General features: G+C 40.1%; 1 protein-coding gene, 1 non-coding gene and 2 pseudogenes across 3 annotated transcripts; 3 read left to right on the top strand and 1 right to left on the bottom strand.

Moving 5' to 3' along the window:
• Nucleotides 1–97,743: 97,743 nt before the first annotated feature.
• LOC102285369 (glycoprotein-N-acetylgalactosamine 3-beta-galactosyltransferase 1 pseudogene) lies at nt 97,744–122,026 on the bottom strand (annotated as a pseudogene).
• Nucleotides 122,027–256,485: 134,459 nt separating this feature from the next.
• Nucleotides 256,486–820,771, top strand: NKAIN3 (sodium/potassium transporting ATPase interacting 3). 2 transcript variants are annotated; one of them, XM_070382342.1, is made up of 7 exons: nt 256,489–258,897; nt 541,771–541,908; nt 549,182–549,262; nt 666,999–667,196; nt 769,906–769,966; nt 792,004–792,073; nt 806,323–820,771. In XM_070382342.1, the coding sequence occupies exons 1-7, from the start codon at nt 258,844–258,846 to the stop codon at nt 806,330–806,332; spliced, it is 612 nt and encodes a 203-aa protein (XP_070238443.1). In that variant the 5' UTR covers nt 256,489–258,843; the 3' UTR covers nt 806,333–820,771. The 2 variants fall into 2 exon arrangements, with proteins under 2 accessions (XP_070238444.1, XP_070238443.1); XM_070382343.1 differs by lacking the exon at nt 792,004–792,073 and having other exon boundaries at nt 256,486–258,897.
• TRNAC-ACA (transfer RNA cysteine (anticodon ACA)) lies at nt 299,273–299,344 on the top strand. The gene has a single exon. It is a non-coding gene; the product is annotated as a tRNA-Cys (tRNA).
• Nucleotides 797,874–800,605, top strand: LOC102284538 (large ribosomal subunit protein eL42-like; annotated as a pseudogene).
• Nucleotides 820,772–822,429: the final 1,658 nt, after the last annotated feature.

The raw sequence follows: 822,429 nt of genomic DNA, 5'->3' as shown, positions 1-822,429 counted from the left end.
TCTTTTCAAAATTTTAATGTGCACCCACCAGATTTTCTCCTGCTGAAATGACTCATTTTCTGTGCACTTCACTGCTGAGATTGTATAATTAAGATAATGCTAACTCATTGCAATGAAACACTAGAACCTTAGGATATATGAGACAGGCATATGCAAGAGTCTTTCATATTCTAATTCAGAAACACACGGATATGACTATTCCCTGATTGAAGTTAAAAAATGTATGGCTCCTGAAGGCTTTTTAAAAAAATACATGTATTTATTTATTTAGCTGCACCAAGTCCTGGTCGTGGCATGCAGGATTTTCCTGGAAGCAGGCAAATTCAGTTCTGTCACGTGTGATCTAGTTCCCTGACCAGGGATAGAACCCGGGCCTCCTGCATTGGGAGTGCCTAGCCACCAGAGAAGTCCCTCCTGAAGACATTTGAGTGACAAGGGAAAAGAATATTTAACTAGAAGTGCCACAAGTCCAATTCTGCCTTTACTAGTACTGTGGAACCCCAAGACGTTCCCTTGGCCTCTCCAGACTCCATTATCTATATGTAAATGGTGGGCTATAATCATGAAGCCTGTCTGCCTTCATCATCTGATGAAAGCTACGGAATGGCATGAGAAACATTATCATAGCCATAGTTTTTTAGTCAATTTTAGGTATTCGCATACCTATGGTTAAGAACGTCTGCACAGGGAGATCCAGTTCCCTCTACTTCTTGCATTAAGCCTTGGGCATTGCTAGTGGCACCAGTTTCTTACATTTTCTTAGTCTATTCACAGGGTTAGTGGCTGAAGATGAGAAATGACAAATGGATTCTATGGCTATCTTATATCCATGGCAACTTTGAATACTCTCAACTAGTCTGTGAGGATAAAACTTAAGATATCTACACAAGATAAAAATGTGGTTGACAATGGAATGATGCTATTACTGCTTCAGTTGATTTAGTTTGACTGCCTTTGGCACTAGATGAAAATTTGCTGGAGCCTGCAATGGAATACTCAAGGAGAAAGTCCCTTGGAAATTAGGAAGTGCTCTTCAAATGTGAGCAACTGTTTCCTTTTTATTTGTTAATGACAGATTTATACTATAAAGAGCATAAGATTTTTCAATGGCAATATTCCTATATGCCCAATCTGAGCCAAGCTCATTAACTAACTTGCTGGATTTAGGGGAGATCAATCTACTCTAAGCTCTGTTGAAGAAATATAAAACTGGTAACAGAATGACATCTTTATTTCCCCCTCTCTTATTGTCAACTTTTCTTCATTCTTTATATGTTACTTGATCTCTTGAAATGCCGGATACTAGCCCATGAGCTGCAGTACAAGGCAGGTGTCATTTAATTCCATAGTGCCTGAGTTAGCCTGTATTTTGATGTCAAAAAGGGCTAATGTCGGCAACTTCATCTGCTTCCACCTGTACATGCACTGTGTAGTCCATTCTACAGAATCAACCAAGTGCCGTTTCCTGGCAGCTACTCTACCAAATGCAGTGAACTTGGTCTTCCAGGAGCTCATGTCATTTTGGAGGGAGACTGACACCCATACTAACAATGGTAACAGAGTGTGTTGCCTTCTTCTTCAGCCTGCAAAGGTGGGTGGATGAGAAAGTGGGGAGGACAGGATGAGTCAGTCTCTGGGGGTCCTTGTGAACCACAGACAAGTCAGGAATCCAGAACTGCTGATGTCTTCTAGAGTGTGTTGTTCAGCCTCTTCATTTTATAAATGAGAAATCTCAGAGAGCGAGAGTGACTTGCAAAGGTTGATTAATCAGTTAACCCAGTACTAGAACTCAAGGTGCCTTACCAGATGCCTTCTCAGCAAGGGCAAGGTTGCCTCCAATGAAAGGAAATTGGTTTTGGGGGGTAAAAAAATTTAGATCTTACAATTTGTTGTTACTGTTCAGTCACTAAGTCCTGTCTGACTCTTTGTGACTCTGTGGACTACAGCATGCAAAGCTTCCCTGTCCTTCACTGTCTCCCAGAGTTTGCTCAAACTCAAGTCCATTAAATTGATGATGCCATCCAACCATCTCATCCTCTGCCACACTCTTCTTTTGCCTTCAGTCTTTCCCAGCATCAGAGTCTTTTCCAATGAGTCAGCTCTTCACATCAAATGGCTACACAACAGTCATCTCCAAATGGCCAAACTGCTTAAATACATATCTGTTGTATTACATTTTCATGGGATGGGCGGATGAGTACAGAAAAAGAAATATCTAAAAAGGCTTCTCACAGAGTAGGGGACCATCATTGTTTTAACAAGTTGACTTCACTGTGGTGGTTTCATGAATATGAATCCAAACTCATCAAATTGTATATATTAAATAAATACAGGTTTTAACATGTCAGTTATACTTCAATAAACCTGTTTTAAAAATGTTGAGAAGCACTTCCTTATAGCCAGATTACTGTTTTTTTTTCTGCTATATTACATAACTAATTCAGTAATAAACATCCTTCTATATTAACACCTTATCTTTATCCTTGTCCTGAATATTATTTTGTCTAATTTTCTTTCTTCCCATTTCTTCTCTATTTTTTCTTTAACTCTTTATTTTTTTTCCATCTAACTGTTATGAGTTGGTTAATATGTTGCTACTGAATTACTTATATTCAGACAGTATACCCTCTGATATGGCTTTACTAATACTGTGAAACTTATGTAAATGAACAGATGTAGGAAACACACTCCCTTAACTTTATTCTCTAAAACCACATCCATATTTAAAAACAAAAATTCATAAAAGCATCCTAGTTTATTGGAAAAATATTTTATGGTTATACTTATCATAGTAAACATTAATGAGCAATGAACACCAAGTGTCTGTTGTCTTATTTTTACAAAACAAAGGAATTGAGGTACCAGCGACTCCAAGTCACACTCTCATAGTCAAGACCACATGTCTCATAAGTGGCAGGTTCACAGTCTGAACCTGGCAGTCTGAGTCTAGAGTACAAGCGTTTCCCTCCACACTATGCTGGTGATTGTGACACAAACTTGGAGGCAGTCTGGGCAGTTGCACAGCTGAGTTCTTGTTTCCTTGGTAGTGCTAGTGTAGGGAGATTATAGTTCCTGAGGTCATCTGTACATGTATTTCCAGGAGCCTGGAAAGTTTCGGGAGCTGAAATAGTGATGGGGTGGGGTGTGGTAGGGTCATAAAGAACCTGACACAAGTGTGGAGTGAAGAATGTTGACGAGGACAGACAAAACCATGCTGGGCAGTTTGTATATGTGCTTTGGAGGTCAAAAGCTAAGAGCAGCTATGGACCAGAAATTTTCAAGCATGGCTAATGTTGAACCAGCTACTCACAAGTAAAGTTAGGGAGAAGCTGCCATGTGGTCTATGTCCTAGTGATAAGAAATACTAGGCCACTCAGGACTCTTGTATAAGGTCCTATTTGTCTTCATTAAAGGCAGCATGTCAGAGTCCTGTGAGAGGCAGATGTGAAGCCACAGTCAGACATGTGGGAGGTATATTGAGGGAAACACGTGTGCAGGATGAAGGGTTAGATAGCTGAGGAGAAGGGAGCCCCTTCAGGCTGTGATGAGGTCTGACTGCTGTGCATAGAGAGAGAAAAGGAAAGATGATTGGGTAGAAATAGTCACAGGTTGTTTAAAGCAGCTCTGAGAAAAATCTCAGCCAGGCCAATGAAAATCCAGCAGAGTTTGACCTTTAGACATCAAACGGCCCAGCTCTAACACCCCTGCCTTGTTCTGTCTTGGGCTGGAAGGAATGACCTTCATGTAAATGCCACAGCAAAGCCAAATATGTGGCCATCAGAGTGATTGGTACACTGAGCTCCTCCTAGCAGCATCTCTTGAAGGGCAGTCTGTGTGGGGCATCTCCATGACCATCTCCACAGGCACTTACTCTGGGTCATTTTCAAACATCTCACAAAGGAAGTGCCCTCATCCCCACTGAAAGGGGGATACATGCTCAGAGAAGCTAAGCAACTTTCCAGAAGTCACACAGCTTGTAAATGACCAAGACTTGAACCCAGTTCTTTCTGTTTTTATTCAAACATGTCCTCTTTGAGACATCTAAAACTTTACTGAGGTCCTACAAATTCTTTTTTTTTTTTTTTTGATCTACAAATTCTTAAAAGTAGGCAGGGGGCCTTTCCCGGTGGTACCAGTGGTTAAGAATCCACCTTGCAATGCAGGGGACATGACATGACATGGAGCAAATAAGCCTGTGCACCGCAACTACTGAGCCTGAGTGCTGCAACGAAGACCCAGTGCAGCCAAATTAATACATAAATAAATGAATACTTTAAAAACAAAAGTAGGTAGGGGAAGCTTTGTGTTACCGTAGGGCACAAGGGGAGGAGTCTTAGATCATACAACTTCATGGAGAGCATAAAGGATGTAAATCAAATTAGCAGAAATTGGATATGATCAATGTATACATTCTTGGATTTAAAATTCATGGTTTTAACCATTCATAAGGCTCCCTGAGACTTTATTTTCTTGGACTCCAAAATCACTACAGATGGTGACTGCAGCCATGAAATTAAAAGACGCTTTCTCCTTGGAAAAAAAGTGGTGACCAACCTAGACAGCATATTTAAAAGCAGAGACATTACTTTGCCAACAAAGGTCCATCTAGTCAAAGCTATGGTTTTTCCAGTAGTCATGTATGGATGTGAGAGTTGGACTATGAAGAAAGCTGAGCACCAAAGAATTGATGCTTTTGAACTGTGGTGTTAGAGAAGACTCTTGAGAGTCCCCTGGTCAGCAAGGAGATCAAACCAGTGAATCCTGAAGGAAATAAGTCCTGAATATTCATTGGAGGAACTGATGCTGAAGCTGAAACTCCAATACTCTGGCCACCTGATGCGAAGAACTGACTCATTTGAAAAGACCTGATGCTGGGAATGATTGAAGGCGGGAGGAAAAGGGGATGGCAGGGGATGAGATGGTTGGATGGTATCACCAAGTCAATGGACACGAGTTTGAGTAAACTCTGGGAGTTGGTGATGGACAGGGAAGCCTGGCCTACTGCCGTCCATGGGGTTGCCAAGAGTTGGACATGACTGAGACTGAACTGAACTGAACTGAACTGAAGGCTCCCTGGTCTATAACTTGAAAGAATTTCAGATTTGACTGACGCATACAGTTGAATATTTTAGGTACAGGCAGGCTGATATTCCTGAATGAGCTACTCAGCTCCTGAACGATGCTCCTAGCTCATTTAGCAATCTTGTCATGACTTAGCTTCTTACGCTGAGTCATTGTCCCATATTCAGAAACACTCGTGAGGCAAAATCAATTCTATTTCATTTTGAAAAGTAGCCAAGAAAGAAAATTACTGCTAATGCTGATGATGGAAGTGAAATGCCTAAAAAAAAAAAAAAAAAAAAACCCTTAGCTAAAAATGGAAAGTTCTGTATAAACTAGAGTGCAAGGTGAAATTTTTGTGTAGAACATTCACATCCTGGATGGGAACATTCTGTGGTCTAATGGAGCAACAAGAAAAGGACATTTATGATGTCATTTCAAGAGATTTCTCTGACCTCAGCCATAACTGTTTTCAATCTGTTTTTGATGATTATGTAACAAATGATTTCATTTAAACTTTGACTAATTTATCTTAGGCAGTGGACAAATAGCTACAATTAACATAAGAATTGTTTTAATATCTAACTATCAACTTTATTATTTTCAAAATTTGGAAAGGTAATTTTACTGGGGTGCATCTCACAAATTTCCATTAAAAAATACAGTCTTAGAAATATTTATTTTCTTCGAAATTTTTCTTAGGACTTTAGAGAGATCTTCAAGGGAGAAAAAGGAAAAGGCCACTATACTGTGTTTTAAGGGAAAAACCATAGGTTAGGGTGGTATTTACAAATTTGGGGGATTCTTGAAGTTCCTCTACTTGCCTCACATAGTAGGTACTCAAATGTTTATGGAATAAATAAGTGATCCTCTAGGGAATGTGTTTTCTGTCTTTCTTGGTTATTTAGAATAAGCAGACACTGGAAAGGAGGAAGCATCAGTGGAAGACCCTGGTGAGCTCGGCTAGAGATGCCAGTCCCATTTCTTGTACTGGGTCAACCGGAGGCTGTCCTGCCCCTTGGAAGTACAAGACATGACATGCAGGGCATTAGCCTCTAGGACATGGGGTTAATCCTGATGGGGCAGTTCATGTGAATGGCTGAGAAGGGGAAGGTGTGGGGAGAATTGAAATGGGGTACGAAGCAGGTTCCCTGGTGGCTCAGACTGTAAAGAATCCACCTGCAATGCAGGAGACCCGGATTTGATTCCTGGGTCAGGAGATTCCCCTGGAGAAGGGAATGGCAACCCACTGCCGTATTCTTGCCTGGAGAATTCCATGGACGGAGGAGCCTAGTGGGCTACCATCCATGGGCTCGAAAAGACTCACACAAGACTGAGAAACTAACACGTTGACTTCACTTTCACAAAGCAGATTCAGAGCAGACTTCAAATGCTATTAATAACGTAAAAGGTTGGGATTGTCGAGACTGATGGGTGAAATTTGCATATTTCCCTGAATGACTTTTGCATTGTGTTATATTAATACAAGTCAGCACTTTTTAGTATTCCTGAAGACTTTCCTTTCTATTAAAGTTTAGATCACTTTCATGATGAATCTACAATATTTATATTGCCATTGTTTACTTTAAGCAATGAAAAACATATTTTACTTTCAGTTGTACAAAATACGCCGAAAATGGCACAGACTTAAATTATGCAAGAGGTAACAAAGTCACCTTTTCCTGAGATAAAGCTAGTATAAACATTAACAACTTAGAAACCAATGAATATACTCTGTCTTCGTATTTGGAATTTCTATTGCCTATCTGTAATTTAACAAACTGACTACTGACAGCTAAAGAAAAATACTAACCTTAGGCAAAACTGCTTATATCAAATGCAAGAGTTTAAAATAGAGTTACACTTTAAAAATCTAATCAGAACTAATAATTTGCTATATTTATGTTACTTATTGAAATTTGATCTCATTTGAAAGCTATTTTTCAGTTGTGTGTCTATGTGCTCAGTCACTATGGACTGCAGCCACTAGGTATCTCTGTCTACGGAATTTTGCCATTTCCTCCTTCAGGGGATCTTTCTGACTCAGAAATCTAACCTGCATCTCTTGCATCTCCTGCATTGGCAGGCAGATTCTTTACCACTGTGCCACCTGGGAAGCCCATTTTTCTGTTAATTTCATTTAATTTTCTCAATTTTCTTTTACAGTTATACAGTTTATGATTCTTTAAGAGAGTCGAGTTATACTTTAAAAAGTCTCTTCATTCCTATCACCAAAATATGGCAATGTGATGGAGAAATGTGTGTTGAGTGATAGGATCTACTTACTTGTTTTAAATCTCTTGTACAGAGATTATCTTTAGCTTTAAAACTAAATTTAGTTTATCACTCTTGATCCTATAATAGTTCAGTTAATGTTGGATGACTGATAATATGAAAAAGATACTCTGTCTTTCCAGGCTAACCCCATCTTCATTGTTTGGCTAAAGAAAACACAGTTGATGCATTCATATGATAATTAAAAGAAATTAAGTGTTAGTCACTCAGTCATGTCCAACTCTTTGCCATCCTATGGACTGTAACCTGCCAGGATCCTCCGTCTGTGAAATTCTCCAGGTAAGAATACTGGAGTGGGTTGCCATTTCCTTCTCCAAGGGATCCTCCCAAGCCAGGGATCGAATCTCCCGCATTGCAGGCAGATTCTTTACCAACTGAGCTACCAGGGAAGCCCACTTTAGTAGCTTGAAAGAAATTATGATCATGGTAAAAAAAAAAAAATCAGTAGCTACAGATTAGCAATACATTGACTTCCTCCTCTCAGATAGGGCTGACCAGCAGATTTCTCCTTCCAGGAGGATGGACTAGATGTAATTTTCCTTGGTACTAACCTAAATGAGTTGAAAACATATGTATACATGAAAAACTACATACAAACATGTATAGAAGTTTTGTTCATAATTACCAAAACTTGGAAGCAACCAAGATGTCCTTTAACATGAATGAATAAACAAACTGTGATACATCCATATGATGGAATTGTAACTCTTCCATGTTTAAAATAACAAACTACCAAAGCCATAAAAAGTCACATATGAATAGTAAATGCATATTGTAAATTAGAGACAGCCAATCTGAAAAGGCCACATACTGTATGATTCCAACTACAGGACATCCTGAAAAAGACACAGCTATAGAGACAATAAAATGATCAGTGATCAATGAGCATGGGGTGGGGTAGGAATGAGAAGTGGAGCAAAGGATATTTTTCAGGCAGTGAAACTATTTTTCATGACACTGGAATGGTAGGGACATAACATGATGCATTTGTCAAAACCATAGAATGTATAACACATAAGAGAACCTTCATGTAAGGGATGAAATTTTGTTAATAATAATGTATCAGTATTGGTTTATCAATTGTAACAAGTGTTCCAAACTAGAGCAAAATGTTAATAATAGGAGAATTGGGGTGAGGGAGGGGAGAATGCAAAGAGAGAGGGTATATGGGAATTCTCTACTCACTGCAAGATTTTCCTATTAAAATAAAACCTCTAAAAATATAAATCTATTAATTTTTCTTTGTTTTAAAAGATGGGAGAATTATATGCTGTCTATAATACATTTAGTTCAACCATAACAAGTAAAAGAGTAGAAAAAGATATAGCATGCAAACATTAGTCCAAAAAAATCAGATAAAGCTTACTTGAGAGCAAAGAGAATTACCAGGTACAGAGAGGACCGTAAGGATAGAAAGGTCAATCCATCAGGAAGACCTAACAATCATACTCCTGGGCATTTATCCCAGAGAAATGAAAACGATGGGGTATTTCTACACCTCAGTTGCAGTGATGGTACATGAGTCTACACAGGTGATGAAAAAACAGCATAGAACTGGACACCCACAATGTACCAGTGGGTTTACTGGGTTTGATATTAGACTGAAGTTAGACAAGATGCAATCACCCATGGCAACCGAATAAAAGATATGTGGGCCCTCTCTATTATCTCTGCAGTTTCCTTTAAGTCTATAATTATTTCAAAAACAAAACTTGACAAAAAATGATGCTGGTTGAGAAAGTGATTTTTTGTGAAAAGTTTATGTCATCTGGGTTTATTTCACCTGTAGCCCTGCTACCTGCTGCTTCATAATCCCTGAGGAACAATCCCACAGCAGCCCTGCATGAACTCGGCCAGCTGCAGCTCCTGGGTTTCTGGTCAGCCTCATTATGGTGCTCTTGCCAACTGCACCCCTGGACTCACCATTCAATATTTTCAAGCAGCCCTTGACAAATTCTTACAGGTGTAACTTTTCCATCAAAGGTATTTCCCTTAATTTTCCCTTTTTGAAGTACCTAAGAGAGGTGATTTGACCTTTATTATTTTTCAAAGGACCATAGGCACCTATTTTTTTCATTTTCACTTGGCTGCTGCTGCTGCTGCTAAGTCACTTCAGTCGTGTCTGACTCTGTGCGACCCCATAGACGGCAGCCCACCAGGCTCCGCCGTCCCTGGGATTCTCCAGGCAAGAACGCTGGAGTGGGTTGCCATTTCCTTCTCCAATGCATGAAAGTAAAAAGGGAAAGTGAAGCCGCTCAGTTGTGTCCGACTCTTAGCGACCCCATGGACAGCAGCCTACCAGGCTCCTCTGTCCATGGGATTTTCCGGACAAGAGTTCTGGAGTGGGGTGCCATTGCCTTCTCCATTTCACTTGGCTAGTACAGTTAAATTTCCCCAAAGGGACACAAAAAGGCAGACGCTGAAAACAGACGTGTCAGGAAATTAAACAATCAGGTATTCAGGATGGCTGGGGCCAGCAGTGGCAGGAATGTCAACAGCCAGAGAATGTCTTAATATTCATGGAACGAGGGGCAAGGCTCCCAAAATTCCATCTGGGCTTAACTGAGTTGATGATGTGGAAGCCTGGCTGTCGGTAAGAGTCATTTTGGGAGCTTCAAAAAATAGCAACACCCGCATCCTACCACAGACCAGGTAAATCAGAATTTCTGAATTAATCTATACCAAAGACACATGAATACCTGTGTATATGTGTGTATATCGGATTTCACACATTCCAGTGGTACAGATACTATGTCAACAAGTGTTATAGAGGGAAATAAGGTGGAAGGGGAGACAGAAAATGTGTGTGTGTTTGGAGAGGTTGTAAGTTAAACCTGGGTAGTCAGAGAAGCTCTTCTTGCTTGCTTTCTTATTGCTCTTTTGCATGAAGCTCTTTCAATATGATACCTAACCCTTTCAAAAAGGAAGTCTTGTAATATATCAATGTCAACTTGCATTTACTGAGTCAACATTATCAACATAAGGAACTTGTCTTGAGAGTAAATATTTATAAATTCACATAATTAGGCCTGATAGCTATCTCACAGTTTAAAACAAGCCAGAAAGAAAGTGACTCATTGGAGTTGCTGTTTGCATTATGTGCCTTGTACTGATACATGGCCAATATGTTCTGTAGTTCAGAATATTACTTCCCTTCTAGACTAATCCATCTTGAAGGCGCAAAGTTCATTTAGAGGAAACTATTTTCTTTTAAATTGGAGAAGGAAATGGCAACCCACTCCAGTGTTCTTGCCTGGACAATCCCATGGACGGAACAGCCTGGCGGGCTACAGTCCACGGGGACGCAAAGAGTCGGACACGACTGAGCAACTTCACTTTCACTTTTACTTTCACTGCCTTTTATAATTACAGAAATATTTGACTTTTTGATAAAATAAAAGGAAAAAATGAACCACCATCTCACTGTTAACATTTTTATTTATTTTCATTTAGTCCTTTTAAACTGTATATACATTTTTCCCCTTTTTTCCTCCCTTTTATGTTTTCAAATGTATGTTGTACAAGCAAGCTATAGTTATAGTACATAAGTATATTTATATATTATATAAGGGTGTACTGTGCTGTGCTCAGTCTCTACAGTTGTGTCCAGCTCTTTGCGACCCTGTGGACTATAGCCTGCCAGGATCCTTCTGTCTATGGAATTCTCCAGGCAAGAATACTGGAGTGGGTTGCCATTTCCTTCTCTAAGGAATCTTCCCATACCAGGGAAAGAACCTGTGTCTCTTGTGTCTCCTTCTTTGCAGGCCCATTCTTTACCCACCGAGTAGGTACTACTACTACTACTAAGTCACGTCAGTCGTGTCCAACTCTGTGCGACCCCATGGACTGCAGCCCACCAGGCTTCTCCGTCCATGGCATTCTCCAGGCAAAAACACTGGAGTAGGTTGCCATTTCCTTCTCCATTGCATGAAAGTGGAAAGTGAAAGTGAAGTTGCTTAGTCGTGTCTGACTCAGTGACCCCATGGACTGCAGCCTACCAGGCTCCTCCATTCATGGGATTTTCCGGGCAACAGTACTGGAGTGGGGTGCCATTGCCTTCTCCCACTGAGTAGGTAACCAGGGATTAAACCTGGGCCCTCAAAGTTAAAGCACCAAGTTCTAACCACTGGACCGACAGGGGATCCTATCTTTTTTCTCTCATATTTTCTCTCTTTCCTTCTCACCTGGGTCCTTCCCTCAGACCAGGAACTCCAAATCAGGCTGCATTAGACTTGCCTAAGGGAGCTTTCAAAAATGTACTAACACCTGAGCCACCATATCTGTGAGCATGTCCTGTTCACAGGTCTGTTTTAAAGCTTCCCAGGTGGCTATGTTTGAGATCTGCTGCCTGAGTCATTTGAACAATCTCAGTTCTTTAATGTACAAAACCCCTTCATTTCCTTCCTATCTCCTCCACTTTACAGCCAAATATCTTGGAACGGTTGTTCATACTTGCTGTCTACTTTACTGTCAGGTTACCCCTAGTTGAAATTTGCCGGGATCCAGCCCCGGCTGATCCAGGGTATTCAAAGGAGAGACGGCTTCGGCGATTATTTATTTATTTATTTATCAAAGATATAAAGAGTAATAGAATGAGGATAGCTCAGTAGGAAAATTCAGTGGAGAAAAGAAGCTGAGTAGCTTGGTTTACGCGGAAAATCAATATAACCCGTGACACCAGGTTAGCTCTGACCACGGAGGCCGCAGGCGCCCTCTCGAATAGCGGAAGGTGCCCCACCTTGGACACCTTCTTGAGTGGGTCTTAGAAGCCCAGGCAAATAAATGGTCGCAGAGGATATTCGAGCTCCAGATGGAGACTCGGCTGGAAGTTAAGGGGAAGAATGACATGGGGAGACCAAGCGTTGGTGAGCAAGGCCCGTAGCTTTATTTTCAACAGGGGTTTTTATACCCTAAGTTACACATAGAGGATAATAGGGGATGCAAAGTCAGCAGTTTTTGATCCTTATCAAAAACCAGGGTTTCTTTCCTGCAAATTTATCGTATACAAATGGTTTAGGTGATCTACATCATCTTCTGGCCAGAAGGCTTATTAACATTTTATGACTCTTGACAAAGACTTATCAACCGTAAGACTTATTTTCTCTAAGAGTAATTATCTTAAGGTTTGGCGCCATCTTCTGAAGATAAAATTGCATTCCTATAGGGCGGATGTGTAATGGGTTTACAACAAAGGAAAGAATTTATTACCTTAAGGGTCTAAAGTTACTAACACCAAGGCCACTACTTATTTTTTCTACATACCAACTATATTAATTAATACACATTCAAGGATACAATTCAGGGGATGTGAAAACTTGGCAACAAGCATTGGCTCATCAATGAAATCTTTTACTAGTTTTATTCTGACAGTTTCTAACTCTCTGAGAGGCTCTAAACTTTTAGTCTCTGGGAGACAGTAAACAATCGTATGCATAGCTGTAGGAGTCTGGGTAAACTTGTCAGGTGAGTTAGAGAGCCATCTGAGGGCTTTGGATTTAAACACTCCTAGTTGCCCAAGAACTTTATTAATTGGAGCTGTAAGTTAACTCTTTGACAGAGAGAGCGAGATGGTGGTGGGGGACAGCCCCCAGTAAAGTCAGAGGTGAGAGCACAAAGCAGTAAAGTAGGCAGACTCTGGTTTTTTGGGGGTAGATGCTCGAGAATATCCGGGGGGACTCCTGAGGCTTGATCCCGCCTTTGCGTATGCCGAGCCTCCTTCCTCATGACCTTTGTCACGAGTGGAATGCCTCACCGGCTCCTGGCAGAAATTTGCTTTCTGCTTCTAACATTTTGAATTCCATAACCTCCTTATTCATAAAAATCAAGGACACTTCATCCCTGGTTGTACTTGACCTGACCAGGGTATTAGATGCTTGTGGCTGTTCTTTGTAAACCCCTTCATTTCTCTGGCTCCACAAAGCCCCGGCTCATGGTTTCCTGTTCCCTCTTGCTGCTCTCCAATTATGTGGGTTCGATCTCTGGGTTGGGAAGATCCCCCAGAGAAGGAAATGGCAACCCACTCAGTATTCTTGCCTTGTCCAGAAACCCATGGACAGAGGAGCCTGGCGGGCTAGAGTCCATGGGACCACAAAGAGTTGGGCACGACTGAGTGACTTAGCATGTAGCATGTACCTCCCCATCTGCTTTTTGATGGTGGGCCCCTCCACTGTTCTAGCCTCCATCTTCTCTTCCTCTTACTCTGGTGTCTTCTCTCAAGAATTCCATCTGTTGCCATGGCTCCCACTGTCCTTGGTAAACTGAAGTGTGGCCCAAACACCCCCAAAGCTGCAGATCCATGGAACCAAATGCCTTCTGAACACTAGCTGCTACTGCTGTGTGCGCTCAAGTCATGTTCCGACTCTTTGGGTTCCCATGGACTGTCATCCACCAGGCTCCTCTGTTCATGGGATTCTCCAGGCAAGAATACTGCAGTGGCTTGGCATTTCCTACTCCAGGGGATCTTCCCAACCCAGGGATCGAACCTGTGTATCTTATATGTCCTGCATTTGGCAAGCAGATTCTTTACTACTAGCGCCACCTGGGAAGCCTTCTGAACACCTGAATCACTTAAAAAGAGAAAAATCTGCTTTGTTTTTTTCTATATCCTCCTAAAATAAGGAAGTGCACCCAGTAAATCTCAACAAAATGCCAGGTGCCTAAAATGTTGCTGGGCAAACATTATTTTCAAATGCATGTTCTCAGCACTCCACCTCAAACAGCTCCTTGAAGTTCATAATCTCATAACGAAAGAGTATCATTGCCCTCCCATGCTGAATCCTGGGCTGAGAATGACTGGGGGGTGGGGATGGGGGTGGGGGGTGTTCTCTCCCCAATCTGTCCTGCCTTCTTCTGCTGGCCCTAGACAACTCAGGGGAGGATGTTACACTGTGCTTGTGTACAAAAGTATGTGTACACATTCTTTTGAATGTATTAAGTAACTAGAGTGAATAGTTTCCAGTTTCTACAAAGTTCTAATTTACTGTAACTCCCAGAAGAGGTCCACCCTGAGGGAATGGTGGAAAAAAAAAAACACCACCAAGAAAACCTAAGAAACCACAGGGTGGGGGGTGGGTGGGGAGGGCCTGGGGAGTGGTGGGAGGCAGTGGTGGTGCTGATGTGGCAGGAGGAGGAAGTAGAAAGGATGCTAATAGAGTTCTCTGTTCTGCTTGCTTTCCCTTGGGTGACAGTGCCTGCCCGGCCACCTGTAGAAACTTAGAGCTCTGGTTCCAGGATTTTGGGGAGGAAAATCAGGGCAGCCTGGATGTCTTGGGCTAAAGAACTGAGAAAAATAGGGCTTCCCTGGTGGCTCAGTGGTAAAGAATCGACCTCCAGTGCAGGAGACATGGGTGCGATTCGGGAAGATCACATATGCAGGGCGGCAACTGAGCCCGCGCGCCACAACTACTGAGCTTGTGCTCTAGGATCAGGGAGTTGGCAACTACGGAAGCATGCCCTAGAGCCCATACACTGCAATGAGAGAAGCCACCACAATGAGAAGCTCCTGTTCACTGCAACTAGAGAAACTTGGAGAGGCAACCAAGACCCAGCACAGCCAAAAATAAATGAATAAATAAATGAATTTTTTTAAAAAAGAATTGAGAAAAACAAGTAGGGACTGACTATGGTCAGTGCTCTCTTTCCCTGCCTCTGTCCCTCCAAACCACCTGGTGGAGAAGGATCTTTTAGAGACCTTCCTTCCCAGGCCCCACGGCTGGGAGTGGGCAGAGTGGGTGGGATGGCTGGGGTGGGGTGGATGGAGTGGGCGGGGCTGTGAGAATGAAGAAGCTGAGCTGGGGGGCTGTTTTGAGGCAGGAGGGCTGGTTGACGGATGTGGGTTAGTGGTTGGGGTGCTCCACCCAGGGCCCCTCCACTCCTCTGAGCTCACCGAGGTCACTGTTCTCTGGGGTCTTGTCTGACACACTGCCCTATAGGGTCAAGGCCAACAGGAGCTCAGCCAACAATGTAATAAGACTATGGAGGAATATTTCAAAGAAAAACTGTTACAGTTTCTATAAGAGGCAGAACTCCCAGAATGGATGGACCAATAATTTAAACATAGCCTCATAAGCGTGAAAAATAAGCTCAGGAAACTTATTAGCAATAAGAAAAGGACAATGAGAAACAAGCTACCTCCCTAAATGTACTTTTAATAAAGCATACATTAGTGTGAAGAGTAATGGAATGGACATGGCCAAGGAATGAATTAGTCAATTGGAACACTAGACTTGGAAAAATCTCCCAAAAGGGAAGAAAGGGCAAAGAAATAAAAATTATTTTTAAAAATTCTATAATATGGAGGATAGAAGAATATCTCATTAAAATGTTGTCCCAGAAAGAGATAGAAATTAAAAATGGAGAGGAGGAAATATTTAAAGAAGAAATACAAGTAAATACATTTTCATTTCTCATTTTGTCCCTATATTTATAAATTATAAAAAAATAAAATTTGCAGAATTAATTTTTTAAAGAAACCAAATAAGCCTTAGATTGTAAAGACACATAGAGTACCAAAGGGAAGAGATAAGAAAACACATCCACATCTTATAGTCACTACAAGACAAAGGAAATTCTAAAACCTACACATAGAGAGAGACGGATACAGAAGAACAAAAACCAGATTTTTATGGAGAGTGGAGAAGTGTCTCAAAAGCACTGAAGAAAAAAAATCTTAGAAAACATATGAATTTTATATTGAAGCAACTGTAATTTAAATCTCAAGACATGAAATAAATATTCTCAGGCATGTAAGGCTTTGATCTTTTTTTGCCATGCAAAACTCCTCACTGAGAAGAATTTTGCATGGAGCATTTAAAAATAAACCCAGGAGACAGTGTTGCAAGAGATACACTAAAGAAAAGATGATCAAATGATTTGATGCTGTTGGTCATCTTTACAGATTGCTATGACCCTAAAATTCTTGTTTGGAAGCTGATTAAGATGAAACACCAAAAAAGTAAGGGACAAACTGCAGAAATAGATACAGGTAGTAGAAAGAAATATGTGTCAGTAATTACATAAAGCAAATAAACTAAACATGCCAATTAAAAACAAATATTGACAGGTGCTGTTTTACAGAAGACACACCTAAGCATATTGGATACAAAGGTTGAAGGTAAAGGATGTTAAAAATATGTCAGGAAGATCCTGTTCTCAAATAACCTTCAACACATTCTTAGGCTGTGTCTAGATCCCCATGACCCCATTGAAAGCCATTTTAAATGGAGTAAAATGCCATCACTTTTCCAGTTGGGCACTTGCCGTGTCATCTTGAGGGAAATAACAATATATCAGTTACTTTTTTGCATTTTCCTATTTATTTCACGTTTCTTAGCCATTTGGACTTGGTTAACTTGGTTTCATAACACTTTTCAGTTTTTCTAATACCTAATATTATTATGTCTCTAATACATAATTATTATTATGTATTATTACAAGAAAATACTGGTATTTTCTTGTAAAATTTTAAGCACTTCATTATAGATAGGTGCCTGTATTAAAATGAGTTTCTTTGGTTCTATTTGGGTATCTTTTATCTGCAGAATTAGGATCCAGTACCTCTGTGCCTGCCTTATTGAAAAATCTCTTAATGTCAATGAATCTGACACCAGCCCCTGCCCAGCCTAGGTTTAAGTGATCATTATGATTCTTAGTTTTTTGTTTCATTTAAAAATTTTTTTCTAACTTAGGCTTACATATAAAATATAGGACACTTGATTAAATTTGAACTGCAGAATACAGGAGTTCTGTGTTTTTATTTGCTAAGTCTGGCAACCCTACTCGAATTATTCTTCAAATAATAATAATAATAAAAGAATAACTGGCTTTTAGAAATTTTCGGGTAAGTTGCTCAGCTTCTGCACACACAAAACATCAGTGAGGCTTAACTCCAGACTGAATTCAGAGTTACAGTGGAAATGCTAGATTCATCCATGAATTTAACACCAAAGAGGCAACTCTTAGAGCAAATCAGGAGATACTGAACATTCATCGTTTGATCTCACTGTCTTTACTATTCTGAATTTTGAAAAAAATAAGAAATCTTTTTGTTAAGTCCCCAAAGGATTTTTTACAAACATTATTATTAGATGAGAGCAGATCCTCTCCCCACTACTGCCTATCATATACAATTTGCCCAAGACAATGTAATTTCCAAAAAGTTTATCCAAGACTGAATTGAAAGTAACTCCTCGCCATGATGAGCTCAGAAGCCGCCTGACACTGAAAAAAATCAGATATGTCTTAGGGGTCCACTCACCCCAACCAAATCTGGAGTCATCTTCAGCTGTCCCTTTCCCGGAGAGGTGTACCCCATTCGACACTGTGTGGTGGGCCTAACAGCTGATTCTCAGAGGCAGGAATCTGAGGTAGCTTTCTGTTTTCTTTTTTAAACAAGTAGTGTTCAACGTTTTGAAAGGAACCTGGAAGTTTGACACTTCTCACTTAGCAGATCTTGGAAGAAAATCGAAGAGACCGAAGCATTGTGAGCTGGGGAGTAAATTTCCATCATTGCCTAGAGGGACCATCTGAGAACTGGGGTCAGGGGAAGGCCAGGAGGCGTGGTGTGTTCCTTGGAACTGGCACAGAAGGCAGAAATGGCTGCTTATGGTCCGTCGGTTTGTATTACATTTCAGAGAGGAAAATAAAGGCTGCTTTGATCTCTTTTTGGTCATGCATGATAATAGGGCTCAAAACCCTCGTCCTAGTTCATGGACACACCAGCTTCCAGATTAACTGAGTCATATACACAAACAAGAGAGACTGTTTCATGTGAAATAGTTTAGAACAAACTAACTATGTTGTATACTTATACACACAGCTATGGAATTGATCTTTGGAAAAGCTTTGGTACTTTCCAAAGTTCAAAGTGTTTGGAAGTGACAGTTTAAAGTAAAAAGCATTTGACTTAAAATTATTGGTTAGTGTTTCATAAGACCAGCCTCTGAGGTAAGTATTTCAAGGTAATTAATTTCATTTAATCTTCACAATAGCTATAAGGAAACCCATTATTATCCTCATTTTATAGCTAGGATAACTGACACTCAGAGAGGTTAAGTGATTTGCTCAGTGTTAAAGAGCTAATGGTGGCAGCTCAGGGTTCAAACCTGAACTTTTGACAGTTCTATATTGTATATAATGTCTGTATTTTATTTTACTTTTTTTTAAAGTTAAAGACTATTAGCTGCCCAGGAGGCGCAGTGGTGAAGAATCCACCTGCCAAAATAGGACACTCAGGAGATGTGGGTTCAGGAAGATCCTCTGAAGGAGGGAATGGCAACCTGCTCCAGTATTCTTTCCTGGAGAATCCACGGACAGAGGAGCCTGGAGGGCTACAGTCCATGGGGTCGCAAAGAGTTGGACACGACTGAGCACGCATGCATTAGCTGCTACAGAATTGGTAATATTGCTTTCGTTCATTCCTGGAAATGCCGAATTGGTGTTGGTTTTGAGAACTAATCACACTTGGCTGTTTTGAATATCTGCAAGTAAATTTAATCTTAAAATGAGACTGTTTTCTTAGCAAAGCAATGAGTATAGGAATAAAAGCAGAATGAGGTTTTGAGGAGGAAGAAAACATTTTTGTTCCTTTGAAGGCTATTGATCCAGCGCAGATGATTCAGAATAAAAAGCCATTTCAGCTAAGTTTGGTTTGACTTTGACAAGGGTGGGGAAGTAAGGAGGAGGAAAGGGAAGTGACCATAAGTGAGTGGAGAGGGAAAGAAAAAAGAATTATGACTCACTGCAATGGGACCCCACTCCAGTACTCTTGCCTGGAAAATCCCATGGACGGAGGAGCCTGGTGAGCTGCAGTCTATGGGGTCATAAAGATTGGGACACGATTTAGCGACTAAAATCAAAACCATTTTTTGCCCAGATAACACAGACTCTTTTTACTCAAAGTATTCAAATACTCTGAACTTGTTGCCACACTCTTGATCATTAAAAAAAAAAAAACTCCTCAGGTTTGAAAAATGTTAGCTTTCTAAGAATCATCAACTGCTACTTTTTATTGTGTGTTCTCAAATGATGGCTTATGGCCTTTTCTTGCCTTTGAATACTATGACTTACATTTATAGTTTGTCTCCTCTAAAGGCAGCTTCAGTGTAGACCATCACGGGGATGCATTAGCGATGGAAAGATACACAAATATTAATTTCCAGACAAATAAAGTGAATGGAACAGTTTGACAACTGTGCATTCTAAAACACACAGAAAAGACTTATATACGTAGGTGACTGAAGCAGAAGTGTTGATGGTTTGTGTAGTTTTTAACCACATCCATGAATCTCTCCTGTGAGAATTCAATCCAGTTCTACAGAGCTAGTGTTTTGTATAATAATCTAGTGAGAGATAGGAAGATGAGAGCTAATGGCAAGATGCTTGCCTTGGCTAATGAATTAAATACTAACAATCAAAAATTAATTTTTTTCCTCTGAAAGAAGCAAATGTATCAAAATTCATATATCTGTTGCTCTTCTTCAAGTTCTGTAACTTTAAATATGTTATTAAATTCTTCTGAGCCTCAATTTTCTAATCTGTTAAATGGGATTTCCTATTTTCTCCCATGATTGTTCAGAAAATATATTTAAGAGTGCTTTGTAAATGGTCATATACTTTTAAAATAGCATTTATATAAAAGTAGCTCAGATTATTTAGGAAAGTTTTCACCAAGCTAGTTTCAGTATAATCAACATAGGAACATTCTTATCTTCCTAAAGTAGATATGGTAAATATGAAATTTAACCCACCTTTTGCTCTCTGTAAGGAAAATTTTAGTATTTTAAATATCTTCATAACTGAGATAGTCTGCTCATGGTAAAGTGGAAAAATAAATGAGATCCTTGGCCAGATGCTTAAAAAATGTGAAGTGTCTGACCTTACAGTTTTGAAAATCATTTTGGGGAAGCTGCCCTACAAAGGGGCTTCCCAGGTGGCACTAGTGGAAAAGAACTTGCATGCCAGTGCAGGAGACATAAGAGACACAGGGTTGATCTCTGGGTCGGGAAGATCCCCTGGAGGAGGTCATGGCAACCCACTTCAGGATTCTTGCCTGGAGAATTCCATGGACAAAGGAGCCTGGAGGGCTAAAGTCCATGGGGTCGCAAAGAGTTGGGCACGACTGAGCGACTGAGCATATACACACACACATTTCAGTGGATACAATATGGTGACTACAAAGATTCAGAGACTCAATCAGAATGAGTCAAAAATGTTTTTTATCTCCTTTCTGTATATGGTTCAAAGAGCTGATTTATCAGGCAATTCTCCCAATTGTTAGAGTGTGGTCTTCTCTAATGATCCAAGTGTCCTTACTGGATACTTACAACTCTCTTACCACTGGACAGGCTAAGTTCATAAAAGCTTTTATAGACTCCTCAGTACAATTATTTTTTGTTCTTAATATTTATAGGAAAGTAAAGTAACCCAAATTGCATATCAAATCAACAATCTGAAGTCTTTGAAAGCTTAATTAATATAATGCTTATAATTATATTCCTCCATTAAAAACTGACATTTGAATATTTGAGTGTATGGATTAAAAATGCTGCATTTTAATAAGGTACTTTAGCCCTGTAAATTCAGTGCATGAATGTTTTATGTTTCCCTCTATACAATTATAATTGTGGGTTTGTATGCTTCTGAGATCAGAAATCCATTTTCCCTCTAGTATGTTTTAAATGTGCCTAGAGAATGAATTGGAAGGGTGTGGATTTCTGAGATGGGGGTGGACCCCTAGGGGAGCCTTTGACTCTGTATGAATAAGCAAAGGGAAAGTCTGGTGGTGGGGTGCCTGGTAAGCATTTTGGTGTTATTTTCTTTGTGGAATGGGACGAAAGTAAGAAACATTGCTTACTCTTAATGTTTCAATTGCTGGGTTTACAATTTTTATTTTTTTACTTTTATGTGTGCTAATAATGATTCTTAAGTCTGTCCCTCTTCATTCTTAAAAAAGTAGCTGGTCTTTCCTTCACGTTCCTTCTATCACTAGCTATCAACCAACGCCAGACCCCCTGTGGCTTCACCCCTGAACTCTCCACAGATGCCTTCCAAGCCTGCTTCTTTTGCCCACTCTTTCTCCTGAGACACCTCCCCTCACTGAACATTTACACTGAAAGTTTTTTTTAAGGTTAGGTCCAAGAAGCCCACTTTTTGTTTTTTTGGCTATGCAGGTCTTAGTTGCGGCATGTGGGATCTAGTTCCCTGACCAAGGATCGAACCCCGGCCCCCCTGCATTGGGAGCCTGGAGTGTTAACCATTGAACCACCAGGGAAATCCCTATACTGAACCTTCTATCTAGGTAACTAATGGTTACCTTGAATGCAACACATCTAAGCTTATAAATCCTTCTGTCAGAACTTAGTTTACCTCAACACTTATTATTATTATTTTGCTTATAGCATCACCATCTTTTGATTCACTTGGATTTGAATCAGCAGTATCTTTCAGGTTGTATCACCTCTGGGTTGCTCTGGTCAGATAATCCAAAGTCAAGTAATGCTGGACCAATTCTGTCCCTTTTTCCATCAAACTCGTTCTGTATTTCAGGTCTTCACTTGCTTTCCATTTTGAGCATTCTCTGTTCTCTGCCTCCCTCATTCTGCCCAATCTGACCTCCATACCACAGCTCACGAGTCATCCTCTGCTGGTGGTTTGAGCTTTTTGACCACTACTCCCCTCCCGGCTGCCAGCACAGATACTGTCCAATGACTCCCCATTCTACTGAACTTCTAACTTTCTAATCTGACATTCACATTTTCTAAGATACAACCCTAGCTTTCATGTCATCCATTCTTTTCTTTCTCCTTATCCTTCATGAGTGATGAGGTGCTAGAGATATGTGATGTGCGGGACAAACTCCACACCTGCTTTTCTAGAGCGTGCAGCTAAAAGACAGATAGATAAGCAATCCCGTCAAATGTGATCAGTCCTCTGATAGGGAAGTGTGGGGGTGGAAAGTGAATGCACAAGGATCTCTTACTGAGTAGGGTGAAGAAACAACACTGAAGTTGAAATGTTTAAAAATTAATCAGCACAAGAAAGAGCTTCAATATCCACAAATCAATTAATGTAATACACCACATTAACAAATTGAAAAATAAAAGCCATATGATTATCTCAATAGATGCAGAGAAAGCCTTTGACAAAATTCAACATCCATTTATGATAAAAAAAAAAAAAACTCTCCAGAAAGCAGGAATAGAAGGAACATACCTCAAAATAATAAAAGCTATATATGACAAACCCACAGCAAACATTATCCTCAATGCTGAAAAATTGAAAGCATTTCCCTTAAAGTCAGGAACAAGACAAGGGTGCCCACTTTCACCACTACTATTCAACATAGTTTTGGAAGTTTTGGCCACAGCAATCACAGCAGAAAAAGAAATAAAAGGAATCCAAATTGGAAAAGAAGAAGTAAAACTCTCACTTTTTGCAGATGACATGATCCTCTACATAGAAAACCCTAAAGACTCCACCAGAAAATTACTAGAGTTAATCAATGAATATAGTAAAGTTTCAGGATATAAAATCAACACACAGAAACCCCTTGCATTCCTATACACTAATAATGAGAGAATAGAAAGAGAAATTAAGGAAACAATTCCATTCACCATTGCAACAAAAAGAATAAAATACTTAGGAATATATCTACCTAAAGAAACTAAAGACCTATATATAGAAAACTATAAAACACTGGTGAAAGAAATCAAAGAGGACACTAATAGATGGAGAAATATACCATGTTCATGGATCGGAAGAATCAATATAGTGAAAATAAGTATACTACACAAAGCAATCTATAGATTCAATGCAATCCCTATCAAGCTACCAATGGTATTTTTCACAGAGCTAGAACAAATAATTTCACAATTTGTATGGAAATACAAAAAACCTCGAATAGCCAAAGCAATCTTGAGAAAGAAGAATGGAACTGGAGGAATCAAGCTGCCTGGCTTCAGGCTCTACTACAAAGCCACAGTCATCAAGACAGTATGGTACTGGCACAAAGACAGAAATATAGATCAATGGAACAAAATAGAAAGCCCAGAGATAAATCCACACACCTATGGACACCTTATCTTTGACAAAGGAGGCAAGAGTATACAATGGAGAAAAGACAATCTCTTTAACAAGTGGTGCTGGGAAGACTGGTCAACCACTTGTAAAAGAATGAAACTAGAACACTTTCTCACACCATACACAAAAATAAACTCAAAATGGATTAAAGATCTAAACATAAGGCCAGAAACTATAGAACTCCTAGAGGAAAACATAGGCAAAACACTCTCCGACATAAACCACAGCAGGATCCTCTATGACCCACCGCCCAGAATATTGGAAATAAAAGCAAAAATCAACAAATGGGACCTAATTAAAATTAAAAGCTTCTGCACAACAAAGGAAACTATAAGCAAGGTGAAAAGACAGCCTTCAGAATGGGAGAAAATAATAGCAAATGAAGCAACTGACAAACAACTAATCTCAAAAATATACAAGCAACTCCTGCAGCTCAATTCCAGAAAAATAAATGACCCAATCAAAAATTGGGCCAAAGAACTAAATAGACATTTCTCCAAAGAAGACATACAGATGGCTAACAAACACATGAAAAGATGCTCAACATCACTCATTATCAGAAAATTGCAAGTCAAAATCACAATGAGGTACCATCTCACGCCAGTCAGAATGGCTGCAATCCAAAACTCTACAAGCAATAAATGCTGGAGAGGGTGTGGACAAAAGGGGACCCTCTTACACTGTTGGTGGGAATGCAAACTAGTATAGCCACTATGGAGAACTGTGTGGAGATTCCTTAAAAAACTGGACATAGAACTGCCTTATGACCCAGCAATCCCACTGCTGGGCATACACACTGAGGAAACCAGAATTGAAAGAGACACGTGTAGCCCAATGTTCATTGCAGCACTGTTTATAATAGCCAGGACATGGAAGCAACCTAGATGTCCGTCATCAGATGAATGGATAAGAAAGCTGTGGTACATATACACAATGGAGTATTACTCAGCCATTAAAAAGAATACATTTGAATCAGTTCTAATGAGGTGGATGAAATTGGAGCCTATTATACAGAGTGAAGTAAGCCAGAAAGAAAAACACCAATACAGTATACTATGCATATATATGGAATTTAGAAAGATAGTAATGATAACCCTGTATGCGAGACAGCAAAAGAGACACAGATGTATAGAACAGTCTTTTGGACCCTGTGGGAGAGGGAGAGGGTGGGAGGGAGGGAGAGGGAGAATGGCATTGAAACATGTATAATATCATATAAGAAATGAATCGCCAGTCCAGGTTTGATGCAGGATACAGGATGCTTGGAGCTGGTGCACTGGGATGACCCAGAGGGATGGTACGGGGAGGGAGGTGGGAGGGGGTCAGGATGGGGAACATGTGTATACCTGTGGCAGATTCAGGTGGATGTATGGCAAAACCAATACAATATTGTAAAGTAATTAGCCTCCAATTAAAATAAATAAATTTAAATAAAAAATAAATGAAAAGAGCTTGATCTAATTTGCAGTTGGAAGGTGTGCCCAGGTTGCAGCGTAGAAAGATGACTTGAGAGAGTGGTCCTCAAGGTTTAGTGTGTACTAGCATCTTTTGGAGAGCTTGTTAGAACACCCTTTGCTGAATCACACCTCCAAGTAGATCTGGGAAGAGCCTAAGAATCTACATTTTTGACAAGCTCCCAGGAGATGTTTAAGCTCCACATTTGAGAACCACTGCTCAGAGGGAAGCAAGACTGGAGGCTGGAGGCTATCTATAAGGTAAGCTGTGATGAGTGACCTGGACTATAGGAGAGTGCAGTGATGGAGAGAAGTGCAAGGTCTTGAGAGCTGTGCAGAGCTGGACAAGCCCAGATTAAGCCATTGATGGGATGTGGAAATAATGGGAGGAAGGAGCCAAGATGGTGCCTAATTTCTGGTGTCAACCCCTCTTTGGATTGTTGTTGTTGAGTCACTCAGTCATGTTCAATTCTTTGCAACCCCACGGACTATAGTCCGCCAGGCTCCTCTGTCCATGGGATTCTCCGGGCAAGAATACTGAAGTGGGTTTCCATTTCCTTCTCCAGGGGATCTTCCTGACCCAGGGATGGAACCCAACTCTCCTGCACTGGCAGGCAGGTTCTTTACCACTATGTCACCAGGAAAGAGCCTGGGTGGATGGATGCAGCTTAAAAAACTGAGATCGAAGAAGGAGAAGCACACCTTAAGGCAGAAGGTGCCGAGTTCAGCTTGAGGTAAAATATGATGCTGCTACCAAGCATATAGGTGCTGAATTGTACTTCCTGTGTTTGAATGTCAGCTTTATACCCTCCCACCTGGAGAACCTCAAATTTATTATTTTTTTTTAAATAAAGCTGTACAACACCTTCATTAATAATAAACATTTTAAGTGAAAATAAGGAATGAATTGATCAAAAAACATCTCACTGCAAGTACTTAAATTGCTGATTAATCACTGAACAACTCCAATACTGTAAGTTAGTAGGGTCTACACTCACTCTGCATACATGTTTAACTACAAACAGATGGTCAAACAAAATCTTTAATCCCCTGTGCTCTAATTTCCTCATTTCAGTATCATGATAAAATAGTAACCACTTCAGACGATTGTGGTGAGGATTAAATGACATACTATATATAAAATGAAACAGTTTCAGCCATATTTTACCTGCTATGAGTAATTTCCTTCACATAACACTGGCTTTTTCCAAACTGGTACCTTTTTCCCAAAGGCTGCACATTCCATGTTTTTCTCTCTTTGTCGCTTTGCATATTCTGCTTCCTCTGTCTAGAATTTCTTTCTCTCATTCCTGAGCTGTACTTAGTTGCTCAGTCATATCCAACTCTTTGCGACCCCATGAATTGTAGCTCACCAAGCTCCTTTGTCCACAGGGATTCTCCAGGTGAGAATACTGGAGTGGGTTGCCATGCCCTCCTCTAGGGGATCTACCCAACCCATGGATCCCACCCAGATCTCCGACATTGCAGGCAGATTCTTTGCAGTCTGAGCCACCAGGGAAGCCCTCTTTCATTCCTACTTACCTCTAAATATTTACTTCTCAGGGTCAGCATCAACTGCCACTCCATGAAGCCTTCTCAATGGCCCTTTGGCCCAGTGATCTTTGTCTTCTCACCTCCTAGCCCCCTTCATTTATGATCCCATTTTAGAAGCAACAATGTTTAACCCTGTGGTCTGATGTCTCCTTTACATGCCTTGTACTGGCAATGATGTCCAATCACGTTTCATGACTTTCATTTATGCTTGCACCCAATTCTTGAATGAATTCTGAAGTTAGACTAAACATTACGGATAGCTGTTGCTTTTAGTTTTCACCAGCATTTGGATTTGAAGTTGGGGACACTGTTAGGATATCTTTATGTTTAATAAATCACACTTGGGACTTCCCTGGTGGTCCAGTGGCTAAGACTCGGTGCTCCCAATGCAGTGGGCCCAGATTCTATCCCTGGTTGGGGAACTAGATCCCACACGCCACAACTAAGAGTCCACAAGCTGCAACTAAAGATCGCTCATGCTGCAACTAAGACCTGGCACAGACAAATACACAAATAAATAAAAATAAATATTTATCACACTTGTATCCATAGCAACATGAGTTTATAAGTAGTTTATTAATTCAAGAGTGATTAATATAAACAAATCTTCTATTGCATTGTTTCCTGCTCCTTGGGGAAAACAATTCCGGGGTAAATAAAAATGTGCATGGGTGCTCAGTCGCTTCAGTTGTGTCTGACTCTTCGTGACCCTATGGACTATAGACCACCAGGCTCCTCTGTCCATGGGATTCTCCAGGCAAGAATACTGGAGTGGGTTGTCATGCCCTCCTCTAGGGAATCTTCCCAACCCAGGGATCGAACAAATCAATACTGCTTTCCAGTTCCAAAAGAAAATGTACATTAAAAAAAATTGAGTAAGGATAGCTCTCTTTTTCTACACACACACACGTACACACACAGTGTTCTTAATAATTCTTAACACTCAGTTCTGTTTTGATTTCCTGTCTTAGTAGCATTTCAATATGGTCTACTTGTGGAATTGGGTCTCGTTAAAAAAGCTTGTTTCTACCATCTCTGCTTCATTTCTACCAACGAATATGTTCCAGAATGCCTTTTTTTTTTTTTTTACAAAACAAACCTGGAATAAATTCAGAGCATTTGCCAAGAAATATCTCTTGATCATCTTTTTCCCTGAGGAGGGTGTAAGTGGATTACAAGACTAAAAACAGGAAATACTTTGAAAATTGCTGAAACTCAGTGTGGGAAAATAATAATAGAAAATATTACTCTTTTAAAATTTTTTCTGAAACACATACTTTAGGGAAGAAAATGATAAAGATATTATTCTTCCTTTATTTTTTAAATTAATTAATTTATTTTAATTGAAGGATAATTGCTTTACAATATTGTGGTGGTTTTTGCCATACATTGACATGAATCAGCCATGGATGTACATGTGTCCCCCCAGCCTGAACCACACTTCCCTCCCCACCCTATCCCTCTGGGTTGTCCCAGAGCATGGACTCTGAGTGCCCTGCTTCATGCATTGAACTTGCACTGGTTATCTACTTTACATATGGTATTATTCTTCCTTTAGAAGGATAAACTTACTCTATCAAAAGCAAACTCTTTTTTTCTTGTCGTAAAAGGAAAGCCCGGGCCTAAAATGATACAATCTATGATTAAAGAAAGTTTTGTATTAGACCTGTGCCACGCTAGGTATTCATAATATACAGAAGCCTGATACTTCTACTACATAATCCTATGGACTCTTCTTTCCTCTTGCATCTGGGGAGCTCTAGCCTGTGCTTGTCTGGGCATGAAATGTTAACCTTTCTCCCTTCACATTTTTTGAAGAAACTGCTCTTCTATCTGGAGGCTTCCCAGGTGGTACAGTGGTAAAGAATCCACTTGCCAATGTAGGAGATACAGGAGATGCCAGGAGATGCCAGTTCGATCCCTAAGTCAGGAAGATCCTGGAGGAGGAAATGGCAACCCACTCCAGTCCTCTTGCCTCGGAAATTCCATAGACAGAAGAGCCTGGTGGGCTACAGTCCACGGAATCTCAAAGAGTCGGACATGATTGAGCACGCATGCATGCTCTCCTCGCTAGATGTACCAGCAGACAAGTTCCTTGCCCCCAAAGTTAGGTTTTGTAATGTTGTAAGAATTTGTATCACAAGGTCCTGCAAAGTTTGAGAAAAGCCAAGGCCAATTTCTTGCAGAACCATCATAAACAGTATTTCTCTAATCTCCAACATTCACCTAAAGTCTTCACCAGCTCACACAGATCCATGTAGTAGCTCCAGGGCATGCCTATGGTCCATGCAGTGTGAGTCTGGTGGTAACAATGTAGCTTATTCTGTCCTCCTTCTTGTCCCACCAAAGTTGTGATACTGAGTGTTTGACACTATGTATATATTTAGAACACAAGGAAATGCAAATGCAAGAAATCTATACAGTCATTACAGTGAAAAAGACATTCTTTCAGGACTAGCTAAACTCCCTCCAGTGCGTACAGTGGTCTTTTTTGATCATACCTGGGGAACACAGATTATGGTGACAGCATGGCCAGATTCATCCGCCTTCCCTCCTGAAAGGGGCTGTGATGTCCTTTCTCTTTCAACCACGGCAGTCTCAGCCCAGGTGCTGCTTCCCCCTTGGGTCAGCTCTTCCTCCTCAAACCATCCCTGGTGTGGCTATTGAAGCCAAACACACACACACACACACACACACAGCTTTACTTTTTTACTAATTCCTTCCTGTCCTTTCCTGGTGGCTCAGATGGTAAAGAGTCCACCTGCAATTGCAGGAGATACAGATTCAATCCCTGGGTGTGGAAGATACCCTGGAGAAGGAAATGGCAACCATTTCCAGTATTCTTGCCTGGGAAATCCCATGGACAGAGGAGCCTGCTGGGCTACAGTCCATAGGATCACAAAAGAGTCAGACATGACTGAGGGACTAACACTTCCTGTCCTAGTCTTCCCCCTCCATAGCGGGGTCTCTGCAACTTCCTGTCTCTTATACCATCTCTCTTTTTTTTCCAAGGACACAGGACCTTTGAAACATTTAGACATTTAGGGACTCCTTTATCTTATTCTTTTAATTAATTAATTAATTTGGCTGTAATTTGGCTTAGATGCAGCGTGTGGACTTTCTCTAGTTGTTGCACATGGGCTTCTCTCAAGTTTGTGGTACGTGGGCTTCGTTGCCCGACTAGGGATTGAACCTGTGTCCCCTGCATTGGAGGGCTTCCCAGGTGGCATTAGTGGTAAAGAACCCTTCTACCACTCCTGGTTAGATGTAATAGACATGGGTTTGATTCCTGGGTCTGGAAGATCCCCTGGAGGAGGGCATGGCAACCCACTGCAATATTCTTGCCTGGAGAATCCCATGGACAGAGGAGCCCAGTGAACTACAGTCTATAGGGTTGCAAAGAGTCTGACAAGACTGAAGTGACTTAGCACACGCTAAAATTTATCATTTTAACATGTATAGTTCAGTGGCATCAAGTACCTTCTCAGTGTTGTACAACCATCACCACTGTCCAGCTTCAGAGTTTTTTGTCACCTCAAACAGAAATCACTTACCCATTTATTAGTCACTCTCCATCCTGACTCCCTCAAGCCCCTGACAACCCCTGAGCTTCTTTCTATTTTCTTGGATTTGCTTATTCTGAGTATTTCGAAGACATGTAATTATGTGCAGTCATATGTGGCATTTTGTGTCCAGCTTCTTTCACTTAGCATGTTTTCAAGTTTCATCCATTCACCTTGTAACATGTATCAATATTTCACTCCATTTTATGACTCAACAGTATTCTATTTTAAGGATATATTTTTTTTTATCCATTCATCCATTAATGAACATTTTGATTTCTTCAATCTTCTGGCTATTGTGAATAGTGCTGCTGTGAATAATATGCAAGTTTTGTTTGAACAACTATTTTCAGTTTTTCTGGCTTTATATGTAGGAGTAGAATTGCTAAGTCATTGGGTAATTCTGTATTTAACTTGTTGAAGAATCATCAATCTGCTTTTCACAGAGGCTGCATCATTTTACATTCCCTTCAGCAAAGCATGAGGGTTACAATTTCTCCACATTATTGGTGATACTTATTATTTTCCATTTCTTCAAACAACCATTGATATTCCCATTGACTTCTCTGATAGTCCAGTGGTTAGGACTCCTCCCTGCCAATGCAGGGAATGTGGCTTTGATTCCTGGTTGGGGAACTTAGATTCCATATGCCACAAGCCCCGGCCAAAAAATGGGAAAACAGAAGTCCTGGTAGTAGGTGTGAAATGGTCTTGTTGTGGATTTGATTTGTGTTTCCCTATAGCTAATGATGATGAAATCAGTCATGAACATTCACTGGAAGGACTGATGCTGAAGCTGAAGCTCCAATACTTTGGCTACCTGATGCAAAGAACTGACTCATTGGAAAAGACACTGAGGCTGGGAAAGATTGAAGGCTGGAGGAGAAGGGGGCGATAGAGGATGAGATGGTTGGATGTCATCACCAACTCGATGGATATGAGTGTGAGTAAGCTCTGGGAGTTGGTGATGCACAGGGAAGCCTGGCGTGCTGCAGTCCATGGGTTGAAAAGAGTAGGACACGACTGAGCGACTGAACAGAACTGAACTGAATGATGATGAGCATCTTTTCATAAGCTTGTTGGTCAGTTGCATATCTTACATGGAGACATGTCTAGTCAAACTTTTGACCCACTATTAAATTTTTTTTTCTTTTTTGCTACAAAACAGCTTTTATTCATTTGGTCATCAGAGAGGAAAGGTATACTAACATTCCAGTAGAAAGCCTTACAAAATATGAAAGGATAGCAGTGATTGCTACAAAGAGATGCCTTGTTGATCTTGGCATCAAGTTAAAAAATTATGGGAGATTCTTCAGGCTTTGGTTAAAAAAAAACACTATTTGAACTAAGTCTATTTTTAAAATCTAATTTTGAGAAAATTGAAATTTTTTTTACCGTACATGCTCTTCATACACCTGAGCAAGTAAGGAAGTGGTTATAATAAGGCCAGCTGGTCTTCCACTAACAGGAACAGAGCCAAAGTTCATGCCTGAGTTCCTCCACTGCAGACTAGGTTGGGCTGTTTGTTTTTGAGTTCTTTTGGTTTTTAAGAGGGCAATTTATAACCAATTGCTTCTGGATACTGTGGGAAGTGAAATCGTCTCCCAAAGTTGTTCATGCCCTAACCCTCCAAACCTACGAGTATGATACCTTATACAAAGGAAGGCACTTTGCAGATGTGAGTAAGTAAAGGATGTCGAGATAGGATGAATATCCTGCGTCATCTGGAGGGTACCAGAGTAATCACAGAGATAGGAGCAGGAGAAGGACATGTTATGATGGAAGTGAAGGTTGGACTGATGACTTTTTTTTTTTTTTTTTTTTTTGCTATACTGTGTGACTTGCAGGGTCTTACTTCCCCAACTAGGGATTGAACCCAGGCCCTCAGTAGTATAAGTGCAGAGTCCTAAACACTGGACCATCAGGGAATTCCTTAGAGTAATACTCTTTGAATATGCAAGAAGGGGCCACAAGCCAGGGGGACTCTAGAAACCAGAGAAGGCAAAAATCCAGATTCTGCCCTAGAGCTGCCATGAATAAATATGGCCCTGCTAACATGTGGACTTTAACACAGCAAAATTCCTTTCTGACCTCTGACCTCCAGGACTGTAAAGTTATAAATTTGTCTTGTGTTGACCCATTGACTTTGTGGTAACTTGCTAAAACCATACTTGGAAACTAATACAGATCTAGTGTTTTTGAAGACAGGAAATATATTTTAAAAATATAATAAAAAAGTAAAGCTCTTTGGGAAGAGATGAGAATGATTTGGATAGACTCCACCCCAAGGCAAATAAGTTTGAAATCCACTAGGTACTTCCAGTGGACACATGGTTACCCTGACCTTGTAAGTTGCTCTACTAGAGATTCTAATAGAACCATATTAGTTAGATAAAATAGTTTTAATAAGCACATATATTTGTGAAGAAATAGTAATGAGTAGGGGCTTCCCTGATTACTCAGACAAGTAAAGAATCTGCCTGCAATGCAGGAGACCTGGGTTTGATTCCTGGGTAGAGAAGATCACCAGGAAAGGGAATGGCTAACTAGTAGGAAGGAAATCTATTAAGAAAAGACTTCTAAATTTTTTTGTAAAATCTACTTAATGCTCAGTAGAGGTCAGTAATGGAGCATGGCAGAAAAGAGAAATAAAAATAATAAATATGGAGAATTTGGGGAGATATTAAAGATTTCATGTATGATTCTCAAAATTAAGTCAGAGATATATCTTGGTTTAATATTGTGTATATCTTTGTTTTGTTCTTTGGAGGGAGGGTTATTTTTATGAAGCCTAATTCAGATTTAATAAAATGTACCCCTTCTAATATTCAGTGGATTTTGACAAATGTATGCACTTATGGAACCGTCACTGCAGTGAAGATACAGAACACTTCTTTTTATCACCCCCAACAGTTCACTTGGGCCCCTCCCCATTATTTCTTACAGTTCAGTTCAGTTCAGTTTAGTTGCTCAGTTGTGTCTGACTCTTTGTGACCCCATGGACTGCAGCATGCCAGGTTTCCTTGTCCATCACCAACTCCCAGAGCTTATTCAAGCTCATGTACATTGAGTTGGTGATGCCATCCAACCATCTCATCCTCTGTTGTCCCCTTCTCCTCCTGCCCTCAATCTTTCCCAGCATCAAGATCTTTTCCAATGAGTTAGTTCTTCACATCAGGTGGCCAAAGTACTGGAGCTTCAGCTTCAGCATCAGTCCTTCCAATGAATATTCAGGACTGATTTTCTTTAGGATGGACTGGTTGAATCTCCTTGCAGGCCAAGGGACTCTCAAGAGTCTTCTTCAACACCACAGTTCAAAAGCATCAATTCTTCGATGCTCAGCTTTCTTAATAATCCAGCTCTCACATCCATACATGACTACTGGAAAAACCAAAGCTTTGTCTAGATGGAAATTTGTTAGCAAAGTAATGCCTCTGCTTTTAAATATGCTCTGTCTAGGTTGGTCATAACTTTTCTTCCAAGGAGTAAGCGTCTTTTAATTTCATGGCTGCAGTCATCATCTGCAGTGATTTTGGAGCCCTAAAAAATAAAGTCTCTCACTGTTTCCCCATCTATTTGCCACAAAGCAATGGAACAAGATGCCATGATCTTCGTTTTCTGAATGTTAAGTTTTAAGCCAACTTCTTCACTCTCCTCTTTCACTTTCATCAAGAGGCTTTAGTTCCTCTTTGCTTTCTGCCATAAGGGTGGTGTCATTTGCATATCTGAGGTTATTGATATTTCTCCTAACAAAATTGATCACAGCATGTTCTTCATCCAGTCCAGTATTTCTTATGATGTACTCTGCATATAAGTTAAATAAGCAGGGTGACAATATACATAGTCCCTTTCCAATTTGGAATCAGTCTGTTGTTCCATGTCCAGTTCTAACTGTTGCTTCTTGTCCTACATGCAGATTTCTCAGGAGGCAAGTCAAGTGGTCTGGTATTCCCATCTCTTTAAGAATTTTCCATAGTTTGCTGTGATCCATATAGTCAAAAGCTTTGGCATAGTCAATAAAGCAGAAGTAGACAGAGTTGGACATGACTGAAGTGACTTAGCAGGAGCAGCAGATGTTTTTCTGAAACTCTCTTGTTTTTTCGATGATACAGTGCATGTTGGCAATTTGATCTCTGGTTCCTCTGCCTTTTCTAAATCCAGCTTGAACATCTGGAAGTTCACGGTTAGCGTACTGTTGAGTCTGGCTTGGAGAATTTTGAGCCTTATTTTGCTAGCGTGTAAGATGAGTGCAATTGTGCGGTAGTTTGAGCATTCTTTGGCATTGCCGTTCCTAGGGATTGGAATGAAAACTGAGCTTTTCCAGTCCCATGGCCACGGCTGAGTTTTCCAAATTTGCTGGCATATTGAGTGCAGCACTTTCACAGCATCATCTTTTAGGATTTGAAATAGCTCAACTGGAATCCCATCACCTCCACTAGCTTTGTTCATAGTGATTCTTCCTAAGGCCCACTTGACTTCACATTCCAGGATGTCTGGCTCTAGGTCAGTGATCACACCATCGTGATTATCTGGGTCATGAAGATCTTTTCTGTACAGTTCTTCTGTGTATTCTTGCCACCTCTTCTTAATATCTTCTGCTTCTGTTAGGTCCATACCATTTCTGTCCTTTATTGAGCCTATCTTTGCATGAAATGTTCTCTTGGTATCTCTAATTTTCTTGAAGAGATCTCTAGTCTTTCCTATTCTATTGTTTTCCTCTATTTCTTTGCACTGATCGCTGAGGAAGGCTTTCTTATATCTTCTTGCTATTCTTTGGAACTGTGCATTCAGATGCTTATATCTTTCCTTTTCTCCTTTGCTTTTCACTTCTCTTCTTTTCACAGGTATTTGTAAGGCCTCCTCAGATAGCCATTTTTCTTTTTTGCACTTCTTTTTCTTGGGAAATGTCTTGCTCCCTTCTCCTGTGCAGTGTCGCAAACCTCCATCCATAGTTCATCAGGCACTCTGTCTATCACATCTAGTCCCTTAAATATATTTCTCACTTCCACTGTATAATTGTTAGGGATTTGATTTAAGTCATACCTGAATCACCGGTCTAGTGGTTTTCCCTACTTTCTTCAATTTAAGTCTGAATTTGGCAATAAGGCATTCATGATCTGAGCCACAGTCAGCTCCCAGTCTTGTTTTTGCTGACTATATAGAGCTTCTCCATCTTTGGCTGCAAAGAATATAATCAATCTGATTTCAGTATTGACATCTGGTGCTGTCCATGTGTAGAGTCTTCTTCTGTGTTGTTGGAAGAGGGTGTTTGCTATGACCAGTTGCATTCTCTTGGCAGAACTCTATTAGCCTTTGTCCTGCTTCATTCTGTACTCCAAGGCCAAATTTGCCTGTTACTCAGGTATTTCTTGACTTCCTACTGTTGCATTCCAGTCCCCTATAATGAAACGGACATCTTTTTTGGGTGTTAGTTCTAGAAGGTCTTCATAGAACCGTTCAACTTCAGCTTCAGCATTAGTGGTCGGGGCATAGACTTGGATTACTGTGATATTGAATGGCTTGCCTTGGAGATGAACAGAGATCATTCTGTTTTTGAGACTGCATCCAAGTACTGCATTTTGGACTCTTTTGTTGACTATGATGGCTACTCCATTTCTTCTAAGGGATTCTTGCCCACAGTAGTAGATATAATGGTCATCTGAGTTAAATTCACCCATTTTAGTGCATTTTAGTTCACTGATTCCTAAAATGTCAATGTTCACTCTTGCCATCTCCTGTTTGATCACTTCCAATTTCCCTTGACTCATGGACCTAACATTCCAGGTTCCTATGCAATATTGCTCTTTACAGCATCAGACCTTACTTCCATCACCAGTCACATCCACAACTGGGTGTTGTTTTTGCTTTGGCTCCATCTCTTAATTCTTTCTGGAGTTATTTCTCCTCTGATCTCCAGTAGAATATTAGGCACCTACCAACCTGGGGAGTTCTTCTTTAAGTGTCTTATCTTTTTGCCTTTTCATACTGTTTATGGGGTTCTCAAGGCAGGATTACCGAAGTGGTTTGCCATTCTCTTCTCCAGTGGACCACATTTTGTTAGAACTCTCCACCATGACCTGTCCGTCTTGGGTGGCCCTATGCAGCACGTCATATAGTTTCTTTGAGTTAGACAAGGCTGTGGTCCATGTGATCAGATTGGTTAGTTTTCTGTGATTGTGGTTTTCAGTCTGTCTGCCCTCTGATGGAGAAGGATAAGAGGCTTATGAAAGCTTCCTGATGGGATAGACTGACTGAAAGGGATACTGGGTCTTGTTCTGATGGGCAGGGCCATGCTCTGTAAATCTTTAAATCAATTTTCTGTTGATGGGTTGGGATGTATTCCCTCCCTGCTATTTACCTGGGGCCAAACTATGGTGGAGTAATGAAGATAATGGTCACCTCCCTCAAAAGAGCCCAGGCATGAATCAAGATCCATGAATGAAGGCAAATTGGATGTGAACAGACAGGAGATGTCAAGAATGAACATTGACATTTTAGGAATCAGCAAACTAAAATGCACTAAAATGGGTGAATTTAACTCAGATGACCATTATATCTACTACTGTGGGCAAGAATCCCTTAGAAGAAATGGAGTAGCCATCATAGTCAACAAAAGAGTCCAAAATGCAGTACTTGGATGCAATCTCAAAAGCAACAGAATGATCTCTGTTCATCTCCAAGGCAAACCATTCAATATCACAGTAATCCAAGTCTATGCCCCGACCACTAATGCTGAAGAAGCTGAAGCTGAATGGTTCTATGAAGACCTTCTAGAACTAACACCCAAAAAAGATGTCCGTTTCATTATAGGGGACTGGAATGCAACAGTAGGAAGTCAAGAAATACCTGAGTAACAGGCAAATTTGGCCTTGGAGTACAGAATGAAGCAGGACAAAGGCTAATAGAGTTCTGCCAAGAGAATGCAACTGGTCATAGCAAACACCCTCTTCCAACAACACAGAAGAAGACTCTACACATGGACAGCACCAGATGGTCAATACTGAAATCAGATTGATTATATTCTTTGCAGCCAAAGATGGAAACACTCTATTTAGTCAGCAAAATCAAGACTGGGAGCTGACTGTGGCTCAGCTTATGAATGCCTTATTCAGACTTAAATTGGAGAAAGTAGGGAAAGCCATTAGACCATTCAGGTATGACCTAAGTCAAATCCCTTATGATTATACAGTGGAAGTGGCAAATAGATTCAAGCAATTATTCCCTATACATCTATTCTCAAAGCCAGACAACCACTGATGTGCTTGACAGTGCTTCACCATAGATCAGATTTATTCATATTTATTCTTTCTAGAGTTCATGTAGATGGAATTCTATCTTATCTTCAGTTTTATATCTTAAGTAATATTTTAAGTTTGATAGGAGCTGCACCTATTAAATTATGGCAAAAATCTTCAGTGAACTGCACAGTGATTTTTTGATAGGAATAATTAACTCTGAATTCTTACTTTAGGGTTCTATTAAAAAGTCTTAAACTAAATTTATTTGCCACTAAAAGAAATTTTTTAATCTAAGGCAGTGTTTTTCTCTTCCATAAGTAAAATAACTTTGTATAAGTTCTATTACTATTGTAATAGGTTTAATATTTTCCCTTTCTGATGAAGAAATCACCTGAGGTCACTTTAGAATTCAAGTTGATGCTTATGTTCCAAGCAAACTGTCATAGTTGTTTACAGAACAGGTGTGGATTATAGGTGAGCAGAGCAGTTTGGAAGGATTCCCAGCTAAGGTACATGAAAAATATTTTTAAAGAAGCTGTGACATTTCCCAAGAGATGTTGCTTCAAAGTGAAGTAAAGCACTTTAGTAATGGATCAAATATATGTTATATGGCCTATTTTAGAAGTGTATACATTGATGAAGAAGTAGAATTTAAAAATTTGTGCACTTCATGTATGCACATGTTTCCCCTCTACATCTCCCAGCTTTAATAAATCTGGAATATTGACTGTTACTGGTTTCAGGAATGTTTGGAAACTGAATCTCAAAAAGGAAGTTACAATGCATATCTCATATTATGAACTCATTTTACATTTCTTTCTCAACAAAATTGTATATCTTTACCTCTGATTTGTGGGGCTCACCTTAGTAAATGATTACAGAAAAAAATATAAAAATTGTGCATATGGACTACTGGGTCTTGCACTGTATGTGCTCAGTCTCTCAGTCATGTCTGACTCTTTGTGACCCCCTGGACTGTAGCCTGCCAGGCTGCTCTGTCTATGGGATTTTCTAGGCAAGAATACTGGTGTGGGTTGCCACCCGCTTCTACAGGGCATCTCCCTGACCCAGGGATTGAACCCGCATCTCCTGCATTGGCAGGTGGGTTCTTAACCACTGAGCCACCTGAGAAGCACTACTTGCCAAACTCTGTCATTCAGAGTACAGGATGGAGGGTCAGCAGCTTCCCTTCCTGAGAACTATGAGCACCAACACCGATCTAGAAAGTAATCACCAAAAACATCTAATTACCAGGCCAAAGGGATGACCATTTTCATACGTGCATCAAAGAAACCCAGCTAAATTCTCTGAGCCCTCATTGAGCGGCAAAGCCTCTTTCAGTAAAATGACAGCTCTCAAATGTAATCTGAAAATTCCAGTTTCCAAGAAAATGACCATTTCCATCATTGAACATCAGAATGGCTGAAGTTGAGAAAGGCAATGAAAATGGAAACAGAGGTTGACATAGACCACTGAGACCCAAAGATAATAGCGATGTCAAGTAAAAAGTTTGCAACACCCAAGTAGGATGCCCTGAATAAAGGCAGTGTAAGGTTATCTTCCAAAACAACAGAATGATCTCTGTTCATTTCCAGGGAAAACCATTCAATATCATGGTAATCCAAGTCTATACCCTGACCAGTAACACTGAAGAAGCTGAAGTCAAACAGTTCTATGAAGACTTACAAGATCTTTTAGAACTAACACCCAAAAAAGATGTCTTTTTCATTATAGTGGACTGGAATGCAAAAGTAGGAAGTCAAGAAACACCTGGAGTAACAGGCAAATTTGGCCTTGGAATACTGAATGAGGCAGGGCAAAGGCCAATAGAGTTTTGCCAAGAGAACACACTGGTCATAGCAAACACCCTCTTCCAACAAGAGTCTTCAGGTGAAGACTCTACACATGGATGTCACCAGATGGCCAACACCGAAGTAAGATTGATTATATTCTTTGCAGCTGAAGATGGAGAAGCTCTATACAATCAGCAAAAACAAGACCGGGAGCTGACTATGGCTCAGATCATGAACTCCTTATTGCTAAATTCAGACTTAAATTTAAGAAAGTGGGGAAAACCACTAGACCATTCAAGTATGACCTAAATCAAATCCCTTATGATTATACAGTGGAAGTGAGAATTACATTTAAGGGACTAGATCTGATAGACAGAGTGCCTAATGAACTATGGACAGAGGTTTGTGACACTGTACAGGAGAAGGGAGCAAAACCATCCCCAAGAAAAAGAAATACAAAAAAGAAAAATGTTTGTCTGAGGAGGCCTTACAAATACCTGTGAAAAGAAGAGAAGTGAAAAGCAAAGGAGAAAAGGAAAGTTATACCTATTTGAATGCAGAGTTCCAAAGAATAGCAAGGAGATATAAGAAAGCCTTCCTCAGTTCAGTGCAAAGAAATAGAGGAAAACAATAGAATGGGAAAGACTAGAGATCTCTTCGAGAGAATTAGAGATACCAAGGGAACATTTCACGCAAAGATAGGCTCAATGAAGGACAGAAATGGTATGGACCTAACAGAAGCAGAAGATATTAAGAAGAGGTGGCAAGGACATTAAGAAGATATTAAAAGAACGTACAAAAAGATCTTCAGAACTCAGATAATCACATGGTGTGATCACTCACCTAGAGCCAGACATCCTGGAATGTGAAGTCAAGTGGGCCTTAGGAAGAATCACTATGAACAAAGCTAGTGGAGGTGATGGGATTCCAGTTGAGCTATTCAAATCCTAAAAGATGATGCTGTGAAAGTGCTGCACTCAATATGCCAGCAAATTTGGAAAACTCAGCCGTGGCCATAGGACTGGAAAAGCTCAGTTTTCATTCCAATCCCTAGGAATGGCAATGCCAAAGAATGCTCAAACTACCACACAATTGCACTCACCTCACACGCTAGCAAAATAAGGCTCAAAATTCTCCAAGCCAGACTCAACAGTACGCTAACCGTGAACTTCCAGATGTTCAAGCTGGATTTAGAAAAGGCAGAGGAACCAGAGATCAAATTGCCAACATGCATTGGATCATCGAAAAAGCAAGACAGTTTCAGAAAAACATCTACTTCTGCTTTGTTGACTAAGCCAAAGCATTTGACTATATGGATCACAATAAACTGTGGAAAATTCTGAAAGAGATGGGAATACCAAACTATCTGACCTGCCTCTTGAGAACCTTGTATGCAGGTCAGGAAGCAACAGTTGGACATTGAACAATAGACTGTTTCCAAGTAGGAGAAGGAGTACTTCAAGGTTGTATATTGTCACCCTGCTTAATTAACTTATATGCAGAGTACATCAAGAGAAACGCTGGGCTGGAAGAAGCACAAGCTGGAATCAAGATTGCCAGGAGAAATATCAATAACCTCAGATATGCAGATGACACCACCCTTATGGCAGAAAGTGAGGAAGAACTAAAAGGCTTCTTGATGAATGTGGAAGAGGAGAGTGAAAAAGTTGGCTTATTACTCAACATTCAGAAAACCAAGACCATAGCATCCAGTCCCATCACTTCATGGCAAATAGATGGAGAATCAATGGAAACAGTGAGAGACTTAATATTTTAGGGCTCCAAAATCACTGCAGGTGGTGTTTGCAGCTATGAAATTAAAAGATTCTTACTCCTTGGAAGAAAAGTTATGACCAACCTAGACAGCATATTAAAAAGCAGAGACATTACCTTGTCAAAAAAGGTCCCTCTAGTCAAGGCTATGGTTTTTCCAGTAGTCATGTATGGATGTGAGAGCTGGACTATAAAGAAAGCTGAGTGCCAAAGAATTGATGCTTTTGAACTGTGGTGTTGGAGAAGACTCTTAAGAGTCCCTTGGACTGCAAGGAGATCCAACCAGTCCATCCTAAAGGAGATCAGTCCTGGGTGTTCATTGTTAGGACTGATGTTGAAGCTGAAACTCCAATACTTTGGCCACCTATGCGGAGAGCTGACTCATTTGAAAAGACCCTGATGCTGGGAAAGATTGAGGGCAGGAGGAGAAGGGGACGACAGAGGAGGAGATGATTTGATGGCATCACCGACTCAATGGACATGAGTTTGGGCAAACTCCGGGAGTTGGTGACGGACAGGGAGGCTGCTGTGCTGCGGTTCATGGGGTTGCAAAGAGTCAGACACAACTAAGCAACTAAACTGAACTGAAGGTTAGTGCTGCTGGAAGAAAAGCTATGACAAACCTAAGCAGCACATTAAAAAGCAGAGACATTACTTTGCTGAGAAAGGTCTGTCTAATCAAAGCTATGGGTGTTCCAGTAGTCATATATGAATGTGAGAGTTGGACTATAAAGAAAGCTGAAAGCCGAAGAATTGATGCTTTTGAACTGTGGTGTTGGGGAAGACTCTTGGAGAGTCCCTTGGACAGCAAGGAGATCCAACCAGTCAATCCTAAAGGAAATCAACCCTGAATATTCACTGGAAGGACTGATGCTGAAGCTCCAATACTTTGGCTACCTGATGTGAAGAGCCAACTCATTGGAAAAAGGCTTGATGCTGGGAAAGATTGAAGGCAAAAGGAGAAGAGGGTTGCAGAGGATAAGGTGGTTAGATGGTAACACCGACTCAATGGACATGAACTTTAACAAGTTCCGGTAGATAGTGGAGGACAGGGAAGCCTGGTGTTCTGCCTCCATGGGGTTGCAAAGAGTCAGACACGACTGAGCAACTGAACAACAAACCAGGTAGTGCTACACCTTCAGACCTTCAGTCATCCAGGTGAGGGGCTGGGTACACAGCCTCATTCCCCAAGGTGGTGGTGCTATGGGATCAAACCCCTGGAGGAGTCCTGTGTGTGTGTGTGTGTGTGTGTGTGTGTATGTATATACACAGTCTATTTCAAAACATCTCTTTGGGGCAATTTCTTGCTGCTGATCCTCTTTCTCACATGTCTTCTCTAGTAGCCAACCTGGCTGGAGAGTGGATGACCAACACTTTCTTTTGTCTTAGGAAGCTGGGGGAAGGGGCCTTCTGCTTGCATTATAAATGGTTCAGTGGAAGTGGGAGGAGCTTGCTTTGGATGAACTGACAATGAAAAACCTTCTAGGGGCTCCCAGCTGTGCAGCTCTTCCATTTCAGTCACTTATGTTTTTCCTAAGAGCTCTGTGCCCTTGATACTGCTGAGTCATTCCATGCACACCACGTAGGATATCTTAGTGAGTGAGTAATCTTTGCTTAGTCCCCAGATCCCAGGGCTCTGTGGGGGTTTCTCAGCATCCACACACCAGTCAAATCACAGTAGTTGGGTTTGTCAATTTAATGTATTAGGGATCTGGGTATTGTTTCTATAAAAGGCATTCATTGCTGAAAAAAAATTTGAAAAACATGAATAAAATGTGTTAATTGCTTGGATTTGAATCCTGATTCTACCAATGTCTAGCTGTGTGGCATTCAGTAGTTCAACTCATCTTAGCTTCAAATTGTCTGTGGAATAAGGGTGGCTCAGATGGTAAAGAATCTGTCTGCAATGCAGGTAGACCCGGTTTGATTGTTAATTAAGGATATAAAGAGTAATAGAATGAGGATAGCTCAGTGAGGAAATTCAGTGGAGAAAAGACAGAAGGTAAGAGAAAGAACGACATGGTGAGACCAAGTTTCGTGAACAAGGCCCGCACTTTATTTTTCAAAGTAGTTTTTATACCTTAAGTTATGCATAGAGGATAATGGGGAAGGGGTAGAGTCTTGCAGCAAACCAGGCTTTCTTCCTGCAAACTTATCATATGCAAACGCTTTGTGATTTGCATCATCTTCTGCCCGAGGCCTGTTAACATTTTAAGACCTTTTCTTCAGAAAACTTATTTTTCTAAAGGTGGTTGGTCAGGAGCCACCTCCAAAAAAAGCAAAAAAAAAGCATTAGAGTGCTGGAAAAATTTCCATGGCCGGAAAACCTACTTATTAACTCTCCATTCATCCCATCCTCTCCTTCCTACTCCCCAACCCCCCGTGTCTGTAATTCTGTTCTCTATGTCTGCATCTCTGTTGCTGCCTTTGGGAATATACATTATGTTACACATACAGTCCTGATTCTTTCTCCTTATTTTCTCGATCTCATATAGCCCTTTCAAAACTTATTCAATAAGCATTTATTACATTCCTATTATATTCTGGCATAGTGCTAGAGGCTGGGAACAGATCAGCCACTGTCTTCAAGGAATTTTCTCTTTCATATCTATAAAATCAGAGGAACAAGCTCTGAATGGGGTAGGAAGGGGGATAATGACAAGAGCATGGCAGGAAGGTTAGCAGTAGGAAGCCAGCAACATGGGAAGGTAGGCTGGAAGGGAAGTGGAATCACATCATTGGATTTTTCCCAAAATTGCCTATAAGGGAGAATTTTATTCTCCCAGCCGTAAACATAATTTGTCTTTTTTCAGGAGTAATCTGACTTCAAAGAAAGGGAAGGTCCGTGCTGGGAGTCTAAGAACTACTTAGTACTGCTGGGAAGTAGTTTTAATGTCCTGGAATACCTCCTAGAGAGAGGAAATATCCGATGTTAACCCAGAGCTACAGTAAGTCAAGCAAGGCCATCTGCCAGATTCAGGGTTAGTGCCAAGGTCGGCCATTCAGGCAAGCCTTCCTGGAGCAGTGTTGGGAGGATGTGGAGCCAGGGCAGCTCTGGAGCATGAGGGGTGGGAAGAGCCTCCTGACTAGCAATTCTCATTGGAGTAAACATACCATCTGTCACTTGTCTGGCCCATAGTTTACCACCCTGCCCCCCAAGTACCCCAGTGTGGGAGGAAAAACAGAAAACAGAGCCGGCTCTGTTCACTCCTTTGTTCTGTAGACATGGTTGGCAGGGTGCCACCCACTCAACTCCAAACCACCAGGGCTTAAAACAAGCATAGTCTCATAGTCTCTCAAATCTCATGCCTTATGTTGTATGAAGAAGGCCTGGGAAATGTACTGTCAGTTGGCACAATGGAGATTCAAATGGGTTCATTCCTTTTTAAAAATGAGATTTAAAAACTCTGATGATGATAATTTACATAACCTTCTGTTTCCATAACATTCAATTGTGGAAGTTTTCAAGTTTACTGGACTTCCTTCGTGAACCTTTACAATATTTTCCTGAGGCAGATGAATGACAAATAGCTTCATCACAGGTGCTCAGATGATCCACTCTACTGAATTATATTAAAAAAGACCTGGTGAGTTTTTTGATCTACATGTGCACTCGTGTCCCCCGCTCTGATATCAAGGTGCCCATCTCTTACTAAACAGCAGTTGCATTTTTCCACAGCCTTTCATAACATCTGCCAGTGCTACCCAAACAAATCCTGGAGTAATTAGGCAGCTCTAATGTAAATGTTTAATAGAGGCATGGGACTCTCCTCTGATTACTTCACTGCTGCAGAGAAACAGGACCTAATTTAACATTAAACCTGTAATTAGTGAATAGTGCTCTTCTGCTAGGGCAAACTCAGTCCTGTGCATTTTGATAATGACCTGTATTCAGAACTGAAATTAAACTAAGCTAGAAAAATCACACAATGCTACCTTAGGGTAGCACACGAAGTCCATCTCCTGGAGACAGTTCACAAAAAGTAAATCTGAATTGCTATGGACCAGAGTTGACTCTATTGGGGGAGCTGCAATTTTTTGTTTGTTTACCCTGGGACCTCCCACTCCTTTGGCTTATTTATATTTGTTGGTTGGTTGGTTTATTTACAAGACATTGTGGGGAATGTGAGTGGGTACCATATAGTCAATGCATTTCGTTTATTAAGAGAGCAAGGGTCTAAATAATACAAGTAGGCACTGATGCTCATCTTCAGTGGGCCTCTCCATTATAGAACAAAAAGACCTTTCATCTTTCATTTTTCAAGTAGAAGCAGCAGCTTTGGTCAGATGAATGTCTCCAAGTCTCTGGCTGTTTATTTCCAGGCATTACAGTCAGGGCTTTTGTTGATGATCGTGGCTGCAGGCTGAGCACTGAGCAGAGAGAAAATGGTGGCCCAAAAGAATGCATGCACCCCAGTGTTCATTACAGTGCTGTTTGCAATAATGACAACACACATGCCTGGGTGCTCAGTCGCTTCAGTTGTGTCTGACTCTTTGCGACCCTATGGACTGTAGCCTGCCAGGCTCCTTTGTCCACGGGATTCTCCAGGCAAGAATGCTGGAGTGGGTTGCCATGCCCTCCTCCAGGGGATCTTCTTAACCCAGGGATCGAACCCTGGTCTCCTGCATTGCAGGCAGATTCTTTACGCCACTGGGGAAGCCCAGGGACAACATGGAAGCAACCTAAATGTCTGTCAATGGAGGAATGGATCAAGAAGATGTGGTACATATACGCAATGGAATATTATTCAGCCTTAAAAAGAAGGAAATAATGCCATTTGCTGCAACATGAATAGACCTGCTGCTGCTGCTGCTAAGTCGCTTCAGTCGTGTCCAACTCTGTGCAACCCCATAGACAGCAGCCCACCAGGCTCCCCCGTCCCTGGGATTCTCCAGGCAAGAACACTGGAGTGGGTTGCCATTTCCTTCTCCAATGCATGAAAGTGAAAAGTGAAAGTGAAGTCGCTCAGTCATGTCCAACTCTTTGCGACCCCATGGACTGCTGCCATACTAAATGAAGTAAGTCAGACAGAGAAGAAGAAATCTTATAAGCATCCCTTATATGTGGAATCTGAAAAGAAATGATACAAATTAACTTAGAAAACAGAAACAGCTTTAAAGAACAAACTTATGGTTGCCATGGGGGAAGAATGAGGGTATGGTATAGTTAGGGAGTTTGGGATGGACATGTACACTCTGCTATATTTAAAATGGATAACCAACAAAGCCCTACTGTATAGCACAGGGAGCTCAGCTCATTGTTATGTGGCAGTCTGGATGGGAGGGGGGTCTGGGGGAGAATGGATACATGTACATGTATGGCTGAGTCCCTTTGCTGTCCATCTGAAACTATCAGAACATTGGTAATCGGCTATACTCCAATACAAAATAAAGGTTTTTTTGTTTGTTTGTTTTTTTGTTTTAAGAAGGAAATCTCAATCCTATGGGAGAATATTGATCCATGAGCTAAAGTCATTGAGAAATGTAGGATGATGATCTGGGATCCACAGAGGACAGAAAAAATGAGGATTTACAAGCAGTATCATTTTTATCACATGGTCTTAAAAGCCAGAAAATTTTGGAGAAAAGAGAGGGAGAGCAAGAGTGGGCTTCCAGTCATGACTGGCAAGGAGGAAAAACAGGCATAATGGCTTTAGTTCCTTGATGGTGCTGGGGGATAGAAAAGTATACACTTCAGGATTTCAAAAACTTCCTCTTCATCCCCAAGGCATTAACATAGATATATTGTTGAAATTCACTACACATTGTATTTTCTGGAAATTATACCCCTGCTTTACCATCAGTTTTTGTTGTTGGTCTTTGTTTAATGACTTAATTAGCTAATTCTGTAAAATACATAACCTTTGTTATGTGCAACCACTGACATCTCTGCTCGGTTAACTTCATTTCAATCGCTTAGTTGTGTCTGACTCTTTGTGACCCCATGGACTGCAGCATGCCAGGCTTTCCTGTCTATCACCAACTCCCAGAGCTTGCTCAAATGCATGTCCATTGAGTCGGTGATGCCATCCAACCATCTCATGCTGTCATCCCCTTCTCCTCCTGCCTTCAATCTTTCCCAGCATCAGGGTCTTTTCCAATGAGTCAGTTCTTTGCATCAGATGGCCAAAGTATTGGAGTTTCAGCTTCAGCATCAGTCCTTCCAATGAATATTCAGGACTGATTTTCTTTAGGATTGACTGGTTTGATCTCCTTGCAGTCCAAGGGACTCTCAAGAGTCTTCACCAACACCATAGTTTAAAAGTATCAATTCTTCGGCATTCAGCTTTCTTTATGGTTCAAGTCTCACATCCATGCATGACCACTGGAAAAACCATAGCTTTGACTAGATGGATTGCTTAACTTAGTGGTCAGCTAATGACTGATCAAAAACTTCCTTAAATTCTTTGAACCAATACATTTCCTGTCCTTTGCTAAGGGGCTTTGCATGTATGTTAGGGCATGACTTTCATGCCTTAAATGGCAGTTTCCAACTGTGCCTTAGCTTTTGCTCTGGCTTTCAAACAATTTCAAAGCCCATACTAGAGCTGTCTTATGTCTTTCCTTGACAGGCTCACAGACTTACACATCCTTGCAGTTCAGTCAGTAAAGAATCTGCCTGCAACGCAAGAGGCCTGGGTTTGATTCCTGAGTTGGGAAGATCACCCTGGAGAAGGAAATGGCTACCCAATCCAATATTCTTGCCTGGAGAATCCTGTGGACAGAGGAGCCTGGTAGGTTCCTAGTCCATAGGGTTGCAAGAGTTGGACATGACTTAGCAACTAAACCATGGCTTTCTAGATTTCCATGTCAGAACTTTTCAAAGAATCTACAGACATTTCATTCTCAAAACATTTTTTAGTGTTTTTTGGCTCACTTCTTTTCAATCTTACCTTTTTAAGCCATGATTTTAAAATAATTTCTCTGTAATAAAAAATGTAAAATAACATTTTTTGGATTTTTTTTCCCCAGACATAAGCCATTCCAATAATGTGTGGTTGTTTTATAGACACATTTAATCATACTTTGCATGTATATATGACTAAGCTAAGTCGCTTCAGTTGTGTCCGACTCTGTGTGACCCCATAGACTGCAGCCCTCCAGGCTCCCCCGTCCCTGGCAAGAACACTGGAGTGGGTTGCCATTTCCTTCTCCAGTGCATGAAAGTGAAAAGCAAAAGTGAAGTCGCTCAGTCGTGTCTGACCCTCAGCGACCCCATGGACTGCAGCCTACCAGGCTCTGCTGTCCATGGGATTTTCCAGGCAAGAGTACTGGAGTGGGGTGCCATTGCCTTCGACTACATCCTATAAATATTAGCTTTTGTCTGTAAGGTCAGGTACCATATCTTATTTACCATTCTGTCTATAATCAGCTAGCACAGTGGCTGACAAATAGCTGTTCACTCAACAAATACACAGGGGCAAATTTGAGGACAGAAAATTTCTTTAAGGAGATCAGATGAATGATTGCTTCTTTAAGAAATGCCTAGACATTTTCATCCTTTCATGATTGGTGGTAACTGCAATGAGGGAAAAACAGCTTTTGTCAGTCCTATATTTGAAAAATCAAAGCTAAAATATACAATAGTGTATGTGATGCTCCTAACTGCTACTGACATATTCCATGTCAGTTCTTACATTTTACCATCCATTGTTTTCACAAGGTATTTCTGTGTATTTTGGAAGAAATTGTTTTCTGGTCAGCTCTGAGTATCTCAGCTCTAAACTGGGACTCTTCAACTGTCAGAGAATTAACATGTTTATGGAACTAATCTGTTGCTAATCTAGTGTACAAAATTTCTCTTGTTCCTCTGCCAAGCCTATGCATCATGCTTTTAGTTGAAAGTGTTTTGAAATTTGTACTTTATGCTTTGTCATTATTCAAACAGAAAAAACCCTTGTGTGGAAAATAGTAATATATATTTATTATGTGCTGTGCTGTGCTCAGTCGTGTCTGACTCTTTGCCACTCTATGGACTGTAGCCCACCAGACTCCTCTGTCCATGGAATTTTGCAGGCAAGGATACTGTTTGGTTGCCATTTTCTACTTCAGGGATCCCCCAACCCAGGGATCAAAGTAGCATCTCTTGCATTGGCAGATGGATTCTTTAGCACTGAGCCACCTGGGAAGCCATTTAATGATGCTCTTCCAATGAAATGAATGGATTTTTCAGATAATCTTTTTTTAATCCCCGTATTTACTTTCTAATTCAAAACTTGCATTTCTATTATATTCATGAAGGACATAAAAGAACTTACACATTAGCCTGTGAATCAACCTCAGAAAAGTGGTAAGTAAGGTTTTATACTTTTTTTAAACAAATGACTTATTTAACTTCAGGGAGAATCTAGCTTTATATTTGCATGAGAGATTTTCGTCATTATGGAAAACTATGAGAAAATGTACTTTCTTTGGTGCTGATATATTTGAATGTTAATTTTGAGTCCAGTTGTTGAATTGATGGAAAATGAACACACAAATATATATAATGCCGAGAAACTAAACATTTCATTTAAATCAGTGGCAGAAATATTCAACCCTGTTTTAGTGGAAATATCATGAAAATAAATCTGAATTCTGTAAATATTCTCCACTCATTAAAAGTCTTCCAGAATTAAAATTTCACAGAACTTCTATATCACGCAGTGTGTTCCTGCTAAGTTGCTTCAGTTGTGTCCGACTCTGTGTGACCCTACGTAGGCTGCCAGGCTCCTCTGTCCACGGGATTCTCCAGGCAAGAATACTGGATTGCCATTTCCTTCTTCAAGGGATCTTCCCAACCCAAGGATGGAACCAGCATCTCTTGCATTCAGGCAGATTCTTTACCATCTGAGCTACCAGGGAAGCCCCAATGGACAGTGTGGTTTATATGAAATCTATAGAAGCTGTACAGTGCTTGGATCCAGAGAGATCTAAAACAAGAGAAGTTCAGTCATAGGACTGGCACCTTGCTTCCTCAGAAATAAAGCATGAAACCAACAGTCACATATTAGCATTTGTTTTTGGATCAGGCTTTATGCCATTATCAAAGTAGACCACAACTTAATAACACTCAAACTAGATGGTTATTTAAGCAGGAAAAAAAAATAGTTGCTTAACTTTATTTAAAAAACCAAGTGGTTTGTGGTTTATTTTTCTTTAGTTTTTCAGTTGATTATGATGACATTAATAATCCCAGCATGATTAGCAAATACCACTGAGAAATTTTTCTAGCCAAGAAAAAGAAGTTAGTTAATTTCTCCAATCCCATAACTTATTAAATGATGTGACAAATTTGTAGGAAAATGCCTTAGAGTGAATACTGACGTACTTCCCTTTTTCCAGTCCCCTTATTCAATGTATTTTTTTGGTGAAAGCTGTTGTTGTTTAGTCTCTCAGTCGTATCTGAGACTCCATGAGACCCCATGGATGGTAGCCCACCAGGCTCCTCTGTCCATGGAATTCTCCAGGCAAGAATACTGTAGTGGGTTACTGATTCTTTCTCCAGGGGATCTTAACGGCCCAGGGATCAAACCCCCATCTCCTGCTTGGCAGGAAAATTCTTTATCTCTGAGCCACCTGAAAAGCCTGTGGTGAAGATTACATTTCTCAATAGCAGAGAGACTGTGAACACAGAGGTTAGGTGCACAGACTTGGAAGCCATACTACCTGGGTTTAAAACCTAGCTTGGCTATGAAGTACCTGTGTGACATTGCAAGTCACTCAACTTCTTTTTTTAAAATTATATTTATTTATTTTTAATTGATTGATTATTATTTTACAATGTTGGTTTGATTTCTGTCAACTTCTTCATTTTAGTTTCTTCATCTGTAAAATGTAAAATACTAGTGATGACCTCATAGAGTTGGTAGAAGGCTAAGCAAGATAATGTATGTTAAGCACTTTGAGCAGTGCCTGGCATAAAATGTGCTATATGTGTCTGCCAGTATTATTAGGTATGATTACTTCCAGCATCTATTTGGCTTCCCAGGTGGCACCAGTGTTAAAGAATCTGCCTGCAATGCAGGAGACTCGGATTGGATCCCTGGGTCTGGAAGATCCCCTGGAGAAGGAAATGGCAACCCACTCCAGTATTCTCTCCTGGGAAATCCCATGCACAGAGGAGCCTGGTGGGCTACAGTCCATGGGCCTCAAAAGAGTTGGACATGACTGAGCATGCACATATACACTAGCATCTATTTACTGCTTTTGATTCTGGCAGACTTCAAAACACAGCAAACAATTTTAAATGCATATATATCCTGCAAAGTATTTGAAGAATTTTAATAAAAGTACTTCCCATTATTTCTAAAAAGTCTTTCTATTCCAAATATTCAATTTTGTAGATAGAGACACAAGAGAACAGACATTAATAATTATTCTACTTTCACACATGACCTTCTTTGAGCCACTTTGCAGTATTCCCAGTGAAAGAACTGAGTGTAATTGGGCCACCAGCTCTGTAGACTTCTGCTAAACTAGCTATCTGAAAGGTCATGTCTTGTTGAAAGTATCTTAGAACACCTGAGAGGCGATTTCCTGGTTTAGAATTAGAGAAATTAATTAGGACAAATGTTCTTATTAATTTGGAAATGAAATTGAGTTATTTGGAGATCTAAAACTAGACACACACCTTTGGGAAAACATCTATGAACTGGCTGAGTTCAGCCTTGTGTGAAGCATATTTGAATAAAGTGTTTTAAGAAAGCAGATGTGAAAAATTAAATTGGGCATAGTGTGAAGAATGAAGGGTCAAAGAGACCAAAAGTAATGGATGCTGCATGTCATATGGGAAAGAAATCCAGTGAACCACAAACCAGCAAAAGCAGTGAAATGTTTGTTCCCTTTAGTTTTTGAAGACAATGGAGAAAAATATAAGCCACTGGTTGATAATTTCACAGTGTAACATTCCATGCAAATCATTAGAAAACTTCCAACTACAAGAAGAGATTATCCCCAAGCAGAGATAATGGCAAAGAAAACATAACTGCTTGAATTGTAAGATGCTCTGGTGGCTCAGTGGTAAAGAATTTGCCTGTCAGTGCAGGAGATGGAGGTTTGATCCCTGGGATGGGAAGATTCCCTGGAGAAGGAAATGGGAACCCACTCCAGTATTCTCATCTGGAAAATCCCATGGACAGAGGAGTCTGGTAGACTAGAGTCCATGGGATCTTAAACAACAACAACCAGTACTTCAGAAAGGAAGGCCATATAAATTGTGGTTGGGATGGACAATGACCAAGCAGCAACTTCAGTTTGACATAAGGAAAGCAAAAAATTGTGCACTGGGGTTGGACTAAAACAGAATTCTAAGCCTCTCTCTGTCTTTCACTTTGCTTCAGTAGCTTCTGTCCTCAAGGTTTCAAGGAAGAGACAGCACCTGTTTCTCAAGAAGGGACGTGGTCCTGGTGGGTGCTATTGCTTGTCCTGGTGATGACGGTGATGTTCTTCGGGTTGCTGACTGGGTAATGGTGGGCGGATCTGAAAATCCAGATTATCTTCCTGCTTCTGTAGAACAAACTAGAGACCACTGGAGTGAGGGAAAAAGAAGTGGACCCTGCAGATTCTTTCTTAAATTTCCCTTCCATCAGATTCAAAGGCTGAATTTGAAAATATCTCAGGTTCCTTGTATGTTTGTGTGCTTAATATATCGTTTAGTGAAGGCAAATTATTATTCTTGAACATGTTTTTTGTTTTTGTTTTGAATGAAACAAAACACCATTTTGAAAAAGAAACTGCCGAGTTTTTTCTTTTGTCTTTTTCAATGCTTACACTTACTTGTGGCAAACAGTAGGGGTCAGACAAAGAATAGCTGTATTTTTCCAGCTGAGTTCAAACTTCAGTTGTCATTGACCTTCCTGGTGTAAAGATTCTAAACTCAGCCAAATCATGTGTGCTGTGGATATTTAGACATGATTTTTTTTTAAAGATGAATCACTTGACTTCATTTAACTAAAATCGATGAGAATATCACACAGTTTTGAAAAATACAGTGACCTGATCATTGTGAGAAAGCTCCACTAGACCAGAGCAAAAGTTATTCTTGCTTAGTTGTAAATGTAGCATTAAGTGGGAAATGTAACAGCAGAAATACTGGATTAGGGAGCTGGGAACACATGGCAGATGGGTCCCACAGGGTTCTTTTTCATCATTTAGCACAAACAAGCTATGCTTGTTTCAGCAGTGGGATGAAGTGTTCTAAAGGGCAGTGTCTCGGAGCAGAGAGTGGAAAGCACCAAGTGAACCACTGAGGCCAACTCAAAGACTGGAAGAATATTTAAAATTTTTTTTTCCTGGAGTATAGCCGATTACGGGCTTCCCTGGTGGGTCAGTAGGTAAAAAATATGTCTGCAATGTGGGAGACCCAGGTTCAATCTCTGCATCTGAAAAGCCCCTCAAGAAGGGAATGGCAACCCATTACCAGTATTCTTGCCTGGAAAATCCTATGGACAAAGGAACCTGGTGGGTTACAGTCCATAGGGTTGCAAAGAGTTGGACCTAACTGAGCACATAGCAGTGTTGTGATAGATTCAGGTGAGCAGCAAAAGGACTCAGTCATATATATACATGTTCCTATTTTCCCTCAAACTCCCCTCCCATCCAGGCTGCCACATAACACTGGGTGGAGTTCCCTGTGTTATACAATATGTCCTTGTTTGTTATCCATTTGAAATATAGCGACGTGTACATGTCAATCCCAAACTCCCTAACTATCCGTTCTCCCCATCCTTCCCTCCAGCAACCATAAGTTCGTTCTTGAAGTCTGGGAATGAGTGGAGAATTAAAAAAAATAATGCTCTTGATGTCAATGGCAACACAGTAAAGATATTTACCTTTTAAACTCTTATAATAGGTAAATTCCACATGATTTCAGACACAGGACGAAACTTACTCAATGAGCATTTTATTAAAAAAGCAACGTTTTCAAGATGGACAGAGTTGCATCATCAATAGAAATTCTTTAAAAGATTTAAAAGACGATGGGTGAATATGAGAAGTCTTTTCTTTGTCAGTGTGCCCAAAAGTAGGCAAGGAAGGCTAACTGTACACTCAGGAATTGTTGTTCAGTCACTAAGTTGTGTCTGACTCTTTGTGACCCTGTGGACTGTAGCACGCAAGGATTCCCTGTCTTTCACCATCTCCCAGAGCTTGCTCAAATTCATGTCCATTGAGTCTGTGATGTCATCCAACCATCTCATCCTCTGTCTCCCCCTTCTCCTTCTGCCCTCAATCTTTCCCAGCATCAGGGTCTTTTCCAATGAGTCAGCCCTTCGTATCAGGTGGCCAAAGTACTGGAGCTTCAGCTTCAGCATTGGTCCTTCCAATGAATATTTCAGGGTTGTTTTCCTTTAGGACTGGTTTGATTTCCTTGCTGTCTAAGGGACTCTGAAGAGTCTTCCCTAGCACCACAATTTGAAAGCATTAATTCTTCAATGCTCAGCTATACTTCATCATAGTTTTTTTTTTTTTTTTTTTTGCTCTAACCCTTTGAATGATTTTTTTAAACTATAATTTCGCAGTTAAACAAGGATTTAATTAGAATTACACTTCGAATTTGCAATGATTTCCTTTAAGGAAAGACTTTCCCCATCTTTGCCACATTTAATGTACTAAATGCTCCATATACTTAAACTTTTTTTTCAAGTGTGCTGCATTTTTGCAATCTTTATAATCAAAGAACCTGGGTCTTTGCTAAGGAAGCACATTTGCTCAGTGCATGATAAATGCTGATCTAGAACACTGTAGACTTTTCTTCACAACTGATATGATGTCATTTTCCTCAACTTAGCATATTGATTTATGGTTCCTATCTTAAAATCACAGGCCTGGGAAGCACCTTGAGAAGCAACTATATTCAGTTCCCCTGACTCCACAGAGAACCAAAGAACTTGGCATGGAGAGATCCTACGATTGTCTTCAGAAGCCCTGTGTTTAATAATCCATAAGATTCTCATAAAAGTTTTGTTATATCATGTTAAATTACCAGTGGTGCATAGATTTTGAGTTTCAATCCTAAGTAACTGGAATAAATTACTTTTTCTAACAAAACAGACATCCACATAGGATCTGAAGAAGTGCTGTCTATGTGAAACAAACTGAAAATGTTACTTTTCTGGGCCGGAGCAAGAGATTTTCAGTCAAGTGCCCCCAACTCCATAAAGTGTCTATGCGGCAGTAAGCTGGACAATTTACATCACATGATCTGAGATGCAACCCTCTTGGACTTGCATAAGTAATATTAGCAATAGGACTGAAACTGACAATACAATATAAACTATGACCTGGAGTCAGACACACTGGCAGGGTGATGGGTCAGGCAAACAGACAGCAATTTTAAGCTCATCTTAGCAAGTACTCTGAGTCCCAGCAGACATAACCAGGCTCAGCCAAGCTCCCCCACCCACGTACTCCTGTAAGTCATTTCCAGAGCAAGACCTTCTTTTGTCTGCTTATTCTCTAGATGCTAGTTTGCCTGATATTTGACCTTGACACATCTGATGATTTCTGATAGTGGATAGTCAAATGTTTACAGAACAGGCAGAAACTAGACTGAATTGCCTGGTGGTTCAGGGAACGATGTCATTCATTTCTACTCCATCAAAGGTGGAGAATAAGATGGGATAAAGGATGGTGGTCTGTACTTTGCCAACAAAGGTTCGTTTAGTCAAGGCTATGGTTTTTCCTGTGGTCATGTATGGATGTGAGAGTTGGACTGTGAAGAAGGCTGAGCGCTGAAGAATTGATGCTTTTGAACTGTGGTATTGGAGAAGACTCTTGAGAGTCCCTTGGACTGTAAGGAGATCCAACCAGTCCATTCTGAAGGAGATCAGCCCTGGGATTTCTTTGGAAGGAATGATGCTAAAGTTGAAACTCCAGTACTTTGGCCATCTCATGTGAAGAGTTGACTCATTGGAAAAGATTCTGATGCTGGGAGGGACTGGGGGCAAGAGGAGAAGGTGACGACAGAGGATGAGATGGCTGGATGGCATCACTGACTCGATGGATGTGAGTCTCAGTGAACTGCGGGAGTTGGTGATGGACAGGGAGGCCTGGCGTGCTGCTATTCATGGGGTCACAAAGAGTCGGACACGACTGAGCGACTGATCTGATCTGATCTGATGGTCTTCTGGTACTCACGTATGGATGTGAGAGGTGGACCATAGAGAAGGCTGACCACCGAAAAATTGCTTTCAAATTGTGCTAGAAAAGACTCTTGAGAATCCTTGGACAGCAAGGAGATCAAACCAATCAATCCTAAAGTAAGTCAACTCTGAATATTCAATGGAAGGACTGATGCTGAAGCTCCAGTATTTTGTCCACCTGTTTGGAAGAACTGACTCATTGGAAAAGACCCTGATGCTGGGAAAGATTGAGGGTGGAAGGACAAGAGGGCAGCAGAGGATGAGATGAGTGGAAAGCATCATTGACTCAATGGCCATGAACCTGGTCAAACTCTGGAAGATAGTGAGGGACAGGGAGGCCTGGCATGCTGCAGTCCATAGGGTCACAAAGAGTTGGACATGGCTTAGAGACTGAACAACAAAAAGGATCATGGACAGCCCATGGGGCAGTGGCCACAGAACATGCAATAGACCAGTTGTGAAGAGTAACAAACTTTTATTGTCCTAAACCATTGAGATGTTAGGTTGTTGCTGCCCACTATATGATAACCCCCTCTGACCAACGCAATATTGACTCCCAATATGGAAGTGTTGCATTCTGCTTTTCTAACTTCCCACGATGTCATTAGTATTCTCTGCATTTTACAATATTTAAAAATAATCATCTTTTTAAAAGTGAAGTTATAGAAGACAATAATCCTTCAGGGAGATGCATCATTATTTATTTAATTAATTTCTTATGGTCAATTGGGGCTTCTCAGGTGGCTCAAATGGTAAAGAATCTGCCTGAAATGCGGGAGACCTGGATTTGGACGCTGGGTCAGGAAGATCCCCTGGAGAAAGAAATGGCAACCCACTCCAATATTCTTGCCTGGAGAATCCCATGGACAGGAGTCTTGAGGGCTACAGTCCATAGGGTTACAAAGAGTTGGACACAACTGAGCAATTAACACTTTCACTTATGGTCTATTGTTTACACCTTTACATATCTCCTCTGCTTTTATTTAAATAATATTGAAAATATGTAGATCCATTGAATTTCTTCAGACTGATTTCCATGAGGGGAGGTTTACTAATTTCTTTATTAAATGACAAATTAATATATATTTCTTCATGGTCAAACCTTTACGTGGACTGAATCAACTTAGAGCATGATAAAAAATAATTTTAAATTGGGATTATAAGAAATATAGTTCATAATGCATGGTATAGGAGTACTTGCCCTTTGGACCAGTTCTTCTGAATATCAGCTATGGAGATTAGAGTAGTTGGCATATAATGTCCCTTCAACTCAAGTGTTTTATTTATTTGGAGCTGAAAGTCCTTCAAGACACAGGCAAGCATCGTGTTGGTTACCCCAGAAGCCACCCTACGGGAGCTTTTCCTCCAGGCTCCCTGCTGAACATCAGTGTGAATAAACTCTGTACAATCTGCTTTTTGAGAGTTCAAAGCCAACTTTATGTCAAGATAAAATACCCTTTCCAGTTTTCTTTGATATTCTACCTGCTGAAATAATTTCTTAGTATTAATTATCAAATTAAAAATGAAGCAACATTTGGTTTTGAACTATTCGAACATGCTGACATTCATCTCTAAGGAACTGAGGACCTGGTCTCTTTACTCCGGAGATTTCTCATCCTCTGTCAAAATGCCACTTCCTCAAAAACAAGATCTTAAATGTGGATTTATGGAGAAATGTTTCAGTGTGGCAACTGAACATTAAAAGTAGTTTCATCATATATATCAGAAAATGATATTTTGGCTGGAAAATCATTGGTACCATAGTAAAATAAGGTAGCTGATGAGAAAATGTAGAATAAACATCATTTGAGTAGTAATTTTATCTGTCTTTTTCTCTGCTATGTCCCACTGCCTAGCACTTCCTAAGTGCTCAAACAAAATATGTTAAGTGAGTCAATAATTGAGTGAATGAAAGAAATCCTAAACCTGTATTTTCAGGACATAATGGCTAGTGCCTTCCTACACTAAAACAACTTTGTCTGATGTTTACTAATAACTTTGATAAATGAGAGTCCCAAATTATCTGTGAGCTGGTCTTCTTAGAAGTTCCTAAATAATTATATGGGGTGCTTGGTCGTGTCTGACTCTTTGCGGCTCCATGTATGGTAGCCCACCAGACTCCTCTGCCTATGGAATTTTCCAGGCAAGAATACTGGGATGGTATGCCATTTTCTCCTCCAGGGGATCTTCCTGATCCAGGGATTGAACCTGTAGTCCTTAAGTCTCCTGCATTGGCAGGTGGATTTTTTTACCACTCACGCCACCGGGAAGCCCAATTATGTGGGGGATATTATGCAAATTCAAAGTCACTAATTCTTCAAATATAAATATCAAATTTCTGTAAAAAGAGATAGCATTCTTCAAGATTAATAATTATAAAATAAGGGCATTTTAAAAGGCTTTGTACTGATGCTTAAGCTCAGGAGATTAAAGAACTTGATAATTATCTACTAATGCTTCCTAGTGCCTGATAAATTCTAACAGAGTAATTAACAATATGCTCTAATATACTTAAGGATAAGACATGATGGACAAGAAATTTCCAGGCAATTAGTCTTCTCTGGTTTGGTTAGAAGGTACTAGGCAGATAAAGGAACCATTTAATCATGCAAGAAAAGTACCCATTTACTGAAAAAGGGCTGCTAGAGACTTTTATCAAGACTCTCAAAATATAAAAAGACACTTTAAATAGAGAAAGGCAAACAACTGACATCCCGCACAATTGACATGTCTTTAGAGATGACAAAGTAAAGAGATTTCTGGCCACTTATTATATAGAAGTGTGGAAATACAGAAGTTCCTACTTAAAAATTTCCCTTTATTGCATGCTTATTTTCTTCAACTTGCTAAATTCACATTTATATCATATCCATTCGTTCTCAGCTTAAACTACAACCATACTTTTAACCTCGCCTGTTTCCAAGTTATAGAGATGACTCCACATCCCTTTCAATGCCTCTTTTTATGTTCATATTTGATCAAGAGTTTGGTCTGTGCCGAGCCGGAATGGCTTGAAGGACGCACTTGACAGTTACAGTCCACTGGTAGCTGGAAGTGGTGGAGTTTCAGACTCTAATGCCAGCCAGGCCTGGGCTGGAATCCTGGCCCAGACAGCCCTGAGTGCACTGGAACAACATCTGCCAACTCTGGTCTACAAATGTAGGCAACCGTAGCACCAATATTGAAGAGCTGTGATGGGGAAGAAATGAGATCATGGTGGAGGTACCAGCAACTCATGCCTCACAGGACGGTAAGCGTTTTCAATGTATTATCCCACTTCATCCTCACAACAGCCTAGAAAATCAGAACTACTGTCACCCCTACTCTCAGAAGCAGAAACCGAGGCAAGATGACTGACTGAGACATAATGAGAACCTCATATGCATTATTATTTTTGTTGGTATGCATGAAGGACTTTTATGTATTACTTGACTAAAAACATACTAAGGATCAACCAGCGTTACATTGAATCTGAAACTAGGTTGAAGACTTTATGTGAGTTTCTAAATTAATTCTCACATCATTCTTTGGCAGTACCACAGTCACCTGCATTTTGCAAATGAGCAAACTGAAGTTTAAAGAGGTTAAGTTACATATATGAGGTATGAGAGGTAGAAAGCAAAAGAAGGGCCAAGATGAAAACCCAAGATGCAGAGGTAACCTGTGCTAGGGACGTCCCTGGTGGTCCAGTGGTTAAGAATCTGCCTGGCAGTGCAGGGGTCACGGGTTCTATCCCTGGTCAGGGAACTAAGATCCCACATGCCATGGAGCAACTAAGTCTGAACTCGGAAACTGTTGAGCCGGAGCCCCACAACTAGAGGGTCTGTGCCCCAGTGAAAAATCCTGCAAGATGCAACAAAGATCCCATGTGCAGCAACTAAGACCTGAGGCTGCCAAATAAATAAATAAATAAACTTTAAAAAAAGGAAAGCAACCTGTGCTAGTCTACACTAACTCAAGCTTATTACCTAAAATCCAGATAGTAAGCAAAGGGAAGTGTTAAATAAACAAAAGGAAGTGGATTTGACAGAGGTAGATTGTGGAATAAAAAGAAAAAGAGCATTCAGTGACTGTAATTCAATTCAGCATGTACACATTAATCTAATAATACTATGTCAAGCACTTGGGGCATAGAAAGTAATATGATATTTAATTGACTCTAACATGCCACCATTTGTGATGTGTATTAGTTTATTTTCAATTAAGGAAAAGAGTGCTGAGAGTAGTGGGAGACCCTGCTTAAAGTTGAGACGAATGTTATAAACTTGGTATAAGAGTAAAGAAGAAATAAGCCTGACAGAAAAGCACAGGGGAAGTTACATGTCTCAATCTTACCACTGGGCAAGGGAAGAAAATAAATCTCACTTGAAAAGGTAAGCTTGGTCTTCACTCATCTATGTGGTTTGAATATACACTGTAGGTTTAATCTAAAGTATTTTGGGGCTTCCCTGGTGACTCAGATTGTAAAGAATCTGCCTGAAATGCAGGAGACCTGGGTTCAATCCCTGGGTCAGGAAGTTCCCCTCGAGGAGGAAATTGCTACCCACTCCAGCATTCTTGCCTGGGAAATCTCATGGACAGAAGAGCCTGGAGGGCTCCAGTCCATGGGGTCGTAAAGAGTTAGACAAGACTAACACACAAACACACACAAAGTAGTTCCAGATTGGTAATATCTGACAGAAGCAGACTCAAACACTCTCTACAAGAACACACTGCCACTCAATCCTAAGATGATTGAACCTCCATTTATTGTAAAATGCATTCTGATTGCAGAGTTGTTGAAATGCGGGGAAAAACTCAGAAAAGATGAAAGAGGATATGACATGTACTTTCTGCCTTTAAAGAGCTTAGAAACATCTGATCTCATTATGATTAACAAGATAAAACACAAACAACAGCAGAAGTTATTAAATCAGAGTGCAGAATAAGTGTTACAGATGTGCAGCAAAATGAGAATTCAAAATTGACAAACATCTGGCAGAGGAATGAGGTGGGAAGTCTCAACGGGCGGGTGGGACTCAACCTGGCTCTTGATTTCTGGGCTGGATTTGGATGGGGAGGGAAGGCATAAAACGAGGTGTGGGGTGAGATTAAATTATAGTATTCAGTATTTTTAGATTGGAGGAAATAAGGAGATCAGTCTAGTTGAAATGGGGACCTTGTACTGGGCAGGTAAGTTTTGAGAGTCCTGTTGAGAAGATATCATAGAAGATTTGTAAGAGGAGACTTACGGTCTTCCCTAATGGCTCAGTGGTAAAGAATCTGCCTGCCATTGCAGGAGACATAGGTTTGATCCCTGTTCAGGGAAGAGTCCACATCCTTGGAGCAGGTAAGCTCATGCACTGTAACTGCTGAGCCTGTGCTCCAGAGCCTGCGAGCTGCAACTACCGAAGCCCGTGTGCCTAGAGCCCTTGCTCTGCAACAAGGGAAGTCACTGAAAAGAGAGTACCCCAACTAGAGAGTACTCCAACCACACCCAGTAACTGGAGAGTAGCCGTGACTCACCTCAAATAGAGAAAAGCTCGAGTAGCAACGAAGACCCAGCATAATCAAAAATAAATAAATAAATAAAATTATATATATATATATATATATAAAAAGAGGCGACTTCAGTAAGGAATTAAGAATGGAAATGACATCATTCATTCATGTATTCAGAGCCACTTGATCAACCATCTACCCAATCAACAAACCTTAAACAGACTCTTTCATGCCAGGTACTGTTCTGAGAGCTAAGTATGAAATGATGGATGAGACAGTGTGAAAAAAAATGAAAGTGTTAGTTGCTCAGTCGAGTACAACTCTTTGCAACTCCATGGACTGTAGCCCACCAGGCTGCTCTGTCCATAGGATTCTCCAAGCAAGAATACCGGAGTGGGTTGGCCTTCCCTCCTCCAGAGGATCTTCCTGCTCCAGGGATTGAACCCGGGTCTCCTGAACTGCAGGCAGATTGTTTTTTGTTTTTTTTTTTTAACAATTTGAGCCACCAAGGAAGCCCATGAGACAGTATCCTGTTCTTAATTTACAGTCATTTAGCAGAAGAGCCAAGTGAACAATTGGGATTATACCACAGTATGTCTTATAATAGCTGTAATTTATCCAACAACAATTATTTCCGAGGTCCCAGGTAGATAACTTATATCTTACATATTATATTTTAAAAGCAAGAATATATTTATTTTAAAGGCAGTTTGTCATGGCAGCAATAAAAATCCAACACATTCTGTCTGATCAATTTTGCTTCTTTCATCCCTCAGGCATGTTGATTCTGAAAACATTTCCCAATCAACTTCAGGCAGCAAATCTCTACCTCAGTGTCTTGTTTCTATGGGATGTGACCTATGACACTAACAAATATTTGACTCTTTCATATTTTTTTCTACTTGAAATATCAATCTCACGTTCACGGAATCACTAGTGGTATTGAGATGGAGCAGGACCCTATGGTCTTTCCCCCTCTAATACCTTCAGCTTGCCTTTTGCCTGTGAAAAAAAATTCAGCCAAAGAGTAAGTTAAATAAGAAAAGTGAGAAAATGCAAAGGCAAAGCAGAACAGTCCAACAAGACTAGTAGTTTAGTCATGAAGCAAACTGAGGACTTCAGTTTCTCCTCAAGGGCTGTAGATAATCTGAGCTGTCTCAAAGATACTGAAACCCCCATCCGGTGGAAGAAGTAATTATATGATGACCAGACTGTAATCATGACTTAACCTGCCACAATTCTGATAATCAGCCTCGAGGAAATGGGAACAAACCAACTCTGGAACTGAAGACTGACTGTACCTAAAACAGTCAAGTTGGTGTTGGTCAGACCACCAATCAGCAATTTGAAGATGACTGTCAGAGCTGACTGTGCTGTTTCTGCATGTAGCCCCCTCACTGTCTGTAAGAGCTCTTGCCCCCTGATCATCACAGGGGGTGGGGTGGGGGTGGCAGTTGGACTTTGGACAAGTGATCACCTTCCCCCCAGCATCCAAAATAAAGCAAACTTTCCTTTCCATCAACCTTACCTTCTTATTGGCTTTTGAGAGGAGAGCAACCAGACTCCACTTTTGGTTGCAGTCTTGCTGATAAAAGTCAGCTTAAGGGCATAAGATTGTGCAGCTTTATTTGCAAATGTGTAGCTTGGCTAGATCAGGTTAGCTTTTGAGGGACGGTGGCCAAGAATGTGATGGGACAGGTGGAGACTGGCGTAGAGAGAGTCAGGGAAATGGAAGACCCAGTGCAGCTTTCAGGGAGACTCAGGCAAGCACTGTGGGCCGTTCAGTTGGGGAGAATCTGTTCAGCAGGTTTTAGGACCCCAGTCCAGAAGACTGGTAGGCAGAAGATTAAGAACGAAAGGACCAGAGCCATAAGTACACTAAGTCCCCTACATACGAATGCCTTGCATTCTGAGAGTGTGTTCCTAAGTCCAATTTGTTCATAAGTGCAAGTTAGACTGGCTATCCAATTAACACAACCAGCTATATGCTGCTGCTGCTGCTAAGTCGCTTCAGTCGTGTCCAACTCTGTGCGACTCCGTAGATGGCAGCCCACCAGGCTCCGCCGTCCCTGGGATTCTCTAGGCAAGATCACTGGAGTGGGTTGCCATTTCCTTTTCCAAAAACCAGCTATATAGTACTGTACTATAGTGGTTTATACTTTTTGCACAAGTAATATCTAAAAATTAAATGCAAAAAATAAAGAAAGCATTTTAAATCTTACAGTTCAGTACCTTGTGAAGTACAGTAGTACAATACAACAGCTGGCACACAGGAGCAGGCACTGAGTGAGCAGGCAAGAAGGACTGGAGGAGGGAGGGAAGGTGGAGAAGACAGAGCTGAAGAATCGCCAGCAGTAGGAGATGGAAGGCAAGCTGCAATGTCACTCACGTCTGGCCTTGAAGGAACACACGTGCGCATCTTTGAAAGTTCTAAACTTGAAGGTTCATATGTAGAGGACTCAATGAATTGATGCTTTTGAACTGTGGTACTGGAGAAGACTCTTGAGAGTTCCTTGGACAGCAAGGAGATCAAACCAGTCAAGCCTAAAGGAAATCAGTCCTGAATATTCACTGGAAGGACTGATGCTGAAGGTGAAGCTCCAATACTTTGGCCACCTGATGCAAAGACTGAAAAGACCCTGATGCTGGGAAAGATTGAGGGCAAGAGGAGAAGGGGGCAACAGAGAAGGAGCGAGATGGTTGGATGGCATTACCGACTCAATGGACATGAGTTTGAGCAAACTTTGGAGGGTGGTGAAGGGCAAGAAAGCCTGGTGCGGTGCAGTCCATGGGATCACAAAGAGTTGGATATAGCGACTGAACAACAGTGTAGAGGACTTACTGTACTGAGGCTGGCATGAAAGAGGCAATTAATAAATGTGCACTCCTGCTTCTGTCCCCATGTGGATACCTGAGAAACTCCTCGGTTTCCTGGGACTCTTTTTCAGAGTATAATTTCCACTGAGCAGCAGGAAAAAGTACTTTTTTCTGTGTGGGTGCTTTAAAGCAACTAAAGATATTATTGAAAGCAAGAGGAAAAAATGTCAAACAAATTGTCTCCTCTCTAATTTAAAAACAAATCCAAAATAACAAGGCCCAGATGTACATCTGAATGTAACTACAGGGAAAACAAAATGTGGTCGGCGTTACCACCTGTCAAGGAAATGCGTGTATGTGGAAAAGGGGATAAAAGCTACCATTAGCATCACCGAGGCTGCACTGGGGACCTGGGAGACACGGGAAATGCATTACCACAAAATGGGCTCATTTGAGCACTTTTCTTCAGATGGCAGGAGGCTTTTTCACATTAGTGCGTGTTGAGGCTCACAGCCCTCGGAGGCATCGCGAACAGAGTCATCCAATACCAAATGGACTACAGTGAAAGCCTAATTACCTGCATCCGTGTTGTGAACTCGTCTCAACACTCGAATTTTCCCAGCCCCTGGGAGAAGGACGGTGGCTGTGACATTTACTCAAAAAGGCCCAGAGAAGAGATGAACACCAGGCTTTCTTCTCCACGCCATCTGTTTACAGCATGGCTCACTCCCTGTTGTGTATCCTACTTGTAGTGTTGTAAGTGACCACCACCTGACAGGCCGAAAGCACCTTTACACGAAGCTCTGAGTTTTATGACCTTATTTATTTTTTAATTGATTAATATAACTTTTTGGAGGGGTTGCGCTGTGCCCTTGCAGCTGTGAGGGCTTTTCTCTTGCTGCAGCGAGTATGGGCTATTTTCTAGGTTCAGAGTGCCAGCTTCTCATTGCAGTGGCTTCTTTTGTGGAGCAGGGCTTTAGCGCACAGGCTCAGTAGTTGTGGCCCATGGGCTTAGTTGCTCCTCGGCATGTGGGGTCTCCTGGATCAGGGATCGAACTGGCATCTCCTGCATTGGCAGATTCTCTACCACTGAGCCACCAGGGAAGTCCTATGACTTTATTTTTTTTAATTTAATATCCTGCACCATGTTGCAACATGTATAGCACATTGGACTTCTAGTAATACCAGCAGAAAGAAAGGAAGCACTAAGAGAATTAGAAAGACAGAGAGAAATCCCCAATGACATCATAACCCTAGGGATCAAGCTGTAGGTGTCTAATGATGTATCCATATATGCACATCTCAGTTATATAAGCAAATATATTCTTATTTACTGCTTAGGTCAGAGGAGTTTTGTTTTGTTTTGTTTTTTTTCAATATGGTAATGCAGAAACTGCTTGGAAAATCCCATGAATGGAGGAGCCTAGTGGGCTACAGTCCATGGGGTTGCTAGGAGTCTGACACAACTGAGTGACTTCACTTTCACTTTTCACTTTCTTGCACTGGAGAAGGAAATGGCAACCCACTCCAGTGTTCTTGTCTTGAGAATCCCAGGGACGGGCGAGCCTGGTGGGCTGCCATCTATGGGGTTGCACAGAGTTGGACATGACTGAAGCGACTTAGCAGCAGCAGCAGCAATGCAGAAACATGCTATATCCTGTACTTCCTGGTGTTTTATTTGAGTAGATACCTATTTTTAAAAAATCCTTTTTAATAAACTCATTCAGAAATGAGTAGAAATTTCCAAGCTCATATTCATATTTAGTGTTACAATGTCACTGTAAGCAATATTTTTAGAAAAGATTCTAAACAGGCTTCTAGTATCACAATCTTATTTATCTGTACTATCAAATCAATATAATCTTGGTGCTAAAACTTCCATTTTACATAGTTTTACGCAGTTTAATGTTAATATTTTGGCCACCTGATGCAAAGAACCAACTCATTGGAAAAGACCCCGATGCTGGGAAAGTTTGAAGGCAGGAAAAGGGGATGACAGAGGAAGAGATGGTTGGATGGCATCACCGACTCAGTGGACATGGGTTTGAGCAAGCTCCAGGAGATAGTGAAGGACAGGGAAGCCTGGCGTGCAGGAGTCCATGGTATCACAAAGAGTCAGACAGGACTGAGTGACTGAACAACAGCAATGTTAAACCACCGTGAAGAACAGCTGAAGGAAAGAATGGAATACTGTTGGGCATAGAAAGATTTCTTAAGAGTACCTAGCTGCCAGATAAGCTCTCCAAAAAAGAAAAAAGAAAAAGAAAAGAAAGAAAGAAAAAAAGAAAGAAAGAAAAACCAAAATAAAAAACTCCTGTTCACCAGGTGAAGTAGGATGCCAGGAAGCCCAAGGGCATTTGGCATTATGCAAATTTGGTTGAGCTCTTTCTACCAGTCCCACATAGATTTAACATTTCAAATTTCCTGAGAATGAAGGCAGCACATGAACAATTTTACGTGAAGGTAAAAGTGTCCATGAAAACATAACTATGAGCGACTGAACTGAACTGAACTGAAGACACTGTGTGAACTTTTTTCACTCTACATCATTGGTCATACCACACTTGAATTATTCATTAGCTTAACTGTGAATGTTCAAATTTTGACGACTGGGTCAAGCACACCGCCCCCTAGGATTTTGGTTATTTCCTTTTCTAGAAAATTCAGACTCAGAGTTCTCTGTCATGAACAGAAATTAATTCTAACTTGAACAAAAGGCATTTGTGTGCCAGGATGGATCTTAGGGTGTGTGTGGAGCCCTATGAGTAGAGCCTCATAGAATTGATACAAGGTAGCATAGTAGACTTGGAAACAGGAAGAAACCAAGGGAGAAATAAACCAAACACACACCTGTATACAACAGGACACTGCCTGGGAGGAGATCTTCACCTACTACACGAGAAATGACATACCTCCATCATTCCCTCTCCATCATTTAGTCGAGATGCAGATTCCCAGGAGATATTCATCATGTGGTCAGATGCAGGGAAAGAAAGTCTCTTTGACTGGTATTTCTGCAAGGAGAAGCGGACACTTGGATTTACTCTCCCCAAAGAAATCTGAGTACTATTATGGGTTCTATCCAGACAAAATGGTTGAACCTGGCAACTGCAGTACCCAGAGAACAGGAATCCGAAGTGACTGTTAACTCTTCAGAAAGCCAGGATACTAAAGGAGTAAACAGCATGATTACCGTCATTTTGTTTTGCTGTTTTAAGCTGCTCAGAAAATTGAAAAGGTTCTAGAAATATACATCTCAAAGGTAACGTGCAGGGCAGGTTTGGAGTGGGAACTACTTGGAGATGATATTTGTGATGATGCTGTGTGACTCCGAAACATTGTAAGAGGAAAAAGTTCGAGACTGTAAGCCTGCAAGCTATTTTCTGTTGCTTAAAGAGACTGGCTCCCTTACAATGAAAGAAATGAGTGTTAGTTGCTCAGCTGTGGCTGACTCTTTGCAACCCCATGGACTGTAGCCCACAAGGCTCTCTCTGTCCATGGGGTTTCCCAAGCAAGAATGCTGGACCTTCCTGACCCAGGGATTGAACCCAGGTCACCTGCATTGCAGACAGATTCTTTACCATCTGAGCCACCAGGGAAGCCCAGATCCCTTGCAAATAAAAAAAGCAGGCTTCCTAAGGGAGAAGGGCTGACTTCTCAAATTCACCTTTAAGGAGAAGATAGCAAGTCAGTCAGTAAATTCGTGAAAAATGCTTTTATTGGAAATATCACACTGAGCAAGACAACAAGGTAACATTTTTATTTCAAGTCTTTGTCCTCTAGGTTTCTAGTAAGCAAATGTGGTTATTCTCATCTATAGCATCTGCATGATGAGCCTATTTTCCAAGCACCTTATCTTTGCCATATTGGATTATTTAAAGCTAACTGAAGAAGAGAGTTCATCCTTAGACTGAAAGCCTGTGAACAAAAGCCTTGAGGTCTGTGTCAATTGTAGCTAAGCAACACACAAGAAGAGATGGTTGCAGGGAGGAAGGGGAAAAACGCATCATTGTTCTTTAACTACCAACCCATTTCCTTTACACTCAAAAGAATAGTAATAGAAAAAAGCAATCACACTTTCCTATAAGCAGCCCTTTGTCAGTGTAATTCACTGGTGCCATATCTAAATACTCAGAGGGTTTGACAGTCCTATCCATTACAATGCACCCTCACCATGTCGCTGCCTCAGAGGAATAGAGGCAAAATGACATTCAACTAGCCAAATAGAAGAACCCAGGGAAAAAACTATATATATGATGTGCCACTTGGATATAGCTTTGCAAAATGTGTCTTTTCCCTCTATCTTTTGTTGCATGTGTGCACCACCCAGCACAATTGCACACTTCACACGCATTTATACAACAAAACTCATTTCTCTAAAACAGAAAAAAGTCCATATCTAGAAAAGACTCTGCTGCTGCTAAGTCGCTTCAGTCGTGTCTGACTCTGTGCAACCCCATAGACGGCGGCCCACCCGGCTCCCCTGTCCCTGGGATTCTCCAGGCGACAACACTGGAGTGGGTTGCCATTTTCTTCTCCAATGCATGAAAGGGAAAAGTGAAAGTGAAGTCGCTCAGTCGTGTCCGACTCTTCGTGACCCCATGGTCTGTAGCCCACCAGGCTCCTCCATCCATGGGATTTTCCAGGCAAGAGTACTGGAGTGGGGTGCCATTGGCTTCTCCAAGAAAGACTCTAGTTATAGTAAAATTGATTTAGATTCTGTTATGACCTAGGCAGGGTTAGTTAGAAATTAAGGTTAAAAAAGAAGTATCACCTTTTCACTTTGTCTTTTTCTTTATTGCTATCGAGAAGCACAGTCCAAAATTTGTAGGCAGGTAGAGTATAAAAGTAAGATTCAGTTACAGCATCTTCTCTAATATTTTTCTTTTATGCAATAGTTCCACAAAAATGAAGACTACAAATACAACATTGTAAAGCAACTAAACCATACTCCAATAAAAATTAATTTTAAAAATGTAGACATTTATATACACACTAAGGAAAATATTTATAGATCCAATGCAAAGCAGGTATCAATACTACAGATATATTCACCTTATATTCAATTCAAAAAAATATATTCAATTATATATATAAAATTTAAAAATAAAAAATAAACTGAAAGTTCCCATTCTCTCCCTTTCTTTCCTTATATTCATTTTGAAATAATTTGCACTAAATATATCAATATTTAGTATGATCAGGTGTTGACTTAGTAAGAAGTCTAATTTTTTGATTATTTGTTAATGAGCATTCCTTCAAAAACACTCGTATATACAATATATTTCAACCTGCTTTGCATGTTATAAGAACCCAATGAATTTTGCATAAATGCAGGAACATTGAGTTTATTATTTAATTAATAAAAATAAAGCAAAGAATGCTTGGTCATCACTGAAGTTATACCCTATGAGGGCAGGAACTTTGACTGTTTTATGAACTGCTCTATTCCCAACATAAAGAAGACAGCCCAATTCATTAAATATTAGTTATGTGCTAATATTATGGTTGAATCTAAAGCCTGGATATGTGTAGAGGATTATTGTGTAGCAAATTCAGTCCCTCTGAAGGTAGGAGGAAGAGATGACTCCTGTGATGGAAGTGATAAAGCAAGAGCATTGTTAAGGTGTTGACCTTATACCAATAGACTGCCAGTTATTTCTCTAGCAAAATGGGTTTATTTGGGATCAGCAAAGAGTTGTGATTCAGAGTCTGCAATTACAGGGAACAACATACAAGTTCCTGCAAAACAAGGAACAGAGCAAAGGGAATCTGGGAAGGCCGTGGTAAACAAAGAGACCACTGGAGGAAATGAGAGCTGAAAGCAGAGTGGGTTTTCATTGGCTGAGTTGTGGCAGCCCCCATTGGTTGAAGTTTTTCCAGGTGAGATGAGAAAGTCCTTCTACTCCCTGTTGGACCCTGCCTTGGTCATGTGTAACGATAGCACCCTCTTTTGGCCTCCTGACTCTATTTGATTCAATTCAGTTCAGTTCAGTCACTTAGTCGTGTCCTACTCTTCGTGACCCCATGGACTGCAGCACACCAGGCTTCCTTGTCCATCACCAACTCCCAGAGCTTGCTTAAACTCATGTCCATTGAGTTGGGGTGATGCCATCCAACCATCTCATCCTCTGTCATCCACTTCTCCTCCTGCCCTCAATCTTTTCCAGCATCAGGGTCTTTTCCAATGAGTCAGTTCTTCACATCAGGTGGCCAAAGTATTGGAGTTTCAGCTTCAGCATCAGTCCTTCCAATGAATCTTCAGGACTGATTTCCTTCAGGATTGACTCGTTTGATTTCCTTGCAGTCCAAGGGGCTCTCAAGAGTCTTCTCCAACACCACAGTTCAAAAGTATCAATTCTTCAGTGCTCAGCTTTCTTTATGGTCCAACTCTCACATGCTTACATGACTACCGGAAAAACCATAGCTTTGACTAGACGAACCTTTGTTGGCAAAGTAATGTTTCTGCTTTTCAATATGCTGTTTAGGTTTGTCATAGCTTTTCTTCCAAGGAGCAAGCGTCTTTTAATTTCATGGCTGCTGTCACCATCTGCAGTGATTTTGGAGCTCAAGAAAATAAAGTCTGTCACTGTTTCCACTGTTTCCCCATTTATTTGCCATGAAGTGATGGGACTGGATGCCATGATCTTAGCTTTCTAAGTTGAGTTTTAAGTCAACTTTTTCATTCCCCTTTTTCATTTTCATGAAGAGGCTTTTTAGTTTCTCTCACTTTCTGCCATAAGTGTGGTAAGGGTGGTGTCATCTGCATATCTGAGGGTATTGATATTTCTCCCTGCAATCTTGATTCCAGCTTGTGCTTCATCCAACCCAGCATTGCACATGAAGTACTCTGCATATAAGTTAAATAAGCAAGGTGACAATATACAGCCTTGACCTACTCCTTCCCCAATTTGGAACCATTGCTATTTTAATTAAGGTTTCTATTTTTTAACTTTTACAAAAAGAAAGGGAATATAAAGTTAGGAACATGGACTCAGTTACAACTACTTTAGGAATTACTGATATGGCTTTCCAGGTGGTGCTAGTGGTAAAGAACCTTGCTGTCAATGCAAGAGATGCAGGAGACATGGGGAAGATTCTCTGGAGAAGGGCATGGCAACCCACTCCAGTATTCTTGCCTGGAAAATCCCATGGATGGAGGAGACTGGTGGGCTACAGTCCATAGGGTCGCACAGAGTTGGACATAATTGAAGCAACTTAGCACACAGTTGGAGAAGGCGATGGCACCCCACTCCAGTGTTCTTGCCTGGAGAATCCCAGGGACGGGGGAGCCTGGTGGGCTGCTGTCTACAGGGTCACACAGAGTTGGACACGACTGAAGTGACTTAGCAGCAGTAGCAGTAGCAGCACACACTAGAAGAAATACTTATTTCAAAGAAATGGCAGCTCAGAATGTGTGGACAGGGAGGGGCTGAACTAATGCTCCTCAGCCAGCCTGGGCTCCTGTGTAGCACAGAAGACACTAGAAATTTCAGTTTCCTATAGGGGGAGGGGAGCTGGGTGAGCTGGGAGCCTCAGGTGGGCTCATTTTAGCATGAGCTAAGTGACCCTGAATCCAAGGGCTGATGGACAGGCCCCTCAGGATTCACACAAATGACCTTGACCTTGAATTGCACTAGTCGGAGCTGGAGAGGGGCCTGCTCAGCAGTGGCGGGTGCTGGGCTCCCAGGAGCTGGGCCTGGCTGAGCAAACACACAGGGAGTTACACCAGCAGGACCTGAGCAGGAACACAGGCAGGACTCTCTGGTTAAGACAGATGCACCCATCTCAGTAGAGACCAGCCAGAGGACAGTCAGGACTGGGGGCCAGTGCAGGGGACTAGCCAGCACCTTGGGCCAGGCCAGGGGCCCTCCCCTACCATCTGCACATCAGGAGGACTGGCCACTGCTCCTTTAGACAGCAGCCACCTGGGGGAGGAGCGGCGGCGGGTGGGGAGGAACAGGTCTGTAGGGTGAAGCAGCACCAGTGGGCGTGTACCCACAGTGATGACCTGGACTGCAATACACTGAGTGGCCACCAAGTTTGCCTCTGCCCCACCTCCTCGGCCTTGCCCAGGGAAGTGGAGGCTGGTGAGGAGCAGATGACAAGAGAAAATAAAAGGTGTCATTCATTTGTTTTTATGAACCAGGTATGTTAACACTGCAAACTATCCTCTTTGAGGTCCTGGGGCCATGAGAAGAGCAGCTTTAGACAGAAACCAAGTGGTAGCCTGAGACTCAGACAGAAAAGAGCACAACTATCCTCAATAGTCATAACAGCTCAAGGTGGTGAAGCCTGACTGGGCAGGGGTAGAGGAGGGAAATAGGGGAAGGCCCAGCTCACAGCAGGAGCCCCTGACCAGAGAGGGAAGCTGACCGACCCAGAAGATGGTACCTGTGCTTCTAATCTGCTGTCAACTTGCTGGGTAATATAAGTGTGTTCTGCAATTACTCTAATCCATGGAGCTCTGTCTCATCTAAATTGCCTCTATTGAGGATTTGGAAGTCCCTAAAAAGCTAGTAACATTAAACACGCATTTGACACTCAAATGTGCTCCACTCTACTGTTCTCAGTAGAGTTCGATTGGAGGAATTGAATGGGAAAGACCAAAAAAGAAAAATTCCAAGGCTCAGAGGATTACAGTGTGAAAGTGTCTTGAGAAGGCAATGACTGAATAGGCTCTGGACTGCTGTGCGAATGCCCTCGTTAATCCCACAGTTTCACAGCATCTTTTATTTTTTTTTTTCTGTTGGTTTTGAATTAGAAGATAATTGCTTTACAATGTTGTATTGATTTCTGCTGTGCTACAACGTGAATCATCTATATGTATACACATATCCCCTTCCATCCCACCCCTCTAGGTCATCACAGCTAGCTGAGATGACCTGTGTTATACAGCTGTGAGGAGCTGTATAACTGTTACACAGTTACACTATATAGCTGTTATACAGCTGTTGCAGCTGTATAACTGTGAGCTGTTATGCAGCTCACAGGAGCTGAGCTCCCTGTGTCATACAGCAGCTTCCCAATTAGCTATGCATTTTACACGTGAAAGTGTTAGTAACTCAGTTGTGTCCAATGCTTTGTGACCCCTTGGACTGTACTTCTGTTTATGCGATTCTCCGGGCAAGAAGACTGGAGTAGGTTGCCATTCCCTTCTCCAGAGGATCTTCATGATCCAGGGATCTAACCCACGTCTGCTGTGTTGCAGGCAGATTCTTTACTGAGCCAGTATATGTCAATACTACTCTCCCAATTTGTCCCACCCTCTTCTGCCCTTTCCAAATTTACTGGCATATTGACTGCAGCACTTTTACAGTATCATCTTTCAGGATTTGAAATAGCTCAACTGGAATTCCATCACCTCCATTAGCTTTGTTTGTAGTGATGCTTTCTAAGGCCCACTTGACTTCACATTCCAGAATGTCTGGCTCTAGGTCAGTGATCACACCATCGTGATTATCTGGGTCATGAAGATCTTTTTTGTACAGTTCTGTGTATTCTTGCCACCTCTTCTTAATATCTTCTGCTTTTGTTAGGTCCATACCATTTCTGTCCTTTATTGAGCCCATCTTTGCATGAAATGTTCCCTTGGTATCTCTAATTTTCTTGAAGAGATCTCTGGTCTTTCCCATTCTGTTGTTTTCCTCTATTTCTTTGCATTGATCACCAAGGAAGGCTTTCTTATATCTCCTTGCTATTCTTTGGAACTATGCATTCAGATGCTTATATCTTTCCTTTTCTCCTTTGCTTTTCACTTCTCTTCTTTTCACAGCTATTTGTAAGGCCTCCCCAGACAGCCATTTTGCTTTTTTGCATTTCTTTTCCATGGGGATGGTCTTGATCCCTGTCTCCTGTATAATGTCACAAACCTCATTCCATAGTTCATCAGGCACTCTATCTGTCAGATCTAGGCCCTTAAATCTATTTCTTACTTCCACTGTATAATCATAAGGGATTTGATTTAGGTCATACCTGAATGGTCTATTTTTCATTCCAATCCCAAAGAAAGGCAATGCCAAAGAATGCTCAAACTACCGCACAATTGCACTCATCTCACATGCTAGTAAAGTAATACTCAAAATTCTCCAAGCCAGGCTTCAGCAATACATGAACCGTGAACTTCCTGATGTTCAAGCTGGTTTTAGAAAAGGCAGAGGAACCAGAGATCAAATTGCCAACATCCGCTGGATCATTGAAAAAGCAAGAGAGTTCCAGAAAAACATCTATTTCTGCTTTATTGACTATGCCAAAGCCTTTGACTGTTTGGATCACAATAAACTGTGGAAAATTCTGAAAGAGATGGGAATACCAGACCACCTGACCTGCCTCTTGAGAAATCTGTATGCAGGTCAGGAAGCAACAGTTAGAACTGGACATGGAACAACAGACTGGTTCCAAATAGGAAAAGGAGTATGTCAAGGCTGTATATTGTCACCCTGCTTATTTAACTTATATGCAGAGTACATCATGAGAAACGCTGGGCTGGAAGAAACACAAGCTGGAATCAAGATTGCCGGGAGAAATATCAATAACCTCAGATATGCAGATGATACCACCCTTATGGCAGAAAGTAAAGAGGAACTAAAAAGCCTCTTGATGAAGGTGAAAGAGGAGAGTGAAAAAGTTGGCTTAAAGCTCAACATTCAGAAAACGAAGATCATGGCATCCGGTCCCATCACTTCATGGGAAATAGATGGGGAAACAGTGGAAACAGTGTCAGACTTTATTTTTTTGGGCTCCAAAATCACTGCAGATGGTGACTGCAGCCATGAAATTAAGAGACGCTTACTCCTTGGAAGGAAAGTTATGACCAACCTAGATAGCATATTCAAAAACAGAGACATTACTTTGCCAACAAAGGTCCATCTAGTCAAGGCTATGGTTTTTCCAGTAGTCATGTATGGATGTGAGAGTTGGACTGTGAAGAAGGCTGAGCGCTGAAGAATTGATGCTTTTGAACTGTGGTGTTGGAGAAGACTCTTGAGAGTCCCTTGGACTGCAAGGAGATCCAACCAGTCCATTCTGAAGGAGATCAGCCCTGGGATTTCTTTGGAGGGAATGATGCTGAAGCTGAAACTCCAGTACTTTGGCCCCCTCATGCGAAGAGTTGACTCATTGGAAAAGACTCTGATGCTGGGAGGGATTAGGGGCAGGAGGAGAAGGGACGACAGAGGATGAGATGGCTGGATGGCATCACTGACTTGATGGACGTGAGTCTGAGTGAACTCCGGGAGTTGGTGATGGACAGGGAGGCCTGGCGTGCTGCGATTCATGGGGTCTCAAAGAGTCGGACACGCCTGAGTGACTGAACTGAACTTCTGCCCTAGCTGTGCTCCCAACCATCTTATTCTGCCTAGATTGAGGAACATGGACTGGAAAAATGTAAGAGGATGTTCAAGGAAAGGGGTTCCCCAAAATTTCTCAAGGGCTCTCATCATTTAATATTTTCTCATGAAATCCCCCTATCCAGAGTTGTATTAAGCCCCAAATCCTTTAGTCTGGAAATACCCTTCATACCTTTTCTTTGTAAGTTACAGTTTAAGTCTCTTTTGCCTTTAGTCCAGAGCATCTTCTATGTAGATTATCCTTCACCAGCAGCTTTGTTATCTCACTGGAGAACCCAAGGTTAATGCTGCATCCAAGGCCATGACCTTTGTATTTTCCAGCTCATCATCTCTACAAATATGACCCAGTAATTGGTCTTCTTTTTCTTTAGAGAGATTTTTTTTTTTTAAAGTGAAGCACCATTTTAAAATGTGTAATTCAGGTGTGGATACCTCCTCACTATTTATAGACTTAATTATAGATTGTAAAACTAACTATAATCTCTATGGTGTTTCCCTCTGAAATTGCTCCAGATAGTCTCCATTAAATTTCACTACATCTTTGTGAAGTTTGGCCAGAAGATCAATTCTTTTGCTTTAATAGAAAGAAGAGAAGGAAAGTGGTTTGTCCAAGGTCAATCACCCAATTAGCACTGAAACCTTACCTAAAGGCCAGGTCACGTGATCCCTGCTTCTGTGCTCTATCAGGAAACCGTGTTGTCCCCAGATCCTGTGGTGGTGCCAGTTCAGCTGAAGCAGGCGGACCTCCCCTGAGGTACTCGGCCAGACAGAGAGCATGTAGCCCACCATAGGGGCCACTCTGTCCTCACCCTCAGGCCAGACAGCGGCATCGCTAAATAGATTACATAGTACCGTACTGCACTGTACCATGCTATATATAGATACATCACACCATAGTAGCTACTCCCAGTGAATCACAGGCTTCCTGATCCATTGCTCTTTGGAGCTATTGGTTCTATTTCTTGGGCTTTTGATTCCTTCTCTGAAATGTCCCTCACTTCAGAAAAGAAAAAAAAAGGCCATTGTTGTAGGTGAGTGGCTATCTCAATTTGCTTTCTGCTAGTGAAATTTTGAGAGTCTAAATGTCCTCATGCAATCTGAACAATGTTAGTGCCTCTAAATGGAAGCTGGTGGCTTTTATGCTTGGGTAAAACATTTGCTTAAATTTCTTAGAAGCCCTTCTACCTAGTCGAAAGGCATTTCTCGACACTACTCTAAATCGTTTGTAGATCTTAATTTTTTTTATAGCCATGTTTTTGATTTGGTCATCACCATTAAGAATTTTACTGCATGGTGAAGTGGGATGTGAGAAAGTTTTATTTTCTCAGTTGGTACTGAGGCTTTTAAATTCCCTCTAAATTCTGCTTTAAAACTAAATCTTGAATAGAGAACAAGATGGCAGAGGAGTAGGTGAACGTGGAGTACATCTCTTTCCACAGATACATCAGGAACATACCTTCAGACACAGAAGTGCATGAAGAGCACCAGCTGAGAGCAGACAGGAGTACCTGACCAGCAGAAAAGAATATACAGACCCATGCAAAACTCGGTAGGATGAAGAAACTAAGGAGAAAAACAGGAATGTTAGTAGACTGGACCTGCCCTCGGTGGGTGAGGGAACTGAAGCAGGGGTCTGATCCCCATGTCGGGGCCATTGTCTGAGTCAGAGGAGAAACATATAAGGCTGAGAGTGAAACAGCAGATCTGTGGCAGCCTAAATGGAATGAGAATCAGATGGTCCAAGCTGCAGCCATACATACCCTAACTGCACAGTGGCTGGGAGCTGAAGTTTAGGGATTGTGGAGCAATCCCTGGTGAGGGCTGCTGTTGACTGCAGAGAGAAGGATCAAGGGGATGTGAGGAAGAAGATCGTGGTGGGAAATGCCTGTGGCGGAAAACCCAGCAGCCATGGAAGCAACGTTATACTAATGAGTCATGCAAAGGGAGTGGAGCCATCACCATAGCCTCTCTCTCTCTCCACACTCCAGCATGGGCAACTGAACAATAGAGAGGCTGGACCATTAAACGCCTGATGAACTGAACTACAGAGTAGTTCACCCACCCAGGGTGCCCCTTTAACTGCTTGACATGCCGATCTACAGAGTAGGACCCGGGGGGGAGCTGCAGGGGCCCTCTATGTGTTCAGCCTGATGTGCTGAACAACAGAGAAGGACGCCAGGCAAGGAAGCCCTCTAAGTGACTGAATGGGGGGAGCTATGGAGAAAGACTGGCCGAAGAGGCCTTCTGATTGCCAGCTACAAGAGGCTCGAAAAAAGACTCTGATAGGGCCATAACTCCTGCAGCAGAGGCAGTCCGTGTCCCTGCATACGGCCAGGGTCCCCACAAGCCAAGCAGCTGCGCCACCTTCACGCTCAACTCTCACTGGGGCAGAGCTGCCACAGGCAAAAAAAGTCTTGTGCCTATGCAAAGCTCAGGGTTGCTTTGGTAGTGTCCGACTCTTTGTGACCCTGTGGACTGTGGCCTGCCAGCCTTCTCTGTCAGGGAGGGGGTTCTCCAGGCAAGAATACTGGAGCGTATGGGTCAATACTGGTTGCCATATCCTTCTAGAACACTATATTTCCTGCTGCCCTAGCCACCAACTCCCCTGAGTACCTGGTGCTGCCAGAACCCCTGCAACCCAAGCAGCTGTACCACCTCCACACCTGGCCCTCACAGAGGCAAACCCAGTCCTCTAGGGCAACCTCAGGAGCAAACCCCAGTGGACAACCCACATGCAGAGATGGAAATAAAACTGCAATTGAAATCCAGGGGCAGTGTGACTAAGGAAGAAAACCCAAAACCCTCCCACTAGCTGTACAAGCTGCAGATTAAATTCACATGATCAACTAGGCAGACTCTGTGTCTGTGGAACAGAGAAGGTCACTAAGAGCTCCCACAAAAGAAAATGTACTAGTTCTGATAGCTGTGGACATTGGAGGCAAGAACAGAGGAGTAAGAACAGATTAGAATCTGAGCTGCCCACCGTTTATAATAGCCAGGACTGGAAGCAACCTAGATGTCCATCAGCACACAAATGGATAAGCAAGCTGTGGTACATATACACAATAGAGTATTATTCAGCCATTAAAAAGAATATATTTGAATCAGTTCTAATGAGGTGGATGAAACTGGAGCCTATTATACAGAGTGAAGTAAGCCAGAAAGAAAAACACCAATATAGTATACTAATGCATATATATGGAATTGGTATATATAAGAAAGATGGTATTGATAATCCTGTATGCGAGACAGCAAAAGAGACACAGATATATAGAACAGTCTTTTGGACTCTGAGGGAGAGGGCGAGGGTGGGATGATTTGGGAGAATGGCATTGAAACATGTATAATATCATATGTGAAATGAATCACCAGTCCAGGTTCGATGCATGATACAGGATGCTCGGGGCTGGTGCACTGGGATGACCCAGAGGGATGGTATGGGGAGGGAGGTGGGAGGGGGGTTCAGGATGGGGAACACGTGTACACCCGTGGCAGATTCATGTGGATGTATGGCAAAACCAATACAATATTGTAAAGTAATTAGCCTCCAACTAAAATACATAAATTTATATTAAAAAAATAGGATCATCTTTTAGTATTTGGACATTGTTGAAAAGACTATTGTTTCTCCATTAAATTAATTGCCTTTGAAAAAAAGAAAAAAAGAATCTGAGCTGCCCCAGGTCAGCACAGTGTTGGAGGGCATCCTAGGAAGGTGAGGTGGACTGTGACTCCCAGCGAGGGAAAGGACTCTGATAGCAGTGACACAAGAAAAACATTCATTATTCTTATGTTTTGACTTGTTCTGTAGATTCTTTTGCTTTTTGTTTGTTTGTTTGTTTTCCTCCCCCCGCCCCATTGTAGTTATCGATTTTATTGGCACTATGAAATCTAATTAAGCTTTTGAGTTTTTTTTTTTTCTTTTTTTTCTCAGTCACATTTTTTATTGTTATTATAAACTTCTGCCTCTATGTTGGGCTTTTACAGTTCTGGGGAGTTTTTTTATTTTCTCTTTTTTTAATTTTAATTTTTCAAACCTATTATTATTTTTTCTACATTTATTCCTTTGCTTTTCCTACTGTTCTTTTACCCTTGCAGTTAATCTTTGATATATAAAAATCTTCTTTATATACCTCTCTTTAACTTTGTATATCTATTCTTTCTTTCATCTCTTTCTTTCCTTTAGCCTCAACATATTTGTTAGTTTTCTTGTCATTGCTTTATTCCTCAATTGGCATCTTGCATTAGTTTTGCTTTCCAGTTTGTGCTATAGTTAGTTTTGTTCTGATAGACATAATTTTTGGTTCCCTTTGTTCACCAGGTCAATATATTGTACTTTATTTTTGTTGGAATGCTTTTATTTTGCTTATGGGTGTATAATGAGAGTGTGATCACTCACCTAGAGCCAGATATCCTGGAATGTGAAGTAAAGTGGGCCTTAGGAAGCATCACTATGAACAAAGCTTGTGGAGGAGATGGAATTCCAGTTGGGCTATTTCAAATCCTGGAAGATGATGCTGTGAAAGTGCTGCACTCACTATGCCAGCAAATTTGGAAAACTCAGCAGTGGCCACAGGACTAGAAAAGGTCAGTTTTCATTCCAATCCCAAAGAAAGGCGATGCCAAAGAATGCTCAAACTACCACACAATTGAATTCATTTCACATGCTAGTAAAGTAATGCTCAAAATTCTCCAAGCCAGGCTTCAGCAATACGTGAACTGTGAACTTCCAGATGTTAAAGCTGGTTTTAGGAAAGGCAGAGGAACCAGAGATCAAATTGTCAACATCCGCTGGATCATTGAAAAAGCAAGAGAGATCCGGAAAAATATCTATTTCTGCTTTATTGACTGTGCCAATGCCTATGACTGTGTGGATCACAATAAACTGTGGAAAATTCTGAAAGAGATGGGAATACCAGACCACCTGACCTGCCTCTTGAGAAATCTGTATGCAGGTCAGGAAGCAACAGTTAGAACTGGACATGGAACAACAGACTGGTTCCAAATAGGAAAAGGAGTATGTCAAGGCTGTATATTGTCACCCTGCTTATTTAACTTATATGCAGAGTACATCATGAGAAATGCTGGGCTGGAGGAAGCACAAGCTGGGATCAAGATTGCTGGGTGAAATATCAATAACCTCAGATATGCATATGATACCACCCTTATGGCAGAAAGCGAAGAAGAATTAAAGAGCCTCTTGATTAAAGTGTAGGAGGAGAGTGAAAAAGTTGTCTTAAAGCTCAACATTCAGAAAACTAAGATCATGAAATCTGGTCCCATCATTTTATGGCAAATAGATGGGGAAAGAGTGGAAACCATGGCTGAATTTATTTTTCTGGGCTCCAAAATCACTATAGATGGTGATTGCAGCCATGAAATTAAAAGATGCTTACTCCTTGGTAGGAAAGTTATGACCAACCTAGACAGCATATTAAAAAGCAGAGATGTGGGGAGCATGTGATTTTTTTTTAAAAAAAAAAAAAAAAAAAAAAAAAAAAGCAGAGATGTTACTTTGTCAACAAAGGTCCGTCTAGTCAAGGCTATGATTTTTCCAGTGGTCATGTATGGATGTGAGAGTTGGACTATAAAGAAAGCTGAGCACTGAAGAATTGGTGCTTTTGAACTGTGGTGTTGGAGAAGACTCTTGAGAGTCCCTTAGACTGCAAGGAGATCCAACCAGTCTATTCTGAAGGAGATCAGTCCTGGATGTTCATTGGAAGGACTGATGTTGAAGCTGAAACTCCAATACTTTGGCCACCTGATGGGAAGTGCTGACTCATTTGAAAGACCCTGATTCTGGGAAAGATTGGGGGCAGAAGGAGAAGGGGACAAGAGAGGATGAGATGGTTGGGTGGCATCACCGACTCAATGGACGTGGGTCTGGGTGGACTCTGGGAGTTGGTGATGGACAGGGAGGCCTGGTCTGCTGCGACTCATGGGGTCACAAAGAGTCGGACACAACTGAGCGACTGAACTGAATTGAACTGAACTGTATATGTGTATATTCAGTCACACATTTTATTGTTGTTATAAACCTCTCCTTCTATGCTGGGCCTTTGCAGTTCTGTGGAGCTTTCCTTTTTCAAATCTCACTTAATGCCACAATAATTGGAATCTTCGTTCCTGACCAGAGATCAAGCCCTGAGCCTTTGGAGTGGGAGCACTGACTCCAAGACCCTAGACTACCAGAAAGCTTACCCTAGGGAGTATCAAATAGTGAGAACTCACACAAAGGAAACCACTGGCATACAGGACCCAGCATCACCCAGCCACCAGTAGCACCCTGTGCAGGGCACCTCATCTAAACAACAAACAAAACAAAAATACAAACCCAATCATCAGCAGACAGGATTACCACCTCACTCAGCCTGGCTCACCAGAGGAAAAACAAACAAACAAACAAAAACTCAGCACAAATCTCACCCTATAAGAAGCTTACACAAACCACTGGACCAACCTTAGGTGGGCAGAAATCAAAAGGAAGAAAGAATTCTTCTTTTTGGAGCCTGGGAATAGGAGACCTCAAACAATAAGTTAAAAAATAAATAATGAAAAAGCAGAGAAGTGCTACACAAATGAAGGAGCAAACTATAAACACAGAAGTCCAAATAAATGAAGAGGAAATGGACAAACTACCGGAAAAAAATTCAAAATAATGGTAGTAAAGATGATCAAAAACCTTGAAAGCAAAATGGAGAAAATGCAGGAATCGATTAACAAAGACCTAGACGAATTAAAGAATAAACATACATCCAACACAATTAATGAAATTAATAGCAGGATATCTGAAGCAGAAGAATGAATCAGTGAGCTGGAAGATAGAATGGTAGAAATAACTTCTGAAGAGCAGAATAAAGTAAAAAAAGAAAGAAAGAAAAGAACTGAGGATAGTCTCAGAGACCTCTGGGACAATATCAAATGCACCAACATTCGAATTATAGAGGTCCCAGAAGAAGAAGCACCACTCCAGTACTCTTGCCTGGAAAATCCCATGGACGGAGGAGCCTGGTAGGCTGCAGTCCATGGGGCCTTGAAGAGTTGGACACGACTGAGCGACTTCACTTTCACTTTTTACTTTCCTGCATTGGAGAAGGAAATGGCAACCCACTCCAGTGTTCTTGCCTGGAGAATCCCAGGGACGGCGGAGTCTGGTGGGCTGCTGTCTGTGGGGTCGCACAGAGTCAGACACGACTGAAGCAGCTTAGCAGCAGCAGCAGCAGCAGAAGAAGAAAAGAAAAACAAAGGGTAAGAGAAAATTTTTGAAGAGACCATCGTTGAAAATTTTCCCAACATAGAAAAGGAAATAGTCAATCAAGTCCAAGAGGCACAGAGTCCCATACAGGATAAACCCAAGGAGAAAGATGCCAAGATACATATTAACCAAACTAACAAAGACTAAACACAAAGAAAGAACATTAAAAGCAGCAAGGGAGAAGCAACAACTAACATACAAGGGAAACCCCATTGCTTAACAGATGATGTTTCAGCAGAAACTCTGCAGGCCAGAAGGGAATGGCAGGATATATTTCAAGTACTGAAAGGGAAAAATCTACAACCAAAGTTACTGTACCTGACAAGGATCTCATTCATAATTGGTGGAGAAATCAAAAGCTTTTCAGACAAGCAAAAGTTAAGAGAATTCAGTACCACCAGACCAGCTTTACAACAAATGTTAAAAAGACTTATATAGTCAAGAAATACAAGAGAAGAAAAAAAATCTACAAAATCAACCCCACACAATTAAGAAAATGGCAATAGGAACAAACATATCAATAATTACTTTAAATCTAAATGGGTTACATGCTCCAACCAAAAGACACAGACTGGCTGAATGGATACAAAAGCATAAGTTCAGTCACTCAATCGTGTCCAACTCTTTGTGACCCCATGAATTGCAGCACGCCAGGCCTCCCTATCCATCACCAACTCCAGGAGTCTACCCAAACCCATGTCCACTGAGTCGGTCATGCCATTCAGCCATCTCATCCTCTGTTGTCCCCTTCTCCTCCTGCCCCCAATCCTTTCCATTGTTAGGGTCTTTTCCAATGAGTCAACTCTTCTCATGAGGTGGCCAAAGTATTGGAGTTTCAGCTTCAACATCAGTCCTTCCAATGAACACCCAGGACTGATCTCCATTAGGATGGACTGGTTGGATCTTCTTGCAGTCCAAGGGACTCTCAAAAGTCTTCTCCAAGACCCATATATATGCTGTCTACGAGAAACCCACTTCAGATCAAGTTGCATATAGAATGAAAGTGAGAGGATTAAAAAATATATCCCATGAAAATGGGAAGCAAAAGAAAGCTGGAGTAGCAATCCTCATATCAGATAGAATAGACCTTAAAATAAAGAAGACTACAAGAAATAAGGAAGGACTCTATATAATGATCAAGGGATCAATCCAAGAGGAAGATATAGCAATTGTAAATATCTATGCAGCCAACATAGGAGCACCGAAATACACAGGACAAACACTAACTGACATAAAAGGAGAAATTGACAGTAACACAATAATAGTAGGAGACTTTAACACTCCACCCACACCAATGGACAGATCACCAAAACAGAAAATTAATAAGGAAACACAATTCTTAAATGATACATTGGATGAGATGGATCTCGTTGATATCTTCAGGACATTCCATCAAATGCAGAAGAATACACCTTCTCAAGTGCACATGAAACATTGTCCAGGATAGACCACACCTTGGGTCACAAAAAAAATTAAGTAAATTTTAAAAAATTGAAATCATATCAAGTATCTTCTCTGACCACAATGCTATGAGACTAGATATCAATTACAAGAAAAAAACTGTAAGAAACAAAAACACATGGAGATTAAACAGCATGTTTCTAAATAACCAACAGGTTACTGAAGAAATCAAAAGGGAAATCAAAAAACTTCTAGAAACAAATGACAGTGAAAACATGACAACTCAAAACCTATCAGTTCGGTTCAGTTTCAGTTCAGTCGCTCAGTCGTGTCTGACTTTGCAACCCCATGAATTGCAGCACGCCAGGCCTCCCTGTCCATCACCAACTCCCGGAGTTCACTCACACTTGTGTCCATCGAGTCGGTGATTCCATCCAGCCATCTCATCCTCTGTTGTCACCTTCTCCTCCTGCTCTCAATCCCTCCCAGCATCAGGGTCTTTTCCAATGAGTCAACTCTTTGCATGAGGTGGCCAAAATATTGGAGCTTCAGCTTTAGCATCAGTCCTTCCAATGAACACTCAGGACTGATCTCCTTTAGAATGGACTGGCTGGATCTCCTTGCAGTCCAAGGGACTCTCAAGAGTCTTCTTCAACACCACAGTTCAAAACCTATGGGATGCAGCAAAAGCAGTTCTAAGAGGGAAGTTTATAGCAAAACAATCCTACCTCAAGAAACAAGAAAAACATTGAATAGACAACATAACTTTACACCTAAAACAACTGGAAAAAGAAGAACAACAACAACAAAAAAAACCCCCCAAGATTAGTATAAGGAAAGAAATCATAATGATCCTAGCAGAAATAATTGAAAAAGAAATGAAAGAAACAATAGTAAAGATTAATAAAACTAAAAGCTGGTTCTTTAAGAAGATAAATAAAATTGACAAGCCTTTAGCCAGAATCATCAAGAAAAAAAGAGAGAAGAATCAAATCAACAAAATTAGAAATGAAAAAGGAGAGCTTACAACAGACAGTGCAGAATACAAAGGATTATAAGAGACTATTATGAGCAACTCTATGGCAAGAAAATGGATAACCTGGAAGAAATGGACAGATTCTTAGAAGTGTTCAATCTTCCAAGACTGAACTGGGAAGAAGCAGAAATTATGAACAACCCAATTATAAGCACTGAAATTGAAGCTATGATAAAAATCTCCCAAAGAACAAAACCCAGGACCAGATGGCTTCACAGGAGAATTCTATCAAACATTTAGAGAAGAGCTAATGCCTACCCTTCTGTTGCTGCTGCTGCTGCTAAGTCGCTTCAGTCGTGTCCGACTCTGTGTGACTCCGTAGACTGCAGCCCACCAGGCTCCCCCATCCCTGGGATTCTCCAGGCAAGAACACTGGAGTGGGTTGCCATTTCCTTCTCCGATGCATGTAAGTGAAAAGTGAAAGTGAAGTCGCTCAGTAGTGCCCAACTCCTAGCGACCCCATGGACTGCAGCCCACCAGGCTCCTCCATCCATGGGATTTTCCAGGCAAGAGTACTGGAGTGGGGTGCCATCGCCTTCTCTGGCCTACCCTTCTAAACTCTTTCAAAAAATTGCAGAGGAAGGAACACTTCCAAACTCATTCTACGAGGCCACCATCACCCTGATACCAAACCAGTCAAAGACAACACAAAAACAGAAAACTACTGGCCAATATCACTGATGAATATAGATGCAAAAATACTCAACAAAATTTTAGCAAACAGAATTCAGCAACACATCATAAAGCTCATACACTATGATCAACTTGAGTTTATTCCATGAATGCAAGGATTCTTCAATATACACGAATCAATGTGATGCACCATATTAACAAATTGAAAGATAAAAACCATATGATAATCTCAATAGATGCAGAAAAAGCCTTTGACAAAATTCAGCACCCTTTTATGGTTAAAACTCTTCAAAAAATGGGCATAGAAGGAACCTACCTCAACATAGTAAAGGCCAAATATGATAAGCCTAAGCAAACATTTTTCTCAATAGTGAAAAGTTGAAAGCATTCCCCCTAAGATCAGGAAGAAGACAAGGGTGTCCACTTTCACCACTGTTATTCAACATAGTTTTGGAAGTCCTAGCTACAACAGTCAGAGAAGAAAAAGAAATAAAAGGAATCCAGATCAGAAAAGAAGAAGTAAACTCTTACTGTTTGCAGATGACATGATACTGTACATGGAAAACCCTAAAGACAGTATCAGAAAATTATTAGAGCTAATCGGTGAATTTAGCAAGGTTGCAGGATACAAAATCAATACACATAAATCACTTATATTTCTATATACTAACAATGAAAAATCAGAAAGAGAAAGGAAGGAATCAATCCCATTCACCATTGCAACAAAAAGAATCAAATATCTAGGAATAAACTTACCTAAGGAGACAAATGGGGAAGGCAATGGCACCCCACTCCAGTACTCTTGCTTGGAAAATCCCATGGATGGAGGAGTCTGGTGGGCTGCAGTCCATGGGGTTTCGAAGAGTCAGATAGGACTGAGCGACTTCACTTTCACTTTTCACTTTCATGCATTGGAGAAGGAAATGGCAATCCACTCTAGTGTTCTTGCCTGGAGAATCCCAGGGACGGGGGAGCCTGGTGGGCTGCCGTCTATGGGGTTGCACAGAGTCAGACATGACTGATGCAACTTAGCAGCAGCAGCAGCATGGAGACAAAAGAACTGTACTCAGAAAATTATAGGATACTGATGAAAGAAATCAAGGATGACGTAAACAGATGGAGAGATATTCCATATTCTTGGGTAGGAAGAATCAATATTGTGAAAATGACTATACTACCAAATGCAATCTACAGATTCAATGCATTCCCTATCAAATTACCAATGGCATTTTTCATAGAACTAGAACAGAAAATTTCACAATTCATATCAAAACACAAAAGACCCTGAATAGCCAAAGCAGTCTTGAGAAAGAAGAATGGAGCTGGAGGAATCAAGCTTCCTGACTTCAGATTAGACTACAAAGCTACAGTCATCAAGACAATATGGTACTGGCACAAAAACAGAAATATAGACCAATGGAACAAGATAGAAAGCCCAGAAATAAACCCATGCACCCATGGGTACCTTATTTTTGACAAAGGAAGCAACAGTATACAGTGGGGCAAGACAGCCTCTCTAATACATGGTGCTGGGAAAACTGGACAGCTACATGTAAAAGAATGAAATTAGAACACTTCCTAATACCATACATAAAGATAAACTCAAAGTGGATTAAAGACCTAAATGTAAGACCAGAAACTGTAAAACTCTTGGAGGGAAACATAGGCAGAACACTTGACGTAAATCAAAGCAAGATCCTCTATGATCCACCTCCTAGAGTAAGGGAAATAAAAACAAAAGTAAATAAGTGGTACCTGATTAAGCTTAAAAGCTTTTGCATAGCAAAGGAAACTATAAGCAAGGTGAAGAGACAACCCTAAGAATGGGAGAAAATAATAGCAAATTAAACAACAGACAAAGGGTTAATTTCCAAAATACACAAGAAGCTCCTACAACTCTTTGCTAGAAAAACAAACAATACAATCAAAAAGTGGGAAAAAGACCTAAACAGACATTTCTCCAAAGAAGACATACAGATGGCTAACAAACACATGAAAAGATGCTCAATGTCACTAATTATTAGAGAAATGTAAATCAAAACTACAGTGAGATATCACCTCACACTGGGCAGAAGGGCCATCATCAAAAAATCTACAAACAATTAATGATCTAGAGAGTGTGGAGAAAAGGGAATGCTCTTGCACTGTTGATGGGAATATAAATTGATACAGCCCCTATGGAAGATGGTATGTACCTTCCTTAAAAAATGAGGAATAAAACCACCATATGACCCAATGATCCCATTCCTAGGCATATACGCTGAGGAAACCAGTGTTGAAGAAGACACATGTATCCCATTGTTCATTGCAGCACTATTTACGACAGCTAGAACATGGAAGCAACCTAGATGTCCATCAACAGATGAATGGATAAAGAAGTTGTGGTACATATACACAGTGGAATATTACTCAGCCATAAAAACAAATGAATGAGTCAGTTCTAATGAGGTGGATGAATCTAGAACCTATTATACAGAGTGAAGTGAGTCAGAAAGAGAAAGATAAATATCATATTCTAATGCACATATACGGAATATAGAAAAATGGTACTGAAGAACTTATTTACAGGGCAGCAAGGGAGAAACAGACATAGAGAATAGACTTACGGACATGGAGAGAAGGGAGGAGAGGGTGAGATGTATGGAAAGAGTAACATGGAAACTTACATTACCGTATGTAAAATATATAGCCAACAGGAATTTGCTGTATGGCTCAGGAAACTCAAACAGGGTCTCTGTATCAACCTAGAGGGGTGCGATGGGGAGGGAGATGGGAGGGAGGTTCAAAGGGGAGGGATGTATACCTATGGCTGATTCATGTTGAGGTTTGATCAGTCAGTTCAGTTCAGTCCCTCAGTCGTGTCTGACTCTGCGACCCCATGGACTGCAGCACGCCAGGCCTTCCTGTCCATCACCAACTCCCAGAGTTTACTCAAACTCATGTCCATTGAGTCGGTGATGCCATCCAATCATGAGGTTTGATAGAAAACAACAAAATTCTGTAAAGCAATTATCCTTCAATAAAAAACAAAAATCAAAAAAACTTTGCAATAACAACAATAAAAACTAAATTTTTCCTTAATTCATCTCCCTCCTCCCACATCTATGAAAAAGGAATGAAATGTCACTTGGAAGATTGTCTCCTCAGCAAATCCCAAAGCCCATCACGTATTTCCCCTTTTCCAAGTTGTTGCAGGTGTCAGTTTTGTCCACTGCTGTCCTATCTCTAACTCAGGTTGCCACTTTTACAGTTTTGCCATCAGCTCCTTCACTGTTTTTCTAGCTTCTGCTTAGTCTTAAAGCCAAGGTCATATATTTTAACCATTTCTTTCTGCAGCCCTCCACTGTCCATTGTCTTTCACTGTTGAGAAATCTAAAGAGATGTTACATGTCGATGTTTTGAATTTGACCTGACTCTCTTAAGAATCCGTGACTGTTTCATTCTCTTAAAACAATGGTACAATAATCCTACCTTTCTCTATGTTTCTTTGGGCAACACCCCACATCTAGCTTCCAACGGCTCATCAGTATGTTTTACAGCATAAAAACCACCCCAAACTCAGTTGTTTTTAGAACAACTACCTTTTATATGACTTCTAATTTTTGTGGGTCAGCAGTTTGGACTGGGCTCTGTCCCGTGTCTCAGTGGTGGTCACTCCAAGGTCGGAAGGGTATTGAGTTAGGGGCCTCTGCTTCTGGGGTTAGCCAGCTGGGCACCTGAACTAGGGGCCTGACTGGAAAGTGTTCTTCATCATTTGTCAGGCAGGCTCAAACGTTCTCACCAAGGATATGGCACAGGGTGCCAGGAGCATAACGAGGGGGCTCTAATACACAAGAACTTTCTTTTGTTTCTGTTGGCGTCACTTTTGCTGCTGTTCCATTGTCCTAAGTCAGTTACAGTCCAGTGTAGATATAAGATGAGTAGAGAAAGCACTTCTCTGTCATTTTTCATCTCCTGTAGCCCACGAGTTTCCCTTTTCTTTTCCATTTTACCGTTACACTTTTGTTAGCCACAACTTCTTAAGAAATGGTGTTTTGCTTTGAGACTATTCTTGCTTGAAAATGTCTTTGTTCTGCTCTTGCTTGATTCATAGTTTGCCTTGGTGTATAATCTAAGTTAGAAATATTTTTCCTGCTTAATTTTGAAGGCATCCCTTCACTGTCCTCTGTCTTCCACTGTTGAGAAATCTAAAGAGATTCTACATGTTGATGTTTTGGATTTGACCTGACTCTCTTAAGAACCTGTGACTCAGTTTCATTCTCTTGAGAAAATGGTACAATAATAATCCTACCTTTCTCCATGTGCTATGTAGAATAACATAGGAAGGTAACATGTATGTGGTGCTTGACAGGGGTCTGGTATGTAGGAATTGGCCCCTAGAATGGTAGTGTAATGCCCCATATTTCCTGTCTTCTATCGGCAATTTTAGAAATGGGAAATGGGGATTGGCAGCTACCAGCCACTCCTCATTACCCCGCGCAATGACCCTCTTTAAAGCATCCTCAGAGGGATTTCCCAGGTGGCCCAGTAGTTAAGACTTCGCCTTCCAATGCAGGCGGCATGGGTTCGATCCCTGGTGAGGGGAACTAAGATCCCACATGCTGTGTGGCCTAGAAAAAATTTGTGTACCTCTGCACAAAACAAAAGAGCAAAACAACTGGTTGTACTTTGCACCATATGCAAAAGATTAACTAAAAAATGGATCACAGACGTAAGTAAATTTAAAAACCTAAAAGGAATTGAAAAGAAAATCCAAATGAGGATTTTTAAAACATCCTCAGAAATATTTTGCAAATAGATAGACTGAAAAGAAAAAAAAAAGATGGTTTTGTCCTACCATTTATGAAGCAATGACAGTGACTCAGCATATGCCTGACAGTGCTTTCGACTAAGCTGCTGGATCCAAAGTGAGAAGACAGGGTTTGGGTCACCTGTCAGCCAAGCTAATGCTGACTCTGTTATGAGAAAATTCACATGATTTTTCTTATCATTGAAGGCATAAACTTTCATTACAGAGGTGATCCCACTAAAAAAAAAAAGCATGAGATGACATTCTTGAGGTCCCACGAAAAGCTGAAAATTGTGATAAAGTATTCATTCCAAACCTTCCACAAGGAAGATGGTTGTCTCCCACTGCTAATAAGTGCTGAATATGCCCTGGAGAAGGGAATGGCTACCCACTCCAGTAGTCTGGCCTGGGGAAGTCTGTGAATAGAGGAGCCTGAGGGCTACAGTCCATGGGGTCGCAGAGTTGGACACAACTGAGCAATGAACACTTCCACTATGGGAGAATTAGGAAAGTTGATCCAATATGAGATTTTATTATTTTATTATTATTATTATTTTTTTTTTTACTTTACAATATTGTATTGGTTTTGCCATACATCAACATGCATCCGCCACAGGTGTACATGTGTTCCCCATCCTGAACCCCCCTCCCACCTCCCTCCCCATACCATCCCTCTGGGTCATCCCAGTGCACCAGCCCCAAGCTTCCTGTATCCTGCATCGAACCTTACTCTACATTTTCCCCTGGTGCTCTTCCTCCAACAATTCAGGTGATAAAGAGGTGTTTAAAAATGACAGAGCATCTCTTTATCATGCAAACATGAATATAAAATATGAATAAAATTCAATTGTAAGTTATAAATTAGAGAAAAATAAAAAACATTAAAATTGTTCTGAAAACTCCACTTTTCTCTGAGGAAATTAACCTTGCAAAAACATTCCCTTTTCCTTTCAGAAAAGAATTTATTTTTTGCTGAAACAGATGGGAAATCAGAAAATACTTTAAAATGAATTTTAATTTTAAGCATATATATCTCCTTGTTTACCATAGATATTCTGTGAATTTAAAGAGGAGTATAAGGTCTCAGTGAAGATCCCACAAACATACAAAGCAGAAAGACGTGGCAAAAAGGAATTTTTATTTAAAGAGAATGTTGTTTTTAGACAATCATCACTGTTACTTGTGTGCTTGCTAATTTTTCATTATCTAAATACAAAGATATTATTTATTAAAAATCTCAGATCAAGACTGATACTGTTCCCTCTTGACCAGGTTCATGAAATAAAATAATAAGCAAAATAATATTAGGGCTCCAGCCACACTTCTGACAGCTAATTTGGAACTCAACATCTACCTGACATTTGCCAGCATTTAGAGAAACCAATCTCTGTTTAACTGCCTCTGGCCTTATTTGTGAGTTGAAGCCCACTAATTCATCCTCCAAGTTAAAAAAATTTACTATTTTTTAAATGAAAGACTGACAGATAAACAGAAAGACACAAATACTTATAACCAATCATTATATTTAGTTATTTGTTAATAATTTTTTAAGTTGATATGTTGTATTTTCATTTTTGTTCAGTTCAAGAAATTTTCTTTCTTTCTTTTTTTTTTTTGGCTGCATGGCGTGAGGGATCTTAGTTCTCCCACCAGCCCCCTGCAGTGCAAGCAAGAAGTCAGTCCTAACCATGGGATACCCAGGAAAATCCCACTTACAACTAATTATAATAAAAGGTCACTTATCATAAGCGCTATAAACAAAGCATACATGATCTGTAGTTACAGGGCCCTTCAATAGCTCTCTTTTAACCTGGGCTCAGACATTTGATGAAATTATGAACCTGACAGACAGAAGCTTTCAGAGGTGGGGTCTGCCGTCTGTGGGAATCTCATGACTCAGCACTGGGCTGGATTTTCTTGTGGGGCTGGGACCAGCCAGGTAATGCGCCACTGTGTTTGCTTTCCTGCCTTTCCAAAAAATTTTAAAGCTCTGTATTGAATTTGTTACCATACTGCTTCTGTTTTATGTTTTGGCTTTTTGGCTGAGATGCTTGTGGGATGTTAGCTCCCCGACCTGGGATCAAAACTGCACCTCTTGCGCTGGAAGGCGAAGTCTTAGACACTTGACCACCAGGAACATCCCTTGCCTTTCCTACTTTACTCCTACTTTTCTCTTATACTTCCTGCCCTGCTATGGTGCCCCACACCCTCCAACAGAGTGGGGAATGGCTTTGGCTCTGCTTCTTGGGGACCTGGGCTAGGACATGGGACTATCTTTCTTCTCCCCAGGGTTCCCGCTGGGTCCTTTGTCTTGTCACAACTTCCATTCTACCAGGGAGACATCATCTACTGTCAAAATTTCTGTTATGTAACAAACCATTTTATATGTATAAAATGATAAGATGTAATCTGATGATTCCTGGATCTCCACCTCCAGGGAGCCAGGTCTAATGGGATCTCTGTCCTTGGAAAATTTACAGGTATTTCCAACTCAACATGCCCCGCACTTATCCATGAGCCATACCCAAACTGCTCTCCCTTGGTGTTTCCTTTCTCAGTGAATGACATCACCATGCATCCAGATGTCTTCATCAGAAAGCTGGAATCCTCATTCCCTCTCTCGCTCTTACTGTTCACTATTTACACCAGGTCTCCCATCAGGACTCGACAATTCTATGTCTAAATGCACTTTAACCTCCTCTGCGTGATCCCACCTCCACTGCCACAGGTTCACTAAGCCATCTTTCTACTGCTCCTGCAACCCTCCAGCATATTCTTGAGAAGGTAATCCCTGTAAAACACATCTCTCAAAGGCTTTTTGTTGTCCTTATATAAATATTCTTTAACGTTATGGAGTCTGCACTTACCTTCTATCTACATTTTCAGGTTCATTTCTCATCTCTCAACAATCTAAGGGTCTGGGTTCCATCTCTGCTGAACTTTTATTTCTTTAGGATCTCATGCTCTTTCTCACCTCTGAATCTTCACATAAGCTATTTCCTCTGCTTCAGACAGTCTCTCTCATCTTCACATTGCTAACTTCTACTCATCCTTCAGGTCTCAGCCTAGATATCACTTCCCTCAGGAAGCCCTCCTGAGATCCCCACTCTTTCCCCCAGTTTAGGTCAAGTGTTCCTGCTCTGGGGCCCAGGACCCTGGCACCGAGTCCCTCCCACCCAAGGGTGGTAGTGGCTTCCTGCTCTTTCTGGGTAGCTAATGTCTGGGTTCCTTCCCTCTCATTTTGTTTACCAGATTCTGTCATTCCTTATGTAACTCTTTCTATGTGATGGATTTCCTCTGTTGCAAATACTCCCAGTGTTTTCTACTTCATGGCTAGTTCTAAGTACTTAGTTTCTAACATGTGACTCACACGGTAAAGAATCTGGCTGCAATGCAGGAGACCTGGGTTTGATCCCTGGATTGGGAAGATTCCCTGGATAAGGGAATGGCTACCCACTCCAGTATTCTTGCCTGGAGAATTCCATGGACAAAGGAGCCTGGTGGGCTACAGTCCATGGGGTCTCAAAGAGTTGGACACAACTTAGTGACTGAACAACGACAGCAGAGCACTAAAGTCCATTTCCAGGGTGATTTCTGAGGAACATAGTATAACTCTGCACCTGTACGTATGCATTCATTGCCCTGGAGCTCTTCATCAGAGGGTATGTTTAATTGTCCTGCCCCTTCTGTAGAGGAGTTGGGGCTCGGTCTACCTTGCTCGTAACTGCTTTCCGCAAAACCTGGCACAGTGATTGGCTTAAAAATATGTCTAACGTATAAACACGTTTGTAAATGTTTTTGTCTTCTCACATTTGTACAAGTCTAGAGCATCCAGCTTTCTTTCCCTAGAATTTCAGGAAGCTGGTATGTGCTATCATGCCTTTGCAGATTGTTTTAACCGCTTTCCCTACAGAATTACGTGAGATAGCATTATAATGACTTTTCACACACTAAATTTTTTTAGCTAGATTTTATCATCAAATACTAAGAAATATGTCAGATAGATGTGAATGAAGTTGTTATTACATGTTTCAAACTTTGCTTTCTGTCTTACATTCAGGTTCTGTTGGAATATAAAACCTAAAACCTACAGTCTTCAAGAATTTATTTCACTGCAAATGGGTAAACGAGACACTCATCTTTATTGTCTGCCAGGACTTGCCATGTGTGCACAGAGAGCCCAGCTTAATTTTAGCTGGGCTAAAATTAAAATTAGCAACAAGATAAACATGAGAGATTCATCATTTATAACTTTAAAATAAGCTTATTGAAAGGCTATAGATTATGATGTACTTGGATATTCTCGCTAAATCAAGTGAAAAATGAAATTAAATTTGTTTTTTCCAGAAACTTTAAACAGAAGGGAGAGTCAGTAAAATTAGAATGAAACATTTGTGAATGTGCTTTGGGAAACAGTTTTGGTTGAGTATATGATTTTGTTATTATCCACTAGCAAAATTTAACATTAAAGATAGTAAGAAGCAGCACACTTCAGTCATAAACCATTCATTCATAAATTATTTGGCCTTTTAATTTCTGACTTGAAAGTTTAATTAAGCATTCAACACTTTCTAATGTGTTCAATTAATTTTATCAAAACCTTGTATTCAAATTATTTTGTCAGTATAATCATGGCTACATCAGACTAAAAAGAAATGATTTTAAAACTGCTTCATGCAAGTCATGAAACACACAAAAAAGTTCTCACCTCTCAACAGGATGAGAATAAGAAGAACTATAATTATGTGGTTGAAAGAGTTTTATTAGGTATAAATATCATTTAGAAATTTCTAAGAGTGGCCCTAAACTAGGTGGTATGGATTTAAAAAAGCATTAAAATGATACTAATGTAAGAATCATTTAATAATCATTAATGTATTATTTAGTGGATAGTCATACCTAACAATGAGCAAATTTGTAGAGCATTTTAAAAGGCATGTTTATAGAACACTGTTAATACTCATGTAAATAAATATTAATTGTGAAGAATAGACCTCAAGAAGTGTTAAATATATTTAGAAAAGAGAGAGCAAGGGCTAAGTGAAAATTGCTCATTTTGGTTAAAAAAAACAATCTTTAATCAGAACTATGTATATAAATAACATAGTCAAGAGTCAAGATACTTTCAAAATGTGATTTTACTAGTGAATATTAGGACAAGCAGTGTTTTTATTCTACCCTCTTCTACAAGAAATACTGGTAATTACAAATAATCAAGTGGAATTATTATTAGACAGAAATGGTATATGCAGGGACGATGCAGGTTATTTATGTCATATTACAATTTAAATACACATCTTGAAACACCTGACAATCAATATTTCCTCCAGAATTTTCATTAAGCCAATCTGTTTAAAATGCAACTTTTTAATTTAACTTTTAGTAAATTCAACCGCTTTATCTTCCCAGTGATGGACCATGAGTATCTGATCAGAAATAGACAACAATATTTCTCACTCTGATCACTGTTTAAAAATCCTTTTTTTCCAGAAAAAAATTTTTTCTTCTGGAGAAAAATGTATGTGTGTGTATATATATATATATATATGACATTATATATATATATATGACATTACTGTATATATCTAACATTAATATATCAAGAATACATTTTAACATTCTTCATGACTCCTGCCAAAGCCTCAGTTTACAGTCACCTCTATGAAAGATTTCTAATTTGGATGTTCACCTAGAAAGACTCAGTCACTGGGACCCACCCCAGGGCTCTCTTTGGAGATGCAGCAATCCGTTCTCAGTGCCATGTTAGATACTTGTTCTTTCATGGGTGTCCACAGATTTTTTAAGTTTGTTTGTGGATCTTTATTTTTGTTCACTTTGCTTGTTTTCTTTAGTAGATTCTCAGGTCAATCAGGTTGGTATCTGTGTACATAACCATATGGATGGAGATGATAAACAAGTTGTAGCTTTAGCATAGGGAAAGGAGACTGCAAAATCAGAACAGCAACCCAAATCCTTCACAGGGGGGTGGAATAGATACATTTTCAGTTCCAAGGGATTCTGGGTAGAGAATCTTAGATCAAGTGGTGTTTTTTTTTTTTTGGTGCAGGGGGAGGCTGCGGAAGGAAGGGCATTGAAAGTCCCTTTTGTGTTGGCATGTCTGGAATCTTTTGCTTCTTCAGTTAGAGTTTCCAGGCATCTCCCCAGCACTAAGACTTCAGGCATAGAAGACTACAGGTGTACATTTTAAACGCATCCATAAACCAGAAGTCTTCCGCAACCTAGGTATCTATCGACAGATGAATGTATAAAGAAGATGTGGCATATATGTATATATACACACAAAAATATACAATGGAATATTACTCAGCCATTAAAAAGGAGTGAATTTGAGTCAGTTGTAGTGACATGGATGAACCTAGAGCCTGTTATACAGACTGAAGTAAGTCAGAAAGAGGAAAACAGATATCATATATCAGATATCATATATCTCTTTCATAGAGACGACTGTAAACTGAGGCTTTGGCAGCAGTCATGAAGAATATTAGAATGTATTCTTGATTATATATATATAGTAATGTCATATATATATACGTATGTGCCTACACTTTTCTCCAGAAAAAACAGATATCATATGCTAATGTATATATATATATATGGAATCTAGAAAAATAGAACTGATGGGAAAAAAAGGGAAAAAACAGAGATACAGATGTAGAGAATGGGCTTATGGACACATCAGGAGAAGGAGAGGGTGGGACAAATTGAGGAAGTAGCACTGACATCTGTACACTACCATGTGTAAAATAGATAATTGGCGGGAAGCTGCTGTATAGCACAAGGAAGGCAGCTTGGAGCCCTGGGATGACCTACAGGGGTGGGATGGAGGTGGGGAGGCTCAAGAGGAAAGGACTTTGTTGGAAATTATGACTGATTTGCACTGTTGTATGTCAGAGACCAGCACAGCATTGTAAAGCAATTATCCTTGAATAAAAATAAGTAAATAAATAAAGAAAAATAATAGTAATAATAGTAATAAACCCTCACAGTTTCTTGGCTCAATACCACCCTGTTCCTCTACCCACTAGCCCTGGTTTACATCATTCTTAAATCTTCTCCCAAGTAAATGGGGTCTTCAGGGTCATAGTTTACAAGCAGCCATCTCAAGCTGTCTAGTGTGACTTATGTGTCATCACCTGCTTTCATAAACTGACCTGCACACTCCAGATAATTGTCATGAACATCCTGAGAGGATTTAACTGTTTTCAGTGTAGTTGGTCTCTCCCTTCTTTGGTGTTTAATCCCACAGTAAGGAAGTCTTTATTTTCTTCTGAGCTCATAAACATCGCTTTATTACAAGGTTGAGTTCATGTTGTTCTGATGTATTTGGCCCTTTTCTCTAGATTTTAAGGTCCTGTCATAACCCAGTAAAGAATTTTCACCTTCTTATAAAGGTTTTCAACAGCATTTGTGGTCTCGTTATTTATGATGGCTAGCACCTGGTTTTGACTTCATCTGCCCTTCTAGGTAGTTCTGCTCAGTATTATCTGAATGTCTAGAATGAAGATAATTATTCAGAATATTGGGGCTTCCCTGGTGTCTCAGATGGTAAAGAATCTGCCTACAGTGTGGAAGACCTGGGTTCACTCCCTGGGTTGGGAAGATCCCCTGGAGAAGGGGAATTCAGAATATTAGGCTGGATGTCAGTCACCTTGTTTTTCCAACAAAATATTAAATACTGAGAAAACACACACACACACACAAATCTGATTGCTGATCCAGAGAGGGAGGTTAAACAATGCAGCCAAGAATGCTGCCATTTTTGTAAGCATATTTCTGGCATCTCTGGTGGGCTTCCCACTGCTAGGAAGAGAGGGTGGGAGTGAGGACGAGGAGGCTGGACCACCAGGCGCAGTGGTCCAGGGAGCTTCAGGGGCTCCGCCCTATGGCATTATTTTTAAGGTTCCTTTTGTGTGTGGGCGCATGTATGCGGGGATGTCTGTTACTTTACATGAGCATGTACGTTATTTCCACTACATTTGTTGCTCTGTAACAACTCCAAAAGCTGTCAAGCTTATCATCTGTTGAATCCTAATTGCTGATGACAATTTTTAGGATTATTAAATGCCATATGGGCTCAGGTCATAAATGATAATTTAAAAAATTAGAATAGTTTTCCAAAGTATTCAACTTAACAATACAGATAAGTCTGTTAAGAATGGATATTACAGTTAAAAAGAACAAAACAATGTCATTTGCAACAACATGGATTTTCATAAGTGAAGTAAGTCAGAAAGACAAATACCAAATGATATGACCTATACGTGCAATCTGAACTATGGCACAAACGAGTCTATCTACAAAAGTGAGAGAACAGACTTGTGGTTTCCAAGGGGAGGAGGTTGGGGGCGGGGAGGACTGGGAGTTTGAGATTAGCAGATGTGAACTGTTATGCACAGGATGGCTACACAGCAAGGTTCCACTGTATAGATTGTTTGCCTAGTGACTTGTGGTTGTATTTTTAGGAGTGAGGGTCTTTCCCATGTTCCTATATGCCAGTTACAGGTGGAATACCTCATTTAGGTTTTGTTGCATTAAAAACTTTCCCCAAAATTAGCAGATTGAACAACAACAACAAAAGAATGGATATTACAATGATTTTTAATAAATATTAGAAACACATAAATTAACTTTACAGTTGTATGTTCAGAAAAACTCTTGTCAGCTTAATAAGGACTTTTTAGTTTGAAACATATCTCCTGAGAGGGTAACAGGTAGGAAGGCCAGAGGTCCCCAAGTGGCAGGCGGAAATAAACTGCAAGTGGCAGATGTTTTTTCCTTTTCTACACAAAATCAAAAGGCCCTTCTTTTAATTCTGTGTTGGCTACACCTGCTTCTGCCTTGAGCTAACCAATACCGTTTTTCTTATGGAAATGTTTTCTTAAGCTATGTTAATGAAAGTGTATTTGCTTTGGAATCTGCCTTTCTTAAAAATGATTCTACCTAAGACTAACTCTGTTTCTTTCCTCAAACCTTGGGCTGATAACGGCTCAACAAACCAGTGTCCATGTCAATTGTTTTATGGCCAAGGGATGACACACCTGGTGCCATCCTGTCTCAAAAATACAGACTTCGGGAGAGGGGCTTGGGGAAACTTTCTTAGCCTTGAGGTGGGTCTCTTATCTGAGTAGCAGCTTGCTAACAGACATAAAATGCCTTGCTAAAGACTAGCAAGCAGGCACTCTTTCTGTCCCCTTCTGATGTCTGTGTCAGAAGCTTCCACTGTCTCTATTATACTTTAATAAAACTTTGCTGCACAAAAGCTCCAAGTGGTCAGGCCTCGTCTCTGATCCCCGGATCGAATCCCTCTCCTCCAGAGGACACAAATCTCGGCATAGCACATAGCTTGCACCAGCAACCTTTCATTCCTATCTAAACTGATATTTTTGGATTAAGTCTCAGAAAATCATTTCTAAGTCTTCAGATATTTAAATGCGTGAATTGATTATGAGGGTGGGAAAAGGGTGAAGAAAGACCTTTCCTATAAGTGGTATTTACCACATAGTCCCTCACTGAGTGTTATTTTAATCTATCTAATGAGGCAATGCAAAAAGGTCACATTTTTCAGAGTTAATAAAGGTAAAGATGACCTGCCTGCATACATAACTATAGAACTGTCAATTGCACAAACAATTAATTATGTGAACAGATTAATCAGCCAGCAGTTATTAATCACTTGCTCTTTACCTCGCGGCATGCTAGGTGGTATGAATGATGTAGAACAATGCCCTTACAGATACATATTAATTTCTCAGGAAGTACTTTGGGGAAAAAAAAATGTAACAAAAGCTATTCAGAATAAAAGGTGAATTGATATTTAAAATCAGTGTGCAGCCATTACTTAGTTTTCAACAGTAATGAAAGATAATTGCCCTATGGTTTTCCTTTCCATTGACTTTATGAGTGAAACATCTGATTCACTTAACTTTACAAAGAGCCCTAGAAATCTCAAACATAACTTTGGGATGGATGGATGATATTCAGACAAATAGAATGGCAGATAAACAATGTATAGTTTCCAGTTGTCTAAAGTGAAGTTGCTCAGTTGTGTCCAACTGTTTGTAACCACATAGACTGCAGCCTGCCAGGCTCCTCCATCCATGAGATTTTCCAGGCAAGAACACTGTAGCGAGTTGCATTCTTTCTCCAGGGGATCTCCCCAAACCAGGGATCAAACCCAGGTCTCCCGCACTGCAGCCTGACTCTTTACCATCTGAGCCACCAGGGTCTAGGTCTGCCATTTTGAAGGATTTGGCTGTCTCAAATACTGCCTTACAAACAAAACAACACATAAACCATAATGGAAAAGAATATGAAAAAAATAAACATTTTATATATATATACAAATATAATGTATAACTGAGTCACTGTGCTGTAAGCAGAAATAAATACAACATTGTAAATCAACTATATTTGAATAAAATAAATTTTAAAAATAAGTAAAAATGCTTTTTTTTTCCTTTTTAGTCACCAAAGTGAAAGTGAAAGTCGCTCAGTCACGTCCAACTCTTTGCGACCCCATAACCTATGCAGTCCATGGAATTCTCCAGGCCAGAATACTGGATTGGGTAGCCTTTCCCTTCTCCAGGGGATCATACATCCATTCTTTGTGACTCCATGGACTGTAGCCCTTCAGGATCCTCTGTCCATGGGATTTTCTAGGCAAGATAGAAAAAAAAAAAAACAAAGCAAAAACTCCACAAAACAATATAACAAGCTAACCTCTTTAATGAGAATGTTGTGCTTTAAGTTCCTTTTGTTAAAAAAAAATATTTGCCTTACCCCTTAGTAACCACAAGTCTGTTTTTCTATGTCTGTGAGTCTAAGTTCCTTTTTAAACATTAGGATATAAAAGTTTGACATTTGGATCAGTCAGGATCGACCCTAAGGGGAAAGAGATGGCACCCACAGGTTAGAATATTTTAAGGAAACTTTTAATTTACAAAGGAAATAATTACCAGGGTGTAGCGGGGTTTACAGAACCACAGATGTTCCCATCAGCACAAGGAATCCAGCAGCAGTTGAGGTGTTAACAACACCCAAACCTGAAAGGTGAAATCACAGATACTAACAGGGAGGAGGAAGGAGAAGCAGATCTTGGACCAGAGAGACTTCCCTGGCAGTCAAGGGGTTAAGACTTTGAGCTTTCACAGCAGTGGGTACAGATTCCATCACTAGTTGGGAAATTCTGATCCTATCTGCCGCATGGCTCAATAAAACAACAAAACAAAACACTCAAACAGTCCCATGATCTTTCTTACCTCTAAGTCCTACCATAAGTTGTTTTCTCTGCTTGAAATGGTCTTCTCTTTCCTCTTCATTTTGTTGATTTCTCATCCTTCTGATCTTAAGCTAGATGTCACTTCATCCAGGAAGCCCTCCTGGATCTCCTTTAACCCCAGTTAAGAAGGATCCTTGTTATGGTCACCATTGCCACCTTTACTAGAGCTCTTAAACAGAGGGGTTAATTGTCCTTCTCCTTCGTGTATAGGAGTGGGGCCACTTTTCCCCAAGCCTAGTATGGTGACTGACACACAATAATGACTTAAATATGCCTAAAAACCAAGAGCAATATCAATACAACAACCTCATTTAAAGTAATTTTTTCTGATAGCAAGTGCCCAGAATTTTAGAAAACTTATGGGGATAGACTTTCTTTTTCAGATTATTTTAGAATATCTCCTTCAGAATGACAGGAGATGGCATTTTAAAGACTTTGAAGATGGCAAGGTAGAACATATTACTACCCATTGTAAGAAATAACACCCCTGAGATGTGAATGCAATTGCCATTACATATTTCAAAGTTTTTCTGCTTTCTGTTTTGAATGTGGATTTGACAATAATACAGGGAAAATGGATCCTCTTAAGAAGTTTTTAAGAATGAGTTTTACAGCATGTGAGTGATTGAAGCACTTGGGGTGGAGTGCCTGCAAGCCAGGGGGCTGTCACTCACATAGACCAGACACAAACATCCTCAGGAGATACACTGCATTCTTCTGGACCCCTGTCTCTTGGTGTTAATGATCATCACTGTGTTTGATCATGGTCCTCTGGGCTTTTAATTTCATAATTGAAATGGAGTAGGTTTCATATACTCTTGCCCTTTTCAAAACGTTTTTAGCTGTCATTGTACTTGTTGATCTTGGTTTTGTGCCTCTTTGCTGTGTTGTGGGCACATGCATTGTTTCCATTTTATGTGTTGCTGAACTTGAAATTTATCATATCTTGAGTAGAAATTAATGATGGTGATTTGTAAGGTTATAAAATGAATTGCAAGTTCGTAAGATGTGAGAATATTTAAATGTTGTATTTTTTCAAAAAATAAAGATTACTAAAGTCTAATTATGTTGGAAATGATTCAGTGCTATATAGATATTATATAATTGCTTTAAACTATAAATATTAGAAATACATAAATTCATCTTCAGCCAAAGAATTGATGCTTTTGAACTGTGGTGTTGGAGAAGACTCTTGAGAGTCCCTTGGACTGCAAGGACATCCAACCAGTCCATTCTAAAGGAGATCAGCCCTGGGTGTTCTTTGGAAGGAATGATGCTAAAGCTGAAACTCCAGTACTTTGGCCACCTCATGCGAAGAGTTGACTCATTGGAAAAGACTCTGATGCTGGGAGGGGTTGGGGGCAGGAGGAGAAGGGAACGACAGAGAATGAGATGGCTGGATGGCATCACCGACTGGATGGACATGAGTTTGGGTGAACTCCAGGAGTTGGTGATGGACAGGGGGGCCTGACGTGCTGCAATTCATGGGGTCGCAAAGAGTCAGACACAACTGAGCGACTGAACTGAACTGAACTGAAGTATGTTGGAAATGATTCAGCGCTATATAGATATTATATAATTGCTTTAAACTATAAATATTAGAAATACATAAATTCATCTTCAGCATGGTATACAGCGGTGGGCTGTGGGTGGTACAAGGTCTATCTAGACAGGGACTTTCATGTTTTAGTTCTAGGTCTGGAGCAAACACTATATACTCAACAAGGACTTTTTACTGTCTAAGCATGTTATCTTCTAGAACTGCATCAGTATTTAAATAGTATTTAGTATTTAAATGTCTCAGCTGGCAATTTTGAAGGTGAATAGGAACAAAAGAGGCCACGGCACCATAAGACAGATACAAAGCTCTATTCTGCATCCTGTTTTGCTAGCTTATTTGAGTCTGAAATTTTTGAAATAGGTAAACCCTTTATTTCTACTTCTTGAGGTTATCTCAAGAAGCCCTTGTGATGATATAAAATATTTGGAGAATAACTATTTCACAGATTGAGAAATGGGTACTAGAGGTAAGTTAATTATTAACAGAATTGAAAACTTGGCATTCTCCATCACAATTCCCCAGCCCCAAACAATATTTTTAGCTAAAGAGGGAACGATTGGTAATACGTTTTATTATTAGTTTTGTTTCCCGTCTGTTTCCGTTGTCCTTATCCTTTTCAACTAGAAAAGCTCTTCATTCTTCAATTGTTCATTCACTCCCTTACTTGACAACGATTTACTGACCACCTACCACTCTGCTCAGGTTGTATGAACAGAGATGCAAGCAGCAGTCCCTGTTCCCAAAGAACTCACAGCTCGTTCAAATTGTCTAAAGGCAGAAGGCGGACGGAAAATAGCAAAGCTAGAGATGGTGCAGTTGCCTACTTAGTTTGCATTGATGACAAGGAATTCAGGCACTATTATTCTTCTCATTGCAAGAAACATGGAAATTCAGGGAAAAGTCAGGACTACAGATGTAATTTGACTTTTTCACACTCGGAAACTCCATCCAAAAATGTGAGGTTTTCAAAATAGAAGTCTAGCATTGATTAGGAAGTTCATTTCTCTGAAACGATGAGAAATGAAATTGGTAGTAGAAACATAGAAGGCATCATCGACGAGGCAATTACATGGAGAATAAGATGAGTAGGGATGCATATCCTCAGAAATGACTTTATTTTTAATTTCTCAAATATTATAAAATAAGAACAACAAAGATGTGTTACATAATAAACTTTATCCTTCGAGGAGTGTCCACTGCAGTCCTGAGAGGTTTGAACTAATTTTTACAGACGCAGAAACAGAAGTCCAGGGAAGTTAGATAACTTGCTCAGACATCCAGCTATTAGAAGGTAGAGTGAGAATTTGGAATTAGCAGGGACAGGTTGCCGATTCCCGCTCCTGCCCTAAACTTGGCATCCTTGGTATGAATCATCTGAGAATCCTTCAGGAGCCACCTTGATCCCTCCTGTGGCCGAGGGCCACTCTGCTCAGGTCCTTGGCTTCCCATTGAAGGATGAGATAGAAATGGGACATTTCCCCTCGGATAGGAAAAAAACTGACGGGGACGTGTTTTAATTAAATTTGAGTAGAATTTCCATTCCAATAAGGGCATGAATTTATTCTCTCTGTCAAAATCCTTCAGGGCCATTTAAATCCTATCTCCTAATTAAGAACTTTGCACCAAAATTGTATTCGTGCACGCTTTGCTCTTCAAACTCTGCTTCAATCTAATAGAATATATTTTCAAACTTGCAGAACTGAAGAGAACAAAGGGCTTTAAAACTTTGCTGTACTCGTAAGGAAGCCGAGTGTCATTGTAGGCCTTGACGCAGCACTTCACAATGCTGAGGCTATGGGGGGACGCTAGTTCATCAGTAATAGGAATTTCATTAAAAATGCTAGTAATATATTAAACTGTACACATATGCACAAACACGTATATAAATGCAAAGACTATAAAACAAATGTACATTTAAAAAGTTTATATTATGGCTTGTTTTTAAGATAAAGAGTATTGTGTCCGAGAAAAGGAGCATTATCTGAAAGACCAGCTGATGAAGAACCTCAGAGTTGAATTTGTCCGTCTTCAAAATAGTGTTTTAAAAGTAAATAAAATATCATCAGCCAATTCATATGCATCTTGCCTGTCCACTTACCTGGGTGTGTAATTCATCTTGTACAGTGTAATGTCATCTCTGATGATTTGTTGAAACAAAGAATTGTGTCTTTTGAAATCACAAATTAAATAAAAACCCTGAGTAGACTCAGGATGATTGTTGAATAATAGTTTCTAGTCACAAACCACTTCAGTGGTTAACTTTAATCATCACATCTACCATTTTACATTTAACTCTTGAAAATCAAGGTCAAAGATAAAAAAGTAATTTTTTAAAACAATCTTCTTTCTTTCCCCTTTTGAGAAAAATTTAGAGGAAGCAAAGTATCAGATTTGAATAGTAAATAGTGTAAGACAGAAGAATCTGTAAGTATAAGTGTTCAGATATAGTTCCTTGCTAAACAGGAAGAACATATTGATTGACTTGTTTCTCATAGAAAACAAAACTTCAACTGGTATTTTAAATAATGACAGTTGGCATATGCAGTTTCAGTGTAGAAATTATAATAAGAACCCTAGTTTACAGGTTTAAACTTCTGGGAAATACTGAAGAATTTAATAACTTAATATAAGCCTGGAGAATAAATTTAGAATGTGTTTCAACAATTTTTCCACTAATATCTGTTTTAATTTTTTTGTGTATTCCAGGATCCAACCTAGGGTATTACGTTTTATTTAGTAACAGTTTTAAAATCTTTACCTGATATTTTATGAACCTGCCATAGAGACTTTTGAAAAACATGAAGTATTTTTTTTAATATAAATTTATTTATGTTAATTGGAGGCTAATTACTTTACAATATTGTATTGGTTTTGCCATACATCAACATGAATCTGCCACGGGTGTACACGTGTTCCCCATCCTGAACCCCCCTCCCACCTCCCTCCCCGTACCATCCCTCTGGGTCATCCCAGTGCACCAGCCCTGAGCATCCTGTATCATGCATCAAAACTGGACTGGTGATTCATTTCACATATGACATTATACATGTTTCAATGCCATTCTCCCAAATCATCCCACCCTCGCCCTCTCCCACAGAGTTCAAAAGACCGGTTCTATACATCTGTGTCTCTTTTGCTGTCACACATACAGGGTTGTTGTTACCATCTTTCTAAATTCCATATATATGCGTTAGTATACTGTACTGGTGTTTTTCTTTCTGGCTTTCTTCACTCTGTATAATAGGCTCAAGTTTCATCCACCTCATTAGAACTGATTCAAATGTATTCTTTTTAATGGCTGCGTAATACTCCATTGTGTATATGTACCATAGCTTTCTTATCCATTCATCTGCTGATGGACATCTAGGTTGCTTCCATGTCCTGGCTATTATAAACAGTGCTGCGATGAACATTGGGGTACACTTGTCTCTTTCAATTCTGGTTTCCTCAGTGTGTATGCCCAGCAGTGGGATTGCTGCGTCGTATGGCAGTTCTATTTCGAGTTTTTTAAGGAATATCCACACTCTTCTCCATAGTGGCTGTACTAGTTTCCATTCCCACCAACAGTGTAAGAGGGTTCCCTTTTCTCCACACCCTCTCCAGCATTTATTGCTTATAGACTTTTGGATCACAGCCGTTCTGACTGGTGTGAAATGGTACCTCATTGTGTTTTTGATTTGCATTTCTCTGATAATAAGTGATGTTGAGCATCTTTTCAAAACATGAAGTATTTTGTAGAATGTCCTTCATTGGGTTTTTCTGATGTTTCCTCGTAATTTAGGTCATTTCAGTCACTCAGTCATATCTGACTCTTTGCGACCCCATGAACCATAGCACACCAGGCCTCCCAGTCCATCACCAACTGCTGGAGTCTACCCAAACCCATGTCCACTGAGTCGGTGATGCCATCCAACCATCTCATCCTCTGTAATCCCCCTCTCCTTCTGCCCTCAATCTTTCCCAGCATCAGGGTCTTTTCAAATGAGTCAGCATTTCCCATCAGGTGGCCGAAGTATTGGAGTTTCAGCTTCAACATCAGTCCTTCCAATGGACGCCCAGGACTGATCTCCTTTAGGATGGACTACTTGGATGTCCTTGCAGTCTAAGGGACTCTCAAGAGTCTTCTCCAACACCACAGTTCAAAAGCATCAACAGTGCTCAGCTTTCTTTATAGTCCAACTCTCACATCCATACATGATCACTGGAAAAGCCATAGCCTTGACTAGACAGACCTTTGTTGGCAAAGTAATGTCTCTGCTTTTTAATATGCTGTCTAGGTTGGTCATAACTTTCCTTCCAAGGAGTAAGCGTCTTTTAATTTCATGGCTGCGATCACCATCTGCAGTGATTTTGGAGCCCAGAAAAATAAAGTCTGACACTGTTTCCACTGTTTCCCCATCTATTTCCCATGAAGTGATGGGACCAGATGCCATGATCTTATTTTTCTGAATGTTGAGCTTTAAGCCAACATTTTCACTCTCCTCTTTCACTTTCATCAAGAGGTTCTTTAGTCCTACTTCACTTTCTGCCATAATGGTAGTGTTATCTGTGTATCTGAGGTTATTGATATTTCTCCTGGCAATCTTGATTCCAGCTTATGCTTCCTCCAGCCTAGCGTTTCTCATGATGTACTCTGCATATAAGTTAAATAAGCAGGGTGACAATATACAGCCTTGAAGTACTCCTTTTCCTATTTGGACCAGTCTGTTGTTCCATGTGAAGTTCTAACTGTTGCTTCCTGACCTGCATAGAGGTTTCTCAAGAGGCAGGTCAGGTGGTCTGGTATTTCCATTTCCTTCAGAATTTTTCACAGTTTATTGTGATCCACACAGTCAAAGGCATTGGCATAGTCAATAAAGCAGAAATAGATGTTTTTCTGGAACTCTCTTGCTTTTTCCGTGATTCAGCAGATGTTGGCAATTTGATTTCTGGTTCCTCTGCCTTTTCTAAAACCAACTTGAACATCTGGAAGTTCACAGTTCACACATTGCTGAAGCCTGGCTTGGAGAATTTTGAGCATTACTTTACTAGCGTGTGAGATAAGTGCAATTGTGCGGTAGTTTGAGCATTTTTTGGCATTGCCTTTCTTTGGGATTGGAATGAAAACTGACCTTTTCCAGTCCTGTGGCCACTGCTGAGTTTTTCAAATTTTCTGGCATAGTGAGTGCAGCACTTTTACAGCATCATCTTTTAGGATTTGAAATAGCTCCACTGGAATTCCATCACCTCCACAAGCTTTGTTCATAGTGATGCTTCCTAAGGCCCACTTGACTTCACATTCCAGGAATCTGGCTCTAGGTGAGTGTGAGTGATCACACCATCATGATTATCTGGGTCGTGAAGATCCTTTTTATACAGTTCTTCTGTGTATTCTTGCCACCTCTTCTTAAAATCTTATGCTTCTGTCAGGTCCATACCATTTCTGTCCTTTATTGAGCCCATCTTTGCATGTAATATTCCCTTGGTATCTCTAATACTCTTGAAGAGATCTCTACTCTTTCCCATTATATTGTTTTCCTCTATTTCTTTGCATTGATTGCTGAAGAAGGCTTTTTTATCTCTCCTTGCTATTCTTTGGAACTCTGCATTCAGATGCTTATATCTGTCCTTTTCTCCTTTGCTTTTTGCTTCTCTTCTTTTCACAGCTATTTGTAAGGCCTTCTCAGACAGCCATTTTTCTTTTTTGCATTTCTTTTTCTTGTGGATGGGGTGCTTCCTGTCTCCTGTACAATATCACAAACCTCCGTCCATAGTTCATCAGGAACTCTGTCTATCAGATGTAGTCCCTTAAATCTATTTCTCAGTTCTACTGTATAATCATTAGGGATTTGATTTAGGTCACTTGAATGGTCTAGTGGTTTTCCCTACTTTCTTCAATTTAAGTCTGAATTTGGCAATAAGGAGTTCATGATCTGAGCCACAGTCAGCTCCCAGTCTTGTTTTTGCTGACTGTATAGAGCTTCTCCATCTTTGGCTGCAAAGAATATAATTGATCTGGTTTCGGCATTGACCATCTGGTGATGTCCATGTGTAGAGTCTTCTCTTGTGTTGTTGGAAGACGGTGTTTGCTACAACCAGTGCACTCTCTTGGCAGAACTCCATTGACCTCATTATTAGACTAGGATTATGAATCTGGGGGAAGGATGTCACAGAAGTGAAGAAACATTACTCCATATCAGGAGGCCCATGATACCAACATGGCTTGTCTTTGATGACACTAACCTGGGTCGTTTGGGTAGGGTTCTGTCTGATAGGGTTTCTCCATAGGAAAGTTTCCATTTTCCCCTTTTCATATTCTGTTTTTTGGTGGAACGTCACTAACTGTAGTTCATACAAAAGGAAAGAAAATTAAGTTTCACCTCCTTCAGTGGAAAAAATAAAAGTGAAAATGTTACTGGCTTAGTTCGTCATTTCCGACTCTTTGTGACTCTACAGACTGTAGCCCACCAGGCTCCTCTGTCCATGGAGTTCTCTAGTCAAGAACACTGGAGTGGGTTGCCATTTCCTCCTCCAGGCGATCTTCCCAATGCAGGGATTGAACCTGGGTCTCCTGCATTGCAGGCAGATTCTTTACCATCTGAACCACCAAGGAAGCCCCTCCTTTAGTGAAGGCAACATAAAAAATATGGGTTAAGACCCAAGCAAGTGTTTGGAGGTAAACACTCTGAAGCTATGCAGATAACCTATGCTATGCTATGCTAATCACTTCAGTCGTGTCCGACTCTGTGTGACCCCATAGACGGCAGCCCACCAGGCTCCCCCGTCCCTGGGATTCTCCAGGCAAGAACACTGGAGTGGGTTGCCATTTCCTTCTCCAATGCATGAAAGTGAAAAGTGAAAGTGAAGTCGCTCAGTCATGTCCGACTCTTAGCGACCCCATGGACTGCAGTCTACCAGGTTCCTCTGTCCATGGGATTCTCCAGACAAGAGTACTGGAGTGGGGTGCCATTGCCTTCTCTGATGCAGATAACCTGTTTCTCCCTAAGGCTTTCCCATTAATTTTATTGTTCATTGGTGGATCTTGCCTACAGTGATTATTGTTGTGGTATCCAGGGAGGAATTTTCTATTTTGCTCATACCATATTCTTTTGAAAAGCAACTTTTAAAAATAAGAATTCTGGTGCAGGATAAATTATATCTATTGAAATGGCTTAAGCTACACAAAGTGCATTTGTATTGTTTTCTTCAAAACAGTATCAGCTCAAAGAAACAAAGCCCATCACCATGCTGTCTCAGGGACAAGTGCACTAGAGCACTGAGTGATGCAAAGATGCTTAATGGTCCCAGGGCAGGTGCGTCGCCCTTTCTGACAGCGCTCATTTGCATATGCACGTTTAATCCCAGCAGGAGGTGTGCATTCAGGGGTCCCTCAGGGCAGAAATACAGCCGCTCTCAGGTAAAAGCAATTCTTCATAAACTTTATAACCTCATTCCAAAACTCCAGTTGTCAGTGAACAGCTTTCTAGACTGACATCTTAAATCAAGAAAATGTCACGCGTGTACAGTAACTGGACTAATCTTTTCTGTAAATTGCTGCCTGTGGTTTTCAAAAACATGGTAAATTGCTGGCAATTGACAATGTGTCTCCCTGCACAGCTAACTTCACTTCTGCACAGTTAACAAATCAGTCTTAAATTATTCATCAGATCACCCAGTGTCTACGTTCTGATTGACAGTCATTGATTTTGGGGACCTGGAATTCTGCCTTTTATACTGAGATAGAATTTGCCACCTGATTGTTTCTATTGTCTTCAAATGTAAAATTAAAACCATAAGCAGGAAAAATAACTGCACGTCCTGCCGCAGTATCTCAGTTAATGTTGAAGCACAAGTCGCTACTCAGGCTTTTGCTCTCCCATGCTGCTAGGAAGTACAGCAGACTGTTCTCAGACTCACAATGCCCTCTAATGTTTCAAACACAGCTTTTCTCTGTTAATTGTGTAATTATTGGACAACAATTAAATGATTAATTATTTGTACAAGATAAAACATGAGATGCCCCATTAAGAAATGATGCTATTACACCACTGCACATTGTTCTGGGAACAGGGCTAAATCATCTTAAACAGCTCAAACAAATAGAATTTTGTTCCTAAAGTCTGTTTAGGAATGTAGTTTTTTTCTTCGGAGACTTCTTAGCACCTTTTTTTTTTTTCTCCTAGCAGTATACTTTTTTTAAGGGGATTTTTTCCAGAAGCATATGTACCATTCCTTGAAGCATGTTTTTGAGTCAGTACTGGCTCTGAGTTAAATAATACACATGGATCATAAAAGTGTCTTATATTTGAGAAACACATTTATCTATATTTGCTCAGGAAGATTAACTTCAAGGTACCTTAGAAGGATCTCCATCAAGAAGGCTTGTCACAGTTGCTCTGGTCTATATAGCTCAGTTTTATTTAGAGCATTTCTCTTCAAGATCACCTTTTAAGGACAGTGATTCACATTCTGATTCATGATCACATGCAATCACAAGTATAACTATAGGTAAAAGAATCTGGAAAAAGAGTGTGGGATGGAAATGGGCAAATCAATACAAATTCATCACAGGAGATAGGAAAAACATTGCTTTTCTTAACTGTGGTTTGTCATAAACACCCTCATATGTGAATATCAATATTAAATAGGAAATATTAAGGCTATATCCTCTTGGTTCTTAAACACAGTTCTTTTTTTCTTTATTGGGGGTAATCACAATGCTGTGTTGGTTTCTGTTGTACAACTTGAACCAGTCTTAATTGTATATATGTATAGGGCTTCCAGGTGGCACCAGTGGTAAAGAACCTGGCCTGCCAATGCAGGAGACACAGTGCAGGTTCAATCCCTGGGTCAGGACGGTCCCCAGGAGGAGGGCATGGCAGCCCCCTCCAGTATTCTTGCCTGGAGAATCCCCTGGCCAGAGGGGCTTGGTGGGTTACAGTCCATAGGGATGTAAAGAGTCATACACAACTAAGGTGATTCAGCACACACAGGCACAGGTATATATACATACCTTCTTTTTGAGCCTCCCTTCCCCTCCCATCCCACTCCCTCTAGGTCTTAAAATTGTAAGTTTATAAGTTCTTAAACTTATAAACCTATTATGTTTTCCTCTGGAGACCATTGTTCATCCTTGGGTTTAACACTCTTGCTTTATGTAGCCAGAATTCTAAGAGAAGTCCCTTATAATACTTTCACATTGGATCATTATTTATTAAATTGTTTATGTTTCTCATTATGTAGAAAACTTTTTGAGAACAGAAGCTGACTACCTGGTGTATTTTTATGTTCCCAATTGCCATGCTCATGAGTTCTAAATTAAAATGTGGATGAATTGGTTCATAGTAGGTTGTCTTGTGTATCACGGAGAAACCCTAAAACCATGGCTTTCAGGATAGTCTCTTGTGTACAAGAAATCCATTAATAAGACAGTCTAGATGTGATGTCACAGCTCCTTAAAGTCAGAAAGTCCCAGGCCCTCCTCCTGTCTTTGTTTTATTATCCAAATGAATGACTTGTCTGTTCCAGGTTACTTTATGGTTCAAGCTGGCCGTTTAGGCTTCAGCCAATTCCTTTTTCCATCTTTCCCTACATAGTTCGTTTGGTTTCCCCATCATTCTGTTTATTCTCATTCTCAGCCTTTCTCCTTCAGCATAGGAGATCTAGTCTCTGGTGGATGTCCTAAGACTGACACACCAGTCAAACTACAAATCAAATGTGCAGTGAACTTCCTCTGTGTAAAGAGAAATGTTTTAGCTCTGCCATTAAGTATGTGATTCTTGTCAAATGAGTTACAGAGGCAAGTTCGTATGGCAATTCAATAACTCTTTTTTTTTCCTCTATAATATTTCAGAAGGTAGTGCTGCATAATTGTATTATAAACTCTGTTCCTGCAAGGCCCTTGGGCTAAATATTCATCAGTGACCATTTAATTTCATGATATATTCTTAACTATTGTATCAAACTGCTTGAAGTCGTACATTGCCATTGTGTTAAGGAAAACAGTGTGACATGCCCATCAACGTACTTAGTGGTTCCCTTTTATAGTCTTTTGAAACACTGCAAATGTCACTAAAATTCTTCATGTCCCATTACCTCTTCATTGACGTTTCTCAACTATTGCTGTAACAGTAAGGGCGTATCCATTAAATACAAGAATTAACCTCACTGCAGGGTAATTGACAGTCTTAATGAAGTTTACAGGTGTACTATTTGTTCTACATACTGTTATTCTAGAATGACCTTATGATACATATGCTTGCTCCATCAAGAATCCCACTTGTACATTTGCATTTCCTTTCAAAAGCCACAGCAACATATTGCACTGAACATTATGAAAGCTGTTTTCTTTGGAACATAGCAATGCTTTCACTGACATTTAGCAGTCATAGCCTACTCTCAATGCTTTAACTTCGGCAAACAGTGACCTAACTCCCATAGACTGAAATGATTTCAGATTAATAAGAAAGGCATGCTGGTTTTGTTGATGCATGTGAGCAAAGTGGATAATTGTGGACACCATCACGTCCACAGACCCTCAGGGAGATCAGAGAGGAGTGAGAGCAAGATTACCTCTACCCTCCCTCCAGCTTCAGTCTCACTCAGATGTGTTCCACGGCTCCATCCTGCCCCTTGCTTAGGTGGCAGAGCCTGGGAAGGAAGTGTGGGAAGAGGAGAAAACCCTCAAGCCACAAGCCACAAGTGTGGTTGGCTTGGCCAGGGAGCAATATAAGATGGTGATTTGACAATCAAGTTTTAACAGTTAAAGTTGGTCCAGACTCTAGGTATCGTGTACTAAGGAAATTGAAATAGGGATGTAACACAGAAGAATTAGGGAAGGAGTTATTGGAGAAAATATAATCCTTTCATATTTGTATTCCTGAATTGAAACTATGAAGTAAATGAATTACACAGACAAAACATTTAATTTCACTTAAAAAATGTTTATTCCCGTATGTTGACTGGAGGGAGAATATAGTACGAAATAAAATTGGCAGAGACAATATATTTCAGTGTAGTTATTCAATTGTGTTTGCAAAGACCTGTTCAATACAGTTCTGTTATAAACATGAAATCAGAGAGATGCTGAATGAGGGCAATTAGAATGGTGACAGAAGAAGAGATGACCAATGATAAATTCTCTGTCAAGAAGATGGTTAAAGATCATGATGTCTAATGTTCAAGATAAATTCTCATTCATCATGTGCTGTTCTGCCATCTTTTGTTACAGTCTTCAATAAATGTCTGCTATGACCAACAGCCCTGTGTTGGTGGTGTTTGATGCAACAGAGGAAGTGACTGGTAGAGGTACAAGAGAAGTGGGAGTGACAGTGAGGAACTTAATCCCAGCAGAAAAATGGGCTGCCTGTTGCCAATTCCATAGGCTGTACCTTCTCTGGTCTAATTTGCTATCTATTTCAAATTAGGTTATAGAGAAGGAAATAAAGCAAATGCAAATTGCAAGATGCAAAGTGGATTGAAATAAGCATAACATAATATACATAATGATTCTATTTGTAAAGTCCAAATTATCCTATAATCTGTATATGATAGAAGACACTTGGGCAATTATTAGCACATTATAAAGGAGAAGTACTAGCTTATAGGTATTGAACTTGGTATAAGAAATGCACTGTGTGGTCCACAGACACAGCTATTGATGTAAGATGTGACAAGTTCTAACTACACAGTATTTATATTGTAGAACAAATAGAAGCCATTTCTGAGGGTGTTAGAGGAAATCCTCCAGGGATATCTTACTGCTTAACTGAATCAGTGCTTTTTTTTTTCTTTACAAAATGGGCCTCACTGGATTTTTCGTTAGGATTATTGTATAAGAATCTGCTAGTTCAGGCAGCATTTCCAAGATCTAAGCCATAAGGACCAGTAGAGACCCTTCATGGTAGTCAGAAAGCTTCAAGAGCGACAGCATGCATTTGAAGACTATAGTTGGAAATTTAAACCATAGATGTGGCTTTTTATTTAATCGTACTATTTAGGTTCATCACAATGACAGCTTAAACTGTATACAAGAAAATATTTAAATCATTTAAAAAATTCAACACAAGCTGCTCTTATATTTGGAAAGCAATCAAATTCTGCTTCTGCAGGCATCCTAAAAAGCCTGTACCCTGTTGACATGTATGCTAGAAAGGCAGATGTAACAGTTGTGGAAGGGTTACCTACCCTCCTGAATGGGTCCTTTTGACTAGGAGCATTTGAGCCAATAGAACAAGACCAAATTCCATTGAGAAGTAGAGGAAGGCTTTAGGTTTTGATCACAGAATGGAGAGGTGCCAGTTCAAGCTCTGGGGCACACACTCCCCGCTCCCCAACCACCCTGGCTGTGGGCAGGGCTGGTTTGGAGGGACCTCGTGCTGGGGGCAGTTCTCATGAAGCACCACTGACGTCTTGAATCATGGTGTCTCTACAGCTGGGCTGAGGTGTTGGTGCCACCATTTGGCACCAGGAACTCTGGTCTGAAGGGCCAGGTGCGAGGCCTCTGCACACAGCACACTCTGAGCAAATGAAACTAGACAAAGCCCAAAAGAGAAAGAGAAAGGTTAGTCTTGATTTTATTGCCCAGATTCTGTTTTCGTTTCTTGGGATCTGTTCATGGGGTAGGCTGGTGGCGTGTGTCTCCTCTGCCTTTTGTCTGGCTCCTCATTCTTGAAGGACACTGAGGGCACAGGGCTGGCATCTGTGACTACTTCCTGGGGATGTGGGCATCATTCTGACCCCAGGGAGAGGAGTGAAACGGCCCCCAGCCACCTTACGTGTGTTTGGTTGTTCCCAGGCTTCAACCCTACGTGTTTGTAGCTCTGAGAGACCCCCATTTGTCTAACTTTTGGAAACAAAGGACCTGAGACAACACAGGATGCATGGCGCACATATCAGCAAGAGAAACGTGGTCACCTGCAGATGTTTCCTCAAAGTGCAGCTCTCTAAGTCTCCAGCCTGTACGAAAGTGTGTCCTGATGTGGTCTGTGTGCCCTGGTCACATGGGATCTCATTATCCCCTTTGTCACTTGAGACCCAAATGCTGGACCATTATCGTGTTGTGGGAATCCTGGGAGTCCAAACCTGGTGGTTATTTCTTTCAATGCTTTAGTCACGTTGGCAGTTGTTTGGGTTCTAGTGGGAAATGCTTCTATCCACCCAGAAAATGTGTGCATGCTTCCCAGGTGGCACAGTGGTAAAGAATCTGTCTGTCAGTACAGGAGACACAGGAGACGTGGGTTTGAAACCTGAATCAGAAAGATCGGGAGGAGGGCAGGGCAGCGCATTCCAATATTCTTGCCTGGAAAATCCAATGGACAGAGGAGTCTTAGTGGACTACAGTCCATGGGGTTGCAGAGAGTCGGACATGACTGAGTGACTGACACTATATACATGAATACATGTCTATATACATTATAATATGTATTATATAATCATAGTAGGTCTAGATATAGAGACTATACTATATGTAATATAGTACACATAGCTATCTTATAACTGGCATAATTCAATATGTGATATGGACAGTTGACAACCATCAGACAAAGCACTATATATGTATATGTGTGTATAGACATAGATACAGATTACTGTATCTGCAGGGTATATTTTACCTTATACTGTATTTACTATTTTTATAGGTCTATACACATGTGCAAAAGCATACATACACATAGAGTAGTTTTCTGTGCTGGTAATCAAATAGCATTTCACATTTTGGATTATCTCAAGGTCATGAAGAAATAGGAATAAATTAATGTCTTTGAATCCTAAATTAGAAGAAAAGACAATTTGGATTACTAAATCAGATGGCTATGTTATGGTTAAGAAAATGACTTTTTAAAAATAAGACTTTGAACTTAAACACTTTCTTAATTGTGAAACGTGTTAAGTATTCAGAAATGAAATTATTCTCTAAAGCTCATGCCCATTAAGCAGAGCATGGCCACTCTATTGTAGTTATTAAGATGCTAGGGAATACTCCCCTGGGAAAAAAGACAGTAAATGAGAGAATGTTGAACAAAACTAAAACATTTCTGGCTAGAAGACTAATTATATGAAATGATATAGAAAAATGAAGCTTTTACCTCTAGAAAGAGGAGGAGCTAATTTAGTCCAATCTACTGCAATTATGTTACCAAACACATTTTAACTCTGCTTCTTTGAAAGGGAATACTTAGAACTCTTCCCATATTTCCTGCCATAATTGCAACCTGCTAATCATATGAGTTCCATCATGATGACACATTGAGTAAATGCATGTGTAAAAGAATTAATGCATAGTCCTTGCTTTGAGCATGGAAAGCTACAGAGGCTTTCTGCTGAACTCATTGCAGACATGTAATGTATTAACCAGAATCTGTTGTCAAGATGACAACTGATGGCAGGCATTCTTTCCGGCACAATCTGGCTCTTTCTGCAGGAACCCTGTTTGTCTTTCATGACTTCATAAGGACACTCTGTACTCTCAACATCATTTGGACAGAAAGAAAAAACAATAAATAGCATTGGAGTTATTAATTGTGGTATCCCTGACCTCCTCCTCATACAACTTGGTTATGCTACAGTAGGAATATCAGCTGCTTAGAATGAAATTAGTGGTCTAGTGTAAAGCAGTTTATTTAATCAGATACAGTTTCATAATTTTCTATTTTTCATTTGTTTGCATTTATAAACAGTTAAGCATACTTACGAAAGCTGTTAAATGAATAGACTCATACTTCACATCCTGCACACAAAAGCCACCTAAAACTTCTCTGCCTGAAACCTGGCTTCCAGATTCTCCACTTAGGCTGTTCCAGAAGTCTGGGCACTGGCTGCCAGTGCTGTGGAATGAACGCTCATCTGGGAGTCAACAGAGATCATCCCATAGCTAATGAGAAGCACAGCTGTGTGACCTTGGACTAGTTACTTAAGCTTGCTGAATTTCAGTTCCCTGATCCATAAATTGGGACTCTTATTTCATAGAATTGTTGGATCCATTAAATAAGACAACACAGAATAAATGGTCAACGTGCTATTAAAATAGTATGGGTTAGCTGGATCTCTCCAAACTTCCATCTTTGCATTGATAAAATGAACATGCTTGACTGAAAAATAAATTTAGTTTCCTCTAATCCTATCGGAGAAGATGATGGCACCCCACTCCAGCACTCTTGCCTGGAAAATCCCATGGACGGAGGAGCCCGGTAGGCTCCAGTCCATGGGGTCGCTAAGAGTTGGGCACGACTGAGCGACTTCACTTTCACTTTTCACTTTCATGCATTGGAGAAGGAAAAGGCAACCCACTCCAGTGTTCTTGCCTGGAGAATCCCAGGGACAGGGGAGCCTGGTGGGCTGCCGTCTATGGGATCACACAGAGTCGGACACGACTGAAGCGACTTAGCAGCAGCAATCCTATACACCTATAAATTTGATATGCTTTCTACTATACTGCACACCAAGAGTAGAGACAGTTTCTACCTTTGTATTCTTACCAGGACTAGTGTTGATGGAATGAATTTGTAACAAGCAAAAAAAAAAAAAAAAAAAAAAAAAATGAGAGACCCACAAGAAAAATGTCAATTGTTCATTGTTAAGAATGTGTGCCTGAGGGATTCTCATAACCCTCTGAGCCAAATCTTATGAACCCCAAGATAGTGGTATTTTTAATGCAGCTTTAATACCGCAGTCGCTCGTTTTTCTAAATCTTAGTTATACATGTCCTTCTCTTTTGCAGAAATCATGTCCACATTGATGTTTACAGTAAGCACTCTCTAGTGCTTATATTGTAATAATTGCCTTTCCTCATTCAATCTATTTTTAATTCCTAATTCCTCAAACACTTAATGAAGATCCTTATATCTTAGACATAAGTGGGCACGGGAGAGTGAAAAAGCAAAACCCCACTGCAGCATCAAATAGGCAATTTTAGTTACAGCTGCTCAAGCTGGAGGGGATTCTGTATAGAGATAAACGTAAAATAAGACAGACATGTGGGATTTCTGAGCAGTGGAGAAAAGATATTTTTCTCTTCCCTCTAAAACTGCTACCAAAAGAGTCACTGAAAAGTATTCTTTTGAAGAACAACTTCAAAAGGCATTGCAAATTGGTAGAATATTGTACTTAGGATATTTCCAGAGATTTGAAAAATAAATCAGAGTATTTGAAAATCTAGAGCAATACAATTATAGTTGGTGTGCATTTATTGAGCCACATGACCAAGCTTAATAGGCAGAGGTGAGTGGTCCAGCTGAGCCATATAATCTCCACTCTACAGAATCACATTGTCTTGTGAGACCTGGAACTGAGTAGACATCTTGAGACCAAGCAAGGAGGATGCTCAAAAAGATGAGTCTGTGAAGGAAGAGATAAATCAGAAAGACTCTGGGTCTTAAGTGATATAAGTCACTGGATTTACCAAACCTGGGTGCTGACAGATGAATTGGCCCCAATTAGTTTTTTTTTTTTTTCTGTTTTGTATAGGCATTATTTTAATCATGTTTACAAATCACAGGAGAGAGAGTCCTGTTGGTTAGCCTCAGGCATCATTTCATGCCAATCTTGCAGAAGGCTGTCCAGTTCAACTGACATTTCCACCACCCTGCATGACTTCTTCAGTCTTTATGAAAAATCGTACCTCAAAAAGGAGAAACACACTGGGGATGCTGCAGCACTAGACAGGACAAAGGTGCTTAGTGGTCACAAAGCCAAGCGTCATACAGAAGGGAAGTCTAGTGTTTCCCCAAACTACAGCTTTGTGTAAACTAAGCATTCTGCTTTAAGCTTCATAAAATAATTGAAAATAAAGTTTAAAATACATTAAAACTTTAAAAGATTTTTTGATATGGACCATTTTAAAAATCTTTATTGAATTTACTAAAATATTGTTTCTGTTTTATGGGTTTTTTTTTTTTTTTTTTTGGCCTGAAGCATGTGGGATCTTAGCTCCCAGGGATGGAACCCGAACATCTTACATTGGAAGGCAAAGTCTTAACCACTGAACTGCCAGGGAAGTCCCCCAAAGTATATTCTTATTCCAAGACTTTATATATGCAAAATAGTAAACCCTGAAAGTTACTAGATTCTTTCTAGTTTTTTTTAACATATATGGTTATCTTCACACAAATCTCAATTTGAAAATGAGCATGTTTTTCAAAGTTATATAAATTAAGTAAAACTCTGCTACCCAAGTTAAAGAATAGTGTTTTTGAGTGGCATTCCTAATATTATCATAAATACATTCCAATACATGCCCAAAAAGTAATCCCACAATGTACCCTGCAAAGAATATAGAACAGCAGTTTTCAGATTTGAAACGGAGAGCTTAAAAGAAAAAGGCAGGGGAGGTTCCCTTTCTTCCATTATTTCCAGAACACTTTATCAGTAAGAGAGAGTAACTGAAAAGTGGTAAAAGTCACAAGTGTAAAACTGATGATGTCTACACGGTCAGGGATTAGGTCAATAGATTTACAATACATTGTTCTATCAATTTTAAGTTCTCAGACATTTAACATATCTCTTTTTTTGTGACAAAATAGACAGGGAATATGTTGTTGATGATAAATGAGAATGATGAACTCATCTACAGAAGCTTGATCTATGCAGTTTCCTGCAAGAATGAAGGTGAATGAGGAAAAGAACAGGTCACTGAGTCTACCCAGTTCCAAGGGATTAACACTAGCCTTATTTAGAGTGTGACTGTAGGTTAATCACTAAACAGGCATTATCTCCTTTTGTCCTCACAGCCTTCCATAAGATAAATATTATTATCCTCAGTTTACTTACAGAGATGTTGAGACTCATCAAGGACAGACAGATCACAGTAATTCCCCAAAGCAGGATTCCTAGCCAGGCACACCTGCCTTCTAGCTCTTGCTCTTTCCATGATGACGTGTTGCTTCTACCATGACTCCAGCCTTGGGACTTGGTTGGTAGACGGAGCCTTCCTCCAGCCTCCAGGGTCACCTCATAAGCATTTATGAATGTCTCCTCTTCAGTGACTAAGTCCAGCACCACATAACTAAACTACTGAATGTTATTTGTTTTTTTAGCTTCCATTTAAGTTCCTCTCACTGTAACTTCTCAGGGAGTTTCTATTAGCTATTCATAACCCTTCATCTTATCCTGTTTTCATTGCTTTCTCTACAAAGCAGACAGGTGTATAAAAATCTGTTACTATGCTTTTCAATCCTAACAACAACTCTGATGCAGTTGGAAGAAGCTAATCATCCTTAGTTTGCAGAACACCTGATAACCTGATGCTGTGTGTGTCCAGGGCCACTGTGTGTGTGTGTGTGTGTGTGTACGTGTGTGCTCAGTCATTTCCAACTCTTTTGCAACCCCATGGAATGTAGCCCGCCAGGCTCCTCTGTCCGTGGAATTTTCCAGGCCAGAATACTGGAGCAGGTTGCCATTTCCTTCTCCAGGCGATCTCCTGACCCAGGGATGGAATCTGCACCTCCTTCATCTCCCGCGTTGGCGGGCAGGTTCTTTACCACTGTGCCACTGGTCCCCATATTGGACCACGATGCAGTTGCTACCTGATTTCATATCTGTCTCTGCTGCCACCTCCCGATGGCATTAATGCCACTGTGTTAATTATTTACTCAAGGCACTGGGCAGTATTCACAAAAGGGTGGCACTTAAGATTAATTTGCAGTGTGTCTCAGATCATATTTTCAGGCCCATTTTTAAACTCAATGAACTATGCCCTTAGTTTATTGATTAATTTTTTTTTTTTACTATTTCTTTTGTGGAAAAACCACAGTTCAAATATGATATTACCTTGCAACACTTTGAAGAATACTAAGTGCTTTGTTATTATTTTCCTACTTGCTATTCCTTATAATCTATCTGTAGTTAGATTTGGATTTCTTATCTCTATTTTCCAGATTAAAAAAACAGGGCAAAATGTGCCCCCATTTACAAAAGCTACTATAGACCATCAGAGTTTTGGTCTAGCCCATTGTTCTTGCTCATCTCTATCCCAAATTAATATATGAGATGGTGTTTATATGTCACTAAAATTTAAAGGTTCTCATCATTCAAAATATTTTAGATTATGTTTTTAAAGGAGTGATCATGGATATATTTAGTAATTTAAGCCTCAGATATGCATTTTTGAAAACACAAAAGAACAGAAATATGATGGAAAATAAAATTATACATGAAAGGAATAATAACACTAATACCTATAATTTAGCATGTAGCATGTGCCAGGCACTTGGACAAGCACTCCATAGGATATTTATCTTATCAGTCACCCTTTGCTATTGTCTGGATGTTTCTGTCCCATATCCCTCATCCCCCACCAAATTCACACACTGGAATCCTAACACCCGATGTGATGGTGTTAAGAGGTGGGGCCTTTGGGAAGTGATTGGTCATGAAGGTGGAATCCTGATGGATGGGAGTAGTGCTTTTAAACAAGAGATCCCCCTCCGAAGCTCTCTAGCCCTTTCTGCCGCAAGGATACAAACAGTGTGTAATCTGGAAGAGAGCCATCACCCAACCATGCCAGAATCCTAGTCAGTCTTCCAGCCTCCAGACCTCTAAGAAATATATTTCTGTTGTTCATAAATCACCCAACCTGTGATATTTTATTATAGAAGCCAAAATGGACCAAGACAGTCCCCAAAGGATTTTACAGGAGAAGAAACTGAAATTTAGGTTAAAGCTTAGCTCTGCTGGTGAGTGGCAAAGCCACAGTTCAAACAAAGTATTCAACTGACTTCAGGTTGAATGTTCTTAGCCTCACTGGCCATACTGCCTCTCTAATTTTCCTTACGTATACTTTAACAGCTCATGTTCTACACAGATTCTGTCTTGTACTTGGTAACTTACTATTCATGCATTGCTACTGGCTATCCTTGCAGGTATTCATGCACTTGTTATCCACTCTATTTTCTAAATATTAAGATAGGTGTATATTCTAAGAACTTCTCCCAAGTAGTCTCCATGAAATTTCAGAAAGAACAGAACTCCCAGTAAACAGCATTCTTAAGTCATTAACACATAATGTACCACACGCATGTAGACTCTGGGGATATGAAGGTGAATTAGAAGAAATCTCTACTCTCATAGAACTTGATGTCTGGTTATTGTGCTGGGGAGCAGACGATTATGTAAACAGATAAACAAGTGTTATAATAAAGATGGGCAAACATGCAATGGGAGATTAGAGGCAGATGCTAGAGAATAATCATGCTTGAGGGAATCTCCATTTCTGGGTAGGTGTTTCTTGAGCTTGTCCTTGAAGGATGGAATATAATTAGGCAGAATAATAAAGGCATGACTTCAAAGCATATAAAAAGTATGTGTTCTGAACAGTAGATGCTCTCTGTATATTAATGAAAGAAAGACAGCAGTACATGATGAGGTTTATGGATGACTTAGAGATGATGTCTGATTCTGGAGAGTTTGGACTTACACATGGATGTGTTATTGCTAAAATGTTTTAAATTTTATAAAGTCACAATTTGAAGATGCAATAGTTGGTCACAAAAATAAAAATGAAAATTATCATTCAGTCAGTTCAGTCGCTCAGTCGTGTCCGACTCTTTGCGACCCCATGAACTGCAGCACGCCAGGCCTCCCTGTCCATCACCAACTCCTAAGGATGGGATGGACCAACCAATCCCTCAGTGAGCCAGTTGTCTTCCTAGAAACCTAGTAAGTTACAAAAGTTAATTTCTCACATTTACTAATATTTCCAAGACCCCAAAAGATTTATTGTTACTGTGTTATTTTGTCATTCTCCTCAACTCTACTCTCATGGTTAGATTGTGACTGGGGATCAAGAACTATGATATATATGGGTTAAGTGCAACTTCTGTTGAGAGTGATATGCTATATGTAAAGAGGATGTGATTGTTATATAAAATATGCGGCAATAAGATTGAAAATGATATATAAATACAGCTTTGTAATAAACCACATCTCCCATGTTGCTGTTGTTCAGTTGCTATGTCCAACTCTTCACGACCTAATGGGCTGCAGCATGCCAGGTTCCTCTGTCTTCCACTATCTCCCAGAGTTTGCTCAAATTCATGTCCATTGAGTCTGTGATGCTATCTAATCATCTCATTGTCTCCCGCTCTCTTCTCATTTTCCCTCAGTCTTTCCCAGCATCAGGGTCTTTTCCAATGAATCGGCTGTCCGCATCAGGTGTCCAGAGTATTAGAGCTTCAGCTTCAGCATCAGTTCTTCCAATGAATATTCAGGGTTGATTTCCTTTAGGGTTGACTGATTTGATCTCCTAGCTCTTTGTGAATTAGTGAATTACAAATGTATTTGTTTGTCATTACATTTGAAAATGCAGATATCTTATCTTGTTGGGAAAAAGTCAACTTCAATGAGGTTAATAGCAAAACATTAAAGTAATAATGTAGTGGTTAAGCCATGTGGAAATTTTACCATGATTCTTCACATTTGTAACACTATTTTTCACAAAGCAGAAAATACTGCTTTATCCTCTGAAAGCATATACCATCGTAAATGTTTTTGAAAAGATGAATTTACCTATATAAATGTCTCTTATAGAAACAAATGGAACCATTGTATATTGGTTATGTTGCCTCAGTGTGTAACAAACACCTCATCAAATATTTTCCTCTGTGTCATCTCTAAGTGACCATTGCTGTCCTTTATTTCCTAGACTGACCCCCATAGTTCTGAGGGGTTTTGTGCTATTTGAAAAAGAAGGCAGAGGCCTCTTCAATTCCTTAGCATGTTCTGCGTCACCTTGGAAACTAATTGTGTATATCAGAAATTCCACTCTCCAATCTCAAGCTCATCAAATGCTACAGTCCTGCCCCAAGTACAGCATGCGATGCCAACTGCCTGTCAGAAATGCAGGTGGGTCCTCAGTGTATTGAAGATAATTATTGCCTTTTAGATATTGTAAATGGTTAAGTGCTTATTAAAATTAATTACAGAGAATTATCTTACCTGGCAGGGCCAGGGAATGGGATATTCTGGCTAGTGGTTCAATTGAAAGAAAGAGAAAATAAAAGATGATTGTGCTCCTGAGATTCAGTCTGGGTGTGTGTGAGGGGACTGGATTTTTCCAGCATGTTCTCTTTCATCAAGAAGACCATCACAGGATACCATCAGATATTTAAGTAGCAGCAAAATATTTTTCAGGATTGTTGTCAACTTTGGTTTAAACGATCCTCCAAATTCTTTGTCAGGAAGATCTCCTGGAGGAGGAAATGGAAGCCTGCTCCAGTATCCTTGATGGGAGAATTCCATGGACAGAGGAGCCTGGTGGGTTACAGTCCGTGGGATTCCTCCACTGCGCCTCTCACCTGCTTGTCCACCTATCTTGCTTTTACAGCCTCCTCCACTAGTTCATTTTCTTTATCTCATCTCTTAAATAGTATTGTCCCTAGGACTTTGTCTTCAGCCCTATTTTGATATCTCTTCTGCTCTCAACTTGTGTGACATAATCCTTTCATAGAGCTTCAATTATAAAACAAAAAAATTTCAAATCTGATTTGATCTCCATTTGTGACCTCTCTCTGCAATGAGAATCCCTAATGCAATCACATACTTTAGCTAAACAGCACAGACATTATTGCCACCCTCAACACTCTGTCTCCACTTAGATTTCATAAATCAATTGATACGTCATAATCACCTGGTCATTCAACTTAGAAAACATTTCCATATACATCAAAATGGATTTGTTACTAACTCTTGTCAGATTCTCCTCCAAAATGCACTTCAAACCCTATTCCCTGTCTTGCTTTCCAGTGATAACTGGCCTAGCTTGGGCTTTGGTTTCTTTACCCTGAGTTTATTCTAAAAGTTAAGGCATATGCTGATCTTGCTGACTCCTGTCTCTTTTGTTTCTTACCTATCTTACATCCTGCTTCCAGCCCATCTTAATGATATAATCCCTGAGATAGTGGCTCCCCAAACTCAGACTAAAGTCCAAATTTTTGGAGCAATATGAAAAGTCCTTAACAATTTGAGACAAATATACACATCTAATCTTTATCTCTCCTATAGTAAAAGCCAAATACAGAAACAACCCATTTGACATTAAATCCTTTCTATAGATTCCATGCAGTTTTCCAGTGCCTTCTAAAAAATAAACTATAAAACCCTGTGCTTTGGAGGTAATGCTTGGAACCTCACTGCCACTGTTAACAGCATCTTTTCTAAGGTTTTGGTCATTGCCTCAACCTTGTGGAAACACTTGGGTTGTTTCTACCTTTGGCTACAATGAACAGTGCTGTTCTGTAAATATTTGCATTTACAGAACAGGGTTCATGTGGATGTATGATTTCATTTCTCTTGGATACATACCTAAGAATGGAATCAAATGGTAACTCTATGTTTACTCTTTTTGAAAAGTGGATGAACTTTTTTTCTTAAATGACTGCACCATTTTATATTTCCACCAGCTATGTACAATGGTTCCCGTTTTCTGCATCATCACCAACACTTGCTATTATCTATTTGATTCTAGCCATCCTAGTGGGAGCCAAGTAGTAGCTTGTTGTGGTTTTGATTTGTACTTTCCTGAAGACTTAAGTCAGGAGGGGTGGCGGTGAGGAGATACCCCTCGTCCAAGGTAAGGAGCAGCGGCTGTGCTTTGCTGGAGCAGCCGTGAAGAGATACCCCACGTCCAAGGTAAGAGAAACCCAAATAAGACGGTAGGTGTTGCAAGAGGGCATCAGAGGGCAGACACACTGAAACCATACTTACAGAAAACTAGTCAATCTAATCACACTAGGACCACAGCCTTGTTTAACTCAATGAAACTAAGCCATGCCCTGTGGGGCCACCAAAGATGGGCGGGCATGGTGGAGAGGTCTGACACAATGTGGTCCACTGGAGAAGGAAATGGCAAACCACTTCAGTATTCTTGCCTTGAGAACCCCATGAACAGTATGAAGAGGCAAAATGATAGGATACTGAAAGAGGAACTCCCCAGGTCAGTAGGGGCCCAATATGCTACTGGAGATCAGTAGAGAAATAACTCCAGAAATAATGAAGGGATGGAGCCAAAGCAAAAACAATACCCAGCTGTGGATGTGACTGGTGATAGAAGCAAGGTCTGATGCTGTAAAGAGCAATATTGCATAGGAATCTGGAATGTCAGGTCCATGAATTAAGGCAAATTGGAAGTGGTCAAACAAGAGATGGCAAGAGTGAATGTCGACATTCTAGGAATCAGCAAACTAAAATGGACTGGAATGGGTGAATTTAACTCAGATGACCATTATATCTACAACTGCAGGCAGGAATCCCTCAGAAGAAATGGAGTAGCCAACATGGTCAACAAAAGAGTCTGAAATGCAGTACTTGGATGCAATCTCAAAAATGACAGAATGATCTCTGTTCGTTTCCAAGGCAAACCATTCAATATCACAGTAATCCAAGTCTATGCCCCAACCAGTAACACTGAAGAAGCTGAAGTTGAACGGTTCTATGAAGACCTACAAGACCTTTTAGAACTAACATCCAAAAAAGATACCCTTTTCATTATAGGGGACTGGAATGCAAAAGTAGGAAGTCAAGAAATGCCTGGAGTAACAGGCAAATTTGGCCTTGGAATACGGAATGAAGCAGGGCAAATACTAATAGTGTTTTGCCAAGAAAATGCACTGGTCATAGCAGACATCCTCTTCCAACAATACAAGAGAAGACTCTACACATGGACATCACCAGATGGTCAACACCAAAATCAGATCGATTATATTGTTTGCAGCCAAAGATGGAGAAGCTCTAGACAGTCAACAAAAACAAGACCAGGAGCTGACTGTGGCTCAGATCATGAACTCCTTATTGCCAAATTCAGACTTAAATTGAAGAAAGTAGGGAAAACCACTCATAGAAGGCAATGGCACCCCACTCCAGTACTCTTGCCTGGAAAATCCCATGGACAGAGGAGCCCGGTAGGCTGCAGTCCATGGGGTCGCTAAGAGTTGGACACAACTGAGTGACTTCACTTTCGCTTTCCACTTTCATGCACTGGAGAAGGCAATGGCAACCCACTCCAGTGTTCTTGCCTGGAGAATCCCAGAGACGGGGGAGCCTGGTGGGCTGCCATCTATGGGGTCGCACAGAATTGGACATGACTGAAGTGACTTAGCAGCAGCAGGGAAAACCACTAGACCATTCAACCATGACCTAAATCAAATCCCTTTTGATTATACAGTGGAAGTGAGAAATAGATTTAAGGGACTAGATCTGATAGAGTGCCTGATGAACTATGGACGGAGGTTCGTGACATTGTACAGGAGACAGGGATCAAAACCATTCCCATGGAAAAGAAATGCAAAAAAGCAAAATGGCTGTCTGAGGAGGCCTTACAAATAGCTGTGAAAAGAAGAGAAGCGAAAAGCAAAGGAGAAAAGGAAAGATATAAGCATCTGAATGCAGAGTTCCAAAGAATAGCAAGAAGAGATAAGAAAGCCTTCTTCAGCGATCAATGCAAAGAAATAGAGGAAAACAACAGAATGGGAAAGACTAGAGATCTCTTCAAGAAAATTAGAGATACCAAGGGAACATTTCATGCAAAGATGGGCTCGAAGCAGAAGATATTAAGAAGAGGTGGCAAGAATACACAGAAGAACTATACAAAAAAGATCTTCACGGCCAAGATAATCACTATGGTGTGATCACTCACCTAAAGCCATACATCCTGGAATGTGAAGTCAAGTGGGCCTTAGAAAGCATCACTATGAACAAAGCTAGTGGAGGTGATGGAATTCCAGTTGAGCTATTTCAAATCCTGAAAGATGATGCTGTGAAAGTGCTGCACTCAATATGCCAGCCAATTTGGAAAACTCAGCAGTGGCCACAGGACTGGAAAAGGTCAGTTTTCATTCCAATCCCAAAGAAAGGCAATGCCAAAAAATGCTCAAACTACCACACAATTGCACTCATTTCACACGCTAGTAAAGTAACGCTCAAAATTCTCCAAGCCAGGCTTCAGCAATGCATGAACTGTGAACTTCCAGATGTTCAAGCTGGTTTTAGAAAAGGCAGAGGAACCAGAAATCAAAATGCCAACATCCGCTTGATCATCAAAAAGCAAGAGAGTTCCAGGAAAACATCTATTTCTACTTTATTGACTATGCTAAAGCCTTTGACTGTATGGATCACAATAAACTGTGGAAAATTCTGAAAGAGATGGGAATACCAGACCACCTGACCTGCCTCTTGAGAAACCTCTATGCAGGTCAGGAAGCAACAGTTAGAACTGCACATGGAACAACAGACTGGTTCCAGATAGGAAAAGGAGTATGTCAAGGCTGTATATTGTCACTCTGCTTATTCAACTTATATGCAGAGTACATCATGAGAAACACTGGGCTGGAAGAAACACAAGCTGGAATCAAGATTGCTGGGAGAAATATCAATAACCTCAGATATGCAGATGACACCACCCTTATGGCAGAAAGTAAAGAGGAACTCAAAAGCCTCTTGATGAAAGTGAAAGTGGAGAGTGAAAAAGTTGGCTTAAAGCTCAACATTCAGAAAACAAAGATCATGGCATCTGATCCCATCACTTCATGGCAAATAGATGGGGAAACAGTGGAAATAGTATCAGACTTTATTTTGGGGGGCTCCAAAATCACTGCAGATGGTGATTGCAGCCATGAAATTAAAAGACGCTTACTCCTTGGACGGAAAGTTATGACCAACCTAGATAGCATATTGAAAAGCAGAGACATTACTTTGCCAACAAAGGTCCGTTTAGTCAAGGCTATGGTTTTTCCGGTGGTCCTGTATGGATGTGAGAGTTGGACTGTGAAGAAAGCTGAGCACCAAAGAACTGATGCTTTTGAACTGTGGTGTTGGAGAAGACTCTTGAGAGTCCCTTGGACTGCAAGGAGATCCAACCAGTCCATTCTGAAGGTGATCAGCCCTGGGATTTCTTTGGAGGGAATGATGCTGAAGCTGAAACTCCAGTACTTTGGCCACCTCATGCGAAGAGTTGACTCATTGGAAAAGACTCTGATGCTGGGAGGGATTGGGGGCAGGAGGAGAAGGGGACGACAGAGAATGAAATGGCTGGATGGCAACATTGACTCGATGGACGTGAGTCTGCGTGAACTCCGGGAGTTGGTGATGGACAGGGAGGCCTGGCCTGCTGGGATTCATGGGGTCACAAAGAGTTGGACATGACTGAGTGACTGAACTGAACTGAACTGAAGACTTAGGACATGAGAAACTTTGCGTGTGTTTATTGGCCGTTTTTAGACCTTCCTTGGAGGAGTGTCTAATCTATGATTTTTTTTTTTTCATTAGTATCATTTATTATTATGGTCTTAGACTGCTCTTTCACTTACTACCTCTAATGTGATTTAATTTTTGCATAATTTCTCCCCAAAAGACATATCATATACACATATAATCTGAACTATTCCTCCCCCAGTCTTGTTTCCTGTACAGCAATTTTTCCTGCAGGTCACAGGAGGATCTCAGATATAATAAGATTTTATGTCCACTAAAGCCAGATAATTCTCCATTGTTTGTCATATTATGTCACACAGAAGTTACCATGAAACATGGACTCTCTCCTTGTACCACTTCTTCTTTTTAGTGTTCATATTCTCTCAGTGTGGCCCAGTCCATAATGCTGGTATTTTATAATGTTCCTCTTTAGACCTTTCTATTAATCTGAAAAAGATTCATGTTTTTTCTTTCAGTTCATGAATGCTAGTTCATCTCCCTGGATTGGATTCATGTTAGGCAACCAAAAAGCTGTTCTTTGGTGTTTTCTCAGTTCCTGATTTACTAGGGAGCTGGTCTCTTTCCCAGTTCCCATACGCCCACCATGTCTCTTACACCTCAGATTTTGAACTACCCAGAGTTGGTTTTATACCTTCCCCCCTCTGTATATATTGCATCAGGTGTCACAACTATTCTTATCACTTCTCCCCCTAGTTTCTGTGTTCCATTCACTAGCTCCAACTTCCCAGCTCCTTCTGCTTCTCTGGGATGCTTCTTGAAACCTGTAAGAACATCTGCAAGATGTCCTCTGCAGCTCTCATGGTTGCCTATGAAGCCTACACCTCTCTCTGCAGGTAATGCTGTTTCCAATATCCTTAATACTAGAGATTTGGGAGTGTGCAAACAACAGCCTTAAATTACCATCTACATAGAAGTTATTTCACAGCCAGTATGTGAGCAACAGAGAGCAAAGAAATCAGTCCAAATGCTGGTAGCAGGACCTGGGCTCAGGTTCCTTGCCTTCAGAGGTTGTGAGCAGGAACATCACAGTACATGGTGAGGTGTGGCAGAAGAGAGGGCTCATGGCAAATCCATCGGTGCCTAATTTATGGGAACCATGAAAACAACACGTGGCTGCCCCATCCTTCAGGTGCTCCTGCAGTGATGTGCATGGATGGGTCAGTCACCCCATTCACCGAGTTAATGGTTTCTTCACTGCCAGGAGAGCATGCGTGTGCTATTGGCCCAGTTCTTGTCAGAAAATCCTTAAAAGGTGTGTGTCCATCTGTGCACACATGCGTGTATGGGTATGTGTGAGTCTGTGAATCTCCACTCATCCTTGCCCTCATTCCAGCCCTGGCGAGGAGCGTGCGTTCTTACCTAGGTCAGCCCTGTGTACTTCCCCACGTGACGGATACTCTAACCTTCTAACCAGCTGTTTCCCCCCACACCCCTCCGCAGGAACAAATTCTCCCACTGGTGTTTCCCTCTGCCCAGCAGATCTGTAACTTTTCTCTGATAGTTCTTGGACCTTTCCTATATTTCATCTCAATGAAGCTGCCTCTACATTTGCAGTCCAATCACATATCTTTCCATTCTAAAGTCACAGGTTATTCCCTCGCCTCTCGTTTCCTGCTTTATAGCTGTATCAATTTAGTTTAAAGTCCCCTCAACCCCTTTAGAATGACAGAGGAAAGCTGTATGTTATTTATGAAAGAGGTGAAAGGAGACAGAGACAAAGAGAGGAAAGTAACATATAAATTACCAAAAAGAAAAAATAGGGGAAGTGAGAGAAGTATTTCATCTTCTTTTTGAGATACATGGGAAACTTGCACCTACTGTGAAAATGTGCACACCCATAACAAAGTTTACATAATAAAAATGCAGCAGTCATTCACTTCTTTCCCACAAGTCTTCAGATGTGCAAACTTCTCTGGCCTAAATCCCATCTGACTGAAAAAGCAATTCATTCTCTTGATGCTTTCTTATGTTTTCATACACATCTTCTTTTTCAGGGGCCCAATATTCATATAAAATAAGTATCACTGACCTGGTTCTAAAAAGTTAAGCCTTTTTATTTGATCTTGGAACAGTGAAATGCTTTAAGCTGATGCTAAAGCAAATCTTATTGGCAAATTCATTGTTGTAGCCACGTGTTCCGGGAAACAAACTCACTCAGAAGGACAGTGCAGAGAGTGGAGGGCAATTTATTACACCAGTGGGCCCAAGGCAGAGTCTCCTCTTAGCCAAGGACCCCGACCAGCATTTGTGAAAATCTTTTATACCCCAGGTGTACGTGTCTGAACCCACCACTCCAAATTCCTTGAGACTTACATAAACCAAGGAAAATATAATCCAAATAACCCCATGATTTATGTGCTCTGTGCTCAAACAGTCAAACAATTAGCCAATAATCAATAAACCTGAGGTTACACTCCAATAGATACAGAAAAATTTATGGCCTGTCTAGAGCAAGGGGTGATTAGTGTATGTTTTCTCTTAGGCGATGAGTAACCTAGATATGATTCAAGGTTCCCCGGTCTGGAGGGGGTCTTATCCTTCTGTTGTTTTCATAGGCACTAAACACAGAATTCAGAGTCCATTGGAAAGGTGGCCGAGCATGATCAGCATGAACAGGCCTAAGATGGAGTCCAGGCCCTATGAATTCCTTCTTCATCATAACTGGAACCTACAGTGATACTAATAACAAATGTTTATGGAGGGCTTGCCATGTGTCAGGCACACTTCTAAACACACAGCTTGCTTTGATTCATCGAAGCCTCCTTTCAGTTTTGTATGTCTTATTATGTGAGTATGTACTTAGTTGCTCAACCATGTCCGACTGTTTGCGACTTGATGGACGGAGGCTCACCAGGCTCCTCTGTCCATGGGATTCTCCAGGCAAGAATACTGGATTGGGTTGCTATTTCCTTCTTTACGGGATCTTCCTAGTCCAGGAATCAAACAAGGGTCTCCTGCACTGCAGGTGGATTCTTTACCATCTGAGCCTCCAGGGAAGCCCATGTATTATTATCGTTGAGCTGAATTAAGGCATAGAGTTTCAGTAACTTGTCCAGTCCTCAGTAAGACACTAAACAGAATGGTGATTTACCTGCAGGGACTCAAGTCACAGAGCTATTATTCATGACCACACCTTTATGCAACTCTATTAACTACATCATCTATTGATACAATTTAACATGATATTTTTCTATTTGAATCAACCCAAGTTTGCCCAGGGCAAACAGGTAGTATAGCACTAGAAAGTGCCATTCACATCAGTACAATGTGAATTGTGCTCCTAGGAGATGGAAGGCAGTATGGGGCTTCCCAGGTAGCACTAGTGGTAAAGAACTCACCTGCCAATGCAGGAGATGTAAGAGACAAGAGTTCAATCCCCTAGAGGAGAAAATGGCAACCCACTCCGGTATTCCTGCCTGGAGAATCCCATGGACAGAGGATCCTGGCAGGCTATAGTCCGTGGGGCCGCAAAGAGTTGGACATGACTGAAGTTACATAGTACAGGTCTTCAGTGTGTCATGAAATTTCCTTGGTGCTATTCTTGCCATCATGATATGTCTGAACATCTAGTTTAATAAACAACTAAAAGGAAATTAAATTTTGACCAGAAGAGAAGAATTAAGATAGTGCTTCTCCAACTCTAGTCAAACATGCAAATTTCTGAGTGCAACCCGCAGTGTTCATGGGAAAGTTAACAAGGTTTTATGGGTCTACTGACACAGACAATCTCCTGAACAGACAAGAAATGCTGCGGTTTGTGGGGAGGAGACGAGAGAAGAGCAGTGTTACTTTCCTCTATTTTTTGCTCCATTGTCATGAACATTAAGGATGTTTCTGTTTCTCACTCTTGTTCCCCCACAACTGCTGGCCGCTGCAGTAAATCAACAACTTCATCTCCAATAACTTAGCGCAGCCAGCCTCTGTGCTTGTAGCCCCAGGGGGGCTCCACAGATTACAGTTTCCTGATCTTTGGCTTGGTTCACATCACAGGACTGGGCTGGGTGTTAATCCCCTCAGCCAGCATTTTTTTTTTTAAGATTATTCTGCCCTTACTACTTTTGGGCCGTGGCTTGAATTCCAACCCACATGGTACCCTGACCACTGGCTGATATAGCTGGGATTCTTGTTTCCTGTTTCCCTCTTCCCTGTCTATTGTGGGAGGCCTCCCTGACCAAGACAGTTCCCACTGATCCCCTTGCTTCTATTCTTCAGCCAACACATCAGACTCACTGACCCTTTAGACACCAACTCTCCCTCTGACCACTGCACCTTGACTTGGTTTCTCTAGAAGGTGGCCATCCTCTGGAGTTAGCATTTGTGCCTACTAATGTGCCTAGTGGAAACTTAAATAAGAAAGAGAAGTAACTATGATTTCATTTTAGCTTCTAATTTGTCTTATTTATTTCTATGGAAAATTGAGTTGGGCTACATATGAATGAAATTAAAAGACACTTGCTCCTTGGAAGAAAAGCTATGACCAACCTAGACAGCATATTAAAAAGCAGAGATATTACTTTGCCAACAAAGGTCCACAGAGTCAAAGCTATGGGTTTTCCGGTAGTCATGTATGGATGTGAGAGTTGGACTATAAAGAAAGCTGAGCGCTGAAGAACTGATGTTTTTGAATTGTGGTGTTGGAGAAGACTCTTGAGAGTCCTTTGCACTACAAGGAGATCAAACCAGTCAATCCTAAAGAAAAGGATTGGAAGGACTTCATTGGAAGGACTGATGCTAAAGCTGAAACTCCAATACTTTGGTCACCTGATGTGAAGAACTGACTCATTGGAAAAGACCCTGACGCTGGGAAAGATTGAATGCAGGAGGAGAAGGGGATGATAGAGGATGAGATGGTTGGATGGCATCACCGACTTGATGGACATGAGTTTGAGCAAGATCCAGGAGTTGGTGATGGACTGGGAAGCCTGGTATGCTGCAGTCCATGGGGTCACAGAGAATCTGACATGACTGAGCCACTGAACTGAACCTATGAATAGATGGAAAATCCAAGGAAATATTAAAGACATTGTTCTGACTCTAGAGAGAAAGATGGGTTTTAGAACAACAGGGTTGTTTTCTTATTTATGAAAAATAAAACTGTGTGTTCCAAAGAGAAGATAAGAAGACATGATTTCTAGTCTCAAAACATGCTGATAAGACTACCTGAGGAAGTAACACTAAACCTGGTTGAAAATAAGAGGTCACAAGAGACAAATACAGATGCTACGCATCACAGGACTTCAAAGGAGTTTTAAAAAAAAAAATTGAGTTGAGCTGTAAAGGATAAAAATAATATGGAAAAAATCCAAAGGCATCCTGTTTAATTGTCATATAATGTATATATAGGAAAATAGAAAATTGATCAGAGAAATCCACCTGCCAATTTCAAACACTGTTGAAATTCTTCACGGTCAGTATAAATATTAAAATAACGAACTTTGTTTTACTGTCAAAAGACAATAAGAAGGTTTTTTCAGTATATTCTTCAGATTTGACTGCTTTGCAGGTATCAGTATCAATAAGAATAAATTTCAGGTTATAGACCTGCCTTAGAGAAGTCTTATTCAGATTTTATAGAGCAGTTTGCCACAGTAAGATCCACTTTGGTTTTCCTTTTATCCAGCTAAAAGAATGATAACGATGCCACCATGAGGAATATGAAGCATAAAATTTTCTATTTGTATCAGATAGTGGAAAACCTAAATGGTGTAGAACTCGTACACGCTGAATGAAAGCCATTTAAGCAACTGATTGCACTTCCAAAGGCAATTAGAAATCCTCTTTCACTCTTAGATGTTCAGACCCATCAGGAGCTAATTAACTGCTTTGGCGGCAGTGGGATGTTGGCAACACAGTTCACGGTTTCTGAATGGCCGCAAGGTATTTAATTTGAACAATGGAAGAATTAAAGGGCAGCCGTTAGCAAGAGTATCGATAGATAGAGTATGCTGCCTGAGTGTTTCTTATTCAATTTCAAACATGAACTGCCGGAAGATTTATTTTGGGGTGATCTTTCATAATAAGAGAGCCTTACATTGCAAACACCAGTGAGGGAAGCCATCACTCTGTAACTGTGCCTTGTAGATGCTAATAGACTGTTTCTAGTCAAGAGCAACACGAGAATGGGATGAAAATGGTGTTCACGGCATCAAGGTCTGAACCGCGAGGCTTCTGCTAAGCCTAAGTCACTAAGCAAAGGACAATCCCAGCCCACTTGGCAACAGTTATCTTTAAAAATAGAAGAATATATTCAGAGGAGGATCCAAGCAGTTGGTTACTTAGATTGGTCTCTGGAAAAATAAGTCAGTATATGCTGTATCTTTGTCAACCGTTCTTTCAATGACTTCATTGACAAAACCGACAGCTGATAGCGGGGGTCAACAGGAAGGACAGCAAGAAGCCACCAACACCAGGCCGGTCCATTAGGGATTGCCTGCAGGTTTCCTCCCGCCCAGGCATTGATCCAAAGTGCTGAAGAATCTGGCTTCACAATCTGGCTGGGGTGACGGCCAGGTTGTCCGCTGCCTTTGCACATCCAGTGCTGGTTTGAGAAATGTAAGGAAACTGTTCGTTTTCTTTTTTCTTTTTCTTCAACCTCCTGAGTCATGTGGTTCTGCAAACGAATACCTTCAACTAGGATTTAGACCACTAAGAACTTGCACAGAAAAACACACACTGAATGTGTGTTAAACCTCTACATTGTGATGAAGTTGCACTATGTACCATACTCTAAATGAAATGAGAGCTGTGTGTGTATGTGGGGTGGGTGCGTGCGTGTGTGTGTCTCTGCACGTGTGGGTAGTATGAGTGCATTTTCTCTGGCTTTAAAATTTTAAAAGAAAAAAAAAGCCATAGAGAGCAGTACTTGCCGAGGGTCATTTATTGCCCAAGTTTACAACAGTAGCGATACAAGTTTTTGCAAATTGAATTTGCCTCAGATTTCTCTGTCCTAATGCTTACTTTGCACAAGTATTTAAGCTATGGTATTGAGTATCCCCCTTTGTCGGAAATACCGCTCTTGCTGAACCGTCTTGACCATTGACTATGACACGGTTTCTTATTTATGTAAATACTTGCATCCCAATAGCCGACGGGCATCGGATGCAGAACCTAGAGCCAGTTTTCAGGAACAACTGCAAACCTGACTTGGTACTGTGCATCTATTCATAAAACACTTAAAACTGTGAAAATATGGTTTACACTTAACTGTACATAAAGGTAAATGGAGAACTCAGTTCAGTACCAGTTCATTTGTACATTTTGGGGGGGTGCTTTTCACATTAACTGCCCATCTGTGTAATTTATAGTTTGACATGATGTGTTTGTTTAAAAAAATTACATAGTATAAACCCATTAAAGATCTGAGGGAAAAGAAGCTTAATGTAGAACTAAGTTTTTAAAGTATGTTTTGTTTTTTTTTTAATCCTGGTCTTGGTGCAAATGTTAGCTATGCCTTATTCATATTACAGTTAGGTCACTATGCTGTGACATGGTCTGTATTCATGCTGCCCTAGATACTTTTGTAATTGTTTGTTGCAGACTTGTGACTGTCCCTCTTAACTTTCTTTTATGTAAGTAATTTGTAAAAAGTTTCTTAAAATTTTTGCTTTTGCTTATTTAATTTTGAATAAAAGCTAAATTCGTAAAAAAAAAAGAATATATTCAGGATCTATTAAGTACCCACCTCTGTCCATACAACTCTCCAGGCAAGAATACTGGAGTGAGTTGCCATTCACATCTCCGGGGGATCTTCCCAAGCTAGGGATCAAACCAGGTCTCCTGCATTGCAGGAGGATGCTTTACCATCTGAGCCACAGGGGAAGCCCATTAAGTAATTGCACTGCTACTTATTACCTCTATATTCCACACTCACCCTCTGTCTCAGAAGGAACAACTCACCTTGAGGTTTTCTCGAATCCTTTCTGTATTAAGTATTCTCTAAGAGTCGGACATGACTGAGCGACTTCCCTTTCACTTTTCACTTTCATGCATTGGAGAAGGAAATGGCAACCCACTCCAGTGTTCTTGCCTGGAGAATCCCAGGGACGGGGAGCCTGGTGGGCTGCCGTCTATGGGATCGCACAGTTGGACATGACTGAAGCGACTTAGCAGCAGCAGCAGAGAAACAAGAAAAAAGAGATTCCTATTCATAGCTTGATTCATCTGTATCTATGTATCTATAACTATATGGAGAGAGATAGGCTTCCTTGGCGGTTCAGTGACAAAGAACCCGCTTGCCAATACAGGAGACTCGGGTTCAATCCCAGGGTCAGGAAGATTCCCTGGAGCAGGAAATGGCAACCTGCTCCAATATTCTTGCCTGGAGAATCTCAAGGACCAAGGAGCCTTGCAGGCTACAGTCCATGGGATCACAAAGAGTGGGAGGCGACTGAGAGACTAATACTTTCACTTTTCACTTTTCTCACGGCTTCCTTCTCACCTGAAAGAACTGCTGCCTATAACCAAGAGGCAGCCTTCCAGGCAGAGCGAAGACACCAAGAGCAAGGATCCTGGGGCAACAGAGAATCTGGCATCCTTTGGAATGAACACTTTTGCCCGAGCCATAGCAGAGGACAAAGAAATGTGGTACAGTCAGAGAGCTATGGAAGATGGTCTAGACCAAGGCTAGGAATTTGGATTTTCATGTAAATCTCTTGGGGAGCCATGGTTGAGTTTTAAGTGGTGAAAGTGACTTAACCTGACTTATCTTTTAAAACAATCATATCCCTTTTAATTTTGAATTACTGCTATTTTGGTAAATATTCCCTTGCAAACTAGCCACTGAGCATCTCAAGGTCTGGAACAGATTTTTTTTTTTAATTGAAGTGCAATATTATAATGGTTTTAAGTGCACAGCATAGTAATGCTATATTTTTACAGATTATACTCATACAAAATTATTATAAAATATTGACTATATTCTCTGGGGTCTACATTACAGTTTTGTAACTTATTTTAAACCTAGTAGTTTGTGTCTCTTAATCCCTTCACCTAATTTCCCCCTCCCCTCAGTAGTAACCACCAGTTTGTTCTCTGTATCTGTGAGTCCTTTTCTGCTTTGCTATATGTGTGTGTTTGCTTTATTTTTTAGATTCCATATACAGGTGAAAAGCTACAGTATCTTATTTGCCTGACTTATTTTAACTAAGCATAATGCCATCCAGGTCCATCCATATTATTACAAAAGGCAAAATTTTGTTCTTTCTTTGTGATTGGGTAATATTCCATTGTATATATACCATGATTTTCTTATCTGTTCATCTGTTGACGGATACTTGGGATGCTTCCATATCTCTCTATTGTGAATAACACTCTGTGAACATTGGCGTGCATGTATCTTTTTGAGTTACTTGTTTTTTTCACTAATATCCAGGAGTGATATTGATGGCTCTTATGGCAGTTCTATTTTTAATTCTTTTGAGGAATCTCCATACTTTTTTCTATAGTGACTGTAACCAATTTACTACATTTTCCCCAACAGTGAATGAGGGTTCCCTTTCCTCCACATCTTTGCCGAAACATTATTTCTTGTCTTTCTGATGATAGTCATTCTGACAGATGGGAGGGGATACATCATTTCAGTTTTGATTGACAACCCCTGATGATTAGCACCTTTCATATGTCTGTTGGCTGTGTGTACATCTTCTTCAGAAAGATGCCTATTTAGGTTCTTTGCCCATTTTTAAATTGTTTTTTGATAATGAAGTTCTTTATATATTTTAGATACGAACTTATTTTGGTTGTGTCTCTTATCTTTTCCTAACCTCATTTCTCCAGGACAAGGACAAGATCTCATTTGTTCTTTCTCTCTCTGATTTCTGCATAGTATATCTGGTAACTATACCTTAAACAAGGGTGTTTGATAAGTCATTTGATAGCAATTGTCAAAACTGATTTGAAGTTGCTCAGTCGTGTCCAACTCTTTGCGACCCCATGGACTATAGCCTGCCAGGTTCTTCCGTCCATTGGATTCTCCAGGCAAGAATACTGGAGCGGGTTGCCATTTCCTTCTCCAGGGGATATTCCAAACCCAGGGATCAAACCCAGGTCTCCAGCATTGACGGCAGATTCTTTACTGGCTGAGCCACAAGGGAAGTCCAGCAATTATCGAAGATTGGGCCAAAAATATGTCCACAATTGATGAAGTGGGTTAACACAAATAACACAGCTGCTTTTGAGATCAAATAGAAAACTGGAAAGGTAAGTGAAAAAAGAGTCCTTTGTCAGTATGTGGTTATCTTAAACTGGTAGAATGGCAATCTCTGTACCTGGCAAACAAAAACACAATGGAGCAACTATAAGAAAAGTAAAGGAAAAGCAAATAACAAGAACAGGTTTTGATTAATTGATTTCTCTTCCACTCAGCTACTTGTGGGAGTTAATTTTCTGTGTCAACTTGATTCAGCTATAGGGTGCCCAGATATTTGGCTGGACATTATTTTTAGGTGTATTTGTGAGGGTGTTTCTGGATGAGATTAACATTTGAACTGGTGATGTGCTGAGGCCAATTTTCTTCCACAAAGTGAGTGGGCCTCATTCAATCCAGAAAGGCCAGAATGGACTAAAACTCTCTGCCTTTGAGCTGAGATGCTAATTTTCTCCTGCTTTGTACTTGGACTAGAATTGAAACTCTACCATTGACTCTCCTGGTGCTGACTTCTCAGTCATCATAATCCCATGAGCCAGTAATATATACATACATACACACATATGCCAGAGAAGGCAATGGCAACCCACTCCAGTACTCTTGCCTGGGAAATCCCATGAATGGAGGAGCCTAGTGGGCTACAGTCCATGGGGTTGCGAAGAGTCAGACATGACTGAGCAACTTCACTTTCACTTTTCACTTTCCTGCACTGAAGAAGGAAATGGCAACCCACTCCAGTATGCTTGCCTGGAGAATCCCAGGGACGGGAGCCTGGTGGGCCGCCGTCTATGGGGTCGCACAGAGTCGGACATGACTGACGCGACTTAGCAGCAGCATGCACATATGCATATCCTATTAGTTCTGTTTCTCTGGAGAACCCTAATACATTATTTATAATGGAATTATGATCAGGAGTGAATGTTTAGAATATACATGAAAAATGAATGCATTACTGAATACATGACTGAATACAAGAAAAGCAGCGTTCATGTGAATAGGATTAAAAACACATATTGGACAATTCTGGCCACCTCTAAAATCTCAATGGAAAGGATTAAGTTTTTCCATTAGCATGCATTTATGATTTATTGTTGGAGATGTAATTAGTCTCTGAAATTATCCTTTTCCAGAAGTTTGTTCATTCTCTATTTCTCGGTATTAATTTTCTTATTATGCTTAAGCAATCTCTTGCTGATTAGCATGCATTTAAATAGCCAGGGTAATTTATTAAATTACATTTTTATAGACAGGTTAAATTATTTTAATTACATGTTTGAAACATACCATTAAATAAATATGATGATGTTAAATGTGTAACGATAGGATAGTGACAATTTAATAAGGCATTATAAATTTAGAATTTAAGTACTATTGATTTGAGCTTCAATGTTCTCAAAAATAACAAAAGTGAAGTTGCTCAGTTGTGTCCGACTCTTTGCAAACCCATGGACTGTAGCCTCCTAGGCTCCTCCATCCATGGGATTCTCCAGGCAAGAGTACTGGAGTGGGTTGCCATTTCCTTCTCCAAGTCACTCAGTCATGTCCGACTCTTTGCAAACCCACGAACTATGCAATCCATGGAATTCTCCAGGCCAGAATACTGCAGTGGGTAGCCTTTCTCTTCTCCAGGGGATCTTCCCAACCGAGGGATTGAACCCAGGTCTCCTGCATTGCAGGTGGATTCTTTAACAGCTGAGCCACAAGGGAAGCCCAAGAGTACTGGATTGGGTAGCCTATCCCTTCTCCAGCAGATCTTTCTGACCCATCAAACCAGGGCCTCCTGTATTGCAGGTAGATTCTTTACCTATCAGGGAAGCCCAAGTGTATAGTAATAAGTTCTCATAGAACCCTTTGAATATACTGTATTTTGCATTTTTCAAATGGGTGAGAAAAATGTTAATGGCACATTATAGGAAGAGCTTGTGAGATGCAGAACTCATTGTAGCCTTAAGGAAAATACAGTTTGTCATCTTATTAAAAATTACATGGAAAACGACTAAACATTTTGACTTAGGTCTGGTTCCCCAAGAAATTTTACATAAAAATCAAGTAGCATTTAATAAATGTTTGCTGTATTAGGGGCATCGATTTACCCTTAGAGTTCATAAAGTTCATTGAGAGAGGCAGAAAATAGAAGAAGGAATGGAATGTCTGTTCCTGGTCCAGGCTGCCCCTTGTGAGTGGGGCCGACAGTGCACACTCAACCCATGGGGAAGCAATGCGGCTTCATTTACATTGACAAGGGTTGGGCTATCTCTGCCCACTTTCTGGCAGCTGCACGAATCAAACTCCTATGTTTCAAGATGAAACTGTGAGAAGCCAACATTGCTGTTAACCCCAGTACCACCCCCACTGGCATTTCCTTATTTTATAATCATTCTTGGAGAAGGAAATGGCAACCCACTCCAGTATTCTTGTCTGGAGAATCCATAGACAGAGGAGCCTGGCAGGCTATAGTCCATGGGGTTGCAAGAGTCAGACATGATTTACTGACTAAACCAACCACCATAATCATTCATTTCTATGATATTTTTTTTTCATCATGAAGTTGGCCCTTCTTTATTCAAGAGGATTAGACTTTTTTTCTGTACACTTTGCCTTTGGACACAAACATTACCTGAAAGGCAAGATTCTTTCCTGCATTAGGCTTGTCATTTGTTCTCTTTAATCATTACACTTAACCTTCAGTGACAGTTCTCTTTAATAATTACATTTAATCTTCAGAGAGTTATACTTTTCATGTCCTTGGAGAAAAGACGTGTGAAAGAGAAAGTGCCAGCATTACTTAAGTCACAAAGAGGCTTTATTAATTCACTTGTGCGCATCTGATTTAATTTACATTTTCTTGGATATTAACTTTTAAAGGCCAGAACATATAGCTATTAAAAATACCATAAAGCTGTTAGTTTAATATTTAAAAGGTAACATAATATACAAAGAGGATAAAAACAGAGGACATACTAGTTGGATTTTAGCTCAACACCTAGTAGTTATGAGACTGCAGGTCACAGCATTTCCCAAAGATGCCAAATCCTTGTATATATACAGTCCACATGTCAGAGCAGATAATTTCTAATGCCTGCATTTCTAATGACAATTATAGAACACTCTAGTTCTTTTAGTAATATATCAATCAGTTGAATTTTATGTGACTTCTTTAAAAAGACTTTAATTCCAACCTAGACAGCATATTCAAAAGCAGAGACATTACTTTGCCAACAAAGGTTCGTCTAGTCAAGGCTATGGTTTTTCCTGTGGTCATGTATGGATGTGAGAGTTGGACTGTGAAGAAGGCTGAGCACCGAAGAGTTGATGCTTTTGAACTGTGGTGTTGGAGAAGACTCTTGAGAGTCCCTTGGACTGCAAGGAGATCCAACCAGTCCATTCTGAAGGAGATCAGCCCTGGGATTTCTTCGGAAGGAATGATGCTAAAGCTGAAACTCCAGTACTTTGGCCACCTCATGCGAAGAGTTGACTCATTGGAAAAGACTCTGATGCTGGGAGGGATTGGGGGCAGGAGAAGGGGACGACAGAGGATGAGATGGCTGGATGGCATCACTGACTCGATGGACATGAGTCTCAGTGAACTCTGGGAGTTGGTGATGGACAGGGAGGCCTGTCGTGCTGCGATTCATGGGGTCACAAAGAGTCGGACACGACTGAGCGACTGATCTGATCTGATCTTTTTCCATTTGCAAATAGTTTTTCAATTTATATGATTTTTCATGAGTGTCCATAAAAATAAAACTCCGGTTTAGCACAAATTTGATTGAACCATCCTTAATCAGGAATGTATTAGTATACAAAGTGGTGTTCTGTGGGCTTAATCCAGGTTGCGTCCTTTTTTGTCAATAAAGATTTATTGGCACACAGACACACCTGTCAGTTAATGTATTGTCTGTGACCTGCTCTTGCACTACAATGGTAGAGGTGAGTGGTTGAGACGGAATCACAGAGCTACAAAGCCTCAAATATTTACTTTCTGGATTTTTACCAGAAAAACATTTGCATGTTCCTGTTTTAGAACAAAGGAAGTCAAGTGCAAAAATGATAACGAAAATCTTATCCTTACTTTGAAATACCTCGGGTTAAATCAAGGCACCTCAAGAGGTTTCTCAAATCCTTTAGTGAAGTGAATTTGCTCAGTTGTGTCCGACTTTTTGTGACCCCATGGACTGTAGCCCACCAGGCTCCTCCATCTATGGAATTTTCTAGGCAAGAGTACTGGAGTGGGTTGCCATTTCCTTCTCTAGGGGATCTTCCCACCCAGGGATCGAACCCAGGTCTCCCGCATTGTGGGCAGACGCTTTACTGTCTGAGCCACCAGGGAATCTCAAATCCTTAAGCAGCTTTCAAAAGTAAATTTACATTAATAAGCATTTAAAAAGATGTCATAGTAATGGGAAGGAATAGGGAGCCCTGGGATATAGATTGTTTGGCCTTAACTTTTTATTTGTTTTGTCCCTAACTTTAGCACTTATAGCAACTTATTGAGGTTATACGACAATGTCTTTATCAAATCATTTTTACATTACTGTTAATAAATTGTAAAAACTAGCTAGGGCTTTTGATGCCTGCCAATACCATCAATGGCTCAAATTAATCACAGTAACAACAACAACAAAAGAACTCTCTTCAAACTGAGGACAGTAATGCATAATAATACAAAACTTTCCAGGTTTTTGTGATTCATTAAGAAAGTGACTTAACAGATTAAATAAGATTTTTAAGGTACAAATTACTCCATTATCCTAACATCATTTTATAGCTTCAGTTTTTGATTTGAAAGCCCATGACATTCTTTATGAATTACCAAACTGTACTTGGGGTGGGGGCCCTCTGGGGCAGGCAGGTGGTGGTGGTGATGTTGTTTAGTTTTCAGTCGTGTCTGATTCTTTTGTGACCCCAGGGACTGTAGCTCACCAGGCTCCTCTGTCCATGAGATCTCTCAGGCAAGAATACTGGAGTGCATTGCCATTTCCTCCTCCAGGAGATCTTCCTGACCTAGGGATCAAACCTGCATTGGCAGACGGATTCCAGGCAGATTCTTTACCACTGAATCACCAGGGAAGCCCAGTAGTGGTGATACGTAACTATAAATGAAGGACTGAAAAATACAAATCCCTGAAGCAAGATATAATTGCCACATGAAACACCACATAGACAAAATCTCACCAGAAATATAAATGCAAAGGATATGGAAATTAACATTACATTAACTTGGATCTCCTGGAGATCCTGCTTTAAGAGACTCTGATACCCATTCATTTCCTTTTTCAAATGTGCTCAGCCTAGTCATGTGAATGCATTACTGATATGGGGCAGTGCCAGCATGCAAGGACAGTGATGATAATTTTCCTCGTGGTCCATGAAGAAAAACCTTAATGTGGCTCATTAGAAATCTGAATAAACACAAGTTTAGTTCACTCTGACCACACAGCAAGACACAACATCAGTAAGAATTAAATGGGCTTGGAGGTGGGGGGTAATGTGAAGGTAATTTTCTACTTCAAACTATAAATATATTTTTTAGGTGTTTTTAATACTTAAAAATTATTCCTGCAGAGAACATAATCTGCCACTATAAATCACTTGCACATGACCTGAAGGATAAGAAACAGAAGGAACTTTAATATATATCAAAGTTTATTGTTACTTTTATGATGTAACTAAATGATTATAAGCTGTAGCTACAGCTAACATCAATGGGTAATTCTGACCTAAAAGCCATAGCACAGGGCTGTGTGTGCAAGATGGATCATTCTGACAGTCCTAAGTGCACCATGAACTTTAAATATTTTATACCTTCCCTATCTGTGTCTGTTTCCAGTCAAACACAGACACAAATTGGAATATAGCTGGTTGACTGAAGCAATGGTTCAGAAAATCAGACCTGTATTTAATGGACTGTGGGTAAACCAAGCTTAGTTTCCACACTTGGTTTTTATTCATCTATTGAAAATTTTTTGATACCTTTATTGTTTTATTCAAAATCTATCCCCATTATAGAAATATAAACTATATAGAGTAACCAGTAATTTCTTCTCCCCCCCCCCCCCCCGCCCCTTAGGAAATACTCATTTCTCTCTGAAATTTAGTTCATTTAAAATTGAATACTGGATGCTTGGGGCTGGCGCACTGGGAGGACCCAGAGGGATGGTATGGGGAGGGAGGAGGGAGGAGGGTTCAGGATGGGGAACACATGTATACCTGTGTCGAATTCATTTCGATATTTGGCAAAACTAATACAATATTGTAAAGTTTAAAAATAAAATAAAATTAAAAAAAAAAAGAAGCTAGGAAACAAACCAAAAAAAAAAAAATGAATGCATCCTTGGATTTCTAATGACTTTTAAAATAGTTATGACTTTTAAAAACTTATCCATTCGGTTTTAATTGTAATACTGAGAGTTATGACCTCTTATGACCCTTTAAATACAACCATAAGTATTAGAGGTTTGACCCCAACTCTTTTGATTGGAAAAAGCAAGGAAAGAGAGAATATGCCATTTAGAGAGGAATCGCGGGGCGGGGTCGCAGGGTGGGGGGGCGGATCAAGGGGAGGAAAAATATATGTGTATATATTTAACCTGATAAATTGAAAAGTAGATATTTATTAGATTAAAATATATATGCAAAGAAAGTGTATATTGGAGAAGGAAATGGCAACCCATTCCAGTATTCTTGCCTGGGAAATCCCATGGACAGAGGACTCTGGTGGACTATAGTCCATGGGGTCACAAAAGAGTTGGACACCACTTAGCAACATTACAACAACAACAACAACAATGTGTATATATAAAGTTCAGTTCAGTTCACTTCAGTGGCTTAGTCGTGTCCGACTCTTTGCGACCCCGTGAATTGTAGCACGCCAGGCCTCCCTGTCCATCACCAACTCCCGCAGTTCACTCAGACTCACATCCATCGAGTCAGTGATGCCATCCAGCCATCTCATCTTCTGTCTTCCCCTTCTCCTCCTGCCCCCAATCCCTCCCAGCATCAGAGTCTTTTCCAATGAGTCAACTCTTTGCATGAGGTGGCCAAAGTACTGGAGTTTCAGCTTTAGCATCATTCCTTCCGAAGAAATCCCAGGGCTGATCTCCTTCAGAATGGACTGGTTGGATCTCCTTGCAGTCCAAGGGACTCTCAAGAGTCTTCTCCAACACCACAGTTCAAAAGCATCAATTCTTCGGCATTCAGCTTTCTTCATATACTCTAATCTGATATATAAAATATTTGGCATATATCACCTTATTTATACATTAATGTATACTTTAATTTGATACATGAATATATATATATATATGAAGTATATCCTGATTTGTATATGAAAATTCAAAAACGGTGGAACAGAAGTGTTTTTAGCACAATAAAGGGCAAATCCTTCCCTTACACAGATATATTCCCTGATCTCAAAGACAAACACAAGTTGTTTCTCAGTTGATTGCGCTTTATTTCCAGTGGCAACTGTTGTACTATGCAAATTTACTGAGGAAACTGTGACAAGAAACTGATAACATCTGTCTGAAAAGGTTCTGAGCGCTCAACACTTGAATCACATTATACTGAAGGAGCATGGAGTCTAGTGTGGAGGGTGTAACAGTGTGATGGAGGAGCAGCCCAGCCCTTGGGTAGAGTACTTCTCCCCTCAAGCATGCAGACACCCTGGAGGGAAATGTTAGCTCTGCAGTGGTGTTTGAGCTTTAATCTGGACTGTTAATGTTATGCTCAAACACTGCAAGTCTGGTCTTACTGTGAAGTGAAGAGGAAGGCTGAATAGATCGAGATGGACCTCACCCTTGACTATAAAAAATACTTCGCATTAAAATAAATAGAAATCATACAAAATATGTTTCAGAACACGATAGAATTAAACTAGAAAGATGACTAGCCCCAAATATTTGGAAATTACACAACATATGTAAAATCCATGGGTCTAAGAAATCTCAAGAGAAATTTTAAAGTATTTTGAGCAGAATAACAAGGAAAATACAACTTGTCAAAATTTGTGTGATACATTGAAAGCAGTGCTTTGAAGAAAATGTATGACATTGAATGACTTTCAGAAAAGGAGAATGATCTAAAATCTTATACTTTCATCCTGTTAAACTGGAGAAAGAAGAATCATGTATGTCTAAAGCAAGCAGAAGAAAAGAAATGATAAAAAATGGAGTAAATATCAATGAAAATATAAATAGGAAAGTGATAGAGAAAAATTAATGAATCCAAAGCTAGTTCTTTGTAAAAACAAACAAACAAACAAAAAAGGAAAATAATTAGTAAGTCTCTAGCTAGGTTACCAAAAGAAAAAAAGAGAATTCATAAGTGGCTAATACCAAAAATATAAGAGGGTATTAAAAAGAATAATAAAACATTATTATTTTAGTAATGAATAATGAAGATATTTAAATAATATTAAAAGTATATTAAATGTTAAAATAATTATAAAACAATACTGTAAAGAACTCTATGCCCACAAATTTGATAACTTAGATAAAATGAACCAATTGCTTTAAAAACACAAGCTACCAAAACTTACACAAGGAGAAATAAATATCTGAATAGGTTCATATCTGTTAAAGAAATTAAAGCAATAATTGAAAACCTTCCAAATAAAGAAAACACGAAGCTTGGGCGGTTTTACTAGTGTTTTCTAAAAAAACATTTAAGGAAAAAGTGATACCAGTTCTCTACAGTTTCATCCGGGAGATAGAAACAAAGTGAATACTTCCTAATTCATTCTATTCAGAATCCTTGTGATAATGATACTAGATGAAGATGTTATAAGAAAGAAAAAGGGCAGACCAGTATCTCTCATGAATGTAAAAATCTTCAATAATCCCACAATATATGAAAATAATTGTATATTACAACCAATTGGAATTTATTCTGGCTATGTAAGACTGATTCAACATTCAAAAATTAATCAGTAAAATCCATTTAACAATAGGCTCAAGAAAAAACATGAGCTTGTATCATTTGATACAGAAAAAGATAACAAAATTTAACACCCAGAAAACTAGAGTTGAGAGGAAATTCCTCAATTTGATAAAGAGTATTTAAGAAAACCTTCAGCTAACATCATACTTATTGGCGAGAAATTGAACCATTGATCTACTCCACCCCACCCATTGATCATGTACAAAGCAAGGATCTTCTCTCCTATCATTCTGACTCAATATTATACTGGATGTCCAAGCTACTCCAGTAAAAGCAAACAAGAAAGAAAAAACAATTCAGACTATGATAAAAGAAAACTTTGTCCATTGATGATATGCTTTTTTCGTTTATAAGATCCCAAAGAATTAACAAAAATAACTATGACTCCAATAATAAGGTTAAACAATATTATTTCTTCAAATAATTTTTGACTTTCCTCCATTTGGGGGACTCTAATTAAATATATCGGAGAAGGCAATGGCACCCCACTCCAGTACTCTTGCCTGGAAAATCCCATGGATGGAGGAGCCTGGTAGGCTGCAGTCCATGGGGTCGCTAGGAGTCGGACACGACTGAGCAACTTCCCTTTCACTTTCCACTTTCATGCATTGGAGAAGGAAATGGCAACCTACTCCAGTGTTCTTGCCTGCAGAATCCCAGGGACGGAGGAGCCTGGTGGGCTGCTGTCTATGGGGTCGCACAGAGTCGGACACGAGTGACATGCTGCTGCTGCTGCTGCTGCGTCACTTCAGACGTGACTTAGCAGTAATTACATATATGCTGGACTGCTTTGCACTTTCCGACAGGTTGTCCAGGCTTTATTTAACTTTTAAAGTTGCTTTTCTCTCTTATCTATTGTCTATCTATCTGTGTATCTACCTATGTATCTATTATTTATCATCTATTTAATATTGCTTTGTCTTTAAGTTTACTGAAAGTATTTATAAGTATCTAATACTCCAGTACTTTGGCTACTTCATGCGAAAAGTTCACTCATTGGAAAAGACTCTGATGCTGGGAGGGATCGGGGGCAGGAGGAGAAGGGGACGACAGAGGATGAGATGGCTGGATGGCATCGCTGACTCAATGGACATGAGTCTCAGTGAACTCCGGGAGTTGGTGATGGACAGGGAGGCCTGGCGTGCTGCGATGCATGGGGTCGCAAAGAGTCAGACACGACTGAGCGACTGATCTGATCTGATCTGAATAAACTATGAAACATTGAAAATGTTTTTCAATTCCCATTTTACACTTTTCTTGTGTAAAAGTAATATCTGGTTCATTTTTTATAAATTCTCCTCTGTGTTTAGGTTTACATTAAAAAAAACCCCTCATTATATTTGTAATAGCTGTATTAGAGCCTTTTTCTGTGAATCCCACCAGCTCTGTCATATTTAGTTATTTCAATAGTCGTTTTCTGTTTAGTTCTGGGTAAGATTTTCCTGCTTTTTCATATTCTAGTAAGTTTTAATTGGGTGCTAGTCACTTTATTGCACTTTTCTTGGAGTGTTGTGTCTTTCTTTAAAAAAAAAATGCTAAAGTTAGTTTTGACAGTCGAGTTATTTGTGGAATAGCTTGATCCTTTTGAAGCTTTTTTCCAAGGTGTTTTTTGGGTGGGTCTGAGCTAGGTTTGCTGTAGGTATAAATTAACCTATTGGTGAAATATGATCATCCTGATGTCTCTACCATGATTGCTCACTGAGGCATCTCTTCTATGGCAGGTTGTAACTTGAACATCTTTTAGTTCTGAGTGATTTCTAGGAAGTATTTATATTATAAATTAACAGTATGTCTTAGCCTGACTTCAGGGTATTTATGCTGTATGTGTGTGTGATCAGTCACATTGGACTCTTTGTGACCCCCTGGCTAGACTGTAGTCCACCATGGGATTTTCTGTCCATGGGATTTTCCAGGCAACAATACTGGGGTGGGTTGTCACATGTGAACAAATTAATGTTCAGCCACACATTCAAATGGCTGAACTCTGTGCAGATTTCTAGGGCTCTTTCTCTGTGTAGCTCCCTCTCTTCTCCAATCCTCTGTCCTTAAAATTTTGGCTGCTAGGGCTTAATCAAAATGCAATGTCTGTCTCCTCAATTCAGCAAAATCTCCATGGTATGCTCTTATAAACTGCTTTTGAAAGTGCCTCCATGAAAAACCTCAGGGCAACTTATAAGCTTCTCTGTTAATTTTAATTTTCCAAGGAGCAAAGCCCTGCACTGCCTGCCATCCAATGTATAAAGTCAATTGTTTCATATAATTGTGTCCAATTGTTCCAATTGTTTTCCTAGTTGTTTCTGCCAGTAGGCAAAATTGGATACTGGTGACTCCAACAAGGCTTAGTGTGATTTTACAGCTTCTTTGGCTTATTCTCATTATTACAATCAGAAAAGCAGTCTGGTGAGTGCTTTTTGCCTTCCAGCTAGATGTAGAAATCAGGACTACAATATTTGTTAAACCGCTTCTATGAAATTGTAAATTAAGTACTATTCCACTTGGGATCGTTCCACTCTGCTGTAAGAGTGGAGTGGTCTCTTGCATATCTCTGAGAGAGACAGATTTAATTCCCAGTTCAAATGGGCCAAGTCATCAAATGAGATTTAAGGCATAGAGTAGTGGTAAGTACTGAGCTTTGACCGAATAGGAAAGCATGGTGGGCATATGAGTGCTAAGGAAGTCTAAAATGCACGTGTCTGACTCTTTGCAACCCCATGGACTATTCAGTCCATGGAATTCTCCAGGCCAGAATACTGAAGAGGGTAGCTGTTTCCTTCTCCAGGGGATCTTCCCAACCCAGGGATCAAATCTAGGTCTCCCACATTGCAGGCAGATTCTTTACCAGCTGAGCCACCAGGGAAGCCCTCAGTCTTTTAGATGGCAGTATTAAGAGACGTAATACTCATTATTTCTTGGATTCATTTCTGCATGCTCCTAGTGGCTCAGATGCCTGCAATGCAGGAGACCCTGGTTTGATCCCTGCGTCGGGAAGAACCCCCAGAGAATAGATAGGCTACCCACTCCAGTATTCAAGGGCTTCCCTGGGCTCAGATGGTAGAGAATCTGCCTGCAATGTGGAAGACCTGGTTTCAACCCCTGGGTTGGGAAGATCCTCTGGAGGAGGGCATGGCTACCCACTCCAGTATTGTTGCCTGGAGAATGCCATGGACAGAGGAACCTGGTGGGCTACAGTCCATGGAGTTGCAAAGAGTCAGACAAGACTGAGTGACTAAGCATATTGAGACATAATCTAATCTAATCTAATCTTTGGTGATGATACAAACTCTATATTCAAATTGCTTGGTCTAGAACAAGTAGATAATTTAAAAAGTACAATACCCTTCTCTTTGGCTGTTTCCCATGAAAAGATCAGAGACAATATGACAAAATATAACATCATAAGACATAAAAAGTTTGCTAATGTACAGTATCTTTTCCATATTACTTTGACTATAGGCCTTTAATTCACATCGGTGTCACAGAGAGTATTTCGGGTGACAACTTTTTTTTCTTATGTAGTAGTTCACTAAAACAATTCTATAGTTATTAGTCATTAAAAAAATTTTTTTTAACAATTTTTTTTTGTTTAAGGATCTTACAATTATTAAAGAGGATCTTGGCTGAGTTCTTCAACCAGGAAGTTAAGACTGAGTTGGGAAATTAAATAAGAGGTATAGAGGGATATTATCCAGCAGTTTGTGAAGATTTCAGACTTGCAAATAACTTTCATAATGATTCTATTTTCCCTGAACATCTTTGCAAAGTCAGAGACCTTTTCTGTGCATTCCTATGGATTATTTTGGGCCATTTGGCCATTTTCTTTTTTTTTTTTCGATTAAAAAAAATGATTCTTTTTAATTGTGGAAAAAGTAAGGCCATTTTCTAAGAAGGAATAATATAAGGGGAAAATAAAGAGAAATTATCCAACTAGAAGACATACTTTTTAAGGGAACCAGGTTAAGTAAGGTAACTGATTGGTTCTAAAGTTCCTTTTTAAAAAAATTGCTTATTCTTACTCTTGTGTAAATTATCTATCATATACCAAACAACTTAAGGTGAGTTAAAATAATTTTATTTATACTTTAATTGGATGTATATAATCCTTGCTGCTGCTGCTGCTAAGTCACTTCAGTCGTGTCCGACTCTGTGTGACCCCATAGACAGCAGCCCACCAGGCTCCGCCGTCCCTGGAATTCTCCAGGCAAGAACACTGGAGTAGGTTGCCATTTCCTTCTCCAATGCATGAAAGTGAAAAGTGAAAGTGAAGTCGTTCAGTCGTGTCCGACCCTCAGCGACCCCATGGACTGCAGCCCTCCAGGCTCCTCCATCCATGGGATTTTCCAGGCAAGAGTACTGGAGTGGGATGCCATTGCCTCTCCTTAGGACAAGTTAATTAACTTTTGTTTTTATAAGCTCTCTTTCATTTGTTCTCAGAGGATCTCAAAAAGATAACTAACACAGCATTTATTGCTATTGATTACTAATAAGACAGCAGAAAGTAACTCAATTTTTCAGGTTAATAGAATATTTTTTGAAAATCTGTTATTTTTGAGTATGATGAAGTTGGTTACTATAACAATAATGCTTTCAGACACAAACTAGAGTTAGAGCAAACACAGATGCCAGTTATTTTAATTTGTTATATTTAATTCTATCAATCAGCTTTTATACATGAAATTATGAGTGTTTCAGTGTAACAGAAGCGGAAGATACTAAGAAGAGGTGGCAAGAATATACAGAACTATATAAAAAAGATCTTAATGAGCCAGATAACCACAGTGGTGTGATCACTCACCTAGAGAAAGACATCGTGGGGTGCAAAGTCAAGTTGGCCTTAGGAAGCATCACTACAAAGAAAGCTACTGGAGGTGGTGGAATTGCAGTTGAGCTATTTCAAATCCTAAAAGATGATGCTGTTGAAGTGCTACACTCAATATGCCAGCAGATTTGGAAAACTTAGCAGTGGCCACAGGGCCAGAAAAGCTCAGTTTTCATTCCAATCCCAAGGAAAGGCAATGCAAGAGAATATTCAGACTACCACACAATTGCACTTATCTCACACGCTAGCAAAGTAATGCTCAAAATTATCCAAGCTAGGCTTTTAACAGCACATGAACTGAGAAATTTCAGATGTTCAAGCTGGATTTAGAAACTGGAGAGGAATCAGAGATCAAATTGCCAACATCCATTGGATCATAGAAAAAGCAAGAGAATGCCAGAAAAATATCTACTTTTGCTTCATTGACTACGCTAAAGCCTTTGACTGTGTGGATCACAACAAACTTGGAAAATTCTTAAAAGCTATGGAAATACCAGACCACCTTACCTGCCTCCTAAGAAATCCATATGCAGGTCAAGAAGCAACAGTTGTAACCAGACATGAAACAATGGACTGGTTCCAAATTGGGAAAGAAGTACATCACGGATGTATATTGTCACCTTGCTTATTTAACTTATATGCAGAGTACATCATGAGAAACACGGACTGGATGAAGCATAGGCTGGAATCAAGATTGCAGGGAGAAATATCAATAACCTCAGATAAGAAGATGACACCACGCTTATGGCAGAAAGCAAAGAGGAATTCAAGAGCCTCTTGATGAAAGTGAAAGAGAAGAGGGAAAAAGCTGGATTAAAACTCAACATCCAAAAAACTAAGATCATGACATCTGGTCCCATCAGTTCATGGCAAATAGAAGGGGTAACAATGGAACAGTGATAGACTTTATTTTTGGGGGCTCCAAAATCACTGCAGATGGTGACTGCAGCCATGAAATTAAAAGATGCTTGCTCCCTGGAAGAAAAGTTATGACAAACCTAAAGAGTATACTGAAAAGCAGAGACATTACTTTGCCAACAAAGATCCATCTAGTCAAAGCTATGGTTTTTCCAGTAGTCATGCAAGCATGTGAGAGTTGGACCATAAAGAAAGCTGAGCACAAAAGAATTGAAGCTTTTGAACTATGGTGTCAGAGAAGACTCTTGAGAGTCCCTTGGACTGCAAGGAAATCAAACCAGTCCATCCTGAAGGTGATCAACCCTGAATATTCATTGGAAGGACTAATGGTGAAGCTGAAGCTCCAATACTTTGGCCACCTGATGTGAAGAACTGACTCATTGGAAAAGACCCTGATGCTGGGAATGATTGAAGGCAGGAGAAGGGAAAGACAGAGGATGAGATGGTTGGATAGCATCACCAACTTCATGGACATAAGGTGGACATGTACAAGCTCTGGGAGTTGGTGATGGACAGGGAAGCCCGGCGTGCTGCAGTCCATGGGGTCTCAAAGAGCCAGACACGACAGTGACTGAACTGAACTGAAGATTGTTTCACTTACAAGTTTAAATGTTATACTGGCTACTCTAAATTTTATGTTTCAATAAATTCAGCACAGATTAGTTCAGCCTGAGCTCCAGGCATAATAAACAATATAGTTACCACAGAAAAAAAAGTTTTACTAATATTTTTATTTTGAGTTATATACAAGCTGCATTTAACTTCAGGAATGGACTACTTGGGGCTTCCCAGGTGTCACTAGTGGTAAAGAACCCACCTGCCAATGCAGGAGACATAAGAGAGGTGGGTTCAATCCCGGGGTCGGGAAGGTCCTGGAGAAGGGCATGGCAACCCACTCCAGTATTCTTGCCTGCGGAATCCCATGGACAGAGGAGTCTGGCAGGCTACAGTTCACAGGGCTACACAGAGTCAGACACCACTGAAGCAACTTAGCATGCATGCACATGGACTTTTTGTGCATTTATATTAATTCATGATCTTGTATCTAACGAGCATTCTAGCTGATTGAATTAAAATGTCAGCCTATTTAGAAGAAATTTTATAATTAGAAACCACAAAAGCATTTTAAGAAAGTAGAAATGTCCCTTTAGCTGTCTCCAAACCAAATCAAGAGCAGACATTTTAATTCTCTACCATTCTTTCTTATTTAACCCAGAAATCCTTATACTTGAATGCAACCATTTACTCATTCAACAGAACTGTGTCTAGAGTAATCTTTTCCTCCCTGGGAAATTTTGGTTTAAAAAAGTGACACATGTTGGAGGAAGCCTCTGCCCCACCCTTTAACATCTAGGCACAGGAAGCAGAAGGTGTGCTTTCCAACCTGAAGAAGAGAAGTGAAGTCAGCATCTAGAGAACTCCTCCCCACAGTCAGTATCCTGGCCTTGCTGTTGGGAGGACAAGCTGGTTCACACTTTCCTATGTTTGCCCACCAGCTCCTCTACTTGGAGGGGCTCTGTCAGTGTCTCCAGCACATCACCTCTGCCTTATAAGCACATTCACCTCTTAAGCTCACCTCTTTCATTAAGTCCTTCCTGAACATCCGTTATCTCAGCCCATTCTGTTGTTTGACTGCACAGGAAGAGCACAGCATTTGCTTTTGACCAGTCAAATAAATTTATATGTTTTCTATTTATATATAAATACACAAGTTGGAGAGAAAGGTAAATTCCTGCTTGTCACCACTTTCCTCCGGCTGTGTTACCTATCAGTAAAGAGTGGACATTCTGGGTTGGAACAGCTTTATTTAAGTCTGGTTCCTCATTTATTAGTTGCAGAACATATAAGTTATAATTTATTTCACTTTGCTGTGCCTCAGTTTTCTCTCTTTGAAATCAGGGATAATAGTCATTCTGAAAATCGAGGATATGTAGTTACCTTATAACGTAATTGTAAAACATTAAATTATATAAATAAATAGCACAGTGTAAGCATTCAATGGGCTTCCTAGGTGATGCGAGTGGTAAAGAACCCACCTGCCAGTGCAGGTAGATATAAGATTCACGAGTTTGATCCCTGGGTCCAGAAGATCCCCTGGAGGAGGGCACTGCAACCCATTCCAGTATTCTTGCCTGGAGAATCCCATGGACAGAGGAGCCGGAGGGCTGCAGTCCATAGGCTCGCCCAGAGTCGGACACGACTGAAGCCACTTAGTACACATGCAAGCATTTAATACACATTAGCCATTAAGTAAAGAATTTCAGCAGTTCATATCCACAGGCAATTTCAGAGAGAGAAAAAGTCACCCATGGAGAGAAAATCTCTTCTGGTTGCTCCAGAAAATTACCTCTGCCTCAGAGTGTAGGGGGCAGTGGGACCCAGGTATCTTTGCTTTTCCAAAGACCAAAGCCATGGGCTCTCTCTTTCTTTTATGGCACTTTTGTATGAGTCCTTTGGAGTCGGAGTCAAGGATTTTAAGGGAGTTATTTTTGCAAGAGTTAACCTCTCCTTTTGCAAACAATGACCTGGGCTAGGAGGATGCCAGATGAGTTTCCATAGGTACAAACAGACTGGAAATGGCCTGCCTGGGACAAGGAAGCTGGTGGAAAAGGTCCCATTTCTTGGCCACTTCGGTTTGGGTTATAACCTCTAACTCTCTGTGGTAAGTTTGCTAGTCATACAGATAGCGAGGTTGTCTGAACAAGCAAAGTGGATCTTTCACCATGTTTTTGTTGATCTTGCCTACAGTCAACAGTGAATAGTTTAAAAACAATATTTAACTCTGAGTATAAACTAAAGAGAATATCAACTTTTTTTTTTTTTTTTTTTTAGCTTCGGAACAAAGGGAAACTTACTATTCTGAGAAGTTTTACATCTATAAAACTCTGCCAGTAAATAAGACCCAACATATTCATCTGATGAAGTGATAAAATTTGCCCTTTAATTTTATGCTGTAATCTCTAATCTCTATAGCACAAAAAAGGTCACTGCACAAAAATAACACCATGGCAGATTTTTATTGAATACTTTACAGTAGATTACAAAAATTATAAGAATACAAATGATGAATATAGTATTAGCTATCGTTTATTGCCTATCTGCTTGTGTCAGGTGCTTTATGTGACACACACTCATCCATCCTTCAGGTATATTCTGAGCATCCGCCGAGGGGATGCCATTAACAATACAAAAATGACCTCTGCTCTCATAACCAGCCTAATGAAGTGGAGCGACATTAAGCACTCATCACCATTAACAAATTTTCATTGTGGTCAAAACCATAAAGGATAAATTCAAGTGGCATGGGAAGACTTTGCTGAAGGAGTGATATTAAAACTGTAAATGACAAGATGCCAAGTGAGGTTAGTGATGAGGGACAGAGACACTTTCAGGTAAAGAATACGGTATTTGATGATCAAAGGTCAGGTGTCGTCTCCATTTTACAGGAAGAAAAACAGAGCAATGTTAAAAATACTAATTTTGACAAAAATAAAGTCTGGGAACTTGACTGCTAAATTACACTTTTATAGAAATATACTCATTTAGGAAATAGAAGTCCTAACTGTGGACACAGTTAAAAACTAATATCCACACTGGGAATTGCTGACACTTTTATAATTATTTGCTGTGTAAGAATTGAATCTATAAATATTAAAGATTAAATTCTACTCATATGCAAAGCCTGTTCTTTGATTACAGTGTTCATTTTTTCCAGCATTTGGAGAAAAGGGCTTATTGTTTCTAATATTCCTATTACCCAAACCTTTGCATTCCTTTCTCTCTGTTATGCTAGGAAAGTTTTGAATCTCAACATCTTTAAAGGTAGACCATGCCCTGGGGGTCAACTCAGCAACTTGTTTAATCTTTTACATCCCTCCAGGAGATTCTGATTCTGCTAAAGTTTGGGAATCACTTCTTGAATTCTATCTTGAGAAACTTACATTTTTATTTCTTAGATTAGGGGAAAAACTCTTTAGCATCAGTTCAATGTTATGTGTTTTTTTCTTAAAAATTTTTTTAATCTATTTATTTTTTTTACTTTACAATATTCTATTGGTTTTGCCATATATTGACATAAATCTGCCATGGGTGTACATGTGTTCCCCATCCTGAACCCCCCTCCCACCTCCCTCCCCATCCCATCCCTCTGGGTCATCCCAGTACATCAGCCCTGAGCATCCTATATCATGCATTGAACCTGGACTGGCGATTCGTTTCACATATGATACTATACATGTTTCAATGCCATTCTCCCAAATCATCCCACCCTCGCCCTCTCCCATAGAGTCCATAAGACTGTTCTTTACATCAGTGTCTCTTTTGCTGTCTCACATACAGGGTCATCATTACCATCTTTCTAAATTCCATATATATGCATTAGTATACTGTATTGGTGTTTTTCTTTCTGACTTACTTCACTCTGTATAATAGGCTCCAGTTTCATCCACCTCATTAGAACTGATTCAAATGTATTCTTTTTAATGGCTGAGCAATATTCCTTGTGTATATGTATCACAGCTTTCTTATCCATTCGTCTGCTGATTGACATCTAGATTGCTTCCATGTCCTGGCTATTATAAACAGTGCTGCAATGAACATCAGGGTACACGTGTTCTTTCAATTCTGGTTTCCTCAGTGTGTATGCCCAGCAGTGGGATTGCTGGGTCATATGGCAGTTCTATTTCCAGTTTTTTAAGGAATCTCCACACTCTTCTCCATAGTGGCTGTACTAGTTTGCATTCCAACCAACAGTGTAAGAAGGTTCCGTTTTCTCCACACCCTCTCCAGCATTTATTGCTTGTAGACTTTTGGATCGCAGCCATTCTGACTGGCATGAGATGGTACCTCATTGTGGTTTTGACTTGCATTTCTCTGATAATGAGTGATGTTGAGCATCTTTTCATGTGTTTGTTAGCCATCTGTATGTCTTCTTTGGAGAAATGTCTGTTTAGTTCTTTGGCCCACTTTTTGATTGGGTCATTTATTTTTCTGGAGTTGAGCTGCAGGAGTTGCTTGTATATTTTTGAGGTTAATTCTTTGTCCATTGCTTCATTTGCTATTATTTTCTCCCATTCTGAAGGCTGTCTTCACCTTGCTTATAGTTTCCTTTGTTGTGCAGAAGCTTTTAATTTTAATTAGGTCCCATTTGTTTATTTTTGCTTTTATTTCCAATATTCTGGGAGGTGGGCCATAGAGGATCCTGCTGTGGTTTATGTCGGAGAGTGTTTTTCCTATGTTTTCCTCTAGAAGTTTTATAGTTTCTGGTCTTATGTTTAGATCTTAAATTCACTTTGAGTTTATTTTTGTGTATGGTGTTAGAAAGTCATCTAGTTTCATTCTTTTACAAGTGGTTGACCAGTTTTCCCAGCACCATTTGTTGAAGAGATTGTCTTTTCTCCATTGTATGCTTTTTCTAAAAAAAATGTTATATAGAACTCTTCTTCCTAAGAACTCACATAACATACACAGTTCATGTATTACAGGTAAATACCATCTTTAGTGAGCAGTATCATATTCTTTTATGTTATTAAAATATAAGTAATGAAGTTATTTATGTATTTGCCATAGCAAATCAACAAATATCTGTTGCATACTCTGTATGTATCCACTCAAGTCTTAGGCACTAAAGGACAAAGTAAGGATAAATATATTTTTCCTAAACAAGACATCAGAAAGACATTTTATTCATCATTTGTGGTAATTAAGATAAACCTTCTTTATTTATACTCTACTAAGTTCCATTGATTGAAGATCTCACAATCTTATTGAGGAAATGAGGCTTATAAAGTAAAAACAATTAGTAATTAGTACATAATAATTTCCTGTCAAGTGACATCTTGTATAGTATAAATTATTAATGCTTCACTTGTGAGAATAGAGGAATTATCGTGAAATTAAAAAGAAGGAAGCCTTCAGCGGAAACAGTTGAAATGAGCCTTCAACATGAACAAAAGTGTGTTTGGTAAAAAGGAGAAGATGAAGGGTTTTGGTAAGGAAGAGCATATAAGAACAGTGGTGAGAAGATGGAGATTACCAAATGTGCAAGACAAGAAGATGGTTATTTAGAGTAGTTGAGGAAATACTTTAATTAATTCAGAGTTTAATCATATTAAATGTTAATATAAGTGTACTTACATTTGCGATTTAAACTGCATTAACACTGTATAGCCCATAAATCATGGAGGACTTGAAAATGTGACCTGAAATGAACGGACATATGCTAATTTACTTGAGACTGGTGAAGAGCAGGGAAGTCTGATAAGGACAATGGAACATGACAAGATAAAGGACTGTGATTACAGTGGACACATGTATTGTTTGATCCTTGATCTGACCAGTAAGAGGTAAATCTAAAACATGAGAATGCTTTGGGGAAGGAGAAAACAGTGTGGCAAAACTATGGCAGCAGGCAGAATATACCCAAGTGCCACCATCCCATGCATTCTGCCATTTGTCCATCAACAAGTAGGCTAGCCTTCCTACATCAGCTTTCCCCCTCTTCTCTACCATATTCAACCTTTTGAATTTTACATTACAGATTGAAATAAGGAGGGAAAAGTAGAAAAAAGAGATAGGCAAGATCAGACTAGGGAAGAAATTTAGGGAAAGGTAAATATAAGCCTGAGGCTTAAGAGATTTATATGAAAAAAAAAAAAAAAAAGGAAAAAAAAGCTAAGTAATGCCATGGACTGTGTACACGATCCACCACATGAGAAAAACACGAAAAGACACGAGTTATTTTGTAACTGCATATAGTGGTTATCTGTGTGTTCTTTGTTCTGAGACTGAACCACATGACTCATGATGTCAGTTTAGTGAATATCAAGTTTATACTGTTATATTTACTATGAGAAAGAAAAATGCACCTCTTAAGTACATCATGAGTTAAAAGGCTAAGGCATGTCACTCGCCAGCTTGCTCCTATTTCTCATCTCTGAAGAGAATCCACATTCTCCATGGCTTGTGAAGAGCCACCCACTGCTTCCTCAATCACTGTACCCAGGAAATGTCTCTAGATTGAGAAGGGGGAGGGAATGAGGAAGGCAGAGATATTCCGGAACCAGTGCAGAACAGTCTCTAAGATAAAGCCCCATTCTGTGACTCATCTCATTCTGACTCCAAAATAAATTACCGTAACTTCAATCACCTCTCTCTGCTGCTGCTGATGCTAAGTCGCTTCAGTCGTGTCCAACTCTGTGCGACCCCATGGACTGCAGCCCACCAGGCTTCTCCGTCCGTGGGATTCTCCAGGCAAGAACACTGGAGTGGGTTGCCATTTCCTTCTCCATCAATCACCTCTTACATGACTATTATTTTGTAGGAAGCACAGATACATTTCTTTGAGAGAAGAAAAACACCTTTCTTTATGGAATCCCCCTCAAGTTTTTTTCTGAGTTGATGATTAGAACAATAACAGCCAATATTTGCTGAGTGCCTACTATGTGCCAGGATTCTACTTGGTACTCTGTAGGTTTTACATGTGAAACAAGCCCTCTGAGAAGGTTCTGTTATTATCATCACAGGCATGGAGGGAGCAGTTGAGGATGGAGGGTAGAAAGGCACAGGAGAGTCAGGCAGAAATCTGTGAGTGTGGACTTTATCATGGGGGACTGGAGGGCTGTATGGGATTTTAACGCAGTAATACTCTCATATTGCACGGTAATCAGAGCGCAGAACCTGTATTATTCAAGGCTTCAACTAAAGCGCATTTGCTTAAACACCCAGATCAGAATTTGGGTAAAAAGGAGAGTTGGTGGTGAATGTTCCTGTTTATAATCCAACACTTGGGACTCACCGTAGGTAAATAACAAAATGGCTCAGTGCCAGGCAAGTCCTGACTCAAATGACACCTTCTCCTACAACACATTAAATGTTTCACAAATTGCAGAAGATGTGTTTTTTGACTAGAGAGATCATTTCAGTTGTGAACTCTTTCAGAATTTTCCATTTTAAGTAAATAGATTTAATTTTCTTCTTTCTATTCATATGCAGATCTGCTAAATTATGTTTCACAGAAAGTAAAGTGGTCAGATTTAATCAGATCATTCATTCTTCCCAGACAGGGCTCTCAGTAATTACTTTTTATCTCAGATAATTTTAATTTGCCTTACATTTACATAATGAAATTATTTTGTATCAGCTTGCAAGGTCTCAGGAGGAATATTTTAAAATATCAACATTCAGTAGTCATTAATTGTTTATTTCACTTGTTTAACAATATTTATATATATTCTACTATGTGTAAGGAGCTGTTGCCATAGGCACATTGATTAGAAAGATAATCATGATTGTCTACAAAACACAAAGCTAAACAATAATTTGAATGTCTATGAAAAATAATCCAGATATTACAGGGCCCAATGCGAATTTTAGAGGGACCCTGCAATCAGGTATGACCACCTTCACAAAAATATTAATATATAATTTTATTCTTATTTTTAATTTGTAGACCAAAATGTATGACAATTTTTTGTGTGTTTTAGAAAGTGGTTTAAATACAGTCCATGAATTCCTATAGCTTAATTGCTTTGTAATCAGAGTCTAAATCTTACTTACTTTTGTAATCTCTGTATCTAGCACACAGTTGGACACAAAGCAGACACAAAATGTTTTTTGTTGAATGAAAAATGAGTAATAAAAATTATCTTCTTTTCCCTGTTAACCATTGGCTGTTAAATCTATGGGGCCATTTTTTAAATTGGCTATGAAATCTCCTGTTGAAAATTGATTCTGTATTAATGATGTCATCACTTATTTGGTACTTATGAAATCAAGCTTACTGTCATTTTTCCCCTTGCATATATATTCTGTTCAGTCATTTTTATCATATAAATACTAGTGGTTCCTCAAAGATTAGCGTTGTGAAAACATGAATGATTTGTTTATATGTGAATAATATATATTGACATTTTCATCACCTTTGAATTTTACTGAAATGTGCACACTTTAAGGTTTATCATTATTAATATTAAAATAATTTGAAACAAAGTAGTTTGTTTTGCATTAATGAAGCTCTTAGGCAAACTATTCCTCCACTGTCAAATTAATGCAGAAATATAAATATCATTCTCCGAGGAATCATGAACTTGAACACATGGTAATATCAGGATTTTAACAGCTGATTGAAAAAGAAAAAAAAAAACTTTTGCTGAAACTATATACTTAACAAATTTTAAACACTGAAGTAAGATTTAGATTTTAGATTAAGCAGATGTAAGAAACAAATCAGTCAAATTGAAAGAGAACAAATAAACTCTCTAAAATTCCAAATTCAACAAAATACTTATGTATTTTCTTCATTTATTCCTCCAAATAATTGAATAAGAAATAATTTATTTGAAGCTGTATTTAAAGAGTTATATCATGGGGGTATTAAAAAGACAACAGTTATAATACCTATTTAAAATTTATTGGATTTATTATGGTATAATATATCTGAAATAATAGTCCATAATGTAGTATTTTATGAGTTGTTCAGAGTGGATGTTGTTGCATAAGGAGCTTTACAAAAATAATGAATTGTCAAGTCTGATTTGTCTCAGCACCCAAAGTTCATGCACAAAATAATATAAAAATACACAGAGGTAGTGACATCTATACCTCAAAGTGAACACAATAGTTTCTTTTTAAAATGGATTTTTCCATGTCAACTTAGAAATACTACTTCTGCATGAATTTATCTTTCTTATCCAAAGGATTTCATAATTTTTCCTTTTACTTCATGCTGTATTTCCTCTTCTTCCTTCATTATATTACAATAAATTTTCTTCTCATTTAAATTCCTTCTTCCTATGTTTTTCTGTTATCATTTTCACCCATTCCCCAGTTGCAGGTACCACCTTAATTTTACCTTATTTCACAGCCTGGATTATATCCTTATTTCCATCACCAAGTTAGCAATCTCATTTAACTCCTTTCATAAGAACTATGTAGATGAAGGACCCTTTTGTCCATATATGTGTATGTGTTCAGTCACGTCTGACTCTTTGTGACCCCATGGCCTATAGCTCACCAGGCTCCTCTGTTCATGGAATTTCCCAGGCAAGAATACTGGAGTGGGTTACCATTTCCTCCTCCAGGGAATCTTTCAGACCCAGGGGTCAATCCCACGTCTCCTGCGTCTCCTGCATTGGCAGGCAGATTCTTTACCACTGAGCCACCTGGGAAGCCTGTCCACTAATATCTTCACCTAATAAACCTTAAATCCTCAAAGTATAGTGGACATCCAAATGGTCTCCCCATAACATCTCAGGAAAATTACCATGATGCCAGGTTCCCAGTGCCTTTTCTTGAGGTGGCAGCAATGAATCTCCCTGTCTATATCCTAAAGCAAAAGGCATACAGAACTGGGCAGATAACTATTGCCTCCAGATGTTTATCCATTACAGGGGCTATAAAGGCAATTGCTTTTCTCAGATGGAGCTGAATATCCATTTTATTCATAGGAAAAGCATTGGAAAAATAACTGTAATTCTCTAAGATACTGCACGACTACATTGCTTTAAGTGATCTCCAAGGGGCCTGAAAATTTAATTGGATTCTATGCAACTATGAAATTGTATCAGGAAGCAACTTAATAAGCAAGGTATTTTGTTCTTTGGAAGAGTAAAGACATTGAATAATTTTCTTCTGTTCTGCATGGCTATATCCATTCAAGGAATGTGGATGTAGAAAAGCATTTATAATTTCCCTCATAATCAAAATGTTTATTCATGAAATTTTAGGCAGAGGGATGGGTTAATGTTTCATCAACACTGAGCCCTTCCTGAATCCTGAAATGAATAATAATGCATGATTTCTTACGTGTACAGCAGAGACTGTTTAAATTGATGTGTTCTTCAAGAGTAGCTTTGTAAACGGTATGGAAAACCATTGCTTTGCGTTTTTCATCTTCTACCTCAACCTACAGAAGTTAGTTTCAGGCAGAGGAAACTTCCAACTTTATGTTATAGTCTTATGTCTTCTCACAGGATAGCTCAGTCTTAAACTTACCATTAAGACTGAGCTATCCTGTTTAAGACTGAGCTATCCTGTGAGAAGCCATAAGACTATAAAATAAAGCTGGAAGTTTTACACACTCCAGTATTCTTGGGCTTCCCTTGTGGCTCAGCTGGTAAAGAATCCGCTTGCAATGTGGGAGACCTGGGTTCAATCCCTGGGTTGAGAAGATCCCCTGGAGAAGGGAAAAGCTTCCCACTCCAGTATTCTGGCCTATGGGGTCACAAAGAGTTGGAAACGACTGTGAGACTTGCACTTTCAAACTTACCATTAAGAATGGTGAGTGCAAGCATTCTGCAGGTCCTATTCCTCTGCTGCGGGGGTTTAAGGCATGAAGGCACTGCTCAGACATGTCATGATGATGTTGTGTCTCCTTGTGGCCCCAACCAGCTTCTGGTTCCATGAGTTTGTGTTTACAATCTCTAGGGAGAAAGCCTTCTTCCCCCAGCTGGGATCTCAGAGGACAGGTCAGCTGTGTCACAGCTTTCCCACCAGCATCGAAGTAAGTAAATCCACTTCAGGCTTGTCTTAGAAGTTCTTATGAGCTTAGTCTCTCAGTTGTGTCTGATTCTTTGTGACGCTATAGCCTGCCAGGCTCCTCTGTCCATGGGATTTTTCAAGCGAGAATACTGGAGCGGGTTTCCATTTCCTCCTCCAGGGGATCATCTTGGATTGACCCAGGGATTGAACTCACTTCTCCTGTGTCTCCTGCATTACAAGTGGATTCTTTACCCACTGAGCCAGTGGGGAAGTCTTTCTCCTAGCTTTATCAAAGAGCCATGCATTTGGCAGGTTTAGGAAATTTCTGCTGCCCATTAATTAACTGAGAAGCTGGCTTCTCGCTTGGCCACAGAATTCTTTGCTAGTAAGTGACTGGACCGTGTGAGTCCAACACTGTCATATGGCAGAGGAGATCTGTGTGCTTCAGATATAGACAGAGCTGGGTTGAGTCCCAGTTCAGAGATGACCTAACTGTGAGAAATCGAAAAGTTTATTTAAGTCCACTGAGTCCTGGGTTCTTAATTTTAAGTTAGGGTAGCTTAACTGTACCAGTTGTTTGAAAGTTACAGGTAATAGAGTGTGAAATGCTTAGAATAACACTTCATGAGCAATATGTGGGCTTCCCAGGTGGCACTAGTGGTAAAGAACCCACCTGCCTAATTAGGAGACATAAGAGACTTGGGTTCAATCCCTGGGTTGGGAAGATCCCTGGAGGAGGCTATGGCAACCCTCTCCAGTATTCTTGCCTGGAGAATCCCATGGACAGAGGAGCCAGGCAGGCTATAGTCCATAGGGTTAAAGAGTAGGACAAGACTGAAGCAACTTGGCATGCATAGTACGAGCATAGACTGAGGGTTTGTTAAGAGCAACTGATTAGGTGTGAATAAAAATTAGTTTTCTTGTTTGGCTTGTTTGTGATCATTTACCATATTCATCAGGACTTGAATAGCCAGGGAAGAAGCCTTATGAACAAAAATTTACCTGGAAAAACAAAATAAAGTTTCCAAATCATGAAATAAATCCTGGTTCCAAATGAAGTCTCCAACTAGTAAAGATGAAGATAGCATAAAGGTTTAAAAAAATTATAGCTTTTATATATCAAAGATAAAAACATAAAAATTATTATTCTGAAAAGGTACTTACAATGTTCCAAAGTAACTCATAAGAAAAAAAATTAGCTTTCCATTTAGAAAAATTATTGTAGCAAATAGACATCACATTTTTTTCCCCTAGTATTAAGCCAGTACAAAACTTCTACATGGCTCTTGGAAAATACATAGGGAAAACTAATTAACATTTCAGAATTCTATGCTAACAGGTTATAATTTCCTCTCTTAAATAATAGAGTGCATGAGTTAAATATACCAATGATGAACAATGTAGATTTTGGGAATATTTGTGAAAAGTGATTTTCATAAAAAGAGAAATTTTCCCCAGCAGGTATTTACCTAGGCAACAAAAACCTTAAGCAAAACAATTTACTTTTTCTTCACAAGAAACCCTTCTAGCTGGCATGAAGGCACTGGTTAGGTATGTCATGATGACATTGTTCTGTTTCCCTGTGGCCCCAACTGGCCTCTGGTTCCATGGGTCTGTAAGCATCCCTCACTGGTTTAGACTCCCCCGGCATTCCAGGTGTGCTCATTATCCCAGTGGATAGAGCCTTGAGACAGAAATGCTTTGTGAGACCATGTGGACCGTGTATGGGACTGAACCTGTTAGAGCCTCTCTATAAACTAGTGAAAACTAGTGCTTACCAGTGGAGAGAGGGGAGGGAGGAGGGGCAAGGGGCAAGGGTAAGGAGTTAAAAAGTTCCAGGTACTGTGTCTAAAATAAATAAGATACAAGGATATAGTGTAAATCAAAGGAATATTGTCAATGTAACTATAAAAGGAGTAAAACCTTTAAAAATTGTGAATCACCATGTTGTTCTCCTGTAACATTGTACATTGACTATGCTTCAAGTAAAAAAAAGGTAATGCACATGTTTGAATATACTAGTTATATCCCCACCCTGTCTTTCCACGCACTCACACACATCCAAATACACAGCTTTGTATTGGATATTTCATATTTCATAGATTCAGTTGTTTCGACTCTTTGCTTCAATAAAGCATTTCAGTGAGTTCCGTTTGTAATAGGTGATTCATTTTCATCCTACTATCTGTCTTTATCATAACCAATTATGATATCAGAAATGTTTTCTGTTACCTCCCCAATAAAAACTAAAATAATTACAAATTTACCAGGAAATATTCCTTGATCCTTCTTTTATTTTCTTTCTAAGAAAGCAAGAAGTATATTATGGTATAAAAAATGTAGTAAACTGCTGAAAATCACTAGGAGAAAATTACAAACATAAATAGTGCTATATTTATGTTACTTATGAAAATGTTGTTCAGAGACTAGAATGAAGACTCAAACTCTCTCCCAAACTGAAGTTTTAATAGTGCTCCATCACATTATTCCTTTGAAACAATAAAAAATGTACTAATGAATGCAAACAACTCTCTTTTGCGTGGTAAAGAGAAAGAAAAGAAGTATAAGATTATACAATATTCTTTTTAAAAATAATTTTATTTATTTTTGTCTGTGCTGGGTCTTCGCTGCATGGGCTTTCTCTAGTTGTGGCAAACAGGGGCTATTCGTTATGATGCATGGTCTTCTCACTGCAGTGACTTGTCTTGTTGTGGAGCACAGGCTCTAGGGCACATGACCTCAGTATTTGCAGCTCCTGGGCTCTAGAACAGGCTCTAGGCTCAACACTGGGGTGCATGGGCTTAATTGCTCTGAGGCATGTGGGATCTTCTCAGATCAGGGATCAAACCCTTGTCTCCTGCATTGGCAGGCAGATTCTTTACCTCTGAGACACCAGGGAAGCCCTACAATATTCTTTATTAAAGAAATTCTTCAGCTTCTAAGTCTGTGCCACAAAATAAAAATACCTGTATGACAGAGTTGTTTTTTCCTTTTGTCTATGGGTAGGGAAATCAGCTCTGCATTTCCCTGAGTAAATGACCATTTTTAAACTCACTTCACTTTTTTTTCAGTGCAAACTGTTGTATGCAGTCGGCCCTCTGCAGGTTCCGAATCCCGCAGATTTGAACACTTCTGATCCACAGTTGGTTGAATCCAAAGATGCAGACTCTTTAAATACGGAGGGTCCACTGCACTGTATCATTCTGTTCAGGGGACTTGAGGACCTGGAGTTTCTGTATGGAGGGTTTCTGGAGTCAGTCTCTTGCAGATACCCACGGGTGACTGTATCAAGATATACTACTTACTCTCTCCCAAGGCTAAGCATCACAAGGCAAAAATTTGGTTAGAAACAAAAGAATGTTTAGAGTTTTAGTAAAGCTAGAGTACTTCTTCGGGGAAATCAACAATTGGAGACATTGTTTGTCAAACTTATTCCTTCATATATTTTCTTCCTGGTTTTATCCATAGGCCTTACGACACTGGGCATAACCATTTTGATTATGTTATCTTTGTTGGATGGATCAACACAGCACAGCTTCTTTTTGCCATCCTCTAAGCAATAGTGTCAGTAAAATTGTGTATGATATACTAGTTATAAAGGTATAAAGCATAAAATAGGTAAATTTTGAAATTTCTGTCTAATATGATCTAAAATTAGTTGATACATCCACAGTGGTCTGTTGGCCACATTCGAAGAGACACTGGCCACAGCTACGGCTGAGATCTTCCTTTATTTAACTGTAATATTTTAGTGGTTTATTTGGTGCTGCCTTTTCCCCTACAGTTACTAAACTTTATTCACACATTATACCAACATTTTGAGAAAGACTGCTGTACAAAATCTCAGACTATTCAGAAAAGAATTTTGTGTGTGCTTAGTCATGTCTGACTCTGTGATCCCATGGACTGTAGCCCGCCAGGCTCCTCTGTCCGTGGGATTGTGCAGGCAAGAACACTGGAGTGGATTTCCCTTTCCTTCTCCAGGGGGTCTTTGAGAACTTTCATCTCCTGCATGGGCAGGTGGATTCTTTACCACTGGGACACCAGGGAAGCCCCAAAGAAAAAAACCAGGTGGCTAGTCCTGCTTCACACTATCTGGAAAACTCTTATATCCTCACTGACTGCTTGAATAGATCCTGCTTTGCATAAATACATTTAATAACTTTGTATCCATAATGCCAACAGTTTATCCTATGAAACACTGGATTATAGCCTTTACTCTATTACATTATTTAACAATTTCAGAACCAAACAGACGAATAACAAGTAAGGAAACTGAATTTGTGATTAAAACCCTCCCAAACAAAGAAAAGCCCACAACCATAGGACTTCACTAGTGAATTCAAACACTTAAAGAATTAACGCCAATCTTTCTCAAACTCTTCTGAAAGTTGGAAAATGAAGGAGTACTCCCAAATTCATTTTATGATGTTAGCATTACCCTGATACCAAAGCCAAAATAGAACACTGCAAGAAAAGAGAACTGCAGGCCAACAACCTTGATGAATAGAGAGGGAAAATTTCTCAACAAAATATTAACAAATAAAATTCAACAGCCTTTTAAAAGGATCATACACCACAATCAAGTGGGATTTACCCATGGGATGCAAGGACAGTCCATTTATTATTTTCTACAATTTTTTATATGTTATATATTATATATTTTATATTATTTTATATATATTTTTTAATATATAATATATAACATGCATATATTTATATAATATGCATGTTATGTAATTTTATAATATAATTGTGTATATTATATACAAATCAATCACATTAATAAGATGAAAGATAAAAATCATAATCATCTTTATAGATGCAAAAAAAGCATTTGACAAAATTAAGCATACTTTCATGATAAAAACTCTCCATGAATGCTGTATAAAAGGAATGTAACTCAATAATAATAAAGGCTAATTATGATAAGCCCATAGCTATCTTCACACTAAACAGTGAAAGGTTGAAAGTTTTTCCTCAGAGATTGGGATTGAGACAAGGGTACCCACTCTCACCACTTCTAATATCCCACTTACTGTTTGCTCAGTGAACTCTGCCTGTGTGTGGAGAAAATGTTGACAGTGGGCTTAAATAATTCCAGGTTCGTAACAATAAGAGAAGATAAGCATATGCAAATGCAATCAAGTAGCAAGTTTAAAATGACTAATTAACAAATACTTTTATTTGGATGCTATTAAGAAACTCCTTTATTGACAAATGTTTTAGAATCAAATGTTTTTTTGTAAGTAAAAGAAATGTATTTTTTAAGTTAAATGCTCAAGGTTTTAAGGGAGTAGAGAATGATGTCTACTGACCATTTTCCAAAGCAAATAGATTGTTTTTTGCATATATTAATCTAAAACATCAATTTGTGTCCACCATATGGGAAGATAGGTCATCCTGATACTATAACTTTCCTGATTGTTCTTGTCTTTCTGATCGTCATTCTATGAAGGTAAATCATATGAGTATGGTGATATTTAGTAATAGAAATATACTAGTAAATACAAATTGTTATTGTTTTAGTCGCCAAGTCATGTCCGACTTTTTCGTGATCCCATGAACTGTAGTCCCGCCAGGCTCCTCTGTCTAGCAAATACAAGTGAAGTGATGTGAATACCGTGTCTCATTTTCAGTGTTGAGTACAGATGACTTAAACAGAAGTATAGCCCTGGAAAATAATGCAGGTCCTTAATTTTTATAATCCAGCAATATTTTATATGTCATAAAAGCTATATAAAAACATAGTATAAACCTTAAGAAAATCTGTTATACTTTTCTGATATTAGTAATTCTTTATGAATTAATCATTGGCAATTTGGGTCTAATATTCCTTTTTCATGAAAAAGCACATATATTTAAATTTCATTAAAAATAACCTTCTAAGATTCAAAAAAAATTCCTCATGTGTAAAAGAATAATTAAGAAGGCCTTAGAACACTTTAACCAGACTTGCCATTTCCCATCATGTTGTAACATTTTCTCATAAAAAAATCATTTGTTTACTTTAGAATCCAGGTTGGTGCTTATTTTTCAAGCAAGCAGCCGTGACTGTTTACAGAGCACATGTGGATTATAAATAAGCAGAGCAGAACATTTTGGAATAATTCCCTCTCAAGGTACATGAAAATGATATTTAAGCAACTTCTGATATTTCCCAAGAGATCCAGCTTAAAAGTTTGAAATTAATCAAATAACATTGCAGCTCTAAAGCTGTTAAAACATAGACATTTTTACTGTGCACAGTCTGTCTGCAGTTACTCCCCTCTGCTTCTTCCAGCTTTAACACATCTTACTATGCTGCATGTGGTAGTTACCAGCATCAACAACGGACAACTGGATCCCAGGAAGGGGTTCCAAGCTGGGTCTCATATGGATTATTATTTTGAATCATTTCTTAGTTCTGTTCGCAGCCATATTTGAACATTTTTTCAAGCCTCTGGTCTACTCACATCACTTAAAGCAAATTACAGAGAAAAAGATGAAGTGAATCTACATATGAATTTTTGACATCACCTGACGATCTCTTTACCATTCAGGATGGAAATTCAGAGTTTTGACTACAAGTACTAACACAGTTTTGGAAAGTCATCACCAAAACAGCCATCATCCCATCATCAGATGACAAAGAAGGACCTCTACACAATACTGGATCCTCTTGTTCTTCACCGAGAATCAGGAGACTGAATGCATGGAGTGTAGCTGCTTCCAGTTCTCAAAGGATACTCGGTAAATTCTAGGTTGAAAAGAAAGTCATTTCATCATCAGTTGTTAGCCATGCTGGAGTTGAGTAAAAGCAGTGAAAATGAAACAAGGCTGCAATATGTTTCTGCAAAGCAACACAGGGAGGAAAAATGTTCAAAAAGTGAGATATATCCAAGTAGGTCATGTTAAATAACATTGATCTGAGGACTTTGCTACACAGAGTGCCTTAGTACAGACAACCGGAAACCTACAGTCCCCCATCTGTTGATTGCTGCCCTGGGTGAGGAACTCCTGGGTAGTGGCAGTATTGCCTCAAGTTCTTTGTGAAATTCTCAGTGCATGTGAGGGTAGCATATGGTTAAGAGAACAGAGTCTAACATTTTTAAAAAATGTTTTGAAAACTCTCCTCTTTTGCATTCTGCTTTTTCCAGCCTCTTTGCTGTTAGCTCATCAAGCTGGATAATAAGTGGCCCCCGCTCACTTTCTCTTTGGAAGCTGAGTGAAGAGAACTTCTTCTGTCACTGGACTTGGCACCGTTAGCTTGTCTCAACTGTCTGAACTCAAGAAGGGAAAAGTGCCTGGGCTGCTGGGCCCCCGGACAGCGCATTACTGCTGTTTCCCTTGCGTTTAACTTCACTTGACAGTGTGGAGCCTGCTCATACTTCTCAAAGTAGTGTCTAGTAAGCACTTTTGCTGTATGTCTCAGGGAATTCAAACCAGGGCTCTGTATCAACCTAGAGGGGTGGGATGTGGAGGGAGACGGGAGGGAGGTTCAAGAGGGAGGGGACATATGTATACCTATGGCTGATTCATGTTGATGTTTGACAGAAAACAACAAAATCCTGTAAAGCAATTACCCTTCAATTAAAAAATAAATAGATTCAAAAAATATTAAAAAAAAAAGTGATTGCTCTTCATTTTGTCTTGGGGACCCTAGAGTTCTAAACTTGAACCACACCAGCTAGACTGGTCTGTTTTATTTATTAGGGATCTAGATAATAGTATGAGAAATGAAATTGGGAAACATTTCGATAAAAAGAGCATGGATACTATTTTGAGAAAAAGGGATGTTCTAGTTAAAAAACATTTTAGAGTGACTAATGTAGTAGTTAAAAGCTAGAATGAATTGGATTAGAATCATGGCTTTACTACTTTTCTTTTCAGTTTTTTTTTTTAATGTGGACCATTTAAAAAATCTTCATTGAATTTTTTACAATATTGCTTCTGTTTTATGTTTTGGTTTTTGGCCGTGAAGCATAAGGGATTTTAGCTCATGAATAGGAACCACTGGACCACTAGGGAGATCCCTGCACCACTTTTTATTGGAGTGTACCTAATCCAACTCAGCTTCAGATTAGTAAGACTTGTGCTTCAATGCAGGGGGTATGGGTTCAATCTCATACCCCCTGCATTTAGGGAACTAAGATCATACATGCTGTGTGGTCCCCCCAAATTTTATTTTTTAATTTTTAACTTAAAAAATTAAAACTAAGGTTAATAATATTTCAGGGGCTTGTTATGAGAACAAAAAAGGGTAATGAAATTAAAACTGTTAACTATTCCTATAATCCCACTCCACAAAATATTTTCATTAAAGTCAATTAAATTGTCTAGTCTAGGATATAGCAGCAGTAGCAGTCTAGGATATAATATCAAAGGCATAGTCCATGAAAAATAATTCAAAAGTTGTACTTCATTAAAATTAAAAGCTTCAGCTCTATTAAGGACACTGTAAAGAGAATGAAAAGACAAACCACAGACTAAAAGAAAATATTTGCAAGACACATCTGATAAAGGACTGTTGTCCAAATACACAAAGAACTCTTAAAACTCAACAGTAAGAAAACTAACAATCCAATTTTAAAATGGACCAAAGACTTTAAGACACCTCACCAACAAAGATATACAGATGGCAAGTGAACATGTAAGGAGAAGCTTCACATTATTTGTCATCAGGAAAATGCAAATTAAAACAAAATGCCATTGCACACTTGTTAGAATGGCCAAAATCTGAAACACAAACAACACCAAATGCTGGTGAGGACGGAGAGCAACAGGAATTCTCATTCACTGTCAGTGGAAATGCAAAAAGAAACACTCAGTTTGCCACACTGTTAGACTGTTTCTTAAAACACTAAACGTACTTTTACCATATGATCTGGCAATTATGCTCTTTGGTATTTACCCAAAACTTATGTACACACAAAAACATGCTCATGAATATCTGAGTAGCCTTATTCATTATAGAGAAAACTAGGAAGCAACCAAGATGTTCTTCACTAGGTGAATAAACTGTGGTACATCCAGTCAACGGAATATTATTCAGCACTAAAGAGAAATGAGCTACCAAGCCATGAAAACACATGAGGAAAGATTAAATGCATATTACTTAATGAAAAAGTCAATCTGAACAGCCTGCATGCTGTATGATTCAACCATCTGACCTTTCAGTGTTTGTCACTCAGTCATGTCTGACTCTTTGCAACCCCATGGGCTGTAGCCCACCAGGCTCCTCTGTCCATGGGATTCTCCAGGCAAGAATACTGGAGTGGGTTGCCATTCCCTTCTCCAGGGTATCTTCCTGACCCAGGGATCGAACCTGTGTCTCCTGCATTGCAGGCAGATGCTTTACCATCTGAGCCACTGGGGAAACACCTCTGATCTTTCTGAAAAAGACAAAACTGAACACTGAGAAGACTAGTGGTTTCCAGGGGTGGGTGGTTGGAGGGATAGGTACAACACAGAATTTTAGGAAAGTGAAAACACTCTGGGTGATACTATAATGATGGATGCTGCTGCTGCTGCTGCTGCTAAGTCGCTTATACAGGACCTTATATCTCTGTCCAAACCCATCAAATGTACAACACCAAGAGTGAATCATAATGGTAAACTACAGACCTTGAGTGATAAGGATATATCTATGTAGGTTCATCAATTCTAATAAATTCTACAAATGTACCACTCTGGTGAACCCTGAGGTCCCAGTCCTCACTGACACCACCAGGATTTCCTACTCAGAGTCACAGTGGCCCAGCCAGGTGTGGGGGACCAAGCGCCCCACCCAAAGTCTGTGCAGGGACACGACAGCCCAAGATCAAAATTGGGGGTGAGGGTGAACTGTGCATGCTTGGGCAGCAAGTCTTCCAGGAAACCACCGGCCCTGGGATAGCAACTCGGGTTTCTTATGGAACCTGGGAACCGCAATCCCACCTTTGCCAAGATCCAAAGTCAACAGCAACCTGAATGCACAGTTCCATTCCAAAACCAGAGACTAAGTTGTGTCAGGCCAGCAGAGACCTGAATGGGAGCTCACCTGATAATATCCGGTGCTGTTAGCTCTGACCGCCTTCCGTCACCAGACTCCCGCAGTCTTCCTCCTTCCCCTCTTCCTGCAGAGCTGAGCCTCTCAGGCTCCAAATGCTGCTCTACATCCACTCAAACCACCCGTGGGTAGAGGCAGGCTGGGGCCTGGGGCCTGGTCTGCGTGGGTGGAGTACAGGGTTTTCCAGGAAGTGTGCAGCTGGAGCCCCCAGCGTGCGCTTTGGTGGTTTCAGTGGGTGAAGGGAAGTAAGTGTGGGTCCTGATGGAGGGGCAGGGAGAAGATGGGTTGGGAAGCCCTGAGTATCTGGGGCTACTCAGAGGACAGTGGAACCAGGCCGAGGAAGCGTGAGCTCGCGTGATCTCTTGAGATTTCTGTAGAGACCAGCAGGAGAATCCTGGATGAGAAACAGCTGAATGCCCCAGGTGCCCCAGCCTCTCATTGCAGGCTCCTTCTTAAGGAGTCTGGCACTTGCCACTTATCAAACAAATCTCAATCCTCATGGACGCCTCCAGGATACCCTAGTCAAGGTCACAGTGAGGTACTGCCTTTCCCCAGGGGCCCAGCCAGGGGAAAATTCCGGCCCAGTCCCAAAGGCTCTGCAGGTGCAGGACTGCCCCAGGTCAGACTGTGAGAGTGAACTGCTCGTGCTTAAGCAGCAAGCCTCTCGCCTTCCAGGAAACCAAAGGCCCCAAGTTAGCAATTCAGGGTTCTGGCACCCAACCCTGGAACTCCGGTACCACCTCTGCCAAGATCCAAGGCCACAGAAACCTGAACTGCACAGTTTCATTCTGAAATCAGAAATTAAGTTTGTCAGGCCAGCAGAAGACCTGAACTGAACCAGAGTTCACTTGATAGTACCTGGTGCTGTCCACTTCGGCTGCCTTCCACTGCCAGTCTCCAGCCATCTTTCCCTTTCTCCTCTTTCTGCACACCTGAGTAGGCTGCCCTCCAAATACCACTTGCCTCGATGTCCATGCAAACCAAGGACTCACCTGCCTAATGCCTCCAATAGCTACCACAATATAAAAATATCAGAAGTGAAAAGGATAAAAAAATACGATATAACTGAAAACCCATTATACTATGTTCAAAAATCAATGGGTCAAAGGCTCAAATTATGAAATATAGTTAAAAGATCATAAAAGTACTGCACATCATAATTTTGGAGGTAAATTGATATATATATAGTCAAATTTATAGATGTAAAGGAGAAAGAAATGGCAACCCACTCCAGTGTTCTTGCCTGGAGAATCCCAGGGGCAGCGGAGCCTGGTGGGCTGCCGTCTATGGGGTCGCACAGAGTCGGACACGACTGAAGCGACTTAGCAGCAGCAGCAGCAGCAGCATAGATGTAAAAGCAACGGAAAACAAGGATGATTGAAAGCAAATTAGCTGAGGCTTCAACTCAAAAATTTAAAAATCTAGAAAAATGAGAAAAATTTGAAAATGAAATATTTTTAAAAACTATATAAGAAGGCAATAATTAACATATGAGGAAAAAATCAGTGAAATAGACAAAAAAGTAAAGCATTAACAAAATTCAATCTATTTTTAAAAGACAACTAATATAGACAATTCTCTAGTAAGATTTATCTGGAAAAAAAATTTTAAATAAATATGCAAAATTCAGAATAAAAGAAACCCACCTCTTACAGAGCAGCAATTCTTATAACTGTAACTGAATCTTTTGTTTGCTAAAATTGGCCAGTAAGAAATAGAAAACTGGAATAGTTCAATAACCATTAAAAATAATAGAATGATAGATGAAAACTTCTCTCCAAAAGAAGTCACCACCAAGATAGTCTACTTAAGCACTTTTAATCAACCATTCAAGGAACACATAATAACCTATAGCTTCTATAATTTGTCCTGGAAAACAGAAATAGAGACAAAGCTGCCTCTAATTTTTAGAAACTAATGTAACATTTATGACAAAAATATACATTCAAGAAATTAACATTATAAATCATTCTCATTTGTGAATGTAGTCACAAAAATTCTATGTAAAGGATTACCTAAATGAGCCCAAGGGTATTTTGTAGAAACATATAAGTTGTATTGTTTTTGCAAATTGTATTAATTTTTCAAATTGAAAGAAGCAACAAAATTATATAATTTATTAAACTAACTACACTAATTGAGTAAAAGGGAAATAATATGTCATTATAAATCATGTAAAAATAAAAGCATTCAATAAAAAAACGTATTCTAATGGCTGGTAAATGGTCTGCACCCAGTGGCAACTTTTATTGTCATTATTAAGCTTCAATGCTTTGGCCACCTGATGCAAAAAGTTGACTCATTAGAAAAGACCCTGATACTGGGAAAGATTGAAGGCAGGAGGAGAAGGGGACAACAGAGGACGAGATGGTTGGATGACATCACCAACCAATGGACATGAGTTTGAGCGAACTCTGGGAGATGGTGAAGGACCAGGAAGCTTTGCATGCTGCAGTCCACGGGATCACAGAGTCGGACACAACTGAGCAACTGAACAGCAAAAGATGGTGACAAAACCAAGCACACAAGGGAGGCTGATCATAGTGTAATAAATTAAGATAACCACAACAAAAATCCACAGTGAGGATTTTCCTTGATGTCCTCTCTGAGCATTTTCAGATTGAGAGGCTAAAACAAAGAATTCTGCACATCATAGAAAAGCCCTAACCGTGCTTAGAGAAGAAAATGGAGTTTCTGCTCAAACCAATGCTGCGTACTGTTAGTCCAACTGATAATTTGTTAAAGACTAACTTTTTGCCTCCAAAAGCCCCCCGTTAAAATATTTCTACCAATAAGTGTTATCTGAACCCTTTTCCTGAGAATATGGCTGCCCTGAACTGTATCAGGAATGTGGTCAGATTCAATGGAAAGTGGGTGCATATCCAGGGGAGGTCAGTCCTGTGTGAGCTGCACTATGTGGAACCTCGTTGTGGGGAGAAGGTCACCCAAAGAGTAGGTTTATGGGGAAGAATTTCAAATGAAATTCAGGCAAACCATCCAAACTGTTTGTCAGAGAGAGAGCTGGACAGACAGGGAAGACTAGGTTTGAGCATCCTCTTAGGAAAATGGATAAGAACAAGCATGTTCTGAACAGAGGGTGTTCAGAGAGCCTGGGGAATACCCCCAGCCTGAGAAAGGAGCTTATTATAGAGGAATCTGGGGCCTCAAGCAGCGGGGCAGGAGAAGGCATGGAGTAAACCTGGACCCAGAGCTTATTTCTTTGTGCATGAACTAGTCACTTGGACAGTCCTGATTTTTCCTTTTTGGCTTGTCTTGTTAACTGTGACCCACGATTAACCCTTCAGGCATTGTAAGGGAAATACAGGAGATACTAAACATCTTTTACAAACCCTTTTTTAAAATTCCTCACTTCCCCTCCTGTCAAAGGAATGGAATGGGTGGTGGGATAATCTAGCATTATTTCACAATACAGGATGATGATGTAAAACATCCTAGGTGAGTCAGTGGTTCTGCCAGCAACCTTGACTTCACTAGTTTGCTGTTTTCTAATCAGTTCGGCAATTCTGTTAATTAGCCCATTGTTTCTGTCATTGCTACCAGTCTGTAGTAGGCAGGCATAAAGATTATGGCAGGGGTTTCGAACCTCCAAGATCCAATGACTAATGATCTGATGTGGAGCTGATGTAATAATAATAGAAATAAAATGCACGATAAATGTAAAAAAGTAAAGGAAATAGAGCCTGCTGAACTCTCTTGAGGGCAGTGACACACTTGGTAACTTCTGCTACTGCTAAGTCGCTTCAGTCGTGTCCGACTCTGTGCAACCCCCATAGACGGCAGCCCACCAGGCTCCCCCGTCCCTGGGATTCTCTAGGCAAGAATACTAGAGTGAGTTGCCATTTCCTTCTCCAATGCATGAAAGTGAAAAGTCAAAGTGAAGTCATTCAGTCATGTTTGACTCTTAGTGACCCCAGCCCACCAGGCTCCTCTGTCCATAGGATTTTCCAGGCAAGAGTACTGGAGTGGGGTGCCATTGCCTTCTACTCAAATGCAAACCACCAGGGCTTTATTAGTAAAATCTCATAGCGTTACAAATACCATGTCTTCGTGAAGATAAAAAGAGCTTAAGAAATGTGTCATCAGTTGCCACAAAAGGAGCCTATGTGGACTTTTTTTCAACATTAAACTCTGATTATGGTAATTTAAATAGCTTTCTGTTTCTACAACACTGAATGCTTAAAGTTTTCTGGGCTTCTTTTTGTGATTTCTTGCAATATTTCCCTGAGGCAGATGAAGAATAAATACCTTCATTACAGGTGCTCAAACACACTATTGTAATGAGTTATGTTAAGAAGCACCTGCTTTGTTTCTTGATTTCATGCACTTGCTTATCCTGCTCTGATGTCAAGATGCTCATAAGTGGGTGCCCATCTCCTATGGAACAGGGACTGTGTTTTCCACAGCCTTTCAGAACATCTGCCAGTGCTACCCAAACAAATCCTGGCGTAATTAGGCAGCTCTAATGTAAATGTTTAATAGAGGCATGGGACTCTCCTCTGATTACTTTACTGCTGCAGAGAAATAGGACCCAATTTAACATTAAGCCTGTAATTAGCAAATAGAGCTCTTTTGCTAGAGTAAACGAAATCCCTTGCATTTGGACAATAACTTGCATTCAAAAATTGAATTTAAATAACCTAGATAATCACAGCCCTAATTTGAACACACTAACCTGGTCAATCTCATTTAAGTTGCTTTCAAAGGGTAAATTCAAATCACTGTTGCCTGGAGTGGATTTAACTTGGAGCTATTTTTGTGTGTATTTCTTTTTTTTTTTAGTTTTTGGCATAGAAGTAACATCAGAGTCTTCTACTCCTACCATCACCCTTCTTTTTCTTTTCCTTTTTTTTCCTTCAGTGCTTACACAGTATATTAGAACATTTGTGGCTTTTATAGTTTAATGTTAGAATAGCACAGGTATAAATGGTACAAATCTTAATACACATCTTTCTTTGGCTCTCTATCAAGAACAGGAGACACCCTGTGGCTCCACCTTTTATGTTTCAACAGGGGGAGTAGATTGGGCCAGTCTGAATTCTCAGTGTCTCAGGACACATAGCCCTGTCTGTTGTTGAACAGGGAAGCTGATTGTCCTTATTTTTATGTCCTTATTGGTTAGGATTTGAGCTGCTGCTGCTGCTGCTAAGTTGCATCAGTCATGTCCGACTCTGTGCAACCCCATAGACAGCAGCCCACCAGGCTCCTCCATCCCTGGGATTCTCCAGGCAAGAACACTGGAGTGGGTTGCCATTTCCTTCTCCAATGCATGAAAGTGAAAAGTCAAAGTGAAGTCACTCAGTTGTGTCCGACTCTTAGTGACCCCATGGACTGTAGCCTACCAGGCTTCCCTGTCCATGGGATTTCCCAGGCAAGAGTGCTGGAGTGGGGTGTCATTGCCTTCTCCGAGGATTTGAGCAGAGGCTGCCATTTTGTTCTATTGTTATTGGTAATGACAAGATTTTGGGCGTGGCCATGAGAGTGTCTGAGGAAAGTGGATACACAAAGTCACTGTGGAAAGGAGATCAAGCAATGGAGAGGCCAGAGTATGGGAGAGATTAGTACAAGTATCCTGAAATTGCCAAGAATTAAAGCAAGGAACGGAGAAGGCAATGGCAACCTACTCCAGTACTCTTGCCTGGAAAATCCCATGGATGGGGGAGCCTGGTGGGCTGCCGTCCATGGGGTCACTAAGAGTCGAGCACGACTGAGCGACTTCACTTTCACTTTTCACTTTCATGCATTGGAGAAGCAAATGGCAACCCACTCCAGTGTTCTTGCCTGGAGAATTCCAGGGATGGGGAAGCCTGGTGGGCTGCTGTCTATGGGGTTGCACAGAGTTGGACACAACTGAAGTGACTTAGCAGCAGTAAAGCAAGAGAAAACCCATGGTGGGAGCTAAGGTCTAGAATCAATAAAAATTAATGGAAATTAAAAAAACAAACCAAAATGTTGTAAAATAATTATTTGATTTGTGAAATTCAAAGCTTAATGAACCTTTAGAAGGAAGGGAAGGAGAATAGTTTGAAACTAAGAAGTAAGAAGTCCACCCCCTGCCACAGTTTCCAGCATGGCATACAAGCAGAAGGAATCACAGCCTCCACTTGAGAGGCTGAAGGAGGTAAGGTCCTCAGGGGAGAAGCAGTTTTTCTCACATCAGGAACGTGATGGGAGCATTTAGAAAAGAGGCTAAGAATGCAGGGAGATGTGCGGATGATGGAAGGTGAGCTCCAGAGGGCACAAGAAGGTTTAGAGGTGGGCAAGGAGGAAAGAAAAGAGGCCATCAGAGACTGAGGGTGACTGATGTCCCCAATCTGGGGCTTCTTAAGATAGCAGCTTCTGAGGACAGCAGAAGTGAGCAGAACCAAGTTGGTTTCTGTCATTTCAAAGTAGGTGGTGGTGGAAAGGCTGAGTGTGAGCCAAGGACAGGAGTGGTAGCTGGGGATGTTTCTACTCCCCTGAGAAGAGTGTAGATGCTCTAGAGGCATCACACTGTCAGTTCCAGTATGCCTGTCAACTCAATTCCTACTGGGAGAGGAGGACATGCTCTTGGAGGCTGTGTGCTTTGCCTGCACCCTCAATGATGAAGCTGAGACTTCTATAGACACCTACCAGCAAAGGAATGGGCTCAGTTTTTGCTCCTGCTGACAAAGGTGTAAGTAGGCATGTTGTCAGTCCCAGAGCCCTGGTCCACTCCAGAAACTGCAACACTGTTTCATACTGTCTTAATTCTCTAGGATATGGGGAATTTTCAAATTCTTCAATGGTCTGTACTTCAAATACATTAATTGATGTGTAAGGGACCCAAGAAATATTCATGTTCAACTCTTTCATTCTACAAATGAGAAAATTGAAACGGAAAAGGATTAAATTACTTACCTTGGATAATGTCTTGCTGAAGGTTAATGAACAAATCAGAATGATAATTCAGATATCTTAATTCCTAAACTTCTGCTTTAAGGTTTGAAGAGTCTTTTGTTGGCTTCTAAATCATTATGGCTTTAATCACTTAAAAAAATCACTTAAAAAATAGTTTTAGGCCAGAAAATATATAGATTATTTATTTTATGAATTAAAACTTTTAAATTGATAGTGTTTTGTGACTGAATATAGAATTTATCCATATTTTGAGCATTTTTTCACAAAACAGTTCAGTTGTTTAGTCATGTCTGACTCTTTGCAACCCCATGGACTGCAGCACACTAGGCTTCCCTGTCCATCACCAACTCCCAGAGCTTGCTCAAACTCATGTCCAGAGAGTTGATGATGTCATCCAACCATCTCATCCTCTGTCATTCCCTTCTCCTCCAGCCTTCAATCTTTCCCAGCCTCAGAGTTTTTTCCAATGAGTCAGTTCTTCACATCAGGTGGCCAAAGTATTAGAGCTTCAGCATGAGTCATTCCAATGAATATTCAGGACTGACTTCCTTTAGGATTGAGTGGCTTGATCTCCTTGCAGTCCAAGGAACTCTCAAGAGTCTTCTCCAACATCACAGTTCAAAAGTATAAATTATTTGGCATTCAGCTTTCTTTATGGTCCATCTCTCTAATCCATACATGACTACTGGAGAAATCAAAACACTAAATACATAACAGTATTATGTGAACAATATTAGCATGTGGTCAAGATGTTATTTTGGTGGAATTTAAAGGCTGAAGTCATGTACAGATGTGAGAGTTGGACTATAAAGAAAGCTGAGCACAGAAGAATTGATGCTTTTGAATTATGGTGTTGGAGAAGACTCTTGAGAGTTCCTTGGACTGCAAGGAGATCCAACCAGTCCATCCTAAAGGAGCTCAGTCCTGGGTGTTCATTGGAAGGACTGATGTTGAAGCTGACACTCTGGTACTTTGGCCACCTGGTGCGAAGAGCTGACTCTTTTGAAAAGACTCTGATGCTGGGAAAGATTGAGGGCTGGAGGAGAAGGGGATGACAGAGGATGAGATGGTTGGATGGCATCACCGACTCAATGGACATGAGTTTGGGTAAACTCCGGGAGTTGGTGATGGACGGGAAGGCCTGGTGTGCTGGTGTTCATGGGGTCACAGAGTTGGACACAACTGAGCGACTGAACTGAACTGAAAGGCTGACTGGGCTTCAGGCTTCTCTGGTGGCTCAGATGGTAAAGAATCTGTCTGCAATGTTGGAGACATGGGTTCGATCCCTGGGTCAGGAAGATCCCCTGGAGAAGGAAATGGCAATCTACTTCAGTATTCTTGCCTGGAGAATCCATGGACAGAGAGTAGCCTGGTGGTACAAAGATTCAGAAACCAATGAACCACTGAACACACAAGGTGTTATTTGGGGGAATCAAAGGCTGAATAAGGAGTGTAAATTAGGGTTACTATAGGAACTGCACTTGAAGGAAGACTTCTGAATTCTCTCTTTCAGTCTTAGCAGTAAAATAGAGAATCAGCTCTCCCTCACTGGAGATCGCATTTTTCTAGACAGTAGGTTTTGAACTTCTCTTATGAAGGAGTTTTCTCAGGGTGACATTGCACACTAATCCATATGTTTAAAATGATACACATAAAGCCCTGACTGCTATGTTATTACATGCCTGAGGCATCAAGGTAATTGCATTGCTAAAGTTCACCCTTTCTTGTGGTTCCCTTGTTTCAGAAATTCTATATTTTCTGTAATAGGGTATATTGCTTAAAACATTATATTTTATACTGGCCTTTGTCTTCTGGCAAAATCCAAACATTAAGTGTAAACTGAGTATAATTTGGAAAAGAATTATGAATTCGAGAAAACAATTTATGTTTATTAAATCAATGACTTGTGATTTTTAGTTTTTCTATAGTAAAAAAAAAGTACTCTTTAGATTGAATTTTATCCCCAAAGACATAATTTTCAACAGACATCAGTATGCACATTCAATCCACCTTTACAGATGATTAAAAACACAGATATACCAGTTTCTGAGAGAAATTCTGCACCTTCTAAGTGAATTTTAAGCATTAAAAGTCAAGATATCAATACAAAAATAAATAATAGATATCTGATTCACCAGGTTATTACATTCTAAACCTTCAGTATTAAAATACAATTTTTCCATGTTATTAATTTTCTGTAAAAGAATCTCAGTGTCTAGAAAAGCTGTTTTCAGAAATCGTTATGCTGGTCAGACTCAGTTGTTTGATAACTTCATATAAATATTTAGCTGATCAATTAGGAATGATAAAAAGTCCCTCTTTGTTCTTCCTCTTCCATGTTTATATTCTCAATTCTCTGTAAGCTTCAATAGGAGGAAAAAGATAAATTAAATATAAACAACTTGTGTACTGACTGCAATATTTTTTTTGCATTCTGAACACATTTTTTAATCTATAAAGATATCCTGATTAATATTTCAAATACTGATGGAATTAATGTTTCATTGGGATCTGTCATCCAAATTCTTTTATCGTGTTTCAAAAGAAAGTACAGTGTGACATAGCAGACACTGTTTTTTTTTAACAGCTCAGGAAAAGAGTGCTTACCCCATGAAAATCACTGTCCTTCAGGTATTGAGTTTCTTGGTCCAAAAGATCAACATATTTCTAGTGGCATCACAGTAATTACAAAGAAGTCGTTAGAAACCTGACTCCAAATCTGTGCTCAGAAGACCTGGTAGCACAGGGTCACCACAATGAAAATTAAGCCTACATAGCTGATCAGACATTCCTAGAGGCTTCTGAGCTATCCTGGACAGGAGAAAAATATTAAAAGCTAAATCATTTCAAATTTCTGGGAAATGAGATGTTAGTGTTACCATCCAGATTTTTCTTACCAGCTCCTTACAGCAACATTTGCTATTTCATCTTCCTGCAGACAAATCAGTCGGGTCTCTGAATGATGTGGGGGCTTTCTTCATATTATTTACATGAAAATTATTTGATTATAATTCAGGCTATATTTTCTTTGTGAATTACAGCCAGTTTGCTGTGTGTGGAAATACAAATTACGTCATAGCAAATGGGACAAAAATAAAAGTTTGGAGGAAAACTTAAACTTATTATATTCACTTAAAAATTTCACAGAAAATTAAGAATGAGAAATTAAAGAAGGCACTCTAAAACTCCAATTTCTTTAAATATTTATCTTTATAGTTACCTTGCTTCGTGGTCTTCATATTTCATAAAACAAAACTGAGAAAAAATACCTCTTCTCCATCTTTTCTCCAAATCCTTTAAGATTTTCATCCCAACATAGTTTATATATATATATATATATATGAGATTTTGTTTTGTATTAAGGCAGAATAAGTTTTTCAGACAACACTACATATGAAAAGAACTACAGAAGATGTGTATATATATATATATATATATTTTTTTTTTTTTTTTTTAATCCTTTGAGTAGTATGGAAGAGCTATGAAGTCTATAGAGGAAACAAAACAAAAACATCCCAAAGGTAATTCTAGCTTTGGGGAGAGAACAATTTCCTCCTTGATCCTGAAAACCTAAGAGATTGAAAACATCTTCAATCGGTTCACAGACTTCTGAGACAAGGTTGAAATTCAATGTCCATGAAGAGCCTGGCAAGTGCCAAGAGCTCTGAAAGTCTACACCTTAAAAAAAAAGCTACACTGAAAATAAGCTCAGCATTGTTTTGAGTTCCCAGGAATTAGCTCTGAGACAGTGCCTGATAGCCCTTGAAATATTCAGTATTTCCATTCCGTTAAAGACTTACTCTGGTAAATAGCTTTAGGACCCTTTGATTATGGTTAGGACCAATTTCACAAGGTATATATAAAGGCTTGGTTGCAAGGTTCGTTTTGAAGTCTCTCTTGCTTTCTTTTATTCATGTTGTCTGTGAACTATTTCAGGCCTGGGAATCAAGAGAGGACCAACTCTATTTATTATAGTAGCTCAAGACAGACTTTTGTCCCAGAACTCAATTTTCATTTTGATTTCTGATTTTCTTCCAGGAAATTCATGTTCAATTGACTGTAGCAACACTGTGAGTCAAATGGGCTTATTGTGCCAGTCCCGCTGCTTGTTATGATGACCATGTTTGCCTCAGAGAGTGCTATGGCCTGACATTTCTTACCTTAGGGTCTAGAATATCTCTCATTCTGCATGGCAGAAGCAATGCAAATCTCCCAAAGCAGTCAGGAGTCTTCCTATACTACATATAGGAATTAGATTTTGGATGAGACACGTATTATTTATATGTGTGTGTATGTGTGTGTGTGTGTGTGTGCGTGTGTGTGAGCATGTGCTAAGATTCCTCAGACATGTCTGACTCTTTGGGATGCCATGGACTGTAGCCCACCAGGCCCCTCTCTCCAGGGGATTCTCCAGGAAAGAATATTGGCATGGATGGCCATGCCCTCCTCCAGGGGGATCTTCCCACTCAAGGATCAAACCCAGGTCTCTTTTCTCTTATGTCTCCTGCACTGGCAGGTGGGTTCTTTACCATGAGTGTCACCTACATTTATGTATGTATTCATATGAATTTGATTTTAGCTAATCTAGCCATTTCATTCTATGGAGTGCTATATTCCCCTCTAGGTTTATGGATAGGATTTTTGTCATTGTTATGTGCCCTATTTTTCCAGAAGTTAATTCAGTTTTTGCTTGTTGTCTGCAGTGTCGCTAACCTGTTGATACAAGCAAGAGAGAGCAATGGTGAAAGTCAAGGGAGATTCATCAGAATAGTAGTGGAGGAGTTCACAGAATGGCTAGAGTGCTGAACCTCGTATTTGGAAAACAGATAGGAATCAAGGAGCTCAGGAGGAGCAGGTAAAGGGACAGCAGCTAAGCTGATTCAGGGACATGGGACCCTAATCACCACTGTTTCCTTCTGAGAGTTAGTATTCATTCAAATAATATCTTTATCATGTATGTTGTTCCTTTAATCATGGCAAACTTTCTAAATGCCGCCAACACTCAAATATACACTCAGCATTCATCATTGGCAATTGCTCCGTCAAAAATTTTGTGAGGTTTTATTACAAATTTATTTTGACAATATCCCCAAAAATGCTTTTTTATTTTTAAATTCAAATGTTCCTATCAGTACCCTAAGAGACAAGAGAATTAACACTTAAGACAATGAGAATTGTGTTATTTTAAGACCATTGATAATTAGACAACTGCTAAGCAAGACTTTGTTTAATCAACTCATAAATATTCCCAAAGTAAGAAACTGAGTGGTAACTAGAATATGAGCTGCTCAAACTTCTGCTGAAAAATAAACTTAATAGGTTCAGTTCAGTTTACTCACTCAGTTGTGTCTGACTGTTTGCAACCCCATGAATCGCAGCACGCCAGGCCTCCCTGTCCATCACCAACTCCCGGAGTTCATTCAGACTCATGTCCATCGAGTCAGTGATGCCATCCAGCCATCTCATCCTCTGTTGTCCCCTTCTCCTCCTGCCCCCAATCCCTCTCAGCATCAGAGTCTTTTCCAGTGAGTCAATTCTTCGCATGAGGTGGCCAAAGTACTGGAGTTTCAGCTTTAGCTTCATTCCTTCCAAAGAAATCCCAGGGCTGATCTCCTTCAGAATGGACTGGATGGATCTCCTTGCAGTCCAAGGGACTCTCAAGAGTCTTCTCCAACACCACAGTTCAAAAGCATCAATTCTTTGGCACTCAGCTTTCTTCACAGTCCAACTCTCACATCCATACATGACCACAGGAAAAACCATAGCCTTGACTAGATGGACCTTTGTTGGCAAAGTAATGTCTCTGCTTTTGAATATGCTATCTAGGTTGGTCATAACTTTTCTTCCAAGGAGTAACCATCTTTTAATTTCATGGCTGAAGTCACCATCTGCAGTGATTTTGGAGCCCCAAAAAATAAAGTCTGACACTGTTTCCACTGTTTCCCCATCTATTTGCCATGAAGTGATGGGACCCGATGCCATGATCTTCGTTTTCTGAATGTTGAGCTTTAAGCCAACTTTTTCACTCTCCTCTTTCACTTTCATCAAGAGGCTTTTTAGTTCCTCTTCACTTTCTGCCATAAGAGTGGTGTCATGGAAAAGAAATGCAAAAAAAAGCAAAATGGCTATCTGAGGGGCCTTACAAATAGCTGTGAAAAGAAGAGAAGTGAAAAGCAAAGGAGAAAAGGAAAGATATAAGCATCTGAATGCAGAGTTCTAAAGAATAGCAAGAAGAGATAAGAAAGCCTTCCTCAGCAATCAATGCAAAGAAATAGAGGAAAACAACAGAATGGGAAAGACTAGAGATCTCTTCAAGAAAATTAGAGATATCAAGGAAACATTTCATGCAAAGATGGGCTCGATAAAGGACAGAAATGGTATGGAACTAACAGAAGCAGAAGATATTAAGAAGAGGTGGCAGGAATACACAGAAGAACTGTACAAAAAAGATCTTTACAACCCAGGTAATCATGATGGTGTGATCACTGACCTAGAGCCAGACATCCTGGAATGTGAAGTCAAGTGGGCCTTAGAACGCATCACTATGAACAAAGCTAGTGGAGGTGATGGAATTCCAGTTGGGCTCTTTCAAATTCTGAAAGATGATGCTGTGAAAGTGCTGTACTCAATATGCCAGACAATTTGGAAAACTCAGCAGTGGCCACAGGACTGGAAAAGGTCAGTTTTCATTCCAATCCCAAAGAAAGGGAATGCCAAAGAATGCTCAAACTACCGCACAATTGCACTCATCTCACACGCAAGTGAAGTAATGCTCAAAATTCTCCAAGCCAGGCTTCAGCAATACATGAACTGTGAACTTCCAGATGTTCAAGCTGGTTTTAGAAAAGGCAGAGGAACCAGAGATCAAATTGCCAACATCCGCTGGATCATTGAAAAAGCAAGAGAGTTCCAGAAAAATATCTATTTCTGCTTTATTGACTATGACAAAGGCTCAGAGGTTAAAGCATCTGCCCGCAATGTGGGAGACCTGGGTTTGATCCCTGGGTTGGGAAGATCCCCTGGAGAAGGAAATGGCAACCCACTCCAGTATTCTTACCTGGAGAATCCCATGGACGGAGGAGCCTGGTGGGCTATAGTCCACGGGGTCGCAAAGAGTGGGACACTAGTGAGCGACTTCACTTTCACTTTCAAAGCCTTTGACTGTGTGGATCACAATAAACTGTGGAAAATTCTGAAAGAGATGGGAATACCAGACCATCTGACCTGCCTCTTGAGAAACCTATATGCAGGTCAGGAAGCAACAGTTAGAACTGGACAGGGAACAACAGACTGGTTCCAAATAGGAAAAGGAGTACGTCAAGGCTGTATATTGTCACTCTGCTTATTCAACTTATATGCAGAGTACATCATGAGAAACGCTGGGCTGGAAGAAGCACAAGCTGGAATCAAGATTGCCAGGAGAAATATTAATAACCTCAGATATGCAGATAACTTAATAGGTTACATCTTGTCAAAAGTACTTTAGAATAACCTAGTGATAATCTCCTGATTTAGGGAGTAAATATCTTTATTAGTTTGGAAATAGGGAACAACATTGAATAATCCAACATCTAAAGCTAACCAGTCATCACTGGGAAACTATAAATTGACTGAATTCAGGATCAAAAGAAGTAGAAAATTCATAAATTAAGTAATGCAGATTTGGGGGTGTATAAGCAGGCTTCCCTGGTGACTAAGATGGTAAAGAATTTGCCTGCAGTGCAAGATTGAACTTAGGTTCAATCCCTGGGTCTGGAAGATCCCCCGGAGAAAGGAATGGCTACCCACTCCAGTATTCTTGCTTGGAGTATTCCATGGACAGAGGAGCCTGATGGGCTACAGTCCATGGGATCACAGAGTTGGACATGACTTAGCAACTAACACACAATAGTATATAATACAAAGGAGATGAGAAGAGCTAGATTTTAGGATTTTAAGAAAAACAAGCAAACAATACAATTCTCTTCTTTATCTGCCAAGAACATACCACCTGAAGTCATAGATGAGAGCTTTATAGGGCTTCTACTGTACAAAAAGGTTTCCTCCTACCAGAAAGGAGAGAGAGTTGGTTGAATCAAAGAGCTGTATTTGGGGATGTCTTGTAAAATGGTGGATAATTACTAAGATTGTCTCAGTTGACTGGAGAAAAGTCAGACAACTCTGAACTCAGAATGGAATTAGTAGAGAATAAATCCTTTCTCCGGCCCTTTCTGCTGTGCCCTTGGACTAACTTGAACTTGCCCACCAACTTCCAAGCAGGCAACGAGTGAGTGCACCTACATCTTAGCCATGGCAGGGCCCAAGGAGAGGTGATGGCCGGGATTAAAGGCTGTTAATTATTTTCCCATGGTGGTAAAACAGATTTATGGCCAGTGTGGGTGCAAAGATTGGAATGCAGCTCCATAAACTAATTTAGATTAATTCTGTGATCCTTGAAAGTATCAGGCTCTGGTGTTTCTTCTATCAAATGGTGTTAACCTCCAAGCTTCTTCTGGGTTGATTTGTCTATGCTCAGTATTTACTCACTAAGGATGAATTTTTTTATGATTAAAAAAAAAAAAAACTGTGGGTATGTATTTCTTTGGAAACTTTTTTTTTGTTTAATACAGTCGGAATCCACACTTATTTGCTGATAACACTAGAGGTCAGGCTAAGAATAGTCCTGTTTTCTATCCTATTATGAGCCATGTCAGATTTATAGATACCTAAGACATTGAGATTTTAGTTATGTCTTCCAAATTTCCATTATGTATTTTAGATTACTTACTCACACTTTTTCCACAATAAAGACAAACTAAATGAGAAAAAATTTCCTACAAACTAAAAAAATTAAGGAAATAAAAATATACTTCTAAGCTTTCTAATGCCAATATTACAAATGAAAGTCTAATAGTTGTTTTCAAAGTAAATCTTACAACCAAATGCATCACAGTTAACAGTCTACATTTGTTGTTGTTCAGTCACTAAGTTGTGTCCCACTCTGCGACCCCATGGACTGCAGCACTCCAGGCTTCTCTGTCTACATTACCTTTTCCTAAATATATCATGGTTAGGTACATTTTCCTAACCTTCCCTATTTTCTTTCCCCTTTTCTCTTTTCTGCCCTGTGGAATTACAAGTACTGTGATAAAAGCAACAATTTTCCCAAGACTCAGAGTAACATTGAAACTCAAACAAATGCAATCATAATGATGGGAAAATAATAACATCCACTTTAAAGCTATTTAAATGGATTTTGATATCATTTTGACATTTTGAAGGCTCTAGGTGTTATGCTTGTTTGTTAATTCGCTAAGAATATAGGTACACTGTAAACATAACCAGTCTCACACACACGTACATGCAGAAATAGATGCAATGTGACTCTACATAGAATTGGTGGATTATTTCACCTTACATAGGTAACCCAAATTAGAGCAAAGAAGGGAATGAAGATGCAGCTAGAGCTCAAAAGATAAGGTCAGCAAACATCAGCTAGTGCTTCATTGGCTGTAAAAGTAGAACTGGCCTCTAAGAAAATATAAACAGATAAATTTGCATTCCGTGAAAAGAAACTCTACTCTGTAGAAAGAAAAAAAGCATCATGTGTATATCACTTTCATTCATTCAATTCCTATGTGTCTGGAAATTAGCAACTGCCTTTCTATTTTAGCCAGTATAAGATCATTCCTGTGAACCTAAAACAGGATGCATGCATCCATGTTAAGTCACTTCAGTCATGTCTGACTCTTTGCAACCCCATGGAGTGTATCCTACCAGGCTCCTCTGCCATGGGATTCTCCAGGCAAGAATACTGGAGTGGGTTGCCATGCCCTCCACCAGGGGATCTTCCCGACCCAGGGATTGAACTTGAGTCTCTTATGTCTCCTGCACTGGCAGGAGGGTTCGTTAGCACTAGTGATATGCTTCAAGAAACTATTCTTTCTTCAAGGAACCAATGTAATCAATCATCTGCATGTGACAGTTTTACCTGAAGAATGATTTGATTAAAAAGTGAAGACACTGTGCAGAGGACAGGAAAGATTTTCCTAAGTGAGGGTGTTTGGTTGAGACAAACCCTTGCACTCAAGGGAAAAGGACTGTTTTCCTGCCAGTCATTTCCAGTGCTCTTTGTACTGGTCTCCCAACATGGAGGGGAGGGCAAGCTCTGGCTGCCTGACTTTGGATCAATTGACCTTTTACGTTTTTTTATTGTTTCCGCTGTCCTTTAAATCCACATCAATGTTTTGTTTTCTCCAGGGCATCTTTTCAGGCCTAGGTAAACAGGATGCCTCTTCATGTACAAACAATGATGCAGCCTCAAGATGGAGCTTGGAGGTGAAGGGCTAAGAACAGAGTGGATGTCCCCTCCTTCATTCTGATACTGAACAGGAAAAGCTTCTGCATTCGCTTGAATTTTTTGCCAGGAGACCTCTGCTTTGTCTCCTCATGGCAAGTTTAAAATAAAACCAGAATTAATGTTTTTTTAAGTCAAGAGCACATTTTTCAAAACCACTTTCACTTGTATTCATCAACCATACAATGACCAGCTGAGCACTTTTCTCTTTTTCAGGTCCTCTTGATCCTGGGCAACTGCTCCAACCAGGCTTCCTGTCTTCTCACCAAATCTAGACAACCTGGTCCATCCAGCCCTGAGGAAGGATAATCACTGTGCCCTAGCACTTAGAGTGACCTGGAGGGAGAAGCAGATTCTAGCACAGAAAGGACTTTTTTTGTTTCTCTGTATTACATACTTGCGTAACAGGATCAGTTTAGAGAAACTTTGGAAAGCTTAAAGTCAGCTTGTTGACATTAATATTTTTTTAGTAATGTATACAAATATAAGGCAAGTAAGAAGGCAAGTTAAATATAGCCTTTGCCTGTTCTCTAGCTGATTATAATCTAGAATGAAGGCACTGCTGCGCATAATAAAGTGTAAAACTGCTTTAGCATTATTGAGGATGACTGACATTTTTGTAAATGTGTTGTGTATATTCTTCATGCATATGAATCTTAATTGCTTGATTGTCTTTATATGTGTGTGTGTGTGCTCATTTAAAATGTCTTGGGAATTACTTATTAACAAAAAGTAAATGTATTGCAGTAGTTTGTAATTTAGGAAGGTCTTACTGTGCTCCGTTTGATGAGGTGAATAATCCTTTCTTAATTATTTATTGTGTATTTATATCAGTATTTGGGTTTTGATACTTTTATACAAAATGAGCTACATAAATCCACGGAGTATTTGAAGTCAATAAGAGAGGTGAATAAAAAAGTAAAGGTATAGTTTATTGACTGTTCTCATGTAACAAGCATTCCATCTCATTAACTTTTTATAACAAAGCAAAATGAACGTTCTTTTATGATCCTCCCTACATAGCTAGTGGAACTGAATGAAACTTGTGGAGGTGAAATCATTCACTCACAGTCACATACTGATCACTGGGCAGAGCTGGGACTCAGTTTCCATCTGGCTCCTGAAGCTCATGCTTGGAACCCCTACTCTTCTCTCCTTTGAGGAAAGGGTTTTTCAAAATGCTGATACCAAAACAACAACAACAACAACAACAAAAAACAAAATGCTGATACCAGTTGTTGCTATGCAGAGAAAGACTCTTATTCCTCACCTTCCCTGCCATCCTAGGTGCTCTTATTTAACCCAAGAATGATGAAAAGAGGCAAACTCTCCACGGACAACATAAAAGGATGACAAAGGCATTTTTGAAAAATGTTTTCTAATTGGAAAAACAGAATATGCTAATCTATAATAACTGGGGTAAGGAAAAAGGCAAAAATCATCAAAAATATTAGTCAGGGAGAGGAGCCAAGATGGCGGAGGAGTAGGACGGGGAGAACACTTTCTCCCCCACAAATTCATCAAAAGAGCATTTAAACGTCGAGTAAATTCCACAAAACAACTTCTGAATGCCGGCAGAGGACATCAGGCACCCAGAAAAACAACCCAACTCTTCGAAAGGAGGTAGGAAAAATATTAAAAACAAAAAAAAAGACAAAAAGAGGGAGGGACGGAGTTCCGTCCCGGAAGGAATCTTAAAAAGAGAGAAGTTTCCAAACATCAGGAAACCTTCTCACTGCCGAATCTGTGCCGAGCTTTGGAAGCACAGAGGCAACATAACAGGGAGAAAAAATAAATAAACAATTTAAAACTACTCGCAGATTGCGAGCCCTACAGTAACTCCTCCAGCAGAGAAGTAGCGCAGACGCCTGCATCCGCCATTAGCAAGCCGGGGCTGGGCAGGGAGGCGCGGCGTGGGCTGCATCGCTGAGAGTAAGAATTTGGCCTGAATACCCTGAGCGCTATCTGAGCGAAATAATTTGGGCTAGCAAACCAGTCTGTGGGATACCTACCACGCGAAAAGCCAGCCCTAACCTAAGACCGCCAGGCCCGCAGCGCCTGAAACAAAGGACTGAACAGAGATAGCCGGCTGCAGACCTTCCCCCTCCGGTGACAGGCAGCCAGAGCCGGAAGGGGGCAATCGCAGCCCCAGAGAGACATTATCTGTAAAATTGTAAGCAGGCTTCTTTGCTAACTAAAACTTCTTGGGGGTCTGGACGGTCAACATCTGCCTGAGAAGGTGCGCCGGTTTTACATCCAGATAACCGAGTGGCGGGGAGGCGATAAGTCGCAGCATTGGCGCTCGCCTGGGAAGAGCAAATTGGCGCTCGGACCTGGGAAGAGCACAAAACGCAGGCCCAACTGAGTCTGCGCCTCTGAGGACTACCCGAGTGCCTGAACCTGAGCGGCTTGGACCTGGGAGGTGCATGCAGCCCAGGGCCAGCCTCGGATTGTTCCCGGCGGAACAACCTAGAGTCCGAGCAGTGTGGACAGGGAGGCTACACGCGCCGTGAGCGGGGGCAGACCCAGGGTGGCTGAGGCACTGCGAGCCCACGCCAGTGTTATTTGTTTGCAGCATCCCTCCCTCCCTCCCCACAGCGCGACTGAACAAGTAAGCCTAAAAAAAAAAAAAAAAAAAAAAAAAGTGTCCTCCACCGTGCCCTTTGAGTCAGGGCGGAAACCAGATACTGAAGAGACTAGCAAACAGAAGAAGATATAACAGAGGGAAACGCCTTGGAAGCTACAGGCAATAGATCAAAACCCTGTGGTTACTACGGACTACATAGGAAGGCCTATAGATCTTGAGAAATATAAATCTGACCAAGGAACTAGCCAAAAATGAACTGAACCCACAACACCCACAAAAAAAAAAAAAGTCCTAGATATATTTTTATTATTTTTACGATCATTCTTTCTTATTTTTTTTTAATTAAAAAAAAATTTTAAGTCCTCTATTGTTCCTTTAATTTTCACTTTTATAACCTATTACTTTGCAAAAAAAAAAAAGAAAAAAATACCCTATTTTTTTCTTCTTCAGCAAACTTCATATATATATATTTTATAATTTTTTGACCTTGGTTTTTTTTTTGTTGTTGTTTTTGTTTTTTTTCTTTTTCTTTAACATTGTATTTTTGAAATTCCAAACTCTACTCTAGATTTTTAATTTTCGCTTTCTGGTATTAGTTATCAATTTTGTACCTGTACTTTCTTTATAATTTTTTTGATGACCTTGTTTGTTTTTGTTTGTTCGTTCTTTCTCTCTTTCTTTTCCTTCTTCTTTTCTTTAACGTCGTATTTTTGAAATTCCAAACTCTACTCTAGATTTTTAATTTTGCTTTTATGTATTTGTTACCAATTTTGTACCTTTAAGGACCCAATCTTCAGGACCCATTTTTCACTAGGGAGTGAGATTACTGGCTTGACTGCTCTCTCCCCTTTGGACCCTCCTTTTTCTCCACCAGGTCGCCTGTGTCTCCTCCCTAACCCCTCTCTACTCTACCCAACTCTGTGAATTTCTGTGTGTTCCAGACGGTGGAGAACACTTAGGAACTGATTACTGGCTGGATCTGTCTCCCTCCTTTTCATTCCCCCTTTATCCTTCTGGCCACCTCTGTTACCTTCCTCCTTCTTCTCTTCTCTGTATAACCCGTGAACATCTCTGAGTGGTCCAGTTGTGGAGTGCACATAAGGAAGTGACAACTGGCTAGCCCACTCTCTCCACTATTGATTCACCTCATCTCATCTGGGTCACCTCTAACTCCCTCCTCCCTCTTCTCTTCTCCATGTAACCCTGTGAACCTCTCTGAGTGACCCTCACTGTAGAGAAACTTATCATCTTTAATGTAGATGTTTTATCAATGGTGTTGTATAGAAGGAGAAGTTTTGAAACTACTGTAAAAATAAGACTGATAATCGGAAGCAGGAGACTTAAGTCCAAACCCTGACTCAGGGAACTCCTGACTCAAGGAACATTCATTGACAGGAGCTCATCAAATGCCTCCATACCGACACTGAAACCAAGCACCACACAAGGGCCAATAAGTTCCAGGGCAAGACATACCAAGCAAATTCTCCAGCAACAAAGGAACACAGCCCTGAGCTTCAAAGATACAGGCTGCCCAAAGTCACCCCAAAACTATAGACATCTCATAACTCATTACTGGACATTTCATTGCACTCCAGAGAGAAGAAATACAGCTCCACCCACCAGAACACCGACACAAGCTTCCCTAACCAGGAAACCTTGACAAGCCACCTGTACAAACCCACACACAGTGAGGAAACGCCACAATAAAGAGAACTCCACAAACTGCCAGAATACAGAAAGGACACCCCAAACTCAGCAATTTAAACAAGATGAAGAGACAGAGGAATACTCAGCAGATAAAGGAACAGGATAAATGCCCACCAAACCAAACAAAAGAGGAAGAGATAGGGAATCTACCTGATAAAGAATTCTGAATAATGATAGTGAAATTGATCCAAAATCTTGAAACTAAAATGGAATCACAGATAAATAGCCTGGAGACAAGGATTGAGAAGATGCAAGAAAGGTTTAACAAGGACCTAGAAGAAATAAAAAGAGTCAATATATAATGAATAATGCAATAAGTGAAATTAAAAACACTTTGGAGGCAACAAAATAGTAGAATAACAGAGGCAGAAGACAGGATTAGTGAATTAGAAGATAGAATGGTAGAAATAAATGAATCAGAGAGGATAAAAGAAAAACGAATTAAAAGAAATGAGGACAATCTCAGAGACCTCCAGGACAATATTAAACGCTACAACATTCGAATCATAGGGTTCCAGAAGAAGAAGACAAAAAGAAAGACCATGAGAAAATACTTGAGGAGATAATAGTGGAAAACTTCCTAAAATGGGAAGGAAATAATCACCCAAGTCCAAGAAACCCAGAGAGTACCAAACAGGATAAACCCAAGGAGAAACACCCCAAGACACATATTAATCAAATTAACAAAGATCAAACACAAAGAACAAATATTAAAAGCAGCAAGGAAAAACAACAAATAACACACAAGGAATTCCCATAAGGATAACAGCTGATCTTTCAATAGAAACTCTTCAAGCCAGGAGGGAATGGCAAGACATACTTAAAATTATGAAAGAAAATAACCTACAGCCCAGATTATTGTACCCAGCAAGGATCTCATTCAAGTATGAAGGAGAAATCAAAAGCTTTTCAGACAAGCAAAAGCTGAGAGAATTCTGCACCACCAAACCAGCTCTCCAACAAATACTAAAGGATATTCTCTAGACAGGAAACACAAAAACGGTGTATAAACTTGAACCCAAAACAATAAAGTAAATGGCAACGGAACATACTTATCAGTAATTACCTTAAATGTAAATGGGTTGAATGCCCCAACAAAAAGACAAAGACTGGCTGAATGGATACAAAAACAAGACCCCTACATATGTTGTCTACAAGAGACCCACCTCAAAACAGGGACACATACAGACTGAAAGTGAAGGGCTGGAAAAAGATTTTCCATGCAAATAGGGACCAAAAGAAAGCAGGAGTAGCAATACTCATATCAGATAAAATAGACTTTAAAACAAAGGCTGTGAAAAGAGACAAAGAAGGTCACTACATAATGATCAAAGGATCAATCCAAGAAGAAGATATAACAATTATAAATATATATGCACCCAACACGGGACCACCACAATATGTAAGACAAATGCTAACAAGTATGAAAGGAGAAATTAACAATAACACAATAATAGTGGGAGACTTTAATACCCCACTTACACCTATGGATAGATCAACTAAACAGAAAATTAACAAGGAAACACAAACTTTAAACGATACAATAGACCAGTTAGACCTAATTGATATCTATAGGTCATTTCATCCCAAAACAATGAATTTCACCTTTTTCTCAAGCGCACATGGAACCTTCTCCAGGATAGATCACATGCTGGGCCATAAAGCTAGCCTTGGTAAATTCAAAAAATAGAAATCATTCCAAGCATTTTTTCTGACCACAATGCAGTAAGATTAGATCTCAATTACAGGAGAAAAACTATTAAAAATTCCAACATATGGAGGCTGAACAACACGCTGCTGAATAACCAACAAATCACAGAAGAAATCAAAAAAAAATCAAAATTTGCATAGAAATGAATGAAAATGAAAACACAACAACCCAAAACCTGTGGGACACGGTAAAAGCAGTCCTAAGGGGAAAGTTCATAGCAATACAGGCACACCTCAAGAAACAAGAAAAAGTCAAATAAATAACCTAACTCTACACCTAAAGCAACTAGAAAAGGAAGAAATGAAGAACCCCAGGGTTAGTAGAAGGAAAGAAATCTTAAAAATTAGAGCAGAAATAAATGCAAAAGAAACAAAAGAGACCATAGCAAAAATCAACAAAACCAAAAGCTGGTTCTTTGAAAGGATAAATAAAATTGACAAACCATTAGCCAGACTCATCAAGAAACAAAGGGAGAAAAATCAAATCAACAAAATTAGAAACGAAAATGGAGAGATCACAACAGACAACACAGAAATACAAAGGATCATAAGAGACTACTATCAACAATTATATGCCAATAAAATGGACAACGTGGAAGAAATGGACAAATTCTTAGAAAAGTACAACTTTCCAAAACTTGACCAGGAAGAAATAGAAAATCTTAACAGACCCATCACAAGCATGGAAATTGAAACTGTAATCAAAAATCTTCCAGCAAACAAAAGCCCCAGTCCAGACGGCTTCACAGCTGAATTCTACCAAAAATTTAGAGAAGAGCTGACACCTATCCTGCTCAAACTCTTCCAGAAAATTGCAGAGGAAGGTAAACTTCCAAACTCATTCTATGAGGCCACCATCACCCTAATACCAAAACCTGACAAAGATCCCACAAAAAAAAAACTACAGGCCAATATCACTGATGAACATAGATGCAAAAATCCTTAACAAAATTCTAGCAATCAGAATCAACAACACATTAAAAAGATCATACACCATGATCAAGTGGGCTTTATCCCAGGGATGCAAGGATTCTTCAATATCCATAAATCAATCAATGTAATACACCACATTAACAAATTGAAAAATAAAAACCATATGATTATCTCAATAGATGCAGAGAAAGCCTTTGACAAAATTCAACATCCATTTATGATAAAAACTCTCCAGAAAGCAGGAATAGAAGGAACATACCTCAACATAATAAAAGCTATATATGACAAACCCACAGCAAACATTATCCTCAATGGTGAAAAATTGAAAGCATTTCCTCTAAAGTCAGGAACAAGACAAGGGTGCCCACTTTCACCATTACTATTCAACATAGTTTTGGAAGTTTTGGCCACAGCAATCAGAGCAGAAAAAGAAATAAAAGGAATCCAAATTGGAAAAGAAGAAGTAAAACTCTCACTATTTGCAGATGACATGATCCTCTACATAGAAAACCCTAAAGACTCCACCAGAAAATTACTAGAAATAATCAATGACTACAGTAAAGTTGCAGGATATAAAATCAACACACAGAAATCCCTTGCATTCCTATACACTAATAATGAGAAAACAGAAAGAGAAATTAAGGAAACAATTCCATTCACCATTGCAACGGAAAGAATAAAATACTTAGGAATATATCTACCTAAAGAAACTAAAGACCTATATATAGAAAACTATAAAACACTGGTGAAAGAAATCAAAGAGGACACTAATAGATGGAGAAATATACCATGTTCATGGATTGGAAGAATCAATATAGTGAAAATGAGTATACTACCCAAAGCAATTTATAGATTCAACGCAATCCCTATCAAGCTACCAACAGTATTCTTCACAGAGCTAGAACAAATAATTTCACAATTTGTATGGAAATACAAAAACCCTCGAATAGCCAAAGCGATCTTGAGAAAGAAGAATGGAACTGGAGGAATCAACCTACCTGACTTCAGGCTCTACTACAAAGCCACAGTTATCAAGACAGTATGGTACTGGCACAAAGACAGAAATATTGATCAATGGAATAAAATAGAAAGCCCAGAGATAAATCCACGCACATATGGACACCTTATCTTCGACAAAGGAGGCAAGAATATACAGTGGATTAAAGACAATCTCTTTAACAAGTGGTGCTGGGAAATCTGGTCAACCACTTGTAAAAGAATGAAACTGGACCACTTTCTAACACCATACACAAAAATAAACTCAAAATGGATTAAAGATCTAAACGTAAGACCAGAAACTATAAAACTCCTAGAGGAGAACATAGGCAAAACACTCTCCGACATACATCACAGCAGGATCCTCTATGACTCACCTCCCAGAATATTGGAAATAAAAGCAAAAATAAACAAATGGGACCTAATTAACCTTAAAAGCTTCTGCACATCAAAGGAAACTATTAGCAAGGTGAAAAGACAGCCTTCAGAATGGGAGAAAATAATAGCAAATGAAGCAACCGACAAACAACTAATCTCAAAAATATACAAGCAACTCCTACAGCTCAACTCCAGAAAAATAAACTACCCAATCAAAAAATGGGCCAAAGAACTAAATAGACATTTCTCCAAAAAGACATACAGATGGCTAACAAACACATGAAAAGATGCTCAACATCACTCATTATCAGAGAAATGCAAATCAAAACCACTATGAGGTACCATTTCACACCAGTCAGAATGGCTGCAATCCAAAAGTCTACAAATAATAAATGCTGGAGAGGGTGTGGAGAAAAGGAACCCTTTTACACTGTTGGTGGGAATGCAAACTAATACAGCCACTATGGAGAACAGTGTGGAGATTCCTTAAAAACTGGAAATAGAACTGCCTTATGATCCAGCAACCCCACTGCTGGGCATACACACTGAGGAAACCAGAAGGGAAAGAGACACGTGTACCCCAATGTTCATCGCAGCACTGTTTATAATAGCCAAGACATGGAAGCAACCTAGATGTCCATCAGCAGATGAATGGATAAGAAAGCTGTGGTACATATACACAATGGAGTATTACTCAGCCATTAAAAAGAATACATTTGAATCAGTTCTAATGAGGTGGATGAAACTGGAGCCTATTATACAGAGTGAAGTAAGCCAGAAGGAAAAACATAAATACAGTATACTAACACATATATATGGAATTTAGAAAGATGGTAACAATAACCCGATTATGCGAGACAGCAAAAGAGACACTGATGTATAGAACAGTCTTATGGACTCTGTGGGAGAGGAGAGGGTGGGAAGATTTGGGAGAATGGCAATGAAACATGTAAAATATCATGTAGGAAACGAGTTGCCAGTCCAGGTTCGATGCATGATGCTGGACGCTTGGGGCTGGTGCACTGGGACGGCCCAGAGGGATGGTATGGGGAGGGAGGAGGGAGGAGGGTTCGGGATGGGGAACACATGTATACCTGTGGCGGATTCATTTTGATATTTGGCAAAACTAATACAATTATGTAAAGTTTAAAATAAAATAAAATTAGAGAAAAAAAAAATTAGTCAACAGCTCTATTTTTCAGTCCTTGTTTCAAACTTAGTTGACTTTTTTTCCAATAAAAAATTTAATTCTTCTATGTTCATGGATAGGAAGACCCAATATTGTCAAGAAGTTAGTTCTTCCCAAGTTGATCTATAGATTCCATGCAACTCCAATCAAAATTCAACATGTATGTCATGGATATTAAAAAACTTGCCCCAAAATTTATATAGAGAAGCAAAGACCCAGAAGAGCAAGTTCAATATTTAAGGAGAAGAACAAAGTTGGAGGGCTGATGCTACCTGACTTTGAGACTTACTCTAACCCACAGTAATCAAGACAGTGTGGTATTGGTGAAAAAACAGACAAATAAATCAATGATACAGAAGACAGAGCCTAGAAATAGAACCACACACACACACACACACATATATATAGTAATAGATTTTTGATGAAAGAACATACAATGGAGCAAAAATAGTCTTTTCACCAAATGATTTTGGGACATACACATGCAGAAGAAAATAAATCTAGATACAGACCTTATAAATGCCTTTCACAAAAATTCACTCAAAATAAAGACCTAAATGTAAAACACAGAATTATGAAACACCTAGAAGATAACATAAGCAAAAACCTCCATGACTTTGGGCATGATGATAACTTTTTAGTTATACCGAAGGCATAATCCATAAGATAAATAATAAGCAGAATTTTATTTAAAAATTTCTGCTTAGTAAAAGACAATGGCTAGAAGATGGAAAGACACACCAGTTATCTCTGGATTGGCTCATCCTCTAGAAGATTCTCCAGGGAGATCTTGTGCGTGTGTTAGTCACTCAGTCGTGTCTGACTCTTTGTGCAACCCCATGGACTGTAGCTCCCAGCCTCCTCTGACCATGGAATTCTCCAGGCTAGAATAGTGGAGTGGGTTGCCATTTCCTTCTCTAGGGGATCTTCCTAACCCAGGGATTAAACCCAGATCTCCTGCACTGCAGGCAAATTCTTTACCATCTGAGCCACCAGGGAAGATGGAACCCACATCTCATGTCTCTCGCATTGGCAGGCAGGTTCTTTACCACTAGTGCTACCTGGGAAGCCCAGGAGATCTTGAGAATGCAGTATAACATGGGTTTAAAATGTTAAATTATTTTTCTACAGCCTTGATAGTTGAATGACAGTTTTTCATAGTGCAAAATCTTTGATTCACATCTTTTTCATTGAAAATACTTTCTATTGTTGTTTAGCTTTTTATGTTGCTTTAAAGAAATCTAACATCAGTCAGTTCTGTTGTCCTTCTAAATTATTGATCTTTTTGCCTGTAAGTCAAAAGGACTTGCCTGTAAATCCTAAAGATTTTTTTAGAATCAATTAAGTCTTATAGATTTATTAACATACATCTTGAAGTTAACCACTGTTAAGGTCTAACCCAATCAGCTCTCTCTCCTTTAAAGGTTTCATATGTCCAAACACACTTCAGTACAGTGAGTGGTTGTTAGTCAATCCAGAGGTTCATTACTCTCTCAGGTAAATGAGAAGTAAGGTGAGTTGTGGGGCTTTGAATTCCAGGCCCAGAGAAATGGACCAGAGGTCCTGGGCATACATGACAGGAGACCACCTGGGGATTTTGAATAATACTGAGGTGGACAGATTTCTAGCAGTGTTCCTAGTGTGGGGGCAGGCAGATCATGAAGCAGAGCAGTAGTGAGTCTTGCTGGCAGGTCTGATGCTCATCCCAGTAGGTTAACAATTGAACCAAGTGTCTTATTGCCTATGAGTGACTTACGGCTTTCAACTTTTTCTCTATAGTAGTCTCAAGAAAAGTTCTCAGGTACTTGTTGGGTGTCTTTCCATATTTAAAAAGTGTTCTTATTTTATTTCCAGGAATTTTTTTATTAAAGAATTAAATACCGGTTGCTTTATTGTTTGTTTTTCATTATCAGACTCCATATTATATGATGTTTTTGTATTTACCTCTTCCATTTTAAACCATCTACTTCTCATTTTTTTACTTATTTTTTAAACTTGTTTTCATTCTCTTGCTTACTTTACTACTTTTGTCCAAAGTCTCTTATTAAATGTTTGTTTAAACCTATTCTCCCTAAGCTACTTCACAACTGAGTCATCATTGCTGTTATAATTCCCCCCTTGTCTTCAAACTTTTCCTCTTCTTCTTCTTCCTCCTTCTTCATTGAGTTCAATTTTTATTTCCTTTCTTCCTTAATATATATATGAAAGTGAAAATGTTAGTCATTCAGTCATGTCTGATGCTTTGCAACCCAATGGACTGTAGCCCACCAGGCTTCTCAGTCCATGGGATTCTCCAGGCAAGAATACTGGAGTGGTTTGCCAATCTCCTCTCCAGGGTTTTATATATATATATAAAGCAGAATGATATGTATATATCATATTACATATATATATATATGTATATGCATGTATGTATCATTCTTCTTGTCCACATATGCTTGTTTGGGGATATTTAATTCAGGTTGGAATGTTGTATTAGAGTTTTCTTGTTTTTACTTGGTTTCCTGAGAGAGGATTTTCACCTGGGAGAGCAAACGTCTGATTCCCACTGTTTCCCTCCTGTAGTAGTGGAGTGTGTAGATGCAGACAGCTTACAGCTGCAGTTTGTGGACAAGATGCTAGTGAAATGGATTAAGTTTTCTGTTTCAAGAGAAGGAAATTCTTCTGGATTGTTCATTTGGATTGTTTATTTTGTTAGTTTGAATGCAGATTGTATGCCCTTGATTTTATTTTTTATTCTTTTTTTTTTTAGTATGATCACATTTCCCCATCCTGCTTCTTTTTTCCCTTTGCCTTCCAGTATCCCCTAAACATCACTCTCTTTCTTATAACCTCATCCTTCAGAAAAAATGCCTCTCAATCATATCACCGTGAGCTCCACACACTGTTATGTCCTTTCTCCACTGTCAGTGCTCTGATTTATCAGAAGTGTTTTTCAGTATTTTCACACTTACAGTGGACTTTCTCTTGCTTGAAGGGCAGGTGTATGGCCATTTCTTCTCCTCTTCCCTCTTCCTCAGCAGTTTTTCCAAGCCCTCCTCTGCCCCTCCACCCCATCTCTCATCTACAGCACTGAGAGATGGCACTGCTGAAAATAGGCATTTCTTTCTGTACTTACAGGTAATTTGAAGTTTGTAGTGTTGTATGAACTCTAGCAATGTCATTTTCCTGGTTTTATTTGCTATACTGAGCAAGAGATACTACAAAGGAGTGGCCACTGGGAAGAATGTAGTGTCACAAAGCCAAAGGATAAAAATCTTTCAGGAACGATGATCAATGTGGCAAGGGCCACTGGGAGGGTGAGTAAGATGAAGACAGAAAACTAGCCATTGGTTTAGGGTCATCCTTGGTCCCACTGAAAATGGGTACAAAAGACCGACTGGAATGGATTCTACAGAGAAAACTGTGAGAAAGTGGATACAGTAAACACAGCAAGTCCAGAGCACTAATTGGAGAAGGCTTATTATATAAGATTATATGCATGTGTGGTAGTTGAGGGTGTTATGGGGTCAAGTTTTCTTTTTTTGTAACTTTTTATTTAAGCATATAGTTAACAAAACGCGTGTATCTTAAAAATACCTCTTGATGAACTTTCAGAAGCAGCAGCCTGCAGATCAAAGAATAGGCTACCACCCCCTTCCAGAAACCCTCAGTGCTCCATGAAGTCACCAATTATCTCCCAAAGGGTGACCCTTATGCTCATGTGCGACACCATAGTGCTGGCTTCTCTTTTGTGTCTGATTTCCTTTGCTGTGCATTATGTTTGTGATTGCTATTCACTTTTTGATTAACACTTATTGGTGGTTGTAGCATTTTCTTTCTCATCACCATTTAATTTTTCTCATCTGAATATACTACAGCTTATTTATCATGGTATTGAAAGGAATTGTACAATTTTGGACTTTTATACATAGTGCTGCCATGTACCAGTCATGATTTCCTAATTTCTAGTCATGCATTTTCTTGTATGTGACTTTTGGTGAACATATGTATGTCTTTACCTAGGAATGAAATTCTTGGATTACAAAAAACACACATATGAACTAATTATAGCCAAGCAAACCTATACAGTTTATTTTTAGTTTGTTTATTCAGAACTATATTTGAGTTCACTTGCTGGATAATTTTTTCAGCCTTTACATAATACTTTTTAAAAACTTTCAATTTATCAATTGTGACACAGCTTTTAAATTGCCTTTCATTGAAGGCCAACCAACGAAGGCATGTGATGGTAGGCAAATTGGACGCTGCCTTTGAGAAGTATCACTTCATACATTTTTGCAGTTTTTCTCTTTGTTTAGTACTTTTTTCCTCATTGATTTGTAGATACTGTTTCCATTTCTGGATATGAGTGCTTTACTGGTTAGAGGCTCTTTTACAGTATGAGAAATAGTAAAGTATGTTTGAATACTGATAGGAACAATTTAGTGATTCAGGATACAGAAGGAAAGTGTGGGAGAGAAATCCTTGAGTGAACAGTGGGGATAAGATCCACCCAGCAGGAGGAGCTGACAAGTGTGACTCTATGGTACTCAAACTTTTAGTTAAATGTTACTTTACTATTATAAATGTGATAAATATGTTAACTAAACAAAGTTAGATTTTTATATTGAATCATTTTCCTGGAGAAGGAAATGGCAACCTACTCCAGTATTTTTGCCTAGAAAATTCCATGGACAGAGGAGCCTGGCAGGGTACAGTCCATGGGGTCACCAAGAGTCAGACATGACTGAGCACACACACACAAACACACACACACTGGATCATTTTAACTTTCCAAAAATTGGCAATCTTTATTAAAAATTTAGAATATAAAGTCTTTTTGCACATATATAAAGGAAAAGTATTCTGTGCTGTGTTCACTGGCTTTTTGTTATAAGGACATATGCTACTGTGTCATGGTACTAAATCTGAAATATTATTGTTGAATCATTCAATTTTTTTTACCCTTTTTGCTTTTATTTAATCTAGTCTTTTGAATAATATTCATTTTGCATTACTTTATCTGACTATATTGCCTTCTTCTAAGCTTTTACTTTCATTAAATGGCCTAATGGGTATCTTCAACTACCCACTTGAAATTGTATTGGGTTGTTTTTGTTTTGTTTTGTTGTTTTGTTTTGCATTTTCCTTCTCATGTATTTCAGCAAGTTTTAAGTTCTTCTGAATTTTTAAAATTTCTCTTGTACCTTATTTATTTTTATTTTCTTTAATGTCTTTAATATTTTAATTTTTGCTAAATCTATTTTTAGCTTTTCTTAACTTGACAGGAAATATAAAATAAATAACTAATAAGGACCTACTGTATAGCACAGGGAACTCTACTCAATTCACTGTAATGTGTATACTCTGTTACTCAATCACTGTAATGATCTCTAAGGGAAAGTAATCTAAAAAAAGAGTGAATACATGTGTATGTATAATTGATTTACTTTGTTGTAGAGTAAAACCTAATACAACATTGTAAATCAACTATACTCCAATATATTTTTTAAAGAGCTAAAAAAAAAGAAAAAGAAAATATATTAGCAGAAGATATTTAAATAATTCTTCAAATCCCAGTTTGAACACTTCTATTCCTTCATTCAGTCTTCAATGGGTTTCTGGTTTTTTGCAATTCTGTTAGTAGCAAAATATGTGATCAAAACCTATGGTATTTACTTGAGCATTCATGAGCCCTGTGACAGGTTGTGCCAGAGGTGTCAGTTTAACAGAAGGGAGAAACAGGCTGATAATTCTATTCCAGGAAAGTGCCTCCTTTCTGGATTAGTTTAACCAAACATGAAGTTCATGGGAGTTGGGGAGCGGGATTTCTCTGACATTGCTATATGCTATTAATAATCAAGGAGAGGCTAACTAGGGCCAAGAATTTTCATTATATAATTTTGGAATAAAGACAGTCTCTTCTTTGTGGGATCACCTAACAAACAGAAACATCCCCTCCAAAAGTCAGCATGACTTTGTTTCATATCTCAGAGCAAAAAGAATTCTTGCCTCATCTCTCACTTTAACCCTCAGCTGTCAAAAGAAAAGTAGACTTCTTAATAGATATGCTTGTAACTTTAAAAAGAACAATTTTTTATAAGACTTTTCTGTCTTTGAAAAGTTAGGTGGAAAACTTGCAGCACAGAGGTCTCATTGACCTAGCATTCATAACTGATGATTTTATCATCGTATTCTGGGTCCTACTCTAAGAGGAATATATTTCCTTCAGTCAGTTCTGTCCAGCTTCCTCTCTCATTACAGGGTGATGTTTTCTACTCTCCCTCACACTATAATTGTCCCTCCAAAATCCCCCCTCTCCTGCAGGATTATGGGTCCTTACAGTCATTTGTGGGCTTCCCTGGTGACTCATATGGTAAAGAGTCTGCCTGCAATGTAGGACACCAGGATTCCAGCCCTGGGTCGGGAAGATCCCCTGGAGAAAAGAACAGCAATCCACTCCAGTACTCTTGCCATGGAAAATTCCATGGACAGAGGAGCCTGGTGGGCTACAGTCCATGAGATCATTTGTATTGTTCATTATAGATTAGGTTTAGTCATGTCCGACACTTGCAACCCAATGGACTGTATATAATTTTTCATTATAGTCATTTGTATTGCTCATTATCCACATTCCCTAGATGTGAGAGTTGTCTATGGTGATTCTTCTCAGCTAACTTCTCAGTTTACCATGAACCTTCACATAAAACCAAGTCTAGAGAACAAGATGGCAGAGGAGTAGGTGGACGTGGAGGACATGTCTCTCCACCAATACATCAGGAATACACCTTCAGACGCAGAAGTGCATGCAGAACACCAGCTGAGAGTGGACAGGAGGGCCTGATCAATGGAAAAGAACATACAGAACCATGCAAAACTCAGTAGGACAAAAGGACTAGGGGGAAAAATGGGAGTCTTAGTAGGACTGGACCTGCCCTCTGCCAGTGGGGGAACTGAAGCAGGGGTCTGATCCCCACATGGGGACAATTGTCTGAGCCAGAGGAGAAACATTTAAGGCTGAGAGTGAAACAGCAGATCTGTGGCCGCCTAAATAGAATGAGAACCAGACAGTCCTTGCTGCAGCCATACATACCCCGGACAAGGACGCAAGTCCCCTGCAAGGTACAGCGGCTGGGAGCTAGAGCTTAAGGATTGTGAAGCAATCAATCTCAGGGTGAGGGCTGCTGTTGACTGCAGAGAGAAGGATGAAGGGGGTGTGAGGGAGGAGATTGTGGTGGGAAATGCCTGTGGAGGAAAGCCGGGCAGCCATGGAAACAAGGCGATAGTGTTGCAGTCTCAGGAGCCTCAGGAGCAAACCCCAGTGGATGACCCACGTGCAGACGTGGAAATAAAACCACAATTGAAACCCAGGGGCAGTGTGGCTAAGGAAGAAGACCCAAAGTCTTCCCATCAGCTGTAGAAGCTGCAGATTAAATCCACACAATCAACTAAGCAGACTCTGTGTCTATGGAATATATAAAAGGTCATTGAGAGCTCCCACAAATGAAAAGGTACTCGTTCTGATAGCTGTGGACATTGGAGGCAAGAACACACAGGAGTAGGACCAGATTAGAATCTGAGCTGCCCCCACAGCAGGTCCAGAGATCAGCACAGTGCTGGAGGGCATCCTAGGGAGGGGAAGTGGACTGTGATTCCCAGCAAGGGAAAGGACACTGACAGCAGTGACACGAGAAAAACATTATTCTTATGTTTTGACCTGTAGATTCTTTTAGATTTTTTTCTTTCCTTTTTCCCCCCTCTGTTGTAGTTGTTGATTTTATTGGCACTGTGAAATCTAATTAAGCTTTTGAGCTTTTTTTTTCCCTCAGTCACATTTTTTATAGTTGTTATAAACCTCTGCCTCTACATTGGGCTTTTGCAGTTCTGTGGAATTTTCCTTTTTTCTTTCTTCTTCCATTTTTTTCTTTTCTCTTTATTATAATTTTAATTTTTAATTTTTTAAGCCTATTATATTTTTCTACTTTTATTTCTTTGTTTGCCATTCCTACTGTTCTTTTTCCCTTGCAGTTAATCTTTAATGTATATAAATCTTCTTCATCTACTTCTATTTAACCTTGCATATCTATTCTTTCTTTCCTTTTTTTCTTTCCTCTTAATATTTTTGTTAGTTTTATTTTCATTGCTTTATTCCCCAATTGGCACCTGGCTTTAGTTCTGTTTTCCAGTTTGTGCTTTAGTTAGTTTTGTTCTGGTAGATATAATTTTTGGTTTCCTTTATTCACTGGGACAATCTATTGTACTTTGTTTTTGTTGGACTGTTTTGATTTTGCTTACGGGTGTATATGTATATGTGTATATTCAGTCACACTTTTTACTGTTGTTGTAAACCTCTGCCTCTACATTAGGCTTTTTCAGTTCTGTGGGGTTTTCCTTTTTTTCTTTTTCTTTCTTCTTCCCGTTTTTTTCTTCTTTTCTCTTTTTATAATTTTAATTTTTTGAACCTATTATATTTTTTTCTAAATTTATTCCTTTCTTTGCCATTCCTACTGTTCTTCACTCCTTGCAGTTAATCTTTAATGTATATAAATCTTCTTCATCTACCTCTATTTAACTTTGCATATCTATTCTTTCTTTCTTTTCCTCTCAACATATTTGTTAGTATTGTTTTCATTGCTTTATTCCCCACTTGGCACTGTGCTTTACCTTTGTTTTCCACTTTGTGCTTTAGTTAGTTTTGTTCTTAACTGGTAAATATAGTTTTTGATTTCTTTTGTTCACCAGGTCAATCTACTGCACTTTATTTTTGTTGGACTGTTTTGACTTTGCTCATGGGTGTATATGTATATGTGTATATCTCTTTATTTTAATTATTATTTGCATGATTTTATAATTGCCATTAATTTGAGGTTCATCTTTGGTTTCTAATTTTTGGATATTGGTTTTAATCTCACTTAAAGCCATTATACAGAGTGAAGTAAGCCAGAAAGAAAAACACCAATACAGTATACTAACACATATATATGGAATTTAGAAAGATGGTAACAATAACCCTGTGTATGAGACAGCAAAAGAGACACTGATGTATAGAACAGTCTTATGGACTCTGTGGGAGAGGGAGAGGGTGGGAAGATTTGGGAGAGTGGCAATGAAACATGTAAAATATCATGTATGAAACGAGTCGCCAGTCCAGGTTTGATGCACAATACTGGATGCTTGGGGCTGGTGCACTGGGACGACCCAGAGGGATGGTATGGGGAGGGAGGAGGGAGGAGGGTTCAGAATGGGGAGCACATGTATACCTGTGGCGGATTCATTTTGATATTTGGCAAAACTAATACAATTATGTAAAGTTTAAAAATAAAAAAAGCCATAACAAACCATTTTTGGAATCTTTGTTCCTGACCAGAGACCAAACCCTGAGCCTTTGGAGTGGGAGCACTGACTCCAAGACCCTAAACTACCACAGAACTATCCCTAGGGAGTACAAAATACTGAGAACTCACACAAAGGAAACCACTTGAATACAAGACCTGGCATCACCCAATCACCAAAAGCACCCTGTGCAGGATGCCTCAGCTAAACAACAAACAAAACAAAAATACAAACCCAGTCATCAGCAGGCAGGATTACTCCTCACTCAGCCTTGCCCATCAGAGGAAAAACAAACAAACAAAAACTCAGCACAAATCTCACCCTATATGAAGCTTACACAAACCACTGGACCAAACTTAGGAGGGCAGAAATCAAAAGGGAGAAAGAATTCAACCCTGAAGCCTGGGAAAAGGAGACCTCAAACCCAGTAAGTTAAAAAAAATAATGAAAGGCAGAGAAATACTACACAAATGAAGAAACAAACTAGAAACATAGAAGTTCATATAAATGAAGAAGATATAGGCAAACTACCTGAAAAAGACTTCAGAATAATGATAGTAAAGATGATCAAAAACCTTGAAAACAAAATGGAGCAAATGCAAGAATCAATTAACAAAGACATAGAAGAATTAAAGATTAAACATACAGAGACAAACAACACAATTACTGAAAATAAAAATATTCTAGAAGGAATCAATAGCTGAATATCTGAAGCAGAAGAATGAATCCATGAGCTGGAAGATAAAATGTTGGAAATAACTTCTGAAGAGCAGAATAAGGTAAAAACAATGTAAAGAACTGAGGATAGTGTCAGAGACCTCTGGGACAATATCAAATGCACCAATATTCGAATTATAGGGGTCCCAGAATAAAAAGAGAAAGAGAAAGGGCATGAGAAAATTTTTGAAGAGATTATAGTTGAAAATTTCCCTAGTACTGAAAAGAAAATAGTCAATCAAGTCCAAGAGGCACAGAGTCCCATATAGGATAAACCCAAGGAGAAACATGCCAAAACACATACTAATCAAACTAACAAAGACTAAACACAAAGAAAGAATATTAAAAGCAGCAAGGGAGAAGCAACAAGTAACATACAAGGGAAACCCCATACGCTTATCAGCTGATCTTTAAGCAGAAAAACCCTTCAGGCTAGAAGGTAATGGCAGGATATATTTAAAGTACTGCAAGGGGAAAATCTCCAACCAAGATTACTGTACCTGGCAAGAATCTCATTCAAAATTGATGGAGAGATCAAAAGCTTTTCAGACAAGCAAAAGTTAAGAGAATTCAATACCACCAAACCAGCTTTACAACAAATGTTAAAGGGACTTATATAGTCAAGAAATACAAGAGAAGAAAAAAAGATCTACAAAATCAACTCCAAACAATTAAGAAAATGACAATAGGAACATATATATATATATATATATATATATATATCAATAATTACTTTAAATGTTAATGGATTAAATGCTCCAACCAAAAACAAAACCCATAAATATGCTGTCTACAAGAAACCCACTTCAGACCCAAAGACACATATAGACTGAAACTGAGAGGATGGAATAATACATTCCATGCAAATGGGAAGCAAAAGAAAGCTGAAGTAGCAATCTTCATATCGGAAAAAATAGACAATAAAATAAAGAATATTGTAAGAGATAAGGAAGGACACTACATAATGATCAAGGGATCAATCCAAGAGGAAGATATAACAATTGTAAATATCTATGCACCCAACATAGGAACACCTCAATACGTAAGACAAACATTAACAGACATAAAGGAGAAATTGACAGTAACACAATAATAGTAGGAGACTTTAACACCCCACTCACACCAATGGACAGATCACCAAAACAGAAAATTAATAAGGAAACACAAGTCTTAAATGATACATTAGATAAGATGGATCTCTTTGATATCTTCAGAACATTCCATCAAAATGTAGAAGAATACAACTTCTTCTCAAGTGCACATGGAACATTCTCCAGGATAGACCACATCTTCAATTACAAATCAAATATCAGTTAATTTAAGAAAATTGAAATCATATCAAGCATCTTCTTGGACCACAACACTATAAGAGTAGATATCAATTACAAGGAAAAAAACTGTAAGAAACACAAACACGTGGAGATTAAACAATACGTTTCTAAATAACCAACAGGTTACTGAAGAAATCAAACAGGAAATCAAAAAATGTCTAGAAATAAATGACAATGAAAACACAACTCAAAACCTATGGGATGCAGCAAAAGCAGTTTTAAGAGGGAAGTTTATAGCAACACAATCCCATCTCAAGAAACAAGAAAAACATCAAATATACAACTTAACTTTACACCAAAAACAACTGGAAAAAGAAAACCAAAAGAACCCAAAAATTAGTAGAAGGAAAGAAATAATTTATAAAGATCCAAGCAGAAATAAACAAAAAAGAAATGAAAGAAACAATAGTAAAGATTAATAAAACTAAAAGCTGGTTCTTTAAGAAGTTAAAAAAATTGGCAAACCTGTCACCAGACACATGAAGAAAAAAAGAGAGAAGACTCAATTCAACTAAATTAGAAATGAAAAAGGAGAGCTTACAACAGACAATGCAGAAATACAAAGGATTAGGAAAGATTATTTTGAAAAACTGTATGGCAATAAAATGGATAACCTGGAAGAAATGGACAGATTTTTAGAAAAGTTCAATCCTCCAAGTCTAAACCAGGAAGAAATATAAATTATGAATAACCGAACTACAAGCACTGAAACTGAAGCTGTGATAAAAAATCTCCCAAAAAGCAAAAGCCCAGGACTAGATGGCTTCATAGGAGAATTCTATCAAACATTTAGAGAAGAGCTAATGCCTATCCTTCTAAAACTCTTTCAAAAAATTGCAGAGGAAGGAACACTTCTAAACTCATTCTATGAGGCCACCAAAGCCAGACAAAGACAACACAAAAACAGAAAACTACAGGCCAAATCACTGATGAACATAGATGCAAAAATGCTCAACAAAATTTTAGTAAACGGAATTTAGCAGCACATCAAAAAGCTCATCCACCATGATCAAGTTGGGTTTATTCCAGGAATTCAAGGATTCTTCAATGTATGCAAATCAATCAATGTGATATACCATATTAACAAACTGAAAGATAAAAACCATATGATCATCTCAATAGATGCAGAAAAAGCCTTTGACAAAATTAAGCACCCTTTTATGATTAAAACTGTTCAAAAAATGGCCATAGAAGGAACCTATCTCAACATAGTAAAGGCCATATTTGATAAGCCTACAGCAAACACTGAAAGCGTTCCTCCTAAGATCAGGAACAAGACCAGGGTGTCCATTTTCACCACTGTTAATCAATATAGTTTTGGAAGTCCTAGCTATAGCAATCAGAGAAGAAAAATAAATAAAAGGACTCCAGATCAGAAAAGAAGATGTAAAGCCCTCACTATTTGCAGATGACATGATACTGTACATAGAAAATGCTAAAGATAGTATCAGAAAATTATTAGGGCTAATCCATGAATTTAGCAAAGTCACAGGATACAAAATCAATATACAGAAATCACTTGCATTTCTATATACTAACAATGAAAAATCAGAAAGAGAAATTAAGAAATCAACCCCATTCACCATTGCAACAAAAAGAATTAAATATCTAGTAATAAACTTACCTGAGGAGACAAAAGAACTGTACCCAGAAATTTATAAGACAATAATGAAAAAAATCAAAGATGACAGAAACAGATGGAGAGATATTCCGTATTCCTGGGTCAGAAGAATCAATATTGTGAAAATGACTATACTACCAAATGCAATCTACAGATTCAGTGAGATCCCTATCAAATTAACAATGGCATTTTTCAGAGAACTAGAACAAAAAATTTCACAATTCATATGGAAACACAAATGACCCTGAATAGCCAAAGCAGTCTTGAGAAATAAAAATGGAGCCAGAGGAATCAACCTTCCTGACTTTAGATTAGACTACAAAGCTACAGTCATCAACACAATATTGTACTGGCACAAAAACAGAAATATAGACCAATGGAACAACATAGAAAGCCTGGAAATAAACCCATGCACCCATGGTACCTTATTTTTGACAAAGGAAGCAACAGTATACAATGGGGCAAAGACAGCCTCTCCAATACATGGTGCTGGGGAAACTGGACAGCTACATGTAAAAGAATGAAATTAGAACACCTCCTAACACCATACACAAAGATAAACTCAGAATGGATTATTTGGCAAAACTAATACAATTATGTACAGTTAAAAAAAAAAAAAAGATATAAATGTAAGACCAGAAACTATAAAGCTCTTAGGGGAAAACATAGGCAGAACACTTGACATAAATCAAAGCAAGATCATCTATGACCCACCTCCTAGAGTAAGGGAAATAAAAACAAAAGTAAACAAGTGGGACCTGATTAAACTTAAAAAGCACAGCAAAGGAAAAGCACAGCAAAGGAAACTATAAGCAAAGTGAAAAGACAGCTCTTAGAATGGGAGAAAGTAATAGCAAATGAAACAACTGGCAAGGATTCATTTCCAAAATATACTAGCAGCTCATACAACTCAATGCTAGAAAAACAAACAACCCAATCAAAAAGTGGGAAAAAGACCTAAACAGACATTTCTCCAAAGAAGGCATACAGATGGCTAACAAAAACACATGAAAACATGCTCATCATCGCTCATTATTAGAGAAATGCAAATCAGAACTACAGTGAGATATCACCTCACACCATTCAGAATGGCCATCATTAAAAAGTCTCCTAGTCTCTGGAGAGGGTGTGAAGAAAAGGGAACGTGCTTGCACTATTGGTGGGAATGTAAATTGACACAGCCACTATGGAAGACAGTATGCAGATTCCTTAAAAAACTAATAAAACCATTACTTAAAAAAGTAATAAAACCATCATATGACCAAGCAATCCCACTGCTAGGCATATACCCTGAGGAAACCAAAATTGAAACAGACACATGTATCCCATTGTTCATTGCAGCACTATTTACAATGGGTAGAACATGGAAGCAACCTAGACGTCCATCAACAGATCAATGGATAAGGAAGCTGTGGTACATATACACAATGGAATATTACTCAGCCATAAAAATAAATGCATCTGAGCCAGTTCTGAAGAGGTGGATGAACCTAGAACCTATTATAAACAGTGAAGTGAGTCAGAAAGAGAAAGATAAGTATCACATTCTAACACATATATATGGAATCTAGAAGAATGGTACTGAAGAACTCATTTACAGGGCAGCAATGGAGAAACAGATAGAGAATAGAGTTATGGACATGAGGAGAGGAGAGGAGAGAGTAAAATGTATGGAAGAGTAACATGGAAACTTACATTACCACATGTAAAATAGATAGCCAATGGGAATTTGCTCTATGGCTCCGGAAACCCAAACAGAGGCTCTGTATCAACCTAGAGGGGTTGGATGGGGAGGGAGATGGGAGGGAGGTTCGAAAGGGAGGGGATATATGTATAAAGTGAAGCGAAGTCACTCAGTCGTGTCTGACTCTTTGTGACCCCGTGGACTGTAGCCCACCAGGCTCCTCAATCCACGGAATTTTCTAGGCAAGAATATTGGAGTAGGTTGCCATTTCCTTCTCCAGGAATCTTCCCGACCTAGGGATCGAACCCGTGTCTCCTGCATTTCAGGCAGACGCTTTACTCTCTGAGCCACCTGAGCCCTAAGCTTTGACAGAAAACAACAAAATTCTGTAAAACAATTATCCTTCAATAGAAAGATAAGTAAACAACAACAACAAAAAGAACTGAGACTAGAAGCTGGAAGTCTTTTCCAGATCTGAAATTTAATACCAGATCTGATAGTTAGCTACTTGCTACTGTGGCCAGAAAGCAATTGATGTTTTTCTAGGGAAATTAAAATGTTTTGTTCTCATGAGATTGAATTAAACCAATTAAAGAACTGGTTAAACATAAGACATGTTAATCTGTTTCAGGCCAGCCATATCCAGTAAGGGGTGATGTCTATTAAGTCACAGTTACATAGTTTCACTTTCCAAATGTCTCTAAAGCACAGGATAGGTTATTTTTATACTGGAAAGACTCCCAGACTATACTTTCTAGTGACTAATGTTATAATTACAATAGTTTATAACCTTCATCTTTCTTCTTTAATATTCTTCTTTCCTAAGATGCTTAGATTTTAAAAACATAAATCCCCATTCTTTAGAACTTTTGGCTCTTTCTTCTCTGGCTATATAGGAAAATATATATTTAGATAGATAGTAGAGATAAGAGGTCTGGCTATCTTGGTTCTAAGGAACAGAAGATAGGGGTGTGGCAGATTATCACCTGCCTCACAGGCTCAGGTAACATTTCATATTTTCCCCATTTCGATTCTGACACTCAGAGGGAGAGATGGCATGGTATGTCTTTTGTAGCCCTCCTGCCAAAATTGTCTAGTCTCTTGTTTTTACAAAGAAACTTCTGTCCATGGTATCATCTTTATCCTGATAACTGGCATAATTACTTTCCAAGATGAGAGCACAGCACTTGGCAAGGGCATAATCAGAGGCTTATGATTAGTGAGTCTAGACTTGGAAGGCTGTTTCCATGGGTTGCTCATTTTCTGATGGCTTGTGACTCCAGGGGAAACATAGGGAACAAAGATACTGCTTGAGTTTTACCAATGATGTCAAAGAAAAAAATCATCACTCAAAATCTAAAACAGAAAAGTGAGCTTGTTGCTTATTAGACAAAGAAAAACTGCATTTGCAAAATGCAATCTCTGAATAAATCAACTGCTGATCTCACATAGGATTTGTAGAAGCTTGGGATTGAATCCTGGATTGATGATGTATAGAAGAGGACCTTTTAGGGAGACATTGATCTCTAGCTGAGAAGGCTTGGTTATTGGAGCGTAGCTATGGCTAGTATTTTCAGGAGTAGGGGACCGTCACAAAATGCCTGGCTTACAGAAGTGTGATTGCTGATTCAGAGTCTTCACTGATCCACTGGGATTTTTTCAAATGCCAGGTATGAATTACTTATTACCATGGTCAAAGAAGAATCAGTCTATTTCAAGGGAAATGAAAATGTTCTTGTTCTTGGTGAACATTTTTATATACTCTTTGTACTTGCACTGTGCACACCAACGTTTTATCTACTTGACTCTACTTAGGCTCATTGAGGGATCTTATAAAATTATAACCCTGTTTTCCATAGCACCCTGCGTAGTTTTCACTGGGTTGGGAGGTAGTCCACGACCAAGGTCTTTCGGAATGTAGTAGTAATGTCTCCAGAGAAATGAGGCAGAGCATCTTTTTAATGAGTTCAAAGACACATGAATGGAGAAATTTTTAAAAGTTCAGACAGAGATGGCTATAGTTACATCAGTTAACGAGTTCCCTAGTATACAAGGAAAGATAAACCTGACTAGAAGCCAAACCAAAAGACATGATTTTTTATAGGCAACGCTGCTTTTCTGGCTCCTCAAACCTGCCTCCATCTATCGTCTCACCTGCAAGTCCAAGTCTGGCTCGGCTTCTCATGTTTCCCTGCCCCACCTCCTCAGCCCAGCCGTGCTTCAGCACAGCTAAGATCTAAAACCTAGTTGAGATGTAATTTTTCTGCAGAACATAGAGTTCTCTTTTCCTTTCCACTGCTCACACAACATTGAGCACTGTGCACTCATACTTGTGGCCCTTGAGCCCCGCACACCTTATCCATCCACTGATGCTAATTTAAAAGATCAGGAATATACCACAGGATTGGGGCAGCACAATAGATACTCACCTTAAATGTGGGAAAATTCTAGGCACATAGCTGATTCATAGCAACTCTGCAACTGGATAGGTAGGTATTGCCAGTTTTTTGGTTAGAGCTCGTCCCTAATTCCTGGAAAAGAGTCTCAGTGGTATTTGGATCCACCCTTCATGGGCCTTCCTGGTAGTTCAAAAGGTAAGAAATGTGCCTGTAATGCAGGACATCTGGGTTTGATCCCTGGGTGGGAAAGATCCCCTGGAGAAGGGAATGACAACCCATTCTGGTATTCTTGCCTGGGAAATCCCATGGACAGAGGAACATGGTGGGATATCATCCATGGGGTAGCAAAGAGTCAGACACTTTCACTTTTCACTTTTTCATGAATTTGAGTCATTGGTCCTTTTCCATAAAAAAAAATATGTCAGGTTTGCAGCTGTGTCGTTGTCTCATCCAACTTCCTGTCCATAAACTGTTAGGAGACCAAATACCAAAGTTACCTTTTTTCTTTTTTTTCACTTTTTAGTGTCTGTGTCGGTTTTAATTAACAGTCTTTCACCCAGCGCACATCTCCTGAAGTTCTGTAGTTGTCTAATACATCGGAATTATATTTCACTGGACTAGACCAAACCCATACTCTTATTACTCCCCAAGGCAACCAGTTACCTACTTTGGGCAATTTGTGAGGTCTTAGAAAAATTTTTTTTAATTCCTAAAAGTCTTAAAAATACTATTTCCTAACAAAGAGGATCTATAAGGCATTCCCTTACATCTTTATGAAGTATTAAAAAAAGGGTCATACAGCCTTATCCTGACTTCAACCTTGCCCAGAGACCTAGTCTTACTCCCTGGGGTTTGACTTATGCCCTATGGCCATTTCTGACTTTGAGAATCTCTTCCTGTCTAGAAAGACTGTCCTGGGTACTTTATATGTTCCCTAAATTCTGCTTGAAAACCGATCAACTTCTACTTTTCTTTTTAAATTTTCTAGCAGGCAAGACTATTTTATCATAGCTAGGATAGTCAATGTTTCAGAGTTCTGCCTGGAAATCCCCTTAGTTCCTTAATTAGCTACATATCTTATCTTCTACCTGCAGCTCTTAAGTGTTGCCAAGCTTTCTGGTCCTAAGTAACTAGAATTCCCTTTTCTCATCACTGTGTCTCTTTTAGTGGATTGTAAGATGCATAAAAACAGAACCTCATCTTTTCTATTGCTATTAATATTATGTGCCAGTAGCCAGCACAGTGTCTGAAACATAATTGCTTAACAAATAAATAGAAACAGGAATGCCATCAAAGTTAAATGAAAATTTAGTGATAACGACATACTTATCCATAGGAAAAAAATGTCAAAAACATTAATGAAATTACAAATGATACTCAGTGTCATAGCAAGTACCAAATCCTTTAAAAATGCCCAGAAGTTCTTTGTAGTGTTTCTACATAAATGTCCTATCTCCTTCAATTCAAATATCCAAGATGAAGAAATGGAATGAAAAGCACCTATTTCCCATTTACTCATTTTTTATTGTTAATATTAAAGCAGCATAACCATAGAGGGCTAAATATGTTTTGGAGGCTAAACAGGCAAACAAATATATCAATGTTGTTCATCAAGAAAAACGCATTTTTATTTCCCAAAGCATAAAAATTTGAGGTGCAACCAAGCTAAATGGAGAATGCCTAAGTAACCTGTGAGTATAGAAAAATAAATAGGCTACATGCCATTTAAAAATGGCATGGTACAATTTTTGAGAGCCATTTATATCTTTAGTTTCTTTTATAATATGAATGCAGGGACAGCATTTTGGAGGGTTTCTAATCTCTCTCCAGTTTACTGAATGTAGACAGCAAATAAATATATTTTTGAAAGGGTTTCTCCATTCTCACTGCATGAGTTTTAAGGGTTATATTAAAAGCTGTAGTTTCCCCCCCAAGATGGTAGTATCACTGCCACATTCGCAATCAGTCAAACTTGGTAAATATCTTCTAAGTCCGCAGTGTTGGTTTAGTTCACGATAAATGCTTATCACTGCCTCTAGAATATTTTATGTTTGCTTTCTTCCCATACCGATAAGATATAATTTTTCTCAACACAGATCATTGATTTTAAAGCATGAATCATAGAATGTCAGCCCAGTAAAGGACCTTGAGAAGTTATCTATTCCATATTCTTGCCTTCATATGGGTCCACCTTAGCCCACAGTGGATAATGTTCATTGATTCCATTTTTAAGGACCTTTGAAGGAAGAGGGTCTTTCAATTTTCTTCTGTAGCCCATTTCAGTGTTTAATAACCCATAAGGCTCTCAGGAAATTCTTCCTTATATCCATCCTAAATTACCAATGGCACATGGATTTAGAGTCCAATCTTAAGTAACTGGAATAAATTACCTGTGCTATGGAAACAGACATTCACTCTGAATTTGAAAAAGTGTTGTCTGTGTGAAATAAACTGAAAATATTACTTCTCGGGGATGGAGTAAGTGAATTTCAATCAGGTGCCCCCAACTCCACAAAGTGCTCGTGCTGCAGTAAGCCAGGTGATTGTTGTCAAGTAGTCTTGGCAAAGCCCTTCAGGATATTTCTGAGCGGTATAAACCCCAAGGCCAGAACTGAACACAGAAGATGAACCACGACAAGGAGTCAGACAAATTGTGGTCAAGCTGAATGGGTGACAGGTTATGTACACAGACAGGCTTTCCAAGCTGATCTCAGCAAACACACTACATCTGAGCAGATGATGACAGGCTGAGCTCAAGTTCCTGTGCATGTCTGTGTCTTTTGGATAGAAGGAGTTGCCTTGATTGCAGGGCCCTGGAGAAACTGAGTACATTCAGTCTCTAAGGCAGCAGACTGACCAGCCCAGTTCACACCACCACAGTAACTGAGAAGTAGCAGCTTGTAGCCAGGGCTCTCCCTGGGGGGAGGCATCCTTCCAGTAACAGCCATCATTTGGAAAAGCTAGGAAATGTGCTGAACTCTAGCTTTCATTAAATCTTTGGATAATTATAACAATATTACGGCACTTCCTTGAGGAAGTGGCTCAAATGGTAAAGAATCCACCTGCAGTATGGGAGACCTGGCTTTGATCCCTGGGCTGGGAAGATCCCCTGGAGGAGGGCATGCAACCTACTCCAGTATTCTTGCCTGGAGAATCCCCATGGACAGAGGAGCCTGGCAGGCTACAGTCCATGTGGTTGCAAAGCATCGGACACAACTGAGTGACTAAGCACAGCACAGCACAACAATATCATGAGAGGTGTGATTGTGTGCTCAGTCACTCAGTATATTTGCGTCTCCTGCATTAGCAGGTATGTTCTTTACCACTAGCGCTACCTGGGAATGAGATAGGTATAATTATTATCCTTATTTTACCATTAAGGAAATTAAAGAACAAAGAGATTATGTAAACTTGCTCCAGCTACTAAGTGCCAGAATTGGAATTTAAAATAATGCAGTAATATTCCCTGGTGTCTCAGATGGTAAAGAATCTGCCTGCAATGCAGGAAACCTGAGTTTGATCCCTGGGTCAGGAAGATCCCCTGGAGAAGGGCATGGCCACTCACTCCGGTATTCTTGCCTGGAGAATTTCAAGGTCAGAGGAGCCTGGCGGACTACAGTCCATGGGTTCACAAAGAATCGGACATGACTGAGCAACTAACACACACACAGTCATATTCCAGAACCCACTCTCTTAACTACTATGTCTCACTGCCTCTCACACTAAATTAGAATAGGGAGCAATTTTTTGATGAAAGCCCTAATCAGTATCCACTCACATCACTGACCTCTAGCCAGCTGGTCAGGGTGGGTACAAATCAATACATTTCATTTATGAGTATACCATCAGTGCTTATCAAATTTAATGGAAAATACACAACAACAGGAATCTCTGAGTCATTTTTTAATCTCATAAATATCAAGTAGTAATGTCTTGTATCAACTTTGCAATATATGACATCTCAATTTTCACAAACAGGCTGGCATCAAATAGGAATTAATATACTTGTTTTAAAGGTGAAAAATAAAAGCTAAGTTCCAGGGACATTATTTCTAAAAAGGAGAAGTTCTCAACAACCGGTCTTTCATCATGTTCTCTTTCAATTATGCCATGGTGAAAATTAACATATGTTGAAAAAAACTGAGTGTATATGGAATTTCTTATGTCTGAGGTAAATGACATTGAATATAACTACAAAAGCCCGTGATAAGGGATCACGCGAACACTCTTTCCAAGGGTCGCTCTTTCCCGGGCTGCCCTCTTGGGGACTGTTGTCCTTCTTGGACTAGTAGAGACTTAAGGTCATAGATAATTTCATTGACTTTCTACTTATCTAAGCCTCTGATCTATGAAAGTTAAAAATGAAAGAAAGTGGAACTCCATCATTCTCCCAACCTCTCCTCATTCTGTGAAAATCCTGGGAGAAATTCACTGTTCTATGATATCAGGAAGTGAAGTGAAGTCACTCAGTGGCGTCCGACTCTTTGCAACCCCATGGACTGTAGCCTATCAGGCTCTTCCATCCATGGGATTTTCCAGGCAAGAGTGCTGGAGTGGATTGCCATTTCCTTCTCCAGAGGGTCTTCCCAACTCAGGAATCGAACCCGGGTCTCCCGCATTGTAGGCAGACGCTTTACTGTCTGAGCCACCAGGGAAGCCATATGATATCAGGAGTGACATTCAAACTGTGAACAAGTGTTACAGCTCAGTCACCAACCACTGAGACTCCCTGTGGAGCCAGGAGTTTCCCCTCCAGTTGGTAGGTTTCAGTAGGTGCAGGAGGGTACCAGGTCTAGGAAATGGGTGGTTTGGAGAGAAGAGTCCTTGAATGGCTTGGAACAATGGCCACTTAATAACTGGGAAAAGAAACTTTTCAATATATCAATTCCAGTATAAGCCTACCAGTGTGAACTAACTAAATATTAACTCTTGTTGGGTTCCTTGAGGGCAGAAACTGTGTTCTAGATTTCATTAAACACCACAGCTCTGTAGGCCTTCACAATTATGAAACCCCCAAAGCTGTAAAAGATAAAAATTGTCTCTATAACTCATTTGGCTGCAAAACTTTGTCTGTGTTGATGTGAGACCATTTATAAACTTTGTTATTCCTAAGTGAATAGTCATGATTTTCATCACTGACACATTAATGTGTTTGATTATAGGATACTGTTTAGGGTTCCCCTGGGAGTATTTTGAAAGAGAAGATGAATGCACTGTTTTACCTTCTTAAAACTTGGAAAATTCTGCATTCAGGAGCATATTTGGTCCTAAGAGCTTGAATAAAGGGCTGTGTACAGATACCATCTAGCCTAGTATATGCTCTGGGACAGAGTAGCTTTCAACAACAAATTCTATTTTGTTGAATGAATGCGCCTATGCGGCTTTCAAAATTTTGCTTCAATAAGAAAAATGGGTAAAGGGAGTAGAAAAGCCAGTTTCTGCTCAGACTTGGGTTTGTACACCTATTTTATTTAAAATCAGAACAAAAATTATATCATTGGATTTATATCACACCATCATTTTCTGCACAAAGGCCAGGAGAAAACTATCCCCTATGGACAATTTACAAATGTAGATAGTAAACAGGCCTATATAACTAAGTCAGCACTTACATAACTTCTCGTGATCATATGCAGAACCCCATATATAGAAGATATTCACAGTCCTTTACATTAATAATAACCTTGAAAGGAAGATCGATATCAGTTTAGGAAACCATGTGCTTCACTTTGCCCAGAAACATTTCCAGTGTTCAAGAATACTCTGATGATACATTGTGAATCACATTGCCTTTTCTATGTTTAAAGTGATTAGAGGTATATAAAATCTCAGCCCTTGAAAGTACCAGAAATTGTCTCATTGGAAATACTGTGAAGGAAATATCACTAAAGATGAAAGAGAGATGAGAAATTTCAGTGTTTTAGAACAGATTCATATAAATACTTCTGCAAGATGAATTATCTTGAACCCACTGAAAACTTTCAAGTTTTCTCAATGAAAAGTTTTCAACAAATCACAATGACATAATTTGGACAGGAAACAGCATAAATCTCAGAATAACAGGATGACGGAAAAGGCAAAACCCAGATGGACTTAAAAATCGAAGGAGATTGAAAGCAGAATGGGGAACAGAGGATAGACCCTGTGGGGTAGAGAAAGTCAACAACTGAGAATGCCTGGAAGCCTGGGCAGTGGCAAAACACATTAGAGATCTGAAGTGCTCCTGGAGCATGTGAAGAATGATGAAACACGAGGCATAAAAACAGGCAAATCTAGAAGCACGTTGCAATCGGGCTGGGCACCATAAGAGACTGAACCAGAGCTGTGATTGCAATGGAAAAGCATGGGAAGGAAGTATAGCATACACTGAATTTTTTATGTTGCTCTTTCTACTTAGATCTTCGAGTCATGCTAATGGATTAATAACTCTGGGCTGATGGGCTAAAGGCTTAGATAGACTTTGCCTCTTGTAGCATATTTCTACCTTTTTTATAAAGGAGAAAAACTTAGGATGAATGAATACACGTCTGGCGATGGTTAGAAACGTTTTGTGAATGTTTCATGAGGAACCGAAGACATAGTGCAGTCCTTGCACGATTGTCATAATCTGATGTATTTTACCATTTCTCTCTGTCATGTTTATGGGGAAAAGAGTAAGAGAAAGATGTGCTGGCCTGCCCTTGGTGAGGTCTAACTGCAGCAGTGGTGATGTTCCTTTTTTAATCAAAGCATCATTATTCTTCATGATAAACTCAGAGAATAATAGAAACTACATTGCAGAGGGGAGACTACAATTATATGAAGTCTCTTTCGCTGAAAACAAATAAATAAAAGCGTTTCACAGAAATCACTTCCTCTATACCACCATCCATCAGGCTATTAAATATTACTTTGAGGATAAAATTCTAAGGTTATTAATCTATATAAAACCAAGTTTTCCAGGCTTGAGGAAAGCTGAGAAAATTTCCCATGGGAATTTCTACTCTTTTCTAAGGTTGAAGAAAAGACTCAATTCAGATGGTTATCAATAAACTTGAAATAATACAATGCATATTATTTTTAAAATGAAACAAACCTTCAGTTAGGTTTTCTTATTTTTTCCTTCTCTGCTGGGAAGCACTTGTTAGAGCTTTTGTGACTTGAATAATTTAATGGAATATCAAGAACTGAATAAATAGCTGCCTATGCATCCTCCTAAAATTTCCTTTATTATATGCTATAATATATTGATATTGAGAGATGTTGCTCCTTTACATTTTATAGTGAGTTTATAAATACATTAATACAGCTAAGTTGCTTACTATCATTGATGGTATAAAGATGAAAACCATTATTTCTTGATACATATTTTGTAAAAAATGAGTTTGAATATTTGACTACTGGGTGAGTTTATGCTTGCAGTAGTATGGAAGCTAGCTTGTTCTGTGACCTTAGTGCTTCTCTTTATAGCTAGGCATTAGTATTTTTTTTTAATTGAAGTATTTTGGGCTTCTCAGGAGGTGCAGTGGTAAAGAATATGCTTGACAATGCAGGAGACACAAGAGACGTGGGTTGGATCCCTGGGTCAGGAAGATCCCCTGGATGATGAAATGGCAATCCACCCGAGTTAAAAAACAAAAACAAAAACAAAAACACCCTCCGTCTGTGTCTTCTCTTCTGCGCCAATATCAAGCCAAATATCACATTCTCAGCAATAATATTAATAACTGCACAAGCAACCTCAGCTTATTATTAAACCGTGTACCTCTGACATCAGATTCAGTAGTCTGCTCACATTGGCTTGTTTCCCACACTCTGCACCAAATACCCTCTCTCTCTCTCTGCTCAGTCATGTCCAACTCTGTGACCCCACAGACTGTCCATGGAATTTTCCAGGCAAGAATACTGGAGTGGGTTGCCATTTTCTTCTCCAGGGGATCTTGCCAACACAGGGATCGAACCTGTGTCTCTTGCATTGGCAAGCAGATTCTTTACCACTGCGCCCCCTGGGAAGCCCACCTGGAACTAATTCCTGCCATGGTAATGTGAGGATGGGTTCCTTATCTTTTAAATACCATCTCCCTGCCCTCCCCACAAATGTCACCTTTTAATAACATCATCCTTTTTCCAGTCACCTAGACTTCAGACTTCCAAGTCATCTTTGGCTCATCTTATTCTTTCCTGTCTTGTATCCACTTCATTCCCAAGATCTACTTTTATATACTTGTCATTTCCACTGTGCAATTATTGTGTAGCTCACTTTACATGTTGTACACCATGTTTCCTGATACAATCCAGCCAGCATACTACAGCCACTCTTTATTATGTGAATACTATCAATTTCTGTTCAGAAGTTTCCAATGGTTTCATTTTTCCTGATTTAAGATAAACCTAGTTTCAGATATTGTAACATTGCTGATCATGGCCTCATTCTGTTTTCTGTCTTATTTCTCACTTATTTAAGCTGTACCTTCTTATTCCAGTCAAGTTGGCTTTCTCACTTCCCAAGAATATGCTAGAATCTTTATCCTGAGTCTTTAGTTACTGTGTTAGCATAAGGTCTCTGAATGAAATGGATGACAAATTAAAACTGGATGACTTGCAAGATTCTAATACAAGAATGCTTCCCAGGTGGTACAGTGGTAAAGAATCCATCTGCCAATACAGGAGATGCAGGAGATGTGGGTTCAATTCCTGGGTTGGGAAGATCCCCTGGAGGAGGGAACGGTAACCCACTCCAGTATTCTTGCCTGGGAAATCCTATGGACAGAGGGGCCTGGAGCATTACAGTCCACGGAGTCTCAAAGAGTGGGACACAATTGAGCACGCAAACAATTAAAATATATGTGAAAAACTTAAATGATAAAGGTGAAATCTCACTCCTGTGGGTTTAAAGCCAAGATGGACAACGGGGGTTACAGTCCAGGGAGATCACAAAAGAGTCAGATACAACTCAGCGACTAAACAACAACAATTAAGAGGAGATGGGTAACCTTATCAAAACAGCAGGCTAAACCTAAGTCTGGCTAATTTACCAGAGAAAGAAGGAAAAATAAAAAGGCCTCCCTAGGTCAGGGCCGGAGAAGGCAATGGCACCCCACTCCAGTACTCTTGCTTGGAAAATCCCGGGGACGGAGGAGCCTGTTAGGCTGCAATCCATGGGGTCGCTAAGAGTCGGACACGACTGAGCGACTTCACTTTCACTTTTCACTTTCATGCCTTGGAGAAGGAAATGGCAACCCACTCCAGTGTTCTTGCCTGGAGAATCCCAGTGACGGGGCAGCCTGGTGGGGTGCCATCTATGGGGTCGCACAGAGTCGGACACGACTGAAGTGACTTAGCATAGCATAGCATAGGTCAGGACAAAACTCAATACTGACTTCGAAAAATATCCCTACAAAAGATATCAGACTATTGGTAAATTTATGCCCCAGGTCATTACTGAAAACAATAGAGCTATTTGTCAGCTATTAGCACAGCCTCAAAGGTACCCCTGATACAATCAGAGGTAGACAATGAAGAATTGATGATTTTGAACTGTGGTGCTGGAGAGTCTCTCTGACTGCAAAGAGATCAAACCAGTCAATCCTTTTGGAAATCAACCCTGAATATTCATCAGAAGGACTGATGCTGAAGCTCCAGGACTCGGGCCATCTGAGGCAAAGAGCCGACTCATTGTAGAAGACCCTCATGCTGGGAAAGATTGAGGGCAGGAGGAGAAAGGGGTGGCAGAAGAGATGGTTGGTGGCATTATTGACTCAATGGACATGAGTTTGAGCAAACTCTGGGAGATAGTGAAGGACAGGGAAGCCTGGAGTGCTGCAGTCCGTGGGGTCACAAAGAGTCAGACACAGCTGAACAACAATGAACAACAAGAGACAGAGACATTCAAAGAGAATCCTGATGGTATAGCTGTCAACCCCCATGACTGTGTGCATGCCCTAGGCTGCAGCCTCTGAGGAGCCACATGTGTGATGCACAGTCGTTCAGTCACTCAGTCATGTCTAACCCTTTGTGGCCCTTTGGATTGTAACCTGCCAGGCTCTTCTGCCCATGGGATTCTCCAGGCAAGAACACTGAAGGAGTTTTCCTTCTCCAGGGACTCTTCCCAACCCAGGGATCGAGAGCCACAACAAGGGTTTAAATGTAGCTAAGCAGTAGTCCTGGTGTGGGTGATGGTGCTGAGGATGAAACCAAGAGGAACTGAGACCTCAGCCTTGGAAGCACAGCTCTATTGCAGCAAAGTCAGCAGGCACCGATGTGTGGACTTGCTGGTGTATGAGAAAGATATACCCCAACTTTAGCATACTTTTATAAATCAGACTTCATGCAACTTACTGCTTTCCAAACATGGAGATTATGCAGACTTCTCTTTCTCCAGACTTCCTAGGATTCGGCTGGTGAGTCATGAGTGCTGGAGGGGAAGGTGAGAATGGAGGTTAGAGGTTTACAGAACTGGACTCGACTCTACAACATTCTGATCTGGTGGTTCTGAATGAGGTCCAGAAGCCTGCCTTTTTAATAAGCATCCCAGGAAGATTTTGAGAACATGTCATACAGATGTCAAACATTATGATAATTTATATCCATATAATTCTTTTCTTCCAGACTTTTTAGCTTTCATTAGATCTATCTAGGTTGAGAAAACAGTTACTTTTCCTGGGATGTAGCTATGCCCAGAATTGCAGAAATTACATCTGTGTGAAAAGATCATTTAAAAATAGTTTAATTCATGTATTCATTTGGTTGGAGGATTGAGGGAATGAAAAGTGCCCACCAAAGTGATAAGGTCTCTGAAGACTGAAAAATGAGGCAGGCAGCTGTGTACAATCGATGGGTCAGTTTATATATGGTTAGTTACTCAAAGGGAGAGCAAGTGGAACGAGGGTCTGGTGGACAACCATCTAGGAGCCTTCACAGCTGCACCACTTAGGGGCCATTGGGACAGATTTTATAGTTATCCTAGGGTATGGTGGTACGTACTTGAAAACAGAATGTGCATTCCTAAGTTAAGATTTATGAATGAGTACCTAGCCTTGCGGGCTTTCCAGGTGGTACTAATGGCAAACAGACCTGCCAATGCAGGAGACATAAGAGATGCAGGTTTGATTCCAGGGTTGCGAAGATCCCCTGGAGGAGGAAATGGCAACCCACTCCAGTATTCTCAGTATGCCTGAGAAATCCCATGGACAGAAGAGCCTGGGGAAACGCAGTCCACAGGGTTGCAGAGTCAGACACGACTGAAGCGACTTAGCGTTCACAGACACACCTAGCCTTCTGGGCACTGAGAACATGGTCTTCTTCATTGTTTGGGGACTAACAGCACAGAGGTCATCTGGTTCTGTTGACTATTAAACAATATCTATTAACTACAAACCCCCTGAAGACAAAGAAGTGATTTGGAACCGGGATAGTCCTGGGGGGGTATGTGCGTGCTCAGTTGTATCAGTTGGGTCCTACCCTTTGCGACTCCATGGACTGTAGCCCACCAGGCTTCTCTGCCCATGGGATTCACCAGACAAGAATACCAGACTGAGTTGCCATGTCTTCCTCCTGGGGATCTTCCAGACTCAGGGATCAAACCCATGTCTCCTGCATTGCCAGGTTATTTTTCCACTGAGCAACCTGGGAAGCCAATAGACCTGGGTAGGGTCAGTGAAAGGACAGGAGGAACTGTATGGGCCCAGGATGGCATCAGTGGCATCACTTATGCTAACATTCTTACAATTGTAACCATCTTTCAAAGAAAATTTTGTAATATAGAAAAAAAAATGAATTCTTTTTGCACATTCTGCAATGAGCACTCTAAATGGAAAGGTACAGGAATGGTGCCCTAATTTTGAGTTATTTGTGGACACACAGTAAGTTATCATTTCCACTCTCTGTTCCTACCTGTCAACCCACTCTTTCTGTCTGGCACCTCCACCTTTGTCTATTTGAGATAAATAAGGATTAGTAAATATTCCTTTACTGTCTTCAACAATTGTTTTGAAATCTCCAGAACCTCCATGGCCTGTTGAGTGCAACAGAACATCCTTCATTCTCAAGAGTTTGAAGCCCAAACTTCCCATTCAAAGAACTATTGATATCACTTGCTTCTGGAACACAGAAGGAAATAGCACATAGGAAAAAAAAAAATTAATGGGTGAAACATCAGTCTGAATTGAATTAATCAAACTTAAACAAACAAAGGAGATAATTTGGAACTCGGAAACTACTGAATTCCAATTTTTGCATATTTGAGTGCTGTGCTATTAAATAACTGATTTTAGCCTGTTTCCCCCTATTTAGAATGATGAGGGTAATGCCACATATTTCAAAGGATTGGCAATGGAATGCCCAAGGTTTCAGTAAATACTTTGAGACTCGAAACCACTAAGTGCTAAGTGTTATTTTAACCAGAGTGCCTCGGAGAGTATCCATTGGCATTCCTCGCTGTTGAATGCAGGGTCTGGGAGTTCAGAGGAGGTGAGCTACCCCACTTAGCGCCTTCATGACTCATTGATCTGAGCTCTTAGACAACTGCTTGAACTTCACGTTTCTTAGAGAGTAGTTAGAGTTTGTAGCCGACTTCTCACCGGGGACGACTTGGAATGCCCCAAAGCAATATCAATGATAGCTTGAACTGGATGCGTCAGGGAATTTGAAAGGTGAAAAATGATAGGCTTGGAACATATATTCCCTCCAATGCTTCCAATTTTGCTCTGGGGTAGATTTTCTCTAAAAATACGTTATCTGAACGACTTAAAAATTCCAGGAGCAATAACTCATCTGACTGTGACGGTGGATTTTCAGCATCTCCAAGTTTTAAGGTGAAGATTCTGCAAAGCAATAGAAATTTGAAACCTGGCACAAATCCCAGACTTACACTGCCGTTGGGCTCTAAATAATAAACATTCCTTTCCCAATATTCGATCCAGCTACACCTACAGCCAGAGTGAGCACGTTCGTCATAAAGCAGGAAATGTGAAGATTTTGGAGACATTTTGTGTTTTAGTTTGGTTTCCTCTAACATAGAGCTTGAAAGGGGGTTTTAGGGCAGGTAATTTGCCTGACAGATTCACTCAGGAAGCAGAAGTAAGGAAGAGAGGGAGACAGAAAGACACCGAAGGAGGAAAGTCACTAAAAACGTGCAGTATGGTTAGGCTTCCCTGGTGGCTCAGTCAGTAAAGAATCAACTAGCAATGCAGGAGACCCGAGTTCGATCCCTGGGTTGGAAGATCCCCTGGAGAAGGAAATGGCTACCCACTCCAGTATTCTTGCCTGGAAAATCCGAAGGACAGAGGAGCCTGGCAGGCTACAGTCCACAGGGTCGCAAGAGTCAGACAATGACTTAGAGATTAAACCACCAACCCCCATTGTTGACACTGGTAAAGGCATTTGGGCAATTCATTCAGAACCTCTGAGAAATGAAGAGAACATTTTTTGGAAATGTCCTCATGAAAGTCAGGAAACAGCAGCCTTTATCCACTGAAATTCATCTCCCATTGGTCATTGGCCGAAGGTCACTTCCAATGGTGTGGCTTTAGACTGTGCCTAAGACTGACCAAACAAGTTCCGTTGGCATCTCAGAAGGCCCTGGAGCACCGTGCACTGATTCAGGCTGGCATGTTTGGGTACACCCAGGTGAATCAGAGTCCAGGTGCCACTGTCCACTGAGGGGAGGCTAACACTGAGGTGAGCCACGTGGCATTGCTATAGTACAGCCTGTTTCACCCTTTAGATTGCATCTTGTCCCTCACTAAGTCCACTCTGTCACCACATTTTCAAGGTGGGATTGGCTACAGTTGCTATCAAAGAGTTTTATACAGGCAGATTTAGTGGAGCAAGCTACGGTCCTCCCTGACGCAACTGGTATCCAGACCACAGTTAGGATTTACCATCTCCCTCTAGTCCATGTCCTAGACATGGGATTAAAAAGCAGAGACATCACTTAGCTGACAAAGACCTGTGTGGTCAAGGCTATGGTTTTTTCAGTAGTGAAAGTGGGACCATAAAGAAGGCTGAGCACCAAAGAATTAATGCTTTCAAATTGTGGTGTTGGAGAAGATTCTTGAGAGTCTCTTGGACTCCAAGGAGATCAAACCAGTCAATCCTGAAGGAAAGCAACCTTGAATATTCATTGGAAGGACTGATGCTGAAGCTGATGCTCCAATACTTTGGCCACCTGATGTGAAGAGCAGACTCATTGGAAAAGATCCTGATGCTAGGAAAGATTGAAGGCAGAAGGAGAAGGGGACAACAGAGGATGAGATGGTTGGATGGCATCACTGACTCAGTGGACATGAGTTTGAGCAAACTCCAGGAGATAGTGAAGGACAGGGAAGCCTGGTGTGCTGCAGTCCATGGGGTCACAAAGAGTCGGACACGACTTAGTGACTGAACAACAACAAAGCTGCATACAAGCACAGGCTGAAATGGGATCCCAAAAAAGTTGGATAAGATCTTATGAGATGAGAGCAAGACATGCAGGTGCGTGATGAGTTTGGATGCTGGAAGCACAAAAGCAGGCTGAGCTTCTGTGGAACTGTCCACCATGATTAAAAGTAAAATCAGAAGTGTGCCCAGTTGCTGGGAAGAGAGCATGTGACGTGTGCTACAATGTGGCATTACGAGGAAGTGATCTCACCACCTATCCTATACCATACCCTCTCCAAGCCCAACCATGTCTAGTGAGTCACTCTTTGTCTGATACTACCTAATTAATGAGGCATCTGTGTGCATGGCTGGAGAGCAGCCAGAGACCCAGAGCACATTCACCTGCACTTTCGAGTACTGCCCTGTAGATGACGCTGGTTGCCTGTAAAAGAAGGCCTGGAAGGTCTTTTTGCATACTGGGGCTTCCAGTGTGGTGCAATGGGTAAAGAATCTGCCTGCTAATGCAGGAGACACAAGAGATGAGGGTTTGATTCCTGAGTCAGGAAGATCCCCTGAAGTAGGAAATGGCAACCCACCCCAGTATTCTTGCCTGGGAAATTCCATGGACAGAGGAGCCTGGCAGGCTACAGTCCAGGGGGTCGCACATGACTGAGGAACTGAGCAAAGCACACAATATAGACCTCAAACTGTTTAGAGAGGGACCCTTGTTTCCCACCATAGTGTATATGAGACTGCATATCAAAATCTGGTCACGCTGAACTTGAACTCCTTCCCCAGAGACAGGAGGCAGGGTGTTGTAGCTAGCACAGGGCTTGGTGTTGTAGTTAGTACTGTGACAGCCCTGGTTTATTTCTCAGCTCTTAACCAATGGTGCTTATGATCCATGGGGTCACAGAAGAGTCAGACATGACTGAGTGACTAAACAACAACATGATACATAGCATATATTGCTACATATGCAATATGATATATGCATATACGCAATATGATACATAGCATATATACATAGTTTTATACACTGCCTGTGTGCATGCTAAGCCCCTTCAGACGTGTCCAACTCTGCGACTGTATGGACGATAGGCTCCTCTGTCCATGGGATTCTCCAGGCAAGAATACTGGAGTGGGTTGCCATGCCCTCCTTCAGGGATTGAACCAGCATCTCTTATGTCTCCTGCACTAGCAGGCATGTTCTTTACCACTGGGAGGCCCTCATACACTGTCTGGTGCATTGTGAATGTTCTGGAAGTGCCCTAGTGAGTGGCAGTTGTTAGTCTGCTGAATCTTTTCTGTTTTCTCCATTTTCCCTGAGTGTGCCTCCCTCATGTACCCCTCTCAGCTTCCCTCTAAAGTGTCCTTTTTTAAAAAAAAGAAATTCTTTTGATGTGGACCATTTTTAAAGTCTGTATTCAATTTATTACAATATTGCTTTGTGTTTTATGTTTTGGTTCTGGCCACGAGGCACGTGATACCTTAGCTCCCTGACCAGGGACTAAACCCACATCCCTTGTATTAGAAGGCAAAGTCTTAACCACTGGACCACCAGGGGAGTCCCCCATCTGAAGTGTCTCTGATGAGCTCAGTCAGGGTCAGTCACCACACGGTGCTCCTACACCAAATGCAGTCATACCCGAAACATCGCCAGATGCCTTATGAAAATACGAATGTCTCCTGCTTTTCCCTCATGTGTCACTGTAGTCACCCTGTTGAGAAAGAAAATCATGTAAATCTTATGGGACTACCAGTTATGAAACCCATGCTGTGCTTTCCTAACGCTAAACAAACATCTTGGTAAACCACTCTTGTCTATTTCGTGGCTGGAATCTATCTGGTAAAATCAGACACTGATGGCTGTCTATGGTTTGCAGATATGAGCTTATGCCAGGCCAAGCCCTCAAAGAAGCAGTTACCAGGCAGGCTTAGACATGGTTAGACAATTAATTGAGGAAGTACCCTGCAGAGTAAAGAGGGACGGGATAGGAGTAGGAGAAAGGAGCCTTTCCACTGTCCTGCAGGGCTGGCTCCTGTGAGTGCAGAAGAGAGAGGAGGGACTGAGAAGAAAGAGCCTCAGACCACTGTGTGGTTCTGGGGTGGTGTCACCAAACTAACACAAGTGCGCAAGCCAGGATGGGGGAGCCCCACACCTGGCATGAATGGTCTGCTGAGAAGTCCTGCCATCCTCAGTCACTGATAGGAGAAGTCGGGGGGAAGCAGGGACTCAGCTCGGGAGCCAAGAGCACTTGGAAGCAGCAGCTGGGGCCTGTGAGCCCCGTCAGGAAGTTCTCCTGATGCGGGGTTTCTGCAAGGCATCTCCACCATTCTCACAAACCTCTCTCTTGTCAAGCTTACTATCCTATTTTGAATCTTGGAGCATATATGATTTCTGGCCCCAATTCTCTACATAACCTGGAGTAAAATTTGTTCAAAAAGAAGACTTGGACTCAGAACTACACATGTAAGCCAACACATCTAAACCCTACATAAAAGCCCAGACCCTTGGAACAGGGCTTAATCCGCAAGGACAATTTGAGTCTGGCAGGAAGAGACGGTTGATCTGCTCTTCAGCACTTGTTATCTCTCTCGTGGGTGGCATTTGGCTCAGGCTGGTCAGTCTTGCCCTGCCCTAGATGTGTTGGGTTTTAAATAAACAGCTAAGTTTTAGGTGTGCTGCATGTTGATCTTTTCTGAGCAGTTGACTGCAGATTGTTGTTTTTTTTTTTTTTTGCTGCATCATTGGGCGTTGGCATATAACCAACTCCAAGGGTTTCAGGCAGTGCTTTTGACTGATCTGGAGCTTTCTGTCTCACTCAGTGAATCGCTCCTTCATTTTCCCACCCCCTGCACATTTCCTGTTAAGAGATGTTCACGTTCCCTGCAGTTGGCAGGTGGAGGGGCGAGCCTCAGACTGCTCCTTAGCAGAGAGCTCTGTCACTGTCCTGTGGCTTATCAGACACTTCACTGCCACTATGATGAGTTTGCCAGGCTCATCTTTTGTCTCTGATGATGAACGTTTGGCTGCATTTTTTTTTTTTTTTTCCAGGAGGGAGTCTCTGTCTACAGATCAATTTGGACTTGACATTTAAAACTAAGACTTCCTTTTATTTCTGAGTAGTTTTGTTGATGTCAGTTTCTATACTCTGTCAGTTCCAATGCTATTTAGTATCTTTTCTAATTTAACGTTAAGAGCATCACAGAAAATATAAACAACTTGGCGGTTTAGAGGCTTCTGACACTCCTATATTGGCTGGCTGCAATTTATCTGATTTTTTTTTTTTTTTTTTGATAACCAAGAAACCAGACAGGTTTTATCTTTTCAATATCCTATCATGGTGGCTACAAATGGAATCCCATGCATTTTTCTTTCCATGTGGATTGACAGAGTTAACTCATTTTCAATTTTTAGGGGGTGAGGACATACAAATGACCCTTGGTTTTACCTCCTGAAAGAGAGCTGAGTGGCAGCTTTGATGTGATGGGGAGATCAAGCACGCCGTGTCTGAGGCTGGTAGTGGATGACTCTTAGCTGCTTCCCAAGAGACGAGGTCCAGGTATCAGAAATCACCCTAGCCTGAGTACCAAAATCTCAGAGATGATGTCACTGGCTGAAACCTGTTCAGCTCTGAAAAGACTTCCTCCTTCGACCCTCATCTGCCTTCCTATTACAATCATTATTTAAAGATATAAGTGCTTCACAAACAGCAGTTCATTATTCCTCAAATCAATTTATGGGGTAGAAAAGGAAATGGGAGTTTCAAGGCTTTATCTCTATAAGATCTGAGATGGTGATTTAAAGCAGTCACTGGTGCCCTTCTACTTCCACCAAAGCAGCTTGATCGTTCTCCTTAATATTTGTTTTCCCTTTTCTTCTCACACACTCTCTTACTTTTAATTGGGTAACAATTGTCTGGCATACAGAGTCAAAGAGAAATGTGTCATTGATGAAAATAATGTCACACGTTACAGGAGCGTCTTCCATTGTGGGTACGCCTTTTTTGCTAGCTACTTTATTTACGGTAAGAGAAAAGAGCTATTTTTCCTTGTCCTTTCGATACATTTATCATTTGCTCTAATGCCTGTTCTGTCTGCTTTTCCTGGGGACGACGTCTGCTGTCTTATATCTTTGTTTCTCCCCTTCCATCAGTACAGCCACTTAGCACACTGCCACGTTTCAGGACTAGAGGGAACACAAAGGCAGTCTCTCTCCTCTCTTTGACCTTGAGGTCCGATGTTTAAGGGGGCTTTTGCACTGTGTCCCCACATGACAATAAGAATGCTATGAATGCCTTGGAACCACTTTCAGTTCAATTCCATTAAGTGAAAATTTATGGAAAGTATTTCCGTGGAGTTATAGGGACGCACTTTTTATGATTATTATTATTGATTGCAGTAAGTTTCAGTCCCATTCTAATCCTGGTATCCAGGGTCTTTTCGAGGCTGGAGAATGTACCTGCAACCTTGGACCTGGCTATATGTTTTCCCACCATTTGTCCTTGAAGTGTGAACTGCAGGAAGTTTGTTCTATTTTATATACACCAAAATAGATTTTAATTTTTGTGCGGTTTTTACTTTGTAAAAGTTATAAATTTCAGAGTTAATTTTCTTTAGATTATATTCTCAATGCACTTGACTTTAAACTGGAAACAGGTTTCAACAGCTTGCACCAAATTCTGACATCACAGTTACTGGTTCAGACAAAGAGCCTCAGCAAAATAATTTTCAGGTTAGAGGCTTTTATTAAAACATTCTAGAAGAGTGTAAATAATAATAATTGATTTATGGGCATTTTTTCTTTAGTCTACCTTCCAATTTGATACAAAATAACTTTTTAAAGTAAAAAACAAAGAGTGCACTAATGTTTGGGGGAAGACAAACTTTCTATGATGTAATCCTTGCAATAGATAAAACACTGAATTGTTGGTGAGTCACTAAGTTGTGTCTGACTCTTTGTAATCCCATGGACTGCAGCATGCCAGGCTTCCCTGTCCTCACCAACTCCCGGAATTTGTTCAAACTCATGTCCATTGAATCAGTGATGCCATCCAAACCAGCTCATCTTCTGTTGCCCCTTCTCCTTTTGCCCTCAATCTTTCCCAACATCAGAGTCTTTTCTAATGAGCTGGCTCTTCGTATCAGGTAGCCAAAGTATTGGAGCTTCAGCTTCAGCATCAGTCCACCCAATGAATATTCAGGGTTGATTTCTTTTAGGATTGACTGGTTGGATCTCCTTGCAGTCCAAGGGACTCTCAAGAGTCTTCTCCAGCACCATAGTTCAAAAGCATCAATTCTTTGGTGCTCAGCCTTCTTTATAGTTCAACTCTCGCATTTGTACATGACTACTGGAAAAACCATGGACATTGTATCAATCATGAAATAATGAGTGATGTCCTACAGTATCCCCAAAGAGAAAAATCACTGAGAGGGGTCTCCTAGCTGACCCCTTCCACCAATGAGAATACCTGTGTGTCGGGGCCGATCAGGGCCAGTCAGCAGTGGTTTCAAGGAGTGCAGGGGTGAAGCGTGGTAGCAGCAGCACAGTAGAGAATCTGTGTGGGGTGGAGGGAAGGAGTGCCCAAAAACAGAACAGAACAGTCCAGGACTGCACTTGCTTTGGGGGCAGTTGGCAGAACTGACAGATGCATGGAAGCATAGTTTTCAGCACAGGTGACCTGTCAGAGTGGAGAGTCCTGGTGGAAAAGAGCATCCTAGTCGGGCTGGTGAGGCTCAGGAAGAAGTCAAAACAGAGAAATTGCCTCTACTGGCTCCATTGTCGGCACTGCTCGAGGTCTGGGACCAGAGACTCCACTGTGATGCCAGGATGTGTGTGTGTGTGTGTGCTTAGTCACTTAGTCATGTCTGATTCTTTGCAATCCTAAGAACTGTAGCCCACAAGGCTCCACTGTCCATGGGATTTCCCAGGCAAGAATACTGGAGTGGGTTGCTATTTCCTCCTCCAGGGGATCTTCTTGACCCATGGATTGAACCTGCATCTCCTGCATTGGCACGTGGGTTCTTTAGCACTGAGCCACCTGGGAAGCCGATCCTAGGATGCAGTTGGTCCAATCCACAGGACTCCATAAGTGACTTCTTTTGCATGTGGTAGCAGAGGGAAAAGGAGCTGTGAAATGAACAAGTTGGAGAGAGAGCCTCACACCTCAAACCCCTCGTCACTCTTCCATATAATGTACCTGTGCCAGCTTGGCAAAACTGCTAAATTCTCTGCTGCCCTTTGCTATTCTCATTAGTCTTCATAACACCTGATGTGGGGATGGAAAGTAAGTGGGAGGCCGCCCAGGAGGTTTCAAACTGGGAAAGGCCAGGAGCGATGGCGAGAAAGACACTGCTGTGACCCTGAAAGCAATGACAGACCCGCATGAACCCTGCTTCCTGACCGGCATGAGACTTGCCATAAGGATGTGAGGATTGTTTATATATTTAATTATATATATATATATATATATATATATATATATATATATATATAAAAATGATGTTCTGGCATCTTAAAAACTTTTCTGGCTGGTGAGAGGTTGCCCTTTCTGGAACTAAAGGTCCCAACCCAAGGCAGGCCTTTGATATCTAAACTAATCAACCCAGAGCCCGCCCTCCTCTGTGGGCCTCTGAACACTGTGCTCAGTCATTCAGTTGTGTCTGACCTTAGTCTTTGCGACCTCATGGACTATAGCCCACCAGGCTTCTCTGCCCATGGGATTCTCCAAGCAAGGATACTGGAGTGGGTTGCCATGCCCTCCTCCAGAGGATCTTCCCGGCCCAGGGATGGAACCTGTGTCTCTTATGTCTCCTGCATTGGCAGTCAGGTTCTTTACCATTGCACCACCAGGAAGGCTCCTAGGAGGCAATATGTTTCTGCCTCCATCACCCCAGAGCCAGGTAACTGGCAGCTAGGGACTATCCCTAAAGCTAGGATTCTGCTGAATAGATTCAAACAAGCCAGTCCTTAACTGTTCGCCTGGACTTGCCTTGCCTTTCCCTGGGAATCCTCCCAAAAGTGTCTAGTCAAAGCTTTCCCCTCCCTCCTGTTTTTTACTTCCTCACCAGTGAGGTCTCTGAACATGGCCCTGCATGGTATGTGGGACCTATGTGTATAATAAACCTCACTTTCCTGAAGCTCTCTTGTGTCTCCTCTTGTGGCTTCACGTGACTGACCATCAGATAAAAAAACCAAACACAGAGCAGTATAGAATGTTTTAAAAGTGCTTTGGACTGTTCAGAAGTATCCAGAGATTCAGTGGCAAAGGATATAAAAGTGGATTTTATTTTAATAGGAGGATTCTTCAAGTATCCTTTTCATTTTATTAAACTCAGTTACCAGGCACTGACCTCGACCCTGGGAGATACAGGGATGGAGTGAGTCATGACTCTGCTCCTCAAGCAGACAGTCAGCTGGATAAGATGCAGAGAAACAATAACTGCCTTTTGGGTATTTGGTGCCTGGTGAGAGGTGGAGAACTTGGGAGAGCAGGGGCTAGAAGGGAGGGTTTGCAGCCCCTTGAGCATCAGAGAAGGTTGTCTGGAGGAAGGCATCTTTATTTAGTCACCAAATACATTACTTTTTAAACCAGTGATATTGATGTTATATTGACGGATGTCCAGGATAAGAGGCTATATGTATGGATTTCCAGGAAAAGTCAAGCATTTTGAAGAAGTTTCTTGAAGAAACAATTTCTCAAACTAGTGGATTTCAGAATGGATGGTGCTTGGGTAGTAAATTTGGGTGCTGAATAAAAGGCTTTTAAAATTGTGTACAGTTGACCTCTGAACAGCATGGTTTTGAGCTGCGTGGGTCCACTTACATGAAATATTTTTCAAAAGTAAATATTATAGCAGTACAAGATCCCCTGCTAGTTGAATCCACAGATGTGGAATCGAGGATATGGAGGAACCTTGGTATAGGAGGAGCCTCAAGATATGGAGAACTGACTAAAAGTTATACTAGAATTTTCGATAATGTGGAGATTTGGGGCTCCTGGTCGTCATGGTGTTCAAGGGAGGGCTGTATTACTGTTGGGCATAAAGTTAAGACATTTCAAATATTTAATAAAAATTATTTGTTTAGGTTTTACTCCTATAGAAAACACTCAATTTAATGAAAAAAAATTAATCATTATCCTCATATCTACATAGGGCTTCCTTGGTGGCTCAGAGGTAAAGAATCTGCCTGTCTAGGCAATAGACTCTGTTTTAATCCCTGGGTGGGGAAATTCCCTGGAGGAGGTAATGGCAACCCACTCCAAGATTCTTGCCCAGGAGATCCCATGGACAGAGGATACTGGCAGGTTATAGTCCATGGCGTGGCAAGAGAGTTCAGACATGACTTAGTGACTAAACTACATCTCTACATAATAATTTCATTCACTTTATAGTATAAGTTCTGATCAGTGTCTGTTTAGTTAGAAAGAGAGAGAACCAGGAATTGCCAACCATGTTATAATGAAAAGTATTAGTAAATACACTCTTGATCATGGAGTGCCAGGTGATATCACAGGCAACTACAGTTGATCTTGCAATTTTTAGAATACAGAATTTAGGACATTTTATGATGTAATCCATGAAAATGAATTTCATGGCTTTATTCACATACGTAAAGAGGGAGATGTTTAGTCTTTTTTAAATTGCATCTCGTAGGGGAAGTGCTTTGTGAACTGCACGGACCCTGTGAGGTGGAGCTTAGCCGTGCTTAGTCATGTGGCAAAGAACACAGGATGTGAGTGCCATCTGGGGCTGGAGATGGTGCACAGCCTGACTAACCAACTCCTTCATTCAGTGCGCTTCCCTTTTCATCTGTCTGTCACACAATAAAGGGAATTAAAATCAGTGATTGATTGTGCTTCACTGCCTTATCCTCAAGGCAGGATACATAAACAAACGCACCAAATGAGAAGCTATTTAATCACATTCTCTTTTTTTCTGTGTATCTAACTCAGTGTATCATGGGCCAAGTCACTGACTTGTCTTTTTTTTTCAAAAGAGGAAAGGAAATTTATTTATCCCATTTGAATGTTTTTCCTGTGTGTTTTTTTTGTGTTTTTCCACAAAACTGGCACTTTCCTAACCATCTACCTAACAACTTGGTTTGAAAAGAAGGTCCTAATTATTAAGGTCTTACTGCACTTGCCAATAACTCTAGAACAACAATAAATATAAGCAAGTCAGCAGCCATCTCTTTCCTTTTCTTAATTTTTACAGAAAATATTGATTTAAACATTAAATATGATAATATTGATGGTTTTGCTATAGATTAAAATATATCAGGTTAAGAAAGTTGTCTTCCGTTCCTATTCTTCAGTTGTTAAGTTCATGTCTGACTCTTCTATTCCTAGGTTGGTAAAAAACTTTTAATATACATGAACATTGGATTTTAGCATATATATTTTTTTCTCATATCTTCTGACATAATCCAATGATTCCCCTCTTTTAATGTTAATGTAGTAAATGACATTAAAAGAATTTCTATTGTTCAAGCTTTCCTGCATGACTAGATAAAAGCAATGCTATTATTCTATATTACTTGTGGGGTTTATATATATATATGCCAACCTAGTTTTCTAACATTTTCAGGAGAATTTGGCATGCATACTCTTAATGAAATTGGCATGTCGTTCCTCTGTCATCTGCCTGTGGGAGGACCTGACTGTAAGTCACACAGCTGGAGGAGGGAAGAAGTGACTCTCCCTACTTCCTCTAAAGCTGTCCTGAGTGGTAGCTGCAATGATAATAATCCTGTAACAGCAACAGCTCTGGAAGTTGAGACAATATGGATTTTAGCAGCAGCAGCACCAGGGGATTCCTGTGATAGAGGCCACAGTGGCAGCAATGGGAACAATTCAGGAAGTAATGACAATATTAGCTGCAGCTGGAGCAGTTGACACATGAGTCCTCACGGTGGCAGCTTCAAAAACAGCAGTAATGACCCAGCCTCAGAAGGACCACTTGCTAGACTTCTGCTTAAGAAGCTGAACTTGGACATCTGAAGGTCTGAAGTACCTGCCATTGATCTCTGGGCAACATTTTCACTCCTCCAACTTAGAGGAAACAGAGATTGCTTGTAGTGACTAATTTTCAAACAACCCTACTTTTCCATCTTTGGCTCCATACATTCTCACAACTGATTTCTTGATGAAATATGACAAATGTGACTCATTTGTTTTGTTTCCCATGCAATGTTTTAATTTCCTAATTAATTGCAATTGTGGAAAACCTGGGGGTAAAATATAAAACTGCATTTTTCAGCCTCCTCTTGGCAGTCTTCAGAATAGGCAATGTGATCCCCACTCCTTGCAAGGCAACAGTTGGCTGATTCTGAGTAATGTCTTCCCCTTTAAACAAGTTCATCACATTTCCCATCCAGGCAGCCTCCATTACTACACTTCCTTCCTGGCCCTGCACACACATATTTGCCATGCCCACTGTAAATGGTAAACATGCACAGCAGAAATTCAGGAATATTTATTTTCTTCACTTATCAAAGCAAGATGGATTTCAAAAGGTTCATAAAGATAACTGACTTAAACTGCAGTAGTAACATTTAGAGCCACCCCAGGTGGTACTAATGGTTAAATAATCCACCTGTCAATGCAGGAGACGCAGCAGATGTGGGTTCAATCCCTGGGTCGGGAAGATCCCCTGGAGGGGGCCACAGCAACCCACTCCAGTATTCTTGCATGGAGAATCCCATGGACAGAGGAGCTTGGTGGGCTATAGTCCATTGGGTCACAAAAAGTTGGATATGACTGAAGTGACTTAGCACAAGCACACAACATAGCTATTAAATGACAAATAAATAGACTAATCACATAAATACAGCTTTAAAATTAATTGTTTGGAAACAGCAAGGATTTGGTTTCTTTGGTTCTGTTTTTGTTTTGCTTGGTAATTTAAGCCTTAAGTAAAAGAAATGACATTATTTGCTCCACATTCTCAACTCTTTGTAGCTTTGGATTTTCTTTTTCCACGCATATGAATCCTTTGAAGTCAAGCAGGGCTGACGGCAGAGGACTGTTTGTGCAATCCAATCAGGCTAATTTCAATTTCAAGTGCAGGAGACAGGCATGCTTTTCATCGCCTCCTTTGTGCAGCTATGATGGATTGACTACTGTTGAGTTAGTAAGATTTCCAGGAAAGGACAGTACAAATGCTGGCCTAAGCAGCCTGTTAATAAATAGACCTCCAGTCTTGAAATCTCCCACTTGCTGTTTTAAGAGTAAAGCTCCACAAAGCGCAGAATACATTTCACTTTGCAGTTTCATCTGAAGAGCTACTGTTATTTACATTCCCACATGTTTTTAATAAGAAGTGCAGGGAAAAGAGCCCTGTATAAAAGAACATACAGACTTGTAAGAGCAAGAACTGGTAACAAAAAGAAGTAAGAGTTTCATGCTATCTAAATAAACATAATCTTATTTGCTTTATCCATTTCAAAATACTTTATTGAAATCTCTTTTTCAAAGAGTGTGGGCAGAATATGAGATAAACTCTTAACCCAATGAAATTATTTCTAAATGATTATCATGTGTTTGTATATGTACCCTTAAGTATATAAAAAAATCAAATCATCATTTGAAAAGAAGCATGGGCTGTATTGTGTGTTAGTCACTAAGTGGTGTCCGACTCGTTGTGACCCCATGGACTGTAGCCCACCAGGTTCCCCTGTCCATGGGATTTCCTAAGTAAGAATACTGGAGTGGGTTGCCATTTTCTTCTCCAGGGGATCTTTCTGACCTAGGGATTGAACCAGGGTCTCCTGCATTGCAGGCAGATTCTTTACTGTTTGAGCCACCAAGGAAGCCCTGAGCCATATTAAGTGTACAAAAAAAGTGTTTCCTGATGATTTTCTTTATTTTCATTGCTTAAATTCTTCCAAAAGAAAGAGAAAAACAAGTATAAAATGATGAACAAAAACAAAGCAAAACCAAAATAAATTATGTATCTAAACCCAACATCAATTCTCAATTAAAATCAAGAGAATTTTAAAAATTGTACTAATCAAAATAATACCTAGCTCGTACCATCTATTCACTGTGGGTCTGGAGCAGATCCAATGGGTTTATGCTAATTTACTCATCTGATTCTCATAACACTTTCTGTTTAAAACCTTTATCAAGATTCTCATTTCACAGAGAAGGAAAGAGAAGTAATATAATTTTCTCAAGGCCATGGAGCTGGTTGAGTAAGATTCAAGTCCAGGCAATGGGCATTGGGAGGCTTTACCAGATGTTACTAGCTCTTGTTTTCCAGATACATATGTTTACATGTTGATTTAGTCAAATGCTGTTAATGCTGCTTCCATGAGATACGGACATTAGTCATGTCTTCAGGGTCTCTGATCTCATGTCTATCTAATTTCATCCAATTCTGCCCCTCTGGGTGACCTTCACTTCAATTGAAGACCTGAAGGAGGGGTTGGCGAAGTTGGGTAGAAGAGGCGCAGGTAGATAAGACTTCACAGAGATAGAGCAGTGGACATGGAGTTGATCCTTGAATTTGATGGTGAATTCCCTGGGGAGAGGTGTTGTGCCCTTTTGGAGCTTGGTAGTGGAGGGAGAAACCTTGTTGGATATTGTTAGACTCCTTGTTGGAGTATCGTGCCAGGGAGAAACAGTAGGAGATGAAGACAGATGAAAAGCAGCCTTGTAAACCATCCTAAGACCTTACTGCACAGCTGAACCACGGCTCAGCAAGCCAGGGAGAAAGAAAGTGGAAGTGTTAGTCACTCAGTCATGTTTGACTCTTTGCAACCTCATAGACTATAGCTTTCTAGGTTCCTCTGTCCATGGGATTTCCCAGACAAGAATACTAGAGAGGGTTGCCATTTCCTCCTCCAGGGGATCTTCCCAACTCAGAGACTGAACCCACATCTCCTGCATCTCCTCTATAGGGAAGGTAAAATTCAACCTGGTCTGCTGTCCTGAAACTTGCATCCCTGGGCTGAGAAATATCTGACAAGTAGACCAGGGTGAAGAATCCAGGCCCTTTTTAGCTAAACACTTTAGAAATAAGGACTTCCCTGGTGGCTCAGACAGTAAAGCATCTGCCTATAGTGCGGGAGACCCGGGTTCAATTTCTCGGTCCGGAAGATCTCCTGGAGAAGGAAATGGCAGCCCACTCCAGTACTCTTGCCTGGAAAATCCCATAGACGGAGGAGTCTGGTAGGCTACCAACCATGGGGTTGCAAAGAGTTGGACACAACTGAGCGACTTCACTTTCATTTTCACTTTAGAAATAAGACTGTCTTCTGGGCAGAGCTGCTGCACATCACTAGACAAGCTTTTGCTCCAGGCATTAAAAAAAATGCACCTAAGTTGCTTCAGTCATGTCCAACTCTTTGCGACCCTATGGATTGTTGCCTGTAGGCTCCTCTGTCCGTGGGATTCTCCAAGTAAAAATGCTGGAGTGGATTGCCACACCCTCTTCCAGGGGATCTTCTCAACCCAGGGGTCGAACCTTCGTCTCTTATGTCTCTTGCACTGGCAGGTGGGTTCTTTACCACTAGTGCCACCAGGGAAGCCCATTTGAAAAAGTAAGGAACCTTAAGATTGAGGCCAGACTTATGGGTACAACGCTGCTTGGAGTGCCTTGAGCTTTCCTTTCTCATTCAAGGACAAGTTTAGCATTATCATTTGCTTTTTAACATGAAGACTAAGCCATTTGCATTTCCTTTTTTAAACTGTCTAATGATGTTTACAGGTGTTTCCCTGGTGGCTCAGATGGTAAAGAGTCTGCCTGCAAAACGAGGGACCCAGATTCGATCCCTGGGTCAGGAAGATCCCCTGGAGAAAGAAATGACAACCTACTCCAGTATTCTTGCCTGGGAAATACCATGGATGAAGGAGCCTGGCAGACTAAGTCCATGGGTTTGCAAAGAGTCGGACACAACTGAACGACTTCATTTACTTAATGATGTTTATGCTTAAGATGGCAAATGATGGTGGAGTGTTATAGGGTATTTGTTGTATTTACCTTTATCGTCACCATACAACTTAGACTGCATAGTAATGACAGGAAATTTTGCCTGAATCCCTGTGACTTAGATCAAGTAATAATGAGAGAAAAAAATTGCCTGTCTTCTTCAGGTTAAGCTCAGAGGATCCACTCCTACTTTCTGCAGAATAAGTTAAATTTACATAGATTAATAGCAGGTTCATATGTTGGTTATGATAAAAAGGCTGTGCTTTTTCAACTGCACTGTGCTTCTGCAGAGCATTTAGATAAAATTCTTCCTCTCAGTTTGCTTACAAATACTTAGTAACTTAGTCGTTTTACATAAACTGCTTCCATTTCAATGAAGGATGTTATTTCCTAGCATGAGATATAAGCATACATGAATTTAAAATGAGATCATCTTTATGTCTGTTTCTTCAAGGATATATTGAAAATAGGATTTGCTAGAAACACCAACGATACTATAAAATATTCAATGGCATTCATACAAAAGGAAACAGCAGACAGAAATCTTCTGAAGCACTTGTATCAGAAATAGGGTCAGCCAGCACTTGAGGAAGTGGCAGGCTGATCTAAAAGATGTATTTTCATGGGCATCTCAAGAAGCCTCAGGCAGAGGGTGTAAACATGAGACCCTCCTTGGACAGGGATAAAGGGCAAAAGTTTCTGGTAGCAAATGTTTGTGCATAACTTTTCGGATTAGCATCCTCAATCATCCCGACCGGTGCTCAGCAGAAATCTCTCCCCACCACTGTCCACTTACACATCCATTCATTCAAAAAATATTTATTTGTCCATGTCAGATCTTCATTGCATCATGTGAGATCTTTCGTTGTGGTGCATGGACTCTCTAGTTGGGAGTGTGGGCTTCAGTAGCTGCTGAAGCACGTGGGCTCAGTTGCTCCATGGCACATGGGATCTTAGATCCCTGATCAGGGATTGAACCCATGTCCCCTGCATTGCAAGGTGGATTCTTAAGCACTGGGCCACAGGGAAAGTCCCTTACAAACATTTTTAAAGTTAGGAACTAGACTAGGAACAGGGAAAACACAAAGAATGAGCCAGGACTGCTGTCTGTGACAAACTAAAGCAGTCCTTGAGGATTCTGTCACACTATGCCTGTGCTTTGGGATATAACTGTGTTTGAAGTGAAGGTTACTGTCAACTCCTTTTTCTTTTTTTTAAGTTTTCAAATCTCCCTACCTATTATGATTCATGGATGTGACAGATTTCTTAGTGTTCTTATGATTATCTCCTCTTCTTTTTTCTACCATGATAGAAGGAAATAAGACATAGTATTTATTATTTTTTTTAATTTTATTTTATTTTTAAACTTTACAATATTGTATTAGTTTTGCCAAATATCGAAATGAATCCGCCACAGGTATACCTGTGTTTCCCATCCTGAACCTTTAAACAGTTAAATATGTTAATATTTCTTCTCCCTACACTTTCCCTACTGTGCTAAAGGAATAGCAAAAGTCAGAATCCTTTATCACTTACTTAGCAATGGTCTATAGAACAGTTATCATGGGATCATGATGATGGTAAGTGATGGCTACTAGGCAGGAAAAGAGATTCACAGTCACTGACTAGCTGTGTTAGTTGCTTATTCTAGATATCTCTGTGGCTATTTTGAGAAGCAAGTATATTAAAAGGTAGAACAACACCTTAGCACTATAAATCTGGGCAAAGCATTAATGTTAACATATAATGATGCCCAGTTGAAGGGGTGGTTCATGCTATGGAGACTGTCTACCTAGAGCAGTCATTTATAGAAAGCATTTATGGTAGATGAACCATGATACTGTGTTCTTCTGGTAGCTTTTTTATTTCTAATGGGCGTTGACATGTATTCCCAAAGGTTCAAGCTTAACTGTCTCTGAGATGGGCCTCTTTCTCCATCTTTCAACCATGGTAATGCCTTTTATCCAATGAGACTCAAGAAAGAAAACCCAACTCATTGATCAGTATGTCATCACATGACTGGAATGAAACAGGAAAGCAGTCCAACCTCTGCACTGAAGCGTTAGCAAGTACCACAGGTGTATTAGTCTTCTGCTTCCATTTCAGGCTTCAACGGCATCCAGAAGTTGTACTTTCTACCAAAAGGAATAGGGACATATAGGCTCATCTTTGCTCTTCAAAATGAGGCCTCACAAAGAACCAAGTTCTTCCAAATAGAAAAAGAAGCCCCAGGAGGTGTAAGGGACAAGTGAGAGGCAAGCAGAAGGTAACCCTTGTCAGAAGGATCTTTTTCTGAATATAAGAAATGGTAGCTTCGTACTGAAAGTAGATTTTGAGCTACACACAAGCAGAGACTGAGCATAATTGGCATATAATTAGAATAAGAGTTTTGATGCAAGGGCAAGTTGACCTCATTGGAGATCATCGTTACAGCATATCTAGAAGTAGGCTTGGCAGAACACACCAACGCTGGATGAGAAATACAGATGTGATCAAACTGTTCATTCTTGCAGTCACCTGTTGCTAAGAGTGATGCTAATCCTTAGTGGGGAGGAAATAGGAAACTCAAGTCAGCATCTCAGTGTGAAATTTCTAGTATGTAGTATACCGTGATGGCCCACAGTACACCATGGTGTTTAGGCTAATGACCGTGAGCTGCCTGCTGTTCTGATCCTATGCTGTTGGTTAACTCATCATCTGCTCATCCTTTTGTTACTTTTATGAAATCAATTTAAAGAATCACTAAGTTTCATGTATAAAAAATTGAGTTGAATCTTACCAATTCTGCATTCAAGATACCAGTGCCAAGAATGGAACACCAGGTGAGTGTAAGTGTGTCTTGGTTTGGACTTTTATGGAAATAGATCCTTAGATAAAAATTCAAATGCAAGCAGTTTGTTTGGAAGATGGTTCCTGGAAATTACAGAAGGAAGTAGGACATGAAACCAAGAAGGGGAAGGGCCAATAAAAGGTGGATTATGAAACAAACTGGGCTTCCCAGTTAGGTAAGTGGTAAAGAAAATACCTGCCAAGCAGGAGATGCAGGTTCAATACCTAGGTCAGGAAGATCCCCTGGAGAAGGGAATGGCAATCCACTCCAGTATTCTTGCCTGGAGAATCCAAATAGACAGAGAAGCCTGGCAGACTACAGTCCATGGGGTCACAAAGAGTCAGACACAACTGAGCTACTAACACACACGTTAATACTTACGCACATTGGTATATTTGGGGGGGATCATATATGCATAGTATAATACCATGGACAAATAAAAAATCCATAATTTATATATTACTAAAAAATAGTTTGCTGCATATAAGCCTAAGCTAATCTACTTTATATTAGGTTTTACATTTCAGATGGACTACTGTTCAGTGTTGCATATGCAGTCAAGGCTATGGTTTTTCCTGTGGTCATGTATGGATGTGAGAGTTGGACTATAACGAAAGCTGAGCGCCGAAGAATTGATGCTTTTGAACTGTGGTGTTGGAGAAGACTCTTGAGAGTCCCTTGGACTGCAAGGAGATCCAACCAGTCCATTCTAAAGGAGATCAGCCCTGGGTGTTCTTTGGAAGGAATGATGCTGAAGCTGAAACTCCAGTACTTTGGCCACCTCATGCGAAGAGTTGACTCATTGGAAAAGACTCTGATGCTGGGAGGGATTGGGGGCAGGAGGAGAAGGGGACGACAGAGGATGAGATGGCTGGATGGCATCACTGACTCGATGGACGTGAGTCTCAGTGAACTCCGGGAGTTGGTGATGGACAGGGAGGCCTGGTGTGCTTCGATTCATGGGGTCGCAAAGAATCGGACACGACTGAGCGACTGAACTGATCTGATCTGATGTTACATGTGTAGCATATTTTATATGATTATTTCTTACTTTTAACTATTTTAAAGTAATATTAGGTTACAAGAAAAGTAAATTACAGAGATCCCATATGTTTTCCTTAATGTTAACATCTTAGGGAAACATTATTTAATAAAATATGACATTATATGATAGTGCGTGATATTATATAATAATATAAGACTGATTCTGGAACCAGATAGATGTGAGCAGATCTGCTGCAAAAGTTCATCATTTTGTAGAGATATGCTTTCCATGTATGATGCTGAAATGGATAAAAATATTTACCATCCTTGGTTTAAAAATAGCAGAAAAAATTGTTTTATTTTGGAACACAATGTAATCCAATAGATAGATGGATAATACATACATACAAAGAACAAGTTGTGAGGCATCAGGGTTCACTGACTTTGTATTAATGTTATCTTTTTGCTTTCAGTCATGCCAGCTTCTCTTTCTTTGTTGGGGTCTAGCTAAGCTGCCATGCAGAGAAGTCTAATCTGATTTTCTGGAATCTTCAGAAAAGCAGAGGGCCGGAGAGCAGATTTTAATAGTAGGAAGGAAGTGTTCGAGTCTCTGATATGAGGGCTCTGACATAGTATGCACGCAGTGGCATTTGTTGCAGAAAAATCCCCAGTGGTTACCAATGTTTGGCAATAAACTACTAAGTGAGACACGCTTGAGCTCCTGGTGTCAGGAGGGGCATCTCAGTGCATGATATTAGAAACATCCTATATGTATATCACTGTAGTAGTAGTTATGATAATAGTAAGCACAGAATCAGTGCTGTTAGACCAATAAAGCGTATGATAGGTAAATATTAATTGAGGCTTAGTTTTTAACCCAAATCATCCTTTTCAAATTTTTAAACTACTTATTACTAACAGTTCTTGAAGCAAAATGCTTCAAAGAAATTTTCTTATTCTTTCTCCTTTTGTAATTCTCGCATCCTCAAGCCTTTCTGGTGTTCTTAAAAACACTTCCACACACCCTATCCATCTGCCACTTCTTTCTCACTTTACTTCCTAATAAAACAGCCCCTTGAGGGTGGGTCACTTTTAAAGCTTTGATGTAAAGTGCTTATAGCAAGAAGGATCTCTCTTTGTAGGGAGTAAGGAACTATTGAAATTATAACTGCCATCTCTCTGGTGTCCCCAGCATACTGGGGCATTCCTTGCTATGCATAACAAGTGAATCAATTCTAACTAGAATTGATTGTGGCCTCAACAGGCATTGGACAGCACACTAATGTACCGCAGTCTTCACGACCGTGCTTCACACGTTCCACATGTAGGTCTCCAGTTTCACTCTAGTGTGAACATTATCTTTGCTCCCACCAAGCAGCCATGCTGTCCTTTCAATATCTGTCAGATATCCATGAAGTTTAGTCAGTGGCAGCAGGAGGTGTGGAGGATTTTAATTTTCTTGTGCCAAGGAGGGCCCCACCCCCACCCAAATCAAGCAGGAAAAGACACTTATTTAGTGGCATGTTTAGGAACTTTTCTCAGTGGAGATAGGAAAACACTTATCAGTCTGAACACCATTTCATGCAAACGAAAGTGCCAAACAGGAAGGCTTCAAAAAAAAAAAAAAAAAAAAAAGAAAGAAAAAAGAAAAACAAGCAGTGAAATGATTAAGGAGGAACTTTAGTTCCTACAAGCTGGTGTCTCAAATCCTAGTATTTGAAAGACCTGTGGACTCTATTATGCAGTCTGAAAATCTGCACTTTTGGATCTGTTCTCTAGGGGTGCTCTCTTAACCCAGGTATGTTACTCTCCCCATGTGTAAATAATTTGCTTCTCTCTCAACTTTAAGGGGAGCAGGACTTGAGTTTCTCAAAAGGAATTTTACCAAGAAACTGAGAAATAGAAAAGATAGACTAAAGACAAAAACATAGATTTGAGTGTCATTAGGGTATGTGTGCATGTTTATACGTATATGTATAATACAGGTATTTACTGTGCTCTAAAGGCAATGGCACCCCACTCCAGTACTCTTGCCTGGAAAATCCCATGGACGGAGGAGCCTGGAAGGCTGCAGTCTATGGGGTTGCTGAGGGTCGGACACGACTGAGCGACTTCACTTTCACTTTTCACTTTCATGCATTGGAGAAGGAAATGGCGACCCACTCCAGTGTTCTTGCCTGGAGAATCCCAGGGCCGGGAGAGCCTGGTGGGCTCCTGTCTATGGGGTCACACAGAGTTGGACACGACTGAAGTGACTTAGCAGCATACATGTGTGTATACATATATATCCTACTGTGTGAGAAATATTATGCTAAAAATGTGCACAGGTTATATTTTTCATTCAAGAAATAATAAATTCAACTATTGTAAGCACTGGAGAAATAGCATTGCTTTTGAGTGGGGGAGATGGGAAATCATAAACAAATCACTGTTTTAATAGAAAATACAATAGGCTGGCTAGGGTGTTACATCAGAGTGTGGTCAGCGAAGGCCTTGTAGGATGTGACATGAGGCTAAGATCTGCATGAAGCGAGGGAGCCAGACACAGGTAGGTGGAGGATGAAGAACAAATGTCAGGCTTAGTCCTACAGGGCAAGTCACATCACGCTGACTTTACACAGGAAAACAAGGAAGCAAAGTGACTTGTCTGAGATTCTACAGTGAGGAAGTGGTACAGGCTGTTCTGTAGATTATAATTTCTTTCTCCATCAGGTTTTCCAAAATCCTCCCTAGGCCCCAACCTTTTCCATTGTTCAGTCACTTTCTACTCTCTTCGCCTCTCCCCTCCCCAAGAGATCAGAGCATTCCCTTAGCATCCCTCATTGAGGGAGAAAACTTGATGACAGTGCTCAGTCCCAGGTGGGCTCAGCTTCCCTGACCCATCTGCTCTCCCTTTCCACCTCCAAGCCCTAGAAGGGAAGGGACAGAATGTATCACTTGGCTTTGCAAACCTGGCAGCGAGCATCGCTTTTGACATAAGCAATTGGCAAAAGAAATAAGAAAGAAATACTTGAGGGTGACACTGAGGAAGAAACAAAACAAAGAAGGGGGCGAGGACGATTTTTAGCTCATGATGCAAATCACTTTAGAAAACAAAGATGAGAGGCCGCAGTGACAAGCAGGTAGTCTCACACACTTTCTAGACTTCTCCCTAGCGTTGTGCTATCTCTGTGTCTTCTCTCTTCCTCTCTTTCAAAGCCAAAACCATTTTGCAACTGTCTTAAATTATTACAAGGAAGACTCTAATCTGGTTCCGTCGGTAAATGGGGCAGTGGGAAGGGAAAAGGTGCAGGAGGACCACCCTGGTCCCCTGGAATCACACCAGGATGGTGCCACTGGCTCTGGAGGTGGGGCCAATGCAAATGATTATGTCTCCTTCCCAGCAAACAGTTAGCTCCTCTGCAGGTGTCACTCGTGTCCTAAGATTCAAAGGCAGCGCAGTGAATGTGTAAATCCAGGAGCTCTTGAGTCAGATGACCTGGCTTTCCCTTTCTCTTCATCCATTCAGTAACCACTGGATGCCTGTTCCCAGTTCACATCTCTTCACTGGGGAGGCTCATGGCACGTACTTCATAGGTTGTTGTGAGGATGGAATAAATGAATATATGTAAAGCACTTAGCCTGGTGCCTGGCAAGGATCCAGTTCATCTTAGCTGCACATTTGGTACTTCTTGAAAAATAAAGTGATGAAAAAAAGGATATTTGGGTGAACGTATGTAAATGTGGAGGGAAGGAAGGACCATTATGTTTATTATCATCATTCATCGAAATCCCTGATGGTGAAGAGGCTATGATAATTTCTGGAAGTTGCAGGTAGTTCATGCCCTTTCTCTTTGGCTGCCTCCTTCAGTTTTAGAGGGGTCAGTAGTCTGGAATTTCTGCGCCATCACTTCTTGTATGCTAACGTACCTATCTGTCAGTGCCTATTCTTTCCTGTTGGTTTCATTCATCACGAAAGGTGATGGCTGTTTATTGTGCTTAGAAGCAGCATGTCCTCATAATCCTTGATCTCGAATGTCTTAAATGTTGGTTTTGGGTTTTTTTAAGCTTCTGACTCTATTAACCCCCTTCTCCGAGACAATGGACAGAGGTGCAACCTAACAACAAATGTGCTTTATCCTCTCCTTGACCCAAATCCTCAGGTTATTCGTGTGTCCCTACTACCATTTCAGAGCCACCATGCAGCGATTTTCCTGGGAACTATGTTTTAAGTTACAAACATCAGTCCTGAAGGAACGGTTCAGCAAGAGCCAGTTAATTTCAAGACAAATAAAACCACAACTCCCTGTAATGCCTGAAGGCATGAGCAGTTTCCCTGTATGGAGTGAATTTTTAAAAACGCAGAGATCTTTCTCCTCTCATTAACCTACCACTAAGGACCCAGGAGGGCAGCACTGGATTAGGATGGGGTTTCTGTGCCAAGTTCCGCAGAGCCTCTTTGGAGACGATCGGCCAGGAGGCTTGTTCTGCTCTTCCAGGTGCGCAAGCTCCGTGCGTTCTTTCACCAGATAGCAAAAGTGCGCGTGAAAACTGACACTGAGCCTGAAGAAACTGAATCTTCCGCAGAACTCCTCGCCTTTAACCTACTAGGGGAGAGCGAGCGAGCAACAGAGCCTCCTTGGTGTTCTTGGAGAGTTAGTCCTGGATCTTAACTATCCGGGATCAGGGCTTATTTCCAAGCTCCTTTCAAACAATTTAATTATCTCTGGGAAGAAATCATATTTATCTTCAAGCCGGAAACATTCTCATTCCTAGAAAATCCACGCGTCCTTATCTTTCACGCCTGGTGACAATTTCTAACATCCTTTTAGTTGAGAAACCTACGCCGGGTCTCCTCGCGGTTCCGACTCTCTCCCCGCGCTCCGTACCAGCGCATCTCTTTGCCGCCGCATCGCCTCTGCCGGATCCAACTCGGTCAACTCGTCCCGGAGACTCCAGCAGGGGCGGCCTCCGGGGTAGCCGATCGCAGCGGCCGGGGGCGACCCTGGCCCCGAGATCCCGGAGCCCCACGCCCAGGGCCGGCCGAGTGGACGCGCCCGAGCCGGCAGCCCGCGTCTTGGAGCTCGGCCTGGCGCTGCGCTCGGCTTCTCGCCTCCGGGATCGTCTTCCACAGAGAGGTCTCAACTCCCACCCTCTCCACCTCCGGGCATCAAAGTCAAACCCGGCTCCCTGCTTCGTACATCCCTGGACCACCTTCCCAACATCCAGCACAGCCCCGGGCCAGAAAGCCCCGCCCGGGTCTCCCCAGTTCCAACCGCGCCGAGGGTCTCCCGCACCAGCCGTCGCCCCCGTTCACGCTCATTCATATTCATTCTCTTTCTCTTTCTCTCTTCCTCTCTCCAGACTCCTAACTAGACAGGCCGATCCTCCCCCCGCCACTCCCTTTCATTCATCCCCTCCGCCACACACACATACACACACACACACACACAAACACACACGAGCGCGCGCGCACAGACACACACACAAGCACACACCGACATACACACGCGCGCACACACAGCCCACTCCACTTTTCAGACGCCCACTCCCCCACACACACTCCCCTCCCCTAAACATACTTCCACCCACTCACCATCTGTAGCCTCCCTCCCTCCGGTCCGCCCCCACCCCGCTCGCCCGGCTCCCCCTCCCCAAGAAGCAGACCTGCCCCGCGGGCCGCAGGGACCCCAGCCAGACGCTCGGGTCGTGCGCGCCGCACTGACCTCTGCCCGCCCGGGAAACTAACAAAGGCGGCGCGCGAGCCCGGCCCCGGGAGCGGAGAGCGGCGGCCGCGGGGCGCGCAAGCCGGGGCCGGGCGAGCGAGCGCCGAGAGGGGGCCGCTCCGGAGTCGGGAGGCGGCGGCGCCGGACGACGCGGACCTCAGGCGGCGCGCGCCGCTCGGACGCCGCGAGCACCATGGGCTGCTGCACCGGGCGCTGCTCGCTCATCGGCCTCTGCGCGCTGCAGCTGGTGAGTTTCTGCCCCGGCTCCCTCCGTCGGCCCTCGCCCTTCCGGCCAGCCGCGGGCAATCGCCCTGTGGCCCTGCCCTGCGCGAGGGCGCGGTCTCCCCGGGGCCCCGGGCGCCCGGCGTCGCCACGCGGTCCAGGGGCTACTGCCCCGGGGCGCCCGGGGGAGTGAGCGACTCCTCCGCCCCTGGGCTGACCAGCGGGCTTTAGCCCCTCCGCCTTCCAGCTGAAGTTTCACGGGGGCTTGGGGGCTCTTTCTTCTCGGGATGGTTTCAAGTAACGTGGTGTCATCAGAAGGTGCGTGGGAATGCCCAGTCTTGGGGAGACGGGGTCGCGCCCCCATCCCCAAGTCTTAGTTAAGAGTGAGATATTCGTACCTTAAACGTGGTTGAAAGCGGGTGTTTGAGGAGGCTTGGATCTCCAGGAAGGATAGGAGGTCGCGCTGTGTGTGTTTTGAAACAGGTTTCAGCCTCCAACCTTCCAATTTCTCTGTAGATTTTGTTGAAATGTGGCGTGTTCAGACAGCGACAGACTGACAGCTGTCTTGTGGGACAGAAGGCGTGGTGGCTTGCCAGGGAGTGCGTGGAGTGGGAAGTTGGGGACCAGAGCGGAGAGTGAAAGGGCTTTCAGTGTGGGACGAACACTTCTCTTGACATATGTCCTGTTGGGACCTAGACTGGCCCTGTGGTCTCTTGCATAGTCGCTCGAGGTCAAGGCCACAGACCGATGTGTGAGACTTCTATGTGTGAGAGATTCATAGACATCTCCCTTTTATTACACTTAACGACAGACTCTTTAGATGCTATGTCAAGCTTTCTTCCAAGTGTTGTTTTTCAAAGTCACCAACATTAGCTAGCCTGTTTTGACTATCAGAAGGAAAAAGGTTTTTGGTGAGCTTGACTGCATAAGGTCAACCCTTGCAAGACTCGTTTACTGAGGGATAAAATAATGCTCTTTCTTTAATAGTTAGTCCTTGTACCCATGAATGTTTTAAGAGGTTTCACTTTTCCCTTGCCTCAGTGTTTGACTCTCCCATTAAACCCTCACTTTAGAGGTTCTCTTCATTGTTTACATAATGTGTGCATAATTTATATATTTATAGATCTGAAATCAGTGACTCCTTTGCCTTAAATCTCTGGAACATTCCTTCTGTCCTGTTAAATAGGATGTATTTTCTAGAGTTTTCCTGAAAAATAATTTTAAAATTCGCTGGAACACGAATGCTTTCTTTCATTAAGGAAGGAAAGACAGAGGATAATTTACACTTTGGTTGTTAGAAGTGGACATGGCTTATACGCTGGGAAAACAAGAAATATTTAGTCAGCCTTTGAGTATGCAAAATAGTAGATAGGCACACTGGGTTGTATAATCTATAGTGGCATCATTCTTTCTGTTTTATACACAAATGATATGTAAGGGTTTTTGATACAGCAGATTTTTCAATGCAGTTATGATGTCCTTAGTTGATATTGTACTTGTTTTGATGTTAATGTGTTTGGTATTTCATGTATCAGCCTGGAATGCCTCCATCTTCCACATACACCTTAATTGATAGAAATGCAACTTACTCCTCAAAGCTTATCTAAAATTTCCACCTTCTCTGTGGAGTCTTCCCTGGTGCTCCAGGTAAAATCAATCACTTCTTTTCCTTTAATTGCACAGTATATTGCCTTTTCCTCTGTGAGAATACATGTCATCCTCTTACGATATTTTTAGTGATTGACACATTACCAGACTGTAAGCAGCCTGAGGATAAGGAGCAAACATGATTCATCTTTGCAAATCCTGCAGTTCTTTAGGAGTGCCTGTATTAGGAGGGGAAACATATGGCTGAATTGATGATGGTAAATTAACATTTGTGATCCATATCGGGTTTTTACATGAACATTATTTTACCCTTAAAATTACCCTCTGAGGAAGGCAACCCATTTCTCTAGTTTGCAGAAGAGGAAGGTGATGCTCATAGAGTTCAACGACTTCTTCAAATTAGTAGTTTTTAGATAGTAGAGACAAAGGACTGATGGTAAACATTTGGTGATTAGGTCTTGGACAAACAAAACATATATGTATATATTACATTATTACATAATATGTTATAAATATTATGTCTATTAAGGATGTATAGCAAATCAACCCTGAACATTCATTGGAAGGACTGATGTTGAAGGTGAAGCTCCAGTACTTTGGCCACCTGATTTGAAGAACCGACTCATTGGAAAAGACCCTAACGCTGGGAAAGATTTAAGGCAAAAGGAGAAGGGGGCAACAGAGGATGAGATGGTTAGGTTATCATCACCGACTGAAAGGACATGAATTTGAGCAAACTCTGGGAGATAGATAGTGAAGGACAGGGACGCCTGGTGTGCTGCAGTCTGTGGGGTCACAGAGTTGGACACGACTTAACGACTGAACACACAGCACTCTGTTTGACAATTAATAATAATAAAATAGGGCTTCTCAGGCGGCACTAGTGGTAAAGAATCTACCTGCAAATGCAGGAGACACAAGAGACATGGGTTCGATCCTTGGGTTAAGATACCATGGAGCAGGAAATGGCAACCCACTCCAGTATTCTTGCCTGGAGAATCTCATGGACGAGAAGCCTGGCAGGCTGCAATCCATGGGGTTGCAAAGAGTTGGACACGACTGAACGCGCGCGCATGCACACACACACACACACACACACACACACAATAATAAAATATGCAGTACCCTTGATTGTAAGTTCTACATAGCCAGTTAATTCTGGCAGGATCTCTTTTGTTCTGTGAATCTGATGAACCCTTTTCTAGGTTCAGTGATGTCTTCTTTCTGGATGGTCTCAATAGCACACTGCTGTCAAGGCTGCATCCTTGAAATGGTTTCAGCCTCTACCGAGGGCATGGTGGGCAGGACTTGCATTCCAAGGCCTGGGAGAGCGGGAGCCTCCCATTGCCTGGAGTCCCTCTTGAGAGTCACCTGGAGGTCAGGTCTGTTCCATGACCTCTTCCAGCATATGCAGATTCTTTGCTGAATTGGGTAATAGTTTTCAAGTACTGGAAAATTATTTTCTTCATTTCTTTTTTTTAACCCTGTATACGAGACAGCAAAAGAGACACTGATGTATAGAACAGGCTTATGGACTCCGTGGGAGAGGAAGAGGGTGGGAAGATTTGGGAGAATGGCATTGAAACATGTGAAATGTCATGTATGAAACGAGATGCCAGTCCAGGTTCAATGCACGATGCTGGATGCTTGGGACTGGTGCACTGGGACGACCCAGAGGGATGGTATGGGGAGGGAGGAGGGAGGAGGGTTCAGGATGGGGAACACATGTATAATTTTTTTTAAATTAAAATAAAAAAAAATAAACAAATCAACCACAGTCGATTTACAACACTGTGTCCGTTTCAGGGGTACAGCTTCAGATTCTTTTCCATTATACGTTATTACAAGGTAGTGAATGGAGTTCCCTGTGCTATAGAGTAAGTCCTTGTTTATCTATCTCATATATAGTACTGTGTATCCATTAATCCCAGATTCCTAATTTATCCGCCCCACCCTTTTGCCCCTTTTGTAACCTTAAGTTTATTTTCTATGTCTGTGAATCTGTTTCTGTTTTGTAAATAAGTTGAATTGTATTATTTTTTAAGATTTCACATATAAGTGATATCATATTTGTCTTTGTTTGACTTACTTCACTTAGTATGGTAATATCTAGTTGCATCCATGTTACTGCAGATGGCATTATTTCATTCTTTTTAATGCTCGAGTAATATCCCATTGTGTGTGTGTGTATATATATATATATATATATATATATATATGTACCACATCTTCTTTATCCATTCATCTGTTGATGGATACTTGATTTGCTTCTATGTCTTGCCAGTTGTAAACAGTACTTCTGTGAACGTCAGGGTGCATGTATCTTTCTGAAGTAGAGTTTTCATTTTTTTTTCTGGATATATGTCCAGGAATGGGATTCCTGGATCATATGGTTATTCTATTTTTTTTTTTTTAAGGAACTTCTATATTTACATTCCTACCAACAGTGTAGGAAGGTTCCCTTTTCTCCACACCCTCTCCAGCATTTATTATCTGTAGACGTTTTGTTGATGGCCATTCTGACCCACGTGAAGCGATACCTCATTGTGATTTTGATTTGCATTTCTCTAATAATTAGCAATGCAGAACAGCTTTTCATGTGTCTGTTGGCCATCTGTGTATCTTCTTTGCAAAAATGTCTATTTAGGTCTTTTGCCCACTTTTTGATTGGGTTGCTTCAGCTCTTTTGTGCTATTGGGAATATAATGACCTGACACATTTTAAGTTTAAGACACATTGCTAGAAAAAAGTTCTCTATCATTTTCTTAAGTCTAGACAATCAACAAAACAGTGTTACACCCTGATTTTTAGCACTTGCCTATTTCTTTGGTGTAAATACTCCCACGCTGGCCAATTTGAAATAGACTATTACAAAGTCCTTCCATCATACAGATAAAATAAGCACGCGATAAGTGCAGAGTATTAGTCACTCAGTCGTGTCTGACTCTTTGCCACCCCATGGACTCCTTTGTCCATGGAATTCTCCAGGCAAGAATACTGACTTGGGTGGCCATTCCCTTCTCCAGAGCATCTTCCTGACCCAGGGATCGAACCTGGGTCTCCTGCACTGCATGCAGATTCTTTACCATCTGAGTCACCAAGGAAGCCCTCAAATAAGTATAAATAACCTCAACAGCATAAAGAAAGTAAAACACAGTAAAATAATGAGGAAAGGATGTGCTTAAGATATTTTAGTCCCTCTGTTTTTTAATGCAATTGACTTAAAGTTTTTATTATTTATTTTAAAATAATGGTTAACAGCTGGCTCATTAAATTCCAAGTTTAACTTGATGAGCTGGTGTGAGCCTCCTCCAGCCTACCACCGGGTAGGACTCCCAGATCTAGTGTTCTTTCCACTAAATCCAGCTGTCTTTTTTCCCCTCTCGTGTTTTTTTCTGCTCCCACCAACTGTTGGAAGGTGGGGTTATGAAGCAACTGAAGGAAGTGTGGGTGTTGAGGGGGAATGGCATTCAGAGGACACATTTGCTGAAGAGAAGCTGAGTGCTGATGACTAAGTCACTGTGTGGACCATTAAAAGATGGCCCATTAACTCCCTCTAAAAGTTAAAGAAACAAATGAAAGGTTTTTAGTATCTCATTCACTCGGCTTCTGACCTCCCCGCTCCCAGATGGGGGATATCATTAGAGAGAATTTACCATTTTAAGGCTAGTGTATTTGAATGAGTTTTGGTTTGTAAAAAATCAGTCTCCTTCTGCTTCCTTTACTGCACTGCTCTGGCCATCTCCCATCCTTACTATGCTTCTAACTTCGAACACATTTGAATGTTTGCCTCACATTTCACATTCATATTCCTAGTTTTGCTAGATGAGCTTGGAGAGAATGTGAAAAGCATACCCATGGAAAACTGTGCAAAGTAAATCTTTTCTGAAAAAATGGTTCCAGGTAACAGATTCATGAAGTCATCCAAGAACTTTAGACACATTTTTGAAGCCTGCTTTTAATTTTGCTTGTTTTAGAATAATGTTTATATACATGTGAAACACTTGATTGTGTGCTTTTAGTAAACTGTTTTAGTTGCCGCATTTAAAGGAGTCTTAATGGCATGTTTCTAAATCCAGAATTTCCTCCACATGCATTTCCAAGCCATTTTCTTTTCTTTTTCAAAAAATTAATTTATTTATTTTAATTGGAGGCTAATTACTTTACAGTATTGTAGTGGTTTTTGCCATACATTGACATGAGTCAGCCATGGGTGTACATGTGTTGCCTATCCTGAACCACCCCCCCCCGACCCGACCTCCCTCCCCATCCCATCCTTCAGGGTCATCCCAGTGCATCGGCCATGAGCACCCTGTCTCATGCATCGAACCTGGACTGGTGATCTGTTTCACGTATGATAATATACATGTTTCAATGCTGTTCTCTCAAATCATCCCACCCTCGCCTTCTCCCAGAGAGTCTAAAAGTCTGTTCTTTACATCTGTGTCTCTTTTGCTGTCTCACATATAGGGTCATCGTTACCATCTTTCTAAATTCCATATATATGCGTTAGTATACTGTATTGGTGTTTTTCTTTCTGACTTACTTCACTCTGTATAATAGGCTCCAGTTTCATCCACTTCATTAGAACAGACTCAAATGCATTCTTTTTAATGGCTGAGTAATATTCCATTGTGTATATGTACCACAGCTTTCTTATCCATTCATCTGCAGATGGACATCTAGGTTGCTTCCATGTCCTGGCTATTGTAAACAGTGCTGCAGCTTAGAGTTGTCTCGGTAAAGTGTTGAACTTAGCTTGGGATTGTACCCACAGAACTTTCAACATCTTCCCCACATCACAGGGGCAGCTTTGTCCCTGGAGGTGGACATTTCTGCTGCTGCTAAGTCACTTCAGTCGTGTCCAACTCTGTGCGACCCCATAGACGGCAGCCCACCAGGCTCCCCCATCCCTGGGATTCTCCAGGAAGAACACTGGAGTGGGTTGCCACTTCCTTCTCCAAGGCATGAAAGTAAAAAGTGAAAGTGAAGTCGCTCAGTTGTGTCCGACTCTTAGCGACCCCATGGACTGCAGCCCACCAGGCTCCTCCGTCCATAGATTTTCCAGGCAAGAGTACTGAAGTGGGGTGCCATTGCCTTCTCTGAGGTGGACACTACCAGGAGAGATTGATTGCATCTTGCATTGCATCACTTTATGGATAGGTGACTGCCATATTTTTATGAGGACTGAAAATTCCCAACTCTTACTTTCCATATTCACAGTAACAGAATCTTTAGAGGATTTATAAAAAAAACAAGCAACTTTTAACACCACGATGGCCTCTATGTTTTTATTTTAGAGAACGTCCTGTCAAATGAAATCAAGCTAGTGATTTTTCTTTCTCATTGTGAAAAATCAGTTAACTTTCTCTCTACTCCACATTCAGACCATCTGTGACCACATGTGTCACTGCGATGTTGAGACAAAAGGTGTTGAGAGATGTCCTGGTGGCGTAGTTGTGGTAACATGTTTTTAAACTAAGTTTTATGAAATGAACCACTCAGTTATCATAGATATCTGGCAGTAAATGCAGAAATACATTTATTTTACTACATAGATAAACTGATACTTTTGTCTTAAGATGTTTTTTAACAGCTTTTTCTCTTCTCCTGAACAATATAATTTGTAATCATTTAGTTTCTATTCTTTTTCTACATTTAAACCGTCTGGTTCATCTTACAAAACTTAGAAATGGTTAGGGAAATTAAATGTTTGTCTAATGAAGAGACTTTCGTTAAAATGTGATAGGTGTTAAAATCATTACAATATTCTGCATTAGCCGTTTTTCTACAAACAGAAATCCCTTTGTAGCTCTTTTGTTATTTATGTGTACAGAGTATCAAATTTGCTTAAGAAATGTGTTCTTATGGGCTTCTGTGTTGAATTGTTTTCCCCACAAATTCTTATGTTTGAGTGACCCCCATGGACTTTTGCTCACCGGGCTCCTGTGTCTGTGGGATTCTCCAGGCAGAAATAGTGGAATAGGTTGCCATGCCTTCCTCCAGGGGAGTCTTCCCAACCAGGAATTGAACCTTCATCTCCAGTGTCTCCTGCACTACAGATGGATTCTTAACTGTTGAGCCATCGGGGAAGCACATATCAAGTGCTATTGGTTTTTTAAAATTGATTAATTAATTAATTTTAATTAATTTATTTTAATTGGAGGCTAATTACTTTACAATATTGTAGTGGTTTTGCCATACATTGACATGAATCAGCCATGGGTATACATGTGTTCCCCATCCTGGACAATTGTCCCTAGTTTTAACAAAATCATTTCCATTCTGATTATTTCCAAGAGGATAATCCTAATTATAAGATGCTTAAAAATAAATTGCTTTCTTTCCCCAGAACTTTAATAGTACTTCCTTTTTTAAAAAAATGAACTGCTTTGTCTGTGTTTTTTTCATTTTTCTCTCACGAATTTTACAATGTCCATTTTGGGCCTCAAGGAAGCATTTGAACAATTATCCAGATTATATAAAAGAAGAATTTCAAATGTAAGCATAAGAAATTTTGAGTTAATATTACTTAAGATTTTGGCATGAGATACATATTAATATAACTGTGTGGCTTCTTTGCAAAAGTAGAAAATAAAGCAGGATTATTTATGTATCTTTTGACAATTTTCTTAAGCATTTGTTTTCATCAGTGAAGTATATCTTGCTTTAAAAAGCAGGATTCAAATGCTTAATAAAAAGTACTCTTTAGATAAAAATAAGAATGGAAAACACAAAATTTGAGGGCTTTCACAACAAGATGACAAATCATAGAAGCATCTACCTTCCATTCTTCCCAAGGTCCCAAAGAATGAAGTGATAATTGTGATGTAAAGAAAAGTGGAACAGATAGATGACCAGCAAAATTGAGGAATCCAGGAAGATAAGAAGCAGAGCATATTTTATCAGAGTCTTAATAGAAAGATGCGTGTGTTGTGTGAGCACAGGTGTTATATGTTGGGCAGAAATCCAACTCTATCCACTTGCCATGAGGAGCACTCTGGCACGGGGCTGAAGAACTGGGTCCCTTTTAGTGTCGCATTTTGAAAGTTAGCTGATGAGTATCATTGTGGAGATGACATGAAATAGCAGAATAAATGTATTAATCATTTTAAAAGTAAAGCTCATTATTAGGTAAACTAGGATTTTTAGTAATTTAGACAGAAAATGACAAGGTTAAGAAGAAAACCACAAATGGCTATCGTTTTAATTGCTTATTTTGATTTTCTTATAATACTGTTTATGTTACACTTCAAAATAATTTTGACATTAATTTTGAAACGAGATTTTTCACACAGTTTTGAAGATATTTTGAGTGTCAATTTTGGGAAACTATTTGACAAATATTTGATGAAGTTAAAGTGGACCTTCTTTCTTAGGTGCATCAAAAATTCATGCTTTTAATGCACATTTACACTAATTGATGTTAATGTGTATGAATCTTCATGCATTTATAACAGAATGCAACATTAGACTAAAAGATAGCACTTCCTCAAAGATTTGTATTCAAAATGCCAGTTAAATAGTGGAACAAACAAATGACATATAGCACAAACTATCTAATTTACATTTTTATTTGATATATTTGGCAGATACTAAAATAAAACAGGAGATAGACCCTAAATGTCCTTTAATGAAACATTCTTTTTTGAATTAACCTTTGTCTGTGTATAGTTGACTTACAATGCTGTGTTACTTTCTACTGTATGGCAAAGTGTATCAGTTATACATATACATGTATCCACTCTTTGTTAAATTCTTTGTAGGTGTAGGTAAAGTATTGGAGAACAGATATTTTAAGATGGGCATGCTGCTGCTGCTGCTGCTGCTAAGTCGCTTCAGTCGTATCTGACTCTGTGTGACCCCATAGATGGCAGCCCACCAGGCTCCCCAGTCCCTGGGATTCTCCAGGCAAGAACACTGGAGTGGGTTTCCATTTCCTTCTCTAATGCATGAAAGTGAAAAGTGAAAGTGAAGTTGTTCAGTCGTGTCCAACTCTTCGAGACCCCATGGACTGCAGCCTACCAGGCTCTTCCATCCATGGAATTCTCCAGGCAAGAGTACTGGAGTGGGTTGCCATTGGCTTCTCCGAAGATGGGCATAGTAAAAAAAAAAAAAATCAGATGAAAACCTTGAGTTTTATTGGCTCACGGAATTAGGGAAGGTGAAATCCTTGAACTAGTAGATTGTTCTGTTTAACTTTTCTTAAGAGCATCCCTAGTTCCTTAATTTGGAGAATTATCTGAATTAGGGTTTCCTAGGTGGGGCAATGGAGAAGGCAATGGCACCCCACTCCAGTACTCTTGCCTGGAGAATCCCATGGACGGAGGAGCCTGGTAGGCTGCAGTCCATGGAGTCGCCAGGAGTCGGACACGACTGAGCGACTTCACTTTCACGCATTGGAGAAGGAAATGGCAACCCACTCCAGTATTCTTGCCTGAAGAATCCCAGGGACAGAGGAGCCTGTTGGGCTGCCGTCTATGGGGTCGCACAGAGTCGGACATGACTGACGTGACTTAGCAGCAGTAGCAGCGGCAGGTGGGGCAATGGTAAAGAAACCCTCTGCCAATGCAGGAGACAGAAGAGATGGGTTTGATCCCTGGGTCTCAAAGATCCCCTGGAGGAGGGCGTGGCAACCCACTCCGGTATTCTTGCCTGGAGAATACTGAGGAGCCTGAACAGAGGAGCCTGGTGGGCTGCAGTCCAGGGGGTCATAAAGAGTTGGACACGAATGAAGACACAGCACACACACATCTGTTTATTGGGAAACAGAGATGAGGGTGAAGGCCGGTGAGCAAGCAGGAGTGGTGGTACTAACAAGGGCTCTGACTGCAAAAATTAAAGGGTCTTTTGTTAAATGAAGGAGGGGCAAGATCATGGCAATGTTGATGAACTTGTTCTGTTTTTCTAGATTTTTTTTTCCCTGCATAGAGGACCACTCCTTAGAATGGTTTTCCTGATTAATTTCATTAAGTAGAATTAAATGTTTGAGTTTCTTCACTCTGTCTACAGGTACTTGCACTAAGAATGGCTTCATACAGAGGCCCAGTTCCTTTATTAACAGGTATTGAAATAGGATTGTAGCTATTCCAAGAGGTATTGGAATATGCTTGTAGCTATCAGATTCTTGTAAGAGATAGGAACTCAATGGATGGGATGATGAGTTTTAAATTTATTTCTGACAGTTTCTCTCTATTGCAGTCATTAGAGACATGGTTGGAGTTTGGTATTGATTAATATATGGTGTAATAAGTGCTTGCATGTGGGAAACCCCAGGCACCAGAGGTTGATTGGTTAATTGGTTAATTAAGGTACAGAGTGGAATGCTCTGTACTCAAGTTGTGTTTCCTGTCCTGATAACTAGCTGTGACTGATCATAATTAAGAAACTGGGAAATATAAAATTCTCATTAGTGGCAACTCGTTATCAATTTATATTTAAAATATAAATGCTTAATGAGGGAGCTCTTTCAAATTATAGTTTATGAAAGGTATCATATCTTAGCTTTGAGGGGTCCTTAAGTGGCAACCCACTGGAGTATTCTTGCTGGGAAATCCCATGGACAGAGGAATCTGGTAGGCTACAGGCCATAGGGTCACAAAGAGTTGGACATGATTGAGCAGCTCTCATTGTTTTCTAAGAAATGGTCTGCTGCTGCTGCTGCTAAGTCGCTTCAGTCGTGTCTGACTCTGTGTGACCGCATGGACGGCAGCCCACCAGGCTCCCCCATCCCTGGGATTCTCCAGGCAAGAACACTGGAGTGGGTTGTCATTTCCTTCTCCAATGCATGAAAGTGAAAAGTGAAAGTGAAGTCGCTCAGTCCTGTCCAACTCTTAGCGACCGCATGGACTGCAGCCCACCAGGCTCCTCCATCCATGGGATTTTCCAGGCAAGAGTACTGGAGTGGGGTGCCATTGCCTTCTCTCTAGATCTGTCTTTATCACTGTAACAAGTCAATGTCTGAATCTTCAATACCGAAGACCCTGATGTTGGTTCTTAAACTTTCTCTGAGAATGGAAAATTTTACAAGTAGCCAAATCCTCCTTATATTTAAGTGGAACTTCTCATGCTTGATTTCTATTCTGTCTTCTATATATTTGCCTTTTATCTGGATGATGAGTAGCAGCTGGAGGCAGTATCGTACTAGGGCCAGATCATATCAACTGGGGAAAATTTACTGTTATGTTTCCAGAAATTCTGTGAGCCAGTTGTTAAGTGCAGCCTTTATTAAACATTAGTATAGTTATATAAATTTTAAATTATATTAAAGCAGAAGTAATAAGTATTGCAAATTCAGTCCTTCCTAATTATTTTACTGCACTGCTCTGTTGTCTGTACTTCAGGGGTGATCTTACATCTATGATGGTGTGGTAGAAATTCTGTGTAATACTGTGCTGCTCAGCATCACTTTCCAATTCTGCAGCCAGTGACATCATTTTGGTAGCTCAAAATCTATTATGGTGTACGTATTCACATCACAGAGATACACAAACTCCAATCAGGGCCCTCCTCTCACCCCCCAGAACCAGTTACTAATGATTTACCAACTGCCACTGGGATGGGGCACTCACAGAAGAAAGCCTGTTTTTTTTTTCTTGGACATGTAGGGAACTGATTTATAAGCTCTTAATGGAACTAATTAATGCTTGAGTAAAAAGTATATTTCCTAACCTAAATGTTTTATTTAATGCTTCCAGTGCCTGTGCAAAATTGTATACACAATGGAGAAGTTTTTATTTTCAAAAATTCCACTATGAACTCCTTTTATTGCAAAAGCTTTCGGACCTCCTGAAACATTGGAGTTGATAACTGGTTTGTGACTAAATGATCCAGAGTTGATCATGGTTTCATTTCTGGGTGACTCCAGCAGTCCTACCTTTTTGGCACCAGGGACCTGTTTCTTGGAAGACAGTTTTTCCACAGACTGGGGGTTGGGGGTGGTTTGGGGATAATTCAAGGATGTTGCATTTATTGTGCACTGTATTCTATTATGATTACATCAGCTCCACCTAGGATCACCAGGCATTAGATCTCAGACACTGGGGACCTCTGGACTAGACTCTAGAATCCCCCACTGAGAGGAAAGTTGTTTCGCCTGATCAGTGATGCTGGATTCCTGGGGCAGAAGGAGGACTTTCTTCTGAGCCCAGCTGCCCCACCTGTCTACTTGTTGGTCCTCACATCTTCCCCAGGGCTGTGACGTCCTTCAGTCAATGACAAAAAGAGCAAAATGCCCTCTTCCACCAGGGTTGGGATGAACTTCAATTTTCTATTGTCCCCACATTGAAATACTAAATATTGGATCTTGCAGGAGATTGGGAAAAGGTGATTTGCTTGTTTGTGTGTGTGTTAGTCGCTCAGTCATGTCTGACTCTTTGCGACCCTGCAGACTGTAGCCTTCCAGGCTTCTCTGTCCATGGAATTCTTCAGGAAAGAATATTTGAGAGCACACTAAAATATGTTTGGCTCATAAAGTTTATTTCCTGAATTTTAAAAAGTAATCATTGTTACAATTTTGAATAAAACCCTGTTGCCCCTAAGTTCTCTTGTTTCTTTCTTATAGCACCTCCATGAAGCAGATGTTGATATTTTTTTCCATTTACTGATGTGAAAACTAAAATATGGAGACATTCTGCTATATATTGAAATCGTATATTAGTATATGGCTTAAGCCATTCCAAAAAAGCATATTAAAAAGCAGAGATGTCACTTTGCTGATAAAGTTCCATATAGTCAAAGCTATGGTTTTTCCAGTAGTCATGTATGGATGTGAGAGTTGGACCATAACGAAGGCTGAGTGCTAGAGAACTGATGCTTTTGAATTGTGGTGTTGGAGAAGACTCTTGAGAGTTTCTTAAACAGCAAGGAGATCAAACCAGTCAATCCTAAAGGAAATCAACCCTGAGTATTCATTGGAAGGATTGATGCATAAGCTGAAGCTCCAATACTTTGACCACCTGATAAGAAGAGCTGACTCATGGGAAGACCCTGATGCTGGGAAGGATTGAGGGCAAGAGGAGAAGGGGAGATAGAGGATGAGATGGTTGGATGGCATCATCAACACAATGGACTTGAGTCTGAGCAAACTTTGGGAGATAGTGAAGGACAGGGAAGCCTGGCGTGCTGCAGTCCATGGGTCGTAAAGAGGCAGACACGATTCAGTAACTGAACAACAACTAAGCCATCAGAAATGAGGATAACAATTTTTTTTGTGTGTTACCTTAAGACTGAATTTAAAAAGAGAGTTGTTTCTATGGGTTCAGGCCAAACCTGCTGGAAAGAGTAGTTATTTAAGCAAGCTGTTTCTTTACATAAAATGTGATTTTTAAACCATGATCAAAGTGACTTAAGTAACATGAAGCAGCATTGCAAACTTCTTTTCTCTTCCATTTCTGTTAGTAGAGGTGGCTCTCTTCATGATGGATAGGTATTTTTAGAGTCTCTCAGGAGACACCCCAATTTATCCTGAAACAAAGGAATGAAATGCAAGGTTTATACACACCAGATATTCTACAGTTTTTGCATGCTCTACTTTCTTCAACAGATGAACCACTTCTGACAATGCTTGCACTGTCCAGATAGAATCTTCTAAAACCATTGGGACCTCTACTAACAACTATCCTCTCTCTCTCTCTAAGACTTGAAGCCATGAATCCTTTTTGCTTTCTGATGGGAAACTCTTTCCTGGCCTTGGAGGGTATGATTGCCAAAGATCTAAATATTGCAGCCACATCATTGACTGAGTGTCTTAAATGCAGAGCCAATTAGGGGAAAGCATTAGATAAAGCCACTGACCCATTAGGAAGCCTGCAAAGGTTCCTCACAGCCTTTTCATCTAAAAGAGAGCTGTGGTTGGGAATATAGATGGAGTCATCCTCAGGGATCTGTCTGTTGAAGCGTTTCACAAGTGGGAGACTTCACGTTTTGTAACATTTCACGGACTACACCATACAGAGGCACATTGGTCATCTATTATTAATATGTTAGTTTGACTAGTCCTAGAGTGTCTTTGTACACACTTTTTAACTCCTTGACTACTGATGATACTTTTACTGGAAGGCAGGGATTTGGGGGTATTAAGATATAAATAATGGCTCAGTTTTCTTTCAAGACAACACAAGTACAAGATATTGTTTTTCTTGGTTTATTTTTCTTTATTAATAATAAACTAGCTTGGTATTTAAAAATGTGGATGGATTCTAATTCATGATGCTTTATTTTTGTTCCGTTGTATTGAAGAAATTATATTATTTGCATGTTTTAGAGGACCATACTAAAGCTGAAGAGATAATTAAACATATTTTAGACATCTAAGTTTTATATTTTTTATATTTTTAGTCATCATAAAATTTAGTTTGATTTTTAAATGTTGATTAAAAAAAACAATGAAAAGTTTAAAATGTCCTTCCGGAGAATGGTAGTTCAAGCTCTTTTTTATGAGTAGAAATACACTTCTTTATTTAATATGTATTTTGCATTATGTTTAATTAAGTCATCTGAAGTTTAGATTTGGGTCCAGTTTCTCCTGCATTGCCTGCATAAAGCATGACCTGTAATGAACGGAAAAGGAGCAGAGAACCATCGCTCCACAGGCATCAGAATTACACTCATGGACAAGTAGCCACAGTTTTCTCCAAGGTGCTGAAGTGAGTACCGGAGGCTCACCTTATGGAGGGGAATTCACAGCCGCATGACGAAATTAGTGCTGTAAAGGCAGCATTTAATGTGATATAACTTAACCCAATATAGCAGTGGAAAGTCAGATGATACTAGGAATAGATTGTCTGGATTGCAGTAAATATGAGTGAAAAAATAGTGCAGTAAGTCATGGCAGATTTCATAAGCTTCATCTGTAACCCCGAGGAATCAAATCCTTGGACATTTCTGGGAGTTCTTGGTAATTGGACTTATTTTTTCCCATCACATTCAAATATAGGGGGAATGATGTTTTTGACAGGGTTAAACTACATATTCATGTATAAACTCCATTGCATGCAGCAGTAACAATTTGCAAGAAAGTCCTGGAGATAAGAATTTGAACAGTAATAAACAACAGACAAAAGCCAAATCAGCAGTGTAATATTCTTTAAGCAGCAAATATTGCAATGCGTAAATGTAAGCATGATATGTAGCAATCCTGTCTAGGCAGTGTTGATCAGATATATTTAAACAAACAAAAAAAAGGTGATAGTTTCATATTTCTCAGAGTGAAACATTTTGAGAAATGTATAGTTCAACTTCAAGGGAATGCTAATTCAGAAATTGTTCAGAAAGACAAATGAAGATATTTGGATTGTTTAGCTTAATGGTGGATTATTAGCATCACAAGGAACTGTTGCAGAATGCTGAAAGGAAAATACCCTCCTCCCCACCCCATCTTCTGCTGCTTCCATCTCTGTTTCCTTCATCCCTGGAATCATTGTCCTTCTCCACCTATTCTGATCCACCTGTTACTGAGCCAATATTGACAGAATAGTAGGTATGTCATCTTCAGCCCTTCAATTGGTTACAGTTAAGACTTTAAGTCATATGTGTGAAACTCTATTTCTTTTTAAAAATTAATTAGTTGACAATTAATTTTCGTTTTTTACTTCGCTGGGCCTGTGTTGCTGCCCTGGGGCTTTCTCCAGTTGCGGCGCTCCGGCTTCTCGCTGCGGTGGCTTCTCGTCGTGGCGGCGCTCCGGCTTCTCGCTGCGGTGGCTTCTCGTCGTGGCGCACACAGGCTCTAGGCGTGCAGGCTTCGGTAGTCGCGGTGCATGGGCTTAGTTGCTCCACAGCATGTGAGATCTTCCTGGACCGGGGGTTGAATCTATATCCCATGGGTTGGCAGGTGGATTCTTAACCACTAGACCACCAGGGGAGTCCACGTAAAACTCTATTTCTTAGAAGCAGAAAGAATAAAAGATGATATGGCAAGATGCTAATAATACAGCAAGAGACACTTGGACACCTTATAAGATGGTCCCTTATTGCTCCTTGCCTGCTTGGTTCCCAGGCTTTCTTGGCGCTTCCCAAGATCTGACAACTGCCAGCTTGTGCTTCTAACCTATATTATTGCACTGGGCCTGTTCATATAATAAGATGCAATTGATGATAACTTAGCACCGTGTTTGGTTACATCTGTTGCTCGTGCTTTCCGCATCCATCTCTTCCTGCAGACAAAGATGCAGACACTGAGGCTGACATACTGGCGTTCAGCCTGGAGACCCTCCCTCTGCCGACCCCAGCTGCAGCTTTATCTGTTCAGCTGTCCATTATGACGATAAAATTACAGCCTAATGGTGTCTGCGCTGCTGCTCCTGTGACCACCATCTGCCTGTGTCACGTCGTGAATGCTCTCCTCAGTTGTATTTTTGTGAGCGTGACACTCTTATGGAGGCTCTCAGAGGCCACCTGGAGCAGTGTTTTATGATCTGGACTTTCCCACCCATGTAGCTGAGGAAGGAGCCATGTGAAATTTCCAAAACAGCCACTTCCTTGACATAAGAGAAAAGTGGTATCAGAAACTCTCACCTTATGGCAGTGCGCGGTGGTTAAAACAGGTGCATAAAAGGTGCTATTACAGAAAACCAGTTTGACATTAATTTAGGTGCACAGGTGATCAGTCCTTAACTGTCTACTTCCCAAATCATTGTTTAAAATGACTACTTGAGAGTAGTCAAGTAGTCAAGCTCCTGCTCTCAAGTAGGAGCTTAAGAGTAGATGTGTGTTTCTTTCTACCACTCCATTTGCTTTTCACTCCAGTGTAAAGCCATGGTGGTGACTACTCTATAATTATACTCTTCTACCAAATGGCTGGCATGATCAAACTCAGTATCACTTTTATCTGAATAAGTTGTGAAGTTTACTGGAAGGAGATTTTGGAAATTGTTTCTGTGATGATTTAAAGAATAGAATAGATTGAGGCTACTTTTGTCTGAAAGGACTGATTCAGCCTGTATTAGTGTTCTTCAGGGGACTAGAACCATTATAATGTGTATTTGTATATCTTTACTGGAAGGAGATTTTGGAAATTGTTTCTGTGATGATTTAAAGAATAGAATAGATTGGGGCTACTTTTGTCTGAAAGGACTGATTCAGCCTGTATTAGTGTTCTTCAGGGACTAGAACCATTATAATGTGTATTTGTATATCTTTACTGGAAGGAGATTTTGGAAATTGTTTCTGTGATGATTTAAAGAATAGAATAGATTGGGGCTACTTTTGTCTGAAAGGACTGATTCAGCCTGTATTAGTGTTCTTCAGGGGACTAGAACCATTATAATGTGTATTTGTATATCTTCAGGGGACTAGAACCATTATAATGTGTATTTGTATATCTTTATAATACATGTATAATACACATGTATTATAAATGTACATGAGGAAATTTATTACAGGAATTGATTTATGTGATCATGAAGGTTGAGAAGGCCCCACCTGCTGTTGGCAAGCTGGAGAACCAGGAAGACTGACGTCCAAGGACAGGAGAAGATAGATGTTCTAGCTCAGGCAGAAAGAGCAAATTCTCTCTTCCTTAGCCCTTTTGTGGGGCTTCCCTGGTGGCTCAGATGGTAAAGAATCTCCCCACAATGACAGAGACCCGGGTTTGATTCCTGGGTTGGGAAGATCCCAAGGAGAAGGGAACGGCAACCCACTCCAGTATTCTTGCTTGGAGAATTCCATGGACAGAGGAGCCTGTTGGGCTACAGTCCATGGAGTCACAGAGAGTCGGACATGACTTCAGTGACGGAGCATACATGAGCAAAGCAGAGGAGAGAATCAAGCTCTGCATTGTGAATGTCTAGACTCAGATTCTTTGTACTCTGCTGACAAAGCTTATTTGTGTTCGCTATCCATTGTATTTAGATGATATCGAAACCTGGGAAAGTCTGACCCAGGGAGACTGACTTGAGTAATGCCTTCTTTCAAATAGGTAATGTGAACTACCTTAGCATATCTGTGCCCAGGTAATTTGATTTCTGGAATGTGGGCCTACACTTGTTTTCTTATCTGGTCATATGAACCCTCTTTGCTGCTGTCTGAAAAGCATCCCCTATACAACATCTGTCACTGTCATTACTGCCCTGGGGGTCAAAGGTCACCTCTACTATCATAGGATTGGTGTAATATGTAGACAGATATATTCCCTTTAATTCTGCAATCTAGAAGACCATTGTTCAATAAGCCCCCTGTCCATAGTGGATAAGTATAGCTTGAAACTTTCCTAATATGGCAATACTATTGTACATCAGCTTACCTAGGCTTCCAAAAGCTATTTTCAACCCCAATGAGGGCCATACAACCACATTCAAACACTTCTTAGCAACAGAGCTCTTTGGTAAACTGAAAATTGCCCAGTTTATGGAATTTTCTCTCTATCTTATAGTTTCTCATATTCCAATTCCCTAGAAAATTGCTTTGAGAAAAATGAGACAATATATCTCTGGAATGGTCCATTGTTTTTTTTTTTCATTCTACTGTGAAGCTGGGTATACAGTCCTAATTATCTTTGACCATGTTCCTTTTTGAAGGAGATATCCTCTTCTAGTTTATTCATACATCATACCAAAGTGTACAGGCTCTAAAAACAAGCTTTGGGACATTCATCTTTAATACACAAATATGTAGACTTTATTATCACATTTCTGAAGATTTCAGCACTTACAAGCTATGTGGGTCCACCCACAGATATGTTTTTCCTATCACAGCCTTATAATGTCAATTATACTCAATTGTAAGTTAATTTAGGTCAACAACTTTGACTCTTGTGGCATTTGATAATCTCATTAATGTTGCTGACTGCCTCTGTATGAAAGACCCCAGCATGTACATAATTAAACATTCTCATCAGATTCACTATTTCATGAGAAGTCATAAAAAAGAAAACTTGAAGCAAAACTGACCCATTTATCTTCTAAAATTTTCTATGTACTTTAGATTAAGTAAAACAAAAAGTAATACTTAACATTGAAGTACAAATCACAGAGTCAGACATGACTGAGCAGCTAAGCACAGCACAGCACAAATAATCCAAAACAGTTTAATTTTATTTTACTTCATGTGGAGGACTTCATGCTTTTCTCCATTGTTTGGTAACCCAGATATCAAGTTTTTATTTTGAGCACGTAATGTGATATTAGTATTATAGTAGGGAAGTTTAGAAAGCCTTGTGAAATCATTTATTCTTCCTGTTCTTTTGAAAATTTGTGATAAGCTTAAAAACTGGTCTTAAAAACCTAATTAATATTTTTAGATGTCACTCATAAAAACATACATATTTCTCCTGTTTTCTTAGCATCAAACATGAAACATATTCAGAGTATTCACTCTAACATTTTTTCCAAAGTAGTTACAAGCTGTTTTAGTTTTAGTTAGAAACAATGCAGAGACAAAGGTCAAATGATAAATCTCAGCAGATGTGCTTCTGCCAGGGTTGGAATGCAGCATGAATAAGATTTACTGTGACCCAGACTTTCAACAGAATAGCTCATAACAGCAAGAGAGGGCCACAAATGAGGGGTTTTCTCTTTTATTGCACTCAGCTCTTTGACTTATTTGTTCTTACTGTTGTCTTTAAGCCCAAGGTTTGTGGCAGACCCAGAGACTGGGAATTTCAGAAAGAAAGCTTTACATGGGACTGACTCAAGGAGCAAATGGAAAACATCTTGGTATGGTTGTCTGGGATCCAGTAGCAGGGTGTGCCTAAGAGCTAAGGCATTAAACAAACACCGGCTCTGGCCTGGTAGTATTAGGAGGCATGCAAGTTACGGTGAGGTAAGAATTTCAATATGATTTTATCCAGGTCAAGAATGTAATGTTTTCATAATGCTCTATTTTCCATGTAGTAAAGAACTACCAAGGGTTGTATTTTATTTTATTTTTTTTTAAGAAAATGGTAGATTTTAATTCAACCACACCAATGACTATAGTGAATGTTATTGGTGTAAACATAGGGACTGTAAAATCATATGAAGTAAGAAGACCCAAATATATACTTTTTACAAGAAACTACAAGAAGGGCTTCCCTGATAGCTCAGTTGGTAAAGAATACACCTGCAATGCAGGAGACCCTGGTTTGATTCCTGGGTTAGGAAGATCCTCTGAAGAAGGGATAGACTACCCACTCCAGTATTTTTGGGCTTCCCTTGTTGCTCAGCTGGTAAAGAATCCACCTGCAATACAGGAGACCCTGGTTCAATCCCTGGGTTGGGAAGATCCCCTGGAGAGGGGAAAGGCTACCCACTCCAGTATTCTGGCCTACAGAATTCCATGGGGTCACAAAGACTGAGCGACTTTCACTTGCACAAGAAACTAAGTTATTGTTCAGTCGCTAAGTTGTGTCCCACTCTTTTCGACCCCATGGACTGAAGCACACCAGGTTTCCCTGTCCTACACTATCTCCAACTGTTTACTCAAACTCACGTCCACTGAGTCAGTGATGCCATCCAACCATCTCATTCTCTGTTGCCCACTTCTCTTGCCCTCAATCTTTCCCAGCATCAGGGTCTTTACCAATGAGTCAGCTCTTTGCATTAGGTGGTCAAATTATTGGAGCTTCAGCTTCAGTATCAGTGAGTATCCCTCCAATGAGTACTCAGGGTTAATTTCCTTTAAGATTGACTGACTTGATCTACTTGCTGTCCAAGGGACTCTCAAGAGTCAAAGAATACAATAGATTAAAAATAAAGAATAAATAAAGTTATATGATGCAAGTCCGAGGGTTGTATCTTAATATTTTCAGGATACTAAGGGGTCCATTGGTCCATTTGTATAATAGCACTAGAAAGGACATAGAGTCTTTTTCCTTTTTTAAAAGTGATGTTTTAGAGATCATCCACCACAAGCCCTTTCTTCTGAGAAGAGAGAGAATTAATTTCCACTCTCCTGTTTCTTCGGAGGGTGAGCTGTGTTGCTGAACTCCTGTGGTTGTCAGCTTTCTGCTCTACCACACTTAGGGAAAGTCCACAAGGATCTGCGGTGAGCCCCAGGCAGCTTGCCTCCTGGCTGTGGTTGAAGGCTGGGTTACTCTGCTTGCAGGGCTCAGCCGAGCAATTCATAAAAATGTGTGGCTAATAGCAGAGGCAGTGACTGGTGGTTAAATGGTAGAAAAAAGTCTGCCCTCCAGCCAGCCTCATATGAAACAATGGGATCATAGTGCTCTGAGATAAGAAGTGCTCAGTAAATGTTTGTGGTGCACGTGAATAAAGGAGGGAATGAACATATGGTCTTCTGGAGTGGAAGTGGGTCCTAAGTTCAGTAGGTCACTCCTTTCCTTTGGAATTCCCACAGCATCTCATCTCCCCTCGTTCTTCACCCTTCTGCTCACTTGGGGCATTGGGACCTGTGTGGTGACATTTTGGTTGCCTTGGTGATGGGAGTGGGGGAGGGATGAGGTGCTACTGGCATTTAGGGCAGAGATGATCCTTCAGTGAATAGGAAGTCTTGCACAGTGAGAAAGTCTTCCCTAAAATGATAACCAGCATCCCACCAAGAAGCACTGAATCTCCATCTGGGTTCTCTGATAGGAATGTCAAAGACAAGAAGTCATCACTTCCTCAAGTAGACAAATATCTTGTTGGACATGTTGTTGTTCAGTTGCTCAGTCGGGTCCAACTCTTTTCCACCCACTGGACTGCAGTCCTTCACCATCTCCCGGAGCTTGCTCAAACTCATGTCCATTGCATCCCTCAGTGGTGATGCCATCCAACCGTCTCATCTTCTGTCCTCCTCTGCTCCTCCTGCCTTCAATCTTTCCTAGCATCAGGGTCTTTTCTAATAAGTCAGCTCTTTGTATCAGGTGGCCAAAGTATTGGAGCTTCAGCTTCAGCATCAGTCCTTCCAATAAATATTCAGGATTGATTTCCTTTAGGATTGACTGGTTTGATCTCCTTGCAGTCCAAGAACTCTCAAGAGTCTTCTCCAACACCACAGGTTCAAAAGGATCAATTCTTCAACACTCAGCCAACATGGAACATTCAGAAAGAGAGTTCGTGATGCTTAGCTAAAGCCTTGAAAATTCACCCATTGGTATCTGCTCTGTCCTCCAAAGGAGTGGAGAGACCCATTAGCTTCCTGTAATGTTATTCGTACAACTCATTTACTGACGATCCCCATTCTGATTACTTTCCTCAGGGTTGGACAGGTTTTCTTTTGTCCTTGTTATGGTGGGACATTTAGAACCTGACACTGTCCTCTGACTATGGCTTGACCATGCAGCTTTGCCAAAAAGATAAAAATATTTGGGGAAGATGGAATTGTGAGGTTGCCTGAAGAATGACAGAAGGTTGTGAAACGAAATGGTGAATATGTTATTTAATAAAGTTCTCCATGAAAAAAAAAAAAAAAAGCACCTGGAGCCTTAGTGATTGAGGCTAACTTCTGACCTAGTCACAGCTGTTACTGTTATTTTTATGAATATAACTGAAGACTGTGTTTATCATTCTTGATTTTTATCAGCTGACCATTAAAAATTCCAATCTTATTCACATCAACCATTGGCAATCAGAATTTCCATCATCAGAGGGGGCAAACTTTTTCAGTAAAGAACCAGATAATAAATACTTGAGGCTTCTCAGGCCAGCTGGCCTCTGTGACAGCTACTTCACTCTGCCTTTGTAGCCAGAAAGCAACTGTGGACATGACATAAATCCTTGAGTGTGGTTGTGTTTCAATTTTATGTTCTTTACAAAAATAGGTGGTAGGCTAGATTTGGCTCCTGGGCCACAGTTTGCCAACCCCTGTTCTATACTTAAAGATTTATTAGATTAAAATCCAAATGTGGTAGTGTATTTATTATGTCTGTTTATATTATTGTATTGATTTCAGCCAAATCATACAAACCATCTAAGCACCTCTTGAATTCTAATTACTCAAGATCTGTTATTCAGTAAGAATTAGGTTCGTTTTCACTTTGTATCACCTAATATGTCACTTCTGTGCTTTTATCTAGTCATTCTTCATACCCAGAACAAAGACGCCTTGTACAGAATAAAGCCAAAAATAGACCCTAACTATGTAGCAAGTTTTAGCTTACGATGACTAGCCATCTAAGTGATAAATATTTGATTATAATAGTTTCATCATCAATTAATTCATGAATTCACACCAAAATTCCATTATGCACCACAATTATTTTTTCTTTATAAGAATCATGAGGGGGTTGTGTGTATTTTCTTCCTGAAATCAAGATGTATGTCTATTACAAGTTCTTGCCATTCCTCTCTATTAATGCCAACAAAACTATATTTCTCATATAAAACTGGCTTATAGTAAATTAACTATTTACTCATATATTCTTGCAGTTTGCTGAAAGTAGATGAAATCTCATGAGTCTCACCCCTATACCTGCTCCTCTTGAGATACTTGCCCAAATGGGGTTTTCATGCCATTGTAGCATGACTGTGCTTCTGAGGTCACAGTTATGGGTCTCTTAAAACTCTCTATCAGAGAAGGCAATGGCACCCCACTCCAGTACTCTTGCCTGGAAAATCCCATGGATGGAGGAGCCTGGTAGGCTGCAGTCCATGGGGTCGCTGGGAGTAGGACACGACTGAGCGACTTCACTTTCACTTTTCACTTTCATGCATTGGAGAAGGAAATGGCAACCCACTCCAGTGTTCTTGCCTGGAGAATCCCAGGGACGGGGGAGCCTGGTGAGCTGCTGTCTATGGGGTTGTGCAGAGTCGGACATGACTGAAGTGACTTAGCAGCAGCAGCAGCAAAACCCTCTATAGAGGAGGAAGAGTTAACAGGGTCTTAGCAGCAGCAGCATCCTTCTTCCTTCTTAAGGACTTCCTGGATCACTGCTGATCTCCATCAGACATCCTGCAGACATTCCAAGTAACAGAAAGGTAAACTAAGAATCGCATATCTAAGTTTGTCTTTATTTAATAGAGTATTCTCTGTATTAATTACCTGTTATAAATAAATAAACCTGAAATTTAAGTGGTACAGGTGGCCAGAGAGTGGGAGTTAGTCCTGTAAGTTTTTTATCTGCATGAAGAATGAAATATGAAAACTAAGAGGGCCGTCAACTTATTTTCCCTGGGGTAGCTTGCACTAGACGTACTTGGCACTCATCTGTTACTCTTAACACCAAATTGCATCCCTTTTGGGAAAAAGGATTTTCTGAAGCTGTGATAGTTCAGGGTTTTTCATAGTTGCAAGTGTGCCTGTTGTTTCTTGTACTGTTAAAGAGTAAAGCAGTGATGTGGTATTACAATAGGGAATGGGTCCAGGGAACTGAGCTCCACTGGGATTTGTACAGAGGAAATGTGGCATTTTAAAGGGGGATGAGAATCCAGGGAGTGGGTGAGAGGGGTGCTCTGTAGAGTTGGGGAAGTGAAAAATTATAAAAAATGGCAAGGGATAGTTGGTCCATGGGAAGGGTTTGCTGACCGCTGCGTATGATTGAATCCTGCTTTCTTTGCAGGTGTTGGCTGGAACAGACACTAAACTCTTGCAGCAACCTTGAGTTTTCTCAGGCAGGCACTTTAAGGGAAATTAGGGTCATCCTTGGGACACAGCCTTGAGCTGTTAGAAACTGTGTTAGTGTTTGTTCAAGTCCTTGTAGGCCAAAGTTGACTGGCCTATTCAAGAAGCAGGCTCAGAGGAGCCTGGCTAGAATTTTCAAAGAGCATCTTTGTCAGCATCCTTCACTAATCACTAGTGAAGTTGGGTGCTGTGTTTGATCTCTGATTGCCCCGAATCAGCTGTGATGATACTAAACTCTAGGATTCTGTACTGTGATACTATTCATTTGGGCCTGAGACCTGTACTGTAAAGACCATTACTTTTTAGATGGATGCTCTGGGGCAGTGTGTGTGGGTCGGGGCGGGGGGAGGGGGAGGCGGAGGAGTGGGGGGAAGTGTGTGAAGGGAAGTCTCTGGTTGCTTTACATATTTTGTGAGCTCAATTTTATTTTAAGGTGTTTGGAATATTATTTCATGTTCCATCTTCATTTAACTAGGACTGAGTAGGTAAATCTGAATTTTTTTCTGCCATTTTTCTCAAGTTGTAAGCCCCTTACTTCCACAGTCATAGACTGACTTCTTTCTTTTTTAAAATTATATAAATCCTGCCATTTCCAATTTAAAGACCAGTTTTGGTGAAGAACAGGGTAAGTGCTGTAAAAGGGGACAAATATTATTTGTGCTAAAGGAGTAGGAAAACCTTTTATAGTTTATATTTAAAGTGTTGTTTATATAATTTTATGAATCACAAGGTATAAGTTTTGTAGTGTTATGATATTTCTAATATAATTCCATTATTAGTAAACTGTTCCTATTACTATTTTAATTATTTTAATGTAAATTACATTAATTTAAATTTTAGTTTAAATTTATTTTAGTCTTGAATATATGTTGAGTGATGGACATTGAATAATATTCACTCTTCTGAATTTGAAGCTTATCATTCATTTTCTTCTTAGGTTTTCCCATGACTTTTTTAGATGCTTAAAAATGATAAACTATTTGAGGCTGAAACTTAGTTGTGTAGAAAATCAGGGTGTCTTTTTCTTGAATTTAAATAAGACCCAATATGTTAGAAATGTAGGGGGGAAAATTCATATTTGAGAGAATGACATGTAACTAGTATATTATGTCAGTTCTGAATTTTATTTTTTTTAATTAGTAATTAAAGAGAAGTAGTTTTGAGTGGTGACAAGGCTATACATTGCTAGGCAACATTGCTAGACTTATGAAGAAAAACTAGAAATGAAGCAATAATTGTATTTCTGATTACCTCAAGCTCTATCCTAATGACCAGTTATAAAAATGAGAGATGGTATGCTATAAAGTATGTATATGCTTCATATTCATTTTATATTTACCTCCATATTCAGTTTTGTCTATTAAAATCACTTTTTTGTGTTAGGTTGGCAAATTTTCCAATTTATTAGTTCATCTATTTCTTTCAGGCAATATTCAATAGAGTGCTAAGAAAGGTTAAAATTAAAAGGCCAGGAATTTATAATTACTAGCAGTCATGCATAAGTTATTGAGGATGGTAATTTTGAACGCTTTATTCATTAGAATAGTTTCAATTTGTTCAAGTCAGTCATCACAATAAAATTTTGACTCTCTCTTTGGACTTCAGCTAATATGTCTATGCTTTAGAATTCACTTAGTATTTCCATGCAATGGTGAATAAAATGCTATTTTCTCATCACTTTTCTGAATTTTATTTTTATAATACTCCATACTTTACCACAAAAGATTCTATTCCTTTGATCTTTGACTTGCTTGTTTTTTCTCTTGATTTGTATAAATTTAATTATTTGCTAGTAATAGGTAAATTTTATTGATCAGTGAATTTCAATTTTGAAATGCCCCCAAACCAACTACGTTTGAAATCAAGGATAAAACAACTTAATTTTTTGAAATTGAAAAGCAGATGTGTTTTAGCTAAATTCTTAATGAATCTGTCAACAGTAATTGGATAGAATATTATATAAACAAGATACCTTTTTCTTCAGGTATCTTCTGGGTCTGTGTAGTAATTTCTAATTTGTAATGGACAGAAAGAGGTTTGTATTTTTGAAAGCTTCTGGTTTACTAGAGAATTAAACTTAGATCTGGGCAGATTTGTGGTGATGTATAGGTATATTGGTAAAGAATCTGCCTACCAATATAGAAGACACAGGAGACAAGGATTCAATCCCTGGGTTGGGAAGATCTCCTGGAGTAGAAAATGGCAACCCACTCCAGTATTCTTGCCTGGAGAACCCCATGGACAGAGGAACCTGGCAGGCTTTAGTCCATGGGGTCACAAAGAGTCAGACATGACTGAAGTGACTGATCACAGTACAGCATGGATTTGGGATGTATACTTGAATGCAATTCACTTTATTTATTTTTAAAATCCTTCTTTAATTACCTGTAAACTTCTGCTTCTGGCAGATGAAGTAACTGGTACTGAATTTTCTCTTTAACATAAACAATTGTAACACTGGACAGAAGAGCTAAGACAGTGGTTCTCAGGCACCAGGCAACAGGTAATGCAGGACTATGACTTTGACAAAGGGAAGACTCTACATGGTACTTTCTGAATGAGAAGCAGGGTCTAGAGCCCACCCAGACAACAGAGGTGTTGCTGATGTGAAGAGGCAGGTGTTGGAGGTCAGAGCTGAAGTTTGTGGAGCAGGTAACAGAGAATGAGATGCATGGTGAGAAAGGAGGAGCTGATGAAGTTACATCTCAAGACACTGGCTGGAGCTGGGCCACAAAGAGCAAAGAATAGCATCAGAAATTATAAATAGTTGGATAAGTGTTTTTTCTTTATCTCTTTAAAAGGCAATAAAAATAATGGCATTGTATTATGGGTATTATATAACATATAGATATAAAATATATGAAAAAGGTGGTTCAAATAGATGGAATTATACTGCTGTAAAATTCTTATATTTTACTAAAAACATTATGATACTAATTAGGGTAAAGGATGTACAACAGACCTGCATGCAATTGGTCTATTAACTTTTGACAAAGGCACCAAGACAATTCAAGGGAGTAAAGAAAACCTTTTCAACAGATGGTGCTGGAATATTGGATAGACATATGAAAAAATATGAATTTTGACCTCTATTTAATTCCATTCACAAAAATTAATTTGAGATGGATCATAGACATAAACATAAAGGCTGAGCTTCTGACTTTCTGAAAGTAAACTTGAGAGAATAGCATTGCAACCTTTGAACAGGCAGAGACAGTGTGCAAAAGATAAAAGGAAAAAGATGATAAATTGTACGTCATTAAATAAGAAACTTCTGTTCACCCAAAGACAAACTTTGTAAATGAAAAGACAAGACATATGTAGAAAATATTTGCATTACACCTTCCTAAGAAGGGACTTGCATTTAGAATATTTTAAGAACTAATACAAACCAATAATTAAAAGATAAGAGCTGAATTTAAAAATAGACAAAGGAGTTGAAGAGAGAAACATTCAAGGACATATACAAATGCCAGCAAGCATATGAAAAAATTCTCACAGTTATTGTTCATCAGGAAAATCAAGTTAAAATTACAATGAAATACTATTTCTTAGCTATTAAAAGACTGACAACACAGATGATGGTGAGGGTGTAGAGCAACTGGAAGGCTCATATATGGTTGGAAGACTGTAAAAAGAGAAACTTAAGAAATGTGAAATTTCTCAGAAATTTAAACATATCCTTACTCGATTCCAGAATTCCACTCCTATGTGTTTACACAGAAAAAATATACATCAAGACAAAACCTTTTACACAATTGTTATAGTAGCTTTATTCAAAATATTCACAAACTACAAGCAACCCAAATATCCCCAAATTTCTGAATTAACTGCTGATGCACTCAATAATATGAACGTGAGTTTCAAAAATACTGTAATGAAGGAAAGGAGACAGACATAATCTTCTAGAAAAAGACGTGGGAGTTCTTACTGTATAATATATTTAAGTTCAAGAACTTTTATAGGAATAGAAATAATAATGGTGGTTCCTTAAGGGTGGCGGAGGAGGAAGAAGCTGTGGAAGGTGGCAAGTGGGAATGGAGAAAGGTCTATCTCTGTTGGATTGTTGGCTAAAGGGGTGTGGACATTTGTCAAAACTCATTGCATATAATTGTAGAAATAAGATCTTTGCATTTCTCTGGTGTGTTTCTTCATTCAAACATATGTTTAAGTGTTCAGTGTAGATTCCCTCTGAACACTTTAAAGCTCTGAATTTTGTGTTTTTCTCATTTGATAAAAATTATCTTTACGTATTTCAGTTACCTGCTAATTAGCTTTCCTAGTACCTCGTTTTGATGACTGCAGACATTTCACTGTCAGCAGCCTTTAAGTCGGGTTCGATCCCTGGGTTAGGAAGATCCTGTGGAGAAGGGAAAGGCTACCCACTCCAGTATTCTGGCCTGGAGAATTCCATGGACTGTATAGTCCATGGAGTTGCAAAGAGTTGGACACAACTGAGTGATTTTCACTTTTCACTTTCAGCCTTTAAGTCAGCTTCCCTGGTGGCTCGGATGGTAAAGAATCTGCCTGCAATTTGGGAGACCTGGGTTTGATCCCTGGGTCGGGAAGATCCCCTGGAGAAGGGCATGGCAACCCACTCCAGTATCCCTGCCTGGAGAATCTCCGTGGACAGAGGAACCTGGCAGGCTGCAGTACATGGACTCACAGAGTTGGAAACGACTGAGTGGCTAAGCACACCTTTAAGTCAGCTCTGCATTTTGTCCTTTCAGTAGAAAGCATGTTAGTGCAGAGACCATTTCTTCCGTCTTGTTAACTGTAATGTCCATTCTCTGTAATGACCAATTGATTGCTAATAAATTTCTCATGGACTCCTGAAAAACAGGTAATTAGATGATTTTCCTTTCAAGGTCTGGCTTTGCTTTTCATTTGTTCTGAGGATTTCAGGCTATAGGGAATACACCCACGTAATCCCCCTTAGAGTTTCAAATGCTGTGTTTATTAGGCAAATGGTTTGACAGAATATATATATACATGGACACAGACCTGTTTAAGGAAGATGCGTGTGGTGCCTTAATGGCTCTGCAGATCAAAAGAGAAGAGAAGAGAACTATGATAGCACTCAAACCAGAGCTGCTGAAACCACACCAAATATAATGGAAGCCGTGCTCATTACATACCTCCCTGAAACCAATATTCTGGAATGTTTTTGTTTCCTGAATTTTCAAATAAAGTGATGCTATTTATGCTTACACTTGCCAAAACTTAAAGATTGAAAAGTGCTTAATTTCAAGCCATGACTTAAAATAGTCTACATTTTTGGTGATATGTAGGCAAACATTTTGCTTTTTAAAATTTTGTGTTTTATGTACTCTGGGAATAAGTATAACAAGCCCATGAAATTCTTTGATGTCTTTGGAGATATATTTGTCTATTTTTAATAATGTGTTGATTTAAAGAGAAGTCATACAGCAAGCAGCACAAAAGTAGCAAGAATTATTAAGATTGATATACGAAAATTAGAGTAGTGAGATATTCTTCTTATACTTGGGAAAGCTACAGCACCTCCCTAACTGTTCACTATGGATTCCTTATTCTACTTTTCCTTTCTTAGATCTTGAGACCTCAGTCCAGAATGCTACCTGTTTCCTCTACTTCCGGATGACTTTCAAACCGGAAAGGGTGGTCCCTGAAAGAGTATGGAAAGGAGGTCTCTTCTTAACATAGCATTGGTGCTGACTGGCTCAGAAAATTGTGTTTGTGGGACTCTGGGAATTTGTCTAGTTTTTGGTCATTATAATCCCTGTGAAGAGGATTTAGGGGAAGAAGGTGGTGTCCCTGAGGGACATTCAGTTCAGTTCAGTCACTCAGTGACATCCAACTCTTTGTGACCCCATGGACTGCAGCACCCCAGGCTTCACTGTCCATCACCAGCTCCTGGAGCTTGCTCAGCCTCATATCCATCAAGCTGGTGATGCCATCCAACCATCTCATCCTCTGTCGTCCCCTTCTCCTCCCACCTTCAATCTTTCCCAGCTTCAGGGTCTTTTCCAATGAGTCATTTCTTCGCACCAGGTGGCCAAAGTATTGGTGCTTCAGCTTCAGCATCAGTCCTTCCAATGAATATTTAGGACTGATTTCCTTTAAGATTGACTGGTTGGATCTCCTTGCAGTCCAAGGGACTCTCAAGAGTCTTCTCCAATATCACAGTTCAAAAGCATCAATTCTTTGGTGCTCAGCTTTCTTTATGCTCCAACTCTCACATGTTTATATGACTACTGGAAAAACCAGGGCTTTGACTAGATGACTTTGCCAGTAAAGTAATGTCTCTGCTTTTTAATATGCTGTCTAGGTTGGTCATAGCTTTTCTTCCAAGGAGCAAGTGTCTTTTAATTTCATGGCTTCAGTCACCATCTACAGTGATTTGGGAGCCCAAGAAAACAAAGTCTGTCACTGTTTCCATTGTTTCCCCATCTATTTGCCATTAAGTGATGGGACCAAATGCCATTATCTTTGTTTTTTGAATGATGAGTTTTAAGCCAGCTTTTCACTCTCCTTTTTCACTTTAATCAATAGGCTCTTTGATTCCTCTTCACTTTCTGCCATAAGGGTGGTGTCATCTGCATGTCTGAGGGTATTGATATTTCTCCCTGCAAACTTGATTCCAGCTTGTGTTTCATCCAGCCTGGCATTTCACATAAGCAGGGTGACAATATGCAGCTTTGACATATTCCTTTCCAAATTTAGAACCAGTCCACTGTTCCCTGTGCAGTTCTAACTGTTGCTTCTTGGCCTACATACAGATTTCTCAGGAAGCAAATAAGGGGGTCTGATGATTCCCATCTCTAAGAATTTTCCACAGTTTCTTGTGATCCATACAGTCAAGGCTTTAGCGTAGTCAGTGAAGCAGAAGTAGATGTTTTTCTGGAATTCTCTTGCTTTTTCTACGATGCAACGGATGTTGGCAATATGATCTCTTGTTCCTCTGCCTTTTCTAAATCCAGTTTAGACATCCAGAAGTTCTTTGTTCATGTACTGTTGAAGCCTAGCTGGAGAATTTTGAACATTACTTTGCTAGCGTGTGAGATAAGTGCAATTATGCACTCATAATTTGAGTATTCTTTGGTAGTTTGAGCATTCTTTGGCATTGCCTTTCTTTGGGATTGGAATGAAAACTGACCTTTTCCAGTCCTGTGGCCACTGTTGAGCTTTCCAAATTTGCTGGCATGTTGAGGGCAGCACTTAACAGCATCATCTTTTAGGATTTGAAATTGCTCAACTGGAATTCTGTCACCTCCACTAGCTTTGTTCGTAGTGATGTTTCCTAAGGCCTGCTTGATTTCACACCCCAGGATGTCTGGCTATAGGTGAGTGGTCTCACCATCATGGTTATCTGGGTCAGAAGATCTCTTTCTATAGTTCTTCTGTGATTTCTTACCACCCCTTCTTAATATCTTCTGCTTCTGTTAGGTCCATACCATTTCTGTCCTTTATTGTGTCCATCTTTGCATGAAATGTTCTCTTGGTATCTCTGATTTTCTTGAAGAGATCTCTAGTCTTTCCTATTCTGTTGTTTTCCTCTATTTCTTTGCATTGCTCACTTAGAAAGGCTTTCGTATCTCTCCTTGCTATTCTTTGAAACTCTGCATTCAGATGGATGTATATTTATTTCCTTTTCTTCTTTGCCTTTAGCTTCTCTTCTTTTCTCAGCGATTTGTAAGGCCTCCTCAGACAACCTTTTTGCCTTTTTGCATTTTTTTTTCATGGGAATGGTTTTGATCACTGCCTTCTATACAGTGTTACGAATCTCCATCCATAGTGTTTCCAGCACTCTATCAGATCTAATCCCTTGAATCTATTTGTCACTTCCATTGTATAACAGTAAGGGATTTGATTTAGGTCATACCTGAATGGTCTAGTGGTTTTCCACTAGAAGGATGTCCAGTCTTTTTGTATTTTCTTTAGTGTTGTCTTTGCTGTTCTGGTTAAGATGGTGGATGTATGGTGCTTAGTTTCAGAGAGTAGGGCTCATTCAAGACCCAGCAACAATGATACACAGTCAGTAGGATTTTACCAAGAGGAAAAGGGTAAAATATGAATGAGATGCAAAAATACACTCCCCAAATGGGAAAATCCCATATACGTAATTATTTAAATAGAAGTCAGTCAAAATTCCTAGATAAGTTTGGTACAAATGGCTTCAGTGACATCTGAGTTCAGTGGTTTAGACATGCATCTGTGAATAAGCTGGCGGAGAAACTGACCTTTTAGTTTTCAGATTTCTTAGTGAAAAGTAGCAACACAGTGATTTAAAGCATTGGTCCAGGACTGCACTAGAATGACTCCATAATTTCAAGTACACTACTGTTGATGGAAAATAAAGAGACACTGTCCTAGCACTCTTCAATATGCACCATAAAACTTCTCCTTTAATCTTTCTCCTGATATAGCCCAGGCTTCACAAATGCTAAAGCCACCAAAATACAGATATTCACAGGAGAAGACAAGATCACTGTAAAATCGAGAATGGATGTCTTCTAAGCCATTGATCTGAAATTGCTGGGTGTGAAATCTTGGCAAAATAATGCTTCTACTGAGTTGTGTATTTTATGATATGAAGGAAAGTTTATAGAAAATACAAATGTATGTTGTGCTCAGTTACAAACAAAGCCATCTGCTTTCTCTTGGAAATACTAGCTTTGGGATATCCCATTATTAGTAACTATTATTAATAGATTCTCTTAAGGTGTCCCTGGAATGAGAATTAGAGTTTAAGAGTCTGAGCCTAAACCAGCAGAGGCTGGAGTAGATTTTGGGGAGCAGTTCATCAGAGGTTCCCTGACTTCCATCCTGGTCTCTCTTTTGTGTCCCCAGTTGGGCTCTGCAGTAGGATTTAGAGTTCCCCTTCTAGTGGCTTTTACAGCTCTCTGTGGCACCACTGCCTCTTTTTCATGCCACCTCCTGAATTGTGAATGAAACTTGACACCTGAGGGCCTTCAGAATCCATCCCCATTCAGTCCCTTTTCCTCTGGAGTTGATGTGTTGTTCAGTTGCTCAGTCGTGTCTGACTCTTTACAACCCCTAGCCCAGAACAGGGCTCCTCTGTCCATGGGATTCTCCAGGCAAGAATACTGGAGTGGGTTGCCATTCCCTTCTCCAGGGAATTTTCTGGACCCAGGGATTGAATCTGGGTCTCTTGCATTGCAGGAAGATTCTTTACCATCTGAGCTATCAGGGAAGCCCCTATCTGGACTTGATAGACGAGGTTAACACACACCCCATGGAAATATCTGTACTAGGAAGCTTGAAAGCAATTGCAGTTTTCTTCACTTAGGATTTTACATGATTTATCAACTCAATTTTCTATACTTGCATATTGGAAAGAAAGACTAAATTAGACATAACTTTTCTCCTAGAAAATTGAATCTGTGTATTCTGCATGTGGGCGTATTTATTTATGGTGTACACCCTTCCATTCCAAGACTTGTGGTAGCTCACACACTTTTTAAATGCAAGATAAGGTACTTATTTATATATGCATCCCAAATGTCTAGCCAAGTTCTTGGTATCCTGCTGATAATTAATGTTTATGGAATCAAATTGAGCCTAAAGTAGAGCAAAGATTTTTAAAAATACCTTTTAAATTTTTTCAAATTTTATACTGGAGTATAGTTGATTTACAGTATTGTGTTAGTTTCAGGTGTGCAGCAACATGGTTCAGTTATACATACACATATATTATTGTTTTTCAGGTTCTTTCCCATGTAGGTTATTACAGAATATTTAGTAGAGTTCTCTGGGCTAGACAGTAAGTTCTTGTTGATTATTTTTTATGTAGTAATTTGTATAAGTTAATCCCCAACTCTTATTCTCCTGCCTCCACTGAACAAAGATGGTTTAAAGAAAGAAAATGATCATACCAGATGTCTGCAACAGAGTGTTGTCATTGGATCATTATTTGCCTCTGAGCTTCCTAAATTGTGCAGACTATTCCCTTTGTGATAAATTGTTCATGATTTAGTTTCTGACAAAGCAGCATATAACCCTTACCTTGAAAAGATATAAGAAGAATATAAAATTTATCTGAGCATGTTTCATGTAAAGAAGTATAGAAATGTAATGGTCAGTATCCTTGACTGTATTTTCTTCCTATTTGTATGAAAGAAGATGCAGAAATATTTTTAAATGAACAATTCTCATGTACCCACGCTCAAATGCAGAAGGCACAGTACGACACCATCCCATTTCAGTGAAGGAACTCTCTGTGGACCAGAGATAATACTGTTCAGGAATCCTCTATTTATATTACAATTTACTATGACAGAACTTGTATAATTTAAATGAATGAATCTCTATTAAACTATCATTTTCAAATATTACTGTTCTTGGCAAATTCCCAGCATGGATCAGTTCATGAATCTCTAACAAGTACATGTAGCCCAGCTAGTCAGTGATTTTGACTAAAGAAACAATCCTGACATGAAGAGGCAAGGTTGACCCTTCAGTGGTGGGTGGGTTAGGAGCCTGATCTGTGTTCTTAACTGGATAGAAACCAGTTCATTTCAGTGCACAATTGAGGTACTTAGGTGCTTTCATGTAAGCAACTCATGGAAACAAGTCGATGACGTTTATCTGCACTTGGACTGTGTGTGTGTGTGTGTGTATGAGTGTGTGTGTGTGTGCCCACGCACATGTGCGTGCATGTACTCAGTCATGTCTGACTCTTTGAAACCCTATGGACTGTGTAGCCCGCCAGGCTCCTCTGTCCATGGGATTCTCCAGGCAAGAATACTAGAGTTGGGTAGCCATTCCTTTCTCCAAGGTATCTGTCCAACCCAAGGATTGAAACCAGGTCTCCTGCATTGCAGGCAGATTCTTTGCCATCTGAGCCACTGGGGAAGCTCTGGGTTTATTGGTGCTGCTATAAATTATCACTGATTTCGAGAGGGTCTTCAACTTTCTCTGACTTTCCAAACTGCAGTGATTTCCATACATTTCTCCACCTCCTTCAGACCTTCCAGGCTGTTATACCTTGTTCTCTGTCCCATTTCTTACTCTCACCCATCCCAAAATATGACCAGCAACTAGGCCTTCCATCATCTCTGGGCCATCCATCACTCACTGGTCTCTCTTTTCCACCCACTAGTCCACCTTTCTATGACTGCTTCATCTACTATTTTAAAAAACGTTTTATTGGTGTACAGTTGATTTACAGTGTTATGTTTTGGGTGTACAGCAAAGTGAATCAGTATATATATATCAGATCAGTCGCTCAGTCGTGTCCGACTCTTTGCGACCCCATGAATCGCAGCATGCCAGGCCTCCCTATCCATCACCAACTCCGGGAGTTCACTCAGACTCATGTCCATCGAGTCAGTGATGCCATCCAGCCATCTCATCCTCTGTCGTCCCCTTCTCCTCTTGCCCCCAATCCCTCCCAGCATCAGAGTCTTTTCCAATGAGTCAACTCTTCGCATGAGGTGGCCAAAGTACCGGAGTTTCAGCTTTAGCATCATTCCTTCCAAAGAAATCCCAGGGCTGATCTCCTTCAGAATGGACTGGTTGGATCTCCTTGCAGTCCAAGGGACTCTCAAGAGTCTTCTCCAACACCACAGTTCAAAAGCATCAATTCTTCGGCACTCAGCCTTCTTCACAGTCCAACTCTCACATCCATACATGACCACAGGAAAAACCATAGCCTTGACTAGACGGACCTTTGTTGGCAAAGTAATGTCTCTGATTTTCAATATGCTATCTAGGTTGGTCATAACTTTCCTTCCAAGGAGTAAGCATCTTTTAATTTCATGGCTGCAGTAACCATCTGTAGTGATTTTGGAGCCCAGAAAAATAAAGTCTGACACTGTTTCCACTGTTTCCCCATCTACTTCCCATGAAGTGATGGGACCCGATGCCATAATCTTCGTTTTCTGAATGTTGAGCTTTAAGCCAACTTTTTCACTCTCCACTTTCACTTTCATCAAGAGGCTTTTTAGTTTGTCTTCACTTTCTGCCATAAGGGTGGTGTCATCTGCATATCTGAGGTTATTGATATTTCTCCCGGCAATCTTGATTCCAGCTTGTGTTTCTTCCAGTCCAGCGTTTCTCATGATGTACTCTGCATATAAGTTAAATAAACAGGGTGACAATATACAGCCTTGACATACTCGTTTTCCTATTTGGAACCAGTCTGTTGTTCCATGTCCAGTTCTAACTGTTGCTTCCTGACCTGCATACAGGTTTCTCAAGAGGCAGGTTAGGTGGTCTGGTATTCCCATTTCTTGAAGAATTTTCCACAGTTGATTGTGATCCACACAGTCAAAGGCTTTGGCATAGTCAATAAAGCAGAAATAGATGTTTTTCTGGAACTCTCTTGCTTTTCCCATGATCCAGCGGATGTTGGCAATTTGATCTCTGGTTCTTCTGCCTTTTCTAAAACCAGCTTGAACATCAGGAAGTTCACGATTCACATATTGCTGAAGCCTGGCTTGGAGAATTTTGAGCATTACTTTACTAGCATGTGAGATGAGTGCAATTGTGTGGTAGTTTGAGCATTCTTTGGCATTGCCTTTCTTTGGGATTGGAATGAAAACTGACCTTTTTCAGTCCTGTGGCCACTACTGAGTTTTCCAAATTTGTTGGCATATTGAGTGCAGCACTTTCACAGCATCATCTTTCAGGATTTGAAATAGCTCAACTGGAATTCCATCACCTCCACTAGCTTTGTTCACAGTGCTGCTTTCTAAGGCCCACTTGACTTCACATTCCAGGATGTCTGACTCTAGGTCAGTGATCACACCATCATGATTATCTTGGTCGTGAAGATCTTTTTTGTACAGTTCTTCTGTGTATTCTTGCCTGTGTATATATTCTGTGTATATATTCTGTGTGTGTGTGTGTGTATATATGTATATATATATATATATCTCCACTCTTTTTTAGATTCTTTTCCCATATAGCCATTACAGAGTATTGAGTAGAGTTCCCTGTGCTATAATAGGTCCTTGTTAGTTATCTATTAATATTTTATGTTTGAAGTGCAGTTCCTTTGAACATTTCCCCCTTCACAGAAGAGTTTAACGTAAATGAATTTTATCATTACACTTTTTCATGTACGGATAGGATCTGTAGTCATAATTTGAGAAAAACAAAAGCTATGTGAATTTAGAAGTTAATAGTCATTCAGAAAGGAAAGTCTCCCTGTATATTACCCCATGTATTCTTTGTTCCTTTATTTAATAGACTTTACAGTAATTTCCACATTTAATATATCAAAAGTTTTTTAAGTTACTCTTGGACACATGATAGGTTTCTCAGGTGGCTTAGCGGTAAAGAATCTGTTTGCTAATGCAGGAGACATGGATTCCATCCCTGTGTGGGGAAGATCCCCTGGAGGAGGGCATGGCAAGCCACTCCAGTATTCTTGCCTGGAGAATTCCATGGACAGAGGAGCCTGGTGGGCTATGGTCCATGGGGTCGCAAAGAGTCAGGCACAACTGAGTAACTGCGCATGCACGCACGGGCATGTGACACCAATTGTCCAATATGTAGATGTAGAAAGGCATGATTTTATTGCCTTTGCAGCATTTCTCCACTGTATTTCATTATCAATTTGTCATATATTTTTAGCTAAAAAAAGTGTGACTTTGAACTTGAATGTTGATCAGGTAATTCTAAATTAGAAATTTGAGGAATGAAGGTGCTATCTGTCAAAAATTATAATCAGAAGAAGAATTATTTCCCTGTCATTAATGCAATCTGAGTGGCAAAATGATTTTTACATCTTGTATCAGTTGTGACATGTTGTTGCTTGACCAGAGGCTTCATTTGTATCATCCAGTTGAACCTGAATTTACATGTGTGATGGAAGGGTGGTGTTTGTATGTCAGTTGGCAGGGGTGGGGGGAATCCCTCCGGAGAGGTAACCTGCAATAAACATGAAAAAGATGTTTATTATAACATCAAACATAATTCTATTATTTTAATTCAAAGTAGATAAGAAGAGCCCTTTTTGGAACAGATGTATTATCAAAATTAAATTAAAGGAGAAGCAACAAATGAAATTATAATCTTACTGATATGTCACTTACCCCTGTCTGGGGAATGTAATTTGATAAAGGTAGGTATGGATGGTAATGAGATTATCCTCTCAAATGGAAAAGCAGGGACAGACTTCAGTCAAAAGTTTAATTTCTAATTAGAAAAAAATAAAAATCATGTTCAATTTTAATTTCATTGCTACTGTTAAAATGTATAGTTCTAGTAATTAAAACCAAATCAATCATGAAACAAAAATAGTACAGGTGGAATAAATAAAAGGAGCTTAAAAAGTGTCCTATTCAGCCAAAATCAGCAGCCAGGAGTCATGTATGGATGTGAGAGTTGGAATATAAAGAAAACTGAGCACCAAAGATTTGATGCTTTTGAATTGTGGTGTTGGAGAAGACTCTTGAGAGTCCCTCCGATAGCAAGGAGATCAAACCAGTCAGTCCTAAAGGAAATCAGTCCTGAATATTCATTGGAAAGACTGATGCTGAAGCTGAAGCACCAATACTTTGGCCACCTCATGTGAAGAGTTGACTCACTGGAAAAGACTCTGATGCTGGGAGGGATTGGGGGCAGGAAGAGAAGGGGACGACAGAGGATGAGATGGTTGGATGGCACCACTGACTTGATGGACATGAATTTGAGCAAGCTCTGGGAGTTGGTGATGGAAAGCCTGGGGTGCTGCAGTCCATGGGGTCACAAAGAGTCAGACACGACTGAGTCACTGACCTGAACTGATTCAGCCAGAGTAAGTTTTTTATTGAGATTTTTACAGTTTATCATAAATTTTAATTTTTAACATCAAATGGGAAAATGACAAGGCATATTTTTCACATAAATAATTTGAAAGGTTTAGAGAATTTATAGTCAACCACCAAAGAATATTTTTGGTGAAGCAGAGAAGTTGCATTGGGGTCAGAAAGCAGACATTTGGTTCATTGAATCATTATTATTCCTTAAATGTGTACTTTTGCTTCTTCTCACTTAGATTTTGAATTTCCCCTAATATACTAACCATTATAAAGTGCCAATTATAGTGAGAAAGAGTATATTATAAGCAAATAAATGTTCATTCTGATAGTAGACTTAGTAGCTGTTGTTCAGGCCTATGAACATAAGACCACCAAGCCTCATAAAGAATAAAGATTTCAGCATGCAAACAGAATGGTCATTGCTTTATTTTAAAAATATTCAATATATGGAAGTATGAATTCTCTGAAATCTAATTCATATGTTTAATGATATTAAGTCAAAATCTAACAAGGAAACTCTGTAAATTCAAAGAAATTATTCTAAAGTTCACTTGAAGAAAGACTTCCCTGGTGGCTCAGATGGTAAAGCATCTGCCTACAATGCAGGAGACCCGGGTTCAATCCCTGGGTTGGGAAGATCTCCTGGAGAAGGAAATGACACCCCACTCCAGTATTCTTGCCTGGAAAATCCCATGGACGGAGGATCCTCATAGGCTACAGTCCATAGGGTCACAAAGAATTGGACATGACAGAGAGACTTTACTTTCACTTCACTTGAAGAAAACATTAGTAAATTTTTTTTAATTTAAATATTATTTAAGAGAAACATCTCCATAGCAAGCATAGATGTAGTAAAAGGCAAATTAATCTATAGAGTTTTCTGGTTTAGGCACAGAAATAGACCTATGAAACAGAAGAGTGTTCCCAGAAATTTTCTTCATAGTTTAGAAGTTAGTGATTATTGAAGAAGGCGTTACAAAACAAAGAAAGTAAAGTGGATTACTTAGTGAGTGGTACTGCAAAGACTGATAAGAAATGTAGGGAAGGATGAAAATGAAACCTGGTAGACTAGATGGTTGCTTTACATTGCTGCGTCAGTTTCTGCTGTAGAGCAAAGTGTATCAGCCTTACGTATACATATATCTCCCCTTTATTGGATTTCCTTCTCATTTAGATCACCACAGAGCTTTGGGTAGAGTTTCCTGTGCTGTGCAGTGGGTTCCCATTCGTTATCTATTTTATACATAATACTGATAGTGTGTGTATGTCAACCCCAATCTCCCAATTCGTCCCACCCCAACCCCTTCCCCCTTTGTTGTCCATACGTTTGTTCTTTATGTCTTTGTCTGTTTCTGGTTTGCAAATAAGATCATTTTTAACATTTTTCTAGATTTAACATGTGTTTATTATTTATTTTTTTCTCTTTCTGACTTTCTGCACTTTGTATGACAGTCGATAGCAATGACAATTGACAACATCTCTGTAAATGACACACTTTCATTCCTTTATATGGCTGAGGAATATTCCATTGTACCCATGTCCCGCATCTTCTTTATCCATTTATCTGTTGATGGACATTTAGCTTGCTTCCCTGTCCTTGGTATTATAAGTAGTACTGCGATGATATGTGCACGTGGTCAATGGCTTTCCCTTTCTAGAAAACTTAAGGCAGCCCTGAAAATATATATTATGACTTCGTGAATGGGAAAAAGACATGAATAATCATCTGGATCTTACAGTGCTTTGGGAACTGATACATGTTGGGAACCTATTTTCTGATAATGTTGAAAATATGAGAATGTACACATTTATATATATATTATTGTGAAAAGACTTTTTTGGTTGCTGACTTTCAAGAAATTGCTTTTGCATCTCTTTTGATAGGCATTTCCTGAAAAGAAGTGGTGTGTGTCAAAAGAACAGCATATTTTGCAATGAGAGATGCCAATCAAATAGGGAGGTGCATGGTGGTTCTTGATTCTTGGCTCTAATTACATCTATGACCAGTGACATTACCCAAAAATAGAGGTTGAAGGGGAAAATTTGAAATCTCAATCTCACCCTGAAATGCTAGTTTAAAGAGGTGAACTGGATATTGAAATGGATAAAAAAATTGATGTTCCATATTAGTTAGAACTTTGAGTCCCGAGGAATTAGAAACCAGAACCATTTCTACATTGCCTCTTCTTTATTTTTGGTGACTCAGCCATTGGAAATACTCCCAGGAGCACTTGGAGGATCCTATAATTAAGAATTATGGCTTCTAAAAGTGCTGTCCACTTTGATAGGGTTCTCCTTGTCCCACTGCAGGTTTCTGTGAGTTAGTCTGAGCTCTCTCTCTCTCTAGTAAAGATTTATGATTTTTCTTTGAAACGTATTAGGCTCTAAGCACTAACAATGATGACCCTGATGATGCTGACAATGATAACTTCAACCAGATTTCTGGACAACTTAATTTTTCCAGTAGAGGGAGGGAGGAGGTCAGATGGTCAGAGGCTTGCACTTTGGGAAAGGGTGTAAACTGCAGAAGAAATGAGCTTGTATTGCTCTATACAGTTACAAAATTAGAGTTTATCTGCCATGTCTTCCAGGAAGTAAAAGTCACGATTATAGTTTAATTGTAAAGATTATACTTTATGAAAATTTTTTTACATTATCAAAATATTTTAATGGGAGATAATATAAATTAGTGATAACCTAGTGCATCTTATAACAATAAAAGTTTCTAATGTGCTTTAGGATTCATCTTATTGAGTTGATTCTCACAAGTTGTGTGGCATAGATCTGAAAGGCTTAACCATTTTATTATGTGAGGGAACCAAGGTGTAAGGAGTCTTAATGACTTCCTTGGAACAGGGAATGAGACAGGAAGATCTCCATGTAGGGGGAACCAAAGCTGGCACACTGGAATTGCAGTAAAAATAAAACAAAGTGAAAAGCCAAGCAAAAAGAAAAGAAGAGTATCTGGTTTTGATGGTCCTCTACCAATTTCCCTTTTGTCTCACTAAATCTTTAATAGTCTTACTATTTCAGAAGTGCTCTCAACAGAGTCAGACATAATTGAGTCTTTACTTGGTGCAGCGAAGTGAGGCGAGAAGAGATCAGAGGCGTGTGGCAGCGAAAGTCACAGGCGAACAGGTGTCAATGCATCAGGGCTGGCTCCCCTGGTCCTCACAGTTCTCCTCACTAGAAACCCTGGGAGGTTTGAGTTCTTACTTCATGAAGGATGGCAAAGATATCCTTCTCCAGGGACCTATTCCCTTCCTGATAGTCATCCTGTGTCTTAATCACATCCGGGTGTCACTGGGAACTGTCCAGGCTCTAACGTCTTGTATTCTGTTCCATTCCTTCAACGTCAATTCCCACCACCCCCGCTTCTCAGCCTCATCAAAATTCCACATCAAATCCCTTGTCACCTTCCTTTTCTCCTAATTTATTTTCTCATTTTGGAACACTTTCCATTTCTACATTTCCTGTGAATACGGAGTTCAGCTCTTCTTTCATCCATCCTTTCACTGCCCTTTATCAGTCTGCTACAGCTACCCTGCAAGTCACCATCCTTGAATCAGTCCAGCCTTCCTTCCACTTGTACTCTGGTTTGGAATGTTATGAAGAAAATAACACTGTTGTGTAGATACTTGGAGTCTACCATCTAGCTAGACCCATACAACTCTGCAAAGAGCTGATTCATTGGAAAAGACCCTGATGCTGGGAAAGACTGAAGGCAAAAGCAGAAGCGGGTGGCAGAGGATGAGGTGGTTAGATAGCATCACTGACTCAATGGACATAAATCTGAGCAAACCCTAGGAGATAGTGAAGGACAGGAGAGTCTGCTGTCCTAGTGTTCCTGGGGTCATAAAGAGTCGGACATGACTTAGTGACTGAACAACAACAACATACAGCTTTCAGGGGAATTATTTTTTTGTTCTGAAGAGTGTGCATTGCCATTCCTCACAGTAGTTATTCTGATTCCTATGAGTCACTTGAAGTCCTTATGTCACTAATGGCTTCTCATACACTGAATGAAAGTCAGGCCTGAGCTACCCTAACCACTCACTCTCAAACCTTCAGGTGCATCCCCATCCATGCTCCTCCTCACCTCCTCTCCAGTAGGGTTATATTTCTGCCTTATTGTGGTTTTCAACAGCTGCTACCACAGGCTATCCTACAAACAGTCTGAATACCACTCCTTACTCAGTCTGAGTGTTCTCTCTTGCCTAATTACCCTACAAGGCTTCCAAGATGAATAAAAACATGTTCAAGGACTGCCCCCTTGCCATGCTCAGAATTCTCTAACGAAGCTATTCATGGTGGCATGGCTTGGCGGTGTTTCTCCGTCAGGTTTGCCAAGTGGGTAGACCAGGGGCATTCATGTGGGTCATCTATTCATTAGGAAGAAAGCACTTTCTATGCTTTGACTAGTCTCTTCTAGTCCCCTAAACCACGTGGATAAAAGGCACCTTTCTTCTTTCCTCAGCTGGGTTCCCAACTTCTTCTGCCGTCCTTTTTATCAAAGGAAAATCTACAGGTTGTATTTCAAAGACTAGGCATTATTTTTTGGTGCTAAGCAGAAAAGTAATTAAAGTCCATTACACAAAAGCTCGGTTTCTCTTTCGCTTCTCTTTAGAAGCTGTATCAGTAACAAGGAAAATATAATCATGAATTTTAAACTATCATTTTAACCAACTATATCCTCTGTTAGAGTTGCGGAGTGGCCCATGTTTGAGCCCCGCAGGGATGTCAATATTGTCCACTGGAAATTTGATAGCGATTTCTGGCTTTTGCCCTAGTGCCAGGCGCACAGAAAGCACTTAATGAATATTCGTCACCTAAAGATGTGAATCCTGTCCCCTGCATTGTTTCAGAGGTGAGAAAAGCTAACAGTACATCTCCAGAGAACATGTCACAGAGTTTATTTTCTTCTTAGCAAACAAATGCAGTAGAGGAAAATAATGATGTTTGGGTTCAGTCTGATCACAAGAAAACAGTATCTAGTACATCTTTGTCAGAAGATTCATGTTTTGTTTTGCTCATCATCCCTGGGGTTTCTTTTTTACAGTGGGGATGGTACACAGAGGTTTGGACTCTTCACCCCTCCTGCTTGTGCCTCTGAAGAAGCCTGGGGTTTCTTTTTTACAGAAGGGATGGTACACAGAGGTTTGGACTCTTCACTCTCCCGCTTGTGCCTCTGAAGAAGCCTGGGGTTTCTTTTTTACAGTAGGGATGGGACACAGAGGTCTGGACTCTTCACTCCTCCCGCTTGTGCCTCTGAAGAAGCCATGGCATGGTAACACGTTCATGTCGCACATCACTTGAGCTGCTGCCGGGGCTGGAGTGGCTGAGGGAGCTTGCAGTGAAGAAGTTTTGTGCCTTGGTCCTGATTTTGAACTATTAAAAATAAGGTGTAGATTTCAAGGACAACTGGGGAAATGTGTTCTCCGATGGCTGATTTACTGTTTCTTTTGAAAACAGTTGTGTTCTTTGGTCATGGATTCTGTGACAATTAAAATGAAATGTGTGAAACTGTTGAATGATCCCTGGATGAGACTAATGACCTTGGAAGAATTCCACCGTAAGTTTGGCTTCCTATTCCAATTTCTGAAGTGGTCACAGGACTCTTGAAAAACAGCCAATGACTGATGATGCAATTTTTGTCCACTCATTTTTTTTTTTTAAATAAGATTCTCCCCCTAAAACAGGTGTTTACTAACACCTAACTATGCTTCAAGGTACCCAGATGAGCATTATCTGGGACCAGATCATGTTAATTGCAGAAAAAATTGCCTTGAAATAAGGACCCTTTTGGAAATTGTAGCTTAATGTGGTGAATGAACTTAAATGCATGATGTGGAAGCTATGAGAAAATAGTTGACTTCCTCACTCATAGCACTGACAGGCACTCTCCTTGAGTGCTTTCTCTCAAATTGAATATAAAGCATCTTAGGTTGGAATCAACTTATTTTTCAAAAGTTTAAACTTGAAAAATAACTTCAAATTCTAAGATATTAGGATTGCAGAATCTTGTAAAATACATATTGGAAATATTGATCGATTAATAAAAATAATACAACATCTAAAACGCAAAATCTAATGCTTTAATTTAGTATTACAGGATTATAAATGCATGGAATAAAAATAATCAACATAGAATCACAAAAGTTGTTACAATTTTATAGGTTTAATTTTCAAGGGAGTATCTAATAATCTTCTCTTTCTGATTTCATATTTTAAAATTAAGTGTGATTAGAGCTGCCTTTTTCAGAATTTGTAGGAAAGAATAAAAAGGAACAGACTTCATTTGTCCCCAGCCAGTTACAGGAACTTGGGCAAATCATTGATTTTATATTTAAAGTAGAATAGGGCAAACATGGGCTTCCCTGGTGGCTCAGATGGTAAAGAATCCACCTGCAAGGCAGGAGACCCATGTTCAATTCCTGGGTCAACAAAATCCCCTGGAGAAGGGAATGGCTCCAGTATTCTTGCCTGGAGAATTCCATGGACAGAGGAGCCTGGCAGGCTATAGTCCATGTAGTCACAAAGAGTCAGACACGACTGAACGACTAAGACACCAAAACATACTCACACACCCACAGGGCAAGCATAGTCAGCTACAGAAATATATCCCAGGGGATGGCATGAAAATGCATTGCTGAGGAGTTGTCTACGTGTCCAAATCCATCTGCGTAAGCATGTAATCAGCAGAAAGGAAAACAATGCCAGAAGTTATGAGTGCTCTGCCATCCCCATCAGGGGACAGAGGAGGTCCAGTTCACTTTGTCCTAAAACAGTGCCAGAGAAGCTATTTTCAAATGCATAGTGGAATCATCAAAGCTGATTTACCTCGCACGGGCAGACAGACACTTAACACGTATTTGCAGAAATGTAACTATGCAATTAGAATGAGGAAAGCACAAGGCATTGAGAGCCAGCAGGTGTAAAAGGGTAGTTTTACTATTGCTAATTGACCTGGCCCTGGGCTGATGACATAACCACTCTGGGACTAATAGTCTGGATTTAATTGTTTCACTTATAAAGTGTTTAAGCACCACTGGATGCCGTAGGAAAATGTCTGCCTCCATTCTAACTTGCCTAGAGTCACAGCATCCTGCTGTGATTGTGTCCTTGGTGTATGGTTGTCCATGGTGAAGGTCATAGGTCAGCACAAGCTACTTAATGAATCACAAGAACATCCATTCTTAGGTGACCCAGACTTTGCTTTGGGAAGTCTCAGTTATAGTTGCAAGAGTGGGAGGGAAATGTGGTTAAATCTCAGGTTCTGAGCTTCATTTGCCATGTGACTTTGGGTCAGTGAAGTGAAATAGCTATGGGATATTTCAATGACCAGAAGGAGCGTCTGGAAAGGAAATAGCACATAGCCTGGCACAGAACAGTTTCTCCATAAACAGTGTATTCTTAGCATCATATTTAACATAGTACATCCTTCACCCTTGATTATACAAAATTTAAGGCATTTTTAAATCTATCAATCCTCAGAGTTACAAATCCATTTTTATTGCTGGTAACTATTTTGAAAACATATTTCTATTAAATATGACTTTAAAGGTTTAATGGTTAGAGATCATTCAGCAGAAATTGGGTTTTAGGAGAAAATAGAACTAGAGTTAGGGCATTTCATAATATGTTGTGTGTGTTAGTTGCTCAGTCATGTCTGACTCTTTGTGACCCTATGAAGTGTAGCCCACCAGGCTCCTCTATCCATGGGGATTCTCCAGATAAGAATACTGGAGTGGGTTGCTATTCCCTTCTCCAGAGGATCTTCCCAACCCAGGGATCAAACCCGCATCTCCTGCATCACAGGCAGATTCTTCACCACTGAATCACCAGGAAGCCCAATTTCATAACATATGTGGATATAATTTTGACAGAAGGATATTGCAAAAACTGCATCTACCTTAAAAACTCATCTCAGTGTGGAATACAGTTGTTAATTAGAATAAACGTGTACCAGAACAGCTCACAGAGTGCTCACTGCCTTTGTTGTTTCTTATTGACAAATGCACCCCTAAATGCCACTATTTTTTAAAATTTATTTTTAGTTGGAGGATAATTGCTTTACAGTGTTGTATTGGTTTCTGCCATACATCAACATGAATCAGTCATAGGTATACACATGTCTCTCCTCCCTCTTGAACCTCCCTCTCACTTGCTCCCCATCCAACCCCACTGTGTCATCACAGAGCCCCCGCTGAGCTTCCTGCACTGTGCAGCAACTCCACTAGCTAGCTATTTACACATGGTAGTGTATATGTTTCAACGCTACTTTTCAATTAGTCCCACCCTCTCCTTCCCTTGCTGTGTTCACAAGTCTGTTCTCTATTTCTGAGTCTCTATTGCTGCCCTGCAAATAGGTTCATCAGCACCATCTTTCTAGATTCCGTGTATATGCTTTACTATTTGATGTTTGTCTTTTTCTTTCTGACTTAGTTCACTCTGTATTAACAGACTCTAGGTTCATCCACCTCTCTAGAACTAACTCAAATTGGTTCCTTTTTATCAGTTCAGTTCAGTTGTGTCTGGCTCTTTATGACCCCATGGACTGCAGCACGTCAGGCTTCCCTGTCCATCACCAACTCCCAGAGCTTATTCAAACTCACGTCCATCGAGTCAGTGATGCCATCCAACCATCTCATCCTCTGTTGTCCCCTTCTTCTCCCGCCTTCTATCTTTCCTAGCATCAGGCTCTTTTCCTCTTGATGGCTAAGTAATATTCCATTGTGTATGTATGTATGTATGTGTATATATATATATATATATATATATATATATATATATATACCACAACTTCTTTATCCATTCATCTGTTGAAGGACATCTAAGTTGCTTTCATGTCCTGTAGATGCCACAGTTTTTTCAAAGGGCAAGTGACAATGGAAGCCTTTCTAGAGACAATGGAAGCCAATAGTCTCTCTCTGCATGTTCCCTAAAAATGCCTGTTTGAGAGCCTATAAATTACAGGCTGTAAGCGTGATGGCGTTACTAGATATATATTGTGAAAAGATCCCCATGATAAGTCTAATTAACACCCATCATCACACAGCTACCCTTTTGTTTTGTCATGAGCACTTTACAGATCTCCTCTCATGGCAGCTTTCAAATATACAACACAGTATTGTTCACTTCAGTCACCATGCTGCATGTTACATTATCAGGACATTTATTTTGTAAGTGCAAGTTTGTACCTTTTGATGACCTTCAGACTTCTTGAGTTTTCGAAAGGAGGACTTTTTTTTACCTTTGGCTGTATGTGGTTGTGGGTAATAATTGGGTATGTCCCAAGAGCTTAGAATTAAGAGCAATCAAACAGCTCCATAAGTTGAACTATTAAAGCAAAATGCAATAAGAACGAGCAGAGCTATGAAAGCCTTAATGAGATAGTTTTTCCCAGCCAAAGAAATACCTGACTGAATATTTTCATAAGATGAATACAGGCCTTATCCATGCCAATCATCAGAAGGCAGTGTGTGTGTATGGGGGAATGGGGTGGAGAAAGGTATTGATTGGCCACAGAACATAGAAAAAGAAGCCTCAGAGTGTCAGAATTTTGACACTGATCATTCAATAACTGTTAGTTTTAGTGGAGTGATATGTTTGGCCAAAGAGCCAGATAATAGAATTCCATGTTCAGGATGAATGACACCTTAAGCAGATAGACACTGCAAATGATCCTAGATTCATGATATTACCTTTTCAGATCCTATGACAAACATGCCTGGTTCTGATCCCAGCGTTCACCAAGAAATATTCACTTTAATGTTGGCCAACCCATACAGGTGTGTCCACAGAAGACTGTGTGTGGGTCATGGCCTCATCAGTTATGCCATAGTTTCTTTTTTATTTTCTGAGTGTACATCAGAAGAGTCATGTTGCATCCTAAGTCTACCACTTTGACTTTTGTGAGCTTGGTATTTTGAATACCCTCCTGAGACACTGGCGAAGGAAATGGCAACCCACTCCAGTATTCTTGCCTGGAGAATTCCATTGGCAGAGAACCCTGGTAGCTACAGTCCATTGGACACAACTGAGCAATTATCAGTTTCACTTTACACTGAGCTAGACTCTAAATTTACGGGCTTCCCTGGTAGCTCAGGTGGTAAAGAATTTGCCTGCAATGCAGGAGACCTGTGTTCAATCCTTGGGTCAGGAAGAACCCCCGGAGAAGGGAATGGCAACCCACTCCAGTATTCTTGCCTAGAGATTTCCATGGACAGACCATGGAGTCACAAAGAGTTGGACACGACTGAGTGACTAACACACACACACACACATACACACACCATGCCTGAGACACAGTTCACATGGCTGAGCCTCTGGAGCTGAGGGCCCATCCAGGTCAATCTGCTGGTCACCTCTCCTCCCCTCCCCCGAGACCTTGGGTAGCTGAGCAGCTGTGTCTCCTGGTGACATACTGACCACCTGCATGGGATTCCATTTTTTTTTTGATGTGGGCCATTCTTGAAGTTTTTATTTAATTTGTTACAATATTGCTTCTACTTTATGTTTTTGTTTGTTTGTTTGTTTTTGCTTGCAAGGCACGTAGAATCTTAGTTCTCTGACCAGGGATTGAATCTACACCCCCTGCATTGGAAGGCAAAATCCAGACCACTGGATTATTAGGGAAGTCCCTGGAATTCCATTTTAAGTGCTGTCTTACCTAATCACTTTAAAAGAAACAGCTTTTCCCCTTTGTTTTAATTCCCTCCGTTCCATTAAAAAGATAGCACAAAAAAAAAAAATAAATAAATAAAAAAAATAAAAAGATAGCACAAATGGCTTCACTGTTCTGAAATTCAGTGAGACCAACAAGCCAAAATTTCGTGTATAAAATGTTCACTTTATTTCCTCTTCACTTTCTTATTTCCACTTCATTTCCTCTTCCTTTTCTCTTTCCTTCTTTCTTTTCTGTCTGTCCCTTTTTGTTCCCTCCCTCCCTCCTGCCTTCCTTTTCTGTCTCTTTATGTGTCTTTGCTTCCTTATTTCTTTCCTCTCCTCCCTTCCACATGCATTTTTCTAGAGCACTCTCATGTACCTGACACTATAAATACTAGCAGGAAAAAATCCTAATAATCTGGTAGGAAAAAGAGGTACATACTTAAATATGCAGTAAAGGGTGAAATATATTTTTCATTTGTGATTAAATTCTATTTAACTTCACAAGTATGCATTAGGATTCTTTTGTGTGCAAGCACTGTTTTGGGTTTTGTGGAAGATGCCAAAAGCATAAGCTTGGCCTCAAGTTGTCGTGTTATTAAACACGTAGAGAAAAGAAAAAACAACTCTAGGCAGAATGTGGGAAATCTTATGTGAATTGTACAGTGTTCTTAGAGGCAAAGAGAGAGAACACTTCTAGCTAGAATGTTCTGGGTTGGGTTGGGTTGTACAGTAGGACTGTGTTGGCTGAATTTAAATTGGGCGGAGAGGTGCATCAGGGCATTGGGGTTAAGGCAGGGTCATGGGGAGATAGAATGAGGCAAATAGAGCTGGTCAGAACTGATGGTGGTGCTCAGGCTTAGAGATAAGTTTAACAGGTCAGGAGAACATAGTATTGAGTTGAAAGCTGTGGTCTTAGATGAGCAGATAGGGCAGATTTGGCTGGATAATTATGTTGACACCAGAGCCAAAGGTTGTATTCTCAGGTAGCTGTGGGAGCAGCTAGTTGCTCTAAAAATTATTTAAAGAAAAATATGCTTTTTTGATGGGCTTCCCAGATGGCTTAGTGGTAAAGAATCCGCTTGCCAATTCAGGAGATGCAAGAGATGTAAGATTGATCTCTGGGTTGGGAAGATGCCCAGGAGGAGGAAATGGCCACCCACTCCAGTATTCTTGCTTTGAAAATCCCATGGACAGAGGAGCCTGGCAGGCTTCAGTCCGTAAGGTTGCAAGAGTTGGACATGACTTAGTGACTGAGCATGCATGCCCATACCTTTTTGGTTTATTTTTTCCTGGTGATAGCTCCAAGTGGTCTATTCAATTGTACCTCAAAGGCTTGTTCACCTGACAGACCCCTCAGCCACCCAGGTTTCCTCAGTCTTCATGTCTGAGGACAATATGGCAACTTCAAACTTGGTATTTGTAAGGAATAATTTGTATTAATATTTCCTTCCAGCTGGGACACAAGGTAAGCACGGTTGTTAAGACAGCTGAGTCTGGGGCTACGGAAAGCCTTAATTTTGACTTAAGGAATTAAAAGTTAAATTCATATGGCAACTTGAAGAGTTTGATGGTTTGTCAGAAAAGGCCATGATCAAGAACTGTATTTTAGGAAGATTATTCTGCCAGGTGCACATCTGGATATGGACATTTATGGGTATATGGCAGCATCTTTGGAAGAGATATGAGAATGGTCAACTAGAATAATTGTACTCTACGTGAAAGGTCATCCTCATGGTTCATGGTGGAAATAAAATCAATAGGACTTGGCAATCAGTTGACTATAGGCAACAAATGAGAAGCAGGGATCTTGTAATTCAAAGAGCTTGAGTCTAGGTGGTAAGTCAGCTACTATAAAAAGATAGTATCAGCCAAGATAGGGAAATAAGCAAGCACATGAGAAGATTTAGAAACAGAACGTGCAGATCTGCTGAAAAGCCTTGCGTTTCACAGCTGAAGGTCTACCTGTGTATGTGTGTGCCTATTAGTGTCATGTCTGACTCTGTGTGACCATATAGACTGTAGCCCGCCGGGTCCTCTGTTCATGGGATTCTCCAAAAATGAATACTGGAGTGTGTTGCTGGATAGTCCATTAACAAATGGCAGGAGGTATTTGTTTACTTTCATAATAAAATAGACATTATTTTGCGTCATTCTTGGGAAAAGTGAATCAATCATATAAACAACTATATATTGAAATTTAAAGGCCTTTATTATTTGCTCCAGGTTATCTCAAAAGTTACTATGACTCAGATGTGTTTGAAAATATTTTGATGTTTTAGCTAAAGAAAAAACTGTATCATTTTAAAAATCAAAGTATCCACCATTATGGAACTGTGCTCAATCCATATACCAAAAGTGGCTTTGTCTTATAAAAATGGTGTCAATTTAAATTTGGAGTTTGAATTTTAAAAATAATAGTATTTGCACATCTGTTATATGTCCAAATTGAAACAAATCTGTTTAATCATGATTCAGAAGGTTCTAAGGATGACACTGAAAAAAGACTTGCTGAAAAAATTTTATTTCAGTTTCTATAAAGTATATATGCTTGTAAAAAGCATCTTCTGTTTATTGAGAAGGTAAACTGCTCTCTGTAAATGCTTCCTGTTTTGATAATGTAGATACAAGTCACATTCAGAAGGGTTTGAAAAACCGAGGTGCAAATATATTAAATTCTAATCCATGGCAGAAGATAAAACCATCGCTTACTGGGGTCAGGGCACACTTTATAAAGATGGTAGTTAACAGGGTCTAAGTGATATTTCAAAAGAAAAGTACTAAACTTGTTTGTCATATGAATGCTAATCCTAGACCTGTAATCTCCCAAATCCTTGAATCTGTTACCTCCAGAGACTCCAAGCATGGGACTTTATATCCTTCAAGTTGTGTGTTTGTATGACTTCTGGTTAAATGTAGATAAGTATCATTCAGATTCTTTGTATTGTCTGAAATAGAAGTATGTTCTGCCTCATAATTTAGCAGGAAGTTCAAGAGATACTCTTCATTCTTTGATGCAGCTTCAGTTATTCATAATGAACAATATTTACATATTAGTAGATCTCCAAAAATTCCAAGCAATGCCTAAGCGATGAACTCTGAAAGAGACAGAATGGAATATCCCCGAAACTTGTATAAACCCCACAATGCTGCTTGGAAATATATGTCTTGCATATTACACCTCAGTTATAAGTTATTTCCACAAACATTGCCATAAGAAAAATTCTAAAGCTGATATTTTATAAAATAGAAAGTGATTGTTCATACAGATTCAACCTAGTGTCAACTTGGTGTCAACCTGGTGACCTAGCAGCATAACTTGTTTGTTGTGTTCTTAAAATAAAACAGGCTACACTTATTTTTTTTTTTCAGATGACCCTCTTTATACTGTCTTATAAAATGCGTTTGTGTGAGAGACAATTAAATGTTAAGAGGGGTGGAAAACTTTAAGTGAATGTTCAGTTAACAGAAAAATGTACTTAAAGAAGAAAGTAGATGGGGTTGGGTTCAATTCCATATGACTAAAAGCAAAATATTGGCCATTTCTGATAAGTATTTAAATTCCATATGACCTTTTCAAAGCCATTTGGTTAGGAAGCCATTTTTGTTAGGCTAAAGGACAGAGAAGACACCTGTACTTAAAACATCACAAAGCAAATTGTAGGTATTAATTCTAAAATTATGGAAAAGAGCAATTTTATATGAGGTTTAGTGTGTTTGGAAAGCGTTTAGAAAGTATTTCCATTCCATAGATATTTCCACTCTACAGTGGGTGCTAGAGTGCTTAGAGCTTGGTTCTTATTTTTATTATTATTATTTTTTATTTGTTTGTTTGTAAGCTGCTTAGTCTAAGATTGTTGTTGTTTTCAGTCACTAAGTCTTGTTCGACTCTGTGTGACTCCTGTGGACTGTAGCATGCCAGCATTCTCTGTCCTTTACTAGCTCCCAGAGTTTGCCCAAGTTCATGTCTAACCATCTCATCCTCTGCAGCCCTCTTCTCCTTTTGCCTTCAATCTTTTCCAGCATCAGAGTCTAAGATGCTGAGGGTCAAATAAAGTAGACATGGATATTGCCGTTACTTGGAGTATCTGATCAAACACTGGGTGAGCAGAGAGACTGGTTCTATTTGCCTGTTCTTAGGAGTTGTGTAATCAGACCCACACAGACTTGTATGAGCCCCATCATTAACCAGAAATGTGACCCCTCTGCTCCAGACCCTGTCAAGAAGCTGGGGGTTGGTGTGGGCAATGGTGGTACCCTAGGAACACTGAATATTAGGACTGTCCCTCTCCAGGCCCTGAGGGCTTCAATGATCCATCCAGGTCATAATCAAAGTCTCCCAGCACCCAGACTGAATCAGGAACAACCAATAGAGTACAATTTCTGGGCAACAGAGAGCCTCTTTCTTGCCTTGAATTCATCTCACCACTGGGCTATACCTGTGATCTCAGCCCTTGAAGAATTACTGCTTAGATGTATGTTTTGATGACTGATTTTAAAAGCTTAACCAAATCAAACAAGAACAGAACAGAACATGTAAACAGGTAGAAAATGCAGTGTTTGTTTCCTGCCATTTTATATCCTAACTTTAAGGCAGAACTGACTTAGATATGTATATTTTGGGAAGGAGATGGGAGATGAGCAGAGGGGGTTGCTGGATTACCGATGGGGGAGGGCAGACAGGGCAAAGCAAACAGTTGTATTTTGTGCAGTGTGCTCTGTACTTCAAAAAGATATTGCCTCTAATCCTCACAAAAGTCAGGTATTATTAGCTTCCTCTATAAGTTGAGGAAACTAGGTCCCAGAGGTTTAATCAGTTTGATTTAGTTCATTCTGATAGCCCATGGCAGACCTGTGCTTTCATCTCATGTATGAGTGTCTGCTCATTTGCTCAGTTATATCTGACTCTTTGCGACCCCATGGACTGTAGCCCGCCAGGCTCCTCTGTCCATGGGATTCTCCAGGCAAAAATACTGGAGTAGATTGCCATTTCCTTCTCTAGGGAATCTTCCCTACCCAGGGATCCAACTCCACCTCCTGCATCTCCTGATTGGCAGCCCAAGTCTTCACTACTGGACCGCCTGGGAAGCCCTCTCATATCAGCAAGCTAAGTTGCTTCAGTCGTGTCTGGACTCATTGCGACCCCATGGACTGTAGCCCACCAGGCTCCTCTGTCCATGGGATTCTCTAGGCAAGAATACTGCAGTGGGTTGCCATTTCCTCCTCCAGGGGTCTTCCCGACCCAGAGATGGAACCTGTGTCTCTTGCGTCTCCTGCATTGGCAGGCGGGTTCTTTACTACTAGCGCCACCTGAGTGTGACTCCCAATTCCTTGATCATTTCAGTCCCTGAGACCACATTTGAGTGGGAGGCCAAGAAGGGAGCCCTGCATGTGAAGCCTTTCAGGAGGATCAGCTTCCAGATCCTCAACTTCCATTCAGTCTTCCATAAAATTGATCTGCCTTAAATACACCTGTGTTTGGAATGGGGTCCTTTCCCCACATCCTTGTTCTCAAATTCCATCCTCCCACTCTGCAAAATACAGACTGACCTTTTACCCATCTCTAAGTTCACCATCATGTGTGGTTCCAAGAAGTAAAAAAAAAAAAAGAAGAAAGAAAGAAAAAATAGTGAAGAGTGAAGTCAAGAGAGAAAAATAAATATATATTAATACATATATGTGAAACCTAGAAAAGTAATACAGGTGAACCAATTTGCAAAGCAGAAGTAGAGACACAGACGGAGGTAGAGCACAAACATGTAAACACCAAGGAGGCAGAAGGGAGGTGGGATGGATTAGAAGTTTGCATTGACATATAGACATTACTGTGTGTAAGATTAGCACAGGGGAAGAAAAAAGACACTGCAATCTGTTTGTAGGACATATATTAAGTCTCCCATCCAAGTACTAACCAGGCCCGACCCTGCTTAGCTTCCGAGATCAGACGAGATCGGGCGCGTTCAGGGTGGTATGGCCGTAGACAAGACATATATTAAGTCAACCTTAAAAACGCCTTCCAATATACATTAGGTTCAGACAGTTTGATTCCACTTATGCGAGCTATCTAGAATAGTCAAATTCATAGAGTCAGAAAGTACGTTGGTGGAGGCCAGGGGCCAGGGGCCAGGGGTTTTAGGAGGGGGATTGGAGAATTAATGTTAAATGGGGACAGAGTTTCAGTTTAGGAAGGTGAAAAATTCGGGAGATGGATGATGGCGAGAGTTACACAGCTGTGTGAATGTCCTTAGTGCCACGGAACTGTACAGCTGAAAATGGTTAAAGGAGCATGTTTTATATTATGTGACGTTTACCACAAAGGACCATTCTTTGGTCCTTCTTTGGAGGACCAAAGAAAGAGCATTCAAAATACTGATGTGAGTATTGGCAGAAAGAATGACAGATAGTGACAGAAAGTAAAAGTCTAAATTTTAGACAGATTTTTGCAAAGAAGTGAAGTAGTTTGGAAGTGTTAAGAAAAAAGTACCTATGCATGAGAATGAAATTCTCTGGGGGATGTGAAATGTCAGTGTAAATTCAAAGAGAGAAACTACATACAATTTCTGACTTTTGAAGTCATGATAGTTCACGTCTGTTTTAGTAGCTGCTGATGGATTCACTACTGTATTTAGATGAGATGGATATATTTAAAAGAGTAATGTGGCAGTTTTATTTTTAAATGTAATTATAATACGGTGAAAATTAACATCTTTTGTAACTACTCCATCTTTTTTTTTTTTTGATGTCAGATACATAGAGATATGTGAGGGGTTGAAGGAAAAAAATTAGGGTTATATAAACAAAAAATTTGATGATTGCTATCGATTCTGAGTGTCTTCAGATTAATGAGCCATCCTGCTGGGATCTTCTTTATTATCCAGCTAGATAGGATCAACTTTGGAGAAGAAAGAGGAGGTTAATATACAAGGATCCCACCCACCCCACCCTCTTCCTCATATTACTTTTAGAAATACACGTGAAAAAATGGGAGATGGGAAGTGTTCTGGGTTTATTATTGCAAGAATGATGATATCCAAAAAACTACTGAAGAAGCATGAGGAGCTGAAGTCGAATATTTGAATCTTCTTCCAAACTAATTGTCATGTATTTTTCTGCCTCCAGTTATTAGGAGGAGAGTGGTTGCTAGTCATTTAATGAGGGGTATATGAAAGTGGATCTGTGGTGAGTGACGTACTGACCTGGGAACCTATTTTTGTTTAAATTAGCTCCTACTGCCCGTCTTCCTATGACCAACTATTTCCAGCAAAGACATGAGAACTGCTTAACTTTTTCTCTGTCTCTATGCCAAGCTAATTATGGATGTGGAGCTTTAATCCATGATATTGATGCAAAACACTCATGTGGGTAAGCTCTCTCAAGTTTTCCTTGTTATTGATTGAACAGGTAATGGAGATTGTCCTTCAGGAAGGGCTTCCCAGGTGGTGTTAGTGGTAAAGAATCCGCCTGCCAATGCAGGAGACGCAGGAGATGCGGGTTCGGCGCCTGGGTTGGGAAGATCACCTGAAGATGGTAATTGCAACCCGCTCCAGTATTCTTGCCTGGGAAATTCCATGGACAGAGGATTCTGCCAGGCTACAGTCCATGGGACAGCAAAGAGTGGAACATGACTGAATGCACACACACACACACACACACACACACACACACACACACGCGTGCGCGCGCGCACAGACACACCCTTTCAGGAAATCACTTCTACAGGCTGAATGAAGTTAGTTCATGGCTCCAAGCATTTAAATAATGAAGTTGTCTTTGAAATAACAAGACTTTTTTTTTTGCAGAATTTCCTTTAATATTTAGATTTTCCTTCCCTTTTTTTCTGGAAGCAGGAGGAAAATGATAGTGCAGGTGTTGATACATAGCCAGCATATAACCTCCCTGTGATGTAAGTCGGAATGTTTCTTTGGAAGTGCAAGTGCTCAGGGCATAAAATGTCAGCACTTTTGAAAAAGCTGGTATTAATTATAAGGGGCTCAAGGGCAAAGAGTGGATGTTACTGACAGGAATGATAGACACAATGGGCTGAATGCTTGAAAAGGTTTTTCTATTTGGGAGAATATTTACCTGTTTCACTCAGGTTCCATGCAGCATGAAAGTCTGTCCTTTCAGACCGTGCTATGAGAATTCTAGCACCTAACACATCTGGAAGGATGTAGACGTTAGCACAGCTGTTTACACTGCTGCAAGCTCACACGCAGACCAAATACCATGCTACTAATGGTTCCAAACCTCCATACTCTTTTGTTCACTTATTTATTTGCAAAACATTTGTTGGGGATACTGTGAACAAAGCCTAGAAAGGTTGCTGCCAACAAGATTAAACCCTCTCTGTGGCCTGGAGGAGAGACACAACAGTGCTTCCTATTAAAAAAGACCTGTAATAAAATGTATGCATGCCTTTTTTTTTTAATCAAAATTGCTTCTGCTCATTGTCTCTTGGTGTAAGAATGACTTTAAGTATCCTTTAGTGAGTACATCCACCTTCTGAAAAACTCTCTCTCAGGTTCCTATACAGGCATTCAGAATAAAGCCATGAATGAAGGGAAGACTTAAAATATTCTGCATGTAATGCAATACTGAATCAAGTATCTATGGCAAAATCGGACTCATTTTTTTAAATTTCTAAATTACTAGGCAAATTTTAGATGTTTCAGTATTTAATAGCACCCCCAAAATGCTCCTGCTGTATTAAATTATTCTGCTAACCTAATCCAGAGTCACAGTCTTGTTTATGGGGCAGTCTGGGTTGCCATTTTCCAGGCCTTCAGTTGGGTTCTATTGTTCCCATCGCACTGAATGAGTGAAAAGGCCTCCTTCTTGCTATACTGAAAACCTCAAGACTTGTGAAGAAGCCAAACTCCTGCCCTTGACTTTAAATTAATGGGCCCCTGGAGACAGACTTAATTCTATTGACAGGAAGCCACTGCTTTCCTGTGAAAGGAATTCTCCGTTCAGTAATCATGATCCGGCTCTAACTGCAGTGCCAGCCTGTACCACATGCTTCTTCCTCCTTGGCAGAAGGAAGATCTAACTGTAAGCCCCTACCTCTAGCCCCCAACTTGTTACATTGGAATTTGGAACTTTCTTTGATAGGCAATCTTTAGTTATAAAGAACTCTGTCCATTCGAGGTCCCCTGTGATGGTTATGTCTTGCCAAATAACATATCTGCCAATAATCAAAGCATTGCTTCCTTTGCAGCAGATTTTAAAAAAAATTTTTAATTAAAATTTTTTTAACACCAAAACCATTTTGTATCGGAACATAGCTGACTATACCCCAATACAAGCTAGGCTTCAACAGTACCTGAACTGAGAACTTCCAAATGTTCCAACTGGATTTAGAACAGGCAGATGAACCAGACAACAAATTGCCAAAATCCCTTGGATCATAGAAAAAGCAAGAGAATTCCAGAAAGACATCTGCTGCTACTGCTGCTAAGTCGCTTCAGTCGTGTCCGACTCTGTGCGACCCCATAGACAGCAGCCCACCAGGCTCCCCGGTCCCTGGGATTCTCCAGGCAAGAACACTGTAGTGGGTTGCCATTTCCTTCTCCAATGCATGAAAGTGAAAAGTGAAAGTGAAGTCGCTCAGCTGTGTCCAACTCTTTGCCACCCCATGGACTGCAGCCTACCAGGCTCCTCCGTCCATGGGATTTTCTAGGCAAAAGTACTGGAGTGGGGTGCCATTGCCTTCTCCAGAAAGACATCTACTTCTGCTTTATTGACTACGCTGAAGCCTTTGACTGTGTGAATTACAACCAACTGTGGAAAATTCTTAAAGAGATGGGAATACCAGACCATCTTACCTGCCTCCTGAGAAATCTGTATGCAGGTCAAGAAGCAACAGTTAGAATAGGACGTGGAACAGACTGGTTCCAAATAAGGAAAGGAGTACTTCAAGGCTGTATATTGTCTCTGCTTATTTAACTTATATGCAGAGTACATCATGGGAAATGCTGGGATGGGTGAAGCACAAGCTGGAATCAGGATTGCAGGGAGAAATATCAATAACCTCAGATATGCAGATGATACCATCCTTATGGCCGAAAGTGAAGAGGAACCAGAGTCCCCTGATGAAAGAGGAGAGTGAAAAAGCTGACTTAAAACTCAACATTCAAAAACAAAGATCATGGCATCTGGTCCCATCACTTCATGGCAAGTAAATGGGGAAACACTGGAAACTATGACAGATTTTATTTTCTTGGGCTCCAAAATCACTGCTCACTGCAGATGGTGACTGCAGCCACAAAATTAAAAGATGCTGCTCCTTGGAAAAAAAAGCTATGACAAATCTAGAGAGCATATTAAAAAGCAGAGACATTGCTTGGCCAACAAAGGTCCAACTAGTCAGAGTTACGGTTTTTCCAGTAGTCATGTATGGATGTGAGAGTTGGACCGTAAAGAAGGCTGAACGCCAAAGAATTGATGCTTTTGAACTGTGGTGTTGGAGAAGACTCTTGCGAGTCCCTTGGATAGCAAGGAGATCAAACCAGTCCATACTAAAGGAAATCAACCCTGAATATTCATTAGAAGGACTGATGCTGAAACTGAAGCTCCAATACTTTGGCCACCTGATGCGAACAGCTGACTCATTAGAAAAAACCCTGATGCTGGGCAAGATTGAAGGCAGGAGGAGAGGACAAGGTGGTTGGACTGCGTGAGTCTCAGCAAGTTCTAGGAGATGGTGAAGGACAGGGAAGCTTGGAGCGTTGCATTCCATGGGGTCACAAAGAGGTGGACACGACTGAGTGACTGAACAACAAAATATCCGATTAGCAACGTTGTGGTAGTTTCAGGAGAACAGCAAAGTGACTCAGCCATACATATACAGGTGTTCATTCTCCCCCAAACATCCCTTCCATCCTGGCTGGAACATGAGCAGAGTTCCATGTGCTATACCATAGGTCTTTGTTGGTTATCCGTTTAGACATCCCTTATGTGAAGAATCTAAAAAGAAATGATACAAATGAAATTACTTACAATACAGAAAGAGATTCACAGACTTAGAAAACATACTTATGGTTTCCAGGGAGAAGGGATAGTAAGGGACTTTGGAAAGGTTATGCAGCAGATATTTTTAGTATGTGTTTTACACTGTATTAATGTTAGCAAACTCATATGTGACAAGGATCTGTAGTCATGAACACTGAACCCAAAATTCTCCTGTGAAGAAAAATGATCTTTATTTCAGGAGGTTAACTCTCGAGAGCTGTGGCTCATGTAAGTTGTAGGTGAGGTGATTTGCCCAGCTTGCTTGTTTTCTCTACCTGTGCGGAGCTTGTAGGACTTTGCTGGGGGCAGAAGAGCCTGGTGTCTGGTGTAAATAGATCACAGAGGAAGACTTAATAGATTTTTAAGACACAGTCATCATATAGGACATACTTCTTTTTTCTGACAGGAAGATAAAATCTGTTTTAGCCCATGTTATCTAAGTAACAGCCCCTGCTTGACTGTTGCAGTTGTTTAAAAAGGATGCTGGAAGGAAAACACTATTGAAAATGGAATTCATAGAAAGCTCTTACATGTCAGTTTTTCAGAGTGCTACAAACAAATTGTAATGTAAACATAATGGCATGAGTAGTAGTATTTAGAGATTTCTGTTGCACTCATTCAGAAGACTTGCTGCACAGGACCTAGCTATTAAACGTCTTGACCTCAATTTCCAGGGTAGCCTCAGGGATTCTTCAGGATTTGTTGCAAATGCTAAGAGATGCGTGATCTTTCACTTTCTTGGAGTCATCCAACTATCCTTACATCACTGTGGTTGATTTAGCAAGGGAAATATTTTTTAAAGATTGTTTATCTTAGACAGTTGGAATGAAAGGATGACCTGCTTCTAACATCCAAAATTTAAGCGCATCTGGAAGAAGCAAGCATGATTCCTTTGGGGAGGGCAGGAATCAGCTATGTGGCCATGTGTGTTGAGCGCAGCTGTGTAACGGTGTAAGTCTTTTTGTACCGGTGACTGGTGTCCAGTTAGAAAAAGAATCAGTCTTCTTACTTAAATGCAGGTAACTCTGTGAAACAAGCAGCAGTTTTGAAAGTGGACTGATTTGTTTTCTATCAAGTTTCTGTTACAAATACATTCAAATTTTGTCTTTAGAGGGTGAGTGAAGATATATGAGCAATTTATTCTCAATGATTCCTCTAGAATATTTAAAAATATACCTGCACAAAACAAATGTTTTCATGCAAATCCATGTTATCAATGGAAAGCACTTTAAATGGGCATATTCAAACACTTGCTGAATAAATACTAAATGCTGCTGCTGCTGCTGCTAAGTTGGTTCAGTCGTGTCCGACTCTGTGCGACCCCATAGACGGCAGCCCACCAGGCTGCCCAGTCCCTGGGATTTTCCAGGCAAGAACACTGTAGTGGGTTGCCATTTCCTTTTCCAATGCATGAAAGTGAAAAGTGAAAGTGAAGTCGCTCAGTCGTGTCTGACTCCTAGCAACCCCATGGACTTGCAGCCCACCAGGCTCCTCTGTCCATGGGATTTTCCAGGCAAGAGTACTGGAGTGGGTTGCCATTGCCTTCTCCGAATACTAAATGAGGGACCTTCTAAGTTTTGAAGATCATGTAAAGATAAATGAGAAAATTAGTTAAGCTATTAAAAACAGATGACAACATAGATGGGGAGAAAATATTTGCAAAAGATAAGGGACTTCCTTGGTGGCTCAGTGGTAAAGAATCCATCTGTCAATGCGGGAGATGTGAGCTTGATTCCTGGGTTGGAAAGATCCCCTGGAAAAGGAAATGGTAACGTACTCCAGTATTTTTGCCTGGAAAATCCCATGGACAGAAGAGCCTGGTGGGCTACAGTTCATGGGGCCTGAGAGTCAGATATAACTGAGCAACTGAGCACATTCAGTGATTATGATGTTGAGCATCTTTTCATGTTCTTGTTGGTCTTCGTATATATTTTTAGGATGGATGTCTGATCTAATCCTTTGCTCATTTTTGAATTGGTTGTTTGATTTTTGTTATTGAGTTTTGTACTCCATCTCCAGAATAAACACACACACACACACACACACACACACAAACACACAAACACACATCAGATTTTAATCCTTCATCATATATATGATTTGCAAGTATCTCCTGTTCTGTGGCGATATCTCCTACTTGGTTGATTTTGTTGATAGTGATAGTGTCCTTTGATGCAAACAAGTTTTAAATTTTTATTTTCAATTTATTTTTTCTTCAGTTGCCTGTGCTTTTGTTTCATATCTAAGAAATCATTGCCAAATCCAATATCATAAATCTCTTACCCTGTGTTTTCTTCCAAACATACTGTAGTTTTAATTCTTGCATTAAGTTTTTGATCCTTTTTGAGTTAGTTTTTGTATGTGGTTTTAGATGAGGGCCCAATTTCATTCTTTTACGGGTGGGTATTAGGTTTTCCCAGCACTATTTGTTGATCATTTTCCCCATTCAACAAGTTTGGCATCCTTATTGAAAATCATTTGACCAGGTATGTGAGAGTTTATTTCTGGAATGTCTATTCTGTTGGTCTATATGTCTGTTTTTAATCCAGTATAACTCAATTTTGATTTCTGTGGCTTTTCAGTAAGTTTTGAAATCACGAAATATGAGTCTTCCAGTTCCGTTCTTTTTCAAGATTGTTTTGGCTCTTCAAGGTCACTTCAAATTTCATATAAATTTTAGTATAAATTTTTCTGTTCCTGAAAAAATGTTATGGGGATTTTTATAGGGGTTGCATTGAATCTGTAGAATCCTTTGGACATTTAAACAATATTAAGTCTTTTAATCCATGAACATGGGACATCTTTCCATTTATTTATGTCTTCTTTAATTTCTTTCAACAGTAGTAGTTTTCCTTATAGAGCTTTTAAAAAGTTATGTTATTTTGAAGCAATAATCTTAATAATGAATTTTTTTCTTTTTGGTTCAGTCCTTAGCACATTGGGCTTCCCTGATAGCTCAGTTGGTAAAAATCCTGCTATGTAGGAGACCCCGGTTTGATTCCTGGATCAGGAAGATCTACTGGAGAAGGGAAAGATTATCCATTCCAATATTCTGGCCTGGAGAATTCCATGGACTGTATAATCCATGGGGTGGCAAAGAGTTAGACACGACTGAGTGACTTTCACTTTCACTTTAGCACATCACCAAGCGTAATACAGTGTTGCATTGTGCATTGATCCATCTATTATGCTGGCTTATTTTATTTACAGAGAACTCTTTGGGCTTCCCAGGTGGCACTAGTGGTAAAGAACCCTCCTGCCAATTCAGGAGACAGAGGACATACACACTGGTTAGATCCCTGGGTCAGGAAGATCCCCTAGAGAAGGGAATGGCACTCTACTCCAGTATTCTTGCCTGGAGAATCCTATGGGCAGAGCAACCTGGTGGGCTACATACAGTCCACGGCATCACAAAGAGAAGGACACGACTGAGACATGACTGAGCACACACACACATACATACACATAGAGAACTGCTTGTCAGTTGTACCTGTGGCCTAAACATTCATTAGAACAGTTAAATGACATTTAGTGCAGTACAGCTAGAAAATAGTGTCAGTCGACCAGTCTATTACTAAAATAATTTACTTTTTGAATTACTTCTCACTAAGCTCAGCATTGCCTTCTACAGAATTCGCAAGTTCAATGAAAAGCAAAATAGTTTAATATCCTTTGCCTTGTTTATGGTTCTCATTTTCTTGCTTAATGAACCTGTTATTTCAGACATTGTTTTCCTTTACCTTTTAATAAGCTTAAATGTATCAAAATGCCCATAATAAGACAAGTCCTATTACAAGTAAAGCATGAGAATCAATGGGTAGCAATATTTCTTTCTTTCCCTTTTCAGTGTGTAAAGAGATGATGTGATTATTATGTCAGAGCTTTCCTGTCTGCTCAGCCTTCTGGGGAAAAAATAACCACATGCCATGAAAGCAGTCCTCATTGTGCCAGGTATCTTGTGCAAAAGAAGACCTTAACATCCCAGAGATCCACTTGCTCACTCCCCTAGCTCCCTCTTGTCCCCTTCTTTCCCCACCTTCCAAGCCCTCAGCATAGCCCTGTTAAAGTACTGGGGTGGTTTGTGCCCCTTCATACCTGCTCTCCCCTTGACTGCCCCCCGGCTCCAGCTAACTCCTACATGTCCAAGACCCAGCTTATGTGTCAACTCTGCTTGGACAGATGCCCTGGGATCTCTGACTCCCATCTCTGCCAGGTCTCACCCCACTATGTTATAATTTGTGAATCACATGGTAATCGTTCCTGCGGGTAGGTGAATGAACTCCTTGAAGGCGGGAACCATCCCTCACGTGCCTCGTAGCATCAGCATGGAACCTGACGTGAAACAGACAACAAATGCCTGCGCAATGGCTACATGGCTGGAAGGAACATTGCTTCAAACATCCGACTTCTTTTTCTGAAAAAAACTATCCAAAGAAGAAAGCGCAGAGCGTAGGAAGCCTTTGTTCTGCTTTCAGAGCTGGGAAAGCTTGAATAATTCTTTCTTATCAGCTCTGGGAAGGAGTTTGATTTTTATCCTGGATGAGCTATAAAGTGTGTTAATGAGCATTAGAAGCAAATATCTCCCAACCGGACTTTTAACAAGGAGTTTATAGCTCCAGGACCTGTAGGTTATTGTGTATCTTTGTTTGTGAAAGACCAATTAAACAGTGCTTTGGAAGAGTTCTTTTAGAATTATTAAAAAAAAATCCTTTTTTTTTTCATTTTTAACTCTGTCTTCAGATAGGATTCAGCTGATGTCTCTTCTCAGAGGAGATAGCTTTGAAGTCAGGGAATTCCCCAGCTGAATGACCTGGGCAGAAACATGCTCAGGCTGATCGTGATATGAATTTGAAGGGAACAATTAAGGACTTGTTTCCATTTTGATTCTAATAGGAAGCCTTTTTACTTGTGTGCCTTTCAACCTGTCTACATTCCTTCTGAAACTTCAATGGAACCTCATGTCAGAGCTGTTAAAAGGACTTTGGAAAAGGAATGTGTGAAATCATAAATGCTTCAGAAATAAGAAAGTGTTTCCCAGTCCATTACATTCTTAACCCCTTGTTTCTGCCTAACAGACTCTGTGAAAGGTCAGCAAGAATGTTTTAACAGTATATGCTTTAGACTTCTAGGAGGACATAGTATTTCTCTTCTACATATCCTTTATTATTAAGTGAGGCGTGGTATTTTCTGAGTTGATATTTTGTGTAAAAACGAAACTCATCCTCAGAACTGTGCTTGCTAAGTCACCTAAGTCGTGTCCATTTTGAACCACCAGGCTTTCCTAGTGGCTCAGACATCATTAAACATAAGCTAAATTGGAACCAAAATTTCAAAACCTCAAGTTAAAGAGAACATACCTGAATGTAATTTGGGATGACTTTCTCAACTAGACTGATGAATAATATAATGTAATGTAATATTTAATGATAATATAATCTGCATAGTGGCTTGTGATTTTCAAGAAAAAATTTTTTATGGAAAATTTCCATACAGTTTTCTCATTTTTCATCATAATGATTCCGTGACATAGGTAATAAGATCCTTTAATTCTGTGTAAGAGAGACTGAAGGCTGAGAAGGTTCTGTGACTTGAGGACCTGTCTAAAGCTATAAATGAACTGTGCGGTGAACTGAAGTCTGCAATCACAAGCCTCTGTTTCATCTACTTGACAGGACTCTATGTTTCTGTTCGGATTTTCATTTATTCATTTCTTTATGAAAAGTTTTTCTAGTGCAATTTACAAGATGATTTTTGAAGGTGCACAAACTAATACTCCTGAAAATATTTTCAGGTCTCCCATGACACTAGTATAGAAATATGTCATTTAACTATCTTTTCCCCTAAGAAATTAATTTTTTTTAATTGTGTTAAAAAAGGTAGAGTTACCTGTCTCTAAAGGACATTTCCTTCAAGTACTCATTGGCATTTTTGAATCTGTGGTTCGTTTCACCTTTTATGACCCTAGATGTTAAACGATTCTAGGCTGTACATCAGAAGATTATCATGTAGTTATTATTTATTTTTATAGCTCAGGTGAGTCTGGTACTAACTCATTGCAGTGCATGTCCCATTGGCCAAATGAATACAATCTGGAAATATGACATGAATTTTTAATGATAATAAGGCAGTAATTCAGTATTCTTCATAGGTGTAGCAGGGGCTACTTAAGGGAGGTTTAATGTCATTTCAGAAATACTGTGGATATCCTTACTGAAATCCTTACTGAAATAGTCACATTTATCTGATCTTGTCCTGAAGTTAGGTATAAACAGTCATTTTGGAAGAGAATTTACTCAGCATTAACTTGATATATCATTTTTCCTAGCCATACCTATTATCATTCAGTTAAAATAAGCAGCATAAATTTTCTCCTATTTTTAGACAGATAGGCATTCTGAAGTCTTGATAGAAATACAAATGTACGTCATTAAATGCTTTACCTATGACTTTAGGCTCAAGGCTCATTATTTGAAAGTATTTAGAATGAGTAACTAAAAGCCACAGAAAATTTTCAAATCTCATTTTAGAGAATAATTACAGTTATCCATCACCAAACTGCTGGCAAGTAATGGCTTTGCCTCATTGGATTTTTATCCCTTTTTATGGTGCTGGCCCTTCCTTAGATGTGAGGTCTATAAGCTATTCAGCGGATTTGAAAGGCTGGGAGAACTGGATGCCTGGAATCTCCCGGCCCTGTGATTTCAAGAACCAGTATAATAAAGCATTGGTACAATATGGAGAACTAACCTAAATATCTGGAATTTTTGCATGACAGGCTGTACATGCATGCGTGTGTGTGCTCAGTTGTGTCCAATTCTGTGCAACCCTCTGTCCATGGGATCCTCCAGGCAAGAATACTGGAGTGGGTTTGCCATTTCCTACTCCAGGGGATCTCCTGACCCAGGGATCAAAACTGCGGCTCCTGCATCTCCTGCATTGGCAGGCAGATTCTGTACCACTGAGCAATCTGGTAAGGCCAAAACAACACTCATTTGATTATGTATCAGGATTTTGTGGGCCAAAACTTGGGCAGAGTTTGGCTGGGCAGTTCTCTGTGTGGCCTCCATGGTGTTCTCCAGTGAGTGGCTCTGCTGGAGGGTCAAAGATGGCTTCATTCAAGTGAGAAAGCCTTGGGTTCAGGACCTTTTCACATGCTTTCTTGAACAGGGTAGTTGGAGGTCTTGCATGGTAGTTTGGAGCTACAAAAGTAGATGACCCAAGAGACAGGAACAAGAAACTTCTAGTGTCATAAAAGCCAAGCCCCCAAATTGGCACAATATAGCTTCTACCATATTCTATTGCTCTGTGTAGTTACAGAGCATCCCTAGGTTTAAGGGAAGATGGGGCCACTTTCTATGGAAGGACTGTTGTCCAACTTCTGGCCACAGATTATTTATGAAACAAAGAAGCCTTTTTATCTAGTTGAAAGAGTTTATTAAACACATCCTATGATTCATAGAGGCCTTCTTTCCTTGCAGAGAGGGGCTAAGATGGATAACCCTTAAGGTTATTAGAAGCCCTATTAGGCTTGCCCTCAAATTTTTTGAAGTCTGAACAAAGAAACACCCATGAGCTTATTTACCCCATGGCAAATTTTACAAGCAGTAGCCTGGATTTAACCTTTGCTCTGAGGCCATTTCTGGCTTTGTGAAGTCTAATGCTAGGCCAGACCAGTATGAGAAACAGTTTTATTTTCATATCCAAGCAGCCCTCATTTCAGTTCAGTTGCTCAGTCGTGTCTGACTCTGCGACAAAAACCAGGCAGCCTTGGTTTCATTATATTTCCTGTAAATCCTGCTCACAAACTCAACAATTCCTCCTTTAGTTCATCTATCTTCTCTTGTTTTACTCTCAGTAGCTAGAAGCCAGCTGGCTCTTTCTCTGTTCTGCCTGTTAATCTTCTCTGCCAGGCTCACAAATTCATCCAGTTCCTTTTGTGTTTTCTTCATTATCACACCAGACACTAATGCCAACCTTTCTGCCAATACAGTAGAAGTATCCCATGTTCTCCAGTCTCCGATAGCATATTTTCATTGTCCCTCAAGGCTTCACCAGTAGTCTTTTCAAGGCTCTTGCAGCTTTTATAAACACCATGTTTCAAAGTCTTTCTTTCCACTAACATTCTCCTTGAAGCACTTCTAGCTTCTTTCTGCTGTCTGATTCCAAAGCTGTTGAACATGTCACAGGTTTTATACAATAAAGTCACATTTCCAGGTTATGAATTATGTTTCAACTTTCAATTATTGTATTAAAAATTCACCCTAAAACAAGTGGTTTAAAACAACAACCATTTTATTATCCTCCATGATCTGGAATATCCCCTGGAGAAGGAAATGGCTACCCACTCCAATACTCTTGCCTGGAGAATTCCATGGACAGAGAAACCTGGCAGGCTACAGTCCATGAGGTTGCAAAGAGTCTGACACCTGCATGACGAACACAACAACAGCATGGTTTTCAGAGATTAGAAATATAGGCAGAGCTTGGCTGCGAGATTCTTCTGCTCTGTGTGGTGTCATATAGGGTCATTTGGAGGTGTGTGGCATGGTCTGGAATAGGGGTGAACAATCTCTTTTGTGAAGGGCCCGATAGTAAATATTTTAGGCTTTGTGGGACACATTTTATATTACAGTTTCTCAACCCTGCTGCTGAAATGTAAAAGTAGCTCCAGAAATTATGAAAACAAATGACCGTGGTTGAGTTCTAACATTTAATTGACAAAATCATGCATCTGTGCTGTAGGCCATAGTTTGGCAGCACCTGACCTGTAATATGCAAGAAAGCTTCCTACACGTGCCCTTTATTTTCATGAAGTTGGCTCAAACGGAGGGCTCAGCAGGACATCTCCCATCCTCTAGGTAGGTATAAGGCCTTTCTCTGTGGTTTCCCCAGCAAGGTAGTCCAACTTCTCACAGGGAAGCTCAGCACCAAGAGTGAGTGTTTCCAGAGACAGGAAGGGGGAGCTGCTAGGCTTGTGAGGTTTAGGTTCAGGAAATGAGCACCATGTATGTCATCACTTCTGCCGTTTTCACTGGTCAGTGCAATTGCATAGACCTCCCCTTGCAGGGGTGGGAAAGGGACACAACCCTTAAGGACAGTCTTAATGGAAAGAGTGTCAGACAATGAGGTACCATTTCATGCCAGTCGGAATGACTGCTATCCAAAAGTCTACAAGCAATAAATGCTGGAGAGGGTGTGGAGAAAAGGGAACCCTCTTACACTGTTGGTGGGAATGCAAACTAGTACAGCCACTGTGGAGAACACTGTGGAGATTCCTTAAAAAACTGGAAATAGAACTGCCTTATGACCCAGCATTCCCACTACTGGGCATACACACGGAGGAAACCAGAATTGAAAGAGACATGTGTACCCCAATGTTCATCGCAACACTGTTTATAATAGCCGGGACATAAAAGCAACCTAGATGCCCATCAGCAGATGAATGGATAAGGAAGCTGTGGTACATATACACAATGGAGTATTACTCAGCCATTAAAAAGAATACATTTGAATCATTTCTAATGAGGTGGATAGAACAGGAGCCTATTATACAGAGTGAAGTAAGCCAGAAAGAAAACCACCAATACAGTACCAGTTCAGTTCAGTTCAGTTGCTCAGTTGTGTCCGACTCTTTGCAACCCCATGAATCGCAGCATGCCAGGCCTCCATGTCCATCACCGACTCCCAGAGTTCACTGAGACTCACGTCCATCGAGTCACTAATACCATCCAGCCATCTCATCCTCTGTCATCCCCTTCCCCTCCTGCCCCAATCCCTCCCAGCATCAGTCTTTTCCAATGAGTCAACTCTTCGCATGAGGTGGCCAAAGTACTGGAGTTTCAGCTTTAGTGTCATTTCTTCCAAAGAAATCCCAGGGCTGATCTTCTTCAGAATGGGCTGGTTGGATCTCCTTGCAGTCCAAGGGACTCTCAGGAGTCTTCTCCAACATCACAGTTCAAAAGCATCAATTCTTCCGCGCTCAGCTTTCTTCACAGTCCAACTCTCACATCCATACATGACTACTAGAAAAACCATAGCCTTGACTAGACGGACCTTTGTTGGCAAAATAATGTCTCTGCTTTTCAATATGCTATCTAGGTTGGTCATAACTTTTCTTCCAAGGAGTAAGCATCTTTTAATTTCATGGCTGCAGTCACCATCTACAGTGATTTTGGAGCCCCCAAAAAATAAAGTCTGACATTGTTTCTACTGTTTCCCCATCTATTTCCCGTGAAGTGATGGGACCAGATGCCATGATCTTTGTTTTCTGAATGTTGAGCTTTAAGCCAACTTTTTCACTCTCCACTTTCACTTTCATCAAGAGGCTTTTTGGTTTGTCTTCACTTTCTGCCATAAGGGTGGTGTCATCTGCATGTCTGAGGTTATTGATATTTCTCCTGGCAATCTTGATTCCAGCTTGTGCTTCTTCCAGTCCAGCGTTTCTCATGATGTACTCTGTATATAAGTTAAATAAGCAGGGTGACAATACAGCCTTGACGTACTCGTTTTCCTATTTGGAACCAGTCTGTTGTTCCATGTCCAGTTCTAACTGTTGCTTCCTGACCTGCGTACAGGTTTCTCAAGAGGCAGGTCAGGTGGTCTGGTATTCCCATCTCTTTCAGAATTTTCCACAGTTTATTGTAATCCACACAGTCAAAGGCTTTGGCATAGTCAATAAAGCAGAAATAGATGTTTTTCTGGAACTCTCTTGCTTTTTCCATGATCCAGTGGATGTTGGCAATTTGATCTCTGGTTTCTCTGCCTTTTCTAAAACCAGCTTGAACATCAGGAAGTTCACGGTTCACATATTGCTGAAGCCTGGCTTGGAGAATTTTGAGCATTACTTTACTAGCGTGTGAGATGAGTGCAATTGGGCGATAGTTTGAACATTCTTTGGCATTGCCTTTCTTTGGTATTGGAATGAAAACTGACCTTTTCCAGTCCTGTGGCCACTGCTGAGTTTTCCAAATTTGCTGGCACATTGAGTGCAGCACTTTCGCAGCATCATCTTTCAGGATTTGAAGTAGCTCAACTGGAATTCCATCACCTCCACTAGCTTTGTCCGTAGTGATACTTTCTTAAGGCCCACTTGACTTCACGTTCCAGGATGTCTGGCTCTAGGTCAGTGATCACACCATCATGATTATCTTGGTCGTGAAGATCTTTTTTGTATAGTTCTTCTGCTCCCCAGTACAGTATACTAACACATATATATGGAATTTAGAAAGTTGGTAACGATAACCCTGTATGTGAGACAGCAAAATAGACACAGATGTATAGAACACTCTTTTGGACTCTGTAGGAGAGGGAGAGGGTGTGATGATTTGGGAGAATGGCATTGAAACATGTATAATATCATATATGAAATGAATCACCAGTCCAGGTTTGATGCAGGATACAGGATGCTTGGGGCTGGTGCACTGGGATGACTCAGAGGGATGGTATGGGGAGGGAGGTGGGAGAGGGGTTCAGGATGGAGAACACATGTACACCCATGGCGGATTCATGTTGATGTATGGCAAAACCAATACAATATTGTAAAGTAATTAGCCTCCAATTAAAATAAATAAATTTATATTAAAAAAAAAAAAAATTTAAAAAAAAAAAAAAAATTAAATTATAGTTTATGTATAATATTGTGTTAGTTTCAGGTATACAGCAAAGTTATTTGAATATTTTATTTTATATATATATATAATTTTTGATTCTTTTCCGGTATAGGTTATTAGAAGATATGGAATATAGTGCTATACAATAATCCTTGTTGTTTATCTAGTTTATATATGGTAGTGTGTGTCTGTTAATCCCAAACTCCTAGTTTATCTTGCTCTTCCCCCTTTCCCATTGGTAACCATGTTTCTTTTCTGTATCTGTGAGTCCATTTCTGGTTTATAAATGTGTTCATTTGTGTAATTTTTGGATTTCACATATAAGAAATAAGATATGATATTTATCTTTCTCTGCCTGGCTTGCTTTTCTTAGGATGATAATCTCCAGGTCTCTCCATATTGTACCAAATGACATTGTTTCATTCTTTTTATGGCTGAGTGGTATTCCATTATATATATGGTACTATTCCATTATATATATAAAACAGTACCATTCCATTATATGTATGTAAAATTCCATTATATACATTATATACATATAAAATGTCTGTCTTAACTATTGTAAATTAGTACTGCTATGAATACTACAGTGCATGTATCTTTTAGAATTTGAGTTTTTGTCTTTTCTGGATTTATTCTCAGGAGCAGGAATGCTGGATCATATAGTAGCTCTATTTTTAGTTTTTTAAGGAACTTCCAGACTGGCTCTACCAATTTACATTCTCCTGTGGCTGTCTTTAATCCAACACAGTGCATGACCTTAATTCAGTTCACAGATGAATAAGACTTTTTCCTCCCCTCAAGGCACTTACATAAGAGTTGGAAACAGATATGTAATTAATTCACTGTCCACTGAATGAATTTCACAAGTAATACATTATCCACTGAATTAATTTCACAACTGCAGTTTGATTTCATAAAGTGAAAAGCAACAGTCTAGAAGAGGCGGAAGACAGTCTTGTCGGTCAGAGTTGCACAATCACTTACTGTTAAAACTTATTTTTTTTGCAGATCTGGGAATTGATTTAATAGGGGAATATGAAGGAACATTTCACAGCAATTCTTTGCCCAATGGCTTCTCTGACAAAACATTGACCCAGTATCTTTTGATATATGTTATTTGGTTCTCTGCCAACGATGGCTGTTAAAATTGAGCTATTCTAATATGACATTAGTTTGAAGGAGCCATAAATTCTTGCTAGCTTTGGTAGGTTGTGAATATACCATTGTGTCCTTGTGGAAGTCATTACATTTTATGATAAGAAAACTTTATATTTTTTTTTTCTAAATTGTGAAGAAATTATATACTCATGCTGAGGATTTGAAATGGGAAACATATGGGGAAAATAAGGGTTTACTGAGTGCTTGAAATGCAACAGCAAACAGAACAACACAACTCTGCTATCACAGAACTTCTATTCTTCAAGGACAGAAGAAAACAAGCCAACAGACCAAAACAGTTATAAGTTGGGATGGATGCTATGAAAGGAACAAGCATGAGCTGAAATTGAGATTATTGGGATCAGCTCTTGACAAAGAGTTCCAGGAAGGGCCTTTCTGAGCAGATGGCAATTGAGAGAGTAAAGGATGAGAAGATATGCCTGTGATTAGACCAGTGGGAAGAACATTCCAGAGAGTAAGTAGAGGCTTCAGCATCAGGATGTGGTTTTTGTGTTTGGGGAGTTGAAACTCCAGAGGGAGTGATGCCTAGAGAGCTAGGCTTGGGAGATGTAAGAGGTGAGATGGAGTGGGAGGTGGACAGGAACCCATCGCAGGTCCTAGGGCCACAGTAGGGAGTGTGGAATTTCTTTCCTTTCAGCTCAGTAGGAGGCTATTTAGATATTTCTGCAGGAAAAAGCAAGGTCCAATTTATATTTTAAGAAGTCCTGTTTGACTGCTTTGTAAATATTGACCTCAAGAGGAATGAAATTTGACATCAGAATACTGACCTTTTTCCTTTTGAAGTATTTTCCCTCTGTTCCTGGTGAATTTAAGGTTCTTGCCTCCTGGTGAAAGAATTTGGAGACAAGCAGGGAGGTTAAGAAAGTAATGCTCACGCTGCATGCGTGCTCAGTTATGTCCGGCTCTTTGAGACCTCATGGGCTGTACCCTGCCAGGCTCCTCTTTACTGTCTGAGTCAAGTGAAGGGAGCATTTATTTAAGAAAGAATATGCTTTCAGAGAGGGCTTCCCTGGTGGCTCAGACAGTAGAGAATCTGCCTGAAATGCTGGAGACCTGGGTTGTTGCATCCTTGGGTCGGGAAGATCCCCTGGAGAAGGGAATGGCTACCCACTCCAGTAATCTTGCCTGGAGAATTCCACAGACAGAGGAATCTGCTGGTCTACAGTTCATGGGGTTGCAAAGAGTCAGACAGGACTGAGTGACTGACACTTTCACTTTCTCTAAGAAAACTAACCATGAGTGATAATCAGGAGCGCCAAAGACCTTTAGAGAAGTGAATGAGTGGTTGATAGCATTCAGTCCTGAGGAACCAGCACAAACATCTGTTGCAGACAGAGTAACATGTGATGCTTTACCATACAAACTCTAAGTTGGTTCTGGAGAGCACAGTGGTGGAGGATTTTAATATGAAGATTTCTGCTGTAAATTCAGCTCACTGAAAGCAGAGCACTTGGCTTGTCTATGTCCTCCATAACTCAAAAGGAGCTTTTGTTGAATTAATTCTATCCAGAGAGGAAAGGGTTTCCCTGATAGCTCAGTTGGTAAAGAATCCACCTGCAATGCAGGAGACCCTGATTCGATTCCTGGGTCAGGAAGATCCACTGGAGAAGCGATAGGCTACCTACTCCAGTATTCTTGGGCTTCCCTTGTGGCTCAGCTGGTAAAGTTTTCCGTCTGGCTCAGCAGGTAAAGAATCTGCCTGCAATGAGGGAGACCTGGGTTCCATATCTGGGTTGGGAAGATTCCCTGGAGAAGAGAACAGCTACCCATTCCAGTATTCTGGCCTGGAGAATTCCATGGACTGTACAGCCCATGGGGTCACAAAGAGTTGGACACAACTGATGACTTTCACTTTTCCTTTCAAAGAGGAAACCGTACTGGTGCTTCAGATCTTGTGGGAACCTCAGGAGCCCATGATGCTGTTAACTTAGAAGTCACAGTGAAAAGAAGAAGTGTTGGGCATCTCCAGATCTGAATCCTACCTTTTCTAAAAAAGATATTAGAAAAAGTTTAGAAAAGGGGGTTCATTTCCATGTTCAAAGATTCTAAAGAGAGAGATTTTCTGGAAATGATGAGAGACTTTCAAAATCCAAATCCTAAATGCACAATTATAAGTGACCCTAGGAGCGTTCAAAGAGTAAGAATTTCTGTGAGGATATAACTGGATCCCTTTTAAGTCAATCTTTTGAAAGGAGATGCACATAAAAAAAAATCAAAGAAAAGGTACATAACTGATTATAGATTCTGAAAAAAAGAGAAATAAACGTGTAAATATAATGTCAGATAATACAAAGCCTACAATGGTGGGGTGTTTTGAAAAATGTTCAGAAACTTAAGTAGTTTTGCAAAGCTAGTTGGAACAAGAATAATAAGAAGGATGTTATAGGTCCATTTCTGGGTAGCTAAATATGAGGCTACAGAATGAAATTGAGAAATCAAGAACCACTCATGCTTCGTTTCTTCCATATTGTCCAAGAGAATGAACTTTACATTGGACGAAAGAGACTCTTCCTCATATATTTAGGGAATCAGATGGTGAGAAAGCATTTGGTTGTTTCAAACAGAAGAATTGTTAGGTCTTAAAAAGAGTTGGAAAATATGATTTTAGATTCACTGTCAGTGTTGTTTTTTTTTTAATACATTGCTGTCTAAAAACATACTAGGTTACCAGAGATCAGCAATCTTGATCCTAATTTCCAAAATTGAGAAAAGATAAATTGAAGCAACTCTAGGTTAGTATACTGTTTATCTTCCCTAATATTAGGAAGCATAAGATGACTACTTTTTAAAAAATGTTGTAATAACTAGGACATCATATGGGTTCACTAAGGCCAAGTCATCCAACTTAAACTATTTTCTCTCTTTTGTAAGGCTGCTATTTCCAGAAAGTATACTTATCATATTTGAAGATGAGACAGTCTTTTAGACATTGCAGATAAATTTAGTAACATTACTAAAATTGAAAGATATTTCTGTTGGCTTGCATGATGGAAAGAAACAGACAAGATAATGTATATGTAAATCAAGCACCCAAGCACCAAGGAGGTAATATGTATTTAACAACATTAATATCAGAGGTTTCAGTTGCTCACAGTTTGTATGGGAACCAACTATGTGTCTCTGGCTTCTAAAAATAGGTAACACAATCTTCTATTGCTCTACAGGTTTGCTGAGATTAGCAAAGTTTTCCACTGAGCAGTTCTCATCTGGTGGAGCCAGCTTTTAAGATAAACCCTAATAAACTAGAATTTCCTCACCCGAGGATACTGAAAACCATGTTGTATGATGAACGTTTGAAGTAGTTGGAGATACTACTCTGGAAATGATAGACATGATGATTGTATCAGATTGTTTTTTTTATTTGCTTAATACTATGTATTTAAGATCCCTCCATGTGTTTTCAGGCTTGGTAGCTCATTTCTTTTTAGCACTGAATATGGCATTATATTTTAATCATGGTAAAATATAAAAATATATTGCCTTCGAGAGGAGGCAGGATACAGAGTTATAGGACATAGACAGATTTGGAGACAGATAAAGATTTTTTTGAGAAGTATTATACAGCTGGAGAGACTGGAGGTAGAACCCTAACTCAGTCACTTACTAGCTGTGTCACTTTGTAGAACCCTGACTAGCTGTGCCACTTGGAGCAAATTATGAGTTCTCCGTCCTCAGGTATCTGATTTATAGACTATAAATCATAGTTTTTAATTTGAAGTGATGTTAGAACAACCAAGTAATATGAAAAATATGAAATTGCCTGGAACAGTTTCTGTGGTTTACCAAGTGCCCATTACATGTTAATTTCTGTTGAAAAGTACCTTTCAACCCTTTAGAATTTATGATTCTAGGAAGTACCATTACCTGAAAGTAATTTATTTTGTAATAAATTTATATAAAGTGACTTGTGTGAAGATATATTTATTTTGAGATACTATGCAGGAGTCCTGGGCAACCATGGAAGAGACGAGGTTGCAGAAGTCACGTTCCAGGCTGGAGACAGAGAACTTCCTCCCAGGCTGGGTTAGTGAGAGTCATGGATGAATCTATAGGATGAAGCTGCTTGGTTAGTCAGAGACCAGGTTTGAAGGCTGATAACACTTACCAGGCCAGGAGGTGGAGTGAAACCAAAGATCAAAGATGCAGGAAGAGTGGGAGGGAGAACATATTGGAAACAAAGAATTATGCCACTTGAACAAGTCAGACTTCTAACAGAGCAGGGATTTTTAGAAAAGTCAGGTAAAGGTGGGGCCATAGGCACTGAGATGCTTTTATTTCTCCCCTCATGCTTCTGAGCTTCACCTCCTGTTTGTCATCTGCCTGCCTGGCCAGTGAGCATCCATTCTTCTCTCACTGCTCTCCTCAAGGTCTCCTCTAAAGCTTTTCCAGCAACGCTTGGTAGAAATGACAGCTTCTTTCTGTGTCCTGTACACATTCCTCCCATATCACATGGACCATTTTATTCACTCACACTGATTCCAACCTATTAAACTTCACGTGCTTTGTAGGGAGAGGCAGTGTCTCCTCTGCCTTCCTGGGAATTAATGGAGTAAATGGATGAAATACAAAGATGAGCAGAAAAGGAGGCTGAAAGACGGGCGAGTCATTCAGACTCTCTGGAGGAGTCTTTGAGGGGAAAGAATTAGTTGAGCATCATCCTCTTAAAAGGCCTCACTTCTCCCAACATTAAAGATAACTGCCATTTGATCTAGATCTTGAATAAACAGATAGAAGACATTCATGCTAGCTAAGTCTCTTCAATCGTGTCTGACTCTTGATGACCCTATGGACTGTAGCCCGCCAGGCTCCTCTGTCCATGGGATTCTCCAAATAAGAATTCTGGAGTCGGTTGCCATGCCCTCCTCCAGCGGAAGATCCTTGCTTTTTATTTAGTGAGATGACTTCGGATCTCACACCCTTCCACCAGGACATAGCTTGTCACGTCCCTGCCTTTCTCACTTCCACACTGGAGATTCCTTGGATCCAGAGATTCCTTGGGTCCATGAAGACACCGTTCATCTCTGTAATTCTCCCGCTACATTCCTTCCTAGCTACTGGCTCCCATAACATAGGCACCACATTAGTAATTCTGGAGTGAATGAGTTAATGATAAAGTCTCAGATATTCAGCCTTTACCAACACCCACTGCATAATAATAACTGTATTCCAGCTTCAGGAACCCAGACTTACTCTTAGTACAGACAGGCAGACTGATGACTCGGAGGTCTGGACCAATAGGAAGAATGAGTCCATCTGCCTTATTACTTGATCAGCAGTCAAATCAGATCAACAGCCTAATCCCCAGATGTAGTGTAGTCTGTGCCTTTCAGATTAAAGTCTCCAAAGCCTCAGCGTGTGGTCCAGCCCCAGGTAGGCCCGTGACATCAGTGTAAGAATTCCTGACAAGGGTTAATTGTGCCTCAGGTGAGCCTTTGCCTGCTTTACAAAAGCTAAAAAAAATGTCGACCCTTAGACAGGGTTAGTTTAAGTCTAGTTTAATTGTTTCCGTGTGGACTCTTAGGAAGAAATATTAGCCCAGGGATTTTAATGCAATTAGAATTTAAATTCTACTTTCTGCAAAGAAATGAGTTTTCATTAACACTACTGATCTGTAATGGTTTCAGAAATCCCCTGGCTGCCAAAGCATCTATTTGATACAAAGCCTGGATTCTTCTCAGTGTGTATTTCTTCATTCCAGTACCCATATATTCATTCATTCAACCATTATTCAAAATTTTTAATGTATGAATGGTAAATTATCTGTTTTCTAGGACACTGAGGCTGTAAGAGATAGCTGCTCTTGCTGTTTAGTCATTGTGTCTGACTCTCTGCCACCCCATGGAATGTAGCCCGCCAGGTTCCTCTGTCCATGGGATTCTCCAGGAAAGAATACTGGGGTGGTTGCCATGCCCTCCTCCAGGGGATCCCAAGGAATCAATCCTTCATCTCCTGATAAGAGAATTGTAAACTCCTCTATTTTACTGGACACTTTAGGATGACAAGGAGCTCAAACCAGTCAAACCTAAAGGAAATCAACCCTGAATATTCATTGGAAGGACTGATGCTGAAGCTGAAACTCCAGTACTTTGGCCACCTGATGCAAAGCGCCAACTCATTGGAAAAGATCCTGATACTAGGAAAGATTGAGGGTAGGGAGAGAAGGTGGGTGACAGAGGATGAGATGGTTGATAGCATCACTGACTCAACGGACATGAATTTGAGTGAATTTCAGGAGATAGTGAAGGCCAAGGAAGCCTGGTGTGCTGCAGTCCACAGGTTGCAAAGAGTTGGACACAACTTAGTGACTGAACAACAATACTCATATTTTGTTAATTTTTATATCATAACATCTATTTCAGTTCCTGGAACATAGTAGGAACTCTGTTAACACTTATTAATGTGTGGACAAATTTCCTAATCTTGTAGAGAAATTTTTGTCAAACATGAATGAATACTTATCAAATGTGGAGAATAACATTATCTTGTGGCTAACATCATTGAAATTGAAACAGCCATAGATGCAAACTTCAGATAAAAAATGGACCAGCTGGTTTAAGATGTCAGAGGTTATCATGTTGATAGACATTTTCAGCTGCTGGGAGAACCTTCAAAACTAAAGCTGTATTTGAATGGTGTCAGAAGGGAAGTGAGTGTGCATGAGGTGTCTGAGAAAAGATTGATCACAGCTCATCTGAGCTGTTTAAGAGGTGAACTTTTAACTGATTAGATCAGATTGTGTTTTGAAAATAAATGGAAAGCATACAGGTCTCTGATTTTTGTTTATTTATTTATTTGTAAGAAAAGTGGAAGCAAAACTCTGTTAGATGTGGCATTCTTTTGGAAAAACAACTTTAAAATTATTAAAGAATAAAAACATAAAACAGAAGCATTGTTATTGCCAAAGCTACTTCTATTTTTAATATAAATCATATGTACTTGATGAGCTGGAAAGAGAACCAAAGATCCCTTAGCCCAAGCTGTTTTTATTCTAGACACATAAAGGAAGGAATGTTTAGAATTTCAAGGACTGTGAAGGGTCTGAGATTTCACCCTACTCGCAGAATAGCCAGCTGGGTTGTCACAGGGACATGGATGCTGGCAGGAGATTCCAGACTCCTGAGTCAGAGGTGGAAGATAGGTTGCTACTGAAGTGACTGTAGCCAGTGTGTTAGCATCTGTGCACTCGAATCCTAAGCCCCTGGTCCCACAGGGGAACAGTGCCACGTCTACCCACACACAGGGGGCCGCATTCAAGAACAGGAGCCCAGAGTTTAGGGACTCTGAATCTTTCGAAGTGGTCCCAAAGCATGTTTGCACTTCCCTCTGTAAGGAGGCTGATCTTTATTAATGGGGAATAAACATGTTTGCCCTTTTCCCTGGAGGGAAATACTGTCTCCATCTTCCAAGGCTGTTTGCTACCCAGATATATTTGTAAACATAGTCCAGAGAAAGGGTAGTCAGGGTCTCGCTGTCAAGATGTGCAGAAATTCAAGAGCTCCATGGAGATTTGTTTCCCAAAAGTAACGTCTCACCCATATGCGACCATAAGGCTGTTTACGAGCCTAGAGTGTTTTTTTTTCACACCACCATAGTATTTCCCTGTAAACACCCCGAGTCACAGCACATAGAGCTTTTCATTTTCTAGAAACCTTGTTTCTCCCAATTTGAGAAGCTACCTTTGAAATCTTTGTGATGCAATTTAGAGTCAGTACCATATGTGTCACTCCTAACTGCACATTACTTTACTGCCTGTCTTGCTTTCAAGGTCAGCATTGGTTTCCCAGTTTCAGCTTTGATAGGATCTAGTCAGGCACCTCTTGAGTCAACGAAACAGTGGTAGTAGTGAAGAGTGGACAGGATCCAGACATCAAAGAAGCCTGAATAAAGCCAACTCAGCATAAAACATGACTCTCCCACTTTTTCAATAAGAAGAACTAATATTTTTGGCCTGTCTAAATGTCTAACTCTTAGAGACGTAGGTGAAGATCTATGGCTTATTTATAATTCTTAATTTATAATTTTAATTATTCATATATACTTAAAGCCACATATGCAATTATATGGCATATTAGTAACGCTGCTTTTTCTCTATTTTCTAAAACAATGTCATTCAGATTCTTCATGTGTATTTCAACATTAGAGCCACTTTAAAAGTGAAAAGTGAATGTTAGTTTCTCAGCTGTATCTGACTCTTTATGACCCCACAGACTGTAGCCACTCTGTCCATGGAATTCTCCAGGCAAGAATACTGGAGTGGATAGCCATTCCCTTCTCCAGGGGATCTCCCCAACCCAGGGATCAAACCGAGGTCTCTTGCATTGCATGCAGATGCTTTTGCTGTCTGAACCACCAGGGAAGCCCATTTGGGCCACTAGGGAGCCCCTTTGGGGTCATCTAATACAGTATTTTATGACCATCATTTCTACATTCTACATTCATATACATTTTAAAAGATTCAATAGATTTGTTTCTGTGTATGATGTTACCATTATATATTTTATCTCCTGCCATGAATATATTAGGAAAGTTCCTTATATATCTATGTCATACGTATGTATGTAGTCTCTAAAATATAGCAACACCATATGACTTTTCAAAGTGATATTTTAAAACTTTGCATACAGTAGCTCCCAAAGGTGTGAAGACATAAATCTAAGCATTAGTCCTAAATCCAGGTTACATTTCTTGGCTTCCCCTTTCTATCAATTTATTCAGCCGAGCACCAGAAACATCTCAACCAGAATTGGCTGAGAACATTTCAGGCTGATGCAGTTTCTTCAAAACATATACAGAGCCCCGAACCATCAGAGATTTAATGCAGAAACATTTTGTCTTTACTGTGTGATGATTTAAGGGGTGGAGGGTAATCTCACCTTGTTATGCATGCGGTGTTAGCTTATTTAGTAGAGTCATTTGAAATTTTGATCTCATTTTTCTCATCATTAAAATACACAAAACTGTGTATACTGCTTAAGTTTTAGAGTTGGTATGGGTGTGAAAGAACATTTTTTAAGTTTTATTTTGATGTGGACCATTTTTAAAGTCTTTATTGAATTCTTTACAATATTACTTCTGTTTTAAGTTTTGTTTTTTGGCTTTGAGGCATTTGGGATCTTAGTTCCCCGACCAGGGATCTAAGCTGTACCCCCTGCTTGGAAGGCAAGGTCTTAACCACTGGACCACCAGGGAAGTCCCGGAAAGAATTTATGAATTACAGTTTCCATGTGCGTGAGTATCTGTTCATGCTGTTCCTTCTCCTTTATTCTCCATCTAGATTTGTTGTCACTGTATCACCCTAGCCCCAAAACTTCAAATTTGGAAAGTATCTCTAATATACCCCTTTGTTAAACTAATTATCAAGTGCTGCCGATTTTTTTTCTTATAGGTAGATCCTAGTCTTTATGCTTCTCTCTTCCCAACTACTGCTGCCTTCATTCCAACCTTGATCATCTTGTCTTGACAGCCTCCGTGATATCCTTGCAGCCTCTTTTTGCACAGCCATCAGAGCAATCTATCTTTCATGCACATCAAACCGTGTCACTCCCAGGATTAAAATCTTTAAATGTCTCCCATTTGCCTGAAGTCACACTTCAAGTGTGTTTTGTGATACTAGGTTTTACAAAGAAGTATTCTCTTAGAAAAGAATTCGATAGTAAAAAGAAAATTAGAAATTCTATAGGGTATATTTAAAATTCTTGTTGCTGAAAAATTCTCATTTGCATATAAAAGGCTCTTAGAAGTCCTGGGATAAAGACATCTTTAAGTCTTCCCCAAATAACAATATATATATATATCCAAATTATTTGGTAATAAAATTATTTTGTTTGGCAAAACATTTAGTAAAGCTCTAAGAAAGGCAAGCCTGCAAAATAATGCCCAAACTACTCAGTATGGTATCTTCACCTCTCTCCTCTGCTGGACGTTGCCTCCCAGTTCCAGTTACTGTCAGCAGAGTTAATAAGAAAAAGAGGGATTTGATTTCCTCAGAAATTAAGGAGAGTCTACACTCTTAAAATGCTGCTGCTGCTGCTGCTAAGTCGCTTCAGTCGTGTCCGACTCTGTGCGACCCCATAGACAGCAGCCCGCTAGGCTCCTCTGTCCCTGGGATTCTCCAGGCAAGATTACTGGAGTGGGTTGCCATTTCCTTCTCCAATGCATGAAAGTGAAAAGTGAAAATGAAGTCGTTCAGTCATGTCCGACCCTCAGCGACCCCATGGACTGTAGCCCACCAGGCTCCTCCGTCCATGGGATTTTCCAGGCAAGAGTACTGGAGTGGGGTGCCATTGCCTTCTCCGCCACACAGTCAAAGACACATATAAATGTCATCAGGCTGTTTGTTCTTTGACGATAGCACAGGTTTCTAATTTTGGCTGATATTTTAAGAGGACACACTGGATTATATTACAGATTCATGAAGATTGTGTGTGTGTTTAGTTGCTAAGTCGTGTCTGACTGTTTGCTACCCTTTGGGCTGTAGCCCACTAGGCTCCTCTGTCCGTGGGATATCCCAGGCAAGCATACTGGAGTGAGTTTCCATTTCCTTCTCCAGGGAATCTTCCTGACCCAGGATTGAATCTGTGTCTCCTGCATTGCAGGAGGATTCTTTACCTGCTGAGCCATTGGGGAAGCCATGCTATGGGGATAACAGATGGAAAAGCCTATCTAACTTATCAAGCCTAAGTGTTGTTCATGTCTCAGGCACACACATGGAGGAAAGGCTGGAATTGTGTCACTGACAGTTTCACCAAGAAGTACAGAAGTTTACAAGATTGAGAGTTGAAGCTCATTAATGTTCTTTGACTTTTTTTTTTTTTAATACTCAAAGGACCTGAAGATAGTTTGATAATGAGACTGTTCTTCATTTCCAGATTGAAATTAGACATGATTAGGAATGCTGAAGTACTGGGCAGGTCAATTGTGCACCATTATTAGAGCCATTTAATGCATTTTAATGGTGGTTGATAAGGTACAAAATGCTACGTAAGCCAAAAGAAGAAGTTTTATTCCATTATATGTAAGCATAGATATGGATGAGCCCACATTTGCATTTTTTATGCATTAGTTCAAAAAATTAAACATATTCTTTGAGATATGAGTGGTAGAATATGTAATTTCTGAGCAATGAGCATTGCTGAAGCCAGCATATCAAGCTCCTTAGACACTGATTGTCCTTTAACAGTGAATTCAAGAAAAGATGTCTTCAGCATTTGTGTTGCTGAAGAATCATGCTCTGAGTTATAAAGTCAATTGCCTGTGTGACTAGCCTGTTCTACTTATTTTCTCAAATTTATTAATAAATATGGAATAATAGCTCACATGTGATTGTATTATTTACATCAGGCTTACAGAGTTCATTGATTTATGTAGGTAACCAAGCAAACAAACAAAAGAGTTCAAAGACATTCTGTAGGGGAGCTTCCATTTTTTTAGCTATGCTTTTAAGGTCTGTTACTCATTCCCATGTACTTTAGATAAGATTCCAAACTTTAAACATTATTTTTCTACTTCCCTGGTGGCTCAGACAGTAAAGAATCTGCCTGCAATGCAGGAGACCTGGGTTTGATCCCTGGGTCAAGAAGATCCCCTGGAAAGGGAATGGCTACCTACTCTAGTATTCTTGCCTGGAGAATTCCATGGACAGAGGAGCCTCATGGGCTACAGTCCATGAGCTGTACATGGACTGTACATGGGCTACATGCAAAGAGCTGGACATGACTGAGCAGCTAACACTTTCACTTTTTCTTAAAAACAAAACTAAGTATTAGGATTGGACAAGATCAGTAAATGTCGTTCTTTCTGTCCTCTGTGTTCATCTGGTTTGGAAATCATTGAGACACAGACAGAGATCACAATAGCACTTTTTGCTTTTTCCCTGATGAAGAGCTATTGAACTGCACAGTCTATGTCTGTCAGTAAGTAAAGTGGATGTATTAACCCTTCCTGATCCCCACACTAGCCTGGGGACCACTGTCCCAGAGGCGAGATTTGGATCTGAAAAGCAGAGACACTTCGCCAGGGTTGCTACCTCTGGTCCAGGGGAGGAGAACAGTTGGAGACCAAATTCCCCAAGCTCCACCCAGTCAAGAGGCCAGGTGGCTGTCATCCAATGACTGGTCTCCCCACAACTCTGCACTTTGGAGAGTAAGCAGGCTGAGGCCACAAGTCTTCTCTTAGAAACCAGCAAGCATCCCTCCACTTAGACACTTCACTGGCGCTCCTGCTGTGGGTGTGGCATGTGGTTTATGGGGGTAGGACACCCCTGCACGCTCTTCTCTGGAGGTGCCACTGCCCTGTGTTGTCGCTGGAGCAGCGATGGGAAAGCCTCCTATGCCTCTATTCTGTTCCTTGTGTAAAACCTGCATGGAGCTTGCTGGTAGTGTTCCCGGTTGACGTCCTGATGTCAAGCTCCTCCCGGCCTAGGAACATCTCTGTGACAGGTCTGTGAGCCACGCTGCGGCTCCTCAGGGTCACCCACACCCAGAACCTCACCTGCGCTCAGTGCTGTTTTACCGCACTTTTCCTTGTCCCTGAGCCCTGTCCAGAGACCTGGGTGGGGATACAGCTAGGCAGGAGCGGGGGAGTGGTCTGTCCAGGTTATGGGGTCATGGGCTCACTGTTGCACTGAGCAGCCGGGTTCATTGTGCAAATGACTGAGCGTCTGCCTATGGGATTAACATGTGGTTGGGCTGGTTACTGGCGGAGGGTCCCAAGCAGCTTGTGCTTAGCCCTTGATGAAATTGTTAGTGACTCAGTCGTGTCCGACTCTGCGACCCCATGAACTGTAGGCTCCTCTGTCCATGGGATTCTCCAGGCAAGAATATTGGGGTGAATAGCCATTTCCTTCTCCAGGGCATCTTCCCAACCCACGGATCAAATCTAGGCCTCCTGTATTGCAGGCAGATTTTTTACCATCTGAACCCCTGAGGATTTAATCTCAAAGAAAATTGCAATCAGGACATAACCAGGCAGGGTTTGCTAAAAAGAAGCCAGCTTTTGACCATTTGGAGTAGGAAAGAACCCTTTCGTGATAGCTCTTGAGAGCATAGGAAGGCAGAAATTGTTCATAAACCTCCGAATAGCAAGGGTCTTTACTGTTAATGGATTAGAATGCAGCTAGCTCGTGTGTTTAAAACAGTCAAGACACACACAGTTCTAAGAGCTTAGCATGAATTAACTCATTTAAGATGAATTAACACATGTGCAGTCTCAGAATAACCCAATGAGTTTATACTAACATTATTATAATTTTTATCTTCATATTATTAAAAAATGGAATGAGAGTCATATAAGGCTAAGTAACCTCCTGAATTTCATCAAGTTAGAAAATGCCAGGATCAGGATTACAGCTGCTCTTTAGATTAGCCAGAGCATATAACCCCTACAAGCTGCCACTTCTCATCAGTCTACTATGATTGCTTGAAATCCCTAATAAACTGAGTCCAAAGCTAGAAAGTGAGTCTGTGACCTGTGGTTGTTTAGAAAGTTGTAAAGGAAATATAACAAATGCCATTTATTAGAAAGAATTTTTAGTGTTGGTTTGATTTCAGCAGCATTTTCAGTAAATGAAATTTTTTATGTGACTTGGTCTTACGTTTATGGATCATTTGCTCTGCTTTGCCTTTAATGTTTCTATTTGAAGTGCTACATGATGTATTTAGATGTTTACTGCTTTTTAAGTTGGTCTTTTCTTCCCTCTATTAGCATAGTAAGCGTCCTGAAAGAAGTACTTAGCAATAATAGTAACTCATTAAATATTTGTACAATGATTGAATGAAGTTAAAAAGTTATTTATTTAGTCTAAAGTGCCCCGTTTTCTTTCTCGCCATACTTTTAAACAGAATAGCTCTCATTAACTCAAAATTTTTAGGGAGGGGAGTTGAGATAAATGAATTATTGAAAATTCTTGCAGGTCTGTGATTTTATTAAATGTTGTACCTAATGACTCATATTCTTAGTACAAATATGTGCTTAATGATTCATGTTCTGAACATTAGTATGTACTTATTTATTTTTAATTGATGTAATGTGAAGTGAGCAGTGACGAGTTAAGTGTTTAAAAGATTTTCTGTACCATTCCCAGCCAGGTACAGTACTGAGCAAACTTGTGAATGTTTCTTTCTACTTCTAGGCTTTGTACACGTGGTTTCCTCTGCCTTTAGGGCTCACTTCCTCCTTTCCACCTTGAAAACTCTTGTTCTTCGTTTGTTCTTAACTTTCCATGTATCTTCTTCCAGGAGGCGTTCCTGGGCCCTCCAAGATGAGTCAAATACACGTTCTCTATTACCTGCTCGTGTGCATGTGCAGTCGCTTCAGTCGTGTCCGACTCTGTATGACCCCGTGGACTGTAGCCCACCAGGCTCCTCTGTCCATGGGATTCTCCAGGCAAGAATACTGGAGTGTCTTGCCCTGCCCTCCTCCAGGGGATCTTCCCAACCCAGAGATCAAACCCGTGTCTCTTATGTCTCCTGCACTGGCAGGCAGGTTCTTTACCATTAGCATCACTCTGGTCCCTTTTGTAATGAACCATAACTTGCTCATCTTTTGGACTGTTTTTCCACAGGATCCTATAGTTCTTGATGGCTGAGATTCTTTCCAGCACCTAGTACAAGATATGCTGCAGTGGAGCATTTCAATAAATACGGAATGAGTGAGTGAGTGAATGAATGAATGAATGAGCACCAGGGACGAGGCAAAGGAGTATGCTATCAGAGTCACTCTTAGGCAGTATAATGTAATTTAGAGAACAGAATAAGAGCAGGAGGCAGTTTTTAGAGGGACAAATTCAGAATGTTCAGTATAACACAAATGTTTATAATGGCTTCCAAAGAGCTGGATGTATATATCAGTGTATCCCAAACAGTTCCCAGAGCTTTTGTGTCAATTCCAGGAGCAAGGAGGGTAGAACATAGCACTGGGGAAAACAAGCACAGACAACACTTGATAGGAAACAGGAGCTGCAGAGAGAGGACTATGTGTCAAACTGAGGGACAGTTTCTCTGCTGGGTGGAGAAACCCAGGAGGCATTGGAAGCTGCATGAGAAGCAGACAGGAGAAACTGCAGAACAAAAGCAAAAGCATACAGTTCCAGTAAAAACAAATGGACACTTAGAGTAAGATAAAGGAATAGTGTAGGAGGGCAGGAAATCAGGGTATGAAAAACAATATATAGGTGGTGTTAATGGTAAAGAACCCACCTGCCAATAAGGAGACATAAGAGGTGCACATTTGATCTCTGGGTTGACAAGATCCCCTGGAGGAGGAAATGGCAACCCACTCTAGTATTCTTTCCTGGAGGATCTCCATGGATGGAGGATCCCATGGACAGGGGAGCCTGTCAGGCTACAGTCCATTGGGTTGCAAAGAGTTGGACACGACTGGAGCGACTTAGCATGCATGCAAAGCTCTAAAAGATGCTGTAGTAACTGAGTACTGTTCTGAAGAACCTGTGAAGGCAAAGTGCCATGGAGCACATACTTGGGGATGATGTTCCCATTCATTTCCTGGGGCTGCCTCTGTGCACTCCTAAGGTATCTTCGGACTTTTGACTCTCTTGACAATTCTCTTAACAAGAATTCTCTTGATTCTCAGTGAATCAGCATGATGATGGCCAGGGTCTTATCACTGGAGATCACTTTCTTGATTGTGTCTAGCTTTTTCATCTACAGTTCCAATTTTGTCTTGTCTCAGCCCTCACAGTAGGAACAGTGGATGCGACCTAACTATCTGGGACGATGAACAGTCAGTCTGTCTCTTCAATGTACTGGTCTTCAATGTTGTCCTTGGAACTGTTCTTCTCTTTGAAGATTTGTGTGAAGCTGCAATCCTGCCCCGTTAAATGAGCATATATCAGCTGTATGACAGTATATCCCAAAGTGCTACTCAAATGTTAGTGATTATTATTTGGGTAGATAAAATATATTTTTTAAAAATTACAATGTAAAACTATATGTTTCAAGTTCCTTAAACTGTCAGAGAAAGGAGATGACCATTTCTGACTGGAGTCATGAAATGAAAATGCCAGAGATTAGAGAAAAATTGTTTTGTGTCTAGTCCATCAGCTAACTTCTAGGCAAGCCAATATTTATAATAAAGTCTATTGGAAAATCTACTACCTCAATGACTAGTGCTACTTGAAAGAAAGACATATTTTCTTTTGCAAGCAGAAGAAATGAATTGCTAGTCTGAAATTAGAAAGGTGTTTAATTAGTTCTTATTGTCTTTCTGTTTTTCAATACTGGTTAGAAATTATGCAACTTATGTAGAATGATGCACTGTACCATAATAATGGGGAATGGTTGCTCAGAGGATATTTCTCATTTGATTTTCCTTCGGTAGAGGTTTGTGTGAGTTTAAAATTTTTAATGTATCATTTTCTTTAAAACCTATTGGAGAATAAGGAAAAGCCAATGTTTATTGAGCATGCTAATGAGTGAATGAATAGTTTTCTGTATGTGCTCTGTTGTATTCCTGTTAAATGAAAGCACTGAAACAAATTAGGGCATTACCTAAAGTGTATATTAATAGATTTAGTCTTTTTAACATACAAAAAGTCAATTAGCAAATCGAGACTTAGAGCAATGCCTTAAAGGTAATTATAAAACTTCTATGAAAGTCTTTTTTTCCCAAATCATTTAACTTCTATAGCTTGGAGATTTTGTAGGAGAGGGTTTACGATGACAGTGTAGGAAGATCTCAAACTCACCTCTTGCCATGGATAGGACAAATCTCTAACTACATATGGAATGATCCCCTCAGAAAGGGATTTGAAAACTGAATGAACGGAGCTTCCGCAACAAAGCGTGGAAGGATAGCATCAGGACGTGTAGGAGAGGCAGAGAGAGTCTCAGCAAAGGACAAAAAAAATCCCGGCCGTGGAAGCCACAAGCGGAAGAGATCACAGAGATAGATCTCTCACACTTCCCTGAAGAGTGAGATATTCTGGCTCCACCCAGAAATCCTGCACAGGAAAGTCGAGCCCCCTAAATACCTGGCCTTGAAAACCAATAAAGCCCGTGTTCAGGAAATCATAGGATTGCAGTGGATGGACAAACTCCCTCTTTAGGAGCCCACACCCAGACTGACTTGACCCAAAACCGTTATAGGGAATCCGACTCTTCTCGTCCTCCCATACTAGTTTTATTTCCTATGGGATATTTCAATTGTATAGCTCACTTTAAAGTTTTTCATTAACCTGCTTTGGTTAATTAAAATATATGTGTTCTAAACCTTTTATTTGCAGATTCATTGTCCAGGCTGCGCTTCAAGACAAATAAGTAGAGCTTAGTTGTGATTTGTTGTTAAAAAACAGATCTAACAAAGAACTGCTCTGTAACTCTAAAGATATCAGAGGGTGAAGAATCAAAATAGGTGCCATCTAAAAATCAAAGTCTAGATACTTTGTTTTTCAAATCATATTTCTTCATTTTTGTCATTGAGGATTGTTTAAATTAAAAAGATTTGATCTTATTATAGGGTGTTATTATTTTGATATTTTTTCAAACATGTAGAAAAATATAGAGAAAAATCCTGAAACACCTGTACATTTCTTGCTAAACCTATTCTCTCCCATCCTCCAAATGGCAGCATTTGGTGTTTATTTTTTCCAGTAATCTTCTTAAATTTTATTTTATGTTTAATTGGGTGATAATTGCTTTACAATATTGTGATGGTTTCTACCATACATCAACATGAATCTGCCATGAGAATACATATATTCCCTCCCTCTAAAAACACCCTCCCACCTGCTTCCCCATCCCACCCCTCTAGGTTGTCACAGAGCACCAGCTTTTCCCAGTAATCTTTTCATACTTTATATTTATGTACTCATAAGTAGTATGGTATGTTTTGCATATTTAAGCTTTATTTAAATATTAGTGAATAAAATTTAAATATGTGCAGTAAAGCACTACTATTGCTTTTTCTGCTGAACCTACTCTTTTTGAGATTTATTCATCAATATGAAGCTCTAGTTTATTTTAATTTCTGTACAATATTCTATATAGAGGAATGGACATCTATGTTGTTTCTACTTTTTATTCTTACAAATTCAGTTGCTACAAGAATTTCCCTAAGCTTGTGTGTGTGTGTTAGTCGCTCAGCTGTGTTTGACTCTTTGTGACCCCATGGACTGTAGCCCACCAGGCTCCTCTGTCCATGGAATTCTCCAGGCAAGAAAACTGGAGTGGGTAGCCATTCCTTTTTCCAGGGGATCTTCCAGCCAAGGGATCCAACCAGGGTCTCCAGCATTGCAGGCAGATAATTTACCATCTGAGCAATCTGTAAACTTATAGGAGGGAAATAGACAAATAACATAAACAAAAAACTTCAAGTTTACCAAGTTCTAATGTTATAATTTGCACTGCTTCCTACAGGATTGCAGAGTGCTTATTGCTATACCATCACTCAGAACCTTCTGAGAATTAATTTGTATTTATCTTCTGAGTATGAAGTTGTATCTTAGTGTTGTTTTAATTTGCATTTATCTGAGTAGTGTGAGCTTTGCATCTGCATATTTGCTCTCCATATTTTTAAAAGTATTCAATAAAAGTGTACTCATTAAAAAAGAGGGTAAAGAAAACTCAGGAAGAAAAATACTGCCTGTAACTTTATTGTTTATGGAAGACAATTAGTATTTTACATATTAATGCATTTTCTTATTATCTTGGTTTTCTTTGAATATCATTACTCTATATCTTTGAATATCTTTCTTTGAATATCATATTAAATATATAACTATATATCATATATTGATTTTAGACAGAATTAATTCAGGAAGATTAATTTTTTAACATTCATACGTTCTTGATTGAGTACAAAAATATTTTTTACAGGGTATATTTTTAGTCTTCAGTGTAAAAGAAACATTGACATGTGTTTTCAACAGATCAGCTATATATATATATAATATATATATATTTGGATTCACTATATATATATATATATATGTATATATATATATGTATATTCCTTGAGTGGGCTTCCCTGGTGGCTCAGTGGTAAAGAATCTGCCTGCAATGCAGGAGCTGCAGAAAATGTGGGTTTGAGCCCTGGGTTGGGAAGATCCCCCTCCCACCGGAGGTGGGCATGGCAACCCACTCCAATAATCTTGTCTGGAGAATCCCATAGATAGAAGAACCTGGGGGAGCTACAGTCCATGGGGCCGCAAAGAGTCAGACACGACTGAAGTGACTAAGTACACATGCATACAGTCATGCATTCCTTAATTGTGTTGATTTATTTAACAACTTGACTTTTTTGAATGGAAAATAGAGCCTTTTTGACTAATAATTCTCATAGCACTATGTTCGATATTGTTAGTTAAGGAATCTTAACAAGAACGAAACCAATACTACCTATTGTAACAAATAATCATGAAAATTACAAAACATTATATTTGAATCACGAGCAGGATGTGGTTTAAGAAACATATTTTTGTGTGGCTGGTAGTGCAACAGATCCAGAAGAAACGGTGCGGGAGTTTTGCAGAGTCCAACTGCCCCAGGCTGCACAGAGCACCTTGCAGTTATTTCCTCTGAGATTTAAACCCAGTTAAGGCAAACCCACCAATCTGGTCTTATCTGAGGCCTGAGTTGTAGATTTGTTTCTTTTCAAGATTGCCTGTAGTAAATCTCAAAGAACATTTGTAAACAGGAGCACATAAATGTGATGTGTCCGGAGCCCTAGCATAACTTGGTTTATTACCCTTCTGTTAGTTTAATACAGCAGTAATAATGCGGCTGACAACTCACTATGCCGTCTTGTTCATGAGCCTCTGTCAACATTATGCTTCTGTCCTTCTGAATTTAATGCCCCAGGGAAGCCAGATCCAGACAACATACTTTGTTATTTGTTGTTGTTGTTGTCATTGTTTTGAAGGCTGTTTTCTTAATTCTCTTTCTCCCTTCATCCCTCCTCTTCCCATTGTCTTTGTTTGTACTGTTATTTCATTTTATTTTATTTTTCTTTGTCCTTTTAAGATTCATCTACATTGAGGTTGCTTTTTTTTTTTTTTGGCTGGAGTGAAATTAGTGCTTGCATGCATAGTGAGAACACTTTTGTTGATTTCCAGAAAGAAGACTTAGTTCCATTTTTTTTTTTACATGACTTCTACTTAAGTTATTGGTTCTTCCTCAGGAGCAACTTCAAGGCTGCCATTTTCTGCCCTCCATATTTAACCACAGTTTTCTTCTTGTAATATCTTTGACTTTTCTTCTAAATTCTGGGAGAGCTTTTTATGTGCTCCAGTCCTTGGTTTTATTTTCTGCAGTATAAATTCTGAACTGTAAATTTCTACTCTTCAACCTGGATTTTAAATCAGCTTTTGTATTTTGTAGTAATTTTAATATTCTTTAATTCATTCCTTAGTTCACACAAATCTGTTACATTGCATACTGTAATTGATTTTAATTTTTGCCTATTCTTTTTAGGCACTAGTGAGAATGCTGAAAGTTTCTAAACTTTCCTCCTGGTTTCTGTGGTAAATTATCTTCAGTGATTTATCTACCCTTCTTTATTTCTTGCAGACTAGGCTCCCTTTTGCTTCTTCGACAGAAGTTTATCAAAATACTTTTGCTTTCCTGGTTTTTTTGTTCTTTAATACTTGATGTAGAAATGTATATCAAAAATATAACTTAGTTCTGGTTTTATCCAATCAACATAAACTGGCTTTCCACTCTGATTATATTTCCCGAGATTAAAAAAAGTCATATTGATTAGCTGAGTGGCCCGGTAGGTTAGAACAAAGAATTTATGAAGACTGTAGATCTGGGTGTGTATCTTTTCCCTTTATCTATTTAAGCAAGTGCTTAAAAAGAAAAAGAAAAATGAAAGCTGTATTTATATTACACAGACGTATAAACTTTAAGTAATATTTAGTTATATACAGAAGGTGCATTATTAATTTTTACTATTATTTCTCTAAAAGACAAAATATAATTATTAGATGTATCTTGTTTTAATAGTATTTATTAAATAGATAGAGGGTTAGTTCATTATTTTTTTTGAACTTTGGTCCTATTGTATTTCCTTTTTGTGATTCTAACAAAATATATGTTTTATGCTTGAAGGAGGAGAAAGTTGTCAGCTGAATGGATATCTTTAGACATTTATCTGGTGGTAGATATTCACACTACACATTTTGTGTCAAAATTAAATATCCTGAGCAGTCAATCTTATTTAACCAAGGATGTACTTTCTTGTGGACTTCCTTGATGGCCCAGTGAGTAAAGAATCCTCCTACAATGTAGGAGACACAGGAGACGTGGGTTCAATTCCTGGGTTGGAAAGGTCCCTTGGAAGAGGAAATGGCAACCCACTCCAGTATTCTTGCCTGTAGAGTCCCCATGGACTGAGGATCCTGGCAGAGTTTTGATAGATAAATTTGAGTTTTATATGCTTGCTGGTATGCTGGCCTCATCCTAAAGAGGTATTGTTGTTTGATTAATTTTTATTTTATGTTTCCAGGTTGTCTTAGATAGCGACCAATTATACTCTCATAAAACCACAACTTCATGAAGTATTTACAGAAGAGCAGAACACACATAAAGACAGAGATAGATTACTTTTTGTAACATTCTCTGTCAAGTATGGGCTATAGTTAATAGTTCATTAAATCCAATTTTCATGAAGATGTTTATTTTTAAAAGAGTATCTAGTATTTATGTCCATCATGGCACACTAATGAAGTTTTCAGTACTAAGGGGAGACTAAAATGAGCTCTTGTTTCATTTTGAGAAACAAGTTGAATATGTTTAGCTAGATGTACAGGTAGAATCAAACATATTCCATTACCAATGTCTCATGTGTTTTTTTTACTTCTGCACCATTAGGGTCTAACAGACTTTGTTACTAAAAATGTGTGTGCTAAATGAATAAAAATAGATTTTGATATGAAAGTGATGGTAACCTTTGAAAGAAGTGATCTGTCTTAAAGTTTACAATAGCAAAAGAATGAAATAAAAGTGTTAACAGAAGATTAAAAAAAAATTCAAATTACAGACAAGTATAATCTCAAGGACAGAGGCTCAAAAAAGGAATGTAGCTTATGTGTGTGTCTGACTCTTTGCAACCCTGTGGACTGTAGCCCACCAGGCTCTTCTGTCCATGGATTCTCCAGGCAAGAATACTAGAGTGTGTTTCCAAACATTTCCTCCTCCAGGGGATCTTCCTGACCCAGGACTTGAACCCATATCCCCTGCATTGGCAGGTGGATTCTTTACCCCAGAGCCACCTGGGAAGCCCATTCCTGATGGTAGAATAGGCAAATTCTGGAAAGCAACTTAACAAGACATTTTCTTAAAATGTAGAATTCATATATTTCCTTTGACTTAGAAATCTGTTTCTAGAAAATTGGAGGAAGATAACTGTGGATTATGTGAAAGTATCACTAGAAAGAGAGTCACAGTGGAGCTGATTATGAGAGTTAAATACCAGAGTCTCTTTTCGTTCCAGATAAATAGTGGTTACCATAAAGGGCTGTCAAACTTTAGATGAATTTTGAAAAGCAAAATTTTTTTAAATGTATTTTTTAATTGAAGGATATAGCTTTACAGAATTTTGTTGTTTTCTGTCAAACCTCAACATGAATCAGCCATAGGTATACATATATCTCTTCCCTTTTGAACTTCCCTCCCATTTCCCTCCCCATCCCATCCCTTTAGGCTGATACAGAGCCCCTGTTTGGGTTTCCTGAGCCATACAGCAAATTCCCATTGGCTGTCTATTTTATATATGGAAGTGTAAGTTTCCATGTTACTCTTTCCGTACAGCTCACCCTCTCCTCTCCTCTCCCCATGTCCATAAGTCTATTCTCTATGTCTGTTTCTCCACTGTTGCTCTGTAAATGAATTCTTCAGTGCCATTTTTTATAGATTCTGTATATATGTGTTAGAATATGATATTTATCTTTCTCTTTCTGACTTACTCACTCTGTATAATAGGTTCTAGGTTCATCCACCTCATTAGAACTGACTCAAATGTGTTCCTTTTTATGTCTGAGTAATATTCCATTGTGTATATGTACCACAACTTCTTTATTTATTCATCTGTCGATGGACATCTAGGTTGCTTCCATATTCTAGCTATTGAAAATAGCACTGCAGTGAATAATGGGATACATGTGTCTGCTTCAATTTTGGTTTCCTCAGGATATATGGCTAGGAGTGGGACTGCTGAGTTATATGGTGGTTTTATTACTAGTTTTATAAGTAATCTCCATACTGTTCCATACTGATTGTATCAATTTACATTCCTGCCAAAAGTGCAAGAGCGTTCCCTTTTCTCCATACCCTCTCCAGCATTTACTGTTATTAGACCTTTTGAAGATGGCCATTCTGACCAGTGTGTGGTGATATCTCATTGTAATTTTAACTTGCATTTCTCTAAAAATGAGTGACGTTGAGCATCTTTTCATGTGTTTGTTAGCCATCTGTATGTCTTCTTTGGAGAAATGTCTGTTTAGGTCTTTTCCCCACTTTTTGATTGGGTTGTTTGTTTTTCTGATACTGAGTTGTGTGAGCTGCTTGTATATTTTGGAAATTAATCCTTTGTCAGTTGTGTCATTTGCTATTATTTTCTCCCATTCTTAGGGTTGTCTTTTCACTTTGCTTATAGTTTCCTTTGCTGTGCAAAAGCTTTTAACTTTAATCAGGTCCCACATGTTGACTTTTGTTTTTATTTCCATTACTCTAAGAGGTGGGTCATAGAGGATCTTACTTGGATTTATGTCATCGAGTGTTCTGCCTATGTTTCTAAGAGTTTTATAGTTTCCAGACTTACATTTAGGTCTTTAATCCATTTTGAGTTTATCTTTATGTATGGTGTTAGGAAGTGTTCTAATTTCATTCTTTTACATGTAGCTGTCCAGTTTACCCAGCACCATGTATTGAAGAGGCTGTCTTTGCCCCATTGTATATTCTTGCCTCCTTTGTCAAAAATAAGGCACCCATAGGTGCATGGGTTTATTTCTGGGCTTTCTATCTTGTTCCATTCATTTATATTTCTATTTTTGTGGCAGTACCATATTGTCTTGATGACTGTAGCTTTGTAGTATAATCTGAAGTCAGGAAGGTTGATTCCTCCAATTCCATTCTTCTTCCTCAAGACTGCTTTGGCTATTTGAGGTCTTTTGTGTTTCCATATGAATTGTGATTTTTTTTTTGCTCTAGTTCTGTGAGAAATGCCATTGGCAATTTGATAGCAATCACATTGAATCTAGATTGTGTTTGCTGGTATAGTCATTTTTACACTATTGATTCTTCCTACTCAGGAACATGCAATATCTCCCCATCTGTATATGTCATCTTTGATTTCTTTCATCAGTGTCTTATAATTTTCTGTGTATAGTTCTTTTGTCTCCTTCAGTTCAGTTCAGTCGCTCAGTCGTGTCCGACTCTTTGTGACCCCATGAATCGCAGCACGCCAGGCCTCCCTGTCCATCACCAACTCCCAGAGTTTACCCAGACTCGTGTCCATTGAGTGATGCCATCCAGCCATCTCATCCTCTGTCGTCAGCTTCTCCTCCTGCCCCCAATCCCTCCCAGCATCAAAGTCCTTTCCAATGAGTCAACTCTTTGCATGAGGTGGCCAAAGTACTGGAGTTTCACCTTTAGCATCATTCCTTCCAAAGAAATCCCAGGGCTGATTTTCAGAATGGACTGGTTGGATCTCCTTGCAGTCCAAGGGACTCTCAAGAGTCTTCTCCAATACCACAGTTCAAAAGCATCAACTGTATACGAGACAGCAAAAGAGACACTGATGTATAGAACAGTCTTTTGGACTCTGTGGGAGAGGGAGAGGGTGGGATGATTTGGGAGAATAGCATTGAAATATGTATAATATCATATATGAAACGAGTTGCCAGTCCAGATTCAATGCACGGTACTGGATGCTTGGGGCTGGTGCACTGCGACGACCCAGAGGGATGGTATGGGGAGGGAGGAGGGAGGAGGGTTCAGGATGGGGAACACATGTATGCCTGTGGCGGATTCATTTCGATATATGGCAGAACCAATACAATATTGTAAAGTTTAAAAATAAAATTAAAAAAAAATCATCAATTCTTCGGCATTCAGCCTTCTTCACAATCCAACTCTAACATCCATACATGACGACAGGAAAAACCATAGCCTTGACTAGACGAACCTTTGTTGGCAAAGTAATGTCTCTGCTTTTGAATATGCTATCTAGGTTGGTCATAACTTTCCTTCCAAGGAGTAAGCATCTTTTAATTTCATGGCTGCAGTCACCATCTGCAGTGATTATGGAGCCCCCCAAAATAAAGTCTGACACTGTTTCCACTGTTTCCCCATCTACTTCTCATGAAGTGATGGGACCAGATGCCATGATCTTCGTTTTCTGAATGTTGAGCTTTAAGCCAACTTTTTCACTCTCCACTTTCACTTTCATCAAGAGGCTTTTGAGTTCTTCTTCACTTTCTGCCATAAGGGTGGTGTCATCTGCATATCTTTGGTTATTGATATTTCTCGTGGCAATCTTGATTCCAGCTTGTGCTTCTTCCAGCCCAGGATTTCTCATGATGTACTCTGCATATAAGTTAAATAAGCAGGGTGACAATATACAGCCTTGACGTACTCCTTTTCCTATTTGGAACCAGTCTGTTGTTCCATGTCCAGTTCTAACTGTTGCTTCCTGACCTGCATACAGATTTCTCAAGAGGCAAATCAGGTGGTCTGGTATTCCCATCTCTTTCAGAATTTTCCACAGTTTATTGTGATCCACACAGTCAAGGCTTTGGCATAGTCAATAAAGCAGAAATAGATGTTTTTCTGGAACTCTCTTGCTTTTTCCATGATCCAGCGGATGTTCGCAATTTGATCTCTGGTTCCTCTAAAACCAGCTTGAACATTAGGAAGTTCATGGTTCACATATTGCTGAAGCCTGGCTTGGAGAATTTTGAGCAATACTTTACTAGCATGTAAGATAAGTGTAATTGTGCGGTAGTTTGAGCATTCTTTGGCATTGCCTTTCTTTGGGATTGGAATGAAAACTGATCTTTTCCAGTCCTGTGGCCACTGCTGAGTTTTCCAAATTGGCTGGCATATTGAGTGCAGCACTTTCACAGCATCATCCTTCTGGATTTGAAATAGCTCAACTGGAATTCCATCACCTCCACTAGCTTTGTTCGTAGTGATGCTTTCCAAAGCCCACTTTACCTCACATTCCAGGATGTCTGGCTCTAGGTCAGTGATCACACCATCGTGATTATCTGGGTCGTGAAGATCTTTTTTGTACAGTTCTTCTGTGTATTCTTGCCACCTCTTCTTAATATCTTCTGCTTCTGTAAGGTCCATACCATTTCTGTCCTTTATTGAGCCCATCTTTGCATGAAATGTTCCCTTGGTATCTCTAATTTTCTTGAAGAGATCTCTAATCTTTCCCATTCTGTTGTTTTCCTCTATTTCTTTTCATTGATTGCTGAAGAAGTCTTTCTTATCTCTTCTTGCTATTCTCTGGAACTCTGCATTCAGATGCTTATATCTTTCCTTTTCTCTTTTGCTTCACTTCTCTTCTTTTCACAGCTATTTGTAAGGCCTCCCCAGACAGCCATTTTGCTTTTTTGCATTTATTTCCCATGGGGATGGTCTTGATCCCTGTCTCCTGTACAATGTCACGAACCTCATTCCATAGTTCATCAGGCACTCTATCTATCAGATCCAGGCCCTTAAATCTATTTCTCACTTCCACTGTATAATCGTAAGGGATTTGATCTAGGTCATACCTGAATGGTCTAGTGGTTTTTCCTACTTTCTTCAATTTAAGTCTGAATTTGGCAATAAGGAGTTCATGAGCTGAGCCACAGTCAGCTCCTGGTCTTGTTTTTGCTGACTGTATAGAGCTTCTCCATCTTTGGCTGTGAAGAATATAATCAATCTGATTTTGGTGTTGACCATATGGTGATGTCCATGTATAGAGTCTTCTCTTGTGTTGTTGGAAGAGGGTGTTTGTTATGACCAGTGCATTGTCTTGGCAAACTCTATTAGTCTTTGCCCTGTTTCATTCCATATTCCAAGGCAAAATTTGCCTTTTACTCCAGGTGTTTCTTGACTTCCTACTTTTGCATTGTAGTCCCCTATAATAAAAAGGACATCTTTTTTGGTGTTACTTCTAAAAGGTCTTGTAGGTCTTTATAGAACCGTTCAACTTCAGCTTCTTCAGCGTTACTGGTTGGGGCATAGACTTGGATTACTGTGATATTGAATGGTTTGCCTTGGAAACGAACAGAGATCATTCTGTTGTTTTTGAGATTGCATCCAAGTACTGCATTTCAGACTCTTTTGTTGACCATGATGGCTACTCCATTTCTTCTGAGGGATTCCTGCCCGCAGTAGTAGATATAATGGTCATCTGAGTTAAATTCACCCATTCCAGTCCATTTCAGTTCGCTCATTCCTAGGATGTCGACATTCACTCTTGCCATCTCTTGTTTGACCACTTCCAATTTGCCTTGATTCATGGACCTGACGTTCCAGGTTCCTATGCAATATTGCTCTTTACAGCATTGGACCTTGCTTCTATCACCAGTCATATCCACAGCTGGGTATTCTTTTTGCCTTGGCTCCATCCCTTCATTCTTTCTGGCGTTATTTCTCCACTGATCTCCAGTAGCATATTGGGCACCTACTGACCTGGGGAGTTCGTCTTTCAGTATCCTATCATTTTGCCTTTTCATCCTGTTCATGGGGTTCTCAAGGCAAGAATACTGAAGTGGTTTGCCATTCCCTTCTCCAGTGGACCACATTCTGTCAGATTTCTCCATGATGACCTGCCCATCTTGGGTTGCCCCACGGGCATGTCTTAGTTTCATTGAGTTAGACAAGGCTGTGGTCCTAGTGTGATTAGACTGACTAGTTTTCTGTGAGTATGGTTTCAGTGTGTCTGCCCTCTGATGCCCTCTTGCAACACCTACCATCTTACTTGGGTTTCTCTTACCTTGGGCATGGGGTATCTCTTCACAGCTGCTCTAGCAAAGAGCAGCTGCTGCTCCTTACCTTGGACGAGGGGTATCTCCTCACCGCCACCCTTCCTGACCTTCAACGTGGGATAGCTCCTCTAGGCCCTCCTGCGCTGGCGCAGCCAAGGGCTCGAGTGTATTCCAAGATATTTAATTCTTTTTGTTGCAATGGTGAATGGAATTGATTCCTTCATTTCTCTTTCTGATTTTTCATTGTTTTATTCAGAAATCCAAGTGATTTCTCTGTATTGATTTTGTATCCTGAAACTTTGCTAAATTCACTGATTAGCTCTAGTAATTTTATGATACTATCTTTAGGGTTTTCTATGTACAGTATCATGTCATCTGCAAACTGTGAGAGCTTTACTTCTTTTCTGATCTGGATTCCTCTTATTTCTTTTTCTTTTCTGATTGCTGTAGCTAGGACTTCCAAAACTATGTTGAGTAATAGTGGGAAAAGCGGACACTCTTGTCTTGTTCCTGATCTTAGGGGGAATGCTTTCAGTTTTTCACTGTTGAGAATGTTTGCTGTAGGCTTATCGTATATTGCCTTTACTATGTTGAGGTAGTTTCCTTCTATGCCCATTTTTTGAAGAGTTTTAATCATAAATGGCTGCTGAATTTTGTCAAAGGCTTTTTCTGCACCTACTGAAGTGTTCATATGTTTTTTATTTTTCAATTTGTTAATATGGTGTATCACATTGATTGATTTGCATATTTTGAAGAATCCTTGCATCCCTGGAATAAACCCAGCTTGATCATGGTGTGTGAGCTTTTTGATGTGCTGCTGAATTCTGTTTGCTAAAATTTTGTTGAGGATTTGTGCACTTATATTCATCAGTGATATTGGCCTATAGTTTTCTTTTTTTGTATTTTCTTTGTCTGGTTTTGGTATCAGGGTGATAGTGGCCTCATAGAATGAGTTTGAAAGTGTTCCTTCCTCTGCAATTTTTTGAAAAAGTTTTAGAAAGATAGGCATTAGCTCTTCTCTAAATGTTTGATAAAATTCTCCTGTGGTCCTGGGCTTTTGTTTTTTGGGAGATTTTTTTTATCACAGCTTCAATTTCAGAGCTTGTAATTGGATTGTTCAAAATTTCTATTTATTTCTGGTTCAGTCTTGGAAGATTGAACTTTTCTAAAAATCTGTCCATTTCTTCCAGGTTATCCATTTTATTGCCATATAGTTGTTCATAATAGTCTCTTATAATCCTTTCTATTTCTGCATTGTCTGTTGTAACCTCTCCTTTTTCACTTCTAATTTTGTTGATTTGATTCTTCTCTCTTTTTTTCTCGATGAATCTGGCTAAAGGTTTGTCAATTTTGCTTATCTTCTCAAAGAACCAGCTTTTAGTTTTATTAATCCTTACTAGTGTTTCTTTCATTTCTTTATCATTTATTTCTGCTTGGATCTTTATGATTTCTTTCATTCTACTAAATTTGGGGATTGTTTGTTCTTTTTCCAGTTGTTTTAGGTGTAAAGTTAGGTTATCTATTCAATGTTTTTCTTGTTTCTTGAGGTAGGATTGAATTGCTATAAACTTAACCTCTTAGAACTGCTTTTGCTGCATCCCACAGGTTTTAGGTTGTGTTTTCATTGTCATTCATTTCTAGAAATTTTTTTATTTCCCTTTTGATTTCTTCAGTAACCTGTTGGTTATTTAGAAATGTATTGTTTAATTTCCATGTGTTTGTGTTTCTTACATTTTGTTTTTTTCTTGTAATTGATATCTAGTCTCATTGAGTTGTGGTCAGAGAAGATGCTTGATATGATTTCAATTTTCTTAAATTGACTAAGGTTTGATTTATGACCCAAGATGTGGTCTATCCTGGAGAATGTTCCATGTGCACTTGAGAAGAAGTTGTATTCTTCTACATTTGGATGGAATGTCCTGAGGATACCAATGAGATCCATCTCATCTAACATATCATTTAAGACTTGTGTTTCCTTATTAATTTTCTGTTTTGATGATCTGTCCATTGATGTGAGTGGGGTGTTAAAGTCTCCTGCTATTATTGTGTTACTGTCGATCTCTCCTTTTATGTCTGTTAGTGTTTGTCTTTTGTATTGAAGTGCTCCTATGTTGGGTGCATAAATATTTACAATTGCTATGTCTTTCTCTTGGATTGATCCCTTGATCATTATATAGAATCCTTCCTTATCTCTTGAAATAGTCTTTATTATATGGTCTATTTTGTCTGATAAGAGTGTTTCTACTCCTGCTTTCTTTTGCTTGCCATTTGCATGGAATGTATTATTCCATCCTCTCACCTTCAATCTATATGTGTCTTTAGGTCTAAAGTGGGTTTCTTTTAGACATCATGTATATGGGTCTTATTTTTTTTTATCCAATCTGTGTCTATAGGTTGTAGCATTTAATCCATTTACATTTAAAGTAATTATTGATTTGTATGTTCCTATTGCCACTTTCTTAATTGTTTGGAGTTTGTTTTTGTAGGTCTTTCTCTTCTCTTTTACTTCTTGACTATATAAATCCCTTTAACATTTATTGTAAAACTGGTTTGGTGGTAATGAATTCTCTAACTTTTGATTGTCTGTAGAGCTTTTGATTTCTCCTTTGATTTTGTGCGATATCCTTGCCGGGTAGAGTAATCTTGGTTGTAGATTTTCCCCTTTCAGTACTTTAAATATATCCCGCCATTCCCTTCTGGCCTGCAGAGTTTCTGCTTAAACATCAGCTGTTAAATGTATGGGATTTCCCTTGTATGATACTTGTTTCTTCTCCCTTGCTGTTTTCAGTATTCTTTCTTTGTGTTTAGTCTCTATTAGTTTGATTAGTATGTGTCTTGGTGTGTTTCTCCTGGGGTTTATCCTGTATGGGACTCTTTGTGCCTCATGGACTTGATTGACTATTTCCTTTTCCATTTCGGGGAAATTTTCAACTATAATCTCTTCAAAAATTTTCTCATGCCCTTTCTTTTACTTTTCTTCTTTTGGGACCTCCATAATTCAAATGTTGGGGCATTTGATATTTTCTCAGAGGTCTCTGAGACTATCCTCAGTTCGTTTCATTGTTTTTATTTTTTTTCTGTTCTTCAGAAGTTATTTCCACCATTTTATCTTCCAACTCGCTGATTCTTTCTTCTGCTTCAGAGATTCTGCTATTGATTCCTTCTAGAGTATTTTTAATTTCTGTAATTGTGTTATTTGTCTCTATATGTTTATTCTTTAATTCCTCTAGGTCTTTGTTAATTGATTCTTGCATTTTCTCCATTCTGTTTTCAAAGTTTTTGATCATCCTTTCTCTCATTATTCTGAATTCTTTTTCAGGTAGTTTGCCTATTTCCAGTTCATTTATTTGGACTTCTGTGTTTCTAGTTTGTTCCTTCATTTGTGCATTATTTCTCTGCCTTTTCATTTTTTTTTTTAACTTACTGTATTTGAGATCTCCTTTTCCCAGGCTTCAAGGTTAAATTCTTTCTTCCTTTTGGTTTCTGCCCACCTCAGGTTGGTGCAGTGGTTTGTGTAATCTTTGGATTGGGTGACATGCTAACTTTTTTGTTTGTTTTTCCTCTGATGGTGGTAATCCTGTCTGATTGGAATGATGATTGGGTTTGTATGTTTGTTTTGTTTGTTGTTTGGATGAGGCATCCTGCACAGGGTTCTACTGGTGGTTGGGTGATGCTGGGTCTTATATTCAAGTGGTTTCTTTTGTGGGAATTCTCACTATTTGATACTGCCTACGGTTAGTTCTCTGGTAGTCTAGGGTCTTGGAGTCAGTGCTCCCACTCCAAAGACTCAGGGCTTGATCTCTCATCAGGAACAAAGATCCCACAGGTAGTTTGTTATGGTACTAAGTGAGATTAAAACACATACCCCAAATTGGAAACCAAAGATGAACCCCAAACTAATGGCATTTACAAAATCAGGCAAATAATGATTAAAATAATGGAATATACACATACACATCCATAAGCAAAATCAAAACAGTCCACAAAAATAAAGTACAATAGGCTGACCTGGTGAACAAAGGAAACAAAAAATTATATCTACCATTTATGAACAAAACTAACTGAAGTGCAAACTGGAAAACAAAACTAAAGCAAGATGCCCACTGGGGAATAAAGCAATGAAAACAAAACTAACAAATATGTTGAGAGGAAAGGAAAGAAAGAAAAGAAAAAAATAATAGATATGCAAAGCTAAATAGAGATAGATAAAGAAGATTTATATACATCAAAGGTTAACTGCAAGGTGAAAAGTTCAGTAGGAAAAGCAAACAAAGGAATAAATGTAGAAAAAATAATAATAGGTTTTTAAAAATTAAAAATTGAAAAAGAAAAAAAAAAGAAAAGAAAACTCCATAGAACTGCAAAAGCCCAAGGTAGAGCTAGAGGTTTATAACAACAATAAAAAGTGTGATTGAAAAAAAAAGAAGAAAAAACTCAAAGGCTTAATTAGATTTCATAGTGCCAATGAAATTGACAACTACAATGCGGGGCAGGGAGGGGGAGGAAAAAAGAAAAGAAAAAAAGAAAAAGAAAAATACAAGAGAAACTGCAGAACAAGTCAAAACAAGAATAATAAATGTTTTCCTTTAGTCACTGCTGTCAGGATCCTTTCCCTCTCTGGGAGTCATAGTCCTTCTCACCTCCCTAGGATGCCCTCCAACACTGTGCTACTCTGGACCTGCTGTGGGGGCAACTGAGATTCTAATCTGGCCCTACTCCTGGGTGTTCTTGCCTCCAGTGTTCACAGCTATGAGAACTAGTGCATTTTCTTTTGTGGGAGCTCTCAGTGTCCTTTTATATAGTCTGTAGACACAGAGGCTATCTAGTTGATCATGTGGATTTAATCTGCAGCTTATACAACTGGTGGGAAGGTTTTAGGTCTTCTTCCTCAGCCACGCTGTTCCTGGGTTTCCATTGTGGTTTTATTTCCACCTCTGCATGTGGGCCTTCCACTGGGGTTTGCTCCTGAGGCTGCCCTGGAGAACTTGGGTCTGCCTGAGTGTGGGTCAGGTGCAGAGGTGGTGCAGCTGCTTGGGTTGCAGGGGTTCCGACAGCACCAGGTACTCAGGGGAGTTGGCAGCTAGGGGATCAGGATATATAGTGCTCTTGAAGGGTATGGCAACCAGTATTGGCCAATACACTCCAGTAGTCTTCCCTGGAGAATCCCCCTGACAGAGAAGAGTGGCAGGCCACAGTCCACAGGGTTGCAAAGAGTTGGACACGACTGAAGTAACCCTGCATGCATAGATGCAGGACTTTTTTTTTTTGCCTGTGGCAGGTCTGCCCCAGTGAGGATTGAAAGTGAAGTTGGTGCAGCTGCTTGCGTCATGGGTACCCTGGAAGTGCGAGGGACACAGACTGCCTCGATTGTTGGAGTTATGGCCCTATCTAAGTTTTTTTCGAGCCTCTGGTAGTTGTCGATCAGAAGGCCTTTTTGGCTAGTCTTTCTCTCTAGCTCTGCCTGTTCAGGCTCTTAGAGGGCTCCCTTACTTAGGGTCCTTCTCTGTTGTTCCATGTTAGGCAAATACAGGCCTCCCCAGCTGGGGTCCTCCTGTACAGATCAGTGCATCAGGCATTTAAAGGGGCATGCTGGCTGGGGTCCTCCTGTATAGATCAGTGCATCAGGCATTTAAAGGGGCACCCTGGGTGGGGTCCTTCTCTGTAGTTCTGTGTGTCAGGTGCTTGATGGGCCAGCCTCTCTGTTGTTCAGCTGCCAATGCTGGCGTGTGGGGAGAGAGAGGCTATGGTGACGGCTCCACACCCTACCTGTGACTCAGCAGTATCGCCTTGCTTTCATGGCTGCCTGGCTTTCGCCTACAGGCATTTCCCCACAATCTCCTCCCTCACATCCCCTTGGTCTATCTCTCCGCAGTCAACAGCAGCGCTCATGCTCGGATTGCTCCACAATCCTTAAGCTCCAGCTCCAAGCTGCTGCGCCTTCTAGGGGACCTGTGTCCCTGTCTGGGGTACATATGACTGCAGCAAGAACTTTCTGATTCTCACTCCATTTAGGCTGCCACAGATCAGCTGTTTCATTCTCATCCTTAAATGTTTCTCCTCTGACCTAGATAGTTGCCCCGATACGGGGAGCAGACCCCTGCTTCAGTTCTCCCACCTGCCAAAGGCAGGTCCAGTCCTAGTAACACTTCTGTTTCTCCCCCTAGTTCCTTCTTCCTACCGAGTTTTGCATGGTTCTATATATTTTTTTCTGCTGGTCAGATACTCCTGTGTGCTCTCAACTGGTGTTCTGCATGCACTCCAAAAATGTTTTAAGTTGCATGTTCTATTATCAAATAAGTAAAATATGGATTAGGAAATTTTCCTAGTTAGAAAATACCTTGATGCTGGGAAAGACTGAGGGCAAGAGGAGAAGGGGGTGAGAGAAGATGAGAAGGTTTGATGGCGTCACTGACTCAATAGACATGTGTTTGGGCAAACTCCAGGAGATAGTGAAGGACAGGAAAGCCCGGTGTGCTGCAGTCCATGGGGTAACAAATAGACACAACTTAGTGACTGAACAACAACAACTTAATTCTCCTAACTTTGCTTTAAAAATCAATATGACTTCATAGCTGATGGAATTCTTAGAGTAAATGTTAGAAGTCTTGCCTACTTAGCAATATTTTGGGGTACTCTTATTCTCATTGAGAGAGGAGAGATTACACACAGCTATTTTTTCCTGTGTCTCCTTGTATCCTACCACTTTGGATGCTTAGAACCCTCCTAAACCAAGGCTTTTGGATGAGTTATTTCAGACGTATGGTTTAGTTCCAATGAAACACCTTTACAGTTGAGATAATGAATCATTATGATGTAAGGTTGCAATGAAAGTGAAAAATAAAAAACTTCCTTAAAATGAAGATCGTTACATTTTATTGCACTGAGGAAATGAATTGTCATTAATTGCAGCTGTCCATCTACAAAGGTACTTGTAGACAGACACATCTGCAAGTGTAACAAAGGTGTTCATTGTCACTTCAGTACATTCTAGACTTGACTTCCAATGTCCTTTATAGAAATTATACTTCTTGAGCTTAGAAAGCCACCCTTCAAATACAGTTCTCAAAATGAAAAGTGTATTGATGGCCAGCTTTGGAATAAAATGACTTTGTGTTAGTGCTATTCACTAAAAATTCCTTTTACAGTATATTCATTGCTTGGCTACAGACCTTCTACAGCATCTGAGTATATAACTCATTAATATTGGCAATGGCAGCCTAACTCTAATTTGCCTCAGTTTGCAGACAAAGTTAAAATTATGCTTTGGTTTCCCCAGGAGTGATGCATTTCTCAGGTGTCTGAGATTTCAGGAGTATAGCCTAAGAAGGATTGTTGAGCAGCTTTAAGCAAAATGAGGAGTTCTTTCCTCCTGGGAAAGTTACTGCTAGTTTCCAACTGTGAGCCTGAACCATGAAATGAGGGCTTCTTAGTGGCAAATTGCACACTGAGGCAGTCAGTTTTTATGATTTTTTTCTTTATAGTTTCACCATTCCAGCCAGTAAACAAAATCTTGGCAAATTAAGCAATCCTAGGGGCAGGAATGGGGAGAAGGATTGGAGGTTTGAAAGGAATCTACAAGCCCAAGTTAGTGGAACTTCAAGCAAATGGGTGTTAAAATCAGGCATTTTAACCTAACTTGAGTCAGCAATGTTAAAGCATGTTACCTGCCTACTCCATTTATGTGGAATAGACTGTATCATTTGAAAACAGGCTTCACTGACCCAAGGAAAGATAATCCCAACTGAAGATGCTCTGGAGAAGGAAATGGCAACCCACTCCAGTATTCTTGCCTGGGAAATCCCATGGAGAGAGGCGCCTGGTGGGCTACAGTCCACGAGGCCACAAGAGTCATACATGAGTTGGAGACTAAACCACTACCACCACCAAAACCTCCATGCTCGTAAAGAGAGCTTCATGGTTTATTGGCAGCATTTTACAACTTTTGCTCCCTTTTTTCATGGGTTTATCCATCTTTTGAATAGTTCATTTTCATTGTTTCTGATGTATAAATATCCTGTTCTTACCACCCTAAATAAAACATGTTCCTCTGTTGAGATGCATTATTTGAAATGAATGATTCTCAATGTTGCATTTAAAGTTAATCATGTAGGTTTTGAATTAACCAGATCATTTTTTTACCCCTCAGCAAATTTGATCATAAGCAAGCCATTTTAGCTCAGAGATTCGAACCTGTCACCTTTAAAATAGGAGCAATGTGATCAGACCTATGTTGCTCACAGTGTGAAGATCAGTTATATCAGGTCTATGAACACTGTGAAGTGTGGTACAAATACTGCATGTTGATATTTGTAGGCACTGCAGATTTTTCCTTTGAAAACATGTTTGAAACCGACAGCTATCTTGCCCTGGAAATGAACAAATGTGAACCACACGTCATGCCTCTGATTCCAGGAAGCGTGCTGTGGAAAGAGCTTAAAGTTGGGGTCACAGTGAATCCAGATGTTAATCAGGCTAGGGAGCCCCACGTCCTTTATTCAGCTTTCTGAGCTTCAGTGGGATTTTGATTTATAAGAGCAGATAAAACCTTAGGACTAGTGAATGTCAACCCTGTACTGTGCTTAGTTGCTCAGTCGTGTCCAACTCTTTGTGACCCCATGGACTGTAGCCCGCCAGGCTCCTCTGTTCATGGGATTTTCCAGGCAAGAATACTGGAGTGGGTTGCCAATTTCTTCTCATATCTGTATCTATAAAGCACAATATGATAACCCTGTACAAAGACCTACATTTTATGCAGATAAAGCTTTCTAAACTTCTTCCATGAAGTTCTCTCGTTAGAATACTTGAGTATATAAACATAAGTTTTGATGAGAAGGTTAATGTAATGGAAAATTAACAATAGAATAAAAACACATTTTGCTACCTAATTAGCATCTAATTAGGACTAAATTTTCATTTCTATTATGAAAAAAGTGTTGATTGCTGAGAACATGCACAGTCTTCTTTTTTTAAAAAATTCTCCTTTGTCTCTTCCTCTCTCTCAAACAGATACACACACACACACACACACAACAAGAAAGCATAGTTTCATACACATAACACAACTTTTCCTCTATCTCTTATTCTTCCCTGAAAACAAGCCTTCCAAATTCCTTATTTAGGGTTTTAAAAATTATCAAAGGCTTATTTCTCTTCTAAATGCTTTGTTTCTCAGAACTGTTTTCAATCTAACATCTGTTTCTTTTAAAAATTTTGCTCTATTATGAAAAACACTGTAGTTGTTTTCAATGGGCTCTGCACACACACATGCAACTTTAGGAGGCAGAAAAGAAATGGTGAAATGGTGACCATTTTCCAGTGCATGATGGATATTAATGTGCCATTCTGTGTTACTGCGTATGGAGCAGAGAATATGCAGTGATGAACTCTAAATGTAACATGGATAGAAATAACCTGTATTTCCTTTGGCACAGCTTCTCCACCAGGAACTCTTGTTGGTTATCTCCTCGAGCTCACATTCCTACAATATAGTTGAGGGTAACGGGACCCAGGCAGGTCTCATTGGTTAATAGAGCTAGGTCTTGAGTCTCTGTGTACCTCCAGCCATTATATCTCAGTGTCTGAGGCAGCTAACTATATTTAGGGAAAACTGTTTGCAGCAAAGATTATTAAATAGCAAAATTGTTTGGTGAAGGAGCTTGATGACTGGTATGTTAACATAGTTTAAAAACATGACAGAACATTTTTGTTTGAAATGGCTTAGGTAGACTTCTGACAGAAGACAGAAAAATAGACACTGTAGCCTTTAATCTGAGCCAGGATGTCATGAGAAGATTTTTAAATCAATAAATATTTTTCACTTTCAAAAGATAAATGAACTCACTTGCATGCCTCAATAGGATAACCAAGACGATGACTTGGACTTCTTTTGGACTTGAACCACTTTTTGCCATAAGTGAATTGTTCCTCTTAGTTACCACTTTCATATGATGAGCTTTTCCATCTCTTTATCCAGCCAGATGACAATGGGGATATGGGCTAGAGCATTCTAGGGGTATCTGCCTCTTCTGGCTTATCAAAAGATAAGACCCTCACAACCCAACTAATGAGGCGGGAATTCCACAGTGGTGGCCCTGAACAGGGCTGGTAGCTCCTTTGCTGGTCTCAGGAGAGCCTTGTTACAAGAAGCAAGTAGGAGTGACCGTGTCAATGCTGGGAGACAAGCAGTCTTTCAGTACCAACCCCCGAGTTCCCAAACTTGAGTAATTTCTGTTTAACATTCATGTGAGATAAAGTGAGGGCGAAACAAAGGAAAAGCTCCCTCAATTATTTTAAAACATTATAGTAAAAGCCTTGGTTTCAGCTGCTCCTAAAATGTGGGCACTTAAAGCTGATCACAACAGGTGAGCTCAATCAAACGTTCATGTGTGAAATACAAGCTCAGTTGTAAGCCATTCTGAAGAACTATTATGCCAATAAAGAGCAAATGGTAATGGATTTTTTTTTTCCCTGTAAGGCACAAATAGGGACTTTGTAATTTACTTCTTATGGGGCCTATTGAAAAAAAATCCAATGTGATCTCCTTTTGAGGTTCTCCGTTTTTAAAAATATCAATTACTTGGTTTTGTAATTAAAACATAAATTATGTATGCTTTATTCCATGTTACATTCTCTAGAATCATAAAGGTGAATAAAGCACTATTTCCATACTTTACAAGACCCTTTATCGTTTCTGAATGTTTGGAACTTGAGTTTGCTTTTTCTTCCCCTTGTCACTGACAATTTTTCCTGTAGTTAAAATTTTTACTTACTTTTTCTTTGTAGGAGAACCTTTAAGAATGCTGAAATCCATTTTCTCCCCATTCACCAAGACATTTTTATCTTGCCAATCAAATTCAGGCTCCAAATTTTACTCCTTCTCTGCCTGAAACTTCAAGCATGTATGTGACCACTTTATTGGAGGATGCCCTGCTATTGTTTCCTTCATTGCCCCCAGGAGTCAAACATCTAATCCTTTAGGTTTACAAAGAATTGTTTGACTAGGATGGCGCTTTATTCTTAGTAAAGGAAAAATACTTCATAAATTAAGTAGAACAAGGAAATGAGGTGTTGTTTAGTAATGTAAAGGTACGTTGTTTTTCTATGTCTGCCCTAAAGTAAGTGACATGGACATTTATATAAAGAGCTAAATTAAATGAACTCACTCCAGTCAAGGTCTCTGATGGATGGAAGAGAGAGAATTTGATACACAGCGAGGACTAGAACCCAGTCTCCTGGCTCCAGGCTCAGTGTTCTCTCCAAGCTATGATAGTTGGTTGCTGCTGCTGCTGCTGCTAAGTCGCTTCAGTCGTGTCCGACTCTGTGCGACCCCACAGACAGCAGCCCACCAGGCCCCACCGTCCCTGGGATTCTCCAGGCAAGAACACTGGAGTGGGTTGCCATTTCCTCTTCCAAATGATAATTGGTTAGTATCAACGAATACGTACATGCTCATAAGTTCTCCCCTAGACAAGAATATTTTAATAATATTTTTACCAATCTGCATGTGCAATCACTCCCTCTTCTAACTTCTGGTTAAACTCCATCAATATTCAGCTGACTTCCTTTGTTAAGGGAGACAGGGGAGCTGGAGACCCCTCCTGGTCCAAATGGTGAAGAATAGTCCTTTATTCCTTGGGACTATCATGCATTTGGCCTTCCCCAGTGGCTCAGTGGTAAAAAATCCACCTGCCAAGGCAGGAGACATTGGTTCAATCTCTGGGTTGGGAAGATTCCCAGGAGAAGTAAATGGCAACTGACTCCAGTATTCTTACCTGAAGAATCCCATGGACAGAGGAGCCTGGAAGGCTACAGTCCATGGGGTCGCAAAAGAGTTGGGACACGACTTAGCGACTAAACAGAAACAATATACAAAACACTGTCAAACACATGTTCTATGTAGTAATTGCATTTATAATTTCCAGAAGGTCTCTTACAACAAACTACAATGATATTACATATCTATAGATCCTTTGGCATTGGCATTGGCATCACATTCAGAAAAGACCCATTCTCTTATGGAGGTCACAGGTGAATAGAGACCGCGTTTTGCCCATCATCACCTTTGTTCCTCTTCAGAATGATCCTGCCTCCAATTTGGAGGGAAAAATGCACAAACCTGCCTGCTGTGATTATATCCCCCACGTTGGCACTTGTTTTCGTGCTGCTATGGCACTCTGGGAAAGTCACTTAACCACATTCTGTATCTGGAAAATGAAGGCATCAGGCTAAGTTAAATCTGCACTGATTTTCATTCTAAACTGCCACATGACTATAGTAAGATTAGCAGTAGTTATAATTTTAGGCATAATGTTCCGTGTACTTTTCTGTCTTATCTTGAAAAAGGAGAAGCAATAACTCTGCTTATGGTTTCTTGTTGCCTAGGTAAATATCTGGCAACAAAAAGATTTCTCTTTTATATAAATAAAAAAATTACTTTCCTAGTATTCTTCCATTGGGCCTGGTGTTTTTAGCCTAGATAAATTTAACTCATATCATGGCCTTGCTATTTAATGATATCCTGGAGTATCAGAAAAAAATTGTTGTCTTATCATAGAACACTAATTCTTAAAGATATTTAATAATTTCTCCAAACATTTGCTTTTAAATTGTTATAGACCTTCACTTGCTAATGTCAGACTAAAAGAATATATAATATCATTTCTGTGAATCAGCATTTACATTATAAATGTCACTGTAAAAGTTGTACATATTGAATAAGATGCCTTCATTTTTATTAACGTATTTTAGGACCCCTAAAAGTGTTTTTTTTCCAGGTTAAATAATTTATATTGATCATTTTTTACATATAAAACCTGCTAGATTGCTTTATCTTTGTTCACTTGTAAATAATAGCCAAAATGTTTATAATATTTGATTATTGTCTGTTCACATCCAACAAAGTAATATGTGGCTGCCAAAAAACCCTCAGTATTTGAGGAAAACTTTTGCGCCTAAGTGGACTAATTGTGTGCTTAGTTGCTCAATCATGTCTGACTCTTTGCAACCCCATGAATGGTAGCCTGCCAGGCTTCTCCATCCATGGGATTCTCCAGGCAAGAACACTAGAGTTGGTTGCCATTAATTGCAGTTCACACCTAATTAGCTACTTTTATCAAATCCTGGCCGTTATCTTGCACACCAAGTTCTACTTCAGGCACTTTACAATCATTATCTAAATTAATTTTTAAAACAGCCATCAAGGTTGCATTATCCTAATTTTAAAATAAAGACATCAGAGCTCAGTGAGTTTGCACAACTTCCCTAAGTATCTTGTCTCCAAATGGAGATTTAAACTGATCTGTCTGCTGTCCATTATGCTAAGCATGCTGCAGGGCAGAAGACATGCCATCCCTTTTCCACTGTCTGGTCCTTCCAGTTGTAAGGAAATATCTAGTTAACCAAAAACTCTGTGGTCAAGGGAGAAGTTGAGTTATCAACTTTCTTGATGGGCAGGACTGGTGCCTTTTCCTCCTAAGCAGAGACTTTTTTGATGGAACTTGAGACAGAACTAGAGCAGGTATGGCTGACATTGGTCTCTTCTGCTTAGCTGCAGTAGAGAAACTGCCAAGGAGAGATACTCTGCCTAAAGGATTCTAGCCAACGGGGATGGAGGTTGCTATGCAGAAACTAGACATTCAAAAACCCTCAACCAGAGCAGTTTCATCCACAGAAGAATCACATCCAGAGTCTCACAACAAGCCTAAGTCCTGCACCTGAACTCCTTACCTCCACCCAGCAAAGAAGCAGGGCCCCAAGATTGCAGGCTGTCACCTGGAGTTTGATTCCTTTTCCTGTGCAGAAGAGAAGCAGGGAGAAATAAAGGTGAAAATGTCCTTCCTGGTATTTCACTGAGGAGAAGAGGTACTGGTAGAGATTATTTCCGTAGCAAGAGGACCTGGCGATGGAGAACCTGTCTGGCTATTCCTGGGCAGCCACAGCTGTGCTGAGCTGAGGGATGCTCTGGGCAGCTCTCTTTTTTAGTGTATAGAAAGGGCTTAATATCACTGGATGATTATCTCATTTCCTCTTCCTGACATCTTACAATAAACGTATTGGCAGACAAGAGAAACTCAGAATAAATTTGTATAGCATACCTGCTTCTGAGATGGTGCAGTGGTAAAGAATCTGCCTGCCAATGCAGGAGACACAGGAGACCGAGGTTCGATCCCGGGTCAGGAAGATCCCCTGGAGGCAGGCATGGCAACCCACTCCAGTATTCTTGCCTGGATAATCCCACAGACAGAGGAGCCTGGGTCCGCAAAGAGTTGGACACAGCTAAATGACTGAGCACGCAGCGTGTCTGTATACAGGAATGCAGTACAGATGGAGATCAAAGAAAAAATATGCAAAAAAAGCAGAATAACTGTTTATTAAATGGTTCCGGATATAGTTTAGTGGTTGAGAGGAATGCAATTAAGTTTCCAGGCTGCTTTAGTATCATTTATTTCACAGTAGCAGTAATGGCTTTTCTTAGATAATGTTACTTTGCCTAGTTTTTTTTTTTTTTTTGAGAATAATGGAATTCAGTTCAGTCTAAGAAACGGCTGATTTGCCCCTGCAGGAATAGCCAGCCTGGAAGCCACAATTGTCTGTGCCAGTGCATGCGTCTTTTCTCTTGGCACCATTGAAAGTTTCCTGGGTTGCCCTGGGGAGGCAGCGTCTCTGTTAAAGCCTTAACATTCAAAGGGGTGGCTTTGTTTAAAACATTCCTTAGAAGGAACTTAAAGGAAGTAACACTAACTTTGTTGATGGAAATAACGATCAAATTCAGGGTGTGGAATAAAAAGTCAAAACCAGGCAACAACATTAAATAAGGATGAGCACTTAAGGTTATACCTTGAGATGAATAGATGAAAGAAGAGCATTAAAGAAAAGGGAAGTCAGCCTTTAATATGCAGAAAAGTAATTTGGACACAATGAAGGGAGAAAAGATACACTGAAATTGAACAAAATAGAAAAATTAGGAAATCTTAAGGATAAGAAGTGAACTGTCTATAAATATGACTTTAAAACAGGTTTTAGTAAAAATAAATGATAAAAATAAGATCAAGTGCCAATCTTTGAGATTTAATCTGAAGATTACAATGGCGGTTTTTAATGTCACACATTGTTTAATGTTGTATGAAAATGAATGTGTGTGTGTGTGTGTGTGTGAAAAATTCAAGATTCACTTGGGAGAAATACATAGTGTCAACATATTACCAACATTTTCTCATGTTTCATGGAATGAAGTTATCTGGCCCAACTGAGGTAATTCCTTTTTGGCACATTAATCTCTGACCCTCTCTTACTAGCAACAGCAATCATTAAAAAATCATTAGACAGCATGAGAAAGTTCTAATTAAAACCCCTAAAAATATTTAGTAGAAAAAATTTAAGATGGATAAAATGTCAGAACTGTGAAAAATTCAACATTCTAATAAAATAAAACTACAAGGAAATTTGTAGGACAAGTCTATACTTTTAAAAATAGTTAGTATTGAATATTTTTACTCTGAACAGTGAAGTTTGTTGGCAATTACCTGATCTCAGAGTAATTCAAAACTAGATAAACGTGTAGCATACAGAAATAGTAAATTTTTATACAATCATAAAGAGCATTTTGCTAAGTACAACTTTTTAAAGATGTGTATAATTTGATGGATCATTTTGTAGCCCAGTGAAGCTCACTTTTAGAGCTAGTTTTTAACTTTAAGGACAGAATTTAGATAAGTTTTACAGTTATAATGCAAAGTTGAAATATTTGAATTGTTTAGAGCTAAATAACTTCAAAAATTATCTTGCTTAGTTGGCCACTTCATTATGCAAAGAAAAGCACAAATGTATTATATTCATTGAACCATTAAATGGGAGTCCAGCAAACCATTAAAATTAATAGGTCATTCAGGTAAAGGACAGATATAGCAGGAAAAAAAAAAGTCTATGTTGATTAGCTGTCAAAGTGTTGCCTCTCTTTGGTAAGGCGAATAGAAAAGCAACTGTCTTTGGTAATTTTCTTTCCATTTTCTTTATCATAATTCATGTGTTGCTTTTTAAAACCTGCAGACTAGATTGAAATAAAACTATTCTCACTCCACTCTAAAAATGCAAGAAATAAAATATCTGATTTGAAGATAAGAAAACTTGATTTTGTATTGAGCATTGTCAGCCTCCTTAACTCTAGCAGCAACATAAATATTCGTATTGACCAGGTGCATAGGTGTTGATTTTTTGGCAGAAAAATTAGTAAAAGGTTAAGAAAGGTTATTACAGTGCAGAACCCTCTCTTCTGTTTCAATAGAATCTGAGTCCATATTTCATAGAGAGTATAAATTAAGCATATTGGCTAGGAAATGACACCAGAATGCAAAGTCACCAAAAAAGAAAAGGTTTTTTTTTTGTAATATCACATGATATTCCATCTTTTTTTAAAATTAATTTTTACTGGAGTATGGTTGACTTACAATTTTGTGTTTCTACTCGACAGCAAAGTGAATCAGCTATATGTATACATATGTCCGGTCTTTTTAAGATTCTTTTTCCATATAGGTCATTACAGAGCACAGAGCAGAGGCCTCTGTGCTATACAGCAGGCCCTTGCTATTTTCTGTTTTATCAATAGTAATGTATATGTGTCAATCCCAGTCTTTGGTGTTTGAGGAAATTCTTGCCTCATTGGAAATTCTTTCAATATGGTATCATTTGGTCTTATACATATTTTTTGGGTGAGAAAAACATCCTTGTAAATTAGATACTACTATTTTTGGTAACTGTCTTTTCTATTTTTTAATAATGGCAAAGAATTTAAGGATTCAAATTTTACTGGTATTATAGAAGCTTGTAAGAAAAAGATGTTATAAAAGTTACTAATTATGGAAGACCCATAACAACATTAACAGTTACTGCACTGCTGCATATACGCCATGGTTGCAACTATTAATAGCCTAGCAACGTCAGTATTTATGGGAGGGCACACACATGCCAACACATAAACCTGTAGACACACACACACACACACACACACACACACACACATGTACACACACATCCTAGCAGCATAATGGACCAAAATGGTCTTTAATTTCCTTCAGTGTTTACAATACCATATAAAACTAGTAAAAGTATTTAGAAGCTAAGGAATGTTACTCCAGAAGAGTCAGAAATATCAACAAAATGAATTGGTAATACTCTACCAAAGCTGCCAAAATTAACTTCTGTTTACCATGGAGGAAAAGAGGCTATTTCCCAGATCTTATAAAAATCATAGACAAATATGTGATAGGGTTGCTGCTGCTGCTAAGTCGCTTCAGTCGTGTCCGACTCTGTGTGACCCCACAGACGGCAGCCCACCAGGCTCCCCCGTCCCTGGGATTCTCCAGGCAAGAACACTGGAGTGGGTTGCCATTTCCTTCTCCAATGCATGCATGCAAGCTAAGTTGCTTCAGTCGAGTCCGACTCTCTGCGACGCAATGGACGGCAGCCCAGCAGGCTCCTCTGTCCACGTGATTCTCCAGGCAAGAATACTGGAGTGGGTTGCCATTTCCTTCTCCAAAGTGATAGGGTAGGGATAAAAAATTCACAAACTAGAGATAAAGGCAATGCATATGGGTAACCCAAGAATCAAGTGGCCAAGGAACACAGTATTTTTCATAAATGTTAAATTTCAGAATCCAAGTTCCTTCCCTCTGGAATCACTTCTGGAGAAGACTGGCAACTCTGGTAACTTTCGGGTAACCAGTGCTGTGTTCTCCCCACCTTTCCTACCTCCCCTCATAGCCCCACTTCTCTCTGCAAGTGGCATCTAAATTCCAGTGTGGCATTTGGAGGCCAAGGACTGTGTTTCAAGGCCGTTGGGGAGAGGGCCATCTGGACTGTGGTCATCCTTCACCCTTTCTGTCATTCACAATGATATTTTGGAGCTGCTGGACTTTGCTAAGCTATCCCTGTGCTTGTTGTATCCACGGCTGGAGAAGGTCACACACACCTGTTGGAGTCCCGGGCACTTCCCTAACTCCACTGGGGCTAGAAGTTCAGAAGATTAAGTCCTCTCTGTCTGGATATGTCTGGCCATATTTTATTTTAGACTGATGCTTCTCTAGTCTGCCTTTGAAGTCTTTCCCAGGAAGCTTACTGTTTTAGTCTTTACCCAGAAAGCCAGCATAGGTCTTATCAACCATCAGTCACTTCTTCTCCAAAGGAAAATCTACATAGGCTTCTGTGATTCTCATGTGACCACACTAGGACTCTTTGTAGGGGAGTGGTAAGATAAGAGACAGCTTCTCATAAACTTCTTCTATTAGCCAAGTCTCTTGCCTGCTTATACTCAATTGCCTGCTTGTATCAGTTATCTATTGCTATGTAACAAATCAGCCCAGATTAGTGTTGGCATAAAACAACAACCATTTATTTGCCCATGATTCAGCAATCTGGACTGGTTTTCTGCTTGTCCTTCCTTGGGTCATATCTGTGACTGTTGTCATCTGGAGTCTCAAGTCAGGCTGACTGACCCAGTAAAATTGTATTCACATCTCTGCTGCCTTAGTTGGGGTGGCTGGAACATCAGAGGCCTGGCTGGACCTCTGTCTCACACAGACTCCTCATCAATGATCAATGTGCCACATGATAAAGAAGCTAACAAAAAATATGTAAGTGGAGTAGCATGCCTTACCTGACCACTTAGATATCCAAAAGAATGACAACTGAAGCTTCCAGGCCCGCTTACAAAGCACTTGGAAGCAATCCATCATCAAAGCAAGCCATCAAACTAGTTTAGATTCAGGAGAAGGAAAAGTAGTATCCATCCTGAATGTGAGGAGGGGAATGAACCTCCTGGGGTGGGAAAAATTGACACAGACTATCCATCCCACTTCTGACAGAATTCACCTCCTCTGAAAGGTAAAGGGGTTCTTCTGTCAACATGAATTCTCACCTCTTCTGAGTCCTTCATGTTAATACTTTGGAGATTCAAAAAAACTTTAACCATCACAATTTAATGCATTAGCTTTAAATTTTGTTTGCTGCAGGTCTTGAGGCTTATTTTAAGTCAAAAGCTGATACAAATGCTTATTTGCATTCTCTCTCAGAGGAACTGCTCCTTCAGTTCAAGGTCTGTTCTGAATAGCAGAAGGGCCATGTGAATGTGTGGTGATGAGTTTTATAAACACATTTAAATAGCTTATCTGTTTATATTTAAAAATATTTCTCCACATATATTTTTGGTGAGCTTCTTCATGATGTGACACATTTATCATCTTCCTATTCTTAGTAAAATGTTTACCTTTAAAAAAAGACATGTTAATTGAACATGGCTAGAATTTCACCTGTCACAGTGAGAATCACCATCGAAACCTCAGATTATAAAAGAAGTTGAGTGGGTAGGGATGCTCTCTTTAGAGAAGACTGCTCTGTTATTCCAGAGAAGGAAATGGCAACCCACTCCAGTGTTCTTGTCTGGAGAATCCCATGGACAGAGGAGCCTGGCGGGCTACAGTCCATGAGGTCACAAAGAGTTGGACACAACTGAGTGACTGAGCACACATTCAGAAGACAGTCCATGAGGTGGCAATGCCTTGATATGGTAACCGGTGTCTCAGTGTCTAATCATCTGCGTTGTTGGTTTTCACATGCAATTTTGTTACAATACCTAAAGTCAAACATTTTCCCATAATCTGAGGTTTCAATGGTGGGTTGCCATTTCCTTCCCCAGGGGATCTTACCAGCCCAGGGATTGAACCTGTGTCTCCTGCAAGTCTTGCATTGCAGGCAAATTCTTTACCACTGAGCCACCTGGGAAGCCCTTTAATGTTACATATGTGATTTATTACATTTCTGTAGAATGGCACTGGAGTAGACTCTTCAGGTTGAAACTTCAGCATCATTTGTTTGTCCTGGATATAAACTATTCTTTAACAGTAGAAATCCCACCTTTTGTTTTATTCTCTTAAGGATATACATTATATTTTATTCTCTTAAGGATGTACATTATATATATATGTTATATTACATACATACATATGTATTAGATTTACAATATTAGCAACAATTTATTGAGACCCTACTTCATTTTATTTTAATTTTCAGAACATGCTTTATATTAAGTCCTCCATGTTTAGTGGTACTTACTCTATCTGTTCTTCAAGAAACTAAATCAAATGGGTTTACACTTTACTCCCAGAACAAGTCCTTCATTTACTTTGCCCCCATGACCTTTCTTGTGTTGATTACCGTCAGGAAAATATCCCCATGGACCACTCAGAGAAACTTCCTGATGTAACTTTGTTTCCTGGGCGCCAGGTTAGAATGACTTCATTTGACATTATCTATGCTCATTGATGGTGATTCTGAAACCACTATCATCTCAGCTTATCGTTCAGGGAGAGAGGATGGAGCCCTTGAACAGGCAATAATATATATAGTCTCTAGCAATCTGATGGCGTGTACCACAGATGCCCATAATATATTATGTTGAGTACTGGAATATTTGGGGTATTTTTGGGTGTGTTCTGGAGGATTCATCTTAAAACTCCCAGCTCAGAAATAGTATTTCCTTTATCAGCGGTGTCCTTCACAATCTTTCCGATTTTAGTGTTTCATGCAGATACCATTGCCTTTGTTGCTCTAAAGATACTGATCCTTGCTACCCTCCTGACATTTCATTAGAGGAGAAAATAAAATTCAGCATCCCATCTATGCCTTTAATTACCTAGTTCCTTAAAAAAAAAAAAAAAAACTCCAAAACTTCTAAAATTCACATTTGGTTGTTTTGCAGAGCGAGAGTATGATGGTATTGGGTTATTTTGTTTAAATGAAAGTGTTTCTGTCTTAAAGTATGTACTTCTTCTTCCTCAGGAACACAACCTACTCCACAGGCAATAACTCATTTAGACCTCCAAATTCTGTGGAGGGTTGGAGGTGATGAGTAGTATATCCAATTTACAGGGACAACGATTGAAATAGAGTGATGTGGCAAATTGCTCCGAGTCACAAGAGCACAGCTATCTTGGATCTCAGAGTGGAACTAGGTCTCTTGACTCCCAATTAGCTCTCTCTCCACTCGATCACAGTACCAGCCCCCTCCGTCCTTGGAAAATGGATGATAAAGTTTATATAAAGCGAACTCTCAGCACCTATGGTTATAGTGGACAGAACCCGGTTTATTGTCACATCCTCGGTCTCTAGTCCGTTATGGGGTGTCTGCCAGCATCCTTCAGCTCAGCCGTTCTCGTTGATGCTACGACAAAGGCAGAAGAAAGGCAGAAAAGAAGATAGCCATGGAATCAAAAGGATCTTGTGTGTGGGAAACGCACAAACTTGGAGGTGTTGGGAAACAGACTAACAGTTGTTGAGTGAGGTGGTAAGGAGTTTACTGCCCTCTATTTGTGCAGATGGATGTAAATTGAAATGACATTCCACCCTTCTTACCTTTTCCCGTATATAAACCTCCACATTAAGTAAACATAAGGGCAGCTCTAAACCGCAACATCAACATAAGCAAGCAGCATTTGAATCCAAAGGTTTCTCAGTTCAGCAAGGTCACTGCCCTTCCAAACCACAGGCAGATTTCGTGTGAGATACTGAATGTCTGATACCAATGGTATGACACAACTGAAGGTAGAAGATAGTAGTTTAAAGATTTCCAGATAAGAAGGGTAACAATTAAAGCGAATATATCACAAGGTTCAATAGAAAGGTTATTTCAAATTCTTCAGTCTCATGTAAGTAGTAATTTGCTCCTGGCACCTTGGAGAAATAAGCTGAAGCATGTTCGCTATTAACAGAAAGAACTGTCACTGTGCTGTTTTATTTATTGTTATCTTCATTTTGATTTCTCAGCAGTTTCTAATGTATCTTCTTGAAGATCAGAATTGGTTGTGCTATTTAATATAAGGAATTATAGTCACAGGAATTCCTTGGCGGTCCAGTGGTTAGGACTCCATTTTCTCACTGCTGAGGGCCTAGGTTCAATACCTGGTCAGGGACCTAAGATTATATGAGCCACATGGTGTAATCTTAAAAAAATTATAGACACAATTTATATGGGATAAAGCTACTCCAGTTTTTGTTCCTGTTGTTGGAGTGTTTAATTTCTTTCAGAAGATAAGATGAGCTTACTACATGAAATTACAGGGCTTCCCTGGTGGTTCAGACAGTAGGGAATCTGCCTGTCATGCAGGAGACTGGGTTCAATCCCTGTGTCAGGAAGATCCCCTGGAGAAGGAAATGGCAACCCACTCTGGTATTCATATCTGTGAAATCCCATGCACAGAAGAGCCTGGAGGGCTATGGGGTTCATGGGGTCGCAAAGAGTTGGACATGACTGAGTGACTAAACACTTCCCACTTTTTTCCACTTTTCATTACATGAAATACGTATTTATTTCTGAGATTTATTCAGGCAGGTGATAATTATATAAAATAAGGAGAATGGAGAGTGTGCTAAACCTGAAAGAAAATGTAAATGACTTATGTAATCATTGAAAGGGGCTTCCTTTAAGAGTCTGGAGACTGGGAGATTGCCAGTGGATGATAGAAGAGGGAGAGGGATAATAAAGTAAACAAGGTTCCTAAACAGCCAGGAGAGGATGGGACCCCAAGCAGAAGTAGGGGGCAGGCTCGGATGAGCAAGATTCCTTGTGCTCACAGAGTGAAAGGGAAAAAAAAAAACTGAGGTCACACTGAAGCCTAGTGAATTGAGAGCCTTCCTTTATGGTAGATGCTATAATTTTTATAAATTGGCTTCTCCGTGGAAAATGACTAGAAGTAGTTATTGTAGATACAGAGAAAGCATGGGCCAGAGGCATACAATAAAGAAGCCAGAGAATGATGGAATCCCCATAAAGAGATGGAACAGGACTCCATGGTCAGCAGAGCTGTGGGCTTCCCGTCAGGCAGGAGGAGGGCCAGAGATGGAGAAGACTGAGCAATCTGTCCAGAGGTGGCATGTGGAACCACCACATCCAGTGGGCCCTTCCACAGTCCCTGAAATTCCCCAGATTATGGCAACCCTTGGGTAGGATGGAAGGCTGGGGACCGATAGTAGTGTCATCAGTAAATGATGGAAAGGCAGGTGGGTAGACATCAGAGATGAGAAGAGTGATACAGCCATGTGGCCTAAATGGCAAGCAGACTCACACAAGTTAAGTGTTCAGACAAGACCAGATCATTACCCAACAAAGACTGACTAAGCTAACAGCTGTAATAAACCTGGCTTTATGTTTTCTTGATTGTAAAGATTTATCTTTTAGCCTACTTCCCCTTGTATAAGGTTAAGTGTATAAGAAAAAATATCACTGGAATATATCTCAGTGTATAACAGTTTGCTCATAATGTAATGTAGAAAGGGGATCTAAGCTTTCATTATTTGCACAGATCCAAAATTAAAATGTTGAAAAGTATAGATTAAGTAACGTAAGCACCGATAATATTTCTGTTTATGCACCATTTATACAAATATATTATTTTACACCATGTACCCTGAATGTTTTAGTGGAATCCACATTTCATTATTTATCTGAAGCCCTTTGTGAAATGCAAAAGTGAATCTTAATATTTAAAATTATGTGGATTACTCTCTTTTTAATAACCCTATGATTTTATCTTTGTAAATATAACATCACATAGGTTATCTCTTTTCACTTATTTAGAGAAGTAAATGAAGAAAAAATTATGGACATTTCCTACATTTTCAATTATGATTAATTAATTTTTACAGCTGCTAGACCAGCAATAGAATAACTTCAAGTTTATAAATCTGCAGGGTCAGTGTATTCAACAAAAGTTTTACAGGAGTTCAAGAAATACTTACATTCCAGTGAACTCAAGTTCTTGCATCTTTGGAGGACCACATTTACATTTCTGCCTCACTAATTTTTATAATGTGAAAATATTTTGCATTAATAAGGACTTTTATTAATGCAAAGCAGATTTCTGCTATATACACCTTTTATAACAAAGTGCCTGAGATTACACCACATTTCAATGTTAATAAAATTGGTGGGTGGAACCAAATGTGAATAAATTATTCCCATACAAACAAGAACATTCTTGGTTTTTAAAAGCTGGTCATTTGGAGATCACAGGTATGCTGCTGCTGCTGCTAAGTCACTTCAGTCCTGTCCGACTCTATGCAACCCCATAGACGGCAGCCCACCAGGCTCCCCTGTCCCTGGGATTCTCCGGGCAAGAACACTGGAGTGGGTTGCCATTTCCTTCTCCAATGCATGAAAGTGAAAAGTGAAAGTGAAGTCGCTCAGTTGTGTCCAACTCTTAGCGACCCCATGGACTGCAGCCTACCAGGCTCCTCCGTCCCTGGGATTTTCCAGGCAAGAGTACTGGAGTGGGGTGCCATTGCCTTCTCCCAATCACAGGTATAGGTAAGAGAAAAACAAACTCAGTAAGTTATAGCTACAAAAGGGAAAGGACACAGAAATTAATTTTATACATATTGCACATTGATAACTTGTACATGGGCATCATTAATATGGAATCAGTTTGCAATTTAAACAAAGAAATTACAAATAGTAAAGTCTAAGAGCCAAGTATCAATTTTATCCTACTCCATCCTATTCAATAAATACTTGATCAATGCCGGCTTTGCCAGGGATTGTGCAAATGCTGGGGATACAAGCAAGTGCAGCCCTAGCTGTGAGCTACAAGTGGGTGACTTCTATTCCCCAACATATACACACAGATATTTCAGCAAATTTGCTTTACAAAACTGATTAGGAAGAAAAGAATCAAATTATTTCATTAGTATGCTTGAAAGATGGGCAAAAATGATTACAAACACATTCCCCCAAATGTAGGTTATCTGGACTGTTTCAGTTCAGTTCAGTCGCTCAGTCGTGTCCGACTCTTTGCGACCCGATGAATTGCAGCATGCCAGGCCTCCCTGTCCATCACCAACCCCCAGAGTTCACTCAGACTCACGTCCATTGAGTCAGTGATGCCATCCAGCCATCTCATCCTCTGTCGTCCCTTTCTCCTCCTGCCCCCAATCCCTCCCAGCATCAGAGTCTTTTCCAATGAGTCAACTCTTCGCATGAGGTGGCCAAAGTACTGGAGTTTCAGCTTTAGCATCAGTCCTTCCAAAGAAATCCCAGGGCTGATCTCCTTTAGAATGGACTGGGTAGATCTCCTTGCAGTCCAAGGGACTCTCAAGAGTCTTCTCCAACACCACAGTTCAAAAGCATCAATTCTTCAGCGCTCAGCTTTTTTCACAGTCCAACTCTCACATCCATACATGACCACTGGAAAAACCATAGCCTTGACTAGACGGACCTTTGCTGGCAAAGTAATGTCTCTGCTTTTGAATATGCTATCTAGGTTGGTCATAACTTTTCTTCCAAGGAGTAAGCGTCTTTTAATTTCATGGCTGCAGTCACCATCTGCAGTGATTTTGGAGCCCCCCAAAATAAAGTCTGACACTGTTTCCACTGTTTCCCCATCTATTTCCCATGAAGTGATGGGACTAGATGCCATGATCTTCGTTTTCTGAACGTTGAGCTTTAAGCCAATTTTTTCACTCTCTACTTTCACTTTCATCAAGAGGCTTTTTTGTTCATCTTCACTTTCTGCTGTAAAGGTGGTGTCATCTGCATATCTGAGGTTATTGATATTTCTCCCGGCAATCTTGATTCCAGCTTGTGCTTCTTCCAGTCCAGCGTTTCTCATGATGTACTCTGCATATAAGTTAAATAAGCAGGGTGACAATATACAGCCTTGACGTACTCCTTTTCCTATTTGGAACCAGTCTGTTTTTCCATGTCCAGTTCTAACTGTTGCTTCCTGACTTGCATACAATTTCTCAAGAGGCAGGTCAGGTGGTCTGGTATTCCCATCTCTTTCAGAATTTTCCACAGTTGATTGTGATCCACACAGTCAAAGGCTTTAGCATAGTCAATAACGCAGAAATAGTTGTTTTTCTGAAACTCTCTTGCTTTTTCGATGATCCAGTGGATGTTGGCAATTTGATCTGGTTCCTCTGCCTTTTCTAAAGCCAGTTTGAACATCTGGAAGTTCACGGTTCACGTATTGCTGAAGCGTGGCTTGGAGAATTTTGAGCATTACTTTACTAGCGTGTGAGATGAGTGCAATTGTGCGGTAGTTTGAGCATTCTTTGGCATTGCCTTTCTTTGGGATCGGAATGAAAACTGATCTTTTCCAGTCTTGTGGCCACTGCTGAGTTTTCCAAAGTTGCTGGCATATTGAGTGCAGCACTTTCACAGCATTATCTCTCATTATTTGAAATAGCTCAACTGGAATTCCATCACCTCCACTAGTTTTGTTCATAGTGATGCTTTCTAAGGCCCACTTGACTTCATATTCCAGGATGTCTGGCTCTAGGTGAGTGATCACACCTCGTGTTACAGAGACTCAAATCTTAGTTTTGATCTTATTTTGAAATAATCATAATTTCTCTCCTTGATATGCCTTTGTGCACAGCATCTTGTACATACTAGGATTTCTGTGAATATTTTTAAAAGAATTGGGAAAAATGTAATGAATGGGCAAATGCTATATATTTCTATTCTACAATTTTTATCTTAGAGAAATACGTGTGATATATAAAAAGCAGACAAGTAAAAATACTTAAATAAAGCAAAAGATAGAAGGAAAAAAATGTAACCCTGCCTGAAAAGAATGAGTGGCCTAACAGACCACACCACTTTTTTTATTTTTTAAATGTAGGTGAGCCTGTCTGAATTACATTCTTTCCAAACAAAAGAGGAAAAATAATACTGAGTCCTTTCTAATACTGAGGCAAAATATAAAAATTGGACTAATTCATAACTGAAAAAGTCCTACTAGCAAAAAGTGTGCTTCTGAGCTTTGTGAAAAGAAGTTTGAAAAAATATGTAAAGGAAGATTTCCTTTGACTAGTCATTCATCTCTCTCACTAGCACTTGAGTCTTTGTATCATTCATTCAGGGAAGTGAGTCTTGTATATTCTGAGTCTTGACCATACAACTATGCGCATTTATAAGAACTTCCCTCCCCTCACTCACTGCTAAACTTCCCTACCCTTAACCATTTATAGCATCTATCAATGCCAGTAAGGGAGAGAATGTCACAAGTCACAGTCTTATGTATCTTAACCACAGAATTGGTATGCTATCTCTTATGCCTTATTCTGCTGGTTAGAAGCAAATCACTAGTCTAGCCTACAGGTAAGGGGAGGAGATTATACAAAGATATGAGAACAAGGAGGCTGGGCTTTTGGCGGGCCATCTGAGTCTGACTGCCACAATTCATCATTTTTTAAAAACTTTATATATTGGAGAATAGCCAGTTAACAATGTTATTATAGTTTCAGGTGGACAGCAAAGGGACTCAGCCATACATAATCCATTCTCCCTCAAAGCCCCCTCCCATCCAGGCTGCCACATAACATGAAGCAGAGTTTCCTGTGCTATACAAAAGGTCCTTGTGGGTTATCTATTTTAAACATAGCAGTGTGTATATAACCATCCCAAACTCCCTAACTGTCCCTTCCCCCCATCAACCATAAGTTTGTTCTCTGTCAGTTGCTTTCTACTTTGTAAATAATTTCATTTGTATCATTTCTTTTTAGAATCTGCATATAGGGGATATTGTTCATCATTTTTGTTTGGTCACAGGAGTGTAAGAATCATACAACCTCTTTTTCTTCTCTCCAAAAGCTGCTCTCAAATCTTTGATGTGGCTTTCTTTGGGTATTATACATGGTGTATAGGTCTGCTATGGCCTCAGTTATTTCACTCAGTCAATTTTATTTCTCTGGCCAGGTAGTCTACTGTTTTTCCCACCTTGGGTTTACTTACCTCATGGCTGCTTCCAGACCATATTTGCTTGTTCCCTAATAGCTCTAAAGTATAATATATATCAGGTCACTAATATGCATTTGACTTGGCCAACAAAGGTGCTTATAGTCAAAGCTATGGTTTTTCCAGTAGTCATCTATGGATGTGACCATAAAGAAGCCTGAGTGCTGAAGATTTGATGCCTGTGAACTGTGTGTTGGAGAAGAATGTTGAGTGTCCCTTGGAAATCAAACCAGTCAGTCCTAAAGGAAATCAATCCTGAATATTCATTGGAAGAACTGAAGGCTGAAGCTCCAATACTTTGGCCACCTGATGTGAAGATCCAACTCATTGGAAAAGACCCTGATGCTGGGAAAGATTGAAGGCAGGAGGCGAAGGGGACAACAATGGACAAGTTGGTTGGATCCCATCACTGACTCAGTGGACATGAGTTTAAGCAAGCTCTGGGAGATGGTAAAGGACAGGGAAGCCTGGTGTGCTGCAGTCCACGGGGTTGCAAAGAGATGGACATGACTGAGTGACTGAACAACAACTACAAAACATGCTAACATTTTATTAACATGTTTTAGCCAAATTATCATGTTTTAGTCAAATACATATTAGTGACCTGATCTATATTATACTTTAGAACCATGGGGGAATAAGCAAATATGGTATAGAAGCAATCATGAGCTAATAAAATAGTGTATTTTACTCTCATTACAAACTTTTAATCTGTTACTCTAAGAAGCATTTCCACATATTCTGGTCACACCCTTCTATGCCCCCCACTTCCTGACACCCCCCTTCCATCTTACCAATGCTCCTCTCTTGTGCTTTTCTCAGTTCCACCCACTACCCATTCTCCCTACCTTAATCCTGTTCATTTTTTAAGTCCAAATTTAAGTATTCTTGATGAAGCTTTCTTCCTTTACAAGCTCACTAATTTATCCCTTCTCTTAACTAACAAAGTATGAATAATTTACACCATACAAGTTATTACTTGACTATAAATTATTTTGAACCAGTATCCAATTGTTCGAAATTTATGAGTCTCCTTTCTCCAATAAGTTCTTCGATCAATATTGCTCACTACAGTATAACCAAGGATAATTTATCTTAGTCACCACAAATGCTTAATGAAATATTGTTCCAGCGTCTTTCTTAGGGAAATAAGGCTTATATTTAATCTCTGTTCTCAATACTAACACATAGCTAAGTACATGCAACATATTCATTAAATGTTTGTTGATATGGGCAACTAGTAAATATTTAAGGCATGTAAATAATTTTGTTGAATACATTTTCAGCATCTTAAAACAAGAAAGGCTGTGCCTCACTAGAATTACTGTCTGCTGTAATATATGAACTGTTTGGTCTCTTAAGAGGAACTCTCTCTAAATTTAAGAAATATATAAAATTTATATGATATCCAAAATTCGTTTCAAAACAGGAAAGTAAGATTATAAGTTGCACAAGATACAAAGCATAAGGCTAAAACTTTGCTGTAAAAAAATAAGTAGGATACTAATCACTCTTACTTTAAATTTTTTATGTCTTTTTTAAGCCATTTTGTAAATTGTGTGCTTAGTCACTCAGTCGTGTCCGACTCTTTGCGACCCCATGAACTGCAGCACACCAGGCCTCCCTGTCCATCACCAACTCCTGGAGCTTGCTCAAACTTATGTCCATCAAGGCAGTGATGGCATCCAACCATCTCATCCTCTGTCATCCCCTTCTATTCCAGCCTTCAATCTTTCCCAGCATCAGGGTCTTTTCCAGTGAGTTGGTTCTTCACATCAGGTGGCCAAAGTATTGGAATTTCAGCTTCAGCATCAGTCCTTTCAATATTCAGAATATTCAGAACTAATTTCCTTTAGGATTGGCTGGTTTCATCTCCTTGTAGTCCAAGGGACTCTCAAGAGTCTTCTACAACACCACAGTTCTAAAGTATCGATTCTTCTGCGCTTTCTGCTTTAATGGATTGTAAATATTTATTTTATAATTGGCACTTCAAAATTTCTATAGTTATTCTTATATATTTTTTAGATTTGGGTGGTTAAATTTTTTAAAACTTAATTTACCTTTGATTGAAATTATATTGAAATGTTAAGCTAACTTTGGAAGAATTGGCTGATTTGTAATAGTCTGTCTTTTTATTTACAAGGATGGATCTATATTCTATTCAAATCTTCTTTAAAGTCTTATTAATGCTTGTAGTTTTTTAAATATAAAGCAAGCATATTTCTTTATAGTAATTTTTAATATTTTATATTTTTATTACTATTGGGAATCAGATCTTTCTTCTAATAATACTTTCGCAGGAAGTGCCATTGATTATTGTGCATCCATCTTTTACATGACATTTTACTGAATCATCATATTAATGGGAACAGTTTCTCAGTCAGTTGTTATTTTTTTTTTTAACTTTAAAACGTAATGCTTTATTTCATTGTACTTATAGTCAGTTGTCTTGACTTCATATTCTATCTTTTCCTTGAAAGAAACTCGAGATCTTGTTTCTATTACTTGCCTTATAACACTGGCCAGAATTTCCAAAAAAAGTGATAAATAGTTATGACAACAGTCACCCTCCAAGTTGTGTTCTTAATTTTAATGAGAAAACCCGCTAATATTTCACAAATTGTTGGGTACCATTCTCAGAGTTCTGAATCAGTGGGTATGATTTATATGGAAAAGTTATAAAAAGGAGCTCCAAAATGTAGGCATGGAAAATCTTTCGGATTGATCAAAAACCAAATTATAAATCTTGACAGTTGTCAAAAGAATTACATTTTTACAATTCAAAGGCAAGAAAAATGAGGCATTTTGACAAGCTGTATTAAAGATTAAAGATGTATTTAACATTTGGAATTAGAATTTACAAAGTGACTATCTTCCAGGTTCATGGAAATTGATGAGCAGTTAGCTCCATTCAAAGGATTTTGTGAATTTCATAGGAATTTCAAAATCTTCAAAACCAGGAATATAAGCAATAAAAAAAGATTTTGTTTTCCATTGGAAAAAAGAGTTTTTATATTTGAATTAGTATATGTTTTATTAAAGGTGATTTGAAGATTTTTTTCATTCTTTCTTTAAAAATTTATTCATACAAAGGTTTTAAATATAAAAAAATTAAAATGCCCATGACTATCTTTCCTCCTTATACTGAGAGTTAAGTAAGCTGTGAAACATATATATCATTCAGCTTTGAGTGAGGATGTAGATCTCTTAGTTTTAAGTGTATGAGAGTTTTTCGTAAGTAGAGTCTAAGTGTGTATGTGATGGGTGGAGCAGGAGGAGGCTCTAACCCCTACAGGTTTAATCTTTGGGGAAGCAGTTTATTTGGAGAAGACCACACACCATCTGCCTGGGGGTGGAGTTCATTTTCCTATATCAGCTGAAAAGGTTGTGAGAGAATTTGGCTCTCAAGAGAAGTCCTGCTCTCTCTCTCTGCACCTGCCTAGGGGTGTGAATCTACTCTCCATGGGGAACTAGATTGCATTTCCTCATCATTTAGTAGCAAGTGTGTGTTGGATGCTTACAGTATGCTTCATAATTACATAATGTAATCCTTATAAGAATCCCATGACGTAAGTACCAATGTTCCATTTTTGTATATGGGGAAAACTGAGACATAGATTAATTGAATAGTGTAAAGCTATGAAGTCATGTAGTTAGTATGTGGTAAACTGAGCTTCTACTTCTGCTTTATTGACTACGCCAAAGCCTTTCACTATGTGGATCACAACAAACTGTGGGAAATTCTTAAAGAGACGGGAATATCACCTGGCCTGCCTCCTGAGAAATCTGTATGCAGGTCAAGAAGCAACAGAACTGGACTTGGAACAACAAGACTGATTCCAAATTGGGAAGGGCATATATCAAGGCTGTATATTGTCACCCTGCTTATTTAAGCTATATGCAGAGTTCATCATGAGAAATGCCAGGCTGGATGAAGCACAAGCTAGAATCAAGATTGCCGGGAGAAATATCAATAACCTCATATATGCAGATAATACCACCCTTGTGGCAGAAAGCAAAGAGGAACTAAAGAGCCTCTTGATGAAAGTGAAAAAGGATAGTGAAAAGTTGGCTTAAAACTCAACATTCAAAAAGCTTAAATTATGGCATCTGGTCCCATCACTTCATGATAAATAGATGGGGAAACAATGGAAACAGTGACAGACTTTATTTTGGGGGGCTCCAAAATCACTGCAGATGGTGACTGCAGCCATGAAATTAAAAGACACTTGCTCCTTGGAAGAAAAGTTATGACCAACATAGACAGCATACTAAAAAGCAGAGACATTACTTTGCCGACAAAGTCTGTCTAGTCAAAGCTGTGGTTTTTCCAGTAGTCATGTATGGATGTGAGAATTGAACTATAAAGAAAGCTGAGTGCCAAAGAATTGGTGCTTTTGAACTGTGGTGTTGGAGAAGACTCTTGAGAGTCCCTTGGACTGCAAGGAGATGAAACCAATCCTAAAGGAAATAAGTCCTGCATATTCATTTGGAACGACTGATGCTGAAGCTGAATCTCCAATACTTTGGCCACCTGATGCGAAGAACTGACTCATTGGAAAACACCCTGATGTTGGGCAAGACTGAAGGCAGGAGGAGAAAGGGGTGAGATGGTTGGATGGTATCACCACCTTTATTGACATGAGTTTGAGAGTTCGTGATGGACAGGGAAGCCTGACATGCTACAGCCTATGGGGTCACAAAGAGTCGGACATGGCTGAGCAACTGAAAAGAACTGAACTGAAACTGAGGTATAAGTTCAAGCTTCTAGAACTCTAACTTCACTGTCATGCAGAGTGGTGCAGAAATAGGTCATGATGGATATGAGTCTGCCTTAAGGTCTGTTGTTGCAGCTGTGATTTCATAGGAATTGATATTTGGCTAGTCAAAGAGGACAATAAGTTCCTTATCATAGCTTTTGCAGATAACATTTAGATAATGAAACTAATAAAGATCTCTAGAAACCTACGGTATGTAAGTTATTTTGTTTTAGGGCAAAATGTCATAAAGTTACATATTTTCTTTGCTTTGAATGTTGAATAAGATACATCATTAAATATTTAAATAAGTTTTTTTTAATGATAGTAATTCCTTCTCAAATTTGTGCTTTCTCAGCAGAAAAATGTGGTTTGAATAAACAGTATTTTAATTTATTTTTAAGATTATGAGTCTTTTCCTTGGTGTGACCATGAAACATGATGACAAAATTGAAATGTGAAAAGTATTCTGAATGCAAGGATGAGCACATGCGGTGCCTAGTAACTGAGAATTTAAGGGCAAAATATCAGCTATCCAGATTTGGTTGACATTCTCGTGGAGCCTTATATTTTTAACTTGATTTTGAATGCCCTACTTTGGTGACCTAAAAAAAATTAAAAATCATGAATGACGACCACATGGCAACTGTCCCATCTCTCCTGTCTTGCACTCATGGGAGACATTGCTAATCAACTACATGCTCTTTCTCATTGAAAAAGGATATTATCTCAGAAGTTTTCCAACACAAGTCTTGAGGCCACACCAACAGGAGTTAATATAAGTGTTCACCTTATTTTCCATCTCGGATATGAGCAGTACCATCTCTACCACAGCTTTGCATATTCTCTAAAAATTTACTTGCATCATTATGATAAATCATCAAGAGCATTCAAGCAGATTGGAAATGTCAGATTAATATCTGACCAAGTAAGCTCTGTAACATACAGTGAAAGTGAAAATCTTGTCCATTTAGGACAGTGATGAGAACACTGGGTCTACCACTAAAGACATACATTGACTTAATTATCCCAGTTTCCAGTTTAATGAGGATAAAATGTATGGTTGGAAAATTTAAACATGGATATTTTTAAAGAAATCCTTCTTAATTTCTTTCAGTAAGCCTATTACTCCACCTGTCAGTGAGCTAAGGGGAAACTTTTTAAAAACTAATTATTTCAGAATGTATTTAGAGTGAGAATCTACTTTTTTCATGGTCAAACTGTAATCTTAAACTGATTAGATATTTATAAAGTCAGTAGTAGCCAGCAGCCATTGACACAGTGATAGACAAATTTATCTTTAAGGTGGCCTTTTGCATATGGGAAGATCACCTTTTAAAAATACATTTTCTTCACAATAGAACACTTCTGATTGGCTCCAGGTTGCACCATTTTCTGCTTGATTCTTTGTGTGTGGTTGAGTAGAGTGCATTTCCTTAGCTAAGAGCCTTGGTAAAACTGCCTCAAGTGATGTTTCATGGAGACCTTCCATAGATGCAACAATGTAGCACAGAAACAATTCTGACTTTAGCTTTCCTTAGTTGCTTTCCAGTTTGCTTGCTTTGTTCTGTTCTTTGTTAACTGTGTCCATGTTAAGATATTATTTCAGAAGTTGCTGAAGTTGGTAAGAAGAAATTATATTCTGCCCATATCAGTTAGCTCACCCACTATGTAGGTAATGCGGAGCATAGGTAATAAGTACCATCTTGGATCCTCAGAAAGTACCTGTTGGTCGTAAAGATGCGCCTGAGCTAGAGACTTTTGTATGAGGTGGTACCTGTAGAGTTGATATGCACCCTTGTGTTTGATGGGAGCTACTGGTGATATTTCTATCCATCAACAGAATGGTGTCAAGATGGCCATTTAGTCCAGTTATTTATTATGCCAGGGATGCTGTACATGTAGGTTTTAATATATACAAACAAGATTATATTATGTCAAAATTATTAACATTGAATGTAAGTTTAAGTGTGCCATAATTTTTTGAAATCTGGATTTAGAGGTGCTAAAAATATATGTTGTTGTTCAGTCACTAAGTCATGTCCAGCTGTTTGTGAACCCATGAACTGCAGCATGCCAGGCTTCCCTGTCCTTTGCAATCTCCCAGAGTTTGCTCAAACTTATGTCCATTGAGTTGATGATGCCATCCAACTATCTCATCCCCTCTGTCACCCCATTCTCCTCCTGTCTTCAGACTTCCCCAGCATCAGGGTCTTTTCCAGTGAATCGATAAAATATATTTTAAGGTCCTCAAAAACTGGAAGTGTCCTAGACCTTTGTAGATTACTACCAGATTCTGCTATTAACCAGTGGAGGAGTCACTGAAGACACCAGGGCTGATGAATAGAGGTCTTTGAGGTTCTCAGATGGGCTCTGATCCTCATTCCACTGCTTGCTGGCTGGAATAAGTCACTTGTTGTCCATCAGATTCGATATCCCCAGCTAAAATGTAAACAATAATTTGAAGAGTTTTTTGAAGAAAAATTGAGGTAGTAAGAATCCTGACACTGATGATTACTAGGTACAAAATAATCATTGCTGATAAATGTCATTAAGACAGAGATGATATATTGGTAAATTTTTTTGTGCACAGAGAATGTCTCTGTATGCAGAGCTTGCTGCCTTTGGTTCTGCCTCCCAGAGATTTTTTTTCCCTTTGTTTTCTCAGAAGAACCCATTCACTGCTGAGAATGTACCTTGGACCACCTTTGTGTGTTAATGTGCTCCTATAGAGCTGTAGGCATTAGTGTTCCACATGGGCACGGTCATCATATCCGGCTTACTCCAGTGTGCGTGCTGTGGCTGCACTGGTAACTGTTCCAGTCTTATTTTATATCCACTCTTTTTTTTTTATTTTATTTTTAAACTTTACAATATTGTATTAGTTTTGCCAAATATCGAAATGAATCCGCCACAGGTATACCCGCGTTCCCCATCCTGAACCCTCCACCCTCCTCCCTCCCCTCCCCTCCCTCTGGGTCGTCCCAGTGCACCAGCCCCAAGCATCCAGTACCGTGCATCGAACCTGGACTGGCGACTCGTTTCATACATGATATTATACATGTTTCAATGCTATTTTCCCAAATCTCCCCACCCTCTCCCTCTCCCACAGAGTCCATAAGACTGATCTATACATCGGTGTCTCTTTTGCTGTCTCGTACACAGGGTTATTGTTTCCATCTTTCTAAATTCCATATATATGCGTTAGTATACTGTATTGGTGTTTTTCTTTCTGGCTTACTTCACTCTGTATAATAGGTTCCAGTTTCATCCATCTCATTAGAACTGATTCAAATGTATTCTTTTTAATGGCTGAGTAATACTCCATTGTGTATATGTACCACAGCTTTCTTATTTTATATCCACTCTTTTTTAAGATTCTTTTTCCATATTGGTCATTGCAGAGTACTGAGTAGAGTTTCCTATGTTATACAGTAGGTCCTTACTAGTTATCTATTTTATGTATAGCAGTGTGTATATGTCAATCCCAATCTCCCAATTTATTCCTCCCTCTCAGTAACCAGAATGGATAATGATGTGGTGCATATATACAATGGAATATTAGCCACAAGAGAGAGTGAAATCATTTGCAGGAACATGAGTGGACCTAGAGATTGTCATACCAAGTGAAGTAAGTCAGAGAAAAATAAATGACATATGATAAAGCTTATATGTAGAATCTAAAAAAATGGTACAAATAAAGTTATTTACAAAACGGAGATAGAGTAACAGATGTAGAAAATTGATCCATTCTTAAGCATGTCCTTAAAAGAAGTCCAAATGGAAATGTTGCATTTGAGAATGGGTATATTTCTAAAGTAAGAGGGTAAAGAAACTGCCTTGAATTAGAACTGGAGGAATAGAATTATAAATATTTGTTTGGAGAGGGGTAGTGGGAGAGAATCATGGAAGGGATGGAAGTCCAGGTGTGTGCTGAATAATTAGTAGGTTCTTGTAGACCCTGATGAGGCAGGCCGCCAGTACAGGCAGACAGTGCAAAATGAGTCCATATGGTGTGAAACTGGCTGACTGAGAAATGGCACAGAAATATGATTCAAGAAAAAGTTGATGCTAGAAAGATAGGGAGATAAAATACTCTTAACATTTAACAAACATGTTTATGACTGCATTATATATAAATGCTTCCTGGAAGCAGTGTTCCTTTCATTAGAAGACTTTTCTTATATCATATACAAAGACAGTCTGAGTCAGAGTAATTCCTGGTTGGATTACTCTAATTCTAATCTTTAATCAGCCTGTCTTCTTTAAAAATGAGAGACCTGAAAACGAATTCTCTAAATGTATTTAACAAAGAACATAAAGAATTAAGGTGCATCTCATGGTTTTTTCACTTGTATCTCCACTGTTTAAGTTAAATATAGCTTATATTCAAAATAAACATGTTAATGGCATTTTATTTATGTCAACTATATTCTGTTATTTTCCCTGAGCTCTGACTGAAATGGTTTATGTTAAATTGACTAGATATGTGGCCAAAAATAAACCAGTATTATATTCAGAATTGTGAATTTGGAGAGGCAAATAGTGGGGAAACAATCATAATTTTAGGTCAGAGTTTCTTTTAACAAATAGATTAAACTGTCACAAAATGAAACAAGTAACATCTTTATGTTTGTTCTTACTTCAGGCTTGTATCTGAAAAGCATTATTGCTGTAGCGATTGATTTTCTTGTATTCTAAAATAACAAAGGATTTTTTGTAATGTTTTCAGGTACCCTAAAAAAAAAATGGTGATTTATTTTCTGCTAAGTCTTGTTAGCAATCGATGGTAACAAGGACTGTAAAAGTGCCTTAGAGAATGCTTAATTATCTGCTTGAGATGCTGTAAGGACAACCAAAAGAAAGGCATATAAAAAGGAAAAAGTTAATTAACTTGTTCTAAGAACTATATCCACCCAATTAAACTATAACTGACATGTAGTTATCCCATGTCAAAACCCTTTAGATATTTAAGTATATGAGAGAAAATCATTTTTAGCAAAAGAAATAAATAAATAGTAGAAAACTAATGGAGAACCAAATGTTGACTGCATGGTTTTATCCTCAAAAAGATTCTAATTTGATCATTTCTCTTTATAGTCTCTTCAATTTGCTTGTCCCCAAAAGATAGCCAAGTCACTCAAAATAAGCCATAAAAATTCACAAAGAAGGTCTCTGATGTAAAAATACTAAGGGAAATGGAATCATTATGATGGTTCCACAGAAGTCTGAAATTGTCAGACTAGAAATTCCTTTAGAAGTGGTTTTGTTTAATTTCCCAGCTGAGTCCTGCTTTTCCAGTCAAGGGAAAACTTAGCCTAAGAGCTCTTTTGTCACTGAAGGAACTTCAGGAAATAGGGAAATTATTTCCTTACAACTACACAATCTTTTTTTCATTATTGGAGTATAGTTGCTTTACAATATTGTGTTAGTTTCTGCTGTACAGCAAAGTGTATCAGCCACACGTGTACCTATATCCCCTCTTCCTTGGATTTCCTTCCCATTTAGGCAGTAGTTTCTCATTAGTTATCTATTTTATACATAATACCAATATTGTGGAGCTTCCCAGGTAGCTCATTGATAAAGAACCTACCAATGCAGGAGACACGGGTTTGATACCTGAGTTGGGAAGATTCCCTGAAGAAGGAAACGGCAACCTACTCCAGTATTCTTGCCTGGGAAATCCCATGGGCAGAGGAGCTTGATGGGCTATATAGTCCACAGGGTCACAAAGGAGTCAGACACAACTTAGTAACTAAACACCATCAATAGTGTGTGTGTGTGTGTGTGTGTGTGTATATGTTAATCCCAATCTCCCAATTCCTTCCATTGCCCTTTCCTCCCTGTGGTGTCCATATGGTTGTTCTGTACGTCTGTGTCTGTATTTCTGCTTTGTGAATATGTTCATCTATACCATTTTTCTAGATTCCACATACATGCATTAATAAATATTTGTTCTTCTCTTTCTGACTTACTCTGTATGATTGTCTCTAGATCCTCCACGTCTTTGCACATGGCACAATTTTGTTCATGTTTTGTGGCTGAGTAATATTCTATTGTATATATGTACCGCATTTTCTTTATCCATTCCTCTATTGATGGACATTTACATTGCATCCATGTCCTGACTGTTGTAAAATAGTGCTGTAATGAACACGGAAGTGCATATGTCCTTCTGAATTGCAGTTTTCTCTAGGTATATGCTCAGGAATAGGATTGCTGGGTCATATGTCAGCTCTTTTTCAGTTTTTTAAGGAGCTAGACAATCATTTTAATGAACTACTTCTATGTTAGAGGAGTGGACTGTGGAGTGGTTTAGATCTGTAGTCTAGAAGACCCTTTTGATATTGAGGGACTTAAGGGCCCATGTTTCAAATTAATCTGTGACAGAATCTGTACATCAGCATGTTGTTTGATGTCTGTCATAATATCGCACATATATTTTTTCCTGTTGTCTTTGAGCTTATAATGCATCATTGAAGAGAAGCACATCCCAGTTTACACTCCTTAGTCTGGACCACGTGATTTGAATGTAGCATGTAGATTTCATATTCCTCCAAACATTTGCTTCTCTCAACTTGAACTTTGGAGAAGGAAATGTCAACCCACTCAGGGTGGTTTGTTGCTTTCTTAATTCCAAACTAAATTAGTTAAATCCTCACTGAATTATTTTGACAGAGCATTTTATATTTATGAAAGTTTAATAAATGTTCTGGCTCTTTTAAGAGTAACTTAACTATTTGGGGGACTTCTTTATTCAAATTCAGTCTTAATTGATTTTTGTTCAGTACAACTGAAAATGTAGAGTCATTGAAGATCATTCCCTGCTAAATTTCAGATCACAAGTGTGAGGGCCATCTCTGAGTAGAAGCACCAATTTCTACCAAATGTTCAGTTTATTAGCTCAGGTTATAGACAGTCTCTTGGTAGGAGGTAGGGAACAGAAATGATCAGCTCCTAGAATTAGGTTAAGAATGGGAAAAAATAGGTTCATTTGTAGCAAATGCTGGTAATGTGGGAAACTATGGGTAAGGGCATAAGGGCATAAGGGCAAAGGGTATATAGGAAATCTCTGTACCTTCTCAATTTTGCTGTTCTACAACAATAAAGGCTTAAAAATACAAATGGCAAAGTAGTTACAGATGCTAGTAAAATAATAATGCAATTCTAAATATCCATCTCTTAAATTACTAGAAAAAGATGCAGGCAAAGTTGCAGCAAAAACAGTCTTCACAGGTTTGGGTAACTTTATTTGCACTTTAGAGTCATTTCATAATCTCTAAATGCAATAAAACCATTTAAAAAGCTCTATCAGAAATAGAAACTTAGATATCTATTATACTTTTTCTTTATGTGATGACAGGTATTTTTCTCTAAGCTAATCCCAAATTTGGGGGTTATTACTTTAAATTTCATTTGACATTAAATTTAATGAATGAAATTAGTTAGATAAGAGGAATTAAAATTTTCCTTGATGGAAATATCTATAGCTTCTCCCTTTTGTGGCTTTTGAAACTAAATCTTTGGTGAACATAAAAGTCAAGCAAAGGCATGGAACATTCCCCTCAATACCCTGTCATCCTTTTGTGCCTTTGATTTTTAATCTTCAGTTCACTTATGTAGCATTTTTTTTTTTTTGAGTACTTACCAAATGCAAGAGTCAATGCCGAGTCCTAGTGATACAGATACAAGCAAGTCAGATATGCCCTCTGTCTTCATGGAGCTTGTAGTCTGTGTGAGTTTAGTGTGGACCACACCAGGGTGACAAGAATAAGATCTAATGAAGGAAATGCACATAAAATACTCCATCACACCCTGGAATAAGTCCTCCGGTAGAGATCTGTACTGACACTATAGCAGAGCTCTACTCTTTCTAAGAAAATCAGAGCTCTGTCTTTTGGGAGCTGACACTTGAGCTGAGTCTCAAAACTGATCAAGATTTAAACCCTATTGGTATCACTGAGTCATGAGTGTCTTAGCCTTATTTCTTCTCTTATTTGTTATTTATTCAGCAATGTTGAAGAGGAATCCAAGATATAAAAGTCATTTTGCAGGATGCTAAGAGTGCTACTGAAGTGAGTCAGTCAAGGACTCTGCTCTCAAATTTCATGAGGGGCGAGAGAGAGAGAGAGAGAGAGAGAGAGAGAGAGAGAGAGAGAGTAAAGAAACCAGGAAGAAAGGCATGGGCGAATTGTGACATGAAAACACAAATGATGAAGCTCTCCTCCCAAGGGGAGCAGTCAGGGAATGCAGTGGATGCAGTAACATTGGAAGTAGCTGAAAACATGGCTCCAAGCTTTTCAGCCCTGCATAGGTCCTGCTAAGTGGTAGGAGTGTTCTGCTTTATCAGAACCATGGTTTATCTTAAGATAAACATCCAGCGATGCATATTTGGGGAAAATTTTGGAAAGGGACCACTTCTCCCCCAAGTCTCTGTCCCTGCACCTGATATAGGTAAATAAAGAAGTTATGATACATCATGATCAAGCCATTCATTCCATAGAGACCTATAAGGAAATACCACTGCATTTAGGCTTAAGAATTTCAAAATGCCTTTTGGAAAGCATGAGTCCTGAATATGTTTATAATGAAAAGGGTTACATGATAATTAAATTTAGGAAGCATTCAGTCTATAGACCTTTCTTGAAAATTAATTATACCTATGTGTATCTATTTTTTTTTATCCTATGATTAACAGAATAAATGAGCTAATCATTGAATACCTCTCTTTCCCCCTGTTTTTCATAGACCATGTATTAACACTGTTGGAGCTCTGATACATGTCATTTATTCTTACACATCAAGATATTCTGTCTTTCCCAGTGGCAGACATGAGCCAGGAGAGTGCTTGAAAATACTGAGCTTGGAGCAGCAGATGGCAGGATGGAAGATGGGGACAGGAGGAAGAAGGGATAAAAACGGGATGAAAATAAAATGGAGATTTCTTATAAGTTGACAGTTTTCAGTCATTTCTAATGCCTGTAGCTTCTGAAGTGAGACAATTCAGGCTTTGAAATTCTCCCCTAGTGTTTGGTTTCTTTTATGGCCGCCTTCAGTTACTGGAGGTGTGGGGACCTTATTGGCCGCCAGGGCTTGGCTTCCTGATAATTCAAAGTGGTTTTTCCCAGGGGCCTAATAACCAGTGTCTGATTCAGAGCAACATCAGATTCTAACAACTAAAGGTTGTAGACACAATAAAATCTCTCCAGCACAGCTTCCTTTATTTTCACCTTTACCAAAAACCACATGCTGACAGTTATGACATGAGGGGACTGAAATGTTGGACAAATGGGTCCTATATAAAATAAAAAGAGTTGGGACTTCCCTGGCAGGCCAGTGGTTAAAGCTTCACCTTCCAATGCAAAGGATACAGGTTCCATCCCTGGTTGGGGAGCTAAGAAACCACATGCCTCAGGGCCAAACAACCAAAACATATAACAGAAGCAATATTGTATTATAACAAATGCAATAAAGACTTTTAAAAGTGGTCCATATCAAATATATATATTTTTAAAGGCAAGTAGATATATGAAGTAAAAAAAATAATTCCTTACAAATTCCACTGATAGTTATTGCTTAAAATAACTGTGTGCTGCCTGTGTACTAAGTTGCTTCAGTGATGTCCGACTTTTTGCTAATCTGTAGACTATTGCCCGCCAGGCTCCTCTTTCCATGAGATTCTCCAGGCAAGAATACTGGAGTGGGTTGCTATGTCCTTCTTCAGGGGATCTTCCCAACTCAGGGGTTGAATCCATGTTTCTTAGGTCTCCTGCATCGGAAGGCAGGTTCTTTACCATTCAGTTCAGTTCAGTTCAATCACTCAGTCATATCCAACTCTTTGCAACCCCATGAATCGCAGCATGCCAGGCCTCCCTGTCCATCACTAACTCCCAGAGTTCACTCAAACTCATGTCCACTGGTATACATGTGTTCCCCATCCTGAACCCTCCTCCCTCCTCCCTCCCCATACCATCCCTCTGGGTCGTCCCAGTGCACTAGCCCCAAGCATCCAGTATCGTGCATCGAACCTGGACTGGCAACTCATTTCATACATGATATTATACATGTTTCAATGCCATTCTCCCAAATCTTCCCACCCTCTCCCTCTGCAACAGAGTTCATAAGACTGTTCTATACATCAGTGTCTCTTTTGCTGTCTCGTACACAGGGTTATTGTTACCATCTTTCTAAATTCCATATATATGCATTAGTATACTGTATTGGTGTTTTTCTTTCTGGCTTACTTCACTCTGTATAATAGGCTCCAGTTTCATCCACCTCATTAGAACTGATTCAAATGTATTCTTTTTAATGGCTGAGTAATACTCCATTGTGTATATGTACCACAGCTTTCTTATCCATTCGTCTGCTGATGGACATCTAAGTTGCTTCCATGTCCTGGCTATTATAAACAGTGCTGCGATGAACATTGGGGTACACGTGTCTCTTTCCCTTCTGGTTTCCTCAGTGTGTATGCCCATCAGTGGGATTGCTGGATCATAAGGCAGTTCTATTTCCAGTTTTTTAAGGAATCTCCACACTATTCTCCATAGTGGCTGTACTAGTTTGCATTCCCACCAACAGTGTAAGAGGGTTCCCTTTTCTCCACACCCTCTCCAGCATTTATTGCTTGTAGACTTTTGGATCGCAGCCATTCTAACTGGTGTGAAATGGTACCTCATAGTGGTTTTGATTTGCATTTCTCTGATAATGAGTGATGTTGAGCATCTTTTCATGTGTTTGTTAGCCATCTGTACCTGTGGCGGATTCATTTTGATATTTGGCAAAACTAATACAATTTGTAAAGTTTAAAAATAAAATAAAATTAAAAAAAAATAAATAAAAAATAAAAACCAAATTTTGGTCTAAATATGGAAAAAATAAAAATAAAATAAAAATAAAATTAAATTAAAAATTAAAAGAACCCCATGAACAGAATGAAAAGGCAAAAAGATATGACACTGACAGTTGAACTCCAAGGTTGGTAGATGCCCAATATGCTACGGGAGAAGAGTGGAGAAATAAAATGAGACATATAGGAAACTCTCCCTTGATGTTTATATTTTATAAAAGGAAAAATAAATGTTTAATAGAAAATTAAAAACAAAAAAAACTCATGTCCATTGAGTCAGTGATACCATCCAGCCATCTCATCCTCTGTTGTCCCCTTTTCCTTCTGCCCCCAATCCCTCCCAGCATCAGAGTCTTTTCCAATGAGTCAACTCTTTGCATGAGGTGGCCAAAGTACTGGAGTTTCAGCTTTAGCATCATTTCTTCCAAAGAACACCCAGGGCTGATCTCCTTCAGAATGGACTGGTTGGATCTCCTTGCTGTCCAAGGGACTCTCAAGAGTCTTCTCCAACACCACAGTTCAAAAGCATCAATTCTTCGGTGCTCAGCTTTCTTCACAGTCCAACTCTCACATCCATACATGACCACTGGAAAAACTATAGCCTAGACTAGATGGACCTTTGTTGGCAAAGTAATGTCTCTGCTTTTGAATATGCTATCTAGGTTGGTCATAACTTTCCTTCCAAGGAGTAAGCATCTTTTAATTTCATGGTTGCAATCACCATCTGCAGTGATTTTGGAGCCCAAAAAGATAAAGTCTTTACCATTAGGGCCAACTAAATTTTAATTGGTTATGTCCATATGTAAGTACAACTAAATGGCCCAAAGACAAAGCTCACTCTTTTAACCTCAACATGCTTAGAAATTAATATGTATTATTATCAGAGATTGCAAAGTAATATATATTAATTAGAAATGTAGAAAATATAAAAAGCATTTTAAAATATAAGAAATCACCTTTCTGGTGAGAAACAATGATATTTTGGTGTATATCATTTCAGGGATTTTTTTGTATAATATACATTAAGGGTAAGTGTTTTAAAATTTCATATTATGCTACAAAAACTATTGTTTAGGCCTTCTTCATTTAAAAATGTATTGACAGTATTTTCCCTAGTCATTAAACACTTTACACAACTTGCCTTTATATGAACATCCTATTAATATAATTTTTAACATGTAATTTTCTCTCTTTCATTCTTAATGTTTTGACATTATTTTTAAAAAGCACTGGGATAAATATTTTTAGATGTAAATCTTTTTGCTTGCCCTTGCTTTTTTTTCCCTTCAAGATAAATTCCTAAAGGGAATTTTCTGCCTTACAGCATGTATGAACATTTTTAAGCTATAATGTAACAGATTATCAAATTGCCCTTCAAATATTATGTATCTGAATATCTGGTCCACCAGCGGGTATGTGGAAAAGCCAGCATATCCCCATCCTCACTAATAAATGGAGATTTTAAAGTGCCATAAAAAGCTCTTTAAAAGTCTTCTCTCACTCATAATTTACCTCAAGTCTTCCAGCTACATTCTAATTAAGGCAATCGGGTGAAGTTTTATTTTTGCTTGAGTAGAACTGAATTCAGGGTTGTGAACTTTACATAAAGTATTTTCTGAGAAGAGTCTAAACTATAGAGACATCTTTTATTTATTTAAATAGTGTTTAATATGGAGATTTCAAATGAGAGAGAATAAAGCCATTACATTACTTCTTATCAGTTTAAGCAGTTGTAAAACAGCTGTGAGTGCCAGCTTAATAAATAAGGAAATTTTACTTAACAATCAATAGATTCTAGTCCTCATGTTTTTGTTATTAGTTATTAAATACACAATAAAGCAATTACAGCTTTTCAAGTAGTCGTGTATGGATGTGAGAGTTGGACCATAAAGAAAGCTGAGTGCTGAAGAATTGATGCTTTTGAACTGTGGTGTTGGAGAAGACTCTTGAGAGTCCCTTCGACTGCAAGGAGATCCAACCAGTCAATCCTAAAGAAAGTCAATCCTGAATATTCATTGGAAAGACTGATGCTGAAGCTGAAACTCCAATACTTTGGCCACCTGATGCGAAGAATTGACTCACTGGAAAAGACCCTGATGCTGGGAAAGATTGAAGGCAGGAGGAGAAGGGGACGACAGAAGATGAGATGGTTGGATGGCATCACTGCCTTGATGGAATTGAGTTTGAGCAAGCTCTGGGAGTTGGTGAAGGACAGGGAAGCCTGATGTGCTGCAGTCGATGGGATTGCAAAGAATCAGACATGACTGTGTGACTGAACTGAACTGAAAGCAATTATATTAATACACAGAAATTAGAGACAGTTTCCTTTACCAGAAGTCCTAGTTTGGTCACTTAATTAGGAGTTCTCACACATTGACCATTTTCCTAAAACAACAATGATATAAATGTCAAGTAGATTTTCATACAAATAGTAAAGCATCAGAAATCTACTTTATTGTAGAATGAATGGCAATGTCACAGGCTACTGAACTGATGGCCTTGACCTGGCAGTTAGCATTGTTCACATTTCTCAAAAGTACTAGATTTTGTACAAACTGAATTAAGAAATTAAGATCCCTGTGAAGTGGGAAGAAATGCAATTTGATGTGTGGGACACACCAAAAGGAGGGATACATATTTAAATGAATTAATAATTATATTTAAATCTCAATAAAATGTGCTAAAATAAATGAAAGATTGTTTTACATTCTTCAGTATGATTTTCCAATCACTGTAAGTTTCATTGCTTAATTTTAAAATAGAGGCAAATGAGTTACTTTAAAAAATTTTTTGGTTTTTTACTTTTTACAATGTTGTGTTGGTTTCTGCTATATAACAGTGCAAATCAGCCGTAATTATACATATATCCCCTCCCTCTTGAGCCTCCCTCCGTTCCTCCCATCCCACCCCCTGGGTCATCACAGTGCACCAGACTGGGCTCCCTGTGTTGTACAGCAACTTTTCACCAACTATCAATTTTACACATGATAGTGTATATATGTGAATACTACTTTCTCCATGTTTCCCTTTCACTCTCTCCCCATTGTGTCCAAGTAATCAGAAAGAGAAAAACAAATATATAATCTAAAAAAAAATGGTATTGATGAACGTATTTGCAGAGAAGAAATGGAGATGCAAATGAAGAGAGGCAAATACATTAGAAAGAAGAGATGTATGATTAGAAATTGCTGTTATTAGATGTGAAATTTTCAATATTCTTAGTATGGACACATGCAGAATTTCTTTCTTTTGGCAGAAGAGCCTAAAAGCATATGAAAAACCATTAGATCATTACTGACCTATAATATCTCACAGGACACACACAAAAACAAGAAAATAGGTATGGCTGACTTATTTGAACTTCCCTCAAGGAATCTTCATAAAATTTCTCCTGAGTAGCAAGAAACAAAGCTTTAACACTGTTAGTAGAAGAAAGAAAAGTTTCATTTTCTCTGCAGAAGAAATTCCCCTAGGCCTGCAGGTATACACAGATAAAGGAATATGGAGATGTTTTCTTGATATACAGGCTCCATTTTAGCTGTGAACTTGGACATCCTGCACTGTGGACAGACTCAAACTGACTTATCAATGCTACAGGCTATGTTCTCCTGTCTTCCTCTGCAAGCAAGGGTCTGTGAAATTCTAAGTTATGTGAGTCACTGAACAGTTGTCATTGTTCAGTCAGTCGTGTCTGACTCTTTGTGACCCTGTGGACTGCAGCATGCCAGGCTTCCCTGTCCTTCACTATCTCCTGGAGTTTGCTCAAACTCATGTCCGTTGAGTCGGTGATGCCTTCCAACGATCTCACCCTCTACCACTCCTTCCTCCTGCCCTCAATCTTTCCCAGCATCAGGGTCTTTTCCAATGAGTCAGCTCTTCACATCAGGTGGCCAAAGTATTGGAGCTTCAACCTCAGCATCAGTCCTTCCAATGAATATTCAGGCTTGATTTCCTTTAGGATTGACTGGTTTGATTGCCTTGCAGTCCAAGGGCCTCTCAAGAGTCTTCTCCGACACCACAGTTTGAAAGCCTCAGTTCTTCAGCATTCAGTCTTCTTTATGGTCCAACTCGCACATCTGTACATGACTACTGGAAAAACCATAGCTTTGACTATACGGAGCTTTGTCGGTAAAGTGATGTCTCTGCTTTTCAATATGCTGTCTAGGTTTGTGAGAGCAGTAAAGACCACATTTTGGGAGTCCTCCGGTAACTCTTAGATCTTGTGAACTTAAGTATGTATGATGACTATTTTTATATGTAAAACACTGGAAAGAACTTTAATATTCATATAGGGTATGTGGGTAAATATACAATGTTCTGTCTTCCTGATGGAATCAATATTATTATTGAAATTGAAGTGTAGGAAGAATATATGATAACTTGGGAAATTGCTGTAAAAGGAGTAAGTTGTCAACTATATTAAAACCTAAAAATAAATCTAAAAACTACACATGTCCAAAAAAGGCTAGAAGAAAGCACAGCAGAGGTTTAACATCATTTGGTTTACTTTGCAAGGACCTTGGGTCATTATTTTTAATCTTCCTGTGTTGCTAACTTTCCACGTTTTCTCTGGTAAATGTACACTAATTGTTTGGTATATAATGCTCCCTAATTTGAAAATACTTCATGGACCCCTTAAGTGGGTGCATAGATTTTATTTTCTTGGGTTCCAAAATCACTGTGGATAGTGACTGCAGCCATTAAATTAAGATGCTTACTCCTTGGAAGAAAAGCTATGACAAGCCCAGATAGCATCACTTTGCCTACAAATGTCCTTATAGTCAAAGCTATGGTTTTTCCAGTAGTCATGTACAGATGTGAGAGTTGGACCATAAAGAAGCCTGAGTGCTGAAGAACTGATGCTTTCAAATTGAGCTTCTGGAGAATACTTTCCAAAGTCTCTTGGACTAACAGGAGATCAAACCAGTCAATCCCAAAGGAAATCAACCCTGAATATACTGTGGAAGAAGTGATGATGAAACTGAAGCTCCAATACTTTGGCCACCTGATGTGAAGAGCTGACTCATTGGAAAAGATTCTGATGCTGGGAAAGATTGAAGGCAAAATGAGACAAGGGCAGCAGAGGATGAGATGGTTAGTTAGCATCATTGACTCAGTGGACATGAATTTGAGCAAGCTCTGGGAGATAGTGAACGGCAAGGGAGCCTGGCATGCTACAGTCCATGGGGTTGCAAAGAGTCGGACATGACTTAGCAACTGAACAACACCAGCAGGAGAAATGACCACGCTGGGCTCCAGGCCCTCCCTTTCTTCTACCCTGTCACCCTGCTTCCCTCACTTCTCTTCCTTTCACACCCTTCTCTGAGCAAGTTTCACATTTTTCTTGTTTATCTTTCCATAGGTAAGTGCCCAATCCTTAGCTGAAGGAATAAATAAAATCAGTTGCTATTGTCTCTTTCTTTAGCCATACTTTGTGATGGGAATCAGTGTGCTAAGTTCACATTTGTGTTCACAAATAAAGTGACATTTACACTATGCCCATTACAACTGCCATGAGCCCTCACTTCCCCTTCCTGTGACTTACCCGTACACTAGTGAGTCTGGTAGCTGCCATGCAGTCTATCACCCAGAATCATCTCGTATCACCTACTGTATTATCTCTCTTCTTTGTGTCCACTTATCAAACACCCTTGAAGCCAGTGTCAGAAGCAGCCACTATGAGAATGCCATAGTGCTTGGGATGGCTCAGATCCCCAAAGTTGCTAATCCTCGGGTGCCAGAGCAGTGACTTGGGAACTGAAAGAATCCAATGTGGCTGAAGGATGGATACTGGCAGGGGTAGATCCCAGCTTTAGAATGGAGAGGTGGGTGAGGCCAACCATGCATGACCTTCCAGGACAAGTTAAGTCAGGATACTAGGCTTTATGGGCTTCCCAGTGGTGCTAGTGGCAAAGAATCCGCCTGCCAATGCAGAAGACGTAAGAGACATGGGTTCGATCCCTGGTGGAGGGCATGGCAACCCACCCAGTATTCTTGCCTGGAGAATCCCTTGGACAGAGGAGCCTGGAGAGCTACCATCCATAGGGTAGCAGAGAGTTGGCCATGACTGAAATGACTTAGCGTGCGTGCACGTACTAGGCTTTATCCAAGGTCACTAGGGAGCGCTTGAAAGATTTTATTCAGGGGAGAATGATGTGAAAAGTAAATGATGATTCTGGCTGTGGTCCACATTTGTACAACTGGTGGGTAAGGCACCAGGCTGAGGGCCCAGGTCCTCTGGATTATGAAATGAAGACCCTTTTCACACTGCAAAGAACACTGTTAAGAATACTCTTGGTTCAGAAATTTTAAGGGAGATGCAGGCTCTTAGAAGACTGTTAAGTACCATAGAGCCTCTGTTTCTCTGTTAGTATAATTTTGATCCTTGCCAGCCCATGCTTTTCAGTTCTTTAAAAGATTAAACTTAGCAGGTGTTCGAGCCTGGAAGCAAATGACAAATACCAGCATTATTTTGGCGAAGGAATAGATTTCCTTCAAGTGTCTCCGTATTTCAGCCTTCATTCTGAGAAGAAAAAGATGCACCTACCACAGACTGCTCTGCCTCACATCACTCGCTGTGTCAGACTTGGAAGACTCAGTACTCCACTCCATTTAAGGCAGAAGTGTTAACATTTGTACTTAGCTGCACTGGATTCAAACACTGAGTGTTCAGAACATTTGCAGGCGGATGTTATTGAAGATGTTCGCATTTCACGGTTTCATTCGTTTATTTGCATAGAACAACCATTGCCACCAACTTGAGCCGCAGTCAACAGAGACACATTTTTGTTTGTTTGTTTGCTGTTGAATTATGAACATGCATTCATACAGGGAAAGCATTTTACTTTTCTGCACAGATCAGCTGTTGTTCCAGTCTTGGTTTATCGTTGTTTTTGTTGTTTTACTTACTCTGTTGGGAAGCAGATATTAATATGAGAAGAAAGAGTGTTTTGCTTACACTACAATGCTGATTTTAATGAAAAGAAATTCAGAACCCACTTTTTCATTGAATTTTGCCTCCTTCTTTATAACTGAGATTGAATGCTCTGCCTTCCCTGAAATGTGCATTTTATTTACTCCTTCACACAAGTCCAAGGTCAGGGCAGTTCTTGAATTAGGAAAACATCATTATCTCCAGTATCGATTTGTTAGTCTTCTTAGTTACCTTCCATACTGCACACCAAAAGGACCCAGAAGGTAAACAGTGGGACAAAATCCATCCCCAACTAAAGGTGCCCTTCAGGTGTGAATTTTATGATTTCTTTGATCTCGCTCAGAAATTAATGTCAATCAAAGGATCTGTGTCCAACCTTCACTGATGATGAAAAGCTGGTCAAGATTCAGACAGGGTTTGCAGCTGACAAGGCAGCATTTTTATCAGTAGATATGCGAGGGACCAGTTGAGCCAATATATTGACAAGAGTGTCACTTTCACTCTGTCTTAGGAAATAAGATTCCTGCCTCCTGTCCTTGGTCATAGTCTCAAACTGCTCTCGATCCAATCCTTTCCATCTCACTGTCATCATATCTCCTTTGTCTACAGACTTCTTCTATTGTGAGTTTCCCTACATACATGTCCATGCTCAAATGTATGAATATACACTAAGCTCCCTACATACAAACCTTCAACTTGTAAACTTTCAAAGATGCAAATGTGCATTCACATGTCCAAACTGATAAGGTAGTTTACATGTCTGGTGTCCATTGTCACATATGTGCATCGTCTACAAGTGATTTTACTTTTGTGTACTTTACTGTACGGTCCTTTGCAGAGGACAATAGTAGAGTATGCTTATTTCAAGCCCAGAATATCTGGAAGCAAGCATAAAGGCAGCAGTGATGTACCTGGTACACTGTAAGGTACTGTACTGTAAGATTAAAAATGTTTTATTTTTTGTTTGTTTTTATGTATTATTTGTGTGAAAAGTGTTATAAACATTTTACAGTACAGTACTATGTAGCTAATTGTGTTAGTTGGGTACCTAGGCTAACTTTGTTGGACTAACAAACAAATTGAACTTATGATCTCGCTCTTAGAACAGAACTCTTTCATATGTAGGGAACTTACTGTGTGTGTGTGTGTATATATATACACACACTTGCCTATATATATAAATATAAAATTATATATATATATATAATTGTACATATATGGGGCTTCCCAGGTGGTGCTAGTGGTAACCAAAGAACCTGCCTGCTAATGCAGGAGTCATAAGAGATGTGGGTTTGGTTCCTGGGTTGGAAAGAACCCCTCGAGGAGGGTGTGGCAAACCTCTCCAGTATTCTTGCCTGGAGAATCACATGGGTAGAGAAGCCTGGAGGTTTGTAGTCCATGGTGTCACAGAGAGTTGGACATTACTGAAACAGCTTAACATGCATGCACAACTGTACATATATATAACCAAATATACAAATAAACTATTATATGTAATTATATATAAAGGTATATATAATGTTATATATAAGTATAACTATATGTATATGTATATAAAAGTCTCCCTAGCTCCTCAGTAACTGTCTAGTGGCTACACTCTCCTTTCTTTTTTGTATCAAGCCGGTACTAAGGACCATGAAATAAAGGCAGAATGAAATATCTTTCCCCTCAGACATTCTTGCTCTCCTGACATGCAGTGTTCCAGGAAGATTAATCTGACTGGGGGGTGCCAGAAGCAGGCAGATCAGTTTGTGGCTATTACATGAGTTTATTACTTGCGAGGTGATGAATAAAATTGCACAAAATTCCTTTTCCAAACATCCTGACTTATTTCAGAGCTCCCATGACACACGCACACTTTGCTGTCAGCATCATCCCTGAGGTGGAGCCTGCCTCTGTTGCCGTGTATCCACCTCTATTTCTGAGGCTTCATCTGCTGAGAAGGTGTAAAAACACTCAGCTTTGGTTTGTCTCTTTTGTAGTCTATTTGTGTTTACCTCTTGCTTGTCATTAAGGTTACAGTTTTGAATACAGGGTAGGTCTCACTGGTTCCAGCAAAGAGCTAAGGTTTTTATTCTTCTTTGAAGAAGTAGCACACAGAGATACTGATTTTAACAGGTAATTAAGCTCCATACTCTTTTTACCACTGCAGCTATGGTATTTTGTTTTATTTTCTTTTTTCTTTTCTGTATGTCTTGATATATTAGATGATATATTAGATGAGTCACCCCCTATTTAAAAGAAATAATTTTATCTTCCAATATTATGAGTTGTCTTTGTGTCTATTTTTTTTTTTTTTTAGCCACACTACATGGCTTGCAGGATCTTAGTTCCCCTACCAGGAATCAAACCCCAACCCCATGAGTGAAAGTGCCAAGTCCTAACCACTGAACCACAGCCCCCTTTATTATAAATGTACAATATTTGATATATTTGCAGTGCAGAGTTCTCTATCAGTGAACAGAGTTTAACTCTTCCTTCATTCAGATCTTTTATATCTGTCAGTAGAGTGAATAAAGTTTTAAAAGAAGAAGTTTTGTCTACAAGGTTGTATGCATTCTTTATACACATGGTTGCAATAATCCCTAGGTATTTTATTCTCACTTTGCTCATTTGAATAATTTCCACTTTATTTCTTATGTTCTTATTTCTTGTGTAGAAGAAATTTTGAATGTCGATCTCGTATCTGACAACTTTCCATAACTAACTTATTTTTCAGTATTTACCTGTTAATTCTATTGGAGTTTGTTTGTAGGTGAACGTATATTGGTTAATAATGGCACTGGATTGTGATCATCTCATATATAGGATTTAAGTTTTGTGAAAGATCCTATTAAAATTTTTTACTAGAGATCCACAGTTTCTCATCCAAACAGCTTAGAATGAGATGGGTTTAAGAATTCAGAACTTTCCAGGTTTCAGAAATGTGATGACACACAGACTCTGAATTTTGTATAAACCCCAGCGGAGTCTTCAAATTCCATAATCAAACACGTTAGGATTTCTGCAGCAAACTGTTTCAGAATTCTCACAAGGAGGATAAAAGCTTTACCTAGTTTCTTTCTGGGTTAGGTTGGATTGTGCCACCAAATGAAGGAGTCCTCAAATTAAGAAAACCTTTGGTTATTATAAGGGATATGCTATAGTATGGATTTTTTTTTTTTAACGCACAGAAAAATCTCCAAACTCCATTTTGTTAGTTTTTCCACTTTTCTTTCTTCTTTGTCACTATTGACAATGAGAACACAGTCCCTTGTCTGACCTTAAAATTGTCCTATGCTATGTCTGTTGAAGGAGCAAATGTTATCTTGGAATTTTCAAATTATGTGAGTTGTCTTTATTCTTTTATAAAGTTTATACTTCCTAACGCAAAGATTTACCATGTGAGGATGTTCGTAATGTGATCTTTGTAAAAAACTGAATATTTGAAGCCTGTCGGAACTCACAAAATGCTTTTCTTTTTTTTTTTTTGGGTAGGAAGAATGAGATTTATTGGTTTGTGTTTTCCTTTTTTTTTAAATTTTATTTTATTTTTAAACTTTACAGTATTGTATTAGTTTTGCCCAACATCGAAATGAATCCGCCACAGGTATACCCGTGCTCCCCATCCTGAACCCTCCTCCCTTCTCCCTCCCCATACCCTCCCTCTGGGCCATCCCAGTGCACCAGCCCCAAGCATCCAGCATCGTGCATCGACCCTGGACTGGCGACTTGTCTCATACATGATATTACACATGTATATATGGAATTTAGAAAGATGGTAACAATAACCCTGTGTACGAGACAGCAAAAGAGACACTGATGTATAGATCAGTCTTATGGACTCTGTGGGAGAGGGAGAGGGTCGGGAGATTTGGGAGAATGGCATTGAAACAAAATGCTTTTCTTATCAGGGGTCAGACAGCTTCATTTAAGTGAAAAGCAACTGGTGTTTAGAAGCAGTGCTTAAAAAATTATGGGATCCCCTCTTCTTCATCCTTTTTCAAGATTGCACAGGGATGTGTTGACAAATACGTCATGAAATTCTTAGTGAATGAAAACAAGCCTAAGATTAGAAGCCAGGCTTACTCTATCTATAGTCTATTAAATCTGCATCTGACTCCCAGGCATCAGCCTGCTGTATTCCACTCTGTATCTGTATTTGACTGGAAGCGTTCACAAATGGGGAAGACATAAAATATTTAGAGCCCATGAAGCACTCAGGACTGTCAAAAATGATCTATTTCACATCCATGGCCATGTGCTGGCGCTTTTAGGGCGAATTTGTCCATTTATGTTGAATATACCTACAGTCTTTGTTCTCTTGGATTTCATTGAGTTCTGTCATAAAACTAACAATAAGCTTTGAGATGCACTTGAGTTCTGTTTCTTTTTCCTTTCTTTTTTCCCCCAGCCTTTGAGTCATGTATATGTGATTGAGAGAGGCAGATTGTGTCTTCAGAATGAGTGAGTTTTAAGTATTTAAATACGGTAAGGTTTGTCTATAGTGGCTCAGATGGTAAAGCGTTTGCCTACAATTGCGGGAGATCTGGGTTCAATCCCTGGGTGGGGAAGATCTCCTGGAGAAGGATATAGCACCACACTCCAGTATTCTTGCCTGGAAAAATCCCATGGACAGAGGAGCCTGGTTGGCTACAGTCTGTGGGGTCGCAAAGAGTCAGACACGACTGAGCGACTTCACTTTCTTTTCTTTCACTTTCTTTTGTCTATGGTTTAGAAAAGGAATGACTGCCAGGAGTCCCCTACCTCCTCCCTTTACGTCTTCATGAGTTTATGTCTTACTGAGTTGTCAGAAAAGCTTGTCTTTACTGAAATTTAATAAAGCATAGTAAGCCATCACATGACACAGACCACCAAGGAGCATCACCCTCACGCGGCCCTTCCTTACTGGGTTTATTACCATCAGTTGTTGCTGTTCATTCACTCAGCTGTGTCCGACTCTTTGTGACCCCATAGACTGCAGCATGTGAGGCTTTCCTGTCCTTCACTATCTCCTGGAGTTTGCTCAAACTCATGTCCATTGAGTCTGTGGTGCCCTCCAACCGTCTCATTCTCTATTGCTCCCTTCTGTTCCTGCCCTCAATCTTTCCCAGCATCAGGGTCTTTTCCAATGAGACAACTCTCCATCAATAGTGGATATAAATGGTTTTGACTGAAGAGAATCTTAGCAGGAAGATATTAATAAATGTGTGCTGCTGCTGCTGCTGCTAAGTCACGTCAGTCAAGTCCGACTCTGTGTGACCCCATAGATGGCAGCCCACCAGGCTCCCCCATCCCTGGGATTCTCCAGACAAGAACACTGGAGTGGGTTGCCATTTCCTTCTCCAATAATATGTGTATCCACACTAATACCAGAGCCTAAAACAAAGAATTGACTCATTGGAAAAGACCCTGATGCTGGGAGGGATTGGGGGCAGGAGGAGAAGGGGACGACAGAGGATGAGATGGCTGGATGGCATCACTGACTCGATGGACATGAGTTTGAGTAAACTCTGGGAGTTGGTGATGGACAAGGAGGCCTAGAGTGCTGTGATTCATGGGGTCACAAAGAGTCGGACACGACTGAGGGACTGAACTGAACTGAACTGAAAGCAAAACAAAATAATGTGTTTTTAATTTCAATATTCTTTGTATTCAGGTTACTGTTGAGTTTTAGTGCTTTCTTATTGTCCCCTGTATCCTTGATGGGGTAGGCAGGATAATTCTATTGTGCTTTTGATGATCAATTTGTTGTGCTGTCTTTATTTCATTCGTTTCTTTCTCTCCACTTGGCTGTCCTTGGTTAGTTCATGAAGAATGCTGTAATCTTACAAATCAAAAATGGAGACTAAAACTTTCTTTAGTGTATCAAATTGTACTTTAAAACTTCATTAAATCTGCAGTGTCACCATCTTTATAAATTATATGACCAAGGTGTATTGTTATTATTCAAAGCATTGCAATCTTTAGTTGGAATAAAGAGCCTTTTACTACTACTAGGATTGAGTGAGCTAATGAAATTCTAGTTCACCTTCACTATTTGCTAGAATATGTATATTGCTACTACGTGAAGGAAATACATATTTCTAAACAGTGTTTGAAAAAGACACTGAGTTCTGTGTGTTTCCCTCACCAGTCCCACCCTAGACACAGTTTATACTCTCTCTATTTCTCTCTCTCAGATATAATACATTTCCAGACCCAGAATAACATTAACAATTCCCTCCTTTGAAGTGACCTTTAGCCAGTTTGGTCACTACTTATATCTGATAATTTACAAGGAAAGGTTAAAACACTTGAAGCTAGGCAGAAAGTTAAGGTAAAAGTTATTGAGTTTGCAAAATAAAATTTGGGTTCAAACAAATGTGAAAGTGATGCATGATGAAATCCCAATATCCATGTCATCTGCCGTTTTCTGTTATTGATTAACACTCTCAGAACATTTCAAGCAGCAGTTAACTTAGCTAGTTGGCCAGCAGCTCATCCAGAAAATGCAAAGTGGTAATAAGCACCATGTGAGCAATCTGCTTCTAGACTCATGCTATTCAGTAGATGTTTGATGGAGAGATCTGTGCTAAAATCTGCCGTAAAAACACTTTGTAGAATTCTAAAAACTGAGTGTTTCAAACAGTGGAAATAGATTACTTAGCATCATTCATGGTCAAGTATTCTTGAGTCTTCAGAAAATGGTTTTTTTAAAAAAACCTTAATAACCAAAGGGGTTCTTTTCTGTACCTTATGGACATGGTTATAAAAAAGCATTTGAAACTTAATTAAACAGTATTCAGATTCATGGGATATTACAACTGGAAGCAAGCTAGGAAGCTTCAGAAATGACCTCTCGTTTTCCAGGAAAAATATCTGAAGTTGAAAAAACTAAAGGGACATGAAGCTGACACCGCTGTTCAGTTGAACACTATTTATTATGCATCCTATTTACACATACACATGCTTGCTTTATTTTCCAGGATACCTCAATTACTAGTTAAGAATGTTGAACACCTATGTGGGCCACTCTTTACCATCTGAGACAAAGGGAATGGTACCCACTCTAGTATCCTTGGGGCTTCCCTGGTGGCTCTGACAGTAAAGAATTTGCCTGTAATGTGGGAGACCTGGGTTTGATCCCTGTGTCAGGAAGATCCCTGGAGAATTCTTGCCTGGAGTATCCCCATGGACAGAGGAGCCTGGCAGGCTACAGTCCATGGAGTCGCAAACAGTTGGACATGACTAAGTGACTAATATTACTTATTGTCTACTCAGTAGAATAATGCAACTCATTCATCATGTTCAGAAGGATACAGCAAAATCACACAGAAGATGAGATCTACATCTGGGAAGGAGGACTTAAAATTAAATTAGAATGTTTACACAGAGTGAAATGCCATGAAAAATCCCACGCAGTATCAAGTTCTCTGATACTGGACTCAGAGCTGAGATAATCCATTTGCATGATGGGTGATAGAGCAGGTTCTTTCAATGAGCATGGTCACTTTGAAGGCCTCTTCAACTGTGATCATGTGACTTTCTCAGGGGATGCAGTGGTTTACCTAGTGTTTCTCTTTTTAAATTTCAACTTTGCAGAGGCACGTGAGTAATTGACTTTAATGTAATTGAGCACACTGTGATTTCCACTTATAGTTTATAATTTTTTCTAATATTTATTTATTTATTTGGCTGGGCCAGGTCTTAGTTGCAGCAGGTGGGATCTTCCATCTTTTTTGTGATATGTGGGATCTATTTTTAGTTGTGACGTGTGATCTGTAGTTTCCTGACCAGGGATCGAGCCCAGGCCTCCTGCACCGGGAGTGTTGGAGTCTCAGCCACTGGGCCACCAGGGAAGTTCCTATAGTTCTTACTTTTCCTCAAGACAACTCCTAATTTCATTCAAAAAGCTATTTTCTTACTTTTTAGCTGTGAGTTCTTTCTTCTAGGTCAATAGCTATTGCTAAAAAGTATTGAGAAAAGCATGATTTAAGCACACTTTACAATTGATTCAAATTTATACCACGGCTTTTAGTATATTAAGTTAGTCATGTATAGGCATACTATGAAATAACTTGGGTCTGCCTTGTACTGTAAGTTACTTTTTCTTACCATGGTCATTAGCACTTGCTTATACCCAATTCATTATTTTTCAGGGAAGATTTATTCAAGTCTTTCTCAAGTGAATAGAATAGACACATGGCCAAGATTACCTAAGCCACCATGCCATCCAAAGCTCACTGTTGATTACCTATAGATTTCTGTCTCTCTGACTTGGGTTGTGTCTATCGGTAGGTCCCACAGGGCAGTGGTTAGTGTATTAGTCCAGTTTAATCTGATCTTCAAATGCTCTAGTTTTGTTTCTCGTCTAGAAACAAAAACTATAGCACTACTGTAGACAACTTCAAGTGTATCGCTATCTCCCTGTCTAAGTATCTGCAAGTCTGACTCTGTCAAGATTAATCTCTGTGTTCTTCAGCTACTTAGTGGAGGCTGCTGTTTGTGAAAGAGTCCATGTCTTATGTTCAGCCCTTTCACTTGATTGCATGCTCCTACTCCTATCTCAACAAAAACATTTGCCAGACCTAAGGAGTCAGAAAAAGTATGGAGAGGAAGTGTGTGTACAAGATCTTGTTAAGAGGAATCATGTTTATCACAAAAGAATAAGGCTTTTAAGAAATACAAACATGTCCAAACATCTGCTGGTGGAAATGGAGCATGATAGGTGGCTGCTCTGGAGTGTGACGGGTGGAGCATGGTGGGTGGCTGGATTTGGAGGTCACTGACTCAGCCCTTCATGGTGTGAATAATGGCTGTTGGTATTTGAGCAGCAGATCCTGAACTGGCTGTCCCTAGGAAGGTCAGAAAGAATGTATGTTCTGCTGGTCATCTTGATTTGGAAAAAGCAGCTGAGGAGGATGATGTTCCAGGTCTTTGCCTTTGTAGAACAGCTTGCATTTGTCAGGTGGAACATCTTTGATGCTTCTAAGACATTGTCCATCCATTTGACAACTAGCCTCTTCACAGGACACAGGCATTCTGTAGGCCAGCTTTGCAAACCTTGCTTCATAACTTTTTCTTAGATTTTGTTTATGTGGACCATTTTTTAAAGTTTTATTGAATTTTACAATATTGCTTCTGTTTTATGTTTTTGGTTCTTTGGCTGCAAGGCATGTGGAATCCTAGCTCTCCAACCAGGGATTGAATCTGCATACCCTGCATTGAAAGGTGAAGTCTTAACCACTGGACCACCAGGGAAGCCCCCATACCTTTTTCTTTTCATGCAACCACCTTCTCCCATATTGCTGAGTACCCAGAACATTCTAATTGCTCTCAGAGTCTAACAACTGCTTCTTTCAACTGCATGTTTTCTCAAAGCTCCCACAGCCTTTTATGGGCTCAACTCTTAACAGTGCATCTCATATTAGGCCTTTTATTGAATCTCTTGTCCTTCTTTTCTGTTTCTCCTTGTAGATTTTGAGCTCCTTCAAGGGAAAACTAGCATTTTTATAATTCTACTCAGAGCTATGTTTCCTTATAAGTAGGAACAACCAATTGTGCAATAAAAATGAGTTTGCTCCATTAAAATTCACTTTAATAGAACCCAGCAAATTTAAAATCTATTTTAGGCATAGTATAAGGCTTATTAGCAATTAGCATTGGTATTACCTTGGAAAATGTTGAGAATCAATGCAATCCATCTTACAAAGCAGAGCTACTTAACAGAAACACAACATTCCTATTATAACCTATATTATGGAAGCTAGAGTGTGCATTCATGCTCAGTCTTGTCCAACTTTTGCAACCCCCATGAACTGTAACATGGGATTTCCCAGGCAATACTGGAGCATGTTGCCATTTCCTCCTTCAGGGATCAAACTCCTGCATCTCCTACACTGGCAGCTGGATTCTTTACCACTGAGCCACCTGGGAAGCCCCACATATCCTAAAATATACCACAGGCCTGTTGAATGAAAAATTTCTTATTAAAGTTCATGTCCTTGGACTAAATTTTGTGATAGCTGAAAACTATGTCATAATATGGAAAACTATATTAACTCGTGGTGATTTGCTCATTCTCTTTGTCCCTTAAAGCTGATTCTTTGCCCCTAAATAAGTTTATTTATATGTGATCATACCCTTGTGTTGTGTGTGTTTGTGTCTACCTATCTAAATCTATCTAACTATAGAGATCTAGCAATCTAGTTACCCATCTATGTCTCCATATCCCAGTACAAAAATCAAAAAGTAAGGGGTATATGGGAACTCTTTGTGGTATTTTTCTGACCTTTCTGTAAATCTTCAATTATTCTAAATTAAATTGTATTCAAAAATAAATGAGAGCTGCAGTATTTAGAAAGGATTCTCAAATTAAAAATGGCAAAGCTGGTATATCCCTTGATTCCTCTTACATTATGAAGTCAATAAAATTACTCTTGATAATAGCACATTTTATCAAATAATTACTACTATATAGTCTCTCTAGGTATAGATGTACATGTATGTGTGTATTTGGATTCACACAGAAAATAGTTAAAAAGAGTAATCACTAGTATTTGATTCATAAAGTAACATTTAAAAAAATTAGTCACTACGTGGGCCTTCTGTTTTTTCTTTGTTCAAAACCATTTTGACATTTGTTAGACATGTAATGCTAGTTAGAATGTTATATTTAAAGATGTTCATAGACATATCCTAATGATGTTCTAAATGCTATTAGAAAAGTCCTCCATGATGGGTCAGGAGGATCTTCAAGTATAACTTATGTTGGGAAAGCAAATTAGCTTATGGTCAACTAAACTTACCAGTGATTCAGTGTTGACTGAAAAATGCCACAAGTAAATTCTTTCTTGATATCAATGAGACTCCACATGCCTAAATGTACTTGAAATAAAGATATACCTATGTTATTTATCATAGCACTTTTTAATAATGCAGCTTGCAATTTGTTTGCAAAATTACCTGAGGCTGTAGCTCAGATGTGAAGATGGAATGGTCATTTCAATACAGTGAGTTTCATATGTAGAAGGAATTTACATTTTCTAATGTAGTTTCTAATTAACTTTCTTCCTGTTGGAAACCATTTTAAAGACAGATACAACATAGCATTTTCAACTATAAAATAGGATTTTTTTTATAGACTAAAAATTTATAGTCTATTTAGTCCATTCAAATGCAAATATTTTTATAGACTAAATAGATTGCTTAAGTCAACAGTATCCTGGACTCTTAACATCTTTCTTAAATTGCCATTATCGTATTCATTGCAAGTTATATACCATCATTAGGTTTATACTCCAAATTGCAAATGTATAATTACTAGAATTTAACCTCTCCCAATTGATGTAATTCAACCTAATTATCCTGGCTACATAAATGCATGCTAATCAGCAAGAACACACTTAAATAAAACAAGAATGTTAACACAACAACCACAGAATAAACAAACTTTTGAAAAAGGAAAAAAATTCAGGGGCTAATTACATCTTCAACAATAAATCATAAATGTATACTATTTTAAAGTATTTTCCTATCCACTCAGACTTACATTGTGGCCAGAATTATTTCAGGGTGTGTTTTGAACTCTGTCCACATTGATGGTTCTTCCTGTATATTCATTTCTTCATTCAGCAAGCCATCTTATTCATTTTGTAAACATTTATTCTCAGCCTGTAATGAATCGGATGATATGGAGGTGTCAGAGCTGAATCAGAAACAATTCCTGTCCTGAGTTTAGTTACACAATTTACTTAAATAAAACTAATTCAAAGAGAAAAGATACTATCACTTTAAAAGTTGTTGTTGCTGTTCAGCTGCTCAGTTGTGTCTGATTCTTTGTGACCTCATGGACTGCAGCACATCAGGTTTCCCTGTCTATCACAATCTCTTGGAGTTTGTTCAAATTCATATCCATTGAGTCAGTGATGCTATCCAACCATCTCATCCTCTTGCTGTCCCCTTCTCCTTTTGCCCTCATTCTTTCCCAGCATCAGGGTCTTTTCCAGTGAGTGGGCTCTTCACATCAGGTGGCCAAAGTATTGGAGCTTCAGCATCAGTCCTTCCAATGAATATTCAGGGTTGATTTCCTGTAACCTTAAAAGGTTAAATCATTCATTTTCTTGCTTGTTGTGGTTGTTCAGTCACTAAGGCATGTCTGACTCTTTGTGCACACAAATTCATGAACTACAGCATCCCAGGCTTCTCTGTCCTTCAGTGTAGTTCAGTTCAGTCGCTCAGTCATGTCCGACTCTTTGCGATTCCAGGTACTGCAGCACACCAGGCTTCCCTGTCCATCACCAACTCCCGGAGCTTACTCAAACTCATGTCCATCAAGGCAGTGATGCCATCTGACCATGTCATCCTCTGTTGTCCCCTCTCCTCCTGCCCTCAATCTTTCCCAGCATCAGGGTCTTTTCCAAAGAGTGAGTTCTTCACATCCCTGTCCTTAACTCCCCCTAAATGACTTCCCTTGGGACTTAAATTCCATCTCAACTCCTAACCTGTAAGACCCCACTTGACCTGGCTCTAACCTCTCTCCTGCTCTCCAGGTCTACAATGCAGCAGTCATGGGAGATATATTTCTGTTCCTAAAAGGTGCCTAACTCACTGCTGCCTCAGGACCTTGGCACTTACTTATTGCTTCTGTCTGGAAAGATAGCTCTTGTTTCCTCGTACCTCAGCCTCATCCAAGTTAGATTCTAGGCAGTGCTTTCTTCTTATTACCTCTGTGTGTTTCTTAGAAACTGTATCATAAAAAAAGTCATGTACTTTCCTAGAAAGAAAAATATGAGAGATTTCCTAACCAGGGATTTTGTACCAAAGAAATCACAGCCATAGTCAACAATCTTATGAAAACAAAGACGTTCTCCTGTAGGCATTTTAAATTATCCTGAAACCTTACACACTGGTGTTTCCTTTTAAACTGTGCGGGACTTCCCATGTGGCCTTAGTGGTAAAGAAGCTTCCTGTCAATGCAGGACACATAAGCGACATGGGTTTGATCCCTGGGTCATAAAGATCCCCTGGAAGAGAGCATGGCAACCCACTCCAGTACCTTTGCCTGGAGAATCCCATGGACAGAGGAGCCTAGCAGGCTACAGTCCTTGGAATCACAGAGTCACACACGACTGAGCAACTAACACTTACACTTACTTTGAGTTCTGTCTGTAATAAGTACTTGATACAAAAGTACAGTTGTCCCTAATGTGTCACAAATTTATCTGAAGTCCATATGGAAGTTACAATAAGGCATTACCAATTTCATTAACTATTTTTTAAAATGTACTTTCTTGTGCCAAGCCTTAGTTGCGGCATGTGGGGTCTGGTTCTCTGATCAGGGATAGAACCCAGGCCCCCTTCCTTGAGAGCCTGGCGTCTTAGGCACTGGACTGCCAGGGAAGTCCCCGTTAACTATTATTTTTACTGTTTAGAATTTACAGGACTTTGAGGGCAGATAATTTGGATGCTCTGGATCTCTCTTAAAAGCTGCTAAAGTAGGTTGTGTTTATGTCCTTTTATTTTCATGACTTTGTTTACATTAGGGAGAGTACCTGTAATGCACAAATATTATGTTTCCTTCATTGAAAGGAGCTTTTATTTTTGAGTTTACTCTATATTTGCCCCCATTTGCCTTTTCTTACATGGTCAGTGGATTCAGCCTCAGGCACTTAGTATTTTCCCAGCGTACTGGCTCTATGAACAACTAGTCATCTGATTTCTGGAAAGATCATCTAATTAATTATTTAATTTAATATCTGATACCTTGCCTAAGTTTATTTTATATAAAAACAAGGTTTTCTGTGTAAAAATAAGATGTCCGACTCTAAAAAAAAAAAAAAAAAAGATGTCCGACTCTTTGTGACTCCATGGGCTGCAGCCTGCCAGGCTCCTCTGTCCATGGGATTTCCCAGGCAACGATACTGGAGTGTGTTGCCATTCCCTTCCCCAGGGGATCTTCTCAACCCAGGGACCAAACCTGTGTCTTCTGCATTTGCAGGCGGATTCATTTGAGCCACCTGGGAAGCCCCAAAATAAGGTTAATTGACTAGAAATAGAAAAGAGGATCATGAATAGACTCTATATATGTGAAATATACTAACCAGGAAAGGTGCAGTAGTGGACTTTGGGATTTTAAGAAGAAAGTGGTTTCAACTCATCGGCCTCCAGTTTTCTCATTTCAGTGCTGAGGGGTTAATGTAGATCAGGGAAGGCAAATAGGTTCATTCTCTCTTTTTTGCCAAACCACATTTGTTGGGAGAGGCCAGTGCTCTATACTGAGAGTCTTGAGGCCACATGTTGGGTCACCAGAGAACACAGCAATTACACTTTTAGGTTGGTCAAGAACACATAATTTGGAAGTGCCAGCAGATATTACATTTTTTACAACTTAAGATTTGTGGCAATCCTTTATCAAACAAGTCTATCAGCTCTGTTTTGCCAAGAGTATCTCCTCACTTTGTATCTCTGTATCAAATTTTGGTGATTCTCATAATAGTCCAAAGTTTTTAATTATTATTGTATTTATTATGATGGTGCATGATCAGTGATCTTTGATGTTGCTATTCTAATTGTTTTGGGGCTCCACAAACATCACTGTCTTATTTCAAGAAATTGCTGCAACCATCAATTGCTACAGCCATCAACAACCACCACCTGACCAGTCAGCAGCCATCAGCATCGAGGCAAGGTCTTCCTCCACCAGCAAAAGCTGTCTGACTCACTGAAGCTCATATGATGGCTCATATTAAGGGATAAGGAAAGTTATGTCCAACCTAGATAGCATATGCAAAAGCAGAGACATTACTTTGCCAGCAAAGGTCCGTCTAGTCAAGGCTATGGTTTTTCCTGTGGTCATGTATGGATGTGAGAGTTGGACTGTGAAGAAGGCTGAGCACTGAAGAATTGATGCTTTTGAACTGTGGTGTTGGAGAAGACTCTTGAGAGTCCCTTGGACTGCAACGAGATCCAAGCAGTCCATTCTGAAGGAGATCAGCCCCGGGTGTTCTTTGGAAGGAATGATGCTAAAGCTGAAACTCCAGTACTTTGGCCACCTCATGTGAAGAGTTGACTCATTGGAAAAGACTGGTCCTGGGAGGGAATGGGGGCAGGAGGAGAAGGGGACAACAGAGGATGAGATGGCTGGATGGCATCACTGACTTGATGGACATGAGTCTGAGTGAACTCCAGGAGTTGGTGATGGACAGGGAGGTCTGGCATGCTGTGATTCATGGGGTTGCAAAGAGTTGGACACGACTGAGTGACTGAACTGATTAAGGTATACACATTGTGTTTTTTAGATATAATGCCATTGCACATATAAGAATACAGCATAGTATAAATATAACTTTTATATTCCCTGGGAAACCAAAAAAAGAAGTGTGACTCATTTTATTGGAATATTTGCTCTATTGTGGTGGTCTGGAACCAAACCTATAATATCTTTGAGGTATGTCTGTGTTTATCCACACTGATTCTACTTTGTTGTGATTTAATTTAAATAAATGGATAATAAACATATGGTCATTCCCCTTTCCAATGTTCTTCAAAGTTCAGTTCTGCTTAAATGTTATATTTATGTCTCTAAATAACCTTTCCTATAGTAATTGGCACCACCAGAATGAATTTGTCAGATCCTGACTTGTTTTCTCTCTCTTTGCCAGTGTCTCAAAATGGAATCATTAATTTGACATAAGGCAGCCCTAATCCCAAAATCTAGTGTATATCTGTTGGGTTTCTACATTCTTCCCAGTAATCAAACTTATTCTCATCCAACCCAGGGTTCTGTTGCTTATTCTCAAGCCATCAAGACCTAGAATGTCATCATTCTCTCCCGGTCTATCACCTCTGTATAAGTCTTGACCATAAATCTGGGTTACTTTCTGAAATATGCTAGTGATTCCATCTGAGACTTCACGTCCCTGAGTCTGGAGTGTCATCCTAAACCAGTACCAATGACTGGATGTTGTGTCATGCCCTCTTATTTCCTATCAGTTCTCATTCCTTTCCAATGAATTCTCATCTTAAATAATAATGGTAATAATAGAAATCATGTTTTGAGCAGGTACTATCCTGGATTATCTCATTCTTAAAAGCAATGTATAAAACCCACATCCATCTTGCAGATGGGGAAGTGGAGACTTAAGAAAGCTAAATCACTTGCTCAAAGTCACACAGCTTATAAATACTACCATTGAACATGAACCAAATGGCCTGAAGCCAGACCTATTTTCTGAACTGCAGTCTGGGGCTCCCCTGGAATCACTGACTCACAGCTTCTGCTGGACTGCTCAGAGGTGGAATGCAGGCACAAAGAAGACCTGCCTTTTCTACACTGGGCCCCTTCCCCTCAGACCCCTTTAACTGTTTTTTATGACTATATTATTATGTGTTCAGGGAACCGCTGCTTGGCACTGGGGTTATGTAAAAGACAAGAGAGGCACAATCCTTTCTATCCAACTAAGCATCTGGCAGGAGAAAGAAACCTTAATCACCTAATTTTACAAAGAGTTGCAAGTCTACTGTTGTCATAAGCTCACTAAGGAAGATTGCTGTGCACATGAAGAGCCAACAGGACGACCTGACCTATTCTAGCAGGTCACAGATATCTTGCCTCATCAACTCAATCAGATGGCTCAGTACTTACTATCTGACTCACACTCCACTTCCTTTCTAGATTCAGCCACAAGAAAGTTTGCAGCAGAATTCCAGCTCTGAGCTGCACAGGTCCCAGCATGCCTTGTGGCTCTCCCAGTTCATAGCAGTCTCATCTTCATTAATAGAGGTTTTACTAAATATATTTGTTAACATATTTCAGGCTACCATTACCTTATCAAGCCTCTGCTCTGCTGAAATATGGAGCAATATTGTTTTATTGATTGGGTACCTACTGACGGTAGCAATATGCACATATGCATTATTCTCATACCACTGTAGCTTTAATAGGCTGGAGGTAATATCAAAAGTAATTTACTGTCATCTATATATGGCAGTTCCAATGTTGTGGTCGTTAGAGCTGCCAGTTTGGAAATTCTGGTCTGCATACGAATGAGTCATCTGAAGTCTTTTTGGAACTAACTTGATCAGACCAGATAGCAACAAAGACCAGTCCTCTGAACAGCATCACTGATCTAATTGCTATACACAAGTACAGTGAATGCAACTGATTTACTAAGAATGAGAGAGAGACTTACTTTATCCTGAGCTTATAGTGGAGTCAGCGACAAGAACTGAATGAGAATTTGGTAACATATTGATTTAATTTAGTGTCAAAATCCTGCATCTTTCTGCTCTCTGCATCGTAGGCTTAAACCCATGAACTGCAGATAGAGCAGAGGTTTAGGGCTTCCCAGGTGGCTCTAGTGGCAAAGAACCTACCTGCTAATGCAGGAGTCATGGATTTGATCTCTGGGTAGGGAAGGTCACCTGGAGAGGAAAATGGCACCCCACTCCAGTATTCTTTTCTGGAAAATTCCATGGACATAGGAGCCTGGCAGGCTACCGTCCATGGGGTCGCAAAGAGTCAGACACGACTGAGCGAACGAGCACACACATTAGATAAAGAAAATACTGAAACAGTTTTTGTTTCCCCTCATCAGTGATAACACTAAGAATTTTTATGTACTAAGTCCTTCAATATTTTATATTACCAAGGGCTCAATCTTAAGCAGAAGCAGACAAAATCCTACTATTGTAAAAACTCACTTTATGTTCATTGCTTTGCTTGGCCTAAATGCATTTTGAGAAATGAAAAAATAGAACTTAAGTTCCATAAAGTGGTGTAGATCTTATGGATCCACTTTAACTCTTGGATATCTTTGATGGCATTCCATTTCATAAATCACATTTATGTAAACGTTGCACAGGAGAGGAACAATTGCCTTGTTTTCATTTTTTGTTTTACTAGCATACAGTGATTAAGTGAAAATCCTCATACATATCTCCTTGAGCACATTTAGCTTCCCTTAGATAGACATCTATAAAAAGTGGGAGAAAAACAAGCTATTAAAAATATGTGCAGTTGGATTTCAATTACATAAATCTTAAAAACACACATATTATTTATTGATGAATTTATTTATATTGTAGAAATTCAAAAACATGCATAGGAGCACATCAACTTCTAGAAGATATTTCTAGAGAGAAAGGCAGTACAGGATGAAAGTAACATTTTAGCAATGTCTGTAACATCATATTTCTTAAAAAAAATGATCTAGAGCAAATTGCAATATGTTAACATCTGTTCAGTCTTGGTGATAATTATGTAGATGTTTTATTTTTCTTATACCTTATAAGTTCTGTTAAAATTAAGTTTTATAAGAAGTTTCAGGATACTATTTAGGAAAGAAATTCTCTCATGTATCATAAAACATTCAAGTTACTGGTAAAAAAAAAAAAATCCTTGATATGTACACTCAAATTCATGTCCATGGAGTCAGTGATGCTATCTAACCATTCTATCCTCTGCCACCCCCTTCTCATCCTGCCCTCAATCTTTCCCAGCATCAGGGTCTTTTCCAACGAGTGGGCTCTTTGCATCAGGTGGCCAAATATTGGAGCTTCAACTTCAGCATCAGTCTTTCCAAAGAGTATTCAGGATTGATTTCCTTTAGGATTGACTGGTTTGATCTTTTTGCTGTCCAAGGGACTCTCAAGAGTCTTCTCTAACACCACAGTCCGAAAGCAGCAATCTTTTGGCTCTCAGTCTTCTTTATGGTCCAGCTCTCACATCCGAACACGACTACTGGAAAAACTATAACATGGACTATGCAGACCTTTGTTGGCAAAGTGATGTCTCTGCTTTTTAATACACTGTCTAGATTTGTCATAGCTTTTCTTCCAAGGAGCAAATGTCTTTTAATTTCATGGCTGCCGTCACTGTCCGCAGTGACTTTAGAGTCCAAGAAAATAAAAGCTGCACCAACACAAAGTCACTGTCTTCTTCTGTCATTGGCTGTCTGCTAGGGAGGGCTGGCTCACACTTTAAAGCATTCATCCTGATATAAATTTCCAGGGGACACTTTTGAAGCCAGACAAGAATCTTTAATACAGGCATTCTCTATCTGCTACCACTCTTACTCACTGCTGCTTTTAAATTCTCCTTTTATTCAAATTAAATACCTTACAGTCATTCAGAAACTCTTCCTTATGTTGCCACATCTTCCCACCGTCAGAGCAGTTAATTAGTTCTTGGCAGGTCTGAGATTCTGAAGAGCTTGAAAGGATGATTTGCAATTGTGCGCTGAAGTACAGCAAGATGCTTCGAATAAACATGGTTACAAGTCCATTGTTTGGCATTTGTCAATTTCTACACCATCTAGATTTTCATTTATTTGGCAGACATAGAAAGCCTTATTTATTTCACATTTCTGAAGGTAGAGCCGTCATCATTTCTAATACCTGAACAAATGAAGGCTGTAAAAAAAAAACCTGAGGAAAAGCATTAAAAGGAAAATGGGATCTTATTGAAGCAAAAAGCCCTATAAAATCTGAAAAGGGCTTTGCTATGGAAGACCTATACCGTAAAATTGATTCTTATTACTACTGTTACCTTTGAAGAGGTCAACAATAAGAGATATACAGAGAATCTTTTTTTATTCATCTTTGCCAGCAAAATAGGGTCCTTTCTTTTGAGATTGGCATTCAGAATCATCAGGGGTTTTGAACCTAGCACATTTCTCTGATTATTTCTTCCACTGTTTATCTGTACATGTGCTACATGGCAAATTTTTATCATTTCAGCCCTTCTTAACAGCCTGACTCAATTTTCACTTGCTTCCAGAGCCTTTTTTTCTTCTACTGGGGGCTCTTCCCTCCTAAGGACAAATTATGAAAAATATAGGATGTCCAGTTAAATTTGAGTTTCAGATAAACAAGGGATATTTTTCAGTCTAATAATGGAATATGCAATATTTGGGCTATACTTGTACTAAAAATTTAAATCTTGCATATATGAAGTTCAAGTTTAACTGGCTGTCCTGTACTGTATCTGGCAACCCTACTTCCTCTGAACTCTTGGGGGACTGACTATTCTTATCATTCACTTATTGCCTGGCATTCCCTACCCAGTCCTATTGTATCCCTTTAGTCAGATTTTCAGCTCCATGAAACAGAGAGGAGTTCCATTTCCAGTTTGGATGCAAAAAGGATAAGCAAGATCTTCATTCATGTAATAAAACTCAGAAATCACCAGGCCAACATACAAACAAAAACAATTAAAAATTTTTTAAGACATGAAAGAATTGTGAGCACAAAGAAATGTTAAAGATATAATACCAGAGAAGCTGGTAGACATGAGATGAGTTTCTGTGGCTAGTCAGGAAGCATAAAGGAGTCAGCCAAAGAAGATCTGTCTTTGCTGGGACTAGGAGAAACTAGTCCATGCTGGACAGCTCTTGGACTGGCATGTTATATTTTAATTTAACATCATTCCAAACACTAGTCCTCTGTACCTAGTAATTCCCTCTCTGGGAGTTTTGCCGAGTAAGCAGAGGCTGGGAGCTGGGATGGGAAGTGAAAAAAGACAGTGTGATCTTGGAGCCAGAAAAAAAGAAAGATCAATACCTGCAGGGAATAATAATAAATATGACATTGTAAGAAACAATGGAGGTGGGAAAAAAAAAAAAACCTTTGAGGTGCTGAAACACAAAAACTATATAATACTGTCTATCTAAAATTCTGTATTGGAGAAGGAAATGGCAACCCAGTCCAGTGTTCTTGCCTGGGAAATCCCATGGACAGAGGAGCTTGGGGGGCTACAGTCCCTGGGGTTGCAAAAGAGTCAGACATGACAGAGATTAAACAACAACAAATTTTATGAAAAAAATAAAAGAAATCACTAAAATAATGGTTATATAAAAATATTTTCAGATAAACAAAAGATAAGAGAAATAATTGTTGGCAGATTCACCCTATCAAATATGCTAAAGAGAGTTTTTCAGACTGAAATGAAATGATGCCAGATGGATATTTATATCTACAATAAGGAGTAAATAACCTTGATACAGGGAAGAATAAAGGGTTAATATAAAAGATTATCTTCTCTCTTAAATTTTTAAAAAGTCAATTAAAATTTTTTACATTATATGTAATATGAATTCAAGGTTGATCATGATAAGTTGTAATCCCTAGAGGGCTGATTATAAAAATAATAAAAATAGGCATAGCTAAAAAAGCCAGTAGACAAGATACTAAAACGTGCTCATTTATTCCACTCCTCTCCAGATAAAAAAGTGGAAAGAAGGAACAAAGAATTAAAAGGAGCAAAAAGAGAATAGAGACCCCGTTTCCTTTGGAGATTTCTATCTTTGTCATGAACTAATTTTTTTTTAAATTGAAGTATAGTTGCTTACAATATGTGATAGTTTCAGGTGTACAGCAAAGTGACTCAATTGTACATGTATATGTGTGTCTGTGAATATATTTTTTTCTTTTGCAGACTCCTTTTCCTTATAGGTTATTATAAAATTGCATATAGTTCCCTGTACTATACAGTAATTCTTTGTTGTATGTCTGCTTTATATATAGTAGTTTGTTATGAATTCCAAACTCCTAATTTATTCTTCTCCCTCCCTTTCTTCTTTGGTCATGGTAAATTTATTTTCTATGTTTTTCTAAGTTCATTTTCTAAATATGTTCTCTGTCTTTGTCATAAACTACTTTACTTTTCTGAAATGAATGAAAAAACCACACCTCTTCCAGCTCAGAGAATTAATCCATTCTAACCCTGTTCTTCGTGGGCGTCTGTGAGCTGTAGTCAGAGGGGCTTGCCTGGAATGCTGTATCTGTGTGGTCAGTTCTGCATGTGAGTTTTGTTTTTCAAAAGCTTTCATGAGATGCAATTTATGTGTAAGAAGGTTCACCCTTTTAAAGGATACAGTTTAATGTTTTTAGTATGTTTACAGAGATTTGCAATAATCATGGTAACCTAATTTAAAATATTGCATGAATATTTTATACATGCACTATTTCAGGAAACTATGATCAACTTTGCTAATTATTAGAGAAATGCAAATAAAAACTACAGTGAGGTATCACGTCACACCAGTTAGAATGGCCATCCTCAAAAAGTCTGCAGTCAGTAAACAACTGGAGAGACTGTGGAAAAACCTTCAACACTGTTGGTGGGAATATAAATTTATACAGCCACTATGGAGAACAGTATGTAGATTCCTTAAAAACCTAAAAATAGAACTACCATATGATCCAGCAATCCCATTCCTTGGCATATATCTGAGAAAATTATAATTCAAAGATACATGTACCCAAGTGCTTCTTGCAGCACTATTTACAATAGCCAGGACATGGAACCAACCTAAATGTCCATCATCAGAGGAATGGATAAAGATGCTGTGGTTCATATAGACAATGGAATATTACTGAGCCATAAAAAGAAGGAAATAATGCCATTTGCAGTGATATGAATGGGCCTAGAGATTGTCACACTAAATGAAGTAAGTCAGACAGAGAAAGACAAGTATCATATGGTATCACTCTTATGTGGATCTTTTAAATATGTTGTTGGATTCTGTTTGCTAGGATTTTGTTGAAGATTTTTGCATCTATGTTCATCAGTGATATTGGCCTGTAGTTTTCTTTTTTTGTGGCATCTTTGTCTGATTTTAGTATTAGGGTGATGGTGGCTTCATAGAGTGAGTTTGGGAGTTTGCCTTCCTCTGCAATTTTCTGGAAGAGTTTGAGTAGGATAGATGTTAGCTCTTCTCTAAATTTTTGGTAAAATTTACCTGTGAAGCCATCTGGTCCTAGGCTTTTGTTTGTTGGAAGATTTTTGATGGGTCTGGTAAGATTTTCTATTACTTCCTGGTTCACCTTTGGGAGGTTATACTTTTCTAAGAATTTGTCCATTTCTTCCAAGTTGTCCGTTTTATTGGCATATAATTGCTGATAGTAGTCTCTTATGATCTTTTGTATTTCTGTGTTGTTTGTTGTGATTTCTCCATTTTCATTTCTAATTTTTTTTTATTCTTCTCCCTTTTTTTTCTTAATGAGTCTGGCTAATTGTTTGTCTGTTTGTCTTCTCAAAGAACCAGCTTTTAGTTTTGTTGATTTTTGCTATAGCCTCCATTTCTTTTTCAGTTATTTCTGCTCTGATTTTTATGATTTCTTTCTTTTTACTAACTTTGGGGATCTTCTTTTCTTCTTTTTCTAGTTGCTTTAGATGTAAAGTTAGGTTGTTTATTTGATGTTTCTCTTGTTGAGGTAGGCTTGTATTGCTATGAATCTCCCTCTTAGCACTGCTTTTATTGAATTTCATAGGTTTGGGGTTGTCATGTTTCATGTTCATGTTTCTACACATATTTTTATTTCCTTTTTTATTTCTTCCATGATTTGTTGGTTATTCAGAAGCGTGTTGTTTAGCCTCCGTATGTTTGTATTTGTAATAGTTTTTTCCCTGTTCAGTTCAGTTCAGTCGCTCAGTCATGTCTGACTCTTTGCGACCCCATGAATTGAAGCACGCCAGGCCTCCCTGTCCATCACCAACTCCCAGAGTTCACTCAAACTCACGTCCATCGAATCGGTGATGCCATTCAGCCATCTCATCCTCTGTCGTCCCCTTTTCCTCCTGCCCGCAGTCCCTCCGAGCATCAGAGTCTTTTCCAATGAGGCAGCTCTTCGCATGAGTGGCCAAAGTACTAGAGTTTCAGCTTTACCATCAGTCCTTCCAAAGAACACCCAGGACTGATCTCCTTTAGAATGGACTGGCTGGATCTCCTTGCAGTCCATGGGTTGACATCTAATCTTACTGCACTGTATTTGGAAAAGATGCTTGAAATGATTTCAAGTTTTTTTGAATTTTCCAAGGCTAGATTTATGGCCCAGTATGTGATTGGTCCTAGAGAATGTTCCATGTGCACTTGAGAAAAAGGTGAATTCTGTTGTTTTTGGGTGAAATGCCCTATAGATATCAATTAGGTCTAACTGGTCCATTGTATCATTTAGAGCTTTTGTTTCATTGCTAGTTTTCTGTTTGGTTGATCTATCCATAGGTGTGAGTGGGATATTAAAGTGCCCCGCTATTACTGGGTTACTATTAATTTCCCCTTTCATACTTGTTAGCATTCGCCTTACATATTGAGGTGCTCCTATGTTGGGTGCATATATGTTTATAATTGTTGTATCTTCTTCTTGAATTGATCCTTTGATCATTATGTAGTGTCCTTCTTTGTCTCTTATCACAGTCTTTATTTCAAAGTCTATTTGTCTGATATAAGTATTGCTACTCCTGCTTTCTTTGGGGTCCCATTTGCGTTCTAAAAAATGGTACAAATGAACTTATTTATAAAACAGAAATAGACTTGTAGATGTAGAAAACAAATTTATGGTTACCAAGGGGCAAAGCAGGGGGATGAATTGGGAGATTCATCTACACTACTACTAACTAAAAATAAGGAGCTACTGTGTAGCACAGAGAACTCTTCTCAATATTCTGTAATGACTTCTATGCGTAAAGAATCTAAAAAAGAGTGGGTATATACATATGTACAGCTGATTCACTTTCTTGTAAATCTGAAACTAACATATTATGAATAAACTATGCTCTAATAAAAATTAATTTAAAATACAAATCAAAAATAAAAGTAATTAGAAAAGGAAAAAGTATGTTTCATCATCCCCAAAGAAACCTTGTACTCATCTGCCCCTTTCATGTAGCCACTCGGCATGTTAAATTTTGGAATCCTAGACTCTACCTTAAAGACTCTGAAACCACATGCCTTGGGGTAGATAGGAACACATGTGGTTTAACAAGCTCCTGCAGATGCTTTGGGGGAACACAAACAGTTGACAACCACATCAGTAATTGTTATTCTCCTCTCCTTAAACCTATTTCACTTTGTCTTTTGTTGCATCCTGGAAGTTCACAAGCATCTCGTACTCCATGGTGAGATTGAGCTTGTGCCCTCTTCCGGGACTGCCTGACCCCAGAGGCTCATCTTCTAGTGCCTTGTTTGTGATGGATTCCCCCAGTTGATGCTGTCTCAGGGCCCTATGAAAACTCACATAGATTTAAAAGGAGAAAAAAATAATGCTAAAGAATACAAGCAAACCTTTTAACTGATCAATATAAATCACTGTAGACAGTAGTGCTTAAGAAAAGAGCATGAAGTACGATCAGGTCCAATCAAAGGGGTTTCTCTTTGTGAAGTTGAGCAAATCACTCCAACTCACAGCAAGTTCTACTCTGGAATAACACCTTCCTGAATTTAGGATTAGGATAAAATGAAACAAAAGAAGTCAGTTATCTGGAAGAATGCCTGGGACATGATACGTGTTCCATAGATATTAATTATTATCATTATAGTTTATGGCTCACAGTTTCCGGTTAGGCTTGTTATTGTTGTTTAGTCGCCAAGTCGTGTCTGACTCTTGTGTGACCCCGTGGACTGTAATCCTCCAGGCTCCTCTGTCTGTGGAATTTCCCAGATGAGAATACTGGAGTAGGTTGCCATTTCCTTCTCCAAGGGATCTTCCTAACCCAGGGATTGAACCTGAATCTTCTGCATTGGCAGGCAGATTCTTTACCACTGAGCCACCTGGGAAGCTCTGATTAAGACCAATTTGAAGAAGCATTTTGCTGCTGTATCCCACTATCAAGTTAAGAGGCTTGAAATTTTATAACCACGTCTTGTTTCATGGCATGTTGTCACTGAGAAATAGATATATGGAAACACAGAGGGAAGTGTCAGGGTAGCAGATTGTCTACCTTATTCAGATGGAATTTAGAAAAGTTGAGTCTGCACATTTTTTGCAACTATTATCATGGAAGCATAGAGTACAAACATGTATCTTTGCTGGTGAAAGATGGTTAGAAAACCTCACATGTTGTATAGCTCCTGTTTGTTTCTATAGTAATTCAAAAGCCATCGTACCCTCTCTCTACATAAAACATTTGGAGTAATTAATTTTTTTACATATATCTGTCTGTCCCTGTTTCTTGTTTCATGAATAATATTCTATGTTCTCTGACACTGTAAAGCAATCACAGGAATTCTGAAATGAATCAGTCCACCAAGACAAAGGGAAAGGAGAGGGGAGGGAGTGCGCTGTTACTTTAGGATGGAAGGATATGTGTGGTTTGACTGCAAATACAGAGGCAGCTTTGACTGGGGAAACATAGGAGAGATACAAGAGCAATCAGAGGAAACTATTAAAGATCTCCCGGGCAGAGGGAAAAGTCAGCGCAGGAAATATTCATGTGGGGAGGAAACAGCTGGTTAAAAATACTGAGTATCCATCATGTGGAGAAATAAACATGGAGATGAGCACCATGAGAGCACAGGCTTCTTGCCAGGACTGGGATGAGAGCAGGGATGGGCTTAAATACATGCCCACACACACGTGCGCACACACACACACACACACACGCGCGCACTCCAGTATCTTTTGGACCTCTTGCCAAGGACAGTGACAAGAGCATATCCTTTGCCTGGTGATGGGATGAATGAGACCTGTGGGCTGACTCAAGTTACCTCGAGAAAGAATATCTCGAGCTGTTATTTTCATTGATTTCATAGCTCTTGAGGGCACAGCAGCTCTCCCATCACAGCCACAGAGCCCAGGAGACAGTTCTCCCAACAGAACAGTGCTTATTCCCCTTCCTTGTATACTTTCATCTATTGAGCTTCCTTTGGGGGGAAAAATCATATTTCTGGGAGATAAGGGTACTTGCCTTATTGTGTGAAGGGAACTCCTGAGAGATATATACTTTAGAACTTAGAGAGTCTGAAAGAGCAAGAAGATGGGAAAGAGGAGTTCAGCAGTAAAAAAAGAAACAATCGTGACTCCCATGAAATACTGAGTTGGCCAAAAATTTTGTTTTCCATAACACCTTATGGAAAAACCCAAACAAACTTTTTGGCCAATGTAACATAACGAAGGCTGGCGGTTGAGGAAAAGAGGAATAACATTCTAAGAATGAGGGCAGAGAGACAGACTCAAATAAAGGAGATCAAGGAAATATTAGAAAAATATGTATATTAAATAGTTTTCAGAACCTAATTTGTACTTAGGATACTAACTTCTGTGAGCTAAGACTGATACATAAATGACAGATCATTTTTATAATAGAGGCATCTTAAATGGAAAACACAGAATAAAAAATAAACATGAATATCATACTTTTATTGTACTGACAAAATCTGAAATTGATAAACAGGAAGGATAAATGGAGGCATGTTCTATGCTTTCTTGTATTTTGTGGATGATATAATAAGAGAAAGGATGGGAAATAATCAAGTTTTTGTGATCATCCTCTCTTAGATCTAAGATGCTCCTGAGATCTGAAACAAAAATTGTTCTGTAGGAAAAAAAGATAAATTGTAAAATGCATCCGTATACTGTGTGGTTCAGGGAAAGAAAAAAGTGCTTTTGTAAAAAGTGAAGCACAAGGACAGTGGGTGAAAGTATAGCAAACAGCAGAATAATAAGTTACCACCAGGGAAGAAAATGTCACTTCGAATAGGAAGTAGGAAAACTCCTGAGTGTTTGAAAAGAGAGTTTCATATTCATTCCAATTAAAAGTGCAGACAGGTCAAAGCCAGATGTCTAGAGTTTCAGAGAGAATAACATACAGGTAAATATCACCACTGAAGGAACAATGCAAGTCAAAGACATAGATTTTAGAAGTGTTGCATTTTTGAGTGTGTACTTTTGTTTTATCTTTATCATAAAGTGTTAGTTGTTCAGTCGTGTCCGATTCTTTGTGACACTATGGACTATAGCTTGCCAGGCTCCTCCATCCCTAGGATTCTTCAGGCAAGAATACTGGAGTGGTAAACTCTTAGAGATCTCGACATGAAAAGGTAAAAGTGCATTATATAAATTAGAAGGACACGTCAAAGATATAAAATCAGTTTGTGCTAATACTTCTAAAAACATGTTTCTTTTCTTAAAAAGGAGGAAGCTGAGGCCATATTTTTGCTTGTCATTTATCTCCTTTCTTTGCTTGCTCTCCAGTCCAAGACTGTTTTTCACACCAGCTTCATCCTCATCCCTGTGGTTAGAATGGCATTACATGTTTGTCAATTTTTCATTTATGGATCTTTCACCGTATTTTTAATCTTGAAAGAAAAATCATACAGTTACTATTATAGCAACATTTTTAAAATCCATGTTTGTTTTACTTTTTTATTTTTATTCCTTGTTCATAAGCTTATGTATTCTGACACAACAATAATTATACCAGAGTGTTTTTTAAGTGTGTCCTGCCTGCAGCCTTGGACCTGAATTGCTAGACTAAATATTGTGTGGGGGGATCTTCACACTCAACCCCTGAATTCCACTGGCTGCCACATGTACTCTACAAATAGCCTCTGTCTGCTTCCGTTTTCTAGTTTAAAGGAAACTTGCTGTTGTCCTTTTCTCTCTGACTTTATGATAAAACCTTTTATATACCATCACCCTGGACTGTGTCCTGCTTCCTCAATGTTCCTCCATAGAATGTTGCTGCCATGTGGGGGGCCGCCCTCTCTTGTGGGCAGTGTGAAATGATTGTGGTTTTCAGCCACTATCCATGAGAAGGGCTTCCCCTTTCCTTGGGGCAAGTAAAAATGCACTACACACACATTCCAAAATTCTTGTTAGAAAGTAACACCAACCCCCATCCCTCTGAGAACTGCTAAGACACGTCACTCACTGTGTGAGCTAAAACTTCAGAACCAAATAACCACAAATGTAGCGTGATCCTAGAAATGTGGCAAAGAGCTAGCCATCCAAAGTGTCTCCTCAGCAGGCCTCCATGATTCCTGGAATCCCCACCATTGAGCACTGCCTCAGTTAGGTATATATAATGATGTTGTTGTTGTTCAGTCGCTGAGTCATGTCCAACTCTTTACAATCCCATGGTCTATAGCACACTAGGCTCCTCTGTCCTTCACCATCTCCTGGAGCTTGCTCAAACTCGTATCCATTGAGTCAGTGATGCCATCCAACTATCTCATCCTCTGTCATCCCCTTTGCCTCCTGCCTTCAGTCTTTCCCAGCATCAGGGCCTTTTCCAAGGAGTCAGCTCTTCACATCAGGTTGCCAAAGTATTGGATATTCATCTTCAGCATTGGTCCTTCCAATGAATATAATGATGAAAAAAACCAAAATGTGTATAGCTCTTACAACATGCCAGACTCTGTTCTAAGCACTATTCACGTGTAGTAATTTAATGAACTCTGTAAGGTGCTATTATTCTTCTTCTTCCCATTTAACTGATGAGAAAACTGAGGAACAGAGACATTAGGTAAAGGGTAACTAGTAGAATCAGCTGTTCAGCTGGTTAAAGGTAGGGCCAGTATTTGGGCCAAGGCTGTCCAGGCCCAGAGCTCACTCATGCATGCTTTTAGCCATGGGCTTCCCAGGGGGTGCTAGTTAAAGAACCCCCTGCCAAAGCAGGAGACATAAGAGACGTGCGTTCGAGCCCTGGGTCAAGAAGATTCCCTGGAGGAGGGAATGGCAACCCACTCCAGTATTCTTGCCTGGAGAATCCCATGGACAGAGGAACCTGGTGGTCTATAGTCCATGGGGTCTCAAAGAGTCAGATGTGAGTGAAACGACTTAGCACGCACCCACTATGACACGTTATAGAATACAAAGTCAAGGTCACAAACTCAAGTGGCCATTGCTCAGATAACTGTACATTATCATGGAATGTAAAGAAGGTAAAGCCCAGCAGTGTGCTAATTTTTATGTATTCTATATAGTGAAAGTGAAAGTCACTCAGTCGTGTCTGACTTACTGCCACCACATGGACTATACAGCCCATGGAATTCTCCAGGCCAGAAAGCTGGAGTGGGTAGCTGTTCCCTTCTTCAGGGGATCTTCCCAACCCAGGGATTGAACCCAGTTCTCCCACATTGTGGGCAGATTCTTTACCAGCTGAGCCACAAGGGAAGCCCATACTATACGGATGGCCCATTAAATATAAAATGAACACAAGGCATATATGTGTTTACATACCTTGAAGCTGCTCAGACCTGCCTTCCCATCCTAGTCTTACACCACAAATTGTGTAACCATGAACTTAGCATTGTGAGCAGCATTAGGTAAACTGTCAATACATACTACTGTTAGTGTTATCATCTTTATTATGAAACATCTTTATTAGTAGTAGAAAAGTAGCATTTTTCCACAATGCTTCTCAACCTGGTAGTTCTTTAAAATCAATGGGAAAGGTTTTAAAAACGACTTTGACTTTGGGATTTTCCAACATCCCTCAATGTGAGGAAAAGTCAAGACACTTTTAAAACAGTCCCAGAGGAGAGATGCCTCAGGGCTTGTTGAGAAAAACCCTAGGTTTCTATTTAAAGGACAGCTCTGAAGTGAACCCAGAAAAACCATTTCTTGAATAACTTTGGGACTTTCTTTGAAGCCACACACCAAAGTCATGGACTTCTGGAGTCCTGAATAGTGATGAGAAATAGACTCCGGGGGCAGGAGGGAGCGAGCATCGTGGATGCTTTTTCTCAGTGGCTATAGAGTACAGAACTTACAGAGACAAAACTGAGGAGTGAGCAGAATAGAATAACTCCCCAGGGACTTGGAAAGAGATACGGAAGGGGACCTAAGAGAAGAGAAGTTGCTAATCCCAAGAGATCATGAGCCACCCTCTTCTCCTGGATTGATGGTTACTATATAGGGTATAAAAAAATCTAGGTTTTTGAATTCAGAGGAGAACGCATAGCACAATGGGTCTGAGGTTTAGGCTTTGCAGTCAGAACAGATGTTGAATGCTACCATCTACTGCTTGCGTGGTTTTGAGAAATTACTTAACCTCTTTGAGACTGAATTGGTAGACAATGCCTACCTCATATGGATGCTGACCTTAGACCATCACGACAACCCATAACATTATTTGCATTGTTATGATTTCTGCTTTATTACCTTGTTATGATTTATTACTATGTAGCTCTTTTTATCGGAGAAGGCAATGGCACCCCACTCCAGTACTTTTGCCTGGAGAATCCCATAGACGGAGGAGCTGGTGGGCTGCAGTCCACGGTGTCACTAGAGTCAGACACAACTAAAGCGATGCAGCAGCAGCATACGATCTGGATGCCTGACCATAATGATTTAAAACCCAACCTCTCTCATGCTTTTCATATTTATAATCATGATATCACTGCCATTTCATTTTTATTGATTGATTTTTGTGACAGATAATTTTAAATTCTTCCTTGATGTAGATGTTCATATGCACTTTATTTTTAATACTTATTTATGTTGTTGGCTGCATTAGGTCTTAGTTTTGGCATGCAGGATCTTCACTGTGGTGCACAGGCTTCTCTAGTTGTGACTCAGGGGCTCAATAGCTGTGACGCGTGGGTTTAGTGGCCCCAACAGCATGTGGTATGTTAGTTCCCAAACCAGGGATCGAACTCACGTCCCTGCTGCGGAAGCACGGAATCTTAACCACTGGACCGATGATGTTAATAATTCTTCGAGATATCCTCCACAACTGTTCCTCCTCTCATACCTGACGCTGCATCAACACTCAGTCACTTGCAATCACTTGCATGCACCACACTGCTTATGACCTCCACGTTCTCTCCCATTTCCTCCTCCCTTTTTCTAGCCACTTCTTACTCATCCACTCAGATCCCTTTTCAGCTGGCACTTTCTCTAAGAAGGCCCCAGGTTAGGGGATGTATTCATCTCATATGGACATAATTTTGGTGCATGACTCTGTCACTGGACTTTACCCATTCTCTATTAACTGTCCATCTCTGCCACCCCGGACACAACCATAAGCTGCTTGAAATGCAAACTTTACACGTGCATCCACTAGAACAGAGGCGGTTTCATGGCAGCATTTGGAAAATGTCCATTGATTTGATAACTGATGGAATAAAAAAGAATGAAAATGTTTGGGGTAGCTTTACTACAGTTCATCTAGAAATCCATAGAAATAACCAAAGCTGTGAGGCCTCCAGTCATAGGCAACCAGGCCCAGCCATTGCTTGGGCATCAATGGCCCTGGCACAGGGACTGCATGTTAGTGTGGACTGGCCTTTAACTGGGCTATGGACTTAGTGACAACAGCCCCTCCCATCCATCCAGGATAAATAAACCCTGTGCACAATGCTATCATTGGACTCAGCAAATTATATATTAATTAACTATTTCTGTGGACCCAACATGAACTGATGGTCCCTGCCAGGCAGAGCCATTGGGTCAGCAGAAGACAGGGTCTTGACTGCCCCAGGGTAAGGTCCTTTGTCACAACAGATGCACAGCCTGGCAACTCCTGCTTACCCATCTGCCCCTGCAACATCAGAATGCAGACCAAAACCTTACAGAAACATTGGTAATGATGGAAGTAAGAATCCGTGGGTCAGATCTCAGATGCATTTTCCTAAAATCCATCCTAAGAGACTATGGAAATCTACATGGGGTGTGTGTGTATAGTTTCAAGTCAAACAGATTATTTTTGTTTTTACCACGTACAGAGGAAATAACATTTTTTTCAATTGAAGTCTAGTTGATTTATAATATTGTTTTCATTTCAGGTATATAGCAGAGCGATTCAGTTACACATGTATGTTTTCTGAACCTTTTCCATTATAGGTTATTACAAGGTATTGAGTATTGTCCCTGTCCTATATAGTAAATCTTTGTTGTTTATTTTATATATAGTGGTGTGTATCTGTTAATCCCATAGTCCTAATTTGTCCCTCTCTCCTCCTTTCCCCCTTGGTAACTGTGAGTTTGTTTTCTATGTTTGTGAGTTCATTTGTATTATTTTTTTAGATTTCACATATAAGTGATACCATATAATATTTGTCTTTCTCTCACTTGCTTCTCTTAGTATGATAACCTCCAGGTGCATCTGCCTGTGTGCTTAGTTGCTCAGCTGTGTCCGAGTGTTTATGACCCCAAGGACTGTGCCCACCAGGCTCCTCTGCCCATGGAATTCTCCAGGCAAGAATACTGGAGTGGCTTGCCACCTCCTCCTCCAGGGGATCTTCCCAAGCCAGTGATTGAACCTCAGTCTTCTGCATTTCCTGCATTGGCAGGTGGATTCTTTACCACTGAGCCGCCTGGAAAGCCCCTCTATGTTGCTGCAGATGGCATTATTTCATTCTTTTTTTTTGGCTAAATATGTAATATTCCATTGTATACGTGTACCACATCTTTCTGAATGCATCACATACATCCATCTATTGATGAACGCTTAGGTTGCTTCCATGTCTTTGCTATCGTAAATAATGCTGCTGTGAACATTGGCGTGCATGTATCTTTTCGAATTAGTTTTTTTTCCCAGATATATGCCAAGGAGAGGGACTGCTTGGTGATATGGTAGTTCTATTTTTGTTTTTTTTAAAGGAACATCCATACTGTTTTCGATAGTGGCCGCACCAACTTACATTGCCACCAAGACTGTAGGAAGGTTCTCATTCTCCACACTGAGAGGAAATAACCTGTTTATATCACAGATGTGTCAGATCCTGTTTAAAGATCGTTCATTCATCAGGCAGATACTTACTGTGTGCTCACTACGTGTGTTGTCTGCCAAATTAGATGGTTGGCAATAGGGGTTAAGTTTTACATATTGGGGTCAGCTTTCTAGGGACCTTTGCATTCTACATCAAGCAGTTGGAGTCTTATTCAGCAAAAGTGTTAAGCCAAGAACACAGTGGACCTATGGGAACATCACTTTGTGACCCTTTACCATACAGAGCAGTGGTATAGACGATGGCTGGAAGGGACGAGAGTGTAGAACAGGAGAGATCAAGAGACTGTAGCATTTATTCAGGGAGAAGAGACTAAAATCTAAACAAGGCGATGGCCCTGGGGAAAAGAGAAGAGACAATGGATTTGAGCATGATTCTGGAGGTCAACTTGAGAGATTTAATGACAGATCTGATCTGGAGTCTGAAAGAAAGTGTTTTAGCTTGAGTGAGCAGGGGATTGATAATGATTTAACTGATTTATGAAATATGGGTGGAGGGCAGGGCTGAGTGATGACAATAAGTCAATGTTAATTAGAAAGTAGTTGTAGGCTTTTTAGCCAAAAATATGCAGTACAAATGAGAGTGTCAGCTTAGGGGTGAGGCCAGGGATGGAGATGAAAGAAAATTTAGGAAATTGTTGGTATATGGTTAAACCTGGGAGAGAGGATTCGATCACCCAAGATAAGCAAAGAAGAAAGTAAAAAGTACTGAGGATGGAGTCGTAGGGACACCAGCATTGAAGGGGCAGAATAAAATGAAGCAGCAGAGGAGACTGAGAAAGTCATGCAGGCAGAGACTCAGCCGAGACTGATAAAAGGATGCTGTAAGAGAAGAGACTTTCAGGAAGGGGAGGTTGACATTGGAGGCAAGAAGAAAGGAAACCTCTGTAAGTTAGAATCTGTTGATCTCAAAGATGGAAAGTTGTGTAAGGAGTCAGTTCATTGCATGCTGAGCTCAGGGTCATAGGTTTTCCTCCTTTCTTCATCTTACTCCCATCCTCTTCCTCCTCCTCCTTCTTCCTTTAGATTTTTTTTGTGTATAAATTCTTTCATCTGAATACTTGGTGCTTCGGCAGATATTGTATTAAATATTTGGAGCATCCCCTCATGGTAATTCGAAATATTGCATCAAATTAAGCTTGGATGCTGGTTTCATCTCTGGTAGAGCTCTCCACAAGCTGAGTGAGGTGTCTTGCTCATTTGCATTTGATTTTTGACATAGTGTCATTGACCTCAGGACATGTGAAAAAGTAATATCCTTTGTTACAGTTTCACAAACACTCATAGAGGAAAATGGGAAGGACATTGTTAATCTTCCCATGGCAGTTCTCTGGCTCTTATTGCTCCTTGTGATTGTCTTAAGGCTCAGTAAACAATGACTGGCATTTCACATCCTTTTTCCAAGGAAAGACATTGTGGAAGAACGAGTGGGGAGGAGAACCAGTTAAAATAGAGTTGGTCAGTTGCTAAGTCCTGTCAACTCTTTCTGACCCCATGAACTGTGGCATGCCAGACTTCCCTGTCCTGCACTATCTCCCAGAGTTTCTCAAACTCATGTCCATTGAGTTGGTAATGCCATCCCACCATCTCATCCTCTGTTGTCACCTTCTCTCTTGACCTCAATCTTTCCTAGCATCGGGGTCATTTCCAGTGAGTCGGCTTTTCACATCAGGTGGCCAAAGTGTTAGAACTTCAGCTTCAACATCAGTCCTTGCAATGAATATTTGGGGGTTATTTCCTTTAAGATCAACTGGTTTGATCTCCTTGCAGTCCAAGGGACTCTCAAGAGTCTTCTGCAGCACCACAACTCAAAGCATTAATACTTCAGTGGTAAGCCTTCTTTATGGTCTAACTCTCACATCCATACATGACTACTGGAAAAACCATAGCTTTGACTAGGTGGATCTTTGTTGGGAAAGTGATGTCTCTGCTTTTTAATACAGTGTCTAGGTTTGCCATAGCTTTTCTTCCAAGGAGCAGCTTTTCTTCTTTTAATTTAGTGGCTGCAGTCACTGTCCACAGTGATTTTGGAGCCCAAGAAAACAAAATCTGTCAATGTTTCCATTGTTTCCCCATCTATTTGCCATGGAGTGATGGGACTGAATGCCATGATCTTCATTTTTTGAATGCTGAGTTTTGAGCTATCTTTTGCACTCTCCATGTTCACCTTCATCAAGAGGCTCTTTAGTTCCTCTTTGCTGTCATCTTCATATCTGAGGTTTTCTCCCAGGAATTTCTCCAAGCAATCTTGATTCCAGCTTGTGATTCATCCAGTCTGGCATTTCTCATGATATACTCTGCATATAAGTGAAATAAACAGGGTGACAATATCCAGCATTGACATACTTCTTTCCCAATTTTGAGCCAATCTGTTGCTCCATGTCCAGTTTAGACCTGTTAGATCATTGCTTGTTGACCTGCATACAAGTTTCTTAGGAGGCAGGTAAGGTGATCTGGTATTTATGTCTCTTTAAGAATTCTCCACAGTTTGTTGTGATCCACACAGTCAAAGGCTTTAGTGTACTCAATGAAGCAGACGTAGATGTTTTTCTGGAATTCCTTGGCTTTTTCTATGATCCAGTGGATGTTGGTAACTTAATCTCTGGTTCCTCTGCCTTTTCTAAATCCAGATTGTACATCTGGAAGTTTGCAGTACACATGCTGTTGAAGCCTAGCTTGAAGGGTTTTGAGCGTTACTTTGCTAACATGTGAAATGAGCACAGTTGTGCAGTAGTTTGAACATTCTTTGGCAATGCCCTTCTTTGGGATTGGAATGAAAACTGACCTTTTCTAGTCCTGTGGCCACAGGTGAGCTTTCCAAATTTGCTGGCATATTGAGTGCAGCACTTTAACAGCATCATCTTTGAGGATTTTTTTTCTAATTTTATTTTATTTTTAAACTTTACATAATTGTATTAGTTTTGCCAAATATCAAAATGAATCCGCCACAGGTATACATGTGTTCCCCATCCCGAACCCTCCTCCCTCCTCCCTCCCCATACCATCCCTCTGGGCCGTCCCAGTGCACCAGCCCCAAGCATCCAGCATCATGCATCGAACCTGGACTGGCAACTCGTTTCCTACATGATATTTTACATGTTTCATTGCCATTCTCCCAAATCTTCCCACCCTCTCCCTCTCCCACAGAGTCCATAAGACTGTTCTATACATCAGTGTCTCTTTTGCTGTCTCGTATACAGGGTTATTGTTACCATCTTTCTAAATTCCATATATATGCATTAGTATACTGTATTTATGTTTTTCCTTCTGGCTTACTTCACTCTGTATAATAGGCTCCAGTTTCATCCACCTCATTAGAACTGATTCAAATGTATTCTTTTAATGGCTGAGTAATACTCCATTGTGTATATGTACCACAGCTTTCTTATCCATTCATCTGCTGATGGACATCTAGGTTGCTTCCATGTCTTGGCTATTATAAACAGTGCTGCAATGAACATTGGGGTACACGTGTCTCTTTCCCTTCTGGTTTCCTCAGTGTGTATGCCCAGCAGTGGGGTTTGCTGGATCATAAGGCAGTTCTATTTCCAGTTTTTAAGGAATCTCCACACTGTTCTCCATAGTGGCTGTACTAGTTTGCATTCCCACCAACAGTGTAAAAGGGTTCCCTTTTCTCCACACCCTCTCCAGCATTTATTATTTGTAGACTTTTGGATCGCAGCCATTCTGACTGGTGTGAAATGGTACCTCATAGTGGTTTTGATTTGCATTTCTCTGATAATGAGTGATGTTGAGCATCTTTTCATGTGTTTGTTAGCCATCTGTATGTCTTTTTGGAGAAATGTCTATTTAGTTCTTTGGCCCATTTTTTGATTGGGTCATTTATTTTCTGGAGTTGAGCTGTAGGAGTTGCTTGTATATTTTTGAGATTAGTTGTTTGTCGGTTTGCTTCATTTGCTATTATTTTCTCCCATTCTGAAGGCTGTCTTTTCACCTTGCTAATAGTTTCCTTTGATGTGCAGAAGCTTTTAAGGTTAATTAGGTCCCATTTGTTTATTTTTTGCTTTTATTTCCAATATTCTGGGAGGTGGGTCATAGAGGATCCTGCTGTGATGTATGTCGGAGAGTGTTTTGCCTATGTTCTCCTCTAGGAGTTTTATAGTTTCTGGTCTTATGTTTAGATCTTTAATCCATTTTGAGTTTATTTTTGTGTATGGTGTTAGAAAGTGGTCCAGTTTCATTCTTTTACAAGTGGTTGACCAGATTTCCCAGCACCACTTGTTAAAGAGATTGTCTTTAATCCACTGTATATTCTTGCCTCCTTTGTCGAAGATAAGGTGTCCATATGTGCGTGGATTTATCTCTGGGCTTTCTATTTTATTCCATTGATCAATATTTCTGTCTTTGTGCCAGTACCATACTGTCTTGATAACTGTGGCTTTGTAGTAGAGCCTGAAGTCAGGTAGGTTGATTCCTCCAGTTCCATTCTTCTTTCTCAAGATCGCTTTGGCTATTCGAGGTTTTTGTATTTCCATACAAATTGTGAAATTATTTGTTCTAGCTCTGTGAAGAATACTGTTGGTAGCTTGATAGGGATTGCGTTGAATCTATAAATTGCTTTGGGTAGTATACTCATTTTCACTATATTGATTCTTCCAATCCATGAACATGGTATATTTCTCCATCTATTAGTGTCCTCTTTGATTTCTTTCACCAGTGTTTTATAGTTTTTTTTCTATATATAGGTCTTTAGTTTCTTTAGGTAGATATATTCCTAAGTATTTTATTCTTTCTGTTGCAATGGTGAATGGAATTGTTTCCTTAATTTCTCTTTCTGTTTTCTCATTATTAGTGTATAGGAATGCAAGGGATTTCTGTGTGTTGATTTTATATCCTGCAACTTTACTGTAGTCATTGATTATTTCTAGTAATTTTCTGGTGGATTCTTTAGGGTTTTCTATGTAGAGGATCATGTCATCTGCAAATAGTGAGAGTTTTACTTCTTCTTTTCCAATTTGGATTCCTTTTATTTCTTTTTCTGCTCTGATTGCTGTGGCCAAAACTTCCAAAACTATGTTGAATAGTAATGGTGAAAGTGGGCACCCTTGTCTTGTTCCTGACTTTAGAGGAAATGCTTTCAATTTTTCACCATTGAGGATAATGTTTGCTGTGGGTTTGTCATACATAGCTTTTATTATGTTGAGGTATGTTCCTTCTATTCCTGCTTTCTGGAGAGTTTTTATCATAAATGGATGTTGAATTTTGTCAAAGGCTTTCTCTGCATCTATTGAGATAATCATATGGTTTTTATTTTCAATTTGTTAATGTGGTGTATTACATTGATTGATTTGTGGATATTAAAGAATCCTTGCATCCCTGGGATAAAGCCCACTTGGTCATGGTGTATGATGTTTTTAATGTGTTGTTGGATTCTGATTGCTAGAATTTTGTTAAGGATTTTTGCATCTATGTTCATCAGTGATATTGGCCTGTAGTTTTCTTTTTTTGGGATCTTTGTCAGGTTTTGGTATTAGGGTGATGGTGGCCTCATAGAATGAGTTTGGAAGTTTACCTTCCTCTGCAATTTTCTGGAAGAGTTTGAGCAGGATAGGTGTCAGCTCTTCTCTAAATTTTTGGTAGAATTCAGCTGTGAAGCTGTCTGGACCTGGGCTTTTGTTTGCTGGAAGATTTTTGATTACAGTTTCAATTTCCATGCTTGTGATGGGTCTGTTAAGATTTTCTATTTCTTCCTGGTCCAGTTTTGGAAAGTTGTACTTTTCTAAGAATTTGTCCATTTCTTCCACGTTGTCCATTTTATTGGCATATAATTGTTGATAGTAGTCTCTTATGATCCTTTGTATTTCTGTGTTGTCTGTTGTGATCTCTCCATTTTCATTTCTAATTTTGTTGATTTGATTTTCTCCCTTTGTTTCTTGATGAGTCTGGCTAATGGTTTGTCAATTTTATTTATCCTTTCAAAGAACCAGCTTTTGGTTTTGTTGATTTTTGCTATGGTCTCTTTTGTTTCTTTTGCATTTATTTCTGCTCTAATTTTTAAGATTTCTTTCCTTCTACTAACCCTGGGGTTCTTCATTTCTTCCTTTTCTAGTTGCTTTAGGTGTAGAGTTAGGTTATTTATTTGACTTTTTTCTTGTTTCTTGAGGTGTGCCTGTATTGCTATGAACTTTCCCCTTAGGACTGCTTTTACCGTGTCCCACAGGTTTTGGGTTGTTGTGTTTTCATTTTCATTCGTTTCTATGCAAATTTTGATTTCTTTTTTGATTTCTTCTGTGATTTGTTGGTTATTCAGCAGCGTGTTGTTCAGCCTCCATATGTTGGAATTTTTAATAGTTTTTCTCCTGTAATTGAGATCTAATCTTACTGCATTGTGGTCAGAAAAAATGCTTGGAATGATTTCTATTTTTTGAATTTACCAAGGCTAGCTTTATGGCCCAGCATGTGATCTATCCTGGAGAAGGTTCCATGTGCACTTGAGAAAAAGGTGAAATTCATTGTTTTGGGATGAAATGACCTATAGATATCAATTAGGTCTAACTGGTCTATTGTATCGTTTAAAGTTTGTGTTTCCTTGTTAATTTTCTGTTTAGTTGATCTATCCATAGGTGTGAGTGGGGTATTAAAGTCTCCCACTATTATTGTGTTATTGTTAATTTCTCCTTTCATACTTGTTAGCATTTGTCTTACGTACTGTGGTGCTCCCGTGTTGGGTGCATATATATTTATAATTGTTATATCTTCTTCTTGGATTGATCCTTTGATCATTATGTAGTGACCTTCTTTGTCTCTTTTCACAGCCTTTGTTTTAAAGTCTATTTTATCTGATATGAGTATTGCTACTCCTGCTTTCTTTTGGTCCCTATTTGCATGGAAAATCTTTTTCCAGCCCTTCACTTTCAGTCTGTATGTGTCCCCTGTTTTGAGGTGGGTCTCTTGTAGACAACATATGTAGGGTCTTGTTTTTGTATCCATTCAGCCAGTCTTTGTCTTTTGGTTGGGGCATTCAACCCATTTACATTTAAGGTAATTACTGATAAGTATGTTCCCGTTGCCATTTACTTTATTGTTTTGGGTTCGAGTTTATACACCGTTTTTGTGTTTCCTGTCTAGAGAATATCCTTTAGTATTTGTTGGAGAGCTGGTTTGGTGGTGCAGAATTCTCTCAGCTTTTGCTTGTCTGAAAAGCTTTTGATTTCTCCTTCATATTTGAATGAGATCCTTGCTGGGTACAATAATCTGGGCTGTAGGTTATTTTCTTTCATCATTTTAAGTATGTCTTGCCATTCCCTCCTGGCTTGAAGAGTTTCTATTGAAAGATCAGCTGTTATCCTTATGGGAATTCCCTTGTGTGTTATTTGTTGTTTTTCCCTTGCTGCTTTTAATATTTGTTCTTTGTGTTTGATCTTTGTTAATTTGATTAATATGTGTCTTGGGGTGTTTCTCCTTGGGTTTATCCTGTTTGGTACTCTCTGGGTTTCTTGGACTTGGGTGATTATTTCCTTCCCCATTTTAGGAAGTTTTCCACTATTATCTCCTCAAGTATTTTCTCATGGTCTTTCTTTTTGTCTTCTTCTTCTGGAACCCCTATGATTCAATGTTGTAGCATTTAATATTGTCCTGGAGGTCTCTGAGATTGTCCTCATTTCTTTTAATTCGTTTTTCTTTTATCCTCTCTGATTCATTTATTTCTACCATTCTATCTTCTAATTCACTAATCCTGTCTTCTGCCTCTGTTATTCTACTATTTGTTGCCTCCAGAGTGTTTTTAATTTCATTTATTGCATTATTCATTATATATTGACTCTTTTTATTTCTTCTAGGTCCTTGTTAAACCTTTCTTGCATCTTCTCAATCCTTGTCTCCAGGCTATTTATCTGTGATTCCATTTTAGTTTCAAGATTTTGGATCAATTTCACTATCATTATTCGAATTCTTTATCAGGTAGATTCCCTATCTCTTCCTCTTTTGTTTGGTTTGGTGGGCATTTATCCTGTTCCTTTATCTGCTGAGTATTCCTCTGTCTCTTCATCTTGTTTAAATTGCTGAGTTTGGGGTGTCCTTTCTGTATTCTGGCAGTTTGTGGAGTTCTCTTTATTGTGGCGTTTCCTCACTGTGTGTGGGTTTGTACAGGTGGCTTGTCAAGGTTTCCTGGTTAGGGAAGCTTGTGTCGGTGTTCTGGTGGGTGGAGCTGTATTTCTTCTCTCTGGAGTGCAATGAAATGTCCAGTAATGAGTTATGAGATGTCTATAGTTTTGGGGTGACTTTGGGCAGCCTGTATCTTGAAGCTCAGGGCTGTGTTCCTTTGTTGCTGGAGAATTTGCTTGGTATGTCTTGCTCTGGAACTTATTCGCCCTTGTGTGGTGCTTGGTTTCAGTGTCGGTATGGAGGCATTTGATGAGCTCCTGTCAATGAATGTTCCTTGGAGTCAGGAGTTCCCTGGAGTCAGGGTTTGGACTTAAGTCTCCTGCTTCCGATTATCGGTCTTATTTTTACAGTAGTTTCAAAACTTCTCCTTCTATACAACACCATTGATAAAACATCTACATTAAAGATGATAAGTTTCTCTACAGTGAGGGTCACTCAGAGAGGTTCACAGGGTTACATGGAGAAGAGAGAGGGAGGAGGGAGTTAGAGGTGACCCAGATGAGATGAGGTGAATCAATAGTGGAGAGAGTGGGCTAGCCAGTTGTCACTTCCTTATGTGCACTCCACAACTGGACCACTCAGAGATGTTCACGGGGTTATACAGAGAAGAGAAGAAGGAGGAAGGTAACAGAGGTGGCCAGAAGATTAAAGGGGGGAATGAAAAGGAGGGAGACAGATCCAGCCAGTAATCAGTTCCCTAAGTGTTCTCCACCGTCTGGAACACACAGAAATTCACAGAGAGTTGGGTAGAGTAGAGAGGGGTTAGGGGAGGGTCAAAGGGAGAGGCAGTCAAGCCAGTAATCTCACTCCCTAGTGAAAAATGGGTCCTGAAGATTGGGTCCTGGTGGAACAAATACATAAAAGCAAAAATTAAAAATCTAGAGGGTTTCAAAAATACGACGAAAGAAAAGAAGAAGGAAAAGAAAGTAATCTCACTCCTAAACAAAAAAAACAAGGTCCTGAAGATTATAAAGTCCTTAAAGGTACAAAATTGATAACAAATACATAAAAGCAAAATTAAAAATCTAGAGTAGAGTTTGGAATTTCAAAAATACAATGTTAAAGAAAAGAAGAAGGAAAAGAAAGAGAGAAAAAACGAACAAACAAAAACAAACAAGGTCATGAAAATTATAAAGAAAGTACAGGTACAAAATTGATAACTAATACCAGAAAGCAAAAAATTAAAAATCTAGAGTAGAGTTTGGAATTTCAAAAATACAATGTTAAAAAAAAAAAGAAAAGAAGAAAAAAAAGAGAAAACAAACAAACAGATACGAACAATGTCACAAAAATTATAAAGAAAATACAGGTACAAAATTGATATCAAATACCAAAAAGCATAAATTAAAAATCTAGAGTAAAGTTTGGAATTTCATATATACAATGTTATATAAAAGAAGAAGAGAAAGAAACAGAGAAGAAGAAAAAAAAAGTCACAGAAATTATATAAAAAAAAACTATAGGTACAAAATTGATAACATATACCAAAAAGCGAAAATTAAAAATCTAGAGTAGAGTTTGGAATTTCAAAAATACAATGTTAAAGAAAAGAAGAAAAAACAAAAACAACAACAACAAAAAAACCAAGGTCAAAAAATTATAAAATATATATATATGAAGTTTGCTGAAGAAAAAAAAATAGGTCTTTTTTTTTTTTTTTTTTTTTTTTTTTTGCAAAGTAATAGGTTATAAAAGTGAAAATTAAAGGAACAATAGAGGACTTAAAATTTTTTTTTTAATTAAAAAAAGAAAGAATGATCGTAAAAATAATAAAAATATATCTAGGACTTTTTGTGTTTTTTTTTTTTTGTGGGTGTTGTGGGTTCAGTTCATTTTTGGCTAGTTCCTTGGTCAGATTTATATTTCTCAAGATCTATAGGCCCTTCCTATGTAGTCCGTAGTAACCACAGGGTTTTGATCTATTGCCTGTAGCTTCCAAGGCGTTTCCCTCTGTTATATCTTCTTCTGTTTGCTAGTCTCTTCAGTATCTGGTTTCCGCCTGACTCAAAGGGCACGGTGGAGGACACTTTTTTTTTTTTTTTTTTTTTTAGGCTTACTTGTTCAGTCGCTGTGGGGGAGGAGGGAGGGATGCTGCAAACAAATAACACTGGCGTGGGCTCGCGGTGCCTCAGCCACCCTGGGTCTGCCCGCTCACGCGCGCGTGTAGCCTCCTGTCCACACTGCTCGGACTCTAGGTTGTTCCGCCGGGAACAATCCGAGGCTGGCCCTGGGCTGCATGCACCTCCCAGGTCCAAGCCGCTCAGGTTCAGGCACTCGGGTAGTCCTCAGAGGCGCAGACTCAGTTGGGCCTGCGTTTTGTGCTCTTCCCAGGTCCGGCGTAATTTGCTCTTCCCAGGCGGCGCCAATGCTGCGACTTATCGCCTCCCGCCACTTGGTTATCTGGATGTAAAACCGCGCACCTTCTCAGGCAGATGTTGACCGTCCAGACCCCAAGAAGTTTTAGTTAGCAAAAAGCCTGCTTACAATTTTATAGATAATGTCTCTCTGGGGCTGCGATTGCCCCCTTCCGGCTCTGGCTGCCTGTCACCGGAGGGGGAAGGTCTGCAGCCGGCTATCTCTGCTCAGTCCTTTGTTTCGTGCGCGGGCCCGGCGGTCTTAGGTTAGGGCTGGCTTTTCGCGTGGTAGGTATCCCACAGTCTGGTTTGCTAGCCCAAATTATTTCGCTCAGACAGCGCTCAGGGTATTCAGGCCAAATTCTTACTCTCAGCGATGCAGCCCACGCCGCGCCTCCCTGCCCAGCCCCGTCTTGCTAATGGCGGATGCAGGCGTCTGCGCTGCTTCTCTGCTGGGGGAGTTACTGTAGGGCTCGCAATCTGCGAGTTTTAAATTGTTCATTTATTTTTTCTCCCTGTTATGTTGCCCTCTGTGCTTCCAAAGCTCGGCACAGATTCGGCAGTGAGAAGGTTTCCTGATGTTTGGAAACTTCTCTCTTTTTAAGATTCCCTTCCCGGGATGGAACTCCGTCCCTCCCTCTTTTGTCTCCCTTTTTTTGTTTTTAATATTTTTTCCTACCTCCCCTCGAAGAGTTGGGTTGCTTCTCTGGGTGCCCGATGTCCTCTGCCGGCACTCAGAAGCTGTCCTGTGGAATTTACTCGACGTTTAAATGCTCTTTTGATGAATTTGTGGGGGAGAAAGTGTTCTCCCCGTCCTACTCCTCCGCCATCTTGGCTCCTCCCCCCCTGAGGATTTTTAGTATAATAAATATAGTCTGCTGCTCTGATAGTCTTTTCCTTGTGTCAGTTTGTCAAGGTATAGTCTGTAGTTATTCAAACACTGATCTTGGTGTTACTGTGGTGGTGTTTTATAGATGTAATTAGAGTTCACAATCAGTTGACTTGAAGTTAGAGAGATTATCCTGAATAATCTGGATGAGCCTCATTTGATCAGTTGAAAGCCCTTAGAAACAGCTGGGCTTCCCCAAAGAGAAGAAATTCCACTTTTCCCCCTTCCCATCCATGGTTTATAACTTCCCTTTCATGATGGCCTAGTCCTAATGATTTCAGATTTACCGATCTGAACCTCACGATGGTATAAGCCAGTTGCTTGCATTGCATCTCTTAATATGTTTTTTCATACTGGTTCTAGTTCTCTAGTTGATACAGTGGCAATTTACATGACTGTGCTCTTTGAGAGGAAGGCATGATAATGAATACAGGTGACAATGAGGGATCAAGCAATCATATTGTGCATGATTAAGAGACACTTTTTTCAGAAGATCAGGTGGGAAGAAGGGCCATGGGAAGTACTAAGAATAAGTCCTCATGCAGAAATTTAGGAATATGGGAATGTGTTAGCTCACTGAAAAACAGAAATCTGAACATTTACATGTGCCTCGTAAAGTATAAAATCGACCCATGGGTCCAAAGGAATGCCCAGTCCATCAATCAGTTCACAACAGTATCATGGGAGAGGCAGTGTATCAGGTTATGGTAGAAAGAAGAAGGGTACAGAAGTCAAACACACCTGAATAAAAATCATGCCTCAGGGAGTCATTGCTAGTTGCCTGACCTTGGAAAAGTTATTTAAACTCGCTGAAGCTCACTTTTATTACTTTTTAATGAAAATGCCAGATAATAATACCTTTGTCTCAGGGATGTTATAAGAATCAAGAGGGAGACTTCCATGGTGGTCCAGTGGTTAAGACTCTATGCTCCAAATGTGGGGACCCCAGTTTGATCCCTGGTCAGGAAACTAGATCACCCATGCTGCAGCTAAAAGATCGCACATGCCTCGATGAATACCTTGTGTGCCACAGCTGAGACTAAAGCAGCCAAGTAAATAAATAAATATTTAAAAAATAAAGATGCATGTATAGGGCCAGCATAAAATAAACACATGATAAATAGTGGCTAATAGTATGACACTGAGACTGTGGATTTTCAACACACTATGCCCTTTCTCATTTTCTGAACTTCTTGCTAAGAACCAACCTTGATGAACTAGCATCTTTAGAGGGTAATTGAACACTCACGTATTCCCTACCTCCATGTCACAAGGAAAAATAAATAGTAAATATCCAAAGAAAAGTCATCAGTTCATGTTTCCTAAACTGTGTGAACGTGAAAGTGATGTCTCTCAGTCATGTCCAACTCTTTGCAACCCATGGACTGTAGCCTGCTAGGCTATTATAAGTGGCACCATAGTCCTAAGAAATTGACTACCTAGCCTATGCTCTGGCAATGTATGATTTCCTCTAAACATTACCGAACAATTGAAAGCACGGGCACAGCACAGAGGATCCTACAGGCCAATGGTCAACTATTGGTCTAGCCTTTGCCCATGTGGTCTCCTTTTTTATCATGCCTAGATTACTTTTTCCCTACCCATTCATGCGTTAGATGTTCTGGAAATAACTAAATATAAGGACTTCTCTTGCCTTATCAAACTAACCATTGCTCTGAATTGTCTTTTGAAAGACATCCTAGACTTTTTTCCTTTTTCAATTTCTTGCTTGAGGCAAACATAAATAATGGCCTCTAAGCTTTCATGGGTCTTCTTATGTGGTACAGTGTTGAAGAATCTGCCTGCTAATACAGGAGACTCGGATTTGATCTCTGGGTGGGGAAGATGCCCTCGAGGAAGAAATGGCAAACCACTCCAGTATACTTGCCTTGGAAATCCCATGGACAGAGAAGCCTGGCAAGCTATAGTCCCTGGGGTCATAAAAGAGTTGGACACCACTTAGCAACTAAACAACAACAAAAGATTTAGTTACACTGATATTAGCAATTTCCTGCAGTCTGCATAAAATTTAAAAAGCATTAAAAATCACTAAAATAGAGGAAAAGCAGAGCAGATGTCATATGTGGGAGGGAAAAGATGGTGGTATAATTCCATCTTGGATATAAAGTCCTATTTGAGTAACTGTAGGAAATAAAATCTAGGCTAATGAGAATTTTCTGAGCATTATTCCCATTTCCTTGATCAGTCAAGAAAAGCATCTACAGTTGGAAGATAAGGGGGCTAAGAATAGAGCCCTGGGTACCACATACTAAACTGCAGGAAAAGAAAGAGAAGTTCCTGGAGTAAGCGAAAAGGAGAGATAAATGAATGTGGTTGTTTTAAAGAGAGTGTAATCAATAATGTCAGTTACTTCTAAGGGAAGAAGCCAAAGCACTGGGGACTAAAAACTTTCATTCCATTTATTCATTAAGAAAGTCATGAATGATTTTAATGAGACCAATGTAACTGGAGTTATGAATATAGACCATGCATTGCAATAGCTTGAGTAGGTGAAGAGAAGACATAAAAAAATGTAGAAAACTTCCCCAAGAAGTTAAGCCAATAAGGAAAGAATAAAGATGTGTCAGGGATGTTAGTAGATCCTAGTGGTCAATGATGGGCTTCAACAAAAAATATGTGATGAGTTGCTTCTCTCCAGCAGTGGAGTGTAGTAATTGTTTAGTAAGTGTAATGATGGAGTTTGGTACCACTTGGTTTTATACCTGAATTACCTGTGACACTTTATAAAGATAAATGCCCAAGTCCTACCTCAAATCTGTGAACCAGTTTCTTAGGGAAGGAATGAGTCTTCTGTAGTCCTGGTTTTCTTCTTGTCTTACCATGTACTCTATATATGTCCATGCTCTACCATATTGTTTTCTTCTTGGTATCAGAGTTGACATGATAACTTCAAGATGTTACTCAACTCCATCTACAGTTTCTTAAACTGTAGTCTGAAAGCATATCTTCCAACTCTTGTTCTTTTGTAGTAACTAGTTCAAATGTTCTGACTTGTTATTTTACAAATCTGTAAAAATGTCGGAAGTACAATTTTCAACCAATTTTTGCAATTATGCTTTTTGCAGCTGCCTGTGAATAGCAGAAAATGCTATCAGTAATTTAATTGGTAGCAATTTTGGAGGGAAAGAGCAAGTCTGGTCTGAGGTTTACTTGAAAATCTCTCCCTCCATTATCCGTTATCCGAAACCCTTTATTCTATTGTTACTTCCCATCTCTCACAATCCATTAACATATTTTGCTACAGCAGCTATAGTTAAAACTGCTTGCTGCACTGCAGTTTTCTTGTAACTGTTTCATGACCAATTATATGTGAGCTATGTAAATCTTTAGTAAATATTTTTGAATCAAAAACTGAGGTTAGCTTTGAATGACAGATTGAAATTAATAGACTAAGAGCATTGATATGTAGTCAGAAAATAGACACTATACCAGCACAAGGGGTTTCCCTGGTGACTCAGTGGTAAAGAATCTGCCTGCCAATGCAGGAGACACAGGAGACTGGGGTTAGATCCCTGGGTCAGGGAGATCCCCTGGAGAAGGAAACGGCAACCCACTCCAGTATTCTTGCCTGGGAAATCCCATGGACAGAGGCGCCTGGTGGACTAAGTTCATGGGGTAGCAAAAGAGTTGGGCACAACTTAGCAACTAAATAGCAACAAATACCTGCGGAAGGAAAGAAAGTCTATAATTAAGCACTAGAAATAAATAAATGAGCACAAACTTTAATTAAGTATTTTTAAAAAACAGCACTGTGTTTGAGAATTACACAGGTATGTATCTTTAGTACTGAATTAGCTTTTTTCAATAAATTCATTTGATCAATAATGCAAGTGTTACAGGGGGTGCCAAAGTAGGGACTAATTAAGTAGAGAATATATAAAAATATACTTAAAATATATTCTTGTGGGACAAAAATGTGCTTTAGATTTTTTTTAATAAATGGAAAAAACGCTGAAGCATTCAAAGAGTATATTTTTCCTATTATTTACTGGCTGACCTTGCACTATACTAAGCTATTTACCCAGATTGCTTAATATCTCAACAGTTCTATAAACTGAGAGTCCTAACTTGTAGATAAGAGAATTGAGATTCATAAGGGTGAGGTAATTCACCCACGGTCACACAACTAACAACGTAACCAAAGGGCTGACTCCCAAGCCTGGGAGCTCTTTAGCAATGGAGTCCCAGCGCCAGCTCAGGGCTCACTGTGCAGCACGGATAAGTCCAGATTGGGCCCATTAATTTGGTCTAAGCAAGGAATTGTCAGTTTAGTAACTGAGCAATGAGCCTGGGGAGGCCTTTTCTTTGTATCATTTGTGGTTATATGCTTCTATTAAAATCATCATGCCTGTTGAACCACGTAAAATGTTGTGCATACTGCTTATAATCTGTAAATATAAAAGGAAAGGAAGAAAACTATAAATACACAAAAGAAGAGATAAGCTGTTTTAAATAAGGCTACTGATAATGCTTCTCTTATGCACCCTCCCAAGGGGCACAAAAATCTGATATAGCCAGCATTTTTATTGTGAAAGTGAAAGTGTTAGTCGCTCAGTCGAGTCCGATTTTTTTTTTAATTTTATTTTATTTTTAAACTTTACAATATTGTATTAGTTTTGCCAAATATCGAAATGAATCCACCACAGGTATACATTTGTTCCCCATCCTGAACCCTCCTCCCTCCTCCCTCCCCATACCATCCCTCTGGGTCGTCCCAGTGCACCAGCCCCAAGCATCCAGTATTGTGCATCGAACCTGGACAGGCGACTCGTTTCATACATGATATTACATATGCTTCAATGCCATTCTCCCAAATCTTCCCACCCTCTCCCTCTCCCACAGAGTCCATAAGACTGTTCTATACATCAGTGTCTCTTTTGCTGTCTCGTACACAGGGTTATTGTTACCATCTTTCTAAATTCCATATATGTGCGTTAGTATACTGTATTGGTGTTTTTCTTTCTGGCTTACTTCACTCTGTATAATAGGCTCCAGTTTCATCCACCTCATTAGAACTGATTCAAATGTATTCTTTTTAATGGCTGAGTAATACTCCATTGTGTATATGTACCACTGCTTTCTTATCCATTCATCTGCTGGTGGGCATCTAGGTTGCTTCCATGTCCTGGCTATTATAAACAGTGCTGCGATGAACATTGGGGTACATGTGTCTCTTTCCCTTCTGGTTTCCTCAGTGTGTATGCCCATCAGTGGGATTGCTGGATCATAAGGCAGTTCTATTTCCAGTTTTTTAAGGAATCTCCACACTATTCTCCATAGTGGCTGTACTAGTTTGCATTCCCACCAACAGTGTAATTGGGTTCCCTTTTCTCCACACCCTCTCCAGCATTTATTGCTTGTAGACTTTTGGATTGCAGCCATTCTGACTGGTGTGAAATGGTACCTCATAGTGGTTTTGATTTGCATTTCTCTGATAATGAGTGATGTTGAGCATCTTTTCATGTGTTTGTTAGCCATCTGTATGTCTTCTTTGGAGAAATGTCTATTTAGTTCTTTGGCCCATTTTTTGATTGGGTCATTTATTTTTCTGGAGTTGAGCTGTAGGAGTTGCTTGTATATTTTTGAGATTAGTTGTTTGTCGGTTGCTTCATTTGCTATTATTTTCTCCCATTCTGAAGGCTGCCTTTTCACCTTGCTAATAGTTTCCTTAGTTGTGCAGAAGCTTTTAGTTTTAATTAGGTCCCATTTGTTTATTTTTGCTTTTATTTCCAATATTCTGGGAGGTGGGTCATAGAGGATCCTGCTGTGATGTATGTCGGAGAGTGTTTTGCCTATGTTCTCCTGAAGGAGTTTTATAGTTTCTGGTCTTACATTTAGATCTTTAATCCATTTTGAGTTTATTTTTGTGTATGGTGTTAGAAAGTGTTCTTTTTCATTCTTTTACAAGTGGTTTACCAGTTTTCCCAGCACCACTTGTTAAAGAGATTGTCTTTAATCCATTGTATATTCTTGCCTCCTTTGTCAAAGATAAGGTGTCTATATGTGCGTGGATTTATCTCTGGGCTTTCTATTTTGTTCCATTGATCTATATTTCTGTCTTTGTGCCAGTACCATACTGTCTTGATAACTGTGGCTTTGTAGTAGAGCCTGAAGTCAGGTAGGTTGATTCCTCCAGTTCCATTCTTCTTTCTCAAGATCGCTTTGGCTATTCGAGGTTTTTTGTATTTCCATACAAATTGTGAAATTATTTGTTCTAGCTCTGTGAAGAATACCATTGGTAGCTTGATAGGGATTGCATTGAATCTATACATTGCTTTGGGTAGTATACTCATTTTCACTACATTGATTCTTGCAATCTATGAACATGGTATATTTCTCCATCTATTAGTGTCCTCTTTGATTTCTTTCACCAGTGTTTTATAGTTTTCTATATATAGGTCTTTAGTTTCTTTAGGTAGATATATTCCTAAGTATTTTATCCTTTTTGTTGCAATGGTGAATGGAATTGTTTCCTTAATTTCTCTTTCTGTTTTCTCATTATTAGTGTATAGGAATGCAAGGGATTTCTGTGTGTTGATTTTATATCCTGCAACTTTACTATATTCATTGATTAGCTATAGTAATTTTCTGGTGGAGTCTTTAGGGTTTTCTATGTAGAGGACCATGTCATCTGCAAATAGTGAGAGTTTTACTTCTTCTTTTCCAATTTGGATTCCTTTTATTTCTTTTTCTGCTCTGATTGCTGTGGCCAAAACTTCCAAAACTATGTTGAATAGTAATGGTGAAAGTGGGCACCCTTGTCTTGTTCCTGACTTTAGAGGAAATGCTTTCAATTTTTCACCATTGAGGATAATGTTTGCTGTGGGTTTTGTCATATATAGCTTTTATTATGTTGAGGTATGTTCCTTCTATTCCTGCTTTCTGGAGAGTTTTTATCATAAATGGATGTTGAATTTTGTCAAAGGCTTTCTCTGCATCTATTGATATAATCATATGGTTTTTATTTTTCAATTTGTTAATGTGGTGTATTACATTGATTGATTTGTGGATATTAAAGAATCCTTGCATCCCTGGGATAAAGCCCACTTGGTCATGGTGTATGATGTTTTTAATGTGTTGTTGGATTCTGATTGCTAGAATTTTGTTAAGGATTTTTGCATCTATGTTCATCAGTGATATTGGCCTGTAGTTTTCTTTTTTTGTGGGATCTTTGTCAGGTTTTGGTATTAGGGTGATGGTGGCCTCATAGAATGAGTTTGGAAGTTTACCTTCCTCTGCAATTTTCTGGAAGAGTTTGAGCAGGATAGGTGTTAGCTCTTCTCTAAATTTTTGGTAGAATTCAGCTGTGAAGCTGTCTGGACCTGGGCTTTTGTTTGCTGGAAGATTTCTGATTACAGTTTCAATTTCCATGCTTGTGATGGGTCTGTTAAGATTTTCTATTTCTTCCTGGTCCAGTTTTGGAAAGTTGTACTTTTCTAAGAATTTGTCCATTTCTTCCACGTTGTCCATTTTATTGGCATATAGTTGTTGATAGTAGTCTCTTATGATCCTTTGTATTTCTGTGTTGTCTGTTGTGATCTCTCCATTTTCATTTCTAATTTTATTGATTTGATTTTTCTCCCTTTTGTTTCTTGATGAGTCTGGCTAATGGTTTGTCAATTTTATTTATCCTTTCAAAGAACCAGCTTTTGGCTTTGTTGATTTTTGCTATGGTCTCTTTTGTTTCTTTTGCATTTATTTCTGCCCTAATTTTTAAGATTTCTTTCCTTCTACTAACCCTGGGGTTCTTCATTTCTTCCTTTTCTAGTTGCTTTAGGTGTAGAGTTAGGTTATTTATTTGACTTTTCTCTTGTTTCTTGAGGTGTGCCTGCATTGCTATGAACTTTCCCCTTAGGACTGCTTTTACAGTGTCCCACAGGTTTTGGGTTGTTGTGTTTTCATTTTCATTCGTTTCTATGCAAATTCTGATTTCTTTTTTGATTTCATGTGTGATTTGTTGGTTATTCAGCAGCGTGTTGTTCAGCCTCCATATGTTGGAATTTTTAATAGTTTTTCTCCTGTAATTGAGATCTAATCTTAATGCACTGTGGTCAGAAAAGATGCTTGGAATGATTTCAAATTTTGAATTTACGAAGGCTAGATTTATGGCCCAGGATGTGATCTATCCTGGAGAGGGTTCCGTGTGCGCTTGAGAAAAAGGTGATATTTATTGTTTTGGGATGAAATGTCCTATAGATATCAATTAGGTCTAACTGATCTATTGTATCATTTAAAGTTTGTGTTTCCTTGTTAATGTTCTGTTTAGTTGATCTATCCATAGGTGTGAGTGGGGTATTAAAGTCTCCCACTATTATTATGTTATTGTTAATTTCTCCTTTCATACTTGTTAGCATTTGTCTTACATATTGCGGTGCTCCCGTGTTGGGTGCATATATATATTTATAATTGTTATATCTTCTTCTTGGATTGATCCTTTGATCATTATATAGTGACCATCTTTGTCTCTTTTCACAGCCTTTGTTTTAAAGTCTATTTTATCTGATATGAGTATTGCGACTCCTGCTTTCTTTTGGTCCCTATTTGCATGGACCATCTTTTTCCAGCCCTTCACTTTCAGTCTGTATGTGTCCCCTGTTTTGAGGTGGGTCTCTTGTAGACAACATATGTAGGGATCTTGTTTTTGTATCCATTCAGCCAGTCTTTGTCTTTTGGTTGGGGCATTCAACCCATTTACGTTTAAGGTAATTACTGATAAGTATGATCCCGTTGCCATTTACTTTATTGTTTTGGGTTCGAATTTATACACCATTTTTGTGTTTCCTGTCTAGAGAATATCCTTTAGTATTTGTTGGAGAGCTGGTTTGATGGTGCTGAATTCTCTCAGCTTTTGCTTGTCTGAAAAGGTTTTGATTTCTCCTTCATATTTGAATGAGATCCTTGCTGGGTACAATAATCTGGGCTGTAGGTTATTTTCTTTCATCACTTTAAGTATGTCTTGCCATTCCCTCCTGGCTTGAAGAGTTTCTATTGAAAGATCAGCTGTTATCCTTATGGGAATTCCCTTGTGTGTAATTTGTTGTTTTTCCCTTACTGCTTTTAATATTTGTTCTTTGTGTTTGATCTTTGTTAATTTGATTAATATGTGTCTTGGGGTGTTTCTCCTTGGGTTTATTCTGTTTGGGACTCTCTGGGTTTCTTGGACTTGGGTGATTATTTCCTTCCCCATTTTAGGGAAGTTTTCAACTATTATCTCTTCAAGTATTTTCTCATGGTCTTTCTTTTTGTCTTCTTCTTCTGGGACCCTATGATTCAATGTTGTAGCATTTAATATTGTCCTGGAGGTCTCTGAGATTGTCCTCATTTCTTTTAATTCATTTTTCTTTTATCCTCTCTGATTCATTTATTTCTACCATTCTATCTTCTAATTCACTAATCCTATCTTCTGCCTCTGTTATTCTACTATTTGTTGCCTCCAGAGTGTTTTTAATTTCATTTATTGCATTATTCATTATATATTGACTCTTTTTTATTTCTTCTAGGTCCTTGTTAAAACTTTCTTGCATCTTCTCAATCCTTGTGTCCAGGCTATTTATCTGTGATTCCATTTTGATTTCAAGATTTTGGATCAATTTCACTATCATTATTCGGAATTCTTTATCAGGTAGATTCCCTATCTCTTCCTCTTTGGTTTGGTGGGCATTTATCCTGTTCCTTTATCTGCTGGGTATTCCTCTGTCTCTTCATCTTGTTTAAATTGCTGAGTTTGGGGTGTCCTTTCTGTATTCTGGCAGTTTGTGGAGTTCTCTTTATTGTGGCGTTTCCTCGCTCTGTGTGGGTTTGTACAGGTGGCTTGTCAAGGTTTCCTGGTTAGGGAAGCTTGTGTCGGTGTTCTGGTGGGTGGAGCTGTATTTCTTCTCTCTGGAGTGCAATGAAGTGTCCAGTAATGAGTTATGAGATGTCTATGGTTTTGGGGTGACTTTGGGCAGCCTGTATCTTGGAGCTCAGGGCTGTGTTCCTTTGTTGCTGGAGAATTTGCTTGGTATGTCTTGCCTTGGAACTTGTTGGCCCTTGTGTGGTGCTTGGTTTCAGTGTAGGTATGGAGGCATTTGATGAGCTCCTGTCAATTAATGTTCCTTGGAGTCAGGAGTTCCCTGGAGTCAGGGTTTGGACTTAAGCCTCCTGCTTCCAGTTATCGGTTTTATTTTTACTTATTTTTACGTTTCAAAACTTCTCCTTCTATACAGCACCATTGATAAAACATCACAGGGTTTTGATCTATTGCCTGTCGCTTCGAAGGCAGTTCCCTCTGTTATAGCTTCTTCTGTTTGCTGGTCTCTTCAGTGTCTGATTTCCGCCCTGACACAAAGCGGGTGGTGGTGGACACTTTTTTTTTTTTTTTTTAAGGCTCACTTGTTCAGTCGCGCTGGGGAGAGAGGGACGCTGCAAACAAATAACACTGGCGTGTGCTCGCAGTGCCTCAGCCTCACTGGGTCTGCCCCCGCTCACGGCGCGTGTAGCCTCACTGCCCACACTGCTCAGGCTCTAGGTTGCTCCGCCGGGAACCATCCGTGGCTGGCCCTGGGCTGCCTGCACCTCCCAGGTCCAAGCCACTCAGGTTCAGGCACTCGGGTAGTCCTCAGAGGCACAGACTCGGTTGGGCCTGCGTTTTTTGCCCTTCCCAGGTCCGAGCAGCTCAGGTGATGAGGTGTTTGGCGAGCACGATTGCTGCGACTTATCGCCTCCCCACCGCTCGGTTATCTAGGTGTACAACCGGCACACCTTCTCAGGCAGATGTTGACCATCCAGACCCCCGAGAAGTTTTAGTTAGCAAAGAAGCCTGCTTACAGTTTTATAGATAATGTCTCTCTGGGGCTGCGATTGCCCCCTTCCGGCTCTGGCTGCCTGTCACCGGAGGGGGATGGTCTGCAGCTGGCTATCTCTGTTCAGTCCTTTGTTCCCTGCATGGACCTGGTGGTGTCTTATGTTAGGGCTGGCTTTTCGTGTGGTAGATATCCCACAGTCTGGTTTGCTAGCCCAAATTATTTTGCTCAGATAGCGCTCAGAGTATTCAGGCCAGATCCTTACTCTAAGTGATGCAGCCTGCGCTGCGCTTCCCTGCCCAGCCCCCGCTTGCTAGTGGCATGTGCAGGCGTCTGCACTGCTTCTCCACTGGGGGAGTTACCACAGGGCTCGCAATCTGCGGGTTTTAATTGTTTATTTTTCCTCCCTGTTATGTTGCCCTCTGTGCTTCCAAGGCTCAGCACAGATTCGGCAGTGAGAAGGTTTCCTGGTGTTTGGAAACTTCTCTCTTTTTAAGACTCCCTTCCCGGGATGGAACTCCGTGACTCCCTCTTTTGTCTCTTTTTTTGTCTTTTATATTTTTTCCTCCCTCCTTTCGAAGACTTGGGTTGCTTTTCTGGGTGCCTGATGGCCTCTGCCGGCATTCAGAAGTTGTTTTGTGGAATTTACTCGGCGTTTAAACGTTCTTTTGATGAATTTGTAGGGGAGCAAGTATTCTCCCCGTCCTACTCCTCCGCCATCTTCTCGAGTCTGATTTTTTGCAACCCCATGGACTGTAGCCTGCCAGGCTCCTCTAGTTCATGGAATTCTCCAGGCAAGAATACTGGAGTGGATAGGCATTCCCTTCTCCAGGGAATCTTCTAGACTCAGGAATCAATCCCCAGTCTCCTGCACGCAGGCAGATTCTTCACCGTCTAGAGAGCCACCAGGAAAGCCCATTCTTACCATAGCTTCACAGTATATATGGGAGAAAGTCACATGTTCTAATAATTCCAGTGAATTTCAGCTCTCTACCTCAGTTCTGCCTGAATGATGTTGAAAGTACTTGATGTCAAGCTTGTCCAGAGCCTCCTTGCTGGGTGATTAGAGATGAAGAGAGCTCCAGCGGAAGGAGAGTACCGTAGAGAAAGAAATTCCCTAGACCACCATCTTGCCCACTGGTTCTGGCTGAAACATGTTTAGAAGGAAGTCTCGATGCTTTTTCCAAGCTCGTGTTCATCCATTCATGCATTTACTCCCACATGCATTTACTCAAGAGATGGCATCACTGACTCAATGGACATGAGTTTGAGCAAATGCCAGGAGATGGTGAAGGACACGGAAACTTGGCTTGCTGCAGTCCATGGGGTCACAAAGAGTCAGACACAGCTTAATGACTGAACAACAACAGGATAGAGAGCGTGAAGAGTGGCTTTCACTGGTGTCAGGGAGTATGGGGAGACTTCTGAAAGGCTACTAGAGACCTTCCTTCAGAAAAACAGAGCTAAGATAAGTTGTCCAACTTGATTAGACTAGATTAGACTGGCTTTAGCTCCATTTTGGTGGGAGCAGAAGTTTCATTTGCTCTATATTGTTTATGCAATTATTTTCTAAGTGGAAATGTTTTCATTTTGTTCTGGCCCCCTACTTTCCTGGTTCCTCACCAGTGCAGTGATTCCCTGGAATCTTAATAGCTACAATGGGTATGCTCTGCTTAATGGGTATGAGCTTTAGAGAATAATGTCATTTCTGAACACTTAATGAGTTTCGCAATTAAGAAGGCATTGAAGTTCAAGGTCTTAAAAAAAAAAGACATTTCCCTAATGATACAGCTGCCAACTAAGGAGTTGATAATCTGAAAAAGAAGTTGTTTTTTCTGCTTCAGGCTAAAATAAATTCCTTCTATCTTACCATGACAAAATTCTAAGTGTTTGAAGTGCTTTTTGACAGCTATTACAAAAAGACTTCCAAAATATGTAATTTAATCATTCTTAGTTTTAAAAATGTAGAATTTGAAGGAAAGACAAGAGAATGACAAATTGTAGCAAAATGAACTACTAAACATAGAATGTCTGTCTCACTTGTAGACTTATACCTGATAATGGAAGACAGGATATATATTCCATTTTCACAATAAAAACAAATAGTAATTATTGATGCAGAGTTCTGTGGGATATAAGGTATGTGGGCAGTGATTTCTAGGTATTCCTTGAATTTTCTTTTCAAGCTCTTAGCAGAAGTTTTAGAGTCATAGCTGTTGTTTGTTGCCTTGCAGGCAGTTTAATTTAGAATAAACTCTTACAATAGGAGTAGAAAATGGTCTCCTAACCCTGTAATTTACTTCCAACCCCCTAGTCCCTTCTTGGTTTCAGGCTTGTTTTCAATGGAAACACACTATAGACTATCATCTTATTTCACAGAGACCAGTTCTAGTTAGGAGAGGACCCTCCATATCTAGCATAGGCCCAAAGTATCCCTGATAAAATACACTAAGAGCCAAATTTGAACTTGATGTTGAAATCCAGGAGCCTTGTGCTGTGCAGTTGGGGTTTTGATTCCAGTGCCCCGGGATATTTATGTTTCTCTGAGTTCCCAGCCCTAGGGAATTTAGTCTACTGATTTCTGCAGACTGAGTTTCTGTCATTGCCAACTTGGGCTTATTAACTACAAAATCTTAGGATTAGCATCAATAAGCCTGCTGGTAACTACTGTTGAAGTGGCTGAGTGATTAAGGGGAAGGTGGGAAAGCTACTTTACTTGGTATTCATGCACTTGAGTCCTCTGATGTTGCTTAGTTCCTTTTATTTGATTTTTAGAACATTGCCAGGTTTGTGTGTGTGTGTGTGTGTGTGTGTGTGTATAACAGATGTGCACTGATTATGACTATAGACTACCATCACAAGTAAGGAAGGCTAGTAATTATCAAGCCTTTGGGCTGAATTGAGAATAATATTTAGCCAGGGTTGTTATATAACACATTGTAAAATAAGGTCCGTTGTTGCTTTGTCAAAAAAATAACACAAGATAACATATTTCATTTTATTTTATTTCTTATTAGAATATAAATACTTTACAATATTCTGTTAGTTTCTCCTGTACAACAAAGTGAGCCAGCTGTGAGTATACATATGCTTCTCTCGCACCCCTCCATTACCCCATCTCATCCATCTAGTACATCACAGAGCACCGAGCTGAGCTCCCTGTGCTATACAGCAGCTTCACACTAGCCATCTGTTTTACACGTGGTAGTGTATATATGTCAATGCTATGCTCTCAGTTCACCCCACCCTCTCCTTCCCCCACTGTGTCTACAAGTCTGTTCTCTACATCTGTGTCTCAATTCCTATGTTGCAAACAGTTTCATGTATGAAACAATAAAAAAAATCCTGTGATTAAACCATAATGGAAAAGAATATGATGTATATATATCTCCATATCTCTGAACCACTTTGCTGTACAGCAGATATTAACATAGCTTTGCAAATTATGTGGTATGACATACGCTAAGTCACTTCAATCATGTTTGACTCTTTGCTACCCTATGGACTGTAGCCTGCCAGGCTCCTCTGTCCATGGGGTTTCTGTAGGCAAGAATACTGGAGTGGGTTGCCATACCCTCCTCCAGGGGATCTTCTCAACCCAGGGATTGAATCTGTGTCTCTTATGTCTCCTGCATGTTGGAAGGTGGGTTCTTTACCACTAGCACCATCAAATCAACTATACTTCAACAAAAAAAGTTTTTTTTTAATAAAAGATAGCAAATTTCAACACTTTTCACTAAACAAGGCAGAATTGGTCTGAAGAATGCTTTATTTAGTTTTTTATTTATCTTAACTCCATTGTAAAGATTGGATAATACAATTGCTTTTCTCCTCAGACTTCTTCTTGAAATGTAAACTTTTCAATTTGGTTATGATGACTATCCCTTAACTGCTCTGTCTTCATTTTATTCATACTTCCAACTCTACTGTCAAACACGTGCAGCACCATAATGCTTCAAATTACATGAGTTATATTTGTCTAACTACCTGTCCAGCCCTTGCATTCTACCATCTGAAGCTCTGTGCTGCCTGTTTCTTGTGGTATCAGCAGAAGCATGAGGGACAAAGCAAGTACATTTCAATCCTCTGCTTGCATCATCCTGGTTCAATCTCACTGGACAAAGCAAATCACATGACTAGGTCCACAGTCATGAGTGTGTCTTAGTCAACTCAGGATGCTGTAACAAAATACCATAGCGTGAATGGCTTAAACAACAGATTTACTTATTTATGTTTATTTGTCATGGGTCTAGAGCCCAGGAAGTCCAAGATCAAGGCATAAGCAGATTCAGTCCTTCGTCAGAGCTCTCTTCCTTGCTCATAGGTAGCATCTTTCTCACTGTGTACTCGCAGGGCATTTCCTCCTTGCTTGTGCCTGGAAAGAGAGAGCTTTCTCTTCATGGAAGGTCAAAATTACATCACAAGGGTCCCACCTTCATGACCTGAAATTAATTGCATTACTTCCCAAAGACATCACCTCCAGATACCATCATGTTAAAGGTTAGGGGGTCAACATATGAATTTGGGGGAACACAGTCATTCAGTCCATAACAGAGTGGCAAAATATAGTCTACCATTTTAGGGATGAACTGAAAAGTTACATGGCAAAGGTCTTTATGATGAATATAGAATTGGGCCAGTAACTCAGGCTACTAAGTGATACATGTATTTCCTTTTATTAAACTTCTATTACTATATCCTAGGACTTTAAATTGTAGCTGGAAACAAGGCAGAGCCTCAGAGTTGATGAATCTTACAGCAGAGTGGGGACAACTGACAGGCAGCAGTCCTGGTACAACTGTGATCATTACTGTGATAGGGCTTTTCTCATCATATATATAATTTTTTTCTGGAATGTTCTTCCCACTTAATATCATTTATTTATACCCAATAACAATTTTAAGACTGAGTCAAATGTCTCCTTTTGTAGAAAGTGGATTTTCTCCTCTAATCCTCTTTATTGTATGTTCTCCCACTTTTTATCAATTCTGATTCTCTACTGAACCCCAGGAAAGGATTCCTTGTTAATACATATTCTGTAGCAGATGTCAGATTATGCCATATGATTGTCCTGAGCACAACTAAGATGGAAGTAGTAGGGTATCTACATGGAGGACTACAGTAAGTATGGAAAGACCTTCCCTGGCCCATGATGAGACCTTGGTGAAAGTCAGCTGCAAGTGTCACACTTTTTGAAGATAGAAGCTGGAACTTCTGTTCTTTTTGCTGCCTCTCTAGGACAGAATGCCATTGAATGATTCCCAAATCTAACTTTTCAATACTCATGGTATCTCAAATTTATTTGAGAGGTGTTTCATTTAATGTCTTTGAGCAGAATTCAATTTTATTTATGTTGACTTAATATAAATAGAAGAAAATGATGTTTCATGTATCACTGGGAGGGCAGATAAAGTGGCAAAGGCTATAGCATCGTATCTCCTAGGAAGCTGAAAGTCACTATAAATAGATGCTTTAATCAAAGTCAGTTAACGGCCAGAGTAGGACTTATATATTTCTCTTTGTTAACAATTTAGTCAGTATATTTTTAAGGATGTCAGCTTGTCATCCCACTAATAAAACCTTGAAACTTGAGATCAACAAGGACTGCGAAAGAAAGCAATGTCCTATCTCTGGTCTTTTTGTTCCCCTCTGTCTTTTTTTTTTTTTTTCCTTTTTGTGTCCTTGTCACGGCAAGGATTTTTCAGTTCACCAATTAATCTTTCTTTTTATTATGTCTTGTCATGGTTGAAGCATCTTCTAAGAACTGATAACAGGAGGGGGGAATTGATGATTTATTTCAAGAGGAAGATCAGACCTAACGTTTGAAGGTTGACACTAACATCAGTGAATAAGCATTCACACAGAAGTGTGTTTGGATGGATCTGAATGTGTGTACCACTTGTCTCTGAAGAAGGTCGCAGAGCCTAGGGATTTTGGAGTGCCAGAGAACATTGTCATCCTCAACCCTATATTTTGCATATAAGCCATCTGAGCCCTGGTAAAGGTAATTCCTGGTGCCAGAATCTGGATTTGAATCCAAATATGCTGCTTCTTTAATCCTGTGCTCTTTGAATCGTATCAGCTTTTTTGGAGGTTTATTTCAGCAATGGAAAGCTCTTTTATCATGCCTTCCTTAACTGAGGACAAATGCTACATGGGTTTCAATCCTAAGAGAAAATGTCAGGCCTTATTCAGAAATGTAAGAAATGATCAGAAGACAATTAGATACTACCCCTGTGGCACCTTGATGAGACTGAAAGAGAAGAGTAAAACACTGGGCTTAAAACTCAACATTAAAGAAAGCTAAGATCATGACATCTGGTCCTATCGTGCTGGGCGTGCATGCTCAGTCACTTCAGTGGTGTCCGAATCTTTGCAACCCTATGGACTACAGCCCGCCAGGCTCCTCTGTCCATGGGATTTCCCAGGCAAGAATACTGGAGTGGGTAGCCATGCCCTCCTCCAGGGGATCTTCCTGACCCAAGGATTGAACCGGTTCTCCTCTGTAGCCTGCACTGCAGGCAGATTCTTTATTGCTAAACCACCAGGGAAGCCCTCTGGTCCCATCACTTCATGGCAAACAGAAAGGGAAAAAGTGGAAGCAGCGACAGCCTATGGGGTCACAAAGAGTTGGACATGACTTCAAGATTGAACAACTGCTGCACCATGTAGCAGCGGGAAGGATGAAAGAGAAAGACACAGCAGTGGGGAGGATTTGGTCAAGGAAATGACTCTGTGTTTGAGCCTTGATGAATAGGCTGTGTTTGATGTCAGGATGGAGGCAGATGAGTTTGGATGAAGTAGGAGAGGGATGTCATTAGAGAGAACCAGAGAAGGCAGAAGCCCAAAGACACCAGGAAGGGAACGTCCAGATAGAGTTCATCCTGGGAGCAGGGAGATGACTCCCAGGCCACTATCAGGGAGGAAGTGGTGTTTGCTGTGCCAAATGGGACTGCTAGACAAAAGCAAAATGCTTCAGCTTTTCAGAAAATCTGAGAGTATATCAGTTGTTCTCTTATGCTGATTTCATGCATATAAACAGATTCTTACACATGTTCCTTTTTCTGGTGTTAGTCACTCAGTCATGTCCAACTCTTTGTGACCCCATGGACTGTATCCCGCCAGGCTCCTCTGTCCATGTAATTCTCCAGGCTAGAAAACCGGAGCAGGTTGCCTTTCCCTTCTCCAGGGGATCTTCCTGACCCTGGGGTTGAACCTGGGTCTCCTGCATTGCAGGCAGATTCTTTACCATCTGAGCCACAAGGGAAACCCTCCTTTTTTTAGTTATTCCATTTATTGTATTTTTTTTTAACTGTTTCCCAACTAGACTAAACTGAGAGTTTAGGGAAGGCAAAGATCATTTATGACATAACTGTATTATTCGCAAATTTCCTAGTCTTTTTTATGAATATAGGATGAAAATGTATTGAATACATGAAAGAAGGGGATGCAGTGTAAGAAATCACACCCTGACTTTCCAAGAGTGGCCCTTGAAGGTCCCACCACCTACCCTGACCCCCATTGCCCTACTCAGTCCTTCTAAGACTTGTCTCTTCTCTCCTTATAAAATCGATCTTCTGGGGACCAAGTAATCTAGGGTGCTGCCTGGATTGTGTTCCTTTTGGGCTTTCTCTTCAAGGTTGATAAGTTCCTTTTGCTAAACTTTATTTGCTTTCTCAACTCCCTCCGAGTTGCAATGCTTTCTACTAACTTGTGTCTTTTCCGGGTCTCCCATTTCTCTTGTTTGTTGCTGATTCTAAACTTTTATTGCTCTTGTAGCTCCTTTTCTTTTTTAATATTTATTTATTTATTTGATCAAATAGGGTCTTATTTGCAGCATGCGAACTCATAGTGGTGGCAGGTGGGATCTGGTTCCCTCACCAGGGATGGAACCCTGGCCCCTTCTGGAGTCAAACTGTTTGCTATGCTTTCCACCCGTGATGACTGGCCATGATGCAAAATGTGCATTCTTGCTGTTGTGTATTCTGTACGATGAGACTAAACCTTGGCAGATACTCTTCCTCTAGTACTCTAAATATTTGTCTTATGATTGCTCACTTAAAAGCTGAAATCAATTTCTGTAGCAAACAGAGGCTGCTGGGTTTACACTTCCTGTACGTAAGTATTCAAATCAGTGCTACTATATGTATGCAAAATAAAACCATAAACTTGAGCAACTATCCCTGGTATTTGCTAATGATATCGCTATGCTAAGTGATGATGAGTCATGTCTGACAGACAGCATTTTTCTCAGTGGATGCATTTTACATACCAATATGTGAAAAGTGAAAGTGTTAGTTGCTCAGTCCTGTCCGACTCTTTGCGACTCCGTGGACTGTAGCCCACTGGGCTCCTCTGGGATTCTCCAGGTAAGAATACTGCAATGGGTAGCCATTCCCTTCTCCAGGGGATCTTCCCACCACAGGGATCAAACCTGGTTCTCCTGCACTGCACGCAGATTCTTTACCATTAGAACCAACAGGGAAGCCCACATACCAAATAACCTAGCTGGATATCATGTTTGAGTTAAAGAGGATTTAAATGTCTCAACATGCCATAGATACAGACAGTTCAGTTCAGTTCAGTCACTCAGTCATGTCTGACTCTTTGCGACCCCATGAACCACAGCACACCAGGCCTCCCTGTCCATCACCAACTCCTGGAGTCCACCCAAACCCATGTCCATTGTGTCGGTGATGCCATCCAACCATCTCATCCTCTGTCGTCCCCTTCTCCTCCTTCCTTCAATCTTTCCCAGCATCAGGGTCTTTTCCAATGAGTCAGCTCTTCGCATCAGGTGGCCAAAGTATTGGAGTTTCAGCTTCAACGTCAGTCCTTCCAATGAACACCCAGGACTGATCTCCTTTAGGATGGACTGGTTGGATCTCCTTGCAGTCCAAGGGACTCTCAAGAGTCTTCTTCAACACCACAGTTCAAAAGCATCAATTCTTCAGCACTCAGCTTTCCTTACAGTCCAACTCTCACATCCATACGTGACCACTGGAAAAAGCATAGCCTTGACTAGATGAGCTTTTGTCAGCAAAGTAATGTCTCTGCTTTTTAATATGCTGTCTAGGTTGGTCATAACTTTCCTTCCAAGGAGCAAGCATCTTTTAATTTCATGGCTGCAGTCACTATCCACAGTGATTTTGGAGCCCAGAAAAATAAAGTCTGACACTGTTTCCACTGTTTCCCCATCTATTTGCCATGAAGTGATTGGACCAGATGCCATGATCTTAGTTTTCTGAATGTTGAGCTTTAAGCAAACTTTTTCACTGTCCACTTTCACTTTCATCAAGAGTCTCTTTAGTTCCTCTTCACTTTCTGCCATAAGGGTGGTGTCATCTGCATGTCTGAGATTATTGGTATTTCTCCTGGCAATCTTGATTCCAGCTTGTGCTTCTTTCAGCCTAGCGTTTCTCATGATGTACTCTGCATATAAGTTAAATAAGCAGGGTGACAATATACAGCCTTGACATACTCCTTTTCCTATTTGGAACCAGTCTGTTGTTTCATGTCCAGTTCTAACTGTTGCTTCCTAACCTGTATACAGGTTTCTTAAGAGGCAGGTCAGGTGGTCTGGTATTCTCATCTGTTTCAGAATTTTCCACAGTTTATTGTGATCTACACCGTCAAAGGCTTTGGCATAGTCAATAAAGCAGAAATAGATGCTTTTCTGGAACTCTCTTGCTATTTCGATGATCCAGCGGATGTTGGCAATTTGATCTCTGGTTCCTCTGCCTTTTCGAAAACCAGCCTGAACATCTGGAAGTTCAGACATAGACATGACATACGGACATAGACATGACATAGACATGTCCATTCTGTAGCAACTGCTGCAGTCCCACAGGTGGCCTCCAGAGGGATATAACCCAGCAGTAAGCATCATCCTTCCCATTGCATCCCACCAAGTGATCCCCCGAGACAATGAGGAAAATCCATCTCTTTCTCGTACGTTCATAGTCTTCCCTCTCCACTGCCTCATTATACCCAAAGAAGCCTTCCTGTAGATATGAAAACATACAGAAAAAAGTCTCCTTGTTTCTACATCCTCTGTCCCATATCTAGTCTTCCTGTCACTGCTAAATGTCATGAAGAACAGGCTTTATGTCTTTACTACTCCTCACCACCCAACCCAGGCTCTCCCGGTACTTGTTGATTGCCAGAGCTCCTGATGGATTCCCCTTTGCAAAATTCAGTGACCTCTTGTCATTTTCCCTCCTCCTGTAATTTTCTAGTTTATTCTAGCTGACTACCCACTCCTTGACATGCCCCCTCTTGACTTCTGTGACACTACGCTCTCCCTGTTCACGTCTCACTTTTTCTACTCTCAGTTTCCCCTCTGACTTTCACTTTCTCCATCTACCTAAAGGAGTAACATTCTTGGTCTTCTCTGTTCTCCTGGGTCCTCCTGAAATTCCATCAGATGCTTCCCCAGCTACCATTTACCACCATCATTTCAAGATGACTTGAAATTTCGAGCTATCATTACTCTCCTGGGCACCCAAGAACATTGGCAACAGCTTTCTCGGCATGGGCATTCTCCTGGCTTTCAAGTTCAATGTGTCCAAAGTGAACCTGGACTGTGAAGAACAGCTTAAAGACCATGACCTTTGTACGTGAATAGACCAGGGTTTGATTTCTGGCTCTTAATTGCTGCAGGATGTTGGAGAAGATACTGAAAGTTTTTGTGTAACAATAAAAAGAAGACTATAAAACTGACTTTGTAGAATAACCCTCTACATAAAACGTCTAAAACGGAACTTGGCAAATGGTTGTCACTCAATATATAGGAGATATTCAGCATTATTATCTTCTCTTCAGCACCTCTTTCTCTTCTTGTATTCCTATTACTTTTTACTCAATGTGTCACCACACTGTCATCATGTTCTCTTCTCCTCTGTCCCAGTCCTCAGTTCCAGTCACTGATTGTGTCTTGTTGATTCTATTTCTTTAGTCTCCCTGGACCCAATTGCTAGCCAGCTATGTTTTGGTGCTTACTGTTTGTTTCCTGGATTATTGTGATAACATTCAAGTTGATGCCTTTGCTATCTACTTCCCATTTCTCAAAACTGTCCATTATGTTGTCATAAGAGTTTTATGTTCCTTTGTTTTGTTTTCCTGAAACACAGAAATAGATAGGTTAGTCTTATCAAGACCCTCAGTATCTCCTGTTGCCTATGGTACACTTCCATAATCCCTGAGTGTAGCCAGCATCATCCTTTACCGTGGTATTCATTCCACTGTCTTTTCCAGATTTTTCTCCCACTAGCTTATGTGTCAATAACACCAGATTCAGTGTCCCCCAAAATAGCTGTCTGTGTTAGTGACACTCCTTCTCTTTATCTTTTTCTATCTATTTATTTATTTACATGGCTGTGTTGGGTCTTATTTGCAGCACGTGGGATCTTTCATTGTAGCACATGGACTTTCTAGTTGTGGCCCAGGGGCTCAGTAGTTGTGGCGCATGGGCCTGATTGTTCCTTGGCATGTGTGATCTTAGATCCCTGACAAGGGATCAAACCTGAGTCCTCTGCATGGCAAGGCAGATTCTTAACCACTGGACCCCCAGGGAAGTCACACGCTCCTTCTCTTTAGAAGCCCTTCTTCCCTGAACAGTTACTTTTAGCCACTTCTTCCTTTAGCTTCCTGTAACATTTGACTGTCAGTGCTTCTTCCTTCTATCATAGTTAGTATGCAAGTAGTCTTTTCCCCCACAATCTAAGTCCTTTGAGAGCAGACAAGACAAATGCAGTGCAGCTGGAAAAAAAGAAATTTAAAAATGGCCAAGAAAGAAAAACAAGAATAAAGCCAATACAGCAACAAAGGCCCTTGCTATGACTGTGCACAAAACATAGTCAAGTGTTAGCCTTTGATTCACTCCCCTCACAAATAATTTTGAGTGAATCCCTTTTACCCAGCACAAAGTATTGAAAGGCAACCAATAACAAGATAGATCTGACTCCTACTTAGAAAATATATGTGGGAATAAGTCATACACGTGAAATGATCTTAGAAGAATAGATGCAACAGTTCATTATGAGAGACATTTCTCCAAGAGAAATTTCCCATTTGGTGTATCATTTAGGATATATTGAGGGAAATAAAGGGTAACACCCTCAACAATGCTTTCATAATTAAAACAGAAGCTTTATATGACTATTAATTACCATTGAAAAGCAATGAATATTCCCTACCCTGTAGTAGGCACCTGCTGAAACGTTTTTGAAATCAAGTGCTATGACCTCATTTTAACAATCTTTTTGCCAAATACACCCAGACACACCTCCAGTAGTATCATTGACATCTTAGTCAAAACGGCTGTGTGCAATTTATTTGAGATATTAGCACCAAGACACCCTTATTTGCCAGCTCATATGTATTAATTTTCTATTGCTGCTGTAACAAATTATCACAAAACAAAGGCTTAAAATAACCAAATTTATTTCGTTAACAGCTTTGTAGGTTTGAAGTCACTTATAGTTCTCATTGGCCTAAAACCTAGGTACCGCCAGACTTGGTTCCTTTATGGCGACTCCAGGGCAGAATTTGTTCCATTGCTTTTTCCAGTTTCTAGAGGCCATCCATATTCTCTGGCTTGTGCCCTCCTCTTTAAAGCCTCATCTCTCTGGCCATCATTACATAGTCACATCTCCCCTTGATGACAGCTGGCAGAGCTCCTCTGCTTTTAGACTGGACACACCTGGATGATCCAGGCCACTCTTCTCATTTTAAAATCTTCAATCACATCTGCGAAGAATTTTTTTTGTTATACAAATAATACATCCCAATGATCTGAGGATTAGTGCGAGAATATTTGGTGGGGGGTTTAATTCAGCCTCCATACCATCTTACTGACCTGTGTTATTTCCAGTGGAGATTGTGACTCATCAGCTGCTGGTTGAAAGGAGAAAACTGCATGATGTAATTAATTCTGGATGCTTTCCTATAGCTCAGGTGGTAAAGAATCCACCTGCAATGCAGGAGACCCTGGTTTGATTCCTGGGTCAGAAAGATCCCCTGGAGAAAGGATAGGCTACCCACTCCAACATTCTAAGGCTTCCCTTGTGGCTCAGCTGGTAAAGAATCCACCTGCAATGTGGGATACCTGGGTTCAATCCCTGGGTTGGGAAGATACCCTGGAGAAGGGAACGGCTACCCACTCCAGTATTCTGACCTGGAGAATTCCATGGATTATATAGTCCATGGGGTCACAAAGAGTCAGACATGACTGAGCGACTTTCACTTTCACTACAACAGCAACTAAAATTGCAATTCCTGAGAATCCACAGGCAGTTGCATCAGGATGTGTGTGCATGTGTGACTTAAGACATACACGTTTCTCTCTGTTTTATAAGGTTAGAAATTAAAGATGGTGTGTGGTTTGGCCATGTCTGAATCTACTTCATTTATAGGGAATACTGGAGGTCCCTCTTCTCCCTCTGACCTCTTTCTAGTGCTTTGCATTTCCCTTTCCTACACCTCATGTGGAATTGATAATAGGTTAAAACCATCTCTTCCATTTCTTTGACAGAAGCAAAATGAAGCCATAAAAATATCTACCAACCCGGCAGAGCTCCTGCATAAATGACTGGTGTTTATTGCAAATGTAAAACGTTTTTGATTGTGAACATGCTGCTTGATGTGATCTTCTGAATAAAGATAATTTTGCACTGTGTGAATAATTTCCCATTGTTTTCCAAAGTGTGTGAGTGGTTAGAAGAAATATTTCTACAATGTGTTTGTCGGCTTCACTTTACAAAATTGAAACAATCTTGGATAGTGTGGATACAAGCAGATGGATGAGGATTTCTGATTTGAGTCTGGAATGTGAACAAAGTGGAAAACACTGCTTGTGGATTCTGGATTACTCGCTGGGACTTACGGAAAACTAATATAGTCAGTGGGCTTCCCAGGTGGCGCTAGTGGTAAAGAACCCACCTGACAATGCAGGAGACATAAAAGACGTGGGTTCAATCTCTGGGTCAGGAAGATCCCCTAGAGGAGGGCATGGCAACCCCACTCCAGTATTTTTGCCTGGAGAATCCCATGGACAGAGGAACCTGGTGGGCTACAGCCCATAGGATCGCAAAGAGTCCGACATGACTGAGCAACTGCGCACAAGCATAGCACAACATAACCAGTAACTCAGTAACTATCTTGTTCTGCACATAGTAGACACTTGATAAATACTGTTTACATAAGAGAATAATCATGTTTCACTTTTCCCCTGTAGCCAATAGTCATTTGATGGGATTCTTCCCAGTCAATTTCCTATAAAGCAGGCAGAAATGATTGACATGCCTGTCAGATGAGTTCCTCCTACCACTGTGGTCCGCATGATGCCCACTCCCAGGTCCTTACAAGGCTTTCTACTGAATGTCATCACCCTCCCAGAATTGTTAACATTATTCCCACTGGTTGAGAATAACAAAGTTGCCATCATTTATTTCCTTCTTTGTCTCCTTTTTAAAAGCATAGTATCTATTTGTAGAGATGTAGTTGGACCTAGAGTCTGTCATATAGAGTGAAGTAAATCAGAAGAAGAAAAACAAGTATCATATATTAATGCATATATGTGGAAACTAGAAAAATGATACAGATGGACCTATTGCAGTGTGGGAATAGAAATGCAGACATGCATAATGGACTTGTGGACACAGGGTTGGGCTGAGAGGGTGGAATAAGCTGAGAGAGTAGGACTGATATATATACACCACCATGTATAAAATAGATAGCTAGTGTAAAGCTTCTGTATAGCACAGGGATCTCAGTTCAGTGCTCTGTGATGACCTAGAGGGGTGGGGGACGGGCATCGGAGGAGGTCTAAGAGGGAGGGAATATATATATATATATATATATATATATATATATATATATATATATAGCTGATTCACTTCATTGTACAGCAGACACTAACCCAACATTGTAAAGCAATTATACTCCAATAAAAAATGAACAATAAAAAGTGCCCCAGGATAGATGGAGGAGACATTAATATCACCCTCTCCTCCTTTCTCTTACAAACCTGCTTCCACATCCACCAGTTGTACCAAATGATCAGCTGTTTCATGTGGACTCTAAAAGTAACCGTGCCTATTCAGGGCTGCCCACTGCCAGGACCGGTGACAGAGTAAGGGCTTGCTGAAAGGACGTGTAGGAGAAGAGGGATGAGAGTCCATCCAGTGACCTTTGGGGAGATTCTGCTGGCTCATCATTGGTGCTCAGCATTGATGATGATTCTGCTGCTCATCATCAAAGACCCATGTTTTCGTTCCATGGTGTTAAAAGTGCTGAACAACATCTCGGTGTGTTGTTTTTCAGGATCAGCTAAAACAGACATCTGTCCCAATGTAGTGATAGGGCTTCCACAGGGAATGTGATGTATTATTATTTCTAGGAAATCATTCCTTTTATGCCTTTTTCTCTAGATGGTCACTGATGATTGTGTGTTGGGCTGGGGAGAAAGCAGGTCTTAAAAACACGGGGAGATTTTGGTTAGAGAGTAGGTAGGCCATGCTACAAATGCAAAGAGGAAGCATAAGGATGAGGAAGTGATCCTTGAAGATAGTAAAGCTGAATCATTCTAGCCATGCTTCATGGCTGAAGGACTTTTTTTTGCTCAGTTTTCAGTTCTTTGCTCTTGAGTCTCTCTGTCCCTCCTTCCTCCAACGTGGGCATTGCTTCTGGAGTCTTCCTTTACTTTCTAGCTCCCTCAAGCTGAGGCATGACCACCAGTTTCCCTTCATGCACCTCACAAATGTCCCATCCACTCTCTGTCTGGGTTGTGGGCTCCTGAAACTGCAGGTGGACCCATATGCCAAGCCGCTCCTATGCTGGGGACCAGCTCTGCATGCCTCTTGCATGAGTTTGTCGGGAGAACCCAAAATACTGTGCTCCCAATGCTTAGCCCACTCCAGAGCATTCTTCCAAGATGATGTGGTCCATATTCTACCACACTGAAGAGCTAGTTCCCCATGGTTCTCACAACTCAGTTGGGGCCCTCATATTCACATGAACTTTGTTATGGGTTTGTTTTCAGATTAGAGATATTTCAGCATGAATTTTTCAGTAAGATTTTTTTAAGTTTACGTTTTATTGAAGTATAGCATACATTCAGAAATATATACTGATCATAAGCATGCAATGGAATAAACTTTCACAAAGTAATCACACTAGTGGGCTTCCCTCGAGGCTCAGATGATAAAGAATCTGCCTGCAATACGGGAGACCCAGGTTTGATCCCTGGCTTGGGAAGATCCCCTGGAGAAGGGCATGGCTATGCTCTCCAGTATTCTTGCCTGGAAAATCCCATGGACAGAGGAGCCTGGTGGGTACAGTCCCTGGGGCTGCAAAGAGTCAGACACGACTGAGTGACCTGCACTTTCACTTTTTTCAAACCACACTAATGTAACAAACACCAGAAGAAAAGAGAGAACTTTATTATCGTCAGTACCCCAGGGCACCCTCGTGCCTCTGCACAATTCGAAGGGTTTTTTTTTTATGGAAGTTTGTTTTTTTGTAGTAGACATTTTTTATTTCCATGCTTAATGCAAAGTATTCAGCACCTGAAAACTGAACTTTACTATAAAACTCACATATATCTACACAAATAGATAATAAGTATGTATTAAACAGAAGCAAGTTTAAATTATGTGAGCTCTTTGACCGAAGGAGGAAGAAGGCCACTAGAAAATAAAACAAAATCATGTCGCACTCCACTTCAGGAGTCATAAAACTTGAATTCTATGCATTAATCTTTTCAAAAACTTTTTTTTATTTGTTCAGTCACTCAGTCATGTACGACTCTGTGACCCTGTGGACTGCAGCATACCAGGCTTCTCTGTCCTTCACTATCTCCCAGAGTTTGCTCAAACTCACATCCAGTGAGGCGGTGGTGCCATCCAACCATCTTATCTTCTGTTGCCCCCTTCTCCTGCCCTCAGTCTTTCCCAGCGTCAGGATCTTTTCCAATGAGTCGGCTCTTCACATCAGGTGGCCAGCATATTGGAGCTTCAGCATTAGTCCTTCCAATGAGTATTCAAGACTGATTTCCTTTGGGATTGATTGGTTTGATCTCCTTGCTGTCCAAAGGACTCTAAAGAATCTTCTCCAGCACCACAGTTCAAAAGCATCAATTCTTTGGCACTGATACAGCCAGTTAACAATGTTGTGATAGTTTCAGGTGGACAACAAATGAACTCAGCCAGATATATACATTTTAAAGAAGGGCTTTTTGGTGGGGGGAATTCATTCACATCTCCCCACAGTCAGGCATGGTTCCCTCTGAGAATGTTCAGTTCTGTCCTGTCTGTGGGGAAGGGGTGGCTTTCTCTGTAGGGTCTCCCTTAGAGACTTGTAGGGGGAGCACAAGGACTCAGCACAAGGGAAGGACAGCTGAAGGACTTTGCTGAAATAAGTGTGATGAGCATGAAGAATAGAGTGCTGATCAAAGGGAACAGGGGAAGGGAGTGAGCAGATTTTTGTCAAGAAAATCTTCCTCAAGGCTGAGAAAAGCACTTAGAGACTCATCTCATCCTATCCTTCACCTCACTTTATCATTTGTACCTCAGACCCTGCTTTACTGTCTCAAGTAACTGCAACCACCCACGGTGCCATCTGTCCGGGTGAAGGGTCCCCTCCAGCGGGATCTGTGGCCCTTGTTCTCGCCATCCTTTATCTGTCACTTTCATTTCTGTCTGTGCTCCACATGCTTCCTTCCTTTGTTGCCAGTGTTGCATAACCCTGGCTTGACAAAGTCAGCCTTCGATTTGGTCTTCCTGACTGTGTGTGTGGTCACTCATTCATTTCCGACTCTTTGCCACCCTTTGGACTGTAGCCCACCAAGCTCCTCTGTCCATGAGATTTCTCAGGCAAGAATACTGGAATGGGTTGCCATATTCTTCTCCAGGGTCTCTTCCCAACCCAGGGATCGAACCTGCATCTCCTGTGTCTCCTGCTTTCCAGGCAGATTCTTTACCCGAAGAGCCATCAGGGAAGACTTCTTCCTGATCTTTGGTCTCTTACTGAATCACAGCAGTGTTTGCATTCGTATTTCTAAGCACCACAAGCCTCCAGGTGCCAGAAATGTAAGATCTACACTGCCCTGAGATTCAGGTCCACTATTCCAGAAATATGCCATTTTCCATGAAGCTGTGTCTGAAAATTGCTATTAACTCTCTCCTCTGGCGTTGATTATTCTACTAGGCATTTTCTTTCTTATCATGACACTCCTAAATATTACATTACCTGTCAATCTCTATTACTAGATTCATTCATATTGAAACTCTTACACATTTTATTAAGTCACTTCTAAGGAACTTACATGGGAAAAACCATGTATCAGGTATTAGAAAATAAAAATAATGTGAATGTGAATCTTGCCCTTGAGTAAACTAAGGTCCAGTAAGGGACCCCAGGTTGTGCTAGTGGTAAAGAATCTGGCTGCCAATGTGGGAGATGTAAGGGACTTGGGTTCCATCCCTGGGTCTGGAAGATCCCCTGGAGGAGGGCATGGCAACTCACTCCAGTATTCTTGCCTGGAGATTCCCATGGACAGAGAAGCCTGGCAGGCTACAGTCCATGGGGTCTCAGAGTCAGATACAACTGAGCAGCTAACACTTTCACTTTCACTTGCTCATGGTTAAGTTGCCAGTGTCTTGCATGGTGCCTGGCAAAGGTCTAATGCTCAATAGATATAACTCTGCTAGCCAAAATGAATGAGTGAATCAACTTTCTTTTTTACACCATAAAATTCTGGGGAACTGAGACCATCCTGATTTGACAAGTTCTTATCTGTGAGAGTCACTAAAATGATCAATGGATGATTGATTTAATGAATGAACTATTGTAACTGTCAGGCTGATGAATTTGTAGCTATCAACAGGAGATTGTAGACTTGGAAGGAGTCCATTGCCCTAGCCAACTAACCCCTGATATTCCTAACCAGCTCATCCCTCTAATGCTCTTAGCTCATTTCTTTTACACAGTCTTCTCTTTCAAATATTTAATGAAAACTTAGAAGCATGTTCTCATCTCTCCCTCCTGGGATCAGGTCACAGAAACAGGACCCAATATGTGGCAATGTTCCCCTTGGTTTTAAAGGATTTGGTGTTTTAGATTCCTCTGACTTCTTTTTCAACTTTACTGTCAGTTTTGTTTCAGGTTGATATTCATTTCTGATTTTTAATCCCCCAAATCACCTCCCTTGATGTCAGATTCTAGTCTTAGACTTGCTTATTCTTTCATCTGGAAGCAACACTGAGGGAATAGGTACTTCGCAGGACTCCCACAGAGGCAGGTCCTAAAGGGTGGTGTCCACACTGCAGAGACGGATGCTGGGAAATCTCCTTCATGTGCAGTGAACACACAGACTGCTCATACTACTACTTGTGTCTGAGCTACTGTTACATTTAAAACCATTCCTCTCACCTAGGGCGTCCATGTATGTAACCTGTATGTTTAAATGCAGGTAATTCCTGAGTTTCAGCCTCCTCTTGGCTTTCCTTTCTGATCAGCAAAACTTTTATTTTTCATGTATTTCGTTTTCGCTGAACAGATGGTACATTATCAGCAAGTGACAACTAGCTTCCCAATAAGTGTTGAGAAACAAGTTTAACCACACACACATGCACACACACACAAAGGCCATGGCAGCAGAGCATATGGGACACTCACTAAGTAAAAGATTTTATCACAGTATTTGCTGTTGTACTGGTGTTGTAAAGTTCATTTTGAAAATATACATATGTATATAAAATGTTGAAAGAAGCTGAACTAGACGGCTGACTTCGCATCAAGTACATTTCCTGTGGAACACAATTATTGGGGAAAATGTTGTCGTTCAGTCACTAAGTCATATCTGACTCTGCAACCCCATGGACTGCTGCACACCAGGCTTCCCTGTCCTTCAACATCTCCTGAAGCTTACTCAAACTCATGTCCATTGAGCCAGTGATGCCAGCCAACCATCTCATCCTCTCTTGTCTCCTCCTCCTCCTGCCTTCTATCTTGCCCAGCATGAGAGTCTTTTCCAGTGAATGGGCTCTTAGCATCAGTTGGCCAAAGTATTGGAGCTTCAGCTTCAACATTAGTCCTCCCAATTCAGGGTTTATTTCCTTTGGGATTGATTGGTTTGATCTCCTTTCTGTCCAAGGGACTCTCAAGAGTCTTCTCTAGCATCACAGTTCAAAAGCATCAATTCTTTGGCGTTCAGCCTTCTTTATGGTCCAACTCTCACATCTGTAAGTGACTACTGGAAAAATTATAGCATTGACTATACAGACCTTCATCAGCAAAATGATGTCTCTGCTTTTTAATACACTGTCTAGCTTTGTCATGATATACTCTGCATATAAGTTAAATAAGCAGGGTGACAATATACAGCCTTGACATACTCCTTTTCCTATTTGGAACCAGTCTGTTGTTCCATGGCCAGTTCTAACTGTTGCTTCCTGACCTACATATAGGTTTCTCAAGAGGCAGGTCAGGTGGTCTGGTATTCCTATCTCTTTCAGAATTTTCCACAGTTTGTTGTGATCCACACAGTCAAGGCTTTGGCATAGTCAATAAAGCAGAAATAGATGTTTTTATGGAACTCTTTTGCTTTTTCCATGATCCAGCAGATGTTGGCAATTTGATCTCTGGTTCCTCTGGTTCCTTTCTAAAACCAGCTTGAACATCTGAAAGTTCATGGTTCACATATTGCTGAAGCCTGGCTTGGAGAATTTTGAGCATTACTTTACTAGTGTGTGAGATGAGTGCAGTTGTGCGGTAGTTTGAGCATTCTTTGGCATTGCCTTCTTTGGGATTGGAATGAAAACTGACCTTTTCCAGTCCTGTGGCCACTGCTGAGTTTTCCAAATGTGCTGGCATATTGAGTGCAGCACTTTCACAGCATCATCTTTCAGGATTTGAAATAGCTCAACTGGAATTTCATCACCTCCACTAGCTTTGTTTGTAGTGATGCTTTCTAAGGCCCACTTGACTTCACATTCCAGGATGTCTGGCTCTAGGTGAGTGATCACATCATCGTGATTATCTTGGTCGTGATAATCTTTTTTGTACAGTTCTTCTGTGTATTATTGCCACCTCTTCTTAATATCTTCTGCTTCTGTTAGGTCCATACCATTTCTGTCCTTTATCGAGCCCATCTTTGCATGAAATGTTCCCTTGGTATCTCTAATTTTCTTGAAGAGATCTCTAGTCTTCCCCATTCTGTTGTTTTCCTCTATTTCTTTGCATTGATCACTGAGGAAGGCATTCTTATCTCTTCTTGCTATTCTTTGGAACTCTGCATTTAAATACTTATATCTTTTCTTTTCTCCTTTGCTTTTTGCATCTCTTCTTTTCACAGCTATTTGTAAGGCCTCCCCAGACACCCATTTTGCTTTTTTGCATTTCTTTTCCATGAGGATGGTCTTGATCCCTGTCTCCTGTACAATGTCACAAACTTGTGCTTCTTCCAGCCCAGCGTTTCTCATGATGTACTCTGCATAGAAGTTAAATAAGCAGGGCTGTATATTGTCACCCTGCTTATTTAACTTCTATGCAGAGTACATCATGAGAAACGCTGGGCTGGAAGAAACACAAGCTGGAATCAAGATTGCCAGGAGAAATATCAATAACCTCAGATATGCAGATGACACCACCCTTATGGAAGAAAGTCAAGAGAAACTAAAAGTCTCTTGATGAAAGTGAAAGAAGAGAGTGAAAAAGTTGGCTTAAAGCTCAACATTCAGAAAATGAAGATCATGGCATCTGGTCCCATCACTTCATGGGAAATAGATGGGGAAACAGTGGAAACAGTGTCAGACTATTTTGGGGGGCTCCAAAATCACTGCAGATGGTGACTGCAGCCATGAAATTAAAAGACGCTTACTCCTTGGAAGAAAAGTTATGACCAACCTAGATAGCATATTGAAAAGCAGAGACATTACTTTGCCAACAAAGGTCCGTCTAGTCAAGGCTATGGTTTTTCCAGTGGTCATGTATGGATGTGAGAGTTGGACTATGAAGAAAGCTGAGCACCAGAGAATTGATGCTTTTGAACTGTGGTGTTGGAGAAGACTCTTGAGAGTCCCTTGGACTGCAAGGAGGTCTACCCAGTCCATTCCAAAGGAGATCAGCCCTGGGTGTTCTTTGGAAGGAAATGCTAAAGCTGAAACTCCAGTACTTTGGCCACCTGATGCAAAGAGTTGACTCATTGGAAAAGACTCTGATGCTGGGAGGGATTGGGAGCAGGAAGAAAAGGGGACGACAGAGGGTGAGATAGCTGGATGGCATCACTGACTCGATGGACGTGAATTTGAGTGAACTCTGGGAGTTGGTGATGGACAGGGAGGCCTGGCATGCTGCGATTCATGGGGTTGCAAAGAGTCGGACACGACTGAGCGACTGAACTGAACTGAACTAGGTTTGTCATAGCTTTTTTCCCCCAAGGAGCAAGCATTTTTTCCTTTCATGGCTGCAGTCACCATCCACAGTGATTTTAGAGCCCAAGAAAATAAAGTCTGTCACTGCTTCCACTCCCCCGCCCCCCACTATTTGCCATGAAGTAATGGGACTGGACTGTTAAACACAGTTCTTTAAAACTAAAATGAGAGATTTTAAAATATTTTTGTTTGTGTATTTGAGTTGCTCTTAAATGTCCACCTAAATTATCTCTGCTGTTGCTAAAACAGCATAAAGAAGCAAATCTTCTAGTGACCTAGATTCGGGCTATAGTTGTCTGCTAACTAGATACAGGATTTAGAAGTGACATTGATGCTTGGCTCCCAGCTTTGTCAGTTCTACCATGACGGGATTTCCTAGTCAATCTTTGAGATTCATTTTAGCATCCAAATTCTAATATTTAACAGCTTTAACAATGTGCAAGGTCAACATATTTTTCCTAAGGGTAAAAAAAAGGGACTGTGCAATATTTCATGTAGCGCTTTGTACCAAAACCTAGAAAACACAAGAAAAGTTGAGGACACAGTCCCCACCCTCAGGAAGCCTCTAATATTAATATTAGATAGATGAAATTGATGGCACATGATGGTAAAAGCAAGTGCAGTAACAAAAGTTAGTGTTGCATAATGTCGAGGAAAAGTTGGAGGGGAAAGGTGACTTGCTAAAATTCTCAGGATGATTCATTAAAAGGTCTGGAAGTAGAAGTCTCATGTCTTCTGCTTTTATCCTCCTAGGAGTTTCTCTGTTAAAACAGACCAGATTCACTTTCCTGACCCGTAAAATGGTGCTGTCATGAATACACATCACATCAAAGAAAAACTGCTAGTCATTACACACTTTATTTTCTCAGAAGATCAGAATCCATGAGAGCACATACAGTATTAATGCCTACAGTCACAGGGGGTGCACACAAGGCATGTTCTTTGGGTATCATTAAAGGACACCAGAGAGGGGTTCCAGGAGGAAATAAAAAGTGGCTTTTAACATAAGGTGAAAGAAGGGAGCATCGATCACCCCAAGTCCACCTTTTGTGGGTATCTCTGCATGGTCATCTCCCCTCCTGAACAAAGCTGTGTCTGGTGATGGTCCCCTTCTCAGCACTAATCCTACTAAATCCAGGTAATCCTTTAAAAAATCATTTGCAAGTCTTGTATGTGTGTGATTTGTGTCTGACTATTTGTGACCCCATGGACTCTAGCCCATCAGGCTCCTCTGTCCTTGGGATTCTCCAGGCAAGAATACTGGAGTGGGTTGCCATGCCCTCCTCCAGGGGATCTTCCTGACCCCCTGCATCTCTTACATCTCCTACATTGGCAGGTGGACTCTTTACCGATGGCACCACCTAATAATGCCGCTCGTCTTTTCATAGCCAGTTGCGTTCAAAATAGCTTCCTAAATCTTCAAATTGCCAAGACCTCTTCCCTTTGTGACTTGCCTCTTGTCTCCAGCCCCATCCTGTGCACGCACACTTCCCACCCGTGTTATGCAGCCCTCTGCACTTCAAGGCCTTCCCAGACCAGCCAGATGACTGTGGACTCATAACACGCCTTTGTCAGCTTTTTCCCTTTTTTTGCAGACTCCCATTTTATATCTATCGTAGGCAAAATTTGAAATAAGACTAACAAAAACAAAAACCTTCACACCAACTTATTTGTGTACATTAGATATTCTTTGATTTGTCACTTGCTGGAGCATTGAGACCATGGTTTTTGTTGTTGCCCAGTGGCTCAATCATTTCTGACGCTTTTGTGACCCCTTGGACTGTAGCCCACCAGGCTTCTCTGTCCATGGGATTCTCCAGGCAAGAATACTGAAGTGAGTTGCCATTTCCTTCTCCAGGGGATTTTCCTGACTAAGGGATCGAACACACATCTCCTGCATTGCAGACAGATTCTTTATCACTGAGCCACCAGGGAAGCAGCCTGCGAACATGAAGACAACCTTAAAATCTCTTCCTCTGGCCACTTCTCATCATGACTTTGTGACACAACATCTAAAATCCTGCTGTTCCAACTTCCTTCCTTTCCTCTCTCTACCTTCAATCCTGCAGATTCATGAAGCTTATGAGAGGAAATAAAATCAGAGATAGAACACTTGTTAAGGAATTCTTTTCAGGATTGTGATTTAGTTAGATTAAAAAATAGTAAAAAAAAAAAAGGTAAAATTAACTTTGATAATGTTTTTTATTTAACCCAATGTCCTAGACAGCTCTGGCTGCCATGACAAAGTACCATATACTGAGTCACTTAGACAACATTCATTTGTTTATCACTATTCTGGAGGCAGGAAGTCTGAGATCAGAGTGCTGGCCAGGTTGGTTCATGGTGAGGGCTCCATCCTTATGACCTGATTACCTCCCACCAGCTCCACCTCTAGATACTGTAACATTGAAGATCAAGCCTTCACCATGTGAAATGTTGGGGCTGGGACACAGATATTCAGTCTATAACATCCAGTATAGCCAAAACATTGTAATTTTAGCATGGAATCAATATAAAAATATTAATGAAATGATTAAATTCTTTTTATTTGAAGTCTCCAAAAGTCCCCTGTGTGTTATACACTAAAAGATATCTCAAAGCAGGTGCTGAATTTTCATCAACAATACTTGAATGTTATTTATGTCATAGAACTTACATGTGAAAAAGGAGATTGACAAACCAAAGTTGTTCCAAATATACTTCAAGTCTTCCAAACATTGTAGCCAGTCTTTCAATCTAAACTTTTAATCTAAACTTAAATAAACTACAACTAAATGAAATTAAATATTCCATTTCTCAGTCACACTCACCACATTTCACATACCCATGTGACTAGGAGTGACCATTCTGGGCAACACAGAGACTTTGTATTTTATTCAGGTCTAGTTAGACTTTCTTGGGCTCCAAAATCACTATGGATGGTAACTATAGCTATGAAATTAAAAGACACTTGCTCTTTGGAAGAAAAGCTTTGACAAACTTTGATCGCATATTAAAAAGCAGAGACATCACTCTGCTAAACAAACGTCTGTATGGTAAAAGCTATGATTTTTCCAGTAGTCATGTACAAATGTGAGAATTGGACCACAAAGAAGGCTGAAAGCCGAAGAACTGATGCTTTTGAACTGTAGTGCTGGGGAAGGCTCTTGAGAGTCCCTTGGACTGCAAGGAGATCCAACCAGTCCATCCTAATGGAAATCAGTCCTGAATATTCACTGGAAGGACTGATGCTGAAGCTGAAGTTCCAAAACCTTGGCCACCTGATACGAAAAGCCCACACATTGGAAAAGAGCCTGATGCTGGGAAAGATAGAAAGCAAGAGAAAGGGATGACAGAGGAAGAGATGGTTGGATAGCATCACTGACTCAATGGACATGAGTTTGAGCAAGCTCTGGGAGATGTTGAAGGACAGGGATGCCTGGCATGCTGCAGGCCATGGGGCTGCAGAGTCAGACATGACTTAGTGACTGAACAAGAACAAGTTGACTTTACATGAAAATAATATCTAAACCTGGATTTAAGAACTAAGAAGAAATAGAGAAAACTTTGAGAAGCAAGTGAAAGTCATAAAGTGATTTTAATATTTCAGAAGCTTGGGGAAAATAGAGTCCTCAAGGAGGAACCTGATTTCCATTTGTGTGGAGTATGAGGTATAAAGATTGTTAGAGAGACCCTTCTGCATCTCAAAGGGCAGCCAGACACGATGAATAGACTTCAGCTCTAAAGGGAGATATTGTTTAGCTGTAAGAAAGGCTTTATCTCTATTCAGACTAGAAAGTCATGAGAGCTCTGTCCCTGGAGCTCCTTGAAATTAGGGCAAATGTACTTCTGTCTGGGATGACTTAGCTGTAGTCTACCTGAAGGGCAGAGGGATTGTTCTCTCAATGTCCCTTCCTGCTCTGATTTCATGATTCTGAGATAACCTGTGGGTAGAGAGACCACACACCAGCTGTTTTTAAATGTTGTGTTTGGAGGAACAATTAATCTTTGTGATTACATAGTTATGTAATCTGTAGTGTTTTCTAACTTTTGTTGCCTGGGAGCATGTGGATCATTGAGCAAGGGCTTAGCAGTGAGAGCAGGAAACTTCTGGAGCCATAGAGGAGTCCTTCTATGGCCATATGTGTGATCATAGTGAATGGACAGTAAATCCCATGTGTCTCTAAGAGACATACAGACATTCCCTTAAATGACCTGCAAAAAACAGCTGAGGCCACCTATAAATCCATGTTGAATTAAACGCAGTTAGCAAGTCTGTTCACCCCACTCACCAGTCATCTTGAGTTGCTTTAATTGTTGGCAACGTAGCTGAATGATGGGCAAAAAGAGCATACAGGATCTGGACCTGGATTGCAGCCTCTGATTCTCCACATCAGTTCCAGTTTATCTCAGAAGACTCATTAACGCAGAGTACTTAGGGGTTGTCAGTTCAAGAAAGAAGGATTCTAGAAGCCAGAAAACATCTCCAGCTGATGTCATCAGCATCTTTATTCATGGATGAGATTTTAGTTACAGTTTTCTATAACATTTTCTCTCTTGGTCCTGGGAAATCTGAATTCTTCAATGCCATAATTGCTGTTAAAACGTATTGAATGTGTGATGAGAAGTTCTCCATGTTTCGGTTGAGATTAGGCATGTGTTCCCTGGATCAGACAGTTGTCAGGAAGCAAGTGATTCAAGTTGCATGGCTACCCTTGTCCTCTTGTGGGTCTGAGAGTGAATAGGAAGCAAAGAGCCTAGAAAGGCAGCAGTCTAGGTTTTGTTCAGTGGTAAGATCTCTTCATATTCAGACACGAGACCTGTAATCATCTCCACACTTGTTCAGTGGGAGAGGGCTGGGGAACGCAGGTCCTTGGATCCCAGCAGCAGTGGCCATATTTCTCCGTATTGACTGTGTTTCTCAATATCCACTGTTGTTTAGTCGCTAAGTCGTGTCCAACTCTTTTGCAACCCCATGGACTATAGCCCATCAGGTTCCTCTGTTCGTGGGATTTCTCAGGGAAGAATACTGCAGTGGGTTGCCATTTCCTTCTCCAGGGGATCTTCCCAACCCTTGTCTCCTGCACTGGCAGGCAGATTCTTTACCATTGAGCCACCAGGAAACCCCCCAATATCCATTAGACTCACCAAAACAGGCACAAAGTAGGCAGTGCAGTGAGCAAGGAACAGCTAGCAAATTGTGAAAGAGAGTAATTATTAATAAATAACCCACCAGTGTGGACTGTTGCCTTCTAGAAATCAAAACCTTTAGGCCTGGAAGATATTTTCCTGATACAGGGAAAGGGAAATGGGAAGGCTCACTCCCTACGGGGTCATAGCATTCCCATGAGATCTTTGGGTTACAACAAAGGCACTAGAGTTCTGCGTATCCTATTTGGCAGAGGGTAAGGAAGTGATACATCAATAGTACTTTGTTTCCTATACGTATGTGTACTGCCAGCTGAACTGGATGTACAGTGGGCAAGAATTTGAAGAATCATTGTGATACAGTAACACTACTCTAGAGTCTGAGACTTCTCCAAGCCTCACAAAGAGGAGGACAAGTTAGAGATTCAGCTGGCTTAGCCAGTCCTACCATTTTATAGTCCGTATTTTCTAGAGTTTTAACAGTCCCAGGGAATTTCTCCTGTATGGCTTTGGTCCTTGAGCATGATGATCTGGCCTGAAAGTAGCAACAGTTGCTTTCATATAATATTCCCTCTAACACAGAATTGATGACAAGACCCTTTATGTCAGTGACATTGATAAATCCTACTATTCTAGAATAGTCACTGTGGATGTGTACGAAAAGCAAGGATAAATGAATGGAAGAAATATTCAATTTATCACATCAGACTCCTCAAAAATCTAGCTAATATATCTTGACCATGATTTTTAAGCCAAGATTCAATGGGTTTTAAGAATAACAAACATGCTGTGTGTCTGATTTGTCTTCAGACTCATGTCATCATTTCCAGAGTTTTCCACTACAGAGATTTATGCTGTCATTGGATCTAATTATGAATTAGTGATTGATTCATTTAGGGAATAACTCAACCAAATGGCAGTGGATTGAAAAATGAGCAGGCCCTGAAGGGACACATGGGCAGAGATAACTAATTCTGTCTGCTGATGGGAATCAGCCCAGGTCATTCAGAAAATAGCCCTGAATGGAACAAATTATTCATCTTCCATCCACAGTGAGTGGCTTTCTCAGCCTTGCACTACTGACATCAATTAACCCCTGTGGCATTCTTCAGTTATTTGAAATCTCCAGGCTCACCCCATCCTTCTAAGGGAGCTATCCAGAACTTTTCAAATTTGTTTTGGCTTCTTTGCAAAGGTCTGACATTCACCTATTGTACTGCTTTTCACTTTTCATTGTTAAGAGTACTCTGTCCACCTCATGCATGTTATTTGTTCACTGTCAATCCTTGGTATATCTTGAGATTTTATGAAATGAATACAGGCCTTCAGAGAATTATTGAGATATCCTGGTTTAAGAGCTGCATTTGTTTGGTGATGTAAATGGTTGTATTAAAGATGTGTTCATTATGCATAAAGACTGATTTTACTGAAAGTCTGTAAGAAATAGCCCACATATAACTATCTCTTGCTCTGTCACCTCATTCTTTCCAGAGACTACTGTATGTGTATGTGTGTGTGGGGGGAGGGTGTGGTGGAGAGATCCTCAGAGGGTAAATGATTCCATATAAATTTCTTTGATTAGCAATAGCTGTATTCCTACTGTGAGCCCCCAGCTACACTGAGATTAGCTTTTGTGGGGAGCCATGTATCAAGGATTTTGCTTCAAAACCCCTTCATGAGAGCTGATTACATTCCTTTTCAAATACTTACTCAGGGAGGCATACTTAAGAGTGAATTGTAACCTTTTCAAAATTGACATTTCAAGGGAAACAGATACTGAGTGGTGGGAGGAGGAGGCAGTGATAGAACAGGCAGTTTTATAACTAGAGGAAAAGACAATGTCAGAAGGAGCCCTTGTTCCTGGTCAACCTGCCAAGTCATCCCCTGGGGTGATCCCCTCCTTTTCTTCTGCTTAGTACACCTGCCACTTGCTCCTCTTTGGAATGGGCTGCGATTTGATGCTAGTTAGAGGATTTATGGGCTCCCCAGGTGGCACTAGTGGTAAAGAACCTGCCTGCCAATGCAGGAGACATAAGAGACGCGGCTTCAACCCCTGGGTTGGGAAGATCCCCTGGAGGAGGGCATGCCGACCCACTCCAGTATTCTTGCCTGGAGAATCCTATGGACAGAGGGTGATGGTCCACGGGGTCGCACAGAGTTGGACAAAACTGAAGTGACTTAACACACAGCACGCACACAGAGGGATTTATATCAAAAGTTTCATTGGAAGAGCTCCTCCATCTTGACCATATAAATAATTGAAAGTCATATTTAATCTATCTTCCAGCCCATATTTTCTTATTTATTCTTATACATCTCACTTCATTCCAAAAGGGATTTGAAACATCTCCTAAAAATATTAGTATTATCACTACATGAATTTGTTGTGATATTTGTTGGAATATTTGGCTGGAGAGAGGACATGAATTTGTTGGAATATTTGGTTGAAATATTTGTTGAACTATTTAGTTGGAGAGAGGACATGAGTAGGAAAAGAAAACAGCACCAAGCTCAGATTTTTTCTGCCATTTTTCCTTACAGTGTAGTCACATGCCTGGTTGTGTGGTCATAGCTTCCAGTGGTCAAAGCAAAAGGAAAATATCAACAGTTACAAAATGTACACAGTATGGTGGATAAAGTAAACTCGAATGTCCGAAGTACAATCTCCACAAAGGAATCTCTCCCATAACATCTTCAGGAGTCATTATGTAACACAATAGACAACAATTACAGGAGCATTTGTTCCCGTCTAACTGCAACATCCGCTGGATCATGGAAAAAGCAAGAGAGTTCCAGAAAAACATCTATTTCTGCTTTATTGACTATGCCAAAGCCTTTGACTGTGTGGATCACAATAAATTGTGGAAAATTCTGAAAGAGATGGGAATACCAGACCACCTGATCTGCCTCTTGAGAAATCTGTATGCAGGTCAGGAAGCAATAGTTAGAACTGGACATGGAACAACAGACTGGTTCCAAATAGGAAAAGGAGTACGTCAAGGCTGTATATTGTCACCCTGCTTATTTAACTTATATGCAAAGTACATCATGAGAAACGCTGGACTGGAAGAAACACAAGCTGGAATCAAGATTGCCAGGAGAAATATCAATAACCTCAGATATGCAGATGACACCACCCTTATGGCAGAAAGTGAAGAGGAACTCAAAAGCCTCTTGATGAAAGTGAAAGTGGAGAGTGAAAAGTCGGCTTAAAACTCAACATTCAGAAAACGAAGATCATGGCATCCAGTCCCACCACTTCATGGGAAATAGATGGGGAAACAGTGGAAACAGTGTCAGACTTTATTTTGGGGGGCTCCAAAATCACTGCAGATGGTGACTGCAGCCATGAAATTAAAAGATGCTTGCTCCTTGGAAGGAAAGTTATGTCCAACCTAGATAGCATATTCAAAAGCAGAGACATTACTTTGCCAACAAAGGTCCATCTAGTCAAGGCTATGGTTTTTCCAGTGGTCATGTATGGATGTGAGAGTTGAACTGTGAAGAAGGCTGAGCACAGAAGAATTGATGCTTTTGAACTGTGGTGTTGGAGAAGACTCTTGAGAGTCCCTTGGACTGCAAGGAGATCCAACCAGTCCATTCTGAAGGAGATCAGCCCTGGGATTTCTTTGGAAGGAATGATGCTAAAGCTGAAACTCCAGTACTTTGGCCACCTCACGCGAAGAGTTGACTCATTGGAAAAGACTCTGATGCTGGGAGGGATTGGGGGCAGGGGGAGAAGGGGACGACAGAGGATGAGATGGCTGGATGGCATCACTGACTCGATGGACATGAGTCTGGGTGAACTCCGGGAGTTGGTGATGGACAGGGAGGCCTGGCATGCTGCGATTCATGGGGTCGCAAAGAGTCGGACACAACTGAGTGACTGAACTGCACTGAACTGAACTGCAGTAGAGAATTTCATAAACCCCTTCCTTATAATGTGTGTTCATGGGCTTCCCAGGTGGCACAGTTGGTAAAGAATCTGTCTTCAGTACAGGAGACACAAGAGACACCGGGTCAGTCCCTGGGTCAGGAAGATCCCCTGGAGGAGGAAATGGCAACCCACTCCAGCATTCTTGTTTGGATAATCCCACGGACAGAGGAGCCTGGTGGGATAGAGTCCATGGGATTGCAATGAGTTGAACATGGCTGAACATGAGTACACCTGTGTACATTTGACCAAATAGTATCTTTACAAAGTATCAATGGTGACATACTATCCCATTTGAAACAGCAAGGCAAGGTTTTTGAATCTGTGACTGTTCTGAACATTTCAGGGTACACAATCCCTATATAGTTAGCGGATCATTTACTATGTATTTGGGATTTAATTCACGGACCCTCAGTTTTCTTTCCTATATTTCAAATGTGAAAAATATTTTCTTTTTGGCAAATGCTATGGACAGGTTAAGAACTCATGTTTTAGAAGATGTATTAATATGTGTACCTCTCCAATCCAGTCAAGATCCAATAATAAACATTAGTCAGAAGTGTTCATGCCTCAAGTATCAAACTGCTTTGGAAATGTCAAGAGTATAATGAATCCTCAGGATTCTTGCTGGGTCTGAGACTTCACTTGATGATATCAATATGAAATTGGTTGTTTATGAAGGATTTAACATCGGGGTTTTTGGTGGTGGTGGTGGTATAGTATGTATGTGTTCGTGTGTTAGTGAGGAAAATAAATCTATTCTTTATTGGCCATTATATGTATCTGTGTGATTTTATGAAAAGAAGAAAGCAACTGGATTAAATCAAATGGATTCTAAAGGCAAGATAAAAACCCTTCCTGAATCCCACACTTCTCGTCCAAGAGGTTATGGAACTGCACCTATGGCTTCTCTTCCTTCTCCTTGGACTAACATCTCTCTCCCAGTATAATGTGTATACATAGATATATGAATAAATGTAAATATTTTTTGTAGAATAAATGTAACGTGGAAAGTTTCCATAAGGGCTCTATACTGCCAGTGTTACTGTTCCTGCAGTGGACTTTTGGTTGCCTCCCTGGCATCTAGTCTATACCATCAATCACTCTTCCTCTGTAGCATCCATATCGTTTGAGTGATATTGACGTACTGATACCCCTCTCTCTCTCCCTTTCTCTCTCTCCCAAAGCTCATTCTTCTGGAGCACCTTATAATAAAAAGGCACTTAGGCACTATTGAAGGCAGTCTTAAGGGATGCCCAGTAAGAAGCTCCTGGTGACCATCGTAGTCAAAAGATGATAACACCCGTGAAGGCTGACCATCTTAATTTTTCAGTTATGGGGCCAGTACATTCCATGTGGTCTACGCCAGTTTGAGTCGGCTTTTCTGTTATTTGCGACCCAAAACTTTCTAGTTTGTACACTGATTGTTCAGCATACTTCAGGAACGAAGAGTCAGTAAGTCATAGATAGAGTGCCTACACTTTTTATCATTTTATTCCCCCAAATGGTAGATACTGTCTTTCCAATTTTCAGATAAGAAAAACAAGGTATGTAGAAGCTGAGTAATTTGACCAAAGTCATAGCGGCAGTGAAAGAATTAAAATCAGGGCTGTCTGATAGTGAGACATTCTGCTAGATCAGCAGGTCTAACCTAGTTCTCCTTTATCACATACACCTAAACACACTCCAACAGGCTACCGGGCGTTGAGTGCAATCCCTGGCCTCTTCTGTAATTCAACCCTTTTCTCTCCTATTCAAGAAAGCAAATCAGGATGCAGTGAGAGTGGCATTCTTACATGATCGCCTTGAAGTGTCTTTAATTTAAAAGGAAAAAACATTACCCAAAACCCACTAAGACCTTCGGTAGTTGAACTTCAAATTATTCAGGACAAATCTTACTGGCATGTTCCTCTTTTCTACCTCCTGCATGAGTGCTAAGTTGCCTCAGTCACCTCCGACTCTTTGCGACCCAATGGCGGACTGTAGCCCGCCAGGCTCCTCTGTCCATGGGATTATCCAGGCAAGAATACTGGAGGGGTTTGCCATGCTCTCCTCCAGGGGATCTTCCCTACCCAGGGATCGAACTCAGTCTCTTTCATTTCCTGCATTGCAGGAGGATTCTTTATCACTGAGCCACCAGGCAAGCCCTTCCTGTCTCCTACCATAAAGTAGACACATCCTTTTACACTTTCAGCACAGGCTGGAGGGATAATGAGATGTATAAGCCATGTACAGAACAAGCACTGGAGTCAGAACTATCAAGCTGAGCTCTTGATGTTTTCACATGAAGCAAACAAATCTCTCGGTACCTTGGTCATGATGCTAGAAGCTTCCTCTACAAGTTCTAGCAGCAGCCAGTCTGGGTTTCACCTGGCTTGGCTGTAGTCCTCCTCTGATCACATTGCACTGACAAGTTTGCTTTTATTAACTGCATCGACTACAATAAAGTCACAGAATTTAGGACTGCAAACAAATGGAACAATGCTGAAAAGAATTGAGCAATGAAATGGGGGGAAGGAATGATTAGGCATGTTGAAGGGAACCAGTTACTCTTGTACAGGAGATGCCTCTGAAATGTGAGCTGCAGTAACCAACCCCTTATCCACACCCACAGCTCACCAGAGACCTGACAGTTCTTCATGTCCCTTTAGTAAGTCATGAACATTGGGTGATTATGAACATTAAGTGCCTTTTGTCTTTCCATCTCTTTCTGTTTTCAGTCACCATACTCAATCTGCCTAACATATCTCATACTGTGGTACTTATGTGAGGGACCTCTCCTCAAGCATCATATGAATTCTGTCCATGCTTCTCTCATATGTTATTTCTTTCCATACTTAAAATAGCCTTAGTTGCTCCCTTTTTGCACCCCCAGGCCATTGGATCTTTATTTATTTATTTATTTATTTTTAATTGAAGGATAATTGCTTCACAATATTGGTTTGATTTCTACAATATTGGTTTGACTTCAACATGAATTAGCCACCAGTGAATATGTGTCCCCTCCCTCTGGAACCTCCCTTCCCCCTCCCACCCTTTCCCACCCTCTAGGTTGTTACAGAGCCCTGCCACTGGGTCTTTTATCTTTAATTTTTTAATCACAGTGGCAGCACTCTCACCATGTACTGTAAGGAGGTAATCACACATCAGTTTCCCCAACAATCTCAGGCTCTTCAAGGACAGGCATCTTGAGCTTCTGCACCCCAAGCCCACTGAATGATGCAGAGTAGGTGCATGTGTGCATGCTAAGTCACTCAGTCATGTCCGACTCTGTGTGACCCCATGAACCCTATGGGGTCATGACCCCATAGCTCCTCTGTCCATGGGATTCTCCAGGCAAAAATACTGGAGTGGGTAGCCTTTCCCTTCTGTAGGATATCTTCCTAACTCAGGGACTGAACCCATTTTCCCTGCGTTGGCAAGTGGATTCTTTACCACTGAGCCATCAACAAAGTCCACAGAGTAGGTGGTGTAATACTTTTTTTCGTGAGTAAAGCAATAAAAGAATAAAAGCACCCACCATGTAGTTTAAGAGGCACTGACATAGAGATGATGTGAAGGTAATGTCTGGCTGATGGTGTTTTTCTCCCAACACCCTGCTCAGATGGTGCCTGGTCTGATTGCAGAGGAACAGACAGATTGAAGGAAAATGGCCAGACTCTGGACCGCTGGGCATGTGCATCGCTGCCCACCTTCCTGGGGGAAATGCTGCTCTCAGCTGCACAATCACGCTCCCCCTTGGAAGTCTGGCTGAGCCCCAGGTGCTGCGCCTCCTGCCAAATGTCATCATGACCGCCCCGTCTTCTCAGATGACAGTAATGAAGCAGGAACTTAATATACCTCACCTCCGTGTGTCTGGGGAAATCCTCTGTCATTTAGAATTTACTTGTGAGCCCCCATGGACACGTTCTTCTGTCTCTGGCATCTGTTCTCTGGTTAAAGCCCCTGGTGTGATGCTTTCTATCATGATCTCTGCTTGGCTTAGCTTTATTAGGCTCTGGTTTTTTTTAGTGATGTCCGTGAGAAATGAGATGATCATCTTGTATGTACCTTGTCATCACACTGATCATGACTGTGAGATGAAAGTGAAGGTGAGCCTCATGGCACCCGGAGGTGACATCGAAGCCTGGCAGAAAGACAGAGCTGTTCACCCATGCCAAGGATATGATCTGGTTCTGCCAGGCATCCCCTGCTTCACTGCCCAGACTGAGTCTCCATGCCTTCATGATCCAGTCCAAAGTGTAATGTCTATATTTGTACTGGAGCCCCAAGGGGGGAAAACTGCATTATAATAAATGTGTGCTTTGCTAGCTACAGCATAATAAACATGATGCTCTAATTATCCATGTTTTCATAGAGCTAGGAAGCTAATCTCTTGAAGAATTAGTGTCCCTGGCAGACAGGCTCAGCATTTTGCATTGGTTTTGTGATGATACATAGCTTTGTAGGGTGTGTGTTTGTGTCAGCATTTCAGCATCTCCAGATAGGCACCATATTGGAACTATTTTGGTACTGAGTCCAATTAGAAGTCTATAGGTTGTAATCGGGCTTCCCTGGTGGCTCAGTGGTAAAGAATCTGCCTGCAATTATGGAGACGTAGGAGATGCAGGTTCAATCCTTGAGTCAGGAAGATTCCCTGAGGAGGGCATGGCAACCCACTCCAGTATTTCTTGCCTGGAGAATTCCAGGGACAGAGGAGCCCGGCAGGCTACAGTCCATGGAGTCACAGAGAGTCAGGCATACATGGCTGTAATCACTTGGTGATCTGGTTCTGCCTTTCAATTCCGTTCTGTGAGAAAGTTCACTAAAGTAGCCTAAGACGGCAGGAGCTCTCCCCATTGGCTTCTGGAACCTCCTCCTCAGTCGAGGTAGTGTCCAGGTTGATGGCGGTAGTGAGATTTGAGGGCCTGTGTATGAAAAATCTTCCACATCCCAGATCGCTGTTGGATTTCATGCTTTCCTTTCCAGCATGGATGAATCAGCATTTTGAATCTAGGAAATACCGCCTTGTGGAATAGTCATTTGTTTATTCTTTTGACAAATCATTCAGAATCTGCCCTGTGTCATCGACTCTTCTAGCTACCTTGGATACAACGGTTGGCTAAACAAAAACCTCTGATGTTCTAGGTGGGGGACAGAGAAAATAAATCAAATAAATACATAAAATATATAATTTTGGAATGAAAAAATGTACCACAGAAGAAAAGAAACAGGAAATAAAAGGGGAGTCTAGGCAGGGAGCTGTAATTTATAGTTTGTTTGGGAAAGTCTTCCCAGAAAATGTGACTTTACTTACTCCTAGTTCAATTGTGATTATCTCAAGGGGAAAAATGTAAAAAGATGGACTCTTTACCTGTAATAATTAAAGCTGTTAACAACTGGTGTCTTTAGGAGAGTATGTATAGCATTGCCCAGCTTCAGTGGAACAAATTGGAGAAATTAGACTGGAATTCCATATGGTGACAGCCCTCTCCAAATTCTCCTATTTTATCATATGAGTTGGAGTCACCTTAGTGCCTGAGTCAGGGGCCCTGATGTGGTCATCTTCAGATTCTACTTCCCAAACCAGTTTCAGGCACTTGGGTGGGGAGAATCGGTCTCTGAGGAACATGAGTATCTTTGGGGGACAGAGTTTCTCAATTTTGAAACCTCAGTTAAAGCTCTGCCTTCTCTCCACTGCTTCTTTCCTTTATAGATGATTTTTTTTTTGGAGCTTCTTAAACTTTTAATTGTTCTCCCTTTTCCTTGAGACCCTGATCATTACTTATAAAGACAGGAAAAATCCACAGGCATAAATTGGTAGTTCACATTATATTCCTAGAAATCTTAATTATGCCTAGATTTTTAAAATATTTATTTTATTGACATACAGTTGAGGGACTTCCCTGGTACACTTCCAATGCAGGTGGCACAGGTTCAATCCCTGGTCAGGGAGCCAAGATCCCACATGCTTCACAGTCAAAAAACCAAAACGTAAAACAGAAGCAATATTGTAATGAATTCAATAAAGACTTTAAAAATGGTCCACATCAATAAAGTTTTTTTTAAAGAAATATAATTAATAATCTTGTGTTAATTTCTGCTGTACAGTAGTGATTCAGCTGTACATATATATGTATATATATATACATATATATTCTCTTTCATATTCTCTTCCATTATGGTTTATTATAAGATGTTGAATATAGTTCCCTGTGCCATTCAGTAGAACTTGTTCTTTATCTATTCTCTATAAAATAGCTTGCATCCTAATCTCAAACTCCCAATCCATCTTTCCCCCACCCCCTCCTCCTTACGCCTAGATTTTTGAAGTCTTTTCTCTCTGGACTCTGCGCAAACAGAACTCCACTATGAAACCATGGAAAACAAAGTTATGATAATAGCTATTCTGCAGTATCATCTAAATTTACAAGGTTTTAGACATGAAAGAAAGGTGGCAGATTGAAAGTGAGAATGGGAGAGCACTGGAGAATGAGGGGTCCACAGAGGGTCATGCTGGCCTCCCGGCAATGCTGGTCCCTACCTTCAGGTGCATCATTTGTTGCCATGGCAACTTCGTGGAAATAAGGAAGGTGGACGGAGCTTGGCCCAGGTCCTGAGTTTTCTGGACTCTCCTTATCCTTTGATGACTTTCTTGCCTTGGATCTGCCAATCTTTATTAAAGATGAAAGCTTTTCTCCCTTAGCAGACTGATTCCAATGTCTGTTCAAACGGATACACTCAGGATACCTAGCTATGAGCTAAACAGCAACCGAATGTGGAAAGAATTTCTTCCTTTGAAGGTTAGTGAGCAATGAAACACTGGATGAAGATAAGAACAGCCAACAGGGACAGTAGTGAATAGAACAGCTCCGCCTCTGGCAGAACTCTGTAGTGCAACTTTTCTTTCACATTGTGGATATTGCTGAGTTATGAAATCACCCAACTCACACTTCATTTGCTGCTGCCGCTGCTAAGTCGCTTCAGTTGTGTCCGACTCTGTGCGACCCCAGAGACGGCAGCCCACCAGGCTCCCCGTCCCTGGGATTCTCCAGGCAAGAACACTGGAGTGGGTTGCCATTTCCTTCTCCAGTGCATGAAAGTGAAAAGTGAAAGTGAAGTCGCTCAGTCGTGTTCGACTCCTAGCAACCCCATGGACTGCAGCCTACCAGGCTCCTCCGTCCATGGGATTTTCCAGGCAAGAGTACTGGAGTGGGGTGCCATCGCCTTCTCCGATACTTCATTTAGTGTGTGGTAATTGAGGAGAAGGGGACGACAGAGGATGAGATGGCTGGATGGCATCACTGACTCGATGGACGTGAGTCTGAGTGAACTCCGGGAGTTCGTGATGGACAGGGAGGCTTGGCGTGCTGCGATTCATGGGGTCGCGGAGAGTCGGACACGACTGAGTGACTGAGCTGAACTGAACTGAACTGAATTGTACCACTTTGGGCTTCCCTGGTGGCTCGGCAGTGAAAGAATCTGCCTGCAATGCAGGAGACCTGGGTTTGATCCCTGGTTCAGAAAGCCCAACTACTCGATTTCCTGGAGTAGGAAATGGCTCCTCACTCCAGTCTTCTTACCTGGAAAAGCCCACAGAGGAGCCTGGTCGGTTACAGTCTATGGGGTCTCAAAGATTCGGACACGACTAAGTGACTGAACAATAACAACAGAATTACCTGGAAGGCTTGCTAAAATGGGGTGCTGGGCCCCACTCCATTATTGAGTGGATATTTCTTTTTCTAACAGAAGTTGGAAGAATTTCCATGTATTGACACTGTGTCTCCTGGACCACACTTTGAGAACCTCTGGTTCAACAGATGCCTGTTTTCCACTTCCACGTGGCTGTCACTCCTCCGTCAGGAAAATGCTTCTTTCTTTGTGGCAGAAATGTAGTAACATTCCATTTGTTGTTTCTTTCTTTGTATGTTTTCTGATTTTTCTGAAAGTACCACAGAATGGTCCCAAAGGAAATATTTATAAGCAGCTTCTTGTGAAACACAGCTAGACAAATAACATTCTGCTCATTGCAGCTGTATATTGAAATTCAAATTGATTTGTGTGCATGCTTTGTTTATGAGTAGCATTATTTATAAAACTTGGAATTGGACTGTCTTTGTGGAGTCATTATAGCCTTTCAGCTAACACCAACCAAGTGATTCCTCTTTGCATCCAAAATTGACGGAGCTCACAGATGAGCACTGAGTTAAATCCACATACTTCTCATCCTATTGAAGCCCCAGTATTGTATGCATCACTCATCTACGTGTCATATGATATATGTCATATGTATAAATACATGTGTGTGCGTGAGAGCTCAGTCGCTCAGTTGTATTCACTCTTTGCAACCCCATGGACTATAACTCACCCGGCTTTGCTGTCCATGGAATTTCCCAGGCAAGAATACTGGAGTGGGTTGCCATTTCCTTCTCCAGGGGATCTTCCTGAATGGATTGAACCCGCAGCTCCTGCTTGGCAGATGGGTTCTTTAGCACTGAGCCACCTGGGAAGCCCACCTTATGCCTTTACTTTAGAATAAATTCTGAGTGGGGCACATTTCGAATGAAGACAAAATGCTAATACTTCCTGGCAGTCAGACTTAGAAGGAACTCATTCTGTAATTGATTGTTTTTAACTAAGCAGGGGCTGCTCCCAAATTTCTAGATAAGTGGGGTCCCAGGACAGCAGTCTAGTTGGAAGAAAGAGATAAGGAATTTGTTCTGAAGTTGTGTTTGTTAAGTAAATATGCTGACTTTACTTAGGGTGTACTGGCAAAGTTTTTTGTTTAAAGACAACTTTGTATTTTATATGGTTTTTCCTCCACCTACACACTTCTCTGTTTATTTTGCCTAGAAGAGGAAACCCAATAGAAGTTCTTGGGGTTCTAAAGCACTTCACCCTTCTTGCTGCCACTGCTGTAAAGTGCCCAGCATCTCTTTAATGTGCCGTTAAGTATTAAAAAGCAGAGACATCACTTTGCTGACAAAGGTCCATGTCATCAAAGCTATGGTTTTCCAGTAGTCATGTACGGATGTGAGAATTGAACCATAAAGAAGGCTGAGCACTGAAGAATTGATGCTTTCAAGTTGTGGTGCTAGAGAAAACCCTTAAGAGTCCCTTGGACTGCAAGGAGATCAAAACAGTCAATCCTAAAGGAAATCAACCCTGAATATTCATTGGAAGGACTGATGCTGAAGCTGAAGCGCTAATACTTTGGCCACCTGATGCGAAGAGCCCACTCATTGAAAAAGACCCTGATGCTGGGAAAGCTTGATGGCAAGAGGAGAAGGGGGCAACAGAAGATGAGATGGCTGGATGGCATCACTGACTCAATGGACATGAATTTGAGCAAACTCTGGAAGATGGTGAAGGACAGGGAAGTCTGGTGTGCTGCACTCCACTGGGTCACAAAAAAAGTCAGACACAACGTAGCGACTGAACACGATGTAGCAACAAAAACAAAGTGATTTTAAAAGATTTCAGTAAGAAACAAAATATTCCCAGGAGGATTCTCCTTTTCTTAGTTTGGTTTCATTGCTCCTGGCCACTTCTCCTTAACTGCATCTTGTATCTTGTTATAGCTAGCAATTCTCTCATCAGTTTCCCTATTTTATATTTTTCATCCAACAGTTCTCAATCAGCAATTCCTTTGTATGTTAGTGTGTAGTTTCATAGAGGCTCTGTTGACCCTTGAACTCTTTGGGTTTGAACTGTGTGGGTTCACTTATAGATGGACTTATTTTCAATAGATACTACAGTACTGCCTGATCCCATGGGCAGGGGTCCTGGAACCAATCCCCCTTGGATACTGAGGAACAACTGTAGGTAAGACTTTTTTTTAGGACTCTCAGAAGATACATTCTGTTTGAAAATGTATAAGAGCCTTGCTGCTATGCAGTGAAGATGGTGACTTTTGAGAGATGACTTCTGCTTTCTGGGGCACCTTTGATCAGGTTGCTTTTGAAAGATACTCAGGAAGTGCAGGATAATTTTCACTCTTAGACCCAACCTCAGAGAAGCCGAGTTCAAGGACAGAGCAGTGTGGTTTTTTTGCTGCCCCTCGTAGTGATGGCAACTGTGATTACAGCCCAACGTCCCTGAGTCCAGGGTCTCTGCCAGGAGTCACCTCCCCTGATGGAGAGCAGGTGTCACAGCACCAGGGGAAGTGGCAGGAAAACAAAGCCCCAAGGAACTTCAGGAAATTGTAGGTCTGGCTTGATAGTTAAACATGTCATTGGCAAAGGTAGTTCTTGTTATGATGTAGCCGAATAGTTGGTTTTTTTTTTGGGGGGGGAGGGTAAAATAAATCTTAAACAGAGTTCCAAAAGAAAGTAGTTTCAGAGTGTGTATTGCTATAAATTCATATTACTAATTTTCAGCCATAAAACAGATACTGTTGGAGTTCATGTTTTAGGAGGATTTTTCTGTGAGTGACAAATTTCATATATTCCAAAGCACTAACTATAATTTCAGCCTCTGTAGTCTCAGTTAAAATTACTGTTGTTTTCTGCCTTTTTGTGCCAACAATATGTTCCTCTACATGACATAGCACATTTTCTGTGAAGAGTTTTTCCTACTACCTCAATTTCTAGTAGATCTCTAATTATATTAATTTTGAAAGATTGAACTGATGCATATTATATTTAAGCCAGTAGTGAAATAGACAGCAGCATCTCCTTAACCACTTTATCCCATACCCTCTTTCATTTTCCGCTCACTGTTGTGCATATTAAATATTTGTTCATCTACTCCCACTATATCCGCCAAGCACCCAGAACACTGTGGGTCCTCCTGAGAGACAGTCAGTGGATGTTCAGCAAATTATGTTAGCAGGGCTCCTTGTTCTTTCTACCTACTGAGTTCTGTGTCTGTGTGCTAAACTGTGTATATCATTCTTACGTTGCTTCCAGAACTATCCAAACTGATCACGAATTCCTTTTGAGCTTGCATGCAGTTAGCAACATCACTTCACAAACGTGACATTCTGAAGAATTAATTTCTTGAATGATAACTCAGTAGGAACAATTGAATCATCAAAGATAAAGTTATGGGGACAGCAAAATGTAAATATCCCAAACTGAAGGAAAGCTAAAGGCTTTACCTGAAACATCTAAAGAGTCAGTTGTAAAACTGGCAGAAAACAACTGTAAGCATTCATTTCAGCTTTTCTGCAGTCTGAAACTGGCCTATTGTCATACTCTCCCTATAAATCACCAAGATTAGAGGTATATTATGTGCAGATATTAAAAACATTCAAAGGATTTCTTTTGATCAATCACAGGAAAACTTTGAACAACCTGAATGCATTTTTCAAATTTTTTAAAATTAGCATTCTAATGTATGTTGTATGTGTCAATCACATTCAAAAGAAAAGGCAACAAATTGTCTATGCATTGCTTCATTTTGTGTTAATAAATGTGTCAGCTTTTAGTTAAGAACTATAAACCCTATTGTTATGTATATAACAACTGCTCAGTTCAGTCAGTTCAGTTGCTCAGTCATGTCTGACTGTTTGTGAACCCATGAACTACAGCATGCCAGGCCTCCCTGTCCATCACCAGCTCCCGGAGTTCACTCAAACTCATGTCCATTGAGTCGCTGATGCCATCTAACCATCTCATCCTCTGTCGTCCACTTCTCCTCCTGCCCTCAATCTTTCCCAGCATCAGGGTCTTTGCAAATGAGTCAGTTCTTCGCATCAGGTGGCCAAAGTATTGGACTTTCAGCTTCAGCATAAGTCCTTCCAATGAATATTCATAACAACTGTTATGGCTTTAAAAAATTTTTAATCAAAGTTATACATTTATAACTTTGTTTTATATACACATATAAATATGTATATATAATCTATAAATGAATATATAATATTTGTATGATATATAATATAATGTATAACATATGTACCATATATATATAAGGTGTATATGTATAATACATACATTTATAAAATTTAACAGTCAACTAATTCAACAACATTGAAAATATCCATCTCTTGCCTGATTCCTAATTCCTGCTCTCAAAAGGAAAGTTTATAAATCTTCTAATTGTTTCTTTTTGTGTTTATTTCCAAATCAGTCAATAACATGCTTGAGCTACTTCTGGCTGGGTTTTTTTAGCTTTATGCAATTAGCAATTAATATCCACCATAAAAAAGGGGGATTTAGTATTTTTCATTTTCTCCCATCACTCTCAACCCAATCCTCACCTGCATAATTACCTCTAACCATTTGCCAGTTGTTAAAAATCGTAATCTTCTGATGGATCATTATTCAGTGTCTTGGAGAAGGCAACGGCACCCCACCCAGTACTCTGGCCTGGAAAATCAGCAGCATGTGTATATATGCTATGCTATGCTGATCACTTCAGTCGTGTCCGACTCTGTGCGACCCCACAGACGGCAGCCCACCAGGCTCCCCGTCCCTGGGATTCTCCAGGCAAGAACACTGGAGTGGGTTGCCATTTCCTTCTCCAATGCATGAAAGTGAAAAGTGAAAGTGAAGCCGTTCAGTCGTCTCCGACTCTTAGCGACCTCATGGACTGCAGCCTACCAGGCTCCTCCGTCCATGGGATTTTCCAGGCAAGAGTAGTGGAGTGGGGTGCCATTGCCTTCTCTGATATATATATATATATATATATATATATATATAGAGAGAGAGAGAGAGAGAGAGAGAGAGAGAAAGAGATTGGGGAAGGAAATGGTGACCCACTCCAGTATTCTTGCCTGGAGAATCCTATGGACAGAGGAGCTTAGCAGGCTACAGTCCATAGGGTCACAAAGAGACAGACACAACTGAAGTGACTTAGAATATATATAGATGTGTGTGTGTGTGTGTGTGTGTGTGTGCTTCCCAGATGGCACTAGTGGTAAAGAACCTGGCTGTCAATGCAGGAGACATAAGAGACACAGGTTCGATCCCCAGGTTGGAAAGATCCCCTGGAGGAGGGCATGGCAACCCACTCTAGTATTCTTGCCTGGAGAATCCCATAGACAGAGGAGCCTGGTGGGCTATCTCCATAGGGTTGCAAAGAGTCGGACATGACTGAAACAACTGAGCACACACACACACACATGTGTCTGTGTATTTTATATATGTATAATTATATATATGATATGATTATGTATAAATATATATGTGTGTGTTCAGTCACTCATTTGTGTTTGACTCTCTATATACATATACATACTATATATATATATATATATATATATATATATATATATAATCAAACGCTACCTAACCTTTAAAGGAATTCCTTTCATTTGTTGAAACCATGAAGAAGTCCAGTGCATTGTGAGTTTATGTCCTTTGTTTGTATATTTATATAACCTCCCACTCCCCAAAAGCAAAGAAAAGCAAGGATAACTTCTTCTTCTATGTCCTGAAACATCAAAATGATGGAGCTTGTGAGGGTGACTTTCACCCATCTTGCTGAGCCCTTGGTTGAAGAGGAGGAGGTCTCATCTAGAAGTTTATTCTTGAGCACTGAGATATTTTATTAAATTATTTGGGTTTCTTTTTGTTGTTGTTTTTGCTTCTTTAGGAACTCTTGTTATTTAGTTATTGTATCTCTCATCCTTTTTCTCCTATTGTCTTATTTTTAATTATATTTTCTGAAATATTTTCTCAGGTTTATCCTACTTAATGAGTTTTCTATTATTGCTATATTTTTAAATTTCTGAAAGTTCATTACTGTGTTTCTAGTTCTTCCTTAGAGCATCCTACTCTTGCTTTATAAATGTCTTCTCTAAGGCTGTAAATGATAGGGTTTGGATTGTTTCATATTTTGGCAGTGGAATTTTCTTCTCTACTTCTTCTGCAGCAAGCCATCTTCTGCCTGAGACTCCCAGCAATGCTGCTAGTTCCTCACTCAAGTCATTTTGCTGAGTCAGTTTGTCACCTACTGGCTTTTGCTAGCATTCCAGGCTATTTGCCTTGCTTTGGTCCACCTGGCTTGTTTAATGTTTAGAGAATTAAGGGATCATTTATTTTCCTTCCATGTCCATTCCAGAAGGAACATGGAAGAGAGTTCTGAAAACTTAGCTTTATGGATCATGCCTTCAGTTTCTATGTAAGCAGTGGTTCAGAGGTGGCACTGAAGGCCCCATAGGAGACTCTGTCCATCAGGTTGCAGAGCCCCACTGAGATTAGTGTAATCACAGAAAGGGTTTGAGCATGCATGACCGTAGATGCTAGAATTGTCTGTCACATTGGTCTAGAATGTGACAGTTCCTGGGCACCATACTTTTAGCACCCAGAGAAAATGCTGATCTTTAATCTGCTGTAGATAGACTCTTTAATAAGATACTTTGGCAAAATTTTTGCCAATATGTAACACCCTTGGTACATAGAAAACTGAAATTCTCAAACTAATTTCCTGAATTTAATTCTTTTACCATTTTAACGTTCCTTCTATTTTATATGTTTGGTAATATATAACTGTTTTGGCCCACATATCCCAGAGTTTTGAAAGTTTTCGTTTATTTTTTTTGTATCTATTGTTCATAGTGCAAAATTATAACATATAGAAAATTTCTCAAGTGCAGTGAAATAGGAGAACACCAAAATAGTAATATTATCTGGGAGTGTCATCAACCAAACAGAATTCCTGTTAATATTTGTGTGCTTTTTTGCAAGTTATGTTTTCTTCTTTACTATGATGTTAGGATCAAAATTGCATGCTAAATTTAAAAGATAATTTTTTGTGATTATGATGATATTATATCTTCATTATAGAACATTGGGAAATACAGAAATATTATAAGAAACTTAAATCCAGAATCTGAACATTCAGACATAACCAGTTTAAAGCTTTATACTTTTATATATCCTTAAGGCCTTATTTTTTTTTTTTTTTACTTTTCCTCACAAAACTTTAAATACTCATTTCAAAAATATAGATAACATAGAGTTGTAGAGCACAAATAATTAGGATTCCGTTTTAGCCTTATTTTTCCCTGAAATAAGGTTCCTCAAGGTTTAACTTCTTTAAAGTTGCTTGTATATTTTCCCAGATCTCCACTATGCATCACATTATTTATTTATTTATTTTTATTTTTTCAATTTATTTAATTTTTAAACTTTACATAATTGTATTAGTTTTGCCAAATATCAAAATGAATCCGCCACAGGTATATATGTGTTCCCCATCCTGAACCCTCCTCCCTCCTCCCTCCCCATACCATCCCTCTGGGTCGTCCCAGTGCACTAGCCCCAAGCATCCAGTATCGTGCATCGAACCTGGACTGGCATCTTGTTTCATACATGATATTTTACATGTTTCAATGCCATTCTCCCAAATCTTCCCACCCTCTCCCTCTCCCATAGAGTTCATAAGACTGTTCTATACATCAGTGTCTCTTTTGCTGTCTCGTATATAGCGCATATTTCCTACAGTCCAAAGATGAATGTATATTATGCACACTAAAATAAATAGGTATATACACCAACCTTTAAATTTTCTTACTTGAATAATGTACAGAAAACATACTGTTCCACAACTTACTTTTTAAATCTGGTCTTTTACAATGAGCACATCTCTTATCTTAGTGAATATAAATCTATTGCATTCTTTCTAATAGCCTCATGGGACTGATATGCAATAATTTATGTGAAAATTTTCTCAACAATCTTTCTTTTTTTTTTCTTTCCTTTTCTTAATTGAAGGATAATTGCTTTACAGTATTGTGTTGGTTTCTGCCATACATCAGCATGAGTCAGCTGCAGGTATACATATGTCTCCTCCCTCCTGAACCTGCCTCCCACACTTAATTTTCTTTCTAGTTTTTTTTTTTTTTTTACTATTATGCTGAACACTGCTCTGTGTATCTTTATACACAGAGCCCTTTGCATATGTGTGCAAAATGTCTTTTAGTCAGATATAATCCTAGAAATAAAATTAATTAATCAAAGGTATATGAGTATTTATTGAATTAATGCAAGATCCAAATACTTTTCAAAAAGGCACTATATAAATCACGCCAAAAATATATAAATATGATTGTTGCTTCACACCCTCACTAATGCTGAATACTGTCAGTCTTTAAGTATTTTGCCAATCTGAGCAATCCAAATGACTAATTATTATTTTAAAATATATTTCCTTAAGTATAAACAGTCATTCAAGCCTGATTTTTCACAGGCACACAGGCCTTTTGCTGCTGGATAGCTGGAGTAATTGGCAAATTTGGCCTTGGAGTACAGAATGAAGCCAGACAAAGGCTAATAGAGTTTTGCCAAGAGAATGCACTGGTCATAGCAAACACCCTCTTCCAACAACACAAGAGAAGACTATACACATGGATATTACCAGATGGTCAATACCAAAACATATTGATTATATTCTTTGCAGCAAAAGATGGAGAAGCTCTATAGAGTCAGCAAAAACAAGACCGGAAGCTGACTACGGCTCAGATCATGAACTCATTGCCAAATTTAGACTCACATTGAAGAAAGTAGGGAAAACCACTAGACCATTCAGGTATGACCTAAATGGATTTAAGGGACTAGATCTGACAGACAGAGTGCCTGATGAAGTATGGACAGAGGTTCATGACATTGTACAAGAGACAAGAATCAAGACCATCCCCAAGAAAAAGAAATGCAAAAAAGCAAAATGGCTCTCTGAGGAGGCCTTACAAATAGCTGTGAAAAGAACATAAGGAAAAAGCAAAAGAGAAAAGGAAAGATATACCCATTTAAATGCAGAGTTCCAAAGAATAGCAAGGAAAGATAGGAAAGCCTTCCTCAGTGATCAATGCAAAGAAATAGAGGAAAACAATAGATGGGAAAGACTTCAAGAAAATTAGAGATACCAGGGGAACACTTCATGCAAAGATGGGCTCTATAAAGGACAGAAATGGTATGAACCTAACAGAAGCAGAAGATATTAAGAAGAGGTGGCAAGAATACACAGAAGAACTGTACAAAAAAGATTTTCATGACCCAGATAATTATGATGGTGTGATCACTCACCTAGAGCCAGACATCCTGGAATGGGAAGTCAAGTGGCTTTAGAAAGCATCACTACCTACAAAGCTAGTGGAGGTGATGGGATTCCAGCTGAGCTATTTCAAATCCTGAAAGATGATGCTGTGAAAGTGCTGCACTCAATATGATAGCACATTTGGAAAACTCAGCAGTGGCCACAGGACTGGAAAAGGTCCGTTTTCATTTCAATCCCAAAGAAAGACAATGCCAAAGAATGCTCAAACTACCGCACAATTGCACTCATCTCACACGCTAGTAAAGTAATGCTCAAAATTCTCCAAGCCAGGCTTCAGCAATACATGAACCGTGAACTTCCAGATGTTCAAGCTGGTTTTAGAAAAGGCAGAAGAACCAGAGATCAAATTGCCAACATCCACTGGATCATCAAAAAGCAAGAGAGTTCCAGAAAAAACATCTGTTTCTGCTTTATTGACTATGCCAAAACCTTTGACTGTGTGGATCACAATAAACTGTGGAAAATTCTGAAGGAGATGGGAATACCAGACCACCTGACCTGCCTCTTGAGAAACCTGTACGCAGGTCAGGAAGCAACAGTTAGAACTAGAAATGGAACAACAGACTTGTTTCAAATATGGAAAGGAGTATGTCAAGGCTGTATATTGTCACCCTGCTTATCTAACTTATATGCAGAGTACATCATGAGAAACACTGGGTTGGATGAAGCACAAGCTGGAATCAAGATTGCCAGGAGAAATATCAATAACCTCAGATATGCAGATAGTACCACATTTATGGTAGAAAGTGAAGAAGAACTAAAGAGCCTCTTAATGAAAGTGAAAGAGGAGAGTGAAAAAGTTGGCTTAAAGTTCAACATTCAGAAAACAAAGATCATGGCATCTGGCCCCATCACTTCATGGGAAATAGATGGGTTGAAACAACGGAAACAGTGACAGACTTTATTTTTTTGGGCTCCAAAATCACTGCAGATGGTGATTGCAGCCATGAAATTAAAAGACCCTTACTCCTTGGAAGAAAAGTTATGACCAACCTAGACAGCATATTAAAAAGCAGAGACATTACTTTGCCAACAAAAGTCCGTCCAGTCAAGGCTATGGTTTTTCCAGTGGTCATGTGTGGATGTGAGAGTTCGACTATAAAGAAAGCTGAACACCAAAGAATTGATGCTTTTTTTCAAATAAAATTAATTTATTTAATTGGAGGCTAATTACTTTACAATACTATAGTGGTTTTTGCCATACGTTGATATGAATCAGCCATGGATGTACATGTGTTCGCATTCTGAACCCCCTCTTCCACCTCCCTCCCATCCCATCCCTCAGGGTCATCCCAGTGAACCAGCCCTGAGCACCCTGGAATTGATGCTTTTGAACCGTGGTGTTGGAGAAGACACTTGAGAGTCCCTTGGACTGCAAGGAGATCCAGCCAGTTCATCCTAAAGGAAATCAGTCCTGAATATTCTTTGGAAGGACTGAAGCTGAAACTATAATCCTTTGGCCACTTGATGCAAAGAGTTGACTCATTTGAAAAGACCCTGATGCTGGGAAAGATTGAAGGCGGGAGGAGAAGGGGGACAGAGGATAAGATGGTTGGATGGCATCAGCGACTCAATGGACATGAGTTTGAATAAACTCCAGGAGTTGGTGATGGACAGGGAGGCCTGGCATGCTGCAGTCCATGGGGTCATAAAGAGTCAGACATGACAGAGCTACTGAACTGGACTGAGGGGTCATGCAATATAGAAAAACTACATTCCCCGGATGCACTGCTTCCAGGACTGCTTCTGTTTCTACTTGTATCTACAGTAGGTTAATGCATTACTCTCATGCCCGTATCCATATCAGAATTAGACGGTAAGATTCACGACCTTCATCAGGCCACTCATATTGCAATCCCACCCATTTTCTGAGCTTCCTAGTTGGAATGGATGTAGGAAAAAGCATTCATGGGGGCAAAGCTGATGTTTTCCATTGGCTTATACCTAAGCAAGCAGAAGCTAGTTTTAGAGATGCTATGAATCTTGCGTTTCTGATCTCAGGCGCACATGGTGAGATACCCAAGTGAGGGTCGTGGGGGCACCTGGGTATCTATATTCACAATTGCAGGTTTGTGTGGTTTCCAAACAACAAAGCACAAATGGGTGTTAGTTGTGCTTTTGGACCCAGTCCCATCGGTGATTATTTCTCCCAGATTCTGTCCTGGGCCCTTGGTCTGTGATGCCATTCTCTGAATTTTCACTGTTTTGGTGTCTTCTTCATTATCATTGGGTGAATTCGGAAAGGCCATGTCATGAATATTGAACTAGGCACTGTTTTAAATCAGAAGTCTCTAGATTGCTCTGGATGAAATATTTTATATTTATTTCATTCTATTTAAGCGTAAACTTACAAAATATTGCAAAGATAACAAAAAGAAATATGAAGTAACGGTTCAGTCTTTCCATTACACTCAGCACACCATCCCTGGTATTCTGACAGCGGGTATCAGGAGATCCACCTTGGCTTTAAAAATTAAATGATGGGATTTGTGCCAGTGGAGCATATGGTTTTAAATGAACAATGAATATTCTATTATCTGGGGTGTGATGCCAGGGAGGAAAGTGGACTTGTGAGTATCTGGCACAGCTGAGCCTGCATCAGAGACAACCCTTTTCGTCCCTGTTGTCTAAGGTCTAAAGACAGATTGAGGGACACATGCAAAAAAGTCAGATGAGGGTGAAGTTGTTAATGAGGTACAGTTGTGCCCACAATGGCACCAGCAGCTGCTACGATTAGATACATTTTGAGTGACTTGCTCGTGTCCCCAGTGATCAGACAAATCTTAAATCTTCTACTATTGGTAGCATGGTGACTTCATCCTTGTCCTTGGAGAGGTCTCCCCGTGGTTCATCTCCCTCTGGTAGCTCCTGATGGGTTATTAACACAGGACCATATCTCCTTGCCTCCAGCCCTGAGAGGTTCAATTTTCTCCTGTATGTGTTTGTCAGAGACAAAGATAACTAAAAGAACATTGTGTCAGGAGGAATATCATCAATAATTAGTCAAAATGAGGCCCTGGCTTACGGCAGCTTCAGTTGACAATCAGGAACTTTTTCCTGTTTATTCATTTCTCATTGAAAGGAAAAACTCAAGAGGTCACTAGGCTGGTGCTGATGAGAAACAGAAGGCTGTATCCTGTGATTTTAGTGATTACATTTCTATTGTTTGAATTGGCTTTAAAATGCTTGTAGAATTTCAAGGCCATTACTTAATTGGTGCCTAGCCACCAGCTCAATGATGGTCTAAACATGTGATAAAACTGCTTCTCTGATCACCCGCAAGCAAACACAATATAAAGGGTCGGCTCCCACTGGGCTCTAGGCTGTAAGGAGGGTCCCGGGTTTGCTGTTTCTATAACCACAAGGATTGGCACTCTGCATGGCATGTTGTCACAATGGAGGTGGTCTCTGGGGCACTGCTTCTCAGATTTGAATGAGCATACAAGTCACTTGGGAATCATGTTAAAATACAGGTTCAGACTCTGTAGTTCTCCGTGGGGCATGGCGTTCTGTGCACTAACCAGTACTCACCAGCTCACAGGTCCACATTCCACACTTAGAATGTATGAAGTCTTAGTTTCTAAACCTTTTACTTAGAGCTGAAGGTAAAAACACAACCTCTGTTGGTCTGTGATCCCTTGGGTTGTTCATCTTGCACCACCTGTCCATACTACCTGCCTACTCTTTTGCTCTTTCCTGGACATAAGTGAACAGAAATTCAGTTTCTGCAGTGACCAAATGGTGATGAATATTTTTTCTGATAATCCCCTTGTTCTTCCTGAGTCTGCAAAGTAAACCTGCTGTTGTTAAAGTTGAGCTTTTGTAAATAAATTGAAAATATGTTCAAGTATTTTACTGTTTGAAACATAGTTCACAGTTTGCCAAATATGAATACAGGACTTGGGAACATTGGTTAAGAAGGACAGTAATCTTAAAGAAGTAGATTAGGTTTCCAGTCTGTTACCTCCCTGTCAAGACTCGGTTCAGCCCTTCCCCAGCCAGGGTCACTGCCATCAGAACACCTTGCCGCCCCTCTGGGTGGGTCCTCACACCACTCCAGGGCTAGCTCTGAGTCCCATTTGTCCCTGCGTCCATGTGCCACCCACAGCCCACCTGGCACTTGTAAATGCTCAGTGCATGTTACTGAAAAAAGTCCCCACTGAAATAAAAATATTAGGTAAATTATGGCATAGGGCTTCCCTGGTGGATCAGTGGTAAAGATCCTGCCAATGCAGGAGACATAGGTTCAATCCCTGATCTGGGAGGAGACCGTGGAGAAGAAAATTGCAACCCCTCCAGTATTCTTGCTTGGGAAGTCACATAGACAGAGTGGCCTGGCATGCTACAGTCCATAGGGTCACAAAGAGTCAGACATGACTTAGCAACTGAGCACACACACACACATTATGGCATGTCACGCTGGTGAAATAGAATGTACCTCAGTAAATTACAGATCAGTTCAGTTCAGTTGCCCAGTCATGTCTGACTCTTTGCGACCCCATGAGTCGCAGCATGCCAGGCCTCCCTGTCCATCACCAACTCCCCGAGTTCACTCAGACTCATGTGCATTGAGTCGGTGATGCCATCCAGCCATCCTCTGCATCCCCTTCTCCTCCTGCCTCCAATCCCTCCCAGCATCAGAGTCTTTTCCAATGAGTCAACTCTTCACATGAGATGGCCAAAGTATTGGAGTTTCAGCTTTAGCATCAGTCCTTCCAAAGAACACCCATGACTGATCTCCTTTAGAATGGACTGGGTAGATCTCCTTGCAGTCCAAGGAACTCTCAAGAGTCTTCTCCAACATCACAGTTCAAAAGCATCAGTTCTTTGGTGCTCAGCTTTCTTCACAGTCCAACTCTCACATCCATACATGACCACTGGAAGAACCATAGCCTTGACTAGACGGACCTTTATTGGCAAAGTAATGTCTCTGCTTTTGAATATGCTATCTAGGTTGGTCACAACCTTCTTCCAAGGAGTAAGCGTCTTTTAATTTCATGGCTGCAGTCACCATAGCAATGATTTAGGAGCCCCAAAAAAAAAGTCTGACACTGTTTCCACTGTTTCCCCATCTATTTGCCATGAAGTGATGGGACCAGATACCATGATCTTTGTTTTCTGAATGTTGAGCTTTAAGCCAACTTTTTCACTCTCCTCTTTCACTTTCATCAAGAGGCTTTTTAGTTTCTCTTCATTTTCTGCCATAAGGGTGCTGTCATCTGCATATCTAAGGTTATTGATATTTCTCCCGATAATCTTGATTCCAGCTTGTGCTTCTTCCAGCCCAGCGTTTCTCATGATGTACTCTGCATAGAAGTTAGATAAGCAGGGTGACAATATCCAGCCTTGACATACTCCTTTTCCTATTTGGAACCAGTCTGTTGTTCCATGTCCTTTCTAACTGTTGCTTCCTGACCTGCATACAGGTTTCTCAAAAGGCAGGTCAGGTGGTCTGGTATTCCCATCTCTTTCAGAATTTTCTACAGTTTATTGTGATAAACACAGTCAAAGGTTTTGGCATAGTCAATAAAGCAGAAATAGATATTTTTCTGGAACTCTCTTGCTTTTTCAATGATCCAGTGGATGTTGGCAATTTGATCTCTGGTTCCTCTGCCTTTTCTAAAACCAGCTTGAACATCTGGAAGTTCATGGTTCATGTATTGCTGAAGCCTGGCTTGGAGAATTTTGAGCATTACTTTACTAGTGTGTGAGATGCATGGAATTGTGCAGTAGTTTGAGCATTCTTTTGCATTGCCTTTCTTTGGGATTGGAATGAAAACTGACCTTTTCCAGTCCTGTGGCCACTGCTGAGTTTTCCAAATTTGCTGGCATATTGAGTGAAGCACTTTCACAGCATCATCTTCCAGGATTTGAAATAGCTCAACTGGAATTCCATTACCTCCACTAGCTTTGTTCGTAGTGATGCTTTCTAAGGCCCACTTGACTTCCCATTCCAGGATGTCTGGCTCTAGGTGAGTGATCACACCATCGTGATTATCTGGGTCATGAAGATATTTTTTGTACAGTTATTCTGTGTATTCTTGCCACCTCTTCTTAATATCTTCTGCTTCTGTTAGGTCCATACCATTTCTGTCCTTTATAGAGCCCATCTTTGCATGAAATGTTCCCCTGGTATCTCTAATTTTCTTGAAGAGATCTCTAGTCCTTTCCCATTCTGTTGTTTTCTTCTATTTCTTTGCATTGATTGCTGAGGAAGGCTTTCTTATCTCTTCATGCTATTCTTTGGAACTCTGCATTCAGATGCTTATATCTTTCCTTTTTTCTTTGCTTTTTGCTTCTTTTCTTTCCACAGCTATTTGTAAGGCCTCCCCAGACAGTTACAACAACTCTAATAACACAAAATTTTATATCATGTTAAGTGAAAAAGTCAGATGTAAGGATGCATTTTGTTTGTTTATAATTTTTAATATACACAAAAGATAAACAAAAAAAAATTTGGGAAAGAGAACTGTAAGCTAGTCAAAGTGTTGAGTATAGATGGTTTAATTTCCTCTTAGAAAGTACCTGTTTTTTATAATACAATTTTCAATAAATTACAGGAAAACAAGAAACCTCAATAGTAATATTTTTCAGTCATTCATGCTTCTCTCCACATATTTAATTGCAAAAGTCCACTCTACCTAAGACTCCCTTTAGAGAAATTAAGCAGGTTTTGCAAATATTTCATTGACTGTAAGAATGAATACATTTTTACAGATTTGGTTAATACTTTCATTTTTCTTGCAAACTCTGTAGTGAAGCTGTTAGTTGCTTAGTTGTGTCTGACTCTTTGTGACTCCATGGATTGTAACCTGCCAGGCTCCTCTGTCCATGGAAATCTCCAGGCAAACAGACTGGAGTGGGCCATTCTCTTCTCCAGGGGATCTTCCTGACCCAGGGATCGAACACGGGTCTCCTACATAGCAGGCAGAATTTTACCATCTGAGCCACTAGGAAAGCCAAAAGCTCCACAATGTTCCCTAAAATCTGATTCATCAGATTCATAGGGCCCTTCAGGAACAGCTCTTGCCCTCATCAGACACTCAGTAAAAAGTGTTGTTAGGAAATTCCTTTATCAAGTGACATCCACCTCTTGAAATCCAATTGGGTAGTCTGTTCCCCACTGTAGCCCTTTTCTTCTGGCCTCTCTACTACCCAAGTTATTTTCTTTTCTAATTTAAAATCCTGTATTTGTTTTCATCTTGTATGAAATCTAGCTTCAGCAACAGGTATGTCCCTTCATCTTTCTGCCTACAGCCTTGAAGTTTGTAAAGGATGGTATTAGGTAGAATCAGCTATCTGCTGATACAGACATTTCAACATTTTGTATTTTCACCTGAGAAGGAAAAATTCTGCTCAGAAATCTGACAACACGAGTCCATGTTGCAATCGTTTGACTGACGGCAAACAAATTCTCTTTTTCTTATGCTGGCTTGTTGACTCCTTTCCTTTATCCAGATGGGCTCTCTTCTCATCTCTCTCCTAGTCTCCCCACCCCCCGCCCCTTCCAGGTTTCTCTCCCTCTCTGTCTCTCTTTTCTCTCTTAAATGATCTTTACTTCTAGATAAGTGTCTTTGAATTAATTTTATTCAAATACTTGAGAGGTTATATTTACATGTACAAATATATACATGTACTCACATCTGCATGCTTGTCTTGTGGCAGCCTCATGTTTCTAGAAATGCAAGATTCATGAAAAGAGTGTCCTTTCACTCACCTTGTACCTCGAGAGTCTAGCCGATCACCCAGTATGTGTTTAGTGAAAGAAAGAATACACAAATTAAACCAGGAGGAAATGCTATTACTAGTGAGATAAGGACTAGTGTGGCAGACCAACTAGTTATTAGAAAACTCTTAGGATTATAGTTTGTATGTGTACATGCATTGCCCTTCTGCTCATATCTCCAATCATGTCATTTTTGTTGATAAACATTTCTCTTTTGCTTCACTATTTGCTGTCAATCCACAGCCTTAACAAGGCGTTTACTCTTTCATTTTCATACCAGTTTTCCCTTTTCCTTTGAAAAATGTGGACAGCACTCAAAAAGCTGTAATTTCATCTCCTCCCCGAGCTAGGACAGCACTTGGTTTTCACTTCTTTTATGTCATTCATCTCATTCTGCTCCATCATTTAGGAACTTGACTCTATGGCTCCTATTAGGTTTTGAAGCCCTTTTAAGAAAATACTGATTTCTTTCCTTTTGTATTTTCATCTCTGGCATTGCCTAGATTGGTTCCTGGAACATCATGGATGTTGGATGAATTGAACTTTATAATTTGAGACCTTCTGTACAAGCAGTGAGACAGTTACTTTAAACAATGCTTGTCTGGAGATGAAGAGTAGAAATAATTTTTAAAGAGAAGTTTCTCAAAGGAAACATCCTGTTTATTAAACTTCTCTGAGGCAAAAATGAAAGTTGCATTTTATACAAATAAAAAGACTGGTGCATTTAATGTGTTCCTCTAAAATTAGATGTGCTATACATTGTAAGGGATTTTTAAAGATTCTTAGAATAGGATCTCCTTTGTACAGAAGATGAGGAGGAGAATGAGTATGCACAAGAAGAACAGGTCAAATGTGTCTTTGGCTGGCCAAGGAAAACGATGTAAATTCCTTATTTCATTTATAAGTCCTAACTCTGTTGCCCAGAAGCACTTCAAAGCTACTAATGATCTTTTGGAGGTTTCTGATGTTGCCTCTGTCATGCTCTTATTTCCTTCCTTCAGTGCTCTTCAGTATTTGTATGGCTGATGTTGTTTCCATCTCTTCAACTTGACTGTTGGCTTTGGGTGGTGGCCCCATACTTAGTCCTTGACTAAATATATAACACAGTGTTATATAACACTGTTATATGTGTGTGTGTGTGTGTGTGTTATATAAACACACATGACACAGTGTTATATTGTCATAGGGGTTTTGTTTTGTTGTTATTTAAGCCATGGACTAGTTGGTTTGAAATATCAGTGCAATTGAACTATGACAAAGAGGAAAATCAAAACAGCTGTGGAAATGATGCCTATCTGTGCCTTAGTAATTATTATAGAAGAGAAAATAAGAGAAGGATCTCAAAAGCCAAGACAAGTTAGCATTATATTGCCTGAGTGTTTGGTGCTGGAATAGGGCTTGTTTCTGACATTAGCTTTTAGCTCAACCTACAAAGATCAGAGAGGACAGAAATCTATTACATTTGAACAGGTGTTTTGAACTCTTTGGAAATAAATTTGTAATTTGATTTGCAGAGATAAAAGAGGTACTTTATTGTAAAAACCAAACCATCACTTTCCCAGGAGTTTCAGCAAGAAGACTGTTGGATGCAGAAATCAGGTGGAAAATGTGCAAAATATGTTTATTCCTGAAATATTGTTAGCCAAACCTTGAGATCCGAGATATTGCTTGTCATGTCCATTTTATTTGATCCTGAACCATTGGCTTGAGTAACATCTCTCTTGTGATGGAATACCTTTACTCTATTTGGGTGGAAAAGCAATCTTTTGATCACGTTTCTTTGCACATGTTTTCAATCAGTCTTACTATCTGCAAAATACCTAAGTAGTTGAGGATGTGGGTCTTTCCATTGAGTTCCTTGTGCTTTAATCCAGAGTGTAATTCATTTACCCAATATACAACTGCTGAATTCAACACATGCTAAATAGTATAGAGCCACAGATGCAGCTGTTGAGGAAGTACAGAATAAAGACCTCGCTGAACGTAGTTTGGGCTACTTTTACATATCACAATCAGTTCTAATATTTTCTGTTTTACTTTCTAAGTATTAATATGTCTCCCTTTTCTTGCTTCCTTGAAGATTTATTCTAATTGATTTAGTACTTATGAGAATAAAAAGAATATTCTAACTCCAGATTTCCACTGGAAAAATGCCAGTTTATAATTTTGCCAAGCTGCTCACAACATGCATCAGATAATCTCTTGATGGAGTTCAGTGGTTTCCTTGCATTGGCTATCTGTCATAGTGCAATGCCTGCAAGCTCTTCTTAGTTCAACCATAAAGATGAAAGAAAGTCCAGTCTTGATGAGCAATTCATTCATTTTTTGTTGTGACGGATGGCACTATTCAATGACCAAAGAAGCATCCAGGTCTCATTAAATCGCCGTGCCAGTCAGGAATGGTACAACATGGGCCCAATGGAAAAGGAACATGCCATTTTTGAACTTAATGCCAGCTTTCTGGCATATCTTTTGTCTGGTTTGATACACTGAGATCTCAGTGAATGCTGTTGACAAGTACGTACACTTTTAGTTGCCAGCCAGGTCTTAACTTTCACAAAACAACTGCTGGAGACGTTTTGGCCCTGAGATAGCTGCTGGGATAAAAGGCACCTTTCACTAAAAAACACTACTCTCCCCTCTGTGTAGAGTGCCCTAAAATGCAGCAACGCAGTCACTGGAGGGTGACTGTGAAAACCAAGGTAGAGAAAGAAAATTGCTGGATTCATGGTTGGCAGTACAGAGTTACATAAAGTTGGCCATACAGTTGCAATCTTGCTGGTAAATCGATACATGTTGCCATGGAGAGATGGCTATAAGAGGAAAAACAGATGGTGCTGGTTGTGCTGGAGACAAAGAAATAAAAACTCCAAGTCTCCTTCCGTGTACAAGTTATGTAGCAGTCAATAACTGAGGGGAGAATAATCAGGCTCGTATTACCATTTTTATCACATTAATGCAGAAATATACCATGAAAATTGTTCCATTATTCATGTCCTTGTTTCCCAGCTCAGGAGTTACCTCTCTCACTTCACTTGTCAAACCACTTGCCTTATTTCCTCCAACTCATGTAAATGCCCATTTTATTTACTCAGTCTATCATGATTTAAACCAAGATGTCCCACCAAATATTTTCACAGCAATTTCTCTTTGTCAAAAAGAAAAGAGAATCTTGTTTGACAGATATTTATTGTAGAGCTACAATATGCAAAATACTGCTATACTCTTTGTATGTGTGCCATCTGATACAAATATAAGCTGACCCAAGCCCTGGATTATTAAATATTATATCTTATGCCTCAGACTGTTTTGCCCTCTAACATTTGCATGATGACAAACAGCATGCGTTAGTTTTTCGACTTAACATAGGCTGATTCCTGAGTTTCTAAAAATGCATAATTCAGTAATGAAAAATCAAATTTCAATCACTATTTTCAAAGATTTCTTATTTGTTCCAATATTTAACATTAAACAGTAATACTGCTTGATGGAAATGAAATGTGTTCAAGTTCCTACTTTGCCTCAGAATAGAGAGGACCTATGTCATTAGTTCCCTAATAAAGCATATCAGTGGAATTTTGTTTCCTTGAAATAAGACTTCTTTAAATTCCGTAAGAGGAACACATAATAGAGGCAATATATTATTTGAGATCAGAAATATCTTTGGAAGATGTATTTCTGCCAGAATGGTAGAATAATTTCCCTGAACATCACTGCTGTTAAAAAACAATTGTGAGTGTCAGATTTAAAAGATGTTTTAGTTGCATCAGTGAGTTAACAAGAAACTAAGTTCTTCTAAACTTGAACTTCGTTTTCAAAACTCAAAGAATGGAGAAAAAGAGACAAATTCCAAATGACTCTCCAATCTGGGAGTCTAACAGAAGACCCTTCTCATAAAACTGGAAGCCCACTCAGATATAACCTCAAAGTGAAGGTGAGAAGTAGAGCAAAACCTATTCCCAACAAACAAGCAAAATTGTCTGCCTCTAGCCTTAGTCTCAGGCTTTGCAGGTGGCTCAGTGGTAAAGAACCCATCTGCCAATACAGGTGACCTGGGCTCAATCCCTGGGTCGGGAAGACTCCCTGGAGTAGGAAATGGCAACCCATTCCAGTATTCCTGCCTGAGAAATTCCAGGGACAGAGGAACCTCATGGGTTATAGTCCGAAAGAGTCAGACAGGACATAAGGACCAAACAACAACAACCTTAGTCTTAGGTGGAAAAAAAATTAAAACAGCTCCTCGATATTCATTAAAATAGATTAGTCCTCACAAGGATTTGTAAACTAAATTCACACCACTTGAGAGATGCAAATACAAATAAAAATCCAAAAGAAAAGAAAATCCTTTGGGTTGGGAGAGGGGTTAATATGTCATCAAAATAAATCATGAAATTTCCCAAAGATAAAGTTCCAAGGCACTAGATTCACAGTAAACAATTCAGAATATACAAAGAACCAAGGGACCATACCTGTAAATCAAGGATTAATCAAGTAACTGAATCAAACTCACAAAGATTAAACTCACAATGATTAATCAAATAACAGAATCAAACTCACAAACTCCTGTCAGGCACAGAACAGGAAAGAAGCATAAATTGAAATGCTCCAAGTAAAAGAGAGGTTTGAGCTAAGGAAAGAGCAAAATGACTAAGTATTTGAAAAAAATCAAATAGAATGAATAGAAAAATATACATAATATTGGGGCTTCCCTGGTGGCTCAGACAGTAAAGAATCTGCCTACAATGCGGAGAACTGGGTTTGATCCCTGGGTTGGCAAGATCCTCTGGAGAAGGGAATGGCTACCCACTCCAGGATGCTTGCCTGAAGAATTCCATAGACAGAGGAGCCTGGTGGGCTACAGTTTACAGGATCGCAAAAAGTCAGACATGACTGAAGGGACTTTGCATACATGCTATATAACATTAATTTTTTTAAAAACTCAGTGAGTGGGTTTACCAGATTTAAAACAGTGGAGAAAAATAATGAATGGGAAAATAATTTGTGAAGATATTATACAGAATGCAATTCAGAAAAACAAGAGTTAGAAAATATAGAAGATTAAAGGACAGGAAGATGGAATGAGAAGTTCTGTGTTCCTGAATAGAGTTCTGGAAGGGAAAAAAAGAAGAGAGGCAGAATACAAGTGTAACTATTTAGAGAGGATTTTAGCTGAGAATTTTCCAGAACTGATGCAAAACATCACATCAATCATCACGTTATGGAAGACCAAAATTTACCAAGGAAGATAGATGAAAAGACACAAAAATACATCAGAGTCAATCCTCAAAGCTTCAAGAAAGTAGAGAGATTTTTAAATCTATTGGAGAGATAATGGAGGAGACATTGCCTTCAGAGGAAACATGATTAAACAATAGCTCACTTCTAACTAGCACCTTTGGGATCCAACATATTTTCATTATGCAGAAAGTAAAATAAATTTAATGGGAAATGTTTTTAAGTGTTGGAATGAAATAAAGATACTTTCAAGTGAAGAAAAATGGAAAGAATTTGCCACCAACAGACTCTCAATTTAACAAATTTAAAGTATATTCTTCAGGGACTTTTCTGGCAATGCAGTGGTTAAGACTTTACAACCACTATAGTTAAGACTTCACTTTCCAATGCAGGGCATGTGGGTTTGATCCCTGGTCAGGAAACTGAGATCACATGTGCCCCACCGCCAAAAATCCAGAACATAACAACAGAAGCAATATTGTAACAAATTCAATAAAGACATGTAAAATGGTCCACATCAAAAAAATCTTTTCAAAAAATATAAATAAATAAAAGTATATTCTTCAGGAAAGAGAAGTTTTCCCATAGAGAATGTCTGAGAAATGAGGCGCAAGAAGCAGGTATATATATATATATATATATATGGGTAAATCAGACTTAAATATTGATTAAATAAAATAATAACAATAACAATGTCAAGATATAAAGCTGTATGCAAAAATACTGATTTGGGAAATTATAGTGTTCTAAGATTGTATTGTTTGAGAAAAGGAACAGATGATTATTAACTTCAGACAATGATAATTTATGTATATATGCTAAAAAGTCTAGGTTGATTATTTGTATAAAAGAAAGCCTTGAAACTAATAAGGGGATAAAATGAAATGGGAAAAAAACTGAAATTTCAAAAGAAGGGATGAAAGTAGAAGTAAAATCCTAGAAATGGTAAGAAACAAAAATACAAAGCAAGAACAATATAAACAAATCCAAATAATATAAACAAATCCAAATATATCATTAATCACAATAAATATAATTGGACAGTAAAAGACAAAGATCCTCATGCTGCACTGAAAACAGTGAGCTGTATGCTTATGTCATGCATTTAATGTGAGTTGCTTATAGATGCCATAAAGACAGTCATGGTTTGTAACCCACTTTTCTCATTTCTCTCTCAATTTGCATATGTAGACTGTTTACCTTTAATGTGATTCTTGATATATTAAGGATTAAAATCTAAAATTTTATTTTGTGTTTTCTGTTCACATTATTTTTCATTTTTCTTTTTCTGCCTCCCTGTGGGTTATTTGAACATAGCTGATGAAGGCGATTTCATCAATTAAACCATAGCTATTGGCTAGTGATAACTGTGAAGAAGAAAACAAAATACAAGTGTACACCAGAAACGCCTCAGTCGTTGTCTAGGGTTTTCACTAGTTCTGTAGTTAGGGACACGGGCCACAGTGGGTTGCTGCATCTTTCCCAGGATATGAACAGCAATGGGACACTCAGCAGCTGCTGCATTGTAAACGGAGAGTGGCAGGAGAAAAACAAAGAGAACTATCAAAAGGAAAATGAACAGCTGAAGTTCACCTGCTTTAGCACCATCAACTGATTATCACTTAAAGGTCTGTTGTACATTCTGATTTTCAGGTGAGAATGGCTTCTGTATAGCATAAATACTTTGACATATTCAAGTTTTTCCCCATATTGTTTTCTAAAGAAGAAACATTTAATTTCCTTCCCAAATGAAATGTATACCTTAAAGGAATTCTTTTAAAAAAGGAATTTTACAGGTGATCACCACAACAAATAAAAATGTGAAAAGGCCCTTAGGGAAACTTTCCATCCATAACCTTCTCTCTGTCTTCTCATGCTGGGTTGCCATTTCAGCCAAACCTCCATGGGAGTCTTAAATGCCACAGCAGGCATGTTCCCACCAGCTGTTTGTGGGCTTGTATAGGTCACCAGCCTAGGGGTTCAACTTTAGTGTTCTTGGATCCATTATGGCTCCACTGGAGGGTTGAAATTTAATCTTCAATCACTGTTCTGTAACAAATTGGTACTTTGGGCTTTTGCTAAAATAGTTGCCTTCTTCCTGGCTTGAGCTATTCATGAACTGGAACTGTGTTTTTTAAGGTCAGCTTCAACCTGGCAAAGTTGGAGGAGTTAGGCTGCAGGATAATTTCTGTCAGGGGAAGCATACTTAGAAGCTTAATCAAATGATGTAATCGTCCTCTTTAGACATCAAGGGACATCTTCAAACAAATACTGACAGATTATTACCTCCTGCCTAATTTTTGTGAAATTCTTACCCAGAGCATCACTGACTCAGTATGAAAAGAGGAAGCAGAGTGCTCATCACCTGGTTTCTTCATGGCATGGTTCGCTTTATGTCTCTTTCGGTATCTTCAGGGCTAGCAAAGAAGTATGAAAATGCCTCTCTGGACAAGAACCTGTTGGTAAAATGTAAGAATTTTTTTTTCAAACTGTGTGCTACCAAAAGAGATATTTTTAAAGTTTACTCAATTTTAAAAGCCTCATTTCAGAAAATTAAACCCTACAGTTTGAAACTTTGCGTACTTAGTTAAGCTAACTGGGTTGATATGAGAAATTGTTAATATAATCCCTAGTAGTCAATCAGTTCAGTTCAGTCACTCAGTTGTGTCCGACTCTGCGATCCCATGGACTGCAGCATTCCAGGCCTCCCTGTCCATCACCAACTCCCGGAGTTTACTCAAACTCATGTACACTGACTCAGTGATGCCATCCAAACATCTCATCCTCTGTCGTCCCCTTCTCTTCCTGCCTTCAACCTTTCCCAAAATCAGGGTCTTTTCAAATGAGTCAGTTCTTTGTATCCAGTGCCCAAAGGACTGGAGTTTTAGCTTCAACATCAGTCCTTCCAATGTATATTCAGGACTGATTTCTTTTAGGATTGACTGGTTCGATCTCCTTGATGTCCAAGGGACTCTCAAGAGTCTTTTCTTAACACCACAGTTCCAAAGCATCAATTTTTCGGTGCTCAGCTTTCTTTATAGTTCAGCTCTCATATCCATACATGACTATACTGGAAAAAACCATAGCTTTGACTAGATGGATCTTTGTTGGCAAAGTAATGCTTCTGCTTTTTAATATGCTGTCTAGATTGGTCATAACTTTTCTTCCAAGGAGCACGTGTCTTTTAATTTCATGGCTGCAGTCAGTATCTGCAGTGATTTAGGAGCCCAAGAAAATAAAGTCTGCCTCTGTTTCCATTGTTTCCCCATCTATTTGCCATGAAGTGATGAGACCAGATGCCATGATCTTCATTTTCTGAATGTTGAGCTTTAAGCCAACTTTTTGACTCTCCTCTTTCACTTTCATTAAGAGGCTCTTTAGTTCTCCACTTTCTGCTATAAGGATGGTATCATTTGCATATCTGAGGTTATTGATATCTTGATTCCAGCTTGTTCTTCATCCAGCCCAGCGTTTCTCATGATGTACTCTGCATATAAGTTAAATAAGCAGGGTGACAATATACAGCCTTGATGCACTCCTTTTCCTATTTGGAACCAGCCTGTTGTTTCATGTTCAGTTCTAACTGTTGCTTCCTGACCTGTATATGGATTTCTCAAAAGGCAGGTCAGGTGGTCTGATACTCCCATCTCTTTGAGAATTTTCCACAGTTTGTTGTGATCCACACAGTCAAAGGCTTTGGCATAGTCAATAAAGCAGAAGTAGATGTTTTTCTGTAACTCTCTTGCTTTTTTGATGATCCAACAGATGTTGGCAATTTGATCTCTGGTTCCTCTGCCTTTTCTAAATCTAGAACATCTGGAAGTTCACGTTTCACATACTGTTGAAGCCTGACTTAGAGAATTTTGAGCATTACTTTACTAGGGTGTAAGATGAGTGCAATTGTGCGGTAGTTTGAGCATTCTTTGGCGTTGCCTTTCTTTGGGATTGAAATGAAAACTGATTTTTTCCAGTCCTGTGGCCACTGCTAAGTTTTCCAAATTTGCTGGCATATGGAGTGCAGCACTTTTAGGATTTGCATCACATTAGGATTTTAGCATCATCTTCTAGGGTTTGAAATAGCTCAGCTGGAATCCCATCACCTCCACTAGCTTTGTTCATAGTGATGCTTCCTAAGGCCCACTTGACTTCCCATTCCAGGATGTCTGGCTCTAGGTGAGTGGTCACACCATCATGATTTTCTGGGTCATGAAGATATTTTTTGTATAATTCTGTGTATCCTTGCCACCTCTTCTTAATATCTTCTGCTTCTGTTAGGCCCGTGCCATTTCTGTCCTTTATTGTGCCCATCTTTGCATGAAATGTTCCATTGGTATCTCTAATTTTCTTGAAGAGATTGCTAGTCTTTCTCATTCTATTGTTTTCCTCTATTTCTTTGCATTGATCACTGAGGAAGGCTTTCTTGTCTTTCCTGGCTATTCTTTGGAACTCTGCATTTAGATGGGTATATCTTTCCTTTTCTCTTTTGCTTTTTCCTTCTCTTCTTTTCACAGTTATTTGTAAGGCTTCCTCAAAGAGCCATTTTGCTTTTTTGCATTTCTTTTTCTTGGGGATGGTCTTGATTTCTGTCTCCTGTACAATGTCACGAACCTCTGTCCATACTTCATCAGGCACTCTGTCTATCAAATCTAATCCCTTGAATCTATTTGTCACTTTCACTGTATAAATGTAAGTGATTTGATTTAGGTCATACCTGAATGGTCTAGTGGTTTTCCCTACTTTCTTCAATTTGAGTCTGAATTTGGCAATAAGGAGTTCATGGTCTAAGCTACAGTCAGCTTCTGGTCTTGTTTTTCCTGACTGTATAAAGCTTCTCCATCTTTGGCTGCAAAGAATATAATCAATATGATTTTGGTGTTGACCATCTGGTGATGTCCATGTGTAGTCTTCTCTTGTGTTGCTGGAAGAGGGTGTTTGCTATGACCAATGCATTCTCTTGGCAAAACTCTATTAGTCTTTGACTGGCTTCCTTTTGTACTCAAAAGACAAATTTGAAGGTTACTCTAAGTATCTCTTGACTTCCTACTTTTTCATTCCAGTCCCATATAATGAAAAGGACATCTTTTTTGGGTGTTAGTTCTAGAGGTCTTGTAGGTCTTCATAGAACTGTTCAATTTCAGCTTCTTCAGCATTCCTGGTTGGGGCATAGACTTGGATTACTCTGATATTGAATGGTTTGCCTTGGAAATGAACAGAGATCATTCTGTCATTTTTGAGACTGCATCCAAGTACTGCATTTTGAACTCTTTTGTTGACTATGATGGCTACTCCATTTCTTCTAAGGGATTCTTGTCCACAGTAGTAGATATAATGATCATCTTAGTTAAATTCACCCATTCCAGTCCATTTTAGTTCACTGATTCATAAAATGCCGACATTCACTCTTGCCATCTCTTGTTTGACCACTTCCAATTTGCCTTGATTCATGGACCTAACATTCCAGCTTCCTATGCAATATTATTCTTACAGTATCGGACTTTACTTCCATCACCAGTCATATCCACAACTGGGTGTTGTCTTTGCTTTGGCTCCGTCTCTTCAATCTTTCTGGAGTTATTTCTACTCTGATCTCCAATAGCATATTGGGCACGTACCAATCTGGGGAGTTCCTCTTTCAGTGTCCTAATCTTTTTGCCTTTTCATATTGTTCATGGGGTTCTCAAGGCAAGAATACTGAAGTGGTTTGCCATTCCCTTCTCCAGTGGACCACGTTTTGTCAGACCTCTCCACCATGACCTGTCCATGTTGGGTGGCCCTACATGGCATGGCTCATAGTTTCATTGAGTTAGACAAGGCTAAGTTATTGTTGTGTTTGTGTTAGTCACTCAGTCGTGTCTGACTCTTTGCGACCCCGTGATTGTTGCCAGCAAGGCTCCTCTGTCCATGGGATTTTCCAGGCAAGAAAACTGAAGTGAGTTGCCAAGCCCTCCTCCAGGGGATCTTCCCAACCCAGGGATCAAACTAATGTCTCTTAGGTCTCCCACATTGGCAGGGAGGCAGTTTCTTTACCACTAACGCTACCTGGGAAGCCCCAGAAGGAGCACCACATCATGAAACATCCCACTGCACTCCCTGTATTATTTCTATCTCTTGTGAGAGAGCTCATTTCAAAATTTAACCTCATTAAACAGTGTATATTTTGTTGCATGATTTCAGAGTATTATGGGAGAAAGGATGTAGGATCAGGGCATAAAGACACTAGACTGCTCTCTGATGCTTATCAGCTGACTGTTCCAAGAAACTGTTATATGTTTCTTCATATAAGGATAATAATGTTTATCCTATTTTGTTAGCATCAAATTAGATTAATGAATATGGGAAAATGTAAGCTTTAAGTACTGTCCCATTCATTGTATTACTCTTCTTTCAGGCTTTAGAGCACTTTTTTTCAATTAGGTGGCTTCTTTGCCACACTGAGAAATTGGTGAAATAGTTGTCACTCAACCAGTTGACGTGCTGAGTCCGTGTATGAGATACGCTAAAGAATTTTCCCGACTGAATCTGTGGTTCATAAAGGCCCTTCACATGAATCTTTCAGCTCACTGGTCTCCATAAATCCGTCCATGGGCAGTGCAATATCTGTTCCTTTTTAAACAGGAAACTTGGTATGTTACCCACAGTTCCTTATTTCTTCAAAAAATAGACTTGCAACACAACACGTGGTTGTTTTCTGATTTCCCAAAAGTGCTTACTTGACCAACTAGTTTATATCTTTCTGATTGAATTGTAAGAGTAGAAAGTGCTCATCAATTTCCTTGAGATACAGGGATTCAAAATATATTGACAGAATTCAAGAAGCCTTTTCAGAGGTTCTGGAGACAGTACCCAAATAAAGCTAATTCAACAAACAAATTTCAACAGACACTTGACATTAAGAAAACACTCTTCCTCTGAGCTCTCATGGTTCTGCCTCCCCTAGCTGCAAATGCATTAGTAGACATTCAGGCCACTGCAACTTGATTTTACTTTATTCATTTCACTAAATTATTGGTTTCTGGTTTCACTGGAATAATAGCTCTTGCCCTCTAACTGCTACCAAAAATAATACTAAATCATGCAGAAACTGTGAAGCCCTTAACACAGTTGCTTTCCTCATTGGGTAAACCAAATCATGAACAGGCTGTATCTGAAATTCCTAGGTCCATCACAGTCTGTGCACATCCTAAGCCTTGGTTACCTGTCTATAGGCAAGAGAATCCTCTCCAAAACAGCACCTGCTTTGACATAGTGGTAAATCTGCAGGTTATTAGGACTTTTTGTGACACATCTCTATAAGTAGGCTCATGATAAAAATGCTACTGACCTTTCTATTTATTTTTTTTAGAGCCATGAAAAAGTATTCTCAGATTATGGCTTAAAACATAAACTTGTAATTTGGTCTCGGCCAGGTCTATGAACACAGAAGTTTTGAATCATCAATCTTGAGCGTGAAAAGTCCATTGAGATTGAGTAGCTATGAGATTCTAGAACAAAGGAAGCAAGGATGATGGTGGTAGAGCTAAGGGCTACGCTGACCTTCCAGACAAAGATGAACCTCTTCTACCAAAAGTTATTTGAAATGGTCTGGAATGTATCAATTTAGCTAATGCATACATGCTCAGTCGTGTCTGACTCTTTGCAACTCCATGGACTATAGCCTGTCAGGTTCCTCTGTCCATGAGATTTCTCAGCAAGAATATTAGAGTGGATTGCCATTTCCTCTTCCAAGGGATCTTCGCAACACAGGGATCAAACCCGCTTCTCTTGCATCTCCTGCATTGGCAGGCGGTCTTTTCACCACTGCGCCACCTGGGAAGCTCCAGCTTAGCTAGTAGGAGTGTTAATTAGAGCTTTTGCATTCTCCCTTTTTATGAAAGATGAACTTCCTGAATTCCTAGAGGTTATATAAAAGAGAGTATCAATCATACAAAAAGCTTTAATTTTGGTGTTTTAGGAAACCATCCTTTGATCAAATACCTTCCTATAATGCAACTAACATGAGGAACACTGGTTTGATCTATTTTATTGTGTTTGACTCTGTTGATCAGGGAAAAGTCCAAGAGAAATGGAAGTTAAAGGGAGCTCACCTTTCTCACTGTGAAGTTCAGCCTCCAAGGATATTCACTTCTTAAGAACGAGCATTCCTACCTAGGTTTTGTTTAGATAGAAGCATATTATGTAGATCCAACTAGGAAATGCCTAGGAAAATATCTGGTCACCTGGAGTTTTTATAGCTCTTTAATTAAGTATAAATACATTTCCACAATTTATAATAATTATGAGCTATTAAGCAAAACACTGTGTTAAACATAATATGTGGATAAGAAAGTTACTGTATTTTAGAGTGAACTAAGTCAGACAGAAAAAAGCAAGTATCATATATTAACACATGTACATGGAATCTAGAAAAACAGTGTAGATGATCATATTTGTAAACCAGAAATAGAGACACAGAGGTAGAGAACAAATGTATGAATACCAAGAGCGGGGGGCAGGGTGCTGTGGGAGAAATTGGGAGACTGGGATTGACATATATACACTATTGATACTATGTAGAAAATAGATAACTAATGGGAACCTACTGTGCAGCCCAGGGAACTCTACTCAATGCTCTGCTGCTGCTGCTGCTGCTGGTAAGTCGCTTCAGTTGTGTCCGACTCTGTGCGACCCCAGAGACGGCAGCCCACCAGGCTCTGCCATCCCTGGGATTCTCCAGGCAAGAACACTGGAGTGGGTTGCCATTTCCTTCTCCAATGCATGAAAGTGAAAAGTGAAAGTGAAGTCGCTCAGTCGTGTCCGACTCTTAGCGACCCCATGGACTGCAGCCTACCAGGCTCCTCTGTCCGTGGGATTTTCCAGGCAAGAGTACTGGAGTGGGGTGCCATTGCCTTCTGGGGTGACCTAAATGGGAAAGAAATCCAAAAAAGAGGGGATATATGTATATGTAAGGCTGATTCATTTTGCTGTACAGCAGAAACTGACACAGCAGTGTAAAGGAACTATACTCAAAAAAAAAAAGAAAGAAAAATTGCTGTATTTTACATGTGCCCCTGTTTGTTTCTATCTACATTGTCTGGGCATAATAAGGAAATAGGGACCTTTATTGTGCTATTGGGAGTATTGGTGGTTAATTTGAGGTGCAGTTAATGATTCATATGTTTACAGGAAACATTTTTACCTTGGAGCCTGACAGAAGGAAATTCCTGACCTGCAGGAAGAATTTTAAAACATACCCCTTCCCCTTGCCATATACACAGCGTTTACATAGAATATTCAGCCCCTTCTCAGTTCTGTTATACTTTATAGGGTCAAATTACACTTATATTTTCATAATCATAATGAAGACTTCCAAGCTTTCTACAATTGGATTCTGAAAGTTACAAGCCAAGTTACATTTTTATTATAATGAGTATGAGATAATTCCCACACCATCCCAAGTATGATGTAGGGTTACATTTCTCTCCTTATAGTTCCGGTGTTGCCATCCAAGGAGAATGTTTCTATGATTTCTTCATCTCTACATTCAAAACCATGCCCAGTTTTAATTTTCTTGGTACTTTTGAACCATACTTCCTTTGCATCACTTATTTGGTCTCCTTGCATTCCTTCCTTCCTTCCATCTTATTCAGATTCTGTCTGTCTGTATTTTTAACTGGTTAGGAATAGATCCATATTTTCTTCCATCACGTTCTTAGAACTTCCAGAGTCTTACCCACTTGACCTGTCCCCTAGAAAAGCTCTTTACGCCACTGCTTCCTGTTCTGTTTTTAAACTGGGGACCAGATAGTTTTGCTTTCCTCTGGATTGTTTGTTCCCTATCTAGTTTCTTGAATTCTCTATCTTGGTTTAAAACTCAGGTTCTTCCAGGGTCTCATTCATTCTCTTCTTTGCTGTGGCGTCTCTACAGAGCTGTCCATCCTCTGCTGTCATATGGGCCAGATGCTTCCTCTTGATGCTGCATCACACATTTGATGACTTCCTTCTGCTGTTCTGAGTCAGAACCACTGTTTTCTAAGTGCCATGTTCAGTGGTGCAGAGGTAACTGTTTAACCATAGGCTCTCGTTACAAATAAACAAGACCTTGATTTCTTAATGCTTCCTGATGTCCATGTTGTGGGTAGCCTGTCCTTCTCCAGCAGATCTTCCTGACCCAGGAATCGAACCCAGGGTCTCCTGCATTGCAGGTGGATTCTTTACTAACTGAGCTGTCAGGGAAGTCCGTGTAGCAAATACACTGGGCAAAGTCAGGTTCCCAAAGCAACATCATTGATAGAGGAGTTGGGAAGAGATGTACCTGATCTACCCTCCCCAGCCTGCACCAGCAGCTTCAGCACACTATTGATGAGACCATTTTGACAGACATGTTTCTAAAATATATACGTTTTGGAGTTAACAAAGCAACCATGATATAATTTAGTTTTATTCTGTGGCTCTCAGTCATCATTATTAATACCAAGCTCTAAGGCAAAAAGTGCTGTCTCTAAAGACGATGACAGTAAGAGAACATGTGAAAGTCTCAGTTGTGTCTGACTCTGCGACCCCATGGACTGTAGCCTGCCAGGCTCTTCTGTCCCTGGAATTCTCAAGGCAAGAACAGTGAAGTGTGTAGCTGTTTTCCCTTTTCCAGTGTATCTTCCCAAGCCAGGGATCGAACCTGAGGTCTCCTGCATTGCAGGTGGATTCTTTACCATCTGAGCTGCCAGGGAAGCCCAAAGAGAATATGTTTGCCTCTAAACTAAATGGCTTAATAGCCGAACATGGAAATTAGATAAAATAACTAATACAGAATGCAATGGTATTTTGTTTACCTTTAGAGGACTTTTTGTCTTTGTTAGTTGACTTTTTTAAACACAATACTCAAATCTAATTTTCATGATTTGTATAGTTGTTTTAGCTGTCTCTCGCCTGGTTCTTGATATGACCTCCTTATTTGTTTGTTGTTTGTTTATGACCTTTTATTTGTGCTTTGATTTCAAATCACTGTAAATCCATTTTAAGTTATCAGAGAATAAGTATTAATAAGTAGAGAAACAGGGTGTCTTCATAAAGAGTGCAGATTTTCTAATGACTGGTGTTAATTTGGCTTCCCTTTCACTGTGTATTTTCTTTAATATTATAAAAGAGAATGCTATTCATGTGTCTTCTGACAGAAAAGAAAATGGGTTTTTCTGTTTGAAAAGTTCACTTTAAAGGTATTTGTGATGCACGATGGCTTTAAAATCGGGTTGCTTTTCACAATAAATTGCCTGCAGTTGCTCTTCAGGATTTTGTTTTTTTTTTCTTTTCTGAGCACATCCATCCTGTTTGGATACAAAACCCCACATGTTTACATCACTGATGGGCCAATAAGTAGAATGCTGCATTTTTAGGGGAAGGTTCTTGGAAACTATTTACAGTCAGGAGCAGAAAAGAAGGGGGTTGAAAACTCGGTGCTGCTTCTTACCTTGCTCTGATTATTTTGAATTTTAGCCATTCCTGTACATCCTCCCGTTTGTGAGTGCAAGGGTTGGTGACAAATCACTGATGATCAGGAAATACCCATGAAATGAATGTGGTTCTGGTGTGGTTGTCTTGAGGTATTTGCTCGTTTCTCTTTCTCCTCCACATCTTATTGAAGGTGAATCTAAACCAAGGTAAATTCAGCTTCCTGGATAGAGGACATTTCTTTATGTCCAAGGAAATTAAAGTTATTCAGGCATACACCAGCCACATAACTAAAAAAAAAAAATACCTAGGGTACCATTTTCTTTTCAAACCTGCAGTTTCTAGTGCCGGCAGGATGGTTGATCAATGGGTCGTTTTCTCAGAATTACTATTTTATCAAAGTTAATGTAGAAGAATGCTTCAGATGTATTAAGGTCCATGTCCAAACACAGCAGGTGGGATTATAAAATTTCTAGATATAAAGCATAATAAATATTATTTGTACATGATAATGACATTGTTGACATTCACTGGACTATGTGAAATTCATCTGTTTCATCATAAAGAGTATAAGTGTATACTTTAGTATATTTTAGAATTGCTTAAAAATGTAATTGTATCTAATGAAAATATAATAAACTGTGACATGTCTAAAATTGTCATTACCCTATAATTTTTATCTGGGTATTTAGAAAAGATTAACCTAATTGAATAGTACTTCCTTGTAGCTCAAATGGAGAAGGAAATGGCAACCCACTCCAGTATTCTTGCCTAGAAAATCCCATGGACAGAGGAGCCTGATGAGCTGCCGTCCGCAGTGTCACAGAGAGTCAGACACGACTGAAGCGCCTTAGCATGCGTGCATGCATTGGAGAAGGAAATGGCAACCCACTCCAGTATTCTTGCCTGGAGAATCCCAGGGACAGAGGAGCCTGGTGGGCTGCCATCTATGGGGTCTCAGAGTCGGACACGACTGAAGCGACTTAGCAGCAGCAGCAGCAGTAGCACAAACGGTAAAGAATCTGCCTGCAATGCAGGAGACCAGAGTTCGATCCCTGGATTGGGAAGTTCCTCTGGAGAAGGGAATGGCAACCCACTCCAGTATTCTTGCCTGGAGAATTCTATGGACAGAGAAACCTGCTGGGCTACAGTTCATGGGGTCGCAAAGAGTTAGACACGACTGAGCAATGAACACACACACACACCCATACCTAATTGAACATGAATGTTCATGTAAATATATTATCTCAATAAAACATCATTCAAAGGAACTATGACACTCCAGTGTTAGATTGGGAACTAAAGTAGATAAATAAGTAAGCTCATTTTGAAAAAGTAGTTATCATCATGAATATAAATAAGTCAAAAGTAAATAAATAAGCTTCATTTTGAAAAAGTGACTAGTCATTATAATCAATGACAATCTAAAGAAAGAAAAAAAAAGATTTGATAATTGAAATGGGGGTAGTTTTTCTTATTTTTATTTGTTTTCCCAAATATTAATAGCACTGGCATTGAAGCCTAGAGTTACTGTTCTAAGTATGTTATAACTAAGCCAGTCATTTTTAGGTTAATATTAGAAAATACGATATCATAAAAGATTTACTACTATAGCAAAGGATTTCAGGAATATATCTCTAGCGCTCCAGAAAGGCTTAAAATCTATTTATAATTGAAGTCCTGATATTCAAAGTAATTTTAGTGTGTTTTCTGAGAGACATTGAATAAAGCGGTACATGAAATGGGTGTCACAATCTTAGTGATAACAGTGTCCATAAGTGCAATTGAAATTGACTTTGCCGCCTTCTCCAACCGTGAAGCCAACATTAACGTGGTCTGATGGTGCACAGGTTATATACTCATGGGCTCTCTTTGCTTTGTTGCAGCTCTCAGCATTAGAGAGGCAGATCTTTGACTTCCTTGGCTTCCAGTGGGCGCCCATTCTTGGCAATTTTCTACATATAATTGTCGTCATATTGGGTTTGTTTGGAACCATTCAGTACAGACCTCGATATATTGTGGTGGTAAGTCTTATTTTTAACTTGTGTTTTCATATAAACACTGTAAAACTGTTAGGAGAAGAAAAAATTATTTCAGTTGTTCTTTCTGATATAATATGGCTTGGCTGTACTGGCCTTCATTACTGAATTCTGTGGAGAGATGATTATCTGTGGGGAAGAAGGCTCAGTGAATGTTTACAACGAAAGCAAACAACATGACTATGAGTGTGAGATGCATAGTGTAACTGAAATCAAGATTCACAAGGAAATTTAAGATGAGTTTCAGTAGAGGATGACCTGTGGTCTTGATGTTAGATGATCTGTAAATGTGCATTAACTATCATTTCAATCATGTGTGTCACTAACACTAAAAAACAAACTTGCCTAGCCATAACTATTTACTAACTGAGAAAAAGCAGCTTAGCTTTAACTCGTGTAATAAATGCATGTGCATTTAGTTCATGAAGTGAAGTGAAAGTCGTTCAGTCACGTCTGACTCTTTGCAACCCCATGGACTCACGGAATTCTCCAGGCCAGAATACTGGAGTGGTAGCCATTCCTGTTTCCAGGGGATCTTCCCAACCCAAGGATCGAACCCAGGTTTCCTGCATTGCAGGCAGATTCTTTACCATCTGAGCCACCTTTATTTCGTCAGATCAGATCAGATCAGTCGCTAGTTGTGTCCGACTCTTTGTGACCCCATGAATCTCAGCACGCCAGGCCTCCCTGTCCATCACCAACTCCCGGAGTTCACTGAGACTCACATCCATCGAGTCAGTGATGCCATCCAGCCATCTCATCCTCTGTCGTCCCCTTCTCCTCCTGCCCCCAATCCCTCCCAGCATCAGAGACTTTTCCAATGAGTCAGCTCTTCGCATGAGGTGGCCAAACTACTGGAGTTTCAGCTTTAGCATCATTCCTTCCAAAGAAATCCCAGGACTGATCTCCTTTATTTCATACTTATCCCCTAATTTACAGCATACTATATATTGCTAAACATTTCTCAACTTTGTGAAGATAAATTTGAAACAAACCCATGCTCCAAACTATCACATACATTGTCAGCACATCCTCCATTGTAGGAAAATTTAATAAGGAATATTCTGTGCTCCACATTTGACTGGAAGTGATTTTCAGTAATTAGTTCTCTTTTCTAGAAGGGAATATTTTAGGCTACATATATGTATAAGTAGGTTATGAGAAATACCAAGCAAATGTAAGGAATTGTAATGAGGAGTAACACACTCTAAAATGCTCACTGAACCTGAATAAATATACAGTGTTCAGTAGAATTAGTGAATATTTTCTTGTGATGTGAGTGATTGTGTCACTAGAAGAAAACCAAAAGACTTAGAAGCATGCCATCTTCCTGTTTTGGTTTAATTCAATCACTCCTATCAAAAATAAGAAAGTTATAATTTTTTTCTATAAATGCATCAACTCTCTGAGTCTCAAAACTCACTTTGGGAGTATCTTTCATCGCATCACACAGAGGTGAAGGTAGCCAGCTCACAGCAGACTCTGTGCTCGAACTTGCTACCCCGGGTACAGGAGAGCATTTCTGTCCCTCGGCTGACTGCAAGGGCTAAACAGTTCCTGCTTTATTCTTCTTCCCTGAAAGAGAACCTCTGCAAAGCCACCATATGATCTACTAGAAAGATGTTTCACAGAGTTGGACTTGCAGCATGAAAGACTTTAGTATGCATAATATTAAACTCTTATTGGAGTCTGTGTGTGCTCAGTCGCTCAATTGTGTTTGACTCTTCGTGACCCCAGGGACTGTAGCCCACCAGGCTTCTCTGTCCATGGAATTCTCCAGGCAAGAATACTGGAGTGGGTTGCCATTTCCTCCTCCAGGGGATCTTCTTGACCCAGGGATCAAACACGCGTCTCTTGCATCTCCTGCCTTGGCAAGTGTGTTCTTTTGCACTAGCGCCACCTGGGAAGCCCCGAGATTCTGCCCTAGAATTATTTAAATCTTTATTATTTCATGGGTAATAACAATCAAGAAGTTTTACATTACTTTAAAGGCAGAAATGTTAGCTAACTTGATAGTTTTTGAATACAGATTAACACTGGAATTAACTGTTAAGCTACTGCTACTGCTAAGTCGCTTCAGTCCTTTCCGACTCTGTGCGACCCCAGAGATGGCAGCCCACCAGGCTCCCCCGTCCCTGGGATTCTCCAGGCAAGAACACTGGAGTGGGTTGCCATTTCCTTCTCCAATGCATGAAAGTGAAAAGTGAAAGGGAAGTTGCTCAGTCGTGTCCAACTCTTAGCGACCCCATGGAGTGCAGCCTACCAGGCTCCTCTGTCCATGGGATTTTCCAGGCAAGAGTACTGGAGTGGGGTGCCATTGCCTTCTCCGAACACTGGAATTAAAAGTAACCCCAAACTTCCTCTAAAAATTTAAAAAAAAAAAAAAGGAAAGAAAAGAAAGCCAAGTAAGTATGCTACATCCATAAGTTAGTTCTTTGGACTTTTATACAAAGGTCCACATCCAAAGAACTGCAACTTGCTTTCATTTGAATAATTATACAGCGAAATATGGGGCTTCCCAGATGACTCAGTGGGTAAAGAATCTGCCTTCCAATGCAGGGGACACAGGAGACATGGGTTCGATCCCTGGGTCAGAAAAATACCCAGGAGGAAGAAATGGCAATCCACTCCAGTATTCTTGCCTAGGAGATCCCATGGACAGAGGTGCCTGGCAGGCTATAGTCCAAAGGGTCACAAAGAGTCAGACATGACTGAACACACATGCACTCTGTACATAGGGAAATATCCCTACTATGTCATCATAAATCTTCCACCAGAGTTACTGTTTAGAATGGCAATTAAGAGTATTAGGTTCATATTCAAGGGTCTCAGATTTAAATCCCCCTGGACATGTATACTAAACTCCAAAAACTGTTAGAACAATGAGTGAGCAAGAAACAGATCCTTTTTAAAAAATAAGCATAACATATTGTGATACTACTATATCTAATTGATACACATGTGAATGAATTAATGAATGGTCTTCTTGGTAATTGAAAAACAAGCTAAGGAAGTAAAAAATAATTTATGTTATAGACTAATTGCTCAATGAGAAAAAAATATACTGGGAGACTTCTAAAGTTCATTTCAATTAAAAAATGCTGAAATATACTCATAAAACTATGCAATATCCTGGAAGCCACATAGAACAACATAAATGGGTTTTCATCTTTATAGGCACTGTCTAATTAAATTAGGATTTAAAGTATGTGTACTGAACATAAGCAAAGTAGGATAGATAAATAGTTGATAGATTATATGGAGATGATGGGTAAATAGATGGGTAAATAATTATGCAGAGTGAATTTTTCTTTACTTTGAGAAGTTACGTCTTCTATACTGCAGGTATATCTATGTGACTGTCTGAGTTTGTAGGCATACTCCATGATGACCAAAAGATATTTGTTAAAAATGGAATGTATCTCTTTTTTTTAAAATTCTAGTTTCAATTGCATAAATAAGTTTGTTGTTGTTCAGTCACTAAATTGTGACCTACTCTTTGCAACCCCATGAACTCTAGCCCACCAGGCTCCTCTGTCCATGAGATTTCCAGGCAAGAACACTGGAGTGGGTTGCAATTTCTTTCTCCAGGGGATCTTCTGGGACCAGGGATCAAACCTGTGTCTCCATTAGCAGGCAGATTCTTTACCACGGAGCCACCAGGGAAGTCCTAAAAAGAAATTAATCCTCGTCAAAAAGATGACAAGGAGGATAGCCAGTATCTTATACCATATGTTGTCCTGATACTTTCTACCTCAGCAAAATTCCTTTGGATGTGTTATTAGTGCCGCTAGAAATCCTTCCTTTTTTCTCTATGTACAGATTTGGGTCTCAGGTGCACACTGAGGTATGAAGTTTCCATCTCAAAGCAATCCAAAATTCAACCATACTGATATTTTTTGTTCTCAACAGGCCAATGTATTAGAATAAAGAAACTTACAATATTACTTTTAAAAATCCCGATGTCTATATAATGCATGACACATTAATAGCAAAATAAGAAATCATTTCAAAAATATAACTGGTTATTAAATATGTATGAATGAAGTAAATTTTTGATAAATTGGTGAATTGATCATTTTATAAAATGGAAAATTTGGGAAAGTGTTAACTTGCAAATTAACCTGTAGTCCTTTTCCTAAAATTTTTTCAAATGAAGCTTATCATTTGATGCCTAAGCACTCCAGCTCTTGCCAGAGTGCTGTCCCAAGTCTCACACTAACTACGTGATCAAATGATTACCTCTCTACCTTGGTCTTAGTGTGATGACTGAATGACTTAATCTATGTAAAGTGCTTAGAAAGGAACCATCGAAAGCAGCTCAGTAATAACTGTTGTTATTGTTAGGAATTTCAGAGCTGACAGTTGGAATCTATAGTACTCAGCCTGATCAATTTATCTTTGAATGTTCAGAAGTGACATCAAGAGTACAACTTGTGATGTATCAGAATACACTTCCATCATGAAGTTTGTGCCTTGACTTTAAATAGATTTGCCTCAATATTAATTTTCTGTAACTCTGAGTTGATTTACTTTTCTAAAAGAATACTTGGGGTATAGGTTTGCAGTCCTAATCATTAAGAACGATGTGGTTTTGCAGTTAATTTGGTTCATTTTCTTACTTTAGTCCTGCTTTATTTTATGTCCACCCCTTAACCTTTATCCCTAGATTTTTCCTCATGACTTAGTGGTCTGCACTGCTCTTTCACTCAATTATCTCCATAATTAGACTTATGTAGAATGAAAAATGTCCAATACCAGATGCCATCTTATTAGTAACATCTTTAAAAATTTGTTGTGGTTTTATGACTTTATCAGTTTGCAAAAAGCATACATTGAGGATGTAGGTTAGCTATTTTAAGTTTTCACAAGAATAATTTGTGGGTCAGAAAAGTGCATTTCAATGTATTTGGTGCATTTTTAAGAAAACATGTATGACCCACTCACACTGGAAGACTCCTTAACAGAAAATATCAGCAGATCAACAGTATCTGCAAATACCAAAAGCCTCAATGTATATTTTAACTGATGTTAACTTTTTGGCATATTTTCCAACTCCTCTATAGTTCTAGTGACTTTGGAGCCTTAACTCATTATTATAAATGTATTACTCTTTAAAAATCATAAATGATAAAGATAAAAAATGTAAATTGAATTTTAGAAAAAATTTAAAAGCTTCTGATAAGGCTTCTAGTAAGGATATGGCTGTTTTATAGTGTTTAAAATTCATGAGCCTATTATTTGGCAGAGCATAGAAGAAACTAATATTAATAAATTATTTTAATACTTAGTTTAATATTAACAATAAGTTATTTCACCATTTATCATGATTTAACAGTAGAAAGCAATAACTGAATTAGTATGTCTATTTAAGAATTCATAGATTTTTGTAAAATCTATGTAAAATAAAATAAGCAACCCATTGTATTTGGTGTATTCATTTTGCTGCTGTGGCAAATTCCTTCCTCATTCAAGCTGTCCTATATGTCAGTTTTCCAGGCCTTAGTGTCTTTGTCTGCTTGAGAAAATGACTGGATGCAGAAAGAGAAAAACAAATATCATATATCAATGCAGGTATATGAAATCTAGAAGAATGGTACTGCTGCTGCTGCTAAGTCGCTTCAGTCGTGTCCGACTCTGTGCGACCCCATAGATGGCAGCCCACCAGGCTCCCCCATTCCTGGGATTCTCCAGGCAAGAACACTGGAGTGGGTTGCCATTGCCTTCTCCAGTGAATGAAAGTGAAAAGTGAAAGTGAAGTCGCTCAGTCGTGTCCGACTCTTAGCACGCCATGGACTGCAGCCTACCAGGCTCCTCCGTCCATGGGATTTTCCAGGCGAGAGTACTGGAGTGGGGTGCCATTGCCTTCTCAGAGAAGAATGGTACAGATGGACCTATATACAGGGCAGGAATAAAGATGCAGATGAAGAGCACAGACTTGTGAACACAGCGGGGAAGAAGAGGGTGGGACGAATTGAGAGAGGAGCCTTGACATGTCTGCACTACCATGTGTAAACAGCTAAGGTGAAGCTGATGTATGACGCAGGGAGCTCAGCTCAGTGCTCTGTGATGACCTAGAAGGGGAGGATGGGTGGCTAGTGGAGGGAGGCTAGGGAGGGAGGGGATATATGTATACTTACAGCTGATTCATGCTGTTGTACAGCAGAAACCAACACAACATTGTAAAGCAATCATCCTCCTATTAAAAATAAAAAATTAAAAAAAGAAAAAGAAAGTGACTGGATGAATTGAACCCTAAGACCATCTCCTTTGATGACTCTTGATCTGAGGTTACCTTAATTTAGTCTGACTAATACTCTTGAGAAAGGCATTTCCTAATACACAATGCATTCATAAAACCAATTAATCAGTAAGGCTGGCATGTTTCGAGAGTTTGGGGATGTAATTGGAAGCTATTTTCCCATTATGGAAATATGTTGCTTATTTGCTCATCCTTAATCCTAGCTATTAATTTCTATGCTTTTAAAAAATATTTTACATGCTCATGTTATATATAGCCTATCATTATATTAGGGGCATACATTTCATTCAATAAAATAGTCCAACAGTTGAAAGCTGGTTAATTTTACTCCACATATCCATTTTTCCACATGATTCTAATTCAGTGATATGGAAGTGAAGGGTTTTGACTAATATTCCTAAAACCGTGATGATTTAATATTGTAACTAAAAGCTAGCTAGCTGATTAGATGGGCTTCCTTGGTCGCTGAGGTGGTAAAGAATCTGCCTGCAATGAGGGAGACCCAGGTTTGATCCCTGGTTTGGGAAGATCCCCTGGAGGAAGGAACGGGAACCCACTCTAGTATTCTTGCCTGGAGAATCCCATGAACAGATCCTGGTGGGCTACAGTCCATGGGGTCACAAAAAGTTGAACACTACTGACTAGCTGACTAGATAGCCCACAGAAAATTTGCATAATTGTAACCCTTGGAAAAGTTAGTTCTCAGAAAACAGAAATCGAACCAGCACTTGGATTTCACTTGCATCTGCAAGCCAGCAAAGCACTTTCAAAATAAATCTAGTTTTATTGACATCTACTGAAAGCAGTAGAAACTATTGGATTTTTAATTTCTAGAAATCTTAGGGGACCCCATAAGGAGCACTCTTCTGAGCATGCCCTGTTTCATCCCAGAAGACAGATTTATTGACATTTTTATTATCGACTTATTGAGTATACATTCCTTTCATCTCCACATTTTTCTTCTTTTTCTCTCCCCTCCCCACCCTTTCTTTCCAGTATACAGTATGGACTGCCCTGTGGGTCACCTGGAATGTGTTTATTATCTGCTTCTATTTGGAAGTAGGTGGGCTCTCTAAGGTAAGTTCATGATGGTTTTAAAGTACACTTTTAAAAAAAGTACACTAATAAATAATCTAAGTAACATTACAAATGGAATACTAATATATATACATCTTTACAGTGTACATATATTACAAATGAAATACTAAGTATATATAACAATCTAAATAACATTAAAAATGGAATACTAATATATATGCACATATACAGTAACTTAAGCAGCATTACAAATGGAATACTAAGTATATATAGTAATCAGAGCAACATTACAAATGGCATACTAATAAATATGCATATATAGAGTAACCTAAGCAGCATTACAAATGGAATACTAAGTATATATAGTAATCAAAACAATGTTACAAATGGAATACTATTCAAAAAAGAGTTTGGATATCATTTAGAAAAGAATGACCTTGGGAGCATGTTAATAACAATGAAACTCCAAAACAGTAGCCTTATAATTTATTTTGCTAAGCTGCAGTGGGACTCAGCTTCCAGTATATACTCATGTCCAGTTTTAAAAAGCCTCTCATCCCAGTGACCACAAGCCCCAAATGTTAAGTGAAAAAATGGCTTTAAACATTTCTTGTGTTTAAAGTGGGGAAAGGCATTGACCAAAATGTAACAGATATGAATAGCAAGTTGCCATCTTTGCTTGAATATCAATTCTGAGAAAAAAGTTTGACAGAGAAGGAAATACTCATTATATTTAAAGGGAGCGTATGTTTACTAACAACTATGTACATCAGTGTGTTGACTCCTCTGTGAATCCTGATCAGAGTTGTCTTTATGCATCATGATACAAATGTTATTTCTGTCTGTCTAGAACTCGTGTCAGCAAAACACACAATTTTCATTATGACTCTTGCAGAACTATCTTTTGATTACCACCCAAATGGAATAGCACCTTAGGTTAAATTTCTCATTATGTTTCTTAAGTATTTTTCTCATTGCAGTTGTCATTTGAAATCGTAGAGAAGAAACTTAACAGTATAATTACAAAAAAAATAAGAAAGTTTTAACCTATTTTTCTAGGTTTCTTGTCTTCAACTATCTTTGTGCCAGCTTATTCTATTGTTGCATAATAATGTCAGATTTTCTTTAAGTAGCATTTGTGGTTTAGATCTTAGAAACATTTGCCTTGACCAGCACAGAGACTTTTAGAATCGTTAGGCTCCATTGAAGTCCATAGGGTAATAAAGAATTTTTGATGTAGCTAAGAGCAAAGATCCCTGAAGGGTTTTCTCTAGAACCTTCAGAGTTGATTGTTCCACACTATAATAATTTTATAATTAGAACTTGTCATCATTTTCTTACATTGGCAAATGTATTCAGGAACCAAAAATGACATTCCTAAAACTGAATTACATAGAAATGCACCAACATCTACCTTTAGTATTTGTGCTATTAATTGCATTTCACCACTAATTTCTAAGACAGAAAAAAGGACTTAAATCAGTGCTCAGTTATCATCTGTAACATGCAGATTATAAAGTAATTTAAAAATGCAAATATTGTGAATAAAATAATTGTGAATAATAAGTTAAGCATAGCATTTTTCAACCCATAACATTTTCTGTTTCTTGATTTGAATGGTCAGTTTAAATCATGTTTTTATTTCACTGGATGGAAATCATCTTTTATTTTCTTCTCTGTCAACTGGTTTGGAATAAATTAGACCAGAGGAAATTTGTTCTATGGATTTGGCATCATAGTGTGTTGAAAAAGACTAAATTTCAAATCATAAGCCTTTCATTCAAATCTTGTCTGTAGCACTTATAAACCATGGGCCCTTAGGCAAATCGCTGAATCCCGAAAGTCTCTGTGAAATATAAAAACAGGACCAGCATCACCAATAATGATAGTAATCAGTGTTTGTTTGGTGTTTAGCATTGTTACCAAGTAGAAACTCAGGTAAGCTTCAAATGTGATGTGATTTTTAAAAAAAATTTTTTAATTAAAATTATAGTATCAGTGATTTGTCCCACAAAAGTTGATTTTGCTCTACTGCCCAAGATGACCTTTGTGAACTGTTTCTTGTAACTGGCTTTCTAACATTGATGTGAATGATGTGAATGTGAATTTCACATGAATTTCAATGTGAATCCTTGAAAAACATCAAGGATTTTTTGCCCCTCATTTCTTTGGGTTCAGAGTTTAAAATGTGGGTATAAGGTCCCAGTTATTCATTTTATGACCCATGCAGATGCCATTAAGCAGGCCACCAAGTATTCTAGATCATTAAAAAGACAGACGATTCCAAAAGGCCTAAAGGTTTTCTGTTGATCTCTTTCTGTTTCCTGTTTCCAAGCCTGGGAATTGCTCCCTGGCTAGCCACAGGTGAATCTCAATTCCAGTCTGTCGGGAATCTATTCTGAAAACTAGAGCAGCATTAAGGACCCTTGATAAACCCAGGAACCTCTGCCATTTTCCCAGGTGGTACCCTATTTCATAAAATAATCCTTGTTCACATGTGCGTCTTTATATACTTTATATACTCTCCAGAGTCCTCCCTCTCCTTCTAGTTCATGAAGTCATTTCTTGGAATTATATACTTGGATAGATTAATAAAAGCCTCACTCTACTTTGATTTTTGCCCAGAATGTCCATTGTAAAATGGTGAATCTTTCTCCAAACACCAGATTCAGCTTAATTTCCACAACATCTTTATGGATTTGGGTGTTATTCCAATGACAGGCACTACTGAACCATTCTTGTAAACTAATAATGTACTCGCTGACCATGAGTGATCATACCTCTGGCCTCTTATGGAGACTCTTGATCACAACCTTCAGATTTTGCTTTTGCTTGGCATCATGCTTTTGTCCCTGTGTCCTGAGGATCTCCCTGGACATTCTCCCTGAATTCTAGAACTTGAAGGAAATGGATGTGCTGTTTTAGGAAATGTGTGCCTATATGGTGAGATTGGGGATGACTATGGGTAGGTGACCAAAAGTGCCTGTACTTTCATAATCTACTGGAATCTCAGTTTCCTTTTCTGCAAAATGAGGAAAAACCACAGCATTAATTTTACTGTTGTTGTTTAGTCGCTAGGTCGTGTCTGACTCTTTGCGACCCCATGGGCTACAGCATGCCAGGTTGTTGAAATTGTTTGTAATTCATACAAAGAACTTAGAAAGGATCTTGGAATATTGTGAGGTTTCAGTAAAAAGTGGTTCTTATAATTGCCATCAGCATCATCATCTTTCTTATTAGTGAAAAATTAACAGACATCTCGATCCTCATTCTGCAAACCTGTGGGACATATATTTATTACTATGCAAGAGCTGTAAAAGAGGAATATGTAGGATTGAGTGACTTGTTTAAAAAGTATGTAACAGTCCCTTGTGCTAGGACCCCAGATCTGCATATTAACTTCGCAGCTGTAATACGATTAATTAAACCCTTTCCTTCAACATGTAAATAGCATTTTTGAAATACTTCTGTAGCTAGATTCTGCTGCTGTCTCTCCTGCTCCCCCTGGGAGGAACTTTATGCGTCTTTGGAGTCTCCAAGGCAGTTTTTCATGCTGTACTTTAAGATCACCAAGGGTACAATTAATAAGTTATTGCTGCTTCTTTGGAAGCAGACTTGAAATCATTTTTTTCTTCCTAGGCATCCATTCAGAATGCAAATATGAAAACCCAACTCATTTGTTACATTTAAAGATACTGAAAGATAAGTTATATTTGTTGTATTTGTTTTTAATCCCTCCAAAATTAAACTGATGCCTTAAGGCATCTTTTCGATTACTCCAAATTATAGAAACTTTAGGTTAGTATTTCTTCTAACTGTCATTTCCTGAAAAATGTATGTAATTTACTCATTACTGATCCTAGAGAATTTTCAGTGTGTTACATTTTCCTAGAATTCTGACTGTGTGCTACGGTGCATGAGCATAATCTAGATGTGAAAAACGAATGTGAATGGAGGAGGAGCTAAGATGGCAGAGGAATAGGACGGGGAGAACACTTTCGCCCCCACAAATTCATCAAAAGACCATTTAAACTCCAAGTAAATTCCACAAAACAACTTCTGAATGCTGGCAGAGGACATCAGGCACCCAGAAAAGCAACCCATTGTCTTCGAAAGGAGGTAGGAAAAAATATAAAAGACAAAAAAGAGACAAAAGAGGGAGGGACGGAGCTCCGTTCCGGGAAGGGAGTCTTAAAAAAAAGAATATGAAGAAATTCTCTGAAGACTTTTATTAACTATGAGCTTTGACCAAGAGTCTCCTAAACCTTAGGAAGAAGCCCGAAAGGGAGACAGGTGAACCCTCCCTGACACCTCCTCTGTACCTGTGTTCACGTTGCCTTCGCATAAAAGGAAAACTACCTACATTTGTTTCTCTGTATCCTGTCTATCCTGTCTTAACGGCTGCTTGTTTTCCATAGTACCTGATTTGTGGATATTTTGATTCTTAAAGAAATTTAAGCCATTTCTCCAAATGGCAATAATAGCACTTTCTTGTCCTCTTTTGACTTAAATCGTCACCATTCACTCATAAGGGTTCTCTTCTCTCGTGAGATTCTTCAGTCGAGTATTTCACCGGAGCAGTCTGGCAGGGTCAATGACATCATCCTTCTTTTTCAAGGTTCATTCTTATTACCCAGCCTGAATTGTTCCTCTATACTTACTGAGAAAAATCTCTCTCTTCATCAAGATTCCCTTTCCTTCAAGGATGAATTCTTCCACTAACTTTGGTTTGGTCAGGCACATTCAAGTAGGAAACTTTTAGACAATTCAGAGTTCCATGTACCAGTTATTGCATAGGAAACAAAACTGTCTCTCCCCTTCAGCTGCATACAGCCCCTCCATTATTTTTAATAAGCATTCTAAATATTTTTATGTCTCTAAAGAATTCTTTTTCTGTGGGCAGTTTCAAACAAAATCAGTGATACGTAGAATATGTGCGTGCATGCTCAGTCACTCAGTCATGTCTGACTCTTTGCCACCCCACGGACTGTATCCTGATGGAATCCTCTGTCCATAGAATTTCCCAGGCAAGAATACTGGAATGGGTTGCCATGTCCTCCTCCAGGGGATCTTCCCAACCCAGGGATCAAACTTGCATCTCCTGCATTGGCAGATAGATTCTTTACCACTGAGACAGCTGGGAAGCCCCTAAAGACGTAGTATATATCTTTCTTTAAATAAATACAACTTATTGAATCTAGTAATGAGTATTAAACTTGCATTTATCCTTTCCTTTGAATTTCTTCCTCCTTGAACATTTTTCAAAAAGAATCTTGAAATGTGATGTTTATGGAGGACTGAAGCTAGGATACAAAGTATCTTTATTTGAGAATAATATTATATCAGCAAATGATATAGGAATAGCATCCAAGAACCATGGCAAATGTATACCTACATTTGAAACTGTAAGAATGATATTTTACTGTTTCATGAGATGAATAGCATATCTATACCAATAAGAATCTTTGAAAAATGCATAAACTTTCAGTTTACTAGAATAACAAACTATTTCAGTTCTGAACTAATATATTGGTATATACTTATCATGATGTCCTGAAAGAATATTTTTATAATATTGATGCAGAAAGGGACAACTGAGGTGGCGGTGAACATCTATCCAGTTATTAAAAATGTATAAAGGAAGAACCATCACAATCTGATTCTGGGCATTAAATCAAAATGAAGCCCCAAAACTTGCAAATGTTTGTTTTTGTTTCCTATACAGTCCTTTCCCTAAGTGATGCAATTATTTTATATTTTTTTAAAAAGTAGCAAGGCGGTGTAAATATAGTTATGCATTTCGTATTCCAACGGACTTAAACTATACTTTTTCCCTTGGTCTGGGTCTAAATAAACATAACTTCTGAAAATAACATCTTTGGTATTCTTTGTGTGGTAAGATAATTGTTTCCCCCATAGCTTCTTTTCCACTGTAAAGAAAATTATAAGCACGTCTAAACTCAGTATTATATTTTCATAGATTTCATCAAATACAAACATTTTGAAACCCTTTGCTCAAAAAATCCAATTTGCTGCTATGTTATAGTCCAATGATGTATAGAAACCGCAATAACTAAGTAATTGCTGCAGCCTGGGCGGTGTTTGGAGTTTGTAATCACAAGTTTGTGTGATAACCTTGTACCCTTCTGTAGAAGTTCAAATATTTTTGTCAAAAGAACAGATGGATATATTATTTGATCAAGAGCGGCTCTGTTTATTGCTGCAGAGTAAGAGTTACTGAACAAAGCCTGTGCAAATATAATTGAATAACTGGGCTATTATCTCAGCTCAGTGGATTATAGTCATGAAATGGCTGTGCTTCTTTGAATAAACCATCTCCCAACTGTTCTGTCTCTTACCCTATTCCCATTGCTTATTACGTTGGGTAACAGATTCTGTGTACAAGTATGGTCATGGAAAATTAGTCTCCTGTCTGGGTCAAATCTGTTCTCCACTCAGTAAAGCTGACATGCCTAAGGCCTTGGTCACCTCTCTCTCTTCCCTTCCCTTGACTCCACTCCTCAGGGAGAAAAGAGAGGACGTAGTCAGCTTCTATAGCCAACCCTGAGCTGATGGTGAAGTTTGCAGAGATCCTGACCTCATGCCCGGCTTAGTCTATTCCAGTCCCTGGTAACGGCCACTGCTGATGTCACGGTCTCCACACTGGCTAATTCTTCCCTGCATACATGCTAAGTCGCTTCAGTTGCGTCCGACTCTATGCGATCCTTTGGACTGTAGTCCACAAGGTTCCTCTGTCCATGGGATTCTCCAGGCAAGAATACTGGAGTGGGTTGCCATTTCCTCCTCCAGAGGATCTTCCCAACCCAGAGATCAAACTCGGGTCTCCTGCATTGCAAGCAGATTCTTTACTGTCTGAGTCACCAGGGAAGCCCCACGTCAATTATATCAGGTACCATACTCACAGGCTCTGAGAATTAGGACATAAACTTCTTTGAGGCCCATATGCTGCTACCAGAGAGGTGCCAGCCATCTTAGACCATGAGGTAACCTTAGGGATATCAGCCATGCATGAGAATAATTGAGTACAAAGAAAAAAGGAGCCTGGGACACTAACTCCATGGAGATTTTATGTTAGCCCTGAATTTCCCACACAGACTTCTTTCAGATTAGAAAATGTGTTTAAGCCACTTTTTACTAAGCAAGCATTTACTTGGTCCAAAGCACTGTGCCAGGCACTAGGGCTCCATCCTATTTCTGCCTCATAAAATGTTCTTACCAGAGGAAAGACAGACATTAAATAAGTAATAGCAAGAGAATGTAACCAGTATTAGGATAATGAATTGAAAAGGACTCTTATACCATAGAACAAGCAACACAGTATCACCAGGATCAGGTAAGGTTTCCTAAGGAAGATGGGATGAGGATTGTACACCCTCAGGAAAGAACAAATACCATGCTGACCTTCATAGACACAAATGCTGTTACTGATTTACCATTGGAGAGAAAAGTGCTTTGAGCTGCTATTTGTTTTCAACTTCCTATAATGAATTTTGTCAGTCCACCCACCTCCATCCTGTACTCTTTTCCCAGACTCTCCTCTGGCCCAGCATATATTGGAGAGAGAACTCCATAGGGTTACATGAATCAGAGCCAAGGTCACTACCCTTAGAAGGTGGTCATGTAAGGACCACAAGGGAGCTTTCGGGTTATACTTGATTACCAGTGGCCTGAAAATGATCTGTTTAGGCACAGCTGGGAGAAAATACCAGAATGCTAGATATCCTTTTGAGATGGTCTGGAGTTAATTTTCCTGAACATCAACAGACAAAATGAATGAATGATTCACAGACTGTAGCATACGTACTGCGTGTTTAGCTTCTTAGTTGTACTGGGTTCTTTTTGGCCCTTTAGACTGTAGCCCACCAGGCTCCTCAATCCATGGGATTCTCCAGACAAGAATACTGGAGTGGGTTGCCATTTCCTACTCGAGGGGATCTTCCTGACCCAGGGATCAAACAAGAGTCTCCTGTGTCTCCTGCATTGCTGGTAGATTCTTTGCCCGCTGAGCCATCAGGGAAGCCCTAAATAGACAAATATGATCCTCAAATATGAGGCTATTTCCTTGCACAACTGCACTGTTTAACTTAGAGCCAGTCAGTGATTCAAAAAGTATTTCAAAGAAGGACAAACATGCTTCCAGCAAAATCCTCTGTGTGCTGCCAAAAGAAAAATGGCACTGAGTTAAAGAACAAGCACTCTATCCCCACACTCATTTTAGCAACCAAAATTCAATTTGTCAAGATGTCTGGAGAGTTGATTTGACCCTTTTTCTAGAACAAAAATGCAATGGTTTGATGGCATCCTTTCTGCATGGACCATCTGTATTTTAGCTTGTACATATAGTTCGTCACTTTGCACTTGTCCTTAATTGTAGAATTAATAGAGAAAACACTTCCTCCATGTATTTGAATTATCAGGGTCATTAAGGCTATTTTAAGTATTAGTGTACGACAAGGCTCTGTCCTGCTTCGAGGCAGCAGAGAACAGCAGCAGCACTGATTGTGTAGTAAGCTGCCCTCACCCTTAAGTGAGATCCTGAGACAGAGGATAGTTGTTATTTCCTACATGCAATTAATTTTATATGCCCAGAACATTGTGTGCATTTCACTTTAGTATAAAAGGCATGCAGGCTACTGGTCCCTGAAATCAATGGCAGTCAGAAGAGCCTAGACATTGGGTGATCTGATGAATAATTTAAGACTGATTTGTTAACTGTGCAGAAGTGAAGTTAGCCATGCAGGGAGACACATTGTCAATTGCCAGCAATTTACTATGTTTTTGAAAACCACAGGCAGCAATTTACAGAAAAGATTAGGCCGGTTACTGTACATGTGTGACATTTTCTTGATTTAAGATGTCAATCTGGAAAGCTGTTCACTGACAACTGGAGTTTTGGAATGAGCTTATAAAGTTTATGAAGAACTGATTTTACCTGAGAGTGTCTGTATTTCTGCCCTGAGGGACCCCTGAATGCACACCTCCTGCTGGAATTAAATGTGCATATGCAAATGAGCACTGTCAGAAAGGGCGATGCACCTGCCCTGGGACCATTAAGCATCTTTGCATCACTCGGTGCTCTAATGCACTTGTCCCTGAGAGAGCATGGTGATGGTCTTTGTTTCTCATAGGAGGAAGTCATTGGCCATATATTTCTTTAGTCCTGTGCCATCTCGGGGGTGTGATCACTTTCATCCTGCATTGGAAGTTTACTTTGCTCTTCTTCATAAGAAGGTGATTAAAGGGAAATCCCATTTTTATTAGTGTAATTTCTTTCCACTTCTTTTCCCTTTTGGGATTGACTCAGTAATGATTTCTTCATATTTGAATTTGTAAAAAAGTAAAATGAAGGAAGCCTTAGCACTTGGTGGAATTTGATACCATAAAGTATCCTGGGGGTGACTTCTATAGGAAGAATATGCATCAAGTATAGCATCTCATAATTGAAATATGACAAAGTATAGCCTAGGATTGATCATTTTTGGAACTCTACCCCAAAAAATGGACTTTTGTTATACTTTTAAATTTATTCCCAGTGTTTATGTTATCAACTTCTCCAAGAATTCCTAGCAGGCTTAAATGTTGCAAATCAGGGCTGTAATCATAATTCTTCTTTTGAAATTGTAGATGCCAATAGTAACTATATATTTTAAATGAGTTTAGTTTACCAGACAAGAGACAAGTTGAGTCTTTATGTGTGTCATTGTTAGTAATGAAATCAATGTGAAAACTAAGACAAATACCTTCTTTCCTCTGCCTTAAACTTTTTCTCTATTTGCCCCTCTGATGAGATTTATAAACTTCTTTACAAATTAATGGAAGCCTTTGTGTTTTCTTTAATCATTTCCCCCATGTTTTCCTCAAGAGGAGAAAACAAGATGACCTTTTGATAAACTAATTTTTATCTCCCATATCAGATATTAAAAGCAAAATATAGAATTCTAGAAATTTATCATTTCGACTCATTGGAAAGACCCTGATGCTGGCAAAGATTGAGGGCTGGAGGAGAAGGGGGCAACAGAGGATGAGATGGTTGGATGATATCATCCACTCAATAGACATGAGTTTGAGCAAATTCTGGGAGGTGATAAAGGACAGGGAAGCCTGGTATGCTGTAGTCCATGGGGTTGCAGTGAGTTGGACACAACTGAGCGACTGAACAACAACGAATATTAATATTAAGCCACAACTCTGTCTTTACCCAGAGAGCTTTTTTCTTAATTTAAAAAAATCAATAAGATTAAAGTTCACATGAATGGGCAACTTCTAAAATATTACATTAAAGACCAACACAGCTCTTCCTTGGCTCGGCAGACCTACTGTCTTGACACATAAGGCAATAGAAAAACACTCCTGGCAAACACATGTAAGCTTTTAATTACACTGTCTTGGCTTTGGGTGACTATTTAAATCACACGGTTTCCTTGTTCATTCTTTGTCTATAGTATTTTAGTGTGATGTGTGTGTGAGGGGGGGTGTGTGTGTGTGTGCTGCAGTCGTGTCCAACTCTTTGCAACCCATGGTTTGCAGTCTTCATAGCCTGCTAGACTCCTCTGTCCATATATATATATATACTTTCAGAAGGGGGAAAATATTGGCTTATTAAGAGATAGCTGTGTTGTAGACAATAAAATCAAGGTTTTATCTGTTTGACTAAAGATTAGATTGGAGTATAATAATGGTAGCAGCTAACAGAATGCCTTGAATCTAGAAGGCTATCACCGTTGTTGAAAGACATCATCAGGACATGAATTTCCAAGGTTTCAATCAAGATGGGTTTACTCACCAAGGCCCCTTGCCACCTGGATCAGACTGTAATGATTTGGACTTGATCTATCCCTTTACCTTTAGAAACCCCCTACTTTATTTTTCACTAAATCATCAAAAGCCTCATGTACATTATTATGAATACCAAACAGAGAGGTGGTTTATTATTACTTTGCATTTATTTTGTATTTTCCTTCAAGTACCTAAAGGGGTTTTACAAAACATGACAGCAGTCATCAAAACACTTTGTCAGTCATGTAAGGCAGGAAATAATGCTGGTGTAAATGTGCCAGAGACATAATGCTTACTGAAAAATGTTCATTTTCTACATGTTTTTCAAGAGATAATCTTTTTAAGGAATCTTCTTTAAAAGAAGTTCCAATTGTATTAAGTATTTTCTTTTCTCAGCATTGGAGTCAGACATTTTAATGCAACAAATTCATTGAGCATCTTCTCTGTGCCAGGTTTTATTGTAGGTGCTGAGAATACAACTGGGAGATGAAAAGGACCTGCTCTCATGGAGCTTTTATTGTAGTGAAAGAGACGTAATATATAACCAAATAAATTCATGATGTGATATCCTGTGTTAAGTGCTATCAAGAGAAAAAAAAAGGCAGAATAAGGGAATAGAGGGTGACTTCATGGGAAGATGGAGTTTAGAGGCCCAAGTGGCAGACAGGAGCAAGCCATGCCAAGATACAGGAAAATGCCAGATCCCCGACATAGAACGATGCTCAGTGTGTACCAGAAACAGCAGGGATGCTGTGCTATGTCCCCAACATGCTGTGAGTGTGGAGAGCTAAGTAGGGGTGAGATCCTGTAGGAACTTCATGGGCCATGGTAAGAATCTGGATCTATCCTCAATGTAATGGGAGCCCAATAGAAGTTGGAGCGAAGGAGAATGACAGGATCAACCTTGGTGTGGCTGTCACGTAGGAAACAAGAATAGAAGCAAGAGGACCCATAGACAGACGATTCTGGTGATCTAGGGAAGAAATAAGGGTGGCTTGGATTAGGGTCGTGGCAGTGGCAGAGGAGACAGTACAGTATGTCCCCTGCATACAAAGGAGTTCTGCTCCCAGAGCATGCTTTTAAGTCCAATTTAGATGGGGAAAAAATGGAAACCGTGACAGACTTTATTTTCTTTGGCTCCAGAATCACTGTGGACGGTGACTGCAGCCATGAAATTAAAGATGCTTGCTTCTTGGAAGAAAAGCTATGACAAATCAAGACACCATATTAAACAGCAGAGACATCACTTTGCCGACAAAGGTCCATCTTGTTAAAGCTATGGTTTTTCCAGTAGTCATGTATAGAGGTGAGAGTTGGGCCATAGTGAAAGCTTAGTGCCGAAAAATTGGTGCTTTTGAACTGTGGTGGTGGAGAAGACTCTTGAGAGTCCCTTAGACAGCAAGGAGATCATACCAGTCAGTCCTAAAGAAAACCAGCTCTGAATATTCTTTGGGAGAAGTGATGCTGAAGCTGAAGCTCCAATACTTGGGCCACATGATTCAAAGAGTCAACTCATTGAAAAGACCCTGATGCTGAGAAAGATGGAGGGTAGGAGGAGAAGGTGGCGACAGAGGATGAGATGGTTGGATGGCATCACTGGCTCAATGGATGTGAGTTTGAGCAAACTCCAGGAGATGGTGAAGGATAGGGAAGCCTGGCGTGCTGCAGTCCACGGGGTCTCAAAGAGTTATACACAACTGAAGTGATTTAGCATGCACACAGAGAGAGTGGGATTGAAAGTTCCAACCTTCTAATTGTGTGGTTGCTTCCTTCAGCAACCAGCTCTCTCCCCGAAGCTATCTAGGACTTTTGTCTCCTAAGAGTCACCTCTTTAACATAAACTCGGGTAAGATGGAAAGGGGCTCCTTGTGAACAACAAAAGACACTCTTATCTCAGGAAATTCCAAAGGTTTTAGAATCTCTGTTCCAGGAACTGACAAATACCAAGTATATATTTTTTATTATATATCACACTTTTTAATTACTATCCCACTGAGAAAAGAACTTTCGAAGGACCCTGACACTAGGTGCTAGGGTTCATCCAGAATGAGAAAGACAGTACAGAGGGCAGAAACCAGGGGAAAGAAACAAAGGAAGCAAGGATTTGAGGGTTTTCTGTGTTACCAGGCAAGTTCCCAGAGGGTGCTCATTTCACCCTGCCATCAGTCTTCCAAAGGAAGTGGTCTTTCCCCTTAATTGATAAGAAAATGCAAGGTTTAGAGAAGATAAATAATTTATTCCTGGTCAGACAACTGATGTCTGGCAAATATAGTTTTTAATCCCAGGCTGCCATCTCCAAGACTAAGATCACATCCATTGTTCACAGTTTCTTCTGGTGTATAAAAGAATCACAAAATGGAAGAAAACAAAGAAAAACTGGGCCAAACATGTTACTGTATTCACACCTTCCTTCTCCACCACTGAGGAGTGTTCCTATTGCAGCAGCCTGAAAGCCTGAGACATGGGAAATTTATGAAGAAACAAAACTCTGTCCAAAGAGCTGACACCAGACTGTGTGTGTTAAGTAGCTTCAGTTGTGTCTGACTCTTTGCGACCCCATGGACTGTAGCCCACCCCCTTGGACTCCTCTGTCCATGGGATTCTCCAGGCAAGAATACTGGAATGGGTTGCCTTTCCCTTCTCCAGAGGATCTTCCCAATGCACGGGTCGAACCTGGGTCTCCTGCATTGCAGGCAGATTCTTTTCCTTCTGAGTCACCAGGGAAGCCCATAACTCATTGATTAGCCTCATCCTCATGCCTGCCAAGGAACCTTTGCAATAGACAACAGCTCCAGCCATGTCACCAAGTTTAGTCCTGCCTGGTGTCCCCTTCATCCCATTCTGAAGACCAGGGTAAAACGTCTCTGAGAAGTTAAGTCTGTGAACACACACTATATTCGTGGTTAAAAGGAGAGTCAAACATAGAATGTCAGACCCATATCCATGAACATTGCCAGGGTGTGAGTCAGGGGTGGACTTGGAAGCATTTAAATGACCTTTTGGAATCCAGAAGCTGCCTGAGCGGTCAACCCAGCTGTGAGCAAGGTGAGGAGGATGTAGCTAAGAACTGAGCCAGTTGAGAGCTACTGTTCCATCCATCTGTCTCTGAAAACAGGCATGATTATTGTGAGTGCCCCACTTCCAGTGGAGAATTAATTGTGGTGGCTTGTCTTTTTAGATTTTTTCCGCTTATTTATTTTTATTTTATTCAGTATTTTTCCCACTTATTTATTTTGCATCACTTTTCCCTTCATTAGAAAAAAAGGCAAGCAATAAAATAGATATGCTACACTTTTTTTTACAGTAGGGCTGTTGAATTAATAAACATTCTGTATGTGTGTGTTGCTATAATGTGTGTGCATGCTCAGTCGTGTCTGACTCTTTGCAACCCAGTGGACTGTAACCCACCAGGCTTCTCTGTCCATGGGATTTCCCAGGCAAGAATACCGGAGTGTGTGGGCATTTCCTACTCTAGGGGATCTTCCCCATCCAGAGATCGAACCCGTGTCTCCTGCATTGGCAGGTGGATTCTTCACCACTTGAGCCACCTGGGAAGCCCCTAATAACATTCTGATTTGGTTCTAATGTTGCTTGTTAGACCTCAGGCTCCAGCTTGGAGAAACCCTATACTTAGTTGGCAGGAAACTGTAACCAGTGATCTCATGAGAAAATGATAGTGGACAGCTGTTGTGCTGCCATCAGATAGATGCGAATATTTACCTACATTAGCTGAACTCAACTTGGCAATTCCTGCACTGAGTCACTTATATTTTCAGGAGAAGGGAAAGATTCAAGCTTGGAACAGCTGATACATACAGGCAAAACATATTGAAAATACATGCCAGTGTTTTTAAGGGTCTTTCTAACTACTGACAAATTGGTAAGTGTTACCGAACCAGGTCTGGCTGCTTGCCACTTAAAAAAAAATCAATACTGGCAAAAGTTGGTAGAAAGAAAAGCTGCTTTTAATCAGAATGCCGATAATCTGGGGGGGTGGGGATGGGAGGACAGTGGACTCAGTGTTTGGCCATGAAAGTTCTCAAGGGAAGAAAGGAAGTAAGTCCAGGTAACCACTGAGATGGGGGATCAGAATGTCACCATCTGCACTGCGTCCAGTCTGTGCGCAGGCCTGTGGACTGCTCCTGAGCTTCCTTTAGGTGCAATCTTACTCACAGTTTGTTTTTGAGATTGTTGAAGGGGAAGTTAGGAAGAGCTCTGGTCATCTATTAAATACTTAGTCCTCATTTCTACTCCTCTGATCAATGGAAAGAACCAACAGAATAGGCAAGGTATTGTATAATCAAGATTTGAAAAGTGTGCTAGGACCTGAAATGAGTAGAGTGTGGAGGTGTTTGGTTCAAGGTTAGTGACAAGACAAAGGGACCTCCTACAAAGAGTTTCTTTACTGCCAAAAGCTACTTACAAAATGCTTAAGATGTGGGAAAAAAAAAAGTGAACAACATTCTTGAGAAAGCAAGTGAACTAACCTAAGGCTAGCCCTGAAAGGAAGAACTGCAGGTGTGGACTTAAAATTTTTTCACAGCCTAAAACTTGAGAGTTATGTCTTATTCTGTGGGAATTTTAGGACTTAAGTCCAGGAGGCAGCATCTCTAGTAACCCTGAGGGAACTGCTTCGAAGAGGCGAGAGGAGGAGTCAGGTTATATAGAAGTTTTGTAACAAAGGGCAGGCAGTCTGGATGCCAAAAGATGATTTTTAATGAAAGAAAACCAGATATCCAAAATTAAGGAATTTAGCGCATTTCTGTATAAGAAGATGCAAGCGTCTGGGCTCACTGAGATCATTCCTTTGATATGCACCTCAGGTTCTGAGGCTGGTTTCATGGGTTTTCACATGCTGAGTTTCTTCAGCACTCATCATAGGAAGCGGCTGCAATTGCTGATGACTGTGACCTCCTTTGTTTACTGATATGTCAGGAAATATCCATTTCTCATAGGGATGTGTTATAGACAAATTGTATTAGCAAGTCTTTGTGGTCAATCAATGTAAGGGATGCCAGGGGTCATTTGGAATATATTTGATTTTCACATTCTGTGATGACTTTCAACTCAAATCTGACATAAGAAGCCAATACATTTTGCCTGTTAGTATCAATTCTTAGGGCTTCCTAGGTAGTACAATGGTAAAGAATCCACCTGCCAGTGAAGGAGATGTGGGTTCAATCCCTGGGTTGGGAAAATACCCTGGAGGAGGAAATGGCAATCCACTCCAGTATTTTTACCTGAGAAATCCCATGGACAGAGGAGCTTATTAGGCTACAGTGCATGGGGTTGCAAAGAGTCAGACACGACTTGAGCACGCATGCACACATAGAGATTCTTAGAGAACTGCTACAACTACATTTATGTTACAACTAATGCAAGAAGGAAGACAGTGAGGAAGTAACTCTGATTTTTTTGGAAATAAAAATTAAGTTTTATTCATCTCCATCCACCTCCAGCCTCCTACCACTTTTTATGTATCAGACCCCTTCTCAACAAAGGCAGATAGTAATGATCTTATTAACATATTAAACAATGGCATAGAAAAGGCTGACATTTCCCAAAGCTTTTGTTCAATGATTAAAGTAATGAAAGTTGCCAGTTACTCAGGCCAAGCCTATAAAGGCCTTAAATTCACTCACTGCCTGAAAGGTCAGGTAAATTAAAGGATAATATAGGGCCAGCCTTGAACAGTCTGCGTGCGGTGATCTTGAGTGCTCTTAAAAGTGGCTGAAACTCAGAGACCTGGCATTAATTCTAGCCAGCTTCCTGGTATTGATTAAGAAGTAATCGCAAGTGCTCATTTGTGGGCAAATTAAGAGATAAGTCCTTTTCGGAAGGTCATTTACATGTCTTCTTTTTAATTAATATTACTGACTTGAAGATTTGCAGTTAAATTAGCCCATTAATTATAAAAGCCATCAGTTTGGAGAGTAGGAAAGGATAATTTATTTAATATCAGATCCAGATTGTCAGTAAATTCCCATTTCTTCTGATACTTTGCTAGAAAAGGTCTGAAGTTTTCAAGTGTTGGGTTGGCCCAAAAAGTTTGTTCAGGTTTTCCTGTAATGTCTTATAGAAAAATCTGGAACGAACTTTTTGGGCAACCCAATATGAGTTGAATGGGTGGCCACGACTTAAGCTGGCTTATTTTTGTTATTGCTGATTATAAATGTAATATATAAACATTTTTTAAAAACTTAAAAATGTATTGAATTAGAATGAAGAAACAACTCTTTCTCCCTTCCACCACTTGTATTTCAGCATTCCCATTTGTTAAGCTCAACATATATATAGATTTTGTTTATGTGTAGGCACATTTACATAGTATATACACAGCTTAGCACATATATAAAATAGATATACTCTAAATTTGTCATTACTTAAAATATTTTCATATTTTGCTTTTTCACATGTTATAATAAGAGCACTTGACTATGTAATAAATATCCTTTGAAAACCACATTTGATTATTTTTTTCTTTTAAGACAATTGTAGATGCAATAGAATTGTAAGAAATAATGCAGAAAGAGCTGATATATCCTTTGCCCAGTTGCCTCCAGAGGTTGCATCTTGCAAAACTATTGTACAATGTCACAACAAGATATTAAGATTGGTTCAATCAAAATAAAGAGTAGTTCCATAACCAAAGATCACCCATGGCACCTTTTACAGACATACGTGCTTCCCTCCCATTGTTAATGTCTCGGTTCAGTCGCTCAGTCGTGTCCACCTCTCTGCAACCCCATGGACTGTAGCACACCACGCTTCCCTGTCTATCAACAACTCCTGGAGCTTGCTCAAACTCATGTCCATCGAGTCAGTGAGGCCATCAAACCATCTCATTCTCTGTTGTCCCCTTCTCCTCCTGCCTTCAGTATTTCCCAGGATCAGAGTCTTTTCCAATGAGTCAGTTCTTTGCATCAGCTGGCCAAAGTAGTGGAGTTTCGGCTTCAGCATCAGTCCTTCCAACGAACAGTCAGGACTGATTTCCTTTCGGATTGACTGGTTGTATCTCCTTGCAGTCCAAGGGATTCTCAAGAGTCTTCACCAACACTACAGTTCAAAAGCATCAATTCTCCAGTGCTCAGCTTTCTTTATAGTCCAACTCTCACATCCATACATGACTACTGGAAAAACCATAGCCTTGACTAGATGGACCTTTGTCAGCAAAGTAATGTCTCTGCTTTTTAATATGCTGTCTAGTTTGGTCATAGCTTTTCTCCCAAGGAGTAAGTATTTTTTAATTTCATGGCTGCAGTCACCACCTGCAGTGATTTCCGAGTGATTTTGTTAATGTCTAGAAACCACTTATTTGTTTGTCATGTTTTTTGTTTGTTTGAAGAATGTTATATAAATGGAATCACCCAGTATATAACTTTTCATCAAGCATAATTCTCTGGAGATTCATCCAAGTTGTTACATGTATCAGTAGTTGATTCTTTTTGCTTGCTGAGTATTTATTCCATGATATGGACGCACCGGTCTGTTTAACCATTCACACAATGACAGACATCCAGGTTGTTTCCAATTCTTGGCTATCATGAGTGAAGCTGCTATGAACTTTTGTGTACAGGTATTTGTGAATATGTTTTTACTTCTTTTCATTTCTTTCAATGTGAAATCTTTCTGGGATAGATGTCCAGGTGTGTAGCTGTTGGATCATTTGGTATTTACATCTGTAGTTTCATGTAAAACTGTCAAACTATTTTGTAGCATGGCTGTACCGTTTTACTCCCCACTATGAATGCTTGAATGATCTAGTTTCTCTGTATATTCACTAACATTTGGTCTTGTCACTGTTACTTATTTTAACCATTCTGGAAGGTGTATAATGCGATCTCATTGTGGTTTTAATTTGCACATCCTTAGTAGTTAATGCTGCTGAATATCTTCTCATTTGCTTATTTGCCATTGGTGAAATATCTCTCCATGTCTTTTGCCCATTTTCTGATTGGATTTATTGGAATTTCTGATGTTAAGCTCTGACACTTTTTTGTAAATTCTAGATACTATCTTTTGTGAGATATGTGGTTTGCAAATTTTTTCCAGTATGTAATTTTTCTTGTCATCCTCTTAACACACTCTGTAACAGAGCAAATGTTTTTAATTTTGATGAGATCCAACTTGTCAGTTTTTTCTTCTTATGGATAATACTTTTCCTGTCAAGTCTAAGAATTCTTTGCTAGCCCTAGATACTGATGATTATCTTCTTTTCAAACTGTCAATGAAAATTAATCAGTACATCTAAGAAAGAATTGAAAAATTGTATTTAAGCCAGATTTGAGGATTATAACCCAGGAAGAGCATCTCCAAAAGCTCTGAGAAATGTGCCTACTATCAAAAGCACAGTTATATAAGCTTTTTGATACAGAAGACTATACATCAAGTAATGTATTATTGAGTTTACACAATCCAAATTTGTATTATCATGGTGGGTTATGTGACCCCTTACAAGATCCAAAAGGAATGTTATCTTTTAAAGAGTTGTCTTGTTGATGCTGGGAGAATGTTGCTTGTTATGGCTGAGCAAGTATTCCTGCCCATGGGAGACATCTGTTGTTGTTTAGTCACTAAGTCGTGTCTGACTCTTTGCAACCCCATGGACTGCAGCACTCCAGGCTTTCTGGTTCTTCACTATTTCACGGAATTTGCTCAAACAAATGCCATCCAACCATTTCATCCTTTGTTGTGCTTCTCCTCCTGCCTTCAATCTTTCCCAGAATTAGAGTGTTTTCCAATGAGTTGGCTCTTCAGATCAGGTGGCCAGAGTGTTGGAGCTTCAGCTTCAGCATCAGTCCTTCCAATGAATATGCAGGGTTGATTTCCTTTAGGATTAACTGGTTTAATCTCCTTGCTGTCCAAGGGACTCTCAAGAGTCTTCTCCAGCACCACAATTTGAAAGCATCAATTCTTCAGCGCTCAGCCTTCTTTACTGTGCAACTCTCACATCTGTATATGACTACTGGAAAAACCATATCTTTGACTATATGGACCTTTGTTGGTAAAGTGATGTCTCTGCCTTTTAATACAGAGATCTGGTCAATGCCTAATGCATATACACAATGTGGGGAGAGAGGAGGCCATAGTACAGAGAACAATTTTTATGTTTAATTTTTTTTTGTGCTGCCATAAAATGTGACTTTAATTTCACTAAATATTTCACAGTTTTATGTTTTAAGTTGGTGACCTATTTTGAGTTCATTAATTTAGCTGTAATTTTATTCCCTGTGTAAGATTGAATTAAAATGTTCACAATGAGGTAACTTGTTTTTAACTGTTGAATCTAGAAATTCATGGATGAAGTGAGGCTGGGAGAGAAAACAGCATAATTGGATATTAACTGAGGATAAACTACAGTCCATCTGAACCAGTGGAGACAAGGAGTCTCAACTGACTCCCCTTCGGTAGTCTGCTTTTAACAGTTCTCCAGATGTCTAATCTAGAACTCCCATTCATCACCTTCTCTCCCTCATTATTGCTGCTGAACTCTTGAGGTCTTTGATCTGCTAACACACTCATCTTCCCCTTCCTTCTTTCCCTATGTTATTCTCTTTCTTTTAATTTAAGGAATCTTTCATTCTGTAAATGAATAAATAAAAATAAGATGCTTAGGGGAAAAAAGAATATCAACCTAGTGCTAATATTGACAACTGCATTCAGATATTATCAAACAACCTAAAATCAGGAAGTTCTTCCTCGAAATAAATGTGTGTATAGAACCACTATGGCATTTTCCTCCCTAAGGAAGTCTTAACTAAATCAATATACATGTGTTTGTGTACAATCCAGACAGATGTAACATAGAAGTCTAGATTTGGAAGCAGATAATAATCTCCAAGGATACCATTTAGGTGACCAGGCTCTGAACCAGGATCAAAGGACTTAAAGGAAGACAGAAAGACATCCTGGAGAAGAGAAATGGGGAAAATTCATGGATCTGGCCTCACAGGATTTATAAACATACTTCTTTTAACCTCTCTCCCTTATTGACCTTGTAATTATCATTGTACTTTGGGACTAATGGTCTCAGAGTCAATATTTCCTTTTTTTAAAACAGAAAATATTCAACAGAATGATGAAAATATAGGAAACTTTTGTTGGCTGTAAGCTATGCAAAGGGTCCAAGGGCCCAGAAGAGAAGAAAAGAACAAGAAAAAAGGTTTATCTCTATAGACAGAGGCATAGGAAGGAAAAGAAAGTCCCATAACAGAGACCATTAGCTGTAGTAAAGGAAAACCTCTGTTTCCGTCCGGATGATAGCGATGGGGTCATAGGGCCCCCTCTTCTATCACTAGCCTGGCAGATGACGGAGGATGTTCTTATTCTCCTGTGAGATCAATGATGCAGGAAAAAAATTCACACCACTTTAAATTTACATGAACCATCAGGATATGCCAAATGACAGGGTACTTGTTTGAGGAACAATAGTCATAACAAAAATGTTATGAATATGAATAGTTGATGGTAGATTTTTCAGTAACATAATGAATAGGTGCTTCTAGATCATGTAAGTGCAAATGGATACTGTGATTAGAAGAAAAAATATGCATTTGTACAGACATTGTTTGAGTACCTGGGAATATTAACCAATCAATATAGCCATTTATAAAGTTTATAGCTATGTCTAACTTTTATATTTGTATGATTTCTCCTACCTTCATTCCTCCATAAATGTCCAGCAGAGCATATATTTATATTAAAATAATAATACTATCCATAGTCTGAACAACTGATAGATAGCATTACTTTGATGTGATATTGTATTTCAGAGCTTAATATTCTCAGCCTGACTTAATCTTTCATATTTCATTCTTTGAAACAAATTTTTTAAATTTTTATTTATGTATTTATGGCTGCCTTAGGTCTTAGTTGCTGTTCATGGGCTCTCTCTAGTTGCAGCGAGCAGGGGCTACTCTCTAGCTGTGGTGCACGGGCTTCTCGTTACGGTGGCTTCTCTTGTGGAGCACGGGCTCTAGGCCACTCAGGCTCTGTAGCTGTGGCGCATGGGCTTAGCTGCCCCTAAGTATGGGAATCTTCCCAGACCAGGGGTTGAAGCCATTTCCCCTGCATTGGCAGGCGGATCCTTTACCACTGGACCACCGGAGAAACCCTCATGTTTCATTCTTTCATCCAACCATTTGTTCATCAGCACCCACAACATGCTGGACATTGTGTTGAAGATACAAAGCTGGGATCCAGATGTAGACATAGTAGATAGTTCTAATAAAAGCTTCAGTTGATTAATTCATACTGGTTTTTGGCAAGTGCTATCTCGTTTAATTTTCACAGCAGTACCAAGAAATAGACACCATGATTCACATTTAACAGGTCAAAAACCTAAAGTTTGCTCAAGGTCATATGGCCAAGAAATGGTGAAAACTGGATGCCTGCTTGGATTTTTCTGATTAAGAGCTAATTAGGGTGGTGTACTACAGTGAGTTATATAAAAGCAATCACTTTGAATTTCTTTTTTTTAATTTTAAAACAAATTATTTTATTTTTTTAAATTTTATCAAAGTATAGTTGATCACAATGTTGTGCTGATTTCTTCTGTACAGCAAAGTGACTCGGTTATCCATAGATATATATTCTTCTACATGCTCTTTTCCATTATGGTTTATCACAGGATATTGAATGATATACCATAGGACCTTGATATACAGTAGGACCTTGTTGTTTATCCCTTCTATATATTGTAGTTTGCATCTGCTAATCCCAAGCTCCCAATCCTTCCCTCTCTCCCCACCCTGCCCTCTGAGAAACCACAAGTCTGTGCTCTATGTGAGTCTGCTTTTTTTTTTTTTTTAACTTTACAATATTGTATTGGTTTTGCCATATATCAACATGAATCCACCACAGGTATACACGTGTTTCCCATCCTGAACCCTCCTCCCTCCTCCCTCCCCGTACCATCCCTCTGGGTTGTCCCAGTGCACCAGCCCCAAGCATCCTGTATCCTGCATCGAACCTGGACTGGCGATTCGTTTCATATACGATATTATACATGTTTCAGTGCCATTCTCCCAAATCATCCCACCCTCTTCCTCTCCCACAGAGTCCAAAAGACTGTTCTATACATCAGTGTCTCTTTTGCTGTCTCGTATACAAGGTTATTGTTACCATCTTTCTAAATTCCATATATATGCGTTAGTATACTGTATTGGTGTGTTTCTTTCTGGCTTACTTCACTCTGTATAATAGGCTCCAGTGTGAGTCTGCTTTTGTGTCATATTTTAGGCCCCACATATAAGTGATAGCATAAGATCTTTGTCTTTCTCTTTCTGACTTACTAAGATTTGTGTCATAATCTCTAGGTCCATCCATATTGCTATAAATGACATGATTTCATTCTTTTTAATGGCTGAGTAATATTCCATTGAATATATACATCACAGCCTCTATTCACTCATCTGTGATGGAAATTTAGGTTGTTTCAATGTCTTGGTTATTGTGCTGCAATGACTATAGGGGAATGTATATCTTTTTGAATTGTAGTTTTGTCTGAGTATATGCCCAGGAGTAGCATTGCTGGATCATATGGCAACTCTATTTTTAGGTTTTTGAGAAACCTCCATACCACTATTAATAATGGCTGCACCAATTTACATTCCCACCAACAGTGTGGGATGGTTGCCTTTTCTCCACACTCTCTCCAACATTTATTTTTGTAGACTTTTTGATGATGGCCATTCTGACTGGTGTGAATTGATGCCTTAGTGTTGTTCTGATTTTCATTTCTCCAATTTGCAGTGATGAGCATCTTTTCATGTGCCTATTGGCCATGTCTTCTGCATGCCTTCTTTGAAGAATCGTCTATTTATATCTTCTGCCCATTTTTCAGTTGGGTTGTTTGCATTTATTTGTTATTGCATTGTTTAAGCTCTTTATATGTTTTGAAAATTAAGCCCTTGTCAGTCACCCAGTCACTGTATTTCTGCTCCATTTGAGGTCTGTCTCCCGCATACCGACTCTGTAACTCAAGCAGATTGTTTAACATCTGACTTCAGTTTCCTCATCTGAAGATGGAGACAGTAATAGTTCCTGCCTCGTCAGGTTGTGATAAGTTTGACAACTATTCTGATGGTGAAATAAACAGAGTGTGTAAGTTGCAAGAGAAGTAGCACTGTAGTTTGCCTAAGGAATTGAGAAGGGCTTCTAAGAAAATATGACATATGACAAGGGTGTTGAAGGATGAGAAGGAATTGGAAGCTGCCATATCCCTGCTCTTTCCCCTTGTGGATCTATTTTAAGCCATGACCTCTATTTTATCACTCTTCCCATTATGTATCCACTTAGGGAACTCAGCAGCAAAGACAAAGCATAGTTATTAAACATTTTTACATTAATGTCAGGCATCGTTACAAACATTTTACATATGTTAATGCAACAGAATCCAAACAGCAACCCTGTGATAAGGAAACTGAGGCCATGGAAATTTAAATAATTTGCACAAGGACCACAACTCATGAGTCCTATACTTGTGGTATGCTTAATTTGGAGGAAGACTAGCTTTCTAGCTCATTAGCCCTTGAGATATGTCCATGTTCTTTAGCTCTCAAGCCCACCCTCCCCACAGGGGTATAGGCACCACCTGGAGTTTCTTGCTTCCAACACAGTAAGTGGAAGGAGTGACCAGTGATTCTATTAGTACATCTCAGGCAGGCCCTTCAGAGCCACTCAGTTTCCATTGATTTCCATGGAGAGAAGCCTCATTTAAATGGAAATGCGGAAATGGATTTCTTTGTTCATGATATAAACTCATATTTTATGCTGGGCTCAATAACTCCCACAAATGGAGAGGCTGAATTCAGATCAATGAAGATTCTAGAGATTGTTCTTACTGAGCAAATATGTCAAGTGACCTTTGGGGCACAGACACTGAGAAAGCATCAGAAGCATGAGGTCATGTGGAATGTCAGATGTCTGTTCTACACACAGCTGCTGATACTCAATGAAATCAACCCTGAATATTCACTGGAAGGACTCATGCTGAAACTGAAGCTCCAATACTTTGGCCATCTGATGCAAAGAATCAACTCATTGGAAAAGACCCTGATCCTGGGAAAGATTGCTGGCAAGAGGAGGAGGTGACAGAGGATGAGATGGTTGGATGGCATCACCAACTCAATTAATATGAGTGAGCAAACTCCAGAAGATGGTGAAGGACAGGGAAGCCTGGCATGCTACAGTCCCTGGGGTCGCAAAGAGTTCCACACAACTTAGCAACTGAACAACTCTCATTCAATGCCAGCCTCTGCAGGATTCCCCAAAGAAGGAGGGAGGTCTGTGGGAGACAGGGAGTAGGTCATCAGGTCTCAAGGCCAAGACTCTGGGAACACACTCCTGAGGTTTGTGTCTCACTTCTAGCTGGCTCTTTGAGAAGTTACCTCACCATGCCTCAGTGTTCTTATCTATAAAATGCACTTAATAGTGACATCTTCCTCTTAGGGTGAACTAAGAATTAAATGACCTAGTCTGTGTAAAGTGCGGAAAATGGTACCCACCACACATTAAATGAAGCAATGAAAAATATATATATACTTTGGTTGAAAGCTTTGGCTTCCCTGGTGACTCAATGGTAAAGAATCTGCCTACAAGGAAGGAGACAAGGGTTTGATTCCTGGGTCAGGAAGATTTCCCCAGAGTAGGAATTCACAACCCACTCCAGTATTCTTGCCTGGAAAATCCCATTAACAGAGGTACCTGACAGGCTACAGTCCAAAGGGTCATAAAGACTGGACATGATTGAGTGACTGAGCACACACACTTGGCTGAAAGCATTTTTCCGTAAATACACATTTGAGACTGTAAGTCATCCACTCTCACTTCTGTGTTGCCAAATTTAACAGTAACTCTGTTCATCATGTCAGTGACATACAAAGGAATATTTAGCAAGCTTTTGGTTTGTTACATCTCTAACCGAATGGTTTGTACATGCCATGGCTCCAAGGAAGGATGGGCTGGTGGCCAGAACTAGGAAAGAGCCAAGGAGGAAAGTTATCCTCAAAAGAAGGGCAGTGCCTGCAAGCAGCTGTGAGTGATAATAGACAGGATGTGCAATCATGAATGAGAAGCTCTGTGGGGGTGGCCTGCCACTTGGCAGCAGAAAGACTCTGTGCCAATTATTTTCTCTAAAACTGAGTTTCTCTACTTGGGAAATACAGATAACATCACCTCACTAAATTAAATATGCTCTAAATGTATCTGTAAGCAACAGTTGTTGTTCAGTCACTAAGTCATGTCCAACTCTTTGCAAACCCATGAACTGCAGCACTCCAGGCTTCCCTGTCCTTCACTATCTCCTGGACTTTGCTCAAACTCATGTCCATCCAACCATCTCGTCCTCTGTTGCTCCTTCTCTTGCCTTTAATCTTTCCCAGCATCAGGGACTTTTCCAATGAATCAGCTCTTCACATCAGGTGGCCAAAGTATTGAAGCTTCAGCTTCAGCATCAGTTCTTCTAATGAATATTCAGGGACTGATTTCCTTTAGGAGTAACTGGTTTGGTCACCTTGCTGTCTAAGGGACTCTCAAGAGTCTTCCACAGTTCAAAAGCATCAGTTCTTCAGTCAGTGCCCTCTGCAAACGCTATTATTGCTACATTGACTCAGTGATTAAAATGCATGTGTCCTAGGCAGATTGGACTGGTATAGGAGTTATTGGTAGACTATTGTGACCTGTTTCAAGAGGCAATCAGGTTTTCTTCCCCTTAGACATGGTTGGGACCGAGGATGCTGGTTGTTGAGGACCTTTCGCTGAGCAATGGAAAGGGTGGTGGGAAGAGTGTATCTCTTAAAGTATGGAGAACTTGAGATCTGGGGTGGGAAGCAGTCCAGAGAAAAAGATAGCAGAATTCTTCTAGTTTTGTATGCTTTAAAGGGAAGCTGACACAGACTTTGATATGACTGCTCATCAAGATGATGACACGATCATGATTGCAGTGATTACAACAGCTTGCCTTTTCACAGCTCTTGACAAATTTAAAAAACTCCTTATTACTGAAAAAGTCATATCTCTGGTAAAATCAAGATAGGAAAGGGCATGTCTTTTGTCATCCTTAGGATGCTGCTTTCAGGAGATTTGAAGGAAAGACCTGTTTTGTGGGAGGTAACAGGGCCCAGAGGACAGGAAGAAGATTCTGGAGGCAGAGGGGTACTTCCAGGTGTTGAGTAGCCATGAGCACTTGGACAAGCCCCTGAGTCCCACAGAAACACAGATTCCTCATCCTTTAAAATGATAGTGTCACGCAAGTGTATGTTCTTTGGTTTTTGTCTTGTCACAACAAAGATTTGGAGTGACGGACATTAAAGCCCCCTTGGCGTGTCACAGCTCTCAGGTCTTGGATAGACCGTGTTATAGCTCTCAGGTCTCGAATGGACCATGTTATAGCTCTTAGGCAAATCAGTGTTACAGCTCAGTGTTACAGCTCTATTTTATTTAGAAGATAGCAGGAAAACCCATCTCTGAGGCTTGAGGGCACGTTGATCCAAAGACACGAGGAGAAGAGCGCCCCAGCGCGCGGGAGAGAGAGAGAGCTAGCTCTGGCTCCTCTTTTTATATGTTTATCTCTCCCTGGGCCTGTCCTATGTAAATTGGGCCAGCCAGGAGTGTTGTTTGTTTTACCTGAGGTCCTCACTCTGGTCCTCGGACCTTCTTTTGTCTATTTTCGCGGGCTTTTCCCTTCCTTGTCTTTTAGCCACCGCCATTTTGGACTCCTTTTCCCTATTCTACCTACCTAACAATAGCACCCACTTCACAGGCTGTGAAAAGGTGAAATAAAATGGTGTGAACAAGATGCCTTCTACCAGGCACTCAATACACAGAGTCCTTTAGTACCGTAGCTTCCCGGATCCATTAGGCATCCTGCCCTCTGAATCACTGTGGGCCCTCTCTAAATGCACTGTGAGCCTAGGCGTGCTTCTGCTTCACAGATGGGGATGCTGAAGGCCACAAAGGTCAAAGGACTTGATGAAGACCATAAAGCTCTCTCACACATCCACTTTAGGAAGCCGCCTCATGAGTAGTGGGGCCTGGAGAGGAGGCTGTGCCTGAATCCAAGTTCATGTCACTGAAACGCTAAAATGTCATCATCTCAATGTGGAATGAAGTGCTCGTATATGTGACTGCACAAGAAAATGCATGGTTAATATTTTCCCCCCTGGGCTTACATGTGGTTTGCATAGCAGATTTTGCACATTTTGTCATTATCTGTATTTGAAAATAGAATGTTTCTCGATAAATTATCCCATTATCTAACCGATTTTATCATGACCAGTTTTTTTGTTTGTTTCTCATTTCCCATCTAAATGTTTCATTCTTGGATGTGGCATGTCTCTTCTTACTATGCAATGCTAAATCATGGTAAGTGATTCTTCTAAGCTGTTCTGTCATTCTCTTCCAAATATTAGTGAGTAATCATCCTTTCATTACCATTTTATTTACTCTAATCTATACATATGCTTGGAGAAGGCAATGGCAACCCACTCCAGTACTCTTGCCTGCAAAATCCCATGGACGGAGGAGCCTGGCAGGCTGCAGTCCATGGGGTCGCTAAGAGTCGGAGACGACTGAGTGACTTCACTTTCACTTTTCACTTTCATGCATTGGAGAAGAAAATGGCAACCCACTCCAGTGTTCTTGCCTGGAGAATCCCAGGGACGGGGGAACCTGGTAGGCTGCAGTCCATGGCATCGCACAGAGTCGGACATGACTGAAGCGACTTAGCAGCAGCAGCAGCACACATATGCTATGTTCTTAACGTTTTGGCCAAGGTCCTGCTTTTAATCAGTTAGCACTTTAATTTGGGTTCCAGTTATCAAAAAGTTTTTATAGTTTTCTCATGCATAAGTCATGGTTTTAGGTAACTTTCCATTCAAGATTGTAAAAAAAAAAAAGCCTATATTGTTGACTCATTCCATCCCAGAGTGACTTCTATGAGGTCAGGGACTGTCTTTTTTTTGTCTTTTGTCAACATTTTATTGTAAACACCCAGCAGAGGACCTGAAACAGTAGTCCTTGATGATGTTTGTTGAGTGAATGTTGAATGTATGGCTTAAATTCTTTTACTTTTATTAAAGCAAATAATTTGTGACATAGATGATCTTATTTACAAAGCAGAAATAGTGACACAGATCTATGGATACCAAGGGGAAAAGGGCAGTGGGTGGGATGAATTGAGAGACTATAATCAACACAAGCACACTATTGATACTATGTGTAAAACAGACAACTAATAAAGAACTGACTGTAGAACACAGAGAACTTTACTCAGTGCTCTGTGGTGACCTAGATGGTAAGGAAACAGAGCTGATTCACTTTGCTGTACAGCAAAAGCTAACGTAACATTGTAAAGCAATTATACTCCAATAAAAATTTAAAAATAAATACATACATCAAGCACATCGTTCACTAATGTCTCAAAAATATCTCTTTGAAAACATTTTCCACCTCCATCATGTTTGTGTACAACCTAATTTATGGAAGACTCTAGCTCAGCGACTGGCAGTGGGGTTTGACAGAGAGTAAATGGATAACTCTAGTAATGTTGGCTGAGCACCAAAGAATCAATGCTTTTGAACTTTGGTGCTGGAGAAGACTCTTGAGAGTCTCTTGTACAGTAAGGAGATCAAACCAGTCATTCCTAAAGGAAATCAACCATGAATATCCATTGGAAGGACTTGGGCTGAAGCTGAAGCTCCAGTACTTTGGCCACCTGATATGAAGAGCCGGCTCATTGGGAAAGACCCTGATGCTAGCAAAGACTGGGGGCATAAGGAGAAGGAGATGACAGAGAATGAGGTGTTTAGATAGCGTCATCGACTCAAAGGACATGAGTTTGAGCAAACTCTGGACATTGGACAGGGAAGCCTGGACTGCTCCAGTCCATGGGGTTGCAAAGGGTCAGACATGACTGAGCTACTGAACAATGGAAAGCATGTTGACAAATTCCAACAATATTGGCAAATTTCCCAGACAGTGTTATTAGCTTCCAGGCTGTGTCCTAACAACTCATGTGTGTGAATGCATTTCCTCCTCACGACTACCCTATGTTAAGTGCTTTTCCCAGGTTTGCTCTTTGAATTTGCTCCAACCTTAGCCTATAACAGAGGTGAGTTAGCATCTCTAAGGCTCAGTTTCCTCATCCATCAAACGCAGATTCATTTATTAAGTAAATATGTTTTGCATGCCTACTGTGTGCCAGACACTGTTGTAGGTGGTAGGGATGTAGCCACAAACACAATGGAAAATATCCTTATCCTCATGATACTAGCACTTACCTCATAAGATTGCCAGGAGTATGAAATGAGAGAATACTATTAAGATCACCTAGAACAATGCGGGCACATTGTAGACAATAAATATTAGACATCATTGCTATGCAATAGCATATATAGGCTAAGTAGTTAAAAATGTTTTGCATTGATTAAGAAGATGGAGGGAGGACAAAGAGCTCAATATAAATTTATTATCACCCAGTAAAAAAAATTCTAAGTGTTAGACTGTGATGGACCCAGGAATTTGGGGACCACACATGTTCTTTTAGACTGAGAAGTACTAATTAGAGTATTTCAAATTCACTGCATTTCATTAGATATCTGAGTTTCTGAGACTTAATGTGTGGATCTGCACCCAAGAGTTGGATTCATTTTTTGATTCTTTAAAAGATGCATACTAATAACTCTAATGTAATTACATTAGATAATTGTTTAAGCAAGGAGTGGAGTCTGAACTGTAGAAACATACTGTAGGGTGGCCTTTCTTCCCTCTGAATATAAAATGATGGTCTGCAGTAAAATGAGGTGTAAGCCATTCAGCTGACAATTATAATGGGATTTAACCTAATTAGTGTTGGAGAGCAGAGACTCTTCATTAAAAGTAGCACTTCATAATTGTGTCATAATGAAGCTTTCCTTCTCAAAAGCTGATGGAAGATCTGACCCTAAAAAAAAAGTATTTCTAGATTTCTCCAAATATATTCATCAAGTCACCAACACCATCATATCCAGAACACGGTGCCTTGTCCATCCCAGTGCTCTTGTCTCTGTTACTTTACTCAAGTCTTGAACCCGAACCTCATCACCCCCAGTTTAGCAGGAGTCCTCACTTTTTGTTTCAAAGTAGAAACAGAGGCAACCAGTTCTGACGTTCCTCCTGTAATCACTTGACCGCCTTTCTCTCCCTTCTTCTTTTTTTACCTCCTTTCTCTCTGTAATCACTTTTTTTCTCTCTGATTTAGAAAAAGAGATAAACCTCTGCCTAACACCTTCTGCTTCCTCTGGAAGTCGTGTCTTTCCTTCCTGGGTTTTTGTTTTTCCTCCTCTCTCCACCACCAGTGCTAGATCTTTCTTTTTATCATATAAAGAAACCTCAAGGGCTTCCCTGTTGGTCCAGTGGTTAAGAGTCGACCTTGTAATGCAGGGGACATGGGTTCGATCCCTGGTCTGGGAAGATCCCACATGCCACGGAGCAACTGCAACTATTGCAATTAAGTCCATGCCCTGCAACTACTGAAGTCTGTGTGCCTAAGGCCCATGCTTCCCAACAGGAGAAGCGACCTCAATGAGAAGTCTGTGCATTTCAACTGGAGAGTAGCCCCTGCTTGCCACAACTAGAGAAAGCCTGCACGCAGTAATGAAGACCCAGTCCAACCCACAATAACTAACTAATAAATAAAATTATTAAAAAAAAAACAAGCCTCAAGTCTCAATCCTTGTCTCCCATGTTAAGAGAAGGGCAATTTTCCTTTACATCTGGCCACGTATCTCTCCTTTCACAGACAAGTTTCTAGGAGGACAAATCTTTTTCCACTATGTCCACTTGCAAACCTCCCACTTGGTCCCCAGAAGAAAAAGGGTCCTTGCATTTCCGATAACACTGCACTTTCAGTGGTCACTAATGACCTCTCTTTGCCAGCTCAGGTCTGCTCCTATTGGGTCCCTTTTTACTAGAATTTTCTGTGCAAAGGCTTATAAGTTTTATTAGGTGCCATAACATGATTTTTAAAAATTGAAGTACTTGTTGACCCTTGAGGAACCATAACTGAGAAATTTTAGTCCAGAGTATTAAATTGAAAATACATACATTAACATGAATTTTACATGGTTCCCTTCCTTCAGTTCTGGGCAGGAAACTGAAAGCTTCAGCAGGGTTGAAGTAGAACAGGTGTTTGAATAAGTTAGCTTCAACAGCAGTTCATTTACAGAAATCTGTAAGTAGGTGTTAGGTTTAAATGCCCCTGAGGGATTATGGATTCCACAGGTGAGAGTGAATTCATGCCGTGACTACTCAAAGGAATTCAAGAAAATATGCCTCCAGCAGACTTGCCCTACCAGGGGGCAGTGCTCCGTCTCCATCTTCTCTGCAGCGCTTACCCGGGAAATGGAGGCAGAGTGGCCCTGGGCTGCAGGGGCAGAGGGGAGGCTCTCTGATCCTTTGTTTGCAATGTGCAGAGGCTGTGAAGTGTGGTGTGGAAGCAGGAACCCAGGAGCCTGCTATTCCTGCCTCCAGATCCTCACTCAGCCTCCTAATAACTGGGGGCCTGAGCCAGTGACCTGATCTTTCCCAGCCTTGGTTTCTTCTGTCTCTTGTCAGGTGGAGAAACTTGTTCAAATCTCACAGGCTGTTTCCAGCATTATTATTTCAGAAGATTTTAAAGCATGAACACCAAAGTACTTACGGGATTACCACTTCCTCTTCTCCTTCTTTTCCATATGACTGTTTCTTTCACGTCGCTATCGATAACTGCATGCCGCACCACTTCAGGGTCCTGAGTCATTACAATGCCTAGTACCTCAGTTGTCTGTCTGATCACGGGTTATGTGTCCACAGCCATAGTCCTGACTTCCTCACATCCCATGTTTCTTACAGTGGAAAAGAGTTATTGAGAGAGTAAAAGCAGCAGCAGTAACAGTGGTCACTGAATGTCAGTCTTGCCTATACTAACTCTGATCCATGTAACAGCCCCACAGGGTAGGTGTCAGTGTCTGACATTAGAGAGGCGCACCACAGACAATGGAGGGATGGCGTGTGGGCAGCGAGGATGTCCAGGAAGTGCCTCCTGTGGGCCGAGGTCCTGTGAACACAAGCGCTAAAAGTGAAGCCTGCCTTTGACACGCTTTCTGCCATGTAACCCAGCAGTGTGATTGGAGACAGATGTGCCTGGCTTGGGGGGCACCAGCAGGAGCCCTGCCTGGTAGAAGCCCACTTAGACCAAGCCTTGAGTGCATGCTCAGTCACTTCAGTCCTGTCCGACTCTTTGGAACCCTATGGACTGTAGCCCACCAGCCTCTTCTGTCCATGAGATTCACCAGGCAAGAATACTGGAGTGGGTTGCCGTGCTCTCCTCCAGGGGATCTTCCCGACCCAGGAATCAAACCTTCATCTTCTGTGTCTCCTGCATTGCAGGTAGATTCTCAGATTCTTTACTGTCTGAGCCACCAGGGAAGTCCAGACCTGCCCTTACCTAGTCTGAATGTGAGAAGACATGGAGAAGCTGTGAGCCTCCTGAGAAGAGGCACCTGTCATTCAAGGTCACCTCCCTCCTCTGTCCCTCAGCATCTCAGAGAGTGCAGCCAAGGCAGGCAGTAAAACCAGGAAGATGGAGGCTTTACTTACAGAGCTGGGACCCTCTCTTACCTCTCCCTTCTCAAAGAGAGAAATTAGCATGGATTTAGGAATGTATGCTTCACTGAAACCAAGGGATTAGAAATGTAATTACGTAGAGAAGTGCTTTTCTTCTCTACAGACACTGTACGGAATGCGGTGGCTGCACCTCCCAGCGATGGGAAGAGGTGGTCCCTGGTGGGGAGACACCAGGAGGAGCGGGAGGGGAGGGACAGAGCTGTGAAGGGGCAAGGGTATGTCGGCATAGATTCAAGATCAAAGGTCTCTTAAAAGTGTCTTTTAAGAAGCAGGGCAAGAGAGGGAGAGGGAGTGGATGGAGTTACTCCACAAACCAAGCAAGAATGGCAGGCCTGCTGTAACAGCCTTAGGATAGTGTGATGGACATGCAGGGAGAAACAGGAGGAAAAAGAAGGAGAGTGAAAGGGGCAAGAAGAAGCTCCAGGTGCTGTATTAGGTAGAATCTCAGCTCACAAAAAGAATCCATACTGAACAGACAGAACCTGGGGATTCCCGTTATCTGATGGGTCAGGTGGCTCTGTCTCAACCACTAGAGTGTGGGGATAGGAAGGAAAAACCAAACCAAACAGCTTCTCCAAAGACCTTAGGTATCAAGGACATGCAGAGATAAAATAAGTACATAAAGCTTACAAACAATAAAGCAAAAGGAAGATACACTTGAAAGCTATTTTTAAATATTTTAAATACATGACAAGCTGCATGAGATTGTCTCCAAGTTGTAACCTGTCTCAATTGTATATTTTTTATTCTGAGATTCCCACAAATTCTAGTATGAAATAGTCATGCACATAAAGAAATTCTGGGAATATATTAATTTAAAATTGTCTCGTAAAGTTTGAGATTAAAAATCCCAAAGTCAGGGCTGGTGGTTTTTGAAGGAAGGTCTCCTTGTCTCCCAGATGGTGACCGCAGGGACATCTGTCTGCACGAGAACTGTGTATAGACACATTTGGGAACTACCTCAGAAAGTTGAATCCCTAGTCCCTCAGCATGATCTCTTAGTGATGGTAATCAGTGATGGAATGTTAGCAGAAGCCACGGTGTCATCTGGGAAAATGCAAGAGAAAACATTTGACGGCTGACCATCCTGTCTACATGGACGAGACCAGTGCCCACACTGGCACACTCGGTGTGTGCACCGCAGTGAGAACTGAGCCCCATGGTAGGGAACTGAAGCAGCTACAACTGAAGATGACCTAGGTGGGAGTTAAAAAAAGAAAACACACACTTCTGGCCATTTTTTTCCTTCTTACAGATTCAGAAATAGATGGAAATTGAGAACTATGGTTGGGGAAGGCCAAATTTCCAATCGTATTACTAATTAACTTATTTACAGTATTCATTTTCTAATCTGTGAGGCAGCAATCTTCAAACTATTCTGTATCAGTGTCTCAGGGTGAATGATGCAAGAAAGCGAAATTTTCATTTTTCACAGATTACAAAAATGATACAAAGGGTTCACCCTGTAAACACACACATACACACAAGTTGTGTGTAGCAATGGCTCCTGTCAGAATTTTCCTAATGCACTTTATTCACAATAATTTGAAATGGATACTAAAGTAAGTCTCTCTTTGTACCCTCAAAAGATGAAATTTACCAGAGTAAATTGCTCATTTAAAAAACAGAAATCTCTGAACAATGTTGAACTTGAAAATTCATATCCCTGGCAGGTCCCAGAAAATAAAAGTCTCAAGCTGGACATGAAGTTCTCTACTTTGAGACAAATCACTCATTGTGAATTTCAGCTATGTCTATGGTAGCATTTTAGTGGGCATACTTCCATTGAGGAAACTTTTATCTCTATTTAGGGCCTTCCTCATAATTAGAGAACTGAATTAATTATGCTAATATCCTAACAAAAGGAAATCATGTCACTGGTATAAATTTTGCTACAAAGGACCTCATTAGAGAACTCAGAAATCCCCATTAATCTTATGTTCATACTGTATAATGATAGTAATTAGTGATGATAAATTGATATTTAAAAAATACACAATAGTTAGCAATGCTCACTCCATCACAATGAACTCTGCAGTATACTCTCCTAATTATAATTGTTTAAAGTTGAATTTTTTGCTCCTTTGTCATGAATTAACTTCCTTGTGTTATATAAAAATGTAACTTTTTTCATTTTGTACACATATCAACATCTATCAGTTTCCTCTATTAAAAATGTGAATTTAGTATGTTTTAGAAAACTGTGGTTTCAAGTTTATGATTGTAGTACAAAAAGTTGTTAAAAAGCAAAAGCTAAGGCCAGGCATCAGTTCAGTTCAGTTCACTCACTCAGTCGTGTCCGTCTCTTTGCAACCCCATGAATTGCCACCCACCAGGCCTCCCTGTCCATCACCAGCTCCCAGAGTTCACTCAAACTCACATCCTTCGAGTCTGTGATGCCATCCAGCCATCTCATCCTCTATCATCTCCTTCTCCTCCTGCCCCCAAGCCCTCCCAGCATCAGGGTCTTTTCCAATGAGTCAACTCCTCACATGAGGTGGCCAAAGTATTGGAGTTTCAGCTTCAGCATCAGTCCTTCCAATGAACACCCAGAACTGATCTTTAGGATGGACTGGTTGGATCTCCTTGCAGTCCAAGGGACTCTCAAGAGTCTTCTCCAACACCACAGTTCAAAAGTATCAATTCTTCGGTGCTCAGCCTTCTTCACAGTCCAACTCTCACATCCATACATGACCACTGGAAAAACCATAGCCTCGACTAGATGGACCTTTGTTGGCAAAGTAATGTCTCTGCTTTTTAATATGCTATCTAGGTTGGTCATAACTTTCCTTCCAAGGAGTAAGCGTCTTTTAATTTCATGGCTGCAATCACCATCTGCAGTGATTTTGGAGCCCAAAAAAACAAAGTCTGACACTGTTTCCAGACATAAAATAAATTGTTTCCTCTAATTAAGGAGAGGGTGAGATGAATGGAGAGAGTAGCATGGCAGAATATACACTACCGTAAGTAAAACAGATAGCCCATGGAAATTTGCTATATGACTCAGGGAACTCAAACCAGGGCTCTAACAACCTAGAGGGGTGGGGGTGGGAGGTGGGAGGGAGATTCAAGAGAGGGGACATATGTACACCTATGTTGATGTATGGTGTATGTTGATGTGTGGCAGAAATCAAACCAAACATTATAAAGTAATTATCTTTCCATTAAAAATAAATAAATTCAAAAAAAATAAAGTTCAGTGTTTAACCAAAAGACCTTTTCTTCCTTTTCATCACCTGGAGTCTTTGAGGAGCATCCCGAGGCTGCTCAAAGAGTTCCCTACAATATTCTTTATTGTATATGGACCAACCAAGCTGTGAAAAGAATACAGCACCCGTGCAGGAGGATGTGTGAGCAAATGAGCTGCCTGTGTCTGCAGATCCCGCTGGAACAAGCGATTTCTGCTCTTCTTCTCCCCGTAGGAAAACTCCAGTACAAAGACACTAATCAGATGACTGCCAAAAATGAGTGGTTCTCAGTCTGCAGTTTCCCGCAAGGAAACAAAATAAGGAAGCTAAGCAATTAGGAGGCTTCTCCAGAGAATGTTCTTATCTGCCTTTCATATTCCATCCCAAGGAATCCTCAGTCCTCTGGAACCACTTATTAGATGAGGCTAAACAGACTTCCAGGCCAACTTTGTCCTGCAGAGGAGAAGTGCTGTAAGTCCTGGGCATTTGTCATTAATTCATTCTGGAGCATAATGATGGTGGAAATAGTACTGCAGAATGAGGCCTCCCAGCATTTGGGCTCCAGTGTCAGGGGTCTGGGGACGAGGTCCTTGTATCCTGTACAAGGGGAACTAAAGAATAAGAACACACAGAAAAATGCAAAGGTCAGGTTTTCAGGAGGTGAAACATGCCACTTATTTTATGTTGAATCTTCTGTCCATATGCATTATAAACAGCGACCTGGAAAGGCACTGAAACGTAATTATGGATTATTCTTATCCAGTCCAAAAGAAGAGCCAGTTCATTGGCTAACTTTGGTGGCTCCCATTAGTGGCTCAGATGGTAACGAATCTACTTGCAGTGCAGGAAACCAGGGTTTGATCCCTGGGTCGGGAAGATCCCCTGGAGGAGAAAATGGCAACCCATTCCAATATTCTTGCCTGGAGAATCCCATGGACAGAGGAGTCTGGCAGGCTACAGTCCATGAGATTGGACATGATTAAGCAATTAACACTTTCACTTTCATTAACTTTCTAAAGTTATGACAGCTTACAGGATAATGTATTAATAACATGTTCTACTTTGTGAAAATATCTAAGAATGAAATTATGGCTTCATCAAAATATGAGTGTCCTTAGATTGTTTGACTCCTAGTCAGAGACCCTTCTAAATGTGCATTATTGACCAGTCCTAATAAGGACTTCCCAGGTGGCGCTCAGTTTAGTTCAGTCGCTCAGTCATGTCCGACTCTTTGCGACCCCATGAATCGCAGCACGCCAGGCCTCCCTGTCCATCGCCAACTCCTGGAGTTCACTCAAACTCACGTCCATCGAGTCGGTGATGCCATCCAGCCATCTCATTCTCTGTCGTCCCCTTCTCCTGCCCCTAATCCCTCCCAGCATCAGAGTCTTTTCCAATGAGTCAACTCTTCGCATGAGGTGGCCAAAGTACTGGAGTTTCAGCTTTAGCATCAGTCCTTCCAAAGAACACCCAGGACTGATCTCCTTTAGAATGGACTGGTTGGATCTCCTTGCAGTCCAAGGGACTCTCAAGAGTCTTCTCCAACACCACAGTTCAAAAGCATCAATTCTTCGGCACTCAGCTTTCTTCACAGTCCAACTCTCACATCCATACATGACCACTGGAAAAACCATAGCCTTGACTAGACAGATCTTTGTTGGCAAAGTAATGTCTCTGCTTTTGAATATGCTATCTAGGTTGGTCATAACTTTCCTTCCAAGGAGTAAGCATCTTTTAATTTTCAAGTGGCGCTAGTGGTAAAGAATTCGCCTACCAATGCAGGAAACATAATGAGACACAAATTCCATTCCTGGGTCGGGAAGATCCTCTGGAGGAGGCATGGCAACTCACTCCAGTATTGTTGCCTGGAGAATACCATGGACAGAGGAGCCTGGTGGGTTACAGTCCATAGTGTTGCAAAGAGTCATACACAACTATAGCAACTTAGCTTGCACACACACAAATATATATATATAGTGGCCCTCCAATATATATATATATATATACACACACATATATATAGGCACTCCATTCTCAAAGTGTGGTCCTTGTACCAGCACATCAGCATTACCTGAGAACTTACTAGAAATGCAGAGGCTTGGCCTTGCCCCAGACCTATTGAACCAGCATCTGCACCTTAACAAGGTACTCAGATGATTCACAAGCCACCAATGTTTGATAACCTCTCTTACAGTATAAGAGAACCTCCCGAGTCAGGTTATGCAATTGCACTAACAGAAAGCTTTGCAACATGGAAGAAATTTTACAAAGTGCCTTAATCGTTTTGTGAATAAAGGCACACTGTATTGCTGTGTGCGTGTGCTCAGTCGTGTCTGACTCTTTGTGACCCCATGGACTGTAACCCACTATGCTCCTCTGTCCATGGGGATTCTGCAGGCGAGAATACTGGACTGGATTGCCATTTCCTTCTCCAGGAGATCTTCCTGACCCTGGAATGGAACCCGTATTTCCTGCATCTCCTGCATTGGCAGGCAGATTCTTTAGCCTTGAGTCACCTGGGAAGCATCCTGTATTGGTAGGTAAACACCATCCTAAGGAACAGAAAGTTTGGGGGGTGATTGTCAGGAAAGCTGAATTCTTCCATGTCAGCTGCAGCTTAGAAATTAGACATGAAATAAATAATCATGATAAGAAAACCACTTTCAGCAACCCACCAATGCTTTGTAGCTCATTTGCTGTCTGTAGGCTTTTAATAAGTGGTGGGGAGAACCACTGGCATTCAGGAAAACTGTTACTCAACAGCCTAATGCTAATCCAGCTCTAAATTCATAACCACAGGAAAGTGTTTTTTGAGCAGTAAAATACGATTCAGCAAGTTAAATATGTCATGGATAAAGCAAGATATAAGTCCAGAAAGGGGTTGCTTATCTGAATCACTTACTTTTGAACATGTAAATCACAAAATTATTTTCATGAAAATGTGTAGAAGGACAGATAACAGGAAAATTTAGATGGAGCTTTCTTCTAGGCTACAAATCTTTCAAGTTCTTATAGTCTTCTGTCTGAGGAGTTGTGTGCTGAGTGCTCAGTCGCTCAGTTGTGTCTGACTCTTTTGCAACCCCATGAGCTATAGCCCACCAGGTTCCTTTGTCTGTGGGATTTCTCAGGCAAGAATACTGAGTGGGTTGCCATTTCCTCCTCCCGAAGATCTTCCTGACCCAGGGATCGAACTTGTGTCTCTTATGTCTCCTGCATTGATAGGCAGGTTCTTTACCGCTAGCAACACCTGGGAAGCCCTCTGTTTATCCCTATATCTTACTGTATACATGTATCCCACATTTCCTAGAAATTCAGAATTACAACTTTTAGAAACCTTTTGAAAAACTAAGTGAATCAAATGTTCATATGATGAAGTCTATGGGAAGGATGACTATAGGTCAGTTATTTTTGGTTATTACTGAATGCAAAGTAATGGCTGCACAATGATTATAATTATAGTCATTATAAATTATAATGTATTTTATAAAATACATAAAAATTATAATGGATTTTAGCATTTTCTTTCTGAAGACCCTTTGCTTTTCTAAATGGTTCTTCAGAAATGAGCATGCACTGGGAAGGTCTTTACTGCCTGCAGCCTGTAGTGGAGAGTCAAGCACAAAACGGACTAGTCATAACTCATTACCAATTAATTTGTTTGCATAATTAATTGTTTATGCAGTTATCTGCATTCAGCTCTGTACTTTGGGAGGCAGGCAGACCATCCATAGCTATATTATTTTCCGGAACACGTGGATTTTGTTGCATTTTCTCATTAGCTAGGTTAATGGAACACCCAGAGGGGGATTATATAGCAAACAGTACTTGTGGGAAATGTCTCTAACTTTGCTTGATTAGGTTATCATTCACCTAAGGCGAGTCATAGCAGTCTCTTGATGGTCTGATTCCAAGACTAATTAAGAACCACTGGGCAGGAGAAGAACAGAGCTTGGTGATGGCTTAACTGTGAGTCACTCCTCTCTGGATTCAGGTCACAGAGTTGGGTAGCACAAAAATAAGGACAATTCTGGGGTACAGCTGGGTCTGCAGTTCTTTGAAGATATTGTATGTTCATACTTCGGACAAATTTAACCCCAAATCTTCCAGATAACTCAAGCTTTTACTATTTTTTTGTTTTTGTTTTTGAGGCGCAAAAACTCTTACCAGATAATATATGAATGACACTGTTTATGAATCCTCTTTTGATAAATGTCATGGAACCATGCTGCTTTTGGAAAGGGGTTAGTATAGGGAGACAGTTTGGTTTTCTGAAGTTTTATTTAAAGATGAATGAGGATAAATATCTTAAAATAACCAGGTTGTAAAGAGATGGTCTACACAAACACACAGAATTTTTAAAATCCTCACTTTTTAAGTCAAAAATTACACTTACTGAAGATGAAAGAATTAACCAAATTTATATGAAGATATGGGTTCTCTGAAAGTTCATCAAAGACCCACATTTCTAAATAGAATTTTTCTGTGTTAATAAGTAAAGGATATCATTACTGCTGAGCATCAGGTTTGTTTTAAACAATTAAAGATATTCTGGGGTTTCTGTTCTCAACCACTGCTCTTGCCGTTAGTGTGACTTTGTGATGCAAATCATCTGAGGCTCAAGTCCTTGTTTCACCCCTAAAATTTTTCAGAAGCATTTCCTAGTTAATCTGAAGACCTGTTTACATGAAATTAATATTCTACTTTCCGGAAGTATTACTGTTCTCAAAATGGCATTCTGCTTTATAACTAAATCTTGAAACATTACTTTGAAATGCATACCAAAATCTTTTCAGATGAAGCATTTTGTATATATAAAGCACACACAGGGTTAGCCAAAAAGTTCATTTGGGTTTTCCCATAACATTTATTTTTTTAATAAATAAATAAATTTATTTTAATTGGAGGCTAATTACTTTACAGTATTGTAGTGGTTTTTGCCATACATTGGCATGAATCAGTCATGGGTGTACATGTGTCCCCCATCCTGAATCCCCCTCCCACCTCCTTCCCCATCCCATCCTTCAGGGTGATCCCAGTGCATCAGTCCTAAGCACCCTGTCTCCTGCATCGAACCTGGACTGGAGATCTCTTTCACATATGAGAATATACATGTTTCAATGCTATTCTCTCAAATCATCCCACCCTTGCCTTCTCCCACAGAGTCCAAAAGACTGTGTCTCTTTTGCTGTCTTGCATATAGGGTCATCGTTACCATCTTTCTAATTTCCATATATATGCATTATTTTACTGTATTGGTGTTTTTCTTTCTGATTTATGTCACTCTGTATAATAGGCTCCAGTTTCATCCACCTCTTAGAACTGATTCAAATATATTCTTTTTAATGGCTGAGTAATATTCCATTGTGTATATGTACCCCATAACATTTACATACACATGTATACACATCACTTCATGGCAAATAGATGGGGAAACAGTGGAAATAGTGGCAGACTTTATTTTTGGGGGGCTGCAAAATCACTGCAGATAGTGACTGCATCATGAAATTAAAAGATGCTTGCTCGTTGGAACAAAAGCTATGACCAACCTAGACAGCATATTCAAAAGCAGAGACATTACTTTGCCGACAAAGGTCCATCTAGTCAAGGCTATGGTTTTTCCAGTAGTCATGTATGGATGTGAGAGTTGGACTATAAAGAAAGCTGAGCACCAAAGAATTGATGCTTTTGAACTGTGGTATTGAAGAAGACTTTTGAGAGTCCCTTGGACTGCAAGGAGATCCAACTAGTCCATCCTAAAGGAGATCAGTCCTGAGTGTTCATTGGAAGGACTGATGTTGAAACTGAAACTCCAATACTTTGGCCACCTGATGTGAAGTGCTGACTCATTGGAAAAGACCCTGATGCTGGGAAAGATTGAGGGCAGAAGGAGAAGGGCACAGCAGAGGATGAGATAGTTGGATGGCATTACCGACTCAATGGAGATGAGTTTGGGTAAACTCCGGGAGTTGGTGATGGACAGGGAGGCCTGGCGTGCTGCAGTCAGTGGGGTCACAAAGAGTCAGACACAACTGAGTGACTAAACTGAACTGAACTGAACACATACATATATGTATGTATGTCAGTTTCAATGAATTAAAAATAAAGGGTGTTTTTCTCATCGTGTTAGGAAATTAGATGCAGGCTCAGTGGTAAAAAAAACCTGCCAAAATGCAGGAGACTCAGGTTCGATCCCTGGGTCAGGAAAATGCCCTGGGAAGAGAAATAGCAAACCATTCCAGTATTCTTGCCTGGGAAATCCCATGGACAGAGGAGTCTGGCAAGGGGTCATAAAAGAGTTGGACATGACTTAGTGACTAAACAAGAACACAACATGTTGATTGACAGGAGATTGTTGACCTTTCTTTTTAGAGAAATCTGCATGAAATATTCTAATCACAGGTTATAGTTACAGCCTCCAGAGCATTTGGTGTGCATCTCGATGCTTATATCTGAATGGTACAAGTGGGGCTCAGCTCTGTTTCCCATTCAGGTCCTCACAGGGTGCCCTTACTAAATAAAGAGCATCATGGTCAATGCGTGGGTTGGAAAAGAATTTCCAGACATGAGGTAGAATCAGAGGAGAATAAAGTTTATTAGAGTGGGAGATGCTGTTAGAACAGTGGGCCAGCTCGAGGGAGAGTCAAACCCTTTTGCAGACTAGTAGCACAGAGTCGGACATGACTGAAGCAACTTAGCAGCAGCAGCAGCCAAATGTTTATAGCCTCAAGACAGAGAAATTCTTACCGGAATGTTGGCATTAGATGACTGGTTAGGATGCTAGGCTTCCCCAGTGGCTCAGACAGTAAAGAATCTACCTGCAATGGGAGACCTGGATTCGATCCCTGGGTTGGGAAGATCCCCTAGAGTATGGAATGGCTACCCACTCCAGGACCCACTCCATGGACAGGGGAGCCTGGTGGGCAACAGTCCATGGTGTCAAAGAGTCAGACACGACTGAGTGACTAACACTTTCTTTCAGCTTAAGATGCTATAGGGTGGGTAACAGGGTGGATATTTTACCTAAGATGTGGTCAGGGAACTGGCAGGTTTAGATCCAGAGACTCATAGCAACAGTTGCTATGGGGTTTGGTCAGTTCTAGAGACTTTTGTCCTGCGACCTTTGTACAGGGCTCCACTCCTGTGACCTTGGTACAAGGCTCCACAAAGAGCAGGGTGAAGCCTTCCAGCCAAGGTCAGAGGGATCCATATCCTTCAATAATTATGACAGTAATTATAATGATGAAATTCTAGGTGTGCGTGGGGAGTGGGGTGCCCAAGAGGGAGACTTAAACATCTGGTTGGTTTCCTCTGAAAGAAGGTCTGTGTTATGAGGCACACATTTCTGGAAACATCCGGAAGACCTGGTTGGGCAGGGAGCTTGCATCCTGGAACCAGCACTCCAGCACTTCCTAGCTTCTTCCACAGTTTTATCCCCTCAACCGCCACACTAACTCAATTCAAAGGTTTTAAGACAATAAGACTTAGAAAGTGATTTTTTAAGAGATTTAATTCACTTCTATTAATAATGTATTTTTTATACATCTATATGAACCTGAAAAACAGTGCTGCCAAAACCAGTGTTAGGCTTTGAATCTGTGCTTCTGGAGCCGTTTCTTTCATTCACCCAGCTCCGAAAAAGTCATTTAAGATACTAAAGAAAACTAATGTAGGAGATAATATGCTTAGACATAAAAATGCCCTGACTGAGCCTATAATAGCTTGTTCTGACCATAAAGCACAGAGGTTAATTTATATGTTCCTAATGTTTATAATAAGCCATTGTATTTATCCATTTTGAACAGGCTTAGCTTTTACATAAAGTTGATTTCTTTGGAAATCTATTCCATTTAAAAATTGCCATTTATGATATGAACCCGTATTACATTTTATAACCCTAAAAATTGCCATCAGTAACTTCTTTTCATGAGATAATAAACTGGAAACAGAGCAAAAATATAATGCCTGTGATCACACAAAGTAACAGGGAATAAAATAAAAACACACAAGCAAAAATTATAATAATCAAAAATGCTATTAAAGGTACAATAGTTTAGGTCAATCACACAATAAAACCTCCAAGATTGAGAGCCATGTTGGCGGTGAGGGGGGCAGTCATGAATACCAGCTCAAAGTGTCATAAATGAATAAAAAAATGACTTGTAGCCTAGCTCGCTGTACACAGTCCCTGGCAAGCTAAACTGATGACTGTTTAATTTACTCATTTGCTGTGAAATCAATTCTTTAAGACTGATAATTTTTTTACTTATAAGACCAAAAGGAAACAAGCTTTGCAATATATAATAACAGCAGCATTCATGTCTATGTGGTAATATTTCTTAGAAATAGTCAATAGTATATTCTACCTGGGAGTACAATTATTTGAAACCATTTTAATACCATCTCTTGTGACCTTAAGGAAGACTGCTCAAAGAGTCTGCAGAAGCAAGACTGTGCAGAACAGTTGTCTGAAATTCTAAGGAGAAAAATCCTGGATGTTCTGGGACTTGGCACAAAACACAAGGCGGTAAAACTACTTACAAAGAGGCTTGTACATTAGGGGTATTTTTGGACCAGCCCCTGGGCCAGGTTCTGAGGAAAACCATCATGAGCAAGGTGGACAGACGACCTACCCCTTTTTAGAAAGAAAAGAACTGGAAGGTATGTGTGATTCAGCTCCATAAGTGCTGAGAGCAAACGTGCAGGTGAGGCAGGCACTGACCTAGAGTGGGGAAAGGGTGGAAATAAAGGAGGGCCTCCAGGAGGAATGACAACGAGACTGAGCTCTGGAAGATGAGTAGAAGTTATCTAGATGAAGAAGCAGTGGAAGCAGTTTTATGTGAAGACTCAGAGGTAAGAGAGGATGTGGAGCCATGAGAAAATAAACACTCAGCGGGGCTGAAGCCTAGTCTCCTAGATTGCTGAGAGGCAAGAAATGAACCTTGAGACACAGCCAGGGCAGAGGGCATCAAGGTCAGGGTCAGCCTCACTGAGGATGTTTTTTACCTGAAATAACAAAAAGACTTGGAGATCCATGTTTTAAAGGGTCTCAAAGTCTGCTCCTGTTCTTCCTCTGACCAGAAGTTTGTGCTTTTTCAACTGGTATTTCCCCATCCTCTTACCCCACAGCATCCATTTGAGAGTCATTTTGCAGTATACAAGTGTGTCAAATCAACACATTGTACACAGTGAACTTCCACAATGCTATAGGTCAATGAAGTTCGGGAAAAAATAAAAATAAATAGAGGGACTGCTCTCTAGAAAATGAACCGGAGGAATGCAGGCAAGCTAGGAGGATGGCTGGGAGAGGTTATGGAGTAGTAATGGGATAAAGTTGTTGGGGCCAAGATGTATTTAGAAGATAGAACCTGGAGCCTGGTGAGAAAGTGGATGTGAGTAGTGAGGAGTAAGAGGTGGGGAGGGATCAAGTGGCTCAAGGTTTCTGATTCAGGCAACTGGACACCTGGTGGTGTCATTCTCTAGCAGAGGAAATATCAAGGGAAGAGAAGAAGTTTGGATTTGACATGTGGATAAGTTTGGGGCATGCTGAGGCTACATGGAAACCACCTGTAAGCCTTCCAAGGAGAGATGTGCGTTAAGAACCGGCTCTGTGGAGCTGGAGCTCAGAATGGAGATGGAGACGTGGGAGTTATTGGACTACAGTTGGTGATTGAAATCTTGGGAGTGGATGGTTTCTTCCCAGAAGAATGTGTGTTATAAGAGAAGTGACATAGGAGATACCCTAAGGATATGCCATGGTCAGAGAAAGATGGTCTTGTGTCCTAATCCAGGTTTCCTAAGGAGCAAAGTTCCAAAGTAAAGCTATGTAAATCCCCTATATTCAAACCTTCAAGTTGCGAACTTTCAAAGATGCCAATGTGTCCCTGTATGCCAGCTGCTGTATTGTACTATAGTACTTTCCAAGGTACCATACCATAAGATTAAAGATGTTTTCTTTATTTTAGTGTTTAGCTTTTGTATATTATTTGTGTGAAAAGTATTATAAACCCATTACAGTGCAGTACTATATAGCCGATTGTATTAGGTCCAGGTGCAAACAATGAGCATGTGACTTCCCTGAGACAGGGTTGACCAGTGAGCCATCCAGGCCACTGGGACCCCCATGCAGGAATTTCACTGGAGCAACAGGCAAAAGCCAGAAGGCTGGGACGTCTACATTTTGTGAGCAATAAATGTTGTTTTATTTTTCTAAAGTTACAGTTTGAGTTGTGTTTTGTCATTGGTGACCAGAAGACACCTGCTTACACCAGAAGCTGGAAAGGATCCTTTAGGTTTGATGGACTTGGTGACAAAGATTATTGAAACCTTCAGTGATAGTGGTTTTCAGTGGATTGGTGCGGACAGAGCTCATTCTTCATCCTTTTCATTCTCTTTCCTCAACCCTTGAAACATAGGATCTACTCAGGAAAGGATGGAGAAAGTCAAGCTAAATGTTAGAGAGCCCACAGGAGAAAGCAGAAATGACAACACGAACAATCGTGGCATCTTGGAGCCATGCTGCTCTGGATCTTCTCGGGGGAACAGGCGTGCTGCATCATGTAGCTTTTATAGGATCTCAGTGAAACCTTTCAAATTGTTTAAAACGTCCAGAGAATGCCAAAAAGATGTGTATTTTTTAATGAACCTTCATTTGAATTAATTCTGGTTTTCCACCAGTACCTGCAAAAAGAAAAACATCTTTTTTGAAAAGAAAAGAGAATACATTTGCAGAATTATTCCCCCTTGGGAAAAAGTGGTGTTTTTTTTTCCAGAATAACACTGATACATGTTCTTTTTCTTCAATTTATAATTTAATTTTTATGCACATTTTATATTCATATTTGCACGATTAAAAAAGGTGCCACATCTTTACCTTTTTCTGGCTTTAATTGCTAAAGAAAGACACCTAAGGAATCAAAGAGAAGTAACAATTTTCAAGTCTTGTCTGGGAGCACTTTGCATAATGTCTAGTATTCACCTCATTAAGTGTCACTGGTAGAGGATTGTCTCGATGTGATAAGTTTGGGAGGAATATTACTTGGCAATTTTCATGGCAGCCCAGTAACGTCATTCAGTACTTTATATGAAATTGTCTCATCTAGAACTTTGGCCTTCGATATTCAACTAACTGTCCAAGCTGTCTCTTAAGAGAAAGTTAGAAGTTAGCTCAGTAACATATGATATCACTTGTTTGTGGAGTCTCAAATAAGACAAAAGGGAACTTAGCTGTAAAACAGAAACAGACTGGCAGACATAGAGAACATACTTGTGATTGCCAAGGGGGAGGGTGGGAAAGGGATGGGATGGGAGTTTGGGATTAGCAGGTGCAAAGTAGTATACATAAGATGGATAAACAACAAGGCCCCACTGTATAGCCCATGGAACTACATTTTACATTCTGTTATAAAGCATAATGGAGAAAGATTTTAAAAAGAATATATATGTATAACTGAATCACTTTGCTGTATGCAGAAATTAACACTTTGCAAATCAACTATACTTCAATTATTTTTTAAAAAAAGAAGGACTTCCCTGGTGGTCCAGTGATTAAGACTCCGTGCTTCCATTGCAGGGGCGTGGATTCTATCCCTGATCAAGGAACTAAGATCTTGCATGCTGAGCAGGATGGCCAAAAAGGAAAAAAAAATTTTTTTTTAAAAACACACACAATTTAAACCAGTTGGTGAACATTACTTAAAGGCTCATACTAGCCCTCCTGCAGCTTCACCAAAGCACTGCCAGACAGATGGACTGAACTATTTGTTCTCAGAGGAAGGATAACCTTTATTTAGAAGAATAAGAAAAGCTTCTGATTCTCAGATGTTAAGATTAGAAGGAAAGCATGAAAAACAGCTAACCTCCTTTCCAATCAGACAATTAGCCAAAGTGTTTCTGAGGAGATTTTTAAGGAGATAGACTATTTGGGATAAACCAGGAATAAACAGTGTCATACATGCCGATTCACTGGCTGTTGATTCGATTGCCCCTGCTATAGTGGTGTGGGTGGGTGAGAGCTACCGATACCATTTTTTTTTTTTTTTTTTGAGACAGTAATTTCTGCCAGAGCTTTTCTAAGCTTTATACCTTCCGTCGTCCAAACAAACCTCTGAGGTGGATACCCTCGCTGACCCTCCTTTACAGGGAGGGGAACAGCCACAGATGAATCGCTTATGGTCCTACCACTAGAAAGTGCCAGAGCCAGCCTAACTCTCAGGTCTGATATGCAGACCTGATATACTATCTGTTTATAAAATGAGACTGAAAGATCAGAAGGGAGGAATGTGATATTCTTCATTTTGGCACATAGAACTGAATCTCCTGTTGTCACTATGATTTGTGTTCTCCGCAATAGTAGTCCCACCTTGATTTATTCAAGATTCTTACGCAGTTTTTTTCTGTTAGATACTTGTGTTAGTCAACTTGAAAAATGAAAGTGTCAGTCTCTCAATCCTGTCCAACTCTTTGTGACCCCCTATTCTGTAGCCTGCCAGACTCCTCTGTCCATGGAATTCTCCAGGCAAGAATACAGGAATGAGGAGCCATTCCCTTCTCCGGGGAATATTCCCTACTCAGGGATCAAACCCAGGTCTCCCGCATTGCAGGCAGATTCTTGATCATCGGAGCCACGAGGGAAGCCCATGTTAGGCAGCTTAGGCTGCCTTAACAAGATACCATAGACTGGGTGGCTTAAACAACAGAAATGTATTTTCTCACAGTTTTGGAGGCTCAAAGTCTATGATCAAGGTGTCAGCATAGTTAGGTTCTGACGAATGTCTCTTCTGACTTGTAGGCAGTCACCTTCTTGATGTTTCCTCAGATGCAGAGAAAGAAAGAGAAAGAGAGAGAGATCTGGTGTCTATTCTAATAATGGTATTATTTCCATCATGAGGGTTCCATCCCATAACTTCATTTAAACCTAACTATTTCCCAAAGACCCTCTCTATATACACTATCACAGTGAAGTTCAGGGATTTAATGTATGAATTTTAGGATAGAACACAATTCAGTGCATCAGTTCAGTTCAGTTCAGTCGCTCAGTCATGTCTAACTCTTTGCAACCTCATGAACCACAGCATGCCAGGCCTCCCTGTCCATCACCAACTTCCAGAGTCCACCCAAACCCATGTCCATTGAGTTGGTGATGCCATCCAACCATCTCATCCTCTGTCGTCCCCTTCTCCTCCTGCCCTCAATCTTTCCCAGCATCAGGGTCTTTTCAAATGAGTCAGCTTTTTGCATCAGGTGGCCAAAGGATTGTAGTTTCAGCTTCAGTCCTTCCAATGAATATTCAGGACTGATTTCCTTTAGGATAAACTGGTTGGATCTCCTTGCAGTCCAAGGGACTCTCAAGAGTCTTCTCCAACACCACAGTTCAAAAGCATCAATTCTTAGCTTTCTTTATAGTCCAACTCTCACTTCCATACATGACTACTGGAAAAACCAGAGCCTTGACTAGATGGACCTTTGTTGACAAAGTAATTTCTCTGCTTTTCAATATGCTGTCTAGGTTGGTCATAACTTTCCTTCCAAGGAGTAAGCATCTTTTACTAATATAGGTATTGAGATTTCAAAGTTGAAAAGACCTAAATTTCATTTCAAGGAAATAAAAATTTAAGGGTATGCATAAAGAAATTATTACAAAAAGTACAGGTCCCAAGGGGCTTCCCAGGTGGTACAGTGGTCAACAATCCTCTTGCCAATGCAGGAGACACAGGAGACATGGGTTCGATCCCTGGGTTGGGAAGATCTGCTGAAGAAGGAAATGGCAACCCATTCCAGTATTCTTGCCTGGCAAATCCCATGGACAGAGGAGCCTAGTGGGCTACAGTTCATAGGGTTGCAAAGAGTCAGACACAACTGAAGCGACTTAGCATGCACACGCACTTACCAAACCTCATGGCTCTAGCTGCCTGTGGGATGGCTTCAGGGAGTGGACCTCAGGGAACAGCTGGCAGCTGAGAGCTGATGGAGGCTGCCTCACCTGAGCAGTGGCCTTGCCACCATGCAGAGCAGCAGGAACCTTCTGCCGCTGATGCTGCTTGCCATTCTGAACCATGCCTCCCATTGATTCTCCGTTATACTCCCTGTTCTCCAATTTAGAAAATCTGACTCAGCAACTTGTTCTGAGCTCAGCCTTGAAAATCAGGACATAGATTTCTAAGCTTGAGAATACTTCTGTGGCTTGCAAAATTTCTGAAACATTTAGCTAAGAAAGTAAGTGAGAGTCATAGAATTCTAAAATTCTATGTTTGAGGTTCTTCTGTGACTCAGGGCAACCAGCCTCACAAATTAGAACCTCATTCTGTAAACTGAATTGATATTTAAAAATTGTTGTTGTTGCTTAGTCGCTAAGTTGTGTCCAACCCTTTTACAACCTCATGAACCATAGTCCACTGGGCTCCCTGTCCATGGGATTTCACAGGCAACGATACTGGAGTGGATTGCCAGTTCCATCTCCAGGGGATCTTCCAACCCATGGATCGAACCTGCATATCCTGGATTGGCAGGTGGATTCTTTACCACTGAGCCACCAGGGAAACCCTCTTTGAAAACTATCTTTCCCCAAAGAATGTTCAGCCCTGGGATTTCTTTGGAAGGAATAATGCTAAAGCTGAAGCTCCAGTACTTTGGCCACCTCATGCGAAGAGTTGACTCATTGGAAAAGACTCTGATGCTGGGAGGGATTGGGGGCAGGAGGAGAAGGGGGCGACAGAGGATGAGATGGCTGGATGGCATCACTGACGCGATGGACATGAGTCTGAGTGAACTCCCGGAGTTGGTGATGGATAGGGAGGCCTGGCATGCTGCGATTCATGGGGTCGCAAAGAATCAGACACGACTGAGCAACTGAACTGAACTGAAAGAATGTTGTTTCAGGCTATGAATTTGTGAAGTGGAATAAGAGTGTTCTTCACGGTTACTCTAAAACGTCTAGCCCAAGCAGTCCCCAAATTATAGTTCTCATGCTTCCTATCAGCTCTCTTTTAACCATGGCCCTCAGCAATTTTTTTCTCATTTTTAAGAGAAGCTTGAGATAGAGTGCTGTGTTTGTGAGGCTGCCTCCAGCTGAGACTGTTCAGGGCAGATAGAGAAATTTATAAGGAAAGACAATGGAAGTGGCTAGTAAATTAACATATTACCAAATAATTGATGGTTCTATTAAAATCTGTTTGTATAAGAGAATCATTTTTAAATAAAGGATATTCTTTGTGTTTTCTAAACTCAAGCATTAGAAAGGTCAGTTTCCAACATATGAAGCTATACTGCAGTTTATTATGTTTATAACTTTAATTGTTTCGGCTATTTTGTTCAGGCTAGAAACAGTATCTAAAACATTTCAGTGTTCATACTATCTTAAAGGTCTGCCTAAATATGGAATTCTATCTTTCAAAATTGCTATCTAAGCATGTCTGAAATTTGCTATTATTTATCAACGGCTGAGAACAGTTTTGTAAATATTTCATGGGTGTACAATGAAACCTCTTAAGATGTCAGAATCCATTTTAAAACTGAAATAATGTAGTGTAGCATATATTCAATAATATTCACTTTAATAGACTGGTTGGTCAATATTCCACATTTAATTATACTCATTTGGATCCACTTTACATATGCATTATAGAAGAAGCAAAGCCCATCTTTCTGTGTGCCCACAGTTAATTCTCAGTAACAGGAAACTGGGACTCCCACAAATAAGCAAGCAGTCCTCCTTTTATCATCTTTTATGTTCAAAGCCCATCCCCTTACAGTTCATTTCTCCTATGGGTAGAAAGTTGAAAGAAGTACAAGGAGAAACTTTAATGGTTTACATGTTTCATGATCAGTCTGTTCATATCATGGAGACAAGATCTTTAGGCTGTTCATCGTTCTGTCTGCAGTACCTAAAATATAAAATAGTTCCCCACACACAGATGCAATGAACTCTCAGTAAATACTTGTTGAATTAGTGAAAGGTGCCTGCTGCGATCTGTGAAATATACCACGAAGATGGTACACTAGAAAAAACCCCGCAGGAGGACACACAAGCAGTGCCATTTTCTCTGTCTTCTGCCCCTTCTGGGGTGACCTTGACCAAGGCTGTGTCTCAGAGTTTTGAGGCTCCTCATTTGAGGGATCAAGATAAAACTATTGACCCCTTCCCTTGGCAGTCATTAAGCGGCACGAATGGAGACAGCTCTGTAAATATTCAAGTAACCAAAAGGACAAAAGAAAACACAATGATGGAAGAGAAGGCAGATCTCTTGGTTTATCTCAGCCATCCATGTGCCTTTCTGTTTATCATCAGCTTTTTTAATTATTTGCATTAATGAAGGGCAGCCAAGGCATGAATAATCCCAAGCACTTGTGTTTGGCTTTGGAATTAAATTTGAATGTGCTCTGTGTCGCATTCAGAGAGTATACTGTCACAAAATTGTGATCATCACTGCAAAGATGCAGTTCTATGGAGCTGGCTTTGGGGTGAACTTGTGACAGCCTCTTAATCTTCCCTTGCCTTAAAGGGATCTTATTCGATGCCCAGACAAGTGACAGCTATGTGGTGAGCATCATAAACACAGCACACCATCCTCTGGCAAAAATTTAATTTGATCTTGAGGATGTAGTGCAAGATTCTTCAGTAAACTTTGGAAACAGTCGATTTACTTATTTGCTTTTTCTAGAAAGAAATTAATTGAGTTTATCATTGGGGAACTGAGGCAGTAGATGCTCAGAGTTCTAATGTATCACTGCTTGATGCATTATATGCAAATGAAGGTTACTCATACAAATAATTGACTGGTGCACTTTTGAATAAATGAATCTATCACACCATGAAGATATTGAGTCATATATTGAGTCTTTAAAATAAGCCCGGTGTTCATAGGTTCCCTTCCACTCAGTGATTTATCATTGATGAAATATGAGTTTTTGAAGTAGTGCTGAAATAATTTATTTGTTTTCTAGCCTGTGCATTTGTTGATTTGGTAAGTAATTTTCTCCTCCCTGAGCAGCAGTTGGCTGGTAAACTCTTCCTTGAAACTTCAGGAAGTGAAGTATTACCTACTCGTGGCTCTCCCTTCTGCCTCCAGGCTACACTGTAATTCTAACCTGTCCTACTTCGCTAAGGACATATTTTTAAGTGTCAGAGAGTTCTGCATATTTACACCTCAGTGTGTATCTGAAATGCAGGGGTTATTCAAGACTCTAAAAATGGAGCCAGGATGGGGAGAACAGAGTGATAAAAAGTGAGCGGTCCAGCCCATGTGAGAGGAATATCCCTGTAACCCCTCTCCCATGTGGAATTCATCATTTTTCACCCTCCAACTATCCATTCTGTCAGAAGCCATTCATATTTCCATGGAAACACCTTGACATTGGGCTTGATTATGCCAAGGTCACGACATTAGTACCAGAGCCAAGATGTTACACGAGGGACACACACTCTACTTCATCTCCTGGTCCCTGCTAAGCCGGTTTCTGAGATGACATCCTGGGGTCTGTCTCTCTGGTCCCCGTGAGTATCAATGACCTGCTCTGATGGGTTCACCTTCCCTGCTCTAACAGTGCAGTCAGATCTGAGCTCAGGTCCTGGCTCTGGCACTTACCAGTTGATGGTGTGTACCTCACAATGTTTTGTATGGATGAAATGGGATGCTACAAGCGAACTACCTTACAGGCTTGCATGTAAAAACTCTTGATGTGTCATAGATTAATGTGACTCCTGGCTGCATTGCACCTGTGCTTTTCTGTTGTGATGACGATGGGTTTCTGAGCCTGAGGTTTTCCAATGCACTGTGCTGTGCCGGATGGAGCTGGGGACTGCTTCCTCGTGGTCCTGTCACCTATTTGTGCTTAGTCGCTCAGTCATGTCAGACTCTTTGTGACCCCATGGACTGTAGCCCTCCAGCCTCCTCTGTCCATAGGGATTTTCCAGGCAAGAATACTGGAGTGGGTTTCATGCCCTCCTCCAGGGGATCTTCCCAACCTGGGGATCTTCCCAACCCGGGGATCGAACCCAGTCTCCCACATTACAGGTGGATTCTTTACCAACTGAGCCACCAGGGAAGCCCAAGCATACTGAACTGGGTAGCCTATCCCTTCTCCAGCGGATCTTCCTGACCCAGGAATCGAACCGGGGTCTCCTGCATTGCAAGTGGGTTCTTTACTAGCTGAGCTACCAAGGAAGCCGTCACCTATTTAGTGATGCTGATTTCTGGCCTGAGGGTGAGGACACAGTTGTCCCAGTGGTGGGCTGGCTGAGCTCCTCAGGGGAATCTGCCTGCTTAGCTGCACTGGAGCCTCTCTGTGGTTTAGGGGGCAACATGGTTTCCTGATTGAGCACAGAAGTAAGGATCCCTTGACCTGGGTTTTAGGCAGGGTTTCAGTGCTAATTTGGTGATTGACCTTGAACAAAGGACTTTCCTTCTGTTCTTTCTGTTAAAGCAAAATACTTGATCTTATGGCCACACCTCACAAAGTCTTGTTGCTGTTGTGTTGTTCAGCCGCTAAGTCATGTCCGATTCTTTGTGACTCCATGAACTAACTGCAGCAGTCAAGGCTTCCCTGTCCTTCACTATCTCCCAGAATTTGCTCAAGCTCATGTTCACTGAGTCGGTGATGCTATCCAACCATTTCATCCTCTGTCACCCCTTCTCCTGCCTTCAGTCTTTTTCAGCATCAGGGTCTTTTCCAATGAGTCCGTTCTTTGCATCAGGTGGCCAAAGTATTGGAGTTTCAGCTTCAGCATCAGTCCTTCCAGTGAATATTCAGGGTTGATTTCCTTTAGGATTGACTGGTTTGATCTCCCTGCAGTCCAAGGGACTGTCAAGTAGTGGACATTAACACAGAATATCTGGAGTAGATTCAGAAGGAAACACCACTGAACACACCATTAGTTTTATCGTCTATGATTAATTATGTATGTGGATAGTGAGGAGGTATTCGCATGTGAGTTATACATTATACATTTAAAAACTAAACCTTTTTTTTTCCTTTCTTAGAAAAGTAAAGAACCTAATTATGCTTGGCCTTACATTAGTAGAGATGATGACCTGGAAAACTTTATTGGGAGGCATTTTGGAAGCTTTAATGTATCAGGCGAATGTGATATCAAAACTGCTAGTGAAATGATTAAAGGCAGATCTCATAGTCCAGGACAAGAGGCAAATGTGATCAACTGTTCTTTATTCACAAAAGAAAGGAATCTAGCAAAGATAATTAGAGATGAAAAGTTCAGGGTCTTAACATGATTCTGGATGTGGGCATGTGTAGTAGTTACTCAGACACTATGCAGACCTGTCTTTGGAGGCTTTCCTCCACACCTTCCATGACCACATCCCTCCAAAAGGAGAAGAGGGAAGACTGGAGGACAGAGAGAGCTGCCAGGGTCAGCCAGCTTGAGGGTCTGTCCGTGGGACTCCGCTGGGCATCTGGGGACTTCCCTCTCCCCACCGACTCCTGCCAAAGGCACACTGTCACTGAACAGCCTGGGCGATGTGCACACAGTATTTCTGCCTCCCTCTAGTGCATTTCCAGATGCTTAGCAGAGGCAACAGAGGGAAATAGGAGCTCCGAATTTTAGGATTGTAACAAGCACACTTACACTACCCAGTGAGTTGACAGCAGATTGGAAGCATGGGTACCATCTTCCGGATCGGTCAGCTTTCTTTCCTGGTCAGCGGCTCATGCTTTGAGCTGGACCTTCCCCTGTTTTCTTTCCCCTACTCCTGCCCAATCAGGCTGGGCAATCTTGAGCTGTTATGACTGTTGAGGACAGTCATGCCCTTCTCTGTCTGAGCCCCAGGCCACCACTTGGATCTGAAGCTGCTCTTCTCATGGCTCCAGGACCTCCAAGTGGACAGTTTGCATTGTTAACATACTGGGTTCATAAGAACAAATGAATGATGCTCTTTTATTTTCTCTTGTGATCTGCTCTTCAGCCTCTGCTTCCCTGGGCAGGGCCAAGGATGTGGGGCAAATGGAAATTTAGCAGCCCTCAGTTTATTTCAGTCCAGGTCATCGCTGCTGGGTGAATGTGCACTGAGGCAGCTTCACCCTACAGACCTGTTCCCCCCGACCCCCCGCCGCCCCTCCCCTAGGTGGCTGCTGTCTGAAGGGGCAGCGTCCTATCCTCCTGATGTCCAGATGGTAGGAGAGGGGCCCTGGCCTGGCACGAGGTGCTGGCTGGTTCCCTTCACTGGCCCCTAGCCCTGACTGTCCTCTGGCTGGTCTCTGCTGAAATCGGTGCATCTGTCTTAACCAGGAAGTCCTGCCTGTGTTCCTGCTCAGGCCCTGCTGGTGTAACCCCCTGTGTGATCACTTAACCAGGCCCGGCTCCTGGGAGCCCAGCACCCACCACTGCTGAGCAGGCCCCTCTCCACTCTGACTAGTGCAAGTCAAGGTCATTTGTGTGAATCCTGAGGGGCCTGTCCATCAGCCTTTGGATTCAGGATCTCTTTGCTCATACTAAAATGAACCCACCTGAACTCTCAGCTCTCACAGCTCCCCTCTCCCGAGAGAAAACTGTAATTTCTGGTGTCTTCCATACTACACAGGAGCTCGAGTCAGTTGAGGAATATTAAGCCAGCCCCACTCCCTGTCCCCCAGAGAAGGCAATGGCAGCCCACTCCAGTACTCTTGCCTGGAAAATCCCATGGATGGAGGAGGCTGGTAGGCTGCAGTCCATGGGGTCGCAAAGAGTCAGGCACGATGGAGCGACTTCACTTTCACTTTTCACTTTCATGCATTGGAGAAGGAAATAGCAACCCACTCCAGTATTCTTGCCTGGAGAATCCCAGGGATGGAGGAGCCTGATGGGCTGCCGTCTATGTGGTCGCACAGAGTCGGACACGACTGAAGTGACAGCAGCAGCAACTCCCTGTCCACACACTCTGAGCTGTCACGTTTACCTGCTGTGGTTTCTACAGATTGCAGCCTTGCTCCACAGTCTTTCCAGGCAATCCGAACCAGGGGTGGACAAAAGCATCTCAACTCTGTTCTCTGTCAACATCCTCAACATCTTCCCAGCCAGAGATGATGTACAGCCTCTTTCTCAGCTTCTTCGAATATGTGTTTAGGACTTCCCTGGCAGTACAGTGGATAAGAATGCACCTGCCAAGGCATGGAACATGGGTTCGATTCCTGGTCCTGCTTTAGAAAGATCACACACGCCTCGAAGCAACTAAGCCCAATGAGTCCCTGAGCCACAATGACAGAAACTGGTGCACCCTAGAGCCCATTGTCTGCAACAAGAGAAGCTGCCACAGTAAGAAGCCCTCGCAACACAACTAGCATAGCCCCTGCTCTTCACAACTGCAGAAAAGCCCACATGCAGCGACAAAGACCTAGCAAAACTAAAAGTAAAATTAATTAATTGTTTTAAAAATTTAAGGAGAAAAAAGTGTGTGTGTGTGTGTGTTTTGAGGAAAAACACACTTTTTCTTCATCACCCCAACTATTGAATCCAGCTGGGACTGACTCCACAATTCTACTGTGGTTTTTTTCCCCCCTTTTATTTGGAAGTTACTCTTCTTTTATTACTTTTCTCACTGGAGTCATCTTTTCCTTTTACCCTCAGATAGACCTGATATCCATTGATCTTCAGACTCTTTTGAATCATTCATACAATAGATTTTTATGGAGTTGCACTTTGTTCTTTGTGCTGGGAATTAAAAAAGTTAATAAGAAATTCTGCCCTTGTAACATTTACAATCTGGTGAATGGCCCAAAGTTATTTTTATTTCACTTTTATGAAATATTTAATAGATTGGTTAGTGCTTTCATGCAAAATTCTTTGGACACCTACTACAGGCAAAACACATTGGGAGACGTTGTGTGAATGTGCTCAGAAGACTGTTCAGTGATTAATAAACACTGTCTTTCTTCCTCATTCTTGTCCCATTTTTCTTGCTGAGTTTCCACAAAACCTGGGGCTCTTGATATTACTCTGACTTCCCAGCCTGTCTATCTCCGTCTCCTGTGATGGATCCTTTCCCCTTTTTTTAATATTTTAAGTCAGGATTTCTCAGCTGGAGTTCCCCAGAGCACAAAGCCCTGCTGGTCAAAGGCATCTGTGGATGTAACCTCTCCTTTATGCACCTCAAATAGATTAGTTAGATGCCGTCCTTAGGATGGAGAGAATACACCATAACAATTGTCTGTGTTCTCTGGTTTATATGAGGAACTCCAGTTGAGAAAGGATGCTCTAAACACCAGGGTGTCCTGAAGTTCAGTCCCTGGCTCTTTTCTCGTCTCTTGAGTACACTTACTGCTTAGATGAACTTATGCTGATGACAACCAAAATTTCTCAACTCCAACCCTCTTTTTCTTTTCAATAATTTGATTTATTTGTTTTTGGCTGTGCTGGGGGTTTGTTGCTGTGCAGGCTTTTTCTTCAAGTTGTGAAAAGTGGGGGCTACTGTCTAGCCACAGTGTGTGGGCTTCTCATTGTCGTGGCTTCTCTTGTTGCAGAGCATGGGCTCTAGGGCACACAAACTTCAGTAGCTGCAGCATGGGGCTCAAAAGTTGCAGCTCCCAGGCTCTAGAGCACAGGCTCAATAGTTATGATGCACCAGCTTAGTTGCTCTGAGGCATGTGGGATCTTGCTCGATGAGAGATTGAACCTATGTTTCCTGCATTGGCAAGCAGGTTCTTTACCACTGAGCCACCAGGGAAGCCACCCCCACACACACCACCACTACCTCTCCTTTTAATTTCAGGAACTTGAAATCACCATTTAAACTACTATTAAGATCTTTCGACTCTGTGATCTTAAGAATGTCACTAGGGACACTGAGGAACTGGTTATAAATGTAGACTCTCAGGCTCTGCCCCACAACTGTTCAGTCAAAAGTCTGCATTTTATGGCATTGAAACATGTATAATATCATATATGAAACGAATTGCCAGTCCAGGTTCGATGCAGGATACAGGATGCTTGGGTCTGATGCATTGGGATGACCCAGAGGGATGGTACAGGGAGGGAGGTGGGAGGGGCGTTCAGGATGGGGAACACGTGTATACCCATGGCAGATTCATGTTGATGTATGGCAAAACCAATACAATATTGTAAAGTAAAAAAAAAAAAAATTGTACAGAAAATAAAAAAATAAATAAAAAGTCTGCATTTTAACCAGATCCCCAGGTCCACATGCAAGTTTGAGAAGTGCTGGAGTAAAACATTTGAAGCCTAATATGCCCTAAAGATGGTCCTTCATCTTCTCTTGCTCCTCCTCAGATATGCTCAGAGATTTCCCTTCCATGAGTCTGAAGCTCTTTTAGAGCTTACCATTTATTTGCTTATTATTTTCTGACTCACCAACTTAAAGAATACAACAAATTGTGACTTTCATCTAAAAGAGGATTTCCTTTAGATTTAATGAGCTTGTTTCAGGAATCCTCACTGCCCAGGCCCCTTTCAAGGTGCTGGGAGGGGTCCTAGCAATGTGCTCACATGATGTTTCACTAAAGTTTGCAAAATCATTTGTTCAAATTGTTTAAGAACCACAGTCTCTTTTCACTTATAATTTTGCCACACTTTTGGGCGGCAGGATGACTTTGGAACAGATGGGCATTTTGGCCAACCTGGTATTATGTTTTCAGATTCCACATATAAAGGATAGCATATGATGCCTGTCTTTGTCTCCATCTCTTTAAATGCCAGAACAACAGGACTGGCATCCACAAGCATTTTCCCTGGTGACTCAAATGGTAAAGAATCCACCTGCAATGGGTTTGGGCCCTGGGTTGGGAAGATCCCCTGGAGGAGGGCATGGCAACCCACTCCAGTATTCTTGTCTGGAGAATCCCATGGACAGAGGAACCTCGTGGGCTACAGTCCATGGGGTCACAAAGAGTCAGACACGACTGAGCAGCTAAGCACGAGCACACAGTATAAAGAATATCTAACCATAGACATCTTCTCTAAGGAACTGTTTCTATTCAGTCTCTGTGCCTTAGATAGCATTGGCGTAAATACTTGAGATAAATACTACTAGACCCAATGCTTTAGACCTCTACACAAAGCACGATGTAGTTATTATACTGCTAACTCCTTAGCATTCTGTGTCTGTCTGAGACTGCAGGACTTTGCCTTGGGATCCGAGGATCTATAGTTCCTACAGTGAAAATGTGAAAATGTATGCTGCTTTGGCTAGCCCGGAGGTGGTCCCCTCTAACAGTGCCTCAGTTTTCTTTTGGAAATGGACTTTTCTGTGGCTCAGTGATAAAGAACCTGCCTGCCAATGTAGGACACACAAGAAACATGGGTTTGACCTCTGGGTTGGGAAGTTCCCCTGGAGTAAGAAATGGCAACCCACTCCAGTATTCTTGCCTGGGAAATCCCATGGACAGAGGATCCTGGCGGGCTACAGTCTATAGGGTTGCAAAGAGTTGGACACGACTGAGCAACTGGGTGTGCACACGTGCCGTAATGTATGTTCCTATTAGGAGGAAATGGTTGTAGATTTTTAAATCCCAGGGCTGGAGTTCTAGATAAGTTAAAATATGGGAACTGTGGGTCCTATTCCCTGATTTTTGTCCTTCTGTAATTTTCTTGGTTTCCATCTGTTTCTAAGTCTAGTCCCCAATCATCTATCATTTCTGGGAGACTCTACCTCATGCACATACACACAGAAATACCTTTCCAAATAAATGTTTTACTCAAGTATCTAGATTTATCTTGCCTCTAAATTTTGGTAGATTAATCTTGCTTATTACCAAGAATCTTATTATATTGATGCCACAATTTGGAATCTTATATATATAATTTTTTTAAAAAGCAAATAAGCAAAACCCAAATGAGTGGGTACATGTTGGTCCCAGTCCTCCAACACTGAACATTTACAATTATTTTTGTGCAGGAAGAGCAGTGTGATGAATGTTGTCATGTAGAAAGGGAGCTTGGTCTAGTGGCTTTCAATAAATTCATGTTATTTTTTTCTAGACTCTCGTCTTTTCAAAGATGTTTTAGTGTGCTATCTTCATTTACACACACTTTTATGTGGGAGTCAGGTCACTCATGATGAGAGCAGATAAGAATGCATCTTACTTCTCTTGGTGAGTTGAGATTTTTGAGAGCCTGCCTGACTTTTTTTTTTTGCCTTAAATAAAAAATCTACTTATGCCCAAGAACTTCCTGTTACATCTTTCAAGTGCTTTTGAAAATAGTTTAAGACTTAGGTGTTTAAAACTGAAAATTTTATGCAAAAATTTTATTGACTTTTGAATACTGACAAGTAAGCACCATATAAATCTCTCCCTAATAACATCAGAGAGTTGCTTAAGTGGGGTAGAATCATTTTGGAAGAATACTAGGGAGCTATGTGGTTCCAAATTGTATGTATTCTTATCAGGATTTTATTTTAAAAGCTGACAAAATAAAAATTATTTATGATGACACACCAGTATACTTTTCTATGTCAGAGCCCTTTGTTTTGCAAGTAACATCAAACTTAACTAACCTAAATGAGAAGAAAGAATCCATTGGCGTTTATAACTGAGATGTTGCGCATGGGTCAGGCTTCAGTCATACTTTGATTCTTGTGTGTGCTCAGTCGTTCAGTCATGTCCGACTCTTTGCAACCCATGGACTGTAGCCAGGCATCTTTGTCCGTGGGCTTTCCCAGGCAAGAATATTGGAGTGGGTTGCCATTTCCTCCTCTGGGGATTTTTCCAACTCAGGGATCGAACTCGATTCTCTTGCCATCTCCTGCATCGGTAGGCAGGTTCTTTACCACCTGGGAAGCTCTGTTTGATTCTTGGGAGTATAAGATAACTGGGGTCCTGACTCTGCGTTTTCAGATGTCTCTTAGTTTTCCCTCCTTTCCTGGTGTTTTCTTCAGAACGGCTTCCCTTGTGGTAGAAAACAGCGGGCTGCAGCAGTCCGTGGCCTGGGATCCGCTCTCCACATCATCTAGAGGGAGGCATCACGCCTTTGTCTCACAGTTCCAGGAAGACCTGGGACAGGCTCACTCAACTGGATTGGGTCACATGTCTGCAAAAACCAATCACTGAGTTAAGGAGCATGCTGACTGACTTCTCCCGGCCATGTGTCCCATCCCAGTGTAATGCGCTTGGCTTCTCCAAAATCACGTGAATCCCCAAAAGCAGTTACTGGGAAAGAAGTGAGGGAGAGACAGATAAACCGTAGGCAACCAGCAAGTGTCCAGTCATCCCCCTCATCTTGCTATCGCAGATGAGGAGCAAGAACTGCATGTCGACATGTGCTGCAAGGCTCATCCACACCATCCATCGCTTTATTCCCAGGCATCCAGTTCTCCCCCTGTACTCTCCTCATCACATCCTGGACTAAGCTGTTAAGACATGTAGGTTCCACACACAGCTTCTCCATGGGCTTCCTGGAAACTCCAGGAAACCGTGTGGTCTTGGTCTCGCTTTTGTCTGGGAATGAAGAAGTTTTTCATGTGAATGTTTCTGAGTTTCAGTCTGTTCACTTGTGAAACAAGGTTAAGAACACATAACCCACCTACCTCAAGTGATTATCATGCACATTGCTATTGTTGCTCTTTAGTCCCTAGTCGTGTCAGACTCTTTTGGGGCCCCATGAACTGGTGGGTGAGGCAGGAGATGACTCTGGCCTGGCAGGAGGTTCCCATGGAGGTGGGACAGGGGGTGCATTCCATCTTGGTCTCCATCAGTTGACCACAGTGAGGACAACTGTGCCTTCTAGTAATAACCTATGGACTCTGATTCTGAATTCATTTTTAAATGAGAAAAGAGAGGATTTATTTGACATCGTTCTTCCTATGACTCTGTCCGTTAGCTTTATTTATTTAAAGTACCCACCCACAAAGAATGCATTTCCTGCCATTCTGTTGCAATCATTCTCAGGAGGAGACTGCCAGCATGAAGGGAGGTTTTCAGCTACCCTCATCAGGACTGGAAGAGGAATGTACATTCAGAAATTGCCTCTTCCATGCCAGGCAGAGTGCCAGGGTTTACACGGAGACCATTGAACCTGATGCTCACAACTCTCTTGTGAGGTAGCTTGATAACCTTGACCCCCACTTTACGGAAGTTCAGAGAGGGTAGGTCACAATGCAAGGATATGGAGTTAATAAGTGGAAGCATAGGAATTTATACCCAGATCTGCCTGACTCCAAAGAACATGCTGTTAGAACATGCTGTTAGATTAGAAAAAAACAGATACTTAAAGGTCAGTCACTTGGTCGTATCCGACTCTTTGGAACCCCAAGGACTGCAGGATGCCAGGCTTCCCTGTCCTTCACTGTCTCCTGGAGTTTGCTCAAACTCATATCCATTGAGTTGGTGATGCCATCCAACCATTTCTTCCTCTGTTGCCCCCTTCTCCTGCCTTCAATTCTTCCCAGAGTCAGGGTCTTTTCCAATGAGTCAGCTCTTCACGTCAGGTGGCCAAAGAACTAGAGCTTCAGCTTCAGCATCAGTCCTTCCAATGAATATTCAGGCTTGATTTCCTTTAGGATTGACTGGTTGGATCTCCTTGCTGTCCAAGGAACTCTCAAGAGTCTTCTCCAGCAACACGGTTCAAAAGCATCAATTCTGCAGCACTCAGCCTTCTTTATGGCCCAACTCTGACATCCATACATGACTACTGGAAAAAACCATAGCTTTGACTATACAGACCTTTTACACATGGTAGTGTATATATGTTAATCTTAATCTCCCAGCTTGTCCCACCCTCCCCTCCCCATTCTGTGCCCACATGTCCATTCTCTACACGTGTATCTCTATTCCTGCCCTAGAAATAGGTTCATCTGTACAATTTTTCTAGATTCTGCATATGCATTAATACACAATACTTGTTTTTCTCTTTCTGACTTACTTGCAGCAGGAAATGGGATTATTAACACTTTATAATGAGTAACTGGTTTATTAAGAAAAAAAGAGCTGGGTTATAAAAATAAAACTCTCGTTTATCAATTATTGTTCCAAATGTGCTCTGTTGAACCCTGTCTTTCCTATTTATTCAGTGAGCCAATCTTAAAATCATGGTTAGAATCCTTAAGTTTTCAGTTTTATTTGGTGATTAAATCAGTCACTTAGAGTTCTTAAAAATTCAGAGTCTCATAAACATTTTATAGCTCTTTTCTCCATTCTGCCCTGCCCTCCATTATGTGGAGTGGAAGGGTTTCAGTCTGGCTCTCTCGAGACTCTCCCGTGTGTATGTCACAGAGGCTGGTTTAGGGAGAAGAGGTGCATACGAGAGAGATCTTCATGGACTGCCTAGGGTGATGTCCCATTTCCTTTTTGGATGGTCACACCGGCTTGTATGTAGTTTGTGACAAGGATGGATGGAGTGTCTCTAACAAGCCTCACTGATAAGGGTCCCATTCCTAGCAGACCCCTAGGCGTGAAACATGTGAGATATGACCTGATCTCCTGACCCACCCCCACTGGCAGCTTTACCCTAATTCCCCCGAAGTATGTGTGGTACTTCCCAATCTCCTCTGTCATCCACCGCCAACCTGAGGCCCACAGGCACGCTCAGGATCCATTTCAAGAACTGGACACTCAGGGGTGGCCGAGAGGAAGGAGGAGGAAGGTGGTCGGGGACCCAGTCTGCCAATGAAACCCCCGTGTTTTCTCTCTTCCCTGTGCTCTCCTCCCCCACAGGAAAGAGGTGTCAGACTTCCATTCTTGTAGGCACGTCTTTACAGAGCTATTTCCTTGGAACTTTCCTTCCTCAGATCGAGGGAAGCGAAGTACCTCTTGCCCCATCCCTTCCAATCTCTGCTCTCCTGACAAGGTGATCGTTCTCCCTTCCTGTCACCTTGTTAACTGCATGTAGGACTTGGTGGGAGGAGGAGTATAGACTGAGTTCTGTGGAGCCAACCCATCCCAGCAAAACTTTAGATGCGGATAGCTGGCCCTGCAGCTGACAGCTCTATGAGAGACGGATGTAGGGCTACCTGTACCCACTTTTATTCTCAAGTGTGCGGCAGGAAGGCAACATACTGTTCTGCATTAACCGCCTCAAGTCCCAGTGTACTGGAAAAATTGGTACCAGGGTGTCAGGCTGCTGTAAAGGCTCCTACCTCCAGTGAGGGTTTTCCTTCCAGGCAAGCCTAGGCCCATCATTAGTGAGATTTATGACAACATGTGGGAAAGGATTTTAATATCCTCTCCATATGGGGAATATAGAGTTTAAACTCACCAGAGCTCAAGGGAGCAAAATGGACTCATGAAGACTGAGACCTGGGTGAGATTTTCTATTGTTGTTTAGTCACCAAATCATGTCTGACTCTTTTGCAACCCTATAGAATGTAGTCCACCAGGCTTCTCTGTCCGTGGGATTTCCCAGGCAAGAATACTGGAATAGGGTTGCCATTTCCTTCTCCAGGGGATCTCCTGATGCAGGGATCAAACCTGCATGTCTTGCATTGTCAGGCAGATTCTTTACCACTGAGCCACCAGGGAAGCCCTGAGACTTTTTTGTGAGTCTCTATTATTATGCCATTTAGTTTAGAAAAAAATCATATTAAAAAGTCTTCAGTCCTCATTTTTAGTCACTGACTTAAAAAGTACCCTCCTTTTTATTCAGTTTCATTAACTTTCTATTCCTTGCCATGGAGAAAATTGAATTTAATAAGCTTTAATTTTTTATTTCTGAAGCACCTCTTTGGTTCACTCACTTTTGAAAATTGATCAATAACAATCACTTTAAATAAATCACTGAGACTTCCCTCTTTCTTTCCTTTTAACACAGCAAGTTCAAGAACATTAATTTCTCTTTGCTTATCCTTTTACTCAAGTGGGAAATTTTATTTTTTTCTAAGCGTCCTTGCTATTCGCAGTCATACGACATTCAGACACTTGTCCTGAGAGGTTTAATTGAGTGCCTAATGAAATCAGTACAAAGGATATCTTCAAAACTGTATACAAGTTCCCCTGCTCTCTGAAACTAGAGGCTTACTAGGAAACCCTTCATAAGGTAAAATGCTGTAAAGTGAAGAAGCTATCACCTTAGGACACGTCTTGCTAACAGTGGCTCAAGATTGCCTTGCCTTGCTAAGTCACTTTAGTCAGTTCCGACTCTGTGCGACCCCATAGACGGCAGCCCACCAGGCTCCCTCGTCCCTGGGATTCTCCAGGCAAGAACACTGGAGTGGGCTGCCATTTCCTTCTCCAATGCATGAAAGTGAAAAGTGAAAGGGAAGTCGCTCAGTCGTGTCTGACTCTTCGCGACCCCATGGACTGCAGCCTACCAGGCTCCTCTGTCCATGGGATTTTCCAGGCAAGAGTACTGGAGTGGGTTGCCATCACCTTCTCCATGCTCAAGATAAATCAAGATAAAGCACAGGTGCTCACAGGCGTGGTTCAAAGCTCTGGCAGCTAGATGCCGAGAGGCTCAGTATGGTCCCCTGGAAGGAGTGTGGCAGAGCCATGCTCACTGCTCGGGGTACCCACTGCCTCTACAACAGCTCTTGTTCTTGTGCTCAGTCACTCAGTCATGTCTGACTCTTTGCAACCCCAGGGACTGTAGCCCGCCATGCTGCTCTGTCCATGGGATACTCCAGGCAAGGGTACTGGAGTAGGTTGCCATTTCCTTCTCCAGGGGATCTTCCCAACTCAGGGATCAAACCCATGTCTCTTGTGTCTCCTGCATTGGCAAGTGGGTTCTTTACCATTGAAATACCTGGGAAGCCCCTGCAAAGGCTCAGCTCACTGCTGAACAAAGGCTGAATACTTCCTCTTTGAATATCTTTTGGCTCGCAAAAACAGGTACTAGTGTAGGTCTTTCATGAAAGCAAAAATGGCATAAAATGAATCTTTGAAAAGTGGGAGACTCCTGTATTTGAAGAGGTAAGCTTCTCTACCTGGTGAGGTGAGGGGGAAATGACTTATCCCAACACTGTGACTGCTAAGTCTTTAGGATAACCTGTTCCCATGCTTGGCTGCTCACTTAACCCAGGCGCTTCTTGTCAGTATTATAATCCCTTCGCCCCTTCTGTTCCCTTTCTCCAGAACTCTACTCAGGAACCTACCCCATATCCATAGCCACACTATTCTAAGAATTCATTACATTAAAAAAAAAAAAAAAGAACAATGGCGGTCACGGAAGCCTTAGTGGTGAACCACTCAGCTCTCCTTTCAAGAGACAGTTTGCCTTAAAGAAGCCACTTAGCCGGCTGCCTCCAGTAGTCACCAGTTCAACACCTGCTTGGGGCTGTGTCCCTTTCAACCTGGGGCCACCCAGTGCCTTCTTCAGCTAGCATGCCTGGACGCTCCTCACAGACAACATTTTGCTGGGTTTTCCTATCTCCTCACAATTTTACCTGAAAACGGATGTGGTCTCTTGTATTCTCAAGCCCCTTAAGCCCTTTTTGGGGTGGTTCAGCTTCCACGTGGATCTACCCAAGAAGGAAGCTGCAGGGTATCTTTCTCTGAGGTATCAAGTAAGTACCTCGCTGGTCATTAAGCAGTCTACACTTTGTTCATCTAATTCTAATTCACTAGTCTGGATTATCCTTTTCAAACCAGTCGGGGAGCTGTGATCTTTTTTTTTTTCTTTCACATATTTCATCTGTGCCCCTAAGCTTCCAGCTTCCCCTAAAGGCTTAGGCTTTTGAAAACAGAAAAGCCAAAAGATAGCAGACTTTCCAATTGTTGTTCTGCGTATCCTTCTCCTGGGGCAACAAGCACAATAGCAACCATCTGCTTTAAAAGGAAAAGAAAAAGGGAGAAATGCCAAATGGGGGGAAGAACTGTATTATTCTGCCACTTCAGCATATGGCTAGACAGTAAATTAAAGTTTGAGCACGGAGAGGAACATTAGAGTTTTTCCAATTCAACTTCCTTTCCTGTCTTCTCTATTATATGTTCCTGACAGGTGGTCAGGCAGACTCCATAATTCCAGTGCCAGAGAATTCAGTTCCTCATGAGAGTGCATCCCAGAATTACCGAACTTCTTATAAAAGTCACATTTACACTGAGTTGGCATCTGTTTTCACTCAGGGCAGCATCAGAGAAAGTCTGTCATTGTCCAAGTAATAGTAACCTTGGACCCAAACAGACAGAGATGGTTCAGATAATCTCTGTGAACTTCCATTTCTTCATCTTTAGAAGGGAGCTGATAATATGAATCTTTCAGAATCATAAGGAAGATTAAAGGAGATAAATAGGCATAATTACCTAGTAGAGTGTTTGTCATGGTAGATGCTTGCTGAATATTATTTCCACCCAATAACAGTCAAAACTCATTCACTCATTCACTGGTGCAACATTGATTTAGCAAATTTATCTTATTCCAAACCATGGACTAGAGACTTCCCTGATAGTTCAGTTGGTAAAGAATCTGCCTGCAATGCAGGAGACCCTGGTTCGATTCCTGGGTCGGGAAGATCCGCTGGAGAAGTGATAGGCTACCTACTCCAGTATTCTGGCCTGGAGAATTCCATAAACTGTATAGTCCATGGGGTCGCAAAGAGTCAGACACGATTGAGTGACTTTCACTTTCACTTTCATCTTATTCCAAACCATCGACTAGAGACATTGGTAATATAGGAGAGAATTAAAAAAAAAAAAGAGTGGATAGCTTGTCTTGAGATATAATGTATCCAAAATAAACATCAAATTACCAATGTTAGAAGTGCTATGAAAGAAAACACCGGGATACACAGAGAGCACATAAAGGGAATCATAAAGAGCAAGTTCACTTTCTGTTGTGCACACACACCCACATACACACAAAGCTTAATGTATTATCTTTCTCCACAAAGTTTTCTTATCTCAAAAATAAAGATTTCAGCGCTGTCATCCATTTTTCAGATAGCATGGTTATGAGATTGCTTGGTTTTTCCTGTTAAGATGTAGAACACCATAAGATCCTTAATTTTAAACCTAATAATAAAGAATTTGTATTATTTAAAATTCCTTTTCATGTTTTTAAGTCCCTTTAAACATGTCAAGTAACAACTGCAACATGCATTCTTTTTAGATTTTGCACATTCTATTCTCAGTTTTCTGGCATCTGGTTGCCTGGTCTTCACATTAAGAAACAAACAAACAAAAGCAAAAAAGGGAAAACAGATACTAGGCGGCGATGAGGAAGAGAGAGTGGAGAAGACTCCTTGGCCTTGTTCCCCTTGGGATCCCTCTGGCCACTGTAAGCACCTCCTCCTTAGGGGCTGACTAGACGTGGGCACCAGCTACAAGTCTCCCCCAGCAGGGCTCCTGTGCCAAGTGGTCCCCTCCTGACCTCGCACATCCACCAGCAGCTACAGTGACGAGGGGCAGAGTTTGACAAGGCAAACACTTGTCCCTGAAAGAGGGAAGAAATGTCACCCTCCCTCCATGAGTAACTGTGGCTCTTCTCACTGTCTCCCTTGAAAGCCTCCTTCTCTGAAGTACAAGCTGTTATGCTGAGGCAGATTTACAGTCTGGGACATTTTCCAAACTTGGCTGAAAAGCACGAGGTATTTGGCCACCACGCCTTCACAGAGGCATCCTTCTCTGTCTCGGGCCGCCAGACTGGCAGCACTGGGCAGTTGTCTAGAAGCCGGATGGGGAGGAACCCAGACTTGGGACAGGGGTGGCCCCAGCCAGTCCCTTTCGCTTCTGTTTGAAGCGCCAAGAAGGTTTTCCCTGACAGCTGCATGCATTTCACAGGAGCTAAACATTCCACTGATAGGGCAGCTGCTTGGATTTGTCTGAATAAACTGCATTCTGAAAGGTGCAAAGTCCTGAGCATCAGAGCACAGGGGTAGGTGAGGCCATCTTTGCTAATGGAGCCACCCGTTTCTGTTGTGTTCCCTGATGCTTGGGACCATATAATAACTAGAAACCAGGGACTAAATTATGAAGATAAGGCTGTGTTCCCCACTCTCATGCAGGAGGGTCTCAGACACCCAGCCCCTGCCGTCTTATCACAGAGGACCAAGTCATCCAACTCCCAGAGGCCTTTGAAAACCTTCCCTAAGTCTAAGTATCTTAGACTTCCATGGCTTCGAGTAGGTAGTTCGATGTTTGCTTTATTTTCATAAGAAGCACTTGAAGCTAAGTAGCTTCTCTACCTGGTCTTACACACCATCCCTTCCTTCAGGGAAGTGTTTTCAGCAGGGAGGCAGGTGTTATGGTAAAGAGACTGACTCAAGTGCATCTTGGAGGGTCCTCAGTGCTTGGCTAGGGAATGTAAGAGGGTGAGGTATGCTCATCCCATTGTCTCTCTTCGAAACCTGTTCCACGTGCAGGAAGACAAGCCGAGCTGGGAGTGGGGGCTGATGCAGTGGTGGGGGCTCTCACCATGGGGGTGAGGGGAGTAAAAGGAAGCAAAGGGCTCTTGAATGTCTTCATGGAGATTTCCAAATGTCCCCAGATCTCACAAATTTTTAAAGTTTAAACGTAAGTTTATGATTTTGTTGTTGGTTTGTTTGGGAGTTTTATCCAAAGACGAAAAAAAATTGGTGTATTTAAAAATGTTAAATTCTTAACAAGTCCATCAGAGCCTGTGTGTTCTGGGTTTTGTGGTGGCACTAGAGGTGAAGAACCCACCTGCCAATGCAGGAAACGTAAGAGATGCATCCCCTGGGTCGGGAAGATCCCCTGGAGGAGGGCATGGCGACCCACTCTGGTGTTCTTGACTGGAGAATTTCATGGGCAGAGGAGCCTGGCGGACTACAGCCCATGGGATCACAAAGAGTGGGACATCACTGAAGAGACTCAGCATGCCCACACTGCTTCATTTTAGGCCACTTGCCTTGAGTGAAGGAAAGAGACCACAGTTGACCCTTGAACAAGGTGGGAGGTGGGGGCACTGACTCCAATGCAGATGAAAATCTACCCTTAAAACATTTCAGTTCAGTTCGGTTCAGTCGCTCAGTCGTGTCCAACTCTTTGTGACCCCATGAATCGCAGCACGCCAGGCCTCCGTGTCCATCACCAACTCCTGGAGTTCACTCAAACTCACGTCCATCGAGTCGGTGATGCCATCCAGCCATCTCATCCTCTGTCGTCCCCTTCTCCTCCTGCCCCCAATGCCTCCCAGCGTCAGAGTCTTTTCCAGTGAGTCAGCTCTTCACATGAGGTGGCCAAAGTACTGGAGTTTCAGCTTTAGCATCATTCCTTCCAAAGAACACCCAACACCCCCAAAACTTAACTACTAATAAATAGCCTACTGCTGACCCAGAAGTCTTACCTATAACATGAATAGTTGACTAACACTATTAATTTTGTAGTTGTGTTCATACTGTCCCTTTACTATAAAGCAAGCTAGAGAAAAGAAAATATTAAGAGGAAAATCATAAGGAAGAAAAACTGCATTGCAGTACTGTACCATATGTACACACAGATAATGTTAATTCGAGATGAATCGTCTCTCGGTGCCTACATAATATTGTCTTACATGACACAAAACACTGTAGATGTTATACACATCGCTAACACTAGGCATCAGAAATAAAAAGATAATGTGAGAAAGAAATTCATATTTATTTACAGGTGTGGAAATTCATGTGTTGATATGAAGAATGTACCATGTGCATGCCATCTGGGGAAGGTTCAGTGATACTTGAACAAAAAATAAGAGCAAAGCTTTAAGAAAATAAGTATGCAAACAGCATGGAGAATGAATTGGAGAGGAAACCATATGCAAAGGGCCAGTGAGGACAGCACTGAGATGATCCAGGCTGATGAGAAATGAGGCAAAGTGGGAAACGATCAGAGGATCCAGAGCAATGTTGCTGTTCAGTCACTTAGTTGTGTCCAACTCTTTGTGACCCCATGGACTGCAGCACGCCAGGCTTCCTTGTCCTTCACTCCTTCATGTTCCTGTCCTTATCTCCCAGTTCACACAAACTCGTGTCCATTGAGCTGACGATGCCACCTAACCATCTCATCCTCTGGGGAATTCCATGGCAGACCAGTGGTTAAGAGGCTACCCTTCTAATGCAGGGGGCGCAGGTTCCATCCCTGGCCAGGGAACTAAGACCCTGCATTCCTTGCAGTAAGGCCAAAAAAAAAAAAAAAAAGAATATTGGGCATTTCTGAAAATGGAATCCACAGTACCCAGTGAGGACTTAGAAGGGCAGAAGGAATAATTGACAAGAAAGACACAACTGAGCCTGGAGCTAAGAGCAGGTGGATTTTAGTAACAATCCTTGGGAAAGCAGGAGGGAAGCTGAACTGTTTCAGATATGGTCAACATGGACTCCATGCTGTGCGTGATGTTAGCTATTGCTGCCGCCTTAAGAAAAACGGTTACAAATGAAAGGGATATTTTTTAAATTGGGAAACTTGAGCTATTGCGTTTTAAATTTTCATGGTCATCAAGTAAAATTTCAGTCAGTTAAATATCTCATTTTCTTCACTGTAACACCTGAAGTGTATTTTTTAAGGAGGTCCATGTTAGCTGTATTGAACTGTTTCCTTAAACTTCTTTTAAATTACTGCCAGGATTTCTTCCTTAAAGGTCACTCATTGTAATAGAGTGAGAAGGAATTTAAATCTGGATTAAAAGCTTTTGGTGAATTCAGAGTGGTATTTTTTTTCCCCCTGACTCAGAATTAATGACTAATGCTCCCTGAAGATTTCATATCTATGGGCAACATACACCATCTTGCTGAGTTAAAATCCTAGTAAGGGATTGGATTAATTCTCCATTTCTAATGAGAAGAGAAGAATACCAACAAAGATTCTAATTATATCTCAGACTTGTACAGCTCATTTCTTCCCAGGAGCTAAAGGAAGGTCTGCATCTGGTACTTAATTTGTACATAGAAAGAAGTGATCTGACAAACGCTACATTGTATGCCAGTGTGATTAGAATCCTGGTATTAGAAAAACAGGAGTTTTGATTCTACATTTAGTATACTTTGTTTAAAGTTCCCATCTTCAAAAAGAGAGAGAAAAAAAGTTGTAATTTGTAGAATGAAGAAGTCTTATTTGCCACAAGGAAGGCATTTCTGAATGGGGCATCTGTGAAGCTTTGGTGTAAGGATTATAAGGCACTGTGAAATTTCTTTTGCTAGAACTATTCTAAGGTAAAACAGATTCATACATTTCTGAAATCATTTACTGAGATACAATCTGATTGAGGCAAGGTGGAATAGATTATTTCTCAACACTTGCTCCAGTCATATACTTCAATGATTTCTCTGATAGGCTCTGTTATACTTTTTTCCTAGTAAAAAATTTTAAAAGTGTACAATAAATGCAAAATAGCACTGTTAAATTGCTTCATTTTTTACTTTTACTAGGGAATAAATGGAAGAGACTTGATCTCAATCTCTTCATACTTGTCTCTCTGCAGTCTATTTTCAAAACTGCAGCCAGAGTGATCCTTCTAAGACTTGGGTTAGAACATGGGCTCTAACATGGGTTAGAACTTGGGTTAGTCCTATGCTCTGAAAGTGTTAGTCGCTCAATCATATCCAACTCTTTGTGACCTCATGGACTGTAGCCTGCCAGGCTCCTCTGTCCATGGGATTCTACTGAGTGAGGCAAGAATACTGAGTGAGTTGCCATTCCCTTCTCCAGGGGATCTTCTGAACCCAGGGATCAGACCCAGGTCTTCTAAATTACTGACGGATTTTTTACCATCTGAGCCATCGTGGCTCCTTATTCTACTTGGACTAAGAACCAAGTCCTTACAGCAGCCTACACGGTCCTGCATGATTTTAGAAGCATCCCTCTAGCCTCTTAATCCTCTGTCCTACCACTCGCTCACTGGTCCAGCCTCACTAGCCTCGTTGTGTTTTCCACACTGAGAACCTGCCTGTCTCAGGGCCTTTGCACATGTGGTTTCTTCTGCTCTTTTCTTCCAAGAGTTATTCTCATGTCTCTCGGCTTCCCCTTCCTAAGACCATCTCAGACACCTCTTTCTTAATGGGAATATCCTCATCACCCCCTATATAAAGTTGCAAACTTCCTCCACCCCCAATAAACTCTTTTTTCTCTTTTTTATATATCATTTTTCACTTTCTAACACACTTAATAATTTGCTTATTTATTATGTTTTTGTTGTTGTAGTCTCAATCCAACAACACCACCTCCTCTGAACCTCTAGCACCTCCCAAATGCTAGAAGATACAGACCTTAAGGGCAGAGATCTTTGTCCATTTTTTTCATTAATTCATCTCAAACATTCAAATATTGTAGTAAAATAATTCAACCGTAAACTGGATCTAAAACAACACATTAAATCAGTGTAAACTGGGAAATGGAAAGAAGATGGAAACGGTGAGGTAAAAACAGTGGGAGAAAGTTCCCTTTTTTCACAGATGGAGACAATAGAATAGTGTGATTTATGCCCATTATAAAGAAAAAAAAAAGTTAAGTGCTTTTCTTAAATCTCATTTTTAAATATCAGAACCTTCAAATGTTGGAAGAGAAATTTCATTTTCCACTCACTGCTTAGGATAAAGAATGAGCCGTATCACAATTGTCCTAAGTTCCTGTTCATGCTCATGGATCATCTTGCAGAGAGACACCTAGAATTGAGTGCTCCCTATAGCACAGGGCAGAGCATTGCCACCCTCTCACTTCTAGATGTTTTGCTATTACTAATTCAGCCTAGGATCAGTTTGCTTTTTTTGATGCTATATTCATGACTCATATGTGATTCCTATTGAATTGAATCCCTAGGTCTCTTAGGCTCGTAGTCCCCACTGTGTACAGTCAGGTGTAAGACCTAATATTTTTCCGATTAAACACGAACTTGGTAGATTTCAGCCCATGGCTACATCATGTGAAGACAATTTTGATTCACCATATTTACTAATCTAATCTAATTAGTTCATCGAATACTAAGTTATCTTCAACTATAAATGGAGAAGAAGGGGGAGTATGCCCTCTACCTCTTTACTTAAGAAATATAAGTAATTGGGAAAATGCTATAGAGAACAGATGAAAAGCTGAAACCCTGCAGCCCTTCCCTATAAACCTCCCCTGTGATTAACATCAATTTATTAATGAGCATCACTGAGGGACTTGAGGCTGGAGAAGACTCTCAAGAGTCCCTTGGACCGCAAAGAGATCAAACCAGTCAGTCCTAAAGAAAATCAGCCCTGACTCTTCATTGAAAGGGTTGATGCTGAGGCTGAAGCTCCAGTATGCTGAAACTTTTGGCCACCTGATGTGAAGAGCCAACTCATTGGGAAAAAAACCCTGAGGCTGGGAAGATTGAGGCCAGGAAGAGAAGGAGAGACAGAGAATGAGATGGTTGTATAGTATCTCTGACTCAGTGGACATGAGTTTAAGCAAACTCTGGGAGATAGTGAATGACAGGGAAGCCTGGCGCACTGCAGTCAAAGACTTAGGATCTGGTGCGTTGGGGTCACAAAGAGCTGGACATGACTTAGCAACTAAACAACAACAATTGAGGGCCTATGATGTAAGTAGTTTCTAAGCCACTTATCTGTTGTTCAGATTTCTTTCTACCTAAAGAATAAGAATATTGCCTAAGAGTTTACCAGTTTAAGAACTAGTCCTGAATGATCATTTCTATGTATTCTTCATCTGGGAACCCAGTCAGAGAAATAAATGCAGATGTTCTTGTTATGAGACCCATACTAGATTCCTTGTGATCTTCCTCAGGATATTTACACACCATTTCTTAATAATTTATCCTCAAATCATTTTCACAGTTTTGCTTCCTACTTTTTGCAAATTAGAAATTTGATACAGCCCCACAGTATTGTTGAAAAAAAAGTCAAACATGTTCAAGGAAATTGATATGATTTGCTGCCTTCTTATAAAGCACATTGCTGGATTTCTATTATAATTCACTTTTAATTCTAAGTCAGTAACGTTGAGAATCTATATTAAACCGTGAATGATGATCAGTTAAAAAGTCTTTCTTTGGCATTTCCCTTCAAAATGGAATTAGTGCTATTGAAATCAACTGTTTGTGATATGGTGGAGCCTCTGATGAAATGGTTGGTGCTGTAATTAATTGGGAAGCCTTGCATATGGGATTCTTCTAAATATCTGCTTCTCTTCCACCCGCTTTCCTACTTTTGTTGGGGGAGGGAGGAAGGGAGGAGAAAGAGGAGTCTGTTAGTTGAACTTAAGATCTTTACCTAACATCCTTTTTCCATGGTCTACTCATCCTTGTCCTGTCAGTGGGTATTGATAAAGGAAGATCTTAAGTTTGCTTGGCTGTTATTAGTACTCTCATAATTATTATTAGTCAGTCAGGAACTGTGGGTTCTGGGGGGGAAGAAAACCTCAGAAAGGTAAATTTACAGGATTTTATGATACTCAAAGTTATCCACTATGCCAAATGGGAAGATGGGTAATCTATGAATTATTACTCAATATCTTGACATTTTTAGAGCAGATTTTTTTCTACTCAGTTACTTAATCACTTGCTGGTGATTTAAAATTCGAAGTGAGTAGGTAGTTGAGGTCACTGCTCTGTGATGCTAAAGAGTCAACTGGAGAAAGTGTGGAAATGAGGGGAGGGAAGAAGAAATCTCTGAAGTAGCATTTTTGGTTGGGATTTACTTGATAATTCAGAAAAGGTGTACATGTCTACCGCTTAAATGCCAGTGCTGGGAGTCAGGTTGTTACAACCTGCATTGCAATTTTCTGAGCTAAAAAATGGAGAAATGATATCTTCCAGAATTGCCTCAGGATAATTTCACTCAAATGTGGAAGTGTTTTATGAACTATGAAATACTGTACAGACTCCCAGAAATATAATCTCTTTTCCTATTCACCCCCTAATTCAATCAGAATGGTCAATTTGGTAGACATGCATTATTTAAACCTTGGATCACCTATTAATCAGCACCTTTGGCAGAGAAGACGGAGATGCAAAAAATAACAAGTTCTGTCGAAAAAGCTCAGGTACGCGATCTGACGTCCACGTGTTTCCCCGGTGTTTCTTTTTCTAAAAAGAAACGTCTCTCACATTTTTAAAACAATGATCAGTTGACTGTTTTGTTGTCATTTTGTGTTTTGTTGATTGATTCATGAACAAACATAGTTTGGAGATGGTAGACTTTTTCTGTCACAGGCAAATTAGAAAAAAAATAGCCAGTATCAGATCATATTTTCTGAACTGAAAATACTGTATTTTTATACCATTGTTTTCCATCTGTTTCCTTTATGGACTCTAACTGCTCCGTGGTGCTCTTGGCCAGAAACAAATTAATTCTAAATATTATGTTTGCATTTTGATCCTTTCTCTTAGCTGTAAAATTATGCATAGCTAGACTTTTGCCCCTATAAACCCATCTGTGGCCGCTAAAAAGTAAATTATTTCATTGAAGGTCAGCGTTAAATCCAGCCAGATTTACCTTTTATTAATCCCTGTGTGTTGCTTGGGTTGTAAGCTTTTTATCACTGTACTCTAACCGTTTTTGGGCCCCAGCATCTTTTCTCTCGTTTTGATTCATCATGCTGCTCTAACGCTGTGGATGTGAGGATTTGGCCATCTGGGCGTTTTAAAACGTGGCATCAGACCCATGGAGTCACCATTCGGTGCTGTGTCTGATGTTCACTTCTTCACTATGCATAACCAGGCATTTGTCAAAAATGCCCAGCCTGGACCCAACAGTTTACTGTGGTCATGTATGCTTTAGTCATGCTGTCTAACTCTCAATTAGAAGAATCTCAGATTTAGTCATTACATGTTTTATGGATTGTGGAAACATGGAGGTCCTTCAAATGGATGGACAGCTGAGAAACACAGGGGCCAGTTTGATGCAGTCCAAGTGAAACTCCCAACAGATCGGCGATTTTGTGTCCCTGCTGTGCTCAGACTGCATGGAGATAGAAGTAAAATTCTATTTTCGGTATTGAGGAATTAAATGGGGGCGCCAAACATGCAGAGGCCTGAGCATCAGCGTCCTGGGTGGGCAAGATGACGTGAAAAATCACCTTGGCTTCTCAGATGACCTTTCTTCAAGAGGAGTCTCTAGAGCCCGGTTTCCATCCCTGGAAAATGGGCCAGAGTGAGAAACAGACTGTATTTCCAAGATTTCTCTACTGAGATGCTGCCCATTCTTCCAAATCCAAAGGCCACCTCCTCCAGGAAGGCTCCCAATGTGTGCCTGTTTAGAACTGACATTGTGGTTCCAAAGCAGTAACTTACAGGGTGGAATGCTCCTGTAAGCACTTGCTCCTGTGTACACAGAGCTGCAGCCGTTCACTGGTTCATCTTGTTCTTCAAACTCCACGTAAGCACCGCATAGGTGAACAGCAGCCATGTAGGCTTGTGTGACCATTGCAGAGATTTCTCCTTTCTTCTCTGTTAACCCGTTTGATTCTTTACATGCTTGTCTTTGTGTCTAGATGATAAACATCTTGAGGTCCACACCCTTCTAGGTTATCTCCATAAACCCTTTGCACTTGAAGTACTGCAACTGAAGAATGTTGAATGAATTTAGACTATCAATCCAATGAAAACAATCTTCAGTTCTGCCATGACTGCCTATGCTCATTTCAGAATTTGAATATGTTGTTTGTATATTATATTTGACGTAAAAATACAACTTCTAAACCAATACTACTGGTATCATTCCACTCAAAAAATCACTCTGTTTAAGACAGAAGGCCATACTATTATAATTAAAAAAAAAAAATGGGGAGGGTGTCAAATTAATTGGGAATGTATCTTAATGTGGGAATTGTGGACATTTTAGAAGCAAATGTTTGTTTCTTTTGATCTTGAAAGTTAGACTGTTTTGCAGATAGTGTGTATACAAAGACTAAGTGCCTGTGGACAATTTGTTTTCTGATCAAACTAGTAATTATTTTGCTTGTATTAGCAAGGATGAACATCAATGACTGGGCCAAACATGGTTTTTGGAGTTTTCTAGATGGTTTATATGTTGCAAGTTTGAGTCAGGGATCAGCACTTTATTTTAAAGACTCTTTTAACTTGTCTCCTATGTTCTATCATTAGCCACAGATCCACTTTTGAAAATTCTAGATGGCCCTATTTTAAATTTGTCTCTTAAATGGTTCTGTTGTTTTAGAATCCACTTAGCAACATTTTAGGTTTTGTTTCCAGCATTTTGTTCTGGGAAAGCTTAGCTGGTTGTTTCATTTTGATTCCTAAGACAAATTTAACAACTATTAAGACCCCCGCAACGTATCGATGTAAACTTCAATGAAACCGTGTAGTAACAGAAGAATTAAAAATAAAAAAACCACAGGGAGTTAGGCTGCACTGAAACATGTTGTCAGCATTAATGATTGCTTCCATTTGCACCAATATTTCATTCTTTTCATTCCATAGGATCGTGCGACTGAGCTCCATTAGGATAATATATTCCAAAGGAACTCATTATTTTCAGGGCTGGGGGGACAGGGGTATTGTTCCATGACAGAGCTACTAAATTTAATTTCCTCTACCTTGCAGGAAGTACATACATTCATTACTTTAATTTATTAAAAATGTATTACCTAAAACCACAGTTAACTAAGTCAGACAATTTGCTTAATCTCATAATACCCACCGCTTTGGTCATCTTTCACTAGGTATTCCCTGAAGCACACTTTCATTTTCTTCAGTAGCACTTTCTAAGTTGGATTTTTAAGATCAACACACCATTTCAGCAAGATAATCATTAAATAGAGGCTTCTGCATCTTCTATCACAAATGAGTAAGGTGAATTTTGTTTTGTTTGATCTGATTATTTTTTTATTCAGTGTTTATTTTATCATGGCTATAAAAATGGTATCTGAAAAGAAAAAAAAATGATATCTGCAGATAATATGTGGTAAAACTCATGTACTTTTCTTGAACAGCTGTTTTAAACTTCTTTGGAATTTCTTTGGGAGAGTTCTTTAACTTCATTGTCTAAACATTTCTAAATGAGCTTTTTATTTATATCCTAATATTTTCAATTCCCCAAAGATTATTTTTTACAAAGTCTTGATGGTTATAATATTTTATCTCTGCTTTCTGTGGGAATAAATGATGATCTTTTCTCTGGAGAAAGAGAGCTATCTTTGCCAGGATGTCGCTTTCTTCCAAATACTTTGTTGTGGTGTCTGTCTCCTGTCTTTGGAGAGGGATTGCTCAAAAACTCTCGACAAATTCCATGACTCATTTTGGCCTGTCCTCCATATTAGGGTAGATCTGGCTTTGCTCTTCAGCTGTCAGATATCCCAGAAAGAGACTCTCCTCACCTTCCTCCCAGAAGAATGAACCTGGCTGCATCCTTGCATGCCTGCATGCTTTTCTTAAAACTCTTAATGTTGAGCTTCTCAGGTGGCTCCCTGGTAAAGAATCTGCCTATCAAGTGGGAGACACAGGTTTGATCCCTAGGTTGGGAAGATCCACTGAAAAAGGAAATGGCAATCCACTCCAGTATTCTTGCCTAGAGAATCCCATGGGCAGAGGAGCCTGGGGGGCTACAGTCCATGGGGGTCACAAAAAGTCAGACATAACTGAGCGACTAACACACACACACATATATATTTGTTCGAACCACCATCTTGATCAAGAATTCTCCTTTGTTTCTGTTTAGTCTCAATTGTAAAAATAGAGATTAATTAAATAAGTATTGAGAATAGAAGATGAAAGGAAGGAATCAAGGAAGTTAAACAGGAGTTATCATAAAAGGAGTACGTTAAGGCTGTGTATTGTCACCCTGCTTGTTTAACTTATATGCAGAGTACATCATTAGAAATGCTGGGCTGGATGAAGCACAAGCTGGAATCAAGATTGCTGGGAGAAAAATCAATAACCTCAGATATGCAGGTGACACCACCCTTATGGCAGAAAGTGAAGAGGAACTAATGAGCCTCTTGATGAAAGTGAAAGAGGAGAGTGAAAAAATTTACTTAAAGCTCAACATTCAGAAAACAAAGATCATGGCATCCGGTCCCATCACTTCATGGCAAATAGATGGGGAAAAGTGGGAACAGTGGCAGACTTTATTTTTTTGAGGGGGGCGGAGCTCCAAAATCACTGCAGATGGTGACTGAAGCCATGAAATAAAAAGACACTCCTTGGAAGAAAAGTTATGACCAACCTAGACAGCATATTGAAAAGCAGAGACATTACTTTGCCAACGAAGGTCCATCTAGTCAAGGCTATGGTTTTTCCAGTAGTCATGTATGGATGTGAGAGTTGGAGTATAAAGAAATCTGAGCGTTGAAAAATTTATGCTTTTGAACAGTGGTGTTGGAGAAGACTCTTGAGAGTCCCTTGGGCTGCAAGGAGATCAAACCAGTCAATCCTAAAGGAAATCAGTCCTGAATGTCCATTGGAAGGACTGATGTTGAAGCTGAAACTCCAATCCTTTGGCCACATGATGTGAAGAGCTGACTCATTTGAAAAGACACTGATGCTGGGAAAGATTGAGGGCAGGTGGAGAAGGGGACGGCAGAGGATGAGATGGTTGGATGGCATCACCAACTCAATGGACATGAGTTTGGGTAAACTCTGGGATTTGGTGATGGACAGGGAGGCCTGGTATGCTGCAGTCCATGGGTTCTCTAAGAGTTGGACACGATTGAGCAACTGAACTGGACTGAACTGAAAGCTTTGTTTGGGAAAGGTTTCCATTTGAATTCAGAGTTAAAGGGTCTGAAAATTCTGACGAACATATCGTATGGCTTGTCTGTTGCTGAGAACATTAATTTGGTCAAATGGAATGAAAATCCTTAAGAATTACTCATTTTTTCATTGGCAGCACTTGGCACCATTTGGAATGACAAACACTATTTCCATAGATGTTAATAGCCCCAGAAGGTACATCACATTTGGATGATGAATGTTATACAAAGTTGCATAAAGATGACATTATGGACCAACCCCCACCTCCTGTTTTTCTTTAAGGGGATTATTAAATAATATGCAACTGTCTGGAGATTTTTTCTTATATTGCTTTAATATTTTTCAATTAAATTATCACCCAGAGCTCCAGGATTTAGTCTTTGATATTTCAAGGCACTGAGAGTTAAATTATGGTCTGGCTCAAGGGATTCTCAGAGCCCTTCAGGGCATCACCAGACCCGGTGATGAATGAGTTCTGGGAAACAGGCGGCTCTTCACTAACAAGGCATCTCATGCCCAATGTTTAGCGGGCCCTTTCTGGAAACTTATGACCTATATTTTGGGGAAATGTTCTTATATCATTTGTTGCTAATTTTCTTGCTTCCCCGTTGTACATCCTCCATGTTCTAATGGGAACTTTTATCACTCAAACAATGCGTATTCTTGACTAATCTTCTAGCTTCTTGCCTTTTCTCTATTCTCCATTCATTTGTCTTTTTACTCTACTTTCAGGATGATTTCTTAAAACTTTATCTTCTGATCTGTCTGCTGGATTTCCATGTGAGCTGTTATGTTACTAATTTCAGATGCTCTATTTTTGAACTTGAGTGTCCTGCATTAATAGCATCGATTTGGGGTTTGTACATGTTCCTAAGTGTTTTGTTTTAGATTTTTTTTCTCCCTGCATAATCTGTTTTCTTGGAATGACTTTACTTTTTTCTGTTTGTTAGTTTGAATCTTTATCTTTGAGAGCTTTTCCTCAGGTTTTCCTCATCCCGGGCTTTTTGTGCATGATAACAGTGAGGGCTTTCACGTCTGATTGGCCAAGCTGCCTTCATCATTGGGTATCTCAGCTCTCAGCTACACTGGGAATTGCCCTATGTGGTACCATTTCTTCAAGAATTCCAGGTGTCAGTGTATTTGTCTTTTCTGCTTTGAAATAGACCAGTGCATGCAAGCTCCCTCACTCAGTCATGTCTGACTCTTTGCAACCACATAGTCTGTGACCCACCAGGTTCCGCTTTCTGTGGGATTCTCCAGGGAAGAATACTGGAGTGGGTTGCCATTTCCTACTCCAAGGGATCTTCCTAGCCCAGGGATCAAACTGCATCTCCTGAGACTCCTGCATTGGCAGGCATATTCTTTAACAGCTGCACCACCTGGGAAGCTCAGAAATAGATCAAATTCCCCAGGGGGGCAGGGTCGGGGGGAACATCTTCTAGTTTCTATCTAGAGGGAAGGGATCTGGGAGTTAGTCTCTTGAGTACCAATTAAGGTTAGGGACAGGGGCTGGGGGACTTTGCATTACTTATTTGGCATGCATTTGACCATGATATCAGCTGTGTGTGTGTGAGTGCTTAGTCACTCACTCATGTCCAACTCTTGTGGCCCCAGGGACTGTAGCCTGCCAGACTCCTCTGTCTGTGGGATTTCCCAGGCAAGAATACTGGAGTGGGTTGCCATTTCCTTCTCCAGGAGATCTTCCCCATCCAGGGATCGAACTGGGGTCTCCCTCATGTCTGGCATCTGCTGCATGGGCGCTGTACTTAGTCACTCAGTCGTGTCCGACTCTTGTGACCCCATAGACTGTAGCCTGCCGGGCTCCTCTGTCCATGGAATTCTCCAGGCAAGAATACTGGAGTGGGTTGCCATTTCCTTCTCCAGAGGATCTCCCCAACCCAGGGATTGAACCCAGGTCTCCTGCATTGCAGTCAGACTCTTTAGTGACTGAGCTCCTGCTGCAGGTGGAGTCTTTTCCACTCACACCCCCTGGAAAGCCCCCTGCTCGGTATAGCATTTGCCAGACCTAGAGCCTCTGTTTACCCTCTCTAGGGAATGCATCTCTAGGCTCTGGGGGGAAGAGGGACACGCAGAAGACATCAGAGGTCTAACTGCTTCTCAGACAGATTCCACCCAGGCTGCCAATTTCAGAACCACCCTCTTTGCCTCCGCTTCAGAAGTTAACAGATGCTGGTTATGACTCTAAAAGTATAACTCAAGTCTGTCTCTATCTTTTCCTACTGATGTCGCTCATCTATTTCCTTCTACCTTCCAAAACTGTGTGATCTTTATCTTCTATCCTGTCTTCTCCATTCTATGGATTATGTTTTTGATATATATCCCTTTACTATAGTTTTTGTCAGTATGTTTTCAGTATTGCATCTTAATAAGAGAGCAATATGGTACAGTTTTCATTTTGACTCTCTTGTAATATGTAACAATGCTTACACATAATAGACACTGACTGGTATTTGTAGAATTCAATAGATGAAAACTTTAACTACATCTAAAGCATAGTACTACATCATTCATTTTCACATATTAGAGATTTATTGTATTTGATAAATTAATAAAATTAAATATCTCCTTTCTTCTCCAATAATGCAACATAAAGATATAGCTCCCTAAGTAAAAATCTGCAATAGACAAAGTTAACAATACTTTGAATGCACATTTTACCAACTCCTGTGTTATCTATCCAACAAATACGAATATCTTTGAGAAAGCACAATGTGACTAATAATTCAGTACAGTTCAGTCGCTCAGTTGTGTCTGACTCTTTGTGACCCCATCGACTGCAGTATGCCACTTTTCCCTGTCCATCGCCAACTCCCAGAGCTTACTCAAACTCATGTCCATTGAGTCCGTGATGTCATCCAACCATCTCATCCTCTGTCGTCCCTTCTCCTGCCACCTTCAATCATTCTCAGCATCAGGGTCTTTTCAAATGAGTCAGTTCTTCCCATCAGGTGGCCAAAGGATTGGAGTTTCAGCTTCAGCATCAGTCCTTCCAATGAATATTCAGGACTGATTTCCTTTAGGATGGACGGGTTGGATCACCTTGCAGTCCAAGGGACTCTCAAAAGTCTTCTCCACCACATTTCAAAAGCATCAATTCTTCAGCACTCAGCGTTTTTTATAGTCCAACTCTCACATCCATACACGACTACTGGAAAAACCATAGCCTTGACTAGATGGACCTTTGTTGGCAAAGTAATGTCTCTGCTTTTTAATATGCTATCTAGCATATCTAATATGCTCCTTTTCTTCTAAGGAGCAAGCATCTTTTAATTTCATGGCTGCAATCACCATCTGCAGTGATTTTGGAGCCCAAAAAAATAAAATCTGTCACTGTTTCCATTGTTTCCCCATCTATTGGCCATAAGGTGATGGCCCAGATGTTATGATCTTAGTTTTCTGAATGTTGAACTTTAAGTCAACTTTTTCACTCTCCTCTTTCACTTTCATCAAGAGGCTCTTTAGTTCTTCTTCACTTTCTGCCATAAGGGTGGTGTTACCTGCATATCTGAGGTTATTGATATTTCTCCCAGCAATCTTGATCCCAGCTTGTGCTTCATCCCGTCTGGCATTTCTCATTATGTACTCTGCATATACGTTAAATAAGCAGGGTGGCAATATACAGCCTTGACGTACTCCTTTCCCGATTTGGAACCAATCTGTTTTTCCATATCCAATTCTAACTGTTGCTTCTTGACCTGCATACAGATTTATCAGGAGGCAGATCAGGTGGTCTGGTATTTCCATCTCTTGAAGAATTTTCCACAGTTTGCTGTGATCCACACAGTCTAAGGCTTTGGCATAGTCAATAAAGCAGAAATAGATGTTTTTTTGGAACTCTCTTGCTTTTTCCATGATCCAGCTGATGTTGGGAATTTGATTTCTGGTTCCTCTGCCTTTTCTAAATCTAGCTTGAACATCTGGAATTTCATTGTTCATGTATTGTTGAAGCCTGGCTTGGAGAACTTTGAGCATTACTTTGCTAACATGTGAGATGAGTGCAATTGTGCAGTAGTTTGAGCATTTTTGGCATTGCCTTTCTTTGTGATTGGAATGAAAACTGACCCTTCCAGTCCTGTGGCCACTACTGAGTTTTCCAAATTTGCTGTCATATTGAGTGCAGCACTTTCACAGCATCATCTTTCAGGATTTGAAATAGCTCAACTGGAATTCCATTGCCTCCACTAGCTTTGTTCATAGTGATGCTTCCTAAGGCCCCCTTGACTTCACATTCCAGGATGTCTGGCTCTAGGTGAGTGATCACACCATCGTGATTACCTGGGTCATGAAGATCTTTTTTGTATAGTTCTTCTGTGCATTCCTGCCACCTCTTCTTAATATCTTCTGCTTCTTTTAGCACCATACCATTTCTGTCCTTTATTGTGCCCATCTTTGCATGAAATGTTCCATTGGTATCTCTAATTTTCTTAAAGAGATCTTTAGTCTTTCCCATTCTATTGTTTCCCTCTATTTCTTTGCATTGATCGCTGAGGAAGGCTTTCTTTTCTCTCCTTGCTATTCTTTGGAACTCTGCATTCAGATGGGTATATCTTTCCTTTTCTCCTTTGCCTTTAGCTTCTCTTCTTTTCTCAGCTATCTGTAAGGCTTCCTCAGACAACCATTGTGCCTTTTTGCATTTGTTTTTCTTGAGGATGGTCTTGATCACTGCTTTCTATTAAATAGTTACTGAGATTCACTAATAATTTCACTAATAACTACTGAGATTAATATTCACATTTGGTAACATAGCACATATATTATGAATTGGATATTATTTAATTAGTAGGAATATCCTCTAAATGAAATTTCATAGGTTAAAATCTGTTAGCTCCCAAACCAAGAACAGATTGAAGTAAACAGTTTTACAGTTTATGTGTGTCAGTAAATAAGATTTTGTTACATAGAAGCTCTCTTTCTGTTACTAAATTTAATAATGCAGATGGAGTTTTAGTTTATTGCTTCTATAGAAAGCTTAATCAGTTTTTGAGAGAGCCTGAAAGCTAATTGTAATGTATTTGGAATTTTTTAGGATCAGGTGGTTATTATAAATATTTATTTCAAAGCAGAATTATACTTAAGCCTCTAGATCTTGACAGATCACAGTTTCAATATTTCCAGATAGTGTAATATTTCCTTAGAAATATAGTATTAGATATTTAACTCTTGTATTGGGGTATTTGATCTATGCAAGTTTATGGATCAACAAGCAATATAATTTGCCAGATATGTCCCCATTTTTTATTTTAGAAATAGACCAATTTTTCATACCATAGTATGGCATTTCTTATGTAACAGTTTGCACAAACCATAATTTGTTTTCATTTATTAAAAACAAGTATGAAGTTTGTATTCAGACTGGTTTATTGAAGGAGTAAACCTTTACTTAAATGACGACAGTATTATTTTTTAGTGTATATAATTTTTCTAAGAAAAACAAAACCCTAAGATAGCTTTAACTCAAAATAGAAAGGACTGCTTTTTCTTTAAAAGTCTTTAGCAATTGTTTTATTTTCTATGTCGTATTTATATTATTTTGATTAAGATAAAAAATTAGCTGGAAAGAAAACCACTGAATTTCTTTATGCTAAATATTTTATATGGGTTGTTTCATATAATATTACAAGCATAGAAGGTTATTGTTACTCACATTTTACAAATTAGTCACTTCAGTCATGTCCGACTCTTTATGACCGTGTGGACTGTAGCCCGCCAGTCTCCTGTCCATGGGATTCTCCAGGCAAGGATACTGAAGTACGTTGTCATGCCCTTCTCCAGGGCACGTCCCTGGCCTGGTGATGGAACCCATGACTTCTGCCTCTCCTGCATTCCAGGCAGGTTCTTTACCCACTGAGCCATGTGGGAGGTCCGTTTTGTGGTTTGTCAGTTAAAATACATTAAGTGCTAAGAATTATGGCTGGCACTCTGTAAGTGCTACGTATGTGTTAGCTATCGGTTGTTGTTTTTCTGGTTATGCTGCTGTGACAATGTCCAGGAAAAGCGATTATGGTGCTCTCACAGATATGAAAAGTAGTTTTAGTCTTTGCAGCAAATTTTCTCTCCCATCTGCCTTTCAGAGTTGGGTTTCATGCCTTTCCTTTGGACAACCACCTCATAGAAGAACAAGTTTACCTTAGAAAACAGTCAGGACACACCAGAGCTGAGGGGAGTCAACTTCTTTTGAGGCCAGGGCCATGCAGGGGTGGGGAATAAAGAAACAGGCTCAATGACCTTGCTGTCTGCTGTGAATCTGATGTAGAAGTTGTCAGAATTGGTGCCTCCAAAGAACTGGGCATAAGTCACAGTGGAAAAGATGAGGAATGAGTCAGCAGCCTGCATCTGCCCCCCTCCCCTGCCATGTGCCTGCTTTGTAGTTCAAACACAGACTCCCCATCCAAAAATCAGAGCTAGGTCACCCAGTGTCTTTTTGACTGAGTATATACACATTACTTCCCCACCCCCACATCCCTTCAGAGTCAGCCAGTGACCTTCCCAATAAGAAGAGACCCTGTCCAACCCATCTTTTTGGTCAATGATACAGAAGATGCTGTGCTTCCCTGCCAGGTGCTCCAAACAAATGAGGGTATTGATTCACATCCTCCCGACTTTAAAGACTGGATTTAAGAATGAAATGTGATTGTATGTGGAAATGCTCTGCACATCTTTAAGACATAGCAGTATAGAATGGGAGTTAGGACTTCCCTGGTGGTATAGTGGATGGGAATCCACCTGCCAGTGCAGGGTACGTGGGTCCAATCCCCCATGGTCCGGGAAGATTCCACATGCCTTGGGGCAGCTAAGCCTGTGCACCGCAACTGCTGAGCCTGTGCTCCGTGACAAAAGAAGCCCCCACACTGAGAAGCCTAGGTACCACAGCGAAGAGTAGCTCCCATTCACTGTGACTAGAGAAAACCCTTGTGCAGCAATAAAGACCTAGCGCAACCAAAAATAAAATAATTTTTTTGAAAACTCAAAAAAAAAAGAGATGAAAAGAATGGGGGTTAATTTACCCCTGCAGGATTTCTAATCCATCTGCTACGGCGATGGATGAGTCCTTTCCTGATAATGGATTGATGGCAGATGTACAGCATTAGAAGCTATGTGGCTCATTAACCCATGACACTAGAATCTTGGTTATAAAAGTGAGCAACTTTATAGAACACATATTAGCGAGAACATTAATGAAATGATCAGGATTTAATGTCTCCTAATGGGCCATTATATCCTTTTTGTTCTTGAAGTAGATTAAAAAATACATGAATCTGTGGCATAGAGATTAATATCATCCTGAAGAACTGGCATCGGAACACTAATAGACACATGGAAAGCTGCTCCCTTTGGCCTGGGAACTGGAATTCTCGGAAAAAAATAAGCGTAGAGGATAGCAGCTGTTAGGAATCATCCTTCAAGAAGCCTAGCTGAAATTTACCTAGAAATTAACACCTGCTACTGAAGCTGTGTCTAATGACAAAATTAGCAAGGATGCTATGGCCACAGTTATAGTATTATGGTTTCAATTCTACTTTAAAATTGCCGTAGCAAAAGAACATTTGATCAGGAGATAGCACTGAGTTTTACTCCAAATGGGTTTCCCTGGTGGCTCAGTAAAGAACCTGCCTGCCATGCAGAAGATGGGGGTTCAATCACTTTCACACTTAACTGCAAATGAGGGTTTGACTACCGCTAAAATAGTGTCACACCCAGAATGTGAAATGTGAAGAGGACACCTTTCAATCAGACATTCTGTGGCTTCAGTTGTTAAATGGTCACACTTACCTGCAGAAAGGATATTCATTTTCTAGCTAAAGTGTTTTATTATATTTTGAAAATACTTCACTGAGTCATTTTCATAGAAGCATGAGAATATTCCCCATTAAGCTTCTCAAAGTTGAAAAGTGATTTTTATCACTGCCTGTACTTAACTCTTTGCTTCATCAATTAGTGATTTCTACCTAATAAGATTAACATCACAGTACTAGAGTCTTTTTTTAAAAACTAAAGCTGTGTGTTTTATTGTGTTATATAGTTCATTGTAAGTAAAGTTGTATTTTTACGATACCAAATGATGAATAGCCATTACGTAGCTAATTTGATCAAGCCACTAATTTCAGATTCTGAGTTAATTTAAAAGTGTCAATACTTACATACACAGAATTAGATTCTTATTAAACAGTATTTATTTTAGTTATTTTCTTATAAATTTGCATTTTTTTGCATGAGTACAGAAAATTTGATTTGTAACTAGAACTTCAAACCTTTTAACTTTACTAGACAAACAATGATTTTCCCCAAAAAAATCTTTCTGATGGTGAATCAGACGGCAAAATTTACAGGTATAAGAATAAAGTTTATGACTTTTCTAAAACATGACTTTTTCTCTATTATCTCTTAGGCTCCTTAACCTACAGTCACGATTTTCTTGGTTAGTATGGTATACTAACCAACTATACTACTACTTGTAAAACAACCGCAGAAAAAAAAAGCTGTGGTAAATGGAAGGATCATTTCTTGTTACATCCTTGAAGATATCAACTGTACATATTTTACAAATAAATAATTCATTAGTACTTTAATTTTGTGATCACACCTAAGGACATCAATCTAGTTGACCAAACTCTGAAAAATACAGTTAAACCAATTATTGATTGACGAAGTTTTTAAAAGACATTTTAATGCAGAGGAGGAGCCAAGATGGCGGAGGAGTAGGACAGGGAGAACACTTTCTCCCCCACAAATTCATCAAAAGAGCATTTAAACGTCGAGTAAATTCCACAAAACAACTTCTGAATGCCGGCAGAAGACATCAGGCACCCAGAAAAGCAATCCAACTCTTCGAAAGGAGGTAGGAAAAAATATAAAAGACAAAAAAAGAGACAAAAGAGGGAGGGACGGAGTTCCATCCCGGGAAGGGAGTCTTAAAAAGAGAGAAGTTTCCAAACACCAGGAAACCTTCTCACTGCCGAATCTGTGCCGAGCTTTGGAAGCACAGAGGGCAACATAACAGAAAGAAAAAATAAATAAACAATTAAAACTCAAAGATTGCAAGTCCTACGGTAACTCCCCCAGCGGAGAAGCAGCGTAGACGCCTGCACGCCTACGCATTAGCAAGCCGGGCTGGGCAGGGAGGCGCAGCACGGGCTGCATCGCTTAGAGTAAGAATCTGGCCTGAATACCCTGAGCACTATCTGAGCGAAATAATTTGGGCTAGCAAACCAGACTGTGGGATATCTACCACGCGAAAAGCCAGCCCCAACTTAAGACACCGCCAGGCCCGCGCGGGAACAAAGAATTGAACAGAGATAGCCGGCTGCAGACCTTCCCCCTCCGGTGACAGGCAGCCAGAGCGGAAGGGGGCAATCGCAGCCCCAGAGAGACATTATCTATAAAACTGTAAGCAGGCTTCTTTGCTAACTAAAAATTCTTGGGGTCTGGACGGTTAACATCTGCCTGAGAAGGTGCGCTGGTTTTACGCCCAGATAACCGAGTGGTGGGGAGGCGATAAGTCGCAGCATTGGCGCTCGCCAAACACCTCATCACTTGAGCTGCTCGGACCTGGGAAGAGCACAAAACTCAGGCCCAACTGAGTTTGCGCCTCTGAGGACTACCCGAGTGCCTGAACCTGAGCGGCTTGGACCTGGGAGGTACATGCAACCCAGGGCCAGCCTCGGATTGTTCCCGGTGGAACAACCTAGAGCCCGAGCAGTGTGGGCAGGAGGCTACACGCGCCGTGAGCGGGGCAGACCCAGTGTGGCTGAGGCACTGCGGCGCACGCCAGTGTTATTTGTTTGCAGCATCCCTCCCTCCCTCCCCACAGCGCTACTGAACAAAGAGAAGAAATACAGCTCCACCCATCAGAACACCGACACAAGCATACCAAACCAGGAAACCATGACAAGCCACCAGTACAAACCCACACACAATGAGGAAAAGCCACAATAAAGAGAACTCCACAAACTGCCAGAATACAGAAAGGACACCCCAAACTCAGCAATTTAAACAAGATGAAGAGACAGAGGAATACCCAGCAGATAAAGGAACAGGATAAATGCCCACCAAACCAAACAAAAGAGGAAGAGATAGGGAATCTACCTGATAAAGAATTCCGAATAATGATAGTGAAATTGATCCAAAATCTTGAAATTAAAGTGGAATCACAGATAAATAGCTTGGAGACAAGGATTGAGAAGATGCAAGAAAGGTTTAACAAGGACCTAGAAGAAATAAAAAAAGAGTCAATATATAATGAATAATGCAATAAATGAAATTAAAAACACTCTGGAGGAAACAAATAGTAGAATAACAGAGGCAGAAGATAGGATTAGTGAATTAGAAGATAGAATGGTAGAAATAAATGAATCAGAGAGAATAAAAGAAAAACGAATTAAAAGAAATGAGGACAATCTCAGAGACCTCCAGGACAATATTAAACGCTACAACATTCAAATCATAGGGGTTCCAGAAGAAGAAGACAAAAGAAAGACCATGAGAAAATACTTGAGGAGATAATAGTTGAAAACTTCCTAAACTGGGGAAGGAAATAATCACCCAAGTCCAAGAAACCCAGAGAATCCCAAACAGGATAAACCCAAGGCGAAACACCCCAAGACACATATTAATCAAATTAACAAAGATCAAACACAAAGAACAAATATTAAAAGCAGCAAGGGAAAACAACGAATAACACACAAGGGAAATCCCATAAGGATAACAGCTGATCTTTCAATAGAAACTCTTCAAGCCAGGAGGGAATGGCAAGACATACTTAAAATGATGAAAGAAAATAACCTACAGCCCAGATTATTGTACCCAGCAAGGATTTCATTCAAGTATGAAGGAGAAATCAAAAGCTTCTCAGACAAGCAAAAGCTGAGAGAATTCTGCACCACCAAACCAGCTCTACAACAAATACTAAAGGATATTCTCTAGACAGGAAACACAAAAATGGTGTATAAATTCGAACCCCAAACAATAAAGTAAATGGCAACGGGATCATACTTATCAGTAATTACCTTAAACGTAAATGGGTTGAATGCCCCAACCAAAAGACAAAGACTGGCTGAATGGATACGAAAACAAGACCCTACATATGTTGTCTACAGGAGACCCACCTCAAAACAGGGGACACATACAGACTGAAAGTGAAGGGCTGGAAAAAGATTTTCCATGCAAATAGGGACCAAAAGAAAGCAGGAGTAGCAATACTCATATCAGATAAAATAGACTTTAAAACAAAGGCTGTGAAAAGAGACAAAGAAGGTCACTACATAATGATCAAAGGATCAATCCAAGAAGAAGATATAACAATTATAAATATATATGCACCCAACACGGGAGCACCGCAGTATGTAAGACAAATGCTAACAAGTATGAAAGGAGAAATTAACAATAACACAATAATAGTGGGAGACTTTAATACCCCACTCACACCTATGGATAGATCAACTAAACAGAAAATTAACAAGGAAACACAAACTTTAAACGATACAATAGACCAGTTAGACCTAATTGATATCTATAGGATATTTCATCCCAAAACAATGAATTTCACCTTTTTCTCAAGCGCACATGGAACCTTCTCCAGGATAGATCACATCCTGGGCCATAAAGCTAGCCTTGGTAAATTCAGAAAAATAGAAATCATTCCAAGCATCTTTTCTGACCACAATGCAGTAAGATTAGATCTCAATTACAGGAGAAAAACTATTAAAAATTCCAACATATGGAGGCTGAACAACACGCTGCTGAATAACCAACAAATCACAGAAGAAATCAAAAAAGAAATCAAAATTTGCATAGAAACGAATGAAAATGAAAACACAACAACCCAAAACCTGTGGGACACCGTAAAAGCAGTCCTAAGGGGAAAGTTCATAGCAATACAGGCACACCTCAAGAAACAAGAAAAAGTCAAATAAATAACCTAACTCTACACCTAAAGCAACTAGAAAAGGAAGAAATGAAGAACCCCAGGGTTAGTAGAAGGAAAGAAATCTTAAAAATTAGAGCAGAAATAAATGCAAAAGAAACAAAAGAGACCATAGCAAAAATCAACAAAGCCAAAAGCTGGTTCTTTGAAAGGATAAATAAAATTGACAAACCATTAGCCAGACTCATCAAGAAACAAAGGAGAAAAAATCAAATCAATAAAATTAGAAATGAAAATGGAGAGATCACAACAGACAACACAGAAATACAAAGGATCATAAGAGACTATTATCAACAATTATATGCCAATAAAATGGACAACGAGGAAGAAATGGACAAATTCTTAGAAAAGTACAACTTTCCAAAACTCGACCAGGAAGAAATAGAAAACCTTAACAGACCCATCACAAGCACAGAAATTGAAACTGTAATCAAAAATCTTCCAGCAAACAAAAGCCCAGGTCCAGACGGCTTCACAGCTGAATTCTACCAAAAATTTAGAGAAGAGCTAACACCTATCCTGCTCAAACTCTTCCAGAAAATTGCAGAGGAAGGTAAACTTCCAAACTCATTCTATGAGGCCACCATCACCCTAATACCAAAACCTGACAAAGATACCACAAAAAAAGAAAACTACAGGCCAATATCACTGATGAACATAGATGCAAAAATCCTAAACAAAATTCTAGCAATCAGAATCCAACAACACATTAAAAAGATCATACACCATGACCAAGTGGGCTTTATCCCAGGGATGCAAGGATTCTTCAATATCCGCAAATCAATCAATGTAATACACCACATTAACAAATTGAAAAACAAAAACCATATGATTATCTCAATAGATGCAGAGAAAGCCTTTGACAAAATTCAACACCCATTTATGATAAAAACTCTCCAGAAAGCAGGAATAGAAGGAACATACCTCAACATAATAAAAGCTATATATGACAAACCCACAGCAAACATTATCCTCAATGGTGAAAAATTGAAAGCATTTCCTCTAAAGTCAGGAACAAGACAAGGGTGCCCACTTTCACCATTACTATTCAATATAGTTTTGGAAGTTTTGGCTACAGCAATCAGAGCAGAAAAAGAAATAAAAGGAATCCAAATTGGAAAAGAAGAAGTAAAACTCTCACTATTTGCAGATGACATGATCCTCTACATAGAAAACCCTAAAGACTCCACCAGAAAATTACTAGAACTAATCAATGATTATAGTAAAGTTGCAGGATATAAAATCAACACACAGAAATCCCTTGCATTCCTATACACTAATAATGAGAAAACAGAAAGAGAAATTAAGGAAACAATTCCATTCACCATTGCAAAAAAAGAATAAAATACTTAGGAATATATTTACCTAAAGAAACTAAAGACCTATATATAGAAAACTATAAAACACTGGTGAAAGAAATCAAAGAGGACACTAATAGATGGAGAAATATACCATGTTCATGGATTGGAAGAATCAATATAGTGAAAATGAGTATACTACCCAAAGCAATTTATAGATTCAATGCAATCCCTATCAAGCTACCAACAGTATTCTTCACAGAGCTAGAACAAATAATTTCACAATTTGTATGGAAATACAAAAAACCTCGAATAACCAAAGCGATCTTGAGAAAGAAAAATGGAACTGGAAGAATCAACCTACCTGACTTCAGGCTCTACTACAAAGCCACAGTTATCAAGACAGTATGGTACTGGCACAAAGACAGAAATACAGATCAATGGAACAAAATAGAAAGCCCAGAGATAAATCCACGCACATATGGACAGCTTATCTTTGACAAAGGAGGCAAGAATATACAGTGGATTAAAGACAATCTCTTTAACAAGTGGTGCTGGGAAATCTGGTCAACCACTTGTAAAAGAATGAAACTAGAACACTTTCTAACACCATATACAAAAATAAACTCAAAATGGATTAAAGATCTCAACGTAAGACCAGAAACTATAAAACTCCTAGAGGAGAACATAGGCAAAACACTCTCTGACATACATCACAGCAGGATCCTCTATGACCCACCTCCCAGAATATTGGAAATAAAAGCAAAAATAAACAAATGGGACCTAATTAAACTTTAAAAGCTTCTGCACATCAAAGGAAACTATTAGCAAGGTGAAAAGACAGCCTTCAGAATGGGAGAAAATAATAGCAAATGAAGCAACCGACAAACAACTAATCTCAAAAATATACAAGCAACTCCTACAGCTCAACTCCAGAAAAATAAATGACCCAATCAAAAAATGGGCCAAAGATCTAAATAGACATTTCTCCAAAGAAGACATACAGATGGCTAACAAACACATGAAAAGATGCTCAACATCACTCCTTATCAGAGAAATGCAAATCAAAACCACTATGAGGTACCATTTCACGCCAGTCAGAATGGCTGTGATCCAAAAGTCTACAAATAATAAATGCTGGAGAGGGTGTGGAGAAAAGGGAACCCTCTTACACTGTTGGTGAGAATGCAAACTAGTACAGCCACTATGGAGAACAGTGTGGAGATTCCTTAAAAAACTGGAAATAGAACTGCCTTATGATCCAGCAATCCCACTGATGGGCATACACACTGAGGAAACCAGAAGGGAAAGAGACACATGTACCCCAATGTTCATCGCAGCACTGTTTATAATAGCCAGGACATGGAAGCAACCTAGATGTCCATCAGCAGATGAATGGATAAGAAAGCAGTGGTACATATACACAATGGAGTATTACTCAGGCATTAAAAAGAATACATTTGAATCAGTTCTAATAAGGTGGATGAAACTGGAGCCTATTATACAGAGTGAAGTAAGCCAGAAGGAAAAACATAAATACAGTATACTAACGCATATATATGGAATTTAGAAAGATGGTAACGATAACCCTGTATACGAGACAGCAAAAGAGACAATGATGTATAGAACAGTCTTATGGACTCTGTGGGAGAGGGAGAGGGTGGGAAGATTTGGGAGAATGGCATTGAAACATGTGAAATGTCATGTATGAAACGAGATGCCAGTCCAGGTTCAGTGCACGATGCTGGATGCTTGGGGCTGGTGCCCTGGGACGGCCCAGGGGGATGGTATGGGGAGGGGGGAGGGAGGAGGGTTCAGGATGGGGAGCCCGTGTATACCTGAAATTTTTTTAATTTTAAAAATTAAAAAAAAAAATGGAAGAAAAAAAAAGACATTTTAATGCATTTTGTTTAATTCAAGTAGCAGTTTTCTTCAATGTAGTAAGCCAATTTATCTGTGTAAACATGGTATAATTTACATAAATATGATGCCTTTTAACTTGTGGTTAAAAATATTCAATTGTGGCAAAATCATTTTTCAAAGTATCCTACCATAACACAGGTGCAAGTCAGTCAATTTCTTTATTCCAACACCAGTTCTTCTTTTCATTAGCTGTCATCTAAAGCAAACTTGTCAAGTCTATTTATCATGTTTTTTTCTTTCTTTGATATTTTTGTTTGCATAGTACTTACCCACCCTAAGATAAATCTTCATGTTTTTCTTCTAATTTTTACGGTTTATATTTTATATTTAACTCTTTAATGCATTCAGAATTGACCATTTGATATTAAATTGTGTATATTATTTTACATTTTGTTTTTTAAATTAAAGAAGAGTAGATTTACAATGCTGTATTCATTTCAGGTGTACAGCAAATTGATTCAGTGATAAATACACATATATCAATTTCTTTCAGATTCTTTTCCCTTTTAAATTATTACAAAATATTAAGTATAGTTCCCTGTGCTATGGGAAGAACCTCTGGAGGAGGAAGTGGGGTTGCAGAGTGAGACACAACTGAGCATGCATGCATGCCACTCCCACCTCATAAGTCCAGGAAGATCAGGACATTATGACTGCCTTCCAGTAAATATTGGGCATAGTGTGACCCTCAGAATTTTTTGCAATGCTATGTTTAGCTCGTGTATGACGTGGAAACTTAGAGAAGACTCATTTGGAATCTGTCTTTCCTTCTTCTTTCTTGTATAGGTTGAGCTCCCATGTGTCTCTTCCACATTATTCTGCTTTTCTGAGTTGTGGGAGAAGAGACCTGTGCTGCAGGGAGTAAAGTCAGGAACACGAGTGAAGGAGAAAGGGAGAGAGGACCATACTCCATTAAAAATCTAAGAACCATCAGAAGTAACTAGCATTCTAAAAATGGACCCTCTACTTGTCGATCACGTCCTTTAATTCTCTTCATTGACAAATTTGCCTTGACTAGGAGCCTGGTTACATTCTCTTGGGAACTAACCGTTGACATTTTAATACACAGGACAAGCTTTGAAACCTTCTGGGATGACCTAGTCTTATGAATCACTGTTCTACACTCAGCTGAGATCTTGTCTAGCTTTTTTTTTTCTTTTTACTCTGAGCTTCTGGCTTTGTTCTCAATTGATTCTCAGCAGTATGTCCACAAATAATCCATTTGTGTTATACTTTGCCTGACAGGTATACTTTGACTTCCCTGGTGGCTCAGAGAGTAAGGCGTCTGCCTACAATGCGGGAGAACCGGGTTCTATCCCTGGGTTAGGAAGATCCTCTGGAGAAGGGAATGGCAACCCACTCCAGTACTCTTGCCTGGAAAATCCCATGGACAGAGGAGCATGGTAGGCTTCTACAGTCCATGGGGTTGAAAAGAGTCAGACACGACTGAGCAACTTCACTCACTTACCTGACAGGTAAATTTCAACCATCACCAAGACTAATACTGTGGGTTGGTTGACTCTCTAATCTGAATACATTCCTATCAGATGAAAGAATTGACCTGGCAAAAAATTGTCACAATTCACACACAAACAGTGAAGCAAAGCCCTCATTTTATGTGTAATTATGACCAAATTAGGTATTTATCAAACTAAGAAGCTGTAATTTACACATCCCCAAAGTGGAATCTTTTTTGATATTGAGAATAATTATATAAATGGCCCAGAATGTTTTTGATAACCATACCTGGTATTTATGATGAAATGATGGCCCTAACACATTTATGCATTCACAGTAAATTATAGGAACATTTTTATTTCTAAATGTTAATAAATAAATTTGCATTGTATGAGTGAGTGAGTGTTAGTTGCTCAGTAGTGTCCAACTCTTTGCAATCCCATGGACTATAGCCCACCAGGCTCCTCTGTCCATGGGGATTCTCCAGGCAAGAATACTGGACTGGGTTACTTTTCCCCCCTCCAGGGGGGATCTTCCCCTGGAGATCCAGGGGATCTTCCTAACCCAGGGATCAAACCTGGGTCTCCTGCATTGCAGGAGTGTAGTGCATTGCATTGTATAGTGCATTCTATTATAAAGTATCTGAATTTGAGGACAGAATTCATGGTCATAAGTAAAATAAATGACAAAGAATGCTATAAATCATTCAATAGCTACAAAATCCTCAATGAAATTATTATATTGTAATTCAAATTTTGTCTTTTATTAATTGTATATAATGCATGGCTCTGACCCATGGATTCTAGGTCTACTGAACATCCCCATAAAATTCTGTTCTCCTGGACACAGAGAATGGATCTGTTTCTGAGTTTCTGAGTTATGTGCGGTCAGTCCTTCCTTACCCAGAACGCATCTGGTAGGTATTACGCATCCATCCCTCCCTTCTTTGTGGATCTTTGCAGAGGACCGTGGACTAGCACATACTAGCACATATATGGTTTCTGATATAATGTGAGATCCTGGGGAAGGGATCATTGGGAAGTTTCTGCCCTTATAGAATTTATGTCACACCATATTCTCCAATTTTTTTCATGGCTTTATCTGCCTACAGGTAATATTTACCTCACCAAGTCATATCTAGAAGCTGAAATTTTAAAAATATGAAGGAAAGGCAGATGTGCCAAAGAGCACAGTCCTTTGCTGAAGGCTGCCTCAATTTTCAAATATAAGGGAACTACCTGGACTTTTAAATTGAAGTTTTATGTAGCTTGTCTAAAGTGTAATAGTACTGCTACTTGGCACATGGCCTAGAATTAGACAATGTTCCAGAGGTAAAGAAAAATGAAATTACTTAAGGATACAGAGAGAGTACAAGTGCCTGTCCTACTATTTCAATTCTTCTTTGATTAAAGTTAAAAAAATTTAAGTCAGCCAATAGTCCGCTACCCAAATTGAGGTTTTTGTGTTTTACAGTGCGTCTGTGATCAGGCAGGTGCTTCCCTGGTGGCTCAGACAGTAAAGAATCTGCCTGCAATGCAGAAGACCTGAGTTCAATCCTTGAGCTGGGAAGATACTCTGGAGTAGGAAATGGCAACCCACTCCAGTATTCTTGCCTGGAGAATTCCATGGACAGAGGAACATGGCAGGCTACAGTCCATGGGGTCATAAAGAGTTGGACACGACTGAGCAACTAACACACATGATCAGGCAAACTGTGCTTTCAGATTCACTTGCAAGGTGTGTGGCACAGCTAATATGGGGTCTTATTCTCCAGCTAGATATGGTCCTAAGAACACTGCCCTTCACTGAGGACACAGACACCTCTAAACATATAATAGTTTTGACAGTAAAAAGAAGAAAATATCTTCTCCTATTTGATATATTTTTGGAAAGTCTCCAAACAAACTTTTACAGTTCTGTGTGCTGTGCTCAGTCATGTCCAACTGTTTTGTGACGCCATGGACTGTAGCCCACCAGGCTTCTCTGTCCATGGAATTTTCCAGGCAAGTATCCTAGAGTGGGTTGCCATTTCCTTCTCCAGGGGATCTTCTCCACCCAGGGACAGAACCCTCTTCTCATGCTAGATTTCTTCAAAAACTGCATATCTCATTTCCAGACTCAGAAATAAAGAGCTGAACTCTTGACTGATGAGATTTTTCAGCTTCAGGGACTGCATGGGAATATTCTGGTTACTGATTGGACCACCATCCTCAATACCAAACTGTTATCCTGCACCACACCTTTCAGTATGCATGGAGCTTCTGATGGGCAATATGAGAAGTGTCAGTCACTCAGTCACATCTGACTCTTTGTGACCCCATGGACTGTAGCCCACCAGGCTCCTCTTTCCATGGAATTCTCCAGGAAAGAATACTGGAGTGGGTAGCCATTCCTTTCTTCAGAGTGTCTTCCTGACCCAGGGATTGAAGCTGGGTCTTCTGCATTGCAGTCATATTCTTACTGTCTAAGGCACTAGGGAAGCTCTCTGATGAACAATGCTAATTCTCAAATAACAACTAAGATGACATCAGGCCTTGTCATTGGTTGACAAGATGCTCAAAGCATCATTCTTAAAGGAAAACTATATCAGACTGTGAGTCATTTTCTATATCAATGGCTCTAAATTAAAGTAATTCTAAACATCTTTGCTCCTCATTCATCAATATATTGTAATTAATATAGCTTATATATTTTTAGGTCATGAAGTACTAATGATGAAAATATGAAACTTTTGCACTATGATGCATAGAAAACAAAGACTATAAATAGCATTTCTGTTAAAGAGATAAGCAGGAAAAATTTATGCATTCATTCTCAAAGAAGTTCTTGTGACCTAATGAGATCTTTAAATTTATTAATGTAATTATCTGTTATATAGTAGGGCTCCCTGGTGGCTCAGTGCTAAAGAATCCACCTGCCAGTGCAGGAGACACGGGTTCGACCCCTGTATTCTACTTTGGATAATATAATGTGTCTTCAACTAGGTACTTATGGAAAGTGTAGCTAAGTCTGCTTTTGGAAAAGCTGGGTATTTTAAGAGTAGCTGCCATCTTTAAGGACAACAGAAATTGATAGGTCCTCATGATCTGCAAATTGAAAAGGGCAGCCCATGGGGTCGCAAAGAGTCCGACATGACTGAGCGACAGAACAACAAATTCTTTGGAAAGTTTCAAAGTAAACTTTAAGGAGGAGCTCAAAGTGGTCTTTACTTCATTTAAGGGAATTAAAATTATTGAGATTAATCTTTGCTGTTAAGAACTCACATTATAATGTGTATTGATTGATAGTTTGGAAGCACCTTGAGTTCCTTAGGACAGTCAGAAATTTACCCTGATAATTAGCCACAGGGTAAAAAAGAAAAACCTTAAATATTATTCTCCTACCAAAAGAATTAAATAGTGATAAAATAAACAATGTGCTTTATGGCCACTGGACCTTATATACTTGTGGGATATCTGTCTAGTGACAATTAATCTTGTTGAGATGAAGGGCAGAGAGACAATAAAATGGAATTAAGCATCTCCATACTTGATGTGATTACTTCCCAGTCATGGCAGAGGATCAATGGAGGCAGAAAGACAGACAATATCCTCAAAATGAATATCATGGATAGATGTGGGCTTTTATTCTCAGTTTAGCTCCTGCCCCACAGCAAATGAATAGTCCCCTTGCACACATGTGCACACATATACACATTAAGATTTGCATGGAATGGGAAGACCCAAATGAAGGGCCAAGCAATAAGAATGGGCTGACACCCAGGCACAGCTACAGTGGAAATCCAGCCAGAGCTGTATTTGAATCCTTGTCTCTGAAACTTCCAGACCCCGAGACACTGTCTCCTGCAAGCCGTCCAAGGTGGTTACTCTACAACTTGAGATTGATGGTGAGAGAGAAGAACTTGCCAGAGAGGTTTTTACCACATCCAAGTTTACAATTAATCAGACCTCTTTCCAGCCTTCACAATTATTTGAGCAAAGGAAGCAATTAAGAAAAATAGTCTTCTTTTGCCGAGGGTTTTAAACCACACCAGCAGCCACATCCACAGGTCAAAAATACCAATATTACTCTATTTATTCAGCTACCTTTCAAAAAGGGAACAACTAAATGGATCATGCTTTTAAGTTGTGGTGCTGGAGAAGACTCCTGAGAGTCCCTTGGACAGCAAGGGGACCAAACCAGTCAATCCTAGGAGAAATCAACCCTGAGTACTCATTGGAAGGACTAATGCTGAAAATCCAATACTTTGGCCATTTGGTGTGACTTGCTGGAAAAGACCTTCATGCTGGTAAAGATTGAGGGAAAAAGGAAAAGGGGGCCAGTGGAGGATGAGATGGTTGGATGGCATCACTGACTCAATGGACATGAGTTTAAGCAAACTCTGGGAGATGGTGAAGGACCGCAAAACCTGGCGTGTTACAGTCCATGGGGTCGCAAAGAGTCAGACACAATTTAGCAACTGAACAACAGAAGGATCGTATGACCTTGCCTTTTTATTTTCTTTAAAAGAATCCTATCTCATTAAAGGGTCTTCCCTTGTGGCTCAGCCGGTAAAGAATCTGCCTGCAATGTGGGAGACCTGGGTTCCATCCCTGGGTTGGGAAGATCCTTTGGAGAAGGAAAAGGCTACCCACTCCAGTATTCTGGCCTGGAAAATTCCATGAACTGTATAGTCCATGGGGTCGCAAAGAGTCAGACATGACTGAGTGACTTTCACTTCACTTCATCACATTAAAACAAACATCTATTTTTTGCAAACAAGGAATTTTCCAACCAAAATTTTAAAATAAGCAAGGATCTTCTTTTCAGATGGCAAATTTAGCAAAAAACAGATTGAACAGAAACATTTCTGTTGTGCAAATGAAGTAAAATGTGTGCATGCATGCACATGCAGCATGAATTATGAACACAACAAACTATAAATATAACACATTAGTACCAGCAGGAAGCACAAAGGTAGCACAATTTTATGGTCTCAAAATCCTAATTAGCATAAAAGGCATAACATTGTAATCAAATAATTATTGATTAACACAAAGACAGAGAAGCCAGATGTGTTGAGTGGGCTTGGTAATTAGCTAAGTAAACTACAGGTGTTTAAAATTCATAGATTACAAACAAAATGTATCCTTATGGTTAAAGAATTATCGGTAGGCAAATCTTAGTGTCGTCAGGTGCAGCAAATGCATACCATAAATGTCAGTACCTGGAATGTACATTACACTTTCACAAATAATATTTGAGGCATCCCTGGCATGAAATGGGTTTTTCACTGCGTTGAAAATGTGGTTGCATTCAATGCACAGATGCTCAGCTTTTGAAAGGCTGTTTTTGCAGGGAGATCCCTGGTTCTGCCCTGTAGACCTGATGCACATCAATAGTAGCATAAAATAAGACATGGCTAATGAATGGACAGCTTCACAGTAAACACGGATGAGAGGAGGGGAGCTTGACATTTAAAAGAACAGCAGAAGTTTTCCTGCAAATTGCAGACTTTTGTAAACTTCTCGCTGTGTTTCCCCCACTCGCTCTGTGTGTGTGTGTGTATGTGTGTGTGTGTGTGTGCTCAGTCATGTCTGACTTTGGCAACTGTTGCCTGCCAGGCTCCTCTGTCTATTCTACAGGCAAGAATACTGGAGTGGGTTGCCATTTCCTCCTCCAAGGAATCTTTCCAACCCAGGAATCAAACCTGCATCTCCTGTATTGGCAGGCAGATTCTTTACCACTGAGCCACCAGGGAATTTTCTACTTCACATAGCATTTCTTTGTATGAATGCCAATTTCTCAATCTTCAATAGATGTTTAGGTTGCTCCCAAGATTTACTGTTTCAAACAATGCTATGAACATGCTTACATGTATGCACAGTTGTACGTGTGAGCTAGGTATATTCAGAAGGGTAAAGTAGCAGAATCACAGGCATGCCTATTTAAACTTCTAGATGTTGCCACCTTATGTTGTTTATGACTGATCACTGTCCTGTATTTGAGTGGCTGCCATGCCACCTTCCCTGGTGGCTCAGACAGTAAAGAATCCACCTGCAATGCGGGTGACCTGGGTTCAATCCCTGGGTAGGGAACATCCCCTGGAGAAGGCATGGCAACCCACTCCAGTATCTTACCTGGAGAATTCCATGGACAGAGGAGTCTTGTGGGCTACAGTCCATGGGGTAGCAAAGAGCTGGACGTGACTGAGCAATTAAGCACACACCATGCCAGCTGGACAATGACAAGTAATATAAGCTTGATCACCCTTACCAGGGCATTATTAATGTTATTGGATTTTTAAAGAAACAAATCTGTGCTTTGTTGATCCTTTCTACTGTATCTTTGATTAGTTTCTGCTTTTATATCTTTCTGGCTGTCCTTCCTCCACTCTTTTTAATAAATACTCATCTTCTAACATGAAAGAGACTTTATTTTTGCTTATATTTATAGTCTGTCTTCTTGTACTAGAATGCTAGCTTCACTAGAGCAGAGATTTTGTCTGTTTGGTTCGTAGATTAGTCCCAGGTCCCAGTACAGTGTAGACACATAACAAATATTTGTTAATTAAATCTGTATCTACATCTTCTAACATCTTTAGTCTTAACTTGATATACTTTTTAAATTTTTGAACAGTGTGCTTTGTTTATTAATTCTCAGGCTTTCTTCTTTTCTACTCTGAATACTTAATGCCATAAAATTTCCCCTGAATTTCATTTTATGTATATTTCACAAGTTCTGAAATGTAATTTTTTAATATATTGTTCTGTAGTAGTACTTGACTAAAAAAGAAAATTGTGATATGTACTTTGGCACTACATGAATTAACTACTTAATTTTAATTTTTTTTTTTTTTTGCTATCAATCACTAATCCTTATAAGTGTTGATCTCTCAGTTATGTCCATCTCTTTGTGATCCCATAGACTATAGCCCACCAGGCTCCTCTGTCCATGGGATTCCCAGGCAAGAATATTGAATGGGTTGCTGTTCCCTTCTGCAGGGAATCTTCCCGACCCAGGGACTGAACCTGAGTCTCCTGCATGGGAGCCAGATCCTTTACTGTCTGAGCCACCAGGGAAGCCCAAATCCTTAAATCCTTATAAGAATCAAATAGTTTCATTATAATTTGTAATTTTAAAAAAATTCTTTCCTTTCTTCTATCTTTGTTTAACTGACATCAGTTATATAGCTTTACTTAATTGACTTGGTTATCTTGAAACATAATGCCTTCTGGAAAGGCAAAATAAATGCTTAATTGTTTCCCTTAGTCACTCATTTTTCAAACAAGATTTGTTTTTTATAATTAATAAACTTTGTTTTGTAAAGCAGTCATAACAAAATTGAATGGATATCTCAGAGAAGGTGTTATATAGCTCTTTTAACTATTACCAGTGAGTTTTTCTGCCTTTCTTTTTTTGAGTATTATGGAATCACAGGTTTTCATTAACTCAGTGTGTTTCATTGGCCTCAATCATTATTCTTTTTAATGTTCAAATTATCACAACTTTAGCCAGTTATTGACCCCTCATACTGGCTCCTACATCCTTTCATATACCATAACCCATACATTTTTAAATTTTCTTTATTTCTAGCTCAAAAAATGTTCCACAATCTGCTTATTGCTTCCTGTATCACAGCTGGATTTAGCATTTCTCCAAGGAATTACCTTGGTTCATCTTAGTGAGGGGTTGTTTTAGAGAACATGAACCAGAAGTTCTCATTGCTATTGGGGTAACACTGTTTCTAAGCCATTCCAGTGGCCAGAGTTCACACACACACACACACATTCTATACAGTGATTTTAAATTGTGAGTACACTTTGATATTTTCAGTTCAATTTTAACATCACATTTTTTTTTAGCAGTGGTACAATTTTACTTACATGTTTAAAGTGCCATGCCTACAGTACCGAACCTTCAAAGACTAAGGAAATAGAGCTTATATTAATCCTTTAAATAAAACAGTGGATATATACACTTATAAACTAAAACTGTACTAATCCTAAAATTCAGCTAATCTAGATACAAATATAAATAAAAGACTCAGCAAAGATGCTCAACATCACTCATTATCAGAGAAATGCAAATCAAAACCACTATGAGGTACCATTTCACACCAGTCAGAATGGCTGCGATCCAAAAGTCTACAAGCAATAAATGCTGGAGAGGGTGTGGAGAAAAGGGAACCCTCTTACACTGTTGGTGGGAATGCAAACTAGTACAGCCACTATGGAGAATAGTGTGGAGATTCCTTAAAAAACTGGAAATAAAACTGCCTTATGATCCAGCAATCCCACTGCTGGGCATACACACTGAGGAAACCAGAAGGGAAAGAGACACATGTACCCCAATGTTCATCGCAGCACTGTTTATAACAGCCAGGACATGGAAGCAACCTAGATGTCCATCAGCAGATGAATGGATAAGAAAGCTGTGGTACATATACACAATGGAGTATTACTCAGCCATTAAAAAGAATACATTTGAATCAGTTCTAATGAGGTGGATGAAACTGGAGCCTGTTATACAAAGTGAAGTAAGCCAGAAAGAAAAACACCAATACAGTATACTAATGCATATATATGGAATTTAGAAAGATGGTAACAATAACCCTGTGTACGAGACAGCAAAATAGACACTGATGTATAGAACAATCTTATGGACTCTGTGAGAGAGAGAGAGGGTGGGAAGATTTGGGAGAATGGCACTGAAGCATGTATAATATCATGTATGAAACGAGTCGCCAGTCCAGGTTCGATGCACGATACTGGATGCTTGGGGCTGGTGCACTGGGATGACCCAGAGGGATGGTATGGGGAGGGAGGAGGGAGGAGGGTTCAGGATGGGGAACACATGTATACCTGTGACGGATTCATTTCGATATTTGGCAAAACTAATACAATATTGTAAAGTTTAAAAATAAAATAAAATTAAAAAAAATAAAAACAAAACAAACAAACAAAAAGACTCAGCAATAGAGTTATTTTTATCAACTACTCTTTATTCTAGGACTAAGGTACTCAAATGAATGAATTAAAAGATCAGAACAAAATAAATGAATGCAAACATTATCCATTTTAATGAAAATTATATAGTTAGCAGTATGACTGAATGTACTAGAGCCTCAACTCAGAACATGGTAATAGAAGTTGTGTAGGTAACATCAGGATGGAATTTAAATGAACTGATTTCATCCATTTTAAGATTAATTCACCGACTCAATGGACTTGAGTTTGGGCAAACTCTGAGAGATAAGAAAGAACAGGGAAGCCTGGCATGCTGCAGTTCATGGGATCGCAAAGAGTCGGACACAACTTAGCAACTGAACAAGATTAATTCATAATGGGCAATATTTTAATTCTTATTTCTAAAGTAAGAAATAATTATGGTGAAATATATTACTAAAATTTATGCTACCAACATGAAGAGCATTAGATTTTTTGTTTCCCAAATCACAGTATTTACACTTGTTTTTCCTTGATCTCGTAACTGTCTCTTTTCTCTTACACTAAAAATCCTTATTTCCAACACCGTTTAGTGTGATTACGTATTTGTTTTAACCCACATTTAAGGAAAATGGCTTGAAATGGCAAATTGATAAAAATACACTGGTAAATGTTATTTTTGTCCTTTCCCCCTTTACAGGGCTGAGGTGCCCACTCCCTAGCTGTTGAATTACTGGCTGCTGATGGCTCAGAGCTGCCCTATTCTTCAGAGAGTTGCCTTCAGCAGATGGGCTCAATCAGAAACTTGAATCCTCCTGCATCCATCTCTTCTTGTCTCCACACTCTCTTCTACCTGCAAAATATGTCTCCGCTCTCTGTTCTGCCCCTATGAAGCTGCCATCTTTCTCCGGATTCCCTGACCTGCTATAGTAACCACCTTACTATCTTCCACTTTTGTTCCAGGCAAATCCAGTCCCTATACAATTCTTAGAATCATCTTCAAAAAAAATGCAAAGCAGGTGCTATCAGTCTTTGACCTCCCACCTGGATTTGAGTAAAATTCAGACTCTTTTTCTGAAGTTAATTTTTATTGGAGTATAGTTGCTTCACAACATTGTGTTAGTTTCTGTTGCATTCAGCAGAGTCAATCAGCTACACATATGTGTGTATATGTGCATATGTGTGTATATATACACCCCCTCTTTTTTGGATTCTTTCCCATTTAGGTGGCCACAGAGCACTAAGTAGGGTTCCCTGATGTATACAGTAGGTTCTTATTAGCTATCTATTCTTTACACAGTATTGTTAGCGTATAATGTCACTCCCAGTCTCCCAGTTCATCCACCACCACCCCAGCCTCTATCATAACTTATTCCTGTATCTTCAATCTTTTCTTATACCACTTCTGTGCTCACTTCAGCTTCCCTCCATCTGCGTGGACCCTCAGTCAGTCCCTGGAACACCTAAAACTCTTTGCCATCTCATGGGCTTTGTACTAGCAGTTCTGTTTGCATGTGACACTCTTTCTGCAAATCTTCACATCTTCTGGTTCTTCCTCAAACAACAGGCCTTAGCCTACATATCAACCATCAGAGAGGCCTCCTCTGCCACCTTGTATGAAATAACTCCAGCTTCAACACAGTCACTCTCCATCACATTATTCCCTTTATATTAATTTTTACAATGTATAATTGTTTGTCTACTTAACTGTTTACTTTGTTACTTATTTTCTCCACTAGAATATAAGTTCCATGAGGGCAAGAATAAGATCTAATGTTCACTTAAATCCCAGTGCATAGCTCATTTTAGAAACTCCATACATATCCATCTAATAGATGGATGAGACTTCACAACTTCCTGAAGTGGTTCAGTCTAGGGAATTAAGGTCAAGATTGAAGACAAAAAGCCTGATTACTCTTAGCTCTGCCTCTGGCTTCTGATCAATGGTAAACAATGGGAAAGCCCTAGAAGTACCTAGTTGTAAGGATGAAAAATAGAAAATCAAAATGATCCATGTCTGCTCCTCACTCTGCTGTTCTTTATATTCGACACCAGTGGCATAGTCCTAAATAATTATGACATGCTCATGGCTTACAGGAAGTGTTCTTTAAGAAAGCAACAGCAAATGACTAACACTTTCCAATGGAAAACCTTTGAAGTTTATCTCTAAGAGTTGCTTTTAATATAGGAAAATAGCATAGAGTTTTTGATATATTTGAACTGATGCTAAGTCTTTGTGTAATGGGCTCCACACACTTAAACCTCTCTACCAAGCACAGTGTTTATCCTTTATTATTAATCTACAGTACTCTTGGAAATATTTGATGCTTCACTGAAAAGAAAATTATTAGAAGTGTAGTACAGTTGTTTTCACTTTTCTAATTCTTATTCTGAGATAAACAGTATTTCAAAAGAAGTTTCAACTGACATGAATTTTATTATATAAATGTAAACTCAAAGCTAACTCTAAAATTGAGCAAAATCTATTTTCTTAAATACATGTGTACTTCTCTTCAAGGTCACATTTTCACTTCCACATGGGCTGGTTTATGACAAAAGAAAGTGAAAAGACAAAGAGAGTAGATAGCCATACGAAACTGGTTTTAAGGACCCTTTCAGTCACAACTAAGGAGGAAGGGGGAAAAATGATTATGAATAGTTGTGAGTCCATTTCTAGAAACAGAGAGGATTAGTATTGGAGGAGGAAATGGCAACCCACTCCAGTGTTCTTGCCTGGAGAATCCCAGGGACGGTGGGGCCTGGTGGGCTGCCGTCTATGGGGTCGCACAGAGTCGGACACGACTGAAGCAACTTAGCAGCAGTAGCAGCAGCAGCTAAGATTAAATTAAACACATACCAAAAAAGTAGATAATTAAAAGAACAAAGACTAAGAGAGAGACTAGATCTTTGATTAATGAAAAATTATACAGTGGTCTACTATAATAGGGAGAAGGCAATGGCGACCCACTCCAGTATTCTTGCCTGGAAAATCCCATGGATGGAGGAGCCTGGTGGGCTGCTGTCTATAGGGTCGCACAGAGTCAGACATGACTGAGCGACTTCACTTTCACTTTTCACTTTCATGCATTGGAGAAGGAAATGGCAACCCACTCCAGTGTTCTTGCCTGGAGAATCCCAGGGATGGAGGAGCCTGGTGGGCTGCCATCTATGGGGTCTCACAGAGTCGGACACAATTGAAGCGACTTAGCTGCAGCAGCAGCTACTATAATAGAAAGTGAATATTGAATTTTTCAGGATGTGAACTGGTTCCAATACTGTGACTACACTTACTGCCAATAAAAGTGGGCAGTCATGTCTACCTCATAATGAACATTTCAAAAAATGCTAGAAGGCTTTTTTTCTTAACTTGAGTACTTTAAGAAAATAGGAACAACTTGGAGATTCAAGGTTGAGATGAAAGGGCTTTTAAACATTTAGTATTTAGTTGGGTAGATATTCAGGGAAAAGCAGATACTCTGAAATAATTTTCTTTTAAGTCATAATCTGGTGGGTGTGAGCAGGTGTATGGATTGACCCTTGTTCTCCTTTTCCACCCTGGAAGCTGGCATCCCATGTTCTTATTACCTGGAGTCCCAACTTCATGAAAAACACCAAATCTCTCTTCTCAATCCCCTCAATTCCTTGAAATCCAATTTTTCACTCCCAGTGCTCTTCTGGCATGTATTTGTAAAGTCCCCATTGGCCCACCAAACAGAAAATTCAATATGTTCTGTTTCGTCTCTGGCTTTACCAACTTCCCTTAAGTTCTTATTCCAGTTGACCTTGACATGCTCTCTTTTCCCAGGTTGTCCTGATATCTCCCAAACCCTTCATCTTTCTTGTCTCTCTCCTTGCTTTCTTTCTCCTTGTTTTACACACTGTCCCTTGGTAATCATATATACTCACATAAATCCAAATACCATTATCTATGTCAATTTTCTTAACCATGGTGTGCTTAAATTCTCAGATAATATTCTGACTCCAAGAAATAGCATTTAAGCAAGAATGTTATTTCCAAGAAATAACAATTAATAACATGAATTATTTGTCAGTTCAGTCACTCAGTCATGTCCGACTCTTTGCAACCCCATGAATCACAGCATGCCAGGCAGCATGCCAGGCCTCCCTGTCCATCACCAACTCCCGGAGTTCACTCAGACTCACGTCCATCGAGTCAGTGATGCCATCCAGCCATATCATCCTCTGTCATCCCCTTCTCCTCCTGCCCCCAATCCCTCCCAGCATCAGAGTCTTTTCCAGTGAGTCAACTCTTCGCATGAGGTGGCCAAAGTACTGGAGTTTCAGCTTTAGCATCTTTCCTTCCAAAGAAATCCCAGGACTGGTCTCCTTCAGAATGGACGGGTTGGGTCTCCTTGCAGTCCAAGGGACTCTCAAGAGTCTTCTCCAACACCACAGTTCAAAAGCATCAATTCTTCGGTGCTCAGCCTTCATAGTCCAACTCTCACATCCATACATGACCACAGGAAAAACCATAGCCTTGACTAGACAGACCTTTGTTGGCAAAGTAATGTCTCTGCTTTTGAATATGCTATCTAGGTTGGACATAACTTTCCTTCCAAGGAGTAAGCGTCTTTTACTTTCATGGCTGCAGTCACCATCTGCAGTGATTTTGGAGCCCAGGAAAATAAAGTCTGACACTGTTTCCACTGTTTCCCCATCTGTTTCCCATGAAGTGATGCGAGCAGATGCCATGATCTTTGTTTTCTGAATGTTGAGCTTTAAGCCAACTTCTTCACTCTCCACTTTCACTTTCATCAAGAGGCTTTTGAGTTCCTCTTCACTTTCTGCCATAAGGGTGGTGTCATCTGCATATCTGAGGTTATTGATATTTCTCATGGCAATCTTGATTCCAGCTTGTGCTTCTTCCAGCCCAGAGTTTCTCATGATGTACTCTGCATAGAATTTAAATAAGCAGGGTGACAATATACAGCCTTGACGTATTCCTTTTCCTATTTGGAACCAGTCTGTTGTTCCATGTCCAGTTCTAACTGTTGCTTCCTGACCTGTATACAGATTTCTCAAGAGGCAGGTCAGGTGGTCTGGTATTCCCATCTCTTTCAGAATTTTCCACAGTTTATTGTGATCCACACAGTCAAAGGCTTTGGCGTAGTCAATAAAGCAGAAATAGATGTTTTTCTGGAACTCTCTTGCTTTTTCCATGATCCATCAGATGTTGGCAATTTGATCTCTGGTTCCTCTGCCTTTTCTAAAACAAGCTTGAACATCAGGAAGTTCACAGTTCACATATTGCTAAAGCCTGGCTTGGAGAATTTTGAGCATTACTTTACTAGCATGTGAGATGAGTGCAATTGTGTGGTAGTTTGAGCATTCTTTGGCATTGCCTTTCTTTGGGATTGGAATGAAATCTGATCTTTTCCAGTCCTGTGGGCACTGCTGAGTTTTCCAAATTTGCTGGCATATTGAGTGCAGCACTTTCACAGCATCATCTTTCAGGATTTGAAATAGCTCAACTGGAATTCCATCACCTCCACTAGCTTTGTTCGTAGTGATGCTTTCTAAGGCCCACTTGACTTCACATTCCAGGATGTCTGGCTCTAGGTCAGTGATCACTTCATCGTGATTATCTGGGTCATGAAGATATTTTTTGTACAGTTCTTCTGTGTATTCTTGCCACCTCTTCTTAATATCTTCTGCTTCTGTTAGGTCCATACCATTTCTATCCTTTATCGAGCCCATCTTTGCATGAAATATTCCCTTGGTATCTCTAATTTTCTTGAAGAGATCTCTAGTCTTTCCCATTCTATTGTTTTCCTCTATTTCTTTGCATTGATTGCTGAGGAAGGCTTTCTTATCTCTCCTTGCTATTCTTTGAAGCTCTGCATTCAGATGCTTATATCTTTCCTTTTCTCCTTTGCTTTTCACTTCTCTTCTTTTCACAGCCATTTGTAAGGCCTCCCCAGACAGCCATTTTGCTTTTTTGCATTTCTTTTCCATGGGGATGGTCTTGATCCCTGTCTCCTGTACAGTGTCACGAACCTCATTCCATAGTTCATCAGGCACTCTATCTATCAGATCTAGGCCCTTAAATCTATTTTCACTTCCACTGTATAATCATAAGGGATTTGATTTAGGTCATACCTGAATGGTCTACTGGTTTTCCCCACTTTCTTCAATTTAATTATTTATAATTATTTTTAATATTATTTTAGCACTTACCTGTGTATTTCAGAACTGACAGTTTTGATATAACCAAAAGTGTCAAAAAAATGAACAATCTTATACATTTTCTGCATTTATTTCTTTGTTTACTTTTCTTTATTTAAAAGTTGCAGTTTTCTGAGTTGCATTTTCTCTGACATGCCTCTCATAGGAAATTGAGTTTATTATGTGTTAAGGTGTTGTTTAATGTTTGAAATCTAACTGCTAAAGGAGATAGAAAGCATATACAAACTTGTAGTAAAATTTTATACCAAATTTAAGTGAGAGGCTTGAATTTTAAATATCACTTGATGCTACTGATGTTCTCATTCAAATTTTATACAGTCATTGCAAAGAATAGTAGAGTTTATAAATATATTATGTGTGTGTGTGTGCATGCTCAATCACTCAGTTGTGTCTGACTCTTTGCGACCCCAAGGTCTGTCACCTGCCAGGCTCGTCTACACATGAAATTTTCCAGATATGAATAATGGAGCAGATTGCCACTTCCTTCTCCAGGATGAACCCAAGGATTGAACTTGAGTCTCCTACATTGCAGGCAGATTCTTTACTGCTGAGCCACCTGGGAAGCCCATAAATATATTGTAGTCCCAACAAATTGAGAACCACACTGAGACATTTCTATGAGTGTAACAAATATGTATCATTAGTTCATAAATTCACTTTTTTTTATTTGGGTAAAATAAATTTTAGTCAAAGTCATATTAAAAGGAACTTACAGTCAGTCCTGCATTAGAAAAGGCAAGAGGTAAGGGTAAGAATGCTTAAAGAGTAGAGATTGCTATGAGTTTTGAGATAACACTAATTTATCCTGAACCTAATGAAGTCTATTAAAATCAAAAATAATAGTTCGTCTGCAGTGACCAAGACTAACTCCAAGAGATTAAATCTGATGGCTAGCAAAGAGGGTAGCATGCAGTTTGCCTGCAGGTAAATTGCCTTGCGTGAAACTGAATTCACTAGCGAAAGCAATTATTTTTCTATAATACTTTCCCTCCAGAGGGTAACTGCAAATGATACATATAGCCAACCAACACCTAAAAACAGGATGATGTAAAATGTCTTATTATCCATAAAATGCTGTAACTGTGAAGGTAACTGAATGATATTTGTAGCAAACCAACACCAAAAAAAAAAAAAAAAGAACATGTTTTATTATTGATCTAATCACAGGCATACTTATAATGGTACTTTGAATTGAGTTGAGGAAAATCTAAAACTGTGGAGTAACTGCCTACTACGTGAACTGGAAATGTTCTCACCTCACAATGTGGGTATCACATACAGCAGAGCAACGGGTGACAGGGTCCTCCACTGTCCTTGCTCTGGGGGCTCCCACACTGGTTTTCAGGACCAGCCACCTAGAAGTTCAAGAACTTTCCATTTCACACCAGTGTCCTGTAAGTCTGCAGAGTTCCAAACCCAGTGTCTCTTCCTTAGGAGTGTCCTACACCACTCAGGTAAGGACAGTTCTCTAAGTAGCACAGGGATGTACAGAGCATCATTGTGGGTGCACAATCAGTGGGTGGCCCCTGAGTGGCTGAACAAGAGCCATCTGTGGTACCCATTCAACACGTCCCCCTGGCACTAGTGATGACAAGCTCGCTGGGAGTGGAGGCTGGGAATGGACCCAATCCCCGGCTCCTGGATCCTCCGTTCCCCAGCAGATCTGTGTCCCAGTCCACCAACTGTGGTAGGTAGGCGCCCTTGCCCTCTGTCCATCCTCACCCTCCCTCCTTCCTGCTCCACATCAGCAGCTGTAATCTTTACTTTATCTGGGAGCCAAGAGTCTGGTTCCTCATCTGTTCTTTTTAAAGTATTGTTTATGACAAAAACATTATAACCTTAGTCCTTCATAGCTGACACTTTGCAGATATGAAAAGGCTACTCTTGAGGTTTAAACATCTGCACGGGTGTCTCTGTTAGGAGTTTCTGGAAGTCTCTTTTGATATGGAAAAGTCAAGGCTTGCCTTCTTTGTTCTTTTGCTCGGCTGTGGTGGCATTTTCTGAAAACAACTAAAGAGGGAGGAACTAGCTCCCTTCAGGGTCTGAGGAATTATAAAGGGTTGGGCAGGGGAACAGAGGAATGGGAAAGCACCACATCACAGCTGAAAGTACAGACCGCATGGGATCGAGTTCTGGGTCTGCCACTACATGCTGTGCTGTGTGCTGTGTCACTCAGTCATGCCTGACTCTTGGTGACCCCGTGGACTGAAGCCCGCCAGGCACCTCTGTCCTTGAAGATTCTCCAGGCAAAAATACTGGGTGGGTTGTCATGCCCTCCTCCAGGGGATCTTCCTAACCCAGGGATTGAACTCAGGTCTCCTGCATTGCAGGAGGATTCTTTACTGTCTGAGCCAGCAGAGAAGCCCAAGAATACTGGAGTGGGTAGCCTATCCCTTCTCAGGGTATCTTCCCAACCCAGAAATGGAACCAGAGTCTCCTGCATTGCAGGTAGATTCTTTACCAGCTAAGCTACCAGGGAAACCCCACCATACATAGGAAGTTCTTTTGATTGATTTATTAATGAGGTTGGGCACTTTATTTTTCCTTTCTGTGACCAACTTTTCTCATCTGCTTTAATTTTTTTTTTTTTTTTTATGATTGCTATACAACAACTACCATGAACCTGGTGTCTTAAACAATGGAAGTGTATATTCTCATAGTTCTGGAGGCCAGAAGTCTGAAATCAGTTTCACTGGACTGAAATCAAGATGCTGCCAGGGCCAGGCTCCCCCTGGAGTTTTAGGGATAATCTTCTCTTGTCTCTCCCAGCTTCTGGTGGTGGTCAGCATTCCTGTGGCCACATCGCTCCAATTGTTGCCTCCATGGTCACCCTTTTGTTCTGTTCTTCCTTGTGTCTAGCATCCCTTTGCTTCCCTCTTAAAAGGAAACGTGATTGTCTTTAGGGCCCATCAGTTAATCCAGAATAATCCCCCCATTTCATGATCCTTACCACAATCATAGCTACAAAGTCCTATTCTTGCTGTATAAGGTAGAATTCACAGATTCCAGGGAGATGGATATAAATGTGATTTGGGGGACCATTATTCAACTACTGTAAGTTAGGACGATGATACCTGTATGAACGCATAATATATGGAAAGTGCTTAGAACAATGTCTCGCAGGCAAAAAAACTCTCTCAGTACACGTTACCATGATGGTGATACCAGTGGCAATGGAGCAATAAGAAAACAGAGAAGAAAATTCCAGTGTGGACAATATAATTGAAGGGAGAGGTGGGATGAATTGGGAGATTGGAATTGACATATATGCACTACTGATGTTGTTTAAGGGCTTCCCTGGTGGCTCAGAGGTTAAAGCGTCTGCCTGCAATGCGGGAGACCTGGGTTCGATCCCTGGGTCAGGAAGATCCCCTGGAGAAGGAAATGGCAACCCACTCCAGTATTCTTGCCTGGAGAATCCCATGGACGGAGGAGCCTGGTGGGCTACAGTCCACGGGGATGTTGTTTATAAAATAGAGAAGTAATGAGAACCTACTGTATAGCACAGGCAACTCTACTCAATGCTCTGTGGAGACCTAAATGGGAAGGAAATTCAAGAAGGAGGAGATATATGTACACATGTGGCTGAGTCACTTTGGTGTGCAGCAGAAACTGAAACAACACCGTAAATCAACAATAGTCCAATAAAAAAACTAAATAAATAGGCATATGAATTTTTAAACAAATATATCATCTCTGAATTTTCGATGTTGTGCTAACCTTATAGTGTTATCATTCAAAGAATTACATCTCCCCACTGAATAACTATAACCCATATGAAAATAAGCTATTTCATTCGTATGACACATGCAGTCATGTTAGGTTTGTCTTTCGTCATTCTTTACCTGGAATTTAAACCATTTCAGGAATTTCATTCATCCTGAATTCTTCCTAAGGTGAAAGCCGAAGATGTGATGTAATATGTTTATCTCCTTTCTCTGTCTTGTCTCCTGCCCGCCTAGGATACAGACCTAATGACATTCAACATCTCTGTGCATCGGTCATGGTGGCGGGAACACGGGCCCGGCTGTGTCCGAAGAGTACTGCCCCCGTCAGCCCACGGCATGACGGACGATTACACGTATGTCTCTGTCACCGGCTGCATTGTGGACTTCCAGTACCTGGAGGTCATCCACAGTGCCGTCCAAATCCTACTCTCTGTAAGTATCACATCTGTGTCACTGTCGGATCTGGACTCTCTTTAACGTCATTTTGTATCTAAACCTTCCATCCATGCTCTCCTGGTAGATAATGCCATAGATAAGTACACAGAGAACATCCTTTAAACAATGGAAATAACAGTAATGATGCTAACGTTTGTTATGCTTGATGGCAGTTTATGTCTTTTTCCTCTTGATATCCAGACATTTTTTTAGAACCAGTTAGTTACTGTAGTTTCTAACTTGAGATGCAATCCACATAATTCAGTGGAATAGAATCACTGTCCTCCAGAAATGGTGACTGTCCATTCGGTACCATGGGTTCTTCTCCTAATACATTTCTACTACAGTTACTATTCCTAATGCATTCTTTTACTAATTCTCATTCATTCTAGAGAAAGAGGATGTAAATATGCCCAATGTCTTTTTCAATCTAATAAAACTCATATTTCCAATAATTATTCCTTAAGAAAACAAATTCCTCCAGAGAGTCCTACACATTTTAGTGCCTAAAATCAGTTGTGAGGATACAGTTCCATTGAGAGAAATAGAGAGGAAATGGCTTGAAAAGACCACACAAAGCCTATGTGCTGGGAATTCCTTAAAGATATTTTCTTTCCACCAGACTGCCCCACCCACAGTTTGATCACACTGTGGAATGGAATTAATTTAAGGTATATACCATCATCAAGAAGTCTTTTTCTTTGAGATCCAACAAGGATTTGGTGTTCTTTTGAGTCAATATATGATAGTCATTCTCACAGTGCTTTTCACATGAACCAACCATTCCAGTTCTTCTGTTCCAATGGGTTAGAGTCAGAATAAGAGATTCAGGTTCAATAATAAATAAATAGATGATAGAAGTGTAAGAGGTGTATGTCAATGAAGAATGGACTTGGAATCATTTCCAGAAAGAACTTTAGGAGTCCTTGTAACACTTACTGTAACCATTATCTACTGCTGTCTAACAAACCACTCCAAAATATAATTACAGAAAACAATATCATTATGTTGCTTTGAGTTTTGTGGGTGAGGAATCTAGGCAGTTCTGCTTCATAGGATACTGGCTAGGGTCACTCATGTAAACTTTTCAACCAGGAGCTTTGCTGGGGTTACACTATCCTAGATGTCCTCACTCATATGTCTGGGGCTGGCTGTTGACCCACATTCTCCTCCACATGGCTTGTCTTTTCGAAGAAAACTTGAGAAGCTTTCTTACAGCCAGTGAGCTGGGTTCCAATAAAAGAAGCCCAACATGCAAGCATTTATCTAGCCTCTTCTTGAGAGTAAAGCCTACTAATGTCCCATTGGCTATAGCAAATCATGTGATCAAGCCCAGCATTATTGTGGGAGGGGCCTCTAGAAAGGTGAACATACTAGGAGCCATGGCTCATTTGGAGCCATCAGTGTGCTAGTCTTTTCCTCCTTTACAGAATGTATTAATTATTGTTCTTTAAACCACATATGTTAAGGTCTAAAATAGTATTTTAGAGCATGTTTGAATCATAATTTTCTAGAAAGACTAAAGACTTGAACATAAAACTCCAAAGATCTTTTAGTGTCCTAGTTCAATGAAAAGCAAATTCTACACTGAATTCAAAGAAAGAGGCTGGACCTCAATGATAAGGAATTTTCTTTCAAAGATGTAACAGGGAATCTGATTATTCTTGGTTTCTGTATGTTTGTCATCACTTGTCAATATATGTTTATCAATCTTTCTGTATTCTCTGGTCTTTCTTTACTCTCCTGGAAGTTACCTATGGAATTGTGGCAAAATATATGTTTAAATCTTTGGATTAAAAAAAAAAACAAACATGGAGGCAAATTTTCTTTAAAATGTTTTCAACCTACTGTAAGGTGAAACAGTACTCTATCATATTTTAGATTCTAAAGGTTCTTAGTGAATTTTTTAACATTGAAACATTTTTCTAGAATCATTCATATATGAACAGATTCCCCTTCTTTAAAAACATTAACAGAAAATTGCTAAACCATTTTGTGGAGTGATGACATGATTTCCAAGTTTTCATAATGCAGCAGAATGCTGTAGAATCAAAAAGTCGTTTCTCCATAGTAACTCCAATTCAAATGAACAGCAAGGTGTAAGTATTTATTTGATAAGAAACTGAACTGACACATAGAAAACTACATTAGAGAAAAGCACTAAATAAAGTGTATGTTGCCACCTAAAAGTACTTGTCATTCATGAATCAATTCCTCGGCATATTAGTTTACTGAACGTTCAGAACTGTCCACTGCACACATAAGCCTCATTATATTATTCAGCCTTGCAGCAGTAAAAATATTAGCTGCTGATCTCTGACTTTTCTTGTGTAATATACCTGCCAGACAACAATTTCAATATTTTTTCTTTTTTATGTTAAAATGAAAGGTATCCTGACTTTGTCTCACAGCAAAATAACTATGTATTATTGTTGTGGTTGATTGCATATGGTTTTCTTGTATTTTCTATTTCATATGAATATGTTTACAATGATTAGAACTTGGATTTTTTTTTTAAATCCAATGATATGTAAATGCTTCCTGTATCAGTCACTTAGCATGTGCTAACATGTCAGTCTTATTTCTGGGGAAAAACAAGGGCTGATGGTTGTAAGACTTAACAGCCCGTGCCGCTTGGGTAACTGCTAGGTAAACAGGCAAAGGACTCTGAGATGGGGCAGAGTCCCAGGGGCCCTACTGCTTCAAGGGTTACCCTTACAATTGCTGGAGGTGCCAGAATATCTAGAAGTTCACAGATATTGAACTTGAACAGATTCTTAACTCCTCACAGAAGGGAGGAGCCAACAGAGGAGGCTAGGATGGCAGAGGAGGGTTTCAGGGCAGCAGCTCTCTGGCAAGTTGAGATGGAAGTGTTTGAATAATCTACCTATGGTACATTTCTTCTTCCCACCCCCAACTCTTCATCCACTGGTCACAGTCCACGATGAGACATCTTTCCTCTGAAAGTTCCAGGATAGGTTTATATAGATAATTAGATAGATCAATAATAGATAATTAGATAAATAGATAATTCATTCACTTAATTCAAAGAGATAAAAATCTTTTTGAATTAAGTGCAGTGAAATCTTCCTTCCTGTCCCCACTTGCCTGGATCCCCTCTTTCTGCTCCCCACTGGGCAGCCCAACCCATTTTGTTTTGTTTGTTTGTTTAGGGTTATGCATAGGATTCCAAAGTGTCTATGCAAATATAACAAAATGTGATTCTATGTTCTTATTTGCCCCACAAAAGACTGCCTATGATATGCACCTCTCTGAAACTTTCCAATTTTTTACTTATTAGATATTTTGGAGCTATTTCCATATCAGCACATCTCTGTTTCATTGTTTATTTTAATGGCCCCCTATTGATGGACACTAGTATTGTTTGACCTCATCTAAATATAATGATTTTGGGTATATATAATATATACAATATATCTAACATATGATATATAGTATAACATAATATCAACTGTGCATCATAATTATCTATTTTGTAACTATCACACAGGTGTTATAGTAAATAGTGTGTACATGTGTCACTGAGAACATTTCCTAGACCTGCCCAGCTCGTGCATCCCCAGGATGTACATTACAGGTGTCCTGCCATATAAGCACACCGTTAATAGAGTTTAACTGAGTCTTTGGTCTGTCTACCTTCCAGAATAAAAGTTCCTTGAAGGATAGAACAGTGTCCTTTTAAATCCTGTTCATTTCCATGGTCCCAGAGACTAGCAGAGCGATGACACTAAATATTTATGAGTTCTTGTGAATATGAATGAATAAATGACCAACAGACAAGAGATTACAAAGCCTGAAGTAAGTAAACACAACAAGAAGAATTCATTGATCAAGAACTGGCATGGATGAATGCACAGACAAAATGCTGGAGCCAGAGAGAAGATGCTGATCATTTGGAGGCTCTTACATCTTCCCTATTACTGTACACTTAGTTATTACTAGATACGTCGTCTTAGTGGACTGCCCAGTCCCGAGGTCGACAGGTCAGTAATAGTGAGTATGTAATCTAAGGCACTTTTTAAATTTTAGGATTCCTTATTTGTGGCTAAACAGATCCATATTATATTTATGTTAACTATTGAACAAGGTATTTTAAAGGTGCTAATTTTTATAAATAGTAGACAAATGCTAATCTCTAAACCTTTAAAACTCAACCTTATCTACATCGCATTAAACTCACCTTGTCTTCAACTCTTTGGAGCTGATTTTATATACATATTGTCTGGAACCCTCACTGTCAAGATATTCTCCTTCATATCTGATAGGTGATGAGTCTCATTCTTTAACGTCTTTGGAGGTTGTCACCAGGATCAGAGCTGGGGATCAGAGCACCCTGAGAATTGGTTTTCCATCATGCCCGTGTTCTTTGCATTGCGTCTATCTAGTCCCGTCATCAGCACTCATCACTATTTTCTGTCTTTCATATCAGACACCTTCAGCTTAAGATAAATGAAAAGTCAAGAGAGAATGGTAAATGATAACAGTAGACCACAAGGTATCCTACAGAATCTGTGTTCTCAAAAGGCTGTGTGAGCACTGGATTTGAGCTCCCTGCATCATACAGCAAGGAGCTCAAATCTCATGCTGTGTGACAGAGGGGAGGGATGGGCTAACAGGTGGGAGGGAGGCTCAAGATAGAGGGACTTGCGAATACCTATGACTGATTCATGTTAATGTATGGCAGAAGCCAACACAACATTGTAAAGCAATTATCCTCCAATTAAAAACAAATAAATTTAAATTAAAAAAAGAAAGTGCAAACAACCAAAAAAGGCTGTGCAAGTATCTATTCCATCTGCTTAGAATACATGGCTTAGTCACGGGAGCTAATAATATTATTGCTAATTCAGTAACGTATGCTCACACAGTATAAGAATCAAGTCAAATAGTAAGCTTTTGAAATGAGTTCCAATTCCTATCAATTGTATCCCTCCAAAAATGCATGCTAAGTTGCTTTTCAGTCATGTCTGACTCTTTGCAACCCTGTGGACTGTAGCCCACCAGGCTCCTCTGTCCATGGGATTCTCCAGGCAAGAATACTGGAGTGGGTTGCCATGCCCTCCTCCAGGGGATCTTTCCAACCCAGGGATTCAACTTGCATCTCTTATATTTCCTGCATTGGCATGCAGGTTCTTTACCACTAGCATCACCTAGGAAGCCCACTCCCAAAATGCAAATATCATTAAAAGTGAGTTTCCTTGGCGGGGCGGGGGGGGGGGGGGGTCTTATTTCTGAAATAACATTTCATTTATTTAACAAACTGTTAGTATATGCTTAGAGCTACTCTGAGTGCTTTGCAAATACGAACTCGTTTAATCATCAAAATGTACAAGTGAAAAAAAAAAATTAGTGTTAGTAGCTAAGTTGTGTCCGACTCTTTGTGACCCTATGGACTGTAGCCCGCCAGGCTCCTCTGTCCATGGGATTTCCCAAGAACACTGGAGTAAGTTGCCATTTCCTCTTCCAAGGGATCTTCCCGACCTAGAGATCAAACCCCTGTCGCTTATGTCTCCTACATTGGCAGGTGGGTTCTTTACCACTAGCGCCACCTGGGAAGCCTATTTATGGCTGACTAATACCAATCATATAGATACTTTTAATAGTTTTATCTGTTATAGATATGTGTACAATATTTAGCAAATATTTCAGATTTACAATTCAAATGTAGAAAGACCTCCCATGCCCACTGATAAAACCCTAAGTGGAATTTAAGCAATTCATCATCTATTTTGTCTACATATATATATATATATATCCATGTTTTGAAAACATCTGGGTCCTTATTAGATGTCTGGTCTTACATAAATCTATAGTGAGTGAATGAAGTCGCTCAGTTGTGTCTAACTCTTTGCGACCCCGTGGACTGTAGCCTACCAGGCTTCTCTGTCCATGGGATTCTCCAGCCAAGAATACTGGAGTGGGTTACCATTTCCTTCTCCAGGGGATCTTCCCGGCCCAGGGATTGAACCCGGGTCTCCTGTATTGTAGGCAGATGCTTTAACCTCTGAGCCACCAGGGAAGCCCCTAATGTTATCTGTCACTTGTACACATAGTTATTCAAACCCATAGTTTGAATATGCAAACATTTAAAATTCGTATTCCTCTTATACTATAGCATTCTCCTTAATGGTATGTGTATGATTGGATTTTATTCTGTATGTTAATCAGTCATCACAGACATTTATGTTTCCAAACACAAATTCACATGATTTCCAAACAATACAATTTAGTCTCCGGAGGCCTAAATGCTCATGGTTATCCCAGACATGTTTGCAGGTCTTCATATATTATTACTGCTCTACTAGTTTCAAATAATCTGCCAAACATTGATTATTAAATGCAGAAGTGAGTTATGACATTTGGTAGACTTAAATATGATTTTACCAGAGAAATGTAAAGCTTGATGAGAAATCATATCTAGCACAAAACCATTAATTTAGAAAATCTGAGATATGTTTAATAATTAATCAAGGCAAACATTGTGACTGTAGGCTTATGGAGAAATTAGAAACAAGGAAGTTAATTTTAGTGATGCTTACTTAGCGTAATTTAATGTCATTCAGATGTTTACAGAGGTTTCCTCTTTAGCCTTAGGTAGGAATAATTATTGAGTTGAAAAAAGGCAGTTTTCATTAAAACAAAAGTTAATTCAAAAACATTTACTGTCTTCCTTTAGAAGACAAAATTGAGTATAGACTGTACACAGAAAATTTATTTTTTAGTTTAGAGTATAATTGCCCTACACTGTTGTGTTAGCTTCTGCTGTACACCAATGTGAATCAGCTATATGTGCACACACATCCCCTCCCTCTTGAACCTCCCCCAACATCTTCATCCCAGCCCTCTAAGTCATCACATAAAGAAAATCTTGTCACTTTTTGTATTCTTTCTAAATGAAAACAGACAGTACAACATCCATTCAAAAAAATATGTGTATATATATACACAAAGGAAACCCCTACACTCTACAAAGCACTGTGCTAGGAGGTGTGGACATGAGAGGAGGAATTCAAATTTGTTGTGGTTCTACCCATGATACCAGAGGAGATCAGGCAGGAAATTAAAGGACCATAACATGGCAGAAAATGAGAGAGTTCCACAATTCAGAGTCTAAGTGCTACTGGGCTCACAAAAGAAAGTAGCATATGGGAAAGCTGTGATATTTTGCTTCACCCTACTCCCCCCCACCCAAAATGTTTGACTCTTGAAAATGAACTCTTTCTTTTTTTAAGGACAAAACTATAATATTTCAAGGACATCCCAAGTGAGTTCCTGGTGGGCTTACAGAAGCATCCATTGTTGCCACCACAGGGATAATTAATAGTTATGAAAATTGAAACAGTTACTTTTCAGGATACATTAAAAAAAATGTTGTCATCTAGTCACTAAGTTGTGTCTGACTCATTTGTGACCCCATGGACTGTAGCCCACCACGCTACTCTGTCCATGGGATTTCCTGTCCAGGCAAGAATATTGGAATGGGTTGCCATGCCTGCCTCCAGGGGATCATCCTGACCGAAGAATTGAGTTCATATCTCCTGCATTGCAAATAGGTTTTTTACCATTGAGACGCCAGGGCTGCTGCTGCTAAATCGCTTCAGTCATGTCCGACTCTGTGCGACCCCATAGACGGCAGCCCACCAGGCTCCTCCATCCATGGGATTTTCCAGGCAAGAGTACTGGAGTGGGGTGCCATTGCCTTCTCCCATGACACCAGGGAGGCCCACATAAAAATAATCACTTCAGTTCCGTTCAGTTACTCAGTTGTGTCCAATTCATTGCAACTCCATGGACTAAAGCACACCAGGATTTCCTGTTCATCACCAACTTCCAGAGCTTGCTCAAACTCACGTCCATCGAGTAGGTTATGCCATCCTACTATTTCATCTTCTGTCATCACCTTCTCCTCCTGCCTTCAATCTTTCCCAGCATCAGGAACTTTTCCAAAGAGTCAGTTTGTCACATCAGGTGACCAAAGCCTTGGAGGTTCAGCTTCAGCATCAGTCCTTCCAATGAATATTCAGGACTGATCTCCTTTAGGATGGACTGATTTGGTCTCCTTGCTGTCCAAGGGACTCTCCAAGAGTCTTCTCCAACACCACAGTTCAAAAGCATCAATTCTTCAGCACTCAGCTTTCTTTACGGTCCAAGTCTCACATCCATACATGACTACCGGAAAAACTACAGCTTTGACTAGATGGACCTTTGTCAGCAAAGCAATGTCTCTGCTTTTTAATACGCTGTCTTGGTTGGTCATAGCTTTTCTTCCAAGGAGCAAGGGTCTTTTAATTTCATGGGTGCAGTCACCATCCATGGTAATTTCGGAGCCCAAGAATATAAAGTCTGTCACTGTTTCCATTGTTTCCCTATCTATTTGCCATGAAGTTATGGTACCAGATGCCATGATCTTAGTTTTTTGAATGCTGAGTTTTAAACCAGCTTTTTCACTCTCCTCTTTCACTTTCATCAAGACACTCTTTAGTTCTTCTTTGCTTTCTGCCATAAGGGTGGTGTCATTTGCATATCTGAGGTAATTGATATTTCTCCTTTCAATCTTGATTCCAATTTATGCTTCATCCAGTCCAGCATTTCACATGATGTCCTCTTCATATAAGTTAAATAAGCAGAGTGACGATATACAGCCTTGACATACTCCTTTCCCAATTTTGAATCAGTGCCTTGTTCTGTATCCAGTTCTAATGGTTGCTTCTTGACCTGCATACAGATTTCTCAAGAGGCAGATAAGGTGAACTGGTATTCCCACCACTTTAAGAATTTTCCACGGTTTGTTGTGATCCTACAGTCAAAGGCTTTAGCATACTCAGTGAAGCAGAAGTAGATGTTTTTCTGGAATGCTCTTGCTTTTTGTTATGATCCAGTGATCTAATGGATATTGGCAATTTGATCTCTGGTTCCTCTCCCTTTTCTAAATCCACTTGAACATCTGAAAGTTCTCAGTCCATATACTGTTGAAGCCTAGCTTGTAGAATTTTGAGCATTACTTTGCTAGAGTGTGAGATGAGTGTAATTGTGTGGTAGTTCGCACATTCTTTGGCATTGTCTTTCTTTGGGATTGGAATGAAAACACCTTTTCCAGTCCTGTGGCCACTGCTGAGTTCTCCAAATTGGCTGGCATATTGAATGCAGCACTTTCACAACATCATCTTTTAGGATTTGAAATAGCTCAGCTGGAATTCCATCACCTCCACTAGCTTTGTTTGTAGTGATGCTTCCTAAGGCCCACTTGATTTCACATTCCAGGATGTCTGGCTCTAGGTGAGTTTTCACACCATCAAAGTTACCTGGGTCATGAAGATCTTTTTTTGTATAGCTCTTCTGTGTATTCTTGCCACCTCATCTTAATATCTTCTGCTTCTGTTAGGTCTATACAATTTGTGTCCTTCATTGTGCTCATCTTTGCATGAAATGTTCCCTTGGTTTCTCTAATTTTCTTGAAGAGATCTCTAGTCTTTCTCATTCTATTGTTTTCCTCTATTTCTTTGCATTGCTCACTTAGGAAGGCTTTCTTATCCCTCCTTGATATTCTCTAGAACTCTGCATTCAGATGGATATATCTTTCCTTTTCTCCTTTGCCTTTCACTTTTCTTTTCTATATTAAGGCATATCACAAAGTATAAAACCAGAGGCATACATCAGAACAAAAACAAGCAGTGGGTTGCCTGTCTATACAGAGGGCAGGAAAACTCCTTCTGGAGTTCATAGTCCCAGGAAATAAGGTTGTGTTGGCCAAAGAGAGATCCAGACATGGGTTTTGATGGATTCTTATTATAACCACTCAAAAGCAAGCTCAAAGGAAACCAGGGTTCAGAGTTCCAATTGCTGCAGCTGGAGCCTGCAACAGAGAGAGCTTCGGTGAATTCTCATATGTGTTCTGAACAGAGGAACTAGCATAAGTAGGGAAATAAAAATAAGAAATCAGAGGAACCATGGGTTACTTCACTTTGATTTGAGCAACTAGGGTGCCCACAGAGGTAGTGACTCAAGTTGGAAAGAAAGTTTGGGTGAGGGGAATTTGAATTTCAAGGCTTTGGACTTTACCCTAAATGAATTCAAGCTATTTAAGGTTTATAAGCAGGTAATGATGTACACACAACTTTGAACTAGGGAGACTATTCTGAGAGGTGTGTGTAGGGTGGATGCCATAGGAGGAACACATATCAGAATGGGCTGGTCATAGTCTGGGCCCATATGTCCCAGAGTGTCCTTGGAACACCTATCCTACAAACTGAACCTCAAGAAAGAGTCCATGGTGACAGAAGTTTGACTGAGGTCATGTTATATCCACTCCTTGGAGATTACAGTGAACATCAGCATATTAAAATTTGTGAGAAATCCTGCTGTTAAAAAAAAAAATCATGGAAAACAAAGATTGAGGGACTCTTCTAGATTAAAGAAGACCAAAGAAACATGACAATGATGCCAAAACAAAAAACAAGACAACAGATCTTTGTGGGACAGTTGGAAATTGAATAATGTCTATGGATTAGAAAGCAGCATTATGCTTGTGTACATGTACCCACGTTAATTTACTGGGTTTTTTATTATAGTACTGTGGCTGCATGAGTTGCTAACATTTAAGGACTCTGGATTGAAGGGTATACAGGAATACTTGATTGATTTTTTTCTTCTATGTTTCAGTAAGCCTGAAATTATTTCAAAAAGAAACTTTAAAAATGTTTTTAGAGACTTTCCTGGTGGTCCCATAGTTATGACTGCACCATCCAATGTAGCGGTTGCAGGTCTGATCTCTGCTCAGGGAGCTAAGATCACACATGCCTTGTGGTCAAAAATCAAAACATAAACCAGAAGCAATATGATAACAAATTAAATAAAGACTTTAAAAATGGCCCACATAAAGGAAATCTGTATTTTAAAAAACTTGTTTTTAATCTTAAAAAAAAAAAAAATTACTGCATTCCCAGATAATTTTCTAAAGGAAACATTTTGGGAAATACAGGCTGAGTGAAAGTTAGGATGTGTCAGTGAGAATGGAAATCATTGAGGATAGGCCCAATAAACATTACTAGGACTTGGCAAGTGACTATGAGGTGGGAAGCAGGGGCGGTAAAGCCCAAGAGAGCAGAGGTGTCTGCTTCTATACAGAGGCTGGGGGAGGGGCTGTGTTGACAGAATAAATGGGTTTAGATGTGGACACATGATGAATCTTCACACCATCCTTGCTCTTAACATTTTTAAGATACATATAATTTTCCAGGCAAAAATACTGGAGAGGGTTGCCATTTCCTATTCTAGGAGATCTTCCCGACTATTTGTAAGGCCTCCTCAGACAGCCACTTTGCCTTCATGCATTTCTTTTTCTTTGGGATAGTTTTGGTCGACACCTCCTGTACAACGTTATGAACCTCAGTCCATAGTTCCTCAGGCACTCTCTCAGATCTCCCTTGAATCTATTTGCCACTTCCATAATCATAAGGGATTTGATTTAGGTCATACCTGAATGACCTAGTAGTTTTCCTTACTTTCTTCCATATAGTCAAAGCTTTGGCTTTTCCAGTAGTCATGTACAAATATGAGAATTGGACCTGAAAGAATGCTGAGCACCGAAGAATTGACAATTTCAAACTGTGGTGCTGGAGAAGACTCTTGAGAGTCCCTTGGACTGCAAGGAGATCAAACCAGTCAATCCTAAAGGAAATTGACCCTGAATATTCATTGGAAGGACTGATGCTGAAGCTGAAGCTCCAATACTTTGGCCACCTGATGTGAAGAACTGACTCACCGGAAAAGACCCTGATGCTGAGAAAGATTGAAGGTGGCAGGAGAAGGGGACGGCAGAGGATGAGATGGTTGGATGCATCACCAACTCGATGGACATGAGTTTGAGCAAGCTCCAGGAGATAGTGAAAGATAAGAAACCCTGGTGTGCTGCAGTCCATGGGGTTGCAAAGAGTCAGACACTACTTTCCTACTGAACAACAACAAGAGGGGAAGGAAAGAAGCTAATTTGTAGGCTCTTCCAATAGGTTGCCAGGAAGAAGATGATGGTTTGGACGTGGGTGGTAGCTCAATGGATGGAAACGTGTAGATGATAGTTCTTACAGGAAGAGAAAAGTGGCATGTGCAGAAAAGGAAAAAATAAGGATGGAGCTTGAGGTTTGTGTTCGAGAAGTAGGGTAGATGATTCTACTTGTTTCCAAGATGAGAGTCTGGGAATTTTGTTTCACTGGTGAATTTTATCTTGACATAAGAAATAGTGGGAACCAAACATAGGTTTTTTAAAAAAATAGTTTTAATAGAGAAATATTTGCTAAAATATCACAAGACTTACAGAGCCTAAAAGAAGCATCCTATAGAAGTAGAAGATATGCCTTCTCAGACTGGAAAACCCTGACTTTCTAATGGTTCACAATTGATTGTCATTTCATAATGACTTAAAGCAATTATTGCAGTATTAGCCCTTCACATTTGACTAAAAGTAAAACTGATAGCAAGAAAACCACAAGGAAGTGGTGTTCTTTATTTAAATTGATTAATGTAAATAGCTCTTTCATTTAAAATTGGTTTATATAAAATTCAAGCAAATATTTGCAATGCATTATTGTTACTTAGTAGCAAGGATAATCAGGAAGTCATTCAGACAATGAAACATGCACAATTAAAATCTTCAGGATACACAACAACTTTAATTAATCAGTTAAGCTAATCTAAATAAATAGAAAACTGGGTTGTAAGGCTTGGCTGTAAAGGATTTTAAACCCAATGGTATAATAAAAGAAATCATAGCTATCATTAACTGGGTGTGTACGAGGTGCCTGGGCATCATTCTTTGAAGTATTATCTTGTGTAATGTTTTCAAGACTAATTTACATATGAACACACTGGACATTAAATAAATAGCCTGCCTAATTTCTTGTGGGCTTCCTAGGTGGCTCAGTGGTAAAGAATCCACCTGCCAATTCAGGTTTGATTCCTGAATGGGGAAGATCCCCTGGAGAAGGAAATGACAACCTATTCCAATATTCTTGCCTGGGAAATTTCATGGACAGAGGAGCCAGGCAGGCTACAGTCCGTGGAGTCACAAAACAGTCAGACATGACTGAGCAACTAAACACCAACAATTTTCTGTGTTCAGTGACTGGGGAGAGTGCATCAAACTAGATTCTGATGTATCCCAAAACTACTGTGCTTATTGAGGAAGTTTTATTAATACATAAAACAAAATACAATATTTATAATATAAATGGTTTAATGTTAAATACAAATGTATCACTTAGTGTATGCTTTGGCAGGATATTAGAGTTCTAAAGAGTCAGTTTGCACATTTTTCCTATCTACTTCACAATTTCATACAAGTAAAAAGCTTCAGATTGTGAGATTCCTCAATTGTACATCTATTGGACAGAGGAAAAAAGTGGACATCTGCCTTGGCTTGCCAGCTTCCACACTCCCAACCTTTGATAACAGCACCTCAATTGCTCTGTTCAGAGAGTCACACACCCATTTTTCCCTGTGTGTGGAGAAGCTGGGCTCACGTGGGGTGAGGTGACCTCACCTCACCAGCCCCAGGGTCAGACATGAGACCCAGGTATCATCATTGGATCCAGTGACTGGTTCAGGAAAAGTCGTGTCAGGAAAGCAGATCTTTGGGACTCACTTCAACAGTTCTCAACTTTTAGGAAATATCAATTCTTTCCCACAAGACTGCTGAATTAGGAGGGTTTGCATTTGCGGATGTAGGCAGTCACCATGTGGAGAGTGACTACCTGAGACAAAACTTCTGTAAAATAGAAAGATACAGAGACTTCCCTGTCAGTCCAGTGGTTACACTCTGCCGTCCAATGCAGGGGGTGCAGGTTCAATCCCTGGTCAGTGACCTAAGATCCCACATGCCTTGTGGCCAAGGGACCAAAACATAAAACAGAAGCAATATTGGCACAAAATGAATAACGACTTAAAAAAAAAAATAGAGGGACACATACAGAGATGGAGTCAGGCAGATGCGGTCTTCGCTCAAGTCATACTCAAACCAGCCTGACCCTGGCTGGCTTTTGGGTAGTAGACAATTTAAAATCACAGATGCAGCTCGCTGTGTATTTCTATTGGCCAGTGCAAGTCTGTGACATCCTTGATGAATGGCGATGCAGCCTCTGCTTGAACAGGGTGTTCATTACCCATCCAGGTAGCCCCATCTATTACAGTAAGTCCCTTTACATACAAACCTTCAAGTTGCAAACTTTCAAAGATATGAACATGTATTCACATGTCCAATCACATCAAGCATGAGTGACATTGCAGCTTGCCCTCCGTCTCTTATTGCTGATGACTCTTCAGCTCTACCATCTCCCACCTCCTGTCCCTCCTCCAATAACTCTTCTTACCTGTTCACTCAATGCCAACTCTTGTGTGCCAGCTGTTGTACTGTACTATTATACTTTTCAAGGTAGTCAGGTAAAACATGTTTTCTTTATTTTTGTGGGTTTTTTATGTATTATTTGTGTGGAAAGTATTATAAGCCTATCACAGTATAGTACTAAATAGCTGATTGTATTGGTTGCATACCTAAGCTAACTTTATTGGACTTACAAACAAATTGGACTTACGAACACACTCTCGGAACAGAACTCATTTGTGGTAGGGGACTCACTGTATTGGGCTGCTCTAAGTGTAAAACATGATTTGTAGATTTAATTTAGTTTGTAGATCCAAAATCCATCACGTTGGAACTTCTATCTATTGGCCCTGGTTCTGCCTCCTGAGTATCACAGAAGATGACCTTCCAACCATCCCCATAATCTTTAGGCCACCACAGACATTTTTGACTGGTGTTTTGCTGACAGGATCTTGTGTTTGGAAGTGTATTAGCCATGATATGGGTGTGTGTGTGTGTGTGTGTGTGTGTGTGTGTGCACACTCAATCATTTCCGTCTCTGTGGGACTCCATGGACTGTAGCCTGCCAGACTCCTCTGTCCATGGAATTCTCCAGGCAAGAATACTGGAATGAGTAGCCATTTCCTCCTCCAGGGGATCCTCCAGACCCAGGAATCGAACCCAGGTCTCCCACATTGCAGGCAGACTCCCCAGATGGATCCTAAGGTGACCCCTAATAATTCTCTTTTTCTTCTGTTTATGCCCTTGCATAATCTCCTCCTCTTGAATGTTTGGAGAGAAGTGTATATTCTAAAATTAGATTGGGATAATATTTGCACAACTCTGTGAATATACCAAAAATCACTAAACTGTACACTGGTAGCTGGCTAATTGTATGCTATGGCAATTACATCTCAATAAAGCTGTTTTTGTTATATACTATGACCAAGAGAGATTTATCCCAGAAATGCAAAGCTAGTCAACATCTGAACATCCAATCTTTCACTGTTTTTCTTTCCTGCTAAAATTAATACTGCATTGAATAGAGATATTATCCTATTTTAGGGGATTTTTTAGGTAATACATTAATCCTTTTAAATTTAAAATAAAGCAGGAAAACAATACAAGAAACAGACAGGTGGAAATCTGAATATGAGCTTTATCCCTCATAAATCCAATTGAAGAGCATGGCTTTAAATAGGCAACTGAATGGGCTTTCTAAACCCTGCTTCCCAAATTAGGCACCACACAGCTGGGCAGGCAGGCCCCTGCCCCCATGGGACCCAGACAGAATTAAGTGACAGAGGGCAGACAATGCATGCTTCCTGCAGGAAGACTGGCTCCCTCAAAAAGAGAAAAGGGCTTAACTCAAATGCTATCAACTCACTAGAGAAAATTTAATCCCTCCAAATATATACACAAGGAATGGAGATAGATACTACAAATTCAAGTCATTTTGCAGTTACTTACACTAGACATAGGAAAAATCATAATTAACATTTTCTATTATAAATGTGGAATGAATAAATGATTAAGAATAATTGAATTTAACAGTGTAGTACTGAATTGTTTTTATTCTACCTAGAATAATATATTTTTAAGTACCTTCCATTTTGTCTATTGGAGGAGGTGCCACTTGGAGGTGATTAAGACCTTGTAGTAAAACCTTGCCCTAACTGAACACTCCTAGGGGATTGCCACCTGCTCCCCAGGGTATGCATGTGCTAAGTCTCTTCAGTCGTGTTTGACTCTTGGCAACCCCATGGACTGTAGTTCCCCAGGCTCCTCTGTCCATGGGATTTTCCAGGCAAAAATACTGGAGTAGGTTGCCATTTCCTGCTCCAGTGGATCTTCCCTGGCCTGGGGATCGAACCCAGGTCTCCTGCATTGCAGGTGGGTTATTTACCATCTGAGCTACCAGGGAAGCCCAAGGTTCAATGTATATGTGAATTATATACGTTGTGCTATTTGACTGAATTACTGATGTTGGACAGGCAGTGTCCTTGGTATCAAGATGTCACACTGCCTACCACAAGATGCTAATGGCACATAGAGATGGGATAGGAGAACTTCTGGGACAACTGTTTGGAATTGTGAGTGAAGAATATAGTGGCAGCCTTATCTTATTTATAATACTCCTAGCTTTCATGGTGGGCTTCCCAGGTAGCTCAGTGATAAAGAATCTGCCTGCCAATTCAGGAGATGCAGTTTCAGTCTCTGGGTTGGGAAGATCCTCTGGAGAAGGAAATGAATTCCATGGACAGAGGAGCCTGGCAGGCTACAATTGGACATGACTTAGCAACTGAGAATGCAGCACATAAAGAAACATACCTGGATTGGAATTCTGGCTTAACCATATCCTGCATAAACTTTGGGTTTCCCTGATAGCTCAGTTGGTAAAGAATCAGCCTGCAGTTCAGGAGACCCCAGTTTGATTCCTGGGTTGGGAAGATCTGCTGGAGAAGGGATAGGCTACCCACCCCAGTATTCTTGGGTTTCCCTTGTGGCTCAGCTGGTAAAGAATCCACCTGCAATGCGGGAGACCTGGGTTTGATCCCTGGGTTGGGAAGATCCTCTGGAGAAGGGAAAGGCTACTCACTCCAGTATTCTGGCCTGGAGAATTTCATGGACTGTATAGTCCATGGGGTCACAAAGAGTCGGACATGACTGAGCGACTTTCACTTTCACTGGGTAAACTTTAAGAAGTTCCAATTTGTCATCAGTAAAGATACTAATGGTGTCCTTTTTGCCAGATAATTGCAAGGCTTGGAGATTATATATGTAGGGATCAACAGTACATGAACCATGAACTTCCAGAAGTTCAAGGTGGGTTTAGAAAAGGCAGAGGAACCAGAGATAAAATGCCAAACATCTGCTGGATCATTGAAAAAGCAAGAGAGTTCCAGAAAAATATCTATTTCTACTTTATTGACTATGCCAAAGTCTTTAACTGTGTGGATCACAACAAACTGTGGAAAATTCTGAAAGAGATGGGAATACCAGACCACCTGACCTGCCTCTTGAGAAACCTGTATGCAGGTCAGGAAGCAACAGTTAGAACTGGACATGGAACAAGACTGGTTCCAAATAGGGAAAGGAGTCCGTCAAGGCTGTATATTGTCACCCTGCTTATTTAACTTATATGCAGAGTACATCATGAGAAATGCTGGGCTGGATAAAGCACAAGCTGGGATCAAGATTGCCAGGAGAAATATCAATAACCTCAGATATGCAGATGACACCACCCTTATGGCAGAAAGTGAAGAACTAAAGAGCCTCTTGATGAAAGTGAAAGAGGTGAGTGAAAAGGTTAGCTTAAAACTCAACATTCAGAAAACTAAGATCATGGCATCCAGTCCCATCACTTCATGGCAAATAGATGGAGAAACAGTGGAAACAGTGTCAGACTTTATTTTGGGGGGCTCCAAAATCACTGCAGATGGTGATTGCAGCCATGAAATTAAAAGACGCTTACTTCTCGGAAGGAAAGTTATGAGCAACCTAGTGAAGTGAAGTGAAAGTTGCTCAGTCATGTCCAGCTTTTTGTGACCCATGGCCTGCATAGTCCATGAAATTCTCCAGGCCAGAATACTAGAGTGGGTAGCCTTTCCCTTCTCCAGGGGATCTTCCTAACCGAGGGATCAAACCCATGACCAACCTAGACAGCATATTAAAAAGCAGAGACATTACCAACAAAGGTCCATCTAGTCAAAGCTATGGTTTTTCCAGTAGTCATGTATGGATGTGAGAGTTGGACTATAAAGAAAGCTGAGCGCCAAAGAATTGATGCTTTTGAACTTTAATGTTGGAGAAGACTCTTGAGTCCCTTGGACTGCATGGAGATCAAACCAGTCCATCCTAAAGGAAATCAGTCCTGAATATTCATCGGAAGGACTGATGCTGAAGCTGAAACTCCAATACTTCGGCCACCTGATGTGAAGAACTGATTCATTTGAAAAGACCTTAATGCTGGGAAAGATTGAAGGCGGAAGAAGGGGACGACAGGATGAGATGGTTGAATGGCATCACCAACTCAATGGACTTGAGTTTGAGTAAGCCTTAGGAGTTGGTGATGGACAGGGAGGCCTGGCGTGCTGCAGTCCATGGGGTTGCAAAGAGCTGGACATGACTGAGCGACTGAACTGACTGACTGAAGCCCAGTGATTGGCCCACAATATGCATTCAGTAAAGTTTAGCTGATAATAATGTCACAAGTACCAGAATGCCCATAACAATACATTAGTTCGAGAGCCACAGGATGTATGGAACTCTTCCAGAAAAAAAAAAAAAAAAAAGTATTACATAAATGATAAGATCTTCTTATAATATTATTATACACAGATCATCTAAGGTGCTATCTCTTACTGGAAACAAAGACATAATTAATTAGCTGTAGATGATTTTAAGTAGGCTTCCCTGGTGGCTCAGATAGTAAAGAATCTGCCTGCAGTGAGGGAGACTCTGGTTCAATCCCTGAGTCGAGAAGATCCCTGGCAAAGGGAATGGCTATCCACTCCTGTATTCTTGCCTAGAGAATTCTCTGGATTTTAAGTAAGATTTTCTATGGTGTTGGAAAAAAAAAAATGTTTTCGTATCAGGACATAAACAGTAATAATATATATCCTAGTACTTATGGTATACCCCACAACAGTGAATGCATCTAACCTTGATTACAACAAATGCCTGGAAAAGTTGAAAAAAAAATAATAATAACACCTACTGAGAGCCCATCATGAGTGATCCAGGGAGCTGTAACAGAAGGGCACAAAAAAGAGAACTGGTCATGTAATTGCTTTCTGTCAAACAGCTAGATAAGCAGCCAGCAGTTTTGCATTAGAATGCATTTGGTTATCCCATCGACAATGGGCTGGTAATCCTATAAATATTTATTACTGAACTAAAGAAAGCAGCAGAAGCTTTTACCCTTTGAGAAAAGTCCGTAACCTGCATGGTGCCAGTGAAGTATGAAACCCTAATGATTTGGTTACTTCTTAATATGTTAAAGGCTGGACTGTGCTTGGCACATGTGAACAGTCTGAATGCAGTTGTCAGAGCCATGACCCTGGAGGGCAATTGTGAGCATATGCTTCCGTGGGTGAGCTCTCAGACCACAGCTGCTGTCCAACCCGACCCAAAGCAGGACAGTAGAGAACCCATGGTTTAGCTGATTGACCTTTATGGGCTGGAAATAAGGATTAACCCCTTATGAACAGACTGAACACAACAACAAAGGAGAGAGAAGGGAAGAAAACCAATTTTCTTAAAATGATTCTGTATCTGTGTGTGTGTGTGTGTGTGTGTTTTAGTCGCTCAGTCATGTCCGACTCTTTGTGACCCCATGGACTGTAGCCCGCCAGGCTCCTCTGCCCATGGGATTCTCCAGGCAAGAATACTGGAGTGGGTTGCCATTTCCTTCTCTGAGGGATCTTCCCAAACCAAGGATCGAACTCGCATCTCCTCTCTCTCCTGTATTGCAGTTGGATTTTTTACCCACTGAGCCAATATTACATAATGCTCCTCCACTGTGACTTGGAGGAAATAAACTTATTCTTTCTTTGAAAGGCATGGCATCACTTAAGCAATAAATATATTCCATTTCCAATTCTCTGTGCTAAACAAAAACCAAAAATATTATCACTTCTGGTTTTGCAGATCTTTTCATATCCTGTCTACTCCCCAAAAAACTCAGGCTGCTAATAATAAAAGCACAAAAATAAAAAGACCAAAAACAGCTATCAATAAAACAAAGGAAATAATAAAGAATCAGAGAGATCAAAATCTACTGGTTGAGAAAACCTGCAATAACTAAGCATGATAATTAAGAACTTCCTTAGCAACCAGAATGAAGAGGAAAACTCACTAAATAAATACCACGATCCTGTATTTGAAAAAGTTATGGTACCTTCTCAAATTAAAGGACCTTTAATGTAAGAATTCTGAAAGGGAAATAGTTCTCTCAAACATCTGCTCTATGCCCAGTACCTTTCCAGGGATACATAAAAATATCCCTGGAATATAAGGGGGTCCTCTTCTTGCTCTGCTTGAGAAAGACATAGTTTTGAACAAGTAATTGCAACTCTGGAAAATGTTACCTAACGTGATAGGTCCATGCTCCTCCTCTGACCAATAGCAAGGAGATACTATTCATCCTTGGTTGACCACAGCATTTAATCTCTGCCAAGAGTGTGGCTTTTAAGACTGTAGGTTCTAGAGTCAGAACACCTGGGTCTGATTCTAGGCAGTGATTGGTCTTGATGATCAATATTGAGCTCTGTGACCTCAGCCAAGTTATTTACCCTCCCTGTGCTCCAGGTTCTTCATCTTTAAAGCGGGGATAATAGTAGTACCTGCTTCTTGTATGTCATTGTGAGGATAAAACGGATCTTCTCAAGGCAGTCACAGGGTTCCAAGAGCATACTAGTGAAAACTGCAAGGTCTCTTGAGCCCTAGTTTTGAATGTATTACCTCAAATCTCACTTCTGCAGTATCACACTGGCCAAAGACCAACCCAGATTCGAGGATGGGGGCAATACAGTCGGTTCTACCTCTTGATGGAGAAGCTGCAAATGTGGCCAGTGTTATAGTCTTGCACGAGTTGGTGGGGATGAAAAGACCACTAGAAGTGTAGAATGAATAGTTTTTAATGCTTGTTTGTATGTGGGGGAAGAAAGAGGAAAGAAAGGAACCAATGATGACACCACATTTTCTATCCTGAGCAAGCAGGTGGCTATTTCTGCAAATCACTTGGTACTGAATTGAGAATCAGCCCATAATTTAAACTACAATTTTAAATTGTGTTAATATTGTAGAGTCTTTCTCTTTTTAAAATTTTATTTATTTTCGGCTGTGTTAGGTCTTCACTGCATCAGGGGCTTTTCTCTGGTTGCGGTGCGTGGGCTTCTCATTTCAGTGGCTTTGCTAGGTCTTCACTGCATCGGGGGCTTTTCTCTAGTTGCGGTGCGTGGGCTTCTCATTTCAGCGGCTTCTCTTGTGGAGCACGGGCTCTAGAGCACAGGCTCAGTAGTGGTGGTGCACGGGCTTAGTTACCCTGCTGCAAGTGGGATCTTCCTGGACCAGGGATGAAACTCGTGTGTCCCCTAAATTGGCAGGTGGATTCTTTACCACTCAGCCACCAGGGAAGCCCTATGTAGGGTCTTTCAAAGGCCTGTATGCGAGACAGCAAAAGAGACACAGATGTATAGAACGGTCTTTTGGACATTGTGGGAGAGGGCGAGGGTGGGATGATTTGGGAGAATGGCATTGAAACATGTATATTATCACATGTGAAATGAATCGCCAGTCCAGGTTCGATGCATGATACAGGATGCTCGGGGCTGGGGCACTGGGATGACCCAGAGGGATGGGATGGGGAGGGAGGTGGGAGGCGGGGTTCAGACTGGGCAACACATGTACACCCATGGCGGATTCATGTCAATGTATGGCAAAACCACTACAATATTGTAAAGTAAAAAAAAAAAACAGGGACAGGGGAGCCTGGTGGGCTGCCGTCTATGGGGTCGCACAGAGTCGGACACAACTGAAGTGACTTAGCAGCAGCAGCAGCAGCAACAGCCAACAACTCAGGCTTTTTTTTTTTTTTTTTAATCAAAATCCTATATGTTGTTTAAATATTGTTGAATTTGCTTTTACTCCATACCTCAAGGGCTAACAGAAAAGAAATTCTTCAGTGTGTAGATGAAGACATATAACCTGTCCATTAGGACAAATTCCATATACGCCGTGACTTATACCATTTATTTTGTTGTTGTTTTTGTTTATAAGCAAAACATGAATATCTGACTTTCTAGAAAATGGATACAATGACGCTACACCTCAAATGAAAAATTCTTGGTATTTTCCATATACCCCTAGCTCCCTGGCTGTTACAGTGGAAAATGTGCTGACATCTTCCTTTAATAGAGAACTCTTAACAGTATGAAGGCTTCCCTGGTGGCTCAGACAGTAAAGAATCTGCCTGCATTGGGGAGACCTGGATTTGATCCCTGGGTTTGGGAGATCCCCTGGAGAAGGGAACAGCCACCCACTCCAGTATTCTTGTCTAGAGAATCCCATAGAGAGGAGCCTGGCAGGCAGTCCATGGGGTCACAGAGTCAGACACGACTTTCACTTTCATGACAGTGTGGTAATTCCTCATGGTAAGAATTTGCTCATTTTAAGTAGCTGTTTTGACTTCCACTCATTATAAAGATTGAAGTCTTTGTGAGGAAACATTGTCCTTATTCATAACACAAATTCCAGAAAAATTAACATTATTTTACCAAAAGGCCTTGACAGTAAATCTTGTTGATTATATCTACATGTATATGAAAATATGGTGGCTTTGTTGTGTGTACTTCTAAATCTCTCTCTCTGTCTTCCCTTTCCCATCTCTGCCTTAATTCAGATTCTGAATAGTCCTTAACCAGTCATACTGACTGTTGTCTCTCCCTCTTTGGACTATTCTCTACATGATTCTAAAATGCAAATGTGATTATTAACTTCTCTACTTGAAAAGGGTTACTGTCTCTACCTTGCCCCAGAGTCCATTCGAGGCCAGTATTTTCAGTGGATTTCCGAAGAAAGAAAGTAATTTGAATTGTTCTCAGACTCTTTGTGGAAGGATAGATACATGTACTGACAACTGAGCTGTTATTCCAAAGGCCAGGCTATTTGTTCACTTGGTTATAATTCAGTCATTATGTTCAACAATTATTTCAGTGGAAATATTGAATATAAGTTTTGTCTAGGGTCTTAAACTTCAAATTATCAGGGTTTACTTCTATTCTTCCAAGCTATTTCACTTAACACGTAAGTGATGGGGTTACCATAAAAGAGGTGTTTTTGATTTTTTTTTTTAATTTTATTTATTGATTTATTTTTGGCTGTGCTGGGTCTTCGTTACTGCACAGGCTTTTCTCTAGTTGAGGCAAGTGGGTGTTACTCTTCATTGTGGTTTCAGGCTTCTAATTGCAGTGCCTTCTCTTCCTGCAGAGCACAGGCTTTAGGGCACTTGGGCTCCAGTAGCCCGGCATGTGGGCTCGATAGTTACAGTTCCCAGGCTCTAGAGCATGAGCTCAATGGTTGTGGTGCACAGGTGTAGTTGCTTCACGGCATGTGGGACCCTCCAGGACCAGGGATCGAACCCATGTCTCCTGCATTGACAGGTGGATTCTTTACCACTGAGCCACCGGGGAAACCCATGCCTTAGTTTTTTTAAATTTTTAGTTATTTGGGATCATATTCTAAAATATCAATTGTTTTAGGTTAATTAAAAGCACACATTGGGACTTCCCTGGCCATCTAGTGGTTAATACTTTGCACTTTCACTGCAGGAGGCTCAGGTTCCATCCCTGGTTGGGGAACTTAAGATCCCACATGCCATGCAACCAAAAAAATCAATAAAGACGTAAGAGCAGACATTTACAGAGTACTGATTTGTGCCAGAAATTGAAATAAAAACATGGTCCTTTTTCTCAGGGATCTCATGGGCTTTTAGGTAGGCTTTCTTTTTTAAGAATTTTTTTTTTTTAATGTGGACCATTTTTAAAGTCTTTATTGAATTTGTACAATATTGCTCCTTTTTGGTTTTTTTGTTTTATGTTTTGAAAGTCTTAACCACTGGACCAGCAGGGAAGTCCGTAGGTAACTTTTGGACAGAGTTTTAACAGAGAAGAGTAGTTTAGTGTGGCACATTAGAGGACTAGGTATGGTCGAAGAGAGGAGTGAAGAAGGGATCTATTAAATCTGAGGAAATCAGGGAAGGTTTCCCAGATAAGCTAGTACTTGAAATAAATCCTGAAAGAGGAGTAGGAATTTACAGGTTGAAAAGTTAGGGAGCAGCAATTCATTCAGAGGGAATGATGTAAACAATTTTGGAGAAACATGAAACAGCATGGTTCAGGGATGCATAATGACTTAGTGAAGCTTCAGATGAGATAAGGGAAAATGGCAGAAGATGCCAGGCTCCATGTTCTCTGCAGGCCCAAGACGGTACCCATACAACACAGTGTCAGGCTGAACCACGTGAAACTGACAACGTCGTTGTTGTCGTTCAGTTGCTAAGTCGTGTCTGACTCTTTTCAACCCCGTGGACTGCAGCACACCAGGTCACTCTGCCCTCCACTGTCTCCCACAGTTTCCTCAAATTCAGGTCCATTGAAGCAGTGATGCCATCTAACCTTCTCATCCTCTACCACCCCCTTCTCCTTTTGCCTTCAGTTTTTTAAATCAAGTCGAATACAAGGATCCTTTGCTTGTCAAAAGTTTGCTTTATGCCGCTTCACTGTTTCTAAAGACCTACATTAATTTTCGCTAATCAAAATAAATCCCAAGAGGATTTTTGCCTTTAAAAGGGGGAAAATAGAAAATAGCTTTCGTTTTCCATCAAGCTGGTATAGAGGAAGTGGGAACCCCAAACCATGAGTGTGGCCCTACCAAGTTCTTTTCCCGAGAACCACACTCAGCATTTCACAGTCCAGCCGCTGCAACTCTGAACTGTGCCCGTGAGCATACGTGCTTCATCTTGATTTATTTTGTGCCTCTGTTAACAAGATGTATCCTGAGGTCATTGCTTTTTTGCTTTGCTTCTTTTTGGCTAAAAAAGGTTTCCAGGCATGCTCTGCTTTCAGATAGCATCAGAACCTGAACTGGAATTTCAGAGACACAAACGTTTAAAATTCATCTGTGGAGCCTTCACTGTGGCATTTTGCAGTGAGTTTGTCTAATGACACATTTGCTTGTGAGAAAAAGAAAAGTGAAACAGTGAAGGTGTTAGTCACTCAGTCGTGTCTGACTCTTTGCGACCCCATGGACTGTAGCCCACCAGGCTCCTCTGTCCATGGGATTCTCCAGGGAAGAGTACTGGAGTGGGTAGCCTTTCCCTTCTCGAGGGGATCTTCCCAACCCAGAGGATCGAACTCAGGTCTCTCACATCGCAGGCAGATTCTTTACCATCTGAGCCATCAGGGAAGCGCAAGAAAAAGAAGGACTTTGATGCTTTTTCAAGTAAAGCATGGTTGACTGAGGAGAAGAAAAAAAATAAAACGTTCTCCTAAGAGTCCAGGGAGAACTGGACTCAGGTGAACACCGTGGAAAATAATAGATGTGACCCCTGACCCACCGCCCTGTCCATGGTGTTGCTGTCCTTCCTGCTAACCCATCCTACGTTTTCTCCTCTAGCCATTGACTTCCTCAGCCTGCTCATAGTTACCACTCCTTCATACCTTCAACTCACTGCAGACATGGCGCCCCCAGCCCTTCTCCAGATCACAACCCTCTGGCCTCAGCTCTCACGAGGTACTAAGGATGTGCACAGATTTTGAAGTTCTAAGAGGATGCATCATACTGGCTCACCGCCCCCCACCCCTTTTGGTGCTAGGCTGTAGGTCGGGTCACAGGCCAGTTTATAAGCTGGCTGTCTGGTCTCTTTGAGGCCACTCCCCTGCTGCAGGTCAATTATCTGTGGGAATTATCATGGGCACAGCATGGCTACTAGTGGCAGGAAGTGCGCAGTGGGACTGCTCCTTTCCCAGGTAAAGCTGGGTGAATGCCTGGGAGCTGCTTCTCTGAGACCTGAGAGGACCTCACCTCTAACAGCTCATTTTCAACCCTAAGAACATCTAAGCAGTGTGTCCTCAATAACATTACCCAGAAAATCCATGAACCTCATCAAACCTGACATTTTAGGGTTAAAGAATTCCTATCCTTGCTGGAGTTTGAGCCCGAGGGAAGGGAAATATCATTAATTAAGAAGTAGCAACAGCATGATGCCCTTTTATTATCTAAATCTTTTTAAGTATATAAGCAATTCTTGAGAGTCATTCATTTTACCATTTTAGACATACTTGAATATCTCCTTTTTTATCTTTTTTTAAAAAGAACCTCTTTTAGAATTCTGGTAACTACTAGGAAAACAAGTGAGCTCAGTGCTGAGGGCAGCTTTGCCCTTTTTCTCTTATCATCTCTTGTGGGGTTTTTTTTTTTTTTTGCTTCCATTAGTAGTAGCCTTTGCACACACAGCATATTATTTCTCTCCAGAAAATAAGGTGGTTTCACTAGCAGTAAATGGCCTCACAATGAGGTGATTATTTTTAACATGTGTAGATTCTAGTCTGATTCCAATAAATATCATATAGAGCATGAGACAAATGTCACAGGAAATTCCTTTTTCACTTCCGATGTGGTGTTTAAGTACAAGAAAAATCCATTCAACTGTCACCGATAAATGCTCTTAATAAATAAAGTGTCATCAAGCAAAAACGGAACTCGGTAACAGTATTTAGAAAATAGTCTTTAAACTTGAAGCTACTCTCATGAAAATTTATAGTTCCTTCCCCGAACAAACATACCTGAAATACTGGGCTGATATCTATGAAAGTGTTTCTTGAGGTGAGTGAGGAGCCGGGGAAGGAAATGGAAAAGTTGGTAAGCATGAGAACTGGAGACCTCTTCAACATCAAGCCTCCCCTTGGCATCATTTTCTTTCTCATCTTTCATGTGCAGCATGTTCAGCCACTCAGTCATGTCCGACTGTTTGTGAACCCATGGACTGAGTGGACTGCCAGGCTCCTATGCCCATGGAATTTTCCAGGCAAGAATACTTGAGTGGGGTGCTATTTCCTATTCCAGGGGATCTTTCCAACCCAGAGATCAAACCCACATCTCTTATGTCTCCTGCATTGACAGTCGGATTCTTTCCCACTAGTGCACCCCGGGAAGCCATAGTTGTTATTTATCTGGGGGATAGTTGCCAGTAAGGTGACACGTCTTGACAGTTGCCTGCATCCCTAAGGTGCTATAATAATTTATCTTTGCAGCATTAAGAAGAGTCTAACTCTGTGGAAATGCAGAATAGGTCTACAATAGACTGTGGAGACAGAGGGAGAGTGAAGGCAGAGAGACCTCCTGAACACAGCATTTGCCTGTTGCCATAGTCTCATAGGCTCTTAGCTTCTGCTTCTTCTTTTACTGTCCTTTCTACTTCTTTCATTCAAGTATTTATCCATCATCCATCCACCCATCCTTCCATCCATCCTCCCTTCCATCCATCCATCAATCCCTACCAGCCTTCATTCTGTACCTTCTGTGTATGTATCAATTTGCCTTTGTATCAAAATTTCAGGAGAGCAAGGTCCAGGAGTTTGTGTATCTAACAAAATCTGTAGGCAAGTTTGATTCTCAGACGTGTATGAGTACCACTTACTTAGAGGCTGCAAATATGAGTAACCTGGATTCCTGTCCCAGGACCCAAGGAGGTCCCCCTTTTGCTTACTGTGTGCACTATTCAAATCTCACACACATTCTCTCCTTCCCACTTATCCAACAGCAGGCAGTCAATCTGAATTCCTTACCTGGAGGCTAACGATGCCCCCAAGCATCAAGAGATAGATCTGGAATTTGCAGAGAACACCTTCTCTTAGCATGTAGATTTCCAAGGATGAGCTGAGCCATGGGTTCCCATCTCAGCCTGTCTTGTGCCATGCAGAGGAACAAGTGTGTTCCGGTTATGAACACTGTGGGATTTATTTAATAATTTGGTATAGAAAGGAAGCAGAATTAATAAGATGAGAGAACTCTAGTTCTTACTTCATTCACACACACACACACAGACACGTGCATTGAACCTAACAAAAATTTAAAGGCATCACTGGACAGGCTGTCATCCTAGAGACGGTCCATTAGCAACAGTGTGACTTCCCCCAACAGGTTGGTCCTCCAAGCAAAAGAAGAGTGTATCTCATAAGGTCACTCAGGGTCACTTAAAGAGAGACCAGTGTGCTCTCCAGTGCAGTTTGTTTAGAGACTGAAAGCTCCCCTGTGGTTAACAGAAGTTGGATAACGGTATCTTCTACCTATTGTTTCTTCTGGATTTTTCAATGGGCTTGCTCTTTAATTGTTCTGTGGAGAAGGCGGTTAAGCCACTATTCTGCACACAAAACTAGACCACAATTTGATTAATGGTGGTAATGTGCATGTGTGTGCTTAGACACTCAGTCATGTCCAAGTCTTTGCCATCCTTTGGACTGTAACCCACCAGGCTCCTCTGTCCATGGGATTTTTCAGGCAAGAACACGGGGAGTGGGTTGCCGTTTCCTATTACACATCTGCATATAGGAGGGTGTTTATGTAGGCGCTCTGAGAGGCGCTGTCTGTAATAGGTAGCCTAGGACCATGGTTAAATTCACCAGGACTGTGGATTGAGGCCACACTTCTCTCAACAAATACCAAGCCAACCACCCTGCCACTTACCTATTGTGATGGCATTCTGTTTATAATATTACAAAATGAGATCTATTCCTAAACGAATTCCCAGTAAAGTGAACTGGAAATCAAGACATAGGTCAAAAGACTTACAGGGTGGGGCATCATGGGATTTTTTTTCCAACATCAGTTAATTCTGGAGAATTTCAGGAACACTGTTGCATCTTCCAAAATCACCAGAACAATATCTTGTTTATTTCCAGTTGTCTACATTAAGCCAAGCAGACATGAGATGAGACCAAAGTCTGGCCTCTGAAGGATGGAGGGATTCAGATGGGAAGCAAGTGAAATGGGCACACTGATTACCCTTCCCAAAATTGTAACTAGGACTTCCTCAAGATGCATATCACTCCAGACATATTTAATAAATCTAGTATTTCATTTATTAAACTTCTTTACAACAAAGGGTGGATTTTCTTTTTTAATTTGTACACCTATGCCCTTGTGAACATATATAATTTGTGGACTTTTTATTGTGTTATATTTCAAATTAACAGAAAATAATATAACAGAGACCTTTGTACCCAAATTGAACAAATACTAACACTTTGCCATTTTTGTTTCAGAAATTTTCAAATAAAATTTTGCAGTTATCACCAAATAGGGCTTCACTGGTGGCTCAGTGGTCAAGAATCTGCCTGCAATGCAGAAGACCTGGGTTCAATTCCTGGGTCAGGAAGATCCCCTGGAGAAAGGAATGGCTTCCCCCTCCGGTATTCTTGCATGGAGAATCCCATGCACAGAGGAGCCTGGAGGGCTACAGTCCATGGATCACAAAAGAGTCAGACACAACTTAGCAACTAAACAGCAACAAGTATCACCAAACCGCCTTTTTCTCTTGCTTCCTTCATCCTTCCTCAAAGGTAGCCATTGTCTGAAAATGGATCAGTAACTTTCCCCTTAGAGTTTTTATCTAATTAATGGATATAGAATTATGACATAAAGATAACAGATTTTTAAAATTTTTCTTGTTTTGTTCCTTCTACTTAACACATTTTCCTCTCGCTTCATCTTACCTGCTTTTTTGTGAGATCCATCAATTTTCTTCTTTCTCTTCACTCCCTTCTGCTAGTTAAGGAGTTAAATATCTTTTTATGGCCTTGCAGTAGTTATCCTTAAAGATAAGATACATATATGTAATTAATTTAAAATTCCGAATTTATATTTTTATCTTCCTTTTGAACACAATAGGCTTCCCTGGTGGCTCAGAGGGTAAAGCATATACCTGCAGTGAGGGAGACCTGGGTTCGATCTCTGGATGGGGAAGATTCCCGGGAGAAGGAAATGGCAACCCACTCCAGTATTCTTGCCTGGAAAACCCCATGGATGGAGAAGCCTGGTGGGCTACAGTCCATGGAGTCGCAAAGAGTCAGACATGACTGAGCAACTTCACTTTGAACACAATAAAGACATAAAGTCCTTTACACTTTAATTCCAGACTTCCACTCTCAGTTTCCGTGTAATTTTGAGTAGTATTTTCAGTCCACTTTATGTATAAAGACTACAACTTAGCGACTAATGTTTTTATAGCAACTGCTTATATTTTCCCTTTCTTCCTACTTTTCCTTCAGGATAAACAACTGCTTATTTTGATATTTGCACCTGCTTATCAATTTCTTTGGTCACTCCTGCTGTTTGCATATCACCCCTCTTTGTTCTAGGCCCCACTGCCCTTGAAATAGATGAACCATGTGCTTTAGCTGTTCTTCCGTAGAACTCATGAACAGCGACCTCTGGCTTCATTGGTCTGAATGTCTTTCAGCTACATTCTATAATAGTAATTTGACTCAACAGTTATCCTAAGTCATCAGCTATTTCCCTCAGCACACCATCTACTGTTGTCTACTGTAACTGTCAGATGTTACTAATCACACTGCTTAGGTAAGCAGTCCCAGAAACACGTATGTGTGAGGGAAATACATGACCTGAAATTTTCATGGGAAAATAATTTTATAGGTAATTAAGTGGTTCCACTACTACTATATTTAAGCCTTTTCAAAATAATTCAAATTCAATTTTTGAAAAATGTGTTCAATACCTGTTAAAGGCTGGAGGCTTTCCCACTCCACTGCATCTCACGATCTTAGCAAATTTTAGTAGCTATGTATTTTACAGATGAAGAAACTGAAGCCTAGGGTGAGCAAATAATTTACTCTTGATGACACAGCTCAGAAATGGCATTCATGGGCAGCAAACTTACGTCTTGTAATTCCAAGTTGCATCTAGAATTAATACATTGATTTTTTACCCTTTCACTTATTTTGATGATGGTAAAAGGAAATAGACTAATAATAACTTAAATCCAGAGTCCTTGATCTCTCTCATCTAGTGATCACATTCTTTATGGTGTCTTCCTCAGGAACCCCAAGGTGAAGGTCAACCCTCTAAGTTCAAGGATCACAAACTCCAACCTGCCCCTGAGGGCTGGGGAAGAGACTTCACTTTAGAAGACAGAAATTTAGGAAGTCGGCTGCTTGCTTGAGTAATCACGTTCATGAGTTTTACATTCAGGATAGATTCCCACAGCCACAAGTGGAGAAATTGAAAAATGGCAAAATTGAAAAATAAATGACCTTTGAAATACAGAAGGGTCTTTACTCCAGAGAAAAATGTAATTCTGTTTTCAGGCACATTTCCCTTCTTTTATGATTTGAGGCTATCACAAGGCAGGCCAGTGAGTCTAATGGGAGATATTTGGTGGAGTAGGTCATTTCTGGAGTAAAAGTGTTTTGTTTTGTTTTTGTTTTTGTTTTTTATAGCATGTGAGCATGGGAATTAGGGGGACTGGGTTTCAGTTTGGATCCTGAATCCAATTTGTTTTAAGAACACCCACAAGTCATTCCTTTTTCTCACTCAGGAAATGTAAAATCTGAAGGAGATGAGATATCTGTCTTTTAATACATTTCTAATTATTGGGCAGGCTTTGACCTTTTTATTTCACAATTTTATTTACCATACTGGGTGTGTATGCACGTAGATAGGTATGTATGTGGGTGGGTCAGTCAGTCCTGTCCAACTCTTTGCGATCCCGTGGACTGCAGCACGCCAGGCCTCCCTGTCCATCACCAACTCCTGCAGCTTACTCAAACTCATGTCCGTCAAGTCAGTGATGCCATACAACCATCTAATCCTCTGTCATCCCCTTTTCCTCCCGCCTTCAATCTTTCCCAGCATCAGGGTCTTTTCAAGTGAGTCAGTTCTTCACATCAAGTGACTAAAGTATTGGAGCTTCAGCTTCAGCATCAGACATTTCAACGAATATTCAGGACTGATTTCCTTTAGGATTGACGGCTTTGATCTCCTTGAAATCCAAGGGACTCTCAAGAGTCTTCTCTAACACCACAGTTCAAAAGCATCAATTCTTCTGTGCTCAGCTTTCTTTATAGTCCACCTCTCACACCCATACATGACTACTGGAAAAACCATAGCTTTAACTAGGCGGATCTTTGTTGGCAAAGTAATGTCTCTGCTTTTTAATATGCTGTCTAGGTTGGTCATAGCTTTTGTTCCAAGGAGCAAGGGTCTTTTAATTTCATGGCTGCAGTCACCATCTGCAGTAATTTTGGAGCCCAAAAAGATAAAGTCTCTTACAGTTTCCATTGTTTCCCCATCTATTTGCCATGAAGTGATGGGACCTGATGCAATGATCTTAGTTTTCTGAATGTTGAGTTTTAAGCCAACTTTTTCACTCTCCTCTTTCCCTTTCATCAAGAGGCTCATTAGTTCTTCTTTGCTTTCTGCCATAAGGGTGGTGTCATCTGCATATCTGAGATTACTGATATTTCTCCCAGCAATCTTGATTCCAGCTTATGCTTCTTCCAGCCCAGTGTTTCTCATGATGTACTCTGCATATAAGTTAAATAAGCAGGGTGACAATATACAGCCTTGACGTACTCCTTTTCCTATTTGGAACCAGTCTGTTGTTCCATGTCCAGTTCTAACTGTTGCTTCTTGACCTACATTCAGATTTCTTAGGAGGCAGTTCAGGTAGTCTGATATTCCCATCTCTTTAAGAATTTTCCACTTAAAGTGGAAACCTTTTGAAGGAGGTAGCCATTTTCTTCATTACCTCCACCATAGTTTGGCCTCAGCTCAAACAACAGGAAAGGAACACAGCCCCGCCCATCAATAGAAAATTGGATTAAAGATTTTCTAAGTATGGTCCTGCCCACCAGAACAAGATCCAGTTTTCCCCTCAGTCAGCCTCTCCCATCAGGAAGCTTCTATAAGCCTCTTATCCTTATCCATCAGAGGCAGACAGAATGAAAATCACAATCACAGAAACCTAACCAAACTGATCACATGCACCACACCCTAGTCTAACTCAAGGAAACTATGAGCCATGCAGTGTAAGGCCACCCAAAACAGATGGGTCATGGTGGAGAGTTCTGACAAAACGTGGTCCACTGGAGAAGGGAATGGCAAACCACTTCAGTAGTCTTGCCTTGAGAACCCCATGAACAGTGTGTGGGTGGATAGGCAGGTATTAATTTTGCTTTCTTTTCTCTTTTCCTGACTTCTTTTAACTTGATAATTTTAAATACTTCTGGTCCTCCTTAAGAATTTATCCATGTATCTATGTGCTGTTGACTTGGAAACTGCATATTTATTTTCTCCCATGAAAGATTACCTTTAGTTTCTTCTTTACATTTTTCATTAAAATTTTAAGCTAAGTGTAGATTTACTTAGAATCGTAAGAATTTATAAAGGAAGAGTCTGTATACCTGTAGCTGCTTTTCTGCAATGGGAAGTGTATCTTGCATAACAATATTATAACTAGGATATGGACATTGTTACAGTCAAGAGATAGGAATACCAGACCACCTAACCTGCCTCCTGAGAAATCTGTATGCAGGTCAGGAAGCAACAGTTAGAATGGACATGGAACAACAGACTGGTTCCAAATCGGGAAATAAGTACGTCAAGACTGTATATTGTCATTCCTTATTTAACTTATATGCAGAGTACATCATGCGAAATGTTGGGCTGGATGAAACACAAGCTGGAATCAAGATTGCTGGGAGAAATATCAATAACCTCAGATACACAGATAACACCACTCTTATGACAGAAAGCAAAGAAGAACTAAAGAGCCTCTTGATGAAAATGAAAGATGAGAGTGAAAAAGTTGACTTAAAACTCAACAAGCAGAAAACTAAGATCGTGACATCCAGTCCCATTACTTTATGACAAATAGATGGGGAAACAATGGAAAAGTGAGAGACTTTATTTTGGGGGGCTTCAAAATCACAGCAGATAGTGACTGCAGCCATGAAATTATAAGACCCTTGCTCCTTGGAAGAAAAGCCATGACCAATTTAGGCAGTATATTAAAAAGCAAAGACATTACTTTGCTGACAATAGTCCATCTAGTCAAGGCTATGGTTTTTCCAGTAGTCATGTATGGGTGTGAGAGTTGAACTATAATGAAAGCTGAGCTCCAAAGAATTGACGCTTTTGAACTGTGGTGTTAGAGAAGACTCTTGAGAGTCTCTTGGACTGCAAGAAGATCCAACCAGTCAATCCTAAGTGAAATCAGTCCTGAATATTCATTGGAATATCTGATGGTAAAGCTGAAGCTCCCATACTTTGGGCACTTAATGCGAAGAACTGACTCATTTGAAAAGACCCTGATCTGGGAAAGATTGAAGTCCTGAGAAGAAGGGAACAACAGAGGATTAGATGGTTGGATGGCATCACTGACTCGATGGACGTGAGTTTGAGCAAGGTCAGAAGTTGGTGGTGGACAGGAAAGCCTCAAATGCTGCTGTCCTTGGGGTCACAAACAGTCAGACACAACTGAGCGACTGAACTGAACAGTCAAGACACAGAACATTTCCATCACCAGAAGCATCCCTCCCATTGCTCTTTTCTAACCTACGCTCACTTCCCTCCTTCCCTCCCCCTCTGTGTGTGCCCAATTGTTTAGTCGTGTCTGACTCTTTCTGACCCCAGGGACTGTAGCCCACCAGGCTTCTCTGTCCATGGAATCTTCCGGGCAAAAATACTGGAATGGGTCACCATTTTCTCCTCCAGGGAATCTTCCTGTCCCAGGGATCAAACCAGTGTCTCCTGCATTGACAGGGGAATTCTTTACCACTGGGCTTCCTAGAAAACCCTTTACCCCTCTCCTGCACCTCAATACCTAATCTCTAGCAATTACAAATCTGTTCTCCATTTCTATAATGGTACTTCAAAAATGTTATGGATTCATAAAGTACTCAAGGGCTTGGGACTGGCTTTTTCTCACTGAGCATAATTCTATTGCTGTGAAAGTAAGATTGCTTGCTAAGAATACATAACTCTTTGTTTAACCATTTTTCTGTGGAAAGATATTCAGATTGTTTGCCAATTTTTGCTGTTGAAAATAGAGCTACTGTGAAGACTTATGCACAGGTTTTTATGTGACCAGAGGTTTCATTTCCTGGGTGTAATTTCTAGAGGGTAATTGCTGGGTTGCATGGTAGCTGCATATATAGTTTTAAATGAAGTTATCAAACTGTTTTCCAGAGTGGCTATGCCATTGTACATTCCTGCTGGCAATGTATGCCTGATCTAGTTTCTCTGCTTCCTCAAAGGCATTTTGTGTTTTTACCATTTTTATTTTAACCATTCTTACAGATATGTGGTAAAATCTCATGGTTTTAATTTGCATGTCTTTGATGGCTCATTGTGGCTCAGACAGTAAAACGTCTGTCTATAATGCAGAAGACCCGGATTCAAGCCCTGGGTTGTGAAGACCCCCTGGGAAAGGAAATGGCAATCTACTCCAGTACTATTGCCTGGAAAATCCCATGGACAGAGGAGTCTGGTAGGCTACAGTCTATGTGGAATAATTTTTCATGAACTTATTTGCCATCTGTACATCCTCTTCAGTGAAATATCTGTTATTATCTTTTGTCCATTTTTTAATTGGATTTTTTTCACTATTGAATTTTGACAGCTTTTTTTATGGATGCTAGATATAGCCTCTTTGTTGAATATGTAACTTACAAATATTTTCTCTCTGTCCATAGCTTATCTCTTCAGCCTCTTAACTGGATCTTCCACAGAGAACAGTTTTGTATGTTCACAAGATCCCAGTTTATCAAATTTTTTTTATGAATCATATATTTGATGTCAAGTCTAAGAAGTCTTTGCAACACCATAGACTCAAAAGACTTTTTCCTATACTTTTTTTTCTATAAGTCTTATGATTTTATGGTTTACATTAGACTCCTTAATCCATGTTGAGTTAATTTTTTAATAAGGTGTGAGATTTTGGCCAAGATTAATTTTTGCCTCTGGATAGTTTCAGCACCGCTTGTAGAAACAGCCATCTTTCTCCATTAAATTGCTTTTGCACTTTTGTCAAAAATCATTTGGGAGACTTCCCTGGCAGTCCAGTGGTTAAGACTTTGCCTTCCAATGCAGGGGATGCAGGTTTGATCCCTAATGGGGGATCTAAATCCCACATGCCTTGAGGCCAAAAAAACCAAAGCATAAAATAGAAGCAGTATTGCAACAAATTCAATAAAGACTTTAAAAAAGGATCCACATAAAAAATCTTTAAAAAATCAACCAGTTGTAATATGTAGTCCTAATTTGAGTAAACAAGTATAAGAAAGAAAGCTATTTATAGGATAAATGAAGAAATCTGAAAACAGATTGGATGAGATAGTAAGATATTATTGTTAATAATGATTTAATAATAATGGCAATACAGATATATGTTAATAACAATGGTAGTTAAGGAATTGTTGCTAATTTTATTAGGTAATATGATGGTATTGTTGTGAATATTTTTAAAAATATTTTAAGTTTCAGTTTAAAACTGAAATATTCACAAATAAAACAGTGTGATGACTGGAATTTGCCTTAAAATATTCCAGAAAAATATAATTGTGGGAGATAAATGATTCACAATTGACAAAAATTTACTAATTGTTGACATTGATTGCTGAGAATGAGAATTCATTTACACTATTCTCCCTACGCTAATTCTATGTTTGGAAATTCTCATAATAGTAAGTAAAATATATTCCTTAATCATCACCACTTTGCATAACAGAACATTTAGCACCTAATTTTCATTTTAATTTGTTCTGAATCATAGACAGCATTGATTCATTTTTCAGTCACAGTAGCAACAGTTTCTTCTTTGGGGTTATGGGTTTCTGTATTCCATGCCATTAGAAATAGTCATGTCATTGAAGGAAGAAAAGAATTTATTGGAGTAATTTGTGCTTCCTCTGTGGACTGGATGAAGATGGAAATTTTTTTAAGAGAAATTACTGGGGACAAGATTTCTTTCTATCCATTACTATTGGACTTATGAATGATTTTTATCAACTCTGAAACTGTAAAGCCACATTTTTGCCTCTGAGAATAAGCTGATAGGATTTAAAAACATTCTACCCCAAAGCTTGCACAATAGTTTATAAATTTTAAAAGTAAGCTTCAAATAGTCACATTAGCAAATTTTATTTTTTATCAATAAGGAAAAGTATTAAAAGTTTGGGGGAGGCCTTGCTAGATGAAAGAAAAGACAAGGAAGGGGAAGCAGTATTGATTTTTTTTTTAATTGTCTTAGGAAAATATTGTCTGGAGCCAGGAATAGCAAAAGACCAAGGTGACTGGGTGCAGTTATGAAGCTGAAATATAGTAACCATATGGCTAAGGGTCAGTTCAGTCAGTTCAGTCTCTCAGTAGCGTCCAACTCTTTGCGACCCCGTGGACTGCAGCACACCAGGCCTCCCTGTCCATCACCAACTCCACGAGTTTACTCAAACTCAGGTCCAATGAGTCGGTGACGCCATCCAACCATCTCATCCTCTGTTGTCCCCTTCTCCTCCCACCTTCACTCTTTCCCAGCATCAAGGTCTTTTCAGAGTCAGTTCTTCACATCAGGTGGCCAAAGTATTGGAGTTTCAGCTTCAACGTCAGTCCTTCCAATGAACATTCAGGACTGATTTCCTTTAGGATGGACTGGTTTGATCTCCTTGCAGTCCAAGGGACTCTCAAGGGTCTTCTCCAACACCACAGTTCAAAAGCATCAATTCTTTGGCCCTCAGCTTTCTTTATAGTCCAATGCTCACATCCGTACATGATTACTGCAAAAACCATAGCCTTGACTAGACAGACCTTTGCTGGCAAAGTGATGTCTCTGCTTTTGAATATGCTATCTAGGTTGGTCATAACTTTCCTTCCAAGGAGTAAGCGTCTTTTAATTTCATGGCTGCTGTCATCATCTGCAGCAATTTTGGAGCCCCAAATAATAAAGTCAGTCACTGTTTCCATTGTTTCCCCATCTATTTGCCATGAAGTGATGAGACTGGATGCCATGATCTTAGTTTTCTGAATGTTGAGTTTTAAGCCAACTTTTTCACTCTCGTCTTTCACTTTCATCAAGAGGCTCTTTGGTTCTTCTTCACTTTCTGCCATAAGGGTGGTGTCATCTGCATATCTGAGGTTATTGATATTTCTCCTGGCAATCTTGATTCCAGCTTGTGCTACATCCAGTCCAGCGTTTCTCATGATGTACTCTGCATATAAGTTAAATAAGCAGGGTGACAATATACAGCCTTGACGTACTCTTTTTCCTATTTGGAACCAGTCTATTGTTCCATGTCCAGTTCTAACTGTTGCTTCCTGACCTGCATACAGATTTCTCAAGCGGCAGGTCAGGTGGTCTGGTATTCCCATCTCTTTCAGAATTTTTCACAGTTTATTGTGATCCACACAGTCAAAGGCTTTGGCATAGTCAATAAAGCAGAACTAGATGTTTTTCTGGAACTCTCTTGCTTTTTCGATGATCCAGCGTATGTTGGCAATTTGATCTCTGGTTCCTCTGCCTTTTCTAACCAGCTTGAATATCTGGAAGTTCACGGTTCATGTATTGTTGGCTAAGGGTACTTCCTAACAAATACATTTTTCCAGACTTACAAATTTGTGTTTAATCCCATGGTCAAAAGAGGGCCAATGGAGGTTTGAAATGGAGAAATAAAGAGAGTCATGTTTGTTTTGTAGGTATCAGATAATGACATGGTGTGTGAGATAAAGAGAAACTGATCTGGCCATAGCAACACCAAAAAGATGAAGCTGTTTAAATGGTCTAGACAGAGATGATGAGAGTTTGAACATGGCTTGGGAAATGAAAGGAAATGCTTTGGCTGGGACTGATTTAATTAAGATTTGGAGTCTCAGTGAAAGGAAAGGGAGGGAGAAGAATGACTCACTTGACCGTAACATCATTAGCAAGGTAGAGGAGAGGATGCGGAACTTGGAACAGGTTGGGGAGGGAGTGCGTCAGGTGTGTGATATTAGACATGCTCGCTGAGAGGGTCCACAAGCCATCCGGCAGCATGCAGGATGACCGCTTCGGACCAGAGGTTAGTTGGCATGAAAGGTTATTACATGACCAGGGAGAACATGTAAAACAAGAAGACCTGATCAAAGGCAGAACTCTGGTGAGCCCACATATTAAGGTGGGAATGAAGGAGGGGCAGGTTAAAAACCAGCCAGTAGAGGTGAGGGGGAGAATTACAAGAAAGCAATATCAATTTCAAAAATGCTTCCTGGAGTAGGTGAGATCTGAGGATATGCTTTAATGGAAGACTACTATATTAGGGAGCTGTAACAATCCGTGAAGAAGAAACTCTAAGTAAACAAACAGAAACATGGATGTGAGTATTTAGCTAAATAATTTGAAGCAATCTGAGTCTACAACACCTTTAGTATTGTTTAATTTTCTTTGCAATATGTGTTTCCTGGTAGTTTTTATTCTCCTGAATCTATCATAGGCATAAACAAGAGTGTTTTAATTCATGCTGGTTGCATTTTACCTTGACACACCTGCAAGATTCAAAGCCTAAATTATCTTTTGTAATAATGAGTTACAGAGTTTGAGCTTTTGGTTTCTGTAAAATGACAGTTCTAAAAATGATACCAACTGTTGCCTAGAAGAATGTCTTTCCCATCTCCATTGATAGTAAATGTTTCCTTTTGTTTTATAACTGGCAAAGTCAACTCCCAAATATCTCACTGCCAAGGAGATGATAATCTGTGGCAAAGTTTTTCTTTTTATACTTTTTATTTTGTATTGGCGTATACCTGATTAGGCCTTCCCTGGTGGCTCAGTGATAAAGAATCTGCCTGCAATGCAGCAGACACAGGTTTGATTCCTGGGTCAGGAAGATCCCCTGGACAAGGAGATGGCAACCTACTCCATTACTTTTGCCTGGGAGATCTCATGGACAGGGGAGCCTGGCAGGCTACAGGCCACGGGGTTGCAAAAGAGTCGGACATGACTGAGTAGCTGAACAGCAACAACGTAGCCTGTTAGCAGTGTTGTGACAGTTTCAGGTGAGCAGTGATGGGACTCAGCCATACATGTACATGCATCCATTCTCCCCAAACTCCCCTCCCCTCCAGGCTGGGTGGCAAAGCTTTATGCTTCATAATCACTGTGATAGAGACAGGGTGGTAGTGGATTTTTCTTTTCTCTTTTGTTTGTGTTTGTATTTCCTTTTTCACTATATCGAGATTGAGGTCTTGTCCCATCTCAAAGTTCACATTTAATACTCAAAGCACTTAAATGTCTTTCTCATCACTAGAAAAATTTTCTGACCACAAAGATTGTAACCTTAGAAGAAGAAAGAGCAGTTGATTGCTGGTTCGTGCTTTCCATCAATGTAATAGGTAACCTTACGTGGTTTGCGGAGGACTTCTTCTTAACAAGAAATAGAATTGGAGATATAATACGGCTTCCAATCTCATTTTGAAGCACATCATTATTTTTGAAGTGGTCCTGAATTTCTAAATTATATATCACACTCAGTCCCCTGCGTATGAAGAAGTTCAGCTGTGAGAGCATGTCCGTAAGTCCAATTCATTTGTGAGTCCGTCAAAGTTTACCCAGGTACCCAGCTAACACAATCAGCTATATACTATTGCACTTTAATAGGTTTATAATATTTTTCACACAAATAGTAGGTATGTAAAAAACAAACACAAAAATAAAACATTTTTCATCTTACAGTACAGTATCCTGGAAAGTACAGTAGTACAGTACAGTAGCTGACATACAGGGCCTGGCACACACGTTCCTATCTTTGAAAATTTGCAACTTGAAGGTCAGTATGGCACCCCACTCCAGTATTCTTGCCTGGAGAATCCCATGGACGGAGGAGCCTGGTGGGCTACGGTCCATGGGGTCGCAAAGAGTCGGACACGACTGAGCGACTTCACTCACTCACTCATGTAGGAGACTTACTGTAAAGTGAAAGACACTTGCCTCTTTGCCTGACCCACATCTTCAGCACATCAACATTAGTTTAGATGATAAAAGATAATGTATTGTTGTTAAAAATGTCCTCCCTAAGCTCCATCTTCCTCTCATTTGAAGGACACAACTGGTGGAAGATTCCTAAGAAATCCACATGGCCAGGTCCTTGTGTTCATGTGCCCATAAATCAACCTCACTAAGCGACACAGTGTTACTGAAAAGAGAAACTAGAGATAATAATGCATTTCTCATTTACTGCTCATTAAAAATGGAAACCCAGAAACGCTGTACTTTTGGGGGCAATGTGCCAGTAGCCTTGCTAGTGAGAAGCCATTATACAGAAGCTGATGACCAATGCTACAGATTAGGCTGGAGGAAAAAAAAAATTCCTCCAGGATGCAACTGTGAAAACCCAGTTTCTCATTACTAACTTATGACCCTCTGTGAAGTTTAAATTGGATTGACAAGGTGGCCAAATCCTTCTGCTATCAAAATGGAGCATATTCTCAAAAGAAAAAGGCACCCACTGACCTACAGTGGTTGTTCTATTGCCAACTTTACCCTCTTGATGGTGAGTATAATTTATTTCCTCCTACTGGAAGGAGATAGAATATTTGAAAGCTTCTGAGTAAATGACATAAAAAAATTCTATTGATAATAGTACAAAAATAGAAAGCAGTTGATTCTTACATGTGAAAACATTGTTTCAAAAAAGCATTAACATGAGGTAAATTCTATGTTGGGGCTTCCCAGATGGCTCAGTGATAAAGAATCCACCTGCCAAGCAGGAGACTCGGGTTTGATCCCTGGGTCAGAAAGATCCCTTGGAGAAGGAAATGGCAACCCACTCCAGTATTCTTGCCTGGAAAATCCAATGGCAGAATAGCATGGTGGGCTGTAATCCATGGGGTCGCAAAGAATAGGACATGACTTAGTGACTAAACAACAACAAAGTTTTATGTTAATTAATCTTTAAAGCATTTTACCCTAATGGTCCAACTTGCATGTGTGTAACATACGTGCTACTTTTCTGTGGTTTAGTATTATAAGGAAAGCATCAAAGGATAAAATCAACTAATCTAGGGGAATCTAAGAAAGACTTATGCTGGAACCAACTTTGGGAATTATTTCTCAGATCTCTTTTTCTGCACAGACTTGGCAGGGTGCTCTGTCACATTGTTCTTGCCATCTTTGGGCTAAATGTTCAAGTTATTTATGGTGTCATGTGTAGCCCAAGGATTCCCAAGGACCATATTTAAGAGAGTCACCCTTCTGCTGAAGATATTCCCCAGTGAACAAATATATAAATACACAGAAACCATAAACCATTTTCCCCTTGACACTGTAATGCCCAGTACAAATATTAATAAGTGCATATAACACTGAATAGAAAACTCACAAGTATCTATTTCAAGAATGGTATGGTGTTGAAGCCTGATAACAAATTCAAATAGAGCAGCCATGAAAAGAACCATTGCTTAAATTTGGGTTAAAAGCTGACATCATATTACCACTCTTGAACTTCAGCAAAAATAAGAGTGTAGCATTGAGAAGATAAAAATGCACAAACGGATTAGAAAAACCTTTCATTGATGAAGCACAAATCTACCTTTCCACTTCAAGGCTGCCTCTAACCATCGTAAAGTACCATTGAACTGTGGGAGCACCTCCTGCCTTTATAATCACACAGGTTTGTATATTCAGGGCCATAATTTTCTGATAGATGAGTAAAGGCAACTCCTTCTAATTCCTGCAGAGATGTCATTTGGGCTTAAGGCATTGTTGTTCCAACCTCATCCTCTGTAGTAGGAGGATTATATAAACTAAACTCCCCCTGGCCATCTCAGATTGGATTCTGTGAGAAACAGACTCCTAGGTGGAAATCTACACCCAGAAGTTTAATGGGGCGTGTCCTTTGGATGCAGATGGGATGTAGTGGGGCAAGAAGGACAGAACAAAGACACGTGAACTACAATGAAATCTCAGCAGAGATGTCAACCAGTCCCCCAGGGAGCTCCGGAATGGTCAGAGCCCTTCAAAAACTGCTCACTTTGAGGGAAGGAGGCTGAGGATTTTTTTACTCCTACATTAACCAGCCATTGCATATGGACCCCTCCCTCACCTGTGATGAGACAGCGTTCTTTAGCTGTGAGTACTTTCCCAAAAGTGATCGGTCAGCGACACTCCCCATTGCTGGGAGAATGAGCACTGAGTCCCTCTCGGAATGGACCGTGCCATTCCCTCCACCCGCCTCACCTCCCCAGCATCTTCGTCATCTTCCCTATCCATTCATGTCACGTATTTGTTAGATATTCAGTCTACCAGAGACTCAGTATCTGCTGGATCATGACAATATAAAGGTGAGTGGAAAATGGGCCTGTGGTCTAAGGGAAGAAGAAAATACAGGAAAAAAAGATGGTGGTAACTGCCATAATAATAATAGTTGCAATGTGCTTTGGGAGTGCAAAAGAGAGAGGTTTACTTCCTGGGGAGATTCAGTTGCTCTTTCATGGTGGGGGATGGAAAGACTGATTGCAGGGCTTGTATATTCCACTTTCCTGGCTTCTTGCTTGGCCTGGAATGCCCTCTTCATTCCTTTCACCGATTTAAATGGTCTTTTTACAGCCCTGACCCAATTATAACTACCATGAGGCCTTCCATCAACAACCCTCCCTGTGGTCTTAGAGACCTCTGCTTTGCACTAGCCCGTTGATTTCTGATGCTACGCATCACTTATCATCTCCAGTTGGTGTAGCATCACCTACCTAATGGGTAAACACCAGTGGAACAGAGGACAATACAATTCTGACAGTTGCTTCATAGATGATTATAATCACGGGATATAATCCCAAAGAGACTATAGAGATGATTTGACCAAACATCCCAAGTGGGAAAAAAAAAACAAGAAAGGAGATTGTGACTTTCTCTAGGTCTCCCATATGACATAACAAAGATATTAATAAGATTAGAATCAAATAGAACTAAATAGACATTTCTCCAAAGAAGACATACAGATGGCTAACAAACACATGAAAAGATGCTCAACATCACTCATTATCAGAGAAATGCAAATCAAAACCACTATGCGGTACCATTTCACACCAGTCAGAATGGCTGCGATCCAAAAGTCTACAAGCAATAAATGCTGGAGAGGATGTGGAGTAAAGGGAACCCTCTTACACTGTTGGTGGGAATGCAAACTAGTACAGCCACTATGGAGAACAGTGTGGAGATCCCTTAAAAAACTGGAAATAGAACTGCCTTATGATCCAGCAATCCCACTGCTGGGCATACACACTGAGGAAACCAGAAGGGAAAGAGACACATGTACCCCAATGTTCATCGCAGCACTGTTTATAATAGCCAGGACATGGAAGCAACCTAGATGTCCATCAGCAGATGAATGGATAAGCAAGCTGTGGTACATATACACAATGGAGTATTACTCAGCCATTAAAAAGAATACATTTGAACCAGTACTAATGAGGTGGATGAAACTGGAGCCTATTATACAGAGTGAAGTAAGCCAGAAAGAAAAACACCAATACAGTATACTAACACATATATATGGAATTTAGAAAGATGGTAACAATAACCCTGTATACGAGACAGCAAAAGAGACACTGATGTATAGAAGAGTCTTTTGGACTCTGTGGGAGAGGGAGAGGGTGGGATGATATGGGAGAATGGCATTGAAATACGTATAATATCATATATGAAACGAGTCGCCAGTCCAGGTTCGATGCATGATACTGGATGCTTGGGGCTGGTGCACTGGGACGACCCAGAGGGATGGTATGGGGAGGGAGGAGGGAGGAGGGTTCAGGATGGGGAACACATGTATACCTGTGGCGGATTCATTTTGATATTTGGCAAAACTAATACAATATTGTAAAGTTTAAAAATAAAAAAAGTTTAAAAAATTAAAATTAAAAAAAAAAAAAAACCAAATCCATGGACTCCCATCCCCTCCTCACACCATCTCCTCTGATAAATGAAACAATTCATGGGTTTCATTGTAGCAAATTTAAGGAAATTTTGAAATACCAACTAGGAAGTAGATTTCCCTAAGTAATAATCAACACGCTTTACCAAGCTTAGTGACCTTACTTTTAATTCCTATGCATTTTCCAGTTTTACTAGATATACATTTAGGTGAAAATCATAAGTGCCTTATATTCTAGATTCAACAGGTGGCTGAGGTAAATCCATCCTACAGTATATACATGCAACTGGGCTATTATGGAGGAAGTAGGAATATCATTTTCTCTCTAATCTCTATAGTCTACTGCCAAAAGGTGCCCAGATGCTATCATGATATAAAATCCATTAGATTAACTGATCCACTTAATTTGATTAGTTATGATAGTGTATATGTGTGTGATCTTTACATTCTACATGGCTCTACTTGAACCACTTAAACCAGCCAATTGAAATTGTGATCAACAAGGGGCTGCCAGTCAGAATTACCCAGGAATGTTTTGATAGATTCTTGAGTTTCTGAGTCTCGCTCTCTGGAGAACTTCATGACTGGGTATGAAATGAGGTCCAGAGAATAGTGTGTGAAAACCTCCTCCAGGTAACCCTTTGTGTAGCCAGCTGAAGAAATCATATTGTGATGAAGTGTAAGGTGACAGAGTTGATCACTCCATGCTGCTACTATAGAGCGTAAAGCCATCATACCCACTGGCTCAAGTCCCCTGACTGCTGGTCAATTTCAGACAGCCCCATCAGTTACAGAGAGTTCTGGAGCAAGGGAATGAAGGACACAGGTGCAGTCACACCATGAAAAAGCACAAAGAACAAATATTTTGCAGGCATATCAATAACAACCTTGAAGGTGAATTGTAGCAAAAGATTCTTCCTACATCAAAATATGTGATCCTGTCTCAGACCTCCTCCTCCACAAACATCACCACGCTACCAACTCAAACCCCTGCTCTGCTTATCTCCCATCATCAGGTTGAAACTGCCTAAGTAGATACTGCACTTCAGTGACCTGCATCACTTAAGCCTCATTTTCTAACTTAAGAGAATGATACATCATTGAAAAGAGCTTACAGTTATTTGAGGCCATAAGGCATAAATAAAATAGGTATTAAAATAACAGGAGACATAAGAGATGTGAGTTCGGTCCCTGGGTTGGAAAGATGCCCTGAAGGAGGAAGTGGCAACCCACTCCAGTATTCTTGCCTGGAGAATTCCATGGACAGAGAAGCCTGGTGGGCTACAAAGTCCAAAGGGTCACAAAGAGTTGGACACAACTGAAGCAACTTAGCACACATTAGAATAACAGCTTATCTGTAACAAGTGTCTGTGTGTATACATATATATATATTTAAAAATCTTGTCTAAGGAATAAAAAAAAACAAACCTCTATTTATTTAAACTAGTTGAATAGACTAGTCAATATTGAGTATTTATAACAATAGCAGACAAAGCCATACTCAAAAATGTGAGCAGTCTCTCTACTGACTTCTCTGTTCTATTTAATTCAGAATTATGAAGTTCTCTACGGCAGTGCATATTAAAATTTCCTTACAGCAAGGGTCTTTTGTCTCTAACTTTGTTAAATAAGATTCCCCATGTAGAAAAATTCTATCCATTCCATAGTAATAAGGTTGCTTTTAGATGGATGAACCCAGAAAAATTGAGTTGTATCCCTAAGCACTTCATAATTGCCGAATAACAGGACCTGACTGCTCCAAGACAAAACCCTGATCTCATTAGGACCTGCTGTTTCAGTACAGAGAAGACAATTATATGTGAAGGGTACTATGCTTTTGGAAATGCTAATTAATTATACATTATTTATTGGAAATACAATGCTCTCTTCGTACTGTAGGTAAAACAGAGGAAGTAAGTGAGAATTTGAGTAGCTGAGACTTGCGGAATTGTAAGGAGCTAGAGTCCTGTGTTTCAAGTCTGGGCTCCTTGGCTGAATTGCATACAAGTCTACTATGTCTGAAGTCCAGTCTTTCCCCTTTATCTTTTTGAAAAATATTTATTTATTTTGGACTGCACTGGGTCTTCGTTGCTGCATGGGTTTCTCTAGTTGCAGTGCGAGGGCTTCTCATTGTGCTGGCTTTTCTTGTTTCAGAACATGGGATCTAGTGCTCAGGGTTTCAGTAATTGTGGCGCATGGGCTTAGTTGCTCCACAGCATGTGCAACCTTCCTGGACAAGGGATAGAATGGTGTTCCCTGCATTAACAGGCAGATTCTCAACCACTAGACCACCAGGAAAGCCCTTTCCATTATCTTTAATTGACCATCAAAATCTAAGAATGGAAGGGAAAGAAGAACGGTTATTTGGTAGGTTTTAGCCAAGCAAAGGGCTTCCCATGTGGCTCAGCATAAAGAATCCATCTGCCAATGCAGGAGACACAGGAGACATGGATTCAATCCCTGGGTTGGGATAATCCCCAGGAGGAGAAAATGGCAAAACACTCCAGTATTCTTGCCTGGAAAATCCCATGGACAGTGGAGCCTGGCGGGCTACAGTCCATGCAATTACAAAGAGTTGGACACGATTGAGCACAAGCACGATACTGTTTGGGAAAAAAAAAAAAAGCCAAACTAAGCTGATCCATGTAGTTTAGTTTTCCTTTTACAGCAAAAATTACAGGGAAATAATAGATAAATAAATAACAGTAAATAGTGTGTAAACAGTTTCCCAACCCAAACCAGTGACAGTAAAGAAGTCGAAGCATGGCAGGGGCTGGTTTCAGACAAATTAGACTCTTTTACATCAGGGTGCATGTATGCGAATTGCAGTTGTGTCCGACTCTTTGTGACCCTATGGAGCCTAGCCCAAAAGTCTCCTCTGTCCGTGAGATTTTCCAGGCAAGAATACTGGAGTGGGTTGCCATGCCCTCTTCCAGGGGATCTTCCCAACCCAAACATCTAACCCGCATCTCTTTCATTTCCTGCATTGGCAGGCAGGTTCTTTACTACTAGTACCACCTAGGAAGCCTTTGCCTCAGGTTAGCAGTCATATTCCTGGTAGTCTTTATCCTTGTTTTTCTACAAGTTGCTGGGGTTAGTAGCAAAAGGCTAAAAAGGAATAGGATCTCTTCACACACCAGAAAAAGAGAGTGAGGACTTTCTGTTCTCACAAGCCTGCTAATTTGTTTTCCCTGCATTATACCTGTCTAGTGTGCCAGGGGAATAAGAAGAATGAAGACGGAATAAGAATCCTGTCGCTGACCTCAGCTTGCTCTCATGTGTGTTTCTTAAAAATATTGATTCATCCAAATATGTGGTTATCAAATGCTAGAATGTGAGAATATATACAGTTAATTTAAAATCATATGTAATCTGTTATTTCACCTACATTGGTTGTGAGCAGCATGACACACTGGGAAGAGGCAGGAGACCTGGGTTTCTCTCTGCCAATCTGCTCCTGAGTCCATGATACCCCCGGTCTCAGCTCTTCATCCGTCATGGGAGTACAGTGGGCCAGAGTGTGTGTGTCTGTGTGTTAGCTATTCGGTCCTGGCTGACTCTTTGTGACCCCATGGTCTGCAGTCCGCCAGGCTCCTCTCTCCGTGAAATCCTCCAGGTAAGAATACTGGAGTGGGTTGCCATGCCTTTCTCCAGGGGATCATACCTGGGTCTTCCACGTTGCAGGCAAATTGTTTACCATCTGAGCCAGCAGAGAAGCCCCTGGACCAGAGAGAGGTCTACAAATATTTAAAATTTTGTATTATGTAGATTTTTAAAACAAAAGAGTTTAAAGTACAGTATAAGGAAGCCCAATGCATCTGTCATCCCATTTAACCGTTAGCAACACAATCTCCAGACTTTTAAAAAAATAATCATTTATTTATTTGGTTGTGCCAGGTCTTAGTTGTGGCACGTGGGATCTTTAGTTTCGGTGTGTGAACTCTTAGTTGCAGCATGTAGGATCTAGTTCCCTGACCAGGGATCAAACCTGGACCCCCTGCATTGGAAGCTCAGAGTCATAACCACTGAACTCCCAGGGAAGTCCCAATCTCCAGACTTTTTGATCACATACCTTTACCACTAAGTTAGTGAGGACTCACACACAAGTTATACATATATTATAAACTTGTATTACTATACCAATACATTATGCCCATTTTTAAACATACCTCAGGTATATATTTTTAATATATGGATTAAAATATAATGAAGCTCTGTACATGAATGTCCATACCACTTTTATTTGTGACAGCTAAAACTGGAAACAATCGAAACATCCTTCAATAGGTGAGTAGATAAACCAACTGGTATATTCAGTTCAGTTCAGTCACTCAGTCGGGTCCGACTCTTTGTGACCCCATGGACTACAGCATGCCAGGCTTCCCTGTCCTTCACTATCTCCCAGAGTTTGCTCAAACTCATGTTTTTTGACTGGATGCCATCCAACCATCTCATCCTCTGTTATCCCCTTCTTTTGGCTTCAATCTTTCCCAGCATCAGGGTCTTTTCCAATGAGTCAGTTCTTCGCAGCAGGTGGCCAATGTATTGGAGCTTCAGCTTCAGCATCAATCCTTCCAATGAATATTTAGAACTGATTTCCTTTAGGGATTAACTGGTGTATTAATGCAATGCAGTGCCACTCAGAAGTAAAAAAAGAACAAACTACCAACATGCAACAACTTAGATGATTCTGAGATACATTGTGAAAAATTAGATTCAAAAGGTAACACACTCTGTTATTCCATTTATTTGACACTCTCAAAATAAAGGAAACTGTTGTCATAGAAAATTAATCAGTGTTTCCCATGGGTGAAGTAAGGGCATAATTATAAATAGCATAAGAGAATTTTTTGAAATGATAAAAAAAAAAAAAACTTCTGTATCTTGGTTGCAGTGGTAGCTGTTCAAATCTATTAATGAACTAAAATTTATATAGCTGTATATCAAAACAAAAATTCTACTATATTGTATGGTAATGTACCCAAAAAAGTAATGAAGTTCTAATATTTTCTCTTTGAGCACCAGCAGTTCATCATTCACCTTAATTTGGAAACCAATAGAGTAGATTACCTCTAAATTCCCTTTTAGTGATCATAGTCTGAAATAATCAAGTTACTACAGCAGATTGATTTAAGATTGATATAAAGAAGGCAGAGCGCCAAAGAACTGATGCTTTTGAACTGTGGTACTGGAGAAGACTCTTGAGAGTTTCTTGGACTGCAAGGAGATCAAACCAGTCAATCCTAAAGGAAATCAATCCTGAGTATTCATTGAAAGGAGTGATCCTGAAGCTCCAATACTTTGGCCACCTGAAGAGCCAACTCTTTAGAAGAGACCCTGATGCTGGGAAAGATTGAAGGCAAAAGAAGAAGTTGGCAGAGGATGAGATGGTCGGATGGCATCACTGATTCAATGGACATAAATTTGAGCAAACTCCAGGAGATGGTAAAGGACAGGGAAGCTGGGTGTGCTGCAGTCCATGCTGTTGCAAAGAGTCGGACATGACTTAGCAACTGAACAGGGCAGACTGGAAGTAGTCAAAAATTCTTTGATGCTTTCCCACTGAGAGGTGGGGTATTTGTCCCCTCCCCTTGAGTCTGGGACAGCCCTCTCACTACTATGACAATAGAATACAGAGGAAATGGTTTTATGTCAGCTTTGGTAGCCAGACCTTAAGAGACTGGAAGCTTCCACTGACTTTTTCCTGGAACACTCACTCTTGGAACCCAGATACAATACTATGGGGAATTTCACGCAGCTTCATGGGGAATCCCATGTGGAAAGAAACCAAGGCTCCTGACTGACAGCCAACAGCCAGCACCAACTTCTATGTGGAAAAAAGTGAAAGTGAAAGTGACTCTGTTGTGTCGGACTCTTTACAATCCCATGGACTATACATGGAATTCTCCAGGCTAGAATACCTGAGTGGGTAGCCGTTCCTTTCTCCAGGGGATCTTCCCAACCCAGGGATCAAACCCGGGTCTCCTGCATTACAGGCGATTCTTTACCAGCTAAGCTACCAGGGAAGTCCTATGTACTAGAATTAAATCTGAGTTTTAATATTAAACTCAAGTATGAATATAAATCATACATAGCATTAACTAAGGGGTTGAAAAATCAAATAATAAATGTGAACACACTTCATATACACCCCTGAACGTAACAAGGACTTGATTAACATAATTTTCCATAAATTCTTCTGAAGGTAAATTAGTTCCTTTCCTTCTTAGAGTCTCCATTATCTTTTTTTTCCCTCTGACTTCTTGAATGTAGTTTCACCATCATGGCTTACAACCATTAAATAGTGATATATCCAATGATAAAAGTAGTTGTATTACTGGAAATAAGGTGCTAGAAAATAAAACTAAATTCTCACTCAACCCCTATGTCTAAAATAAATGTTCTAATATATCCTTTTATTATAGGTTTCTAATGCATAAATATCTGTAACAGAAAGAAGAAAGATTTAGCAGATTTATTCAGTACAGTTCTATTTTTCATTCAAAAGTTTCAATACTGAGTTGTGTAATGTCAGTCTGGCCTTCTCTGACCATCTTTAAAGTTCCTTTTTACATGGGAAGAAGGGGAATTGGAGGAAAATAGTCAAAAGGTATGTGCCATGTGCTCAGTTGTGTCCAACTCTTTGTGACCCCATAGACTGTAGCCCACCAGCTTCCTCTGTCCATGAGATTTTCCCAGCAAGAATACTGGGGTGGGTTTTCATTTCCTCCTCCGCATCTCCTGTGTCTCCTGCATGGCAGGCAGATTCTTTACCTGCTGAGCCATCAGGGAAGCCCCCAGTCAAAAAGTGTAAACTCCTCAGCTTATGATGCATAAGTAGAGGGGATGTAATGAACAACATGATGGTTATGCTTACTATTACCATATGACATACAGGAGCTCTGTTGAGACAGTAGATTGTGTGTCTCATCACAAGGAGAATTTTTTTTTTCCTTTTCCATTTATTGTATCTGTATTATAATGGATGTTAACTAAACCTATTATGGTAATCATTTTATGATATATGTAACTCAACCATCACACAATATACCTTAAACTTATACTGTGATGAATTACAATTATTTCCAGTAAATCATGAAAAATATTTTTCGTAAAAAAAAATTTCTCTTTGAACAAAATCAGAAGGCAAAGCAGCAGCTGCTCATGTCAAGTACCTAGAATTGACGGATTTTTTTGACATCAGTGAGAGCAGAGAACAAAGTCATCTGCATGGATCAGGGCTGGCATCAGGCAGACCTGGCTCAGGAATGACTGGAGTTTGGGCAGGGCTTCTCTCTGTGTCTACCTCATAGCTTTGCTCTGATGTCTTCCAATGATCTCCGTGGTAAGGTCCATAGTAAAGAGAAGGCTCTGGCATAAAGTAATGTCCAGGGATATTTAAGAATCTGGACTCAGTGCCCTGCCTAGAAATTTAAGCAGCATTTAGTCAGTTCAGTGGAGGAAGGCATGGCAACCCACACCAGTATCCTTGCCTGGAGAATCCTATGGATGGAGGACCCATTCAGGGAGTTAAAGGCACTAATATCTATATGAATTGTTGAGCAGACAGTTAAAGTTCAACCTTTTAATAAACAATGAGTTTGCCTAGAAAGTTAAAGTGTGACAGGGACATTTAACACTAAAGGGAGTAAATGCAATTTCTGTCAAATGGCATTCGACAGAAATTCTAGACAGAAAAGTCTAGACTCACAGTCCTGCCTTCGTGGGACATTCCGGCAAGATTCCACTAGTTGTTTTCCAAGAAAACATTAGCAAGGAAAACATCCTAACAGCTTCTGCACTGTTAGGACCTTGTAAGTGACATTGTGGGTAATGAACTGGGCATTTATTTTTAATGAATGTTATCTTCTTTCTGTCTTCACAAACTTGCAATTTATTTAAGATGTTTGAAGTTGATTGATTCCGTGCATCATCGTGAGATGGGGAAGGTAACACCATCTCCAGTGAAGTTTAAAACATTACTTCGTGATATGTTTGAATCCATGATTCATGGTTAAGTGATGATCACAACTGCTGAACTGAGCTGTGGCTGTTCAGTAACGTAAATGTGTGGGAAACAAAGACCCCCGCAATCCACACTGGGCAATTTAAAGAATCCCCTCCCCACCTGAAAATTTCAGTAAGGTTTTAGAATAATCTCAAAGTGAACTTTAATTGTTTGGTGGAAAATTTTTATCTGAATATGAAAGCAATATGTATGGTATTATATTATCGTAGTCAAACTTCCTGGCGTTTTGGTGGCCAGAAATACTATTTTTATCTGTAGGTCAGGATTTTGCATCTTCCATCTGTGTGTGTACTCAGTCATTTCCAACTCTTTTTGACCCCATGGACTGTAGCCCACCAGTCTCCTCTGTCCATGGGATTCTCCAGGCAAGAATACTGGAGCAAGTTGCCATTTCCAACTCCAGGGGATCTCCTGACCCAGGGATCAAACCTACATCTCTGGGGTCTACTGCATTAGCAGGCAAATTCTTTACCACTGCGCAGTCTGGGAAGCCCCTTCCATCTGTCTCCTGATTTGTAACAGAACAACTTTTGGAGCAGCTAGATTTGACAAAATGTAATGTACTATCATATCATATTCACACAATTTTTCTAAATTCAATATGCTTTATGGTTAATGAGAAACAAAAGACACTGAGCTAATTCACTTTGCCTCTTTTGCCAAAAACAATTTGAAATTACAAAAGCAATTTACTTTAAACATGATGCAATATGCCCCAGCTCACCAGAGGGAATCTTGTAGCAGGGAGCTGCAGAATGCTTGTGGGGGTTGATATCAAGAGAGACCTTGAACTCAAATTTTTTAAGCTGATTTGGCCATATAGTCTGTAAGTGTTTACGAAATGTCTGCGACATGCAAAGTAAAGCCTAAGAGCTAATGAGAGGTAAGAGTAAGAATAAGCCCTCTTGATTCTTAACACTTGTTAGGATTTAAAATGATATGGAGGAAGTAATTAAATCCTAGTATTTATAAACGTGCAATAGTATCAAAATGACCATTAAGTCAATTTGCATCATTCGGAGTTTTTCTCTGAATGGAAATCTCAAGGAAGACAGCTGGGACATTTAGAAAGAGACTTGTAGGTTTAGTGAAAATTTAATAAGAAATGGAAGATACAAACAAGTAAAATTATGTAGCTAGGGTGATTCTCAGATTATTCCACAATTATCTTATTGAATGTGTAAATGTTATTCTGCCCCCAAATATGGTCTACTTAAGTTTTACCCAGAGAAAATTTATCCTTTGGATCCAGCTTTAAATGGGTTACTGGTTAGATCCTTAGCTCCTTTAGATGGGTTACTGGCTGAGGGAAGATAGTGATGGACTCTCTCTCTCTTGATTCAGTTCAGTTCAGTCACTCAGTTGTGTCTGACTCTTTGTGACCCCATGGACTGCAGCACACCAGGCTTCCCTGTCCATCACCAACTCCTGGAGCCTACTCAAACTCATGTCCATCGAGTTGGTGATGCCATTCAACCAACTCATTCTCTGTCATCCCTTTCTCTTCCCACCTTCAATCTTTCCCAGCATCTGGGTCTTTTCAAATGAGTCAGTTCTTTGCATCAGGTGGCCAAAGTATTGGAGCTTCAGCTTCAGCATTAGTCCTTTCAAACAATATTTAGGACTGATTTCTTTTAAGATTGACTGGTTGGATCTCCTTGCAGTCCAAGGGACTCTTAAGAATCTTCTCCAACACCACAGTTCAGAAGCATCAATTCTTCGGTGCTCAGCTTTTTTTATAGTCCAACTCTCACATCCATACATGACTACTGAAAAAAACCATAACTTTGACTAGATGGACCTTTGTTGGCAAAGTAATGTCTCTGCTTTTGAATATGCTGTCTAGGTTGGTCATAGCTTTTGTTCCAAGGAGCAAGCGTCTTCTAATTTCATGGCTGCACTCACCATCTGCAGTGATTTTGGAGCCCAACAAAATAAAGTCTCTCACTGTTTCCACTGTTTCCCCATCTATTTGCCATGAAGTGATGGGACCAGATGCCATGATCTTAGTTTTCTGAATGTTGAGTTTTAAGCCAACTTTTTCACTCTCCTCTTTCACTTTTATCAAGGGGCTCTTTAGTTCCTCTTTGCTTTCTGCCATAAGGGTGGTATCAGCTGCATACCTGAGATTATTGATATTTCTCCTGGCATTCTTGATTCCAGCTTGTGCTTCATACAGCCTGGCATTTCTCATGATGTACTCTGCATATGTTAAATAAGCAGCGTGACAATATACAGCCTTGACATACTGCTTTCATGATTTGGAACCAGTCTGTTGTTCCATGTCCAGTTCTAACTGTTCCTTCTTGACCTGCATACAGATTTCTCTGGAGGCAGGTCAAGGGGTCTGATATTCCAATCTCTTGAAGAATTTTCCACAGTTTGTTGTGATCCACACAGTCAAAGGCTATGGCATAGTCAATAAAGCAGAAATAGATGTTTTTCTGGAACTCTCTTGCTTTTTCGATGATCCAATGGATGCTAGCAATTTGATTTCTGGTTCCTCTGCCTTTTCTAAAGCCAGGTTGAACATCTGGAAGTTCACGGTTCACATACTGTTGAAGCCTGGCTTGGAGAATTTTGAGCATTACTTTACTAGAGTGTGAGATGAGTGCAATTGTGCAGTAGTTTGAAAATTATTGGGCATTGCCGTTTTTGGGGATTGGAATGAAAACTGACCTTTTCCAGTCCTGTGTCCACTGCTAAGTTTTCCAAACTTGCTGGCATATTGAGTGAAACACTTTAACAGCACCATCTTTTGGGATCTGAAATAGCTCAACTGGAATTCCATCACCTCTACTAGCTTTGTTCATAGTGCTGCTTCCTAAGGCCCACTTGACTTTGCATTCCAGGATGTCAGGCTCTAGGTGAGTGATCACACCATTGTGGTTATCTGGGTCATGAATATATTTTTTGTATAGTTCTTCTGTGTATTCTTGCTACCTCTTCTTAATATCTTCTGCTTCTGTTAGGTCCATACCATTTCTGTCCTTCATTGTGCCCAAATTTGCATAAAAATTTCCCTTGGTTTCTCTAATTTTCTTGAAGAGATCTCTTAGTCTTTCCCATTCTATTGTTTTCCTCTTTTTCTTTGCCTTGATCACTGAGGAAGGCTTTCTTATCTCTCGTTGCTGTTCTTTGGGACTCTATATATATATACAAATGGGTACATCTTTCCTTTTCTCCTTTGCCTTTAGCTTCTCTTCTTTTCTCAGCTATTTGTAAGCCCTTCTCAGACAACCATTTTGCCTTTTTTCATTTGTTTTCCTTGGGGATGGTCTTGATCACTGCCTCTTGTACAATGTCTTGCACCTCTGTCCATAGTTCTTCAGGCACTCAGTCTATCAGATCTAATCCCTTGAACCTATTTCTCACTTCCACTGTATAATCCTAAGGGATTTGATTTACCTCATACCTGAATGGTCGAATGGTTTCCCTACTTTCTTCATTTTAAGTCTGAATTTGGCAATAAGGAGTTCATGATCTGAGCCACAGTCAGCTCCTGGTCTTGTTTTTCCTGACTGTGTAGAGCTTCTCCATTTTTGGCTGCAAAGATATAATCAATCTGATTTTGGTGTTGACCGTCTGGTGTGTTCATGTGTAGAGTCTTCTCTTGTGTTGTTGGAAGAGTGTGTTTGCTATGACCAGTGCGTTCTCTTGGCAAAACTCTGTTAGCCTTTGCCCTGCTTCATTCTGTACTCCAAGGCCAAATTTGCCTGTACTACAGGTATCTCTTGACTTCCTACTTTTGCATTCCAGTCCCCTGTGATGAAAAGGACATCTTTTTTGGGTGTTAGTTCTAGAGGTCTTGTAGGTCTTCATAGAACCATTCAACTTCAGCTTCTTAGCATTACTGGTAGGGGCATAGACTTGGATTACTGTGATATTGAATGGTTTGCCTTGGAAATGAACAGAGATCATTCTGTCATTTTTGAGACTGCATCCAAGTACTGCATTTTGGACTCTTTTGTTGACTATGACGGCTACTCCATTTCTTCTAAGGGATTCTTGCCCACAGTAGTAGATATAATGGTCATGTGAGTTAAATTCACCCATTAAATTCACCCATTCCAGTCCAGTTTAGGAGAAGGAAATGGCAACCCACTCCACTGTGGGTTGCCTAGAGAATCCCAGGGATGGGGGAGCCTGGTAGACTACTGTCTATGGGGTCCCACAGAGTCAGACACGACTGAGCGACTTAGCAGCAGCAGCAGCAGTCCAGTTTAGTTCACTGACTCCTAAAATGTCGACATTCAATCTTGCCATCTCCTGTTTGACCACTTCCAATTTGCCTTGATTCATGGACCTAACATTCTAGGTTCCTATGCAATATTGTTCTTTACAGCATTGGACTTTATTTCCATCACCAGTCACATCCACAGCTAGATGTTGTTTTTGCTTTGACTCCATCTCCTCATTCTTTCTGGAGTTATTTCTCCTCTGAGCTCCTGTGGCATACTGGGAACCTACTGACCTGGGGAGTTCATCTTTCAGTGTCCTATCATTTTGCCTTTTCATACTGTTCATGGGGTTCTCAAGGCAAGAATACTGAAGTGGTTTGCCATTCCCTTCTCCAGTGGACCTTGTTTTGTCAGACCTCTCCACCATGACCTGTTCATCTTGGGTGGCCCTACACAGCATGGCTCATAGTTTCATTGAGTTAGAAAAGGCTGTGGTGCATGTGATCAGTTTGGTTAGTTTTCTGTGACTGTGGTTTTCAGTCTGTCTGCCCTCTGATGGTAGCTTCTCTTGTGGTATTTGAGCTGTTTGTGCTGCCTGAGTTTTGTGTCTCAGGATAATTTCCCTTCATTTCCTTAGTGTTTCATTCTTTGGTTGGGTTCAGAGGGAAAATGAATGGTGGAAATCTGAACATGCTTTGACCTCATTTTCCAGTTTGTAAACGTAGGCTTTTGGAATACTGGCACATTTCCAAAAGTAAAAGGTAATGTGAGTTATCACGGAGGTGAGATGTGGGAAACCCGTATTTGGAAGTTGTTGTTAGAATAATCATTACTTTGGGAGTTCCCTAGTGGCCTGGTGGTTAGGATTCCACACTTTGACCTGGTTTGGGTTCAGTCCCTGGTCAGGGAACTGAGGTCCTGCAAGCTGCACGGTTTGGCCAGGAAAAAAAAAAAGAGAGAGAGAGAGAATAAATGTAACCCTTCACATTCAACAATTTGCATTCCCTGAAGGCAGGAGTTCTCAGCCTTGGTTGTCCATTAGAACCACATGGGAGCTTTCTGCAATCCTATTGCCCAGGTTTCATCCTAGACACGGAGAAGGCAATGGCACCCTACTCCAGTACTCTTGCCTGGAAAAATCCCATGGATGGAGGAGCCTGGTAGGCTGCAGTCCATGGGGTCGCTAAGAGTTGGATACGACTGAATGACTTCACTTTCACTTTTCACTTTCATGCATTGGAGAAGGAAATGGCAACCTACTCCAGTGTTCTTGCCTGAAGAATCCCAGGGATGGGGAAGTCTGGTGGGCTGCTGTCTATGGGGTCGCACAGAGTTGGACACGACTGAAGTGACTTAGCAGCAGCAGCCCTCTGATGCAGAAGGATAAGAGGCTTATGGAAGCTTCCTGATGGGAGAGACTGCCTGAGGAGGAAACTGGGTCTTGTTCTGATGGATGGGGCCATGTTCAGTAAATCTTTAATACAATTTTCTATTGATGGGTGGGGCTGTGTTCCTTCCCTGTTGTTTGACCTGAGGCTAAACTATGGTGGAGGTAAGGAAGACAATGGGGAACTCCTTCAAAAGGTCCCCCGCATACACTGCCTCACTCAGTGCCCCTGACCCTTCAGCAAGCCACCATCAACCCACACCTGGACACTCATGGGCAAGTCTGGGTCAGTCTCTTGTGGGGTCACTGATCCTTTCTCCTGGGTCCTGGTACACACAAGGTTCTGTTTGTGCCCTCCAAGAGTCTCTTTCCCCAGTCCTGTGTAAGCTCTGGCAGCTCTGTGATAGGGTTAATGGTGACCTCCTCCAAGAGGGCTTATGCCCTTATGTCGACTGCACCCACAGCCCCTGCATCTGCCTCTCTCTCTCTCTCTCTGTCTCTCTCTCTCTATATATATATATATATATATATATGAAAATTTTAGCATTTATAAGGTACAATTTCCAATTCTTTTCACATTTAGGTTATTACAGAATATTGGGCAACATTTCCTTTGCTATACAGTAGGTCCTAATTGGTTATCTATTTTAAATATAGCAGTGTGTACATGTGCATCCCAGACTCCCCAAAGAATACATATATATATATATATATGTAAATGAATCACTTTGCTGTATACCTGAAATTAACACAACAATAACAAGTTGATTGTTAATCAAGTCTGCTTCAATACAAAATAAAAATTTTTTTAACTTTCTCACAAAAAGACACAATTCTTAGGTATAACAGGTAGCAAAAGCCATCACGCATCCAATTTGCACAAAATAATTGATGATCATATCCAAGGGAATAAACTTAGCGTTTGAGACACCAATCTCCAATCGTTTGAGTGAAATGTAAATATACATTGTCTTTCAGCTTGAGCCAGACCATGATATTTGTATTCCTGAGGATAAGAAGCACTCCTCTAATGGCAGGAAAATAAGTGACTTGTCACTAATTTTCTTATCTTTGAATTACTTGGGGAGGATTTCAGTATGCATGGGGCTTCCCCTTATTTCTATGTATAAGGGTTCTTGGGACCCGGCTCCACACCTGTACTGCAGAAAGTAGATGTTTCCAACATAATTTCATCCGTTTCCAAAATATGAAAGTGAAAGTGAAAATTAGTCACTCAGTCATGTCTGACTCTTTCTGATCCTATGGACGGTAGCCCACCAGGCTCCTCTATCCATGGAATTCTCCATGCAGGAATACTGGTGTAGGTTGCCCCTTTCTTCTCCAGAGGATCTTCCTGACCCAGGGACAGAACTCAGGTCTCCCACGTTGCAGGCAGATTCTTTACCATCTGATCCACCCTCATATGCCTATCAGACAGAATCTGACAGTAAAGCTCTCTATGTCATGTTGGGTTTTTGTTTGTTTGTTTTTTAATTTCTTTTATTTTTGGTTGCACAAGGTCTTCATTGCTGCACACAAGTTCTCTCTAGTTGCGGTGAGCGGGTTCATAGCCTGTGGGCTTTGCTGTTTTGCAGCATTCGGGATCTTCCTCGACCAGGGATCGCATCTGAGTCCCCTGCATTAGCAGGCAAATTCTCAACCACTGGACCATCAGGGAAATCCTCAATAAGTACTTTTGAATGAAGGAATGGCTTTTGTGAATATAACCAAGCTTTACTGTCATCACTGGGGTAGGGGGGAGGAGGAAATGTTTCCTGCCTCCATCTTCCCTAACCCACATCATCCTTCAGTTATTAGTTTCACACAAAAAAGAGAGCTCTCAAAAGGACGTTGACTTACTTTGTGACCTTGTTATACACTTAGAGTTTATAATGCAGATACCACTGTTTAACTTGATCTCTTCAGTTTCACCACAGACGTCAACTGGGCTTTCTAAGAGGTTAATTTTTCATTGTAACCCATGATTTGAGCTTTCCTCTAGGGCTTGCTTTATTTAAGTCTAGAGGATCAGGGAAAAAAGCAATAAAAGAGAAAGTGAGAACTTCTTTCCTCAGTTTTCTGTCCTTTTACCCTATTCTCTATATTCTTTAGTGTTTCAAAAAAATGTTTCTAGGCAGAGATGTCCAGGGACTTCCCTCGTGGTCCAGTGACTAAGACTCCAAGATCCCAATGCAGGGGGTCCAGGGTTTGAGCCCTAGTGGGGGAACTAGATCCTGCAGGCTGCAAGTAAGACCTGGTACAGCCAAAATAAATTTAAAAAAAAATTTTTTTTTTTTTTTTTTTCAAAAAAGAGAGAGACCTCCAGAGGATCACACTGCCTAAGAGTCAGACTGATGGTAACATTGCATCCCAGTGCTGATTGACTTTCCAGGATGAAAGGAGTTCCACAAATAAATTTTATAATTCTAAGCAGAGCAGATACTACAAGGTGATTTCTCCGATCATTTAAACAGTATTACATACCCTTTTCAGTCCCAATTTCTACGTTAAAAAGCTGATGACTCAACCCACAAAAAAGAAAAATATGACTTTGATGAAGGAAGGAAAAAAGTCAGCACTGAATATGTGACTTTGTGAAGATATTTGAGAAAGAAGAATCACCTGAACAGCTGTGAACAGCATCTCAGCCTCATAGTCCCTCAGGGGTTGCCATGCATATACTTTCATGCAATACCAGCTTGCATGTCCCCCAGGGACTTTCAAACTGAAAATTCAAGTTAGAATGCTCTAATATCTACTGAAGCCAGGTATTTCAGTAGGAAGAATCATGGCCCACTAAGGATGTGTATATCCTAATCCCATAACCTGTTAAAATGTTACCTGACATGGCACAAGGGATTTTGCAGATGTAAATAAGATTAAAACCCTGGAAATGTGTAGAGCATCATGGATTATACAGGTGAACTCAATATAATCACCAAGGTCTTTAGTTGATTTACAAGGTTGTGTTAGTTTCAGGTATACAGCAAAGTGAATCATTTATATATACATATATCCATCCACTCTGTTTTTTATTCTTTTCCCATATAGGTCATTATAGAGCATTGAGTAGAGTTCCCTTTGCTATTCAGTAAGTCCTTACTATTTATTGATTTTATATATAGTAGTGTGTATATGTCAGTATACTCACCCTGAATATACTCAGGGTTGTACACAGACACTCAGGTGATGAATGCTTCCCCCAGCGGTTTAGCCTGGGAGGCATTCCGGAAGGTTACTCTGATTGCACCCTGGGTGGCATCAGAGGCAAGCAAGGTTTTAATGGTGAAGAGCTGTACATGAGTTAGGGATGCCATCAGGTCTACCCCTGGTGCATCCCCACCCTGTCTTGGTGGTAGAACCAGGAGGGACGAGTACAGCGCCTGCATTGGTAAGAGACAGATTAAGTCCGACCAGGAAAGAAAAGCTTTGATGTAAAATCTGTCTACACCCCCATCTAGAGCAAGGAGGGACGCCTCCGGTAGAAAGATGGCGCTGGTCTTTTTTTTTCCTCTCTTACAGATGGAAGCTAACAATTCCAGCCTCACTCCTTTTGAACTGTATCCTGAAAACCTGGGATAGATTTGATCCCCAGGGCTTAAAGAAGACACACCTGATCTTCCTATGTGATAGTGCATGGCCACGGTATCCATTGGAGGATGCCAAATGGTGGACGGTTGGAGGTTCTCTTAAGTATAATACTGTTTTATAATTAGACCGGTTCTGTAGAAAACAAGGAAAATGGGTAGAAGTAGCATATGTGTTCCACTTCAGTACTCTTGCCTGGAAACTCCCATGAATGGAGAAGCCTGGTAGGCTGCAGTCCATGGGGTCACAAAGAGTCAGACACGACTGAGCGACTTCACTTTCAATTTTCACTTTCATGCACTGGAGAAGGAAATGGCAACCCACTCCAGCGTTCTTGCCTGGAGAATCCCAGGGACAGGGGAGCTTGGCGAGCTTCCATCTATGGGGTTGCACAGAGTCGGACAGGACTGAAGCGACTTAGCAGCAGCAGTAGCAGTGTGTATGCTAATCCCAATCTCCCAATTTATCCCTTCTTACTCCCTCCCCTGCTTATACCCTGAAAACCAAAAGTTTGCTTCCTGCAACTGTAACTCCATTTCTGCTTTGTAGATAAGTTCATTTATACCTTTTTTTAGAGTCTATATATAAGCTATATCATAAGATATTTGTCTTTCTGTGTCTGATTTACTTCACCCCGTATGACAACCTCTAAGTCCATTCCTGCTGCCTCAAATGCCATTATTTCCTTCTTTTTCATGGTTGAGTAACACTCTATTGTATATGTGTAGCTCATCTTCCTTATCCATTCCTCTGTCAACAGACATTTAGGTTGTTTCTATGTCCTGGTTATTGTGAGCATTGGGATACATGTTTCTTTTTGAATTATGGCTTTCTACAGATACATGCCTAGGAATGGTATTGCTGGATCATATGGTAGTTCTATGTTTAGTTTTTTTAAGGAACTTCCATACTGTTCTCCATAGTGGCTGTACCAGTTTACATTTCCACCAACAGTGTAGGAAGGCCTTTAAAGATAGAAGAAGGAAGTGAAAGAGTGAGTCAGAGAGAAGAGACATGAAAATTTAACTTGTCATTGCTGGCTCTGAAGATGAAAGGGGGCCTAGCCCAGGAAGACCTGCAGAGTCTAGAAGCTGGAAAAGGCAGAGAAAGAGATACTCTTCAAGAGCTTCCAGGAAGTACCACAGCCCATAGCACCCTGGTGTTATCCTGGGAAGCTCATCTTGAACTTCCGACTTCTTGAACTGAAAGAAGATAAATTTGTGTTGCTGTAAGCAAGTAAGTTTCTGATCACTTGCTACAGTGGCAATAGGAAATAATAGAGTTTTTTCAAGATTCTTTCTGACCTGTGTCTCCTTCTAAATTGAGCAGCGGCTGTAACAGGGAGCCCCTGGCCCTCTAGTCTCACTCCTGTGCCTACTGGTGTTCTCAGGCAAATTCATGACCTTTCCTCTTTGCTCAAATGCAATGCCATGTGAGAACTAAGAAAGCTTGAGGAGGATCTCATTAGTCATTTGGGGTCCCAAACTTTATGAAACCTGTAACCAAGAAGTGGTTTGAGACACTTTGCAGTTTCACAGTAAAAGGCTATTTGTATGCCAAATTAATAATGTAGAAATGGTAACTGTCAGGGCAAAAGCTGAAACACCAGTTTAAGTGCCTCAAACATGAAGATCCCTGGTCTAGCTGATCAGACGGCACCTCCTTGGTCTGAAAGACTTTTTGCATCTCGATTTATTTACATTTTTGCCTTGAGCTTTCTAAAGACCTGATTCCATTATTTATGGAAGGGATAATCGGGGATCTCTCCAGGGTTACTGCATGTAAAGCTGGATAGAAAGTGAATGTATCCACAGAATAAAATAACTCCATAGCAACAGTCTCTTCTCATGTCCAAGAAGGATGATTTATTTGGGGGGACAGTAGGAATTTCAGATTCCTTTCAGAAAACTACAGATGAACTGCATACATTCGAGAGACTTACTTAAGTTTTAGGTTAACATTGGTGACAAAATGGGAAATCAAGGTTCAAGAAAATGCTTATTTTTAAGTCAAGAATGGAGTAGAGGAACTTTTTGTGTCATAAGATGATCCTCATTCATTGCCCTCCCCAGACACTGTTTGTTGGCGGGGTGGGGGGCGGGGAACAGGTGGAGGGGGCGGCTCAAAGTCCTTGTTTATCTTAATTTTTAATTGGAGGATAATTGCTTTACAGTGTTGGTATCTGCCATGAACAACGTGAATCAGCCATAAGTATACATATGGGCTTCCCAGGTGGTGCTAGTGGTAAAGAATCTACCTGCCAGGGCAGGAGATGCAAGAGACGTGGGTTGGATCCCTGGGTCGAGGAGATTTTCAGAAGGAGGAAATGGCAACCTGCTCCAGTATTCTTGCCTGGAAAATTTCATGGGCAGAAGAGCCAGATGGGCTACAGTCCATGGGGCCACGAAGAGTGGCAAGTGACTGAGCGACTAAGCAACAGCAACAAAACAATAGGAAATAAAAAAGGACTATCTGGGGTGTTTTAAAATTACTCAAAAGGTCACTGTCTTTTTGCTTATGGTTTTCTCAGGGTATATGCCCAGGGGTATGATTGCAGAATCATATGGTAACTCTATTTTTCATTTCTTAAGGAAAAGGTGAAAGTGAAAATCATTCAGTCATGTCCGACTCTTTTCGACCCCTCTTCGTGACTATACAGTCCATGGAATTCTCCAGGCCAGAATACTGGAGCAAGTAGCCTTTCCCTTCTCCAGGGGATCTTCACAACCCAGGGATCGAACCCAGGTCTCCTGCATTGCAGGCGGATTCTTTACCAGCTGAGCCACAAGGGAAGCCCATTTCTTAAGGAACCTCCATACTATTATCCATAGTGGCTGTGTCAATTTACATTCCCACCAACAGAGTGGGAGGCTTCCCTTCTCTCCACACTTACTCCAGCATTTATTGTTTTTAGATTTTTTGGATGGTCATTCTGATGTTGTGAGGTGACACCTCATTGTAGTTTTTGTTATATTTCTCTAATAATTCATGATCTTTTCATGTGCCTCTTGGCCATCAGTACGTCCTCATTGGAGAAATGTTTATTTAAACCTTCTGCCCATTTTTTAAAATTGGATTGAGGCACTATTTACAATAGCCAGAATAGCAGCTTAAATGTCCATCAACAGATGAATATATAAGGAAGATGTGGTACATATACACAATAGAATATTACTCAGCCATAAAAAGGAATGAAATTGGGTCATCTGGAGAAATGTGGATGGACCTAGAGTTTGTCATACATAGTGAAGTAAGTCAGAAAGAGAAAAACAAATATCATATATTAACATGCATATGTAGGATTTAGAAAAATGGTACAGATGAACCTATTTCTAGGGCAGCAGTAGAGACACAGACATAGAGAACAGATGTGTGGACATGAGTTGGGGAAGGGGGATGGGATGAATTGGGAGTTTAAGACTGACAAATATACAGTACCTTGTGTAAGGTGACTAGCTAGTGGAAACCAGCTGTGCAGCTCAGGAAGCTCAGCTCGGTGCTCTGTGACTCCCTAGCTGGGTGGGATGGTTGGTGGAGGAGGTCCACAGGGAGGGAATACATGTATACTGGTAGCTGATTCATTTTGTTGTACAGTAGAAACTAACACAACATTGTAAATCAACTATACCCCCATTTTTTTTTTTAAAGGCAGGTGTCCAAAGTTAAGGATGCCTTCAGTGCTTACATGTTTTCAATTCTCTTCCCCACACTGGTTATATGTCTTTTAAAACGTTATTCTTCTTATTTTAATAATAGGCTCATTGGTTTGCTGCTGAAGTGATAAAACAATTCTGTATCTAAGACAGCTGCCTTCTCACCCATTTTTATTCCCCTTCCTCCACCCCATCACTCCTCCCCCCAAACAAGAAGTTCCATTAGAAAGACTCAGGTTTTCCTTAGGTCTGCTCCTCCCCCACCAATGGGACCAGCATCTAAGTTCTCTCCTGAAGTACTGGACACAGGCAGAGTGAAAACAAGACCCAAAAGGGGTAAAGAAATGGGATCGGAACAAGACTGAAACTTCCTAACTAAGAGATGTAGCATCTGTATTCATTATTTTTGCTTATCATGGTTATCCCAGAAGATGTGAAATAAAAATCAGAGAAAAGGACTTTCTAAGTAGAATTGAACATTATGTTAAAATCACCCAGAGAAAGACAGGTTTTGTTCACCCCCATCCAACATGATACCAAATTCAATTTAATTTTATTAAACATGACATTCACTCTGTTTTCTATATTCTATCATTTCATTTAATAAAAATATGCCTTTGTGATTCATATCCACATACAGCTAACCAGGACCTCTGGTCCTTTTAGAAGATTCACAGTGAATTCATAATGTCAGATTTCTAAGACTTGATTATAACCCAGAAGACAGAAAAATGTCACTCAGTACTTGAGTTTTTAAAAATCCATACATGATCATGCAGCTATCAAAGAAGAAAGATCAAAACCACTAAAGTGATGTGTAAAGGGTGAGGAGAGAAGGCCTGTGTGTTTCGTCCAGTAAATGATGAATGCCTAACAGAGAGGCAGGAAATAAAGGAGTTTTGACAAATGAATTTACTTAGAAATCAATGACTAGACAACCAGGGCAAGATTTATCAAAAGCATAAGAAGTGTAACAAGTGGTTCAGTTTTTCTATTTTTACAAATGAAGGGTTGATTTGATTCACATATTTAAATTCAAATTTTAAAGAGTAGCATTCTGATGCTGCTTTTTCAATACTGGATGGCATGATTTAATTATGTGTTTGTGCGCATAGTTAGTGATGCCAGTGGTGAAATGTGAACGGTACATAACAAAGCATCATTTTCTTGCTGCTTATTTTCTAACTTAAGAGAAAGTTCAGTGCCCTATTAAAGAGCAAGATTTTCTTATTTCAGTTAATTTCTTCTATACCCTTACTTCAAGTAAAATATCATTTTACTGGAAGGAGTTCAGTTAAATTTAATCAAATTCAAATAAATAAACATAGCCTAGAGGGATAGGATTGCGGGGGTAGGGGGGCGGGTAGTGGGAAACAGGCTCATGCGAGAGGGGATATATGTGTACATATAGCTGATTCACTTTGCTGTACAGCAGAAACTAACAACATTGTAAAGAAATTATACTACAATAATAAATAAAATAATTAAAGTAATCTAAAATAAGCCAATATACAAAATAAAATAAATTGCTTTAAAGATAATGAGCTTTTATGCTCCTATCCCTGCCCCCTTTCTGTTTTGGTGGTTGTTTTTTTGCTTATTTTTTAAACTTTTTATTTAGTATTGGAGCATAGCCAATTAACAATTTCATGATAGTTTCAGGCGGACAGTGAAGGGATTCAGCCAGACATATACATGTATCCATTCTACCCCCTTCCCATCCAGGCTGCCACATAACATTGAGAGAGTTCCTCGTGCTATACAGTAGGTCTATGTTGGTTATCCGTTTTAGATATAGCAATGTGTACCTGTCCATCCCAAACTTCCTAGCTATCCCTTCCCCCCACCCTTCCCCACTCCTGCTCGCTTTCTTTATCAGTAATAATACAGAATTTACTAGATCTTTCCCAGCAATCTCCAGTACTACACAAGCTATTGGTGAATCTTGAATTTACAGAAACCCACATTTACATTTACATTAAGAGACGCATTTGCAGTTCCATTCCCATTTGCAGAGACAGTGCCATGTCCCAGGTGGGGGGCAGTAGGAGCTGCTTCCAGTGCTGCTGGTTCAGAGGCACAGAGGATGCAGCCCAGGGAACCAGGGAACAGAAGGGCAGAGGAGAATGAAATTGTTAATAGCTTTGCTCTCTCGGTTCTTTGAAAAAATTGGGTTGCACTTGACATTTGTTGCCATTTTGCTTTTTCATTTTGAATGAACATCTGTGTTGAGGGGAGGAAGAGGAATGACCTCAGAAATGTCAGAATTATTATGAACGGCAGACTATGAGTGGGGATAGGTGGACGATGGTATTTCACCAGTCTTTTTAAATGCTGACTGTAAAGTAGAACCCTGAAACAATAAGGAGCTTTTTAAATTTTGCAAGAAGCAAAATTTGTGATAGGAAAGCAATGACTCCTTTCCCAACATTGGTGTGTGGTGGGTGATGCCATAACGAATGAGGAGGGACTCTGGGCAGGCCAAATGTGAGCTCACTTCAGCCTCTTCTTTACTTGTGACCTCAGGCAGGGTCTACAGTCCTTCTGGGCTTCATTCTTCCAATCTGTAAAATGAAATCATAGCACGTACCTCATCAGCGTGTTGAGAAGATTAATAAGATAGTGTACGCTTAGGCGCTATCATTGCCAAATTGCCTTTCCCTCCCTTATTTCTACTTTATTTTAATATTGCGAACCATTTACATTAACAACTAATTGAGAACTTGGACCAAGGCACCTTGTAAGGACCTGGCTCAGCCCTGCAGGACTAAGTGGCCCAGCAGAGGGAGTCTCTAATTCACCATGGTGGGCTCACTCTTGTCTTTTCTTGCCTAACAAGTTCATGGTCAGACCCTGGCAGTGTTTGAACGGGTACTGAGGATAATCCATGGTGCTTGCCCGCATTTACTTACCTGCTGATTTGAGGTCAGTGGTCTACAGGGGAAAACTGTCAATGAATCCTCTGATGCCCAGTAGTCCAGGCCAAACTACTGGACCTTGGGTTGCAGCTAAGTAGGAGGAGCCATCGAAGATGACTTGTGTTCTTGCATGCAACTCACCGCAACACTTAGACAATGTTCGATCCATACGCCCAAGATGAGAACCCAGATACTTCCATTACAGGTGATTTTAATTCTACAGAGATACTGGAGTTTTCCTGAAACTGAATCACCAGGGTAGCCTCATTTCAGATCAGGAATTACACCAAATGCCTGCTCAAAACTGAGCATGGGCAGGGCAAAAAAGTTCATCTTGCATGACAGTCATCTGTTGGGTGTGACTTCCTAAACAGCTGTGTGTATAGGAATTCCAAGGGCCCTTATGACTTCAGCATAAACATGTGCCTTGGGCAGTGGTGCCATGGGGCCTAGAGCAGGTTGTTGGGACACACACAAACCTCATTCGCTGAGAGTCCTCAAAGTGCTGCTTTAGTTCAACACGGACATAGACTGTCATTCCGCAGATGGTCGCATCCACACACACAGGGTGCTCTGTAACGATGGGGTAGTTCCCTCAGGGAAGCCCACATTGCCAGAATGCATTTTTTCTCTGTTGTCACCTGTGAAACAGATCAGCTCTCCTGATAGCCATATGGTATCCAACTGCTCCTTGTGGTATAAAGTTGTGCTTGTCCTAACTAAATGTCTGCATTTACTATATTGTGTTTACTACAGTTTGTTTGATCTGTGGTTCAGTTTGGCTATTGATACTGATTGTCAAAAAGTGAATATACTGTCAGGAATCCAAAAATAAAAACAATATTAATAAAACTAGACAGCTGCCCCTTTGTATTTTACGGCTATAAAACAATTCATTTGGCTTGCCCGTTTATAGGGGAAGCCTATGCTTCATGTACAACACAGTCAAAGGAAAGAAGAAACTTCCCATGTAGATGACAGGTGTAAAGTAGTTCTGTTCTATAAAGAAGACAATGAGTACTTTGCACAAGAAGAAAAAGGAAAATATGGTATAGAACCAATGAATGAGATCATAGCAAAGTCACGTGGGAAGTCATGATTCTCATGATCATGATTTAGATAAAATAAAAATTTAAGTGTTGAAAATTAAAGAGGAACTTCCCTAGTGGTCCAGTGATTAAGACTTCACCTTCCAATGCAGAGCGGTGTGGGTTTTAATCTCTGATCAGGGAGCTAAGATCACACATGCCTCAGTCAAAAAAATAATAATAATAATAAAGATTGTAACAAATTAAAGACTTTTAAAAATGGTCCAGATTAAAAAAAAGTCTTAAAAAGAAAATTAAAGAGATTTAAAAAACTGATTAATTGAAAAGGGGTCAGATATTAAAAACCTGAAAGAAAAAGTTTAAGTGAAAATACTATTAAACTTTTTCTGGGGAAAAAAGAAGGGAACTATTTACCATTTGTTGGAATATCTGAGTTTCCCTTCCTTCCAGGCACACGGATCCTGAAAATCATGGGGAAGTCTTAGTTCTAAATGAAATACACTCAAGAGTCTTTAAAGGTCCCTGAAAATCATCCTGGAATTGGAAAAGGTATTATTGAGTGATGTATAGCTTTTAGGCAAGAGAGGACACAAATCAACAACATGATGAAATGGAAAGAACACAGACATGAGAACACACAGAAAAGAACAGGCTACTCCACAGAGAAGCTGGATGATACAAGTGCAGTTTGGGTTCTCAGTTCAGGAGGGAAGGTGGCCCAAGTTACTTTTTCCATAAACTCTGAAAAGAGCTTTAAAGTGGTTGCTTTTCCTCCAAAAATACAGGAGTGGAAAATTCCATGTTTAAGTGTCTATATTGTGCATGAAAGTGAAGTGAAACAGTTAGTTGTTGAGCTGTGTCCGACTCTTTGCGACCCCATGGACTGTAGCTCACCAGGCTCCGCTATCCATGGGATTCTTCAGACAAGAATACATGAGTGGGCAGACATTCCCTTCTCCAGGTGATCTTCCTGACCCAGGGATGGAACCTGGGTCTCCCACATTACAGGTAGATTCCTTACCGTCTGAGTCACCAGGGAATGTGTATATGTCTGTGTGCATGTGTTTTGTGTATGTGTATCCATGCTATATGTGTATCCACACGTGTGCATGTAAACAGGTGCCTATGTATGTGTGTGTATACCAACGGAACCATATTAGACAATCCAGACCCTTCACTCCTTCACACCAAACACCTCTCAATTAAGGAAGAGGTAAGAGTGACACATAGGTAAAGAATCTGCCTGCCAATGCAGAAGACTTGGGTTCGATCCCCAAGTCAGGAAGATCCCCTGGAGAAGGAAATGGCAACCCACACCAGTATTCTTGCCTGGAGAATTCCATGGACGGAGGAGCCTAGCAGGCTATAGTTCATGGGGTCACAAAGAGTCAGACACACAACTGAGGAACTAAACAACAACAAATCAAAGAAAGAGTAATTAGGACTTCCCTTGTGGTTCAAAACATCTTCTTCTGCTTTATTGACTACCCCAAAGCCTTTGACTGTGTGGATCACAAGAAACTGGAAAAGTACTAAAGAGATGGGAATACGAGGCCACCTTACCTGCCTCCTGAGAAATCTGTATGCAGATCAAGAAGCAACAGTTAGAACTGGACATGGAACAACAGACTGGTTCCAAATAGGAAAGGAGTATGTCAAGGCTGTATATTGTCACCCTGCTTATTTACTTATATGAAGGGTAGATCATGCGAAATGCCAGGCTCGATGAAGCACAAGCTGGGATCAAGATTTCCAGGAGAAATATCAATAACCCAGATATTCAGATGACACCACCCTTATGGCAGAAAATGAAGAAGAACTAAAAAGCCTCTTGATGAAAGTAAAAGAGGATGTAACAAAGTTGGCTTAAAGCTCAACATTCAGAAAACTAAGATCATGGCATCCGGTCCCATCATTTCATGGCAAATAGATGGGGAAACTGTAGAAACAGTGGCTGACTTTATTTTGGGGGGCTCCAAAATCACTGCAGATGGTGATTGCAGCCATGAAATTAAAAGATGCTTACTCCTTGGAAGGAAAGTTATGACCAACATAGACAGCATATTAAAAAGCAGAGACATTACTTTGCCAACAAAGGTCCATCTAGTCAAGGCTACGGTTTTTCCAGCATTCATGTATGGGTGTGAGAGTTGGGCTATTAAGAAAGCTGAGCACAGAAGAATCGATGCTTTTGAATTGTGGTGATGGAGAAGACCCTTGAGAGTCCCTTGGACTGCAAGGAGATCCAACCTGTCCATCATAAAGGAGATCAGTCCTGAATATTCATTGGAAGGACTGATGTTGAAGCTGAAACTCCAATACTTTGGCCACCTGATGCAAAGACCTGACTCATTTGAAAAGACCCTTACGCTGGGAAAGATTGAGGGCAGGAGGAGAAGGGGATGACAGAGGATGAGATAGTTGGATGGCATCACCAACTCAATGGACATGAGTTTGGGTAAACTCCAAGAGTTGGTGATGGACAGGGAGGCCTGGTGTGCTGCAGTTCGTGGGGTTGCAAAGAGTCGGACATGACTGAGGAACTGAACTGAACTGAGATAATGTATAAAGCCCTCAACATTGTGCGCGGCACAAAGTTATCATCAATACATGATGTTTGGTATAATCATTATTTGACTTATACACTTACTAAACTAAGACGCACCAGAAAGTCCAGTGAAAAAATAAGAGATGGAGGAGAGAATTGAGAATTAACAAGCCAGTGGCTCCCAGTTGAGTCTCTGAATTCGAGACTCAAATGGGAGCCTCCAGCCTCCAGCAATACAGACCCTACATCTCTGACTGCTAGCCCATGAACCACAGTCAAGTTTGGAAGGAAACTCAAGATTCCAGGAATAATGAGCAGCCATGATAAATTTCACACTAAAGTGCACTGCCCACTAGCAAGAAGTGTTAGTTGATGATGACAAATCCAATTGCCTGGTGTTAAACTCAGATATTTAAAGCAGCATATTACATCTTTTAAATAACCACGCTTCACTCACAGTCCAAAAGCACAGAATAAAAGTCTTCTTGAGCCATCTCCCAAAGTGAAATTGATCACTTTGTCATACATGTATGCATATATTTACGCTGAAAGTCTATACATAAATTCACAAACCCATGCACAGAGAAATGTAATACATTCAGCTGGGAAAGAATAAAATGGCTTTAAGACATATCAACAAATCAGCACCTAAATCATTAAACTGACAGGAAACCTTGTACACTATTCTCGTGTCATTCTGAAAAGAATATCCTGGATCTGACTAGAAAGCATTAAAAGACCAGGGTGTCTGGAGATTGAAAAGCATCTTTAAAGGAAAAAAAAAAAAGCAGAGATGTGACTATTAGAAAAGGAAGCAGATGTTCTCACGAGGAAAAAAAAAAAAAAGCCAAATTACAAACACTTGAGCTTTACAACAGTTTTAAATAACCCTCTGTGGTGCAGCCTAAGAACTTTTAACTTTAATGAAAGCAAAACTCATTTTATCATACTGATGGGAGCATATTTGTCCTTTTCATGTTGCCTTTTCATTCATTTTTGGTTTGCTTTCATTTCCTCCCCCATGATTCGATATTTGCTTCCATTACAAGCTAGGACTTTACTAGCAAAGGGAAATGGATCAAGGAGGCATTTATCTCAGTCATTCAGGGAGAAACAATTTATACCAAAGTAGATGTTTTAGACAAAAGAGAATTTTTGCTCAGATTAATTCCAGACCTGGCTGGATTTCAGACATAAAATAATGTATTGATGATACCATGGAGCTGTGACTTTGATCCATCCAGTGCCCTAAGTCCTGCCCGTGCTTTGGAACCCTTTTGTGATCAGGGCAGTGTTATCATGTATGTGAGGGCTTTCTTTTAAACATCACCATGCAATTCTCCTATTCTGATGTACTGATGTCAGAGTTGGACCATAAAGAAAGCTTCAGTTCAGTTCAGTTCAGCCACTCAGTCATATCTGACTCTGCAACCCCATGAACCACAGCACGCCAGGCCACCCTGTCCATCACCAACTCCCAGAGTTCACTCAAACTCATATCCATCGAGTCGATGATGCCATCTAGCCATCTCATCTTCTGTCGCCCCTTCTCCTCCTGCCCCCAATCCCTCCCAGCATCAGGGTCTTTTCCAATGAGTCAACTCTTTGCATGAGGAGGTCAAAGTATTGGAGTTTCAGCATTTTCCACAGTTTATTGTGTCCACATAGTCAAAGGCTTAGGCATAGTCAATAAAGCAGAAATAGATGTTTTTCTGGAACTCTCTTGCTTTTTCTTTTCTTTTTTTAATTTTATTTTATTTTTAAACTTTACAATATTGTATTAGTTTTGCCAAATATCGAAATGAATCTGCCACAGGTATACATGTGTTCCCCATCCTGAACCCTCCTCCCTCCTCCCTCCCCATACCATCCCTCTGGGTCGTCCCAGTGCACCAGCCCCAAGCATCCAGTATTGTGCATCGAACCTGGACTGGCAACTCGTTTCATACATGATATTATACATGTTTCAATGCCATTCTCCCAAATCATCCCACCCTCTCCCTCTCCCACAGAGTCCAAAAGACTGTTCTATACATCTGTGTCTCTTTTGCTGTCTCGTACACAGGGTTATTGTTACCATCTTTCTAAATTCCATATATATGTGTTAGTGTACTGTAATGGTGTATTTCTTTCTGGCTTACTTCACTGTGTATAATAGGCTCCAGTTTCATCCACCTCATTAGAACTGATTCAAATGTATTCTTTTTAATGTCTGAGTAATACTCCATTGTGTATATGTACCACAGCTTGCTTATCCATTCATCTGCTGATGGACATCTAGGTTGCTTCCATGTCCTGGCTATTATAAACAGTGCTGCGATGAACATTGGGGTACACATGTCTCTTTCCCTTCTGGTTTCCTTAGTGTGTATGCCCAGCAGTGGGATTGCTGGATCATAAAGCAGTTCTATTTCCAGTTTTTTAAGGAATCTCCACACTGTTCTCCATAGTGGCTGTACTAGTTTGCATTCCCACCAACAGTGTAAGAGAGTTCCCTTTACTCCACACCCTCTCCAGCATTTATTGCCTGTAGACTTTTGGATTGCAGCCATTCTGACTGGTGTGAAATGGTACCTCATAGTGGTTTTGATTTGCATTTCTCTGATAATGAGTGATGTTGAGCATCTTTTCATGTGTTTGTTAGCCATCTGTTTTTCTTCTTTGGAGAAATGTCTATTTAGTTCTTTGGCCCATTTTTTGATTGGGTCATTTATTTTTCTGGAGTTGAGCTGTAGGAGTTGCTTGTATATTTTTGAGATTAGTTGTTTGTCAGTTGCCTCATTTGCTATTATTTTCTCCCATTCTGAAGGCTGCCTTTTCACCTGGCTAAAAGTTTCCTTTGATGTGCAGAAGCTTTTAAGTTTAATTAGGTCCCATTTGTTTATTTTTGCTTTTATTTCCAATATTCTGGGAGGTGAGTCATAGAGGATCCTGCTGTGATATATGTTGGAGAGTGTTTTGCCTATGTTCTCCTCTAGGAGTTTTATAGTTTATGGTCTTACGTTTAGATCTTTCATCCATTTTGAGTTTATTTTTGTGTATGGTGTTAGACAGTGTTCTAGTTTCATTCTTTTACAAGTGGTTGACCAGATTTCCCAGCACCACTTGTTAAAGAGATTGTCTTTAATCCACTGTATATTCTTGCCTCCTTTGTCAAAGATAAGATGTCCGTATGTGCGTGGATTTATCTCTGGGCTTTCTATTTTGTTCCATTGATCTATATTTCTGTCTTTGTGCCAGTACCATACTGTCTTGATAACTGTGGCTTTGTAGTAGAGCCTGAAGTCAGGCAGGTTGATTCCTCCAGTTCCATTCTTCTTTCTCAAGATAGCTTTGGCTATTCGAGGTTTTTTGTATTTCCACACAAATTGTGAAATTATTTGTTCTAGCTCTGTGAAGAATACCGTTGGTAGCTTGATAGGGATTGCATTGAATCTATAAATTGCTTTGGGTAGTATACTCATTTTCACTACATTGATTCTTCCAATCCATGAACATGGTATACTTCTCCATCTATTAGTGTCCTCTTTGATTTCTTTCATCAGTGTTTTATAGTTTTCTATATATAGGTCTTTAGTTTCTTTAGGTAGATATATTCCTAAGTATTTTATTCTTTCTGTTGCAATGGTGAATGGAATTGTTCCCTTAATTTCTCTTTCTGTTTTCTCATTATTAGTGTATAGGAATGCAAGGGATTTTTGTGTGTTGATTTTATATCCTGCAACTTTACTATAATCATTGATTAGTTCTAGTAATTTTCTGGTGGAGTCTTTAGGGTTTTCTATGTAGAGGATCATGTCATCTGCAAATAGTGAGAGTTTTACTTCTTCTTTTCCAATTTGGATTCCTTTTATTTCTTTTTCTGCTCTGATTGCTGTGGCCAAAACTTCCAAAACTATATTGAATAGTAATGGTGAAAGTGGGCACCCTTGTCTTGTTCCTGACTTTAGGGGAAATGCTTTCAATTTTTCACCATTGAGGATAATATTTGCTGTGGGTTTGTCATATATAGCTTTTATTATGTTGAGGTATGTTCCTTCTATTCCTGCTTTCTGGAGAGTTTTTATCATAAATGGATGTTGAATTTTGTCAAAGGCTTTCTCTGCATCTATTGAGATAATCATATGGTTTTTATCTTTCAATTTGTTAATGTGGTATATTACATTGATTGATTTGCGGATATTGAAGAATCCTTGCATCCCTGGGATAAAGCCCACTTGGTCATGGTGTATGATCTTTTTAATGTGTTGTTGATTCTGATTGCTAGAACTTTGTTAAGGATTTTTGCATCTATGTTCATCAGTGATATTGGCCTGTAGTTTTCTTTTTTGTGGGATCTTTGTCAGGTTTTGGTATTAGGGTGATGATGGCCTCATAGAATGTGTTTGGAGGTTTACCTTCCTCTGCAATTTTCTGGAAGAGTTTAAGTAGGATAGGTGTTAGCTCTTCTCTAAATTTTTGTAGAATTCAGCTGTGAAGCTGTCTGGACTTTTGTTTGCTGGAAGATTTTTGATTACAGTTTCAATTTCTGTGCTTGTGATGGGTCTGTTAAGATTTTCTATTTCTTCCTGGTTCAGTTTTGGAAAGTTGTACTTTTCTAAGAATTTGTCCATTTCTTCCACGTTGTCCATTTTATTGGCATATAATTGCTGATAGTAGTCTCTTATGATCCTTTGTATTTCTGTGTTGTCTGTTGTGATCTCTCCATTTTCATTTCTAATTTATTGATTTGATTTTTCTCCCTTTGTTTCTTGATGAGTCTGGCTAATGGTTTGTCAATTTTATTTATCCTTCCAAAGAACCAGCTTTTGGCTTTGTTGATTTTTGCTATGGTCTCTTTTGCATTTATTTCTGCTCTAATTTTTAAGATTTCTTTCCTTCTACTAACCGTGGGGTTCTTCATTTCTTCCTTTTCTAGTTGCTTTAGGTGTAGAGTTAGGTTATTTATTTGACTTTTTTCTTGTTTCTTGAGGTATGCCTGCATTGCTATGAACTTTCCCCTTAGGACTGCTTTTACAGTGTCCCACAGGTTTTGGGTTGTTGTGTTTTCATTTTCATTCGTTTCTATGCATATTTTGATTTCTTTTTTGATTTCTTCTGTGATTTGTTGGTTATTCAGCAGCGTGTTGTTCAGCCTCCATATGTTGGAACTTTTAATAGTTTTTCTCCTGTAATTGAGATCTAATCTTACTGCATTGTGGTCAGAAAAGATGCTTGGAATGATTTCTATTTTTTTGAATTTACCAAGGCTAGATTTATGGCCCAGGATGTGATCTATCCTGGAGAAGGTTCCGTGTGTGCCTGAGAAAAAGGTGAAATTTATTGTTTTGGGATGAAATGTCCTATAGATATCAATGAGGTCTAATTGGTCTATTGTATCGTTTAAAGTTTGTGTTTCCTTGTTAATTTTCTGTTTAGTTGATCTATCCATAGGTGTGAGTGGGATATTAAAGTCTCCCACTATTATTGTGTTATTGTTAATTTCTCCTTTCATACTTGTTAGCATTTGTCTTACATATTGCAGTGGTCCCGTGTTGGGTGCATATATATTTATAATTGTTATATCTTCTTCTTGGATTGATCCTTTGATCATTATGTAGTGACCGTCTTTGTCTCTTTTCACAGCCTTTGTTTTAAAGTCTATTTTATCTGATATGAGTATTGCAACTCTTGCTTTCTTTTGGTCCCTATTTGCATGGAAAATCTTTTTCCAGCCCTTCACTTTCAGTCTGTATGTGTCCCCTGTTTTAAGGTGGGTCTCTTGTAGACAACATATGTAGGGGTCTTGTTTTTGTATCCATTCAGCCAGTCTTTGTCTTTTGGTTGGGACATTCAACCCATTTATGTTTAAGGTAATTACTGATAAGTATGATCCCGTTGCCATTTACTTTTTACTGGACACTTCATTGCACTCCAGAGAGAAGAAATACAGCTCCACCCACCAGAACACCGACACAAGCTTCCCTAACCAAGAAACCTTGACAAGCCACCTGTACAAACCCACACACAGCAAGGAAACACCACAATAAAGAGAACTCCACAAACTGCCAGAATACAGAAAGGACACCCCAAAATCAGCAATTTAAACAAGATAAAGAGACAGAGGAATACCCAGCAGATAAAGGAACAGGATAAATGCCCACCAAACCAAACAAAAGAGGAAGAGATAGGGAATCTACCTGATAAAGAATTCTGAATAATGATAGTGAAATTGTTCCAAAATGAAATCAAAATGGAATCACAGATAAATAGCCTGGAGGCAAGGATTGAGAAGATGCAAGAAAGGTTTAACAAGGACTTAGAAGAAATAAAAAAGAGTCAATATATAATGAATAATGCAATAAATGAAATTAAAAACACTCTGGAGGCAACAAATAGTAGAATAACAGAGGCAGAAGATAGGATTAGTTAATTAGAAGATAGAATGGTAGAAATAAATGAATCAGAGAGGATAAAAGAAAAACGAATTAAAAGAAATGAGGACAATCTCAGAGACCTCCAGGACAATATTGAACACTACAACATTCAAATCATAGGGGTCCCAGAAGAAGAAGACAAAAAGAAAGACCATGAGAAAATACTCAAGGAGATAATAGTTGAAAACTTCCCTAAAATGGGGAAGGAAATAATCACCCAAGTCCAAGAAACCCATAGAGTCCCAAACAGGATAAACCCAAGGGGAAACACCCCAAGACACATATTAATCAAATTAACAAAGATCAAACACAAAGAACAAATATTAAAAGCAGCAAGGGAAAAACAACAAATAACACACAAGGGAATTCCCATAAGGATAACAGCTGATCTTTCAATAGATACTCTTCAAGCCAGGAGGGAATGGCAAGACATACTTAAAATGATGAAAGAAAATAACCTACAGCCCAGATTATTGTACCCAGCAAGGATCTCATTCAAATATGAAGGAGAAATCAAAAGCTTTTCAGACAAGCAAAAGCTGAGAGAATTCTGCACCACCAAACCAGCTCTCCAACAAATACTAAAGGATATTCTCTAGACAGGAAACACAAAAACGATGTATAAATTCTTTTGCTTTTTCGATGATCCAGCGGATATTGACAATTTGATTTCTGGTTCTTCTGCCTTTTCTAAAACCAGCTTGAACATTTGGAAGTTCATGGTTCACATATTGCTGAAGCCTGGCTTGGAGAATTTTGAGCATTATTTTACTAGCATGTGAGATGAGTGCAGTTGTGCGGTAGTTTGAGCATTCTTTGGCATTGCTTTTCTTTGGGATTGGAATGAAAACTGACCTTTTCCAGTCCTGTAGCACCGAAGAATTAATGCCTCCGAACTGTGGTGCTGGAGAAGGCTCTTGAGAGTCCCTTGGACAGCAAGGAGGTCAAACCAGTCCATCCTAAAGGAAAGCAACCCTGAATGTTCATTCCAAGGACTGATGTTGAAGCTGTTGCTCCAATACTTTGGCCACCTCATGCGAAGAGCCAACTCATTAGAAAAGACCCTGATGCTGGGAAAGATTAAGGGCAGGAGGAGAAGGGGGCAACAGAGATGAGATGGTTGGATGGCATCACTGACTCAGTGGACACAAATTTGAGCAAACTCAGGGAAATAGTGAAGGACAGGGAGGCCTGGCATGCTGCAGTCCATTGGTTCTTGGAGTTGGACATAACTGAGCAAGCACGCAGGGAGAGCAGGCTGTGGGGAGGGAAGCTGACTGGAACTCCGTTCCTAGACGCAGTGTCAGGACAAGGACCTAGGCTGCTGGGGTGGGGGGGGGGCAGCTTTCCCTGAGACCCCACAGTAAGGACCTTCATCACCTGATCACCTGTGCTACCACCTGAAAAAAGCACACATACATTTTCACTTAGAGTGAGACTCCTCACCCACTGGTTAAAAATTTAGTGCTAAAATGGTCAGTTACTTAGTCCTACCAAAATCGGTTTATTTTTATATTCACAACACAATATCCATTTTCCTAATGAACAAATGAAAGAAGGTTTATTTTTCTTTTAAATGATGGTATCAACATATAGAAAGATAAAAACATCTAATAGGAGACTTCGCATTTCAGCTGAGGATCAGATATGAGCAGTAATTTGCTTTGAATCAACTTTCCCAGTTTTTTCTGGTGTTTCAGAATGCTGGGAGGTTTTTTAGTAAGGCAGTAAATGGATTAGATATTTGAAGGGAAGGATATATTACTTTGTTAGGTTTACATTTCTTTCTGTAAAAGAATTCTACCTATAAAATCCCAATGGAGATAATATCTTGATTAATCAAATAATCCTTCTCTTATCAGTTAATATATCCTCCCAGGAAAAGCAAAACCTAACTGTGTAATTTTCCTTGTCTGACTTGAGAGTCTTGCTGGTGGCAAAATATTAACCCCTGAAACGACTCAGCTTCCCCAAACGCGGTTACCGCTGCAATCGTTGAAAGCTTGACCTCTGCCATTTTTGTTGTTGTTGAACTGGAGACATTGACCTGAGAGCTGTCTAGGGGTCCAGATGAGGGGGCTGAGTGCCAGGCATGGCCCCGTGAATTGCCTATCCTGCTCCCACTGAGCAGAGAAGACTGTTCTCCAGGAGGTTGGCAGGCTGTTCTCCAGGAGGTTGGGGGTCAACTTGGTGTCAGGTCCATCCCACCGTGATCCCACCCCCTGGAGAACTGTTCCTTTGTCTAGAAGCAGATGTCACAAAAACTCCTTGAACTCTGGAGGCTTCTTAGAGCCCTGGATCTCCAGGCCCTTCCTAAGATGCATGTGTAATGCTTTACCCCATGCCAGACGCTACCAATCCCTTCACTTATAATAACCCGGTTAATCCAAAGGGAAATTCCATTCATGGGCTAGATATTAGTATTATCACCCTTATTTTTTTATAATTTACCTGGTGGCTCAGATGGTAACGAATCTGTCTGCAGTGCAGGAAACCCGGGATGTAGGTGGCTCAGGCATTTTCCCCATGGGACTGTCAGCTTAGAGACTCCTGTTCCCGGTCACTCCATCCTACAAGTCAACGGACAGAATACAACATCTACTAAATACCAGAAGTGGGAGTGTGGCTAAAGGTCCAAGTACCGGGGCTAGACTATTCAAATTCAACTGAAGTGTCACATTGAAAATCATTCCTTTCTGTGGTTTAATCTGTATATATTTAATTTATGCATCATATTGACTTTTTTAATAGACTTTATTTATTCATTCAGTTTTATCGAGATATTATTGACATACAGCATTGTTTAAGGTATAATAATAACTTGACCTACAACATAATAACTTGACTTATGTATATTATGAAGTGATTAGCACAATAATAATAGTTAACATCCATCATCTCATATAGACACACAGAAAGGTTTATTTTTTATTATGAGAACTTTTAAGATCTACTCTCTTAGCAACTTTCAAGTATACCATACAGCAATGTTAACTGTAGTCATCATAATGCACATGCATTATATTATCAATACTTATTTATCTTTTAACTGGCAATTTGCACCTTTTGACCACCTTCATTTAATCCACTCTCCTACTCTCCCTTTCTGGTAACTAAAAATCTGACTGTTTTACTATAAGTTTTTTTATAGACCTTATTTTTCAGGAAAGTTTTAGGTTCACAACAAAACTGAGCAGAAGCTACAAAACTTTCCCATATACCCCTTACTTCTCTATATGCATGACCTCCCCACTACCAAAATCCCACACTAGTGGTATATGGGAATCTCTGACCTTTCTGCTCATTGTTACTGTGAACCTAAAAATGTTCTAAAAAAATAGTTTATTAATTTGGAAAAAAAAAAACACCCTCACATCAGATTGGTCCATTTGTTACAATTGATGAAGCTACATTGACATGTCATGATCATACAAAGTCCAGAGTGTACATTAGAGTTCACTCTTAATGTTGTACATTCTGTCGAAAGTGAAGTCACTCAGTTGTGTCCGACTCTTTGCGACCCCATAGACTGTAGCCTATCAGGCTCCTCCGTCCATTGGATTTTCCAGGCAAGAGTGCTGGAGTGGATTGCCATTTCCTTCTCCAGGGGATCTTCCTGATCCAGGAATCGAACCCGGGTCTCCCACATTGCAGGCAGACGCTTTACTGTCTGAGCCACCAGGGAAGCCCGTACATTCTGTGAGTTTTAACAAATGTTTAACATGTATTGATCATTGAAGTGTCATACGAAGTAATTTCATTGCCCTAAAAATCCTCTTTGCTCTATCTATTCACCCCTGCCTCCCAGGCACCGACCCTTTTCTTGCCTCCATGTATGAGCATGTACTCAGTCACTCAATCATTTCGACTATAGTCCCATGGGCTGTAGCCCACCAGGCTCCTCTGTCCATGGAATTCTCCAGGCAAGAATACTGGAGTTGGTTGCCATTTCCTCCTCCAGGAGATCTTTCCAACCCAGGGGTCAAACACATGTTCCTGCATTGGCAAGAAGATTCTTTGCCACAGAGTCACCTGGCAAGCCCTATTGTCTCCATAATTTTTCATTTTCTAGAACTTCATATGATAGGAATTATATAGTATGTCATTTTTTCAGATTGATTTCTTCCTCTTAGGAATATGTGTTTAAGATTCTTTCACGTCTTTTCATGTCTTCACAACTCATTTCATTTTAGTGCTGAATAGTATCCTATTATCTGAATGTACCACATTCACCTACTAAAGGACATCTTGGTTGCTTTCAAGTTTTGGCAATTATAAATAAAACTGATATAAATATCCATGTGCAGGATTTTGTGTGGACCTGCTTTCAGCTCCTTTTGGTACATACCCAAAGTAGGAATATGGTTCTGGGTCAAATGCAAGTTAGGTTTTGCAAGAAATTACCAAACTGTTTCCAAGTGCACTGTTTCACACTCCCCAGCAATGAATGAGAATTCCTATAGGAATTCACATCCTTGTTGCTATTTGGGGTTGTCAGAATTCTGGATTTTGGCCATTCTAATAGATGTGTCATGGCATCTCACTGTTTTAATTTGATGCTAAACCTGAAACTCCAGTACTTTGACCACCTCATGCAAAGAGTTGACTCATTGGAAAAGACTCTGATGTTGGGAGGGATTGGGGGCAGGAGGAGAAGGGGATGACAGAGGATGAGATGGCTGGATGGCATCACTGACTCGATGGACATGAGTTTGAGTGAAGTCTGGGAGTTGGTGATGAACAGGGAGGCCTGGCGTGCTGAGATTCATGGGGTCGCAAAGAGTCAGACACGACTGAGCGACTGAACTGAACTAAATGACGTATGCTGTTGACCATCTTTCTTTATGCATATTGCCAACCATGAATCTTCTTTGCTGAGACATCTGTTCAGGTTTTTGGCCCATTTTTCAATGGGATTGTTCATTTTCATAATACTGAGTTTTAAAAGTTCTTTGTACACTTTGACTAACAGTCCTATCTATGTCAGATGTGTCTTTTGCAAATATTTTTTCCACATGTCTGAAAAAGTCTGAAGAAATATTTTCTTTGCAAGGCTATAGTGTGTATACTTATTCTCTTGACAGTGTATTTTACATAACAGAAAATTTTAACTTTCATGAAATTCATTTTATCAATTACTTTTATAATGGACTGTGCCTTCAATGTTGGATCTACCAAGATATGATATCCAAGGTCACCTAGATTTTCTCCTATGTTATCTTCTAGGAGTTTTATAATTTTGTGTTTTACACTTAGATATGTGAACTAATTTTTGAGTTAATTTTTATGAAGAGTATATTCTTTTCACTTTTTGTTTTTGTTTTTTGAGTTTGAAAACAGAAAAAATTCATCATTAATATTTCTAATTTCATCTTGAGAAACCACATGGCATGGCATACTGAAAACTAACTTTGTTTCCTTTAATAAGATTTTGGTTGAAAATATGTATTAATAAGCATTATATAGTCACCTTCCCAATTAAAGTGTGGTGTGTTTCAGTGGCTGTAAGAATAACTTAAGCATGGTTTTCAGCTGAATAGAACATCAGCTTAGCTGACAGTTCTAGCGGTTGGATTCACATTATCCTTCTTGAATCCATTGATCTGAAGCAGCATTAAAATGTTTCAATAAGTGCCCTTATAAAGACAGCAGGCCAACATTACTAAACTTTTTAAAACACTTCAAAGGGGATTATGGAAACATGTTGAAGCTCTGATAGTAAATAAGTATGCGTGCGTGTGTACTAAACCGCTTCAGTTGTGTCCGACTCTTTGTGACTTCTGTGGACTGTAGCCCACCAGGCTTCTCTGAACATGGGATTCTCCAGGCAGGAATACTGGAGTGGGTTTCCATGCCGTCCTCCAAGGGATCTTTCCAACCCAGGGATCATACTCACGTCTCTTACATTTCTCCTGCATTGGCAGGCAGGTTCTTTACTGCTAGCACCACCAGTATACTGGCCACCAAAGTGATCTTTAGCAAATGAGCACTGAGAGTTCGGTTTCTAATTTCCCTCCTCTTAGTTAACTTGCACAATGATGATATATAGTTGTAGATGTAGATAGTTGACTCACTCAAGCCTACAGCCTACGCACAAGATGCAGATGAAAACTTACTGCTCAGACCAGTTCTTCCTTTCAACTGATATACATTCCATGAGTTATTGTCCAGTTTATTGGAAGGTCATTTCTCTGCCCACAAGTAAAGTGTTTAATTTCTCCCTGTGGAGAAGAACCCTCCAGGTTGGAAATGTATTCAAGCACAGACAATTATCATTTCAACTCATCAGCTGAGTTTTCCTCTCTTCTAATTGGAGTGCCCTTCGGGTGTCCATGTTCTTGCCATGTGAGCTTATATGCTCACCAACTAGGGACACAGGATTTGAGGTTCCCCTCCCAACAGGGCTGGCCTTCTCACCCAGAAGGAAAGTGTGTGCTACCGTTTTGGGGTATGCAGTCTGTCATCATATCACCTCTGTCATCACTAGATCCAGCTCTTCCCCATGGCTAGTTAATGTGACATTTTGCAACCTTGATCCCTTTAAGATCATTAAGTGGCTTAATACCTTTATTGTTTTATCCTTTGAAGACCAACATAGGGCTTTGATTTTTCACTCTTTAATGCCAATGAGGCATCGGAGACTATCTGAGAGGGAGCTATGTGGAAGAAAACAGACACTGGAGCCTTCTGGAAGCCAAAAGCAGAGGAGAGAGGGGAGATGGGGGACAAAGAGAGCCAGTTTGATGTCACTGTTAACTACTGAAATACTATTGCTATTTGGTCTTTTAAGCAGAGACAAAATGTCATCCTTATTTGGCCAGTTTGCATGAGGATTTTGCTTTTCCTAAAATGCAAGTAAAATTCCTACCAACGCCCTCTGACATGGTTTCTATCTTAAGTACATCACTCCCTCCCTCTCTTTCTCTAGAGCCCACTCTTTCCCACTTCCTCTTCTTCTTCCTCCACTCTCCCTTCCTCCTTCCGTCTTCACACACATAGATAGTATTCATTGAATGAAATAGAAGAGAAAGGGTGTCAGGAAGGTCCAGGCTGAAAATTATTTGAGAATCCATCAGTAAGTGAAAGCAGATTTAAAATCCTTCTATTCACAGGATTAAAGCTGCAGCAAAAGCAAAAATAACAAAACTAGAGCTGATGAACACGTAGGAGGTAAAGGTTACAACAGATTCCATAGGTGGCTTCTATCCATTTTAACAAGGATTAAATCTATTTTAATAGTTCTTTGTTAAATCATTTAATTACTTTTCTGAGAAGAGACAGCTCTAGGTATCATGTAAGGTAAAACCTTTCAGAATTAAAAAAATAAGAAGTGAGGGGGAAAGGAAGCAGCTAGGTAATCAAGATAAGATTATAGTCAGAGCCTTACATAGAAAAGTTAACATTTCAAATGACTTCTACAAAAATCCCTTTCCAAATCTGCTTCCTTTCTAGACTTTGATTAAATTCACATTAGCACCATGGGGAAAAAGGCAGATGTTTTAAAAACTATTGTCATATTAACTGATGTGAGAAAATGTTTCTTGATTTAATGATGTGTAAATAAGATGTATCTTTATATTTTTCTGGCTGTGGTTATTAGCCTCCTGGTAAAATGCTCAAATTATATGCTTGAAAATATAGATACAAATATACTCCAAAAGAAAATAAATAAACAAAGCCAGGTGTGTCACTCTAACTCAAGTGAAAGTAAATTCAAGTGTAAAGGAAAGAAATGGTAAAGATTAGGAAGAAACAATTCTCTCATGTCAAAACCCCAGTTGTTTCATATGGTAAAATGTAAAATTATGTAGTTATTTGTTCATATATATACATATAATATATGTTGTTATTGTTTGGTAGCTAAGTTGTGTCTGGCTCTTTGTGACCCCATAGACTGCAGCATGCCACACTTCCCTGTCCTCCACTATCTCCTGGAGTTTGCTCAAGTTCATCTCCATTGAGCTGATGATGCTATCTAACCATCTCATCCTATCCCTACTTATACATATATATATATAGTATAATATCATATATATACATTATATAGTATATCATATGTGTGTGTGTGTGTGTGTGTGTGTGTGTGTATGGTCTTCTATTAACTTCCTGAAATAAATAAAAAGATGATACCCCTCCCTCCAGGAGTCTGTCATTAATTTGAAAAGTTGAGACATACAAGCATAAAATGGTAAAGAAACGGTAATAAGATGTGTTAGGCAGTGATAACTAGCTTTGCAGGTCAGTTACCTGCCATACAAAATAAAGGGAGGGCTTCTAATACTCAGTAGATTCCATTCCACTTTTAAAATGTATAGTGTGTGTGTGCACACGTGTGTGTGCATAAAGACATATGCAACTGGGAAAGGTAAAAGAGGAAGCACCCTTCTGACTCTGGAAGGATCCACAATCAACAGGTTGGAATGATGAGAAAGTATGGAACATTTGGGTAAAAGAGGAAAAAATTTCCCCAACCAGAAAAAAGATCAACTTTATAGTAGAACATAGCCTTGAAAGACAAGTGGAGATGTTTGTGTAAGGAGAAGATTCTTGAATGACATTGATTCATTGCATTTTGATCACATGTAAAGATTTGTGCCTTCTCGTATGTTTGCTGTAAAATGGCATGCCCAGTGAAAATCCAACATTGCAATTAGGTAGATTAATTTCTGTCAATATCCAACAAAGACACGTGGTTTTTTCCCAAAAGTTATTTTATTTTTTAAAAGTTTTATTTTATATTTGAGTATAGCCAATTAACAATGTTGTGGTTGTTATCCATTTTAGATAGAGTAGTGTATACATGCCGATCCCAAACTCTATGAATATCCCTCCTTCCCCTCTGGCAACCATAAATTCATTCTCTGTTTCTGTTCTGTAAATAAGTTCATTTGTATCATTTCTTTTTTAGATTCCACATATACAAAGATACATAGTATAAAATACATTTCTTCCTTAGCCATTTGTTCACTTGTTATCAGTCACAGATATGAATTCAAAATCTTGAAGATCTGATTTCAGTGGCAAAAATGCTGCAACTTTAATTATTTGCGTAGTGATCCTGATGTAAAATCCTGCAGAAGGCAAGACAGGAAATCAGAGTTGGGTTGAATGTCAATTATGCATGCTAATTTCCATTCATATACAAATATCTGATTAAATTCATAGAATGCAGCTGGGTCCACTTTCATCTTTAATGAAAAGAAAATATCACTCAAAGGGTGTGAAAGCAGGGATTGAAAATTCGAAGGGTGTTTTTCTTGAACACTCACAGGAAGTCATTTCTCATAGTACTATTATTTCTGTTTCAGTTGTTTGCTTTTTGTGTTGTGTTTTGTTGTTATTGTTTATTTGTTTTTTGCAGTTGTCATTTTCTTAGAATGAAAACTCTAAAAAGAGCCCAAGGGAATATTGTAAAATTTAAATTTTCCTCCCAGCCCCAAAACAAGGGTATATCACTTCCCCACTCTGGTGGCAATAGCTGATATCAGTTCCAGAAATAGTATGTGCATTATAATACCAGCTCATAATTGAATTTAGCTATATATATTTTTTTAAGCCCAAATAATAGCTGTTTAGAAGGTAAGTGTAAGTCACTCAGTCATGCCCAACTCTCTGCAATCCCATGGACTATAGTCCACCAGGGTCCTCTGTCCATGGAATTCTCCAGGCAGGAATACTGGAGTAGGTAGCCATTCCCTTCTCCAGGGGATCTTCCCCATACAGGGATCAAACCCAGGTCTCTGGGATTGTGGGCAGATTCTTTACCATCTGAGCCACAGGGAAGTCCATTTAGGAGGTAGAGATTTGTTTTACTCTCATCTGAGAGGGATCTGGCAGCAGGCACAGCAGGCCTATAATGGTGCCTCCATGGTCATCTGAGAATCAGTCTTTTTTAATATTTCCTTCCTCATCTGATCTCAGATCATTCCATTTTCATCCTGAAAGCACCTCATGATCACAACAGGGCAGCCAGAGTGAAGTCTATCACATCAACATCCTCGCCAAGAAGAAGGAAGAACAAAAGGGCATGCCTCCCAGCTGTCAGCTCCCTTTAAAGAGGTTTTTTCTGGAAAGTTACTTACAGCATTTAGTTGACCAGAAGAGGCAGATTTTAAGTTGGAGAGAACAGACAGGTGGATACGGGAGGGAAGGGGGCGGGGTGGGATGAAATGAAAGTTTGCTTTGGAGTCAGCCTTTCCTCCCCAGATTCCAGGCAGATTTTTCCCACTCTGACTTTGTGTAAGGCTGGGGTTGTCTCAGCTTCTGCCCTTTTACACAAGGGCAGATCAACATCACACCCACACAGGACCCTGTTGCTGTCATCAGAAAGGAATTCGGTGTTGAGCCCCACCATGAACCCAACCCTTTGGTCCACTGTCACCCAGCCAAGTGTCGCTTCTGGGCACTGGGGCCACTGAAGTCCAGAGGCAGGTGGGATACAGATGCTGGGGTGCCCGGCAGAACTGAACACCCACAGTCTACTTGGAGTTTCATGTCAATTCTCTGTGAATTTGGATGGATAAAAAGACCATTAGATTTGACAAAATGTAGACTGCTAACCTTTAAAAGAGCAATCTCAGCAGAAAAGTAGGGCCAGAAGCCAAATCGCAGTGAATTAAGGAAGGAATGAAAAGCAGAGGAAAGCAGGCAGCTGATAACAACATTCATTTCAGACGTTTGTGGGTGGAAGGAGGAAGCTGTAAGACATAACAGAATCAAGTGACATTTTTGTAAGATAAGGGAGAACTAAACATTTTTGAAGGCAGAAGGAAAAGAGTCTGTGAAAAGGAGATATTGGAGACAAGCCCAAAAGAGCAAAAGAAAGATCTTTGGAAATCAAGATAAGAAAAAACATCAGGGAGACGGGAGTGATCCTTTAAAAAGGAAAGATTCCTTATCCTCAGATTCATTAAAAAAGAATGAAGGAATATGTGAAGAAAAAAAATACAATCGGGTGTGTCTGTGTATATGTTAATTGGTTCACGTTGTCTTACGTTCAACAAAGTGCTAGAAAAGAATAAGAATTGTGTTGAGTTAGACTGGGGACTTCCATGGGATCAAAAATGTTTATTGTAGGAAAAACCTATGGAAACAATCTATTAATGTATCCTCCTCATTTGAAGAGACAGGAAACTGTGTATGAGAAAATAAACTGATTTACTGAGATGGGTTGAAAGGAATCTGTCAGGACTTGTTACTATGTGAGAAGAATCCCTGAAGACTACGAGTGAGATGTGAAACCAGAATGGGCCCAGTTCTGGAAAGAAAGCTGAGGTCTGGGTGAGGCTGGGGGTAAGCTTGAAAGGGGGAGATGAAGCCACGGTTGAAGCTGAGGAAGTTCAAATTCATTTGTTCTTATTGATAAGGCGTGAGCACTAAGGTCCTGCTCTACTTTGTGACCTAAGAAGGGGGCAAAGAAAGGAGAAGGAGAAGTGATACAGGTTCAGGCTTGGTTCCGTCCATCAAAGAGCAAGAATGGTTGGGATGCTAAGCCTGTAGGGAGGGCAACATAAAGCCACTGGCCAGGCATGCTGCTTCCATCAGTAAAAGAGACGCTCTGATGAAACCAACATCTTCATCGTCTCAGGTCTCACCCAGTGAATGTGGAGACAGCCTGAACTATGCCATCGACCTTTGTAGACTAATGACATGTGCTTGATTCCTGATTCTACTACTAACTAGCTATGTAACCTGGAGCTAGTTATTCTGATCCTTCATTTCCTCATCCACAAAGGAGAGAAACTACTACTCACTTTGCAAATATGTTGTGAAAGTTAAATTCTTGAGAACTTAGCACTAAGTACCTAGTAAATACTCAGATGTTGCTACAAATGGTTACATAGGTCTCTTTTAATGAAATATCCAATGCAGCATACAATATAAGAAGATAGAATCTCTCTTGAAGTATCTGATTATTACATAGAAAGAGCTATATAATATACAACCATTCCAATATTCTCTAGGATTCTCTACAATAAATGAGATCATCCTCTCAGCTCAGCTTCCATCATATAGAAAATAAGAAAACTACCAAACGTGGTAGGGGAGAGATACTTTCTGTTAGTGATTCTGAGGGCAATGCCTGGAGGGACCTCGAGGAACCTTAACCCTATTTTTAAGGCTCATTGAACACCATTCTCTCCCACTGAGTTTATGTAGCACCGAAGCCTCTTCTCATACAATTTCTACCTCTCAAGGCATAGTAGGGAGACCACCTTTAATTACCACTGAACCAACCTTTAATGCCTTCCTCCTGGGATGTCCATACAGTGTAACAATTTTAGTCTGAGAACTGGAAGAGGAAACCAATAGTCAGCTATTGTCAACTATTCTCATTTTTAAACACCTGAAATAGAAGCAGAGGTGCCATTTATTTTCACTCAAAATTACAAAAAGTATTACCTGTTTTTTTTTTTTTTACTTAGGATTTTTGTGGGCACAGTATTTCTACAAAGATTCTTTTAAAGCATAACTTAGGGCTTCCCTAGTGGCTCAGTGGTAAAGAATCTGCCTGCCAATGCAGGAGACATGGGCTCCATCTCTGGTCCAGGAAGATTCTGCATGCCGCAGAGCAACTAAGCCCAACTTTTGAGCCTGTGTTCTAGAGCCCAGGAATTGCAACCGCTGAGCCCATGTGCCACAACTACCGAAGCCAACGTGCCCAAGAGCCTGTGCTCCACAACAAGAGAAGCCGCTGCAACAAGAAGCTCATGCTCCGCAACTAGCAAGTAGCCCCGACTCAGTGCAGCTAGAGAAGAGTCTGTGCGTGCAGCAGCAGTGAAGACCAGCATAGCCAAAAATAAATAAAAAAATAATTTAAAAAAAAGTATATCTTAGATCTGCAAAGCATCTAGAAATTTTACTGGTTTCTGAAGTAAAATACTATAATCCAAAATCATCTTAGAAAAAAAAAAAAATCTTAGTTTGGGCAATTAGAAAATGGGTAACATTAGTGAAAACCTCTTCACTTCTAATCATTTCAACATATTATAAAGAATAATGATGACTCTTTCCCATTGAATTGGAAATGCATGCATGCTAAGTCACTTCAGTCATGTCCAACTCTGTGACCCCATGGACTATAGCTCTATAGGCTCCTCTGTCCATGGGATTCTCCAGACAAGAATACTGAAGTGGGTTGCCATTTCTTCCTCCAGGGGCTCTTCCTGACCCAGGGATCAAACCCATGTCTCTTATGTCTCCTGCATTGGCAGGCAGGTTCTTTACCACTAGTTTTATAAAACTAAAAATAAAGTCTGAAAAATCTAGATTATAGACACAATTATGTTGGAACTATTTTATGCTTTTGACTCAACTCTTACACTTTTCAGGCTTTAAAAATGCTATGGAAAGTTTAGATCATCATTTTAAAAGAACAGACTATATGGTGCGCAATGTGGTGAGTGAATAGTTGGATCACACTTAATCCCATGTAAGATTATTATAAAAAATTATACCATCTTCCTGGGATTGTACCATAAAGGAGTTTGTGCCTGCTTTGGATTTTAGAAGAATTGTGTATACAGTAGTAGTAAGGAAAGGGATCAACATCATGAACTACAGAGTCAGAATATAACTTCCTACCTAAATGGTTTGGAAACAAATTGATTAACCTCTGTGCTTCAGTTTTCTCTTCCATAGAATTAAGATAATGATAGAACTTAGCTCTTAAAGATATAAGGGCTTAATGAATTAGTGGAAATATGGTGTTCAGCTAAGCCCTGGGCTAAGCACTAGGCATCCATTATTCAGTAATCCTCATAATAATCAGTGAAGTAAAATGATCATTATCCCCATTTTACAGAGGAGGAAACTGAGGCTCAGAGAGGTCAAATATCTTGCCAAAGTTTGTTCAGATGGTATTGGAAAAGTCAATATTTGAACTGAGATCTCTCCAACCACAAAGCTGAACTCTTGACCAGCAAAACCATTAACTGTAAGGAAAGCACTGGATTCCAGTAACAAGGCTGAAATTCATCCTGAGAACTGGATAATTGGAGCAACCCCAGCAGCGAGTGTGGCCTCTTGTGGATTCCCCAAGCATTAGATGGAGCTCCTTGGAATCCCTCTGAAGAGCATCATTGGCCCTGAGGACTTTGAAGTTGTTCTCGCAGTCAAAAGAGAAGAGATATAGAGGCTCAGAACCAAGGAGGGTGCAGGAAGACAAGGAAAGTGATGGTGTGCGTGCTGTGTGTGCTAAGTGGCTTCAGTTGTGTCTGACTCTTTGACCTATGGACACGCCAGGCTCCTGTGTCCATGGAATTTCCCAGGCAAGAACACTGGAGTGGGTTGCCACACCCTCCTCCAGGAGATCTTCCTGACCCAGGGATCAAATACACATCTCTTATGTCTTCTGCATTGGCATTCAGGTTCTTTACCGTTTCACTGAGACCATCAAAGGAGGTCAGGTGGTCCATGACATGGGATCCTCCCCACCCCCTGGCCCTGAGTGGAACAGAGGGGATCTGCTGCACAACACTGAAGTCTAGGCAGGTCCCAGGCTCCGCATCTGCTTCACTCAAAGGTTCATTAGTTACAAAGGCTAGTACACTTAGTACCTCACACAGAACACTCTGGGACCTTCTCAGAGCTGGGCAACAGCATCATCAGTCTCATTTGGTCTCCTGTTCAAGAAGGTGGAATTTAGGTGGAATTGATTCCGTGTACTAATTCAGTCAAGTGGATCACAGCATCTGCCACATTTCACTAGGCAGAACTTTCCAATACATCCGTCAGACAAATCAAGAAGCCTGTGAAAACCCCATTTCTGTTACAGACAAGCAGACTTTCATATTGCAAAATCCTTCCCCTCAAATTCCACAAATACATCCAGGCAGAGAAATGTCTGTCTTTCTTTTGGGTTCTCCTGAGCTCTATAAAATCTATATATCCACATACAACTCCATCTATAAAAGTTTACTGAGGTTGCATGACTGTCCCCAGATGGTGGGAGCAGTGTCCACAATAGACAGGGCTCCAGACATTGCCATTTGATTCCACTGCTGATGAGCCAGCTCCTTGGTGGGAAGTGGCTGGCAGTGGACAGACATGCAGATCTGCATGCCCCTGGGGTGACGCCTGGCTGCCTAAGATGGGGCTTGGAGCATGGCTGCTCTGCCATCTGCTGCCTTTCAGTGGGTGTTCTTGGGATCTCTGTTCTCAATACATGAGACCTGGAGGTGGACATCCCAACTATCGGGTTGTGTGGTCTACCAGCAAGCTGGATTTGAGGGTGTATTGGCAGGCATGTCTCTCCTGAGATATTGAGGGTACCCACCCTTGACCCTGAGAAGCACAAAAAGTCATAATGCTCTGGTAAGCTAGAGGGCAGGTTCAAAAACGTGTCCTGAGAACTAGAGGTCTGAGTTGTTAGAGAGTGAAGTCAACAGCTCAAGAACAGGGACAGAAGATGGAACAGGCAAGCCTGAGGCCAGTCTGAGTGGACACGGACAGAGGGCTCCTGCCCAACTGCAGTTTTCACTCCAGTTCCCTGGGCCTGACTCCATGTAGAGAGTCAGGTACGGAAGAGGCAGCAGCTAATAGTCCCCTTTTAGGCTCACCCAAGACCCTACCCCTCACATTCTGACACTGTCACAAAACAACTGTTTAGGTCCAAACTACATTTATAGGTTCATCTCATACCTTTACAAACTGACTTTTAGCTCTATGTTTAGGATTGTAAAGTGTGTAAATATTAGAAGACATATTTTTAATAGAAACATTTTTCTTCAGCTTACTTCATAACACTCAGGTACTATGACCCTAGTAAACTATTTACATGATACCACTGAAGAATTGCTTCCCAGGTGGCACTAGTAAAGAATCTGCCTGCCAATGCTGGAGACGTAAGAGACGCAGGTTCAATCCCTGGGTCAGGAAGATCCCCTGAAGGAGGGCGTGGCAACCCACTCCAGTATCCTTGCTTGGAGAATCTCATGGACAGAGGAACCTGGCGAGCTACTGTCTATGGGGTTGCCAAGAGCTGGACACAACTGAAGTGACTGAGCACAGAGCACACACAGTGAAGAATTATTAAGCTTGGCAGGGGACACTTAGAAAAGTCCCAGATACGAGCTACTTAAATAAGTCTATTTGTTTGCCGTGTTTGAACAACGCTGTTGTTCCTCTATGACTTGACACCAGAAATGCACTGAGAACAATGCTCTTTGCAAGTCAGAGTAACTTGTGTGTCCTCCGTATATTGCTGAGCTGGCTTGTACAGAGCATCTGCATCACAAAAGCATGTCATTAAAAAGCTTATCTTCCTTGGTAGAAGCCAGCAAACCATTTGTTTTCCATTTTGACTGTCTACACGAGTGCTTCTCCTATACATAAGGGCAATAAATCCCCAAAGCCCAGAGTAATGCGATGCTGTTGCCGTTGTGCATTTTTATGGTCATTGTAGAGGAAACAACTTATTTCCATATTCATTGATTCATTTGAAGCCCAGGGTGCCAGTGGGACTCTTAGGAGAGTGAACCAAATGTCTTCAAATAATTTCAGGCTTCATTTGGCATAGGACACTTCCATAAACAGGCATCACAAATTCTGGATTCCTGAAGGATAAGTGTGAGCAGCTTGATTAAAAAACAAATAGGTTAGGAGTTACTGGGATTACAAGGAAATTCTCCCCATAGTTATCTAAATAAATGAGAACCCAGGCCCTCGTCCCCTGAGGAACCTAAGTTCCTAGACTTCTGTGCTGCTGGGTACACAGAAGAAAACAGATAGACATGGGTGTGCACAAAAACACCCTGCTGGGAGCCCTGGAGAAAGCAATGTGTCTACACAACTCTGTGGTGAGACTGTCCACCTGCAGCCTGTTCTTCAGCCTCAGAGTCTTTTAATAACTCCTTAGGAAGGAGGGAAATGTCCGTGTCCAGCCCAATGCAGAGGGTGAGCCACTGCGCAAAGGTGAGCCTTCACCCCTCCTAAAGGAGAGAATCGGAAGGTTTCCAAGTGATTAACCACCTGTCACGTTTCTGGACCTTCTGTCATCTATCAACGAGAGGGCAAGCTGCATTCAGACTGCAGCGAGGTTTGGAGTTATGAAAACCACTGATCACTTTGATAAAGTGACTGGAAAATTCATATTCCATCATGTTATTCGTATTTCTCCTCTCCCCAGTGAAGGAAGTGGCATGTATTCAGGAACACCTGTAGCTATTTTTCATGTACTTCAAATGTTTGTATGAGTGCTAAGTCACTTCAGTTGTGTCTGACTCTTTGCAACCCCGTGGACTGTAGTCCACCAGGTTCCTCTGTCCATGGGATTCTCCAGGCAAGAATACGGGAATGGGTAGCCATGCCCTGCTCCAGAGGATCTTCCCAACCCAGAGATCAAACCTGTGTCTCCCATGTCTCCTGCATTGGCAGGTGGAGTCTTTGCCACGGAGCCATGTGTGAGGCCCTTACCCAACCCACTGGTCAGTAACACAGTGCTCCTTGTCCTTGACCTGTCAGAGGCCTTGGCCACGGCCAACTGCCCTGGCTTTCATGTATCCCCCCATCCTTTGGGCCAGTCCTTTTCAGTCCCTTTTGCTGCCTCTTTGGCATCTTGCCAACCCGTAAATGTAATAATGTTGCAGGTCTTCATCCCTGAACCTCTTCTCTGCCTTCACTCACTTCCTTAGTGATCTAATCAAGTCATGTGGCTTTAAACACCATCCGTAGACACACTGATGACCTCCAGATTTATTACTGCTCTTTGCCTGAGCCTTACTCAGGGCTGTGTTTTCAAGCTAACAGTCTTTACAGATGAGGTAACTTCTCCTCCATCCCACCTTTGACAAAGAGTAGGCTTGCTTCCTCTTACTAGAAAAGTAACTCAAAAAATCACTATAGAAACTTTTTAAATATTCCAGTATGATCGGTTTTTGGAGGTAAAATTACTGGGTGAAAGAGTTTATATAGTGTTTGCCAACTTCTTCCAAATGTAGTATGTGAGAATGTCAATCTGATCATCTTTGTTAACACACACCCACAAAAATTTTAAGAAGTGTTGTAAAATATGGTGACAACATAGCTTCCTTGTAGTCTTCATGTGATTTCCTTTATGTCTGATGTATGATATCATTCCACAGTTTATTAGTTTTATTTCCTTCTATATGGCTTAGGTATCTATGTTTTTTGCAAATTTTTCTATTGTTTGCCCTTTTTAAACTTAGAGGAATGATTTACTTTTAAAAAGCAACTTAAGAGACTTCCCTGGTGGTCCAGTGGCTAGGACTCAGTGCTGTCGGTGCAAGGGGCCTGGTTTTGATCCCTGGTCAGGGAATTAGAGCTTACATGCCCCAACTAAGATCTGACGCAGCCAAATTAAAAAATAAAAATATTTTTTTAAAAGGAACTCAGGATTCCTCTCCTGCAATATGACCTTCTATGTATGCAGGGGGCCATCATGGCCCATGTGGGGAGTACAGCAAAGAAATGTGAAGTTCATTCTGGCTTCTGTACCCTGAGTAGTCAAGTCCTTCATCTCTGGCCCAGCATCCACGAAAAAGTAATGGGCTAACTTGTTAGATTATACATAGAGTAAAATCCCAAATCCTGCACATTCTGACATTAGGTAGCTATGGTTTCTTTTATAAGTAACTTAACACCTTAACCCAAATAAATTACATGCAGATGCTTTCTACTCACAAATGTTCAACTTAATGACGTCTGTAGGGACACAGAAGCTAAGAGCTAAGCATGCCAGCCTCTGCCTGCATCCCGTGGGAGGGACTTGGGCCAAAACTTTTATAAAGTCCTTTTGGACTTGAGGAAAAATTTGGACTAACAAAGAGCCATTTAGAATCTGTTTGTTAAATAGAAAAACTTCCCTCCTTCCTTACAGATTCTCTTAAGCTTTAGGGCTTAAATGTTGGTGTGAGTGGTGGGAAATTTGGGACAGTATTGGGGACTTATTTTTGCTCATGAATCCTTCTGGCTTCCCTCAAATCTCCCAATTCTCTCCTAAGGCAAGTACTGAACAAGTTTTCCTCTCTGCATTCCCTAAATGAGTTTTTCTCACCATCCACTCCAATGAAAAGTGATCCCTTAAGACACTCAGGGGTTTCCCCACTGGCTCAGCAGTAAAGAATCAGTCTGTCATGCAGGAGACTCAGGAGACTCAGGTTCCATCCCTGGGTGGGGAAGATCCCCTGGAGGAGGGCATGACAATCCACTCCAATATTCTTGCCTGGAGAATCACATGGACAGAGGAGTCTGGCAGGCTACAGTCCATGGGGTTTCAAAGAGTCAGACACGACTGAAGAGACTGAGTACATACACAAGACACTCAGGCTTGTAGAAATTTTCATTCTTTGACTTATTCTTACCAAGACTCACAATTAGCAGGACACACAGACCATGGTTAGCTGTCCTGCATGAGTGAAATCTAATCCTGTCAATCCTTATACAAGCCTGCCAGGCTCCTCTGTCCATGGGATTTCCCAGCAAGAATACTGGAGGGAGTTGCCATTTCTTTCTCCAAGGGATCTTCTTGACCCAGTGGTTAAACCCACATCTCTTGTGTCTCCTGCACTGGCAGATGGATTCTTTACCACTAGCTCTACCTGGGAAGCCCTAAAGGCTTGCAGCCCAAACAAATCAATTTTCTACACAAATCCTACTTGCAAAAACTAATCAATCCCTTCACACACACACATAGGTGCTGGAATCTAGTCTTAGGCCATTTGCATCCATTTAATATATTGAAAAAGATGGAATTTATGCAGTCAGAAGGAGAAAATCATTTGAATGTTATAACCATAGAGATGGATGTCTTTAACAGAAGAGAAAAAAGATGTCTTTAAAATGAATGACTCTTTCAAAACTTTATTTGAAGCAGAAATAATCAGGATTATTATCCTGATGTTGTTTATTTTGTGTCTTTGCTATTGGCAAGAATGTATTTTATTCCATTTCTTAGAGATAAGCAGAAAGCCATGGGGACTATTTCAACTCATATTCTGGGAAACCAAGAACTACACAACAGTCAGCCGTCTACAAATCAGTGATTAACATGGTGTCTAGACATGTTCTCATGAGAATAGCATTATTAATGAAATAGCAGTTTGGTTAATCATGAGAGCAAAAGTAATTTAGGGAGTAAATAATTTATTAGTATGCCAATCAATGAAGCAAAAGTAAAAGGATATGTTTTAATTAATTCATTTGTTATAATATTGAGATTATGACTGGCAAATTCTGTTTGAAGACCTGGACAGTAATCTAATATTGCCAATATGGCAGGTCTTTATCTTTCTGTTTCCAGCTAATGGTATTGCATATTTCAATTACCCAAAATTCCTTTTGTTTCATATGTCAGGATATTATTAAGATCCATTAATAAACAATTGGATCTGCAAATTTTCTGTTGCTATGCTATGCGTTGCTCTGTTTCTTTAAAACTGGGTGTTCTCACATTTCATTAACAAAAAAATTTTCACCAACTAGGGGAAAATAGTGTGATGCCAGTATAACTAAGAACCTCATCTTATTTTCTGCTACTTAAAAGGCTCATTTGGAAAAAGAGTAATAAATATATTGACCAATAATCTTAAGTATATAGACAATCTTTTCAGAAACACAGTTAACCCAATAATTTAAAAATAATCTATGGTCCTAAAATGCAGGGAAGAAATACAAGATAAACAAGACTTAAATAAAAACATACTTTTTGAAAATTTTATTTGAAAAATTATTCAACTGAGTTTGCTTCTTTTGCCTTTATAAAAGTACATCTATGGACTTCTCTGGTGGTACAGTGGCTGAGAATCCTCCTGCCAATGCAAGGGACATGAGCTCGATCCCTGATTGGGAAGATTCACGTAGGCTAATATACCATGGCAACTGAAGCCCACACACACTAGAGCCCGCACGCTGTAACTACTGAGCCTACATACTACAACCACTGAAGCCCGTGAGCATAGAGCCTCTGCTCTGCAACAAGAGAAGCCACCAAAATGAGAAGCCCACACACCACAACTAAGAGTAATCCCCACTCGCCACAATTAGAGAAAGCCCCAGTGCAAACAACGAAGACCCAGTGAGACAAAAATCAATCAATAAATAACTTTTTTTAAAAGTACATCTATGATCATCTTCTTATGTAGTCCTACTAACTGCTCAATGTCTCATCCTAACCCCAAACCTCTCCCTAAATTTCAACTTACTCAAATGATGGAATCAGAACTTTCTAACTTGCATTTTAACAGCTACTATTTTCCAGGTCTCTTGTAACAACTGGAAGGGCAAACCAGAGGAGGTGGGATAGACTTCATTTTAAGTTAAAATTTCTCTATCAGGATGGGATTTTTTTCAACCCTGTCAGATTAGCTCTGCATATTGATATGTGAAAACAGTGTTTCAGCACTGAACTCACCAAGTGTGTTCTCATGGGCCCTTCTAGTCAATACTCTGGCCTTCCTTCCAGGAAATGCCAATGAACCAACTAGTAAATGCAGATGGATCCAGCATGCCAAATGGAATGAGCCAATGCTAAAAAAAAAAAAAAATACGTTCCCTGTCAGAGAGGCTAATAATAGGCTAATATCAGCATCATTGTCATCTCAAAAGATATCAATGAAGATAAAACAATAATTTATCTTACTTCAAATCAACATAAATGTGTAAGTAGAAGTGTTAGATTTTTTGTAAAGATATATAGTCTGTTAGGAAAGTAGAAAAGTATTATTCATTGGAGAACTGAGCTATCATGAAAGCCTTAACTTTATACTAGAAAAGTCCTACAACACTCAATCAAAACATTTTGCTTATCTTGCACCTACGTAAATGGAAAAATAATGATTTGTGAGATTTAATTTACCTGAGTTCACTGTGTGGGAAAAATTATTGGATTACCTAAGCTATCAAGCAACTATGGGCTAACTATTCAATATGCAACTGCCAAGATTAAGCAAACGGTGTAGCATCTAAACATTGGTCTGTAAGCAAAGTAACAAAACCAGTTCAGGATTGTTCTTATTGTAACATGATTCATTCAGTCTTCTACTAACCTTCTCCTTGCCAAGTGAGGAGAAGAGACCCAGAGTATCAGTCATCCTGGTCACACTGCACACGAAGAGACTTGATTTGTTTGGCTGTCACTTTGTCTAGCTCTTTAGTGTTCAAAGGAAATGTGAGCTGCCTATTTATGTCACTAGGACTCGTGGCACCTGAACTCACTGAACTGCTCTTCAAGCTAGTGGGCCATCGTCAAAGTCAGTTCCCCACAGTAGGGCATATTCATCCAAAGAGCTACATCAAGGAATCCAAAGTAGAACATGTGTATTGAAAAGAGTGAACACGATAACACCTGGGAACGTAAGGAGAAAATATTACTTCTGTTTCTATTTATGTATTTATTTATTTTCTAAAAACTGAAGAAAAACAAGCTTTTAACAATAAATAATGCGTGGTTTGACTCTGGCTTCCCAGGTGACTAAATGGTAAAGGATCTGCCTGCCAATGCAGGAGACACAGGAGATGCAAGTTCGATCCCTGGGTCAGAAAGATCCCCTGGAGGAGGAAATGGCAACCCACTCCAGGATTCTCGCCTGGGAAATCCCATGGACAGAGGGGCCTGGTAGGTTTCAGTCCATGGGGTTGCAATGAGTCGGATATGCCTTAACAACTGAGCACACACTCACACAGCCTCACCTGGACTGCATGTCGGAAAGTCACATGTATTTCTAAAGTACTAGCCGTAGCCTGTGAAGGAATAGGAGCCCCCCTCTGACTTGGCTGCAGAAGAACTCAAAGTATACTGTTCTCTTGGGTGGGGTCCAGCTGTCTTCAGAAGGCCTTACCCTGTCAACTATGGGCACACACACACATCCTAGCCCCTGAAACCAAGCAGGATCCTGTGGCGCCCCCTTGGGTACAAAAGCCTTTTCATGTCCCTGTTTCTTTGTGAGAAAATGGCTTCAGCCTCTGAAACATTCCCTGAGTTCCAAAGAGCAGATTGAAATAGTTACTAATTAGGAAAAGGAGGAGATGCAGAAACAAAGTAGGAGCAGTCAAGAAAGAAGAACAATATACCTGGTGTTTGCATTTTCCCAGGTGGCTTAGCCGTAAAGAATCTGCCTGCAATGCAGGAGACCCAGGTTTGATCCCTAGGTCAGGAAGATCCCCTGGAGGGCATAGCAACCCACTCCAGTATTCTTGCCTGAAGTATCCCATGGACAGAGGAGCCTGGCAGGCTACAGTCCATAGAAAGAGTTGCACACGACTGAAGTGACTAAGCAGCATCGGCATACCTGGTGTTTGCAGCTGGCCATTTATAATTAACAAAGCAATTTAACACTTAATTAGAATTTACATTTTCAAAGCATTTTCCATAATTAAATAAATGATTGGTATTTAATTTACAATGAACATATTTTGATTCCCCTTGTGGTGATTAAACATTAAAATAGTTGTAGTAATAATGAAAAGTGCTACAAATTGCTCTACAAATAGTAAAAACTTAAATATGTATGTTCTGAATAACCTGTGGTGATTTTAAAATATAAGAACTGGAAAAACCAAATCAAAATCTAAGGGAAATATCTGTAATTTGTTCCAAATCAAAATCTAAGTAAAATATATCTATAATTTTTCCCATTTCTGTGTACTACTTTAGAAAGTCATTAAGCCTAAGTAAAAATGAAAAAGTTTCTTTAAAATCATAGCTGCTGCTGCTGCTAAGTCACTTCAGTCATGTCCGACTCTGTGCAATCCCACACATGGCAGCCCACCAGGCTCCCCCGTCCCTGGGATTCTCCAGGCAAGAACACTGGAGTAGGTTGCCATTTCCTTCTCCAATGCATGAAAGTGAAAGTGAAGTCGCTCAGTCATGTCTGACCCTTAGTGACCCCATGGACTGCAGCCTACCAGGCTCCTCCGTCCATGGGATTTTCCAGGCAAGAGTACTGGAGTAGGGTGCCATTTCCTTCTCAAAAATCATAGCTATTATTTTAAAATATTTAAATAGCATTTAAGTTTTTTTTCTAAATGTTACAAATTCATAGATGATATTACTGTATATTCTTTATCTACTGATTATACAGTCTCCTTAATTATGGACATTTGTCCTAGATTTTCAAGACTTTTTTTTCTTCTTTGCAGTTGGTTGGTTTTGTGTATGCCTGTTATGTGATCAGTATTTTCATGGAAGAAGAGGATACCTGTAAGTATTATTTTATCTGCTTCTGGGTTTATTTTGCATGAGATTAGCTTCCAAAACTAATCATTACAGGATCATGAAATCTTTTATATTTGGAATTTTAAATGATTAAAATCAACAGAGTAAAGTTACAATCAAACATTTACAAACTATCCTGCACACAAATAAGATGGCACCAAGTATGGAAGCCCTCAATCCAAGTCATGCAAAAGAATGTGGAGAGACAGAGATGCCCACGGATTGCTGCTGTATCATTTTAGTAACTTTTCATCAGAGACCTAAATGTCTTTCAGAGTAGAAAATTAGGGTTGCTTTATCTATCACCAGTTATAAGTATGCTGGCTGCAGAATTTTGAAATCTGACTAATAGCAATAACATCAATAGGATAATACAATATATCAAGCACTACATATGTATATAAGCTCCATAAAGGAAACAAAAATGACAACCTTCAATGTAAGATGTAAATAAAGAGAGAGACATGCTGAAAAACAATTAATGGAATGATAATAAGTAGTCACATTTTAGCAGAACACTAAAAAAAACAAAACAAAAAGACATATTACTGGAAGTTATGTGGAAAGAACCTTAGCAACAGAGGCCAAAAACTGGCATTTATGGAACACCTGCCAATCTATAAGGCACTTCTTGGCACAATTTCATTATAGGCTCATGTCATACCAAAAACCTTAAATTTGCTTTTTAAAAATAAATTATTATTAGATAAATAAATCATAACCAACCATCCTGGGGATTTGGTTATATCCCTGCAGTTACTGTCTGGGTTGTAAAGTTGACTCTTTTTTTAAAAAATGAGGGTCAGTGTCTAGTTAACTGTTACAACTTCTTTCTATAACATAATTGCAAAAGAGTAAATTCTTACCACCAAATAGGTACAGCTCATGGTGTATGAACTGGAATCCAGTTAACAAAGAGGATTTATTTAGTCAATGGAAGAAATACTCAGATCAGATCAGTCACTCAGTCATGTCCGACTCTTTTCGACCCCATGAATCACAGCACGCCAGGCCTCCCTGTCCATCACCAACTCCCGGAGTTCACTCAGACTCACGTCCATCGAGTCAGTGATGCCATCCAGCCATCTCATCCTCTGTCGTTCCCTTCTCCTCCTGCCCCCAATCCCTCCCAGCATCAGAGTCTTTTCCAATGAGTCAACTCTTCACATGAGGTGGCCAAAGTACTGGAGTTTCAGCTTTAGCATCATTCCTTCCAAAGAAATCCCAGGGCTGAGCTCCTTCAGAATGGACGGGTTGGATCTCCTTGCAGTCCAAGGGACTCTCAAGAGTCTTCTCCAACACCACAGTTCAAAAGCGTCAATTCTTCAGCACTCAGCCTTTTTCACAGTCCAACTCTCACATCCATACATGACCACAGGAAAAACCATAGCCTTGACTAGACGAAACTTTGTTGGCAAAGTAATGTCTCTGCTTTTGAATATGCTATCTAGGTTGGTCATAACTTTCCTTCCAAGGAGTAAGCGTCTTTTAATTTCATGGCTGCAGTCACCATCTGCAGTGATTTTGGAGCCCAGAAATATAAAGTCTGACACTGTTTCCACTGTTTCCCCTTCTATTTCCCATGAAGTGATGGGACCGGATGCCATGATCTTCGTTTTCTGAATGTTGAGCTTTAAGCCAACTTTTTCACTCTCCACTTTCACTTTCATCAAGAGGCTTTTGAGTTCCTCTTCACTTTCTGCCATAAGGGTGGTGTCATCTGCATATCTGAGGTTATTGATATTTCTCCTGGCAATCTTGATTCCAGCTTGTGTTTCTTCCAGTCCAGCGTTTCTCATGATGTACTCTGCATATAAGTTAAATAAACAGGGTGACAGTACACAGCCTTGAGGAACTCCTTTTCCTATTTGGAACCAGTCTGTTGTTCCATGTCCAGTTCTAACTGTTGCTTCCTGACCTGCATACAAATTTCTCAAGAGGCAGATCAGGTGGTGTGGTATTCCCTTCTCTTTCAGAATTTTCCACAGTTTATTGTGATCCACACAGTCAAGGCTTTGGCATAGTCAATAAAGCAGAAATAGATGTTTTTCTGGAACTCTCTTGCTTTTTCTATGATCCAGCAGATGTTGGCAATTTGATCTCTGGTTCCTCTGCCTTTTCTAAAACCAGCTTGAACATCAGGAAGTCCATGGTTCACATACTGCTGAAGCCTGGCTTGGAGAATTTTGAGCATTACTTCACTAGCGTGTGAGATGAGTGCAACTGTGTGGTAGTTTGAGCATTCTTTGGCATTGCCTTTCTTTGGGATTGGAATGAAAACTGACCTTTTCCAGTCCTGTGGCCACTGCTGAGTTTTCCAAATTTGCTGGCATATTGAGTGCAGCACTTTCACAGCATCATCTTTCAGGATTTGGAATAGTTCAACTGGAATTCCATCACCTCCACTAGCTTTGTTCGTACTGATGCTTTCTAAGGCCCACTTGACTTCCCATTCCAGGATGTCTGGCTCTAGGTCAGTGATCACACCATCGTGATTATCTGGGTTGTGAAGCTCTTTTTTGTACAGTTCTTCTGTGTATTCTTGCCATCTCTTCTTAATATCTTCTGCTTCTGTTAGGTTCATACCATTTCTGTCCTTTATCGAGCTCATCTTTGCATGAAATATTCCTTTGGAGAAATACTAGACCTTGAGATTAAACTCACCAGGCAGTGAAAATATGCAAACATACCACATCATCTCTTTTTTTTTTCCACATCATCTCTTTTGTGCCTGCTTGTGGCTCTCTTTTATAATGCTAATTGATATGGAAAGTTTCTGACATTTCAAAAGTGCTGCTGTAACGACAACACTTCCAACTATGAGGTTAACTTCAAAAGTTATATTTTCAGGTGTTCCAGTAGTAGTTCTGCAATCTTACAAAGTTTACGTACTGAAAACCAGCAGAATGCTTCCAGTGCACAGCTAAGACAGTCTGCACAGCCAAAAACAACCAGTTGAGCAAGGACAATTTTAACTGGAATTGGGACCTTACAAAATTATTAGAGTTGGGGCTGTATAAATGCTTCTACAAAGCATGATATTAATACATTGATTGATAAATCCCAGCTGGATACCTTATAAAGTACTTTTGAGCAGGTACCAAAAGGATCTTCTTTCTTCTCCTCACTGAACTGATCAGAGGTTCTCAAATGATGCCAATTCTTCATTTATCCTACCTTCTTGTGTGAGGGCAGGCAGATTAATCAATAGTCTTTTATCTAGTAGAATAAACACATAAAGGACTTTTCCTTGAAGCTTGTGATTTTAAGCTAAATTTGGAAATGCAAAATGACATGCAAAATAGAAGATTCATCTAAATTGAGTAAAACATTTTTGACCTTCTTTCAGCCTTTTACGGCATAATAATGTCCATGTATATGAATCAGCATGCTACTGGCAGACATTATGGTTTCATTGATTTTAGAGTCTTTAACTACCTTACATTTCTGTATAGAAATCTCTGAATCAGCTATTTTAATGCCCATGAAACTGTCATTGAAGCAGCTGCTAGCAGCCTATTCTATTAATGGTTTAATTCTAGTGTTTGTTACTAGGATCATACATTAAGTTACCAAGAGACATCCAGATAAAGTAGTTGTGTTACCATCAATTCAAATAATACTTAGAGCCAGAAGGGTCTTGGGTGCTCAAAATGAAGTAAATACGCCCCAGACGAACTTGACATGATAATTGGCTGGAAGCAAGATGACAGTAAAAAGCAATCACAAACCTTTTAGTCTGATAGTTCTCAAAGTGAGGGTAATCTTACATTTTTTTATGGAAAGAAGTAGGACTCTAAGTGCAGTTGTAATTAAATTGTCCCAGAGTCTTCAGAAGGTAGATGTGAGCAAAAAGAAATGTCTGAAACTGATTGCATTGATCCCATAGACTAGTGCAATTTATGCCAACACTTAGCTGTCAGGTAATAATGAACTGCCCTTTGGAGCCACCATTGAGCTAGCGAGAGAGCATTACCAACCTCCAATCAAGATGTGTCCTTTGAATTTTGTTTCCAGAATGTAAACATCAAATAAGAAAACAATACTGGTAGCCTTTCAGTTTATCTAAGCATACTTCTGGAAAGCTTCTTCTGAAAGGTAACTGCAAATAGACAATGTAAAGTCATAGTATTTTGGCAGACAAAATAACATTTATCATTTCGATTCCTATTCTAACTAATGAAAATCTCTGCATTATTCAAAATGCAAAGTTAAGCCTTTCTCATGGACTGAAAGCTGTCAGCCATCCTTAAAAATTAATAACTACCTGCCTCTCTCCTCTGCAGTGCTTAAGTGGTTCTATGGGACTAACATTTCAGCTGATGGACATTTCTGAAGGGTAATAAATGCTTGAGGAAACATTTATTTCCAGCCACCCATCTTAGTTACCTTTCAGACTCTTTCGCCATTTCCTATAAAGACTATGATTGCAGGTCAAAGACAATGAAATAAAAAGCTCACAAAAGCAAGAGTGCTGCTAAGTAGGGTCAATACTGTTCATCATTCATTCTCATGAAAAAGCCTATTTATATCTGTTTCATTTTTTATTTCTTTTTTTAATATCTGTCAATCTCTTTGAACACTTTTGTGAGACCAGGGTATTTGGAACCTGTAATAGTAAAAACATGTCAACATCTTGTTTGTGAACCATTTACTGCTGAAAATGAACTTGTGGGATGGCTACTGTCTTGTCAGTTTTACTAAAAATAGCTTTTTTAATTCAAGGAAGTGTGGCGGAGAAGCAAAGACGCAGACAAATAGTATTAACTTTATAAATATAGTCAGGTTTTTTCAGAGGATCTTTTGCTAGCACTGCTTCATCTGACATTAGGTTGCAAATTGCGAATGGAGCATCTGTTGGGCTTGCAAAGCCCAGCCTACTATGTATATGTTGAATGGCTGGAGAAATGTATAGTTGAAAACCCTAAGTGTTAGTTTTTGAAAAGAAAACAAATTCCCCAGATGTGGGTTCAGTATTTTATTTTTAAAATCTCAAAATACCTCTTCATACAACTGTTTGACCCTTGCTAATGTAGTTTGGGAAACTTTGTATTGGAAAGAAGCACAAGCTTTGGAAAAATAATTGCATATCTGCTGTCCTTGAGGCTTCCCATAGGCTAGTGCTCATGTATTTGCTTGTCTTTCTGTGAATTCCTGTTAAGAGAGCAAGGTGATAGTACCGTAGCAATGATGTGAACTTAGGTCCTGCCAAGAGTTTACCGGAGAAGCTAATGGGAGGGAAACTGACTAGTTTGAGTGTTAATTTCCAGTTTCACTTCCTTCATTTTGTGATGTCTGGAAAAGCCTTAGAAAAATAATGTGACCCAGAAGTCAGGCAGTAGAGGAGAGAGAGAAAGCAGCAGAGGCCTGAATGATCCTCAGAAGAGAAAACGTTTCTTTATTTTGTGAGCTTTGAAATATGTGTATGTTTGAGGGTTGTTGGGCTGCACCCCACAGGCTTACAAGCCCTGTACTTGCCCAGCCTCAAGACTGAAGAAAGAGCCCAGAGTCAGCGTCAAAGACATCAGTGATTTCATGGTTGGGGGATTTTACACATCCCAATGTCTCTCAAGAGGGATGTCATCAACACCCAGCTCCCCAAACCAGTAAGTCAAGGAGGGACTCTCCATGAAGTCGATAGCAAATACTAAAACCAGCTCCAAAGTCAGGGCTAACCTCACAGTGAAATGGTGCCTAGACAGTCAGAAACGGGTTTAATTTTTCTGTGTTTCCACTTGAAACTGTATGTTAGAAAATTTTTAAATGAAATTGGTCCTCATTCTGCCAATACCTAGCTCTGTGCCCATTAACTAATAGAATCTCCCATTAGGGGCCCCCAAGCACTTAGCTCTAACATCACAGCCCTGTGGATGACGCCCAGAGCCAGGAGTATTTCAAGGCACCATCAAGTGCATCACCTTTTCTTCATGCATTTCAAATGGTAAATATCAGGTTGCTATTCAAGACATCCTCATCTCTCTGCTCCAGACTAACAGCCCAGGCAGTGTGAAGACCAGCTTCACCCCTTAAGGCAAGCCCTCTACACAGATGCCTGTCAACTCAAAAGAGACATGATCTCATCTCCCTACAACCGGGGTCAGACAGGTTGGAGCTCCCAGGTTTTTATGGTTACCAAGAGTCCAAGCTGTGGGGCACGCCCTTCCCTGAGAAGGAAGACTGAAGGATCTGCCATCCAGGTGGTACAGAATGGAAGATGAGAGATTTGGGAGCCAGAGGTGATTATGAGGGAACAACAGAAAAAAAGAAAGTTCACATCCTCATGGCATCCTAAATGCAGTAAGAAAAAGAAAGGGGTGGGGCGAATGTAAGGATTTTATGTGGATCCTGGGCAATAGTTTTTATTATTTATTCAATAATAATGCATTATTAGTGGGAAAATTTAGAAACCCAAGGGACAGAGGAGCTAGCAGTATTCTGACATGGTCCCTTGTATTTTCATTTTAATTCTAAAGTCAGTAGCCCCATCCCAACTCATCCCCACCCTTCTCAGTCGTCCAACTGAGCTGCTCAGCCAGCCCTACCATGGGTAAACTGAGCCCTTGTTTCTCTCCAGCCATCCCTGAGCTGTCCAGTGATTGGTCCCTGAGCAGCAGAGAAGCATGTGCCTTACCCACTGGCCCTGAGGCTGCCCCACGAGGGCACGTGTGTGAGGGCCCGCTCTGCTTCCTCTCACGCATTCCAAATCAATGGCGTCTCCTGGTCCGTGAAAACTGCAGCCTTAGAGCTCCCTACACTGCAACTTTGGAGTCCTTACTCTCATTTTAGGAATGAGGACATGAAGCCCAGACAGGTGATGTAACTGTGGCATCTTTGTCCTCCTCTGCTCTGCACTGACAGCATGACACTCTAAGATATAGAGAAGGCAAGCCAGCAGACATGGCTTCCCACAGGCTCCTCGGGTCTCTTTCCCATCAGAGCTGTCCATATTTATCCATGATTTTCTTCTTGCTGACACAGAAGAGGGGGACCTTCACTCTGTCCTGGGGCTCCTGTGGCTCCTCTGTGCGTCCTTCCCACGTATTCAGGCAGCTGGCATCATTAATGGTTCTCTCTCCGCCTCCCTGGCTTTATCTCTTTTTCCCTTCCCCATCCTAGTTTCTTCCTCTCCTTGAATCTTTTTCTTCAGCTTATGAATAAAGCTGTGCGTGCATGCTCAGTCGCTCAGTCCTGTCTGACTCTTTGCCACTCTATGGACTGTAGCCTGCCAGGCTCCTTTGTCCATAGGATTTCCCAGGCATGAATACTGGTGGGGGTTGTCATGCCCTCCTCCAGGGTATCTTCCTGGCCCAGGTATCAAACCCATGTCTGCTCTTGCTGTCTTCTGTCTCTCTTCTCTTTTGTTTGCTCTTGCTCTCTCTCTCTGATTATAAGAAGAACACAAAGTCTATATTAGAGTGAATGGGATACCCTGAGAACATCTTTCTTTGCTGTATACAGTTCAGTCAGCTGCCAAGCTTGAAAATATGTGCTTGTGTCAGGGGCTTGCCAGCTATTTGCCATTTGTGTATTCTTCTTCTGGCAGACCGCTGGGTTGCATCTCCCAAGCTCCCTGCAGTTGGGTGTCCCATGACACTGAATTCCAGATCATGGAATGTGAGCAGAAGAGACACCCCCACTTCCAGGCTTGGCCTCCAAATCCTCCCCTATGTGGTTCTCCATGTTCTTCCCCTTTCTGCCTCTTGGTTACAGACCAGCATAGAAGCTTTGGAAGTCACATGTTCAAAATGGTGGAACCACCACGGTGAATAAATATTGAAATAAATGTTGGAATCTATTTCTCTATTAAGTAAACATCTCAGATGATTTGATTTTGCTGCATGTTAAGGGCTTTTCTGGTGGCTCGGAAGGTAAAGAATCTGCCTGCAATGCAAGAGACCTGGGTTTGATCTCCAGGGAGGGAAGATCCCCTGGAGAAGGGAATAGCAACCCACTCCAGTATTCTTGCCTGGAGAATTCCATGGACAGGGAATGGATTTTCAGAGCTTTTTAAAATAGTTGGTGGAACAAGAAGACATCTCATGCCATATCCTTCCAATGTAACTAATTCAGCAGCCCACAGCATTGGGACTCAGATGACATTAGATTTGAGTAGACGCAAGACTTTACTCCTATCAAGAATCTCTTTCTGGTTGGCTTTATAGTCACTAACCCTCTAAAACATTTTAATGTCTTCCCACGCGACTCAAATGTTCTGTTGACATTCCGCTTATCTTCTTTCAACCATATCTCCTGATGGTATTCTGTGTTCTTTCTATATTCTAGGTAGGTTGCAAATTCTTGCAGTGCCCAACTAGATTTGGCATTTTCCAAAATCTCTTCTTGTTCTATAGTCATTGACCTTTCGGTGTCTGAAAGTATAGTCCAGATCCAGAATACTATTGTTTAATTTTAAGACTTAAACAAGTTTAAGTAGCTAATCCTTTATTCATTTGATTCATTAGTTCAAGAAACAGTTACTGAAAGACTGCTATGTATTAGACCCACAAGGATACAGAGATCAGTAAGCCTTGGTCCCTTTCTTAGGAGATCTCACATCCAATAAGTGAGCCAGGTATGTAAATAATGATGAACGAGTGAAGCGCAGATCATGGTCTGCATAAAGTGAATCAGAGGCACAGAAAAAAATCAGCAGAGGCTAATCACCTGTCAGAGCATCAAGCATGGCTTCTCAGAGCATGAGAACATGGTCTTATATGAAGAAAATTACAAGGAAGAGGACATTAAAATGCTGGCAAAAAGATATGTCAAACCAGTGTGGGGAAACCATGGGGTACTCAGGAAGTGATGAATATGGGGTGTGTTCAGTTCACTAAGTGAACAGGGTCAGTCTTTGCGGGACCTTGGATTCTGTCTTATACCATTGTTAACTCTAAGTCACTTTAGTAGTGTCTGACTCTTTGTGACCCCATAGACTGTAGCCCACCAGGTTCCTCTGTCCCTGGGATTCTCCAGGCAAGTGAGTCCCAACCTATTTTATATCTTGGCACTTATAGAGAAAAGTCAAAATTTATGAGGCACACTGTGACAAATAAGCTACTTTTTCCCAGCAATAAATGACCACCCAGACCACTAGCTACCCCTAGTCTTGCTCAGCAAGCATGTGGGTATGAGCATGGCCCCCCGTCCCACCAAACACACACCAGGGAATTAGGGAATCACTATCCTGTCAGCTGTACCTACTCAGGTCTCAACAGCTGGGATGCTTTGATAAATGATGTGGAATCAATGAAAAGATTTAATCTTGGGAAGAATATGATCAGATTCAATTTTCTTTGAATAGTCATTCATAGAAAGAGAACTTATAAAATGATCTCAGAAGAAATGGCATTTTGGGGATGGAGTCTATCCTAGAAATTGGAAAACCAAAAGTAATAATAGAGGCTATTTTTAAAAGGAAAAAGAATATTCAAAGGGGAAATGTTCAAAATTGTAGAAGCAGACAGGAAAAACTGAATTATAGAGACTTCAAAGTCAACAAATATTTGTCACTTGATTTATAGAGCAAAATAAAACATTAGCTAGATTTAAATGAATGATAAAAATATATTGGGGAAACATTGAATAACTAAGAAAAATGCATTGTATAAGGGGGGAATATGTACCTGTTTAGATGAATTCTTAGAGCTGTTTTTAGCCCTTACCTTTTTAATTTAATATTTTTTCTCTGAGTCATTCCATTCTGCTTTATTGACCCCAAACAGATCTTAGAAATTCACTGTGCCATTGTTTAAGTATTATATACTCCTGGAAAATTTTAAAGTGGAAAGAAACTGTGTGCTCTAATTATGGGAACATCTGCCTTCAGAAATGTGGACCCATGAGAAAAACAAAAGAGGAAATTCATCCAAATAAAAAATGAAAAGGGAGCTCCAAAAATAGAAAAGGGAGGTGTTTTCAGAATTTTTAAAAATCTTTTTTCCTCTAGAATAAAATATTCTTCTGAATGAGCCTAATAGTAATGACGCAAAGGCCTTCAGCCACCCCTGATTCTGAGCATACGGTAATTGAAACTTATAAAAACTTTGAAAGAGACTTCAGGAAAGCCAAATTGCAGTTGTTAATAGTAAGCAGCCATTCCACCCAATTACTGATGAAGAGGAACCAAAGGGTTAGCAGTGTATCTACAAAAGGAAAGGAGTACAACTTCTGTGACTTTAAAAACCTGAGTAACTTTAAAGGGACTGTTTGTGCGTGCATGCTTGCGTGCTCAGCCCTGGCTGACTCTTTGCGACCCCATGGACTGTAGCCCACCAGGCTCCTCTGTCCATGGAATTCTCTAAATAAGAATACTTGGAGTGGATTGCCATTTCCTACTCCAGGGGCTCTTCCCGACCCAGGAGTTGAAGCCATATCTCCTGCATCTCCTGCATTGGCAAGCAGATTCTTTACCACTGTGCCACCTGGGAAGCACTTTAAAGGGAATAGAAAACAATTTAAAAAAAAAAAGAGGGGATATATGTAAACATACAGCTGATTCACTTTCCTGTACAGCAGAAACAAACAACATGGAGGCAATTCTATGCCAACAAAAACTAATTTTATAAAAGCAAATATACGATTAAAGATGAAAATTAAAAAGGAAAAAGAAAAGGACCTAGGTTCTTTCTTCTTGAATATGAGAAAATGAAAACTAAAAAGTGTATATGTACATTGAGGAAGAAGGCTGTGGGAGCCGGTATGTCCTAGGCATTTTTATAAAGATAATACAACTCTAGCAGTCAAGAGTGAGAGAAGAAATTACAGCAACAGATGCTTTATTATCACAGCACCTTGTAGGGACACTATAACCAGGTTCCCCTTGCACAAGAATCAAGACAAAATGCTACAGACTGTCCATGGTATCCTTACAGAAAAACTGTATAGATTTATAGAATACAAAACAGAAATTTTGTAGTTTCTATTCAAATAGTGTCATAGAATAAGTGTACCCATGCACCTAAAGGAAAAACACTGAAAGCATTGGGGAAATGTCACTCTGCGCACTTTGTACAAAGGGGATGTATTACGTACAAAGAATCCCATAGAGTGATTTGAAATACCAAGAAAAAAGAGAGTGATTTCCCCTCAGTGTCTGTGCTACTATGAGGAAAAAGGACTAGAGAATAAAACAATGCCAGTTAAAAGCTAAAAAACAAGAATGGCTCAAGAGTGCATGCTAAGTCACTTCAGTCATGTCCAACTCTGCAACGCTATGGATTGTAGCCCACCAGGCTCCTCCGTCCAATGGATTCTCCAGGCAAGAATACTGGAATGGGTTGTCATGCCCTCCTCCAGGGGACCCTCCCAACCCAGGGAGCAAACCCACATCTCTTAGTCTCCTACACTGGCAGGTATGGCAGGTGAGTTCTTTACCACTGCTGCTGCTGCTGCTGCTAAGTTGCTTCAGTCGTGTCCAACTCTGTGCTACCCCATAGATGGCAGCCCACCAGGCTCCGCCATCCCTGGGATTCTCCAGGCAAGAACACTGGAGTGAGTTGCCATTTCCTTCTCCAATGCATGAAAGTGAAAAGTCAAAGTGAAGTCGCTCAGTTGTGTCCAACCCTGTGCGACCCCATAGACGGCAGCCCACCAGGCTCCCCCATCCCTGGGATTCTCTAGGTAAGAACACTGGAGTGGGTTGCCATTTGCTTCTTCAATGCATGAAAGTGAAAAGTCAAAGTGAAGTCACTCAATTGTGTCCGACTCTTAGCGACCCCATGGACTGCAGCCTACCAGGCTCCTCCGTCCATGGGATTTTCCAGGCAAGAGTACTGGGTGGGGTGCCATTGTCTTTACCACTAGCACCAACCAAATCAAATGTCTCATTAGCAAGAATTCAATGTAAAGCTTATCATTACAATAACAGAATTTTAGGATGTAATTCAAATACTACACAATTGTGAAAACAATGCCCCCACCAAAAAAAATAACTGTTTACTTTTAATAGTTGCAAAATTTTATATGGCTATAAAATGAACATCTAATTAATAATCCGCCATTATTAAAATCTAGCTCAATCAAATGGCTTCCTTGATGACTCAGTGATAAAGAATCCTCCTGCCAAGGTCTGCCTAATGCAGGAGATGTGAGTTCTATCCCTGAATTGGGAAGATCCCCTTGAGAAGGAAATGGCAACCCACTCCAGTATTCTTGCCTGGGAAATCCCATGGACAGAGGAGCCTGGCAGGCTACAGTCCATGGGGTCACAAAGAGTCAGACACAACTCAGCAACTAAACAACAACAAATAACAATCAAATGTAACAGAGTGTGATATGACAAATATTATGGGTATGATCTTTAAAAATAAAAAATGTGCCTTCCTTATTTTGGCAAAATCAGATTTCGCATTTGAAGCTTATCTTTAGAACAATGGTGGGCTTCCTTGGTGGCTCAGATGGTAAAGAATACGTCTGCAATGCTGGAGACCCAGGTTCAATCCCTGGGTTGGAAAGATCCCCTGGAGAAGGAAATGGTAACCCACTCCAGTATTCTTGCCTGGAGAATTCCATGGACAGAGGAGTCTGGCTGCAGTCCATGGGATCACAAAGATTTAGACACGAGTGAGCTACTGACACTTTAGAACTGAGCAAACGTAAATTTATTGCAGATATTGATGAACAAGTCTTAAACATAAAATGAAATATTTATTGGAAGGGTACCTCTTAATAAAATGGACAGGGTGGTTTTGTTTCAATTAGTTCATGTATTCATAGATGAATATTAGTTATTGCTAGAATATAATAGGTACCTGAGGTACTTTTTACCTCATTTCAATATAAGAATGGGAGGAAATTTGTTACAGCAATGTCACTCAATTGTGTTAATTCCTTCTCTCCCCAAATAGTTTTGAGAGCTTACCTTGTACCAGGCACTGTTCTAAGTTCTGGGGAGATAGCAGTGAATAAAGCCAGACAAGATCAGATAAAAATTTTTATCTCATAAAACTTAAATTATAGTGAAGGAGTCAGATATCAAATGAGTTTGTTTTTTTTTTTAAGTAAAATATATAGTGCGTGTGTGCCTGCTCAGTCATGTCCAACTCTGCCATCCCATGGACCACAGCCTGCTAGGCTTCTCTGTCCATGGGATTTCCACGCGAGAACCTAGAGAAGGTTGCCATTTCCTTCTCCAGATGATCTTCCCAACCCAGGGATCGAAACAGCATCTCTTGGGTCTCCTTGCATTGGCAGGCAGATTCTTTACCACTAAGCCACAAGGAAAGCCCAAAATACAGTACAACATGGTAAACAGTGGTAAACACAAAAGAGAAAAAATAAAGGAGGAAAGCAGATAGGATAAATGGGAATTATAAAGTGGTTGAAGTATATGTCAAAAAATTATTTTTTAGGGAAGGATAAATTAGCAGTTTGGAATTAAAATATGCACACTAATATATATGAAATACATGACCAACAAGGATATACTATATATCACAAAGAATTATACTCAATGTCTTGTAATAACCTATAATGGAAAAAAATTATAAAAAGATATATATCTATATATAAATATATGTGTATGACTGAAACACTTTGCTGTACATCTGAAACGAACAGGACATTGTAAATTATAATTCAATAAAAATTGTTAGATTATTTTAAAGTACTACAAGTGATAAATCAATTATGTCCTCCTTCAATTATTTTGGAAGCTACCTACCTTGTCATTAGTAGCTGTTACTTTATCATCCCTCATAAGAAATTAAAACTTCCCTTTGGTTTAGTGACCTGGAGCCTTTTACCCTGGAAGTGCAATAAGATGAGTGCCTCTCCAGATGGTTGAGATAAATGCCTTCAGTCAAACGGAAAGTAGATAGCTGTGGAAGAGAATGAGTGAACCCAGGACCAGAATGGCCAGAATGGCCAAAGGTACCTTTTCAGGACACACACATTTTGGAATAACACTTTTGGAATTGGCTCAGCAGTGGCCACAGGACTGGAAAAGGTCAGTTTTCATTACAATCCCAAAGAAAGGCAATGCCAAAGAATGCTCAAACTACTGCACAATTGCACTCATCTCACACGCTAGTAAATAATGCTCAAAATTCTCCAAGCCAGGCTTCAGCAGTATGTGAACCATGAACTTCCAGATGTTCAAGCTGGTTTTAGAAAAGGCAGAGGAACCAGAGATCAAATTGCCAACATCCGCTGGATCATTGAACAAGCAAGAGAGTTCCAGAAAAACATCTATTTTCTGCTTTATTGACTATGCCAAAGCCTTTGACTGTGTGGATCACAATAAACTGTGGAAAATTCTGAAAGAGATGGGAATACCAGACCACCTGACCTGCCTCTTGAGAAACCCATATGCAGGTCAGGAAGCAACAGTTAGAACTGGACATGGAACAACAGACTGGTTCCAAATAGGAAAAGGAGTACGTCAAGGCTGTCTATTGTCACCCTGCTTATTTAACTTATATGCAGAGTACGCACAAGCTAGAATCAAGATTGCCGGGAGAAATATCAATAACCTCAGATATGCAGATGACACCACCCTTATGGCAGAAAGTGAAGAGGAACTAAAAGCCTCTTGATGAAAGTGAAAGTGGAGAGTGAAAAAGTTGGCTTAAAGCTCAACATTCAGAAAACGAAGATCATGGCATCTGGTCGCATCACTTCATGGGAAATAGATGGGGAAACAGTGGAAACAGTGTCAGACTTTATTTTTCTGGGCTCCAAAATCACTGCAGATGGTGACTGCAGCCATGAAATTAAAAGACACTTACTCCTTGGAAGGAAAGTTATGACCAACCTAGATAGCACATTAAAAAGTAGAGACATTCCTTTGCCAACAAAGGTCCGTCTAGTCAAGGCTATGGTTTTTCCAGTGGTCATGTATGGATGTAAGAGTTGGACTGTGAAGAAAGCTGAGCACTGAAGAATTGATGCTTTTGAACTGTGGTGTTGGAGAAGACTCTTGAGAGTCCCTTGGACTGCAGGGAGATCCAACCAGTCCATTCTGAAGGAGCTCAGCCCTGGGATTTCTTTGGAAGGAATGATGCTAAAGCTGAAACTCCAGTACTTTGGCCACCTCATGAGAAGAGTTGACTCATTGGAAAAGACTCTGATGCTGGGAGGGATTGGGGGCAGGAGGAGAAGGGGCCGATAGAGGATGAGATGGCTGGATGGCATCACTGACTCAATGGATGTGAGTCTGAGTGAACTCCGGGAGTTGGTGATGGACAGGGAGGCCTGGCGTGCTGAGATTCATGGGGTCGCAAAGAGTCGGACACGACTGAGCGACTGAACTGAACTGAACTGAACCATAAATTGGTTTCCTGGGTGGCTAAGATGGTAAATAATCTGCCTGCAGTGCAGGAGACACAGGTTCAATCCCTAGGTCGGGAAGGTTGCCTGGAGAAGGGCATGGCAACCCACTCCAATATTCTTGCCTGGAGAATTCCATGGACAGAGGAACCTGGTGGGCTACAGGCCATGGGGTCGCAAAGAGTTGGACACGACTGAGCAACTAACACTTCCACCTCCACCTTAAATTACACACCATTTGGGAAGTCCTCACATCCCCTGGGGCATGCACTCCCCAGCTGAAGACAGCTGGCCTCTTATTGCCTCCCCACCCCGACCCCCCAAGAGGAGGAAGGACTGGGGCCCCCAGACAGACGTGTAGTTTCTTCCAGACCCTCCAGACTCTCCCAGTGACACCTCTCGGTGTTTCCCAGGCCATAGTGCCATCTGAGTCATTGCGCTGTATCAGTTTTTCACATCCGTGCCTTTGCCTGAGGGGGACCAGATGAAGTGAGATGAGTCCATCTTGCATGGCTGATAGCAGGCAAAAAGAGGTAAACGTGCTGGAAGACAGACCTGGCCAAGGCCGCCTCTAAGGTGGCAGACTCTGCCCTTCCAGTGAGGCTGACTTCTCCCTGAGTGTCTCAGGGGTCCCATGTGAGAAGTTTCCCTTCTTCAGTTCCCAGTGCTTTCTGAAAGGTGGGGTGGGGAGAGGATGGTAAATTTCCTGCATTAGAGAACAATCATGAACATTTATAAAGCTTGCCTGTGGGCTGTCATCTACCAGTTTGAACAGCTCTTAACATTCCTAAAGTTATTTCTGGCAGGCGGTTGCACAGCCTTAACCACCTCCTCTGGGGGTCAGCAGCGTTTCAGGGCATGGTCAAGTTCACCAGCTACAGCAGACCCATGGGGGCACCATGCCTGTACCCACTCTGTGTGATGTGAGCTGCCCCACCATGGTCTGCGATTTGGCACAGCGGGTCATGCCCTCTGAAAGCTCAGATTCTTCAGACAGGGGGAGGCAGCAGATCAGCGATGCTGTGGGCCAGCTCGTTCCCTAGTAACACAGGCAGAGTTCAGTTGCCAGCTCCCTCAGAAATCACTGGTCTCTCCTAAAAGCCTTCATTACCTACGGGGGTCTGCAAAATCCTCCCTGTGGTCTGTTAAGGGCCTCTCTGCATGAACTCAGTGGATGTCGAGCATCTGCCCTGGCTTTTCTCTTATGAATTCCTATCACAGAACGAGTAAATCACAATGTAAGGCCCCCATATTTGAATAGAAGCCTGAGCAGTGCTCCCTTAAGCAGTATTGCTGGCGACCTATAAAATAAATGCTTATTAGAATAGTCTCATAACGACATAGTGGGAACAATGATAGAGCAAGAAGCAGGCTCAGAGAAATCTGTTAATTGATCCTCATCCTCCCAAGTCTTTCCATTTCTCTGAGCTAAATGCAATGGTAGAGTGTCTCCGTGTTTCCCAATCAGAGACAAGGCAGTGTGCAACAGAGCTGGATCAGAAAAAAAATGCATGCATTCTGGTTCATTCTTTGCTGGGTGTGTGTGTGCGCACTTAATCGTGTCCAGCTGTTTGTGACCCCATGAACTGTAACCTGCCAGGCTCCTCTGTCCATGGGGATTCTCCAGGCAAGAATACTGGACTGTATTGCCATGCCCTTCTCCAGGGGATCTTCCCAACCCAGGGATCAAACCCACATGTCTTGTATCTCCTGCATCGTCAGGCGAGTTCTTTACCTGGGTGAATTCAGCCACCAAGGTGAATCTAGTTAAACCTGGGACATAAATGATAGCTTGAGTGCTCACTGAAAATGGCCTGTCTTGCTTTAGGTGTCAGTCAGGATTACAGTGTCTGGATGAAGCCCTGAGTCAGTAGTACTGAGTTATCTATTGGAAACCTCACTGATGACCAAAAGTTCCCTGTAGTCAAACAGAAGACTCAGTTGTGAATCTCTTACAAGTGGAAAAGTGGAAAAAAAAGAAAAGTGAAAGTGTTAGTCATGCCCTGCGACCCCATGGACTGTAGCCCACCAGGTTCCTCTGTCCATGGAATTTTCCAGGCAAGAATACTGGAGTGGGTAGTCATTCCCTTCTCCAGAGGATCTTCCTGACCCAGGGATGGAACCCGGTTCTCCAGCATTGCAGGTGGATTCTTTACCGTCTGAGCCACCAGGGAAGCCCAACAAGTGGAAAACAGTTCTGTGTTTGTACAGTAAGATGATGCTGTAAATCCAGAGTGGCTTTGGAGTTCCTCCAGGTCAGTGAAAGCCCCTGTCTGGGATCTGCCATGGGGAAAGTGAATAACCGCAAAAATGTTCCATTGAAAGTAACATAATTTGTTCCAAGAAGTCACTTGGCTCTGTGGTTGGAAGTTGGCACAGGAAATACATTTGAAAGGACTACGAACAATGGGGTTTCTAGGCTGTGGGCTCTCCCCAAGGGATCTTTTATAGTAACACCTCAGTTTCCGAGAATGGGTGAAGAGGGCAATGTTCTCTGTAGCCGGCTTTTCTGCACCATTGATGCCAGCTCTTAATTGTGCTGATTTTTCTGTTCTACATTTTAAGACTTTAATAAGCAGAGAATTCAAGTCAATTATCCTGCAGGTCACTCAGCAAGTTGTGTACAACCCCCCTACCTTCTGTCTTCCTCGTCTCCTCCAAGGCCACTCTTCTGCCAAAGACCCTTAAATGGTGCTCTTGCTGTGATTGCTTCAGATTTCATGTTTTGTTTCTAATTCTCCTTTTCTAATATTTCTGAAAACCCATCTATGCCTCCTCTGCTACTTCTCGGGTTTCATTGCGATTCATCTCCTTATTTCTACTGGAGCAACTCCTTGATTCAGCAGCTTCTGTTCTCACATCTTTCTCATTACGGTGACTTTTAGAATGCAGTCACTTCACTTTCTTAACAGTGTGATACAGCTACCACTCTGAAAGCTTAAAAAGCTGGTTATTTCCTACTGAGCTGTTTTCAAGTATTTCGTTGGGTCAAAGAACAACTTCATTTTTTAAAGCATCATTTTTAAAAACTTTAAAATCTATAAACACTTCAGTTTACCTCTTGACTTAAACTGTATTCCTACGCTGGCAAATGGGGAGTGTCAGTGTGTGCTTAAAAAACTATTTTTCTAATATGGAAATATCAGGTTTCTGTTGTCAAAAACAACATTGTTCTGTTCTACCCATAAAAGATTCTTGATGTTTTCAGTTTCTTAATTACCTGCTTTTTCCACCTTTTGGATATGATGAATAATGCTGTTTCCAAAATGATTCAAAATCATCTTTTGAATCTTTTTGTAAATGGCAATAAGTGAAAGCTTACAAAAAAGGAAAACATGGAAATTTATGCTCACAAAATAAGCAAACTGGACAAACTAAATATTGAGAGTTTAAAAATTTGTGTACAAATTTTTGTGTGGACGTATGTTTCCATTTCTCTTGGGTATATACCTAGGAGTGAGAATCCACTTGCTAATGCAGGAGATGTGGGAGACATGGGTTCGATCCCTGGGTCAGGAAGATCCCCTGGAGGAGGGCATGGCAACCCACTCCAGCATTCTTGTCTAGAGAATCCCCATGGACAGAGGAGCCTGGTAGGCTACAGTCCATGGGTCGCAAGGAGTCAGACATGACTGAGCATGCATGCATGCATGGTAACTCTGTATTTCCTCTTTTAAGAACCACCAGTCTTGCAACATTTTACATTACCACCAGAAGTGCATGAGGGTTCCCATTTCTCCACATCTTTACCAACATTTATTATCTGATTTTTATAACCATTTTAGTGAATATAAAGTAGAATCTCATTGTGGTTTTGGTTTGCATTTCCCTGAGTATATTTTTGTAATGCAATTGATGTTGAAAATAAGCAAACAAAACAAAGTCTTTGGGATGACAGAATGTTTTCTCTCTTGGCTTCTCTTCATCAATCAGTTAGGGTCATTTCTGTCTTTAAAGAACTACTTCGTAAATTAATCCAGATGACTGTGAGCATTTTATAAATGAGTCTTCCACATTTTAGCTGCACCGCATTCAAGATCAGTTGAAGAACTTAAGTCAAATTATTCAACAAATGAAGCACCCCCAAAATCATCTTTTGAACTTGTTAGTAAATGGTAATAAGTGAAAGCTTACAAAAAAAAGAAAACATAGAAATTTATGTTCACAAAACAAGCGAACTGGACAAATTAAATATTGAGAGTTCAAATGTTATATGAAATTTGATTTTCAGTTTCATAGTTCCCTTTTGAAATCTCTTGACTTGAGAAAAGACTCTTTTGACAGAGCTGCATTTTATTTGACAAATTTATATTCTGCACCAAAATGGAAAAAAGTTAATTTGTGAGAAGATCTAAAAAGTACCATAAATAAATGCAAGTTATTTTGTGTCTTGTAAAATTTTTGGCACAGAAAGATGTGCTAAATGGAGGTAAAATTGCAGTGCTTGGGAAAGTATTTGGGCTAAACTATATGAGACCTGTCCTTTCTGTAGCAAATTTGCTTGGCATTTATCAGCATGAGTTTGAGCAAGCTCTGGGAGTTGGTGATGGACAGGGAAGCCTAGCATGCTGCAGTCCATGGGGTTGCAGAGTTGGATACGACTGAGCGACTGAACTGAACTGATACGGAAAATATTTTCATAGTTAAAAATACTATGATTTGCAGAGGCAATCAAGATATCAGCAATTTCAAGTTTACTAATCATAAAAAGAAATGTTGAATAAGATTGTAAATAAATTTATAAAAATAATAAAACCATATTGAAAAGATATGTGTATATTTTCCCCCAAAATATCAGTGATGTGGTATATTACAGACAGACATGGACCATGGAGCAGATTCACGGCAGTACCTGAATTTATACCAAAAATAATCATTATGTTAATGTTACATTTTAATGTTCAAATGAATATGTTTTCTTTTTATTCTGCTTTAATAAATATGTATATTGATTTTAATATTCATTTTTATAAATAATTTTATTTTGAAATAATTTTTTAATTGAATAATTTTATTCATGAATGTATGTTTTTATAATTTTGTTTCTTTTAACATACCCTTCAACTTCCAAAGGTGCCTCTGTAAGTCATAGTATCTTTAACTATGAAAATATTTTCCATATCAGTTCAATAAATTATAGTACCACCCAACTTTTTCTTTTAGGACCATTCAATTTTTAATCAATAATGTTAATTGATCATGTGATTTTTCCTTCTAAATTTTCACCCACTGGTCAACAAGGTCAGGGGTTGGATATTTGATTAAATATCTAATCTAATAAAAACTTAATCTAATCTGACTAAATGACCCCTTTAGACACTGGTAGTTCTCTCTGACAAGATTCCTTTTTTAATAGAAGAATTTTTTAAAGTATTTTTTTTTTTTTTTTGCTGCACTGGGTCTTCTTGCTGCACAAGGGCTTTTCATCCCAGGACTCCTCTTGTTGCACCTTACAGGCTTAGTTGCCCCAAGGCATTGTGGGATCTTCCCTAAGGAAAGATCTAACCTGTGTCTCCTGCATTGGCAGGTGGATTCTTAACCACTGGACAACAGGGAAGTCCTGGGAAAATCATTTTAGTGTCTCAGATTGACTCTTCTCTGACTACTTCTCTCCTTAAGGTTGCGTCCAGGTGACTTATGTGCCTTGGTAGGAAAAGGATGGGCTTTTCTTGGCCCCTCTGAACTTCTAGGCTAATTCATCTTTCTCAAAATCACAGTTTACTAGCATGCCTGTTTTGAGTGGAGAATATGATAAAATATTCACATCTTGTGTACCTAAACACACACACATACCAAGCTCAGGGTGTTCCTATATATCCACATAGATGTATATGTTAGAGTTAATGTTAGAGTACTATAATATAACCAGAGCTTGATATGACCTAATTAATAGCTTTAATGGACTACAGCAGGAAAAAAAAAAAAAAAAACAGGAGAAATGAGCTAAGATTAACCATGGACATTAAGTTTGCAAAAGAAAGATTGAGATTTTGATCAAAGTGGAAACAGATTAGAAAGAATATTAACAAAATTAGTGAGTCTATACAGTGTGAGGCAAGTACCACACTACCGGAGAGAAGCTGAAACTTTCTCTGCAAAATGCAGGTGCTTATTTGTCAGGAATGGCTTGAAGACAGAGGGCAAGGACATAGATTTTGTGACTTCTCAAAGGTCTTTCTAATAATGCAATAAATATTCTTAAGGAAAACATAATGGTTTCTGGCAACAAGAAGAAAAGGTATATCTTTTGATATATGAGGGGAAAGGGCATATTTGTATGCCTAAGGACAAGCACATTATTTAAAATCTAATACTATTTAGTATACTTCATTTTTTACTAAAGCCAGTAACAACTGTGATTTTTCAGTCCCTAAGATCCCAAATTCTGTGTGTGTTTCTTCAAATTTCCCCATTTTTTTCAGGTGCTCTGTGACAACCTAGAGGGGTGGAATGGGGTGGGAGGTGGGAGGGAGGTTCCAGAGGGAGGGCACATATGTACACCTGTGGCTGATCCATGTTGATATATGACAGAAACCAACACAACATTGTAAAACAATTATCCTCCATTAAAAAACTTGTTTTAAATTTCCCCATGTTTTGACCACTGATAATATTTTGAACAGTCTTTAGATTAAATACACATTCTTCCATTGTGTGATAAATATTTTTGTTAGCTTTTTATGTGTTCTTTTTAAATCATCTACTATTATGTGAATTTGCACACTTATTCATGTCGGGCTATGTTGTATTTGCAGTTGATTTCATAGGTGGACTTGATGCACACTCCTACTGCCAGGATCATGTTACGTTAAAGCCTGTTCATCTGTAAGTAAAGGTGTGATGAGATGGAAAATATTAATCCTTCTAACTTGGCCAAAACTAACCAAACCTGAAATAATTTGGACCTACCACTACTAATCATTGGTTTAATTTTCCACTCATATTTGAAACACACCTTTCACATGTAACCCAACATTATCATTATTATTGTTCATTCCAAAAAGGATTTCAAGTAGTACAATGATTTAAGTTTCTTAAATGATAGTTTTGCTTTATTTTTCTTGTTATTAGATTGCCAAATTGGGGGAAGAAAGGGTGATTTAGTGTACAAAACAGAGGCTTAATATGTGTCTTGGGGGAGCATAAGACTAGGTTAGGATCCAGGCTCTAACTGTGTGATCCCAGGGGCCTTCTTTCATGTCTCTGAGAATAGACTTGGTTCTGTCAACTGGGTGGAGGAGGGAGGATGGATTAAATGGAATACAGTATAAAGAGCATCTCTAAAGCTGCTTATGACTGTGCCTAGTACTCAAAAGGAAAAAAAAAGTGTTAGTCTTTCAGTCATGTCCAACTGTTTGCAACCCCATGAACTGTAGCTTGCCAGGCTCCTCTGTCCTTGGAATTTTCTAGGCAAGACTACTGGAGTGGGTAGTATTTATTCCAGCAGAGTGAGCTAAAGGAAACACAGGCCCATGTGCTACTGGAGTGGGTAGCCATGTCTTCCTCCAGGGGACCTTCCTGACCCAGAAATAAAACCCAGGTCTCCTGCACTGCAGGCAGATTCTTTACCATCTGAGCCACCAGAGAAGTCCACCTAGTACTCAAATGATTAATCAGAAGAAAGTCAACAACTACAATGAAAACACCTCAAACTTGACAGATTTCAGTTGAGTATAAGGAAGGAGTCACAGTCACTTGACTGATAAAATACTAAAAAACAAGAAAATAGATACCATGACTGCATTCCTAGAAAACTCTAAGCAGCAACTAGACAACTATATAAAACAGTAGCTACCGTGTACAATTTGCACTATTATCTCACTTCATCCTCATGAAAATAATGTACTAATAGTCCATTTTATAAATAAGAAACCTGAGATTCATAGATGATAAGCGATATTCCCAAAGTCTCTCAAGTAGTAAGAGGTGGAGCTGGGGTCTTTCTTGGGTGAGACACTCTCACCATGACATTGTAGACTTGCTCAGATGACCTTCCTGTTCTTTCGGGCCAATGCTCTGTAATTTCCTGATGACAGAGGAAATTGGTAACTAGTATAAGAAATATATATGAAAGGATTCACCAGCTGCCTCTTTGCCCAAATCTGCAATTCCTCCCCCAGCTTTTTTGCGGGCGGAAGCCTCTAGAAGGCTGTATGGCTCCTCCACGTCCCCATGTGGAATTAGTTTTATTCCAGCAGAGTGAGCTAAAGGAAACACAGGCTCACATGTTACACAAATCAGCACAGTGCCAGTCACGTGATAGATGTTTAAATATATGTTGGTTTCTCAAAGCAAATCCAATTTGGAAAAGCATTCACCCCACGTCACATTCCAGAACCAAGCAACCACCACCTCATTACTCATGCTATTGAGTGCTCATGAATGATCTACCCCAGAAGTGGGTATCTGTGCATGTGGGGAACTTGGCAGGGATTGTACAGTAACAAAGATGACCGGAGCATCGGAAGTGAGAAAAGAACTGAAACAATGCCGAGCAGTGACTTGGACCGTCTTCTATACACTTGCTATGTGAAAAGAGGATGATGAATGATTTCTTTCATCCCCACTCTGAAGAGTAACTCAGCAGAGAGATTGCAGTATGAAAGATGTTGGTTGGATGTAAGAAAGATCTTTTTATTAGGGGAAGTTATTAAACACAGTAATTGATTACTGATGGTAATGGAATCTCCTTTCTTGAATGACACTCGCTCATCCATGTGCCTGAAAAGGGTGTCTAGTGGGATGGCCCAGAGGCACGTGACTTCTGTCTCTGTTTCTTAAGGTCCCTTCCAGCTCTGTGAATCCAGAATGCATGAAACATCCTGGTAAGATTACCTAAAAGGCTGTGATCAACTCCATTCCCTTGTAAGGGCTTTTCCTAAAAAATTGAAGTATAGTAGGCTTCCCTGGTGGCTCAGTGGTAAAGAATCCACCTGCCAAGCACCAGACACAGGTTCAGTCCCTGGGGCTGGAAGATCCACTCCCGACATTCTTGCCTGGGAAATCCCATGGACAGAGGAACCCGGTGGGCTACAGTTCATGGGGTCGCAAAGAGTCAACTAAAACAACAAAAACAATAGCTGATTTACAGCGTGGTGCCAATCTCTGCTATACAGCAAAGCGACTCACTTATACACATACAGACGTCCTTTTCTAATATTCTTTTCCATTGTGGTTTATCACGAGATAGTGAATATAGTTTTCCTGTGCCATCCATTAGGACCTTGTTGTCTATCCATTCTAAATGCAATAGTTTGCATTTACCAACCCCAACTCCCAGTCCATCCCTCCCCGACCCCCTCCCCGCCTTGGCAACCACAAACCTGCTCTCCATCAGTCTGCTTCTGTCTCATAGATAGGTTCGTTTGTGCCACACTTTGGATTTCACATGTAAGTGATATCTTACGGCGTTCGTCCTTCTCTTCCTGACCTACTTCACTTAGCGTGATAATCTCTAGTTACATCAACTACCCTGTTCACTGCTGACCTCCCACACTTTTCAGCTGAAGGTGGCATCAGCTACAAGCTGCAGGAAACAAGAGAACAAGTTTCTGCTTTGATAGATGATGCGTGTCATTATGCCAGATGAATATGGAATGCCTTCAACCGTGAAGGAAGCAGGAATCTGCAAGATCAAACTAAACCCAAAATAAAATCGTTGTGCAGGAAACAATTTAAGAGGTCGGTGCGGGTTCTCCCCTCAGGTATGCAAACATGGCACAGTTGATCCAGCTGGCATCAGTCAGCCTGCCTGATTGTTCTTTAAAAAGCCCTTGTTTTGGGTTCCATTGTAACCTGCGCAGTGATGCCATATCCCTTGTACCAGCAACAGACTAGAGGAAAAGCCAATCTTCTGCACTAAATTGTTAGGGGCAGGGCATGCGTGAACCCTGGCTTTTAAGCTTCATTAAGGCTCTGATCTCCATGGAGTACAAATCCATGTTTATGGAAAAGCTCCTTCATGAAGGGAACCGGAAGAATCTTGGTCATATTCTCAAGCACATGTAGACAGGTAACTGTCGACTTTAGATGGATGGTCACAGACAATCCGTTCACTGTAGACTTGCACAGGGAGCCCCCATTCTTGTGTTTGATTGTGTCACTGCTCACAATCATAAAGTGTCTGGTTCCAGGGCCCACAGTCCACCTGTGTGTGACTATGTGCCCTGGGGTGATGCGATGGGGTGGCAATTCACATATGGATTTGGTCTTTCCTGCTTTGTCTCTCTTTAAAATACCGGCATCAACAAATGAACTTATTTACAAAACGAAAACAGACTCAGACACAGAAAACAAACTTATGGTTACCAACAGGGAAAGGTGAGGGAGGAGTAAATTAGGAGTTTGGGATTAACAGAAACTATTATACATAATAACTATACTATTATACATAATAACCAATACTATTATACATAAAATAGATAAACAAGAAGGACCTACTATACAGCATAGGAAACTACATTCAATATCTTGTAATAATCTATAAGGGAAAAGAATCTGAAAAAGGATTATATATAATATATAAATACTTACATATGTACATATAATGTGTATACATATTATACATATGTGTGGGTATATACACACACACACACACACACACATCTGAATTACTTTGCTCAACACCTGAAACTAATACAACATTGTAAATCAGCTATATTTCAATTTTTTAAAAAGGTAACACTCTGCTCAATGTTATGTGGCAGCCTGGATGGAAGGGGGTTTGGAGGAGAATGGATCCATATATAAGTATGGCTGAGTTATTACAACATTATTAATGGACCATACCCCAGTACAAAATAAAAAGTTATTTTTTTTAGAAAAAAGTAACAGCATCAAGCTATCATGACCCACTGGTTAAATAAATTGGTTTACTTCCATTTACAACTGTGTATTGATCACTTACAACCTGTGTACCAGGATCTGGGCTGGAAATAACAAAAAGTTATTTTTGTTAATAATAAAATGATGAGTGATCTTTGAGCTTCAACCTCCAGCAGCTAATGATCCAGGAGAGGAAGCCTACATAGAAATAAGCAGATACAAAATGGTGACCCCAAGGGAAGTTTTTACAGAAGAGGGAATGTTTACTTCTCACTTGGGGAGAGAAGACACCACTGAGCTGTGATGTCTGAGCTGACTTTGATAAGAAGATGAAGAGTTTATCAAGAGAAAAAGAAGAAAACGAGTGTTCCCTACATGGGGTCTCATCTGCTTGGCCACTCTGCACAGGATAAAGTTGAAATCTGTGCCTATCCAATCTGGCCTTTGCCATAGTTCTCACATAAAGTCAGCAACCCCACAAGGAAGCAGATGTTTAAGCAGAGAAGGAATCTTGGCTCTTGGTGAGGATGCTCTGAGATCCCCAGCAGCCATTGCTTCACCATCTAAACGATGTTGTTCTTTATGGCTAAGGCTATAGAGATGCTTCCAGTGATTGTCATCTGAGTCTGGCTTGGAGGTCAAGGGGAGCCTATGCTGGGGTCCGTTATCTTGCCATGGCTGTGAGTCGGGGTGGGGGGAGGTTAACTCTCAACATAAGTACATCCGGGGTTTCTACCATGGTCTCCTCCATTGCTACTGCTACACCACCTTTCATGATGGGGGAAGGACCAGTGCAAGGGTTGCTCATGTGGTCATCTGTGGTTTGAAGAGGACAGCTTCAGGGCAGCTTATGGTGGAAGCAACAGTACCACCAGAGGTAGAGGGTTAATAGAAGCAGCTACACCTCTCAGGAAGAAACTTAGGCATATATAGGCATATAGTGTTAGTTGCTCAGCTGTGTCCAACTCTTTGTGACCCCATGGACTGTAGCCCTCCAGGCTCCTCTGTTTATGGGATTTCCCATACAAGGATACTGGAGTGGGTTGCCATTTTCTTCTCCAGGGGATCTCTCCTACCCAGGGATCAAACCCAGGTCTCCTGCATTGCAGGCAGATTTTTTCCGATCTGAGCCACCAGGGAAGCCCCAGGAAGAAACATAGTTTGGCATAAACCCAAGCTGCTCTAAAAGAGATACAGATAATCAAGGAGCATCATCTTGAGCAACTGAAATACTTCAAGGTTTGTAAAAACCATCATAATGGTCAGGGACTAGGTGGTGGGAAAATGAAGCCCCGTGTAGCAATAACTCTTCACATAAAAATAATCAGAGCAAAGCAGCTTATCAAAGATAGACAGCAGTGGAGTTTTAGAACTAAGTTTTCCAAGAGAAGTAGAGAGATTTGATAATGTTAGAAATTTCCACAGGGAAGATTCCCCATGACTGCAGTTGAGAAAATTTGATGGAAAAAGCTTCTCCTGTTGCTTTTAGCCAATCTTTTCCTCAGATTTCCAAATAAGAACTTGACTTTTCTCTGGTATCTTGATTTGTCTGATTGCCTTTGCAGGAGGCTGACTTTTCTTCACAAAAATTGTTACATGCCATGTGACTACCATTGATTGTCTGCTATTGCAACCAAGTTCTGGAAAACACACTGACCCCCATTTCAGGCCAGCACTGCAGTCAGTTCCCCCTGTATGTCCACCCTTCACAGTGCAGACTCAGAGGAAATCCTCCTCTGACAGCTGGGCTGCTGGATGGAGCCAGAGGTGGTCACGTCCATCTGCTCTTTCCTGAGAACAGATGTTTGGTATCGGCATCCTTACAGGTTGGTGCCAAGCCATCCTGAATTTACAGCATCTAGATTAGAAACCAGCTGGGAGGACAACTCAGAGGGGGTTGTGTGTGAGTGTGTAGAAGGCAGGGAGGTAAGAATGATGTGCTTTCAAACTCTGATTAACACGTTTGTGGAATCTAGAAATACGGTATAGATGATCCTGTTTGCAAAATAGAAATAAACACAGACATAGAGAACAAATGTATGGATACCAAGTGGGAGAGGGAGGCAGTGGGAAGAATTGGGAGATTGGGATGGACATATATACGCTATTGATACTGCCTATAAAATACATAACTAATGAGAACCTACTGAATAGCACAGGGAACTACTCTGTGCTCTGGAGTGACCTGAATGGCAAGGAAATCCAATAAAGGAGGGCATACGTGCATGTATGGCTGGGCTTCCCTGGTGGCTCAGGTGATAAAGAATCCTCCTGCAATGCGGAAGACAATGGGTTCGATCCCTGGGTCTGGAAGATCCCCTGGAGGAGGGCATGGCAACCCACCCCGGTACTCTTGCCTGGAGAATTCCATGGACAGAGGAGTCTAGCAGGCTACAGTCCATGGGGTCCAAATAGTCAGACATGACTGAGTGACTAAGCACAGCACATGGCTGATGCATTTTGCTGTACAGCAGAAACTAATACAATTATAAAGCAGCTATACTCCAATAAAAATTAATTAAAAAATAAAAGACACAAAAATACATTTACAAAATAATAATAAGTAAAAGCCAACAACCTCCAGCAATGTATCAGTAAACTGCAGCCAGGGAACCACCATTCATCCCATCACTCCTCCACTTCCTGACCGAACAACTGAAGACTAATAAAATGATAGCTCTCTGGCTGGATCCTATTTTGACTCGTCCTCAATTGGCTTTCACACCTTCATATTCATCTAGGTGTCTGTGTGTCTGTCTCTATGCTACACAGAGCCAGGTGCTGATGACCTGCTCGGAGCAATGACTGGCTCACTTTTCCCATTACTGAGCGTGCAGTTCTGTTCCCATCAGTCCCTGGAAAGGTAGCTCTTTGTGCACATTAACCCTGCAGGGTGGCCTCAAGCCTCCAGAGCACTAAATAATAAAGCACTCAGCCCCTCTGTGTGGTCCCCAAGGACAGCTGGTGTCCCCTCCTGCCTGCCTTACTTGGCACCCAGCGGGCAGCACCCAGGGCTCACTGTTCTCCCTGGCTTGGAGTTCCTTCCCCCAGTCTCGGCATTCATGACATTCTGATCCATCCTAGGTGATGATTATCCCTTTTGGGGACTATATGAGAACATATCCTACAGCTGCTGCTCAGTCACTCAGTCATGTCCGACTCTGTGACCCCATGGACTGTATAGCCCACCAGGCTCCTCTGTCCATGGGATTTCCCAAGCAAGAATACTGGAGTGGGCTGCCATTGCCTTCTTCAGGGGATCTTCCTGATCCAAGGATCTATCCCGGGTCTCCTGCATTGCGGGCAGATTCTCTACTGTCTGAGCCACCGGGGAAATGTGTAGTTATTTGACCAGTAGCAGTGAGATGGCTGTGTTTATACAGCTCACACAGTTGTGACTCATTCCTACTCTGGCCAGTCGATGCACCCCTGTCTACTAGGCAAGAACGTGGCCACCAGCGCTGCAGCTGGCCACATGCAAGAGAGGCTCCTTGCCCATGTTCAGTTATCTGTCCTGTGCCTCCCTGGAGACACAGGGGTCCTCTTATTTGACACACGACCTTGCACACTGCCCCCAGAGCTTATGGAGCCTGGTTCACATAAAACCTTTTCCAAAATGAGAAAGCTCATATCCAAACGGTACCCTCCAGGGAAGTTATCAATTCCTGTCTTTCCAAGAAACTCAGGATTTTTCTCAGTACTTGTCATCGGTGTGAACGGCATGAAAATTCATTTCTGTAGAGGTGTGGAGTTACAGAGCATCTCCCCCCCAAAAAAATTAATCAGCATGAATAAAGGTAGCTTCATTTGGCCCTGTCCCCAAGAGGAAGTATCCACTGATTTTAAAATTAAAGATAATGAACATAAACCAAGTTTAATGTCAAATACGTATCTTTCACTTTATAGTCACATCAAAAATATGTATAAGTTGCAAGTTATGACAGGTTCTGGGAAGAAACAAGACATAAGAAAGCTTCTTTCTATGCCGACAGTGCTCTTGCAGAGGTGGTGAATGTTCCTAAAACCTGCCAGACTTTCTGTACAAAGTGTGGCAAGCGCCAGCTGCACAGAGTGACACAGTACAAGAAAGGCAAGGATTCTCTGTATGCACAGGGAAAGTGGCGTTATGACAGGAAGCAGAGCGCCTATGGTGGGCAGACTCAGCCAATTTTCCAGAAAAAGGCTAAAACTACAATAAAGGCTGTACTGAAGCTTGAATGTGCTGAGCCCAACTGCAGATCTAGTATTAGTCATTCAGTCGTGTCCGACTCTTTGCAACGCTATGGACTGTAAACCGCTGGGCTCCTCTATCCATGGGATACTCCAGGCAAGAATATTGGAATGGGTTGCCATTTCCTCCTCCAGGGGATCTTCCGCACCCAGGGATCGAACCTGAGTCTCCCACACTGTAGGCAGATTCCTTACTGCTGAGCCACCTGGGAAGTAGATCTAGGAGAATGCTGACTGTTAAGAGATGCAAGCATTTTTGATCTGGGGGGAGATAAGAGAAAGGGCCAATTGATCCAGTTTTGAGCTTCATATTTTGTTATATTATGAAGACAATAAAAATTTGAGATTGTTTACTTAAAAAAGGAAAGAAAGAATGTACAAAACAGTCAAGCACACACACACACAGCACACACACCCCAGAAGTGACACAGTGAGACTTAAAAAAGCAATAGAAAAAGAGACAATGATAGGACCATCAGGAGATGAACTTTGGAATAACATCACTGTCTTATCATTTGATTTCATTCTGCCTTGAGGGTAGTTACCCTCAGGCAACTGCTAACTTATCTACAAACATCTGCTAAAAAAAAAATAAAAATTTTTTTAAGGATCCCCAAACTCAAACTGTTCAGCCTAGACTAATTGATCCATCATTAAAAGAGTGGCAACTAGACATCACCACCTCCAGAGGCGATGCAACAAGAAGACATGGCACCATCTATGAAATATCTTGGACTAACTGATCTTGGACTGAAAGTGTAAAAATACAATAACAGAGTAAGTTAAACTTCACCACAAGGAAGTAATCAAGCAATCTAGAATGTGGGAAATAGCATAGGGAAAATGGGAAGAAAAAAAAATGTGGGGGTGAGGGAACTCATAAAATTTAAAAGAGATTTGAAAGACCTATTGGGCTTCTCTTGTGGCTCAGTAGTAAAGAATCCGCCTATCAATGCAGGAAACTCAGGTTAGATCCCTGATCGGGGAAGATCCCCTGGAGAAGGAAATGGCAACCCACTCCAGTATTCTTGCCTGGAGAATCCTATGGATGGAGGAGCCTGCAGGCTACAGTCCATGGGGATGCAAAAGAGTCAGATATGACTTAGCCACTAAACAAGAACAACAAGGAAAAATCACTGAGCTAGGGAATCATCACTTGGATGTGCCCGTAAGAGACACATATGATATGATGTCTAAGATTTGCTTTTAAATACTCTAGCTAAAAAAATAAAAATGTTGCGTGAATACCTGAAACTTAATTAGATCATTTTTATTTTAGTTGATTCTGATGGTGAGTAAACAAGGATTCATAATAGCATTCTCTTTACTTCTATATATGTTTGATTTTTAAAAATCCATCTGTTAATAAAAACTTTAGGCATGGTTGTCAACAAGCTTTCCTGTCAATGCCTGCTTTCAAAGTTGCTTTACTGTCTTCTTAGAAAACTCCTTGCAGGCATATTTCCCGATGCCTGAGGAAACACTCCAGAATTCCTACCAGGAATCCTTGGAACAGTCTCAGCCTACTTCACTGTTTTTTCAGTAAATGTTGCTAAATCCCCAGAGCAGAAAAGAGTACCTATATGGGGCTTCCCTGGTGCTCCAGTGGTTAAGATCCCATCTTGCAATGCAAAGGACACTGGTTTGATTCCTGGTCCAAGAGGATCCAATTTGCCAAGAAAAACTAAGCCCATGTACCACAACCACTGAGCCTGTGCCCTAGAGCCTGAGAGCCCCAACTACTGAAGCCCACATGCCCTAGAGCCTGTGCTCTGTAACAAGGAAGCCACCACAATGAGAACTTGTGCACTGCAGCAAGGAGTAGCCCTTACTCACTGCAACTAGAGGAAACTTACGTGCAGCAAAGACCCAGCACAGCCAGATAATAAAATAAATAAAAGTTTTTTTTAAAAAAAGAAAATAGTTATAAGCAGAGGTTCAGTTCAGTTCAGTTGCTCAGTTGTGTCCAACTCTTTGTGACCCCATGGACTGCAGCACGCCAGGCCTCCCTGTCCCAGAGTTTACTCAAACTCATGTCCATTGAGTCGGTGATGCCATCCAACCATCTCATCCTCTCTCATCCCCTTTTCCTCCCACTTCCAATCTTTCCCAGGATCAGGGTCTTTTCCAATGAGTCAGTTCTTCGCATCAGGTGGCCAAAGGATTGGAGTTTCAGTTTCAGCATCAGTCCTTCCAATGAATATTCAGGACTGATGTCCTTTAGGATGGACTGGTTGAATCTCCTTGCTGTCCAAGGAACTCTCAAGAGTCTTCTCCAACACCACAGTTCAAAAACATCAATTCTTCAGTGCTCAGCTTTCTTTATATTCCAACTCTCACATTCATACATTACCACTGGAAAAACCGTAGCTTTGACTAGATGGACCTTTGTTGCAAAGTAATGTCTCTTCTTCTTAATAAGCTGTCTAGGCTGGTCATAACTTTTCTTCCCAGAAGCAAGCAACTTTTAATTTCATGGCTGCAGTCACCATCTGCAGTGATTTTGGAACCCAAAAAAATAAAGTCTGTCACTGTTTCCCCATCTATTTGCCATGAAGTAATGGGACCAGATGCCAGAATCTTAGTTTTCTGAATGTTGAATTTTAAGCCAACTTTTTCATTTCACTCTTTCACTTTCATCACATGAAAGATAAATGTAGGGAAGTGAGAGTAAGATGAATTGGGGGTGTGGATTGTCATATATACATTATTGATACTACATATAGGACATGGAACAACAGACTGGTTCCAAATAGGAAAAGGAGTGCATCAAGGCTGTATATTGTCACCCTGCTTATTTAACTTATATGCAGAGTACATCATGAGAAATGCTGGGCTGGAAGAAGCACAAGCTGGAATCAAGATTGCCGGGAGAAATATCAATAACCTCAGATATGCAGATGACACCACCCTTATGGCAGAAAGTGAAGAGCAACTAAAAAGCCTCTTGAAAGTGAAAGTGGAGAGTGAAAAAGTTGGCTTAAAGCTCAATATTCAGAAAATGAAGATCATGGCATCTGGTATCACTTCATGGGAATCTGGTATCACTTCATGGGAAATAGATGGAGAAACAGTGGAAACAGTGTCAGACTTTATTTTTGGGGACTCCAAAATCACTGCAGATGGTGACTGCAGCCATGAAATTTTAAAAGACTCTTACGCCTTGGAAGAAAAGTTATGGCCAACCTAGAGAGCATATTGAAAAGCAGAGACATTACTTTGCCCACAAAGGTCCATCTAGTCAAGGCTATGGTTTTCCAGTGGTCATGTATGGATGTGAGAGTTGGACTGTGAAGAAAGCTGAGTGCCGAAAAATTGATGCTTTTGAACTGTGGTGTTGGAGAAGACTCTTGAGAGTCGCTTGGACTGCAAGGAGATCCAACCAGTCCATTCTGAAGGAGATCAGCCCTGGGATTTCTTTGGAAGGAATGATGCTAAAGCTGAAACTCCAGTACTTTGGCCACCTCATGTGAAGAGTTGACTCATTGGAAAAGACTCTGATGCTGGGAGGGATTGGGGACAGGAGGAGAAGGGGACGACAGAGGATGAGATGGCTGAATGGCATCACCGACTCGATGGACGTGAGTCTGAGTGAACTCTGGGAGTTGGTGATGGACAGGGAGGCCTGGCGTGCTGCAGTTCATGGGGTCGCAAAGAGTCGGACACGACTGAGCGACTGAACTGAACTGAATTGATAAGACAGACAACTAAGTGAGAATGTGCTGTATAGCCCAGAGAACTGTACTCGGTTTTCTGTGGTGACCTAAATGGGAAGGAAATCCAAAAAAGAAGAGATATATGTATACGTATAGCTGAGTCACCTTGCCATATAATAGAAACTAACACATCATTGTAAATCAACTATACTCCAATAAAAATTAATTTTTTAAAAAAGGTAAAAATTTAAAAGATTTTTTAAAAAAACGATATGAGCAGGTACCTAGATGTTCCCCTGACCACACACCCCCACCACCACCAATACTATTTGCTAACAAGGAAAACATCCTCCTCCACTGTCTATCCCATTCTAGAAGAGTCATCTGTTGGATGGATGAATAAACCTCCATAACTTGACTCTCAAATAAATCTTCGGACTAAAAGATTTATAAAGCCACAAAAATTCCACCATTTAATTTCACCCTTTTATCTTTCCTTGTTAAACTGCAGTGGGGCAAAAGGGCTAGACATTTGGGCTACATCTTTCAGAATGTAGAGAAATAGGAGGGCACAGAAAATGTGATAAGTAGTAAGGAGGGAACGGAGGGGTCTCACCCCTGATGACTGAGAAGGGAACAGAATTTACAGGGATAAGGGTGGCTACCAAAAGGCAAAACTGGAAAGCTGGATCTTTTTTTCAGCTATTTCAAGTTATGACTAAAAAGTCTATATTCCAAGTCATAGAGAGAGTCATCAAACTGAGTTAATGGGAGAGAACTGCTGGATGGGGAGATAAAATAAACATGAAAGACGGTCTCCACTGGCACCCTGCTTATAATTTAGTTGGAGGGAGAAAACTTATGGAGCTGAGTGAAACAGTTGCTTGTGAGGCTGAATGCTGTTCACCCCACGTGGGGTCCAGTCATAGTGTGTGAGTTGCCATGAGCAGTATGAGCAAGCAACACCGCTGAGGTGGAAGTGGGGACTTCAAGGAGGAGAAGAAATATCCACTGACCTCAAAGATAAGTAGTTTTGGACCAGCTAAGACTTCTCACAAGAGAGAAACAGAGCAGAAGTATGCAACAAATATTTGCCAGGTGTCAATCATGTAGCAGACACTGTGTTGAAGCTGATACTGTATGAAGATGCTGTAACTAAAGCCCTCACTTTCCCAAGGCTAATTACTGGTACAGAGTCTGAAAGGTGCAGCATCTTTATCAAATGTGTGGAGACAAGGACGACTGGAGATGAGAGTGTGTATTCCAGAGAAACAGAATCAATAGGGTGTGTGTGTGTGTGTGTGTGTGTAGAGAGAGAGAGAGAGATTTTAATAAATTTGCTCATGTGATTATGGGGCTGGCAAGTCTAAATCTGCAGAGTAGGCAGGCAGACTAGAGAGCCAGGAAGAGTTGACATTGCATCTTGAGTCCAAAGGCAGTCTGGAGGCAAAATTCCTTCTTCCTCCAGGGACCTTAGTCTTTTCTCTAACACCTTCAACTGATTGAACACAATCCACCCACATTATGGAGAGAATTTACTTTACTCAAAGTCTATTGATTTAAAGGTTAATCGCTTTAAAAAAAAAAAAATGCCATCACAGTGACTTTTAGACTGGTGTTTGACCAAATATCTGGGTGCTATGGTCTAGCCAAGTTGACACATTAAGTTAACCATCACAGGGCTTCCCTGGTGGCTCAGTGGTAAAGAATCCACCTGCCAATGCAGGAGACACGGGTTCGATCCCCGGTCCAGGAGCAACTAAGCCAGGCACCACAACTATTGAAACCCATGTACCCTAAAGCCCGTGCTCTACAACAAAAGAAGCCACCACAGTGAGAAGTCTGTGCACCGCAACTAGAGAAAAGCCTGCTCGCAGCAAGGAAGAGCCAGCACAGTGAAAAATAAATAAATTAAAGTATTTTTTTTAATTAACCACACAGAGTGGGATGTATGTAAGGGCCATAGGTGGTGTGAAAGCCACCTATGTGTTTATGATTCTTGAGCAGTCAACTAGCAGAAGCCTATAGGTTAGGTTAGGGGCATATCTGGCTGTTTGGAGACAACACCACCCTGTCATCTTTACCCCAAGGTCACCAAAGACAACACCCTTACTTCACCCCCTTATCTTCTTATGGCTGGCACTTCCTTCCCAGGAAGCCAAGTTCCACCCTCTGATGTTTACACCTGCTCACCCACCCTGATCTGAAAAGCAGGGAACCCTGGTGTTTTGGTTGCTGACTCTACAGCCAGGAACCCAGACAGCACAAGTCACATTTTGCCTTTTATAAAGCCCGGGTAAATAGAAAGGAAATTTCATTTTCAATTTTGAAGTCTTTTAAAGCCATTCATATTTTCTGTTTTAGGTCGAAATAAGTAACGACACTGACTCTGAAACGCAGCTGCCGAATTTGACTTAGGAAGCCAAGCACCACTGACAGCACTCTCTGCATCAGCACGTCTCACTTCCTTCCAGAGGGTGGACCGCACCTCCCCGCTTTTCCACAAGTCACGGAGTTCTCCGGGCACCGCCTACGTATTAGTAGCCTTGTTCGCTAGATGAGTTGTAGGTGCTTGGGTGGGTATTTTTTCAGTCGTTTCCTTCTTATATGAAGACTTGTAAATTGTACCCCCAGAATCGGTTTTTAGTTTTTTAACAATATTTAATGTGAGGCATGCGACATGAAAGAAACATTCTGTGAAAACCTTCCACAGTCAATTCTAAGAGAAATGTGGGTTTGTAGAGTTGAGGTGTCAGGTCCCCATTGCTGCCTGCGGTGACCCCAGACCTGAAAGAGTTCACATGGTAGATGTCACCCAGGGTTTCTCAGCAGCAAGCTAGATGCCATGACAGCTGATAAATGAGTACGGAGAGTAGATCAGGCTTTCAGACTGAGTATGGATCAATTGTTCACCACCACCAGACAAAACAGGGAGTCCTCCTTTGTTCTCAACTTTCCAAAACCCAGATTAATAGTATGGCAATCTAAATGTTCAGATGTGTGAATGACATCTTGTTCTTCCTGTGTTCTGAAAAATTATATATCATGGGTGTAAGAAAGAGTGAAATGACCAGTAGTACATCTTTGCCCTTTGGAGGGAATCTGGGCATCTCTGAGGTTCAGATATTCTACCCTTTATCCCAGACCTGCCATTGGCACCCAGACCTACATATACAGCTTATAGGTTCATGGGACAGAAATCACAACCATAAATCTGCAATCAGAAGTGTTGCTCTTAATATATTCCAAAAAAGTATCAAAATGGCATGGAGTTCTCTATATACTTCTAAAGAAGTATATATACTTCTATTGGTTCTTCATCAACTTTTCTTTCTTCTAACCTATTCCAATAACCAAGAAAGTAATACAGGAAACATAATTTCCCATGGAAGAAAAGGACTGTCTTGAAAACTCATCACATTTTTCCATTCTTATCTTTCAATTACTATTTCCCACATCAAAATAAGCTTTGCTCACTTCATGTAACAACCAGGACTGGTCCTCCTAGAGGCCATGAAATTGGGTACATGCACTACTTAATCCAGAAGTTGTTAACCTGGCCCATGAACCTCTAAGTCGGTCTACAACCCATCTTAAATGGTGTCTACTTTTTTGTATTTCTATAGAGGCTTTCGTTTCCTACTTCTTCTTCCAAGTCCATATATCTTATGAGATCGCCTTAAGACTGAGAATTTATGCAATAAAGTCCGCCCTGGTTCTTGACAAACAGTGTGGGCTTTCTGGAGGCCTGCTAGACTCACAGCCTCCTCTGGACTCTGTCTCCCATCAGTCAGCTGACACCCACTGAATCCCATCACTTTTCATTCCACTGAATAAACCCAAATTAAAAATGAACAGGAGGTAGCAGGGAGTGGGGAGAAAGACCAGTCCAAGTCACCTTGTACAGTTGAGAGAGGTGAATCCTCGGGGATTTGCTGATGTATCCAGAGTCCTGCGGTGTCCAGAGGGCATGTTTTGTGGCCCAAGGAAGGAGAAACTGGAGGACAAAGACAGGGAGGGGCTTGGGTCCCCAGCCCACCCCTGTGGTCTTGGAGAGTGTCTCAGCCCTAGAGAATTCCTCATCTGTAAGTATAACAACAATCCCTCCCTCCCAAGGGTAAGGTGAAGATTAGTTGGAAATGTACCACAATTAAAAGAGGCAGTTCTCACTGTCATGTCAGAGCAACAAGTTGGATCCTGTCTGGAGCTCTTGCTACCCATTCAAGTACTGTGAAAACCTCATGCAAACTCCAAACTCTTGCAAGTTTCCTAAAAAATAGCTTGAAAAAATTGCCCATATTTAAGAGATTAGAAATAATATTCACTCAACAGCGCGTTTCTTAATTTACAAGTAATTTTTACCTTCAAATCCAAGATGAATGCATAGTATTACTAGAGAGGAAGCTAATAGAATATGTAAAAAAAAAATGTAGAAAATCAGTAAGACAGAAGAATAAAATTAACATTTAAATATTTTAAACTGTCATTTCATCCCCTCCACACATATACACACACACACAAACAAAACACAGTGAACACTTCACAAAATATTACCACACTAACTTTCGTTGCCTTCATATAAATTTGAACATACTTCTACGAAGCACTGCAGAGTCCTAGATCTTGTCTAACTGCAGATTTGAGGAGGAAATCCTTTTATTAGTCATCTTTCTATGGATATTCAATATATGGAACTACTTGATATGGTATGTGTGTTTTTAGTTCTTAATCTTTCTTCATTGAAATTATCACTGTTTCAAACCCCAATGCCGTCAATCCATAATGATAATTCTAAAGTTCCAGGAAAGTTGCCACTCATCAGAAGCAAACCAGATAGGTCCCCTGTCTGCTCTCCCTCCCCTGGAGCTCCTCCATACCTCTCCTGGTCCCACCAGTCTTTAGAAGTTATGCTTTCTTAAGACCAATGGATGAAAAGATGCACAGGCTTGTGCAGTAGCACTCAGCAGCCACTCCTTGATCTGGGTAATTCCGACACAAAACTGTCAAGCTTGCTGCCTCTTTGTTGTTCAGTCGCTCAGTCATGTCTGACTCTGTGAACCCTGGACTGTAGCCCTGGACTAGACTCCTCTGTCCATGAAATTTTCCAGGCAAGAATACTGGAGTGGTTTGCTCTTTTCTTCTCCAGGGGATCTCCCCAGCCCAGGGATGGAGCCTCTGTCTCCTGCATTGGCAGGAGGATTCTTTACCGCTGAGCCACCAGGGAAGCCCCTTCCTGCCTCTTAGAAGTGAGCATTTCCAGCTTTTGCAGCTTCCTGTTTTAGAGAATCCACGCTGCACCATGCATCACGCGCCAGCACTTTCGACAAAGACACGTTCACTGTTATGTACGTTCCTGCCTCATCTTGACTTCTCTGTGTGCAAGTGTGTGTCTGGTCAAAGTGAGGGAAAATGAACATGTATTTTTAGCCTGGGTCCATTGGATAGAATTTCCTCATCCTAGATGATGATCCAGCTTCAGGTTCAAGCTCTCTTCTCAGAAATGGCCCCAGTAAAGCTGGAGATGGGACACCCAGTGCCCATGCGCCCCTTAGCAGTTCTCACGGTCATGAGTGCTGATTAGAATGGAGATGGGGAAAGTTAAAACCACTTTATTTTCCCTCTTGGAACCATCCTGGCATTGTGTCTTGTGAGCTTTGTCCACCCCTACCCCAGACTGCGTCTTCCATCTCGCATCAATGACTTTTCCTTTTATAAGTGTCTTCTGCAGCCGTTGTGCAGTTAAGATGCTTTCTAATTTACTTTCAAGGTAGCAGAAGTAAAGCAGGGGAATTACAGCAGAGGAGGGGCTGAATTAGAAAGTTCCCAAGAGACAGAATACATATGGGGTATGGAACAGCCTCAGACAGATTTCTCTGATTTCGCTTTATCTGCCTGGAGTTGGGGCAGAAAGATGCAGAAAGGGCTATTCCCCTGCTGCTCATCGAATGATGTTCGATGTCAGTTTCCTTCGGGTCAGTTTCCAAAGGTCACAGTGCAGATAATGATTCAGCGTTCTTTATTTTCTACTATTCTTATAGAACCTGGTTTCTTCTCAGCTGCATTGAAATGTTATCTTAAAGACTTCTGTTTTCTTCTCTGCCTTTGTCCAAGGATAGAGAAGCACCTGGGAAGGCTGGAATAAAGTGAAGGTATTATTTTTAAAAAAAAAAAAAAGAAATTTCTCTTAGGAAAAGCTCTAAGATAGTACATCCACAAGTGTCTTAGCCTGCCACCTGCTGTACAACGTCAGGGTATGTGTCCTTGAAACAAAAACTTGTGTCCATCACTCCAAGCTGAGAGGCTATTGGCTTACCTGTTTTGAAGATAACTTGACATCCTGCCTAGGAAAACACTGACTTCCTTCTTTTTCCCTCCAGAAAAATAAGCCCTACTATTTCCTGTAGTAGTGTAGTGACACTAGTGGTAAAGAGCCCACTGCCACTTGCGGAGGCATAAAGGACACGAGGATGCCCTGGGGGAGGATGCCCTGGGGGAGGGCACGGCAGTCCACTCCAGTATTCTTGCCTGAAGAAGCCCATGGACAGAGGAGCCTGGCAGGTGACAGTCCATGGGGTCACAAAGAGTCGGACACGACTGAAGAGACTTAGCACATAGCACACGTTTCCTGTAGACCTAGGTAAGGGAGGCAGCCAGTTTTAAGACGCTGAATCTGGCAAACTATGGCAAGACTACCATCTGTCTCACTTAATGGATGGACCACTCATGACTGAGAGGAATTTGTCTTCATCGACACCAGCTGAAATATACATTGCAAAGCTGGAGAGAACCATCGTGACTCTGCTAAACTGAGGAGGAAGTAAAAACCAAAATTGCTCATTTCAATCTTCGTAAATTAGAAAGGAATCCTGCCAAGAATAAACAGATCTTCACTTCACACCTAATTTTAAAATGTATAATTTCCCAAAATGTGGATTCAGTATGGAGTAAACATTCTGGCTAAGTATTTCTCAAAGGAAATACTCGCTTATCATTTCAGAGTTACATAGTATGTAAATAGGAGAACTTCTGCAGTTGATTAGAATTCAAATGTTCTGACTCGACCTTTTAGCCCAAGTTAGTAGCTCTTCCAATGGATAATTGAATTAAGTAGGAAATAATATCAGTAATTGATCTTTTAAAACTTAGAATGTCTCTTTTTCTTATTTCCTTCCTATTTAAGAGTCATCTGTAACCTTTGCTGGATTGAAGGTCTACCTATGTTCCCTGTTCAAATATTCATGATAAATAAATAAGCCTGTAACTTAAGGATATTATGCCCAAAAGTAGAACTGATAAAGGGAATCACTGCTCACACAACTGCATAGTGTGAAATGCAGAAAGGGAGTGAATGTATCTGAAATATTAGAAGAATGTATTTATAAGTAAATAATTCGTCAAAAAACCATTCTCAAAAAATTCACAATTTGTGGGCAGCATTTATCTTTTCATCCTGAAAAACCTTAATTTCTTTATTGTGAGCTAAGTGGAAAAAGGTGACTCGTGAACTTCCACATGTTCAAGCTGGTTTTAGAAAAGGCAGAGGAACCAGAGATCAAATTGCCAACATCTGCTGGATCATGGAAATAGCAAAAGAGTTCCAGAGAAACATCTAGTTCTGCTTTATTGACTATGCCAAAGCCTTTGACAGTGTGGATCACAATAAACTGGGGAAAATTCTGAAAGAGATGGGAATACCAGAACACCTGATCTGCCTCTTGAGAAACCTATATGCAAGTCAGGAAGCAACAGTTAGAACTGGACATGGAACAACAGACTGGTTCCAAATAGGAAAAGGAGTAAGTCAAGGCTGTATATTGTCACCCTGCTTATTTAACTTATATGCAGAGTACCTCTTGAGAAACACTGGGCTGGAAGAAGCACAAACTGGAATCAAGATTGCTGGAAGAAATATCAATAACCTCAGATGTGCAGATGACACCACCCTTATGGCAGAAAGTGAAGAGGAACTCAAAAGCCTCTTGATGAAAGTGAAAGTGGAGAGTGAAAAAGTTGGCTTAAAGCTCAACATTCAGAAAACGAAGATCATGGCATCTGGTCCCATCACATCATGGGAAATAGATGGGGAAACAATGGAAACAATGTCAGACTTTATTTTGGGGGGCTCCAAAATCACTGCAGATGGTGACTTCAGCCATGAAATTAAAAGACATTTACTCCTTGGAAGGAAAGTTATGACCAACCTAGACAGCATATTCAAAAGCAGAGACATTACTTTGCCAACAAAGGTCCCATCTAGTCAAGGCTATGGTTTTTCCGGTAGTCATGTATGGATGTGAGAGTTGGACTGTGAAGAAAGCTGAGCACCGAAGAATTGATGCTTTTGAACTGTGGTGTTGGAGAAGACTCTTGAGAGTCCCTTGGACTGCAAGGAGATCCAACCAGTCCATTCTAAAGGAGATTGGTCCTGGGTGTTCTTTGGAAGGACTGATGCTAAAGCTGAAACTCCAGTACTTTGGCCACCTCATGCGAAGAGTTGACTCATTGGAAAAGACTTTGATGCTGGGAGGGATTGGGGGCAGGAGGAGAAGGGGACGACAGAGAATGAGATGGCTGGATGGCATCACTGACTCAATGGACGTGAGTTTGGGTGAACTCCGGGAGTTGGTGATGGACACGGAGGCCTGGCGTGCTGCGATTTATGGGGTCACAAAGAGTCGGACACGACTGAGCGACTGAACTGCACTGAACTGAAGTGAAAAAAAAAAACCTCATTACTCGAAGGTAGGTACATCTTCTTAAATATGGATATTTGTAGAGAAGTTTGGTGCCAAGTGATACATAAATCATCTTTCATGGAGTTGCAGGCATATAAAGAGCAAGAAATACATGAGATACTGAAATATTCAAAGAATTCCAAATATGTTTTGGCCTGAATCTGATAACTAAATTAAGTAAAAAGAAGAAGGAGAAATAAGAAGAAAAGAAAGGAAGGAGTAAAGAAGAAAAGAAAGAGAAAGATGAGAGGAGGGAGGAAGATGGAGGGAAGAATTCAAATCTGAAATTCTACCTAATTTGGATTTGGACGCATCAGTCCTTAACTTGGGGTTATTGTTCTTGTTTCTTTGATTGACTGAAAACTTGGACCATTTTCCATTTAGCACACACTTTTCCTTTGCTCTCTAGAATTAAGTTATTTTTACAACAGTTTGAAGAAACCAATTATCTAGTTATTCTCATAGAATTGCTTTGGCAGTCAACCTTGCCAGTCTGTATTTGTTAGGATTAGGGTTACCTACGGAGAAGGCAATGGCACCCCACTCCAGTACTCTTGCCTGGAAAATCCCATGGACGGAGGAGCCTGGTAGGCTGCAGTCCATGGGGTCTCGAAGAGTCAGACACGACTGGGCGACTTCACTTTCACTTTTCACTTTTATGCATTGGAGAAGGAAATGGCAACCCACTCCATTGTTCTTGCCTGGAGAATCCCAGGGACAGGGGAGCCTGGTGGGCTACTGTCTATGGGGTCGCACAGTCGGACACGACTGAAGTGGCTTAGCAGCAGCAGCAGCAGCAGGGTTACCTAGGGCTTCCCAGGTGGCTCGATGGTAAAGAATCTGCATGCAGTGCAGGAAACCTGGGTTTGATCCCTGGGTTGGGAAGATCCCCTGGAGAAGGGAATGGCTACCCACTCCAGTATTCTTGCCTGGAGAATCCCATGGACAGAGGAGCCTGGAGGGCTATGGTCCATGAGGTCACAAAGAGTCGGACACAACTAAGCAACTAAAGAGCAGCAGCAGCACTGTTACCTACAAATGACAGAAAAGAAAACTGGCAGTGACTTCAATAAGATCCAGGTCTATATCTCTTCATATTTCAAAATCCTGGAGATAGTCAGCAAAGACCTGGACTTGGGTTCCCTAGAGACAGGGACCCAGGCTCCTCCTCTCTCATTGCTTCAGTATGTCTCCTGCCATTCTCAAGATCATAACATGATTCTAGATGGCTGCCAAAGTTCCAACCATTGTTTTTGTACTCCAGCTAAAAAGGGGACAGAGAATGGTGCTTCTTTCACTTAAGGATGCGTCTCACATGTTGCACACACTACTTGGTTCATCCCAAGTTCATCTGCAAGGAAAGCTAGAAATTGTAGTCTTAATCAGCCGTGGCCTTGTGCTCATCTAAAATTTAGGGGTTTGATTTCTTAGTAACAAAGGGAAATGTATACTGAAGAATGTTTAGCAGTCTCTGACACACAGTTCAGACTAGTGGGCATGGTTTTTTTGGAAGAATATTTTCACTTACTTTGATTACAATGCATTATTTAAAAAATACATATATTCTTCAATACTGTGAGAAATTATCAACTCTGTGAAATGAGAATTCTACCTCATCTTTCTGCCTTTCTTCTTAGAAATAAAATAATAAACCTATGACACAAGATCCTTCTATGTTTCCCATAATTCTGCAGAATATATTTTAACTTTCCTTCTCTGGAAATTAAATTGCAATCTAATGTATTGCTTGGTTTTCATTGTTCTGCTACAAACATACGTTAATTCTTCTATGATCATAACTCTTCTTGTGGCAGCGCCTTTTCTCCTGATTTGATTGGGTGTGCCATTATTTTCTTTTCATTCAATTCACCAAGTATGTAATGGACATTGGTGATTAGGGAGATGGGGAAGGACATTCAAGTGAAAAATATATGACCTTTCCTTTTCTGTTATTTTCTCTCAGTAAAAGTTGGGCTTGCGTTTCCTTTCAACCTCTAAGAACATAATATTGGCTAGAGACGAATGGGTACAGTCATCCTTCTGTATCCATGAGAAACTGGTTCCAGGAGCCCTCACAGAAACCAAAATCCTCCAAGCTCAAGTCCCTTAAATAAGGTGACACAAACAGTAAAAACAGTCACCCCCCTCCCCGTTCCTGCACCCATATTCCAGACGGGCAGATGTGGAAACCCGTGGAGACAAAGGGTGTATTTTAAACTACTTGGTAGTCTGTTTCTCTAAGGATACATACAGTTGAGGGAAATCCTAAACTGTTTTTGTAATTAGATTTTATCATATGTTCCTCCAAGACTCTGTGAGTCAGTGAGTGTGTGTGTGTGTATGAGTGACAGAGAAACAGAGAGAAACCTTCCAGGTACCACTCATTAAACAATATTCCTCAAAATGATTTCTGTTGCTGAAAAGTGTTAGTTATAGTCCCTCATACCTTGTACCTGCAAAGCTGGCTGCTGACACTGATCACCAAGATAAGATTGGTCCACTTTTCCATGCTGAACACACACATACACACACCAACTTCACTGAGCACGTCCTTTTTTAAATAATGTACATGTGGGCCATGTTCCTGAAGGATAAATAGTATAAAATTGTTTTAGGGATTGAGAGCTAAAAGAAGAAAGATGCCTGAGACGTATATTCTTTTCTCTGCAAGATCAGGCTGTTGCCTTGAAAGGACCTCAGCCATTGGTTTGCTCAGTTCAGGGATGAGGAGACAGATGGAGGCTGGTATCTGCCGAGGCTTGCCCCTCCTCCTACCCAGTCTGCTAGACAAGCTGTCGGTCCAGCCTTCTTTTCTTTCCATTGGGTGGTCATTGGCTATCATGAGTCTGGACTGAACCATCCCTTGGCTGTTGATGGAAATCTTATGATTTTTTTCATCTGGGCTCTGGCTGATGGCTCCTCCCACTCCACGTTTCCTCTGCCTGTATCTGAGCATCAGCGAGTCCCAACCAGTGGCCTTGCCTCTTGTCACTTTGTCTTCACAGGACCAAAAAACATCTCAGACCTCAGACAGCTGCTCTTCACTTCCCAAAAGACAGAACTGCTCTGTCCTGCCTCCCTTCTTCTTTCTTTATTCTAAAGAAATATGATTCTATCTGCCCCAGTCGAGCCTTCTCCTGCCTTTTTTGTCAACTGACAGAGAGTTTCCTTTCAACTACAGTACCAGATATCAGGCTCTTCTCAAGACTTTCATTCTTGAGGAAGTGGTTTTGTAAGTAATTGCTTCAGGTCACTTTTTAACTGCTTCATACGGTTTCCTTTCTTTTAAACCTCTTTAAAAAAAAAAAAAAAAGAGGGGAGGGAATTGTTCTTCTGGTGTCTTAACTCTCTTTTAAACCTAAACTAGCAGTCAGTGAATGCACTCCTAACAGAACAGTTTTCTTGGGTCTCCTGTGTAAAATGAAACTAAGAGCCTTGTCATTGAAGTCAGTACACTACAGCACTCAGATCATGGTGGTACAAATAGAATATTCTACATGTGAATGGTAATCAGCTTCTGCTTCCCTCGTCATAACTTGCCTTGTGTTGAGCAGACTTTTCTTTGCATTGTCCAGGGTATTTATTATTCTAAACTGTCACATTTAACCCATGTATTCAACCAATGCCTAGAACTATTTATTTAGGTTTTTCTATGGGTTTTCATTTTTGTCATCACTCTAAGTAACAAAATTTCTTTCCTGTGCTACATATTTTAAAGCAAAATATAATATATAGAGCACCAGGTTAAGTAACTTTAGACATTAGAATCTGGGGCAAGTCATATGGCACGCTTGTTTTTATAGGGCAAGCAAAACTCATTAATTTCACTTTATTTATTATTTTTAAACCACTTGTTTAATGTGGTGAGTTAAGGGGGAAAAAAGATTGATCTTTGGGTTTTTTTAACATCACAAAGAAGAGCCATTGATTACTCAAATATCCAAAGTTCACCCAGAAATCGAAATCTCTTTGCCCTCTGGAAAGTTCTTTCTGTGCTGTCAGGCTTACAAGGATTTGGCTCTGAAGTCTCTGAGCCTGAGTCACATTGGTCCCATCAATCTTTGTCAAGAAGGAAGTTTCAGGGGAGGGTCGAGAAGGGGGTCTTCCGATCCTGTTTTATTCTTTCCTCTTTTGCTTCAGGGCCCATGGCTGACGACTCTCCTTGAATAATATAAATTCTGCCTGATCTTCACATGTCCATATCTGTAAATATGGGGCCACAAGATAATTAAAGCCTCTTAAGAAAGTGGAGAGCTTTCATTAAAGTTCCCCTGCAAATCTAAGACACCACATGATGGATGCTTAGGGTAGCACAGGATATTCTTAGCATCCATGACAACTGTAATAAGGTTACGTTCTTATGTTCTCATAAAGACATAGCTACTCCAGTTTCCTCCTATATAACTCAAAGGGAATTTGGGCATTAGCACTTCAAAATACTTCTAAGTCCTTAGGGGAATATTTGAAGTGAAAAGTACTAATTTTCTAAAGCAAAAATACATTTTATTCTCTTTCATAATAACAAAGTTATTGCTCATCTCCTGATAGAAATGTATAGGTGAGAACTGCTGCTGAGACCATCCCAATCTGAAAACACTTAAGGAATTTCTGCCTTTATAGGTAAAAAGGCAAGAAAACATTGTCTTCTCAATTGTGCTTTCCTTTCAGATTTTTCTGAGACTCCTTTATATGAGACAAGAACTCTGCTACCTGGCAACCTCTGCCCACAGCAGAACTGAGAACCAAGAAACAAACAGAAACAGTCTTTGACTACCCCAATAAATGTTACAAAACCCACATTCTGAAACTCCTGAGTTTTTCCCATGGAAAAGCTCTTCAACCCTCTTTTTTAATACTATTGAGTCAATTTACACACAATTTTAATTATTTTAATGACATTTTCATGTCATGACATTTCATGTATTTTTCAAGTAAAAATTAAAAATTAAACATGGGTATTGTATCCAATTAGAGAAGGCAATGGTAACCCACTCCAGTACTCTTGCCTGGAAAATCCCACGGACGGAGGAGCCTGGTGGGCTGCAGTCCATGGGGTCGCTGAGAGTCAGACACGACTGAGCGACTTCACTTTCACTTTTCACTTTCATGCACTGGAGAAGGAAATGGCAACCCACTCCAGTGTTCTTGCCTGGAGAATCCCAGGGACCGGGGAGCCTGGTGGGCTGCCATCTCTGGAGTTGCACAGAGTCGGACATGACTGAAGCAACTTGGCAGCAGCAGCAGCAGCAGCATTGTATACAATATGCAAAAATACAATAATTTAACATATTCTCCCAAACTAAAAGAACAGAGGTAGAGAACTAATATAAAAAATTCTACAGCACCGTTGTCTGGAGACATTTAAGGTAAGAATGAATGCACTTAGTAGAGTCTGTGGGTAACAATGTATTGCTTCAAAGAATAGCATTTTGTTCATACAGTGATAAATCCAGATTATCAATAAAAACATTTATTGCAAATTAGGAACCCCTTAGTCAAGATACTGTCCTTTCATTTGTCCTAAAATTATAGTATTGATTTTTGCTTATTTACTTTGTCATCTACCAGAAAAATTTTCAAATAACCACACAGATCTTCAATGTCCTTAATTTGAATGGAAACACTTTAAAATGTGGCACTGCTGTGCTCCATATAACCTGCACAACTTTATACATTGGCCCTGTGGTGAACAAGTTCTTCTTAAATAATTGGGTACATAAATTTTATTTCAAAAAACTCACCATCCAAAATGGGTAAAATAAAAACACTTGGGTATTCAGAAGGTTAAAGTCTCAGTAACATCAAAGATATCCCCTGAATATTCTGAATAGGAGCCATGTTCTAATAAGATCCTCTCTCTGGGGAAAAAAATGAAGAGATTTTCAAGATTGTGGTTCTTGGTATTAGTTCTCTGGCATTCTCCCCTTCAATAAATTTTCCTCCATCTTGTGGTTCCCAAAATATCTCTTCTACTAGGTAGGATGGCCTGATATTTTCAGTTGCAAGGATAGCAAAGTCCTGGAGATGTTTCACAGACAAGGTAAGCTTTTGCAGAAAGCATGAGTGTAGCAGGCTTTTTCCATGGGAGGGGTTACCCTCCTTCTCCGTTCACCAAAACAAACTTCTTCCTGGTGCATCCTTGGCCTGTCAGAGCTCTTCTTTCTGATAACAGCAGCATATAGCAAACTGGGATGTGTTGTTACTTCTTCATTCATGAAAAGTCTGATATGCACTTTGGTGTATAAAGTTGACAATATCTAGAAGATACTCCTGCTCTTGAAGTTTCTCTTTGGGTAGGGACCATCCTAGCATTTGGTACACCAGCTCCTCTGGAGAGACAGGATTAGATGACCTCCTTGAAGCCATACCAGCATCCCCTGGTGTTTAGCTATAGCTGCTGCTTCTTTTTCAAAACACACGTCTTAGCACCTGCTGCGTGTGATGGTCTGGGTGGACACTAGAGAGATGAAGGAAGATCATAACAGGGTTTGCCCACAGGGAGCTCACAGTCAAGAGTATGAAGAAGAGTACTAACCTCACAGCCCTGAACCAACGCCTGCTCGTGCTCTGCACAAGCCAGACCCTCGCGAGGTGGGGGGACTGGGGCTTTGCTTCCTCCAGATTCCAGGTCCCAGCTCACAACCTCACTGTTTCTCCCTATGACTCAGCAAAGGCTCAGCATCTACTTTGCACAAGAAGCTGGGGTAGTAACAAAAACATCTTTGCCTTGAGAAGTTTACAGAAGAAATCCCAATAGCTTTCAGGTAGCTGGTAACTTGCTTTCCTGGGGTCCAGCCTCTAAAAAGGATACCTGTCCACACTATAATACCGAGGTTTCACTAGCTCAGAGGCTGCCCCATCCATCTGGGCCAACCTGTGCCATCTTTTCTGTTGTGACTCTGGATGAAAAGAGCAAAATGGACCAAATGAGCCCCCTACCACTCACGACCTGAGTCACAAATGCCAGGACTGCTGTCACCCTCAGACAAACCAAAGCCAGTCTGAAGGGCCTCTGAATTCACATCAAAGCTCCTCACAATCAAAAGCAATCACAGTCGCTACTCACTCAAGTGATTTTCTTGCTTCATCTCTGATCATCCGGGGGTGGTAGCATAGGGTTTCTAGTTTGATAGATCACTGTTTAAATAAAATGCAGAGCAGGCAAGTAAGGGGACAGTAAAGGAGAAAATGCAAGGCTGAAAGCATAGTTGCAGAAATGACACGACATGTAATTATTTCTTTAGTATTATTTCTAACTAACTCAATATTATATTTATTGAAAGCGGCAGAGCAGTATTGAAATGGTGAGAATGCCTCTACGTCTCTTTATCGCTGTAACTAACAGAATTCAAGTTAGTCTGTCCTCACATTGGTAACATCAACTCTGCCATCTTATGGAAAATATGGGAAGTACTTAAAGCATTTTGCTCCATTTCAAAGGCAAGGATCTGCTGGTAAGAGGACATAAGGACATGGCCTATGTATTTCTACATGTTTTTAACCTATCAGATTTTTTAAAAACATCATTTAAAAAAAAACTTTGCCACCAATGTGTATCTCAGTCTCAACACTTCAACTTCGTGTATAAATATGGGATAATATTTTGTACCAGTATGAATTTCTACTGCCCCCTAACACTGTGTAGTGACTTCATTGTATATTAACTTCTTTTCTACAGATCTCTGAGCTACCAGGTAAATCAATGAAAAAAGTCAAATTCTGTTAGGAATCATCCTATATGATGTTGGTAGCCTGTGAAAAATGAATGTCTTTTTTCTTATACAAACTATTAACAAGACTTGTTTTCACAATTCCTTTTTACATTTCTGTGCATATAATACCTGTATATTATACTCATATTCTAAAGTGACCAGAAAGTGTTATTTAATAGAAACTGCATACCTTTTTTTATGTCTCTATGGACCCTTTGACTCTGGAGACTCTTACAATAAATTAGCAGTATAATAGGCTATTGTTTTCAATTATGAATAAAAATGTACATTGAAGTAAAAGATGACTACTGTTTTTAAAAAGATTTTTCCCCATTCCAATCTGTATTCATTATAATAAAATTAGGAAAGGCATGCATCTTGTATGTTCCTTCATTCTTCAGATTTCAAGGGGTTATAGTGAAGTTGCTCAGTCGTGTCCGACTCTTTGCAACCCCATAGACTGTAGCCTACCAGGCTTCTCCATACATGGGGTTTTTCAGGCAAGAGTACTGGAGTGGGTTGCCTTCTCCTTCTCCAGGGGATCTTCCTGACCCAGGGATCAAACCCAGGTCTCCTGCATTGTAGGCAGACGCTTTACCCTCTGAGCCACCAGGGAAGCCCTCTCTTTCATACACAAATGAAAGTTACATCTCAGGCTACCTGACTATAAGAAACGCAGTCCCTCCCCATGTATTTCTGAGCATGGCTGAAACTCCAATACTTTGGCCACCTGATGTGAAGAGCTGACTCATTGGAAAAGACCCTGATGCTGGGAAAGATTGAAGGCAGGAGGAGAAGGGGACGACAGAGGATGAGATGTTTGGATGGCATCATCAACTCGATGGACATGGGTTTGGGTGGACTCCGGGAGTTGGTGATGGACAGGGAGGCCTGGCGTGCTGTGGTTCATGGGGTCGCAGAGAGTAGAACACAATTAAGTGACTGAACTGAACTGAACGGGGAGGGTTCACATGCCCTACCCATCCACACAGGTGCTACTGGGGGCTCTTTGCAGACAGCTGCTCTGGGCCACTCTGCCAGTGACCCTAACTTTCTGGTAACTTCTCTCTTCCTCACAGTCCACTCCAGGCAACCTCTCTCCAGAGCAGGAAATCAGGCTCTTTTTCAATTCCTAGGCTAAACTGAAACAAGCCCTTGTAATGAATAAATTTTACTAAGGTTTGATGATAAATCAGAGAATTCCATTCCAGAAAGTGTAGCAGTGAAAAGGAAAAAGAGGAATGAGTTTTTTCTTTCCTTTTTCTGAGAACAAAGAAGACAAAGGGAACAGTGAGCAGGACTGAACATTCCTAGTTTGTTTTTACTTTAACTGCTCCTAACTCGGCATGTCTGTAACAAAGTTTGCTTTTCTGCCCCCTAACTCTGCAGGAGCTTCATTTCTCACCTGTTGTCCTTTGCTTACTTACCCTTACAACACCCTCTTCCCCTTGTAGTTCCTCTTTTTACATACCAGAATGAAGGCTGCAGAGCCCCGGAACTGCCAGGATCAATTATTGGGTTACAGACGCCAGCCTGTGACTGGTTTTGAGCAAGATCCTAACATCTTTGTTCCTCACCCCCAACTCCTGACTGTGAGCCCTCGTCTTATATAATCAGCCCCGAGGGAGTATGTCAAGGCTGTATACTGTCACCCTGCTTATTTAACTTATATGCAGAGTACATCCTGAGAAACGCTGGGCTGGAAGAAGCACAAGTGGGAATCAAGACTGCTCGGAGAAATATCAATAACCTCAGATATGCAGATGACACCACCCTTATGGCAGAAAGTGAAGAAGAACTAAAAAACCTCTTGATGAAAGTGAAAGAGTAGAGTGAAAAAGTTGACTTAAAGCTCAACATTTAGAAAACGAAGATCATGGCATCTGGTCCCATCACTTCATGGGAAATAAATGGGAAAACAGTGGAAACAGTGTCAGACTTTATTTTTTTGGCCTCCAAAATCACTGCCGATGGTGACTGCAGCCATGAAATTAAAAGATGCTTACTCCTTGGAAGGAAAGTTA

The sequence above is a fragment of the Bos mutus genome, chromosome 14, assembly GCF_027580195.1.
Source record: "Bos mutus isolate GX-2022 chromosome 14, NWIPB_WYAK_1.1, whole genome shotgun sequence".
Lineage (NCBI taxonomy): Eukaryota > Metazoa > Chordata > Mammalia > Artiodactyla > Bovidae > Bos > Bos mutus.
Note: the sequence above shows the minus strand (reverse complement) of the source record. Positions and strands in the feature narration are given on the sequence as shown.

Coding starts and splice junctions, on each gene's coding strand:
- NKAIN3 (XM_070382342.1), top strand. CDS start 258,844: ATGGGCTGCTGCACCGGGCGCTGCTCGCTCATCGGCCTCTGCGCGCTG. Junction 258,898..541,770: donor GCCTCTGCGCGCTGCAGCTG/GTGAGTTTCTGC, acceptor GCTTTGTTGCAG/CTCTCAGCATTAGAGAGGCA. Junction 667,197..769,905: donor CCGTCCAAATCCTACTCTCT/GTAAGTATCACA, acceptor TCTTCTTTGCAG/TTGGTTGGTTTTGTGTATGC.